This window comes from Homo sapiens, chromosome 18 (assembly GCF_000001405.40).
Source record: "Homo sapiens chromosome 18, GRCh38.p14 Primary Assembly".
Lineage (NCBI taxonomy): Eukaryota > Metazoa > Chordata > Mammalia > Primates > Hominidae > Homo > Homo sapiens.
In genome coordinates, this window is record NC_000018.10 from 23,028,894 (window position 1) to 23,985,158 (window position 956,265).

Here is a 956,265-nt window from a genome sequence, read left to right on the forward strand (position 1 = left end):
AGGCAGGAGAATAGCTTGAATCTGGGAGGTGGAGGCTGCAGTGAGCCAAGATCACGTCACTGCACTCCAGCCTGGGCAACACAGTGAAACTCTCTCAAAACTAAAAAACATTTGGGTTAGATAACATTTAAATGCAAAATGGCTGTTTATGACACTGCACTCAAGCTTTTCTTTAAAAAGATAATGTATATTAAAGGGCTTTATACATTTGTAAAGCATTTGTATAATACACGTTAGATAATATTTTCATAAGAATGTATGTCATTCACTGGTTACATAGTTACATAGAATTTCAGGTTGCCAGCAAGCTTTTTTTTTTTTTTTTTTTTTTTTTTTTTTGAGATGGAGTCTCTCACTCTGTCACCCAGGCTGGAGTGACAGTGACAGTCTCAGCTCAATACAACCTCCACCTCCTGGGTTCAAGCAGTTCTCCTGCTTCAGCCTCCTGAGTAGCTGGGATTACAGGCGTGCGCCACCACGCCCGGCTAATTTTTGTATTTTTAGTAGAGATGGGGTTTCACCATGTTGGCCAGGCTGGTCTCAAACTCTTGACCTCAGGTGATCTGCCTATCTCAGCCTCCCAAAGTAGTAAGATTCCAGGCAGGAGACACCACACTTGGCCACTAGCAAGCTTTTTAAAGTTAGAGACTATTGATTTAAACTTAGGAAACATGTAGAACCTATATGTCGCACTTAACATTTGACTGACAGCTTGCCTACCTTTAGTAAAGAGATATTCTGATTAAGCCGTTTGAAACCTAAGGTTGTCAAATGGGACAGTCTGAATGAGTTAATCATGGATACCCAAATATGTGTAGAAGACATGATAATGTTACCTTGAGAGAAAAGCCAGATGAAACAGAAGAATATTCCCTAAAACATTTCATGCGGTGAAAAGTTTTCTCAAAGTCCAACTGGCAAGGCTGCTGCCAATAGGCTCAATATATTAGTAACTCAGTTTAAACTGCATCTAGGCCGGGCATGGTGGCACAGGAGCTACTTGGGAGACTGAGGTGGGAGGATCCCTTGAGTCCCGGGAGGTTGAGGCAGCAGTGAGCCAAGATCGCGCCAGTGCACTCCAGGCTGGATGACAGAGTGAGACCCTGTCTCAATAAATAACAAAATAGGCCGGGCGCGGTGGCTCACGCCTGTAATCCCAGCACTTTGGGAGGCCAAGGCGGGCGGATCACGAGGTCAGGAAATCGAGACCATCCTGGCTCGATTTAGGAGAGACGGTGAAACCCCGTCTCTACTAAATGTGCAAAAAATTGGCCGGGCGCGGTAGCGGGCGCCTGTAATCCCAGAGACTCGGGAGGCTGAGACAGGAGAATGGCGTGAACCCAGGAGGCGGAGCTTGCAGTGAGCTGAGATAGCGCCACTGCAGTCCAGCCTGGGCGACAGAGCGAGACTCCATCTCAAAAAAATAATAATATAATAATAATAATAAACTGCAACTAGCATGTATTTTTAAATGTATGTAGGGCATTAGACGCTCTGAAAGAAATAACTTTGAAAGAGGGCAAAGATTTCTCCCAAGATTGTCTTTCTTTAAATTTTTTGTGTTTTTTTTTTTTTATAGAGATGAGTTTTCACTATGTTGCCCAGGCTGGTCTTGAACTCCTGAGCTCAAGTGATTCTCCTGCCCCGGCCTCCCAAAGTGCTACGATTACAGATATGAGCCACTGAGCCTAGCTCCAAGATGGTCTTTCATTTGTAATTCAGTTACATAAAAAGACTAATGTTACATAAACCAAATAACACTAGTTCATTTATTTAACAAACATTTATTCAGCACTTTACCAGGCATGATACTAAGTACAGTGTCAGAATTAGACAAAATTTGACAAATATTCTCTAAAAGAGCAAGCTTTTAAAGAAACACCTAAGAATCTTACTTTGTCATCTTTGTCATCTCATAACATCCATGAGTTTAATTTTGAAAAATGCCACTGCAGAAATAAGCATTTGAACTGTATCTCAAATTTTACTATCCAACTGTGTATTTTCAGCATATCTAGCAGTTTAAGTGACACCTCAGTCTTTCTCTTTGCCGAGTTGAACTGTTAGAATAGTCCTTAGAAAGCCGAAGTGTTGACTGGACACAGTGGCTTACGGCTGTAATCCCAGCACTTTGGGAAGCTGAGGCTGGAGGTTCACTTGAGCCCAGGAGTTCAAGACTAGCCTGGGCAACATGGCAAGACCTCGTCTCATAAAAAAATAATAATAGGCCGGGCGCAGTGGCTCACACCTATGATCCCAGCACTTTGGGAGGCCAAGGCGGGCGAATCACCTGAGGTCGGGAGTTCGAGACCAGCCAGACCAACATGGAGAAACCTCATCTCTACTAAAAATACAAAATTAGCCAGGTGTGGTGGCACATGCCTGTCATCCCAGCTACTCGGGAGGCTGAGGCAGGAGAATCACTTGAATCTGGGAGGCGGAGGTTGCAGTGAGCTGAGATCATGCCATTGCACTCCAGCCTGGGTGGGCAACAAGAGCAAAACTCCATCTCAAAATAGTAATAATAATAACTAGGTGTGGTGGTGTGTGCCTGTAGTCCCAGCTACTCAGGAAGCTAAGGCGGGAGGATCACTTGAGCCTGGGAAGTCGAGGCTGCAGTGAGCCGAGGTTGTGTCACTGCACTCCAGTCTGGGTGACAGAGCAAGATCCTGTCTCACAGAAGAGGAAAAGAAAAGAGAAGAGAGACAAAAGAAAACTTAAGTGTCCTTACACTTGAATTCTTTGGCATGCACTTAAGCAAAGAATGAAACAGTTTTCTGCTATCACACCAGCAGAGGCCAGAAGAGAGCTATTTTTATTTTATTTTATTTTATTTTATTTTATTTTATTTTATTTATTTACTTTTTTTTTGAGACAGAGTCTCACTTTTATCGCCCAGGCTGGAATGCACTGGCGCGATCTTGGCTCACTGCAACCTCCTCCTCCCAGGTTCAAGCGATTCTCCTGCCTCAGCCTCCTGAGTAGCTGGGATTACAGGCATACGCCAACATGCCTGGCTAATTTTTTTTGTATTTTTAGTAGAGACGGGGTTTCACCATGTTGGCGAGGCTGGTCTTCAACTCCTGTCCTCAGATGATCCACTGTCTCGGCCTCCCAAAGTGCTGGGATTACAGGCGTGAGCCACTGTGCCCGGCCGAGCGCTATTTTTGGAGAAATAATTAGTTGGAAACTAGGGGCTGAGCAATCAAAAGAGAATTTCTAGGATATACAGGATATGAATTGGATACCTTTGGCACAGTAATGATAGCTCATCAGGCCAAAAAGAGCTTTCAACATAGCTATTGTTGAAATATACAAAGGGCAGAGGCAAGAATTCATGGTCTTGAGAGGAAAAAAAGTCAACATTGTGTACCTATATATTGGGCATTTAGGAATACAAAGAAATGTATGAGATCATATTACCCAGGGGGAGAACAGGCAGCCATAAAAAGATGCCTAAGAGGTCAAAGAGGCTTAGGCTGTGCCGAAGAAATCTTAAGGCCAATTAGAACCCAAACTATGCCTTAGGATGAGTTAACCTAGAGAAGCAAAGAGGAGACAATGCAATCTAAGTTGGGAAACCAACTAATTGGAATGTGGAAATGCTAAAATACTGAGTCAGAAGGGGCTTTAGAGATCATCTGATTCAAGCCTCTCACTTTGTAATGAAGAAACAGGAGCCCAAAGAGTCAGTGATTGCCAAGGTCCCAAAGGGCTAGAACCAGAATGTATGGCATCTGGGACCTCAGTTTGATGTTCTTTCCCCTTTGTAGGTATATGTATTAGAACTAGGGAGTAGAGCTAGTATGTGGTTTAAGTAAGCAAGGCAGTAAACTTGGGTCTTGACTGCAAAATTAAGACTTTAGACTTGAGTCTGTAGTACTGTGGTTTTTCAGACCATTAGTAGCAGATCCCTTTCTTCAAATTAAATCTTATACAGAACTTCAGTAAACAATGATACTTTAATAACATGAATTTATTTCAAGCATTCAATTTTATCACCTTTACTTATAAGTCCACCTAGTCAAATGTTTTCTGCACCTCAGGCCAATTATGTCTGAGGGTAAGTTCCAGGCATCAGTAATTTTGGGGGAGACAGACTGTCACCCAGGCTAGAGAGCAGTGGCACGATCACAGCTCACTGCAGCCTCAGCCTCCTGAGTAGCTGGGACTACCGGCGTGCCACCATGCCTGTTTTGTATTGTTTGACTTTGTAGAGTTGAGGTCTCGCCATGTTGCTCAGGCTGGTCTCAAACTCCTGGGCTCAAGCGATCTGCCTGCCTTTGAGCCACCACACCCGGCCCATCAATATTTCTTTTAAAGCTCCCTGTGTGATTCTGGTGTGCAGCCAAGTTTGAGAACACTGCCCTAAGTCATTGTTACAGGCTAGTACAGTGGCATTCAAACTTTGGTGTACAATAGAATCACCTGGAAGGCTTGTTAAACCACAGATTGCCAAGCTCCACCCCAAAGTTTCTGATTTTGTCTGAGCATTTATATTTTTAACAAGTTCACAAATCAGTATAAGGCAAATTAAGAAATATTGCTATGACAACAAGGAAAAGTAGTAAAATGTTAAACTTCAAGACAGTAGAAAACATTTTGAGCTGTGTAGTAATGCATTAATTTAGATGGCATCATCAGGCCCGCAATATATATAAAATGGATTTGGTGACGGCGTGGTCAGGCATAGAGTCAGGTGTGCAAGAAAAGCATTTAGTAACCTATTATAATATTCCAAATATGAGGAGCACCTGGGGCTAAGACATGGCAGTGCAATGGAAAATAAAAAATTTAGTAACCACTTAATGATTGTTACATGCCAGAACTAGCAGCTGAGAGTAGAAAGATGAATATGACAATTCTCCTCAGTGAGCCTATAACCAACTCAGTTGTCACAACGAACATTGCAAAATTAGAATCATTAAACTAGGTCTCCTACTAGAAATGGGGAGGGACCCTTGTTCTACATGTCATTTATAATTGTAACACTTTTTAAAAGAGAAATTATCAGTAATTCTACAGTGAACTTTCTTTTTACATATTTAAGAATCCAGGGACAATTATGTAGTAGATATTTGCCCAACACATTCTGCACTCAAATTTGAGGCTGCCCACTATCCCCTTGGAGATTTGTCCAGGAAATTTGCTTTTTTTTTTCTATTTATCCTCTAACCATTTATTCAGAAAGATAATTATCCATTATTCATGCTTACTGAGTCTGGGCCCTTTCATTGTTTATTAACATTTCCACCAAAGTTTGGCAGGACAAATAAAGAACGAAACTCAGATTAACCTTAGACCATCAACCTATCAATTTTGATAAGATATTTGGGAGAAAATGTAGAAAGTGGACTCAAAATTTGAAAGACATGTATGTCCAGTGAACCAGGCAATATCTTGAGTGGATTTGATAGGAAGTTAGCATTAAGCTCAAGAAAATCACAGATAACAAGCTGTGCAAAAATGGCCTGAGCATGCATTTCATTGACAGTTTCAAAAAATCAAAGAATAAAAAGTTAATGCTTGAAATAATCTATTCCAACCTCTCATTATAAGTAAATTGGTTGGGGGTACAAGTTTACTTGTCTTTCTTTTTTATAGATGAACAGGTAAATTTGAAACAGAGTTACAAATGACAGCTGCAGTGTTATGCCAACTTTAGAAGTAAAGGTATTTCTGTATTTTGACTGCTCAGCATCAGGATTATCTTTACTCACACAGATAATGTTTTGCCAGTGGTAAAGATCTTTTTTTTTGAGATGGAGTTTCACTCTGTCACCCAGGCTGGAGTGCAGTGGCACGATCTCAGCTTACTGCCACCATGCCCAGCTAATTTTTTTTGTATTTCTAGTAGAGACGGGGTTTCACCGTGTTAGCCAGGATGGTCTCGATCTCCTGACCTCGTGATCCGCCCGTCTCAGCCTCCCAAAGTGTTGGGATTACAGGTGTGAGCCACCACGCCCAGCCAACAATTCGTTAAAAGACTATAAGAGGCCTGATTTTTTTCATATACTTCATATGAACCAACATATCAAAACAGATTAAACGCAGATGCAGACCTGAGAATCCAACTGTCTTCTATTAAGCCAAACTTTAAAGAGATTCAGACATCTTTTCTCACTAATGTTTTTTATTCTGGGATATATATATTTATTTTTGATAAAATTTGTATATTTTATGTTAAAAGCTAGTGGGTTTATTTTTAGATGAATAAATATTCTAAAATTTATCACTTTTAATATCTTTTATTTTTTAAATTTTTTAGAGACAGAGTCTCGCTCTGTTGCCCAGACTGGGATGAAGTAGCACAGCTGTAGCTTACAGCAGCCTCAAACTCCTAGGCTTAAGTGATCCTCCCACCTCAGCCTCCTGAGTAGCTAGGACTACAGGTGCATGCCACCATACCCAACTATTTTTTTTTTCAATTTTTTTTCAAATTTTTTTTTTTTTTAGAGATCGGGGGGTGCAGGGGGGCGGTCTCACTATGTTGCCCAGACTGGTCTCGAACTCCTGGCCTCAGGCAATCCTCCTGCCTCAGCCTCTCAAAGCACTGGGATTATAGGCATGAGCCATTGTGCTCGGCCTTAATTTCTAATATGGAAAATGCCAATTTATATAATTCACATTAACCAAAGCTCTTTAGGATCCTCAATAATCTTTAAATTTCAAGAGGTCACAGCACCAAAAACTTTGAGAGAACTGAAACCGTACTCACAGTGTTACAGGAAAGAGATCCCTACCCAGACCCCAAGAAAGGGTTCGTAGACCTGCAAGAAAGAATTTGGGGTGAGTCCACTGAGTAAATTAAAAGCAAGTTTATTAAGAAAGTAAAGGAGGCCAGATACAGTGGCTCACACCTGTAATCCCAGCACTTTGGGAGGCCAAGGCGGATGGATTACCTGAGGTCAGGAGTTTGAGACCAGCCTGGCCAACATGGTGAAACCCCGTCTCTACTAAAAATACAAAAATTAGATGGGCGTGGTGGCATGCGCCTGTAGTCCCAGCTACTCAGGAGGCTGAGGCACGAGAATCTCTTTAGCCCTGGAGGCCAAGTTTGCAGTGAACCGAGATCGCACCACTGCACTCCAGCCTGGGCGACAGAGCAAGATTCCATCTCAAAAAACAAAAACAAAAAGTAGGCTGGGTGCAGTGGCTCTTGCCTGTAATCCCAGTACTTTGGGAGGCTGAGGCAGGTGGATCACGAGGTCAGGAGTTTGAGACCAGCCTGAGCAACATGGTGAAACCCTGACTCTACTAAAAATACAAAAATTAGCCAGGCGTAGCAGCACGTGCCTGTAGTCCCACCTACTCTGGCGGCTGAGGCAGGAGAATTGCTTGAACCCCGGAGGTGGAGGTTACAGTGAGCCAAGATCATGCCACTGCGCTCCAGCCTGGGCTACAGAGCAAGACGCTGTCTCAAAAAAAAGAAAAAAGTAAAGGATGCCTTGCGCAGTGACTCACACCTGTAATCCCAGCACTTTGGGAGGCCAAGGCAGGCGGATCACCTGAGATCAGGAATTCGAGACCAGCCTGGCCAACGTGGGGAAATCTCGTCTCTGCTAAAAATACAAAAAAAAAAAAAAAAAAAAAAAATTAGCCAGGACTGGTGGCACATGCCTGTAGTCCCAGCCACTCAGGAGGCTGAGGCAGGAGAATTACTTGAACCCGGGAGGTGGAGGTTGCAGTGAGCTGAGATCACACTACTGCACTCCAGCCGGGCGACAGAGTAAGACTCTGTCTCAAAAAAAAAAAAAAAAAAAGGAAAGGAAAGGAATAAAGGAATGGCTACTCCATAGGCAGAACAGCAGCATGGGCTGCTGGACTGACTATACTTATAGTAACTTCTTGTTTATATGCTAAACAAGGGTTGAGTTATTTATGAGTTTTCCAGGAAAGGGGTGGGCAATCCTTGGAACTGAGGGTTCCTCTTCATTTTAGACCCCATAGGATAACTTCCTGACGTTGCCATGGCATTTGTAAACTGTCATGGTTCTGATGGGAGTGTCTTTTAGTATGCTAATGCATTATAATTAGTGTATCATGAGCAGTGAGGACAACCAGAGGTCACTTTCATCACCGTCTTGGTTTTGTGGGATGTGGCTGCCTTCTTTACTGCATATGCTGTTTTATCAACAAGGTCTTTGTGACCTGTATCTTGTTCTGACCTCATATCTCATCCTGTGGCTAAGGACGCCTAACCTCCAGGGAATGCAGCCCAGTAGGTCTCAGCCTTATTCTACCCAGCCCCTATTCAAGAAGCAATTGCTCTGGTTCAAACACCTCTGACAACAAGGTTAACAAGAATTACATGCCAGATTCTGGACAGAAAAATAGGTATAACTAAATGTTAATCAAGCCACACTTTGGTCCACTTCCTGGTAGCTGCTTGCTAACTCAAAATCTCCTAGCACTAGATACTGACCATTTGCATCCCCATTGTTCCTGTAGATAGGATCTCTAATGATAGATTCATAAGGCTTTTAAGAATTGCTTAAGGCCAGGCACAGTAGCTAATGCCTGTAATCCTAGCACTTTGGGAGGCCAAGGTGGTTGGATTGCTTGAGGTCAGAAGTTCAAGACCAGCCTGGCCAACATGGTGAAACTTGGTCTTTACTAAAAATACAAAAATTAATTCCAGCTACTCGGGAAGTTGAGATAGGAGAATCTCTTGAACCTGGGAGGTGGAGGTTTCAGTAAGCTGAGATTGCACCACTGCACTCCTGCACTCCAGCCTGGGCAACAAAGCAAGACTCTGTCTAAAAAAAAAAAAAAAGTTTCAGATGTTTTCCAGATCCTGAATTCAATTGGAATGGCTGATGCCAACCAGTTTGAAGACCCCCTCAGAGGAACTGAATCAGCATAAGAATACAGTTTCTTCATGTCCCTGTCCCATGACCTCACCCAGCCCTCTTCAACCAATCAACAATCCCCACACCTCAGCCCCCTACTCATCCAAACCCCTTAAGATCCCCAGCCCCAAATTCCTTGGGGTTTGAGGCTTCCTCCCATCTCCTCACTTGGCTGCCTGATGATTAACCTCTTTCTCTGCTGCAGCTTGGTGTCTCAGTGTATTGACTTGTCATGCACTGGGGAAGGAACCTGGTACGGTAACAGAACCGCAGGTGTGGTGTTGTGAGAATGCACATTTGACCTGTGCTTTATTCCTGGCTCTACTACTTATCAGCTGTGGCAGACTGCCACAGTCACTACTTGAGACCATCACTACAGCAGTTACTACTGTTACTACTTGAGACCCTCATTACAGCAGTTACTGTTTCTGCCTGAGACCCTCATTACAGCAGTTACTACTGTTACTGCCTGAGACCTTCACTACGAGACTGAACGAAGGGACCCATGTAGAAATGATAACAAAAAACAAAAGTAACTATTTTAAGGAAAGGCTAGCATGGGGAAGAAGAAGAGAGAAGAAGAGAAGAAGAAAAGGGCTCCCTTGGCCGGGCGTGGTGGCTCACGCCTGTAATCCCAGCACTTTGGGAGGCCAAGGCGGGCGGATCATGAGGTCAGGAGATCGAGACCATCCTGGCTAACACGGTGAAACCCCGTCTCTACTAAAAACACAAAAAATTACCCGGGCATGGTGGTGGGCCCCTGTAGTCCCAGCTACTTGGGAGTCTGAGGCAGGAGAATGGTGTGAACCCAGGAGGCGGAGCTTGCAGTGAGCCAAGATGGCACCACCGCACTCCAGCCTGGGAGACAGCGAGACTCCATCTCAAAAAAAAGAAAAAGAAAAAAGAAAGGGCTCCCTGCTTCTAGTGAGCAAAGGCAGCCCCTGAGCTTCTACAGCACTTGGTATTTATTGGGTAACAAGAGCAAGGAGGAAGAGGTAACGATTGGTCAGCTGCTTAATTGATCACAGGTTCATATTGTTACTGACAGGCTTTAATTATGCCTAATAATAAGAAACATTTGTGCCTGGATCGTGACTGCCCTAAGAAGTCCTTCTGGGTGGCATAAGCAGTTTGTCAGTTTGCCAACATTCTGCATTATGAGAAACAGTTTGCTGCTTACTCATATAGCCTCCAGTGGTATACCGAGTTGATCATGACCCTCACTCTTTCCACCTCCAACAATCAGCCATGTGACCATGGGCAAGTGGCTGGGCCTCAGTTTTTTTCTTATATGTGTAAGGTAACAGAAATAATACTTCGTTCATAGGCTTGTTGTAAGCATGAGACAAAGCAAAGGAATATGTCTAGTGTCTGTACGTAGTGAAAATGGAAAAGAAAAAGATGAGAAAGAGAATGAAGAAGAGGAGGAGGAAGAAGGAGGAGGAAAAGGAGAAGATTTAGTCTCTTCCCTATAAAAAGATTTGTGTTTCCAGAATATAAGAATTCGGTGGCTGGGTGCGGTGGCTCATACTGGTAATCCCAGCACTTTGGGAGGCCAAGGCGGGCAGATCATGAGGTCAGGAGATGGAGACCGTCCTGGCTAACACAGTGAAACCCCGTCTCTACTAAAAAACACAAAAAATTAGCCAGGCGTGGTGGTGGGCACCTGTAGTCCCAGCTACTCAGGAGGCTGAGGCAGAAGAATGGCGTGAACCCAGGAGGCGGAGCTTGCAGTGAGCCGAGATTGCACCATTGCACTCCAGCCTGGGTGACAGAGCGAGACTCCATCTCAAAAAAAATAAAAATAAATAAAAATAAATAAAGAATTCAGTATTAGCAGATCTAAAGGCATAATCTTTCCAATGCTATAAGGATCATCTATCAGACATTTTCAAGTTTTCTTAGAAAGGAAATCTCAGCCAGCCACGGTGGCTCACACCTGTAATCCCAGCACTCTGGGAGTCCAAGGTGGGTGGATCACTTGAGCCCAGGAGTTCAAGACCAGCATGGCCAACATGGCGAAACCCCATCTCCACCAAAAAATACCAAAAAATTCGCTGTATGCGGTGGTGGGTGCCTGTAGTCCCAGCTACTCAGGAGGCTGGGGTGGGAAAATCACCAGAGCCTGGGCAGTCGAGGCTACAGTGAGCAGTGATCATGCCACTGCACTCCAGCCTGGGTGACGGAGTACAACCTTGTCTCACAGAAAAAAAAAAAAAAAAACAAGAAAGAGACAGAGAGAGAGAGAGAGAGAGAAAGGGAGGGAGGGAGGGAGAGGGAAGGAAGGAAGGAAGAAAGGGAGGGAGGAAGGAAGGAAGGAAGAAAGGGAGGGAGGAAGGAAGGAAGAAAGGGAGGGAGGAAGGAAGGAAGGAAGGGAGGGAGGAAGGAAGGAAGGAAGGGAGGGAGGGAGGGAAGAAGGAAGGAAGGAAGGAAGGAAAGAAATCTCATATGAGACTTCAGGCACTAGAGAGAAATTAAGGGCTGTGAGTCTCAGGGCCACATTAGCAAGAGATTAATTCATCAACCTACAAAGTACTTAATGTCTATTCAATAGAATGATGGGTGAGGAAAGACTGTAAAGAAACAGATGTGGAAGCTGGGAGCTGTGGCGTGTGCCTGTAATCCCAGCTACTCGAGAGGCTGAGGCAGGAGGATTGCTTGAACCCAGGAGTTCAAGTCCAGCCTGGACAATGTAGTAAGACCCTATCTTTTAAATAATCGTATTAAGGAAAAGATATATATGTGAGTGAGTGTATCTGAACGCATGTATAGTAAGAACAATGATCTGAAGTCACATGAAGTTCTGAGAAAAACCTGTGGCATTACAGAATAGAACTGAAAGTTTGGCCTGGAGTTTTCCTGGCCTTATGCTTTTTAAGGAAAATGTTGTGTTTATAGTTAATGTTTTGTTCTTGTTTTGAGACAGGGTTTCACTCTGTCGCCCAGGCTGGAGTGCAGTGGTGCCATCTCAGCTCACTGCAACCTCTGCCCCCTGAGTTCAAGTGATTCTCCCATCTCAGCCTCCCGAGTAGCTGGGACTACAGGCGTCTGCCACTACACTCAGCTAATTTTTGTATTTTTTTGGTAGAGAAGGGGTTTCACCATGTTGGCCAGGCTGGTCTCAAGCTCCTGGCCTCAAGTGATCCACCTACCTTGGCCTCCCAAAGTGCTGGGATTATAGGCATGAGCCACCACACCTGGCCCTGGTTAATTTTTTTTTTAACTGAAAATTTTAATGAGATAATTTTAATTCACATGCAATTGTAAGAAATAATACAAAGAGATTGTATGAAACATTTACCCATTTCCTCCAGTGGTAACATCTTCCAAAACTATAGCTCAAAATCACAACCAGGATATCAACTTTGATACAATCTTACTCAGAAATCCCCTTTTATTTTTACACATTTGTGTGTATGTATTTAATTCTACACAGTTGTATCATGTGTTAGGTATTCACCACAGTCACCTAGCAACCAATAATCTGTTGTCCATTGCTAAAATGTTGCCGTTTTGGAAGAGTTACATAGATTGAATTATACAATATATAACCTTTTGGGGTTGGCTTTTTCCAGTCAGCATAATTCCTAGAGATTCATCTGAACTGTTGCATGTATTAATAATTTATTTTTTTTTTTTGAGATGGAGTCTTGCTCTGTCGCCCAGGCTGGAGTGCAGTGATGAGATCTTGGCTCATTGCAACCTCTGCCTCCTGGGTTGAAGCGATTCTCCTGCCTCATTGCAAATGTGCTTGACCCCTTTAATGAATATTCATACCTCCCCCTATGACCTGTTAAATATACATGTTTATCCAACTCATTTGACATAAAATTCCTGTCCCTGCCTTCCTCCCTTGAAGTGCCGGCTTCTGGTCTCAACCACAGGCTCCACTTCCCTGCACGTAGCAACTCTTCTCAAGAAATAAAGACCTTTCCAAATTTATAGGTCTCATGGTTTTAAGTTAACAATAGGAAGTAAAGTGTTTCCTTTAATTCCATGAAATTACAGTAAATTTTCAAATCTGAGGAGGCGATTGTGGGAACCCCTGATTTTTAGCCTAGTTAGACAGATGTGTGGGTATTCTGGACATCCAATACTTGCAACTGGCATCCAAGTGGTCCTGGGGAGCAGTGCTGTGGGACTGAGCCTTTATTCTTTGGGATCTGCTCTAACTCCAAGTAGTTAATGTCAGAACTGAATGAAATTTGTAGGACACCCGGTTGGTGTCCACAAAGACCTGGAAAATTGCTTTGTGTGGAAAACCCACATATTTGGTGCCAAAAGTGTTGTGAGTAGAGAAACGTTTTTCCTTTACCCCTCCTTCTGGGGCTGGTGTTCACCCCCAGCTGATTGATGCTCATTTCATTGAGCAATGGTGTCAAGCAGGAGTAGGGGTTGCCTCAGGTGAAGACATGGACTAAGGTGGTTTGTTTCAGTCCAGAGCATCTTTCTCTGTTCCACAGTGCTGGTCTTGGGGACCACTTAGGCACAAACTGAGAGGATTACTCAGAGTTGATTACTGACTCAAGCTCTAGTAACTGTGCCCAGAATGTACTCAGCTTTGGCATCTTCCAGAGAGGTCACTTGACCAGGAGATGTGGGCAAGAGTTAAGGAGCAGAATTGCAAATGCCTATAAACAGAGATCTTGGCTAGTAGGAATTACAAAGGGCAGACAGTGTGGAGGTGACTGCTTTGTAAGTATTATTGAGCTTTAGTTAGCATCCATAATAACATGTCATCCCTCTACCCCAAGTCTATCAAGGTTCTTAATATCAGCAAAGGCCAGCACTCCACAACCTAGGAAGCCTTTCTAAGCCTGACAAAAGATTTAAAAATTACATTTGGAAGTGCTCTTTACCACAAGCTTTGATTCCACTGTCTGCACACCTGTTGATCTCATACAAAAACATTCATCACACTGACCTTGTCCTGTTGAATACATCTCTACCATTTGCTCAGAGGAGCCAAAAATGTGTTTTCTTCTTCAAAAAACAGAAAAATTTTCCCATGTTTCATTTTATTATCAGCTTTTTGGGGTAGAAGATAAGCTGACAATGAAAATATGATGATTGGCTGTTATTTTTAAATGAATTTTTAATAGCAAATAATTTGCTCCATCTGGAAAAGGCTGATCACATTTTCAGCAACTAGGCACAAATCAGGATGGATTATTTCCAGCATTTTTTTAAAAAGCTTATTTAGATCCAATCACACTAGCTGCTCAGTGTCAGTGGCATTTCCTGATCCTGAAGAGGGCTAAGCCCTCAGCCCCGTCCTTCATGCCTTAAGGCCATGGTCTCTCAAAATATCAAAGTCCTTTTGCTCACCAGACACCTGCTGTAGTTTCTGTCATCCAGTTTCTGGGGCTACTGTGGCTCACGTTGTGGCACTAGTTCACACTGTACTTCACTCCAGCCATTGGCAGAAACATCAGGCAGTGTCATGGATCAGTCGCTGAAGTTGGCTTCTCTGGGTGCTGTTCCCATAGCACACAGCCTCTTATTTGAGAAACAGGAGCAGAAAGAGACATCAAGTATTTAGGCAAAGCAAGGTTTGGGATAGTTCTGGGACGACATTTTGATCCAGCTCTCATCTGCCCTATGGGAGCTCCAGAATTAAAGGGCTTCATGAAAGGGAAGGAGAGAAAAACTATTTGCACGCCCATGTTCATAGCAGCATTATTCACAATAGCCAAAAGGAAGAAATAACCCAAATGTCCGTTGACAGATGAATGGGTAAACAAAATGCGGGTGCCTCCACACAATAGAATATTATTCAGCCTTAAAAAGGAAGAAAATTCAGGCTGGGCGCGGTGGCTCACGCCTGTAATCCCAGCACTTTGGGAGGCTGAGGCGGGTGGATCACGAGGTCAGGAGATCGAGAACCATCCTGGCTAACAAGGTGAAACTCCGTCTCTACAAAAAAAAAAAAAAAAAAAATTAACCGGGGATGGTGGTGGGCGCCTGTAGTCCCAGCTACTCAAGAGGCTGAGGCAGGAGAATGGCGTGAACCTGGGAGGCGGAGCTTTCAGTGAGCCGAGATCCCTCCCACCACTGCACTCCAGCCTGGGTGACAGAGCAAGACTCCGTCTCAAAAAAAAAGAAAAGGAAGAAAAATCTAACACATGCTACAACATGGATAAACCTTGAGGAGGACACCATGCTAAGTGAAATAAACCAGACACAAAAGGACAAATGTTGTATGATTCCACTTATATGAGATACCTAGAACAGGCAAATTCATAGAGACAGAAAGTAGAACAGAGTAATTACCAGGGGCTAAGGAAAGGGGGTGATATGGTTTGGCTGTGTCCCCACCCAAATTTCATCTTGAATTGTAGCTCCCATAATCCCCACGTGTCATGGAAGGGACCCAGTAGGAGGTAAGTGAATCATGGGGGTGGTTTTTTCCCGTGCTGTTCTCGCTATAGTGAGTGAGTCTCACGAGATCTGACGGTTTCATAAACGGCAGTTCCCCTGCACACACTCTTACCTGCCACCATGTAAGACATGCCCTTGCTCCTTCTTTGCCTTCCACCATGATTGTGAGGCTTCCCCAGTCATGTAGAACTGTGAGTCCATTAAACCTCTTTGTAAATTACCCAGTCCCAGGAATTTCTTCATAGCAGTATGAAAATGGACTAATATGGGGGGAAGACGGACTTACTGTTTAATGAGTACAGAGCTTCAGTCTGAGATGATCAAAAAGTTGTGGAGGCGGATGGTGGTGATGGTTGCACAAAAATATGAAGGTACTTAATGCCGCTGAAACTGTACACCTAAGAATGGTTAAAATAGGCCGAGTGCAGTGGCTCACGCCTGTAATCCCAGCACTTCGGGAGGCCAAGACAGGTGGGTCGCCTGAGCTTAGAAATTCAAGACAGCCTGGACAACATGGTGAAACCCTATCTCTACCAAAAACACAAAAAAATTAGCCAGGTGTGGTGGCATGCACCTGTGGTCCCAGCTACTCAGGAGGCTGAGTTTGGGGGATCACTTGAGCCTGGGAGGCAGAGGTTGCAGTGAGCCGAGATTGTGCCACTGCACTCCAACCTGGTGAAAGAGTGAGACCCTGTCTCAACAACAGCAAAAACAAGTTAAAATGGTAAATTTTATGTTAAGTATATTTTGCCACAATTTTTTTAAGGGGAGGGAAAATGTGCTTGTGCTTTTCACTGGCCCCAGGTCCTTTTCTAAAGGAAGTCTTCTGGGTGTCACCTTCTGGGTCTCACTTCTGGGTGGCTGAGTGAGGCAATGCTTAGGAACCAAACTACCCACTGGTGTGCTGGTAAATGCTTAACAACTGGCTCTCCAACAAGAACAAAAAACAACTGCATGGAAATATTGGTACACAAGTTTATTATACATTTTATCAATAAAAAGGATGTGAGGCACACAATTTACAGATGGTAAAATATACAACACTCTTTTAAAATTCCACATAGCCAATTGATATTCAGGGAATGATTTAATTGACTTTTGCTAAACTCTTGTACCTGCAGCAACAATGGTTGTGATTGATGAACAAATAAAGTTCTGACATGAATGCTGGTTGATATTTTTGTTTAATAAGTAAGACAAAAGTGGCCGGGCGTGGTGGCTCACGCCTGTAATCCCAGCACTTTGGGAGGCCGAGGAGGGCAGATCATGAGGTCAGGAGATCGAGACCATCCTGGCTAACATGGTGAAACCCCGTCTGTACTAAAAATACAAAAAGTTAGACGGGCATGGTGGTGGGTGCCTGTAGTCCCAGCTACTCAGGAGGCTGAGGCAGGAGAATGGCATGAACCCAGGAGGTGGAGCTTGCAGTGAGCCGAGATCACGCCACTGCACTCCAGACTGGGAGACAGAGTGAGACTCCGCCTCAAAAATAAAAAAAGAAAAAAAAGTAAGACAAAAGTGAAACAAGGACATATGTGAGAAGGTCACTCATTCTACAATGCCATAAGCAATATTTTTGATGAGTTAGATTATAGTTTTTAAATATAGTTGTTGAATACTGGAAGAATACTTCCGCAATTTCTCTTTATTTCTACTCCCCTGTTCTCAATCTCTTGTGTTATTCACAATGTAACAGCTACTGACTCAACACACTTTCAAGTATTATCTGCATTATTAATATTCTCTCTGCCATGTTGTTACATTTGGACAATCAATAAAACAATATTTTAAGCCCTGATTTATAGTGTTTGCTGATTTCTATGGTGTAAATACTCCCACCATGGCTGGTTTCAGCCTGTTAGTGTGAATTCACCTCAAGGTGAAGTCAGGAAGAGACATATGGTAAGGTGCTACCATGTCGCATTTCCATACAGAAGACCTGAGTAACCTTCCAAACATCAATACACAGATAGTAACATATGCTAACATCATTAGGGAATGACGAGGTTTTAGTACTTATTTTGTGTTTTTAATATCCTTTATTCAGTTGTAAGTTTATACAATTTAATTTTAAAAATTATCATGTTTCACATCTGGCTCACAGAATTCTCAAAAATTTAACAATTGACTCTCATAAGCCAGTACACCACGTTTGGCAAACCATGAAACCACTCATCTCTTTGTAAGAACTGTGGAAGGGCTCTCTACCTCCAAAGCTATCCCAGAAAGCACAGAAATTGGGGGGGTGGAGGGGTGTCCCTTACCAAAGGCATGGAATGAGAAGGAAAAAAAAATCCAAAAATAGAAGGAAAAGGAAATTGGGAGGGTCCCATCACACTGGGCTCATGACACTTCTCTAGACTTTTCTTCCTTCTCTATTATCTTCATGCTTCCATGGATCTTGTTCTCTGGTTCTTCTCAGTGTTGCCCCTGTGGCTCTCCTTGGCATTGTTGTCATTCATGTGCTTCTTTGTCCCGTTTCTTCTATTCCCATTGCAGTCTTGGCTCTCCTTCCACTTGTTCTGGTGATGCACAACTTTTCAGTCACCATTTTCCATGATTTTCTTCAATTCTCCCTCTCTTCTTTTTTAAAGTTTTTAAAATTTATTTTTGTAGAGGCAGAGTCTTTGCAGTATTGCCCAGGCTAGTCTCGAACTCCTGAGCTCAATCGATCCGCCCACATCGGCTTCCCCAAGTGCTGGGATTACAGGTGTGAGCCACTGCGCCCAGCCCCTCTTTTCCTTTTCTGGCATAGCAGGGGCTTCAGTTGAAAATGGGGCCACAGGAATCCCTCTATCAGAGGATTAAGGGGAAATCCACAGCAGCCTCAGCCTTCTGGGGCCTTTTCTTTCTAGTTTTCTGAGGCTCAATGTTGCCTTTTCATGAACTGAATGATCAGAAAAAAGGGGGAAACTCTACAAGATGTATCTTCAGTTGGATTTTGGGGTGGCTGCCCAATAAATGACTTTTCATTAATGAGGAAAACAGCATAGAAGTGGTGGAAAAAGTTAATAAACCCTATGATAAAATGAGGCAATAACAATGCAAATTTCTAGGGGGCTTATTAAGAAAATGTTTTTTTAAAAAAAACCTCAATAATTTGGTCATCAAATATTTAACAACTCAAGGACCCTTTAAAAGAGAAAAAATTATTACAGATTCCCTCCCCCGTCCCTTTTTTTTTTTTTTTTTTCTTTTTTGAGACAGAGTTTCCCTCTCGTTGCCCAGGCTGGAGTGCAATGGCACGATCTCAGCTCACCACAACCTCCGCCTCCCCGGTTAAAGCGATTCTCCTGCCTCAGCCTCACGAGTAGCTGGGATTTACAGGCATGCACCCCCACACCCGACTAAGTTTGTATTTTTACAAAATATTTTTACAAAAAAAGACGAGGTTTTCCATGTTGGTCAGGCTGGTCTCCAACTCCTGACCTCAGGTGATCTGCCCACCTCAACCTCCCAAAGTGCTGGGGTTACAGGTGTGAGCCACAGCGCCTAGCCTATAGACCCTTCTTAAAGAAGAAAATGTTTTCCTGTAGGCCCTCAATGTTGCCTTAAATTATTTTTATTATGTTATTTAAAGAGTACAAACATAGGGCCGGGCGTGGTGGCTCATGCCTGTAATTCCAGCACTTTGGGAGGGCGAGGCGGGCAGATCACCTGAGGTCAGGAGTTCAAGACCAGCCTGGCCAACATGGTGAAACCCTGTCTCTACTAAAAACACAAAAAATTAGCTGAGCATGGTGGCGCACGTCTGTAATCCCAGCTACTCGGGAGGCTGAGGCAGGAGAATTGCTTGAACCCAGGACATGGAAGTTGCAGTGAGCCGAGATCGTGCCATTGCACTCTAGCCTGGGCAACAAAAGCGAAACTCTGTCTCAAAAAAAAAAAAGAGTACAAACATAAACTAGGCATGAATCCCGTATGTTTATAACCTTCACATAATTATAAAATATAAATAAAACCACGAAAACCAGTAACATTTTAATGAAGAACATTAATTAAACGTGATGAATAATGTTCTTAAAAGCACATTACTGCTGTTGGGTTAAATAGTTGGTTTGTTGAAAAAAGTAACTGATTAATCAATAAACAAATAAATCTTGTCTTGTTCATTGGTGGAAGTAGATGGCAAATCATGACATCTCTGTTCTCCCCACTCCCCACCAACTCTTCACAACCACAAAAACATTAGGGAGTGAAGCAAGGAAGTATTCCTCTCTCTTATATTCTCCCATATTTGTCACTATTAAAAACCAAACTAAGGCTGGGTGTGGTGGCTCACTCCTATAAACCCAGCACTTTGGGAGGCCGAGGTGGGCAGATCACGAGATCAGGAGTTCGAGACCAGCCTGGCCAAAATGGTGAAACCCCGTCTCTACTAAAAATACAAAAATTAACTGGGCATGGTGGTGCGTGCCTGTAGTCCCAACTACTCAGGAGGCTGAGGCAGAAGAATCACTTGAACCCAAGAGGCAGAGGTTGCAGTGAGCCGAGATCGCACCACTGCACTCCAGCCCGGGCAACAGAGCAAGACTCTGTGTAAAACAACAACAACAACAACAACAACAAAAAGACAAAACAAAACTAGGCTGGGCGAGGTGGCTCACGCCTGTAATCCCAGCACTTTGGGAGGCCGAGGTGGGTGGATCACCTGAGGTCAGAAGTTCAAGACCAGCCTGGTCAACATGGTGAAACCCCATCTCTACTAAAAATACAAAAATTAGCCGGGCATGGTGGCGGGTGCCTATAATCCCAGCTACTTGGGAGTCTGAGGCAGGAGAATCGCTTGAACTCAGGAGGTGGAGGTTGCAATGAGCCAAGATCCTGCCATTACACTCCAGCCTGGGCAACAAGAGTGAAACTCTATCTAAAAAGTAAAATAAAAAACATAGTAAAGAAGAAAAACTTCTTAGAAGTTTTTACTAAAGAAGAAAGACTTTTTGCCGGCCAGGCAAGGTGGCTCATACTTGTAATCCCAGCACTTGGGGAGGATGAGATGGGAGGATCACTTAAGGCCAGGAGTTCAAGACCAGCCTAGGCAACAGAGTAAGACCCTGTCTCTACAAATAAAAAAAAAAAAAAAAAAGCGAAAAAAATTAGCCAGACACAGTGGGTCATGCCTGTAATCCCAGCACTTCGGGAGGCCAAGGCAGGCAGATAGCTTGAGCTCAGGAGTTCGAGACCAGCCTGGGCAACATGGTGAAATCCTGTCTCTACAAAAAATGCAAAAATTACCTGGGTATAGTGGTGCCTGCCTGTAGTCCCAGGTACTCAGGAGGCTAAGGTGGGGGGATTACTTGAGCCAAGGAAGTCAAGTCTTCAGTGAGCCGAGATTGTGCCACTGCACTGCAATCTAGATGACAGAATGAGACCCCGTCTTTAAAAAAAAAAAAAAAAATTAACCAGGTGTGATGGCTCACATCTGTAGTCCCAGCTACTCAGCTACTCGGGAGGCTGAGGCAGGAGGATCACTTGAGCCCTGGAGTTCAAGGCTGCAGTGCACTATGACTGCACTACTGCACTCTAGCCTGGGTGACAAAGTGAGATCCTGTCTCAAAAGAAAAAAGAAGGAGGAGGAGGAGGAGGAAAGGAGAAGAAACCAAAGAAAGCATATTCATCATATAGTTCATAAATGTATTTGGTATTTAATTCTACAGTCTTAAAAGTTGCCCGGGGGAAAAAAATTTAGCTTTCCTTTCCTTTCACTGATTTTATCTCATGAGCCACCATTTCTGCCCAGCAACAGGAAATGACATCTTACCAATTAAAGGTAACCCAATGTCTCCTGCAGTAAACAGTCAACTAGTGACTCTCTCTCTCCCTCACTATTCTGGAAAATGCCTGAGCTGCAGGGACCTGTGTCTCGCAAGAGGGGGATCTTAATCCACACTCACTGGTTTTCTCCCTATTGACTTTTTCTGCTATGGGCTGGCCCCAGGGGTCTTGACAGCCCAGCCTCCCAGATGTGAGGTCAGCAATCCCACTGGCCTGTGCACTCCATGTCTCTGCCCATCTGGCCAATCCTGGAGGCAGACAGGAAGGCTCCCTGTGTTCCCAGGCTTCACACAAGTAGAGGGAGGCATGGCGGGTGGAGTGGGAGAGAGACAGAGTCTCTCGGCCTCTCTATGCTTCCACCTGCCCTGCTGTCATTTCTGCCCATTTGACCACACCCCACTCTAGGCAGCCGCCATCCTCTCACAGAGTTGCAGGTGGGAAGTGGGACAGAATCCTCTTGGCCTCACATCATCAGCCTAGTCTGGGAGTTTTACTAAACCCATTCCCCAGTCCCCTTGGGTTCAGCCCAGGAAGCATCTCCTCCAGCAGTTCAACCTTGCTTTTTTCTCCTCACCCCCACTCCATCCTCTATCTGGGGGATTTTTCTCCAGATAGGGGCAGAAATTGCTCTTACATTATCATTCATTCTTTATTTATTTTTTTGGAGACCGGGTCTCGCTGTGTTGCTTAGGTTGGTCTCAAACTCCTGGACTCAAGTGATCCTCTCACCTCAGCCTCCTGGGTAGCTGGGACTACAGACACATACCACCATGCCCAGTCGGCCTCATTCATTGTTTTGAATCACATGTTTGTGGAATAAAGCAGTGATATGTTGGCAAATGCTTAAAAATGAACTCTTTGGGAAAAAAAGCCCTGTTTCATCGTGTTTGCCATTTTCACGGCATAAACCTTCCACCATGGTTGATTTCCAGCTACCTCTGTGATGTCACTGGACACTGGCTCTCTTGAACTGGTGCAAACCAGCTCTGGCACACCTTGGATGTTAAAGCCACTGATGATTGAGAGCCAGCATCAAATTTTGTACAGTTCAAATTCATTCTTCTCTCCCTCAAAAACCCAGCTTTTGGCTAGGTGCAGTGGCTCACGCCTGTAATCCCATTACTTTGGGAGGCCGAGGCGGGTGGATCACTTGAGGTCAGGAGTTCGAGACCAGCCTGGCCAACATGGCGAAACCCTGTCTCTACTAAAAATACAAAAATTAGCCAGGCATGGTGGCGCACAACTGTAGTACCAGCTACTCGGGAGGTTGAAGCAGGAGAATCTCTTGAACCCGGGAGGCAGAGGTTGCAGTGAACCGAGATGGCGTCATTGCACTCCAGCCTGGGTAACAAGAGCCAAACTCCATCTCGAAAGAAAACAAACAAACCAAAAACCCAGCTCTTACATTGGAAAGTCTTGGCTTTCAAGACTTTTTGCCAGCTGGGCACAGTGGCTCACGCCTGTAATCCCAGCACTTTGAGAGGCTGAGGCTTGTGGATCACCTGAGGTCAGGAGTTCAAGACCAGCCTGGTCAACATGGTGAAACCCCATCTCTACCAAAAATACAAAAAATTAGCTGGGCATGGTGGTGGGCACCTGTAATCCCAGCCACTCAGGAGGCTGAGGCAGGAGAATGGCTTGAACCCGAGAGATGGAGGTTGCAGTGAGCCAAGATCATGCCACTGCACTCTAGCCTGGCGACAGAGCAAGACTCCATCTCAAAAAAAAAAAGACTTTTTGCCTTGCTGTGCATCGAAAGACCCTATTTTAGAACTCAGAGCCAAGAATGTTTTTTTGAGATGGACTCTCACTCTGTCGCCCAGGCTGGGGTTCAGTGGCGCGATCTCAGCTCACTGCAAGCTCTGCCTCCTGGGTTGACGCCATTCTCCCGCCTCAGCTTCCCAAGTAGCTGGGACTACAGGCGCCTGCCACCATGCCTGGCTAATTTTGTTTTTGTATTTTTAGTACAGACGGGGTTTCACCGTGTTAGCCAGGATGGTCTCGATCTCCTGAACTTGTGATCTACCCGCCTGCCTCGGCCTCCCAAAGTGCTGGGATTACAGGCATGAGCCACCGTGCTCAGCCACAGAGCCAAGAATTTGTCTCTTTGTTAGCTGTCTCCTAAGAGCAGCACACTTAGAATTCTATCCCTATGTCTCCAGTGGTGGGAGAAGGTTAATGGGTACAAGAAAGCCTGGAGAAAAGAAACCTCAATTAATATCTCAAAATATTCTCCACCACTTGCTTGTAACTTTTTTGAATGGTTTGAAATAGCAACTGTACTGTCAATGGAGGCTCCACTAAGAAACCGTTATCCAACTGATACAAACTTATTATAAAATTAAAGGAAGGGTCAACTACTAGGGCCAGTGATGGAGACAGAGTGACAGAGAGAGAGAGAGAGAGAGAGAGAGAAAGAGGGAGAGAGAGGAGGCAGCAGCAGGAGGAGACTTCCTAAAGAGAGTTACCAAAAGTATGAGAATATTTTGTTCACATTTAACAAATCGATGGTTTCAGTATATGCACTCACTAAATATAACTGTATGCCTACCCTCATTTGAAGATGTAATAAGACTAAATTCAGGGTCAGGAAGAAGAGGAGGCCCTCCTGGCCCCTCAGTCGGGCTCTGCAGCTATGCCAGGGGGATGTGAGAGGGAGGAGAGGGTGTCCAGTCAGTGTTCACTCCTTGTCCCAAGCCCCTCCCCTCCTTCCTGCCCCCTCTGAGATTATGAGAGCAGAGTTTTGTACCCACCCACCACCCCCAACTCCTAATCCAGTGGGAGACCCGGGCAATGCAAGAGTTGGGTGCAGACGCTCTGGTCCTTTGAGACCTGGACCTGAGATGCATAAGACCACAAACTGAAAAATGAAAAGGACGACAATCTTCACTATCGGGACTATCTTTTGATCACTTGGAAACTGTCTTCTTTCCCCTTCTCCCTTACTTTCACAAGTACCTCAAAGTATCTTTCACTTTAAACAGTGAAGAATAATTCAGAGTGAGAAATTACAAAGACATCAGATTCCAATTAAACTAACTGATTGCTTTTGGAGTCCAGGAAAGTGCAGCATCAAGGTCAAGGACTTCTCTTTTTGCTAGTTGTGTGACTTTGCAAAAGTTACTTGGCATCTCTTAGTTGCAATTCCCTAATCTGTAAGTGGAAATAATATATTGTAATGTTGATGTAAGAATCAAGTGGAACTTTATGTTAAAGAGAGATTTGCAAACTAGAGTTCTATACAGATGTTTGTTACTGTAACTCCACATGGATCTCCTCAGAGGTAGAGACCACATTTTGTTTAGTAACCACAGCATCTAGCACAGAGCCTAACCCAGGTCTGTCTTCCATGAAGGTTAGTGGGTTGAATTTTTAAAAAGCCACCTGTGTCGGGCAGAGTGCTGTCAAGAAAAGAGAAGCGGCCAGGCGTGGTGGCTCACCCCTGTAATCCCAGCACTTTGGGAGGCCAAGGCAGGTGGATCATCTGAGGTCAGGAGTTTGAGACCAGCGTCGCCAACATGGCGAAACCCTGTCTCTACTAAAAATACAAAAATTAGCCGGGCTTGGTGGCGGGTGCCTGTAATCCCAGCTACTCAGGAGGCTGAGGCAGGAGAATCATTTGAACCTGGGAGGCGGAGGTTGCAGTGAGCCAAGATCACGCCACGTTGCATGAGCCTGGGCAACAAGAGTCAAACTGTCTCAAAAAAAAAAAAAAAAAAAAAGAGAAGCCATGCTATTTTGTGTAATTTTAACAGAGATCACATACAATAGCAATCAGGTAAACAGGTTTCGGAGTACTGAAAAGGTGAGGAGAGAACATGCCGTAAGGCAGAAAGGAGAGTAACTGCAGGAGGCGGCTACCACCCCTGGGGCTGGGGGAACAGAGGCCTCTGGATTATTAGGACCTGGAGTTGGAGGAGGCGCCGGGCTGGGGCTGGTGTCTCTGAGGTTGGCCAGTGTAGGAGAAACTGGAAACTGGAACTTCTGGCTACTGGAATCCGTTTCTGGTTGCTGCCAAGGTGAATTAGTGTTGCTGTGGTAACAATGACAGCAACAGCAAGAAACATGGGAAAAGGCAAATCCTTCCCCGCTTCAACTGGTCAGTCTCCCCCTAGGGCTTTCTATAGGCAGAGCAGCCAGGGCTCCTGCTGGTGACAGAGAAACAGAGGGTGCAGACCCCGTCTCAGCATCAAGGTGGAGTATAGAGCGGGGGATTCTGCTGAGAGCCAACAGCTTAAAAACTGCCACATTGCTATCTAATAAATGCAGAGGAGACTTTTGCCTATGGGTGAAGATGCCAAGGGCTGCACTTTGAGGAACTCCCTTTTTACACTACCATAGGGAGGAAATGGGAGTGTGACAATGTGGGTCACAGGGTTCTTGGCGTTCGGAGCCCTGCCGGGCAACCCTACCTCCATCCCAAAGACAGCCTTGCCCTTCCGCGTCGTTGTCGCTGGCAGGGGCGCTCCTGTTGCTGCCGCCAGCAGGGACTCCCATGTACACAATCAGAGAATAATGTTCTCACTCCCCAGAGAATAATGTTCTCACTTGCCAGTGAAGGTGCAAGAAGGAGAGCAGACTGGTTTTAGCTCTAGCGACACAACTCAGATGTTGGAGACAAGATACAGAGAGGGTCCCCTTGGACTAGGAAAAATGAGAGTGGCCACAGATGCCCCCAGAGTCTTATAGCTGCAGGAGGCAGGAGCTCTGGCACATTTGAGACAGAGTCTTCCTCTGTCAGCCAGACTGGAGTGCAGTGACCCGATTTGGCTCACTGAAACCTCTGCCTCCCAGGCTCAAGGGATCCTCCCGCCTCAGCCTCCTGTGTAGCTGGGACTACAGGCAAATGCCATCACGCCCAGCTAATTTTTATGGGTTTTTTTTATTTGTTTTGTTTTGTTTGAGATGAAGACTCACTCTGTTACCCAGGCTGGAGTACAGTGGTGCGATCTCAGCTTGCTGCAACCTCCGCCGCCCAGGTTCAAGCAATTCTTCTGCCTCAGCCTCCTGAGTAGCTGAGCCTATGGGTGCCCACCACCACACCCACTTTTTGTATTTTCAGTAGAGATGGGGTTTCACCACGTTGGCCAGGCTGGTCTCGAACTCCTGACCTCAGGTGGTCTGCCTGCCTGGGCCTCCCAGAGTGCTGGGATTACAGGAGTAAGCCACCGGGCCCAGCCTAATTTGTAGAGACGGGGTTTCACCATGTTGCCCAGGCTGGTCTCAAATTCTTAAGCTCAAGGGATCCACCCGCCTCAGCTTCCCAAAGTGCTGGAATTACAGGCGTGAGACACTGGCCCTGGGCTGCTCTGGCACATTCCGACTGATGATTTGACCTGGCTCCCTGGGACAAGCACCCAGCTGGCCTCCGTGGATCTCATGACAAGGAAGAATAGAGCACCTTTGGAGATTTCCTACATCCCTCCACCCCTTTCCCAGACACATTGATTATACTGAGGCTAAGGGAAGACTTCCCTTAGCTGATTGACTTTCTGGCTCAAACTTGAAAAGGTTTGTATTTTCCCTTTTTTTTGTTTTTGAGACAGAGTCTCGCGCTGTCGCCAGGCTGGAGTGCAGTGGCGCGATCTCGGCTCACTGCAACCTCCACCTTCCAGGTTCAAGTGATTCTCCTGCCTCAGCCTCCCAAGTAGCTGGGACTACAGGTGCCCGCCACCACGCCCAGCTAATTTTTGTATTTTTAGTAGAGACAGGGTTTCACCATGTTAGCTAGGATCTCCATCTCTTGATCTCATGATCCGCCCACCTCGGCCTCCCAAAGTGCTGGGATTACAGGCGTGAGCCACCGCTCCTGGCCTGTGTTTTCCTTTGTAAGTCAGAATCTAAATGAAACTGTTATGTCTTGCATGACTCTTAGGATGATACTGAAGAGTAATGACCCATCCCTCTACCATGTTGCCACAGACCGCTAGATGACAGATTGCCATGCAGCTCAGGAGAGGAGGATAGATTCCCTCTACTCCGTGAAGACTAACCATTTGCAGACACCCAGCTCTTATTCCATTAGGCAGGCAAGGATAGATGGAGTTGAAGTTATAGTAACTTCTTTTCTTCACTGGCATTCTCTTCCGAAGACATTGCATCTCTCTGCTCATTTCAGGACCGGCAGCACCAGTAAGCATCTTCCACAGACAGAATCCACCCTGGGGCCCTACAGTAAAAAAGGGCAGCTTCCTACTCCCCCTCCACTTTCTACCTCTTTTCAACAGGCTCATTCCCCCTCAATCTACCTGGGAGTATGATGTGCTTTTCTGCTGGCCCTTGGCTACCCTAGCAACCTGACCCCCACCCTGGCCCCACCTTGCAGTCTACCTGAGGTTACGATACGTCTCTTCCCGGGTAGAACTTTGTGCTCCAGACCTTTCCCTCTCTCCCTATTCTTGCTGAAATGTAAGATATCTCAGTTTATCAGGGCTCTGTTCTCCGTCTCCCAAGAGTTTGGTTAGTTATCTCAATAGGCAGGGATGGGAGGGGGTGTTGCAATTCAATGCATAACAAAAATTGGGAGTGGAGTGTTCCTTGGGACCACAGGCATAACTTTGTGTTAAGTGTTAGCACTAGAGCAAATTCCACCGAATTCTCTGGACTCACAAGACAAGTCCAGCACCATGACTGTGCAGTCCAGGCGGTGAGTGTTCATTAGTAGGCATTGTGCTTTTGCATTGGCAGCTGGCTGATGTAGCTCATGGGGAAACTGGCATCTATGGTGAATATCAATCACAATTGACGTTAACAAGAAATCAACATAAAATGGCTAGGACCAGCCATCTGCAGAAGCTAAGCACTTTGAACATGGTTGTAAATATGGTCCAGCAGCTTTGCCAAATAAAATCAGGAAGCAAGAGGGCCTCTCAAGCTGATCAAGAGCCCAGAGAGCCGCGAGATTGTGGGCCAGTTGCATCCTTAGGACCGGAATACTTTTTTTGAAGTGACCTATTTTATCACATTGTGACTGACTGCCTGATAGAAGGATGGTGCTGTGTATGGATTCTAGAACCTAGGGGAGGAAGCCACCAAGAGTAAATATTTGTTGGTGTTTATTCTGTGCTGCATCTACTATGTTTGATAGGTCACAACATAAATAAAAGTCAACATTTACAAGACACTTACTATATGTGCCTGGCCAGACGTAAGTAAGTTTTACGTCCACTCACTCATTTAAACCTCACAAGCACATTATAAGATACATTTATCCATCAGCCTCTTGTGAGTTTGGTTACTGGGAATCAGCCCCCCAAAGCCTGATTTGCTCTGGAATATCTGATGATACTGAGTATCTGACCTTGCAAAGCTAAGGGTTTAGAATGTGGTGATGCGGCCAACATAGCTACCCTGAGGGTGCCAAGCTGAAACAGATGGCTGGACTCTCTTAAACCATAGTGATTACAAGAGATCATCTGTTCTAGCCCTTGAGTGACCCCGGCAGCTTATCAAAGTCATGTATTTATTGCAAGATGTGAGACTCCAAATACATGAAACCCAGATCTGAACAGAGACATGATATGTAGTTCAAATGGGCCAGTCTCTGTGCAAACTCCAACAGCTTCCATGATACAAGCTTTACTTTCAAGGACCTGTAAATGGAAACAAGTCGGCCTTCCACTAAAGACAGGTGACATGTCTCAGACAGCTTGTAGGGAGACAAAGCAGGTATGGGGTGGGGAATGCATTGGCAAGGATTCTAGCTGCCCAAGAAAGGACAGGAAACTTCCCTCCCAAAAAAGACATCTTGATGGAAGATTTGAAACTTGAGTCATTGACATAATGATAGCTTTCCCATAAAGTGTAAATATCTGAAAGGAGAGAATCATAATCATTCTGACACTGTGCAGCTTTCAGCCCAATCTCAGTCTGAGACAATAACTCCAAGACAACTGAATGCCCTGTGTCTTGTGAAACATCCCTCCTCTGCCCTCACATAATCCAAAACGGCAGGGGCAGGAAAGGACTGGCATGTTGTTATTGCACCGAGATGAAAGTGCAGGCTAAGTGACTCTGATTTAGTAACAGACCCTTTATTATATAGCTCACAAAAGTAAAGCCAGACCTAACAACTTTCTTTGACAGCAAAATATTTCTACCCTCTGCTAGACACCAATACTGACCTAGGAGGTATATGTTTATAGTAACAAAAGTGTAAATTTTGGGTACTGAAGAGCAGATAAAACTTGCAAAACAGTTCATACTTAGGATCTGAAGGACAGTGAGACAGCCTTTCTATTCATTCATCCAAATGTGTACATATGGATGAAGGAATGGAAACCCCAGGATGCTGCATGAACACAGACTTCAATGAGGCATGGATAAGAAGGGAAAGGAATGTTTAAATATATTTTTGAATACATATATTCATTATATATATATATATATATATATATATATATATATATTTTTTTTTTTTTTTTGAGATGGACTTTTGCTCTTGTTGCCAGGCTGGAGTGTAATGGCATGATCTCAGCTCACCACAACCTATGCCTCCCAGGTTCAAGTGATTCTCCTGCCTTAGCCTCCCAAGTAGCTGGGATTACAGGCATGCGTCACCACGCCCGGCTAATTTTGTATTTTTTGTAGAGACGGGGTTTCTCCATGTTGGTCAAGCTAGTCTCGAGCTCCCAACCTCAGGTGATCCACCCGCCTTGGCCTCCCAAAGTACTGGGATTACAGGCGTAAGCTACCACGCCTGGCCAAAATATATTTCAACTAATCATTTTCTTTCTTGTCCATGTCTCATTGAAGTTTAGGTGGATGTAGTATCCTGGGGTCCCCACCCATTCATCCATTCACCACTAGCATGGTCATAGAGGACAAATCCCCTTTTTCCCTACCCCTCCACAATTAAATGAGGGAGATAAGATTGCACACAATAAGCACAGTATTTGTGGTGTTTTAGCTGAAGGATGTGTGGAGTGGTACAAAAAGGCAACTATTTCCAAGACTGTCTCCACACAGGAACAGCACAGTTCCAAGAACAATTCCAACTGTCTCTTTCAATCTAACCAAGCATGACGATCCCTCGGCACCCCAGTGTGATTGGAACATCTAATCCTTCGAGATCTCTACTATTGTGTGGACAGAGAACATCGATTAGCCTGACCAAAAGCTGCATCCGTAGTCGTTCTTATAATTTTTGTGATTTTCCTATTTCAATTATTTTAAGAAGCAGTTTTAGAAGAGCTGCAATGACAAATAGAATAGAAATTTGGATGCACCAGTGAAAATAGTTTGTAACCAGAAAACATGAGTTTTTAAAAATATTTTACATTCTTTAGATTTTTTTAACTGAGTATTAAAGAAATACAGCTCATTGCAGAAAATACAGCAAAGTATAATAGAAAAAAATGAATCACTAATAACCCTCCTCCCACTTTGGGTATGAACGACTTTTTCACCTAAGAGGTGGAACTAAATGAATCTTCCACAATCATAAAATATTGTAAAGTGTTCTGGTGTCTGCCCTTCATTCCAAGAGTTTCTCTTCCATAGTTACAAAGCCAACAACATTTACACTTCCTAGGTCAACCTTCATCTTGGGGAGAGTTAGTAGCCTGAATAAAGTGAATGTTCAAGATCCTGTAGGAGGCTTCTGCCCAGAAACATTCTTCCAATCTGCTCCCCAGAACCAGAACTCAAGAACAACACGTGTTATTTCACAGTTATATTTGGCTAAATGTAAATTTCCAACGCCTTAAACTCATTCACGCTAAAATGTAAATAATGACTGGTGTTTTCTGAGAGAACCTGCTACTACAAGAAGAAGGGGGGACACCCCAGAACTCTAAGCATCTGAGTTTGGGAAGCAACTCACCATGGAGGAATGGTTCAGGAATGAGCCACTCTGATGCCACGCAACCCTTCTTGTTAGTGACTCTTTGAAAGCCTAAATGGGGCTTACTCTAACTTGAAACATGACGATTCTGTGAGCAAAAGCCACCTAGGGGCTGCTTGCTGTCGCCTGGGAAAGCTGGCCTGGGACACAAAAGTCAAATCACAGACATCATTTCCTTTCTACCTTCTTCTCCTTTGAAAATAGCCTCTTTTTTCCCATTTCCCAACTGTTAAAATTAATTAAAAATAGCAGTGAGACTATCAGGCCAAGTTGTCCATGTTCACACGAGAATTTCTCATCTTTCCGTAAGCATCTAGTCTTCTCACAGTTTGTTTTCATATTTGACTTAGACATGACTTTGGGGTCATTGAACCCCGAATTGATTAAATCCCTTGAATTGTCTTTGAGAAGGAGTTTTCTGTGTGTTTATTAAATAAAATTATCTGGTGTCTTTCAGATTCCTCTGCAATGAACTAATTCCCTTGTTTCTTTGGAATTCTTTGATGTCCCAAGAGCTTCTGGAACACTTTACATGAGACTTTCTTAGGTTCTTCCTTAGAAACAGGAAGTTCACAAAAAGCCCCAAACATTTATTTTAGTTCCCAAAATTGGGATGGGAGATATCTGATGCATTCTAAAAATAGCAAAAGCCCCTCAAACATTGAATTTGATCTTTACCAAAAGAGTAATAGATTTAAATTGAGTCTGAAATTTGTCCAAAACTCACGTAGTTGGATTTGGAGGCATTTTCAAACTCAACAATATTCTTGGCTCTGCTAATATTTTACCTGGGAAATTGCTTTATTTCTTCCCCTCACGGGATAAATGATTATAATAACAAACATGCCAGGTGAGGTGGCTCACGCCTGTAATCCCAGCACTTTGGGAGGCCGAGGCTGGCAGATCACCTGAGGTCAGAAGTTCAAGACCAGCCTGACCAACATGGTAAAACCTCATCTCTACTAAAAGTACCAAAATTAGCCAAGCGTGATGGTGGGAGCCTGTAATCCCAGCTACTCGGGAGGCTGAGGCAGGAGCAGCGCTTGAACCCAGGAGGTGGAAGCTGCAGTGAGCCGAGATTGCGCGATTGCACTCCAGCCTGGGCGACAGAGCGAGACTCCGTCTCTAATAAATAAATAAATATAAAAATGTAATAATAAACATCTCTGGCAATAAAAACTCACCATCCTTTGAACCATCCTATTCTCTCATTTATAAAAGGAATTAGCATATTACAGTCTATGGACCATATCCACCTTGTTGTTTGTTTTTTGTTTTGTTTTATTTTATTTATTTTTTATTTATAATAATTATTATTTTTTTGAGACAGAGTTTCGCTCTCTCACCCAGGCTGGAGTGCAGTGGCGCGATCTCCACTCACTGCCAGCTCCACCTCTCAGGTTCACACCATTCTCCTGCCTCAGCCTCCCAAGTAGCTGGGACTACAGGCGCCCGCCACCACGCCCGGCTAATTTTTTTTGTATTTTTAGTAGAGACGGGGTTTCAGCCAGGATGGTCTCGATCTCCTGACCTCGTGATCCACCCGCCTCAGCCTCCCAAAGTGCTGGCATTACAGGCGTGAGCCACCACACCCAGCCTTATTTTTAATTTTTAGAGACGGAGTCTCACTCTTGTCGCCCAGGCCAGAGTGCAGTGGCGTTATCTCAGCTCACTGCAACTTCCACCTCCCAGGTTCAAGCAATTCACCTGCCTCAGCCTGCCAAGTAGCTGGCATTACAGGCACACACCACCATGACTGGCTAATTTTTTGTATTTTTAGTAGAGACGGAGTTTCACCATGCTAGCTAGGCTGGTCTCGAACTCTTGACCTCGTGATCCACCTGCCTTAGCCTCCCAAAGTGCTAGGATTATAGTCGTGAACCACCGTGCCTGGACTCTTGTTTTTTTAAAATAATTTATTGAAGTAAAATTCACATAACATAAAATTAACTTTTTTAAAGAACAATTCAGCATTTAGTACATTCACAATCTTGTGCAATCACATCTATCTAGTTCTAAAACATTTCCATCACTACAAAGCAAAATCCAGTACTCACTAAGCAGTTTCTCATCATTCCCTTTTTCCCTTAGTCCCTGACAATAACAAATCTATTTTTTATCTCTATAATCTATTATGGATATTTCGTGTAAATAAAATCATATAACATGTGGCCTTTTGCGTGTGGCTTCTTTCACTTAGCACAATGGTTTGAAAGTTTACCCACATTGTAGTATATGTCAATACTTCATTACCTCTTATGGATAAATAATTGTATTAGTTTGTTTTCACACTGCTGATAAAGACATACCCGAAACTGGGAACAAAAAAAAGGTTTAATTACAGTTCCTTGTGGCTGGGGAGGCCTCAGAAGCATGGCAGGAGGTAAAGGCTCTTCTTACATGGTGGTGGCAAGAGAAAATGAGGAAGAAGCAAAGGCAGAAACCCCTGATAAACCCATTAGATCTTGTGAGTCTTCTTCACCATCATGAGATAGCAGGGGAAAGACCAGCCCCCATGATTCAGTTACCTCCCCCTTGGTCCCTCCCACAACATGTGGAATTCTGGGAGATAAAATTAAAGTTGAGGTTTCCATGGGGACACAGCCAAACCATATCAATAATATTATACTGTATGTGTATACAGGTTAAGCATCTCTAATCCCAAAATCCCAAATCTGAAATGCTCCAAAATCCTGAACATTTTGAGCACCATCATGACAACAAAAGTGGAAAATTCCTCACCTGACCCCTGTGATGGGCTGCAGTCAAAATACAGTAAAACTTTTGTGTCACACACAATATTTTTAAAAATACTGTATAGGGCTGGGCACGGTGGCTCACACCTGTAATCCCAGCAATTTAGGAGGCCAAGGTAGACAGATCACCTGAGGTCAGGAGTTTGAGACCAGTCTGGCCAACATGGTGAAGCCCCGTCTCTATTAAAAATACAAAAGTTAGCCGGGTGTGATGGCACATGCCTGTAATCCCAGCTACTCAGGAGACTGAGGCAGGAGAATCACTTGAACCCAGGAGGTGGAGGTTGCAGTGAGCCAAGATCGCACCACTGCACTCCAACCTGGGTGAAAAGAGCGAAACTCCACCTCAAAAAAAAATTGTATAAAATTACTTTTTGGCTATAAGGTATATATGAAACATAAATGAATTTTGTGTTTAGACTTGGGTCCTATGCCCAAGATATCTCATACTCTATATGTATATCTAAAATCTGAAAAAAAAATTGGAAATCTGAAACATGTCTGGTCTCAAGCATTTTGGATAAGGGACACTGAAGCTGCACAACAATTTGCTGATCCATTCATCCACTGACGGGCATCTGCCCTAATTCCACTTTTTAGCTATTGTAAATAGCGCTACTACTACCTGCATGTACATGGACTTGCTTGAGTCTCCATTTTCAATTCTTTGTGATATATTCACAGGAGTAGAATTGATAGGTCATACTGTAACCAAGGACTCCCATTTTTCTACAGGTGGTTTAATTATTCTTTTTTCCTTCTCTCTCTCTCTTCTTTTCTCCTTTCCCCAGCTCCCTATGTCCTACTGAGCCCTTCAAAAATGCAAACATAACCTTTCACCTCTCCCCTCACCAGACATTCCACACAGGGCAAATTATTCTGTGTTCTCCAAGACAGATCTCCCCTCCAGAGCTGACAGTCGACTTTCAGACCAAAGTGAAACTGACCCAATAGTCCCATAAACAGTTTTTTTGGATAAACATAGAAATTGACCCTTCTGGTCTTAAAGCTTGAAACTTAGGTTTGTTTTATCTGAGTTCCTTCCTCAGAAAAGGACTGGCAGAACTCTCAAAATGTATCAAAGAGCTGAAACTCACCAGATCATCTTATCTAGACAATGGGGCTCCAGTCCCCTCATTAATCATAATTGCTTCCTTACCCCTCCAGAATTCCTGTTTTCTCGCACATTGTTACATTTCTTCCCTGCTGTATAAACCCCTAATTTTAGTGGGTCAGGGAGATGGATTTGAGACTGAGCTACCATCGGCCACAGCACCCGATTAAAGCCTTCTCTCTTAGCAATACTTGTTGTCTCAGTCATTGGCTTCCCGTGTAGGAGGCCAGCAGGACCGAGACCAAATCGTTGGTGTTTTGGAAACAAAAGTATACCATGGCTAGGTGCGGTGGCTTATGTCTGTAATCCCAGTACTTTGGGAGGCCAAGGCAGGCAGATCACGAGGTCATGAGTTGGAGACCATCCTGGCCAATATGGTGAAACCCTGTCTCTACTAAAAATATAAAAATTAGCCGGGTGTGGTGGTGGACACCTGTAATTCCAGCTACTCAGGAGGCCGAGACAGGAGAATCACTTGAACTTGGGAGGTAGAGGTTGCAGTGAGCTGAGATTGTGCCACTGTACTCCAGCCTGGGCAACAGAGTGAGACTTTGTCTCAGAAAGAAAGAAAACAAAAGCATACCTGCCATGAAACTTTCACTGTCAGGGGGTTGCCTTGGAACTTTAATCCACCAAGAGGGCATATGGAAAGCATGCCCACTTGGCCACTTTCACAACTTACTTCTACCCAGGAAGGCACCAGCTCAACTGCCCCCATAAATAAGATGCCAAGTTAGGGGAACCCCTGCCCTTGCTCGTGTCTTCCCTTGCCTTATCAAAAATACCTGCTTTCTGCTCTAAAAGCAAAGTGGCACATTTAACGGCAGGACACTCTGTGCCCCTTCTCCAAGCTAGCTTCGGAATAAATTCACTTTTTTTGTGTCAGATCTCACTCGTGTTAACGAGACTGCACATTCAGAGAGCCACTAACTAGCATTTCGTTTACAATTTGGTAATTCTATGTTTAAATTTTGAGGACATGCCGAACTGTTTTCTACAGAGGTTGCACCATTTTATATCCCCTCCAGCAACATAATGAGGGTTCCAATTTCTCCACATGCTTGCCAACACCTATTTTCCTGTTTTTAAAAAAATTGTTGGGCTGGGCGCAGTGGCTCATGCCTGTAATCCCAGCACTTTGGAATCCAGCTGAGGCGGGCGGATCACGAGGTCAGGAGATGGAGACCATCCTGGCTAATATGGTGAAACCCCGTCTCTACTAAAAATACAAAAAATTAGCCGGACATGGTGGCGGGTGCCTGTAGTCCCAGCTACTCGGCAGGCTGAGGCGGGAGAATAGCGTGAACCCGGGAGGCGGAGCTTGCAGTAAGCCGAGATTCAGCCACTGCACTCCAGCCTGGGTGACAGAGTGAGACTCCATCTCAAAAAAAAAAAAAAAAAAAAAAAAAAAAGGCCAGGCGCGGTGGCTCATGCCTGTAATCCCAGCACTTTGGGAGGCTGAGGCGGGTGGATCACGAGGTCAAGAGTTCGATACCAGCCTGACCAACATGGTGAAACCCCATCTCTACTAAAAATATATATATATAAATTAGCCTGTCATGGTGGCGTGCACCTGTAATCCCAGCTACTTAAGAGGCTGAGGTAAGAGAATCGCTTGAACCCGGGAGGTGGAGGTTGCAGTAAGCTGAGATCGTGACACTGCACTTCAGCTTGGGCAACAGAGTGAGACTCCATCTCAAAAAACAAACAAAAAAATTGTTGTAGCCATCCTAGTGTCATTGCCTATTTTTATGAAGTTTTATTGGAACATAGCCATGCTGATTTGTTTGCATGTCTATGGCTGCTTTTGCTACAATGGCCAAGAGGGTATTGCCCTTAAGCCAAAAATATTTACCATCTAGCCTTTTAAGACAAAGTTTGCTGACTTCTGTTTTAAATTTGCTTTTCTTTTTAATTTGTCATTTTATGTCACAGCTCCCCAACATAAGACCAAATAATATTGCTGCAAACTAGGGTGAGTCAGCTTATTTTTAGTCTTAAATTTCCTTATCTATAAAAAAGATAGGGTCATTGATTTTCAAGTTGTCTTTTGGCTGTTTTTTTGGTTTTGTTTTTTTGTTTGTTTGTTTGTTTGAGACGGAGTCTCACTCTTGCTCGGGCTAGAGTACAGTGGTGTGATCTTGGCTCACTGCAACCTCTGCCTCCCAGGTTCAAGTGATTGTCCTGCCTCAGCCTCCCAAGTAGCTGGGATTACAGGAGCATGCCACCACGCCCAGCTAATTTTTGTATGTTTAGTAGAGACAGGGTTTTGCCATGTTAGCCAGGCTGGTCTCAAACTTCTGACCTCAGATGATCTGCCCACCTCAGCCTCTCAAAGCGCTGGGATTACAGGTATGAGCCACCATGCCCGGCCTTCTTCTGGCTGTAATAGTCTACAATGGTATTTCCAAAAATGAGTATTTTGCAGTTTATACTTTTTTATGCAGTCTATAACTTGCCCAGCTTTCTTCTGGCTTAAATTAATGGTTTCTTTCACAACTCTTTTTGATTTATTCATCATATAATCAGGGAACGGTAGCCCATTCCTAGCTCGTGTTGTTCTTTCTCTGTACTGAGCTGCAGTGATTTAGTGGGATTTTCCTAAGAAGGTATGAACAAACTATCAAGTGGAAATTCCTGGCTCTTGTAGAGAGGAAAAAGGAATCCTGTTAAAGCCGAATGGCGTCATTGATGATTTCTTAAACAGACAGCTGCGTCCAACTTAAGACCAAGTCCTCCTCCTCGTTCCTCAACCTGGAAAGGCAGGGCCAGGAAGAAAACAGACAGGAAAGGAGCGAGAGAGATCAGATTATCTAATAGTACCTCACAAAAGGAATTCCTGAAACAGAAAGCTTTTACTAATAACTTGTTCACTCCATTAGAAGGTTGTGAGGACAAACAAGATAATTATAAAAGACTTTCATCTGATATCTCTGCCAAATGTTGGGTATGGATGGATCCCCAGGGATCAGTGTAGCCCAGCGTCTCATTTTCAAAATGAAGACACAGAAGTTGTGCCTTGCCCATATTCACAGAGAGAATTGGTTGCAGAACACAGATGGGGCCCAGGTGTCCCAACTCTAATCCAGGGGAAAGAAGTCCCAGGGCAGCATCTGCTCTGGAGAGCCAAGGCAAGGGTTCTGACCAGCTTGACTAGGAACTCCTCAGGGTGAAATGCATAAGCCAGCAAGGAAGCATGGGGGAATGTTCTGCTGTTTTGCCCATCTGATACCAGAGTAAATATTGATTGCTATGGTCAGGAAAGACCGGCCTGGTCCTTATGTAACTGTTGTTAAAAGAAAAACTTCAGGACCAGGCATGGTAGCTCACGCCTATAATGCCAGCACTTTGGGAGGCCGAGGCAGGCAGATCACCTGAGGTTTGAGACCAGCTTGGTCAATATGGTGAAAACTCATCTCGACTAAAAATACAAAAATTAGCCAGGCATGGTGGTGGGCACCTGTAATCCCAGCTACTCTGGAAGCTGAGGCAGGAGAATCGCTTGAACCGTGGGAGGCAGAGGCTGCAGTGAGACGAGATTGTGCTACTGCACTCCAGCCTGGGTGACAGAGCAAGACTCCGTCTTTAAAAAAGAAAAAGAAAAACTTCAGACAAATGCAATATAACAGAGTTTATTTGAGCAATGAACAATTGGTGAATTGGGTAATCTCCCAGATCAGAATAGGTTCAGAGAGACTCTGATGTTGCTGCGTGGTTGGACAGGATTTAAGAACAAGAAAAGGAAAGTGATGTACAGGAAACGGAGGTGAGGTGTAGAAAGAGCCAGATTGGTTACAGCTTGGAGTTTGCCTTATTTGAACGGTTGGCTGCCTGTGATTGGCTGAAACTCGGTGGTTGGTATAAGAGTACATTACAGTCTGTTTACTCATCCAATTAGGTTACAGTTCACTATGCATGAAGAAACTTTTAGGCTAGACTTACAAGGAAACAGCTTCAAACTAAATTTAACACTGTTAAAAAAAAACCTGCCCATTTCTTCTTTTCTGTTTTCTTTTTCTTTTTTCTTTTTCTTTTTTTTTTTTTTGAGACTGGATCTCACTCTGTCACCTAGGCTGGAGTATAGCGGTGCGATCTTGGCTCACTGCAAACTCTGCCTTCCTGGCTCAAGGTATCCTCCCACCTCAGCCTCCTGAGTAGCTGGAACTACAGTTGCATACTACCGTTCCTGGCTAATTTTGTATTTTTTGTAGAGACAGGGTTTTGCCATGTTGCCCAGGCTGGTCTCAAACTCCTGAGCTCAAGCGATCTGCCTCCCTCACCTCTGAACGTGCTGGGACTACAGGCATGCACCACCACACCTGGCTAAAAATTTTTCTGGTTTTTTTTTTTTTTTTTTTTGGTCAAGATGGAGTCTCACCACGTTGCCCAGGCTGGTCTGGCACTCCTGGACTCAAGCAATCCACCTACCTCAGCCTCCCAAAGTGCTGGGATTGTGGGCATGAGCCACTGCACCCAGCCCTCCACACACTTTTAAACAGGCTATTTCCTCTGCTGGAAACCTCAGGTCCTATTCTTTGGCCAACTTCTATAAATCTCTCCAGTCCCAAGTCAGGTACCACTTCCCCAGGAAGCCTTCCCTTGAAACCGCCTTTGCAAAAATTGTAACAGTGAGAAAATCATGACAGTGAAAGAGATCGGATCTAACCAACCCCATCTTGCCTTTAACCTCCAAATTGCCCTAAATCATTCCTGAGCTCACGCCAAACTAACTGTGGGAGACATTTAGTTTATAGCTTAAATGATAACAGCCCTTTCCCCATACCGAACCACCTTCGTAAAGCTAATGAAAGGCCGCCAGGTTAGTAGGAGGAGAGGACCCTGAATCCTGCTAAGGTGTAGACATAAACGACTGCCAGCCACTATTCTGCAGGTCACAAGATTTGCAACTTCCCCAATTACTCCTGCAGGTAACATCACTATTTTAAAACTTAAAATTGGCCTTTTGAAATGTCTTTTCAGGACCAGTGGCTCCACCCAGACCCACCAAGGGGTCCTGTGGCCCCACCTAGAATAAGATTCCCTGGCCTGTCAAACTATCCTTGAAAAACCTTGGCCTCCAAATCTTCAGGGAGATTGATTTGAATAATAACTTCATCTCCCACGTGGTGTGGCCGGCCTCATGTCAATTAAACTCTGTCTTTATTGCAACGCCATGGTCTCCGTGAATTGGTTTTGTCTGCAGTGGGCAGGAAGAACCCATGGGGTGGTTGCGCCCTGACCCATGCCCTGCCTTCCTTTAACCATAGCGTTTATCATATCTAACATGCTTTTCCATGTGCTTGTCTTCCTTCACAACATAAATCAAAAAGTGACAGGCAAATCTCAATTGATTTTGAAGTTTATTTTGCCAAGGTTGAGGATACGCCCAGGAAAAAGAAATACAAGTCACAGGAGAATCTGTGTCCCATGCTTTTTCCAGAGGGTTTTGAGGACTTCAGTATCTAAAGGGGAAAGAGGAAGCAGGAGGGAAAGGAGGGGGTGGGGGGGAAGAGGGTAAAAAAGGAGAAGGGGGGGAAAAAGAGGTTGGGCAATGAGGCAAGTGGTCACATTCTTGTGAGGCTCTGCCTAGCTCTCAGTGAATCTACACTTTACATGTGAAGAGAGTTGGGGGTAAATGGCAATTATGCATTCCTCTCTTGCTCAGTAGCTCTACATTTTACATAAGGTAAAGGAAACGTGAAATTATAGCGAGTGGCCCGGCACGGTGGCTCACGCCTGTAATCCCAGCACCTTGGGAGGCCAAGGCGGGCAGATCACCTGAGGTCAGGAGTTCGAGACCAGCCTGTCCTACATGTTGAAACCCTGTCTCTACTAAAAATACAAAAGTTAGCCGGGTGTGGTGGCAGGCACCTGTAGTCCCAGCTACTCGACAGGCTAAGACAGGAGAATTGCTTGAACCCGGGAGGCAGAGGTTGCAGTGAGCTAGGATTGTGCCACTGTACTCCAGCCTGGGTGATGGAGCAAGACTCTGTCTCAGAAAAAAAAAAAAAAAAAAAAGCCAAGCTGTGCTCTGACCACCTTAAGCACGTGTCTTCAGAACTTCCTGAGGCTGCGTCATGGGCCCGCGTCTTCAACCTTGGATCCTCAACCCTGCAAAATAAACTTTCTAAATTAACTGAGACCTGTCTCAGATGTTCGGGGTTCACACGATGATAGCTTACTTTAGTTCTCACTCTATCTGACCTCTCCAGGGTAGTCGGCTCTCTGGGTCTCACCCTGCTTCCGGTAACTTGCCAGTCCACAGGGACACTTCATTCTCTGGTTTTTCTTTCCTCTTCTTAGACTGTCTTTTCTCTAACCCTTTCATTGACTCCTCCTCTACCTGCTCCTTAAATGACTGTATTTGCCAAGGTACAGTATTTTCTCCACTGTAAGCTCATCAGTTCCTATTTCTTGAACTATCATAAGCCAGTGGGTCGACTTCTCTCCCAGCCCCCAGCCCTGTGTTTTCTGTGGCCCACTGACTGGATGTTTTTGTATTGCTGTCACCTAGCACCTCAAACTTAACCTATCAAAGCCTCATTTTGTTATGCCCCTGGCCAAAGTTGTCCTCCTGAGTAGGGAGGAACTTGGCCTCTGTCCCCACTAAGGAGACAGAGTAGGGACAGGACTCAGCCCCCACCTCTAACACACTTTTTTCTATACCCTCCTATTACCAGATCTTATATCACCTCCTATCATTGGTGCCATCCCCACTGACTGCAAAACCTTGAAGGAACGAAGATAAACAGCATCCCACAGTCAATCTTACTCACGGGAGTTAACCCTATCGACCGCATGTGCACAAGACCAGACGAATGACCAACCTTTACCCCTTGCCTCATCATAATACTAAAATCCCCACCCGGGAAGGGACTTTGCTGCCATTTTGTGATCCTGCGGTGCGGGTACTAACCTGCTTGCTCACTGCACCTGTGCGCCCTGCGCTCCACTCTGCACATGTCACGACACTCACATAGCTCATGTAGATGCCTGTCAACCTTCCTAGAAACACCAGACATACCCTGGGGAGCCAGCCAGAGAACTCTCCCTCCAGTGCTGTATCCCTTGTGTTCAAATATAAACCTGGAATAAAGTCTTGTCTGGGGAACTTGCTTGGCCTTGTGTCAACTTCTGTTGCATGGGGGCCCAAGAACCTGCGGTCGGTGACACTCCTCCTGTGTTCTTGCCTCCGTTAAATGGTTCCCACAGCTCAGTCTCCCAAGGAGAATCATGCGTATGACCCTTGATGCCTCCCCTCCCTGAGTTTTCACATCCCACCAGTCACGAAATCCTGGTGATGCCACCTCAACCATTGCACTTCAGTTGTCCCTTCCACCACCTACCATAGAGGAGACCCTGGAGTCCACAGATGAATTAGGAAGACAGCCTCCTGACTGCTTTTCCTCCACAAATCTATCCCCACACCACAGCATTCTCAAAACATATGTACTGCCAAAGTGAGCTTCCTTTTTTTTTTTTTTTTTTTTGAGACAGAGTCTTGCTCTTTTGCCCAGGCTGGAGTGCAGTGGCACAATGTTGGCTCACTGCAACCTCTACCTCCCAGGTTCAAGCAGTTCTCCTGCCTCAGCCCCCAACAGCTGGGATTACAGGTGCCCCCCACCGCACCCGGCTAATTTTTGTATTTTTAGTAGAGACAGGGTTTCATCATGTTGGTCAGGCTGGTCTGGAACTCCTGACCTCAGGTGATCCACCGGCCTCGCCCACCCAAAATGCTGGGATTACAGGCATAAGCCACCTCTCCTGGCCCAGAGTGAGCTTCTTACATATCAATTCCACCTCCATCCAGTCTCTCTGGCTCCCTGCCTCTGGGCACATTGCAGGCTCTGAAGCTGCACACAAGACCCCTCCCAGTCAGCCCACATCCTCCCCAGGCACCGTTTGCTACACACACACGTGGTTTCTCACCACTTCCTGGATGTCTTGTAGTCTTTCATGACTCTGGGCCTTTACATATGTGGTTGTCTTTATTTTGCCCTTCCTCTCACCCCTTGAACTCTTCTCTAGGTGGGAAATCACATTGTCTAGTGGGATTTCGCCAGTCCTCTGGCAGACAGAGTCATTACCTCCCCTACCACCATTCCTGGCTTTCTGCATGCACCTGCAAAAATGAGCCTTAACCATTTTTAGACATTTCTCCCCAGTTATGTGTGAATTCCCCAAGAGCAGGGGCCATGCTTTATTTACCTGTGTATTCTTAATAATTGATACAGTGACTAGCAAAAGAAGTGCCTTGAACGTGAATGTCCAAGTCACCTGGGTTTTTTGGCCTAAAGCAGGCATCACTGCTGTAGAGGTTAAAGGAGCAAAAGAGACGGGACAGGAGCACAGAGGGAGGGGCAATGGTGTGTCTTCTTGGCTAGGAAGGAAAAGCAAACATATTGAATACCTACTTTATATACCAGCTGAGGATCAGCTATCTGTCCACTACTTTACATATGAAACATAACCTCATATGAAACCCATCCTGGCCTGACACTGATCATATTCGCGGAAGGGAGAGGGGGTGGTTGGATGGTGGTAGCAGCTGGAAGAGAGGAGACGACAGCGGCTGGGATGAAGGCAGCGTGTGGTGAAATTACCAGCACCCTGGTCGTGCTCTGCTGAAGCAACCGTCACCAAGCCAAAGCCCCGTCTCAGTCTGGGCAGGACACACGAATATGCCCTTCCTGGCCAAAATCTCCTGGAAAGTATGTCATAAGGGAAGCAGCATGGGCTTCAGAGCCATGGAGACTGGGGTTCAAATCCCCCCTCAGCCATTGCTAGCTATGTGACCTCAAGCAAGTTACTTAGCCTTTCTGATCTTCAGACTCCTCTCTTGAAAAGGAAAGAAAAATACTTATTTCACAGGATTCATTCCCGGAGAAGATATTTTTTCAGTCCTCATTTGTGCCACCTTCATCTAGTCAATGGGAATATAGTAGCTTCAAATATAATAGGTACTTTGGGGAGGCCAAGGCAGGCGGATCTCTTGAGGCCAGGAGTTTGAGACCAACTTGGGCAACATGGCAAGACTCTGTCTCTATGGAAATTTTTAAAAATTAAAAATTAGACAGGCATAATGGCACATGCCTGTAGTCCTAGCTACTCAGGAGGCCAAGGCAGGAGGATCATTTGAGTTCAGGAGTTCAATCCTGCAGTGAGCTATGATCAGACCACTGCACTCCATCCTGGGAAACAGGGCGAGATCCTGACTCAAAATATACTATACACAGACACAACACACGCACACACACACACACACATACACACACGTAAAGTAGGTACCTAATAAATATTAGTTTCCTTCCTTTCTGCTATTTATACTCTGGGCAAAACACAGAATCCTTAGAGAAGTCCTCTACACTTTTTTTTTCCTCCAATGTACATTATTTTATCCTCCAAGTAAGATTATCTAATAATAATACTAAGACCTAGCCAGATGCAGTGGTTCACGCCTGTAATTCCAGCACTTTCGGGGGCTGAGGTGGGAGGATGGCTTGAGCTCAGGTGTTTGAGACCAGCCTGGGCAACATGCTGAAACCTTGCCTCTACAAAAATAGAAAACTGAGCCGGGTGAGGTGGTGCACACCTGTAGACCCAGCTACTGAGGGAGACGGGTTGGGGGCTGAGGTGGGAGGATCACTTGAACCCAGGAAGCGGAGGTTGCAGTGAGCTGAGATCGTACCACTGCACTCCAGCCTGGGCAACAGAGCAAAATTCTGTCTCAGAAAAAAAAAAAAACCCTAAGACCTAACATTTCCCAGGTACTTACCATGTGCTAGGAACTATTCAGTACGTATATATTTGTATATTTAATAATTTAATGCTCACAACTCAGTGAGGCTGGGTTTCCCAAATAAGGAAATGAAGGTGCAGAGAAGTGAAGAAATATGTCAAGGTCACACAGCCAGTAGATGAGGGAGCTAGGATTTGAACCTGGGCACCCTGGCTTGAGTCCACACTCTGAACCAATAGAAACCAGTACATCAGAGATCACATAGTTCAGCCCCTGTGGATGATACATTTGCTGAGCTACCTCTCTTTCCCAACCTTTCTTTTTGTTTTCTTATCTCCTCTCATCTCTTCTTTTCTTCTCAGTTGAGGAAACTGAAAGCCACGTTGGACAATGTTAGGTGACATGCTCAGAATGACATAGCTACTTCTGGCATTTATTCTGACTCCTATCCCAGGCCTTTTCCATGGCAGCATGGACCAATATGAAGGCAAATGGCTAAAATTAATTTTTTTAAGTAAATATTTTATATTATCTTATCCTCCTAGTTGTAATAATCATTTGAAGGTATCAGATCTGATAACAAAATATTTACATTAGATACCATAGTGTTTCTTTTTGTTTAATTAATACCAATTTGAAATGTGTTCTTTGTTTTTGCTAGTGTTGTTTGAATTTCTGCCCCCATAAATATTTGTGCCGTTGTCTTAGTTTCAATTAGCATTTGGTGTTTTCCTTGGACTGGTTTTTGTGATGGGATGGGGGTGGAGTATTCACAGCCTGATATGCCTTCTGTGAAACTCTGCATCCCGAAACCACATAGCGCAGTGCAGGAGACGACATCGATGTACAGTCAAAACAAGACTGGGAGTGCCCTGTGAGCCAGGCAGTGCTGCGTCTCAGCTGCAGAGTGACCCTGAAGCTCAGGACACCCGGAGGCAGTCATCACACGGAGGAACACTGAAAAAACAAGCCCTCCCCTGAACCTTCCAGAACTTTGCTCTGAACTGACACAAGGTGACCACCATCCAGAACCTAATTCCAGGGAAGAACACTTTTATGAGAGTCAACAGGTGTCATTGAGAAATCTGGATATAAGTTCATAGAGGGTGGTGGAGGAGAGAAATAAGACATTGTAAACCAAAGGCCCTTGCAGATAGAAGGATTTCCAAGTGCTCCTATATGTCAATGAACTCCTTTGAGTTTTTATTTCCCCATCTGTAAAATGGGACTACTAATACTCATCCTGATGATCACCAGGGACCAAATGAGGAAGTTATGTAAATGAGATCAGTTTAAAAACTATAAAGTGCTCTGGGAATACGACTGCTATTCTGTAATACATGTATGTATGTACTGTATGTATGAAGTGGAGTTTCAGCAGCATGACATGGACAACAGTGATTTCCACTAAAACACATGAGAAAGAATATACAATTCATGATAAATTTCAAGTGACTGTTGCATTTATTTTTATTATTTTTGGTTTTTAAAGACAGGGTCTCTCTGTTGCCCAGGCTGGAGTGTGGTGGCTATTCACAGGTGGGTCATGGTTGTAGCACACTACAGCATCAAACTTCTAGGCTCAAGTGATGCCCCACCTCAGCCTCCATAGCTGGGACTACAGGCAAACTCTATCACACCGAGCTAGTTATTGCATTTTTTTTTTTTTTTTGAGACAGAGTCTCACTCTGTTGCCAGGCTGGAGTGCAGTGGCGCAATCTCAGCTCACTGCAACCTCTGCCTCCTGGGTTCAAGCGATTCTCGTGCCTCAGCCTCCCAAGTAGCTGGGATTACAGGCGTGCGCCACCACATCCAGCTAGTTTTTGTATTTTTAGTACAGATGGGGTTTCACCATGTTGCCCAGGCTGGTCTCAATCTCCTGATCTCGTGATCTGCCCGCCTTTGCCTCCCAAAGTGCTGGGATTATAGGCATGAGCTACCGCTCCTGGCCGCTACTGCATTTTTAAACCTGGGTCAAGCAAGACAGCTTTGCAAACATAACAAAATAACAACAATACAGTCCCGTAGTGTTAGATAGGGATTTTGCACGGGCACTGAGCCTTCCAGACAAACTCAAGGCTGGTGAGGCAGGTGATACCTACAGCCTGGAGGAGCCAACTCCTCTACGCATGCTACACACACAGGGGTGCCGTTTCTGGGCTGCAGCTCCAGGCTGGGGAGAGTTCCTCGCATGGATAAATGTTAGAGACAGTGTCTTACAAAAATGAAAAACGAAGTCAAGTTTTCTTCGCAGCTTCTATACATGTACCCAATGAAAATCAGAAAACCACAATTCTAATTCTTAGGCCGGGCGCGCTGGCTCATGCCTGTAATCTCAGCACTTTGGGAGGCCAAGGCAGGTGGATCACCTGAGGTCAGGAGTTCGAGACCAGCCTGACCAACATGGAGAAACCCCTGTCTCTACTAAAAATACAAAATGGGCCAGGCGCAGTGGCTCACGCCTGTAATCCCAGCACTTTGGGAGGCCAAGACAGGTGGATCACGAGGTCAGGAGATTGAGACCATCCTGGCTAACATGGTGAAACCCCATCTCTACAAAAACTACAAAAATTAGATGGGCGTGGTGGTGGGTGCCTGTAGTCCCAGCTACTCGGGAGGCTGAGGCAGGAGAATGGCGTGAACCCAGGAGGCAGAGCTTGCAGTGAGCCAAGATCACACCACTGCACTCCAGGCTGGGTGACAGGGTGAGACTCCGTCTCAAAAAAAAAAAAAAGAAAAACACAGTTCTAATTCTTATTGATACTCTTTTGTCTCAGAATGATAGAACGGAGAAAAAGTAGAGGTTTTTTTTTTTGAGACACAGTCTCACTCTGCAGCCCAGCCTGAAGTGCAGTGGCAGGATCACTGCAGACTCAACCTCCTGAGCTCAAGCAATGCTCCTACCTCAGTCCCCCAAGTAACTGGGACTATAGACACACACCACCACACCTGGCTACTTTTTTTCATTTTTTGTAGAGACAGGGTTTCACTTTGCTGCCCAGACTGTGTCTCAAGCTCCCGGTTTCAAGCAATCGTCCCACCTCAGTCTCCCAAATTGCTGAGATTACAGGTGTGAGCCACGGTGCCTGGCCAAAAGTAGGATTTTATAGTGATATTCCACAATCCTTCATCAAGTCTCATCCAAATCAATCTGTTTCTTCAAGATTTCACAAAATCATCAAATGCTGGGGCTGCAAAGGATTTTAAGTGTTATGTTCTAGTCGTTCACCAGAGATTCAGTTTCATCCCTACAGCGTCAAGGCTAAAAACTCTTGTGTTGGGATTTGACCACCTGAAATCATATCCTGGCTCTACCATTTCCTGGATGTAGGACTCTGAGAAATTTAAACTATCTCCAAGTCCCAGTTTCCTCATCTATAAAATGGAAACAATAATAATATCTACCTCAGGCTTGCTGTAATGAAGAAATGAAATAACGTACCCTAACGTCATGTCCAGCACCCAGCAACTGGCCAGTTAGTGTTCACTATTACTGTCAATTTTAGAAACGTTAGATACAAAGCACAAAATACTCTGCAGCACCATTAAGCCAAGGCGTCCCATTGGAGACTCTGGCAGTCTGTGCCTGCCAATAGCTAACTCCATTTTTTTTTTTTTTTTTTTTGAGACGGAGTCTCGCTCTGTCACCCAGGCTGGAGTGCAGAGGCGCGATCTCGGCTCACTGCAAGCCCCGCCTCCTGGGTTCACACCATTCTCCTGCCTCAGCCTCCCGAGTAGCTGGGACCACAGGCCCCCGCCACCACGTCTGGCTAATTTTTTGTATTTTTCGTAGAGACGAGGTTTCACCATGTTAGCCAGGATGGTCTCGATCTCCTGACCTCATGATCTGCCCACCTCAGCCTCCCAAAGTGCTGGGATTACAGGCTTGAGCCACCGTGCCCGGCCGCCACTAGCTAACTCTTGATCTGTAAAGCTAATTAACTGAGTATTTATCAGAGTGGGGAAAGAAAAAGGAATTTGAAGGGAGTGACAATAAAATTAATTTAAATATCGTAAATCCAATTCAGTAAATCCTTTCACTCAAGAGAAGTGAAGGCAGTGTTTCCAGGACACAGACAGGTATGCTTTGTGCACATGTGCTTCCCACTCCAGAAAGCAAGCCTGGCGTCCATGATCTTATGGTGTGTGGAGGGGATATCAACAAACTGGCTGCTCAGGAGCAGGGACCATTCCCAGCCTGGCATGTGTGTAAGTGAGAAAAGCAGGGGGCACCAGAGTCACAGGTTAAAAAAGTGGTTCAGCTTCCTGGAGCACTACTCTTCTGAAACAGAACGTAAATATTTGCATGCATTTTTTCAGACAAAATACACTACTTCAAAGAACTTTCTGGCATGCCATATTCCATCTCTAGCTGGGCCTCCAGTTCCGCAGGGACTGTATACTCTGTTCTGCCAAGGAGGGCTCTGGGGGAAGAGCTGGTGGTGCCCTGGAGTAGGAGAAAGATCACTGGACCAGGAGGCAGCGCGGGGAATGGCTGAGGTCTAGGTTCCATCCCCTCTGCTCCTCTAACCCCTTCTACTGTCACTAAAGGCACTATCTCAGCTCCTGCACTTAGCATGGCTTCCCTAAGTTACCCCAGCAGCCACCCAAGAAGGTGGCTAAGAAAGAAGCACTTCCTTCTTTCACGTAGAGTGATCTTTTGAAACCAAATTGACTCAGGCTAGAAACCTTCCATGAGTCCCTCTGGCTTCTGGAGTAAAGTCCCTGGCACAAGGCCCCTCACAGCCCAACTCCCAATGAAGGCTTTGCTATTCCACCACTCCCCATGCACCCCACATCCCTCAGCTCCCTCCCTGTTCTCCTCGCTTTTCCTGGTGCAGCTCCATCTGCCTTGTTCCCCAGTCCACTCCACCCAGGGAACCTTGGCTCACCCCTTGAGACCTCATTCATAGCCCTCCCGAGTAGGATGTGTTCCATCTCAACAAAGCAAGGTCCCCACGTTAACTGGCAGCCCTGGTTATCAGTGCGTGCTGACTGCAATTGTGTTTATTCCCTTTTCTTTTTCTTTTCCTTTTTTTTTTTTTGAGATGGAGTTTTACTCTTGTTGCCCAGGCTGGAGTGCAATGGCGTGATCTCGGCTCACCGCAATCTCCGCCTCCCGGGTTCAAGCGATTCTCCTGCCTCAGCCTCCCAAATAGTTGGGATTGCAGGCATGCACCACCATGCACGGCTAGTTTTGTATTTTTAGTAGAGATGGGGTTTCTCCATGTTGGTCAGGCTGGTCTCGAACTCCTGACCTCAGGTGATCCACCTGCCTTGGCCTCCCAAAGTGTTGGGATTACAGGCGTGAGCCACCACGCCTGGCCGTTATTCCCTTTTCTAGTTGGCAGAGAAAACCTCAAGAAGCTCTTTTGAAACTAAATCTCAGCAGATTTTTATTTCCAAACAGAATTAAAACAGGAAGTGAGAGTCAAAGTGTGCTCCACTGTGACAAAAGTCACATTAGGAAATCAAAGTGTCCTCATCTCTTAGGAAGCTCAGGTCTCCTTAGGGGCACAGTGAAATTCCCAGGCTTCCATCTGAGAGTCTATGGAAACTCACTTCAAGAGGTTCTCACTGGTGTTTGATTTTACTCCGAGGCAGGGCAAAATGTTTCATGGTTTTGAACGTGAAGAAAGTTCCTGCAGAGGCAAAGTCAGACAGGGTCAACTGCAGGGGCTGCAGAGAGCCAGGCTGGGGGCCAGCTAGAGTTAGAAGAGACTTCAGTGTTTCCTTCAATTAAAAAAAAAAAAAAAAGCCCTTTTGTAGAGGAAGTCCTGTGTCTCCAAGCAAGTTCTAACTTCACTAAAAAAAGCTTAGCTAAGCTCCGCCAACTGATTCGGTCTTTTTCCACAGAGAGGGAGAAGAGGGATGGCTGTTTTCTCTCAACTCCAGAGGAGAGTGAGTGAGGAATGAATTGTTTGTCTTCCACATAGCAAACCAAACTGGAGTCATTTTTACCCGAATGTATCAGTGGAAACCAAACTGGCGTCACTACAAAATTCCCAAGTCTCTTGCTGCTTCTGGGTTTATTCCTTGTTGTCAATGTTGTTTATTTTGTTCTTCCCACAAGTTGCAATGAATAATGTTGAATAAATGAATGAATAATGAATAATAAGAATGAATAATAAGTGAATGAATGAACACAAAACAGAAACTAACAAACTATCCAGGAAGCACAGAGATGTGTCATAGCCAGCAGAGAAAGGCTAAAAGACCTCAAGTTGTTTTCTGCCATTCTTACAAAGATGCTAATTATTATTATTATTATTTTTGAGATGGAGTCTTGACCCGTCACTCAGGCTAGAGTGCAGTGGGGCGATCTCGGCTCACTGCAAGCTCTGCCTCCCGGGTTCACGCCATTCTCCTACCTCGGCCTCCTGAGTAGCTGGGACTACAGGCACCCGCCACCACTCCTGGCTAATTTTTTGTATTTTTAGTAGAGACGGGGTTTCACCGTGTTAGCCAGGATGGTCTCGATCTCCTGACCTCGTGATCCACCTACCTCGGCCTCCCAGAGTGCTAGGATTACAGGCGTGAGCCACCACAACCGGCCGATGCTAATATTTTATCCGAACTCTACTTACAGCTCAAATTTTCGTTTTGTCATTCATCATTTATCTATTCATCTGGTACTTACTGAGTTGTTATATGTGAGGCATTGCATTAAAAGTCACCCAGGCTGGGTGCAGTGGCTCACGCCTGTAATCCCAGTATTTTGTGAGGCCAAGGCAGGAGGATCACGAGATCAGGAGATCGAGACCATCCTGGCTAACACAGTGAAACTCCATCTCTACTGAAAATACAAAAAATTAGCTGGGCGTGGTGGCGGGTGCCTGTAGTCCCAGCTACTCGGGAGGCTGAAGCAGGAGAATGGCGTGAACCCGGGAAGTGGAGCTTGCAGTGAGCCGAGATGGTGCCACTGCACTCCAGCCTGGGTGACAGAGTAATACTCCATCTCAAAAATAAAAAGAAAAAAGTAATCAGATATATAAAAAAACTTGGAATAAACAAAAAAAAATTACTGGTGTCTCCAGTGGAAAACAATGTGTTGCTTAGAGCACACTGTTCTAGATTATTTAATTTCAGCTATTTATTGTCTTTGAGCTATTTTATAACTTTTTTTTTGAGACAGGATCTCGCTCTATCACTCAGGCTACAGCGCTGTGGTGCAAACACAGCTCACAGCAGCCTCCACCTTCCAGGCTCTGGTAGATCGTCTCGCCTCTGCCTCCTGAGTAGCTGGGACTACAGGCGTGTGCCACAATGCCTGGCTAATTTTTACATTTTTCATAGAGATGGGGTCTTGCTGTGTTGCCCAGGCTTGTCTCAAACTCCTGGGCTCAAGCAGTCCCCCACCTTGAGCCCACCAAAGTACTGGGATTACAGGCATAAGCCACCTTGTCCAGCCTATTTTAACTTTTAAGTTGTCAAATACTGATAGCAATGCAAAATAATTCTTGTCTCTAGACGTAAATTCTGTTTGGTGGTGGTTGAATTGACTCCCTCTGCTCATACCCATTAATCTCCCCCACCTCAACCTGCCTTTGGAAAGAGCGAAGTTCACATCTATTTATAAATTTATTTCAACATTTATTTTATTTTATTTTGTTTTTGAGATGGAGTCTCACTCTGTCACCCAGACTGGAGTATAGTGGTGCAATCTCGGCTCACTGCAACCTCTACCTCCTGGGTTCAAGCAATTCTCCTGCCTCAGCCTCCCAAATAGCTGGGATTACAGGCACCCACTACCGTGCCTGGCTAATTTTTATATTTTTAGTAGAGATGGGGTTCCACCATGTTGGCCAGGCTGGTCTCAAACTCCTGACCTCAAGTGATCTGCCCACCTCGGCCTCCCAGTGTTCTGGGATTACAGGCATGAGCCCCACACCCGGCCTCAACATTTCTTTATTCCACATCAGTATGTGGTTCTTTGCTTTCTCCTTTAAATGATCATAACATCTGCCTGGTTCCTGTCTCATAATGAGGTAAATAAAATCTTTAACATGTGTTCATTGTATATCTATGTGAGAGTCATGATTTTACCTTTTCAGAAAACTTCCTTTAACAAAGGTAGCAATCTTTTCAAGTACTGTTCATGTTTCTGAGTCTTAAGAAATGATTGCCGGGTGCGGTGGCTCATGCCTGTAATCCCGGCACTTTGAGAGGTGGAGGCGGGCAGATCACAAGGTCAGGAGTTCGAGACCAGCCTGGCCAACATGGTGAAACTCCCGTCTCTAATAAAAATACAAAAATTAGCTGGGTGTGGTGGCACGTGCCTGTAACCCCAGCTACTGGGGAGGCTGAGGCAGGAGAATCGCTTGAACCTAGGAGGTGGAGGTTGCAGTGAGCCGAGATTGTGCCGCTGCATTCCAGCCTAGGGGACAGAGTGAGACTCCGTCTCAAAAAAAAAAAAAGGGAAATGATTATCTCCTGCCCAAGGTTATGAAGATATTTTAATGCACGTGCTTCTAGGCCTTTTAAAGTTTTGCTTTTAGCCAGGTGAAGTGGCTCATGCCTGTAAGCCCAGCACTCTAAGGGGCTGAGGCAGGAGGATTACTTGAGTCCAGGAGTTCAAGACAAGCCTAAACTTGGCAAAACCCCATCTCTACAAAAAAATACAAAAATTATCTGAGTGTGGTGGTGTGCATCTGTCATCCCAGCTATTATACTTGGGAGGCTCAGGTGGGAGGATCATCTGAGCCTGGGGAGACTGAAGCTGCAGTGAGTTGTGTTTGCACCACTGCACCGTAGCCTGGCCAACAGAAGAGACCCCGTCTCAAAAAATATATAAATAATAAAGTTTTGCTTTTATTATTCAAGTAATGTGGAATAGATGTTTGTTTATGGTATGAAACAGGGATGAAATTTAATTTTTTTCCCCGTAGAGGGCCAGTTTTCCCAGGCACCATTTATTAACCCCTTTCCCCACTTCATTGGTAATTCTGCCTCTGTCATGTGTCAAGATTCCTTTATGCATAAGTCTGTTTCAATGGGCCCCATTCTGTTCCAGAGGTCTACTTTTCCATTTCTATACCAATATCATATTGCTATAATTCCTGTAGCTTTATAAGAAATTCTAATATCTGGGTAAGCCTCCTGCCATGTACTTTATAATTAAAATTACCATGACTGGCTGGGCATGGTGACTCACACCTGTAATCCTAGCACTTTGGGAGGCCAAGGTGGGAGGATCACTTGAGGCCAGGAGTTCCAGACCAGCCTCGGACAACATGGTGAGACCCCTGTCTCTACAGAAAAAAAAAAAAATTAGCTGGGTGTGGTGGTGCATGCCTGTAGTCCTAGCCACTCAGGAGGCTGAGACAGAAGGATTGCTTGAACCAAGGAGTTTGAGGCTGCAGTGAGTTATGATTACACCAGTGCACCCCAGCCAGGGGAACAGAGCGAGACCCTGTTTCTAAATTAATTAATTAATTATGTAAAATAAAATTACCATGGCTATCATTGGCCCTTTACTTATCTGCATAACTTTTAGAATTAGCGTATGAAGATTGTCATAATACTCATTAGAATTTTCACGTAAATGTTATTGGATTCGCAGATGACTTTGGGAAGGATTGACTTCTTTAGGATTTCTTGGCTTTTTATCCACAAACATGATAAATATTTCCATTTGTTTAGATTTCTGAAAATATATTTTTTCATAGAGCTTTATAATTTTCTCCAGACAACTCTTGCACATCATTTGTTAGTTTAATTCCTAGGTACTTTGTGGTTTGGCTGTTATAAATGGAATGTTTCAGATGTTTATTGCTGGTATATCGTAATGCAGTTGATTCTTCATATACTGACATTATGTCTACCAACCTATATGTGTTCTTAAAGTTCGAACTTTAACATGTGATTCCTCTGCCAATTCTTAGTTCTTCCTGGACACCAGGGACTCCTTTCTGTGTGTATTTTTTGTTTGTTGGTTTGGTTTGGTTTGTTTTGTTTTTGGGGTTTTTTTTTTTTTTTTTTTTTTTTGAGACGGGAGTTTCACTCTTGTTGCCCAGGCTGGACTGCAGTGCTATGGGCTCACTGCAACCTCTGCCTCCCAGGTTCAAGCGATTCTCCTGCCTCAGCCTCCCGAGCAGCTGGGACTACAGGCATGCACCACTACGCCCGGCTAATTTTGTATTTTTAGTAGAAGTGTGGTTTCACCATGCTGGCCAGGCTAGTCTCGAACTCCTGACCTCGGGTGATCTACCTGCATCAGTCTCTCAAAGTGTTGGGATTACAAGCGTGAACCACTGCTCCCGGCCTTCTTTCTGTTTTTAAATCTACCTGTGGAAGATTTTCTAACTCAGTCCTTTGCAGAGTGTCAGGCACACTGCAGACATTCAATAAATATCTGTTAAATAAGTAATAGCCAAATAAAGGGATTTTCATTTGAAGAATTGTGCATTCACTCCTCTATGATCTGCAAATTCCATATTCAGCTATGTTAGCATAAGATTATGATACATGCATTTTTGCCTCCCTATTTAATATAGGTAAAATTTAGTTAAATGAAGAGAATAGCCCTTAAAGAAGGGAGGGAGAAGAGGAATATCAAAAATTGATAGCTGGGAGGAGGTGAGAAGGCATTGTTGCTAGGCAACAAATTTTATTTCTAGCAGTTGCTGACCCCAGTTCTAGAAGGTCTCCTTTCCCTCTCTCCTCTTCTTCATTCCCCTCCTCTTCTCATCTGATAGAGTCAAGAAAAAGATCACCCAGGATAGTGGGAGGTGGGAGTGGAGGGGAATTTGTTTACTGAACAAATCTCATATCTGGGGCAAAACGATGATTCGGTTTTCTTTTTTTCTGTTTTTTGAGACGGAATATTGCTCTGTTGTCCAGGCTAGAGTGTAGTGGTGCGTCCTTGGCTCACTGCAACCTCTGCCTCCTGGGTTCCTGCCATTCTCCCACCTCAGCCTCCCAAGTAGCTAGGACTACAGGCATGTGCCACCACGCCCAGCTAATTTTTTTGTATTTTTAGTAGAGACGGGGTTTCACCATGCTGCCGAGGCTGGTGGTGTACTCCTGGGCTCAAGCCATCCGCCTGACTTGGCCTCCAAAGTGTTGGGATTACAGGGGTGAGCCACTACACCCGGCCGTGTCTCTTTAAGGTTGTCTTCAGTTTGAAATCATCCTTATGCCAAAGGGGCACATTTTGGGGTGGCATATTCTGCTACCCTATATAATAATGACTAAAAAAGATGCTCAGTATCTTGATGATGTTTCTTGATGAGACTTAGCTTCTTTTTTTTTTTTGAGACGGAGTCTCGCTCTGTCGCCCAGGCTGGAGTGCAGTGGCGCGATCTCGGCTCACTGCAAGCTCCGCCTCCCGGGTTCACACCCTTCTCCTGCCTCAGCCTCCCGAGTAGCTGGGACTACAGGTGCCCGCCACCACGCCCAGATAATTTTTTTTTTTTTTAAGTTTTAGTAGAGACAGGGTTTCACCGTGTTAGCCAGGATGGTCTCGATCTCCTGGCCTCGTGATCCACCCGCCTCGGCCTCCCAAAGTGCTGGGATTACAGGCATGAGCCACCGGGCCCCGGCCGAGACTTAGCTTCTTTCATCTTTGTCCTTCCTCACCCAAGTCTCACCCTCAGCGCTCATCTGACAATCTCTCGCCTCATATATCCATCTGAGCCTCTCTCTGTGTCTGTGTCCTTTGTGTTTAAGTTTTCTGTGAAGACCTCATTGTGACAGGAATGTGCATGATAGGAGAGCAAGTGCTTCACCGAGGCTCCCTTCCTGTGCCCCAGCCTTCTCTGCAGAGGCACCTACCCCCACCCAAACCTCAATAATCCCTTCTGAATGTGACTTGCAGTCTCTGGAAGTTGAGGGAACAAATCAAATAAATGCCCTCCTACTCTCCTTAGCATGATTCCCAAGTGGAGACGTTCAAGTGACCCTTCAGATTTCTCCACGGAAAGGATGCATGGTTGCTAGGAAACCAACAATAGGTCTTAACCACACCTAGCATGAAAATACTCCCAACCTAAAGCTCTGTAATTACATTCGGGATTTTTAGCTGCTGCTCCATTATCATCTTTTAAAAATTCAATCTGACAAATATTTATGGAACTTGTACGTGCAAGGAACTTGCAAAGCACAGAACTGATCATGTCACTCTTCAGCTTAAAAGCCTTCTATGTCCTCCCTCCTGCATGTTGACAAAAAGAGTTAAATTCTGTAAAATATTTGAAGAGATTTATTCTGAGCCAAATATAAGTGACCATGGCCCATGACACAGTCCTCAGGAGGTCCTGAGAACATGTGCCCAAGGTGGTCAGGACGCAGCTTGGTTTCATGCATTTTAGGGAGACATGAGACATCAATCAAATACATTTAAGAAATATATTGGTTTGGTTCAGAAAGGTGGGACAACTCAAAGCGGGGGCTTCCAGGCTGCAGGTAAATTTAAACATTTTCTGGTTGACAATTGGTTGAGTTTATCTGAAGACCTGGGATTAATGGAAAGGAATGTTCAGGTTAAGATACAGGATTGTGGGGACCAAGTTTTATTGTGCGGAGGAATCTATCAGCAGACTTTAGAGAGAGAACAGGTTGTAAATTGTTTCTTATTGGACCTAAAAGGGTGCCTGGCTCTTAGTTGACTATCTCCTGAATCTAGAAAGAAAGGAAGGAAAACAAAGGGGGAAGGGGATTCTCTATAGAAGGTGGATTTTTCCCACAAGAGACTTTGCAGGGCAATTTCAAGGCATGGCAAGGAAATATATTTTGGGGTTAAATATTTTCTTTCTTGTCTCATAATGTTATGCCAGAGTCAGATCGAAAAGCAAGTCACAATATACAGGGTCAAATAAAACCATGAGATGAGAATCCATGCTTTGTAGGGCATAACTCCCCAGACCCCTTAGGTAGGCATTTGGGAAGATAAAAAGTCAGAGCTGAGCCGGGCGTGGTGGCTCACACCTTTAATCCCAGCACTTTGGGAGGCCGAGGCAGGTGGATCACCTGAGGTCGGGAGTTCGAGACCAGCCTGGACAACATGGTGAAACCCCATCTCTATTAAAAATACAAAAATTAGCTGGGTATAGTGGCGCACACCTGTAATCTGAGCTACTCCAGAGGCTGAGACAGGAGAATCGCTTAAACCTGGGAGGCGGAGGTTGCAGTGAGCTGAGATCGCACCACTGCACTCCAGCCTGGGCAACAGAGCAAGACTCTGTCTCCTGGAAAAAAAAAAAAAAAAAGCTTAGTCCTCATGTCCTACCCTCCCAAAAATGGAAAATGAAGTCAAAACTGCCTAATCTGGCCTGCAAAGCCAGCCTCCTTTCCTGCCTGCTGTAGCCTCACCTGGCGGCTGCTCACTGCCTCCACTGTATGCTCTTGGGTCTTTCTGAAATCCCATCCTGCTCTTGCCTACACAATGCCTTGTCATCTTTCCAAGCCCAGCTTAAAAGGGATGATTTATTCCAGGCTGAATGAATTGCTCATTCCTGTTCATTAATAATTTGAGGTGTGCATGATTTATGCAACAAAAATGTTTTATCTATGCAGTACTAAACACATCTTGTTTTCCTTCTAGCTTGCTCTTTTTTTTTTCAGAGATGGGGTCTCGCTATGTTGCCCAGGCTGGAGTGCAGGGACTATTCACAGGTGCAGTCAGAGCCCACTATAACCTTGAACTCTTGGCTTCAAGCAAGGCTCCCCGCCTCAGCTTCCCGAGTAGCTGGGAGAAATCACCAGTGAGCTCGGTTGCCTTCGTTCTTTATAGGAAACAGCTGCTAACTATTCTCTGTCTGCTTCTATCATATGGGTTCCCTATTGGTAACAAAACTAACACAGCTGATAATTCTTTTATTTCACAAATTATGGTCCTGACTTAATAAATACAGAGTTAAGAATTTTAAAATTTAAGAGGCAGCTAGTAATTATCCCAGAGGGGTTTTTAAAAAATTATATGCGCTCTGCTACCCAATCATGATTAGCACGGCAATGGGAGATGTCCCCGTATATCCAGGCTTTGTTCAGGTTTCATTAAATTTGGATGCTTCCAGAATGCTTCTACTCAAGAGAACAAGCATTATTTGAAGCTTCATGGTATCAAAAAGTTCATTCCTAAAGAAATAAATGGCTTTCTGTGATAACATAAACAACTTGCCAGCTATCAGCCATGAAATCTGGATTATCAAGATAGCTAACTTCTGGTTTTGTTTAGACACATGCTTACAATTCTCTCCAAACCTTGGTGCACACACAGGCCCTGTTTCTTGCAGCCTCTGCCTTTCATCGCCGCCATTGTGACAAATGGATTTGACGGGACCATGGATCTTTGAAATTGTTTCCCTTCACCACTCTCCTATATGTTTCCCTATATGATCATACTGGGAAAGCATTTCCCAGTATGATCTTAAATCATGGATAGTTTTAGTATCAGAGTCCTCCCAGAAAGCAGACACTGCCAGGCCCAGCAGCGATCCTGGCAATTTGGGAGACCAAGACAGGAGGATGGCTTGAGGACAGGAGTTTGAGACCAGCCTGAGTAACAGAACCAGACTCCATCTCTACAAATTTTTTTTTTCAATACTTAACTGAATATGGTGGTACCAGCTACTAGAGTCCTAGCTACTTGGGAGGCTGGCTGAGGCAGGAGGATTGCTTGATACCAGGAGTGTGAGTTTACAGTAAGCTATGATTGCACCACTGCACTCCAGCCTGGGTAACAGATCAAGACCCTGTCTCAAATTAAAAAAAAAAAAAAAAAGGCCAGGTGCAATGGCTCACATCTGTAATCCCAGCACTTCAGGAGGCTGAGGCAGGCAGATCACATGAGGCCAGGAGTTTGAGACCAGCCTGGCTAACATGGTGAAACCCTGTCTCTACTAAAAATACAAAAATTAGCCAGGCGTGATGGCACATGCCTGTAATCCCAACTACTCGGGAGTCTGAGGCATTAGAATCGCTTGAACCCGGGAGGTGGAGGTTGCAGTGAGCCCAGATCATGCCACTACACTCCAGCCTGGGCGTCAGAGTGAGACTCTGTCTCAAAGAAAAAAAAAAAAGAAAGAAAAGAAAAGCAGAAACCAATTTGGATATTTTAAGAGGAACTCAAAGGGGATTTATTATATAAGAGCTGAATGAGTGGAGAAGCCAAACAGAGAATAGCAACAGCAGGAAGTACTAAGGCTGGAAGACACAGAGTGAACGGAGCCCAGGATTCGGCATCACTGGGCAGATGCCGGAGCTGTTCACAGAGACACCACTCTTCCGGTAGCTTCCATGCTATATCAAGCCAGAGAGGACAAGGAACTTGAGAAGTGTAGTTCCCTGAGAGAGCTGATGGGAGCCCCGGAAGGCACGGAATGGGTGTGGTGGCAAACAGAGCACCAAGGGAGCAGGCTCCATGACTTTCAGCCCTGGAGGTGCGGCTCTGTGGCCCCGGGTGTTCTCCCAGGCCTCCTCTTAATCCATCTCATCCCAGTAAACCTCGCTGATGGGGACTGTGAAAGATGCCCCGCTCTTCTCCATGAGGGCTGGCCAGCTTTGGGGGAAATACGAATCTAAGTTTTCTGTTGTTTTTCTAATTAAGTTTTAAAAATAATTTTCAAGGAAGAAATTAACACCTCTACATTAGAACCAGGTGCCATATTTAAATTTCAAGTGGTTTTTAGTTTATCTCAAATGAATAAGTCTTTCTTTTCAACATTTAATATTCAAATACCTGTTCATAAAAATGCGTCTTCACCCTATTTTTGCCATATTTATTCCCTAGGGGATTTTCTTGGTTTGAGTCTTATGTTTAGCAGACACTTCAAGTCGACAAATTGAAATTGGCCGGCCATGGTGGCTCACGCCTATAATCCCAATACTTTGGAAGGCTGAGGCGGGCATATCACCTGAGGTCAGAAGTTTGATACCAGCCTGGCCAACATGGTGAAAACCGGTCTCTACTAAAAATACAAAATTAGCTATGCGTGGTGCATGCTGGTAATCCCAGCTACTTGGGAGGCTGAGACAGGAGAATTGATTGAACCTGGGAGGCAGAGGTTGCAGTGAGCCGAGATCACGGCACTGCACTCCAGCATGGAACACGAGAGCAAAACTCCATCTCAAAAAAAAAAAAAAGAGTTGGTGGGGGGCCGGGCACAGTAGCTCACGCCTGTAATCCCAGCACTCTGGGAGGCCAAGCCAGGTGGATCACGAGATCAAGAGATCAAGACCATCCTGGCCAACATGGTGAAACCCCATCTCTACTAAAAATACAAAAATTAACTGGGCGTGGTGGCGGGCGCCTGTAGTCCCAGCTACTTGGGAGGCTGAGGGAGCACAATCACTTGAACCTGGGAGACGGAGCGTGCAGTGAGCCGAGATTGCGCCGCTGCACTCCAGCCTGGCGACAGAGCGAGACTCTGTCTGAAAGAAAGAAAGAAAGAAAGGAAGAAAGAAGGAAGGAAAGAAGGAAGGAAGGAAGGAAGGAAGGAAGGAAGGAAGGAAAGAAAGAAAGAAAGAAAGAGAAAGAAAGAAAGAAAGAGAAAGAAAGAAAGGAAGAAAGAAGGAAGGAAAGAAGGAAGGAAGGAAGGAAGGAAGGAAGGAAGGAAGGAAAGAAAGAAAGAAAGAAAGAAAGAAAGAAAGAAAGAAAGAGAAAGAAAGAAAGAAAGAGAAAGAAAGAAAGGAAGAAAGAAGGAAGGAAAGAAGGAAGGAAGGAAGGAAAGAAAGAAAGAAAGAAAGAAAGAAAGAAAGAAAGAAAGAGAAAGAAAGAAAGGAAAGAAAGAAAGAGAAAGAAAGAAAGAAAGAAAGAAAGAAAGAAAGAAAGAAAGAAAGAAAGAAAGAAGAATCTCCTTTAAATTAGAAGGAAACTCTTAGTGTACTGCAGGATTCCTTTGCTAGGCTGAGCCCCAGTTGTCTGAAAGTCATTTGCCCAAAACATTTAACACTAACTCCTGAAAAATTCTGTACATGCTAAGAAGATCTGAACCACTTAGTGCAATAGGAATCTGCTAAAAAGCACCTAGGATAAGGGAAAACAACATAGAAAATCTGTATTTCTTCTTCTTCTTTTTTTTCCAAGACGGAGTCTTGCTCTGTCACCCAAGCTGGAGTGCAGTGGCATGATCTCAGCTCACTGCAACCTCCCCCTCCCGGGTTCAAGAAATTCTCCTGTCTCAGCTTCCCAAGTAGCTGGGATTATAGGCACGCACCACAACGACCGGCTAATTTTTGTATTTTTAGTAGAGACGGGTTTTCACCATGTTGGCCGGACTGGTCTTGAACTCCTGACCTCGTGATCCACCCACCTCAGCCTCCCAGTGTGTTGGGATTCCAGGCGTGAGCCACCGCGCCCGGCCGAAAAATTGTATTTCTATTCACAATGAGACAGGACTATTAAAACCACATGTTTATTTTTGGAAACTCTAATCTTCAGTAACTCTCATTTACAGTTCAACCACAATATGAAAACCCTTTATTATTTTATATCCAACTTTTATTATAAAAATAATAAATGCCCATATAAATATTTGGAAAATAAAAAGTATAATAATTCATGTTTTTAAAGCCATAACTTCAACATCTGATGATAACCTCTGTTAATACTGCAATGCCTATCTTGTGTGTGTGTATAAAACAACCTTGTAATCATATCACACATAGTTTTATATTCTGATTTTTATCATTTATCACTTTATCTTATGGATTTCTCCACACTAAAATGTTGCCCATTAAAAACTTATTATTATTATTACTATTATTATTATTTTGAGACAGAGTCTCTGTTGCCCAGGCTGGAGAGCCCTGGTGCCATCTCAGCTCACTGCAACCTCCGCCTCCCAGGTTAAAGAGTCTCCTGCCTCAGCCTCTTGAGTAGCTGGGATTACAAGCACGCACCACCACACCCAGCTAACTTTTGTATTTTTAGTAGAGACGGAGTTTCACCATGTTGGCCAGGCTGGACTCAAACTCCTGACCTCAAGCAATCCACCTGCCTCAGCCTGTCAAAGTGCTGGGATTACAGGCGTGAGCCACTGCACCCAACCTAAAAAATTCATTTTAATTGGCTCATGATACTTCATTGTTTGACAGTACTATAATTTATTAAATGATTTCCCTATTGTCAGACATTTAGGAACCACACTACAATTTATGCCTTGACAATCCAACATGAAAAGACTGTTTTTTTTTTTTTTGTCTTGAAAAAGGAAGTAACATCATCCCGAAAGAAGCTGGTATTTCCTCTTCTCAACCTCTGGTTCTCTCTCTTCACTGTCTCTGGTTTCATATTAACTTCATTTGAAGGCTTCTTCTTTTGCTATATTAAAGAATAGGAGTGAGAAAAGCAGCTACCACCTAGAGAAACTCTGACCAAAGGAGTGGCAATGGACGATTAATAAAATGATTATTTTAAAGATAAGCTTTGTTCTTGTTCTTTATAAATTGCAAGTCATGGCTGAATAATCATTTTTAAGAATATGTGTATATTTTTAGCCAGTTTTGGTGGCACGTGCCTGTAGTCCCAGCTACTCAGGAGGCCAAGGCAGGGGTATTGCTTGAGCCCAGGAGGTCAAGGCTGCAGTGAGCCATAATGGCGCCACTGCACTCCAGCCTGGGTGGCAGAGCAAGATCCTGTCTCAAAAAAAAAAAAAAATATATATATATGTGTGTGTGTGTGTGTGTGTGTGTGTGTGTGTGTGTACACATATATATTCCTTTTTAAAATATATATATATATATATATATTCTTATTTTTAAGATGCTTTAGATGAGTCAGTGTTCTCCAGATAGATGGATCCAATAGGATATATAGAGACATGAGAGGGGATTTATGAGGGGAATTGGCTCATGTGATTATGGAAGCTGAGAAGTCCCATGACAGGCCATCTGGAAGCTGGAGACCCGGGGATGATGGTAGTGTGGCTTTGCCCAAGTTCGAAGCCTCAGAACTGGGGAAGCCAATGGTATAACTCTCAGTCCGTGGCCAAAGCCCTGCGAACTCGGGGCTGGTGGAGGAGGATGCTGGTGTAAGTCCCGGAGTCCAAAGGCCAGGGAGCCTGGAGTCCTGCTGTCCAAGGGCAAGAGGAGAAGGCCGTCCCAGCTCCAGGAGAGAGCATGAGACTCTGCCTTCCCTCTGTCTTTCTATTCTCTGTGGTCCACCAGTCGATTGAACGTTGCCTGCCCACACTGAGAGCAGATCTTCCCTGCTCAGTTCACCAAATCACAATCCAGTCTCCTCTGGAAACACCTCACCAACACATCCAAAATGATGGTTTACCACCTCTCTAGATATTTCTCAATTCATTCAAGTTGACACCTAAAATTAACCATCACACTTAGAAATCCCTGTTATGTTGGCTGGGCACGGTGGCTCACACTTGTGATCCCAGCACTTTGGGAGGCCGAGGTGGGTGGGTCGCCTGAGGTTAGGAGTTTGAGACCAGCCTGGCCAACATGGTGAAACCTCATCTCTACTAAAAATACAAAAATTAGCTGGGCATAGTGGCGGGTGCCTGTAATCCCAGTTACTCAGGAGGCTGAGGCAGGAGAATCACTTGAACCTGGGAAGTGGAGGTTGCAGTGAGCTGAGATTGCGTCACTGCACTCCAGCCTGGGTGACAGAGTGAGACTCCATCTCAAAAAAGAAAGAAAGAAAGAAAAGGAAATCCCTGTTATGTGAGTGATGAGTTATGAATTCCACAGAAGGCTGTGATTAGGTATCTGTTTTGATTTATTTGGGATACCCATTGGTTTTCTTTTTCTTTTTCTTTTGAGACAGAGTTTTTCTCTTGTTACCCAGGCTGGAGTGCAATGGCGCAATCTCGGCTCACTGCAACCTCTGCCTCCTGGGTTCAAGCGATTCTCCTGCCACAGCCTCCCGAGTAGCTGGGATTACAGGCGCCTACCATCACATCTGGCTAATTTTTTGTATTTTTAGTAGAGACAGGGTTTCACCATGTTGGCCAGACTGATCTCGAACTCCTGACCTCAGGTGATCTGACCCCGTCGGCCTCTCAAAGTGCTGGGATTACAGGCATGAGTCACCGCACCCGGCCTACCCATTGGTTTTCTTGTGACCTTTTGTATTTTTGTAGTAGGCATCAATGATTTGGAGTGGGATTGGTCCTCTCGTGTGTGTGTGTGTGTGTGTGTGTGTGTGTGTTTATTTTGAGACAGAGTCTCACTCTGTCACCTAGGCTGGAGTGCAGTGGCACGATCATAGCTCACTGCATTCTCAAACTCCTGGGCTCAAGCAATCCTCCCTCCTTACTCCCAAATAGCTGGGACGACAGGCGTGTACCACCATGCCCAGCTAATTTATTTTTTTTTTCAGACGGAGTCTCACTCTGTTGCCCAGGCTGGAGTGCCGTGGCGTGATCTCGGCTCACTGCAAGCTCCACCTCCCGGGTTCACGCCATTCTCCTGCCTCAGCCTCCCGAGTAGCTGGGACTACAGGTGCCTGCCACCATGCCTGGCTAATTTTTTTGTATTTTTAGTAGAGACAGGGTTTCACCATGTTAGCCCGAATGGCCTCGATCTCCTGACCTTGTGATCAACCTGCCTCAGCCTCCCAGAGTGTTGGGATTACAGGCGTGAGCCACGGTGCCCAGCACCCCCCCTTTTTTTTTGAGACAGAGTTTTGCTCTCATGTTCCAGGCTAGAGTGCAGTGCCGTGATCCCGACCTCAGGTGATCTGCCCGCCTCGGCCTCCCAGAGTGTTGGGATTACAGGCGTGAGACACTGTGCCCAGCCTACCACTGCACCTTCTAATCTGGGGTTCATGTTACAAGTACAAAGGAAGATAAAGCAGTGAAAATTATGTCCCTTTTTAGGAGTGGAATTTGGATAGAAGACTCTTCTGCTGAGATGTTTGTAAACAACAGGTCACCTGCTAATTGAATAGAAGGATCTAAGCATTCCTTTGGGGTGCTACCTATGAGCATTGAACATCTCCTTCTTTCCACAGGAGCCATGTGCAGCTTGAGTATCCAGGGGTCATCCAGTCTGTTTCTTCTTCACTCAAGTCTACACTCTTTTTAAACACCCATCTAGAGGTAGAGCCAGAGGGGAGTTACATTTGGGAGGAAAAAAGAGAGAAGGGCTATGATTCATGGAGAGAACTGGCTCAAAAACTGCAATCCAGGTCAAGGTCACGGCTCCCAGCGTAAACTGAAGAGCCAGGGACCCTCGGCATCAATGGCTTGGCTCTTGGCACCGCTTCGGGTCAGGCTTAGTGTTGATACGGTTCATCAATTTGTTTTCAGAGAGCTGCCCCAAAGTCAGCAGGGTCAGTCAGTTCTAACCAGCAGGCAATCGAATAGCCAGCAAAGGCACCCCAGGGAGGGGGAGGAAGGAAGAAAGTAGGACGCCCGACTTGATCATGCTAATCCTTTAAGAACCCATCCGGCAGAGCCCAGTGTTTCAATCTTCTGCGCATATTAGCACTCAGCCATCAACCGACCCAACACATTTTCTCCTCATTTGCAAAATAGTTCTACAGACAAAATTGAAAAGCCATCTCTTTGGTTTCCTTAAGTACTGGGATGGGAACTGTAACTCCCATCAGTTCATCAGCAGAAGGACATATCTTTTTTTCCAATCTGCAAGACAGGCAAGGAAACGGGAGGATTGGTGAAATCATGGACTCAGAGCTCCCAGCCTGGGAGACAGCTTTCCAGGGAACCCGAGGAGGGGTGGAAACAGACGTGCTATTCGGGTGGTGTTAAACTATATTTCGCTCCACCCGAGAGAGATGTGAATGCCAATTGCCTCATATAGATCACCAAACTAGCACAGATGAAACACAGAATAGTAACAAAACTTGCATGATCCAAACAGCTGCTGAAAGTCTCCTTCTGCCAAAAACACAGAGCATCTGGTAAATCCTGAACTTGTCCTAGCATTTTTGTCAGAAGGTAAAGGAAAAAAGGAAGGTGGCTCCAACCCTGGAGTCAAGTCTGGCAACCCAGGAGGCAGGTGTGGGTGATATGGAAGGGAGGGGTCTAGACTGTTAAGCAAGTAAAGAAAGTAAGGAAGGGTTAAGTGCTTCACCTTAACCTTTGTTGATTTAAAAAAGATATCAGAAAGTTCGGCTGGGCGCAGTGGCTCCTGCCTGTAATCCCAGCACTTTGGGAGGCTGAGGCGGGAGGAGGGCTTGAGGCCAGCAGTTCAAGACCAGCCTGGGCAACATGGCGAAACCCCGTCTCTACGAAAAATACCAAAATTAGTCAGGTGTAGTGGTGCACACCTATAGTCCCAGCTATTTTGGAGGCTGAGATGGGAGGATTGCTTGAGTCTGAGAGGCAGAGGTTGTGAGTGAGCAGCACTGGAAGGTGGAGATTGCGCCACTGCACTCCAGAGGGGGCGAGAGAGCAACATTCTGTCTAAAAAAACAAACAAACCAAAAAGATATCAGAAAGTTTATCCAAAAGGTACATGCATTTGATGATACAATGTCTATCATTTGCTTCAAAATTAGTGGCAGCAGAAAAGGAGCTGAGGATAGCTAGGTGGGAGTATAGAGAAAACAGGATTGTCAGCCGGTCTGGTGGTGCACACCTGTGGTCCCAGCTACTTGGGAGGCTGAGGCAAGAGCATCCCTTGAGCCCAGGAGTTCGAGGCTGCAGTGCGCTGTGATTGTGCCAGTCAGAAGCCACTGCACTCTAACTCAGGCAACATAGTGAGATCTGTCTCTAATAAAAAAATAAGAAAGAAAGAAGGGAAAAGACAAACAGGATTGTCTATGAGTTGATCATTGTTGAAACCAGTTGATAGATTCACAGGAGTCCATTATATTACTGTCTTTATTTGTGTGTATGTTTGACATTTCCCATAATGGCAAGTAAAATGCGGCAGGGTGCAGTGGCTCACGCCTGTAATTCCAGCACTTTGGGAAGCTGAGGTGGGAAGATCGCTTTAGCTCGGGAGTTTGAAACCAGCCTGGGCAACATGGTGAAACCCCATCTCCATAAAAAATAAAAAATAAAAAAACATAAAAATTAGCCAGGCTTGTTGGCACTCACCTGTAGTCCCAGCTACTCAGGAAGCTGAGGCAGGAAGATTGCTTGAGGCCAGGAGGCTGAGGTTGCAGTGAGCATTGCTTGCACCACTGTACTCCAGCCTGGGTGACAGAGCAGGACCCAGTCTCAAAAAACAAAAACAAAAACTAAGTAAAATGAAACAAAACAAAATATTTTTTAGTGTAATACTCATTCTAAGGCAAAACAAAAATGCTAAAAGGAAGAATGACTTAAAGACATGACAAGCTTTCAAAAAAGAAACTGTCTATTGATAAGAGCACAAGCAATCCCCTTTAGGGAGAAAGTGTGTGTGTATTTTGGGGAGCAGGGCGGGGAGGCAGCATTAAGAGCAGGTGACTCGGCTGGGTGTGGTTCACCTTCCCTAGGGCCCATATGGACATTTATGGGGACATTTTTGCTTGTCGTACTCATGGGTGGCGATGTTGGTTCTCAGTGAGTGGAGGGAACCAGGGATGTTAAAAGTCCTTTAATCCAAGGACATAGAACTGCCCCCCCTTTGGCCCCGATGCCAGCAATGCCCCAGCTGAACAGTACAGATGTAAGAAAACCAAAGTGCCAAGGTAGCCGCGGGGGGAGCCCATCTGTTCACCTGATCTTAAAAGCAGATGCTCCATGCACAGGGAGGATGCACAGTAAAGGATGAATAATAGGCCAGGCGCGGTGGCTCACACCTGTAATCCCAGCACTTTGGGAGGCCGAGGCAGGCAGGTCGCTTGAGGTCAGGAGTTCGAGACGAGCCTGGCCAACATGGAGAAACCCTGTCTCTACTAAAATACAAAAATGAGCTGGGCGTGGTGGCAGGTGCCTGTAATCCCAGCTACTCAGGAGGCTGAGGCAGGAGAATCACTTGAACCCAGAAGGCAGAGGTTGCAGTGAGCTGGGATTGCATCACCACACTTCAGCCTGGGTGACAGAGCAAGACTCCCTCTCAAAAACAAAAGATGAATAAGTGGATCGAGAGGCTGGGCACTGGGGTCCCTCATGCCTATAATCCCAGTGCTTTGGGAGGTCAAGGCAAGAGGATCATTTGAGCCCAGAAGGTCGAGGCTGCAGTGAACTATGAGCACGCCACTGCATTCTAGCCTGGCCAACTGAGTGAGACCCTGTCTCAAAAAAAAAAAAAAAAAAGAAAAAAGAAAAAAGAAAAAAAAAGAAAAAGAAAAAAAGGAAAAAGAAAAAAAAGTAGGTCAAGAAAGCCAAAAATGGGCTGAGTAGAGGCTTGTCAAGATTCAAGAGTCAAGGCATTGGCCGGGTGCGGTGGCCTACGCCTGTAATCCCAGCACTTTGGGAGGCCGAGGCAGGCAAATCACCTGAGGTCAGGAGTTCAAGACCAGCCTGGCCAACATGGTGAAACCCTGTTTCTACTAAAATATAAAAATTAGCTGGGCATGATGGTGGGCGCCTGTAATCCCAGCTACTCAGGAGGCTAAGACAGGCAAAGCACTTGAACCTGGGAGACGGTGGTCACAGTGAGCCGAGATCGCATCCCTGCACTCCAGCCTGGGTGACTGAGCGAGACTCCGTCTAAAAATAAAATAAAATAAAATAAAAGCCGGGCACGGTAGCTCACGCCTGTAATCCCAACACTTTGGGAGGCCGAGACGGGTGGATCACGAGGTCAGGAGATCGAGAACATCCTGGCTAACACGGTGAAACCCCATCTTTACTAAAAATACAAAAAGCAGCTGGGCATGGTGGTGCACACCTGTAGTCCCAGCTACTTGGGAGGCTGAGGCAGGAGAATTGCTTGAACCCGGGAGGCAGAGGTTCCAGTGAGCTGAGATTGTGCCACTGTACTCCAGCCTGGGCAACAAGAGCAAAACTCCGTCTCAAACAAACAAACAAAAAAAAAATAGAGAGAATTGGAGGCCAGTCACAGTGGCTCACACCTGTAATCCCGGCAATTTGGGAGGCCGAGGCAGGTGGATCACCTGAGTTCAGGAGTTCAATACCAGCCTGGCCAACATGGTGGAACCCCATCTCCTCAAAAATACAAAAATTAGCTGGGCATGATGACGGGTGCCTGTAATCTCAGCTACTCGGGAGTCTGAGGTGGGAGAATCGCTTGAACCTGGGAGGTGGAGGTTGCAGTGAGCTGACGTCGTACCATTGCACTCCAGCCTGGGTGACAGAGCAAGACTCCGTCTCAAAAAAAAGTAAATAAATAAAAATTAAAAGAGAATTGGAGAACAAAATGGTAAGAGGGTATATAGTCAGAAAGCACCACCGGGAACTTATGCCCATACTCCCCAACTAGGCTATACTGGGACCACTTAACCCTGAAGATTCAACCCCCACCTCAGACTCTGGGAACAATCCTGTCTCTATTCAGGAAAACGTAACAAACCGCAGGCCAGAGGGTCCATCCTGGGTGAGCAAGCCTGACCCCTGGAAATGTGGCCTCTCTTCCTGTTGGTCAGGCTCTACCCTCAAGGAGCTTATAGTCTGGCTTGGAGAAGCAAGACACATGGAACAGCAGTTCCAACAACGTAAAAAGGTATCATGAGGTTAAGTCCTAAATGAGTTTTACAGATGATACATAGTGTAAATAAAAAAAAAAAGGGAGAACAGTTGTGGCCGAGGGTCAGTTTTGTGAAACACAGAGTGTGGCCATCACTTTATAACAGCAGCAGGTCTTGAATAAGCATGGAAAAAAGAGAATGTGCATTAGTGGAAGGTGCAGAACTGAGGGAAGTCAAATGAGCAAAGGCCACATTCTTTTTTTTTTTTTTTTTGAGATGGAGCCTCGCACTGTCACCCAGGCTGGAGTGCAATGGCACGATCTCGGCTCACTGCAGCCTCCGCCTCCTGGTTCAACCAATTCTCTGCCTCAGCCTTCTGAGTAGCTGGGATTACAGGCGCTTGCCACCACGCCCGGCTAATTTTTGTATTTTGAGACCAGGTTTCACCATCTTGGCCAGGCTGGTCTTGAACTCCTAACCTCATGATCCACCTGCCTTGGCCTCCCAAAGTACTGAGATTACAGGCATGAGCCACCATGCCCAGCCGTTTTTGTTTGTTTGTTTGTTTGTTTTTGAAACAGGGTCTCACTCTGTTGCCTAGGCTGGAGTGCAATGGTGTGAACATGGCTCACTACAATCTCAACCTTCTGGACTTAAGCAATCCTCCCACCTTAGCATCCTGGGTAGCTAGGACTACAGGCACGTGCCACCCTACCCAGCTATTAATAATTTTTTAAATTTATTTTTTGTAGAGAAAGGATCTTCCTATATTGCCCCCGGCTTAAGAGATCCTCCTGCCTCAGCTTCCCAAATTGCCATCCTCTTGCCTTGGCCTCTCAAAGTGCTGGGATTACAGGCATGAGCCACCATGCCTGGCTGTTTGACCGTGTCTTGATTTAGTGCTTCAACTCTAACCAAGTGCCTTAGCTGACAGGTGCCTGGACTCTGCCTTCCTGTCTTTGCTTAGCACTCTGGTATTTCTGGGCCCTCAACTTCTGTAGTTTACCCACTTCTGACTCACTGCTGTTCAAGCACTGGGTTTCCGTGTACTCTGGCCTCAGTTCCCCGCCCAGCTCTTTTGACCAAAGGCTACCAATGTCTTGGCCTAATACAAGGAACGGTCACCAGCCACCCTTGGGCAAACAACCCAGACTTGTTCCTAAGAAGGGGAATGAGAGCGGCTATTTTATGTGGAGAAGGAACCAAATTCATAGGCTTGGGTGCTTTCAAGTAACCAAATCCAAGGGAAAAGTTTGTCTAAAATTTTCTCTTTTTCTCCCTGTACTTTGATAAATTCCTTTTTATTTATTCATTTTTTTCTTTTCTAAAAATTGTTACCAAACATAATAGAGATTCACTTAAATACATCATGAATGATAGACTGGAATATTTTTGAATCATATTCACCAAAACATTAGAAGTGAATCAGTAGTAGTGTGGTCTCTGAAGTCAACTTTAAAAGAATTGATCCATCAGCTCCGCCAAGAGTCAATAAATCTGCAGGAGTCATGATAAGACCCATGATCAAGATAAACCTGCCGTGTAATTCATGTAAACATTGGGGTCAAAATATTCATGGCGCCTAAAGTAAATCAGTATGTTCATTCCAAATGTGATTTTTAAAAACTACATATGATAGATATTTTTCTCTTTTTATTTTTTTATTTTTATTATTTTTTTTTTGAGACGGAGTCTCCCTCTGTCACCCAGGCTGGAGTGCAGTAGTGCAATCTCGGCTCACTGCAAGCTCCCCATCCCGGGTTCACACCATTCTCCTGCCTCAGCCTCCCGAGTAGCTGGGACTACAGGCGCCCGCCACCACGCCTGGCTAATTTTTTGTATTTTAGTAGAGACGGGGTTTCACTGTGGTCTTGATTTCCTGACCTCGTGATCTGCCCACCTCAGCCTCCCAAAGTGCTGGGATTACAGGCGTGAGCCACCGTGCCCAGCCTTTTTTTTTTTTTTTTTTTTTTTTGGAGACAGTCTTGCTCTGTTGCCCATACCGGAGTGCAGTGGTGAGATCTTGGTTGGCTCACTGCAACCTCCACCTCCCAGGTTCAAGCAATTCTCCTGCCTCAGCCTCCCAATTCTCCTGCCTCAGCCTCCCAAATAGCTGGGATTACAGGCACATGCCACCACACCCAGCTAATTTTTGTATTTTTAGTAGAGACGGGGTTTCACCATGTTGGCCAGGCTGGTCTTGAACTCCTGACCTCAAGTGATCTGCCCACCTTGGCCTCCCAAAGTGCTGGGATTATAGGTGTGAGCCACTGTGCCCGGCTATCATAGATCTTTTATACCTTAATTAAGTTATTGCAATTCACAGTCCAGTAATACACGAAAAATGTTTTTATTCTACAAATTAGAAACTGTATTTCCTAGGGCAATGCCAAAGTAGATACAAATCGGGATGATGATTGGCTACCTAATAAAAATGCATGAAGGCCAGGCGCGGTGGCTCATACCTATAACCCCAGCACTTTGGGAGGCCAAGGCAAGAGGATCACCTGAGGTAAGGAGTTCGAGACCAGCCTGACCAACATGGAGAAACGCCGTCTCTACTAAAAATACAAAATTAGCCAGGCACAATGGTACATGCCTGTGATCCCAGAGACTCAGAAGTCTGAGACAAAAGAATCGCTTGAACACAGGAGGTGAAGGTTGCAGAGAGCCGAGATTGTGCCATTGCAATCCAGCCTGGGCAACGAGAGTGAAACTCTGTCTCAATATAATAATAATAATAATAATTAAAATGCAGCCATGGTGCAGTGGCTCATGCCTGTAATCCCAGCACTTTGAGAGGCCGAGGCGGGTGGATCACGAGGTCAGGAGATCAAGACCATCCTGGCTAACATGGTGAAACCCCATCTCTACTAAAAATACAAAAAATTAACCAGGCGTGGTGGTGGGCGCCTGCAATCCCAGCTACTCGGGAGGCTGAGGCAGGAGAATGGCATGAACCCGGGAGGCGGAGCTTGCAGTGAGCCGAGATCGCGCCTCTGCACTCCAGCCTGGGTGACAGAGCGAGACTCCGTCTCAAAAAAAAAAAAAAGAAAATTAAAATGCATGAAAATACAGTGCAGGCAGAGGCAGGTGAGGTGAGGGCGAGTAGAATATGATGTTTGGATTCTTAGGTTTGTCCTTATCTGAAATCTTGTTGACACAGGCATGAATGTTTGAATTTCTGAAGGGTGTGTGTCTGTCTATCTGAGGCTTTTTATTGCTATGCCTGCTGGCACGCATTTCTCTTAATGAAGAGCTTTTGATAAGCTGTAAGAACCTCACAACATACAGACACTTCCTAACAACAGCGTGCTTTCCTCTGGAAAAGGAACCAGAGACACAAAGCAGTTGATGCTGTTCATGTTCTGGGGTTCACTCGCAAGCACTTGAAGGGAAACGACTGGACAGTTCCTGTGAAGACAGGGTTTTCTTGAGAGTTTCTAGGAAGATCACAGGTTTTTTTGTTTTGTTTTGTTTTGTTTTGAGACGGAGTTTCGCTCTTGTCTCCCAGGCTGAAGTGCAATGGCGCAATCTTGGCTCACTGCAACTTCTGCCTCCCTGGTTCAAGCGATTCTCCTGCCTTAGCCTCCTGAGTAGCTGGGATTACAGGCGCCCGCTTTGGTTTACGCCTGTAATCCCAGCACTTTGGGAGGCTGAGGTGGGTGGATCACGTGAGGTCAAGAGTTTGAGACCAGCCTGGCCAACATGGTGAAACCCCATCTCTACTAAAAATACAAAAAGACCACAGTTTTGACACATCGTTTTAGCATACTAATTCTTGAGTTTCTAGAAAGGCTGTTCTCAGCTCTTTATTCTTTTTTAAAAAAATTTGTTGTTGTTGTTGTTGAGACACATTCTCACTCTGTCACCCAGGCTGGAATGCAGTGGCGCAATCTCAGCTCGCTGTGGCCTCGACCTCCCAGGCTCAGGTGATCCTCCCACCTCAGCCTGCCGAATAGGTGGGATTACAGGCGTGCCACTGCACCTAGCTAATTTAAAAAAAAAATTTTTTTTTTTTGTAGAGATGGAGTTTCACCATGTTGCCCAGGCTGGTCTCGAACTCCTGGGCTCAAGCTATCTGCCCACCTTGGCCTTCTAAAGTCCCGGGATTACAGGGATGAGACACCCTGCCTGGCCAGCTCCTTATTCTGAGGTTTCAGTCTTTTGCTGCTCCACATTTTAATAGAGTCTAAATTGCTAAAACTGACATAAATTGATAAAGGGATTTCTTCTGAACGCTAAGCTAGAAAGAATGTTGTTTTTCCCCCTGCAATTCTGGTAGGGAGATAATGAATCTAGCGCGGTTTCTCCCACCATGGTTCTTTAAGTAGTCAGTCCAAAGTTTGTTGATTGATTGTTATGCTAAAGGCAGATCAAAGACAAGTATGAAAAATGAAGTATGAAGCTCAGGCTTATTCAAACCCCAAGCACATAGAGTTTCATAACTCTATGTGCTTGGGGTCACTCATTTAAAGCAAATGTGCTTCTTTCTAAAATCTTATTTTGATTTTTTCAAAATTTTCACCTATGTTTAGGGAATATGTTGTCAAATCATGTTTTCACGTTATATACACTTTGTTGATTTATATTTTTTTAAGAGCCTAGGAGGAGGCTTCCAGAAAGCACCTGTTCATTCTGGTTTTGGTGAACCAGTTGACTATTGTTTGGTCACTAAGCTAAAAGCAGATCAAAGATGAGTATTAAAAATGAATTAGGAGGTCCAGGCTTATTCAAACCCCAAGCACATGGAATTTCACTCATCGAAAACCTCCTTTGGTCCAGAGATGTAGGACTACTTTTCTTACTGTAGGTGGCCTTCACGTTGGCCACCAGCTACCTGGGGCAGGGGGCAGGGTAGGAAGTGGCTGCGGACGTTTGGCCATGGGAAAGTGGAGTTCTGACTCTGGAGGCCCCAGAAAAACCAGGGAGGCCTATCTAGACAGGGGGAGAGGAGAAGCCACTGTGCCCTCTAGCCCAGAATTGTTTCTTCAGACATTTTGAAGTCTCTTCTCTTCCTGTTCTTTTGTCCCATACTCACCAAAATGCCTCATAGGTTCTATAGCTGAGGGAAGATTTCTTTCCTTTTTTTTGAGACGGAGTTTCGCTCTTGTTGCCTAGGCTGGGGGGCAATAGCGTGATCTCGGCTCCCCGCAACCTCCACCTCCCGGGTTCAAGTGATTCTCCTGCCTCAGCCTCATGAGTAGCTGGGATTACAGGCATGCACCACCACGTCCAGCTAATTTTGTATTTTTAGCAGAGACAGTGTTTCTCCATGTTGGTCAGGCTGGTCTGGAACCCCGATCTCAGGTGATCTGCCCGCCTCGGCCTCCCAAAGTGCTGGGATTACAGGCATGAGCCACAGTGCCTGGCCAGATTTCTTTTCTTTACCCATTGCAAGGTTCATACATGAGACCCCCTATATACAAAAGACAGATTAGCAAGAGAAAAGGAACCAGGCATGGTGACTCATGCCTGTGATCCCAGCACTTTGGGAGGCCAAAGAAGGAGGATCAGGAGGGAGGGTCACTTGAGGCCAGGAGTTTGAGACTAGCCTGGACAATATAATAAGACCACTATCTCTACAAAAAAATTTAAAAAATCATCTGGGCATGGTGGCACACACTTATAATCCCAGCTATTTGAGGGACTGCGGTGGGAGGACTGCTTGAGCCTAGGAGGTCAAGACTGCAGTGAGCTATGATTGCACCACTGCACTCCAGCCTGAGTGACAGAGTGACACCCTGTCCCAAAAAAGAAAAAAAATATATTTATTTGCTTACCCAGGCGTGGTGGCGCACACCTGTCATCCTAGCTACTTGGGAGGCTGCAGCAGGAGAATTGCTTGAGCCCAGGAGGCGGAGGTTGCAGTGAGCCAAGATCGCACCACTGCACTCCAGCCTGGGCGACAGAGTGAGACTTCGTCCCAAAAAGATTTGGCAGGCTAGGGCGGGCGGATCACTTGAGGTCAGGAGTTCGAGACCAGCCTGGCTAACATGGTGAAACCCCGTCTACCAAAAATACAAAAATTAGCTGGGCGCGGTGACACGTACCTGTAGTCCCAGCTACTCGGGAGGTAGAGGCACAAGAATTGCTTGAACCCGGGAGGCAGAGATTGCAGTGGGCCAAGATCACGCCACTGCACTCCAGCCTGGGTGACACAGCAAGATTCTGTGTCAAAAAAAAAAAAAAAAAGAAAAGAAAAAGAAAGAAAAAAGAAAAAGAGGGAGAGAAAAGGCATACAAATTTAATTCATTGTAAGTTTTACATGACACGGGAGCCTTCAGCATTTAAGACCCAAAGAAATGGTTAAACTTGTGCATTGTTACTTTTAGTTTAACGAAAAGTGGACAGTTGTAAAGAAATAGGACTGGAAGGGAAAAGGATGTGATCCAATGGGAATAAACTGAAGGGAACCCAGCAGGACCTGTTTGTTTAGATTCTTCTGTGTGCCTGTCTTCAGGGCTGTTTTCTCAAATACCAAGGTGCCATAGTTTAGGGTAGCATGTTCTGAACCCCATCAATTTCCCCTTAAAGTGGTTGTTTTTTGAACTTTACATAACAGTAACTTCTTGAGAAGATGGTCATGTATTTACGTATATATTTGGGACACTCTTTTCTCAGAGCCTTTGAAACACCTGCAACTACCAGAGGAGTTTTTTTTTTTTTGAAACGGAGTCTCCCTCTGTCGCCTAGGCTGGAGTGCAGTGGCGTGACCTCGGCTCACTGCAACCCAGAGGTGTCAGTTCTTACAGGTTCCTTACACAGCATGAGTTTGAAGCTTAGGGTATTGATTGGCCCTGCCTGAAGCGTTAGTGAGAAACCGTGGGCTTTGAACCTCGGCAGGGCTGTGAACCAAGAGCAGATGCTGCAGTTCTTCTCCTCAAGGCCTCCAAAAAAGCGTCATGAGAAATAAAGGAACTGTGCAGCCAGGGGCAAAATGCCTCCCGCAACTCCAGGGGCGCCATTCACAGGAAGCCAGCGTGGACGCCCCTGTGCAGGCCTCTGGGAGCAAGAAAGCTTTTTTCCAAGATATGGGGATGGACAATTTTCCTGAGGCGCAGACCTTAGGGAGCTTCCCGGGAGAAAGGCTGTTTCCTGTCTTGGGCGTGGAAGCGGATCCGCCCCCTGAGTCTGAGAGGACATGGCGGTCGGTAAACAGGACTTAATTCTGTTCCTCATCCACCCAGAACCCTCCCTGAGGGCCTCCCCTGCACTTTGGAAACAGCCCAAGCTTTGAAATCAGGAAGTTTGAAGACTGGTTCTGCTACTTCCAGGCTGTGTGGCCTTGGGTAAGTTCCTTGCCCTCTCTGCTTCAGGTTGCGCATTTGTGGAACCAGTTAACTGTATATAACCGGCTGAGTTCCCGCACTGAATAAGGAGAAGTCGGTCTTTCTTGGTAGATGCCGTGCCTGCGTTTGTGCGGTTGAAGGAAAGGAGGAAAATGAGAAGGGCCAAGATTGACCTGACTTGATTTACGGGAAAGAAGAGACAGTTGCTGGAGGAAGAAGGACCCATCCACTGGAAAAGGATGAGAAAAAGGAGAGAGAGAGAAGTCAGAGGCTGGGTTGGGAGTGAATTTGGGAGATTGTGGAGGAAAAGAGGAGAGAGATTTGTGGGGTAGCTGTAGGACATGCAACTGTATTTAGAAAGGGAGAGAGTTGGGAGACTTTGTGGGATTATTAAATTTCCCTTTAGCATTTGTAGAGGGCATTCCATTAAATACGCCAATGGTTTTATCAAACAGGTTGTTTAAAATCATTTTCCTCTGTCATCTTATCCAAGAATAAAATAAGAACAGAAATATCCAGAAGCCTGTTAGCAGTCCCCACCTTAGCTCCATTCTCACTCCCAGCTGTCAACTCTATGAGGTCAAGGTCTCTAACACAACTGGGTCCCTGGCGGCTCACAGCCGTGGCTGCTGGCACGGGAAAGATGCCGATCATATGTGTCATTGAATTTATTGCTTTCTGTGGTTTCAAGCCTGAAAAAGTTAAGAGAGAGTTACAGCCTCCTTTGACGTTATTGTCATCGGTCATGGGCCCCATGAGGTGGGATGTGGAGGTAGCCACTCTCTGGGAATCTCTGAGATGAGCACACATAAACTTTCTAGAAGCATCTGCACAGAGCCCATTTATGCCATTCAAAGCTTCCTGAATCCAAAGGAAACCTTGTAAAAAGTCAGCTAAAACACTTGAGCATTTAGAAGCATTTCCTGATCTTTTGGTTCTAGCAAATAGCACAGTGGAAAAAACAAATACCTTGAAGTTGAAGGAAATGTCTTTATTTATACCCACAGATCCCCCGTGGGTATAACCATGGTGAACTGACAAGGTTTAATATTTGGTGCAAGCATCTGAACACATATTGTTAATCTTCCTTTTTTCTGTCTTGTAATATTCAGTTGCTTAGTGGTCCCTAAAGTGCAGGGGGGTAGTTTTATATAGGAATTATATTTGGAAATAGAGTCAGAGGAATTCCTGAAGATTGAGTCATTGCTTTTTTTTTTTTTTTTTTTTTTGAGACAGAGTCTTGCTCTGTTGCCAGGCTGGAGTGAAGTGGCGTGATCTCAGCTTACTGCAACCTCCGCCTCCGAGGTTCAAGCAATTCCCCTGCCTCATCCTCCCAAGTAGCTGGGACTACAGGCACGTGCCACCATGCCCAGCTAATTTTTTGTATTTTAGTAGAGATGGGGTTTCACCTTGCTGGCCAAGAGGTCTCGATCTCCTGACCTCAAGATCCACCCATCTCAGCCTCTCAAAGTGCTGGGATTACAGGCGTGAGCCACAGTACCCGGCCCCATTGCTTTATTTTTTAGTGTTAGAGACTATTCCCATCAGGTTTCTTCGCATGATTTTTCTGTATCCTCATAAAACTGAGAGCTAAATCAAGAAGATAAGTAAACTTTGTTTCCCTCTTACCATCCAGCTTCTCACACCCATCTGGTTCTATCCTGCAGAATGCTGTCATTCACTTCTCCACCACCCCCACGTGCAGTGTATAGAACTGATGATATCATCCCTTTATTTCTGATGGGAGAAAATAAAGCACATCTGTCGGATCACTTAGGAAACAGAAATGCCCCTGATGGGGCTGGTGTGGCATTTAGATTAAGGCAGGCCTCCACGCCCAGACCTTTCCACGTGATATAGACAAAAGGACGGCAAACCAGACCTATGTGCTTCAGTTCTAGGGAACGCAAAGCACCTATTCCCACAGTCTTAAAGATTAACTGCAGGATGAATTGCAAGTACAGACATTCACCAAAATTCCTCCCACCCTCCCTCTACTCTCAGGAGAGAACGGGCTGTTGTAAATGTGCACCCCTGGGGCCTTGAGATGTTTTCAAAGGAAACAGCCGAACTGGCATTCCCATCTATATTTAAGGGCCAACTTCCACACCACTAAAGAGAAATAATGGTATTTTTTTCCTTGAATAGAAAAAGTAATATAAGTGAGTGTGGAATGTTTAAAAACACATAAAAGAGACAAGAAAAATAAAATCACTCAGAATTCTAAAATTTTGGTATAAATCATTCTAGGCTGCTTATCTGCAAGTTAATGTTTATGGAATATGTATATGTGTGTGTATATATCTATATGATGAAAAAATGACATTGTACATTTGCTTGAGAATCTGATTTTTTAAAATTAGCTATATAACGTAAATATACTTCCATTTCATTAAATGTTATTTCGTATCAGCATTTGAAATGGCTATATAGTTGTTGGCTATGTAGTGTTGCTTTATAGTGATCTATTTAAGCAGTCCCAATGGCTAGACATTAATTCCAATTTTCTGCTATTAAAAACAATACTTCAAGGAGCATCTTTGTGTACAAATCTTGGCAGACCTGTGAAATAAATTCTTTGGCATGAATCTGAAAATGTCGAAATGCCAGGTCACAGAGCATGCCAATTTTAAAGGTTTCTGACATGCAACTTTTTTTTTTTTTTTTTTTGAGACGGAGTTTCATTCTTGTTGCCCAGGCTGGAGTACAATGGCGATCTCGGCTCACTGCAACCTCTGTCTCCTGGGTTCAGGTGATTCTCCTGCCTCAGCCTCCTGAGTAGCTGGGATTACAAGCATGCCCCACCACGCCTGGCTAATTTTATATTTTTAGTAGAGATGGGGTTGCTCCATGTTGGTCAGGCTGGTCTCGAACTCCCTACCTCAGGCGATCCAACTGCCTCGGCCTGCAAAGTGCTGGGATTACAGGTGTCAGCCACCGTTTCCAGCCAAAGTGTTTCACTTTTATGCAATAGAAACCATCAATCTTCTCCTTTATGTTTTCTGACTTTGCCTGTCCATGCTTAGGAAAGCTGTCTCTCTAAATCCTGCTGACTGTCATCAGTAACTTATAATCATTGACTGCCTGTAACAGCTCTTCTGTTGTTGGACAAGATGTCAATAGTAACTGAAGGCAAGGATCAGCTCTTAGGCTTACTTCTCCCATAAGTGTCTCGTATTTGGTGGATTGCAGTCCATTCATTAAAAACTTGTTTTAGGGCCAGGCGTGATGGCTCATGCCTATAATCCCAGCACTGTGGGAGGCCGAGGTGGGTGGATAGCGTGAGGTCAGGAGTTCGAGACCAGCCTGGCCAACACGGTGAAACCCCATCTCTACTAAAAATATGAAAATTAGCCAGCTGTGGTAGCAGGCACCTATAATCCCAGCTACTTAGGAGGCTGAGGCACGAGACTAGCTTGAACCCAGGAGGCAGAGGTTGCAGTGAACCGAGACCACACCATCGCACTCCAGCCTAAGGAACAAGAGCAAAACTCTTTCTCAAAACAAACAAACCAAACAAAAACCATGTTTTAGGCAGCATGCAGTGTCTCAGGCCTGTAATCCCAGCATTTTGGGAGGCCAAAGCGGGTGGATTGCTTGAGGTCAGGAGTTCGAGACCAGCCTGGGCATCGCGGTTAAACCCCATCTCTCCTGAAATACAAAAATTAGTCAGGCATGGTGGTAGGCACTTGTAATCCCAGCTACTCAGGAGGCTGAGATAGGAGAATTGCTTGAACCCGGGAGGTGGAGACTGCAATGAGCCAAGATCGTGCCACTGCACTCCAGCCTGGGCGACAGAGCAAGACTCCATCTCAAAAAAAAAAAAAAGTTTTAATTGAGCACCTACTATATTCCAGGATTAACTATTGATGAGCTGGATCCTGGTTCACAATCACTTCTTTGTGAATTCCACCACCATATATTAAATAATTAATACATGTGAACAGTAATGGGACCAGGGCAGGAAGGGGGTCAGTAATTAATTTAAAAAATCCCTGCCCTTTGAAAAATCTATAGTTCAATATACTCTCTCTCTCTGTCTTTTTTTTTTAGCGAAGATGTTTTTGCTGTGTTGCCTGGGCTGGTCTCAAACTCTTGGCCTCAAGTCATCCTCCCACCTCAGCCTCCTGAGTACGAGGGATTACAAGCATGAGCCACCACACCCAGCTTCTTTAAAAAGAAAAAAAAATTTTTTATTGACATATAAGCATTGTATATATTTAAGGTCTACAACTTGACACTTGAGGGATTAAAGAGAGGTAAGATTTTAAAAGGTGAATAATTAAGGGAGAAGGGGTGAGTAGCTGGTAACAGGGGGTGAGGAGGGGCTGTGGAAAGGAGCATCTGAAGTGAACCTTACAGGTAGAGCTGAGGGAGAGAGCATTCTTGGCTTCCTGTCCCTGTAGGATTATAAAAGATGTTACCAGCCAAATACCCTTGAAGCTTGAAATCAACCCACAATGTCCAAAGGAGGAGTTCAGTGAGGAGCTAAAGAAGAGGAATTAGCGCTTCTTTAACCTGTCTTTTGCATTTATATTGTCCTTGTGATATTTTTTGGTGTATAGATGATTTTCTTTCTTATGGAGTTAAATCTTCTTTTGTTTGTTTGAGATGGAGTCTTACTCTGTTGCCCAGGCTGGAGTGCAGTGGTGCAATCTCAGCTCACTGCAACCTCCAAACTCTCGGGTTCAAGCGATTCTCCTGCCTCAGCTCCTGAGTAGCTGGGACTACAGGTGCACACCACCATGCCCGGCAAATTTTTGTAGTTGTAGTAGAGATGAGGTTTCACCATGTTGGCCAGGCTGGTCTCGAACTCCTGACCTCAGGCTATCCACCAGCCTCGGCCTCCCAAAGTGCTGGGATTACAGGCATGAGCCACTGCGCCTGGTCACTTATGGAATTAAATCTTTTTGGATGGTGTGGTATATTGTATTTTCCAAGGGTGGCTGCACGAATATATATTCCACTCTAGATTCTTTTCTTAGAATGTGACCTTAGCAGGCCTCATTAAGAGGTAGAGTTTGTGTTCCCTCCCCTTGAACTTGGGTGGAACTTTGTAACTGCCTCAACCAATAGAATGTGGCAGAAGTGACATCCGAGGCTCAGTCCTAGAAAGCAACGTGGTTCTGGGGGACTCTCTTGCTTTCTCTTGGGATGCTTCTTCTCTGAACCCAGCCACCATATTGTGAGGAAGTCCAGGCCACACGGAGAAGCTAGATGTGGATGTTCTGACCAAGAGCCCCAGCTAGATTCCCAGACAATCACCAGACAGGTAAGCAAGGAGGGCTTGGGGCTTGTGATGTAACTGACATCTTGAAACGATCATTGTGGCTTCTGGAGACTTGATTGTGGGGAAGGGAACTGCAGACCAGGAGTGGAAGCAGGGAGACCAGAGAGGACTCTGTAGAGTGTCCAGGAGAGAGATGATGTGGTTTGGATTAAGGTTAAACCCGTGGCATAGGTGAAAAGTGCTCCTATATGGGAAATGTTTTGAAGATGGAGGGCACAGGACTTGCTGATGGACTGAATGGAGGGTGAGGGAAAGAGAGAACTTACTGACAATGTCTAGATTTCTGGCCTGGGCAATTGGGTATCAGATAAGTGATGAAATCACTTACTGAGATGAGGATGCCTGAGAGATGAGCAGCTTAAGATCAGCTTCACCTGAGCAAGTTCTGTGAGAAGCTTCTTAAATCTCCGTCTCTACTAAAAATACAAAACTTGGGCCGGGCACGGTGGCTTACGCCTATAATCCCAGCACTTTGGGAGGCCAAGGCGGGTGGATCACGAGGTCAGGAGATCGAGACCATCCTAGCTAACACGGTGAAACCCTGTCTCTACTGAAAGTACAGAAAATTAGCCGGGCGCGGTCATGGGCACCTGTAGTCCCAGCTACTCGGGAGGCTGAGGCAGGAGAATGGTGTGAACCCAAGAGGCGGAGCTTGCAGTGAGCCAAGATCGTGCCACTGCACTCCAGCCTGGGTGACAGAGCGAGACTCTGTCTCAAAAAAAAAAAAAAATACAAAACTTAGCTGGACATGGTGGCGCATGCCTGTAGTCCCAGCCAGTTGGGAGGGTAAGGCAGGAGAATTGCTTGAACTGGGGAGGCAGTGGTTGCAGTGAGCCGAGATCGCGCCACTGCACTCCAGCTTGGTGACAGAGTGAGACTCCGTCTCAAAAAAAAAAAAAAAACAACCCCAAACTTAGCTTAAACCAGCTATTTCATTTGCCCACCAGTTTGGTGGGCTGGGAATCCAGGGCAGGGCACAGAAGAAATGGTTAGTCTCTACTCCACAGTTTCTGGGACTTTAGCTTGGAAGACTCAAGGATTGGAGGCAACATGAGAGCTGGGACTGGAATCATCTGGAAGCATCTTTACCCACAGATATGGCTGGTTATTCACTGGAACCTCAGCACAGGCTGTCAACTGGGATACTTACAGTGCCCTCCCCATGAGGGTTGGGCTTCCTTCCAGTATGGCAGCCTTTGGGAGTTGGACGACTTACATGGCAGCTTTCCTAACCTAGCCTTGGAAGTCACATAGCATCATCTCTACCCCCTTCTGTTGGTGACAAGAGAGTCACAAGTCTGCCTAGATTGAAGACCCCTTCTCTCTGTGGAAGGAGTGTGGAGGTCATATTGGAGAAGAGCTTATAGAATGGGAGATACTGTTGGGACCAACTCTGGAAGACAGAATCTGTCACAGCTCATAGAGCCTTGTCATTGGATGAGATACTTAGGAAGCGAGTGTAGACAGGAGAAGTCCTGGACTGGCCTGGGGACACTCAACATTTGGAGACTGAGAGGAGGAGGGTCAGTGGGCAGAGGGAAACCTGGAGCAAAAGACACTTCTTGCAGTGACTGCTACTTCCTGCTGAAGTTCCTTAGGGAATGGGGTCAGGATAGGTTCCTCTCTCCTTTCCCCATTGTGTGTATATGTGTCTGTGTGGTAAAATATACATAGCATGACATTTACCATCTTAGCAATTTTTTATTTTATTTTGTGAGACAGAGTCTCACTCTGTCGCCCAGGCTGGAGTGCAGTGGTGCAATCTCAGCTCACTGCAACCTCCGCCTCCTGGGTTCAAACGATTCTCCTGCCTCAGCCTCCTGAGTAGCTGGGACTAGCTAATTAGCCACCACACCTAGCTAATTTTTATATTTTTAGTAGAGACAGGGTTTCACCATGTTCGCCAGGCTGGTCTCAAATTCCTGACCTCAGGTGATCTGCACACCTCAGCCTCCCAAAGTGCTGGGATTATAGGAGTGAGTCCCTGAGCCCGCCACCATCTTAGCAATTTTTAAGGTACAGTTAGTTGAGTGGCATTAAGTACATTCACATTGTTGTGCAACCATCACTACCACCCATCTCCATAGCTCTTTTCATCTTGTAAAACTGAAATTGTACGTTAAACACTAACTCCCCTTCCCTCCTCCCCCCAGCCCCTGGCTACCACCACTCTGTCTCTATGATTCTGATGACTCTAAGTACCTCATACAAGTGGAATCACAGTGTATTTGTCTTTCCATGACTGGCTTACTTCACTTAGCATAATGTCCTCAAGACAGGACAGGTCTTGCCTCAGCTGCAAGCTGGTGCCAGAACCAGCCATCCCTGGTTCTGGGACGTCCATGGGCATGGCCTGGGGGCTCACTTGAGCAAAATTCCATGGCCCCACGAAGACAACCAGAGTCCCCCGTACCTCTCCATCCCGCACAGGCTCAGTCTTCCAAAACACTGCGGTGTGGGAGGGGGTTGCCTCAGTCCAGTCAAAACCCATTTTTTTAGAAAACCATTTATGCCGCTTCTTTAAGAGCTAAAGAATCCTCCAATTTACTCAACTCTAAAAAAAACCTTAACACCCAAACAGTAGCATCTGGACATAAATTTAACTAGATTTCAGAGTTTTCTCTAAGAATAGTTGGTGAATGTTGCTTTACGTCTTGGAGAATTTCCTAAACTAAGAGAGTCCAAAGATAAGGATTATTTCACTTCCAGGAAACAAAACTGCCATTTAGGTCCCTAAATGGCAGATCCCAGGTAACAGTACAAAACAAGTCTCTCTTTACAAAGCCCCTGCTATTGTAGTTAAAATAAACAGTCCATGTGTTAGAGTTGGAAATTCTATTGTTATATAGATATCTTGCTGAAATGGGTTCTGACCCCTACAAAGAGTTCTCAAGAATGAAACACGTGATGTTCCTTTAATGTTGTTTTTGCTCATGCAAATGACATCCTATTACACCCACGGATGCTTAACTACTAAGTTAAAACAACTACATGGCAATTTTGATCACTCCAGAGTCCCCTCACTGTTTTGTGGTTTTATGTAATTCGCATATTGTGTACAAAAAGACTTGACCTGGAGCCGGCAGCAAGAAATGTGTAATTAGAAACACTTCCCGAGGAAATTAGGTGACAAGTGAAGGCTTGAGGATTTCCGAGGGAGCCTGGAGCTGCAGATATTCATTATGGGTACTTAAGAGGCACAGCTGCCTCTGCTGAAAACCATGTCAAATGCCGTCCGCTGGATGCCAGCGTGGAGGCCAGCCCAGAGCCAGAGATGGTGGCTATGGCAACACGCTACTCCATTTTTAAACTTTTCATTACCTAAAAGGAAATTGCTTAGGCTGTTTTTCTTTTTTTCCTTTTTCTCCCTACCAATTTCAGAGTTTGTACCAGCAGTGAATAGCCTCCAGGTCTAACATTTCCTGGGTAATGAGTGACTAGCTGGGTGAAGTGCTTTTGGCCTTACCTCCAGCCTTGGCAACTCCAGCCAGTTATTAATTGCTGCACCGGGAAACACTTTCCAATCAAGCTATTATTTAATCAAAATAAAAGAAAACGAACTATTATTGCTGTCAACAGCAATGAGCAACTCTCCGCAGGAGTCTAAATGGGAACTGTGGAGGTTTTCACTGGAAGAAGTGTTCCTCTGGGGGTCAGATAAGCAGGGCAACGTGAAGTTGCGTGGAGTACCCTTGGGAACTGGTTCTTGTGGGAGGAGAGAATGTTGAACCAGCAGGAAGACGCAGAGAGATTACACACACCCTGTCCTAGATCTCAGTCATTCATGGTCAGTTAACCTGTAACCTTGCTGTTAAGCCAGTGCCCCAAATGCTTCTGTGGGAGTGTCTGCAGGGGAAAAGACAGTCCATAGAAGCATTTGGGCTGCTTCTATAAGCAATAAATAGTAAAACCTGTAACCACCATAATAACCACACTTCCTGAGTACCCCCAATGTGCCAGGCAGGCACTGTGCCCCCAGGTTTATACTCAGATCTCAAGAGTTCCCCACATTGCCACTGTGGGGAGAGTATAGTCACGATCCCTCTTTCACAGGGACACTGAGTCCGAGAGAGATGAACTTGGCCAAGACCCACCACACCCTGGTGTGAATAGCAGAGCCGGGGCTTGACTTCTAGTCTCTGCATCGAGCAGTTGCTTTTTTTTTTTCTTTAAGTGACAATATAAACATAACATAAAAGTGACCATCTTAACCATTTTTAAGTGGATAGTTCTGTGGCAGTAAGTACATTGACATTGTATGCAACTATCACCACCAACCATCTCTAGAACTTTTTCATATCCCCAGCTGAAACTCTGTACCCATTAAACACTAACTCCTCATTCCCTCCTTCCCCAAGCCCCTGGCAACCACTATTCTGTCTCTAACAGCGTGATGATTCCATGGACCTCACATGAGTGAATCATACACTATTTGTCCTTTGGTGACTGGCTTGTTTCACTGAGCGTAACGTCCTCAGGGTTCATCCACGTTGTAGTATGAGTCAGAATTGCCTTCCTACTTAAGGCTGAATTACATTCCATCGTTTGTATACACCACATTTTGTTTATCCATTCATCTATGGATGGACATTTGGGTTGTGCCCATGTTTTGGCTGTTGTGAATCATGCTGCTATGTTTACTTCTTCTTTTTTTTTTTTTTTTTTGAGATGGAGTTTTGCCCTTGTTATCCAGGCTGGAGTGCAGTGGCATGATCTTGGCTCATTGCAAGCTCTGCCTTCTGGGCTCCAGCGATTCTCCTGACTCAGCCTCCCGAGTAGCTGGGATTACAGATGCCCACCATCACACCCAGCTAATTGTTTGTATTTTTAGTAAAGGCGGGATTTCATCATGTTGGCCAGGCTGATCTTGAACTCCTGACTTCAGGTAATCCACCTGCCTCGGCCTCCCAAAGTGCTGGGATTACGGGTGTGAGCCACCGTGCCCGGCCGCTACGTTTAACTCTTAACCTCTAAGATTCATTGCCCCTGGGAGTAGTTGCTCTTCAAGGATAACACATGGCTCAGGGACTGCCTGTCACACCCCAACCTGAGAATCAGCAGAGACTACCACGGGGCCCATCAGGCCACTAGGCAGGTGCCACTCCCCTGGCAGGGAGAGAGGTGCCGGTGGCCACCGACCTCATAGGGTTCCACAGCTCCACACTGGCATGTTGCGGGAGGAATTTCAGTGTTCAATCCCAGGCTGTTTCTCTGAGTCTTAGGTTCTGGGATAAACAAGCTCCTTCAAGTCCAAACTGCTCAGATTAGACTTTACTGATAGATTCCACACCTGGAATCCTGCTCCGGGACTGCAGTCTCATCCTCCAGCTCCTGCAGGCTTCTTCTAAGCTGGTGGGTCTCAGCAGGGATGGGGGTGAGTGGTACTCCACACCCAGGGGACACCACCCACAGGAAGCTTTGTGGACATGTGAAGGGCATATGTGGTTGTCATAATGGTTGGGGGACACTGTTAATATTTATGTGAGGCCAGGGACTCAGGTGACCTGCAGTGTGTGAGGCAGTCACCCACAACAAAGAATTGTCCTGCATCCTGAACCAATTTCAAACAACCCATTAACATTTGTCTCCTAAGCTGTGTGACCTAAGTGCCACCTGCCTCCCCGGTTCCTCTCCCTCCCCTCTCATGCTTAAAGATAAGCCATTTTTGGGCCGGGCACGGTGGCTCACGCCGGTAATCTCAACACTTTGGGTGGCCGAGGCAGGCGGATCACAAGGTCAGGAGTTTGAGACCAGCCTGATCAATATTGTGAAACCCCATCTCTACTAAAAATACAAAAATTAGCCAGGCATGATGGCAGGTGCCTGTAATTCTAGCTATTCAGGAGGCTGAGGCAGGAGAATCGCTTTAACCCAGGAGGTGGAGGTTGCAGTGAGCCGAGATCATGCCATTGCACTCCAGCCTGGGCAACAGAGTGAGATCCCGTCTCAAAAAAAAAAATGCCTACTGTTTTCTCTGCCTAAAATGCCTACTTTTCCCTTTTGTCCAGTATGTGAGGGTTTGTCTTTCTTTCTTTCTTTCCTTCCTTCCTTCCTTTCTTTCTTTCCTTTTTTTTTTTTTTTTCAGACAGAGTCTCATTCTGTCACCCAGGCTAGTGCAGTGGCGTGATTTCGGCTCACTCTAACCTCTGCCTCCCAGGTGCAAGCGATTCCCGTCTCAGCCTCCTGACTAGCTGGGATTACAGGCACGCACCACCATGCCCAGCTAATTTTTGTATTTTTAGTAGAGACGGGGTTTCACCATGTTGGCCTGGCTGGTCTTGAACTTCTGACCTCAGGTGATCCACCCACCTCGGCCTCCCAAAATGCTGGGATTACAGGCATGAGTCACTGTGCCCCGTGGGATTTGTTCTTTAAGGCTCAGATTAAATGTACCTATGTACGAGACTTCCCCAGAACTTCCCAGTAGCATGTGTCAGTCCCTAAATGGGACCTCGTAGCTCTTGGTATGTTCATGCATTTCAGAAATACTTTCTTCTTTCTGAGTACCTACTATGTGCCAGGCACTAGGGTAGGCTAAGAATTTAAAGATGAATAAGACAGAGTCCTTGTCCTCAAGGAATTCCCAGGAAAGTCAGAGACAGACAGCGATCACCATGCAAGGCAACAAATGCCAAAGAGAGGAGGACTGCAGTGTGGGAGCCGTGGAGCCACGAAGAAGCCCTGGGACTCTTGGAAGACTCCACTGGGAAGAGGTGGTTTAAACTGGGTTTTGAAGAATCGAGAAGGAGAATCAGCCAAAGAAATGTGCCAAGATGCCAAGCTGAGATAATTCCATAGGGCTACAGTGTAAGAGACAGATCCAGGAAGGTGGGTCCAGGAAGGTGGCAGGGCCACATCCTGACAAGCCACTGCTGTTAATGATGAAGAGCAGGGAGCCTGTGCAGCCTTGGATTTCATGGGATAATGCCTCCTAAGGCCCTGCTTGGGACATTAGGCACTCACCCAGCCTCCTGCCCATGCCAATGGAGCAGGGGTTCCCTCCAAGTCCTGTCCCGGAATGGTTCTGTTCCCAGGGAGGATAGGAACTCGAATTTGTGGAGCAGCTACTTGATGTGCCAAACATTTGTGTTCTCTTCAGCAAGAGGATACTTGCTGGTGTGCCTGGGAGACTGTCCCAGGATAAATGGGGAGTGTCTTTCTAGAATGTTAATTGCACTCAAAGATTGGGGAGGGAAAATCAATTAGTGTAAATGGTAAATAACTTAAAACATTATTTTTACATCACATCAATAGTGGATATATTATGGAGCAGAATGCTAAAGTAACACACATTTTTCTTAATTTCATTTATCATTTGGAAAGGTAACACGAGCTCATGATACAAAATTCAAAACATGTAAGAGTTTAGAATAGGCCGGGTGTGGTGGCTCATGCCTGTAATCCCAGCACTTTGGGAGGCCGAGGCGGGCGGATCATGAGGTCAGGAGTTCAAGACCAGCCTGGGCAACATAGTGAAATCCCATCTCTACTAAAAATACAAAAATTAGCTGGGCGTGGTGGCACGTGCCTGTAGTCCCAGCTACTTGGGAGGCTGAAGCAGGAGAATTGCTTGAACCCGGGAGGCGGAGGTTGCAGTGAGCCAAGACCGGGCCATTGCGCTCCAGCCTGGGGACAGAGTGAGACTCCACTTCAGAAAAAAAAAAAAAAAAAAAAAAGTTTAGAATGAAAATTTACATTTCGGCTGGCTGGGCACAGAGGCTCACCCTTGTAATCCCAGCATTTTGGGAGGCCAAGGCAGGAGGATCACTTGAGGTCAGGAGTTCAAGACCAGCCTGGCCAACATGGCGAAACCCCGTCTCTACTAAAAATACAAAAATTAGCTGTGTGTGGTGGCACACGCCTGTAATCCTAGCTATTCTGGAGGCTGAGGCAGGAGAATCGCTTGAACCCGGGAGGCAGAGGTTGCAGGGAGTCGAGATTGAGCCACTGCACTCCAGCCTGGGAGAAAGAGCGAGACTCCGTCACACACACACACACACACACACACACACACACACACACACACACACAATTTACATTTCTGTTCTCCAGCCACCCAGCTTCACTCCCCAGAGGCAACCACTATTTCTACTTTCTTGGGTACCCTCCAAGAGATACTCTATATATAGTCTAAGTAAATACCTATGTATGTGGGGTTTTTTTAAATGCAAATGATAACATGAAATACGCACTACTCCACAGATTGCTGTTTTCAGATGACACTACATCTTGGAGATCTTTCCATAACACATTCATAGATTATTCCAGCCAGGCACAGTGGCAGGTGCCTGCAATCCCAGCTACTTGGAAGGCCGAGATGGGAGGATCAGTTGAGCTTAGGAAATTGAGGCTGCAGTGAACTCAGGAGTTCAAGTCCAACACGGGCAACATAGTGAGACTGCACAATATTTCATTGTATGAATCTGTCAGAATTTGTTAACCAGCCCTATGATGACCATTTCCAATGTCTTCCTATTACTAATGACACTACAACAAATATGATCCCGAATGTTCTTCATTTTTATGTGCTAGTATATGTGCAGGGTAAATTCCTAGAAGTGGGTCACAAGATATACCATATCGTCCGTTTGCCATCTGAAGAGATCTTCCATACTATACCATCTCAGCTGGTCTTTCCTTGCCTCTTGTTTGTTTTCTTTTGAGATGAAGTCTCGCTCTGTCGCCCAGGCTGGAGTGCAATGGCATGCTCTCGGCTCAATGCAACCTCTACCTGCCAGGTTCAAGGGATTCTCCTACCTCAGCCTCCCGAGTAGCTGGGATTACAGGTGCCCGCCGTCACACCCGGCTAATTTTTTTGTATTTTTAGTAGAGATGGGGGGTTTCACCATGTAGGTCAGAATGGTCTCGAACTCCTGACCTCAGGTAATCCGCCCGCCTTGACCTCCCAAAGTGCTGGGATTACAGGTGTGAGCTACTGTGCCCAGCCTTCCTTGCCTCTTAAGTCTATACACAGTAAACAATAGTTTTTTTCCCAATCTTTCTGACCTTTGCCAATCTGATGGGTGAAAGCTGTATCTCATTAGAGTTTATTTGCTCTTCCTGTATTACGAAAGAGGTGGAGTCTCTCTTTTATATTCAAGGGGTCTTTGTATTTCACATTCCGGGAACTGACCCTTCATATCATTCACCCATTTTTCTATTGTATTATTGGCTTTTTCTTATCAATATTTAGGATTTCTTTAAATATTAAGGGAAGACATTTTTGTGATATGAATTGCAAATTCTTCCCACCCATAATATTTGTCTTTTGATTTTGTTTTTCTGCCCCATATAATTATTTGTAATTTTTTCTTTTTGTAGCTGAATTTACTTTTGTTTTTCTGGCTTCTGAGTTCTATGTTATACTTAGAAAGGCTGCTTCTTTATCTGAAGTGATTAAAAAATATTCTAATTAATTCATTCCATCGAAAGTTTACTAAGCCCTGACTCTATGCCAAGCACTGTCTGGGTGCTGGGATTGCCAGGCTGAACAAAACAAACCATGAGTACATGTTTTGAGGGTTTTTTGTTTGTTTGTTTGTTTGTTTGTTTTTTGAGACGGAGTCTCACTCTGTCACCAGGCTGGAGTGCAGAGGCACAATTTCGGCTCACTGCAACCTCTGCCTCCCGGGTTCAAGCAATTCTCCTGCCTCAGCCTCCCGAGTAGCTGGGACTACAGGCACACGCCGCCACGCCTGGCTATTTTTTTTTTTTTTTTTTGTATTTTAGTAGAGATGAGGTTTCACCATGTTGCCCAAACTGGTCTCGAACTCCTGAGCTCAGGCAATCTGCCCGCCTTGGTCTCCCAAAGTGCTAGGATTACAGGCATGAACCACCGCACCCGGCCGACCCCTGTTGTTTTATCTGCCCCCACAGCTCCCTTCTGAGAATTCCCCACCACACACCATCCATCTGCTTCCCAGCGGGAATACCTGTTAGCTGAGACCCCGCCCACTTACGGGTCCAGGGCCTGCTCAACACAGACTTTACCAATCACAGCCTTTCTTTGTAAATCTGAAAAAGAAACCAAGAGGGTCCAATGTCTGTCAATTACAAAGGTGGGAATCCATCAGGGGCCACACTTCCTGCCCCATGGGCCAGAGAAGCAGAGGAACCTAACCTGCAGAGGGAGCCTGATTTAGGCATAGGGAGAAAGTCGGGGGACAAGAAAAAGAGAGTTCCCAGGTGTCCACGTCCGTGTTTGTCAGGTGTGCCGGGGCTCAGGCTGTGTACTCCCATCTCTGTGTTCCTTGAGACCCTCCTACATCCTTGAGTTCTCCTGAAGCTTTCACTTCGGTTTCTGTCACCTGCAATCAGAGTCCTAGAAAGTAGCTGAGATGCCCCTCATCCTGGAATGATATGTCTCTGATGCCTTCTCTCTCTCTCTTTTAAATTTTTTGAGACTGAGTCTCACTCTGACACCCAGGCTGGAGTGCAGTGATGTGATCTCGGCTCGCTGCAACCTCCACCTCCCAGGTTCAAGTGATTTTCCTGCCTCAGCCTCTCGAGTAGCTGGGACTACAGGCACATGCCACCACCACTCCCGGTTGATTTTTGTATTTTTAGTAGAGACGGAGTTTCACCATGTTGCCCAGGCTGGTCTCAAACTCCTGACCTCAAGTGATCTGCCTGCCTCGGCCTCCCAAAGTGCTGGGATTACAGGTGTGAGCCACCATGTTCAGCCTCCAAAGTCTTCTCTTAGGTGTATCACAAAAGTGGGCCAGGATGCTGGTTCAGCAGCTGAATGGTGTCCCAGAGGGCAAAGGGAGTGTGATTATGGACAAGGTCTGGGGCTCCAGGGGCTGGCATTCTCAGCCACTCACTGTTGGAAGTTATGTGTCACCAAACTGGAAGACTGTGTCAGTACAAACTCAAAGCCTGCTTCTCTTTCAATCTGATAAATACAAGTGAAATTGTGATTTTTACAAAATGAGGACTTCTTACCCTCTTCACTGGGCGCCCACGTGTAAGGGTGTAGAACAGGAATTCGGGCCCAAATTTAGCCAGCGTTTTACCCTCAAATCTGTTCTTTCCTCCCTAGGGTGCTTTTGGTTTTTTCAGGAATTACAGCTGCCCCCTAGACTGGAGATCTGGAAATCAGTTTTTCCTCATAATGTCTCTGGTACTTGACCCTTCTTTTCCATTTTCTCTGCCAAGTCCAAGTTTTATTGTCTCGGGCCTGAATTGTTGTAATAGAGTCCTAAGTTAATGCCTCTGCACGGCCTGAAATGCCGTTTCACATGTAAACTAGAATCTAAATTCAAATATTGCCCTCTCCGTGGGGCTTCTTTGTCCCCAGGAGTCACCGTCCATAGTCACTAACATCTCAGATGTTAACTATCCAGGGATCAGCCATGTGACCTGAGGCTTAACTCCACGGAGTTCAGTTTCTTTATCTGTCAGATGGAATAAACAGCAGGGTTGTGGTGAGAGTTCAATGAAACTGTGTAGACAGAAATGACCACTTGCTGGGCATGATGGCTCATGCCTGTAATCCCAGCATTTTGGGAGGCCCAGGTGGGAGGATAGCTTGAAGCCAGGAGTTCAAGGTCAGCCTGGGTCACCAGCTTGGGTCAAGATTAGCAAGACCCTTGTCTCTACAAAAAAGTTTAAAACTAGCCAGGCACGGGGCACAGTGGCTCACACCTGTAATCCCAGCACTTTGGAGGCAGAGGCAGGCAGATCACTTGAGGTCAGGAGTTCAAGGCCAGCCTGGCTAACGTGGTAAAACCTCATCTCTACTAAAAATACAAAAATTAGCTGGGCGTGGTGGCGGGCACCTGTGATCCCAGCTACTCAGGAGGCTGAGGCAGGAGAATCGCTTGAACCCAGGAGGCAGAGGTTGCTGGGAGCCGAGATTGCACCACTGCACTCCAGCCTGCGTGACAGAGTGAGACCCTGTCTCAAAAAAAAAAAAAAAAAAGTTAGCTGGGCATGGTGGCGGGTGCCTGTAATCCCACCTACTCAGGAGACTGAGGCAAGAGAATTGCTTGAACTTGGGAGGCAGAGGTTGTAGTGAGCCAATATTGCACAACGCCACTGCACTCCAGCCTGGGTGACAGAGCGAGACTCCATCTCAAAAAAATAAAAAAATAAAACTAGCCAGGCATGGTGATGAACACCTGTAGTCTCAGTTATTTGGGAGGCTAAGGCAGAAGGATCACTTGAGCCCAGGAGTTGGAGGCTGCACTGAGCCATGATCACACCACTGTACTCCAACCTGGGCAACAGAACAAGATCCTGTCTCTAAAAGAAAAAAAAGAAATGATCATTTCAGGGCTTGCACATAAATGGTAACCCACCGTTGTCCCCTTTGTTCACTTTGTCTTATTTTCTCAGCAGGCTGTTAACTCTTTGAAACCCGGAACCTTGCCTTGCCCTTAGTGCCTAGCAGAGAGCATGGCACAGAGTAGGCACTCAATGAATGTCAGATGAATAAATACATAAATGGAGGAATGAATCAGAAAAACCTTTTCCACTCCTTTAGACTTTCTCCTCAATCCTTTATGCACATTTGCCAAACTAATGCCTCTTCATTTTGACTTTCGACAAACATGTTAACTTCTTGTTTAAAAATCATCTATGCTTCTCTAGTACCTATAGGTTCAACTTTTAAATTTTAGATTCAAGGCCCTGGTAATCTGGCCCGAGATACAGTTTTTCGACTAATCTCCTGTTATTCATCACTACAATCCTTTTAATCTAATTGTCCTGGCAGGTCCATTCATTATTGTCAGCTACCTCCAAAAAGCCCTTTCCCTTTTTTTTTTTTTTTTTTTTTTGAGATGTAGTCTCACTTTATCACCCAGGCTAGAGTGCAATGGCGCATTCCTGGCTCACTGCAACCTCTGCCTCCCGGGTTCAAGCAATTTTCCTGCCTCATCCTCCTGAGTAGCTGGGATTACAGGCATGCACCACCACACCCAGCTAATTTTTGTATTTTTAGTAGAGACAGGGTTTCACCATGTTGGCCAAGCTGGTCTCGAACTCCTGACCTCGTGATCTGCCCGCCTTGGCCTCCCAAAGTGCTGGGATTACAGACATGAGCCACCATGCCCCACCCTTTTTTTTTTTTTTAAAGACAGGATCTCACTCTGTCACCCAGACTGTAATGCAGTGGTAAAATCATGGCTCACTGCAGCCTCAAACTCCTGGGCTTCATTGATTCTCCTGCATCAGCCTCCAGTGTAGCTGGGACTATAGGTAAGTGCCACAATTACACCCAGCTAATTTTTTCAATTTTTCTTTTTTAGAGACAGGGGTCTCACTCTGTTGCCCAGGCTGGTCTCGAACTCCTGGCCTCAAGTGATCCTCCCACCTCATCCTCCCAAAGTGCTAGGATTACAGGTGTAAGCCACTGTGCCCAGCCCCTTTTCCTTTCTCATCCCTATCTTCGCACCAGCATTCATCCTCAGGCCCCCTGCCAAGGGCATTTTCCTTCTCCTCTCTTCCCAGCCACGTCCTACCGTCCGTGGCAGAGAAAGCTAGTTATCTCCCAATATTCCTAAAGAAATGGAAAAAAAGTCCCCAATAATTCTACCACGTAACATCTGGACATATTTTCTTCCAAGATTTATTTCTATACATTTAAAATAAAATTTCAAAAAGTGTTAACTGGGAAGCAGTTCCTATCATGACCATGCACGTATTTCTATTTAGATAAACAAAAAGAAGCAAATAAAAATCACCATAACCCTACTAGCCAGTGTTTTTTTTGTTTGTTTGTTTTGTTTTTGAGAGGGAGTCTCACTCTGTCGCCCAGGCTGGAGTGCGGTGGCGCGATCTCAGCTCACTGCCAGCTCCATCTCCCGGGTTCACGCCATTCTCCCACCTCAGCCTCCCGAGTAGCTGGGACTACAGGCGCCCGCCACCACACCCGGCTAATTTTTTGCATTTTAGTAGAGACCGGGTTTCATGGTGTTAGCCAGGATGGTCTTGATCTCCTGACCTTGTGATCTGCCCGCCTCGGCTTCCCAAAGTGTTGGGATTACACACTCATGAGCCACCGCGCTCGGCCTAGCCAGTGTTTTAACCTTTTGGTTATATATAGCCTTTCAACACATAGGAGTATTTAGAACAATTTCATTCTTCTTCTTTTTTATTTTTTTTACAAAGTTGAGATACTGTGATCAACCTAGTTTCTATTCTATTTGGTTAGCATTGTTTCAAAAACATTTTTCACATCATTAAGAAAGCTTGGTAAAAATGATTTTTTTTTTTTTTTGAGATGGAGTCTCACTTCTTTGCCCAGGCTGGAGTGCAATGGTGCAATCTTGGCTCACTGCAACCTCCGCCTCCCGGGTTCAAGCAATTCTCCTGCTTCAGCCTCCCCAGTAGCTGGGATTACAGGCATGCGCCACCATGCCCAGCTATTTTTGTACTTTTAGTGGAGACGGGGTTTCACCCTGTTGGCCAGGCTGGTCTCAAACAAGTGATCCACCTGCCTCGGCCTCCCAAAGTGCTGGGATTACAAGCATGAGCCACTGCGCCCGGCCAAAAATGATTATATTTAATGGAAACACAATATCCCATTGTTTGAGTAAACCATAATTATCTTTTCACTGTTCCACATTTAGGGTCTCTTTTTTCAAGTTTTCTTTATTTTAAACAATGCTGCAATGAATGCTTGTGCATAAATCTTTGATCTTGTTTCTCAATAGCTCCTTAGAATTTTTAATCACATTTCTTGAGTACTCACCATGTTCTAAGCATTTTTTTTTTTTTTTGGAGACAGGGTCTTGCTCTGTTGGCCAGGCTGGAGTACAGTGGTGCGACCATAGCTCACTGCCATCTTGAACCCCTGGCCCCAAGCAATCCTCCCACCTCAGCCTCCCAAAGTTCCGAGATTACAAATATGAGGCACTGTGCCCGGCCTCCAAGCATTTTTTTTTTAATGTTACTGCAATAAATTTTTATAACACTGCTATCAGGGAGGTATTATCATTCCCATTGCACAGATGACAAAACTGAAGCACAAATAAGTAGAGGAACATGCTGAAAGTGCTCAAAGCCATGAGAGTGGGGCCAAAATGTAACCTGGTTCAGTCTGCCTCCAAAGCTGATGCTGTCAATCATGAACTTTTCGAGGCTCCTGACACATATTGCCAAATGACTTCCTGGAATGGTTGTTCCGATTTACGCTACACCAACAGTATAAGAACGCCCATCACTCTCACTTCTCCTAGTGATTGCCAGGCATTTGCTCTCACCTTCTATGAGTTGTCTCTTCCTGTAGTTTGCTCATCTACGTGGGCAGCGAAGGTCACCATGGCCCACTAACTAGTCCAGCTGAACTGCCCAGTGGCAGGCAAAGTGGTGATGTTTCCCCCAGAACCTGGCCACATCCATCCCACTCTGATGTGAGAATATCTAAACAAATGCAATCACTATAAAACAGTGCTGTTATACTGGGAGACAGAGAGCCCTGTAGGCGGGACTGCCTCCTGCCCTGCCTGTCTGTGCAGAGTCTAGAGGAGCCAGCATCCGGAGGTTCATGCACACAGGCCATCTGTAAGTTGCGTGTTTATGAGCTGTAATTACACTAGGGGTGGTTTCTTCATTGTCCCTGAGCTGGTTATTCATGCATCTCAGCGTAATTTCAAAGAATATAAAACCAGGTTAATTTCAAAGAAAATAAAATCACGAGTTTGCTATGATTTAAGAATAAAGGTAATATAACAAAGAAGATTTATTCATTTCCTTTGAAATGCCAATATCATATAAATTCTGCAGTTGGATCAGAAGTGGTATTCTGGGCATGAACGATCCCTTTTTGGAAGATTGAGGACAGCTCATGGAAGCATCTGAAATGTATTTTCCTAACACAGTTTTGATGCCAGGTTTCTTCCACGGTAGTTAATGCCTTTAGCAGCGTGACATAAGAAATATATATTTGGTCTCTGCCCCCGGTTCCTGGCACAGAGCTCCTAAAACACTCGTAATTTCCTGGCTGATATGGGTGCTAGGAACATCCTTTGTTCTAATATTTGGTCTTTAATCCCGGTTCCTGACACAGAGCTCCTAAACTCCCTGTAATTTCCTGGGTTATAGGAGTGTCTTTTGTTCTAACAAGACAACTCCTGATGGGCTCCTGAGTAGCTTCAGGATGGGGATGGTCACCAGAAAGACCAAGCCATGACTAGAAGCTTGGAACTTTCTCCCCTGGCTCCCATCCCCCGGGAAGGAGATTGAGTTAATAATCAATCATGGCTATGTGAAGAAGCCTCCATAAAATTCCCTAAAAGACAGCATTCAGGCAGGGCGCGGTGGCTCACACCTGTAATCCCAGCACTTTGGGAGGCTGAGGAGGGCAGATCACTTGAGGTCAGGAGTTCCAGACCAGCCCGGGCAACATGGTGAAACTCCATCTCTACTAAAAATACAAAAATTAGCCAGGGGTGATGGTGCGTGCCTGTAGTCCCAGCACTTTGGGAGGCTGAGGTGGGCGGATCACTTGAGGCCAGGAGTTTGAGGCCAGCCTGGGCAACATGGTGAAACCCCATCTCTAACAAAAATATAAAAATTAGCCAGGCATGGTGGTGCGTGCCTGTAGTCCCAGCTACTCGGGAGGCTGAGGAAGGAGAATCACTTGAACCTGGGAGACGGAGGTTGCAGGGAGACAGAGGTGCAGAGAACCGAGATCACGCCATTGCACCCCAGCCTGGGTGACAGAGTGAGACTCCGTCTCAAAAACAAAACAAAATAAAACAAAAACAAAAAAAACCCCAGCATTCGGAGGACAGAGGGCTTCCCTGTGGGTAAACACGTGCACATGCTGGGATGGTGGCACCCCCAGCTCCTCGAGGACAGGCACTCTTGAGCTTGGGACCCTTCCAGAGCTTGCCCTCTGTGCCTCTTCGCCTGGCTGTTCTCTGTGTCCTTTGTCATCTCCTTTCTAATAAACCTGTCAACAGAAGTGTTTCCTTGAGTTCTGTGAGCCATTGCAGCAAATGATCGAATCTTGGGAGAGGCTCGTGGGCCCCGATTTGCAGCCAAGTTGGACAGAAGTGTGTGTAACTTGGGCACCCACTACCTGCAACTGGCATCTGAATTGGGGGGCAGTCTTGTGGGACAAGGCCCTTCGCTTGTGAGATTTGACCCTCACTCCAGGGAGATGGTGTCAGAATTGAGCTGACTTGTAGGACACTCAGCTGGTGTCTGAGAGTCCGAGCATTGGCTGGTGTAGGAAAATCCCCACACATATTTGGTGTCAGAAGCATTCTGTGTGAGTAGAAAAAAACAGTTTTTCACATTTAACAGGATATCTTGGCCAGGGACAGTGGCTCACACCTGTAACCCCTGCACTTTGGAAGACCAAGGTAGGAGGATGGCTTGAGGCCAGGAATTCGAGACCAGCCTGGGCAACAGAGCGAGATCCCTGTCCCTACAAAAAATACAAAAATTAGCCAGGCATGGTGGTGCACACCTGTATTCCCAGCTACTTGGGGGGCCGAGGTGGGAGGATCGCTTGAGCTCAGGAGTTCAAGGCTGCAGTGAGCCATGATCCTGCCATTGCACTCCAGCCTGGGTGACAGAGTGACACCCCGTCTCAAAACTAAGAATTAAAATTAAAAATGTCACAGGACGTCTACCACTCACTTGCTGAGCAGCTTGGTCCTCTGGGGTTCAGTGTCAATAGCAGGCCTCTGAATCATGGTAATATCCACCACTCACGAGTACCCACTGTGTACTCAACACTTGCTAGGAGTTTTATGCAGGCCTTGTTTCTAATCTGCATCATAACCATGTGAGGTAGATAGGATTTGCTCTAGTCTGAAGATGTAGAAGCTGAAACCTAGAGGTCCCAGAGCTAGTGATAAGTTGGATCGACAAACCCAAGCCGCACCCTTGTGCCGCACAGGACGTTCTTTTGGAGAGCTTATTGAATGGACCATTCCATTCCCAATGCCTCCCCTTCTCCTCCATGATTGGCTGAGCTGCATGGAAGGGAGACTTTTGATGACTCAGAGGAAACTTGAAGAATAAATGCATTTGCACTATTGTTTTTGGATATATACTCTAAAAAGACAGTGGAGATGAGGAAGGGTTATCTGGAACATTGACACTTCTTCCCAGATTGACGAGGTACTTACATCCATTCTTGGCTTGAACTATTGTCCTTGATAATGAGTGACACATGTTTATATGACCATCCCTACAGTCCCAAGGACATGCCCCATCGCCTATTTCTCTCGGCTTCTCACACAAGTTATAAAAGCTGGAAGGAACTGCAGTAAAATATCACTCTTCCTCTTTCTTCCACATAGTGTCAGAGGTCCAGAGACAAAAAGAATCCTGTCTGGGCCTATGATACGACAGTATCAGGGGCTGCTGGTGCCAATCATTGAGAGAAGGGCAGGTTCTCGGGCAGGAAGAGGAGACTTGAAGGACAGAACTTTGGCAGGAAGTAGCAGGGACACCATGTCCCCTTGGCATTTTCTCCTGTGTAGGGAGAAGAGGGTGTCCTAGATGGCTGGCCCTGGGGACAAAAGTTGAAAAAGCCTCTATTCTAGGGGGTAGGCTGGGGACCAGTTGAACTCTGTGCATACAGCTCTTTTTTTTTTTTTTTTTTTTTGAGACGGAGTCTTACTCTGTCGCCCAGGCTGGAGTGCAGTGGCGTGATCTCAGCCCACTGCAACCTCCACCTCCCAGGTTTAAGCGATTCTCCTGCCTCAGCCTCCTGAGCAGCTGGGATTACAGGCACGCGTCACCACGCCCAGCTAATTTTTGTATTTTTAGTAGAGACGGGGGTTTCACCATGTTGGTCAGGCTGGTCTCGAACTCCCAAACTCATGATCCGCCCACCTCCGCCTCCCAGAATGCTGGGATTACAGGCACGAGCCACCGCGCCTAGCCAGGATTTAACTTTCATTGGATTAAGGAAAGCAGCAGGTTTCTCAGGGAGACTATGCCTGTTAGATCGACAGTCCAGTGCCAGCCTGTACTTTCATGGAAAATACCGTAAAATAATCTGATTTAAGCAGGAGCTAACAGCTGAAGCTTCTCATGTTCCTGCCTGGAAAGGCATGCTAATATTTCACTGGTCTCAGGATCAGTGAAAACTATAAAAACCTAGAACCTAAAATATTCTGGCCTTTTTAATGTTCACCTTCTGTATTTTGCATTTTTCTAATAATAGCTACCCACTGAACTACAGGTACTCTGCTAGTTACATAATTTATATTGTTGGTAACCCTCACAACCCTGCAAGGTAAAATATTGCAAAACCTACCTTCATCCATAGATAAGGTAGGTGAGGCCACCAAGGAACAAAGCTTGTAATATCCACAAACTGGAGACCTTACAAGGTCGCATGTTTCTAGGAGCCTAAGCTAATTTTCAGACTTCTCAGTCTGCTGAATTATTTTTTTGAAGGGCCAGTGATTACATGTAGGTTGTTTTTTCCTTTCTTTTTAAAAACTAACCTCCAATATGTCTCCATCAAAACAGTACATGCATTTTGAATTCATGTGTGCTACAAAGTTTCAGAATGGGCACTTGAAAGGGGCAATATAAAAGGGAAGGGGGAGAAGGGGGAACGTGGCTGACCAAGTAGAATCACGTTTCAAGTTCTAGTCCTCCAGGCCTGCTATGCATGAGGAATTTGTATGCCAAACTTCCTCTTCTGCAAGGATCCTCCTCCTGGCCTCCTGAATCTCCTAGATCAGCTCAAATCCTGGCTCTTGCCTAAGGCCTTCCCCCACACTGCAAATAAAAAACTTCTTTTCCGGTCGGCCTGTAATCCCAGCACTTTGGGAGGCCGAGGCAGGCGGATCACGAGGTCAGGAGATCGGGACCATCCTGGCTAACACGGTGAAACCCCATCTCTACTAAAAATACAAAAAATTAGCTGGGCGTGATGGCGGGCGCCTGTAGTCCCAGCTACTCGGGAGGCTGAGGCAGGAGAATGGCGTGAACCTGGGAGGTGGAGCTTGCAGTGAGCCGAGATTGTGCCACTGCACTCCATCCTGGGCGACAGAGCGAGACTCCGTCTCAAAAAAAAAAACAAAAAACTTCTTTTCCATATTCTGATAATGCTTATAGTCCAGTTGCGCATTTGAAACTTAATCAGGGTTGGCTTTGCATTTTCATTTAAATGTGTTTTCCATGGTTGTAACTATCAAGGTCACAAGGGCTAAGGGCCACATTTCTTTTTATCCCTTTGTCACAGATGGTACTGTGGATGTAGAAGTTGCTTGGTAAAACTTGATCAATGACTAAGTAGTTGAAAAATAAATGAATTTGGAATAATTCAGGGACTAAGTAGATTAGGATGGTATAAATAACAACGGACATTTTAAAAAGTACTTTAAAGTTTGTAAAATGTTCCTCAGGTAGTCTCATTTGTACCTAACAATAACCCACAGAGAAAACTAACTCAGAGAGGGTAAGTAGCTTGCTCTTGAAACCCAGATCCTCTTACTCCAAAGCTTGTATTATTCCGTAATAGTTGACCTCAAGTATGGATGTAAGAGTAAATCTGGACACTATTCTCTACCATTAAACATCTTCACCAGCAGAGGGCGCAAGAAGATGCATGGGTCTTCGAGTCAGGTTTGTATACTGGCCCACCCCAGCTAAGAGGTAGATGAGTCGGGGCAAATTATTTAATTCTTCTGAGCCTCGTCTGTAAAATATCGATGATAATGCTCTCACCAACACCACAGGGTGGTTATAAAGATTAGAAATACTCTGTGGCTGGCATACAGTAGGTGAACAATAAACCATATCTCAAGATCCCCAAAAGGGGGTCACAGAGGCAGTTTGGAGATTAGACATTGATTCTTGTTTGATGCTTTAATAAATATTTGAAATTCGTTTCATACTTCACACTTACAGTAGACAAAAGGTTATAGAAAATGAAGGTTATAAAAAATGCATACTGATGGAAACTTTTTGGTATTTTTTAATCGATGTATCATGGTTGTAAATATTTTGGGGGGATGATAGAAACATTTCAATACCCAGCAAAATTGTAAGAAAGCAGACTGAACAACCTTTAAGGATGAAAACCTTAAAAACACGAAATGCCATTTGCCCCAGCATCTATTTAACCTAAGAAAATAATATTGGGTGGTAGCAAGATTTAGAAAAACAAAGGAAGTCATCATTGCTTTATAAGAGCAAAAGTGGAAACCACAAATTTATTAAATGCACAGGTTTAAAAGTGTACAGTCTCTCCATCAAATTGAACACTATGTAGTCATTAAAATAAAAATTCTTCCATGCAGAAAAATATTCTACATGGAAAGATAATCACAACACAGCAGGCAAAAATCACAAGAGACAAAACAGCCTGGCTGGGCGTAGTGGCTCATGCCTGTAATCCCAGCACTTTGGGGGGCCGAGACGGGCGGATCACGAGGTCAGGAGATTGAGACCATCCTGGCTAACACGGTGAAACCCCGTCTCTACTAAAAATACAAAAAAATTGGCGGGGCGTGGTGGCGGGCGCCTGTAGTCCCAGCTACTCGGGGGGGGCTGAGGCAGGAGACTGGCATGAACCCGGGAGGCGGAGCTTGCAGCCTGGGTCAGACAGCAGGACTCCGTCTCAAAAAAACAAAACAAAACAAAACAAAACAAAACAGCCGATTTCACTTTTGTTTAAAAACACACCCAAGGCCAGGTATGACAGCTCATACGTGTAATCCCAGTGCTTTGGGAGGCCACCATGGGAGGACTGCTTGAGGCTGGAAGTTCCAGACCGGCCCGGGCAACATAGTGAGACTTCATCTCTACAAAAAAATTTTTTCTTTTTCTTTTCTTTTTTTTTTTTTTTTTTGAGATGGTGTCTTGCTCTGTCACCCAGGCTGGAGTGCAGTGGCACGATCTCGGCTCACTGCAACCTCCGCCTCCTGGGTTCAAGCCGTTCTCCTGCCCTCCTGCCTCAGCCTCCCCAGTAGCTGGGATTACAGGCACGTACCACCATGCCCAGCTAATTTTTGTATTTTTAGTAGAGACAGGGTTTCACCATGTTGGCCAGGCTGGTCTCGAACTCCTGACCTCGTGATCTGCCTGCCTCGGCCTCCTAAAGTGCTGGGATTACAGGCTTTAGCCACCGTGCCAGGCCAAATTTTTTTAAAAAAATTAGCCAGGTGTGGTGGGTGCCGGTAGTCCCAGCTATTCGCGAGGCTGAGGCAGAGAGAATCGCTTGAGCTCAGGAGTCTGCAGTGAGCTATGATCACACCAGTGCACTCCAGCCTGGGTGACAGGCTAAAAGAATATATATACATATCTCTCTATAAAATATATGAAAATACAAAACAGAAATCAAAATTTAAGTTTTACGTTATTTCCACAGAAGATATTGTTAGTGATACCCCCTTTTTTTTTGCTCCTCTTTGCTTATCTTATGTTCTGAAATTAACATTTATCATTTTTGAATGATGGAAAATATATTTTACAGGAGCACCGTTGGAGTCTTTCACTTAACACTGCCTCCCAACCAGGCCAGTGGTCATGTAAATTAAGTCAATTGTCATAAAAGGGCTTGGAAGTTTCAAGGTAGTTAGCCAAAATAATTAAAATCCTGGTGAAATTTCACAGAGCTGGCCATTGAGCTTTGACTCCACTGACATGAGGCTGCTGTAAACAGACACCAGGCTCCATGTTTTCAAAAGGCCTAAAAACAGCACAAAATAAAATATAACAACGATTGTTCATGTAAAGGGCCACGTGCCATCTCTGTCCTGAGCAAATGTAACCTGAAACCCTCTCTGTCTGGCACTCCGGGTTGGCGGCACCTCTCTGGACGGTGTATTTGCTCTCCATTACTCAATTTACTTTCCTGAACTTGAAATGGAGTGGAATTTCAATGTAGAGTTACCCATTAGCTCCAGGGCTAAATTTAAACCTTTAATTAAATTAATCCGTTGATCTGAAACACATTGCTTCTCCCTCAAAAGTGCAGCAGGTTTCTTAGGTGTCACAGAGCTTAATTCAGTGTGGCAATTGTTCCTTACTGCATTTGTTAAGTTGCCCATACCGCCTGGGGAAACCCGCACACGTTTTCAGATCCCTCCAGGTGAACTCCTCCACCCTGTCCCCGCCCCCGCCCCCACCCCCAACCAAAACAAGCATTCGTTGTGGGTGGGGACTGCGACTCCTCCCAGATTCAGAGCTACTGCTCTGGGAGGGCCGTCAGGAACCCGTATTTATAGAAGACATGGTAGGTGCCAAACGTGCTTATGAGATAAACGACAGGGTAACTGTCCACATTGGTCCCAGTTTATGAGGGAGAAGAGATCATAATCTACAAAAATTTGCAAGGTGACCAGGGGAAAAGAGTGTAAGGTCATTTTAGCCCACCTGGGTCTTCACAGAAAATGGAGCACATTTCAGAGCCAAAGTAAAAAATTTGCGTTGTCCTTTGCTAAGAGAGAGATGAAAAGTGACAATACCATGGATTGGGGATGCGTGAGTTCGTTGGCCACATGTAAGATGTTCGTGCTTCTGGGCTCTTATGCATCCCAAGGCGTGCATTTATCCCGGGGGCTGCATCCTTGGCCTGGGAATGAATAGACCCAACTGCAATGGTTGTTAGCGATAGCTTTACGGTGGGACAGTCTCCATAGGGGCTGTGGACTTACCCGTGTTATTATGAAAAGGATCTATTTACTTCTCGGGGACCAACGGCCTTGCGGGGTCCAAGTAACTCGCTCGCAGTCCAAAACTCTGCAACGCTCCACATAACCGTCCTGTAGACCCACAACTCTCCCAGGAGCACAGCCCCAGGACCTAACCCACCGGGTTCTGCTCGCTCACCCAATTCCCAGTGCGAGCGCGCGGGGGAAACGTGCTCGCCTCCCGCACCTGGCTTCCGCGGCCCCGGGAGTCGCCAACTCTCCCAGCAGGCAGCTCCGACAACCCGGACAGCCGGGCCGATCCCCCGCCCCACCACCCGCTCGGCTCTCGCGTCCTCCTCTTCCTCCTCCCGTGGCCCCTTGCCTCCCGCCGTCTGCCTCTGCGGCCGCCGCCTGCGGCTTTGTTTTCCTCCCAGGTCGCATTCCCCACACGTGATTCCGTGTTATTGCAAAGAGGGCTTTGGAGCGCGAGCGCGGGGCGCGCGCACCTATAAATACGGACACCCGGCCCCGGAGCCCGCGAGCCAGCGGCCAGGCGACCGGCGGGCGGCCAGCCAGCGAGCCGAACTAGCCGAGCTAGGTAGCGAGGCGTGCGCGTGGGCCGGGGCGGCGGCGCCCCCATCCCCAGCACCGAGGGGCGAGCATGGCCCGCCCGCGGGGGGGCTGGACCGCCGCGCACGCCGCCCGATCCCCGCGCCCTACCCAGCCCGGGTCGCCGCCGCTCGCGCCCGCCGCTTAGCGCTCGGGCGCCGCTCGCTTCTCCGGGCATCGCGGAAATCCCGCCGCAGACGGACACAATGGCGGCGGCGGCGGCGGCCGCCACCACGGCCGCCTGCAGCAGCGGCAGCGCCGGCACCGACGCCGCGGGCGCCAGCGGATTGCAGCAGCCGCCGCCGCAGCCCCAGCCTCAGCCCGCGGCCGCCGCGCCGGCCCAGCCGCCGCCCGAACCCCCCCGGAAGCCGCGCATGGACCCGCGGCGCCGCCAGGCTGCCCTCTCCTTCCTCACCAACATCTCGCTGGACGGCCGGCTGCCGCCGCAGGACGCGGAGTGGGGCGGTGGCGAGGAGGGCGGCGCGGCCAAGCCGGGCGCCGGCGGCGCCTGCGGCGCGAGGACTCGGTTCAGCTTGCTCGCCGCTGCCGAGCGGGGCGGCTGCATCGCGCTCGCCGCGCCGGGCACGCCGGCTGCGGGGTTAGCCGCTGGGTCCGGCCCCTGCCTCCCACAGCCCTCGTCGCTGCCGCCCTTGATTCCTGGCGGCCATGCGACCGTGTCCGGCCCCGGGGTGGCGCGGGGGTTCGCGAGTCCCCTGGGCGCCGGCCGGGCGTCGGGGGAGCAGTGGCAGCCGCCCCGGCCGGCGCCTCTCGCCGCCTGTGCCCAACTGCAGCTGCTCGACGGGTCCGGGGCCGCCGGGCAGGAGGAGTTGGAGGAGGACGATGCCTTTATCAGCGTGCAGGTGCCGGCGGCCGCCTTTTTGGGCTCCGGGACCCCCGGGAGTGGGAGCGGCAGTCGGGGACGCCTCAACTCGTTCACTCAGGGAATCCTGCCCATCGCCTTCTCCAGGCCGACTTCGCAGAACTACTGCTCCCTGGAGCAGCCAGGCCAGGGCGGCAGCACCAGCGCCTTCGAGCAGCTGCAGAGGTCCCGGTGAGTATCCGGGATGCGACGCGCACCCAACCCTGCGTCCCGCCCGGCGCTCCCAGCCTCCCCGCGGTCTCTGGGCTACGGGACACGGGTTGCTCCCATTTTCCCGCGCCCTGCCGGATCCTGTGCTCCGGGCCCGAATCCCAAACCACGAGGGCACCCAAAAGAGGGGGCGTCCCCAGGGAGTGCGGGGTTACACGTGTTTGCACGAGCCCAGCATTCGCAGAGGAGCACCGCGCTTGTGCAGTGGGTCGGGAATTGGGAGTTGCAGGAGCCCAGTAGAAAGCGGCGTCCGAGCCTCCCCACACGAGATCACAAACTTCCTGAAACCCGGTCCAGACCCGGAGGCGCACTCTTCCCCGCGTGGGGCGAGACTCGGCCGGGCGCAGAGTGGAGCAGTGCAGGCCGGCAGCTGAGCGGCGCGTGTGAGCCTGAACTTGTAGCAGACACGCGTGACCCTCCGGAGAAGTTCTTGCCTGCGCTCCAAGTCTTCTTGCGGCCCGGGGAAACTTGGCTTTTTCCATTTGCTTTCCTGAGCAATGGAAAGTCCTTCTTACATTGCCTCCAACTAGGCCTAGGGGGGTGGGGAACAAAGAGGAAATAGGGCTTGAGGGATTTTTTTCCTATTCCAAGATGAATTTGCTTGAGTTCGTTAAACGCTTGTTTTACTTGTTTGTTAGCTGAAGTTATCTGGCGGCATTAGGCGTCTTAGCAAAAACATGAAACGCTGGACGTTTGCTTATTGTTCAGGAAATAGAGTTTGTCACCATGTATTATTCTAAGGGGCAGTCGGAGGTTGGGACTGTGTGAACTGAAGCTTGCAAAAGAAGTAGGCGAGTAGGCGGGAACAGGTGGGGAAATGCAGATCCGTTCCTAGGGAGTGCCCTCCCTTGTTGGTTAATAAGGCCTCTTGTGAAGTTAGCAATAGCATAGACCCTACCTTGACAAAGTTGTTTTAACTTCTTGGGGCCTCAGTTATCCCTTCTGGGAAAGAATGACTTTCTCTGCTAGAATTTCTCTCTCCTATCATGCTTACCTGAAAGCTTGATCTGGCCCAAGTAAGAAGGTGCCTATGGGAAAACTTAACTTCCTCCCGCAATGGACAAATGGGGGAAGAACAGGCCCGCCTCATCCACAAGTTTGCCCCTAGTGTACTTCTTCCGAAGTGGGTGAAATCATGAGGGTGCTAGTTATGTAGCCTCGCTGTTTGAGTGCGCATGGCCCGCAAGCCAGGGGTGTGGAACCGGGGAAGCAGCCTCATAAGTGCATGGATGAATTAGCGACACTGGGCACAGGTGACAGCCCTACTCCAGTATTTCTTGTCAGAGCATGCATCTCCCCCGCAGCAGGTGAGGGCAGGGAGGTGGTATCCCTTGTTTCTGGGTGAGTCCTGCAAACTCAGCGTTTCTGGGCAGCTCAGTATTACCGCTTGACATCACACACTGGCTCATGGTGACTCCAGACTTGCAGCCTAAGCCCAGCAGTCAAGAGGGTTATGACAGGAATTGTAATAAACATACGTGTTATTCTAAGCCAGTGTGCAAAGCTGGCTTGTGTCTCCTGATGGACAGATGTGTCCTCCATGCTAAAGGCAGCTGGAGATCAGATTACCTCGCACGCTTTCTCCAAGAAACTCATTTCAGGGGATATGGAAGATCTTGTGTGTTCGCATTTCTGAACCAAAGAATATCCAGAACGCCACCTCCAATCCTATAAATATGAATCTTTTAGGCGTTTTATTGATCCTTTTCACCTCGGCACACACATTAAGATGAATTAATCACTGGAAGATGCTTCTTTACCTGACAGTCACTTTCATCCTATTTCTGAATAATCCGTATCTGGCAACCTGATAGGCTTTTATAAAATTACAGCTGTGAACAGAAACAGCTTAAATTTTGGGTACAAAGGGGAAAAATAGGTTACACTGATTTAAGAAAGGCGGAAAGGCTAGCTTAGCTGTGGAGAGGCTGCAGACTTGAAATATCCCAGGATGCTTTGTTGCCAACACCACGCCGCTTGTCTTATCACTAGAGTACTTGCACCTGCCTAGTTGAAGTGTGCTGAGAGCACAGACTCACTTGAATAAGGCCCGAGGCCAGCTTTTCTGGTTTCCATTTGTGGAAACCTTTCCTGGTGTGCCTCCCTGCTAGCCTGTGTGTTTCCATGTACATGTTACCTCACGGATGGTCTCCTGGGATGTTTTCATATCAAATTGTATTTTCCTTGGATTCATTTCTTGCCATTAGTGGAATTCCATAGCACCTTGCTGCTCCAGAATGTGGGCTTTGCACCTTCAGCTTCACTGGGAGCAGTTAGAAATGCAGACTCTTCCCTACTCCAGACTACGTGAGTCCAGATCTGCAGTTTAACGAGATCCTCAGGTGATTTGTATACAAATTAAATTTCGACAAGTGTTGCCACAGTGTATCTGAAATCTGCCCTTTAAAAAAAATGAATTTGAGGTTTTATATATTGGGTTTGTTTTGGGTATATAAAAATTAGAATGTCGGGCCGGGTGTGGTGGTGGCTCACGGCTATAATCCCAGCACTTTGGGAGGCCGAGGCAGGTGGATCACCTGAGGTCAGGAGTTCAAGACCAGCCTGGCCAACATGGTGAAACCCCATCTCTACTAAAAATACAAAAAATTAGCTGGGTGTATTGTTGTGCCCCTGTAATCCCAGCTACTCGGGAGGCTGAGGCAGGAGAATTGCTTGAACCCAGGAGGCGGAGGTTGCAGTGAGCCAAGATTGTGCTATTGCACTCCAGCCTGGGCAACAAGAGTGAAACTCCATCTCAAAAAAAAAAAAAAAAAAAAATTAGAATGTCTCCCAATCTGCAATCTTGAAACCCTTTCTTCTTGGTTACTTTCATTGGAACACTTGTAAAACCAATCACAAATAATTGCTTGGACTTCCAAACTTCACAACACACAGGGAGGAAAATTCTGTGCACAAGCCTTGGCACAAGGTGCACAGTAAATGCCTGTGGAGGCAATGATTACACCACCTCTGTTCACTGGACTGGATTCTTGACATCTATTGTATTTAGCCCTCACAGCCACCCTGAGTATAGATTCTTTCACAGGTGAGGAGAACATAGGCTCAGAGAGGTTGAGTAATTTCTCCCAGCTACTGAGAGGCACATATGATAATCTAACTTAGTTGGGCCAGGATAGGAACCTGGATCATTGATGTCCAAGCTCTGCCACTCTACCATGTCACTATGCCTTGCACACAATAGGCCCATAGATAATTTTTGAGCTGTTGGCTGTAAATGTTTGTGTATTATACAACTGTCCCGTCGTACTGGTATAATTCAACACCCCATTTGTTATCCTCCCAAATTTAGCCTCTTCGTTTGCATCCCCTAGCTTTGCTATTTCACCATCTCTATTCTGTTGGGGTGTCCAGGGAACCCAGGATGGTGGGCCTGGGTTCCTCCCCGCCTCACAGACGGGACTCCAGCACTGGGAAGCCAACAGGCTGGGTTTGCTGTCAGGTGCAGTGTCAGAGGTGGGAAACCAAGAAGATGCCTCTTAGCTTCATGCCTATCGTGTTTCTCTGCTCTGGCGGTGAATGGTGCATCTGGAAGGTGTTAATAGGTGAAAGGGAGTGTGAATTTATAAGGCCTACATTAAGGCTTCCATTCACTTCAAAAACTTCCTTGCAACCAGCAGTTGGCCCCAGCCCTGTGTTACTCTACTTCCCGGAGATTCTGGCTAGCGGACAGCTCCCCAGGAGGACATGAAGTTGAGCCCAGGTGAACCACTGTGCTGATGGGAGGGGTGCATGGTGACCAGTGTACTATTTTTCTTTCTTTCGTTTTCTTTCTTTTTTTTTTTTTTTTGAGATGGAGTCTTGCTCTGTCACCTAGGCTGGAGTGCAGTGGCGCCATCGCGGCTCACGGCAACCTCTGCCTCCTGGGTTCAAGCAATTCTGATGTCTCAGCCTCCCGAGTAACTGGGACTACAGGCGTGCGCCACCACGCCTGGCTGATTTTGGTATTTTTTAGTAGAGATGAGGGTTCGCCATGTTGGCCAGGCTGGTCTCGAACTCCTGACCTCAGGTGATCCACCTACCTCGGCCTCCCAAAGTGCTGGGATTGTAGGTGTGAGCCACCGCGCCCCACCCAGGGTACTATTAAAAAATAGCATGAGGGTTTTGCCTCTGAGAACACTTGGGTTAGCATCATGCCTTGTGGGTTTGTGGTACGGAAGAGCCTTAAGTCCTGTGTTCAGATGCTGGTGCCACTGTGACAGCCGTTTGACCCCGGTGGGTTAATCAGCCTTCTGGGTCTGTTTCCTCCTGAGAACCTTGGCTTGTGTCTCAGGCCCTTTCTAGTGTAAAATGCACTTACATTTATAATCGAGGTCTGAATGTGGGCTTGTGCTAAATGCTTCAGATTTGGGCTTCTCAAATGTAAATGCATTTAGAGTCACTTAATCTCTTAAAAGCAGATTCTGTATTTCTAACCAGTTCCCTGGAATGCAGAGTGGCCACCCTTTGAGGAGGGAGGCTTTACCCACTATGATGATTTGTTCCTGTTGTCAGGCCAAGGAACCCAGGGCTCAGGAGATGTTAAGTGGCCTGCCCAAGGCCAGTTGGCAATTAATAGCAGAGCTCAGGCTCACTATTGCTCAGCTGACTTAGAGCTTCTGCCTGCCCCTCCCGCTGCATTGCCCCTCTTTGGAGGAAATCCAGGCTTGTGCTGTAATTGTAATCTATGTCTTGACTGAAAAGAAAAATGTGAGCCCACCACAGATCAAGAATCAGGGTAAGAAAGGGGAGATGGATGCTGTTTCCTAGCTTTTTCACCACCCGCTTTGTGACATCAGGCAAGTCGCCAGTCTGTGTGTGTGTGCCCCAGCTGTGAGCCACCTGACCCCTCAGGATTTCAGAAGTCTGTAAAGAACTTTGATCTCAGCAGTAAGCAAACACAAGTTATTGCTGAGCCATTTTTCCAGCAACCATGGGTTTTGGAGGTCGGAGTTGTAGCCCCAGGCCAGGCGGGGGCCTGTGGATGGTGGGCGCAGTCTGAGGCTTCCCTGCTGCCCTTGTTGCAGTCACAAAGCCTGCAATGTGGGCGAGCTCAGGAGAAATACATAGGAAGCCTGCTCACTGCTGGCAAGTGCCTGGGGAGGCCAGTGAGCTCAAGGGTGAGCTTTTGCTCTCTGAATGGGTGGGGAAGCCATCACATGGCTCTGCGCCACGTGCTCAGTAGCTTTCCCAGGAAGCGCCGATGCCTGGACTTTTTTTCTCTCTTCAGAAAGATAGCGGTGAGGTGGCAGAGAGCCAAGGGCAGGTTTTCTGGAGGGTAGAATAGGAGGCAGTGCAGTTGAGCCTGTGCTGTGACCTGATGTGGCATAAGAGAGGTCAAAGCAGGACTTTGAGACTCCTGGGTTCTGGGTCTTAGTTTCCTTATGGAACTCAGCGGTTGGGACAGATGAGCCTGCCACCCCTTCTGGGTCCACCATTCCACGTGTCTCGGTCCTGTGGCCTGCTGCAGGGTCTGGGGGCATGTTTAGCCTGGGGACGTGTGGATAATCCAACCTCAGAATCAGGTACAAAGTAGCATTAAGTTTGTTCCATGTGGCTCTGATGGGCAGAACATGTAACTAATGAAGGAATAAATGGATGAATGAATAGGGCTGCCCCAGAGTAAGGGAGAACTTTAAAAACTACCTTCAGCTGTGTTCCTTCAGGCACGGGCAATATCGCAGCTGGACTGACAATGTTAGGAGGCCATCCAAGCAGGAAGCCACTGCCTGGGGAGGCAGTCAGTCCCCCAGATGAAACTACCCTCACACCAAGGACATGATCTGTAGTAACCTCTATTGCTAAAGGGCCTTCAGGTTTACAAAGTACTGTTGTACATGTTGATATCAGACCCCAGACACCACAGAGGGGCAGGAGTCCAAGGTCACAGAGTGACCAGGGGGTGACTTAGGTTGCAGTGTTATCTGTCAGTTATGTAGAAAAGGAAATCTTGGTATTGAGACTTAATGCCTTGTATCACTTATTCATTCAACAAACATTGAACACAATGAGTATCAATCATGAGTCACCGCTGTCCTACTCATGGGAGATGGAGGCATAAAACATGGTCCCTGTCTGTGCTGGGTGACATAAGTAAACGGGCAAGTTGGTAGAGTGGTGAGTGAGTGGTTAGAGGTGAGCTTGTTGTTTGAACTCCCCCCACCTGGGGAGGGGTGCAGGGACGTTTCACACCCTTCCCTGTGGCAGCTGGCACAGGGCCTTGGACACGGTATTTTTATTTAACAAATATGTGGCAGGCATTATTCTAAGCACTTTGATGGGACTGAGTTCATACCTAGAAACACCCTGAGACAGTACTACCTTCACCTCCATTTGGAAGCACAGAGAAGTTAAGTAACTTGTCTGGGGTCCTGTGCTCTGACCCACCTCCCTCTGCTGTGCTACAATTTACAGGTCAGGCTCATGCATGCTTGTTAAATAGGCTTCAGCTGAACTGAGCAGAAGTTGACCTAAATGGCCTCAAGGGTTCCCGATCACTTGTGATTTCCTTGTTTCAGTTTCCACTTTTCTGTCATCTAGGGAAGACCTCTGTGCATTTGGGCCCAGAGGACAGGCCAGGTTTTAAATAGGGATTCCTGTGACTCTGGCAATTAACTCCCGCCCTCTGCCTGCCTGTGCTTCCTCTCTTCTTGGCCACAGCTGAATCCCTGACACCTTTATTGCCTCTCTGACTCACCTGGTACATTACACATCTTGTGTTATATAGAGCATGGTACAATTAGCAACAGGAACCTGGCCTCCTAAAGTTTAAAGCTCTGCTGGGTCCTCGTCTGTGAAATGGGAATGATACTACCACCTCCGCCCTGGGCGGGTTTCCCGCTGTATCTTCTCAGCATCACCCTTTCCCCAACTGCCCCTCTGGCTGTTTATAAATAATACTTTCTTGGAAAAACCACACCCACTCGTGCAAGTCTTGCCTTTGGCTGCCTTTGTGCTACAAGGACAGAATCGAGTAGTTGCGACAGAGACCACATGGCCTATTCCCTGGCTTGTCACAGAGTGGTTGTGCTTCCCCCACCCTAGCCCAGTGCTCTGTGCCCAGGAAGTGTGCAGGTCCCCTTGGCCCCTTCCTGCCTGCCTGCACCCTCCTTGCCTTGTTTCACAGCCTGGATAATGTGGTGGCCCGAGGGGCTCCTGGCTTCTGTTTGGACCCCTGTCAATCCCTCCCCCCCTGGGCTGTCAGAGGGACCCTTCTGAAACCCACATCTGATCCTGCCAGTCTTAAATTCCTGGTATTTCAGGCGAGGCAGCTGTTGGCTTGGGTCCTGGTTGCCACTGCAACCTCCCCCGCTCCCACACACCCTCTGAGGCCTGTTGCTGCCATACTGTGTTGTCTTTACAGAGGGCACCCACGCTGCTCCGTGCCCCAGGCTCTGGCACTCTCAGGCTTCTCCTGGGGCAAGGCCTCCCACAAGAGGCCCCTTCCTTCCAGCTCCGTCAGCCACAGAGCCAGCCGCTGCTCTCCCCATGCTCGTACACGCTCCTGGCTGGGCCTCTTCCTTCCCTGTGGATCTGTGCTTCAGCCCTGGTCTGACTGGAGGGCCCCTCCTCCGTGGTCTGGTCAGAGCTTGATGGATTGCCCTGGGGCCAGCTTTTGGTGGAACAGACCACATCTCTCCTCCATAGGGAACACAAATGAAACTCCAATTCCCTAACAGTAAGAGGAGGAAAATTTGATTCTGTTCCCCCACCCCACAACGTTCTAGGTCTTTGTTTTCATCCAGCAGTTGCTCCTGACTCTTAATTTGCTAAAACAATCTGTCATGGGGCTAAGGTGAGACAGATTGTGGAGGCTGCACCACCCAGCCCACCCTACCTGAGCCTGTCTCTCCCACCCTCAGGAGGGAGGTGACTTGTATGGAGTTCTGAGTACCTCTTGTGTGCCACATCCTTCACGTATGTTGTTTTATTTGCGTGGCAGTCTGTGAAACAGGTTGCCTACTTTAGAGCTGAGAAGACTGAGGCTGGATGGTTAAGGAAATTTGTCTAAGGCCACATAGCTGGAATCTAGAGCTAGAATTGAACTTTAGTTTTCCTGGCTTCTAAGCTGGGTTTCTTGCAGACCCTGTAGTGTCTTGGAGCTGACTCCTACCCACTTATTGGAGACGACTGAGGAATCTGAGGTGGTTGCTGAAATCGGTTGTGGTGGGAATATTTACACCACAGGAATCGGCCAATGCTGTAAGTCAAGGTTTTTCTTTTTCCCCTTCCAGAGAGTTGGTTATCAGCATGTGCACCTAAGGCTTTACCACACATCCTTTTTTTTTTTCTTTCTTTTTTTTTTTCTTTGAGACGGAGCCTCACTCTGTTGCCCAGGCTGGAGTACAGTGGCGCAATCTCGGCTCACTGCAACCTCCGCCTCCTGGGTTCAAGCAATTCTCCTGCCTCAGCCTCCCAAGTAGCTGGGATTACAGGTGCCTGCCACCATGCCCAGCTAATTTTTTGTATTTTTAGTAGAGACGGGGTTTCGCCATGTTGGGCAGGCTGGTCTCAAACTCCTGAACTCAGATGATCTGCCTGCTTTGGCCTTCCAAAGTGCTGGGATTACAGGCATGAGCCACCGTGCCTGGCCTAATTTTTGTATTTTTAGTAGAGATGAGGTTTCATCATGTTAGCCAGGCTGGGCTCGATCTCTTGACCTCGTGATCTGCCTGTCTTGACCTTGTGATCCACCCGTCTCGGCCTCCCAAAGTGCTGGGATTACAGGTGTGAGCCACTGTGCCTGGCTCACACATCCTTTTTGTCCTGTTCTCCTCTTTGGGGGCTGTGCAAAATGTCGCTATCAAAGGAAGCATGTTGAAAACCAGAAGTTTTTATAAGAATCTGCTGCTTAACATAATGATGTAAATTTTCCCCAGGGTCACCATTATCCATTTTTTCCACTTTAGAAAAATATCTGTCCCCCTCAAGTTTCAGCCTGTGTACCATTTAAACACCAAACTTTTCACAGATTCTGGGGCTCAGACCACTTAGTATTACATACGGGAATCATGAAATCATTAGCTATTACCCTGTTTTACCAACTGTGTAATGTTGTATTTTTATGTTTGTTTGATTTTGAAAAGCCTCTAAGAACGTATAATTAATTGGAGTTTGCTAGTTTGTCTTTTCCTCTTTGTTTTAGTAGTTTGGATGGCTACGCACTAGATCATATTTAATGAGGTTATCATTCATTGTGGTTTGGGGCTTATTACTGCACATTTGGTCACAGACAAGAGCTTGTAAAGCAGAACGTGCAAATACCAGGGGCTTATGACTTTAGAATATTGTAATGATATGTGTGTGCAAGAGGGACCCAATCTTGTCCCTGGTTTAAAGCACAGGGTATATGTAAATCTAAGTTAGGTTTTACGATAAACAGAAGAAAAACCATTCAACCAGATACTAGTAAAATATTCAAAAATGCCAAAAATGTTTATGTGCCTAGCACGTTGATTTTTATTTTAAAGCACTTTACTCATTGACCAAATTATTTATAAAGCAAAATGTCTACTTCGATAGTTTTAAGAAGGGCTGGGTGGCGGGGTAGAGGAACAAATGTAAGGAGCTGGAAGATATTCAAAGTCTAAAGTTTTTTGCTTAAGGACAAAAACTGGCATGTTAGGGGGACAAACGGTTGATGTGATGTTGAATGGTAGTTCTTTTTTTTTTCTTTTGGAGATGGAGTCTTGCTCTGTCGCCCAGGCTGGAGTGCAATGCCATGATCTTGGCTCACTGCAACCTCTGCCTCCCGGGTTCAAGCGATTGGCCAGGCTTGTCTCGAACTCCTGACTTCAAGTGATCAGCCTGCCTCAGCCTCCCAAAGTGCTAGGATTACAGGCGTGAGCTACCCTGCCCAGCCTGAATGGTAGTTCTTGATGAATTATTTTATTTATTGAGTTGAATAAAGTTTGTTTTTGGAGGGTGAGTAGTGAAGAAGGAAGATGAGATTACAAATGTCTCAATTGTAGGATTCCATTTATCCATCACAAAACGATTGATAGTATTATAAGTTCTGTTTATTTGTTTGATGCTTAACAGCTTAAGAAGTACTTTTTTAAAAATCAAGTAATTTCAGAAAGGCAATGTGGTAGCTGTTTTATGGATTTGAAAGTCACTATGTGGTAGAGCTAGAGTTTTAACATTTACATTTTCTAAGTTGAGAGTTTTCAAAACAAAAACTCTATCGTAGCTGTACCATTTTAAGAAAAACGTAAGAAAGAATCAACTAAGTACTGTAGAATTTTATTCTCCTTCCAGTCTCAAATCTTCTACTTGTGAGTTCGTTAACCAAAATGCTAGGGCCTCATCTGTTTAAGACCTATGGGCTGGAGTCAGTCAAGGTCAGTATGTTAAAGTACAAAGAAATATTGTGCTATAGTTTTGGCAAGCCAGCGCCTTCTCATCAAGCGAGCATGCTGATTTTCACGTGATAACCTCGGGCAGGCCAATAGAACCCTGATTTGGGTCCAGAGTCATGGAAAATTTTCCCAATAACAACAGCTCTCTCCAGATAATATTAATAGCTTGGTATCAGTTCCTCCCGCAGGGAGTAAGCTCCTTCTTCTTCCTGCACCCCTGCCGCTAGGCCTCTGTCTCAGCAAAATGGGTGAGCAGAAGAGTGGAAAGACCAGCTTTGGAGCTCCATAGCTCTGCCGCTTAACGGCACCTTTTGGACAACACGCTTAACCACTCTGAACCTCACGTTCTCACCTGTAGTATGGGGATAAGGACTCCAGTACTTTTGGGGTGTTGCAAATATTAAAATAAGAATGCAGAATGCAACACTAAACACCTAGCAAAGGTTTGGCCCTTAGTGATTGAGCAGGAAAATTGTAGCTGTTATTTCCATTCACAATTGCACTGCACCTTACACTGTCCAAGAAGCCGTTGAGAAATTTGACAAGGTCTGCTCTGATCGTGAGGAGCTGATCCTGAACAGCTACCTTGCTGCATTGTTTTAGTTTCATCAGTAGTAGTGAAATCAGAGCAGCAGAGAGAAACAGTACCCCTCTGTTTGGTGCTGCATTTTGCCCCTGCTTACGCTGGAATCGTGACAATTTCTATTGCCAAAATAAAGCAAGGTAGGGGGAATTCACATGTTCATCCTTGTACCTTTAGAGCAATGAGGCTGTGAGGTGAAGAGCAACAACCGGTTTTGCCCACACCCAGGCCCAGGAAGACGCTGCCCTACTTGGAGGGTCCCGCAGCCCACGTGGGGCACATGCTGGGGGAGGGCTACCTCCAGAGACAATTTGAGAAGACCCAACTTTTGTCACTCGTTATCAGAGCTATAGCCCTCATTCCATGGTCTGCGTGCTGCCTGCTTGGCCTCCTTTTTTTTTTTTTTTTTTTTTTTTTTTTGAGACGGAGTCTCGCTTTGTTGCCCAGGCTGGAGTGCAGCGGCGTGATCTCGGCTTACTGCAGGCTCCGCCTCCTGGATTCACGCCATTCTGCTGCCTCAGCCTCCCGAGTAGCTGGGACTACAGGCGCCCGCCACCATGCCCGGCTAATTTTTTGTATGTTTAGTAGAGACAGGTTTTCACCATGATAGCCAGGGTGGTCTCGATCTCCTGATCTCATGATCCACCCGCCTCAGCCTCCCAAAGTGCTGGGATTACAGGTGTGAGCCACCACGTCTGGCCCGCTTGGCCCCCATTTCTAAGCAGGATACCCTCTCCCGTGTGAGGGCTCCTCAGGGTCTGTGTGGCCATGATGTGGAGTTGAGTTGGGTGCTACGTGGGTGCCTTGGCCTCACCTTTCAGCCCCGTTTCCCCTCTGCACATGGCTTCTACCTCCTCTCCTTGACCCCATGGTTAAACAGAGTTGGGTCTTTGTCCAGGGATCCCATTTGGCATTGGGTCAGCAGGGACTTCTATGTCGATTCTGCACACACATCTGCATGCCAGGCAAGTGTGGCCTTGTTCAGAGATAAATGGGGCCCAGTGCCCATTCCAGAAGAGGACAGCCCAGCACAAGGCAGCTGGACTCTGGGGCAGCCGGACAGGTTAGGGGCCACCATTCCTGCAGTAGGAGCAGTGATTGTCCTGGAGATGCCCTTGAAACTGGGCCTTCAGGTCAGCTGTGACCTCACGGTGGGTGCACTGTGGCAAAGCACATTGGATGCTTGGTTTAAGACGGTGAGTTTAATCCAGAGGAAAACGGGAAGACTTTGAATAGGCACAGGTGTGAGCAGAGCTGGATTTTTCAAAAGTGGTGACAGGTTGAATGGAGGAAGGAAACTATAGCAGTGCTCTTTTTTTGAGATGGAGTCTTGCTCTCTCTGCCCAGGCTGGAGTGCAGTGGCGTGATCTCAGTTTACTGCAACCTCTGCCTCCCAGGTTCAAGCAATCCTCCTGCCTTAGCTTCCTGAGTAGCTGGGACTTCAGGTGTGTGCCACCATGCCCAGATAAATTTTTTTTGTATTTTTAGTAGAGATTGGGTTTTGCCATGTTGTCCAGGCTGGTCCCCAACTCCTGATCTCAGGTGATCCACCTGCCTCAGCCTCCCAAAGTGCTGGGATTGCAGAGGTGAGCCACTGCGCCTGGCCTCATGCTTTTTGTTTTTAACCCCTTTGGCATCCTAATTGTCTCTTCAGATAAATCAACCTGTACTCATCCAAAATTTTTACTTTTAGGAAGTTTGTCTACTTTTTTTTGAGATGGAGTCTCGCTGTTGCCCAGGCTGCAGTGCAGTACTACAATCTTGGCTCACTGCAGCCTCTGCCTCCAGGGCTTGAGCCACCTTCCCACCTCAGCCTCCTCAGTACTTGGGACCCACAGGTATGTGCCACCTTGCCAGTAAATTTTTGTATTTTTAGTGGAGACAGGGTTTCACCATGTTGCCTAGGCTGGTCTCGAACTACTGAGCTCAAGCAGTGTACCCACCTCAGTCTCCCAAGGTGCTGGGATTATAGGAGTGAGTCACTGTGCCCAGCCATGGAATTTTTGGAAAAAAAAGCTAAACTCTATCCTGGATACGTCTGTTTTTGTTTGATTCTTTGGCGTGTTAGCCCAGTAGTTTTCAGAATGTGCTCTCTGGACCAGCGGCGGCCAGGAACTTGTTAGAAACACGATCCCCAGGCCCAGCCTCAGACCCACTGGGTCAGAAGCTCTGGGGCGGGGCCCAGCAATCTATTTCAACAAGGCCCCAACTTGCGCCTGTCGCCCGTTCAGGCTTGGGAGCAGCCACTGTGGACAAAGCCTTGTGTACCTCCAGCTTTACTGGACCTTCTGGAAGATGTGAACAGTGTCTAGTGCTCCAGAAAAGATTTTATTTATTCTAGCACAAATGGACAGAAGTTATCGCTGATGTGGGGGCTCTGCTATCCAGGTAATGCAGGGTTGAGGTTGAGGCTTGGCATCACCACCGTTAGGCTCGCCACTCCTTTTCTGTCCCGACACGGCCATGCTCTGTCTCTGGTGAACTTCTAGGCTTGGCTCTGATGATTCCCTTTTGCATTGGCTTTCCCTGCCTCCTTGTGTCTGGGGTATATGTTCCCTCATCTGTGTCCTAAAGCATTTCCTCTCCACCTCTATTTTAAGGTCATAGTAGTTGGTGTTTGTTTTTTTTTTTTTTTTTTTGAGACGGAGTCTTGCTCTGTCACCCTGGCTGGAGTGCAGTGGCGCGATCTTGGCTCACTGCCAGCTCCACCTCCCGCGTTCATGCCATTCTCCTGCCTCAGCCTCCCGAGTAGCTGGGACTACAGGTGCCCGCCACCACGCCTGGCTAATTTTGTGTGTGTATGTGTATTTAGTAGAGATGGGGTTTCACTGTGTTAGCCAGGATGGTCTCAATCTCCTGACCTCGTGATCCGCCCACCTCGGCCTCCCAAAGTGCTGGGATTACAGCCGTGAGCCACCACGCCCAGCCAGGTCGTAGTAGTTTTTCAAGTATCCAAGCAGATTTGTGGACAGCCTCTGCCCTGTGCCAAGCACTGGGATATGGGGGAGCCCCGGAGGGGTGGGACCCCTGCCACCACAGACCTTAGTGGCTCGTGCTGGCAATGGGGAAAAGAGGCAACCAAACCAACTATAAGTAGACTAAACTCTGGAGGGTTCGGTGAAGGGTCGTGGGAGTCTGTGAACTTCTATTAGGTGTTGTGACTGGGAAAGGCTTTCTCGGGAAGATGAGAAAGCAGTTCACCACCGAGAGATGGGACGCAGGTTTCAGGCATGGGGAGCCGTGTGTTCTAGGGTCCTGAGATGCCGATGCACTTGATCTGTTGCAGGAAGAAGGCCAGGGTGGTTGGAGCATAGTGAACTCGGGGAGCCAAGGGGGCTGACCTGAGAATCGGGCGGATGCCTCATAACGCTAAGAGCTCTCATTGTCTTTATTAGAAGCCGCTGGGGAGCACAGTGCCCTGGCCTACGTTTTTTTTTTTTTTTTTTTGAGAGGCAGAGTCTCGCTCTGTTGCCCAGGCTGGAGTGCAGTGGCGCGATCTCGGCTCACTGCAAGCTCTGCCTCCTGGGTTCACGCCCTTCTCCTGCCTCAGCCTCCCGAGTAGCTGGGACTACAGGCACCCGCCACCACGCCCGGCTAATTTTTGTATTTTTTAGTAGAGACGGGGTTTCACTGTGTTAGGCAGGATGGTCTCGATCTCTTGACCTCATGATCCGCCTGCCTCGGCCTCCCAAAGTGCTGGGATTACATGCGTGAGCCACTGTGCCGGGCCTCCCTGGCCTACGTTTTAAGGTCCCGCTAACTGCCATGGATTGAAGGAGGACAGACATGGATGTGAGACCTCTGGCAGCCTCTTGCCTTTAGGCGAGAGCTTCCTGCTGAGACACACAGTAGCCTGGACAGAGGTAGAGATGGTGAAGGGTGGGTGGATGGCAGGTGCGTCTTGGAGGTAGAGCTGATAGAACTTGTAGGGAACTTGAATGTTCCCTGCCATTGGTGGAGCTTTTGTCTAATTGGAGAGAAGCTCTTGAGTAATCCACCGACAGATGGAAGACTGCAGGCCTGGGGTGAGTCACAGAGCGGGGACAGCCTTGATCCTGTTGGCCTGTGATAAGTGATGGTGGATTGGACTGCACTGTGGCAGGTTGAGGAAGGCTTGCTTCGGGAGGTGACTGCTGAACTAAGGTCTAAGAGTGGACAGGTATCAAGGACTTGACAAGGGCTAGAAGGATTGGGGCAGACAGGAAGAGCAGCTGGTGCAGACCAGGGCCAGAAGGGCTCATGCAGGCAGGAGGAGCAGCGGGTTTGAAGAAACGAGAGTGCTGATGCTGTGGGCCAGGCAGGACATGGGGGCCACTTGCACCACAGTGGTAGCGAAGCGGGTGGAGAGAAGTGAACGGACTCAACAGAGATGAAAGGCACAATGGAGATGGATTAGATACGGAGCAGGGGGAGTGGAAGGCATTGAGGAGACTCCGGGGTTTCAGGCCTATGGACTGATTGGGTAGCAGTGCCATCTCTGAGACAGGAGTATTAGCTTGATCCAGTGTTATGAGTTTAAAAATGCTACCAAGCTAGGCATGGTGGCCTGTGTCTATAATCTTAGCTATCTGGAGGCTGAGGTGGGAGAATTGCCTGAGCCCAGGAGTCCAGCCTGGGCAACATAGTGAAACCCTGTCTTTAAAAAAAATTAATGAATGAGCTAAAATGCTACTTGGCAGAAAAATTGTGTAACTAAAGATGACCCTATTTCTTCTCATTGCCTATTTCTCCCCCTAATCCTTGCCGTTACTGTCCTAATGGCTTGAGGTAATATATCTGTAGGGTCTTAAGTAACTTGTTGATTGAATATTTACGTATGGAGATTTTCCTTTTTCTCCCAAGGTGGAGAATGATATTTATGGTTAGATACCATCTCAAGTTTATAATCGTTTGGTCTAATTTTTTTTTTTTTTTTTTGAGACGGTCTCACTCTATTTCCCAGGCTAGAGTGCAGTGGCAAGATCTCGGCTCACTGCAACCTCTGCCTCCTGGGTTCAGGCGATTCTTATGCCTCAGCCTCCCGAGTAGCTGGGATTACAGGCACCTGCCATCATGCCCGGCTAATTTTTGTATTTTTGGTAGAGATGGGGTTTCACCATGTTGGCCAGGATGGTCTCAAACCCCTGACCTCAAGTGATCCGCCTGGCTCGGCCTCCCAAAGTGCTGGGATTATAGGCTCGAGCCACCATGCCAGGCCTTGGTCTAAAATTTTTTTATTTTTTATCTTTTTTGAGACAGAGTTTCGCTCTTGTTGCCCAGGCTGGAGTGCAATGGCGTGATCTTGGCTCACTACAACCTCCACCTCCCGGGTTCAAATGACTCTCCTGCCTCAGCCTCCCGAGTAGCTGGGATTACAGGCGCCCACCACCACGCCCTGCTGTTTTTTGTATTTTTAGTAGAGACAGGGTTTCACCATGTTGGCCAGGCTGGTTTTGAACTCCTGACCTTGTGATCCGCCTACCTTGGCCTCCTGAAGTGCTGGGATTACAGGCGTGAGCCACTACGCCTGGCTGGTCTAAAATTTTTAATGTTACTTTTTTTTTTCCCTCCCAGGCTGGAGTGTAGCGGCATAACCTTGGCTCACTGCAGCCTCGACCTCCTGGACTCAAGCAATCCTCCCACCTCAGCCACCCAAATAGCTGGGCCTACGGGCATGCACTACCACACCTGGCTAATTTTTATATTTTTTTTGTAGAGATGAGATTTCACCATCTTTCCCAGGCTGATCTCAAACTCCTGGGCTCAAGCCATCTGCCTGCCTCAGCCTCCCAATGTGCTAGGATTACAGGCATGTGCCACTATGACCAGCAATATTACCTTTTAAGATTAATTTTGAACACAACAATTTAAAAAAAATAGGCTGGGGCTGGGTGCAGTGGCTCATGCCTGTAATCCCGGCACTTTGGGAGGCTGAGGCAGACAGATCACTTGAGGTCAGAAGTGCTAGACCAGGCTGACCAACATGGTGAAACCCTGTCTCTACTAGAAATATAAATAGTAACCAGGCGTGGTGACACATACCTGTAATCCCAGCTACTCGGGAGGCTGAGGCAGGAGAATCGCTTGAACCCGGGAGGTGGAGGTTGCAGTGAGCAGAGATCGCACCACTGCACTCCAGCCTGGGCAACAGAGCAAGACTCCATCTCAAAAAACAAAAAATAGGCCAGGCACCATGGCTGATGCCTGTAGTCCCAACACTTTGAGAGGCTGAGGCGGGCAGATCACTTGAGACTAGGAGTTTGAGACCAGCCTGGCCAACATGGCAAAACCCCATCTCTACTAAAAATATAAAAATTAGCTGAGTGTGATAGCACACACCTGTAATCTCAGCCACCTAGGACGCGGAAGCACAAGAATTGCTTGTAACCAGGAGGCAGAGGTTCCAGTGACCCGAAGTCACACCACCCACTCCAGCCTGGGTGACAGAACAAGACTGTCTCAAAAAAAAATTGTAGAAATGTCCCAAATCAGATTTCATTTATTCAATTTCAGTTGAACACATATAGTCTTCTAATTAAAAAAAAAATCTAGAGCAAGATCATTAGCTTTTTCAAACAATTTCTAGTTCAACTTGCACATGTTTGTATCTGATTGCCAAGTGCTGAAGTCTGAGTGATCTCACATGTGAAGAAGATGCCTTCTGGAAACCTCATAATCATGTGCCGCGGTAACTAAACAAGCACCCGGTGTGCTGTCCATTTGTTCTTGCTCGGCAAGTCAAATTAAGGCTGAGGTGCAGTCTCCACATACAGCAGCAGTTATGTCTTTCTCCCATTTTATTGGTGGTTTTTCATAATAGCGTGCCTGTTTAACTTGATCATCTACCGAGCCATAGGGAAATTGCACATCCCACATCTGCCGATTCCTTAATCTTCTTGAGCCTTTGTTATCATCTGTAAAGAGGGGGAGACGATATTTAACAATCGGGTGCCTCGTAGTGTGACTGCGAAGAGCAAATCTGAGATCTCTGTAAGGCACTTACAGTACCTAGAACATAGTTCTCAGTAAATATCTAATGGGACTCTTGTATCCCATATACTCTGTTGGTGCCGTACAGATTTTGTAGGGGCTGATGTCACCATGTCAGCAAGGGATTTGAACTTTAGAGAATTGAGTTTTCTCACCAAGTCATGTAGAGCAGGGATCCCTTCTAACGGAAGCCCATCCTCTCCCACTCTGCTCTCTTGCCTTTTGACACGTGTGACATTTTATCTAAACAAATTTTGTGACCTTCCTGAACAAAACAGGTTGTTTTAGGATGGGCCAGTGTTTCTGGACACCTGTACTGTTCAACACTTGCACTGTCTAAGAACATACGCTGATATTCATGTCATTTACCCATCCAGCCCCTGTTGGTGGGAAGCTGCTATGTGTGTACAGAATGACTAAACCAGACTTTTTTATTTGACCCTGTTTGCTACAAACGTAATTGAATAATTGGGGCCTGGCAGATCGGAAGCAATAGGAACAATATATTTCAATCCAGTACTCTGTGAGCAGCAGCATTTCACAGAGCCAGAAATAATTTAGCCTGTAGAGCTTATTAAGAAGTGCAATGTTCGTTATGCGTAACTTCAGTTCTGTTAGAGCCAAGAAAATAAAAGTCAAGGCTGAAATATAAGGAAATGAATAAGATACATGGAGGCTGGTGAGATCTGGAATAAAAAAAATATTTACATAGGAGTTCAGCTTTGATTTTATATTGTCACAAATTGGTACCAGATGCCTGCATTTCAGACAGACTCCTGAGCTGATCCCAGAGTGTGAGTTGGGAAACAAATCACTTTGCCATTTGGAAGGCTGATTGATATTTTAGGAGTTTCTTTTTGTTTTCAAAGGGAAAATAATGCATATTATAGACCTAGCAAACAGAACTTTTGTAAATGGCAATTAACAGAAGATGCCCAAGTGAGGAAGTCTCCAGTTTCTTTTTATAACCCTGGCAAAAGTAATGGAGGTGACATTTTATTAGCATTGGCATCTCCCGCTTACAATGGGAGCTAGTTCAGCCTTGTTGAGCCGTGTCCAGAGCTGGTAGCTTCATTTCCATTTTCCTTCAACCTCAGGGAGAAACACAAGGGTATTTCTGTCTGGGGCGGCAGGACCTCATGTGGTCTCCACGTGGCAGGATCCTAGAATCACGGGGTGGCAGTACATATTTTCCCCTATGGCTTTAAGAAAATGGCTTTTCATTTTGAGTCTTAGGTTTGGTCTCAACAGTGCTTGCTTAGCCTCCAGGCCATTTTTCTTCCTGGTGTTTGAATGACTCATAAAATGAGTTTGGAGTGGTCTGAAGCCTCTGCCTCCTTCCTTGAATGCTTTCTAAGAGGGGCTGCCATGCAAGAATATATGCTGATTTTCCCATGTAAGTTGTCAGAGGATCGCCTGGGTGACCCAGAGAGCTGAGTCTGTTTTTTTGGCTCCCCCCTTTGGATGCTGACGGTCTTTGTTGGAAATTGATCTCTGAGGCTCAGCCTGGAAAAGCGGGATGTCAGTCCTGATGTGGGCCAGCAGCGGGGGCTGGAGGGTGGTGTGAATGGCATGAGGTCATCTGGAACAGAGGGGGGGCTCCATGGAGGGTCCTCCAGCCCCCAAGACCAGCCTTGGTATTTCCTACAGGGGCTGGGCCATAGGCTCTCACATGGATAAGAAGGAACCTCGGAGGCCCTGGGAGGTGAGCCTGCCGTGTGCTTCTGAGCTCCATAGACCTTGGATGGAGGGACGAGAGCCCTTGTCTCTGTTCTCTGGGTTGATGCTGGCCAAAGGCTGCTTGGCTGTGAAAGGGAGGGAGACCTGGAGGCCCAGCGGGCACCAAGATTGTGTGTTTCCTGTTTCGCTTCAGGACCCTGGACGTCAGTGCCTGTGCTTTGTCCTCCTATAGTAGCTGCCTCTACTCGGAGGGAGTGAATTTTCATTATACAACTTTTAGCTAATATAGTCAAATCTCATTACCCCCAGTAGTTTGTTTTATAAAGTTGCTGCAAGCACTGAATTAGGAAATACTGATCCATTGCTCCGGAGGCAAATACATGGGTAGCTATGTTCCTGTGAGCCTCTGGTCACACGTTTCCGTCATCTGATCAATGTATACCTTGTCCTAGGTGCATTTCCATTTAAAGACACCTAATTTAATATATATTATTGACTCTTCATTGACAGCGGCATTGTAACACATTCCTGAATAAGGCTTCTTGAACATGTTTTTTCTCTGTAAGGCACACTGCAGCCTGCTTCTGCTTAGGAATGCTAGACAGCACTTCAGCACTGTGCTTGGGACCCTTTTAAACAGTGAAATCACCAGCAAAAAGCACAAAAATGCAAAAAATATGGCACTAAAAATGCTAAGAAAAAGACAAGAATGAGCTGAGAGAAGGCATGTAGCCTTGGTCACCTCAACTAGGAATCTGTGTGTTGGGTGACTCAAATTTTTTGCCACTTTGTACACACTCATGTCAGCGAAATAACCATGAAAGTGCCATGAGTGTCCATTTTGGGGTTACAAATAAATTTTAGCAAGTAGGACTGGACTCGGTGGCTCACACCTGTAATCCCAGCACTCTGGGAGGCCAAGGCAGGAGGATCACTTGAGCGTGGGAGTTGGAGACCAGCCTGGGCAGTATGGCTTAACCCCATCTCTGTTTTATTTAGAAATACATATATATGTTAAAAATAATTTAGCAGGTCGGCAAGTCTGCAAATATAGAACCTGGGGATAATGAGGATCAGCTGTACTTTATCCAGGTAGTAAAGGCGGGGGGGCGGTGGCTTCTCTAGATTGAGGGGTCCTGGAAAGAATCTGCTTTCTCTTTTACAAAGGCCTGCCTCAGCCCATCTCACTTATTCCTCATACCCTTGAGGTGGGAAGGGCTGGCTTTCTGTCCTCTTCCCTGTTGATCAGGAAGCCAAGAATCAGAGAGCCAGTGTGACCCAGGCATATGGCAGAAGGAAAGTGGAATATTTCAGGCTCTGAAGGCCTCTTCCTTCTCACCAGGCTGTGCTGGCAAGATAGGAAGAGTGCCTTAAATGATGGAATTTAAATGCTGACATCATATTTTAATACCATTTAAAAAGAAATATTATTATCTCTTCTTAATAATTTCTATATGATTTAATTAGATGAAAATCAGCATAGTAGCCAGGCATAGTGACACGTGCTTATAGTCCCAGCTACTCTGAAAGCTGAGGTGGGAGGATCACTGTACTCCAACCTGGGCAACAGAGCGAGACCCTGTCTAAAAAAATAAAATAAAATAGACTGCAGCATAGGATGGTGATTTGGAGTGTAAATCCTGGAGCCAGACTGCCCAGGTTTGAATCCTGGCTTTGCTATTCTCCACGTTGGGCAATTTATAAATAAAGTAAAACATTTCCGATCCTTGGTTTCCTTAATTGTAAATAAAAATAGTAATAACAGCCAGGTTCAGTGGCTTATGCCTGTAATCCCGGCACTTTGGGAGGCTGAGGCAGGTGGATCACTTGAGCCCAGGAGTTTGAGACCAGCCTGGGCAACATGGGAAGACCCCATCTCTATTAAAAAAAAAAAAAAAAAAACAAACCCACAAAATTTAGCTGGGTGTAGTGGTGTGCTGCTGTAGTCCCAGCTACTCTGGAGGCTGAAGCAGGAGGATTGCTTGAGCCTGGCAGGTCAAGGCTACAGTGAGCTGTGTTTGCATCACTGCATTCCACCCTGGGCATCAGAGCAAGACCCTGTCTCAAAAAATGATAATAACACCAAACATCTGAGGTTAATATGAGACTTAATGAATTTATATTTAGTGCTTGAATCCATGCCCGGCACCCTGTAGCGTGTAGACCTTCTGTGTGTTTCAACCATGGTTTTCATTTAGTGTGATCAGTACTTGGGAAATGCATGTTGAGGCCATCAGTGATGACCCCAAATAAATTAGGAAAATATATAGTACGGTTGTCATTGCATCGTACACAGCCAGTAAGGGATTTTGTAATTTTCCAGTTCTTTTCATCTGTTTAGGTTACATAGTTTGGGCCTGGAAAGTGTTTTGGAGCTTTATTTATCCAGTTTAACTGTCAGCAGTGAGCAGATTAAACAGACCTTTGTCAGAGTCTGTGTCATTTTTGATGAGTAGACCGCTAAGCCAATGAACAGATATTTGTGGGCACCTATTGGGTTGAATAGTCCCTGCCTCGAACGTGTGAGGATTTAAGGAACAGAAAATGAGATGTAAAGAGATGCCGCAAAGCAGCGTAATTGGGTGAAGAGCAAATGATCATGCCACCCCTGTAGCACTATCTCAACAGCCACTAAAGTGTATTTAAAACTGCCCATTTCCCTTCCTTTCCTTCTGCTACCTAGCATCTGGTAGAGATGCTAGCAAACGTCATGTGCCCCACTGGGTTGGTGTTTGTTTGCTTGTTTTTGAGACAGGGTATCGTTCAGTTGCCCAGGCTTGAGTGCAGGGCGCGATCTCGGCTCACTGTAACCGCCACCTCTTGAGTTCAAGCGATTCTCCTGCCTCAGGCTCCTGAGTAGCTGGGATTACAGGGGCACACCACCACGCCCGGTTAATTTTGTATTTCTAGTAGAGAAAGGGTTTCGCCATGTTGGCCAGGCTGCTCTCGAACTCCTGGCCTCAAGTAATCCACCCGCCTTGGCCTCCCAAAGTTTTGGGATTACAGGCGTGAGCCACTGCACCCGGCCTGGTCAGGGTCTTAGAATCTTCTAGGCTGGGAGTGGGAGGTGGAGCGGTTGTTCTGTTACTTTCTTACAAAAAAATTGCAGCCCAGAGTTCCTATGAGTATTTGCCCTGTTGTCTTCATATTAAGCTTTGCTTCGCCTAAGCTGCTTGCACTGATAATGTAAGCTTGCTGAAGTGCTGTTGTTAGAAAACTCCTGTTTTCTTGAGAGAGAAAGGCACCTTTCCTATAAACAAGTGTTTTGTGACATGTTTTAAGTGGACCTTTTACCCTAGATGGTGTTTTCTACCATATAAACTTTTTGTCAGTGAACAAGTGATTCTTTCTTCTGTGTCTGTGTTGATTCTGCCCGAGGCGACGGGACGAGATACACTGCTAAATAGATTCCAGTCAGATGATCCCAACCGTGTGAGCTTATAAAAGACAGCTGTTAAAGTTTAAAATTAATAATTAACACACACGCACAGACAAAAGTTGTTGCTCCTAGCAAGATTAAAATTAGTCTGCTGTTGCAGAAGCTCTTTATATCTTCCTCAAAAGAATTTTATTGTTGTGTATTTTTTCCCATTTCATCTAAAGATAAAAATTTAGGTAGAGAAAATGATAAATTGATTTTCTTTCTTTTTTTTTTTTTAAACTTGTTGGCAAGTTACACCGTTAAGGTGGTAGGGCTCTTGTCTCTCCGAAGAATCATAAGTAACACTTGTCTATGGCTACTTTGAAATTACCTAAATAAGATAAAATTATCCAAATAAGATAAAATTATCCCAAGCAAGAACTTTTTTTTTTTTTTTTGAGATGGAGTTTCACTCTGTCACCCAGGTTGGAGTGCAGTGGCGCGATCTCCACTCACTGCAACCTCCGCCTCCCAGGTTCAAGCGATTCTCCTGCCTCAGCCTCCCGAGTAGCTGGGATTACAGGCGCCCGCCACCACACCCGGCTGATTTTTTGTATTTTTAGTAGAGATGGGGTTTCACTATGTTGGCCAGGCTGGTCTCAAACTCCTGATCTGCCCACCTCAGCCTCCCAAAGTGCTGGGATTACAGGCGTGAGCCACCGCGCCTAGCCGTGTTGGTTTTCAAATAGCTATTTTGGTAGGTGATGGATTAGTAGAGTCTTGAATTTAGCAATGGAAAACACATAGGCAGTTTGTCTTCTGCAAGGCTCTGCCCTGCAGGTGCAGTGCCGGGCACATGGTATACAGAGGGTAGACCCTGTGTGCAGCGCCTGCCTCACGGCCCGCCTATTAGTCCAGGGTCCCTTCCTGAAGGGACCTTGAGCATGTCTGTTGTTTGAGGTTATTACAGCAGAAAGCCTGGCCTGGTGGGAGGTGATCGTGGTCATTCTCCCCTAAACTGTTCCCTGATGTACTTTGCAGGAGTCCACATGTTCTGGTCTTTATTGTGAGACTCCCCTGTGTGGGAGGGGTTTTTAAATAAAAACTGGCCTACAGACTGTGATCAAAGTCTCACTCTGAAAATGTCAAAAACAGGCTGGGTATGGTGGCTCATGCCTGTAATCCCAGCACTTTGGGAGGCCAAGGCGGGCAGATCACTTGAGGTCAGGAGTTTGAGACCACCCTGGACGACATAGTGAAAGCCCGTCTCTACTAAAATACAAAAATTAGCCAGGCGTGGTTTCACATGCCTGTAGTCCCAGCTACTCGAGAGGCTAGGGTACAAGAATCGCTTGAACCTAGGAGGCAAAGGTTGCAGTGAGCCAAGATCACACCATTGCACTCCAGCCTGGGTGACACTGACACAGTGAGACTCAAAAAAAAGAGAGAAGAAAATGTGAAAACAACTGGGTATGGTGGCTTACACCTGTAATCCCAGTGCTTTGGGAGGCCCAGGAGGAAGGATCACTTGAGCCAGGAGTTTGAGGATGCAGTGAGCTATGATCATCAGCACTGCACTCCAGCCTGGGTGACAGAGGGGAGACTCTGTCTCTCAAAATAAATGAATAAAGTGAGAGAGGAAGAGAAAGAAAGAAAATATTAAAAAACAACTCTCTTTATCATGTCTTGCCTTTCTATCTTCTTCTAAAACACTTTACTGGTGTTTTGTGGGTGCTGTGTTCCAGAAAGAGTGTATCTAAATTACAGTTGTGTTAAAAGTGAGTGACAATTAAAAAGTAGTGAATCAAGTCATCTGTAATCACATCACTGATGAATTTTGGTGCACTGACTCCCAGGGTGGGCTCCCTCTTTCTTGCATCCATCCCTCCCATAGTTCTTGAACACATACTGTGTGACCAACACTGGACCAAGGCACACGAGATGAACATCAGCTGTGTTCCCATGGAGTTTGAGGCCTAACATACGTATGTATCTGCATTTATGTATACTTCTTTTAAAAATGATAATCGGGGCCGGGTGCAGTGGCTCATGCCCGTAATCCCAGCACTTTGGGAGGCCGAGGAGGGTGGATCACAAGGTCAGGAGATCGAGACCATCCTGGCTAACATGGTGAAACCCCGTCTCTACTAAAAATCCAAAAAAAAAAAAAAAAAAAAAGCCAGGTGTGGTGGTGGGCACCTGTAGTCCCAGCTACTCAGGAGGCTGCGGCAAGAGAATGGGGTGAACCCGGGAGGCGGAGCTTGCAGTGAGCCAGGATTGTGCCACTGCACTCCAGCCTGGGTGGACAGAGCAAGACTCCGTCTCAAAAAAAAAAAAGCGGGTGGATCACCTGAGGTCAAGAGTTTGAGACCAGCCTGACCAACATGGCGAAGCCCTGTCTCTACTAAATGCAAAAAATTAGCTGGGCATGGTGTCGTGCACCTGCAATCCCAGCTACTTGGGAGGCTGAGGCAGGGGAATCGCTTGAACTCGGGAGGCAGATGTTGCAGTGAGCCGAGACTGCACCATTGCACTCCAGCCTGGGCGACAAGCACAAAACCCTGTCTCAAAAAAAAAACAACAAAGAGAATCATGCTTTACAGGTGTTTATGAATTGTTTCTTTTTCACATAAGGCATAAAGGCCTACAATTTTAAAGTACCAAGAAAACTTCAAGAAATTGTTCGTAAGAAAGTTTTTCTAGTATAGAATAAAATGCTGTGTTCTCTTTAACCAAGACATTCATTATTAGCTTAGACAGCCAGTTGCTTGATGTCCTGATATCCTTTTATAAACCTAGGCAGCTGAAGGGAGGCATAAATCTGACAGTACCTGACCGTGTTTTTCATTCAGTTCATTCTTTCGGGAGATGTTTATCAAGCATACACCATGTGCAAGGGGGTGAGTATAGAGGGTTGAACCAAATATCCTTGGTTTTCACCTTAAGGGAACTTACAGTCCTTGTAGGTGACAAACAAAAATATGGGTAAAGTTGGGTTAAGTGCCGTGGAAGAAAAGAACGTGTATTTCAAAAGAACAACAGAGGAGGAGAGAACAAGCAGGTGAAGTCAAGGAAGGCTTCTTGGAGGTGGTGTCTTAGGCTGCCAGAGGAGAAGCCACCAGCACCTGAGAAGTGGGTAGGAAGGAGTTCCAGGTAGAGGTAACTGCGACGTGTTCCAAGGCCATGTGGTGTAAGAGTCCCTTTGGGGAGGAAGCCAGTGTGGCCGAGGAGTATAAGCAGCGGGAAGAGGGAAGCAAAGCTGTTCATGTCCTGTGGACTTCATCCAAGGGTTTGTATTTCGTAGTTCAATGAGAAGATAGTGGGTTTGAGGGACAGAGCAACAAGTTAGAGTTAGCTCACTCTGGCTGCTCAGGAGACCAGGCAGGAGAGACGATGGCAGCTTGGGCTGGTGGGCAGGTATGTGAAGGATTAAGGTGTATTTCAGAAATAGACAACAGTCCTTGGTGATGGACTGAAGGTGGCTGTGTTGTGGGGTGCAGGGTGGTGCTAAAAGGACTCCTGGGTTTGTGACTTGGCTTCTTGGAGATCACTGGTACCATGGAGATGGGGCAGTTTGAAGGGGGCTGGCTTAATATGGAGGAGGAGGAGGAAGAAGAAGAGGTTGAGTTTGGCAGTGAAGTTTGAGCTGCCTGTGAGGATGCCACGTGGAGATTTAAGGAAGGCACTTGGCTATGTGGGATCCTGGAGCTTCAGAGCAAGGCGGATTGGAAAAACAGGTTTAGGCATCATCAGTATGTAGATGATGTTCAAAGCCAAAGGTGAGGAGGAAATCACCCAGGGAGCGGGGACAGAGAGATGAGAAAAGTCCAACCTGGAGGGTCTTCCGTATCGAGAGGTTGAGTAGAAGAGCACCTAGCAACAAAACCAGGACAGGGTAGCCTGGATGTGGGAGGAGAAGCAGGCACAGGGTGCTGTCAGGGAAGCCTGGGGGGCTGAGAGAAAGGATGGAAGAGGGGCTGGGGAGAGGATTGGAGGAGAGAGAAGAAAGGATGAGTAGCATTTTGGGAGCATGGACAGAGAGTGGATACAGAAATATAGCAGGCTGGCAGGCACTGAGGAGTGGCCATCTTTAACTGGTGAGCATGGATTTATAGTGACATGAAACTACTTGACTCTGTGGTCATTTAACACCAGGAAGAGGTTTATGGTTATTTAGTGGAGGGAGTTCCTTGAGGCTGGAACCTTCCTTCCCCGCATGGAGGAGCGTGGCTCTCCCAAATAGCTTTTGCTGTGTAAATGTTTTTGTTCATTAGTATTTTAAAAGTAAGAGTTTAAAAAATATTAACATATATAATCTGTATAATAGCCTATAAGGTAGGCCCTGTTATCCCCATTCTACTGATGGGCAAACTGAGGCACAGACAGGTTATCGAGCTTATCAAAAATCCCAGCACTGAGAACTTATGTGGGTTCCAGGATCAGGTTCCTAACTACTGTGCCATGCTGTGCTTAGGACTCTGTGGCCACAGTGGTGATCTTTCATCACACCCCTTTGTAAAGAAGTATAATTGTTTCAGAAACTTAATGCAGTTCAAAATATCACTTTCCCCTGAAGTATCTAAAGGCTCTTTTATTATGTAGCATCCAGAGACAGCATCAGTGATTAATTTCACTTTGCAAGTTAGGATTCACCTAGCTCTCCGTAGCCTACAGAGTGTTGTCATCCGGAGCCAGTGTGTTAATCTTGGTTGGTCCCTCCTCGGGTCGACGTGGGCCAGTGCCCATCATCACAAGGCCCGCAGCCTGACCCTGATGGTGTCCTCCCAGGGCCCCGCCATCAGCCCCCAGTGTAGGGCCACGTATAGGCACACCAGCCAGTGTGTTCCTTGGTATTTTTTTTTTAAGTGTCTGGGCCCATGTTATCAGTTACACAGGTGGAAATGCAATTCTTTTCCTATGTTAAGTGTAACCAAAGACCACACTCCCACTGAAAGACAGGCATGATGTGATGTCAGGAAAAGGGATTTCTGTGTGCCAGATATTGCTCCATGCATCTGCAAATCAAATTGAGCAGAGAGTACAGACCACCACACTAAAGCTTTTTTTTTTTTTGCAGGATAATTTTTTTTAATTTTTAAAATTTTTGATGAAACATATCAAAGCTTATCTTTGATATGTTGTGATAAAACATATAAAAATTTATCTCTTAACTATTCTTTTTTTGTTTGCTTGAGACAAAGTCTCGCTTTGTCTCCCAGGCTGAAGTGCAGTGGCATGATCTTGGCTCACTGCAACCTCTGCCTCCTGGGTTCCAGTGATTCTCCTGCCTCAGCCTCCTGAGTAGCTGGGATTACAGGCTCATACCACCATGCCCAGCTAACTTTTTGTAGTTTTAGTAGAGACAGGGTTTTACCATGCTGGCCAGGCTGGTCTCGAACTCCTGAACTCAGGTGATCTGCCCACCTCAGCCTCCCAAAGTGCTGAGATTACAGGCATGAGCCACCATGTCCGGCCTTAACTATTCTTTTAACCATTTTTTTCTCTTCTTTTTTAGAGACAGGGTCTTACTGTGCCTCCTGGGCTAGAGTGCAGTGGTGCGTGATCATAGCTCATTGCAGCTTCAAACTCCTGGACTCCAGCAATCCTCCCAAGTAGCTAGGACTGCAAGTGCATGCCACCACACCCAGCTAATTTTTTAATTTTAATTTTTTATTTTTTTATAGAGACAGGGGTCTCACTATGTTGCTTAGGCTGGTCTCAAGCTCCTGGCCTCAAGCAGTTCTCCCATCTTGGCCTCTGAAAGCACTGAGATTACAAGGTGTAAGCCACTGTGACTGGCCCTTTTAACCATTTTAAGTGTACAGTTCATAGTGTTGAATACATTCACATTGTTCTGCATCCACTCTCCGGAACCCTTTTCATCTTGCAAAACTGAAACTCTGTGCGGGTTAAATAGCCCCCTGTTCCTCCTGCCCCCCCAGTCCCTGGCAACCACCATTCTGCTTTCTATTGCTATGAATTTGACTACTGGAGGTACCTCATCTAAGTGGAATCACAGAGTTTGTCCTTTTGTAACTGGCTTATTTCACTTAGCATAATGTCCTTCATATGGTAGCACACATCTGAATGTCCTTTCTAAGGCTGAATATTATCCCATTATCTGTATATGCAAAACTTTGCTTATTCGTTCATTCTTCGATGGACACTTGGTTGCTTCCACTTTTCAGCTCTTGTGAATGATGCCGCTATGAGCATAGATGCACAGTGTGCTAAAACTCGTCCTCTCCTCCCCCATCTATCAGAAAGCGATCTCTCATGTAGGGGTGAGTTACAAAGGGAAAGGGATGGCTGACTTGAATGCAGTGATTCCTTCATCAAACATGATGCCTGGACACTCCCATTTCAAGGGAAATGAGTGATCTTCTGTGCGCAGAAAAGCAGCAGTTCTAGCAGGGTGTGGGTGTGCAGGCAAGGACCAAGAAGTTACTAAATCGCAAGTAGTCATCTTATTAATCTTTTATTGTTTCATGGCCTTCTACCTATTATGTTCAATGATGTTGTCAACTGTTTCTTTAATACTAACCAGAATACCATAACAGTATACATATATATGTATTTATATCTCTATGTATAATATGAATGCAATTTTTTTTTTTTTTTGAGACAGAGTTTCACTCTCGTTGCCCAGGCTGGAGTGCAATGGGGCAATCTTGGCTTACTGCAACCTCCGCCTCTTGGGTTCAAGTGATTCTCCTGCCTCAGCCCTCCCAAGTAGCTGGGACTACAGGCACCCACCACCATGCCTGGCTATTTTTGTATTTTTAGTGTGAGACTGGGTTTCACTATGTTGGCCAGGCTGGTCTTGAGCTCCTGACCTTAGGTGATCTGCCCACCTTGGCCTCCCAAAGTGTTGGGATTACAGGCGTGAGCCACCGCTCCTGGCCAACATTTTTTTAAACTATGTATTTTTTTCTTTCTCTGGTAACAAAAAGGAATACTTGCATGAAACATTTAGGAAAAATAACAGAGAAATTCAAATTACGCATAAACCTATCACCCAGAGATGACCAGTTAATGTTTTAGTGTAGGACACGCACACACAGGTGGGTTAGGTTCTGTCAGTTATAATTTTTTGTGCCGTATATATACATATTTAGTGTTCTTAAAATTAGAGATCAAACAGCATGTACTATGTTATCAGTGTCGTTTCTTCACTAACTCATACATTGTGAGCATCCTCCCTTGTCGTCAGACCCCATTCAGCAGGTGGCCATGAGTGCAGAGTGCTCCATTCATAAGAGCAGACGGAATTCCCAGGGTGGCTCCTCATCAGAAGTTGGGGTGTCTTGCAGTTTCTGTGATGCGCGTGATTTCTCTGCTGAAGGTTGTAACAGAGGAGGAAGGGTGGCATTTCCCCCGTTTTATAGCAAAACAAGCAAGGAGTGGAAGCCAGCTCTGAACAACTTAACCAGGATGAGGGGAAGCTGGAAATAGCAACCGGATCACTCACTCACTGCCTTGTGCTTCATTCACTTGATAAAACTAATCTCAAGATCATCATCAGCGGAAATTATTTCCCCTAATCTCCTGGGAGTGTGCTTTAATATTTTTATGTTTGCTTAATGGTTATTTCAATTCTGCATCTTTTTTTATTAAATTTAAAAAAAAAATGAAAACTTTCCAGGCTGCTTTGGGAGACTTCCTGGATTTTTCCTCATGTGGCTGGAGGAACTCGGCCCCTCACGCTCTTCACCTCCCCCAGTGGAGAATGATCAGGCTCCCTAGGGTCCAGCTACAGGCCAGTTTTTTCAAAAGCTGTTTGGAAATTCAAGGTCTGTTTCACCACATGCCTCTTTTTGCAGTTTCATTAGCTCATTCAAAATATACTGTAAAAGGCTAACAAGATGTCATCCATATGGAAATCATATTAGTTAGATTCTGTTGCTTCTAATTTCTGTGGTGTTGATTAGGTGCTAATTATTTTGGGGGATTGGGGGGAGTACCTTGTGCTTTGGTTTGTTCAGACATTCAGCAGCATTTACTGTGCACCTAATATGAGTTACAGCCCTGGACCTAGGGAGCTCTAAATCAAGAGGGAGAGCCAGACAAGAAAATCCACCTGACAGTACCAGGCTGCAACAGAGTGAAGCCCGGGAGGCCATGGGAGCAAGGAGGGGTCTGTGAGCAGGGAGGGGTGGGTGGGAAGCGGTGGTTCCAAGCCAGGCTTGCTGCAGGTCGTTGGGGGCCTCGGCAGGTAGCTCTGCCTCATTGGAGGGAAGGGGCAGATGTTTGGGGGAGGGGCCCTAGATTGGCATGGAAGGAGACAGGGCATGCAGGCGCTCGCGCCCTTCGGTTCATGCACACGCTTAAATGCAGCAGTCAGGTTGCTGTAACTCCATGGAGCTGAGCTGACGGCTCTCAAGGTGATGCCAGCAGCTGTGTGGGCAGGACTGGTGGGAACTCCCGGGACTGACCCTACTCCTTTCATGCTGGAGGCCCCTCAGGGCGATCTGAGGGCAACTCCAACCCCAGGGCAGCTGATGGGGTGGACACTAGTTTGCCCTTTCAGAGTAGGGAAAAAGCAGGTGTGGAATTTGCACACCCATGTTCATGGCAACCTTAGTCACAATAGCCAAAAGGTGGGAGCAGTCTAAAGTATTCACTGAGGAATGAATGGATACACGAAAATGACGTATACACCCTTAACGGAGTATGATTTAGCCTTAAAAAGGAAAGAAATTCTGACACATGCAGCAACGCAGATGAACCTTGGAAACCTGCTGAGTGAAACAAGCCAGTAACAGGACAAACAGTGTGTGCCTCCACTTCTGTGAGTGGAATCTGCTCGAATAGTCAAATTCATAGAGACAGAAAGTAGAATAATGGCTGCTGGGGGTGAGGGCAGGGGAAAATGGGGAGTATTCTTCACTAGGTGCAGAGTTTCAGCCTGGGATGATGAAGTCGTCTGGAGGTGGATAATGGTGATGGCTGTCCAACAATGTAAATGCAGTCAATGCCACTAAGTTGTATACTCTTAAAATGGTAGATTTATGCTATGTATCTTTTACCATTTTAATAAAAAACAAAAACAGGGCATGGAGCAAAGCTGCGTCCCAGGCTAGGGTGGACGTGGAGCCTGGCAGAAGGGTCCTGCGGCCATTCCACTTCCTTCCCTCCGGAGCTACTCAGGCCTGTTAAGCTCCTCGCTCCATGTCCCTGCTGATGAGGCCCTGGGTGCTGGAGAAGAGCAATCAGACCTGTGTGAGTGCCCATTTGTACTAATAGGGAACCTTGCAGAATTCTTCTAAGTGTCAGAGGCATTTGAGCCAGAGCAGCTCCTTCTTAAATAGGAGCTGGGTAAAATGAGGCTGAGACCTACTGGGCTGCATTCCCAGATGGTTAAGGCATTCTAAATCACAGGACGAGGTAGGAGGTCAGCACAAGACACAGGTCAGAAAGACCTTGCTGATAAAACAGGTTACAGTAAAAAAGTCGGCTAAATCCCACCAAAACCAAAATGGCCACTAGAGTGACCTCTGGTCATCCTCACTGCTACACTCCCACCAGCGCCATGACAGTTTACAGATGCCGTGGCAACGTCAGGAAGTTACCCTATATGGTCTAAAAGGGGAGGCATGAATAATCCACCCCTTGTTTAGCATATCATCAAGAAATAACCATAAAAATGGGCAACCAGCAGCCCTCAGGGCTGCTCTGTGTAGGGAGTAGTCATTCTTTTGTTTCTTTACTTTCTTAATAAACTTGTTTTCACTTTCTGGAATCACCCCGAATTCTTTCTTGCACGAGATCCAAGAACCCTCTGTTGGGGTCTGGATCAGGACTCTTTTCCAGTAATGTAAGTATGCATGATATGTTATGTCCACTAGGTCCCAGCCACCTGAAGACCCGCTATTATGGTTAAACATATGACATGAAACACCAGACATTTCACAGAGAAGTGCCTGGTCTGTCAGCAAAGCAGTTATTTCTTATGTTAATGGTGCCAAGAGGGAAGCCCCTTCCCCCAGCTCAACCAAGGCATTAAACCCAAGTCATTCCTCCCCAGTGGGTAAAACTTTATTTCTTTGGCAAGATAACTTTCATTTGAAAATAAACTTTGAAGCTGTTTGAAGCTAAAAGAGCTTGCTTTCTAACACAGCAGCAGAAACGGTGAAAGAGCCTCACTTCCTTTGAAACAAGCTTCTGGAGACCTCATCAGAATTTGAAAGGCTGTGGGATAGGTGCCCTGTTGCTTGGGATGAGGGGTCTGAAGTGGTGTGTGTGAGCTGCTGAGGCTCTCCTGAGGTTCCTTTGAAAACCTCGTGTTTCCCGTAATTGGAGTCCGCCACTGTGTGGGGTCATGGGCAGCCGGAGGGCAGGTGGCTCATGCTTGCCTGGACTTGGTGGGAGCTGTAGCCGCGTGGGAGGGGGTAGGATTGCCCAGCAATGCCCTATCCCTCTCAGCTCCCCCTGCTCTGGAAGGGCAGAGATGCCAGACTGCTGTCCTTCTAAGAGCGGGACCTCAGAATGTCTAGCAGAGACGTTGTTATCCATATCTTCCATCCCCCGGCCATGTGGATGTACATATTGTGTTGGAACCTCAGTTTCTCCATCTGCAAAAGGAGTCAGCATAGTACTCATGTACAAGGGTGTTGTGAGAATGCCAAGATGTTTGTAAAGCCCTTAGCAGAGTGCATGGCGCAAATTGTTCCCAAAAGGAAATATAAACATGTAACAAGGGCCTGCCTGTTTTTGACGTGGCCTGTTGTCCTTCCTAAGAGCCTTCGTGCTGTGCGAAGGAATGTCTGACCACACACAGAACAGAGTCCCCTTCCATCCACACCTGCCCTCTGGCTTCTGGAGGGTTTGGTAGCAGGGTTGCTTCTGAGCTTGACGTGTTTCTGGGTTCCAAGACCACACACCCTAGCCATCTCCAGCAGCGTGTGCATGGGCGTTGGGTCCATTTATGCCCCTTATGCTTTTTATTGGTCTCATAGCAGAAGCCAGACTGCTGGGGTTTTATGAACCCAGGAAAATGGGCTCTTGATGACTATGAGGCATTACATCTCAGAGCCAATTTCATAGTCGCAGTTCAGCCTCAGAATGAGCTTTTCACCTCCTGATTCTTGACAGCTTCAGCTTCAAAGGGCGTTGTGAAAGTCTGCTTTGGAAAGAATAGGTTAAGACTGACTTCCCACAGTGTTGGCTGCAAAGAAGGTTGAGGGTTGTTTTTTTGTTGTTTTTGTTTTTGTTTTTGAGACAGAGGCTTGCTCTATCTCCCAGGCTGGAGTGCAGTAGTGCAATCTTGGCTCACTGCAACCTCCGCCTCCCAGGCTCCAGCGATTCTGGTGCCTCAGCCTCCCGAGTAGCTGGGACTACAGGCGTCCGCCACCACACTTGGCTAATTTTTTGTATTGTTAGTAGAGATAGCATTTCACTGTGTTGGCCAGGCTGGTCTCGAACTCCTGACCTCATGATCCGCCTGCCTCGGCCTTCCAAAGTGTTGGGATTGTAGGCGTGAGCCACTGCGCCCGGCCTGTTCTTTCCTTTAGAGATTAAGTTATTGGGGAGGGAGTGCTAATGGGTTTCATTAACGTGATCTGTAGATCCAGGCCACATCTCCTTCATGGCCCTATCCTGGGTGGGAGTCCTCCATTCTTGTTCCCGTAACACCAGTCAGTGCGCCTTTGTTTTATAATGAACTCTTAGTGTGTCTCCTCACCGGATTGTTCTTAAAGGCAAGGCTTTTGCTCTAGTCATCCTGGATTCCACGGTGCCTTGTAGTGGGTGCTTAGCAAATGAAGGGTGGATGACTGAATGCATCAATGAGTGAGTTTATAATGTGACGAGCTCTGTCCCAGAGTGATGGAGGATAAGGAGGGGCCATGTGCCTTGAGCCTTGCCATGGTCTGCACCATTCTCATCAGCCCTGCTTATCCTTAGCCATGCCTCATGTCTTGGTAAAGCTTTACAAAGTCTGTTTTGTAACACTTTTTTTCTTTTTGATAAAGTGGTGGTATTTCTCCTTGAGATCTTTAGGAATCTGCCTGTTTTTCAGAGCAGGACCTCTTCTCTTCTTTCATGTTGCTTTGACTGTTGTCTCTCTTTTTCCAAGACCCCTGCCACCCTCTGATAACCCTCGCATCTAACGGAGCCACAGAGTCCACAGCTGCTCATAGGTCACTCACCCACGACTTGCGTCCTTAGAGGAACTCTGCTTCCCCGTGACCCCATCAGCCTCACATCCCTGCCAAACCAGGCAGCTCAGAGCTTGCCTGCATTCCGAGCTCTGGCCTGTGAGTGTTGACCAAAGGGTTAACCTTTCTGAGCTACCATGAGCCACCTAGAACAGGGACCAAGCCTTATGTTTCTTTTTTCGGTTTTATTTGAGACAGAGTCTCACCCAGGCTGAGGTGTAATGGCATGATCACAGCTCACCACAGCCTCGACCTCACGGGCTCAAGTGATTCTCCCACATCAGCCTCCTGAGTTGCTGGGACTACAGGCATGTGCCACCACACCTGGCTAACTTTTTGTGTATTTTTTGTAGAGGTGGGATTTTGCCATGTTGCCCAGGCTGGAACATTTTCTTTTACTTCTTTGTATCTGTGACACCTAGGACTGAATACTCATATGTAGGTAATGATAGTGACAGTGATGACAATGACATCTTAACACGGTAGAGACAGAGTTGGATCTGAACCCTGCCCTCCCTGTTCCTGTCGTTACCTCTGCTAACCCATCCTCCATCCTTTGCATTCTCACAGTGGATTCTAATCTTTTCTTGGGATCATACACTCTGTTTTAGATAAGAGGGGAAATGGACACTTACACACACCTTGCATCTGATTTTAGAAGGTCCACAGATCCCCAAGAGGTCGAGAGATCCCAGTTGAAGGATCTTGCTCTAAAGAAGGACACCATTAAACACCCTTAGGAAAATCAGTGGTAGTCAATTGCATTTATTTTACCCAGTCACTTTCTGAAAACTTTGGTTGAAAACCATGTCTCCCCTACCCTCCCTAGTTGTTAAGAATATATTATTTTCCACAGTAACCAAAGCTTTGGTATAAAGGGTCCATTCAGACCTCTGACATAGACTTTTTTGAAGAGTCCAATAGCAGTGGAATCCACATTGCATCCAAGTGAATATTCACGTGGCTTTAAGCACAGCTCTCATGCTGCAAATTCACTTTGGAAAGCCTTCCTGAACAGCCTGGTAATTAGAACTGTGGTGGCTAATTAAGAATACGGTGAGGCAGATGCACTAATAATATATTTCCAAGCGAGCTGTTAAAAAATTAAACTTCCTCTGCTAAGGCCGATGGAAGCACCTCGGATTGGGGTATTGTCTTCCCGTTTGGATAACTGAAGTGCTTGTGAGTTCTCCTGAAAACTGGATCAGGCTTTTTAAAAGGGAGCAATTTGCAAGGATGTCTTACGCCAAAGGTTAGGGAGATGGGAGGTTATGGAAATGGAAGTCTCAGAGCTCCAAACGGCACCTTGATGTGTGCAGTAAGGAGGTTTCCTTTTTGGAGAGATGGAGAGAGAGGGTGGATGAAATGTGGCTGTCAGCAGGTGCTGAGTGACACGCGGCTCTGATGGGTGGCTGGGGATGGAGCACCAGGTAGCCTGTGCTGGAGCATCTGTCGATGTGCTGAGCGGGCCCTGCTCTGGGAGGGTTTGCCCAGGTCTCTGCCTTCAAGCCTAACCTGCTGCCTGCTGCGCACAGACACCTGCGGGACCTCTGTAACCCACATTTGAAAGGAAAGGGAATGGCTCTGAAATGACAGTGTCTGGTCCCCAGTTCTTGCCCTCCCAACCATCCAGCTCTTCCCTGGACATGTCTGAACCTCTCCAAAGCTTCAGTAAAAGGAAATTGAACCAGATCCATAGTTTTCAAATTGTATTATCTGGAGCTCTAAGGATCTTAGCAAGGGCTTAGCAGGTCTAAAAACAGTTCTAATCTGTTGTATATTTTGGGATTTGGTGCTTCATTATTACTGTATATTTTTTCCCAACATATGTTTTTCTACATATGTAAACTTTATATATCATATAAATATTTTAACAGCTTTACTAAGATATAATTTGCATACCAACCATTTAAAGTTACTATTTTGGCTGGGCGCAGTGGCTCATGCCTGTAATTCCAGCATTCTGGGAGGTCGAGGTGGGTGGATCGCTTGCGCTCAAGAGTTCAAGACTGTCCTGGGCAACATGTCAAAACCTGTCTTTACAGAAAATACAAAAATTAGCCGGGTGTGATATGGCATGTGCCTGTAGTCCCAGCTATTGGGAGGCCAAGGTGGGAGGATCGCCTGAACCCAGGAGTCAGAGGTTGCAGTGAGCTGAGATCGCACCACTGCACTCCAGCCTGGGTAATAGAGTGAGATTCTGTCTCGAAAAATAAAAATAAAAAATAAAGTTATTGTTCAGTGGTTTTTAGTACATTCACAAGCTTGTGCAGTTGTCACCACTATCTAATTTTAGAACATTTTCCTCACCCTCAAAAAGAAATCCCATGGTTATTAGCAGTCTCTTCCCATTCCTCCCCCTCTCGGATCCCAGCTTCTGGCAACCACGAATCTATTTTCTCTCTCTATAGACTTGCCTACTCTGGACATTTCATATAAGTAGAATCATACACGACGTGGTCTCTGGTAACTGGCTCCTTTGGCTTAACATAATGTTTTCAAGGTTCATGTTGTAGCATGTATCAGTACTTCGTTCCTTCTCATGGCAGAATAATACTGCATTTCATTCATTCATCACATTTGGGTTTTCACATTTTTGACTATTGTGAACAGTGCTGCTGTGAACATTGTATATGTCTTTGTGTGGATGTATCTTGGCATCTTTCTTTGATTATATTTAGGAGTGGGATTGTTGGTCATATGGGGTGACTCTGTGTTTAAAACTTTTTTTTTTGAGACAGAGTCTCGCTGTGTCGCCCAGGCTGGAGTGCAGTGGCACGATCTCAGTTCACTGCAAGCTCCACCTCCCGGGTTCACGCCATTCTCCTGCCTCAGCCTCCCGAGTAGCTGGGACTACAGGCACCCACCACCACACCCGGCTAATTTTTTTGCATTTTTAGTAGAGACAGGATTTCACCATGTTAGCCAGGATGGTGTCGATCTCCTGACCTCGTAATCCGCCCACCTTGGCCTCCCAAAGTGCTGGGATTACAGGTGTGAGCCCACCGCGCCCGGCCTGTGTTTAACATTTTGGAATATAATTTGTATGTATATACATGTTACACCATATATATATATATATATATATATATATATATATATATATGTTTTTTAAACTGCAGTAAAATAAACTCGATAGCTTTCTATAGCAAAGCCTGACATACTGGTGACTTATGCATTAATTAACTAATTATGCATTAGTTAACTCACGCTGCCGCCTAAGTTGATTTTTTGCAGTTACGCTTCACCTGCCACATCCGTTAAATTGAATTGGGCCTTGACATGTTTAAAAATGGTTACCACAGGCACCCACTTATCTCTTTCAATGGTGATTATATCCTTACTGTACAACCAAGACCAAAAGAAACAAATTAGATTCTGAGATTGACCTTAGACTAGAAATGTCACTAAGAGCTTCTGGTTTTAGATTTGTTTGTACCTCAAAACAGCTACACTGCTCTAACAGTGATTGAGATATAAGTCAATATTATACTCTCAAGTTTATAAAATGTATAATTGTTCTAATCTGATTTATATTTTGGGATTTGGTGTAAGGTTTAATTTGGGAGAAAAAAGCACTCTGCTGCTCAGAAGTTTGAACATCAGTGTTCTAGATTATTTCTAAGGTCCTGGCTTTCATTTTTGACCTCATTCCTGGGCTTCTGCTGGCTTGCCGAAGGTCTTGGAGTAAAAATGGTAAAATGACTACCTGGAGCTTTTTCTTTTCTTTCTTTCTTTTTTTGCATTGCGTCTTACTTTGTCACCCAGGCTGGAGTGCAGTGGTGCAAATACAGCTCACTGCAGCCTCTACCTCCTGGGATCAAGTGATCCTCCTGCATGCGCCACCACACCAAGCTAATTTTCATAGTTTTTGTAGAAATGGGGGTTTTGCCATGTTGCCCAGGCTGGTCTCAAACTCCTGAGCTCAAGCCATCTGCCCACCTTGGCTTCCCAAAGTCTCAGAATATAGGCATGAGCCACTGCTACTGGTCCCCTGGAGCTTTTAAGGTACACCCTTGTTCCTCCTGAGCCAACCCTGTGGAGTTGTTCCTGCTATACTTAAGGATTTATTGAGCACCTCCTATGTACCAGGTAATGTGCTAATCATTGAAGGGGTTTCAAAGAAAGAAAGACATAGTTATTTGTCCTCAAGATACCTGCTGTCAGGTTGGAGATGAATAAATGTAAAAAAAAAGAATAAAGTCAACCAATCTACAAGTATTTAGATATGAATATTTCCAAATGTAATAAAGATACCAAATGTTGTAGGAATTCAGAAAATGTCAGGGACAGCTTCATAGAGCAGGTGGAGGAAGGTAGGATTTGGGTGGATGACGAGAGGGTGAGGCAGATTCTGAATTTTCTTTTGAACTGAGATTTGGCCACATTTGGGCATTCCTTATGCCAGTGGTCCCCAACCTTTTTTGGCATCAGGGACCTGTTTCCTGGAAGACAATTTTTCCATGCACTGGGGGTGGGGGGATGGCTTCGGGATGAAACTGTTCCACCTGAGATCATTGGGCATTAAATTCTTAAAAGGAGTGTGCAACCTAGATCCCTCGAGTGCACAGTTCACAATAGGCTTGGCGCTCCTGTGAGAATCTGATGCCCCGCTGATCTCACAGTAGGCAGAGCCCAGGCAGTAATGCTTGCTTGCCCGCCACTTGCCTGCTACTGTGTGGCCCCCATTCCTAATAGGCCGTAAGACCCCAGTACTGTCCATGGCCTGGGGCTTGGGGACCCCTGCCTTATGCCATAAACCCTTTATTTGGAGGCCGTCAATTTAGCTGTACCCAATCCCCATTCAGCTTCCAGTGAAGAGAATAAACATGGGTAGCCAAGGAGAAGCAGGCATTTTTTTCAGCAGGCTTCCAGAAAGGAATCTGAGGTAATTCGGATAGACAAGGAAGAGGCATCAGTCTTTGTTTCCATAAACCACTATTGAGTGTGGGCCACAGTTAACCTGAAAAACTCCTAGAAAATAAGGATTCACAAAGCCCCATCAATCCGATTTTGCTATAGATAATTGCATGCAGTTTCTGAGCTGTCAAAATCCACTCCTGCTGAAGGCCCTTCAGAACAGAGGAAGGTCATGCTGGACACCAAGGGGGAGACTCCAGGGAGCGTTTTACTGGCGTCCTCCCTAGGAGGGCAGCCCTCTGAAGGGTCCGGTAAACACCAGCTTGGATGTGAGGACCCCCGCCTGAGCCCCTGCTGGTTCTAATGAAGTTAGCTCCGTTCTCTCCTGACTGTGGAGGAAGGGACAGGAGTGTGTCCCTCCAGCAAGGTTCGGTTCTCCCTCGCCTTCTTCAAATCCCACAGAGCTAGGCACAGAGGGTCCTTGTCTTGTGTTCGAAGGAAAAATAAATGCGTATCTGGCTTAGAAAGTCTTCAGCAGGTAAAGGCATTCTTCCAAAGCACCAGTGAGCCCTCACAGTGACTGGGGAGGAAGCGAGACGGCTCCAGCACAGGCCATTGTCAGGCTCGGGGCCCCGTCAGACCAAGTCTCAGGAACGAGTTCTGCTCAGCCTCTGTCTAAGGAGGTAACTCTGGCCCCCTGCACCACACACTTGCTCACCCATGTAAGCCCTGAAGTGTTCGTAGCCCTGTACCTCCTGTGTTCGGGTGTGAGACTGAAAGGTGCTATGTGTGAGCACATGTGTACACACACACACACACACACACACACACACACACACGTTCATTGTGCTGTGATACCAGCCCCAGCCCCGCCGGTCTATGTGTGGTCAGCTTGTCCACTTGGCTGTTGGGGTCTCTGTCCGGGTCCTCCTGGAGCCAAGCCTGGCCCTCTGATTGCGAGCCTGTCTGTCTCCTGGTTCCCGCTGGGCTCTTTTCCTGGGGCCGGACTTTGCTGGGAGGAATTCTTCCTATGCCTCACCGAGTCCCAGTTCTGTCCTGTCCTGTTGGGCTCTGGGAAGGTGCATGTAGGAAGCCCCTCAGGCCCCCTGCCATGGCCTGCCTGCTCCCTCTGTTAGAGGTACTCTCTTCTCCTCTCCCAATTAAAACCTTGGCTCTCCCTGGCTCCCCCATGTACTCCACACCTGGTTTGGCCTCCAGGTGTGGACACACTCCACAGTATCCTTAAACCATGGGACCAGGTGCTGCATTCCCAGCCACCCTCCTTGCCCGGCTCAGGGAAGCCCTTTGCAGAGAACGCCTGGATTTGATTCCTTGGAGCCTGACGCCCATTCAGAACATAGGTAAGTTGGCCGCAAACTCCTTGGACTTAGATGCATAGGGCGCATTTCTGTCTAGGGTGAAGCTGGCCCTTTTATTTCTAGTGGTTTTCCCTTTCCAATATTCCCTTCCCACCCATATCCTGTCCTGGCTGGGCCCCCACTTTTCTTCCCCACCCCCTCCATGAGTATCCAATGTGTTCTGTAGCAAGATCAAAGCGGTTTATCTCATCAGCCACACAAAACCTTTTCGGATCCTGATTTTTTTTTTTCAACCAGTACCCAGTACCTGCTTCTCCTGGTTCTACCCTTCTGCGTATTCCATTGTGTGCCCCTACAGCAGCAGGGCAGGGCCCCTCCCTCTGGGACGAGGCCAAGTATGAATTAGAATGCAGCACTGCCACTGAGCCAGCGACCCTGGGCTGGCCGCCTGATGTCCTGATACCCTAAGGCTGTCCAGGGACCCTGGGCTGGCCGCCTGATGTCCTGATACCCTAAGGCTGTCCAGGGACCCTGGGCATGTACCTTCATGGCGGCCAGGTGTGCTGTGTCTGCTGCTGTGTTCTGACCTTCCCTCTAGACCCTTTGTCAAAAGAGTTTGAACTTGTTCCCAGGGGGTATCACTGGATCTTCAAGTAGGGACTGACATGAGGGAAAGAGTGTTTTTCAAGATTAGCAGGACAGCAGTGGGCAGGGTAGACTGGGAGATCTTTGGGGATGAATTTCTGGCCAGCTATTAAATCCTAGCAGCAGTTCCTGTCAGCTCTAAATAGCCCCATATACCAAGATAACCTCACACCTTGATTTTTCAGGATTTGGCAAGTCTGATGAGAGCCCTTGAAACAAAAGTAAACTCAGGCAAGCCAAGAGCCTTTTGTATTCTCTGTAAACATTTAGAGAGTCGCTTTCTTGACCCGCCTATGAAAATGTAGAAACAGACCTTATTTGAACAAGCTGATTGGCAACTCTAGTGTATTGATTTTAATTTGGTTTTTGCCTGATTCATCAGCTGGAGACTTTAAAACATAGCCAGATTCAAAACCAGTTTCTTGGCCGGGCGTGGTGGCTCACACCAGTAATCCCAACACTTTGGGAGGCCGAGGCGGGCCAATTGCCTGAAGCCAGGAGTTCGAGACCAGCCTGGCCAACACGGTGAAACCCTGTCTCTACTAAAAATACAAAAATTAGTCGGGTATTGTGGCGGGTCCCTGTAATCCCAGCTACTCAGGGGGCTGAGGCAGGAGAATCGCTTGAACCCAGGAAGCAGAGGTTGCAGTGAGCCGAGATCGCGCCACTGCACTCCACCCTGGGAGACAGAGACTCCGTCTAAAAAAATAAAGAAAAAACGGTTTCTTCCCATTGTGTCTAATTTAAAAAAATCTAACCATCCCTCCTTTTCTTAAAGATAATCCTGTCTTCCTTCCTTTACAAGAAAAATCCCAGTGACTCCCCCACCCCAGGGATTTTGAATTCCTTTGGTCTGTATTCTGGATATGGATCTGGCTTTCAGCGTGTTAGTTGAGGCTCGGGGAGGAGGTTTTCCTTCCAAGCCAGCTGTGTGCCCAGTGCTCAGAGGTATGGATGGCATCAGGCTGACTGGTCAAGACCAAATGCTCCTCCAGTCACCCCAGCCTGGTGACCTGGCCCGGCCAGTATGCCACTGTAGTGTCAGACTCTGTGGCTCTCCTCTTGGAGTTCCTCCAGGGTCTAACAAGCAGCTGCTGCCAGGTGAGCAGTAAGGGCCATGCTTACTTTCATCGGCACTTTTGCTGCTGGACAAAGCTTTAGATCCGTGGACAACAAAACAAAGCATGTGTCTAATGGATGTGTCCTCAGGCTGAAGGGAAGGCCGTTTTGCTTTAAGGGTCTGTGTATCTTCTGTTAAGAGGTAGCAGCTGACTTTTTTTTCTTCATCTGTGAACACGTGTACTAGGGTGAAACAGTTTTGTTTTGTTTTTGTTTTTATTTTTGTTTTTTGTTTTTTGAGACGGAGTCTCGCTCTGTTGCCCAGGCTGGAGTGCAGTGGCGCAATCTTGGCTCACTGCAAGCTCCGCCTCCCGGGTTCAGGCCATTCTCCTGCCTCAGCCTTCTGAGTAGCTGGGACTACAGGCGCCCGCCACCACGCCCGGCTAATTTTTTTTTTAATTTTTAGTAGAGACTGGGTTTCGCCGTGTTAGCCAGGATGGTCTCGATCTCCTGACCTCGTGATCCACCCGCCTCAGCCTCCCAAAGTGCTAGGATTACAGGCATGAGCCACCGCGCCTGGCCAACAGTTTGTTTTTTTTAAGTGAGCGCAGTCTGATTGGACTTCTGCTGGAGGAGCATCTGGAATCTTGGCATTGAAGTTTGCCAACTCACGAACAATGTTATCATCACTTATCTGATGAATGTGAGGAGCAGGCTGATGGTGCTGTGGCAGTCAACAGCTTAAGATGCTGCTAGGGAAATGAAGGAAATAACAATAGGGTGATGGAGGGGCATTTTCCTTTAAGAGAGCCTAGTATTTGAAAACCAGCATTTCACAAATGACATACACATGATAGTACAATTCTTGGGCTTATGTGTTTACTTATTTATTTGTAGAGACAGGGTCTCACTCTGTCACCCAGGCTAGAGTGCAGTAATGCGATCATAACTCATTGCAACCTCGACTTCCTGTGTTCAAGCGTGCCTCAGCCTCCTGAGTAGCTGAGACTGCCGGTGCATGCCACTAAGCGCAGCTGATTTTAATTCTTGGGTTTATATATAGTTTTTCATTTTAGGGCTCCTTTAAGTAGTAGGCTTCCATAGTCAAACAGTTACAAACTACAGATTTGTACCCTACTTTTTAGGACACCTTTTCTGCATGAGCTGAACACCATTTCAAGAGCAAAAGATTATGTCTGTGGTGGGGGGATGGAGGGATGCAAGAAGCAGGGGATGGAGGCTTCCGCCCAGAAAGTCAGAGATTCTGTAACAAAAAAGGGATTTTCTAGTTGCCTCAAGGGCCAACCCTGCTTTCTAGGCTAATATGCCCCAAGCCTTTTCTTGCTGGGTCCTGATTGGGCTCCTTGAGGCTTGGTGACTAAGTCGGTAAAGGAGGCTAGAACATGTAGGTTCCCAGAGTCTATAAGGTTGAAGTGGGACTTCTTGCTGTCCAGCCCTGACTCCTTACCCATAACCTCCTTGTCCTGGGGCATTGGGAAGCTGAGGAGGATTTCTGGACTCTGTTGACCAGACTGGGAATGCATGTATTAAAGAAAGCGGCCCTAGGCCAGCCGCGGTGTAATCCCAGCTCACGCCTGTAATCCCAGCACTTTGGGAGGCCTCGGCGGGTGGATCACCTGAGGTCAGGTGTTCAGGACCAGACTGGCCAACATGGTGAAACCCCATCTCTACTAAAAGTACAAAAAAATTAGCCGGATGTGGTGGTATGCGCCTGTAGTCCCAGCTACTTGGGAGGCTGAGGCAGGAGAATTGCTTGAACCCGGGAGGTAGAGGTTGTGGTAAGCCAAGATCACACCATTGCACTCCAGCCTGGGCAACAAGAGCAAAGCTTCGTCTCAAAAAAAAAAAAAAAAAAAAAAAAAAAAAAAGATGCCCACTAATAATTGTGTATAGAAAAGCATTGAATGGAAGGTCAGAAGGTCAGGTGCTCTCTGGGAAAAGTCCAGGAATACCCACCTACCTGGTGAGGGGAATTTGTTCCTGTATTCAGCCAGCCATGATTGAGTACCTGCTGTTGGCCAAGCATGGTCCCTTCCTAGGAACACACAGGCTGTGACAGCATGGCCCCTCCCAAGCAGCTCACTTCTAGGGTGTTTCCATTTTGTTTGGGAGAGGGAGGTTGGTGAGTGAGAGAAAGACATAAGTACCAAAGCAAATAATGACAAGCTTTTGGGTGTCTTGTGACTGTGTTAATAAGTTGTTTCTATGCTTGGGGTTTATTTGGTCATAATAACTGTCTGGACAGATGTGAAGTAATCATGACCTCAGCTCCTTCCTCACCTGTGTACTTGAGGTATCCAAGACACTCTCACCTCTTCCACACCTGTGAAGAAGCAACTGTGCCATCCAGTGGCCCAGCGTGCAGCCAGGAAGGGGGGTACACCCATGGGGAACACTAGAGCCATTAAGGAAATTGCCTTTTTTGTGAGTAGAGAGGTGGTTGGCCCAGGTATTTACCCAAGTCGTTTTCTGCTCTCAGAGCTCATGTTTTGCTCTCAGAGAACACAGAACTGGTTCTTCACACCCATGTAATGTGCATATATTATACATATCATCCACCTGTTTATACTTGAAAGCCTTTTGGTCTTTTGCGGGCCTCAGTGCTCCAGGCTAACTAGCTCTCTTTCTTCTTGCTTGTTGAACCTTAAAAGTTCCTCATTCAAGGATAAAGGAGACCACCTATTATCTGGAGGTTGGTTATGATCATTTCCATCCCAAGTTTGCTGATGCAGGAAAGTAAGGTAAATAAGTGGAATGTTAGGAGAAGGTTCTCACCCGCCTTTGGCCTGCACAGAACACTGGAGCTATTCAATGGGACTCAACTGTACTTCTCACTAGAATCCCCCGGGAGTGTCTAAAACCCCGTTTATCCAGCCACACCCGGACCAGTAAATCAGAATCTCAAGGTGGGCTCAGGCTTTGGTGATTTTGTTGCTCCCTGGGGATTCTGATGTGCAGACAGCGTTGAGAGCATCAATCTACGCTACTTTCTCATTTCATACTGGAAGCAGACTGAGGCCAAGGGTCACCTTCCACGAAGTGGGCTGGTCCTAACTCTCGGGCCAGAGCTTTCCCCTGGGTGCCCACTGCCTCACGTTGTCCTTCGGACTGAGCTGCTGCCCCAGGTGACTGCATAGGGGATTGGCCTTGATCAGCTTGCCCCACCAGGCCCCACGATGACACTGCTGCACCCTCACTGGTTGGCAGGGACAGCAGTGAGGCGCTCACCTGTCTCTCAGCGCTTTCTTCAGGGCACTCTGCTTACCAGGCTCAGGAGAGAGGACACCTCCAACAGAGCTGAGGAAGGTACCTGGACCACACACAGCTCCATTTTGCCTCTCACTTTCCGGGGTCCTCAGAGTCGCTGCAAATCAGGATGACGACAGAGCATTAGTGAGGAGGGCCTTCGGGATGGTCAGGCCTCTGGGCCTGCGTCCCCTCATCAGTGTGGATGGTTGGCCTCTCTTCCTGGCCTGGAAATAGGTCCAATGACCCTTTTCTGCATAAAAGTCACTTTAGAAATACTGGCCCTCGGGCCTGCCTCTCCCAGTGCTTTGTCACTCCAGCCACAGGTTCTTCTGTGTACTTTCTTTCCCCTCTCTTCTTCCCCAAGTGACCTTTCCTTAAGCTTTCAGGGTAAGTGAACTTATTCTAACAGTACCCTTGTGACCAGCCCTGCGTCCCGGGAGTATACAGTGATTTGCACCCACGGAGGAACCGTTTTCCCTTCATGATGAGTGGATTAATTTGGTCCACGTAGGAATATCCAGATGTGCAGTCGTGTTGTCATGGATTATGACTTCCTTGCTTAGCATTCCAAGGATATTGTAAAACAGGCGTGGGTGCTTTCAGGAGGCTGCCTTACGCATGAGCATTAAGCATGAACTCCAAAGTGTGGCCAGTGTGGAAGGATCTAACTTGTAACTGTCAGACAAGTCTGGGAGCCCTGAGTGTACATTCAGTCTGAAGACTAGACATACACACTTCCATCTGATGATGTCAGTGCATATTACTCTTGCTTTGAACCCTGCCAGTCTCTTACCATATGTCTACTTGGTCAGCCTGCTATTTTGGTCCAAGGCTAAGTGTTCTTTGTCAGTCATTAAAATATGCAAAGACCTCTGCTTGTTAAGTCTATAATGATAAGGAGTTTGCATAGTAATGGACTTAATTTATGAGGGAAATTACAGAGTGAAAAGTGGCTGTTTAAGATTGGCCGCCCGCCCTGAGGCTTTTTGTTTATTACAGGCTTTCTGGGGTTAGAAGGTGAGGGAGAAGACACTACGACATACCTTGGGAGGATCCAGCAAGGTGTGGGGGTGGGGCAGAGATGAGCGCTGCTGAGTGACACTACCAGTTCACAGGGCAACCCTTGAGGCAGGGAACAGGTCCTCATCTTTGGCTGGAAGGGCAGGCATCCTTTGCTGTTTGCTGGTACCACAGGATGGTTTCTTTACAGTGACTGGTGGTAGTTCCAAGTTCTCTTCTTTGTCTCAGAATATACTGGTTGGTTCCATTCACAAAGAAGGGAAGTACATCTGCTGAAGTTAAAGGAACAGGTGGGCATTTGGGCGTGGATTTTTTCCCCTTTAAGGAGTCCTGATCAGAAGTGCCCATGCGTGCTAATGTGTGCCCTTGCATACTGGCACGTGTGTGTGTGTGTGTGTGTGTGTGTGTGTGTGTAGGTCCGTCTGAGTTCAGACTTCTATAATGAAGTACCAAAGACTGGATGGCTTATAAACAATAGAAATGTATTTTCTCGGCCGGGCATGGTAGCTCATGGCTATAATCCCAGCACTTTGGGAGGCCGAGGCAGGCGGATCACTTGAGACCAGTAGTTCGAGACCTGCCTGGCCAATGTGGCGAAACCCTGTCTCTACTAAAAATACAAAAATTAGCTGGGTGTGGTCGCGCGCACCTGTAATCCCAGCTACTCGAGAGGCTGAGGCACAAGAATTGATTGAGCCTGGGAGGCAGAGGTTGCAGTGAGCCAAGATTGTGCCACTGCACTCCATCCTGGGTGACAGAGCGAGACTCTGTCTCAGAAAAAAATAAATAAATAAAAAGTAAAGAAATGTATTTTCTCACAGGTCTGAAGGCTAGGTCACTATCTGGGTGCGAGCATGGTTGGGGTCAGATGAGGGCTCTTCCAGTTACAGATGACCAACTTGTAGTGTCCTCACATGGCAGAAAGGGAGCTAGAGAGCTCTCTGGGGTCCCCTTTACAAGGGCACTAATCCCATTCATGAGGGCTCCACTCTTATGACAGATCACTTCCCACAGACCCCACCACCTCATACTATCACAGTGGGGGTTATGATTTCAACACGTGAATTTTGAGGGGACACAGATGTTTAATCTGTAATAATGTGTGTGTGTGAATTCACACCTGTTCAGCTCCTGAGGGGAATTACCGAATATGCTGGGTTTTAGAAAAACCCTTATAACTGTAAAGAAAGGTATATTCTCATCTGGTTCTTTTCCAAATGAGCCTTTCTCGTTTCTGGTGCAGGAAGAGGTGGCTACGGCTTTGTGAGAGGGGAGTTATTGGGTCGTGTGCTTTTGTGGATGGGCCTGATTTTCTAGGGTGAAACACACTGGTGGATGTTGGAGGAGTCTGTGCTTCCTAGCAGGGCCTTCTGTGCTCACTGTGGGACTCAGCTGGAGTGTTCTCCACACCACAGCCCTGAAGGACGCAGGGGCTTCAGAGACTGTTAATGGGACTTCCTGGTGGCCGTCCCATGGATCCCCACGTGACTCTCAGCCCCTGAGGACAGGAGGCAAGCCTGGTTCAGCTGTGTGTTCCTGACAGGGCTCACGGTCACATTGTTGAGTGGGTGGGGGTGGATGCATGGAGAGGTGAACCTGCCTGTCTGGGCTCTGGGCTCTGCCAGAGCCTGGGCAGCATCTGTGCTGCCCGAAGAGCCCACCCAGGGCCTCCCCAGGGCTCCTTAGGGTACCTGAAGGAGGGCAGCCTTCAGCCCTTCTTCTGCATGATCACCTCACTTGCCTGGGTGCAGATTGAACAAAACATCAATTGCCTATTTACTGGTCACCTGAAAATGCTCTTCTACAAAGGAAGGCCAAAGTGTGACAGAACGTGTCGAGATTCTCAGGATCCGAAGCCTATACATTTATTTCTGCCTGTGGAAGTTATCCCTAATGACAATTTGGATGTGCATACTTAATTTAAGTAAATACTTAAATGAGTGTTTTACTTTGGATTTAAAAGCTCAGAGCATCATACAGAGATAAACAGTAAATCTTTTCATCACTGCCTTCTGGCTGTAGGGAGACCTGAGAGCAGTGCAAGGAGACATGGGGGCCACTAATTTTATAGGTGGCCAGCACATCAGTGAGTATGACTTGTGCTTCTCAGTGCACCCCACTGTGTACATGCACAGAGTTAGTTGTGCTTTGAAGTGGGTATAGGTGTGGAAGGAACATGTACGCATCTTGGGTGGGCTCAGGCACAAGGCATTTTGGGGTGACCCTGCCACTGGCAAGGCCTTGAGTGGGGGCCAGAGCCTAGAGTTGGGACACTCAGCCTGCTCCTGGTCAGCTGAGCTGGGGTGCAGGTCAGGGTGCAGCCTCAGTGAAGGAAACTGGAGTGTCAATCAAAAGCCCAGTAGCTCCCATTCATTAAGAACTGCCTTGGGCCTGGGACTTCACATGTGTCCCTTTCTCAGTTAATTGTTGTTTCCCATTTCATAGATGAACAAACTGAGGGTCAAGGATTAAGGAGCTTGCTTTCTTTTCTCTTCTTTTTTTTTTTTTTTCCCCAAGACGGAGTTTTGCTCTTGTTGCCCAGGCTGGAGTGCAGTGGCTTGATCTCGGCTCACTGCAACCTCTGCCTCCTGGGTTCAAGCGATTCTCCTGCCTCAGCCTCCCGAGTAGCTGGGATTACAAGCATGCACCACCACACCTGGCTAATTTTGTATTTTCAGTAGAGATGGGTCACCATGTTGGCCATGCTGGTCTCAAACTCCTGATCTCAGGTGATCCACCCACCTCGGCCTCCCAAAGTGCTGGGATTACAGGTGTGAGCCACCATGCCCAGCCGGATTAAGGAGCTTTCTCAGACCCCACAGCCTTTGGACCCCAGGATTGCAATTTCAGTGTCTGATTCTAGGCCCTAGGCATTCTCCTGTGTAGAATTACACCACCCTGGATGGGTAACATGGGGTTTCTGCTGCTGAGATCTGCAATGGGCAGATGTGAGTCTCCCCCAGTCCAGCCTGGGACTCAGCACCTGGAGAGAGGCTAGGCTCGCTGCCTGCTTTCCTAGGATTAACTGGGATTTCAGAGGGCTGTGTCTCAACCCATAGCACAGGCACTTCAGAGCTGCAGCTGCAAGTGCTGTCACAGGGGTCTAGGCAAGCTCTGTCCCCTGAGTTACGGGGCTGTGCGGGGAAGTCCTGTCTACTCATGAACTGGCTACCTGTAAAATCAGTTCCCCACCTCCTCAGCTCGCCTCTGCACTGCTCTCAGGTAAGACTGGTGCCTCCTCCATAGCTCTGGCTGACTCTTAGAAATCTGGCAATATTACTGAAATGGAAATTCACTGTTAGTTAATTGCAGAGTGAAACTACAGTTTCTGTAGAAAGTCCGGTATGTCATGAACACAGAGGGCGATGTGTGTGCTTGGTTCACACACATTGATGAGTGAGGAGCTGAGAGTGTTCTATGTTCTGCTGTTTTACAGTTGGAGAAGAGACAAGGAGGCTGTATGATGAGTATTTTTTTGAGACGGAGTCTCGCTCTGTCTCCAGGCTGGAGTCCAGTGGCACGATCTCAGCTCACTGCAACCTCTGCCTCCCGGGTTCACGCCATTCTCCTGCCTCAGCCTCCCAAGTAGCTGGGACTACAGGCGCCCGCCACCACACCCGGCTAATTTTTGTATTTTTAGTAAAGACAGGGTTTCACCATGTTGGCCAGGATGGTCTCAAATTCCAGACCTCAGGTGATCAGCCTGCCTCGGCCTCCCAAAGTGCTGGGATTACAGGCGTGAGCCACCGTGCCTGGCCACAAGTATTTTTTTTTTAAAGGATTTGAGCATCAAAAAATTATGAAAGGTGGAAAATTGATGAAGCTGTTGAATAGTTTGCTACAAAAATGACCTTTCTGATTGTCTTAGAAAAGCCAAACAAGCCAAAGGTATCAGAGTAGTTGGTCAGAAAAAGTACACACAAAATTAGAAACAAAAACAAAAAAACACCAAAAAGTCATTTCATTCTTTGTTCATTAGGGCAAATTAGAACATGGTTATGACTGCATGTTCCTAGGCTATGTTTTGCCAAATGTAGTAAAAAATAGACTTATCTTAATATTTTTAGTTCCGTTTTAAGGAACAACCCAAACTTTTTCAATCCATCCCTGCTCCGCCAAATCATTTACTATCAAATGATGGTCTTTGTTCAAGTAGATTTATGTAAACTTACCACCACCCTACCCTGCTCCCTGTACCTGATATTCTTAGTTAACTAGGACCTGTTCTTATTTCAGCCTAGCAAAAGAAACTGGTAGACTAGAGAGGTTTTAGCAGGCAGTTTGCAATTCCTTAGCAGCCCAGAAGAGTTAATGTTTTGCGTAATCATGCCATATATTTATTCTTTCTACCCGGTCTATGAGAAACTCTCCCAAAGGAATAATTTTTTTCTTGTTCCTAGTTGCTTTTGAAATCATGGCCATCCAGGGAGCATAACCTTTTTATTGCATCCTAATGATTTTGAAGTTGTTTTTAATAGGGTTTCAGATTTAATATTTATCAGTTACCGGGTTCAAATCAGTGATAGTGGAATACTTAACAGTATTAGCTAATGCCTTAGAAAAGCTGCACACAGCGCTCAAGTTATCCTGTATATTACAAGAGGCACCTTGTCTTTGTGTGTGTGTGTGTGTGTGTGTCCTTGGGGGAAGTGTCAGCATCAAAAGGATCAGTCACTTCCTTAATCATCACAAAGAGGCCCTCTAACCAGGGAGAATGTTCAGGATTCAGCCAGCAAGATGGGCCTGGCGTGCAGGGTGGGAACATGGCAGCCTCTTAGAGACAGCTTTTGTCTGATCTTTTCTTAACGGACTTCATGTTTTTGTTTTAGGGTAGTTTTAGATTTGCACAAATGTCTGATCAGTTCTGCAATGCAGTTTTAACTCCCAGATTTTTTCCTTCTTTCTGCAGACGGCGCCTCATCTCCCAGAGATCTTCCTTGGAGACCCTGGAAGATATTGAGGAGAACGCCCCTCTCCGGAGGTAATTTTCTGTTTCATTTATGTATATGTAAACAGTACACCATGACAGCCAGAGATTGATTTTGGTTTTTTAACTTCTTGATCTATAGAATTAAATTTAAAAATAACCATCTGAACTCCAGGGACTATGGGACATCTCCTAGTGTCTAACCCACCTCTGAAGACCACTAGAACTAAACAACGTTAAATCCAATTAGGTGTTGGAGTAGCCCAATTTGCATGGAGATTTGGGTGCTTTTCTTTCCGTGGCGCCTCTTCATTTTGTAAACTGCTGCTTAATGGAACAAGAGCCCAGCATTGTCCCGGCCTATCCCCCAGGTGCAGTCACACAGTAGGTACAGTCCTGGACTTCATTCTCAGCAGGAGGGGCAACAAGAACTCCTCAGGAGGTAACCACGATGTCGCTCCCTGGCTAGGTGCTGGGAAGCCCAATTAGGATAGTTGTGAGTGCTCTCTGGGGTCTGAAAGTGTTCTGTTTCTCCCTTGGGATTAGAAGAGTGCTTGCAAGGCGTCTTTTTGGGTGATGGCCATTGCTGAGCTGTGCTGTGCTGTGCCGGTGACTGACAGGTTCCTCTCCTCTAACCCAGCCAGGCCCTCATGGACGAGAGTGCACTCAGGTGTACTGCACCCCCTTCCATCCTCACTGCAGCCCTGAGCTGGGTGGGGCAGCATGTGGGAGTGAGCCAGGAAGATGGGGCACAGGGGCTTCCCGGGGACTGCAGGGCAGGCGGCAGCAGGGAGGGCATCGGGAGGAGGTGAGCTCCTGTGGACTTCCATCAGCTCCTCCTCGAACCCGCATCTGCACCGTGCGTGCCTTGGCCAGGCCAGGACTTGGGAGCGCCTGGCTCTTCCTTCTGAGCCTGGCAGGGTGCTGCTGTAGGAGATGGCCTCCCCCTGGATCTGGCTCCTTCCCCACCTGAAGCTTCACTCCCAGGGCAGAGCCCATGTCTGTAGGCTCCGCCTGCATGAAGAACAGAGGGCAGAGTGAGCACAGACAGCCTGGGGTCAGAGGGGAAGTGTCCGGCAACTGTGAACTTTGTCACTGACATCATCCCAAAGAGAAAGGGCTGAATAGTCCCATCTCCACTTTTGGAGTCTTTTTCAAAGCGTGGGTAACCTCCAGGTGCCTCCTAGGATGTGTGGTATGTGGCTGTGTGGCAAACGCGGCCTGGGAACAAGTGTTACTCTGTGAGGAGCAGTTCAGTGGGAGAAGGCCATTTCCCTGCAGGAGTCATACAGAAAGCTACGCTGAAAGTCAAATGAGGGAGCTGGCCTTGGTCCACATACTCAGCGAGCATGCAGGAGAGGTGTTCGCAGGCGCACTGAGTGGCTGGCTTTGGTGTTAGAGTGAGTGACATCGCGATCTGACTGAGGTGCTCCCTCACTCCTGCCACAGGAAAATCCATGAATAACGTTGAGAAGCCCCTGGAGTTTCGAGAGGCTACTAGAAGCCATGGTCCTTGGAACAACGTGGCCACTGTGAGCCGAAGGAAACCGGGTGACTCGGGGTACCGGCTACAGAGGGCTCTCCCCTCTTCAGGAATTCCCAGGCAGGGCTGTTGAGCCTCGGGATGCAGTGTCCTTGAGTCTCGAGGTGTCGAGGAGAGGCTGGAGGAGGACGTGGGTTCTGCGTTCCTGGTTGGTGCGCTGTCACCCCTCTTCACGGAATCCACCCAGACTGGTCCTCAGCCTTGTGGTAGCACAAATGAATGCAGTAAAAATGCTTGTTGGCCTCAACTGTGACTTGTACCAGCGTTCACAGAATACTGCACTGAACCTCAAATCTTGTTATTATAAAATTCTAAGAATGTCAGAAATCAGAAGAGTTTTAGAAATCAAGTGTTTATTCCACTAAAGGACCTTTTTTTGATTTAAAAAAGTTCTCAGCCGGGTGCAGTGGCTCACACCTATCATCCTAGCACTTGGGGAGGTGGAGGCAGGAAGATTGCTTAGTCTAGGAGTTCAAGACCAGCCTGGGCAATGTAGTGAGACCCCCATGTCTACAATCAATCAGTCAACACAAAAATACATAAATAAATAAGGTTCTCATATTGGCTGGGCACGGTGGCTCACACCTGTAACCCCAGCACTTTGAGAGGTTGAGGCAGAGGGGTTGCTTGAGGTTAGGAGTTTGAGATCATCCTGGGCAATGTAGTGAGACCCCATCTCTACAAAAAAAAAAAAAAAAAAAAATTAACCAGGCACATGGATGTGCACCTGTAGTTCCAGCTACTCAGGAGGCTGAGGCGACAGGATCGCTTGAACCCAGGAGTTCAAGACTTAAATGAGCTATGCTCAACACTGCACTCTAGCCTGGAGTTTCTTAAAAAAGAAAACTTAAAAAAAAGAGAACTTAAAAAGCATAACTGTTCTCATATTTACTTAGACATTCACTTATTCCTAGGAGTTATATTAGCATGATGTAGAAGAAGAGACATTAGTTTGAGAGCCTGGGAACCTGAGTTCTTAGCCTGACTCCAACTGGGTATGTAGCATTGTAAATTGACTTAGTGTCTCTGGGGCCTCAGTTTTCCCATCTATAAAATGGGAAGACCAATTGGCTGATCGCTGAAGCCTTCTCTGGTCTGTGAAATGGTAACACCAATAATGATGCTGAAGTATTTTGGGAACTGTGGGGGTGGAAGGCTATTAGCCCAACTTGCTTTTAAGCTTAGCAGAAGAACAAATGGCTCCAAGGAATCTATTAAACCTTTTGCATAATTAAGTATATCCTGTAATCAGTGCTAACAAGAAAGAGCTAATCTTTCATTAAATTAGTTTTTAATTTAATTCTATGCTAATTTAATTTTGCATCACTTAAAATGTATGTTTTTAAATGGATGTTTACACGCTGTTGCAGGCGGCTGTGAAATTAATTCATTCTTCGCTTAACCTGCCAACCTGAGCGCCCGGTATTCCAGTTCCTTGGCAATTGTTGCCAACGCCACAATTCTCTTAAAGCATTTCTTAGATTCCCTGGTGATTTGGTTGAATGCTTAAAAAAAAAAAAAAAAAAAAAAAAAAAAAAAAAAAGGCAACACAACAAACAGCTTGCTTAATGAAGGGCTAGATTAGTAAGGTGTATGTGCAGTTAGAATTGGGTGCTGATATGGAAATAAAACATCTTGTTAAGTTACCCTGTTAAAAGTCCTACTTTCCTCTAGCACATCGTGGTTTGTTAGTGGATTTCCTGTATCTACCTGTAACTCCAAGAACTGAGCATGCGTCATGAGAGGACTTGGACTGAGAAGTTTTGCACCTGCCTAGTGGTTACCTGGTGTCCAAAAATAAGGAGTTAAGCCGTCTCTACTAGTTGTCAAGAAAAACCTCTATTTGTTTGCAGCAAACGTGGCTGCCATCGGCACCTGCCCTGGTTTTCCAGACTGGGTGGATGGATGCTGGTGGCCGCAGCTGTTAAAGTGATCACAGCCTCAGCTCCTTCCTTTGCTGGTACAGACAGCCACCTGTGGCCCTTTTGTGGCTTTCCACTTCCAGAAGAAGGCTGAGGAATCTGGGGCCCCTCTTTCTGCAGAGAGCAACTCAGGCCATCCTTCGTCTGTGCTGGCGTCAGTCCCAGCTTCCTGCAGCTGGGAGGTGGGAGGAAGGAGCCAGAGTCTGCTGAGGTGGCAGGATCTGCGAGCCGCCTGAACCCGCACACTGTCTAGCTCTTGGCCTGCTGCCCTCAGATTGACTGGCCCAGGAAGCTCTGCTCCTGGGAAAGGAAGCCAGGGAAGTGGTATAAGGATGCTTCTGAACCCTTGGCCCTATCTAGAAACCACTTTATGCTTTCAGGGATTCTCCTCTTTCCAGTGACTCCATGTTTCAAGAACCTTCTTTGCGTGTGTGTGACAGGTGGGAACTTTGAGTGGCCTGCAGATTCGAGCAGTCATTCTGGAGGAAGAAATGAGGCTGTTTGGAGTTCTGGGTCTGCTCTCAGAGAGCAAAAGGCAGAGTGAGGCCCTATCTCCTTGAACCTTAGCCAATTAAATCTGGGTTTAGTGGCCCAGGCGCAGTGGCTCACACCTATAATCCCAGCACTTTGGGAGGCTGAGGTGGGAGGATTTTGGGGCTGCAGTGAGCTATGATGGCACCACTGCATTCCAGCCTGGGCGACAGAGCAAGGCCTTGTCTTTCTTTTTAAAAAATTAAAAAATCTGGGTTTGGAGGCCTAGAGTTGGGTGGGGGAGTGTCAATCCCAACCCCACTCTAACCCCTCCTGAAAGCCACAGGAAGCATCTACTAAATGTCCTCAAACAGGGTTCTGCAAGCCTTTAAAAGAATCTTTCTTTTTTTTTTTTTTCCAGACTGTGTCTCACTCTGTCACCCAGGCTGGAGCACAGTGGCACGATCTTGGCTCATTGCAACCTCGGCCTCCCGGGTTGAAGCGATTCTCCTGCCTCAGCCTCCTGAGTAGCTGGGATTACAGGCACCTGCCACCGCGCCAGGCTGATTTTTGTATTTTTAGTAGAGACGGGGTTTCACCATATTGGCCAGGCTGGTCTGGAACTCCTGACCTCAGTTGATCCACCCTCCTCGGCCTCCCAAAGTGCTGTGATTACAGGCGTGAGCCACCACGCCCCAGCCCAGAATCTTTCTTTAGAGTCAAGAATCAGGTCACAGGCACCCATGTCCCATGGCAGGAGCTGGCTCCTGTGGCCTAGGTCAGAAAGGTTTTTCGGTAGCAAAACCCAAAATCGAAAAGTCACAGCCCCTTTTATCTAGAATAAACTGAGACTCTTGTTTGTTGAGCATTTTGCTTTTCTGTCGTTGTGATTGTGGTTTTGTAACTTAAAATTTGCCAGGTGAAAACACTACACACAAATAAGGTCTCCTTGGCCTATGGTCTATTTTGCCAGTCCTATAGTACAGGCAAATGCTATATACTCCAGCAAAATAAAAATTTTAAAAAAACTTGAATCCAAGCCATTTTAGCTCAACAAATGTTTATTTAAAATTTATCTTAAAAACAAAACAAAACAAAAACAGCAACTAGTTGGGTCTCTGATTTCTCATTCAGTGTAAAGCTGTGACCTCCCAGGCATAGCAGGTCAAGTTGAAACTTAAGACAGCTGTCCAGGTAATTCAGGCCAAAATCTTGTTGCAGAAGAAAAATGATTCAGGCTTGTTTTTGAACTGAATTTTCCGATGTTTCCCTACCCCCTTTAAATGTACAGTTTTTGGTTCCCTTCCCCTTCGTTGATACAGCAGGATTCTTTTTAAGACAACAATAAAGAATAATGTCTTTGGAATCTGCATAGGTTTTTGTTTTTTTTAATGCAGGGGACAATATTCTTGATTAGTTGGCTTTTTAGAGACCCATGTAAAATAATAACAGTATTATCAAGAAGTTGTCTATTATTGGGCCTTTTTTAAGCTTCCTTGCTTCCAGCCGTGTTGTCTTCATTATCCTCGCGGACTCCTGCCTGCTTTGGGGTGACTCAAGCCATTTGTCTGGTCCTTCCTTCCTGTCTTTATGTGGAGACGTCTCAGCTGTCCAGCAGGCAACTGACTGTGTTTTTGAAATGACTTTATTTTTCAGATGTCGAACTCTCTCAGGTTCACCCAGACCAAAGAATTTTAAGAAGATTCATTTTATCAAGAACATGCGGCAACACGATACCAGGAATGGCAGGTACTACATTCACACAGAAGCGGCTGCCAGCACCAGTGGGTGGAGACAGGGACTGGAGGAGGGGACAGTTTTAGTGGCCAAAACTCAGCAAACGCAAGCCCACACTTTTAAGATGAGCAGGATCTCATGGAACCTTCCCCGACAATTTCCACCCCACTCATGCCAGAATCACCAAAAGCAATCTGTAGAGAATAATGAATGCTCTCTAAGGCGAAGTGAGATGTTTAGAACAGAAACAAACTGAGTTTTTGAGAACACATGAACGGATTTTTATAGAAACCTTTGAACAGAAAAACAGTTGAGTTTTGGGGAGTTTTATTTGTTTATCTGCTTTGTTGGTTTTGTTTTCGTTTTTCACTACCACTGTGTGCTCTGGTCAATAAATGCCCTCCCAGATATGCGCCTGAACTTAGTTTGGGTCCTGGCTTTAACTCTCTTTTTAGGAGAGTAGAATCATTACTTTGCTGGCAGATTCTTCCTCAGTGCTGATCCTGCTTCCTGGGCCAGCCAACATCTGGAGTATGTGTTTCTCCAGCTCTTCAGCTGCTCGTTTGGAAAGCACCATTAAATAAAACTGGTTGAAATTTATATGACCGTGATATTAAAACCTTCCAGACAACAGATAGATCAGAATCATTGTTGCCAGCATGCTCATGATTGGATGGCTAAGTCCATTCATCTCAGCTCCAATGGTGCATGGGGACAGAGTCCAAGACCTCTGGGGTCCCTGGTGCTGTGTAACCCTTGGGGGCAGTTGCTCCCCACTGACTTGAATGGGTGAGTTAGAGACGCCATCCAGAGCTGAGGTCCTGCTGCAGAAGACTCTCTTGTTTGATCTCCTAATTTATAGAAGACCATATGGGCCCCACTAATACTCTCTAATCCATACAAAATGAAAATTGCTAAAAAGTCTTTTAGTTAGACTCATTAAGGCCCAGCATGACTGTAAGTCGCGAGTAAAGTACCCTGTACAGCCTGTATAATAACCCACAACAATTACAGTTTTTACAGGCTCATTATCTTGAAGTTTATGCCTAGTTTTAAAGCCTTATAAGGACAGGGAACATGATTTTATAACAGTTGCAGTGGTTTCAGAATAGCAAAATTGAGCTTTCCAAATGATTTTTACATCGTCAGTATATGTTCATATTTTAAGTACAATGCTTTTAGTTTAAATTTACCAAGTTATTTGTTAAATCGAATACTCTGAATTTCTCTCTCTCACCCTTTTTTTCGCTGACACTTAAGAATTATTGTGCTTTATTTAACCATTGCTATTGTTTTCTTTTGAGGCTTTTACTTACAGAATACAGAGCTTACTCATGCCATTTTAGTGTAATTATCTACCATTGGTTTACATTTATGTTTTTGTTCATGATCTCTTTAACCGTAACATAAATGTAGAAAGCCTTTAATTTCTCAATGAAATCAATGACAAAGCCAAAGGAATGGGTCAAGGAGTAGTGTTCCCACCTCTGATGCTAGCTGGCACGGCACAAAGTCAGACAATTACCCCAGCATGGTTAGGTAGTGAGAGGATACAGTTAATAAAAGACTTGGATTAATGAGATTTCCAAAGAACATTACGGAGCCACCTTCCCCAGCACACTCTTGACCTAAGAGAACGTAAACAGCAAAGCCCGCAATTGCTGGCAGTTTTGCTGGGGAGTTTTCAGGGGGAGCCAAGAGGATTCTTAGCTTATCTGAATATCTGAGAATTGGAATTTAGGGCAGGAAAGAAAGCTCTAGGGCCTGTGTGGGAACCGCAGGCTGTAGGCTGAGGCCACGGCGGGTCGTATGCCCAGGTGAGAGCTGGTTTTCTTGTGCAAAGGGCAGATGAAAGGGCCGGCAGGAGGGGCTGGCCCTCCCACTTGAGGTTTATTAGCAAGGAGGGATTGTCCTTAGACAGATGAAAGTGAGAGCCTGGGAGGAAGCCAGGAAGAAAATACGATTTCTGAGGTGACAGAAGGAAATTGTAGTCGAGAGCTGATGAATGAGAGGACATGACCCAGCCTTTCGAGAGAGGAATGCAGAAGCTCTGCCCCACAGCATTTGGGCAGCAGGAGCAGAATCTCCTGCTGGAGGCAGCCGGGGCGTTGGGTGAGCCCAGTCCCTGAAATGACAGGTAGGAGGGGTTCTGGTCATGGTCTCAGAGGGAGGGACCCCTGTGCTGGCTTAGGGGTCTCCGATCCCCCCACCTCAGAAATGGGAGGTGAGTGTGTGGCACCTGCACGTTCCCCAAGGCCCCTGCAGGCTCCCTCCCTGCTTGCGCAGCCTCAGTCACATCTGTGCATTGGGCTGTGCCCAGCTCCTGAGTCTCCTTGGGACCCCTGATGAGCACAGCCCAGGCTCTCAGTCTGCGGGCCAGATCCACGGCTGATTTGCTCTTCTGACCCTGAAAACGCTGGCATGGAGGCTCCCGCGTCCCCAGACCTGCTGACCGTGTGATAGAGGCCCCAGTATTGAGGAGGATTTGGACTTCTCATCTCAGCAAGGACCAGAGTGCAGCTCAAGAAATGAACAGGGAGCCTCTGTTGTGATACTCACGTCTGACCTAACCAAGAGTTTCAAGCACATTTTGAGACAGAAAGGGGAAAACATGCTTTTAAAACTGAGAACCAGATATAATAAAAGACAATACTTGTGGCATTGAAAAAACAAAACAAAAAACTTAAATATACCTCGTGATCAATATCAGAGTAGCTGCTTAGAAATAAACCTTGGGGCCTGAGACAGCTCCATGTTCACCCGTGAGGAATCACTTCACCCTGTGACACTGGACCACAAATCCCAGCCGGCATGCAAAGTGGAAGTGAACGCCTTCCGCGGAAGTACGTGGTTGCGATGGAGGATGGAGTTTGCCTTCTGTAAAAACTCTCTTCATCTCTCTGGCGTCTGAATTCCGTGAGTCTGGCATTGGGACCTTCTAGAGGGCTTGGTGTGCAGATACAGTGCGGAGGAGCCAAGCTGAGGGTGCTTTGGGGTCATGCTACAAATCGTTGGGCCAGGTGGAGGCTAAGGAGGACAGTGCCCAACAGATCGCAGACCAGCCAGATGGAGCGGAGGGAATGTCAGTACCACTGCTAGAACCAGAGCGTGGCAGGAGCTCTTGGCTGGCCCTGCTGGGTGTTTCGTCTCCTAGCAGGTAGGGAAAGCCATGAGGGATGCTGCTCTCAGCAACAATTCTGCCTTAACAGAGAAGGCAGACCAGTCCTCAGGACCTGGAGGGAGGTCATGTTGTGGACTTCATAGCTGGAAAAGAACACTGGATTTTAGGAACACGGTCGCAGAAAGTTTAGACTAAGAAGTAGATTCTTCTGGGTTGGAGCATATTTCCAGAAGAGATGATAAAGTTACAAGGATGATAAGATGGTAATAGATGCCTTGATTGTTTGCTGGGTGCCAGGCTCTAAGTTTTTAACATGCATTGTTTTGGACCAGGCATGGTGGCTCATGCCTGTAATCCGATAACTTTGGGAGGCTGAGGCAAGTGGATCGCTTGAGCTCAGAAGTTCAAGACCAGCCTGGGCAGCGTGGTGAAACCCCGTCTCTACAAAAAAAATACAAAAATTAACCAGGCACGGTGGCATGCGACTGTGGTCCCAGCTATTAGGGAGGCTGAGGTGGGAGGATTGCTTGAGTCTGGGGGATGGAGGTTGCCGTGAGCCGAGATCACACCACTACACTCCAGCCTGGGTGACAGAGCAAACCCTGTCTCAAAAACAAAAACCCAAAATATAAACATGCTTTGTTTCATTAACTCAAAACTCAGTAGGTGTTTGTCAAATAAATGAGTAGAGATGCCTTTTAAATGAGTTTGTCTTCAGGACTAGATCTCGAGGAATGGAAAGAATTTAGAAATACAAATAATCCTTGAAACAGCCTGAGTAGGGCATTACTGTCTAGTGGCAGGCAGAGTAATGGCCCTCAGAGATATCCACATCCCATCCCCAGGACCTGTTACTGTGTTAGGTTACATGGCAAAGGGGAACTGAGGCGCAAATAAGCTGACCTTTAAATGGGAGTTTATCCTGGATTATTTAGGTGGCCCCAGTGTAGTTACAGAGCCCTTAAAAGCGGAAGAAGGAGGCAGGATCGTCAGTGTCAAGAGTGATGCAATAGGAGAAAGACTCCTCTGGCTTTGCTGGCTTTGAAGGTAGAGGATGGAGCCATAAACCAAGAAATGCAGGCAGCTGCTAAGAATCTGGAAAAGGCAAGAAAACCAATTCTCCCTACAGCCTCCCATGGGAACCAGCTCTGCTAACACCTCGGTTTTAGCTCCATGAGTCCCATTTCCAAGTTCTGACCTCCAGAATTGTAAGATAATACATTTGTGTTGTTTTAAGTCACTAACTTTGTGGCAGTTAGTTCTGCAACCGTAGGAAACTAAAACATTCATGATCCCGAGAGTGGGAAGTAGAATTCACATCCAGGCATCAGATTGCAAAGTTCATTGTCTCCATTGACGAGAATGTGGGAGATGAAAATCCATATGCAGTAAGATAGTGTGTCATGGTGGACTTAAAGAAAATTCCCTCTTGCATTCTGATTTTTTAAAAATCATTAGCTTAAGGCCAAGGATTAATTTTTAAAATGGCTTAAGCAAACTTACAAGAATGGGGTGAGGGAGACTAAAGTCTAGATGAACTCGATTGTTAAAAAGAAAATAAAGTTGGAACTGTCATACATTGCTGGTGGAATATAAAATGGTGCAGACACCGTGGGAAAGTTGGGTGGTTCTTCAAAAAGTTAAACATAAAATTACGATACAATTAATTGCTAGTTGTAATTAATTACCTAGCAATTAATTGCTAGTTGTATACCCAGAAGAATTGAAATAGGTATTCAGACAGATATTTATACACCAATGCAGTGTTATTCATAATAGCTAATAGGTGGAAACAACCCCAGTGTCTCAGCAGATGCATGGATAGACCATGTGCTGTATCCATACAATGGAGTAGTATTTGGCCATGAAAAGGAATCAGTACTGATACATGCTACAATGTGGATGAATCTTGAAAATAAGCTGAGTGAAATGAGCCAGTCACAAAAGGTCAAATGTCATATGACTCCATTTAATTGAAATATCCAGAATAGTCCATAGAGACAGAAGGTGGTAGGTAAGAGGTAACCAGGGGTTAGGGCAAGAGGGAATTATTGCTTAATGAGTACAGAGTTTCTATTAGGGGTGATGGAAAAGTTTTAGGAATACACAGTGATGATGGTTGCCCAACATTGTGCATGTACTTAATGACACTGAATAGCACACTGATTAGATGGCATTTTATGTTTTATATATGTGTATATATTTTTTCCCACAATAAAATAAAACACCAGTAATAGCCATAGGCTATTACTATTAAGACAATGGTCAGAAGCAGAAGGGAAAGGATGGCGAATTTCCTGGGATGATGGTACGGGTTCAGCAGATGTCAGCTGCTGGCCTGCTTTTAACTTCCTCACCAAGTAGAACTGGAAGTGCAGACTCTAAACAAAGCCACGTACCAGGCACACAGTAGGCACTCAGCAAGTGTTTGTTGAATAAACAGAGAGGCCTTTTAAGTGAATTGTAGTCATCAGGGCTAGATCCTGGAGAATAGAAAGAATTTGGAAATACAGATGATCTTTAAAGTGCCATGGAGAATGAATGAAGTTTTAAGTCTGATACCAAGCAAAGATTGCCTTACAGTGGAAAAAAGTGTGAGGGTAATGGGAGAGGGTAGATTTTTTTTTTTAGATGGAGTCTCACTCTGTCTCCCAGGCTGCAGTGCAGTGGTGTGATCTCGGCTCACTGCAAACTCCGCCTCCTAGGTTCACACCATTCTCCTGCCTCAGCCTCCCGAGTAGCTGGGACTACAGGCACCCGCCACCATGCCCAGCTAATTTTTTTATACTTTTTTAGTAGAGACGGGGTTTCACCATGTTAGCCAGGAAGGTCTCGATCTCCTGACCTTGTGATCCGCCCGCCTTGGCCTCCCAAAGTGCTGGGATTACAGGCGTGAGCCACCGTGCCCGGTCAGGAGAGGGTAGATTTTAATAATCATAGACTGGCAAGCCTAGAGCTGATGCTTAGCAGTTTGAGAACAGACGGTTTGTGTGGAGGTTGCTAGCAGTCAACGTGAGTTCACTAAGAAAATGTCATGTCCCATCAACTTCGACTCCTCATTGATGGAATAACTTAGTTAAGTGAGGAAGTGCCATGGACATTGCATATCTAGATTGCGGCAAAATGTCAGTTTATTCCTCACTATCGCATGTCCCTGTGGATAGAGCAGTGAGAAGGGCCGGGTGATTGTGAAGCTGGAGTTTCTGCAGGTGGCTGAAATTTGTCAGCTGACCATCATCAGCCTGAGGGCGAGTTTGAATAGAATAGCATGTGGTATTCCCGCCAGCGTTATCTCCTGCAGCCAGTTATCTCCTGCAGCATAGATGAGTGATTTGAGTGATTGGCGTAAAGGCCCAGAAGCCTCGTAGTCAGCCATGTGGAAAGCTAAAAGCAGGGAGAGCAGAAGCAGGAAGGAGCATTACAGATGAGAACCAAGATGCAGATACTTCATTCACTGGAAATGCTAGAGCCAGTCCACTGAGATTAAACTGAGCAAGGAGAAATGTAATTCAGGTGGACTGCTGATTATAGCGCAGGATACAGATTTTTTAGTACACATGAAAAATACCTTGGCATTTAGGACAGTGTGTTCCACCCCAGGCTCACAATGCAATGCCAATACAGAGGGAGCTAATTTAGTTTGTCCTGATGGAAGGCTAGTATCACAGAAGGCTGGTGTCGCCTTTGCACCCAACCAGGGCGGGTCCCATCTGTGGTGTTGCCATCAGCATGCATGTCGTGTCATAGAAAGCTAGATGTGTATTAGGATGGTCCCCCAGCAGTGGACTTTGTGGAAGGAGTTGTGATGAACCTTGAAAATAAGCTGAGTGAAATGAGCCAATCACGAAAGGTCAAATGTCATATGACTCCATTTATATGAAATAACCAGAATAGTCCATACAGACAGAAAGTAGATAAGAGGTTACCAGGGTTTAGGGCAAGAGGAATTATTGCTTAATGACTCTCCAGATACAAGGTGCCCAATAATAAGGCAGTTCCTTAACTACATGCACTGTAGGAACATGTGTCCTCGGTCCACCCCACACATGTTTGCTGGCACCTACTCTGTGACTATTGGGATGTATCCATGAATAAAACAGGTTACATCCCAATAGGGAGGGAAATGATACATGTGCACAGGTGAAAGATGAGATAATGTGCCATGGAGAGAGACTGAGGCAGCCAGGGTTGGGGAAGGACACTCTGGGGCAATGGGGAGACCTGACAGTGGAGGTGTGAGGGAGGTGAGGGAGGTGAGGGAGCCAGCCCTGGGGCTATCCCAGTGGGGAAGCGCATGCGCCCTGATGGAACAGCAGTCATGGAGACGCTGAGGCGGAAGGGCCGGGGTGTGTTTGAGGAACTTTAGGAAAGCCCGCATGGTGGAGGTGATTGAGAGGAAGGAAGGAAGGAAGGAAGGCGAGATGAGCTCTGATAAGTTGGTGGTGACTGCGGAGGTCCGTCTGGTTGTGAGCAAGGTGGGAACCACGCAGTGTGCTGAGCAGAGGTACGAGTGATCTGACTCGCCTTGGAACACAGTCACTCTGGGTGACCAAAAGTCAGGGGTGGGCATTGCGGGTCATTTTGGTAAACTTATCTTCCCTGTAGAAAATGAGAGGGTGGGTGGGTATTATCTTCTAAAAGAGTTCATTTGGATATGAAGTTCAAAAGCAACTCAAGATCTTTTTGAAAAGCTGGTCACAAATGTCCAAGCAAGCCTTTTGTCAAAGAAGAGAGGTGGCTGGCGGCCCAGTGCCACAGCATCTGGAACGGGCCTTTGAACCTCCTGCTGAGGAGGGCAGTTGGCAAGTGGAACCTGCTGCTTATTGTAAGAGGAGAGCCAGTCACCATGGGCTCTAACCTGCATCTTCACTGAGAACCCTACTTGTGTGCCACAGTGGAGGCTAAACAGAAGTGAAGATAAATCTCAGTTCCCAGCCATTAGATACACCCTTGAAGAAGACAGACATTTACACAGCCTCGCTCATTGCTGGCCAGGAAGGACTGACGCATCAGAAGGACAGCAGAGATTCTGAGTATAAAGACTGGAGACACTCGGCCAGGGCGTGGTGGCTCACGCCTGTAATCCCAGCACTTTGGGAGACTGAGGCAGGCAGATCATGAGGTCAGGAGATCGAGACCATCCTGGCTAACACAGTGAAACCCCATCTCTACTAAAAATACAAAAAAATTAGCCGGGCATGGTGGCGGGTGCCTGTAGTCCCAGTTACTCGGGAGGCTGAGGCAGGAGAATGGCGTGAACCCGGGAGGCGGAGCTTGCAGTGAGCCGAGATCGCACCTCTGCACTCCAGCCTGGGAGACAGAGCAAGACTCCATCAAAAAAAAAAAAAAAAGACTGGAGACACTCAGTGGCTTTTGTGACATTTATGTCTAGTGACCCTCACGGTCCTGTTAAGAAAGGACCTTTCGTCTTGGTGCTCCCAGTTCTTGAGACTCATGAACCTCTGTCTTGAAGAGCGACAGAGCCCTCGTTTCATGTGGGTGTCTCCTCCCTCTGTCACGTGCCTGCATGGGCTTTACTGGGTGTCCTTTTGAAGTCATCTGGGTGTTGAATGTTGGCATGGCATGCAGGAGATGGCTTCATGTGCCCTGGAAGTGCCGCCTCCTGGGTCTGCTTCAAGAATCATTTCATTGTGAACAGGTAGAGAAATGTCCTCAGCAGTAAGTCGACTGAGCTATCTCCTCCCTTGGGAGGAATTTTCAAAGAGATGTAAAAGGATTTGAGATGGAAGTGGATAAAGAACTGAGCCAGAGTGTTTTCTCTTTAAAGTATGAACCAATAGGATATGTTAAAAAAAAAAAAAAGAAAGAAACACGTTAAAAGACTTCAGCACCCTTTATCTGCATTTTAAAGGAAGATGGTAAAAGTACAGTGACTGAAGTCAAGCTGGAGCCTTTCCTTGTTGCACCAAAACATTTTGGAGGGAAAAAGGGGATGGGTCATAACTAAATTAAGACCTTGTTTGTGATCTCATCAGTTCCAAGCTGTCGGCCTAATTTAGTTTGAAAAACGACTTGGAGGAAGTGGCATGTTTCAAAAAATAAAACGGCTCGTTACCAGCCCCGGACTGGCCTTTTTGAAAGAAGAAAAATGTCATTGCTTTTTCTCCCTAAAATGAACCCGTCCAGTTTGATAGAAGTCAAGCATCTTCTGTGGGGCACCTTGCAACACGGACCCTTTCCTGAGCTGGCTTTTTTTCCTCTCGGAGATTTTGTTTTTGTGAAAAGGCTAGCACCTGCCATCCCCTCAGTGGCAGAAGGCGGCAGGAAGCATCTTTATCCTTGTCATCATCGGTGTTTATGATCAGTTCTTAACAAAACCCCAGTCTAGGAGGACAGGGAGTGGACAGCCTGAAGACGCCTCCAGGACTCCCCAGACCTCACTGGGGCTCCGGTTCCAGGCTCTTCCTTCACTGAGATGGTCCCCAGAGCTGCTCACAAGTCTCACCATCGCATTTCCTTGGCTTTATTCACCTGGCACTAAGTGGCGGAAGCGGGGAGAGAAGCTGGCATGCAGGGCAGTCACTCGGCACTGAGAATACTGGTGTCCAGTTCCCGGCGGTGTGCTGGGTCAGCACCACACGCACCTGGTTTTATTATTCATGCCTCTTTAAATAGCATGGAGGTGAGGCTGGCTGCTTCTGTAGTGTTGCATGAGGCTTTTGAGATAAATGATTTTCAATCAACAGAATCAATAGCAGCTGTGCTCAGTACCTCGCGCTTGTGTACGGGTTTGCGACTGAAAAGCTCACAGCCTGTGGGTGCTTGTTGCTGCTTTTCCACCAGTTTGATTTGAAGAAATAAAAGCAGTCACAGAGGAAAGGTAAAAGAGTTGGAAATTGTTTCAGATTGGACAGAACCTTCCCTTGGCGGTTGTATTCATCTGTTCTTATGCTGCTGATAAAGACCTACATGAGACTGAGCAATTCGTCTCTTCTCACGCTGCTGATTCGTCTGTTCTCACACTGCTGATTAAGACATACCTGAGACTGAGTAAAAAAAGAAAAAGAGGCTTAATGGATTCACGGTTCCATACGGCTGGGGAGGCCTCACAATCATGGCGGAAGGCAAAAAGCACATCTTACATGGCAGCAGGCAAGAGAGAATGAAAGCCAAGCAACAGGGGTTTCCCCATATAAAACCAACAGATCTCCTGAGACTTATTCACTACCATGAGAACAGTATTTGCGAAACTGTCCCCATGATTCAGTTATCTCCCATCGGGTCCCTCCCACAACATGTGGGAATTATGGGAGCTACAATTCAAGATGAGATTTGGGTGGGGACACAGCCAAACCCTATCGGCAGTTCTGTTTTAATCTTCTGCTTAGCCTGGGAGCCCAGAGGAGACATCAGTCCTTGGTCTGCACCATTGGTCTGCAACACATTGAGAAGAAAACAGTAATTATAGCTAGCAGATGACTCAGGGCTGGACCACACTTCAGGATGCAGCTACCAGGGCTGTTCTGGCTGAGCAGGAGGGGAGGGAATTCCAAAAGGACTTCATTCCTGACTTTTTTTTTTTTTTTTTTTTTTTTGAGACGGCATCTCCCTCTGTCACCCAAGCTGGAGTGCAGTGGTGTGATCTTGGCTCACTGCAACTGCAGCCTCCATCTCCTGGGTTCAAGTGATTCTCCTGCCTCAGCTTCCCGGATAGCTGGGATTATAGGTGTCTGCCACCACGCCCAGCTAATTTTTGTATTTTTAGTAGAGACAGAGTTTCACCATGTTGGCCAGGCTGGTCTTGAACTGCTCACCTCAGGTGATCTGCCCACCTCGGCCTCCCAAAGTGCTAGGATCACAGGCTTGAGCCACCATACCTGGCCGGACATTCTCACTTCTGTGACACCAAACTCTTCTTGTTTTCTCCTTACCTTAGCCCCCAAAATTCCTGTGTTGAGGTCCTAACTCCCTGTACCTCAGAATGTGAGTTTATTTGGAAACAGAGTTGTGGCAGATGTAATTCACTAAGATGAGGTTATACTGGAGTAGGACGGGCCCTAATCCAATACGACCGATATCCTTATAGAAAGAGGAAATTGAAGCCAGGTGTCGTGGCTCACATCTATAGTCCCAGCAATTCTGGATGGCCGAGGCAGGAGGATCACTTGAGCACAGGAGTTCAAGGCAGCAGTGAGCTAAGATCATGCCACTGCCCTCTAGTCTAGGTGATGGAGCAAAAGCCCCAGTCTCTTGAAGTAAGGGAAAACTGGGGCTCAGAGGCACACGGGGAGAATGCTGTGTGAAGATTGGAGTGATGCTGTCACAAGCCATGGAGCCACCAGTAGCCAGGAGACAGGCCTGGAGCAGACCCCTCCCCAGTGCCTTCAAATGGAGCATGGGCCTGCTGACACCTTGATTTTGGACTTCTGGCCCCCAGAACTGTAAGACAATACATTTCTGTGGTTTAAGCCACCCAGTTTGTGGTGCTCTGACTTCGTGAGCTTTTCTGCCCATCTGACAGCGCCTGCCTGCCTTCCTCCCTGCCCACCGTCCTCCCGCCCCGTCCCAGACCCTCCTCGCTCCTCATCCCACTCCACTCCTGTGAGTGCTCCTCCACACCATGGCTGCAATCCCCACCTTAAGCTGGGGACTCCCAAACCCCGACTTCCCCACAGGGCTCAGGAGGCCTTTCTCCAGCCAGCCTCACATTTGGACTCATGCTTCTCCCCCATGCCACCCTCAGCTACGCTGAATTATTCACAGTAATCGCTTGGTTGGGGAAAAGGTTAGTAAATGCCAAAGGAAATACCCACAGAAATCTCCTACACAGCTTAGATGTTGTGCTGGCATTTAAGGCCCATGAGTGATGGTCCATTCTGCAGCTTTTCATGCCATGCCTTTCCTTTGTGTGGGGGTCCACAGATCAGAGTCTGTCTGTGGCATCGACTTCCTTATGTCCTCATTGTTCCCACCCATTGCTGGGATGTCCACGTTGGACTTCTCAAAAGTGGCCCAAGAATCTAAGTGCAAAATCTGTTTGGATTTTTACAATTTTTTCCTAATCTTTTACAGTCTTGGTCATTCCTATTTCAACTGCAATTTTTTTCAATGACTTGCCTTGTGTGAATATTTTTTAAAGCATCCAGTATTAAACAAAAAATTTAAACAGCATTTCTGTTCATTTTCACATTCTTTAGTTTGTGCACCTTTTTTTTTTTTTTTGCGACGGGGTCTTGCTCTGTCACCCAGGAATACAGTGGCACAATCATAGCCCACTGCAGCCTTGAACTCCTGGGCTCAAGCAATCCTTCCACCTCAGCCTCTTGAGTAGCTGGGACTACAGGCGTGTGCTACCACACCCAGCTGATTTTTTTTCTTCTTAGTAGAGACAAGGTCTCATTATGTTGCCCAGGCTGGTCTCAAACTCTTGAGTTCATGTCATCTCCCACCTTGGCTTCCCAAAGTTCTGGGATTACAGATGTGAGCCACGGTGCCCAGCAGTGCACAGTCTTTAATAAACAAGTACAAATATAAATGATAATACAACTGACATAAACAGGATTAGGTCATATATAAGGGACCCTTAGTAAGTGCACAGCTCAGTGGGGGTTGGTGGCGAACAGCCTGCCAGCCCGAGTTTTGCGTGAGTCAGGGGTGTTGGTCAAAGCGTTGTACAGAGGGGAGTGGAAACGCTGGTGAGTCAGGCACGTGGAGGTCCGTGAACATTTATTATTCACTCAGTTCCTTGAATAGGCTGAATGCTCTTTGTCCCAACCTTGACTCATGCCAGTTTTCCCGCCAGCATATCTTCTCACTGTAGACTGGTTGCCACTTATCCCTGAGGTCTCAGTTATCACTTGCTCCAGGAAGCCCACCTTGCCTCCTTTAGGCTGGGTTATTCTTCCTGTGTGTTCAGTAGCGCCCCCTAGTTCCCATCAGAGAACTTACACCTCTGCATGGAGGTATCTCCCAACCACCCCTAAGCTTTGCAAGGAGGGAGCTCTTAGCTGGGCCATTCATCATCAGATCCCCAGCACCTAGTACAATGTCTGGCATGGATTAAGTGCTCAGAAAATATTTGTGTGAGGGAGGGAGGGAGGAGAGGAAGATTATGTAACTTGTTTATCAGAAATTTGCCACTCCCTAGGTTGTAGGATAAGGTGTGCCTCCTTAGCAGGTGGGGAGGCCTGCCTGCAGTATGTCCTGTGGTAGCAGTGATCTTAGTGGTCATGGAAGTGTGGTGGTGGAGGTGGCAGTCATAGTCATGAAGAGAAGACTAATGCCTCCACCAGTAACAGTACCACCATGTGGTATTTGTGGGCTACTTAGCACAGATTCTCAGATGCATCAGACCATTTAACTCATGCCCCCCAGTTCCCTGGCTCCAGATGCCCTGTGCAGCTCCACACTTTACAGGGTTAAGCCGTGCTTCCCTTCCTCCTGTTCCCACCTGTTACAATCCCATGCCTCCTCCTCCTAGGCCAGCCCCAGCACTTTCAGGCTCCTTGTTCTAGTGCCTTCTTGTCCACGGGACCCCTTCTCTTCCCAGCTCCGGCCCTGGATTAGCATCTCCTTCCAACTCCAGGCAGAAAGGAACAGATCGCTCTGTGAAGAATGTTCTTGGAGCCCCTACCAATTCTCCACTTTGCCCTTGTACTCAGATGAGGCACATCCAACAGTGAGGGGAGTTGTTCCTAAGGAGGAAAAGCGTCCCCCCAATAGCTCATGAGCATTTAAATAGAGTAAACAAGAACATTTTGTTGGTGGTGGTGGTGTTTTCGTTCAGCTCTCATTATGCCATTGCCAGCTCTTCAGAAGAGACGGAAAGGGGTCAAGTCCCCTTCTTCCAGCTTTTAATAAAGCATTGTGAGAGGAGGAAGGAACGGCTGTGGGAAAAGGGGTCAGAGTGGAGCTGGGAAGAGAATGAGTTTTCCAAATTTCATAATATTCATTTGTCTCCGGACATTGGCCTTCATGCCTTCACCGTCTCTGTGCACAGCACTCATAGTGTGGTGTGCAGAGGACCTGCTGAGCTGGGGTGCATGGCCCAGAGCCATGCCAGGGAGAGCTGTGTCCCTTTCCAGGGCTTCCCTACAAGGTGCCACAAAACTGGGTGATTAAGACAACAACAAGGAGTTCTCTCCCTGTTGTGGAGACTGGAAGCGCGGGGGCCATGTTCCCTCTGAGCCCCAGGGGAAGAATCAGCTCTCAACTCTTCCAGCTTCCAGTGGTGCTGGTGAGCCCTGGTGTCCTTGGCTTGTAGCTGCATCACTTCCATCTCTGTCTCCACTGTTAATGGCCTTCTTCCCTTCGTGCATGTGTAGGTATCTCCAAATTTCTTGCCCCTTGTAAGGACACCAGCCATTGGATTGAAGGCCCACTCTGACCCAGTAGGACCTCATCCTTACTTGATAACATCTGCAAAGACACTACAGCAGTCCCTCCTTATCCACAGTCAACCACATGGTCTGAAAATATTAGATGGAAAATTCCACAAACAATTCATAAGTGCTCAATTGCATGCCATTCTGAGTAGCATGGTGAAATCTCTCACCCTCCCACTCTGTTTGATCTGGGACATGAGTCAGCCCTTGGTCCAGCATATCTACATGGTCTCGCTACCTGCCCTATATGAAATGACTGCAAAGGAAAAAACATAGTACATACAGGCGTCAGTGCTATCCGTGGTTTCAGACATCCCCTGGGGGTTTTGGAACACATCCCTTGTGGATAAGGGGGGACACCTGTACTTACAAATAAGGCCACAACCACAGGTACTGGGGCTTAGGGTTCCAACATGTCATTTGGGGAGCACAGTTGAACCCACAACATCAGCTTTGTAGGCGTATTCTTTCTTGCTTCCTGGGCATGGAGGGAATGAACCACAGAATTTTTGCATGTGTGCCTAGTGCCTAATACAGACCCCTGGGCTGTGGACACCCCTGGGCTGTGTTTGGGCTTCACTGTATTCACCCCGCCGTTACTGCAGATGTGATTTTCTTTCCTCTGCCTCTTGGACTTGGTTGCTTGTTTTCATGTCCTTAAGAGAATATTTCTGTTGTAATGGAACATTTCACCTGTAAGAGATGAGACCTTCTCACAACCAACAGAGACTCCCCAGGTGGCTGGAAATAGAACAAGGCTCCGGTTTTTTGGCAAAAGAGGAAATACTTGAGGACCGTGGCTGGTGAGAGACATTGCCAGTGCTGGGCTGAGGGGGTAAAAACAGATTTGGTGAAAAGTGGCCCGTGGTGCTCTGTCACCTTGCGGGGGGGCGGTCCTTGTGCATCTCCTGGCTGTTCTGGACACTCAGCATCTTGTGAGCTAATTGTGGCTGTGGAAGCTTTGTGGTCTGAAGCTGCAAGATCCCTCATACCAGAAGCACTTTCCTAAGAGCATGACAATGAGGCTGTGTGAAAAAGAAAGCTGGACGGTGCTCCGTTAGCTTCCGAGCACTCATGAGGATCCCTGGAAGTTTCAGGAAGCATTGTGTACCCAAGATGCTTTGTCCATGTGGGCTATAGCCCCAGGGAATGTTTTCCTTTGCTATTTTTTTTCCTCTGGCCGATGTTCATGTGGAAATGTGACCTTTAATTCCTTAAAGATCCATCTCCCTGGAATTAATTCCTCTTCTGAAGTCATAATCTTTCACGTAATATTTTCTGGTCATCTCAACTCCAAGTAAAGTGTTGTATGTCACAGGTGGGGGAAATGATTTGGGCTTTTTGCATGCCATTTGAGTGTAAGAGAAGAGAACCGCCGTGGTTGGAGGCAAAGACATGAGGGTGGTCAATGTCTGACATTGGAAGTGGACTGTGCTTGTTGTTTATGTCATCTGATTGAATTATTTCTCAAATAATAGAGGTACCTTCCAGGAGGCAAACATCTGATTCTCTTCTTGTGTATCTCCATTACCATGGACATTTCCCTAATGTTTATAAAGAGAAAAGCTGCAAATTCACATGAACCCCACAGGTTCTAAACATAACGGTTGATCACATGGGACCTGTTATCAGAACCATACTGTTCAAGGTTTCCCAGTGTAAGAAGCCAAGAAGACGGGAGCCATCACTTGCTGCTACTTGCCTGCTGTGGTTCACGCCTGCAGTCCCTCCCAGATGCCAGAACTACTTCAGGAAACACGTATGATGTGTTCTTGGAAGCTCCATTGGCAAACCGTCTGCAGAGCCTCTGTGCGGGTCTCTGCTGTGAGTTCCTCCTCTGGCCCCTGCAGAAACTGAGGGTCTATGAAATGATTGGAGAAGGGAGGGGAAGGAGGTGTGATACTCCCTCCTCCCTCCAGCCGCTTGAGACTGGCCAACCAGGGAAGTAGCAACCCTACTGGAATTGTTGAAACAGTCCATATTCATAGTTGCTAAACTTGACCTATGCGGTAAAATAACATGTTTTTCTGGAACGAGCAGCATGTTGTCAGCCTCTCCTAGATATAGTGGTGCGGACCACCCAGAGTGAGCGCTCACTTAATAGAACAAGCAGCCCATTTACTGATAGGCACCTTGTGGTTGAAAGATGGGAAAGAAGACTTGGATTGCACTTGCATTTATATTCTCTCATTTTCTTGTTCTATTAAATACGTCCAAACAAACTTAGTGTGTGGGAAGGAAGGACACCTTAGCATGAGTAGTGAGGAAAATGCAGCATCGCTAAGCCAGTGGAGTTTGTTCAACACATTCCTGCCACTGTGTTGCAGAGGACATCGATGCCCAGTGACACATGAATGAGTTGCTCCTGGCCTTTGTCCTGGGTAAATGGCAGGGAGTGGCAGTGAGGGTGTGGAGAGCCTCTGCCCCTCCATCTGGGAAGGGGTCCAGGCTGAGCAGGGCTCCCCTGGCTCCAGCAGCTCCAAGGTCAGGGGTGTGTGATCTGTCACCCTCTTGCCCCTCCCTGCACTGGGCATGGTGACCCACAGGCCAGGCTGGAAAGCCGGCCTAGAACATCTGGATGAAGGCAGACTTATTAGTACCCAAAAAGTCCGTGGGTACCCAGTCACGCCCCCAAGGGGCAGGCTTTTCTAGTAAGGTTTAGGGAAGAGCATTCGTAGTGGTAAAGAGCTCAAGTTCCAATCTCCACCCTGCCCCACCTGCTGGTGCATCTCCTTTGGCACATCACCAACTCGACGTGCCTCATCAGTTAAAGCATTTAGAATTTGGCACGTAATCGATACTTAATAAGTATTGGCTGTTACGTCTCTGTAGGTAAATTTACAGGGGCACTGCAGCATGAGAAGCTCTGTTGCTGGGCTCCATGCAGGCAAGCCCAAGGAGCCTGGCTGGTGTTCAGCAGGGTGTGCTCATGATTCATGTAACCCCTGGCCCTTCAGGCCTTGACAGTCCACTCTGGACATGATGCTCTGTCCTTGACAGTGACCAGCGTCCGGGCCCGTGGTATCTGATGAGCAGCATCTCCCTTCAGTAGCATCTCTGTGTACATCTCATGCTACTCCGATGTAGACAGCCATGCATGGGGTCTTTCAGCTGTCCTGGCAGCACTGCCTTTCAGGTCTGAGCAGGCCTGGGTATTTAGCACAGAGGTCTGAAGAGGTTCTGAGTCCATGGACTAGGCTGGAAAACCTGAATCCTAACCCAGGCAGCTGGTCTGCAGTAAAGATGGTTCATATTTATTGAGTGTGTACTATTTGCCAGCTGCTCTTCTGAGGGTTCTCCAAGTATGGGCTCATGTACTCTTACAGCATTCCAATAAGATAGTTACTAATTTTATCCCATTTTTTAGAAGGGCAGAATGAGGCTCAGAAGTGTTAGTAAGCTGACCGAGGTCAAACAAAAGTGACAGCTGGTGTTCGAAGCTGAGTGTGTTACTTTGGTCCCATCCCATTAACCACTGGGGATATGAACTGCTATGGAATTGACACCAAAAGTGCCAAAAGCCGAAAGTGGCTTTTGATTGCATAGGATGCCTGCAGCCCTGCCCTCCCATGACGGATATTCAAGTGTTGCTGCTCTGAGGCCCACACTGCATTTCAGTGACATCTAATACCCATGCATAGATGGAGGGGCCACCACGCACTAAACCCCTGCCCGGACTCACCCTCTAGTAAAGGAGGGAGGCAAATGATCAGCAGTGTGGATCACATCCGTGCCCTCCTGGACGTCTGAATGGGGAATTGGAGACAGCACCAAAAAGGGAACAAAAAACTCCATGAAGAGGGGCAGGAAACACTCCGTGGAGGGGGTACTTCTGAGCTACGTTTGGAAGAATAAATAGGAGTTCATTGGGTGTTTCAAGGTGGGGCATATAGGCAGAAGAAATAGCATGCAAAGAACACAAGTATAAAACAGCAGGATAGGATTTTTTGTTAAGGTGGGGGTGCTGTAAGTACTTCAGCACGGGTAGAACGGTAAAATCAGGGAAATTCTGTGGGTGTTGAAACTGGAGAGACAGAAAGCAGGAGACACAGGGCCTGGTTTGCCGTGCCAGGGAACCGGACTACATCCCAGGACGATTTAATTTCATAGTGTTACAACAAAGTTGAAATCTCCAAACCCTGATGCATGTAGTAGTAGAACCATTTTCCCTGGTCTTATGGTTGTCGAAAGAAAGGATGACAAAAGTAAATAAGCTTCCCCATATGATGTGATATTGACTTTGTGCTACAAAGAATGTTGTTTTTAAATCTCTTCCACTCATTTCTCCAGTTTTTCATCAGCAGTTCCCTTTGGCAAAAGTTATTCTCAGATGCCAGGATAAGTGCTTTTGAGGGTTTTTGTTTTTGTTTTAATGTTTTTTTTTAAGTGGCTTTTGATTGCATAAGACCATCATGTAGAGCTGTTTCCAGTAGTATCTTTATAGCAGGAATGGAGGCTAAGACTGATTATGTAATTGTTCCCTTAATCTATTCTCAGAACCTAACATGTTGCCAGCAGATGAAAAACCTAATGATCATAATGGCCTCTGAGTGTCTTTCCTGCTCATAGTTTCTGGTGCTATTGCTCTCACATTGTTTACTGCAAAATAGAAATCAATGGTTTAAATGTGGCATGACTGCTCACCCAGCCCTGGCCACCCTGGACTCAGATCTGTCTGCTCCCTCTTGCATGTGCAGCCCACAGCAAGCAGGTCTTGCAGGAGAAGGGGTGCAGGTGTACTCATTAGTGACCCTTGCTGGTGTCTCACATGTTAATATTGGGATGAGGAGAGGCAGCCCACTTCTGCCACGCTGGGGTTGCATTTTGCAAGGAGAGCAGAATACCATCTGCCAGAGGAGGTGGTGGGAGCGTGCAAATACTGCTATGAATGCCATGAATGCTTAATTGCTATAGATTTTGTTTTTTAGTTTGATTCTTTGCATTTAGTGTGTTTGTTGTTTGTTCTTCTTTTTATTTTTTAGAATAGTCCTTATCAGTGGCAGAAGATCCTTCTGTAGTATATTTTCAGTGCTGCCGTATCGCGACAGTACCCAAGTCGGGTATGTATATGCATGCATGCTTTGTAGTTCTCTGGGTGAAAAGATCTCACACCAATGTACATAATGTGGCCATCCTTTCCATTTTCAAGAAGTTGCCTTGCTTTGATACTGCAAATTCAGTATTTGTACACTGGAATGATAAAAAGATGTTCCACTTTCTTTTCAGCCAGAAAGCTTCCTCGTTGTGTGTGTGCGTGTGTGTCCCATCCTATTGCCTGTTCTTTCTAAATCTACATTTTGTTACCTTATCCAATACTTGCTTTAGCAAGAACATTATGGGGCCCACCATATTCCACAGGGCCATGCCAACCTTTGGAAAAAAGGTAGGTCAAGGAAGAAATCAGAACAAACCCTGTGACCATTCCACCTCCTTGCATCTTGGGCTTGGGTTTGGAAACTGACCAGCAAGCTGGAGCTGCCACCACAGAGAAACATCAAAGCAAAAGGGTTCCAGGACCAGAGATTAGGTAACTAGCTACAGGCCAGAGGAATGCTTCCCTCTCTAGATCAACAAGCCCCTCCTTTCACTCTGAAAAAAAGTAAGTACCTGAGGGTCCGTCCTTGCAAAGCCTCCGCTCTTCATCGCCATCCCTGAACACCGTGTTCCTTCCTCCTTGTGCTCCTTTTGCCTTTTCATGCATCCGGTGTCTGTCATCAGGCTGCCACCGGTATCGAAGTCAGGACAGTTCACTGCGTAAGAAGTCAAGCATCATGGGATGTTGGCTGTGGCGTCTGGTCATTGTGCCAGCCACACCACAGACATGTGACCACTGTCCCAAGGAGGGCCGTATGGCCACTGGTGCTGATTCGCCATGTGTTCATCTTCCACCATCTCCGTGAGCTCTACCCCAGGCCTTCCTGCTCACCATGACCTCCCCTTTCCCCTGTAGATGTGCTAGACTTACGGCCTATTCGATTCACCAAGGTCCTTAGCTGCACTCTTCATTGTCAGCTCCATGGGACAGAAAACACATCTATATTCATGGAATCCTGACTCAGTCATTGATGAGATGTGTGCCTTAAGGAGCGATAATCATGGCACTGTTTGTTAGGCACACACTTTGAGCTCGTCTTTTTCATTATTTACATCCTTACAGCCAAACCTTGCAAAGTAGGTGTTCTAGAAAAAGTAGCAGCAAATCCTGCAGCTCGGAGGTTTAAGGACCATCTAGTGGCCAGTGGGCTGCCCAGAGAGATGTTTTCGGGCAGCTCTCTTTGACTGACCTACCTGCTGTGGCCCCGGGTCTGGCTACATTGGAAGAGCAGGCTCATTCCTTGACAAAATTAGCTCATACCAGCTCATAGACCTGGTGTGACCCCAGAGGCCAGTTAATTCATCTTATTACAAGTAGTAGCCGAAGGGCCCAGAATGTTTGAGTGTGACCAGCCTGGGCATACACCTCCAGGGTGTCTGTATTATCAGTAGCAGGCTCTTTGCCAGCAGGTCCTCTCTTGGCCAGAGCTTGGATGGTACTGTGACATCAGCCTCGTTTCTCTGGGTTTCCCTGGCTGACCTCTCTGATTGACACATTCTTTCCTTAGCTCCATCTCATTCATTCATTTATTGAGTGCTTGTCATGTGACCAGGTGCCCGGGACAAAGGCAGAGAAGGATGGATTGGGTTCGTGTGCCCCTGAACAGCTTAGCAGGGGAGACACATTAAAATTACACACACAATTAACTACAACTTTTTTTTTCTTTTTTTCTTTTTTTTTTTGAGACAGAGTCTTGCTCTGTCACTCAGGCTGGAGTGCAGTGGTGCGATCTCGGCTCACTGCAAGCTCCGCCTCCCGGGTTCACGCCATTCTCCTGTCTCTGCCTCCTGAGTAGCTGGGACTGCAGGCGCCTGCCACCATGCCAGGCTAAATTTTTTGTATTTTTAGTAGAGACGGGGTTTCACCATGTTAGCCAGGATGGTCTTGATCTCCTGACCTCGTGATCTGCCCGCCTCGGCCTCCCAAAGTGCTGGGATTACAGGCGTGAGCCACCACGCCCGGCCAACTACAACTTTTAATACATGCTGGAGATACCCAGTCAAGCAATCCTTGAATCTTCCTGGCTGAAGACTCATTCTGTTTCTTTAATTTGGCTTCTCCACACTTGTCTTTGAAGTGTCCATATTCGTTTTATTCCCCAAGGTCTGGGGTAGGGTAGCCCTCACTGTGGTACCCAAGTGCTCATCCCCATTTTGTAGATGACATCACTGATCCATCCTTAAGAGTTGAAATCTCAAACATCAACTTTGGGCCAGAATGGGGGTTTAATCCCCAGTCTGTTCAGCCGTAAGTTTTTCCATGACCCACACTGGCAGACAGGCAAGATAAGTTCTGTATCTGCAGAAACCTTGCTGCGAAATGGAGCTTTTCTGGTATCTGCCTCCCAGAGGTTAACTGTAGCTCCCAGGAGTGAGTGGATCCAAGGTTTCCAGCATGGCACGTGGCATGCAGAGAAGTGCTAGGGCCCACTCAGCAAGGACCCCATATTTCTGACAGTAAAAAAGAATCATTGTGAAGAACTTGGGAGATTTAGAATTTTTATTACTTATTAGCTTCTGTGAGCTTCCATTGGCTCCTCTGTAGAATGGGGAAGTTTCTACCTCACACCATTAACTTGAAGATAACGACATTTCTGCAAAGCCATTAGGAAGCTGTTTTAACTTAAATTACCCAGGAAGAGGGCACTCAGACCATCTCCACTGGACATCCTTGTGGATATGCGTGGCCCTCCACTCTTCAACATCTCAGGGAAATGCTAGGTGGCAGCCAGTTGGTGCTAGGAAACAGTGTCTGTTCATGCCTGGGTCTCCTTCTTGCTGCTTGGGAAGGCCTCCTGTGTTGCAGAAAGGGCCACTGCATAGGATATTCAGCAGATTTGGCTGCTGTGTTGGCCCTGGACAGAGAAGCAAAATGAGTGTGTGGGATCCCACCTTTTACATCCTAGGTGTGAACAGATTCAAATCCACTATTCCTCCAGATTTTATAGATGAGGAAACCAAGGTGCACAAGAGGGATTTTTTTGTTTTGTTTTTTGTTTTTGTTTGTTTTTGAGACAGGATTTTGCTTTGTTGCCCAGGCTGGAATGCAGTGGCACAAACATGGCTCGCTGCAGTCTCGAACTCCTACGCTCGAGCCATCCACCTGCCTCAGTCTCCCAAGTAGCTAGGACTACAGTCGCGCGCCACCACACCCAGCTAATTTTTAAAATTTTTAGTAGAGATGAGATCTCGCCATGTTGCCCAGACTGGTCTCAAACTCCTGGACTCAAGTGATCCTCCTGCCTCGGCCTCCTAAAGTGTTGGGATTACAGGTGTAAGCCACTGTACCCAGCTAGAAGAGGATTTTTTTCTATAACAAAAAAATCTTCAGGTCCTTTGTCAGACCTAACAGAAAAGAACATGTTCGTTTCTGCAGCACAGTCTACCTCTGTACTCACCCAAGAAACACTGAGCACAATTCCAAATATTGTGATGTAGCAGCAGGATTAAGAAGCAGAATGCTTTTTAAACTTTTCAATGAGCAGACATTGTATTTATAAACAACCCACTTAACCATAATTATGATTTTTAAATTTTTTTTTACTAATTGGGAAACAACTATGCTCAAATTAAAATGTACTAGTAAGTATATGCTAGTAAAAGTTTACTAGTAAATATACGAATAAATATATACACACACATATTTTAAACAACTTCAGTTCATGTACATATTAACTAATGCCTTTCCACAGTGGAAAATTCCTTTACTTTTACGCTGAAGTTCTTTTTGTGACTGGGACGTAAGTCATAGAATTTCAGGGGTGGAAAGGCCTTCCTGCTTCGCAGCTGAGGCACAGTGGGGCGAAGCTCACCCACAGCCCCACACCTGGCAGAGTCAGCAACACCGGAATTTGGGACCCGGGCTGCCCCAGCCTGCCGGGCCATGCTTTCTGGCCTCCATGTTTCCATTGTACTCATGCACATGGACCCAGCCACATGGGCCTGATTATTCCAAACAAGCACAACACCCCCGCCACCCCACCGATTAAGGGGCTAATGTGCAGCTCCAACTTCATCACAAGAAAGTTCTAAAAACAGGAATCTCGTAGTTCGTCTGCTGGGTACTTGAGCCTCCTTCCCATGGAAAGCATCTGTCGGGGTGGCCTGAACTTTCTGGGTTTGTTTTCTGGCCACTTGTGCTGCACTCAAGCTTCCCAGCCCTGCCTCCCACATCCTCACTTGCCCTGCCTCCCGCATCCTCACTTGCCCTGCCTCCCGCATCCTCACTTGCCCTGCCTCCCGCATCCTCACTTGCCCTGCCTCCCGCATCCTCACTTGCCCTGGCTCCCGCATCCTCACTTGCCCTGGTTCCCGCATCCTCACTTGCCCTGCCTCCCGCATCCTCACTTGCCCTGCCTCCCGCATCCTCACTTGCCCTGCCTCCCGCATCCTCACTTGCCCTGCCTCCCGCATCCTCACTTGCCCTGCCTCCCGCATCCTCACTTGCCCTGGCTCCCGCATCCTCACTTGCCCTGCCTCCCGCATCCTCACTTGCCCTGCCTCCCGCATCCTCACTTGCCCTGGCTCCCGCATCCTCACTTGCCCTGCCTCCCGCATCCTCACTTGCCCTGGCTCCCGCATCCTCACTTGCCCTGCCTCCCACCATGGCCTCCACATTTTGTTCTTGGCTTTAACTTGAACACTGATTGTGGATTCTGACATTAGTTGATCAAAGCAGACAGACCAACCTTAGGAGGGCTTTCTATAATACTACCTATTCATTCATTCTTTTATGCATTAGGTCACTTGTTCTGCTCCCAGCGAATTAAGGCCCTGATGGAGGCTGGGGAAGGGGTGGGGAGGAATGAGTTACCAATCCCAAGACAATGGAGGGTGGGCAGGGAGGCACTGGAGAACACTGGAGCTGCCCACAAATCCTGACCAACACCCACAATTATAGTAAATGTACAGTGTTAAGTAAAAGCAGGGTGTTTGCTATGTAAAATTTCTTTATCCCCACCCCCCCGCAAGTGCCTTGCCATACCAGCATGCCACCTATGTGGAGGTTTAGGGGCTACCATTGTACAGCAGAATTCACTCACCTGCAGCCTGGTGAGCACCTACTGTGTGCTGGGCACTGCCATCCTGCCTTGGGTACACTGGTGAAAGAGAAAATGTCTCTCTGTGTGTGGAGCCTACTCTCCGTGCCATCCCTCTGGTCCTCTGTCTGAGTAGGAGACGGGAATAAGCTAGTAAACCAATCATCAAACAAAATAGCAAAAACATTGAGTCCTAAGCAATGTCTGATTAGAGCAGAGGAAGGAGTTGGGTGAATTCAGATGGCAGGATCCGATGTAGTGCCCAGCGAAGGCGATTCTTCAGTTAGACTTGGAAGTGTGAGACCTTAGAGACATGAGAAAGGATATTGCATCCTCAGCGTTGACTTCTGAGGATGCCAGCGGATGATCCAGCTCCTCGTGAACTCTCAGGCAGGGCCTGCCCTGTTGAGAGATTTAGTGATGCCTTATTCAAGCTGGAGTCCCATTTCCCAGCCACACTCAGCATCCAGACCACTGTAGTGAGGGGCAGGGGAGAGGGCTGGGGACAGGAGTGAGCTCTGACATATGGGCCCATCACTTAGCCCTCCTGAGTCTCAGACCCCTCATCTATAAAATGGGGATGTTTAACCAGATACTACAAGGACCCTGTGAGTGCAAAAGGTTGTTCTCATTCTTGTCAGTGCTGCTGATGCAGAAGCAGTAAGTTGTGTTGAACAAGGAATTTATGAATGAAACACACTGTCCACACTCCCCATCTGTCAATAATCAGCAACTTCTCGAGCACCTACCTGAATATTAATATTCATTGAGTTTCTTAAAATTGAGATTTTTTAAAAATGGGCAGATCTGGTGGCTTCTTGCCACTGTATTGGGCACATTTTTTCTTGGTGTGGGCCGCGAGGCTAGGGGCTTCATCACCCTGGGCTTGGGAACACTGGAAAATGTTTGGGGTCGTTTTGCATGCCACCAGGTTTAGACCAAGCTGATAAGGGATCGGCCTCACAGTGATCTCTAGAGCTGCTGCTTGAAGCAGACTGCCCGAGTATCTAACAGCCACCGCAGTCTCCAGCATGCTCTTCCTTACCGTGATGTATGGGTGTGGATATTTGAGAGAAAAGCACATTTCTCTAGGATTAACGAAGGGTGCAGTCAAGCATGTGTGTGAATGTGATAAATAGAGGTAATAATAGAAACATCCTGAATAGTGCTTACAGTGTATGGCATCCCAGGCACTGGTCCACATGCTTTATATGCGCTCACTCGTTTCATCTGCCCAACAGCCTCATAAGGCAGGTGCCAGTATTACCATTTTACTTGAGGCTAGGGGCTGAGAAAGGCTTAGCAACTGCCCAAGTGGCAGTAGGTGGGGGTAGGTGGGGGCAGGCAGTGTGGCCGCAGATCTGCCCTGTTGTGTTTGCTGCTGTGGAGCCGGTTCAGCCCGGGAAGCTGGAATGCACACTTGAGAACCAAGTGTGTTTCCCTTCATGATCGCGCCTTTGGGGCTGGGTGTGCTGGCTCGGGACCAGTACAGGCAGGCAGCACTGGCTGACTGGTATGCATTTTGGTGAAGATGGAGCTCGGAGGTCACAGCTCTCATAGGTGTGCCACACACGGGCTGCCCTCTGGGGACACCAGCTGCTGAGCTGATGGGTTGTAGCTTTCAGAAGGCTTTGGAGCTTGCTGGTTCACCCTGCAGACTTGGATGCTCCCAAGGCAAATACCAGACATCTCTGGGTGGAGTCTTAAGTGAAAAATAATCTGTGTAATTTCCCCATCTGGATATTTGTCGTCTTTAGAATAGGAAGGTGTGTGGAGTGTGTGGAGCTGGTGAAATTCTCCTGGTGTCTGTATGGTGTTGATGCACTGGCTCTCTGCAGAGGTGTGGGTGTTCCTGGCTCATGACCCTGAAGTGCTGCCAGCTCGAGTCTCCCTGGCACCTTTTCCCCGATACACCCAAGTTGCCCCCTGAGCACCTTCAGGAAGCCATTTAGGGAGCAGTAAGGGTCTTTCTCATGTCCTGATACCATACATGAAGAACGCTTCTCTTTGAGAAAGGGTGCAGCATTGTTGCATTAGAGGATTCCTTATCACAGTACCAGGCATGTCTTCACTTCACAAAAGGATTTGTGGCAGGGCCACAGAGCTTTCTAAACTGCTCATAAAATATTGTTTGATTTACAGAGTTTGCTTGAATTCGATAGGAAATCGTCTGCTAGATATAATGAGATGCTTCTGATAACTGTCCGTCTTCATGTTCTTTTACTTTAGGAATTCAAAGTCTTGCCTGCAGCATGAACCCCTAGTGGCTCTGAGAGACACAGAGGCGTGGAATAGAGGGTAGTGTATGCTCAGTGTCCTGAGTTGCAGACATTGGAGTCCCCTCTGATGGTTGGGGTGTGGGGCTGTGGTTTTCAGGTACCTTACAGGATTTCCAGGACAGACAGAAACCAGCACAGACACCCAGGACCAACACAGTGAGGGTAACACAGCCAGGACCCACTTACAGCCATACCCTGGGGCTCTTCCCATGGAAGTGCTGTTGACGCTGCCATCTGGGGCCCCCACCTTAGGCTTGCCAGAAGTTCTGATCTCCCCAGGTGTTACTTCCACCTCCAGGTTTCCCATGAGTGCTTCCACTTAGCAGAACCTAGGCCCCCTGTGGGAGCCTGGAAAATGTAGTTTTTAACAGTTACCTGGGTATCATGAGCTAGTCTATGGTCTCTGCCACAGTGGTTCACCAAAAGATCTGCCTGTCCCCAAACTGAACCTGGGGAGACTGAAGAACCCCAGATCAGGGAGAACTCAAGCCCCTGATCCAAGCCTGGCCGAGGAGGGAGCCCTCAGGGAACCACGGGTCGCTAAGAAGCTTAGAAGGTGCCTTCCTTCCCCATAGGTGTGCTCCTGTTAAGGACAAGACAGTGTCTAGTGAGACTGCATAGATGTCCAAACGGATTTCCAAAGCCCAGGAGCTCTGGATTCAGTCAGGCCTAACTTAAAACCTCCTTTGTGGTCCCCCAGACTTAACAGAAACAGGGCCCTTGAGGCTCTGGCCTTGGCGTTCCTCTCCAGCCCTCTCTCAGCACAGCTCCTCTCTCAGCCCTAGCAAGCTACCCATAGTTCCTTAATGCATCAGGCTCTCCTCACCTTTGGGGATACTCAGCCCTCCCTCCAGGCAGCTTTCTCAGTGCCCCCCAGCACCTGTTCCCCCACCCCCAGCTCCACTAAGAGCCCCTTCCTGTCTCAGGGCTTATAATATACATTTTAACTTATTTTTCACTTGTGGGTGTGGATTGCATCTTAATCCTCAAGGTATCTGCAGCACTGTGCACAGAAAGTAGTGGTCACTCTGGTTTTATGTGTTGGGTGAGTAGAAGCAAGGTTTCTGAAACTTTCGAGAATTGCTATGTTTATGAATATAGTGCTCACGTTCTCTCTCTCTCTCTGTCTCTCTCTCTATATATATCTATATATAGATATATATAGATTAGATATATAGATATATATAATTAGATATATAGATATATACACAGATATAGATATAGATATAGATATATATTGCCCCAACAAAGGACAGCCGGACTGCTTCAGCAGAAGCAAGTGCATCTCTCAGGGTCCCTCAGCCTGGCACCTCATCCTTGAGGGCACCTCCATAAAAGGATGGAGTTGGATGGTTGGCCATAAGGAAGGCCCAGAAGGTGCTAACACGGATGAGCTGACATGGACCTCAGGGTCCTGCTTCTCTCCAAGTGACTCTGTCCCACCCACAGTGAAAGTCAAAGTTGCTAAGCCTGAAGTGACAAAAGAGGGCGTCGAGCTGCACCCAGATGCAAGTGCTAAGCCCCAGCGAGGCCCCTCCCACCCACTAGCCAGGTGACTCCCCCCGCATTAGCCTCGCAGCCTGTGCAGTTCTCTCCGATCACGAGTGCTCTGCACCTACAGAGCCGCTTACAAATACTTGCACCCTGAATGTTAAGCCCAAGGATGCCAAGGGCCTTTAGATAAGGTCACACTGGCTTCTGCAGTCTTTGCTCGAGCCCTGTTGGAATTCCCTGGCTTTTGGCTGACAGGTTTATCTAGTCCTCTACCAACTCAGGTTGTCTGAACATCTCCAAACCAGCAGCATGTGAGCAACATGTAAGTCACACAGCCCCATATTGAGCAGGACATATTCAGATTGCATCTAGCCTAGAGTAAGAAGAGGGCATTTTTGGTTGGGTGCGGTGGCTCACACCTGTAATCCCAGCACTTTGGGAGGCCGAGGCGGGCGAATCATGAGGTCAGGAGTTTGAGACCAGCCTGGCCGACATGATGAAACCCCGTCTCTACTAAAATACAAAAAATTAGCCGGACGTACTGGCAGGCGCCTGAAATCACAGCTACTCGGGAGGCTGAGGCAGGAGAATCTCTTGAGCCCGGGAGGTGGAGGTTGCAGTGAGCCGAGATCTCGCCATTGCATTCCAGCCTGGGCAACAGAATGAGACTCCGTCTCAGAAAAAAAAAAAAAAAAAAAAGTTGGCGGGGGGGCATTTTTCCCAAGCTCGGTTCTGTAGAGAGTGGGATGCTCTATCCTGTCCCTGGAGCCCCTCTCTGTGTCTAGGGTGGACTGAAGCCCCTGCCTGCATCCTCTCCGCCACCACCCACCCGCACTCATCCACACACAATCTACTCCTTATTGCCAGGCCCTTCTGAAGCCCAGCATGGCCATCTCTAATCAGGTGCATGTGTTAGGAAGCTGTCAGGACTTACTGGCATGCATTGAATAAAGACTGGGTATGGGTTGTGCCCACGCCTTTCAAATAACACAGCTGTTGATCCCAGAGTCCCACTAATCATTACCAGGGATAGATTGCACGGCCACTTCTGCTTGGGGTGGCCCTGAGCTAATTCATTAAAGGGTATGTGAAGTGGAAGATAGTTAAGGTAAAGGTAATGCCAGACCAAAAATGAGTTCCGTAGTAAGGAGCACTCTTCAGCTCAAATATAGTCTTTTAAAGCTGGAAGGAACTTGGAGACTGTCGGCTTCCACTTTTTTTTTTTTTTTTTTAAGCTGAAGAAGCCATTCTTCCAGTATCAGTTTACATAGAATTCCAATAAATAAAACAGCTAAACAGAGAGCTCTTCTGGAGAATCAGGAATGGGCACAAGTAGCCCATTCATCCCCACTCCTGCCATCCACCTCCTTTGGTGCCTCCATTAGGAAAACCACAGCCCTTACCCATCCTTGCTGTCGTGTACCCATGGGCACCGGCGGCCAGGGAGGCAGTGTGGTGCTTGGGAACGAGCTGGCAGGCAGAAGCCTCAGTCCTGGGAAATGAACTAGCCTTACTGACCCCAGCTTCACTCCTCCGTAAAAGGACTATAATGTCCACCTCAGGGAGATGAATGAAATAGTAAATGAAATATTATATGTGAAAGCTGTAGTAGATATTCATTAAGCATTAGTTTCACTTCCATTTTTGTCCAGTCACAGAGCTTTTTTTTTTTTTTTTTTTTTTTTGGAGACAGAGTCTCTCTCAGTTGCTCAGGCTGGAGTGCACTGGCGGGGTCTCGGCTCACTGCAAGCTCCGCCTCCTGGGTTCACGCCATTCTCCTGCCACAGCCTCCTGAGTAGCTGGGATTACAGGTGCCCGCCACTACACCCGGCTAATTTTTTTGTATTTTTAGTAGAGACGGGGTTTCACCATGCTAGCCAGGATGGTCTCGATCTCCTGACCTCGTGATCTGCCTGTCTCAGCCTCCCAAAGTACTGGGATTACAGGCGTGAGCCACCGCACCCGGCCTTCTTTTTCTTTCTTTTTGAGAAAGGTCTCACTGTATTGCCCAGGCTGGAGTGCAGTAGTGCAATCTCAGCTCACTGCAGCCTTGACCTCCCAGGCTCAAGCGATCCTCCTACCTCAGCTTCCTGCGTAGCTGGGATGACAGGCATGCACCACCACGCCCAGCTAATTTTTGTATTTTTTGTAGAGTCGGGTTTCACCATGCTGCCCAGGCTGGTCTCAAAATCCTGGGCTCAAGCCATCCTCCCACCTCGGCCTTCTAAAGTGCTGGGATTACAGGTGTGAGCCACCGTGCCCGGCCATCACAGAGCTATTATGTTGCTCTTTCTAGATCTACTTGAACTTAGCAGTTCCCAGTCAGGTTCACAGTGAGTTTGTCAGTGGTGCAATTCTACAAATAATGGATTCACCTTGAGATCTGCTTTTATTCAGTCTTTTTTTCCTCAATAGTACATGTTTCTTAAAGACTATTTGAAAAATGTATAAAAGTAAAAGGAAGATAACAATTATTGAGCCTCACCTCCTAAACAAAGCCACCATTTACATTTTGGTCTATTTCCTTCCAGTCTTTTTTTTTTTTCTTAATGCATACACTTTATGGAACGTGAGGAGACCATTGTTTTGCTTTGATCTTTCTTGCTAAATCCTACCTTTCAAAACAAGCCCATTACAGAGAAGAGGAACAGATGTTGCCCAGCTTTTTCACTGTAACTGTAACATCAAACCTTCCCATAGCTGTAAACACTCTTCTCAGATGAAGCTTGTAAATTATGCCATTTTCTGGGAAGAGTCCCAGCCTTAAACCAGCTCCTTTTTCCTCAACTAACACTTGCCAAGGCCAGCCTGAATCTTTCTGCCTTTTATCCACATTAGTCACGGCCTTCTCTTTTCTAGTGTGGATTTGTGGTTTGGCTTGGTGACCCTCAGCTCACAAAATGAGTTGCAAGCAACTTTCTCAACTTTCCTAAATAGGCAGACCCCACTTAGTAAACAGCTTGTCCAACACTTCTATCCAAGACCACTTCTCTTCCCCTCGCTTTCCAGCCCCCATTGTGGGCTACTGTGCCACCGCCATAGGGCCAGGAGTGGGAAACCTGGGCCCTGCAAAGGAATTTATGGATTTACATGTAGAGAGAGGGAAGGAATTGTGAAAAACAGGAATAGCTTAGGGGAAAGGGTCCTGGAGTCCTAAGAAGGAAAGGGAAGTTCAGAGAAGAAGGTGAAATAATACAAACTTGACCTTTAAAGTGTTACTCAGCTGGGCACAGTGGCTCATGCCTGTAATCCCAGTACTTTGGGAGACCGAGGTGGGCGGATCACAAGGTCAGGAGTTCAAGACCAGCCTGGCCAACATAGTGACACCCCATCTCTACTAAAATTACAAAAATTAGCCGGGCATGGTGGCATGTGCCCGTAGTCCCAGCTACTCGGGAGGCTGAGGCAGGAGAATTGCTTGAACCTGAGAAGTGGAGGTTGCAGTGAGCCAAGATCGTGCCATTGCACTCCAGCTTGGGCAACAGAGTGAGACTTCATCTCAAAAAAAAAAAAAAAAAGTTCCTGAGGGTCAAGCCTGGACCAGGAAACCAAGAGGAGAGACTCAACTTCCTCCTATTTTTTTACCCTCATACACCCTCTGACCTTTTGCTTCTATGACCCGAGCTCTTGTTTTTGCTTTTGGGCTGATTCAGTTACATTATAGGCTCAGAGAGCCTTGGGTAGGCTAATCTCCACTTACTGCATCAATGAAAAATGCATTCTGAGTTCCAACTTGCCAGCCCAGGAGCTTCTAGAGCACGACCCACTGGTGAGTGAGAGACTGCAGGTGTTGTATGGAGAACTAGTCCTAGAATTGTCCCTATGCATAAGGGAACCGACACCAGCCACCAAGTGCTCTTTACTTCCTGAGATCTGGATGTGGGTTGGTATTTCTGTACACATGGATCCGACCAGAAGAAAGTAGGAGAGAACCTAGTAAACTTGAGATTGGAGGTTATGTGAAATCACCAAACTAGATGATTCCAGCAAAAAGAGTTTCTGTGATGTGTGTGTAGGTTCACACCCCTTAAGATAACCATACTTGACTGTATGATAGTCGCAGGAGTCACTTACTTACTACAGATGCATCAGAGACCATGTGATGAAGAAGATGGCTTCCCAGTGGAGTTGCAAGGTGCCTCTGGGGGGTGTGTTTTTAAATTGTCAACAGCTTCCACATGGTGTTTATATCCTTAACTTTTGGCATTGGGGGCATTCAGATGAGGTCATCCGCTTGGGTCCATTTCCTGAGTGTTGATCATTTTGCGACACAGAGAACAGCGTCTTCTATTCTTAGAGCCTTCAAGCCTAAATGCTCCCTGCCTGGCTCCAGGCCCATGCCCCCTTCCTCCCCACCCACTTTCCCCAGAAAATTTTTGTTGTGGAAAATTACACATTCACAAATTGTGTTTCTTTCCTCACACCAAGCATATTCCCACACAGAGACAGATTCTGGAATGATCTCATGGATGACTCATGCCATTATCTGGCTGTTTATAGGAGCTGCCTTTAGACAAAGATTTGGTCATAAGCTACGTTAAGACCCCTTCATTGTCTGCCAGTTGCCCTTGCAGGGGATGGCTTATGGCTTATCGATGGAGTCCTGAGTGGGAGTGGGAAGGGACTTCTAGACTAAAAGCTGCTTTTGACTTCACTTTTGTCCATCAACTGTGGACCCTGTTCCATTGTCTCTGAACTCTGGAGGCACCTTCTGCTTGATGTCAGCAAGCAGGCCTGGTCCAAGATGGCAGCTGCACTGTATCGGAAGGGCAACAAACGGGACTCTTAAGCTAAGGGGAAGACTTGTGTCGTCGACTTCCGGCCCATGTGTAATCTCTTAATTAAAATTTAGCTCACAAGTGGTATTTCCTTTCGTAATCCAGCTTTCAGGCTTTGCTTTAGGTGCAGGAAATCTCTCACTCCTTATTCTCTTTGAAGGGTCTGGAAATCCTGTTAATATTTAATTGGCTTTTAAATTATTGACACATCAAAGTGTTCAACCTATTGTTGTCCTTTGAAGAGCTAGCGCCTAGTGGAGCTCCTGGCAGGTGTTCCAAGTTCTTGGGCTTAGAGCACCATTAGAGAAAGGATGGTGGAGAGAAGTCAGGACCACTCCATTTTGGAAGCAGAAAGCCTTGGAACCTAGTTAATTGGATCACACTTTTTCCATCTAGTTTCCAGGTGTTAGATATTTAAGTCTTGTCTTTTTTTAAGAGAGTAATATTAATTAGTTCATTGATCATGCTCCCTGAGGAAAGGGCCATAGCTTGAACTTCTTGTTATCTAATAGGGAATCTTGTTTTCCTGTCAGAATCTGTTTCATGCATTATGGCTCAGTGAGCAGCTGGCTGGGCCTCTGCCAGGGAGCCACAGAAGAGGAAACTAAAAATCATTTTGCCTTTTACAAAAGATGAAGTCCAGAGTCGGCCGTTTTATGATTAATAATGACCTAGGTATTCCCCTTTGGCCCCAAGATAGCTAGATTAGCCACCTGCTTTGATCAGGTGACTCCACAGCTGTGCATGTGTGCTTTGTGCTGAAGAAGCCAAAACTAAGACAGGGGTCCAGGGGTTTCTAACAGTGAAATTACAGGCATTCAAGGAGAGCTACATTAAATTAATTTTGGTGCCATCCTATGAAGGATGAGTTTACACTCCCAAAATGAACCAGCCTGTTTTTCTGCTCATTGCTTAACGGTATAACTGCTGCTTGGCTGTCTCCCCAAATGTGCTTTTACCTCCTGTTTTAATCCCCACCCCCATCTTCTGAGTCCCTCCCTTTTACCCCCTCCAGTCACTCCCACTCCCCCACCCCCGTGGGCCAGTTTTAAATGTCAGCCTTTGTTTAAAAAAAAAAAAAAAAAAAGTATATATCTTTGTGCTGGATTTTCAGTGTGCTTGTTGCCTACAGCCTCTGCAGAAGTTCACAAACTTGCACAGAATGTGAAAGCAGCTCCTCTAGGTACATGTGGCTAAGCTGCAGCGCTACCCAGGACTGTAGAGAGAAGGAATGACAACCTTGCATCGTCCACAGTTCCTTGCCAGTAGTTCAGTTAGGGTGTCTGTAGAAATGAGATCACTTCCTATAACCTGACTAACCGTGTTCACCTCTGAGTAAAAGCTGCAACATTTTAACCTAATATACACAACTTTAGACAATATTCATGTGTAGTATTTGAACTTGCCTCTATGCCATTTTTAAAAGGAAGTGGAATATAAGTAAATTAGTAGGGCCAGGCACGGTGGCTCACGGCTGCAACCCCAGCACTTTAGGAGGCTGAGGAGGGCGGATCAACTGAGTTCAGGGGTTCAAGACCACCTGGCCAACGTGGTGAAACCCCATCTCTACTAAAAATACAAAAATTACCCGGGTGTGGTGGCAGGCGCCTGTAATCCCAGCTACTCGGGAGGCTGAGGCAGGAGAATCGCTTGAACCTGGGAGGCAGAGGTTGCAGTGAGCCGAGATCGCACCACTGCACTCCAGCCTAGGCAACAAGAGTAAAACTCCATCTCAAAAATTATTAAAAAATAAATTAGTATTTGAACACTAGATGTGTCTGGGAAAAATCTGGCTCTTTCAAAGAAAGTGAAAACTTCAACTTCAGTTTGCTTTTAATTACTTTCAGCTGCAGTTCGACATTCTCTAGCTCTATTTCCTGGTGCTGGAGAGTTAGTGCTGGCATTTCAGCCAAACAGATATTTCTATTTTTAATATACCATTTTAATGAGAATTCAGAACAATGATCTTAGAAAATACCAAGATTTCATCACACTCCACTGGGACTTCTGCTTCATTCTTTCTCACTGGAGTTTTTAAAAGATTCTTTTGGAGCGAATCTCCACCATTCAGAGTTCCTTTCTGCATGCAACTCCAACGTTCTAGGCTTCCAAAAGAGAGGGACAGCAAAGACCATGGGTCTTGCCTGCTTTTCACTCACACATAAAGACTGAGCAGTTGCCTGAGCTGTTAAGCTATGTGGCACAATGTGAAACTGCTGTTTATGGGGGTCAAGTACGACCAAAGAACAGCAATTTCATGTTTCATGTTAATATCAGAAAGATTCCAGCAACATTGATCAGAGCCCTTACCTAAGAAGAATGAACCCGGAAAAGTTTGTCAGCCTCTTTGTGAAAGATGTATTTTTTAGATCCCAAGAGTCTTAACATATACAAATTAAAAAGCTATGAGAAGGGCCAGGCGCGGTGGCTCACACCTGTAATCCCAGCACTTTGGGAGGCCAGGCGGGCGGATCACAAGGTCAGGAGATCGAGACCATCCTGGCTAATATGGTGAAACCCTGTCTCTACTAAAAATACAAAAAATTAGCCGGGCATGGCGGCAGGCGCCTGTAGTCCCAGCTACTCGGGAGGCTGAGGCAGGAGAATGGCATGAACCCAGGAGGCGGAGCTTGCAGTGAGCTGAGATCGCACCACTGCACTCCAGCCTGGGTGACAGAGCAAGACTCCATCTCAAAACAAAAACAAAAAAAACCTATAAGAAACTGACATTGTTAGAAATGAGATCTGTTTTGTTTTCTGTGGACGGCTGACTATGCCCACGCCTGTACGTGTATGCTCTTAATTCCAGGCCAGCAAAATGGTAGCCCTGAAGTTAGTGATAACCTCTCCCTGAATCTGAGGGAGGAAAAGCGTGGAAAAGTTGCCCTCTGCCATCACGAAGCTGTCAGTGTTCTAGAGCTGAGATGATATTTATTACTGTATCAGCGAAGTTTTGAAGTGTGACTAGCTTTGGCGTACAAGAAATACCTCATTTCTTCTTTTTAAATCTACTTAATATGAACTGTAAACCCCCCTTCTACAAGGCTGAGGGGAAATTGAGACTCACTTTTCACTGGGCATTCCTCCCTCCCCATCTCCAGTATTGTGCAAAGAAGGGCCTGGAACCTACTGTAATGCCTAGGATTTGGGGAACACATGCTGGTTGTTGTTCCTTTGGTTGCCCTAGCACTGCCAAAACTGTCACACCCGCCCCGTGACCCCTCCAGGCAAAAAGATCTGCTGCTCTGTGCCAGATGTGAATTACGAATCTTTATCATGGCTGGGAGCCCTGTTCTTGGGGTGCTGATGGTGCAAGGCATGGGTCCCATTTGATCATGGACCCCATGGTCATTTCCCTTCCGACTTAGGAGAATCTTGCACTGCTGCTCCCTCTGCAGTGGCCTGTAATTTAAACATCCCCAGAGGCAATAGGCAGAAAATAGGCCACTCTTGGGAAGAAAACTGGGAGACCAAATCCATGTCACTGAGTATCTATGACTATATTATCTTGCCATAGGAACTTATAAAATAAGGGTAGCAAAAGTCCTGCCAAGGAAGCACTGGGTCTTAGTAGTCACTAGCCACATGTGGCAATTTACATTTAAATTAATTAAAATTAAATAAAAATTCAGTTTCTCAGTCAACTGTTCACATTTCAAGCACTTAGTTGCCACACGTAACCATCGTATGGAACACGGTAGATAAGGACCATCTCCGTCATCACAGGAAGTTCTGTTGCGTGGCACTGGTCTGTAACAAGCCTCACGTGTCTCCAGTAGCAGTTGAGGGTGGCCCCACTATTCTTGCTTATTTTCTTACTCGGCTTAGCCTTAGCAATTTAGAAAGTAGAATGACGTAAGTAGAAAGCCAGGGGGAAGTGGTGACTGCAGTGAGTCACGTTATTTCTCGAGGGACCAGTTCTGTGGGTAGGGTTGGTGGAGCCTTGCCCGTCTTTCTTGTGGTCCCAAGTGTCGCTGAGACGCTTGGACAATCCACTGGAATCCCTGTTTCTAAGAATCCCTGTTTCTTTAAATGGGTTTGGGTTTTATCTCATGGAATAGAATCTTGGACTTTATACGAGCACATGACTATATTTTTTTTTTGTTAGGGCTTCATTTCCTTTGGAGGAAATGCCAAGAAGGGGAGTGTGGAAGAGGCGCGACTGGTTTGGTTCTGTTAACTGTGATGTGTGATGTGCACATTTGGCGGCAGGCAGACAGCTGGCCAGGACAAGGCTGCCCCGGGGAAGCAGTGAGCCTGTGAGCAAATTGAAGACAGATGAAAAGGGGCACAGTGGAAAATCACCCAAGTTTCATGCCATCTGCATGTACCAGTACCGGCGAGACAGCAAAGAGCCACACTAGCTCAGCTCAGTAAATAGTTCGTTACATATCAGACGTTGTATAGACAGGATATGAAAATGGACTGAGACTGCCCCTGCCTGCAGCCAGCTCTCCATCTGAGAACCCTCTCAGTATGGGCTTATTGGAATTCTCCTTATTTCCCTTGGCCTACTCACTCCAAAAAGATATTCCCTACTTCTCTCTTAATTTCAGCCCTAAGTAACATTCTCCATCTGGCAAAATGGAAACAAGGAGAAAATTATTTGGGAGTTGGGAATTTGAAGACCATGCTTGCTGGCTTTGGCTTTGGAAAAGTAGGAAGCCCATGGAACTGAGCTGCTGGTCCTTGAATGAAAAGGAAGACACTGCTGTTTTTGTCCTGCTCTGCATGTGGTCAGTCCCCTCCCTCCCTGCCCACCGCAGGTATTTTTGCTTCATTGCCTTGTTCACGTTTTTGCTTTGTAGGCACTTCCCTATGCCAGTGCCCCTGTGCATTCATCATCTCCATCCTTAATTGCTTTAAGAAGCCTTTTGAGAATCGCCCTGGGGTGCCTGCATAGCAGCTGCAGCAGTAGGGCAGACGGTCTTGTGGGTGTGAACAGAGTTGGTTGTTGGCTTTCTTCTGCATGACTTTGGTGTCGATTCTGAACGGGACTCCAGAGATGTTTTGAGGGTGGCACTACCATGGCCTCCCAGGAAGCCTGCTGTGGAAATGCAGCACTTACTGGGCACAGAAGGTCTTGGGCATTTCTGTTAATTAGACTCCACATTATGGGTAGGATAAGGGAGCCGGCTCATTCATGTAATGCCCAGAGACTAGGATGATGGCTCAACAGAATCAGAGCATCCCTGTTTTTTTTTCTATATTGGAGGATAGCTTTTTTCCCTTCTCTTCTCACCACTCGCTTGGCTCCCTCCTCTCTTCTTACCTGATGACTTTGTCTTTGGCTGGGAGCAATTTGCCCCTGCCTTATATTCGTTCTTGCATAGGTTGTAGGAGATGACCCCTGAATATGGTCCCTCCATCCAGGCCACACAGCAAGTATGCTGTGGGTCTGAGGTGCCTTTGACTAACAGGCACTGGATGTCAGAACATGAAGACCTGGTCATTCCCAAACATGGCTGCAGTTTAGAATCGCCTGGGGAGTGTTTAAAACTCCTGGTGTCCAGGTCACAGCCCATGCCAACTGCCTGGGGGTGGGAGCCAGATAACAGTTTGTCAGAGATCCCCGTACAATTCTGATATGTGGCAAATTTTAAAAATTACCGTAGGGGAAGGGTGTGGTCCTTTGAGGTGTGAGCAGTTACACCTGAGCATAGGTCCATCTTGCATCTCCACGGCAATGTGATGTACTAGAAATGACATTGGATGAACTCTCCAACCTACCGTCCTGGTGACCTTGGCAATCTCCCAAGGGCCTCAGTTTCCTCCTCTGTAAATTGGATCAAAATAGTAGTACCTTTCTCATAGGGTCATCTTAAAGAACCAAAGAAATGATGTGTGAGTCTTTGGAAATAGTAAAGTGCTAAATAAATGCTTGTTTGGCCAGGCATGGTAGCTCACACCTGTAATCCCAGCACTTTAGGAGGCCAAGACGGGAGGATGGCTTGCGCCCAAGAGTTTGAGGCTACAGTGAGCCATGATCACACCACTGTACTCCATCCTGAGCAACAGAGCAAGGCTTCATCCCTGAATGAATGAATGAATGATTACTTGTTATTACTAGAGATTATTCCTCTATTAAAAGATATTCATTTTCTAGGTGGTCTGTCAAGGTAGAAGTGACTACTGTGGCATTAATTCTTTCATCACCAACAATAAACCCAGTAGGTGTTTAGGATAAGAATTCATTTCTCCTAAGAAAGGGGAGCAGCAAGGAGAGGTGGTCTCATGCAGCATTAGAAAGAACCCAGGCTGGCTGCTGTGGCTCACGCCTGTAATCCCAGCACTTTGGGAGGCTGAGATGGGTGGATCACCTGAGGTCAGGAGTTTGAGACCAGCCTGGCCAACATAGTGAAACCCCGTCTGTACTAAAAATACAAAAAATTAGCCGGCCGTGGTGGTGCGCGCCTGTAATCCCAGCTACTCAGGAGGCTGAGGCAGAAGAATCGCTTGAACCTGGGAGGCAGAAGTTGCAGTCAGCCGAGATCGTGCCATTGCATTGCAGCCTGGGCAACAAGAGTGAAACTCCGTCTCAGAACAAAACAAAAAAACAAAGAAAGAAAGAACCCAGCAGCTAGATCCCAGCAAACTGTGGTCCCACGATGCCCAGGGAATGCTCTCTGGCCTCATGTTCATTGGCCGTCTCTAGGAATATAAGGGGCCTCATGGAAGAGGGAGGGATGTCTGTAAACCATCAGCTTCATCTTCAGGCTTTCTGTTCAGTTGGATTTCATTTATGTCAAAGTGGTTGCAACAAGGCATCACTGGCAAGCGCCCGAAGAGGGACAACGGGCTGTCCCATCACCAGGGCTCACCTGGTCATTTTCATCGGTGTGACTGTGTTGTCTCATGGAGTAAGCATCCTCATGGCTCTTTGAGGTGCACACAAAAGCATTTTTTTTTCCTCTGACTTGTCCTCCCAGGGACTTGAAGTTGGACGGAGGAAGACAATCAACTGGTGCAGTGAGTTTGAAAGAGATCATTGGTCTGGAAGGTGTGGAGCTGGGTGCTGATGGGAAGGTAAGGCTGCCAGGCTGCCAGTCACCAAGTTGTGCTGAAGGCACAAGGGTCAGGAAGCAGAGGAGGGGGGCAGCCCACAAGCCTCTCTTGAGGTGGAGGACTCGAGGTCTGGGGCAGATTCCCAGGCATGTGATGCCAGCCTGCCCGGCTCCCCTAGTGTGCAGCCGGTGATTGAGTAGCAGCATGGCAGGAGTTCCCACAGCATGTGTATTTCTCTGTCAGTGCTGTTTACAACTGAATGTACAGTTTTGAGTACCTCACACACAGACATGTTCCAGGATGGAATGACGAATGGATTGAACATCTATTAACTAGTGGTGTCAGCAAGCAATATTCAGGCTACTAGAAAGTGTCATAGCTTCCCATGGTCCTGGGAAGCTAAGAGACCCTCAGTCTTACACTGTGACCACAGAGCCCCAGGGCGGTCACATTCCTCTTCCATCCACATGCAACGAGTCGTGGGGTTGAAGTCTCAGGAGTGAAAGGTTGAAAGATGACCCTGCCCTTTGTGCAGGGTCCAGACGGTCCTCATCAACCCTTTCAAAATCTGTGTATGGCAATGACGCAAGTGTTTCTTGGGGAATCTGTCCCGGGGTAGTTTGTTTGCCGATGAGGCTGCTGGGAGCTCAAGGTGTAGATAGAGCGCATGTGAGATGCTCGCCTGGGCAGGTGAAAATCAATGCACTTGCTCTGTTCACCCCTAACGAGGAAGTGTTCCCATAGGAGCCAGGAAGGATGGGATGGAGTGGAGGGTCATATGTGGCGTCTGCCAGAGGAGCAGGGTAGGAGGCCATGGCCCTCACCAGGGACTCTTGGGGCCTGAAGTGTTCTGGGCTTCTGCACTTGGATTATAAAAAGCAATGCAGCGTGTGCCTTGTGGATTACACAACACCACAGCAGGTCCTGAGATAGTACCTTATAGTCAAATACATTCACATTTCTTCCATGTAATAGGAATAGTCAGACCCAGTGGGATAAATTAAAACTCTGTAGCCTTATGTCAGTTCAGGTTGGGTGTTGGCACCAATGAGTACCAAAACAAATTTCATTTTTCAGATCTCATTGAATTTCAGAATTGCAAATAGGAGAAAGTGGACCTGAATGTGGGGTGACAACTGTAGCTTGATCAGAATGCAGAGCTAGCAATGCCTGGGAATAATCACTGGCCTGTTTTTGTCTTCACCTTTTAGACTGTTTCCTATACCCAATTTCTGTTACCCACAAATGCCTTTGGAGCCCGGAGAAATACCATAGACTCCACCTCCTCTTTCTCCCAGTTCCGTAACCTGAGCCACCGCAGCCTCTCCATAGGCCGGGCAAGCGGCACCCAGGGGAGCCTCGACACAGGTAACCTTGGCCTGGCTGGGTCTGGTAGCTCGTGGTGGGAGGGAGGTGCCTCCATTTACATGGGGATTGAGTCTCCCTGTGATGCAGACTGGAAGACAGGGGCTCGCAGGTGACATGACTTTTAGGAAAGCCTGATCTCAAGCCATGCAGGCCCGCAATGAAGCCGCAGGTGATTTCTCTCTAATCAGATGACCCAGTCGTTGACAGCCTGAGCTTCCACGTGGAGAGACGCCAAGGCCGTGCACACCATGTAGAGATGGCTGTGTCTCCCAGCTTCCCTGACCACTCAGCTCCCCCCAACAATGACCTGGTTCTGTCCTATATTTTCATGGTGCTCAATTCGGACTTTAAAAAAAAAAATCTGGGCTCTGAAGTGCAGGTTCAGGTGTGAGAGTTTCCTTTGTGCCTATCTTGGTGGGTGAGCTGAGTTGGCGGCTGAAGGAAGACTTGCATGCTTCCAGCTTTGCTGATCAAACCTTTGTAAGAACTGGCACGTGGAGAAAACACTTTAGGAAGCAGTGCCGTGTCTACTCTCAGGGAAATTCCAGGTGGATGTGAAGTTCCCTAGGTCTGCCCAAGTGCTGAGTTCTGAATCCCTGTCCTAGTGTTCCGGCCACCTCTGATCGTTCGCAGCTGTGCCTTGGTGGCCGCTCTGATTTGTATTCATACGGACACAATAGCATGCCTGGAAGTATTCGCACCAAATCGTGCTGCACAGGCGTCTCCAAATTTGATCTGCAAGTTTGAAAAAGGAACCTCTTCGGGGCCACACTCTGAGAGTGTCTTCTGCATCTTGCACGCTGTGTGAAGTTTTTTGCTCTCCTGGCCCAGGGAGATTAAGACATAATTTTCTAAAATGGAAAAAAATGTCAGGATGTTAACAATTTGGTGAACCCTTTTAAGAGGAGAATCCACTTCACTGGCACACGGAGATGTCTAATAAAAGTCAGTGAGTGCCGTGACGTTGAGCTAAGTGCCCTAAAGCCAGCCTTTCTTCATTCCAGCTATACTTGGCATTCTCCTGGCTGTCTCTGCTGGGGAGGGTCCGGAGCCGCTAATTATCATTTTGCATTTTGCATGTGATCTTCAGGTAGTGACCTGGGAGACTTTATGGACTATGACCCAAATCTCTTGGATGACCCCCAGTGGCCTTGTGGCAAACACAAACGCGTTCTGATCTTCCCTTCCTACATGGTGAGTAGCGTGGAATGGAGGCTCCGTTTGCTGCACCGTCAGTTGCCCCACCTGGGTTGGTGGCCGGCTGGGGGCTTGTTCAAAGACTGCTCTGCCTGGGGGACCTTCATGAGGAGCTCCCCGGTGTGGGTGCCCACGGAAGGACCAGTATTGCCTCCTGTCCAGAATCCTGCTGGCCACCTGGCCTGCAAACACCACTTTCAAGGCTGGGCTGCCAGTGTCCACAAAGTCACCAGCTCAGGTTGGGGGACCCTCTCCTCTGAAGGGGGATGTCCGAGCTTATACCTCCACAAACCCCCGTGGAGAGGACCAGGCCCATCCCTGGTAGCGCTGAGTTCAAGTCCAGCTCCGTTTGGAGTTCCTTGGTGGCTGCAGGCCTTCGTGTGCATGCTGAGCAAACATTTGGCCCCAGGCTGGGGATGACAGAATTCTCTCCTGGGAAAGTGAAAGTAGGACACTGTGGGTGTTACATGCAAAACCTTTCTCTGCTGTTTTTATTTCATGGACTCTTCCTGTTTTTCCCTGTGTGTAATTTTGGTTTCTGCTCTCGGCTGACCACTGTTTCCCACCACCAAGGGCTGCCATCTCCTCTGCAGACACCAGAGGGGCCTGGCGGGGCCCTGGGCGCTTTCTCTGGGCCGACTTGCCCTGACTCTTGCGGCAAGCAGAGCCCCGCCTGCTGTGGGAGGAGGGGGAGCTGCACTTTCAGAACAGTCGATTGGCCAGGCCTGCCATGCACAGCATCAGGTGGGAGACATCCACCCAGAATGCCCCCACCACCTCCCTGCGTTTTGCATGTCCTGGCCCATGAGCCGGGCCTGGCGGGGCCGGCACAGCCGAGCGCTTCCTCCTCTGGTTCCCTCCCTCCTGTGCTCCCAGCCTGAGCTGTTCTCTGGAGCCCCAGCCTTAGGAGTGAACCAGGGGGTCTTTTTTCTCCCCTCGGCTTTTGTGTCTGCAGTAGCCAGAGTGGAAACCAATCCCCCGTACTCAAAGGAAACCCAGATCTTCATTCAGAACTGAGGGTTCTCCGCTGTTTGTCAGAGAAACACCAGGCAGAACTTGGGGCCTTGCCAGTTACTTTCAGCACTTATCCTCTTGTTCTTTGGCACATAGTTCAGTGGTCATTTTCGTATGCCACACGGCGTCAGAATGCATTTAGTCATTGGAGAATTTATTCAAGTCAAAGGCATTTAGTTTGAAATTGCCGCTTCTCCTCACTCTCCCTCACTCATGCCCCAACTTCTAACACAGAAAGCAAAATCAGAGTCATGTATAATTACTTTTCTTCCACTCTATGATCTGTTTATTTAAAAAACCAGGGCATATTCATCTTTGGCAGAGGCAAGCACGTAATAAGTGTTCAATAAATGACCAGAATGATTGCCCTGATGTCAAGGAGGGAGCAACTGGTGTAAGAATAAGGATGCTTTATGTGGTTCACTGCCTTACTTATTAAAATTCACTTTATTTATTAAGCAACATGGCCAGGAAACTGGCTCAGGGAGTCCAAGTGAGGCTTTCCTAGTTGATAGACAGGAAATGGGGGATCCAGGCTAGAGCTCCTGGCTCGAGGCTGTTTTCACGTTGCCCAGCTGTCTCTGAATTCCACATTCCTCAGCAGTCAGCCCCACAACTGCCGACCTCGGGGTTGGACATGAAGATCATTCTTTGGGCCAACAGTGTAGCAGATTTCTAGGTAACCAAGAGAATAGGAAGGTACACTATTTCGATGTTGGCGGGAGCTGTCCTAACAGACACGTGCCTGGTGATAATGCCGACCTCTCCTTTTATAGGCCTAGTGTTGGGCTGGTGCTAGATCTGATCTTTTTTATCTGATCTTTTTTTTCTTTAAATGATTTCATTGTGAGCCTTGAGGTTCCAGGCCGCAGTATGTGTGTATGTGCGTGTGCACGTATACACATACAACTTTTCCTCCTTAGACTGTGCTAGAAGACTTGCCAAGTCAGCATGTATGTCCTGCCCTCCTCATTTGATGTTCCCAAGTGGATCATTTTTAATTTCACTGCATTGGCTCTGCAGTCAGTGCTTCTGGGAATAGTCCATGCTATAGAGAATGGAATTGCGCATGGACTGCATTTTCCTGGTCGGCTCCTGGAGACCTATGTTTCCTATTCTGGCCACAGATGTTGGCACTTTGATAAAATGTGGGAAATCCACGTTTCAGAATTCTCGTCTAAGTTCTTGACAGTGTGTTGTGTATTACAAAGGGCCTCAACCCCCCAGCTCCCTGGAGACTTCTTTCCTAGAAGCCGACATGGGTTACAGGCCGTTTCTCATGCATTTGCATTGAACTTGTAGGAAACAGAGTGGGGCAGTTGGGGGTGGGGGCGCTGGGGTGTTTGCTTTATTTTTGTGTGTTGGGGAACAGGTATAGAATTCGCCTGTTGAACCAAGTATTGATTGAGGCCTTATTATGAGCCAAGCTTCCTTACCCAGTAGAGAACTAACCAGCCACAACCCCTCTTCTCCTCCACCTTGGAGTGAGTGGGGATGTCAGAGAGTAAACAGTAAACAAGGAGACAGAGCACCATAATCGTGAGGAAGGAACCATCTTAGAAAAGCAGCAGGAGACCAGGCATGGTGGCTCACGCCTGTAATCCCAGAACTTTGGGAGGCCAAGGCAGGTGGATCACCTGAGGTCAGGAGTTTGGGACCAGCCTGGCCAACGTGGTAAAACCCCATCTCTACTAAAAATAAAAAAATTAGCCAGGTGTGGTGTTGCGCGCCTGTAGTCCCAGCTACTGGAGAGGCTGAGGTGGGAGAATTGCTTGAACCCAGGAGGCAGAGGCTGCAGTGAGCTGAGATTGTGCCACTGCACTCCAGCCTGGACAATAAAGCAAGACCCTGTCTCAACAAAACAAAACAAAAACAGCGGCAGGAAATGATGGAAGGGTTGGACGTGGGCCCCAGGGGGTAGGCCTCAAGGAAGACTTCCCCGAGGAATGGCACTGAAGCAAGCACTGAGGGCTGAGAGTGGTTGGCCCCACCAGGTTTTGGTAGGGAGAGCCCAGTGGAAAGACCCCAAAGTAGGAAGGGGGTTGGTTTTGCATAAAATAGATTTTTCTAACTGTAGAAGTCGTTGCCCTTCCCCCTACACACACACAGGCAGGAGGCAGAGCCCACAAATGATGATGCCGACAAACCCTCCCTCCCCACTGACTCGGCCCCAGGCACAGGGAGCTGCCGCTGAAACAGGCCCTGGCTCCAAAGACCCTGGCTCCTTTGAGCCAGGTTGTGGAATGCCCTCTTTGAGGGCCTGGGGCACATTTGGCCACTAGGCTAGTGTGAGGATCTCTGCCCAGACAGAGGGCAGATTCCCTCCTGGGTGGGAATGCTCAGTGATTGGGGAAGGAGCAGGCTTGTTGGTCACAGGCCAATTATGCAGAGCTGCTCACCTCCCTTAGTATTAGCTTCCAAAGCCCCAGAGTCCTGCTGCCTGTCCCGTCTTCCTCGGGCCCCCAGGGCAGTCCAATGTGGCCAGCCCAGCAGAGGCGCCCACCTGAAATCCTGGGACTGTCCTCCCCTGTTTTGGGATGTCCTGTTCCTGTGGAAATCAGACTCTGAGATGCCTCTGCTGAATGAAGCAGCTCTCAAAGTGATGAGCTAATCCTTTCACCCATCAAATCCTGCTGCAGCCGCTAAAAGGAGTAATTTACAGACAATCAGATGCACTTGTTTGTTTGAAGTGTGCATTTCCATGAATTCTGTAACCACTGCTCTGATCCAGATATAGAGCATTTCTGTCCCTGCAGAAAGTTCTCCTCCCCATCCCATTCTTCCCATCCCCTTCCTGCAAAAGCAATTACTATTCTCACTTCTGTCACCATAGATTAGTTTTACCTATTCTGAAACTTCATGTGAATAGGATCATGGCATATACTTTTTGGGGTCCATCTTCCTTCATACAACTTAACATGTGAGATTTCCCCATGTCATGTGTGTCAGTAGATTTTTTTTTTTAATTGCTGAGTGGGCCACGTGCAGTGGATCACGCCTATAAATCCCAGCACTTTGGGAGGCCGAGGTGGGTAAGGTGGGGGGATCACTTGAGGTCAAGAGTTTAAGACCAGCCTGGCTAACGTGATGAAACTCTGTCTCTACTAAAAATACAAAAATTAGCTGGGCATAGTGGCAGGCACCTGTAATCCCAGCTACCCTGCAGGCTGAGGCAGGAGAATCGCTTAAACCCGGGAGGTGGAGGTTGCAGTGAGCCGAGATCACACTATTCACTTCAGCCTGGGCGACAAGCGAAACTACGTCTCAAAAAAATAAAAATAAAAATGCTCAGTGATATAAGATGTAGTACAGTTTGTTTATCCCTCCTCCTGTTGATAGATATTTGTTCATGCGGCTGCCATGAATGTTCTTGTGCATGGCTTTCTGTGGAAATACTTTTTAATTTCTCTTGGGGTAAATACCTAGGAGTGGGACTTCTGAGTCCTGGTGTAGGTGATATTAACCAGCCATGATGTAGCTGAATGTTTATCTTTGTGCGTGTGTGTCCTAAGTGTAATATAAAAAGGCCCCTCGTCGCCACAGTCAGGACATGTCTTAGAGTGGGAAGCTTCCAGAGGTGAAGCCTGTCATTTAGTGTGCAAGTGGCACCCTTTTCAAATTAGCCTTGCACCCATATCTGTATTTTTAAACTTTGATCCATGCAAGTCACTCCCACTGTTACCTACTGTAGAAGGTCAAGGGTGAGATTTTGAACTTAAAAAAAAATTCCGGGCCAGGTGCAGTGGCTCACGCCTGTAATCCCTGCACTTTGGAAGGCCGAGGCGGGTGGATCACCTGAGGTCAGGAGTTCAAGAGCAGCCTGACCAACGTGGTGAAACACCATCTTTACTAAAAATACAACAAAATGAGCCAGGTGTAGTGGCAGGCGCCTGTAATCCTGGCTACTCAGGAGGCTGAGGCAGGAGAATCGCTTGAACCCAGGAGGCAGAAGTTGCAGTGAGCTGAGATCACACTATTGCACTCCAGCCTGGGTGACGAGAATGAAACTCTGTCTCAAAAAAAAAATTCCTGGGGCAGGTGTGCAAAACAAATTGCAGCTGGCCCGGTGGTTTGGTCTTCAAGTTTCTAGAAGGTGACCACAGAACAGAGAATGTTGAGCCACCTGGCTACGTGCAGACTCTTGCTGGGTGATGGTGTGTCTCAGGGGAGGGCGGATGCTTCCAGCTCTCTGCACCTCTTGGCATATAATTAAAGCTTCATGAGAGAGTGGTTATGTATCATTAGAACGTGGCAGCCCAGGTCGGTAGTGGGTTTTTGTGTTTTTTTCCCCCTCTTTATGGGTGTGGAAGGCAATTAAGAGGAGAAAGTAAGTGGGAGAGCTGAGATAATGCCAACAAAATTCAGTTACCTGAATGGATTTCTGGATTCTTTTCTTCTGTAAGAAATCCCTCTTGCACTGTGTTCACATCAAAAAGAAAACCGACTAACATTGTTTATGATATGCATAAGCATGTAAACCTCAAGAGAAACCTCTTGGATTAATCTCCATGATAAAATGCCTATTTTTTATTTACCGAATATTAAAATCTAAGTACTTGTAGAGAAAGCCCTCCCTCTACCCCTACATCTCCCCAGTGTTGGGGGAATGTATCATAGAACTTAATTTTTCAGTACAGCATGAGATGCTGAGCAGTGGGAAGTAATTGACTCAATGAAAGAAAGACTAATTCAGCCTTCCATGAGGTAGGTGATTAGATTCTGCCTGTCCCCCAATATACATACAGTATAAATATATATTTATAAATATAGATAAGTTATAATTTAATAACATACTCATATATTTATTATAATTTATATAGAATATAGAACTATATATATATCTATTTCCATTAAAAGTTACCTGGATGATTTAGGCACTTGTTACCTGTCTGCAGGGTGGATTTGTTGGGAAGCTAATGCAAGACCCTTTCCATGGCCTCAGGTTTCAAGGTGCCTGAGGCTTATTCAGTTCTGAGGAGGGGGCCTCTTTAAGAAAATGTCACATCACATTAGAAGCACAGTAGCTCCGCACTTCCCTATTATTGTGGCACTTCCCTGAGGCTTGAAGGGCGCCCTCAGGCGCACAGGCCTGGGCAGTAGCTGAGGAGCATCCTGCCAGCTTTAGGTTAAGTGTTCACATCAAGGCCTGAAATGCCTGATTGTGCTGTGTGGGGGAGGGAGGGTTGTTTTGGGTGTGGGTTTGGTGTTTTTTTTTTTTTTTTTTTTTGGTCTTTTTGTTGTTGTTAACAGCACTATTAGAATTCCAACACCATACAATTCACCTCTTTAAAGCCTCTTTTACAATTCATTTTTTTCTCATAAAACTAACACAGGCCTCGGTGGCTCATGCCTGTAATCCCAGCACTTTGGGAGGCCAAGGCGGGTGGATCACCTGAGGTCAGGAGTTTGAGACCATTCTGGCCAACATGGCAAAACCGTCTCTACTAAAAAATACAAAAATTAGCCAGGTGTGGTGGCAGGTGCCTGTAATCCCAGTTACTCAGGAGGCTGAGGCAGGAGAATCGCTTGAACCCGGGAGGCAGAGGTTGCAGTGAGCCGAGATCACGCCACTGTACCCCGGCCTGGGCGATAAGACCAAGACTCCGTTTCAAAAAAAAAAAAAAAAAACTAATACAAAACAAGAGTTTGACATTTCACCCAAGATTTTGCAGCATCTGCTCTCTATGTATTTGTCTCAGATTTTTGACAGTCGCTTCGTGATTTTGACATTTCACCCAGGATATTGCAACATCTGCTCTCTTTCTATGTATTTGTCTCGGATTTTTGACAATCACTTCGTGATTTTGAACATGACGTTCCACGCAGTTTGGCTCATTCTCTACTGCCACTGTTTCAGCAGCTTGCGTTTAGAAGTGCATCCAAATACTCTCTGGGTGTGGGTGATCTCAGGGCCAGTCACCTGGTGTCATCTCAAGTGGATGGAGACACTACTCCAGGAGTCCTGTAGCACCAGATAAATAGTTGACAAATATTTGACACTGAACATGCTCTGTGCCACCCAGTGAATCCCCATGGCCATGTAAACCTGAAGCAGAGAGAGCTTTTCTTCCTGTGTTCCTCTCCGTGTGCAAACCCTTTCATTTCAGTGGGAGGGAGAGTTGATCCAGGATTCGGTATTTTGAATTCGATGGGTAGAAATAGCAACAAATGCAGCCCCAGGCTGCGTAGGCTACCCGTTTATTTCCATAGTTTCCTTGTGATTTACTGTCCTCTAAGGGAAAGGATTAAATGCCTAGAACAGCTGAAATGCCCATCTGTTGGTGGTTAGATAGATTTAGTCGAGGGCCACCGTTGCTTAATTACCTTAACAAGCACGGAACAGCTGCTTTCCAGTGCCCAGCTGAGCCCGAATGCCGGTATACAAGTATGGCCAAAGCAAAAGAGCCTAATTTCGCAGTGGCTGTTGGCGCTGGAAGGAGCTGTGTGGCTCATTGCCTTGTATCCTTCCTTCCTTTCACAGGCGTGGTGTGGAACCAAGGCTTGCAGCGGCTGCATACCTGCCCCAGGTCTTACAGCTAGCTCCTGGGGTGCAGGCAGCACTAGGGCTGGCAGTAGGTCAGAGAACAGTGGCCGAGTGTACGGCAAGCTCACATCTGCTTAGAACTGCTCATAAGAATTCCTGGGGAAACTTGAAGACAGGAAAGTAGGAAATGAAGGAGGCCGGAGCTTTATCCGCCCTAGAGCGGAAGTACCTTTTCTGTTGTTTCTGTTGGAATCAGACCAACAACCTGTCTGCTCTGAGACCCTCACTGTTCTCCAGGATTGTTTTTGAGGTGTGTGTACCTCCCATCCCCTCCCGTTATACCCCAGCCCACCTGAGGGGCATTCACTTCACAGCATTGTTACCGTGGGCCAGGATGGGGCCCAAGTTCAGTTCCATGGAGGCCCCTTCCCTCTTCTCATGACAAGTCAAGACTTTGTTTTTGTACAAAGCAAAGGATGGGCCGGGCGTAGTGCCTCATGCCTGTAACCCCAACGCTTTGGGAGGCTGAGGTGGGCGGATCACTTGAGGTCAGGAGTTGGAGACCAGCCTAGCCAACATGGCGAAACCCCATCTCTACCAAAAAATACAAAAAAAATAGCCAGGCGTGGTGGCGTGCACCTGTAGTCCCAGCTACTTGGGAGACTGAGGCACGAGAATCGCTTGAACCCGGGAGGCGGAAGTTGCAGTGAGTGCCACTGTACTCCATCCTGGGCAACAGAGTCACCCATCCTGTCTCAAAAAAAAAAAAAAAAAGCGAAATAGGTATCAGTGTTTCTGCAGTCGATATGGGAGACTTTTCATCTGGATAACTAAGTTGTGGTCTTCTCTTTTCCTGTTATCTCAGAAGGAATTTGTCTACTCCCACTCTAGCCCTTCCAGACTGTCTCCAGCAGGGCAGGCCAGGCAGGGCCTCCTTGTGAACTGCATCTCTGGACATCTGTGTTGTGGACAGTGCCTTCCATCTGACCTTCTCCTTTCCCTGTACGCAGCTGTGCACACAGCTTCCCTGCAGCCAGGCATTCAAGTGCTCGACAGTGCATTCAAGTGACCTCTCGCTCCATGAGCGGAATGAGCACCCTTGCAAAAAACACAACTGCCTGCTGCAGGGTTAGAACCCCCCATCCATCACACAGCCTGGGCCTGCTGCGGGCCACAAGGAGCCCTTCATCTGGTGAATCCCATGGCCTGGAGTTAGGTGGCATTGAAAACAGTGGTCCCGGCCGGGCACGGTGGCTCACGCCTGTAATCCCAGCACTTTGAGAGGCCAAGGTGGGCAGATCACGAGGTCAGGAGATCGAGACCATCCTGGCCAACGGTGTAACCCTGTCTCTACTAAAAATGCAAAAATTAGCCGGGTGTGGTGGTGCACACCTGTTGTCCCAGCTACTCAGGAGGCTGAGGCAAAAGAATCGCTTGAACCTGGGAGGCAGAGGCTGCAGTGAGCAGAGATCACACCACTGCACACTCCAGCCTAGGTGACAGAGTGAGACTCCATCTCAAAAAAAAAAAAGAAAACAGTGGTCACTCAGACTGTCCCAGGCCAAGAAGGAGTCGCTGCTTGTTTAATTAGCACTTTGATTTACAGTAGCATGCACTGGCAAAACCCAGGCATTGCAAGTTTTTGTTTTTTGGTTTTTTTTTTGAGACGGAGTCTTGCTCTGTCGCCCAGGCTGAAGTGCAGTGGCAAGATCTTGGCTCACTGCAAGCTCCGCCTCCCGGGTTCACGCCATTCTCCTGCGTCAGCCTCCCAAGTAGCTGGGACTACAGGCACCCGCCACCACACCCGGCTAATTTTTTGTGTTTTTAGTAGAGATGGGGTTTCACCGTGTTAGCCAGGATGGTCTCGATCTCCTGACCTTGTGATCCGCCCACCTTGGCCTCCCAAAGTGCTGGGATTATATGCTTGAGCCACCGCACCCGGCCAGTTTTTTCGTTTTTGTTTTTGAGACAGTCTCACTCTGTCACCCAGGCTAGAGAGCAGTGGCACCATCTTGGCTCACTTCAATCTTCATCTCCCAGGTTCAAGCGATTCTTCCTGCCTTAGCCTCCCAAGTAGCTGAGGCTATAGGCATGCACCACCACGCCCAGCTAATTTTTGTATTTTTAGTAGAGACGGGGTTTTACCATGTTGGCCAAGCTGGTCTCGAACTCCTGACCTCAAGTGATCTGCCTGCCTCAGCCTCCTAAAGTGCTGGGGTTACAGGTAAGAGCCACCATGCCCAGCTTGCAAGTTTTTATAATTCATACAATTCAAACCTGAATAAAGCATTGGCCTGACTTTTCATTTCTTCAGTCCCACACCAGAAAGAATGAGTGGCTGAGGGGCTGTGGTAATCCCACTGCCGTGGCTCAATCTCCTAGTACAGCCTCCCCAGCTCACCCCCAGCACTAAAGAGAGGATGCCATCTCTTGGCATGGTTGGGAGGCCCGGCCTCTAAGGGCCACCATCAGGCTCCCTCAAGACAGGATGTGCCGGAGAATCATGACCTCCTGTACACCAGAGAGTGTTTCTCAGAAGGACCTGCAGCTGAGAGGACATCGAGGACTGTCATCCCCTCTGGAACCTGCCTGGAAAGGGTGGCCCTGGGCTCAGAGTGATCCGTCCAGTTTCCATACTCTGAACAGTGTGGGGCTGGTGCAGAGCAGTGGCCTCAAGATGCAGCTTATGTGCTGGGCCCCTTCCAAGCCAGGATCTGGCAGCCAGTGCCACTTTGGGGGTTGCCTGGTCCGCTGTGGCAGTTGTGTATCCCATGCAGCTGAGCGGGAGCAGGACACGGAACAGCCCCACAGATCAGGTGCCTGCCGCTGTCGACATCAAGTGGATGCTGGAGAAGCCAGAGGAGCAAACGGAGGCACAGAGCTCCTAACCAGTGTGCACTGGGCCGCCGGGCACCATGTGTCAGAGCTGGAGTTTGAATCCAGGACTCTGGCTCTTGAGCCTGTGTTCTTCCCCACTGAGCCGCAGCTCAGAGAAGCAGGGACAAAAGCAAGACTGAAGAGAGCACAGCAGACAGGAGGCCAGGACAGAAGGCCGGGATGCAGAAGAGTCTGTCACCTAGAAGATGACTGGAGAGCCTCGTCCTCCTGGTGCTGCCACATATTCCCCACTTACGCGGGGCCAAGCACTGGGCTCCCTGGGCCAAGGGTCTCGCAGCATCTGCTCATGGGCCCTCCCTGCCCACTCCCTGCCAGGGCCTAGCTTGGATTTTTCCCCGCCTCTCTGTCAGGAAACGGAGTCCCCAGCTGCAGACCCCAAGAGCTAGGACAAGGCTGCTTGTAAAAAAGACAGAGCCTCTCCCGCAAGACCCGGGCCAGAGTGGGCCTGGCGCGCTCTGCCACCCTTGCCCCCTCCAGAGCCGCAGGCTGAGCTGAGCTGTTGGCTCTCAGGGGTCCTCTAAATAAAAATGGGTCAGGGAGTGTGGCGCAGGGGCAGGGGCAGGACTCAGACTCAACGGATCGGATATCGTCAGTGCCTTTATGGGGATCAGAAGCTCTTTCTCTGTCCCCGCCTTCACCGAGCCAGGTTCAGTTTCAGTAGTGGTAAATGCAATCAGCAGAATACAGCGTGTGCAGCAGGCATGGTTCAGTTCTGAAGTGCAGCATCCACTCTAGCAAGTTTAAGAAGAAAGAGGAGCCGGTGCAGGGGCGCAGGTCTGCAGCCCCGACCACTCAGGAGGCAGAGGCAGGAGGATCACTTGGCCCAGGATTTAGCGTCCCACCTGGCAATGTAGCAAGACCCTATGTCTTTTTTTTTTTTTTTTTTTTTTTTTTAAAAAAAGGCTGGACGTGGTGGCTCATGCCTGTAATCCCAGCACTTTGGGAGGCCGAGGCGGGTGGATCACTTGAGGCCAGGAGTTTGAGACCAGCCTGACCAACATGGTGAAACCCCATCTCTACTAAAAATACAGCTGGGTGGGTGTGGTGGCGCATGCCTGTAATCCCAGCTACTTGGGAGGCTGAGGCAGGAGAATCGCTTGAACCCAGGAGGCAGGGTGTGCAGTGATCTGAGATCACACCATTGCACTCCAGCCTGGGCAACAAGAGCGAAACTCCATCTCAACAAAAAAGAAGAAGAAAGGTATCTAATAAACACCTTACTTACTAGAATCATTGAGGAGGCTGACAGAATAACCTAAGTTGGCATTTCAGGAATGATCCACAAGCCACACTGTAGAACTGTGCCACCCAGGAGGCTGCAGCTGCCTGGGACCAGGACTCTGGCTTTGGACTTGGGAAACTGGCGCTGGCACTGGCTGCTGGCTCCAGATCCGTGCTGCTCTGCTGTGCTCTACACCTGCCAAATGAGGACCCAGAAGCTTAGTGACAGGACTTGAGGATTCCTGCCCTGAGCCTCTTGGCAGCAGAAACAGCAGAACCACAGCCCTTGCTCCAGCCCTGCCTTCACATATCAGAGCATCCAATAGGAGGAGCCAGAATTGTTTTTGGAATCCTAGCTGCAAAGGAGTCAGGGAAGTGTAACTGTTAGCTTTCCAGCCTCCGTAGCACAACAGGGCATCCCAGGAGGAGGTTGGATGTTCAGATAATAGAGTAGAATGGAGGCGAGTCCTGGGGAGAAGCAGCCTCAGCCCCGGGGGTTTAGGAGGAGGAGCCTGCAGAAGTGGCCAAACCAGGAGTGGGCAATAGCCAGACAAGGAGAATCTGATTTGGAAGCCCTGGGTCTTTGGCACATAGAAATCAGCTGGAAAACTTGTCATGGTGCAGGTGCGAGGCCCCACCCTCAGAGACTGTGACTCAGTGGGGCTGGAGCAGAGTCCAGACTTGCTGCGTCTCCTGCTTTGTGCTCCTGATGAAATTTTTCAGCGTCTTTTACGTACGTTTTGTTCTCTTTGATCTTCAAGATAAACCTGGGAAGCAGCCCCATCAGGTTTTCTCATCTCATCTCGTTTTGGAGGATGAGGGTGAGGCTCAGGGAGGTTGAGTGACTTTCTCCCTGTTGCCTGATTTGCTGAAGGTGGACCTGACCCCCCGCCCCCGACAGCCCTTTCCACTGCTAGCGATCTTCTCGGACATCCTGGTGAGAGCCCTTGTCTAGGGAGCTACTCTGTGCTGCTTATTCAGTACCATGAAGGAGAGAAAAGCAGGAAGGCAGTGCATGGGGCACGAGCTGGAAGCAGCCACTCTGGGAGACCAGGATCCCAGCGCTGGCCCCTGCCTGCGGCTCACTCAGGTCTGGGGTGAGCCTTTTCACTTTTCTGAGCCTCTGTTGCAAACAGAGGTGGGACACATTTGTATATTTGCACATTTAAGCAGTGAGAGCTCTCTTTCAAGGGAAGTGTTATATCTACAAATAAGATGGAGCAAAGCAGAGCTGCTGTGGTTGCTGCGAGGAGAGATCCAGTCCCCTCCCACAGGCACTTCAACAGAACCCAGCCTGAAAATCCACATGATCGTTAAGCAGCAGGATATCCTTGCTGGTGCTCACAGGGCGTCAGGCCCCCAACAAAGGCAGATGACTTTACTTGAGCCTGCTCACATCATTGCAAACCTCATGACTTTCCTCTGTAGAGGAAGAGTAGAAGCGGCCTGTCTCTGGGAGTTCAGGGTGCCTGGATTGGGGGGTGAGGGGTTGAGAAGCTGGAGGAAGGTGCTGATGACTTGGGAAACAGGAGGGTTGGCTGATGGGCCCTCCCAGCTTGAGGCGAGCATGTTAGATGTGGCCCCCATTCTACTGCCTATTTCCAAAATGAAATCTTACGTCCCCTTCAACCCAGAGATTTAACCCAGAGGAGACATTTGTTGGAGATGAAATAGAGCCTTTCTTAAAAGTAGAAGGGAAATAAACCTGTCTTGGAGGGCTGCCACAGGGGTCCACTCTGCTGGACCTTGGCAGTGAGAGCAGTGTCCAAATACTGTGGCCCTGCACAGCTGGGCTGCCCCTTTCCTGGTCCTTGCAGGGCATGTGGTTAGCCGGGACCAGAATGGCCACATCTGGACCAGGTCAGGAGACCTTCCTGATTGGGCCAGAAAGACTATGTATCAGAGGAGGAAGAAGTGGCATTGCATCCACCAAGTCCTCTTCCAGCCAAGTGTTCGAAAACTCTGAACAGGTCTGGTGGAATTGTTGGAGTTAATATTGCTGTGCTTTGCCTTTATTCACCAGAGAAGCAAAGAGAGGACCATCAAGATCACTTGAACGGGGATGTGCTGGCTGCTTGCCTCCTCCTTGCTACTAACTGACACCAAAGACATTGTACATGTCTGTGCTAAAATCCTGTGTCCTATAAATGGAGGTGTCCAGAGAAAGCCACCAACTTCCATTAGAGCTGTTAAGGAAACCTTTGATGGGCTTTGCGGGCATGAGTCATCCAGGGAATCGACCTTCACATCAAAATCTGTCATTTCTTCTTTCCTGAGCTTTGACTGATTAAGATTATGGCATGTAGGCCGGGCACGGTTGCTCATGCCTGTAATGCCAGCACTTTGGGAGGCAGAGGCAGGTGGATCACCTGAAGTCAGGAGTTCAAGAGGAGCCCAGCCAACATGGCGAACCCCCATTTACTAAAAATACAAAAATTAGCTGGGCAAGGTGGCACATGCCTGTAGTTCCAGCTACTCGGAAGGCTGAGGCAGGAGAATTGCTTAAACCCAAGAGGCGGAGGTTGCAGTGAGCCGAGATTGCGCCACTGTACTCCAGCTTGGGCAACAGAGCATGACTCCGTCTCAAAAAAAATAAAAAAAGATTATGGCGTGTAGTCAGCCAAAAAAGACCCAGCCTTGGCAAGTATACTCTCGAGGAGGGATGAGATGAACTGGAGGAAACCCAGAAAAAAATTGTTTAATTCAGAGTTCACAGTGCAGGGTACAGAGGAGCAAGGAAGACCAGGGTATTCAGAAAGGACTCCAAGGATCCTTTAAGGATTTCTCCAATTTAGAAAGAGGGAAGGAGGGAGGAGGAAACTCAAGTTTCCAAAGACTTACTGGTTACCATTATATACATATGGTGGCATGTTGTTCAACCTTAAAGGAAATTCTGACACATGCTACAATGAGATTGACCCTTGAAGACTCCATAGTAGGCCAGGCGCGGTGGCTCACGCCTGTAATCCCAGAACTTTGGGAGGCCGAGGCAGGCAGATCACCTGATGTCAGGAGTTCGAGACCAACCTGGCCAACATGGTGAAACTCAGTCTCTCTTAAAAATACAAAAATTAGCTGGGTGTGATGGTGGGCGCCTGTATTTCCAGCTACTCAGGAAGCTGAGACAGGAGAATCGCTTGAACCCGGGAGGCGGAGGTTGCAGCGAACCAAGATTGCACCGCTGCACTCCAGCCTGGGCAACAAAGTGAGACTCCGTCTCAAAAAAAAAAAAAAAGACTCCATGCTAAATAAAATAAGCCTATGACAAAAGGACAAATAGACGATTCCACTTACATAAGGCAAATTTATAGAGACATAAAGTGGAGTAGTGGTTGCCAGGAGCTGGAGGGAGTGGATGGGGAGTTGGCATTTAATGGGCAGAGTGTTTCAATTGGGAAGATGAAAAGATTCTGTGGACAGATGGTGGTGAGGGCTGCACAACTATGCGAATGTTCTTAATGCCACTGAATGGTACGCCTAGAAATGGTTAAGATGGTAAATTGTATGTGATGTGTATTTTACCACCATTTAAAAAACTAAAAGAACATTAGCTAACATGTATTGAGCACTTGCTGTAGGCCAGGCACTGTACAGGGCACTTCTCATACAGTTCTCAGAAAGCTGCGTGAAGTAGGCACTGTTACTGTTTTTTGTTTACAGACATGGGACTTGAGATTTGGGGTGATTTGAAGTCTCCCAAAGCCGTCAGACTAGTGAATGGTCAAGTGGAGATTGAACCCAGGTCTGTGCACATCCAAGCCCCACGCGCTTAAGCCCCATACCGTGTGAACAGGCTGACACCTGGGAACTGACACAGGCACCCCTCCCTCTCAGGCACTGACTTCTGATGGTCTACAGGCCGGCTTTCCTAAGTGTCACCTCATCCTAATAGTGGTGACTTGTTTTCCGTTCGCCTCCAGAAGGCCACAGTCCCCTTCAGGCTCCTGGATTCCGCCGAGCCCTTGTTGTAGCTCCAATGCAAGTTTTCCCGTTGCTCATGGCTTTGGGAGTTGTAAGTTGGTCGTAGTTGGTGCATAATTATTACATACGACCCTTGTTTTAAGGAGTGATCCGTGTTCCCCTGTCTGTTACAGACAACAGTGATTGACTACGTGAAGCCCTCGGATCTCAAGAAGGACATGAACGAGACCTTCAAGGAGAAGTTTCCTCACATTAAGCTGACACTCAGCAAAATTAGGAGGTACGGGAGGCTGGACTTGCCTGTGACCTTTCCCTGCAAACCCCTCTTTCCACACACCGTAAGCTTGTCATCTGTCCAGTGGTCCTTCCTGTGGTTCCAGTGATTGAGTCATTGTCACATTCAGCAGAAAGGACAGCCGGGCATGGTGGCTCACACCTGTAATCCCAGCACTTTGGGAGGCCGAAGTGGGCGGATCACCTGAGGTCAGGGGCTTGAGACCAGCCTGGCCCACATGGTGAAATCCCGTCTCTACTAAAAATTTAAAAATTAGCCAGGCATGGTGGTGCACGCCTGTAAGCACAGCTACTTGGGAGGCTGAGGCAGGAGAATTGCTTGAACCCAGGAGGTGGAGGTTGCAGTGAGCCAAGATCGTGCCACTGCACTCCAGCCTGGAAAACAGAGTGAGACTCCATCTCAAAAGAAAAACAAAAAAAGTAAACATGTTTTATACGACCTGACCAACAGAGAAGAGGCCAAAGCCCAGCTATGTAAATCTGCTCCCCATGCATAACGCAGCCTTCACACTCCCAGGGACTTAATCCCAGTCCAGATCACCCTCTGGGAAAGAGAAAGAGAAAAAGCATTCAAGATGGGGGAGTTTTTCTGTCCACTGAAACTCTAAGTTTTCACAAGACTGTTCCCTCTTGCCTGTCTTTCTCCAGTCTGAAACGAGAGATGCGGAAGCTTGCGCAGGAGGACTGTGGCCTTGAGGAGCCCACGGTGGCCATGGCCTTCGTCTACTTTGAAAAGCTCGCCCTCAAGGGGAAACTCAACAAACAGAACCGGAAGCTGTGTGCTGGGGCATGTGTGCTGTTAGCAGCCAAAATTGGAAGTGACCTCAAAAAACACGAAGTCAAGCATTTAATTGACGTAAGTAGCCTTTTTCCTGGTGGCTGGAGGAGCACATGCTCCGGTCCGGGGTTCCTCTCTCAGAAGGATTCGGTCAGTGACCCTGCCTGGAAGGATTCTGATCCTTAGTCAGCAATTGAGGTGAAGGCTATGAAGTCTTTCCCATAGTGGGAATAGTCAGGCTATCTTAAAACATAGGGATGATCTACTTTGACAAGACCAAAGCTCCTCAGCATTGGGTCTGGCCCTCAAAGTCCATTCTCAGACACCATGTGAGATGCAATCATTCCCACAGCCATAGAAGCCACTGTACCTGCAAGGGATTCCCCCAGGCAGTGTGACCCACAGAGCATCTAATGTCAAACAGGTTGCTTCAGTAAGACCTTGGCTTCCTACTTCCTTAGCTGGCTCCTCTTTGGGGAAAGGCGTGAGTTTGACAAGGTGGTATCTCTTTTCTTTAAAAGGAGAGCCCTAGCAAAGCAAGGAAACATCGATCTCCTTGGATGGCTACATGAATGCCTGTTTTAGAATTCAATATATTAATAGAAAATTTTGAGGTACAGTAAAGCCAACTGATTAGAAGACAGATCCATTGAGAAGATAGTTTGTTACAGTTCCCAAGAGGAGTAGTATCTTGGCTGGTGCTGCCATAACAAAATACCATAGGCTGGATGGCTGAAATGACAAATGTATTTCTCATAGTTTTGGAGGCTGGGAAGTCCAGGGTCAAGGGACCAGTTGCTTCAGTTCTGGTGAGGTTCCTCTCCTTGCTCATGGGCATCTTCTTGCCCATCCTTAATTGCAGAGAAAGACAAAAAGCAAGCACTCTGGTTTCTTCTTCTAAGGCTCTGAATCCCTTCACTCCATGCCCAGGACCTCATCTAGACCTAATCACTCCCAAAGGCCCCATCTCCTAATACCATCACATGAAGGATTAGGGCATCCACATACGAATTTGGGGGGACACAAACATTCAGCCCATAACAAGGGGCATGCCATGCTGTGGGGGCTGTGTATGGAAGCCCTGGAATTGGTCGGGAGGCAGAGGGAGCCTTGATTGTGGTTTTCACAGAAAGGAATAGGTAAGGCAGGGTTTGTGGGTTTAGGATTGGCTAGTTTGAATAGTTTTGATGGGCTGTGGGGCCTAGGGTCTGTCCCTAATTGTCTGGTGCCTGGCTCTGGGGTGATAAGGGCAGGTGGATAGTGGCCTGGAGTGTGAGGCCCATGGAGGAGGTGGTGGGAATGTGGCATCTGGATTGGTTGGTTTGCATTTGAAGAGCAAAAGGGGTCACTGTGGAGGATTTGGCTAACCCTGGGAAGGGCAGTCCCTCTAGAGTCAGCAAGGCCCCAGATATCAAAGCATCAGAATACAGAAAATAAAAGACATGGTTAAGTCAGTGCCCCCATATGTCTCACTTGTCTAGCTGTCTTCAGTGGCAAAGGCAAAAAAGCAGAAAGGGCACTAAGGTAGGTACTCCCCAATTGAAAAGAGTATTTTTTAGGTCGGCGCTTTACAGATTTTAAGAAATGGTACAAAATCATCTAGCTTATACAGTAAATACATGAACCCAGAAGTGACCATTGGACACCAACTCTGAGCTGAGAATCAGTAGGCTTATACAGACATCTGCTGAACTAATGATTTTTTTTTTTTTTTTTTTTGAGACAGGGTCTCACTCTGTCACCCAGACTGGAGTGCAGTGGCACAATCATAGCTCACTGCAGCCTCCACCTCCCAGACTCAAGCAATCCTCCCATCTCCGCCTCCCAAGTAGCTGGAACTACAGGCATGTACCACTGCGCCTGGCTAATTTTTTTTATTTTTTATAGAGACCAGGTCTTGCTGTATTGCCCAGGCTAGTCTCGAACTCCTGGCCTCAAGCTATCCTTTCACCTCAACCTCCCAAAGTACTGGGATTTTAGGCGTGAGTCACCATACCCGGCCAAGAATTAATGAATCTTTTGATGTAACAGATATTTATAAAATTATAAATAATATGCACATTTAATCATAGTTGAGCAATATACCACACAGCAAAAGCTGACTTTACCTTATTCAAGGTGCCTCTATCACCTGAACTACAAAATGCCCTTGGCCTTCCTTACATGGGGTGAGGCCTTCCTCACTATTGATGCAGAATATAACAGTAATGGTTTGACCAGCCACTTACGGTAGCAAGAAACCTAACTCAAGGTCTCATCCCAGTTATGATCTGAAAGCAGTCAACATCTGCTCTGTGGGTAGGATTTATTTTATTAAGACAAAAGCTGGGTTGACGCCAAGGCAGAATGTGCCTGAGCAAACATGAGGCCCTCCCTGTCCATCCCCACCTTGGTGGTTCTCCTTCCTTTCCAGCTCCAGCAGCCCCTCTAGTTGGGTGGGCACGCAAGATGCCACCAGGCTCAGCCCTGTTTAGATACACAGCAACTGTGTAGCACTGTGAAAGTGGAGACTTCCCGAGGACTTAGATCCTTGTAAGATGAAAGGACTGAACTACATAGAATCAGTGCACTCCCTTCTGAACTTACCACGTGGTTTTTATTGTCGTGCGTGGTTTGCTTTATTATTTTTATTTATTTTTTGAGACAGCATCTTGCTTTGTTGCCCAGGCTGGAGTTCGGTGGCACAATCTTGACTCACTGCAACCTCCACCTCCCGGGTTCAAGTGAGTCTCCTGCTTCAACCTCCCGAGGAGCTGGGATTACAGGCGCCCACCGCCACGCCCGGCTCATTTTTGTTATTTTTAGTAGAGACGACAGGGTTTCACCATGTTGCCCAGGCTGGTCTCAAACTCCCGACCTCAAGTGATCCACCCACCTCGGCCTCCCAAGGTGCTGGGATGACAGGCGTGAGCCACCACCGGTTTGCTTTATTTTCAGTCTTCCCTTTAAACCTGAATCACTTAGTTGCCACAGGTAGAGTTTGAGTCCCAGTTAGGGTGGACTCTTAGTGCTGCAATTGGCTACACATGTGACCCTGGCTAAGCTCTCTGACTTCTTGGAGCCCGTTTTCTCATCTGTAAAATAGAGATACGGAGCATGAACCATGTCATATTCCTGAGAGGATTAAATGATGTCATAAGATGTATGTGTGGTTCCGGGCAGCCCCTCGGGAAAGGAGCAGCTCCTTCACAACCAGGACCGAAGGCAGGAAGCACAGCCTGTGCCTCCCTTTCTTCCTCCACAGAGCTTTGCCCAAAGTGGATTTCTCCTGAGCACTCACTGGCTGGTGGATAGAGAAGCTGCAATTGCAGAAAGACTAGGATTTTAATTTCAAAATGAACATGCTTTTGATTTTCTTTTTGTTGCAGAAACTGGAAGAGAAGTTCCGGCTGAACAGGCGAGAACTGATTGCCTTTGAATTCCCGGTGTTAGTGGCCTTGGAATTCGCCCTCCACTTGCCCGAGCACGAAGTCATGCCCCACTACAGACGGCTGGTCCAGAGTTCCTAGCACTGGCCCCGAGGACAGCCAAGGGCCATTTCTTCTCAGCTTGGTGGAGCAGCACTTACTTACTACTGGAAATGAAAAAAAGTAGAACTCAGAATACCAGACTTTTCTTCCTCTCGACATAGTTTGGGGAGAAGCAGTACTAGAAACTTTCCAAGGAGTCTTGGGTGTGTAGCCAAGAGGAGCCATGAGCTATGGACTCCTCAAGCACGGGAAGAGGAGGTGTGTGCTGAGAACAGAGAGGCCCTGCCCTCTGTCCACTAGCGAGAATCCCTAGCTGCCCCAGCCCAGTCTTTCTCCCCGGCATTCACAAACTTTGCAAGCGTGGTCCAGGGCCTTCTCCAGATCTGTTCCAACTTGGAGTGTGAAGGGCTTGAGCATACGGGGGAAGAGAGTCTGCAGAAGTTGGGGGAAAACTTTTAAAAGATACCCTCATTGTGTCAAAGAGTGTGCCAATCTATTTTTGTATCAGCATTGGAAGTGCACTTTCCCCTGGGGCGTGTGGGTGTGTGAATGTGCAAGTGTCTGAGAGATACTGCATCAGCCCTAGACCCCCAGAGCCAGTCCCGCCCTTTACAGAGCAGCCCTTAGCCTGGGGCCATGGGTCAGGCTGACCTTCAACAATTATTTCTAGATGATTTCTGGATAAGAATTGCTCTCTCGGTACCAGACAGTTTGACATCCTCCACCCTTAGAAAATGACTGACATTGTTTTGTTACTGCTCCTACCCACCAAGGGGATAAAGAAGGCGAGTTCTGAGTGTTGGATGAGTCAGTCGCGTGGAAGGACGTGGAGCGTGGCGCTCTGTAACTTCCTGCCGTCTGCCACCCCGCCACGTGTATTTAACCCTCGCACTTTCTCCACTGTGGAGATGGCTGGGGCGGCGCCCCACAGTGTGTATTCCTGTCCTCTATGTTAGAGTGCATCAGAAGCACATTTACTGTGCTATCTATATCGCTATATAAAAGTGTTTTATAAAAACCCAGAATAGGAGCACGACGCATGATTGGTGTTTGAGGCGTTTGCCAGCTGGGACAAACTGCGTTTGGAGCTGTGGTTAAGCTGACTAAGGAGGCGGTGGCTCTTTCTTAACATTCCCACGTGCCCAGGGCTGTTCATGCAAGATTTTAATGGTGACTTGTCCTGGCTTACTGGGACAGTCTGTATGAGGCATGTCACCACACTGTCGCCTCATAGCTGCAAGAGAGAGGCACCAGCTGAAGTTCCCCTGACTGAAGAGAGCCTGTGGCCATGTAAAAAGAGAATTAAACTCTTGTTGCTTTTTGTATACCTGTATGCGTTTGTGTAGACGTGTGTCTCACCAGTCACCTTTGCCCTGCATTGCTGATCCCCTTGCGCACACTGATTCTAGTGAGGTCACAGATTCGGAGCTTCACACACCAGCCCAGAGAAAGGGCGATGGAACCGAACCGAGGGTCTGCAGCTTTCGTTAGCAGAGCTGTCAGATTCTTGACAGTCTTGGAGGATGGAGAAATTCAAGCAGCAGCTGGTGAGGGCCAAAACAGAATACTTGGCTTCTTCAGAATCTTAGATTGCACTGAGTTTAGTCCTAAATATTTTGCTAACAAATTTCCTTGGCCAGAATCAGTTGTAAGACAGTGATTTGGGTGGTGGGGGGAGGGAGGAGGGAGAGGATATGATTAATGTGGTCTCTTTGGCTGATCGAAAGCTAGATCAACTGGTACTTAGGGCACTTGCTGTTTATAAAGCAAAATTGAGAAAATATTCAAGGTGCCTCCATCGCCTGAACTACAAAATGCCCTTGGCCTTCCTCACATGGGGTCTGTCACCTTGCATCTCTGATAAGCCATCCACCTTCCTGGTCAGTGCCTACAGGGGGAGAGCCTTTCTGAGAAGCAGGTCCTGTGGTATCTGAGAATGGTCTAGAGAGCTCCCCACTGCCCATCTGCCCCCGAATTTCCTGCCAAGCTCTGGGGAGTGGGGTGGGGGGAGGGACGTCCGATGGATGACAGGCCGCCAGCCCAGACGTGGGGAGAGAAGCCTGAGTCCTTTCCTGTGTGATAAAATCAGGCTAATTTACTTGGATTTGGGGTGATTTGTTTGGTTTTTAGCATTTATGAGGTGAGCCCATGAAGTTAGTGGTCCATTACTTTTTAAAGATGCATTTTCATTTTAAACTGTCTCCTGGCCTGTGGATTTGTGGAATGGACAGTTTTGTGGGTTTTAATTTATTTGTGAGGAGTCGGGGCTGAGAAGGCATTTTATCAGGAGGTCTCCTTTTGCACGTCCATGACATGAGCTTTTCGGAGGCAAAGGAAGTGGAGGAGGGTGAGAGATGCAGGTCACTGCCAGAGGCACCTCTGTGACACGGAACATTCCAGACACGTCGCAGCCTTGGGCTTCGGCGAGGAGGAAGTCTGAGCCTGTGAAGCGAGAAGGCCAGGCAGTAGACTGGCTCTGAGGTTTTGCCCTTTGACCTCCTCCACAGAGGGCAGCTTCAGCCCCTTGTAAGCCCTGCCCCCTCTCAGGACTGCCCTGAGGCCTCTCCAGTCCTCCCCACACTCAGAGATCTGTGGGGAAGCTCCGCCCAGCCACACTCCTTGGGATAATACTAGCCGGTTCTGCCTGATTCCTTTTCCCCCGGAGCCAGCCTAGGGGGCCCGGGACTCCTCTAGTGAGCCTTGACTGTTAGGTAAGAGACAGGAAGCAGACAAGCCAAGAGGTTGCTGCAGCTGCCCCCAGGAGGAAACGGGCAGCAGGGAGTGTGGCCCAGCCCCCACTGTACCCCTCCAGGGGCCCGAGCCCTTGCCAGCCCAATGACACCTTGAAGTCACCACTTTTCCTTTCTTGCCCGCTAATAAAACCTATTTAAACAGGAAATTCATACCAAATGCAAATGGGTTTTGTTTTCCTTGGCATTTTGTTGTTCCGATCACAGATTTCCCTGCCAGGGTGTCTGTGGTTATCAGCTGCAGGCTCAGCTTGGGGCGGCCGCTTCACACAAGCCACTCTGTACCACGTGCCCTACCTTAGTGACGGGAGTAAGGAGCTTCCTTCCCCTCCATGTCATTCCTTCCTGTTCCCTTCATTCCCCAACAGCAAATAAAACTGTTGAATGCTCTGGCTGCTGAGTTCTTTATCTCTCACTCAGACGTTTCCGGCTTAGTGCTGAACAGCTGGCCCCTTGCCCTCCCCAGCCCTGGCTGCCTCCCGTGACTCCTGAGAGCCTGAAGCCTTTCTGCCCTGCTGCAAGCTTAAGTGGGTGGGGTGGGGGGAGGCTGGAGAATGAAGTGCATTTGAGCCAGGTGGTTTTGTTACCTGTTCAGCAACAAAAGACATCTTTCAAATCAAGGGGGATTTTTGGGGTTGGGGATGGGGGCGCGCCCTGACGTCACCTCCCCGGGGCTGTTGGCACAGTTGGGTAAGCACAGTGCTGAGGGCCAGCAAGAGCAGGGAGTAAACTGAGTGTAAATCTGGAATCACATCACCAACACCAATGTCAATAAAAAGCAGCTTCCAGTCATGCAGCTGCAAAGCAAAGCTGAGATTCAAAGCTGGAAAAGAAGAAAAATGGCAGGTGAAGGGGAAAGGTCCTCTTGCCACCTGCACACAGCCCAGCGGAAGGGACCCAGGCCAGGATGGGAAGGGGTGCTATCTAAGAGCCCCCACCCCATAAAGGGCCCTTTAGACTTCGAAATAGGTAGTCCAGAAAGGCTGCAAACCTAAGACTGGCAAAACCACAAAGAAATGCCTCGCGAGTACTGTGCTTCCTCACACACAGACTTCTTGACTTCAGATGACACATCATCTATACAACATCAATACACCTAGTACGGCTAGGTGTGGTGGCTTACACCTGTAGTCCCAGCTACTCAGGAAGCTAAGACAGAAGGATCACTTGATCCCAGGAGTTCAAGGCTGCAGTGAGCTAGGATCATTCCACCTTATTCCAGTCTGGGCAACAGAGCAAGACCATGTCTCTATTTTGTTTTTTAAGGGCTGGGTGGGGCAGGCACAGTGGCTCACACCTGTAATCCCAGCACTCTGGGAGGCCGAGGTGGGTGGATTGCTTGACACCAGCCTGGGCAACATGGCAAAACCCTGTCTCTACTGAAAATACAAAAAATTAACTGGGCATGGTGGTACACGCCTGTAGTCCCAGCTAGTTGGGAGGCTGAGGTGGGAGAATCACCAGAGTCCAGGAGGTCAAGGCTGCAGTGATCACACCACTGCACTCCAGCCTGGGTGAAGGGAGCAAGACCCTGTCTCAGAAAAAAAAGAAAAAAGTACATCTAACCTACTAAACATCACAGCTTAACCTTTCCTACCTCAAATACACTCAGAACACTTTTGTACAGTATTTGATAAATTACATGAGATAGTCAACACCTTCTTACAAAATAGGCTTTATGTGAGATGATTCAGCCTAGCATCTCCAAGGGGTATCATACAGCACATGGCTAGCCTGGTAAGGATCAAAATTCAAAGTACATTTATACGGAATGCTTTTGCACCATCATAAAGTTGACAGTTGTGCAAGTCAAACCATCATAAGCTGGGGCTTCCATATGCCATCTCTCACCACCATCTTGCCACTAAGAGCACGGCCCAAGGATCAGCAGCATTCACATCACCTACAGGCTTATTAAAGATGCAGAATCTACATCTTACCATTCCTCCTTGGTGATTTGTATGCCTGTTAAAGTCTGAGAGGCACCATTCCTCCGTATTAGCATAGGACATAAAACTGTCTAGGAAAGAGAAAGGTATAGAGAAAAATCTAAATTTTTTTCTTTAATACCAAAAAGAATAGTGCCAGCTTCAGAGGTTGTTTTGACATGTGTTTACCTAGCTGCTTCATCTAACAATTTTTTGGGTGCACAAGGCCAAAAAGATGTAAACTGGACTAAGCAACAGCTAACATATTGGTCCCAAGTACAGAGCTAACTTACAGTGCATCACAGCAGCTGCTGGTTAAGGACATTGCTCAGATGAGGCCTGGATCCCAGGTTCCCAGGGCTCACAGATACAGCGTTAGGATGGTGGCAAGTCAGGGTTCCCAACAGCACTGGAGCACAATTCTCTACTGTAGCTGGGGACTGTAGAGCTGTGACCTTGGGGACATCACAAATGGGCAGACCTCCAGTTTGCTTGGACTGACACTGATTGACGTCCACCTAGCGCTTATGAAATGTGTCTTCCACTGGGTTCTGTGGGCTTCCTGATGTCGGGCAGAGCCTGCTGGGGGCAGGTGCAAGGCACCCTTACCAGGTGCCGTGAGGCTGTTCTCCAGATGAGCCTCAATGTGGAAGCTTGAAAGGGAAGCTCCAGGGGAGAGACAGATTCCCCAGGTGGGCCCAGGGTTGGCCAAGGCCAAGGCAGCAGGGTTGGAAATCAGTGCTCAGGAATTAGCCGAGTACACAGATCACAAAGTGGGTCAAGATGAAGCAATTGTCTGGTCCCAAAAGTGAAGACCAAGAAACCAGAACTGACAAGTTAGATGCTTGGAAAGAAGATGGGTGGGAATGAAATCAGGGACTCCTTACCAGGGCACCAGAACAGGCTAGTGAGAAACCAGAGACGTGAACTGTGATAGGCAGATGAAGCCTTGGACACGGTCTTCAACAAGGGGCTGGTGCTTAGGAGGACTCGATATTCACCAAGCAGATATCATGCGCCAGCCCTGTGCTGGGCACTTAATGCACCTGTCCTCATTTAACCCTTAAACAATGAGGTACCTGGGGCTCTGAAACATCACATAAGGTGGCCAATGACACACGATTATGAAGTGACAAAGGCAAGATTCAAACCCAGCTATAATTCCAAAGCCCAAGCACCTGTCCTGCCTCATGCTTAGAATGAAACAGAGCCACTAACATGGTGGAGGGCCAAAGCGAGGCTGAGCCAGATGCTGGAGAGATGGCCTTGAGTTAGAGGAGGTCTTCTGATGCCCTCAGTTAGACAGGGCCTTCTCCCTGCCCTTCCCAGCCACTGCTGGCCCTTTTCCCTGCAGAGGAGAAGGGATCTGGAGCTACGAAATCCATAGCATCGTCTTCTTGGGTCTGAGTGGCCTCCACATTTGATGTGGGGCCCACGTCTGAGCCCCCTGGTAGAACATGAAATGTTTGGAAAACTTGCTTCCATAACAAGTAAGCTAAGGGGCTTTTGAAAGTAAGTAAAAGATCACAATCAGGTTTAACGCAGCCAGTGTTCACGTCCACCAACATTTCACCAGCTAGTGTCTCGTGGTGCATGTGTAGATTTTCCACCATGTGTTATAATTAAGACAAATTCTCCTTGCCCTACGCTCTGCGTGTTCCTTGGCTGCTGTCCCTTTAATCAGTGTGTGACTAGGAAATGCAAATTTGTTTTGCTCTAAGGCTAAGCCAAGCATACCTTGGCCAGGCGGTCAGTTGGCAAGGATGGCCACATCACACAGAGAATGGTTCAGGGATTACGAGCTGTCTGAGACTATTCATGTCTCAGCCCCCAAATGTCACAGAAAGACTTTGATTCACTGCCACTTGCAGAGCACAGGCCCTAGTCAGATGTGTCAGGTGCGCTGAAAGGCACCTCCATAGTCCTTAACTGCTGCTGTAGACCAAAGGGTTCAGCAGAGCAGGACTGGATTCCATCACCATGAACTCGAGCACCTATCACAGGGCCTGGTACACAGAATTCACCAAATAAACACTGGTTGAGTTAAATGAGCCATCGCAAAACAAATTACCCCACTGGGTGGATTGTTCCCTGCAACTCTGAATCAGCTTTCTGCTCAGCATCTGTGTTAGAGAGTTCTTGCATTGCTATAAAGAAATGCTTGAGACTGGGTAATTTACAAAGAAAAGAGGCTTAATTGCCTGCTGGTTCTGCAGGTGCCAGTGTCTGCTCAGCTTCTGGAGAGGCCTCAGGGAGCTTTTATTCATGCCAGAAGGCAAAGCGGGAACAGGCACGCTACACAGCAAAACAGGAGCAAGAGGGGTGGGAAGGTGCCACACTTTATTCCTTTTTTTTTTTTTTTTTTTTTTTTTTTGAGACGGAGTCTCGCCCTATCACCCAGGCTGGAGTGCAGTGGTGCGATCTCGGCTCACTGCAACCTCTGCCTCCCAGGTTCAAGCGATTCTCCTGCCCCAGCCTCCTGAGTAGCTGGGATCACAGGCGCGCGCCACTACGCCCGGCTAATTTTTGTATTTTTAGTAGAGACAGGGTTTCACTATGTTGGTCAGGCTGGTCTCGAACTCTTGACCTCGTGATCCGTCTGCCTCGGCCTCCCAAAGTGCTGGGATTATAGGCATGAGCCACCGTGCCCAGCCGTCATTTTTTTATTTTGAGACAGGTTCTCACTCTATTGCCCAGGTGGAGAGCAGGGGTGCAATCATGGCTTGCTGCAGGCTCAATCGACTCTCCCACCTCAGTCTCCCAAATAGGCTGGGATTACAGGTGCATCACGCCACGCCCAGCTGATTTTTGTATTTTTTGTAGAGATGAGGTTTCACCATGTTGCTCAGGCTGGTTTCAAACTTGTGGGCTCAAGCGATCCTCCCATCTCAGCCACCCAAATTACCGGGATTACAAGCATGAGCCACCGTGCCCGGCCTACACTTTTAAATAACCAGATCTCGTGAGGATTCACTCACTATCGTGAGGACAGCACCAAGCTATTCATGAGGGATCCACCCCCATGACCCAAACATCTCCCACCAGGCCCCACCTACAACATTAGGAATTACTTTTCAACATGAAATTTGGGTGGGGATAAATATCCAGCCACATCCGCATCTCACTCAGGGCTGACTCTGCAGATCCCAGCACCCAGGTTTCCTTGCCCTCCAGCTTCTGGTTAGGCTCTGGAAGGAGAGACACTGACCAGAAATGAGAGAGCAGGAGGAGAACGGGAACTGGGGTGTGTGTTCCACGGCCCAGCCTCCACCCCAGCCAAGGGGCCCTGCTAGTCCCGGGATCTCACCACCCCTTCTTGGACAGTTCCTTCACTAAACTCACTCAATTTCTCCCAATGCACGAGCCATCAAGTTCATGCTGTGGCTTTGGCCAATACACCCAGTTGGCAGAGTAGGAAACGGTGTCTCATCAAGTACGGGCAATCTGGGGTTGTCTATAACCCCAAAGCATTCTGGAAACAAGCAGTAGGAATCGTCCCCCCAAAGCACCAAGAATGGATAGGAACAGTCAAAAATATCACATGGCTCTCAAAAAAAAAAAAAAAAACCAGAAAGGAAAAAAGTTTGGCTACAATGACCCTGGCCTTGAAGCAGCCCAATGGGCACTTCCCACCAGCCCAGACCCCTCCCAACAGCTGCCGTGGCCCCACTGAGACTTTGGAGTTCTTGGGAGTTCTCTTATGAGGGTCATCTGAACAGAAGCTGATCATAAAAGATGACCAAAAAGAAATCTCTCTCCCCACTGGAGAGGGTGGATGGCACACTCTGCCGGAACCACTTGCTATAAATTATTTTTTAAAAATCGTGGCTTCCAGAAAAAGGAAGCAGATCGCCTCTGAGGCTTATCTAGAAGGCCCTGATGAAGCATACATACTGTTCTATGAGTGTCTAAGCCAGATACCATGTTCCCTAAGGCAGCTGCCTTCTCCATGAAATCAATTTTCATTTTTATTTATAAAATAAAAACAAGACACAAATGAGAATTGCTTACTTTCCCCCCTTCTTTCCAGTATGTGTTGGAGAGAGTGACAGATACTCTCAGGGGAAGCCTCAGGGGAAGCCTGGGGCCAGAACGGTTTTTGGAAAAATATGCAGCCGGAAGGGGCCATTTCTCAGAAGCAGCCCTTAGGGAGCCCAGGGGCAGCTGACACTAGGAGGAGCAGGCACTGGAAGGCAGGAAAAGGTTCCAGAGCTAGGCAGACCGTGCGGCCTTATGCAAGCCACTGGCCAGCCCATGCCTGCTGGGGGTCATAGTACCTCCCATCAGAGGGACTCTGGAAGATGGCACAGTAAACCCCTGGCCCAGGGCCTGGCATACAGTAGGCACTCAATAGATGAAAACAATTACTATTTTTACCTCCATTGAACTTAATTCTTAGCAAAAAAAAAAAAAAAAACAAATCCTGCTTTATAGAGAAAGAGATTGGAGCACAGATAGGTGCCTAGGGCCAAATTTGGACCATAAAATACATTCAGATTCCATTCCGTTCTTGTCCCCCACTGCTCAGGCAGAGTGTCGGTGACAACTCAGGGAATGCAGGAGCTGGGACCGGTGATGTCCTTGAAGAGGCACAGTGGTCTCTTCAACCAGGTGGCTTCACAGCCATTAGCCAACAAATGGACTTCAGGTGTTTTTCTGCTTTCTTGAAACCAAATTCCCCCAGGTGCTTACTTGAGCAGCTCAATGGGGTGATTATGAGGCCCCTGTGGCCTTGAGGCTTCCTCTCCAGTGATGACAAGGTCGCCTGGCCAACTCACCTGGACAGCTGCCCTCAAACGTGGCCCTTGGAGCCCCCTCAGCGGCACCCGCCCTGCAGAGCAGCTTGTTGGATTCTCTCACTCTCCTCCCCCAGAGAGGCTCCCTCGCCGAAGCTCAGGGAGTGACTCCTGGTTCGCTGATGAGGGGCTGGTGGGCTGCCTTGCCTGCTGGTCTGTGTCCCCACCTAGCCTAGGCCCCCCACTCCAGGGCAGAGCATCCGACCAACAGACCACAGAGGTAGAGCTGTGCCCACACTCTGCCCTAAACCGCATCTGCATGGGGCCTGACCCAGAAGAAGGTGCTTGCCCTGCCGCCCCACAGTGAGAGCTCTAAACCAGAGCCTGGCTGAAAATGGGGCTGCCCCTTGCTGCTGACTTGAGGAACCGGGGGCAGTTTTGTGAGACGCGATGTGGCCTCACCTCATTCCTGGTAAGATTCAGCCACATTCTTCACTGACACCACCCTCGGTCTCTTCCGCTGTCCAGCGTGCACATGGCCTCAGGACACCACTGGGGGTTGCAGGTGAATTTCAGGGTGTCTATGACACACTGCCAAGCCCACGCTCCTCTCAAGTTCAGCTCAGACTCTATAGGCTCTTCTGAACGGGCGCTTCCTGCCCCTTCCACCTGTCCCGTGCCAGCCCTGGTGGCTCTCTAGGTTGTTCTGCACTCCCTCCACCCCGGCCCACTTCCTGCCCCCAATCTTCTCAATAGGGACTTGCTTTCCTCCCCCCAGGACACTCCTCTAGCTCTTGTTCTGTGCCACACAGTTGCTCTTCCTGCTGCCTCTGTCATGGCTCTCCGGCTGCCCACTCCCTGCACTGTCGGCCCTCAGCCAGCTTCTCCCTAAAGTGCCTCCTTCCCTTCGCCCTGACTCTGTCCCGTTCCTCTGCACCTCTGCTTCACATCTGGGGTCCCCTGCCCCATCCTCTTTCCTTCCTTAGCGCTCCCTTAGGTCCTCAGCCACTCCCTGCCTGGCTGGCTGCACTAGGGTGTCCTGTTGCCCATCTTGTCACACAGCCCCTTTTCCCCACAAGGCCTCCTCAGGCCCCTGGCACACAGGCCCGCACCATGTGCACTGAACAGAGTCCCCCTCTCAGCACACACAACATCCCATGGTTTCAATTCAACTGCAAGTCTTCTGGCCACCCGGTTTGGGAAGTCCCTACAATTCCACAGCTGTCCAGTTGGGTCATTTAGGTCCTGGGGGCCTCATTTTTGGGAGACACATTCTTTAGGGTTCCCAGAGCCCACATGCTGCAGCCATTTGGCCTCACCAAGCCATCCCAGAAAAGAGAGCAGGCCTTTTATCTTTTCCATAGTGAATAAAATAATTTGCAGGAAGTCTCTACCACACCTTTAAATCAAAGTATAAGTCCTGAACTAAAGTCAAGACACAGAGAGGAAGAATATGAGGAGAAATGGGTATTTATTATACAAACATTCCCAAATTGAAACAGTTCTGATCTGGATTCCTGTTTGCAGAAGATCTGGGCTTTGAGAGATTACTCTTGCTGCCAATAGAAGTTTCCAGAGACCAGTACTATTCAGATCAGGAGCAAATATTTGGTTGGAAAACTAAAGAAGTATTTGCTGAACATTTGTCAAAGTGCGGTCTTAGTAGGGCTAGCTGAAGCAGAATCACCTGGGGTGCCCTTTGGAAATGCAAATCCCTGGGAATTCTGGAATCTCTGAGGGTGGGGTCTAGGAATCCATATTTGCAACAAGTTCCCCAGGTGATGTTTCTCCAGTCAAGGTTCGAGAGTCACAGCCATCCAAGTGTTGAGGGGTTGTAGCAAGCAGAACATGGAAGGCAGGCAAAGATGCTGCTCCTAGCAGGGCTTCTGGAATCTGCATAAACTTGTTAAATGCAGACGCTGGGGCAGCAGGACTAGGATGGGACTAGACGTTCTAGGGACCCCGTGTTGCAGGTCCACAAATCACAGCATATTTTTAGTAGGAAGCGGCTGGAGGGTATATTTCCTTTGCATTGTCTGCCTGCTGTGCGTGTGTGTGTGCGTGTGTGTGTGTGTGTGTGTGTATACATACTACAACAATAAAGCACTTTTGCATGGCTTACTTCCCATAATGAAATATGAAGCTATTGTTTAAGTACTGACTCTAAATCTTAGCTAAACTATTGCTGCCCTCTTAGGCAGTCAGCTGGAAGTTGGCTCACAAGAGCAGTTCAGAGAAAATCTGTGGTGTCAGAGATAGTCAGATCTCCTCACCGTTCCGTGGCCCAATGAGCTTGGGCTAATTATGAAAACTTTCCAAGCTTCAGACTTTAGCTGTAAAATGAAGCTGACTCTGGGTCCTTTCTCAAAGCAGATGATGAGGGTTCCACAGATGGTGATATGGTTTGGCTGTGTCCCCACCCAAAGCTCATCTTGAATTGTAGCTCCCATAATCCCCATGTGACATGGGAGGGACCCAGTGGGAGATAATTGAATCATGGGAGTGGTTTACCCCATCCTGTTTTGGTGATAGAGTTCTCACAAGATCTGATGGTTTTATAAGGGGCTTCCCCACCTTTCCCTCTGCACTTCTCCTTCCTGCCACCATGTGAAGAACGTGTTTGCTTCCCCTTCTGCCATGATTGTAAGTTTCCTGAGGCCTCTCCAGCTATGCTGAACTGTGAGTCAATTAAACCTGTTTCCTTTATAAATTACCCACTCTTGGGCATGTCTTTATTAGCAGTGTGAGAATGGACTAATACAGTAAATTGGTACTGGTAGAGTGGGGTACTGCTATTAAGATACCGAAAAATGTGGAAGCAATTTTGGAACTGGGTAACAGGCAGAGACTGGAACAGTTTGGAGGGCTCAGAAGAAGACAGGAAGATGTGGGAATGTTAGGAGCTTCCTAGAGACGTGTTGAATGGTTTTGACCAAAATGCTGATAGTGATATGGACAATAAAGTCCAGGTTGAGGTGGTCTCAGATGGAGATGAGGAACTTGTTGGGAACTGGAATAAAGGTCACTCTTGCTATGCAAAGAGAATGGTGGCATTTTGCCCCTTCCCTAGAGATCTGTGGAACTTTGAACTTGAGAGAGATGATTTAGGGTATCTGGGAGAAGAAATTTCTAAGTGGCAAAGCATTCAAGAGGAAGCAGAGCAAAAAGTTTGGAAAATTTGCAGCCTGACGATGTGATAGAAAAGAAAACCCCATTTTCTGGAGATAAATTCAAGCTAGCTGTATAAATTTGCATAAATAACAAGGAGGCAAATGTTAATCACCAAGACAATGAGGAAAAAGTCTCCTGGGCATGTCACAAATCTTCGTGGCAGTCCCTCCCATCACAGGCCCAGAGGCCTAGGAGGAAAAAATGGTTTCCTAGGGCTGGGCCCAGGGCTCCCTGCTGTGGGGAGGCTAGGGACTTGGTGCCTTGTGTCCCAGATGCTCTAGCCATGGCTAAAAGGGGCCAAGGTACAGCTCAGGTCATGGCTTCAGAGGGTGAAAGCCCCAAGCCTTGGTAGCTTACACATGGCATTGGGTCTGCAGGTGCACAGAAGTCAAGAATTGAGGTTTGGGAACCTCCATCTAGATTTCAGAGGATATGTAGGAATGCCTGCATGTCTAGGCAAAAGTTTGCTTCAGGGGCAGAGCCCTCATGAAGAACTCTTCTAGGGCAGTGTGGATGGGAAATGTGGGGTTGGAGCCCCCACACAGAGTCCCCACTGGGGCACCGCCTAGTGGAACCATGAGAAGAGGGCCACCATCTTCCAGACCCCAGAATGGTAGATCTGCCAACAGCCTGTACTGTGCACCTGGAAAAACTGCAGACAATGCCAACCTGTGAAAGCAGCCAGGAGGGGAACTATACCCTGCAAAGCCACAGGGGCGGAGCTGCTCAAGACTGTGGGAACCCACCTCCTGCATCAGCATGCCTTGGATGAGAGACATGGAGTCAAAAGAGATTATGTGAGTAATAATAAAACTCTGGTCTCCTACACAGCCGGCTCTGTGTAAATTACTCTTTCTTTACTGCAATTCCCCAGTCTTGACAAATTGGTTCTGTCTAGGCAGTGGGCAAGATGAACGCACTGGACAGTTACAATAGGCAGAAGGGATTTGCCTTATCTCAGATGAAACTTTGGACTGTGGACTTTTGAGTTAATGCTGAAATGCCTTAAGACTTTGGAAAACTGTTGGGAAGGCATGATTGGTTTTGAAATGTGAGGACATGAGATTTGGGAGGGGCCGGGGTGGAATAATATGGTTTGTCTGTGTCCCCACCCAAATCTCATCTTGAATTGTAGCTCCTATAATCCCCACATATCACAGGAGAGACCCAGTGGCAGATAACTAAATCATGGGGGTAGGTTTTTCCCATGCTGTTCTCATGATAGTGAATAAGTCTCACAAGATCTGATGGTTTTATAAGGGGAAGTTCCCCTACAAACACTCTGTCTCATCTGCCGCCATGTGAGACATGCCTTGTTCCTCCTTTGCCTTCCACCATGATTGTAAGGCCTCCCCAGCCATGTGGAACTGTGAATTCATTAAACCTCTTTTTCTTTACAAATTACCTAGTCTTGGGTATTTTTTCATAGTAGTATGAAAATGGACTAATACAGATGGTAAATGCAAGTATACACTTGGTTCCTGACACAGTGCAGTCAGCAGGCACTAGTTGTTGGCATTAGCCCACGGTGGAAAGCCTGTGAGGGATCCTCGTCTGGGTCTGGCATTGAGGGCTGTGATACAATAAGAATTATAGCTTTGGTCTTTATCCCTGAGCATGACATAGAGCTTCTAAAACTCTTGGAATTTCCTGAGTTATAGACAGGCCTGTTGGTGTTCACAACAAGCCCCTTTCAACCACATCTGAGTTTATGTTAATGAGGTGACTCTTGGTGGGTCTCTAGATAGCTTCAGGATGGGGGCTTGGAAAGATCAAGGCATGATTAGAGTGTTGGAACTTCCAGCCCCATCTCCGACCTCTGGGGAGAGGAGAGTGGGTGAAGACTGAGTTGATCACCAAATGGCCATGGTTTGATCAATCATGCCTACATAATGACGTTTCCATTAAAAACCCAAAAGGATTGGGTTCAGAGAGCTTCCTGATAGCTAAACATGTGGAGTTTCCTGGAAGGTTTTGCACTCAGAGTGGGAATGGAAACTCTGAGGCCCCTTCTCCCATACTTTGCCCTATGTATTTCTTCCATCTGGCTGTTCATCTGGATCCTTTGCCGTATCCCCTATAATCAATGGGCAAACATAATTAAAGTGTTTCCCTAAGTTCTGTGAGCTGCTCTAGCAAATTAATTGAACACAATGAGGGGATTGTGGGAACACTGATTTATAGCAAGTTGATTGGAAGTAGTTGGTATCTGAAGTAAGGGGCAGTCTTGTGGGACTGAGCCTGCACGTGTGGGATCTGATGCTATTTCCAGGTAGATAGTGTCAGAACTGAACTGTCTGGAGGTGCCAAGCAAGTCAGGAAGGCTGCCACTGCTGTGGAGGCAACAGGTCCCTGTAGAGAGACCCCTTGCATGGAAGCCACCTATTCCTTGTCGGTCTCTTCCACCTGTAGTCCCAGCTATTCAGGAGGCTGAGGCAGGAGGATCACTTGAGCTCAGGAGTTCAAGGCTGCAGTGAGCTATGATCATGCCACTGCACTCCAGCCTGGGCAACAGAGCCAGACCCCATCTCTTAAAAATAAGTAAATATACTTATTTTTAATGGAATAAAATGGAATAAAAATAAAAATGGAAGGTGTCTGGAGTCAGATTGGTGAGTTTGGGGATGAGTAGGAGATCAGAAAATAGGGTCAGCAAGCAGAGGCTTTTTTGAGGTTTAGTTGTGAACAAGAGGAAGGAGCTAGGAAAGAAATCAGAAGCTAAGAACCAAAACCTTTTATCCTCGCACTCAGCCAGGACACAGAGAAGCGAAACCACACCTGACTGCCTACACGAACCTGACTTTGCTATACCACTGTCTTCGTTAGCATTTCTTTCCTCTTTTGGTACTGTCTCCCAACACACGGTTTGATTATTTACTATAGAAACTTCCCAATTCCTCAATGCACAGTGTCCACAGACAGTTTGCTCTTGAAGCGTTGGACCCTCTGCAGTTTCCACCAATCCTAGACTCTCGAATCCTGATGGTTACCCAGTCCTACATCCCCACATGGAAAGACCCACCTCAGACCAAACTTCCAATCTGGGATAGATTCTGCCTTTGTCTTCCTAGCTCTGAAACACTGCCCAAGCTTTGTTCTCCATGACACCGGTGAGCCGCAATCAGCCTGGTTTTATCTTGTCAATGGGTGTGCTAATGACGGGAGGAGAGCCAGCTTAGACCAACTGGATGAAGAAAGAAGCCACGTTTTTGTTTTGTTGTTGATTTTAAATGGGAAAGACTTGAGGGTGTTTCAAACCAGTAGAGAGGGAAAAGGTGAAATAGCCAACAGAGAGAGATCCCTGGGTTTCTGAGAAGGCAGGAGGAGTTGGAATCAGAATGAGCAGAATCAGAGGGATAAATGTTAAGTTGAAGAGGAAGTACTCCTCGACTGCAAAAAGAAGGAAGGAGAAGCGTAAATGTGGGCAGGTGTGTATGGATGACACTGGGACGGTGAATGAGCTCACCTGACAGCTTTCAGTCTCTTTTGAAGCAAGAGGGGAGGCCCGTCTACATGGAGGTGAGAGAAGGGCAAAAAGAGAAAGGGAGTTTGAAGAGTAAAAAGTGTTTGGATAATTGTTGTGGAGACACGGAAAGTGAACCAGCATGGGAAACTGTAACTTCCCTAGTTACAGAGAACTGAGACTGGTGCTTATGAAGGTCTAGAGAATGCAATCGCCCTGTTCTGTGACTTCCTGAATGAATGAATGAATGAATGAATGAGGACTTCTGGGGTGACTGCATATTCCACACTCACTTAGATATGGAAGCGCTAATGGATTTTAAAGTCATTCGCCTCACGGTCACATTCCATTTACTCAGTCACCGCAAGTCTCCTGCCACCTAAAGCCAGTCACTGTGGAAAGCTCTGCTTGCTGATGGTCATAAGGATAACAGTAAGGTTTACTGTCTGTTTACTGTGTGCCGGTATGCTAAGCACAACACATACATACATTACTATAATTTTTTTCCATTTAATTGTTTCAACAAACGTTTGAGAGGATTAAATTACCTTTCCATTTTTATTTTATTTTTTTTGCGACGAGGTCTCACTCTGTTACCCAGGCCAGAGTGCAGTGGCACAATCACGGCTCACTGCAGCCTCAACCTCCTCAGCTCAAGTGATCTTCCTGCCTCAGCCTCCCGAGTAGCTGGGACTACACAGGTGCACGCCACCACGCCTGGCTAGTTTTTAAATTTTTTTGTAGAGACAGGGTCTCACTCTGTTATCTATTCTGGTCACAAACTCCTCGTCTCAAGCAACCCTCCTGCTTCAGCCTCCTGAAGTGCTGGAATTATTGACATAAGCCACGGCTCCCAGCCCTACATTTCCATTGTAAAAATGGGAGAGCTGAGGCTCAATGGGCCATTCACCTCCAGCCCAGAACCACGTGCCCAGGCTGCTGAGCCCTCAGCGGTGGCAGCTGTGGACTCCCTGATCGAGGGATTGGGAAAGACCATGGATTATAAAGAGGTAGATAATTCTTGAGAAGAAAGAATCAGCTTTGCCACAGAATGAAAGTAAATTCCATGCCTTAGGACAAGGTGAGATGTACTGCCTGGTGCCCCACAGTGGGGAAAGGTGGTCAAATATTGCCTGAGTTTCCCGCCAGCCTAAAAGTCTCCATCCCCAGCCATCACATACGTGCTGGACAGGAGCCTGATCAGTGGGTCCATCCTCTCCCTGCCCCTTCCCCTATTCCCCACTGGAACTCCCATAGTCTCTGAGCCCCCTGGAGGCAGCCTCCCCACTGCCACTGCTGCCCTAGTCCACCAGGCCCCAGGTGCTGTGTCCAGTGCACGCAAGGGCCAGGGCAGCCCTGTGTTCTCCATGTGAGGGGGAAAGCCCCATCTCCCTCTCAGTCTCACATCTGATTCCAGTGCTCAGCCTCCCCCACACACTCCCTGGAAAACATCTTTAACTTAGGCCTGGAGCAGTCCCATCGCCTCAGGCCTTAGAAACACAAGTCCCTGCGGCAGGCGTGTGAATGCGGGAGTGTGTGCTTGCGAGTGTGTGCTTGTGTGTGTTTGTGAGTGTATATGTGTGCTTGTGTGTGCGCTTGTGTCTGAGTGCATGTGTGTGAGCGTGCTTGTGTATGTGTGTGCTTGTGTGTCTGCTTGTATTTTGTGTGTGAGTGTGTTTGTGTAGGTGTGCTTGTGTGTGTGTGTGCTTGTGTGCGTGCTTGTGTGTTTTTGTGTGTGCATGTGTGTGTGCTTGTGTGAGTGCTTGTGCGTGTGTGTGTGTGCAGGGTGCAGGGAGGGGCAGCAGAGGGTGGGAACTTCGCAATGTTCTGCCTTCTCCTCACTGTCTCCCTGAACTCATGCACTCACACGGCCAGGCTGCCAACAGACCTTGGGCGCCTCCAGATTTTTCTGGCCCCAGAGGACTGCTCTGATTCCAGCTTACCTCAAGCCAGAGCCTCAGCTATTGAAGCAATAATTCTAGGTGCAGCCTTGGACCTGAAACTGGGCGGGCACCTAGAGGCTACTCAAGGACCATGAACCGTGCCCTCCGGGGGTTGGTGAGACAAACCCGAGGTGATCATTCACCCCACCAGCTTCCCCATCACCTGACCGGAGGCTGAAGGGGCTTCGCGAGAACAAGCTGAACTACAGAGGCAGAGCAGGTAAATGGAGCGGGACAGGTCCTCACAGCCTCTTCAGGAGCTGGGTCAGAAAGAGTGCTGTGCTGTGCTGTGCTGTGCTGTGCTGTGCTGTGCTGTGCTGTGCTGTGCTGTGCTGTGCTTTGTTTGGGGACTTGACGTGGAAGGACACCTGTACCCCAAAGCCAAGGTCATGTAGCCCAACTCTTATAGGGGGTCAAAGGAAGTGGGATGGGGTGTTCTAGAAGGTGTAGCTCTCCCATCCCTGGTGGGCTGCTTTTCAGATGTCTAAAAACAATGCTAGGTAAGAATAAAGGGCTGAGAGACCCAAGAACAGATGTCGTGTGACTCCACTGATGTGAGGTTTCTGGAATAGGCAAATTCATACACACAGGTGGTAGAATGGTGGTGACCAGGGACAGCGAAGGAAGGAACGGGGAGTTAGTGTTCAGTGGGCTGGGGTTTCTGTTACGGATGATGAAAAGATTCCAGAAATGGATGGTGGTGATGGCTGCACAACACTGTGAACATATTTCATACCACTGAACTGTGCACTTAAAAATGGGGAAAAGGGCACCTTTTTTTTTTCTGAGATGGAGTCTCACTCTGTCGCCCAGCCTGGAGTGCAGTGGCGCAATCTCGGCTCACTGCAAGCTCCGCCTCCCGGGTTCACGCCATTCTCCTGCCTCAGCCTCCCGAGTAGCTGGGACTACAGGCACCCACCAAAACGTCCGGCTAATTTTTTTGTACTTTTAGTACAGATGGGGTTTCACCGTGTTAGCCAGGATGGTCTCGATCTTCTGACCTCGTGATCCACCCGCCTTGGCCTCCCAAAGTGCTGGGATTACAGGCTTGAGCCACCGCGCCCAGCCAGAAAAGGGCACATTTTATGTTATGTGTATTTTACCAGAATTTTGTTTTTTTTTTTTTTAGAAAAAGGAAGAAAGGACTGAGGGACCTAGAGAGGCTGTGTGGGAGAACAATAGGCCCAAGGCAGAGTGGGGCCCCAGCCTGGGGAGGAGGACATTCAAGCAGAGACTGCTGCCACCAGTGTTGTGGTGCTGGTATTTCATAGTTCTTCAGGCCTGCTATTCATAGCTCAGTCCCACCCATATGCACTTGAAGTTATTTGGAATCTAGGACTTAATTATTTTCCAGCTGGCACATACCGCCAAGTCAACCCCGGCGCTAGCCAGTCCCTGCCCGCCTATCCTCCCTGCCTCTCCTTGCTGCCTGGTTACTGAGGGAGGGACCCGCAGAGCCAGCTGCAATCCCATTCCCCTGCCTCCCCTTGCCAGGAGTGGTAGCCAAAGAGACAGGGCTGTCCCTCACTCATGCTACAGGAGCCACACGACATGCACTCTGCAGGACTCATGGAGCTCAGGGCAAGGAGATCTTCAAAAAGTCCTGCTCTGCTCCTCTTACCTTTTCTTCTCCTCTCTACCTGTCATCTAGTGCCATGATAATGCTGCAAATCGAACCACCTCAAATCTTACTGGTTTAAACTAATAGCCATTTCTTTTTTCTCATGAGTCTAGATTTTGCTGGGCAGCTCAGCTGGTCTCACCCAGGCTCACTTGTGTGTCTGCAGTCAGCTGAAGGCTGGCTGGTCTAGGATGGTAATACAGTTTGGCTGTGTCCCCACCCAAATCTCATCTTGAATTGTACTGGCATAATTCCCACATGTTGGGGGAGGGACCCAGTGGGAGATAATTGAATCATGGGGGCGGTTTCACCCATACTGTTCTTGTGGTAGTGAATAAGTCTCATGAGATCTGATGGTATTATCAGAGGTTTCTGCTTTTACATCTTCCTCATTCTGTCTTTGCCTGCTGCCATCTATGTAAGATGGGACTTGCTCCTCTTTGCCTTCTACCATGATTGTGAGGCTTCTCCAGCCATGTGGAACTGTAAGTCCAATTAAACCTCTTTTGTAAATTTCCCAGTCTTGGGTATGTCTTTATCAGCAGCATGAAAACAGACTAATACAGATGGCCTTGGCTGGGAGGACTTAGCTCTGCTCCACATGGTCTCTCAAGCTTCAGCAGGCTAGTCTGGGCTTGTTCTCATGGTGGAAGCTGCCAAAGAAAAACTGCACCAGACAGAGTTAAACAGGCAAGGGAAACTTTATTCAAGACTACTGCAATAGGAGAGAGAGATTAAACTCAACTCTGGATACCACAGAGGTAACTAGGGATTTCTAGCCAACAGGCAGGGTGAAGGAGTCAATTTATCAAGAGGAACTTGTTAGGCATCAAGACTGGGGGTGATTTTTGCTAAACTGGCCTGGCAGAATTCTTGCTAAACTAGGTTGAGCAGGCCAAGGACAAGGCCTTGGGGCTCCGAGGAGGAGGGCTCAGAGGAGTCTGTCTAAAGTTGGATCAAAGATGGAGTCCTCATCAAAGCAGAAGTCCAATAGAACATGTGGAATATACAACACTTCTTAAGGTCTAGACTCCAAAACGGGCAGTACCACTTCTACTGTGTTTATTGGCCAAAGCAAGTCAGGAGGCTAGCCCAAGTCCAAGCAGTGGGGGAATGGCTTCATCACATTGCAAATGGCATGGGCACAGGGAAGGGAGGAAAAATGGGTCTATCTTTCCAATCAATTGATTTCCTACTCTCTTCTTGGGAAGACCCTCTTCCACTGATCAAAACCACTGGGCAGAATGTAGAGCCCCACATACTCCCGCAACCTGACTTATCTGGTGCCCTGGCTGAGTACAGAAGGCTGAACCCTCCCAGAAGGCGCCTGGAAGGGAATTGGAACCCACACAACCTAGGGACTACATGTGCTGATGAGGTTCTCAAGACCAAAAGAAGGCAGAGAATACAATGGGAGCTTAATGAACACAATGCATATAAGTCAGAGACTTGGTCTTTGGTAAAAGCAAAAGTCTGGCTTTCAGAAGTCAGTGTAGTGTCACACCAGGAGCAGAATAGCAATTTACTAGGAAGTGTAGTCATCAAACTATTCATGGCCATCATTTCCTGGGGGTTATAATCCTATATTTCCTGGGAGCTATAATTACTGTAACCCATCGTTTCTTAGGGGCTATAACTACTATAAATTAGTAATCAAACTAATAATGGCTGTCATTTCCGACAGGTGCTGAGGCTGGTGCTAAATGCTACGCGTGAAATCATGTCTAGCATGATCTAAGTAGCCATGGTATTATAACTCCCATTTTTATCATTAAGAAAATTAGGGCTGGGTGTGGAGACTCAAGCCTATAATCCAGCACTTTGGGAGGCCGAGGTGAAAGGATCGCTTGAGCTCAGGAGTTCGAGGCCAGCCTGGGCAACATGGTGAGATCTCAACTCTACTAAAATTAAAACGAAAAAAATATTAGCCGGGTGTGGTGGGGCTCACCTGTGGTAACAGCTACTCAGAGGCTGGGTTGGGAGGATTGCTTGAGCCTGGGAGTTTGAGGCTGCCGTGAGCTGTGACTGTGCCACTGCACTCCAGCTTGGGTGACAGAGCAAGACCCCATCTCAAAAAAAAAAAAAAAAATTAAAAAAGAAGAAAAGGAGAAAGGGTTGGAGGTGGGTCGTCTGGCTGATCTGGCAGTGCCTTTGTCTTCACAGAGATTCAGGCTCCTTCAGCTTCTGCTCCACTATCCTTAGACCACAGCTTCCAACTTCAAACTTGCCTCAAGGCCCAAGATGGATGCTAGAACTCTAGCTATCACATCTTCAAATCCAGGTGAGAAGCAGGAAGAAGATAGAGAAAAGGGCCTCTTCTACCTATCTGAGACTCTTCTACGCAACTGTCCCCAACATCTCCCCCATCAACTTCTGCTTATATCTCATCAGTCAGAACTTGTTCATATAAACAGCATGGGCTGCAAGGGATGCTGGGAAAGGCAATCTGTTAGCTGGATACATAGCCTCTTAAATAAAATCAGACTTCTGCTACTGAGTGCTATGAGTCCCCTAAAAATATATGCTGGAGTCCTAACTCCCAGTACCTCCGAATGTGACCTTATTTGGAGATAAGGTCTTTATGGAGGTAATCAAGTTAAAATGAGGTCCTTAAGGTGGAAACCTAGTTCTATGAAGGGGAAAATAGGACACAGATACAGGCACACAGAGAAGGAAGACAACATGAAGACACAGGGAGGAAACAGACATCTACAAGGCAAGGAGACAAGCCTGGAAAGACCCCTCCCTCACAGACCTCAGAAGGAATTAGCCCTGCTGAGGCCTTGAATTTAGACTGTCAGCCTCCAGAACTGTAGTAATAATAAATTTCTGTTGTTATATAGAGAGACATATATATGTGTAAAATATATTTAATATCTCACACACACACATATATACATATATACACACACATACACACACATGTATTTTTTCCCCTTAAATAGAGACAGGATCTTACTATGTCTGTTGCCCAGGCTAGTCTTGAACTCCTGGGCTCAAGCGATCCTCCCACCTTGGCCTCCTAAAGTGCTGGGATTACAGGTGTGAGTCACTGCGCCCAGTCAATTTCTGTTGTTGAAGCTACCAAGTTTATAGTTCTTTGTTACGGCAGCCCTAGGAAATGAATCCATTCAGGAAGAGGAAGAAGTGCATGCTGATAAGCAATGGGCATTTGTGCACAGGGCCCAGAGCCATGCACCAGACCCTGCACTGCAGGCAGCGGGGCTGAGCTTGTGCTTGCAGACGGGCCTCGGCTGGGGTGGGCGTGTGTGCGCGCAGCCGACTGCACAGGTGGGGACCAAGCCCAGCACAAGCAGACTGCTTTCTGAGACCTCTGTCCATTGGGTCTGCTCCTGCCCTGGGGCGAGGTTATTAACGGTCTCCACTGTGAGACCAAGGCTGTGGCTGGGTACTGAGGCTGAGGCCGGCAGCTGTCAGGGCCACTCTCCACTCTGTCCCCTGGTTCCCTTCCTCATGTCCTGTGTGCACCTGAATCTGTCCTGTCAGAGTGGCTTCCTCTACCAGCCATATCTGTAATCTTCTGCCAGGAGAGAACGCTTCCCTAGAGTGGATATTTCAGAAGTAGTTGCTACACACGTGAACACGATACAACAATTTTGACTTGGCTGTATCTTCAAGATCTTTGGGGAGAAGAGGACAGCTGCCAAGAGCTGAAAGCTTAAAGTGGGGCCACCTCACAGTGCTGACCACTTTACTCTCCCCTGTCCAACTTCACCACAAAATGGAACCCGGACCCTTTATTCCCCAAAGCACAGGCCACAGGCAACAGGAGACTGTTGTGCATAACAGACTGTACTAAAGGCCTGAGGATAACATAGGGCAGTAGCTGAAAAATAAAACTTAAACCTGGCCACCAGGTTTCTGGAAGAGTGTTGACCATGCCCCCCCGTCTCCTCTTCTGGAGCTCCCTCACCTATCTCCAGCTTCCAGGGTCCCTGAGTCCCACCCCCAATTTTTCCATGCCCTGCGTGGAGGACTCCCACCCACGCCTCTCCCCACCCCCAGGTAGGGAAGGCAGCTTTTAATAGAGGTACATGAACCACTTAAAAACCTCAGCCTAACACAAAAGCCCACACATTGCACAATCCCGTGCATATGAAATCTCCAGAACAGGCCAATCCATAGAGACAGAAAGTGGATTTGTGGCTGCCTAGGTCAGTGGAGGGGAGGAGGGTGGGATGACAATGGGTATGGGGGTTCTTTTTGAGGTGAAGAAAATGTTCTACAATTAGATAGTGATAACGGTTGCAGAATTCTGTGAATACACTAAAAACTACTGAATTTAAAGTGTACTGAATTGTACACTTCAAATGGGTACATCTTAGGGCATGTGAATTATATTTCTATGAAGCTGTTATTTATTTATTTTACTTTTTTTTGAGACAAGATCTTGTTCTGTCACCCAGGATGGAGTGCAGTGGCACAAACAGAGCTCACTGCAGCCTTGACCTCCTGGACTTGACTGATCCTCCCACCTCAGCCTCCCAAATAGCTGGGACCACAGGCGTGCACAACCACGCCCAACTAATTTTTTTATTTTTATTTTTAGTAGAAACGGAGTTTCACCAGGTTACCCAGACGCCTTGAACTCCTGAGCTCAAGCAATCTGCCTGCCGTGGCCTCCCCAAATGCTGAGATTACAGGAGTGAGCCACCATGCCTGGCCAAAGCTGTTATTTTTTAAAAATCTCTGTGTGTCTAAGAAGACACAGGGCCTCCCTGAGAACAGGGAGCGTGTGTTTGCTTTAAGTCTACAATCACAAAGAAAGTCACCAGAGTTGTTTCTGCCAGAACCAGAGAGATTTTGCCTCGAGGACAACTCAGTGCAATGGGCCTGCAGCCTCCAGCAACAGGAGTGGCTGCTTTGGCCAGGTGGCAGAACAGCCCTCCTAGACAAAGCAGAGACGTCTGTAACAAAGACCAGCACCCAGTGGGCATCCAATCTGTATCTGATGAAAGAAGGAATGAGGAAATAAATGAACGGCTGATTGTAATCACTTTCCAGGATAGTGAGAATGCCTGGGACAGAACCCTGGTTCCATCTCCCACTTAGAGGAGCCCTTTTCATTAACAGCTCCACTTAACTTCTATTTGCCATGCAAATCAACTGGCCCAGGTGAGTGGTGCCTGCACTGACTCCTGAAATCCCAAGGGCCTCCGCGGCTCCCCGAGGCTCAATCAGGGCACGAAGACACATGTGCAGACACTTTGCCTTTGCTAATCCTGCGGGCCTTTCACAGAGAGCAGGAAATCAATGACTCAAATATTCCTTTTGCCTCAGGCAACTGCTTAAATGAGACTTTACCCTCTGCTGCCAAGGAAGTTGGGTGGCAGGGGAGTTCCTTCAGACTCCCCCCCAGTTGATCCTGGATAGAACTGGCCTAGGTTTATATGCCATTGTTTGTTTTACTAACGGTAAACCACTGCGAGTCCGGCCACTGAAAATCAGCTGACAGCAGGAGCAAAGATTCGCTCGGCTCACTGGGGAGCACGGAATGTCTGCCATCTCTGAGATGTTTCCAGAATAGAGGGAGCCTTGTGCAAGCCGCAGAATGGCTTGGCCTCCCCAGTGGTTTGCTGTTGGGTCCGAGGATCCGGAGCTGCCCTGCAGGCAGCCAACGCCTGGGCCAAGCACCAGTACCCTGGGGCCCCCAAGTGAGGGCTGTCTGTGGGGAGCTTGTCTCCTCTGGTTTGTCCACAACCCAGTGACCCCAGGGTAGGGGTGGGAGTGGGGGGCAATGCCCAGGAACAACTTGGCACATGGGGAGGTGAGAGGGAGGGCTGGTTTTGGAAGCCGCTTTAGAATCTTGGCTTAGAAATGCAGAATGCATGACCCTGGGGAAGTGTCCTGCCCTGTCAGGGGCTCGCAGGCCTCATCTGTGTGCTGGCCCCTTAAGGGTCATGAGTAGGTGACATACAGATAGGGGGCACCTGCACTGTGCATGGTGGGTGCTGTAAATCAAAAATAACATCCTAAGCCCTCCAACTGACTGAGGGGACCCCCGAGAAACCTGAGAAACTGAATTCCCAGCCATGGCTGGAAAAGAGGTCTGACACACCTTGTTATACCCCCTACCTTTTGGAATTCAGGTGTAACTGACCAGCATTCACATTAAAACAGAGATTGTAATGTTACCAGACAGGGGTCCTCATCCAGACTCCAAGAGGGTGTTCTTGGACATCACGCAAAAAATAATTCGGGGCAAGTGCATAAAGTGAAAGCAAGTTTAAGAAAGTAAAGGAAGGCCGGGCGTAGTGGCTCACACCTGTAACCCCAGTACTTTGGGAGGCCAACGTGGGAGGATTGCTTGAGCTCAGGAGTTGGAGACCAGCCTGAGTGAGACCCTATCCCTACAAAAAAAATACAAAAATTAGCCAGGCATGGTGGTGCATGTCCCAGCTACTCAGGAGGCTGAGGTGGGAGGATCGCTTGAGCTGGGGAGGTTGAAGCTGCAGTGAGCCGAGACTGCACCACTGCTCCAGCCTGGACAACACAGAGAGACCCAGTCTCAAAAAAAAAAAAAAAAAAAAAAGAAAGAAAGAAAAGAAAAGAAAGAAAAGAAAGTAGGCTAGGCACAGTGGCTCACGCCTCTAATCCCAGCACTTTGGGAGGCTGAGGTGGGCGGATCACCTGAGGTCAGGAGTTCGAGTCCAGTCCGACCAACCTGGAGAAACCCCGTCTCTACTAAAAATACAAAATTAGCCAGGTGTGGTGGCGCATGCCTGTAATCCCAGCTACTCAGGAGGCTGAGGCAGGAGAATCACTTGAGCCTGGGAGGCGGAGGTTGCATTGAGTCAAGATTGTGCCACTGCACTCCAGCCTGGGAGACAGAGCAAGACTCCATCTCAAAAAAAAAAAAAAAGGAAAGGAATAAAAGAATGGCTACTCCATAGACAGAGCAGTGGTATGGGCTGCTCAACTGAGTATACTTATAGTTACTTCTTGATTATATGCTAAACAAAAGGTGGATTATTCATGAGTCTTTCAGGAAAGAGATGGGCAATTCCCCCAGCACTGAAGGTTCCTCCCCTTTTAGACCATATAGGGTAACTTCCTGACGTTGCCATTGCATTTGTAAACTGTCACAGTGCTGGTGAGAGTGTGTTTTAGCATGCTAATGTATTATAATTAGAGTATAACGAGCAGTGAGGACAACCAAAGGTCACTTTCATTGCCACCTTGGTTTTGGTGGGTTTTGGTCAGCTTCTTTACAGCATCCTGTCTAATCAATAAAGTCCTTGTGACCTGTATCTTGTGCTGCCCTCCTGACTCATCCTGTGACTAAGAATGCCTGGCCTCCTGGGAATGTACCCAGTAGGTGAAAGAGAATAGACTTTCACCATCTATTCTCTCTGAAGCCTGCTACCTATGAGGCTTCATCTACATAACAAGAATCTGGACCCCCACAATTCCCCTTATCTTAATGCAAGCATTTCTTTCTACTGACTTCAAGTCTTGGGACAAAGCTTAACTCTTTCAACGGGTTGCCAATCAGAAAATCTTTGAATCTACCTATGACCTGTAAGTCCCTGCTCCGAGTTGTCCTACCTTTCTGGTCAAACCAATGAATACCTCCCATGTACTGGTTTTTATCTTTGCCTGTAACATCTGTCTCCCTATAATGTATATAAAACCAAACTGTAACCCAACTGCCTTGGGATCGCTTTCTCAGGACCCCTTGAGGCTGCTCCCAAGGCCTAGTCACTCATATTGACTCAGAATAAACCTCTTTAAAACATTTTACAGAGTTTGGTTTTTCCATTAACCACACTGGCAAATGTTATTTCCCGTCCCTACACTCAATCATACCCCTGGCTGGTGCCACCTACCTTCCCTCTCATTCCTGGAACATGATTGGTCTTCTCCACCTCTGACTTGGTCCTGTCTACTCAGCCTTTCCAAACCCCAGCCTCCTGTTGGGGAGGCAGAATGCTGTGAGAGTTAAGAGGCAGGGGATGCGTGGGCAGGTGGCCCCTCTAGCCAGCCAAGGACCTTCAGGAAGGTGCTGACCTCCTGTGTCTGTCTCCTCAACAAAATGATACTGATACTGTCAGACCTCTGAGCCTAAGCTAAGCCATCATATCCCCTGTGACCTGCACACATCCAGACTTCACCCTTAGTGGCAAGTCCTGCTTTTCTGGGGGAGGGGCAGGAGCCCTGACCTCTTATCTCTGTGCCCCGATCCCTTATTTCCGCACCCCGACCTCTTATCTGTGCCCCAACCCCTTATTTCCATGCCCCGACCCCTGTCCTGCTTTTCTGGAGGGTAAGAACCCCTGAACCCCTTCCCTCCATGTCTCTACCCTTCTCTTTAAACTTGCCTCCTTCACTATAGGCAACCTTCCACCTTCCATTCCTCCTTCTTCTCCCTTAGCCTGTGTTCTTAAGAACTTAAAACCTCTTCAACTCTCGCCTGACCTAAAATCTAAGCGTCTTATTTTCTTCTGAAATGCCGCTTGACCCCGAGACAAACTGGACAGTAGTTCCAAATAGCCAGAAAACGGCACTTTCAATTTTTCCATCCTACAAGTTCTAAATAATTCTTGTCGTAAAATGGGCAAATGGTCTGAGGTGCATGACGTCCAGGCTTTCTTTTACACATCAGGCCGTCCCTAGTCTCTGTTCCCAATGCAACTTGTCCCAAATCTTCCTTCTTTCCCTTCCGCCTGTCCCCTCAGTCCCAACCCCAAACGTCGCTGAGTCTTTCTAATCTTCCTTTTCTACAGACCTATCTGACCTCTCCCCTCCTCCCCAGGCTAAGTCCCAATTCTTCCTCAGCCTCCGCTTCTCCACCCTATAATCCTTTTATCACCTCCCCTCCTCACACCGGGTCCGGCTTACGGTTTCATTCCATGACTAGCCCTCCCCCACCCGCCCAGCAATTTCCTCTTAAAAAGGTGGCTGGAGCTAAAGGCATAGTCAAGGTTAATGCTCCTTTTTCTTTATCCCAAATCAGACGGCGTTTAGGCTCTTTTTCATCAAATATAAAAATCCAGCCCCGTTCATGGCTCGTTTGGCAGCAACCCTGAGACGCTTTACAGCCCTAGACCCTAAAAGGTCAAAAGGCCGTCTTATTCTCAATATACATTTTATTACCCAATCTGCTCTCAACATTAAATAAAACTCCAAAAATTAAATTCTGGCCCTCAAACCCTACAACAGGACTTAATTAACCTCGCCTTCAAGTGTACAATAATAGAGGCAGCCAAACAGAAACATATTTCTGAGTTGCAATTCCTTGCCTCCACTGTGAGACAAACCCCAGCCACATCTCCAGCACACAAGAACTTCCAAACACCTAAACCGCAGTGGCCAGGCATTCCTCCAGAACCGCCTCCCCCAGGAGCTTGCTACAAGTGCCAGAAATCTGGCCACCAGGCCAAGGAATGCCCGCAGCCCAGGATTCCTCCTAAGCTGTGTCCCATCTGTGCAGGACCCCACTGGAAATCGGATGGAAATCGGACTCTTCAACTCACCTGGCAGCCACTCCCAGAGTCCCTGGGACTCTGGCCCAAGGCTCTCTGACTGACTCCTTCCCAGATCTTCTCAGCTTAGCGGCTGAAGACTGATGCTGCCCGATCGCCTCGGAAGCCCCGTAGACCATCACGGATGCCGAGCTTCAGGTAACTCTCACAGTGGAGGGTAAGTCCGTCCCCTTCTTAATCAATATGGAGGCTACCCACTCCACGTTACCTTCTTTTCAAGGGCCTGTTTCCCTTGCCTCCATAACTGTTGTAGGTATTGACGGCCAGGCTTCTAAACCTCTTAAAACTCCCCAACTCTGGTGCCAACTTAGACAATACTCTTTTAAGCACTCCTTTTAGTTATCCCCACCTGCCCAGTTCCCTTATTAGGCCGAGACACTTTAACTAAATTATCTGCTTCCCTGACTATTCCTGGATTACAGCTGCATCTCATTGCCGCCCTTCTTCCCAATCCAAAGCCTCCTTTGCGTCCTCCTCTTGTATCCCCCCACCTTAACCCACAAGTATAAGATACCTCTACTCCCTCCTTGGCGACTGATCATGCACCCCTTACCATCTCCTTAAAACCTAATCACCCTTACCCCGCTCAATACCAATATCCCATCCCACAGCATGCTTTGAAAGGATTAAAGCCTGTTATCACTCGCCTGCTACAGCATGGCCTTTTAAAGCCTATAAACTCTCCTTACAATTCCCCCATTTTACCTGTCCTAAAACCAGACAAGCCTTACTAGTTCAGGATCTATGACTTATCAACCAAATTGTTTTGCCTATCCACCCCGTGGTGCCAAACCCATATACTCTCCTATCCTCAATACCTCCCTCCACAATCCATTATTCTGTTCTGGATCTCAAACATGCTTTCTTTACTATTCCTTTGCACCCTTCATCCCAGCCTCTCTTCGCTTTCACTTGGACTGACCCTGACACCCATCAGGCTCAGCAAATTACCTGGGCTGTACTGCTGCAAAGCTTCACAGACAGCCCCCATTACTTCAGTCAAGCCCAAATTTCTTCCTTATCTGTTAGCTATCTCAGCATAATTTTCATAAAAACACACTTGCTCTCCCTGCTGATCATGTCCGACTAATCTCCCAAACCCCAATCCCTTCCAAAACAACAACTCCTTTCCTTCCTGGGCATGGTTGGATACTTTCGCCTTTGGATACCTGGTTTTGCCATCCTAACAAAACCATTACATAAACTCACAAAAGGAAACCTAGCTGACCCCATAGATCCTAAATCTTTTCCCCACTCCTCTTTCCATTCCTTGAAGACAGCTTTAGAGACTGCCCCCACCCTAGCTCTCCCTGACTCATCGCAACCCTTTTCATTACACACAGCCGAAGTGCAGAGCTGTGCAGTCAGAATTCTTACACAAGGACCGGGGTCGCGTCCTGTAGCCTTTTTGTCCAAACAACTTGACCTTACTGTTTTAGGCTGGCCATCATGTCTCCATGCAGCGGCTGCTGCCCCGCTAATACTCTTAGAGGCCCTTAAAATCACAAACTATGCTCAACTCACCCTCTACAGCTCTCATAATTTCCAAAGTATATTTTCTTCCTCACACCTGAAGCATATACTTTCTGCTCCCCTGCTCCTTCAGCTGTACTCACTCTTTGTTGAGTCTCCCACAATTACTATTGTTCCTGGCCTGGACTTCAATCTGGCCTCCCACATTATTCCTGATACCACACCTGACCCTCATGACTGCATCTCTTTGATCCACCTGACGTTCACCCCATTTCCCCACATTTCCTTCTTTCCTGTTCCTCACCCTGATCACACCTGGTTTATCGATGGCAGTTCCACCAGGCCTAATCGCCACACACCAGCAAAGGCAGGCTATGCTATAGTACAAGCCACTAGCCCGCCTCTTAGAACCTCTCATTTCCTTTCCATCGTGGAAATCTATCCTCAAGGAAATAACTTCTCAGTGTTCCATCTGCTATTCTACTACTCAAGGATTATTCAGGCCCCGTCCCTTCCCTACACATCAAGCCCAGGGATTTGCCCCTGCCCAGGACTGGCAAATTTGCCATTCTACTACTCCTCAAGGATTATTCAGGCCCCCTCCCTTCCCTACGCATCAAGCTCAGGGATTTGCCCCCCCGCCCCAGGACTGGCAAATTAGCTTTACTCAACATGCCCCGAGTCAGGAAACTAAAATACCTCTTGGTCTAGGTAGACACTTCCACTGGATAGGTAGAGGCCTTTCCCACAGGGTCTAAGAAGGCCACCACGGTCATTTCTTCCCTCTGTCAGACATAATTCCTCGGTATGGCCTTCCCACCTTTATACAGTCCGATAGCAGACCGGCCTTTATTAGTCAAATCAGCCAAGCAGGTTTTCAGGCTCTTGGTATTCAGTGAAACCTTTATATCCCTTATGGTCCTGAGTCTTCAGGGAAGGTAGAACGGACTAATGGTCTTTTAAAAACACACCTCACCAAGCTCAGCCACCAACTTAAAAAGGACAAGACAATAGTTTTACCACTTTCCCTTCTCAGAATTCAGGCCTGTCCTCGGAATGCTACAAGGTACAGCCCATTTAAGCTCCTGTACGGACGCTCCTTTTTATTAGGCCCCAGTCTCATCCCAGACACCAGACCAACTTAGACTGTGCCCCAAAAAACTTGTCATCCCTACTATTTTCTGTCTAGTCATACTCCTATTCACTGTTCTCAACTACTCATACATGTCCTGCTCTTGTTTACACTGCCAGTTTACACTGTTTCTCCAAGCCATCACAGCTGATATCTCCTGGTGCTATCCCCAAACCTCCACTGTTAACTCTTAAAGTAAATAAATAATCTTTGCTGGCAGGACTATGCTGAATCTCCTTAGGCACTCTCTAATTAAATGTCCTAGGTCCTCCCAATTCTAAAACCTTTAATACCTCTTTTTCTCCTTCTCTTATTCCGTTTAGTTTTTCAATTCATACAAAACCATATCCAGGCCATCACCAATAATTCTAAATGACAAATGTTTCTTCTAACAATCCCACAATATCACCCCTTACCACAAAATCTTCCTTCAGCTTAATCTCTCCCACTCTAGGTTCCCACGCCATCCCTAATCCTGCTCAAAGCAGCCCTGAGAAACATTGCCCATTATCTCTCCATACCACCCCCAAAATTTTCACCATCTCAACACTTTACCACTATTTCATTTTATTTTTCTTATTAATATAAGAAGACAGGAATGCCAGGCCTCTGAGCCCAAGCTAAGCCATCATATCCCGTGACCTGCACACATCCAGATGGCCGGTTCCTGCCTTAACTGATGACATTCCACCACAAAAGAAGTGAAAATGGCCTGTTCCTGCCTTAACTGATGACATTATCTTGTGAAATTCCTTCTCCTGGCTCATCCTGGCTCAAAAGCTCCCCTACTGAGCACCTTGTGACCCCCACTCCTGCCTGCCAGAGAACAACCCCCCTTTTTCCTTTACCTACCCAAATCCTATAAAACGGCCCCACCCCTATCTCCCTTTGCTGACTCTCTTTTCGGACTCAGCCCGCCTGCACCCAGGTGAAATAAACAGCTTTATTGCTCACACAAAGCCTGTTTGGTGGTCTCTTCACATGGACGCGCATGAAAGATACACGTCCTCCATCAGAGGCCCCTGGAGAGTATGAAGTGAGATGCCGCGTGGGTGAAGCACAGCAGGCCCCAACCAGCCCGGTGATGGGCCACACAGCTGGAGAGTGCACCTTCCCTCCTGGCACTTCCTCAGCACCTCCCACACGTTTCATGCCCCTGAAATTAACCATGGGGTCTGTTTCAAATCTGCCTATCTTCTCTCCTGTGCCAGACTTAGAGCATCCCAGAGCCAGCCAGCAAGGGCCTGCCCAGGGCCAATGGGGGCCTGATTGCCCTGGCCTCCCAGAACCAGCTGCGGGGAAGGGGGTGGTGTCTGCCTGTGGGGCTCCTGGACTTTGCCCGTGTGTCCCCTAAAGCATATCTCACTCAGTTATCCTTCACCTGAAATCTACAGCCCAGAGAGGTCCTCAGACTTCAGGGAGAACAAATACCCCCAGACTATATGCTAAGTGGGTGTGTGTGATTCTGCATATTTTGGAAGAGAAATTCCTCATCTTCCATCAGCTCCTCAGGAGAATCCATCTTTGTCTCCCTTTTCTGCCTTATTACCTTAAAAGCATTTAACTCACTCTGAAATTCTTTTTTTTTTTTTTGAGATGGAGTCTCACTGTGTCGCCCACGCTGGAGTGCAATGGCGCATCCTTGACCCACTGCAACCTCCACTTCTTGGGTTCAAGCGATTCTCCTGCCTCAGCCTCTCAAGTAGCTGGGATTACAGGTGCCTGCCACCACACCCTGCTAATTTTTTTTTTTTTTTGTATTTTTTAGTAGAAACAGAGTTTCAACACATTGGCCAGGCTGGTCTCGAACTCCTGACCTCAGGTGATCCACCCGCCTCGGCCTCTGAAAGATCTGGGATTACAGGCATGAGCCACCACACCCGTCATTTTGAAATTCTATTCCCGTGTTTGTTCCTGTCTCTGCCACTAGAAAGTAAGTTCCAGGAGGGCTCATCTCATTCGTGGTTATATCCTCAGATCCTAAAACAGAGCCTGGCACTCAGTAGGTCTCAATATCTTTTGAATGAATGAATGACGTGCTTTGAGCCAATGGCTAAGGGCTGTGGGTCTTGCCCTGCAATGGGGTCTGAACAAGTCATGGACCGTCTGGGATCTTCCTCCGAAGACAGCGTCTGGGCTGAGGTCAGCTGCAGTGAAGAACAGTGCTCCTAGAATAAGAGTCTAGACAGGGGAGGGGCTCAGAGAGCCCAGACTGGATCTGCCTGAGAAGAACAGAGTTCAAGGGTCTCAGAGGACAGCCCACTTATGCTAGCATCTTGCAGAAAGGGCAGGACGGTGGGCCTCAGCTCTATTTTCTATTGTTGCATAACACGCTGTCCCAAAACTTAGTGGCTTAAAATGATTTTACCATATCTCATGCTTTTGTGGCAGGAATTCATTCAGGGACTGCTGGGCAGGGTGATTCTTCTGCCCCATGTGGCACTGACTGAGGTCACCTGATGGCACTCGGCTGGCAGATGGGCTGGTCTGGAGGACCTGGATAGCCTCCTTCGTGAGTTGAGTGGTTTGGCAAGCCAGCTGCAAGGCTGGGCTCAGTGGGGCCTGTCTCCTGGAGCACCCATGCCTGGCCTCTCCTGCACAACAGCTCAGGGCTCCTGAGGCTGTCAGAAGACCAAGGCAGACACTGCAAGGCTGCTTTGACCTGGCCTTGGGAGTCACATAGCACCATTTCCATCACACCTTATTGGCTACAGGTAAGTCGCAGAGCCAGCCCAGACCCAAGAGAAAGGAACAGAACTGTATAGCAGAATGAATACCACTGGGATGGAGGTGGGGCATCTTTGGAGACAAGCCACCACTGCTTCTCTCCGGGCTGGGCTCAGGGACACAGCCTGAAGCCAGGGACATTGGGTGGGGCCAGGAGAAGCCCAAAAGTCTCACCCCTTTGACTGGCTTCCCCCAGAACAAGGATCAAAGGACCATTAAGTAACTTCAAATGAGTCCCAGCCACTTGAACTTCCAGCCAATTCCATATCCTATTTCAATACTTTGTCCAAGGCAACTTCTCAATAGAGATGTCATGTTCCAAGTATGACTAACTGCTTATGGTATTACCTGCTTGTGCTTTCACCCCAATCTGTGACTGTACTCCCTTTTTTGGGCATGCAGACCCAGTGAAAAGAATGGTGTCCTCTCCTGACATTGTCTCTCAGGGTCTGGAAGCTTTTCCTTCAATCTTCGAGCTCCTCACCTATCTGAACATGCCATTGCCTGCAACCAAGCTTGAGAACCAACAAACAGTGGCTGCGGGTTCTGGAAACACGCAGAGTGATAGTTCAGGTGAGAGCAGTGCCATTTCCCCAGTGCTCCTGGTTGCTCCAACCCCATTCACGAAGAGTCTCAGACAGAACCTGAGGGAGGAGGCTGGGGAAAGAAACTGGGACACTCTGGGAAGGCAGCTGCAGTGCAGGCCACAGACCCTGCCCGGTGGCAAAGGGAAGGAGCATGGCCTTCAGGAAGAGTCACAAATCACCTCAGAGATGTGAGGAATCCACACCTCAGCACTTCTTGGAGAACTGACAACCCCTGTGAAACACGGGGACCTCATTTCTCCTTCTCAACAGAACTCTCTAGCATGAAGGTTGAAAGCATGGGCTTTGAATAACCTAGATTCGAGTCCCAGCTGGGTGGGCCTGGAAAAGTTACTGAGTCTTTCTGATCTCCTTGGTAAAATGAAGAGAATGTCCCCTGCACTACCATTGGGAAGAATCAATGACAGGGAGCCTGGAGAGTACCCAGCACAATGCTTGGCATGAAATAGGCACCAGTAACTATAATCTTAAATATTATTATTGGGTCAGTAACCCCAGCAACCACCACCAACACCCCCTTCTTTTGCCACTTCCCTGGGCCCAGTGTAGATGAACTGCTCTAAATCAGCAATAAGGCCAGGCGTGGTGGCTCACGCCTATAATCCCAGCACTTTGGGAGGCCGAGGTGGGCGGATCACTTGAAGTCAGGAGTTCGGGACCAGCCTGACCAATGTTGTGAAACCCCATCTCTACTAAAAAGAAAATACAAAAGTAGCCAGGCTTGGTGGTGCATGCCTGTAATCCCAGCTACTTGGGAGGCAGAGGCAGGAGAATCGCTTGAACCTGGGAGGTAGAGGTTGCAGTGAGCCGAGATCGCGCCATTGCACTCCAGCCTGGGTGACAAGAGCGAAACTCCATCTCAAAAATAAATGAATGAATGAATGAATATAAATCAGCCATGACCAACAGACATATCATGGGAGCCACATCTATAAACTAAAATTTTCTAGCAGCCACGTTACAAAAGGTAAAGGGAAACAGGAGAAAGTAATGTTGATAGTACATTTTATTTAGCCCAATATATAAAAAATATTATTTCAACATGTAATCAATAGAAAAATGATGTGATATTTTACATTCTTTTTAAAAAATATTAAGTCTTTGAAACCAGTGTGTTCTTACACTTACAGCCCATCTGAATTTGGCCCAACCACACTCCAGTGCTCCAAAGCCATAGATGGCCAGGGGCATCCACACTGGACAGCACAGGGCTAGAGGCACTGGGTGGGCCCTTCTCTATTTCAAGCTCAGTGGTCTGGATGTGGGCAGAAAGAGGAGTCTGGATCTGGGTTAAAGCTACAAGAACTCCCTCCCCAGGGTTAACACCAATATTTTCTGTAACACTCCCCTGCCGGTATTGAAGAGAACAGAAAGAAGGGCAAAGGAAAGAAAATAAACAATTTATTTTTCTTTTATTGTTATTTTTAGAGACAGAGTTTGGCTCTGTTGCCCAGGCTGGAGTGCAGTGGCACAGTCATGGCTCATTGCAACCTTGACCCCTGAGCTCAAGCAATCCTTCTGCCTCAGCCTCCTGAGTAGCTGGGACTTACAGGCGTGAGCCACCATGCCTGGCTAATTTTTATTTTTTATTTTTGTAGCGATGGAGGTTCACTGTGTTGCCCAGACTGGTCTCAAACTCCTGGGTTCAATCAATCCTCCCACCTCAGCCTCCTAAAGTGCTGGGATTACAGGCTTGAGCCACCGTGACTGGCCCTTATTTTTCTTTATATCCACAGCATATTAGTAATAATACACCATTGTACACAACCTTGCCTCTCCTAATAGAAAGCACGTTCTTTCTTTATAGAAATAAAAGAAAAAAACCCAAATCCCAAGGCTCTGACTGAGGTCCAGCAAGGATTAAGGTCATCAGGTACCAAACAGGATCCAAGGGTAAATAAAGGGAGAGTGTGGGCTTACCTGGAGACTCCCTAAGCAGAAAATGAGAGCTTGGGGCTACAGTGAGGGGGCCACTCCACTGTTCAGGTCTGTGGGCTCATCCTTCATTCAGCGCTGAGCACGTGAATTTGGGCATAGAAGATGGTGGTTAAAGCTTGAATAAAAAGGCCCAAGAACCAATAGAAACTGACGGAAACTGATAGCATACTGACAAAACACCTTATCCTCTGCCTCTTGCTGGTGTCAATGTAAGAAAAGATCTGAGATTTTAAGAACAACAGGCAGGGGGCAACATAGTGAGACCCCATCTCTACAAAGAATAAAAAATTAGCTGGGTGGAGTGGTACGTGCCTGTAGTCCCAGGCACTTGGGAGGCTGGGGTGGGAGGACTGCTTGAGCCTGGGAGGTTGAAGCTGCAGTGAGCTGTGACTGCACCACTGCACTCGAGCCTGGGTAACACAGTGAACCCCTATCTCAAGCAAACGAAACAAAACAACAAACAAACCAAAAAACAAAGAGGACTCTGAAAGGTGTTTCAAACAACCAAACGAAAACAAATACAGGCTTGCTAGAGAACTATTTGAAAAAGGATCTAAAACTTCTCAGCCAAAGCTTTTGGGGCCAGTTCTGCTGGAAAGAGGACTGGGTTTAAACTGCATGGCTCTTTGCAGTCATCAGAACCTCCATTTGCTTAAATGGCACTTGGAAAGACAGGTATAAAATGACACTTGGACAGATGCCACTTTCTGCAAGTGGAAAAGAACTGGTCTCCATTGTATAGAGTTTTACAGGAGCAAGAGAATAAGGACAATTCTAAACCCAGATTTTCTATTTGACCCTCAGTCTCTAGAAAGTTTGACATCCTAGATGAAGAACAAAAGTAAGTTGAACACGGACACAGAGAGAGGAACAACATACACCGGGCCTGTCGGGGGGTGGGGAGGGAGGGAGAATATTAGGAAAAATAGCCAATGCATGCTGGGCTTAATATCTAGGTGACTGGTGGATAGGTGCAGCAAACCACCACGGCACACATTTACCTACGTAACAAACCCGCACATGTACCCCAGAATTAAAAATAAAAAAAATTTAAATTAAAAAAGTAGAGACTCTTCAAAGTGAGAAGGTATGTCAGGCAGCTACTATTATTTTTCCTCCAAATTAATAAGTGTAAGGTACCTGTTTAATCAGCTGGAGGTTAGAAAAAAAATAATATAAATATTTTTCATGGAAACAAACAAGACAAAACAACAACAACAAAAGTAAGTTGAAAGCCATATGTGTTAAGGTCACTCTTAGCATTTTTACCTTACATGACAAGCAGAGACCAGGAAAAGACAAGGACATGAATTTAAGGTACTCAAGTTCCAAATACACGAATCCATTGCTAGTTGTTTCTTTTTCTCTCTTTTCTCAACAAGTTGGGGAACACATGCAGAGGCAACAACAGCCACCGACTGAGTTGACTATATTCTCCATGGGGCTGAGTATGGACAAGGCGTATTTCCCGGACGCCATGGGCAGGGGGTCTCCATCAATGACGTGGATATTCAACACTACAGGGCCTGGCTCCCTGCTTGCGGAGGACTCATGGGTCACCCTGAATGGCCCAAACTCTCTGATACCTGGCAGAGTGGTAAGGTATTTGAAACATCTATTAGGAACAGAAATATTTATAGTTAGTCATTATTTTCTTAAACCTTCTTGGTGGGTTCAGAAACAAGTGACCATTTTGTGTAAATTCATTTATTTTGGAGCAATGAGAACACATGGACATAGGGAGGGGAACATCACACACCAGGGCCTGTCAGGGGATGGAGGGCTAGGGGAGGGATAACATTAGGGGAAATACCTAATGTAGGTGACAGGTTGATGGGTGCAGCAAACCACCATGGCACGTGCATACCTATGTAACAAACCTGCACATTCTGCACGTGTACCCCAGAACTTAAAGTATAATAATAAAAAAAAGAAAAAAGAAGTTCATTTATTTTGACTCCTACAAAGGCAAGGAATAGGGTTTTTGTTGTTGTTGTTGTTTTTGAGACTGTCTCGCTCTGTTGCCCAGGCTGGAGTGCAGTGGCGTAATTTTGGCTCACTGCAACCTCCGCCTCCCAGGTTCAAGCAATTCTCCTACCTCAGCCTCCTAAGTAGCTGGGACTACAGGCACACAACACCACATCAGGCTAATTTTTTTGTAGTTTTAGTAGAGACAGGGTTTCACCATGTTGGCCAGGTTTGTCTTGAACTCCCGACCTCAGGTGATCTGCTTACTTCGGCCTCCCAAAGTGCTGGGATTATAGGCGTGAGCCACTGCGCCTGACCAGGAATAGGGTTTTAATACAATTTTTCATCTGGCCTGAAAAATATACTTCAGTGTTCAATGATTTGAAATCTCTGAGATATCAGGGAATGAAAGGGATTAAAAGCTTTAAGAAATATAAATATAAATGTGTATGTGTGTGTGTATACATATACTATTTTTTTTTTTTTTGCCCAGGGAAGACATCTGTCAGTGCTCATAAACCCTGTTTCCTCTGGGGATAAGTTAGTACCAGCTTAACCTGAGGGTGGGCAAAAAAAGGACATGCAGAATTCAACGCAACACACATCCTGACAAGTTTATAAGGACCACGAGAAGTTTAGAGGCAGGAAATAAATAGTAACACCAACCATAAAAAGGCTGTCACTCACTCTAGAGTTTAAAATGCTCGTACGCAGGTGGCGGTGGGCCTTAGGCAAGCCAGCATGACAGCAAAGAAAGGACGGACCCAGAGGAGACTCCAAGGATGTAAAAACATGAATGAAACAAAACATACAACCAAGCCTCACCACAAAAATGACAACCGTGTGAGGTAATGCATTTGTGAGCTAGATTTAACCATTCCCAAAGCATTGTGTTGTGCGTGATAAATGCGCACTGTTACGTCTGTCAATTTAAAAATAAAAATGAGAAAGGCCGGGTGCAGTGGCTCATGCCTGTAATCTCAATACTTTGAGGCCAAGGTGGGAGGATTGCTTGAGCCCAGGAGTTTGAGACCAGCCTGGCCAACACAGTGAGATCCCCATCTCTAAAATAATAAAAATAGAAAAAATGAGACGGGTCTGGTGGTGCACATCAGCTACTGTGGATGCTGAGGCAGGAGGATGGCTTGATCCTAGGAGGTCAAGGCTGTAGCGAGCTGTGATCGCACCACTGTGCTTCAGCCTAGGCGATAGAGTGAGGCCTTGTCTCTAAAAAATAATAATAAATAAAAATTTAAAATTTTAAAAATGAAAAAAAAAAAAGACAACCAAACCCCTTAGGCCCACTACCTTGCACTGAAAGCAGTGTTTGGGAGAGAGCATGTGGCATCCAGAGGTGTGAAGCTCAGTCGAGGCGAGCAGAGCCAGCCCATGAAATCCTGTACTTCCTGTTTCTGCAGAACCAGCTACAGCACGGTTGAGAGAGGTTCTCCAAATGGGAAGATGTAACAGACCGCTCCTCTGCAGTGACCTGCAGACCCCCAGAAAGGGTGCTCCTTGAAGCACCAGGGCCTCGGCCTCATCAGCCACCACCACATTCACTTGGGTGAGGGTGATGGCACTGCCCACCTGGCCTCACTGTCCTTGCATTCCTCTTTCTGACACATCCAACAGGGAGCTATGAGACCAGGGGCTCGTACACAGGTGTACAAGCTGTTCTCCCGCAGCAGCCTGTGAGTCTTTCTCTTGACCGTCTTGTTCAGGAGCTCTTCCGCTCTGAGAAAACCAGCAAGGCCTCTCCAAGCGCACCGAGCAGGAGGCTGCAAACAACAGCAGAAGGTCAGCTCTCCACTCCCCCGGGACCCCTGAGCTGCCTGGCGCCCACATACGCAGGGCAAGGGGTGCTTCCCCTCATCCTGCAACTGAGACTCATCACCAGCCCGAACTGCCATGCTTCCAGGTCAAGCCCAGGAATCGCTCCTATCCCTCAGGGCAGACCTCAGGTACACATGGGAGGTGAGAAGGCAGGGAGGCGGGCTCGATACCTTCCCTTGGGGAAGAAGGTGAAGCGTCCCACACATCCTGACCAGGTGAGGATGATGCACTGGGTTAGTGCTCTCTGGCAGAAACACAGACTTCTGGCAGGAGAGATCCCATAGAGGCCTCTGGTGCTGTTGGCAAATTGGGCTGATGGATAGGAAATCACACAGGTATCCACACTCTTAAAATTAAGGTGACAATCTCAGTTTTCATTTCATTTAAACTACAGAACATTTAAAGGTGAAAATACAAGTGGGGAATCATAATTTTCCCACCAGCACAGAAAGAAACATGGCCAGTGATCTGAAATGAAAAAGCAGTGGGAGAACTGGAGACAGAGAGGGAAGAAGAGCTGAATATTTTAACATGCCTCTAATGTAATACAGCCAAAGTCCTCTCCACTTTCTATTTTGAACCTCGCCGTAGACAGTCTGGTGACTATCTGAATCCCGTTAGTCTTCTGGGGCCTGTGCTGGGCCATCACCAAGGGACTATGGTGGTAGGTCTCTGATGGGGAGGGCCCCTTTTTCAGAGGTGCCAGCAGCCCGTTTGGTCAGACCCTTTCCTTCCCTTCCTCTCTCATCTGCCTACCCAACACCCCAGCCCTTCATACGCTCACCTGCAACACACGCCCAGGCCACGGCGCCTTCGCACCTTGAACGTTTGGGGTGCTGAGTGTATGACACACACATAGGCTGTTCACGCTACATACCCTGTGAAAAATGTTCCTTTGGTGGGTGACCCTGACATACAGGTAACTCACACCATTTTCCACTTTAGCATAGGAATGAACTGACTATGAGTGAGAATATAAAAACCATATGTTTTAGAATCAGGCCAATTCAAGCTCTGGCGCAGGCATTTGTTAGTCAGGTGATCTTGCGTACGTTTTCAGCCTTAGTCTCTCCATCTGTACCACAGGAGATGATCGCATCTAACAGTCTCTGTGAGGCTTAGAAATAATACATCAGCAGCAACCCACCCCTGTGTTTAGCCTATGATGGACAATCACTAAGACAGGATTACTATTATTTTCCAGCCGACTGCCCTCTGAGAGTAGCAATCCCCTCCTCAGTGGTCCTCCCGGTGGGCCACCCAACTTCTGCCTGAAGATGTCTAGTGAGGGGCACGTCCTGTTGAGCAAGGCAAGCCTGTCCCATGGATGAGTGGCTTTGGTCACCGGATTCACATGCGTCTCCATGGGCATCTCACTTGTGGAAGCCACTGGGGTTGGCGGGGACTGACTGAGACATGTTCCTTCCCCACGCTGACCCAGGCAGCTCTTCATCACACTAACTCTACAGCAGTAATTTCTTACAACCCCGCCCACGAGGCCAAAGCTGCTCTCCGGAGCAAGAGAGAACAAATGTACTCCTTCCTCAGCTTAGAGACTGGGAGAATCCCCCAAACACCGTGATCTCCCCTCTCTGGTGATTAAAGGCCTCTGGGGGAAGGCAGCAGGAGACACTGGTCAGTCAGGTTGAGGGGCTTAGAGGATGTCCCCCACTTGGTTCACAATGGGGATGGAGGAGAGGGAGCCGAGGGAGACTGATGCCTAGTACCTTACTCCAAGTTGGGATGTACTTTCCTCTTTCCTACAGAAATAAAACTATAACAGTGAAACTAAGTTGATCGTTCCTATTTAACTCACAAGAATGTAGCTGTTACGAATGTCCATGTTATGAACCAAATGACTATCTGTGGACCTCCCTAGATCTGTAATCATCATTGTCAGCACTGTCTCCGTGAGAAATTGTGACCCAAGTTCCCAACGACCCTATTTGGGAACGAGGCCGCTTTGTGAAGCTGGGAGCCTGCTTGTCCCTTGTCCAGCTCAGGACCCCAGATGCTGAGGGGTTCTATCACCTCTCCTCTTTGGAAAAGACATGACTGTGAAAGGGAGGCGTTCTTTTTGCACGCAGGCTCACCTCCAAAGACCTGGCTTTTCCTTTTAAGTGACTGCCGTTCCCCTTGTAGCCCTTCAAGAGCATGTATGCCACCCTGCCAAGTTCCCAGGCAATGCAGAGTCACCACGACCGGATGCAAGGGCTGCACGGAGCTTTGGGTTTGGGAGGGTTTTATTTCTGCAAATGTAACCAGGGGCTCGGACATTTTATACACTTTCCACTAATCCTCCTTAATCACCAGGGAGAAAACCAGGGTAGCAGCTGGCCCCTTGCCACTTTTACTCCCATAACCTTAGAAAAATGCTGGAGTATAATAACCTTGCATTATGTCCCTTGGCCTGAACTACTTTATGAAACACCAAAGCAGCTTAGTAAATACTAAAAATGAAAACAAACCTTGGTTCGGTTTACTGTTAGGAGAGCCAGGGAGGTGAGCTTTGATGTTGTTTTCTAAACAGCAGGAAAGGCTGACATGGGTCCAGGAATCTTAATAGCATTACAACTATTTAAGTCAGAGCTTGACTGAACTGTTTGCAAATCTTGTAATCCCCATCATTCCTGAAATGAACAAACTTCATGTAACCAAGGCATAAACATCAGATTGCAGGGCACACATGGCCAGAAATATCCATCACTAGCTTCTCTTCCAGAGGTTTATTTTCAGCACTTCTCCAGCCCTTCTCTTTCTCCTATGAGGGACCGAAGCCTCCATCTAAATTTTACATTTATTATTGTGGCTATTCAATTAATTCCTGTTGAGCTAGTAGACAGAGGATGGAGGCTGCATCCTTTACCTGGCTGCAGGCCCTGCGCCTAATGCAGCACTCAATAAATACCGATTCAATGAATAGTTAAACTGTTAATATTTTATCCCCTTTCTGCCACCTATGTAGATGGGAGAAGTCCCAAACTATTTGGTCTAAAAATAATTTGGTCCTAAACTATTTTTTCCTTTTTCTCTCTTCCTCACCGCAATGTGTCTGTCCCATGCTCCATTCCTTGGGGCTCTGCCGAGTGAGTTCATAATCTATTAAATTATGATAAAATTTGAGAGGTAATCAGCAACGTTATTGAGAAGGCCCTTCTTACGTAGAATTTTAAAGAGGAGGTTTCAGATTTTTAATTCAAATGGAGAACTCATAAATTTCAGACACTGTGATCCTGAAGGCATTTTGGAGTGTGATGGGGGGACGTTTTCTTTGCCCCTAAATTCATTCTTTCTATACATAGGTTTGGGCAGCCTCCGTGAAGTTCCTTAAAATTAAAGGGATAAGAAATCTTTACTCAAAGATTATATACGATCATTTTCTAAAGACCCTCAGTGTTGGTGAGGTTTGTGCTAGGCTCAAGTTCAAGTGATCCTCATGGCTGATAAACAGCGATCAATGGCAAGTTCAGTGAATGATGTGCGAAGGGAAAAATGTGATCATGGAATCCTTAGAACAAAGAAGTTGCATTTTGGTTATTCTTTTCTTTCCTTGTGCTTAAACTATTCCAAAGAGAAGGGTGACTCTCCCCATCTATAAAACGGGAGAGGAGAGGAGTCACCATAATTAATTCCACTTGACAAGGATACCGCTCTCAGGTCAGTATCTTTCTCTTTTGTATGCTTCAAATCTCCTTTGCTGAATTTTGAAATAGAGGGAATTAATATTACTATAAAACTGTTAATTAAAAATGAACAATTAAATAGAAATCTGGATATTTAAATTACTGGGCTTGAAATAGATTGTTTTCATAATAATTGGCTGGATGACAGCAGTTGTTTTTAATTAAAGACTTTAAAAATATTGAGTACTTCGGTTTATAATTGTTCTTGGATACAATATTTTGAAGGCTGGCCACTCAGTGTTGATTCAGCAAGTATTCAACACTAGGCCTAGAGATGCAAAGGTGAATGAAACACACCCTTTCTCCTAGAGCTGCTCACAGCCTGGTGGGAGAGATGGCGCCAGCCACCTGTCACTCGCCAGCCACCTGTGCAGCAAGTGCCTACGGAGCCAGACACAGACACAGAGGGGATGGGAGGAGCAGCTGAGGACCTGACACTTGAGCTGATCCAAAGCTCTCATTCGATGAGCAAGTTCCTTAAGATCTTGCTGAAATTTCAAATGGAATTTTCTCCACTAGCCCCCATGAACTTTAGACCAGTGATTCTCAACTGGGGTGGGACTTTTGGCAATGTCGGGGATGTTTTTCATTGTTACAATTGAGGGGGTGCTACCGGCATCTAGCGAGTGGGGTTCAGGTTTGCTGCTAGACATCCTACAAGGCACAGAACAACCCCTCAAAACAAGGAATTATCAGTCCCAAATATTAATAGTGCTTTGGGTGAGAAGCCCTACTTCAGATGGCCTACTTTGTGTAGCTAAGCTGTTGTCCATCCAAGGAGGAGGATAATGACATATATATTTGAACACTTATCCCCTACATGGTGATCTCCCTGGAGTCAGGGAATGTGCCTTGCTTCCTTCTGTAGTCTCAGAGCCCAGCCCAGCCCTTTGGTGGAATGCACGAATATACAAATATATGGATGCAAGGCTACTGGCTGGAGCAGGGTCCTCCAGTCTCAGCCAGCCAGGGTGGTGGAGGCCATGGTGGATTGGAGACCACACGCCAACGTGAAGAGGCAGCCTCTATTCATTCCAGCAACTGCTGCTGTGTGCAAATGCAGGCCCAACATTAACAGCTGCTCCACATTTTCAAAAGAATCTGGAAATCTGGATTTGTATGAGGAAATCACCCGATTTCAAAATGGTGATGACTAACTTAAAACTTGAAAAGCAAATGAGAAGAAATAGTAACTATACCAGCACACACAATAGGTCCAAACAAAATAGGCCTGCAGCCTCTGCCCTTTGTGACTTCTGATCAGTTTAAAGTCCCATGCCACAGGGATCAGCCACCGCCCCTGCCTGGGCTCTGAGAGCTGGTCACCCAGCCACGCTTGAACACGCCTAGTATATGGACAAGGCAGAACAGCTCTGTGCAAGACACAGAGCTGAAGCACAGTCCACTCTTCTGGTGGTTCACTTTGTGGTTGGAAAATTCCTTCAGGCTGAAAACACACCATCTTTAACCTCAGGAGTCCTCAAAAATCAGGAAATTCCAAAGTCAAGGTTCCTTTTGCAATAATCACACATTCTGTTTCCTTAATTTGCGAACACACAGCCTTTCTTTCCATTTTTCTCAGGGCATACCATAAAGTTCACAGGATGTGAAACAGCCCAGAGACAGCCTCTTACAGACGCCTGCTTCCTTACTATTCCGACTCAGCATTTCCTCACACTGGAGAGCTGTCTTACTCTTAGCTCTCACGTTCAGTTCAATACCTGGGTTTCTTTGGCTCATTTTGAAATTCTGTACAAAATGTGGTCAATGCAGGCTTACTTGTAAGAGAGAAAGATATTGTCAAGAATTTAGGGGCTGGGCGCAGTGGCTCACGCCTGTAATCCCAGCACTTTGGGAGGCTGAGGTGGGCGGATCACTTGAGGCCAGGAGTTCGAGACCAGCCTGGCCAACATGGCAAAACCTGGTCTCTCCTAAAAATACAAAAATTAGTCGGGCATGGTGGCGTGTGCCTGTAATCCCAGCCATTTGGGAAGCTGAGGCATGAGAATTGCTTGAACCCAGGGAGATGGAGGTTCCAGTGAGCTGAGATCGCGCCACTGCACTTCAGCCTGGGCGACAGAGCAAAACTCTATCTCCAGGAAAAAAAAAAAAAAAAGAATTTAGGCTAGTCTGGGAGTGGTGGCTCCCTCCTGCAATCTCAGCACTTTGGGAGGCTGAGGCTGGAGGACTGCTTGAGGCCAGGAGTTTGAGATCAGCCTGGGCAACATAGAGAGGCCCTGTGTTTAAATTAAAAAAAAAAAAAAATCATCCTGGCTAACACGGTGAAACCTCGTCTCTATTAAAAAAATAAAATACAAAAAATTAGCCAGGCACGGTGGCGGGCACCTGTGGTCCCAGCTACTTGGCAGGCTGAGGCAGGAGAATGGTGTGAACCCAGGAGGCGGAGCTTGCAGTGAGCCGAGATTGCGCCACTGCACTCCAGCCTGGGTGACAGAGTGAGACTCCGTATCAAAAAAAAAAAAAAAAAATTAAAGAATTTAGATAAACACTATGAAAGTTAAGGATACAGAAATTTGGGGAAAAGTCTCAAGAATTTATATATATATATATTTATATAACATATCATTATATATAATTATATATAATTCATATAATAAAATGTAATATAATAAAATATATATAATTCTTGTTATATAATAACATGTAAAACAAGAATTATATATAAATGACATTATATATCTATCAATTATATATAACATATATATAAAATACATATATTCTCTTTATATATAGAAAGAGAGAGAGGGAGAGAGAGACGCATGTACACATATACATATCTCAGGATATAAAGGTTTCTTCTCTGGGCAGCTGGATTTTGGGATGTCAACCTGCCTACCATTTGTGTCACCCCTCCCCAGAAGGACAGGTGCAGAGGAAGAGGGGGGAGGAAGATTAGCTCCCTGCTTCAGAGCCCCAGTTCTGGTTACAAATCACTAAGTCTCCACTGGCTGCCCTGTCTTCCCAGGTGAGAGGGGTCCAGTCCTCTTCCATCCCCCAACTCTCAGCCCAGCTAAGCCTCTTCCTCTGCATAAGGCCCAGTTCACACCAGCTCCAGGGGCATCTTCCAAACACTCCTGGCCTCTCTCCCTTCTTCAGTCTTCTTATTCACTGGGCATTAACACAGTTACTATCTGATCCATCCAATGAATTAGCTTTCTGATTTGCCCTTCCTTTGATAACCCCTTAAATGTTGGATATCTTATATTTCTTAATGGTTTCCACATACTGTGCATACAGCAGTCACTCAATAAAGATGTTTAACTGATTGATATTATGGAATTATAGCTATGGTATAAAAAACCTATGACAATGAGATTTTCCTCCCTAAAAATGTCTACTGGACATTCTTAGTCTGCAGGTCAGTTCCTGAACAGGAATTAGGACTGTCTTGTCCTGGGTGACGCTCTGTTTGTTTCCTCTGCTGTCAAATTATCTACATACTCTTTAGGGAGGATCACAGTGGTGGGACAAGGAACATTTAAGCCATTTTCCCTTATAACTCCCTCATGAGCTTCCGCCTGTACATTATCTACACTGCTGTAAATCCTTGGTGTTTTTCAATTCAGTTCTAGCAGGTTACAGGGCTTTGTACACACAGACCTGGGTTTGAAACCTGGTCCAACTGCCTAGTAGCTATAAAATCTTGGGAAAATAAGCATCTCTGGACCTCAGCTTCTTCATCTTTAAAATATGGATGACTTGGAAGAGTGTTATAAAAGTAAATGAGATAATATTAATGTAAGAAATGTCTGAGGCACAGTAGTTGCCCAATAAATGGTTATTATTATTAAAAAGAAGAGGAAGACATAGCAGGAGGAGGAAGAGGAAGGTGTAGGAACATTTCCTAATTTTTCCTTCCATTTGTCTTCTTGGGGCAGGAAATGCCCCCACTGGCGCTCCTGAGAAAGGTTGGAAATCCCATTTTCTGAGTGCAGTGAGCAAAACCATTCATTTCTGTCCATCTAGGATGATTTAGATATGGACCTGCCCTCAGGCAGGGCAATGAGCATCTATAGACACTGCAGAGGCAGTGATTTTTGACTTTTATCCAAGAATGGTTCCTGGCACATATGAGGCACTTGGTAAATGTCTGTTTATTGAAGGAACCCCTTCCAGCCCAAAGCCACACAAGATGCACGGTTACCTTTTAGACTCCCCATCATGGTATTCCACAGGGCCACTGGTGCTGCCCCTCACATTTATCCCATATGAATCTCCTACCGATGTTCAAAAATAACACTGTTGTTTCTGGGCTATGTCAGCATCCAAGGCCACCTGGGAGATGGGAGGCTGTCCTGGGCACACCTGGGTACCAGTGCTGACTCCCACCAGCCAGCATGGTGGTCCTTGACTTAAGCAAGTGACAACTCAGCAGGTCCAACTTGCAAACAAATGCAAAAAAAAAAAGAAGAAGGAAGGGGAAAGATCAGCTATTAGGACTACTCTGATTGCAGGCATGGAAAAAAATACTTACTTTCTTCTTCTTATTTTTTTTTTGAGATGGAGTTTTGCTCTTGTTTCCCAGGCTGGAGTGCAATGGCGCGATCTCGGCTCACTGCAACCTCCACCTCCCGGGTTCAAGCGATTCTCCTGCCTCAGCCTCCCTAGTAGCTGGGATTACAGGCATGCGCCATCACACCTGGCTAATTTTGTATTTTTAGTAGAGACAGGGTTTCTCCATGTTGGTCAGGCTGGTCTCGAACTCCCGACCTCAGGTGATCCACCCGCCTCGGCCTCCCAAAGTGCTAGGATTACAGGCGTGAGCCACTGCGCCCAGCTAAAATACTTATTTTCTAGAGTCAGGCATTATTTGAGCAAAGCTAAGCAATACTATGCTTTTTCTTTCCTGATAATACTGGTAAAGAAATGTAAAAACCCATTCCAAAATTTGCCTGCACTTCAATTTTATAGTGCTATTCCATGGGGGGGAAAAATCTGCCAAGTAATATATAGGAACTAGAATAGAAATAAGCATGATCTTAAAGTGGTCCTAGGCTTCTTTTCCTTTTTAAAACAAAGGACAGAAGACCAGTGAGCAGCAACAACAAATGTGAATTTTTCTACATAATGTGCAGCATCCAGGATTGAGGCCAGGCTGCCCCTGGTCACAGGGAAGGAAACAAAACTTTGTCACCAGCCCAAGAAATAGACTATTTATGTGTGATGTGTGTGAGGGCTGCTCAGTGTGGTTTCATTTCAGAAACACTGTTGTGGCTAGGCCCCCAGATCTAACACCTCCTACAGTGAACAGAGTCCACCTCCGTTGGGTTACACATGCCTGGCCAAATGCAGCACTGTTCTCACCCTTCAACCGAACCGTAGTGACGTCTGGCAAGAGGAGTTTGAGGGAGTGAAGGATGAGCGACTTTCGCTTTTTACTTGATATATTTCTGTATTGTTTTAAATGTCTTATAAATAGCATGCATTACTCTATTGCTTAAAAATACATACATATATATTCCCCAAATTAAAGCATGCCTATTCATCAGCAATGAGCTGTTTTAACCGTTTAAACTCTCCATTACTTCCTCCCTCACCTTCGCCTTCCCTGCAGACCACAACCCAAATCCTTGGTAACAATCACCTATTGGTTTGAATAGTAGTAATCAGAATAGATAACATTCTTAACTCTCCAATGGGCAGGACTTGTGTAGAGAGTTCAGGGGTGAAACCCACCCGATCGCTTCATTCTTGTCCTCATGTGGTCATAGCCAACTGGCCCTTGAACGAGAGGCACATGGTCCTAATAAGTTCAGAAGGCCTGTTTCCTGTCTCAGATGAGAGCTCCGAGGCCTGAGCGGAGGGCGAGCCCGGGGCGCTGGTCACAGCTGGGTCCTCTCCGACAGTAGTACTTTCTCTGTGCATCCCTGTGTTACTCATGGCCCAAACCTCCCTTGTGAGTCACGGGCTCTGAGGGCTATGGGGCAGGGCAGTGTGGCCTTTTCCAGGAGGTGTGTCCTGAAGCTACCATCACAACGGCCACACCTACCTCCTGGGACTCTGAGTCCCCACTGTGTCTCCCCACAGCCATGCCCCTGCCTCAGCCATCCTTCTGAAGAACCCACCTGTCCCCATCTGCCCTGCTCAGCCATCCTTCTGAAGAGCCTGCCTGTCCCGGTCTGCCCTGCTGAACACCACCCCACACCCAACTGTCTCCTGCATACCCCCAGGGTCCTGCGCACTGCTTCTGGGAGGGAGGCAGACCCTAATGGGCAGAAAGGAATGAATCTGGTCACAACAGTCAGAACTGTCAGGGAGGAAATTAGCAAGGCGACAGGAAAAAGCTAGCAGGGCTTGCACAGGATGTGGCCAGGGAAGCCTCTCTGAGGTCACCTCGATTTGAAGGCCTGGGGGATGAGCAGTAGTGGCCAACTGAAAGCAGGGAGGAAGGCATCCGGGCCGAAGTGACAGGCCCAGAAGCCCTGAGGAGACACATGTGTGCCATGGCCAAGGCACAGAAAGGCTCTCCCCTCCCCAGATCCGCAGGCTGATTTGGCGAACGATCTATTCCTGTATCTCCACTCTGTGGTCCAACAGGCACCTCAGCCTTCATACATTCAAACCAATGCCCAGTACGCCTCCACCACCACCTTGCCAAACCCTGCTCTTCACACAACATTCTCCATCTCAGTAAAGGCAACCTCATTCTTTCATTGCTCGGAACCCAAACCTAGAAGTCATCCTAGACTCCCCTCTCTCAAATCCTAGTGCCTCAGATATCCTACCATGTCTCCCCACCTCCACTGCTATCAGCCAGTTCTCAGCCATCATCATCTTGCACCTAGATCATGGCAAGAGCCCCTGGTCTTCTTGCTTCCTCCCCACCCCTTGGCACCGTTGTCCCCCAGCATCCCCATGGCTCACTCCCTCACTTCCTTCTGGTCTCTGCTCAGACAGCTTAGTGAGGCATGCTGTCTTTATGCAAATGGGTAGTGCATTCTAAACAGGATCATTTGGAGCTTATCTGAAAGTTAATGGAAAAATCAAAGAAATGGAAAGACACCCAAACACAGCACGTGTTTTCTCTCTCTCTCTCTCTCTCTCTCTCTCTGTGTGTGTGTGTGTGTGTGTGTGTATACAGTTGCCCCTCAGTACCTAAAGGGGATCTGTTCCAGGACGTCCATGGGTTGTCAAGTCTCTTATATAAAATGGTGTCGTGTTTGCCTACAACCCATGCACATCCTCCTGTATATTTTAAATCATCTCTAGATTACTTGTAATATCAAATACAATGTAAATGCTATGTAAATAGTTGTTATACTGTACTGTTTAGGAAATAATAACAAGAAAAAAAGTCTGTACATGTTCAGTACAGATGCAACCATTGCAGGCCTAAACTGCATTGTTGACCCACAGTTGGTTTAATCTGAGGATCTGGAACCTGTTCATGCAAAGGGCTGATTGTGTGTGTGTGTGTGTGTGTGTGTGTGTGTGTGTATAGTGGTTTACTAAACATTACATATTATTATACATATTATATTATACATATTATGCATATACATACATATATATACACATAGTGGTTGACCAGCAGTGGCTGCCCTGGGGTGGAGGAGTGAGGGTGATGTTCTGTTTCTTGCTCTGGATGCTGGTTATGGTATACAGAATGGTTGGTTTGTACAAATCCATCAAGTAGTATATTTATGATATATGCACTCTTCCCAATTTGTATTTACAGGTCAATACAAGTTTTTTTTTTTTTAAAGAAAGCTTCGCTAATATGAGATTTGCATTTGGATGGAGATACACAGCCAACGCACACTCCCTTTCTGCAACATTTGAGAGCAAAATTTAGTATCCTGATGAAACTCAGTAACTAATTGGCACTTTATCTCTCTATGCAAAAGACTTACCATCCCGTGGTTGCACTGGTCAGGATCGCATCAAACAGCAATATTGATAAGCCAGCTGTGATTATCTGTAGAAATAATTTCAACACAAGGTCATCATACCAGCAGGGCTCTGGAAACCTCCAATGTCATTTTTTTCACAAGCTTAGCTCACTTGAGTTCGGATGCCTGCCATCAGGCACTTCGTTCCACTTCCCGTGTCCTTTTCCCCACACGCTTCCTAGTCAGCCCCCTGTACTTAGCGGTGCCTCTGAGCCAAGCATTTGGTGTAGAAAAGGCTAAGTCTTAGTCTGTTTTGGAGGTGAGAATGTTCAAAGAAGCATTTAACTTCCAAATTCTTCAAAAGGGAGGCGCACAGCCAAGGCCGCCCTCATCTCTCTCCAGGGAAGGGGTATATTAAGAAAACTCATTTCCATTTTGTCTCAGCAGTGCAGAACTCGTCTCCAAGGTCAGATGTGCTCATTAACCTGTTCTCGGATCCTCCAGATAAAAACTTATCTGTCACCCAGCCTTTGTCCAATGCACCATCTCTCCGTCCTCACCTAATGCTCCCATCTTTCTGATCCATGACACATTCTAAGAAACCAGGTGCATCCTGGGGAAAGGAGTGATTAAATCATTAATTAATTATTTGCAAATATCTAGAAGCCAGAGGAGAGGGAAGAGGTTACCTCCACATCTCTCAAGGCTGGAAATTCCAGAAAGGTGTCTCAGGAATGGCAGCCACAGGACTCAGACCCCAGAAGTGCCTCGAACCCCCCAGCACCAAGAGAGTGTGTGAACCAGTGGCCCCGCTCTGTCCACACTTGGAATGTCTGCTTAAGGAAAGATGTTTCTGGCTTCCAGTCTTCCACATCCTGCAGGTCAAAACAGCTTCCATGGGGAAGGTAAGCTTAAGAAACTGCTTTCTTGCAGTGAGAGGTGGGATGTAGGCCAGGTTGGGAGAGGTTCAGCTACCATCTCCCTCAAGGGGATTTCATGTGCTGTCTTGGAGGCCTCTTTGGGTCTCCAAGCTGGGAGCAAGGCAGCAGACAGACAAGCAGAAGGAAGGAGTATGTTTATGAACCTCATCGTCACGCATTACCATCTCAGAAAGAAGTCTGGAACTACAAATACAGAATTCTCATGATAGGATATAAACATGGTGAGATTTTGGAACTTTTCTTTGTAGTTAAGTCATTTGGTATCACTTTCTGCCTCGCTTTATTGATTTGTAGCAAAAACCTTGATTACAAAAAAAGACCTGGGTATTGTCCTCAGGGGCAATAAAGAAGTAGAAGCCCAGCCAGACAGACAATTACAAGAATACAAAGGATAGGGAAAGAGATTTCTCTAAGTGGAGACTAGTGGTGGCTTTTTCTCAAAGATCATATTGAATGACAACTTTTGAGCTGATGCGCATGATGAATGTCCCTCTTTTCTCTTCCCTTTTTTTTTTTTTTTGAGACAGGGTCTCGCTTTGTCGCCCAGGCTGGAGTGCAGTGGCGTGATCTCAGCTCACTGTAGCCTCGACCTCCCAGGACTCAAGCACTCCTCCCGAGTAGCTGGGCCTATAGGCATACACTGCCACACCCAGCTAATTTTTAATATTTGTTTGTAGAGACAACGTCTCACTTTGTTGCCCAGGCTGGTCTTGAACTCCTGGGCTCAAGCAATCCCACCCGCCTTGGCCTCCCAAAGTGCTGGAATTATAGGCGTGAGCCACCGTGCCTGGCCCTTCTTTTTTTTTTTTTTATTAACATTTAATTTAGGACTTCTGCATCTATGGTCATAAATGAAGTGGACTAAAATGTTATTACCTCTCAATGCAATTGTCTGGTCTTGGAAACAATGTTGTACTAACCACATAAGTGAGTTCATCAGCTTCTCTGCTTATTATCCTGCAACAGTTATAGATGATCTTGACTCTGAAAGTTACCCGTGACTTGAAGGCCCCTGGATCTAGATCTCCTAGCTGGGGGTGATCTTTAATAGCTATTAGCCTAATCAAGTCTTCTCTTTCTCATTGTTGCATATTTTCCATTTTCACTTTTCCTCAAAATGTATTTCATCTAGGTCTCCCAATTCATTAATATTTAGCTGTTTGAAGAAATATTTTACATTGTTTGTGCCTGTTTGATTACCTTCCTTTTTTGTAATGTTTCTCTTCATTCCCCCCACCCCCTTCATTAGTCTTGACTGAAGTTAACTATGTTGTTAGTCATTCTTTCCTTTTGCAACTTCTTAGACATGGCCTGGGACGGTGCCAATGGAGATGTATTTCTTGGACTTGCTGAGAAAGGCTCCATCCCACTGATGGATGTTGGCTGTGCTGGCAGCTCCGCATAATGGAACACTTCGCTTGATTTATAAAGGACCCAACTTGTCATTTCTATGTCCTCACCATTGTCTTTATTGTCCTTGCCTGTTTTTACCCGCTGTTCAAGGCCTTCTTTGATTGGCTTCTCTCCTTGTTCTCTGACTGCCTAACTCAGGTGACTTTCAGTCCAGCTGGTAAAAAGGGACAACTGCCCTGTCCCCCACCATACCCACAGCCTGGGATTTGTGCCTCTGCTCCTCCGTGAGCCTCTTTAGCTTAGGAGGAATCCTGTCTGCCGTGAGATAGATAGCTGGTCTGCTCATTCCTCTGAAATGCACCTTTTGCCAAAAAAAACACATCTTAAAAATTTTAAACCAGCCCTTACTTGAAAAGAAGGTTGGTTTAGCAGCCACTCCGGTGCCTTCGCCGTCTGCCACTTCCTGGAAATGTTTGTATAGTCTCCTGCCTTCTCCTGAGTCACCTTTCCAAAATTCAAAATTCTCAAGTTTTATCACCTAAGGAACAAGTGTGCTGCTGCCTGAGACCCTTTATCTTATTTCTGTAGAGAATGTAGACTGAAGTTGTTTGCACCGTGGGACAACTGTGGGGTTGGACGGGCCCATTTTTAATCTATTCGGTACAGGCAAGACTCCTCTGAAAGGATGATGTGTTCTCTCCCCAGCACGTGGTTTCTACGTGCGTGATGCCCCACTACTGTCCTATTAATCAGTGATCTGTTTACAAGCCTATCTCCCCTCTCTGCATTGTGAACTCTTAAGGTCAAAGACTTGGAAGCCATCCCAGGACCAAGGTCAGTGCCGCAGAGCCTGGCTCAGTCACATTCGACAAAGGGTGGAAAGAACCTGAGCCAACCGGGCGCGGTGGCTCATGCCTGTAATCCCAGCACTTTGGGAGGCCAAGACGGGCGGATCACGAGGTCAGGAGATCAAGACCATCCTGGCTAACATGGTGAAACCCCGTCTCTACTAAAAATACAAAAAATTAGCCAGGCGTGATGGCGGGCGCCTGCAGTCCCAGCTACTAGGGAGGCTGAGGCAGGAGAATCGCTGGAACCCGGGAGAGGGAGCATGCAGTGAGCCGAGATCACGCCACTGCACTCCAGCCTATGTGACAGAGCGAGACTACATCTCAAAAAAAAAAAAAAAAAAAAAAAAAAAAAAAGAACCTGAGCCTCTGATCCTCCCTGGAGGGCACATGAACATGCAACAGGCTTGGTACTGGCTTCCTTTTTGCTCACTTGGAAAGTCAGCACAGGGGAAGAGGCTCCTCATGTGCTTGAAAGCTTAAAATTTGCTCTGAGACATGTAGGAACATGTAGTGTCAGCACACAAAACAAAATCTTTTATCATTAAGCCCAAAACAAGCATTTAAAAGCAAAGGGGTAAAATAGGGAAAAGAAAAAAAAAAAGGAGCCCCCTGTGACTCTGGAGCACTTGGAGGCTTACAAAGGAATGCACTGGTGTGAGTGTGTGACAAGAAGCAAAACTTTAATTCCTGACTTCCAGCTCCTGGGTGACAAGGTCATCCAGGATGATCAGTAATTCTACTAAAAACACACAGGTGTGAAATCTACCCAGTTTTCACTTCCTGCCTAGCCCTTGAAGAGCATCATTGCCACCTCCCCATCATTTGCTGAGCACTAGTTGTGGGAATGCATTGCTTTTCCCATTTGTACCAGGGGCTTCCTGAGTGATCCACCTGGTGGTGGGACCTAGAGCACAGGGCCCCCAGGTATTAGCACTGAGGATGGAACCACTGAAGCTGCCTCTTCGCTCCCCTCCTCTCTCACTGCACCCCAACCACCCAAGGCCACACAGTCCACTGAGTGGAACCTTGCTTTGGTCCTGACTCTCAAGCCACACCAGTCTCCCTCTTTGTGCTCCACACTTGACTCTGATCTCCAACCCAGGGAAGGGAGCTTTCTAGGCTGCCTGGCTCTGGCCAGACCTTGGCCTTATGACTAGAACCTTGACTGACGCCCCACAGAACTAGGACTAATAATCCAGAAGGACTCTCCACTGAGTACTGACCATTGCCTGGATTTCCAGCCCTGTGTCCGATCTTCCAGGTTTAGAACTTAACTATGATGCTCCAGCGGACACTACACACAGCACCCACCAGCTGCACCTTCAGAGCTCCAGAGCCAGCCTCCACAAGAATAGCCTCTTAGGCTTGGACACACCTTGGAGTGACAGTCTCCCAAATTCTAGCCATCCTTGCCTTCCTCTTCAGAAATGCGTGCAAAAGGCCTCATGCTCCAAGGCTTTAGGTGTCATGTCACTTGCTCCACAGTTAATCAGTGGATTGGTCTCCTGTTGCATCAAGCAATCCTTTCCTCTAAGTAACAGAAATCGATCCCAGTGCATCTCACTGTGTGGTCATGGGATAAAACCAAGCTCCCAGTATTCCAGGGCTGAGAGTCATGCTCCAGATGTTAACAAGCCTACTGCAATGTGCTTACCCTGGGGGGGGCTACTAAGTGCTCTGACACCACCTTCAATGAGATAATATTCACCAAAGAACAAGAGTCTTTCTCATACATTACATTTTGTACTCCAAAAATGTTAGTAAAAGCATAAACATTTTTGAAAAACCCTCTTGAAATGACTAAAATCTGCCCATGAGAAAACTTTCAATTTACTCTTGCAACTAGCCATTCAAGAAGACCTAAGAAATAGTCATCACCTGTACTATCAATTGGTGTACTTGCTTATAAAAAGCACTTTAAAAAACAGATTTTTCCCAAAGAAGAAAGAGTCTTGTCATCTGAGGAATGTCTCCTTCTCACACACAGACCCGAATAACAAACCCCAGGACCTGCCACAGGCAGAGGGGTGCCAACAACAGCAGAACTCAATACGAGGTGTCAGCCGCAGGGCTTTGAACTTCCTAGCTTTGTCAACGGCTGGCACAACCTCTGTGTTATTTAAACAGATTTTGGTATTTAAAGCAGATCAGGTTTGTTTTTCAAACATTCATTTCAATCCTGAGACAAATTTTCCATTTAAGGGGAAAATGGTGGTGGTGGTGGGGGGTGTTGTAAGTAGGAACCTGCCAGATTATCAGGTATTTGGGAGACAATCAGAGACTTAGGTTTATTGTTCTATTGGTTTTTAAATGCATATGACTCTTAAGAAAAAAGTGATGCATACAAGACTCTCCCTTGCCTGCTTCTTCAGCCCAGTTACAGCCATGTACCTCCCTTTTAAAGGGGTTGCAATTTTTCAAACACAGTTTCCTACCATCATCTTGCTTTTGCTCAGCAAGTTCTCTCTGCCTGGAAACATTTCATAGGTCTGCCGATATAGCCGACATAATTCCTACTCACCATTCAAAAATCCATCTTGAGAAAACTTTTACTGAACTTGGCCCCCGTCCGCACACCCAACTGGATCAAGCACTTCCTCTCAAGGCTCCCACAACCCCTTGCCATCGCACATGCCAAACCCTATTTGCAATATGTGGTCTTCTCCCAATCAGGGCATGTGCTATTCATCTTTGAACGTTCAGGGGCTAGCAATAGAGACTTGCATGTGATAAGGGCCTGATAACAGTTTCTGCACCAGATAATCAGAGCTGGTAATATAACCTTTAAGGTCACAATGCTGTTTTGTTTTGTTGTTTAATCCTTTTTCATATATTTGGGAAAACTGGAACCAAGGACTTGAGAACCACTGGGACATTCTCTCTACCCCTTATCCTTGACCAGTTCCCTCCACAGAGTTAGAAAGAGCCTCACAGAGCGGATCTAAGCCTAGATCTCTCTGGATTCTAGTCCCAAAATGCCAGGGACGATTCTAATTGGCTCCTGGACCAACTGACTGGGGCCTGGGAGGCAGAGTCATATAAGAATAAGGAAGCTCACTCAGGAACTTCATGGTTGGAAGAAGGAAGGAACATTTTATTGGAGGAAGGTATGGGAAGTGCTGGCAGGCAGAACAACAGGTACTTTCTTCTATCTGCCATGCAAAGTGTGGTCACAGACAAGCAGCATCAGCAACACCTGGGAGCTTGCGCGAAATGCAGAATCTCAGGTTCCACCCCTGACCTACTAAACAGCATCTGCACTGGCACAAATGCCCAGGTGATATGCATACACGTTAACATGTGAGAGTTCTCTTCTATACCCTCCAACTCCAGCCACAAGGCTCCAGAATGACTTCCTCCAGCTGGTGTACAAACACGCTGCACTGCTACCTCTCCAGGGACGGGCGGACTCCAGCTCTCCCACAGGCCACAGAGTTGGAGGTGTATTTCAGACAGTCTTGGAGTCTGTCTGTGTTGCAGACTCACATATGAATGTTACCAACCTGGTCTTCCTTCCAGGTTAAAGAGTAAATCTAATATAAAATTTATCATCTGAGAGCAGGCTCTTTTTCTCCTAGAACCCATAGAACTATTCCAAGTCCACTAGATAGAAATCACAGCCTATACTCATAACTCTATTCGGCATTAAAAAATTTCAATTAACCGTTATTACCCATCCTATGATTTATTACCACAATCAGGGTAATTATTAACAAGGGACAACTCATGTTAAACTCCAGGCATGGCTATTAACAGTATTTAATATTGCCTCATCAAAATATATGAACCATTAATCTTGCCAGATATCAGAACAACATTTATTATAAGCACAATGGGATTGAGAACACAGATGAGGAACAAAAGGAGATTAGGTTCATGTGAAGGAAGGATAAATTTTAAACCTAGAGAAATCTTAGGTGACTTTTAACAAACTCCTACATCTTATAGAAGCATCAACAAGAGAATTAAACTAGAAAACTGTGACACGAGTATCTAGTTCATGAAAGATAAGGGAAGAAAGTAACCAAAATGTGATGAGGGCATAAAATGTCCCAGACACCAGGCTCTGCTGTGTCACAGAGAAAATCTCACGTGATCCCTACAACATCCCTGCACAGGAGGCTGCTTGGCCCCATTTCTACAGATGAAGAAACTGAAGCTCACAGAGGAGAACTATCTTGCTCAAAGCATACAGTTTAAACAAAGGAAGAGTTGGAACTAAAACCCAGGTCTCCTGAGTCCTGTGGCACTCTCCTTTCTAACTCCAAGCTAACACTCAACAGTGGCTTTGCTTAATCCTGGCTCAGTAGTTCTCAGCCCTGATGGCACATCCAAAATCCTGGGAGAAGTTACACACACACACACACACACACACACACCCCACTAATATCCTGTTCCATATCAACCAAATAAAAATTTCTTGGACTGAAGCCCAGGATTTAGCATTTTTAAAAAGATCCCCTTGTAATTCTCATAGGAAGATAGGATTGAATCTCTGATTATTGCTATGTTCCTAGTTTGAGTAAAAGTATCCACAAAATTGCCAAACATCACAGAACCACTTCATGGCATCAATGAAATAGGCCAGAACCTGGTGAAACAAGGCATCATGATCACTATCTCGATCATCTTATCATCACTGCAGGTATCATGTACTGCACCATTTTACATTTCCACCAGCAGTGTGTGAGGGTTCCAATTTTTTTGTGCAAATATGGAATATTTAATACTTATTGATATATACCATGCACACAGAAATACATGCAAAGAGCACTCACGTAAACCTTAATAAATGATTACAGAGTGAATACATGTATGTAACCAAGGAACAGCATCAGTGTCACTTGTGTCCCCATACAACTACTTTTCTCCCTCCCCTCCAAAGATCTGAAGATCTACCATTGTAGATTAGATATACTTTGTCTTTTTATATGTTTCATTTCTTTTTTTTTTTTCAGACGGAGTCTCGCTCTGTCCCCCAGGCTGCAGTGCAGTGGCCAATGTCTGCTCACTGCAACCTCCGCCTCCACGGTTCAAGCGATTCTTGTGCCTCAGCCTCCTGAGTAGCTGGGATTACCAGCATGCACCACCACACCCAGGTAATTTTTGTATTTTTAGTAGAGACGGTTTCACCATGTTGGCCAGGCTGATCTCGAACTCCTGACCTCAAATGATCCACCCTCCTTGGCCTCCCAAAGTGCTGGGATTACAGGTGCGAGCCACTGTGCCCAACCATATGTGTTTCATTATAGAAAATTTTAAATGTCTACAAAGAAGGTTCCAATTTCTTCACATCCTGGTTATCTTTCTTTTTAATTCTAGCCATACTAGTGGGTGTGAAGGGATACCTCACTGTGGTTTTGGTTTGTATTTCCCTGATGACTAATGACACTAAGCATCTTTTTCCTGGGCTTAGTGGCCAGTTGTTCGTCTTCTTTGGAGAACTGTCTAGATCCCTTGTCCACTTTAAAAATCGGGGTTTTTAAAAATGATGGAGGTATAACAGTTCTTTATATGTTGTAGATATGAGTCCCATATCAGATATATGATTTGTTTGTGGGTTGTCTTTTCACTTTCTTCGTGGTGTCCTTTGCAGCTCAACAGTTTTTAATTTTGATGAAGTTCACTTTATCTAATTTTTCTTTTGTTGCTTATGCTTTTGGTATGTGCCATGGTCATATTTTACATAGCAAGGAATTCTAAGTCACTATTTCAACCAACATCTTAATTAACACTATACACGTATCATATAGATATATCATGGTTTCCTTTTCATAGAGCCATTCATTTATTCTATCTTCAAACATTATATTTTACTTTACAACATGATTTATCCAAATTATGTACTACTGCCCTTGATTTATAATGAGCTTCCAATGTGATGTTAGGAAAAAGTCAATATCATGCTATGTGATATAAACCCATCTATGTGATATGATATGTGATTCAGTAGACATTTGAGGATTAGATCTAATAAGCATGTATTAATATATTTAATAAAGGAGTCTAGAAACCTTATTTAGTAATTCTTCAAATACTTCATAGTAATTTTTTTTTTGAGGTGGAGTCTCACTCTGTCACCCAGGCTGGAGTACTGTAGCACGATCTTGGCTCACTGCAACCTCCGCCTCCTAGGTTCAAGTGATTCTCCTGCCTCAGCCTCCTAAGTAGCTGGGATCACAGGTGCATGCCACCATGCCTGGCTAATTTTTATATTTTTAGTAGAGACAGGGTTTCATCATGTTGGCCAGGCTGGTCTCGACCTCCTGACCTCAAGTGATCCACCCACCTCGGCCTCCCAGAGTGCTGGGATTACAGATGTGAGGCACCGCACCCAACCTTCATAGTAATTTTGAAGAGGTTGGTAACCAGTTACTTTAGAGTCAGAAGGGAATGCAGTGTTGAGATGACCTAATCTCTCCCCTTACTTTATTTCAGTGCTTTATTTATTTATTTATTTATTTATTTATTTATTTATTTATTTAGAGATGGAGTCTCGCTCTGTTGCCCAGGCTGGAGTGCAATAGCACGATCTTGGCTCACTGCAACCTCTGCCTCCTAGGTTCAAATGATTCTCCTGCCTCAGCCTCCCGAGTAGCTGGGATTACAGGTGGCTGCCACCATGCCCAGCTAATGTTTGTATTTTTTGTTGTTGTTGAGATGGAGTTTCGCTCTCGTTGCCCAGGCTGGAGTCCAATGGTGCGATCTTGGCTCACTGCAACCTCTGCCTCCTGGGTTCAAGCAATTCTCCTGCCTCCTGAGTAGCTGGGATTACAGGCGTGCGCCACCATGCCCAGCTAATATTTTGTATTTTTAGTAGAGATGGGGTTTCACCATGTTGGCCAGGCTGGTCTCAAACTCCTGACCTCAGGTGATCCACCTGCCTCGGCCTTCCAAAGTGCTGGGATTACAGGCATGAGCCACCGCGCCCTGCCTATTTCAGCACTGTAAAGATGTCATTTCTGCAGCCAAGGGCCAGATGCATAAAATAAAATAAAGATGTCATTTCATTGTCTATGAGTACTCATTGTTTCAGGTAAAAAGTCAGCCACTGGCTTTGTGGTTGCTTCTTCGATTTAAGGTAATGTCCTTTTTCTCTAGTTGATTTTAAGATTTTTAAATTTATTGTTGGTTTTCAAAGATAAATTTGATAGTTTGAGTAGGATATACCTAAGTATGGTTTTATCTGTATTTTATATGTGGGGTTTGGGAGCTTCTTGAATCCATGGGTTGATGGCAGTGAATAGTTTTACAAAATTCTCAGCCAGCAAAAGCATCCCTTCAAATATTGCTTCTGCCCAATCTCTCTCTCCTGTTCTTCTAGAACTACAATTCCACAAATATTAGATCTTATGAACATTTCCCTCATGTCTCTTATGCTCAGTTCTGCTCTTTCCATCCTTTTTTCCTCTTTGTGTTTCACTTTGAGTATTTTCTACTGACCTTGAGTTCACCAATCCTGCTACATCGTGCCCAGTGGGCTCTTAGACCCATCAGATAAATTATTAATTTCAGATGTATTTTTCAGTTCTGTAATAGCTATTTGATTTTTTAAAAAAACAGATTCTAATCTTGCACTGGATTGTCTCATTATTTTATCCATCTTTTCCTTTATTTTCTTTAACATATTATCCAGTCATTTTTAAGTTATTGCTAACATCATCTGTAGTTCTGTTCCTATTATCTTTCCCCACTTGATTATCAGTTATGCTTTCCTGCCTATTTACATGCCTATGTCTTTGATGACATGCTGGACATAGGTATAGAAGAACTGTAGAAGCTCCAGAGGATAGCTTCTACCAGGAAGCATTCCCCTTTCCCTCTAACAGGGTGATGAGCTCAACCCAACCAGGGATTTACTGACTCAGGAATAGCCTGCAGCTCTAGTAACTTAGTCCACCTCTATTTTATCTAGTCCCTTAGTTGTAAGCCCTCCCAGACTTGTGTTTAAGAGCTTGGTGGATCTCTGCCTCCTCATCCACAAAAGGTCTGCCTTTCAGAGGTTTTGACCTTAGCTTTTTAGCCTCTCATCCATGCAGGTTCAACACGTGGCAACTGTCTTTAGGGGAAGACTTGTGCTTTTGCTGCAGTCTCCTAAATACCCCTAGGCTATGAGAGTTTTCACACCTGCAGCCTCCTGCACCACCCCAGAACTCAGCAAATGCCTCATGGGAAAAACTAGACTTCCTCTGGGGCTATTCTAGCTTCCAGTCCATCAAACCAGGTCAATATGACTGCCTAAACTCTGCTAGTTTCTCTTTCCCTAATATTTCCTCTTTTTGGACCAAGCCAGATCTTTAGCCTACACCCAGAATCAACAACTATCCTCCTCCTTCCTTGCCCTTACCATGAGGAAAACAGCTTGGTTACTCAGTATAGCTAGGAAGGGTTCTTCCCTCTCTGGAAATTTGCTTAACAGCTCTCCAGTTTTCTTAAAAATATGATTTTTGCGATTTATTTATTTTTCCCCTAGTTGTTTCGGTTGAGATACTGGCCTGTCACAAGGTACAACAGTCTACTCTGAAGTAGGTTTCCCTTTTTTTATACGTGCAAAAACAGACCCAGAGAGATGGTCTAAGCTACTGGTTTTCAAACCAGGCTCAGCCAACCACTATTTCCCTAGAGCCACTGGATACCATCATGACACAAAGTGGGGAGTCTTTTTTTTTTTGAGACAGGGTCTTGCTCTGTCGCCCAGGCTGGAGTATAGTGTGCAATCACGGCTCACTGCAGCCTTAACCTCCCAGGCTCAACTGATTCTCCGTCTCAGCCTCCTGAGTAGCTGGGACTACAGGCATGTGCCACCACACCCAGCTAATTTTTGTATATTTTGTAGAGATGGGGTTTCACCATGTTGGCCAGGCTGGCCTTGAACTCCTGGGCTCAAACAACCCATCAGCCATGGCCTCCCAAAGTGCTGCGATTACAGGTGTGAGCCACCACACCTGGCTGGCCTTTTCATTTGTTCTGAACAACTTCCCATTCAGCAACAATTTTATTAACTCATTATGACAATTTTAATTAGCTTAAAAAAATCATAGTCTAGGTTTTTGTATACCCCAGCCTGGGGCAACAGAACTTTATCAAGGGCACACAGCCTTTTTCCCTTCGGATACAGGGTTTCAGATAAAATGTAATTGATGGTAATGACTATGGCAGGCTGGAGGCGAGAGGAATATTCAGCTCCCTCTCCTCACGATTCCTTCTCTGCCCACGGAGGAGGGAACTCTTCTGCCTTCACTTGTATCATTTCAACATCTTCCAAGTTCATTCCAAGGGGAATAATTGTTTATCTGATTGTACATTTATTTTACACTAGTCAGTGAGACTCTAATTTTTTAAAAGCAGGAACCCAGACTCCACACAGTCTCTTCTCTTGAATCTATGCAATAACATTCTCTTGACTCTCCATCTCCACGTGTTGTGGTTTAGGGAGGAGGATGGAAAGGAAGCCGTGCCTTGCATGGGGAGCAGAAAGTCTCTGCTTCCAGCCAGGGTTGAGTGTTTTTGATTTAACTCAACTTTGTTTCCCACTTACTATTCCTTGTCCATATGTTCTCTTGGTTTATATCCCGAGAAAGGAGGTGGAGTGGGCAGTAGAATTCAAGTACCAAAACTCTGAACTCTTTAACAAAGGCATAACTTCAGAAACATGTGGGCCTTTTGGACTTGCAATCTTCCTGGCACAGTTATGCTAAAGGTGTTAGCTCTTCCCTGGGTTGGATGTCCAACTTTTCTCTGGTGCTTACATTTCTGAGAAGGCCATATTCATAGCATGTCTGCTGAAATGGAGTTTCACAGAAACTTTGGAGGACTTCTTCCTCCATCTTTCTCTTTGGGCATTCCACTTCAGCTTGTTCTAAAATACTTGATTGTGTTGTTTCTTTATTTGCTATTATAATTTTCTTTAAATAGATGGGCTATAAATTTACCAAGTATTTCTTCTTTTACAAGTAGTAATAAAAGGCGAAGTAATGTCAACATACTTAGAACACCCAATTGTAGAAGGCAAATGGAGAGTTTGAGACTTCCCTAATTTTCCTTCAAACTCAAATCAGTGACAACCTGGTATGGAGCCTCTTAATTCCCCATTCTAGTACTTTTCACTTCTTGGTTTCATTTAACTTAGTAAATGTACTCTTCTACTGTCCAACATACTTTTAGAATGATAGATTTGTGCCAGTTATTTTTTAAACTTTTGTCCTGCTAGCTAGAAAGTTCTACTAGTCTCCCAAGTTAAGCAGAACTCTGTGCTTGTGGAAAGGAAGGGCATGTGGTTAAGATGTTTTTATTTTCTAAGTTGTTTTGATTTACTCAAAGCACAGATCTAATCTCTGCAGACTATTTTTAGAAATTACATGAATTTAAGCTCAAAGGAGCGTTCAATAAAAGCACCATAATTATGCTTACTCCAAGGCTGTGAGGATTTGTTCATCAACTTTTGGTATAACAATAACTTCAATTCACACTACTGTTACATTTAGCAGTAATGGAGGTGAAAGAATAGATCTGCCAAAAGAGAAATATCCAGACCCCAGACCCCGACACTTCCTTATAACATTCAAAGGTAGGAGATGTGGTTGCCCATTAGGTAAAACCCTGTTGCCTGCTTTTCACCTGCCTCCTTCCTTTATTTAGCTCAACACTTCCTGAAGAGCATTGGCTGGAAGAAGTGAGCCCTCTACGTGACATCAAGGACTGGACCCTGGCTCCAAGTCTGGTCACACTCAGTTTTACATGACCAGAGAGTGAGAACTTCTTAGGAACATACAAAACTTGCACAATACATTTACATAAACCATGAAGACCTTCCAGCTCTTGCCACGCAACCTATTTGCCATGGACTGAATTGTCCATAATTCACAAGTTGAAGCCCAACCCCCAGTGTGATAGTATTTGGAGATGGGGCCTTTGGGAGATGATTTAGTTTAGATGAGGTCATGAATGTGGAGCCCTCACCATGAGATTCGTGCCCTTATTAAAAGAGACCAGAGGCCGGGTGTGTTGGCTCACGACTGTAATCCCAGTACTTTGGGAGGCCGAGGCGGGTGGATCACCTGAGGTCAGGAGTTCAAGACCAGCCTGGCCAACATAGTGAATCACCATCTTTATTAAACTACAAAAATTAGCCAGGCATGGTTGGGCAGCCTGTAGTTGTAGTCCCAGCTACTTGGGAGGCTGAGGCAGGAGAATCACTTGAACCCAGGAGGCGGAGGTTGCAGTGAACCGAGATCACACCACCGCACTCCACCCTGGGCGAGGAAGTGAGACTCTGTCTCAAAAGAAAAAAAAAAAAAGAAGAAACCAGAAAATAAATAAATAAATAAAAAGAGACCAGAGTTTGCTCTCCTCCCAGCTGCCCCAGGTGCACAAAGAAGAGTTCATTTGAGTGCACAGGGAGAAGGCAGCCATCTGAAACCCCAGGAGGGAGCTCTCACACGACACCCACCCTGCTGGCACCTTGCTCTTGGCTTACTCTTGGACATTGCAGCCTCTAGAACTGTGAGAAAGTAAATTTCTATTGTGTAAGCCACCCAGTCTGTGATATTTTGTCATGGGAATCGAGCTAAGACACCTTCCCTTGCTCTTTTGGAGAGTTTAAAAAATGAAAGTTTGTTTAAAAAGGCTGAATGTTTCAAAAGACGCTTTCATTGAATTAGAAGTGAAAAAGGAAAAGGGCTTTGGGTTTTTGCTGGGATGAAGTTGAGGCCAAATTACGTTCACTGAGCACCACAAAGGGCATTAGAGAGGCAACATGAAAGGCGAGATCTGCCCTCGCAACACCCCACGCTGGGTTAGCTAAAGCAAAGAATGTCAATATTATCATAGGGTAAGTGCTAAGACATGGGCAGACTCTGAATGTTATGGGAACAAACCCCACTTAGGGCTGAGTCCTGTGCTAAGCCTAAAGGGCACTCAGGAATTACCAGGGGAGGAAGAGTGGGAAGGGCAGTCTACGGAGGGGGAACAGCATGAACGAGCCCAGCACAGTCTACGCCACTGAGTGTAAACTGTAATGCCAAGTGTGCTGTGGTTAAAGGCCACTGCTAAAGCCAAAGGAAAACCGAAGAGAGTGAAAAAATCATAGTTTAAAATCCCTTTTTCCTAGCAACATATTTTAAAAGTCCCATGGAGAATCCTATTCATTTAAAGAAGAGGGGCAGCTGGTCCCAGGAAGATTAGGCATGCAGTTTTATCAGCAGACCAGGGGCAATCCTCTGTATGGATGCCAAGAGAGCGTCTCCGAGCCCCGTGTGTGTCTGTGAGACAGCAGTGAGCCAGCAGGGAGAGTCCTGGGTGCTCCCTGGCTGGGTCACAAACTGGCTGAATAACCTCAGGCAGACCCATCCCCATCTCTGGATTTCAGGTTTCTCTATAAAATAAAGGAACCATCTAGAAAGTATTTCTCAGGGACTAAATTCTGTTCTTTCCCTTATTATCTGTCTTTGAAGGAGTAGGGGATTTTATTCATTTCCGGACTTGTCCTAATGAGAATTTTCAAGAAGCTTAAAAAGGTAGATCAATTCAGACACAAAATATCAATCAGAAGTAGGTAAGAAACATGAAGGAGAGGGGAAACCAAGGAGAGAAAGGCAGAGGGAGGACAGGACAAAAACCACACCAGGGTGGCTGCTGTGCACAGGAGGGGCTTGAGTGTGGCCGCATGATTCCTGGCAGCCAAAGCAAAGAAGGTGCGTGATCAGTTGCACACTGAGTGTCCCTAAAATTCTGGCAAACCAATGCTTGGGAGAAGCCATTCAATGTTAATCTATCTTCTAAGTTTAACATGAGAATGTTGTTACAGACATTCAAGCATATGTTCCAAAGAAAGCAGAGAGCCTTTAATTTAATAAATCTGTCAGCTGCCACATCAAGGTCCAATGTAAAGACCCAGAGTAAAGAAATGTGTTATCTTGTCCCCTCCAATGTATAAAGTACCCCTCTTCATGAAAGCTAAATATATAGAAATATGAATTGTGGCCTTTCCCTGGTCCCACAAAAGGAACGTCAGCTGCTGGCAAGGGCCCCCCCACCCCGTGTGGGTACAGCCAGGAGCCCATCAAGTGTCCTTCTCTATCAAGAAGAAAACAATGCCCATCAGTGGCTACTTTTCATAAAGATCTCTTAAAGCCTGCGGACAAGGCACACACACATTTTCTGAAGGCAAGGAGTATGCATTTCAGAATCCCCTTGCAGCACCCCTTAGTAACTCGGTTTATTCATCTCTACAGCAAAATGTGATTTGCTGATTGTGCAGCCATCTCCAAAATGCTGGGGGACCAGCAATATGCCTGGTGGCCCTGCCATGTTTCTGGTGGTCACTGACTGAGCATGTGCTCAGGACAAAGCATCTAGTCCCTGCTCTGTGTGATAGCAGGATCAAATTCACACATAACAATAATAACCTTAAATGTAAATGGGTTAAATGCCCCAATTAAAAGACACAGACTGGCAAATTGGATAAAGAGTCAAGACCCATCAGTGTGCTGTATTCAGGAGACCCATCTCACGTGCAAAGACGCACATAGGCTCAAAATAAAGGGATGCAGGAAGATCTACCAAGCAAATGGAAAGAAAAAAAAGCACAGGTTGCAATCCTAGTCTCTGACAAAACAGACTTTAAACCAACAAAGTTCAAAAGAGACAAAGAAGTCCATTACATAATGGTAAAGGGATCAATTCAACAAGAAGAGCTAACTATCCTAAATATATATGCACCCAATACAGGAGCACCCATATTCATAAAGCAAGTCCTTAGAGACCTACAAAGAGACTTAGACTCCCACACAATAATAATGGGAGATTTTAACACCCCACTGTCAATATTAAACAGATCAACAAGACAGAAGGTTAACAAGGATATCCAGGACTTGAACTCAGCTCTGCCACAAGCAGACCTAATAGACATCTACAGAACTCTCCACCCCAAATCAACAGAATACACATTCTTCTCAGCACCACATTGCACGTATTCTAAAATTGATCACATAATTGGAAGTAAAGCACTCCTCAGCAAATGTAAAAGAACAGAAATCACAACAAACTGTCTCTCAGACCACAGTGCAATCAAATTAGAACTCAGGATTAAGAAACTCACTCAAAACCGCACAACTGGAAACTGAACAACTTGCTCCTGAATGACTACTGGGTAAATAATGAAATGAAGGCAGAAATAAAGATGTGCTTTGAAACCAATAAGAACAAAGACACAATGTACCAGAATCTCTGGGACACATTTAAAGCAGTATGTAGAGGGAAATTTATAGCACTAAATGCCCACAAGAGAAAGCAGGAAAGATCTAAAATCAACACCCTAACATCATAATTAAAAGAACTGGAAAAGCAAGAACAAACAAATTCAAAAACTAGCAGAAGGCAAGAAATAACTAAGATCAGAGCAGAACTGAAGGAGATAGAGACACAAAAAACCCTTCAAAAAAATCAATGAATCCAGGAGCTGGTTTTTTGAAAAGATCAACAAAACTGATAGACCACTAGCAAGATTAATAAAGAAGAAAAGAGAGAAGAATCAAATAGATGCAATAAAAAATGATAAAGGGGATATCACCACTGATCCCACAGAAATACAAACTACCACCAGAGAATACTATAAACACCTCTACGCAAATAAACTAGAAAATCTAGAAGAAATGGATAAATTCCTGGACACATACACCCTCCCAAGACTAAACCAGGAAGAAGTTGAATCTCTGAATAGACCAATAACAGGCTCTGAAATTGAGGCAATAATTAATAGCCTACCAACCAAAAAGAGTCCAGGACCAGACGGATTCACAGCCAAATTCTACCAGAGGTACAAAGAGGAGCTGGTACCATTCCTTCTGAAACTATTCCAATCAATAGAAAAAAAAATAGGGAATCCTCTAAAACTCATTTTATGAGGGCAGCATCATCCTGATACCAAAGCTTGGCAGAGACACAACAAAAAAAGAGAATTTTAGACCAATATCCCTGATGAACATCAATGCAAAAATCCTCAATAAAATACTGGCAAACCGAATCCAGCAGCACATCAAAAAGCTTATCCGCCATGATCAAGTCGGCTTCATCCCTGGGATGCAAGGCTGATTCAACATACGCAAATCAATAAAGTAATCCATCACATGAACAGAACTAACAACAAAAACCACATGATTATCTCAATAGATGCAGAAAAGGCCTTTGACAAAATTCAACAACGCTTCATGCTAAAAACTCTCAATAAATTAGGTATTGATGGGACGTATCTCAAAATAGTAAGAGCTATTTATGACAAACCTACAGCCAATATCATACTGAATGGGCAAAAACTGGAAGCATTCCCTTTGAAAACTGGCACAAGACAGGGATGCCCTCTCTCACCACTCCTGTTCAACATAGTGTTGGAAGTTCTGGCCAGGGCAATCAGGCAGGAGAAAGAAATAAAGGGTATTCAATTAGGAAAAGAGGAAGTCAAATTGTCTCTATTTGCAGATGACATGGTTGTATATTTAGAAAACCCCATTGTCTCAGCTCAAAATCTCCTTAAGCTGATAAGCAACTTCCGGAAAGTCTCAGGATACAAAATCAATGTGCAAAAATCATAAGCATTCCTATACACCAATAATAGATAAACAGAGAGCCAAATCATGAGTGAAGTCCCATTCACAATTGCTACAAAGAGAATAAAATACCTAGGAATCCAACTCACAAGGGATGTAAAGGACCTCCTCAAGGAGAACTACATACCACTGCTCAACAAAATAAAAGAGGACACAAACAAATGGAAGAATATTCCATGCTCATGGATAGGAAGAATCAATATCGTGAAAATGGCCATACTGCCCAAGGTAATTTATAGATTCAATGCCATCCCCATCAAGCTACCAATGACTTTCTTCACAGAATTGGAAAAAAACTACTTTAAAGTTCATATGGAATCAAAAAAGAGCCCGCATTGCCAAGACAATCCTAAGCCAAAAGAACAAAGCTGGAGGCATCACGCTACCTGACTTCAAACTATACTACAAGGCTACAGTAATCAAAACAGCACAGTACTGGTACCAAAACAGAGATATAGACCAATAGAACAGGACAGAGGCCTCATAAATAACACCACACATCTACAACCATCTGATCTTTGACAAACCTGTCAAAAACAAGAAACAGGGAAAAGATTCCCTATTTAATAAATGGTGCTGGGAAAACTGGCTAGCCATATGTAGAAAGCTGAAACTGGATCCCTTCCTTACACCTTATACAAAAATTAATTCAAGATGGACTAAAGACTTAAATGTTAGACCTAAAACCATAAAAACCCTAGAAGAAAACCTAGGCAATACCATTCAGGACATAGGCATGGGCAAGGACTTCATGACTAAAACACCACAAGCAATGGCAGCAAAAGCCAAAATTGACAAATGGGATCTAATTAAACTAAAGAGCTTCTGTATGGCAAAAGAAAATACCATCAGAGTGAACAGGCAACCTACAGAATGGGAGAAAATTTTTGCAATCTATCCTTCTGACAAAGGGCTAATATCCAGAGTCTACAAAGAACTCAAACAAATTTACAAGAAAAAAACAAACCACCCCATCAATAAGTGGGCAAAGGATGTAACAGACACTTCTCAAAAGAAGACATCTATGCAGCCAACAGACACATGAAAAAATGCTCATCATCACTGGTCATCAGAGAAATGCAAATCAAAACTACAATGAGATACCATCTCATGCCAGTTAGAATGGCAATCATTAAAAAGTCGGGAAACAACAGATGCTGGAGAGGATGTGGAGAAATAGGAACGCTTTTACACTGTTGGTGGGAGTGTAAATTAGTTCAACCATTGTGGAAGACAGTGTGGCGATTCCTCAAGGATCTAGAATTAGAATTACCATTTGACCCAGCAATCCTATTACTGGGTATATACCCAAAGGATTATAAATCATGGTACTATAAAGACACATGCACATGTATGTTTATTGCAGCACTATTCACAATAGCAAAGACTTGGAACTAACCCCAATGTCCATCAATGACAGACTGGATTAAGAAACTGTGGCACATATATACCATGGAATACTATGCAGCCATAAAAAGGATGAGTTAATGTCCTTTGCACGACATGGATGAAGCTGGAAACCATCAATCTGAGCTATCACAAGGATAGAAAACCAAACACAACATGTTTTCTCTCAGGTGGGAACTGAACAATGAGATCACTTGGACACAGGGTGGGGAACACCACACAACGGGGCCTGTCGGGGATGGGAGGCTGGGGGAAGGATAGCATTAGGAGAAATACCTAATGTAAATGATGAGTTGATGGGTGCAGCAAACCAACATGGCAGGTGTATACCTATGCATCAGATTTGCATGTTGCGCACATGTACCCTAGAACCTAAAGTATAAAAAAAAAGAACAAAAAAAGAAACCCAACAGGTGAAGAACAATCCCATTTCTGTAAAAACAGAAAACCTCAGGAATGTGTGTATAAAAAAAATTTCCCAAAGAATATACTCTAAAATGTCTATTATGGTAGAGTCCCATAAGCTTTTTTTTCATTTACTTTCTACATGTTCTATAATTAGCCTTTTGAACTTTTTAAATGAAGATAGTGGACTAAATGGTTTCTAAGGTTTTTTTTCTAGAGATGTCATGGGTCAAAATTAAAGTCACAAGTTAAGGGGAAAGTTATTTGCTTCAATAATGGTGAATACCCCCTACATTAAATACCTACAGGAAAATTCAAACTCTGACCAGGAAACCACGCCATTTGCATTTCCACACCCCAGCCCATGCCTGCTCATGTCTGGGGACGCCTGGCATTCAGCTCTCCGGATGGTTGGGCTGCAGGTGTCCCTAAGGTGCACCCTGACAGCCGGCTCGCTCTGCGGAGCTGCAGAGTGAGTTCCTGGCTCCCGTGACAACCTACTTCCCTTACGTTCATCTGTTCTCCATTAGTCTCCACCAGCCTCTCAGTTTCCTGGAGGTGTTTTCTACATTGTACAGTTACATGTAAAGAAAAATGCAACAGCAGCAAAGCACGGGGGGTCCAGACACAAGCACCCCTTCCCTGGGAGACTGCTTACCACCATCACAGTCAGACGCTCAAGCAGCACCCACACGAGAGGAGAGCCACCAACGTGAAGCCTTTCAGAAAAGGCCCACGGGCAGCCTGGGCAACTAGCGAGACCCCATCTCTACAAAAAAATTGAAAAATTAGCCAGGCGTGGTGGCTCATACCTGTACTTCCAGCTACTCGGGAGGCCCCAGCCCAGCAGGAGCGTTCAGCGAGAGGCAGAGCCCCGGAACAGCGGTGTTCACTCAGTTAAACCTCATGGTCTGAGAGAGTGGCAGGTGTGCCGTTTTCCATAATTAGTCACAGCCCCTGAAGGAAAAGCGCGCCCGTGTGGGGCAGGACCAAAGGAAGAAACGCTTCTGCAATGCTACCGGGAAGTCTGAGCTCACCTTCTTTACCTTGGCACCGAGCTGAAGATCTGTTAGAAACCCTCTCCAACCAGGACTTTCAGGAGAAACGGTGGCCACCGCCCAGAATAACAAGGCCCCAGCAGCAAGGTGTCCTTTTCCCAGCAAGTGAAACCTGCCCCCCGCCACCACCTGTAGTACAGGAGACACCACAAAGCAAGAGGCCCCAGGGCTCTGCTCGGGAAGCTGCCGGGCCTGTTTTTCCTCCCAGTGGCCAACAAACAGGAGGGCAGGTTCAGCACGTTGGGCTCTGCTTTCTGAGCGCCGCACCATTACAGCATCCACATCCGATTTTTAAAACTGAAGTATAACATAAATACCGTGTAGTGTAGGAGGCACAGGAATCTCAAGTACATGGCTTGCTGAGCATTTATACCCATTAGCACCCACACAGCTGCCACCTGGACAGAGACACCGGCCCTTCCCAGCATTGCACCAGGCTCCGCAGACTCCTCCCAATCCATTCACTCATCCCGAATCCCCTCTGTGGCCATGTGCCCTTTCCTACTGCAGTGAGGATTCCATTGTATGGACAGATGAAATTTATGGACTATTTCATCTAGTTAGGTGCTATTATGAATAAAGCTGCCATGGATTTTCTTGAACATGTCTTTTTTTTTTTTTTTTTTTTGAGATAGAGTCTTGCTCTGTTGCCCAGGGTAGAGTGTGGTGGAGTGATCATAACTCACGGCAGTCTTGAACTCCTGGGCTCAAGCAATCCTCCCACTTCAGCCTCTCAAAGAGCTAGGAGCACAGGCACACACCTTTACACCTGGCTAATTTAAAAAGAATTTTTTTTTTTTGTAGAAATGAGGTTTCACTATGTTGCCTAGGCTAGTCTCAAACTCCTGGCCTCAAGCGATCCTCTCACCCTGGTCTTCCAAAGCCCTGGGATTACAGGCGTGAGCCACCACACTTGGCCTTGAACATGTATTTTTTTTAAAAAAATAACAGGCTTACTGAGATATAATGCACACACCATAAAATTCACCCTGTGGAAGAGTACAATTCAATAGCTTTTAGTATACTCACAGTTATGCAGCTACCACCACCATCTAATTCCACAACACTGAACATAACTTGTGAACATATGTCTTTGTTTCTCTTGGGTAAATACTGAGGAGGGGGAATACGTAGATGTTGTATTATGTAGATGTTGTTTAGCTTTGGTACTTCTAAAGCATAAATATCATTCTACAATCCTCACCAACATTTGGTATTGTCAATTTTTTTCACTGTAACCATTCTTTTGGGTGTGTGATTCCACATCAGAGTTAATACCACATTTTCTCAATTCCCCATTCTCTTACTACCAACCAAATATAAACTGAAAGCTGAAATTTCACCTAACAACAGAGGACTCATCTAACAATCTTCAGGACTGACTTTTTTTTCCCTTTTCTTTAAACACCAGTGTAGCACTTCCAAAATGTTAGATAAAATGATGTATCAGGTCCGCTGAGATACTTCAAAAATTGATTAAAAAAAAAAAAGCTAACAGTAACTGCTTAACATACATTATTTTAAATAATTCTTGCAACATTTCTGTGAAGTGTATGCAATTATTCTTATTTGACATATAAGCAAACTGACACATAAATAAGTTATTTGATTTTTCCAAGGTCATATTGCCAGAGAATGAGATTCTTACCCAGGTCTTTCTGTCTCCGAAATGCTGGGCTGCTTGTCACTACTCTCTATAGTCTCATCTCCACAGCCGGTTATAAGATAGGACACTCTATACACCTGCTGAATACATTTGCTGACATAACATCTTTGCACAAAGCAATATGAAAAAAAAATTTCAGGGAAAAGAAAACCTTCATAAAAAGCATAAGTATTGAAACCAGGTTATATATTATGTAATTCTTAGAGTAAACATTCTTAAAAAAGCCCAACTATAACCTGAGGAAAATAATAATAAACATGGCTGACTTCATAGAAGATACAGCCTTCAAATAATTAGGACTGATCAGATCTGGGTGGTTCACACAGCAATAGCTCAATAACCCAATCAAAGATGCATCTACTGTCTGCCTATGGGCTCAAAACTGGGCTGGTTAACTGTTGGGGATAAAATAAGGCACTCTCTCAGTGCTTAAAAGTGAACTCCTATTCTGATTTATGGAGTGTTCTAGCTATCTATGAAGCACAGAATATATATAGCATACTCTAAAGAAAGACGAAATTTAATAACTGCCAAAGTGTTGTACTCCCTTAACCTAACATTTCAAGAGTGCATGAAGGAAGCAAAGTGCTCTGAATGGCACAGCCAAATGGCAGCAAATGTTTGGCAATTTGGAATAATAAGATCAACACTGCTCCCAGTGAAATTCCCAAGGCGGGAATGCAAGGCCTGAAGCTACCAGAACACCCCTACTCCCACCTGAAGGAAAAAATACGTTTTCACAGATAACAAACCCTCCCTTTCAGGGCAGAAGGCAAGGCACAGGTAGCAACTGCTGACTGCATCACTGAAACTGAAGACTTCAAATTCCAAGAAGATAAATCTAACATTGAAAAAGTAAATTATTTTGTTCTTTTCTGGAGGTGGAGGGGTAGTCATCGTACAAAGGACTAACCTGAGACTTGAAAATAATGGCTCCTAATTCCATTTGGACTACAAATTTTGGAAGTACTGTAAAAATCACCAACTCTTTTGCAATTCAAATTATGCCTCTGGGTGCTCTGCTAGGTGCTGGGGATGTAACCCTGAGTAGGATGTGCCCTGCCTTCCTTGGGCTCACAGGCTGATAGAGCAGGTGGATTGCTGGGAAGTATAGTTACCTGATTATTATTATTTTTCTGTTTTCCTTTACTTTTCTTCTCCTGAAGGGGAGAAAAGGGAAAGTGGTGGGCATTTGATATATCAAATATTGACTAATCACCTACTATATTCAAGGCCAACCATAACCATGCCAGAAAATTGTGCGGAAAACACATAAAGCCCTAAGTAGGGAATAATGGCCTGAGGGTGAGGCAGGAAAGAAATAAGACAGAATTCTTCTTGGACACAGATGCAACCCTGGGCCTGCTCCTTGTGCAGCAATCCCCACCCCACACCACCCCAGAGCTCACACAAGAAGACTGACATGGAAATGTGGCCAGGGAGACCCTGTTCCCCACACAATCCTCCCCTTCAACCCTTCTCCTGTCAAACTGCACAGAAACAACCAAAATTACAAATTCAGTCTCATGGCTAGTTGTATTTATGTGATACAAAGCAATTAGCTGTTGACTTAAAAACTTTTCTTGTTGCATACTTGACTAACTGGCTATTTTGGAGTCCTATAAACAAGCACAATTTGCTCGTACTTCACTGTCTGGCCTTAAAATCAGACACAGTCTACTTATACATAAACAAAACAACACCAAACATCTTTATCTAAAGAACGACCAGGTTAGCGCAAAGTGCCACCATAGAGTGAAGAAGGGGAAAAGGGGCCGGCCGGGCACGGTGGCTCATGACTGTAATTCCAGCATTTTGTGGGGCCCAGGCAGGCGGATCACTTGAGGTCGGACGGGTTCGAGACCAGCCTGGCCAACATGGTAAAACCCCATCTCTACTAAAAAAAATACAAAAATTAACTGGGCTTGGTGGCACGGGCCTGTAGTCCCAGCTACTCAGCAGGCAGAGGCAGGAGAATTGCTTGAACTGGGAGGCAGAGATTGCAGTGAGCTGAGATCGCGCCACTGCACTCCAGCCTGAGCGACAGAGCGAGACTCTGTCTCAAAAAAAAAAAGAAAGCAAGCAAGCAAGAAGGAGAAAAAGCAAATTTGGACTACTTTTTGTAAGAGAGGAGAGCAATTTTAAGCAGGAAAAAAATGGGTGAATAACTACACTTTATACAAATTCCACTTTTGGGGATAGAACAGGAAAACAAGTCTGAGGAGGCATCCGGGTACCAGGCCACCAAGATGTCTCTAAGGCACAATGTAACAGACAGTTATTTTCACAAAATTGTACCAAGTAAATATCTGCTAAAATTCTTCCAAATTTACATGTCATGCCTTTCTATCATTGATGCATCCAAACTTAGCTTTCCCATAAAAAAGTCTACTCCTTCAAATTTCCCAAGAGCTGCTTCATCTAGGTCTGCTTTGACTATGGCAGTCACTCTGCTGACACAGGCCATAGGTCCTGGCCATTGTCCGCCCTCTGGTTGGGGCACCAGCAGAACTTACTGTGCTCTTTGCTAACTACCCTATGTTCAGCCACACCTTAGGGAACTTAGTTTTAGGGATACACACAGAGGGTCTTTAAAAAGAAAACCGAACCCCTATAGAATAAATGGCACAAAGAAAGGAAGGAATGGGTATATCACAGGAAAATGGGGCAATGAAGTTACTTTACGAGATATATGCAGAATTCCACCTTTCTCTGTTTCTGACAGGAGTGCAAAGGTGTGCAGAATAAAATCAGTTTTTGAGTGAGTACTCACCCCACACTCATTTATTGGACACCATACTACAATAAACCAAGCACACATCAATTCATCCCCTAGAGGAGGCCGTGCAAATATTCCCAATTAACTGGCCTTTATGTTGCAAAAACGACTTTCATTTTTTAAAAAATTATCTGGGACACTAACGGCACCCATAAAAACCTTAGAGTCAGGAAGTTTACAGAAAGTAAGGACATCTCCCCAGTAAATGAACAAATGATAAATGAGCGAATTCATTCAAGTCAGAAGTTGTGAAACAGAATTGTTATCCTATTTTTGCAACACAGAAGATTGTGATGATCAAAGGCATTAAAAATAGCTCGGAAAAAATGAAGACAACATAACTGGAAATTAAAAAAAAAAACAAGAACCTTACTCAAAACAGCAAAATGTCCACTCATAGCACTCATTTCTCTATGAATTATTTTGACAATAGGAAATGGAATTTAAAAATTTTTCCTGAATCCAAAACTGTATTTCCCCTCCCACGTTCCCTGCAGGAAAACCTTGTTCATAAACAAACAACTCCCAGATAACTAACTTCTTGGCTGGCTGTTTCCATGCGAATGGCAGCTCCCAAACTTGCCACTTCATGTTCCTGTCGCCTCATCAGTGATGTCATGGAAAGACATCAGACATGCTGTTATTATTGCCGAGCGAGAGTCTGCAAAGGAAATTATGCTGCTGCCTCTAGGTTTTAATTTTCCATGAAAAATTATTCTTATTGCCATAGCCGCTGAGACAGTGAAAAAGAAAAATGATTTAATTAGGGAACAGCCATAATTAGATTTTTTAAGCATGGTCTTTCAATATAAAAGTTACATTACAGTACAGCTTCATGTGGTTTAACAATGTATTTTCATCAGACCCTTCCAGAACATATGAAGGTGTTGAATAACAACTGAAGGAAGAAAAGGAATGCTAAACTGCTATAAGAAAGTTATATCTGAAATGAGCTTCGAAACGTGATGGGAAGGAGGAGTGAGGTGTCCTCAGCAGCTAAGATGGGAAGAACCTCAAATAGTGAACTGGGGAGAGGAGCCCCCTCTTCTGTGATTACCGTTCACCATCCAGGTGGTGGAGAAAGACAGTAACAGGCTCCCCACCCAAGAGATAGTGGGAATCAGGATGATAATGCAAGGATGACTAGAAAGAAAGAAATAACAGCAGTAATAGAATACAAAGTAGAAAAATGAAGAGAACCAACTCTGTTCAGCATAGACTTGACCTAGTGAGAGCAAAGTGTGATGGGCTTTGTAAACATACTTCTATGATTTCCCCTGTAGTGTGTGTGTGTGTGTGTGTGTGTGTGTACCAGAAATTGAACCTATAAGAACTATGATTACAGACTATGAGAGATTTGTTTACTTGTCACCTCCTCAGAAGTTCAAGGTATGAGTCAATGTTAAGCCTTGAAACTTCCCTACAAATGTATCTCAAAAAATTAGTGAAGGGTAAAAAATTACATTATTTAGGCCGGGCGCGGTGGCTCACGCCTGTAATCCCAGCACTTTGGGAGGCCGAGGCAGGCGGATCACAAGGTCAGGAGATTGAGACCATCCTGGCTAACATGGTGAAACCCCCTCTCTACTAAAAATACAAAAAAAATTAGCTGGGCATGGTGGCGGGCACCTGTAGTCCCAGCTACCTGGGAGGCTGAGGCAGGAAAATGGTGTGAACCCAGGAGGCGGAACTTGCAGTGAGCTGAGATCATGCCACTGCACTCCAGTCTGGGCGACAGAGCAAGACTCCGTCTCAAAAAAAAAAAAAAATTACATTATTTAGAAGTCATGAAATCTGTGTGATTATTCCACGTTAAAAAAAAATTCATCTTTTTCTCTTAATTCCACCAGAAACATCGAGAGTTTTACCAATGGTCTTGGAGATATTCTAAAATTCTGAACATGGAATCTTAATAACATCTGTTGATAACACTTTCATGAGTTCATCGTATATTTCAAACAGGTTTAATTTTGTCTAGTAAAGTGACATAACCAAGACTCCTTCTTAGTTCAATATTGTGGCAATAGATCAAGACACATGTCAATGTCAACATGTCACTGAAGAAAGAAAGACATTAGGCCTTGCTATTACTTTCACCCAAGCTCCTGAAACCTGGAAAAATAGCAGGAGAGATAGGAAGTTGAAACTCAGAAAAATTCCTAGGCAGCTAAGAGATCTTCATAAGGATACATCAAAAAGAGGCTGAAATTAACCAGCTGACTCTTTTCAACTCTTAAGGGAAACTCCTATATGGGAGACATGGTCAGGGATGGCGGTCATGTTACCCACAAGGAGGCGTTGTTATGGAGACAGCTTTGAAGGATCCCTGGCAATTCCAGTGTATAATTAAGGCTAGTGAGTGATCACAGAACAGCCAGCAGGGTGGTCTCCATGGAAACCACCAAACATATATTTTCACATGCAGAGCAAATGTTCTGAATCAATGACTCTTTATATAGGTTTAAAAACATTGTGAATGATGCATCAATTGCTTCTTCTGTGAGACAATAACTGATTAAATATGCAGTGAGAGACCTTGTCCTCATGCATGCTGAATTCTGAGTAGTGTCTAGAATAGACAGTCCACAACTAAATTCACTACCTAGAACTAGTGAATACAAACAGTAAATTCAGACCCAGGAAATCACTGGTTAATTTCATGAGAGAATTAAAACAGCAGATTGATGGAGTCAAGGAAGACCTGCCAACTGCTGGCTCTCATTAATCTAGGGCTCTCTACATATTATTTAATCCTCTCAATAACATAGACATTATTATTGCATTGTTTACAGATGAGAAAAAATGATTCATACACCTAGAAAGTGGCAGACAAGACTCAAAAGCTGGGTTCAAATTAAGTCTTGGTCTAGGTCTGTATGACTCTACATAATGCTCTGTGTCTGCAGAGCACTTTTCCACCCCCCAGCCATTTTCACATATATTATCTCATATATTCTGCTTTGAAACACTTAGGATCACAGGTTCTAGCATTTTCTAATTTTGCAATATGTCCCCCCGGGTCCTTGACTCTGTGCCCAACTTCTGTACCCACAATGCGCTCCAGGTTCTAGGACTTACATGGGACCATATCTAAGAAGGCTTTGCCCATCTTTCACTCTGACAGTATGAACACCATTCCATCCTAAGGAGCAATAGGAAGGAAAATCTCATGCCATAAGTGTAACAAGGTCTCACTCTGTGGCTCAGGCTGGAGTACAGTAGTGCAATCATAGCTCATTGCAGCCTCAAACTCCTGGCTCAAGCAATCCCAATCCTCCTGCCTCAGCCTCCCAAGTAGCTGGGACTACAGGTACAAGCCACCACACCTGGCTAATTAAAAAAAAACTTTTTGTAGAAATAGGGTCTTGCTATGTTGCCCAGGCTGGTCTTGAACTCCTGGCCTTAAGCAATCCTCCTGCCTTGGCCTCCCAAAGTGCTGGGATTACAGGCATGAGCCACCACACCTAGCCTATAAGTATAAATTCTGACTGTCCAAACAAAGCAAAAAGAGAGATAAACAATCCAATTAACTGCTTGTAGCATTTACAACACAATCATCCACAAGAGAAGGTGGAATTTGGAGACAGGGGTGAAAGGTCAGATTGCTGCATATTTCCTACTTTAATCAGTCTTATTACATAATTTTAAAATCTGGCAAATGCTTTATTAAGTAGGCACTGATAATTAATAATATAGTTCCTAGCAGATCATTATATAATGCTACAATTCAATGTAAATGTGATTAGCATTTAGTCTTGAATACCAGATACAATAGTCAGCACTGTCAGAGCTTGTTATCATCACAACGTTTGTGCACTATCTTTGGATATCTTTCTAGTTCAGACTCCTTGCTTTACAGATGAAACAATGGAGGATTACAGGGTGTCTTAGTCCATCTGGGCTGCTATAACAAAATTCTATAGGCTGGGTAGCTTACAAGCAATAAAGATTTGTCTCTCATAGTTCTGGAGGCTGGTAAGGCCAAGGTCACAGCCCCTGCAGATTCCGTGTCTGGTGAAGGCTGCTGTCTCAGAGATGGCACTTTCTCACGGCATCCTCAAGGTGGAAGAAGCAAGGCAGCTCTCTGGGACCTCTTTTACAAGGACACTAATGCCCTTCATGAGGGCTCTGCCTTTATGAGCTACTCATCTCCCAAAGTCCCCGCCTCTTACTACCATCACCTTGGGGCTTAGGATTTCAAGGTATTGATGTTAGGGGAACATAGACATTCAGACTAGAGCAAAGGGGTTCCGCGAATAGTGACCAAAGTCAAACAGTGAGTACTTCTTCCTTTCCTTTTTCCCCCTGAAATCCCAGTCTCTCTACCACGCACCTCATGGAAAAGACTAGAGCCTCCGTGCATGCCTCTCTCCTATCACTGCCCAGGACATCTCTAGTATCACCCAAACTGTAAGAATCTAGTGCTTGGGCAACATAACAAGATCTCATCTCTACAAAAAAATAAAATTAGCCTGGCATGGTGGTGCGTGCCTATAGTCTCAGCCACTGGGGAGGCCGAGGCAGGCAGATTGCTTGAGGCCAGGAGTTTGAGGATACAGTTGCATGATGGCATCACAGCACCCTGGCCTGGGTGATAGAGAGATCCTGTCTCTAAAAAAAAAACAAAATCAAGTATATCTTAAAACCCCTGGAGTTGCCAGCTGTTTCAGGCCAGCAGTACATTATGACATAGTTTTAGGGAAGGGATAGGGGAGGCAAGTGAGGTGCCTAGGCTGCGGCATTTGAGGAGGTGCTTGTTCACACTCAGGCACCAACCCAGCACTGCACAGCCCAAGAGTGAGGGCCACCTTCATCTTGGTCCTGTGTATATGAAAGATGAAATTCTAACAATGGAAAATATAAATGAAACCAAATCAAGAGACTTATTCTGAGCAAGCTATGAAAAGTTATTTTCCCAGGGCCATAGAAAAAAACAGACAAAGGCTGGGTTTTCTGCCTGTCATTGTCTTCGGGACATGAGATGGTGGTAGCAATTACGGCATCAGCTTTAAAGGAAGAAAGTGATCTTACAGAGGCAGCTTTGAAAGGAGGAGCACAGACTGGCTCCTCAGGCCCCACAAGCATTGCCGCTGCTGTCCCGGGAAGCTTCTCCGCCCCTTGCTCTTGCGCCACATAAACTCACTCTGACCTCCGCTGCTTCTTCCCAGTGATGCTGAGAACTCAAGTCAGTCTGAAGTTAACAAGAGTAAGACAAGGCACTACTCAATCCAGGAAGAATTCTCATGTGAGGATTGAAATCTGCTGGAGAAACTGACTAGGAGAAAACTATAAACTCACACACACCACATCTTCCTTTCACGTCTACACACGTCCCTGCATTTCTCTTCAATTTGTTTACTTTGTTCTGCCTGAGTGCTTTACATCATATGTGAGAGGGGATCCTGAGATTTTATGAAGATGCAGTTAGATTTTACATGCCCAAATTTACCAAAATGAGAGATTATTTTTTAAAGAGTTGCTAAATATTCCAATACTTTTGGCTTCTTAAATTTTTTCTCAAATGCCCAGAGAGAAAAACAACAATAATAGTGATAACAACCTAAAATGACTTCAAAGGCACTTTTTCTCCACGCTAAGTATTCTCAGATCTGAGGAAGATACTGAAAAAGGTGAGGACCAGAGACAGACATGGATGCCTTCTCTCAGAACTTGGAACTGATGAAGTTGATGTGACATCTTCGAAAACAGCCCCCAAATGGGTCCTTTTGGAGCAGTGAAGAAGGCCCCTCGGCCCCCTTAACGACCTCCCTCCCTGTGTATTTTTTAGTCTTCACATAAGCCCGATTCTCCTCTGGCACCACTGAAACATCCTTCTGAGTCACTTTCTGAACATGCTGGCACCCAGTGTAGGCACAATGACATCATGGGAATGCTGTATTGCTAAGTACGATTTTGTCGTATTTCAAATGTCAGCACGTTTTGATGTGTAGGTGGTTCAAAGAATGGATACATATTCTACCACGGAGGATCACAAGCTTATTTTCAAATAGGAAAAAGAGAGAGAGAGGGGAGATTGCTTGATGTACCCGAGGCTGGAAGAGATAGATCTTAATGGCTCATTGAATCCAATTTTCATTTAAGAAGAATTAGCATTAAACCACAGCAGCCAATTAAAAATCCTCCCTCTTCTGAATTAACTATTGAAGAGAAAAATTATAAACTTCCCTCAGAATTTAAGAAGAAAAGAAAAATACAATAAATAAAAAAGAGACTTGAAACTAGTTGTCAAATAGGTAAACTCATATACACAGGAAAAAAAAAAATGTCCTAAATCCTAAAGGACAGGATTTAAGCACTATGCTTTGAGCACTATTACTTTACAGCTTTCAGGGATGATTTGCATGCCATAAAATTCACTTATTATAAAGTGTAATGATTGTTAATGGACAAATTTAATAAATTAACTTAAATGATGATGCAACCATCACCACAATCCAGTTTGAAAGTTTCCATTAGCCAAAAAACTTCCTTTGAGTCTATTCACAGTCAATTTCTTTCTCTAAGAAACCACTGGTATACTTTCTGTCTCTATAAAATTGCCTTTTTATGGGCATTTCACACAAACTGAATAATACTATATGTATTCTTTTGTGACTGGATTCTTTAGCTTAGCATAATATTTTTGAGGTTCATCCATGCTGTAGCAATGTATTAATAGCCCATTCCTTCTGATTATTGAATAGTATTCCAAATTGTATATATATATACTATATCTTATTTATATATTCACTAGTTGATGGACATTTAGAATTATTTCCAGTTTGGGTTTCTTATGAATAATGCTAATATGAACACTCATGTATGGGTTTTTTTGTGGCCATATACTTTCATTTCTCTTGGGTAGATTCTTAAGAATAGAATTGCTAGGTTGTAGTCACTTTATGTTTAATCTTCTAAAACTACCAAACTGTTTTTGAAAGTGACTGTATATATGCCTACCAGCAATTTATGAATGTTCTGGTTTCTCCACATCCTTGCCAACATTTGGCACTGTCTGTACCTTTTTAAAAAATTATAGTAGTGGGTGCGTGGTGATATCTCATCATGGTTTCAATTTGCATTTCTCTAATGACTAGTGATGCCAAACACCTTCCTATGTACTTATTAACCATTTAGATATCTTCTTTTATGAAATATCTGTTCATGTGTTTAGATCAGTTTTATTTTTTATAAGTATCAACATTATCTTTTTTTTTTTTGAAATGGAGTCTTGATCTGTCACCCAGGCTGGAGTGCAGTGGCACAATCTTGGCTCAATGCAACCTCCACCTCCTGGGTTCAAGTGATTTTCCTGCCTTGGCCTCCCAAGTAGCTGGAACTACAGGCGTGCGCCACCACACCCAGATAATTTTTGTATGTTCAGTAGAGACAGGGTTTCACTATGTTGACCAGGCTGGTGTCGAACTCCTGATCTCAGGTGATCCACCTGCCTCGGCTTCCCAGAGTGCTGGGTTACAGGCATAAGCCACTATGTCTGGCCTCAACATTATCATTTTATTTATTTATATTTTTTATTTTTATTTTTATTTTTTTTGAGACAGAGTTTCACTCTTGTCGCCCAGGCTAGAGTGCAATGGCGTGATCTTGGCTCCTGGGTTCAAGCGATTCTCCTGACTCATCCTCCTGAGTAGCTGGAATTACAGGCATGCGCCACCACATCTGGCTAATTTTGTATTTTTAGTAGAGACAGGGTTTCTCCATGTTGGTCAGGCTGGTCTCAAACTCCCGACCTCAGGTGATCCGCTCACCTCCGCCTCTCAAAGTGCTAGGATTACAGGTCTGAGCCACCAAGCCTGGCCTATTTATTTATTTTTAACTTGTATTTTTTGTTAACTTTTAGGTTCAGGGGTACATCCCCAGGTTTGTTATATAGGTAAATTGCATGTCACAGGGGTTTGATGTACAGATTATTTCATTACCCAGGTAATAAGAATAGTACCCAACGAGTAGTTTTCCAATCCTCTCTGTCCTCCCATCCCTCACCCTCAAGTAGGCCCCGGTGTCAGCCGTTACTTTCTTTGCATCCTTGTGTTCTCAATGTTTAATTCCCACTTATAAGTGAGAACATGCGATATTTGGTGTTCTATTCCTATGTTGTTTCGCTTGGGATAATGGCCTCCAGCTCCATCCATGTTGCTGCAAAGGACATGATCTCATTCTTTTTTTTTTTTTTTGAGATGGAGTTTCGCTCTTGTTGCCCAGACTGGAGTGCAATGGCGCTATCTCAGCTCACTGAAACCTCCACCTCCCAGGTTCAAGTGATTCTCCTGCCTCAGCCTCCAGAGTAGCTGGGATTACAGGTGCGTGCCACGACGCCCAGCTAATTTTTGTATTTTCACCATGTTGGTCAGGCTGGTCTCAAACTCCTGACCTCAGGTGATCCACCTGCCTCTGCCTCCCAAGGTGTTGGGATTACAGGTGTGAGCCACCATGCTCGGCCAATCTCATTCTTTTTTATGGCTGCATAGTATCCCATGGTGCATATGTGCTACATTTTCTTTATCCAGTCTACCATTGATGGGCATTTAGGTTGATTCCATGTCTTTGCTATTGTGACTAGTGTTGTGATGAACACACATGTGCATGTGTCTTTATGGTAGTACAATTTACATTCCTTTGGCTATATGCCCAATAATGGGATTGCTGGTTTGAATGGTAATTCTGTTTTAAGTTCTTTCAGCAATCAACAAACTGCTTTCCTTTAGACCATTTTTAAATTGGGTTGTAGGTCATCTCATTGAGGTGTAAGAATTCTTTATATATTCTGGATATAGTTCCTTTATCAGACATTATGATTTGCAGATATTTTCTCCTAGGCTGTGGCTTACCTTTTAATTTTCTTTTTCTTTTTTTTTCTTCTTTTTTTTTTTTTTGTTTTGAGACAGAGTCTCGCTCTGTCGCCCAGGCTGGAGTGCAGTGGCGCGATCTCGGCTCACTGCAAGCTCTGCCTCCTGGGTTCATGCCATTTTCCTGCCTCAGGCTCCCGAATAGCTGGGACTACAGGTGCCCGCCACCACGCCTGGCTAATTTTTGTATTTTTAATAGAGACCAGGTTTCACCATGTTAGCCAGGATGGTCTTCATCTCCTCACCTCATGATCCGCCCGCCTTGGCCTCTCAAAGTGCTGGGATTATAGGCGTGAGCCACAGCACCTAGCCTACCTTTTCATTTTCTTAATGGTGTTTTTTGAATTGTAAAAGGTTTTAAGTAAACTACATTTTATCAATTATTTTATGACTTATGCTTTTGGTGTCATATCTAAGAATCTGCCAAACCCAAGGCCATTAAGGCTTTTTGTTATGTTTTCTTCTAATAGTTTTCCAGTTTTAGCATTACATTCAGGTCTGTGATCCATTCTGAGTTAATGATGGCGAGCAAGGATCTAAGATTGTTTATTTGTAGGTTGGTTTGTATATGGATATCTGATTGCTCCAACACCGTTTGTTGAAAAAACAATCCTGGCCAGGCGCAGTGGCTCACGCCTGTAATCTCAGCACTTTGGGAGGCCGAGGTGGGCGGATCGCTAGGTCAGGAGTTCAAGACCAGTCTGACCAACATGGTTAAACCCTGTCTCTACTAAAAATACAAAAATTAGCCGGGCATGGTGGTGGGCACCTGTAATCCCAGCTGCTCAGGAGGCTGAGGCAGAAGAATGGCTTGAACTCGGGAGGTGGAGGTTGCAGTGAGCCAAGATCGCACCACTGTACTCCAGCCTGGGCGACAGAGGGAGACTCCATCTCAAAAAAAAAAAAAAAAAAAAAAAAAAAAAATTCTTTCCTCATTGTGATTGGCACCTCTGTTGAAAATTAATTGACCATAAATGCCTATCCCTACACCAATACCATAATGTCTTGATTATTCTAGCTTAGTACTAAATTTTCAAATCACATAATTTAAGTCCCCCAACTTTATCTTTGTCAACATTGTTTTGGCTATTGCATTTCCAAATAAATTTTAGACAAATTTGTGAATTTCTACCAAAAAAAAAAGCCTGCTGGGATTTTGACAGGGATTACATTGAATCAATTTAGCAAAAATTTCCATCTTAACAATATTGTATTTCTTGATTTTTTAAGATTTTATTTAATTCCTCTCAAAAAGGTTTTATAGTTTTCAATGTATAAATGTGATACTTCTTTGTTAAGTTCCAAAGTATTTTTTCCTTTTTGATGCTATTGTGAATGGAATTGTTTTCTTAATTTTATTTTAATAAACATGACTTTTCATTACTAATATATAAAACTTTGAGCTGGGTGCACTGGCTCATACCCATAATCCCAGCACCTTGGGAGGCTGAGATGGGAGGATTGCTTGAGGCCAGGAGTTTGAAACTAGCTTGGGCAACATAAGACCCCATCTCTACAAAAAAAAAAATATTTTTAAAGTAAAACTAGTTTTATTTATTTATTTAAGAGACAAAGTCTTGCTCTGTCACTCAGGCTGGAGTGCAGTGGTGACAATAGCTCACTGCATCCTCAAACTCCTGAGCTCTGGCGATCCTCCTGCCTCAGCCTCTTGAGTAGCTGGGACCATAGGCACATGCCACCATGCCAGACTACTTTTCTTATTTTTTGTAGAGACAGGATCTCACTATGTTGCCCAGGCTGGTCTCAAGTGATCTTCCCACTTCAGTCTCCGAAAGTGCGAGGATTATAGGCATGAGCCACCACACCCTGCCTTCAACTATTTTTATAGTTTCCTTGGGATTTTCTATATATATGATGGTCTCATTTGTGAATAAAGACAATTTTATTTCTTCCTTTCCAATCTGGATGCTTTTTTTTTTTTCCTATTGCACTGCCTATTGCATTCCTAAAAACTCCATTCCAATGTTCAATAGAAATGGTGAAAGTGGACATTCTTATGTTGCTCCTGATCTTAGGGGGAAAGTATTCAGTCTTCCCCTGTTAAAGATAATGTTAGTTACAGGATTTTCACAGATTTTATCAGGTTCTCTTATATTACTAGTTTTTTGAGAGTTTTTATAATGAATAGATGCTAGATTTTGTCATGATTTTTCTGAACCTATTGAAATGATCATGTATTTTTGTTCTTTAGTCTGTGAAAACAAGGTATTACATTAGTTAATTTTTGTATGTTAAACCAACTATGCATTCCTGAGATAAATCTCACTTGATTATGGTGTATAATTCTTTTTATATGTTGCCAAATTTGGTTTGCTAAGATTTTGCTAATATATTTGTCCCTGTGTTCATGAGGAATATTGGTAATTTTCTTATTATTTGTTTTATCTGGCTTTACAGCTGGGTAACCCACCTCATAGAATAACTTGGGAGTTATTCCCTCTTCCTTTAGTTTCTAAAAGAATTTGTTTTAAAACACTTCTTCTTTAAATATTTGATAGAATTCATCAATAAAGCCAACTGGGGCTGAGCTTTTCTTTTCCTAAAAACCTAAGAAAGATTTTAAATTACTTATTTTTATTTACTTGTTATGGATGTATTCAGATTTTTCATTTCTTCTTGAGTCAGTTTTCCTTATTTGTTCCTTTCTGGGAATTTGCCCATTTCATCCAAATTGACTAATTTTCTGTCATAAAGTTATTCAAAATCTGAAGTTATCTACAATATACAATCCTTTTAGCTTCTATAGGATCAGTAGTAACATCTTTTTCATTTCCAAATTTGATAATTTGCATCTCTCTCTCTCTCTCTCTTCTCTCCTATCTCTCTCTCTCTCTGAGACAGGGTCTCACTCTGTCACCCAGGCTGGAGTGCAGTGGCGTGATCACGGCTCACTGCATCCTTGACCTCCCAAGTGATCCTCCCATTTCAGCTTCCCAAGTAGCTAGGATTACAGGTATGTGACACCATGTTCAGCTAATCATTTAAAATTTTTTTCTTGTAGAGATGGTGTATCACTACGTTACCCAGGCTGGTCCTGAATTCTTGGGCTGAAGTGATCTTCCTGCCTTGGCCTCCCAAAGTGCTTGGATTATAGGCATGAGCCACCATGCCTGGCCTCTTTTCTCTTATTTTCTTGGTCAGTCTAGCCAGAGGTTTGTCAATGTTGCTGATGTTTTCAAAGAATCAACATTAATATTCTACATTATTTTTCTGTTTCCTATTTCATTAATTTCCACATTAAACTTTATTATATCCTTCCTTCTGCTTACTCTGAATTTAGTTTGCCCTTTCTTCTTTTCTAGTTTCTTAAGATGGAAGCATAAGTTATTGATTTGAGACCTTCATTCATTTCTGATATGGGTGTTTACAGATATAAATTTCCCTTCAAGCACTACTTTAGCTGCATCTATAAATTTTGATATGTTGTATTTCTGTTTTCATTTGATTGAAAAATTTTAATATCCATTGTAATTTCTTCCTTGACCTACAAACTATTTAGAAGTATATTTAATTTCCAACTAAATGGGGTTTTTCTAGATTTTTTTCTATTGTGAATTTCAAATTTAATTCTGCTATGGTCAGAGAACATACTTCATATGATTTCAGTCTTTTAAAACTTGGGAGTTGTTTTGTCAACCAGCATACTATGTATTGTGGAGAATATTCCATGTGCGCTTGAGAAGAATGTGTATTCTGAAATCAATTGGTGGGGTGTCACATAAATGTCAGTTATGTCAATTGGTTGATAGTGTTGTTCAAGTCTTCTATGTACTTCTATATTCACGCTTTTCTACTGAGTTGTTCTGTCAACTGCTGAGAGTGCAGTATTGAAATCTCCAATTAGTATTGTTAAATAATCTATTTATCTTTTCTATTACTTGTTGTTTCACATACCTTGGGTGCTGTTTTAGGTGTATATATATTTAGAACTGTTATATCTTCCTAATGCATTAACACTTTTATCATTATTAAATGTCCCTATTTTTTCTCTAGTAATATTTCCTGTTATAAAGTCTATTTTGTCTGATTTTAATATAGCCACTATACCCAGCTTTCTTATGGTAACTGTCTGTGTGGTTCTTCCATCCTTTTACTTCCAGCCTACTTGTGTCTTTTACTTTAAGGTATAACTGTTATAGACAGCATATAGCTCATATAGCTGGGTTTTGTTTTTAAAAAATCCAATATGACAGTCTCTATTTTTTGTCAGGTATTTAGTCTATTCATATTTAATGTAATTACGGATATGGCTGCTAGCAACAAATCTCTTAGTTTTTATTCATCTAGGAATGTTTTTATTTCTCTTTCATATTTGAAGAATAGTTTTGCATATATCAAATCCTTGGTTGACAGGTTTTTCTTTCAGCATGTTGAATGTGTCACCCCACTTGCCTTCTGGCCTCCACTGTTTGTGATGAGAAGTTAGCCACTAATTGCACTGTTGTTCCCCCATATATGTTGAATAATTTCCCTCTTGCCACTTTTAAGATTTTCTCCTTGTCTTTCAACAGTTTGATTATAATGTGTCTAGATCTCTTTTTGTTTATCTTACTTGGGACTCACTGAACTTACTGAATCTGTAAATTAATATTTTTCAACAAATTGATTTCTTCAAATATTGTTCTAACCCTCTCTTCTCTTCTGGGATTCTTATTACACATATGTTTGTTGCTATATTTGATGTCTCACAGGTCTCTGAGGCTCTGTTCACATTTCTTCAATTTAAAAAAAACCTGTTTTTTGGCCAGGCACGGGGGCTCACGCCTGTAACCCCAGCACTTTGGGAGGCCAAGGCAGGTGGATCACGAGGTCAGATATCGAGAACATCCTGGCTAACATGGTGAAACCCCGTCTCTGCTAAAAATACAAAATATCAGCCAGGCGTGGTGGCACGCACCTGTAGTCCCAGCTACTCGGGAGGCTAAGGCAGGAGAATCACTTGAACCCAGGCAGTGGAGGTTGCAATGAGCTGAGATGACACCACTGCACTCCAGCCTGGGCGACAGAGCGAGACTACGTCTCAAAAAACAAAACAAAACAAAACAAAAGCCTATTTTTTTAGATTGAATTATTTCATTTGCTTTACCTTCTTATAAGTGGTACTTATAAAAGAACTTATAAGTTCACTTATTCTTTCTTCTGCCACGTCAAATCTGTTGAGTCCCTCTAGAGCACTTTCAGTTCAGTTATTGTACTTTTTACCTCTAGAATTTCCATTTGGTTCTTTCTTTTCCTTTCTGTAAATAATTTATATCTCTTTACTGAGATTCTGTATTCACCGAGTCTTTGCTTCAATTCTTTAAACATGGTTTCCTTTTGATTTCTGAATAAATTTAAATAGCTGCTCTGTAGACTCTTTAGGCTAAATCCTACTTCTGAGGACAGACACCCAGAGATAGTTCCTACTGACCACTTTTTTACTACACACAGATCACATTTTGCTTCTCTGAATGTCTCTCATGTTTTTGTTGAATACTGAACCTTTTACATAACATACGGTAGCAACTCTGAAATCTGACTTTCCCCACAAGATTTGTTGTTATTGTTGTTTTGCTTATTTAGTGATTTTCCTGAACTAAATTGTGAATGTGAAATCTGTCTCCCATATAAGCTACAGCTGCTGATGTCTTTACTCAAATTTTTTTCTTGTTTTTATTTTTAAATCTGGTGTCTAAGGGTCATCCTCATGTCTGCATAGCTTAGTGTTCTGGCAAAGACTAGTCAGAAATTTTGCTCCAACACCTTGGGCCAGAAAGGCTTCTCCCTGCTCCTGACTCTGTGTGCGGGCTGGGAGAGCACATTCAAACCCCAGGCTGTTTTCACATCTGCCCTGGCTTTTACTTTCTGCTAGCTCTTTCACAGCTCCTCTGTGTGTGTATGCAGGCTCTGCTGGCCAGGAATACGTGAGCCTGTTCCATCACTACTGCTCATATACACAGACTAAGTTCAATCTGGGACATATTAAAAAAAATCAAGCCCCTGATTGCTGTCTCATCTCTCAGAACTACCTATTAAGTCCCCCACTAGACCACTGGTCCACTGCTTGTTCCAAAGAGGACTATCAACTCAAGCTAGTAAAGCTACTGGCCTTTCGTGTTCATGCACCACCGAGTTGGCCTATTTAACAGACAATCCTCCAAACAGAGTGAACCCCTCTTGGAAGTGGTGGTAAGCCTGCTGGTTTTCACAGCCTCGCCTGCTCTGGTTGAACTATCACACTGGGGAGGAGGGAATGGGAGTGATGATAGGCAAGAACACCACAGATTCGTTCTGTTCCTACCCAAAGGTTAATAGTTTTCATGAACAAATGCGTCTCAATTTATTGCATATATTTGGTCAATTTTTAGGGAGCTGAAATGGATGTTTTTGACAGTTTTCTTCCAGCTTTCTAGCTGTTTTTTGGGAAGAGGTTTCATCAACCTCCTCACTCTGTCATGCCAGAAATCAATATCTCAGCTACTTTTTACATTCTGCTAGAATTGGAATTATTAATGCTATTAAAAAATAGGCCATGTGGACCGAGCACAGTGGCTCACACCTGTAATCCTAGCACTTTGGGAGGCTGAGGTGGGTGGATCATTTGAGGTCAGGAGTTTGAGAACAGCCTGGCCAACATGGTCAAACTCCATCTTTACTAAAAATACAAAAATTAGCTGGGTGTGGTGGCGCACACCTGTAATCCCAGCTACTTGGGAGGCTGAGTCAGGAGGGTCGCTTGAGCCTGGGAGGCAGAGGTTGCAATGAGTTGAGATCATGCCACTGCACTCCAGTCTGGGCAACAGAGTAAGACCCTGTCTCAAAACAAAACAAAACAAAAACAAAAACAAAAACAAAAAAATGCATGGGGGTGAAAATATCATTAAAAATCTTATTTTCAAAGCAAAATGTTTGAGGTTTTTTTTCTGGAGAAACTTCAACCCATAAAACACAAAGATGACTAAAAGCCCAAGTTAAATAATGATTTCATTAAATTAAATTTAATTAATTAAGGAGGCTTACTCCTTGAAAGCAGCATCTAGAGCTCTACAACTTGCCTCCCTCACAGGCACTAAGGAAATGAAACGTGCCAACAGAAGTTGGCCCCACCATGTTTCAGTTAAGATTGGCCATCCCACAGCCACTTCCCCGCTCCTTCTGTTTCTTTGTGGTTCCCCCACCACTTTATCTTATGCTTCCCCCATAGTCATTCGGATACACAGAGGTTGTTCTTAGAATAATCCCTTTTCTAAGGTTTCATAGAAATGCCCCAACCTGGCCATTTGTCTATCTTCCTTTCTCTATCACCTTGGATCGACTGAGTCCCCTTGTGTAAGTCACTTGAGCTCTGGACACCTGCACAGCCTCCAGGAAGGAAATAAGGAGCCTATCCATGATTGTCTTCCAGGACTGTAAGAAAGATGAAATATGCCATGTTGATAAAATGAGCAGGCCTCAGAAATCGTTACCTGAATGAAGGAAGGATCAGGCTCAGGGACAGCGCCTAGAAGTGGTCTCATGAAGCTCAAACAACTTCACATTACCCAGGTTCTGAGATCTTTGGATACACAGGCTCTTGAGAGAGAATTTCCCACCCCTCTTGTCTCTTACCTTAGCAAAGAAAATCCAGGCTGCACACTGCCCTGGGGCCAGAAGGTTTTTTAGCTTCACTGTACTGAACATGAGAAAGAATCCCAAAAATCCACTGGAAGGAGAAAAGATTCTCTTGTTAGTGAGGCTTGTCTTCCCTTAGCCAATGGCTGACTAGTGTCTGCTACATTTTACCAATCAATTTCAAATTATTATGCAACCTCTACCTCATCTGTGTTTTCTAGATCTGTGATCTCTGGATGAAAATAAAAAAAATTTTAAAGTCATTAAGCTCTGCTTTTCTAAGGAGCTATGGTGGGAGAATTTTGATTAGAGGAATGGTGCAAAGAAATTTCAGAGGCCTCTGGCTAAATCATGAAAGAAAAAAAAGGTGGAGGACAACACCTCTTGTTCCTTCCCATAGAACTTCTGGAGTTTTGGTGCTTGGCAAGGCAGAGCTTAAATTTTTTTCAAGCAAGATAAACTGGCAGGAAAAGACTTCCAAAGGGAAACTCACCATGTGAGAAGAGAGAGTCTGGACTGGCCTCCAGGCTCAAAAGAATCTGAAGGGGAAGGCTGGCTTCAGTGACACATATGGCTGAGGCCAGAAGTCCCCCAAACCAGGCTGTCCTGCCATAGGAGGTATGCTTTGGAAATGGTGCCTACACATGTGTGTGAATGGAAAGATCCCCACTCGAGAACCTGAGGAAGGGGCAGCATCTTGGGGCTATTCAGGAGTGTGGACCAACAAGGGCGAGGGCACAGCAGTGGATGGAGATGTAGTTGCCTGTGCTGCAACTATTTCCAAAAGTGCCCTGTGTGGCCAAGGCCAAAGCAAAGGGAGCTCCAAATGCTTCCTGACATTTGAAGGCAGGACAACTGGGGAAGAGGTGAGACAGACAGTGTGTGTGTGTGTGTGTGTGTGTGTGTGTGTGTGTGTGTGTGTGTATGTGAGAGAGAGAGAGAAAGGCTGACTTCATGCAAATATGTGCAAGTGGTGGTTTGAGTGTGACTGTTATTTGAACTTGAAAATTGCAAAGTAAGAGATATGACTGCAGTTGTAACTCCAAGCTAGAGAGGCAAGCCCTGTGAGTTGTACTTCATTTGCATCTCCAGACCCTTGACTGCCACACTTCCATCTGACCTTATACAGGCACTGGTGCGCAGCTCCAATACTGATCATAAACTCTGAGCAGGAAAAGCCCAATCTTGGGCTGCTCTTCGTATTTTCAACGGAGCCTAATATGGTGCCTCAGTTACGGTACACATTAACTAAATGCTTGTCAGGTTGAATTGGAAGCAGACTGAATTAATTGAACACACCTAAGGCCAAATGTCACAGAAATGTGTACCTTCACTTCATTAGATTAGACTAGTTCACAGCCACATTCTTGGGGCAGGACTAAAGACAGGCATTAGGTTTCCCCATGTGTATTTCAGCCTGTTTGGCCCTAATGACCTGCAAAGTTTGTTCCAATTTGCATCAGCAGTCATGGGAGGCTGAACAGCTATGGATTAAGATGTCAAGTTACTCACACCCAAAAGGCAAAGAGGGCCCGTGGGTAAGCAGCAGGCCTACCCAATCACACCCAGCGCCTGGATTTCTATTCCTCACTGTGCTTACTGACCCTCGTAACCTTAACCAAATCCCCCTTCCCACCTTTTTGTCTCAGGTTCAGTTGCCTTAAAGTAGAAATAATCATAGCAGTCCTCATCCTATCTTAATGGAAACCAGAGGCTTTTAGAACAGTAAGATTACCTATCCCCAAAGTCTCACTTTATTAACAATGAAACTGGGGCACAGGTACAATTAGAATCCAGGTCTCCATGGCTCTTCAGATCTCTGGACCAGCAAGGGCGCTGGCACAGCAGTGGACAGATGTAGTTGCCTGCGCTGGAACTATTTTCAAAAGTGCCACTGTGTGGCCAGAGCCATAGCAAAGGGAGCTCCAAACTCTTCCTGGCATTTGGAGGCAGGACAACTGAGGAAGACGTGAAGCTTCATGGAAATGTGTTCTTGACCAGCTAGACAAAGAGTGAGATATGGCCAGGTGCGGTGGCTCAAGCCTGTAATCTCAGCATTTTGGGAGGCCGAGGCGGGCGGATCACGAGGTCAGGAGATCAAGACCATCCTGGCTAACACGGTGAAACCCCGTCTCTACTAAAAATACAAAAAAAAAAAAAAAAAAAAAGAAAATTAGCCTGATGTGGTGGCGGGCACCTGTAGTCCCAGCTACTCGGGAGGCTGAGGCAGGAGAATGGGTGAACCCGGCAGGCAGAGCTTGCAGTGAGCCGAGATCGCACCACTGCACTCTAACCTGGGCGACAGAGCGAGATTCCGTCTCAAAAAAAAAAAAAAAAAGATGTGCCAGGCACTGGTGGTCATGAGGGTGGGGCTGAAAAGGGAGGCAGCAGTGCTCCAGGCTCCTCTTGGTGGCTCCCACCTCTGCACCCAAGGAAGTAACAACTTCACAGGTGCCTGCCCAACCTCCCAGACTTCCTTTCCCTCGAGTCTTTCCCTCTCCTCTATGCCTCTAGCCACAGGGGTGGCATGATTCCATGTTGACCTGTCCTCTCAGTGCAGACTCTGGGCCAGGATAAGCTCGTGCAGGTTTGTGACTGACAGGCTTCTGGAAGCATCTGGGGCCCTTTTGCATCGCTTAACTTCTATGTCTGTGACTCATTTTTACATTACTCATGGATCTCTTATCTTTCTCCTTGCACTTTCAGCCCATCTACCCCTTGCTAGGGAGGCAGATCTGAAAAGCAGAGGGAGGCTCCCAGAAATAAAGGAATCTGGGAATAGGAGACTCCCTGTTAATGGGGTCTTTGGGCTATGGCTACCGTGCCCCTCCTGAGCCCCCCCAGAACCTCCTGAAGGTGACAATGCTCAGTCTGAGATATGGTGGAGCCTCTGAAATGAAACAGGGAAAACCAATGCATTCCTCAAAGAGGCTGAGCTCTGTACAGAAGCATGGGTAAAATGTAACAGAGTCACATCAATTCAAACAGAGATTTCCAGATCTTTAGAATAAAACAAAACCCTGATTTATCATGTTGCATTATGAGAAAGTTGCAGATTAAAAGGGGCAAAAATAGAGCCCAATTGTCACCCCACAAAGCCAACATCAATGGGCTGTGAACTGTGCTGCTCTGTTCCAAATAACCAAACAATGGTTGACCTCCCCTCTACACCCTGCTTGCCCATGCTGCCAAATAACCAGACTCAAAGGGAAACAAGTCCGCAGCCGCCCGCCCAGCACGAAGACTCATGCCATGTGATCCCAGCTAACGGGCAAGGCCTAACCAATTGACAGGAACTACGAAAGTGAATTGTGTCAGTGTTTTCCTGAAACTTTTCTGAGGGTGAGAAATAAATCATTCCAAGGCTCAAATGCAGAAACAAACTCTGTAATTCTTTTTTTTTTTTTTTTGGCCCAAACACACCAGAGGAGCAGGACATACCCACTAGCCACATAGCAGCTTTTTAACATTGTAAAGAATCACTGCTTCACAAGGCACTGTTTGATATCTGTGAGAACAGGTGGCCTGATTTTTACATAGCAATTCTTCACGATCTATTGACATTGTATTTATAGTCAACCTGAGTAGATCATCATAATGACCACCATTTATTGGGCCAGGCACAAAGCTTAAGACCCAAAGATCATACAATTAGCAACAGCAATTCTGGGGTTCAACCTGGGTCAGTCTTTCTATCATATCGGGATACCACACATGCTTTGGACCTATCTACATAAGTCTTTCCACTTCTTGGCATGATGAGGTCAAGCAGAGTGGTGATCGTGGCAGGACATGGGGAGAGGGTGAGGATACACTTCTGTGTGTTCAGATGTAGCCCTCCAACTGGCCTATATCCCTGAGTCCTTCCCAAGACCAAGCACTAATGATCACCTGGTTGTCTAGACATCTCCTAGCCATCAGTTTCCAAAATCTATTTCCCAGAGTCCTCAGGTTTGGTGGAGGTTATTTTGGAGGTTGCCTTAAGGAGCAAGAAGGAGGCCAAGGGGAAAGCTGAGCGGGTGGGATTCTGAACCCAAATCTTCCCTTGAACTGGATCCATTTCATCAGTTTTATATATTGGAGTTCTATGTGAGATTTGCTTGTGGAGGAGGAAAAAAGTGGGAGAATCCTAGCTCTAGAGCAAGCGCGAAAATCACTGTCTTGGCGGAGGGACTTCCATGGGCCAGGGGTCCTGGCAGGGCCCAAGCTGGCCCTGAGCATCTAAGGGTGCTAAGTGACAGCCTGCTGGTGACATAATGACTGCTTCCTTGCCTGCATCCACCACCACTCTCTCCTGCCACTCACTCAGGTCACTAGCAGTGACCCTGAACTTCACAGAGAGGAAGACACAGCGGACAGCACAGAAAGCATACAAATGAGTGAGCTTACGATTACCTGGCACAGCAGCTACCATGGAATCTGTAGAAGTACAGGAATGGGAAGTCCAGGACGCTGAAGAGATCACCTGAGGGGAACAGCAATGGTGAAACAGTGACCCATGAGGCCTCACATGACCCTCTGCCCCATTGCCCCAGGAAATGCAAGGAAGGCGTCTTTAGCAGTCCTGTGCTTTCAGTCCCCTGGCATTGAATTCACTCCAGCATTCCCAGGGATTCTGTTACTGACATTGTCTTATCATGGTAATAACAGTATGATAATAATAATGCCCATTTAGTGAGAGCATGCCTTGTGCAGGGCCCAATACTAAAATCTTTATGTATTTATCTCTTTCAATCTTAGTAACAACTCTGTGAGGTTCTATTGTGCCCATTTAAACTAAGGCTCAGAGAAGTTAAGAAACATGGCTAAGATTGCACAACTCTTAAACAATGGAGCCAGAATGTTAACTCCAGTCAATCCAAACCTTAGGCTGTCTCCTCTCTACCAGGCAGCCAACCCTGCACAAGGGAGCATGCAGGATAAAAGAATCTTTTTCAAGACTCTTTTCTTCTTTTCTGCCTTATATCTAAAAAAAGGTCATGAATGTACTGCCCTGACATTTTTTTTTTCATTTTTATGTTTAATGACTGCAAGAACAGCACGGGGGCCAGACCAACTGTGCAAATTCATTTTAGTTTGAGGTCCAAAGGGTACATTTGTTTCTTGTGAAGTAAGTTCATTCTTTTAGTTCCACTTGGTGCAAGAGGAAATAATCACACATATTGGCTGCTTCCCTCTCTGGAATTTGAACTTGGTCACAAACAAGAAGTCAGGAGATTAAAAAAGCAGAAAGCCTTCCAAAAATGTCCGGAGAAAAGGAATTAAGCATTTCCACAGCAGATAGCTTGTCTTCCAAATCTGGAATTTCTGAACCCCTTGGAGAGCCTGGTCTTCCAGACCCCTGGGCCTTGGCCTGTCTCTCAGTTCTGGGGGCCTGGGGGAGAGGGCTGATTTTCCTAAGTATTGCTAGTATATTAAGTGTACAGTGGAACACACAGGCAGCATTTCCTTCACCACTACGCTATTAATCAAGGGTTTCAGATCAAAAGACATGATGGGCTCCTATGCTTTCTTGGAGACCCAAACGATCTCAAATGATTCAACTATCTATTGGTAAGGAAAGTTCTGAGTTCAATTTCTTTGGAGGGCTTTTTAAAATTATGACTGTTATTTTCTTTGTGTTGTTTCTGCGAGTGAGTGTGTGTTTAACTACAAGGAAGGGATTTCTTGGGATCTGGTTTTCATGAAGCCCAACAAGATTTCTTGTTCTCTTTCAGCCACGATTCCTCTGAATAGCTCTACTGTCAAACCGTGTTGGTAGAGGGAATTTGTAAATGACAACATCAGTTGTCATTTAGTGTGCGAAGAGCGTGGATATATTCTGAAGTCCCTTTCCCCATAGAAGTGATAGGCAAGGGTGCCCTGGGGACCCCAGACCTAGAGAGTGGCCAGAGCCCTCCATTCAGGCAAAGTGGAGGGAGAGTCTGTCCACGTCCATGGAGAATTCGTTCCGTCTCTTTGGCAGCTGTGTGCTCTTGGCCCTTTCCCAGTTTCCTTCTCAGTGTGAGAGGAACTGCAGCGCAGCCAATGTGATAATGAGGAACGGCGGAGAGGGAGACGAATGAAACTTAGGACCTTGAGTCCTCTCAGGCTTCACCCCTCTCAGCACCCAGTCTTTCATCAGAAATGCTCCAGCAGGGTGAACGGGACTCATGGCGCGTGGCAGCTTTTACAGCCCAGCCCAGGCTTTGGAGGGGGTCTAAAGAGCAGAAGTGTGGTCAGAGGAAGACTAGGAGGGAGGAAAAGAAAGAAAGAAAAAAAAACACAGTCCTCGGGAAATCATAACCCCCACCCAAATCCTGAAAACTGACCCCATAATGAGAGAGAGAAAATAAGAATAGCTAGCCCTTACCTTTGAGCCATTTCTAAAACCATCACACATTGGTTTCTCACACACCACTTAGCTGACTTCACACCTGTCCCTCCTCCTCCTAGAATTAGCGAGTCCTTGAGAGTGGGGATGCTATTTTCCTCACCCCTGCACCCACTGTGTGTCAGCACCATAACCAATATACCCAGCACACAGCAAGCACTACCAAACCAAGAGTATTGGAAAGACCTGATCATCTCTTGCCTTCCCTAGAGCTAATGTTCTAGTTTCCAGCTGGCTCTGTGGTCCTCAATTTCAAGCTGACCTCAAATATTCCCCTTCGATGCCTTCCACCTGGCTTCTCTTTTGCTAAAGTAGTACTCCTAAGCAGAGAGGGTGCACGGCAACCCAGGAACAGCAAATGTTAGTGACTGTGCTATAAATACCCCCGGAAGAGGTTGCAGCGTGTGGCTGGCTGGCCCCAGCCACATGCAAACTCGATCCAGGAGTCTGCTGCAAAACAACACTCCTGCACCATCTAGTGCTGAACTACACGGCTTAAGCACAAATCAAGTGGCTAAAGAGTTTGTAAACAAGGCTGGGCGCGGTGGCTGACGCCTGTAATCCCAGCACTTTGGGAGGCTGAGGTGGGTGAATCACGAGGTCAGGAGTTCAAGACCAGCCTGGCTAAGATGGTGAAACCCCATCTCTACTAAAAATACAAAAATTAGCTGGGCGTGGTGGCGGGTGCCTGTAATCCCAGCTACTCAGGAGGCTGAGGCAGAGAATTGCTTGAATCTGGGAGGCAGAGGTTGCAGTAAGCCGAGATTGTCCCACTGCACTCCAGCCTGGGCGACAGAGTGAGACTCCATCTCAAAAAAAAAAAAAAAAAGAGTTGTAAACATGTTTTGCTACAGCAACACGCGGCTTATGCAATGGAGTCCGAGTTAGGCCCTCACTGTTGTGTTCTGCAGTTACAATTCTGCTGACTCTGAGTGAGCGAGTGAATCCCATCTTTCTAAAGATTACAAAGCATGAAATTGCCATGGTGAAAAGTGTGACACAATATTACCACATTCGAGACTAACTGATATTTGAACGTGAAGAAAATTTCCTCTCATGTTCTCGCCCTCAAAACTGGCAGGAAAACAGGAGGTCGGTTCCAAGCAGTAATTAGTGCTGCTTGCTCTGTCTCACACATGAGCCACAGACACACCAGGTAACAAGGTTGTTTCTGGGTCAGATTCCTGAGTCTCCCTGCTCCTCTTGTTCCGTGAAATTCTCTAGAGCTCTCTTGAACACCACAGCTAAGGGGCCCCATACAAATAGGAAGTATAAACTCTTTAACAGGGGAAATTTCCTCTACTATACTTAAAAGAGTGCAAGGGGGAAAGGTGATCCTCTTCTCAAGGAAGGTTCTGAGATTCTCGGAGCAAACTCTGTGGTGGGGCCCATGCTGAGGGCATGAAGAACTGTCTGCCTGAGTCCCACCACCGCTGCCAGCGCACTCCAAAGGTGCACCTGCAAGAGAGCTCCTCCTTCCAATCACTCAGGAGTGAGTGAGGAGGGAAGCTCAGTCAAAAGCACTATCCAGAAGCCCTCACACACCCTCTAGAAGAGTTAAAATAGGACTGACAATGTTAAATGCTGGTAAGGATGTGGAGCAACTGGAACTCTCACATACTGCTGGGTGGGAGTGGAAAATGGTACAAACACTTTGGAAAACATCCTTTCTTAGAAAGTGAAACATACATCTACTCTAAGACCCAGTAATCCTATTCTGAAATGTTCATCCAAGAGACGTGAAAACATAAGTCACAAAAAGGCTGGTATGAGAATGTTCAGAGCAGCCTCAAGCTGGGAACAGCCCAGGTGAGCATCAACAGGTAAATGGATAAACAAACGTGGTATATGCATACAATGGAACCCTACCAGCAACAAAAAGGAACAAACTCATGATATACGCAACAACATGAATGAATCTCTAAACATTGTGCTTCATGAGCCAGACACAAAAAGTACTGATGATTCCATTTATAACAGCTTGAGAATAGACAGAACTTATCTATGGTAACAGATATCAGATCCATAGAGGTCTCATGGTGTGGAGAGGGAGTGACTAGGAAGCTTTCTGCAGTGACAGAAATGTTTTATATCTTGATGGGGTATAAGTTACGCAGGTGTGTAGATTTGCCAAAATTGATCGAGCTATACATTTAACATGTATATTTCATATATGTAAATTACATATCAATTTAAAAATGTTTTTAAAGTACTACCAAATAACTAAGATACAGGTAATAAAAGAAGGGGCTGGGTGCAGCAGCTCACGCCTGTAATCCTAGCACTTTGGGAGGCCAAGGCGGGTGGATCACTTGAGGTCAAGAGTTCAAGACCAGCCTGACCAACATGGTGGAACCCCGTCTCTACTAAAAATACAAAAATTAGCTGGGCGTGGTGGCGGGCACTTGTAATCCTAGCTACTTGGGAGGCTGACACAGGAGAATCACTTGAACCCAGGAGGCAGAGGTTGCAGTGAGCAGAGATTGTGCCACTGTACTACAGCCTGGGCAAGAGAGTTCGAGACTTTGTCTCAAAAAAAAAAAAAAAAAAAAAAGAAAAAGAAAAATAGAAAAAAAGAAGGGGTAAGAAGAAACCAAAAAGAATTGAGCCCTGCTGTAAAATGTCAGAAAGTATGAACAGATTCTTCCAAGACTATCCCTATGGAGACTGACTGTGACTGTGTCTTAACTGGAGCAGCAGGGAACCAGGAAGACAGCTCATCCAACACACACTCAGGCCCCACTGCAGACGTTCTAGATAGCAAGTGTAATAAGCAAGTGAAAAAGAATAAAGTTCTGTTCTACCTTGAAGTGGGCTAGACTTGGTCCAATCAGAAAGCTAATGAATGAATCGGCAGGAATTGGAGCCACCCTGTAAGAGTAGTCCTGCTCCCTTACAGCAAGGGAGCCCACAGCCACTTCAGCAGTGCCACGGCCCAGCAAAACCCTTCTTATAAGCCCGACTTTCTGTACCTGGCCTCTGCAATGACCCCACCTCAGCTAGCAGGAAACTTCAACAAATCGAAGTTGCAGAGAAGAGTCCTTCAAGAGCAGTGTCCCAGGACTCTCTCTGATGAATCCAACAGGCTCCACAATGCCCTGGGTTGCCCACTGCAGACCCATCCCCCATCCTGCAGGAGACGGAAGGGAAGGTGAACATTTGTGTCCACTCTTTTTCAAAAATTATGAAAATATAACTTGAAGGAAAATTAATCCATGCAAGTATCCCTTCCGGCATAATTAAGCTCCAAACAGGTTTTCAAATGAGAAAGATGTCCTTTTATTCCCCCAATACATTTTCTTATTGAGATATAATTTGCATACTATAAAATTCACCCTTTTAAAGTGTACACTTCAGTGGTTTTTAGTATATTCATAGAGTTGTGCAACCATCACCACTATCTAATTCCAGAATATTTTCATTACCTCAAAAAGAAACTGAAGCCTATTTCAAATTACTCCTCTGCCCAGGACATTCTACAATCATATACTTCTGACCACTTTGTATTCCCAGGGAGTAATTAAGTGTCCAAGGTATTTTTGTATTGACCTAAAAGTTTAGCAATAACTCAAGGTAAAATGTCAGACTGTTGGCCAAAATGTCTAAACTATTACCAGCAGTCACCATGTTCAGAAACTGGTGGCTAAACACATCCCCCAAACCAAAAGCAGCTCCAGACCAAAATTTAGGAACGTTGTACAAAAGCATTCACTGGAGTGGGATACTTCATAGTAAAGTGTAGGGGGACTGGGCGTGGTGGCTCATGCCTGTAATCCCAGCACTTTGGGAGGCTGAGGCAGGCAGATCACTTGAGGTCAGGCATTCGAGACCAGCCTGGCCAGTATCGTGAAACCCTGTCACTACTAAAAATACAAAAATTAGCCAGGCATGGTGGCAGGTGCCTGTAATCTCAGCTACTTGGGAGGCTGAGGCAGGAGAATCACTTGAACCTGGGAGGCGGAGGTTGCAGTGAGCCAAGATTGCACCACTGCACTCCAGCCTGGGCAACAGAGCGAGACTCTGTCTCAAACAAACAAACAAACAAAAAACAAAAAACAAACAAAGAAAGGCAATAAAGTGTAGGATCACTGAAAGAGCAGCAGCATTTAAAAAGAAAAAGTTAGAAAGAGGGTCAGGAGACCTAACCCCAGTCTCCCTCTGCTAGTCGCCTACTCTGCATCATCTTGGTCACATCACTTAACTCCTCAGGGTTTCAATTTCCTCATTTGTATTAGGATGATGCATAAGTAATTAATACAATTTGGTGGCACCTGGGATAATCACCAAGATTCCTTCCAGCTCTGACCATCATAAGTTTAACAAATGAACAAGCACAACCTCTTAGCTGAAGGGCAGCATGATTTCTTTAGGTAAAAATTATTCACCCAGCCGGGCACAGTGGCTCACGCCTATAATCCCTGCACTTTGGGAGGATGAGGTGGGCAGAACACTTGAGGTCAGGAAGGAGTTCCTGACCAGACTGGCCAATGTGGTGAAACTCCGTCTCTACTAAAAATACAAAAATTAGCTGGGCATGGTGGCAGGTGCCTATAATCCCAGCTACTCAGGAGGCTGAGGCAGGAGAATTGCTTGAACCCGGGAGGCAGAGGTTGCAGTGAGCCGAGATACACCACTGCACTCCAGCCTGGCCAGCCTGGGCAACAGAGCAAGACTCTGTCTCAAAAAAAAAAAAAAAAAAGAATTATTCACCCAAGTCCACTAGAAATAATTCAGGATGTAAACCACGGAGAATCTGTGAACATAACTTTCCAAAGGCCTTTGACAAAAGCACATTTTTTTTTTTTTTTTTTTTTTTTTTTTTTGAGATGGAGTCTCGCTCTTGCCCAGGCTGGAGTGCAGTGAGGCGATCTCAGCTCACTGCAAGCTCCGCCTCCCGGGTTCACGCCATTCTCCTGCGTCAGCCTCCCGAGTAGCTGGGACTACAGGCGCCCGCCACCACGCCCGGCTAATTTTTTGTATTTTTAGTAGAGACGGGGTTTCACCGTGTTAGCCAGGATGGTCTCGATCTCCTGACCTCGTGATCCACCCGCCTCAGCCTCCCAAAGTGCTGGGATTACAGGCGTGAGTCACCACGCCCGGCTGACAAAAGCACATTTCAAAGGGGCAGGACACTTAGTAGGCTCTTAAATGTCTGCTGGGTGGCAGCTACCTGGCTGCATAAAGGAATGATAGGAGACGCAACTAAAAGGCAGACAACCAGCAGTATGGGTAAGCAGAAGCCATTTAGGGTTACCAGTATGGCTTCACAGGACTTATTATTCCACAAAGGATAGACTTTCAGCAAATGACAGCAGAGAGGGGACTCAACAGCCAACCTTGGAGTTTTGAGAAGTCATCGTTCATAGGAGCAGGCAGACAATAGGAACTGTGCTTTCATATGGCAAGCGGAGTGTAATAAGAAAATGCATTCAAGTTATCCTTACGAGACATGGATTCAGATATGTCATATACAATCCAGAAGCATTATTCCTGAGTCACTAGCAACAACTCCCTGAGGATCCTCACTCAGATGGCAGGTAAAATACCAACTGAAAGAAGCAGCTGAAAACGCCAACAGAAAGCTGTTACTGCTTTAAGCACAGGGTAAGAGCTAGAAGGGACCTTAGAAAGCAGCCAATTCACCTTTCTCATTTTCTAGATGCGAAAACTGAGACCTAGAGGGCTTAGGTAATGCTTTATGCATAGCAAGTGGTGAGTAAACATTCATTTTGTGGTTTGTTTGTTTTTAAAAAAAAACAAAAACAAAAATCTATCTTAAGGCCACTCAGTGGGGGAGCCAAGGAAAGTTCCAATCCTTCTGAGTCTATTCTTTGCACCACACTCCACGAAGCCACAAGGAGCACAACCAATATAACTTGTATTTTCAGCCATGCCACACACAGACATTATTGTTTTATCTTTTGGCATCAATTTCAAAGCCTTTCAAAGCAAAAAACTGTGATGGAATAGGGTCTTGTGGGCAATTCCTTAATCTGAAAAGCAACAACAGAGTAATTGAGGCAGTAAGATACATTTTAAAAATTGACTCCTGGCCGGGCGCAGTGGCTCACGCCTGTAATCCCAGCACTTTGGGAGGCCAAGGTGGGTGGATCATGAGGTCAGGAGATCGAGACCATCCTGGCTAACATGGTGAAACCCCATCTCTACTAAAAGTACAAAAAATTAGCCAGGCATGGTCTCATACGCCATAGTCCCAGCCACTCGGGAGGCTGAGGCAGGAGAATGGCTTGAACCTGGGAGGCAGAGGTTGCAGTGAGCTGAGATCATGCCACTGCACTCCAGCCTGGGCAACAGAGTGAGACTCTGTCTCAAAAAAAAAAAAAAAAAAAAAAAAAAAAAAAGGACTCCTTTCTTCTGGAATTATGAGAATTGGATGGTGACATATGATACAAACTTTAAAAATGATGCCAGATAGAAAGAGGGTAACTTAACAATATATTTGCAAAATTCAAACAAGAATTAGAGAACCAACTCCTTCACTTAATTATTTCTTATATTTACCTGCTAGTATTTTATTTGAGGTTACCCTTTGGGATGATTCTGATGATGGGATTTGGGGTACCATAGCAGGCCTTGGGAAACATTATGGGATGGCAAGAGGCCCCTCATATTCTGCCATAAGAGCAATAACTTCTGCTCCTGAAGTTATCACCAAAAAGGGATTCAGGGAGTTTTTTGAACTTTTGAACTTTTTCACCAATTTTTTTAACACTAGAAATGAAGAGCAATTCAGGACGCTTGGAAAAGGAATTTCAGAAGCGGGCAAAATAAGCCCTAGTTTACTTGGCAGGAAATAGACCTGTCTGTATATCTGAGATCATACTGGATGAAAACACAGACAACAAGAAGGGGTAAGAATAAATTCCTGGATGATAAATTGGTTTATTAAGAGCAGTTTCAAATAGGTGGGACCTTCCTGCCCTCTCAGTCATCCTGGGGGGCAATGACATGCTCTTATGAAATGTCTCTGAGAGACAGGCTCACTGGGTCCAATAAGCAATGTCAAACAGACAAACAAAACAACACTCCGGGGGCATTTACCTGTGGGATGAGATGCAAATGCCAGGAGCACCACACTGGAAAAGAGACAGCAAAGTAGTCAAGAAGTTTCCCCGGCACCAAAAACCCCAGCTGTTCCCACACATTTTACTTGGAAATAGTTAAATATGCCTAAAAGCAAATTATCTGCACTGACTCACTCTGCCTAAATCCAGCTCCTCAGAGAGAGTAAGAATGTCTTGAAATGTCTCATGTTTTGGCAAGAAGATTGCCTCTTGGGACAGGCTTGGGACAGAGTATGAATCCATGTCTCAACCTGAGGGTCTACTGTGTCTCTTTTCTCAATCCTGGCTGACCCTAGTTATGATCATACTCACCTAATCTACCAAGAGTATTTATAAGCTAAACAAAGCAAACACCAAATTAAAATAGCTTGCAATGTAAAAGCTAGCTGTTGTGTGTGAGCTACGTATATTTTTGCCACAAAATCAACTGTGTAGAAGATAGTTACATTTCCAAGAGGCTAGCCCACAATTGATCCAGCCCATCTACCATGTGGCTGAAAACTAACTTTACTGATTTTCAATAGATGCCACAGAGGGGAAAGGATGAAAAGAGAATGAAAAGGAGTGTTCCTCTGATGTGAGCCCTGTTCATCCTTGGCAATCTCCCATCGTCCTCTCTGAAAACCCCTCCCGTCCCGCAGTGCCCCTCTACAGTGCCTTCATGCTGCCAAACCCCACTTGAGGGGCCCAATCCCCCACCCTCTGCAACCTCTTCTATCAAAACTCATGCCATCTGGGCAGCCAATCAAATTAGAGAATTAGGAATAAAACATGTTATCTAAGTATGGCAGGGAATTTTTTAAAGTGCTGGATGGCCTACTCTGGTTCTAAACCCTGGCTGCATATCAGAATAGCCCAGTGTCCTGGCTTAAATTGGAATCTCTGAGGTGCAGGCAATCAGTTGTTTTATTTTGTTATGGCCCCTCAGTGGCTCTAAAGTACACCAGGATTGGGAACCACCACAAGGAATCCCTAGTTGGTGGTGACACCCTAGGCAGTGTGGAGGAAGACGGCTGTGAGCAAAAAAACCACTGGGAGCCTGCCTGCTCCAGGAGCTGTCTCCCGGAGCCATTTCTGTGTTTCTCATGTTCTTCCTTTGCTCTTCCTCTAAAGCTAAGGTTCTCTGATGGCCCCAGGGCAGCAGCAGTGTGGACAGAGGCTAGACAGGAGGTTTGCGAGAAAGCCAATGGGAAGAGCCACACATCCAGTCATTGAGAAGTTGTAGGTTTATAAGACAGGGCTGCATGTAGCTATAAACAAGACTGAAGACTTCACAATGATCAGCCCTTTGCATAGGCTAAGTCTTTGCTTCCATCTCACCTTTCTTTGGAAAACATATACCCTGTATATACTCCATTATTTTACCTCCCTGAATCCCTTTTTGGTTATAACTTCAGGAGGAGAAGTGATCACTCTCATGGCAGGATATGAGGGGTCTCTTGCCATCCCAAAACATCTCCCAGAGCCTGTCATGTATCCCAAATCCCATCATCAGAATCGCCCCAAAGGGTAACCTCAAATAAAATATTAGGGGATGAATATAAGAAATAATTAAGTGAAGAGTTGGTCCTTTAATCCTTGTTTGAATTTTGCAAATACAGTATTAAGCCACTCCTAACTCCTACCAAAGCAGGCCATTCAGCGCACTTGAAAAAAAATTCCCTCCGATACTTAGATAGCAAGTTTTATTCCTAACCAACGCAATCAGCCACCTGGATGGCATGAGTTTTGATAGAAGAGGTTGCAGAGGGTGGGGGACTGGGGCCCCCACAGTGGGCTTTAGCAGCATGAAGGTACTGCAGAGGGGTGCTGGGGGACGGGAGGGGTTTCCAGAGAGGGCGATGGGAGGGTGCCAAAGATGAATGGGGCTCACACCAAAGGAACACTCTCTCTTCATTCTCTTTTCACCTTTTCCCCTCTGTGGCATCCTACACTGTGACCTCCTTGGGGGCAAGAACCATATTTTATTCATCCTTGGATCCCTAGCAGTGCCAAACATCATGTGGCAGGTACTCAATACGTTTTCTGAACTGCAATTAATCACCTCTAGGTGTACTGTGGTGGGACTATGTTTGAAGAAAAACGTAACTTGAAGCCCTGGATACTTTTTTTTTTTTTTGAGAAAGATCTCCCCCTGTTGCCCAGGCTGGAGTGCAGTGATTCAGTCATAACTCACTGTAACCTTGAGCTCTGGGGCTCAAGTGATCCTCCTGCCTCAGCCTCCCAATACAGAAACCCCTTATAGTTATAAGATTATAAATTACATGTAAATTATAATGAAGAAATTCTACTAATATAAAAAGGGTGTATCATGCTGTTCTAGTAAGCAGGCTTATTCTCTGCTTGGCTTGGGACAAGGATACAAACAGAAGTCCACATACCATATTTAAAAGTTATAAATCAAGCCTCAGACTTCATCCTACCTTAACAAATACACCTTCAGAATAACCTGAAAGTCTAGTTTAAAATGTAGAATTCTTGGGCTCCCTGGTGCTGCATGTCAGAATGTAGCAGCCCAGGGCAGCCTCTGACTCCCGGTTGCCAATGCTCCCCTTTTCTTTCCACCCCAGGCTTCATCCTGCAGCCCAAGGGCCTCACACATGTGTGTGGACACCTGAGTCTGCAAGGTCCTCTCCACCTACACTCCTGCCCATTGACAGCCTCTCTTTGGACACCCCTTGGGCCTGGGAATGAGTTGGGAAGATGGACCCAAGGAGCCCTGGAATCGAGCTCAGGGACATGGGTGGGGGATTCAAGGACACAATCTAGAAGTGAGGGTGTGGCCTCTGGGATGAGAGAAACGTCCTTTAGCCTCACAGATGCCACGTCCCGGAGAAGGGATGTGGCCCTCTGAAGTTTAGGGCCTGAGAGAGGCCCCTCTTGCCTGGTCTAAGGGCAAGACTGCTATTTGGTCTCCTCAACTCTGTCATCTCACAAATTCTGTAACTTATCTTCCTGGCAGGCACATTGGCTCAGAACTCTTCAATCAAAATATTATTGGAAAATAAAAATCCATTAGGATATGAATTGTTCTTTAAAAATGTAAATTATATTTTACCTGAATATATAGTTTAAGTATTGCTGGTCAATGTCACTAAGGAATGAGAGAGGAAAAAAAGATAAATGAAGTAGCAGAACTATTTTAAATACATAAAATAATCATTGTCTTCTACTAATAAATTCTATTTTAGTTACTACTTTTATAAATTATCCATAAATAGAGGGAAAAGTATTTAATATTCAAAACCAGTTACTAGTTCATTTTAAATCACACACATTTTCACCTGTGGGCAACTGTTTCCCACATGTACATTTGTCACTTTCAAAGGAGTGTCAACTATCTCAGGCCACTGGACTGGCTTTTGGGGCTACCATATTTAACAAATAAAAATACAGGGCAATCAAACACATTTGAATTTCTGATAAAGAGTAATGTTTTAGTGTAAGTACTGTATGTTCCAAATATTACAAAAATTATTCGAGGCTTATCTGAAATTCAAATGCAACCAGGCATCCTGTATTTTATCTGGCAACTCTACTGGCTTCTTGCTACAAAAACACTTTATTAAAAGAACAAAAGGTGCTCCAGGGAGTGGAAGCCCCACATTCTCAGAGTGGATGACCTTCTCTCAGGAGTCATTCCCTTCAGACCTTTTCTCTTTAGGCCTTCAGCAGGCCCCAAAACCTGGAGGCCAGCTGGCCAGTCTAGGGGCACTGGCCTCAGCGCTCCAGGCCTGAAGTCTTGTCTTTTCTCATTTACATTCACCAAAGCTGCTCCATTGACTGGCTGCAACAAAGGCCTCATTTTGCCCAAGAATGAGCTAGTAAGTGGAGACTTCTGGGTCTAAAGTAAGTCAAATTAGGACGGGGCTGGGGAAACAAGAAAAAGTACTGTCCCTCTGTGCTTGATGCAGCCGATTGGCACCCAAAGCAGCTGGCCACATACATTTCATTCACATGTCATCTGAGAGGTGACATGTGAATCCCCTGAAGGAAGGAGATTGAGACTTCCATGCCTCTTCACACATGGCTAAAGGCAGACATGTTCCAGGTGTTGGTGGACACAGCCTGGAGTGGCCCAAACAGCAAGAAGAGGGCCGGCTTCAAGGACTAAGTCCCCTGCCCTCAACACAACCCAGGCCTGTAGAGTCTCTGGCTGAATGGAAGAATCTCATGATACCACAAGTCTCAGCCCTTTCCTTTAACCCAACCACAGCTCACCAAACATTAAGAGTTTATCCTGGCCGGGTGTGGTGGCTCACGCCTGTAATCCCAGCACTTTGGGAGGCCGAGGCGGGCGGATCACCTGAGGTCGGTAGTTCCAGACCAGCCTGACTAACATGGAGAAACCCCTCTCTACTAAAAATACAAAATTAGCCAAGCATGGTGGCGCATGCCTGTAATCCCAGCTACTCGGGAGGCTGAGGCAGGCGAATCGCTTGAACCCGGGGGGTGGAGGGTGCGGTGAGCTGAGACCGCGCCATTGCACTCCAGATCACGCCATTGCACTCCAACAAGAGCTAAACTCCATCTCAAGGAAAAAAAAAAAAAGAGTTTACCTTAATGCACTGGGTTTCTGGGACTTCTGTAGAATTTTATAAGCCCCTGAAAATGAAATAAAACATATCACTGGTCATGGTATTCTGCTCAAGGAGCTGCTGGCCTGTCCGGGGACACACAAAATCCACATGGATAAAGGCTCCCAAAAGCACGACTGCTGGTCCTTTTCCCTACGAGTGTCACACCCAGCTGACAGGAGAAGACCATCAACATTTGGAAGGCTTCAAGGATACAAATTCAATAATCCTCTATGATAACGCAGTCAGTCCTTCCATTGGTCCCCAGAGTGCTGGGCATGGAAAGCATCATGATTATGAAGGACACAATTAACAGGAAGGTTTTACTTCCTTGACATGACGCACATGAAAAGAGAAACACCCCTGGATTTCTGAACATTTCTGAGCTGTGTTAATAGTCAGGGCACCGTTTTTCCCCCAGGACTACAGACAAGCAACACTGAATATGTGATTTGTAATAAAATCAGATGGTCCCTTTATTTGAACAACTTAAACTTTTTTGGTAAATTACTGAAAGAAAATGTTTTTGACATGAACTTCTGGATATCTTCCCACCATTTCTAGAGAAGACCAATCAGCATTCCAAAAGTTGACTTGAGCAAGTGAAACCCCAAGCCACAGTGAGTTAGTTCATATTTGTCACGAAAAAGAGGAAAGTATATTGGAAATGGAAACATTTGAGGAAAAACTTCAAAATAGAAAACCAATCCAGAAAATGCCCATTTAATTTTAACCTTCACACCTTGGATTTAATTTTCCAAGGTCACCAAAAAGTGGGTATACAATAAACCTCAATTATTCAAGTAAGCTTCCCTCCCTCCTTCCCACCCTCCCTCTCTCCTTCCCTCTCTCCCTCTCTCTCTCTCTCTTTCTTTTTTTTTGACAGGGTTTCCCTCTTTTGCCCAGGCTGGAGTGCGGTGGTGTGATCATGACTCCTGCAGCCTCGACCTCCCTGGACTCAGGTGATCCTCCCACCTCAGCCTCCTGAGCAGCTGGGACAACAGGCATGTGCCACCATGCCTGGCTAATTTTTGTATTTTTTGTAGAGATGGGGTTTCTCAAGGTTGCCCAGGCTGGTCTTCCATTCCTGGGCCCAAGGGATCCACTTGCCTTGGCCTCCCAAAGTGCTGGGATTCCAGGTATGAGCCACCGTGCCCAGCCTTACATAATAATTCTTTTAAAACTTACCTACACAGAGTAAGTGAATTATAGCCCAAAAATATCCATCTGGATTAAACTGAAACACAAAATTAAAAAAAGAAAAAATGGCTATAAGTGCAAGGCAAATGGAATCCAGTGTGGCCATCAGAAAACCTGTCATCAATGCTCAGTGCCAAGCAAGGGTCCCAAAACAGGACTCCTGGGGCCGTACATCAGTTCCTTGGTTCCCTCTCATTCCTCAACCAGTTGCCTACATCTTCCTAACAGGACTCTGCCTCCAACACCCCATGCCCCACACTGCCATCACAAAGTTCAAATCCAAACTCATGACACCCCAAGACCTCTGTGACAAGCCCCCATCAACCCCTCTGGTTGTATGTACCCCCTACTGTCCCTGAATAAGGATAACTTGCATTTTCCCAAGCATGACTGCTTCCCCCTACAGCTCAACCGAGGGGACCCTCTACTTCTTCCCTTATTATTCTCCACAGGACTTAGTATCATAGGACACATCCTATTTATTTCTTCCTTGTTTTTTTTGTTTTTTTTTTTTTTTTTTGAGACGGAGTCTCGCTCTGTCGCCCAGGCTGGAGTGCAGTGGCGGGATCTCGGCTCACTGCAAGCTCCGCCTCCCGGGTTCACGCCATTCTCCTGCCTCAGCCTCCCAAGTAGCTGGGACTACAGGCGCCCGCCACTACGCCCGGCTAATTTTTTGTATTTTTAGTAGAGACGGGGTTTCACCGTTTTTAGCCAGGATGGTCTCGATCTCCTGACCTCGTGATCCGCCCGCCTCGGCCTCCCAAAGTGCTGGGATTACAGGCGTGAGCCACCGCGCCCAGCCCCTTATTTGTTTATGTGTCTCTATCTCTCCCTGCCCTCCCCTCTCCTAGATTGCACATTCCAGGAGGGTGGGCATTAGAACAGGGGTAAACACATAGCAGGTGCTCAATGACACTGGATCACAGGATACTCATGACACTCCAGGACTGCCCTCGCCTGCTTTCTTCTCCTGGCTAACTCCTCCTCATTCTTCCAGATTTAGGTCCTGTAAGGAGAGTCTGGCTCTAGCATCAGAGAGATCTGGGATAAATTCTAAAATCCCCACTTATTTGTTAGCTGGTGACCTTTTGGGCCTCCTTATTCTATGCTATGAAATGGAGATAATAATGCTCCCACCCTCACAGAAATGTTGTGAGATTTTAAATAACATAAGGCACAGAAAGCATTGGCACAGAGGCTGGCACACAGCAGACTCCCTGTAATTATGGCTACTCCTACTTCCTGAGGCCCCACGTCTTCTTAGGTGCTTCAGAGCCCCCTGTATCTCGAGGACAGAGCCCTGGCCCCCCTGTGTGATAACAATCTGTTTACTTGACTGTTTCCCTCCCCTTTGCTCCAAATAGGCTTGACTTCTGCCTGAGCAAAGATTAATTTTCCTCTTTGTGTCCCCAGAGCCTGGCTCAGTGCCTGACACGTGGTGGGGACCTAATAATGCTGGGGGAGAAAAGGAGGGAGAAAAAAAGAAAGAAAGGAAACCCAGAAATGAGATGACTACTGGGGGGCGGGGGTGGGTCCTCAGCACCTCATAAAGAAAACTCAACTTTAGCACAGGATAATAAAATAAAAATCATTTTGCAGGCCAGGCACAGTGGCTCACGCCTGTAATACCAGCACCTTGGGAGGCCGAGGCGGGCAAATCACTTGAGGTCAGGAGTTTGAGACCAGCCTGGCCAAGATGGAGAAACCTCATCTGTACTAAAAATACAAAAAATTAGCTGGGCATGGTGGTGGGCGCTTGTAATCCCAGCTACTCGGGAGGCTGAGGCAGGAGAATTGCTTGAACCCGGGAGGTGGAGGTTGCAGTGAGCTGAGATCGTGCCACTCCACTCCAGCCTGGGCAACAGGGTGAGACTCTGTCTCAAAACAAAACAAAAACAAAAACAAAAAATCACTTTGCAGGAGATGAGGCCCTTGGGAGGAGAGAAAATCAACTTTGCCTCCATGGCTGAGGCTGGGGCAATTTGGGCGTTGGCTTGCAGGTTCACCAGGCATGTACAGAGGACAGATGGCAGCCACCACAGTGCCCAGGGACCACAGCTCTGCAGGCCACGATGCCTGCAGCCCTGCGGAGAAGGCAAAGGCCTGGGGAAATGGTGTTGCCCAGGCCCAGAGCTACCCAGCCTGCAAGATTTGGAATGCTTCTGCATAGGCCAAGTTATCCTGCTTCTAAAAGGAAGGACTAGGAAATTCTGGTCATACACCCAGGCTTCAGAGAATAAAAGACACTTTGAAGGCAAATGAGTTCACTTGGACTTACCTGGGAGTCATTGAAGGGAAGGCATCCTGCTGCGGCCAGGAGGAGGAGGGCACTGTGGAGAGGGAGATAAAACACTGCAGCTTCACCTTTCAACATCAAAGGTTTCCCTAAGAGCGTGGAGGTGAAAATGCATCCTCTGGAGTTGGATGAGGCAAAGATCCTGCGAGACCAACTTGGTTCCTCTGTCCTTCCTCTGTGAACCTGACTACCTGTGTAGTTTTCAATTATGTGCTCTACTCATAAGCAGACATTTCCTTCTCTGGACCTCAGCTAGCCGTTTCCCAGAGTCAGGCATTTACAGGACATCTGCAAAACCACAGCTGGCTCACTTGAGGAAAATAGTGTGCCTGTGAAACATCTAATAAAACAAGTGTTTTTTCAACTGCAGATCCCCAAAAATATACAAGTGAAAAACTGGGGAATCAGACCACAAATATGCCTGTTTCAAAAATGAAAACACTACGGAAATTGCATTAAAATCCTTTGTGCAACCCCACAACCGAATGATCAAACTTAACACCACCAATAATGAGGCAGATCCACATTGTGTGCCTCTTGATATAAAGCTCGGAAGGACACAACATCACTTGGGTGGTATTCCTGCCAAACATGCAGAGCGTGGATTGAACCACGAGGAAACACTGAGACAAACCCAAATTTAGGACAGTTCACAAAACAACAGGCCTCCCCTATTCAAAAATGTGAAGGCAATGAAAGACAATAAAAAACTGAGGAACTGTTCTAGATTAAAGGGTACAAAAGAGATATGACATCTTTTTTTTTTTTTTTTTGAGATGGAGTTTCACTCTTGTTGCCCAGGCTGGAGTGCAATGGCACGATCTCGGCTCACCATAACCTCCGCCTCCCGGGTTCAAGCGATTCTCCTGCCTCAGCCTCCCGAGTAACTGTGATTACAGGCATGCACCACCTCACCAGGCTAATTTTGCATTTTTAGTAGAGGTGGGGTTTCTCCATGTTAGTCAGGCCGGTCTCGAACTCCCGACCTCAGGTGATCCGCCTGCCTCGGCCTCCCAAAGTGCTGGGGTTACAGGCCTGAGCCAATACACCTGGCTTAGACATGACATCTTTAGGGGAAAAAAATGTTATAAAAGATAGTATTGTGCCAGGTATGGTGGCTCATACCTGTAATCCCAGCACTTCAGGAGGCCAAGGCGGGCAGACCACTTGAGTTCAGGAGTTTGAGCCCAGCCTGGCCAATATGGTAAAACCCCTTTTCTACTAAAAGCACAAAAATTAGCCAGGCGTGGTGGCACATGCCTATAGTCCCAGCTACTCAGGAGGCTGAGGCAGGAGAATCACTTGAACCCGGGAGGCAGAGGTTTCAGTGAGCCAAGATGGCACCACTGCACTCCAGCCTGGGCAACAAAACGAGACTCCATCTCAAAAAAAAAATAAAAATAAAAATAAATAAATAAATAATAATAATAATAATATTGTGGCCAGATAATAAGTGGCAACATTTGAACATGGACTCAATATTAAATAACAGTATCATATCAGATGTTATTTTCTAAATTCAATGACTGCACTTTGGTTATCTAAGGGATGGTTGTTTTTAGGAGACACAGTATTTAGTATTTAGAAGTGGAGTCATGACCTCTACAACTTATTCTCAAATGATTCAGAAAAAATAAGAGCAAGAATAATATCTACATTATCATATATTTATGTGATATTTATGTATGTTTATGCATGTGTATACATATATACATTGAGATAGCAAGAAAGCAAATGCAAAAAATGTTACCAATGGGTGAATCTTGGTGAAGAATACATGAGAGCTCACTGTAATATTCTTGCAACTTTTCTGTAGGTTTAAACTTTTCCCCCCGTAAAATGTTTTATTAGAAAAATCTCTTATACATACTAAAATATTTACAGATGAAATGCTAGGGTGCCTGGAATAAATACTGAGCAAGGCAGTGGGTGGGGCCAGAAGCTGAAAATGGCTGAAGCTGGGAACTGGGTACACAGGACTTCATTCATTACATTATTCTGTTTACTTTGATATGTCTTTAGAAATTTTCACCGTAAAGCAATTTTTAAAAATTCTTGCTCAAAAAAGTAACACTGCCAAACACAGATATTTTCAGGAAGCTATCCTCACTCATTAGAAAGTCAATTTGGAGCTGGTTCAGTAATCCCTGGTTTACGGCCTATTCCTTCTGAGTTTCATATGCCAAAAGCTCTTGCCTCTAGCTTTCCCCACTCTCTCCTCCTAAAAGAAGGCGCCAGAAAGCATAAAACCCAAATTATCACTTAGTCTCTCTCCTCTTTCCATTTTATAGAGGCAACATATATATAGTGCCCCTTAACTACTGACTATTCCATCAGGCAGCAAACAGCAAAGGATCAAAGGCGTGAACAAAAGCACCGAATACAATGTTTTCACTTTCAGGGAACTTTGCCATATGCCATCTCCCACCAACACAGATTCTGTATTCTACATAGAGACTACATGTTTTTATATGTACACATAAACATATATATCTAACACACAACAACTTGGCATGTGTAATCTTAGTACACTGAAAACAGTGGTGCTGATCAATTCTGACAGTCCTCACTGCTGTAACCATGTGTAGATGTCACTGTACCCAATGGACCAGCACTGACCGGCTGGGCCAGAGGCAGGAGGACTGGCAGAGGGGCCCTCGGAGCTGAGGCCCCAGAGCCTTGGGAAGGTCAGGACAACATGGAGCAGCCTGAGGCTCAGGACACTTCTCTACCTCAGCCTGCCCTACTCCTATAGCCTTGCTGACTTTCAAGGCACCCCAACACACAAATGACCTAGAGAAGAATCCAAGGCAAACAGTGGGGTGAGTGGAGAAGAGACTGTCAGGGGAGCTTCTTGGGGCTGCCCAGGAACAGGCAGGTTTTGTGGTGGGAGGAGAGGAGAATCCTGATATCCTGATGGGTTTGGTGTCTACCTACAGTGAAAGGCTTTATAGAATAGAGGATGCTTCCCCATCCATGGAGAATGAGCATCAGAGATCACCCCAAACAGACAACCTCTTGGAACTGTGGAAGATGGGGGATACCCAAGGGTGAGACACCTGCCTGCCTTCCCACCCCACCTGGCCTCAAGCAGTACCTGATTACATCAGGTATCATGAGCTTTACCGCCTCTCTTTGACACCTGCTAGTCTCCTTTTAAACAGGAGGATAGTCTTGAAGTTTGGTTTTGTCTTGTTCTTTCAAGGTGCAACCTGTAATAAAGGAATAAAAGGAGGGTGGGGGATTGGATGAAAGCCCAGAAATATCTGCAGTAGAAATCCTAAATCCATCTATCAAAGCACCTCTGTTGGTTTTCTGTCTCCAGGACTGAGCTGCTTGGCCTGCAGAGGAAGCGGGAAGCAGTCAGATGCAAGGCACCCAGGTTAGAATTCAAATGCTGCAGGCACCGGGGTCTGCATGACAGGACGGCCCAGTTTACGCTGTAGCTGAGGAAACTGAGGCAAAGAGGACGAGGAAAGCTGCCCACAATCACCCTGCTATGGCCCAGGACTGCAGTTCAGATCCCAGGACTTCCAGGCTGGTGCTTTTTCCACCACGGAAAATATTAAAGACTAAATAAACTACAAACATTACTTTTAAATTTTTAAGTCATTTCCATGTTTTTCATTTTCATTCTCCATCAGTATTACACAACTGTTAGTAAAGTTTTGGGCATCAATGACTGAAATCTAGCACAGGTTGGTTCTGGTGTTTTCTCTTTTGGAATAAAATATTTCAGAAAGAAAAGAAAAACACAAGAAATTTTAGACTAAGACACAAATTAGGGATATATGAATGTTTATAATAAATTCTTCTGCCACCTCTTAGAGTATGAATCTTGAACAGTTTATCATTCAAGTTAAAAATAGGTTAAATCTTATATTATGGCTTTTTGGGGGGAGGGCAGTAAACTTACCTACAGATCTTTGCAGGAGATGTTTTCTGCATAAAAGTAAAGAAACATACAATTAGACTTTTAAAACTTTTTAAATTCCTCTTAAAAGGAAACATTTTGATCAAGAGGCAAATAAATTATGAGTAGATTTATCAAGAGCTTAACAGCTTGCTGCACTTTAGTATTTATTGAGGCTTTTTCTGCTTGGGCCAAATGAAGGATGACTCAGAATTCCAGAGTTGAGTCACTTCAGCAAAGTACTTTCACCATTAGAATGATGTTTACTCGTGAAAGATAAAATGACGCTGGGGCTGTGTCTTCAAAAATCTTACATGCTAAGAAGAGGAGAGAGAAAGAAATAGATGTAACCTGTATTTTAAAAAGCAATTAAGCTCTTGTTCTATCTATCCATTTATCTATCTATCTAGTATCACTCTGTTGCCCTGGCTGGAGTGCAATGACATGGTCACTGCAGCCTCAAACTCCTGGGCTCAAGCAATCCTCCCACCTCAGCCTCCTGAGTAGCTAGGACTACAGGCATGAGCCACCATGTATGGCTACTCTTTCTTTCTTTCTTTTTTTTTTTTTCATTTTTGTAGCAGCAGGATCTCACTATGTTGCTCAGTGGTATTGAATTCCTGGCCTCAAGCGATTCTCCTGCCTCAGCCTCCTAAAGCACTGGGATTACAGGCGTGAGCCACTGCACCCAACCTCAACTTCTATTTTAGTTCTGTCTCTTTAAATATTCCATTCACTAATCCAGCTGACTCAGAGCAGTCCTATAAACTATCTGGTGTGATATGAAAATTAAAAAACAGAAAAAAGGAGAAGGGACATTTTACTCCATCCCGAGAGACAAGGGAAAAAAAGGCAGACTGGAGGAATATAAACTTGGCATTTAAATTACCTGTAATGAAGACATTCTGATTTGGACTCACCCTTATAATTCCTTTTGATGAGTCAGTTTAATGAAATCAGACTTTTGTACTGAGAACTCATTTGTACATGTTAGCAGAGAGTAACATGTTAGCAGAGGGTGACACAGATTTTTCTTCTATATTTGATAGAGGAAATGAACAGGTACAATTAAACTTTTGATTAATTCTAAACATTTCAGAAGGATTATTCTGCTAGCTGGGAACAAACTACAATTTTTGATGCTAGTTCAGGCAGTGTGAAGTATGAACATATTGTTTAGACGTGAAGCGCTGACAAGAGAAACATGTGGCTTACTACAAAGGCTACCTTAAGTTTTCATGTGTGCCTAAATAATAAAGTTTCCCCTGTTTTAATGAACAGATTCTATTTTTGCAACTTTAGACTCTAATCTTGATCTTTGTCCAACCCTGCCTCTGCAGAGCACAGGACGCGAGGCCAACCGTGCTGTACTGCCATCTGCTGGGAAGTTAGCCCTCAAGAGCTGAAAGGAGGAGGGCAAAGGTGATCTGGCTCACACCTGCGTAACTGCCCCCGGTATGATAAATGTGTTACTCAAAAATTCTTTTTTTTTTTTTTTTGAGCCAGAGTCTTGCTCTGTTGCCCAGGATGGAGTGCGGTGGCGTGATCTTGGCTCACTGCAACCTCTGCCTCCTGGGTTCAAGCGATTCTCCTGTCTCAGCCTCCCAAGTAGCTGGGATTACAGGTGTGTGCCACCATGCCCAGCTAATTTTTGTATTTTTAGTAGAGATGGGGTTTCACCATGTTGGCCAGGCTGGTCTTGAACTCATGGCCTCAAGTGATCTGCCTGCCTTTGCCCCCCAAAGTGTTGGGATTACTGGCTTGAACCACCATGCCCAGCAGTTACTCAAAATAGAGCTAAATGTAACCAAAACCTCAACAGCCTAGTGTAAGAGCAGAAATTGAGAGGAGGGACTAAAGGGATGCTCTTCCACTTCTGTGAATAGCATGTTCACCCAGTAACTTCCAGGGCTAATGTTTCAGGCCAAAAGAAAAGGCCCCTTCCATGGAGGGGAGTAAAAGAGCACACAGATCCTGGGATACAGAGAGTAAAAACAGGCAATATGTTCATTACTTAGCTCCATCTCCCAGGGCTCTGGATATGACTGAGTTCATGGCAGTCATTTTCCTTTTCAGGATACTCAGTCCAAAATAACCTAGCAACAAGTCCTACTGAGGTCTCAGGGTTCTAAATGGGTTATTATAACTCCTCAAAAGTCATGCTGCCAAAGGGCTAGGGGTGGTGGCTCATGCCTGTAATCCCAGCACTTGGGGAGGCCGAGGAGGGCAGATCACTTGAGGTCAGGTGTTCAAGACCAGCCTGGACAACATGGCGAAACCCCGTCTCTACTAAAAATATCAAAAATTAGCCAGGTGTGGTGGCGCACACCTGTAATCTCAGCTACTCGGGAGGCTGAGGCAGGAGAATCGCTTAGAACCGGGAGGCGGAGATTGCAGTGAACTGAGATCACGCCACCGCACTCCAGCCTGGGCGACAGGGTGAGGCGGTCTCAAAAACAAAACAAAAAAAAGAAGTCATGCTGCCAAAATTAACAATAAATAGCTGACATTCCTCTGGGTTAGCTAACTGAACTGTGAGGGCTACTCACACTGCCAGGTGCTGTTCTAAGGGCTCTGCATGTACTGAATCCTTTAATCATGGGGTAATTAACAGTCATTGGTTCTATGTTAGAGAGGAGAGCACTTGAGGCACTGAGGAATGAGGGAAGCTGCCCATCACCTGCCTGCCAGTCCTGCGGTGTCACCCCTGCTGGCACCCTTAGCCACCACTTGATGCTCCCTCTGCCTGCCTGACAAGGAGAGCCCTTTCTCCTTATCAAACTGGAAAGTCCCTTCCCATCCTGCCTGACTCAGCTCAAATCTATCCACCAGGGAAGCTTTCCTTGCTCCTCCCATGCCGAATTACTGGAGCTCACCCGCTGGCCCACCCATACCCTGTGCCAGCCCGAGTGTACAGGCCAGCCCCTCCATCCAACTCTGCGTTAAGGCTAAGAAATGCGTCTCCTACGTCTCTGCAGCTTTAGGCCTAGCAACATGTTTGACATTTCATAGGTACTTGATAAATCCTGAACAAATGAATAAACAAACAGGAGTATTCTAATATTAAACTATAATAAATAATTCTGCAAGGTAGTTAGATTAATTCCTCGAGCCACGTATTGCCTTACAGTCAAACTGTGTGTGTGTGTGTGTATGTGTGCATGAGTGTGTGTGTGTGTGCATGAATACACAAAGGCCTTGTTGTGGATGGTGAAAATGAACTCTACAGCTCCAGATAGTTTATTTTCATAATCTGAGAATGAAGTCACAAGGAGGTCAACTTTTACTCTCCAAAAATGATTCTAGTAAAATCTACACATAGTAGACAAAATAGCCCTCATGGTAACATTTAACAGTCTGTGAGGTGGCGTGCAAGTGTGTTCCTTATGATAAGGGATGACTTCATCAAGGCTCCTAGCTGTATCATCAGAAATGTAAGTCTCATCAAGAACATATTACAGCAGCATCATAGAGCAGATTTTAACGCTAAATTGCTAAAAACCACCTACAATTCTACAAATAGGGAACAGCCAACTCATGCTTCAACCAATGTGGAATGATAGCCTTAATAGGGATTCCTGACAAACTGTTAAATGGAAAAACAGGATGTTTCTTACCGTTCGTGTAAATACATCTATATATGTGCATGGGAAAAAAGTCTGAAAGAATAGAGTGGTTTCCTCAGGGAAGTAGAAACAGTTGATTTTTGGGTTTTTAGAGTCAGGGTCTCACTGTTGCTCAGGCTGAGGTGCAGTGGCACAATCATGGCTCACTGCAGCCTCGAACTCCTGGCCTCAAGTGATCCTCCTGCCTTGGCCTCCCAAAGCTTTTTGATTACAGGCATGAGCAACTGTGCCCGGCCTCCATCTGTATTTTCTACAACATCTTAAATCTTCTTAGATTTATAAAGGAAAGAAAGGTTTGTTTTAATAACAACAACAACAACAACAACAACAAATTACCCACTCACTTTTTTTCTAGTTTGCCCTGACAAGAAATGATGTTTTGTGTTAGTGATGAAATGGAGTCGAAGATGCAAACACTTATGGTGTTCATTCAGTTATTTCCAAGGACAGGGCCTCTCAGCCAGACATCTGCCCTCATCTCTAGAATGGAAGAGGTCCCCTGCTAGAGGGAAACATCCCTGAAGGACTTTCTAACCCTCAGTCCTACCGTCACCCTCATCTACAGGCTCTGGCCTGCTCATCAGGAAGCAAAACCCTGTGGAGATGCCTTGATCTTATCCAGGTAAATCTTCATTTCTAAATTCATAAGAAAGTAAATCTTCCTTTCTAAATTCATAAGAAAGTATCCCAGCCAGGTGCAGTGGCTCATGCCTGTAATCCCAGCACTTTGGGAGGCTGAGGTGGGCGGATCATGAGGTCAGGAGTTCAAGACCAGTCTGGCTAACATGGTGAAACCCCCATCTCTACTAAAAATACAAAAAATTAGCTGGGCATGGTGGCGGGCACCTGTAATCCCAGCTACTCGGGAGGCTGAGGCAGGAGAATCGCTTGAACCCGGGCAGCGTAGGTTACAGTGAGCCAAGATCACACCACTGCACTCCAGCCCAGGTGACAGTGTGAGACTCAGTCTCAAAAAAAAAAAAAAAAAAAGAAAGAAAGGATCCCTTTGGAGAATATGAGTTTTTTTTTTTAATTTGGACAGGTCAGGTTCCCAGAGCTAAGCCACTCTCAGGGAAGTTCTGCTCCTGAATCTCAGTGACCATTTAGTGACTCTTTAGCTCAGTCCCAGTTCTGGAGGCTGAGCCCAGAGCTCTGAGGAGAACCACCACGTGGTTCCTGCCATTGGAAGACTCAGGGAAGCAGGCCTGAGACACGGGGAAAATCATGCTGTATCTCACTGATCCTAAGACACCAATGATTGTAAAACTTCCACTTATTTTATGTATTAGGGAGAAAGAAAAAAAAATTACACCATGACACATCATTGATTGTAAGAGCCTTCCTACTGTAGATATTCAATTAAAATGTGAAAGAAAAGAAGCACATGTTAGAACTGACGGACTATGGAAACTGCACGATGGTGTTGTAAGTAAAATGTCAGAGAAAGGTGTCCATCCAGGGAACCCTCCAACTGCACAGAGATCAGCCCAAGTGCCGAGAGGCCTCCACCTCCCAGCTTTGGCCGTGGGACTGCCAAATAGAAAATGACAACTGTCTAAGCCCAGGGCTGCTCACTCCAGGCCCTGCCTAAGGGCTCAGGGGATCGAGCTCTTTTTCCTCAGTCCCAGCAAGGCAGCCTGGAGAAGATGAGGACTGAACTAGGGCGGCAGCAGCTGTGAGGGTAGAGGAGGCACAGACTTGGTAATAGGCTGGATGTGGTGGGGAGGGGATACTGGGGAGTCCAAGGGGCCTCCAGGGTTTCTGACTTCGGTGATGATGACCAGGATTGGGGCTACCAAGTGAGAAGCAGGTCTGGAGAAACAGATCAGTTCCATTTCAGATGTCCGGGGAGAACCATAGGACAGCAAGCCCCAGGGCTCTGCAGGGGAGCTGAGCTCAGCAGGAGGTATGGGCTGGAGATGGAGATTTGGGGGTCCTCTGTGAGCAGCAGGTGGCTGGCACAATGGGTGTGGATGAGATTTTCCAGAAAGTATGTGGCATGAGGACAGAGGCTCCTAAGAAACAGCCCAGGGAAACCCTGAAGAGGCAGACAAAGGAAAAGGAAGAGAAAGATGGATGAAGGAAAAGCCCAAGACACAGGAAGGGAACCAAGCAGGGAGGGGGCATGAAGGCCACGGGGGCCTGGAGAGGCCAGAGGAGAAAGCGGGGGGAATGGTGGAAACAGACACGATGAGTCGCACAGACGAAGCCACCAGTGCCTTCAGCCAGGACAGTTTCAGGGGAACGGCGGGGGCAGAAGCAGGAGCAGCAGAAGGTGACAGGGACAAGAGGGCATGGACAACACCAAGCCCAGCCCTGAGGCCTGTGGCATGGGAGGGGAGAGAAGGGATGAGGCAGAGTGGGAGGTGCACGGGCAAGGCAGCTTGAGATTTTCCCGTGCGAGGGATGGTTTTGTAAACACACCCTTCCAGGGCTGGGTGAAGTGAGTCTCTTCTGTCTCTCATTGTCACATGGGAAGGAGAGCCCATCCTCTCCTTGGTGCAATGACAACACCAAGGCATGTTTATGGGCCCAGGGAAATAAGCCAGTGACGAGGGAGAGGCTGACAGTGTAGAAGAGAGGAGAGATAATTGACAGGGCCACCTCCAAGGAGCGGCAGGATGATGGGGGGAGATCGGGTATGGTCATGGCCTCCTTTCCTGCACACCTGTAAAAAGCATGTGGCCTGAGGTGACCAGCTGGCCTCTCTATAGTTTAAAAGTTCCAAAAATTGGGGGGGGGGGGTGTGATGTTTTACACCTGTAATCCCAATGCTTTAGAAGGCTGAGGCAGGAGGATCCTTTAAGCCTAGGAGCTCGAGAATAGCCTGGACAACATAGCAAGACCCTATCTCTATAAATAAAAATTAAAAAGTAGCCAGGTGCAGTGGCTTGTGCCTGTAGTCTCAGCTGCTCAGGAGGCTGGGCCAGAAAGATCACCTGAGCCCAGTAATTTGAGGCTGCAGGGAACTATTACTGTGCCATTGTACTCCAGCCTGGGCGACAGAGCAAGACCCTGTCTCTAAAAATAAAAATAAATTAAAATGTTCCAAAAATTGGTATGAAATCAAATAGCAAATGCCAGAAGAAAAAAAAAACTCCAAAAAGAAAGACCAATTTAAAACCACCTCTGATAACATTACTAATTGTTCCTGATGTGCAGAGCACCTACTGCATGCAGGAAATGGCTGGAAGCAGTTACTTAACAGTGATAGTTGCTGTGTTCTTCGAAAAAGTCTTGAACAAGCTGGTGTCATTATTACCACCTTGCACAGATGGAGGCCTGGAAGGTGAAGGAGCTTGTTCTAGCTGGTATGAGGTATAGCTGATATTGGAGAGAAAAGCAAATTTCCCTGGGGTGGGCTAGTGCCGCGGCACCCTGTGTAAAACTCTGCTACGCCTTGTCCTGTGGTGCTGGATTGGCCGGGGGTAGGAATGCTTCCCCAGCAGGCCCACAGCAAACTCCTCTTTGTCTCCTGAGGGTCTGGGTCAGCCTGGCCTGGATCTGAGTTCAGTTCATATCAACAATATTCCCACATATGTCTGGTGAATTGCAGCAAAGTCAAAACTGTGTCCCATGGTATCATTGATCACTATCAGGTAATCTTGCCTGGAGATTGGTGGCAGGAAGAGGCAGACACTAATTTGGGCCATAAAAAGAAGAGTACTTCTTTGAAATCTAAAACAAGGAAGTAACACTAGCATTTTGCATGATCGTTTACCTCTTTCTGAAAACACTTCTGGTACCCACAGATGATAACTTCAGCTACATTATGCAAAGTGAGAAACACAGGAATGGCCTGAAAGAAAACAGAATAAAAAACATGAAAATATTTTCTTCGATCTCATAATCATATGGTTCTTGATTTTTTGCTTAAAAATAAAGAGCTGTGGAAACTTTTGGCATCCACATATATAATCACTCCAGCAAAGACTTCTACATGGATTAGCGCTCTTTGCTGCAGTATTTCTCTGTAGGTGGATGTAGAGGTTCCCCTCCTACGGGCATTCTCATCAACAAACATTTAAGTCTCCTGTGTGTCAGGCACTGCATCCGGTACAGAGAACACATCCCATGACAAGGTAAACATGCCCCCTCAGGCGAGAGCTCAGATGGGGCAAAAGTGCACCCCGCCCGGCACACGCAGAGCAAGCTTTCTTAGAGGAAGTGAAGTCCAAGAGGACTTGGACTACAAAGTGAAGTGAAGGAATGAGAACTGAACGATGAACTGGCATGGGCCAAACAAAAAGCAGGGAGGTGGCAAAGTGGCCCAGGCAGAGGGGCACACCAAGATCCAGAGGAGAGAGCGGATCCATCTTCTCCGGGGAATGGGAAGAAGTGGGGCATGGGTGGAACATAATGAGGAAGGGGGACGTGAGGGACAGGAAGGTAGAGAGGTATTCACAGGCCACACTGGGAAACAGGATGGTTCTGAGGGACCCAGGAACCAGTGAAGAGTTTTAAAGCTGACCATAACACGATCTGCATGTTTAGAGGAACTTGGGCTGCAGGGTGGAAGACAGGAGGCAGAGAGGGCTGCAAAAGTCTAGGGGCGCCATAGGATGAAAAATGGCCCCCTAAGGCCGGGCGTGGTGGCTCACACCTGTAATCCCAGCACTTTGGGAGGCCGAGAAGAGTGAATCACGAGGTCAGGAGATCGAGCCCATCCTGGCTAACATGGTGAAATCCCGTCTCTACTAAAAATACAAAAAAAATTAGCCGAGCATGGTGGCAGTTGCCTGTAGTCCCAGCTACTTGGGAGGCTGAGGCAGGAGAATGGCATGAACCCAGGAGGCAGAACTTGCAGTGAGCTGAGATCGCACTCCAGCCTGGGTGACAGAGCGAGACTCTGTCTCAAAAAAAAAAAAAAAAAAAAAAAGAAAGAAAAATGGTCCCCTAAAAGACATCCACATTCCAATCCCTGGAACCTGTAAATGTTGTCTGCTATGGCAACAAAGGATCTTTGCAAATGTGAGTAAATTGAAGATCTTGAGACAGGAGATTATCCTGGATTATTGGGTGGGCCCTAAATGCAGTCACACATATCCTTATAAGAGGAGGCAGGTTGACATGCACAGAGAAGGGGCAATGTGACCACAGAGGCAGAGACTGGAGTGATGCAGCCACAAGCTGGGCAATGCCGTGGCCACCAGAAGCTGAAAGAGGCCAGGAACAGATTATCCCCTAGAGGCTCAGGACCGGGCCCAGCCCTGCCCACACCTTGATTTCAAACTTCTGGCCTCCAGAACTATGAAGGATACATTTCTGTTGTTTTAAGTCACCCAAGTATGTGGTAATTTATTACAGTAGCCACAGGAAATGAACACAAGGAAGGACAGGATGGTGACCTGAACTTGGTACTGGCAGCGAAGATGGAGGAAAGGGGCCACATCAAAGAAATATTTAGGAGACTGAACTGAAGTAAATATTTGAATAACTGGATAAACTCTCACCAAAAAAAAAAAAAAAAAAAGGAGAAAATATAAAAAATGTAACAGTGCATTATTAGGATATACTGGTACCTACTGCACATTTCCCATTGCTGGGACATTTGTTAAGAGTGGCATACTCTCCTAATGGATAGGTAGCCTTGACAAGGTGAGGGGGGAGAATGAGGAGGAGAGGAATTCTGTTGCCTTGTTTTTCATTTTTGTTTTTTGAGACAGAGTCTCGCTCTGCCGCCTGGGCTGGAGCGCAGTGGTGCCATCTCGGCTCACTGCAACCTCCACCTCCTGGGTTCAAGCAATTCTCCTGCCTTAGCCTCCCAAGTAGCTGGGACTATAGGCACCTGCAACCACGCCCGGTTAATTTTTGTATTTTTTTAGTAGAATCGGGGTTTCACCATGTTGGCCAGGCTGGTCTCGAACTCCTGGCCTCAAGTGATCCACCTGCCTTGGCCTCCAAAGTGCTGGGATTACAGGTGTGAGCCACTGCCCCTGGCCTGTTGTCTTTATTGTTGATAATGATAATGATGCTTCCTGGAAGGCAGAAAATGAAAATAAGAGCATAGGTTTTGTCATCACTCTGGGCTCCAGCTCCACCACCTGCTAGTGGGGCAAGGTCTGCATCCAAACTTTTGTTTCCTCCCCTGTAAAGCAGGGATAACAATACCCCATAGCCTGGAGCTGCCAAGAGGAACGACCCAAATACTATAGGTTAAGGACCTTGATGAGTGGCTCAGCAGCACTGCACAAAGGGTGTCAATAACATTAACTGGTAGCCCCGCCCTCAGCAGCCTCTGCAGAGGACCAACCTGGGTAAACTGCTCCAGTTTAGAGGACCTGCTTCAAAATTATGCCGCTTGCCTACTTTCAGATGAATTTATTCTTTATCTTTACGGAGGACATATTTTTACCTTGTTTTTAAAACTTCTATAGCTTTATATAGCTGTGCCATTTTAGTAATCTGTTCTAACTCGCACTGTTTCATTTCTGAGTTCTTGCCTTACATTTTTCTTACCTTTTTAAAAAAACATTTTCTATTTTTATCTTTCATTAAAAGTTCAACTCAAATTGTTTTTTTCTTTTAAAATAGAACTATTTTAGCTTCTATTTTTTCATTTATCTTTGTGTTTCTTTTTATTCCTCTTAAATTTTTAGATTTTAACTTATTTTTCATGTTTGTTAAGATTATTAAAGAGATTACATATTTTAAAGTTGGCTTTCTCCATTAGGCCCATGTTTGGCAAACTTGGGCCCTGGCCTTCCAATTCTTGGCTTGAAAGGACAGCAAAAAAAATCTTGGACAGGTTAATCACATGACACATGGAAGCTAATATTAAAGTGGGGGCTGGATCTTACTGAATTAAGACCTTATGTAAATGTTTTTTGCCTCCTTGGCTATAAAATCAGTAATGAGGTCAGATAATTCTAGACCCAACTTTAGACTTCGACAAGGCTTAATTTTCTCAATTTTAGGACCTGCAGGCTGTTTTCTCAATCTTCCTAGGCCCTTACTCTGATCAGATTCTGGAAAAGGATCTATTTATACATGTAGAATTAATTTTAAAGTACACTAACAATAGCCACCAACAATGTGTTAAACATAGTGCTAAGTATTTTATGTGTATTCTCTTATTTAAACCTCCTCCCAGCACCTCTCTTACCAGATGCTATTACCCTGATTTTATAAACAATGAAAATGGGGCTGAGAAAGACTGGCCACTTGCTCGAGTATTCACAGCTGGTTCAGTGGCAAAGCCATGACCCCAATCCAGGCCTGTCTAACAGCAAAGCCCACACCTTCTAGCCTTGGAGTTGTGACGCACAAATTATGTCAAGCCACAGTGAAAACTTCCGGGACCTCCAATTGTCCAAAGTTCAATATGACTGGTGTGTTCCAAATCCTGGCCATTTGCTTCTCCAGTAATAAACCTGCTGATATGGTTTGGCTCTGTGTCCCCACCCAAATCTTATGTCGAATTGTAATTCCCAATTTTGGGAGAAAGAACAGGTGGGAGATGATTAAATCATGGGGGTGGATGTCCCCCTTGCTGTTCTTATGATAGTGGTTCTCATAAGATCTGGTTGTTTAAAAGTGTGCGGCCCTTCTCCCTTCATTCTCTCCTGCTCCGCCATGGTAAGAGGTGCTTGCTTCCCCTTCACCTTCCACCATGATTGTAAGTTTCTTGAGGCCTTCCAGCCATGCTTCCTGTACAGCCTGCAGAACTGTGAGTCAATTAAACATCTTTTCTTCATAAATTACCCAGTCAAGTAGTTCTTTTTTTTTTTTTTTTTTTTGAGTTGGAGTCTTGCTCTGTCACCCAGGCCAGAGTGCAGTGGCGCCATCTTGGCTCACTGCAACCTCCACCTCCCGGGTTCAAGTGATTCTCCTGCCTCAACCTCCTGAGTAGCTGGGACTACAGGCCCTGCCATGAAGCCCAGCTGATTTTTGTATTTTTAGTAGAGACGAGGTTTCACCATGTTGGCCAGGTTGGTCTCGAACTCCTGACCTCAAGTGATCTGCCAGCCTTAGCCTCCCAAAGTGCTGGGATTACAGGCACAGGCCACCGTGCCTGGCCTGTCAGGTAGTTCTTTATAGCAGTGTGAGAATGGACTAATACAGCTGGTAAGAACTAAAATGGATGAACTCAGAGTAAACCTATGCCTTTTTTAAAAAGGCTTTCTTCTACTCCTGCTTAATAAATTTTAAATCTGATTTTCTCAAGCCATTTTTTCTACTGAGAAGCTAACAGGCTTTAAAGACCCTTACTCTACAATTGACCAGTTGCACTCTATCAGCCTGTGTAGGGCTCTATTAAAAACAATATTAAGACAGTTTGCACCTTTTTTTTTTGAGACGGAGTCTCACTCTATTGCCCAGGCTGGAGTGCAGTGGCACGATCTTGGCAACCTCTGCCTCCCAGGTTCAAGCAACTCTCCTGCCCCACTCTGCCGAGTAGGTGGGATTACAGGCATACACCACCACGCCCAGCTAATTTTTGTATTTTTAGTAGAGATGAGGTTTTGCCATGTTGATCAGGCTGGTCTCCAACTCCTGACCTCAGGTAATTCACCCACCTCGGCCTCTCAAAGTGCTGTGATTTACAGGTGTAAGCCACCATACCCGGCCAGTTTGCAACTTTAATTACCAATCTTTCCCTGGCCTCTAACTCTGTACAATTCCTAATGTGAACTATAACCCATTAGTTCAGGAAACCCCTAGTGACTGATGCTTTCAGAAAATCTGCCCTTTATTATCTTTAAGGAGTCAAGTTCAGCAGGACTTATTTTTGTTAAATCAAACAAAAATGCTAAGAAATGATAAAAGCAATAATAGTAGCTAAGATATCTTGAGTGCTTACTACGTGTCAGACACTGTACCACTTTTATATATTTAAACTTCATAATAACCCTATGAGATAGATATTATTAAAATCCCCATTATACGGTCAAGAAAACTGAGGAATATGTTCTGGTTCTCTTTTTTACCTGACTCTTCATGATTTGAAACCACTTTTGGATGATCTAGATATCTGCTAAAGAGAAACAGAAAACTAGGTGATGCTCTTCACCACTGTCAAGACTGTAGGAATGGCCTCAACATCAAAAGGTCCTACTCTCTTTCATCAGGGAAAATGGCACAACATCAGGAACCATAAAGCCCAAAGCAGCATTTTTGAAATAATTCTGTAAAAAGGTAATTGACCAAATTAAACATACTGCAGGAAAATGCATTAAATTACTTAGGGACACAATTTGCAACTACTTTATTCCTAGAATCCATTAGCTGAAAATTCAACATTTCATCCATGCACCGTTGAAATTTTTCTCTGGCTATAAAGAGAAATTGGTAACTCTCACTCAGAAATATTTCATTATTCTCATACTTCCTAGAGTGGAATTTTGAAGGCTTGGTTATTTGTTCAGGTGTTGGAACTAACTTAGAATGGTTTCCCATGGAAAGTCTTGACCCTGCTCACAGGCACGGCTTCGGTCACTCTACAGAGGTGTGAACGACTCCCCTATTCAAGCGCAAGTTCTGAGTCAACTTCTCAATTTTTGTAAAAGAATGTCAATCCTACCTTTCTATTTGGGTGATTTTTAAATATGCAGATGTGTCCTTAACCTATAATACAGAATAACTGACCTCCAGGTCCTTGTCAAAGAAAGTAACTCTGAACTGTTGGCTGACTAATTTTTACCAAAATCGTGCATGCAAGAAATAATGTTCCTAGGCCGGGTGCAGTGGCTCATGCCTGTAATCCCAGCACTTTGAGAGGCTGAACCTGGTGGATCGCCTAAGGTCAGGAGTTCAAGACCAGCTTGGCCAACATGGTGAAACCCCGTCTCTACTAAAAATGCAAAAATTAGCCAGGCATGGTGGCAGGCACCTGTAATCCCAGCTACTCAAGAGGCTGATGCAGGAGAACCACTTGAAGGGAGGCAGAGCCTGCAGTGAGCCAAGATGGCACCACTGCACTCCAGCCTGGGTGACAGAGCAAGACTCTGAAAGAAAAAAAAAAAAAGAAAGAAAAGAAAGAAAAGAAAAGAAAAGAAAAGATCCTAGAGGATTGTCTAAGGCCCTGAACGGAGCCAAATAACCAGAGACGCATGGATTTTACCCCAGAGACCTGCTCCTACTGAACAGTGCTGTGTCATCATTCTGTCTCCATGTGCACTAAGAATTCTAGACACTGGTGAGTATTTTGAGTGTTATAAGGACATTATTAAAGACCTGCCTCACTGAGTCACCCAGCCTACCCTTTATGAGGCCTCAGGAAAACTTCAATTAGTTGTAATTGTGTTTTAAGTTGACTTTTTTTGCTAGAATGCAGTGGCGTGATCATAACTCACTGCAGACTCAAACTCCTGGGCTCAAGTGATCCTCCCACCTCAGCCTCCTGAGTAGCTAGGACTAGAGGCACATGCCACCAGGTCAGGCTACTTATTTTATTTTTTGTAGAGATGAGATCTGGCTATGTTGCTTAGGCTGGTCTCGAACTCCTGGGCTCAAGCAATTCTCCTGTCTCAGCCTCCTAAAGTCTGGGATTACAGGCATGGGCCACCATGTCTAGACTTTCATAACTTTTTTATTTGGCTGCAGAAAGCTCAGAGCTGAATTCAGACCCAATTGTAATTATGTTGTGAGATACTACAATATAAATTTCTATGTGCTAAATCTCTCTGTGACATCATCTGTTACCTTTTACTTAGATTTCTTTCTTTCTTCTTCTTTTTTTTTTTTTGAGACAGAGTTTCACCCTGTTTCCCAGGCTGGAGTGCAGTGATGCGATCTTGGCTCACTGCAACCTCTGCTTCCTGGGTTCAAGCGATTCTCCTGCCTCACCCTCCTGAGTAGCTGGAACTACAGGCACACGCCACCATACCCGGCTAATTTTTGTATTTTTAGTAGAGACGGGGTTTTGCCACGTTGGCCAGGCTGGTCTCGAACTCCCAACCTCAGGTGATCCACCTGCCTTGGCCTCCCAAAGTGCTAGGATTACAGGCATGAGCCACCATGCTGGCCCTTTTACTTAGATTTCTTATACAATTCTCTTCATAAGAGTGTTTATCTTTTTTTAACTGTAATTATTTTTGTAAGCTACCACACATCCTCTCTGGAAGAAGGTGAGGTATCTGAATATGCATATGTGCACATTTAAGTGAATATTCATAAACTGACTTGTATGAAATAGACTGTAGTGTTTATTTACACTCATCTTACTATTCTGCCATTAGATGGCAAACTCCTTGAGGGCAGAGGACCAGACTGCCTTCTTTCCCAGCCTCCAGTACAAGCTGGGAGGTCCTCTTTGTCCTTCATTTGAGGATCACATAAAGTAGCTGCCTGGTGTGTAAGGGCCTCAACATATTAAAAATACATACCTTGCCGGAGCTCCTCCAATTTGGCAAAATACTAATCCTAAGAGAGATGCCAGGGAATCAGAGAAGGCCTAAGGGGGCCTCAGTCTTCCAGCCTGGCATTAACGCATGGGTGGGAATGGTGGGCGGACTTGCCTGCTCTCAGGGAATGGCTGTTTTCTTCACACTTTACCCAAGTCCACTAACTGAATTCAGTTAAACTAAATATGCATATCCCACAGGAACACAGAGGAGTTCTGAGTGAGACAAGTAAGAACACATTATCACCCCCTCCTTTTCACACAATCCTCAAAAAAACTCCTACTGGAACCTAGGTGATTTTTATTTTTATTTATTTTTTTGAGGCGGAGTCTCGCTCTGTCTTCCAGGCTGCAGTGCAGTGGCATGATCTCGGCTCACTGCAACCTCCGCCTCCCGGGTTCAAGCGATTCTTCTGCCTCAGCCTCCTGAGTAGCTGGGATTACTGGTGCATGCTACCATGCCAGGATAATTTTTTGTATTTTTAATAGAGACGGGGTTTCACCATGTTGGCCAGGATGGTCTCGATCTCCTGACTTCATGATCCATCCACCTCAGGCTCCTAAAGTGCTGGGATTATAGGCGTGAGCCACCGAGCCTGGCCTAGATTATTTTTTTTTTTATTGTGGTAAAATATACATCACAAAAAGTTGCCACCTTAACCATTTTTAAGAGCATAGTCCGTTCACACTTCATTATGTACATTCACACCATTGTACAACCATCACCACCCTCCACTGCCAGAACTCTTTTCATCTTGCAAAACTGAAACTCTGTGCCCATTAAACACTATCTCTTCATTCTCCCCTACTCCCACCCCTGATAGCCACCATACTACTTTCTGCCTCTATAAATTTCATTACTCTAAGTACCAGATATAAGTGGAGTCACACAGTATTTATCTTTTTTGTGACTGACTTATTTAGCATAATGTTCTCAAGGTTCATCCATGTTGCAGCCAGGATTTTCTTCCTTTTTAAGGCTGAATAATATTCCATTGTTTGTATTTTTATTTTTATTTTTTTGAGATAGACTCTTGCTCTGTTGCCCAGGCTGGAGTGCAATGGTGCAATCTTGGCTCACTGCAACCTCTGCCTCCTGGGTTCAAGCAATTCTCCTGCCTCAGCCTCCCAAGTAGCTGGGATTACAGGCACTCACCATCATGCCCAGATAATTTTTTGTATTTTTAGTAGAGGCAGGGTTTCACCACATTGGTCAAGCTGGTCTCGAACTCCTGACCTCAGGTGATCCACCTGCCTTGGCCTCCCAAAGTGCTGGGATTGTGGGTGTGAGACACTGTGCCCAGCCCCATTGTTTGTATTTATCACATTTTATCTATTCATCCATCAATGGGCACTGAGATTGCTTCTACCTTTTGTCTATTGTGAATAATAGCCAAATGAATATGGATGCACAAGTATCTCTTCCTCTCCCTTCTTTCAGTTCTTTTGGGTATACATCCAAAAGTGGAACTGCTGAATCATATAATAATCCTACTTTTGATGTTTTGAAGAAGCACCATACTGTTTTCCATAGCAGCTGCACCACTGTGCATTCCCACCCGTGGTGCTCAAGGGTTCCAACTTCTCCACATCTTTACCAACACTTGTTATTCTCTGGTTTTTTGGTAACAGCCATTCTCATAGGTGTGAAGTGGTATCTCCTATAGTTCTGATTTGCATTTTTCTAATGATTAATGATGTTGAGCCTCTTTTCATGGATTTATCAGTCTTTAAATATCATCTGTGGAGAAATACCTATTCAAGTCCTTTGCCCATTTTTCAATCAGGTTGTTTGCTTTTGTTCTATTAAGTTTTATGAGTTCTCTATATAGCCTATAAGTGAATCCCGCAATTGAAGAGTGAATAGGAAATATTTCCTCCCTTTCTGGGGGTTGCCTTTTTACTTTGTTGATAGTATCCTTTAAAGCACCAAAATTTTTCATTTTGATGAAGTCCAATTACTCTATTTTTCTTCTGCTGCCTGTGCCTTTGGTGTCATATCCAAGAAATCCTTGCCAAATCCAACATCATGAAGCTTTTCCCCCAGGAGTTCAATGTTAATAATAAGCCATTTTATGGCCGTGCGCAGTGGCTCATGCCTGTAATCCCAGCACTTTGGGAGGCTGAGGCGGGTGGATCATCTGAGGTCGGGAGTTTGAGACCAGCCTGACCAACATGGAGAAATTTCATCTCTAGTATTTTTTATACTAAAAATACAAAAGTAGCCAGGCGTGGTGGTGCATGCCTGTAACCCCAGCTAGTCGGGAGGCTGAGGCAGGAGAATCACTTGAACCTGGGAGGCAGAGGTTGTGGTGAGCCGAGATCACGCCATTGCACTCCAGCCTGGGCAACAAAAGCGAAACTCCATCTCAAAAAAAAAAAAAAAAAAAAAGCCATTTTATAAAAGTTACAGGACAATTTTTAGAGGGAGCAAGATGATAAGAAAAATCCAGGGAGGAGTTTACTGTATTGCCACTGAGCCCACATTTTAAAAACTTATCCTTGTAGTTGGACTCTGATCACCTGTGATGAAAACACAGTGTGACAGAGGGAGCTGCCTCTCATCAGCAGTAACAGGGACATTAGGGGCGGATGCTCCATTCTACACCAACATTTACACTCTTCCTTTGTGGATCCAACTTCCTTTATGATATTGGAGCCACACAAAGACAGAGAGGACCCACGGGTACCATTTTGCTTAACTGAGTAACTCACTCCACATGGGTTTAATGATCCATATGTGTTTCCTCATCAACATCCCCCTACCGCACACACAATCCCATCTCCATCCCCAGTATGTTGAGTGAATATTGTGCTCATGGAAGAGAGAAACAAGGACAAGCCATTAGGAAGGACCAAGATCAAAGAGCTCAGCAAGGAAAACAATTCCTGTCCTGTCAAGGTGCCTTGACCTAGACTTCTAGGGTCCCTCCAGCTGCAGACCCTGGCCTCCCCCAAGCAAGAAAACAGCATGGCTTGAGCCAAATTGCCAATGCCAGGATGGCCTCTCTCCACCAAGCTCAGTAATGTATGAATTTGTACATCTTTTCTGAACACTGGCCAGCACAGGCTGAGGCAGTCCTGTCCAGCTGAGAAGGCTTTTGACCAGGAAATTATAAGAAGAGTCATGAGCCATCAAAGTCATACTGTCCCTCCAAGACTGACACTCACCCATCAGAGCCATGATCACTGTGACCTTACTCAGTGTAGGAAAGCTGGGCAAGCAGGCCCGAATCAGCCCAAGTCCAACTCACACTTCATCAAGATTGGTGACAGAAAGTGCCTGGCACATGCTTAACATCAAATATTCATGGTGGCTGTTCCCATGGTGAGCTGTGTGTCTTTCACTCCCTGCCCCATCCCTTTCAGTTCCTCAAGGTCAGAAACCAGGTCTTATTTGTCTTTATGCCCCCAACACATAGTAGGTCCCAAATAACTATGTAGTGAATGGACAGCTACAAGAAAAATCTCCTTTCCCTTAACTCTGTAGATCATTTGGTTGTGAGTCTGAGGTAGAAAAATCAACCAAGAGCTTTTCCCATAGCATCTGTGCAGAGTTAACTCAGCTTCCTCCCAGAAGCTACAGATCAGGAGAACAGAACTTCAAGGTCTTGTCAGATAAAGGAGGGCTTTATGGAGCAGAGCTACCCCGAAAGTGTTTTGCATAACAATACATCTACGGATTTTAATGGAGCGCTTTTCCCCCATTCCTTATGGATTCATTAAACTGACAGCTTGGCACCAGCATATTGATGCCTGTTTTCTATCCAACACAAACTGTACAAGTGCCTCATGTTTATCCACCCTATGAATTTCTAAGCAACGATGTAAAAACAAAGAACTCAGAAACAAAGAAAAGATGCTGGGTTGAGTTATTTTACTATAAAACAATAATAAGCATCTGCTTTCCGCCCTCCTCCCACTCTAATTGGGTGTATTTGGTTTTTGGTTGTTTCCCTTTGTTCAAAGATTTTGAATTGCAACAGCTTCTTTTTGCTTATTTAAGAAGAATGTGCTCTCAGCAGGGTGCATGGCCCGTGTCTGTAGTCCCAGCTACTCGGGAGGCTGAGGCAGGAGGATGACGTGAGCCCAAGAGTTTGAGGCCAGCATGGGCAACACAGTGAGACCCCCATCTCTAAAAAAAGGCTGTGCTCTAGAGGAATGCCACTCAAAGTGCTGGTCCTCGAGAAGATAAGGAGTTGGCAAGAGAATGTAAAATCAATGCATCGCTTCCTCCTTCAAAATGTCTTGCAAAAAAAAAAAGCCAGCTCAATTAAACAGTGTGATTAGTGCCAAAGTCGATCTCTTCATGGACAGGTAACAAAGAATTCAAAGACCAGGACAGCTGCAGATCACAGCTCAAGAAGCGTTGTTGAAGGCTGCAGAACTCCCCAACTGCCTGAAAACACACTAGACTGACATTTACCATGGTCTTCTGAGAGGGTTTGGCAACTTAGTATCAGTACCTCTTTGTGTGTGTGTGGGGCGGCGGGGGGAGGGTAAAGCACTCCAACATTGAGGATCCATTACAGCCTGCTCTCCATATCTGGGACCCAGGCAGAGATCCTACATGAATAGGCCTCCAAGTGTCTCCAACCACAGTGAATGGTTCAGGGAAGTCTTGAACCAGGGCTGGCCAATCAACATAATTCCAACCTTGTGGTCAGTTTTCAGATCAAGGATGGGCAGTGGCCCTGACTGATCCAATCAGAGTGAAGCCTGGGACTCATGCAGGAACTACCAGGAAAATGGTCTCTTTCCACTAAAGTTGTGAGAATGTGAGGCTGCAGTTGACACCCATTGTTGGGGGCAGCTGTACAACACTCATTGTTGCTATAGGGGTGGGCTGGATGTGAAAAGAAACAAAGATGGGGAGCAGAATTGAAAGACAGAGAAACTGGATTCTGAGTGTAATACTGGAGCCTCTGGACAAAGCCATTCGTGACATAGGTTTCTACCCCAAGACTTTTCAGTTATATGAACTGGTAAATCTTCCTTTTGCTTAGACCAGTTTTTGAGCTTTCTAACACTTGCAACTGAAAGAGTCTAATGTTATACAATGACTACTACACCCTGGGCTCACTCTAAAATCCATACGCATTGGCCCTAAAGAAACAATTCTGAAAAGGCAAAAGGTGGGGAGTTAGAAGAGCTGCCATGCCAGGTGCAGTAGCTCATGCCTGTAATCCCAGTGTTCTGGGAGGCTGAGGCGGCAGGATTGCTTGCGCCCAGGAGGTCAAGATCAGTCTGGGCAACAGAGCAAGACCCCATCTCTAAAAGAAAATAAATAAATAGCTGGGTGTATTGGCAAGTACCTGTATTCCCTGCTACTTGGGAGGCTGAGGTGGGAGGATGACTTGAGCCTATTGAGCCCAGAAGGTCGAGGCTCCAGTGGGCTGTGATTGTGCCACTGCACTCTAGCCTGAGCCACAAGACCACAAGAGCAAAACTCTGTCTCAAAACAAAAACAAAAAAACGAGAGCTGCCACTATCTGGGACTAGAGGCAAGTTTAGCAAGACTTTCCACACCTACATCTCTTCCTCTGTCAAGTGGTTAGCAGCTGCCTCACCTATCATCTGTCAAAAGATTGCAAGAATCACATAAAAGGACACGAAGGAAATCACTCTGGAAGCCTATGAAAAAAAGCACTGTATGAACAAAAAGTATTATCATTATGAACATAACACCTTGTTATTCAAACTTCAAAATTCTGGCAAATGTAACTATCCAGAGCCTAGAAAAAAATTTAAAAGAATTTGAGCAACACATTGCTTTTACCAAAATCCAATAGTCTATGGCGTAGGAGAGGAAACACTCTTTGCAGGCCAAAGGGTATAAACTGAGGCGGTAAGAGCCTGAGAACAAAGAAGGCACAGCAGACAGCCAGGGCAAGCCTCGTGGTCTGAGCTGAGCAGCAACATGCACCGTGGGTCAGTTCTCAGGCCCACCCAGGAAAGTTCTTCCCCATTGCATATATCACCCCATCTACTCAAGCTTATGAATCATGAAAGAAAAATGATTATTTAATTTCAAAATTACAGTCCTCACTGCTATTTTGCAACTTTGGAGTTGCTGTCCTAACAACAACATTGTTATCCAATTAGGCAGATTTTATTTGTTTGTTTTTACTGTTTTTATAGCTGAGATCTAAGGGGCTAACATAACAACAAGAATTTTACATTAAAAGACTAAAATGTTTTGCACATTCTGCACTTTCCCCAAAGTCAGAATACAACTATTTTCTAATAGATAAAAACAGTTAGTAGTCATGGTACAAGACTGGAGGAGGTATTAACATCATTCCTGATTTTTAAGCCACCTTCTGTTAATGATGGTTTTAATGGATTCTCTTTTGATGGCAAAATAAATAAATTTTTGGAGTTCCAAATAATGTATCTGGAAGTAACTTAGCTCTTCACAGTTCCTGCATTTGAGGAGCTCAGTCCTGCAGAGAAGTGGTGGGAGGACAAAACAGTCAGCTTGTTTTACTAGCTTCCCCGTGTACAGGACATCAACCCTGTGCCAGGCATTTGCATCCATGACCAAGCTCACCAGGCCACGTTACCAATGGGCAGGGTTTGGTTCCTCAGAAGCAAGGAGTAGTTTGGGCCCTGCCTCCCTGCTCCTGTGGACAGCCTGCATTCAGGCAGAGTTGGGGCATTCCCACTCTGCCCATCTCCACGGGGAAGCAGTCCCAGCAGGGCCCGTCTCTGGCCAGCTCCACGAATACCATTACTCTTTCTTCTGCTTCTCCCTGTGCATCCCCACCTTGTAACACAAGTTGGCCTTCCCTGTTATCTGATTATCTTCAACTCAACAAAAGGGAGTAATAGGTCCCATTATTATCATTATTAAAGTGATTCTTTGCCCTTATTGAGCTGAGGCATGATAAGTTAAAAGGCAAAGGGGAAAGGGAGAGAGGAGTTGTTTCCCCTGAACCTCTAATACTTACCAGTCTGGACAATGCTCTGGACCCAGCATAGATTATACCCACAAACAGCACTGAAGCAGGAAGCCACACAAGAACATGAGATCTGAAAAGAGGGGAAAAAAGCAATAACACTTTTGCCACTTTTTGTTAAGAAAGACCTAGCTGGAAAGGCTGACCCTCCAGATGCATCAACTACAACAACAGAGGCTGTCTAAAAATCCCTGGCAGACTTGTTAAGTGAGATGTAGTCTTTATCGATTGAGTAGTGGAGGCAGATAAAGCCATCCTACCTACAATCCCATCATTACTGATCATCTAGCCTAAGAGATCCCAGAAATGGAAATGGCAAACGCCTTGCTGCAGCTTGGAAGAGAGAACAGATCTGGTTTTTTCCAAGGGCAGTGAACATTATTCTTTGGATTTTAAGTAACCAAAAGTTTTGAATCCACTACAGATTATTAAAAATTGAAAAGGTTATTTACCCAGGCTACACCAAACAGCTCCGTGGAATCACAACAAAAAGAACCAGTTTCAAGGGATGAAATTGAAAAAAAGAATCCCAGAACTTCAGTTGGGTGGCCATAGGCTGGCTTTTTCAACCATTAACCTGGCATTGCTGGAATTCTGGTTCAGGGACCCTTTAAGGACTTCCGAAGGGTACATTTATTTTTCAATTGTAGCCACACCACGAACTGCTTTTCTCTTACAATTTAGAATCAAAATCCTAGTTCTCACACACAGTGCATATCACTGAGGTTGCAACCTGCTTCTCTCATCAGTTAGAAATGCATTTTATTGGCCGGGCATGGTGGCTCAGGCCTGTAATCCCAGCACTTTGGGAGGCTAAGACAGGTGGATCAGTTGAGGTCAGGAGTTCTAGACCAGCTTGGCCAACATGGTGAAACCCCGTCTCTACTAAAAATACAAAAGTTAGCCAGGCATGGTGGTGGCGAGCACCTATAATCCCAGCTACTCAGGAGGCCAAGGGAGGAGAATCACCTGAGCTCAGGAGGCAGAGGTTGCAGTGAGCCAAGATCACGCCACTGCAATCCAACCTGGGCGACAGAGCAAGACCTTGTCTCAAAAAAATAAAAAAAGAAGCATATTCAATCTACTAATTCAAGTTCCCAGAGTTATCCTAATAATGAATAAAAATAAATGAAACCATTCCAGCAGGATATAACATAATAATCCCAACTAACTCAATGAACTGATCTCCTGGAATGATGCCTGCTCAAGAAATGTTCTTTGTTAATTTTATTAGCATGGGCAAGCACTCCATCCAAGATCAGGTCTGATCTGTACAACTTCCTGGAGAACCTAGCATTTAAATGTTTCCAGTCTAGCAAGGGCCTTCAATCCTTACTTGCTGCATAAACTCATTGTGCAAATACTTACAGCAACTTACAAGGTGCTGAGAATTATCATTAATAGCAGCATCACAGGTAACATTTATTGAACACTTGCCACAAACCAAGCACTTTGCTGGTTTTTTCTTTTATATGTTTTAAATGTGTTATATGCTGCATTTTTTGTTTTAAATGTTTTATATACTGCATCTTTCTTAAAGTTGCACAATAATCTTATGAGGAAGGTATTTATTATTATTACCCTCATTGTACAGATGAGGAAACTGAGACAAAGAGTTTAGATAATTTGCCTGCGGTGAGAAGAGCTGGTAAATGGCAAAGCCAGAATTTGAATTGAGGTCTGTCTGGCTCCAAAGCCCTAGCTGTTAAACGCCCATTCATATTTTGCCTTCACGGACCTCATAATCTAATGGGAGACACTGACATACAAATAGATAAGCTGCAAACACTCAGATAATTGACCAAGCAGCCAATTATCTGAGGGATATTCTGTTACACTAGTCGTGCTGTAATAGATGTCAGCACCCCCAACCAAAAGATGAACAGAGAAAGGAAGATCCCATCCTCCATTGCAATGGATCAGGGGTGACATCAGTCAATTGCTATTCTTCTAGGAAGTGGCTTTTCCCACTTGACATTAAGCTCACATGAATCAAGGGAGGCAGGATACAGGCCCATGGCCTGTTGTGCACCAGAAGGAAGCACAGAGCACATACTGCAGGCAGGGCATTGAGGAGGAAGGAGGAGGTGCACTGGGTGAAACGGCAGCTGGCCTCACTGCGGGAGGCCCAGGACTTTGGAATGTAAGGTCAGCGAGGCCCCAGACATGTGTACTCCATGCCCTCTTAAAACAAAGAAAACTGCTGAGTTATATATTCCAAGAGGCATCAGGGTGTTTGAATGGCCATGGATGTGAGGAAAAGAAAACATGCCTAGGGAACACCTTGTATTTTAACCCTCCTACCCAAAAATACAAAGAAATAACTTTAACTAGAAAAGAGATACACAGGACTAGTAGGACCAAACAGACTTGTGGGAAGTGTTAGAGGACAGCGGAGTGAGCCTCTGGCTCCAGACGTGGGACCACCTCCCAGGCACAGGACCCCGGTGCTTGTGTTCTCCGAAGTCATCTCCCTCAGGGGCAACAGGGCCAAAGCAACACACACTCATGGCACTTCAGACACACAGGAGAGGCAGTGGACTGCAGAGCCACCATGCTGTCAGTGTGACGGCTGTCTTTCTCCACCACACACCAACCTAAGACCATAGCCGCTGCTAAGAATACATTTGAATCACTGGAAAAATGGCTGACAAAACAGGTGTGGGCAAGGCAAGTGTGAAGGGATAGGGCAAAAAGGAAAAAGAATTAAAAATCAAAGACTCTTGATTTATATTGTTTCAAAGTACCAAAGGCCTCATTCTACTTTAACCATGTATTTCAATGGAAAATCATAGAGTATATGCTAAGGGTAGTATATGCAAGAAACGGACACCAGTCAACAATCCACACACAAACGAAAAGCCTTACCACAAAATCAGCAAATTAATGCACATTTATATGTCTTTAATTAAAATAAATAGATTGTTTCAGCAAAAGATGATTCCCTAGGCCAGGTGCAGTAACTCACACCTATAATCCCAGCACTTTGGGAGGCCAAAATGGAAGGATAATTTGAGTCTGGGAGTTTCAGACCAGCCTGGGCAACACAGCAAGCCTGTCTCTACAAAAAATTTAAAAATTCAGCTGAGTGTGGTGGGTTGAGACTGTAATCTCAGCTACTTGGGAGGCTAAGGTGGGAGAATCGTTTGAGCCCAGGAGGTCAAGGCTGCAGTGAACCATGATCATGCCATTGCACTCCAGCCTGGGCAGCAGGGGTAAGACCTTGTCTTTTTAAAAAAATATAAAAATAGGCCAGGTGTGGTGACTCACGCCTGTAATCCCAGCACTTTGGGAGGCCGAGATGGGCAGATCACAAGGTCAGGAGTTCAAGACCAGCCTGGCCAATATGGGGAAACCCTGTCTCTTACTAAAAATACAAAAATTAGCTGGGTAAAGTGGTGGGTGCCTATAGTCCCAGCTACTCAGGAGGCTGAGGCAGGAGAATCACTTGGATCTGGGAGGTGGAGGTTGCAGTGAGCCAAGGTCGTGCCACTGCACTCTAGCCTGGGTGACAGAGTGAGACTCCATCTCAAAAAAATAAAAATAAAAATAAGATTCCCTGATTTATGTGACTTTCAATTAACCCACTAATTATCTGACTGACAGAGTCAGAAAAGGGAGCTCCTGTATATATTATTAATGTCTCCTCCACCCCTCAAATACACTGTGTCACATGGGTGGGAACCGTATGTGTTTTGTTCATATAAAATAAATGAAAACACTACATTGATAACTGTTATAAAGGAGACTAAAGGACCATGCTATACAATAAGGGAAACTGACCTAATCAGTGAGAATAGGGAAAGCTTCCCCATATACGTGACGTTTGAGAGGGAAATTCAAAGTTAAACTGGCTACAGGAGACAGGGTAGAACAGTGCAAGGGACACGACATTCCAGACATAAACACGGCATGTGCAAAGGCCCTGTGGCAAGAAGAAATTGGAGGAAGGCAAGTGTAGCTTGAGAAGATGGAGGAATAAACCCAGGGTAGGGAGCGAATAATATGGTCTAACTTGTATTTTGACAAGGTTGCTCTGGCTGTAGTACGGAGAACACGTTGGAACAGGGTTAGGGGTGGTGCATTAAGACAGGAAAAAGTTGAAAACGCTTGACTGGAGAAAATCATGAATTCAGTCTTGAAAATTATGAACTTGAGATGCTTTTGGGACACCCAAGCAGAGATATCAAGTAGGCAACTGGATCAAGGATCCTTTCCTGTCCTCTAGTGAGCAAGAATGCACTGTTAAGCATGTCTTACATTTGGTTTTACTGTATTTCCTTATCCTTCAGTTCTGAGAATAAAATATACAAGGCGGGCAGATCACGAGGTCAGGTGATCGAGAACATCCTGGCTAACATGGTGAAACCCCATCTCTCCTAAAAATACAAAAATTAGCTGGGCACGGTGGCTCATGTCTGTAGTCCCAGCTGCTCGGGAGGCTCAGGCAGGAGAATCTCTTGAATCTGGAAGGCAGAGATTGCAGTGAGCCGAGACTGTGCCACTGCACTCCAGCCTGGCGATAGAGCAAGACTCTGTCTCAGAAAAAAAAAGTAAATACACATAACATTTTCTTCAACATAATGTCTCCCTTTAGTTTATTATTACAGCAATAAGAGCCTTCTGTGGCTTGGAAAGACTTTGTCACAAACCTATTCTTCATTGCTATGGTCTGAATCTGCGTCCCCTCAAAAGTCATATGTTGAAGTCCTAACCTCCAAAGTGATGGTACTAGGAGTTGGTGTCTTGTGGGAAGTGATTATGCCATAAGGGCAGAGCCTTCATGAATGGGATTAGTGTCCTTATAAAACAGCCCCAGGCAAGGCGCGGTGGCTCACACCTGTAATCCCAGCACTTTGGGAGGCCGAGGCAGGCGGATCATGAGGTCAGGAGATCGAGACCATCCTGGCCAACATGGTGAAACCCCGTCTCTACTAAAAATACAAAAATTAGCTGGGCATGGTGGCCCATGGCTATAGTCCCAGCTACTCGGGAGGCTGAGGCAGGAGAATCACTTGAACCCGGGAGGCTTGCGGCGGGCCGAGTAGAGGTTTCAGTGAGCCGAGATCACGCCATTGCACTCCAGCCTGGTGACAGAGCAAGACTCCATCTCAAAAAAAAAGGCCAGGCACGGTGGCTCACACTGGTAATCCCAGCACTCCCAGCACTTTGGGAGGCCGAGGCAGGCAGATTACAAGGTAAAGAGATCGAGACCATCCTAGCCAACATGGTGAAACCCCATCTCTACTAAAAATACAAAAATTAGCTGGGCCTGGTGGCCCGTGCCTGTAGTCCCAGCTACTCAGGAGGCTGAGGCAGGAGAATTGATTGAACCCAGGAGGCAGAGGTTGCAGTGAGCTGAGATGGCACCACTGCTCTCCTCTCCAGCCTGGGGGCAACAGAGCGAGACTCCGTCTCAAAAAAAAAAAAAAAAAAAAAAAAAAAAAAACAGGCCCAAGGGAGCTTGTTCACTTCTTGTACCAAGTGAGGATGCAGATGGAAGGCACCTCCTATGAACCAGAAAAGTGGGCCCTCACCAGTCATCAAATCTGCCAGTGCCCTCATCTTGGACTTCACAGCCTCTAGAAGCTGTGATAAATAAATTTCTGTTGTTTATTTATTTATTTATTTGAGATGGAGTCTCGCTCTGTCACCCTGGCTGGAGTGCAATGGCACAATCTCAGCTCACTGCAACCTCCGCCTCCCAGGTTCAAGTGATTCTCTTGCCTCAACCTCCCGAGTAGCTGGGGTTACAGGTGCCCACTACCACGCCTGGCTAATTTTTGTATTTCTTAGTAGAGATGGGCGTTTCACCATGTTGGTCAGGCTGACCTCAAACTCCCGACTTCAAGTGATCCACCTGCCTTGGCCTCCCAAAGTGCTGGGATTACAGGCATGAGCCACCACACCTGGCCAATTTCTGTTGTTTATAAGCCAGCTGGTCTATGCTATTTTGTTACAGAAGCCCAAATGAACTAAAACACTCGTTAACTCATTCATATTCATTAAGCACCCATTATATTCCAATATTCTAGTCAATGAAGACACAGCTCTTAATATGACAGACCAAGTCCAATGGGAGAGGTAGGCAATAAGTAGACTGTAGTAGTCATGGGAGGAGAGAGAGGGGTGTCGGGGAAGGAGAGAGAAAGCCTGTTGCAATGGCCAACAGCTCCATGTACATAATTTGAACTGTTGACACTTATTCCTGCTGCTCAGGAATAAGGATTTGGATCTCTGGCTTTACAGGTTCCACAACTGTTACTGTGCTGTCACAATCCAGTGGGGTCAGACCTTTCAATAGTTAGTCACCTGGTATGTGTAAAATCCATGACAACTGAGATTTCCATACTTTTCCAGGTAGCATAGAGACAAGGTAAAGACATGAGCTACAAGTGTAGTGCTTCTTTGTGCTTTTGTCATCTCCTGAAATATTTTTTGAAGTCATTTCTTCAGGAAGAAATGAAGCTACAACTTTAAAATCCTAGTTAGTTCTGCTGTACCTAAGGATTATTTTGTAGGGAGATATAGCAACAAGTGATACAACTCATACCTGATTCTGGGCACTAGAGAGTATAATCTTATAACATTTACATGGTTATCCAAATCTTTTGAAATTATAATTAGTTTTCTTGCTCCCAAGGAACTGCCAGCAATTTGCAGATTAACTTTAGCCAATAGCTCTACGAGACAGAGAAACTTCACACATTTCCCTGGGCTGGGCTATGTTCTCAGTTCTAGTATAAGCCATGTCATGGGCGGCAGGGGGTGGGAAGGATGTACAAGTCCAGGGCAAAGGGTTTCATACAGTGGAAAGAATGTGACCTTCGTGGTGTTAAAGCAGATAAGAAGGAGGCCATTAGCCTGATCCTGTCTCTGCACTAGGAGCTCTTAAGTAAGCAGACCACACCTAAACTTGGATGCATTTCTTATAAGTGACTAAAAAAGAAAAACCAAAACTGAGCATCAATCAATCAATCACAGTCAACCAAACAACTGGTTAAAAATCAGGGACCTCCCACTGAACTACACCCAAAGAAAGCCAGTGCCTAGCTATAGCCAGTTATGTAATAACTTTATTTCCACATTCAGCTACTTCAGCTATAAAAGCTCACAGCCAGGCTGCTACAGTAGAGTTCTCTAAGCCTCCTCTGGTTCTGAGTGCTGCCTGAGTCATGAATTGTTGTTTGATCAAATAATCTCTGTTAAATTTATTTTGTCTAAAGTTTTTCTTTTCTTTATTTATTTAGAGATAGGGTCTCACTCTGTTGCTCAGGCTGGAGTGCAGTGTGCCATCACGGCTCACTGCAGCCCCAACCTCCCAGGCTCAAGTAATTCTCCCACCTTAGGCCTCCTAAGTAGCTGGGACTACAGGTGCACACCACCATGCCATGCTAATTACCTTATTTTATTTTTGTAGAGACGGTGTCTCCCTGTGTTTCTCAGGCTGGTCTTGAACTCCTAGCCTCAAACAACTCTCCCACCTCAGCCTCCCAAAGTGCTGAGATTACAGGCATGAGCCACTGTGGCCAGCCTAAAGTTTTTCTTTTAATGTGGTCAGGCAAAACCGGATCCATATCCATAGTTTGCAATGAGAACTCACTTTTTTCATTTATCAAATGGGGATAATAATGCTCAGAAGGATTCCGAGAAGATAAGAGAATGAATATACAGTATTTGGGAGCAGTGCATGGCACATTAAAAACAATAACAACCTCAATAAATGCTGCCCTTCTGGCTTTTCTATACATCACTACAAGGACAGAAACCATCAAGGAAGACTGATAGATCTGCCTACATAAAATGCAACAGCTAAAAACACCATAAAGAAAATCAACAGAAAATTAACAAACCAGGAAAAAACACTGGCAACATATGAAACAGGCTGGATTTTAGTATCCTTAATGTACGATAAATCAAAAAGAAAAAAAATCAGCTCTCCAAAAAAAAAGTCAGTGGACAAAAGCAGGTAATTCTGTCTGTCTGTCTCTTTCTCTTTATCTCACACACACACACACACAAGAAATATAAATGGCCAACAAACATATGAAAAATTATCCAACTTTCCTAATAATAAAGGAACTTTAAATTAAATAATTTTGAATTAAAGATACATCATGCTTTGCCCAAGAAACTAGCAATTTTTAAAAGTTATATCCAATAGAGGGGATAATGAAACCAACACCTTCACACTGCTGTGAGATATAGACTGGTATCTTTCCGTAGGATATGTATGTACTACTTGGCTGCATTTATCAAAAGCCTCAATATGCGTACTTTTTGAGCCAGAAAATTCACTTCCATGACTTTATCCTTGGATATGAGTAAAGTTACCTACAATAAAGTTTTCATTTACAGGTGGAAATAAAACAGCATTCTGACCTCTTTGCTGGTCAGCAAATATGCCAAGCACCTCAGGGCTGGCTGCTGTTTCCTCTGCCAGGAACCCTCTCCCCACAAATCACCTGCATGGCCTGTTCTCCCACAGAATCAGATCTCTGCCTAAAAGTTATTTTATCTGTGAGTCCTTCTTACCCACTCTCTATAAAATAACCCCCTATCCACTGGCCTGAGACACACACACACACACACACACACACACACACCCCTAACCTCTTACCTGGCTATATTCTCCACATGTACCACAATTGGACACACTATGCACTTACATTTTCATGTGTTTATTGTCTGTCTACCTCAACTAGAATGCCAGTTCCACAAGGGCAACAATCTTTGTTTTGCTCCCTGCACATCTCCAGCACCAAGAACAATGCCTGGCATATAGCAGACACTCAAATATTTGCAGAATGATTCTCCAGGCATTACTTTGGTATCTTATAACATTTTTTTTTGTCTTCTCTCTCTAGATTGTTACAAGGGGAAAACAACAGCAACAAAATCCAACCATGACCACAACTGACATTTCTTCTTTTTCTCCAGCCCTTTAGAGACTTTGCTCTGAACAGAATTGCTGGTGTTGACAGCTACTCGGTTTTCAAGAGCAGGGATAAGAACAAAAAATGCCTACATCCCACACCTGTCTCTCTGAAATGGCCCTAATGGGGAATCTAACAATTTCAAATTCAATAAACATTTATTAACCATCATGTTGTAACCTAGAACTGTGACAACAACAAACTAACTGCATTAAAAAACACACATATTTTCCTTCAACAGACATGAACTTAAACTTAGAATCTTGGAATAGAGGTAGTTATTGTGCTTTCTATATCTTATCTCTCTTTTTTTTTTTTTTTTTTTTATTAAAAAGTAGTACCTGCCTGGCGCAGTGGCTCACAGCTTTAATCCCAACACTTTGGAAGGCCAAGGCTGGTGGATCACCTGAGGTCAGGAGTTCCAGACCAGCCTGGCCAACATAGTGAAACCCTGTCTCTACTAAAAATACAAAAATTAGCCGGGCATGGTGGTGGGCACTTGTAATTCCTGTTACTTGGGAGGCTGAGGCAGGAGAATTGCTTGAACCCAGGAGGCGGAGGTTGCAGTTAGCTGAGATTGTGCCACTGCACTCCAGCCTGGGCAACAAGAGTGAAACTCCATCTCAAAAAGGAAAAAAAAAGAAAAAAAGTAGTATCTATCTATACCATAAATTTTTGAAAATACAGATAATCAAGAAAAAGATTATAATTACAATGTCACTATCCACAGAAAACCACTGTTAATACCTTACTATATCTCCTTCCAATCATTGTCTATATGCGCACATATGAACACTCAACAAAAACGGGATGCTATTGTACATATTATTTACAACCTGCTTCACTTCACATCTTTCCATGTCAAAAAAGTCATCCCCAATTTATCAATAATTGAATACCAGCCCTACTGCTGGACATTTAAGTTAATCCTACATTTTTACTATTCTAATACTGTATGGTTACCCTTAAATATACAGCTGGCCCTCTGTATCTGTGGGCTCCACATCCATCAATTCAATCAATTACAGATCAAAAATATTAGGAAAAAGGCTGGGCAAGGTGGTTTACGCCCTGTAATCCCACCACTTTGGGAGGCCAAGGCAGAGGATCACCTGAGGTCAGGAGTTCAAGATCAGCCTGGCCAATGTATAGTAAAACACCGTCTCAACTAAAAAATGCAAAAATTAGCTGGGCATGGTGGCACATGCTTGTAGTCCCGGCTACTTGGGAAGCTGAGGCAGGAGAATGGATTGAACCCAGGAGGTGGAGGCTGCAGTGAGCCGAGATCGCACCATTGCACTCCAGCCTGGGCGACAGAGCAAGACTCCGTCTCTTAAAAAAAAAAAAAAAAAAAGAGGATGGTTGTATCTGTATTGAACATAGACAGACCTTTCTCTTGCCATTATTCTCTAAACAATACAGCGTAACTACTACTGACGTAGCATTTACGTTGTAATCTAGAGATGATTTAACGTATATGGGATGACATGTGTAGGTTATGTGCAAATACTGTGCTGTTTTATATCAGGAACTTAAGCACCTGGAAATCTGGTTATGAGAGGGAACCTAGAAGCAGTCCCCCACATATACCAAGGGTCAACTGTATTCTTGTCTCATATCATGGTGTTTTTGCGATATGTAGGATAAATTCCCTGAAGTGGAAATGCTATTAAAAGATATGTGCATTAGGCCGGGCGCGGTGGCTCAGGCCTATAATCCCAGCACTTTGGGAGGCCGAGGTGGGCGGATCACGAGGTCAGATCGAGACCATCCTGGCTAACACAGTGAAACCCTATCTCTACTAAAAATACAAAAAATTATCCGGGTGCGGTGGTGGGCGCCTGTAGTCCCAGCTACTCTGGGAGGCTGAGGCAGGAGAATGGCATGAACCCGGGAGGCAGAGCTTGCAGTGAGCCGAGATCACGCTACTGCACTCCAGCCTGGGCAAAAGAGCGAGACTCTGTCTCAAAAAAAAAAAAAAGGTGCATTAAAGTTCGTAACTGGGGGCTGGGGGCTGGGCGTAGTGGCTCACGCCTGTAATCCCAGCACTTTGGGAGGCTGAGACGGGCAGATCACCTGAGGTCAGGAGTTCAAGACGAGCCTAGACAACATGGTGAAACCCCTAAAAATACAAAAAGTAGCCGGGCATCATGGCGGGCGCCTGTAGTGCCAGCTACTCGGGAGACTGAGGCACGATAATTGCTTGAACCTGAGAGGCAGAGGCTACAGTGGGCCAAGATCGCACCACTGCACTCCAGCCTGGGCGACACAAGTGAGACTCCATCTCAAAAACAAAAAGAAAAAAGTTCATAACTGGGTACCAAATCACCTTCCAGAGAGGTTGTAATGACCTGCCCTCCTTTACAGATCTAATGCTGTCTGATTCTAGGATAGCCAGAGGCCTGAACATTAGGAACAAACTAGGCACATGCAACTAATGCAACAATTCCCCACCTCTAATTCTTCAGCTGGTGCCATCTGGGCCTCCTGTGCTGGTTTATTCTTTCATTGTCCTGCTGGCCCACAAAGGAGGCAAGATGGAATTAAATCCTGAGATGGTCCTGGTGGGATCTCAGGTCTCTGTGGTGTGCGGGCCTCTAGGGAGATACTGAGCTACAGAAGAAAGAAGGAAGGAAGGAAGGAAGGAGGGAAGGAGGGAAGGAGGGAAGGAAGGAAGGAGAGAAAGAGAAGGAAGGAAAGAAAGAGAGGGGAGGGGAGGGAAGGGAAGGGGAAGGGAAGGGAAGGGCAGGGAGAGAGAAGGGAAGGGAGAGAGAAGGGAGGGGAAAGGGAAGAGGAGGGAAGGGAAAGGGAAGAGAAGGGAAGGGAAAGGGAAGAGAAGGGAGAGAAGGGAAGGGAGAGAAGAGAAGGGAGAGAGAAGGGAAGGCAGAGAGAAGGGAATGGAGAGAGAAAGAAGAAAGAAAGACAGACAGAAAAAGAAGGATAAAGAAAGAAAGAAAAAAGAAAGAAAGAGATAGAAAGAAAGAAAGAAAGAAAGAAAGAAAGAAAGAAAGAAAGAAAGAAAGAAAGAAAGAAAGAAAGAAAGGTGTGTGCTGTAGGGTCTCCCAGCAACTCCTAGCCACAAAGACTGCAGACCTTACCATGTTGAAGGACTATTTGCCAAGGGGTCTAATTTGAAAACTGTGGTAATAGATGATCTTTCTTAACTATTTATAAGCACAAATACTGCATCTTGTTTGAATCATGGGCCTGTTTTTTGTTTCCATACACACTCTGTCATCCCTAAGAACCCTGATGAACAAAGCATTTTATAAGAAGCTAACAAAAGTCTGTTGGCACGGTTTACAAAACTGTCGTTATTGAGATGAAGGCTAATTAAATTAAATTATTTGTTTTTCAAATAGAGCATGCATTATTGAGAGAACATCTACTCCCTGAAAACAATTTGCAGTTTAGCTCTTCATGGGTGCTGAAAAGGCTCCTGAAGCTGAATTTTTGAAAATTCTATGTTACACTGACACCTAGTGGACCAAAAAATAGTTTCCAAACATGAAAATAAAACAGCAAGAGGCCAGGCATGGTGGCTTACGCCTGTAATCCTAACATTTTGGGAGGCCGAGGCGGGAGGATCACTTGAGGTCAGGAGTTCGAGGTCAGCCTGGCCAACATGGTGAAATCCTGTCTCTACTAAAAATACGAAATTAGCCAGGCATGGTGGCATGCACCTGTAATCCCAGCTACTTGGGAGGCTGAGGCAGGAGGATCCCTTGAACCCAGGAGGTGGAGGTTGCAGAGCCAAGATCATGCCACTGCACTCTAGCCTGGACAACAGAGCAAGACTCTGTCTCAAAAAACAAACAAACAAAAAGAAACCAAGGTTCATGTTGACTACTGGAATTGCCTAAAATACTAATACCTTACAAATGTAAAGTCAGTATTTTCTTTAAAGTTGGAAAGGATTTCTGCATATTACATCACTAATTATAGAAGACCCCTAGATTTCTTTTTCTTTTTCTTTTTTTTTGGTCCACTACTGGTGACTATGCTTGTCAGTCTTACTGCCCCCTTTCTCCCTTCTTCTCACTTTCCTTAGACTTTTCTCTTTCATTCTTCACTCTTCCTCCTGACTCAGAGAGGATCACATTCCCTTGACGAAGTCCAGCCCTAATATTTCTTGAACCCAAGAGTCCTGTGATGACAGTTTCTCACAGAGCATAATTTAGAGATGGAGTCAAAGAACTATGGCCCATAGACCAAACCCCACCTGCTGCCTGTTTCTGAAAATAGCATTTTATCGGCACACTGTCACACCCAACCGTTTATGTATTGTCTGTTGCTATTTCTATGCTCTAACAGCAGAGCTGAGTAGCTGCAACAGAGATAGAAGAGCCCACAAGGCTAACATATTTACTCCTGGCACATCTGTTGGCCCAATTTAGAATAAGGCAGTCTGAGTCCCAACCTCTGGACCTTACTAGCTGAGATGCTCAAGGCTTCACACACTAGACAGTGCCCTGGGCTATACACAAAGGACCATGTGACCACTGGGTTTCCGTAAAGTTCTTTTTTTTTGTTTTGTTTAAAGAGATGGGGTCTCACTATGTTGCCCAGGTTGGTCTCAAACTTCTGGGCTCAAGCAATCTTCCTGCCTCAGACTCCCAGAGTGTTGGGATTACAGGCGTGAGCCACCGTGCCCAGCCTCAAGCTCCATTTCTCAAGGCACTTTCATCACTGGTTCTTCCCAGCTCTCTGATCATGCAGAATCATCACTTCTTCCCACTTCATGTTTCATTTTTTTTCTGATCCAAGATTCTCAACATGTAATCTAGTTTATGCTGAAATGGAAATCTTGTCATCTTCAGTAAGGTTCTGACAATCCCTAAAGCCCAATAAGAGCTTCAAAGAAACCAGTCTACAGCTCCCAACACCACAGTGTTTGAAAGGCCACTGCTCTCCTTCCCCACCAGGTGGTCAGGTTTTGACCCTGCCGCAGTGTTAGGGGCTGTTACCCTGTACCCTCCACTGTAAGGGCAGTTGCCTCCTCCAGCACCACCTTATCTACCTCACCCCTTCCTGGGAGGACCAAGGCTAGATGTGTCGCTGAGTGAGCCTCAGGAGATGGACTGCAGGAAAAGCACAGAACAGAGGCAATGTTAGTATTAAGAAATAGAGTTGGCCAGGCATGGTGGCTCACACCTGTAATCCCAGTACTTTGGGAGGCTGAGGTGGGTAGATCACCTGAGGTCAGGAGTTCGAGACCAGCCTGGCCAACACGGTGAAACCCTGTCTCTACTAAAAATAAAAAAATAAAAATAAAAATAAAAAATTAGCCAGGCATGGTGATGCACGCCTGTAGCCCCAGCTACTTGGGAGACTGAGGCGGGAGAAGTGCTTGAACCTGGGAGGCGGAGCTTGCAGTGAGCCAAGACCATCCCACTGCACTTCAGCCTGGGCGACAGAGGGAGGCTCCGCCTCAAAAAAAAAAATTAAAAAAAAAAAAAAAGAGGGCTGGGCGCGGTGGCTCACGCCTGTAATCCCAGCACTTTGGGAGGCCGAGGCAGGTGGATCATGAGGTCAGGAGTTCCAGACCAGCCTGGCCAAGATGGCGAAACCCCGTCTCTACTGAAAATACAAAAATTAGCCGGGCATGGTGGCAGGAGCCTGTAACCCCAGCTACCCAAGAGGCTGAGGCAGGAGAATCGCTTGAACAGGGCAGCAGAGGTTGCAGTGAGCTGAGATCAAGCCACTGCACTCCAGCCTGAGCAACAGAGTGAGACTCTGTCTCAAAAAGAAAGAAAAGAAAAAAAAGAAAAAGAAAAAGGAAAGGAGGAAGGAAGGAAGGAAGGAAGGAAGGAAGGAAGGAAGGCAGGCAGGCAGGCAGGCAGGCAGGAAGGGGAAAGAGAGAAAGAGAGAGAGAGTTGGGGCAGGGCACGGTGGCTCATGCCTGTAATCCCAGCACTTTGGGAGGCCTAGGCGGGTGGATCACCTGAGGTCAGGAGTTCAAGACCAGCCTGACCAACATGGCGAAATCTCGTCTCTTCTAAAAGTAGAAAAATAAGCCAGGTGTGGTGGTGCCCACCTGTAATCCCAGCTTCCCGGGGGGCTGAGGCAAGAGAGTCGCTTGAACCCCGCAGGCAGAGGTTGCAATGAGCCAAGATCACGCCACTGCACTCCAGCTTGGGTGACAGAGCGAAACTCCATCTCAAAAAAAAAAAAAATTTAAGTACAGCCAGACACAATGGCACACACCTGTAGTCCCAGCTACTTCAGAAACAGATGGGAGGATCACCTGAGCCCAGGAGTTTGACGCCATCATGGACAATATAGCAAGATCCTGTCTCTAAAATAAATAAATAAAATGTATGGCCAGGCATGGTGGCTCATGCCTGTAATCCCAGCACTTTGAGAGGCCATCAGGAGGACTGCTTGAGGCCAGGAGTTTGAGACCTACCTGGGCAACATAGTGAGATGCTGTCTCTACAAAAGTTTTAAAAATTAGCCAGCATGATGGCTCACACCTATAGTTTCAGCTACTCAGGAGGCTGAGGCAGGAGGATCTCTTAAACCTAGGAGTTGCAGGCTACAGTAAGCCATGACTGCACCACTGTACTCAAGCCTGGGCAACAGAGCAAGACTCTGTCTCTAAATAAATATATAAATAAATTTTTTTAAATAAATACAATCTGGACCCTAAATGATTGGTTAACTGTTCATTTCTTTATAAACAGTGCTAAGTTAATTTGGAGGTTTTATCAAAGATACTTGTTACGGTTCTCCAGCACAGACTCTTGATGAAAAATTAAGGGATGTGGGCTTCTGTTTCATCTCATAAATTTCTGGTCACAAAGGTATTGTAGCATAAAATTTTTAACTTAGAATTTCTCATCTTTGAAAGCTTGAGAGTTCAAACTTTGCTCTCTTACTTATAACAGACGAAAAGTGGCAAGTAGGTTAAAAATTACTTTCAAAGTGTTTTTATTTAAACCTGTAGCCTGGCAATACAGGAATTATAGGACTGCATCTGAAGTCTCCAATGAAATTACACCTGAGCCTGCCTTCTGCAATGGTTCCAGAATCCAAAAAAGAATGCCATGGTCTCACGGTGCTAACAGATGTCCAGTCAGATAAAACGGGTCACAACGTTCTTTTAGAACCACTTTTTGCAAATACAGGAAGCCTTTAGCAAAGGATTTCAGCATCTGCTGGAAAAATTGCTTCAATGTTCTGCAATGGCTTGGCAACAGCAGTAACTGCCATGTATTGACAAGCTTATGGCTGTACAACAGCGCTATCTGTCCCAAGACAGACTGTTCCAAGAGCATCATCCAAGACTAGGTGGCAACAACCAGTCACCAGGCAAACACCTAGACAAGAGAATGACCCCATAAGGTTGCTATGTAGAGCCAATACTGGCAGGCACAGGAGATATGGCCTCTTTGCAATATAAGAAATGTGTTGGCCGGGCATGGTGGCTCATGCCTGTAATCCCAGCACTTTGGGAGGCCGAGGCAGGTGGATCACCTGAGGTCAGGAGTTCGAGACCAGCCTGACCAACACGGTGAAACCATATCTCCACTAAAAATACAAAAAAAATTAACTGGGCATGGTGGTAGGTGCCTGTAATCTCAGCTACTCAGGAAGCTAAGGCAGGAGAATTGCTTGAACCCGGGAGGCAGAAGTTGAAGTGAGCCGAGATCGTGCCATTGCCCTCCAGCTTGTGTGATAAGAGCAAAACAGGTTCTGAGGCTCATTTGACATTTGAGAGGGAATGGGGGCCTCTTTGAGCTCCAGGTTAGAAGGGCAATCTAAATGAGTTCTCCATGGCCTATGCTGCCCAGTCTTAACTTAGGACCCACTCTCCAGCCCCACCATTACAATCCCCACCCCATAGTAACCTCTGGGACTCCAAACTGTCTTCCTGATATTTCCATTTTTAGAAGAGCCAAACCTCTGTCATCTCTGCATTCATAGTTACTCAGTAAAGCTGGGCTTCACTTCCCTAATGACATAATCAGAAAACAAAGCCCAGGAGGAAAGAGCAGCCACAGCAAATACAAACCCAGCCCAGCACACACGAAAGAACGTGGGTGCTGGATCCTTCTGCTAAACATCTGGTAACGCTCCTTTGCCAAGGGCCATGGGAACTGGAAATCCTGAGCTGTACCAGCTCAGGTACAAGATCTACCAAAAACCCAGATATGGGGATCTTGGACAAAAAGTTTAATGGAGCTGTGGGTGGCTGTGAATGCACCTGCAGGAGACAGTGGTGAAAAGACTTCTGTGGAGTTTAGCTAGGAGCTGAAAAGAAGATGTGATCACAGATATTCCGAGATACGTAGAACCTAGCAGCACACTGTCAAGTCCAAGGGACAAATGTCTAGTGGGTCTCAAACTTCTACAGTCAAAGGACAACTTCTTGCAGGGAAGCAATCTTGAGAATCTTTGGCCAGTTCTACTAGTCATTAGCTGCCCTTCAAAACATCAATTAGAAGGCTGGGCACAGTGGCTCATGCCTGTAACCCCAGCACTTTGGGAGGCTGAGAGGGGAGGACTGCTTGAGGTCAGGAGTTAGAGACCAGCCTGGGCAATATTGCAAACCCCCATCTCTACAGAAAATTAAACAATTAGCTGGGCATGGTAGTGCACACGTGTAGTCCCAGTCACTTGGGAAACTGAGGTGGGAGGATAGCTTGAGCCCAGAAGTTCAAGGCTGCAGTGAGCTAAGATTGAGCCACTGCACTCCAGCCTGGACGACAGAGCAAGACCTTGCCTCAAAAAAAAAAAAAAATTAATAAAAGTATGGAGAATTCTATCAACAGATAAATGCATAAGCAAAATGTGATGAGTACATGTAGACATTGTTCAGCCTCCACAAGGAATGAAATTCTGATTCATGCTACAACATGCATGAAACTTGAAAACATTAATGCTAAGTAAAATAAGTCAGACACCAAAGAACAAATATTGTACAACTCAATTTATACAAGGTACCCAGAATAGGCAAATTCATAGACAAAGAAAGCAGAACAGGGGTTACTAGGAGCAAGTGGGAGGGGAGAATGGGAAGATATCATTTAATGGGTACAGAGTTTATGTTTGGAATGATGAAAAAGTTCTGGGCAAAAATAGTTATGATGATTGTACAATATTGTGACTATAATCAATGCCAATGAATTGTATACTTAAAAAATGGTTAAAATGGTAAATCTTATGTAATACATATTTTATTAATAACACAATAAACAAAAAAATTTTTCATGGGAAAAATGGCATTGCTTTTAAGAAAATATGAGTAAGGTAATTTTTTAAAGACTACTATTAATAAGTAAATAATTTACATCAGATATTATGTGATAATTAGAATCAGCAAGGAAGACTCATGTTGATCTGCACCAGTGGTCCCCAGGCTATAATGTGACAGCCAATTCCCTCATTCTGGCCCAAGCTCCTGCTTCTCCAAAGGAATACGTTTACCCATTTGGAGCCAGGGTCCTTCAGTATTTCAATATTGTAACTATCTCAGGCCTTGTGAATTCTGTATCCCTATTTGTTTAAATGAAGCCCAATTCTTACTGAACTATCCACCATAACAATGGAGTATTTAGTAAGACTTGTGCTTAGTATAACATATAAAATCCCAAAAATATCTTTATTTCATCCAATTAAGGATACTATATCATGAAAATGCAAAATTGTGACTTAATAACTTCTCCTTTGGATTAGCTAAGCATACAGTGTGGAATATTCCTTCTGAATATGGATTATGATATAACATGGTCAGGTACATTAATGTACACCTATGTTCCCAGGATCTCTCCTTCATAAAACTTCTTAATACTAGTTTTTTGCTCTCCAGTTTTAAATTTTCAGGAGAAGCCAAAATTATTATTATTATTATTATTATTATTATTATTATTTTTTGAGACAGGGTCTCACTCTGTCACCCAGGCTGGAGTGCAGTGGCGTGATCTCGGCTCACTGCAACCTCTGCCTCCCTGGCTCAAGCAATTCTCCTGCCTCAGCCTCCCAAGTAGCCATGCTGGGCTCATTTTTGTATTTTTAGTAGAGATGGGGCTTCACCATGTTGGCCAGGCTGGTCACCTCAAGTGATCTTCCTGCCTCGGCCTCCCTAAGTGCTGGGATTACAGGCATGAGCCACCACACCCGGTAGAGGAGCCAAAAGTATTAATATTATGCTGAATATATTCTCAAATCTTCTCCAGAGTGCCAAAGGAGTGACTTAACAATTAAGCAGTTGGCCGGGTACGGTGGCTCAAGCCTGTAATCCCAGCACTTTGGGAGGCCGAAGCGGGTGGATCACGGAATCAGGAGATTGAGACCATCCTGGCTAACGTGGTTAAACCCCGTCTCTACTAAAAAATACAAAAAATTAGCTGGGCATGGTGGCACGCGCCTGTAGTCCCAGCTACTCGGGAGGCTGAGGCAGGAGAATGGCATGAACCCGGGAGACGGAGCTTGCAGTGAGCTGAGATCGCGCCACTGCACTCCAGCCTGGGTGACAGAGCGAGACTCTGTCTCAAAAACCAAAAAAAAGAAAAAAAAAATTAAGCAGTTAATCTGATTAACGGAGAAACTGGGCAGAGTCATCACAAGGTGAATGACTTAGCCTGCTCATTCAGCTGGGATGTTTACTTTATTCATATTAACCTTAGCTTAGTTTTCTTTTCACTTTGTGCATCATTTCAGGATAGGAAGGATGTTCTCAAAGAGTTAGGAGGATATCTAGGTGAGGCAGGAGTAGATAACCAGTTCAGATTATAGTTTTGGCTAGATAATGTCATGGTCTTTAAAATTTCTTTTTTTTCTTTTTTTTCTTTTTTGAGACGGAGTTTCGCTCTTACAACCCAGGCTGGAGTGCAGTGGCGCAATCTTGGCTCACTGCAACCTCCGCCTCCTGGGTTCAAGCGATTCTCCTGCCTCAGCCTTTCAAGTAGCTGGGATTACAGGTATGTGCCACCACGCCCAGCTAATTGTGTATTTTTAGTAGAGACAGGGTTTCACCATATTGGTCAGGCTGGTCTCGAACTCCTGACCTCAAGTGATCCACCTGTCTCGGCCTCCCAAAGTGCTGGGATAACAGGCATGAGCACTGTGCCTGGCCTAAATTTCTTTTAAACATATTTAAAAGGCTGTTTTAATAGAATCATAACAACTAATGTAATGTGTGATCTGGATTGGACCTCGTACTAGAATTTTGGAGTAGAGGGCTACAAAGCATACCATCGAGATAACTGGCAAAATACGGTCTTTAAATGAGATAACAGTATTGTATCAATGTTAATATCTCCAGATTTTGATAATTTTACTGCAGTCCTCTAAGAAAATGTCCTTGCTCTTAGGAAATACACCCTAAAGAATTCAGAAGTAAAGAAAAGAGACATTTCCTGTCAAATCTACAACTTACTTTCAAAAAGTTCAGGGAAAAAAAGTTTATATATTTATATACGTATGTATGCATATACATATATACATATATACATGTACAGTACATCAAGACAAAATGATAGGGAAAGCATGGTAAAATAAGGGAATCGCCGGGCACAGTGGTTCATGCCTGTAATCCCAGCACTTTGGGAGGCCAAGGTGGATGGATCACCTGAGGTCGGGAGTTCAAGACCAGCCTGACCAACACGGAGAAACCCCGTCTCTACTAAAAATACAAAATTAGCCAGGCGTGGTGGCGCATGCCTGTAATCCCAGCTACTCAAGAGGCTGAGGCAGGAGAATTGCTTGAACCCAGGAGGCAGAAGTTGCAGTGACCTGAGATTGCGCCATTGCACTCCAGCCTGGGCAACAAGAGCGAAACTCCATCTCAAAATAATAATAATAATAATGAAATCTGAGTAATGGGTAGGGGAGTTCATTGTATTATTCTAACTTTTCTATAGGTAGGAATTTTTTTTGAGGCAGGGTCTCTGCTGTGTCTCAGGCTAGAGTGCTGTGGTGCAATCACAGCAAACTGCAGCCTTGACCTCCCAGGCTGAGGTGATCCTCCCACCTCAGTCTCCCAAGTAGCAGGAAACACAGGCATGCACCACACCTGGCTAATATTTTTCTTATTATTTTTGTAGAGGTGGGGTCTCCCTATGTTGTCCAGGCTGGTCTCAAACTCTTGGGTTCAAGTGATCTTCCTGCCTTGGTTTCCCAAAGTGCTGGGATTACAGGCATGAGCCACCATGCCCAGCCAGAAATAATTTAAAATAAGAAATTTACTAAAAAAAAATTTTAAGCTAATATAATTTCATTCATCATATCCTATGATCTAAAACAAAGCAAAATTAATTTGACATTATAAAATATATATCTCAATTAACTTTTTTCCCCACACTACATCAATGTATCAGTTAATACTATATTAGTGGCATTATTACCCAGGAAAATACTATTTGAATTTTATCTGAAAATAAAATCACTAAACCTCACGGTTAGAAGGGAACTAAGAGATCAAACAAATCAAACAAACCTCTGTTTTGGCTGGGCATGGTGGCTCACGCCTGTAATCCTAGCATTTTGGGAGGTCAAGGCAGGTGGATCACTTGAGGTCAGGAGTTCGAGACCAGCCTGGCCAACATGGTGAAACCCCGTCTCTACTAAAAATACAAAAATTAGCCGGGCATGGTGGTGTACGCCTGTAATCCCAGCTACTTAGGAGGCTGAGGCATGAGAATTGCTTGAACCTGGGAAGCAGAGGTTGCAGCGAGCCAAGATCATGCCACTGCACCCTAGCCTGGGAGACAGTGAGACTCTGTCTCAAAAATAAATAAATAAGTAAATAAATAAACCTCTGTGCTTCCAGTGTAACACCATATGAAATTATATAATATCAAAAGCAAGCAGAGTGTGAATCATGCATGAGTCCAGCATAGAGAGGTTATACCTTGAACTGCTGTTGATCTCTACCCAGCCCAGTTTCCAGGACACATGAAGCAAAAGTCCACCAATGAGCGTCTGCCACCTGGAAAGGACAAGGGGCAATGTGAATTTCATAGAGTGCTACAGTCTCCAACACCATCCAGCCCCAGCAGATCTGCTGACTGACACAAAGAGACAAGTTCAACTCTATTTACTACTCTTTTCTCCTACTCTCTCCCAATTATCCCATTTCTCAGACCTTTCCTTCTCAATCTCTACTATTTCCTTGAGTCCAGCTGTCCAGCAAGTACTGACATTGACATTCTTCTCCTCTTTTTTTTTTTTTTTTTTTTGAGACGGAGTTTCGCTCCGTCGCCCAGGCTGGAGTGCAATGTTGCAATCTCGGCTCACTGCAACCTCCGCATCCCAGGTTCAAGCGATTCTCCTGCCTCTGCCTCCTGAGTAGCTGGGATTACAGGTGCGTGCCACCATGCCTGGCTAATTTTTTTGTATTTTTAGTAGAGACAGGGTTTTACCCTGTTAGCCAGGGTGGTCTCAATCTCCTGACCTCATGATCCTCCTGCCTTGGCCTCCCAAAGTGCTGGCATTATAGGCTTGAGCCACCATGCCTGGCCTCTTCTCCTCTTATTCTAGACTTTTCCTGAACAGCCTCACTCATAGCCACTGCTTCTCCCACTGCCTCTACATTGATGATTCCCAAATCCCCGTTCTCACTTGGATACTGCCACAATATCTCCCACAATATCTCCCACAAGCTCTCAATGATTATTATTATTGTTTTTATTCATAGATTTGGGGGTATATATGCTGGTTTGTTACATGGATATAGTGAGTAATGGTGAGGTTTGGGCTTCCAGTGTCCATCAACTGAATAGTATACCTTGTGCCCAATAGATACCGTTTCAACCCTCAGCCCCCTCCCATCCTCCCTACCAAGCTCCCAGTGATAACATGCCTAAATCATTACCCCGAACCTCTCCCTCAAATCATCCTCCCTATCCCCAATCAGCCAAACCAGAAACTTAGGTGGCATTCCACCTCACCTCTTTGGCCTTCACCTCCCTCGTCTAAGCACAATATCCTATTGATTTTATTTATCCCCATAACAGCATTCAAATCTGAAGTCTTCCCCACCAACCCTCCTGCCTCTGTCTCAATTCAGGCTCTCATCATCTCATGCCTGGCTCACAGCATTAGTCCCTTAACTGGTCCCCCTCTCTCCAAGGTTGCCCCCCATCCATTCTTTACTTTGCAGTCAAAGCGTTTGTCCTAAAATGCAAATTTAATTGAGCTACTCGCTTGTTTTAAAAACAGATGATTCTTCCTGCTGCCACAGGCAGCAACCCTCAGCCTCTTTTCTGTCAACAACACATTCGGGGTCATGAAGCTCACCTGAGACACACAGCCCCCAGCATGCACAGTGCAGGGGCAGCACAGGTCACAAACACCCCTCCCCCCCCCAATGCAGAAAGCACATCAGAATGCCAAATGAGTGAGAGGGACAGCTGCTTGCTCTAATTGCTTTTTCATTTTACTTGAGTCATTCATAAATGTCAAAACCCTGTTTTTCATGATAAATGACTTGAGACACCACACCTCAGAAGTGACTATGACCACAACCCACCCATGTGTTGCGACACTACAGTTGAGAACTCTGGCCTAAAGGACAAGTCACTTGGGTGTGACACATAAAGTCCTTCGGGACTTGCACCCGCCCCTCTCCACGGTCAGCTCCTGTCTGTCTGCTATGTGCAGCCACATTCCAGCCACAGCAGATGGCCCACAGCCTTGGGAACATGCCAGGCCATGTCATACTTCTAGGAGTCTGGTTGTGCCATCCTCTTGCCCCATAATGTTCTTCCCATCTCTTTGTCTGTAGTGAACACCTGCTCAGCCTATAACACCCAGTTTGCACATATCCTGTGTGAAGTTTCACTGACCCAGCCAAGCAGAACACACCAAATGTGGGTCCTGCCTTCAAACAGTTTGGTCCAGTACAGTGATTCTCAACCAGGCAATCTTCCCCTCCAGGGGGCATTTGGCAGTGTCTAGAGAAATGTTTGGTTGTTACAACCGGGGGAGAGGAGCGGAAGGTATGCCACTGGAATCTAGCCAGTAGAAGCCAGGGATGCTGCTGAACATCCTACAATGTGCAGGGCAGTCCCCGCTGCAAAGAATTATCCAACTCAATATGTCAGTGGCTGGAATGTCATTCCAAGGTTGAGAAACCCCGGTCTAGTGAAAGTAAGGTAATTAATCAATAATTACAAGAAACTGTGTGAAGCCCTAAAAGGAAGTGTACCAGGTACTATAAGCCACTCTACTGAGGGCAACTAACCTAGTCTAGTGAGTGGGTAAGACTTCCTAGAGAAAATAAATTTGAGCAAAAACCCAAAGTGTGTTCAAAGCAGAAGACCCAGAAGGGACAAAGGCCCAGAAGTGAGAACAACAATGGCTTGATTCAAAGCTTCTTGGAGAAGTTCATTTGGTCTGGACCCCAGCACCGGAGCACTGGAGAGGGGGCAGCAAGGGCTGACCCTAGAGAGAAGGGGCTGATCCTGAAGGACCACGTCAATCATAAGGAGCTGGGACTTCAAACTGGGGACTCACTGAAGGGTTCCAGGCATGGGAGTGACACGTCGCATTTACATTTGGGGAAGCTCCCTCTCTTTACAAGGGAGGGAATGTTACTGAGAGAAGCAAGACTAGGGGTAAAGAAGTAAGTTAGGAGTTTTTATAGTAATTGGAGAGATGACAATGGCCCAGAAAGGGGCAAGATGGATGAAGAAAGTGGACAGATGCTGAAGATGTCTAGGAGGCCCTGGTGGCTAACTGGATGTTGAAGATGAAGGAGACAAAGGAAACAAGAATCACTCCCAGGTTCTGAGTTGTGCAGTTAAATGGAGGGTAACCATTCACTGCAGGTGAATTTAAGCAACAGATGGAATTTAAAAAGCAAGCTCCATGAGGGCAGGGATCTGTTTCCTTCACTGATGTACCCCAGGCATCTGCAGAATACGTTACTCTGCCCTACCAGACACCAAGCATTGTTCTAGGCACTTGGAATACTCCAGTGACAAAATGGGTAAGTCAAAATTCCTGCCTTTGTAGATCTTACATTCTATGGGGGAGGTGCATTCAGTCTGTCTCATCCAACCAAGGACAGGGAAAAGAATGGCAATCCAAGCGTAGAGATTACCCTTTCCTATGCACATTCGCTAAGTCCCTCTACCTTTAGAGATGTGGAAAGACAACCAGAACCAAAAAAACGCTTGCTACTCTGTAAGAGAGAAACCAGTATCCCAGCTTTATTGACTAAAATACCCGTAATCACAGAAGACACTTTAAAACTTTTGCTATGAGGCTGGGCACAGTGGCTCACACCTGTAATCCTGGGAGGATCGCTTGAGGCCAGGAGTTCAAAGCTGCAGAGAGCTATGGAGTACATGCCACTGTACTCCAGCCTGGGTGACAGAGAGGGAGCCTGCCTCTACAAAAACAAACAAACACGTTTGCTATGAAATATTAGGGAGGAGCTTGACAAAGTATTTTAAAGTTCACCTGAAATAACAAAGTGGTGATAATATAATAAACATTTTTTTAAAAGAAGAATGAGGGATGGCTTGCTCTACTACATATTTAAATGGTTTAATAATTAAAACAATTCAGCACTAGTCCCTTAACATCAAAATTGACAAATACTTACCCAAAAAGAGACCCTAGAAAAATGACTTTATTATTTTTTATCTTTTATTTTTGGGACAGTCTCGCACTGTTGCCCAGATTGGAGTGCAGTGGCATGATCTCAGTTCATTGCAACCTCCACTTCCTGGGTTCAAGCAATTTGCGTGTTTCAGCCTCCCAAGTAGTAGGGACTACAGGTGCTCACCATCACACCTGGCTAATTTTTGTATTTTTAGTAGAGACAGGGTTTCATGATGTTGGCCAAGCTGGTCTCAAACTCCTGGCCTCAAGAGATCCTCCCACCTTGGCCTCCCAAAGTGCTGAGATTACAGGTGTGAGCCACTGTGCCCAGCCAAAAAAATGACTTTATACAGATGCTCTTCAACTTAGAATGGGGTTATATCCCAACAAATTGATCATACATTGAAAATGTCATAACTGAAAGAGCATTGAATACACATAACCTACTGAACACCAGAGCTTGGCCTCGCCTACCACAAACATGTTCAGAACATTTATATTAGTGTGGCTGGCTGAGAGCTGCAGCTCACCACTTGCTGCTACTGCCCAGCATCAGGAGAGAGTATTGTAGGGCATATCTGCCTGGGAAAGAGCAAAACTCAAAAGCTGAAGTATGGTTTCTACTGAAAGCATATTGCTTTCACACCATTGTACAGTCAAACAATTGTAAGTCCAACCGTCGTTAAGTTGGGACAGTCTGTATATGATATTAACAATCATATACAGATTATTATACCTTTGGACATAAGGCCAAAGGAAGGATTATACAATAAATGAGGCTAGTATAAATTAGTTAACTACTGGGGAAGGGACAATTTCCTTACATTGCACCATACACTAAATTAAACTGACAACAATTAAAGCTTGAATAAAGCTTTAAGGAAATACAGGTGAATATCTAAATGATGATTATGCCTTTGGGCATAAGGCAAAAGGAAGGATTATAGAATAAATGAGGCCAGTATAAATTAGTTAACTACTGGGGAAGGGACAATTTCCTCACATTGCACCATACACTAAATTAAACTGACAAGGATTAAAACTTGAATAAAGCTTTAATGAAATATAGGTGAATATCTAAATGGTTTTATGATGGAGAAGAAAAAAACATAAAAGCAATGGAAGCAATCATGAAAGAAACAATCAATATATTTGACCACATAAAAAATATTTAAATAATCAAAATAATTATAAACAAATTAAAAGGCAAAGAACAAATTGCAAAAATTATTTCCAAAAACATGATGGACAACAGGTTGAGCTCCTTAAAATATAAAGAATTTATTAAATTCCTATACACCAATAACAGACAAAAAGAGAGCCAAATCATGAGTGAATTCCCATTCACAATTGCTTCAAAGAGAATAAAATACCTAGGAATCCAACTTACAAGGGATGTGAAGGACCTCTCCAAGGAGAACTACAAACCACTGCTCAACAAAATAGAAGAGAACACAAACAAATGGAAGAATATTCCACGCTCATGGATAGGAAGAATCAATGTCGTGAAAATGGCCATACAGCCCAAGGTAATTTATAGATTCAATGCCATCCCCATCAAGCTACCAATGACTTTCTTCACAGAATTGGAAAAAACTACTTTAAAGTTCATATGGAACCAAAAAAGATCCCACATTGCCAAGACAATCCTAAGCAAAAAGAACAAAGCTGGAGGCATCATGCTACCTGACTTCAAACTATACTACAAGGCTACAGTAACCAAAACAGCATGGTACTTGTACAAAAACAGATATATAGACCAATGGAACAGAACAGAGCCCCCAGAAATAATACCACACATCTACAACCATTTGATCTTTGACAAACCTGACAAAAACAAGAAATGGGGAAAGGATTCCCTATTTAATAAATGGTGCTGGGAAAACTGGCTAGCCATATGTAGAAAACTGAAACTGGATCCCTTCCTTACAACTTATACAAAAATTAATTCAAGATGGATTAAAGACTTAAATGTTAGACCTAAAACCACAGAAACCCTAGAAGAAAACCTAGGCAATACCATTCAGGACATAGGCATGGGCAAGGACTTCATGACTAAAACACCACAAGCAATGGCAGCAAAAGCCAAAATTGACAAATGGGATCTGATTAAACTAAAGAGCTTCTGCACAGCAAAAGAACCTACCATCAGAGTGAACAGGCAACCCACAGAATGGGAGAAAATTTTTACAATCTACCCATCTGACAAACGGCTAATATCCAGAATCTACAAAGAACTCCAACAAATTTACAAGAAAATATCAAACAACCCCATCAAAAAGTGGGCAAAGGATATGAACAGACACTTCTCAAAAGAAGACATTTATGCAGCCAACAGACACATGAAAAAATGCTCATCATCACTGGCCATCAGAGAAATGCAAATCAAAACCACAATGAGATACCATCTCACACCAGTTAGAATGGCGATCATTAAAAAGTCAGGAAACAACAGGTGCTGGAGAGGATGTGGAGAAATAGGAACACTTTTACACTGTTGGTGGGACTGTAAACTAGTTCAACCATTGTGGAAGACAGTGTGGCGACTCCTCAAGGATCCAGAACTAGAAATACCATTTGACCCAGCAATCCCATTACTGGGTATATACCCAAAGGATTATAAATCACGCTGCTATAAAGACACATGCACACATATGTTTATTGCGGCACTATTCACAATAGCAAAGACTTGGAACCAACCCAAATGTCCACCAATGATAGACTGGATTAAGAAAATGTGGCACATATACACCATGGAATACTATGCAGCCATAAAAAAGGATGAGTTCATGTCCTTTGTAGGGACATGGATGAAGCTGGAAACCATCATTCTGAGCAAACTATCGCAAGGACAGAAAACCAAACACCACACGTTCTCACTCATAGGTGGGAATTGAACAATGAGAACACTTGGGCACAGGGTGGGAAACATCACACACAGGGGCCTGCCATGGGTTGGGGGGAGAGGGGAGGGATAGCATTAGGAGATACACCTAATGTAAATGACGAGTTAATGGGCACAGCGCACCAACATGGCACATGTATACATATGTAACAAACCTGCACATTGTGCACATGTACCCCAGAACTTAAAGTATAATAATAAAAAAATTAAAAGAATTTATTAAATTAATAAGAAAAACACTAAAACCTCAATGAAAATAAATGGGTAAAAGGCACAACTAGACAATTCACTAAAAAAGAGATACAAGTGGATCATATGCATAAGAAAATTGTCCACCTTGATGAATAATCTAAAAAATTATACGACAAAACAACATACCTTTTGCTCATGAAATCAGCAAAGAGAATCACAGTTTGAGTACAATATTATAGAAACATTCACGTAGAGGCTGAGTGGCAATGTCAATTGGTAAAACATTTTTGGAAAAGAATATGTTAATATTCAAGGAGAATACTAAAGAAGTTCATGCACTTTAACCCAAATTTATTAATTTTTATGTTTTTTAGACAGGATCTCACTTTGTCACCCAAGCTGGAGTACAGTGGCATGATTACAGCCCACTGCAGCCTCTAACTCTTAGGGTCCAACAATCCTCCTGTCTCAACCTCCTGAGTAGCTGAGACTACAGGTTCATGTCACCATGCCTAGCTAATTTTTTTTTTTTTTTTAAAGATTCAAGGGGTGCTTGTGCAGATTTGCTACACAGGTACATTGCGTGATGCTGGTTTGGGCCTCTATTGATCCTGTCACCCAAACAGTGAGCACAGTACCTAATAGGTAGTTTTTCAATCCTTACTTACCTCTCTCCCTAACTCTCCCCTTGGGGAATCCCCAGTGTCTACTATTCCATCTTTATGTCCATGTGTACCCAATGTTTAGCTGCCATTTATAAGTAAAAACATGCAGTATTTGGTTTTCTCTTTCTGTGTTAATTCACTTAGGATAATGACCTTCAGCTACATCCATGCTGCTGCTAAGGACATAATTGTGCTCTTTTTTACGGCTGCATAGTATTCCATGGTATATATATACACCAGATTTTCTTTATCCAATCCACTGTTGATGGGCACCTAGGTTGATTCCATGTCTTTGTTATTATGCATAGTGCTGTGATAAAATACACGTGAGTGTAGGTATATTTTTGGTAGAAGAATTTATTTTCCTCGAGTATATACCCAGTAATGGGATTGCTGGGTCAAATGGTAATTCTATTTTTCATTCTTTTAGAAGTCTCCAAACTGCTTTCCATAGGGGCTAAGCTAATTCACAATCCTACCAACAGTGTATAAACGTTTCCTTTTTTCCAAAACTTCGCCAACATGTTATTTTTTGCCTTTTTTTTAGACGGATTTTCACTCTTGTTACCCAGGCTGGAGTACAACGGTGCAATCTCAGCTCACTCCAACCTCCAGCTCACTCCAACCTCCGCCTCCCAGGTTCAAGCCATTCTCCTGCCTCAGCATCCCAAGTAGCTGGGATTACAGGAATGTGCCATTATGCCTGGCTAATTTTTTTGTATTTTTAGTAGACATGGGGTTTCGCCATGCTGGTCAGGCTGATCTTGAACTCCTGACCTCAGGTAATCCTCCCACCTTGGCCTCCCAAAGTGGTGGGATTACAGGCATGAGCCACCACACCGGCCATTTTTTGACTTTTTAATAACAGCCATTCTGACTGGTATGAGGTGGTATCTCATTGTGGTTTTGATTTGCATTTCTCTGATGATTAGTGATGTTAAGCACTTTTTCATATGTTGGCCACTTGCATGTCTTGTTTTGAGAAGTGTCTATTCGTGTACTTTGCCCACTTTTAAAGGAATTATTTAGTTTTTTTCTTGTTGATTTATTTAGGTTCCTTATAGATTGTGGATATTAGTCCTCTGTTGGATGCATAGTTTGCAAATATTTTCTCCCATTCTGTAGGCTGTCTGTTTACTCTGTTAATAGTTTCTTTTGCTGTTCAGAAAGTCTTTAGTTTAATAAGGTCCCAATTGTCAATTTTTGTATTTGTTGCATTTGCTTTTGAGGACTTACCATAAATTCTTTGTCTAAGCCAGTGTCCAGAAAAGTATTTCCTAGGTTTTCTTCTTGGATTTTTAGAGTTTGAGATCTTACATTTAAGTCTTTAATCCATCCTGAGTTAATTTTTGTATATGGTGAGACAAAGGGGTCCAGTTTCATTTTTCTGCATATGGTTAGCCAGTTTTCTTTTTTATTTTTTTTTTGTAGACAGTGTCTTGCTATGTTGCCCAGACTGGTCCTGAACTCCTGGCCTCCTACAATCCTCTTGCCTCAGCCTCCCAAAGCGCTGGTATTATAGTAATGAGACACCACGCCTAGCCTAAACCAAATTTCTTATGTAGGAATCAATCCCAAAGAAATAGTTGGAGATCTGGCAGACTTTAACACAAAAATGTCTAGTAACATTGTTTTCATACCCCCAAAATAGAACATAAATGTCTGTTAATAAGGCGGCTAAATATCTTACAATATGTCTATTTGACAAAAAAAATCTATGCAGTTATTAAAACTATTTCAAAGAATGATGGTGGTTGGACATTTCCTAAAAATGTATATAAAGAGCAAAGAAGATACTCACCCTTGGAATAATGTAGGGTAGGTAAATTTCAAGACAGACAGCACATACTGAAAAACAAACACCAAATTACTGGACATTTCAAATGATAGAAAACTGACAAACCATATAATCAAAGACATTTCTATTAAAAAACATAACCACATAACCTAAGTAAATTCAAGTTTTAAAAAGGCCATTATTCCCACCAAAATCACAAACTGGGCAAACAAATGACCTCCCAAGTCATACTAAAGAAATTGAGCCAGCTGGGCACGGTGGCTCATGCCTGTAATCCCAGCACTTTGGGAGGGTGAGGCAGGCAGATCACAAGGTGAGGAGTTCGAGACCAGCCTGGCCAATATGGTGAAACCCCGTCTCTATTAAAAATACAAACATTAGCTGGGCGTGGTGGTGCGCACATGTAGTCCCAGTTACTCAGGAGGCTGAGGCAGAAGAATCGCTTGAACCTAGGAGGCAGAGGTTGCAGTGAGCAGAAATCACGCCACTGCACTCCAGCCTGGGCAACAAAGTGAGAGTATATCTCAAAAAAAAAAAAAAAAAAAAAAAAAGTAAAGAAAAAGAAAAGAAAAAAGAGATTGAGCCACTTTTTCCCAGGGCTACCAGAAGCCTGGCTGCCTTTTAGTTGGTGAAATGGAGCTGGCATCATGAGCAAACATGGAAGCACAGCAGCTGGGTCTGATGTTATAGATGCTGGAACACTCAGCACCTTCCCAGATGTCAGAAATGTCACATTGTAACTGTAGCAGCCCCAGAGTCATTCAGACAAGTCCCTGGACACAGTCTGTTTTCTCAGGGTATCCACTTCATCTATGGTCCAGTTTACCTAAAAATCCAATCCTTTCTTTGTTTCTCTTCAAGTAAAATCACCTCCTAGTCTTTCTTTCCTTTGTTGTCCTTCAATTTTTAGGGTTTTGTATGTCTTTTGTATTAAATGATTTTTTTTCAAACTAATTCTGCATTTTAGGATTTTGTATGTTGTTTGCATTAAATGATTTTTTCAAACCAATTCTGCATAGGAGTCATAGTTTTTGCTGTGTTTTAGCATGTTACGGACTTTTTTTAAACCAACTCAGTTAAGGTCAATTTCTATTTCTCTTATGTATATTTATGTATATTAATTGAATTTACAGCACTTTATGAGTGAAGGAATTGTGTTTTATCCTTCTGGGTATCTTTTCCATTTTTTTCCTATTATTGACCAAGTAGAATTTACTTTTTTAAGTCTAAAACCATTAAACGGCTTTAGGCAAGGACTCTGCTGATCCTTCACATGCTCTAAAAAAATGGAGTGGACTGGTGCTGGGCAAGTTTATATATCTACTTTTTTCCCAGGGATTAGTCCACACAGAATTCCCCTTGTCTGAGCTCCTAAATGCCACAATTATGGCTAACTGCTTATGCGTTGTTCTACACTTCCTCTTCTTCCTTGAAATCTATTTACTACATAATTCAATATGCTCTTCCCTACTTTTCTGATATTTTTATTCTTATATGGAGAAAAGGAAAGGATTAACTGAGCATCTGAGTCACAGCCTGAAATGCCCTTAACAAGCTTCATTATGACAATAAATATTTAGTTTACTGTGTGCTTAGCTTTGGCCTACATACTGGAGGAAATCAAAGATCCTGAAGCTCTTGCCTCACCTTGCTAAAGAACAGAGAAAAAAGAAACGCAATTCCTCACATCACTGAGAAGTGTTGCTCAGACAAAATGCTATTCTATTGAACAGCAAAGCCCTAGCAATGAGGTTCTTGAGGAAAGAGAAGGAGCCCCATGCGCGGTGGCTCACGCCTGTAATCCCAACACTTTGGGAAGCCGAGGCGGGAGGATCACAAGGTCAGGAGTTCGAGACCAGCCTGACCAACATAGTGAAACCCCGTCTCTACTAAAAATACAAAAATTAGCCGGGCGTGGTGGTATGCGCCTGTAACCCCAGCTACTCAGGAGGCTGCGGCAGGATAATCACTTGAACCCGGGAGGTGGAGGTTGCAGTGAGCCGAGATTGAGCCACTGCACTCCAGCCTAGGAGACAGAGTGAGACTCCTTCTCAAAAAAAAAAAAAAAAAGAAAGAGAAGGAGCAATTTGGGAGCCATTGACGCCTGTAATTCCAGCACTTTGGGAGGCCAAGGCGGGAGCCCAGGAGTTGAAGACCAGCCTGGGCGACATGGTGAGACCCTATCTTGACAAAAAATACAAAAATTAGCCGGACATGGTTGTGCAAGCTGTGCTCCCAGCTACTTGGGAGGCTGAGGTGGGAGGATCACTTAAGCATGGGAGGCAGAGGTTGCAGTGGGCCAAGATCATACCACTGCACTCCAGCCTTGGCAACAGAGCAAGACTCTGTCTCAAAAAAAAAAAAAAAAAAAAAAATTGGAGCCATTGAAAGGCATGCAAGCAAATTTCTTATGCTTATTATCCACTTGTAACTCTTTTCTTTTTTTTTTTTGAGATGGAGTCTTGCTCTGTCACCCAGGCTGGAATGTAATGATGCAATCTTGGCTCACTGCAACCTTTGCCTCCCAGTTCAAGTGGTGTTCCTGCCTCAGCCTCCCAAGTAGCCATGACTACAGGCACGCACCACCATGCCCAGCTAATTTTTGGCTACTCTCGAACTCCTGACCTCAGATGATCCACCTGTCTTGGTCTCTCAAAGTGCTGGGATTACAGGCATGAGCCACTGTGCCTGGCCTTGTATCTCTTTTTTCAGTGAATTGTCTACTTCTGCTGTTTACCCATTTATTTTCACTGAGGTTTTAGTATTTATTAATTTAATAAATTCTTTGTATTTTACAGATGCCAACCACTTGTCCAGAACAGAAATGAACTTTGCCTCTGAGCTGAAGGCTCAATTGCTATGAGGGGAAGAAGGACAGCTGGCTGCCTAGGGCCTGATTACAGCTGGAACCTCCCAAAGGATGGAGGAACACGTCATCAGCCAGGGCCAGCCCAGGCCACCAAGCCAGAGCTCAAGGGTGTGGTGCTTTCTCCTCCCTCCCTACCTAGGGCAGCTTCCTTTGACAGCACACTTGCTGCTTCAAACTTCTAACAAATATCGACCATTCTTTCAAACAATAGAAGGGGGTCAGAATGAGCTATATAAGATCTTTTTCAAAAGAATTTTCTTTCTACGAATAAATAGGAGAACTGCTGAAGGAGAAAATTACACTAAAAAAAATGGAAATAAACTGAAATGGAGGCTTCAAAAAACTAGAAGAGAGCATCCTCTACTTTAGACAAAAAAAAAACTTCACTAATTCAAAAGAAAATTAATGTGGCAGAGAAATTACATGCTCTCTGCCACATTAGAGTACAATATGCTCATAATAGAATATGCTCATAGTAGGATATGCTCATAGTAGAATGAATATGCTCATGGGGTGTCCACTGCAGATTTCTTCCCAGTTGGCCTCTACTTAGTCCAAGCCGACCCACCCAGCCTTGGTTACCAGAAGGGAGCATCACCATCCTGCTTGAGAAGATGAAACAATGGCCATAAAAGGTTCAAGCTTATAAGAGATATAAAGTTCCTCACCAGAGTCCCATAATGTACAACCTACCTGGCTCTCCCATCTCCTCTCCTCCACTCTCGAGCTCACCTCCTCCTCCCTCTGTAGACAATCTCCTTGGTCTCCCCTTCTTTCCTGCCTTCTGCTGTTCTTGACCTACTCTTTCCACTAGCTCTGACACTTCCCAACATCCCCAAGCCAAAGCATTCCAAACCATTGTATTTACATTCTCGGGACCCTTGGTCAGCTACGATTTCGATTATTCAGATTATATATTCCTGGGACCAAACAATTTGGTTTAATTTCATCTAATACATAGATGCATTATGCACATGGAAGGTATTTTGTCCTTTTATTAAATTTGTTGGCTGGGCACAGTGGCTTATACCTATAATCCCAGCATTTGGGAGGCCAAGGCAAGGTGGGCAGATCGCTTGAGCCCAGGAGTTAAAAACTAGCCTGAGTAACATGGCAAAACTTCGTCTCTATTAAAAAAAATACAAAAATTAGCCAGGCATGGTGGCGCACGCCTGTAGTCCCAGCTACTGAGGAGGCTGAGGTGTGTGGATCGCTTGAGCCTAGGAGGCAGAGGTTACAGTAAGCCATGATTGCACCACTGCACTCCAGCCTGGGTGACAGAAGACCCTGTCTCAAAAAACAAACAAACAAAAATTTATAAAAGGCCATGGGGCTCCAAAAAATTTTGAAAAAGTGCCACAAATGAAAATGTACATCCAGGCCAGGAGTGGTGGCTCATGACTGTAATCCCAGCACTTTGGGAGGCTGAGGTGGGCGGATCACCTGAGGTCAGGAGTTCAAGACCAGCCTGGCCAACATGACGAAACTCCATCTCTACTAAAAATATAAATATTAGCCCAGCATGGTGGTGCACACCTGTAGTCCCAGCTACTCGGGAGGCTGAGGCACTAGAATCGCTTGAACCTGGGAGGCGGAGGTTGTGGTGAGCCGAGATCACACCACTGCACTCCAGCCTGGGTGACAGAGTGAGCCTGTGTCTCAGAAAAAAAAAAATTAGAAAAGAAAAGAAAGAAAGAAAATGTACATCCAAAGAGGGGCATAAATTTCTATGAACTAAATGCTATTTGTCTGCTTTTTTTTTTGCTTAGATAAAATGTTTTTTATCTAACCAATGCCATGGCTCATGGGCTTTCATGACAGATGTGTTAATCTACCCCTTCTAGTGATTATGTGGAAATAAAAGAAAGGTTATTCTGTTTTAAAGTAAAATTTTATCATTATATCCATCAGGTTCGCTAGACAAATTAGAAGAGTTAAATTGAAAAAGCCAGAGATTTCACAAATTCACAAATTTCTGAATAGGTGCTACAAAAAACAAACAAACAAACAAACAAGCAAACCAAAAAAACTGCTTTTAGTTTAGCTACTTGTCCCATGAGAAGAAAACAAATCTGTTAAAAGTTACTAATTACTGTCACAGTATAAACAAAAGATTGTCCTTTTCTTCCAGAGTAACGACCGTTTATCTTATAGTTTGCCACAATGGCAAGCACTAGGCCACCTACCTTACAAACATCATTTCTTTTGTTGTTGTTCAGACGAAGTCTGGCTCTATTGCCCAGGCTGCAGGCGCAGTGGCGTGATCTCCACTCACTGCAACCTCCGCCTCCCTGGCTCAGGAGATTCTCATGCCTCAGCCTCCTGAGTAGCTGGGATTACAGGTGCCCACCACCATGCCTGGCTAATTTTTGTGTTTTTAGTAGAGATGGGGTTTCACCATATTTACCAGGCTGGTCTCAAACTCCTGATTTCAAGCGATCCGCTCACCTCAGCCTCCCAAAGTGCTCGGATTACAGGCCTGAGCCACTGTGCCTGGCCAACACCATTTCCATTAACTCTCACAACAACACTTTCTCTTTTTTTTTTTTTTTTTTTTGAAACTGAGTCTTGCTCTGTTGCCCAGGCTGGAATGCGATCTCGGCTCACTACAACCTCCGCCTCTCAGGTTCAAGTGATTCTCCTACCTCAGCCACCTGAGTAGCTGGAATTACAGGCGCCTGCCACCACGCCTGGCTAATTTTTGTATTTTCAGTAGAGACGGGGTTTCGCCATGCTGGCCAGGCTGGTTTCGAACTCCTGGCCTCAAACAATCCACCCGCCTCGGCCTCCCAAAGTGCTGGGATTACAGGCGTGAGCCACCACGCCCGGGCCACAACAACAATTTCAAGAGGACTCTTTGTCCCATCTTAAAGTTAAGAAACTTAGGTTTAGAAAGAGTAAGGTTCCAAACGCCAAGTAAGTGGAGCCAGGAAGTAAAACCCATCACTGCCTCCCAGGAAGGCTGCATTTATGGACCTTCAAAGGCTTATCGCCATAACTAAAAATCAACTGGAGGCCAGGCGCAGTGGCTCACACCTGTAATCTCAGCATTTTGGAAGGCTGAGGCATGCGGATCACCTGAGGTCAGGAGTTCGAGACCAGCCTGGACAACATGGTGAAACCCCGTCTCTACTAAAAATACAAAAATTAGCCCAGCGTGGTGGCGCACACCTGTAGCCCCAGCTACTCACGAGGCTGAGGCAGGAGAATCGCTTGAACCCAGGAGGCAGAGGTTGCAGTGAGCCGAGATCACGTCACTGCACTCCAGCCTGGGTGACAGAGCGAGACTCTATCTCAAAAAAATAAAAATAAAAATCAACTGGAGAAGGAAAGGGGGTTGGGGAGCATCCTCTGAATATATAAAGGCAGCCATTCATTGTAGGAGAGGAGGTAGAAGGAAATGCTGTTTGTCGATGGTTCTTTTCCAGAGAGGAAGAGAGGAGAAAGGAAGAGCGGGGAGCAGGTGGGGAGCCCGCAGTAAGACCCCACAGTGGGGCCAGGTGGTCTTGCACCCTGTATTCCCACTTTGGCTGGGGCCAGCCCAGAGTCCAGGCCAGCAGGTAATGCCCCAGCCATGCCCACTCGGTCCTATTGGATCCAACCTTTCCCTGCGTGGTACCAAACCTAAAGCCAGCTTCCCTCTCCTTGCAAAACAAAACCCCAAAGCTGGCACCACTGCTTCTCTGCCTCCTCACCAAAAGGTTTTCATGATGTCATGACATTAGTTTAAACCTAAAACTAAATGTATGTTTTATTTTAAAAAATAATAATTCCATGAAAAACTCCTGAAGTGCTTACAATGGAGACGTACAAAAAAATTGATTCGGGAATCAGCAGTGTGAGGGGGAGACGGCTTAATCTCTTCTATTTAAAGGCTTCTGGAACTTCACGGGGGCTCTGGGACAGGGGCGTGTTTAGAAAAAAGGCAGGATGTGTCAGATTTCTTCTGACTCTTCCTCCCCGGGGGAGCAGGAGCCAATTGCTTGCTTTCTCTTAAAACTAGTCCACACAGCCCCAAACCAAGTTCCCGGGAAATGGCCAGCCCAAAAATCCTGTTTCCCTGGAGATGTACCGTGCTTTACAGTGCAGGAAACGGGGACAGTACAGGCTGGCAAATCCTATTTCTGAAAGAGCATCCCACACACGGAGGAGGTTCGCTCTCCATCTCCATCGCCACCAGGAAGAATGAGGTAAAAAGCAGGAGGAGGCTCCGTTTGTCACGGGAAGATTCTCCGACTCAAACCTCCCACGTGCAATCGCTGCCTCCCGCGCCCGCCCCCTCACCTTGTTCGTGAGGTAAGAAGCCAGGTAGCAGGTACAAAAGGTGAGGCCGACCAGAGACCTCCTCACGCACATCTGTCAACTCGTCCCCTTCTCGGGGATCCACGGTGCCTGCCCAAATCCCCTGGCCGCCGCCCGACCCCCGCAGCAGCAGCAGCGGCAGCGGCAGCAGCCGCCCAGAGACGGCCACGTGGCTCCGAGCTCCGCCAATCAGCGCGGGGACCGCCCCCGGCGTCTGCCTTCTTAAAGGGGCCGCGCCCTCGAAGGACGGTCATTCTTCTTTTATTTTTTATTTTTTATTTTTTTATCTTCTTTTAAAGAGTAGAAAGTGGCAGAAGAGGAAAAAAGCATACCGCAGTTCACAATACCCCATCAGTGTTTAAAGAAAAATGTTCATCGCTATCTCTAAACTATGAGACCAAAATATTACCCGTGCTTCACTGAATTTTCCCAATTTTCTCCACTGAGTCTGTAGCGCTTTGGCAAATGACACAAAAAAGGTAACAGCAACAAATGTTCACTTAAAAGAGGGAAGGTGAAGGAAGAAGGAACTGGAATTGAGTATAGGTTTTTTGAGTTTTGTTTGTATTTAAAGTCATTCCATTCTCTTGACATTTCTATAAAATAAGAACCCTTTCCCAAGCACAGCCCCTATTCCTATTCCTATTCCTAGTCTATAGGGTGGAAAACTGGACTCATGAGGCTTCCGGCAAATGTTAGTAAACATGCAAGAAAACCTATTGATGGACTTGGACAATAGCAAAAAGTGCCAGTGTTCTCTGCCTGTAGAAACACACAGATTTTCAGAAACACCCACACACGGGGAAACCATCACTCTTAAGCCACAGCAAAAGTCCTCCTGGCTCTCGGTGCTGGAGCAGTGGATGGAAAACGACACACCAACCCTTATGTAATTTTTCTGTTTTTCAGAAGCATGCCTTGTTTCTCTCTGCTCCCTCCAGCATTGAGGGAGGGCTGACCTCGGCTTGTCCCCTTGAAGCCACTCCCCAGCCACCACTGTCTCATCGCAGTCCTTTGCCTCTGCTCACTTTTCCACAGGTCTCTTCCTGGGCCTGCTGGTTGGTCTGCAGAGGGGACCAACATAGAGATGGAGGTAGGCTGGTCACCCCTTCCCTCCCTTTTCTCCCACAGTCTCCTTCAAACCACTTGTACAGATGGGTATAGCTTTCTCTACCAAGACTGGATGATATGGTTTGGCTGTGTCCCCAAATCTCATCTTGAATGGTAGCTTTCATAATTCCCACATGTTATGGGAAGGACCTGGTGGCAGATAATTGAATCATGGGGGCAGTTTCCCCCATATTCGTCTCGTGGTAGTGAATAAGTCTCCCCAGAGCTGATGGTCTTATAAGGGGAAACCCCTTTCGCTTGGCTCTCATTTTTTCTCTCTTGCCTGCCACCATGTAAGACGTGCCTTTTGCCTTCCACCATGATTATGAAGCCTCCCCAGCCCCGTGGAACTGTGAGTCCATTAAACCTCTTTTTCTTTATAAATTACCAAGTCTCGGGTAAGTCTTTATCAGCAGCGTGAAAACAGACTAGTACACTGGGTTATTAAAAAGCAAAAATACAGAACAGGAAGAGAGGAGATGAAGCTTCAAATGCACTAAATTTTCCTCTCCATAGAAATAAAATCATGTAAGAAGTTAACACTTCACAAGGAGGCCCCTTCACAAGCCTACACTCGCTTCTCACCTATCACTCTTGCCCCAGAGTTTGTGTCTCCCTCTCCAAAACACCAATCTTTAACGACAATTTAAAAAGATCATTGTGGCCAGGCGCGGTGGCTCATGCCTGTAATCCCAGCACTTTGGGAGGCCGAGGCAAGCAGATCACGAGGTCAGGAGATCGAGACCAACGTGGCTAACATGGTGAAACCCCGTGTCTACTAAAAAAATACCAAAAAAATTAGCCGGCCGTGGTGGCGAGCGCCTGTAGTCCCAGGTACTCGGGATGCTGAGGCAGGCGAATGGCGTGAACTTGAGAGGCGGAGCTTGCAGTGAGCCAAGATCGTGCCACTGCACTCCAGCCTGGGAGACAAAGTGAGACTCCGTCTCAAAAAAAAAAAAAAAAAAAAAAAAATCATTGTAACAAGACTAATAGAGATTTATAAAAGAAAAATTAGCAAACCAATACCACACTCTTAACCACTCACATAACCAATACCAACAGGTTGGTGTATCCTTCTACACCTTCCTCCGTATTCACATATCAACATATACCCATTTGTAATTTGTTGCCTCACGAAAATGGATCTAGCTATTCACATTGCTAAACAACTTACTTTTACAACTACAGGTCAACACATAGAGATTTAATTTTTTAAAAAAGCTGCAGGCATTCCATAGTATGGATATACCGTAATGTATTCAACCATTCTGCTGTTGACATAATTATGTTGTTTCTAGTCTTTTGCTACAACAAACAAGGCTATAATAAACATCTTTGTACATATGTCTTTACCTCCTGCTGGTTTAATTTCTGTAGAATAGATTCCCAACAGGAGGATTGCAGAATCACAGCGTGTGTGTATTTTCTTAAATCATTACTTTCCACTTCCCTTTACTTTCTGCCTGTGGGAATCCTACTTACATCTAGCTCTTCTCAAGCACTTCAGGCATAACTTATTCTCCTCTCTTTTCCAGTACTACTTTTTAATACGTATTACAATAATTAGCATCTTACGTTTTTTCCATATTGTGGTTCATGAAGAAAATGATAGTATTTGTTCAGAGCCCCAGGCCAAATTGCTGACACTGCTTAGAGTCTGAAATGCTTCCAGGCCTCCCTGAAGTTGAGGAGGAACTCCTGTAACTCTTGCCCAGCCACACCAGTTAAGAAGCTGTATTAGGCTGAGTGTGGTGGCTCACACCTATAATCCCGGCACTTTGGGAGGCTGGGGCGGGTGGATCACCTGAGGTCAGGAGTTCAAGACCAGTCTGGCCAACATGGTGAAACCCCATCTCTACTAAAAATACAAAAAATTAGCTGGGCATGGTGGAGTGTGCCTGTAATCCCAACACTTTGGGAGGCCAAGGTGGGCAGATCACCTGAGGTCAGGAGTTCAAGACCAGCCTGGCCAACATGGCGAAACCCCATCTCTATTAAAAATACAAAAGATTAGCTGGGCATGGTGGGGTACGCCTGCAATCCCAGCTACTTGGGAGGCTGAGGCAGGAGAATCACTTGAACCTGGGAGCCGGAGGTTGCAGTGAGCCAAGATCACACCACTGCACTCCAGGCTGGGTGACAGAGCAATACCCTTTCCCCCAAAAAAATTAAAACAATAAAAAGAAGCTGTATTAGAGTCAGGGTGATGCATACCCTCTCTCCTCAGCCACATGGCAGCTCTTGGAGCACATAGGCGTCCCTATGCTTAGCTCAGTGCCTTACACAAACTAGGTACACTGATAAAGGCATGTTGAAGGAATCTATCAACTGAATGAATGCATCAATGAAGTGATGTAGGAATGGGATTTTAAAATGTCAAATAGCATGGAACACATATAATACCAAAAAGGCCTGGAATCCATAACACAAAAGACACCTACAGTCACCAGCTTGCCACATGGACATCAAACAACCTCACAGGAGACTGCCTTTAAAGGGATATTGCTATTAAGAGGATAACGACTATAGCAAATGAGTAACTTAAATTGCATTGGCAGAAACACTTTTGTTGGTAAACTTCTTTGCTAGTTGTTATTGCTTTGTTTCACTATTGTCCAGGCTTTGTACAGTGTTGCCTAAAAAGTAATGAGTATGCCAATTCAGTTCCTAATTAAAGGTATTCATACTATATTGAGTTTAATCACACTTCTGTTATATATTATTATCAAAGAAATCTAATCATTCTTTTCTTTTTTTTTCCTTTGAGGTGAGGTCTTGCTCTGTCACCCAGGCTGCAGTGCAGTGGCATAATCTTGGTTCACTGCAATCTCTGCCTCCCGGGCTCAAGCAATCCTCCCATCTCAGTCTCCTGAGTAGCCAGACTACAGGCACATGCTACCATGCCCAGCTAATTTTTGTATTTTTTGTAGAGATGAACTTTTGCCATGTCGCCCAGGCTGGTATTGAACTCCTGGACTCAAGCCGTCCACCTGCCTTGGCCTCCCAAAGTGCTGGGATTACAGGCGTGAGCCACCGTGCCCAGCCAAAATCTAATAGTTCTAATATAAGATTGTATTATTTAGCTATTTAATTTTATTTTAAAGTGTCAAAAAATAGGCAGAATGTGAAATTGGTTTCTGATCAAATGCAGAAATGCTAGTGGAGTGGTATGTATAAACGTATGTGATGGAATTATTAACATTGTTTCCAGACATGTGGGGTCGGGGGCGGATTCCAATGGCTTCAAAACAGAGAAGAAATTGGAAAGAAGCTGAGAGACTACATTAGTTAGGATATTTTCTAGTGTAAGTCAGAGAACTTCTAACACATATTGGCTCAAATGATAAGAATACATTGATTCATGTAACTGAAAAGTCCAGATAGATCAGGCTTCAAGTATAGTTTGGTCCAGGTATTCAACAATACCTGGGGTATCACCAAGAACTAGGGTGACCATGGATCCTGATTTGCCTAAAACACTTCTGATTTATGCTTTTGTCCTAGCATAATTATTAACAGCACCCCTTTCATTCCTACAAGTGTCTTGGTTTGGATGATAAATGGTCACCAACCAAGAACTTAGTTTCTTCCTACCCTTGGCTCTGCTTTCCAGGGCGCCTGGGTTCTCATGTGATTACTGCTGCCAGAGGAACCAGGGCTACCTGTGGCTCATTCAGCTTCAGAATGAGAATTTCTCTTCCCCCATTCAACAAACAACAAGCCTGTGGTTCCTTAAAATTAGACCATCTCAGGACAAATGCCTACCCGGAAACAATCACTGTATATAAGATAATTTAGACTTCTTTAGTTACATGATTAAAATTTACAAAATTATTTAGAGATTGTATAGCCAGCAAATAAAGAACTAATTATTTGTTTTCCCTAAGTAAACTGCTTATCAAACTATATTATCCAAGCAAACACCAGATATATCATCTCTACATCAAAGGTAAATAAACCTCTGGAAAAGATAAATACAGCTTAAATCAGATAAATAGCATAAAGCATAAATCAGATAAAGAGTTATTTTTCCTTGAAGTTACTTTAGGAAACTTATTTCAGAGCTAAAGTGTCCTTACAAAGAAATTTTTTGCCCAGTAGAATTTTCTTGAAATCAATGGTTCGTATTTACCTGAGATTTCTCTGAGCTCTTTCAGTAGAAGAGCAAATTCAATTCAGGCCTTATTATTTCCCAATCATTGCTTAACTTGTTTTCTTTTACAAATTTTGCTTATCAAGCGGGAACAACCAGAACAGTGAGTCATGAAAATTGATACTGACATTAGCAGTAAAAGTGCTGAAAGATATTGCCAGAGGTATTGATTTTTCCAAAGCTGTATTATTCTGTTCCAGAAACAAAGACTGAATTAAAACAAAATCAGCAGATTTTACATTGACGAACCATAGCTGTTAATGTGAGATTGAGGTAAACTTGCTATGCACATGAAAATATGTACTTGTATTATTAATTGAGATGTTTGAGACCAAAGGGGCATTATCATTAATTACTTTATTTATTTATTTATTTATTTATTTATTGAGATGGAGTCTTACTCTATCGTCAGGCTGGAGTGCAATGGCACGATCTTGGCTCACTGCAACCTCTGCCTCCCGGGTTCAAGCGATTCTCCTGCCTCAGCCTCCCGAGTAGCTGGGACTACAGGCGCACACCACCACACCCAGCTAATTTTTTTTGTATTTTTTAATAGGGACGGGGTTTCACCATGTTGGCCAGGATGGTCTTGATCTCTCTTTTTTTTTTTTTTTTTGAGACGGAGTCTCGCTCTGTCGCCCAGGCTGGAGTGCAGTGGCGCAATCTCGGCTCACTGCGAGCTCTGCCTCCCGGGTTCACAGCATTCTCCTGCTTCAGCCTGCCGAGTAGCTGGGACTACAGGCGCCCGCCATCATGCCCGGCTAATTTTTTTGTAATTTTTTTTTTTAGTAGAGACGAGGTTTCACCGTGTTAGCCAGGATGGTCTCGATCTCCTAACCTGGAGATCCGCCCGCCTCGGCCTCCCAAAGTGCTGGAATTACAGGCGTGAGCCACCGCGCCCCGCCCATTATTTTTTTTGATAATATATTCATAAATGCTCAATAAATGTTTATTGAATGAAAAAAGAGGGAAGCTTGGATAAAACAATGGCTTGTGGGATTTTTCCCCCACAAATCTTTTTTTAATAATAAATTTTTATGATAGCACACATGCAGAATTCTCAAAAGATGACAGAAGCAGTAGCACACATTTTGAAACTCCTTAAATCACCCTTAAAAAACAGAGAGAATATAAATATCTCCTATGAATATAGATGCAAAAATCTTCAACCAAACACTAGCAGAAGGAATTCAGCAACATGAAAAAGAATATACAGCTTGACCAAATGGGACTTATCCCAGGAATGCAACGTTGGTTTAACCTACAAAACCAGTTCATATAATACACAATATCTAATAAAGGATAATTTATTATATTGATATAATAAAGGATACCTAGACATAGATAAGACATTTGACAAGATTCAACACCCCTTCGCAATAAAAACATTCAGAAGCTATGGCCGGGCGTGGTGGCTCACGCGTGTAATCCCAGCACTTTGGGAGGCCGAGGCAGGTGGATCACGAGGTCAGGAGATGGAGACCATCCTGGCTAACACAGTGAAACCCCGTCTCTACTAAAAATACAAAAAAAAAAAAAATTAGCAGGGCGTGGTGGCGGGCGCCTGTAGTTACAGCTACTCGGGAGGCTGAGGCAGGAGAATGGTGTGAACCCAGGAGGCGGAGCTTGCAGTGAGCCGAGATCGCGCCACTGCACTCCAGCCTGGGCGACAGAGCTAGACTCCACCTCGAACAAACGAACAAACAAACAAAACATTCAGAAGCTAGAAATAGGAGGGAACTTCCTCAATATCATAAAAGGTTTCTATAAAAACCCACACCCTAACATCATAGCTAATGATGAAAGAGTGCTTTCCTCACTAAGATCAGAAGCCAGACTAGAATAACCAACTTGTCACTTCTATTCAACACTGTGTTGGAGGCTCTAGCCAGGACAACAAGGCAAGGAAAAATAAATAAATAAAAGGCATCCAGATTTCAAAAGAAGAAATAAAACTATCTCTAATACAGAAGACAAAATTTCACATATAGAAAACCATAAAGAATACACTAAAAAACTGTTAGAACTAGTAGATGAATCCAGCAAGTTGCAGAATGCAAGATCAATATACAAAAATCAATTATATTTCTATACACTTGCAATGCACGATCTGAAAATAAAACTAAGGAATAAGTTTTATTTAAAATACCATAAAAAGCATAATACTTATGAAAAATTGGCAAAATAAATGAAAAATTTATTATCTGAAAACTACAAAATATTTTTGAAGGGCATTAAAGAAGACCAATTGAATTAATTAATAAATAAATAAAATTAAGCAGAAAAATATCCCATGCTTATGGATTGGAAAACTGGATATTATTAAGATGGCAATAATCCCCAAGTTGATTCTACAGATTCAATACAGTCCCAATCAGAATTCTACCTGGTTTATTTTTCTCTGCAGAAATTAACTAACTGATCCTAAAATTCATATGGAAATTAAAGAGACCCTTTATAGCTAAAAATCTTAAAAGAGAAGAACAAAGTTAAAGGATTCATAGTTCTTAATTTCAGAGATTATTACAAAGCTACACTCAAGACAGTATGGTACTGGCATAAGGATACACATACAGACCAATGGAATAGAACTGAAACCCCTCACGTTTATGGCCAGTTGATTTTTGACAAGACAATCCGATGAACAAAGAACAGCACTTTTTAACAAATGATGCTAGAAGCCAGGCACAGTGCTTCACACCTGTAATCCCAGGACTTTGGGAGGCCAAGGCAGGAGGATCACTTGAGCCTAGGAGTTTGAGACCAGCCTTGGCAACATGGTGAAATCCCGTTTCTACAAAATATAAAAATTAAAAAAGTAGCCAGGTGTGGTGGCGCACACCTCCCAGTTACTCAGGAGGCTGAAGCAAGAGAATTGCTTGAGCCTAGGAGGTCAAGGCTGTTGTGAGCCATGATTGTACCACTGCACTCCAACCTGGGTGACACAGCAAGACTCTGTCTCAAAATAAATAAATAAAAATAATTTTCCTTTTGTTTATCCCTTATAGTCGATCATTATATATCAATTTTAAAAGATACTATGCAGTAAAGGGAGCAAAACAAAATCTTTGTTGTTAAAAATGGCAATGGGTTAGATAGGCTTAAGAACTGCTGAGTCCCAGCTGACCCTAACTGAACCATATCTGTAACATTTCATCTAATAATCTTATGAAACTACTCAGCAGTCACTAAATATACTATGGGCTTTCCTGCCCCTATGCCTAGTCTTAGGCTGTTCTTCCACCCAAACTAGCGTTACAGCTTCTCCCCAGCGTTCATGACCTACTTTGGTGCCACGCAGCCTTTCCAGATCTCACTACCCCACAATGAATCCTGAAATGTTTGTGTCTATAGCTGTCATTTGGAAATAAATCATGCACTCTTTGAGATAGAGGTGTTGTATTGTTATTTAATGTTATTGTGTGACTATTGTTATCTCTCCAAGTGCAATCTCACAGTTCTTTGTTTTTCCCAAAGGACTGGGGGCATCCTAGGTAGTTAATAGATAGTTGTTCATTGCCTGAAACAGCTATTTGCAGAATAGACTTATTTCAATATTAAAAACTAAAGAGCCTTATTTCTGTTCTCTTTAGAGACCAAAGAATCTGCTGATTCATGTGTTTAGACAGGGCAGATTCTCAAATAGTTTTGTTCCTGCTGAGAACCAGTGAGTTTGGCTGGGTGCGGTGGGTTACGCCTGTCATCCAAGTACTTTGGGAGGTCGAGGCAGGCAGATCACGAGGTCAGGAGATCGAGACCATCCTGGCTAACACGGTGAAACCCCATCTCTACTAAAAAAAAAAATACAAAAAAATTAGCTGGGTGTGGTGGCGGGTGCCTGTAGTCCCAGCTACTCGGGAGGCTGAGGCAGGAGAATGGCGTGAACCTGGGAGGTGGAGCTTGCAGTGAGCCGAGATTGCGCCACAGCACTCCTGCCTGGGCGACAGAGCGAGACTCCGTCTCAAAAAAAAAAAAAAAAAAAAAAAAGACAGAGAACCAGCAGTGAGTTCATCAGCAGAGAAGACAGGGAGTAGGAGCTGGAGCCAAAGCCTCTAAACATTGCTTACTCTGCCTGACAGCAAAATGGCCGTTTCCCCATTCAAGGACTCACTATTAAATCACATAGGACTAAATGCTGTTATTGGTAAACCACATTTTTCCTATTAGCAACATTTGTAAATGTAGAATTTGCAAATATTGTGCATGTCCTTCTATCTTCCTTTTTAAGGAGTACATAGTTGGTGGCATCAGGTATGTATCTTAACTGTCAACAAGCAACCATTAAAATTGTTAAACCACAAAACCCATGGGAACTCATAAACCATTAAACCCATAACAAGGGATTAATCAACTTCCCTTGTCCTTACAGCCTGCCATCCCTACTTTCTTGCCTCATTTAAAACCTTAGGGTCTTCTGGAACTATTCATTTCCCTCCAGGGCAGGGCAGCATTCTTCACTCTCCCCAGCACAGCTCCCAAAATGTTATTCCTGGCCCCTCAGGTTGTCAGGTCTCTCCAGTCTCTAACCATTCCATTATCATGACCTCTAAATTTCCTTAGCATCATCTACCAATCTCTTGGGTACAATCTGCACATTGTCTAAGACTGTGGCACCGGTACATTCTCTTCCAATCTACCTCAAGTCCTGCCATCTTGCTGGGTGGTTTTAGGGTCCACGCATATCACCCATCCAATACACTGACATTTTTATCCTGATCCGTTAAGCTTCCCAACCTCAACCTCACCACCTCTTCATTATGGCTTCCTCTGACCTCAGAATTGCCTGCATCTTCTCTACCTCTAAAATCCTTCAGTAGCCCACTATCTTTGTTACTTTTTTTAAAAATTGAGGTGAAATTCACATAACATAAAATTAACATTTTAAAGTGTAAAATTCAGCATTTAGCAGATTCACAATGGTGTGCTGCCACCACCTATATCACCCCTAAAGAAAACCCCATTAAGCTTACCCTTGAAGCAGTCACTCCCCATTATCCCCTCCCCACTCATTCCCTAGAAACCCCCGATCTGCTTTCCATCATTATAAATTCACCTATTCTGGATTTTTCATATAAATGAATTCATAGAATATGTGACCTTTATGTCTGACTTCTTTCACTCAGCATCTTGTTTTTTTCAATGCTCATACACATTGTAGCATATATCAGTACTTCAGTCCTGTATTAGCTTGCTAGGACTACCTTAACACAATACCATAGACTGGGTGATTATACAACAAACATTTATTTTCTCATAGTACTAGAGGCTGGAAGTTAAAGATCAAGGTACTGGCAGGGTTGGTTTCCTCTGAGGCCTCTCTTCTTGGCCCACACATGGCTGCCCTCTGGTTGCCTCTTCCCATGGTCATCTCTGTGTGCATGAGTGTGGTGCTAGGGTTTCTTCCTCTTTTTATAAGGCCACTAGTCATACTAGGTTAGGGCCCCATCCTGATGGCCTTATTTTAACATAATCACCTGTTCAAAGACCTTATCTCCAAGTATGGTTACATTCTGAGGTACTGGGAGTTAGGACTTCAAATACGAATTTTGTGGGGATACAAAATCAACCCATAACTTTTCCTTTTTATGACTGAATAATATTCTATTATTTGTATATATCATATTTTGTCCATTTATCCACTAATGGACATTTGGTTTGCTTCTACCTTTTGGCTACCATGAATAATGGTTTTGTAAACATTCACATACAAGTATTTGGTTATCTGTTTTCAGTTCTTTGGGGTATATACCTACGAATAGGATTTCTGGGTTATATGATAATTCTATGTTTAACTTTTTGAGGAACTGCCAAACTGTTTTCTATAGCAGAGCACCATTTCACATTCCAAGCCATGTATGAGGGTTCCCATTTCTCCACATCCACACCAACTTAATTCTTTAGCTCCAGAAAGTGTCCTTTCTCCCACTGAATTTCTTTACTCCAATGCATCAAAATCTCCTGTCCCTAACTCCCTGCATTCTTCCTAACAACCAGCTCCTTTTAAAGTTATGTCCAGCCAGGTACAGTGGCTCATGCCTGTAATCCCAGAATTTTGGGAGGCCGAGGTGGGTGGATCACCTGAGGTCAGGAGTTCCAGACAAGCCTGGCCAACATGGTGAAACCCCACCTCTACTAAAAATACAAAAATTAGCAGGGCGTGGTGGCACGCACCTGTAATCCCAGCTACTCAGGAGGCTGAGGCAAGAGAATCACTTGAACCTGGGAGGCGGAGGTTGCAGTGAGCCAAGATCACACCATCGCACTCCAGCATGGGCAACAGAGTAAGACTCCGTCTCAAAAATAAAAAAACAAAAAACAAAAAATTATCTCCACAGCCATTATAAACCACATAATTCATTGTGTGTCACATCAGGCTCTCCAACTTTCAGCTTTCTGATATAGGAATAACAATATCCCCCAGAATTGTTTTAAGAATCGGCCAGGAGTGGTGGCTCATGCCTGTAATCCCAGCACTTCGGGAGGCCAAGGTAAGAGGATCACTTCAGCCCAGGAGTTCAAGACCAGCCTGAGCAACATAGCGAGACCCCCTCTCTACTAAAAATTTAAAAATCAGCCAGGCTTGGTGGCACGTCTCTTTAGTTCCAGCTATTCAGGAGGCTAAGGTGGGAGGATCACCTGAGCCCATGAGTTCCAGGTTGCAGTGAGCTGTCACTCAGCCTGGGTGACAGAGGGAGACACTATCATGAAAACAAAGCAAAACAAAAAATAGAACCTAATGAGCTCATGTATTTGAAATGTTTAAACACGTAGTAAGCATTCAATAAACGGTAGTTATGATGGCTACTGAATTTTTGTTTTCAGCCCCTATTTTTTCTCATAAACTCTAGACTGCCTATTGGCCACTTTCAAACAGCATCCATACAGTTTGTTCATTTGCAAATATTTATTGAGTGCCTACTATATGCCAGCCACCATGCTAGGCACTGGTTTACAATAGTGAACACAATTCCTGCTCTCCTGGGAGGAAAAAAAAAACAGATAGGCAAATAAATGTGTATTTACAGTTTTACAGTTTTTGATCGCTGCTGTGTTCCATAAACAACCTAATTGTGACATGTATAACATAAAATTAATTCTATCATCTTCCCTTCAAACCAGATCTCCAGGCACCGCCTTCCACCCAGTCAACCAATCAAAAAACGGAAGTTATCTCAGACTTCCTGACCTCCATTGAGATGCCTGCCTCCCATCCTGCCCTGCCCCCATCTGGCACTGCCAACATCGGCACCAAAACCCAAGAATCAAATCTTGGAAATAAGAGAAATTGGATCAGAGTTGGAATAAAGAAAGAAAAAGTTTCTGAGACTTGAAATTAGACTGAAGGTATTAACACATTTAAAGACTGTGTCAGCCGGGCGCAGTGGCTCACGTCTGTAATTCCAGAACTTTGAGAGGCCGAGGCAGGCGGATCACCTGAGGTCAGGAATTAGAGACTAGCCTGGCCAACATGGCAAAACCCCGTCTCTTAATAAAAAATACAAAAAAATAAAAATAAAAATTAGCCGGGTGTGGTGGCAGGCGCCTGTAATCCCAGCTACTCGGGAGGCTGAGGCCAGAGAATCGCTTGAACCTGGGAGTCAGAGGTTGCAGTGAGCCGAGATTGCGCCACTGCACTCCAACCTGGGCTACAGAGTGACACTGTGTCCAAAAATAAAAAAATAAAAAATAATAATAATAATAATTAGCTGGGTGTGGTGGCACGCGCCTGTAGTCCCAGCTACTCGGGAGGCTGAGGCAGGAGAATTGCTGCTTGAATCCGGGAGGGGGATGTTGCAGTGAGCCGAGATCATGCCACTGCACTCCAGCCTGGGCGACAGAGTGAGACTCCGTCTCAAAAAACAAAAACAAAAACAAAAAAAACTCTTGGACCTGAACCTTTCCTGCATTCTCCAACCCATTCTCTCACTTTGTCCCTGTTGAACCCTACATCTGACCATGCCGAACCACCTGGCCTTTTCCGAGGTACCCTGAAGACTGCTCCCCTTGTACAGAAGGCCCTGCTCCACCTTACAGCCCATCTCACCAATGCCTGGTCATCTTGTGAGGCTGAGATCAAGTGTCATCTACTCTAAGGAATCCTTCCTGACATCTGGGTAGATCTGACCTCTTCCGGCCGGGCGCGATGGCTCACGCCTGTGATCCCAGCACCTTGGGAGGCCAATGCGGGCGGATCACGAGGTCAGGAGTTCGAAACCAGCCTGGCCAACATGGTGAAACACCGTCTCTACTAAAAATACAAAAATTAGCCGGGTGCAGTGGCACGCGCCTATAGTCCCACCTACTCGGAAGGCTGAGGCAGAAGAATCGCTTGAACCCACGAGGTGGAGGTTGCAGTGAGCCTTGATCATGCCACTGCACTCCAGCCTGGCGACAGAGCGAGACTCTATTTCAAAAGAAAAGAAAAGAAAAGAAAAGAAAAGAAAAGAAAAGAAAAGAAAAAAGTTAAAAAAAAAAAGATCTGACCTCTCTCCTTTACATTCAAAACAAAACAAAAAGAATATTCAGATTCTTAGTTTTATTTTCGACTTCCTGTCCTTTTCTGATATATCCCCCAAATAGTCTCTCACTGGCACATTTTTGTCATACACTGCATCTCAGCCTTAGCCTTTCTTTCTGGTCTGGTCTTTTCCTTTTAATCTTTTTTCTCTTTTTTTTTTTTGAGACGGAGTCTCACTCTGTTGCCCAGGTTGGAGTGCAGTGGCATGATCTTGGCTAATTGCAACCTCGGCCTCCCGAGGTCAAGTGATTCTCCTGCCTCAGCCTCCTGAGTAGCTGGGATTACAAGTGCGTGTCACCACACCCGGCTGCTTTTTGTATTTTTAGTAGAGATGGGGTTTCACCGTGTTGGCCAGGCTGGTCTCAAACTCCTGACCTCAGGTGATCCACCCACCTTGGCCTCCCAAAGTGCTGGGATTACAGGCATGACCCACCACGCCCAGCCCTCTCCTATTTTTTCCTAGCCAGAATTGAGAAGTCCATTTCTATTAATAGTTACACCCATTTTTCTTAAACTATTTATCGTCCAATTATAATCCTTTGAACACTAGGAAGGAACACAATTTCCACACACATTCACATATATAGGCAACATTTGCCAAGCACACATCTGCACCCTATCATATGGCTATAGTTTGCCTTATTGCAGTAGGGGTATTTGGAGGATTCAGAACATGTTTTCACCTGGAATGGAAAGGAGGCAAAGATTGTGTGCTAATGGAAATCATTAAGATCAGTAACCCAGGGCTCTCAAGTATGGACAGTTAGAGATACTGACTCGGAACTGAGATTTAGGGAAAACAGTTATTCAGTACCTATTTCTAGAATGTTTGAATATACAACATATAGACAGTGTATAGTTTATAGTCAAAATATAATGTACAGCCAGTCCAGTTCCCAAACCGATTGTCTGGGTTCACCCCTTATTAGCTTTGCCACTTGTTATCTGTGTGACCTCAACTAAATTACTTTACCTCTCTGTGCCTCAGTTTCAATATCAGTAAAATAGAGATAATGACAGAATTTAGCTCTCACGGTAATTTTGAGGACTAAAAAGTTAATGAAAGATTTGAACAGTGCATTGATATACTAAGTGAAATGCAATGTTTAGTTATCTTTTATCTGGTCATTTTATTAGAATCTCTACAAAATACAGAAACAAAAGTTTTATTATGCAGTCTTATTTTTGTTCACTGTTACGTAACACATTTTACACATTTTCCGCATTCCACGCCCCGCCCTTCAACAACAACCACCACAAACTCCGACCGTCCTTTCCAGGCCCTTTCCCTCTATAAACCTGCCGTTTTCTGTCTCCCAAGTCATCCCAGTTTAGAACTGCTCCAGGAAATAATGAATGAACAGAGAGAGCCTAGTTTGTTTATTTATTTACAATCCACTAGTCTAATCTAGTTTAGATCCAGCGGCAATTTTTGGGGTGCCAAGGAGGAAAGAAGGAGATGGCAGTGCGGGGACAGGGCAGAGCCTGGGCCAAAGGAAGCCACACCCAGTTCTTGCCCTGCCCTGCCCGACACAGGCAACGTGACCCCAAGCGACAGCCAGCTGATGCTTGCTTCTCCGAGCCCGGCGGTCAGCAGCCGGAAGTAGCCCGCCCGGGGGCGGGGAAAGGTGCCTTAAGGAGGAGCTAGGGGCGTGCGGCCAATTGCAAGCGACTGTCCTAGCGAAGAGGGCGGAAGAGGAGAGATCCAGTTCCGGACGCGGCCGCCGCCGTCGCCGCCATCTGTCACCTCCACTCCGGCATCAGCAGCCAGTCGCCCGTGTCCCGCCTGTCTCCTCGGCGGAGCCTGCTGCCCGTCCTGCCACCTCTCTGCTCTGTTCTTGTCTCTGCCTTCATTCCCGAATGGATCTGGTAGGAGTGGCATCGCCTGAGCCCGGGACGGCAGCGGCCTGGGGACCCAGCAAGGTAAGTGGCAGACGAGACTGGAGTACTAGCCTTGGTCACACGGGCTGGATCTCTCGGAAAGCTCGGAGAGGGCGGCTTCGTGGGCGATTCGGGAAGTTCTGGGGCGGGACCCCGCGGACCTCGGCAAGGGGGCACTGGCCGCGGGGGTGCCGGGATGGGGATGGAGGGAGCGGAAAGAGGGGCGGAGGGCGGCTGGATCTCCCAAAGGCCACCTTGAGTGGTTAGGGCTCTCTATTTCTTCAGCGTACTTTCTGTATCACCGTAGCATGTATTTGAGCAGGACTGGCTTACACACCCTGATGATACTGGAGGGGAAACAAGCACGATCTTGTTTTTCACTGGCCAAGTGAGTCAGCCGAATACACAGCTAGCCAGACAGAAAGTTGGTTTAGGAAGCTGTTTACTTAATTTGATAAGTGTGGTTATCCCAGTTTGGAAATGTCTTGTTTTTGAAGCAGTAAAAGATAAAACCCAGGCGCACCCTCCTCCCTCGACGCTGAAATTCAAGTGCGCACCACGGACTGTAAAGTGCTTATGAATTTCATTATCTGCCTAAGCTTTGACGTTTAAACTTTTTCATAGAGTGGCAAACTAAAGACCTTTATTTCACATTTGCTTTCTGGTTTCCAGGCAGGTCCTTTTCATGATACTTTGATTATATGGATGAAAACACTTTTCTGCCACTTTATGGAGGGTCTGCTTGAGAGCAGAGTGCTTCCATTGGGATTTTTTGTTCCACAAATTAAGGTCGTAAAGGAGTCTAGCTTTTTTAGCTTCATAGTTGTTCTTTACATGCTAACACAGAATATTTGTTCCCATTTAAAAGGTCTTATTAGATCTTCAGGCTAGGCCTTAACAGGAAAAGGGGTCAATAATTAGCTATTAAGTAACCAAAAGTTAATTTTGTAAAAGTTCTCGTACAGCTGTTGGAAGAATCTGAGATACTGCGTTGGCAAATGTGGTTAAGTCTGCATGTTATTTTGTGTATTTTTCCTTGAGACCTTGTTTACAAGGTCAAGATTAGCAGACATAAAAGGATGAAATCAGTAGACAGACTAGTATTATGAATATATACCCTGTATGTTAAAGTCCTTCAGTTAAGCATTGGCAGAGGCTGGTAAAAATGTCAAATGAGACAGACTCTATTCAGAATACATCCTAATCTCAGAACAAATTTCACTTACAAACTAATTCAGTAATAAACTATTTAACAGTCATATTTTTATTTAAGTGTACATCATCAGAACTATAAAATTCCATTTTCATTGTGCAACAAAAATGCTTCTGGGATTTATAGACGCTCTATTGGGAGGACAGTGTTTTGAAAGGCAAAACAATTAGAAACAGGCTGAAAGTACTATCATTAATCCTTTTTTTCTCTAACCTTTTGGAAAACCAAAGTGATTACAGAAGCCTACATGGAGGAGGTGAAGATTTGAGGAGGGTTTTGAAAAATGGAAGGATTCTCAAAACTTTTTAGTCAGGACTTCTTTCCTTCCTTCCTTCCTTCCTTTCCTTCCTTTCCTTTCCTTTCTTTCCTTCCTTTCTTTTCTTTCCTTTCTTTCCTTTTCATTTATTTATTTATTTGAGACGGAGTCTCGCCCTATCGCCCAGGCTGGAGTACAGTGGTTTGCTCCCAGCTCACTGCGACCTCTGCCTTCCGGGTTCAGGCAATTCTTGTGACTCAGCCTCCTGAGTAGCTGGGATTACAGGCGCCTGCCACCACGCCCAGCTGATTTTCGTATTTTTTTTTGTAGAGATGGGATTTCACCGTATTGGCCAGGCTGGTCTCAAACTCCGACCTCAAGTGTCCACCCGCCTCGGCCTCCCACACTGCTGGGATTACAGGCGTGAGCCACCATGCCCAACGTCTTTCTTTTTTTTTTTTTCTTTTTCTTTTTTTTTTTTGAGACGGAGTCTCGCTTTGTTGCCCAGGCTGTAGTGCAGTGGCGCGATCTCGGCTCACTGCAAGCTCCGCCTCCTGGGTTCAAGCGATTCTCCTGCCTCAGCCTCCCGAGTAGTGGGACCACAGGTGCCCACCACCACACCCGGCTAATTTTTTGTATTTTTAGTAGAGGCGGGGTTTCACCGTGTTAGCCAAGATGGTCTCGATCTCCTGACCTCGTGATCCGCCCACCTTGGCCTCTTTCTTTTTTAATTGAGACAGGGTCTCACTCTGTCACCCAGGCTGGAGTGCAGTGGCATGATCACATCTCACACTGTGCCTTGACCTTGCAGGCTCCCACCTCGGCCTCCTGATTAGCTGGACTACAGGCCAGTGCCACCACACCTAGCTAATTTTTGGGTTTTTTTTGAGACGGAGCCTCGCTCTGTCACCAGGCTGGAGAGCAGTGGCATGATCTCAGCTCACTGCAACCTCCGCCTCCTGGGTTCAAGCAATTCTTCTTCCTCAGCCTCCCAAGTAGCTGGGACTACAGGTGCATGCCACCATGCCCAGCTAATTTTTATATTTTTAGTAGAGATGGGGTTTCACCATGTTGGCCAGGATGGTCTCGATCTCTTGACATTGTGATCCTCCCACCTTGGCCTCCCAAAGTGCTGGGATTACAGGTGTGAGCCACCGCGCCCAGCCAATTTTTGTATTTTTGTGTAGAGATCGGATTTCACCATGTTGCCTAGGCTGGTCTTGAACTCCTGGGCTCAAGCAGTACCCCACCCCCTTCCGCCCTGGCCTCTCAAAATGTTAGGATTACAGGCGTGAGCCACCACGCCCAGCCCGGACTTCTTTATACTCTCAAAAATTGAGGACCCCAAATGTCTTTTGTTTACATTGATTATATCAATTGATATTTATCAATCTGAAGTTAAAACTGAGAAATAGAAAAATTTTAAGTCATTTAAAAGTCATGCTAGTCTGATGGTAGTGGGTTATCAGAACTTATTAACATTAGTGTCACTAAAGTTGATATACAACCTCCCCGCTGCTAAATTTGGCTGGCTTTAAAAAAAAAAGTCATATGTTAACATAAATAACATTTTTATATCTAAAGAAAACTTAAAAAAATAGATTAGAACATGTGAGAAAAGTGGAAAAAGAAAACAAACAAAAAAATAGAGTTGAGATCTTACTGTGTTGCTCAGCTGGTCTGGAACGTGTGGCCTCAAGCAGTCTTCCCACCATGGCCTCCCAAAGTGCTAGAATTACAGGTGTGAACCACCACACCTGGCCAAAAGAAAACTATATTTGAAAACAAAAATTAGTGAACAGTATTTTATATTTTTGCAAATCTCTAACATCTGACTTATTAGAAGATATCTGGATTCTTCTATCTTCTTTTTTTCATTCAACCTGTTGTAAGGTTGAAGTATTTGAAGAAAATCCATCCTCACAGCTAAGTAGATTGTAGCAGATATAAGTGAAGGTGGGTAATAAGAGCGTAGTAGAAATACTGAGAACAAACTGGGTTAAATATCTAAAAATGCATTTATATCTTAAATCTACTCTTTAGAAAATTTTAGAAAACACGAGAATACCAAGCACACATTCCATTGGCCATCAGTGATGATGTCATCACATCTGATGTAGACTCTGGAAAACTCCACACTCTTGGGAGAATGAGAGTTAAAAAGACAAATAATGTAATATTACTATTATGAAAATTTTGACTTCATAGACCCTCTGAATGGGTGTTGGGGATCCTTCTCCTAGAGTACCAGGGTGCAAGTTACAAAATGCTGAACTACTATTATGGACAAAGAATTTTAGGGGATATTCCAAGAAGAGAGGATTGGCAAACTGTAAGCAAAAGTGAGGAAGTGTGTAGCTCTGTTGATAGAGAGTTGTAAAAAAAATAAATAAATAGCGGTACTCCTCAAAACTGTCAAAGTTATCAAAAACAAGGAAAGTCTGAGAAACTCAACAGCCTAAGAGGAGCTTAAGGAGACGTGGCAACTAAATGTAACGTGGTATTTTGAATGGGATCCTGGAACAGAAAAAGGATGTTAGAGAAAAACTAAGGAAATCAGAGTAGAGTATGGACTTTAGTTAATAATAATTATGTATCAATATTGGTTCGTGAATTGTGACAAACGTATAATACTAATGCAAGGTATTAATAGGATAAACTACCGAGTGTAGTATTTGGGAACTGTACTGTCTTGGCAGTTTTTTTCTAGTTTTTTAAAAGTAAGACTATTCTAAAACCAAAAAAATTTTAAAAAATGGATTAGTGTTGTTATGTAGTCCCAGATTATTTTTTTCAGAGCCACTTGTCTTGAGTTGAAAAATTACTTACTTAAATATTCTGCTTAGATTATGTCTTCTAGCTGTATGGTTAGAAAGGGGACCTTCCTGTAGGTTATGTTTCTCTTGACTCGCTTCCAGTAGAGGACTGAATTTTTGTTGCTGTGTGCCTCTTTCATGTTTGCTGGTTTTCTTTTTTTTTTTTGGAGACAGAGTCTCACTCTATCGCCCAGGCTGGAGTGCAGTGGTGCAATCTTGGCTCACTGCAACCTCCACCCCTGGGCTCAAGCAATTCTTGTGCTTCAGTCTCCAGAGTGGCTGAGACTACAAGTGTGCATCACCACGCCTGGCTAGTTGTTTTTTTTTTTTTTGTATTTTAGTGGAAATGGGGTTTCACTGTGTTGCCCAGGCTGGTGTCGAACTCCTGAGCTCAAGCAATCCGCCTGCCTCAGCCTCCCAAAGTGCTAGTATTACAGGCGAGAGCCACTGCCCCCGGCTGCTGTTTTTAATTTTACTTGATTCTTTACCCATAATTGTCTGCAGGAAACCTTTAAAAAAAATGATACAAGCAGCGAAGGTCATATCTTTAGGAAGTGGAAGGAAAGGGAGATGATTCCCCACTAATGTGCAGCCAGGCAGGTGGGGGAGAATGCGGTAGTAGTGAAGAACCCCAAGGAACAGAGTTCAGTGGTGGCAGTTTTGCAAAGGAGAGGAAAACAGGGTGGGTCTTAGGGTTATTTAGCAACAGGAAAGAAAGAACCAGGAGGCTGGTTAAAAGCTTGATGGATGTCCTTTGAAGTAGAATCGCTGACTGGAAAGGATTGTATGGGGTGTCCCATCAGATTGTGACACTATAGGGAGTTTGTGTTGATGAATGGAATAGTAGGAAATGACTTTGGATAGCTAGGACAGAGCAAGATTATGGAGGGCGTTTCCCCCATCTTGTTAGATTTTTTACAAAAAGCGGTTTACTGAAGAGTCACAGATGACAGAGGATTCCCTTATATACAACCTATGGTACCTGTTCATAGGAGGAGCCTGCAGTAAATTTTCTGAGCACTTGGGATAGCAAACCACTGTGCCTATAGGGAAAACGCAGCGGGTCTTCCCCCGACCCCAGAAGCTGTCCGTCTCACAGCCTGGAAAAAGTGTATGGAGGGCTTTTAATTGTTGGCTTGAAGAGTTTGGGTTTGATTTCAAAGTATGGGAGTGGCAGCCTTTCTGAAATCTTTACTTATTTACCTCACCCAAGGAAGTTGCCTCAGTGTGAAGTGGACCAGTTGAGCTGTTACAGGGTAGTATAGTCTCTAGAGTCTAGGGTCAGTAGGAGTGGACAGCAAGGGTGCTTTGGTGCTGTTTGAGGTCTCTACTTGTTTCACTTTCTGATTCAGTGTATCTGTGAGTAGATCAATCTCTGCCTCAAAATAACAAAATTCCTGCCTGTCATTTTTGCCTCTTCTGACAAATTGTCAGCTAATACTTTAATACCTTAGCAGAATTAATTGACAGATGGCAAAGGAGTTGAAACCTCAGAAGCGGGCAGGCAAAAGGGCAACTTTCCAAGATGGGGAAAAGGACATTAGATTAGCAGGGATGTAGAAAGGCGTCAGACCTCTGCAGCCAATCACTCCAGTGTTTTCTTTTGGCACATACTGCTCAGGAAATACTGGAATGCCTCTTTATATCCAAAGCTCTATGCTGGGCTCTGAGGGTTGATGAGAAGTCTCTACCCTTCAAGGGGTTCATGCTCCATTGTGGCTAATGCATGAACCCTAATACAGTGATGAGTTCTGCATTAACAGTGTTTGCATACTGCTATGGGAACACAAAGGAAAGGGTCCAACTTTGGTAACATTGAGACAGCCTTATAGAGGAGATGGCATTTAATTGGTGTAAATAAAGAAGGAAGAAAAACCAATGGTAGAGAAAGGAATGTGTGAAGGCATGCAGCGGGGAAAGTATGCCATCTTTTTTGTTTGGTTTTGAGACAGTCTCGCTCTGTCACCCGGGCTGGAGTGAAGTGGCGCAATCTTGGCTCACTGCAACCTCCGCCTCCTGGGTTCAAGCGATTCTTCTGCCTCAGCCTTCTGAGTAGCTGGAACTATGGGCACCTGCCACCATGCCTGTAGTGTAAATTAGTATAAAAAATACTAATTTTTATATTTTTAGTAGAGATGGGGTTTCTCCATGTTGACCAGACTGGTCTCGAACTCCTGACCTCAGGTGATTCGCCTGCCTCGGCCTCTCAAAGTGCTGGGATTACAGGCGTGAGCCACTGCACACGGCCTGAGTATGCCATCTTTGGCATATAATTAGTGTTACTAGAGTGTAGGATAGATGAGGGTTGAGATTGGAAAGATAAATCAGGGCAAGTTGTAAAGGGCATCCTTTGCTGAGGAACTTGGATTTTATTTATTTAGAGCCAGGGTCTCACTCTGTCACCCAGGCTGGAGTGCAGTGGCACAATCATAGGGCTCAAATGATCCACCTCCTACTTCAGCCTCCTGAGTAGCTGGGACTGCAGGCATTTGCCACTGTGCCCAGCTAGTTTTTTAATTTTTTTGTAGAGATGATATCTTGCTGTGTTGCCTAGGGTGGGGAATTTGGATTTTATATTGCAGTCAGTAGGGCAGTTTGCTTCACACATTTCGGGGTGAGATGATAGGGAAGCTGTATAGCAAAATGCTAAGAGTGCAGCCTGGCATTGCCTTGGTTCAGAGCTTGGTACTTCCATCTATGATGTTTTCTTGGGTTAAAAGAAAAGCCTTTGTGTACCTCAGTTTTAAAATCCATAAAATGGGGATGGATTGCAACTACTCAATTGTTGTGTGATTTAAGTAATCTATGTAAGTTATGTATATTTAACCAAGTGACTTAAATATAGTGAATATTCAGATATTGTCTGTTATGTAACTGTTAGTCATTGCCAAATGTGAGTGAGAATTCTGAGTTAGACAGTCACCTGCCTTTTGGAACCTGGACTTTGAAACTGATCAGATGAAACATTTCTAGGCTAAACAGCATTGTATCTTCTACCTAGAGGATACAGAAGGAAGTCAGGAGAGTCATGAGGCCAAAAAATTAGCTATGTTCTCCAGATGATAGAAAGCTTCAAGAGTCTAGACCTTAAAATCCTTACCAGGAGAGTTCTCCACTCAATTACAGATAAGCTCTGAGTGAATGAAAGACACACCAGACTTTCAGGAAGCCTCTTCTTCTCTCCCAAGTCTGGCCTTACAGAAGGCTGGAAGAGTTCTGTGATAGTGTATTGTAGGTATGTGCTAGGTACCAGGTGTATTTCCTCAATCTCAGGGTGAGACTAGATAAAACTTGATTCTCATTCACTCAGGCATAAATATAGTTATCATTTGTCGCCTTTAGGTGCTCCACCCAAACAGCCTGAGCTAAGTAAATTCCTGAATGTCAGTACTGTGGAACCTGAACAAAGGTCACTTGCCCAGTTGTCTCTGAGTGTCATGCAGCAGGCCTTTAGACCAACTAGAGGGCCTATACTGGCTGAACTTGATCAAATAATTTTGTGGCTAAAACAGATAACATTTTATGCTATATTCTAAATTAGACACTCAGTAGTAGTTAAGGAATGAGTTTTGGACTTTATCCTAAAAGCAATGGGAAACAATAAAAAAGATTTTGAGTAAGGAGATGGAACCCATCACATCTGCATTTTAGAACAATTACTGTGTTACAGTGTGAAGAATGGAAACTACCAAGATTGAGAGCAGAAAGATTCGTTAGGATGCTCTGAAAGTAACCCAGCGAATGGGATACCTTGGAGTAGAATTATGGAAGAGGGATGGAAAGAGTTGGGCAAGTTCAGGAGATGCTTAGGCATCTTACTAAATAGTAAAGGTCTTAATCAATAGGCTATAAAATATAATCATTTGCTGCTGCTAAGTAAAGCATCTTGCTCCCTCAGAAATTATGAATTTGAAATAAACCTACAGTTTGATTTCAAGAAGGCTGAGGCAGGAGTATGTCACTGAGGAAGGTCAACTGGGTCTGACAGAATATTACTGTGTGTATTGGTATTGTTTTAAGAGCCTGTTTCTCAGCTTCTAAAGTTCAGAAATAAAATTTTGGGGCTAGGCTTGGTGGCTCACACCTGTAATCCCAGCACTTTGGGAGGCTGAGGTGGGTAGATCACCTGAGGTTAGGAGTTCGAGACCAGCCTAGACAACTTGGCAAAACCCTATCTCTACTAAAAATACAAAAATTAGCTGGGCATGGTGGCTTATGCCTATAATCCCAGCTACTCAGAAGGCTGAGGCAGGAGAATCGCTTGAACCCGGGGAGGTGGAGATTGCAGTGAGCCGAGATCACGCCACTGTACTCCAGCCTGGGTGACAGAGGAAACTGTCTCCAAAAAAAAAAAAAGAAATAAAATTTAAAAAAAAATGTGTTGTTTGTTCTTGCTATTTTTTTTTTTTTTTGGCAGGGGGTCTCATTCTGTCACCCAGGCTGGAGTGCAGTGGCGCGATCTCGACTCACTGCAACCCTAACCTCCCAGGTTCAAGCGATTCTCCTGCCTCAGCCTCCTGAGTAGCTGGGACTACAGGCATGCACCACCACAGCCCGCTAATTGTTTGTATTTCTGGTAGAGATGGGGTTTCACCATGTTGGCCAGGCTGGTCTCAAACTCCTGACCTCAGGTTATCCACCCGCCTTGGCCTGCCAAAGTGCTAGGATTACAGGCGCGCGCCACCGCGCCTGGCCTGTTCTTGTTTTTGTTTTAGCATATCCTAAGATGTTTTGAGAGGGGCTGACATAATTTGTACACTTAGATGACTCAATGCTTAAATTAGAATGAGATATAACTTTTCATTAAGCTTCAAATGGTGCTAGTTGGCATAGTCTATTCCTATAAGAAAATCTACTTGGGAAATCAGATTATAAGCAGAAGGTAGCTTGGTGAGCAAGGATTGGAATAAGAGGAATTACATGAACTCATTGGCTAGTGGGGCGATGCCAGTGGGCCTGATGCTTCCCCTCAGCTTTAAGGATATACCTACTTAGCAGGCTAGAAAGTGCTTTTGGCTGTTTTAGTTTACATATATCCTTGACTAAATTTGACCTGGGAGATAATTTTACTTTTGAGATGATTTCTGCAAATAGCTAGTTATTCATTTCTGGTTTTTAACTACATAGTTTAATTCTCAAAATATAACATTATTTGTAAAATGAGAGGTACTTTATTTCATTATGATGAATTGAGCTGTTCTTTTTTCTTTTTTCATAGTGTCCATGGGCTATTCCTCAAAATACAATATCTTGTTCTTTGGCTGATGTAATGAGTGAACAGCTGGCCAAAGAATTGCAGTTAGAAGAAGAAGCTGCCGTTTTTCCTGAAGTTGCGTAAGTAAAATTCACAAATACTTTATCTAGCAACTTATAGCAGAGTTTTAGGATTTGATGAGTAATTGTCATGACAAGTGGTTTGGAAAAAGCAGTGCAGAAGAAAGCACCATATTGAGAGTCCAGTGATACTTGAATTTTGGTCCTGATTTTGCATTGGTTTTCATTATTATCTTGGACAAACCACTGTTTCTGTGGGTTTTAGTTATATCGCGTTAATGCTGCAGTTGAACTAGATGAGGTACAGTTTTGATCAAGTGTTTGTAGTTTATCTTTTCATGAATATGTATCTATTCTTTCATTATGGATGAATGAAACATCCAGACTTTCTTTTTTTTTTTTTTTTGGAGATGGAATTTCGCTCTTGTTTCCCAGGCTAGAGTGCAATGGCACAATCTCGGCTCGGCACAACCTCCGTCTCCCGGGTTCAAGTGATTCTCCTGCCTCAGCCTCTCGAGTAGCTGGGATTACAGGCATGTGCTGCCACGTCCGGCTAATTTTGTATTTTTAGTAGAGATGGGGTTTCTCCATGTTGGTCAGGTTGGTCTCGAACTCCTGACCTCAGATGATCCGCCAGCCTCAGCCTCCCAAAGTGCTGGGATTACAGGCATGAGCCACTGCACCTGGCCTCATACTTTCATTCAGAACAAATGAATTCTAGGCCTCAGTTTAGCTTTCTCTCCCAGTTCTCTTAATCCTAGTTGGTACTCCCACAGGTGCATGCCATTGGTCTTAAGGCTAGCTGTGCAGGAGAAGGTAAATGGTTTGATAGAGTTCTTTCCCATTGTTCAATTTTAACATGGAAAAGGCACCTCCTACTCTCATAATTGGCAACCTCTGTTTACTTAAGCACATTACATTAGTTTATATTGCCTTATTTTGAATAGTGTTGCTGAAGGACCATTTATTACTGGAGAAAACATTGATACTTCCAGTGACCTTATGCTGGCTCAGATGCTACAGATGGAATATGACAGAGAATATGATGCACAGCTTAGGCGTGAAGAAAAAAAATTCAATGGAGATAGCAAAGGTATTATAACCTTATTGTGACAACTTCATTGAGTGGTAGAAAACACTCATAATGTGCTCCTAAGTAAATCTTCAACTATTTTTGCTTCTTAAGTTTCCATTTCCTTTGAAAATTATCGAAAAGTGCATCCTTATGAAGACAGCGATAGCTCTGAAGATGAGGTTGACTGGCAGGATACTCGTGATGATCCCTACAGACCAGGTACCAAAGTTTTTACTTTCTGGGGGCAGCAGAATAGAGGTATAGGAAGACTAATCTTTTCAATGAACTCTTTTAGTTTTATATTTTTCTTTGAATCTCATTTGGTAATTTACTCTTAGATTCAAATGTCTTTTCAGACAACGTTGAATGCAGCAATGTAGTCTTTGCTATTTTTATATACCTGGCTTATTTCAATTGCCTTTAGCAAAACCGGTTCCCACTCCTAAAAAGGGCTTTATTGGAAAAGGAAAAGATATCACCACCAAACATGATGAAGTAGTATGTGGGAGAAAGAACACAGCAAGAATGGAAAATGTAAGTTACAGAAAGTATCTATCTCTGAATTTAGAGTTTTGTTTGAATACCTTTCAAAAACAGGATTCTAAATATAATACCTTAGATTTCTAAAAATGTCTTTCTTTCTAAAGATGTTTTTAGATAACAATATGGCAATATCATGGAAACTGAGACATTAATGAAAATATAAAGTACCTCAGAATAAAATTCCATAACAGTGTTGAAAAACTATTTTGACTCACATTGATTCTAAAATTAATAAATAGTTATTATGAAATTAACATTTATTCTTCATCATATCTCTATAAAATAGCATCCCTACCCAAAAAACAGATAACGGTGGCGATTGGGGAATACAAATGGGAGGGAGAAATACTTTTCACCATATACTCTTTTGTGCATTTTGAATTTATTATCTTGTGCCTGAACTACCTGTGTAAAATCAGAAGTAAAGTGTAACTTTAAAAAATAGCATTCTAGGCCGGGCATGGAGGCTCATGCCTGTAATCCCAGTATTTTGGGATGCCGAGGTGGGCAGATCACCTGAGGTCAGGAGTTCAAGACCAGCCTGACCAACATGGAAAAACCCCATCTCTACTAAAAATACAAAATTAGCCAGGCATGGTGGCGCATGCCTGTAATCCCAGTTACTCGGGAGGCTGAGGCAGGAGAATTGCTTGAACCTGGGAGGCAGAGGTTGTAGTGAGCCGAGATCGTGCCACTTCACTCCAGCCTGGGCAACAAGAGTGAAACTCTGCCTCAAAAAAACAAACAAAAAAAAAGCATTCTAAATCCTTCATAAATATTGTGGTTAATATAATATATTAAACATTTAGATTTTAAAGCACAAATGCTTGTTAAGTAAACATATTCAATTATATCATTTCTAGAAATATTCCAGATCTAATTCTAGAAGAGTTCTGTCCAATAGAACTTTCTGTGGTAATGGAAATGTTCTGTATGTGTGCTGTTCAATATGGTAGCCACATTTGCTGTTGAGCACTTGAAATTTGGGTGGTATAATAGAGGAACTGAATTTTTAATTTAATTTTAATTAACTTAAATATCCAAGTGTGGCTAGTGGCTACCTAACTGAATTGCACAGTTCTAGAACATAATTGTCATGGTGTGAACATAGTCTGCTATAACAACCCACTCTCCACAAATAATTACAAAATTGTATTTCTTTGGTAAGATTTGGTGTAGCCTTCACAGTTCAATATTGTGTCCTTTGGCTAAAAGCAAGGTACAATGCACATGCCGAAAGACCTTAGTTTTGGATGTGATGAAATGTTTTCTATGCCTGGAATAAATGCCTTCCTTTGGGTTGTAATTTCTTAAATAGTATTGCTCCTCTTTCTGTGAGTTATTTAATTTTTTTCTCTGTAGTAGCTATGATTTCTGGTTTTCTAGTGTGATCATCTATTGAGTAAGAAAGACTAATCTCATTTGGTTGTTTTTGTTTTTGTTTTTAACTGTCCCTATTTTAAAATATTTAGATGCTAATTCTTCCTTTTGGCAGTTTGCACCTGAGTTTCAGGTAGGAGATGGAATTGGAATGGATTTAAAACTATCAAACCATGTTTTCAATGCTTTAAAACAACATGCCTACTCAGAAGAACGTCGAAGTGCCCGCCTACATGAGAAAAAGGAGCATTCTACAGCAGTAAGGATTTATAGATTTTTTTTTTTCTTTTTTACTAGAAAGATTCATATTAGAAAACTTTGGGTAAAGAAAAAAAAACTTCATGTTTGATATTTTTTCATGAGATTGGCTTTTTAAATCAAAGATGTAAATAAATCCAGCCACTGTGGTGCCCGCCTGTAATCCCACTACTTTGGGATAGCAGATGGAGACAGGAGGATTACTTGAGCCTAGGAGTGCAAGAACAGCCCAGGCAACATAATGATCCCCAGCTCACAAAAAAAATTAGCTGGGCATCATGGCACACACCTGTGGTCCCAGCTACCCGGGGGGCTGAGGTGGGAGGATTGGTTGAGCCCAAGAAGTTGAGGCTGCAGTGAACCATGATTGTGCCACTGTACTGCAGCCTGGGTGACAGATTGAGACCCTGCCTTAAAAAAAAAAAAAAAAAAAAAAATGTAAATAAGCCAGGTGAGGTGGCTCCCAGCACCTTGGGAAGCCAAGGTAGAAGGATCGCTTGAGCCCAGGAGTTCAAGACCAGCCTGGGCAACATAGGGAGACCCTGGGAGACCCTGTCTCAGCAAAAGTTTTAAAAAATTAGCCGGGCATGTTGGTGTGCACCTTTAGTCCCAGCTGCTCAGGAGGCTGAGGTGGGAGGATCACTTGAACCCAGGAATTTGAAGCTGTAGTGAGCCATAATCATGTCACTGCATTCCATCCTGGACAACAGAGTGAGACCCTGTCTCTCTCTCTGTCTCTAAAAAAAAAAAAGATATTAGGCCAGGCGTGGTGGCTCACACCTATAATCCCAGCACTTTGGGAGGCCAAGGCGGGCGGATCATGAGGTCAGGAGTTCGAGACCAGCCTGGCCAACATAGTGAAACCCCATCTCTAGTAAAAATACAAAAATTAGCCAGGTGTGGTGGCGGGCGCCTGTAATCCCAGCTACTCGGGAGGCTGAGGCAGGAGAATCACTTGAACCTGGGAGGTGGAGGTTGCAGTGATCAGAGATGGTGCCATTGTACTCTAGCCTGGGTGACAAGAGCAAGACTCCGTCTCAAAAAAAAAAAGTTATTAGAAGTGGCTCAGAAAATATTTTGTGATTAGCAGTCATTTTCACTTACAGTGCTTTATCTCTTGCAGGAAAAAGCAGTTGATCCTAAGACACGTTTACTTATGTATAAAATGGTCAACTCTGGAATGTTGGAGACAATCACTGGCTGTATTAGTACAGGAAAGGAGTCTGTTGTCTTTCATGCATATGGAGGGAGGTAAATGAGCAAAATATGATACCATGATATGAAAACTTAGTCTCTTCTCCCCAAGATTAATGAATTTACACAGAATCAAAGATAATGCTGCATGGCAAGCAGAGTAATTTTTAAAGTGTTATTGTAGAAAGTCTAGGCAGTATAGGAATGTATAAAAAACACAGTCATCCTAATACCACCACCCAGAGATAATCATTAATAATTTTGGGTAGACTTCTCCAGTTTTTTTCAATGCGTATATTATTATTATTATTATTATTATTTTTTGAGATGGAGTTTCACTCTTGTTCCCCAGGCTGGAGTGCAGTGGCGTGATCTTGGCTCACTGCAATCTCTGCCTCCCGGGTTCAAGCAAGGTCTCCTATCCCAGCCTCCAGAGTAGCTGGGATTACAGGCACATGCCACCACGCCTGGCTAATTTTTGTATTTTTAGTAGAGACAGGGTTTCGCCATGTTGGCTAGGCTGTCCTCAAACTCCTGACCTTAGGTGATCCACTCGCCTTGGCCTCCCAAAGTGCTGGGATTACAGGCGTGAGCCACTGCTTCCGGGCTTCCTCATCTTTATCAGTGTTTAGTATTATCAAATCTAATGCTTTTTGTCAGTGTGAGAGATGAAAAGTAACATCTTGGTATTTTGGTGTGCATTTATTTAATTATGATTAAGTTGTACATTTTTTCCAAGTGCTTTATTGGCCATTTGTATTTCTTTTTCTTGTCTTCTCTCTTGTTTATCCTTTGTCCATTTTCTGTTATACTCAATATACTCCTTTTTTTTTTTTTTTTTTTTTTTTGGGAGATGGAGTTTTGCTCTTGTTGCCCAGGGTGGAGTACAATGGCGCAATCTCAGCTCACTGCAACCTCCATCTCCTGAGTTCAAGCGATTCTCCTGTCTCAGCCTCCCAAGTAGCTGGGATTACAGGCACGCACCACCACGCCTGGCTAATTTGTGTGTTTTTAGTAGAGATGGGCTTTCACCATGTTAGCCAGGCTGGTCTCAAACTCCTGACATCAGGTGATCCACCCATCTTGGCCTCCCAAAGTGCCAAGATTACAGGCGTGAGCCACTGCGCCTGGCCTGGTATACTTAATATACTCTAATATAATAAATGTTCAGTCTTTCTGGTGGAATTGGTATCATAATCTGTACTTTGACATTTCTAAGTTAGCAAAACTAGAGAACATTCAGTTTTCTACAGCTAAAAGTTAATGCTTTTAAAAGTTTGTTAGTTTTCTGTGGTACATAATAAATTGCCACAGACTTAGCAGCCAAAACAGCATCCATTTATTATCTCATAGTTTCTGTTGACAGAATCCAGGCATGGCTTAACTAGGTTCTCTGTTCAGGGTTTCACAAGCCTGCAGTCTAGGTGTTGGCCAGGCTGTGTTCCTTTCTGGAGCTTGGCGTCCTCTTCCCTTGGCCACCTTTCAGTTGCAGCTATACGACTGAGGTCCCACTTTCTTGTTGGCTGTCAGCAGTGGGCTGCTCTCAACTCCTTGAGGCCCCTGCAGTTCCTTGCCATGGGGCCGTCTCACAGGCCTCTTCACACACTAGCTCTCACACTTTCAAAGCCAGCAGGAGAATCTCTCCAGTCTGCTAAGACTGAGACTTAGTGTTATGTTATCATGGGAATGACTAGACCATCACCTTTGCCACATAACCTAACCAGGGAGTGGCTATCCCACACATGCTCAAGGGAAGGAGGTATTATACAGGGGTGTGCACACCAAGGGGGCTGGGAGTTTTGCTTTCCACAAAGCTCTGGTTCCTTTCTTTCTTCCTCTCTCTCTCTCTCTCTCTCTCTCTCTCTCTCCCCCTCTCTCCCCCTCTCTCCCTCCCTCCCTCCCTCCCTCCCCTCCCTCCCCTCTCTCCTCTCTCCCCTCTCTCCTCTCTCTCTCTCTCTCTCCCTCTCCTCTCTCCTCTCTCTCTCTCTCTTTTTCTTTCTTTCTTTCTTTTTCTTTCCTTCTTTCTTTTTTTTTTTGAGATGGAGTCTTGCTCTGTCACCCAGGCTGGAGTGCAATGGCGCAATCTTGGCTCACTGCATCCTCTACCTCCCAAGTTCAAGTGATTCTCCTGCCTCAGCCTCCCCGGTAGCGGGGATTACAGGTACACACTACCATGCCCGGCTAATTTTTGTATTTTTAGTAGAGACGGGGTTTCACCATTTTGGCCAGGCTGGTCTCAAATTCCTGACCTTGTGATCCAACTGCCTCAGCCTCCCAAAGTGCTGGGATTACAGGCGTGGGCCACTGTGCCTGGGTCAAAGCTCTGGTTTCTGTCACTCTCAGGTTGGTCAGGCAATCAACAATTATTCAAACAGTAATTTGTGCTAGATTACTCAGGGAATAAAATATAAGACATATTTTTTACTCTCAAAGAGCTTAAGCTTTAGCTAAAAGGAGAACATTACAGTAAGAACCATTATGGTCAATGAAAGATAATTACATAATAGAGTACCCAGTTATGCAAACGAGACCTTATATGGGATAGGAATAGCGAATAGAACAAGATCATTGCCAGGCACATTCAGGGAAGATATCATAATGAAGTTGGATCTCAATCTGGATTTTAAAAATAGGTTAAAAAAAGAAATCCGTTGGAGGACCGATGGGGGCGGATCACGAGGTCAGGAGATCGAGACGATCCTGGTTAACACGGTGAAACTCCGTCTCTACTAAAAAATACAAAAAAGTTAGCCGGGCATGGTGGCGGGCATCTGTACTCCCAGCTACTTGGGAGGCTGAGGCAGGAGAATGGCGTGAACCTGGGAGCGGAGCTTGCAGTGAGCTGAGATCGCGCCACTGCACTCCAGCCTGGGTGACAGAGCAAGATTCCGTCTCAAAAAAAAAAAAAATCCAATGTTGAGTATAAAAAGCTAGTTGCAGAATATATATACAGTATATCATCTATTTAAATTTTTTAAGTCATACAGAAAATTACAGAGATGTTTATAGATGCTTGTGGATACTTATATATTATCTTTTAAAAGAGACTAGAAATACAGCATTTATGATAGTTATTGCCTCTGGTGAGTTAAGATGGGGAATGGTAATCAGAGGGCACTTCAGCGTCATCTGTAATGTTTAATTCTTTAAGAAAAAGGCTAAGGGTGGGAGAGTTGAAGTTTAGGCACTGAGAAGATTAGGAAGGTATGTGCTTAGAGGTAGTAGGTAGTAAAGTGGTGTAAGCAAACTGGAAATTGGTAAGGAGGACCTTAAAAGCTAGGCAGAGGGATGTGTCATTTGCTGAGAAACAGGATCTTTTTGTAGTAGGACAATGACAAGGCAAATCTTATAAATTGGACTCTATCCTAGAGACCTTCCAAGTAAGGGATCTCTTGTATGGCATTTTTGCTAGGGCCTCACCTACTATGTGGTTAAACTAGTCCAATGAAAGGAGCTTATCTCAAAATCTAGCCTATTCTGTCATAATGTCTTTTAAGTTATTAGAGATTTCTTCCCTGAAAATTGTGTCATCTGTTAACCAAATAGTTGAGCAGCTGTCAAGTACCAGGTACTCTTCCAGGTACTAGGGATACAGCAATGAATGGTACAAGGAAGGTCTCTGGTCTAATGGAATATGCTTCCCCCATCCTCAACCCCTCTCCATGACAATAATAAACAAAAAATATCAGATATATGCTATGCAGATAGTTAAAATAGGATGATGTCATAGTGACAGGCTGACTAGCTTTATTAGTAGGACAGGGAACGCTTCTCCAATGAAGTGACATGTGAGTGACACATCTAAGATACATCAAAGATCAGGTGGATGGGCATTCTGGACTAGAGAACAGCTAGTGCTAATGCCTTAGGACAGGTACAAAGTTAGTATCTTTGAGGGAAGCGTAAGAAACCCAGTCTCCCTGGAGCATAGGATGTGAATGGGAGAGAGGGGGCTGGAGGAGTAAGCAGGGGCTGGACCAGGTAGGATTTTGTAGGCCAGGGTAAGGAGTCTGCTCTTTGACTGCCCTGGAACCAAAGCTATGAGTTGATTCTTATTTTCAAAAGATTGCTGTGTGGAAAATGAATTATAGGAGGAGAAGAGAAGAAGCAGTAAGATCAGTTAAAACGTTGTAGTAGTTGAAGTGAGAAATGGTGAAGGGTTGGACTAGGGAGGGCGGTAGTGGAAGTGAAGAGTAGGAGAGCGTTGGTGTGTGTTTTGAAGGTAGAGAGAACAGCACACGCTGTTGGATTGGAAGTGGGTGTAGGAGGATAGATTCTGGGCTAGAGCAGCTGATGGTGGTACCGTTTGACGAGGTGAGAGCCTGGGGAAGGGTAGGGTGAGGACTCAGCATGAGTTTTGTTTTGGGCATATTAAATTTGAGATGCCTGTTAGACTTCTAAGTGATGTCATGTAGTTGTTGGATAAATGGGCCTGAAGTTCTAGGGAAAGTCAGGACTGGGATAGAAATGTGGGAGTTATCGGCCAGGCGCGGTGGCTCACGCCTGTAATCCCAGCACTTTTGGAGGCCAAGATGGGTGGATCACCTGAGGTCAGGAGTTCGAGACCAGCCTGGCCAACATGGTGAAACCCCGTCTCTACTAAAAATACAAAAATTAGCCGGGCGTGGTGGCATGCACGTGTAATCCCAGCTACTCAAGAGGCTGAGGCAGGAGAATAGCTTGAACCCGGGAGGTGGAGGTTGCAGTGAGCCAGGATTGCACCACTGTACTCCAGCCTGGGTGACAAAGTGAGACTCTGTCTCAAAAAAAAAAAGAAATGTGGGAGTTGTCTATATAGAGATGATATTTAGAGCCATGGGGCTAAGTGAAATTGCCCAGGAAGAGAAGGAAGGTTTCTTAGAACCAGGTGAAGGACTTTAACCTTTTGAGACTAAATGGAAGAGGAGTCAGCTGGGAGAATATGGTACAGAAGGAGGTTTGATTCAGATTCTGTCCTTTGGAAATATAGTTCCTTTCTTTCCCAGATTAACATCCTATCAGATATTTAAAGGTAAATATTAATATTGTTTCTCATTCCATCCACTTTTTCATTCCCACTGCCACCATCATGACTGAAGCTCACTATTGGGGGACTATTGCAGTAGCATCCTGAGTCGACCCCACACCTCTAGCCTGTCCCTGTGCCCTTCCATTCTGACAGTATCGTTCACTCGATCTTCATGAAGCACGCATTTGAGAGTGCCATACACAGAAACCCTCGCGATTCCCCACCACCTCTAGGAATTTGTCCAGGCTCTTCACAGATGTGCCTCTGTCCTGTCCTTTAGCTCCAATTTTTTTTCATTATCTCTCTCCAGCCAAGTCTTAACTATAGTGTTTGTTGTTCCTCAGACATGTCCTGTGGTTTCCTGCCTCTGCTTTTGTTCATGCTGTTCAAATCCTACCCATTGTCCTGTTTCTGTTTCAGATGGCACTTGTGCCATGAAGTCTTGCCTGACCTTTCCAATGAAGAGGGACCTTTCCTATTCATGTACTTCTTTTATTCTCCGTTGCCACTTCTTGCAGACTTGTGGGGCAGGAACCATTTGATTCACCTTTATGTCTGCTAGGAGTGAAAGAGTTATTTTTTAAAAAGCTGTTTTATTTGTTGCTTTTTATTGAATTTTGCTCCTGAACCATATTGGGAAGACTGTAGCCTATTTTCAAGTGCATATGTCTTCATTGTATTTCAAGCTTGATTCCGTAGTCATTAAGTGAAGAACATTATGTGATAGATGGTTGAAAATCGGTTGACAATTTATTTGAAAGTATATTTTATTTAAAAAATCAAACCAAAACCTAAGGCTTTATTAAGATCCAAAACCTAAAGGCTTAAAAAAACAAGACTTGACACTGAGAGAAGGTAGATCTAATTTAGTGTTACAGAATCTTTATTTTGAAATTGTTGTACTTGTGAGCTGGCAACTTGTACTGACTTGATTTTTTTTCTTCCACTTAGCATGGAGGATGAAAAGGAAGATAGTAAAGTTATACCTACAGAATGTGCCATCAAGGTATTTAAAACAACCCTTAATGAATTTAAGAATCGTGACAAATATATTAAAGATGATTTCAGGTTTAAAGATCGCTTCAGTAAACTAAATCCACGTAAGATCATCCGCATGTGGGCAGAAAAAGAAATGCACAATCTCGCAAGGTAAAGAAAATATTGTGCTAGACGTAATCTTGGGTAAATACCTTTTTGCATTAGGATAAAAAAATCCATGCTTTCTTTTACATTCATTTATAGAAATAATGAAAGGCCAGGTGTATAACCTCGATTCATACTTTTAGGATGAAAAAGCCATTTTCTTTTTTCTTTCCTCAATGAAGCTTGAGGGAAATCTGGGCATTTTCTGCCTTAGACACTTTATCATATATCTAAATGCCATTTTTAAATTGCTTTTATCACGAAGTAAAACTTCCAGCATCCAATTAGGCTTAGCATAAAAAAATGGTTTCTTTTTTGTTTCAGAAAATGTTTGTTGCATTTAATTTGTTAATTTTGTGGGAGTAAGTTCTTACCAATCAAATTACATTTTGTTTTAATTTTTATACTTGTATCTGAATTTTCTAAGCAATTTATTTTCTATCAAAGAATTTGTTTTGTCAACCAAGAAATTCAGTAATAATCCTTCTCATTAAAAACCTTTCTATTATCTTAATTTATTAAAAGCTTAATTTTAGTTTGTTATTTTCTAAAGATATTTGCTTTCAAAAGTAATTATTCATATATATCAGTTACAAAATTCTTCTACTGAGAGTTCCCCACCAAAATAAGCCAGGCATGGTGTGCACGTGTACTCCCAGCTACTTGGGAGGCTGAGATGGGAGGACTGCTTGAACCTAGGAGTTCAAAACCAGCCTGGAAACGTTAGACTCCCAAGACCTTGTCTCAAAAAGAAAAAAAAATGTTTTTTCAATAAATTAATTAATTCCAGGTAGAATCATTTTCTAGAAGGTCTTGCTGTCCTCCAGTCTCTTTTCTGTACTCCTGAAATTCCTGCCTTTCTTAAAATTCTTCAACAGTTTTCCATAGTGGAGCTTGCCTGTCTTTGTAGCCTCAGCCCACATTGCCCTTCCTCCTACTCACAGATCCAGCTATGTTGATTGATATACATTCCCCAAATGGACTGTGCTCTTGAACACCTCCCTGCATTCCCTTGCACTGTCTTTATCTGGCTAATTCCTGTTCCCTACCTCTTCTTCTAATAAGCCATCCTTGGTGCTGTGTGCTCCTGTAGCTCCTACCCATACCTCTGCCAGTGCGTAATTGTAATTGTCTCTTGTCTGTCATTTCCATCAGTCCCTGAGCTCTCTATGGGCAGAGGCTGTGTTTTACTGTCTTTGTATTCCCACATCACCAGGGTAGAACATAGTGCCAGCTCATTGCAGGCCCTGATTAGATATTTATTGAATAAATGACATATTTTCTCTCCTTCTGATCTGTATATTCTGAATCATTTCTTTATGTATAGAATGCAGAGAGCTGGAATTCCTTGTCCAACAGTTGTACTACTGAAGAAACACATTTTAGTTATGTCTTTTATTGGCCATGATCAAGTTCCAGCCCCTAAATTAAAAGAAGTAAAGCTCAATAGTGAAGAAATGAAAGAAGCCTACTATCAAACTCTTCATGTAAGTTGTGCTTTTAAAAGAATTCACACACTACCTTTAAAAAATATTTCCTCTAAACTTTAAAAAAATTTCCTTAAAGAAGCCAGGCATGTTGGCTCACACTTGTAATCTAGAACTTTGGGAGGCTCAGGCAGTAGGATCACTTGAGCCCAGGAGTTTGAGACCAGCCTGGGCAACATGGTGAAACCCTGTCTCTACTAAAAATACAAAAAAATTAGCTGGGCGTGTGCCTGTAATCCCAGCTACTCGGGATGCTGAGGCAGGGGAATTGCTTGAACCAGGGAGGTAGAGGTTGCAGTGAACCAAGATTGCACCACTGCACTCCAGCCTGGGTGACAGAGTAAGACTCTGTCTCAAAAAAAAAAAAAAAAAATTAAAAATTAGCTGGGCACACACCTGTAGTCCCAGCTACTCGGGAGTCTAAGGTGGGAGGATCACTTGCACCCAGGAATTTAAGGCAGCAGTGAGCTATGATTGTGCCACTGCACCCCAGCCTGGGCAAGAAATAGAGCAAGACCCTATGTCTTAAAAAACAAACAAAAAAACCCAAGTTCCTTAGATAGTGCTATTTCAAGGTGCTATAACAAAGACAAGTTGAAGTTTGTGAAAGAATGTTAACACTGAAGAGTTGTTTTTCTATCAATATGTGTGTGTCTTAAATAGTTTTAGAAAACTTACAGACTTAACCAGGGAAGTCGTCATTGTTAGGATTAGTGACACAGTGCATGAAGCTATTTTTCACCAAACTTCATTAAATAAAATTTGCTGTTAGTACATTTAGCAAAGTGCCTCATTAGTTTGTGAGCTTTCATGAATGTTATAGTTTTTTGGGGCTTTTTTTTTTTTTTTTTTTTTTCAAATAAGAGACAGGGTCTCACTATGTTGCCCAGGCTGGTCTCGAACTCCTGGGCTCAAGTGATCCTCTTGCCTCAGCATCCCAAAGTGCTGGGATTACTGGTGTGAGCCACCACACCCAGCCATTGAATGTTACAGCTTTAACAGTGAAGGAAAGGAAGCAGGTCTGGTCTCATCATAAGAGAGTGATGATGAAAATTGAAAACAGTAGGGAGTGCAGGTGTTAAGTTGGAAGGCATGTTGGGAATCTCAAGGAAACTACATGCTTTGAAATAGCAACTGAATTCAATCTGAGGGCCTTCCAGGTTGAGACAATGCTCCTAATACTGCCATTATCCCTCTGTGTTTTAATTGAACACTGGAGAAACTTAATGTGCTACTTTATGCAATCTCCACATGAAGCTGTCATGTAATGCAGCCATTGATCTAGATATGGAAATTTTAATCCAAATTAATTTTTAAAGATATAGCTAGAAAGGTGATCCACCTTTCTCTGCCTCCAAAGGTAAACATTGAAAGGAAAATCAAGTATGTTTTTCTGGCCTCTTTGGGAGGTGGGGTGGCTGGGGAAGAGATTAAATAGTGATGAAACTTTTCTATTTAATTCTATTAAGGCTGGAAAACAAATGCATTAATGTTGATTTCTACTGTAAGACTTTGAGGGGGGCTGGGCGCAGTGCTCACGCCTGTAATCCCAGCACTCTGGGAGGCCGAGGTGGGCAGGTCACGAGGTCAGGAGATTGAGACCATCCTAACTAACATGGTGAAACCCCATCTCTACTAAAAAAAATTACAAAAAATTAGCCAGGAGTGGTGGTGGGTGCCTGTAGTCCGAGCTACTTGGGAGGCTGAGGCAGGAGAATGGTGTGAACCAGGGAGGCGGAGCTTGCAGTGAGCTGAGATCACACCACTGCACTCCAGCCTGGGCGACAGAGTGAGACTCTGTCTCCAAAAAAATAAAAAATAAAAAACTTTCAGGGGTGTCATCATCAATAATACCACTTAATTATTCATTTCCTAATGTGTGCCTTCCCTCTTCACAGTTGATGCGGCAGTTATATCATGAATGTACGCTTGTCCATGCTGACCTCAGTGAGTATAACATGCTGTGGCATGCTGGAAAGGTGAGGAGCACATTTTGTTAACATTCAGATTTAATTACTGTAAGTAAAATTTAAAATGTAAATACATCAGTTCATGTTCTGTATTGAAATAGGTCTGGTTGATCGATGTCAGTCAGTCAGTAGAACCTACCCACCCTCACGGCCTGGAGTTCTTGTTCCGGGACTGCAGGAATGTCTCGCAGGTAGACGTGTAAACCAATATGCCTTTTTTTGTTGGATGTAACAGCTGCAGGTATTTTTCTCACTCCTAAGATAAGTAAGAGGACCATATTCTTAGAAATTGAAGGAAGGGATACGGGCTGCTTTCAGGACAAGGATATAAAGATCAATTTGTCATATTTCATTTTGCAAGAATTTGATTCCATGTCTTACAGTTGGGTAAAATGTTCAAGGGGTGCCAGGTATGGTGGCTCACGCCTGTAATCCCAGCACTTTGGGAGGGTGAGGTGGGTGGATCATTTGATGTCAGAGGTTCAAGACCAGCCTGGCCAACATGGTGAAACCCCATCTCTACTAAAAATGCAAAATTAGCCGGGCATGGTGGCAGGCGCCTGTAATCCCAGCTACTTGGGAGGCTGAGGCAGGAGACTCACTTGAACCTGGGAGGCAGAGGCTGCAGTGAGCCAAGAACGTGCTACTGCACTCCACCCAGCCTGGGCAACAGAGTGAGGCTCCGTCTCAAAAAAAAAAAAAAAAAAATATGCCAGGTGCAGTGGTTCATGCCTGTAATCCCAGCACTTTGGGAGGCCAAGGTGGGTGGATCACCTGAGGTCAGGAGTTCAAGACCAGCCCGGCCAACATGGTGAAACGCTGTCTGTACGAAAAATACAAAAAAATTAGTTGGGTGCGGTAGCGTGTGCCTGTAATCCCAGCTAGTTGGGAGGCTGAGGAAGGAGAATCACTTGAGCCTGGGAATCGGAGGTTGCAGTGAGCCAAGGTTGCGCCATTGCACTCCAGCCTGGGTGACAGAGCAAGACTCCTTCTCCAAAAAAAAAAAAAAAAATGTTAAAGGGAATAAGTGAGTGTTTTGGCTCCTTGTATATAAGCAGTCGAGTAGACATTTAATGTGTGCATAGTGCTTAAACAGAAGCTGGTGTGCCTGTATGCTTGCTGCCATTATTACCATTAAAAGAGGGACAGTCTCTATTGTGGGACAGTGTCTGATCACTGTCACTGTGAAGCATGGTAAGAAGATTAGGTGGCTGGGCATGGTGATTCACGCTTACAATCTCACACTTTGGGAAGCCAGGGAGGGAGGATTGCTTGAGCCCAGGAGTTTGAGACCAGCCTGGGCAACATAGTGAGACTCCTATCTCTACAAAAAAATTTAAAAAGTAGCTGGGTGTGGTGGAACATGTCTGTAGTCCTAGCTGCTTTAACTGGGAGGCTGTTTTACTAGGGAGGCTGAGGCAGGAGGATTGTTTGAGTCCAGAAGTTCAAGATTATAGCGAGCTGTGATTGTGCCACTGCACTCCAGCCTGGATGACAGTGCTAGGCCCTGTCTCTTAAAAAAACAAAACATATATATATATATATATATATATATATATATATATATATATATATATATATGGTAAAATTTAGTAAGCACAGGGTTGGGTCACACTTGTTTGGCATTTCTAAGGGAAATGAATTGTTGGCAGTAGATTCAGATAGCAATGATCTTTCTAAAGGATAGAGTAACTTCATATTGGAAATAACCTCTGAGCCTGCTTGAAATTTTTAATTTCTGGGGTTTAGTGAAAGTATTTCCTTTACATATTCAAAGCAATGCCAAGTGGTTTTATTTATAGCACTCATTTTTATAGCTATAGAAGGTGCAGTGGTATGAGCTAAATCCAGAAGGCAGGATGGATGTGTGAGAGGATGAAAAGCAACTAGAACCTGAGTATAGTCCAGCTTGGAAGCAGGAAAATCGATGGTTGAGAAATGAGGCAAGGAATGTAGTGGCTCAAGAGATCCTCCCTCCTTGGCCTCCCAAAGTGTTGGGATAACAAGGATAACAGGAGTGAGCCGCCATGCCTGGCTGAGCCAGTAATTTTTACTCTCTTAAAAACTAGGTTATTCCTAATGATTCTGCCTTTGAGTTGAAATTACTGTGTGTGTGTGTGTGTGCGTGTGCACACGTGCATGCATCCAAGTCTTTTTATAAATGTGCTGCTCCCTGTTTTTAGTTTATAAGAGAACATTGCTAATACTTCTTACTGACTTTCTTGTATTTCCTTACTAGTTTTTCCAGAAAGGAGGAGTCAAGGAAGCCCTTAGTGAACGAGAACTCTTCAATGCTGTTTCAGGCTTAAACATCACAGCAGATAATGAAGCTGATTTTTTAGCTGAGGTATGTGATAAACAGCTGTTTTTCACCTTGCTGGTCATGCAGAACTGCATAGAGGAGATAACTGAAACCCAGAGCTAGTTTTATCCTCCCTTTCCCCCAAAACAAAATTAATTTGAGATTTTTCTTTTCTTAAGATGTTTTTGGTTTTTTCTTTTTTTCTTTTTTTTTTTGAGATGGAGTCTTGGTTTGTCACTCAGGCTGGAATGCAGTGGCGTGATCTTGGCTCACTGCAACCTCTGCCTCTTGGGTTCAAGCGATTCTCCTGCCTCAGCCTCCTGAGTAGCTGGGATTACAGGTGTGTGCCACCATGCTTGGCTAATTTTTGTATTTTTGGTAGAGACAGGGTTTCGCCATGTTGGCCAGGCCGGTCTTGAACTCCTGGCCTCAAGGGATCCACCCACCTTGGCCTCCCAAAGTGCTGAGATTACAGGCATGAGCCACTGTGCCCGGCCTGTTTTTTTCTATACTTAAAATTCAGAATACACACACAGCAAAACATTTCTTCACGGAGGGCACCATTTGGTTAAGATGGGCAAACTGTACATTTCCAGTAGACTCCTATTTCCCCTATTTAATGAATGAGGAAGTTGAACACTCTGAGTGATACAAAAAATAGTAACATGTGGTCCCTGCCCTTTACTAAACATAGAAAGTTAGAAGTGCCTATCTTTGGAAATACCCGGTTATTATAATATCAGATCTAGAGAACCATGAAAAAGCTTCCTCCAGAGAAAGTCTCTTAAAATTGAACAAAATCTAAAAGGTGAAATAGCAGTTAATTATTCCCAACATTATACCAAAGCAGAGAGTGATTACTGAGTCTGTTCCAGAAATCCCCAGGATGACTTGAGTTTGGGTAAGCTGGGCCTAGCCTAAGGCTAGAGAGAAATAACAGAAAGATGGTAAATTCATTCTTCCAGCACAATACAGTTGCTCAGTAAGTAAGTGATACTGTTGTTTGATGAATGGTAGAGTTTTCTTTTTCCTGTTTCTGGAATGTTTTATAGAATACATTTCAAAACATAGATGATTCCAATTGCTAGCTGGATAAAGATAGTAAATATTGACCCTTGCAATCAAGTTAAAAAAAATACATGTATGTATGACTATTTGTGTATACTTGGATGCACGCACACACACACACACACACACACACACACACACACATAGTAATTTCAACTCAAAGGCAGAATCATTAGGAATAACCTAGTTTTTAAGCGAGTAAAAATTACTGGCTCAGCCAGGCATGGCAGCTCACTCCTGTTATATCTGTTATCCCAACACTTTGGGAGGCCAAGGAGGGAGGATCTCTTGAGCCCAGGAGTTTGAGACCAGCCTGAGCAACATAAACTCCATTAAAAAATAAAAAATAAAAAAACTGGCTGGACACGGTGGCTCACGCCTGTAATCCTAGCACTCTGAGAGGCCAAGGCGGGTGGAACACCTGAGGTCAGGAGTTCGAGACCAGCCTGGGCAACATAGTGAAACCCGTCTTTACTAAAAATACAAAAATTAGCTGGCGTGGTGGCACATGTGTCCCAGCTACTAGGGAGGCTGAGGCAGGAGAATTGCTTGAACCCAGGAGGCAGAGGTTGCAGTGAGCCGAGATTGCACCACTGCACTCCAGCCTGGACGACAGAGTGAGACTCCATCTCAAAAAAAGAAAAAAATTACTAGCACAATCTAAAATATGGTTTCTGTGAAAAGTAGGATTTTGACAAATGGATTCAATGTATTATTTTTGTAGATAGAAGCTTTGGAGAAAATGAATGAAGATCACGTTCAGAAGAATGGAAGGAAAGCTGCTTCATTTTTGAAAGATGATGGAGACCCACCACTACTATATGATGAATAGCACTAATACCCACTGCTTCAGTGTTAACACAGCAGTGATTGTCAGCTGCCAATAGCAAATGAAGTTATGGGTGACTTGAAATACCAAAACCTGAGGAGTGGGCAATGGTGCTTCTGTGCTTTTCCCCCTTGTAACCCATGTGCCAGATGTGTGGAATTTTTAGCTCAGCATTGAGAGAATAAAATGTCACTACCTCTCATCTTATGAACAGGATAATATAATTCTTTAACAGCTATAGGTTATCTGGCTGAAGTAGACCTAATTTTATGTGACTTGTGGTGTAAAATGTCTTGATGATAATTTTTAAAACTTGGGTAACACTTCCAAATATGGGAGGAAAGGACAGATGTGTTTACAAGGGAGGATTTTACAACATACTTGCTTTATTCACCTCCCTGTTTTGTGTTGCGTCTTTCCTTGAATATTTTATTGGCCCAGAGTTAGCCTTTCTCAATTATGTTTCCAGACTGTGGCCGTGATTCTAAAGGAAAATGTGTGCTCTTTAGTGGGTAGAACAAATGGAAATTTGGTTTCAGAATGGCTGACAGAAATCGACATAAGTCATGTAATTTTTGTTGATATATCATGAAAATGAACAGAATTCTTTTTCCATACTTATATCTAAGAAAAGGCATCATAGGTTTCTGAAAGAGATAACTATATAACAGCTTTTTAACTATCCAGTCAACTTTCAGCTTTTCTACATTTAGGTAAAATGGTTAGGATATAACTCATGGTGTGGCTAATCTACATTTATCAATAAAATGTAAATTATCTGAAAGGACAGAATATAAGATTTAACCATGTTTGACGTATTTTAATTTAGTTAATGAAGCAAAATTCAGTTTATATTTCACTAGAACTGTGTACTTGATTGATTTTCAGAGAAATATCACAAATTAGAAATATTAAATCTAAGGATGAAAGGTATATATAAAACAATTTGGGGGCCAGGCACGATGGCTCAAACCTGTAATCCCAGCACTTTGGGAGACCAAGGCGGGTGGATCACTTGAGGTCAGGAGTTCAAGACCAGCCTGGGCAACATGGCGAAACCCTGTCTCTACTAAAAATACAAAAATTAGCCGGGTGTGGTGGCACTTCTCTGTAATCTCAGCTTCTCAGGAGGCTGAGACAGGAGAATCGCTTGAACCCGGGAGGCAGAGGTTGCAGTGAGCTGAGATCATGCCACTGCACTCCGGCCTAGGTGACAGAGGGAAACTCCATCTCCAGGAAAAAAAAAAAAAAACCCAATTTGGATACCAAATTAATCAACTAATTTGAGCTATCTGGCCTTACTCTTAGTAGTTTTTAGTACGTGCTGGACACCACTTTTAAAAAGCAATCACTGTGCTAGAAAAGTATATTGGCTTTGTTAGGATTAAAGTTCATTAACTTCAATGTAATCATGCCTCCTATTACTGAAGTCAGATTGGAACCACTAAAGATCCAAACTTTCTGTCTGGTAATAGAAAGTAAAAATCTAGACATCATTTACATTTGAGAAAGCTGTTTTTAACATTATTTTAAAATGCCAAATATGTTCTTTCTAGAAAAATATTTATTTTTGTTTTTGTTGGATAGCTTTTAATTACATTTCAGAGAGGTGTAATTTTGGGTAGATGCTCATTACATTTTTGAAAGGTTTATGATTCCAAAATAAAGATTTATATGACTGGTGATACTGGCTTTACAGAAATTTCAGAGAACTAATTTTTAAAATCTTTAGCATTTAAAACTTTTTTTGTTTTGTTTTCTGACATATTCTGACAAAGAGCAGCAAACCACTGCTGTGTGGCATTCTTGGAGTGTGCTGTGAATGTGCTTTTTAAGAAATTAAAAAGAGATCATTTTAAAATTGGTTCTTTGTGTGGTATCTTCCTGTTCCTTATATTAACTTATGTCCTGGTACCAAGTTGCTGTTTCTGTATAAAGTTAAGCAATGCTATTTTAAGTAGATTATTCCCCCTCAACTTCTCATTGTTAGATTTCAATCGCAAATGGCCTACTTCACATTACAAATAGGTTCCCCCCCTCACACCTTGTAGATTAGAGAGTAGATTTTTTTCCCATAGTAGAAAAAGAAAGTGAAAAATACTGGTTTGCTAAGTAAATAAAAAATCAAATACTGGCTGGGCGTGGTGGCTCACACCTGTAATCCCAATACGTTGGGATGCTGAGGCAGGATGATCACTTGAGCCTAGGAGTTTGAGATCTGCCTGAGCAGCATAGCAGACCTCATCTCTACAAAACATTAGGTGAGTGTGGTGGCATGCATCTCTGGTCCCAGCTACTTGGGAGGCTGAGGCAGGAGGATTCTTAGAGCTCAGGAGATCAAGCCTGCAGTGAGCTATGGTCACACGACTACACTCCAGCCTGGGTGATAGATAAAGACTTGGTCTCAAATAAATTAATAAAATGAAAATATATAAAATACGGAAATAGGGATATTTTGTCTCACATTAAGTTATCAAAATAAGGATGACTAGATAACTTTTATTTCAACAAGATAATTACCAGTTTTCTTTTCATAAAAATTAGTTTTTCTTGCTTACAAAAGTAAGTCATTTATTTGAATTTAAATATTGTAGGAATTCAGAAATGTTCAAGTAAAAGTCCCTCGGCCAGGCGCAGTGGCTCAGGCCTGTAATCCCAGCACTTTGGGAAGCCGAGGTGGGCAGGTCACCTGAGGTCAGGAGTTTGAGACCAGTCTGGCCAACATGGTGAATTCCTGTCTCTACTAAAAATACAAAAATTAGCCGGGTGTGGTGGCACATGCCTGTAATCCCAGCTACTTGGGAGGCTAAGGCAGGAGAATCACTTGAACCCAGGAGGCAGAGGAGCTGAGATGGTGCCACTGCACTCCAGCCTGGGCAACAGAGCAAGACTCTGTCTCAGAAAAAAAAGTAAAAGTCCTTCATATTCCAAAGACCATTGTTTATAGTGTGGCATACATCCCTGCAATTTTTTTCCCCTCAGCATATGGTATTTCCTTTTTTAAAAAACCTTTGAACAAAAAGCAGGATGAAGCGAGGCAGCTGATGGGGAAATGTTGAGCACGGGAGACTCTAAGGAAGATGAAGACAATAGGCCCTAAGATGTGTTAGGAGTACATTTCTTACTGCTCATTTGGGCTCCGGGCATCAGAAGAGATTGTTTTCTGCACCTTTTGAAATTCCAAGCTCTATAGGAGCAGAGAAAAGCTCATCTGATTATATTTTCAAACCTTGATCCTTAGGTTTTTGAAGACAATATTTTTCTATTGGATTTTTGTCAGGATTACATAAAAATAAGTTATCAAAGTGTGTTTTATACTTGGAGACATCAGTTTACTAATTTGAAAGCCTCTTGTTTTTATTCTTTTCCGATTTGTTTCCAGTGTAAAAATAATACAAGGTTGCATTTGGAACAGCATTACTTTTACCATCCTAAGCTTTCCAACTTTCTCCCAGACTTGGCTAGCTTTTTGAGGAGTTAAGATCAAATTCGGTAGATAAGAAAGTGGCAGATGGAGGGGTGGGGAAGGTGGGGTATTCATTACAGAATACATGAGTGAGCTACTACAGATAGCTCTATAAACTTGAGGGAAAAAAATCTGCCACAGGTCTCGGCAGCTTGGGTGGTGGGAGGAGCGGCAGCAGCTGGTGAGCCCAGCTTCCAGAAGGCTCTGGTTTCGCCATTGCCCGTAGGCACCCGGCAGGCCCCCTCCCCACCACCAACATGCCCAGGAGGAAGGTCAGCTCAGTCAAGAGGGCTGTGAAGGAAAAGCCCAGGAGGAGATGGGCACAGTTGTCCCCTAACCCTGCTCCTGCAAAAGTAGAAACGAAGCCAAAAAAGAAGGCAGCAGGAAAGGACAAACCTTCAGACCTAAAAGTGCACACAAAAGGGAAAGGGGGAGCAAAGGGAAAACAGGCTGAAGCTTGAGTCCCTGCCCACCTCCATTCCTATCTTGTCTAGCATGTTTAATTGGCAATAAGTTTTTTTGACTCTAAGTCTCTTGGCCATAGGGGTCCCACTAGGGGACATGAAGGACCCAGGGCCTGTAGCATGCCACCCCAGCATCAATATGGGCCAGAATGAAAGCTTGGCCATCAACACTGCCTCTGGGATGCGTTGACAAAAAAAGAGAAAATATAAACTAAAAAAAAAAAAAAAAAAAAAAAATTAGAAGCCCCCAACAGAATGGATCTCTCTCTTGGCCAAAGGGAATCCAAACAACAACCGAAACAGCCTGAAAACCTAGTTCAGGTCATGACAGGAAGCTGGGAGTCAGTCACGCCTCGCCATACCTTCCCCCACTTTGGAATTCAGGCACAGCTGACCAAGCAAAAGGGCTTCACACCTTTGGAAAGGAAAACCTTTTGGCCGATTCCAAAGGGAATGCGTTAAGGCTGCTCTACTTTCTGTTACCTGGTTTTACCACTTTTAGGCCCATTAATGGTGATCTTATTGTTAGTATTTGGCCCATTGGGCCGAGCATGATGGCTCACACCTGTAATCCCAGCACTTTGGGAGGCTGAGGCGGGCAGATCATGAGGTCAAGAGATTGGGACCATCCTGGCCAATATGGTGAAACCCTGTCTCTACTAAAAATACAAAAATTGGCTGGGCATGGTGGCACGCGCCTGTAGTCCCAGGTACTCAGGAGGCTGAGGCAGGAGAATTGCTTGAACCTGGGAGGCGGAGGTTGCAGTGAGCCGAGATCACACCACTGCACTCCAGCCTGGTGACAGAGTGAGACTCTGTCTCAAAAAATAAATAAAATAATAATAATAAAAATATTTGGCCCATGCGTATTCAACTTCCTTATAAAGTTTATATCTTCTAGGTTACAGCAACTCCATGTAAAGATGATGGTGATGCAAGGATTTCAGCCAATTCCTGTCTCAGCATGGGACTCTCCTGCTAATGCAGCCTGGGATCCTTAGACCAGCAGCCAGAGATTTCCAATCCTTTGGTAGGCAGGGCCAGCGCCCTTAAATCAGCAAGAAGACGACACAGATGACTGACCTCCTCCCTCATCAACCCTTAAGAATAAGGGATGGAAATCTCTGAAGGGGGAATGAGATAGGAAGATCACTGGGTGCTCGCAAGAGGATGGAAGAATCCACACAAGAGCTTAAACAAGAGCTAGGCAAAGAAACTGTGGGATAACAGAAAACCCAAAATCAGGAGGAGAAGGCTGGGTTTGGTGGCTCATGACTGTAATCCCAGCACTGTGGGAGGCTGAGGAGGGCAGATCACCTGAGGTCAGGAGTTCGAGACCAGCCTGTGCAATATGGTGAAACCCCTTCTCTACCAAAAATACAAAAAAAAAAAAAAAAAAATAGCTGGGCATGGTGGCATACGCCTATAGTCCAGCTACTCGGGAGGATCACCTGAGCCCAGGAGACAAAGGTTGCAGTGAGCCGAGATCACGCCACTGCACTCCAGCCTTGGCAACAGAGACAGGGTGACATGTCCATGACTCTTCAGTGCAAACCCAAATCAGGGAGAAAGGGGGTGGTACCTGGGGGTGTGGGACAGTGGGGGGTCCCTGAAATCCCCCCTCTTCCAAAATACCTAATGATTATTTCACCCCCTAATTAAAGAAACACCCATAAAATTAGAAACCCAAACTCCCTCTGTGTGACTCATTCTCACAAACATGCCTGCACTTCTCTCTTCAGTGCATACTATCACTTTGCAATAAAAGCTTTTTGCCTTTCCCTTCATTCTGACTTGTCCCTGAATTCTTTCTCGAAAAGGTGTCAAGAACCTGGAAACCAACTGGGGCGGGGGTCTTACCAGCATCTGCAGACCCTCCTGAAACTTCTGGAAACCATAGGGGGAAAAAAGCAGAAATCACCCACAGTACAAGACAATCACCATATACATTACTCCTGACACTTGTTATATACATATGTACATGCAAATGCAAATGTAGAAAGAAACATGCATTCAGGCCCGGCACGGTGGCTCACGCCTGTAATACCAGCACTTTGGGAGGCCGAGGCGTGTGGATCACCTGAGGTCAAAAGTTCAAGCCCAGCCTGGCCAACATGGCAAAACCCCATCTCTACTAAAAATACAAAAATTAGCTGGGCATGGTGGCAGGCACCTGTAATCCCAGCTACTTGGGAGGCTGAGGCAGGAGAATCACTTGAACCCGGGGGGTGGAGGTTGCAGTGAGCCGAGATCGCACCACTGCACTCCAGTCTGGACCACAGAGGGAAATTCCGTCTCAAAAAAAAAAAAAAGAAAGAAAAAGAAAGAAAGAAAGAAAGAAAGAAAGAAAGAAAGAAAGAAAGAAAGAAAGAAAGAAAGAAAAGAGAGAAAGAAAGATGCATTCAAACATAAAACACTTCTGAAATGAAAAAGCAGGTTCCAAAACAGTGATACGTAGTCAAGATTTGCCAGCAAATACATACTTTAGAAATAGCTCTTTGTAAATATTATTCATCCTCATTTTAAAACAAAAAGGACTTTAGAAAGTTTAAAGAACAAAGTAAAAGCCACCTGAAAACATGCCAAGTAGTGAGAGCCACTATACAAATTTGGCTACATATGCCTTCAGACATCTGTCATAGAGTCTAACAAAGACTATAAAACAAAAATTAAAGCAAACAAAACTCAGCAAAACAGAAAAGCGGAACTTAAAATAAAAATAAGAATAAAAATAAACAGAAAAGCCTATGTGTTGTTTTAGGTTTTAGAAACTGTCAGACGCACATTTTAAGCTGCTGTAAAAGGAAAACAAGCATGTCAAGTGCTTATCTTAAACACCAGGAGTTATATTGAGCTTTTTTGGTGGCTCCGGAAACACTGGCTCATAGTAAACTAAGAAAGGAGAAGAAAAACAAACTAATGAACTAAGCGCTGATTCAGTAACCCCAGCAGTGGGCAGGGCAGCCAGGTATCCATCAAGGGTAGAGCTGGCTCGAGGCTGCACTTAAGGTTTCCCCCTATTTTAGTTGACCTGTTCCTAGGTCAGAGTCCCCTCCAGGGCCCCAGGACTGCCTCTAGCAGGCTCTGTACCCCAGATTTTACTGTCCCAGTCCTGAATCTGCCTTAAAAAAAGTTTTAACAGCTTTTCAGCTTCTTAGCTTTCCTTTTCTGCTCAGTGTCTCAACCTCTCAGTCACCGCTTTCAAAGCAGCAAGTTCATTGTGGAACAAAGCGGCAGCAAATGTCAGCTTCCGGCGGGCTGAAGTGGCTCATGCCTGTAATCCCAGCACTGTGAGAGGCCGAAGCGGGTGGATCACGAGGTCAGGAGTTCAAGACCAGCCTGGCCAACATGGTGAAACGCCGTCTCTACTAAAGATACAAAAAATTAGCCAGGTGTGGTGGCAGGCGCCTGTAATCCCAGCTACTTGGGAGGCTGAGGCAGGAGAATCACTTGAATCCAGGAGGCGGTGGTTGCAGTGAGTCAAGATGGCACCATTGTACTCCAGTCTGGGCGACAGGGCAAGACTCCATCTCAAAAAAAAAAAAGTGAGCCTCCCTTCTCCAGGCTTCCCTCTCTACAGAATCACGGCTTCTCAGGTTCTAGCTGCCTTGTTCTCCAATGTCTTCACAAAAGGTAAAAGAACTGCCTTCACAATTAATGAAAACGAAGATCTTAATTAATTTGCTAATTGTTTTCTCATATTCTAATGTTTTCGGGTTCCACCTGTGCCAAAACTTGAGGATTCATGAGAAAATCTTTTATTTTGATTTTAATATTTTATTTTGATTTAGTTTATTTATTTATTATTTTTTGAGACGGAGTCTCACTCTGTCGCCCAGACTGGAGTGCAGTGGCGCAATCTTGGCTCACTGCAAGCTCCGCCTCCCGGGTTCAAGAGATTCTCCTGCCTCAGCCTCCCGAGTAGCTGGGATTACAGGCGCACGCCCCCACACCCGGCTAATTTTTGTATCTTTAGTAGAGACGGGGTTTTACCATGTTGGCCAGGATGGTCTCGATCTCTTGACCACAGGCGATCTGCCCGTTTCGGCCTCTCAAAGTGCTGGGATTACAGGCATGAGCCACCGTGCCTGGCCTTGACTTAGTTTATTAACAGTTCATATTCAGGTTTGAATTTCACAACTAACTAGTGGTCTCATGTGTTTGTCTGTGAACAGGTGTCAGTTTGGCTGAAAATAATCACGTGAGGGGTTTGCTCCCAAGCAAGGATGCCAGAATAGGGCCTAGGAATCTGAATTCTAAGAAATAGCACTGTTTTTTTCTTTCTTTTTTTTTTTTTTTGAGATGGAGTCTTGCTCTGTCACCCAGGCTGGAGTGCAATGGCTTGATCTCGGCTCACTGCAATTTCTGCCTCCTGAGTTCAAGTGATTCTCCTGCCCCAGCTTCCTGAGTAGCTGGGATTACAGGTGTGGGCCACTACACCAGGCTAATTTTTATATTTTTAGTAGAGATGGGGTTTCATATGTTGAACAGGCTGGTCTCAAACTCCTGACCTCAAGTGATCCACCCATCTTGGCTTCCCAAAGTGCTGGGTGTGAGCCACCGCACCCGGCCAGAAATAACATTTCTGATGCTCACTAAAGTCTGAGGGAGAAAAAAAAGGCATGACTAACCCTGAAATGCAATGAAAAAGAAAAAAAAAAAAGGCTGGGCGCAATGGCTCATGCCTGTAATCCCAGCACTCTGGAAGGCCGAGGCAGATGGATCACAAGGTCAGGAGATCAAGACCATCCTGGCTAACACGGTGAAACCCTGTCTCTACTAAAAATACAAAAAATTAGCTGGGCTTGGTGGCAGGCGCCTGTAGTCCCAGCTACTCTAGAGGCTGAGGCAGCAGAATGGCGTGAACCCGGGAGGTGGAGCTTGCAGTAAGCCAAGATTGCACCACTGCACTCCAGCCTGGGCGACAGAATGAGACTCCGTCTCAAAAAAAAAAAAAAAAAAAAAAAAAGCCCATTGCTTGCTTGTTGTTAACCCAATATTCATTTCTACCTTCTTCCCTACTAAAACCTCCAGTTTCTACAGGGCATGATATATTCACCTACAAACTTCATTTCCCAAACTCCCTTGCAGCTAGGGTGGCTACTAGACGCAATTTTGGCCAATAAGATGAAACAGAAGTCACTGGGTGAGAGCCTCTTAGAAAGTTCTTTTGCCCTTCACTCTTCCCCTTCTTCCTGCCTGGGGACTGTGGGCCCCGTCTGAGAAGCAAGCATCCATTTTGCAATTATGATGTGATGAGCATGAGTGGAAGTCACACTATAGGGATAGATGGGTAAGGGGAGCGAAAGGAGTGTGAATCCCTGAGGCATCATAGAACCTCAGTAACAGGCCTAGATGGATTGCCTGCAGACTTTTTATTCCTAGAGAAAAAATAAAGTCCTGTTTGGTTGTTACTGTGAGTTGGTATTTCTTGCAGTTACTTTCAGTGAATGTAATTCTAGCTGATACAATAGCTGGACAATCAAGACATGGAATAAGATGGAACCATAAAAGACCCAGAATAGCCAATGCTAGCCTAAGCAAAAAAAAAAAAACAAAACAAAACTGGGGGAATCACATTATCTGACTTCAAATTATACCACAGAGCTATAGTAACCAAAACAGCATGGTACTGGCATAAATACAGACACACAGACCAATGGAACAGAATAAGAACCCAGAAACAAATCCACACACCTCCTTTGACCTTTGTCAAAAATGAGTTCACACCAGTGAACTCATTACTAGTGAACTCATTTTTGACAAATGTGCCAAAAACATACACTGTGGAAAGGACAATCTCTTCAATAAATGGTGCTGGGAAAACTGGATATCCCTATGCAGAAGAATGAAACTATACCCCTATCTCTCACCAAATACAAAAATCAAATCAAAATGGACTAAAGACTTAAATCCAAGACCTCAAACTGTGAAACTACCACAAGAAAACATTGGGGAAAATCTCCAGGACATTAGTCTGGGTAAAAATTTCTTGAGTAATTCTCCAAAGGTAACCAAAGCAAAAATGGACAAATGGGATCACATCAAGTTAAAAAGCTTCTGCACAGCAAAGGAGACAATCAACAAAGTGAAGAGACAACCCACAGAATGCGAGAAAATACTACCCATCTGACAAGGGATTAATAACCAGAATATATAAGAAGCTCAAACAACTTCAATAGAAAAAAATCTAGTAATCTGATTTAAAAAATGGGCAAAACATTTGAACAGATATTTCTCAAAAGAAGACATACAAATAGCAAACTGGCATATGAAAACATGCTAAACATCACTGATTATTAGAGAGATGTAAATCAAAATGACAATGAGATATCATCTCACCCCAGTTAAAATGGCTTATATCCAAAAGACAGGCAATAACAAATGCTGGCAAGGAGATGGAGAAAAGGGAACTCTTTATTTTATTTATTTATTTATTTATTTATTTATTTATTTATTTATTTGAGACAGAGTTTTGCTTTTGTTGCCCAGGCTGGAGTACAATGGCATGATCTTAGCTCACTGCAACCTCCACCTCCTGGGTTCAAGTGATTCTCCTGCCTCAGCCTCCTGAGTAGCTGGGATTACAGGCATGTGCCACCATGCCCGGCTAATATTGTATTTTTAGTAGAGACGGGGTTTCTCCATGTTGGTCAGGCTAGCCTTGAACTCCCAACCTCAGGTGAGCTGCCTGCCTCAGCCTCCCAAAGTGCTGGGATTACAGGCATGAGCCACCACTCCCAGCTGAAAAGGGAACGCTTGTATGCTGTTGGTATGAATGTAAATTAGTACAACCATTATGGAGAACAGTTTGAAGATTCCTCAAAAAAACTAAAAAAAGAGGGCTATACCTGTAATCCCAGCACTTTGGGAGACTGACGTGGGAAGATTGCTTGAGCCCAGGAGTTCGAGACCAGCCTGGGCAACATAGTGAGACCCCCATCTCTCTCTCTTTTTTTTTTTTTTTTTTTAAGTAAATACAGGTGTGGTGGCTCCCACCTGTAATCCCAGCACGTTGGGAAGCCAAGGCAGGCAGATCACTTGAGGTCAGGGGTTTGAGACCAACCTGGCCAACATGGTGAAACCCTGTCTCTACTAAAAATACAAAACAAAAAAATTAACTGCGTATGGTGGCACGTGCCTATAATCCCAGCTACTTGGGAGGCAGAGGCAGGAGAATCACTTGAACCCAGGAGGTGGAGATTGCAGTGAGCCAAGATTGCACCACTGCACTCCAGCCTGGGTGACAGAGTGAGAATCTGTCTAAAAAAAAAAAAAAAAAAGATAGAAAGAAAGAAAAATAGCTATAAGAGTATAATTGGATTGTTTGCAACACAAAGGATAAGTGCTTCAGGGGATGGATACCTCATTGTCCATGATGTGGTTATTATGCATTGCATGCCTGTATCAAAACATCTCTTATACCCTACAAATATATACACCTGTGTACCCACAAAAAGTAAAAATTAAAGAAAACATGAAATAAGAAATGAGAGGGCTCTGTGTAGAATGTCTGCAAAATGATGTGGAGTATACTATACAAACTATATAATTAACAAAAACCTGGAAGAGGCTGGACACAGTGGCTCATGCCTGTAATCCTAGCACTTTGGGAGGCCAAGGCAGGCAGATCACTTGAGGTCAGGAGTTTGAGACCAGCCTGGCCAACATGGTGAAACCCCATCTCTACTAAAAAATACAAAAATTAGCCAGGCGTGGTGGTGCATGCCTGTAATCCCAACTACTCCGGAGGGTGAGGCACAAGAATCACTTGAACCCAGGAGGTAGAAGTTGCAGTGAGCCAAGATCATGCCACTGCTCTCCAGCCTGGGTGACAGAGCAAGACTCCATCTCAGAAAAAAACAAAACAAAACAAAACAAAAACCTGGAAGAGCTTAAAGATACAATAAAAGCATAGTCCCTTTTATCAACAACCACAAAAAATGAAAGGCAATTAAAAACTCCAGGAAAAACAAGCCAAAAACGTATCTTAGTTTGTTTTCTGTTGCTAACAGAATACCATATCCTGGGTAATTTATAAAGAAAAGAAATTTATTCCTTACAGTTCTGAAATCTGGGAAGTCCAAGAGCATGGTACTGGCATCTTGTGAGGGCCTTCTTGCTGCATCTTAACATGGTAGAGGGTATCATGTGGTGGGACAGCAAGAGTGTGTGTGTCAGTGTGTCAGTTCAGGTCTTTCCTCCTTTTCTTTTTTCTTTTTATTTCTTTCTTTTTTTCTTTTCTTTTTCTTTTTTTTTTTTGAGACAGAGTATCGCTCTGTTGCCCAGGCTGGAATACAGTGGCACAATCTTGGCTCACTGCAACCTCCGCCTCCTGGGTTCAAGTGATTCTCCTGCCTCAGCCTCCCGAGTAGCTGGGACTACAGGCGTGTACCACCATGTCCAGCTAATTTATTTGTATTTTTAGTAGAGACGGGTTTTCACCATGTTGGCCAGGCTGGTCTCAAACTCCTGACCTCTGCTGATCTGCCCACCTTGGCCTCCCCAAATACTGGATTACAGGCATTAGCCACCACACTCGGCCTCCTCCTTTTCTTATAAAGCCACCTGGGGTCCCTATCCTGATGACCTCATCTAATCCTAATTACTTCCCAAAGGCCTCCTCCACACCAGGCCTCCTCCTTTTCTTATAAAGCCACCTGGGGGCCCTATCCTGATGACCTCATCTAATCCTAATTACTTCCCAAAGGCCTCACCTCCAAATACCAACAATATATGAATTTGGGGATTAAGTTTCCAACACTAGAAATTTGGAGGGCATGTTCAAACCATACTAAAAGCCAGCTTTTAGTATAAGCAAACCAAAATGTAGTATGATATTTGAGCAAATGGTACAGGATTTTGACCATTCTCTTTCAAATGTTCGAGTTCAGCAATGAAAGATTACATTTCTTTTTCCAAAGACTCAATCATTATATAGTTGTATATATTGTTAAAAATAGTAGTATTTTTGCCTGGGTGCAGTGGCTCATGCCTGTAGTCCCAGCACTTTGGGAGGCTGAGGTGGGCAGATCACCTGAGGTCAGGAGTTCGAGACCAGCATGGCCAACATGGCAAAACCCCGTCTCTACTAAAAATACAAAAATTAGCCGGGCGTGTTGGCAGATGCCTGTAATCCCAGCTACTCAGGAGGCTGAAGCAGGAGAATTGCTTGAACCCAGGAGGCGGAGGTTGCAGTGAGCTGAGATTGTGCCATTGCACTCCAACCTGGGCGACAAGAGTGAAAACTCCATCTCAAAAACAAACAAACAAACAAATAAAAATAATAGTATTTTAAACACTATATCCAAGATCAAGGTACCAGCTAAAAAGAAAAAAAGGAAAAAAAATTTTTTTATTGCTTTTTTTTAAAAAGGTGTGGTCTTGTTATGTTGCCCAGGCTAGTCTTGAGCTCCTGGGCTCAAGTAATTCTCCTGCCTCAGCCTTTCAAGTAGTTGAGACTATAGGTGCATGCCACTGTGCCTGGCTTTAGTTTTCAAATTTTAGAATTAATCGTTACACAAGTCACTGAATTTATACTTATGGAATGTAAATGTCCTAAACCATAACAATGTGTATTAGTTAGTGTTCTCCAGAGAAAGAGAATATATATATTCCAAATATACATATATATATTCCAAATATACATATATATATATATTCCAAAGAAATAGAATATATATATATGTCCACCATGTATACACACATGCTGGACACCCCAGAAAAGCCTGCATTTCAGTGTAGGTCTAAAGGCAGGGAAACAAACTGATGTCTGAATTCAAAGGCTGTCAGGCAGCCAGAATTCTCTTTTTTGCGGGGGAAGGTCAGCCTTTTTGTTCCATTCAGGCCTTTGTTCTATTCAGCTGATTGGATGAGGCCCACTCACATTAGGAAGGGTCATCTGCTTTACTCAGTTCACTGATAAATGATAAATCATCCAAAAACATCCTCACAAACACACCCAGAATAGTGTTTGACCAAACACCTGGGCACACCCTGTGGCCCAGTCAAGTTGACACATGAAATTAGTCATCACACAATGTAATGGCAGGTAGGGAGGAGGGAGGAGAGAAGGGGAGGGCAGTATAAGGATCCACATCTCCCCATTTTATACAGTGGGGAGACACTAGAACTTCCTAGCCCTGATGGATTAAAAAATGTAATTCAATGGATATTATAAAAAGTTATGCAAGTAAATACTAGAAGAATGAAAAATATAACAAAAATTGAGAGGTATGGAGGAAAAGAAAGTGAGAGGCAGATCAATGCACTAAATTCCTCATCTTCTTCTTCTTATTATTATTATTTTTGAGACAGTCTTACTTTGTCACCCAGGCAGGAGTGCAGTGGCACAATGTTGACTCACTGCAATCTCTGTCTCCTGGGTTCAAGCAATTCTCCTGCATCAGCCTCCTGGGTAGCTGGGATTACAGGCGTGCACTACCACACCCAGCTAATTTTTGTATTTTTAGTAGATATGGGGTTTCACCATGTTGGCCAGGCTGGGCTTGAACTCCGGACCTCAGGTGATCCGCCCGCCTCAGCCTCCCAAATTGCTGGGCATACAGGCATGAGCCACTGCGCCTGGCCATTTCTTATAGCAGGTGTGTTAGTCCGTTCTTGTGCTGCTATAAAGATATCCCCGAGGCTAGGTGATTTATAAATAAAAGAGGTTTAATTGGCTAGCAGTTCTGCAGGCTGTACAGGAAGCGTGGTGCCAGTGAAGAGGAGCTGACGTCTCACTTGGCAAGAGTTGGAACGAAAGAGAGAGTGGGGAGGAGGTGCCACAAGCAGATCTCAGGAGCGCTCACTCACTATCGGGAGGACAGCACCCAGGGAATGGCTCTAAACCATTCATGAGAAATTTGCCTCCATGATCCAGTCACCTCCAACCAGGCCCCACCTCCAATATTGGGGATTACAATTCAACATGAGATTTGGAGGGGATAACATCCAAACTATATCCTCAGGAAATAACAGATACTTCTGAAGCTGATAAAACAAGATAAGTATATGAGAGTTATGCTGTGACCATCAGGGCCAAAACCAGAAATTGGTAACAATGGTTTCTTCTGGGTCGTGCCACTGAGTATTGTTGGGGAAGAAGGAGAGATTTTTTTTTTCACTTGCTATTTTTCCATACTATTGAAATTCTTTAACATGCATGCATTTCTTTCATAATTACAATATAGTGTGATTTTATTTTGTAATTTTTGACTCCTTGGAGTTTGATAACTAGCTGGTCTGGGGAGCCATTGAGCTAGACAGTCTCTGGAAATGTTTCGGAGTTTAAAACTCCTGTGACCCCAGCAGAGTCACAGGCAGGGGCGAAGTGCCTACTGGTAGTTCTGTGGGTTTTGATGTAAAAACAAGTCTTTAGATTTTTTTTTTTTTGCTTAAATGTTTGCTTAAATGATCTTCTAAGACAGCTAAATGCAATTAAAAGAACAATGTTTTGAGATTGCTTAATGAGTTTTTTAAAATACAAGTCTTGACTGGGTGCAGTGGCTCATGCCTGTAATCCCAGCACTTTGGGAGGCTGAGGCGGGTGGATCACCTGAGATTGGGAGTTTGAGACCAGCCTGACCAACATGGTGAAACCCCATCTCTACTAAAAATAGAAAATTAGCCAGGCGTGGTGGTGCCTGCCTGTAATCCCAGCTACTCGGGAGGCTGTGGCAGGAGAATCGCTTGAACCAGGGAGGCGGAGGTTGCGGTGAGCCGAGATGGCGCCATTGCTCTCCAGCCTGGGCGACAAGAGCGAAACTCTGTTTCAAAAAAAATAAAAACAAAAACAAAAACAAACCAAGTTTTTATTTCCAATAAAAGTGAATTTAACTTATTTAATTTTATTTACAAATTATTCCCAGGTCTAGCTTTGACTTTAAAAAGTGAATTTTAAATGTTAAACATATGAATTATTCTAATTTGTATTATAAACTTAAATTTTCCTCTGAAAATCAAATCAAAAGCAGGGAAAAGCATGCCAGTAATGAAAAGAAACCAAAACAGGTACAGCTTTGCATCCTTTCTTCAATTTAATGTTTAAAGATGTAACCGCCCAAAGGGTTCACCTTGCCTGCTGCCTAGACAGAACCGATTTGTCAAGACAGTGGAATTGCAATGAAGAAAGAGTAATTTCACTCAGAGCTGGCTGTGAGGGAGACGGGAGTTTTATTATTACTTAAATCAGTTTCCTCAAGCATTTGGGGATCAGAGTTTTTAAAGATAGTTTGGTGCTGGGTGTGGTGGCTCACGCTTGTAATCCCGGCACTTTGGGAGGCTGAGGCAGGCGGATCACCTGAGGTCAGGAGTTCAAGACCAGCCTGGCCAACATGGCGAAACCCCATCTGTACTAAAAATACAAAAAATTAGCTGGGCGTGGTGGCACTTGCCTGTAAACCCAGGTACTCGGGAGATTGAGGCTGGAGACTCACTTGAACCCAGGAGGCGGAGGTTGCAGTGAGCTGAGATTGTGCCACTGCACTCCAGCCTGGGCAACAGAGTGAGACTCCATCACAAACAAACAAACATAATTTGGCAGGTAGGGTCTCAGGAAGCAGAGTGCTGATTGGTCAAGGTTGGAGATGGAATCCTAGGGGGGTCGAACTGAGGTTTTCTTGCTGTTTTCTACTCCTAGATGGGATGGCAGAACTGATTGGCCCAGATTACCGGTCTGGATGGTGTCAGCTGATCCATCCAGTATAGGATCTACAAAATATCTCAAACACTGATCTTAGGTTTTACAATAGTGATGCTATCCCCAAAAGCAATTTGGGGCGGTTCAGACTCTTGGAGCCAGAGGCTGCATGACCCCTAAACCGTAATTTCTAATCTTGTAGCTAACTTGTTAGTCCTGCAAAGGCAGACTGGTCCCCAGGCAAGAAGGGAGTCTTTTCGGGAAAGCGCTATTATTAATTTTGTTTCAGAGTCAAACTATGAACTGAATTCCTTCCCAAATGCCCAGCAATGAACAAGGACAGCTTAAAGGTTAGAAGCAAGATGGAGTCGGTTAGGTCTGATCTCTTTCACTGTTATAATTTCTTCAGTTATAATTTTTGCAAAGGCAGTTGAAACTGTGTCTTTGAAAAGACACAGCAGAAACATCTGTTACATAAACAACAGAAATGAGGAAGAAAGTATCTGACTCAGTAGCAAAGGAAATCCACAGAAAGAATGTTCTGAGAACGGAAGCAATGATCAGACCAGGTAGGGATATGATAGAAAGAAAATTCTCATCTAATTCAAATTCTGGCCAGTCCTTTTGGTGATTTCCATACTAATACTAGGCACTTTAAAATGTGAGTTCTGGTAACACATGGAACCTCAAAGTAGAAATGTCTGTTGTTCATTTTTAAAAGACTATTTGCAGAGTTTTGATGTTTATCAATGAAAAGAGTTTTTTTTTAAAATTTATGAAGAATAGGGAATCCTATATGGGCATGGGGCAAATAATCAAACTGTTTTAATGCAGAAAAAAATGTGCAACAGAAAGAGATAGCTCATGGAGGGATAAAGACTTTATTCTGGACCCTCTAGATTCTGTGGGGCCTGCAGTAGCTTCAAGATGCCCCAGCATGTCCTGCGCCCACACCCCTGTCAAGATCACTGTGGTCAGGGCGTCTTGCCCATGGCCAGTGTATTAGTCTGCTTGGGTTGCCACAACAAAATACCACAGACTGAGGTTGAAAACATTTATTTTCTCACAGTTTTGGAGGCTAGAAGTCCTAGATCAAGGTGCCAGCAGCGTTGCTTCCTCTGAGGCAGCTCTTCTTGGCCTGTAGGTGGCGCCTTCTTGCTGTGTCTTCACATGGGCGGCCCCTCAGTCTGTGTGTCTAGGTCCTAATCTTCTCTTATAAACACACCAGTCATACTGGATTAGGGTCCATCATTTTACCTTAACGGCCTATTTAAAGGCCTTATCTCCAAATACAGATGCATTTTGAAATACTAAGGGTTAGTACCTCAACATCTGAATTCTGGGGGGACACACTTCAACCCATAACATGCAGGCAGACCTCAATGCTGCTTGCAGACCCAAGGCGAACTGCACAACAATCAAGCCTGGCTCTTAGGACAAAAACATCTGCCAGAGTCAACCAAACTGAATTCTCTGGGAAGGACGAGATGCCTGGTGTCATAAAAAGACCATAGTCTTTTTTAAGTGTGATGCATGCGCACACAGGCACGCATACACACACGCGCACACACGCGCACACACTGCACTGCTGCCCTGTCCTTGGCAGACATTCCTGTGGGGTCATGTTCGAAATATGCACTTCTGTGGAGTAGCTTGGGTTTTCTTGGAAGTCTCTTTTTCTAAACTTGTACCTAAGCTGATGGCCTGTGCCTGCTTGGGCATGAGGGGTCGGAGTGGGGATGGGTCAAGACTGACTCCTGTTCACTGTGAAGTAGAGGAAGGCAGTGATAGCCAGACAGGGACGTGTGTTTAGGGAAGTCCTCTGTGTTTTCAGTTCTGTTTTTGTTTTGTTTTTATGATGGGAGAGATGAGCAAATATAAAGGCTGCTTCTAGGAGCAGGAGTGAGGAGAGGTTGCCTATATGAGAGAAACGGGATGGTCAATACTGTAGGTTTTTTTGAGAAGGTGAAATATGGAATTCATTTTTTAAATTTTTTAAATTTTTTTTTTTTTGAGACAGAGTCTCGCTCTGTCACCCAGGCTGGAGTGCAGTGATGTGATCTCTGCTCATTGCAACTTCTGCCTCCTGTTTATATAAACAGGCCAAACCCTGTATGTATGTATGTATTTATTTATTTTTGAGATGGAGTTTCGCTCTTGTTCCACTTGTTGCCCAGGCTGGAGTGCAATGGCACGATCTTGGCTCACTGCAACCTGCAACTCCCGGGTTCAAGCGATTCTCCTGCCTCAGCCTCCCAAGTAGCTGGGATTACCAGCACTCACCACCACAGCCGGCTAATTTTTTTGTATTTTTAGTAGAGACGGGGTTTCACCATGTTGGCCAGGCTGGTCTCGAACTCTTGACCTCAGGTGATCCACCTGCCTCAGCTTCCCAAAGTGCTAGGATTACAGGCATGAGCCACTGCACCCAGCCGAAAGATGGAATTCAAAGAAGTGCTGGTAAGTCACTGTGGTATTTGTGAAAAAATAAAAATAAAGAGGGTTTGGGCTAGGCGCGGTGGCTCATGCCTGTAATCTCAGCACTTTGGGAGGCCAAGGGGGGTGGATCACCTGAGGTTGGGAGTTCGAGACCAGCCTGACCAACATGGAGAAACCCTGTCTCTACTGAAAATACAAAATTAGCCGGGTGTGGTGGCGCATGCCTGTAATCCCAGCTACTCGGGAGGCTGAGGCAGGAGAATCACTTGAACCGAGAGGTAGAGGTTGCAGTGAGCCAAGATTGTGCCACTGCACTCCAGCCTGGGCAACAAGAGGAACAAGAGCAAAACTCCATCAAATAAATAAATAAATAAATAAATAAAAACAGGGTTTGGCCTTGGGCAGGATGGACCGTTTTCTAGAAGGACAGCCGTGGTGCGCTGCACAACTGGTATGAAGCCCAGTTTCCATCTGAAGTCCTCGATGTTCATGGAAATAGGGGCGAGACAGTCTGAGGAGTGTGAAGAAGGCCTGAAAATATCCTTGCAGAGAACAGGAGAGACAATGACTGGGACAGCCAGGCAGGGCTGAGGGCCCATTTGAATTTCCCGCAGTGCCCTCTGTCCTGTTGTGTGACCCCTCCAGCAGTAGGTACTGGGAAAGCAGGTGGCTGAGTTCATCCAGGACTGAGGCTCTGCCAGACAAGAACAGTGCAGCAAGGATGTTGAAGGTAATGGCAAAAAATAACTGGAATGCAGAGAAATGAAATCAAAGCTGATGAGGAGGGAAGGGAAGAGAGGAGAGGGCAGATAGACTTGGGTAGAGAGGACAGAACAATGACAGGGCAAACTGGTGATGTTGAGGAAGAGTCACAGGGAGCAGCTAAACAAGCCAGCTGCAGGGATGGCACTGTGTGGCTGGAGAGCAGGGTTCTGGAGTTATCGGTTTTTCCATGTGTGACATGGGCCTGGGTGGGTGAGGCTGAGTGTAGAAGTCTTACATTTCCAGTCTTGTCACTCCTCTGATGAGTTTCAGACCAATATATCCATCTGCCTAGATGTCATTTCTCCTTGGATTCACATGCTCCAAACCAAACTCCTGGGCTCAGACATCAAAGCCACTCAAAAATAGCTCTCTGAGAAATAGAACTACCATATGATCCAGTAATCCAACTTTTGGGTATAGACCCAAAAGAATTAAAAACAGAATATTGAACAGATATTTGCATAGCTTTATTCACAACAGCCAAAGGTGGGAACAACCCACATGCCCATCAACAGACGAATGGATAAACAAAATGTGCTATATACATAAAATGGAATCTTTTTCGGCCTTAATGAAGGAAGGAAATCCTGACACATGCTACATGGATGAACCTTGAGGATATTTTGCTAAGCAAAAGAAGCCAGACACTAATGGACAAATACTATAAAATCCACTTATATGAGATACTTAGAGTAGTCAAATTTAGGGACAGAATCAGATTTGCAAGATAAAAAGTTTCTGGAAACGTATTTCACAATAATGTGAATATGCCTGATACTACTGAACACCTCAAAAAGGGTTAACACGGGGCCGGGCGCGGTGGCTCATGCCTGTAATCTCATCACTGTGGGAGGCCAAGGTGGGCAGATCACCTGAGGTTAGGAGTTGGAGACCAGCCTGGCCAACATGGTGAAACCCGGTCTCTGCTAAAAATACACACAAAAAAATTAGCTGGGCATGGTGGCAGGTGCCTGTAATCCCAGCTACTTGGGAGGCTGATGCGGGAGAATCGCTTGAACCCGGGAGGTGGAGGTTGCAGTGAACCGAGACAGGGCCATTGCACTCCAGCCTGGGCAACAAGAACGAAATTCCGTCTCAAAATAAAATAAAATAAACAATAAAAATAAAGGGTTAACATGGGGGCTGAGCACGGTCAGCGAGAGAATCACTTGAGGCCAGGAGTCTGAGACCAGCCTGGGCAACAGAGAACGCTGTCTCTACAAAGCATAATAATAAAAAAATGAGCCAGGTGTGGTGGCATGCACCCGTGGTCCCAGCTACTTGTGAGGCTGAGATGGGAGGTTGAGACTGCAGTGAGCCGTGTTCGCATCACTGCTCTCCAGCCTGGGCACAGAGACACTCTGTCTCTGAAACAAACAAAAAAAGAGGGGCTAACATGGTAAATTTCATGTTTCTTATCAAGTAAAAAGGCTTGCTGACCCACAATCTATATTAGGTTTCCCTGTTACTAGCAAGGAGTGAAGGATGTGCTATCCCAAAATATGTCCAAAAATTGGTATATTATTTTGAGCTAAAAACACCGGAGAAATTGTAGTTTCAGAAAGGGCTAGATGACCTGTCGTTTCCTACAGGGAATAAGCAGTAAAGATTCCTCTGGGAGTGGCACCCTCTCTGTACCCGGGTCAGAAAATAGCCCTTATCACCAGAGACTGGGAGTTGGGGCTGCAATGGACCTGAATAAATGAACTTCCCAAGTAACACTTACCTTCCACTAATTTTACACCCTCCCCAATATTTCTCCTAGTGACTCTCTTAGAAATGTATCGCCCCAGCCAGATGCCTTTTGTGCTTTCTTCTCAAATGCATCATTCTTTGTCTAAAAAGTATAAAAGCATCTTGCTGTGGCCACTTCTTCAGACCTCACTCTCTTTTGAAGGTCCCCATGAAAAACTAATAAAGTGTGTATGCTTTTCTTTTGTTTATCTGCCTCTTGTCAATTCGGTTTCTGGCTCCAGCGGAAGAGCCCGCAGAAGCGCTGAGGGGACTGGAGACGGTCTCTGGCGCCCCTACACCTGCTCAGTGAGCCTTCAGCCCCTTCTCCCTGACGAAGCTCCCAGAGGCTGGAACTCTGGCGCGGGAGGCACTTGGGAAATCCTCCCGAAAGCAAGGAGGAGCCTTTCCTAGACCGGGAGCGGTCCCACGCGGGGGTACAGGTTGGGGCAGGGGCGACCGAGCCGGGCACAGGAACTCGCAGCAGGGTAGGGTTGGCGGCTACGCCGCCCTCGGTCCGCGGGGAACCACGCGGGCTTCCGGGTCACGCCGCCGCGTTCCGACCGCCCTCGGGGAGAGGGGAGGAGCCTCCAGCGCCGGGCGGGGCGTGGTTAAGGCCGGTGGGCCCCACCGCAGCCAGACGCTGCCCGTTTAAGCGCAGAGGGCCGCGGGTCACGTGGTGGGCGGGGTGGGGGCGTGGCACCAGGAAGCGGCGTCCGCGCCGGGCCCAGAGCCGCAGCCGCAGCCGCCGCTACAGTCCGGGCCGGGCTCCACCGCGCATCCTGCTCCACTCTGGCGACCGCCCCCGGGGCCCCCGCCGCGGGCGCGGCGCCCGCCATGGGCGAGGAGGACTACTATCTGGAGCTGTGCGAGCGGCCGGTGCAGTTCGAGAAGGCGAACCCTGTCAACTGCGTCTTCTTCGATGAGGCCAACAAGCAGGTCCGGCGCGCCCGCGCTTCCTCCCCCGCGCGGCCCTGCCGGGGTCGTGGGCGCGCCAAGGCCGGTCCCGCGCGACCAGGCCCGAGCGTCCCCTCCTGTCCTGTCCCGTCCCGTCCCAGCGCGGGAGGCGGCGCGCGCTCCTTCCTTGTTGGGTGGGCTCAGCCGCGGCCAGGTGTCCTCGCAGGTGACCTCGGGGCTGGACCCCCGAGCCAGCTGCGCGGATGCAGTGGCCCCGTGGCCAGTGTCTCAATTGTTGGCGCGCCCGTCTTATCTAGGCTTCTTTTGTTGTGTTTGTCATTAGTTACACTCGTAGTCAAGGGTTTAGACGTCGAGATTTTCATTTTCCTTGAAATTTTGTAAAGGGGGAAAAGACTGTACTTCAGGCGTATCAGCGGCGCCGATGCGCGAACCGGTGTTAGAACTTGGAGCCTCGGGAACCCGACCCGGTGTCACGGTGGCATCCTTTTCGCTCTCTGCTCTTGGTTTTTAAAATTCACCTGAGCAGCCAAACATCTGTACCTTGATATGTGCCGTGTTACTTTAGTTGAACCCAGGGTGGTGTATAACAGAAATAATCGCTTGCGGGTTGGCTTCTGAGTTTAGATCCTTTCAGAGTTCAGGCTGTTAACCTTGCTGCTTTTCCCTCTCAGGTTTTTGCTGTTCGATCTGGTGGAGCTACTGGCGTGGTAGTTAAAGGCCCAGATGATAGGAATCCCATCTCATTTAGGTAATGGTATAGACACTTTCAGATCATTTTGTCATGTAAACAGAATGATGTTTTTCTAATTCAAATGGTTTTTTATAATTTTGTCATTTGGTCTGCCCTAAGAGGCCTGAAGTCTGTGTGCGCACATGGAATTCCTGTCTGTAGGGAGGGTCTTCGTGGCACTTACTAGCACCTCTTGTCAGAGTGGAATATCTGGAGCAGTTGATTTGGGAGCCAAATACTTCAAAAGTGGGGCAGCCACTTCCTAGCACTGGAAATTAACAAGTCAGCGTGATGATGTGCCCATTTCTGGTTTGTTCACAGAGGAGGGCGTTCATTTCTTTAGCCCAGGTCTTTCCAGAGTGGCAGGTGGAGGAGATTCATTGTTTCTCATGTAATAATACAAGAAAATCATGGCTTCCACTATACTTAAGGTGACTGCATAGTCCCAGTTCGCACTGTTGAACAGGTTTAATGATCAACAGCAGGGCCTTTCACTTTCAGAAGTGTCTCGATTTGGATGATAAGCTATCTGGCCACTGTAACACTGGTGCTTACAGAAGGTGAAAGTATAATGTAGGCCCTCAATTCAGTAGTGACTTAAAAAATTTTACTGTTGGTCTGTGTTAATGAGAAACTGTCCTTTTTTGAGAGGGAGCCTCCCTCTGTTCCCCAGGGTGGAGTGCAGTGGTGCGATCTTGGCTGACTGCAACCTCCGCCTCCCAGGTTCAAGTGATTCTCCTGCTTCAGCTTCCCAAGTAGCTGGGATTAGAGGCGCCCACCACCACGCCCGGCTAATTTTTTTTGTATTTTTAGTAGAGATGGGGTTTCACCGTGTTGGCCAGGCTGGTTTCGAACTCCTGACCTCAAAACGATCCGCCCGCCTCAGACTCCCACAGTGCTAGGATTACAGGCATGAGCCGCTGCACCCGGCCTGAGCAAGGTTTTAAAGTATGGATGGGGTTCGAGCATGGTGTTTTGGGGAACTCTGGGTCTGTGTAACTGAAGGTTACATAGGGTGTCTCCACAGGGAAGGGGAAATGGTGGTGGTGTGGCCACTGGCAGGGGCCAGCTTGAACCTTACATATTCTCCTATGAAATTAGAGCTTTATCTTCTTATTGAAACTTATCAGGTGGGGTGTGGGATGATCATGTCAGTGTTTGGCAAGATCATGCTGTTCACAGCACGGAGGCTGGCTTAGTTGGGAGCCTGTCAGAGTTAGGGATGCTATGGAGAGTAGCAATCAGCGAGCCATGTGTGGTGAAGAGCAGCGCTCTGGTGGTGTAGAGTGGCATTGCATAGGCAATCAAGGGATACTTAGGAAGATGGGTCTCTCGTAAGACCCGGGGGTCGGTTGGGTGTGGAAAACGAGTGAGCCCGTGATAATCTAGATTGGGGGCTCTAAGAAGTTTGTGGGTGGGGGGAAGGTACTGAATTTAACTTAAAAAGAGTTTTTAGACTGGGCGCGGTGGCTCATGCCTGTAATCCCAGCACTTTGGGAGGCCGAGGCGGGTGGATCACTTGAGATCAGGAGTTCGAGACCAGCCTGGCCAGCATGGTGAAACCCTGTCTCTACTAAAAATACAAAAATTAGCCAGGTGTGGTGGCACGTGCCTGTAATCCCAGCTACTCGGAACGCTGAGGCAGGAGAATCACGTGAACCCGAGAGGCAGAGGTTGCAGTGAGCCGAGATCATGCCACTGCACTGTAGCCTGGGCAACAGAGCAAGACTCCGTCTCAAAAAAAAAAAAAAAAAGATTTTTAAAAGCAGCTTTATTGAGGCATAGTTGACACATAATAAACTGTACACACTTAATATTATGCAATATGTGAGTTTTGACATGTATACACCCATGAAACCATCACCACAATCAAGGCAATGAACATGTTCAGACCCCGAAAAGTTTCCTTGGGCCCTTCTGTAATCCATCCCTTGAGTTTTTTTTTTTTAAATGAATTTTTAATTTAAAAAATGTATGTATTGGAATAGAGACGGGGTCTCACTGTGTTGCTGAGGCTGGTCTCGAATTCCTGTGATCCTCCTGCTTCATCCTCTCACAGTGCTGGGATTACAGGTGTAGGCCGCTGTGCCCAGCTGAGTTCACTTTTTAACATCTGTCTGAGGCGGTCATGAGACACTGTAGTGGAGCCATCTGGGTTGCATAATGAATGTGCTGTGAGATGCACAAGTAGATAGTTCTTTCCAGAAGCTTTGCTGTGAGAGAGAAACAGCAGTTACGGAGAAGGCTCCTGAGCGGGTCTATAGTTATTTATGTTGGAACAATTCTCAGGTGATATGTGTGTGTGATCTGAATTCTTCAATCACTTGTTACCCATAATACTGTAAGTTTCCCAGCAAGTTCTTTCCAGTTGGATTTGGTAGTTTGAAAAGAGGTCCTACTGATGGCTTCCGAAACATAATTTTAATTTTAGACTAGAATTTGCTGCCTCCTGAATATAGATTGTGTCTTTTGCCTTTTCAATAAATGGTAGTAGCTAGAATTCGGTTATTTAACTACTAACACAATCTTTCTTCTTAAAGAATGGATGACAAAGGAGAAGTGAAGTGCATTAAGTTTTCCTTAGAAAATAAGATATTGGCTGTTCAGAGGACCTCAAAGACTGTGGTAAGACTTATCTTTAAAATACAGCATTAAAGGGCATTAGAAATACATTTGGAAGAGAAGGAATCGCAAATTTTCAGTGTTAAAGGAAACTTTTATTATCTTACTGTTGTGAAAGGTATAGTTATGTTGCATTGTATTAGAGCCTTCAAAAACGAAAAAGACATTTGAGTGGGTTAAAAAAATGACCTTAGTTTGATTTTTAAATTAAATTAAAAATTTTTTTTTGAGCCAGTCTTCCTTTGTTGCCCAGGCTGGAGTGCAGTGATGTGATCTCGGCTCACTGCAGCCTCGATCTCTCAGGCTCAAGTGATTCTCTCGCCTCAGTCTCCCTTAAAAATTGTTAAAAAATAATTTGGAACTTCATGTGTCTTTTGTATTGCTTGATAGCAGCATAGAATATGTGAGGTATTTTTGGCTACTTTGTGAATTAGCCTTTTCATCTCTCATTTCTGAGTGCTAGATCTGATAGGAGCAGATATTCCAAGTTGAAGCAGCCTACAGGCACTTTAGCCCGTGTAAATGTTCACCATTGCCGTTTGTAGAGTAGAGGGAAGGCTGTTAGAAACAGGCAGAATCCTCTGTTAGTTTCTTCCATCAGTTTTAAGTGTTAAAGTCTTGGGGAAGCCTCTTAGTGCAGCAACACATTTCTCTGACATCAGCTGCTTGAGGAATGAATTTTTGAAAGGAGTTACTAAACTGTAACTGAATATTTGTATTAACTTAAAAAAAATTGAATCGTAAGCCTGCTGCTGTTGAGACAGATGATCCGAATTGGTCTTTTTATCTTTCCTGTGTTTTGGTTGTCTTCAGTTATTTTCTGGTCACTTTTTAAGTTAATATTTATTTTTCTTGTCTTGTAGTATGCCAACGTAGGTTGGCAGTATGCTGCCTAATCCAAATTTGTGTGTGTCTGTGTGTTTTTCCTTTCAGGATTTTTGTAATTTTATCCCTGATAATTCCCAGCTGGAATACACACAGGAGTGCAAGGTATGACCCCAGGCCCTTTCTCAGCTGCTGGTGTCAGTGGTGTTGAGCTGGGTTATGTAGTGGAGAGCGGGGCATTGGGGTCGCAGGGAGCACAGACTTGAAGTCAGACTGTCCCTCATGTTGATTCCCAAACTGGAGTCAGGCGGGGTGTTTGCTTTGTGACACTGAACAGTTTTCTAAGTTTGAAAGCTTGTTCCTTTGGAGGGGGAGGGTTCAATGGATGATGCGTGGTGAACACCCAGTAGTGCTAGCCCTTGGGGCTGTCGTCTGTCTTGCCCTTTTTCTCCTCACTGGGCTGACAGCACATCTGGGTCTGGGCCCTGGGATGCCTCACAGCCACCTGGAGTGGAGGTTTCTGGTGAGGAGTTTCTTTTTCTGTTTCCTGAAGTTTCCTTTCCTCAATTTGTTGTCTTTGTCTTGTCCTTACTCTTTCTTTCTTCTCCTAGGTGTTGATTCTAATCCACATTAATGAGATTTGCTGGGTGTAGTAAACTAGGCTAGAGGGAGCTGAGCTAAAATTGGCAGTGTGGCACCTTGGGCGCTGACAGAAGCTGCTAGTGGTTGGGGTAGGGCTTTCTGCATTTTTGTGACTGTTTTGCTCAATGGAGTTCAGGGCGGACTCTTTGGTGAGGAGAGGTGCATCCCCACCACTGTCCTGCCTGCCCTGCAGTGGCCCCGTGTGAAGAGACCCTCAGCCCGGCCCTTCTCAAACCTGTCTGCCCTCAAGCGAGTCGGGTGTGTGTCTCAGGGTCCTCAACCCATTTTAGTCAACACTCACTAAAGACCCTTAGGCCTTTGTACATTTTTAATAACCATTTTTATAACGTGGGTGACTAAGAATGTTGGCAGTATGGTGATTCCTGCAGGTAGAAGCTGCTGTCTGTGAGCTCTGGTCAGTTACTTTTCTACAAAACACAGACTTCTCCTGTTCTGTTTAGTAGAAGGAATTAGGATTCAGGTTCTTGAATGAAGAGTTATGGGCAAAAATCAGGGAACATTGTATTTAAAAGAAAATTTGTTTTGTTAATTAGTAAACATTCCGGGGAACGTTCATTAAAGAATGACAAACTGCAGAGTTTGTGAAGCTTTTGAAGAGAGTTATATGTGTTTTTTCTTATTAATTAAAAATATTTTTAAAAAATTTTTCTTAGACTAAGAATGCCAACATTCTAGGATTCTGCTGGACTAGTTCAACTGAAATTGTCTTCATAACAGATCAAGGAATCGAATTTTACCAGGTATTATGTTTATCATTTATGTTTGTTGGTTAAAGTTCAGTGATAGCATTCTGGCAGCCTTTTGAATTCAGTACTGAATATATATATATATATTTTAAACATTTTCTAGAGATGGAGTCTTGCTCTGTTGCCCAGGCTGCAGTGCAGTGGCACCATCATGGCTCACTGTAATCTCAAACTCCTGGGCTCAAGCAATCCTCCTGCCTCAGTCTCCTGAGTAGGTGGGACTACAGGCATGTACCACCATGCCTGGCTAATTTTTCTTTTTATTATTTTATTTTATTTTATTTTATTTTTGAGACGGAGTTTCGCTCTTGTTGCCCAGGCTGGTGGAGTGCAATGGCGCGATCTCGGCTCACCGCAACCTCCGCCTCCCAGGTTCAAGCGATTCTCCTGTCTCAGCCTCGTGAGTAGATGGGATTACAGGCATGCATCACCATGCCCGGGTAATTTTGTATTTTTAGTAGAGACGGGATTTCTCCATGTTGAGACTGGTCTCGAACTCCCGACCTCAGGTGATCCACCCGCCTCGGCCTCCCAAAGTGCTGGGATTACAGGCGTGAGCCACTGCGCCCGGCCCTGGCTAATTTTTAAACTTTTTTGTAGAGACGAAGTCTTGCTATGTTGCCCAGGCTGGTGTCAAACTCCTAACCTCAACTCCTGCCTTGGCCACTCAGCTTTAGTCTCTTGCTGGGGATTTTATTCTTTTTTTTTTTTTTTATAATTGCAAGTAATAAATTAAAAAAAAAAAAAAGAAAAGAAAAAGGGCTTGGTGGCCCATGCCTGTAATTCCAGCTCTTTGGAAGGCCAAGGTGGGTGGATGGCTTGAGTCCAGGAGTCTGAGACCAGCCAGGCCAACATGATGAAATCCCATCTCTATAAAAAATACAAAATGTTAGTCAGGCATGGTGGTGTGCGCCTGTAGTCCCAGCTACTTGGGAGGCTGAAGTGGGAGGATTGCTTGAGCCTGGGAGGCAGGAGGTTGCAGTGAGCCAAGATCACAGCACTGCACTCCAGCCTGGATGACAGTGAGACCCCATCTCAAAAAAAAAAACAAAAACACAACAACATTAAAAAGTGGGCAAAGGCCAGGTACAGTGGCTCACACCTGTAATCCCAGCACTTTGGGAGACCGAGGTGGGCAGATCACCTGAGGTCAGGAGTTCGAGACCAGCATGGCCAACATGACGAAACCCTGTCTCTATTAAAAATACAAAAATTAGCCAGGTTGGTGGCAGGCACCTGTAATCCCAGCTACTAGGGAGGCTGAGGCCAGGGAATTGCTTGAACCTGGAAGGCGGAGCTTGTAGTGAGCTGAGATGGTGCCACTGCACTCCAGCCTGGGCAACAGAGCGAGACTCCGTCTCAAAAAAAAAAAAGTGGGCAAAGGACATGAGCAGACACTTTTTAAAAGAAGACACACATGCGACCAACAAACATAAAAGAGCTCAACATCACTGATCATTAGAGAAATGCAAATCAAAACCACAATGAGAAACTATCTCACACTAGTCAGCATAGCCATTATAAAAAAGTCAAAGAATAACAGATACTGGCAAGGTTGTGGAGAAAAGGGAACCCTTATGCACTATTGCTGGGAGTGTAAATTAGTTCAACCTTTGTGGAAAACAGTATGGCGATTCCTCAGAGAGCTAAAAGCAGAACTACTGTTTGACCTAGCAGCCCCATTACTGGGTGTAATATGCAGAGGAATATAAATTATTCTACCATAAAGGCACATGCACGTGAATGTTCATTGCAGCACTGTTCACAATGGCAAAGACATGGAATCATCCTAAATGCCCATCAGTGACAGATTGGATAAAGAAAATGTGGTACATATATACCATGGAATACTATGCAGCCATAAAAATGAACAAGATCATGTCTTTTGTGGGAACATGGATGGAGCTGGAGGCCATCATCCTTAGCAAACTAACACAGGAACAGAAAACCAAATACCACATGATCTCACTTCTAAGTGGGAGCTAAATGTAAGTTATGAATGCAAAGAAGGAAACAACAGACACGGGGGGCTACTTGAGCAGGGGAGGGTGGGAGGAGGGAGAGGAGCAGAAAAGATAACTATTGGGTACTGGACTTAATACCTGGGTGATGAAATAATCTGTACCACAAACCCCGTGACATGAGTTTACGTATGTAACAAACCTTCACATCTATCCCTGAACCTAAAAGTTAAAACAAAAAACATTCAAACATTGCAAGATATGTAATATGGAAAGCAAATGTTCCCTATAATCCCGATAAATAATTATTATGAACAGTTTGGTGCATATTCCTCTATTTTTAAAAATAAATACAAACTTCTTTTTAACAAAAAGGGGAATGTTGTATATAAACTTTTGCAGCTAGCTTTTTTTTTTTTTGTCCAAAGTGTATCTTGGACATCTTTCTATATTTTATTCTGACTGGGTAGTATTCCACTGTATGGATGGACTGCAGTTTAAAAATTTTCTTGTTATTGGACATTGGCTGGTTTTCCATTTTTTTGTGATTACAAATAACCCTTCAGTAACATGCTTGTACACACTTCTTTATATTAGAGGGAGAGTTGCAGTATAGGTACGAACATCTGAAAAGCTGAACCAGTATCGCCAAATTTCTTCTAGACATGTGTATTTTCACTAGCAATATAGGAACTTCTGCTTTTCATACCTTTAGGAGGACTGGATATTATCAGTCTATAGACATTTGCCAACCTGAGAGGTAGAAAGACTTTTTTTTTTTTTTTTTTTTCTGAGACAGAGTCTCACTCCGTCGCCCAGGCTGGAGTGCAATGGTGCGATCTCGGCTCACGGCAACCTCCACCTCCTGGGTTCAAGCAATTCTCCTGCCTCAGCCTCCCAAGTAGCTGGGTCTACAGGCGCCCAGCACCACGCCTGGCTAATTTTTGTATTTTTAGAAGAGGTGGGGTTTCACCATGTTGGCCAGGCTGGTCTTGAACCCCTGGCCTCAAATAATCCACCTATCTCGGCCCCCTAAAGTGCTGGGATTACAGGCGTGAGCCACCATGCCTGGCCGAAAGACATTTTAATTTGCATTTTACATTACTAGGGAAGTAAGCATCTTTTCATTTGTATATTGTCCATTTGTATTTTGTTAACTTCCTCTTAAAATTTTTTTATTTTGTAATAATTATTTTGAGACAGGATCTCTGTCACCCAGGCTGGAGTACAGTGGCACAATCACGGCTCACTGCAGCCTCGACCTCCTAGCCTCACGTAGTCCTCCCACCTCAGCTTCCTGAGTAGCTGGAACTACAGGTGTGTGCCAGCACGCCCAACTTAATTTTTTTTTCCTTTTTTTTTTTTTGTAGAGATGAGGTCTTGCTGTGTTGCCTAGACTGGTCTTGAACTCCTAGGTTCAAGCCATTCTTCTGCCTTGGCCTCCCAGAGTGCTGGGATTTATGGGCATGAGCCACTGTGTGTGGTCAAAAATATTTTTTTTACTGTGGTAAAAAAACATACAACATTTATTATCTTAACTGTTTTTAAGTGTTCAGTTCAGTAGTGTTAAGTATATTCATTCACATTGTTATGAAATAGCTCCAGAACTTTTTTCATCTTGTGAAACCAAAACTATCCAGTAAACAACTCCCCTTATCCCTTCCCTGCAGCCCCAGCAATCTCTATTTTACTTTCTGTTTCTATGAATTTGACTCCTTTTTTTTTAAGATGGAGTCTTGCTCTGTTGCCCAGGCTGGAGTGCAGTGGCGTGATCTCAGCTCACTGCAACCTCTGTCTCCTGGGTTCAGGCGATTCTCCTGTCTCAGCTTCCTGAATAGCTGGGATTACAGGTGTGCGCCACCACGCCTGGCTAATTTTTGTATTTTTGGTAGAGATGGGATTTCACCATGTTGGCCAAGCTGGTCTTGAACTCCTGACTTCAGGTGATCCACTCACCTCAGCCTCCCAAAGTGCTGGGATTACAGGCGTGAGCCACTGTGTCCGGCCGAATTTGATTACCTTTTATACTTCATATAAGTGAAATTATACAGTATTTGTCCCTTTGTGACTGGCTTATTTCATCTACCATAATTTCCTACAGGTTCCCCCATGCCATAGCATGTGATAGGGTTTCCTTTTTAAGACTGATAATACCGCACTGAGCGTATACACCACATTTTGCTTATCCATTCATCTGTTGAGGGACATTTGGGTTGCTTCTGCCTCTTGGCCATTGTGAATAGTGCTGCTGTCAATACAGGTATGCAGATACCGCTTCAAGATCCCGTTTTCAGTTCTTTTAGATTTATACCCAGAGTGAGATTGCTGGAGCAGATGGTAGTTCTGTTTCTGAATATTTTAGGGAACCGCTATACTGTTTTCCATAGCAGTTACACCATTTTGCAATCCCTCCAAGTGTACAAGGGTCCCAGTTTCTCCATATCCTCACCAACACTTGCTGTTTTGTTTTGTTTTGTTTTTGATACTAGCCATCTTAATTGTGGTTTTGATTTGCGCTCTTTGTTGATTAGTGATGTTGAGCACTTTTGTGTGTGTGTTTTGGCCACTTTGTGTATCATCTTTGGAGAAATGACTAATTCGGGTCATTGTGCCTATTTTTAAAATCAAATTACTATTATTTGTTGAATTGTAGTTCTTTATATATTCTGATATTAACACCTTCTTAGAGATACAATTTGCAAGTATTTTCTCCGAATCCGGAGGTTGCCTTTCCACTCTGTGGATTGTGTCCTTTGATGTACCTGCCTGTTTCTTTTCATCTGTTCCAGCTTCCTGACCTATTAAGCATGCTTCTGAGATCTCTAAGGGGAACTAATTTAGAGGGTGTTAAGAGTTCTTTCAGGTTTTAATTTTGTTGACCTAATGAAAGTCATATAATTTAGAATGTATGGTTAGAGAAAATACACCTGTGTGTTAATGCCATGGTGCTTTGCTGTAAGGCCATCATCGAAATCTTAGTAATGACTGGCTGGGCACGGTGGCTCATGCCTGTAATCCTAGCACTTTGGGAGGCCGAGGTGGGCGATCATCTGAGGTCAGGAGTTCGAGACCAGCCTGGCCGCCATGGCGAAACCCCGTCTCTATTAAACTCCATCTTTACTAAGTGCCGTCTCTACTGTCTCAAAATAAAAATACAAAAATTAGCTGGGTGTGGTGGTGGGCGCCTATAATCCCAGTTACTTGGGAGGCTGAGGCAGAAGAATCCCTTGAACGTGGGAGGTGGAGGTTGCGGTGAGCCGAGATTGTGCCACTGCACTCCAGCCTGGGCAACAAGAGTGAAACTCCGTCTCAAAAAAAAAAAAAATTTGTAATGACCAATAGGAGAACTTTAAACAAACTTTAGACAAATTCCATACACACAGAAATAGAATTTTGTACATGTGATTGCATGGGAAGGATGGCTTGCTTTCTGGGGGAGTTCCCTATGGTAATCATTTAAAAGTCTGTCTTTCTGTTCTCTGCAGTGGGAAAGTATACCTTAAGGTTACCTAGATGGCTTCAGATCTTCAAGAAAAAAGTTAAAAAGAAAGAAGACTCTAGCACATCCTAATTATTATAGTTCTTAAGAAGCTTACGGCTCCTGCCCCTGACTTGCGCAGCAGTTCTTCAGTGCAGTGTACCATGAGCATTAATGTCTTGGGGGCTCTGTACAGTGTTCTGTAATATCGGAATATTTAGGGTACATTGAAAATGTGCCTGGATTATAAAGTACTGCATTTGTATGGAGTCTTATGAACACATCTGCTAGAAGAAGGGAGCTCCTCCCAGGCCCAGTGTAGACTGGAGTCGAGGTGGAGGCCAAGCAGAAGGCAGATCTGCCATGGTCTGGGAGGTGGCCGAGTTAACACATGGGGTCCTGGAGGTGTCAGTTTCTTTTGGCCGTTTCCTGGATGAGGAGAAATTTGTTGTAAATTGCTCTTAGGTGTATCCATGTGCTCCACATGCCCAGGCATGTGGAGGCACAGATAAGGATTTTGGAGGGAAACAGCCTACCCAGGCTATAATTGCTTTGTTAAGGGGCAGGTTCCCTAATCCACTCTTGGAGCCTTGTTTCTCATCTGGCTAATAGGGCCAGTGATGCCTGCCTCTCAGTCGTGGCAAAGAGTAAATGAGTTAGGAGGCTCTGTAAAGCACCAAGCATAGGGCTGGTTAAGTAGTAGCTGTAATAAGTACAAGTGAGAATGTTCATTTCACTTAGTGGGTTTCTTCTGCTTTTTATTCTCAGAGCGCACTGTAAGGATCTTCTGACAGTTTGCTGTTATTGATTTATTTATTAATTGAGACTGAATCTCGCTCTGTCACTCACGCTGGAGTGTGATGGTGCAATCTTGACTCACTGCAACCTCTGCCTCCTGGGTTCATTCAAGCAATTCTTGTGCCTCAGCCTTCTGAGTAGCTGGAATTACAGGCATGTGCCACCACGCCTGGCTAATTTTTGTATTTTTAGTAGAGATGGGGTTTTACCATTTTGTCCAGGCTGGTCTCGAACTCCTGACCTCAGGTGATCCGCCCACCTTAGCCTCCCAAAGTGCTGGGATTAGTTTGCCGTTTTTTAAATGAAGATCCTGTTTCTTAAACTCTGCTTCAGGTATTACCAGAGAAACGGAGTCTGAAACTCTTGAAGAGCCACAATCTCAATGTGAATTGGTACATGTACTGCCCCGAGAGCGCCGTGATCTTGCTGTCTACCACGGTCCTGGAGAATGTCCTGCAGCCTTTTCACTTTAGGGTAAGAGGAAGCCTCCCCTGAAAAAAACACCTTTCCCCAGTTGTCCCCTGTTCCTGTAGCATCCTAATGTGTCAGGCACGTTAGGGACAGGTTCCTCTAGCCGTAACGTCACCGCTCTGACCACTAGAGGGCACTCTGTATACCCGTCAGCTCCTGGAGCCATTCATTCTATGCTGGGCAGACAGGCTGTGAGAGGACATGGGGGACGGTGGAAAGGATCCAAAGACGAAGTCTGTGTTTATCCTTGTTGGTTTTACACAGGGAATGATGAAACATTGAAGGGGTTTAATAAGCTTTTCCTAAAACATTTTCCCCCTAAACAGGCTGGCACTATGTCGAAGCTGCCCAAATTTGAGATTGAATTACCAGCTGCGCCTAAGTCAACTAAACCCAGCCTTTCCGAAAGAGACATCGCAATGGCTACCATGTATGTCCGTGTCAGAGAGAATTCCATCCTGTGATTGCTTTCAGTAATATAAATAATAGAAGGAGTGTGTTACAAGCACCACGTGATGCCCTGACCCCTAGAACACATAAGGAGGACTCCCCTTGTTCTGGGTATTCAGTGTATAGGTCCTGTGAACATAGAAAACCTGCAGTGTTTTTGGCATTCCTTTTTGATTTTTATCAGCTTTGTGATGCTAAGGAATTCCTTTACCTTTCTAGCCTGATAAAACAAGAACATTGAACCAATTTATTTCTTAGTATCTTTGTTTTAGAATTTCTTCTTCTTTTTTTTTTTTTTTCGAGACAGAGTCTTGTTCTGTCCCCTAGGCTGGAGTGCAGTGGTGCAGTGTCGGCTCACTGCAGCCTCCACCTCCCAGGCTCAAACGATTCTTCTGCTTCAGCCTCCCAAGTAGCTGGGATTACAAGTGTGCGTCACCTCGCCCGGCTAGTCTTTGTATTTTTGGTAGAGACAGGGCTTCACCATGTTGGCCAGGCTGGTCTCGAACTCCTGACCTCAAGTGATCCACCTGCCTTGGCTTCCCAAAGTGCTGGGATTACAGGCATGAGCCACTGTGCCTGGCCAAGTTTATTTTTTTTAAAAGCTCAGTTAAATAATAATTGTTCTAAATAAGAAAATAGATTAAGATTTTATGTAACAGACATGGAACTAAATTACGTATATATAGAGGTATATTTTCTTTTACTTTTTTTTTTTGTTTGTTTTTGTGATGGAGTCTTGCTCTGTTGCCAGGCTGGAGTACAGTGGCACGATCTTGGCTCACTGCAACCTCCGCCTCCCAGGTTCAAGCGATTCTCCTGCCTCAGCCTCCCGAGTAGCTGGGACTACAGGTGCGTGCCACCATGCCCAACTAATTTTTGTATTTTTAGTAGAGACAGGGTTTCACCATGTTGGCCAGGGTGGTCTCGGTCTCTTGACCTCTTGATCTGCCCTCCTCAGCCTCCCAAAGTGTTGGGATTACAGGCGTGAGCCACCACGCCTGGCAGTACGGAGGTATATTTTCATTTGAAAAAGTGGATATCTCAGTTTTTAAATTTGTAATGAAAATTTTAAACACACAATAGAGACTAATAAAAAAGAACCCCTGTATGCCTGTATCTGATTCGACAATAGTCAAAATTTTGCTTCTAAGTTACTTCTGATTCTTCTGTGGCCTAAAACAGTGGCCCAAACTTTCAAACTTTATGGTAGTTAGTATAATGTTCTTTCATTTCTTCTTCCTTTTTTTTTAAACGTACTCTTCTGTGGCATTCCTGTTTATTTTTAAATTTTTTTTGGAGAGTGTCGCTCTGTTGCCCAGGCTGGAGTGCAGTGTTACAATCTCAGCTCACCACAACCTCCGCCTTCTAGGTTCAAGTGATTTTCCTGCCACAGTCTCCCAAGTAGCTGGGACTACAGGCGCATGCCACCACATCTGGATAATTTTTGTATTTTCTGAAGAGATGGAGTTTCACCATGTTGCCCAGGCTGGTCTTGAACTCCTGGGCTCGGGTGATCCTCCCGCCTCATCCTCCCAAAGTGCTGGGTTTATAGGCATGAGCCGCCGTGCCCAGCCAGCATTCCTGTTTAGACAATAGATAAAGTGAGAGCAGTCCTGGCTGAAGTGGAGGTGGGGACCTGTTCCCTCCCACCTTGGTCTCCTCCTTGTCCCTGGGCAGGCCCAGCACAGAGTTTACCACTGGACTAGAATATGCATTCAGGAACTGTTCACAGCAACATTTATTAGATGGCACTTAAATAGAAAAGGCTGAGCATGGTGGCACACACCTGTAATACCAGTGACTGGGGAGGCCAAGGCAGGGGGATCGCCTTGAGGCCAGGAGTTCAAGACCAGCCCGGGCAACATAGTGAGACCCTGTTTCTACAAAAAAATTTAAAAATTAGCCAGGCACGGTGGCACGTGCATGTAGTCCTAGCTACTGGGGAGGCTGAGGTGAGGGAAGATCGCCAAAGCCTAGGAGGTGGAGGTTGCAGTGAGCTGTGGTTGCACCACTGCATTCCAGCCTGGGTGACAGAGGGAGACCCTGTCTCTGAAAAATGAAAAAAAAAAATAGTGATTATATTTTCCTGTTATTAAGGAATATACATTCATTATACAAAACTTGGAAAACAGAGAAGAAAATGAACTTAGCATATCACTCAAGTATAACTATTACATGTGTTTCTTTCCAATCATTTTAGACTCTATGCTTAGGTTTGGGGTTTTCTTTTAAAATATTATGATCAAGCTGTGTTTAGTGTGTGTTCTCTTTTCCACTTAACTTTATAATAGGCTTTGAGTAACTGCATGTTTCTTTGTAAACACTTGTTGGCAGCAAAATACTCCATTAAGTGAATATCTTATAATTTACTTAACCGTGATGCCATTTAGAACAAAGGAATTTTGAATGGCCAGATGTGATTTATGTCTGTTTGTTCCCTAATTAGATACGGGCAGCTGTATGTTCTCTTCTTGAGGCATCATTCTCGGACCTCCAACAGCACAGGAGCGGAGGTGGTCCTCTATCATCTACCACGGTAGATTTCATGCTTTGTTTTCCCTCTCTCTCTGATTTTAAAATGTGAACTGCAGCTTGTTGATCTGTTTTTTGCTTTCTATCCTACAGAGAAGGTGCCTGTAAAAAGATGCACATATTGAAGTTAAATAGGACGGGAAAGTTTGCCCTGAACGTGGTGGACAACCTGGTAGTCGTGCATCATCAGGATACAGAGGTACAAGCTGTCTGCGTTTCTACCAAAGTTAAGGTTGCTTAAAAGCCTTGTGAAAATTGGTGGCTGGGCACGGTGGATCACGCCTGTAATCCCAGCACTTTGGGAGGCCAAGGCGGACAGATTGCTTGAGCCCAGGAGTTCGAGACCAGCCTGAGCAGCATGGCAAAACCCCACCTATATAAAAAATACAAAAATTAGCCGGGCGTGGTAGTGCACGCCTATAGTCCCAGCTACTTGTGGGGCTAAGGCTGGAGGATGGCTTGAGCCCAGGAGGTCGGGGCTTCAGTGAGTGGAGATCGCGCCACTGCACTCCAGCCTGGGTGATGGAGCAAGATCCTGTCTCCGAAAAAAAAAAAAAATTGGCAAAATGTCTGAATAAGACTAGAAAGTGCATTTTTATGCTAAGAGTTTTGGTCTTCCAGATGGAAATGGGTTTGGTAGTCTCAAGTAGTTTAGAAAAAAGTGATTGTGTCAGTTGATTAAAGATAATTCAAAACTATTTCAGAAACTAACGCTTGAGATTTGACCTTGGAAGAAGGTGGGAATCCGCTCCATTCCACGAGTACTTGAACTCTCTGTTGCAATTGTGAGCATGGATGACAGTGCTGGGGGATAATGGTTTTGAGGCCGTGTGGACCAGGACAACTAGAATGGGTCCTGTGGGCTGGGCCTCTGATATAAAGAAGCTGCTTACCTCCTCTACCCTCCCAGAGGGTGGTGACGCTAACTCTGTGACACGTGAGGATGTTTCCAGTTGAAATGACAGAGATCTGCTTAGGTCACTTTGAGTGAGCTCATCAAAGGAAGCATGTCATAAATGCAGGAAATACTTGTGAGAGGAGATAAAAATATTAAAAGAGAGTTGTGATGTTAATGACAAATTCCTTCTCAAGTAAGAGCTAGCCTGTAGGGAGGAAATGCAAACACAGGCTTTTAAACTGATTTAAACAGCAAGATGGGATGGAATGAAAGCAACTGGGCAAACCATGATTGATTTTGGCCTCAGTCTTGTCTTTTTCCCCCCCAGACATCGGTAATATTCGATATCAAGTTACGGGGAGAGTTTGACGGCTCCGTTACCTTCCACCACCCCGTGCTTCCCGCTCGATCGATCCAGCCCTATCAGATCCCCATCACAGGTAACACGGGTTCTGTAGAGGAGTCTGTGCTGCCCTTTCACCATGTGGCTGTGTTCTCACCATGATCTTTGGGAGTCACGTTAAAAGTGGAGTGAGGAATAAACAGAGATTCCCAGATCTGTCTGATTTTGCCAGGGGCCATTTGTTCCAGTTTTGTTGTTGTTTTGAGACAGTCTCACTGAGTCACCCAGGCTGGTAGGTAGTGTCGTGATCTTGGCTCACTACAGTCTCCACCTCCTGGGTTCAAGTGATTATCCTGCCTCAGCCTCCCAAGTAGTGGGGATTACAGGTGTGTGCCACCGTGCCCAGCTAATTTTTATATTTTTTTAAATTTATTTTTTTGACAGAGCCTCACTTTGTTGCCCAGGCTGGAGTGCAGTGGCATGATCTCGGCTCACTGCAACCTCCACCTGTCTGTCACAAGGTTCAAGCTTGTGAGGTATTCAAGCAATTGAACCAAGTATTCAATCGCTTAAATACTTGTGAGAGGAGATAAGGTTCAAGTGATTCTCCTGCCTCAGCCTCCCAAGTAGCTGGGATTACAGGCGTGCACCACCACGCCCAGCTAATTTTTTTGTATTTTTAGTAGAGATGGGGTTTCACCATGTTGGCCAGGCTGGTCTTGAACTTCTGGCCTCAAGTGATCTGCCCACCTTGGCCTCTCAAAGTGGTGGGATTACAGGCATGAGCCACCACGCCTGGCCCAAATTTTTATATTTTTGGTAGAGATGGGGTTTCACCATGTTGGCCAGACTGGTCTTGAACTCCTGACCTCAGGTGATCCGCCTGCCTCGCTCTCCCAAAGTGCTAGGATTACAAGTGTGAGCCACCATGCCCAGCCTGTTCTAGTTTTTTAAAAAATGCAACTACTACTGATCCTATAAGCTAAAATTATGTTGTGAAAAAAGCATTTTCTAAGATAGATGAATCTCCCTTGGGAGGAAATAGAATAATTTATCTTCCCTGAGCTTTAGAATGGATAGTTTTGATTAGCCGTTGATGGTGAAATATGTTTTAATATTGAATACACCCGTAACGTTTTCTGTTTGCCTTAGCTCTGTAACGCTGAAATTAACTTTGGCTGTAGGTTTGTTACTGTAACCTGGGATCACTTTTCTCTTTCTCACATTCCGTGTGACAGTGATGATGAATATTGCATTCTTTGGGACTGACAGTCACAGTAAGTGCTTCGGCTGTGGCTCTTAGGCTTACCCAAATCAGTCCTCCTTCTGTCTGGAGAGGTGGGGTTGGGAAGTCAGAAGAGTGGAGGTCAGGAATTCAGGAAAAGGGAAAGAAGTCATTTATTTGCTTCGTTTTGCCTTTTTCCAGTGTAATTGATTTTAAGATAGAACTGAAAGAATATTCAACACACACTCTCTCTCTTTTTTTTTTTTCCTTAAACAGAACTTTATTTTCTCACAGTTCTGGAGGCTAGAAGTTCAAGATCAAGATGTCTGCAGGTTTGCTTTCTTCTGAGGCCTCCCTCCTGGCAGGCCTCTTTGCAGATGGCCACCTTCTCACTGTGTTCTCACAGGGTCTTTCTTCTGTGCCTGTCCCTCGCAGCAGTCTCTCCCGGCTCTCTTTTGAAGGAGATTGGAGTGCAGAATTGGCTAGTCTGAGGTTTCAGTGTGCAAGACGTAGTCAGATGGCTCACATTTGGAACCCTAGTAGTAATGTTTTATTCTTTGTCCGATGGCATTGGGCGGGTTGACCCAGCCTGCAGTCAGGATTTCCTTGTACCGTTCACCCGGGAGTTCAGAATCGCACTCTGGCTGAAAGTTCAGCAAGAGCACCATTGTCAGCCTGACTGCCCTGTCTTGCTGGACCAGCCAAAAGCTTAGTTACTTTCTGGCACAGTTGGAGGAAGGAGCTGGTTCTTAACAGACGTTCAATTAGGTCTTTTGGCTTTCTGTGTTCTTTCAAGCTTCTTCCTTTTCCTTTGTAAATAATGTTAGTATTGAAAGAATAGATTTTGCCAAGTGATTGTCTTGTGTCTGCTGCCCACTTGGCATGAAGGTAACTGCTGGTGAATTGGGGGAAAAAAACTAAACATTTAGAACAAGCCTGTCCAACCCACGGTCTGTGGGCCACATGTGGCCCAGGACAGCTTTGAATGCAGCCCAACACAAATTCTTAAACTTTCTTAAAACATTATGAGATTTTTTTAATGATATTTTTTAAGCTCATCAGCTATTGTTAGTGTTAGTGTATTTTATGTGTGGCCCAAGACCATTCTTCTTCTTCCTCTTAAGGCCCAGGGAAGCCAAAACATTGGACACCCCTGGCTTAGAACCTTCAGCTCTGTTCCGGTGGTACAGGACCAGTTAGGAGGCATCAGGTTCTAACCATCTGGTCATAAGGGAACAGATGCGAGGCCTGGTCACAGTAACAGCCCGTGCAGAGATCAATAGGAGGAAATCAGGAATCCACTGAGGGTCTGGGGATCTAGGTAGTGTGGGCTGCAAAGCATTTTCAGAGGTTAGTGACTCTCCTTTTGTTTCCTGCTGGGCTGTGAGCCCTGGCGGCTTGATGCATCCGTGTGTCTTGCCCACTGTGCTGCCACTGGGTGGGCGTGCTCAGGAATTGAATGGGCCTGTTGAGAAAGATATAACCAGCACTTTTGGGAAGAGTCAGCCACCCTTTTTCTTTTTGTTTTGGGCCTGTTAGAACAGTGGGTCTCAATCTGACTACATATTAGGATCATCTGGGGGGCCTTAAAAATGAAAGCTCTCACCTGACAGTGTGTAGGTCAGCCACCCAAAGGTGAGGGCTGTGCACTCGGCGCAGACCTTGACACTTAGGTCCAAAGCGCGAGTGCTCTTCGCCAAAGCTTGTCTGCCTGGGCTCTTTCCTACCTTTGGGTGGTCTGTTCACAATGACCCTTTCTCTGACCAGCTGATTGAAACCTGCCTTCTGATTGTACCTGGGTAATTGGAACAGAACCAGGAGTCATGGTTAGCTTGTAGGGCTGCCTGCATGGCTCATGAGCAGTATAACTGGTTGTTAACGGTCCCTGTCATGTGAGGTTTTGGGGGTCTGCTTCCCAGACGAGCTCACTGTGCTTGGACCTACTCTATGCAATGGATAATCGAACTAATTATTTAGATAATTAAGTGGCTGGGCACAGTGGCTCATGCCTGTAATCGCAGCATGTTGGGAGGCTGAGGTGGGCAGATCACTTAAGCCCAGGAGTTGGAGACCAGCCTAGGTAACATAGACCTTGTCTTCACAAAAAAAAAAAAAAAAAAAAAAAAAAGAAAAAAAGTTAGGGCATGGTCACATGCCTGTAGTCCTAGCTACTCTGAAGGCTGAGGCAGGAGGACCACTTGAGCCAAGGAGTTCGTGGTTATAGTGGGCTATGATCAACTACTGCACTCAAGCCTGGACAGCAGAGCAACACCCTCTCTTAAAGAAAAAAAAAGATAATTAAGCTACAAGCCACATTTATTTGAAACATTCTCCGTGGATGATCTGGGTATTTGATTTTGAATCCTTCAAGTAAATTTCTCAGTTCCTTAACGTGCATATGTAAACGATCATGAGTCATCTTTGGTTATTAAAAATAACCCAAACCACAGTGATTGAAGCCTTGACATGCTTTCTTTTTCTTGGTGAGATTTTCCTGGATTGTTAGCTCCTTCCCCCTTCCTCCCCGTACGTGCTTTCAGTGAGACGGAACAGTTCATTTCTTCCTTGACTACAATTGAATAAACATTTCGTAATGACATTAAAAAGTATTGACTTTTGTGTCATAAGTACCAGCATTTGCAGCATTTTCTGACTGCATCGTTGCACTTATGTTTTCTCAATTTGTAGGTCCTGCTGCCGTGACCAGCCAGTCTCCTGTTCCATGTAAACTCTGTATCCTTTACTAAGGTGTGGCACCGTGCACAACAGGGCAAGTGGTCACCCTCAGAGAGTGGTCCTGAAGTCCTCCTCCGGGCAGCTGTGAATAACACTCCGAGAGCCACCCCGCAGGCAGCTTCCCTGACTGTCCAGGGGCCTCGCGTTTAGCGTGGACTCAGTACATGGTGGGCAGGGGCGAGTGCTAGCGGAAACTGGGTTTGCTTTTTGTTTTCATCTTTTCCTGGTTTAGAATTTCCTATAACATGTGGATTCTTCATCTTGGATTGTCTTTCAACCTGACATCATTATCAGCGCAAGCCAAGGTAGGTCAGCGGGGACAGTTGTCGTGTTACAACATGGTGCTTGTTGACTTTGGATCCCAGTTGTAGCCAGGGACGTTTTCAAGGTGAATCTCTTAGAAATGACCCCTCCTTTCAAGCGTGGGAATGGGATTTTTTTTTTTCACTTTATACGTTTTTTACTATATGTGCATTTTATCAAGAACATATACTACTTTTAATAATTAAAGCAACAACTAAGAATGCCATTCTCCTGCTTAAGCCCATTCTGGAAAAGCCAGACTCCACCCCAGGGTGGATGGAAAGCCGGACTCCACCCCAGGGTGTCTCCCTCATTTCTCCCATCGACCTTCCCACCGGTGTCCGTGCCCTTTTCTGTTCTGCATGAGCCCGGGAGGTGTGCTCCTCTTTCTGGCCTTGCTGAGGAAGCCTCCTCAGTCTGTTAATTGTCTCTTCCTGGGTAATCTCTTTATTAGAGAAATCTTTTTTTTTTTTTTTTTTTTTTTTGAGACGGAGTTTTGCTCGTTGCCCAGGCTGGAGTGCAATGGCGTGATCTTGGCTCACTGCAACCTCCGCCTCCCGGGTTCAAGCGATTCTCCTGCCTCAGCCTCCTGAATAGCTGGGATTACAGGCATGTGCCACCACGCCCAGCTAATTTTGTATTTTTAGTAGAGACGAGGTTTTTCCATGTTGGTCAGGCTGGTCTCAAACTCCCAACCTCAGGTGATCCGCCTGCCTCGGCCTCCCAAAGTGCTGGGATTACAGGCATGAGCCACTGTGCCCGGCCTAAAGAAATCTTATTTTTTTAAGGCAGGGTCTTGCTCCGTCACCCAGCCTGGAGTGCAGTAGTGCTATCTCAGCTTACTGCAGCCTTGAGCTCCTGGGCTCAGGCGATCCTCCTGCTTCAGCCTCCCAAGTAGCTGGGCCTACAGGCGCACATCACCACGCCCAGTTAATTTATTATAATAATAATAATAATTATTTTGAGACGGAATCTCGCTTTGTCACCAGGCTGGAGTGCAGTGGTGCCATCTCGGCTCACTGCAACCTCCAACTCCTGGGTTTAAGCGATTCTCCTGCCTCAGCCTCCCCAGTAGCTGGGATTACAGGCATGCGCCACCACACCCAGCTAATTTTTGTATTTTTAGTAGATACGGGGTTTCACCATGTTGGCCAGGATGGTCTCGATCTCCTGACCTCGTGATCTGCCCACCTCAGCCTCCCAAAGTGCTGGGATTACAGGTGTGAGCCACCACAGCCGGCCTATAATTTTTTTTTTGTAGAGACAGGGTCTTGCCATGTTGCCCCTGTGTCTCTAATACCTCGCCAGGCTGGTTATTAGAGAATCTCCTATGTTACTCTTTAATCCTCTGTGTATTTTCCTGCCTTTCCTCTGGAATTCCTAAGAACTCTTGAGGAGAGAATTAGCCCTGATGCTGTAGGCATCCACTGTATGTAATGCATTGTTGTGCCTTGTCTGTAACCCATAGCCTCATGTGACATCCACTGTATGTATGTAATGAAGTCATTTCTCTCCTGTGCATCTCGCTGGTGTTTTCCTGTACAGCTGCTCTGTACCTGCCTTGGGCCAACTGAAAAGGGGGTCACCCAGATGATTTTTTATGTGGCACTTCATTCTCCTGTGGCATCCCAATTGGGAAAGGCCACACCAGATGCTGGCAGTGTGGGTGATCAGTACATTTATGGGTCGATGAATGGATGAGTTATGATGTTCCATTGAGAGCCTCTGGAGTTACCTTTTAAACTAATGAGCTGTTGTAGGAGAAACCAAAGCACAGGACTGAAGTTGATGCCACGTGTTGACATCTTTTTCTATTTTAAACGTTAAAAGAGGGGCTAGGTCTAGGGAAGTCCCCGTTTGGAATGAAGGACTAGGAGCTACACCTTTGATGTGCCCCTGAATGCAGAGGTTACTTGGAAAAGAGTCAGCCAGGTGTGCGGTGGTTGGGCTGTCATCCTCCTGTGGTAGACACGCTCCTGAATTGCTCCTGAATGGCTCAGCTCTGCTTTGGTTAGGAAGGAAAAGCTACACTGACTGTACTTTGCGGCTTTTTATCACCACCTGCCACCCGCCCCGCAGATGTTTAGGGGAACCACTTTTGGGCTTTTGTTACGGTTTGCATCATACTGTTTTATTTGCTGCCTCTTAAAATCCAGGTTACCTCTGGAACCTCCAAGTGAAACTTGAGCCCATAGTAAATCTCTTACCAGACAAAGGAAGACTCATGGACTTTCTCCTCCAGAGAAAGGAATGCAAGATGGTCATCCTGTCTGTCTGTTCACAGAGTAAGTTGAATCCTTCCCCCTTGCTCTGATTCCAGTGTGAGGCCTGTGCTGCCCAACACTTTTTATCGGGATGTGGGCTACATTGTTGTGTCTTGTCTGTGACCCACAGCCTCATTCTTTATGTGAGGGGTGGCTATGTGACCCCCTAGGAAAGGCTGCTAAATGGAAAGATGATTTGTAGAGATACTGGTAGAAAAGAACAATAAATGGGATGGTTCTGAATGAAAGTGGGCACACAGGAGGGGAGTGGGCCACCACCCCTGGCCTTCACACACACCTCTTTCAAAATCCAAGCCACTCACTGCATATGTGTCTTCTTTAAGAATCCCCTACTGAGGCCAGGCATGGTGGCTCATGCTTATAATCCCAGCACTCTGGGAGGCTGAAGCAGGAGGATTGCCTGAGCCTAGGAGTTCGAGACCAGCCTGGACGACAACATGGCAAAACCCTGTCTCTACAAAAAAAAAAAAAAAAAAAAAAAAAATTAGCTGAGTTTGGTGGTATACACCTGTGGCCCCAGCTACTCCAGAGGCTGCCGAGGGAGGATTCCTTGAGCCCGGGAGGACGAGGCTGCAGCGAGCCGTTTGTGTCAGTGTACCTCCAGCCTGGGCGACAGAGCAAGACCCTGTATCCAAAAAAAAATAATAATAATAATCCCCTACCAATATGTGCTGTTGGTGTTTGTTTTTGTTTTGGTATAGATGGGGTCTTGCCTTGTTGCCCAGGCTGGTCTCAAACTCCCAGCGTTAAGTGATCCTTCTGCCTCGGCCTACCCAAAGTGCTGGGATTATAGGCATGTGCCACTGAGCCTGGCCTGCTATAGCTTTTTTTTTTTTTTTTTTTTTTAACCGTAACCAGAAAGGGGTTGCGAATGACATCTAGCTGTCAGGTCTTTAAAGTAGAGTGTCCTTTAAAGGTACTTTTGCATTGGTAACCTTTTGAGATTAGTTTTTATCATAGCAACGTGTGGAAATTCTGAAGCTGACATGAAGTTGGTTTGATCCGTGTGTGAACATTGTGCCTTTCCAGTGTTAAGTGAGTCAGACAGAGCATCGCTGCCCGTGATAGCCACTGTTTTTGATAAACTCAACCATGAGTATAAAAAGTACCTGGATGCCGAGCAGAGTTATGCGATGGTGAGTTACATGGAGTATGACAAAGGGTCCTCCTCCCCCACCCCCTCCCGGGTATTTTCTAAGTAATTATGATGCAAAATTGTTTCCTATATATTAGAATAAGGTCGCTGAGATTTGCCGCCTGCCATAGGGCAAGGTGGCAGTAGTGGGGGATAGTGGAGGAGTAGTAAATTCAGGGTCCCTGCATCCCACGAGCTGGCGGCTGCATCTCACTTCATACCTTCACTGTTTTTGTTTTTCCCATCTGTGTTTGATCTTGCCTGTAGATCCTTGGTCTACTGTTATAGATGAGAAAAATCAGTCTCTGCTTTGCAATATTTTGTATATTTTTCTGTTATGCCAGAGTGAGGACTTAGAAAATTAAATTAGAAATATTTATATTTGCCACACCTTTCTTCCCTTTTGGGAAAGAATCCTGTTGAGATAGTGACGATTCAGTGTTAGCACTTAGCAGGCGTGTTTGTAGTCAAGGTAATAACCATGGCTTATCGCCACCAATTCCCGCTGTATTACTTGTACATCATATCTTCTGAAGCCAGAAGAAAAGTTTAGGACAAGGAGAATGAATTATTTCAATTCCAGGATCTGATTAGTCCTAGGCTGAAAATGGTTTTAAACCAACAAAAGCCCCAGAACTCCACTCCCCTTTAGCTGTTCATGGAAGGGTAAGAGGTCTGAGACAGGCACTGAAGAGGGCCAGTTGCTGGGACAGTGTCCATTCCTACGCTGCCAGACGTGAGGGATGGCTGAGTCCTTTTGGACTCTATTGCTGTGGGTGTTCTGGGCTGTGGGAATCAGTAGGTCTGATCCCAAATGGCAGTTTCTGTGCCGTCCCACACGGTCTGCTGGGCTCCATAAACCGTCATGACTCAGCAGTGTGGGCCACTGACCAGCCACATGAGCAGCATCTGGAGTTTCTTGGAAATGCAAGTTCTCAGGCTACACCCCACAGCTATTGCATAATCTGCACGGATCTGAACTGCTTTTTTTTTTTTGAGACGGAGTTTTGTTCTTATTGCCCAGGCTGGAGTGCAATGGTGAGATCTTGGCTCACCGCAACCTCTGCCTCCTGGGTTCAAGGGATTCTCCTGCCTCAGCCTCCTGAGTAGCTGGGATTACAGGCATGCGCACAGGAAAAAGTTGTATCTAAGTAGAGAAAGTGTTTTCCGCTCATATCCTGGGTCCACATCGAAGAATTCAGTCCTTGTGGATGAACTGTAAACAGCACCCTTCCTCTAAGATGCCGAAGATCATAGTTTGTGGTTTTTTTCTTTCAGGCGGTGGAAGCAGGGCAGAGCCGAAGCAGCCCGCTCCTCAAGAGGCCGGTGCGGACCCAGGCGGTGCTGGACCAGTCAGATGTGTACACCCATGTCCTGTCAGCCTTTGTGGAAAAGAAGGTGGGCTGCAGCTTTCCGCCTCTTCTGGACTGAGAATGCTCAAAACAAGGAAGTTGCTGAAAACGAGGAGACTTCATGTGATTAGAGTCACTTGAAGTGATTAGAATCACTGGAGTTTCCTTGGGTGAGGCCCTAGAGCTGGTAGTTTGGCTTCTAATGCTGAGGCCTAAAGCATAATTGTTGACGGGTGGTTCTGGAGCGATGTGTGCAAAACCAGTGAAAGATGAACACTGGGCCATTTTAAGATGGAAACAAGGTGGGGGTTGGATAGAGAGTTATATGCAGCCTCTTTTGCACCTCGTTGGTATTTGTAAGACCACATTTTTTTCTCCCTAGGAGATGCCTCATAAATTTGTGATAGCCGTGCTGATGGAATACATTCGTTCTCTTAACCAGTTTCAGATTGCAGTACAGGTACCTTCAAATCATCTGGGCCCAAGTTAAAACAGAAGGAATTTAAAAAAAAAACACAGTCACTGTCTTAGAAGATGACTCATATGCTAAGACAGGTCTGCCTCCCTGACTCAGAATGCTGAGTGACTCCTGACATTATTAGTTGGAATGGGAAGTGTAAGGTCAAGTTGGGGTCTTTACCTGCATGACGAAACCACTTCTTGTAATGACAGACTTTTACTGTGTTGGTTAGAATAGCCAGTCCTTGGGGAGCCTCTAGTCTGTTGTAGCTGAATGATTTGGAAGTGTTCTTTCACTTTTTACTTTTGTCCTCAGCATTACCTACATGAACTTGTTATCAAAACCCTTGTCCAGCACAACCTCTTTTATATGCTGCATCAGTTCCTGCAGTACCACGTCCTCAGCGACTCCAAACCTTTGGTATGCATTGCCAGATTTTTACTTCCATTGTGGTTAAAAATGGAAAATTTTAACCGTTATCTTTCCAACTGAAGTGGGTCTAAAAATGTCTTTCAGGCTTGTCTGCTGTTATCCCTAGAGAGTTTCTATCCTCCTGCTCATCAGCTATCTCTGGACATGCTGAAGGTAACTCTGATGTGTGAGGTTTTAGACTATGGAAACTAACTCTGTTCCTGTTGTTTGCACTGACCTGGACTTCTCTCCCTTACTGCTAGCGACTTTCAACAGCAAATGATGAAATAGTAGAAGTTCTCCTTTCCAAACACCAAGTGTTAGCTGCCTTAAGGTTTATCCGGGGCATTGGTGGCCATGACAACATTTCTGCACGAAAATTTTTAGATGCTGCAAAGCAGACTGAAGACAACATGCTTTTCTATACAATATTCCGCTTTTTTGAACAGCGAAACCAGCGTTTGCGAGGGAGCCCCAATTTCACACCAGGTGAGAATGCAATGAAAAGACTTGGGGTAACCATAGCCTCAAAGAGTAGCAGAGGGCACTGGCAGCTGGTGGGCGAGGACCCTGGGTTAGCATTTTTGTAAACAACACAATTTGATAACAGCCCACCTAGCCCTTGGCCCATTATTTGTAGTAGAGTGAATTCAGTATACTGACAGAATCTGAATTATGCTCTGGAACTCACCGAGGAGGTGTGTTTTGAGTCAAGACACATTTAGGACCCAGATCAGGCACAGCCCATCTCTTATAGCAGATCTTGGAATATCTCTTAAAGCCAGGAATAAGACGGCAAATGGTGGCTAAGGGTTTTAAAGGGTCTGGGGCTTATTAAGGTTTCAGTTTTATGAAGTATACATTGGTTGATCATTCTCATTTTTTTTTTGAGACAGAGTCTCGCTCCGTTGCCCAGGCTGGAGTGCAGTGGTGTGATCTCGGTTCACTGCAACCTCCGCTGGGTTCAAGCGATTCTTCTGCCTCAGCCTCCTGAGTAGTTGGGACTACAGGTGCGTGCCACCACACCCGGCTGATTTTTGTATTTTTAGTAGAGATGGGGTTTTACTATATTGTCCAGGCTGGTCTCAAACTCCTGACCTCATGATCCGCCTGCCTCAGCCTCCCAAAGTGCTGGGATTACAGGTTTGAGCCACCGCACCTGGCCCTGGTTGATCATTCTCATCTCCAAATAGTTATACAACCTAAGACATCATCTTTAGGATAGGGAAGGATCAGGGCTGTCTAATGAAACTTCTAGGTCTATTTCTAGCTCAATGTAAGACGGCATTTAGTTACCATAAGGACAGGTTAGATAGAATCTCTTCCATTTAGCTTTTGTATTTGTCTCTCAAAGCAGATAGGGTAACCCCAAAACTTAGGAAAACAATGTATTTTATTAAAGAAAAATAAGTTAAAACCCAGTAGACACACCTACGAGATGCTTTCTTTGTCCCTCATTTCATGCCACATCTAACTGGCAATTAAATCTCTTCCTTTCTAGGGGAACACTGTGAAGAACATGTTGCTTTTTTCAAACAGATTTTTGGAGACCAAGCTCTAATGAGGCCTACAACATTCTGAAATCACTTGCTGTTTTTTTATATAAAAATGTGTACAAAGTTAATTTATTGCATTAATAAAGCTCTTTAAACTATAAAATGTTATAAAGTGTATCTACAACCTCAACTGTCACTAAAAATATGGTATAGAACTTGTGGGATGGCTTACTCCTAAAAGGAGAGACAGACAGTGCATTGATTGGCCTTTACAGAGTGTCAGTGAGCGGATCACATTCACAGCCATCTAGTGTCACCTCCTGCTTGCCAAAGAATGAGGTTTCTTTCCTGAAGAGGCTGGGAGAAGTTTAGTGTCCTGTGGTTGCCTCCAGATCTAGTAATACTGCTTCCCAAGTCAACTGTGCATTCCTGAGTTCACAGGCGCTACGTTCAAAGCTGCTGCCAAACAACCGATGGTTGGCACCATCCGGTGTTCAACTTGGCCTTGCCGATGCAGCACCCGTCCAGTGGTAAACCGACCGACCCTTAGACACAGTTCAGTCAGGATGCCCTGCGAGAGGGCTAGAAATTTAGAAGCCGTTCGCGCTCTGTTCCTTTGTATCGCTCTTCAGTGGCACAACTTTTGGCTTTATTTACTGATGGCCCTATGAGAGAGAGAGACTTTTTCTTATTTCTGCAGGAGAAAGGGAGCTAGTTGGCTGGGCATAGTGGCTCACGCCTGTAATCCCACTTTGGAAGACTGAGGCAGGAGAATTGCTTGAGACCAGCCTGGACAACAGAGTGAGACCACATCTCTCTCCCTCTCTTTTGGAGATGGGCTCTTTGCTTTCTTCCTCAGGCTGCAGTGCAGTGGTATGAACACGACTCACTGCATCCTAAGCCCACCCTTCTGGGCTCAAGCAAGCTTCCTGCCTCAGCCTAACAAGTAGGTGGGACTGCAGACGCACACCACTTCACCTGGCTAATTTTATTTTTGTAGAGATGGAGGCCTCACTATGTTGCCTAGGCTGGTCTCAAACGATTCTCCTGTCTCAGCCTTCCAAAGTGCTCATCTCTTTTTTTTTTTTTTTTTCTTAAAAGGAACTAGTATATTAGATTGTAATAGAACTACTTTCTATCCCCCGGAGATGATAAAAAGCCCCTCATTTTCTTAATCTTCTACTTCAGTGCTTCAATTTAGTGACAAAGCTATAAATGAAGCAAATCAGTATTGTTCTTTCAACCGTGGGTCATTTTTGTGCAAGGTGAAGTGGCCATAGAAGTAAAAGGATCAAGGACAGTCTCGAGATGAAGAAAGGCAGCAAGCACTTTGCTAAGAAACGGGAAATCCATGAGGGACATAAAAAGCTGTTCTGCAGCACTGCTGGTGTGAGAGCTGGCTGCCAGATGGACTCCTTCATCTCAGTGGCAGGGAGGAGCTGCCCTGCCTGCTGACACTCAGATCCATTCAAGGACTGGCTCCAGGCCTTTGTGAAGCAGACAGATCAGGCCTCCAGAAAAAACATCGACAACTTCCTAATAAAGTAGTCTGCACCATCATGAATCCCCTGGATGGGTTTTTTCTTTTAGAAGAAATTTTTTTACTCAGTATCATTTATCATTATCAAATGACCATTAGTATGAGTTCAAATACTTGAAAAGAATGCCTCAGGATAGAATTCCCTTTCAGTAATGTCCTTCTATTGTGCCACCCTTTTAAGATGAGAACTCTTACCTATGTAACTGAGTAAGACAGGGAGAAATATTAATCCGTGAGTGGCTCCCAGTAAGACCATGGCCAAATACATCCTGAAGTAGAATATCTGGAAAATTTGAGATTTGGCAAAAGCCAACACCACAATCCCTCCAAATTTTGTAAGTGTGATTCCACTGAACACCTAAAAGAAGAGATACTGTGTTAGAAACCACTTTTACCAACCTGTAATTGAACAAAAACACTTCCTTACAAGGATTTCTCCCAGGTTCAAGTGATTCTCCTGCCCCAGCCTCCTGAGTAGCTGGGATTAAACAGGTGCACGCCACCATGCCTGGCTAATTTTTGTGTTTTTAGTAGAGATGGGGTTTCACCATGTTGGCCATGGTCTCGAACCCCTGGCCGCAAGTGGTCCGCCAGCCTTGGCCTCCCAAAGTGCTGGGGTTATAGGCATGAGCCACCGTGGCCAGCCCTTATGGGGATTTCTTAATATTCAAGGTTCAAAGCAATGGGAACTGAACCCAGGTAGCATCATCTACTACCTAACACTATTTGCTGCCTTATGATCCTGGGGGAGAGGTATGACCAAGTTAAAAGCTGTGTATTCTGCACAGACACTGCATCGTGTCTCCCAATTGATTATCTTTCTTTATATTCTCAGGTGAAAACTTAAATATTTAAAAGTGTTACGAAACAAAGTTTTAGTTTTTACTCTTTACCAGGTATTTTCTACAGTGGTAAAGAGATAGGCTAAGCCAGGGTGTAGAGTTGAACCAAGACGACTCTCCAGGCACCAACCGCACATCACACGCTGGGTTCTGGCCCGGGCTCCCCTGCATTTTAAATGGGAAAGACTGCCAGCTGTCTCATGTTTAACTTGTCTGTTATTTTCCTGCTTCAGCACACTGCCACCTAAAAAGGAGCCGTACCAACAGGTACAGTTCCACAGAACGTCCGTTCTGTCCACGATGTGGCAGCTAATTCATGAATTGCCTGAAAGCTTGCAATCCTTAGAAGCTGCTTTGTAAGTACAGGATCCAGACTCTTCAGTCACTGAGGAGGATTACTTTGTGGTGCGACTCTGCCGGCGTGGCCCTGCTCAGGGTACTCACGGAGCTGCCCATGTGGGCAAGTGCCTCTTCCGCGCGCTCCACGCGGCTGCCTTTCATGCTCACCGTGAACGCTCTGGTTATGTGGCTGCAGAACTCCACGGAGATGCCACAGCTCTGAAATAAAGCACTTCCTTTAGGATGGCTCTCTTCCTGTTGAAGACCCTAGGCAGCCACCCCGTTCTGAGGATGGGTGCTAATTACCCAGGGCACCCTGGGTGCTAGAGGAGGCCAAGCATCCCATTGGACTTACAAGGCCTCCATCACACCAATCTTACTGTACCAGGAACTTTTTGGGGCCCTCTCTACACACAGCCAAAAGCCTGGTTTTCTGTGGCACGTTTGTGTTGACCAGGAGAAATTGCTGGAACCCGTTAAGGTCACCCCACCCGCACCGAGCTGGCGCATTGTCACAACTTCTTTTCTTGGACCTCAGTGCTCCCCTATCTGAAGCAGGGCTCATATCTGAGAGTACGGATACACTGTTCTATTTTCCATGAATACCTTCTCAAGTGCTCTCATCTTTAATGATTAAAAGTACCTGATAACCACATAGGAGGCAAAAGGCACTGGTCGGAGAGCTCCTGGGGCGGGGTGCAATTTTCTAAGTAAAAAGTGAACATCCTGCTGTCATCAGGCTACAGGCTTGTGCAATCTCTAAAGAATAACAAATTACAGGCAGACTAGCCCAGAACTAGGCCAGGAAATCACATTTCCATGGTCAGAGGCACCATCAGGTATACTAGTATAGCCGCAAGGAATGGGACAAGAGAAAAAATTGAACAGAAATTGCCTGTAATGTGCCTATGCTCCCAGATGTCCAACTCAATGCTCGCTCCCTCTATGCCCTGTCCCACCACCATCCAGCACTCCTCCAGCACTCATCCTGCCTCTCCATGTGTGCCAAGAGCAAGCGCCAGACTTGGTATCTTACTCCATCTTTAGGGTTTACATGGAATCTAAGACAGCCAATTCCCCCAAGTGAAACAGGAGCTAGGGACAAACTGAGACTGTATGAGGACTCACCATCACCAGGTTGACCAAGGATACAGCGTTCAGACTGATGCCCCAGAGCCACATAACTCCAAACATGTTGACCAAGACCATGGCGATGGTGGCACACATGATGACTGCAGACCAGAGCTCACAGCCCAGGAGGACCATGGTCACCAGAAATATCGCGCCCAGGGACACACCGAGGTTGAAGATAGTGTCGTCAATGATGGTCAGGTACTGTTCGTAGAAGACATAAAACACACTGGAGGGGAGAGGGGAGGCCTCATTAAAGCTCGCTCTCACTCCCGAACACTGCGTGTTCATCCTGTCACCACTGCCAAGTGGTCAGACTCCTTTGGGAAACATCCCTTGCAGAAAACCTTGCTGGCTGTCTACAAGACTCACCGAAAGCAACTCACTTGACCTCTCATGGCCACTGACCACCCAGAGAAGGGCCCAGCAGTGATGCAAAATGTATATTTTTGATAAAGTTTCTGTTTATAAGCCCAATCTATGCTATTTTATAGACATTTACAGAGAGCATTCCACAGCATTCTGAAAAAACACAAAAAAACAAAGAATCCTGATCTATCCTGAGACACTACCTCAGGCTCAGCGGGGTCCGTGCAAGGCCTGAGGAAAACATGCTTTCATTTATTTTCTGCCAGAGCTAACCGGCTCTTAACTTCTTCCAAACAAATCCAGGCCTTCCTGCTTTAAGCGAGATCATGGGGAGGCAGGAAAAATAAATCACTTGTTTCTCCTACCTTTCTACAGTTTCTAAATTCAGTAGTTCATACATAATACTTTTCTTCCTGGGAAAAAAAACCCCTAACAATATAAAAAGTCTACATACAGGCAGCATCCCAAATAACCAGCAGTTAGGGATTCTGGTTCATTGTTGGCCAAGAATGTGGGCCGGGCCCTGCTCTGAGCCGCCTGCTCTCCAAGCGCCCCCTGCCTTAAGCCATTTTCCAGTGTGTGTCTCTTGCAGCTGTGCAGTGGCGCAGAGATCAAGTTTTGCGTCTCTAGCCCTCAGGCCTTCACAGAGACTTTAGATTCTGAACTCCTTTGCCCAGCACCCATTTCCTTTGATATACTGCCCTGTGCTCAGAATGGAGCAGGGGCCAGAACCCAACCTGAAAATCAGCATCTTGCCAAGGGAACCCTCCCCACTCCCACCCAGTGTAGGCCCTTTGCTGGGTAAACCCCATTGAAAAAGGGCAGGCTTTACCTGTAAGGAAATACTCGGTAGGCACTGCCGTTAATGCCCATGGTTTCGGTGACATTACTGGCTATAAGTCGGGCTTTCTTCAGAGCGTCAATAAAGTCAGCAGAGGTCTGCAGCACGGTGTGGTAGGTCATGAAGTACGTGGCTCCGACCCTGGTGCCATGGCCAAGGAGGATGTTAACTGCAGAACTATAGGCAGCATGTCCCCTGAGGAAAGAATCCTGGGTGTCAAGAGAGTCCAGGTCTTGCAAAATATCAGCAGAATCTGAGCACTTGAGGCTAAGCAAAATCACCTGACCCTGGACTCAGAGGTCAGACCCAGCTGTACATTTCAGGGATGAAGAAGGCCCCCAGATAAGGGAACACCAAAGGTTTAGCTTGTTCTCTCCCAGACTGGCTTCTTTTTTTTTTTATTTTGAGACAGAGTCTTGCTCTGTAGCCCAGGCTGGAGTGCAGTGGCGTGATCTCGGCTCACTGCAACCTCCACCTCCCGGGTTCAAGCAATTCTCCCTGCCTCAGCCTCCCGAATAGCTGGGATTACAGGCACCTGCCACCACGCTCAACTAACTTTTGTATTTTTTTAGTAGAGACAGGGTTTTGCCATGTTGGCCTGGCTAGTCTTGAACTCCTGAGGTGATCTCAGGTGATCCGCCCACCTCGGCCTCCAAAAGTACTGGGATTACAGGTGTGAGCCACTTCGCCTGGCCAGATGGGCTTTTCTCGATTGCTCTGGGTTCTTTGGTACATAGCTGCTGTTTCTCCACCTGGTTTCATGTATAATCAAAGGTACAGGGTTTACTCAGTCCTGTTGTGTAATAGGAAGCAGGAAAGGGCAAGGGCCCTGGGAACAACCTCAGCCCTGCCACTTACTGGTCATGTAACCCCGAGCAAAATGACCACCTCTGAGCCCCAGTCTCCTCTTCTGTAAATGGGTATACCACCACCTACTCATAGGCTGCGTGATGAGAAATGGAATAATGTCAGGGAGTGCCTGGCATGACGCTGGCACCCTGGAGGCTCCCCAGGAACGGTGGCTACTGCCTTCAGAAAAACTGAATCTACTTCAACTTATTTTACGTAGGCCAAAGCATCCAGTCAGTGAGTAAATCAAGCTGCAAGATTCATTTCTACTTAACTTTTAGGAGGAGTCATCCCATGATACCTCGAATAGGTCTCAAAGCACATGCATGATATAAATGATTCACTGATATGACTCTGGTCAGATGTATGTTCTTATGAAAAACCTAAGTTCAGGGTTTACCTAACATACATGGGGATACTCATCTTCCACCTCCCAAAGCTTCCAAATCAAGGCCAGAGACTTCCGGTCATCATCACTATTTTTGGGCCATATATCTGGCTTCCGTGGGTAACTGGCTGCCTGGCTGGATGGGGGAGTGAGATAGCCCATAACCCTATACATGGATGGGCTGGCAAGGAGCATGACGAGGCTAAAAGAATCGCAACCTTAATGTGGGATAATGTTACTAAAGCTAAGATCACGCCCCAGCTGCCATCAGTACAAGTGAACAGGCCAAGTTCCTTCAGGCCTGGATTACCAGCAGGCCGTCCTCTCCCTCAGCCCCGCTTGGAATGTGCACAGGAATCTGCGTTCATTCTCATGCCCAGGGGGCCAGGACACAGAGAGAGCATGAGATGTGAATGCCCACGCTAAGACAGAATCAGTTGAACACTATGAGGCATTTTCTTAAAAAGGTGTTTTCGGTTTTCCTGCTTCCACCAAAGGACCAGGACAGGGTGGGGCGGAGAAGAGACGTTCCCATGCAACTGTCTTAGCCCAGTCCTCTCCTAGTTTTCTACTGCAAATTAAAGTTGCAGTGGATGCTTATCTGCAATGGCAGCAGCACTTACCCTTTGCCACACTTGGGGTTAGGGTTATCCGAAAGGAACATGGGCAGGAATCTCATGAAGTCTCCCCCCTGAGGCCTCTGTTTGCCTTCCGGAGTCAGAGGCCTGCAGCGAACGCAGGCAGGGTCAACCACTGGCGGAGACATGCAGGGAGGACTGTTAGAAGAATAGGTCTCCAGATTTTTTGTAAAACATTTTAAAATACTGACAGTGAGGGGCATTACTTTCTTCTCTATCGATTACTTTCCTTACTAGTGAGGGATAATCTTTCCCCTTATCTAAAAGCTTCAGCCACATGTCACTTTCACAGTTTAATGAATCTGAAATACCATTTTCATCTTAGGCATACTATGCATCATTTTCTGCCCTGAAGTAGATCTCCTCCTTCAAGTATGGCCTTGACTGGTCAGAGCCCGGGGCTTCTATGTTTTTATTAAGAAAATTCCAGGGCAACCTCGACGCTCCTACAAAACCACAGGGTAAAGTGATAAAGAAAAGCCCTCCTCTGAGAAGCTAAGGCCAGATACCAATCCTGAGAGGCAATCGCTGGAGTTAGAACAGGATGAGAAACCTTATGTGGAAACCACACTCCGAACATGTGGACCTTGTTCAGCTTGCAGCCCCGAGGGTGGCTGTCTGAGCCAGGAACAACATGACAATTTCAGAATGAATGACTGAGGAAAGGAATGATGACACAGGGAGACCCAGCTTTGATATACAAATAGGTATAAACTGAGGCACGATGCAAATGATTTTTAAATGATAATTTGAAAATTTTTCAGCAAAACAGGAAAGATTTGGTAAAGGAGAAGGTACCTGAAGCATTGCAGAACTGGTCAGTGATATTGTCCACTCGACAGCAAGACGACTGTGGCTTCACCCAGTCGAAATAATCGTCGATCCAGGACGAGGGGGCGAAGCCTATTCGGGTACTAGAGAGGACAGACAGGGTTACTGACCTGCTCCACAGGGAGGAAGTCTTTAGTTTCAGTACTTTTTCTTAAAACCTAACTTCCTTTTCTACGTTTTATACTGCTAACAGTCAAAAGAAAAACTACATGAGCACTTAATGAAAAAAGCCTTCAAAGTATTAGGTGGTAAATTAGTCCTTTCAAAGGTTTTTTAAGGTAAAGCCAGATTTAACATACATTTTGCATAAAAACAACTTTTCCAAGAAAGTCTATTTTCAGTGAGACATTTCAGGCCTGAGCTGACTGCCTGGCTGAGAGCCTCCTCCGCTGCTTCTGAAGTACAAGACAAGGTGGTACTGACTAGTTGTCCAGCTGCGCCGCGTTAAATATCTGCTGCACCAGGGAATCATTGTTGCAGCCCATGCCGCCGCACACCATGTTCTGCCCCTTGGAAGAAGTGTAGTCGTGCCCTTCCTCCAGGACAAAGTACACAGGCGGACCCGCATGCAGGTACTGACTGATGGATTTGAAATAATCCACCATGTAGGAGTCCTGAAAGAAAGATAAAAGAATAGGAGAGAGTGTGAACACTCTGATAGTAACTAAGCAAGGCGAGGATCATGGAGAATAAGAGGGTGCCAGGAGGTTCCTGGCTGAGATGCCTCCAGCTGGACTCATGATTCCTAACACCACCAGTCTTCCCCCCAGGGCCCCAGGGTGCTCCTCCTGCTAGCCCCACAATCAGGAGAGCATCTCATAAAGTAACCTCATAAGACTAGTTATTCGTGTTCTGCAGCTGTGCCCAGAGGGGCTCAGTCAGAATGCCAGACAGCCCACACCAGCAGTGCACTGCGACAGTTCTCCTAACCCTGGAAACCCTGTCACCATTTGCAGTTAGAAGCAGGCACTTGCTTGAAACACCTACGTGCATGTTTTGAAAAATGTATTCATCATCAGCTAAAGAAGTTAAAAAAAAAAAAAAAAGGAAGTCATCTTACATCTGGCATCGAAAGAGACTGATCCAATCCAATATCTACTTTGTTCAGGACTGCGATGCTGAATGACAGAACACCCACAAATATTGCTATCTGGAACAACAAATGAATCATAAGACAGAGACTGCTTAGTAAATAAGCTTACGACCAGAAATAAAATCTTAAGCACACACAAAAAGCAGGATTTTTTAAAATGGAAAAGCTTAAATGACAGGCTAATAGGGAGTACAGGGCAGTGGGTGAGACCACAGCACCAGGAGTCCAAATTCCTGGGTGCAAATCCTGACTCTGCCACTTACGGGCTGAGTGACTTGGGGCAAACCACTTCACCTCTCTTGGCTTCTATTTCCTCATTATTAAGAGGAAAAATAAAAGTTTCTTTGCAACTTTCTGTGAATCTGAAACTATTTCAAAATAAAAAACTTAAAACTCTTGTTTATATGGACTGATAAAAGCTCACAGGAAAAACATTTTATCTACTGTTCCACATTTGCTTTTGCTTTTTTTTTAGATACATTTTAACAGCTTTAAGAATCTCCTTCCCAGGCTGTCTGGCTTCTTAGAAGGCATGTGATAATCTGTTTCAGTGAGAGGAAAGAGAAAAACCACAGATAAGCGCATACCACAATTGGTCTCATCCAGTCCTTTAGCAGAAGTGGAGAATAGGAGTTTTTGAAGAAGCGAAACAAACAGCTCTCTGAGGCCTGGACGCTTGTTCCATCTTCAGCACCTCTGACACAGCAAAAGATGTCTAGCCGATTTTTCTGAGGGGACAGAGGGAAACAAAGGTTATACCCGCTAGCTGCTTCCTCTAGATTCTAGACTCAAATTAAATAGACTATAATCCTGGCACCAACTTACCTCTTGACGTTTAATGTCTAACCCCAAGAGACTCACGAAACAGGTAATCTGCAGAAGAAAGTCAATGAAGACTGCCAATCCCGCAAAGAGAGAGAAGGTGTGCACGGCTGGCATCACGGACAATGCTCCTGTCGGGGAGAGAAGGGCTCTGCGTCACTTCTGTTTACAGCCGGGGGCTCTCTGCAGGTCTTATGTTCATGTGCATGTACAGATACAAGGAGCCAGCACAGGCCAAACGCATGAGAAGGCATGCTGCGGCTGGACATTACACCAGAAGTGGGACAGGAGGTGATAAGCCAGTGCTTTTCAAAGCACACTCAGCACCAGACCATTTGGGAAGCCCCATCCTAGTTATGACAGGAATTCAACCCCAATTCTACTATACTCAGGTTCACAGCAAATTCACACACATTAAAATTTGAGAACCACTAATACAGGCCATTTCTTATAGTACTTTCTGTGCTTCACTGTAAGAAATGGACAGTATTTTCCATTTATTACATCAACACTACTAGCCTCCCAGTTTAGTTAAGAGGTAATCTACAATCGAGTGAGGATCAAAGGCATGAGGGTAAGACTTGGAAACTGCAAACTGGCAGCCCATGAATCAGATGGTTCCTGTTTAGCCCACACTGTATCAACCCATCTTAAGATTAAAAAACTTTTTTTTATAAGTTGCCAATATTTAACAATGGCATTTTACACAAAAATCTAGATTCACAGCTTTGCTTGGAAGAAAAACAACAACAACAACACAGACCTTGTAGCACTGGGTTGGCCACACACATAACTGTCTTTTTAGATAGGACACGTGCAGTTGGGGTGCCACAATCCCTACTCACTCCTACTGTCCCAAGGTCACTCCAACCTTGAGGCACAGTCTCTGCTGCTATTATCATCACACTTGCACTGGTTTTCTTATAATAGTAGTGAAAAAAAGAAAGTTTTTTCTTTTTTTTTTTTTTTTCTGCACCTGTGTTTGTCAAAAGGAACTACAGGGCTACAGGTTTCAAAAGCACATGGCTTTGTGGAGATGAAGAATAACAAGCTAGCAGTGTATCTGTGGTGAAAGACTACCACCTACAATGACCTTACAATGGCCCTGATTAAGCTGACCTCCCAGCCATGTAGGCATTGCAGTTTGTGGCCCGTGGATGGTCTTCTTTGGACTGAGTGATTCCAGTCCAGCCTCCCCTATAGTGGACAGAGTCACTTTGCTCTTACTACACTTCAGACATGGGGCAGACAGCCCCACTAGTGGGTCTATTTGATGATTCTCTATGTGAAAGAAACACAGAAGTGCTGACTTTGTTCCAGCTTATTCTGGCTCCTTGTAATGTGGTGAGTCAAGAGCTTCTGGTCATTAACAAGGCTGCTTCCCCAATGAGTTGTGTGCACAGAAGAGAAAGACTGCCTTTGAAAACAACGGCAAACATCTTGTAAGCGAGTGCCTGTGGATTTGGGAGCTGCTGCTTAGAGTGTCATGTGGAGAAGGATTCAGTGGCTACTCAAGGATGCCATTTTCAACTATCAACATTCCCAGTGGCTACTAAAAGGGGAAAGTGGCAAGACGAACTCTAGGTCTCTTTCACCCTGAACCCCAACATCAATGCTGTCCTGACAGTTAAATGAGAAGGAAGCCACTTGCAAAATCACACCTAAGTTACTGCTGCCAATTTTTCTGTGGTCCAGTGATACTTTCCCAGTGCAGAACAAAGCTTAAAAAAAGGAGACAACACGGGCTGGGCACGGGGGCTCACGCCTGTAATCTCAGCACTTTGGGAGGCCGAGGCAGGTACATCACCTGAGGTCAGGAGTTCGAGACCAGCCTGGCCAACATGGTGAAACCCCATCTCTATTAAAAATGCAAAAAATTAACTGGGCATGGTGGTACGTGCCTTTAATCCCAGCTATTTGGGAGGCTGAGGCAGGAAAATCGCTTGAACCCGGGAGGCGGAGGCTGCAGTGAGCCGAGATTGCACCACTGCACTCCAGCCTGGGTGGCAGAGTGAGACTCCGTCTCAGAGAAAAAAAAAAAAAAGAAAAAAAAAAAAAGGAAGCAACACAAAGGGACATGTTCAGGTAGCCAGCTCCTTCTTTCTCCAGGCTCAGCAGACTACAGGACTGGTAGGATTGAAAGCATAATTACCTAAGAAAAATGCTACAGTCTCAGAAAAGGATGACAGGAACATACTGGGAGCCACTTCTCCTAGGACCCTGCCCAGCTGCTGATCCAGGGTTTCCCCTTGAAGACGTTCATCTCTCTTAAAAAAAAAAAAAAAAAATTATGCGACATTAAAATTTCTCAATAACAACGCCATTTCTTGCTGCCTTGTGTTAACTCAAGGGTAAAAATAAATGATTAGTAGACGATTAGCAGTGTCTTCTAAGCATATAAACTTCGGTGGGGGACTCCAATGTTCTCAGAGTATTTCTGCACTACAGAGCTAGGTACCAAGTGAGAAACTAAAGGGAAAGCTGAGCCAGCCACATTATCAGGAAAACACTCGGAACACAGGCGGCAGGGGACTGGACCAGTGAACATCACTCTCACGTGCACTGAGTCTCCGCCCACGTCGGGTCTACAGGACGACTGAGACCACCTTCTACAGCAGCGGGACACGTGTTGACCTTTTGCCTTTTTAGTGGCACCTTTGGGCAAAATGAATCTAACATTCTATACTATGCTGAACATCATTTTAACAGCAGTCGTACCCAAAATCTTTTCCAAAAGTGTGTTAGCCCTTCTTGTACACATGATACTATTTAAAATGAAAAGATACTATTAAAAGACACTATTTAAAGATACAATTTAAAACACAATTCTTACTTTATATCTACTATTTCAACAACCAAAAAGAGGGGTGAAATTCTTGGTCCTAAGATGTCCACAGCAAGTCAAGACGACCGATGAGCCACACAGGGAAAGGAAACAAAACACCCTCACAGGTCACACTCACGAATGCGGAGCCCAGGAGCCATTCACAGTCCCTGAAACTTGAACAGATGCTGAGCCCTGTGAGAATATGGAAGTATACCTGGTAGGCCTGCACCAGAATGAAGATGTTGTCCACTCCAACAGCCAGCACCAGGAACGGGATGACTTCAATCACAATGAGGGTCAAGGGCAACCCAATGTAGCTGAAGACACCCAAGGAGCAAGCCACCGAGCTCAGCACGATCAAGATGCCCGCGATGCCTAGTGAGACCTTCGAATCCACCTGAGAGAGGCGACAGACACAATCACCAATTAGTTACAGGGTTGTCTGTCCCACTTGTTACTAAAAGGTCCTCCTTTTTACTTTACAGGGCTGTATTAAACCTAGAGTTGAATGTACAATTCTGTGTTTCAGAGAGGACTTGTAAACATTTCTAGGTCTGCTCGGGCAACACATGTTATGAGTTTGCATTCTTAGGTGATGGACTGGACAAATAAGAAAAAACTGGATTATGTGAAATAAACTTTAAGATAAACCAAAAAGTTGGAATGAAGAAAATAGATGTAGGCAACAGAAACGTTACATACAATTAAAACATGGGGGAATTTATGGCAGTTTTAAACATAATGGAATAAGAATAAAGAGGCAAAAATATGACGTTACACTGTGCACTGCTGTTAACCTCTAGAACATACACCACCCCCCCCCGGCTTACCAGAAGCCTGCGACAGCTTTTCATGTGCCCCAAGGCTAGGGAAATATATAGAAACATGATGGCATAGCTAATTACAACGGTGAAGACATCACTGTCACTTTCACGATTTAGTTCATCTTCAATACTTCGTTCAGCAGTGAAGGAAATGGTCAGATTGGGATTCTTGTAGTTTTTCACAAAATTAATAAACCTAAAAGGTAAGCAAAATGTTATATTTTTAGTTAAACTAACTGACAGCTAAGTAAGAAACTTCTCCCTAACTTTCACGATACAAAGGCCACGTTTTCTTTTTTTTGGTTTTGAGACTGATTCTCGCTCTGTCGCCCAGGCTGAAGTGCAATGGCGCAATCTCAGCTCACTCCAAGCTCCACCTCCCGGGTTTGAGTGCTTCTCCTGCCCCAGCCTCCTGAGTAGCTGGGACTCCAGGCGTGCGCCACCAGGCCCGGCTAATTTTGGTATTTTTAGTAGAGACAGGGTTTCACCATGTTGGCCAGGCTAGTCTCAAACTCCTGACCTCAAGTGATCCACCTGCCTCAGCCTCCCCAAAGCGCTGGGATTACAGGCGTGAGCCACTGTGCCCGGCTCAAAGGCCATGTTTTCTTAACCTTTATCCTGCATTAGGATCCTTTGTTTGCTTTTGTTCCTGTTTTGAAATAGAGTCTCTCTCTGTTGCCTCGGCTGGAGTACAGTGGCACTATTACAGCTCACTGCAGCCTCGAACTCCTCAGCTTAAGGGATCCTCCTGCCTTAGCCTCTTGAGTAGCTGGTACTACAGAGACGTATCCCCATGCCTGGCTAATTTTAAAAATTTTTTGTAGAGATGGGGTCTTTGCCATGTTGTGCAAGCTGGTCTCAAACTCCTGGCCTCAAGGCATTCCTCCTGCCTCCACATCCCTAAGTGCTGGGATGACAGGCACCATGCCCAGCCACTGCATTAGGGTCTTCCACACTGGAGACTATCAGATTACAGCTAAGGTTCCATACATGCTGAATTAAAGTAAGTTTAGGGCTGGGCTCAATGGCTTATGCCTGTAATTCCAGCACTTTGGGAGGCTGAGGCTGGCAGATCACCTGAGGTCAAGAGTTCGAGACTAGCCTGGCCAACATGGTGAAAGCCCGTCTCTACTAAAAATACAAAAATTAGCCAGGCGTGGTGGAAGGTGCCTGTAATCCCAGCTACTTGGGAGGCTGAGGCACGAGAATCACTTGAACCTGGAAGGCAGAGGCTGCAGCGAGCTGAGATCATGCCACTGCACTCCAGCCTGGATGACACAGCAAGACTCTGTCTCAAAAAAAAAAAAAAAAAAAAAAAAAAAAAGAAATGCATTCAGTCTACTAAATCAAAACCACAATGAGATACCACTTCACACCCATGAAGATAGCTAGAATCACAAAGTCAGATAATAAAAAGTGCTGACGAGGATGCGAACGAATTGGAAGTTTCATGGACTGCTGGTGGTGACGTAAAGCGCTATAGCCACTTTGGAAAACAGTCTGGCAGTTCTTCAAACTATTCAAGGTGGACTTACCCTATGACTCAGCAATTCTACTACTAGGTATGTACCCAAAAGAAATGAAAACTCACATCCACAAGAACTTGTACTCAAGTGTTCATAGCAGCATTATTCATAATAGCCAAAATGGAAACAGCCCAAGTGTTTGTCAGTTGATAAATGCACACAATGTGGTATATCCATACAATGGAATGAAAAGGAATGGAGTACTGATACATGCCACAACATGAATGAACCTTGAGAATATTATGTTCAATGATAGCCAGACAAAAAAGTCCACATATTATTCTATGCACATAAAAGTCCAGAATAGGAAAATCTCCAGAGACAGTATTTTAGTGGTTGCCTAGGGCTGTGGATAGGAGGATGAAAAGATGGAGGGTGTTAGTTAAAGGGTACAGAGTTTTATTGTGGAGTAATGAAAATGTTCCTAAAATTGACTGTGGTGATGGCTGCACATACACGTGAATATAGTAAAGCTACTGAATTGTACGCTTTTTTTTCTTTTTAAATTCTCTTTTTTCTTTTTTTTAGAGACATGCAAACATTGCCTAGGCTGGTCTTGAACTCCCGGCCTCAAGTGAGCCTCTCGTCTGGGCCTCCCAAAGTGCTGGGACTACAAGTGTGAACCACCATTCCCAGCCTGAACTGTATACTTTAAGTGGGTGAACTGCATGATACATATACCATATCTCAGTAAAACAATTTTTTAAAAGTACTGGAGGGCATAAAGTGCAACCTGGCCTCCTAAGTCCTCTCTTCCCATTCTCTAGAGGTCACAAACACAGTTAATTTCTGAGGTCATTTGCTTGATATTTTTTTCTAAGCATGGACAGCAGCATAAACAATATATATTTATACAAATATACATCATGGACCATTTACTTCACTGTCTTTTATGACAGCACAATATTCTATTGTATTCATTCCTTATTAAATACATTCAGCATGCTCCCAAGTTTTGCTGTTAGAAAACAATGCAGGTGGCTGGGTGCAGTGGCTCACACCTGTAATCCCGGCACTTTGGGAGGCCGAGGAGGGTGAATCACCTGAGGTTAGTAGGTCAAGACCAGCCTGGGCACCATGGCAAAACCCTGTTTCTACAAACAAATACAAAAATTAGCTGGGTGTGATGGCATGCACGTGTAGTCTCAGCTACTCAGGAGGCTGAGGTGGGAGGATCACTTGAGCCTAGGAGGTTGAGGCTGCAGTGAGCTGAGATTCAGTCACTGCACCCCAGCCTGGGCAAAAGTGAACCCAGTCTCAAAAAATAAATGAAATAAGTAAAAACAATGCAAGGAACCTTTTTTTGCACACTTTTGCATTCCTGTGGAGGGAGAGCTGTTTAAAGCACCTGCTCAAAGGTAAATGTGTTTACAGTTTCTTCTTAGCATCATTAGTACCAAGTGAACAAAACTACGTAACTCAGATCTGCCATTGGTTAATTTAGAAAATGAAGTTTAAGTGCTTGCCGCAAGTGTCTAGCTTCCCACAATGCAAGGACAGTCTGCTCACACCCATGAGTGACTCACTCTTTTTCCCAGGCCTGGGCCCTCTGGAGCTTCTCTGTATCATTATAGTAATTATTGACAGGGAAGGTAATCACAAGGGCAGTGGCGTTATTGTAGTTTTGATCTAGAAAGGAAAAATGTGACATCAAAAAGCAGATTACAAGCATGCAGAAAATTAGACACATACCAGGGGAAAAATCACAACACAGATTTCTCACTGGAGCTATGGACTGTATCTCTGGGCTCTAAGAATTAAACAAGAGTTTGCTGAAATAGTCTTTATGTACTTCAGTTAATGAATAAAAAGGATTTTTTATCTGAGGTAGGCATGGTTATCATTCAGGAAGAGTAACTCTTTTTTTTTTTTTTTTTAAAGGATACAGTACATGCATGTTAACAATTTCAAACAGAACAGAAAAGTGTTTATCGAAAATTCTCTCCTTCTCCAACATCTGTTTCATTGTCTTAGTTCTCCTCCCCATACTGTGACCATCTGCGAATCTTTCCAGAGCCACTCCACACACACACAAGCAAACACACAGATTCTTCCCCTTTCCCTCTTAACCACACAAACAGTAAAATACTATTCTGCACATTACATTTTAAAATTTTGTATCTTGGAGACTGCTCCATAAAGAGTTTCCTTATTCTTTTCCTACAGTATTTTCTGGTATACTTTAGCCAATCCCCCCCAACTGATGAGTAGTTTTGCAATTTTTTCTATTACAAAGTTACTATAAATAGCCTATAAATATTTTAATGTGTAAAACACATACTTGTAGAAATAAATCTTTTTTCTTTTTTTGGGGTGGGGGCCTGACAGGGGGACAGTGTCTTGTTCTGTTGCCCAGGCTGAAGTACAGTGGTGCAATCGCGGCTTTTTGTGGCCTTGACCACCCGAACTCAATTAATCCTCCTGCCTCAGCCTCCCAGTAGCTGGGACTAAAGGTGTGCACCACCATTGCTGGCTAATTTTTGTATTTATGTAGAGATGGGATTTTGTCATGTTGCCCAGGCTGGACTTGAACTACTGGGCTCAAGCAATCCTCCTGCTTTGCCCTCCCAAAGTGCTGGGATTATAGGCATGAGCCACTGCACCTGGCTAGAATCAATTCTTAAAGCATAATCAATGAATCAAAAACTATGTATATTTCCAATTTTGATAAATTCTCCCAAACTGCCTTCCAAAGAAGCTTAACTATTTTTCATTCCTTTTTTTCTTCTTTTTTAGAGACAGGATCTCACTCTGTTGCCCTGGCTGGAGTGCAGTGGCACAATCATGGTTTACTGAAGCCTTGACTTCTCAGGCTCAAGCAATCCTCCTGCCTTGGCCTCCCTTTTCATTACTTTAGTCAAGAAAATATTTACTGAGGCTGGGCGTGGTGGCTCATGCCTATGATCCCAGCACTTTGGGAGGCCAAGGTGGGTGGATCACCTTAGGTCAGGAGTTCAAGACCAGTCTGGGCAACAAGGCAAAACCGTGTCTCTACTAAAAATACAAGAAATTAGCTGGGCCTGGTGATACATGCCTGTAATCCCAGCTACTCAGGAGGTGGAGGCAGAAGAATTGCTCGAACCTGGGAGGCAGGGGTTGCAGTGAGCCGAGATCACACCACCGCACTCCAGCCTGGACAACAGAGCAAGACTCTGTCTCTGAAAAATAAAATAAAAACCTTTTTTTTTTGTATTTCTTCTTTTGTTATCTTTCACATGACCTCACCCACTTTTCTTTCAGGTTGTTGATCTTTTTTTCACAACTTTTTTTTTTTTTTTTAAGACGGAGTCTTGCTCTTGTCGCCCAGGCTGGAGTGCAATGGAATGATCTTGGCTCACTGCAAACTCCACCTCCAGGATTCAAGTGATTCTCCTGCCTCAGTCTCCCGAGTAGCTGGGACTACAGGCACACACCACCACGTGTGGCTAATTTTTTTTGTATTTTCAGTAGAGACAGGGTTTCACATTTTGGCCAGGCTGAGATGAGATCTTTATTTATTAAGAAAATGCTGACTGCCATGCATACTAATATTTTTGTCCAGTTTTTTTTTTTTTCTGGCAAGGTCTCGCTCTGTCACCCAGGCTGGAATGTGGTGCAATCTCGCTTACTGCAGCCTCAACCTCCTGGGCTCAAGTGATCCTCCCACCTCAGCCTCCCGAGTAGCTGGGACTACAAGCATGCACCACCATGCCCAGCTAATTTTTGTATTTTTTGCAGAGACGGGGTTTCTCCATGTTGCTCAGGCTGGTCTCAAACTCCTAGCTCAAGTGATGTGCTCGCCTCTGCCTCCCAAATTGCTGGGATTACAGGCATGAATAACTCTCGGCCCAGTTTTGTTTTTTTAACTGTATGTTTGTTCTCCACAAATGAACATGTACTCAACTTCATCAGTCTTTCCTTTTCGGGCTTCTGAGTTTTGTGTCTTGCTTAGAAATATCTTTTCCACTTAAAAATTATTTTTAAAAATGCCTCCTGAATTTTCTTCCAGTTCTTACATTTCTTTTTTTTTTTTTTTTTTTTGAGATGGAGTCTCACTCTGTCGCCCAGGCTGGAGTGCAGTGACTTGATCTTGGCTCACTGCAAGCTCTGCCTCCCGGGTTCACACCACTCTCCTGCCTCAGCCTCCCGAGTAGCTGGGACCACAGGCACCTGCCACCACACCCAGCTAATTTTTTAAAGAATATTTTTAGCAGAGATAGGGTTTCACTGTGTTAGCCAGGATGGTCTCGATCTCCTGACCTTGTGATCCACCCGCCTCGGCCTCCGAAAGTGCTGGGATTACAGGCGTGAGCCACCACGCCTGGCCCAGTTCTTACATTTCAATCTTTTATCCATCTGGAATTTATTTTGGTGAAATGAACAAGTCAGAGATCAAAGTCAATTGTTTCCCCTATGGCTAGTCAGTTGCTGACACCATCCCTTCTCCAACAATTAGAAATGGCATTTTCCTCTCTGATGCACAGTAAATTTTAAATACAGATTGCAACTTCTCCCCTGCCACCAAGTGAGGAGAAGAAAACCTATCTGGATTCTTAACTGGTTGGGCAAAACCTGTTGAGCCTGTAATTTGGCTTAAGATGCCAAAGGTGTCACATGAATAATCACCTCATTTTGTCAAGTACAATTGGTTCTAAAGTGCTACAGGAACCAGGAAAGAGCAAACCAGCTGCTCTTCACACTGTAAGAGTGTCCAAATACTCAACTGACTGGCTTAGAAGAAAAAAAATCCATCAACTTTGTTTCTTTTTCCACATACCTCACATACTATCTTTTCTCTATCACAGAGGCTCTTACCTGAGGTCCATGAGCTCCCTAGAGGGTCTATAAATGAACTTCGGAGGCCCATGACCTTCAAGCTGAACAACAATGCAGAGGTTTGCAATTGCATTATTCTGGGGAAAGGTACTTAGCCTTCGACAGCTTCTCAAAGGCATGTGTGACCTAAAAATGGCTAACCCAATCCACTTCTTTTAAATCTGGAATGAAACCCAAACCCAAAGCCAAAGGAGATACTATTCTGGGATTCAAGAGGTAAGAAATTAACAAAACTGCCCAATTTATGAAATCTTCATAATTACCACTTGATGCTAATGACAAAACCGAGATGACTTTATCTAAAAGGAAAAGTCAAAGCTTCTCTTACTTACCATCATAGCCTCCCAACACAAGCCACGGGAACACTGGTCCACCAAACGTACCCAGACAAGGGTCATGGAGCAAACTTGTATCATTCAGAGAGGCAGGAGCCCTGCCAAAAAGTTTAGAAAACACCTCCCAGTTAGAAGGGCCTCAAGACATCAGGGACCTAAACATTTACACAGTGAACATTTGATGAGGCTGGCTGTATTCTAAGGACAACATGGGCCCTGAGGTTTCTCAGTTGAGTAATACAGCTCAGCACTCACCTTTGGGAGCTCAGAATCACTGGGCAAGAGGCAGGCAAATACAGCCCAGTGCCATCAATGGCACATGGTGCATGGCGCTATGCAGGCACAGAGGAGGGAGCAAACACTAAAAGGCAAAATTATAGCCAAGAGGAAGAGACTGTACAGACCCAGAGCTCCGAGGATGAGGGGGATTTCACCAAAGAGGGAGGACAAAAGGGTGTCTCACACAATTACAACTGTGGGAGGAAAAAGGGAGGGAGAGAGAACAGTGAGAGGGAATGAGAGCAAGATGGTGGTTTGGCAAGTCCTGTATGCCGGGTATGGTGGCACGCCTAATCTCAAGTACTCAGGAAGCTGAGGCAGAAGGATGGCTATAACCCAGGAGTTTGAGTCCAGCCTGGACAACATAGCAAGATCCCATCTCTAAAAAAAAAATAATAATAATTCAAAGAAAAGATGTCCTGTCCTAGAGCATGGGGTGCCCACCAAGGGGGCTCCTGAAGGAGGGGGCCAGTCTGGGAAGAGTAATGGACAGACAAATGCAAAATAAAAGGACTCAGTGCCAGTTAAGTAGTTTGGATTTTTATTCTGGAGGCACTGGGGAACAATTAGAGATTTCCGGGAAAGAAATGTCATGAGCTGTTTTACAAAGATAGCTTGCGTGGCAAAGTGGAAGGTCTGGAAACGGCAAAGAAACAGGAAGCAGGTGGAACAGTAAGTGGAGATGTTAGCGCAATGGCGCAGGCAAGAGGCAACTGGCAGTGCAGTGCAGACAGACAGTTGGCCAGTGGAGAGTGAACCAGCATTTTCGGACAGACCATCAGCTACAACTTGGCCAGGTGCTGAGAAGCTTCTGCATATGACCCACCCGTCAGAGTGGATGGGTGACGGCATGAGGGAGGTCAGGTGACCTGCAGCGAGCAGCTGAGTCCCTTCATCCACAGCAGAAATCTGAGAGAGCATCCAGAGGCTCAGACCCGTAAGAACCCCATGAGGAAGGCGAGGGCGAGGCAGAATTCAGGGATAAAGCCTCAAGCCTGAGTAACTGGTAGCTGTCACTGCCTTTAAACAAAATGGGGAGAAGAAGCAGGTAAGGGCATGGTTCTGGGCAGGCCACCTGCCATTACTGCAGGACCCTCAGGTGAAAAAGTCCAGGAAAAGCTGGAGGGAGAGGAAAGGGGACAGCGCTAGGGCGAGACTGGGGTTATGAGGACGCGCACAAGCATAACTACAAACCAATTCAGGTCCCTGCCACCAGGAGCCTGCCACTCCCTGTACCGCTTCCACACTGGTGGGAACCACGTCCGCTTTGAGGAAACACAAGGCTCACGCACCTCTGTCCCCCATCATTTTTGTTGACTTTTATCTTGTGCCACAGAGAGTAAACTATAAAATTTATGTAACATTAAATGGTTGTCCAATTATAAAAATTATGTAACATTAAATGTTTTTTGTTTCTTCAAATTACCCATGGCTCGTCTGCACCGTCTACCCTGTGGAGAATGCCGGTTTAGGGTATGGAGCATAAGCTATTGTGTTTTCATGAGTATAACTCATGTTTTTAGGGGTGATATTCTTGAAACAGAGTAAATATAGCCCAACTGCATAAAAAGTCTTACTCCAGTAACAAACAAACAGAACTCAAGGTCAAAGTTCTTTAGAACCAGAAGTGAGAGTCCTTAGCTCTTGAGAAGTAGTCGGCTGAGCAGTGTCCTTAAAGGCAAAAAGGAATAATTTCTCTGTTCCCATGCTGAAGAAATAGCCACTGTGGTTGCTCAACTGGCTGAACAAATGTCCCTAGGCCAGGTCCCTAGCATTCAGGGAGAGTAGGCCCATCCGGCATCATGCTACTCTTCCCCTACTGGGAGAAGCCTTAAGATTCCCCTACAGGTCACCAAAGCACCGCTTCCTGGGGTGACTATTCCCAATTATAAACGCACCCTGCCCAGCTAGACATGCCTCCTAAGGGAAGCAGCTGCAGGGCCCTCCAATCTAAAGCTGCGGAGCTGCAGACCTATACTGCCTCAACTCCTCAGAGGGAGGCTGCCTCCCAAATAGCTGGGGCACTACAGGGGACTGGGCTATATATCTGAGACAGAACAAAAGGCACCAAAGGCTCTTCTATCTTTAAATCTTGTGGGGGGTGTGATACATGACACTGTGTTAGCGACCCAGGCACGAGGTAAAGGGTGAGAGGCAGCTGCACTCCTCAATCACACACCACGAGAGCTTCCTGCCAGGGCTCTGCACTTGCTGCTGGTTCTGCCGGGAACTCTCATCCCTGTGATGTGCCCAGCTGTCCTTTCCTCTCCCTTTGTGCACATCTCCACGCTTAAGCAATGCACCCCCCACTCTGTCCAGCCTTATTTTTCTCCTCATAGCACTAATCTCTAGCTGGCACGATAGCACATGTTATGTGTTCATCAACCGTCTCCCTCCATTAAGATGTAAGCTTCCAGCTGGGCATGGAAGCTCACGCCTGTAATCCCAGCACTTTGGGAGGCCGAGGTGGGCGGATCGCCTGAGGTCAGGAGATTGAGACCAGCCTGGCCAACATGGCGAAACCCCATCTCTACTGAAAATACAAAAATTAGCTGGGCGTGGTGGCACACACCTGTAGTCCTAGCTACTCAGGAGGCTGAGGTATGAGAATCGCTTGAACTTGGGAGCCGGAGGTTACAGTGAGCCAAGATTGCGCCACTGCACTCCAGCCTGGGCGACAGAGCGAGACCCTGTCTCAAAAAAAAAAAAAAAAGATGATGTAAACTTCACAGGGCAAGGTCTTGTTGTTTGCTCACCTCTGGGTTATGCTCATAAAACAAGCTTTTGCCCATGTACCCTAAGTCAGACCCAAGAATGGTGTCTACCAATGATTGTCTCTTGCCACTTACCGTACGCAGTACAGAAAGTGCGTGTGGTAATCGGCATACACAAAGAAGTCGTCCCCTTTCTTGTGGTCCAGCACGGAATGGCTGTTCTGGAAGTAATTTAACACACTCAAAATGGTGCAGTTCGTGTTATACGGTGAAAGAGGGGCCAAGCAGATGTCTTGAAGTGTCACAGTCTCATTGTCATAAGAGGCAGTAATGTTTTCGATGGCTATTTGTAAGTCAAGAACCTGAAAGAAGATTTTAAAAATAAGCAAACCCAGAAACACGTCACATTTCTCTCAGATCTTGATTAATCAGCATTGCCCTGAGGGTCAGAAGACAAAGAGTATTTGGGGAAAATACTTCCTAAGATGAGGGAGAGAATTAAGATGCAATACAGTAAGAAAACTGGTCAGGCCACAGGCCCACTCTAACAGCAAACTAGTTAGAGGCGTCCACAGAGGCGGCGAGGGGTAGGGGGAACACCATGACCAGAACAGCTATCAACATAGGACACACAACCATCTCCCCTCCACCGTTCTCCAGTGGTGGCCAGCAGGCCAGAGGGGAGAGTGGAGGGGGACTCCTGGTCTCCCTGACCCTCCTCTCAATAGTAACACATAACCTCCTGCCTTGCTCTGCACTACAGCCATTTATATATGTCCCCTTATTTCCTAACAGAGAAGATGATCTTGGAGGTAAATGACTATGCTGTTCACCTTCAGCAACAAGCTGGAAAAAGCAACAGACAGTCACTGGGTAGAGAAAAGATTCAAGTCTTGGGACCATTTTAATGCTTTTCAAGATTGCAGACTTTCTTGTAGACATGAGCAATGTTTAAAGGAAAAACCATGTGATTATACATTCATTAAAAAAGAAGCCGGTACAGTTTATGCACAGGTACAGTTCTCCAAGGCAAGTGTGACAGGGACAATGGGAAGGTTTACATGCCTTTCTAGGAGCAATGGGATGGATCTTGCCCCAAATGCGCCTCTCACCAAAAACAGGCTGGGTGCCCATGTTCAGGCAGTGAGTGATAAGTTCATTCCTACAGGTTGGATCAGGGATGGTAATCTGGCAGCTCCTTCCTCAGCCCCCAGGACAGCAGTAAGGGCTTCATGCCTCTGGGTCCTTGCATATTACTTTCAGTTACCAACAGAAAACATTTCACAAATTCCTAAGGTGACTTCCTAATAAATATATCCTGCCTCAATAGAGAAACGCCACTGAAGTCTTCTTTCTCTGCTCATCTCAATTTCAAGAAAAAGGCAAGGTCTACTATCTGAAGTAAATACAAAAGTGAGCAACAATAAATATTCCATTAAGTTCAACATCATTCACTTTCTTGAAACCTAACTTAAAGGCAGCTTTGCCATTATACGCTAAGATTTTCAAGATATACCATGACATTCAGCCCCAAATCCCCATCTAGCAGTAGTCAACATGTAAAAGCCAGCAAACCACAAGGTCATCTAGAGTGACTTATTTCTTCAAACAGCAGGTTACCTGGTGCAGTATCTGTATGTCAAGCGGAGGTCCAAAGGGTACATCAGCTCCCGAAGGGTATGGCTGGTAAATGTGTTTGTCAGTGAGAGGGGCCCGGATGATGAGCTGCTCCGTCCGGAAGAAAGGCCCAAAGTGCTGGTCAAAGTACTCTTTTTCCAGGCGAGCCTGGCTGCTGGGGGCTGACCAGAGGTCAACTGGATTGGTTGTGACCCGGACAAACACCAGGCCTGACGAACACGCAGTAATGAAGACCAGCGAGAAGAAAATGACACAGCCAGGGTTTCGGACGCAGAAAGACCCCCAGCGTGTGAACAGCCGCCTCAAGCAGCCCTCAAATGCTGCGCTGACAGGGTCACAGCAGGACGCCTCTCCTGGAAGAACGGGAGAGGAAGGGAAGGTGGAGGTTAAGAGCCAAGCCGTTCCTGAAAGTCGGAACAGGGAAAGCATTAGTTGCTATCTCATGGCAGGAATCAAGCCCACCTGGGGACACATATGAGACCCCTGCCCTCAGCTACCTATCTGCTCAGCAAAGCCACCTTTGTTGGCTGCCCTCAATGAGCGCTATTCCCACCCCACAGAGGAGATGCCGACACAGGAGCCTCTGAAGGGTGAGGTTCAACCCTGCCCTGCTATTCCCACTCTTGTCCTGCTGCTTTCGCGCCTCCCCAGCTATGATTAATTACTTGGTTCTGCTGTGCCACCCTGACTAGATGGTAGGGCCACAAAGGCAAGGACCATGTCTGCCTTGGTCGCAGCCGTGTCCTCGGCACTGGCACACCACCTCACCCACTGCTGCAACCCCACTGAGGAAACGAATGCTCTCATGACAGACAGCATCATCTGAACCCTTTTATTCATGGACAAATATGCCTACCTTTGTCACTTGCATTAACAGAAAAAGCTATATTGCTATCGATGGGAGTGTACTCGGAGACAAAATACCGTTTTCTGAAAAACAGAAGTGAAGAAATAGCATTAGTGGACTTCATCACAGTGAGGTTGTTTTTGGGACATTCCTGTAATCCCATGAAATGCTTTCTTCCTCCTCCTGGCCTCCTCCTCCCTAATTACTGCCTTCTTTCCCCTAAGTCCCCTTGCTCTGGGTCCCTCTGCTCACCAGTCTCAGGAGAAAATTTAAGAAGATGTTAAGAGAACAATTAATAAAGGATAATTTCACCTTGTGGCCCTCATTTTATTTAAAACTTTTAGGTCCTTTAAAAACACACTACTGGGCTAGGCGCGGTGGCTCACGCCTGTAAACCCAGCACTTTGGGAGGCCAAGGTGGGCGGGATCACGAGGTCAAGAGATCGAGACCAACCTGGCCAACATGGTGAAACCCTGTCTCTACTAAAAATACAAAAAGGTTAGCTGGGTGTGGTGGCACGTGCCTTGGGAGGCTGAGGCAGGAGAACTGCTTGAACCAGGGAGGCGGTGGTTGCAGTGAGCTGAGATCGCGCCACTGCATTCCAGCCTGGTGACAGAGCAAGACTCCATCTCAAAAAAACAAACAAACAAACAAAAACATGCTACTCTTTCCAGCAGCAATGAGCATACCTAGTGCCCAGATCTTCGTTTCTACATACCATTCTCCAATAAAAGGAACCAGAGCTCCTTGCAGGGCAGGGACAGGGAATATGTAAGATAAAGCTGGGGATGGGAGGTGTATGTAAGAACACAGAAGCCAGCCAGAAGGCACTCCCAATGGCCCAAAGTGGAAAACTTTGAGTAACAAGATAAATGACAGTGTTGGATACAACCCACAGAATTAAAAGTCCATGATGTAAATAACTGAGTAAATAAATGAGGGAGAAGGGATAGCTTTCTGTACAGAAGTCCAGTTAGTAAATGCAGAGGAAGAGAGGGAAAGAGAAAAAAATCACTATCAGGCAAACACCTTAGTTATAACTGTTGCAGACAAGACCCAACAATGAATGCTAAAATCAGTGGTTGAGTTTCAGGAGGAACAAAATATTAGTATAGTCTCAAAGCATCTTCCCCCAAGATATTTATCAATTACGAAGGGAAAAGCAGTAACTTCACAGTGGAGATAGCCAGCAGACATCACCTTGAGCAAGTGATCAAGGTTAACATCACCAGGAAAGAGACGCATCAACATCAGGGATCCCTGACATGATGCACCGAGAAAGACATAACATGACTTCTGTGATGTACTTGTCAAAACACCTTATTTCAATCTCATCATGAGAAAATACCAGATAAAGCCAAATGGAAGGACATGCTACAAAATACCTGACCAGTATCATCAAGAGTGTTAAGGCCAGAAAAGGAAAGACTGAGGAACTTTCTGTCACAGATTAGAGGGGACTCATAAAACACAAAAATGTAATATGGGACCTTGAAACAGGGAAGGGCATTAGAGAAAAAGCTGGTGAAATCTGATTAAGATCTCTGGTTTAGCTAATAATAATGTAATAATAATGGCATGGTCGTGGTTTTGATCATTGTACTATGAGTTTTTTTTTTAATTATTATTATACTTTAAGTTTTAGGGTGCATGTGCACAACGTGCAGGTTTGTTACGTATGTGTACGTGTGCCATGTTGATGTGTTGTACCCATTAACTCGTCATTTAGCATTAGGTATATCTCCTAATGCTATCCCTCCCCCAGGCCCCCACCCCACAACAGTCCCCGGTGTGTGACGTTCCCCTTCCTGTGTCCATGTGTTCTCATTGTTCAATTCCCACCTATGAGTGAGAACATGCGGTGTTTGGTTTTTTGTCCTTGCGATATTTTGCTGAGAATGATGGTTTCCAGTTTCATCCAAGTCCCTACAAAGGACATGAACTCATCATTTTTTATGGCTGCAGAGTATTCCATGGTGTGTATGTGCCACATTTTCTTAATCCAGTCTATCGTTGTTGGACATTTAGGTTGGTTCCAAGTCTTTGCTATTGTGAATAGTGCCGCTATAAACATACGTGTGCATGTGTCTTTATAGCAGCATGATTTATAATCCTTTGGGTATATACCCAGTAATGGGATGGCTGGGTCAAATGGTATTTCTAGTTCTAGATGTACTATGAGTTATGTAAGTTGTATCATCGGGGAAACTGGGTTAAGGATACACATAAATTCTACCATTTTGCAACTTTTTGGTTAAGTCTACAATTATTTCAAAATAAAAAGTAAAAAAAGTACTGTCCTAAATTAAGATGCAAATATCTAAAAGGACTATAGTACTCCATTTAATTAGATTTGAATCTGATTTCGCTCATTTGACTCTGACTTTTTTTTTTTTTTTTTTTTTTTTGGTGAGACACAGTCTCGCACTGTCGCCAGGGCTGTTTGCAATGGACTCCTGACCTCATGATTCTCCTGCCTTGGCCTCCTAAAGTGCTGGGATTACAGGTGTGAGCCACTGAGCCTGGCCTTGACTCTGACTTTCTAAAGAATGAGTGGCCGGCTGGGCACGGTGGCTTACTCCTGTAATCCCAGCACTCTGGGAGGCCAAGGCGGGCAGATCACCTGAGGTCAGGAGTTGGAGATCAGCCTGGCCAACACGGTGAAACCCCGTCTCTACTAAAAATACAAAAATTAGTCAGGCATGCAGGCATGGTGGCGGATGCCTGTAATCCCAGCTACTCAGGAGGCTGATGCAGGGGAATTGCTTAAACCTGGGAGGTGGAGGTTGCAGTGAGCTGAGATCACACCACTGCACTTCAGCCTGGGCGACAAGAGTGAGACTCAGTCTCCAAAAAAAAAAAGAATCAGTGGCTAATGCACAGTGCTTTAAATCACACATCATTTTGAATAAATCAGTAAAATTCATTTCAGATGTTGCAGTGTTAAACAGAACTTTGATGGTTTACTATAGAATAGCTGTAGGACACAATAATCCATGCAATGGTATTCATGGAGGTATTTGTTTCTTGTCCTAAGTAACCAAGCTCTGACAAATGAAAGCTCAAAGTGCCAGTGGGCAATTTTGCTCTTTTTGCCCTGGATGACAAACAAAACTGCTTACCTGTAGCACCACACTGCAAAAAATGCTCCAAAAAACACAAGCAAAAACGCCATGTAGGTGATCCACATGATGACATACATGGCGTCCAAGCCAAGGATCGTCCAGGGAGCAGGAGGAGGTGGGGGCTGGGGCTTGGGGCCACAGACAATAGAGCAGTCTTGGCAGCTACATGGTGCTGTGACCTCATCCACAGACTCGTCACAGCCTTTGGTGGCATTGTTCATGGGCTCCATCCCATGGACTGGAAAATCTACAGAAAGGAATTGTGTTGAGTACAAATCTCAATTAAAAACATCCAAAATTTTGTATTATACTTAAACTCAAAGAAAAGCCCACTGAAATACATAAAACAACTGAAAGAAGAAAAAGAATTGGAGGTTTTAGTTTAATTAAATTATGTTTTGCTGCTTCGTCCTATGGAATTTTAAGTTACCTCAATAAACTTGCGCGTAGGGGTTTGTCACTGATAGAGGAATCCTCCAAGTACACCACATACCAAGGCAACCCTTCAATCATGTCCCATCTCCATTCTCAGGAGCTAATACTATAGCAGAGCTCTAGAAAAGCTGCCTCCCACCCCCTTTTTAACTGCTTATTCTTTCAATTATGACAGCAATGCCTGAAGGCAATTCATTTCCTCCTCCATTCCCACTCCCAGCACCCCCTAAATTAGCCACAGCAGGATAAATGTACCAGTTACCTCTCTTACTGGGAGAAACTATGAACTAGTTACCTGAATGTGTTTATCTTCCTATTGTAGATTATGCTTCCTCAACTAAGATTCATTCATTCATTCATGGAGAGACAGGGCTTTGCCCTCACCAAGGTTGGAGTACAATGGGATGATCGTAACTCACTGCAGCCTTGAACTCCTGGACCCACGCAATCCTCCTGCCTCAGCCTCCCAAGTAGCTGGGACTACAGATGCATGCCACCACACCTGGCTAATGTTTAATTCTTTCATAGAGATGGGGCCTCACTACATTGCCCAGGCTGGTCTGGAACTCCTGGTCTTAAGCAATTCTCTTGCCTCAGTCTCCCCAAGCACTGGTGAGCCACTGTGCCCAGCCAGTTCCTTGGCTTTAAAACAATATCATAAACACACCAAACTTGGAATCTTTATACCTACCTGAAAACACAGGAGTGATGGTAAAAGGTGCCTGTCCATTGTCCTTATTGAACATGTATTCAATCCAGTTGGTGGCATTACAGGCGTCAGCGTCCTTCCCACACAGGAGTCCCAGGGCCTTGTCATTACTTGAGGGGGCCTCCACATCCCGGCAGGCATTGTACATTGCTAGAAGAGGAAACCCAAAGGAAAAAGGAGACAAGATGCTTGCTGTAATTCACGAGGCAAGATCTTACAAAAGGCCTCTTGAAGGGAAACACGAACTCCATATGCACCATGCTGGAATGCTGGACAGCAAACACTAACTAAGGGCACGAACAGAGATTCCCTTTAAATTGGCTTATCACCCTGCAAATAATATGGAGGCCCGATTCCAAGTAACTTAAAAGTAAAAAACAGACAGGAAAGGGAAAGGCACACGTTATCTCATAGCTCTCACAACAGCTTGGAGAAGTCAAATCCCCACTATATAGAAGAGTATACCAAGGCCCAGGAAGACGCAGCTAAGAGCCTCAGTACTTCTTCAGTTAACAAAGCTGGTTCCAGAAAACCTCTGCCGCAGGAAGCTACACAGCCAGAGAATTATGGAACTTACTTGGAAAACTGGTTTTAGAGCAGAGGTCACGTGTCAATAAACCTAATACTGTTGGCCGGGCACGGTGGCTCACACCTGTAATTCCAGCACTCTGGGAGGCCGAGGTGGGCGGACCACCAGGTCAGGAGATGGAGACCAACCTGGCTAACACAGTGAAACCCCATCTCTACTGAAAATACAAAAAATTAGCCGGGCGTGGTGGCGGACGCCTGTAGTCCCAGCTACTCGGGAGGCTGAGGCGGGAGAATGGCATGAACCCGGGAGGCAGAGCTTGAAGTGAGCCAAGATTGCGCCACTGCACTCCAGCGTGGGTGACAGAGCAAGACTCCATCACAAAAAAACAAAAAAAAAAAACAAAAAAAACCCCTAATACTGTTATCTTTTTGGATTTTATTTTCTTACACATACACACAACACATTATATAAGGATAGTATCAGTGTATTACACCTAAGAAAATAGCTGGAATGGGTCCTGTACTGTCGATTCTCATTTACCAGTCTCTGCTTGCTAGAAACTTCCCAGGATCTTCTTTCCCTAATCTTCAAGGAGATGCTTACACATTCATTTTGTTTTACCCTTGTTCTGGAAAGACAGGTTAACTAGGGTGACAGTCATCTCCCTCAGAATTCTCAACAGATTATTCCATTGCCTTCCAGGCTCTATCATGGCTGGTAAGAAAATCTCCAATTATCATTGTCTTAAGGTGATTTGTGTCTTGTCTCTATTTGCTTTTAAGATATTTGTCTTTGGGCCAGGGGTGGTTATGCACACCTTTAATCCCAGTAATTTGGGAGGCCCTGGTGGGTGGACTGCCAGAGCTCAGGAGGTCCAGACCAGCCTGGGCAATATGGCAAAACCCCGTCTCTACAAAAAATAAAAAAATAAAAAAAAATTAGCCAGGTGTGGTGGCGCTATATAATTTACAATATAATTACATGTAATTTACAATTTACCCCCTTAAACTATATAATTTAATGGAGTTTAGCATATTCATAGATATATGCAACTATCACCATAGTCAATTTTATAACATTTTCATCACCTCAAAAGAAATCCTGTATTCTAGCTATGCACAACTACCTCCCTACTTCCCTAAGCCCTAAGCAACCACTGAACTGTCTCTATTTATCTGACTATTTCAGACAGTTCACATAAATCCAATCATATAATATGTGGTCTTTCATGACCGGCTTCTTTCATTTAGCATAATGTTCTCAAGGTTCATGCATATTGTGGCATGTATCAATACTTCATTTCTTTTTACGGCCGAACAACATTTCATTGCAAGGACATATGTTTTGTTTATCCATATATCAGGTGATAAATATCTGAGTTGTTTCCACAGTTTGGCTATTATCAGTAATGCTGCTAGAAGCATTTGTGTATAAGTTTTTGTGTTGACCTATACTTTCGTCTTGTGAGTGGAACTGATGGGTCATATGGTAGTTCTATGTTTGTTTCAGGAACTGCCAAACTGTTTTCCAAAGTGGGGTCTCACTCTGTCACACAGATTGGAGTGCAGTGGTGTGATCTCAGCTCACTGGCAACCTCTGCCCCTCAGGCTCAAGTGATCCTCCCACTTCAGCCTCTCAAGTAGCTGGGACTACAGATGTGCACCACCATACCCAGCTAAGTTTTTGTAGAGATGGAGTTTCACCATGCTGCCCAGGCTGGTCTCAAACTCCTGAGCTAAGGTGATCCACCTGCCTTGGCCGTCCGAAGTGCTGGATTATAGGCATGAGCCACTGTGCCCAGCTGTTTTTGGTTTTTGGATTTCTTTTTAATAAAGGTTCCTATTTTCCACAGCCTTGTCAACACTTCTTGTTATGTGACTTTGATTCTAGCCATCCTGGTGGGTGTGAAGTGGTATCTCATTGTGGTTTTGATTTGTATTTCCCTGATGACTCATAGTATTGAGCATCTCTCATGTGCTTGTTGGTCATTTGTATATCTTCCTTAGAGAAATGTCTACTCTATTCAGATCTTTTGCCATTTTAAATTGGGTTATTTATTTATCATTGAGTAGTAAGAGTTTTTTTTTTTTTTTTTTGGAGATGGAGTCTCTGTCCCTCAGGCTGGAGTCCAATGGTGTGATCTCAGCTCACTGCAACCTCCACTTCCCAGGCTGAAGCAATTCTCCTGCCTCAGCCTCCTGAGTAGCTGGGATTACAGGCGCACATCACCACACCTGGCTAATTTTTCTATTTTAGTAGAGACAGGGTTTCACCATGTTGGCCAGGCTGGTCTCGAACTCCTGACCTCAGGTGATCCACCCGCCTTGGCCCCCCAAAGTGCTGGGATTACAGGCATGAGCCACAGCGCCCGGCCAAGAGTTCTTTATGTATTCTAGATACAAGTCCCTTATCAAATATACAATTTGCAAATATATTCTTGTCCTTTTTTTTGAGACAGAGTCTCACTCTGTCACCCAGGCTGGAGTGCGAGGTACTTAGTGCAGCCTCCTTAGGCTCAAGCAATCTTCCTGCCTCAGATAACCATGTGGCTGGGACCACAGGTACATGCCACCATGCCTGGCTAATTATTTTTTGTAGACACAGGGTCTCACTTTGTCACCCAGGCTGGTCTTGAACTCCCGGGCTCAAGCAATCCTCCTGCCTCAGCCACCCGAACTGCTGGGATAACAGGTGTGAGTCACTGTGCCCGGCCTTCTTGTCTTTTCTTGATGGCGTCCTCTGAAATACAAACTTTTTTATTTTAATGAAGTCCAATTAATCTTTTCTTCTGTTATTGCTCTTGTTTTTGGTGTCATATTTAAGAATCAAGTGCCAAATATGAGGCCATGCAAATTAATCCCTATGTTTTATTGTTTTATAGTTTTTAGCTCTTACATTTAGGTCTTCGATCCACTTTGAGTTAATTTCTTTAACATATGGTGTGAAGTAGGGCCCAATTTCATTATTATTTATTTATTTTTGCATGTGTGTATCCAGTTATTGCAGCACCATTTGATGAAGAGTATTCTTTTCTCATTGAATGGCCCTGGCACCCTTGTCAAAAATCAGTTGACCATAGATATATTATTTATTCTCAGTTATATTCCATTGATCTATATGTCTATCTTTATTCCAGTACCACTGTCTTGATTTCCATTGCTTAGTTTTGAAACTGAGAAGTGTGAGTCTTCCTATTTTGTTCTTTTTTCAGGGTTGTTTTACTATTCTAAGTCCCTCAAACTTCTATGTGAATTTCAGAATCAGCTTGTCAATTTCCACAAAGAAGTCAGTTGGGATTATAACAGAGATTGCCCTGAATCTATAAAACAATTTGGAGAATACTGATATCTAAACAATATTAAGTCTTTTGATTGATAAACATGGAATGTCTTTCCATTTATTTAGATCCTCGTTAATTTCGCTGAATAATGTTCTTTAGTGTGTTTTTTCTGTTTTTCTTTTTTTGAGATGGAGTCTCGCTCTGTCAGCCAGGCTGGAGTGCAGTGGCACAATTTCAGCTCCTGCAACCACCGCGTCCCAGGTTCAAGTGATTCTCATGCCTCAGCCTCCCAAGTAGCTGGCATTACAAGCGAGCGCCACCACGCCCAGCTAATTTTTATATTTTTAGTAGAGATGGGGTTTCACCATGTTGGCCAGGATGATCTCAATCTCTTGACCTTGTGATCTGCCTGCCTCGGCCTTCCAAAGTGCTTGGATTACAGGTGTGAGCCACTGCACCCGGCTGTTCTTTAAAGTGTTTTGCCTTCTGTTATAGTTACTCCTAAGTATTTCCCATACTAAAGTAAATGGAATTGTTTTATTTTCACTTTGAGATTGTCCATTGCAAGTGTACAGAAATACAACTGATTTTTGTATGCTGAATTTTCTCTAAGTTCTCAGGGTTCATCCCTTATCCACTCTGGAAAATCCTCATTATCCCTTTGATTATTATTGTCTCTCCCCAACTCTCTGGAGCTTCTCATGTTATATGTCATTTCTTTAATGATTTATAGGTCTTTGTATCTGTATGCTGTTTTCTGAGTAATTCCCTCGTATCTTCCAGCTCACCATTTGGTTTTCAGGTTTTATTTTATGTTTCAAGCATACAAAACACATGGAGAATAATACAATTCTCATTTCCTCATTACCCAGTTAACTATCAGTCATACCATTTCACAACATTTGCCTCAACATTAAAAAAATAATGGACTCGGCCAGGTGCAGTGACTCACACCTGTAATCCCAGCACTGTGGGAAGATCTCCTGAGGCCAGGAGTTTGAGGCCAGCCTGGGCAAAAAAGCAAGACCCTATCTCTACAAAAAAAAATTTGTTTTTAATTAGCTAGGTGTGGTAGCATATGCCTGTGGTTCCAACTACCCAGGGGGACTACTTGAACCTAGGAGGTTGAGGCTGCAGTGAGCCATGATTGCATCACTGTATTCCAGCCTGGGTGACAGCATGAGACCTTGACTCTGTTTTGTAGTACTGCACTATTCAGAACAACTGGCTATGGCATAATTTAAAAACTAAATAAAAATAATAATGCACTATAGGCCAGGTGTGGTGGCTCACACCTACAGTCCCAACACTTTGGCAGGCCGAGGCAGGAGGATCACTTAAGGCCAGGAGTTCAAGACCAGCCTCACCAACACAGTGAGGCCCGTCTCTTCCAAAAAATAAAATACTTACACACACACACACACTCTATAGATTCAGTTGAAGCTCCCCAATTACCCCTCCCTGACAGTAGCCCCTTCCCTAAGGTAAACACAATCCTGAATTTGATGTTTATCCTTCCCATGCATGTTTGTGTACTTGTTTTAAGTATGTAGTACTTTTGTTTCAAAATGTCATATAAACATGTAACCACCATTATAGTATCATATAGAGTATTTTCACCACCTAAAAATCTTCTGTGCTCTACTTATGCCTTCCTCTCTCCTAACCCATGGCAATCACTGACTTTTTACTGTCTCCACGGTTTTGCCTTTTGTAGAACGTCATATAGTGGAATCATAGTGAGTAGTCTTTTCAGATTGGCTTTGCTTAGTAATAGGATTTAAGGTTCATCCATGTACTTTCATGGCTTGATAGCACTGAATTTTCATGGCTTTTTAGCACCAAATAATATTCCACTGTGTGGATGTAGCAGTTTATTTACCCATTCACCTACTGAGAGAAATCTTGGTGGCTTACAAGTTTTGGCACTTATGGACAAAGCTGCTACAAATATCCACGTGCAGGTTTTGGGGTAGACACATTTTTAACTCATTTGGGTAAATACCAAGGAGTATGATTAGTTTTGTAAGAAACCGCTAAATTATCTTCCAAGGTGGCTGTACCGTTTTGTACTCCCACCATCAATGAATGAGAGCTCATTGCCAGCATTTGGTGTTGAAAGCGTCTTGAATTTTTGCCATTCTAATAGATGTGTAGTGGTATCTCGTTGTTTTAATTTGTAATTCTCTAATGACATAATGTTGAGCATCTCTTCTCATGTACTTATTTACCACTGTATGCCTTCTTTGGTGAGGTATCTGTTCAGGTTGTTTTGTCCATTTTTCAATTGGGCTGTTTGCTTTCTTATTGAGTTTTAGGAGTTATTTGTATATTTTGAATAACAGTCCTTACTAACATGTCTTTTGCAAATACTTTCTCCCAGTCTGTGTCTTGTCTTCTCGTTCTTGAGGTCTTCAATTTTTCACAATCACAATAGTGTTACAGTGGGTGTTCTTATATGGGTCTCCAGGTTTATATGCATTTAGAGTTTCTCTAAGGCAGGCATCTATAAGTGAAATTTCTGGGAGGAGGGTTAGCTTCAACTTACTACGTACTGCAAAGTTGTTTTTCAAGTAGTTTTGAAACGATTGTACCAAATTATGGTTGTAAGTGGTGGAGTACATTAGTATTCCTATTGCTTCACATTTTCACCCACAGTTGAAATTGACCAACTTTTTAATTTGTGCCAAGCTGATGAGGTGTGAAATGGTAGTTTACTGTTCAAATTTGCATTTCGCTGTCTGCTCTAGATAACAGTTGTTTATATTCATAAATATTTTTCTTATGGTTTCTGCTTTTCCTCTCCTGTCTAGAAATCTTTCCATATTTACTTCTAAAACTTTCCAATTGGGATTTTTAATCTACACAATTGATTTTTTTATTTTCTGTAAAAATTAAAATTAGATAAATATAATCTATTTTCTCATCTCATTTATCAACTAGCCCACCTTTTCTCTCAATGATTTGTAATGACACACGTGTTACACATCCACTTTCCATACATGCAGGCTTCTGTTTCTGGACAAAATGACCTCTCTCCATTCAGTCAGGTTGCCTTGTATGTCACATCTTTTGGATTCCTAAGTGCCTTATTTTTTGTTGCTTTTGTGAATGAGACCTTTTTTCTATGGAATTTTTTTGTTACCTTTTTACTTTGTCATTATAATTAAATGTTGTATGTTGGTCAATGCTGGGGGATCATTTCTGCTATCTGTTAGACCTGCTGACTTTCCTTTATGGTGATCTGATTCTTGCAAGTCATGACCTCTTCTCTGCCAACTATTAACAGTTCTATCTTCTCAGTCTTGCAGTAATTTATGACATTACACAACTCATGTCTGTTAGAGTCAAAGATCCAATGGTTACTGAAGTGTATGGATGCAAACTTGCACATACTAAAATTTTCCATGTGGGAAGTTAAAGTTAGGGGGAGTTAAAGCAAGCGCTTTAAGGAGATTTTTATATTCGTTGCAGTTCAAGTCCTAGGATACAAGCAAAGCAACAACTCTTATTTCCTGGCCAATGGAACTGAAAATTGTGATTTTCCAGAGTTGACAGGACAACTAAAAGGAACAATTTGCTCTGCTGTCCTGATGCCAGCTGTAAAAGAGGAATAATTAAAAGTTTACTTACCATTGGCAAAACTCTGTCCGACGTAGTATTGTAACTCTTTCACATTTGTTTTCGTCTGGTTTGTAACAGGATCAACATAATCTTCAGTAGCTGTAACATTCAAAAACTGACTCTGTCGAGGGCTACATGTCAGCTCACAAAACAGGTTCAGTAGGTTATAAAAACAGGATGGACATCTAAAGGAAAAGTAAATTATATTCTGCATGATCTCACACATAATAGGGCCAGCAAGAACGATTTTAAATAGACAAAGAATATTTTAAACTTACTGTAAAGTGACAAATTACCAAGAGAACATATTAAAAACCAGCAATTCTAAACTTAAAACTTCATGTTAAAATAAAGGCACACCTTTAAAAAATGCCCTAATTACTTTCTGCATTTATTGTGTCCAATTATAATTTCAAAAAGAGAGAGATGCTTCTCTGAATTCTGCACTTTATAATTTAGAGACATACATTCTCTGACCTAGAGTAAAGGGACTTTGGAGCATCAGGAAGACAATTATTATTATTTTTTGAGAAAGGGTCTCACTTTGTCGCCCAGGCTGAGTGCAGTGGTGTGATCACAGCTCACTGTAACCTTGAGCTCCTAGGCTCAAGCAATCCTCCCACCTCAGCCTCCCAAGTAGCTAGGACTACAGGTGCACACCACCACACCTGGCTAATTTTTAAAATGTTTTTGTAGAGATGTGGGTCTGTGTTGCCCAGGATGGTCTCAAACTCCTAAACTCAAGCAACCCTCCTGCCTTGGCCTTCCAAAGTGCTGGGATTATCGACATGAGCGCTGCACCAGCTGACAGTTTTGATTAAGAAGAAAATAAAATAATGAGAATTATGAGAATCTTCATCTTATAACCTATTGAAAGGTTTTCTTTCAAGCCCCGGAAAATCACTAGGCCCTCCTGAAACACAAGGAGAAATCCCCATGGTTTGTAAAGATAGAGAACAGCAATGTTGTTCTCTGGCTGCATGCACTTCAGGAGCACACAACTGCACAAGAACCATAAGCTGCCTGCTATCCTTCAGGTTCAAAGTTTAAGCTCCTAATGTTGACTTGTTACATGATAAAAGAGCTCTCTTTTCCCTTTGGTCCACTGTTACTTGCAAAAGCTGTTTCATTAGACTTGCATTCTTGCAATCAAGATTACTTTAGACTCCGATTCAGTCCCAGTGACCATGTAAGACAAAGAATGAAAAAAGTGTGTCCTGGCCTTCAAGAGTCTCTGTTCTAGTGAAGGAGACAGAGAAGCACAGACTCTCTTTCTTTCAGGAGCCCCACTGCTTTACTGCAACAAAGCCAGAAACCACAATTGTATTATTCTAATAGGAATCACTCTTGGGGTACACAGTTTTCAAACCTTTTCCATGTTACTACATTTAATGCCCACAATCACTAATTTTGACAGCTGTATATTTTTCCAAATATCAGGTTGTTTCTCCTGTTTGCTATTATAAATCAAGCTTTGGTACCTCTGATAATATGGAGAAAGGTTGGCTATCTTTTTATGTTTATGTCCGTATGTCCATAATGCCTCACCTACGGTGGATCCTAAATAAATGTGTTTTGACTGAGTGTACAAGGCTCCAATTTGGTTCCATCAATGTTCACAAGCCTTTCATAGGATATGCTGGCCCAATTACAGCCTCAACTTTTGTTGTTCTGAAAAAACAATTTAGTGGTGGTTTTCCATTCTCTATTGTTAACTTTTGGTAAGAAGCAGAATTTCTTCACTGGAAGCCAACTTGTGCCCTATCACCACCTGCAGTGATATTTGTGCAGAGAAGCATTTTCCCTTTTTAATATTTGCTTCCCAAACATCTTTATCAGTGTGCTGAAGTCTGAAAAATTTAGAAAGATACCACAATCTGCTGTTCTAAAGACCACTACCAGCTTGCTCTTTTGCATATTTGAGAATTGCTGGCTAGGCCTAGAGAAGAACATCTATTACCAAGCCCTTTTTCACTGCTCAGGGTCATAGCCAACAGAACAGATAAAAAACTAAGTTTGACAAAACCAGCCAGCTACAGCAGAACAAAATTTTTAACAGCTCCCCGAGGCCGGCTCTACTGAGGACCTGACTCTATCACAACCCTTCACCAGAGGGAGGGACAAGAATGATGTGCAAAGCAAAGCATGGGGGGAGAGGAAGGACTGCATGATGAGAGTCTCAGGCCAGGCACCTGAGCAGGACCCCTAGGAACCTCTCTTCCCCACAGTGCACAGCTCAAGTTTGAAAGGAGCCTGGCCGCAGTGCAGACACCCTGCAGGGTGAGAACATCGCAGAGGAAACCAAGCATCAACTCTGAATGCAACTGGGAAGTGAACCAAGTCTGGTAATTATTGTTTTTCTCTTTATTTCTGACAAATTGTAAGAGTGCTTTCTTAAAACAAAACAAAAACTGACTTTAAAAAAAAAAAAAAACTGGCTGGGAACTGTGGTTCACACCTATAATCCAGCACTCTGGGAGGCTAAGGTGGGAGGATCATTTGAGACCAGGCCTGGCCAACATAGTGAGACCCTCATCTCTAGAAAAAAATAAAAATTAGGCTAGGTGCAGTGGCTCATGCCTGTAATCCCAGCCTGTAATAACCAGGCTGAGGCGGGTAGATGACTTGAGGTCAGGAGTTTGAGACCAGCCTGGCCAACATGGTGAAACCCCACCTCTACTAAAAATATAAAACTTAGCTAGGTGTGGTGGCATGTGCCTGCAGTCCCAGCTACTGGGGAGGCTGAGGCAGGAGAATCGCTTGAACCCGGGAGGAGGTTGCAGTAAGCTGAGATCATGCCACTGTACTCCAGCCTCGGTGACAGAGCAAGAGTCTGTCTCAAAAAAAAAAAAAAATAAAGAAAAACATAAATAAAATTAGCTAGACATGGTAGTGCATGCCTGTAGTCCTAGCTACTCAGGAGGCTAAGGTAGAACAATCACTGGAGCCTAGGAAGTTTAAGCTGCAGTGAGCTGTGATCACACCACAAACCACTGCACTCTAGCCTGGGCAGCAGAGTGAGACTCTGTCTCTATTATACACACACGCATGCATACACATTATACATACATGTATTTTTAATACATAAATATATATTCACCTACTTTACATGTATACATATATGTATAAATATATAATATACATATAATATAGACATATAATAAATAAAAATATGTAAACAAAGAATAAATGGAAAGCTGAGCATTACCAGTTCACAAGTATCTACAGCCCAGTTGTTCTGTTTCCCCAGCAGAACCTACCTGGACAGAAACTGTAGAGGCAGCTGCAGGTTGTCTTTTAGTGTCTGAAGCTGCCGAACATCACAACAGAGACTGACATTGCCAAAGAAGAATCCTGGACAGAGTTCCTTTCAGGTGAAAGAGCACAGACACGGGAGTAGGCAACAGTTAGAGTAAGGTCAACATTCCTCAGTGAACTAAGACACATTCATTCATGTAATCCTTTTGAAGTACAAAAGGGTAAGACACATCCTGTATTTGCAAAGTTATTATAGAATTATTTTAAAAGGCTACACATTTACTATTTATTCACAAGTAGAGATGTTTCTAATTTTCTTTTTATTTGGAAGCTTTCTCTCCTCTCCTGACAATCATTTTATGTCTTCTTAGGGTTTTTTGTTTGTTTGATTCAATTCAACCAGAGTGCTACTTACTATTTCTATTAGTAATTCCAGGGAAAGTTGAAACCTTTAATAATTATGATGAAAGCAGCAAGTGAGGACAGGTACTGTGGCTCATGCCTGTACTCCCAGTACTTAGGAAGGCTGAGGAGGGTGGATTGCTTGAGCCTAGGAGTTTGAGACCAGGCTAGGCAACATGGTGAAGCCCCATCTCCCCAAATTTTTAAAAAATTAGCCAGGGGTTGTGGCATGTGCCTGTAGTCCCAGCTACTTGGGACGCTGAGTTGAGAGATTGCTTGAGCTCAGGAGGTCGAGGACACAGTGAGCCGTGATTGTGCCACTGCACTCTAGCCTTCAGCCAGGATAAAAGAGCAAGGCTCCTTCTGTCTCAAAAACAGAAAAGAAACGAACAAGTGAGCCTAGGAACTCTGTTATCATGTCGACTTGACTTTTGATTACTTTAAGCCTCTAAAACCAGGCTTTTCACATGATTTTTCCAGTTCTAATATCCCTGTGTATCACAGGATGGTAAAAAAAGAACAGGAATCAGAATCCTGGTAGCAGCCAAAATTCACAGGCTCTCAGTGGAACACAGAGAAAACACTGAAATGACCAGGGGACAAGGACGTCAAAGCCACTTAGCAACAGAGTCCATTTGAGTCCTGAAATCTAGGAATCAAAACCAGCTAACTTCTAATATATTTTGCAGATGCTGCAAGGGCAACATACGAAGTACCAAGGTCAGTCTCTAAATAGCAACCTGCTATTGGGAAACTTTATGAGAGGTATAAAGTCAGCCCCTGAAAAATTAAGCCTTTGGAGTTACGGTGTTCTTTCTCTGCACTGTATGCCACAGGTTAGAGTTTGAGAGTCCGGGATAAGACTTAAGCCTGTTAGTCTCATCTCCACCTCCACCCTGCAATAACATTTAAGGAATAATTACAGAGGATCTTGTGATCAGCATTTTGTGTTCCCAGTGCCTAAGATAATGAACTTACCTGCACTAAGTCATATCCATCCTTTGGCAATGGTTTTGGTGGGCCAGAATATTCGCAATTGTACCTCTTGTCCCCATATGCAATTCCACACTCTCCATACCAAACACAGGACTGTGAAAACACCTACAGAAAGTCAACACAAACTTCAGTGTTACCAGGGTCTCAATGGTAAATTTCAACAAGAAGTGCCCACTCAAGTACAATCACAGAAACTTCCAATGCTACCTGCAAAATTAAGTAACAGCAACAGGCACTTAACATTTTGAAAAATATTAATTAAAGCAGACCAAATGCCTATTTGTCAAGTCAGTGAAGTAGGTAATGGAAATTGCTTATTTACATAATTTCTATTTCCTGCTTATTTGTTGATAAGAGGAAGCTATAGTTCCATGTAAGAAATACTCAATCACAGTAGAGAGAAAAGCAAGATAGTGACTTAGCAATTACTAAAGCACTATTTTTGCACATCTGCACCAGGAACTATATAAGCTCTAAGTAATGAAAGAATATTTCCATATGTATTTAGGTTAATTAATATCAATACATCATGAGTAACATGAAGAACAAAACAACAAAACCACAAACATCAACACCCCAATGTAAAGAGCGAGAATGAACTTCCTGTCCTTGAGGCTGAAGTAGAAAGCAAAGAATGTGCTAACTTTAAGGAAAAACACCGAGGCAATCTCAAAAGAAAATTTTAAAACCTCTTATGTAAAGATTTCTCAAAAACCACTCACATTTCCCATGTGAGAGTCACAAGGTTGTCAGAAAATTCAGCGGAGGGGAGGGGTCAGTGTGAATCATCAGGTCAGTGCCTTGCTCTGAAGGCTGCTGCCCAAAACGCACCTGATCCTCTGCCTCACAATGGACTCAGAAAGCCACAGAGGGCCCAGCTTGCCAGGGCCCCGGGCCTGCAATCGTCTGTTCTACAGGGAAACAGAAGATATCAAGAAGCAGCCATGGCTCCCAAGAACCCTGATGGGAAAGCCATAAAAAAAAAACAAATCTGAACAGAAGTCACAACATGAAATTCTCTCCAGTGACAGTGGCACATGACCTGCACACAGGCAAGAAGCTAAGTCAGTCTGTGTTGGTCCTTCAGTATCAAAATACAAATCCCACAACAGTCCCTGAAGCCCAAAAACATGAGAAAAAGTCAGCAGGAGATTGGGATTTGTATGTGTGGGGAAATCCAAGGCATCAATATCACTTTTCTCTGAATTCATTTTTCAGATGTTCTAAAATAAAAATTAGGACTTAACTCCTCTTGACTCTTTGAAAGTCATGTTTAGGCCACAAAGGAGGGAAATTATACAAATAAGGAAGTGACAACAAGCCTTCAACAAAGCCACATATGAACCCTGTGCCAAGATTCCACCACTATTTTTATATAAAGAGAATCCCAATTGTTATTCCCATAAACCCGGTGATTCTAAGGAAAAAAGAAACGTATTGCAACTCTGGGTTTCCAACTAATGGAAAAAAGTCCTAATGAGTAAAAGTCATTATCCATCTAACTAAAGTTTGAAAAGGCAAAAGCTGACTACAGAGGCAGAGGAAACTGCTGAAGTTCACATGAAATTTTAAATACAAAGAACTCTTCCCTAGACCTCGCAGAACTCTCCAGGGATTGGCCTGTCTCTGCCTCAGGGGCACTCTGGCTGGTTACCCACAGGAGCAGGAGTGACAAGAGACAGATGTGCAGTCAACACACTGCAGCTCTGGCCTGACAAACAGGACGGGTGTCTGGAGTCTAAAATCCCCTTACTCAGCACTTGGTACTATAGATGTGAATAAAGATGGCCCACTGCTGTTTAGGTTCCTTTTCACAAAGATCATTCGTTACTTATTTCAAAGCAAGTGCTATTTCCACCCACTTGGTGGAAGAGGGGTGGGTGAGAAGGCGGCACGGAGTGGGATCGAGTCCTGGGTTCTGATCCCAAGAGCTCCTGAGGCTCAGTGTGCTTGTTGAGCTGGATTGCACCTGGGATCACACCTGGAGCAGGTTACGTAACCACGTAGGAGTTTTCCTACCTGGGAAATGAAGCTCATAAGCTCTGCCTACCTCACAGGTTCCTGTGAAGATCAAATAAGGGCCTATCTGTACATATATAGTAAGTACTCAGTAAACTACAGAGCACCACGCAATCAAATATAAGGAATTATTATTAATGTCTTCTACCTGCTTGAGACCTCGGCAAAGAGGTTCCAAAGACTTAAAAAATTAACACCTGAGCCCAGGAAATTTGGGCTTGAATCAACATTCAGGTTTGCTTCTCAAAAGGTCATCTTCTAGAGACACAGCAGAGAAGACCAAAAAAAAAAAAAAAAAAAAAAAAAAAGTCATCCTGGCTGGAAGTGGTGGCTCACGCCTATAATCCCAGCACTTTGGGAAGCCAAGGCAGGTGGGTCGCTTGAGCCCAGGAGTTTGAGACCAGCCTGGGCAACACAGTGAAACCCTGTCTCTTAAAAACAACAACAACAACAGGCCGGGCACGGTGGCTCACACCTGTAATCCCAGCACTTTGGGAGGCTGAGGCAGGTGAATCACCTGAGGTCAGGAGTTCGAGACCAGCCTGACCGACATGGAGAAACCCTGTCTCTACTGAAAATACAAAATTAGCCAGGTGTGGGGGGTGCATGCCTGTAATCCCAGCTACTTAGGAGGCTGAGGCAAGAGAATTGCTTGAACCCGAGAGGCGGAGGTTGTGGTGAGCCAAGATTGTGCCATTACACTCCAGCCTGGGCAACAAGAGCTAAACTGTCTCAAAAAACAAACAAAAAAACAAAACAAACAAAAACAACAACAGCCAAAAATTAGCCGAGCCTAGTGGCACATGCCCATAGTCCCAGCTACTCCGGAGGCTGAGCTGGGAAGATCAGCTTGAACCCAGGAGGTTGAGGCTGCAGTGAGCTGAGATAGCACCTCTGCACTCCAGCCTGGACAACAAAGTGAAAACTGGTCTCAAAAAAAAAGTCATCCTGCCGAAAGAAGCAACCTAAGCCAGCAGGACCCAAAGACTTACAAAGCACTGGCGGTGTCCTAGGCTTAGGCACTATTTTAAATGCTCTTCACATTGTGTCCGGAATTGGTGGGTTCTTGGTCTCACTGACTTCAAGAATGAAGCCGCGGACCCTGGCGGTGAGCGTTACAGCTCTTAAGGTGGCGCGTCTGGAATCTGTCCCTTCTGATGTTCAGATGTTTTCGGAGTTTCTTCCTTCTGGTGGGTTCGTGATCTCGCTGGCTCAGGAGTGAAGCTGCAGACCTTCGCGGTGAGTGTTACAGCTCTTAAGGCAGCGCGTCTGGAGTTGTTCGTTCCTCCCAGTGGGCTCGTGGTCTCGCTGGGCTCAGGAGTGAAGCTGCAGATCTTCGCGGTGAGTGTTACAGCTCATAAAAGCAGTGTGGACCCAAAGAGTGAGCAGTAGCAAGATTTATTGCAAAGAGCGAAAGAACAACGCTTCCACAGCATGGAAGAGGACCCGGGCGGGTTGCTAATGCTGGCTTGGGCAGCCTGCTTTTATTCTTTTATCTGGCCCCACCCACATCCTGCTGATTGGTAGAGCCGAGTGGCCTGTTTTGTCAGGGTGCTGATTGGTGCGTTTATAATCCCTGAGCTAGATACAAAGGTTCTCCACGTCCCCATCAGATTAGTTAGATACAGAGTTTCCACACACAGGTTCTCCAAGGCCCCACCAGAGCAGCTAGATACAGAGTGTCGACTGGTGCACTCACAAACCTTGAGCTAAACACAGGGTGCTGATTGGTGTGTTTACAAACCTTGAGCTAGATACAGAGTGCCGATTGGTGTATTTACAATCCTTGAGCTAGACATAAAGGTTCTCCACGTCCTCACCAGAGCAGCTAGAGTGTCGATTGGTGCACTCACAAACCTTGAGCTAAACACAGGGTGCTGATTGGTGTATTTACAATCCTTGAGCTAGACATAAAGGTTCTCCACGTCCTCACCAGAGCAGCTAGATACAGAGTGTTGATTGGTGCACTCACAAACCTTGAGCTAAACACAGGGTGCTGATTGGTGTATTTACAATCCCTGAGCTAGATATAAAGACTCTCCACGTCCCCACCAGACTCAGAAGCCCAGCTGGCTTCACCTAGTGGATCCCGCACCGGGGCTGCAGGTGGAGCTGCCTGCCAGTCCTGCGCCGTGCGCCTGCATTCCTCAGCCCTTGGGTGGTCGATGGGACTGGGCGCCGTGGAGCAGGGGGTGGCGCTCGTCGGGGAGGCTCAGGCTGCACAGGAGGCCACGGAGGGGGTGGGAGGCTCTGGCATGGCGGGCTGCAGGTCCCGAGCCCTGCCCCGTGGGAAGGCAGCCAAGGCCCAGCGAGAAATCGAGCGCAGCGCCGGTGGGCCGGCACTGCTGGGGGGACCCAGTACACCCTCTGCAGCCACTGGCCCGGGTGCTAAGTCCCCCATTGCCCGGGGCCAGCAGGGCTGGCTGGCTGCTCCGAGTGTGGGGCCCACCAAGCCCACGCCCACCCGGAACTCCAGCTGGCCCGCAAGTGCCGCACACAGCCCCGGTTCCTGCTCGTGTCTCTCCCTCCACACCTCCCTGCAAGCTGAGGGAGTGGGCTCCGGCCTTGGCCAGCCCAGAAAGGGGCTCCCACAGTGCAGTGGGGGACTGAAGGGCTCCTCAAATGCCACCAAAGTGGGAGCCCAGGCAGGGGAGGTGCCGAGAGCAAGCAAGGGCTCTGAGGACTGCCAGCACGCTGTCACCTCTCAATATGTTAACCCAATTAATCCTACAACAGTTTGATGAGGGAGGCGTTATTATACCCCTTTTACAGATGCAGAAACGAAGGCACTGAGGCTAAACAACTTGTCCAAGGTCACAGTGGCAAAGCCAGGATTCAAAACAGAGCAGGTGACTCCAGAAACAGACTCTCAATAAAAGAGAATCAGCTGCATCATGAAAGTCCTCCCTGTAGCATCACACCCTCCCCAAACCCCACCGTGTGCAAGAGCACGAGCACCTGTGCACTCAACAGCTGCACAATGGGAGCTGCTCAGCCTTCACTCCCTTCTCACCAACAGCTGAAAGTGGAGAGCCAGCCTCCTGGCCCCCAGGCCTGCCTCTGCAGCTGCTCCACCTCAGGGGCCTCCACACCTCCATCTCTTTCTCTTCTGTGTTTTTAACCTCATCTCTCTCTCAGTCCCTTCACCTGCACCTCCCTAGAAACACTGCTCTAATTATATCCACAAACCCCTCTCTCAGCTTCAGTGATCTCCAGCTTCTCTCCAGCAGCACTTTCCACTAGCTGCCCAACAGCCTCAGTGCTTAAGACGAAACCAATCTTTCCTCTATTTGTATTTCCTCCTCTATTGCCAATTCCTCTTCAACAGAGTTTCAAATGAAAATCTCAGGCACCTTTCGAACCCACCTCCCATAGCGAACCTATCGCTCACTCCCAGGGAGGCTCCCTCGTGCAGCCTCCTGCCCTCACTCGGACCCGGCAGTGTCTCTGGTGCAGATGCCTGCCGCTTGCCTCTTCCGGAACAATGCTCAAAGTTTTCTGGTGCTCAGAAACCTCCAACCCACCCTTCCCACTGCCTGTGCGACAAGCTTCAGACACCTCACTCTGGCTCTGCCCACTCTCCTTTCTACAGTATTCCAAACCTATCACTCTAACTGCCTACCCTTCCTTCCTTCTCTCCCACATGAAGTAGGACCTGCCTGCCTCTGCCTTGGTCATGCCCTAGGATCAAGCAAAATTTATGAGAATTGCAAAGTTGTGATGTTGGGAGAAGTTGCCAGAGTATTTTCTCACTTTTGTCTCAACTCCCTTGTAAGACGGTAAAATCCTAGAGGGCAGAGCCTAGGTGTGTAATCCTTCCTTTGAAATTCCCTATTGTATTACATCTGGTGTTCATGGATGCAGAACTTGTCAAAACTCACAATGAGCTGAGGGAGTACAACTGGATTATCTAAGTTCAGAAATGAGAAGTGCTGATTGTTTTGGCTTCTACCCAGAATTTAGTAGTTACACAGCTAAAGAGTTTCTATTTTTAAAGGTTAGATCATATGGATATTTCACAACATGCTCTAGAGTTTAATTACTAAGAAAATGACTGGATAGGGAAGCTTCTTTCAACGATAGGAACAGTTCAGGAAAGGTTAAAAAAAAGCCCCTTCTAGGCCAGGTGCAGTGGCTCATGCCTGTAATCCCAGCACTTTGGGAGGCCGAGGTGGGCAGATCACGAGGTCAGGAGATCGAGACCATCCTGCCTAACACAGTGAAACCCCGTCTCTACTAAAAATACAAAAAATTAGCCGGGCATGGTGGCAGGTGCCTGTAGTCCCAGCTACAGGCTGAGACAGGAGAATGGCGTGAACCCGGGAGGCGGAGGTTGCAGTAAGCTGAGATCGCACCGCTGCACTCCAGCCTGGGTAACAGAGAGAGACTCCATCTAAAAAAAAAAAAAATGCCCCTTGTGCTATATCTCAGCAACTATAGCAACTGCTAAATTGGACCCCATTCAGGAGCTCCATAAGCACACATTATTATCAGAAAAGCTCTGAACTCAGTGAGAATTCTATTCCACTGCCTTTAGGAAATCCTAAAGCATTAACTAACATATTCAAATACTTACTGAACATCTATTGTTCTCGAGGCATGGCAGTAAAATAAATAAATGAAACAAAAATACCAAACATCGACTGCATGCCTCATTTTCTCAGATACTCTATGCAGTAGCACAGCAGAATTTTACAGGTAAGTGAACTCAGGCTCAAAGATACTCTGAGGTCACATGGCTCATAAATAACATGATTTTGAACACCAAGTTAAGCATTCTCCACCCATCCCCCTTGTCCTCCTGCCTCCCCTACCCCCAGCTTCTGTACCATTTAAACTCTAGTCCAGTTTGTGCAGTGATGTATCCTCAGAATTGGAGAATGCACTGGAGATGAACTGTCCCATCCATGATGATCCTATACAAGTGTTCCTTCAATATAAACTTGTTCACTTGTAGAAATAATGCCTCCCATTCCTATCTTTTAAAGTATCTCTCTAGGCAGTTGTCAAGCAATGACTCCCTTACTCAGTATCACTGACAGTCCTCAACCCCAGGGTAGGACTTGGCCATCCACCAGAGCTGGGAGTGCAGGGCTTGGCACCAACACTTGTGCCCCTGTCCTGGATGGGTAAAGCTAATGGCAAAACATGGAGAGATACCCAGCTCAAGCTCCAGTGAGGCGATGGAGGAGAGGGGCTTGCTGGTTAACTTCCCTACCTCATTGCTTCTCCAGAGAGCAGAGGCTGGCCTGGCCAGTCAGGACAACACAGGCTGGAGTGGAGGGAGTGGCATGAAGAATCCTGTCCAGAGATTAAGCTGCCTGCTGCTTCTTTGGAGTCAGGGAGGCAGACCAAACAAATATGGCAGGGCATTTAGGGTGGAGGCTGCCGGGCTGGTCTGACTTCTATTGACGGAAATCTCTGGAAGTGTTTTATAGCCAACCTGGCATGAACGTATCTACATAACAAAGGATAATTTGTGTGTGCACCAGGCCTGCCTGCATGTGGGTGTTTAAGTCATATATTTTGAGTGCTAGGTGTGCTCAGCTAGTCCAACTCTTCGTTTTACAGATAACCCCTTTAGCTTCTGGTTTTTTATGTGACTCACCCAAGGTCATATTACTAGTTAGTCTTAGACATTTAGGAGCCACAAAACTAAAACAAAACTATGAAAGTGGGTGCCAGTATACACTGTCTGCAGTTTTTTCCCTATGGAATGTTCACAGTGTGGTGACTGAATCAGGGGTCAGGCCAGCAGGCTAAACCCATTCCTGATCTATTACGGACTACTGGAAGAGCCACACTGGGGACGGAACCAGGCCTTGAATGAGACTGCTCTACTAACCAAGTGGAATATCTGCTGAACACCCATTCAATTAAGCTTGCTAAACACCAATAATCTAGCCTTGAATTTCAAAAAACTAGGGCACAGAAGTCAGAAGATGGCAGTTGAAGCACCCAATGTGCCATCTACTAGCTATGTGACCTTGGGACAAATTTGACCCTTGATGTCTGCATCTATAAAATAGGAAAAACAGCATTACACCTACCTTAAAGGGGCTCTGTGAGGATAAAACAAGATCGGATGTGATAGCAATGGAGTACTATGCAAAATTTGGGTAGCTTTTGTCTCTAGTCTTATGTAATCTAGTATATAGCACCCTGCAAATTTTTTTAAGAGCTTTACTCATGTAATTTACATACCATAAAATTCACCCTTTTCAAGTGAACAGTTCAATAGTTTAGGGCAACAATTAGGCAACTCTCCCGACTATTTTCTCTAGTTTTCCTCTTGTCCACCTGATACATTAATTCATCCTCCATAGCTCAGCTCAAAAATGGACTCTCCATAACATTTTATCTTTATTCTTATCTGAGCACTTCTTACTGTATTACCATTTTTTTATGTATCCAGCCTTCCCCCCATCAACTATGAAGAAGACAGTGATAGTAATTATGAACATTTACACAGCACTTTACAGTGTATAGACGGACTTTTTTTCTTTTTTTTACTACTTACTTATTGTTTTGGACTAGTCAAGTGCAGTAGTGAGCAGGAGGAAAGAGTAGATCAAGGAGTTCGATCTGTAACTGACTTTGATCAATTGATAACACACTACCTTAGGACCAGCCTAGACTGATTTTTTTAAATGGGTTAATTCTTTTGATCTTATCCTTTGTTGTGTCTAGGGAAGCCAATTCATGTTTATGAAATTATTTTGAGCTCCTCTTGTGACCTAAGCAAGGGACAGTAATAAGATAAAATTTTAAAGCTTCTCTCAAATCCTCCAACAGAACACCTGCACCAGAGAGAGTTGGTTTTTTAAAAGTTTTGCTGCCAAAGCAAATGTTCCAAAAATTTGAAAGTGAGAGGCACAGTCCAGATGAAGAAAAACCTGGCTGGCCGCAGCTGATCACTGCCATCACCTAGAAACCAACTGCAAATCCAATTTTGATTGCCACTAGTTTCTAAGTCTCTCCCCAAAATCCATTTCAAGGCCCAAATATCTTATGATCAAAGAATCCCAGTGGGCCAGGCATGGTGGCTCACACCTGTAATCCCAGCACTTTGGGAGGCGGAGGTGGATGGTATCACTTGAGCTCAGGAGTTCGAGACCAGCCTGGGCAAGCTGGCAAAACCCCTTCTCTACTAAAAATACAAAAAATTAGCAGGGCATGATGGTGCACACCTATAGTCCCAGCTACTCGGGAGGCTTGATGTGGGAGAATCACCTGAGCCCGGGAGGTCGAGGCTGTAGTGAGCCAAGATCGTGCCACTGCGCTCCAGCCTGGGCAACCAAAGTAAGACCTGGTCTTGAAAAAAAAAAAAAAAGATTCCAGGGCCAGCACGGTGGCTCATGCTTGTAATCCCAGCACTTTGGGAGGCCAAGGTGGGAGGATCTCCAGCCCAGGAATTCAAGACCACCTTGGGCAACACAGCAAGACCTTGTGTCTACAAAAAATTTAAAAATTAGTTGGGCATGGTGGCATGCACCTGCAGTCCCAGCTACGTGGGAGGCTGAGGTGGAAGGATAGCTTGAGCCCAGGGTCAACACTTCAGTGAGCCACAATCAAACCACTACACTTCAGCCTGGGGGACAGTGCAAGACCCTGTTTCAAAAAAAAAAAAAAAAAAAAGAGTCCCAAGTCAAGTGTCCTGGCCACATTTGTAGATGATATTGGAGAGCAACAGTTATTGCTCTTAAGGAGCCTGCAATTCGGTAGTTCAATTAGGAAATATTTGTCTTTCACAAGCATAGTTGGCACAGTTAATCCAATTTTACAGAGGAGGAAACTGAGGCTCCAGAGGATAACTGGCTTACCCAAGATCACTCTTGGGAACAGAGAAGAGTCAAGACCCACACCAAGGTCTTTTAATGAGGCAGCAAATGCTGTTGCAGCAGTTTAAATAAAGATTCAGAACTTCAGAGGGAAGGCATTCTAGTTAGGGGAACAGGACAAGAATGTCGTAGATAATGTAGCATGTGAAATGGGGCCCTGGAAGATGGGCAGGATTTTGCTAGCAAGCAGTTCAATTTGACTGGAGAGCTGATGCCCTTCACAGAGCTGGAGGTCAAAGGGCAGAAAGGGGCACCCGAGATCAGAGATGACTGATCCAGGCTTCCGCTGTAGGTAATCTGCCATGCTTAGAATACTGCATCCCTTTTAGGAGTGGAGGGTTACCCAGGAAAGAGAGAGCACACTGTCTTCATGACCAGAGTGATTCTTTGTTCTGGGTAATATAACAAACACTGGAGGAATACAAAGGCCTATTCAGCGAGTCCTTTTCCCTCTGCCCACTGGCTCAAATTTAAAAAAATCTCATTTTCCCCTTGATTACTTATGTTAGTAAAATTTCTGATCACAGCATCAGTCAAGGAGTGGGAAAGATGGGGAAAGATTTCCCACAGTCATTCCAATTTCAGATGGTTGTTCTTAATCACTCACAGGTCAAAAGATTAACCATTCCCAGTCTTCTGAGGAAAAGCCATTTTAATGCTTAATTTCTACCCAGGCTTCTCTATGTTCCAAGTCCCTCAAGATAAAGCTTACCAAAATTACAGCCGGGAAAAATAAAGGCTATGTCTCAAAACTGCATATAGTTTTTAGATGACTACAGGGTTTTAAAAACAAGGCAGTCTAGTAATGTTATTACATCATCTGTACATATTGAACATTAAGAAAAAGCAAAAATCCCCCCAACATGTATTTCAGATCTTACACAGGACAACTAGTCCATAATTCCATGATAGAACTCTACTAGCGCTCAGACTGAAGCTAATGAGCTGCTATCATCGGTACGAATTCTAAAAGCAGACACACTCTCTCTCCCAATCTGTTTGGCTTCATGGCTCCACCCCAATCTGTTCAGGTGCACTGAAAGCTTTCAGACATGAGGAATTTTTAAAATAATAATAGGATTATTTCCAGTTAAGGTTTACAGACCTTGAAAAGGCCTCCAGGCATTTTTGCAAGAGACTTACAACAAACCTCTGACCTATCCCAAATGTCATAAAAGAAGCACTCATTGGCCATCAGCCTTGGGTACTTGAGATTTAAAAAATACTTAAGAGATGGCTACTTAATAATGTGAAGCCTGGCTGGGCGAGGTGGCTCACACCTGTAATCCCCAAAAGAGGAGGGCGGATCGCTAGAGGTCAGGATTTCGAGACCAGCCTGACCAACACGGTGAAACCCCATCTCCACGGAAAATACAAAAATTAGCTGGGCGTGGTGGTGGGCACCTGTAATCCTAGCTACCTGGGAGGCTGAGGCACCAGAATTGCTTGAATCCAGGAGGCAGAGGTTGCAGTGAGCCGAGATTGCGCCACTACACTCCAGACTGGGCAACAGAGACTCTGTCTCCAAAAAAAAGGGAAGCCTATTTAAGGTCCTGATCTAAAACTCTAGGAGGGGCCAGGAGTGGTGCTCACAATAATCCCAGTGCTTTGGGAGGCCAAGGTGGAAGGACTGCTTGAGGCCAGGAGTTCCAGGCTGCAGTGAGCTATGATGGCGACACTGCCCCCACGCCTGGGCAACAGAGCAAGAACCTGTCTCTAAAATAAATAAATTTTAAAAATAAATTTTAAAAAACTCTAGGGAAACAGAATAGCCACATTTTCTCTACGGCACATAATTGCTATTATTTATTTCTCTCTCTTTTTTGTTTTGACACAGGGTCTTGCTCTGTTGCCCAGGCTGGAGTACACCGGCGTGATCACAGCTCACAGCAGCCTCAACCTCAACAATGAAAAGAAAAACAAAATGTTTTTAAGACGGTGTTTCACCATGTTGCCCCGGCTGGTCTTGAACTGCTGAGCTCAAGAGATCCTCCCGCGGAGCCCTTCTCCTGGCTCTTAGTCCATTATTGGATCAACATCACCTATCCCCTTCTGAGAACTAAATAGAAGTCGAAGGAGAGTTTTTTCTAGTCCACGGAACCCCCTCTCCCCTGATTCACCACTTCCTATTGACGCCACACCTATGTGAGGGGCGTTAATGTGCACAAGGACACAATTCCCCGGAGGCACTCTCATCCTGATTTGGTTTAACGAGTCACAGCGTGACACTGCCCCACTCCAGTTTTAAAAGAGGAAACTACAGACACACAAATACTGAGGTGCTCTTTCCCAAAGCTATTAAACCAAGCAAAAGCCCCCAGAAGGAGTCAGCAGGACACCGAGTTCCAGGCCCCATCCTGTCGCTGGCTAATAGTGACAAGGGGAAATTCAATACCGCCCTGTGAGTCTCAGTGTCCTGAGGTGTAAAAAGGAGTTGATGAAAAGTAACCTGCCCTCTTTAGAAGACCAAGCTGACTTATGTCAAGTACTCAAGGCAGTTTCACCGGGTGCTTGAGGAAGTTTGTGTCTCTTTACCTCTGCTTCCACCTCCATCCTCAGGTGATGAGAAGAGGAAATAAAGTGGTTAGAGCTCCTAAATTTTGGAGTTCGTGCGCATGTAGCAGAATTTTTTAAAAAGCAAGTAGTGTCCCTATCCCACTCTACCCACTTTCCTCCCTTCTTCTGGTGCCACATCCTACACAGAGAAATTAGGTGACCACAGATGGAACAAGCTCAGAACAGGTCACCCAAGCCCCCACTGCCACCCTCTTCCAGACCACAGGAAAGAGAGCGTGGCCGGAGACAGAAACAGGACAAGTGAGGAACCTCCGAGCTCTCCATCGCCAGACCAACTTCCCCAGGACCCGGGCCTGAGCCGTCGCTGGGCCCGTCGCCTTCCCCGGCTCTCGGCCCCGCCACGTCCCCACAGGGCGTCCCGGTGGCCGGCGACCGCTCACCTGCGCTGGACACAGTAGCAGCAGGAGGAGGCCAAGGGCCAGGCCGCGAGCGGTCATGCTGTGGCCGCGCAAGGCTGCTGACGCCGGCGGCGTTCGGCTGGTTGGGCTCCCCGGAGGCGGCTCTACTTCCCCGGGCTGTTTCAGCACCCCGCGCAGGAGGAGCGGAGGAGCAGGAGCAGGCGCTGACCGCGGCAGCAGGCTGCGCGCGCCGGTCAGGAAGGAAGAAGGCGTCGTCGGCTCCGCCCTTTCTGGGAGGTGCCGCTGCCGGGACTCCCTGGCCCGGGCTGGGGCGCCGCCGCGACCCCGCTTCAAGGTCCCCGTGTTGCCCTTCTCCTCAGCCCCTGCAATCCCCGGGGGCCAGGCGCGGGACTTATGGAGTCTGGCTCGGCCCGGGAGAGTATCTGTGGAGTTGTGCCAACGGTTTCTGGCCGTGATGCTTTCCCTTTTCGTCTCTGGGTTGGAGGGGGCGGGCGAGGTTTCAGCGAAGGGTAGTGCTGTTCTGGGGGACTTCCGGGTAAGGTCCCGCCCGGCCGCGGAGTCTCTGTTTATTTCGGCTCCGACAATTACGCTGAGCGACTTCTCCTCCCAACCCAGTCACCTGAAAGGAATCTGGACCCCGGCACTTTCTAGCAGAGCCCGGGGCGGTGACGCGCGGTGGCCTGACCGTGTGACGATCCGCGAGTGCGGCGGGGCGGGGCGGGGCGGAGCGCGGGGTGGGCGGTGGCGGTGCGGCCAGGCCCGGGAAAAAAAGTGCGGGAGCCTCGCCACCTGCTGGCCCAGCTGCGCAGCGCAGCCCGTGGGCGCGAGGAAACCCCGAGGTGGGGACCAGGGTCTGTTTTAAGTTCTACGTGAAGGCAGATAAAGAAGACGCGTTGTCATTTTTGAGCCATGCGTTTGATATATGTATTTATCTTTAACTCTAGTTGTATGTGTTTCTGGTAACGTTTTCCCTCAAATTTCAAGTATTCAGACCACTCAAAAGCATCTGTCATTTCCATTTTGAAGTTAAGAAAATGGAGGTGAAGATCTCTTTCCCAACAGTGAAAGCAAATTTACGATGAAAAGACTAAACCTTCATCTGGAGCAATGACCGAACCCCTCCCCAAGGAGTCCCATGATGCAGATGACCTTCCCATCCCTATCCTATAAAGTGCTGTTTCACTTTCTGTCTTGCCTTCTCACCTCCTCAGCCCTGAGATGTCCACCTGGCTGGCCTGGCAGTGAAACTATGGGGATTTCTTCAGGACCTTCAGCCTAGGTCCTCCACGACGACCTCGTGGTCCTCAGTCAGCTCTGTGCTCTCGCTTCCCACTCCCCAGGCTCCAGCTCCTGGTGCCCCCACTGAGGATCAAGTCCTGTGTATGCCTTCATGCAGGGATCCTCAAACGGCCATCCCCAGACCAGCAGCAGGAGCATCTCCTTGGAACTTGTTAGAAATGTAAATTCTCAGCCAGGGCAATGTAGCAAGACTCCCTCTATACAAAAAAAAAATTTTTTTTAAGTTAGCTGGGCATAGTGGCACACACCTGTAGTCTCAGCTACTAAGGAGGCTGAGGCAGGAGGATTGCTTGAGCCCAGGAGGCTACAGTTGTCTATGATCATGCTGCTGCACTCCAGCCTGGGTGATAGAGCAAGACCCTGTCTCAAAGACAGAGAGAGGTAGAAGAAAATGTTACAGTAAGATTTCCAAGTTTATAAATTACTTTGAAGGTTCTAAGTTTCCATAACCCTCCTTGGGGAAGAAGAATTCTGGTTCCTGTGACTTACTTCAGGGGTGCAAGACCGCTGGAGACAGGAGGGCAGGAGAAAGTCATGGGTAGACTTTGTTTCTGAGGCTGCTACTGAGACCTAATCTCCTTTAGTTCAAAGTACTTAGCATGCCAAAGCCTCCTACTTTGGGGTATCGTTTTCTGAGCTCCAGTAGTTGAGATCCGGAGACTTTTTTGTTGAAAGAATATTCAATACCATCTTCATAAGGACTATTCAGTGTTGACCTCAGAGCAATAAGTAGAAAATGGGGGGAAATGAAATTATTAGATGTGCATCTTTATAAATGTGCAGAAATACCTTCCAGAAAACTTCTATGTAGTGGAAAGCATACATATGTGAATATAATATACAAACGTTTTAAACAAGTGGGGATGTACAGTACACAGTTCTCATCTGGCTTCTTTGCTTTTAGCAGTATGCTTTCCTACCTCACTCCTTTTAATAGCTGTAAAGGATTTTATTATGCGTATGTAACACTTCTGAAGCCATACTCAGAGCAGTGTCTAAATCAATGAAATATAAATCACCAGCCAACAAGTATTTCAAAATAACTCAATTCCTCTACTTGCATTCCTGGTACATATGAAGGGTTTGTGTGGTCCTGGCAATACATTATAAATTTATCTTTCCTTTTCCTTTTTTCTTTTTTGAGACAGAGTCTTGCTCTGTCTCCCAGGCTGGAGTGCAGTGACATGATCTCAGCTCACTGCAACCTCCACATCCCCGGCTCCAAAGATTCTCATGCCTCAGCTTCCCGAGTAGCTGGGATTACAGGTGTGCGCTACCACGCCCAGCTAATTTTTTTTTGGATTTCATTAGAGATGGGGTTTCACCATGTTGGCCTGGCTGGTCTTTAACTCTTGGCCTCCAGCAATCCACCAGCCTCAGACTCCTGAAGCGCTGGGATTACAGGCGTGAGCCACTGCTCCCAGCCCGCTTTTCTTTTCGGTATGCTTTGTCACATTCCTGAGCTTGCCTGGAGACCACAAAGCCTGGCATCTTTCTGTGCCCTCTGCTTTCCCAATCATGCTGCATCACCAAAGTCTAAACACTTTTGAACATTTCCCTTGTAGAGGGAGAGGAGAAAGTTGACCCAAGACTAAATTATCTGTAGCTGGCAGATGGTAGGGGAAGGCTAGAAATACTTACGTTAATAATTTTTGATCCACTATGTAACTTATTTAATCAGTCTCTTCTTGGGCATTTAGCTTGTCACTTGTTACTGGAAATGATGCAATGAACATCCTTGTATCTTTTAAAAATGTTTTTTTCTGGGACAGAGTCTCACTCTGTTGCCAAGTCTGGCGTGCAGTGGCATGATCATGGCTCGCTGCAGCCTCTACCTCCTGGGCTCAAGCGATCCTCCCACCTGTGCACCACCACTCCTGGCTAATTTTTGTATTTTTTGTAGAGACGGGGTTTCACCATGTTGCCCAGATTGGTCTTGAACTGCTGGGCTCAAGCAATCTGCCTGCCTCAGCCTCCTAAAGTGCTGGGATTACAGGCGTGAGCCACCACTCCTGGCCCATTCTTGGATGTAAATCTTTGCAATCATGCGCAAATAGAACTGTTGGAAATACTTTTATATTGTTGGATCAAAGGAAATGGGTATTTAAGTTTTGATTGTTGTCAAATTGCCCTCCAAAGAAATTGCAGCCAGCAATGTATGGAAGTACCTAAATGCAATCTGTGATTTTATTTATTTTGTTTCTTATTTTAAAAAATATTGGGGCTGGGCACGGTGGCTCACGCCTATTATTTCAGCAGTTTGGGAAGCCGGGGCAGGTGGATCACCTGAGGTCAGGAGTTCGAGACCAGCCTGGCCAACATGCTGAAACTCCGTCTCAATTAAAAATACAAAAATTGGCCAGGCGCGGTGGTTCATGCCTGCAATTCCAGCACTCTGGGAGCCGAGGCAAGTGGATCACCTGAGGTCAGGAGTTCAAGACCAGCCTGGCCAACATGGTGAAACTCCATCTCTACTAAAAATACAAAAAATTAGCCAGGCATGGTGGTGGATGCCTGTAATTCCAGCTACTCAGGAGGCTGAGGCAGGAGAATCTCTTGAACCTGGGAGGCGGAGGTTGCAGGGAGCTGAGATTGCGCCATTGCACTGCAGTCTGGGCAACAAGAAATTAGGCTGGGCGTGATGGCTCACACCTGTAATCTCAGCACTTTGGGAGGCTGAGGTGGGTGGATCATGAGGTCAGGAGATCGAGACCATCCTAGCCAACATAGTGAAACCCCGTCTCTACTAAAAATACAAAAATTAGCCGGGGGTGGTGGTGCATGCCTGTAATCCCAGCTAGTCGGGAGGCTGAGGTGAGATAATCACTTGAACCAGGGAGTTGGAGGTTGCAGTGAGCCGAGGTCGCCCCACCGCACTGCAGCCTGGCTACAGAGCGAGACTCCGTCTCAAAAAAAAAAAAAAAAATTAGCTGGGCGTGGTGGCACACACCTGTAATCCTAGCTACTCAAGAGGCTGAGGCAGGAGAATTGTTTGAACCCAGGAGGTGGAGGTTTCAGTGGCCGAGATCACGCCATTGCACTCCAGCCTGGGCGACAGAGCAAGACTCCGTCTCAAAAAAAAAAATAAATAAAATAAAATTAGGATGCTTTGATTTGTATTTCTTTAATTATAAGTGAGATTAAAAATCTTTTCACACATTTATAAGTAATTTTATTTATTTTTCTGTGCTTTTTTCTTTTTTCTTTTGAGACAGAGTCTCACTGTGTCACCCAGGTTGTAGTCTAGTGGCATGATCACAGCTCACTGCAGCCTTGACCTCCCTGGCTAAAGTGATCCTCCTGCCTCAGCCTCCAAAGTGCTGGATAATAGGTATGAACCACCATGCCAAGCCAATAAAATTTTATTACCAAAAAAACCTTTGATTTCTTCTAAAATTTTTTTAAAAAGCTTTTTAAAAAATTTTTTTCTGCTGCTGATCTGCAACCTTCAAAGTAGGTAGTCCTTCAAATAGGCAGAGAAAAAAAGAATGCCTACTTACCTAACAAATTGCAAGCTTGCCTAGTTCCTAACCTGAAGCCTAAAGTTCAATAACAGAAAATGAAGATAGAACTAGGGTTTTGGGGTAATAGAATGTAATCAATGTCATTTAGTGACGTCTGAGGCCATTGCACAAAATACCAAAGACTGGTGTGACTTAAACAATAGGAATTTATCTGTTACAGTTCTAGAGGTTAGAGAGTTCAAGATCAGCATGGGGAGCTTATTTGGTTCCTGGTGAGGGCTCTCTTCCTGGCTTGTAGACAGCACCTTCTCCCTGTGTCCCCAGATGGTGTTTCCTTAAGTGTGTGCTTTCAGGGAGAAAGATTTCTCTCTCTCTTCCTCTTCTTCAACAATCCTATTGAATTAAGGCCCCTCCCTTATGACTTTATTTAACCTTAATTACCTCCTAAAAGCCTTATCTTCAAATACAGTCACCTTGGGGGGTTAGGGCTTCAACACAAGACATTTGGGGGAGCACAATTCAGTCCCTAGCACCTTTCCTTTTACTCAGGGCTGCATTATGACTTGTGTGGGCCCCAGGCACCTTTGCCTTTAAGGACCCCTTTTTCCTTCAAAAAAAAAAATTTAAAATGAGAGTTTCCAATTGCATTATAAAGACACATATAACGCTGGCTGAATTCATTATTATATGCTCATTATTACAGTATTCTTATTTTTGTTCTGATTTCAAAAGAAATTAAAATTAAAACATTTTCATGGGACAGTAAAATTATCACTGTGTCTACTGTGCCTAATAAGTTGATCTGGTTTTCGCAGCCAGCATCGTAGAACTATTCCCTATAGTAGTCATGGACATTGTAAATTTTTTGATCGCCTTCCCCAAAAAACCTCCAGGACCAGCAGTGGAGCTGGCTCTAAAAGAAGCGCCTATAGAGAGTGGGAGGCTGTCCAGCTGAACACAGGGAACAGCTCACACCTCCCTTCCTCCAGCAGGCTACGAATTGCCAACACATTTTGGTGAAATATAGGAGAGCTTTAGTTAATGCTTCTGCCAACCCCCTAAGGAGGTTCAGGTTGAGCATTTTTGAGAACTCTTTTTGTTAATAGACTTTTCCTTTTAATTAAGATATAATATTCATATATGAGGTATACAGAACTTAGCTGTACAGCTTGATGAGTTTTCTACTTTTTTTTTTTGAGACTGAGTCTCACTGTGTCACCCAGGCTAGAGTGCAGTGGTGTGATCTTGGCTCACTGTAAACTCTGCCTCCTGGGTTCAAGTGATTCTTGTGCTTCAGCATCCCAAGTAGCTGGGATCATAGGCACACTCCACCATGCCTGGCTAATTTGTGTATTTTTAGTAAAGACGGGGTTTCGCCATGTTGCCCAGGGTGGTCTCAAACTCCTGGACTCAAGTGATCCACCTGCCTTGGCCTCCCAAAGATCTGGGATTACAGGCATGAGCCACTGCGCCCAGCCAAGTTTCTTTTATGTGTTAAACACTTTTATTAGTTGTCTATTACTGAATAACAAATTACTCCAAAACTTAGTATATTAAATGAACAAACATTTATTTTATCCCAGTTTCTGCCAGTCAGGGATTTGGGTGGTTCTAGGTGGTTCTGGCTCAGGGTCTCTCCTGAGGTTATGGCCAAGAAGTTGGCCCAGGCTACCATCATCTGAAGGCTTGACTGGGGCTGGAGGATCTGCTGTTGAAGATGCTGTGGGAAGCTGGGCTCGGTGGCTCACACCTGTAATCCCAGCACTTTGGGAGGCCAAGGTGGGCGGATCACTTGAGGTCAGGAGTTCGAGACCAGCCTGGCCAACATGGTGAAACCCTGTCTCCACTAAAAATACAAAAATTAGCCGGGCATGGTTGCACATGTCTGTAATCTCAACTACTCGGGAGGCTGAGGCAGGTGAATTGCTTGAACCCAGGAGGCCGAGGTTCCAGTGAGCTGAGATCATGCCACTGCACTCCTGCCTGGGTGACTGAGCAAGACTCTGTCTCAAAAAAAAAAAAAAAAAAGATGCTGTGGGAAGGAGGCCTCAGTTCCTCCTCTCCATAGGCTGCTGAGTGTCCTCAGGACTTGGCAGCTGGCTTCCTCCAGAAGGAGTGATCCAAAAGGGATTGAGAGCAAGGCAGAGCCATAATGTCTGTTATGAGTTAGCCTCAAATGTTATATGCCATCACTTCTGCCATGTAATACTGGGCACACAGACCAGTCCTGATGCAGTGTAGGAAGGGGACCAGACAAGGACAAGAGGAGGGGAGCACTGGGGCCATCTTGGAGGCTGGCAACCACAACATCCATGTAGCCAACACCCAGAGGAAGGATATGGAAACTTTAGCACTTCAGAAGCCTCCTTTATGCCCCTTTCCCAGTCGATATCATCACCCCTCCTTTAACCGGGAGGCAACCACTCTTCTGATTTCTCTCACTGTAAGTTGGTTTTGCCTGTCCTTGAACTTCATGTAAAGGGAATCATACTCCTCTGCGTCTGGTTTCTTTCACTGAACATTATGTGTGTGGCTCATCCACATTACTTGTGGTGGTAGCATCTTTTAAAAGAATTGCTGTGTAGTATTCCATGGCTCAAACATATCATGGCAGACATCTGGGTTGTTTCTTCTTCCAGTTTGGGCTGTTACAAATAAAGGTGCTGTGAGCACTGTTGTACAGGTCATGTGTTCAGTATACACACTCAATTACTTTGGGTTCTGTGATAGACTTTTTAAACTCTTTACTTACGCAAGCCAAATTTTATAGACATCTTCATTTAAAATAGCTTACAGCTACAACTCATGACTTTAGTACCAATGGTTATGACCTACTCGGAAATGGGCATTGTTGCTCAGAATTCTGGTAAAATGTTACTCATCCTAGTAAGGAAGGATGTTTGAGTTGGTGATTAATCCAGTCATGGGTTGTGGTGTAACTTCCACTCAGTTAGGATGCTACCAGAGTTGGAATGACTTGTGGTTTAGCAGTCAGGGTTTCAAACTGGCATTGCCTTCCCTGCAGGATTTGCTCACAGGACATAGTTTCCTTTGCCAGGGGTGGTTTTTGATCAAATGTTTCCTAAAATGGAGAGTCCAACTCCTGTAAACTGAAGACTTTCTAAGACTATTCTTAAAACTTGAAATGTAGGAATAACAACAGCATTTCACTCATTAAAGCTCGGAGGATTCAATCCTAGTGAGGGAGGGAAGAAGAACCAAAGATAGCGGAAGGAATTTTTTCTGTTGACAGAGATAAGGCTGACATGTCACCTAAGAACTGAAGATCTTTAATTAACTTCCTTTATGTTATTTTTATTTTACTTTATTTTATTTTTACTTTTTGAGATGGAGTCACACTCTGTCGCCCAGGCTGGAGTTCAGTGGTGCGATCTTGGCTCACTGCAACCTCCGCCTCCTGGGTTCAAGTGATTTTCCTGCCTCAGCCTCCTGAGTAGCTGGGATTATGGGCGCCCACCACCACACCTGGCTAATTTATTAAGTTTTAGTAGGGACAGGGTTTCGGCATGTTGGCCAGGCTGGTCTCGACCTCCTGGCCTCAAGTGATCTGCCCGCCTTGGCCTCCCAAAGTGCTGGGATTATAGATGTGAGCCACTGTGCCTAGCTGAATTCCTTTGTTGAAACATAACCTCATTCATATTAATAAATTAATTTTTTTTTTGAGAGAGAGGGAATTGCTCTATTACCCAGGCTGGAGTGCAGTAGTGAGATCACAGCTCGACCTCCCAAGGCTCAAGTGATCCTCCTACCTTAGCCTCCTGAGTAGCTGGGACTTCTGGCACACACCACCATGCCAGGCTAATTTTTTGTATTTTTTGTACAGACGGAGTCTCACTTTGTTGCCCAGGCTAGTCTCAAACTCTTGGGCTCAAGTGCTTTTCCCACCCCAGCCTCCCAAAGTGCTGGGATTAGAAGCATGAGCCACCATGCCTAGCCTCACTCATATTTTAAAATTACCTGAAAGTATTGCTAAAAATAAGGATTAGGTCACCAGGAAAAGAATCGAAGACTTTCCAGACCCAGTGATACATAGGTTATTTAACTGAGGGCTAAGTATAGTCAGAGGGCCCAGAGAAAACACCTCTGTGTGACTAGTTTACCCTCCATGTGTTCATTACATTAAGCAGAAGAATAATTATTTTCACATTTCTCGACTAGAATGTCTAATGCTAGTTTTGCCTGTCATTTTTTGTTTTTGTTTTTCTCCATGCTTTGAAGTACAAATACTAGGGTCTGAGCTGCTATGGCTCAATGGCATGAAATATCATAACATGGTGTGGCTTTGTTCACAGCCAGGCATGTTCTAAGCACTTTAGCATCTTTTCACAGTGAGATGAAGTTCACCAATTTGGCTGGGCAAGGTGGCTCATGCCTGTAATCCTAGCACTTTGAGAGGCCAAGGCAGGCAGATCGCTTGAGTCCAAGATTTGGAGGCCAGCCTGGGCAACATGGCGAAACTCCAGCTTTACCAAAATACGAAAGTTAGCCAGGCATGGTGGTGCGTGCCTGTAGTCCCAGCTACTTGGTAGGCTGAGGAAGGAGGATCGTTCGAACCCAGGATGCAGAGGTTGCAGTGAGTTGAGATCGTGCCATTACACTCCATCTTGGGTGACAGACCAGGACCCTGTCTCAAAAAAAAAAAAAATCACCAATTAAAACCAATCAACCAGCATAGGTATAGATCCGCAACCATAAATTATCTCATTTGACCAGGCCTGTTTGCATTGCACCACGCCTATTTGCATCTCTATAGGGTGGTACCAAGTCTGTTTTTTTCATGTTGCCTTAGTCTTAGTACAGAGCAGAGGCAATGCACACTGATAGTTGGCCGGTGATTCCTAGAAAGCATCAGGAGTATCTTCACAAATACAATTCTATCCAGTGAGGAGTAGAATCATTTCAAGGGAATAATTTTATTTAATTTAACGTTAGCTCCAGGTCCACTCACCAATCCTTATCCATAATCTCCATTACAAGGCCAGAATTCTTTTTTTTTTCTTTTTTTTTTTAGATGGAGTCTCACTCTGTAGCCCAGGCTGGAGTGCAGTGGCACGATCTCGGCCCACTGCAACCTCTGCCTCCCGGGTTCAAGCGATTCTCCTGCCTCAGCCTCCCGAGTAGCTGGGATTACAGGTACCTGCCCCTGTGCCCGGCTAATTTTTGTAGTTTTAGTAGAGATGGGGTTTCAACATCTTGACCAGGCTGGTCTTGGAACTCCTGACCTCGTGATCCACCCTCCTCGGCCTCCCAAACTGCTGGGATTACAGGCAAGAGCCACCACGCCCAGCCACAAGGCCAGAATTCTTTGATGACTGAACAAGCTCATCAAAGACAGAGTGGTGGAGCAAAAGCAGCCTCGAGTTTCCCAGCCTTTGTGTCATATGGCCACACTTCTTCACGTGGTTCGCTGCCTGCTCTCCTCTCCTGGAGACCTTCTCCTTCCTCATTATGTTTCACTTCCTGCTCTTGTTCATTGTTTCATTCTCTTTGCTGAGTTCCCTTCTTTCAAAGTTTATTCTCAGTTTGCCATCTGTTTAAAAAAAAATGTATTAAATTTAGAGGCAGGGCCTTGCTATGTTGCCCAGGCTGGTCTTCAATTCCTGGGCTCAAGTAATCCTCCCGCCTCAGCCTCCCTTCAGACAGTAGCCACTATGCCCAGCCATTTTGCCATCTCTTTTATTCTCAGCAGATTCTCCGTGGGGACCTCATTCATCCCATGACTTTGACCATCACCTCTATGCAGATGATGCCTACACTAGTAACAACAGCCTTGTCCTAAACATTAATTTGTTATTTCCAACTGCCTTCTAGAATCTATTTCACAGATCCTTCCAAGTGAACATGTCCAAACTCTATCTCCTCACCCCAAATCTGCTATTCTTCCCTATTGCCTAACAAAGTTATTGGCTCATCCACCTTGTAAACTTTGTGGGCCAAGAAGAATTAACAAAGCCAGCCCAAGACTGCCTATCCTTAGGAAGTCCTGCTTACAAGGTTGGCCCTCAGCTGACAAACAGTTCCCTACACTGATATCAAACTTGCCCTAAATGATAAGAAGTATTCACTTTGCCTTAACTGTTTGTGCAAACAATGTGGTTTATACTGAATGCCTGTTTTCCTTCTGGAGGTCTTGATTTTTGGTAAATGCTAGGCAGAAGGGATCTATGTGACCAGCTCCCGGTTGAAACCCTGAGCACTAAGTCTTCAATGAGTTTCCTTGGTAGACAACACTTGCTGCCACAACTCGGTTGCTGGAGGAATTAAGCTCATTCTGTGGGAGAGGTTTCTCAGAAGCTTGCACCTGCTGTCTTCTATCTTTGCTCTATTTTCCTTTTGTCTTTGCTGATTTTGCTATGTGTCTTTTTGCTGTAATCTTAACCATGTATTTGAGTATACATGTATATGTAACCATGTATATGAGTATATTTATGAGTAAACTAGATATATGAGTCCTATGTCTTCCTAGCAAGTCACTACACCTGGGGATGATCTTGGGAATGCCTAACACACTTTAGCACAATTCTTAGCTCTCCTTTCTTTTCTTCATCCTCTATATTTAATTGTCACCAATTATCATTAACTCTACCTGCAAGTATTTTCAAAAACATGTCCCATATTCTCCACCTTCACTGCTCTGATGCTACAATTGTGACTCCATCTGGGCACCACTGCCTCCTCCACCTTCCCCCAGAAAGCAAAAGTAAAATTCCCAAGATTGGAGGACAGCACCAAGACACCACTACAAGGTAGACTGTCTTTCAAAGCCAGTTACCTCAACTGTAAGATGGGGATGGTAATAGTGTTTATTTCATAGGGTTGTTGTCAGGTGTAAATGAAAAAAATGCGTAACACTTTATAAGATTATCTATCTAAAGTGCTTAGCACGTAACAATCCTTTAACAAATTTTAGTTGCTGCTTTTATTTTTATTGATTTACTTATTTTGAGACAGGGTCTCACTCTATCACCCAGGCTGGAGTGTACCATTGCAGCCTCAACCTCCTGGACTCAAGCCATCCTCCCACCTCAGTCTCCCAAGTAGCTGGGACTGCAGGTGTGAACCACCACCATGTCCGGCTAATTTTTTTATTTTTAGAGAGATGGGCGTCTCACTATGTTGCCTAGGCTGGTCTTGATCTCCTGAACTCAAGTGATCCACCTCGCCTTGGCCTCCGAAAGTGCTGGGTTTACAGGCGTGAGCCACCGGGACTCCTCACCTGGCCACTACCTCTGAAACATCCAGTTCTAGCACCAAAAGCACTTTGTTAGGAAATTAGGAACTCAGCTTCTCACCCCTATAATCTGTAGCCCCCCACCAAAATACAGGCATCTCTGCCTGGTTCTAAGTAGCCTGGTATTTGGGGGCACTCTTTTCCTCTGAGTAGGTGTCTCAGTGTGGGATTTATGAAGAGACGTAGCTTTCTTGTGGCGGCAGAGGGTGGATGGAGCAGATGGAAGCCAGGATGTTCCTGTAAATCTCCATATTCCTGATGTTACTGCTGCAAATTATTGTCTCCTACACCAACAGTTCTGCAAAACCACCAGCTACTTCACAAGAGAAAGTTATTGCAAAGGACTAAAGGGCCAGGAGCATCATAAATAATACAAATCAGAAAATTTTCTATTTTCAGCATCTTAAATAACTGTCCCAAGAATTCTTTTCTGAATGAAAACTTTTTGGAATCATTTCATTCTCTACAGCAGAGATAATGAAATCATAGGTCCATTACTAAAATAAAGTTTAAATATCTATTTAGGGTCCCAAATATCAATATATTTACAGAGTTGAATTATTCACCCTAAAATTCCATGCTACTAAAAATCACATAGCAATAACTCTTGATTAAAAACAAAAAGAAAAAAGCAGCAAAGGCAAATGGGGTAGTATATTAACTTTATTTTGAATTATTATATAACATGGAATATGTCATCAAAGAATGAATTAATGAAAAACGTTTGTAGTTCAGTTAAGCAGATGATTTGCATAGGAATTGCTAGTTTTAAGTCTTAGGATGCGGAGCTAACTGAATTGTCAATTAGATTAACATAGAATAATCATTTACATGTGTGCAAACTAAAATGCAATTTTGAAAATAACACACCTTTCCGTACAGTCTTTGGTAGGTGATGATTCATTTTCCCTGCTATGGGTAATCTCATCTAGATCAAATGTGATCCTTCTAAGCTAGACACCTCTTCCCTACAGTAAGAAGGCCTCCATATTGTTCAAGCTACTGGCTTCAATTTTATGGCTCTAATATTGTTCAAGAACATTACCCACTTAAAACTATTGATGTAATAGGCCAATTACATGTTTTAGTGAAAAACAGTAAGTTTGTGATTCATCCCATTTTGGCTTTTGGAACTTTGTTATCAGTACCCATAACGTTTTGCTTTGTATCAGTGATTAGCAACTATTTTTGCCATAAGGGCTAACTAAGGGGAAAATACAAAGCATTTAATGCCATATTATTTTCCTCTTCAAAATGAATATAGCTTTTTGAAATTCGCACAGGAGAAAATGTATATTTGTACAAATTTGCTGAATAAAAGAATGTCAATGAGGAAATGGCATTGATTTTAGCCACCAAAATGTTTATATCTGGATGTTTTAGCAACAGAGAGCTTTCTAATATTTTATCCTAGAATCAGGTTGCAGGCTTTTTGTATAGCTGGTCAGGCTGTAGGCACCTGTGGGGCCTGTGAGTTGCTCATTTGCTTGAGACATTTATCAAAATATGCTGATTTTTGTTGCATTAATTGTTATAAATTTTAAGAGAATATCTTCTAATTTTGAAGATTATATTCTATTATTTACTGAATTAAAGATAATCCTTTTAGTAACTCTGAAAGTTGGTTAAACAAAAATTCTTTTGGGATTACAACATTTTCCTCTAAAAGTGTCTTTACATAGACACTGACTGAAAACCAGAGCAGAACATGAAGAAATAAGCTAAAGATGTGTTTAAATAGCAGAAATACCATTGCGTTTATTTTGGTAGATTACAGAAAGAAGGTTTTATTTTTGTATGTGCAGTTAGGCACTGACTGAGGCATTTAGACACCATTAATTATAAAGTGCATTGAATATAAGTTTTGATCCCTTTCAAAGGAATAATTCAATAAACCTCATATTTCATTCTTGGAATCAGTCAACTCAAAAACATGCATAGATGAAGACTTACTAAGTGCTAATAACAGTCTTTTATTATTTATATTCCTGCAATAGTAATAGCAACATACTGTACTTGCATATATCACATTTTATCCAAGGACCTCAAAGTCATTCTATCAAGCAGCACGGTGTTGGAAACTCAAGATTCCACAGCATGTTAGGTATACTTACTTATAGAATAGGAAATAGATTCCCAACAATAGAGCCAAAATAAAAGACCAAAGAGACAAGCCTATATATTTCTCGTGGTTTATAAGTTTCTGAATTTCCAAATTTGCCACTGGTATTTTAACCTACCTACAATGTTGACTCTACGTAAAATTGATTTTTACATGTCAGGAATAAGATGAGGATCAACGAACAAATGCACAGTCTGTCTTTTCTATAGTTCAATAGTCCATCTTTGAATAGCACATAATGGAATGTCAGAAGTGGTTTTTTAATAATGTATGTTTACACTTCATTGATTTATAACAATCATGGCTATGGTTCTTGGGTAGAGGAGAATGTTTTATACTGGAATGACATACATATGTAGGTAAAATATGATAGATCTATATATTTTAGCACATCTACATTTAACACAAAAGCAAAAGTGCCTCAATCCATTGAAGGTCAGCTTTTCAGTCTTTTAAAGGAACAAAGCATTCTGTCTCCTTGCTTAGTACTGAGAACCCTGTCCACCTTAGAGTTTAACTGACAGGTCCAAGTTAGCATTGTTGAAAATGAGTTTCTGTGGAATCTGTGAACATGCCAGGCCCCCCGGGAGATGAGTTACAGGACACCATGAGAAGTCCATGGTGAAGGGGCAAGAGGGTCCCTGAGCTGTTTGGTTCTTGACTTCGTGCACAGAGCGTAGCTCTTCTTTGTCAGGGACCCACAGGATGGGCATTCTGGGCATCTTTTTTTTTCATAAAAGAATTTCCAACACTGCTTGAAATGCAATTTCTTTTTGGACAATGTGGTTAAGCTTTCTATCTTTCTGTCAAATATGGAGCTAAGTTAGCTCTTTCTGGGACCTTCTTTACTTCTCAGGAGACGCAATATACGTTCATTTTTGGTTAGTTCTGCCGGAAGTTCATTGGCCTGAAAGAAGAGAAGATGGGCATTAGTGAATCCCCATAGCTGGTGTGGTTTTAGGGACTCCAAAGAGGGGCATTTGACCCACTCTTTCTCCTTCACTAATGAAAAAAATCCACACTGGACTCACTCTTTTATATAAAGGTATTACAAATCTTCTTTAAATGTATAAATATTACTTGTTATATCCTTATCTCATTCTTAGAGACATTTTCCAGCCAGATCCCTTACTAGACTGTAATCTCTTAGGGGGAAGGGTCCAGATCTAATTAATCATTGTATCCTTATCTCCAGCACAATGCCCAGCATGTCTAAAATGTGCTCAATAAGTACCGGTCAAATTAAATGTTATACCTTATATGTATTTTATTATTATTATTTTTTGAGACAGGGTCTTGCTCTGTCACCCAGGCTGGAGTGCAGTGTTGCAATCATGGCTCACTGCAGCGTTGACCTCCCCAGCTCAAATGATCCTCCCACCTCAGCCTCCCGAGTAGCTGGGACCACAGATGTGCACCACTATGCTCGGCTAATTTCCAGAGATGGGGTTTGCCATGTTGCCCCAGCTGGTCTTGAACTCCTCGGTTTAAGTGATCCTTCTGCCTCAGCTTCCAAAGTGTTGGGATTACAGGCATCAGCCACCGTGCCCAGCCTACCTTATATTTATTAATGTATGACATGAGGTAGTCTGCCCACTAAGGACTTGGGACTGAGTCAGGACTCAGCACAGGTGTCTTTTTTTTTGTTTTTTGAGATGGAGTCTCACTTTGTCACCCAGGCTGGAGTGCAGTGGTGTGACCTCGGCTCACTGCAATCTCTGCCTCCTGGGTTCAAGCAATTCTCCTGCCTCAGCCTCCCGAGTGGCTGGGACTACAGGCATGTGCCACCATGCTCGGCTGAATTTTGTATTTTTAGTAGAGATGGGGTTTCGCCATTTAGCCAGGCTGGTCTTGAACTCCTGACCTCAAGTGATCCGCCCGCCTCCGCCTCCCAAGGTGCTGGGATTACAGGTGTGAGCCACCGCGCCCGGGCCAGATATCTTTTGATGAGAAGGCAGAGATAGGAAACCTCCAGAGCATAAGAGACACCCGGGAAAGAAGAGCATTGGTGGCTAACACCTTCCACCTTACTCAGTATCACTCGAAGGCCTTTCTTTTCACATTGCTGCTGAGATACATCCATTAGGCATCTAGTGAACCAGTCCCTACCATTGACAACAGGTGTGATGTGGAAGTGGCTCTCAAACCTGTTGGTTTCAGGACCCTTTATACTCTCAAAAATTACTGAAGAGTCTAACAAATTTTGTTTTTAACTTATTAAAAATGAAAGCTGAGGGCTATGCGCAGTGGCTCACACCTGTAATGCTAGCACTTTGAGAGGCTGAGGTGAGAGGACCACTTGAGCTCAGGAGTTGGAGACCAGCCTGGGCAACATAGTGAAACCTCATCTCTATTATTTAGAAAGAAAATATTTTCAAAAAGAAAAAAAAAAGAAATTAAAACTGAGAAAATTTTAAAAATATATTTATTAATTCACTAAAAATAATAAATCCAAGTTAATATAGTTATGAAAAATTAAATTTTCAAAAACAAGTAAAAATTCTCAGAAGAGTAGCACTGCTCAACAGCTTTACATATTTCTTTCATGTGTAGCTTAACAGAATACAATTGGATTCTCATATCTCCATCTGTATCCTGTCTATTGTGATATGCTGTTTTGGTAGAAGGATATAAAGAAAATTAAGCTTCACACAGATATGTAGCTGGAAAAGGAAGGAGTATTTTAACAGTCTTTTTGGATTGCTGTGGATATTATTCTCTGATGCCACATCAATACTCAACAAATGGTAGTTTCTTAAAGGTTAAATGCAATGTGGGATTTGAAACCATACCAATGAACTTTAAAACCCACAGGTTTATCTATTTATAGTTGGATCTTTTACCTATGCATGGTTTGTAACATGCACTGCTCATTTGGAAAATATCAGTTCACTGAGTTTGTAGAATGTTGGCACATTTCATTGTGCAATATCAAAAACTCACATTCTGGCTGGGCGTGGTGGCTCACGCCTGTAATCCCAGCACTTTGGGAGGCCAAGGCAAGTGGATCACCTGAGGTCACAAGTTTAAGACCAGCCTGGCCAATATGGCAAAAACCTGTCTCCACTAAAAATACAAAAATTAGCTGGGCGTGGTGGCACATGCCTGTAATCCCAGCTACTCAGGAGGCTGAGGCAGGAGAATCCCTTGAACCTGGGAGGCGGAGGTTGCAGTGAGCTGAGATCACGCCACTGCACTCCAGCCTGAGTGATAGTGAGAGAGACTCCATCTCACAAACAAACAAACAAAAAAACTGATCCATCAGAAAAGCCTTTAAGTTTTGGGAAGCTGTTAAGGTCATAGTGGTAGATACCTTGTTCTTTCAAGTAAAAATAGTGATCTATGAAAAAAGTGGCAGGTTCACTTTGCAATTCAAACAACTGCACAGGGACTGTGGAGGCTAATGCAACTCCATCTTGGATGCTAATCTGCCATGTTTACTTCTTTTTTTTTTTTTTAAGACGGAGTCTCACTCTGTTGCCCAGGCTGGAGTGCAGTGGTGCCATCTCGGCTCACTGCAACCTCTACCTCCCGAGTTCAAGTGATTCTCCTGCCTCAGCCTCCCCAGTAGCTGGGATTATAGGTGCACACCACCATGCCCAGCTAATTTTTGTATTTTAGTAGAGATGAGGTTTCATCGTGTTGGCCAGGCTGGTCTCGAACTCCTGACCTCAAGTGATGCGCCTGCCTCGGCCTCCCAAACTGCTGGGATTACAGGTGTGAGCCACCGCACTCAGGCTGCCATGTGATTAACCCTAGTTTTGGGAATGCCTCTAAGATTCCTATTTTATCTACTTTTTTGTGTTTCCTACTGAAAATCCTGACCATAGGTCAAAACGACCTTGCCCATAAGTCCTGCCCTTAGGCAGTCACGTAGTGTTCTTGCCTTTCCCTGAGAGGTTGACTTCACTTGTCCTGTATATTCCTTCCCTTAGGCCCTGGGTCTGGGGGGTGGTGTCCTGAGACTATGACTCCTGTCCCTGTTACTTTCTGAGAAACTGGATATGTCAGCCTGTTTTTATTTTTTTCTTCTTTTCTGCTGAGATCATCTGGATGTCAGCTTCTTTCTTGGCTTCTCAGCTTCTTCAGACTTTTGGGGGCAGTTTTGCCTGCTCACCGCCCAACAGGTGCTTTTTTTTTTCCTTTTGAGATGGAGTCTCAATCTGTTGCCATGCTGGACTGCAGTGGCGCAATCTCAGCTCACTGCAACCTCCGCCTCCCCGGTTCAAGCGATTCTCCTGCCTCAGCCTCCCGAGTAGCTGGGACTACAGGAACGTGCCACCACACCTGGCTAATTTTTGTATTTGTAGTAGAGATGGGGTTTCACCATGTTGGCCAGGATGGTCTCGATTTCTTGACCTCATGATCCACCTGCCTCAGCCTCCCAAAGTGCTGGAATTACAGGCGTGAGCCACCGTTCCTGGCCAGGTGCTTTTTCTTGAGATAATCATCATACTTCAGTACACAGCAGAAGTGCTGTAGGCATGTTTTCCATTTCATCACACAGAATTTTATTTTATTTTATTTATTTATTTTGAAACAGAGTCTTATTCTGTCGCCCAGGCTGGAGTGCAATGGCACAATCTCTGCTCACTACAGCCTCTGTCTCCCGGGTTCAAGTGATTCTCCTGCTTCAGCCTCCTGAGTAGTTGGGATTACAGGCGCCCACCACTGTGCCTGGCTAATTTTTATATTTTTAGTAGAGATGGGGTTTCGCCATGTTGGACAGGCTGCTTTTGAACTCCTGACCTCAGGTGATCCACTCGCCTTAACCTCCCAAAGTGCTGGGATTACAGGTGTTAGCCACCATGCCCGGCCCAGAATTCTGTTTTATTTATTTATTTTTTTAGACAGATGGTCTCACTGTGTCACCCAGGCTGGCATGCAGTGGTGCAATCATAGCTCATGACAGCCTCAAACTCTCTGGGCTCAAGCTGGGACTACAGGTGTGTGCCACTATCCCTGGCTTATTTTTTTTCTGGAGAGATAGGGTCTTGCTATGTTGCCCAGGCTGGTCTTAAACTCCTGGCCTCAAGCAGTCTTCCCACCTAGGCCTCCTGAAGTGCTGAGATTATAGGTGTTGGCCACTTTGCCCCGCCATCACACAGAATTTTATTATTATTATTATTGTCATTATTTTTTGAGACAGAGTCTCGCTCCGTCACCCAGGCTGGAGTGCAGTGGTGAGGTCTCGGCTCACTGCAACCTCCGCCTCCCGGGTTCAAGCAATTCTCCTGCCTCAACCCCCTGAGTAGCTGGGATTACAGGCATGCGCGACCATGCCTGGCTAATTTTTGTATTTTTAGTAGAGACGGGGTTTCACCATGTTGGCCAGGCTAGTCTCGAACTCCTGACCTCACATGATCCACCTGCCTCGGCCTCCCAAAGTGCTGAGATTACAGGCATGAGCCACCGCACCCAGCCAATTACACAAAATTTTAAAAAGATGTATAGGAAGAGCCAAAATTTAATAAAATTGACATATTTTTACTGCTTCATCAGAGACATTCTTAAGTACAACTGGTATTTTTGTAGAGTAATTTACAAAATTTGTAAAATAATTTACAAAGGCTTGTAAAATATTTTGCCAGTACAGTTTAGTGTTCCTGCTTTGAGGTGTACTAAGGCCCCAACAGTTTCACCCACCATTGCTTTTGCTTTTGTACCATTAGAGCAAATGTCAGCACAGTGAAAAAGGCAGATAAGATCTTGTTTGCTTTTATAGGGGACAGGTTTTCTCTCTGTTGCTAAGGCTGGAGTGCAGTGGCACAATCATGTAGCTCACTGCAGCCTTGAACTCCTGGGTTCAAGTGATCTTTCCACCTCAGCCACCCTAGTAGTTAGGACTACAGGCACACACCACCATGCCCAGCTATGTTTTTTGTTTTTTAATTTCTTAAAGAGATGAGGTCTTGCTGTATGGCCCATGCTGGTCTTGAACTTTTGGCTTCAAGCGATCCTGCTGCCTCAACCTTCCATACTGCTGGGATTACAGGCATGAACTACCTCAACTGGCTAACATCTTTTTATTATCAAGAATATGGTTTTGAATTCTTTTTTAAAATTGTAAATAGATTTTTATTTCTTTTGTAGAGAGGGGGTCTTGCTATATTGCCCAGGTTGGTCTTGAACTTCCAGGCTCAAGTGATCCTCCCACCTCTGCCTCCCAAAGTGCTGGGATTACAGGCATGAGCCACTACACCCAACCTTGTTTTGACTTCTTAGACCCCCTGTATGGGTCATGAAGATCTTCAGGGGTCCAAGGATCCCACTTTGAGAAATGTTTGTATAGAGGAATCAGAAGGACTTTCTTGTGGCCAGGCATGGTGGCTCATGCCTATAGTTCAGCTACTCAGGAGGCTGAGGCAGGAGTATCACTTAAGCACAGGAGTTCAAGGTTACAGTTAGCTATGATGGCAACACTGCACTCCAGCCTGGGTGACAGAGACTCTGTCTCTAAAAAGAAAGAAGGATGTTCTGGGAATTTCAGGGGAGGCCATTAAAGGGTAAAGCGGCAGGCAGTATCGGGGATGGAGGCTTGGTTGTAGATGTTACCTGTCTCACCATATTTTCTTCTCCAGCAGCCAAGCCTGGAACCCCAGTTGCTTTATCTGGAAACTTGATCCTAGGTGAAACTTCTGCAGTCCCCATCTTCTAGCTGGATCCTGCCCCCTGACCTCTATCTGCTGGCTGGAACCTCACTTGTTAGGAATTGTAAGTTTGTCACAAGTGGTCTGCTGTGCAGCATGTCCTGTGGCTGCACCCCTTCTCACCACATGGGACCCTGGATGCCGATGCTGGATTCAATCACAGAGGAAATTATTATGCTATGCTACTACAGACCAGAGGCTCCTCTATGGGGTCAAGTTCTGTTAGCTTAGTTCCTGCAGGAACAGATATTGTACAGGCCTAACACCTGGGCCTGCAGAGAAATGCTCCTGGTAAACAGACCTAAGCTTCATCCAGTCTCAGAGCAAACACTCAGGAATAACTGAGCTGTCTACATCAGTGGCTGGTCCATGGTAAGCAGACTGGCAGGTAGTTAGAGGAACCTCTACAGTCAAGGAGAAGGGAGCTTAAGAAGCTCTACCTCTGTCTACCAGCCTGCCAGCGTGTTGCCTTGTGTGACCATCTCCATGAATGTCCATATCCTCTGCTATTAAAAAAAGCTTTATACTTTCAAATCATGTTGTCAAGTTTTGGTCATTCACATCACCATTCTGTCTTCCATGCTGTTCTAAAATCCTGGTTTAATTGCTCTTCCCTCCCCGTTAGTCCCCACTAGATTCTCAGGTTGCTGAGATTGTACAGATTGATGTGATGGCGAGTGCCCCAGGCTAGCCCCTAAAGGCTATCTCGTTCATTATGGAGCAGGAGCATAGGCCCATATTCATGATACTACAGTATTAAACCACTAAATCTCCCCACTGCTCCTGGGAGAAGATGTGCTCAGTCAAGGGTGTTGGGAACATAAGACCCCTGCACCCAGGGGTATGGCTACAGTCTGAGGAATGGCTATAGTGTGAGGAATGGCTGTTGGGGCCACTGGTTGGCCTTCTCCTCAGGCATCTGTCTCGAAGCCCCAGAGCAGAAGTCTTGGAACTCCTGGAGCAGAAGAGTGTTCTGTACTAGCTGAGAAGTCACTTTCTCCTGGAAGCCTCCAAACCATTCTTTACTCCCCTGCTTACAGCTGTCACTCCATATTGCAATTGCTTTAATTGTCTTTATTCCCCACTAAACTCTGAGCTTCATGAAAGCAGCAACTGTGAATCTTATTCACTATGGCATTCCCAGCACATAGCACAGTGCATGGTATCTAGTGTTTGTTGAATGAAAGAATGAAAGCCAAGAATGCTCCTTCTGCAGGAATCCCAACACCCTTGCCTATGGAGCTGCTATTAGCAAGACTGGCTTCTATGGAGTGGCTGGTAGGAAGCTGGGGACTTCCCTGGCGGCTCCTCCCAGGTGTCTGAGGGCTTCTGCAGTATGAAGGTCCAACAGGAGTGCCCACACATGTTTTCAAGTCATTTTTAAGGGAGGGTCCAAAGTCTAGCATTCTGCCCACTGGAAAATACTTATAACCATTATTGCTGGTGATTATTCCATTATTCTAGGAGATGCACAAGGAATTGCATTTTTCAGTTTCTATATACAGGTACTAATATTTCCTCCCTGTGAAACCGCCTTTGCAAAATTATAACTGAGGAAATTAAGACAGTGAAAGAAATCAGACCTAACCAACTCCATCTTGCTTCTAACCTTTAAGCTGTGCTTGTTCATTGCTGGGCATAGGTCAGACTAACTTTGGGAAGGAATTCAGCTCATGGTTTGACTCTGAAACAAAATTGATAACAGCCCTTTCCCGAAAAGACCCCCTTCTTGCCTGGGGACCAGTCTGCCTTTGTAGGACTAACAAATTAGCTACAAGATTAGAAATTACAATTTAGGGCCGGGCGCGGTGGCTCACGCCTGTAATCCCAGCACTTTGGGAAACCCTGTTTCTCAAAGTGAAAGTTGGTGAAACCCTGTTTCTACTAAAAGTACAAAAAATTAGCCTGGCATGCCCCTGTAATCCCAGCTACTCGGAAGGCTGAGGCAGGAGAATCGTTTGAACCTGGGAGGCGGAGGTTGCAGTGAGCTGAGATCGCACCATTGCACTCCAGCTTGGGCAACAAGAGAGAAATTCTGTTTCAAAAAAAAAAAAATTCAATTTAGGGGTCATGCAGCTTCTGGCTCGAAGAGTTTGAACTGCCCCGATTTGCTCCGGGGGTAACATCACTATTGTAAGACCTAAGATTAGTGCTTGAAATATTTTGCAGACCTTGCACTTGATGGATCAGCGACACCACCCAGACCAGTAATCTGGCCCAATCAGTTCTGCCATCGCACCTAGAAACAGAAAACATTAAGAAAACCTAACTTTGACCCCCTATGATTCCATCTCCAATCTGACCAATCAGCACTCCCTACTTCCCAAGCCCCTATCCGCCAAATTATCTTTAAAAACTCTGATCCCCAAATGCTCGGAGATACTGATTTGAGTAATAATAAAACTCCTATCTCCCGCACAGCTGGCTCTGCGTGAATTACTCTTTCTCCACTGCAAGTCCCCTGTCCTGATACATCGGTTCTGTCTAGGCAGCAGGCAAGGTGAACCCATTGGGCGGTTACACTTGCTTGGATTCAGGAGGGTCCAAAGTCCAGCATTTTGCCCACTTGAAATTACTCATAACCATTATTGTTGGTAGTTATTCCATTATTCTAGGAGACACACAAGGAATTGCATTTTTCAGTTCCTATGTAAAGGTATTAATGTTTCCTCCTTGCCTTAATTCAGGACTGGATAGCTCACCAACAAAGACTGGTCTCTTTAGGAAGTCTGTGCACAAGGTCTAAAGATAAGATCTAAAGAAAGGCAATTGTGATTTCAACTGGCTTATCACACAGCCAGGCCAGCTAATGGAAAACAAATCCAAGTATCTAAGGAGAGATAAGCAGAAATGTTATAGACAAGCAATTCAATGGGAATGGGGAAGTAATACTTCTACATGCTGAGTCAAATGAAAAAAGTGACCCCTGGCATGTTGTTTAACTGGCACTTCTTAAGGTTTCTTTTCAAAATGTCATGAAATGTTATATGTTTTTGTTTTTATTATTAAAAAAAAATTTAACACAGTAAGATATGCTTAGAAAAATTCAGAGTATGTTAAGTATAAAGTAAAAGTTGCTTTTCATATCCTCCTCTATTCGTAAACACCAATACCACTTTCTCCTCCAAAAGTTTGTAGTTTATGGCTGGGCGCAGTGGCTCACGCCTGTAATCCCAGCACTTTGGGAGGCCGAGGGGGGCGGATCACAAGGTCAAGAGATGGAGACCATCCTGGTCAACGTGGCAAAACCCTGTCTCTACTAAAAATACAAAAAAATTAGCTGGGCATGATGGTGCACACCTGTAGTTCCAGCTATTGGGCAGGCTGAGGCAGGAGAATTGCTTGAACCTGGGAGGTGGAGGTTGCAGTGAGCTGAGATCGTGCCACTGCACTCCAGCCTGTCAACAGAGTGAGACTCTGTCTCAAAAACAACAATAGCAACAGAAAAGTTTGTAGTTTAGGCCAGGTGTGGTGGCTTATGCCTATAATACCAGCACTTTGGTAGGCCAAGGTGGGAGGATTGCTTGAGACCAGGAGTTCAAGACCAGCCTGGGCAACACAGCAAGAACACATCTCTATAAAAAGAAAAAAATTTACATTTAAATAAATAATAAATAAGTAAATAAAGGTTGTAGTTTAGTGCATTTTCTCTCTACTCCGTCGTTCAGGGTGGATTGCAGTGGCGTGACCATGGCTCACTGCACCCTTGACCTCCTTGGCTGGGTTCAGGTAATCCTCCCACCTCAGCCTCCTCAGTAGTTGGGACTACAGGTGCACACCACCACACCTGGCTAATTTTTGTATTTTTTGTGGAGACAGGCTTCGCCATGTTGCCCAGGCTGGTCTTGAACTCCTGGGCTCAAGCAATCTACCTGCCTCAGCCTCCCAAAGTGCTGGGTTTACAGGAGTGGGCCTTTGCGCCTGGCGCATGCATTCTCTCAAGACCTTTCCTAGGCTACTCTCCTCTGCTGCAATCTATACATGTGCCAGCTTAAGCAGATGTTGAAGAGGAGGAAGTAAAATGACAATCATTTAAAAAAATTCTTATTGTGTACCCACCCACCGCGAAGTTTGGCCTAATTGTAAATGAAGAATTTAGGACTAGAAAAAAGTGGGTTTGTTTTGTAACAGTGGCATGTACTCCTGTTAACAATACAAAAGCAACCAAATATAGCACAAGCAATTTTCAAGATATGAACATCGAACTTATGGGAATGGTGATAAACTACCAGAATTTTGGCATTTTTAGGGTACATCTTAGATGACAGAACAATACTCCCATAGTAACTGCTCTCCCTTTCTTCCTCGCCTCCACCAGGAGAGTGCACCACTGTTCATTGATAACCACTGGCCGGGCGTGGTGCCTCATGTGTGTAATCCCAGCACTTTGGGAGGCCGAGGTGGGTGGATCACTTGAGGTCAGGAGTTCAAGACCAGCCTGGCTAACATGGTGAAACCCCGTCTCTACTAAAACACAAAAAAATTAGCCGGGCATGGTGGTCTGCGCCGGTAATCCCAGCTACTCAGGAGGCTGAGGCAGAAGAATTGCTTGAAGCTGGGAGGTGGAGGTTGCAGTGAGCCAAGATCACGCCACTGCACTCCAGTCTGGGTGACAGAGCGAGACTCCCTCTCAAAGAAAAAAAGAAAACCATTGATAGCGCCCTCACCCATCACACAACGCACGTCCATGGGGAACCTGGTGCTAAACCATTTGTAAATGACCGGCTTCTGGGTCAGGGTTTCGTACATAGCAGAGCACCTCCCTCGCTGCAAAAATCTATTGAAAGTCAGCCCTTGACACAAGGGTTTGTTAAAAAAGAAAAAAAAAAACCATTGATATGAGTCAGGGTTTTTATTAACAGTAGAATTTCCTGGGTCCAACTGTACTGCTCACTAATCACCTACTAACAGCAACCTTGAATGCCCTTACTATGCAAAGAATGAAGATGGTGACTGGAGCCAGGGAGATGTTTATCCTTCCTGGCCTAGGAGGACACATCAATGGGCCCAAACGAGTTAAAAGATTGCTTAGTGGGTACCTTGTTTCTCAGGGATGGGTCTGCCCCTGCTTCTAGGAGCAGCGCAACTGTTTTAATGTTTCCACTGAGCACTGCTGCATGGAGCGCTGATGTCCCATTCTAAGAGAAAATGACAGTGTGTGTCAGGAGTGAGCTCACAGCCATTGGCATTCAGCATGGCTTTCATCATAAACCATCTGGGTGATAAGACTGTAACCTCATACCCGTAACCTTCCTTATCTTGCCTTGTACTTTTCAAAGTCACATCAGCCCCTAGTATAGTGTCCTTGGATACATAACCAATGGTCAGTACAAATATTGCTAATGTTCTCTTACAAGTGAAATAAGGAATAGGGCTGAGGGGACACATGACTTCATGGTCACTCAGTCTGTTTTACATACTTTGGAACTTGCTGCAGAAGAAACAACAACGCCGTGCCCAACATTTTTGTTCTTCAAGGACAACACGTAAGGACAACACGTACAGTCTGTAGTTTTGCTGAGCCACTTCCAGCGAGGTTAGAGGAAGAGCTGTTTAGCCAACGGGCTGACCTGTCAGACCAGCTACAGACACTCTGAGCACTCAGGTGGGCAGGACTGTGATTGTGGAGCTACAGGGCTTAAGAGGAAGGGTATGTGGGGTGAGGCAATGCCCCGGAGCTTTGAGTTGGAGCATTTTTGAGCACAGAAGGGCCTCATAGGTCAGTTGTTAATGTTTTATGACATTTACTGCAAATATTTATCAAAATAAGGAACCAGCTAAATGCAGCATGTAGCTGGACCACGGAGAGGAGGGGAGGAGACTATAACAAAACTAAGAACAGTGGGCAGTCATAAGACATGGTTCTAGAGGGTACATATGTCCATAAATAGTACCTAATGCAAACTTAGTTTCCTAATTAGTTGCTCATAATAAAAACCACTCTGATTTTGTAAAAGAGTAAAATATCATACCCAGAGAAAAATTCCCACAAAGTAGCATTTTTCTATGGTTGCTTTTAAGTATGTATGATAATTCACTACTCTTGTAACAATTTACTTGTCTAAATCTTAGCCAATCTATCAACTTCACCTACATGCAACACGGGTCAGAATTTTTTTTTTTTTTTTTTTTTTTTTGGAGACAGTGTCTCGCTCTGTCTCCCAGGCTGGAGTGCAATGGCGCAATCTCAGTTCACTGCAACCTCTGCCTCCAGGGCTCAAACGATTCTCGTGCCTCAGCCTCCTGAGTAGCTGGGACTACAGGTGTGTAACAGCCACTCTGCTAATTTTTGTATTTTTTGTAGAGACAGGGTTTCGCCATGTTGCCTGGGCTGGTCGCCAACTCCTGAGCTCAGGTGTTTTGCCCACCTCAGCCTCCCAAAGGGCTGGGATTACAGGTGTGAGCCACCATGCCTGACCAGGAGTTTTTAAAAAGCCAAAAAAGAGCTATTTGAAACAAGATTAGATTTTGCAAAGTTCAAGCTTTCTAAAGCTTGTTCCTTTTATTCATAGAATTCACTTTCATAGATGGTTTATTTTTACTTTACAATTTTTTTTTTTTTTTTGATACGGAGTCTTGCTTTGTCACCCAGGCTTGAGTGCAGTGGTGTGATCTCGGCTCACTGCAAGCTCTGCCTCCCGGGTTCACGCCATTCTCCTGCCTCAGTCTTCCAAGTAGCTGGCACTACAGGCGCCCGCCACACACCCGGCTAATTTTTTGTATTTTTAGTAGAGACAGGGTTTCACCGTGTTAGCCAGGATGGTCTTGATTTCCTGACCTCGTGATCCTCCTGCCTTGGCCTTCCAAAGTGCTGGGATTACAGGCATGAGCCCCCACGCCCAGCTAATTTTTGTATTTTTGTAGAGACAGGGTTTCATCATGTTGGCCAGGCTGGTCTTGAACTCCTGACCTCAGGTGATCCACCCGCCTTTGCCTCCCAAAGTGCTGGGATTACAAGCGTGAGCCAGTGTGCCCGGCCTTTACAAACAATTTTAACAAGTGCAGCTTTTTGGCCTCTTTTTTTTCTTTTTTCTGGAGATGGAGTTTTGCTCTTGTCACCTGGGCTGGAGTGCAGTGGCGTGATCTCGGCTCATTGCAACCTCTGCCTCCCAGGTTCTCCTGCCTCAAACTCCTGAGTAGCTGGGATTACAGGTGTACACCACCACTCTTGGCTTATTTTTGTATTTTTAGTAGAGACGGGGTTTCACCACATTGGCCAAGCTGGTCTTGAACTCCTAATCTCAGGTGATTCGCCCACCTTGGCCTCCCAAAGAGCTAGGATTACAGGTGTGAGCCACCACACCAGACCAGGAGTTTTTAAAAAGCCAAAAAAGAGCTGTTTGAAACAAGACTATATTTTGCAAAGTCCAAGCTTTCTAAAGCTTATTCCTTTTGTTCATAGAATTCATTTTCATAGATGGTTTATTCTTACTTTACAAACAATTTTAACAAGTGCAGCTTTCTGGCTTCTAAAGCTCATGGCAGGCCAGACACAGTGGCTCACACCTGTAATCCCAGCGCTTTAGGAGGCTGAGGCAGGAGGATGAGAGAATCACTTGAGCCCAGGAGTTCAAAGGTCAAGACCAGCCTGGGCAACATAGCGAGACCCTGTCTCCAAAAAAAAAAAAAAAAAGCTCATGGCAGATGAAAGTAGCTCATGAGCTCATTAGGGCAGGGGAGAGAGGCCAACACATTGACAACAGCAGTTCTGTATTAACTGTCAGCAAGAATGGAATCTAAAAATATAAAGAGCAGACACAAAATATCCAAAAAGTGTCTGGGGTCATTCAAGGGCAAGTAGGTTTTATATACATTGATAGACTCTGAGAGGACAGTCCTAAAGCTAAGCCGCTGTGTCCATTTAGAACAGATTTGGTGTCCTGTATGTAATAAAACAGGAGCATTATATCTCAGGGGTCAGCAAACCACAGCCTGCAAATCAAATCCTGCAAGCTAAGAACGGCTTCTACTTTTAAAAATTTTTGCAGAGGCAGGGTTTCACTCCGTTGCCCTGGCAGAAGTGCAAAGATACAATCACAGCTCACAGTAACCTTGAACTCCTGGGCTCAAGCAATCCTCCTGCCTCAGCTGGGACTACAGCCACACACCATGGCATCCATCTAATTTTTAAACTTTTGTAGAGATAGGGTCTTACTATATTCTCCAGGCTGGTCTCTAACTCCTGGCCTCAAGCAGTCTTCCTGCCTCAGCCTCCCAAAGTGCTGGATTATAGGGATAAATCACTGCACTCAGACTGTTTTTACATTTTTAAATGATTTTAAAAAGATTAAAAGACGAAAAATATTTTGTAATATGTGAAAATATGAAATTCCACAAATAACAATGTTCATAAATAAAGTTTTATAGGAATTAAGATTTTTTTTTTGAGACAGGAGCTTCTCTGTCACCTAGGCTGCAGTGCAGTGGCTCGATCACAGCTTCATTTCCCAGGCTCAAGCCATCCTCCCACCTCAGCCTCCCAAGTAGCTGGGACTACAGGTGCATGCCATCATGACCAGTTAATTTTAAAAACATTTTTTGTGGAGATGGAGTCTAGCTATGTTGCCCAGGCTGGTTTGGAACTCTTGGATTCAAGCGATCCACCTGCCTCAGCCTCCCAAAGTGCTGGGATTACAGGTGTGAGCCACCGCACTGGGCCTTTTTGTTGTATTTTCTATGGTTACTTTTGGATTACCACAGCAGAGTTGGGGCAGTTGGGAGAGACTTGTATGGCCCACACAGCCTAAAATATTTGCTATCTGGTAACAGTAATATTCACTAACATTTCAGTAAATATTACTAGACATAAATATTTACTCTATAGTATATATAGTATATATTTATATTATATAGTATATACTATATAGTATGTATATATTATATAGTATATAATATATACATACTATATGTATGTATATATACTATGTATGTATGCATACTCTACACATACCGTATGTATGTATGCATACTCTACACATACCGTATGTATGTATGCATACTCTACACATACCGTATGTATGTATGCATACTCTACACATACCGTATGTATGTATGCATACTCTACACATACCGTATGTATGTATGTATACTCTACACATACTGTATGTATGTATACTCTATACATACTGTATGTATATAATACATCCATACTATATGTACTATATATTATATAGTATGTATTTACAGTATATAATTTACTATATATAGTAAATATATGCCATATACTAATATGCCTCCTGGTCAAGGCAGGAGGATTGCTTAAGGCTGGGAGTTTGAGACCAGCTTGGACAATATAGTGAGACCCTATCTCTACAACAAATTTAAAAATTAGATGGGTGCAGTGGTGTGTGGCTGTAGTCCCAGCCGAGGCAGGAGGATTACTTGAGCGCAAGAATTCAAGATTACTGTGAGCTATGATTGCATCACTGTACTCAAGCTTGGGCAACAGAGTGAAACCCTGTCTCTGAAAAAATGTAAATTTATACTATATATATATAGTATATATATATATACACTATATATACAGTATATATATATATATACTATATATACTATATATATAGTGTATAGTAAATACATTCTGTAGTATATATTTCCTATAGTAATATTTATATATTAATAAATATATCTTTACTGTAGTAAATATATTAGTAATTAGTAATATTTATTACTATTTACTATTTAGTAATATTTACTAAAATGTTAGTAAGCATTACTATTAATATAATAAATAATATAATATAATAAAATTAATATAATCAATAATATAATTATATTAGTAAACAGAAATACTAATATTTATTAAGACTTTACAGAAAAAGTTTGCTGACTCCTGATATATAATATAGGTTAGAAATATTTTAATCAAAAATGATCAAAATTTAGGCCAGATAGGGTGGCTCATGCCAGTAATCCCAGCACTTTGGGAGGCTGAGGCAAGTGGATCACTTGAGGTCAGGAGTTCAAGACCAGCCTGGCCAATATGGTGAAACCCCGTCTCTACTAAAAATACAAAAAGCTGGGTGTGGTGGCAGCGTGCCTGTAATCCCACCTACTTGGGAGGCTGAGACAGGAGAATCACTTGAACCTGGGAGGCAGAGGTTGCAGTGAGCCGAGATCGTGCCATTGCACTCCAGTCTGGGCTACAAAGGGAGACTCCATCTCAAAAAAGCAAAACAAAACAAAACAAAAAGATCAAAACTTAAAAAAAGAGTTTTGGCTCTGTTTTTTAGGTGACCCAGGTATCCATACTGACATATTTTCTGAGGCTTCCAGGTGTTTGAGGCTTATTTTATTTCACTTAAGGGAACAAAACAGAGTGGTTCTTTGCTTAAGAAAATGAAGAGAACAGACATAAGTGTCTGTTCTTCTTCCTTGATTTCACAAATCCTCCAAATGGTGTCAAAATGGCATACTTTCCAATTAGCTATTTCATTACTACTGTCGATTTTTTTTTTTCTGCAAAACTAGGTAATGACAGACTGTGGTTCACTCTTTCTACCACCTCCCCACTTCTACCAGAGCCCCTGGGATCTCCAGCATCAAGAAGCTGCAGGTGTGTTCTTTCAAGAATCCAACTAACCAGGCTAACTGCACCCAAATTCGACACAGTCCCCAAGTGAGGACTTACTTTCTAACCTCTCTCTTACAGATTAGTAAAATTTATCTTTAGGTCTTACCTTCAAAATACCAAGAGTGGGTGAGAATTTAAGCAACTCTTTTATGACATCATTATACCCTTTGTTGGCTGCTTTCAATAATGCTGTTGTGCCATCCTTAACAGAAAGAGGAAAATAAAAGTTGATTATTAACATATATCTGTGTTGCTTGAAAGCAGTCAGTTGGGAACTGGAAAGTACCGTTGTCAGAAACTAATGACGTGTAAATTAAGCACAGATCAGCAATGTCTCTTAATCTAGGAGCATTTTAGAGAATATTAAGCAGTAAATTCTGCATGAAAGAGTATCAGATAAACAGTGACTTAGATTATGTTAGAACTCTGCCATTTGGGAATTCATACTTCTACAGTTCCTGAGAACACTGGGCAGGGGACAAGGGGAATTTCAAGAGCATATTTTTAGGCCATGGTTGGACCAAAGAGGCATTCTCGGCTGTTCATAACTTAGCAGAAATGGTTAACTGTCTTTAATAATTTAGATCATTGTTGAGCTGTATTTACTGTTTCTAAAAAAATTTATACAGCCTTGCCCTAGTCTGCTCTAGGCATCCGCCCGTGTGTGGGTAGTGGGGCTTAGGGGCAGAGGTGATAGATTAAAATCTGCTAAAAGGCCAGGTGCAGTGGCTCACGCCTGTAATTCTAGCACTTTGGAAGGCCAAGGCAGGAGGGTCACTTGAAACCCCGTCTCTACCAAAAATACAATAGCCGGGTGTGGTAGCCCGTGCCTGTAGTCCCAGCTACTCGGGAGGCTGAGGCACGAGAATCACTTGAACCCAGAGGCGGAAGTTACAGTGAGCTGAGACCGTGCCACTGCACTCCAGCCTGGGTGACAGAGTGAGACTCTGTCTCAGAAAAAAATAAAATAAAATCTGCTAAAAAGAATGAAAAGCCAAATTCAAAAATTAATATTTAGCTTCTGTCGTTATTTTTTGGCTCAAGAACACAGTTTCCAAATTCCTTTTTCTCCCATTTTCACATATCAGTCGCTGTGTTTGGAGGATTTAGTCCATAATTCTCCCGTAGCCAAGAAACCACTTCGGCCTGCCATTAGGGTTTATCTGTAATCAGAAAGAAGGAAGAATGAATTGGGGGGCGGGGGGTGGGGGTCTTTTCTGGCTTCAGAGATTGTGGGAAGAAGAAGAGTGAGAGAGAGGGCAGTGAAATGGTGGCGAACGCGTCTGGTGATTTCCCTTTTTTGGAGCTTAGACTTGGAGAGGGGAAGGTGGGTTACGTAAGCAAGGGTTATACAAAGGCCACAGTAAAACACAAAAAGCAAACAGCATAGGTGGTCAGGTTCTCTTCAAGCCTTCCTTATGGGGAAAAGGGCCTGCTGTGCAGCACACAAAGGCAGTATTAGGTGGCACCAGCAGAGGCCAGTGGATGACGGCGGGCCAACAGGGGACGGGGTGCAAGGGGTCTGCAGCTCCAGGGAGGAGGGGCAAGAGGCAGGGCCTGCAGGAGGCGCAGCACCAGCCAGGGGATCCCCCTAGGACACGCCCCAGGACAGCCGGGAGGCCCCCAGGACAGGCGGGAGGCCCCCAGGACAGGCGGGAGGCCCCGTCTCTACCGCCCTCAGGCCTAAGGCTAAGATTCCACCCTCTCTAGTGCGTCCCAAGGTCATCTCGGGTGGAGGAGGAGAGAGACCGAGCAGCACCGAATCAGACCTTGACTTTGTTTTCCTGCTCAAGGAAGGAGGTTGGGAGGAAACCCATGTGGGCTGCAGACTCAGTCAAGACCCGTTTTCTCCACACAGGCGCGCCGGGAGGCTTCGCTCTTTGGCCGCGCGACTCGGGCACTCACGTTCCGCGCAGCGTCGCGGTCGGCTCCGCGCAGCAGCATCACCCGCACCACCTCGCTGTGGCCCATCTGGGACGCGATCCACAGGGGCGCTGTCCCGTCCTGCGGGAAGAGGAGGCGGCGGCCGCCGTGACTGGGGCGCCCGGCCCCACCCGCTCACAGAACGTCTTTAACACCAGGGGTCTGAAAGCGAAAACTCCGGGAAGGCACTCCCTGACCGCAGATCACACTCTGCAGCTGATCCACACCGCCCAGGAGGCAGTGAGAAAAGAGGGGGTGTGTGTAGCCCACGGACGCAGACGGCACGTGGCTGAGCCTGGGCTACTTGAATAATTGCCAGTATTCAAATTTTGGCTTATAAAATCATCCATTTTGTGGCTGGATCTTTTACCAAAAAGGGTGGTACAGACTTCATGGAAAGATGCGTGGGAACCTTGCTTTGAAGGCTTGGGGGAGCAGCTGACCTGTATACATACACCACAGCAGAACCAAATTCCACAAACCCAGAGAGAAGCCGGCCTATTCCCCCAAGACTGTCCATTTCTTTGCTTTCCCAGTGGGTCACACCTTAATGTTCACAAAATACACCCTTCATTCCCATAGAACGCAGGCAGTTTTCTTTGAGGTGGGGTCTGCGGGTCAGAGAACTCAAGTCATTTCTCCTACTCTTCTAGTCTGGTGTCCAGAACCCTCCAAAGCCACCTCATTTCTTAGGGGGCTTAATTTTAGGTGGAATCTGTTGTTGTGTCTTCTAGGAAGTGATGCACATAAACTAGTTACGGCAGGACAGCATTTTGGGGAATATTTCCTCTGCGTATATTTGGGAGTATTTCCCCAATATTGCTATCTCTGTGCACACTGGGCCATGAGGTGGAGATATATTGCTTCAGAGGAGAAAAAAGTAAAACATGCAAGGGATGGGGAAGGATTTGACAGTAGGGTGGTTCCCAGCAGATGGGATGGAAACTGGGAAAGCCTTCCAATGTGTGAAGGAGCTAGAGAGGGAGGGGGAAGGCGGAGGTCACGTGAGAGTGTCCACGTTTTCTTCCCCCTCTGCGTTGAATCTCGCGTGTGTTGTGGGGGAGAGGTAACCTAGGTTGTGGAAGAAACATCAGGTCAGTTATGGGGAATTCCAGATGGGAAAGGATTTTCTCTTCTTGTGAGAAACCAGGAAAGTTACAAGCCCTTTAGAGTTCTGCTCTCTGCTGGTGCCCGGGAGATAGGAGAGAAATGGCCGTGGGAGTTTCAGAGTCAGTGGTCCCCCAGTCCCCATGGCCCACATCCACCTAGCACCTAGGCATCCAGGAGTCCCGTCTGCCTATGGGAAATCAGAAGTGACAGAGAAACAGTCGGCTGGAGTGAGCCTGGTGTCGGGAAGGCAAGGCCACAGTGCCCTGACTTCCTGAGTAGATACAATGGCCAGGCCAGCAGAGAATGGCGAGACCAGCTGCAACCCTGGGGTGTAAGAGTGCAGGACGCTTGTGGACCAGCACAAGGGCCACGCATGAGGCTCTCCACCCCCATCTCAATGCCAGGATGATAGTCTGACTCTTAGGTCCCTTCGGAGAGAAAGGCAGGAGGGAGCAGGATCCAGAATGGGCTAAAGGTAACCTCTGAGGTAATTATGGTAATATGCCCCAAGAGACTGTTTTAGCCAGATAAGACTGAATTACCCATCGGGGGAAGGGGGGCTGAAGAGCAAAATGATTCAGTTATAGAATATAAAGTTACATTTTCTGCTGCAGTGTGTAATTTCAACCTTAGCCTACTAGCAGAAGCAGGCACAAGATTGTTGCCCACTGCTGTCCCAGGAAAGGGAGAGAGGATGAAGACATCTGAGCTGGGTCGGGGAAGCTGGTGACTTGGGAGCCCAGGAGGATCTGGGGGTGCTGAAGAGCAGTCACAGGATGTTGGGACCTGTCTTGGGAGAGACAGTGGAAGAGGTGCTGAAACAAAGGATAGAGGGAAGTGGAAGACACTTTAACTTACTTCATAATTTTTCCAGGGTCCTCTTGGTGGAAATATTCTTGAATCTAAATATTATCATGAGCAATTTGTACTTTAATTTGTACTTTAGTTTAAAAGCACTTCCATATTCTTTATTTGATTTTCCCAATTCAGGATTTAATTAATCAATAATTCAAGCAACCAATAATGATAATTATTATTTGAGACAGGACTCTGTTACCTAGACTGGAGTACAGTGGCATGATCAAGGCTCACTGTAGCCTCAACATCCTGGGCTCAAATGACCCTCCTATCTCAGCCTTCCTAGTAGCTGAGACTACAGGTGTGCACCACCATGCCCAGCTAATTTTTTTTTCTTTTTTTCTTTTTGTAGAGATGGGGCCTTGCTTTGTTGCCTAAGTTGTTCTTGAACTCTTGGCCTCCAGCAATCCTCCCACCTCAGCCTCCCAAAGTGCTGAGATTACAGGTGTGAGCCCAGCCTTCTAAGTCTCAAGCAGAGTGCTAAAAATAAGTCCTGGAGAAGAGACATGGAGGTTTCCATACGACTGCAGTGCCATCATAAAGTATGGACAAAAATGCACAAAATCAAACAGGTGGGAGGGCTGCTGCATGGGGAATGAGGGCTCAGTGTCCTGGATAGAGTGCTATCTGATCCAGGTCTTGAAGAAGGACCAGGATTTTGCTAGGTGTGAGAAAGGGGAAGGGTCGTTTGAAGGAGAAGGAAAAGCAGCTACAGTCACAGTGGCTTGGACAGGCATGGCTCCTTCATGCAGGGTGGGAAATCTAGCTGCTGTAGCCAGAGGGGTGCGGGTGGGACCCTGGAAGGCAGGAGGGGAGTGTGGGTCCAAGCTGGTGCCAATACTAATGCGCTTCTCCCTCCGTGCCTGCTCTGGGTCTGTTTTGTTCTTTGTCACTCTCTCCACCAGAGGGCGGGCAGGGAGAGGCAGCCAGCTGTCTATTCAATGTGCTTTTCAATGGCTTGGTCATTATTAGTAAACTTGTATTAACAATTGAAACTAATATGTGGGAAAGTGCTAAAAGGTGCTATATTGTGAAAAATTATCTATCTATCTACCTACCTACCTACCTATCATGGAGTCTTGCTCTGTTGCCCAGGCTGGAGTGCAGTGGTGCCATCTCAGATCACTGCAACCTCCACCACCCAGATTCCAGAGATCCTCCTGCCTCAGCCTCCCGAGAGGCTGAGACTACAGGCATGCACCACCACACCCGGCTAATTTTTGTATTTTAAGTAGAGACGGGGTTTCACCATGTTGGCCAGGCTGGTCTCAAACTCCTGACCTCAAGTGATCCACCCGCCTTGGTCTCCCACAGTGCTGGGATTACAAGCATGAGCCACTGTGCCTGGCCAAAAAATTATTATTATCAATTTAGAACATCAATGATAACACTCATCAAATATATCATCTTAATTGGAATAGTCATGGGAGGTGGAAAAAGCAATCAGTTCTTCCTGGCTGTAAGACCTTAGGCAAATCATCTCAGCCTGAGTGAGTGTCCTCTTAGGAAAAATTATTAGCTTCGCAGAGATAAGTGAGAAAACATATACAAAGGTGGTGAGCATGAGCACTGGCTCACAGATGCTTAGGAAATGTTAATTGCATCTGAGTAGTATTTATCATGAGAAACAATACGCCCCTTAATTTGTACTTTTGTTCACAAAATACTTCCATATGCTTTTTAATTTGATTCTTCCATCGACCCTGTGAGATAACTGACTGTGAGCAGGTAGGAATGAGTGGGAAAATGAGATTTGGGGGCCGCCTGTGTATTTCATTACTAGTCATTACATCTCCAAATCTGATTTTGGAGCCCAGGGAGTTGCATGTGAGTTAGAGCATTATTGTCAAATCAGATTACCTATCAGTTGATTATTTAGTTTATGAATTAGGAGAGGTTTTCCTCTTTTGTACACCTTAATTTCTGTTTTCTCTTATTTTTTCCTTCTGGTATAATGGTTAGAGCCTTCATTTTCATCATGAAAATGATGGGGTGCAGTGGCTCACACCTGTAATCCCAGCACTTTGGGGGGCCAAGGCGGGAGGATGGCTTGAGCCCAGGAGTTCAAGATCAGCCTCAGCAACACAGTGAGGCCCCCATCTCTATAAAAAAAAGAACAATGATTTCATATGTTTTTTTTTTTTGAGACGGAGTCTTGCTCTGTCGCCCAGGCTGGAGTGCAGTGGCACAATCTTGGCTCACTGCAAGCTCCGCCTCCCGGGTTCACGCCATTCTCCTGCCTCAGCCTCCCGAGTAGCTGGGACTACAGGTGCCCACCACCACGCCCGGCTAATTTTTTTTTATTTTTAGTAGAGATGGGGTTTCACCGTGTTAGGCAGGTTGGTCTCGATCTCCTGATCTTGTAATCTGCCCGCCTCGGCCTCCCAAAGTGCTGGGATTACAGGTGTTAGCCACCGCGTCTGGCGATTTTATATATTTTTTTAAATTAAACATATAAAAATAATTTTGAAAATGATGAAAAGTAAGTCAATTTAGCTCCTTTTTGTAGAGTTTTGGAATGTACCAAAATGTGAAAAAACATTTAAAAATATTCAAATAGGCTTTTGAATACTTCCATATACTTTGATATTTTTAATACTTTGATATTAAATCAAAGAAATCATTGTGAAGTTATAACCTCTACAGCACTTTTTTTAAAAAGGTAATGGCCAGGCATGGTGGTTCACACCTGTAATCCCAGCACTTTGGGAGGCCGAGGTGGGGCAAATCACTTGAGGCCTGGAGTTTGAGACTAGCCTGGCCAATATGGCAAAACTCTGTCTCAACTAAAAATACAAAAGTTAGCCGGGTGTGGTGGTGCATGCCTGTAGTCCCAGCAACTCAGGATTCTGAGGCAGGAGAATCACTTGAGCCCGGGAGGCAGATGTTGCAGTGAGCCAAGATCATGCCTCTGCACTCCAGCCTGGGCGACAGAGTGAGACTCCATCTCAAAAAAAAAAAAAAAAAAAAAAAAAAAAAAAAAAGGTAATAGAACATTTAGCCTGAAGAAGAATGAGATTCATGGGGTTATGATAGCTGTCTTTTACTATGTGTGTGTATATCAAGTAGAAAAGGATTTAGACCAATTTTTCAGACCAAGTGATAGAAAGAAGACAGATGGGTGAAAGCTGCATGGAGACTTGGGGTCAATGTATAAAAGTTTAATGAGTGTTGGCTAAGACCAAAGAAACTGATCAGAGAGGAGTGAGTTCTCCATGCCTAGAGGTGTTCAACAGTAGCTGATTATCATAGAAAGGATTCGAGTACCGATGGATGGCTAAATAGAGTGAGTTTTATAGTTTCCTCCAACTCTGTTATTCCCTCATTTCATTCGAGATCACTTTTACAGCCAGATCACAGCATGAGATGGAGTATATGACACAACCTGTATTAGAGACTAACCTTGTATGGTCTTATGTAGGCTCCTGAGAGTATTTGGAAAAAAGAACTAAAACCATCCTCTTCTGTGGGAATGAGTATCTGAAGCGGCACTAGCTCTTTGCTTCTACGATTTCCAGCCGTCACACTTGGGTTACTTCTACCTACAGGGTTAGGCCAGTCAGAAAGTCTTGGGGACCAATTCTATTTGAAGTTGGGAGTCCAAGAGCTGTGAGGAATCCTGCCCGTGGCAGAGGGAGTTCAATATTGAGATAATTTTCTTACCCACCCTACCCTGCCCTGGAGCCTATTTCTTATGATTGTCCCTTGCACCGTGTGCCTGGCCCAGCAAATGGGTCTGTAAGAGATTTTACCAGATGCTGCATTGCCCATGGTCTGACTCTATCCTCCCCAGTCAAGGGTGATGGGACTGAGGATAGGCAGGCCAGCCAGTCACTGTGGCCTGGTGCACAAAGATGAGCTGTGACAATGACATGGCTATTCCCAGAGGTTGGCAGTCTGATCCATAAACCTGGGGACCACATACAAGATAAGTAAGCAGACAAAACTGGTAAAAAAAGAAAGGAGTGGGGAGAAACAGAGATATGAAGAGACTTTGAGATGACAGAGAACACACGACTCACTAGAGAAAGTGCAGCCTTGATTTCTGATGGGTTTTCTGTTCCAATGAGGCCTGGTTGGAATAGGAATGATAATAACAGCAATACCTAACATTGCACTGGGTGTGTATCAGCTACTGCATTAAGAGTTTTGCAGGGATTATTTTATTTAATTATCACAGTAGTCCTAAAATACTGAGACTCAGGGACAGTAGGCAACCTGCTAAGGTCACACAGTTAATAAGCAAAATGGGGCCTCTGTTTCATTTTAAGATATCTATATCCCCATAATTTCCAAGCTGCTCTCCACCCAAAAAATCTGGGTCTGCTCCCTAGCTGCCTCTTACAGTCTTCCTGGGGCTTATGCTTATGAGTCTGGGCCCTATATCTGGAGCCTTCTTCTAACTCTCAGGCACTGATCACTAAATGCTGCAGGCTTCCAGACCTGCTCTGCACCAGCCATGGGGATCTTCTGGCAGTCGATACACTTTTTCTGAGTGTGTACCATGTGCAAACGAAACAAGACAGAGTCCCTGCCCTTGCCAAGCAGCAAGGACTTCCTATGGCTGTCTGTTCCCATTTCCAAACCCCCAGGATTCTACGCTAATCTTTTGGCTCCTTCTCCCACTGCCATTGATGGATTCACCCCTCTAAGCTTCCGACCTGGGAGAACGTTTAATTTCTGGGTCCAGCTACTCTGTGTACAAGTCAAGGCTTCTGTTAGGAGATGGCACTTTATTAGATGACTTTTCCTCCAGCCTTCAAAGAAATACTGTTTAGCACATGAAAAAGACTAGATAGAGATGAGTTAACTGACTAACCTCAGCTCTGGGTTAACAGGATCAGACCTTTGCATTCTATTAAAGTATTGTTTTAATAAGGTGGGTGAGTGGAGTTGGGAAAATATATGTCGAGGCATTTGGTTAATAGAAAAATAGAAATAGCCACTCAGCTAGTGATTAAAAAGGTCTGACTCATAGCAACTCAACTTGGTGAGGACACGTGGAAAGAAATGAAAATGAATTGTTAGAGTGAAATCTATATTTCAATGATCTCTGTGACTCTTGACCTTTTGGCTTAGGACAATATGGAAGGAAAATATTTTTTGAAGTTTCAAATCAAGAACATAGTCTTCCTACTGTCTGGCTATGACTAGATTTGGGATTATGATTCCTCATCCCAAAGTACTAAAAAGGTCTTCATTTAGTTCTCAGTGATAGAGTTACAAAGAAAAGTCATCCCACTACCGTTCAGATTCCCTGAAGCTCATATCAAATGTCAGCTGAGTAATTTCAATGTAACTTTGTCAACATCCTGTTACAGGATACCGTAATAAAATGGTAGGGCTTCATAGAATGTCAGTGCAACAATTACAAATCAGATTTAGCCAAAAGTATTAGGAAATTAAACCAGGCAGGTATTCCTGTCCTCATTTTGTAAATTCAAGGATTTTCCAATAATGACTCAATGTGTCAGCTGAGATTTCAGAATAAAACATTGGTTTCCAAATGCTCTACCTATAGAATATAGGTAGGCCATGTGCAGGCCATGTGCAGGCATGGCACTGTTTTCTTGGAACATAATAAATATGCAGAGTTTACACTTTCAGAGAAGACGGAACTTGAGCTAGTCTGACCTGGATAGATAACAACCTCTAATTATAAGCTCACAGTAGGTAATAAAAATTATTATGATTTGAGGGCACAATGGGGTGAGTGTACTCTGTAAAAAGGAAAAATTCCATTGCCTTTTTTCCCCAAAGCAATTCTTATTTTATAAGACACCCTTTTCCTGAATAACAATTCTTTTAGGGCTGAACTCAAAATAATTCAAAACAATTTCATTAGATGCAGTCTTTAGAAGTTGTAGCACTTGCTCCTTGACCAGAGGGTGGATCCCTGCACTCAAAGACTAGGTCATCCACTTTGACCAGGTTATCCTAACTCTTGAGGAAGAAAAAACAGCTATGGCGTGTTGTGGCTACTGCTGCAATGTTGGTTTACTCTTTAACTTCTTGGCTTCAACATCACGGCATGACTCATTTTAGGTTTAAGTGGGCATGGCTCATGCAACATTTGAAATATAATCTCTTATATCGACTTGGTTTTTTACAAGCAGTACTTTAGGCATATAAAGAATAAAATTCAAAGTGCCAGAAATTATTTTGGAAGGATGTACTAATAGAGAGACTTGATAATCTTGATAACCTCACATTCTAAATTCACAGTGGTATCTTCAATAATGGCCCCCAAATCAAACTTAGGCAATCTAAAAATAACCAATTCCTTTTACTAATTTTAGTAAAATGAATCATCTGATTCAGAATCAATCAACAATAACAAAATAAGAAGGACCAATACGAAAATATTAAACTCCAGTCCTCGAAAGTCAACTCTAGCAGGACGAAAGTAAAAGTTTTTTTGAAACTGCTTCCTTTCCCAGGAGTATTCCTGGGGCCACCTAAGAATAACTTTACAATTCTAAAAATATAACCTTACATTGATACATTACATTGATTACAATGTCTGGCACATGGTAAGTACTCAAGAAATATTGATTGAATGTTGAATAAAACAATTATTTAAAATGTGGGCATTTGAAGAGATCATCAGGCTCATGCTGCTCAGCCTCCTAATTTTCAATGATGAAAGTCAGGCCCAGAGAGGTTGATTCACTTGTTCAAAACCACACAGCTCAAATTATTGGCAGAGATGGATTGAGAACTTGGGATTCCTGACCTCAAAACCACTTTGCTTTCCTGACTTCAAACCACTCTGCCCAAAGGCTCTTTATTTTTCTCAGGCTCCTTATGTGCTTGGGCTTCTAAAGACCAGAGAAACCTGTGTCCAAGAGCTCAGACCAACCTTAAAGTTCTCATAGCTATTCATTATGTGAACACAGAGAGGCATTCCTGTATCAGGTCATAGTACAGTGGAGATGTGCCTGGGTATGAAATCAGCTTGACTTTTTCCTAGGAAACTACCTTTATAGTAATGTTTCCTTAATTCGAAATGTTTTGTTAAAAATAAATTAATCTGGTGCCAGGCATGGTGGCTCACACTTGTAACCCCAGCACTTTGGGAGCCCAAGGTGTGTGGATCACTTGAGGCCAGGAGTTCGAGACCAGCCTGGGCAACATGGCTCTCTACCAAAATGTATCTCTACTAAAAATACAAAAATTAGCTGGGCATGGTGGCATGCACCTGTAATCCTAGCTATTTGGGAGGCTGAGGCACAAGAACCCAGGAGGCGAAGGTTACAATGGGTCGAGATCATGCCACCACACTCCAGCCTGGATGACAGAGCAAGACGCTGTCTCAAAAAAAAAAAAAAAAAAAGTTAATCTGGACAAAAATAGTACCTACACAAGAGAAGCTAATTATAATACTGTACATTTGGAAGGTTCTTCACTGTTTATAAAGTGCTGCCTGTATAATCTTGCATTTCTGTTCTTTTTTCTTCTTTTTAAAAATCATTACTCTTTTTTTGAGACAGAGTCTTGTTCTATTGCCAAGACTGGAGTGCAGAGGCGCGATCTCGGCTCATTGCAACTTCTGCTTCCCAGGTTCAAGTGATTCTCCTGCCTCAGCCTCCCAAGTAGCTGGGATTACAGGCATGCGCCACCGCGCCTGGCTAATTTTTGTATTTTTAGTAGAGACGGGGTTTCATCATGTTGGCCAGGCTGGCCTCAAACTCCTGGCCTCAAGTGATCCTCCTGCCTCGGCCTCCCAGGGTGCTGGGATTATAGGCATGAGCCACCACTCCCAGACTACATTTCTGTTCTTTTACTTTCAGTTAATTGAATTGCTAGCTGTTAGCTTGCTGTTGGTAAATGAAGTCTCAACAGCATAACAATTGTGAGAGATGAAGGTGCAGAACCTCCTAATGATTCCAACGGCATGGGCTCCTCTTTGGCTTGGTGGAAGAAGTGGTGGGCAGGTAGTAAGGCAGCATTATCAGCAGGGGCCAGGCTACTTGGCCCACATCTGTTTACCTATGTCCCAGGCCAGCCTGCACTCATTAGATCAGTGCAGCCATAATTTGTTTGCACAGGAGGTGGCAGAGTGTGTACTTGTGTACTTGACCTCAGACATCAAATACTTAAGTTTTGAAAGTACTGAACTGTGATGTCAGCTTGGTTTCATAGGCTTTCAGGCCAGCTCAGAGCATAGAACAGGAGATACCCTAATCAAAGATTAACTTTTCATCACAGAAGCAGAAGGGTTTAAAGGATGCCTTGAGCTTACTGGTTATCTCAGGTATGTGCTGCCAGCGGACACCCAGCCCTCCCTGCCCCATGCGCCATGTGCTCGGGCAAATGTCAACAGTGGACATTACCTGCCTTGGCTGGTTGACTTTTGCTCCTGAAGCCAGCAGTAATCGAATAACATCCAAGTAACCACCTTGGGCAGCTAGGAAGAGGGCAGTGGCTCCATCCTGAGAGAGAACAAATTAAAAGCATTAAAAACATTATCTTTCACACTTATTTTAAAAGAAATTAGGGCGGGTGCAGTGGCTCATGCCTGTAATCACAGCACTTTGGGAGGCCTAGGTAGGTGAATCCAGGAGATAGAGACCAGCCTGGCCAATATGGTGAAATCCCGTCTCTGCTAAAAACACAAAAATTAGGCTGGGCACGGCGGCTCACGCCTGTAATCCTAGCACTTTGGGAGGCCGAGGCAGGTGGATCACCTGACATCCGGAGTTCGAGACCAGCCTGGCCAACAGGGCGATACCCCATCTCTACTAAAAATACAAAATAATTAGCCAGGCGTGGTGGCGGGCACCTATAATCCCAGCTACTCCGGAGGCTGAGGCAGGAGAATCGCTTGCACCTGGAGGCAGAGGTTGCAGTGAGCTGAGATCGCGCCACTTCATTCCAGCCTGGGCAAAAGAGCAAAACTCCTCCTCAAAAAACAAAAAATCAAAAAACAAAAAACAAATAAAAATACAAAAATTAGCCAGGTGTGGTGCTGCATACCTGTAATCCCAGGTACTCGGGAGGCTGAGGCAGAAGAATCTCTTGAACCCAGGAGGTGGAGGTTACAGTGAGCCAAGATTGCATCACTGCATTCCAGCCTGGGCAACAGAGTGAGACTCTGTCTCAAAATAAATAAAATAAAATAAATTAGATTTAAAATATACACATTTAATATAATTTTCCATCTCCATCTCTTTGTAGGTTTCCACCTTTTTGTCAATGAAGAGCCAAATGTTAGATATACAAATCCCCCAAACCTCATTTTTAAAAAATTTATTTTTAATATATTTTTAAATTTCTAAAAATTCTTTTTTTTTTTAATTAGCTGGGCGAGGTGGCATGTGCTTATAGTCCCAGCTACTTGGGGGCACTGAGGCAGGAGGATCACTTGAGCCTGGGAAGTTGAGGTTACAGTGAGCCATGTTTGGGCCATTGCACTCCAGGCTTAGGGAACAAAGTGAGACCCTGTCTCAAAAAAAAAAAAAAAGAAAAAAAAGAAAAAAAAATTGAGAGTAAAAGGTGTCCTTTTAATTAGATCTTTCCTACCCTTTTCTCTTTCTTGTCCCCTTATCCTTGTTCCCCCAACATGAGGGTTCTGCAAGAATTAAGATACAATATGCAGCTGGGTACGATGGCATACACCTGTGGTCCCAACTACTCAAGAGGCTGAGGCAGGGGGATTGCTTGAGCCCAGGAGTTCAAGACCAGCCCTGGAAACATAGCAAGACCTTGTCTCTCTCTCTCTTCTTTTTTTTTTTTTTTGAGACAGGGTCTCCCTCTGTCACTCAGACCTTGAGTGTAGTGGTACGACCACAGCTCAATGCAGCGTCAACTTCCTCAGCTCAAGCGATCCTCCCACCTCAGCCTCCTGAGTTGTTGGGACTACAGGCGTGCATCACCACATCCAGTTAATTTTTTAAAAAAATTTATAGTAGAGACAGGGTCTTGCTATGTTGCCCAGGCTGGTCTCGAACTCTTGGGCTCAAGCGATCCTCCTGCCTCTGCCTCCCAAAGCACTAGGATTACAGGCATGAGCCACCATATCCAGATGACCCTGTCTCTAAAACAAAACAAGACAAAACAAGACAAAACACAAAAGAACCCTGAAAGATGTTTTCAATACAACTGCCCTAGAAACCATCTCCACAAAGTGGCTCTCTGCCAGCCCAGCAGACACCAACAACACCTATAAACACAAAAAAGCACTCCTGCATAAAGCCCAGAGCAAGTGCCCCTTTTCCAGTGCTCTTTAGTTTTCGTCTTAACTGAGTATCTATGCCTTCTGGGCATTTCTGTTTTCTTGGACACATGTCACTCGGTGCTTTCGGCAGACGTGTGGATCAGCTGAGAGCATGATCCCCGGATGCTCCCTTCAGCCTGACAACATTCGCAGCGCAGGGTGAGCTTCATTGTTTTCAGACCACGGTGGAAAACCAGAGCACACCCTAGAGGAAAACACCTAGCAAACCCAGCTAATTACCACACCTCCCATTGGGAACACTAACCTCAAGCAAAAATATAAGACATGTTTCCCTGCAAGTCCAGCCACGTGTGTCACGTGGAGGGTCCTGGATTTTCAGTGGGCGTCAGCAGAGCTGCCAAACTGCCCTCCAGGCAATCATTAAGAAATTAATCAGCCTGTACAGATTTTCAAGCAGATGTTTTATATGGGGATAACATTTTCGGAAAGTCTACCATGTCCTTAGCTGCTGAAAACTCTCAGCAATTTTCTTTTTCTTTTTCTTTTTTTAATTTTTTTTTAACTCTCAGGAATTTTCCAAGATGAACTACCCATGCATTGAATTTTTCACTGTGCATTCCAAGTTTTGGTTCTGCCCCGCCCATCCATATTTCAATCGTTTTTAAGAAAATATTTAGATTGTTTGGGTAAAGGTAAAGGTCTTAATATAAAATGGAAGTTATAATGCATGAAATTTCTTGAGTCACCTTAAAACAGAGAGGAAATTACTATGGGAAGGGGCTTTTCTTTTCACCAAACACTTTGGCTTTTCCTATTCAGTGTGTGTGTGTGTGTGTGTATATATATATATATTACACACTCTCAGATATACTCTACCTATATATAGCCAAAGACATATCTAACCTTTAGACCTGTGCTTCTTAGATTAGGCTACATGTGAGAACTACCTGTTGCCCAAGCTGTGCCTTCAGAGACTCCAGTTTTGTTGGTCTGGAGTGGGCCTCAAAATAGTATTTTTTTAAACTTTCCCAGATAATTCTAATGGGCAGCCAGAGTTGAGAATCGCCTCTTTAGATCATTATCAAGTAATTCAATCATTCTACTGGTAATGTTGCAGGCTCAAAGTGTGTTACAGATTTTGAAGTGCAGAGGGTGAGGCTAGCTGCTATGAATTTCAAAGAGGCCTGTGATTTGTCAGGGTTAACCATGTAAACTCTGGAAAGGGTGTTCAAATGGAAAAGTTCACACCTACAGAGCTCATTACATGTCTATGAAAGTATAGTGCCCCAGGCATAAGGGTTAAATGCCTACCTGTAGGACAGCCTAAAATACGGTTCCTAGATAATTGGAAGTAGGAATTTTTCCACTCTTCACCATGAGACTGTCAAGTCTATTCATCTCCCTATATTCTATTTTCGCTTACAAAACTGGAGTAATGTTTGCCATAAATCCTATGGCATTATAGCGACAATCAATTGAAAGGCCCTTGGGTGATGATGTACTAATTGACAGTTAGCTGCAAACAGACCCGCACTAGCAGTGGATGCCTTTCACAGGTCAATGGCATGTGTATATTTCACAGAGGTCTTCATCCATCCAACCTCACTTTTCTACCAAATACCTTAGATTTCTCCTCTTTGTGCCCTTCCTCACAAATACTACAACAGTATATTTTTATATCCAATGAGCGCATTTAGAAAAATTTTGTATATTTTGGTTTTCAGCAAGTCCATATGCTGGGCTTTGTAGTTTGTCATGGTACGAATAAGTATCACATGATTTTTGAAGGCCTTAATTGCATAGGTACACGAAATGTTTCATCTGCACAACAGATTTAAAAGGGAGAACAAAGATGGGTAAATAAGATAAATGGTTTCATTTTTTGTCGGTGGGGGACAGAGTCTCACTATGTCACCCAGGCTGGAGTGCAATGGTGTGATCTCAGCTCACCGCAACCTTCACCTCCTGGGTTCAAGCGATTCTCCTGCCTCAGCCTCCTGAGTAGCTGGGATTACAGGCACCCGCTACCATCCCCGGCTAAGTTTTGTATTTTTAGTAGAGCCGGGGTTTCACCATGTTGGCCAGGCTGGTCTCGAACTCCTGACCTTGTGATCCACCCACCTCGGCCTCCCAAAGTGCTGGGATTAGAGGCGTGAACCACCGCGCCCGGCCAGATATGTGGTTTCTATATAAAAAAAGCCCATCTGGTCCGCTATATATTTTTCTCTTGACTCAGACCCAAGTCCTACTGTCCATTAAAGTATTTTTGAAGTTGGCATTTCTGGCATCTGAATTTAGACTGCAATTTTGTATGTGATGAGAAATGTCCTAATGTCCCCCTGAAATGCACTCACATAAAGTTGGTCATGGATGTTTGCTCCGTGCTTCAGCAAGGTCTCCACCACCTGCATGTGCCCGTACTGACTGGCAGCCAACAGGGCGGTGCCCCCGTCCTATGGACATGCAAAGTATAAACACATTAGAGGTGGCGCAGGCACATAATTCACCAGCAGATGTTCCTCACATACATAGAATTTAGGAAGAGAGTTTTCCCAAAGATAATAACAAACTCACTTTCCCTGTTTTTTTTTTTTTTTTTTTTTTTTTTTTTGAGATGGAGTCTTGCTCTGTCACCCAGGCTGGAGTGCAGTGGTGCGATCTTGGCTCACTGCAATCTCCGCCTCCTGGGTTCAAGCGATTCTCTTGCCTCAGCCTCCCAAGTATCTGGGACTACAGGCGTGCACCACCATGCCCAGTTAATTTTTGTATTTTTAGAAGAGATGGGGTTTCACTATGTTGGTCATGCTGGTCTTGAACTCCTGACCTCAAGTGATCTGCCCACCGCGACATCTCAAAGTGCTGGGATTACAGGTGTGAGCTACCATGTCCAGCCTACTTTCCCTCTTTTATCCCTTTTACTTTTTCTTTATAATTATGGCAGAGTTCATCCTAAGGACGTGATTATGTTGTATATGTGGGCGGCTTGCTAGAGATGTATTACAGTTTTTTGACCAAGTTATTTATTGTGAATTAATTTAGAAAATTCCTATGCCAAATGCAGCATCATCTATTTGCTTCTCAATATGAGAAACACAGAAGAGAAAGTCTTGTCAGTTCTTGGAATCATCAGAAAAGCCTCCCAGGGCTTCTAGCCAGAGACTTCCTGGGGAAACGCCGTCTTCTCCCTGTGATGTAACCCAGTGGTAAGCCACTGAGATTAAGGTGTTTGTATGGGGTAACCCTCTGGGGCCATTGCCCTCATGGGACAAGATCTGCTGCCATTAAAAGAGCGGATAGCTATGGCACATTCTGTGTGTCTCTCACTATCCTACTTAGTATTTTCCTTTTAACATGTGCCAATTTGTCCAGGGCTCTTTAAAAGTGTGGCCCTAAAAACTAAGCAGAAGCCTGAGCAACAAAAATTAGCCAGGGTGTGGTGGTGTGCGCCTGTAGTCCCAGCAACTTGGGAGGCTGGGGTCGGAAGATCAATTGAGCCCAGGAAGTGGAGGCTGCAGTGAGCCAAGATCACACCACTGCACCCCAGCATGGGTGACAGAGCGAGACACTGTGTCAAAACAAACAAATAAAAAAAGTAAAAAAAAAAAAAAAAACCCAACTAAGCAGGGCACTGTAAAGCACACATGCTCTGATGTGGAATGGGATATTCCTGTGTTCCATCTACTCTACTTTTATCTCTGCAGCCTAAATTAGAGCTTTTCTACCAACCACATCACACTGCTGACTCATTGAGTTTGTGGTCAACTAAAATCCTTAATTGTTTTCCTCAGGTGCTACAGCTAAGGCATTCTTTTTTCCCATCTAGCGTTGTTGAGTTGTTTGGCTCTCTGAACTGGACATCTGAGCTAATTGTAAGTAATTCAAAAACACATAACCTGGTTCTAAAACATGAATCATAAATATAAGATACTGTAGTTTCTAAATTTGGGCATAAGGTGTTTATTCAAAATGCCTACTCATAGATCCCCACCCTCAGCCCTGCCTTCAGTAGGTCTGGGGTGAGATCCAGAAATATGCCTTTTGACCAGTCATGTGGGTTGATTGTGTAGGCAGGTGGCAGGTGGGCCTCATGTGGAGAAACACTGCTATAAGAGGTCTCGAATTCGTAGGCAGGTAACATCCTATGGGGCTGCGTGTGGCTGGGTAGTGCTTCCCCAGAGGCAGGCTCTGTGGTGGGGGAGGGTGCTTGAGATGGGCTTTGAAGTGTGGGGAATGGAGAGGAGGGAGGCTGAAGGCTGAAGCTGGTGGTAGACGGCAGTGGTGAGGAGGCATCACAGAATTGCGTAACAGCAGGAATAAGCACCATTTCTAAGCTTTATCCTGTCAATTTTCCTAGCTAATAAAGTAATAAATTTTCCTGCCTAATAAAGTAACAGAAAAGATAAAATATGAAGATTCTTATGGAGGAACTGCTGTTATTTTTGTATGTATGTATGTATGTATGTCAGGGTCCTGCTCTGTCGCCCAGGCTGGCTGCAGTTGTGCAATCATGGCTCACTGCAGCCTTGAACTTTGGGCTCAAGCGATCTTCCTGCCCTAGCCTCTTGAGTAGCTGGGACTACAGGTGTATGTTACTGTGCCAGCTTTTAAAATATTTTTTACTTTTTTATAGATGGGGTCTTGCTATGTGGCCCAAGCCGGTCTAGAACTCCTGGGCTCAAGCAATCCTCCCACCCTAGCCTCCTGAGTAGCTGGCATCACAATACCTGACTAATTTTTTAAAAAATGTTTTATAGAGATAGGGTCTTGCTACATTGCCCAGGCTGGTCTCCAACTCCTGGTCTCAAGCAATCCTTTCACCTTGGCCTCCCAAAGTGCTGGAATTACAGGTGTGAGCCATCCCACCTGGCCTCTTTGATTTAATTAAAAAAATTTTTTTTAGACAGGGTTTCACTCTCACCCAGGCTGGAGTGCAGTGGCGCAATCATGACTCACTGCAGCCTTGACCTCCCAGGCTCAAGCGATCCTCTCATCTCAGCCTTCCAAGTAGCTGAGACTACAGGCACATGCAACCATGCCTGGCTAATTTTTGTATTTTTGATAAAGACGGGGTTTCGCCATATTGCCCAGGCTGGTCTTGAACTCCTGGGCTCAAGCGATCTGCCTGCCTCAGCCTCCCAAAGTGCTAGGTGTGGGCCACCATGCCCAGCCTCTTTTATTTTATAAAACACAGTTTTGGGGCATATAGATTTAGTAGCAGTGAGAACAATTGTTGAAGCAAAGTTTTGATGACAGAATCATTTAAAACTGAAAGCCTCTCAGCCCTCTCTTCTTCCCATGGAAAGCTCTTGGATACCTGCAGCTGACCTAATGGAAACCTGTGGAATTGCTCATCCTGAGTTCCATGTTCCATGGATTTCTGAGATAGTACAAACTGGCTCATGTACAAAGGCTTTAAGCCAGTATTCACTCGTTAACCAAGAAGACTGAAGCAGCCATATGGTCACTCACGATCATTTTGACCTTCGTTCAAAGAGTTGAGATTTAGGTTCATAGGACTTTACTTTCTATTTTTAGTTATCACTTTTATAATAGAAAATAAACTAATAATGTAAAAAAATATATAGTATTACTGTATGTTATACTCAGTAAGTTTGAAGGCATATACGTAGTACAATAGCAGGTTTCAGAAAAGACAAAACCTTATATGAAATTCACATCTACTTAATGGTTAGAATTTTATTATTTGATTTATTTTTTTGAGACAGAGTCTTCCTTTGTGACCCAGGCTGGAGTGCAGTGGCATGATCACGGCTCATTGCCGCCTTGACCTCTCGGGCTCAAGTGATCTGCCCGCCTCAGCCTCCCAAATAGCTGGGACTACAGGCATGTGCCACCATGCCCAGCGAATCCTTTTTTTTTTAATAGAGATGAGGTCTCGCTTTGTTGCCCAGGCTGGTCTTGAACTCCTGAGCTCAAACTATCCTCCTGCCTCAGCTTCCCAAAGTGCTAGGATTACAGGTGTGAGCCACCTTGGCCAGCTCCAGTAGTTACCATTTTAACAGAAAAAAAATCCCACTGGAAACTCCCTTGATATCTAAATAGTCCACAAAAAGGATTAACTAAGAAAACCTAAAAGTTTCCAACTTGCGCACATTTTCAGGAATTTAAAAATTATAATTAGGCTAGAAATGAGCTGACAATTACAAAAATCTTACGGCAGTTCAAATTCTGCTACTACAAAATATTATCATGTAAAATCATACTGTCAACATGAAATTAATCTTTCTACATTCTCAGCTTTCTTATCTATATGTCAAAAATGAAAATCAATTACTTCTTTTTTTTTTTTTTTTTTTTTGAGACAGAGTCTCACTCTGTCGCCCAGGCTGGAGTGCAGTAGCGTGATCTTGGCTCACTGCAACCTCTGCCTCCCGGGTTCAAGTGATTCTCCTACCTCAGCCTCCTGAGTAGCTGGGATTACAGGCATGTGCCATCACGCCTGGCTAATTTTTTTTTGTATTTTTAGTAGAGACAGGGTTTCACCATGTTGATCAGGCCGGTCTCGAACTCCTAACCTCGTGATCCCCCTGCCTCGGCCTCCCAAAGTGTTGGGATTACAGGCATGAACCACCGCGCCTAGCCAATTACTTCTTTAAAGGAAGAACCACTATATAGTTTCCCAACTATGTAAACTGTAGCTATGTATTATGTATTTCAGTGAGGATAGCTCATGAAAGTAAGCTGTCTGCCAAACCACCCTCTTTAGAAATGTCTCAGATCTAGTAGGATCAGATTAATACTTCCAACAATTCCTATCATAGTATCAGAATTAATCTTCAGTGGGAAAAAGAACATGGAAACAGGGAAAGTTAGAAAGCCACTGCTACTGTATCCCTCCTGGTTACAAAATTTAGTGTTCTACAGTAGAAAGGTATCAGTTCAGGAAAGGATAGAAGTAATTCCCCATAAAATTTTCCAATTGTGAGCCCAGAGTAAAAATGTAACGTTTTGAATAGAACCCTTAGAGCTACCCCTGAACCACTACAAGTAACCTTGAGGAAATCCACTTACTTAGGTTTGAGAATCTTGTAAAAAGGGAAACATAAATTCGTACCATAGATGAGGAGAAAAGCAATACCCATGGCTGCTGAAATTCTTCAACATAATACAAAATCAAGAAGGTTATCTCACTTTGGTCCTAAATTCAGTGGATGCTCCAAATCCAAAGAGAAATCTCACGACATCATTATGGCCTTGCTGGGCGGCAAAGAATAGGGCAGTTGTACCTGACTGGGAGAGAGGGAGAGGCTAGTTTTAAAAGACATTTGGTTATCTTACATTTGATTTGAACATCTGCAAAGAAAACAAAACAATATCCTTGCATAGAAAACTTCTAGCCTAGGAAGGGGCTAAATTTGAACAGATTCTTATTTTTTGGTCAGAGAAGTGACAAAAGGAAAGGAAAACTTTATTCTTAGTGAAATGGGATGAATGGTGGCTCCTCAAAAGATCTGTCCCCATCCTAAAACTTGTGAATATTACCTTCTATGGCAAAAGACGTGATTAAGTTAAGGATTTTGAGAAGAGCTTATCCTGGGTTATCTGGGTGGGCCCTAAATCTAATGACAAGTGTCCTTCTAAGAGTGAGGCAGAGGCACTACTCACAACAGCTAAAATGTGGAAGCACTGAAGTGTCCATCTATGGATGAGGAGACAAGCAAAATGTGATGTATCCATACAATGGACTATTATTTAGCTAAAAAGAAAGGAAATTCTGACATATGCTACAACATGGATGAGCCTTGATAACATTATGCTAAGTGAAATAAGCTAGTCATAAAAGGCCAACAACTATGTATGATTTTACTGTGATTTTTTTTTTTTTTTTTTTTGAGACAGAGTCTTGCTCTGTCACCGAGGCTGGATGGAGTGCAGTGGTGCCATCTCGGCTCACTGCAACCTCTGCCTCCCAGGTTCAAGTGATTCTCATGCCTCAGCCTCCCAAGTAGCTGGGATTACAGGCGTGCACCCCCACATCTGGCTATTTTTTGTATTTTTAGTAGAAACAGGGTTTCACTATGTTGACCAGGCTGGTCTCAAAGTCCTGGCCTCAAGTGAGCTGCCCACCTTGGCCTCCCAAAGTGCTGGGATTACAGGCATGAGCCACTGCACCCAGCCTGCTGTGATATCTAAAGTAGTCAGAGTTATAGAACCAGAAAGTATGATGCTGGTTGCCAGGGGCTGGGGGAAGGGGAGTATGGGAAGTTATTATTTAATGGATACAGAGTTGTGTAGTTTTACAAAATGAAAAGAGTTATAGATGGGTGATGATGTTGGTTGTACCACATTATGAATGCATTTAATAAGACTGAACTGTACACTTAAAAATGGCTAAGAGGGTAAAGTCTACATTATGTGTATTTTACCACAATAAAAAACAATAAATTTTTTTTTGAAGTGAGGCAGAGGGATATTTGACCCAGAGAGAGGCCAATGTGACCACATAGGCAGAGACTGGAGAGCTGTGGCATTGAGGAGAGAGTGCTGACAGCCACCAGGGGCTGGAAGAGGCAAGGAAGGGAATTCCCCCAGGAGCCTCCAGTGGCAGTGCGGCACAGCCCACACCTTGATTTTGGACTTCTGGCCTCCAGATCTGAGAGAATAAATTCCTGATGTTCGAAGCCACCTAGTTTGTGTTAATTTGTCACAGCAGCCCTTGGAAACTCAAGATATTTGGTATAGTGTTTGGTAAACACTAGCATTCCTTAATACAGGGAAGAATTCAAATTACAAATTTTAGCGCCCCAGAGTGGAAGACTACTTGTACAAGAAGGAAAATAAGTAATTCACCCACAAACTTCTCCAATTGCAAGCCCAGAGTCAAAATGAGCTCAAAACATTTCTCAAAATGGGACATAATAACAAGAAACATCCTGATTCTAAAATTTAAACTGATCATGACATTCTGAGACACAGTTTTTAGCATCCTCCCTTCCTATCTACTTTTACAAGTCTACTCAAAGATTGGTACCCAAATCACTGTGTAATATGAGCAAAATAATGAACCATTCTTGTGGGCAACATACATTTTTCCTATAGAGTACTCTTCACTTCTGAGCTTGGAGCTTGGGACAAAGCTAATACCACACCTTACCAGACACAGTGAAAAGAAATCCCTTTTTCCATAGTTTACCCAAAGCTGTTAAGATGGTAGGTCTCACTCATGTGTGAAAAGCTGAGGACAGCCTGGCCTATAAGCTAGTGATCATGCTTAAAACTTGTTCTTAAGGGCCTGGGTGTCTCTGTGAATATGTACGTGTGTGCATGCATGTGTGGGATGGGAGTGGGGACAATAAGACCCACTGAGACAGGCAGGATCCACCCACTTGTTTGCCTGTTTTTAAATGTGGTCTAGAAAAAAAAAAGCCCCTTACTCAAGCTGTAGCTTGCCTAACTTCTCACTGATGGCAGTGGTGGCCTGTCTGGAGCAGCAGCTGCGAAGATGCAGGCTGCCACACGGGAGGTGCAGCTGGGGCTGCATGCTCCTCAGGTCCAGTGGGAGCTGGAAGCAGGTGGGAGCCCCATCCCCTATTGAGTTGGCTGTGCGGGAGCAGCCATGCCCAGCTGCAGCTCCGGTTCTGGGCATCCCTGTGCTCTCTGGGCCTGGGAAGCCCCCATTACCCCCACAGGCTTGGAAGTGCCTGCTCCTGCTCCCTGGCCTCTCCCCACTCCCGGCACCTGCTCCAGTGCGGAGCAAAGCTGTAGCCGAGCCTGGGTGCTGTCTGTCATGACCTGGCTAGGGGAGAGCATGCTTGAGGTGTGTATGCTTGAGGTGGTGTTGACATGCCAGCCTTGCCCCCCAACCTTGGCCCCCTCCGGACTTTGGGTGCTGACAAGCACAGGAGGGAGGCTGAGGGGCTGAGGGCAGCTAGGTGTGGGCCTGTAGGCGCCCCTTGGCAGGAACAGCCTGGGTGCCGTGGATGGCATGTTGATGGTGAGAGGCAGACACGTTCCCACCCATGGCTTCCCATGGACCAATCAGCACACACTCCCTCCTTTCTGAGCCCATAAAAACCTCTGACTCAGCCAGATTCAAAAAGATGTCCCGACTACCAGCTGCTGGAAGGATCTACCCATTGTGGGTCTCCTGTCCACTGAGAGCAGGACACAGAGGTCAGGACTACCAGCTACAGGAAGGAACTACACACTGTGGGTCTCCTCTCTGCTGAGAGCTGGACCCAGATATCGGGACTACCAGCTGCGGGAGGAGCTATCCATTTTGGGTCTCCTCAGATCATCAGGATGACTTGCCTGCGGAAAGGCGCTACCCACTATGGGTCTCCTCTCCACTGAGAGCTGAACACTTGTTAGGATGACCTGCCTGCAGAAAAGAGCCACCCACTTTGGGTCTCCTGGGAGGTGTTCTGTCACTCAATGAAGCTCCTCTCCACTTTGTTCACCCTCCAGTTGTTTGCATACCTCATTCTTCTTGGATGCGGGACAAGAATTTAGGACCTGGCGAATGACCCTGTTTATAACACAAACAGGGCTGAAACACGCCTTCTGCTTGCCACATTGCAGGCAATGAGGAGAGAGGAGCTACAGCCCTTTGGGGAGCCCAGACCTAGGGGCTCCCTGAGCCAGGGCTATGATATCCTCTTTGGGGCTCTGCGGTTCCTGGCATCTCCAAGCTCCCAGGCACCACTACATTCCCTGGTGCCTGCAGCGGAAGCCACTTGCGGTACATCTGGTCCAGCCACAGCCTCACACAGAGCTGGCACCTGTGCCAGTGGCTGGAGCTGCCTGCCTCGCCACAGCTGGCATGCCTGGTTGTGTGCAGTGGCTGGACCCCATGCTTGCTCACACACCTGGCTTGCCCTTGGCAGGCATGGGACCTGGGCTGGTAGGGTGAACCAAGTGCAACCTGCTGGGCCAAGTGGGCAGAATGAGCCCAACGGGCCTGAGCAACACTTGGGCAGAAGGCGCTGCTAGCCATGGAGGTTTCCAGCTGGCAAAGTGACACCCTAAGGATCCTGTGACAGCCAATCAGCAACAAAAGACCCAAGAAACTATCCAGAAGTTCTCACTTTAGGTGGGTAGGGACTTCCTGGGGCCCTGCATGCACAGTTAGACTTAAACTTCAACTTACAGTCACCTCTTCCTTATCTTAATGCTAAAAATCACACCTGAAGGTGGAGATTTAAAATGCTAATCTTACATGCAATGATTAAAAAGCATATTGAGCTACTGTGCAAGTGCTGTACATGCCCTGACTAAACCCTTCCCTGTAAAAAGACCCTATAAAACAAACTCACATACTTCTCTTGGGGAGCAGGCAACCCTTTTCCTTTCCATAAGGGAACCTGGTTCTCTTATGCACAAGCTAAACAAACTTCCTCTTTGCTATCTGACAATCTCTTTTGACTTCTATCCTGGGAGATTATAAGAATCTAGGGTGCTGATAACACCACCACTGAGGGAGAACATGTAACACCTTCCTAGTCAGATATAACCCACATCAGGCTGTGCCCTCAGCCAGACTCTGTCCCAGGAAGGCACAGGCATTGTGACCATTCACAGGGCCTTTCTGCCTGCAATGCAGGTGTGATTTTCTCCTTGGTTCCCACAGAAATAAGTGGGAAGCATCCTCCCACTGCTTTATTACAGTTGATGATGCTGGGTTCCGGAAACCTTAGGGAATTAATAGTTCTGGAGGAAGAAACTTGGCTAGAATAGGAAAACTCTCACCTTCTCAATAGATATTAAATTTTAGAGACTACCAAAGGTCTTTTCTAGAAGTTGTTTCTTTAGTAAGATAAATAATTTGCTTTTCAATAGGCTTTCTTGGTACATTAATTACATAAATCATTATTAGAGCAGTTTGAGCTGATTTTAGAACATACATACTACTATTAATCATTCTGTACCTCAATGCAGCAATCCATAAATAGGAGCTATACCTTAGTCTGGAATGTGAATAAAAGTTTTAAATATGTGTGCCTTACTTCAGGGCTTCATGCCAACTGTATGTGCAGCTCCTATGCCTGAGAGGTGTCATCAGCCAATTGTGGGTTCTTTACAGCAATAGTGTTTCAGGAACATTAGTTTCCAGTTTGTCTCTCTAGCAAGCTCTGTGTATCTAGAGAGCTGACCTAAGCAAGGAGTGGCAGGTAGTTTTTCAGGAGACAAATATTCTGATATTGCAAAGTGGATTAACTAACAATGGATCAAGGCAGAAGTCTGCCATAGGAGTAAGTTTCAAAGCACTGCAAGGCACTCTTAGCTTCCAAAACTGGTACAGGAGGCTGAGGTCTGCCTTTGGCTTGGCAGCCCTCTTGCCCCAGACTGACACAGTCTCAGGAAATTCAGGGACTGCCAGGAACTTACATAGCACCATCATTTGAGCCACGCAGGTTACCTTTAAGCTGAGTACACTTTGGTAAATCTTCAAAGGCTTTTGTTCTCAGTGCTACGAGAGTTTTCATCTCCAAGATTAGTTGAGCAATTGGAACCAAATGGATAAATATAAAACCATAGAAACCATAGACTGGCTAGAAATCAAATACTTCTCTCCTCTTCTAGCTGCTTTTCTCAGTTGTTTCAGAGAGATTTTTGTGCATGTGCAATTTGTCCTTCAGGATAAAGTTTTTAAAGTAAACCAGATCTGGACCATATTGTTTTTATTAGAGAAAAACTGTCTTTAAAGTTGTAATAAACAAAGACCATAAAGCAGAGAGGAAAAATAAAAAGATTAAAGTAATTTTAAACTGTAATTCTAAGTGGGTCCAGATATTTTCATCCCACAGGAAAATTAAGTGCTGAAGTGAAAATGACCTCAAACAACGATCTAGTGTTATGGAAATTGCACCAAAGAATCTGTTTGTGAGAAGACTGCATTTGCTGTAGTCTCTTTATACTGCTCCTCTCAAGAGACCAGGCCTGTTGATCCAGGGCTACAGAGACCCAGTCCCAGATTCTGCATGTCACTCTTTCATGGTCCACAGCCAAGGCCTCCAACACCCAGACGGGTGGTGGGAAGGACATCTGGATGTGTCTTGGAACTCTATTTTTGAGTCAGGGTCTCTCTGCATTGCCTAGGCTGGTAGTACAATCATGGCTCACTGCAGCCTGTAACTTCTGGGCTTAAACGAGCCTCTAGCCTGAGCCTCTCAAGTAACTGGTACTATAGGTGTAGACCACCATGTCTGGCTAAATTTTTAAATTTTTTTGTAGAGATGGGGTCTTGCTATGTTGCCCAGGCCTATGTTACACCTGGAACTCTTGACACAGTCCTGAGACCTGATGTGTCTTAATTTGCTCCACTCAGAGGTGACGGTCCAGGCTGGAAGAATGAGATATACGATATACTGGCTTGATGAAAGTTTGGTTGGTGAATTGTCTTTCTAAAATGTTGCAAGGCATGACCTGGGATAAAATAAGGCTGGACCAAGGAAAACCAAGTGGTTCAGTCTGGACTTGCCCAGGAAGCCCATCTCAGGTCTGAGTCAGTGTGAACTGAGAGGTCAGATACACTCTAGGGGTGACCTGAGCGTGTGTCTCCATAAAGATTAGTTTACCAGGTCCTGGGTCAGCTTGGAAATATATGGATGGAGCTTTCTCAGAATTGAGCCCCAAAGTATGTTAAAATGTCCCAGCCTAGGCAATCCCGGCACTTTGGGAGGCTGATGTGGGCAGATCACGAGGTCAGGAGATCGAGACCATCTTGGCCACCATGGTGAAACCCCATGTCTACTAAAAATACAGAAAATTAGCTGGGCGTGGTGGCACACACCTGCAGTCCCAGCTACTCGGGAGGCTGAGGCATGAGAATCACTTGAACCTGGGAGGTGGAGGTTGCATGAGCCGAGGTTGCGCCATTGCACTCCAGCCTGGGCCACAGGGCGAGACTCCATCTTAAAAAAAAGTCCCAGACTCCCTTCTGCTTCTCTAGATTAGACCAAGAATGGATCCTCAAGCAAGACCAAACTCCCAAGATTGTCCTTGAATGAAGTGTGGGAACAGGCTCACATTTTTGTCCAGTGTTGACCCATACGGCTTTTTCCAGGAGAGCTTATTTAATTCATGGCCAGTTAGAGAGCAGTCCTTTGAAAACATGGTTTGGGGAGGATGATTGAGACATCCTAGCAAGTGAGCCTCATTACAAATAGGCTGGTGACTCAACTCTTCTAAAAATATAATGATCTATATGAAAATGCTATAAATCCTACAGTATCTCATCCCAAGGGAGTAATAAAGAACTGATTTAAGCTTGATAAAAAAAAAAGTGTGAGTGTTTATAGGCAGGTGGTAAGAGGTTTGGTTACCTCAGATATGCCCGACAGGCTACGCTCAAATGCATTATAACTGCTAGTACGTTGCTGGACCTCATTGTAGGCACAATAAACTCTGCAATGGGCTTTAATGTGGGAGAAAAGCAATGATGGCTCTTGTCCCCCATACCAGTTCACTATCATGAAAACTTCAGATCTCTGAGCCTGGTCATTTTTCTTCAAGTGCAAAGCCTGACCTACCTCTCTCTGGAGATTGATGTCTGCTCCTTGCAGAACCAGTTCCCTCACACAGTCTATGTGGCCAGCGTAGGCAGCAACCATCAGGAGTGTGGTGCCATGCTGGATGGAGGAGAGACAGATGAAGAGTTAGGCCACTGCTATGTCAGAGAGAAGGGTCCTAGAGAAGATGCTGCAGAGATGTCAGCTCCACTCAGAACACATCCAAGGGCAAAATTCCCTGCAGTGATAAAAGTGGTCATGAATAATCTCATCATGCAGCCTAGATGGGAAAAAGCAAAGTGACAAATTGCTGAGGTTGGAATTTTCGATGTAAAAATTCACTTACTTCCATTACCTTCAGAAGCACAGTCCAAATGAACCATAGTTACTGCATTTTAAGGCAGCGATGATATATTGCTCTCATTTTATGATTCCTATTAAATGATTCCTGAGCCAAAACATTGCTATTAATGCAAAAGAAAAATTAAATGGTACCATCTGATTTTCCATATTTAAAAGTCTTCATCTTCAAAATGATTCAGGTAAAGATGTATGGCACCAGGTGAAATGAGAGACTACAGAGTTGAGAGTCAGGAGCTGTGGGGGCTAAACCCAGGTAGCTGTCACTGACCAACAGTGTAACCTGGGCAAGTTGCTTACAATTACTTGGACTCATTTATTTCATTTTTAAAATGAGCGGTTGGATGGGATGATCACCAAAGTCTGTCCCAGCTTTAAGATTCAAGGACCTGAGGTGTACCATGTGATATGGACCCTTCTAATTGAAGTGGGCATTTGCAGTTTGACTTACAGTTGTTTTCAAGCACTTGAAATTGTAATCTTAGCTACCACCTCTGCATATTCAGCAACCTGCTGCTCAGAAGTGGATGATGAGAGAGACAGGTGACTCTGCACACAGGGGAGGCTCATTAGGTATAGGGTAATTAAGTGAATTTTGGAGGCTTCGTGTTATTTTCATCTACGGGATTTTGTAGGAAGGCAGTATTGCTGAGTAGTCACTGACAGTATGATCTTGGGCACATCATGTAACCCTTAAGTCTCATTCTCTTCATCTGAAATATGGGGGAATAATAAAAGTATCCACCTGATTAAATTACTGAATGAGATAAGTCAGGCAATATGGTTAACATAGTAATGGTAGATATTCGTTCAGTAAGTGTTAGATATTAAAATAACATTACGATAATTCAATGTTAGGCTGTCATCTGGCTTTTGTTGACTTCTGTCAATGGCCATGCTAGTTTTGTGAAAGTCTTGTTGGCTTTATGTAAAAAGTATCGGTAAAGTAACGAAGTAACGAAGTAACAAAAAGCTAATGGCTTCTTAGTGGTGCTCTATGGTATTTTTTTTTTTTGAGTCGAAGTCTCGCCTCCCAGGCTGGAGTGGGATGGCACGATCTCAGCTCACTGCAACCCCCGCCTCCCAGGTTCAAGTGATTCTCTTGCCTCAGCCTCCTGAGTAGCTGGGATTACAGGCGCCTGCCACCACGCCCAGCTAATTTTTGTATTTTTAGTAGAGGCGGGTTTCTCCGTGTTGGCCACGGTGACAACTGGTGTTTCTGCCCTACAGTTTTCCCACTGTGATGTAGGAACCAGCCCCGTAAAACCCAAATAAGACCAAGATGGCCAGTTCACAGATGCCCAAGACTTGACAGCAGCCCGAGTTCTGGCAAGGAACAGATGGTACATTCAGATTGGGATAATTGGAAGAAAGTGTAATAAAGAGACTATTAAGCTGAGGCCTGGGTGTAGGGCATCTACAAAGAACAGCACAGTACTGGGATCTAGGAACAGTGGGGGTCCATGACCAGCTGAGGCCTGAAGGTGCCAGGGGGGAAGGGAGCGGCTCCCAGGATGCAGAGAACAGTGGGGCGCTGCTGCCAGACAGAAACAGGGAGGGCGGTGGGCTCCCTGATGTCCCTCTCCTCCTACCCTCTGACTCCTGCAGATGCTCCTATGGGCCAAACACAACTGGAGGCCAGAGGAAAGCGAGTCTGCTGGAGCAGTACATACAATTCAGACTGTGGGACTAAGAGCGAGAAGGGTGTGGAGTGGGTCTGGAGGTGTAACCAAAGATATCCCGTAAACCAAAGATATCCTACTGTGATGCCCCCACGGGGCCAACTGGGGCAAACTGCTATTTCACTTTTGGGCTTGTGGTAGATTTCAAATTTGTACAATAAAAGCTGGAAATGGCACACCCTGTTTTCAGGAAAACAAAGCTCCTTTGAAACATTTTTATTCAAATCCTAAAATCAAAACATCATTGCTCGCTCCCTTTCCTCATTGGAGGTCCTCTTGGTCCCAGAGATGAGAAGTCTTGCTGAGGACAGAAAAACGATTGCCTCTAGCTGGGGATGGAAAAGCTCTCTAAGTGGTATCTGCCAGTGGGCAGTAGTATCTATTTTTGTTTCCCTTTTTAAATTGCCAATTAGTGTATTTATGTTTTCAAGAGGTAATGAAAGGATAAAATCCTGGGGGAGGCTTCAATTTTTGTTTTCTCATCCTTGTAGAAGAAACATAACGCCCACATCCATGGCAGCCCACTTGTGCTCTAAATTATCTCCATCTTTTCATGGAAGTGGTTGGCTTGAATTCTTTCACTAAACAGGCTTTTCTTCTTGTAATCTGCCAATTCTGATTCCCAGTGAAGTGCCTCTTTCCCTATTGTGGTTGCCTTCTGTTTTATGCATTTCATTGTTTCCTTTTCTTTCTGACTTCCCCCAGCATGTTTTTAAGTTCACCACAGTACCTTGGATGTTTTAAAAAGGATAAAGCAAGCAAACACATGAAAAAGTAAATAAGCATTGTAAAGGGGAATGTATTCCTGAGGTGCTCCTGTGCCCACAGAGGGCAATGGTGCATGCTGGGCATGCATCTACCGAACCACCGTACGCTGTCTCTGCAGTCCACGTCCACCCGGCCGCTGTTCAACAGCAGCTTCAGCAGCGCCAGGTTTCCTCTCCTGGCTGCCCAGAATGCAGCATTGGCAAGTGGAGTTTCCTTCTGCAAGAACAAAATGAAACAGGATCTTAAAATTGATGTCAGTTAACATGACTGCTGCTATGCACATAGATAATAACATTCAGAAAGAAGAACATCCAGATGTGTTGCATCATTTGAAAGATTGATCCTCCAGCAATAGACAACTGTAATAACAGAATGAACTCTGTTGGATTCCAGACACCTGAGCCACCACATGGCTATGAAGAGCAGTGTTGTTGATAATCCAGCACTATTAATAACCTATTTCCCACTAATGTTCTCACTTTCCTGCCTCTGTTGTGTTTTTGTTCACCCAGTTTCCTTTTTGCTTGAAATGAATTTTCCTCCATCCTTCAAGGCCAAGGCTCTGCTCGAATGCTATTTCCTCCCAGAAACACTCCAAATCTTTCCTCACCTCTAAGTGGGGCAAAATTTCTCCCAATTCTGACCTCTCAAAAGAGTTTACCTGCCCGTTTCCTAAGCCCTCAATGCTTTCTATCTGATTCCAACTACCTGTGTGAATGTTTCACTTTTCCTCCACCTAATTTTCTTTTTTTGTTTGTTTGTTTTGTTTTTGAGATGGAGTCTCACTCTGTCGCCAGGCTGGAGTGCAGTGGTGTGATCTTGGCTCACTGCAACCTCCCCTTCCTGGGTTCAAGTGATTCTCCTGCCTCAGCCTTCTGAGTAGCTGGGACTACAGGCGTGCGCCACCATGCCCAGCTAATTTTTGTATTTTTAGTAGAGACAGAGTTTCACCACGTTGGCCAGGATGGTCTTGTACTCTTGACCTCGTGATCCTCCCGCCTTGGCCTCCCAAAGTGCTGGGATTACAGGTGTGAGCCACCGTGCCCGGCCCCTCCATCTAATTTTCTTTGCTTCAGCTGGAACTTGCCAGAGGTTTGACTTGAGAACAAGGAACTTAGGGCAAATAATGCCATTACATGTCTTCATATGGATCCTTCATTCCACTGTTGGATCGTTTTGTTTGTTTGAGACAGGGACTCACTCTGCTGCCCAGGCTGGAGTGCAGTAGCATAGTTATGACTCACTGCAGCCTCGACCTCTCAGGCTCAAGCCATCCTCCCACCTCAGCATCCTGAGTAGCTGAGACCCCAGGCGCATGCCACCATGCCCGGCTAATTATTTTATTTTTTGTAGAGAGGTTCTCGCTGTGTGGCCTAGGCTGGTCTCGAACTCCTGGGCTCAAGCAATCTACCCACCTCAGCCTCCCAAAGTGCTGGGATTACAGGCGTGAGCCACTGCACTGGGCCTACTGGGTTATTTTAAAGCTACAAAGTTAATTTTGGAGCCATACCTATGGAAAGCATGGAAGTGGAAAACAGGTCTTCTAAATGGGTGGCAGAGCTGACTGTAGTACAATCTTCTTCTCTAAAATAATTGATATGAGTTTGTAGAGAACAGTCGACGAGAGGGAAGAACTGGCTTTGGGACCAGACAGCTCACCCCAGCCCTGCACAAGTAAGTTGGCCCTTGGGAATCTCAGTTTCCTCTTGCTTAGATGGAGATCACAGTACCTGCCTTGAAGTTGACGGTATTAAATGATGCTGATTTTTGCCTAATATTGTACCCAACACACCATAAATGCTGATTAAGTGCCAGTTTCCTTTCCTCTATTTACTTTTCTTTACGAAGTCAGAATCAATAGGCAAAATTAAATCCAGAGTATTGGTACTAATAAAGAATTTTGATGGTCTTAGGAAATTTTATAAAAGTATTCACATTGTTTAATGAAAGCATTTTTTGTGAGTGGGTTTAAAACATCTACGCGACTCAAAAGGCCTTTTGCGTAATATGCCTTTTAAATATATTGATATCGTATTAAATACAGTGCTTTTTCTAAGCTCAAAAGAAAATACCAACAATTTCAGCTACTCAACAAGCCCTCTAAAATGAAAGGACAGTGGCAGCAGTATTTGTGGGTGTGAGGATTTCATTTCAGAAGTCCTTCAGCACATACACAGGCGTACGCCCTTGTACATACCTGAATGAGAGAATGGCAGGGTGGAGAGTGATAAGCTAACAGCAAACATACTTTGAATAGTTTCCTGGCTCATTTAGAAGGGAAAAAAATCACCTCCAATTTCAGATGAACAATTTGCCTTTCCTGACCGTGTAAATTTTGCTATCCTGGAGTTTTCAAGGCAAACTGCAACCATGGTTTTCACACCAGTGTTGCAGCTTAGGCACCAGGCTGGGTCTAATTTGTTCCAGCTGTCAGTAACTAGGCAAAGAAATGGCAAGGGAGGTTTGACCTGTATAATGAATCATGAAACAAAGCCTTTTAACAAAGAGATTGCACAAGGCCAAAATGAAGTCTGGTAGGGTGAATCAGGCAGACAATGTAATATGCACCAGGGAACAGCTCTGCTAGCTTTTCCTGAAAGGTAAACACACAAGAATGATAGACTGTAATTCATTTTCAGGGACTCTGTCATTTCACTTTAACCCCAAATACCTTCAAAAGACCATCTGCAAACAGCAAGTGTCTATTGTCATAACAAGATCTCTAGTCGGGGCCTCTCCTCCCTTTAGGATGGTCTTGGGGATTCCTCTCCAGCTGGGCTGGCCATCCTGGTTTTCTATAAGGTTCTAGAAACCAAGCTTTGTGAAAAGCTATAAATATTTCATTTTCCTTCAAGGGCTTAATTTACTAAGAGGCAGCAACAGTGGGTATGGGAAGATTAGACAGACCAGAGACATTTTAAGGAGCTAAACTCCACAGCCTTGGTCTGTGATTGTATGTGCAGGAGAGGAGGGAATAGGAAAGTGGATTGACTCCTGATTTCTGGTTCCAGTGCCTGGCTGATCTTGGTGCCAATTCTTGAAGATTGGAAACACCGTACGAAGGACAGGCTTTGGAAAAAAATGATGAGTTCAGGGTTGGACATGGTGGGTTTCAAGTGCCTATGGGGCATCTAGGTGGCAATGTCTAGCAAAGAAATGGGCAGGTGCTCCTGTCACCCTATGGCCGGCACATTTACTGGAGGTCAGGAATCTTGAGCTAATGCTCACTCAGTGCAAAGTGCTTACTCTGGACCACGTGGCGTATCTTCTGCATACACTAGCTTATTTCATCCTCATCCTTGCTCAGTGAAGTGGGCACTGGGACGACCCCATTTTACAGATGAGGAAAGTGAGAAATGGCAAGTCAGGCTTCAGCAACAGGCAGTCTCTTGCTTGAGGCTGCCCTTTAACTCCCCATCACACTGTTCTGCCTCCTGTGGAATTCTTCTGTGGATAGCAAGGAGTAAGGCAGCAGTGACCCCCGGTGACCTCCTTCCTATCCTCCATCCCAAGCTCCTCTCCAGCTAAGATGGAAAGTCCCCAACGTTCCTTCTGTTTGGGGTCTATACACATCACATTCCCTGGATAACTTCCAAATCTCCTCTCAGTATGATATGCACACAATCATAAATGGTGTGGCGAGAGATGGGGCCAGTCCTCTAGCCTTTAAAGGAGACAGTGCACGTGAAAATACATCACAGAAACTGTAAAGCACTTTACCAAGCATGCTATTACTATTTCACCTCTTTCTTGATTTTTCTGATCTCTACAATAAAACCAAGGAGCTTCTCTCAGGCTTGCTGGTTCCAACCTTATAAGTAACAGCAAGGACAACTAAGTTGAGATCTTGCTCTGTATCAGGCAGTGTGCTAAACAATTTACTGCTTTAACTCATTTAATTCCAGGAGCAGCCCCATGAGGTAGTACAGTCATGTAATATATAATGATAGGCTGCATAAATGATAGTGGCCCTGTAAGATTATGATACCATTTTTTTACTGTACTTTTCTACATTTACATATGTTTAGATATGCAAATGCTCACCACTGTGTAACAATTGCCTACAGTATTCCATTCAGGAGCATGCTATAGAGTTTTGTCACCCAGGAGCAATAGGCTACACCATAGAGCCTAGATGTGCAGTCGGCTACACTCTCTATGTCTGTAGTAAGTGCACTCTATGATGTTTGCGCAATGAAAGAATAACCTAATGTGCATTTCTCAGAATGTGTCCTTGTTGTTAAGTAATGTATGACTGAGATAATTATTCCCATTTTTTCTTTTTATTTAAGATGGATAATCTCACTCTGTCACCCAGGCTGGAGTGCAGTGCCATGATCTCGGCTCACTGTAACCTCCGTCTCCTGGGTTCAAGCGATTCTTCTGCCTCAGCCTCCTGAGTAGCTGGGATTACAGGCACCTGCCACTACGCCCGGCTAATTTTTGTATTATTAGTAGAGATGGGTTTTCACCATATTGGCCAGGCTGATCTCGAACTCCTGACCTCGTGATCCGCCCATCTTGGCCTCCCAAAGTGCTAGGATTACAGGCGTGAGCCACCGCACCTGGCCTAGTCCCATTTTTTCTTTTATTTTTTACTTTTTAAAGGAAGGCCCCTCCTCTCCCCTCTCCTTCCCTTCCCTCTTCTCCCCTCCCCTCCCCTCTTTTATATGGAGTCTCGATCCGTTGCCCAGGCTGGAGTGCAGTGGCGCAATCTGGGCTCACTGCAACCATGCCTGACACTGACCATGCCTGGCTAATTTTTGTATTTTTGGTAGAGCTAGCGTTTTGCCACATTGGCCAGACTGATCTCATACTCCTGGCCTCAAGTAATCCACTTGCCTCAGCCTCCCAAAGTGCTGAGATTACAGGCATGAGCCACCATGCCTGGCCTATTATTCTTATTTTTAAGATGAGGAAATTGAGCATAGGAATGAGTTAGTCAAGGTCACGCAGTAAGGATCTTGGCTCATCCAAATAACAGAGCCGGGATTTAAGTCCAAGTTTGGGCTGGGTGCGGTGTCTCACGCCTGTAATCTCAGCACTTTGGGAGGCCCAGGCGGGCAGATCATGAGGTCGAGAGATCAAAACCATCCCAGCCAACATGGTGAAACTCCATCTCTACTAAAAATACAAAAATTAGCTGGGCACGGTGGCACGCACCTGTAGTCCCAGCTACTTGAGAGGCTGAGGCAGGAGAATTGCTTGAATCCGGGAGGCGGAGGTTGCAGTGAGCCAAGATCATGCCACTGCACTCCAGCCTGGTGACAGAGCGAGACTCTGTTTCCCCAGCCTCCACAAAAAATAAATAAATAAATAAATAAATAAATAAATAAATAAATAAATAAATCCAAGTCTGGACTGGACACGGTGGCTCACGCCTGTAATCCCAAGCACTTTAGGAGGCTGAGGTAGGCAGATCACTTGAGCTCAGGAGTTCGAGACCAGTCTGGCCAACAACGTGAAACCCTGTTTCTACTAAAAATACAAAAATTAGCTGGGTGTGACGGTCCACACGTGTAATCCCAGCTACTCGGGAGGCTGCGGCAAGGAATTGCTTGAACCTGGGAGGTGGAGGTTGCAGTGAACCAAGATGGCGCCACTGCACTCCAACCTGGGTGACAGAGCAAGACTCTGTCTCAAAAAAAAAAAAAAAAAAAAAAAAGTCTGATAGTCTGTTTGGGTCCAGAGTCTGAGATCTTACATTTTACACCTTGTAGAAAATTGAGTGCAAGCTTCCACATTTGTCATATTTTCTTCTCTCCCTACTTGCCCCCTTCCATTTACTGTCAGAATTTTGGCTAATACACTGCTCATCTGTACACTTCCAGAAATTGTACAGGAAGGAAGGGGAGAGGAAACACAGAGGAAAATTTATTTGTACAGAACTGGAATTCTAATTAAAAGCTAAGAGGGGGTAGAAATTTAAACTATTAGTTTAAAAAAGTTTAGAGTAATGTGGACTTCAATCGTACACTTATTAATTCAATCAAGAGAATATTAGCTCTACTCAATAATGAATTTCTATGATATTAGAGGTGACATAAAATAAAGATGTAGTGATGGATTGCAAAGCTATATGCAGAAAGATGTTTTTGAGACATCCATTGTCCCACTTTGTGCTAAGTATTTACAATTTTCAGAATGCTTAACAAACATCAAGCCTGTAAATCAAAAATAAAATTTTAAGCCCCCCCACTGACTGAGTGAACCCCCCTCTTGGCCCAGGGGATCCCAAAGAAAACCTGAAAAGTTCAGGCCATGACAGGAAGGGAGGTCTGATATATCTCATTACACTTCACTCCCTTTGGAACTTAGGCGCAACGATTAACCAGCATTAATATTAAAATATAGTTCATAAGATTCACAAAACAGACTCTTTGTAGAATAAGATACCCACTCCAACCTGGCTGGGGTATAGTATCATATGACAGCAGACCCTGAAGGAAATATGAAATTCTTTTTTTTAATTTTTTTTATTTTTTGAGACGGAGTCTCACTCTGTCACCCAGGCTGGAGTGCAGTGGCGTGATCTCGACTCACTGCAAGCTCTGCCTCCCGGGTTCAAGCGATTCTCCTGCCTTAGCCTCCTGAGTAGCTGGAATTACAGGCACTTGCCACAACGCCTGGCTAATTTTCGTACTTTTTAGTAGAGATGGGGTTTCACTGTATTAGCCATATTGGCCAGAATGGTCTTGAACTCCTGACCTCAGGTGATCTACCCGCCTCAGCCTCCCAAAGTGCTGGGATTACAGGCGTGAGCCACCGTGCCTGGCCTCCTTTTACTTTAAAAAATAATTCTCTGAGTTTCGTTTTACTTTAAAAGATAATTCTGGCCGGGCGCGGTGGCTCACGCCTGTAATCCCAGCACTTTGGGAGGCCGAGGCGGGCGGATCACAAGGTCAGGAGATCGAGACCATCCCGGCTAAAACGGTGAAACCCCGTCTCTACTAAAAATACAAAAAATTAGCCGGGCGTAGTGGTGGGCGCCTGTAGTCCCAGCTACTCGGGAGGCTGAGGCAGGAGAATGGCGTGAACCCGGGAGGCGGAGCTTGCAGTGAGCCGAGATCCCGCCACTGCACTCCAGCCTGGGCGACAGAGCGAGACTCCGTCTCAAAAAAAAAAAAAAAAAAGATAATTCTAACAAACATGTGTCTGTGTTCTCAAGCAGAAGAGATTAGGAGTTGCCAGTTGTTAAAGGAAGTTTGCTGGAGGCAAAGTGGTACCAGTGAGAAGTCACTGATAACAGCTTGACGGAAAAACCATCAAAAGTAGACGCAAAGGAGTCATGTAGCTCAGATGCAAGCAGCCCTACATACATTGATTCTGAATCATCAAGAAGAGCCTAAATTGTGACTTATAATGCTCTATTTATTCTTCCACAGACTCGCCTAACAAACCAGGGCCTTTTTACACGTAGGCTTTGGAGACCCAGAGCCTAGGGCCTATGAGTCTTTCAGGAGCCTATGAAAATGAAAAAGTTAATCTGTGTTTCCCAAATCAAAGTTAATAAATATTCAATTAAATAGCTACAAAACATAACATCCTGTCAACTTTATTAACTGCTAAATTTGGTATTCATAAAATACTGATGCCACATGAAAATCATTTGTAGGTCTGATTTGCTCGCTGCATGAGTTACTGACCAACTATGACAACTGCAGAAAAATGGACAAAAGGTAAATTAAATGAGTAACTTACAGCTAAATCATTTAAAAAGCAGTGTCACAAAATCCTTTCAAAAATTTTACAATAAAAGGTCTCTTTTATTATTGTGGCCGTGGGTGCATTTTAATATGTTTGATAGGATGGGAGGTGGATAGAAGAATGTTGCTAATGCAAATCTCAGACTGGCCTGGGACTCTGCTCTGGACAGACCTTCCCTCTGTGCCTTCTGGAAGTCCATTTCACAGTAAATCAACTCCTCTTCATCCTTTGCCTAGCGCAGAGCACTCCCTCTCTCCCTGCCTCAACCTCCCCAGTGCCTGCTCCCGGTGGAAGCAAGGCCTTCTCCCACATCAGCACTGCAGTGAATAGGCCCACCTGGCTTCCAGGCCACTGCCCCTCCATCAGGGGTGCAAATCTCTGCTCCTTCAAGACTCAGGTCGTCCCACCTTCCCAACCTCTACCTCACCTCACCTGGCAGTTGTCACCTCCTTATCGTTCACCACCTGATCGTTCTTCCTTATTCATGGAAAACGTTGGCACCTGGCTTGCCAGCCTCCTTTCTACCTACCCCAAATCCTGACTTCATCCTGGGCTTCACTTTACAAAACATCCACACTCAACCTCACCTCCTTTCCCTTTAGCCCAACGGGAGAGGTTTCCTTCTGCCATTCTAGCTAATTCCACAGCGAATGGAGCCCAGCTCAGGCTCACCGCCCTCAACTCCCTGAGAAATTCAGTCACTCAGCAAAATCATCCCCAAGCCTTCTCCTCATTCCCTATTATGATTTAAAAATACTTAAAAAAATTGAGATATAATCTACATACATAAAATTCATCCTTTCAAAGCATACAATCCAGTGGGTTTTGGTGCAATCATAAGGTTGCACAACCATCACCACTATCTATTCCAGATTATCTACCCATCAACAATCACTCGCCATCCCCTCCTCTTCCCCAGCCCCTGGCAACCACTAATCGACTTTCTGTCTCTATGGATTTGCCGATTTTGGACATTGCATATAAATGGAATCATACAATATATGGCATTCTGTGTCTGGTTTCCTTCACTGAATATGTTTTTAAGTTTCATCTATGTTGTAGCATGCATTAGTGCTTCATTCCTTTTTATGGCTGAATGATAGTCCATTGTACAGATTACCATGTTATGGACTAAATGCTTGTGTTCCTCCCCAAATTCATATGCTGAAGCCCTAACCACCAATGTCTTGCGAGCCCAATCCCCTGCCCGAGTTGGTCCAGAAAGCAGGACCCACCACTCAGTGAGTTCAGAAGGCAAAGCACTGAACCAAAGAGGATTATTCTCAAACTTTAAGTTCTAATAATATTTGCCTTGCTAGGTATTGGACTTGCTTGTGACCTGTCATTCCTTTCTTCCAATTTCTCCCTTTTGGGGTGGAAACATGTATATCCTATGCCTGTCCCACTGTCGTATTTTAGAACCACAAAACTTGTTTGAGGACTAGGCATGGTGGCTCACACCTGTAATCCCAACACTTTGGGAGGCCAAAGCAGGAGGATTGCTTGAGTCCAGGAGTCTGAGATCAGCCTGGGCAACACAGGGAGACCCCTATCTCTACAAAAAATAAAAAATATTAGCCAGGCATGGTGGTGCAAGCCTGTAGTCCCAGCTACTCGGGAGACTGAGGCAGGAGGATCGCTTGAGCCCAGGAGGTCAAGGCTGTAGTGAATCGTGATTGTGCCAGCCTGGGCAGGCGACAGAGTGAGACCCTGTCTCAAAACAAAAGCAAAAACAAAAACAAAAAACTTGTGTGATTTCACAGGCTCACAGCTAGAGAAGAATTTCACTTGGGATGAATCATACCTTGAGTCTTACCCAATATCTGATTTAGATAGTTAGATGAGACTGTGGATTTTAGAGTTGATGCTGGAACTAGCTAAAACTTTGGGGACTGTTGGGATGGAATGAATATATGTTGCACGCAAGACAGACATGCCAGGAGGACAGGGGCTGAGGACTGAATGTTTGCATCCCCCCAAAAATTCATGTGTTCAAGTCCTAATGCCCAGTGTAATGATTTTAGGAGGAGCAGTCTTCGGGAGTCAATTAAGTTTAAAAGAGGTTGTGTAGGTATAGCCCCCATGATGGAATTAATGTCCTTAAAAGAATTAGAGACACCAGGGCTTTCTCTCTTGGTCATGTGAGGAAACGGGGCATGCACAGGTGGCCATCTGTAAGTCAGGAAAAGTGCCCTCACCAGCCACCTTGATCTCAAGACTTCCTAGCTCCAGAACTGTGAGAAATAAATGTCTGTTGTTTAAGCCTCCCTATCTATGGTATTTATAATATAAAACACTTTTTTTTTGTTTGTTTTGAGACAGAGTCTCACTCTGTCACCCAGGCTGGAATGCAGTGGTATGATCTTGGCTCACTGCAACCTCTGTCTCTAGGGTTCAAGTGATTTTCCTGCCTCAGCCTCCCCAGTAGCTGGGATTACAGGCACCTGCCATGACGTCCAGCTAATTTTTGTATTTTTAGTAGAGACGGGGTTTCACCACGTTGGCCAGGCTGGTCTTAAACTCCCGACTTCAGGTGATCCGCCACAGCTTCCCAAAGTGCTGGGATTACAGGGATGAGCCACTGTGCCTGGCCCACATTTTGTTTTTATCATCAGTTTATGGACATTTGGATTGTTTCCACTTTCTGACTATTATGAATACTATTGCTATGGATCTTTATGTTCAAGTTTTTGTGTGAACACGTTTCCATTTCTCTTGGGTATATTCCTAGTAGTGAAATTGCTGGGTCATGTGGTAACTCTATATTTAACTTTTTGAGGCTGGGTGCGGTGGCTTATGCCTGTAATCCCAGCACTTTGGAAGTCTGAAGCAGGTGAATCACGAGGTCAAGAGATCGAGACCATCCTGGCCAACATGGTGAAACCCGGTCTCTACTAAAAATACAAAAATTAGCTGGGCATGGTGGCGCATGCCTGTAGTCTCAGTGACTCAGGAGGCTGAGGCAGGAGAATTGCTTGAACCCGGGAGGCAGAGGTTGCGGTGAGCTGAGATCGTGCCACTGTACTCCAGCCTGATGACAGAGTGAGACTCCATCTCAAAAAAGACAAAAAAAAAAACAAAAAACAAACAAACAAAAAAAACTTTTTGAAGAAAGACAAGCATGGTTTTAAAAATGACTGCATCGGCCAGGCGCGGTGGCCCACGCCTATAATCCCAGCACTCTGGGAGCCCGAGGCAGGCAGATTACCTGAGGTCAGGAGTTCAAGACCAGCCTGGCCAACATGGTGAAACCCCGTCTCTACTAAAAATGCAAAAATTAGCCGGGCGTGGTGGCACATGCCTGTAATCCCAGCTACTCGGGGGGCTGAGGCAGGAGAATTGCTTGAGCCCGGGAGGCAGAAGTTGCAGTGAGCTGAGATCATGCCATTGCACTCCAGCCTGGCTGACAGAGTGAGACTCTGTCTCAAAAAAATAAATAAAATAAATAAATAAAAATGACTGCATCACTTCATACTCCTACCAGCAATGCATGCAGATTCAATTTCTCCACATCCTTGCCAACATTCGTCATTGTCTTGCTGATTAAAGCCATCCTAGCGGGTATGAAGTGGTATCTCATTACAGTTTTGTATTTGCATTTCCAAGACCATGGCTAATAATGTTAAGCATCTTTTCAGGTGCTTACGGGCCATTTGTAAACTTCTTGGGAGAAATGTCTATTCATATGTCCACTTTAAAATTAGGCTTTATTTGTCTTTTTATTGTTGAAGTGCCTATCATCATTTAAAGATGCTCAAGTCTCTACCATTTTAAAGCAAACAAACACTTGGTCAATTCCAGATCCTTGCTGCAGCCACTGCCTTTTAAAAAGAATCTCTGGGTTGGGTGCCGTGGCTCATGCCTCTAATCCCAGCACTTTGGGAGGCTGAGGCGGGCGATCACGTGAGGTCAGGAGTTCGAGACCAGGCTGGCCAACATGGCGAAACCCCGTCTCTACTAAAATTACAAAAAATTAGCTGGGCTTGGTGTCAGGCACCTGTAATCCCAGCTACTCAGGAGGCTGAGCCAGGAGAATCGCTTGAACCCGAGAGGCAGAGGTTGCAGTGAGCCAAGATTGCGCCACTGCACTCTAGCCTGGGTGACAAGAGCAAGACTTTGTCCAAACAAACAAACAAACTAACAAAAATCTGTTTCTTGCAGAATTTCTTGAAAGAGTTCTCCACACTTGTGGATTCTACCCACTCTCTTTCAAGCTATTGCAATCTGGCTCCTGATCCTAACACCACTGAAAGTGCTCTTGGCAAGGTCACCAGTGCCTATTCCGTCACTAAATCCAATGGACTTTTCAATTCTTTGTTTATTTGATTTCCCTGTGGCATTAATAAACATCAAGGTCCTCTTCATCTTTGTTGAAAGATTAGAGATGCTTGGTGTAAGTGACAGCACATGCTTCTGAGTTTTCTCATTCGTCTCTGGCTGCTCTTTCTCAAATCTTCTTCAAGATTTTGTCCTCAGTCCTCTTATTTTCCACCTTTATATGGTTCCACTGGGCAATCATGTTCATTCCCATGGGTGCCTACTTAACACTGCTGACTCCTAAATCTCATCTCTAGCTGCTGCCCAGACTTGCCTCCTGGGATCGAGGAGAGTATATCTGTCTAATCAACATCTCTGCTTGGATTCCCATCTATCCTCAAAATTTATCCCAAACCAAACGTTTTATCTTTATCTCTCTTGCCTTCCCTACTGAATTATGCCGATTTAAAACTTTTAAAGTCGGCCGGGCGTAGTGGCTCACGCCTTTAACCCCAGCACTTTGGGAGGCCAAGGAGGGTGGATCACCTGAGGTCAGGAGTTCGAGACCAGCCTCGCCAACATGGCAGAACCCCGTCTCTACTAAAAATACGAAAAAATTAGCTGGGCATGGTGGCGCACGCCTGTAATCCCAGCTACTCTGGAGGGTAAGGAAGGAGAAATAGCTTGAACCCGGGAGGCGGAAGTTGCAGTGAGCTGAGATCACACCATTGCACTCCAGCCTGGGCAACAAGAGCAAAACTCCGTCTCAGGAAAAAAAACTTTAAAGTCATTCACATTCGTCTGCTTCGTTCCATTCTCACCACCTATGCACTGGTCCAGTACCATTTCTTAAAAAGATGACAACATCTTCCAGCTCCAACCCTCTTCTCCAAACCTAGCCAGAGATCTTTGCAACATGCACATCTCGCCATGTCACTCCTCTGCTTACATGAGCTATTGTCGGCAACGGGATTACAGTGGCTTAGGAGTCAGACACACTTGGGTTTCAGTCTTAACACCATAACTTATTGGCTGCAAAACCGTGGGTGAGTTAATTTCTCTATATCTTAGTTTTCTCATTTGAAAAAAAAAAAAAAAAGAGCCACGAAGAGCACCTCCCACAGGTCTCCCCCAGGGTTGAGACCATACACACCATGTCCTTGGTTCAGAGTCAGGCACATTTGAACTGTTTAATACATTTTAACTGCTATTTTTATTAAACCCTTTCAATCGAGGCAAATCAACCTCTTTCATCCTAAAATGTGGGGATTAGATGGAATGACTTTAATCAACTCTTTTGAGACAAGACACCTTTGGACCCTGAAGCCTCCCTGGGTGCTGGCCACCCCTCCGGGGAGGAGGCATCCGTGGGTGCAGCTGGTACTCCTGCATGAGGACCCAGAGGGTCAGGGTCGGGGACTCCTTCTGCTGCAGGACAGCGCTGACCCCAGGCTTCTTACCCGCCCCCGACCTGTTACCCGGCGACAGTCCCCGCCGCCCCGTCGCCGGGCACAGACTCAGCCGATCCACAGCCATGAGTGCGAAGCCTCTCAGGCAGGGCAGGCAGGCAAACCGCAAACCCACAGGGCGCACCCAGCCCCGCCGCTTCCTCCCGGGCCTCGCCCGCAGCTGGAGGAGAGAGGAAGGAGGAGGCGGCGGGCAGCGGGCAGCGCCCACCCCATCCCACCCCATCCCACCCCACCCGACCCCGCGGGCCCGGCCGCCCGAGCCCGGCCCCAGCCCTGACCCCGGAGTCCCGGTCGCTCACCTTGAAGGACATCCTGCACATGTCCGCGGCCGCCCGAGCGGGAGCCGGCGCGCTTTGGGCCCGGGGCGCCTTGTCCTCCCCGGCCCTTCACTCTCCCGGGGCTCTCGGCGTTCCGCAGAGGGGCGGCCTCCGACGCCGCGCGCTCCCGCCGCCCGGCCCGGCAGCAGCCGCCGCACACAGGGCCGGGCCGAAGGGGCGGCGCGGGGGCGCGCGCGCGCGCACACTACACATGGGGTGTCGCGTGGACGCGCTCCAGGACCTGCCACACACGCGCGTGCACAAACACCCCAAACTCCGCACGCACTGTGCACTTTCCACACACGTCCACACTTCCACACTCACTCGTCCACACACACACTCCAAACTCCACACACATTGTGCATACGCTCCACATTCCACACACACAGAGGTTCCACACACATACTTTCCACACTCACGCCCACTCACCCGCATGTACTCACACACAAACTCCATACATATCCTCCCAAATAGACTGGTCTGCCCCAGAGGACTCCCAACCTTCATTACAGCACAAATATTATAATGATGTAAAAATGAAGCTTGAGGAAAAAATTCATCCAATAGCTATTTTCGTTATAATTTCTTTCTCGGTTTCCTGGGAAACTTTTTTCTCCTGGGGAAAATATCTAGGAAACAAACCTTTTGATTGCACAAACAATAAGTGGTCTTTTCCTCTTTGAAGGGCAAAGGCCAATTTTGGAATAGACTCATACCCCTCCTCCTCCTCCGCGTTATTAATCCAGCAGTTCCCTCCTCCTCTGGGTCTGATGCTGCAGCCCTGGAGTATTGCAGTATGTGTGTCCACTCCTGCTGCCTGCCCAGGATTGGTTTGGGCGAAGTAAAACTGGGAGTTTTAAGTATAAACGGCAACAACAGCTCTTTGAGAGCATTTTAGAAAAGTGAAAGTAAAAAAGTAGCCCAGGCATAGTGGCTCACGCCTATAATCCCAACTCTTTGGGAGGCCAAAGGCGGGCAGATCACTTGAGTCCAGGAGTTCGAGATCAGACTGGCCAACATGGCAAAACTCTATCTCTACTAAAAATACAAAAATTAGCCAGGCGTGGTGGTGCGCACCTGTAGTCCCAGCTACTCGGGAGGCTGAGGTGGGAGGATCGCTTGAACCTGGGAGGTTGAGGCTGCAGTGAGCCAAGATTCGGTCACTGCACTCCAGCCTGGGCAACAGAGCAAGACTCTGCCTCAAAAATAAAAATAAAAACAAAACAAAAAAATAGTATAAAAATGGAGGTCTTACCCCCTCAAACTATAAGAATCCACTCATTCATTCTCCCCCTCCTTCCCTCTTCTCAATTAAATTTGTAACGAATATTTAATTTAAAAGGTAGAAAACAATTACAAATAAAAGTTAATGATAAAAATTAAAATGTTTAACCTTCATGGATAAATTGTATTACTTTGTGCTTAAAACAACTTTAAATTAAAAACATTCTGAACTTTTATAGAAAATTCCAATTTTAAAAATAAGGACTCTAAACATTTTCCTTGCCTTGAGTGCCTATAAATGACACAGTTTTTAAGTTGCCACACAACGTTATTATATAAAAATCAAGCATCAGAGGTTTTGCTTTAATAGTTTTTTGTTTGTTTGTTTGTTTTTTCTTCTCAGATGGAGTTTCGCTCTTTTGCCCAGGCTGAAGTGAAGTGGCATGATCCTGGCTCACTGCAACCTCCACCCCCCGGGTTCAAGCAATTCTCCTGCCTCAGCCTCTCGAGTAGCTGGTATTATAGGCTCCTGTCACCGTGCCCAGCTAATTTTTGTATTTTTAGTAGAGACAGGGTTTCGCCATGTTGGCCAGGCTGGTCTCGAACTACTGACCTCAGGTGATCCACCTGGTTCGGCCTCCCAAGGTGCTAGGATTACAAACGTGAGCCACCGCGCCTGGTCTGCTTTAATAGTTTTGATAAATAAAAGGGAGAAAGGAAAGAACTAATATTTTGAGTGTTTTCTAGGTACAAGGTGCTTTCCTTATAAACATTTTATGGGGTGAGTATTAACCCATTCCACGGATGAAAAAACTAAGATTCTGAGAGATTGGAGTAATTTGCTAATAAGTGATAGGGCTAGGTGTTTGTCTAGCTCCAAAGCCTGTTTCCTTTCCGTTACACTTGAGCTCAAAGCTGCTTTTCTCTGGCCAGGGTGCTGATGGGATTCTTGTCAGTCTCTGGAAAGAACGTGCCTAACACCGTCTGACACACGCGGTTAAACTCATCTTCATATAAACAGCTCTGAAATGGAACAAAGCTCTCATGGTCACAACAGGCAATTCTTTCTAAAATGGTCCACTCCAAACTTTAATAGTGACCCACTGGACCTAATACAAGATTTAATCTGCACGGCCCAGTTTTCTTATCCAAACATCTTCTCACTACCCAAACAGAGCCTCTCCATCCTTGTCATCCTGTCAAACAAAAGGGATAAAGGAAAAAACTAATATTTTGAGTGTTTTCTAGGTACAAGGTGCTTTCCTTATAAACATTTTATGAGGTAGGTATTATACCTATTCCATAGATGAAAAAAGTAAAATTCTGAGAAAATGGAATAATTTGCTAATAAGTGATAGAGCTAGGCGTTTGTCTAGCTCCAAAATCTTATCACTGCTCTCTTCCCACTACGGCTCTCTTTCATCTCCTCTCTTTTGTCTGCCAAATCCCAACCTACCCAGGGTGTTACCCCCAGCTCAAGTTCCTCTTCCTACACCCTGGTTCTCAGTCATCTTCCTCCCAACTTTGCTGAGCTCTTGCCATGGTTCTGCTCTACACCACATCCCTCAACCCTGATTCCACAGGGTCTGGTATTGCTCTCAGTTCTACTTCTGTTGCTTTTGATTTCTTCAGCAGAGTTGAAATTCTTCAAGGCCAGGCCCTGTGTCTTATGTATCTTTTATTTTCCCCAGGGGCTAATTTACGGCTGGAGGCATGGTAGATGGTCAAAACTTATTCATCATTGAATTAGTAAAAGAGTCAGGGGGTTGTGTTATCCAAATCTACCAAGTCAGAAGGCCCACTCTTATCCACAGACATGCATTACTCAGATGCACAGACATCTGTGTTGATCTCAAATGAGTCCATAGTCATTGTCACCTTCTGTTCACACCAGCACAGACCTTGATGTGTTTGGCCTCTATTTTGCACTGTCCCAGTTGATGGTCCAACAGGATTTGCCCTCGACAGAATTGAGAAGTAGGTCAATCTGGTCTACTGAGCTTTCTTTTTTTTTTCTTTTTTCTTTCTTTCTTTTTTTCAAGACGGAGTCTTGGTCTGTTACCCAGGCTGGAGTGCAGTGGCATGATCTTGGCTCACTGCAACCTCCACCTCCCGGGTTCAAGCGATTCACCTGCCTCAGCCTCCTGAGTAGCAGGGATTACAGGCACAGGCCACCAAACCCGGCTAATTTTTGTATTCTTAGTAGAGACGGGGTTTCACCATGTTGGCCAGGCTGGTCTCAAACTCTTGACCTCGTGATCTGCCAGCCTCTGCCTCCCAAAGTGCTGGGATTACAGGCATGAGCCACTGCGCCCAGCCTACTGAGCTTTCTAACACCCTTTTTGTAATCAGGCTCCTTCATCCAACTAAGAGTTCATGCTGGACATCTTTTCTGTCTTTATTCTCTGTCTACTTCCCCATCCCACATCTTTTAAAATTTTTGTATCTATTTATTTTTTATAAGGATAGGGTCTCTGTCACCCAGGCTGGAGTGCAGTGGCAGGATCACAGCTCACTGCAGCCTGGAATTCCTGGGCTCAAGCAATCCTAATGCCTCTGCCTTCTGAGTAGCTAGGACTACAGGCACATGCCACTATACCGTCTAATTTTTAAAAACATTTTTTTACAGATAGGATCTCGCTATGTTGTTCAAGCTGGTCTTGAACTCCTGGCCTCAAGCCATCCTCCCACCTCAGCCTCCCAAAGTGCTGGGATTACAGGCATGAGCCACCATGCCCAGCCCTTGTTTAATTTTTAATTTTTATTTAATTTTATTTTTTAGAGATGGGGCATCACTATATTGCCCAAGCTGGTCATTAAGTCATAGGCTCAAGTGATCCTCCCTGTCAGCTTCCCAAAGTGCTGGGATTACAGGTGCATGCCACTATGCCCAGCTTCCACCTCACATCTCCCAGCTAGTTAGCTCCGTCTCTCCTAACCTATTGGAATTTACCCTAGATGAGGCTTCTTGCAGTGGGGACTGTAGCAGACACAGCTTGGAGTAATCTACCCAACACCCATTGCTCCCTTCCTTTCCCTATCAGAATGTCAGTTTTGCTCAGTTTTGTCCATCATACTCCCCCTGGAGATTTGCTTAAGGGGAACATAGCCCTTTGTTCCATCCAAAGTCCTCTTGTTTAGGCTGGTGATAGTGCTTGAATTAGGTGTGGGCAGGTGACAAATTCTGATCTTTGAGATGTCAGAGGAGGTGTGTTGGGGGCTTTTGAGAAAGATTTCCTTGGTTGTAAGACATACCCAGGAGAAGATGGTCCTTATTCCTTGGGACACTGTACTGTACAAGTACAATGCCTGGAATGACTGCAGACACCTTGTGACCATAAGGAAAACTACCCCCTGAAGGTGGCAGAGCAGACCATGGTGTCACTAAGGCCCTGTGTTGACCAATGGGGAATTCTTATTTCTTTCTTTTTTCTTTGAGATGAAGTTTCGATCTTGTTGCCTAGGCTGGAGTGAAATGGCATTATTTCAGCTCACTGCAACCTCTGCCTCCTTGGGTTCAAGAGATTCTCCTGCCTCAGTCTCCTGAGTTGCTGGGATTTCAGGCTCATGCCACCACGCCTGGCTAATTTTTGTACTTTTAGTAGAGACAGGGTTTCACCATGTTGTCCATGCTGGTCTCAAACTCCTGACTTCTTGATCTGCCCGCCTCAGCCTCCCAAAGTGCTGGGATTACAGGTGTGAGCCACCGTGCCCAGCTCACAATCTTTCTTAAGCATACAGTAACATAATGGGAATATGTATATTCTGCTCTTTACAAAGCATGATAATGTGAGCATTTCCTCCTAGCATTAACAGTTCTCTGAAAATCTGTAATTTATTTATTTATTTATTTTGAGATGAAGTTTCGCTCTTGTTGCCCAGGCTGGAGTGCAAGGGCATGATCTTGGCTCACTGCAACCTCCCCGTCCCAGGTTCAAGTGATTCTCTTGTCTCAGCCTCCCGAGTAGCTGAGATTACAGGCACATGCGACCACACCCGGCTAATTTTTGTATTTTTAGTAGAGACGGGGATTCATCATATTGGTCAGGCTGGTCTCGAGCTCTTGACCTCAGATGATCCACCCCCCCCGCCGGCCTCCCAAAGTGCTGGGATTACAGGCATGAATGAACCACCATGCCCAGCAAAATCCATCTCTTATGGCTGCAGTTATATTGCATATACTATAATTTATTCAACCTTTCTTCTTTTATAAAACCTTTATGTAGATTTTCATTTTTATTATTAAAAATAACTCTACTCAGCCAGCCTTCACTAAAGGCATTTCTGCTTATTGTAATGACACACACCCAGCGAGGCACATTGAAAACCAGAGGAAACTAGACGATGTGTAAAGTTCTGCCGCCCAATTTTTTAGCATCATTGAAAACCCTAAGATGGAAAGCATCTTTTGGAACCCTGAAATTCTACCATCCAAGAAAAAATATTCTTTTATTACTCTTCTACGGTGGCTCACCCCTGTAATCTAAGCACTTTGGGAGGCCCAGGAGGGCAGGTTGCCTGAGCTCAGGAGTTTGAGACCAGCCTGGGCAGCACAGTGAAACCCCGTCTCTACTAAAAATACACAAAATTAGCTGGGTGTGGTGATGCGCACCTGTAGTCCCAGCTACTCAGGTGGCTGAGGCAGAAGAATTTCTTGAACCCAGGAGGTGGAGGTTGCAGTGAGCCGAGATCGCACCACTGTACTCTAGCCTGGGTGACAGAGCGAGACTGCATCTCAGAAAAAACAAAAACAAACAAAAAAACCTCTACACTTCCAGCCTGGGCAACATGATGAAACCCTACCTCTACTAAAAAAAAAAAAAATACAAAAAATTAGCCAGGCTATAGTTCCAGCTACTCGGGAAATGAGGCTTCCTGCAGCGGGGATCTCATTTGCTTAACATTTTTCTATTGTTCTTTGGTTCACTGCTAACAGTCTTGTAAATCCTTGCTTGCTTGCTGAAGCAGTCTCTTCTTTTGGGTGGGGCATCCGAATGTTGCCACCTGGCAGGGTGCCCTGGCCCATGGAAGGCTGGTCCCGGCTTGGCTTTAAGTGAAGGTTCCACTGCACTTCCTTCTTTTCCCTGGGGAGGAGGAGTCCCACACTGACATGGAGGAACTCTACAAAATGGCCCAATGATCCTCCAAGTAGCCAATAACCATCTAGGTCTTTTTTTACTGTTTGCTTTTTGGTATATTCTTTTCATTTATTTTTATTTTTATTTTTTAAGAGATAGGGTCTCGCTCTGTCGTGCAGACTGTAGTGTGCAGTGGCATAATCATAGCTCACTGAAGCCTTGAATTCCTGGGCACAAAGGATCCTCCCGCCTCAGTCTCCTGAATAGCCGGAAGTTTAGGTGCAAACCACCATGCCTGGCTAATTTTTGCCTGCCTTCCTTCCTTCCTTCCTTCCTTCCTTCCTTCCTTCCTTCCTTCTTTCCTTCTTTCCTCCCTCCCTCCCTCTCTCTCTCCTTCCGTCGTTCCTCGTCTCCTTTCCTCCTCTCCTTTCTTTCCTTTCCTTTCTTTTCCTTCCTTCTTTTCTTTTCTTTTTTCTTTTTTAGATAGGGTCTCACTATGTTGCCCAGGAGGATCTAGACTCTTGGCTTCAAGCCATCCTCCCACCTCAGCCTCTCAAGGTGTTGGGATTGCAGGCATGAGCCACTGCACCTGGCCTCAGATGCGCTAGTAATTTTGCTTTTATTATCCATCACAGTGATTTAACAAAGTGTTAGATTTCCTTCACTCTAGTGATGGAATGGACGATGCTCCATTAGGGTCAGTTGCCCTTAGCATTGCTCCATCAGATGCTTTGCAGTTTAAAACATGCAGTGATGAGCCCTGAATACATGGCAGGATTTCTGGGAGCCTCATCTGTGACCCAGTGGACAAGGCACAGGTGTAAAAATGCCAGCCTTAAGGAGCCTTCAGTCCCTGGCCAGACATCTAGCTGTTGCCTGAGTGTTTGATTTTCATTTGGATATTTAGCATTATTGTGTAACTCTCAGCTTCCAACCTTTGTTTAAGGAGAGTCTGGGCTAATGGTTGGAAAGTACCCTATCACTAATCTGGCCCTTGGGAATAGAAGCATCTATTATGAATGGGCCCAGAGGAGGCGTCTCCTAAGTGAAGCTGCCTTCGACATTCTGCTGAGGGTTCCAAGTATTCACACAAGAGCAGTATCTTTGAATGTACTGGGGACTCTGAATTCTGTCTAGTTGATGTACCAGTCCTTAGATTTTACTGCCAAGTTGCTAAAACCATATGGGGTAAAATGTAGGAGATACGTACACACAGACTTAGTTCTCAATTATTTGCCAATTGGCACTTGTTTCATTTAATCTTTAATTGAGCCAAAACCAAGAAGCCAAAAAAGCTGAGTTCAATCATTAGGGAAAATGGACAAAAAGACTCCTGTGCTATGGAAATTGTCTCACCGCTTTACATGGGAGCAAGAGTGGAATGCAAACTTAATTTTGTTTATGGCAAAAACGGATCTCCTGCCCCCATGGCTGAAATGCAGAAAGTAACATTTTTATTAACATTTGACTTTTGGGGCCCTGTTTGGCAATTCTATAGTAATATCACAAACTATATATAATATACCAGATTACAGTGTACATCTCAAGTGTGGCTGGAGCCTCATTCTTTCAGTGAGGCTTCCTTAGTGGGCTTCTCACAGCTTAGAGGTAATATGGCAGCTTAGATTTGCAGGGACCTCAGTGGGCTGAACATCAGATGGTGAGCCACATGGGAGCAGAAGCTGTGTGTGCCTCCTTTTGGCAGCCCCGATGCCAAGTCCAGAGCCTAGCACATTGTTGGTGTTCACTGAGCATTTCCGAATAAGTGAATGAATAAATGAATCCTCACAGATTATCTGAGGAGCCACAAACCTCTCAAATATGAAACCAAAGTTTCTGAGGCACTTTCCTCTAACGAGATTGGGAGCCTGTGTTTGTGCGGTTCTTCTCATATTCAGAAATCTAAGGCATGTGGCCACCAGCTTCCAAGTGAGGTCCCAGGGCAAGTGACAATAAAGGACATCATCCTATTTTCACGGGAGGAGTATTGCCTGGTAGAACAACTATCACAGCTTCACTGAAGGCAGCACCTTCTCCCCTCCATCCCGCAAAGACCTGCCACTATGGGTCCCCAGCATGGGGCTTGGAGGGGCCTGAAAGTAATTGCTAAGGGGTCATGACTCCATCTTTGTGTATGTCTATGTATGTTTTCAATTAAATGATCGTGTGTGTGTGTGTGTGTGTGTGTGTGTGTGTGTGTGTGTGTGGTCGGGGGGGCCTCAGGAATTTTGAAGTTGTACAAGGGAATCTTGGACTTTTACAGGATGTCTGCTCCCCCTTCCCCCACTGTCCCAGTGATGCGGGTCAAACTAAGCTCAGGCCACAGCCCTTCAGTGGGCACGATTGGCTTTGATGCCTTCTATGAAGGTGTAGAATTCTTGGTTTCCCCAGCAAGTAGAATGGGGCTGGAGAAGGAACAAGAAGTGGGAAACAGTAGGGTAGAAATCCAAGTGATTTCACTGGAAAGAGAAATGTCAGAAGCTCCCAGAACAGCCACGATCAAACATGCCTTCTGGACGAAATGGTTCTTATAACATCCACCTTCAGTATGGTGCCAGAATTGTGACACAGTTGTAATGTGCTGATCTCAGGGTGGGATGCATGCCCTGAGTCTTTCCTAGGCAAGTCCTGTGCCTGCTGGGGCTCAGCAGGTGGCCTAAGGGCCAGAGTACTCTGCTCAATCATGAGGCTAGTCAGGCTCACTGAGTGGGCAGGGATCTGGGAAGCTTCGAGCAGGAAATGAAGAAATCTAAAGTCTGGTTCAGTGTCCCAGGGGGATCTGGGGAAGACAGTATGGGGAGGGTGATCAAGGCAGACCAGCTGGTGAGAGGAGATTAGGGCAGTGACAGCTTCCATGGAACTCCTGAAAGGCCCTCCAACACCCTGGGGCCCTGGCAAGGTCAAAAAGTGGGGAGCAGTGAGCTATGTCCAGTACAGGAGGCCAGCAGGTGGATCTCTAAGGACTGATGTAAAGAATGCTTCCAGGTTCTGAGAAATTGGCATCCCAGGCAGGCTCCTGGACAGAAATTCAGACACAATGGGTCAAGACCTGTGTCTAGAACTGCACATAAAGGCAATCACTAGCTTTAATTGGAGGCGTACTATGTATTAGCATTGCATTTGGCCCTTTCTAATTATTACTTCCTTCAGTATTCACAGATCTTTTTAAAAAAATTTTTTGGCTTTAAATTTATTCAATGCAAAATAATCCTCTCCAATTTTACTGAGGTGGCTGACCACGTCCACGACCAAATCTGCCCCTAAACTCAAATTCGGTTGCTGACCCAGCCCCAGCCTTGGCTTTCTTGTCGGCAACCAGGGGGCACAGCACTCTGTCTGTAGGTAACTCTATTGACTTCCCCTCTTGTGAGTCTTGCAGGTTCCTCAGCCTCCAGGCCTTTAGGCCGAGACCTGCCAGTCTCTGGACGGCTGCGGCATAGGATGGCAGGCACAGTCTCCAGGGGAAGATGAAGGTAATCACAGAGATACTGGATACTGTCATTGGTAAGTTACCAATAGAAATGTCTCCAGGCAAACTGTTCCTTCACGTAGCCTTTGGACTTGAGAGACTGCATGGCCTTCATGACATGAAGGTTGGACACATTCTTGTCTGCGAGCTCTGGGTGCCTAGGCATGTGGACATCCTTCTTGGTCACCATGACTCCCTCCTTAAAAAGGAGTTCATAAATGGCAATCTGGTTCTTCTTAGGCATCAACATCTCGGTGGCTGTAGGGTCTGGAGTTGAGGCTGGAAAGAGTATTTACAAATCTTATGCCATGGGTAAAATTTTTCACATGAAAAAACTGAGACTTGGCCGGGCGTGGTAGCTCACGCCTGTAATCCCAGCACTTTGCGAGGCAGAGGTGGGCGGATCACGAGGTGAAGAGATAGAGACCATCCTGGCCAACATGGTGAAACTCCATCTCTACTAAAAAAAAATACAAAAAATTAGCTGGGTGTGGTGGCACGCACATGTAGTCCCAGCTCTGGAGGCTGAGGCAGGAGAATTGCTTGAACCCAGGAGGCAGAGGTTGCAGTGAGCTGAGATCACACCACTGTGCTCCAGCCTGCCAGACAGAGTGAGACTCGATCTCAAAAAAAAAAAAAAAAAGAAAAGAAACTGCGGCTTAAAAATTTTTTTGTCAAATAAAGATGTAATATATTTAATGTGTTTTATGTGATGATTTGATATGCATATACAGTGTGTAGTGATTACTATAGTCAAATTAATCCAAGCGTCCATCACCATCCATGCTGTACATGAGAACCCCAGAACTTGTTCCTGTGGTAGCCGAAACTTTGCAGCCTTTGACCAACATCTCTCCATTTCCTGCACCTCCTGGTCCCTGGCAACCACCATTCTACTCTGGTGGTAGGTCCAGCCCTGCAGCAGACACTTTCACATACATTATGTCATTTAACCTTCACAATATCTTTATCATCATTTTTTATTTCAGGTGAGGGATTGGAAGCATAGAGAGACTGAGTGGCTTGCTTCAACTCACACGGGAAGGAAGCAATAACCCAATAAATGGGACTGGGGCACATGTCAGAGAAACCCAGCAGCAAGACTACCCTGAGGCTGATGTGCCATGGGAGAGGAAGAGACCTAAGCATTAAGGATGTAATACTTGCTATATACATTTAGTCCTCCTTAGCCTAAAACCTGAGTTAGTGACGATCTTGTAAGATGGAGAGAAATTTTGAAGATACACAACTTCAAGGAGTATGGCTTACTTACTAAGTGCAGGGAGTGGCTTTCACCTGAAATAACCCAAAGATGCATTTGTTCTTCATAATGCATGAGTCATGGATTTAGCCCATACATTGAATTCATATTATTAAAACAACCACCTTACACCCATGTCTCTGTGCAGAGGCAGCTAAATCAGTAGGTGCTATTGTGGAGTAAGTGAAACGAATTTTAACTTTAGCATATGTGTCATTTCTTTTGAGTTGTCTAAACTTGGGTACAATTACTCATACTGAGCCAAGAGAATGAAGCAGGTTATTTCATGCCCTTTTAAAAAAGGTTGTAAAACTCTGATTTTTTTTTTTTTTTTTTTTTTTTTGAGACAGGGTCTTGTTCTATCACCCAGGCTGGGGTGCACTAATGAGATCATGGCTCACTGCAGCCTTGACTTCCCAGGCTCCGATCCTCTTGCTTCAGCCCCGCTAGTAGCTGGGAATATAGGCGCAAACCATCAACCCTGGCTAATTTTTGTATTTTTTGTAGAGATGGGGTCTAGTCATGTTGCTCAGGCTTGTTTCAAACTCCTGGGCTCAAGCGATCCTGTCGTCTTAGGCTCCCTAAGTGCTGGAATTATAGGTGTGAGCCACTGCACCTGGCCCAATTCTGATATTTTGTATTTCTTATATGTACTGTTGAATGAATAGGAAAGATTTAACATAGTATTAGAGCATCATGAGGTTAGAAACTATCAAGTAATAATAACCAACAAATGATTTAAAAAAAATTTTTTTTTCTTAGAGACAGGGTCTCGCTCTGTTGCCCAGGCTGGAGTGCAGTGGCACAATCTCGGCTCACCACAACTTCTGCCTCCTGGGTTCAAGCGATTCTCCCGCCTCAGCCTCCCAAGTAGCTGGGATCACAGGCGCCTGCCACCATGCCTGGCCAATTTTTGTATTTTTAGTAGAGACAGGGTTTCACTATGTTGGCCAAGTTTTTCTCAAACTCCTGACCTCAAGTGATCCTCCTGCCTCGGCCTCTGAATGCAGTCAAAGAAAATTGACAAATATTTTGTAATACACAGTACAACTGGGTTATGAGAAAGATGATCACATAGTTGGATGTCATGGCTATATGAAATTGCTAAAAAAGTTTATAAACACTTTCAGTTTTTGTGCTTTTCTCATTGCAACAACAAACAGTTCATCCACTGGCACTGATTGAGAGGTCACAGTTTATTTTAAATAAGCAGGACCACTCTGAAACCATCTCAACAGCTGAAAAACTAGCTTTTGTGGCGTTTTTTTTTCCTTTTTAAATTATTTTTGCTTATCCATATTAGTGAACTTTTCAATACCTGATGAAAGGATTAAAGAAACTTCTTCATTCAAGGTAAACCACGCTTTTTCCAATTTAGACATAAGGGAGAAATTATTCCTTCTAAGATCAATGTATAGAAGGTGCATAAAGAATGAAAAGAGAAAATATAAAATATAACCCATAGCCAAGGGGAAAAAATGAGGTCAATGCTATGCTTAAAAGGAAGATTCATCCTGGTGCTGCTTAAAGAAAAAAAATTGTAAAAATAAAAAAAATAAGATTCATAAATGGTCAAAACCCACTTTCAGAGAAAAACTATGAACTATGACTCTCACAAGATAGCTACAAAGTATTTGGCTTGTAGAATTCTCATAGATACAGACTGAAGACATCTATTTTTGTAGAATTGTTCTTTCTGGCACTATTCTTGATGCTTTGGCAAAAAGCATATTCACACAAACTTTTTTTAAACTTGGGATGAAGTTAATGGAACATTTTGGCAAATGCAAAAAACAGGGCATGAGACTCAAGAGATCAAATTTTACTTTTCCCTAGATACTTACTAAGGAGCAAAAGCCAAAAAATAAGAAAAAAAAAGAATTAGAGACAAACTTAATTTTGTCTTCTTAAACACACTAACTACGTAGAAAAAAAAAAGTCAAATTCTAAAAGCTCAATTTCCCAGAAATGTCCAGAAGTAATCGGAAAGAATATTTTGTATTTCACTTATGATGCATTAAAGCATTTAAAAATGCAACCTACACATAGGTGATATTAATCAGCTCATGCTGGTGATTAGGAAGAAGAGGCAAGACTTTTTTCTTTTTTGAGACAGAGTCTCACTCTGTTGCCCAGGCTGGAGTGCAGTGGAGTGATCATAGCTCACTGTAGCCTTGACCTCTTGGGCTCAAGCAATCAAGATTTCGAGTGTTTTGGTTGTCTATTGTGGCATAATAGACCACCTTCAAAACCAGTGGCTTAACACAATAACTATTCATTTGCTCATGATTCAGCAATCTAGGCAGCTGGGCAGTTCTGCTGGTCTTGCCTGGAAGTCTGTCATGCAGGTACCATCATCTGAGGGCTTGAATGGACTGTAACATCCAAGACGGCTTTACTTTGCCACGTCTTGTGTGGTCTCACATACTCCAGGACCTCTTTCTACATACTTTTTTTCTCTAGCAGTAGTTGGACTTCCTTACAGCATGGAATCTGAGTTCCAAAAGGGAGATTTTTTTCTTTTCTTTCTTTTTTTTTTTTTTTTACACAGAGTTTCGCTCCTGTTGCCCAGGCTGGAGTGCAGTGGTGCAATCCCTGCTCACTGCAACCTCTGCCTCCTGGGTTTAAGCGATTCTCCTGCCTCAGCCTCCCAAGTAGCTGTGATTACAGGCACCCGCCACCATGCCTGACTAACAAAAGGGAGATTTCTAAGAGGACTAGAGCTTTTCAAACCTCTGCTTACATCATGCTAGCTAATATCCAATTTGCCAAAGCAAGTTACATGACCAAGGCCAGCCTCGGTGTGAGAAGGAACAACACAAGGGTATGAACTCTAAGGGGCATTGTTCATTGGGGGCAAACAATGTTAACAGTCTGTCACACTAATAGGAAAATGTTGAAGGTTATATAAATGCAAGTTCTGCTTTTCTGAATAAGGCAGAATCAGGTTACCTAGAAAACCAGCGATGTTTCAGAGTTGTGTAAAACAGCACCAGTCTTTGGGAATGTTCTTAGTGGTTTGTGGGGCTATATAAACTCACAGATTAGACCAACCAAGCCAACTGATCAACCTATCCATATTTATTAAGCACCGATTGAGTAATTATCACTATGCAAAGTAGTGTGGAAGATGCATTTTTCTTGCATGCAGGGTACCTACAATGGAGTTGGAGAATATAAATAGTAAAAATAATGTTGGAAATACTGTAAGACAGAATATAACAAAGTGCTAAATCATATCATACAGAATGTAAAGTAGTAAAGAATTTCAGACTTCTAGTCATGACCTATTCTGATGAGGCCTTCAACACATGGTCTAAGAGATGTAATAAGGCATTAATAGTCCAAATCTGAGCATATACACTTGACTACAGCAACCATCTGGCTCTTCTGGGCCTCCTCTCAGGGGTAGAAGACAATGGCCTCATGAACACAGATATCAAGGGAAATCAGCTGCTTAAAGAAAGGTGATTAGACTTTCTCAAACCTGATCCTTGTTGTTGGAGAAGACAGGGCTCTTGTAACTCAAGTTTTCAGTATCTGCCTGGTCTTCCTTGTCTTTGTAACCAACAATGTGGCCATGGGCAACAATCAACTGCACTGGGAGAGGATGACAGCTAAAGAGTTGTGCAGAATGGGAGGAGAAGTAATGGCATTTGGAACAGCAAATCCTCCCAGATATGAGGTGCTGAAGACCGGGGAAGAAAGAACACCGCCTCTTTTCTAGGCTCCGCCGCTTCTTTCATACCATAAATATTTAAGTACCTACTCCTGTGCCAGACATTCTGCTAGATCATAGGGCTACAAAATAAATGAAACATGGTGCCTGCCCCGAAGGAGCTCATGGTCTAGTAAGTAGGCAGATAAAAGCACTACCAGGGAGGCCTGAATAGTATGTTATGCGAGCTCAATGGCAGGAATGGCCAACTCTGAGAAAGAGGGGAGAATCTGGGGCAGGGCCACGGAGAGCCTACTGTATTAGTCAGGGTTCTCTAGAGAAACAGAAGTGTGCGTATGTGTGTGTGTGCATGTATATGTGTGTGCGTGTATATATATGTATATATATATACACACACGTACACTTATATATATATATACACTCTTCCGTATAAAAATGATAAATCTATCTATCTAAATCTATATATATGGATTTATTATAGGAACTGGCTCATGCAATGGAGATCAGAAAGTCCCTCAATATGCCACCTGCAAGCTGGAGAACCAGGGAAGCTAGTGTGTGATTCAGTCCAAGTCCAAATTTCTGAGAACCAGGGGAGCCAACTGTGTAACTCTCTTCAGGACCAAAAGCCTGAGAATGGGGTGAGGGTGAGGAGCCACTGGTGTAAATCCTGGAGTCTGAAGGTTGCAGAACCAGGAGCTCTGATGTCTGAAGGTAGAAGACAATGGATGACCCAGCTCAAGAAGAGACAGCACGGTCACATTTCTTTTGCATTTCTGTTCTACCTGAGCCCTCAATGGATTGGATGGTGCCTGCTCACATGGGTGAGGGCAGATCTTCTTTACTCAGTCTACTGTTTTAAATGCTAACCTCTTCCAGAAACATCCTCACAGGCATGCCCAGAAATAAGGCTTTACCAGCTGTCTGGGCATCCCTTAGCCCAGTCAAGCTGACACATAAAATTCACCATCATATCTGCCAAATGAGGCAATGCCTGAAGTGAATTTGGGAGAATGGTTTGGGGTGATACAAGTGGCTAAGATGGAGAAGGGCAACCCTAGCAGAGGCATGGCCGTGTGCAAAGTCACGATGACACATTGTGGGTTGGGGAATAGTTTGATAAAACTGGAAAATAGGATACAATGCAGGCAGGTGAAGGATATAGGGCAGAAGAAGGCTAAGGTCAACATATGAACCCTTCTACTAAAACGACTTTATTCTAAGTGGAAGAATAAAGTCTTCCACTTTACTTAACACACACTTCTACTGTGTGTGTTAAGCACAGTAGAGATATGATCAAATTTACATTATAGAAAAGCACTGTTCCATAGAACTTTCAGCAATGATAAAATGTTCTATAATCTTTTCTATTGAACATGATAACCGATAATCACATGAGGCTGCTAAGCACTTGAGATGTGGCCAGTGTGACAGAGGAACGGAATTTTTAATTTTTAAATTTAAATTTAGATATCCAGATGTGGCTCTTGGCTGCCATATTGGACAGGTTGACTCTAGAAAAATCCCTCTGGCAGCCATATGGAAAATGGATTGGATGAGGACAAGACCAGAAGAAGATAGAAGACTTGGTAACAATTCAGGTGAGAATTAATATCAAATTAAAGTAGTTGGGAAGACTAACTTGAGAACTACTTAGGAAATGCAATGGACAGAATTTGATATCTCATTTGACACGAGGAGGCAGCCCTGATCATGAGAAGAAGAGTGGTATTCAGGGGTAGGGACAAAGAAGTACGCTGAGGAGGATGAGGAGACCAAATCTAGAGGCTGCGAAAGCCGAGCAGTCGAGCTTGGATTGACATGGTAGGCTGGAGGAAGAGGTGGCAACACATACCTCTTCAGCTGGCATATCATGCTGCTCTTTCTTTAATGTGCAGGACCGATTGTAAGGAAGAGAAAATGGAGGCAGAGAAAGCAGTAGGGAAGCTATAGAGATAATTCTGGCATGGTCGATTGTGGTCTGGACTAAGGTAGTGGTAGCAGAGGGTAGATACCTGGATGAATTCAGGCTAATGGTGAACAATGCCATTTGAGCATAAAGGATTATGGAAAGAGAATAGTCAATGAGAAATCCATGTTTCTAATCTGACAGATGAAAGGAAAAGGAGAAGTGAATTAATGATTGTTAAGAACCTGCGAATTAGGCACTGTGCTGGATACTTTCACAGAAGTGTCATCTTTGGGATACTAGACAAATTGGTGATGTCATTGATGGAAATGGATTGGCCCAGAAGGGATCATAGTTAGGAAGTTCCACTGAATATATTTTCTGTATTTTATTTATTTTTTTCATTGAAACATACTCAGAGAGATGTTTTCTGTATTTTAAATTAAATTAAAATTTTTTTTAGAGACAGGGTTTTATTATGTTGCCCAGGTTGGTCTCAAACTCCTGGGCTCAAGCTCAAGCGATCCTTTCAGCTTGCTCCCTGCTTCCCAGAGTGCTAGGATTATAGGTATGAGCCAGCGTGTCCAGCCCTGGTCTCTCTCTCTCTCTCTCTCTCTCTCCCTTATTTATTTATTTTTTTTTTAGACAGAGTTTTGTTCTTGCCACCCAGGCTGGAGTGCAATGGTGTGATCTCTGCTTACTGCAACTTCTCTCTCCCGGGTTCAAGCTAGTCTCCTGCCTCAGCTTCCCGAGTAGCTGGTATTACAGGTGCATGGCACCATGCCCAGCTAATTTTTATATTTTTAGTAGAGACGGGGTTTCACCATGTTGGCCAGGCTGGTCTCAAACTCCTGACCTCAGGTGGTCCGCCTGCCTCAGCCTCCCAGAGTGCTGGGATTACAGGTGTGAGCCACCGCAGCTGTCCAGCCCTGATGACTTTTCATTGGCTCAAAACTTAGTCATATGACCCTACTTAGATGCAGGTGGTACTGGGAAATGTAGTCTCAGAGCAGGCAGCCACCTCTCAGGAACTCTGTATTGCACCAGTCCTTGGTAGGTATACCATTGACTCTGTCCCATTCCCATTTACTCCACCTCTTCAGGGCCACACCTGTAGCATATTCATATTTTCCAGTTGTTTTACATGCTGGGAGCAACCATGCCCTGGCTATTTAAAGAGCCACCCTCAAAATCTTCTGAAATTTACTTCTAGAAAAAACATATTGAATGAGATAAAGAAATAAATAACAAGCCCCACAGACATAATTAGGTCGTCAATAAATCGAGAGTAAAAAAGTAGAGACATAGGGAAGTTGGATCTACATTGCCTTCTTAAGAAGTGCGTGTTGAAGGAGGCACCTCCATTTGTTCTTTGAACTGCTCAGCATGATATGGGCTGTTACAGAGCATGAAATGGTGAGAGATTTCAGTTGTATGGTCTACAAAATTGTCTATTAGCCCGATATTCTAGGGCTCAAGTGCAATTAATTCAATCTGAATTCTGACAGATATTTATCAACCTGCTACTTTGTATAAGACACTTCTATGGAAATCTTAAAGGAGAAAAAGGAAAAGAAAAAATCCCTGGGCCAGCCCCTGTCCTCAAAAAGTCTACAGCTTTTATTGTTAAATAGACCTTTGTTGAGACTATTTGTCAAATTCTTACAAAATGCATGTCTCTGAAGTGATGTATTTTGGACATAGAAACAACATGCAGTGCAGGCCAGGGTGTGGTGGCTGATACCTGTAATCCCAGCACTTTGGGAGGCCAAGGATGGAGGATTGCTTAAAGCCAGGAGTTCAAGATGAGCCCTGGCAACATTGCAAGACCCTGTCTCTAAAAAAAAAAAACAATTAAAATATTAGCTGGGCGTGGTGGTGCATACCTTTAGTCCCAGCTACTTGGGAGGATCGCTTGAGCCCAGGAGTTTGAGGCGGCAGTGAGCCATGATCACACTCCTGCACTGTAGCCTGGGCAACGAGCAAGACTCTGTCTGAAAAAAAGAAAGAAAAGAGAGAAAGAAAGAAAGAAGGAAAGAAAGAAAGAAAGAAAGAAAGAAAGAAAGAAAGAAAGATGGAAAGAAAGAAAGGTAGTGCAGTGTGGTTGAGCACTAGGTGTTGACATATTTTTACCCTGCTGGCAGTGCTACCTCTTGTGGACTTGAATTCCTAAACTTAGGGCAACTAAAGAGGGGAAAATGTGAAAATGAAGCAAAAAGATATTTTAAAGACTGATTTCTAATTTTCACTCAAAAATCTCTGCCAGATTTTGAGTCAGAGTTCATGTCAAGAGAGTGAAGGCTCTATTCCTTAAATCTCCACTATGGCTGAAGCAAGATGATTTAATTACTCACTACTTTATTTTTGCTCATTTGCAAAATGAGACTAATGGCTTTCAAACACTTACCTTGCAGGGTAGCTCTGGGCTGACAGGAAAAAAAAAGGCATTGTAAAGACAAGGTACTATTACATAGGTGTAGGCTTTCTTTTATCCTAGAACTACTGCTTGTAGTAACAGACACCTGGGGTGGGGAAAAAATTCTCCTTAAAAACAAATGTATAAAATTACTTCCTCTGCCCAGCTGTGTATTTCACAGAAAGGCCAAATGGGACTGTGTGAAACAAGAGCTGGAGAGAAAATTCATGCAGTTGGAATGTGAATTTTAAAAAAATTTTTATTTAACAGATATAAAATAAAAATAGAAATCATGTCTTGCTACGTTGGCCAGGTTGGTCTTGATCTCCTGGCCTCAAGCAATCCTCCCATTTTGGGCTCCCACAATGCTAGGATTACAGGCATGAGCCACCTCACCCAGCCTGAAATGTGAATTCTTCATAGGGGGTTTGGCAGAGCTATCTACCAGGGAGTGCCCTAACAGGAGGTACCATTGTCAAGGTTCTGACGAAAGCTAGAATCTGCTTGCAGTGAGCAGAAACACTTGATATAATCAGGCTGAGAATTCTACTCTGGTTTGGTTAACACTGGGGTTTCTGAGCTCAGAAGATAAACCAGACAGAGGCCATGGGCCAAGTGAGTATCCTTACTTTACAAGAAGTCCTTAGATCAGGGGACCTGGAACAGGGAGGTCCACACTTTAGAGAGGTGGAGATGTCCTATAATCCCAGGCAGGCACATAGCTGGGTTCTGGATACCATCTCATGGTAATGAGGGCTGAGCAACTGAACAAGTCCTTAACCTTGACTGTCTTGTCTGGAAACAAAAGTGGGTGATCTTAGATTTGTGTTTCCTGATACCCAAGGGTCTAGGGGTAATTCTCAGTTTTCAAAATGATTAATAGAAACCTTGCCTTTATTTAGAGTCTGACAACATAGGCTAAAGCAAGCACACTATCTTCACTCTGAACTGGAATGATTTCAGCTCTGTGTGGTCATGGTAATTGTTTGATGTTAACCAAAAGCCTACATTTGCACAGTTAGGTAGATATTTAATAACATAGAAAAATGCTTGTTGAGAAATACACTTGGTGAAACTTTCTTTTTTATTTTTGGAGATGGACTCACGCTCTGTCACCTAGGCTGGAGTACAGTGGCGCAATCTAGGCTCACTGCATCCTCCGCCTCCTGGGTTCAAGCAATTCTCCTGCCTCAGCCTCCCGAGTAGCTGGGACAACAGGTGCATGCCACCACACCCAGCTAATTTTTTGTATTTTTAGTAGAGATGGGGTTTCACCGTGTTGCCCAGGCTGGTCTCGAACTCCTGAGCTCAGGCAACCCACCCTCCTTGGTCTCCCAAAGTGCTTGGATTACAGACATGAACCACTGTAGAAGAGTAACAAAAGATTTTTTTTTTTCTTGGATGGTAGAATTGCAGGATTCCAAAAGATGCTTTCCATCTTGGGTTTGCAATGATGGTAACAAATTGGGTGGCAGAACTTTACTCGTTGCCTAGTTTCCTCTGGTTTTCGACGTGCCTCACCAGGTGTGTGTCATTATAAGTAGAAATGCCTTTAGTCTTTTGGTTTTGTTTGTATTCTTTTGGTTGCTGTTAGTGATCCACACACTGCTATTGGCTTAGATGATGTTATTGTTTTCTCTGTTAAATGATGATGACAGGTCAATTTCTGCAAACTGATTGATTATTAAGTGAAACCAAGCCAGTAACAAGTCACAGTTTAACCATGCAATTTAAAAGAGAATAGAAATAATAAGCAGGACCCAGGGCTTCTGATCCCAGTTCATATTCCTAGGAGAACTGGAGAGGAGAGAAGGGAAGAGCTGCCATATTGGGGAGCGAGTGAAAAAGGAGGAGAAAACCTATGTTTTGATTAAGAGGAAGAATAGCCATGAGTATGTTAGGTCAATCACTCTATTAAAGGGACATTACTGCATTTGTTATGCCGTTGTAAGACACTGAGTTTATTACCCATGCATGTCTAGGTTCTTGGCTCTAAGGACATTCTTTTTAACAACAGCATGCATGGCAAGTTCCACTTCCATCTTAAGATTTGAAGGATGTAGCTCTGCATGAATCACTTCTGAAGTATTGGGAGGTCAGCCAAACCCCAATTCACTCTTGTTAGTTTGAGTTTGTTTGCACCCAACAATGCACGTATGTCCCACCCACCCTTCCAGGGCGAAGTAAACCTCTTGTGCTTGGGACACATCTGTAGCCTTCACACCACAGATGGGCCTCACCCAGGTGTTTTCCTTTTGTCCTCTCAGAGTCCTCCTAGAAGCATAACTGGAAATCAGATGTCTTGGGTCCAGCTGATTATTCCTGTTTTTCTTAAAATATGGGCAAGTCATTTAATTCCTTTAAGCATTCTCTTTCTATATTAAAACATGACAGCCCCAGCCAGGTGCAGTGGCTCATGCCTGTAATCCCAGCATTTTAGGAGGCCAAGGCAGGTAGATCGCTTGAGTCCAAGAGTTTGAGACTGGCCTGGGTAGCATGGCAAAACCATATCTCTACCAAAAATACAAAAAAGTAGCTGGGTGTGGTGGTGCACACCTGCAGTACCAGCTACTTGGGAGGCTGAGGCCAGAGGAGCACTTGAGTAGGGGAGGTGGACGTTGCAGGGAGCTGAGATTGCACCACCGCACTCCAGCCTGGAGAGTGGAGTGAGACCCTATCTCAAAAACAACAACAATAAAAACAAAAACATGACAGCCCCATTTTGCCTTAAAAATGTGTGTCCTTATATTTGCTGCTTTAATGTCTCAAACCACTTGCTCATAACATTCCTTCATTTAAACTTCAGAACAGCCTTCCTCCTCCCACCCACCAAAGTGTCCTCATTCTCATTACTCATCTTTATATCTCTGGCATCCAGGACTGTGGAGCGTAGTTGTTTCCTGGATGTTTGGTTTAGACATTTAATCTTCAGAGAGATGACTTTACTAGCAAATATTAACTTTAGATATGAAGCTTTTATTTGATCATCTTTATAGCTGTTCTCGGTGGGCAAATACACTTAATGTACCTTGACATCGCAAAGTTATTTTTAAACTGCAATGACAACATGAAGTCAATGATATCACTTACCCTCTGACTAGGGAATGCAATAAAACACATTAAAGAGAAATATTGTCATTGTACAGTGCAATAAATTTGTATATCATGCTGTTAAGTGTTGCCGTTTATAGCAAAATATGAAGCCCTGTAAGGACAAAGCCTTGATTTGAATCCAGGGATGGTTGTAGCTGCTGCCGAGGTTTCTGATAGCATCAGAACATCTCAGCAAAAGGACTTGGCAGTGTGGAAGAGTTACTGGCCAGGGCAGAAAACAACTTTTTAAATTTAGACTTTGCTTTCACTTTTACATGTTAATAAAATAGTTTTGGAATCTTAGCCATTTGTTGAATGCTTTCCTTCAAATAATCTTGTCTGAGAGGACTTTAAAAAGTACATAAAATCTTTCTCACTTTTTTTTTTTTTTTGAGTCGGAGTCTGGCTTTGTTGGCCAGGCTGGAGTGCAGTGGTGGGATCTCTGCTCACCGCAAGCTCCGCCTCCCGGGTTCTGGCCATTCTCCTGCATCAGCCTCCCAAGTAGCTGGGACTACAGGCGCCTGCCACCACGCCTGGCTAATTTTTTGTATTTTTAGTAGAGACGGGGTTTCACCATGTTAGCCAGGATGGTCTAGATCTCCTGACCTCGTGATCCGCCCGCCTAGGCCTCCCAAAGCGCTGGGGTTACAGGCATGAGCCACAGCGCCCAGCCCTTTCTCGCTTTTTATCAATCTTCTTTCATCAATTTAGGTAGGACCATATCACTTAGGGCAGGACTATTAGAGTCAGTGCTGGGTACTCATTCAGTTGATTTAATAGAATATTTTGAAAGTTTTTATTAGGACAAAAGCAATATAGTTTCATTCTTGGAGAAATTAAAAAATATAAGCAAGCAAAAAGAAGAAAATAAACAAACAAACAAAAAATCCCCTCTCTCCATCCTATCTAGCCACTTGAATATCCTATTGTAAAGCTTTCAAAAATTCTGGCCAGGCGCAGTGGCTCATGCCTATAATCCCAGCATTTTGGGAGGTCAAGATGGATGGATTGCTGGACCTCAGGAGTTTGAGACTGGCCTGGGCAACATGGCAAAATCCCATCTCTACAAAAAAAAAAAAAAAAAAAAATAATAATAATAATAATAAAGAAAATTATCCAGGCATGGTGGCACATGCCTGTAGTCCCAGCTACTTGGGAGGCTGAGGTGAGAGGATCACTTGAGCACCACAGGTTGACACTGCTGTGAGCCATGATTATGCCACTGCACTCCAGCCTGGGAAACAGAGTGATACCTTGTCTCAAAAAAAAAAAATTATTTGTCTGCTTTCACACACACGCATACACACACACACACACATTCATATACAGTTCTTTTTTTTTTTTTTGAGACGGAGTTTCGCTCTTGTCACCCAGGCTGAAGTGCAGTGGTGCGATCTCAGCTCACTGCAACCTCTGCCTCCCGGGTTCAAGCGATTCTCCTGCCTCAGCCTCCCCAGTAGCTGAGATTACAGTCATGTGCCACCATGCTCGACTAATTTTTGTAGTTTTAGCAGAGACAGGGTTTCACCATGTTCGCCAGGCTGGTCTCGAACTCCTGACCTCTGGTGATTCACCCGCCTCACCTCCCAAAGTGTTGGGATTACAGGCGTAAGCCCCCACACCTGGCCACATTTCTTATGTTTAGTAGATATTTCAGTTCTGCAAAAATCCATAATAACAGCTTTAAGATATAATTTATATACCATAAATTCATAAAGTGCACCATTCAGTGGTTTTAGTATATTCACACAATTGGTGATGTGATAGTGGTGATGCATAGCGTGATGGTTATCATCACCACTATCTAATTCCAGAACATTTTTATCACTCCAAAAAGAAACCCCATAGCCAATAGCAGTCACTCCCCATACAATATGTGGTCTTTTTTGTCTGACTTCTTTCACCTACCATAACGTTTTCAAGGTTCTTCCATGTTGTAAGCATGGATCAGAACTTCATTTCTTTTTATGTGTGACAGATATTCCATTGTATGGATATACTACATTTTGTCTATCCATTCATCAGTTGGGGAACATTAGGTTGTATTCATTTTTTTATTATATGACTAACGCTGCTATAAACATTTATGTACAAGTTTTTGTGTGGATATATATTTTCAGTTCTCTTGAGTATGTTCTTAGGATTGGAATTGCCAGATCACATGGTCATGTTATGTTTAAGTTTTTGAGGAATTGCCAAAGTGTCTGCACCATTTTACATTCCCATCAGTAATCTGTGAGGGTTCCAACTTCTCCACATCCTCACAAATACTTGTTATTATCTATCTTTTTGATTATAACTATCCCAGTGTGTGTGAAGTAGTATCTCATTGTGGTTTTGGTTTGCATTTTCCTGATGGCTAATGATGTTGAGCGTCTTCCATGGTCATGCTTATCGACCATTTTTATATTTGCCCACTACTTTTTAAAAAATGGTTGAGTTGTAAGAGTTTATTCTGGATATGAATTTCTAATTAGATATATGGTTTGCAAATATTTTCTTCTATCTTGCGGATTGTCTTCTACTTTCTTTTTTTTTTTTTTTTTGAGATGGATTCTCAGTTTCCCAGGCTAGAGTGCAGTGGCACAATCTCAGCTCACTGCAACTTCTGCCTCCTGGGTTCAAGTGATTCTCCTGCCTCGGCCTCCCTAGTAGCTGGGATTTCAGGTGTGCACCACCATGCCCAGCTAATTTTTGTATTTTTAGTAGAAAATTTCATCATGTTGGCCAGGCTGGTCTTGAACTCCTAACCTCAGGCGATCAACCCATCTTGGCCTCCCAAAGTGCTGGGATTACAGGCATGAGCCACTGTGCCTGGCCATCTTTCGCTTTCTTGAGGGTGCCTTGGAAGCACAAAAGTTTTAAAATTTGGTAAGTTTCAATTTATCTTTGTGTGTGTGTGTGTGTGTGTTTTGAGACAGATTTTTGCTCTGTTGCCCAGGTTGGAGTGTAGTGCCATGATCTTGGCTCACTGCAACCTCCGCTTCCCGGGTTCAAGTGATTCTCCTGCCTTGGCCTCTGGAGTAGCTGGGATTACAGGCACATGCCACCATGCCTGGCTAAGTTTTGTATTTTTAGTAGATACAGGGTTTCACCATTTTCCCCAGGCTAGTCTTGAACTCCTGACCTCAGGTGATCCACCCACCTCGGCCTCCCAAAGTACTAGGATTACAGGCATGAGCCACCGTGCCCGGCCCAATTTATATTTTTCTTTTGTTGCTTGCGCTTTTGATATCATAGCTAAGACAGCATTGCTAATCCAAAGTCATGAAGATTTTCTCCTGTGTTTTTCCCTTAGAATTTTATAGTTTTAGCTTTATAGTTTAGCTCTCTAAATGTAAAATTTAGAGATCTTAAATCCATTTTGAGTTAATTTTTGCATATAGTATGAGGTGGGGATCCTACTAGATTATTTTGGGATGTCCAGTTTTCCCAGCAGCGTTTATTAAAAATATTATTCTTTTCCCATTGAATAGTCTTGGCACCCTGTTGAAAATCCAGTGACCATAAATGTAACGGTTTATTTCTGAGCTCTCAATTCTATTCCATTGATCTATGTTTATCGTTATGTCGGTACTACACTGTCTTGATTACTGTAGTTTTGTATTAAGTTTTAAAACTAGGAAGCGTGAGTCCACTGACTTCATTCTTTCTCAGAATCGTTTTGGATTTTCTAGGTCTCTTGCATTTCCACATGAATTTTAGGATCAGCTTGTCAATTTCTGAAAAAAAAAAAAGTCGGGATTTTGATCCCTATCAAAATCCATTGTGTTGAATTGTAGGTTGCTTTAGGAAATATTGCCATCTTCACAATATTGTCTCCTAATCCATGAACATGGGAGGCTTTTCCACTCATTTAGGTCTTTTAACATTTCTTTCAAAGAGGTTTTGCAATTTTTATTGTACAAATATTGCATTCCTCTAATTTCTTCGAGGGCCTATGTGGGTTCTGTTTTAGTAGGGTGTTCTGCATATAAGACCAAGCATCAGTCCGGGGTCGTGGGGGGAGGGGGTCTTCTCTGTTCTGAGGCCATCATGGCAGGTGGCGTACCTCACTCAATCTCTGTTAGCTTATTTGTAAAATTGAGCAGATTAGGCATCTAAAGGATTTCCTCTAAGGTTCCTTTCCAGGTTGGCAAATTACAACTTGCATTATTGGCTGTCTTTTAAATATGTACGTTCCACCACTCCCAGTTCCCTGGCTCAGCCTGTGGCTGCAGTGCCACAGGGATCCTAGGTGCACAGTGTTGAGGAGTTGACGACTCAACACTTGGCTGGGAAATCGAAATGTCTTTGATGTGAGTTCTGTAGGTAGTGGCAGTTTCCTCTGCTCTCAACCAAATTCGTTTACAAGCCTCCTTTACTCTTAGGTCACAGGTGGCTTTTCTGGCTTTGACCTGAGCGGTGAGTATCCAGAGAGGAGAACGATCTAATTAATTTCTGTCCTGGCGCCTGGAGGGTTCGAAGATCCCAGGCTCCCGTTCCCGCCGCCTGGGTGGGAGCCCGGGAACGCCTCTCCCATTCCCCGCCCGCGAAGTTTGCAGCGCGCCTCGCGCGGGAGAGACGCCGTCTGCTGGCGCGCGGCTGAGCGCTGTCAGTTCCTGATCCGGCTGGTGCCCGCTCCAGCCGCGGCAGGTTCCAGAGCTGAGAGGCCACCCCCACGCCGCGGGCTTCCAGCGCGTGGAGCAAGGGGAGCGGCCCCGGCGCCGCCCATATCCCCGGCTGCGCTAGTCCTGGCGCTGCAGGTCCGGGAGGCGCAGGCGGAGAGCGGCGGTGCCCCCGAGCCCCTCTGCGGACGGCTCAGGCGGGAGGACCCCGCGCGGCTGGATGGCGGCGGCCGCGCGGCCTCGGGGTCGGGCACTGGGGCCAGTACTGCCGCCGACGCCGCTGCTCCTGCTGGTACTGCGGGTGCTGCCAGCCTGCGGGGCGACCGCTCGGGATCCCGGGGCCGCGGCCGGGCTCAGCCTTCACCCGACTTACTTCAACCTGGCCGAGGCGGCGAGGATTTGGGCCACCGCCACCTGCGGGGAGAGGGGACCCGGCGAGGGGAGGCCCCAGCCCGAGCTCTACTGCAAGTTGGTCGGGGGCCCCACCGCCCCAGGCAGCGGCCACACCATCCAGGTGAGGGCCTCGGAGAGAGCCGGGGTGGGCGCGCCTTTTCCTTCCCGCGCCGGCCAGACACCCGGAGAAGGGATCGGGCCCTTTCCTCACGCGCGCTAGTGGCTCCGGGCGACTGGGAAGGGCAGCCCCCATCCCCGCGCGCGAGGGCCCACGACCCAGGAGCGATCTCGTGGAAGCACCGCACCGGCACCACCGGCCCGAGGCGAGGAGGGGGAGCACGCGAGGTGACATGAGGCTGTGGTCAGGTTCGGGCTGGTGGAGGGGAAAGTGTGAGGCTGCGCTCTAAGAGATGCAGGCGCCTCGGCCCTTCCCGCCTCCGTCACCCACGGAGCGTCCCGCCAGGCTTGAGTCCTCGAGGGTTCAGGGGCGCCTCCTGCCCCACCTCCCGGGCCTTATTCGGAGAAGTCGGTGGCAATTACCTTCTGTGGTGTATTTTAAGAGAGAATTTTTAGGTTATAACAGCGGTATCACTCTAATGTTACTGAAAAGATTCACTTCACTGCACTGCCTGAAGTGCCACCATCCAGTCATTGGGGGCGAATGAGACCTTAGGCGGACAGAGATAGAAAGGCTCTCAGAGATCCGAGCCTCACCGCGAACACCCGGGGCAAACGACATTGCGGTGCATGTTAAGCAGCATCTTGCAGTGCCTGGCCCTTACTCACAGGTCTCAGCCAGGCAAGAGTGCAGTGGTGCGATCACGGCTCACGGCAGCCTCGAACTCCTGGGCTCAAGGGATCCTCCCGCCTCAGCCTTGGGCGTAGCTGGGACTACAGGCGTGCCCCCCCGTGCCTGGCAATTTTTTTTTTTTTTTTTTGAGACAGAGTCTCGCACTGTCGCCGGGGCTGAAATGCAATGGTGCGATCTCGGCTCACTGCAACCTCAGGCCTGGCAATTATTTATTTATTTATTTATTTATTTATTTATTTATTTATTTATTTATTTTTCTGTAGAGACAGAGTCTGGCTATTTTGCCCAAGCTGGTCTCAAACTCTTAGCCTCAAGCTGTCCTTCTGTCTTGACCTCCCAAAGGGGCAGGAGAATTTGAATCCAGTCCTGACTTCAAATCCTGGACACTAAGCCCAAATTGCCTCCTTCTTCTGCAAAGTATTGTTGAGGAACAGGAAGTGGGAAGAGGGAGCGATTTTGGAGCTTGGGTTCTAAAAGAGCAAGGTTATCATTGGGTGTCTAGATTAGTGTTTTAGAAACTCTTTTGACCATGCACTTCCATAAATGACAAGTTGTTGAACATCTAGTGCCATATGTGCTTATTTACTTATAAACTACATGCATGTATTATATTGATATGTGTTGTGCATATTTTAAAACATGCAAAAACAGAAATCTAAAAGACAAAATAACAATGATGAAAATATTTTTACCATATTTATATATTATCTATATTATAAAACATGCAAGAAAAGAAACTAAAAATATAAAATAACAATGATGAAAATACTTTTAACAGTCCTCAAATAATTTTGCTTTCTCTATTTTATGATTGTGTGTTTATAAACACACAAATATGCAAATATAATTGTGTGTATAATTATTTTTGAGAAATTTAGTTTAGCTCTTATAACAATTCAGTTTTTAATTTAATTTTATTTTTGAGACAGGGTCTCACTCTATTACCCAGGCTGGAGTGCAGTGGTGCTATCTTGGCTCACTGCAACCTCCACCTCCCAGGCCCAGGTAATCCTCCCACTTCAGCCTGCCAAGTAGCTGGGACTATAGGCACATGCCACCATGCGTGGCTAATTTTTGTATCTTTTGTAGAGACAAGGTTTTGCCATGTTGGCCAGACTGGTCTTGAACCCCTGGGCTCAAGCGATCTGCCCACCTTGGCCTCCCAAAGTGCTGGGATTACAGGCATGAGCCACTGCACCCGGCCTGATTTTATGTTATACTTGATTTTAGTGGTTGTTATAGCTGAAAAGATACCTAAAAAAATATGTAGATTCAAATGGAAGAACTGCATTGACCAGTCACATAATTTACAGAGTTCAGTGCAAAGTGGAAATGTAGAACCCCTTGTTAAAAAATTATTTTAAATATCAAGATGGTGACAGCACAGCATTGAAGTAAGCGAGGGGCCCTTCGAAGTGAGAGGCCCCAAGTGACTGTACACGTCTTTTGCTGTCTAAGCTACTAAATCATGGTACTATAGCTCTAGCTCTGCCCCATCCTTCGGTTAGCCTAAAAATTTTTAGAAGTAGAAACTTGGCCGGTAATTGTTCACTTCCAAGTTGTATTCAGCATTCCTAGTAGAAAGGTATTACGTTTTAATGTTTTGTATTGTTTTGTTTTTGAGACGAAGTCTCTCTCGTCTCTCCCAGGTTGGAGTGCAGTGGCACGGTCTCAGCTCACTGCAACCTCCGCCTCCTGGGTTCAAGCTATTCTTCTGCCTCAGCCTCCCGAGTAGCTGGGATTACAGGCGCCTGCCACCACGCCCAGCTAATTTTTGTATTTTTAGTAGAGACGGGGTTTCACCATGTCGGCCAGGCTGGTCTCGAACTACTGACTTCAGATGATCCACCCACCTTGGCCTCCCAAAGTGCTAGGATTACAGGCATGAGCCACCGCAGCCGGCCCGTTTTGATGTTTTAAACAATAGATTCAAGACTCACTGCAAATCTTTTGTTGGAAAATATTAATGTTAGAAAATTTTGTTTCCATGAGAAAAGACTTATTTCTGTCATTCTGATGCTTGTTTTCTATATGCCTTATATATTTTTTGGCTACTCTCAATTCTTCTATTATTGTCTTCTGGTTTAACTGATTTTTACCATTTTGATTCTCTCCTCATTTCCTTTTCTATATATATTTAGTTTTTTTTTAGTACTTATTCTGAAGATTACGATTAGTATCCTAAATATATAACAATCCAGTTTGAATTGATACTAGCTTAACTTCAACAGCATCCCAAATTCTGCTTCTGTATAACTCTGTCCTTTACATTATTGTTGCAAATTACATCTTTATACATGATTGTTCATTATTATGAATTTATAATTATTGTTATTATATATGCATTTGTCTTCTAAATAATATACAAAAAAAGCAGTTAAAAACCAAAAATATGGAGAGGCATGGTGGCTCACGCCTGTAATCCCAGCACTTTGGGAGGCCGAGGTGGGCGGATCGCCTGAGGTTGGACGTTCAAGACCAGCTTGGCCAGCATGGTGAAACCCCGTTTCTACTAAAAATACAGAAATTAGCCGGGCGTGGTGGCAGGTGCCTGTAATCCCAGCTACTCGGGAGGCTGAGGCAGCAGAATTGCTTGAACCCAGGAGCTGAGATCGCGCCATTGCACTCCAGCCTGGGCAACAGAGGAAGACTCCATCTCAAAAACAAAACAACCCAAAAATACAATAATACTGGTTTTTATGTTTACATATGTAGTTACCTATACTGTTGTTCTTTCTTAGTATGGCTTTGAATTACTGTCTAGTGTCTTTTTATTTCATCTTGAATGACTCCTTTTAGCATTCCTTGTAGAGTAGATCTGCTAGCAGGATTCCCTCAGCTCTTGAGAGTGAGACTCTGTATCAAAAAAAAAAAAAAAAGAGAAACGTACAGTGCATTATATACTGAACACATTTGCCATGCTAAATAATCCACTGGCATACAGACTTCTATAGCCTTCTATATTATAGAAATAGTAACTTGTTTTAGTACTGTTTTAATAACTAGATATTATTTGTTTAAAGATACTTCTTATCAGCTCAAATAATATTTTGGGGGGAGATTTTAATTTTTAAGGTTAATTTAGTGGCAATAATACATTTTTCCAAATCATACATTTATTCCTGGTTGTAATTTAGGCATTTATGAAACCTTTGTTAACTCTCTGCATTCTGGAACCATTTGCCTAGTTAGGAAAAGATTTACTAAGTGGCACCTGAGTGGTCTAAGTCAATGGAGCTGCCTATGGTTGTGCTACATACATGGATTCCTGGCCAAGCGGGTGAGTAGGGTCACCTGGGCAGGGCTGCATCTGCTCAGAGGCAGGGAGTCTTTTTCTGCTTTGCAATAAAGAACTGTTTGAATGAGGTCATAGGACACTGATTAGATCCCTCATGTCAACAGGGTGGAAACTGCCCTGAGGAAAGCCAGCTCCTTGAGTCCCATGTGCCCTGCCAGTTTCTCAGTGTCAAAAACATATTGTATTCCCTCAGTGGTTTTCCCATCCTAGAAGCTCAGAAAATACATGTGGAGTTAATAAATGAATATTAACTGGAGAATAATACGGGTTTAAAGTGATTATGCACATCTTAATTGTGAGAGGTGGGAAATAGAAGTGAGTTCTCCATTACTTTCAAGTTGCACCATATACTGTGCATACTGTGTATAGGAGTGATACCAAATATAGGGGGCAGAATGGTGAGAAGGAGGAATGGCCTAGTAATGAGGGGCTTTGCTCCCCTGCTTAATGCAGGGTATTGATTTAACACACACAGACAACACTTACTGATGCTTGGCACAGGTCTAAAGCATATTACACATTGAGTTCTTGATTGTCACAACAATTTATGAATGTATGAAGGAGGTACAATTAGCATGCTTCTTTTACAAATGAGGAAACTGAAGCGCACAGAAGTTAAGTGATGTGTCCAAGATCACACACTTAGTATGTGGTAAATCCAGATTTAAACCCAGGTACTCTGGCTGCAGAATTCACGCTCTTACCCGCTATACTACTGTCACAGACATGCTAACTACTCCTTCCTCTGAGTTCCAGCTAAACTTTGCGTTGCCTTGCTAATGCCACTTATCACCTTGGAGCCATCCATTATCATGTCTGTCTCCTTATTAGGATCATGAGCTTCCTGAGGGTGGGGCCCTGTCTTCCTGTTCATGTCTGGACAGAGTATTGAGATGCCCCATAGAGTAGAATTCCTGTGCAAAGTATGCTGCACTGTTTCCTTGTGGAAGCTTGTCTTAGACACCCCATCAATGCTTTTTGAAGAAATATTCAAAAGGCAACACCACCATAGAATTTACTTATCAGAGCAACACCCTGATGGAATTGCTGTTTGATTTTAAAAGTACCTGAATTTCAACAATCTGTCTTCTGGAAGACAGGTGTGGCCCTGCTGTGTCTGATGCAGTGGCTGAACCCAATGCCCAGGACTGGACTCCCAGAAGCTGGAAGAGGCAAGGAAGGATCCTTCCTCTACATATTTCAGAGGGAGGGCAGTCTTGCTGACACCTTGATTTTGGTCTTGTAGCCTCCAGCATGGTGAGAGAGAAATTTCAGTTGTTCTAAGCCACCCATTTTGTGCTACTTTGTATGGCAGCCTTAGAAACTTAATGCAGTAACTTTAGCTTCAACTCAGTTAACCAGCAGTTGTATTGACCATTCAGTGTATGCGTGTTATCCCTGTTTGGGAGAGCAGCAGAGAGGGGACCCTGCATGAGGCTCTGTGTGTAGTTCTAGGGTCCTGGTTTGTGAGACTTTGCAACCTGATAACTCAAAATGTGGCCCCTAAAAAGAATGAGAAGAGCTCTAGGCTGAACAAATATTTAGAGATCACGCACATTATGAGTCATCCTTAAGGCCAGGAATGGTGGCTCATACTTATAATCCTAGCACTTTGGGAGGCTGAGGCGGGTGAATCACTTGAGGTCAGGAGTTTAAAACCAGCCTGGCCAAATAAAAAATAAATTAGCTGGGCATGGTGGCGTGTGCCTGTAATCCCATCTACTTGGGAGGCTGAAGCAGGAGAATTGCTTGAACCCAGAGGTGGAGGCTGCAGTGAGCCGAGATCACACCACTGCACTCCAGCCTGGGTGACACAGCAAGACTCCATCTCAAAAAAAAAAAAAAAAAAAAAAAAAAAAAAAAAAAAAAAAGAAATATGTGCACTTCTTTATGGCAGTAAGCTGTGTTGTGTGTGTCTTACCCCTGATCCTTGCTTAATGCATGTGGGGTGGCCCGAGTTTGGGGGTGGTGCATACCTGTGAGCCTTGGATCCACCTTTTGAACAGAGCCCAGTGGTTGGATAATTCCTCCACTACTAGTGAGGGCTCAGAGGGCTGCTTTAGGGGAGGGCAGGGATGGAATTGTGAAATGAAAGCTCCTATTCCCTATGTCGTGGGATTGGCTCTGCAGAGACTAAATATTGCCAAACATTTGTGTGCATGAAAGACATTGGTGGCAAAGATTCTATGCAAGATAGTTTGCACAGTAATTTGATGAGAATGCAAACATTTCAGACTTTTAAATTTTCTTACATGTTTCCAGGCTGCTTTCCTATTTTATTATGAGGACTTAGCATTTACTGTATCTTTAATGTATCATTGAATTCTAAATGTTTTTGATGAACTAGAAAAAGTAGCAGCATGTTCTGGGAGACTTCATTAGGAAAATCACTAAATAAGCTTGTTATAAACTTATTGAGTTCTCTTTCTTTTATTTTATTTCATTATCTTCTAGGTAAACTTATTAGACTTTTCTTTGAATAAAAATATAGCTGTTAAAGTAAAATTTTCTGATAGAAATGCTAAGAGCAGGTGAAATCCCCCTGTTTTTTTTGAGACGGAGTTTTGCTCTGTGGCCCAGGTTGGTGTGCAGTGGTGCGATCTCGGCTCACTGCAACCTCTGCCTCCCAAGTTCAAGCAATTCTCCTGCCTCAGCCTCTCAAGTAGCTGAGATTACAGGCATGTGTGAACACGCCCGGCTAATTTTTGTATTTTTAGTAGAGATGGGTTTCACCATGTTGCCTAGGCTGGTCTTGAACTCCTGACCTCAAGCAATCCACTTGCCTTGGCTTCCCAAAGTTCTGGGATTGCAGGCGTGAGCCACTGCACCCTGATAGATGAACTCTTTATTCTCTTTCTCTGAGCAGGTGCTGGCTTAGAAGAGATTCTTTCAACCTTTCCTATACTTGATGCTACCTGCAGCATCCTCATTTTCTTTGATCACTTGCCTTGGTTCTGGGGTGTGGTCTTTCTCTGGCTACTCCACATGTGACTGTCACTGCAGCTTAAGAAAATTGTAGCTGAAGCAAGCCACAGTAGAACTGCCTGACTAAATATGAGGAAGAGGAGGCCAAGGACCTTTAGAATCATTACAAAGATGTTTGTAAGCAGCGGTTCTCCATCTTCATGGGAGATTAAATAGGAAGGAGGGTGTAATGTTGCAGCACAAAGTACTGGGATTTGCTACAGAGAAGAACTTCCTGTGCTAAGCATGCTGCACCACTGAAATGATTTCTGAAGAGGAGGGTGAGGACTTCATCTTTAGGTCAAAATCCTCTGTGTGATCTTTTAGCCCCCAACATTTGCAATTACAAGGCTTTACTTGGGAGGCCTCATGGGGGAAAGCTGCCCTCCCCATGCCTGACTTGGTGCACAGTGAATGCATTGCAATTTTCTGGAGGGAGTTTTGGTCAACGACGCAGGCTGTACTGGCTCAGGAGCCTCTCATATACATATCTGCATTCCTGACCCAGGAGCCTCTATTCTGGGGGCTCCCTTATCAGGAGCCTTGGCTGAGGCTCTTCCCAGGTGCCTCCACTGAGACTTCCTTACTGGTACACCATACAGGTTGGGAATCCCTCATCCAAAAATCCAAAATCCCAAATGCTCCCAAATCCACAACTTTTTGAGTGCCAGCATGACGTTCAAAGAAGTGCTCATTGGAGCTTCCTGGATTTTGGATTTTTGGATTAGAAATGCTTAACTGGTAAGTATAATATAAATATTCCAATACCCGCCCCCCGCCCCAAAAAAAAATCCCGAATCTGAAACATTTTTGGCCTCAAGTATTTCGGATAAAGGATACTCAACCTGTGTCAGTTTGCTCGGACTGCCATAACAAAGTACCACAGCGAGGGTGGCTTAAATAGCACAGCTGGATTTTCTCACAGCTCTGGAGGCTTAGAAGTCTAAGGCATGGGTATGGCTGGTTTCTGCTGAGGCCTCTCTCCTTAGCTTGTAGACGGCCACCTTCTGCCTGTGTCTTCACATGGTCTCTTCTCTGTGCGTATGTGTCCCCAACTCCTCTTCTTATAGGGATTCCAGGCGTATTGGATTAGGGCCTGCCATAATGACTTCATTTTACCTTAATTATCTCTTTAAAGGCCCTATCTCAAAATACAGTCCTATTCTGAGGTCATGGGGGTTAGGACTTCAAACTATGAATTTGTGGGAGGGGGTGGGTGGGGTGGTGGGGGGAAATGGAACACTGGGGAACCAGCCTGTTTCTCTTCTTCTTCTTTTTTTTTTTTTTTTTTTTTTGAGACGGAGTCTTGCTCTGTCACCCAGGCTGGAGTGCAGTGGCGCGATCTCGGCTCACTGCGAGCTCCGCCTCCCGGGTTCACGCCATTCTCCTGCCTCAGCCTCCCGAGTAGCTGGGACTACAGGCGCCTGCCATCACGCCCAGCTAATTTTTCTATTTTTAGTAGAGACGGGGTTTCACCGTGTTAGACAGGATGGTCTCAATCTCCTGATTTTGTGATCCGCCTGCCTTGGCCTCCCAAAGTGCTGGGATTACAGGCGTGAGCCACCGCGCCCCACCTCTCTTCTTTTTTATCTCTTGCCTGCACTGTCACAGTAAGTTAATAAAGTCTGGGTTGGTGCTTCATTTGGACTCATTGTCTTAATTGACCGCTTTAACAGCTGGAAGCTCAACAGAGGCTGGAAGACTGACTTTTGAGGTGATTCTTAAAGTAGATTCCAATCAACTAATAAGAATGGTGCTGCCTGGAGACAAGCGTGCCCACGCACTTGTGGGTAATGTCCATTCACTTCTATATTTAGCAAATATTTATTGGCATCTACTATGTGCCAGGTATAGGGGATGGTGATATAAGGGGCTGGAAGTACAGTTACAAGGCAGAAAAGACCCCTGTCCTCACTGAGCTAACCTCCCATGGGGAGACTGTAGCCGTTGAGTAAATATAATAATTGTAGGTTGTTATTTTGCCTTAGAGAGAATAAACAGGATTCTGTGATAAAAATTAAAGAGGAGATGATGGCCAGGGTGCGGTGGCTCACGCCTGTAATCCTAACAGTTTGGGAGGCTGAGGCGGGCAGATAGAGAGAGAGAGAGAGAGAGAGAGAGAGAGAAAGAAAAGAAAAGAAGGAAAGGAGATGATGTTGGTGCAGAAACCTGAGTAACCTGAGGGTTGAGAGGAAGGCAGCCTCACAACGAGGTTGGGAGAGGGCGACCCTGGAGGCCTGAGGCCCCTGAGGCGGGAACATGCTTGGTGTGTTCCAGGAACTCAGAAAGCCACATGACTGTTGTTGTTACACGTTTTGAATGTTGTCCCTGAGTGAGACCTCTGTGGTCTTTCTAGAATTTATACATATTTCACTTTATTTTTGTATGTATTGATACCCTTTCTGGTCCTCAAAAATATTTAAGTGAGTGATAAAACTAAAAAGCTGAGATGAGGGAATTGGGAATGTGGGAAAAGAAAGCAGGAAAAAGTGTAATTGTTTCATAAAGGGGTTAAAATAATAACTGAAATAGAACTGAGAGGGAAAAACCTGGTTTGAGGAATGCGTCAGGTTGGGGTCAGACTATCTCCTTGAGGAAGGTGTCTGGTTCTCATAGATCAGTAGTTGATGGTTGATTGTGTAAACTACCAGGAAAGACCTCTTTCATAAATCTAGGCTAAGAGGAAGTACTTTGGGTTTGGGGTATTAATTGGGCAGGCCTAGATGTGGCCTGGCCCACATTGTAAACTTGCGTTTGCCTTGGAGCAGATGACTTACATATCATTAAAGCTGCCAAACACCCCACTGACAGTAATGTCAGAGGCGTTCGAACTAGAGAGACTCCATCTTGAGTGACAGCTAGGAAAATAAGGCTGGGACGTGCTGGGCTGCATTCCCAGAAAGCTAGGTATTCCTAGCCTGGAGATGCTTACAGTTAGGGGAATAGATTGATAATGTTTACTAAGCAGACCCAGACTTGGGAGTGTCCTAATATCCTGATATCTTGAGAACAAAGGCATTCCTAATTTTGCTTTAAAGATAATAATATTGATTCTCGCAAAATATAGTAATTACGAAAATTAATCCTTTATCACAAACCCTTGCAGCAGAGCACATCTCCCCATGATCTTTTTTTATCCTATATAAAATATTTTATTTATCCTTATCTAAAGATCCATGATCTTTTTTTGTCCTTACCTTACCTAGGTAAGACATGTTCCTCCTCTTACTTTCGGGAATGCCCTACTCTGTTTATGGAGTAGCTGTTCCTTCACCACATTACTTTCTTAATAAACTTGCTTTTGCTTCGCACTGAATTCTTTCTTGCACGAGATCCAAGAACCCTCTTGGAGCCTGGATTGGGCCCCCTTTCCTGTAACAGTAACATGCCAACACTACACATAGGGAACAGGAAAATAGCGAGAGAAGTAGAAGGAAGAGGATTGCATGGAAACCGTTGAAAAATTGGGCTTTAAGACTTCCAGAAAGAACTTCTTGAGTTCTTTCAAGAGGGAACCAGTTGGTACCAGGAGCCTAAAGTAGATGTACAGTGTCATAATTAAGAGTATGGGCTTTGGAATTAATAGAGCTGGCTTTAAATGTATTCCTTCCTAAAGACATGACCTTGAGTGAGTTATTTAACTTTTATGAGACTTGGTTTCATCATCTGTAAAATGGGGACACCATACAGTTATTATGAGGATTACATGAGGTAAATCATAATGCATCTGGAACACAGTTAGTGTTTAATAAATGGTAACTTTTTTCTTTTCTTTTCTTTTTTTTTGAGGCACAATCTCACTCTGTCGCCTGGGCTCGAGTGTGGTGGCATGATCTCAGCTCACTGCAGCCTCTACCTCCTGGGCTCAGGTGATCCTCCTACCTCAGCCTCCTGAGTAGCTGGAACTACAGGGGCGTGCCACCATGCCCAGCTAATTTTTGCAGTTTTTGTAGAGTTGGTGTTTCGCCATGTTGCCCAGGCTGGTCTCAAACTCCTGGGCTCAATCTATCCTCTCATCTCCGCCTCCAAAAGTGCTGGGATTACAGGCATGAGCCACCACGCCCTGTCATAAGTGGTAACTCTAATTAAATATTGTTGAGAAATCTATTTTGGTAAGAAAGTCAAAATAATAAGACACTGATAAAAGGGGTCAGATGTGATGAGGTGCGGAGATTAGGAGAATGAGGCATTGTTGCCTGGGAAACCTCTTTTTGAATGGAAATAAATCATAATGAAGAAATATATTGTGACCAAAAGAATAACTCTCACTTCCTTTTTCCTCTCTGATTTGGCCATGATAAGCAAGGAAGGTGAGTACCTGAGAAGTCTCTGAAACTGGTGAGACTCTGCCCAGAGATGGAAGAGCTGAGTTGGGCATGAGTGGAGCTTTCTGGCCAGAGCGGGCAAGTGGTCAGAAGTTAGGAGCTGAGAATAGGTTCTGGGGAGGCCCTGCTCATGGAACACATGGATTTCCATTAGGGTAGAAGAAGCGAGTCTAGATTTCATTAGACTGTGCTTTCTAATAGCTGAATTTAGTGACACAGGTATCAGTCTGCAATTACTGCCTTCCTTCCTGTGGTTGGTTAAAAACTTCTGAGTAACTAAATATAGTTTCTGCCATTTTAATTTATGAATCAAATCAACTAATACTGAGTGCCTACCCTGTGCCAGATACCAATCTAGGTTTATAGTAGTGAGCAAAATTGATGAAGCCCTGCCCTCAGAGCAGTTATAATCCAATAAAGAGGATAATTTAAAAAGGAAATGATTTGCAATTTCCGCTGAGGATGAAGAGAAGCGGGTAGGGGAATAGACACGGAGATAGAGGGCAGCACTGCTTTAGATGGAGTTGCTAAGGAAGACTGCCGAAAAGAGACTTCAGTCTGGGAGAAGCGTGTTCCTGGGAGAGCGAACAGCATGTGCAAAGACCCTGAGGCAGGAGCAGCCTTGGAGTGATTGAGAAACAGCCAGAGAGTCAGTGTGGGTCAAATGGAGTGAGTGGGGGAAAAGTGCGAGGTTGTTTCAAGCACATTTGTTTTAATCCTGATCGGAATGATCTAGAAGAAATGAGATGCAGTGGGGAGAGAGAGAGGAGAGAGAGAGACAGAGAGAGTGAGTGTCAGGGGACAGGAGCTTCTCCATACCAACGGTAGGCAGGTATATGGGTACAGATGTTGTGAGGTTTGTAGATTATGAAGATGAGCAAGTTAAGCAAATTCACGAGGTGAGGGGAAGGGGGTGGGAGTTTGAGGAGCAAGGAGAATGTGTGAAATAACTTCCAGGAGAGTGAAAGAGTAAATATAGTGAAATATTACATCAATATAGAAAAACACAGTTCTCAGTTGTCTATGGAGGGAGAAGACTAACGGCAAGCATCTTCCTTTCTAAAGGAAGCTTCTTTCTTCTTTTTCTAATTTTAGAGACAGCGTCTTGCTTTGTTGCCCAGGCTGGAGTGTAGTGATGTGATCATGGCTCACTGCAGCCTCAAACTCCTGGGCTCAAGGGAGCCTCAGCCTCCCAAGTAGCTGGGACTACAGGTGTGCACCACCATGCCCGGCTAATTTTTTTTGTGTGTGTGTGGAGAAGGGGGTGTCACTTTGTTGCCCAGGCCGGTCTTGAACTCTTAGGCTCAAGTAATCCTCCCACCTTGGTCTCCCAAAGTGTTGAGATTATAAGTGTGAGCCACCACGCCTAGCTTAAAAATATCCTCCTTACCTGGTTGTGTCTGACTCACAGGCTGGTGGTGCCCAGCAGGGGAGATACATGTTTTCTGGCCAAGCCCAAATCTCTGGTGCCCAAATCTCTGAGGCACCCGCAGATTCAGATGCTACACCTCATACGGCTAGACAGCTATTCCCCCTCTTCCTTGTCTCTTGTCTTCCCTTCTCCAGCATCCCCTCTTGGGCTAATTCTCAGGTTCTATCTTGGCTCTACCACTTAGACCAATTGCTCCACCTCTTTGTGTCTGTTTCCCTCTCTATAAAAGGGTCTGATGCTTGTGTCTACCTTGTAGATTTGTCATGGAAATTGAGTTAATGCATATAAAGTGCAAGGGGCCACGTCTGGCACATGGATGTTTCCTTTTGTCATTACTACCATCAATGTAGCTACTTCTATGACTGCTGCAGCACTGTCTATGGCTAGTGGTGCACCCATATGTGCCAGTCGTCACTGCCTCTGAGGTTCCCAGACTGCAGTGGGCAGAAGAATCCTTTGGAGTGCTTTTATAAAATTCTGATGCCTAGCTCCCACTAGAGATGCTGATTCTAAGTCCAGAAGCGTCTGCATTTCCAGCAAGCACTCCAGTGGTTCCAATGGTGGTATGATCACACCACCTGGTGTCTACTTCATGGATGACATCTCATTTAATCTTCAAACCACTGCGTAAGATAGGCAGTATTAACCCATTATAATAAAGAGAAAATGGAGCTCAAGGGAGTCTACATAATTCAACTAACGTTCCATAGCTGTGACTGGTAGCCATCAGGATTTGAATTTCCATCTATTCTACTCCAAAATGTAGAGTAGTTAAATGAGTTAAATGGAATGAGTTGAAATGAATTCAAAGGACTCCCCCACCTAGAATTTGGAGTTTTGCAGACAATTGCTTAACTGCTTCTTTTTAAAAAGGGGTGTGTCCAACATGGCACATGTATACATATGTAACAAACCTGCATGTTGTGCACATGTACCCTAGAACTTAAAGTATAATAATAATTAAAAAAAAAGGTGTGTGTGTGTGTGTTTAAATACCTGGAACCAACTTTGAGTCCCTTGTTTTAGCTCTCTCCCAAATCCCTATCTCTAGGAACCAGGCACATTAGAGATGTCATCTTCCACCCCCTGGTGCCATGAAACCTTGTGTGTGGGAGTCGCAGAGCTGGGTGTTCACCACTCACCCCAGTATATTTAGGATACGTTCAGGAAATTCACAGAACACTTGCCCAAATCTTCAGTAACCACACCTAAATGCCTTTGTGACTCTCAAAAGGGAGAATGCTCTGAACAAGGTCTTTGCAAAGGAGCAATTCCAAGTTAGGAAGGGAGCCCAGGATGTCCTATACATCAGGCCTCCAGCTGGCTTGGGTTTGGGCACTTGAGACACCATGGCCTCCGGAACCTTAGTGAGTGATGGCTATAGGAGCAGAGGTTCGTGGAAACATGAATGTGGTAATTTGTAGTGGGGCTGTTGATGGATGAACGTTGGTTAAATGCTTATCTTGCCGGGCTTTTTGTGCCTGCCACAAGGGCGTGCATCTGAACCTCTGCCAGACAGATTTCTCTCCCCAGCTGGGTCTCTTCCCATACATCTGATAGTGGGCAGGTGTATATAGAGTCATATAATTGTCATTCCAGGGCTGTTTCACACCGTCCAAATCTAAGACAGCACCTTTTGATGTAGCTCACAAGAGCAGCTTGGCCAGGAGGAAAGTGTTCCAGGCCATAAGTAACATTATCAGGCACACACGCAGTTCCTGGCCCCAGCACGACCTAGCTGTGTGGTTTGAGATGAAGCACTTCACCTCTCTGAGCTGTTTCTTCATCTTTAAGTTTTGAATACTTTGATATAAAGTTCACAGTGTTCTGGAGATTAAGCAAAGTAAAGCACAGTGTTCCTTTGCTGGGCTCCCACACCCCAGTGCTAGCTTGCCCCAGCATCTTTTGGTAATGTGCAGTGGTTGAGTTACTTCTCTTGTCTCCCACTAACTTTCTTTAGGGACAGATCCAGCTCTTAGTGTTTGTTTGTTTGTTTTTACCACAGTATCTAACATAGTGCTCTACCCATGGTAGGTAATTTGGATAAGTTGAATAAATGAATGAATGTTCAAACAAAAACCCCCAGAAACTACGTTAGGGAGCACTGCTATAATCATCCTCTAGCTTCTTGGAGGAATATAGTATTTACATTGTGAATTCTAAAGGCTTTTTAGTTAAGAAAGATCATAAAAAATGTTAGGAACTAGGAGAGACTACTTTTTTCCATCCTTCTGAAAAAGGGTAGGTCATTCTGTGGGCTTCTGGTTTATTCTCTGGAGACTGCCAAATTTGGAGCTCAACTCTGCTTAGTTGTTTATGGGAACAGTCCTATCTCCTTTCTTCATAGCCCCTTCCATTACATTTTCTGTTTCCCATCTGAATAGGCTAATAATATAATAGCCTTGGTGCAATTCCAAGTGTGAGTCCCTTGTTCTGTTTATCTTTCAGTGTTCTCATCTCTCTGTCTAGAATGGCATTTGGTACAGAGTAGATGATCATCATAGGTTTGTTGCATGGATGGATGAATAATTGAACATGGGAGTTCTCTGTTCCTTTTCTTCTCTGACTTCTATCAGTTTTTGCCCTGCTTTATTTATTTATGGGTGTTTTTAAAATATCGGACATCAGGCACGGAGTTAGATTATGGATTAGTCATAACACTCAGTTTATGAGATATTTATATACACAAATATATATTGCATACATCTGCCCACTACCAGATGTATGGGAAGAGACCCAGCTCGGGAATGTATTATCATGACATACACACACACACACACACACACACACACACAGACATATATGCATATATATATACACATACACACATATGCACACACACATACACATATATTTGAGACAGGGTCTCACTCCATCACCCAGGCTGTAGTGCAGTGATGCAATCATGGCTCACTGCAGCCTCGACTTCCCAGGCTCAGGTAATCCTTCCACCTCAGCTTCCCAAGTAGCTGGGATGCATGCCACCATGCCCAGCTAATTTTTGTATTTTTTGTAGAGACGGGGTTTCACCATGTTGCCCAGGCTGGTCTTGAACTCCTGAGCTCAAGCAATCCTCCCACCTTGGCCTCCCAAAGTGCTAGGATTACAGGTGTGAGCTACTGTGCCTGGCCTATATATGTATTTTAAATAGTAATAAGCATTCATGAACTTGCTACCAAAACCAAACATAGAGCTTGGATAATAATTTATGTCTAAATGTATGGTCTGCCCACCCCCATTCCCTCTGTCTCTTACATTCTGGGGAAATAATCATCCCAAATCTTTTATTAATACTTTGCTTTTTTAGTATAGTTTTTATTACATCTGTACGTATTTCGAAAAAGTAGGTGCTTTTTATTTTGCTTGCTCATAACTTTATAAAAAGTATATCATGCTTTTTTCACTTAATATTATATTGCTGAGATTCATCAATATTGTTTCATCCATATTGTTTCATTGTATATATTCATTTACTCATTATTGCTTATATAGTTATTAATTGTGTGAATATACCACTGTTAGTTCATCCACCCTCCTGTGGCTGGGCAATTAGGTTATTCCCAGGATTTTGCTCTTATGAACAGTGCTGCTGTGAATAGTGTTGAATATAATACCATCAAATTTGTGCAAGAGTTTCTTTTTGGTTTATGAGTTTGAGAGTAGAATGCCGTATCATAGGAAATGTGAATTTCAACTTTAGGTGGTAATACTAAAACAGTTTCCAAAGTTTTTGTACCAATTTATACTCCTACTATGTCTTTTCTAACTCTGGTTATCATCAAACTTTAAACTTGGGTCTACTGAATACGTATAAAATAATATTGCATTGTGGTCTGCCTTGATCACTAATGATGGTGATGGTGAACATTTCTTGAAATGCTTATTATGTTTATTGTGTTTATATGTGTTTCCTCTTCTGTGAAATGCCTACTTTTGCCCGTTTTCCCATTGAACTATTTATATTTTTCTTATTGATTTGTAGGATTGTTAGGAATTTGGTATGTATTTCTGTTGAGAGTTCTTCGTTGATTTTAAGTTCTTTGATCAGTTATTGATTCTTGTGTAATAAACTACCCCCAAAACTTAGGGGCTTAAAACAACAACAGTTTTGGCCAGGTGCGGTGGCTCACACCTGTAATCCCAGCACTTTGGGAGGCCAAGGTGGGCGGATCACCTGAGGTCAGGAGTTCGAGACCAGCCTGACCAACATGGAGAAACCCCGTCTCTACTAAAAATACAAAATTAGCTGGACGTGGTGGCACATGCCTGTAATCCCAGCTACTCAGGAGGCTGAGGCAGGAGAATCACTTAAACCCTGGAGGCAGAGGTTGCAGTGAGCCAAGATCGCACCATTGCACTCCAGCCTGGGCAACAAGAGTGAAACTCCGTCTCAAAAAAAACAAAAACAAAAACAGTTTTTTCTCTCACAATTCTGTGGGTTGACTGGGTTCAGCTGGTTGATTCTTCTGCTCCATGGGTTGTCAGTTGGGGTAACTCACTTAGTTGCATTCAGCTGGTGGCTAGGATGGACTGGATGGCCTAAGAAGGCCTCGCTAACATACAAGGTAGCTTGGTGCTCTCCCATTTGTCCTCTCCAGTTGGCTATTTTGGACTTTCTCACAGAATGGTGATTCTGGGTGGTTGGACTTCTTGCCTGCTGGCTTCCAAGAGGAAGGAAGCAGAATCTTCTAGCCCTTTTAAGGCCTAAGCTTGAATGTCCCAGAATGACACATCTGCTATAACAAAGCAAACAATCAAGTCAGTCTGGATTCAAGAGCAGAGACTAGCCTCCAGGGCAAACAGCATCCACCTTTTGATGGGTGAAATGGCAGGCACAGAGAGAGAGAGAAGGAATTGATGGCAGTCATCATTGGAGACTATTTATCACTTTTGCATTGTAAATATCTTCTAGTTTTAACTTTTCACTTTTTAAAGGTGTCTTTGATGAAGCAAACTTCTTTATACATATTTTATTTATTTATTTATTTATTTTTCGTAGAGACAAGGTTTCACTATGTTGCTCAGGCTGTCACCAACTCCCTGGGCTCAAGGAAACAAAATTCTTTTTTTTTTTTTTTGAGACAGAGTCTTGCTCTGTCGCCCAGGATGGAGCGCAGTGGTGCAATTTCAGCTCACTGCAACCTTCACCTCCCAGGCTCAAGCAATTCCCGTGTCTCAGTTACAGGCATGTGCCACCATGCCCAGCTAAAGGAAGCAAAATTCTTAATTTTAACATAGTCAGATTTATCCATCTCTTCTTTTGTAGTCAACGCTTTTTGTATCTTTGGTTAAGAAACCTTTCCTTGCTCTCAGTTCTAAAAGGTAGACACCTTTTTTTCTACTATGAGAGTTTGAAGTTTTATTTTTCACATATAAGTCCTTACTTCATCTGAAGTTGAATTGCATTTGCGACTTGAGTAGAACTCTGATTTTATTATTTCCCCCTGGATCTAGAATATTCCTTCCTTTCCCAGCGGTCTGACATACCACCTATGTTATATACTAAAGCTTCTTAAATGCATGGGCTGCCTGTTCTGTCCGATAGGTCTGTTTGTCTCATTTTGCCTTTCCTTAATTACAATAGCTTCATAATAAGCCCCGATTCCTTGAAGGGCAAGTTTCCTCCTCCCGGTCTTCTTCTTCAGCAATATCTTGGTCCTTTAAAGTTTCATATAAATTTTAGAATTATCTTACTGTACTTTAAGAAAGTCCTTATTCAGGTTTTCACTGGCATAATATTGTCTCTATAGCTTAATTTGGGGAGAATTGGTAAGTTTTTGATATTATCTTCTAGCTAACTCTCCATTTATGTAGATTTTCAAAATTCTGTTAATACTGTTTAAAATTTTTATTTGTCAAATTTCTTTTGAGATACTTGATGTTCTCTGAGACTATTATAAATGGCATTTTCTCTTTAATTAAATTTTCTAGTTGTTTGCTGCTACTCTACAGAGATGCAATGACTTTTTTATTTTAATGTCACATCCAGCTACCTTGCTAAAAATCTCCCAGTATTTCTAAAATTCTCTTTAGCAGATACATTTGGGTCTTTATTTTCTTTTTTTATTTTTTATTTTTATTTTTTTCAGAGTCAAGTTCTCACCCTGTTGCCCAGGCTGGAGTGCAATTGTGTGATCATAGCTCACTATACTACAGCCTCAAGCTCCTGGGCTCAAGCAATCCATCCCAGTCTCCCAAGTAGCTGGGACTGCAAACACATACCACCACACCTGGCTAATTAAAAAAAAAAAAAAATGTTTTTCTTGCTATGTTGCCCAGGCTGGTTTCAAACTCCTGGCCTCAAGTGATCCTCCTGCCTCAGCCTCCCAAAGTGCTGGGATTACAGGTGTAAGCCACTGTGCCTGGCTTCATTTGGAGGTTTTTTCTTTTTTCTTTTTTTTTGAGACAGGGTCTTGCTCTGTTGCCCAGACTGGAGTCCAGTGGTATGATCTTGGCTCACTGCAACCTCAGCCTCCTGGACTCAAGCGATCCTCCCAACTCAGCCTCCCAAGTAGCTGGGACTACAGGCAGGCACCACCACACCCAGCTATTATTTTTGTATTTTTAGTAGAGACGGGGTTTCTCCATGTTGCCGAGGCTGCTCTCGAACTCCTGGGCTCAAGCAATCTGCCCATCTTGGCCTCCCAAAGTGTAGGGATTACAGGCGTGAGCCACTGTGCCCAGCCTCATGTGGAGTTTTAATGTAAATAATTTTATCTTTAAATAAATAATAACAGTTTTATTTCGTTTATTCCAAATGTTATACATCTGTTTTTTTCTCCTGCCTTTAAAAAAATCCTTCTTGTTCTTGTCTCTTGCCCATTTTTTACTTTCAATTCTTGTGGAAAACACCAGGTTGAGTCAGAAATAGCAGAGACTTATAAATATATAAGACCTTTTATTTTGTGTATGACCATGAAGCAGTAAAGTTGGTATAAGCGTCTGTTGGAAGATATGGCTACAGAAAAAATAAAGTGGCCTGTCCCAGTGATACTCATGGGAAGGAAAGAGCCTCCTCAATGATCTTCCATCTGAGAAGTCCCATGGATTCTTTTCTCTTCTGCTCCACAAGTTTGATTGTCTTTTCTTTCTTTCTTTCTTTTTTTCTGGTGAATTAGCCAGCCAGACTCAGTTTAGATGATCCCAATTTTGTTGGCAACATCCAAAGCATTGTAATCAGGAGCCAGTTGAACATATGCCTTCTTCTCTCCATCAGGCCTAATCAGGGTGTTGACTTTGGCCACATCAATGTCATAGAGCTTCTTCACAGCCTGTTTGATTTGGTGTTTGTTGGCTTTAACATCCACAACGAACACAAGTGTGTTGCTGTCTTCTATCTTCTTCATGGCGGACTCAGTGGTCAGCAGAAACTTGATGATAGCATAGTGGTCAAGCTTGTTCTCCTGGGGGCGCTCTGCCGAGGATATTTGGGCTGCCTCTGGAGTCGCCGTGTCGTGGGCCGCCGGAAGGTGGGTGACGTGCAGATCTTTTTTTGTGTGGCTGTGGACACCTTTAAACACTGCCTTCTTGGCCTTCAAAACCTTCGTTTTGGCTTCAGCTTTAGGAGGGACAGGAGCTTCCTTCTTCGCCTTCGGCGCCATCTTGTGAAAAGACCGCAAGTTTGATTTTCAAAAGTATTGTCAGGTATTGCCCTTTTAAAAAGCCCCACGAGGTTATCTTCTCTCAAAACCTTGTTGCTTGGTGCCAAGGCTTTACTTGCAGGATTAGTCATAACCTTGGCCTCCCTGAGAAAGTTCTTCAACCGCAAGTCTACTTATCTAGGTAGCATGTCCACGTCGACTTAATTCTCCATGAAGAGCTCAAGAAAAATGATTAAGAAGGCTGCAAAGAGTTTTAACACTTAAGAAAGTCATTCTTCTGATTTTTTTTTTCACTTCTAGATCCACAGTCTGATTTCCTTTAGGGCACTACTAAATTCTTTTTGATTCTTCATATAGGTTGATTTGCAGTAAATATGACATTGAGATGTAAGGTAAAAATTACTGAAAGTTCAGGAGTAAAACAAATGAAAGAAAGGACAAGGAATACTTTAATAAAACGATTTGAATAAAAAATTTTCACCCTGACCGTTTAAGAGTAACTTAAAGAAGCCAAACTTTCTAATTATTAATTTTTAAATACATTATTAAATTTTTAGAATAAATTTTTCTTTCTTTTTAAAGTCAATGTTTACACTGATCTTTTTATTTTTCAAACAGAAAGTGTATGTTACACTTTTGCTTGTTAATGTTTAACTTAAGCTTGTGGACTCTTTGTTAGAAATTATTTTATATGGCAAAAAATTTATCACCTAAACTTGGCTAATACAAAGTTAATCCAGAAAAACCATCATCTAGGGCATTACTGGTTTGACAAGTTGTTTTTGTAGATTCTTTGCTGTCTGTCAAGGTTTTTTCCAATAGTCCTTAGAAATAAACAGAAAGTTTGACTCATTTTTATTACCTGGGCAAAGCTCGCTCCTTGGAATTCACCTTTAACTTATGTATCTATTATATCAGTCAGACTTCCAAATGTCAGTGTTGACACCTGTGATGCTGTCTTGCCTATACACTTATTTTTTAAATATGTGCTTTCAAATTATTTATTGCTCAGACTTGAAATATATATTTGATATATATAGTTTTTAGTGCCTACTAATTGTGAGATCAAGGGCTAACGTGAGTGCTAAAGCTCCTGAGCCTGTGTTCTTACCTAGTCTGCTGAATGACATGGACAGGAGCTGCAGAGGGACTGCTATATCAGCAGAAAGGCTAAGATGATTCTAAATGAAAGAGACCTTCAGGCTACTGTGAAGGCTACCATTTAAAACAAATTACAGGAAATAACGTATGTTAGTGATTATGCATGGATGTATAATAAACCAGAGTTGTAGCTGTTAGAGAGTTACAGGGTAGTGTTAACTTGTTATCCCTGGACTCTGGACTTAGGTCCTGATTCTACCATTGACCAGTGGTGTGGTTCTTGGGAAAATTACTTAACATTCCACTCTCTTTCCTCATCTGTAAAATAGAGGTGATAATAATAATCTTAGTATGAAAATATAAACTGGGTGGTGCCCAGTGCATAATAGGTGCTCTACAAATCTTCATCTTAATTATTATTATTACTTTGAAATTGAGAATCACTCTAACAACCTAGAAAGCACCTTCTGCATTCCTCACATCAATAATGTGGAGATGGAGATAAATGTAAATCATAAGCATTCCCATTTTGGGGAGAGATTTTGCTTCTAGCCAGATGTAAATCTTCTAAACTTTGAGGAATAATAATTAAATTCCCTCATCAAATAACTAAATGTTCTGGTAAAATGTTCTCTAGGGAGAAATAAAGATCATAGAAGGGAAAATACTGATAGTAAGTGTTTAGATGTCCTAGCTTAAAAGTTATTCATAGCTGGGTGCGGTGGCTAATGCCTGTAATCCCAGCACTTTGGGAGGCCGAGGCAGGCGGATCACCTGAGGTCAGGAGTTCAAGACCAGACTGACCAACATGGAGAAACCCCGTCTCTAATAAAAGTACAAAATTAGCCGGGCGTGGTGGTGCATGCCTGTAATCCCAGCTACTCGGGAGGCTGAGGCAGGAGAATCGCTTGAACCTGGGGGCGGAGGTTGCGGTGAGCTGAGATCATGCCATTGCACTCCAGCCTGGGCAACAAGAGTAAAACTCCGTCTCAAAAAAAAAAAAAAAAAAGTTATTCATTAAGCACCATATTATGACAATGCATTTTATAGAAAGAATCAACATTTTTGAGAAATGGCTGATGGAATTATTCCTTGGTTGAGTTTCTAGGGGGTGCAAGGCAGTGTGTTGGGTTGAAGTGATAGAGGGAAGAGCAGGAAACATATGGCCTCCGACCTCAGGAAGTGGCGGGGCCACATACACCCAAGGCACTGCTTCTGAGTTATAGAACCATTTTTGTATAATGTCGAAAGATAAAGATCTACACAGATACCTCACCATGCATGAAAGAACCATGAGTTGCATACTAGATGAAAACATGTGGTCACACCTTTGGTTACATACCAGGATCAAATTTCTCTCTGAACACTTAAGAATTAACTTCTAAGATGCTGGCTAGGGGCAGAGCTACCTCTTTGTCACAGCACATTCCTTGGGAGGCTGTGGGTATAAGTTTGCCTCTTTGTCCCCCTCCTATGTGATGGTTATACCCTAAGAGCATTTAGTTTGGGAGCAGATAGTTCAGTATGTGAAGTCCATCCCTGGGAAGCATGATCCTCTGACCCACTTAAAATACATTCGACATAGAAGAAAGGCCTATGTTCAGGTTTTAGATAGTAAATGGCTGCAAAACTATGCAAAAACCAAACCAAAACAAAAACCAGAATCAAAAGAATCTGCCTAGTAAGAAAGAGTAATTCAATAAGAAGTTAGAGATTATAATACCAAACAGATTATCACCACAGGTAAAAATGGATCCCCATTTACTTACTGAATTAATACTGACTTCTCAGTGCTGGTATTCACAGCCAGCCACATCTCTCCATGTACCTGGCAAGCCTTGTCTCTCAATGCTTGCCCTCAAAGGTGAAACAAGACCAGCCGGCCCCTGTGCCCTTGCTCGTGCTGGTTCCTCTACCTGGAATGCTTTCCCTGTTTGTGCTCACTGCCACTTACCAAAGTCCTATCCGTCCTCCCAGGCACTGGACATGCCTTCTCTTTCACCATGGAATATCTACCGCCATTGGCCACAGCCATCTACTCCATGGAGGCACTTGCTGTACACCCCTTCCCTGATGGTTGTTTGGATCCTTGATGCACCACTGGGACTGTGGGGAGGGATCTTTTTTGTACCCCAGTGCCGCACACAGAATTGCACAGAGGATGACTTAATGAGTGAAGTGGATTTGTTGAAGTGAAAACCTCTTTTCATCCCAAATACAACAGGCTCTTCTTGAAGTGTTGTATGAAACAAAAACATAGCTGTAAAGATGGAAGATAAATAGACCCCATATCCTAAAAACACCATAATCAGAGGCATAAATCGGTGATAAGGTTTAAGATAAATGAAAAAGAGAAAGCCTTACTACTGTTTCAGAATACATTCCAGTGAATTTTAACAGCTGACTTCTCTAAGCTGTATAAGATAGTCTTTGTTTGGTTCCCTGTATTTGCTATATGGATAAGAAAAAATTACTTGAAAGTAAAAAAATAAAAAACAAAAAACAAAAAAAACCCACTTTTTTTTTTTCAGGGCCAGTTCTGTGACTATTGCAATTCTGAAGACCCCAGGAAAGCACATCCTGTCACCAATGCCATCGATGGATCTGAACGTTGGTGGCAAAGCCCTCCCCTGTCCTCAGGCACACAGTACAACAGAGTCAACCTCACCTTGGATCTGGGGCAGGTGAGCTACACTTTTAACTGGAATGGGAACATGAGCTTAGATCACTGTTTCTATGGGGATTTCTGATATAATAATTATTGTAAAAAAAAAACAAACTTCAGTTTTAATCCCCTCATCATTGTTAAACCTGTTACATTAACATTTGCTTCCCTTAAACCCAGAATAGGCCAGGCACAGTGGCTCATGCCTGTAATCCCAGCACTTTGGGACGCCGAGGTGGGTGGATCACTTGAAGTCAGGAGTTTGAGACCAGCCTGATCAACATGGTGAAACCCCATCTCTACTACAAATACAAAAATTAGCCGGGTGTGGTGGCGGATGCGTGTAATCCCAGCTACTTGGGAGGCTGAGGCAGGAGAATTGCTTGAACCTGGGAGGTGGAGGTTGCAGTGAGCCAAGATCGCGCCACTGCACTCCAGCCTGGGCAACAGAGAGAGACTCCATCTCAAAACGAAAACAAAAACAAAGCCCGGAACAGTGCCTGGCAGCATGCAGATAGATGCCCATCCCTGTCTATTAAATGAGATTAAAAAATAATTGTAAATAGTTTCATTGGCAAAGATATTTTTATTATTATTTTTAATTGTGGTAAAAGAGACACAACATAAAATTTGTCATCCTAACCATTTTTAAGTATATGGTTCAGTGGCATTATGTACATTGGCATCATTGTGCAACCATCGCCGTCATCCATCTCTAGAACCCTTTTCATCTTGCAAAACTGAAACTCTGTTCCCATTAAACAGCAACTCCCCATTCCCCTTTCTCCTGCCGCTCGCAGCCAACATTCTACTTCTCTTACTGTGAATTGACAACTCTAGGAAGCTCATATAAGTGGAATCATATAGTATTTGTCTTTTTGTGACTGGCTTCTTTAACTTGGCATGATTTTTTAAGGTCTTGAAAACATCAGGGAAAGTGAAAGAAGCTGGAAATAAAAGACTATCTTATATGATTCCATTTATATGGAATGTCCTGATAGGCAAATCTATAGAGAGAAAAGTAGCTTAGTGGTTGTCTAGGGCTAGGGGTTTTGGAGGAAATTGGGGCGTGACTAATAATAGGTATGTTTTTGGAGAGAGGGTGATGAAAATGTTCTAAAATTGATGATGATGATGGTTGGACAACTCTGTGAATATGCCGAAGACCATTGGCATGTACACTTTAGATGGGTGAACAGTATGGTATGTGAATTGTATCTCAATAAAACTGTTAAAAAAAAAAGGATTCATGGAAAGAGAGTGTTTCAAGAAAAAAAAAAAGGAGGGAGAAAATAACTGTGTCAAATGCCATTGATAAGCCAAATAGCAAAACACTGATAACTGAGCAGCAAATGACCATTGGATTTGCCAGTGTGGAGATCACTGGTGACTTTGATAAGAGAGCATTGAAAAGTTAACTGTAGGGAAATTAAGAGAGAATGTGAGAGGAATTGAAGTACCTAATACAGAAATCAATTTTAAGAGTTCTGCTCAATGGGGCAAAAAGAAATGGAGGAGAATCATTGAAAAGCCAGGTAAAGAGATTTCTTTGTTTATGATAGAGATAGCAACATGCTTGTGTGCTTGTGTGCAGATGGTAACGTAAACAGCAGGAAGAAGACTGTAGCTATTATTAGAACATTTTCATAACTGAGTTTGTTATGTTGATACTAATACTAAAACTAATGCTAATACTAATATTAATGTTTATACTATTCTTTTTGCTGGGAACAGTTAAGCATAGAGTACAGTTCATATAAAAAATACTACTTGAAAGAAAGAAAAAGGTAAATGCATCCCATAGCATAGAAATGGAATGATACTGAGATTTCTTAGAATGAATGTGTTCTTTTCATTTCGATTGGGCAGTTTTGTGACAGAAGGGCTTTCAACCTCTTTAGTCCATGTGTTGTGCTAAATTAGACCTCTCCTGAGAATATTTTCACCATTAATTTGTGTCTGCAGGAATTCACAGAGAGCCTTCATGGTTCAAAAGACTCTAATAAGCCTCCTTTCAACTATAAGTTAGTCTTATCCCTCTGATACCTAACCACTAGCATTCATTCAGTAGCTTCTGACAATACTAACCAAGAATTACCTACCATATCGATTTTTTTTTTTTTAGACAGGGTCTCACTCTATTGCTCAGGCTGAAGTGCAGTGGTGCAATCTCGGCTTACTGCAACCTCTGCCTCCCACGCTCAAGTGATTCTGGTGCGTCAGCCTCCCAAGTAGCTGGGACTACAGGCATGTGCCACCATGCCTGGCTAACTTTTTGTATTTTAAGTAGAGACAGGGTTTCACCATGTTGCCCAGGCTGGTCTTGAATTACTGAGCTCAGGCAATCCGCCCACCTAGGCCTCCCAAAGTACTAAGATTACAGGCGTAAGCCACCGTGACTGGCCTATATCGCTTATTTAACTGAGGGTTTTTATAGGTAACAGGGAATTTTAATCCTTCAAAATGACCCATACTGAACTTACCCATGTCTGCTGGCTTGTTCTTTTTTCTTTAGAACTTTTTTTTTAAACCTACTTTAAAAGCCTCCTTTTGATGTACTGAAAAATTCCCTAATTAAGACAATTAAGAAAACATCAACATAGGAACAGTTCAGTACTTTGCTGGTTGCTGACAAACGTGAGTCATGGCATGCATATGCATAAGGCCTGTGTCCACCCACCCGCTCTGCTCTGCGAGGCTGCTGAGAATGTGGGTTCTGGAGTCAGCCTGGCCAGTTTGTCCTGATTGCTCTGCTCACTTGCTGTGTGGCCTTAACAAATATATTTTTCTGCTCCCTGCCTCAGTTTCCTCATTTATAAAATGAGATAATTGTGCATCCCTCATAAGATTATTATGAGTTCTAAATGAGTTAATTGCTTCATTTAAAACTTCTTTAGAGCAGTCGTATTTTTTATTTAATAAAATAAAGTGAACTTTAATAAACTCTCATTAAAAAGAACAGACTGATCACATTTGTGCCTCTAGAAAACACTACCTATAATACTGTAGAAAATATTCTAAGAAAGTCTAGGAGCAGGAAAAGCATGATCAGTTATGTCAGACTGAAGACATTTCTTTCCTCTTCTGTGTTGGAGCATGACATGTTTTAACAAGCATGTTGTGTCTTGTAAGATTCCTATTTTTTGCCCCATTGGTAAGATCTGTGTTTTCTTCCTTTTGCTGGAATTAACCATGAGAATGTCACTGAGAGGTTAGATTTCATAATTAATAGTAACATTAAGACCTTAGAGGGAGAGAAGTGGGAATTTTGAGGCATGGTTGAGAAATAAAATGCAGATCATAAATTTGTTACTACAAAATCACTTCACCTGCTAAGAACTGAAATTTGATTTTGATGTGCTGTTGTCAATTTGACAGCTTATGCTGTTGTGAGGGTCTTGTTTTCTTTTAGACTAGTTGGTGTTTTTCATTGTTATTTTTTTGGCCAATAAGTTTGACAAATAAAAACATTACCTTCTGGACTTGATCTTTTTTTTTTTTTTTTTTTTTTTTTTTTGAGACAGAGTCTCACTCTGTCACCCAAGCTGGAGTGCAGTGGCGTGATATCAGCTCACTGCAACCTCCGTCTCCCAGGTTCAAGTGATTGCCTTACCTCAGCCTCCCAAATAGCTGGGATTACAGGTGCCCACCACCATGCCTGGCTAAATTTTTTTTTTTTTTTTTTTTTTTTTTTTTTAGTAGAGACAGGGTTTCACCATGTTGGCCAGGCTGGTCTCGAACTCCTGACCTTGTGATCCACCCATCTCGGCCTCCCAAAGTGCTGGGATTACAGGCATGAGTCACCGTGCCTGGTCCACAGACTTGATCTTAAAGGACAGTTTCCCCTTAAAACGTGGTAAATGTAGGACAGTTCTGTGATTCACTAGAGGCATCATACTTTCCGGGGTTGTTCAAGTTCATTTAATTATACATTATGCAGTAGTTTCAGGCTATAGAATGAGAACACGATGTCTTTCAGGAAGCTTTTGTATCATCTGGCCAGATATAATGAGTTCATTTTTACATTTAAAGCATGTAGATGTCCAGTTTTTAAAAGGAGAATCTTTGGAATCTAGGAAGCTTTGTTCTGCCTGGATTCCTGGTAGGGCATGGGCTTTGGAGATCTCTCCCGTGAGATCGGAAGGTGTAGTGGTGGGATCTACATATACACTCTGGACTTCCTCCAGAATCCAAACTCCAGAGTTCTATTCTATGGGCTCCCTATGTTCACCTTCCAGCTCCCTCCCCAGGGTGAGGTATAGAGAAAAACATGAGGAGGTGGGTGCGGAGGGAGTTCCTATGGTCCATGACTTCAGCCCCCGCAGAGCAAGCCTGACTCATTGTGTTCCAGGGAACAACAACAAAATTATCTGAAGAATTTTGAGGCTTGTATGCAATGTGTAATGTTTCCAAGAGTATTATTTTGTTATTTAAACCTGTTAGTAGTAAAAATAAACAAAGACAATCCCTCACCCCCAACATCAAGCCCTGAAAAGGACTGAGTGTTGGCTTCAGAGGATGGAGGTGTGAGGAGAGAAGGTGACGTTGCCCCTGCTCTGCAGGGCTGCGGGGGAGTGAGGCCTGGAGACAGCAGATGTGGCTGCAGGAGCAGAGCTGCTGAGATGGTCCTTTGGGCCTCGTAGAGGCAAAGGCTGTGATGTCCACAGCTCCCTGGTCCCCCTCTGAGTGGCAGCTGGGATGGATAGTTCCCACACCTGTTCCCTTGTCCCATCTCAAGGGCCTGCATCTGACTTTGCTTCCTGCCTGAAGGCTCTTTCTAGATTTACAGAGGCTTCTAAAAGCTGTGTCTAGAGCAGCCTGCAAGCCCAGCACTTAATGCCCCAAGGGGCAATCCTCATCCCAAGAGGGATGATAGTTGGTGGGAAAATACCGCATTTCCCTGCCTCTCAATGGGCCAGTTCTAAAGTGCCTTCTACATAATTCCTCAGAGTGTCCCTGGTAGGATGGAGCCGTGGTTGGGTTGCTCTGGTGGCAGCCTACTCATTAACACATTGATTTTTGGCTTTTCTCCCTCCCTTATGTTCCTCTCTTCCCAGTTTGTGCTTCTTGAGGTCAACTCTTAAATAAACTACCTCTACTCAAGTCTTTGCCTCAGGGCTTTAGAGAGGGCCCAAACTAAGACAGAAGAAAGAGAGTCCAGATGGACATAGTGGTTCATACCTGCAGCCCCAACCACTCAGGAGGCAGAGGCACGAGGATCACTTGAGCACAGGAGTTAAATCCAGCCTGGGCAACTCAGTGAGACCCCATCTCTAAATAAATAAATAAACAAATAAGGAAAGGAAGCCTAGATTGAGACCCTGAAACCCCCTGCAGGTGTTAACACAGGCAAATACTATGAAAATGTTATTTAAAATGCAAAAAATAGAAAATTCAGAAATTGTTTCTAAAGCTCCAAGGTTAAATGTAATAGGGGAAACTGCATTATAAATTTTAAGGAAAAATATTAATAGGTCACAGGAGAAATGCCCCATTACTCTACCTTTCTAATTTTTCATGAATTCATCACAGACAGTGAACTCCCCAGGAGCCAGATGCAAATACAGGATCCAATCATCTGAGAGTGAATTCAGTATGTAGTTGCATTCTAGAATCTTTTTTTTTTTTTTTTTCCTGATTCCCTTCAACTTTTATGAGACTTTGGTGGGTGAATCCAAAACATTCTTTGTAGCTGACTCAGATGTGGAGGGAAGCCTGGGCTAGTTTCTGATACTTTTGGGGCTTGAGGACTTTGGAGATTAACTTGGCTCTACAGATGGTTGGCTGATGAGGTCACTAAGGAGGGTGACTCAGCTGGTTCCCCGGGTGGACACAGCCCAATCCAGAAGGTGGATGGCTCTTGGTTTTGACCCAGTCTTTCTGGATTCCTGAGGAATTGTGTAGACTATAAGCTTCAGGAGGCCAGGGACTATGTCTTGTTTTGTTCACTGTGTTCTGTTCACTACATGATGTTTTGCTTCCAACATCTTGCACAGTGTTTAGCATACAATAGTTGTTTAATAAATATTTGCTGAGTTAATGTAGAATGAACCAAGGATGACTCAGCATCAGCCTGAACTTTCCCAGGGTATAGTAGTAATGGAAACATATTGCTGTGAGACCAAATCTCTGGGTGAGGGTGGAAGAGTTTTAGCTCTGTAATTAATTACGGTTCGTTCCATTTATGACACTTGAGTCTCTCTGCAACATTTTAAGAGTATTTTATAGCTATAACAAAATTAGAAAATACAGAAGATTATATTTAGAACAATTTTGCTATTAATAAATGGTGTTTTTTTGTTTTTGTTTTTGTTTTTTTTGAGATGGAGTCTCACTCTGTCACCAGGCTGGAGTGCAGTGGCGCAATCTCGGCTGACTGCAACCTCTGCCTCCCAGGTTCAAGTGATTCTCCTGCCTCAGCCTCCCGAGTAGCTGGGACTACAGGCACGGACCACCACACCCAGCTAATTTTTTTGTATTTTTAGTGTGATGGGGTTTCACCATGTTGATCAGGATGATCTTGATTTCTTGACCTCGTGATCCACCCACCTCAGCCTCCCAAAGTGCTGGGTTTACAGGCATGAGCCAATAAATGTGTTATTAATGAACATCATCATGAGGCACAGCCCTTGAAGTCAAACAATTCATTAGTGGGTAGAAAAACAGGTGCCAATAAAATCCTCTGGGCTACTAGGGATAGAATATTATCCTTTATGGTCCTTTAGTAACTTCAAAGTGTTAATTTGGGGTGCTTTGAAGTAATTTATACATTAGGAAGAATCTGGAAATCAGGTGTTTTCTTTTAATACATGAAAAACTCATTCTGGGTGCAGTGTCTCATGTCTATAATCTCAGCACTTTGGGAGGCCAAGGTGGGAGGATTGCTTGAGGCCAGGAGTTCAAGATCAGCCTGGGCAACACTGTGAAAGCCCCTCTCTATAAAAAAATAAAATAATTAGCCAGGCATGGTGGCACACACTTGTAGTCCTAGCAACTCAGGAGGCTAAGGTGGGAGGACTGCTTGAGCCCAGGAGTTGGAGGCTGTAGTGAGCTATGATAGCACCAGTGAACTCCAGCCTGGGTGACAGAGTAAGACCCTGCCTCTATTAAAAAAAAAAGTCTCTCTCTCTTTCTCTGTATATATGTATATATACACACATTCAATTGGTTCTGTTTCTCTGGAGAACGCTGATTAATACTGTGGCTAAATACAATGAAGGTATATTTCTCATCATGTCCAAACACAGCTGATCCTGGTTAAGCAGTTCCCCTCCAAACAGTGGTTCAAAGACGTAAACTCCTTCCATAATTGGGTCTGCCATTTTCAACACATGGGTTCCCAATGTTGCCCCGTGGGTCATCTTTATTCTAACCAGCCCGAATGAGGAAAGAGCATGGAAGATTCTGTGTGGGAGGTTTGTGTGGGCAAGACTAGAAGTGGCACATCAGCTCAGTAGCTTCATATTGGCCATGGTGGGAGCATTTACACTATGGAAATCAGCAAATGTTACAAATCAGGGCTGCTCCTTTCCAAGAGCCAGTTTACCCAATATCTCTCTCGGTCTCTTCCATATCCCTCCACTTCCCTCTCCCTCCCCACTTACCATTTAGTAAACTCATTATGTCTTGTGCCGTATTATCTCTGGAGTCTGGCTCCTCCTCCCCCTTGATACTGCACTATTGTAGTGGAACCCATGGCAGCTCTCCCCATGATTAGTCCACCAGTCTTCTAACTGATTTCCCAGCATCTACTCTCAGCTTACCCTGTTTTAGAATCAGCCTGAAAGGAACAGAATCCATAGTGGTGAGCTGAGAAAGATTAGAAACAATCAGGTTGGCAGTCTTCCAAGGGTCTACCTATCAATCAATCTTCTCATTACTACCAGCGCAAAACAAAGATCTCAGTGTGTTGTTCTCCCTGATTAGTATCCTTTAGTGGTTTTCTATTACTTTTGGAATAAGGTCCAAGTTTCTTAACATGTCACATACGCTCCTTCAGTCTAGCCCTTAGACTTTTTGCCAGCCTCATCTTAAAAGGCACTTTCTCCTGCAAGACCTATGCTATGTCAGTAGAGACCTAACTGTAATTCCCTGGATATTCCATGATGTTCCCTGGTTCTGGGCCTTATTTTGGTGCTATTCACAGTTCTTGGAATTCCTTCCCACCTTGCCTGGTCTGGCTATCTTCTTTCTGAGATAACTCAAATATTGCCTGCTGGAAACCCTTCCTGGCTGCCTGCTTCCCTCTGAGCTGTTTCTGTTTACTCAGAGGCACTTGCTAAGCTGTGCCGTAAAGGCTGATCCACCGTGTGCTCCTTAAGCTCAGCAGCTGTGTGAACATATTCTTTTTGTATCCATGGGGCTTAAAAGTCCCAGAATATACTGTGTCCTCCACTAAGATGGAATTAAATGGAAATGTGAATTCCAATACTGTTGTTTTCTTATTATTCCACTGAATTATATGTCTTGCTATCATCATGGACAGCTCTGCTCTATTTTAAGCTAACATTTACATTTGTTGGTTTTCATAAAACTAGCACCACAAATATAACAGACATAACAGAAAATGAATTAAATATGTTTCCTTCCAAAACACTCAGTAGGCTGTAGGCAGTCAACATAAATCCAAGAAATAGGAAGAAAGATAAAAACTGTACTAGGGAACAGCAACACTAGGAAACAAAACACTTTCTTCTGGAATGTTCTCTCAGTCTATACAGATAGAAGTTAAGATGATAAAATGATAAACGGAGGTCACTGTGACCTCCTTGGTGAGTCTTACGATGCAACTTTGGGTCAACACACAATTATGACCAGCATTTGGCCACTTCCCAGGATTAAGGCCATTGTAAAGTCGTCAGAGGGATCTTTCTCATCATGAAGGGTGAAAACCAGAGTTTGGCATCACATGGGAAAGGGCAGTCTGTGGGCTGGGGAGAGGAACCAGAGCTTTACATTTACATATCATCTATGATATGGAATTTTATTATTATTACCTAGAGAAGTTGTCATTGATCCTCTCACTCTCCCTGTTAATGAGCTTAGGCTGCCTTATGTCTTCTGGGGAGTGAAGTATCTATAAACACATTCACACGAAAGTTCTGGGAACTCAGTACTGATGTTACTTCCCAGAATATTTGCATTAAAAAAATTTCTATCTTTGACATGAAACTACTACTCTGAATTTATCCAAAGGAATTCATGAGATAAATGCTCTAATGTCTGATGCAAGATACTCACCAAAGCATTATAAAAATAGCATCCAGTGGGAAACAATCTCATGTCCAATAAAAGGGGACTGACTCAGTTAGTGGATTAATAGGCACCACATGATGCCATAGAATGGTCTTTATCGACACAACATGTGTCTGTGCTATATGGTGAAGAAACAGACCAAAACTATATGTAAACTAGCTAGACTGTATGGAATGATCACATTTAGTAGGAAAAAAAAAATGTGCCTATATAAGCAAAGAACAAAGTCTGGAAAGAGATACTTGAACATGCTAAGAGTGCTTCTCGGTGGATGGGGAGATCAGTGATTTTTACTTTCTTCTGTAAATCTCACAGTGTATGTCAGCTTGCTGGCTCTGGGTTTTTACCTAGGTAAACATCTCACTCCACAGCTTCCTGGCTGTGTGTAATTGGATGGTCTAACGAATGTCTCGGGGTCAGTATCTTCATCTGAAATCCAGGGATAAATCTAGTACCAACCTAGGAGGGTTCTTGTGAGAAATTAATCAGATAATACAGAAAAAGCTCTCAGAATAGTGCCTTACATGCTGTAAGAACTAAATCCATGTTACCTATACTATCTGTATTTTTTTTAAAATTTTTATTTCTATAGGTTTTTGGGGAACAGGTGGTGTTTGGTTACATTAGTAAGTTCTTTAGGGGTGATCTGTCAGATTTTGGTGCACCCGTCACCCAAGCAGTATACACTGCACCCAATTTGTAGACTTTTATCCTTCATCCCCCTCCCACCCTTTAACCCAAGTCCCCAAAGTCCATTGAGTAATTCTTATGCCTTTGCATCCTCATAGCTTAGCTCTCACATATGAACGAGAACATACGATATTTGGTTTTCCATTCCTAAGTTACTTCACTTAGAATAATAGTCTCCAATCCCATCCAGGTTGCTACGAATGCTATTAATTCATTCCTTTTTATGGCTGAGTAATAGTCAATGGTATGTACGTATACATCTTTATTTTCTACAATGAGCATGTATTACTTTTAGAATTAGAAAATCAATAAAGCCATTTTCTCTTTGGAGAAAATAAAAGGGTTCTATAGAAAGAGGATAAAAGGAACAATGATTTCTGGTAGAATCTGAGTTATCAATGAAAAAGCTTCCTTGGAGTTTTCCTGATGTCCTCTGTCTCCCCAGTATGAACTATTTCCTGATGCCCTCCATGCCCTATCTCACCCCCTGCCACCCCGTCCCCCTGATATGAGCTTCTGACTGTTTTGTCTCAGAATGAGGCTGGTTTGCTAGAGATCTTTCAATGCCAACAGAATCAGAAAAATACTCAGTAAATGGAAATTGATTTTTTAAAAAAGAGCATATTTCATTCCTTAGCTAATCTTGAAAACTATTTTATATGCTTCTTCCCTTGTGGAACTTTTGCAATTTCAAGCACACTTGGGCTTTAAATCATGGCCATTTTCCTATTACTATTAATGGCAAGCATATATAAGGAAAAACTGAATTTCATGAATTCTTCATGACAGTTCACGGAAGCTTGAGTTAAATGTGGCGTCTCAGGGGAGTCACTGTGCCTGGCACCTCTTCTCTGCCTGCTGTCCTCAGGGCACCTGCCCAGCCCCCACAGAGCCCTTGCTCCTTCTCATATCTGTGACCCTGCAGCCTTCCTGCACCACCAAATGGTCTTCCTTCACTCTTTCCTTCCTGATGCTTCTTTTTTCTCTATTCCTGTTTCTGTGATTCCCCTCTCTCTCTTTTTCACTTTTTACTCCCATCGCATTTCCTTACTTTAGGAAAAAACAAGAACCAAACCAAACCACCTTTTCTAAGTATAACAGTATAACTCACCATTCTTTTTTTTTTTTTGAGACAGAGTCTTGCTTTGTCACCCAGGCTAGAGTGCAGTGGCACGATCTCGGTTCACTGCAGCCTCCGCCTCCCAGGTTCCAGTGATTCTCCTGCCAAAGCCTCCTGAGTAGCTAGGATTATAGGTATGGGCCACCACGCCCAGCTAATCTTTTGTATTTTTAGTAGAGACGGGGTTCCACCGTGTTGGTCAGGCTGGTCTTGAACTCCTGACCTCAGGCAATCCACCTGCCTCGGCTTCCCAAAGTGTTGGGATTACAGGCATGAGCCACCGCGCCCGGCCTAACCCACCATTCTTTTCTGGTGGTCACTGCCAGCCTTGAGGAGGGTGCCATGCTGTGTCCTTGGCAGAGTGGTGGCCTGCTGAGTCACTGGGGGTGTGTGTGCAGAGAGGGGAGTGGAGGTGGGTGGGGAGTGAGCTAAGGAGGTCTGGGGCTCCCCATAAGGGGGGCTCCAGCAAGACCAAGCTCTTTGCCTGTCTAGTACAGTTGTACTGGGTCCCCAGGCGGCCTCAGGGCACAGACAATGTGACCATCCTGCCTCCCCAGGACTTGCGCAGCTCACTCTAGACCAGAGGGGCCAGGTTTTGTCTCCTCCACCTGGCAGCTTCTGCTGCTCTTCCTCACAAGGTTCCCTTTGGTCTTGTAGCCTCCAGATAAGGGTGCTTTATGTGCCTGTGTCTCTCTCATTTGAGAGCAAACTTCTGAGCTGTTGCACTTCTCTCTTTAATTCTTAAACCACAAATGCAAACATTCTATGGCTTAGGAATTCCAGATTCAGCGCACCATGCATGACATACTCTGTTCCATAGGTTTTAAGCACTTTGAGTGATAAAATTGTATGTTTACCTTTATCACTCCTCAGCATCACAGAGTAACCAGCATAACCAGCATGGAACATTCAGTTCTTTCCCCTCCCTTCACAGTCATCCTTGCTGGGCAGACTCTCACCATCCCTTGAGCCACCTCCTACACCAAGTATCCTGGGAGCTCCCAAAGAGATGGGGAGGGTGAGTGGGGCAAGGAAGCCCAGAGCCGGGAAATGCAGCACCCCTCCCCTCTTTGGAATCAGTTTAAATTGCCATCCAGGTGGGCCCAGGCAGCTGAAATCCAGGTGGTGTCTCCAGCACAGGGTCCCAGGTGGGCAGAGCAGCTGGCACAGCTCTCATGAGGGCAAGAGCGCCCAGCCAGAGCCTGGCCCAGGTGAGATAAAGCACATGAGAGCAGAGTCCAGCCTCCTTGCTGTGGAGTGAGGCGAGGGCAGGAAGACTGTGTGGACGGCTGTTTTGTAAATCCCTGTGTTCATGGGGAAGGCATTGCACCCGCACTGCCAGGATTGGGTGTCTTTTGGCTCAGGCGCTGGGCAGGGCTGGGCCTGAAGGTGCCTGGTATTTAGAGCAGGTGGGCCTGACACCTGGCTTGGGCTGCCCCTACTTGCTTCTGAGGGCAGGTGGCTATAGTGTTCACACAAGCCCCTGTTTATTTATTTTTATTTATTTTTTATTTTTTTGAGACAGGATTTTGCTCTGTTGCCCAGCTGGAGTGCAGTGACATGATCTCGGCTCACTACAACCTCTGCCTCTCAGGTTCAAGCGATTCCCGTGTCTCAGCCTCTCCAGTAGCGGGGATTACAGGTGTCCGCCACTGCGCCTGGCTAATTTTTGTATTTTTAGTACAGACGGGGTTTCACCATGTTGGCAAGGCTGGTCTTGAGCTCCCGGCCTCAAGTGATCTGCCTGCCTCGGCCTCTGAAAGTGCTAGGATTGTAGGAGTGAGCTACCGTGCCCGGCCCATTGCCCACTTTTTAATAAGGCTATTTATTTGTTGTTGTTGAATTTAGTTCCTTGTAGATTCTGGATATTAGTCCCGTCAGATGCAGAGTTTGCAGATATTTTCTCCCATTCTGCAGGTTATTCACTCTGTTGATTATTTATTTTGCTGTGCAGAAACTTTTTAGTTTAATTAGGTCCCATTTATATATTATTGTTTTTGTTGCTTGTGCTTATGAGGTCTTAGTCATGAATTCTTTGCCTAGGCCAAAGTCCAGAAAAGTTGGAAATAAAACCTAAAGACATACAAAATATAAGCCTCATTTAAAAATCAGATTTAACAGATATCAGCTTACTCTTTTAAATTGTTTTAAGGCTTTCTAAATGCTGACTCTCAATTTCTGTCCTTGTTTGATTGATTGATTGATTGATTGATTGATTGATTTTTGAGATGGAGTCTCACTCTGTCTCCCAGGCTGGAGGGCGGTGGCATGATCTCGGCTCACTGCAACCTCTGCTTCCTGGGTTCAAGCCATTTTCCTGCCTCAGCCTCCCCAGTAGCTGGGACTACAGGCACATGCCACCACACCTGGCTAATTTTTGTATTTTTACTACAGATGGGGTTTTGCCATGTTGGCCAGGCTGGTCTCCAACTTCTGACCTCAGGTGATCTGCCTGCCTCGGCCTCCCAAGGTGCTGGATTATGGGCATGAGCCACCTCCCCTGGCCCCTTGTTTTATTGTGAATGAGTAACAAACAGTTCCTGGACCAGCACTGGTCCATGGACCACACTTTGAGTAGTGCTGCTCTAGGCCATGTATTGTAACTTTTCTTTTCTTTCTGTTTTATTTTGAGATAGGACCTTGCTCTGTCGCCCAGGCTGGAATGTAGTGGCGTGATCATAGCTCACTGGAGCTTCGAACTCCAGAGCTCAAGTGATCCTCCTGCTTCAACCACCCCAGTAGCTAGGAGCACAGGCACGTGCCACCACACCCCACTATTGATTTTATTTTATTTTTGTAGAGATAGGGTCTCACTATGTTGTTCAGGCTGGTCTTGGACTCCTGGCTTCAAGTGATCCTCCTGCCTCGGCCTCCCAAAGTGCTGGCACTACAGCTGTGAGCCACTGGTGCCTGGCCTACTGAACCTTTTCTTCAGAGCTTCAGAGCTATTCAGATACATCCTGAAAAGGCCTCCTCTTCTCTGCTACCTCAAGTCTCTCCTCTGGCTCAGATTTGGTGATGTAGTTCAAGATACATTTGTTCATTATTTGAAACTTTAAACAGCCCAAGCCCTCTTGTGACCCAGATAGTCTCCCTCCTATCTGTCCACTTACGCCTGTTCTGTGCCCAGTGACCCAGGCTGGTGACCTTCCTGGACAGCAGCAACAGGCTGGGGGGAGGTATCCCAGGTGCTCAGGGGGTAGGAGGGCAAGGACAATGGGGCATTTGGTCCCCCAGCTGCCTCTGTTGGCCCATAGGCTGCAGTATCCCAGCTGTTTCATCCTAAGGAGGATCTTGGCTCCTGGCAGGCAACTCACTGTAAGGCTCCAGCTCTGTCTGGGATCCAGCATCTGTTCCCTCTCCTTCCCCTTCAGCCCAGGGTAGGAGAGGTCCTCAGATCTTCTTAGCTCTGAGATGCTTCCCCATTACCAGAAGGCTTCCCTCCTGCTGCCACTGCCTTTGTCAATGCTGTAGGTGCTTTATTAAGCTCTCCTCAATCACTTCCTTCTAGTAGGAAGGAAGTGTCTATCCCTGGGACTATGAGTGACACGCAGCCTTCTGACTTGCTTTTCTACTGGCTGAAATTTGCCAAAGCTCTCCAGTTGTCATCTTTTAAAGAATGAAGGGAAACGGCTGGTGCAGTGGCTCACTCCTGTAATCCCAGCACTTTGGGAGGCCGAGGCAGGCGGGTCACCTGAAGTCAGGAGTTCGAGACCAGCCTGGCCAACATGGTGAAACTCTGTCTCTACTAAAAATACAAAAATTAGCTAGGTGTGGTGGTGCGCACCTATAGTCTCAGCTACTCAGAAGGCTGAGACGGGGTAATCGCTTGAACCCGGGAGGCAGAGGTTGCAGTGAGCGGAGATCGTACCGCTGTACTCCAGCCTGGGCAACAGAGCAAGACTCCGTCTCAAAAAAAAAAAAAAAAAAAAGAATGAAGGAAAGTATTGAGGGGTGACCATACTGAAGTTTTTAAAAAGTGCATATGATGTATTGTGTGTGTATGTGTGTGTGTGTGTGTGTGTGTGTGTGTGTTTGTGTGTGTAGAGAGAGAGAGAGACAGAGAGATCTCAACTGAATTATGACTGGAGTACAGAATAATATTCTGTCCCTTTCTGTATCCCCACCACCTAGGAGAATGTCTGGTATGTAGAAATAATCCAGCAAATGTATACTTCGTGTATGAATGAATGAAGATACAGAGACTTCCTTACTTATGTCTGCCCTATTCTCATATGTCCCTCATATACATACCAAAGCCATACATATGCAACAGATAGTAAAAATATTTGTCTTTTATAACTTGGAACACACTGAAGACATAATGAAAAGGTTGGATCTTTGGTCATTTAGAGTATTAATTGTATTAATTTAAATATTTCAAAAATAGATGGTAGGGAGAAAGTATGTTGCTCTTTTGTGGTAGATAATCTTGTAAGTCTTCGAAAACTCTTCAACATCTGCTTCAAAAGGTAATCATTTAGAATTTAAAAATGATTATATATATATATGGCAGATATAACATAAATTTACTGTTAACATAATTCACATGCTAGAAATTGACCTAAGCACTTTACCATTATTAACTCATTTAATCCTCACTGCAAGCTTATGAGGTGGGTCCCCACGTTCTAGAAGGGGAAATGGGAAGCCCAGAGATGTTTCATAGCCTCACAGGGTTGTATGGGATAGACCCGGGATTTGCTCCCCCAAGTCTGGCACCAGAGCCAGCCTTAGGCGCTGTGTGATGGCAATGTACGTGACGCTCCCGTCCTGTCTGTGCTGGGCTTAGCTGGAATGCTCATGGCCCGTGTGGGTGTTTGGTCATAATTGCTGTCCCTCTCGCAGGATGCTGTCATGATGTTGTTCATCACTGCCCACTGTGTTCCCCTGCAAAGATCCATTTGGACAATCCCTTTAGTCCCGGAATAGTTGTGCTTCTTTAGGACATTAAAAAACGAAATAAAACAAAAATGTATGGACCCTGGGATTAAGTTTCCCTCTTTTTGCTGGCTACTAGAAGCATAGGGGCAAATGTATGGCTCCACCATGCAGGTGGACACAGCTTCATGGCCTGCATTATTTTGTGTGCAAACCTCATTACAGGTTCCAACATTTCATCCCTATCTGTAATTTTGCTTTTACTCCTTTTTTTTGTTTTTGATTTTTGGTGATTTCACATTGCCATTTTCTTTCCATCCTTATACACTGCCCTCAATCTCCTCCCCAGTCTTTTTTTCTTTTTCTTTCTTTTTTTTTTTTTTTTTTGAGACGGAGTCTCGCTCTGTTATCCAGGCTGGAGTGCAATGTGCAATCTTGGCTCACTGCAACCTCTGCCTCCCGGGCTCAAGCGATTCTCCTGATTCAGCCTCCTGAGTAGCCGGGATTACAGGCACCCACCATCACGCCCAGCTAATTTTTGTATTTTTGTAGAGATGGAGTTTCACCATGTTGGCCAGGCTGGTCTTGAACTCCTAACCTCAGGTGATCCGCCTGCCTCGGCCTCCCAAAGTGCTGGGATTACAGGCATGAACCACCGTGCCCAGGCTTCACTCTTTTTTTCTTAAACAAAATGGGATGTAGATGAATACAAGCAATATATTGATGAAACAGTGAAATATAATTGCTGTTTTCATTTCAGTGATACATTTTTTCTTACTTAGAATACGCTGTCCGGGCATATTTTACCTTTATGATTATTCTAAGCCTGAAAAATTTGTATATTCATACAGAAGTATTTCTTGTTTTACATTGTTAAATATTTCTGAGTCATGTTGAGAAGTATAGTGCAATTCTGCGGAAGACTCTGAAACTTTATGAGCTTACCAAGGCTTATTTCTTGGGTTTTTTCTAAGTGGATTGTTACAGAGAAGCTCAACAGCAAGCAGAATGACTGAACATCAAAGGCTGTCTGAAGACGGTGCCAGGTTATAATTTTCCTTTTACAACCCCTAATGGACAAAGAACCTGCTTTTACTCAGCTGTTGCCTTTTAAAATTGATTTGGTTGTTTTCCCCTTGAGCAAATATATCCTTTAATTATAAGACCTCATGAGCTATTGTACTACTTCATTCCCAGAGAATTTTTTCTTTTGCTCTTAAATGTTTCCAGTGACAGTGGGATAATAATATGTGTGTTGCTAGCTAAGAGTGGGATTCTAAATATACAGGGATTCATCCTAAGCATCTAGAACATGACATATAATGTCTTGAGGCATTCTTTTAAAACACCCCTCCCACCCACATTGTACTTCTTCCTAGTCATTTTTTCTCTTCTTGTTAAGATTTATTGCTTCTTTGGAGGACAGCTGGGGACTAAAGTGTGCTCTACAGTGAAATTCTTTGCTCAATGTATTATCTTGTGGCAGATAGACCTGCACAAATATACTGTACTTTGTACTATCTACCTGAAGACACTTACTTTGCCCCACAAACTGGTGTGCAGTCATGGCATGAAGAAGACATACACTTCACAGGCAGGAAAACAGGGCCAGCTTTCCAGGGAGATGGTCTGGCAGCTGTTGGCATGGTGTAATTTCAGGAGGTAAGAGTAGGTTTCCCATGAGCCTGGAATTCCTTTAGCTGAGGATAAAGCTTTTAAAAGGCTCATGTCTTTAAAGATGGCAACAACAGCCACTGGGGACTACTAGAGGAGGGAGGGAGGGGAAAGGGTTGGGAAACTACTGGGTACCATGCTCACTACCTGGATGATGGGATCTGTTGTACCCTAGACCTCAGCATCACGCAATATACCCATGTAACAAACCTACACATGCACTTCCTGGATCTAAAGTAAAAGTTGAAATTATAAAAAATAAAATAAAAGGCTAATGGCTTTAGGAGAGGTAAGACATTGACTTCAGAGTCACATGAGATCAGCTTTCCTTAGGAGAAAGGGCAGCCCTGGCAATGTGATTCTGATGGAACAAGGGTGTGTATTATGGGCTGAACCAGTGCTTCCCAAACCTTAGTGTGCATCTGGATCATTTATTAAAATGATGATTCTGATTCACAAGGTGTGGCTGTGCCGGTAGATCCTGCATTTCTAAGATGCCCCTTGATGAGGTCAAGGTTGCTGGTCTGTGGGCCACATTCTGAGCAGCCAGGGGCTAGAAGGGCTCAGAGGGAAGAGAGGAGCTGAGGCAAAGGCTGGGGCTAGTAGTAGGATGGGCAGCAGGGAAGAGGCGAGAGCTTTGGTGCAGAAAGATGAGATCCAGGAGGAGGAGGAGGCAAAGCCTCCCAAGTGACTTTGAGGGTGGGAATGAACATGGTATGTTAGGGACACACAGACTCAAAGATTGGGGTAAAACTTCTCACACCCAGCTAACTCTTTCCATTCCTTCTGTTTGATCAGTAAACAGAAATTGGCTTTCTTGGGTATGTTCACATGGGTGCTGCAAAATCAGTCTGTGCAGCAATCCCTCGCGGAACCACCCAGGGAGGAAAGGCTCCTTGAAGAAGGGACCTGCAGGGTGCGCAGGTTTTCAGCATCAAACTCCCTCGCATTGGCTCTATCTCAACCTGTAGCTGTTTGAGATACCAGGGAAGCTAATTGCTTAAGAGCACAGGCTTCGGAATCCTACAGATGTAGGTTTACATCCTTGCTTTGTTACCTACTCACTGGGTAACTGTAAACATGCCATGTGTCTTCTCCAAACTGCAGCCTCTGTATCTATAAATTAGAGATAATAATAGTACTGACATACTAGGGGTGTTGTAAAGGCCACAAAACATGTAAGCATTAGTACCTGGCACAAACTAAATCCTCAACAAGTGCTAGTTCTCCTCTTTCTTGTCCTTCTTACTATTAATTTAATAATTCTGCTTGACTAATCCTTCTGGCAGGTGCCACTGTTTTTGACTTTTACTTGCTACTGCAATCACCTGCCCACTTATCCTCTCTTGACCTGCATTTCCTCAAGCTGAAGAATCCCAGCAGATAGAGCTCCAGGTTTGGGACTAATCAGCAGCCCAGGGAGCCAAGCAGAGGAGGCCTAGGTTTCTAGTTCAGTGGGCAGCTTTGGCTTCTGGGGTTTCACATGCTTCTTGGAGAGTCAAATGCATGCACAAAGATTAGGGTATCCCTGATAAGTGTAACTACCATGGAGGGAGGCATTATCTTTGCTTGGAATATTTTAGGAAGTGTATTAGTCCGTTTTCATGCTGCTGATAAAGACATACCTGAGACCGGGTAATTTATAAAGAAAAAGAGGTTTAATGGACTCACAGTTCCACATGGCTAGGGAGACCTCACAATCATGGCAGAAGGCGAAAAGCATGTCTTACATGGCAGCAGAGAAGAGAGAATGAGAACCAAGCAAAAGGGGTTTTCCCTTATAAAACCATCAGGTCTTGTGAGACTTACTACCATGAGAACAGTACGGGAGAAACTCCCTCCATGATTCAATTATCTTCCACCAGGTCCCTGCCATACAAAGTGGAATTATGGGGGCTATAATTCAAGATGAGATCTGGGTGGTGACATAGCCAAACCATTTCAGGAAGGTTTCGCAAAGAAGGAGCTTTTCCATTTGTCTTTAGAAGATAAATCGGAGTTTATTGGGCCCTTTTCATAGGGTGACCAGTTATCCCAGTTTGCCTGAGATTGAGGGGTTTTGGAGATGCAGGATTTTTAGTGCTAAAACCAGGACAGTCCCAGGCAGACTGGAATGGTTGGTCATCTCTACTAGTCTGTCATGACCAGGGCTACCTGATCATGAGTCAAGGTCATGAGTACTGATCATCAGTACTTCCTGCTGATCTACCGAATTTGAGCTCTCTGAATTTCTACTGAATTAGAATTTCCAGAATTATAGCCTGGGAATCTGCATTTTAACATGCTTTCTGGTTGCTTCTAATGTACACTGAAGTTTCAGAGTGCTGCAGTGACATTTTCCCTGCATCAGGGATTCACTCTGTGTTCTCTCAGCCACGGTGATCCTCCATGGCCAGCGTGGGACACGTGAGTGGAGAAAAAGTGACGCAACATCTCTGCCGTCTCAACTTCTACCACCACTGATTTCCAACTTAGCCAGGACAGTGGGGCCAAACTGGTATGCAGTGGGGTCGCCTAAACATCATTGTCTGTACTCCTGGCTCACCAGGATTTCCAGGTCTCCTTTCAGGCTCAGGGTATTCTGAATGTCCTGTGTCTTTAACAGAAAACGGGACCATGGGGCCTGCTTTGGTTCCCCATGCACCACAGTTCCTTCCCTCTGCCTCAGGGATCTTCCGGACAATACAGCCTCCATCAGTTTGTGTCCTTGGGTGAGAAGAGCATGGAGCAGAGCCCACCTTCAGTACACATGGGGCATGGGTGAGATGCAAACATTATTTGAAGCCACTGAGGTTTTGGCATGCATGGTCACTGCAACCACAGCTAACTTACCATGATAGACACAAACTCCACTCTAACGGAGTGTGCCTCTAACTATCCTCAGTTCCTCAGTTGTAGGACAAAAGGCAGATGGACAGAACTTTCCAAATAGATTCCCTGGAATGGAGCAGAAAAAAAGCAAAGATTTCCTTTTAGAACTCCATGAACAGAAACTGAGATTCTGACCGAACTACAATAAAAAGATAGCCCCACGTGGCCATCCTTAGGCCTTTGTGCCTGTGCACCAGGAGTTTCAAGGAGCAACCAGTCCTGGGTTTGGTTTATGGAAAGGTCTTTCCAGCCTGAGTAGAATGCCAAGAAAAGAAGAAGCCAGAAATTTACAGGGTCATGGAGATACAAGGCAGAGCTGTGGGATCTGGACGGCCAGCAGGAGCAGGACCTGGCCGTCCAGATGGATATTTTAAAGCTCAGAAAGTTTTCCCAAATTTGGGATGGACTTAGTCCCTGGGCAATTGAATTGCAATTCAAGTGGAAGCTGTCTTCTTTCTTTACCAGTGAGGCGGTTAATATACCTATTTCTCTTAGCTAACAAGAGTGAGTTAAAGAATAATCTCAAGTACTGACTGCCAAAACCACAAGAAGGAAAGGGTTCCTCGTAGACTGCATGTGACTCCCCCTTGGGTACATGTGCCCACTGGCAATTGCATTTATGAGGCTCTCCCCGTTGTGCCATCTTCTCTCTACCCTGAACCAAAGGTGGCTCCTGAGGCTGGCCTGGAACCAGGACAAGGGGCTATCAACATTTCAAAAGATTCCCTGGGATTTTTGCCAAGTCATTTGACCAGAACATGCAGCAATATATATTTTGTGATTACTAGAGACTGCTGTTCCATTTAGTTTTGAGTCATTCTGTCTCCACAGGAAGAAGTTGTTAGAGAGTTGTAGAGCTATGCGTGTAGGCTTCTAGGAGTGAGCTGCTCATACGTCTTCGTTCCTAGCGTGTTGTGAGCTGTGCCTGTCTCTTGTTTTATTTCTGTTTTCCTCCTTTGTCTAAGATCCCCATTCCTGATCCCTTCTCCTTCATAAGCATCTGCTCTGACCTCTTTGCTACTTATCCTTAAACACGCTCCCTTGAGGTGCGCTCACTGCTGTGGGCTGAGCACCTACTGTGTGCTGTGCTCTGTGTCAAGAGTCCCGCAGGAATGGGCTCTTACTCCTCACGCCAACCTTGCGTGTTACATGTGCACCAATGTCTCTTTCAATGCAGAGCGTCCCCCTAGGCATGCTCCTGGCCTTTCTCTGCTTACTTTTTTCCAGATGGTGAGTGTGGAGTCTAGAGCTGGGCATGCACAGCTCTGCCTCATCCCTTGGGAGCAGCCCAGTGCTCTTCTCTGTTTCACCCTGAGCAGAGAAGAGCCACATGGGCTGCCCGGCCACAGGGTGTATCAGCAACTACAACCTGCATCCTCTAAGACCCGCTTCCCCAGAAATATGGTCTTTTGCCCTCATCTGCCCTGCTCCTCTTTCTTATTTGTTAATTGGTTCAGAACCAGATAGGAATGAGGGATGGTTTTTATTGGGCCCTTTCAAAAACTTCAACATTAAGTATTATTATTATTTCTTTATACAGACAAGTGTAGTAAGGCACAAGGAGATTGAGTGAATCTCAAAGCTTAATTTCTTAAGAGATGGCACAGTTTGGAAGCTAGCACCAGACATTCTGGCTCCAGATTCTGCACTCTAAACCATTACAATACACTGCTCATAAAATATGAAGTGCTTTTTTAATGTATGTATTTTTAGACTTTGTATAAATGTGCTATCACATCTAGTTTGACGTCTTCAATTTTCCTGTGCTTTATATTATGTGGGTTCACCCATATTGCTGGATATGCATCTATTTCTTTGCTTTTGATGACTATAGGGTGGTATTTGTATGGTCAATTAGTGAGACTATCTTTCACATTGATCATATTGTCCCATTTCAACATTAGATTATTTTATATAATATTGCCTTGGGGGAAATCATATACAGGTATAAATGAGGTGTGTACCGAAAGTTACATCAGATATTTCAAACTTAAATTGCATTTTTTCCAATAAAACTGTTACAAATTAGAATTCTCCCTTAAGCTATGCCCAAAAAACTCAACTAGTCCCATGTAGTTATAAAAGCTTTAATATTTCACATTTGCAAGATAGAGTGGTAGAAGCCAATACTGATTTTGGGGGAAAATCCTAAATCCTCTCTGTGTAGTATTTGGGTTACAGGGAGCACAGAAGGCTCCCAGGATTGGGAAAAGCTTAAGGAAGGAAGACAAAGGGATGAGAGATTAAGGGAAGGGGGTGGAGCTGGGTCCAAGGAAGGTGTGCAGGGGAAGACCTGTCATTGTGTGGACGCTGGGGATGAGGGACCTTGGGGTTTCCCTTACTCCAGCCCAGAGGCCCCTCTCCAGAATGCTCAGCCACTACCACCTACCCTCTTAAGACCCAGACTGCATTCCCCTAGAAGTAGCTGGATTGTTTTTAGTGGGATTGTCCTTGCTGGCATGGAAAATGCTTCCCCCACCCCCACCACTAGTCCCCTCCTCCAGTGGGCAGAGTAGGATATGTTGCCCCCAGGCTCGCTGGGTGTGCCCAGAGCCAAGACTGCTGGCTCCAGTTTCTCTGTTTAATCCACACCTTCTGAGGCAGATCTGTCTGGCTTACCTGTCCACCTCCCTGGCTCCTGTTGTACTCCATGTCCCTTCTGGGGTAGGCTGCCATCCCTGCCCTAGTTCCCAGCAGTGACATCCCAGAGCTGGATTTCAGGAAACTGAGGCTCAGGGACATTCCAATCAAGTCACCTGGCTCCCAGCCTATGCTGATGGGGCGGAAACCCAGTTCTGTTGTGCATCAGGCATGGAATCCACCCGCACTTCACTCCCCTTCCCAGCCACCTTCCCTCACCCCATTCCGTGGTGACCTTTCATAGCCCCCCTGCCCTGCGATGTCACTCTGACCCACACATTTGTTCTGCTATGAAAGATGCCTGCTGGGGTCCTTGGAAGAGCCAGAACATTTATGTGGGGGCATTTGGAACTCAAGGGAAGTTCTGACATCCTGATCCAAGAGTTCACCTGGGATGTGCCTTCTCATCACAGTGAAAGTGACTTTGAGCTGTCCTGTTTTACGCCAAGTAAGTGGAATCCTTAGGGTTCTGGCTGACTCTCAGCATCGCCCTCATCCAGGCAGGTTACCGGCCCTGCCCTGGCCCACAGCAGCATTGGCTCAGAGGATTCCTGCTGCAGGTGAGAAGCGAGCCAGAAGACTGAGTGCGTGTTTTGTATTCACAAGGCCACGTGCATTCTAGACTTGACTATTTAATCACTCTTGTGAGGAGTGTTTTAAAGGAGAAGTGCAGTGCTGCACAAAGCAGAGAATGCAGACAACTACCCAGAGGGACCGCTCAGCGGAGGCCTGAGCTTAAGTAGGAGTTATCAGGCTCCAGGGGGCTGGGGTCAGGCTTCAGTTTGGGTCACGCTGAGCTGGGGTGGAAGTGCCGTGCCTCCAGGAAATCCGGCTCTGAAGTCTCTGTGAGAAGTCTGGGCTGGAAATTTAAATCAATCGTCGGTGGTATAAGATGGAAGTAGAGTGTGGAGGGAGGCAAGCCTGGACTGGGACCTGAACTCTGAGAGAACTGCAAGAGCAGAGGGGAGTGAGTCCCCGCACAGCAGTTGAAGTGTGGATGTGTGGGGAGAAGAGAGGTGGGGTAGGGCTGGAAGAGGATCTGGATGGAAGGAGAGGCGTTTTCTTTGGGATGGGAGAGACACTTGCAAGCTGATGATGGGTGGGTCCAACAGAAGGCAGGGAAGTGCAATCTAGCAAGCAGAGGGAGGGATTGGCTTTTGACAGGAGGAGGTTCCTCCCTCCCTCCTTCTGGAGAGAAGAAGGAGCGGATGTGCAGATGCAAATGTATTCGTAGACTTGGGAAAGTAAAGGAAGCGGTTCCTTTTTTGTGGTTTTGATTTTGCTAGTGAAAGAAAAACAGTACTCAATGAGGGTGGAGGGAGCATAGGTGGGAAGTGGTGGGAGTTTGAGGAGCATGGAGAATCAGGCCCAGAAAATGAGCAGAAGTGAAGAAGGCTGCATAGTCAGGACCACAGCAGCAGAAGGCACAGAGCCCACCTGTGAGGACACAGCTGTGTTCGAACACTACCTGCCGTGGCTAGTCCTGACCACACGTCAGCCCTGAGCCTGGACAGGGGACTCAGGACACCCCTGCTGGGATCAGCCATTGTCCCTGGAAGTGAGATGGTGCTGCCATCACAGCCACTTCCAGAAAGAATTCTTCAGTGTCTCTGCCTTTTTGCATCACTTGCTCTAGATGCAGACTCTTGGAAGGAATCATGCAATTCACTGAGCCCAGCGGGTGCATCCCTGCTGCCTTACCTGCCAGGGGAGCTGAAAAAGCTGGTATTTTCAGCTTCTAAAGTTGGAGTTGCATTCTGTTCCCAGCAAGATTCATACGGTGGAAAGGGGATTCAGATCCTTGGAAGTCAAGGAAACAAAAGACAGATACCTGCACCATGGCTTCCTCTCTGGCCTTACTCTGGACAGCTGCCCAGTGTCCCTTGTGCTACACCCAAGCACCCAGAGAGTGGCCTCCTAATCCTGGAACTGTGACCTTCTTAGAGTGCAGGTTGGTGCCTCTGCAGATGCACAGCCTCTTACCTTATTTGGGCTTGTCATTGTGACAACCAATAAAATATCCCCTTCAATTTTCCAGACACCCCAGACCACGGTACGACAACTACCAAATTAAGGGATATAGTGTTCAGAAAGCAAAGGCAGCTTTTGGGCAAAGGGCAAGTTTTAAGAAGAATATTTAATCTGTAGCCCAGCTGATTTGAAATGACACTCCGACATAAAGCTCACTCCCAAAATAAATATTCTGACTAATAAAATTAAACATACTGAGCCAATTTAAGTGAGCTTCGTTATGCCCTTTAGAAATGTAGTCAAAAACGTTTCTGAAGTGTCCTGACATGAGTAAGGGCATTGGAAAAACAGCAAAGGATAATTTCAGCCTTAAGTAAAACTCTGAGTTAGCCAAGGATGCTGAATCTTAAGAAAGATGTAACAGAAGGAGAAGGGAATAGATATGACAATTAAAAGTTGGAAAGAACCATTATGAGTGCAGACCAGAAATGTTAACACTCTTTAGATAGAAGCATATTGGCCAAGAGGAGGAAACTGGAGTGTTATGGAGGGTATGAACTTACTTATGAAAAACAACAATAACATCATTTAGAATCTAATTTAGGACAAATTATCATCACTGAGAAATATTTTGTTGAAGCCTATTCTGGTGTAAGCCACTTATAAAAATCCATATATTTTTAGGAGTTGTTTGGTCTAAAAAATATAAATAGATTGAAGGAGGATTTAGGTAACTTGGTTGCTGGTTATTAAAGTTGAGTTAGTTAAATCTCTTTGTTTTGGAAGAACATGACTATAGAATTTTCTTTGTTCTGTAAAGTTCGTCAGACACATTCTTAGGCTACTCATCAGTTCAGCAAAAAAGTGTGAATGAGAAAAAGTGAGTTTTACAGGGAGAACCAGGTCCGAGACAAAACAAATCCATGACAGTTGAAAGTCATTACAGAGAGTAGGATAAACGACAAGACTCAGTTATGAAATTGAGCTCAGAGCTGTTGGGTTCCGGCAGACCTCAGTTTATTTATAGTCACCACCAAATCTATTTGTAAGTTGTTAGTTGTGGATAAAATGCTCTTGAGTAACAGTTTGGTCTCAAGTTCTGCAAGTCTATTTAGGGAGTAATGATTAAAGACCACTAGGACTGAAAATTATGCCATATGTCATCAATCCTTCTCTTTCCTCCCCTAGAGTTCAAAGTTTATACGTATAAAATCTATGTGTCATGCCTAACAACTTCCCCTTTGTCTTACCATTTTTTTTTTTCCTGAAATCTTTCATTAAGATTGTCATTTTCCAAGTTGTTGTGGTGACCCAAATCTTTAGACTGAGTTTTGGTGTAGGGATTTTATTTCTCAGGCTCCTGTGGTTCTTTTATATTAGAAAGTGAGACACTCTCTCTTCTCCTTTCCAGTTTCCACCCTAATCTTTGCCTCCTGCTGACTTGAATCTCGATTTTTTTAAAAGAACCTAGGGAGACAGGGTGTGGGCATTTAAATTCTGGGCAGGCTGCCATGTGGGATGGAGAGTAGACATCTGTGCTACTCCACAGGGGAAAGAGGGCTGATGAGAGAAAGTTTTTGACAAACATGGAGGAAACCTGTAATGGCCAGAACTTGTCAGCAATGCAGTGAGTTCCCCTCAGAATGAGATGCTAGTGTGGGAGGGGACTTAGGGACCTCTTGAGGCCCTTCCTCTAAGTTTCTGGAGTGATCCACCTTCCCTCCTCTGGGTGAGCAGGTACTTCTGGGAACCAGTAAGAGGAGCTGAGAGTCAGTACTCCTTAGACCTAAACCAAGCACACTTTTTTTTTTTTTTTGAGACAGAGTCTCACTCTGTCGCCCAGGCTGGAGTGCAGTGGTGCGACCTTGGTTCACTGCAAGCTCCACCTCCCAGGTTCACGCCATTCTCCTGCCTCAGCCTCCCGAGTAGCTGGGGCTACAGGTGCCTGCCACCACGCCTGGCTAATTTTTTTTTGTATTTTTTTTAGTAGAGACGGGGTTTCACTGTGTTAGCCAGGAGAGTCTCGATCTCCTGACCTTGTGATCCACCCGCCTTGGCCTCCCAGAGCCAAGCATACTCTTTCTGATAGTGCCAGGGCCTGAGTTTTTCAGCACAGGGTGATGATAAACCCAAAAGAAAGAAGTGTTCTTGCTGAACTATTGGCAGATGGACTCTTTGGGCCAGGATTAAAAGGATCCCTTTTCAGACTGGTTGGGTTGTATTTTCATCCCTGGCCTTGGTTGTTCTGTGAGGATTGTACTTCATTTTGTAAAAAAATGTCAAACCAGGTTAATAAACTGCAGTTGAATTTTAATCGCCATCGTTTCTTCTCAATTAAAAAAACTCTATAAAATTGGCTCAGTTGATCAGTTTTTCAAATGGACACCAACCACAAAGTAAATGTAATTGCTTGGTTCTATATTTAGTGACTTATTTTTCATAATTTGTATTTGTATTTTGTACCTGGGTAGTAGGGGCATTTATAATTTAGTTAATAAAAATAAATGTTTCAAAGTGTCTCCCCCAGGTTACTTATTAATTACAAATGTAAAAAAGGTAACTTACGATGGGGAAATATGATGGACATCTTTTGAAGCAAGTGATGAAACTTAGCATTATCAATAATAGGACAGCTTGGCTTCACGTGCTTCTTGGTGACATCATGAGAAGGAAGTGCCACCCACTTAGTGATCTGGCCAAGAATGCCCCACCTGACAGCACTTTGGGAGGCTGAGGCGGGCGGATCACTTGAGGTCAGGAGTTCGAGACCAGCCTGACCAACGTGGAGAAAACCCATCTCTACTAAAAATACAAAAATTAGCTGGGCATGGTGGTGCACACCTGTAATCCCAGCTACTAGGGAGGCTGAGGCACAAGGATCACTTGAAACCAGGAGGTGGAAGTTGCAGTGAGCCGAGATCGTGCCATGGCACTCCAGCCTGGGCGACAGAGTGAAACTCTGACTCAAAACAAACAAACAAGAATGCTCCATCTGAGTCAAATTATGATAAAATAAGCAGACAAATTCAGACTGTGGGACGTTCTGTGATTCTGTGACCAATTCTATGATGGAACATTAAGACTTAGAACAGACTGTGGGACATTTTGGACTGTTCAAAATGTCAGTGTCAGGAAGGACAAAACATGTTGGGGGACTGCTGTGGATTAAAGGGGACAAAAGAGACCTGACGACTCACTGCCGTATGTAATCCTTGATTAAATCCCGAGATGGGAAAATAATACAATGGGGATTATTGAGAGGATCAGGGAAATTTGAATATGGACAATGTATTAAATACAATTTTGAATATATGGTAAAATTTCTTAGACATGAAAATGTTGAATTTATATAGAAGAAATATCCATAAAATTTCTTAGACATGAAAATGTTGAATTTATATAGAAGAAATATCCATGTTCTTGGAAGATAACATGCTGAAGTATTTAGGAGGAAAGTATTATGATGTCTGTAACTTCCTTTCAAAGAATCAAAAATGTGTGTGTGTGTGTGTGTGTGTGTGTGTAGAGAACAAAAAATATGGTATATTGTTAATAGTTGGTGAATCTAGGTGAAAAGCATGTGAGTATTCATTGTATTGTTCTTTGAGCTGTCCTGTAGGTTTACAAATTATGCAAAATAAAAAGTTGGGAGAAGTAAATTATGAAATGCTACCTTGTGGAATAGTATGTTTATTAAATTATAAAGCTATTGACAGACTGATCTCACTTTTATTATAAACTTAGAGTTTTCTGGCACAGGGAGTACTATTTAGTTGAGTAGGAAGCTTATTTTGTATGTGACTTTAAGTGTACTTGCACAGTATTTTGCACTTTCACAATCCCGTCTGTTAGTTTAATTTCAATTCAACAACATGTATTAAGCCTCTTTTCTGAGGATATAGGAGTGATTAAGACCAAAGATGGTGCAGCCTAGTGGGAATGACAGATGAAAACAGGTACCGCAGTGCATGACAGGTGCTCTTTTAGAAGGAGAATATCAAATTTGTATGAAGTAGATATTATTCTTCATTTTCTTAAATATCTTTTTTGATCATTTTATGAGCAAATAAATGAAATCTCAGAGTAGGTAAGTCATGTACTTGGAGTCACATAGCCAGTGGGTGACAGGGCAGAGATATCCCCCCCAGGGGAGTTGATTCTACTACAACTTAGCTTAGACACCAGGGTAGGACCACTTCGGGGTTCAGCTCTGTCTCTGTGTTTGCCAAATGGTACCTGCCCCTTGAACTCAGTAGCAGCTACACAGCTTTACTATCCATCCATCCATCCATCCACTCATTTATTCATTCATAGCATGTATTGAACACCTATTACATGCAGTCAGTCCAGGAAGGCCCTGAAATGAATAGAGGACAGGCTGTACCAATCTATAATTTCAGAGGCTTCAGAGCATGCAGCACTGGGGTGAGAAACAAGGATCAGAGGACACCCTCTTGTCTTCCCTACTCACCCTGAAGTCTTTTGAAGTTGAAGTGCCTCACACTCCCCCTTTTATGATCATTATCTGCTTTATTAAAACATTATTTAAAAGACTACTTTGTTTCTCTACCTAAACAATCACCAACACACTTCAAGCTATCTTTAGCTTATTACAAAAGCACGTGGAGAGATTACAACTCAGTCCCTCTCCATCATTTCTCCCCTTATCTCTGACCCCCAAATACGATCTCTTTGAAAATGCACAACTTTGCCTTTCTACCTACAGTGGCTCCATAGCTTGGTGCTTTCTAGTCTCACAGAGGGTCCTCGTTTATATCAGCAAATCTCTAGCAGCACTCATGTGTGCTTTGAAGTATTTTCAGTGGCCAAAGAGTAAACATAAGTACTGAGAGTAAAAAAGGAATGTAGCAGAAGGAGTGATTCAACAAGCATATAATTTAAAATTACCAACCAAAACAGAATAAATCCCTACCTGTTGGCTTAACATGCCTGAACCTGGCTGTGAACATAATTATGAGACCACTCACTCTGCCTCACTATGACATTTTGAATCTGCAAGTGTCAGAGGAGATTTGCTGCAGAGCTGGAGACCTTGGCAAGATTCCAGGGCATGTTACACAGCAGGGGTGGTGATAAATAACACATATAGTCGCTTGGTGCAAATGGGATCCAAACCAAAGAGATACACCCTACCAATATTCAGAGCACATAAACATACATTGGGGAACCTCAGAAATAATTCCTGAGACAAAAATGGGAGGGAAACATTGAAAAGTGGCATGTTCTAGCTAATTAGTGCTGGAAGATGAGTTGGTGCCATCAGTGGACTTATTAAGTTAGGCCTGGGTGGCAGGATACTGTAACAGGCAGAGGGGCACATCAATTGCTGCTAGAGTTGGGATTTTTAAGTGTCATAATGCTTCAAAAGAATCTGGCCGGGCACGGTGGCTCATACCTGTAATCCCAGCACTTTGGGAGGCTGAGGCAAGTGGATCACGAGGTCAGGAGATCGAGACCATCCTGGCTAACACGGTGAAACCCCGTCTCTACTAAAAATACAAAAAAATTAGCCGGGCGTGGTGGCAGGTGCCTGTGGTCCCAGCTACTCAGGAGGCTGAGGCAGGAGAATGGCGTGAACCTGGGAGGCGGAGCTTGCAGTGAGCCAAGATCGCACCACTGCACTCCAGCCTGGGCGACAGAGCAAGACTCTGTCTCAAAAAAAAAAAAAAAAAAAAAAAAAATCAAACGTTACCTAGAAACAAGATGAAACTTGTGGATTAAAGGGGACAAAAGAGACCTGACGACTCACTGCCATATGTAATCCTTGATTAAATTCCGAAATGGGAAAATAATACAATGGGGATTATTGAGAGGATCAGGGAAATTTGAATATGGACAATGTATTAAATACAATTTTGAATATATGGTAAAATTTCTTACACATGAAAATGTTGAATTTATGTAGAAGAAATATCCATGTTCTTGGAAGATAACATGCTGAAGTATTTAGGAGGAAAGTATTATGATGTCTGTAACTTCCTTTCAAAGAATCAAAAATGTGTGTGTGTGTGTGTGTGTGTGTAGAGAACAAAAAAATATGGTATATTGTTAACAGTTGGTGAATCTAGGTGAAAAGCATATGAGTATTCATTGTATTGTTCTTTGAGCTGTCCTGTAGGAGAGGACAGAGAGGCTCCCTTCTGAGCCACTGAAGCTACTTCTTTCATATAGCTTTGTAGTAGCAGAAAGTACAACTTTAGAAAACCAATGCCCTGAATTAACACTTGAGATATATCATAACATAGCTCCCCACCCCTGGGCTCTCTAGAATAGAATTTTAGCATATTGGGAAATAATGTTTGGCACTTCTCTGACAACTTCTTCCCCCCAAGATGAAACACGTCAAATATTCAGTACCTATTAGGTCCTGTGACATAGCAAACACTCAGTGGGTGGAATACACTTAGGCTGAGTGTTTTTATACCTGCAAGGTGTGGGTTTGTTACTTAACCTCTCTAGGCCAAACTTTCCTCATCTTTAAAGTGGGGTTAATAAAACTCCGCTTCTTATTATGAGGTCTAAATGAGAGAATGTTTGTGAAGTGCTTAACATGGTATGTGGAAAGACAGTATTCATTATTCATTAAATCATGACCTATTAGATAAATAGTTTTTTAGAGGGTTATGTGTGCTATGATTGTGGGAGTTTGGTGGAAGGGATTAAGAATGCTTTGAATGATTACTGTATTCAAAAAAGTTTCATTTGTAGTCTATCAAACTCACATAATTAACAGTGGCCTTATTTTGATGTGGTCTGAGAGAGATGTGCAAAGAGTTTTTAGCGAAATATATTAGCTCTGATTTTCCAAACATGAATTCTTGGATTTCCTATGAATTCCTTCACTACATAATAATGGGATGTGTCTTTGGAAATTGTTACACCTACGTTTAGAGTATTGCTTTATGATTTTCAGAGTACATTATAATTCCTAATTAGTTTTTATGAGGTTGGATCACTTTTTCCACGTGTTGGTAGACAACTCGGGAGTGTTAATCTGAGCCCAAATAAGCACTTTTTTCAAGATCAAAGAGCAAGTGTTTGATAGGGACAGAACTGGCTGAGCTTAGGGTTTCCAGTAATCAGTGTGACAATTCTTCCTTCCTCAGAGATAAGCAAAGGGGCTTCTTTGAGCAAAGGGTAAATCTCTGTGCCTGAGAGGAGTGGTTCTCAAAGTATGGATGAGAACCTGTGAGGGTCCCCAAGACCTTTTGGGAGGTCTACAAGGCCAGGGGTCCTCCTTCCTCCATTACAGATCTATGTGAGGCCAGATCTTCAAATACTTCAGCCAAACAACATATCACATCAGAGTGAATGAAGAAGCAGGTGTGGGAATCCAGCTTTCTCCTATTAAGCCCCAAACTCAGCGAGCTTAACAAAAATGTAAAGCAATGCCACTGCTCTCACCAAAAATTTCATGTTTTAGAAAATATAGTAATTTTTAATAAAATATATTTATGCTAACATGTAAAATGTTTGTTATATTAAATGAATTAATAGTATATCTAAAAGTTTTTTAACTTTAATTTTTAATATGGTGCACATCAATAGATAGAACTCATACAAACAAAAGTTTTTTTAGGTCTTCAATAATTTTTAAAAATATAAAGGGGGTCCTGAGACCAAAAAGTTTGAGTCTCATTGTCCTAGATTTTTTGGCTTCTGCTTTGGGGTTTGGAATGTTTACATTAGCTGGCAGTTCTCAGACTTAAAAAAAAAAAACAACTTACCATACTACTGTTTGTGAAAAATATTAAGATGAAACTCATTTTTTTTTTCTGGGAAAGAAAAGGAACCCACAGGGTCTGAGCACTCCCTACTCCCCAACTAGAGGAGCCTGTGGTTCAAAGGGCATTCTTGGGCTAGAGGCGAGTGCTCCTCAGACAGTCACCGGGAAATCTGTTGCCTGGGGGTCAGGGAGCCTGGAAGGGGGTGGGGATAATCCTCACTCATTAACACATTAACATAGATTTGCTTAACACCGTGTTCAATGTCGTACCAGGCTCTTTGGGAAATAGGACCTCAGGGTTCAAAATTCAAGCCAGATAAGTTTTGGGGGAAGGAATGGGAATAAACTGCAAAGGCTCCTGGGATTCACACATGAGGCACCATGGAGTTGAAGAGTGGGAGGTGAAGAAAGAAGGACCGAAGCCCCACTTCATCTCTTCCATACTTTTGCATCATCCTGGCCATGGGCAAAAGAGTGATGAGGGCGAATGAGAAAGCCAATAAGAGGGAGAACAATCAGGAAAAGATGAGGCCGGAGGAGATCCACAGGGAAGGAGTGCTACCACTCCATCAAATGGCTGCTTGGGTTTCAGTTCTGGCAGCTGTGATCTCTCCAAAACCTGGAACCAGGGTTAGGACACTGCTGGGAAACACTCTGGGCTGTTCTCCTGGTTCTTGGCCCTGGGAGGGTTTAGCACGTAATGACTACTGCTTGCCATCAGACTTTTCTGAATGCATAGACTTTAAGATACACTGTAGACTGGTTGCAATGGAATGGCATATTGGTTAAGGTGTGACAAAGATGATGATCAATGTGTATATTTGGTGGAGAAAGAAAGATAATGATTTTTGTTTTGAATTTGATCAGCTTGAGAGGCTGCAGCTGGGTAGAGATGTCCAATAGACAGGAATCAGGATCGGGATCTTGAGCAAGGGATTGTGGTGGGACGTGTTGCCTTGGGAATCAGCATCACATAGAGATGGTAGAAGCTGTGAATCGATGAGATGACATTAATAACTGTATCTCTTTTGTTTTATCAGCTCTTCCATGTGGCCTATATTTTAATCAAATTTGCAAATTCTCCTCGCCCTGATCTTTGGGTCTTGGAAAGATCTGTAGACTTTGGAAGCACCTACTCACCATGGCAATATTTTGCTCGTAAGTAATCTTGCCTACCATGTTATGCATGGCTTTAATTACTTGGAACAGATAAAGACTATGGATTTAATTAGAAAATTAATCTTGGCTGGGTGTGGTGGCTCACCCCTATAATCCCAGCATTTTGGAAGGCCAAGGCGGGTGGATTACCTGAGGTCAGGAGTTTGAGACCAGCCTGGCCAACATGGTGAAACCCTGTCTCTACTAAAAATACAAAAATTAGCCAGGCACATGCCTGTTATCCCAGCTACTCGGGAGGCTGAGGTCGGATTATCACTTGAACCCAGGAAGCAGATGTTGCAGTGAGCCAAGATTGTACCACTGCACTCCAGCCTGGGCAACAGGATGAGACTCTGTCTCAAAAAAAAAAAAAAAAGAAAAGAAAATTAATCTCTCAGTATGACTAGTTAGGGACTGGTCACTTTTAACCTCTAAATTACTCTCAGAACATTGACTGGGCGCGGTGGCTTATGCCTGTAATCCCAGCACTTTGGGAAGCCAAGGCAGGCGGGTCACTTGAGGTCAGGAGTTTGAGACCAGCCTGGCTAACATGGTGAAACCCTGTCTCTACTAAAAATACAAAAATAAGCAAAGTGTGGTGGTGTGCACCTGTGGTCCCAGCTACTCGGGAGGCTGAGGTGGGAGAATCACTTGAATCCAGGAGGCGGAGGTTGCAATGAGCCAAGACTGTGCCACAGCACTCCAGCCTGGGTGACAGAGTGAGACTCCATCTTGGAAAAAAAAAAAAAAAGAATATCCCCATTTTTCAAGCATGTGTTCAATAATTTCAAGGATACTACATGCAGAAATGAAGTAGAAACTCCTTTTATGATAACAGTTCTTGGCACTATTTGGGAGTACCTGTAAGATGGTAGAAGCTGTGAATTGATGAGATGACTTTAATAACTGTCATCTCCAATCTTTTCCCCTTTATGCAGAATTAGAAACTAAGTTCCATCTTTATAGTTCCTGTGCTGTGCTTTACTTACCTCAACTCTGTTATCTTCACTAATGAAGAATGTCAGGGTTTCTGAACCCTATGATGAACAGAGGTGGACAAGAATTTTGCTTATAAAGGCATTGGGTTTTCCACTAGGTTTCCTTAGAAGATAAACTTGCCTAAGTATGAGCGTGGAGTTAGCACTGCATCTCCAAGCATTGCCACTGAAAGTCAACTGGCCTGAAATGGCTTGGTATTTTCTTTCATGAATTAAAAACTCCATTATCAGCCTTTCTCTAAAAGTTTTAAATGCCTTTCTGTTTTTTCTTTCTTTGTGTATTTTCTTAAGGAAACATAAGGCTTCTTAAGAGATTTGCAACAAAATGATAATATTTTGTTTTATAATATTAAAATATTTTCCTTCTAGATTCTAAAGTAGACTGTTTAAAAGAATTTGGGCGGGAGGCAAATATGGCTGTCACCCGGGATGATGATGTACTTTGTGTTACTGAATATTCCCGTATTGTACCTTTGGAAAATGGTGAGGTAAGTAGATTTGGAAGACTGGGAGAGATAAGACTCAGAAATGACCATGAGGATATCCAATTTTTCATAATTGCGAAACTTGCACTTTCAAGGACATCTAACATAGATCAAGATGGAAACAGGGCTTGGGACTGAACAGTAAAGGAATCACATTGAGGGCTCCCAGAATGAGCCAGGTTGGAAATTCTGTTGGGGGATTTCAGTTATCCCCAGAAAGTCAGGATTCTTGATCCAAAGCCCGCAGGTCTTGAACTGTCCTTTCTGGTGATGTATTTATAAAGTGGGTTGCTGGTAACTGAAATGATGACCCCTTACCTCTTCACCTATGATCCCATGATACCCCGTAAGAGTGAGGAGAGGAAGGACAGGTGGCAGCAGGTAGATTTTCTCTATACTGTCTCTTCCCTCATCTGATGACCAGATGTAGGGGATCCAGAGGAGGACTCTGAGGTCCTACAGAACGGCTGCACCTCTAGATAGAAAGAGCCTGCTTCCCTGAATGACTGCATGGAGCCGATCCTACGTGATCCCTGATCCCTTTTGGTAGAATGGGTGTAATCTGTTGGAGAGAAAAAATTGCTGTCCCTGTGGGGTTGCATTTGGCCCTTGTAAAGTCAGGTTGGCTATTGTTAAGGGAGATGGGCAAACAAAGGTGAAACAATCAGAGAAGATTTCCATGGAAATTGTGAGGCCATAATGAATATGAACTGAGTTTCAAATAAACTTCCTTCAAAGGTGTCAGCCTCCCTCTCTTTAAGTAGAGAGATCTTACTTGAGCATGTGTATGCGGTATCTTCTGACAGCTCATGAGTGGTTCATATTTCCAATGGTTGACACTTGGGCTTCATCACTTTGGGCTTTAAAACAAAATGGAGGGTTTACACAGTTTTTTTTTTTTTTTTTTTTTTTTTTTTTTTTTTTGCCCCATTACTGTCAAACTTTATATCTAGAGATTTCCTTTTTTCAACCTCATGTAGATTTTTGGGTTACTTTAGCTTTGTTTCTTTGATGCAGCTTAAGAAAGTTGTGTCCTTATATTTACAGGTTTTAACATTATGTTTTCAACATTTCATAGTGTTACAGTCCCACAACTACCCTGATAGAACAAAGGCTTTGAAAACGTAATGATAACATCTCCCGAGAGCCCAGATTTCAAAGACGTATTGCCAGACCTTGGAACCAGGAAGTGTGAGGGAAGATGGGACTAGCAATGATGTTTTTAGACATAAACAAGACCCAAGACCCCCTACGAATATCAAATGGCTCAAAGAAACCAAGTGCCTTGGGGCATGTGAGTTATTTTTACTTACTTGCTGCTAAATTTTGATAAAAGGAACTTTTTCCCCCTTTATGTGTGTGTGGTCATTTTAGGTTGTGGTGTCCTTGATAAACGGTCGTCCAGGTGCAAAAAATTTTACTTTCTCTCACACCCTGAGGGAGTTTACCAAGGCAACAAACATCCGCTTGCGTTTTCTTAGAACCAATACGCTTCTTGGACACCTCATCTCCAAAGCCCAGCGAGATCCAACTGTCACTCGGCGGGTGAGTAGTCAGAGCATTTGTTTTGTTACTTTATTTATTCATTTTTTTGGCTTACCAAATTAATTGCCTTGAACTCTTTTAAGTAACCTTTATAGCCTGTAATGATGTAGGTGTGGGAGTTGTTCTTATCTGAAATACTAGATATAATTAGGAGTTTATATCTAATGACTTATAAAAATGGCTGTTTGAAGAAAAATCATTATATTCAAAGAAGATGAAAGGCAAATGATTATAGTCAGCCTGGTACTAGTCTGGATGGGATAATTAATACTACAGCCAACAATTCCCAAATCTCAGTGGCTTAACAAAATAAAGCTTTGTTTCTTGCTCCTATTACAGTTTAACATGGGTCAGCAGGTAGGATCGGCTCCACACAGTAATTCAGGGAAGCAGGTTCTTTCTATCCAGAGGTGCAGCCATTTTGTAGGACCTCAGAGTCCTCCTCTGGATCCCCTACCTCTTGGTCCTCAGATGAGGGAAGAGAGAGTATAGAGAAAAATCTACCTGCTTCTCATCAGAGGTTACTTCTATGGGCAAGAACTGGTCATATCATAGCCTCACTTAGATGCAAGGAGGCTGGGTGATGTCATCTAGCTGAAATGGAGGCACATAGGTATTGGTGAGCACTAGTACCCTCTCCTGTGTTGGAGGTACACCATGAACATCTCTCACTCTCAGGTGTCAGGGCAGTACACTTGTCTCCTGGGCACAGAGGGAGCCCACAGAATAAACACATTGAGCTCACTCTTCTTCCACCCTCTGATCTACTGGTGCCTTCCATTGGCCAAAGCAAACAAGAAGCCAGAGAGAAAGACAGTCCATTGGTTGCAACCATAAAGTTCAGCTCCTGGGCACAGGACAGGGTGGAGAACGTGGAGAGCAGATCTGGAGGGTGAATGGAAGATGCCCAGTGCACCTTATAGAGTTTGGCTTTTTATATAGGTAACATCAGAGAGCTGGGAAAGGAAGGGAGGGAAAAGTATAAGTATTGCCACAGTTTTGAGCATTTTCCAGAAAGGCAGGCACCTTGGGTGTAGGTGGCCTATCTTTTGTATTTTTTTGCTCTCCTCAGCTCCCTCTGAGCTTCTGTGTAGTTGGGGACTGTGTTGAATCTGAGGATGGATATTTACAAGGGAGGGCTGGACTTTCTCATAAACTATAGCCGGGCTGTGTTTCTGTTCCTCCATGTGCCCTGGAGCACTGCCACAAATGTACCCTACCAATTTTTTTTTTCTTAAATTGTCTTTTTGGGGGTTGCAAGATTTGCAGTCATATATATCTATGTATATTACTTTTCACTTAGATGAATACAGGCCTCTCCATTAAATAATTGTTTTATGGAGTATACCACACACATAATACATAATCTTAACCCCCCAAGTTTAGGTTGCTTCTTTCATGGAGGAATATAATACCAGCTACCTTATGACACAGATCACGTGTGCTGCTGGGTGAAGGCTGACTGGGGGCTTCTCTTGCTGCTGCTGCCCTTAATACGTGTGGAGGGGAACTTTTACAGTGGCCAGCAGGAAAGCCCCTGAGTGTTAACTTGTCACAGAAAGCCCTGGTAATACTGACTTTATCTGTATTAACAAGGGGGGCTGTTAATGCCTTCAGACTAAGATGTTTCCAGGAAGCATTGATACTTTAACAGGTTTTAATTAGGGAACCAGAACAGAACCCCAACATTAAATCAATAGAGCTCTTTAAGGCAGCCACACTCAACAACAACAACAACAATAAAGGGACAAAAACCCTCTTGTCCTTGCGAATTCAAAGACTTCTTGCTGACAGATATTCTTCTCACTGGCAGCATGGCCTCAATGAGAAAGATTGTTCTACAGTCCTCACATTCCTCCCAAATCCTGGGCAGTCTCCTGCCAAGTCTGAGAAGGAAGGTTGCTGGCAGAGGGAGCTGGCAGGAGGAGCTGCCTATTGTCAGCACTGCAGAGGCCTCCAACATATTGGAGAGGGGCCTTGTCAATGAGAGGGTATACACATATTTGTGGCCTGGTTTAGGGGCCAATCCTCAGCTGGATCTGAGCTGGCTCTGTCTGGCCTTTCTGGAGCTTGAAACTTTGACTCTAGCCTTTTTGACCCTGTGCTAGGAAGTCTTCAGCAAATACTGGTGGCCCCTCCAGTCTCAGGGATGTATTGGATCCATCTCTGTAAATATTATCTCCCTTCCCAGAACCTGGGATAGTATTTTGCGCAAAGCAAGTGCAACATTTTTTGGTATAAAAATTTAGTTTTGATAAATAAATATTTTCAATGTATAAAATTCATTTGTAAAGAACATAATGTAAAAATTATTTTAATTTACATAAAAAATAAACTTGGAAGTAATTGATCCCTTTCCTATAGGCTATAAAGTATGATTCCTTTCTAAGGCAATTTCCCTTCATGAACTTCAAGCATTTGATTTTTTTAAATGCACAAATTCAGCAGTATGTTATTACATTTTATTGAGGAATGTGTTTATTTTATAAGACATGTTACATCCCAATGTAGGGCTCAAGAATACGGAATTTTAAAAGGGAAGCAGAGGCAGCAGATGTGGGTTAAAGACTAGTAAGAGAAAGTTTTTGTCACTGTTCAGTGAAACTTGCATGTTCTGTGTTCTGTTGTGCAGTATTATTACAGCATAAAGGACATCAGCATTGGTGGGCAGTGTGTTTGCAATGGCCATGCTGAAGTGTGCAATATAAACAATCCTGAAAAACTGTAAGTACACTGTACAGATTTTTTTCAGCCTTACTATGATTAAGTCTAATTATTTCAGTGGATGTTTGCATCCCGTTAAATGTTTCTAGGTTCCTGTCCTCAATAGGAATGATTCAGGATCAATGAATAGGTGGGGGGTGTGTGCCTCCTCTCCACCAACTCTCCATTTTCTTTCACATAACCCCTATAGGCCCTGGCAGACACGGCTAATCAATCACAGCACTCTGGAAAATCTGTGTCCCAGCCACCAGATCACCCCCAAGACATACCTCAGGCAGCCAATTGATTAGAGCTGGCAAGAGAAATAAAACTTGTCATTCCTGGTTTAATGGGATCAGGGTATACATTTCAAATCCTTGTTTTTTAAATTGTGGTGAAATACACATCAAATTTACTATTTTAACCATTTTAAAGTGACAGTTCAGTAGTGGTAACTATGTTCACGTTGTTGTGCAACCAATCTCCAGAACTCTTCGTTTTGCAAAATTGAAATTCTATACCCGTTAAACAACTCCTTGTTTCCTCCTACCACTGGCCCCTGGCAACCATCATGACTATCCTAGGTACCTCATATAAGTGGAATCATACAGTATTTGTCCTTTTGCAACAAATACTGGGTTATTAAATTTGTCATCACTTATTTCACTTAGCATAACGTCCTCAAGGTTCATCCATATTGAGCATGTGTCAGAATTTTCTTTTTGTTCAAAGCTGAACAGTATTTCCTTGTATATATGTATATATTACATTCTGTTTATCCATTCATTCGTGGATACACACTTGGGGTGCTTCCACCTTTTGGCTATTGTGAATAAGGCTGCTGTGAACATGAATGTACCCTTTTTGTTTTTAGTTTGAGTATATTTTGCATACAATAATATGCATGAGTCTTAAATGTTGAGGTTCAGCCATACATTTGTGTTACCACTGCAAGAGGGATACTTTAAAGGGCTGGAAATTACCGGATGCCAGATATAGTAATCATTTTATCTCAATGTTTAACTTAAAGTCTACAATATTTCATGAGCAGCATTTACCAGAGATGTATTTCACTTTTAGTCAGATTCAGGCTTGTGCTTCTTTAGGTCTAGCTTTGTGTTCAGGCAGAATTGCTAGTTCTCAAGGTCTGTGATGTGCGTTGTGGGGCCCTTCTCCTTGACCAGCCATAACCCTTAATGTTGTTGTTCCCCCTTCAAGGATTCGGCAGTGCTGTTGAGAGAGCTTACGCACAAAATGATTAAACTTTAGTGGAAAATGACTTGTTTATTAATGGTTAATCTATTTCCACCCTGTAATCTCCTATCTCCCTAAGACACTAGAAATCAGGTCACATAAGTTCTGAGTTGGAGAGAGGAGAGAAGAGGTCCAGCTAATGTCCCTGAGCCTGGAACAAAATACTGCCATGTGGGAAAGGAGTACACGCCATCACAGAGGGCATGAGCTTCCTGCTTAGAAAGGCTACTGAACCCTGGAGACCCTGGAGAACTGGAGGAGTTCTACACTGGGTGGTTAATTCTCCCAATACACATGTGTGGAGGTCTCCCCAAGCCTTGGTGAAAGGCTCAGTTTGGCAGCAATCCACTTCAACATGACTGCCTGCCTTTCCTTGTCTGCTGGTTTGCTTCTGCCCAACAGGCTGAACTTGAACAAATGCTGATGAAATCCACATCCATGATGAGGTAGAAATCTTATAACAATTTAAAGGGATTCAGAAACTTAATGGGTAGAGCCAAGCCTGGACAATCAGAAAAATTACTTGCTAATGAGGCAGAACCCAAGAAGAGGGGTTTAACCAAGCATGTGTACCATGTTGACCTTGCTGCATGGATAAGCGGAAGGACCTCAAATTTAATTCTGAGCTTCCTAGCAGCCAACTCAAAAAGGGAAATCTGCTTGGTTTCATATTTCACTATGATCATAAGCTAAAAAGTAATAAGTTACTTAGAAAAAACATGATTGTTGACACTAGTGCCAAATAACAATTTTCCCTAGGGGTGGGGCAGAGTGGTCATCACGAAGGGAATTCTCTAATCAATGACATCTTTAAATAACATATTTACAGCAGGTGTATTATTAACCATCAGTCTGGGCTGCAACAGAGGAAAAGCAGTGATTTGGCAGTGCCAATGGGACTCAGATGGGTACCCAGCTCCTTTTTTTGCTATGCTCAATTTTAATCCCCCTATGTGTGGAGTTGGACTACATATTCTTGAAGCAGTCTTCCCTAAATAATCTTGTAGTCTAGCTAATGTCAAATGTTTAATTGGCAATGAGCTGAAATTGCCTCTCCAACAAGGGCCCATTTGGATGCCACTTGTTCTGTGCTGCCAGGTAGATCTATGTCCATGTGCTTTAACAGGCAGTTGAGTGTGGAGAGGGATGACACCCTCTCTTGGGAATAAAACTGAATATATGCCACGCCACCTTCCCTTAGAGTAGAGTTGATGGAATCCCTACAGGCACAGCCAAGAGCCTTCTTAGACAAGGCATTTTGCTGTTGTTCTTTTAATAGTCTCGGGTCTTTATTTGACTCAAACCGAACACTGCACGTCTCTCATATTTAAAAAAAAAAAAAAGCTGTTTGCTCAATGCCGCACAAACGACGGCATGCGGGGACACCCCCGCCGCTTCCCCCGCCCCCACCCCCCCGCCAAAAAAAACCCAAAAAAACCCCACAACCCAAACCCAAAGCCTCTTTCATATTCACGATATTCAGGAAGCACCAGCTACGGAGTCAAGCATCTTGGTTTAGATTTAGTCTCTGCCTACAATCACGGCCTTTGTCAAGTGAGTTTATCTCTGAGCACCAGTATCGTCATCTGCAAAGTGGGGCAAGTTCCATCTACCGCAGTGAGACAGGAAAGGGGCTCCAAAACTGAGAGCTGCCATCACAGTAGATGTTGTAAGGGCCGGACGAAGAACTCCAGAATCCTGGTGCTACCAGCACACTTCACCTGAGCCACGGCATCCCAGGCTCGGGAGTGCCAAGACTCAGGGAGCCCTGGATGGGGCGCCTGCACCCAGTCCTTCCCCAACCACGTGGCAACCATGTGCTCCCAGTGGTGGTTGCCTCCTCAGTCCCCTCCAAGCCTCCCCGCTCCCCGTTCCCTGCCCCCGCCCCCCACTCCCTTCCCCCGCCCCGCCCCGCCCCGCCCCAGTAACTGGCTGAAGCACCAGGGTGAATTCTGGGTCCAGGAGCCCCAGACTCTGAGGCCTGGGGACTGGAGAACAACGCCAGGCTGGGCGTCTGTGCCCTCCTCCAACAGGGAGGCGCGTGCTTCCCCGCAAACCCAGCCTCCTGGACCAACCCAGCCCGGAATTAGAAGCCTAGGACGCCCACCTGACGCACGCTCCTAGGAAAACAACCACTACCCAGCTCCAAGCAACCCGAACTTTCGGCAGGCTGGTTCCACCTTACCTCAGGCCCTGGGCCTCGCCTGGCTCACGCTCCTGAGGCTTCAGGCCGTCTTCCCACCCCTTCATGCCCCCGGCTGCCTCGTGGCTCCCATCCTTCCAGATCCAGCAGCTCTTCCCACTTCCCTCAGGCCTCCAGCCTGCTTGGCGCTCTCCAGCAGCCCGGGATGCAGCCGGATTCCCACCTCTAACCCTTCCCCTCCCCTTCCTCCTCTCCAGCCCCTCCTCCTCCCCAGTCCCCTCCCCAGCCCCCACCCTCACTGCCACTAGACCCTTCTTGGCCTCGCTCCAGCTCCCCCCAGCAGTTGCCAAAAAGATAGTTCTGAGGCCTCAGGGGGCTCATCCATCGAATCTTCTGTGGAGTGGTGGCGCGATCTTAGGTGAGAGAGAGAAGGCAGACAAAGAGGAACGACTCCTGCTCCACAGACAGCTGCGCAAGACGGAATCACACCAGGGCTGGACAATGGTTTTGAATCCTCTTTCAAGTACGGAAGGAGGGAGCTCAAAGCTTGGAGTTCCAACCCAAAGCCAAGGCTGAAACAATTTCATTTTAACTTGGAATGTTAAGGCAGATGTACACCCTTTTGAAATGAGACTTTTAACCCTTTGCTTCTCTGAGTGGTCTCAGCTTTTGGCCCCATGATGGAGCTGGCGCAGCCTCTGGAAGCAGAGCCCTCTGGGATCTTATTAGCAGCTGGTCCTTGAATTGGGTAAAGCATGACCACAGGTTGAGAGTAAGAAACTTGAGCAGATCTTAGTCGTAGGACTCCAGATCTTTATGCAGGTGTGATACTTAACACATCTCAGTAAAGTCAGCACTTGAGTGCTCCTGTGTTCCTTTATTGTAACAATGGGGTAGAGAAGACAGAGCTGGGGCCTCAGAGCCAAGTGAGGTTGGAAGTCTGGCTCTCCATTTATCACTGCCTGACCCTTGGCAGGTATCTTAATACCTCTGATTCTCAGTCTCACCATCTGTAAAATGGAGATAATAAATAAGCAGGATATGGGAGGCTTAAATAATACTTGCGAAGTGTTGTGTTCTCCTAATTCCTCAATGAATGGTGCCGTGGATGACCGTGATGACTCGTGTGTCAGGTTCGCACTATAGGATCAACTGATCCTCATCAAAACTTTTCAATAACTGAGATGCACTTCGCCCACATGCCCAGGTTTCGGTGTGAATGCCAGCACCACACCTGTGGGGAGACGTGTGATCGCTGCTGCACAGGGTACAATCAGAGGCGCTGGCGGCCCGCCGCTTGGGAGCAGAGCCACGAGTGTGAAGGTGGGTGTGGGGATGGGGTGGGGGCCACACGTGGCCTTCTCCCCCCTCTCCCTGGGGGCTGAGGCTATTTTCCCCATGCTAGAGAAGAGGCTGTGGTCATGTCAGTGTTAGGGGCTCAAGTCTGTCTATTGTAATAAGAACCTCAGACTGCAGGGAAAAGTGCCCTCCTCTGAATTCAGATGTACATTTGAGAAGAAAAAGAACAATAATGATGATGACCATGCATGATGGGGCTCCGTGCTTTAATACGTTGACCTCTTTTTTTAGCAATCATAAATATGATGCAACCACTATAAAATTTTAACATCTTATCCATTTCATAGGACGTGATACTGGATAGGAATCAACTATTTTGAGGACCAAGGTCCAGAGAAGACGGCAAGGTTGAGTCTAAACAGGGAGCTGGGAGTACTGGAGTATGGAGTGCTGGGAAGTGTAACATGGTAGGATTGAGGAGGATGGAGAGGACCAGAGAAGGAATAAAAAAAGTTGGGAAACTGCTTTTAAGAGTGTAACATAAAGTAAGAAAAGCGTTTTTTTTTTGTTTTTGTTTTTTAGGCCTGATGTGGTGGCTCCCAGCACTTTGGGAGGCAAAGGTGGGAGGATTGCTTGAGGCCAGGAGTTGGAAACCAGCCTAGGCAACATAGTGAGACTCTGTCTACAAAAAATTGAAAAATTAGCCAGAGGTGGTGGTGCAGGCCTGTAGTCCCAGCTACTTGGGAGGTGGAGGTGGGAGAATGGCTTGAGCCCAAGAGTTGGTGCAGTGAGCTCTGATCCTGCCACTGCACTCCAGCCTGGGTGAAAGGATAAGATCCTGTCAAAAAAAAAAAAAAAAAAGAAGAAAGACAACTGCTATTTTTAACAAACAAACCCTAAGACATCCAACTATAGATTTTCTTCTAAATAAATCTCCTTGTGAAGCTACATATTTATTCCAGTTGCAGAAAACATTTCATTCACTGCAACCTCTGCCTCCCAGGTTCAAGCGGTTCTCCTGCCTCAGCCTCTCCAGTAGCTGGGATTACAGACACCTGCCACCATACCTGGCTAATTTTGCTTGTTTGTTTGTATTTTTAGTAGGGATGGGGTTTCGCCATGTTGGCCAGGCTGGTCTTGAACTCCTAGCCTCTTGGGATCCACCCACCTTGGCCTCCCAAAGAGCTGGGATTATAGGACTTTATACTTTTTGACCAAATATTTTTTGTAACTATTAGGAGATAAGACTGATGATCTCTTATGGCCAGTAAACTTATGTAAAAGGTGTTCCCAGTGGTCTTCCAAGGGAGTTTTGAGAGATGCTAAAGTTCTGGGAAGGTCTTGTGGCCATCTCAGGGAAATGCTCTGGCGCACCTCTGAGTCCCAGGTGTTGCTTGGATGGCCATCTCACTTTATAGTCACAGCTAATCGGTTCCTTCTCAATGACTTCTCCATTGCTCACCCCAGATGAGGGGACCAGAGAGAGAGAAAGGTATAATAAAAGTAACCAGGGGTTGTTTCTTTTGCTGCTTTCAAACACTGATTTAGGATATTTTTAATTGAATTAACCATTATTACATGAATTCCAGCATTTGCAACCTGATTAGTTTTCCAGACTAATGGAACCCTTTGTAAATAACATGCTTCACTCCAACACATACAAAAAAAATTTAAATCTCCTTTAATAAGTTTTTATCCTTTTAAAATGTATTAAATTGTTAAAAGTTACAAAAATAGTGCATGAAAATCAGACCTATCAGGATCCATTTATTAGGTGCTTTCTAAATTCCCTTTGAAATATACAATTCAAAATAAACAGACTTCTTAACTGATGTAGTAAATATAAATGTCTTGATTTTTTAAAATCATGGCACCACAGAGAAAATGAAGATAAGAAAGCATTGAGCCTGTTTTACAAGTTATAGGGTAATTTGTGTAATATCTAATTAAGTCTTCCTTCACATAGTCACCTGGGAAATTGATTAAAACATACAAATTACTAACAAGACTTGGAAATTTTGATGTAATTAGAATATAATGAATATATAGTCTGCCTAAGAAAGAATAAGAATTTTACTCATGTTAAATATTTTTCATTGTGGCAAAGATGAAAATCCCAAATGAGTTTTAAATTATACTTTGTAATTTTAGAAGTGTTATATACTACTTGTAGATAACTTGGAAATTAAAAAAATAAATAAAGTAAAATCACCAAGAATTTAACTACCCCAACAGTGTCTTAGTCTGTTCAGCTGCTGTAACGTCTGGGTAGCTTATAAACAATAGCCTCAAAGTTCTGGAGGCTGGTAAGTCCAAGAGTAAGGCACCAGCAGATTCGGTGTCTGGTGAGGGCCTGCTTTCTGGTTCATAGATGCCACTTTCTTGCTGTGTCCTTACGTGGTGGAACGGGCAAGGAAGCTTTCTGGGCCTCTTTTATAAGGGCACTTATCACCTCCCAGAGGGCCCATCTCCTAATAACTGGTGATTAGGTTTCACCTATGAATTTGGGGTGGGGGGGGCACAAGCGTTCGGACCATAGCAGAGAGCTACTATTAATATTTTGTTAGATACGTAGTATTTTATACATACTTTAAATACTCAAGATTATATAATCTACATAATTTTATATCCTAATTTTTTCACTTGATATTTTTAGCTATTTCCCCATGTTTTCCCAATCATTAAAAATGCTTTGACATCATTTTTGATGGTACAGAGTTTTGTTCCAAGTGTTTGTTGAGTACCCACTGTGTGCTGAGAACTATGCTCTATTGCAAACAAAACACATACAGCCCTTGGTGTCATAGAACTTAAAGTCAAACAAATATATTGTTGCTTGCTGAGCCATTCCCCTACAATTAAACATTAAGATTATTCCCATACGATTACCATATAGTGTTGAAATGAAAGGTTTAGAGTGTTGGCTAAGAGCATAGGTTCTGCAGTCAAACAAAGACAGGTTGGAATTTCGCCTCTTCTAGTTATAAGCTATGTAACGATGGGCATATTCCTCAACCTAAGCCCCAGTTTTCCAATCTGGACTATAGGGATGATGGTACCTACCTTAGAGAGTTACTGCACAGATTAAATGAGATAATTCATGTAAAGCACTTTTCACAGTGTGTTAAGAGCTCAATTGCTATTGTTAGTAGTAGTAATAGTGGTAGTAATAATATTCTCTTCGTGCATGAAGTTTAATTGGCATTTGGATGTATTTTTTTTGACAGTGAAATTTTATTTTATTGAATTTTGTATGTATAAAACATGCCAGTAAAATAAAGAAATAATGAAACAAAGATTATATACAAAAGTTTTTGAATTAATACTATTTAAATACATTAGTTGTTAAGGGAAAAATTAGAGCTACATACTGGTCTTTCACAGTAATAAATAATAATGTTAGTGTTTAATTGCAATTAAATAAAAACTCCAACTAAAATAAATATATTGCTGGGTGGGTGGCTCATGCCTGTAATCCAAGTACTTTGGGTGGCCAAGGCAGGAGGATCGCTTGAGCCCAGTAGTTGGAGATCAGCCTGGACAACACAGTGAAACCTTGTCTCTACAAATAATTAAAAATTGGCTGGTCATGATGGCACGTGTCTGTGGTCCCAGCTGCTTGGGAGGCTGAGGTGGGAGGATTACTTGAGCCCACATAGTTGAGACTGTGGTGAGCCGTGACCACACCACTACACTCCATCTGGGTGACAGTGAGATCCTGTTGCAAAAGTAAATAAATAAAATAAATATATTATTCAAGTTGTTGACCTAAAGGAAGATGCTGCGGCACAAAATACAGTTTTAAGGAGGTTACTTAATGGCTGGGCGAGGTGGCTCATGCTTGTAATCCCAGCACTTTGGGAGGCCGAGGCGGGCAGGTCACTTGAGGTCAGGAGTTCAAGACCAGCCTGGTCAACATGGTGAAACCCCATCTCTACTAAAAATACTAAGGTTAGCTGGGTGTGGTGGCTGGTGCCTGTAGTCCCAGCTACTTGGGAGGCTGAGGTGGGAGAATCGCTTGAACCCAGGAGGCAGAGGTCGCAGTGAGTCGAGATCGTGCCACTGCACTCCAGCCTGGGTGACAGAGCGAGACTGTCACCAAAAAAAAAAAAATTTACTTGAACCAAAATGAGGATAGCTGCCCCGACACACTTCCAAGTTGCCTTGGGCAGTGCTCCTGCATTTCAGTGTACCTTCCTTTGAAGATATGATTATATATCTTTCTTTGGGAGTGGGGGCGGTGGCAGGGAGAATGGAGTCTCACTCTGTCACCCAGGCTGGAGTGCAGTGGCACTATCTTGGCTCACTACAAACTCTGCCTCATGGTTCCAAGGATTCTCCTGCCTCAGCCTCCCAAGTAGTATATATATATATTTTTTTTTTTTTTGAGATGGAGTCTCGCTCTGTCACCCAGGCTGGAGTGCAGTGGCGAGATCTTGGCTCACTGCAACCTCCGCCTTCTGGGTTCAAGCGATTCTTCTGCCTCAGCCTCCCGAATAGCTGGGACTACAGGCACATGCCACCACGCCTGGCTAATTTTTGTATTTTTAGTAGAGACAGGGTTTCACCATATTGGCCAGGCTGGTCTCGAACTCCTGAACTCATTGTGATCCATCCGCCTAGGCCTCCCAAAGTGCTGGAATTACAGGTGTGAGCCACTATGCCTAGCCCCAAGTAGTATTTTTTTAAAAAAAGAGAAACTTCGCTCATGGAATATCAAATGAAAGGAGCTCTAAACTGTATCTTAGTATATCCTGGTCTTTGTGTAAAGATCCCTAAAAATTTTCCCCTAAGAGTGTCCTGGGTGTTCCAGAATATACTTTTTTATAGCTCAATTAGCAGTAATACTATTTACGCTATTTACTAAGCGTCTGATAGTAATAATGAGAATATTGACTTATTATGCTTTTTTTTCAGCATGCAACTGCCACGGCCATGCCAGCAACTGTTACTATGATCCAGATGTTGAGCGGCAGCAGGCAAGCTTGAATACCCAGGGCATCTATGCTGGTGGAGGGGTCTGCATTAACTGTCAGGTGAGGCACTATTTAAATCAAAGTGGATGTGTTGTCATGGGGAATGAGTATTCAGTAAGCTCTGCTCCTGAAGAGATGTCAAGAAAGTGGCAGGCAATCGTAAGAGTTTTCTGAGACCATTTCTCCACTGTTGCTCACACAAGGCCTTGTTAGCTGGATGTAATTTAGGGATTGTAAGGAAAATGGACTGAGGTATGTTTACCCACACCCCTTTGATCAGTTTCTCGATTTAAATTTTGCCTAAATGGAGAGGAGGATTCCAGGTTATCATCTCTGGCTGCTATCCAACTTGTGATAGAAAAACTCTAAGATAGGAGGACAAGTAGTTATTAATGTTAGTGCTGACCCTACATCCTGTTTTCAGACAGATTCTGAGTCTAGACTCAGTGAGGAAATGCATCATGATCAATTAATGATGTCTTTCATAGACATCAAATATGAAACACTAATTTTTCATTCCTTCTGTAGGACAACTGGTTTCACTGGAATTTAGTTAAGGGAGTGTATGGCGGAAGAGGGCATCTCTTCATTGAGATATTCATTAACAGTCCTGTCAAATGTTTATGAATTTGGTCTACATTGTCATTCTTTCTTGTGTTCTTTTAGGTGTTTTGTTAATGTTACCACTGAAGAGGCGTTCTTCACATGAGATGCCCATTAATATGAAACCAGGGCTACATACCCATAGAGAGAGCCACCATTCTTCATTTGTCTCCCCCCTCCATACTTTTATATTATCTGTTATTGCAGATAATTAAAATATAAGTAAAATATAAAATATAAAATAGGTTTGTTACAAATCACAAGGTTTTATGTATAAGTGAGAAATCCCAGGATAAGGCTAAGCACTATAAGACCTTCAAGTGATTTGTGTGCATATTAAGTTGCAGAAACACTGGACTAGAATGTGTAGGTAGAATCTTTTCTCTGGATGAAAGGTCAAGCCCCTTCAATGTGTCTTTAGAATACTTTGTTATTCTTCATCATTCTCTCAGTGATATTATGTTTTGTACTTTGCTGTTCCAGGAAACCATCAATGTAGTCTTTTTTTTCATAGTGGGTCTGCAAAAACATTTTTTTTTTTTTTGCTTATGAAATTACTGAACTGTTATTTGGGTGTACTGCATTTGTTTTCCAACTTAAATTTAAAATGCCTTTTACTCAGTTAGATATTTAGGTAGCGTAATTAACTTTAAAATGTTTATTGTGGTAAAATAGACATAACATAAAATTTACCATTTTAACCATTTTTAAGTGTACATTTTAGCAGCATAATTAACTTTTATATTATATTGATAATCAATGGACAAGGAAAGAGTTCTGCTTCTTTTATGGTTTAGTGGCTGCTGCAGGACTGAACCCTCCCATGGAGGATTGGTCTCAATTGATTGTCTTTTCTCTTAAGAATGGGTCATATTTTAGGTGTTCATATGATAAACTATGGGCAAAATACAAAAGACAAATAAACAAATGACAAAACCACAAAAACCATGATCTGAAAGCACTGAAGAGTAAAAATAAGCAGGAAGATACTGGAGGGGAGCTGCAACTTGGCAAAACAGATCAGCATAGGGTGAGTTACATATTTTTATGACTTTTACCCAGAGGGGAGGCCAAAGTTGGTCCCATGTGGTCTGGCTAAAATTTCTCTAGAAATATGGAACCTTTGTCTTAAAGCTGTGTTCTCTGAGGAACCAGAGAGCAGAGCTTAGGACAACTCCAACTTGTGGAAAGTTGGTGGGGAGTCCAGGAAAAGAGAAGTCAAGAGCAGGGAAATCCCTAATTCTGTATATAAATTCTTCTCAAGTTTCTGACTGACCCCTCAGTCCGTTTTCCATACAATCCAAGCACAGGATGGATTTCATCTGAGACTGAAATAACTTACTTGACATTTTAGTTACCACTTAAGAGTCAGAATGTGCAGCTTGAGTAAAGTTAATTGTCTCATAAAGAAAAAAAACCATTTTTTAGAGGAATGCTAATGGATTTGGAATCCTTACAACACAATATTCACAATGTCTAGGCTACAACCCTAGATTTTGTAACATATGAAGATTCAAAAAAAGTGACCCATTCTTAAGAGAAAAGACAATCAATAGGGACCAATTCTGACATGCCCCAGATGTTGAAATTAGCAGTTAAGGATTTTAGAGCTGCTATTATAATTATGCTCAAGAGAATAGATTAAAATATAGTCACAATGAATGAAAAGATAATAAATATCAGTAGGGAAATAAAAACTGTAAAAGGATCAAAATGAAAATTCTATAACTAAAAAATGCAATATGTTAAATAAAAAATCCATTGGAGGGGCCGAATAGCAGAAAGGAGGTAATAGAAGAAAGAGTCAGTGAATTTGAAGATAGATTAGTAGAATTTATCTAGTCTGAAGAAGAGAAAGAAAAATATATATATTTCAAATGAACAGAGATTTGGGAACTGGTGAGACAATAGCTAAAGATGTAAGGAACATGTAATTGGACTCCCAGAAGCAGAGAAGAGACAATGAATCAGAAAAAAAAGTGAAGAAATAATAGTAGGAAATACCTCAAATTTTGCAATAGGCTAAGATTCAAAAAGCTTAATGAACCCTAACCTGGAGAAATACAAAGAAAATAATTCCTAGGCCTAGTGGAGTCAAACTGCTGAAATCCAAAGACAAAGTGAAAATCTTGAAAGTAGACAGAGAAAACATTACAACATAGTATGACTGTGGACTTTTTATTAGAAACTGGAGGTCACAGAAGGAATAGTATCTTTAAAGTGCTAAAAGAAAAAAGAACCATCATCCCAGAATTCCGTATTCAGTAAAAATATCCTTCAAGAATAAAAGCAAAAAGAAAATTGTTTGGTAGATAAAATAAAACTAAGAGAATTTATTGTCTAAGAGACCTACACTACAAGATATGCTAAAGGAAGTTCTTTAGGTTAAAGAGAGGTAATACGAGATGGAAACTCAGATCTTTAGGAAGAAATGAAGAGTATGGTATGTGTCTGGGCAAATATAAAGTACTATTTAAAAACAAATTCTTGGCTGGGCGTGGTGGCTCATGCCTGTAATCCCAGAACTTTGGGAGGCCGAGGTGGGCAGATCACCTGAGGTCAGGAGTTTGAGACCAGCCTGGCCACCATGGTGAAACCCTGCTTCTATTAAAACATACAAAAATTAGCCAGGCATGGTGGTGTGCACCTGTAATCCCAGATACTCGGGAGGCTGAGGCATGAGAATCACTTGAACCCAGGAGGCAGAGGTTGCAGTGAGCCAAGATCATGCCTCTACACTCCAGCTTGGGTGACAGAAAAAGACTGTCTCAAAGAAAAAAAAAATTCTTGGAAGTCCTAGCCAGAGCAATCAGTCAAGAGAAAGATATAGAAGACATTCAAATAGCAAAAGAAAAAGTCAAACTATCTCTCTTTGTTAATGATATGATTCTATACTTAGAAAACCTAAGGACTCTTCCAGAAGGCTTCTGGAACTGATAAACAACTTCAGTAAAGTTTCAGGATACAAAGATCAGTAGCATTTCTATGCACCAATAATGTTCAAGCTGAGAGCCAAATCAAGAACACAATCCCATTTACAGTAACTGCAAAAAACAAACAATAAAAAAAGCCCAAATCTAGGAATACATCTAACCAAGGAGGTGAAAGATCTCTACAAGGACAACTACAAAATACTGACTGAAAGAAATAATAGATGACAAAAACAAATGAAAAGACATTCCATGCTCATGGATTGGAAGAATTAGTAACATTACAGTGGCCATACTGCCCAAAGCAATCTACAGATTCAACGCTATTTCTATCTATGTCATTTTTGACAAAACTATAAAAAACTATTCTAAAATTCAGAAGAAACCAAAAAAAGAGCCCAAATAGCCAAAGCAGCCCTAGGCAAAAAGAACAAAGCCAGAGGCATAACATTACCTGACTTCAAACTATACAGAATACAGAACTCAAAAATAAAGCCACACACCTACAGCCATCTGATCTTCAACAAAGTTAACAAAAATAAGCAATGAGGAAAGGACTTTTTTTCTTTTTTCTTTCTTTTCTTTTTTTTTTTTTTTTTTAGACAGAGTCTTGCTCTGTCACCCAGGCTGGAGTGCAGTGGCACGATCTGGGCTTATTGCACTGCCTCCCGGGTTCCAGTAATTCTCCTGCCTCAGCCTCCCAAGTAGCTGGGACTACAGGTGTGTGCCATCATGCCTGGCTAATTTTTCATTATTAGTAGAAACAGAGTTTCACCATGTTGGCCAGGCTGGTCTCAAACTCCTGACCTCAGGTGACCCACCCGCTTCAGCCTCCCGAAGTGCTGGGATTACAGGTGTCAGCCACCGTGCCTGGCAAGGAAAGGTCTTTCTATTCAATAAATGGTGCTAAGATAGTTGTCTCTCCATGTGCAGAAAAATGAAACTGGACCCCTACCTTTCACCATATATTATACAATAATTAACTCAAGACGGACTAAAGATTTAAATGTAAGACCTCAAACTATAAGAATCCTAGAAGAAAACCTAGGAAACACCATTCTGGACATTGGCCTTCGGAAATAATTTATGGCTAAGTTCTCAAAAGCAATTTCAACAAAACAAAAAATTGACAAATGGGACCTAATTAAACTAAAGAGCTTCTATACTACAAAAAAAAAAAAAACTATCAGCAGAGTAAACAGACAGCCTACAGAGTGGGAGAAAATATTTGCAAACTGTGCACCTAACAAAGGTCTAATATTCGGAATATATGAGGAACTTAAATAGTTCAGCAAGCAAAAAACAAATAACTCCATTAAAAAATGGGCAAAAGACATGAACAGACACTTTGCAGAAGAAGACATACAAGTGGCCAACAAACGTATGAAAAAATGCTCCATATCACTAATCATCATAGAAATGCATGTCAAAACCACAATGAGATATCATCTCACACCAGCTAGAATGGCTATTATTAAAAAGTCAAAAAACAACAAATGCTGCTCAGGTTGCAGAGAAAAGAGAACACTTACTTATACATTGCTGGTGGGGATGTAAATTATTTTAGCCACTATGGAAAGCAGTTTGGAGATTTCTCAAAGAAAACAAAACTACCATTCAACCCAGTAATCCTATTAATTGGCATATATCCAAAAGAAATAAATTATTTCATCAAAAGGTCACATGCACTCATATGTTCATTGGAGCATTATTTACAATAACAAAGACATGGAATCAACCTTGGTGCCTATCAGTGGTGGATTGGATAAAGAAAATGTGGTATATATACATGATGGAATATTACACAGACATAAAAAAGAATGAAATCATACCCTTTGCAGCAGCATGGATGCAGCTGGAGGTCATTATCCTAAGCAAATTAATGCAAAACCGGAAAACCAAACGCCACACGTTCTCACTTTCAAGTGGGAGTTAAACATTGGGTACTCATGGACATAAAGGTGGAAACAATAGACACTGGGGACTACTAGAGGGGAGAGCGAAGAAGGGCGACAAGGGTCGAAAAACTAACTATTGGGTACTATGCTCAGTACCTGGGTGGCAGGATCAATCATACACCAAAGCTGAGCGCCATGCAATATATCCAGCTAACAAATCTGTACATGTACCCCCTGAATCTAAAATTAGAGTTGAATTTTTTTTTTGGAAAAAGAATTTTAGGAAACTACCTACCTTCCCAACCCCTCTTTATTTCCAAATCTCTGCCCTTTTATGGTAATACAATGATCTGTAATTATTTTCCTTTACTCAATCCCATTTGTAAATGTTTTAGAGGAGAGAATAAATAATGGAAAAGGAAAATAAAAGAATATTTTGTAAATAATACTTCAATATAGCTGGAAAAAATTAGAGTATGTAGGGCCGCTTACAACAAAATTTATGACATTGTCTCATGGTATTTATAAAATGCATGTAAATATAATACATATGCAACAATAGCATAAAAAATAATACAATATTAACTCTAATTTGACTGTGAGACGTGAAGGATATATATTGTAGTCCCTAAAACAACTGCTGACAAAATAATGCAAAGAGGTACAGCTAAAAGGCCAATAGATACTTCTAAAGGTAATTTTAAAAACATTCAAATAATCCAAAAAATAGATAAATGAAGGAACAGGGGATGAAGTGCATGCATGTGCGCAAGCACACACACACACAAAACCACATACACACACACCAGACACAAAAGGAAGGGGCAAGCAGAAAATAGATACAAATAGTGGTAGACCCAAATCCAGCTCTATAAAAAATACTCTAAATGTTAATGGACTAAACACTCCAATTCAAAGGCAGAAGCAATAAGAATGAATAAAAAAGCAAGACTCAACTATATTGTTCACAAGTACTTACCTTTAAATATAAGGACAAGTTGAAAGTAAATGAATGGGAAAAAATATACTATGTAAACAATAAACATTAGAAGGATAGAGTAAAAATATCAGGCAAAGTAAACTTTAAGACAAAGAGCATTAACACAAATAAAGACATTTCGTAATGCTAAGAGTAAATTCATCAGGGAGACAGTAATCATAAGTGTGTTTGCATCTAACAATAGAGCTTTAAAATACATGAAGCAAAATTTGACAGAATTAGAGGGAAAAATAGACAATTCTATGATCATAGTTGGAGATTTAAATACCATCCTATTGGCAATTTATAAAACTAGACAAAAACATCAACAATAACCATGAAAAATTGACAATTTAGATTTTATCAAAATTAAAAACTTCTGCTCAAAACAAAACATGCTATTAAGAAAATGAATAGGCAAGTTACAGACAGAAAATATTCACAAAACATAAACCTGACAAATGGTTGGTATCTGGGATATACAAAGAACTTCCACAGCTCAGTTATAAAAAAAAAAACCTCAAAAAAATTCAAAAGATTTGAATAGCTACTTGACAAAAGTAGATATATAAATGGCCAATAAATGTACATCAAAGAGCTTAACAAGGCCGGGTGCTGTGGCTCACGCCTGTAATCCCAGCACTTTGGGAGGCTGAGGCGGGCGGATCACGAGGTCAGGAGATTGAGACCATCCTGGCTAATACGGTGAAACCCTGACTCTACTAAAAATACCAAAAATTAGCCGGGCATGGTGGCGGGCGCCTGTAGTCCCAGCTACTCGGGAGGCTGAGGCAGGAGAATGGCGTGAACCCGGGAGGCAGAGGTTGCAGTGAGTCGAGATCGCGCCACTGCACTCCAGCCTGGGCGACAGAGCGAGACTCTGTCTCAAAAACAAAACAAAACAAAACAAAAAAAAGAGCTTAACATTATTAGTCATCAGAGAAATGCAAATTAAGATTACAATGACATACTACTACATACTCCCCAGGATTGCTATTTTTTCCTCAGCTTTAAAGGATGACTATTATTAAAAAGGCTGACAACATCAAATTTTGGTGAGAATGTGGAATAACCACACCTATTCATCATTGTTGATAACAATGCAGAATGGTACAACTACTTTGGGAAAACGGCCATTTAAAAAAAATAAAGCTAAACATACACCTATCCCATGACTCACAATTTCCACTCATAGGCATTTATTCATAAGAAATGGAAATGTTTGTTTTCAAAAAGTTTATAGTAGCTTTATGCAAATACCCCCAACTAGAAATAGCCCAGGTGACCAACAATAGTAGAATGGATGAAGAAACTCAGGCATAACTATAGAATGGGACTCTGTGGAGCAACAGAGAGGAAGAAACTACTGATGGATGCAGCGACATGCAAGAATCTTAAAAACATTATGCTCAGTGAATGACGACTGAAAAAACACACACCCAAAAGTATCAGGGCCATTTAAATGAAATTCTGAAACAGGTAAAAGTAGTCCATAGTGGAGAAAGTCAGAAATGTGGTTGACTTTGAAGAGTTGATGATGGAGATTGACTGTGAAGGGGAAAGAGGAACTTTGGGGTAATGATATTGCTCTATATCTAGATAAGGAATTGGATTTCACAGATGTATGCATTTGTCTTGACTCAGTGGATGTACAATTAATAGTTTTGCACTTATAAGTTTTTTGCACTTGTAAATTTTATAACAGAAGAAAAAAACTGTAAACAAATACTGAATTCCAGCTAGTTAAATGCATGGTGAAGTATTTAGGGGAAAGTGACTGATAGCTGCAATTTATTTTGAAATGCGTAAGAGATAAGATGAATTAGTGGATGGATAGAGGAATGGATGGATGGATAATTATGTGATAAAGCAAATATGGTAAAATATTAATGGTAAATTGTAGGTGGGGGAGTGTAAAGGTGTTCACTGTAAAGTTGGGAATTTTTCAAGATAAAATGTTGAAAGAAAAGAGTAATGAAAGAAGAAAGCCAGGAGCACAACATTTTTGGATTGACTCCTTCTTGATTTCTTTTCCCTTAAATATTGATGCTCTTAACTAAGATTGAAGATTATCCCCATTGTTTGAGATGATGCATGAAGATACTTTATCTCCATGAACTAAAACAAAGTCTTTCACCTCTTCCACAGAGATGTGACTTCTGATCGAAGTCTTTTTTTTTTTTTTTGAGACGGAGTCTTGCTCTGTCACCCTGGCTGGAGTGCAGTGGTGTGATTTCGGCTCACTGCAACCTCTGCCTCCTGGGTTCAAGCAATTCTCCTGCCTCAGCCTGCTGAGTAGCTGGAATTACAGGTGTGTGCCACCATGCCCGGCTAATTTTTATATTTTTAGCAGAGACGGGGTTTCACCATATTGGTCAGGCTGGTCTTGAACTCCTGACCTTGTGACCCACCCACTTTGGCCTCCCAGACTGCTGGGATTACAGGCGTGAGCCACTGCACCTGGGCTGATCTAAGTCTTAAACTCACTCCCTAGTTGTGTCGTTGTTATGTTGGTTTCACTATTTCCAGTCTAGTTAACCTGATGTCCTCTGTCTATGGTAAGAAACAGTGGCAAACAACAGATTTGAGGGTTAATTGACATCGGATGGGAAGGTGGGCCACAGCTGTTTCTGATTTACCCACCATGTTTATGCATGTAAATTTCAAGTCACAGAAGTGGCCAATGTGGTTTTAGACCTCAACATTAAAGTGAATTCAGATTTTAGCCTATGGGAAAATGAGCGGTAATAAAGAAAAGTCTGTAGTTAATAAAATTATCTAAAACAGGAGAGGATACAGAATGGGTCTTTGTTCTCCCTCTGTGTTTCTGTGCAGACTTTTGTGTGGGTCAAATTGTGTTTTTGTTCTTGTTAACTTCTTATTGCCTTTCTTTTCATTAGTGAAAGAACATTGTCCTCCTAATTATTCCCAAGTTAGAGCAAAAGAGGCAGAAATGAGCTAGATCCATAGTTTTGGAAACTGATGATGCATGTTGGGTAATTTAATTATGTGGCAATTACAAGGATTAACCATGAACTGGAAAGAGCTGCCTAGTATTGTACTTTAAAATGAGCTCCGTGTATGAGACTCATGCCTCCATTTTCCATTCATGAAACAGAGGTATTCAGAAAAGGGTTTTATGACTAAAGCACAGATAAAATTAGAACGAAGAGAGACAAGGATCTGTATATGTTATTCCTTCCAAAATTGGAGAAGGTGTAAATGCACACATGACCCTTGGGTTAAACTGTGCGATTCATTATCCATTCGTCAGTTCTTCTGAATGAGGCTACGAGAACAGTCCTCTTCAGTGTTTTCTCACTCACATGTCAGGTGCTTCATTAAAGCAAATTCTTCGATCAAGGATAAAGCCTGGGCTTGTCCAGTTGATGGAATGTTTCCTTTCCTCTCCCAATAAGAAAAAAATTCCAGAGCCAAGATTAAGCCAATCCTATGGTAAATTTTGGTCAAGGTCAAGATTAATGCTTTTTTAAATTATTATTTCAGTGACTTCAAAATTACAATTGTATATGACAGAATTATTCCTCTGGGTGAGTAGCACAAAATAAGGAGAATCGTCTTCCCCAGAACCCTTCCTTTAAGTTTCTTTTGTTTCTTTCTAGCACAACACAGCTGGAGTAAACTGTGAACAGTGTGCTAAGGGCTATTACCGCCCTTATGGGGTTCCAGTGGATGCCCCTGATGGCTGCATCCGTAAGTTTCATTTCAAGTTGGTGTATCTTAGCCTGTGTGTACTGCCTCAGCGAAGTCATCAGGCTAACTTTGGATCAGTTAATAACTTCCTTCATGCCCTCTCTCTTCAGAGTATTAGTTGTGCTCGCTATGTGACCTCAGTCACTTACACAGTCTCTTTGAATTTTGGATTTATTGCATGTAAATGGAAATGATAATGTATTTCATAAGATTAAATAAAATGCAATCAAAAGCATGTAGGAAAATACTTACCATTGGGCCTGTCACATATTAGGCCTGTGATAAATGTTAGTTTCTCCATTTTCTGTTGTTTTGACATGTTTCTATGATCTCTAATAATTTCAATTTTTGGGCTGGAGGCAGTGGCTCAGGCCTGTAATCCCAGGACTTTGGGAGGCTGAGGCAGGTGGATCACTTGAGGCCAAGAGGTCAAGACAAGCCTGGTCAACATGGTGAAAAACCCTGTCTCTACTAAATAGAAAAAAATTAGCCAGGTGTGGTGGTGCTCACCCGTAATCCTAGTTACTCTGGAGGTGGAGGCATGAGAATTGCTTGAACCCAGGAGGCGGAGGTTGCAGTGAGCCAAGATCACGCCACTGCACTCCAGCCTGGATGACAGAGTGAGACTCTGTCTCAGAAGCAACAACAACAACTTGAATTAGAACAAGACAACACAGTAATGAGTTCATAAGGATTTAATAATAGTCACATTGTTTAAAATAGCTAATATTTGTTGAGTACTTGCCATATATGAGGCATTACCTAAATACTTTCACAAAGGTCTTGTTTAATTATTACAACAAATAGGACATTGTATTATTGTCCTCATTTTTAGATACGGAGAAACCAAACAGTCTGAGTAGTTATATATAATTTAGGCTAGGTGACAAAACCGCTAACTGCTAGATCCAGGATATAGTTCTTTTCTGTCTGACATGACTGTGCCATAACTCTTCTATTATACAGAAGAATGCCTCTAGTTTTTCCTTGTAGAATTATGAATCTTGGGTCAGATTTACAGACTTTTCCCTACATGTGCAACCTATACCCTATTCAATGCTTGGTTCTTTTAAGTTGTCTGGTTGTCACAGTTGGAAAGCAATTCCAGTCCTGAAGTCAATCCTGTGCCCACTCCATGATTAATCATACCATTAACATTTGTGGGTATTAAAGTCCAGGGAATATGTAGATGGATTTACTTCTCTCTAGGGCATTCTTAGTTGTTAAAAAAAATGTGTTTTCACTTTTCTTCCTTCTTCCACATCATGCTGCAAAGTATGTCTATCACCTGTCTTGTGCCTACAAAGAATAGGCATTGGGAAAGGAAAACAGGACATTGCCAATGTAATTGTACCTCATTAGGAGCCTCACTGTTTCATCACCTTTCTAGTTTTTTCATCATTGAAGTGGTCCACAGAGGTATTAGAGGCTTGGCGTAAAGGATCAGTAGGACACATGAATCCTAACTAAATTAAGCAAAGGACACCAGGATGCCAGGTCACCCAGGTCTTTACAGGAGATGTATTCAGATGAGCTGTGACAGTATTTTCCCTGTCCAGGGTGCACCTGCCAGGTCAAGGGAGGCCCCCAAGTGGGAGGTCGACAATCTTCTTATACTTGCACTATGCCTTACTCCAGTGCAAGCCTGATAATCGTGCCCGATAATCGTTTTTGGTTGCAAAAGCTGCCTTCAGTAAGCCATTTCACTCAGATTAACATTTTTTTTATGGGTCTTGGTCTGCTGTCCACAGACTCTATCTCCATGTCTAGGCACTCCACACTTGCATCTGTATCATAACTGTGTATTGATGACCACTTTGTGGGCATTCACAGTTGGTTCATAGCTAGAAAGGGCTGTGCCCAACAGAACTAAGGCAAATACCCCCACCCCCACCCCCAACCCCTCTGACTGTAGCATGCAGGCTTTGCCTCTGACTCAGTGAGCTGGGCAATGCTCAGTGGGATAAATGACATCCATGAGAACTTCTGTGTGGACGCTCATTACAGCTGATCTCTGACAGCTCACGAGCTTCGGGCAGTGAGAACCATCAATCAGGTGTGAGGTGGGAAATAGGCTGTGCCCTTTCAAGAATACCTATAGACCAAGGATCAAGTATGGAACGTTGCCTGGGAAGTGTTGGAACATATTTGCTTTGTTAAGTGCAGTGAAGGACGGATCCTTTGAAAACTGGGATTTCTCTTAGCCTGCAGCTGTGACCCTGAGCATGCGGATGGCTGTGAACAGGGTTCAGGCCGCTGTCACTGCAAGCCAAATTTCCACGGAGACAACTGTGAGAAGTGTGCAATTGGATACTACAATTTCCCATTTTGCTTGAGTAAGTACCCACTGCAGAACAAGAGGCCACCCTTTTTGGTCCATAGCTGGCTTTTGTGCACTAACCTCTGAGGCATGGTGGACAGGTAGGGAAGGAGAGACAGAAATGGGGCCAGGTGGGTTGTATTTATGTAAAAGTGTTTCTGAAAGTTTGGAATATAAATTTTATATTGGTACATTTTACAGTCTTATTTATCTCCAAAGTGTTATGTTGTGCCACAGAAATTGCCATCTCAGTAGGTCAAAAAGTCAAACATTGGCAATTTTAACTTAATAATCCATGTGTGTGATTTTTCCTCCTAAATGTAGGAGAAATATCATGGGCTTCCAGATATTTATCTGCATGCATATAGTGTGTGTTGTGTTTCAGGAGCCCAGGGAAACGTTTCCTCTCTCCTGCTGTACAAGAGGCCAAGTTATAAGCACCCAGACTCCACCCCACGGCAGTGATCTAAGTGAACATCTCAGCATCACCAAGAGAAAAAAATACATATCTGTCAGAAACACTGTAGAGCATGAAACAGGAGAATCTGTGAAACCAGCTATGCGAACTGTGATGAGTGTTGGCTCTGTTTGTTGTGCAGCAGTGAGAAAACTGCACTTTGGGGTTAGGACAAAGAAACACTGTCACAAGGAGAGCCTGTCTCTCTGTATCACTCTATCAGATGTTTCCTGGCCCCACCCTCCTGACTCCTGCAGAGCCATCATAGGAAAAGCATATTGAGTTGTGGGGACATGGGGGCAGGACTCACATGAATGGGTAACTATATGTTCTCATTCACACCTCCCACCCCAGGTAATTGCTTAAATTGCACCCACTTTCTCTGTGGAGACTGTCCTACTTTGGTTGATGAGACACCACATCAGAATTTTATATCTGTGAGTCTTGGTAGAAGGCTGAACAGAAATTGTATTTGCCTTTTTTTTTTTTTTTTGAGACAGAATTTCGCTCTTGTTGCCCAGGCTGGAGTGCAATGGTGCGATCTTGGCTCACTGCAACCTCTGCCTGCCAGGTTCAAGCGATTCTCCTGCCTCAGCCTCCTGAGTAGTTGGGATTACAGGCATGTGCCACCACGCCTGGCTAATTTTGTATTTTTAGTAGAGATGGGGTTTCTCTATGTTGGTCAGGCTGGTCTTGAGCTCCTGACCTCAGATTATCTGCCTGCCTCAGCTTCACAAAGTGCTGGGATTACAGGCATGAGCCACTGCGCTCGGCCTGCCTTTTTAGTGAAAAGAAGAGGAAGAAACCTGAAGTAGTTTTATGGCATAAACAAAATGTCAGGAGAAAAAAATGAAAGAAAATATTTCTTTAAAGCTTTGATTTTATGTTAAAAAAAAAAACAATAAAAAAGCTAAGGAAGCCAAACTCATCCCTGCTCAGGCTGAGACTTAGCTATTGTGAGCACGAAACATTCATTTCTGTTCATCGTTATACAAATGGGAATGTCTGGCCAGTCTGGTTTCAGTTACTAAACACATTTGAGATATAGCAATATCGCCTTTCTTTAAATTAGTCTCTATATGCTACTTTTCACTAAGTGACAGAGGGTGTCTTCCTAGTTAGTACAACTTAATGTTTTACTTTACTATCTCCTTAATCATCCTCTGTATTTTTTAATAAACTATTTTTACAGGAATTCCCATTTTTCCTGTTTCTACACCAAGTTCAGAAGATCCAGTAGCTGGAGATATAAAAGGCAAGTAACCTCCCTTTTGGTTTAACTCCAGTGAAAATGTTATGCCCTTATTCTTTTCCTACTTCCTGTGTGCACTGCCACATCCAAGGCCAAGTCTCCCTTCCTAGAGCATGGTAGGTGCCTTGCAGGTGTCTCCTAGTTGACCTACTCCCCACCCATCAGTCCCCACTCCAGCCTGTCTTTTACAAGGGCACTACCTGACGTAGGAAACTGTGCAGAGCTTGTATTAGATATCACCAGCTTGCTCAAAGACCTTCAATGGCAGCCAGTGGTCTGTTGTCTTTTTTGAGTTCCCCGAAAACAGACCCTGAAAAAGGAATGGAGAGCAAGTCATTTATTTGGGAGGTGATCCCAGGAAGGGAGAGAGTCAGGGAGTGAAGGGAACCATGATAAAGGTGCAATGGCAGGTAATGGCAGTTATCTGCCATTAGTGGAGGCATTAATGCTTCTGGGGCATTCACCCTCTGGCACTTACAGCTTGGCCTTCAGGAAGGCTGAGGAGCTTCTGCAGTCCCAAAACAAGCCCCTGGCAGAGAGTAGCAGTGGTGTGCAGTAAGCTGTCTCTGAGGGTGAAGGGGTGAGTACTAGAGGATGTGGGTGTTACATTTACCAAATCATTTGTTCCATAAATATTTTAAAATTCCCTGTTATGTGCAAAGTACCATTCTGGCTGCTGGGGACTTAGCAGAGAACAGAACAGAAAAAATTCCCAGCTTTCTTGGAGCTTATATTCCTGTGGAGAAACCCAGATAATAACATACATAATATAGAAACCCAAGCAAGGAAAATAGCTAATTCATTAGACTGTGAGAGGCAGAGTTGTATTCTGAACATGGGTGCCACTTTTAAGGGGGAGCCATTCACATCATAGGCATAAACTAACTCATGTGAGAAGATTCCAGGCCTCTGCGCTGGGTTCCAGAGCCATGGGGAGTTTCTTACATAAACCCATCACGGCATCCACAGGGAGGCACAGGTTCTCAGAAGGGCACGCCTGCACCAAAGGAAGGGCACAGCACACGCACACAGCCCACGACTGGGCACCATCGGACTCATGCTCACATCTCCTGAGTTTGCCTCTCCTACCCCAGGGCGCCAGCAGAGGCCTGGTGGTCACTGGGGAGGAGGTAGTGCCAGTCATGTGTGAGCACGAGTGCCCCTCCTCCTGCAGCGCCACGGTGTGGGCCAGCAGAGAAGATGGTTTCTGAAGAGCTCTCCTTGGCAGTGAAGTTCAGGCTCTACAGCAACATAGTAACTCAGGTATGGACTGGAGGCAGCCTTGGTGATAAGCGCTGCTGAAAAAACAAGACAGAGAGGAGGTTAGGGAATGTGAGGTTTACAGATTTAAATTAGAGCAGTCAGAGAAGGCCTCACTGAAGCAGGTATAGGAAAGAGCAAGTGCAAAGTCCCTGGGGCAGGGGCAGCCCTGGGCCAAGGGTGTTCAGTGAACAAAAAGAGACCAGGTGTGTGAAAGTGGAGTGAGGGAAGGTGAGACTGGTAGGAAGGGAAGGCATCAGGGGCTGGATGGAGGCCCTCGTCAGCCACTAGAGAGGCCTTCTCTTTTACTCAAAATGAGACAGGAGCCATGGAGAGTTTTGCACAGAGAAATGATGTTATATAGAAGGCTCTTTGGGTCTACTGTATTGAAAGAAAATCTCAGGAGAAGAGAAGAGAAGAGAAGAAGCAAGGGGGCCTGATGGGAAGTTTTTCCATAATCCATGAGGAAGAGATGATGGTGGTTCAGACCCAGGTGGTGTCAGCGGAGGTGACAGCAGTGGACAGACTGTGGATATCATCGGAAGGTAGAACCAACAGGATTTGCTGAGGGATTGCTAGACCGGAAGTAGAATATTAGAGAAAGAGAGGGCTCTGGGGTGACTCCAAGGCTTTTCGGCTGAGCAGTTAGAAGGAAGAAGTTGCTCTTTGTTGAGAGGGAAAGATTAAAACAAGAGAAAGCAGAATACATGGGCCAGAGGCGGGGTGGGTGGGGGCAGTGGTGGGAGCTCGTGGATGTTCTCTTCTGGCTGTTTTTGAAAGTTTTCTCTGTGGAATAACAAACAAGGTCAGAGCAAGAAGCAAGAGAGGAGGGCTCGGGGTTGAGTAGGGAGAAGGTATGAGAGTCATCCAGGAATGTGGGTGGGAGGATGGGCTTGGGAAAGTCATGGGATTGCTGGGTGGCACCAAAGGCCCCCTGGAGGTCAGTTATAACAGGACCTCAGTTACCTTCCTGACGTCATTCCCTGCTTCTGCCCTACCCACACTCCTCCTCAGTCTAACCATGGTGCTGTGCATTATTGCACTGTGTGTGGGACTGTCTCATGTCAGATACTGGGCCACTTGAGGACAGCAGCTCTACAGGATGGGGCAGTCACGTTGGCTTAGAGACCTGCCCGCTAAGACTCAGAGAGGGCCAGGCACATTCTGATAGCTCAGTTTGGAGGCTCTGCATAGATGCCAGTAACGGAGAATTTAAGGAATGGTGACTACTGAGGAGAATTGCAGTCTTGAATACTTAGCATATTCTTCATTCATTAAACTTTTATTAAGTGCCTGTGCTGTGCTAGTCACTGCCAGGCAGCTGCCTGATACATGGTTCCTCCTGCCTGGGAGCTCCCAGTCTGAGACAGAAAGGTCAACAGTTCTAATGGCAGGAGTTAAGTGCCATGAGAGCATATGGGAGGGGCAGCCTTACAGCCAGGGTGAAGGAAAGAAGGAAGGAAGAAGGAAGGGAGGGAGGGAGGGGAGAAAGGAGAGAGACAGAAGTGCTGGAAGGGCTTCCCCAGAGCAGCAGGAGGAGGTATCTGAGCTGAGTCTTGGAGTGTGAAGAGGAGTCAGCCAGGCAGAGGGGCAGGGAAGAGAAGCCGTGGGGCTAGGAGAGAGGGGATGGCAGACAGGTCATTAAGGCTGAAGCATGGGATAGAGAGAGGAAGTTCAAGGAGAGGACCTAGAGGAATAAGAAAAGACCTGAGCGGGCAGCCAGCTCAGATGTGTAGGTTTGCAAGGCACAGCTGTGCCTCATCTAAGGGGCATCACAATCATGGAAGACATTGCAGATTTGCATATTGATGATGATGATTTTATAGCAGGTGACAGGAAAGCATCTTGAGGAAGGGGCACCTTTTTCTAATTTGCACAAAGATGCCCCATGGGTTGCTGATAGCTTGGAAAATGTTGAAGGATCTATTCTGTCACATGTGAAGGACTTCGTATTCTGTCCTGCAGGCATTGGGTCACTGTCAAGGGATTTAAAACTGGGAAGTGATATGAAAAGGTTGATATTTTTGAAATATCACTCTTGACACCAGCATGGAGAATGAATTAGAAGGAGCAAGATAGGAAGCAGAGAGCCTCCTTAGGAAGTTCTCAAAATAATCCAGGTAAACAAAGATGAGGTCTGGAACTCTGGCAGTAGAGACGGACTCAAGGGATTTTCTTGAGATATAATCACTGTGACTTCGTAATGAGGTGTGGGATGTTCTTTCTTTTTCTATTTTAATCAGAATTCTTTGAGCCTCAATGCCAAGGTAAAGTCCAAGTTTTTCACTGAATCTCAATACTTCGTTTAACGCCAAGACTGTAATTCACGGTAAAAACGTTCCCTTTCCCTGTGACATTCGTTCTCAGCCTACAGGGCTGTGGCATTAGGACCTTGTATGGCAGCTGTGATGGACGGACAGGGTGGTGCTCATGCCATCCTGGGTTCCAAGGCTTCCCTTGTCATGAATGTGTCCTTGCCACTTCTGAAAAGGAGGAAAAACTTTCTTCTACCCTCTTAGGTACCATGGCTGGGCCTAGAATTAAATGAACCTAAGACAGATTAACAGTAAAAAAGCATACAAATGTATGTAATATTTTTACATGTACATGAGAGTCTCTAGAAGGAAAATCAAGACCCAAAAAAGCCATTAGGCCCCAAAGCCTATGTATTGTACATGTTTACACAAAGAACAATGAAGTATGAAGTGTGACAAGACAAAAGAGCTTGGGCTAGTGGCACTACATTGTGGGACCCTGGCTAGGAAGCACTGGGAGAAACTAAGTGTTATTTTAGTGGGTTTGTTGGTGCAGATCCAATCCAGTCGACTCCCAGTCTCCGGTGATAAGAATGCTGTCTTCCTGGTACAAGGAGGGCAGGCACCTTTCTCCTGGGAAATTTTATGACCTGCTTTTAGGTAGAAAGGGTGAGATCAGAGAACCCTTCCTACATCTGCTGCTTCTAAAGTGCCTTTGCTGGAAACAGTCAGTATGCTAAAATGGCATATTCTAAATCCCTTCACTTCCAATGCTGTTTTTGTCAAATTAGGCAACTGTTTGGTTGAAGTATGAACAAGTTAAAAATCATGTAAAGACTATAAAGTTGTTCTGATTTACTGTGATTTTTTTCTTAATTATTGTATTAGAAAAAAATAATTCCACAACTTAGTTACTAACGTTTTATTTGAAAAATTAAGGGTTTAGGGCAAAGGGATTTGGCTACTTTTCATATTAACTACTATTTTAACCCATGTAGAAAATCTTTCCAAAATGCATGAGACTTTCCTTCCTTGGTAGGTAGGGTGGACCCAGCTGAATCTTTGAGTCTTTTACGATCTTCCTTAGGGGACCTGTTGCAAATTTAGATATTAATGTAATTTATAGAATTATGGATGCTTTCAGGGCGAGGCATGGTGGCTCACGCTGTAATCCTGCACTTTGGGAGGCTGAGGCAGGCGGATCACCTGAGGTCGGGAGTTTGAGACCAGCCTGGCCAACATGGTGAAACCTTGTCTCTACTAAAAATACAAAAATTAGTCAGATGTGGCACACGCCTGTAATCCGAGCTACTCGGGAGGCTGAGGCATGATAATCGCTTGAACCCAGGAGGCAGAGGTTATGGTGAGCAGAGATTGAGCCACTGCACTCCAGCCTGGGCGATAGAATGAAACTCTGTCTAAAATAAATAAATAAATAAATAAAAAGAAAAAAGAAATAGATGCTTTAAATATGAGATTGATTTGAATATATATGCTAATCCAGGACACACTCTGAAAGTTGCTTTTAAAATCATTCTCAACTTGTATTTTTAGTATAATAGAAAGACCATGGGCTTTGAAATCTGGCAGTTCTGGGTTCAAATTCTGACTCTGCTTCCCTGGCTGTGTGAACTTGGGGAAGTTAATTAACCTTTCTGAGCATCTTTTTTTTTTTTTTTTCATCTATAAAATACTTACCTGTCTTACAGGGCTCTTGTTTGACTTCATTATTATTTTTGAGCAATATTTATTTCCCAAGGAATAATGTGTGCTGGCCCTGGGGGCCTGTGGTGAGCTCTCATGAAGTGTCCAGTCTGCTGGGTGATTTACTTATCTATTTCTGTGTCTTAAGTCACCCCAAAACTTAGTAGCTTAAAAGAACAAGGGTTATTTCTCTCAATTGTGTGGGTTGGCTGGGCGGGTCTTCTGCTGGACTTGCTGGAGGGTTTCTGGGGCTGGATTTAGTTGGGACATTTGGGAGTATCCCTCTTTGTGGCCTTTTGTCCTCAAGGAGGCCAGACTGGTCCCTCCCATGGTGGTCTCAGGATTCCTGGAGGGCAAGAATGGAAACGGCAAGGCCTGTAGTGACCTGGACTCAGAAGTTGCATGACAACAACACTTACACCTCATTCTAGTGGTCAAAGCAAGTCACAGACCAATATGTGATCCCAAAAATGAAAGTGTTGTGAAAGAAAAACACAGCTAAGATAGAGAATAAAAGGAGGAAAGTGGGGGGGCCATTTATACAGACTGGTCAGGGGGACCTTCTGAGGAGCTGATGTTTGAACTGACACCTGGTGGATGAGAAAGAGCTGGCTGTGCTGAGAGCTAAGGGAAGGGTATACCAGGCAGAGGGATTGGCCTGAGCAGAGGTCCTGAGGTGGGAAAGCCCTGGATAGAGGTACTAGAAGCAGCCTGGCTGTGGGGAAGGCCAGTGCCGGGAGGATTAAGTGAGATGATCCAAGGGAAGCCCCCAATGCCTGATATGTAGTAGGGCTGAATTGATGTTAGTTTCTTTCCTTCTAAAAACTGGAAGGAAGAAATACATTTAATTCACGATTGTCATGAGATGGGAATCTATTAAATTGAAGTTATACTTTACAAAGCTCGGCTTTAGAGGGAAAATAAAATGTTTCCACAGGAATAGATGTTAAAAGAATGGTTTGCAAATGAATGCCCATCCTTACGTGTTTTTTTTAATGATATCTCTGACCTTTTGTGAATTTTTAAAAATTTCCCTTCAACGCAGTGTAGTCTTCTGCGTTAAGAATGTTTAACAGCCATAGATAATTAATAATCTATATTCCCATGATAGAAACCTAGGGGAAGGGAGAAATTAAGAAAGTGATGGAAGATGGAGACCCCTTCTGAAAGTTTCCTGTCTTCTGCAGGGTGTGACTGTAATCTGGAAGGTGTTCTCCCTGAAATATGTGATGCCCACGGACGGTGCCTGTGCCGCCCTGGGGTTGAGGGCCCTCGATGTGATACCTGCCGCTCTGGTTTCTACTCATTCCCTATTTGCCAAGGTAAGTGGGCAGAACATAGCATATTCATAATCAATCCCTCAAGATAAATTTCCTCCTGAGGAAATGCAGATCTTTCTGGCAGAGCTGTCTGGCTTGCAGTTTAATAAATGGGCCCCTGGCTTATATATGGATGTTACATGTGATGGTCCTACCTGGACCTTGTCACTTCCCTTCTTTCCAACCTTACCCTGCCTCCTCCCTGGTAGTTAAGCACATGGACTCTGAAATAATCTGTTTGGGTTCAAATCCTGGCTCTGGAGAGGAGGTGGTATCTGAACAGCATTTAGGAACCTGCCACCACTTCTCAGATCCTGTTGGGGCGGGTCTCCAGATGCCAGTTGGGTTTGCAAATTGGAAGTGTGTGAATAAGATTAGAAAGATGGGAAGGTGGATGACAGAAGGAGGCAGGGTGTTCTAGAGAGAGGGGACAGCACATGCAAACCATAGAGACATGAGACCACAAACCCCCTCCTCCCCACTTGTTTGTATCCTAGTATCCCATCCCGGCAAGGGTCGCTGAAGGGGGGATGGAAGGTGGGAGGAGGAAGTGTCTGGTCCGGTCCCTAGAGCATGGCAGGTATGCACTCAATGCTGGGTGAGTGAACACATGAATGAATGAATTTGCCCAAATTATTCTCCCCTGCCTCCTTTCTACTGTCTGACATTATTCTTCTTTCTGCAGACAATGGTGTAGGGGAAGGGAGGAGAAAGAGGAGAAGATTATCAGTCCAGGATCAAGGCAGGAAATAAAACACCACTTCAGACACTATAAAAAGAAAGAGATTTATTATAGGTAATTAGGTGCTAGCCCAGAGGAGTTGTTAAGAGCCAGAGCAGCAGGCTCTAGGCTGGGCTTCCAAGGAGGCCTCCAATGGAATGGCTGGGTTTTAAGCCCAGACTGCTATGTCCCAGTGCAAGGATGGGAAGCCCATGGTTGGTGACTTCATCTCTTGGCATCCAGGAAGCCAGAGTCAGAGCACAGCTGCATAAATGCTCAGCCAGCTACAGGATGCAGCCTCCTCCTTATTTCCCATCGGTCTAATCTTATTCACACACTTCCAATTTGCAAACCCAATTGGCATCCAGAGCCCTGCCCCAACAGAGTCTGAGAAGTGCTGTCTTTAGCTTTCCAGCCTCTGAACACTGGAGGATATTAGAATAGGTATTAGGTCATCTCACCTGCAAGGTCAGCCACACTAAGGAACTGTAAGCATGAAAAACTCCCTCCCCTAAGCTGGAGGACAAGGTAGTGAAGAGCAGGGGTGGCACTAGCTATCAACTTGGGCAAGTTACTTAACCCCTCTGTTCCTCAGTTTCCAAAAAATAGTGCCTGTCTCATAATTCATTGTTGTGAGGGTTACATATGTACTGACAGGTAAAGCTCTTAGAACTGAGGAAGTAATTGTTCATAAGTTAGCTATTCACTTGCACCTTTCTTCTCCTGACCTATACTTCCCTCTGCATCATTTTAAGAGCTTGTAGTCCCATTTCCAGCCATCTCCCTGTTTGTTTAAATGCCTGAATCCCATACCCCAAACCTTTCCTTTACCTGCTGGCTCCTGGTGTGCAAAACATTCTTGTGGCTGAAAATATATCAAAGGGTTTCTTTTTTTCCTCCTCTCTACCAGCCACAACTTCAGATTCATTCTGGTAGAATGAATTACAAATATTCTAACTTATTCATATGGACAAAGCTTGTGTTTATGGATACAAAGATAATGAATAAATAATACAACACTTTAAGAATGCTCTTTTCCACATTTCTCCACTACTAGAGCTAATTTATTTTAAGGTAGGTAGAAAATGCATGAATGTATTCATGACAAAGCAGAGGGGAGGAAGGACTTCCATAACAACAGAGGAGGGAGGTTGGTAGATACTCTTTTCAGTAAAACAGAAATTAACCAGTGAAAATATTTTAAAAAATTGTTTGAAGTCTCTGTTAATGGTCATAAGAGCATATAGCAAATGAAGAAACAATTACTTAAGAAAATTTGAATCTAGGTAAGAAATGAGAGTCTCTGTGACATTTCAGCCATGACCCCCTTCATTATCCATCCCCAAATCTGTTTTATAGAAGATCTACCCATATGTGTTGCCAAGAAGATGGGCACTCTCTTTATCCTGTGCCCCAGTTTGGGGCTATGGTTTGTTTCATTTTGGGAGGGGAAGGCCACTGATATTTCTCAACCTTCTGCAGTCCTGTATAGCAGAAGCCCTATTCCAGGTGGGCTCAGCAAAGAGGACCAGCTCTCTCTTACCCACCACCCCTCCACTTGTAGGGTAGTAGCTCTAACTTAGGCACTTCAGGCTGAGAATTCTGGGATCCCAATCAACCCTACCCAAGCTGGCTCATAGAGTAGGGATCTATGGTGGGAGAGGAAAACTGAGAAGACCATGGCGCCACCTCCACCTGTGTCCACTTGTAGAGCATAGCAGAATTTCAAAGAAAGAGGGAAGTGTGACCCATACATAGGGGAAGAAGAAGACAATAGAAACCACTTTTGAATGAGCCAGATGGTAGTCTTAGCAGACTTTAAAGCAGCTATTATAAATCTGTATAGAAGACTAAAGGAAATCATGGTTAATGAATTAAAGGAAGGTATGATGACAACATCTAATTGAATAGAGAATATCAATAAAGAGATAGAAATTGTTTTACAAAATAACCAAATGGAACTTTTGGAGTTGAAAAGTATAATAACTGAAATGAAAAATTCACTAAAGTGGCTCAACAGTAAATTGAGCTAGCAGAAGAAAGAATCAGCAAACTTAATGACAGATTGATAGAGATTGTGCAGTCTGAAAACAGAAAGAAAAAAAGAATGAAAATAAATAAACAGGCCGGGGGCAGTGGCTCATGCCTGTTATCTCAGCACTTTGGGAGGCCAAGAGGGGTGGATCACTTGAAGTAAGGAGTTTGAGATCAGCCTGGCCAACATGGTGAAACCCCGTCTCTACTAAAAATACAAAAATTAGCCAGGCATGGTGGCAGGCGCCTGTAATCCCAGCTACTTGGGAGGCTGAGGCAAGAGAATTGCTTGAACCTGGGAGGCAGAAGTTGCAGTGAGCCAAGATCGCACCATTGCCCTCCAGCCTGGGTGACAAGAGTGAAACTCTGTCTCAAATAAATAAATAAATAAACAGAACCTGAAAGAAATATGGGATACCATTAAGCACAACATATGGGTAATGAGAGCATCAGAAAGAGAGGAGAAAAAGGAATAGAAAAAAATAGCCAAAGAAATAATGGTGGAAAACTTACTAAATTTAATGAAAAGCCATCTATACAGCTAAGAAGCTTAATGAACTCCAAATAGCATAAATACAGAGGGATCCACACAGCCAGACATATTATAGTTAAAATCATAATTAAAATTTTGAAAGACAAAGACAAAGAGAAAATCTTGAAAGCAGGAAAAAAAAGACTCATTATGAACACAGGAACACCAGTTAGAATAACAACTGACTTCTCATTAGTAACAATAGAGGCAAGAAGGCAGTGAGAGCGTATATTCTAAGTGCTGAAAGTGGAAAAACTGTCAACCAAGAATCTCCTATCCATCAAAATTACTATTCATGATCAAGGCTAAGTAAAGACTTTCTCAGATGAACAAAAACTAACAGAATTCACCCAACCTGACTTATAAGAAATAATAGACATAATAAAGGATGTTCTTAAAGCTGAAACAGGTACCATCAAATAATAATTTGAATAACATGTAAAAATTACAAAAGAGAGTATAATTGAATATTTTTATACATTCTTCTCTTGACTGATTTTAACAGAAAGTATACGAACTGTATATACAAATACATACATACATACATAAATATGGGGCCTATATCATATAAAAATGTAATATGTTTGACAGTAGCACAAAGGAGATAGGTGAGAACAAAGCTGTATTGGAGTAAGAAAATGACACCAAATCTATAGGAAGAAATAAAGAGAACTAGAAAGGATAAATAGAGTTTATAAAGACACTCTATAAATATATGCTTGATCTCCTTTCTTCTATTATCTTCCTTAGAAAACATAGATTATATAAATTAATAATTATAAAAATGTATTGCTGGATTTTAATATAGAGAGACATAATATGTATAATAACAATAGTACAAAAATGGTGGAGAGGGAATAGAACTAAATAAGAGTAAAATTTCTCTATTTTACTGGAACTAAATCAATATGATACTAATGTAGATTTCTTTTTGTAAGCCCTAGAGCAACCACTAACATAGTAACTCAAAAATGATTAAAAAGTCATGAAACAGAGTAAAAATTACACTAGAAAATATCTAATACAGAAGAAAACAATAAAGGGGGAATAGAGGAACAAAAAATACATGAGATATACAGAAAATAAAATGCAAAAGGGCCAAGGTAAATCCAACACTATCAATAATAACATTAAACATGAGTGGATTCAACCTCATACTATAAACAAAAATTAGTACAAAATGTATGAAGAAACTAAACGTAAGAGCTAAAACTATAAATCTCTTAGAATAAAATATAGGCATAAATCTTCATAACCATAAATTAGGCAACTGTTTCTTAGATATGACAACAAAAGCACAAGTAGCAAAAGAAAAAATAGATAAATTGGATTTCATCAAAGTTAAAAACTCTTGCACTCGAAAGGGCACTATCAAAAAAGTGAAAAGATAAATCATAGAATGGAAAAAGATATTGCAAATCATATATCTGATAAGGCACTAGTATCATATACACACATATATATAATATATAAAATCTGGATATATTATTATAAAATAATCCATATATATGGATATATTATTTTTACAACTCAATACTTAAAAATTAAAAATAATTAAAAAGGCAACCTGAAAATGAGTAAAGGATTTGAATAGACATTATCTTCCAAGAAGATATACAAATGGCCAACTGGTATATGAACAGATGCTCAACATTACCAGTCATTTGGTAAATGCAAATCTAAACCACAATGAAATACCATTTTATATCCACTAGAAAGGCAGGCAATAACAAGCGTTGGCAAGGATGTAGAGAAATTTGAACCCTCATACATTGATGGTGGGAATGTGAAATAGTACAGTGACTTTGGAAATAGTTTTGCTATTCCTGAAAAAGTTAAACATAAAGTTACCATGCTACCCAACAGATCTATTCTTCAGTGTATATCCAAAAGAAATGAAAACACATCCACGCAGTAACTTGTGTATGAATGTCCATAACAGCATTATTCAAAATAGCCAAAATGGGGAAACAACCCATATGCTCATCAACTGATGAATAGATAAAATGTGGGATAGCCATACAATAGAATATTATTTAGCAATAAAAAGGAACGAAGTACTTATGCATGCTACCACATGAATAAACCTTGAAAACATTACGCTAAATGAAAGAAGTCAGTCACAAAAGTCACATATTGTGTGATTCATTTATATGAAATGTCCAGGATAGGAAAATTTATAGAGATTGAAAGCAGATTTGTGGTTGGGAGTGAAGGTAGTGGACAATGTGGATTGACTTGTTAATGAATATGGGATTTCTTTTAGGGGGAACGAAAATGTTCTAAAATTAGATTGTTCCAAAAGTTGCACAACTCTGTGAATATATTAAACAACATTAAGTTGCACACTTTACACTTCAAATGAGTGAATTGTATGGTATATGAATTTTATCTCAATAAACTTGTTTGAAAAAATAAGGCAGAGGTGGGAGGTGGAATCCCAACACACTAAAGAAGGGTTATTCCTCCCCAGACACTTGTCAGCCTTATCTCTGTAAATTTGACGCTCATCTCTCTTATGTTTTTATAGTGATGATCACATAATGTGCATTTGAATTTTAGAGTTAAAAGGAATTGAAATCACAAGTACTTATTTTACAGCAACCATTCTGAGACCCAGGAGAATACGTAGGGAGTAGATAGTTGCAGGGTGGTGAGTAGCACCCACATTTCTTTACTCTCAGCCTGGTATACAGCAGGAATTCTATTGTATTCTTTAAACCCCTTCATCACCTAGTGATCTAGGACATCAAGAAGCATGAGGGCTATTCTTCTAAGGCTGAGCTTTTCATACTGCAGTTCATTGTCCATTAGTGGATAGAGAAATCAATTTAGAGGGTATGGGCCAGCATTACAATGAAATAGGATAGACTAGAAATTATTAGAATGCATCATAAGTGTAGAGAAAATAAATCTCTTGCAAAGTTCTTGTTCATAGTTATTTATGTTTTGCTAGATATCTCTATCATCTATTAGTGTGTGTGTGTTTATTGGGTTATAATGTAAAATGTATTTTTTACTGTGAACATGGCCAAAAAGTTTGGAAACTGCTGTGCTAAAAGATCCTGAAGGATTTTATCTGTGCTTCTGAGTATGGGAAGTAGTTTGCCACTTTTCTTTTCTGAGTAGTTTGTCACTTTTCTTTTATTCTGCTCTTTGCTCTTGCGGCTTCGGACTTTCAAATAGTTATAACCTGAAGTCATAGAACATTTGGGTGAATTTACTCTCATTCAGCTAGAAACTGTTGCTCAGTAAATTGCAGCAATAATCTGATGAATCCATTTTCCCCATGAAGATATTCCTGTGCCAGTATACACTGCATAATTCCTTCCCAACCCTGTTTGAAGGGCAAGAAAGCACTCTGTCTTATTTTTTACCATTATCTATAAAGAGCAAGGACCAAAGAGATAAACATGAAGAACTAGTTTGAGATGCATATCCTATTTTATCTTTTTTTTTTTTTTTAAGACAGAGTCTCGCTCTGTCACCCAGGCTGGAGTGCAGTGGCGCGATCTCGGTTCACTGCAAGCTCCGCCTCCTGGGTTCACGCCATTCTCCTGTCTCAGCCTCTCCAGTAGCTGGTACTACAGGCGCCCGCCACTGCGCCCGGCTAATTTTTTGTGTTTTTAGTAGAGACGGGGTTTCACCGTGGTCTCAATCTCCTGACCTCGTGATCCGCCCGCCTCAGCCTCCCAAAGTGCTGGCATTACAGGTGTGAACCATCGCGCCTGGCTTCCTGTTTTATCTTTAATCCATGATATTGTCTTTACTATTCTTCCTTAAACCCTGCAAAGAGAAAGGACAGTATAAATTTCAAAGTCCTATAATCTTTACATAACTCAGAGTGTGGAGACTTCAGTCTGACCTTACCAGCAAGCTACCTAGAAATGTAAGCAGCAGATACAGTTACTTTTTAAAGATGCTTGGCTTTGATTAATAGGTTGAGCTTGGGATCTTTTGTGGGGGGAAAAATGATAGATAATTGGGATTTCACAAATGTGTATGATAGGCCAGACATAGTGGCTCATGCCTGTCATCCCAGCACTTTGGGAGGCCAAGGTGGGTGGATCACTTGAGGTCAGGAGTTCAAGACAAGCCTGGCCAACATGGTGAAACCCTGTCTCTACTAAAAAAATACAAAAATTAGCCAGGCATCGTGGTGCATGCCTGTATTTCCAGCTTCTTGGGAGGCTGAGGTGGGAAAATCGCTTGAATCTGAGAGGCAGAGTTTGCAGTGAGCTGAGATCGCACCACTGGACTCCAGCCTGAACATCACAGACTGAGAATTTGTCTAAAAAAAAAAAAAAAAAAAAAACCACAAAACCCCCCAAAAAACCAAACAAATGTGTATGACAATCTGCCTTTCATTAGAGTCACACTTTCAAATGAAAATCATCTGACATTCTTCATGTGAGTGGTAAAGAAAACTTCTTGAATTTAGAAGTAAATACAAGGAAAATATTTAAAAACCACCCATATCACTCTTTTTGAAAATGTTAACATTGAAGTATTGTCCCTGAACAATGATATATACAAAATTCCAAGGCCAAGTCACCATGTGCAGATTTTCAAAATAAATGTCCAGAGGCCTATTTTATGACACTTTCGACTCTCACACTCAAAGGATTATGAAAATGTTAGGAGAGTGGAGGAGAGATAATCTGGGAGGGGGTGGATATCTATGGAGGAAACTGTTGCCGTGAACTCCTTACCCTTCTTCCTCGCCTCAAAACACATGAGGGACCTCTGATGTGTCTTAGTCCATTTGGTATTGCTATAACAGAATACCTGAGATTGGGTAGTTTATAAAGAAAAGACGTTTATTTAGTTCACAATTCTGCGGGCTGGGAACTTCAAGAGCATAGCGCCACATCTGGCTGGCTTCTGGTGAGGGCCACATACTGGGGCAAAACATGGTGAAGTGGAGCAGTAAGTGAGCATGTGCAGAGATCACACGATGAGACAGGATGCAAGAGAGAGAGTCCAGGAAGCCAGATTCACTTTTATAACAACCCACTCTCACGGTAACTAATCCGAGGGCATTAATCTACTCATGAGGAATCCACCCCCATGACCCAAACACCTCCACTAGGCCTCATCTCCCAACACTGCTGCACTGGCAATGAAACTTTAACATGAATTTTGGCAAGACAAACCACATCCAAACCATAGCATATGGGAAGCCTCGGGAGGGGCAGAGGTGCTTGTGGCCAGATTTTGGCTTGGAAACCCAAAGGCTAAGAGCTGGATGCTTTTTTGCTTGAGGCAGAGCAGGGAGAGTATTGCCGCATTGGGAATGGCCTGTACTTAGTGTACTGGGGCAAGGGATGTGTAGGTGTTTCCCACAGCCAAATATGGGGGAATCCAGGTGAGTGTCTTGGTTCCTGCCCGATAGGTCTGCTCAGAGACATCAGGAGATCCCACCCAAAGCAGCTGAAGTATTTGTCCAGATGCCTGTTTTATAATAGAGTGTATTAATAGGAAATTTGGGGTTCAGTAAGGACAGCAGACCGGGAGACAACTGCTATTGAGAAGATACAGTTCCCAGAGGAGGGGCAGGTCATGCTGTAGGGGCCACATGGAGAAGCATCAGGGTCGGTTTGGAGGCAGAGGGAAGGGAAGGAACTGTAGACAGAGCACTTCCACATTAAGGAATGGGCAGGGATAAGCAGGTTTAGGATTGGCTAGTTTGAATATTTCAGTGGGTGCTGGGACATAGGGGCTACCCCTAGTTGTCTGGTACCTGGCCCTGGGGTGATTAGGGCAGGGAATACCAGAGTGTGAGAGCTGGTAGAGGAGGTGGTGGGGCCATGCTCTGGACTGGTCGGTGTGCATTCCAAAAGCAGCTCTCTGGAGGGTTGTTTACTATCTCTGGGAATTGGCTTACCCTGGGAGGGGCAGTCCCTCCAGGGTCAGCAAGGCCCCAAGATGTCAAAGCATCAGAAACAGAAAATAAAAGAAATGGTGAATCCAAAGCCCAGGGGCTGAAGCAGTTGTGGGCTGAGGAGAGAGTCACAAGCAACAGAAATGGAGAGGCTTGCATCCCTGGGGGACAAGGGAATGGCAGGAGAGAGGTGCTCAGCAGACGACCACCAAGAGGCCCTAGACAGCATCCTTGGAAGAAGAGCCAGTTTGAGATTAGCATAGGGCTGGTCCAAGAACAATTGTGTGGGGAAAAACTCTTTCCTCTAACTGTGTTTTTCCTCTACTCTCATACCACAACAACCATCAACACAGAAGAAAACGTCTGTGACCAAATGTGTGGGGGTCTCTTCCCATCACCAAGCAGCAGCCACCAGCCAAGTGTCCTCCAATTCAATTCTGACACTGCTTACCTAAAGACAGTGCCAGATCCCACAGGTTGAGGGCTCAGTCCCCAAGACTGCTCCCTCCTTCCCTCACCATCAGTTGCAAGCCTGGGCCTCTGGAACTTCTGACGAAGCGGCTTCAGGTTGGGGTTCCCGCAAACCTCCTTTGGATTCAGTTAATTTGCTGGAGTGGCTCACAGAACTCAGGAGAACACCAAATTACATTTACTGGTTTATTATAAAAGATGTTGCAAAGATACAGATGAAGATACACATAAGACGAGATATGGGGGAAGAGACTGGGAGCTTCCATGCCCTCCCTGGGCCCCACCCTCCAGGAACCTCCCCACATGTTCAGCTATCTGGAAGCTCTCTGAACCTTGTCCTCCTGGGTTTTTAAGGAAGCTTCCTGACATCAGCATTCCTTCCTCCAGGGTATAGACTTGACCCTCTCTGGGGAGAGTCTTAAGACCCACAATCACAAAGGTGGGGGAAGATTAGAGTCCTGCCTTGGGGCAGGTTAAAAGAGGGCAGGAAAAGGTCAGAGGCCTGTCCCAAGGCCTAACACACCCAACCTTATAACAAAAGACTGTAACAAGGACTATGGGAGTTACTAGCCAGAAACTGTGGGCGAAAACCGCTATATATCATGATACCACAACAGTTCTTTCCTCTTCCCTCTTCTTCCTCCCCCACCAAGTTGAAGCCAGCTGTGGGGAAAGAATGCCCACTCCCACCCCCAGCCCACTCCTACCACTCACCTCTCCACCTTTCCTGCCTACTGTGGGATTTTGGCCTGAATCAGGTCTGAGCTGGAGGACAGGAGATTCGACTTTAAACTGGATTTCTACTTACTTTCTGTTCTCTTACCTAAGAGTGTGCTGACAAACCCTGCAACTCCTAGAGTTTTCATCTAGGTGCAGGGAGACAGTCACCCACACTACGTGAAATTGAAAAGGGCCGTGGGAGTTAGTTGACAGCAGGAGTTGTGCTTGTTGAATACACTAATTGTCTAACAGTCAGTTGCATCTCCATGTGGCTTCATTTACCATGGCTTCCTTAAAGGGACTCCATGATTTTGATTTGTTTCTAGGGAATTCTATTATTTTTAATATTCTGCTTATATAAACGTAGATTTCTTAAAAAACCACAAACTCTCGACATTATTTTCACAAAAAACCATATCTTTAAATGTATGTTATAATTCTTTGACCTTCAGCAGAGTATTATTCCATCCAGTTAGAATTTGGTTATGTGGCCATGTATCTGGAGCAAAGGTAAAAACCAAGCAGTTAGGTCCCCACCCCCACAACCTCTGTCAAGTGGAAAAGCGCAGCTCCAAAGATGCACACAGAAGGAATCCCATAGGCCCACTCTCAGCCTAGTCTCCTCCTCCCTTTTTTAAAAATAATTGTTTTAAATTTAGTTATTTGTTTTGCAAGCCAATTGCATGGCAAATTAGAAACATAAAATTAGAAGACAGGGAAAAGATTACTGAGGCGAAACATTCATAGCAAGGGAGAAAACAGACAGGCAGATATGAAACTTAAGATGTATAGCAGCCTGGGGCCACTGAATGAAGGGCAAACAAGCTAACCCAATTCTGAAGATACTGAGGGTATCACTATTAGATTAAGTAAATGGGCATTTATAGTGATAGCTGTAGATCATGAAAAAGAGTTAAATTATGTCTAATATACCTGCTTCATTGGGAAGGAAAGTATAAAATACATTTGAGTAAGAGTATGAGATTAAATAGTGAAAATGTTAATAGTTAAAATGAGTACTAGATGAAATAGTTAACTAATAGTTAATAGTTTGGTGGTTAGAGAGTCAGTTATGACTCCTTACAATTTCACGTGACAGAAAACTAGACCTAAACTGTTTAAGGCAAAAATAACTTCTTGGCAGTAATAGAAAAGTCCGGGCATATTTGGTTTCAGGAATAGCTTGATCTAGGGGCTTAAAATATATATATTTTTTTTAATCTATAAACTCTGCTATCTTGTATATTGGCTTCGTTCTTAGGCCTCAGATGATAGTAAAATGGCAGCCAGCAGCTCTTAGACACACATTATTATGGACTGAATTGTGTCCCTAAAAATTCATATGTTGAAGCCCTAACCCCCAGTGTGACTGTATTTGGAGTAAGGAAGTAATTAAGGTTTAATGAGGTCATAAGGGTGGAGCCCTGATCTGATAGGACTCATGTCTTTATAAGAAGAGACACAAGATAGCTCGTTCACTCTCTCTCTCTCCCTCTACCATGTGAGGACCCAGTGAAAAGGTGGCCATCTACAAGCCAGAAAGCAGGCCCTCAGCAGAAACTGAACCAGCCAGCACCTGGATCTTGGACTTCCCAGCCTCCAGAACTGGAGAAATAAATTTCTATTGTTTAAGCCCACCAGTCTATGGTATTTTGTTATGGCAGCTCAAGGTGACTAATACGTATCCTTCTAGGTTCAAGACTAGGAAAAGAGTATACTTTCCACCAGGACACATCTGGTTCTGATTGGACCACATGCCAGTTCTGGAATTAGTCCTGTGGCCGTGGAATTCAGTGCTCTGACTGGCCAAACCTGAGTCTTCCCCCATATCCACAGAACTAGAAGTGGGGTCAACACCATCTGAACAGCATGAATGGAGCAAGGGAAGAGAGGTACCCCCATGGTAAAATCAAGGTGCCATAGCCAAGACAGGGTGGCAAAACTATGTGTCAGTAAAATCCTCAGCTCTTTGAGAAAACATAGTTCCCCAAAGTGACCAATCCTAAGAAAGATTGGGAAACCCTGTGAGGTCTAACTGTAGCATTCTTTTCCTTAAGAAACTGACATCTGACATAAAAAGCTCTTTAATCAGCTGCAGTACATGAATATAATGTCTTATCTCTTATTTTAAATGGTTGGAGCCAGGACTCCCTTTTAAAAATAAGTGTTTATCTTCCCATTGATTTTTTTTTAATTTTTAAAATTTTTAGATGGGATCTCATTATATTGCCCAGGCTGATCTTTAACTCCTGAGCTCAAGCGATTCCCCCACCTCTGCTCCCAAAGTGCTGGGATTATAGGCATGAGCCACCATGCCTGGCCTCATTGATATTTTTGGTAGAGTTGATTTGGACCTCTGCTTCTAAAGGTCTACCAAACTCTTCTGACCTCACCGGAAGCATGAGAGGGAAAAGACTATCAAGCCTCTCAGAGAGGGACTGGAGGACACCAGCAGGCATGCTTCTGGCCCCGGTGGGTGAAGGTCTGGGGTCAGCCTCTGCTGGATTCTCTGTGGTCTAAAGTCGTGGCTCAAGTGAAGGACTAATACATACACATCCAGCCTTGGAGAAGCCTGCCCATGCTTAAGAGCTGTTTTCTGAGCTGTGCAAGAAATTCACTGCCTCGTGTGCTGTTGAGGTGTACCTTGCAGTTTGTTGTTTTGGGTTTGAACCATTCTGGTAAGAGTTTGGGAGGATGCAACATTTTGTCTGTGATGGCCTTCCTTGTCTTGTAACTACCTTTTTTTCTGATAGCTATTGTGATTTTTTTTTTTAGAGGGAATTGATTACTTGACCCACTGAAATTTACAACCAATCACCATGGCCCACAATGGTGTATCAGCTGACCCAGTATATTCTAGCCAAAAAGTGTTCTTACTGCTTTGCTCTTTCTTGCTTTAAAAACTTTCAAAATCTGGCCAGGTGTGATGGCTCATGCCTGTGATCCCAGCACTTTGGGAGGCCAAGTTTGGTGCACCACCTGAGGTCAGGAGTTCTAGACCAGCCTGGCCAATGTGGTAAAACCCCGTCTCTACTAAACAATACAAAAATTAGCTGGGCGTGGTGGCACATGCCTGTAATCCCAGCTACTCGGGAGGCTGAGGCACAAGAATTGCATGATCCCGGGAGGCAGAGGTTGCAGTGAGCCAAGATCGCACCACTGCACTTCAGCCTGGGCAACAGAGCGAGACTCCGTCTCAAAAAAAAAAAAAAATTCAAAATCTTCTTTAAAGAGAATTTTAAAACCCTTCTAAGCTGCTTTTGCCAACTGTAGTCCTGGATTTATGTTTTGCATTAAATTAATTTACTCCAGACTTTCCTAAGTACAATGCAGTATTTTTTTCATTTTGACTTTGACTCACTGAAGTGCCCTATGGTTTTCTTTCTTGGGGAATTAATCAAATTATATATATGAGATCAGATTTGAGAACTGTCTATATGTATATAAAATATATATTTATGTTTGTGGGTTTTTTGACTCTATCTTCAACCACAGAATACAACTGTTAATTTGGTTATTTAGGGGGTTTACTCTTCCCTCTTTCTCCTCCCCATCCCTCATTCCTGCCTTCGTCTCCTCCTTTTTTCCGCTATTCTTCATTTTTTTCTTCCTCTTCCTCTTCCTCTTTTCCTCCTTTCTATTCCCCTTTCCCCTCCTTTTCTGGAGCAGCTTGCTAGGCAGCAGCTAGTTAGTACTGGGAACAGAGGGTAGGAAGGCAGGAATGCGGAAACGGGTGGTCCTTTCATGACATGAACTGAAGGCACCCGGAAGTGCAGCTTCCCCCAACCCCACCGACATGACCTGACCCAGGGCCCAGAACCATCCCCATTAGAGTCTGATGTAGTCTTTGGGTTGTGGTATCCGGTCTTTCTTTAGAAAAGTCCTATAAATATGTTGTCAGTGAGAGATTAACCTCCTCCTCCCTGTTAACATACTCTCCTGAGTCAGACACCGGCCGGGGAGGAGAAGTGCCCTGCTGACGAGGAATGGTGCCAGGGAAGGTTTTGGCCGTGATGCTCCTGGGAGAAGCTCCCAGCCTTTCCAGGGCAAAACCAGAGACCACTGGGCTGGCAGTGGGAAGCAGCCTGAAGCCAAGTTTTGTGCAGTTTTGCCTTGAACTGGCCCTTCCTTGTAATTCATTTTTGTTTAAGAGAACATTGAGGTGATTGGTCAGAAAAGGCTAAGGATTTTCTGTAGATTTAATTCATCCAAAGCCCAGTGCCAGAGAAGTGATAAGTACTGTGGAACTGATGGCTGGCTTTTGGCTTTGACTGAAGATCAAGGTGCCAATCGGCCTTTCTACAAGATCATGGGCAATAAGAGCATCCCTCAAGCACTAAGGAGCTCTGTTTGGCCATCATCTACAAGAATCTATATAGTGTTGCTTCGCTCATGAGCTTATTACTGCAGGTGAAGAGGAAGGCATTATTCATGGCAATGTCTGTCTGATAGCAATGTTGCAAGATACAATGAAGTAACACGTATCAAGAATTATGCAGGGCTGGACCCGAAGAAGGATTTCAATAGTTACTCATGCTCTCATATAACAACCAGCTATTTGGCAGGTACTGTGGAACAGGACTACATTTAATCCTGGAAGGTATTCAAGAGCATGACAGACAAGCCCCTGTCCTCTAGGACCTTTGTGATCATTATTTCAAAGACTTTTTTTGGTGATCCTTATTTTGTATTCTTCTTGAGAGTAAGTTTCCTAAAGCAGAAACAATGAGGAGTAGACAAGAAATAAAATACTCCGGAAACTCCAAGGGACCTAGAGCAAAAGAAAGAGCAGAATTGAAATATTTTTAAAGCCTTATAGTATTTCCAAGAGTGAGAAAAGGGCTGCCAATGCTAGAGTTGGTGTTTGGGATTTGGCAGTTTTTACTAATAGTTGGATTGAAATGAGAAGCGTGTTGCCAGATTAATTCACAATTTTAAAACACTGCAAATGCTTTTAAGTTCAAGTCTTTGTTTTTACCTCCAAAGAGTAACTGGGTCTTCTCGCTCCCCAGACAACCCCTGTGGTCCTAAGGCCAGTGTCTGTGTCACCCACATTATGCTGTGGAGCTGCCACCACTGCGCTCCAGGCAGCTACCCTAATGCCCGCATGGATGTTTTCCTCTGCATTGACTTTCCTTTAGGGCAGAAATAGCAGAACAAGCCTGTAGTAGCCAGGGTTCTCTAGAGAAACAGAACCAATCGGAGGTGTGTGTGTACGTATGGAGAGAGAGAGAGAGAGATTTATTTTAAGGAATTGGCTCATGCGATTGCGAGGGCTGACAGGTCTGAAATCCGTAGGTTGGACTGGCAGACTGAAGGCCAAGAAAAGAGTTGATTCTGCAGCTCAAGTCCAAAGACAGTCTGGAGGCAGAATTCCTCCCTCTTCTTCAGGGGACATTAGCCTTTTTGTCTTAAGACTTTTAGCTGATTGGATGAGGCCCACCCACATGATGGAGAATAATCTGCTTTATTCAAAGTCTACTGATTTAAATGTTAATCTCATCTAAAAAACACCTTCACAGTGACATTTAGGCTGGCATTTGACCAAACATCTGGGCATCGTAGCCTAGTCAAGTTAACATGTAAAATTACCCAACACTAGTTCTTGCCTCGCCAACTTGGCACTCATATACATTTCTTGAAACAGTACTTAATCGTCAATAAAGAGTATAACAAGACACAATTCTGACTAACATGATACAACTATCCTGTATACAATCGAAAATACACTAACCCTTTCCCCAGAAGAAGAAATAAAGTCCTCGGGTGATGTTCGAGCTTCCCCTTGATATCCTGTAACTTCAATACTGTGGTATTAAGTCAATACATCTTAGGTTGAATGATAAGGAGATGAGAGAGGGAAGAAAACAAAAGATGACTTTTATTTTTAGTTGACACATAATAATTGTACATATTTATGGGGTACAGAGTGATATTGCCATACATGGATACAGTGTGTAATGATCAAGTCAGTAATTAGCTTATCTATCACCTCGAACATTCATTTCTTTGTTTTGTGAACATTCAAAATCCTCTCTTCTAGTTTTTTGAAAGTATACACTAAATTATTGTTAACCACATTCACCCTGCAGTATTAGGGAACACTAGAATGTATTCTTATTTAGCTGTAGTTTCATATCCATTAAGCAATCTCTCCCTGTCCCCGCTCCTACACTTCTGAGCCTCTGTTAAACACTGTGCTGTTCTCTACTTCTATGAACTCAAATTCTTTAAGCTTCTATATATGAGTGAGAACATGCAGAATTTATCTTTCTGTTCCTGACATATTTCATTTAACATAATGTCCTTCAGGCTCATCCGTGTTGCCATAAGTGACAGGATTTCATTCATTTTTATGGTTGAATAGTATTCCCCTGTGTATATATACCTCGTTTTCTTTATCCATTCATCTGTTGATGGGCATTTAGGTTGACTTCATATCTTGATTATTGTGAATAATGCTGCAGTGAACATGGGGGTACAGGTCTATTCACAATAACAAAGACATGGAATCAATCTAGATGCCCATCGACAGTGAACTGGATAAAGGAAATATGGTACTTATACACCATGGAATAGTATGCAGCCATAAAAAAGAATGAACTCATGTCCTTTGCAGTGACATGGATGCAGCTGAAGGCCATTATCCTAAGTAAATTAACACAGGAGTAGAAAAACCAAATACCGTATGTTCTCACTTATAAGTAGGAGCTTAACATTGAGTACACATGGACATAAAGATGAGAACAAAAGACACTGGAGGACACTGGGGACTTCTAGAGGGAGGAGGATGAGAGGTGGGTGAAGGCTGAAAAACTACCTATCAGGTACTATGCTCAGTACCTGGGCGATTTTTTGGTTTCATACACCAAACCTCAGCAACACTCAGTTTACCCATATAACTAACAAACCTACACATGTACCCTCTGAACCTAAATTAAAAGTTGAAAAAAAATGTTACCTGCATTTTAGAGCCTAAAAACCTCCATGGGGGCACAGGTGTCCCTTTCATATACAAATTCCCTTTTCTTTGGATAGATACTCAGTAGTGAGATGGCTAGATTGTATGGTAGTTCTACTTTTAGTTTTTAAAGAAACCTCCATACTGTTTTCCATAATCGCCGTACCAATTTACATTCCCACTAATAATGTATAATAGTTTCCTTTTCTTCACATCCTTTCCAGCATTTGCTATTTTTGGTCTTTTTGATGATAGCCATTCTAACGGAGATGATATCTCATTGTGGGTTTGATTTTCATTTCCCTGATGATTAGTGATGTTGAACATTTTTTCGTATACTTGTTGGCCTTTTGTATGTCTTCTTTTTAGAAATGTCTATTTATATCCTTTGCCCACTTTTAAATCACATTATTTGATTTTTTGCTGTTCAGTTGGAAAACAAAGATTTTTGTTTTACATACATATAACATACGCATATACAGAAAAAACATATTCATAACAAAATAGGAAGAAATACTCACTACAATTACAAATACTAATTTCTGTAACAGGTCACATGGTCATAGCTGGTATAAGTTGAGCATCCCAAATACAAAAATCCAAAATGCTCCCGCATCCAGAACTTTTTGAGTGCTGACACGATGCTCAAAACAAATACTCATTGGAAAATTTTGGATTTTGAATATTCAAATTTGAGATGCCCAATCAGGTATAATGCAAATATTCCAAAATCTGAAAAAATAAAAAATCTAAAACATGTTTGGTCCCAGCATTTCGGATAAGGGATACTCAAACTGTATTTGTAACTACCTTCTTCTGCCACCCATTCCATATTCCCTTTGCCCTCAGCAAGCACCTCATGGTTCTTTACCTGGTGAAGTGACACAAATCTTCATTCTTGAAGGGTCTAGGACATCAGTAGTCTTGCCTGAATTGGGTTGTAGTTTTCCATTGACTTTAATCACAAGACATGGTAATACTAAGAGACACCTTAAGTCATCTCCTGTATTCTAGACATATTCTTCCTTACCTCCATTTTTGAAGAACAGTTCATTTTCCCCTTGGTAATTAGTGGAACACAATTGCTTCTATCTTCATCTGTTGATTCAGAGGAATGAGGAAACCATGTAGCAGTCTTAACTTCCAGTTCAATAGAATGATCGTCACGTCTCCTGGTAGAAGCATTTCTTCCTCTGGAACTAAGACCTCTCGACCACCAGAGCAGAAGGCAGCTGGGATTGGAAGCTAGTTGATTACTAGGGTTTATAGTGAGTGATGCCACTCCCATTTCTACCTCTTGATTCCTGAACTCGTGAATCTTGGCTATCAGAGAAACCATATGTTGTACAATGATTCAGAGCAGATACTGCTTTCTGGAGAAACTTGCCTCAGCCCCGCAAGGTACTGCCACCTAGTAGTTTTCACCTACAGTGAAAACTCACTGTAACTGAGTTTTCAAAAGGCCATTCCACTGTTGTATTAAGCCACCTGTTCAGGATGGTGGGGAAAGTGGTGAGATTAGTGAATTCCATGACCATGGGCTCACTGCTGCATTCCATTTGTTGTGAAGCGAGTTCTTTGATCAGAAGCAATACTATGTGGATACTATGACAGTAAATAAAGCATTCTGTAAGTCTACAAATGTAGTTTTGACAGAAGCATTGCATGCAGAGAAGGAATTTCTGTATCCAAGTAAGTGTCCATTCCAATAAGAACAAAACACTTCCCCTTCCATGATAGGACAGTTCAAAGTAATTAACCTGCCACCAGGTAGCCAGCTGATTACCCTGGAGAATGGTGCCATATTGAGGACTTGGTATTGGTCTCTGCTGCTCGCAGACTGGGAACTCAGCTGTGGTGAGTGGAAGTACATTTTGCTGAGCCCAGGGATAAACTCCATCCCTGCCCCCATGGCTACTTTGTTATGAGCCCACTGGACAATGATAGAAGTGGATGGGACAGAGGCTGCCGGGTATCCACAGAACAGATCCTCCTGTCTACTTGGGAAGCATTCACCTAGGACATGTTTCTTAGCCATTTAGAGAGGGTTTTCACTCAGACCCTTCCCCAGATCTTCCTGTCACCAATTTTCCAATCATGTTCCTTCAAAGTCCCTGGCCATCCAGTCAAAGAATTGGCCACAGCCCATTAATCAATATGTAATTTCACATCTGGCCATTTCTCCTTCCAAGCAAAGTGAACAACCAGCACACTGCTCAAAGTTCTCCCTACTGGGAGGATTTCCCTTCACCACTGTCCTTCAGGATGTCCCAGAAAGGCACAAATGTGCTGCAGCTGTCCACTTTCAGGTGATGCCTCCATATCTTGCAATACCTGGTCTAAAACAGGCCTAAGTTTTCTCTTTCTTTGTTAACTGATCACAAGGAACTCACCATAATGCTGTAGATGTGGAATGTAGCAGGAGTGTGGAGTGTGGCGTTCTTTGCATAGCTTACTTGTGTAGAGGCTGCTTGGATCCAATCTTATGTATACCACTTCCATTTGATGACGGAATGCTGCTGTGCTTGCCCAACTTATGGCTTCGTGGGTCAGATAACACCCAGTTCATAATGGTCAGCTCACATCACATAGTGACTTCATGGCCCATGGTTAAGCCTTCTGTCTCTACTAAGACCCAGTAGAAAGTGAAAAGCTGTTTCTCAAAAAAAAGTTATCTGCAGAGGATGGCTTATATGTAGACGGTGGCAGGACTTTGCTCCAAAATCCTAAGGGTCTGCACTGTCGTTCACTTATGTGGGCCTGCTGAAGGCTCCAAAAAGCATCCCTATCTGCCACTGACACTTAAAAGCACCATTAGATCTGCTCAGTCATATGCTTTAAGTGGCAGAACAGCTTACACAGCAGCCTGGACCTGCTGCAGAGCCTTCCCTTGTTCTGGGACTCACACTACTGGACCCTTAGAAATTTAACTGAGGTAGAAGACTCTGGATGTTTTATTGCATTTAATTTTTACCTCCTGACACCCAAATGTCTTACCAATAAGTCTAGAGTAGTTGCTACTTCTTGTTCACTAGCTCCAATTAGCATAATGTCCTCAATGTAATAGACCGATGTGATGCCTTATGGAAGGGAAAGGTGATCAAGATCCCTGTGACCTAAATTATGACACAGGACCAGAGTTGATAGACCCCTGATGTAGGACAGTGATATAGTTTGGATGTTTGCCCCCTCCAAACCTCGTGTTGAAATCTGATCCCCAATGTTGTAGGTGGGGCCTGGTGGGAGGTGTTTGGATCATGGAGATGGATCCTTCATGAATGGCTTAGTATTGTCCTCCTGATAGTGGGTGAGATCTCTCTCTGAGTTCACTTGAGATCTGGTTGTTTAAAAGTGTGTGATACCTCCCCCTACCTTGCTTCTGTTCTTGCTATGTGATGTACTGGCTCCCCTTTACCTTCTGCCATGGGTTGTAAGTTCCCTGAGACCCTCACCAGAAGCAGATGCTGGCACCATGCTTCCTGTACAGCTTGCAAAACTATGCCAATTAAATTTCTTTTCTTCATAAATTACCTAGCCCCAGGTATTTCTTTATAGCAACATAAAAATAGCCTAATACAGACAGTGAAAGTATATTGCTGGCCTGGCCAGTTGAAAACAAACTGCTTGTTGGTTTTTACTAAAGGTGTGAAGGAAAAAAGCATTTGCCAGACTAACAGCTGCATTCCAGGTGTCAGGTGATATGTTAATTTGCTCAAGCAATGAAGCCACATCTAGTATAGCAGCTGCAATTGGAGTTGCTACCTGGTTAAGTTTATAATAATCTACTGTCATTATCCAGGATACATCTATGTTCTGTACAGGCCAAATAGATGAATCGAATGGGCAAGCAGTAGGAATCACCACCCCTGCATCTTTCAAGTCTTTGATGGTAGCCCTCATCTCTGCAATTCCTGCAGAAATGTTGTATTGCTTTTGGTTGTACTATTTTCCTAGGTAGAGGCAGTTCTAATGGCTTCCACTTGGCCTTTTCCATCATAATAACTTCCACTCCATAGGTCAGGGAACCAATGTGAAGATTTTGTCAGTTGCTGAGGATGTATATTCCAGTTATGAATTCCAGAACTGGGGAAATAACTACAGGCTGAGTTCAGGAACCCACTGCCCTCATTATAAGATGGACCTGAGTTAAAGCTTCATTGATCACCTGACCCCCATAAACCCATACTCTGACTAGAGGGCCACAGTGACATTTTGGGTCTTCTAGAATTGGTGTCAATTTAGAGCTGATGTCCACTAATAGAAAGAATAGAAAGATCTGATTATTTCCTTTTTGCCAGTGTGTAGTCACCTTGGTAAAAGGCCATAGGTCCCTTTGGAAAAGGCTGGGAGAAAGATTTACCTTATAAATGTTTGGCGGTGGAGTGGAGTTCTTCCACAATAGTACCTACTCTCCCCTTCATTCAAAGAGTTCTGGGTCTGTAAACCAGCTCAGGTCTGGTAATTGATTGAGGGGATATGACTCTATTTTTATGTTTCAAGTTAGACTTGTTCATTTGACCTACAACTCTTCCACTTCTACAAAGCAAGTCAGAATTTGCTAGACTTCCCAGCTGTTTCACTTCCAGGAACACCATGATCAACTAGTCAGCATAGGTCTCTGAGTCAGACTATTTTGACTGCTGTTTCAACTCCATTGTCCATTATGGTAACCACACCCGCCTTGCTTTTGGTGGTTTATTGCCACCACTTGGCTGCCACCAACCTGGGGCCCAATTACCCCCATTGCACTTAGGTTTTCCAACTTGATGGCAGCAGTTTCCACATCCTTGACATCTATTCTCACAGATATTCCTCAAATTGCTGTCTGTCTGTTTAAATTGGAAAAATCATTTAGTTCTTTTGAAGTGTAGCGCACCTTCTCATGGGTCATACTTTGTACTTCACCTTTCAGGGCTTGCTGGGATTTGAGTCCAGTTATCAGTTGATAAGGAAAGTGGGATGGGGGTGGGTCCTGAAGAGAATCAGTGGGGTCTTCCATGACAGCTGCCTCAGGGGAGGCCATTACAGTTTTCTCGGGCAAAGCAGGGTTAACCTGCTCAAACATGGGTTGGGGGGTGCAGTTGCTTCTTCTGACAAAGAAGACTCGTTGGAATTTAGGGGTTCAGTGTCCCCATCTTCGTCATGATCTTCCCATATGTCCCCAAAGCAATTTTCAAAGTCCTATTCCTTCCCAATCTATGCCCCCACTTTAACAGCAGATACTCTGCAAGGTTTGGAATTTAACTTGCATTGCAATTCAGACCTCGCAGGATGAAGATTCTTGGTTTGGTTTTCTGCAGTCTCAGCTCTGAGGCTGTAGGAGATAAGGATTTCTTTCTAGGAAGGCATAGAAACTTTCAGGTCATTTATGCTGCATCTGAGTGGGAATTCAAATCCCTCAACTCCTTTTCTTTCCCACTTTGTCCAGCCCAATTAGGAGCAACCAGCCAAGTTCATTATGCCCATTAGTTTGACGGAAATGTTCTACGTTATCAAATACGTGGTCACCCAGAACCTTGCCTATCATAATTATTTGATTAGGAGTATCTAATAGTGATATTTTTGTGTATCTCTATTACCACATCACACCGATGACTATCAGTGCTTTATTCACTATTGGAACTAGAGTCATTAGTGCTTCTAAATCTAGTCATTTAGAGAACCAATTCCAGAAACCCCCAAACCAATTCAGAGAATTTATTCTTAAAATTCTGTTCCTGGCTGGGCATTGTCTTATGCCTATAATTCCAGCACTTTGGGAGGCTAATGTGGGACAGTCACTTGAGGCCAGGAGTTTGAGACCAGCCTGGGCAACATAGTGAGACCCTACCTGTATTTATGAATTTAAAAAATTCTGGTCCTCTAAGAATACTTCTCTTGGTACCAAAATCTGTATTAGTCAGGGTTCTCTAGATAGATAGATAGGTACGTAGATAGAGCTTATCTAGTTACCTATGTACATATAATATATATTGTGTGAGTGTGTGTGTGTGTGTGTGTATGTGTGTGTGTCTGTGTGTGTATGTGTGTGTAGGGATGGGGAGAGTTTTATTTTAAGGACTTGATTCACACAGTTGTAGGGGCTGGCAAGTCCAAAATCTGCAAGGTAGGCTAACAGGTTGGAGATGCAGTCAAGAGGTGATTTTGCATCTTGAGTCCAAAGGCAATCTGTAGGCAGAATTCCTTCTTCCTTGGTGGACATCTGTCTTTTTCTCTTAAGGCCTTCACCTGATTGGATGAGGACCACTCACATGATGGAAGATAATCTGCTTTACTCAAAGTCTACTGATTTAAATGTTACTCTCATCTAAAAAATACCTTCACAGCACCATCTAGACTAGTGTTTGACCATTTGGCAACATAGTTAGCCAAGTTGACACAAAATTAACCACTGTAGAACCCAAGAACATTTCCTCAGAATTCTACCACTAGGTAGAGACTTAACCTCTGCAGACAGGCCAGCTGGGACTATGGGCCATGAGAGAAGACAGGTGGAAATGGCAGTAGGAGATCTGAGTGTTTGTCCTTCTGTCTGCCAATAGCTAGGGGAGCATTAGACACGCTTTATATGGAGTGGGTAGTGTCTTGTGGGGGTGCTTTATGCTATGTCAGTCATTCTCTAGTCTTTGTTCTGGATTTTTAGATCTTAGAGATCAGGGAATACAGTCAACACCCAACACCCAGTATCCATGGGGGATTGGTTCCAGGACCATCCATGGGCACCAAAAGGCAAGGATACTCAAGTCTCTGATATAAAATGGCACAGTATTTGCAAATAAACTACACACATCCTCCTATATAAATTAAATTTCTAGATTACTTATAATACATAATATAATGTAAATGCTACATAAATAGTTATATTACATTATTATTTTATTTGTATTATTTTTGTTATTTTTTAGTTGTGTATTTTTCTGAATATTTTTGATCTGTGTTTGAATGCATGGATCCAGAACCCACAGATATGGAAGGCTAACTATATGTGTTTTTGTATTTACCTCCACCGTAACACCTAGCAAGGGTGCTGCTGGAACACAGTAGGCCTTCAATCAATGTCTGCTGGATGGATGACTGTAAAATAGGAAAGTGAAATGATAGTAAATTCTCTGGGTCTGCAAGTACTTGTGTCTCTCTGAACAAGTCACATAGCCTGTTGAAACTCCCAGGTAATTTGTAAGTGAGTAAACTAGCCGAGTTCCCCTCCATCAGTGAGAGTTTCTTTTACGTTTCTGATGACAACACAGGTAAATTCTGTCGTTCACCATCATTTACTAAAAAGCACTTTCAGAGAAATTCACCATACATGGGCTGGGCTGTCACAGAGAATGAAAATAACATGGTCTCGTCCCTGTGGGGGCCCCATGCGCCAAGGCTTAGATTCCAAGGCTACCTGTAAATAAATTACCAGAACTGGGGCTTTACCTTATGAATCTTTTCTTTCCTAAGGCTCCAACTAGCATGGAATTTTTGAAACCTTGCAAACAAGGTTGTATCTTTTACTGTGTACACTACACTGGATAAAAATTTGGAAGTCAGATATACTAATTCATTGATTTTCATTAATTCAGTGTGGGAAAGTGTAAAGAGCACCTCCCCAAGCACTGGGGGACTTGGGTAATTAGAATAATAATGTTAATAAGTGTGAACACTTCCTGAGCATTTCGGCTGTGCGAAGCATCGTGCTCAATGCCTTATTGCTGATGATTCTCTGATAACTTCATAAAGTAGGTGCTATTATCAGCTCCAGTTTACAGAAGAGGAAACTGAGGCTTAAAGAAGCTAAGCAACTAGCCGTGATTGCAGGGCTGTTAAGTGGCACAGCTGGTACTGGAATCCAGATGTGTCTGACTCCAAAGACTGAAGCCCTTTATTAGAGACTAATCCATTGACTTTAAAAATGCCATTTAACTTCTGAACTTCACCATGTAATAATGGGATTCAATGAGATGCTCTCTCTAGTTTCTTTCAGTTCTTAAGATGTAGAACTCTTCAGCCGGAGAAGTCAGTCAGGTCAATTCCACTGCTCATCCCTCTCCAGAAGAAGGGTTTTTGCAATGCAAATGGGGACGACCTTGTGCAACTCCAGCCCATAGAAGTCTAGTCTCATAGAGACTAGTAGGGACCTGATCCAGTGGGAAGGGGGCCAAGAGGAGAATGAATGGCCAGCATCTGTTCTCTCCATCCACACGTGTTTATTCATCACTTAGCCAAAGATCATGGTAACAGCTTGGGGGAGGGAGGAAACTAGGATGCCTTTCCCATCCTTTTCAATGTTGCCTGCACCATTTTTTCCATGACTACTTAACTACACTAGACATTGAGAAAAGAGGTATAAAGAGAGGAGGAAAGAGAAGATCAGGGACAGTTGTAGGCTGATCTGGCCTGGAATGGCTTGCACTTGATATGGAATATCAAGTGGGATATGGAATTAAAGTGGCCCTCCAGTGAGTCACATCCCCCATCAGTTGTTCCCTGCATCCTCCTCCTACAAATACTGGTTTCTGTAGGTGAGCAGAATCCCCAAAACCATCACCCAGCACCTGCAAATCTTGCTGAATATGAAATTCATGACAGCAATAAAAACTAGCAGTTATTGAGTGCTCGCTATGATAGGCATTGTCCCAAGCTCTTTTAAGTATTATCTTATGCAATCCTCACAACAAGTTATCAAATAAAAATTAGTGTCACTCCCACTTAAGGAAGGAGAAACTGAGGCTTAGAGCAGTTGAGTGGCTTGTTTCAGGTTCCCGATCTCATAAGAAGTGGAGCTGGAATTTGTGTTTGGGTCTTTCTGGCTCCACCCTCATGCTCTGCTCCGGGACGTGGTTCTTCCCCCTCCCATACCTGCAACCCCCGCCTAAGTCTGATTGAATTCTTTCATCCAGCCTGCTGGTGTTCAGCCCTTGGATCCTACCAGATGCCCTGCAGCTCAGTGACTGGACAGTGTGAATGTCGGCCAGGAGTTACAGGACAGCGGTGTGACAGGTGTCTCTCAGGAGCTTATGATTTCCCCCACTGCCAAGGTAGGAAAGTCAGCAGATTGCTAGAGGGCTGGTTCCTCTCTGAAGTGTGTGCAGCCAGCCTCCCAGAGAAGCCTGCAAATCCCCCACAGACTCACCACTGGCCACCCCCACATCCTGCTTTCACAGATCTAGTCTGCTTGGTTCCTCACCTGTTCAAGTCTGGTTTGAAAACACGTATATCATATATGTACCCTCAAAGGAATCCAGAAATGATTTTTTTAACTAAAAATAATGTAAATTTCCATGTGCTATACATGTGGGTTTCTTGGTTCACATGTCAGTTTTCTGTGGATAGCATTGTGGCATAGGTGACTCCTTTGAGTTAAAGGGGCCATTTGTTGTCTTCTGTCCCGAGGCATCATGCCTTCTTTCGCTCCCAGCTTGTGGTGCTAATGCTGGCAGCACTGTAATGTTTCTAACAGATCCACTTGCCAGCAGGCTTAGCAGGACCTTTGCTGTGTTTCGGGCCTCTCTCCCTGCCCTCCTCTGGCCTTCTGGGGGACCGTGTCATCGTACTTCAGCCCAAGTGTTGGGGAAGGCGGGTGGGATGCACTGGAGTCTATGCAGTTTGGAGAGAGTGCACTGAGGGGGAGATGAAAACCAAGCCTGCAGCTGTGGGACGTGGTTGGTATTCATCCCTCTGTTGATATGAGAGATTAAGGCTTGCCCATGTACCATGGCAGAGGGGACAGAAATGAGATGTCCACAAATTTCCCTGGGCTCCCTGGTGTGTGCAGCCAGAGAGCAGACCAGTAGCTCTTGTCAATTTCGGAGAACTCTTGCTACTGTGAAGAGGTGTTTGTGGAAGGCTGACCCAGACTATCCATCAGGAGAATGTGGTTTCTCAGACCCCTTCCTGCGCTTTGAAGACAGGACTGACTTCATTTCCCAGAATCTTCCTAACCAGAATCCTCTGGAGACCAGGTTTCCTTGAGGGTGGAAGTTGCAGCAGGCAGTCAGAGGTGGGTGCTTGCCTTTCAAAAGGCCTGAAGGTCCCTAGGATGCGAGGGCATCCTGCATGGGTCTGCTCACCTCCATGGGCCTCAGGAGCAGAAGGAAGTGCTGTGGCTGCCTGGCAGAGAAGCTGAGCAGCCACAGTCATCCCAGGGCTAGATGGCAATGTTTGTGTCCTGGAGAGGAACCCGAGGTTGGGCATGGAAAACAAACAGCTGGAAATTTGTGTTGGGTATTACGGAAAAATGCAGGGAACAGGAGAACATCAGAAAAGAAAGAGAGGGCAGGGTGGCTCATGCTTGTAATCCCAGCACTTTGGGAGGCTGAGGCGGGAGGATTGCTTGAGGCCAGGAGTTGGAGACCAGCCTGGGCAACATAATGAGATCCTGTCTCTAGAATTTTTATTTATTTTTGATTTTATTTTATTTTTTTTTGAGACAGAGTCTCGCTCTGTCCCCCAGGCTGGAGTGCAGCGGCATGATCTCAGCTCACTGCGAGCTCTGCCTCACGGGTTCAAGCGATTCTCCTGCCTCAGCCTCTCGAGTAGCTGGGATTACAGGCATGTGCCACCATGCCTAGCTAATTTTTTGTATTTTTAGTAGAGATGGGGTTTCACCATGTCAGCCAGGATGATCTTGATCTCCTGACCTCGTGATTTGCCCGCCTTGGCCTCCCAAAGTGCTGGGATTACAGGCGTGAGCCACCACTCCCAGCCTCTAGAAAATATTTTTTAAAATAACCGGGCATGGTGGTGCATGCCTGTCATTCCAGCTCCTCAGAAGGATGAGGTGAGAGGATCACTTGAGCCCAGGCATTGGAGGTTGCAGTGAGCTATGATCGTGCCACTGCACTCCAACCTGGAAGACAGAGCAAGACCCTGTCTCAAAAAAGAGAGTGAGAGAGAGAATGAAAATCATCAAGGGGAAGCTGAGGCAGACAGAAGCAAACAAAGCCAATAGGGTTAAGGAACAATTTATAAGCAAACAAGATCCTATTATGGATTTATTTAAATGATTTGAAAAACCAGACTCAGAACAGACTTACCCAGTTCAAACACTGTGTAATTGTAATACTGAAACATTGCAAGATCCCAATTTATTGAAGAGAGATTATATTTGGTTTGTAGTGTTATACTAAGTCAGGAAAACAAACCAATTGATTTTATAAATAACTTTAGTACGGGTGGGAACAAGGAGGTGTGATAATTAAAGATGTACTTAGAAATTCTAGAACGTCTTTTAAATGGGCAATTAAAAGTCTCTTGGTACAATATTGCCCTCTTCTGGACAATACTAATGATGCTCAAAATTTTAGAATCTTTCCCTAATCTCCTCCTTCATCATCAATTAGAAGTGAACTGTCATGAGTAGACAGGATAGGGATTTGTTCAGTGGCAAAAGAGGTAATTTGGGGATTAAGGACCATAAATGTCATTCAAGATGCCTGACTATGAATTGCATGCAGACTTTGCCACACATCTATCGAAAATATAAATGTAGATACACTATTTTTGAAAACAAAACGTTTAAAACTTGAAACATCAAAACAAAGAGAAAAACAAACTACCAGATAATTTAAAAATTTCTGAATCATATTCAGGTTCCAGCAGTGCTTGTGACCCAGCTGGTACCATCAACTCCAATTTGGTAAGTAGACTATAAAAGGGTTGCAATTCTAACTATCTCTATTATTCTCATGCATATTAAGGACTAACAGTGTGGGCACTTCCAGAAATTAAAATAAGACCCAAGGCTAAATTGCTTAAAGAGGTCATTGTTGTTTTTCAAAGAGCATATGTGATTTTGTGATTTTTTTTTTCAAAAACAAAAGAATAAGATTTAGTTAAACTTGTTACTCTGGAGTCCTAGAGTTTAACTCTTACTGCAGGTTTGTAGGTTACTCAGAGGGTGTTGCCTCTGTGGAGCCCTGCATGTAAGTCTGACAAACATAATTAATAACATTGAGAAAATCAATGGCCAAGGACACATTAAATAAAGTTGGCTGTGTACAAAATAATTACAATTTATTTTATATTATTCCAAGCACAATACCATGGTATTCTGAACATTTTTTTTCTTTTTCTTTTCTTTTCTTTCTTTTTTTTTTTTTTTTTTTTGCTCTTGTCGCCCAGGCCGGAGTGCAGTGCCGCGATCTCAGCTCACTGCAACCTCCGCCTCCTGGGTCAAGCGATTCTTGTGCCTCAGCCTCCGAGTAACTGGGATTACAGGCACGCCCCACCACACCTGGCTAATTTTTGTATTTTTAGTAGAGATGGGGTTTCACCATGTTGGCTAGGCTGGTCTCGAACTCCTGACCTCAGGTGATCCACCTGCCTCAGCCTCCCAAAGTGCTGGGGTTACAGGCGTGAGCTACCACACCCGGCCTATTCTGAACAATTTTCTGAGATAATTTAGAAATTGTCTGTCTTCTTGGCCTCAGAGCCTAGAGATGCCGACTTCCAGGCACAGAATGGATGGAGTGAAAGAGGTTCTGCCATCCTTCCCATAAGCCTTGATGACATTGATGCAAGGCTGTGAATCTTGCATATTACAAAAGCACTCTCAGATAAACAATTCTTTACTGATTTTCAACATGTTAAATATTCAGACATTTTTTCTATTTAAATTGGTAGTCTATGCTGTAACAGTATCAACAGACACTGACAATGTTATAAATAAGAGTGATTTTTAAATTTTCTTTCTCCTTATTTTCCAGTTTCTTTTTAACCACAAATGCGGATTACATGCATAACAAATAAATGAATAAAAATAAACAAAAGCAATTAGCAGACTGTTGAAATCAACCCAGTATTTTTTCCCCCTGGATACACTTAATTACTTTTCATGACCAAAATATGTTTCTGTGACAAGTCTTTGCTCACGCACAGGTTTGAAAACATGTCTTAATTCCAAGATGTCAAATGTTTGTTTGATTTTCATTCAAAGGGGTATTGCCAATGCAAGCTTCATGTTGAAGGTCCTACTTGTAGCCGCTGCAAACTGTTATATTGGAATCTGGACAAAGAAAACCCCAGTGGATGTTCAGGTAGGTTTCTTATATGTCATAATTTACTATATTATAATGTTCTCTTAATTTTCTCTGCCTCAGTGACTAAATCCACAAAAGAGCTATTTGTTGAATCACTTCAATTTGACAAGATTCTATGTAATGTTCTGATGTTTTCCCCCCACTTTTGACAGAATTTCTGTCACTTTCAAAATCTTAGCAAGGGATTTCTATCCTGTTTCTGTATGTATTTTGTTGTTTGAGAAGGCAGCTACTTGATAAATGGTTTTTATGTCCTTGTTTTTATAATTTACTTTTTCTGGTTTAATTTTAATTTTATGCTTATATCAGAGCCAGTATAAGGACTTAAAAACACCGAGTTAAGGATACTGAATAACCTTGAATAGAGTGTATTTTCATGCATGCATATCAGTAATGACCTCGGCATTGGAATCATTCAAAAATCCCATGATGTTGCAGCTTTTGTCATGAAGTAGCCATGAACTAGCTGTTACTTTTTGTAAATGGATAGTGTGGATTGGTCTGTTCTGCCAACTTCAGAAAGCAGTCTAATTTTAGGCCTCAGCGATGCAAACTCTCATTCTGTTGAACTGCGCTGGCAAGGCCAACTGCACACGTTGTGTTGCAGCTGTGTAATGTTCCCAGAGCCAGGAACTGTCTTTTGTGTCTCCCTTAGTTCAAGGATGCTCTCTTATCTCCACAGAATGCAAGTGCCATAAGGCGGGAACAGTGAGTGGAACTGGAGAGTGTAGGCAGGTAAAGTGGGCTGAGTTTTCATGTGACAACAGCAGAATGCTACAGCAACTGCTTGTGGGGTTTCTGGGGGCGTGTGTTAGTACTTCTGTCATTCTACAGTGCATGGTAATCCTTTCCAGATCCTGGCTACACTGCTTCCTATTATACAGTGAGGCAGTTTTCAATCTTGAAGATTAGTGAATTCTGTAATTATATCAAATGTTGTCATCTGGCTCACTGTTCTGCAGGGAGATGGTGACTGTCACTGCAAGTCCCATGTGGGTGGCGATTCCTGCGACACCTGTGAAGATGGATATTTTGCTTTGGAAAAGAGCAATTACTTTGGGTGTCAAGGTAAATAAGTCCATTGGGCCCTGAGCAAAGCACAGTGTTGATGGACAAAGATGGTCTAAATAACATTTCTTCTGAGTTTGTCATCTTCACGCAGACTTTCTGATGGAATGGCCCTGAAACATTCTGTCCAGGGAATTTGGCCAAACATTGATTACATTGAAACTAGTAAATTGCAAGTGGGGCTGTTTCTACTTCTCTTCTACCAGCACACTGTGGGTTTAATGATAAGAAACATAACTGGGATGGGAGGGCATCTGTTAGTTTTATAAATAACATCAATATTTAGTAATTTTAAAGATATATTTTATATTATCAAAAATGCTAGCATCAGATTTTTAGAGACAGTGTTGTGTTAAATAATGAAATTGCAGGACAGGTGCCCCGCAAGGCTACTCTTGAATCTCTCGCTCGGCCCCTGGTTATCACATGTTCTTTAGAACAGCACTGTTTCTGAAGCGCGTTTACTCCTGGGCTGCTGTTGTCTTTGCATTGGACAACAGCATTTGAGCTGGCTTATAGTAGCCGCCTCCAACTTAGAAGCAGACCTTTGGAAAGACACCATTTTAATTTTGTTTTTGTTTTTGTTTTGGTTTTGGTTTTGGTTTTTGTGGTTGAATCTGATTTCCAAGCGCGGACACACCATTTTGGTTTGGGAGTTTCCAAGATTTCAAACACTTGCCAGACAGATGTGGCAGAGGAAAGAAGGCAGGCACTGTGTCACTGGGATGGTCAGTTTTCCTTTCTTGTACAGCAGGGGAGGCGCTCAGTGTGGAGATGGTTTAAGGTATAACTGCTGCTGTTTCCTGGCTTTCAGGGTGTCAGTGTGACATTGGTGGGGCATTGTCCTCCATGTGCAGTGGGCCCTCGGGAGTGTGCCAGTGCCGAGAGCATGTCGTGGGAAAGGTGTGCCAGCGGTGAGTCTTCGGGAGGCTTCTTCCCATGTTCAGGGTGTGAAAGATGGTCTTAGACATTCCTGCCTGTGCTACAGCTCTGGAGAAGAGAGAAGCAGCCCTAAAGATCGAGGTCAGGGGAAGCTGTCCTATGTCAATTGAAATCTGGACATTTGTGTGTGAGTTGTTTAAAACAGGAGATTACTTTGCCCATAAAGCCTGTTCTACTGTGTAGACCATGAAGTACTTTCGCTTGAAAATTCCCACAGGTACAAAAACCAGGTGGGCAAGACGAGAGCTGGAAGCATGAAGTGGGTTCTCAGGGCTCAACTTCCATGTGCAAGTTGGAGCAGGAGGAGCCCACAGATAGGCCCGCTCCAGGGAGAGAGGGAATAAGAGGGGGTGGTGCCACACACCCAGTTGCCTGGGCCAATAAGAAAGGGAATAAGAGGGGGCAGTGCGACATACCCAGGTGCTTGGGTCAATAAGAGAAGGCATAAGAGGGAGTGCCACCACACACCCAGGTGCCTGGGCTAATAAGGTTCAGTTCCTGTTTCCCTCTTGGGACCCAGGAGTGAGGAAGTAGAGAGGCCAAAGTTGTTCCCCAGGGTTGCGGTGGGGGTAGAGGGTAAGAAAACTTTGGAAGTGGGGAAGAAGTACTTTGTCTCATGCAGAAGCAGGTGACAATGAACTATAGGAGCGAGGGAATGAGGTGGAGATTGAGACTGGGGAACTATAGGAACTATGGTATTGTTCCATCTCTTAAGCCATTATATTTTACCATTTATAAACGTTTTGAAACCTTGATGTTTCATCCATGATTTTTCCTCTGTGAAGGGAAAAAAAGTAACTTCTGAATCTCAGGTCCCTTCACTACTTGCATTAGTAACAGATTTATAAAGAAATTTTTTATGTCGTGGAGGTAAATTGTATTTAGCAAGGTGATTCTCTCCTTTCCCTCAATGTTTCCAACATTTGAATTCTAAAAGTCAGAGCAGGCTGGGAGTGATGTCCCAGTTGGGACAATTGCTTGAGGCCAGGAGTTTAAGACCAGCCTGAGCAACATAGTGAGACCCGATCCCTATAAAAAAAAATACAACAATTAGGCAGGCACTGTGGCACATGCCTGTAGTCCTAGCTGCTCAGGAGGCTGAGGCAGGAGGATAGCTTGAGCCCAGGAGTTTGAGGTTGCGGTGAGCTATGATTGCATCACTGCACTACAGCCTGAGTGACAGAGCAAGACCTTGTCTTTAATAAAAACAAAAAAAGTCAGAGTAACCCAGCCGCACTTTCCCTCAGTTGGGGGCTTGGAGTAAAAGATCTGTGAAGAGGGCATGTCTGTAGGTTTGTTTTCCTGAAGACCATTGAGCCTCCCCATGGGCCAGGGGAGCTTTGTAAATGCCTGCATAAAACGTTTTCCTGGCTCGCGCCTGTAATCCCAGTACTTTGGGGGGCCGAGGTGGGCGGATCACCTGAGGTCAGGAGTTCAAGACCAGCCTGGCCAACATGGTGATACACTGTCTCTACTAAAAATACAAAAAATTAGCCAGGCATGGTGGCGCACACCTGTAATCCCAGCTACTCTGGAGGCTGAGGCAGGAGAATTGCTTGAACCTGGGAGGCAGAGGTTGCAGTGAGCCAAGATAGTGCCCCTGCACTCCAGCCTGGGTGACAGAGTGAGACTCCGTCTTAAAAAAATAAAAAAATGTTTTCCACCTGTGTTTCATCTTGCTCCACCCTGGTGTTGATAAAATGAGCTTCTCCGCTACTTAACCAGCAAACATTTTTTCTTCTTCCAACTATGTAGGTGATTGACTGATTTTCAGCATAAAATAATGCAATCAAATAGGAATTAAGTTACCCAGCCTGAGGCAAGAATATTAACTTTTTACATGATACATGCACACATACATATATCTTCAAGTTTAGAGCGTGTCCTTGGATTTAGTGGTAAATTATAACTGAAATAAAGGCTAGCAAACCAACAGTGTGGATGCCGGAGCACCTTGTCTCCAACATGACAATCTTGCATCCTTTTGTACTAAATTCCCCCACATGTTTGCTCTGGTTTTATCAGAGAATTTTTAGGTTTTCTGACAAGTGTAGAAAGAATTCACGTTTGCTTTATTTTCTGAATAATTCTTGTGGTGATAAATGTAATATATGTCCAGTGAACAAATTTTAATAAATTCATCAAAGTAAAAAGGCAAAGAAAAATCTTCATTTCTCTACCCAGAGATAACCCCTTTTTAATATTTTTGGTGTATTTTTTCTAGACCTTGTCTATGAATTAAAAATTAGCATTCTATTTTTTCATATAATTCACATTCATTACTTCACATCATATTGTAAATATTTCCTATTATCATTAGCCTTCACATTTTAAATGGTTATGTATTTTTTTTTATAATTTATCTCATAATTGTACACTTATGTTGTTTCCAGGTCTTCACTGTTTTAAACATTCTTTTATGTTAATTCTTTGACTATCTACAAAATCTTTCTTTAGAACAGATTCCTGGAAGTAGAATTACTGGGTCAATATGTGTGAACATTTTTAAGGATCTTTGTAAATTGCTTCCAGAAAAGTTGTAAGCATTCCTAATTCTATTTGCAGTATAGGAGCATGGCCTTTTATTTCCTTAAACAAATTCATCTTTATGGCATTAATCCCACTAACTGCTATTAGCTTGTGACTGGATTGGCGAAGTGTCTTTTTTTTTTTTTGAGAACTTTAAGTAGATTGTTAAATGCCACACAATGTTGGAATATTTTGGATACTTCTCTGTGCCTACCACAGCTGAGCTCTTGAAAAGAATTCATTAATAGGCATATAGTTTAAGAGAAAACAAGGCATAGAAGAGTCATTCTAATGATTAAAAAATAACATATCAAGAAAATATATCTAACTTGTAAATTTAGCATATGAAATATTTTATGTCATGTTCATCATTATACCTATGGTCCTTAGCAAGAGTGCCTGGCACATAGACATTAATATTTATGTAATGAGTGAATGAATATATAAATGAATGAGTGATTAAATAAATAAACAGTAAATAACCTAATCTGACTTTGCTAAATTGTTGGCAACTATTTAGAACATACTAAAGGATGCTACCACTATGGCTTGTGCTAAACGATTTTCTCATCTTAATGCTTGGAATTAGTAGGCGTTGAGTGTGTTTTATGTGAATGTTTATGTGAATTAAAGCAATAATTTGGAGAAAGAGCAGAAGATCTTTCTCATTTGTCCTTTATTTAATGTACTCTGTCAATGTGGTGGAGTTCTTTCATAGTAACTATTGTGATTAAAAGATGTTCAGATGATCTATGGACCTAACCTCCTGTATGTGTTTACTTTTTAATTATGAAAGGCCTGAAAACAACTACTATTTCCCAGATTTGCATCATATGAAGTATGAGATTGAAGACGGCAGCACACCTAATGGGAGAGACCTTCGATTTGGATTTGATCCGCTGGCATTTCCTGAGTTTAGCTGGAGAGGATATGCCCAAATGACCTCAGTACAGGTACGCAACCCGAAGAGAGCAGCTTCATGGCTGAGTAGCTCAGATACTTCCCCACACCAGTCTCAGGGAGCCCCCTGAAAGGTGACCTGTCCCCAGAACTGATTCCACGATTCTTTTTCTCTATATTATGGGTTGGCATTGGAGTTTAGGTTAAACCTGGGGTTTGGGGTAGGGCTGTATATTAACTGATAAGCATATGTGTGGATTTCATAGTTCATTGTTACTTTAATTTGATTACCAAATCAGAAAATTAAGAGATTAAAGAAAAATAGTGTTTATCTCTGGAGACTTTTTATAGAAGGGGGAAGTTTCCTAAATGACGTTAGGCTGTACTAGAATGTGAGGGACAGTTTTCTTTAAAGCCATTTGTGGAAAACAAAAATGAGTTGGCTTAAGTAATTCCAGTAAAGCTAGTGTTCCTAATTTTTGGCTGATGCTTTTTTTAAACTTTGAATTGCTATGTACGTGGAAACTAAGATAAATAATGAATGTTTGTTAGTTAAGTGCTATTTCATTTTTCTTTTCCATATTTCTCTTTCCTTCATTCTTCTCTACTGCATCCATCTATCTTGGCTTTGTATTAGAATGAGTAGGGGAATTTATACATTCTTTGTTTACCTTTAGAACTTATACGTCTTGCTACTTATAACTAAAAAATTCTGTATAGCCATTGAGTAGCTTTGTCCTCAGAATTTGTCTTTGAGTTGGTTTCTTCAAGCTGTTTCTCAGTGGAGAAATTCAGAATATGAGAGGTAAATTAACGATCATGGTAACACAGTCTTTTTCATTAGCGCATCCAAGACTGCTGCTTGCTGTTGCTACCCCAGTCAGCCTGTAGAGAAGCTGGAACAGGGCCACAGTACTCTCAGACCCCTTCCCCTCATTGATTCTAATGCTGTTTTTTACCTGGCCAAAGTCCCCCATCCAAGCGGCCTTTCTGAAATGGTACCTAGGATCTTAAGACACTTCACTCTTTGCCCCCACTCCCCAAATACAGCTATTTAATTTCTTTAGTTCCCTGACATTACTTCACTATTCAGAAAACAAGCAGTAAATTCCATTGTGTCATAATAAGATGTGAATGACTGACAACCCAATCAAAGGGTATACCTTCTCACAGGTGCTTACAGTTTCACACAATAGCTGGTGGACACAAAGGAATTCATCTCTAATGACGCATTTTCTGATAAAGTTATTTTGGTCAGAGGACCTTGATGGTGTCCCCAGCATCACCACTTACTTTACTCTGCTCCTAATAGATTTTTGCATATTTGTTTTCCATCTGAAACTAACACTTAAAGATGAATTCAGACGAATTGTGAGGATCAGCAGGAGTTCCTCAGTGTGGGTCACCTGTAGCTCCTGCTTTCAGAGCAAGTGATTCTGCACAAAGTCAGTCTTTATTGTCACCAATATCTCGCTTAAAAAAATATCCCCTTCCTTTTAAACAAAGAAGTTGGGGGAAATGCTAAAAGAACCACTGATTTGGGAATTTCCAAGTTTCATGAAGTTTCCTTGGGCCACAGCCCAATCTGGACATGCAGTCAGTGGTTCAGAATTAAAATAGTCTACTCTTTCCTTCAAGGGTCCAGGCTCCACAATGTTTACAGAATATTGTGTGAGCCCAGGCCCTGGGGACCAACAGAACCCCTCCTCTAGGTTGAAAAGCCATCATTTCTTTGCATAAGGAATTGAGATAAAACATCATACAACTTAATAGGCATATTTTAGTTACACCCAGATGTTACCACTATTGTATTTGGAGTCTTTAACCTTTCCTTGGCCACCGTTGGTTTCTGTGACCATTTAGACTTTATGTATGTGAAGCGGACTCTGAAGCAGTCTCTCTTTGGTGGTGTGAAATAATACCCTCTCCTTTCCTTCTCTTCTGCCTTTTTATTTTTCCTAGCCAGTGGTGGTTGCTCCGTCACTGTGGCTTTCTTAAACTAGCCCATCTAATACTCCACTCTGTCTGCCTGATTACAAAAAGGTCAAAAGAGGATCTCAGTTGCTGAGGGAGTGCGTTTTCACTGTAATTTTGATTGTAAGTGATTTTAATTCATTGTTAGGTTTGCCTATTTCCATCTTTCACAAGTTACTCGGTGCTCGTTGACTGAGTGTGAGTGTGTATGTGTGTGTATGTGTGTACATTACAAGTCCAGTAGTGACACTTGAATAGAATAAAGTCACTGTTTGGCTAGCATGTCTTTTAACCATTTTTTTCTATGCTTTATGGCGTTTCGGTATTTTTCAGAATGATGTAAGAATAACATTGAATGTAGGGAAGTCAAGTGGCTCCTTGTTTCGTGTTATTCTGAGATACGTTAACCCTGGAACTGAAGCAGTATCTGGCCATATAACTATTTATCCATCCTGGGGTAAGGCACGTAGGTAAAATGTCAAGCCTCTTTTCAATTAAGAAATAAATAGTGAAACACTTTCTCTGATTTTCACAAAGTTGATCACCCTTAGAAAATGTCAAGCCTGGCTCATGGTCTGGTTAGACGGTTCTCTAGGAGCCCTGTCGTTTGTTACCTTGCATTCTCTAAACAATCACTTAAGTTTTGCTACTGAATTTGTCCTTAACTGTCATTTTAAAAATCGATATAACAACCTATGTACCTTGGCTGAACCCCATGGGTTATGATGTCTTCACTGAGCAGAGCTCATTTATAACTCATTCACAGTGACGAGGGTGTCACTTTTTTGGTGTTATTTGAGAGATTTTGGCCCGCTGCCCTAAATTCTTCCATTGTTTCAAACCAACCAAATAGTCAGAGGAGAAATGGGTGAGGATGGGAATTTTTCCTATGAATGCTGTAAAGCATGAAGCCCAAATGAGTTCCAGGAGGGAGCTGCAAACCTGACTCAGGGATGAGGAATTCCTGAGGGCAGAGGGACAAGAGAAGAGAGCACAGCCTCGCCACAGGCAGAGAGAAGGCCCGCAGGTCTGTTCTTCAAGGTATTAGGGCTTCTACCTGTCCTGGAAACAGATTCCAAGAAGCATTTGGAATTTTACAAGGACACAAAATGGCACCAATGGAAATCTAATTTAGGATCAAAATGTACGCCATCTTTGTTAAGCATCCACGGTTCATTCAGAATGGGGGAAGAAATGATGTCATTTCCGAGTTGTGTCAACCCAACTTGCGTGGCTGGAGGTTGATTAACCCATTGAATGAACTAGCAGGCTTACTTCATCATTCACAGAGTAATTTAGCACCCATTGCCTCACATCATAAGAACTTGGCAAACTGAGGAGAGTTGAAGAGAAAACAGAGCTGAGAGGTTTAGTAAATTGCCAGCCACAGCTGGATGTTTGTAGACAAAGTCTTCAGATTCCAAACTCTTAACAGGCCCCTCTGCCTCCTGCGTGACAATAACAGCAGCAGTTTGTTCTCTGTTAACTCAAATAGTTGGAATACATTTTGCTTCGTTTCCTTGTCCTCCGGGACACCTTTCCCCTAAGTCTGAGTTGGGAGCCCTAGTTATGTTATGTCCCATGGTAACTGGTGCCTCCTCCCAAATACCACTGTCCAAACTGTACCACATTTTCCTGTCTTCTAGTCCTTATTCCTCTCTGGTCCTCACCAGCAGGGAGCAAAGGCCATGCTTACTGTGTTTACTGCCTTGTCACCAGAACTTAGTTCCAAGCCTGGCACATAGTAGGCCCCCATCAATGTATGTAGAACAAGAGTGAACCCAAAGATTTGGAGAAGATAATTCTTTGAAAGAAAAAGTCTCAATTGAACTTAGATGCAATAGTTTATTTCTTTCTGAACCTCTTGTAGAAGGTCCTCTCTTTGTTTAATGCAGAAGAAAACATATTTTTTCCTGAAAACAAACAAACGGAAGTGTAAAACTTTTTCTTATGCATGTTCATTAATAAAAATTAAAACTTAAAAATCACATATGCTGTAGTCCCAGCTACTTGGGAGGCTGAAGTGGGAGGATTGCTGGAGCTCAGGAGTTTGAGGCTGTCATGAGCTATGATGGCATCTGTGAATAACCACTGCACTCCAGCCTGGGCAACATAGTGGGACCCTGGCTTTAAAAAAAACTCACATATAAACAAGAAAGGAAAAAATAATTTAGTAGCTAATGTAATATATTGAATACTTACTATATGCAAGGCACTTTCCTAAACTGTTTACAAGTATTAATATACTTATTTAATAAGTTAAACAATTATTCATAATCCCAGTGTAGATAGCCATTGCTGATGTCTTATCAGTATCTTTCTAGCCTATTTTATACATATGTATTTGCATAGTACAATTTTTAAAGATAAGATCAGTAAATCTGATCAGTACATATCATCTTAAACTTTTTGAGATGTAAACTGAATGTTCAAAACTGAATATCTAAAATCATAACACTGACTGATAGAAAAATGCCTTAAGCAGTTCTTTGTATTTCTGATAGGTGCTGCTCAAAGCAAAGAGATCATCTTCCTGCCGAGTAAGGAGCCAGCCTTTGTCACTGTCCCTGGAAATGGTTTTGCAGACCCATTTTCAATCACACCAGGAATATGGGTTGCTTGTATTAAGGCAGAAGGAGTCCTTCTGGTAAGACTTAGTTCTGAATGGAGAGCTCCTGCGGGATTCTTCCTACCTCAGAAGTGGTTCCATCCAAGACTACAATCCACAGCGACCATAAAATATCACAATCATTGGTGGTTTTAGACACAGGAACAATTCAGCCCCAACCTAAGGAAACTGTGGTGACATTCACCCTCAAATGACATAGGAATCAACTTGAAGTATCTTTTGTATCCTTTCAGCTAGCTTCTCTTGGACAAAAAAAATAAAAGATAAAAAAGGTCTCCTAAAGACTCTTAATTATCAGAACAAATGCGAAGCCTTCATGAGTATGTGGCTTCACCCTTCCAAAGCTTGTATGGGATTTTCCAGCATGAGTCAGAAGTATAGACTTTAGCACTCATTGCCTCACATCATAAGAACTAGCAACTTCACCTGGTTATTGTCTACACTGTCTGGAGATTGTGTAGAACCAAGGAAGAATAACCTAGAAGACAAGCAGATATGGATTTCAGTAAAGTTCTTGGGGGTGGAAAGAGAAGCAAGAGGCTACAGGAGCCACTGCTTCTCCATGACACTCTTTCTGCTTTCTTCTGTGTTAAACCTAAAGCAGGTTTATTCCCACCAAACAGATTGCCTACAACAGAGAACTCTTTGTTCAGGAAAGGCTTTGTCTGCAAACACCTAATAGAATAGCCAGAGAAGCCATGGGGAGTTGGAAGGATGAAACCTGTTCTCTGAGACAGCCCTCTTTGCTATGTGCTTTAAGGCCTGCTTTGCTTCATGGCAAGGTCTTTTCAAAATAGAGTCCTTGGGAAAAGCTTGATTTCATGCTCTCAAGTGGAAAACATAAAGCTTTTCCTTCAGGCACAACCCTGTTTATTGGCCATGTTAGCAAATCTTAGGAAAGTCGCTTAATTCCAATCCTGTCTCTTCCAGTCCTGCCAGTTGCTTCTTCCATACAACAGGGACAATACTTATCTTAATAGGTCCTTCCAAATTGGGATCTTACAAGGATAACATGAGGGATTGTTCTTTCCATTCAAGACAACAAAGGAACATCAGAAGGTCTCTGCTCTTCTTGCATCTTCTTAGTAGGAAGCTTTATTGCTTAAAAAAAAAAAAGTTCAAGAATGTTTCACAGATGGTAGAAATGAGGCAGAGGAAAATTCCATTGATACTAGTAACGGGTACAAAGTTGGACTCACGGAAAGTAGAAGTTCATTATAAAAGTTACTGTTTAGGCATGGAAGATGCCTAATGACATTATCATTAGGCATCATAAGGGTGCCTATGATCAACCTTTACTATTCTATTATCTGTGAGACTATAAAGTCATGAGGAGAGAGGAGACATGGTCCCAAACTCAGCAAACTTACTAGTAGAACAGTAACCCTTTTAAAATTTAAACCTACTGAGTCCCCTCAGCCACAATCTCTTACTTTTCCCCTCCTATACATTTCTGTCTGAGGAGAGAAAAAGCTTTGTGGTCTGTGTATGAGCTCTTTGCCCTCCCCTCTTCCCTCTGCAGATATGTGCTGCTGTCAGGACGGCTAGGGGCTGTCAATCATTCACCTCCCAGAAGCCTGCAGCTCTGCTCTTTCCTGAAGAGCTGCTTAGCTGAATTTACGTTGTGGGCTTTGTTTGGCACACTCAGTGGAACATGTTCTTCCTCTCGTTTCTTGGGACAGGCAGTAGGCCAGTTCCATTCTGTGAATCACCAAGATCACAAGGCATTGCTTTTTATACCGTGCCAGTTGAGCGTTACTCGGGTGTGGGAGTAGAAAGTGATCCACATTCAGTGTTCTGTACTGCTGAAGGCAACCAGCATTTCCACAGAACATTTCATCAGTTGACAATTTATTATCTTTGTTAATTTGTGAATTTATAAACAACCAAGGAGAGACAGTAAAATCTCTCTTGAAACTTGAAGAATAAAACTGTTCACACTGACAAGTTTCTCTCTGATACATAAAGAATCTTTGATGAGTGGTTCTTTGTGTTTCGGTGAGTCGGGATGAAGAACAAAGCAGTTGATATGGAGAGTTTAACTAGCGACTTCACCTGGTTATTATTGATTTAACTAGTATGTTTGATTATTTTCTATCCAAAGTAGGGCTACCATCAAAATGAATGATTCTCCTTTTGGTCTTTATTTTCTAGGATTACCTGGTGCTGCTCCCCAGGGACTACTATGAAGCCTCTGTACTGCAGCTGCCAGTCACAGAACCATGTGCCTACGCAGGACCTCCCCAAGAAAAGTCAGTGTGGGGCAGAAGGTGCAGCCGCATCATTGGGGTCCTCTAAATTAGGAGCCTTTAATGCAAGCTTTCATGAGGTGTCTCAGGATCACAACGACAGCATGATGCTCTGGATAATTAGTTGTTATCTTCCTCTATGTCTTACTTGTGTTCTTCAAGTAAGATTCACAAAGCACTTTGCACACCATAGCTGGCTTAGGAGTGGCTACCACCCTCCAGCATGTGGGAATGTTGATGCATGCCCAAGTCAATGCCCTCAAGGTCAGTCATACATCTGGTGGGAGGAAGAGCTTAAAATAGAAGCCAGGTTTGTGGACCTTTGTTTCTTCTCTTCCCCATGCAGATGAAAATTTATTGCTTAATTCTTGTAGCAGACACTTAATAAGAGTTTATTGAAGGATGATGAATGAATGAGTGAACTGAATGACTGAGAGTCTTTGGGGATGTACTTTGATATTCCGTTTGATGTTCTCAGTTGTAACTATTGATTCCATTGTTGTTGCTGTTGTTGAAGTTGCTTACTCTACCAGCATTTGCCAGTGACCAGATTCCCCTGTACCCTGGCTTGTGAGGCCAGACACTTCCTGCTTGATGGGGAGCCAAGACCCGTGGCAGTGAGGCAGCCCACACCTGCACACCCTGTCATGGTGGACCTCAGCGGGAGAGAGGTGGGCCAGCCTTTTATTTATTATCAAAGTTATTACTACCTCCCCATCTGTATCTGCTAAAAATACTTGGCCACAGTTGCTTCTCAAATTCAGGGGAACCTGGAAGAATTTCTCAGAGGTGTTTATCAACATTTGCTGAACTATCTGATTTAGGGTGGGGCTGGATGGTACGCTACATGGAGCCATGTTCAGGTTGTTCTTTGAGCACTTTCTAGACATGGCAGGGGATGTGGGCATCTATAGAATCCTTTCTTTTTGGTTATCTGGACTTAGAAGGGGGCATCCTGTTCTACATGATTCAGGGCAAGATTTCTCTTAAAAGACAGATGAGACTCAATCTAGTAAGCGTCCAGAAATGACACAGCTTACCCTAAAAGGATACCACACTCACTGACTGTTCAACCCCTTAGGCTAAGCAATTTGTAGCAGCTGAATTCCTTGAGCTCAGAATCCGGAACTTCTACATCCCCTGGCACCTACCTCATGGCTTGGAGGACAGGTTACTACAGGTCTTGGTATTACTTTTCTTCCAGGAGTTCTTCGAACTTCAGAACCAAATTTAAGATCATACTGATTTCAGATTCGAGTTAGAGCTATAGGATATCAACCATAACAATAAGAATACACAACACTTCAAAATGAAGACACTGAAAGACTTCCTCCACTATATTTTTATTCTTTGCTCTCTGTAACATTCTCTGTTTTGTCCTTTTGAGGAAAATATTCATTTGGGGGATTAAATTTGTGGGATGAAAATATATGTGGAGTTAATTGTAACTGAACTTTTAGATGTGTACATTTTTGTAAACTACATTTCTAACATTTTGAAGGTAGCAGTTAAAGGTTTTTAAGTATATTTCTTAAGTAAAGTCTTCATTTTATTTGAATTTTCATGCTACGAAATAATATTTACTTGTAACAAGTAAAACAATATAGATATGCATAAAAAACCTAAATGATCTTCCCTCTACTTCATTCTAATACTAAGTTTGCTGTATCCCTCCCTACACATGCTATGTGTGTATACACACATACACACATACATGTATATAGGTGTACATACATACATATATACATAAAATGCACATACACGTACATATACAGGTATATGTATGTGTGTGTGTATTTGTGTGTGTGTGTTCCCTAGACAACAAGAGGTACCGTTGAGAAGGGGCAACCACCAGGAAGTGATGCTGATGACTCATCTAGGAGGTTCTAACCTCTGATTTAACCCAGAGCTATAGCACAGAGCTAGTCAGCAGGACCTCAAGGCTCTTTTACAATACGGAAATATTTTATTTCACTATCTCTGGTCTAGAAATTATCCAGCTTATTGATTCAGTTTAATTTATACTTTTAAAACTTTTCAATTGGCTCTTTATCATATTTATTTTTTCTTGTCTTTTCTGCCAGTTTTTGTTTCAAAACTTCATGTACTTTTAAGTGGAAGTTACTTCTTCATTTAGCTTTTTTAGTATCCTAAAGGCCTTGGAGCCAGGTGTATTTCAGAATTCAAAATTTTTAAGATTTGAAAAAAGATAACATCTCCAGTGAGGTCTGGGATAATACCCTATAATCAAACAGGTTAATATTTCTCCAGTGAAAAGCATGAATAGGCACACCTAGGGAGACACTAACTGACTATATACATAGACTTATATCAGTTTAGTTCAGACTTTGCCAGCAAATGATTATTGGTTAGGTTAGGTTTGCCACCAAAACAGTTACAAAACCTATTTCCTTTTCAGAGTTTGGGGATTTCAGATCATGGGCCAGTATATTTAAAGTCTTTCTCAGACTATTCCATAAAATTCACCTCATCTGAAGTGAACTCATCTCTGATTATTTTGTTACCTGTCTTTCTTAATATTCAATTTATGTGTTTTGAATTTTGTTTACAGGCATATTGGCTTATTTTGAATGAGAGGTTTTTATCCTCTCCTTCTTTCGCATCTGTTTCAGCCTGCTAATTTTGCATTGTCTTAGCTGTCCACTGGATCCTTAGCCCAGGAGCAGGCATTACAGTGTGCCTTCTCTATTGTTATGACACTGAAGATAGGAGATTCAGACATTGACCCCATGAATGGCATAGCTCAGTTCTTGGTCATGAGGCCACATATTTGATTTTTGGTTCCCAAATTCCATAGCTTCTTTTAAAAATTTATTTAGTTTTATATATTTAGGGGTACAAGTACAAGTTTCTTATATGCATATATAACATAGTGGTGAAGTCTGGGCTTCTAGTGTACCCATCACCCAAATAGTGAACATTGTACCTAATAGGTACTTTTTCAACACCCCCTCCCATCCCTCCACTTTTCATAGTCTCCAGTGTCTGTTATTACACTCTGTATGTCCATATGTACCCATTGCTTAGCTACCATTTATAAGTGAGAACATGCAGTATTTGACCTTCACACAGCTTCTTATAAATCCATAACCCAGGAGGCAGATTGGAAGCAATTTTTAGCTTCTTTTTAAATTTGAACATCCTTGTCTTCAAAAAATGTGCCTCGATCTGGCCGCTGTCTCCTATGGCACATGTTTTATTCTCTTAACTCTGCATGAGCTAAACTGCTGACCAAAATAATCTGCTTCCAGACCTAGAGGACAACAGGCTTGTGACTTCAGTCCTGGTGCCATTTTGGGTTTTTCTTTAACTTATGTTTTATCACCTATTACTTTTGATTCTAAATATATCTTTTTGTTGTTCTTTTAAAACGTTTTATCCAGAGTTGGTCTCTCTTGGAGCAGGAGTATAGTGAATGTGAATTCTCTGTGCCATCTGAACCAGAAGTCACCCATCTTTAAAAAATGCTAACCTGTTTTTATTAAAATCCTCCTCTCTCTCCCTCAGCTCAGCCACTACACCATACTCCTCCCCTTCACAACAAAACTCCTCCAAAATATTGTCTACACTCTGTGTTTCTAATTCTTTATGCCCTACTCACACCTCAACCCACTTCAGTCTGGCTTTCACCTCCCACTCCATTAAATTTATTTTGCCAGGTTTCCGATGAGATCTTTGTCACTAAATCCAGTGGATATGTTTCAGTCCTCATCGGTTTAACTTCTCGGCAGCTTTCGATGCCTGATGGACACTCCCTGAATTCTCAAACTCTCTCTTGTTTTTCATAATTTAAGAGCTGTCTTAATAATTTAAAAATTAACGACAACCTGATTCTCTTTCTGCCTCTCTCACCGCTTCCTCAAAATATCATTTGCAGGCTCATCCTCCTCTGTCTAGCCATTAAGTGTTAGAATTTGTCAATGCTCAGTCCTAGGCCTTATTACTCTATGTTCTGTCTCGAGGAGTCTGATCCATGGCAATTGTATCAGACCCACCTCCACACAGATACCTCCCATATTGTTATGCCCAGTCATACCTCTGCTTTTATATGCAGACCAGCAAGTCTACCTTCCTTCCTGACATTACCTCTTTGATGTTTCAAAGCAACCTCAAACTCCATTTCGGTATTCCCTACCTAAATTAATGCTGCTACCATCCATCTAATTGCATAAGCCAAAATTCTTAGGGTCATCCATGACTTCTCCAATTCTTTCCCGCACCCAAACTAATCTATCTGTGAGTGTACATCCCGAACTTTTCTTGGCATTCTCCTTCCATCTCCCTTGTCCAAAATACAATCATTTTTGTGAGAATCTCTGTAGAAGCCTCCTAACTAGCTGACCCACGTCTGCTCTGCCCATTGCACCTCTTGATCTTTTCTCCAGACTATAGCCAGCACTCACATTCTGATGGGAATATTTGATCAACACTTACTGCTCTTAGGATAGAGACAAAGATTTTAACATGGCTTATAAAACTGCCCTTTCTACTTCCCAATTTTATTATACTCCCTCTTGCTCTCTGTTTCTCTGCTCCTCTGACCTACCTTCAGTCTCTTGGGCTTGCATTTTATGGGACCCTACAGCATTCTATGTTGTATGTAGCCTCCTACTGCAAGCCGTTCCCTCTACCCAAACACTCTTCTCTCCCCTATGGCCTGGTTGTCTTCTCCTTGTCCTCCACACTCAACTAAGTTGCTGTTCTTCAAGGAAGCCTTCCGCTCTCCCTCATCTCCTCGACTAGCTCAGGCCCCTGTCTTACACCTCTGCAGAACATTATTCACATGTAGTTTTATGCTGTGTTTGTCTAGTTATCTAATTACTTGATTCAAGTCTGTCTGAGGGTATGTCTGTCTTGCTTCCCATTGTATACCTATCACCTCGCTGGTGGACTGGCATAGCATAGGTATTCAGTAATATTTGCTGACCAAATCATTTGAATCCTCATTTTGACATCAGACATATTAGTTATCCCTTTTAGTTTGTATAGGCAACAGATTTGATAAACCCACTTTCCATGTATTTATCCTAAAACACTAATAACTAGTGGAGGTCAGTTCTGTGCCATAGAACCAGAAATATTCCTCCAGTTTGACACTGATTCCATTAAAGTTCACCTTTTTAAAGATAAATAACACACATAAATAATCATAACAGCAAGCAGTAAAGTTTCTGTGTGCCATCTTTTATGTCTTTTATCTGAGTTTCTCAAACCTGACTTTGCCCATCAAATGTACCTTAAACTCTTCAAACAAGTCTTCCAACAGGTAATCCATATAATTTAGAGTGGAAAGAGTAGTAGAAATTTATAATAGAGTGCTAGATAGAACTTGCTGCCAGTAATAACTTCTGGGCGAAAACCTGGTACATCACTGACCTGTGAGTGTTTTGTGGTGGGGTAATGACAGTCAGGCCCTTGTTTGGAGATGCCCAGGGGAGAAATGCTGGCAGTAACCTCGCCACACGGAGCAGTGGCAGAGCCATATTTCCCTCTAGAACATGGAGTCAACATTGGTATGGCTGATCCACATTCTTTCCCAGAGGGAAATCTTTCTGTCATTTAAGTGACAGAAAAAAAAATCACTGTGGAAAATAGCAGTTACGTGGTTCAGAGCCTTTCAGAAGGAATACCAAATGTGAATTTCCTAAGGCAGGGAGAGGGAGGACCATTTTAATTAAGTGTGGTAAATCTTGCCTGGGCCTGAGCTTGCAGGCGGAGGTGGGTTACACTGCTGAGGAATAAAGTTCTAATATTGGCCCAGGCATTAAGTATGTGTACACACTTTGACCCAGCAATTCCACTTCTAGGAATCTTACAGAAATACTAGCATTAGGATATATGCATGATGATTGTATACCATTATAGGTTGTAGGGAAAATTAAAGACAACCTGTGTCCCTCAATAACGGATTTGTTAAATAGTTTTATATTCATACCACACAATGGTAGGCAGCTGTTCAAAAAATGAAGTATATTTGCATGTAAGTGTATTTGCATGTATATATTTTTGCAATAAAGACATGTAAAATACCATTGAGTAAAAAAAGCAAGTCATAGTAAAAAGCAATAATCAAATTATAATAATTAATATTTACATAGTGTTTTTTATATGTCAGATATACTTCTGAGAGCTCTGTATGTATTCACTTAATCCTCAGAACAATCTTAAGAGGGGGGTACTATTGTTATCTGTATTTTACTAAGGAGGACACCGAGGCATACAGATGTTAAGTAACTTGTGCAAGATCACACAGCTGGAGGCTGTCTGATTCCAGACCCCAAGCTCCTAACCAGTAGGTGATATCAGGGGAGGACACACTTTTTCTGTAAAGGGACAGATAGTAAATATTTTTGGTTTTGCAGGCCCTGTGGTCTCTGTCATCATAGCACAAAGACATCCCGAATTGTCTACTATGATCACAGTTTTTCTTAATGAAACAAAACGTGTGTGCATATTTGGGCATAGAAAATGGTTTGGTATGAAAATCATTAACAGTCCTTATTAACACTCCTTATCCCAGGAGCGAGATGTGTGTGTGTTTTACATTATTTCCCTTGATACAATTTAAAACTTATTAAAAAAAAAACAATTAAAGAGCCCAAAGGCACATTTCCATTCCCCTTATTCCTCATCAGTACTTAATTTTTACTTCAAGTTTTAGAATGTCTTTTACCTTGAGAAACAAGCAGCAAAAACACTCCTGGGTAGAAATAGTAGAAGTTTCTCTAAGTAGGGCTGCCAGATTTAGAAAACGAAAATACGGGATGCCCCATTAAATTGTCCAAATAAACAATAAATAATTGTTTGTTATTTATTTCCATTTAAAATTTAACAGGGCACCATGTGTTTTATCTGGCATCTCAACCTGTAGGACCATATTCCTTACTGGGATGACATATAAAAATACTTCCAGGGTGTCTTCTGGGCTCTATTTTCACCATTGCTGATGCAAGTGTGGCCTGTACATGTCACAGCTGGATCACAGTCTGTCTGCTTGGCCTCTGTGACAGGTGGAATTGCATCTGCGGCTGCGCATCCCACAGGTTGGCCACTACGTGGTTGTGGTCGAGTATTCCACGGAGGCAGCTCAGCTGTTTGTGGTTGATGTGAATGTGAAGAGCTCCGGGTCTGTTCTGGCAGGCCAGGTGAACATTTACAGCTGCAACTACAGGTACTCAGCCCCACCAAGGGAATTCCTCTGTAAAGGAACAATTAGGAAATCTGCCTTAGGAACTTTGGCTGTTACTTGCATTGGGAGGTTATTTTCTTTTTGAGGCAGCTCTTGAAAACAAGCAGGTGACTAGTTGTGTGGCCCAACGTCATCACCAGTGTGGGTATTGGGAGTCCTCTCTATGGGCAGTGTAAAAATGTGGCATTTTCTTAAAAAGCTGTATGCTGTACTTAGCAATTTGGTTCAGATTCACATGGCACAGCACAACCTTTTTATTTGATTCTCTATCACTCAGGTGCGATGCAATGAACTCACTGCTCTCACCTCAAAGGCTGTGTCAAGTACCTGGGTGCATAGCACAAGGAAAAAGACTCATTCTCAGTAATGTTAGGGGGTGCACACCTACCTTTGCAACACACCTTCAGAACTGGGGATAATTAATGTTTGATGATTGTCAAGTGGAAAAAAAAATTAACAAAGGACTTCAAAATTTGCCCTGATGAAGTTCTTCTCTTCCAAGAGCACTAACTGACAAGGGCTTATTAAAAATGGTTTTGTTTGCATAATATTTCAAGATGTGTGCAAATGTTCAGAGCATGCTGTAATTAAAGAATCAGCACAAGGGGTGTTTCCACATGAAATTAATTGTATACTAAATGGGACTGGAAGTCAGAGTTCCTTGAAACAGCAGATGGAGCACTGCAGTAAACCCATCCAGTTCTTGGCCATGGCCTTGAACATTGTATTACTACTACTTTCATGTTGCTTTTTGTCAAACCCAAGATGACCTGAAGCAATGGACATCTTCCCTGTTGTGAAAATGAAAACAAATAAACAAATAAACAAAAACTTATCCAAAGAGTTACTTTTAGTAGCTTAGAATGGAAACTTTTATGAGAATCGATGAAATGGCTATTGAATCAACATCATGCCCTCAGTAACGCTAAACAAGCAGCTGCGAAGTCTTTGTCTTTGAATGATGATAGAACCAAAGAAGGTAATTGTATTTGGAGTTTTAACAGAAGCACAAAATGAGCCTAAAAGAGTTCTCCAGGGATGTTCTGTCATTATCTGAAGATATGAGCGGTATCTGTCTATAGATGAAATCAGCAACCACTGGAATGTCCACTCCCAGATGGGTGGGTTGCCACCTCACCTGAGGCCTGGAGACTGTTAGCCGCAGGGCCTGGACCAGGGCTTCTCCATACCCATTTGTCCACGCCCACCCACCAGTTCGGCTCTCCAGCTCCTTCCACCTCCAGATCCCATGGCTTGACTACTGTTGCTCAGGATACAAAGTGGAGATGGCTAAGGGGGCAGGAGGAACTATTCATAACAACCCTGGTGACTCTGAATCATCTCAGAAGAGCTCTGAGAATATCTATGCCAAGGAGAGGAGTGGTTTCAAAACCAAAGAAAGAAAGGACACCCTTTCTGGGCACCATGGGTGTTGTTTCATGACCTAAGTCTGAATGGAGTTATTGAGAGTGAACTGCATGTCAGTCTGCAGATCATTTTGGCTCTGAACATGACAACACCAAAGTCCTGCTTTAGGAGTTTCTATCCTTAGAAACACAGGACAGCATGGTTTCAGTCTAGGAAACACTTTCATTGTGTTTAATCCCTCCAAGGAGTGTCCCGTTCTATTTTTTCACGTGGCTAAAATACTTCCTCTTTCTCTTCCTTGCCTGTCATGTGGATGAGTGAAAATCAACAGGCTACAAGTATGGGAGTCCAAAAAATATGGCGCAACTGGAAAATATTTGACCCATGAAAACCTATGTTAAATGACAGGCCCTTTCAGTGTTGCAGCATCTTCTGCTGAGGTTTCAACTTTTCCCAGCATTTCTCAAGTGAGTTCTAACGATGTTAAAAAAAAAATCCCAGCAGAATAGCAGTGGTGCTAATAGAAAACCACTTTTCAAAGTAGTGCTGTGATAAATCTAATCTGCTCTCCATAAGAGAGATGATCATTAGTGATTAGATCAATCTGGTTATTACTGTTAGGCTATTTCTTAGGAGGAATTTAATATAGGATAAGGATAAAACTAAGTAAATTACTTAGTATATTTAACCCTAGGATTATGCCTAAATCCAAAAGAATGTGTTTTAATGGATACACACACACACACACACACACACACACACACACACTCACATAGGGGAGTGAGAAAGAAAACAACAGTTTATTAAGTTTCTAATATACAATACACACTGGGCTTGGCTTTTTATATAACTTATCTCATTTTAATCCTCACCAAAAAGTCATTGCCTAAATTATTTCAAATATTTCTCAGAAATAGTCCTTTTGTTTTAATATAACAGTAGTTTCAAATTATATTTACAGACAGAAAATTTGCAACAGAGTATGAAGTCAGAAACATTACTCAAAAAGTACCTCCTCTAAGGGTTTTAACGTTAGAGTTATTTGGTTCAAAACTGTGAGCTTTTAAATGCCCCTGAACTCTGTATCTCACTTGATGTGATGGAGGGAAGAGATACCACAGGTAGAAATGAAGAAGGAAGAAGGAGGAGAACCAGACTGAGTTTCAGAGGCAAACTCAGGGTCTTTCCATGCTGGAGGAAGGCCAGCATGCTCACTGTCTTGGCGTGGGATGGTGGCTGTGAGGCTAGCGGGTGACTTTAATTGTGAATAGCCCCGAGAATGTTGGCTGTGTCTTAGAGATCTGCAGTTACTGACCCTGGGGCCCTTTCTCTCGAGGACTAAACCTAGTACTTCATCAAGCCAGGCAGAAAAACTGAATGGGGCCTTTAGCCCTGAGAGGTACAACACTGGCCACGGCAGGAAGGTTATTTTCCCCATAGAGACTGCGAGCTGCATCCTTCTTCAACTCATCATGCAGGAAAATTCACTATAATTCATTCAGTTATAAACAGGTGAAACCAAAGAGCCATCAGCCAACCCAGAAGGATGTGCAGAATGAGGGAGATGCCGGGAGTCAGGCTAAGAAAACTCTGTTTTCTCTTGCAGTGTTCTCTGCCGGAGTGCTGTGATTGATCACATGAGCCGCATCGCCATGTATGAGCTATTGGCAGATGCAGACATTCAGCTCAAGGGACACATGGCCCGATTCCTTCTGGTATGCTTCTGTTTTGCCCATTGAATTTTAGAAGCATTTTGCTGATATCTATATTTTTTGAAGCTTATTAAAATTTTGGCTGGGGTTGTATTACTCCTATAATCTGTGAAGAATTGCCAGTTTAATGTTTATTCTTCCCATCTAGAACCTGACTTGCCTCTTCATTTGTTTGAGCATTTTTTGATATGGCCTAATAAAATTTAGTCATATTTAAGCACCTCTCACAAAATCCCGTTTCATTAGTTTTTATTCATTTCTACTATTATAAAGAAAATGTCTTCTGTTATTATATTTCCTAGTTTACCATTATTGCCAGAGTTTAGAAATCCCATTGCTTATTGTTTATTTTCTTTTCCATCTTACTATTTTATTATCTCTATTAGCTTCTTGGTAAATTTTATCAAAATTTTAAAGCTTATAATTACCTAGTTTAAAAAAAACTAAAAAACTATTTCAAAAAGAATATCATTCAGTTAATCAGATATATATATATATATATATATATGTTATTAAGAGTTAAAATATCAAGTGTGGCAGACTAAATAATCTTCATGCCCACCCTTGTAATGTCATGACTTGAACATTGAGTATTCTGATAAACAGAGCCAGTGGGATCTCACTAGAAAGGAGGTGGCCAGATTTACAATGAATATCACAGGGAATTTAAGATTCTCTAAGTGTGAAGCAACTTCCTGTTACTGCTGATACTACGCATGCATCACACCCTGGGAAATGCCAGGCCAGCCTGTACTAATGTGTTTTAAATATTTGTGCCTGATAGTATTAAAAACTTGGAGCCTGCTCTTAAGAAGTAGCTGGAATTCAGTTTTTAAAAAATTATAATTATAAAATTATGACTCCTTCTTAAAACATAACAATCTGAGGGAATCTAACCTCTTCATCTTTAGAAATTATAATGGAGCTGAATCTTCATCATTTAAGGGTAAGTTTTCCCTTTTTGAAGTAGTCAAATGCCATTCAGAGTCAAGGCTGGCTAGAACATAAGCTCTATGAAGGCAGGGGTGTTGTCCATCTTGGACTTGTAAGACCCCCTAGTCTCAGTGGTATTCACCAAAAATGTTTGTTGTTGTTACTGAATAGCTTTGCAATCAAGCTGGTAATACAGTTTTGATTTAAAATGAAGTATATTGATAAATTAATGACTAAGTTTTTTTGTGTGACTCAAAAACTAGCTCTGGAGACAGTTCCTTCAACAAAGGCCAAATTAGCCTGAGATGGGAGTCATTCTTTATTAAGAAGGGTTATTTCTAGCAGTGGCAGCCCTCACTTTGAAAAGCAGGCTCTCTGGCCCACACCACATCCCCTATCTTCCTCCCAACGGGCCTGAAAAGCCAGGATTGGCGCAAGACAAGACAGAAAAAAACAGGCACTGGAAGTCACTGAAAAGAGTAGTTTCTGAGCTTCCTTATGGCTTTGTTCTCAGTTCTATTTATGTGAGTATTTCAGCAGTAATTCAGTCAGTAATTCTATAAAACAATAAAAAGGATTTGTTGCACATAATGATGCCTGAGGACATGCCATCCTGCAATATTTACTACTTTAAAATAACGATTAGAATTATTATGGATAAATCCTTTACTTAATAGCTTTTTTAAAAGGGTGTTTTTGGCCATACCGTTTGTTTTGCTGGTAACTGCAATGTGCCTTTGTGCATTGTATTTGCTCACTAGCATCAAGTTTGTATCATACCTATTGAAGAATTCTCAGCTGAGTATGTGAGACCACAAGTCCACTGCATTGCCAGTTATGGGCGATTTGTCAATCAAAGGTAATGTGTTTCCTTCCTGTCTCCCCGTTCATGTTCTGAGTGATACTGGGATGAGTGTAAGGCTGAAACTTTATACTCAACGTCAGAAATGATCATAAGCCAAGGTGCTAAAGTCTGGTGGTGGATTTAAAACAGAAAGAAAAACCAGCTAAATAATTTACCCCAGCAGTTTTTCCAGAATTCCGTAATATCAGGAAGCTGACCCAGGAACAACCAGGGAAATGGTTAAGCCTACCCCTGGAGGGCAGGAACGCTGAGTTCTATTCTGAGCCCTCGAAAAGACTCGTTTTGTTCCAATCTTTTAATCTTTCTGTCTGAGACTCTTCATTTAGAAAACCATGAAAATAATGACCTATCTCATAACTATGTGATGAGAATCAGCTAACTAATGCTTATTGGGGTTTTGGTAGGGTTGTTTTGCTGTAGATTCAAAAACAGCTTATGGGCATGGTCATGAAATCTGGTGTGCATAGTTAGGACTGTAGGAACTACCAACACAATGTGATTCTGGTTGTGCGTAAAAGAGACGATGTATATTTTTTCTTTCTTATATAGTGTTCTGTCAATATTTATGTTTAGAGGTGAATAATGTTTTATTGTATTGATCTCATTTTAACAATTAATTTTAGTTTTGGAAAGGGAAGTTTCCATAAGTTTCTATCTAACTTACTTTACTTCAAAATTAAGATTCTCTCTGTTTCAACTAGTTCAATGGAACAGGTGGCTGGAATACACTTGGCATGAGTATCATTATATAAAGATCCCTAGAGTTCTGTGCTTCCCCCAGCACTGGATCCTTTTGATGCCCATGCAGTCCTATGCTCCAAGTCTGTCTCTTCACTGATGGTCAGTTCTGTAGCTTTGGGTTCTTTTAAAAATCAGATTTTTAAATATTCTATTTTTCAGTGCCACCTGTGTCTCCTTGGCCCATGAAACTCCTCCAACAGCATTAATTTTGGATGTTCTAAGTGGCAGGCCTTTCCCTCACCTGCCCCAGCAGTCGTCACCTTCTGTTGATGTTCTTCCTGGGGTCACCTTGAAGGCACCGCAGGTAGTGTGCTGTTTCTAAACCAGTGGTTCTCAAAGTATGACCTCTGAAGCAGCAGCATCCACATCACTTGGAAACTTGTCAGCAATGCAGATTCACAGACCCACTACAGACCTACTGAGTTGGAAGCTCTGGGGGTGGGCCCAGGAATCTGTGTTTTAACAAACCCTCCAGGTGATTCTGATGCCCCTGAAGTTTGAGAACCTCTACTGTCTTCTGTGAAGAGTCCCAGAAATGCAGGCATCTGGTTAATCCTGCCTAGGACCACCCCTGCCTGATGCCCTTTCCCTCCTGGGCTTTGTCCACTAGATATTTGGCAATTATTCATGGCCCATATTGTGATAGCTTATATTTTTGTGGACTGCTGCTGTTTAATATAGTTGTTTATTAGTTTTCTTCCCAAGTTGGATCATAAGACTTTTAGAATAGTTATTGTAGCCAAGAACCTTTCTTTCTTTTTTTTTTTTTTTTTTTGAGACAGATTCTTGCTCTATCACTCAAACTTGAGTGCAGTGGCATGATCATGGCTTACTGCAGCCTCCAACTCCTGGGCTCAGGCAATTCTCCCATCTCGGCCTCCCAAGTAGCTGGGACTAGAGGTGAGCACCACCTTGCCCAGCTAATTTTTTTTTTAAATTTCTGTAGAGGTGGGATCTTGCTATGTTGCCCAGGTTGGTCTCGAACCAGTAAACTTTTTTGTATCCCCCACTGCACCTTGCAGGTAGGAAATTATCCATAAACATTTATTAATCAATCATCTAGAGCACAAAGGTGAAATATAATAAAGTAATGCATTCCGTAAGCTAAAAAATCACAGGACTTTTAAAGTTCTGCATTATAAAAATATAATTTACATTATGATATTACAAGGTTTAGTATCCCTTATCCAAAATGCTTGTGATCAGAAATGTTTTGAATTTCAGATTTTGGAATATTTACATTATATTTATGGGTTGAGCATCCCTAATCTGAAAATCTGAAATCCAAAATGTTCCAGTGAGAATTTCCTTTGAACGTTATATCAGTGCTCAAAAAGTTTCAGATTTTGGAGCATTTTGGATTTTCAGTTTAGGGATGTCCAACCTGTATTATGTCCTTATAATCTCAAAGATGGTTTGCATGTGTTCACAGTGCATTGGATTTGGGAATCTACAGGATCTGAGCGACAGAATCAAATAAAATCCCATATGGGAAAGGCAGTCCAGAATAATAGGGGGAAATGAGTTGAAATCAAGATGACAAGAGTTCTAGTCCTGCTTTTGTCATGAAATTAGTGTGTCATTTTCCATGAACTATTTACCCCCCCGAGTCATGGGTCTCATCTGAAAAATGAGGATGAGCTTTAGTTGTTATTGTGTTGTTGCTGTTGAAGATTTTTGTGAGTTAAAAGATTCATTACTCAAAAAGTGAGGCTTTCTGGGGAGAGAGGGCTTGTACTCGAGCTTGAGCCAAAGGAGGGTGGGCTCCAGCTTTTAGCCCTCAAAAACACTCGTTTTCATGGTGGGAGTGGAGGGAGGGCCAGCCAGGGCCATCCAGGAGGACTCCCTCTCCCAGGGGCTGGAATTTATGTGATGAGAACTCCCCACTCATGACAAAGGAGGGAGCTGGGAGCCCCTGAGATGTCTTATCAGCTTGTTTGGGTGTGGGACAAAAGGGACAAGGGTATAATAGGGCTTGAAAGCTGTCAGTGGGCAAACATCAAAAATGGAGTCAGAGCTGGGCACAGTGGTTCACACTTGTGATCCCAGCACTTTGGGAGGCCAAGGCGGCAGTATTGCTTGAGACCGTGAGCTTAAGACCTGCCTGGAGAACATAGGAAGACCCTATCTCTACAAAAATTTAATAATTACCCAGGCATGATGGCACGTACTTGTAGTCGTAGCTACTTGGGAGGCTGAAGTGGGAGGATCGTTTAAGCCCAGGAGTTTGAGGCTGTAGTGAGCTATGGTTGCCCCACTGCCCTCCAGCCTGGGTGACAGAGTGAGACCTCGTCCCTTAAAAAAAAAATGGAGTCAGACTCTTTATTGCATGGTTATTATGCATAGCACAGTTATGAACATATAAGTATGGCCTTCTTGCAAACATTACACATTTCTTCTGGATATGTACCCAGAAGGCCAATTCTGGGTTATGTGTTCAACTTTGGTAAATATTGCCAAACAGGTTTCCAACCTGACTTACCAAATTATACCCCCTCCAACATGTATGATTGTACCACAGTTTGTTTATCCAATCTGCAACCAAGAGACATTTGGTTTGTTTTCAGTTTTTGTGATAACAACAACAACAAAAAAGCTACTGTAAATGTATGTGTGAAGGCTTCTGGGTGAAGATGGGTTGTCATTTCACTTTGGTAAATACTTAGGTTGTTTTGTTTTTTAACCTTTGAATACTCTATGATTCCAGTTATTCATAGCTCTTCAGCTTGAGGGTTTTTAATTTTTTTTCCTCCTCTTTTTTCCTCTTAGAATCAAGTGACCCTGAGAGGACGTGTACCACACCTGGGCCGATACGTCTTTGTCATCCATTTTTACCAAGCAGCGCACCCGACGTTTCCCGCGCAGGTGTCGGTGGATGGCGGGTGGCCACGGGCAGGTGAGCTGCAGTGAGCAGGCCCTGCTGCCTGCCTCAGGCTGAATCTACAGTCCGGTGCATGACAGAAAGTCTCTCTCTCTCTCTGCCAGGCTCCTTCCATGCCTCTTTTTGCCCCCATGTGCTTGGCTGCCGGGATCAAGTGATTGCCGAAGGCCAGATTGAGTTTGACATCTCAGAGCCTGAAGTGGCCGCAACTGTGAAGGTTCCAGAAGGAAAGTCCTTGGTTTTGGTGCGTTCCACTCGTTCCTCAACTTGCTCCTCACATGCCTGCCTGGCTGGCCATTCTGGGTGTCTGTTTAGCTCATGGAAATAATTCTTCCAAGGAATTGAAGTCATATTTGTAGAAAAATGTTTAAATTTTACAGCTGTCTTTTACCCCCCAATAAATAAATAAATAAAGCATGTGACAATTAAAGTCAAGGGAACTAGGACAGAAGAGAGTAGGCGTCGCCCCTCTCCACCAGCCCCTGCTTCCTCATCTGACCAGTCTCTGGAGCATTTTTCGCTCCTTTCTTCTTTTGGCCCCTGCAGCTGCTTTCTCTCTGTTTTCCCTGCTTTCTCTAGCGCTCCTTGGGTGATTTCTCTTTTCCACTTGTCACTGTGTGTTGGCGTTCCTTCCGATTTGACACCGAGCCCCTCATTGTGTCATTTCTCCTTGGATACATCTTCCGTGCCCATCGATTCTATTCTCTCCACTGTGGGAAGGACACCCACATCTGTGAGGTCATCTCTGATCTTTCCTGAACTCCAGTATGTGACCACCATCTCCTGCGTATCTGCCTGGCCAGAGATCTTGAAAGTCCCTTGCTTAGTCTGCACCCTGCATAGCCCCGATGTGCCTACCCTTTTCATCACCTTGAGTGATGACAACCAGTGCCTGGAGTCATGCTGACCCCCCTTCTCTAGCAGCTCTGCTCCCACATCTGTTACCACACCCCAGAGTCTTTCTCTGCCGTGCCTCCTGGAGGCAACCATTCTCTTCTAGCCCCGTTGTCCTCACTGACCATCCTTCCTCTCACTTGGGCAGGGCCAGCCTCCTGGCAGCACTCCCTTCCTGTTCCACCTCCTTCCAGTGCCTCCTCCGCACTCCTGGCCATTACCTACCTGGCTGGAGGGATTAGAGCATGCCCTGTGACCCAGCCACTTCTCTGGGCTTCCAACAACTGATGGGATACACTCCATGTATTTCCCTAGGATCCACGTGCCTCACTCAGGCCCTCACGACCCCCTAATTCATCTTTTATCTTTCTCTCTGCCATTGCCCTACTCCACGCCTCCCACACCTCACGCTCTGGCCATACAAATCCGTTCTCAAACCCCCAGATATGCCATGTCCTCTCATGCCACCAGGCTTTCTCACACTGTCCCTTTTTCTGACATTTTCTGTCTGTTTCTCTACCTGGATAAGTCCAGCCTACCCACTCACCCAGCTCAGAGTTAATTTGTCTTTCTGCAAAGCCCTCCAGGAAGCATTGCCCAGACTCTCTGTGTGGCCCTCCAGGTCTCTGAGTGAGCCTCCTCCTCTCTGAGGAAGTCGTCTTCCCAGGAGACAAGGGCTGCATCTGTTCATTTTGCATCCCTTGTGCCTGGAATACCACCTGGTGTGTGGTGCTCAGCAAACGTTTATTGAATTGAATATCATGAGAGTAATAAGCTCCCTGTAAGCTGTGAGCTGGTGAGCAGTTGACAAAGATGTTTGAAAATTTCTACAGTGTTTGCTATAGGCATATTCTGATTTATACTGGCACAGAGAACCAAACTACCATTATTCATAATAGGGTACCAAGTATGATGAAAGCTCTAAGGACAAGCTAACACCTTCTTTCTGCATTGTTCTTGCCACTTTTGTTTGTTTCCCTTTAAAAATACAAAACAGCCATCCCTGGAGATCCAGGGAGACATCAGGCATGGGTCACATGGAGCCCTGGCCATCCAGCAGGCCCCTGCTTACCCTTAAGGTCCCGTGACCCAGCCAGCATGCAAGGCTTTTGCTTCTCTGAGTAGAAGTTCCAAGGGCTCTGCCTGGGAACTCATCATTCCCTGCACAGTAATGTGGACTGAGCCTTTACTCCTGGCTTTGGCCTGTTCCTGTGATTGTTTTTCATAAATCCTGATTCATTTGGTCTTGGTCTTAACAATAAGGGTGTTGATCTCAGTGAAGAGAAAGTACAGGTTGAAAATCTCTTATCTGAAATGATTGGGACCAGCAGTGTTTTGGATTTCAGATTTTTTTCAGATTTTGGAATATTTGCATAATACTTACAGATTGAGCATCCCTAATTCAAAAATCCCAAATCCAAAATGCTCCAGTGAGCATTTCTTTTGAGCATGATCTTTGAGCATCATGTCAGTGCTCAAAAAGTTTCAGATTTTGAAGCATTTCAGATTTTGGATTTTTCGAGTAGGGGTGCTCAACCTGTATAATAAGTAGCCTTAGGTCTGTGTCATCATTGGAAATTCTAAGACATGCTGGTGGATTTCTTTCAGGTCCGTGTTCTAGTGGTGCCTGCAGAAAACTATGACTACCAAATACTTCACAAAAAATCCATGGACAAGTCACTCGAGTTTATCACCAATTGTGGAAAAAACAGCTTTTACCTTGAGTGAGTATCACTTTGTGGGAAGGCTCTGGAATGCAGAGGCACTCCCACATTCCTGACCAGCTCGAGGCCCAGGGAGGGGCTGGCCCATGGATCCGTCCTCTTCCCCGCACTGCCCAAGAGAGTGTCAGTGAGTCCCAGGGGAAGATGCTCTTTCTCCACACCAACCCTCGCATGACAGACTTTGCCATGTGCTGCCTGGGAAAGATGACTGTCCTCAGCTATGAACTCAACGGGGGTCCGTACCCCAAGCTGAGATTCAGGGGCTGATTAGGAGTTTCCTTCCCTCTCCACTGTTTCCTGTGTGCCAGCACAGATTCCTAAGACATACCACACAGGGTACCCTCCACTGGGAAGGACATCAGCCCTGAGTCCCACTCTCCTCCGCCATCTAACCAAGCAGGGAGTGTCCAGAGACATGGCTTCCCTGCCCTCTCTCCTTGTGTCCTTGAATGCTAAGAGCTAGGATGGCCCTGAGTATCAGCTCCTGCCATTCTCTTCTGTGGACCCACCCTTTCCCTGTCATAGATTCCTGAAGAGCCCAGGTACTCCAGAAGCTCTGGGAGGCAGACACCTCCTGTACAGTGAATATTAAGAGCAAAGGCTCTTAAGCAGCTGTGGAGGTGAATGCTGCTCAGCCACTCCATAACCTTGCAGCCTTGGGAATGTCACCTAACTTCTAGGAGCCTCAGTTGCCTTATCTGTGAATTAGGGCTTAGGCCTAATTGGTTGGGAGGTTGGAAGGTCATGTGGGATATTACTAAGGTTTCCAGCACACAACATTCAATGAATGATAGCGATTCTCCTCCTCATTATCATTTTATTAGTTGTATTATTATACACATAGGTCGACTTTTTTGGTAACCACTTTATTGAGCTATAATTCACATAACATATAGTTCATCTTTTAGGTCTATTTCTACTCTTTTATCCCAGCTGTGCAAGGTTCCCGCTGACCTGTTCTGTGATGTCTCCTCCTGTGGCAGGTGGTAGGGGGAGGGTGTGGCTGTCACCGGCTGAGTCTGAGGTGGGGTATTTCCCACTCTTCCCTGACTCCAGAACCATGAGCCCGTCCCACAGATGCTGCTGGGTGGAGCAGGTGGTAAAGGCAAGGTTGAGGCCACTCCCATACACACCTCCCCAGGCATCACCATGAGTTGTTTCTGTCTCCACAGCCCCCAGACAGCCTCCAGATTCTGTAAGAATTCCGCCAGGTCCCTGGTGGCCTTTTACCACAAGGGCGCCCTGCCTTGTGAGTGCCACCCCACTGGGGCCACCGGCCCTCACTGCAGCCCTGAGGGTGGGCAGTGCCCATGCCAGCCCAACGTCATCGGGCGGCAGTGCACCCGCTGTGCAACAGGCCACTACGGATTCCCACGCTGCAAGCGTAAGTGCACGTTTCCCATCACCCAAGTTCTGCTCTGGTCCCGTGTGGATGATGCTTACCAGGAGCAGGCTTCTTCAGTGGCACTGTGCTAGAGACTCACCTGGAGATCTGGAGAAATGCAGATTCTGATTCAGGAGACTGGGCTGGAGCCTGAGTCTCTACATTTCCAATAAGCACCCAGGTGATGCCCATGCTGCTGGTCCATGGACCGCACTCTAAGTAGCAATGTTCTAGAAGATAAGTATTTGTGACTCCCCTGCTGTGTGGCCTATGCACTTGGCAAAGCAGGTGAGTGTGACAAGTCTTAAACCTCAGAATCTTGGAGAGCTTGATCCCCTTCGTCACAGAAGCCCCTTCCATTTTTTTGGCCCAACCCAAACTCAGTTGAGATAGGACAGCCAGGGTCATGTGGCAGTGCTACTCACTGAATGAGAACCCATGGGACCTTTATCTCAGAACCATCTTGTGGTCCGAGGGGTAGGGTAAGCTCACTTCACGTGACTGCAGTGAGAAATGCAGTGTGCAGAGTCCCCATGCAGAGGCCAAGGAACAAGAACCCTGCTGCCAGGTTGTGCCCTGACCCTGGGCTCTGGACGCACAGGGTACTGGGGTGATGTGGATGTGGAGCCACTTCAGGGAGCCTGAGAGCAGCCTCCTACCAATTTCCAGAATCCTTCAATGGTCCAGAGGCCCCATATGAGTGGCACACAGTGGCAGCGAGGTGGGCTCCTTGGAGGGTCTTTCTTGGATCTGGCTGGCTCCTCAATCCCCATCCACACTGTCTGCCATGAGCATTTGGTGTGGTTGGTCTTGACTCCAAGAAATGGGCCTTTCAGATCCAAATATTTCTCTCTGACCCTTTGGAGGCTTCTGGAAAGCCTGGCAGTTGGTGGAGTGCTGCTGGAGCCCAGGCGGCCTTTGACCCTCACATGGTATTTCTTTATCCCCTGGCCAGCGTGCAGCTGTGGTCGGCGCCTTTGTGAAGAGATGACGGGGCAGTGCCGCTGCCCTCCCCGCACGGTCAGGCCCCAGTGTGAGGTGTGTGAGACACACTCATTCAGCTTCCACCCCATGGCCGGCTGCGAAGGCTGCAACTGTTCCAGGAGGGGCACCATCGAGGCTGCCATGCCGGAGTGTGACCGGGACAGCGGGCAGTGCAGGTGAGCTGGGGGAGTAGCCTGTCTGCTTCTGTCACAGGGAGGTCGCGTGCCATCTGCCCACACACTGGTCATCGTCACTTTCCACTTCCCACCTGTCCAGGGGTGCCCTGTGTTGACCTCGGCATGAGCTTCCCAGACAGGATGGGTTGCAGTGGGTGGAGTGATTGGTCCCTTAGGCTCAGAACTGGGCAGAGCCTGTGTGGACAGATTACCAGTCATCTTGGGCCGGCAGCAGCCTTGCCCATTGACTCCAGCATGCTGTCACTATGGGACTGTGTTCTGTGTGTGCCATGAGGCAGAAGTGGGAGAAGAATGATACATGCATAATGAAGGTATCTGTGTGCTTTGCTGGGATGCCTTGTGGTGAGCACCTGTCCATTTGTATTTAGGTATGAGCTTCATACCCTCCTTCTAGGGTTCGCTGGCAGTGTGGTTAAGGTCAATGTGTGACAGAGTCTGAAATCCCACCTAGCTGATTTGGGCTGGAAGGGGAGCTGAGGCCTCCACAGCAGGGCTTGGTGGGAGTGAGGAGGGAGTCAGGGTGAACAGGAGACAGGCTGGAGAGCCTGGCCTGAGAGTGGGGCTGCCCTCAGAGGATCGCTGAGCAGTCCAGTACTTAATTGCTAAGGGACAGGTGGAGACCTCGGCTCATGCAGATGCTGCATTGCTGAGAGGTTTGATTCAGAGGCTGCATTGGAATGTGGAGGCCGGTGTCACATGGTTCCAGGTGACAAGCCTGATCTCAGCAGGACTGGGTGGGGGCTGCAGGGGCCAGAGAAAGCGTATGGCTCCTAGAAGGAGAGACTGGTAAGAATTAGATCAGTGGTGATATGCTGGGGAAACTGAGTCAGAGGCCAGGCCAGGATGGCAGCGTGCAGGGGAAAGCAGAAGTTTCACCATGCACCCCACTCCCTTCAGCACGCACCCCAGGCACATGGATATTATGGAGTCCGTAATTTGGGTGTGAGAGCCAAGAGGGCCTATGGCTGCTGGGGACAGGCCTCAGTGACTCCCACTTGAGGGTGGCTGTGGTAGTCTCCCATGACTGCCATTAACGAATGCCACAAACAACGCTAAAATAACAGAAATTTATTCTTACACATTTCTGGAGCCTGGAAATTAAAAATCAAGATGTCGGCAGGGTTGGTTTCTTCCGGAGGGTCTGCAAGAGAACCTGTTCCATGCCTTTCTCTTCGCTTCTGGTGTGCAGGTATTCCTGGGGGAGTCCCTGGGCTGTTGGCTGCATCACTGCAACCTCTGCCTCCGCCATTACATGCTGTTCTCCCTGTGTGTCTCTGTCTTCCTGTGGCGTTTCCCTCTCTGTACGTGTCTCTGTCTCTTCTCATTTTCTTATAAGGACACCAGTCATACTGGCTTAAGGCCCACCGTACTCTGGTATAACCTCATCTTAACTTAATTACATCTCTAAAGACCCTGTTTCCAAATAAGGTCACATTCTCAGGTAGTGGGGGGTAGAACTTGGACAGATCTTTTGTGGGGATACAATTCAACTCTCTATAGCAGCAATGTTTGCTTTTCTAAGAAAGGCCCCTTAACCACACCTTTAATTGTTATCTGGTGCCTCCCAACTCCTTGATAATACTGGAACCTTGTAAGGAAGCTGGGAGAAAAACTCAAATCATGAAATATTCCAAGTCTTTAAAACCACAGGTGTGAGTCCTGCCTGAGTCAGCTCAGTCACTCAAGAACCAGAGGGGATACCTGTGTTTAATCACAGGAAGCAAAGGAACCAAGGGGGAGATGGAGAATCAGTTTTCAGGCAGGAAGAGAAGCAGTAGAGTTTTCAAAGGGAGTGGTTTGTCAACAATAAATCGCTGCAAATGGAACTTCACACACAATTTCTCAATGCTGCTGTCACAGAAAAAGAAAACCAAGAGTGCTTTTAAAAATGTTTTAATCTTGTTAAGGCACCAGAAGGTGATGGATGGATTTACTGCAGTATTTTATGTAAAAATCCCTAAGAATTTTATTTTTAACAAACTGTCACTGCCAATGATAATTTAATAGACTGGAATATTCCTAACTCAGGATGGAGGCATGTCTATAGTAAGTTTTGCCCAAACCTGACAGCATCAACAGAAATGGAATCTTGCTGACTTGTATTACACTTAAACCAAGATGTAAAACTGTTTACTTTGACCTTAGGAAAGGGACTATAATAATCTAATGGGATAACGCATCTTCCCATGATCAAAGTAGATTTGTCATAAAAGGGCCTTGTCAGAAAATGTAAGAAAATTTACATTACTGTAAATTGCACAAATTGCCCATGATAATTTCAGTGTAAATGCTGAAAAAGCTTTTGATTGCCTGAAGGGATTACTTCTTTATAAATATTAGAGGAAAAACTATTTTTTTCCTCCTTAGAAAATTTCCTTTATGAAGAATATGTTTAGAGGAGTCTAAAGCTCATGTAAAAGAAATAATCAGAGATACCTAGAGTTTATGAGAAAAAGGAAAACACATTCTTTCACAGTCTTGTCCTGCAGTTGTACAAATCATCACAAACTGCAAAGCTGAAAAATTGCAATTCTCAAATTGTATTTAACTACTTATAAGCATTCAACTTTATCATACTATAAGAAAATCAAACTGTTACAAATATTCATCTACTTTAAAATGAATTACAAAAATAATTTTAGCAATCTACAATACTCACTCTTTACTTAGTCAACCTGGTGTTGTAGTTTTAGAGGCAATAAGTTGGAACCATAAAACTGAGCCTTCGACTCACCTTTGGCAAGTCCTAGCTATGAGACTGGGCAAGTCATTTTGTCTGCCTGGCTTTCAGCTTCTTACTCTGTAAAATGAAGTTTAGTAAAATCATCTCTAACTTCCTATCTAAATTTAAAATTCTGATTCCATTTCTTTTTCAATCTCTGATTGTATCACGGACTATATTGTGTAATTATCGAAAGGTCTATTATTCTGGCCAATTCTATCAAGATCAAAAAGATGCTTATATTGATCAAAACTTCATTTTTTTTAGCACAACAAGACAGCACATATATCTATTTATAGCGATGAAAAAGTAAATTTGCATCTGCTCCTAGTAATGGAAGATATGTGCCATCAGATTCTCTGAACATACAAAAGGGCTAGAATATTTTTGGAAGACTTTATCCATCTGTGTCAGACGTGAGGAAGCTGGAGATCCCTGGTAGTAAAAGCTGCAGTACTGTTGACCGCGTCCAAGCTATTTTCAGATTGATCAAAGGAGATGGCAGTCCACCTGGACATCCAGTGAAGCCACGTGTACCTCATGCCTTTTCAGAAGGGTAGTAGCCACAGGAAAGATTTGGGGATTCCCTCTATCTCCACTCAGATTTACTAAGCCTTTGTGTTAAATGGAGAAATTAAAAACCAGAAAAGGTCATCGACTTGGTGTTCTCAGAACAGAAGGGCTTCCAGCTAGGCATCAATTCCTGAGCCCTAACAACTTGGAGAGGCAATTTCTTTGATGCACTTCATCAAATAATCTGTGAGGCTGGCCAGGCAGTGTGCAGGCGCTGGGATGTGCTGTTGACACAGTGGTGACGGCTGTAACAGCCACACAGAAGGAGCTCAGGGTTCTCACCTGCACGACCTCTGTCGTCCTTCGTCTCCTGTAATACTGGCATCTTCTTCTAACCTCTCTGATGATGCTTCTCTGGCCATTTCACTGGCTTCATTTTTCTCCTTCTGCCTCCAGACCAAGAAGATGTGTGGTGTGAGTTGCGTCCTGTCTCTGCCGCTCACTCTCTGGGTGACCTCAGGTATATTACTTCTGTCCTCTGGGCCTTAGGTCTTCATCTGTAAAATAAGGATCCTGGAGGCACCTTTAGAGGGTTAAATATCCTCTGTGAACACACTGAAAGCAGCGCCTGATACACTCTGAGCACCCAGTAAGTATTAGCTGTTGTGGTTATTTGCCAAGGTCATGGCTGTCTGCCTTCCTCCCTCTATGGTTTGTCCCTGAGACTCCACCCATTCTCCTGGCTTCAGCCACCCTCACTCCTGGATGATTCCCAGATCCACAGCTCCAGTCCTGATCCTTGAGGGCTATCCTATTCCACCTTTATTGCAAATCGACTCAACCTGGGTTCTCTTATTGACTTTACACAGGTAGCCTTGGACAAGTTCCCTAAGCTCTTTGAGCTCCTGTCTCCTCACATGTATTATGAAAAGTTAGATTGGATAATCGTTAACTCCTGAATTCTACAATACTGATCCTATCTCTGAAACCCATGTCACTGTCTTCCCTTTCAAGCCATTTCTCCCTTTGGGTTAAAAAAAAAAAATTCTACTTAATGATAACAGCCTCTTTCCAGTCCTTTAAGCCTGAAATCTGAGTATCATCTTAGAATCAACCCATTTTCCCTACAGCCAGTCAGGTGTCAACTTCTGGCAAGGGACATATTATCCCCCTTCCTTTCCATGGCTGTCTACAGCCTGGTTAAGTCCTTTTACCACTTCATGTTCAGATGATATTGATGCTTTCCTAGTTGGCCTTCCTTTTCCTGGTTTACTCATTCATTCTTTCTTTTTTGGCTCTTTAAGAAGAATATACTAAATTGACAATTATACTGGGATTCAAATATCTGTCTTTCCCTTAACTTTATTCACAAATACATGGTACTATTAGTCTGTGAACTTGAGACAATGTTGATAAATGCATACATGTTTATGATTTTATCTTCTTTTTGTTTTATGGCAGCCTGCCCTTAAATGTGATTTTATCTTCTTGGCATGTATTTCTGTTTGTTTTTGTTATTTTAATGAGGATGAAACATCTCAGTTCCTTGTGAGGTTTTTTAGCTTTCCCTTAAGTGTTATTTTGTATGTGTTTTGTTGCTCAAAGTGCATCTAATACCTACTCCAGTTTGGGTGCTGTGCTTCCTGTGGAAGGCACACATGTTTGTGATCTGGTGGGGGCACCTGTTCTAACCAAGAGTGACAGTGCAGCATGGTGAGCGCCATATTGTGTGTGGGCTGTTATGGGAACACCATTTCCATGACATCACATTCTTTGCTCAAGAACTTTCCTTAATTCCCCATTGTCTAATAGGATAAAGACCAACTTTCCGTGATTTGACTTCTATCTACCCTAACTTTTAGTACCTTTTTGTTTTTTCTGCTTTCTTCTCTGGCTTGGTTTTCTCACTTCCTCTAAACACTTTTTGTCTGTGTTCTGTTCTCCAGTTGTGAAAGGGCTCCCTCCTCCTCTCCTACTACCCCCAAATTATGCCTGTCCTTCAAGGATTTTTGTGTTAAAAGTACAGACTCAAAGAATGCAAGGAGCCTTCTACGAGTCCACAGAGATCGCCTCATCATCTCATTGGCCAAAGCAAGTTGACTGCTTAGCCAGCTTCTCCCTTAATTTCCACATTCTAGGTCCTGTGTCCGCAGTGAAACATGTCCACATCAAGACTGACTTATTCTACTTTGTCCCCTCCCTCCCATGTCCCCTAACAAAGGAATGTGTATGTAGAAGGCACTCAATAATTCTTGAGTGAAAAAATAAATAAATAAATAAGGTAGATTTTGGGCTCTAGGTTAAAACTGGACTTTGATATGAGCATAATATGAAGGGCCCTACAGTGTTTATTAATTTATTCATTTGAGATGGAGTTTCACTCTTGTTGCCCAGGCTGGAGTGCAGTGGCGTGATCTCGGCTCACCGCAACCTCTGCCTCCAGGGTTCAAGCGACTCTCCTGCCTCAGCCTGCCGAGTAGCTGGGATTACAGGCATGCACCACCACACCCGGCTAATTTTGTATTTTTAGTAGAGATGGGGTTTCTCCATGTTGGTCAGGCTGTTCTCGAACTCCCGACCTCAGGTGATCCACTGCCTCAGCCTCCCAAAGTGCTGGAATTACAGGCATGAGCCACTGCACCCGGCCCCTTAATGACCAAAGGATGCAGCTCACCCCAACACATCTGGGCCTGATTCTCTGAGACATGGCAAGCACCCACCCATGCCCAGATGTTGTTACAAAACGTTTGGCCAGGAGCCCCATTGCCATGGAGATAAATTCTCTTGACCTGCCTCCCCAGAATTGCCATTCTGCAGCTACTCCTTGGGTACCAGAAATTCTGGTAGGGCTGTTCCTTGGGTACCATAAATTCGCTGTAGAGAAACATACCAAGTCAGGCCGACATGAGGTCATTTTAAAGGATGTTCAGCCAGACTTTGAAGAGGAAATGTCCTCTTCCTTCCCTATTGTCATGGCACCACCAAAAACTTCCCTATTGTCCTGGCAACACCAAAAACTGTCTTTGCACAGGATGCATAACTCAATTATCTAAACATTGCAGTACTCAAGAATATAGATATTGTTTTGGTTCACCCTGGCCTAGCAGGCCCAGCGGGGCCACTCAGGGTCCCATTTGCAGGCCGCTGCTCTCCTCCCTCTGCTCTGTTGGCTTTTTTCCCATCTGCTTTAGTGCTCTCAGCTGCTACCCATGTGCTGTGTGAGGCTCAGAGCTTGGTCCTATATTACTGACTGGCCACATCTTCTCAGTCACTCTCTTTCCACTGGATCATCTCGCATACATTCTAAAATAAACACACAGGCCAGTCATGATTTTGCTTCCCTTCCTCCTTGTCTGGACAAGCAGCTTCCACAGCTGCCCTTGCTGCAGGTACTCTTGTTCCTTTCCTTTCCAGTGAAGTGAAAATACAAAACGTGGCCAGGTGCGGTGGCTCACGCCTGTAATCCCAGCACTTTGGGAGGCCAAGTTGGGTGGATAACGAGGTCAGGAGATCGAGACCATCCTGGCTAACATGGTGAAACCCCATCTGTACTAAAAATACAAAAAATTAGCTGGGCATGGTGGCGGGCACCTGTAGTCCCAGCTACTTGGGAGGCTGAGGCAGGAGAATGGCGTGAACCCGGGAGGCGGAGCTTGCAGTGAGCCGAGATTGCGCCACTGCACTCCAGCCTGGGTGACAGAGCGAGACTCTGTCTCAAAAAAATAAATAAATAAAAATAAATAAAAAAAGAAAAGAAAACATAAAATGCAGGCTCCAGGGCCGGATGTGGTGGCTTACGCCTGTAATCCCTGCACTTTGGGAGGCCAAGGAGGCGGATCACGAGGTCTGGAGATCGAGACCATCCTGGCTAACACGATGAAACCTCGACTCTCCTAAAAAAATACAAAAAATTAGCTGGGCATGGTGGTAGGCGCCTGTAGTCCCAGCTACTCGGGAGGCTGAGGCAGGAGAATGGCATGAACCCAGGAGGCAGAGCTTGCAGTGAGCCGAGATCGCGCCACTGCACTCCAGCCTGGTGACAGAGCGAGACTCCGTCTCAAAAATAAATAAATAAAAAATAAAAAAATTTAAAAAAATAAACCACACACACAAAAAAACCACAGGCTCCTGTCTGCGTGACCTCACTTTCCAGGTCCCTGCCCAGATCACTTGCTCAGGGGACACTCTGAGTTGTGCCCACCAATGGCGTTCAGTGTGTGAGTTGCTCACCTACCACCAGCATCTTATTAATTCACCCTTGGCCAGAAGCCCCGCATGTTTGCTAAAAGAAACGTTCAGACCTTGGGATGCCAGTCTGCCAGGTTGGCACTTCATGGCAACACTGTCCCTCTGTGCGTGGTGTTCTTTCCTTCACTGCCAGGAAAAGAGAAGCAAGGTTCACCCAGCCTACGTCGGGCCATCTCCAATGGCCCTCTTCTGTTCTGAGGCTTCTCTCTCTGATGGCTTTTATTTTGGGAGGGGTCATCTGCTCTCTCTTCTTTCCGGTCTCTAGACCACCAGAGTCCTTGTGCTCCACACTCGCTGTCTCTCCAGAAATAAGGAATCAGCTGAGAACAGGCTTTACATTTTTGCCAGACTGCCTGATTACATTTAGTCCGAGGGTCACAAGAAGAGAGCAGTTGTTATTAACCTGGGGCCAGGAGCCCTCTGATAAGAGAATGCAAAATTGTGTGTATATGAGAATGAGTCTTTCTGTGAGTTTAGTGGACACTTTTCTGAGAATATGGCCCATAGTTTACCCAGCTTTCCAAAAGCGTCTCCGATCCTCTCCCAGAGTTTACAATCCACTGCACTAGAGCCATCCACTTCAAGCAGAACATTTACACTCTATACCTACATTACTCTAAGTGTGGTTTTGAGGCTACTTCCTTATGGAATCATTTCTGCAGGTATCGAGTAGGGAGAGGTGAGAGGGATGGGGCTGAAAGATGCAACTTGCCAGGAGGTCTTGCAAGTAATGCTGAGTTGGTCCTTTTAGTTGTGCCGAGTGGACAGAAAGGCACCGTCTCCTCCCCTTAGCCCATGTCACAGCTAGAATAGTAATAGCAAATACTTACGTGTGTGCAAGCAACTCCTGTAAGGTTTTTACATGTAATATTTAATCCTCACGACAATCCTGTGAAGTAGATATTGTTACCTCCATTTTTACAGATGAAGAAACTTGGTTGTAAAGTGACCAATTTGCCCAAGGTCCAGTAAGTGGTAGAGTTGGGATTCAAAGCAGGTTACCTGGTTCCAAGTTTATGTTCTTAATCACATACAAAATCCTTTATAAGCAGATATTTGCCAAAGGGAAATAAGCAGATATTTGCCAAAGAGAAACTTAATGGGATATGAAGAGTCGTATTTAACTTTTTTAGGATGGTCACTGGGGTAAGATATTTTCACAGGTATTAGGAGATAGGTGATGGCCTACATTTGGTAGTAATTGAACAATAAAGTGTTATTGCCTATATGCCAATAAAAATGTATTTCTAATACTTCCCTTAGTCCCACAGAAGAGAATCAGTGTGTAGGTAGATCCCAGCTCTGAATGCAGTGCTTGGCTCCCCAGGGCTCGCGGCACTTTCTCTTCCCCTCTCCAACCTCGAGTTCTGGGTTCTCCAGGCACAGCCATAGCCCACTGCTTTTCTGCCTCTGCTCAGCTGTTTGTGTTTTCTTGTCTGCCCGGATCTTCAGTTAAAAGGACCTGCAGATGGTTGAGGGTGGATGACTCAGAGTGACCCTCCCACCCCCCACTGTGCTTTCCTCTGAGCTCTGGCCCTTGCAGGTAACAAGGGACATTAAGATCCACTCTGTCACCCAAGCAGGGAAATTGGGAGTCTTCCTTGTCTTCTCTTCTTTCCTCTACTCCTCATCCAGAATCTTACAGTTCCCAGAAACCTCACCCCAAAATAGTTTGGGAGCCCATCCCTCCTCCCCATCTGGATACCTTTGCCCTAGGTTAGCCCCCAGTCTCTCTCCTGACTTGACATCCTGCTGCTGCTGCTGCTGGAATTCACCCTCTGGGCTCCATCCTTCACACAAGTCCAACCACACCCTCTCCTCCTTAACAGCTGTTCATGTTGCCTTGTTTGTAACTTGCCAAGTGCCAGGCACTGGGATGAAATTTTGCATGCACTGCCTCATGGGTTCCCAGCAATCCCAGGAGGCAGCAGCTACCGTGTTCTGTCCCTCATAGGTATGAAAAGCAGGCTTTGGGAAGTTAAAGAACTTGCTAAGATGGTGTGTCTCATATGGTCAGAGCTGGATTAGAACTGCAGCCTTGCATGCACAGGTCTCAGCTACTGCGCTGTGCTGCCGTGTCCAGCCCCTCTGTCCTGATGATCTGACACCACCTACCTCCTCAGGCCATGGGGCAGCATTCCCTGCCTGGACATCTGCCCCAGCAGCACCATGCTTGTGTTGTTCCCTGTACACACTGAGTGATCTCCCGCTCTGTTCCTTCTGTCTGGAATGCGCATCCCAACTTCTACCCTATGACTCTGCCCTTTAAAGCTCAGGTCAGGAGTCATTTCCCCCAGGGAAACTTGTCACCTGCTACTCCTCTGAACCTCAGTTAGATTCTGTGTAGGTTGTCATCATTTCCACTTATGGGCCATCTGCGGGAGCCCTCCAGGCTCGGGGGCCATGTCCCTTCTTGCGCCCTCAACACCTAGTGCTAAGCCTGACCCATCTACGACGGTCATCCATGACCATCCACAATGGCCATTGGTCAATGACCTACATTCTGTAAGTGCCTTTTATCTGCCTCTCTCCATTCTGCCTTGGACTATAAGCAGGCATTGTATCTATTTAACTGGCTTTGCACACCAATTAGTCCACTATAGTGTAAGTGAGCACTTTAAAATTGTGTGTACAAAGATGATGATTTTTGCTTCCTTTACTTTGTGTACAGATGCAAGCCCAGAATCACAGGGCGGCAGTGTGACCGATGTGCTTCCGGGTTTTACCGCTTTCCTGAGTGTGTTCCCTGCAATTGCAACAGAGATGGGACTGAGCCAGGAGTGTGTGACCCAGGGACCGGGGCTTGCCTCTGCAAGGTAAGAGAGATCGTGCAATGCCAGACAACAGCTGCCGGTCAGCAGGAAAGTGCTTCATGTTGAGTCAACATAGAAAAGTATGTGGGAAATGGGACTGACCCGTAAGAGATGTTGATAGTGTATGTAGCATTTTATAGTCACGATCTCATTTTACAGAAATAGTTAGGAGGTGAGACCCCTTTTATCTTTTGGAGAGGTCTCAGACCGCCTTAGAATCTGATGACGGATATAGACCCTTTCCAGAAAAATCAGCACAAACTTTTATCTACAGTTTCATGAGGTTCATAGGTTCACCTAAAACCCATTCCTGGACCATGGACTCCAGGTGATCATCTCTGCTCCAAGGGGTTCCGCCAGGTTGTAGGAGACCTTCCAATTCCCAGGAGATGTTTTAAGGTGGTGGTGAGTGAGATGAATTGGTCTCCCCATCCTGTGAACCGTATGGTGCTATTTCTCTACTTGCAAGATGCCCCAGGGGCATCTTATGAAATTTAGAGAATTCTCTCCTCCATTTGTGTGTGGTATAAAAGTTTAAACAATTAACATGGGATGAAAGCTTAATAATTAACATCTCTTTTAATGTTTTGCTCACATCCTCATCCTAACATCTTGTGTTGGTATTTAATTTGTGCAAGTAGCTAATTGCAACTAGGGAAATTTTGGAACACGTGATCTCTTATTTCATGTTTTGCTTCAATAGGAAAATGTAGAAGGCACAGAGTGTAATGTGTGTCGAGAAGGCTCATTCCATTTGGACCCAGCCAATCTCAAGGGTTGTACCAGCTGTTTCTGTTTTGGAGTAAATAATCAATGTCACAGCTCACATAAGCGAAGGACTAAGGTATGCATTGACAGAAAGTGCTGGGGAACATTTTGTACATGGATTTGTTAAATGATAAGCATATCCCTCGCTGCTCCTTGGCCTGCAGTGTTTTAAAATTCTTGTTTCCTGAATTCGTCAGTTGTTTGCTCGAATGCCATGTGTTCAGAGGGGCTTTCCTTCACCACTTCCTATAAAATAGCACACCTTGGACACTCTTGCTGACCTTACCCTTGTCTTCCCCATAGGAGTCATCACTCCCTATTTAACATTTTGTTTTAAAATTTGTTTATTGCCCTTCTTCTTCCATCCCTAGAATGGTGAGTTCGCTGATACACCCCTAGTGCCTAGAACAGGATCTGGGACATAATAGATGCCCAATAAATCTCATTAAATAAATCGAGTTTGTCATTTTCCCCTTTAAAAGAAAACCTTGTTTCTATACTCACAACACTCTAACACCAAATGTGTGGGGTTTTTTCTATACTAAAAATTCTCTGATTCTCCCAGACACTCCGGGGTGTCCTGCAATTCAATTCACTTCTGACACTCTCTACCTGGAGGTGGCATCAGACTGCACAGGCTAAGGGCTCAGTTCTTCCAGACTGCTCCCACTTCAGATGCCAGTTGCAAGTCCCAGGCCTCCAGTACTTCTCCAGTGCTTTGCTACAAGTTGGGGGTTCCCACAGCCCACTCCTCATGTTTATAATCTGCTATAATGGCTCCCAGAATTCAGGACACACTTTCCTTCCTATTGCTGTTTATTATAAAGAATATGATAAAGGATACAGAGCAACAGCCAGGTGAATAGGTGCATAGGGTAAAGTCCAGAGGGTTCCAGGCATGGGAGTTAGGGCGCACCATCCTCCTGGCATGCAGACGTGTTTACCCACCCAGGAGCTCTCCCAAACTACCATTTAGGGTTTTTTGTTTGTTTGTTTGTTTTTTGGTGGCTCTTTCATGTAGGCATGATTGATTAAATCATTAGCTATTGATAATTAACTCAATCTCTAGTCCCTCTCCCTTCCTCAGAGGTTGGGGGTAGGGCTGAAAGTCCCAACCCTCTCATCCTACCTTGGTCTTCCTGGCTACAAGCCCCCATCCTGAAGCTACCCAGAGGACTCAGCCACCACTTATCTCATTAGCACACAAAGAGACACTATTACCACATCAGAGTCCAAGGGTCTTAGAAGCTCTGGCCTCAGGAACTGTGGACTAAGACCAATTACTATGGCAAAAGATGCTCCTATCACCCCTATCATTCAGGAAATTACAAGGGTTTTAGGAGCTCTGTGCCAGAAACTGGTAGTAATAGCCAAATCCGCATCTCTCATGATGTCTTGTTATGTCACAATATCACACCCCTCACTTCTCATTTTTACTTCTCTTCTTTCTGTTTTGCTTTCCTTCTCACCTATTTTATCATATCTTTTCTTTGGTCACTTTTCTTTTCTTTTTTTTTTTTTTTTTTTGAGACAGGGTCTCTGTTGCCTAGGCTGGAGTGTAGTGGTGTGATCACAGCTCATTGCAACCTTCGCTTCCAGGGCTCAAGCAATCTTCCTGCCTCAGCCTCCTGAGTAGCTGGGACTACAGGCATGCACCACCACACCTGGTTAATTTTTGTATTTTTTGTAGAGTCAGGGTTTTGCCATGCTGCCCAGGCTGGTCTCAAACTCCTGGGCTCAAGCAGTCCTCCCACCTTGGCCTCCCACAGTGCTGGGATTACAGGTGTGAGCCACCACACCCGGCCTTCTTTGGGCATTTTTAAAATTAACTTCATAAAACTAAAACTTTTCTTGTTTTCATTATTCCATGAACCAGTAACCTCATGCTTGCCTTCTTTGTGTGAGTCATGTCTTATATCCAACAAGTACTCAAAAAAAGATTTTTTTTTTTTTTTTTTAAGATGGAGTGTCGCTCTGTCACCCAGGCTGGAGTGCAGTGGCATGATCTTGGCTCACTGCAACCTCTGCCTCCCGGGTTCAAGCGATTCTTCTGCCTCAGGCTCCTGAGTAGCTGGAATTACAGGCATGCCCCACCACACCCGGCTAATTTTTATATGTAATAGAAACAAGGTTTCACCATGTTGGCCAGACAGGTCTTGAACTCCTGACCTCAGGTGATCCACCCACCTCGGCCTCCCAAAGTGCTGTGATTACAGATGTGACCCACCGCACCTGGCCCCAAAAATACTATTTTATATATTTTACTGCCTGCCTATTTCATATCTTTTACTGCCTGTCTCCTAAAAGGAGTGTAGCTAGTAATTGGAAAAAAAAAATACTTTGTAAATCTGCTCTGAAGTCTCTTATCCCCTGGGAACCAGAAAGCATTAATCCAATCCTATGCTTGCTCAGTTCTTTCTTTTTTTTTTACCTCAAAATTAACTGGCTTCCTTTGTGACCAGGAAAAGATTTAATTTTGATGCTCCATTTAGAGAAAAATAATAATAGCAGGCCACTGAATTCCACATCACATTTTTCTTTATAAGGAGCTTGCCATTAAATGCGCCATGGTCCTAGTTTTTATTCATACACTTATTTCTTTATTATTCAAACACTCATTGATCACCTACTAAATGTCAAGAACAATGATGTGTGCTGGGTTACAAAGATAAATCCCACACATGTAAGGCCACTGCCTTCCCAGAACTCCCAGTGGCAATGGGTCAGACGGGGCTCTGGCTCGGGAGGGCAGGTGCAGGAGTAGACGCATAAAGGAGGCCTCTGAGGCAAGGAGGCTGCCCGTGGAGCTTTCTGTAGTACATCATGCACCCATCACCCCAGGGATGCCACGACCAAGACGTTTCCATCCCTTGCTTCTCTCCCTCTTTCCAGTTTGTGGATATGCTGGGCTGGCACCTGGAGACAGCAGACAGAGTGGACATCCCTGTCTCTTTCAACCCAGGCAGCAACAGTATGGTGGCGGATCTCCAGGAGCTGCCCGCAACCATCCACAGCGCGTCCTGGGTCGCACCCACCTCCTACCTGGGGGACAAGGTAATGATGTCCTGCTGTTCTTCTGGGCCCTCAGTGGGCCTCTGCTATTGCTGCATGAGCATCATTTCCTGGAAATCTGGAAGGAAGCATCCAGCAGTTCAGGTTACTAACGTTCCAGAAATGAGCTGAACTAAAAGTGAGGAAGAGACCCTGCCTCCTGCTGTGAGGGGCTGAGCAGGCACACACTGCGCCCCACCATTGCCATGCATGAGCTACCAGCAAAGGAAATCACCCACAATGTTTTTCTCAGTTTTTACCTAATGTCAAAGAATTTTCCTCCAGGGAAATAACCATTTAAATACTATCTATTGCAAATGGGACATGCGTGCTTTTAAATGCCAATGCTGAGAATTCTTTATTTTAAGGCAGAAGAAAGCCTCTTTGTTAGGAAAACGAAAGCTAACAAGTGACTCACAAGCTTATTAAAAGAAACACAGGATCTGGTGGCAGTTCGACTTTCCTAAGTAGAATCACATAGTTACACACTCCTCAGGAACTTACAAACCACTTGCTCTTCCTTTGCTGCAAGAGTTATTATGCCAGAGGCTGGCCACCTCCATCCATTTTATGAGGACAGAAATGCAGGCCTCATGTGGAAACATGAGGTGACATATGTTTCTTAGCAAGGGTGGAACTTGCTAACGGGTGGATTTCACAGGGCCTGGCTCAGGGGATGCCAAATTCTCACATTAGGAAGACTAAAATAATAGGGCCTTGTTGGCCTGAGGTCTCTAACTTTGTCTTCTGGGTGAAGGACTGTGGGTTTTGACATCTGAGTGTGGGAAATGTTGCCTCTCTTCTATGATCCCACTTCTCTTTCACTTAATACTCCTCTTTACCGCTATATGACGGGCCCATGTGTTGATTATCTATTGCTATGTAACAAATTACTCCAACACTTCGCAGCTTAAAGCAGTAATGATTATCTTGGATGAGGAATTCAGGAGGGGATGGCCCAGAGTCTTCCTAGGTTACTGTCAAGATGTCAACCAGGGCTGTAGTCCCCTGGGACTGCAGCATCTGCTTCCAAGCTCACCCACATGGCTGTTAGCAGGCCTCTGCTTCTGGCTAGCTGTGGGCTGGAAGCCTCCATTTCTCATCACGTGAGACCCTCCATAGGCTACCTGAGGGTCCTCATGACATGACAGCTGGCTTCCCCCAAAGCAACTTATGGGGGGTGGGTAACAGGGTGGGGGAGAGAGAGAGAGAGAGAAAGAGAGAGAGAGAGAGAGAGCTAGCTCAAGACAGAAGCTGCAGTGTTTTTGTAACCTAATTTCAGAACTGCCATGCCCTCACTTCTCCTTTATTCTATTCATTAGCAGCAAGTCACTAAGCCCAGCCCACACTCAAAGGGAGGGGAATTTGGTGGCTCACGCCTGTAATCCCAGCACTTTGGGAGGCCGAGACAAGCGGATCATCTGAGGTCAGGAGTTTGAGACCAGTCTGGCTAACATGATGAAACACCTGTTTTTACTAAAAATACAAAAATTAGCTGGGCATGGCGGCAGGCGCCTGTAGTCCCAGCTACTCAGGAGGCTGAGCCAGGAGAATCATTTGAACCTGGGAGGCGGAGGTTGCAATGAACTGAGCTCGAGCCATTGGACTCCAGCCTGGGCGACAGAGCGAGACTCCATCTCAACAAAACAAAACAAAAAGGAGGAGGGGGAATTAAGCCCCACCTCTTGAAGGCAGGAGTGCAAAGAATTTGTGGCCATGTTTTTAAAACCACTTTAAGCCCATCAAAAAAGCAATACTTAAATCACAATAATAATTCAAGACATTGCCTTGGAATACTTCCAGGCTTGAAGATCAAAGCTCTGTAAGGCTTTGTCAGGTTACAGACTCTAGGGAAAAGCTTCTGTTGAATGGGATCCTAGAAGAGCGTGGCTTCTTTCCCCTGCCTGCTCTAAGTTGTTGGCATTTTCCTATAGGTTATTTTGTTCTGTCTAATCAGAGGTGACCTTGCCTGTGATTTTCATCCTTCTGTCACTTCTTCCTTCTTGATTGTGTTTTACTTAAAGGATGGGAGGTGTCAGGACCCAAGGTGTGAAGTAGCTGTCAGAAAACTGACCATTCACTCCATGTCCTCACCACCATCATGCTGCTTGTGGGACATTGAGAGGTCTGTGCACCTGCTGGAGTTGTCAGCCATGGCTACTGTACACAGCAGAACTCACAATAATTTGGGAAATGTTCACCATCTGCTTTCAGGAGAATTGTTTTTGGAGAAAATTTATTTTTAGAGGTTATTTTGTGACTGATAGATATTATCCAGTTCTCTCAGTTAAAAAAGAAACCAATGGCCTAGATTTCCTAGAATAGTTGTGGATTAAATAAACATTTTGGTTTAGTAATCATCTAGAAAAAAAAAGGAACACGACTATTATTTTTCTTACTTTCTTTCTTTTCTTTCTTTCATTTTTTTTTTTTTTTAAAAGAGACAGGGTCTTGCCCTGTTGCCCAAGCTGCACTGCAGTGGTACAATAATAGCTCACTGCAGCCTCAAACTCCTGGGCTCAAGCGATCTTTCCACCTCAGCTTCCTGAGTAACTGGGACTACAGGTGTGCACCACCACACCTGACTAATTTTTAAATATTTTTGTAGAGACAGGGTCTCGCTGTATTGCCCTGGCTGGTCCCTAATTCCTGACCTCAAGTGATCCTTCTGCCTCGGCTTCCCAAAGTGTGGGATTATAGGCATGAGCTACTACACCCAGCCATATTTTTCCTTTTAATAAAGGTATCTTCTTGCTTGTAAAACTCAATCATGTTCATGCTAAACATTTCAAATGACATTAAAAATAGCATAAAGTAGAAAAAATACCATCCTCAACCCCACCTCCTAGATACAACCCTTGTTACCAGGTCGAGTGTGTTTCTTTCCACACCTTGTGTGCCTAAGTGCTTTTCATGCGGGTTGATGTTGACATCATCTCTTTTAATGCTTGTGCTATTGATGCTATTAATTCCATTTTAGGTTTCTTCATATGGTGGTTACCTCACTTACCAAGCCAAGTCCTTTGGCTTGCCTGGCGACATGGTTCTTCTGGAAAAGAAGCCGGATGTACAGCTCACTGTAGGTATCAGAGCATGACCTAAGTGGCAGGAAGTGGCAGTTGCAGTTGGTGCTGATCTAAATTTAGGACATCTTGATATGTGGCCTACAAAAAGTTTAGATTAAATCATTTCCAATATTTTGCAGAAACTAAATGAAAGTTGAAAGCATGTAACATCTTTTCAGGATCCTGCCTCCTCTGACCAAATGTTGTCTGTCTTCTCTGCCTCCAAAGTACTTAACCGTATTTTGCTTTTGCCTCTCACAAGTTACTGCCTCATGTTAAACTTTTTTTGAACTTTTTTTATCTTTGTAGAGACAGGGTCTCACTGTGTTGCCCAGGTTGGAGTTGAACTCCTGGCCTCAAGCAATCCTCCTGCCTTGGCCTCCCCAAGCACTGGAGTTATAGGCACACACCACCATGGCCAGCTGAGGAGTTTTTAATTTTAATTTTTGTAGAGATAGGATCTCACTATGTTGCCCAGGCTGGCCTCAAACTCCTAGGCTCAAGCAATTCTCCCTGCTCAGCCTCCCAAAGCTCTGGGATTACAGGCGTGAGCCACATGTCCAGCCACATATTAAGCATTTTTTATGTTTCTATCTTTCAATTTTGTTTCATAAATGTCTTTGAATCCTTACCACGGGGCAAGATCATATTGTTGGACTCTGTAAAGGACAGGTGACCCCTTTTCTCAAAAGGAGGGGAGATTAGAGAAATATGCCAGGAACTCCAACCCACTGAATGGTAACTATTGGAGGAGAGCCAAACAGGGCCCTCTCAGTGCTGGGGTCTGGGTAGGGGGAATGGGAGTCATGTGGTCTGAGAGGCCCTTAGAAGACTTTGTGGTTCATTTTGAGCTAAGTCTTTAAGAATGGGCATAAGAAGAGAAGTGCCCTTCCAGGGGCAGGGACAAAGGCTAACAGGACTCGGGGGTGGTACAGGGCAGGAGGCTGTGCTCATGGATGACCAGTCCAATGGGGCTGTATCATCAGTGTGTGCAGAGTCATTGAAAACAAGTCTGGAAGGGTTTGATGCTATAACAGGATTTTTAGTCTGCCTCCCTGGTTCAAGCAATTCTCTTGCCTCAGCCTCCTGAGTAGCTGGGATAATAGGCATGGGCCACCATGCCCGGCTAATTTTTGTATTTTCTTTAGAGATGGGGTTTCACCATGTTGGCCAGGGTGGTCTCAAACTCCTGACCTCAAGTAGTCCACCCACCACTGAGGGGACGTTTGTTTTTTGAGAAAGGAAGTAACAACATCCACACACTATGTGCCTGGCACACAATCCAGTGCGGCAGTCTAGAAAATTCCTTGAGGGCAAGGGTAGTATCACATCCTACTTTGAATTCCCCACGACACAGGGCATAATACCCTAAACATAGGGTAGGGTGCCACTGCCTGAAGTCGGCTCTATTTCTGGTTTATTGGGTGTGATTAATGCGATGTAATGATAGCTTTGGGAAAGGTTTTCTCATGTCATGTACTGTATACAGGGACCAGCAAGTCACACACACCTCATCACAGCATATTCTTGGTAGATATTTGTGTTCAGGCACTGCTGTGTTGCTTTGTTTTTACTGGTATGCAAATCTACTAAACTGTTTTAAAAACTCCAAGGAACCTTTGCAGAATATCTTGAAGATAAAGCAGCAAAGATTTTAGAGTTATAGTCTAAGGAAAAATAGCTACACAGTAAAAACACAGTCACAGCAGTGCTGTATTTCAGTTTCATGTTTTTGCAGAGCATCTTGTAGTTCAGGCCAGGCGTATTTTTTTACTGCCAAAGAGTTTATTGTGCAAACCATTAGAATTCACTGAGAGGTAATGACCAAATTTTCTGTTTAATTTTACCTTCAAACATGGAAAATAATTTAGGCTCACAAAACATTTTCCCTGCTGCTTTGTTCTAATCCACTGTAATTAAGAGCCTCTAGGGCATGTTTCTTAGATTAAGGTTTTAAATGATATGTGATCCTAGGTAATGGCCTTCTTTCTGAAATACCAGCCCTAATGAAATACCAAACACCTTTAGGGTTTTGTGCTACAGCAGAAAAGCTGGGACATGTGTGTGTTTTTGCAGCAGGGTTGCTGATGGTAGGGTGCTGATGCAGTAGTGCTGGCCACCCCACCTTGCCCTGTTAAGATGCACATGTGAGCCACCATAATGGGGTGGGCTGGAGGCTGAGAGCGAGTGAGGCTGGGTCCCACAGGGGGAGGCAGCAGGGGAATTTTTCGCTCCACATGCCAGCTGCAGCTCCCTGCATGTGCCAACCCTCTGCCCTCCCCACCCTCCTCAGTAACCCACCCACCAAAGCACTTTCTTCCCACCGCAGGCTGGTTCGGTGGCCAGTAATGAAAACAGCACTTCCTGCATTGACTGCAAGGCATAGTTTAAAAAATTTTTTTTTCTGCCAGGTGCAGTGGCCCACACCTGTAATCCCAGCACTGCGGGAGGCCAAGACAGGTGGATCACTTGAGGTCAGGAGTTTGATACCAGCCTGGCCAACATGGTGAAACTACTAAAAATACAAAAATAAGAAGGGTGTGGTGGTGAGCACCTGTAATCCTAGCTACTAGGGAGGCTAAGGCAGGAGAATCGCTTGAACCCGGATGCCAGAGGTTGCAGTGAGCCAAGGTTGTGCCATTTCACTCCAGCCTGGGCAAGAGAGTGAGATTCCATCCCTGCCAAAAAAAAAAAAAAAAGAAAAAAAAAAGAAATTCCATCTTTTTAAGCTATTTTTGTCCAAGGCAATTTTCCTGATTTCCTATTTGTGAAAAGACACTGTGTTACTTATAATTATTCTGTTTCCATGTCACTAATATTTTTACCAGTCAGTTAATTCTGAACTATTTTTTTAAGTCAGGTATGTCATATGATGTAGACCATAGAAATGTTTTCTTAGATCAGTTATAAATCTTGAAAGATCCCAGTGAAGGTACTAACACATTCATGGTTTTCTTTAAACAGGGTCAGCACATGTCCATCATCTATGAGGAGACAAACACCCCACGGCCAGACCGGCTGCATCATGGACGAGTGCACGTGGTCGAGGTAAAGGAAGAGCAACCATAGGATGGTCCTTTCTGTTTTGTGACTTAATTATTTCAGACAATCATGATTTTTACTCATTTTAAGAATTGTAAAATATGGATTCTATTTATATAAATATGTTTATATATACAGGTTGAGCATCCTTAATCTGAAAATCCAAAATCCAAAATGCCCCAAAACGCAAACTATTTTGAGCACCAACATGACACTCAAAGGAAATGCTCACTGGAGCATTTCAGCTTTCAGATTTTCAGATTAGAAATTCTCAGTGGGTAAATACAATGCAAATGTTCCAAAATAGAAAAAAAATTCTGAAACTTGGATCACTTCTGGTCACAAACATTTCAGAGATACCCAACTTGTATAGATTCAAAACATGAATTATATAAAATGTGGAGTGTTTGATGCCCATGTGGCTTTCTTGGTACCATCTGTCCAGCCTTTTTACACTTTCTCTCCCATTTCACAATTAATTATCCATATCTTAAAAACCCCATGAGTCAGCCTGGGCAAGATGGCAAAACTCTGTCTGCACAAAAGCAAAATTCAATAGGCATGGTGGGGTGTGCCTGTAATCCCAGCTACTTGGGAAGCTGAGATGGGAGGATCGTTTGAGCCCAGGAGGTCGAAGCTGCAGTGAGCCATGGTCACGCTACTGCACTCCAGCCTGGGCAACAGAGTGAGACCCTGTCTCAAACAAACAAACAAACAAAAAACCTGTGAGCTTATAAATGCTATGACATAGCTCTCTGTCATCCTCAGGTCTCCCTCAGTGCCTGAGACCTGGTTAATGTTCAACATATGCTTAGGATGAATGAATAGAAAAGCTATGAAAATGTTTTACATCCAAAGAAATAAGAGTAATACTAGCAAAATAAAGGAAAGCTCATCAGATCATAAAACTTTTGTTATACTTATTTGGTTACAACTATTCCTTAAAAATAGTGTTCCATTTATATTATTAAATATGACCAGTACCTCTAGGTGAAACTTTTTGAGTACTTTGAACTTGCAGACATATTTTAATGTTTCTGAAAAGGTACATCTATACAATGGAATACTATCTGGCAATAAAAGAAACAAAATATTGATACTTGCTATAAGACACAAAAAAAGTATCATATTGTATGATTCTATTTATGTGAGACAGGTGATATCAGTAAAATGATAGAGAATCTCTAAAAATTCTGTCCTTCATAAAAGCAATGAGAGAACTGGCAAACAGGGAAAAAAAGTTCAGAATCAACGTTTTCAGAACTCTGGAAATTACTCAAAGCCTTGCAGCCATCTGGAAATGGCACACAATGTATAAAGATGCAATTTATATGATAGTAACATACCAGAGAAGAGGAGGGAATGATACTAATAGAAACAAAGTTTTTGTATACTGTTGAAATTAAGCTGGCATTTATATAAATCGTCCAGCATGGACACATGCATAGAGACAGAATGTAGATTAGTGGTTGCCTGGGTTTGAGGGTGGTAATGGGTAGTGACTACAAATTGACACAAGGGTTCTTCTTAAGGTAATAGAAATGTTCTAAAATTACATTATGATGATGTTTGCATGCTTCCGTAAATTTATTACAAATTGTATGCTTAAAATGAGGGAATATTATTGTATGTAAATTATTCCTTAAGCTGCTAAAATATAAATTAAAATTATATAAGCATCATATTTGTATGTTAGTAATAGCTACCATTTGTTAAGAATGGTGCTGAACACTTTATATATATTGTATCATTTAATTTACCTTAATTATAATGATAGCACAAGACATTAGGTATTACTGTGCCTATTTAAGAGATGTAAAAACTGAGTTCAACAAGGGCAACAAAATATAAAGGTTAAAAAGGCAGGCTTTTGGAGGCCAGGCGCAATGGCTCACGCCTGTAATTCCAGCACTTTGGGAGGCTGAGGTGGGTGGATCACGAGGTCAGGAGATTGAGACCATCCTGGCTAACACCATGAAACCCTGTCTCTACTAAAAATACAAAAAATTAGCCAGGCGTGGTGGCACACACCTGCAGTCAGGAGTTTGAGACCAGCCTGGCTAACATGGCAAAACCTCGTCTCTACCAAAAATACATTAAAAAAAAAATTAGGTCAGGTGCAGTGGCTCACACCTGTAATTGCAGCACTCTGGGAGGCTGAGGTGGGCAGATCATGAGGTCAGGAGTTCGAGACCAGCCTGGCCAACATGGCGAAACCCTGTCTCTACTAAAAATACAAAAATTAGCCAGGTGTAGTGGCACGTGCCTATAATCCCAGTTACTTGGGAGGCTGAGGCAGGAGAATCACTTGAACCCGGGAGGCAGAGGTTGTAGTGAGCTGAGATCACACCACTGCACTCCAGCCTGGGTGACAGAGCAAGACTTTGTCTCAAAAAAAAAACAAAAATTACCAAACAGAACATAGCAAGTGTTGACAAGAGTGTGGTGAAATTGGGACCCTTCAGCCCTCTTGGTGGGAATGTGAAATGGTGCATCCACTGTGGAAACACTGTGGAAATATCTCAGAAAATTAAAAGTAGGATTACCATATGCTCCAGCAGTCCCACTTCTGGATATCTATCTAAAATAACTGAAAACAGAATCTTCACAAGATATTTGCACATTCATGTTCATTGCAGCATTATTCACAATAGCCAAGAAGCAACCAAATGTCCATCAACAGATGAATAGACAAAGAAAATGTGGTATATATAGATATATGCAATGGAATATTATTCCCCCTTAAAAATGAAGGAAATTCTGTCATAGGCTATAATATAGATGAACCTTGAGAACCTTATGCTAAGTGAAACAAGCCAGTCACAAAAGGACGAATACTTCATGATTCCACTTATATGAATTATCTGAAATAGTCAATTCTTAGCAACAGAAATTAGAATAGTGGTGCCAGGGGCTGGGGAGGGAAAAAGGGAATTGTTCAATGGGTATGGAGTTTCCCTTTTGCAAGCTGGTAAGTTCTAGAGATCTGTTGTGCAATGTTGTGCTTATAGTTAACAAGACTGTACAGTTAAAAATGGTTAAGATGGTAAATTTCATGTTGTGTGTTTTTTACCACAATAACAATTAAAATAAAATAATATAAACGTTTGTGCAAGAAAAGATTGTATTTTCTGTCACCGATGTGTACGTTTAATGAATGACCTGAGCTGCATGACTCAGTCAGTTTCCATATGCCTTCCTTCCCTCTTTCTCACTCACCTTATGTTTGCACAAACAAAAGCACATTTAAAAGATAAGTTGGACACTGGGAATTTTATTTCATTTTATTGCCCCTTATTCCCTGCCTTCATTTTTTTTCCTTCCTTCATGGGAATAACCCAGGACACCTGACTTCTAAATGTAAATACTCCAGGAGGCAGGTATTTCCCCGTCTTATTTCATTTCTCCCTATGCATTTTAAGTGTCTTGTTTTTGATTCATTCGGGGTGTCTGCCTCTAAGGAACCCCTGGAAGTGAGCCTGCCTAAGGAAGACCCTGACTTTCTGTTTCCATGTGTAGGGAAACTTCAGACATGCCAGCAGCCGTGCCCCAGTGTCTAGGGAGGAGCTGATGACAGTGCTGTCTAGACTGGCAGATGTGCGCATCCAAGGCCTCTACTTCACAGAGACTCAAAGGCTCACCCTGAGCGAGGTGGGGCTAGAGGAAGCCTCTGACACAGGAAGTGGGCGCATAGCACTTGCTGTGGAAATCTGTGCCTGCCCCCCTGCCTACGCTGGTGACTCTTGTCAGGTAGGAAGTTTTCCCATCCGCAACATTTCCCTAGGGAGCTCCTGTGGCCGTTTTTGGCTGCTGTCCAGCACTGTGGGATGGTTTGGGGCCCTCTGTCTATTGTTTCTCTGTTCAAGTTTCTGCAGGGCTTATCTTATATCTTACTTAGACTCCCTTCAGGAATTAAGTGTGAAAAAGACATCATCAGTGTCTCAGAATTCATAGGAAAGCCACAGAGATTCAATAGATGCTGAGGGTTAGAGAAATCCAGGGTAGGAAAATAATGTACTATAGTTTCAAATAGCTAGAAGGAGGATATTGACTATTCCCAACACAAAGAAATGATCAATGTTTGAGATGATGGATATGTTATTACCTTATCTGATCACTAAACGTTGTATGTGTCACAACATCACTATGGACTCCATAAGTATTTATCATTATTATTTATCAGTTTTTAAAATAACATATTTTTTAAATGAAGGAGCTCACCAGCCAGCATCTTAGTATTTGAGCCCCTGCTTTCCCAATAACTGACCTTATACCTTTCTCTAATCCGGAGCCTCCCTCTACCCACTCTCAACTCCCCAGTAGAGTTGAATTCCAGAGAATATCCTGGATTTCTTAGAGGACATTATGTTCTAGCTTGCAGCAGGACTCTCGTTGTTTGAGGTCCAGTCAACCAGAGCTGTCTTCAGATGATTAAAATGTGCCATAAAATGAAACTGTTTAATTTCTCTGGCTATAAGTATGTCTTTTCTTAAAGATCAGGGCAAAAGCACAACGTTAGCATGATTAATAAAAGTAGCAAACACTCATTCTGTGTATTCCATACATCCATAAGTACGTAGGCTTAGCAAAACCTTTCACTTTCTTTCCTGGCCCCCTGGTAGCCGAAAACCCCAAGGTGATCTGCGCATACGAGTTCCCACTTTTTAAACCTGCAAAAACAAATCTGACCTGCTGTGGTCTTCTGGGGACTCCAAAGTTGTAATATTTAGCCCACAGGTTGCCTACATTCTTCCCCTTCCTCCATCTCTTTTCTAGCCTGATTAAAATTGATAGCCCGAGGGAAAGAGAGGGACTCTGGATTTCCACCCTCCTACCCAGGGCGTGTTCCCTGCCCGTGACTCAGCCTGTGATTTAGGGCGTCTGCAGGGTGAGGTGGGTGGAAGGTGATGCCCGCCCCACCTCACAGGAATTACAGAGCGGTGCGCTTACCTGCGGGACTGTTATGTGCGCTCTGGCACAGGCTGACTCATGTGTGAAGTTTAAAGGTGGGGCCCCTGCCGCAGACAGCCTTCCTCACCTGAGTCAGGCAGGCCCGGGCACTGAGCAGGAAGGGCAGGTATAAGAGGAAGAGGCAGAGGTTCCTGCGCAGCCAGCGGACGTCCAGGAACCGGGATGCCTCCAGCAGTGAGGCGGTCAGCCTGCAGCATGGGATGGCTGTGGATCTTTGGGGCAGCCCTGGGGCAGTGTCTGGGCTACAGTTCACAGCAGCAAAGGGTGCCATTTCTTCAGCCTCCCGGTCAAAGTCAACTGCAAGCGAGTTATGTGGAGTTTAGACCCAGCCAGGTAACGTCCTTTTAAGTTTTGGTTTGTGATAGGGAAGAGTTTCCAGCTTTGTGACATTTTAAGTTACAGTTACGGTGATTAATGAGTAAATGGGTGGACTGAGGAGGGGCTGATGGCCTCCCAGTCACCTTGACTGGCAGTGTTTATTACAGTGCCTGACAGATTGCTCTCCCGAGCTATTAACCGCAAACCCCATTAACATCAGCCCACCTGGAAATGCCGAGACAGTTAAGAGCTTGAATGCTTGCGGGATGTTAATATACGATGAAACTTTATGCCCTTTAGAGACCATCCCAAGCCTCAGAACAAAAGAGTCCAATGCCTATAGCTTTCCAAATGCTACTTGGAAGAAAATTTACCCACGGGGGGGAGAAAATGGGAAAGAGTGAAATCCAATGCTTGAGAAAAGTGATCAAAGTTTGCATAATACCTAAAAGACATGCTTCCATTTGCCAGGCATGAAACATTAAGAAATTCTGCTCTCTTTAAACTTCCTGGATGCTGCATGTATTCTTACAGAGAAATAGATCCTATGGCTACAGATACAGCCCTGGAAACTGGATTAGGGACATAATATTATCATTTGTATATAATATGTATTACAAAAGTTTACTGGAAAACTTAACATAAAACATCATCATGTTAACTAGTTATAAAACCCCTGTATTGAAATAGTGCATTAGAACACATTCGTTTTCATTTAAAAGTGAGTGTTCAATATAATCTGAGTACTTGAACTGATTTTTTTGTAGAATGTGGTTTTGCTTGCTTTATAAGAGGTGAAAAAATGATTCTATTTTAGTAACTGACAAATCCTCAGAGTCACATGATATGTAACTCTTGCAGAGTATATTTTCTGCTTGTAATCAAAAGCAAATTAAGATGGGTGATTTAGTTTTAATCAGGACAGACTATACTCCCCCAAAGCATGTTTAATTAAGGCTTTTTTCTCAGGCATGTTGTCATAAACTAACCAGATCTATCTGCTTATTTGAATAACTTGCTCTTTACCAAATGTGATTATTTTGTAAGCAGGTAATGTGATATACACTGATAATTATAAGTTACTTGCCACTTATTAGGACAGATTGTATAATAGATAGAATGACACCATCATTGGCTGCATTTCGTTCACATGTAAATCTCAATTGTGCTTTCAGCAAAATAACATTCCTTTCATACTTTGATTCTCCTTTAGGCAAGCCTGTTCATATAACAACATAATCTATTTATTTGCAATATACTCTTTGCCCTAAACATGGTTCCTAATAGCTTAAAGGAACATTATATTGGAAACTGTGGTCTTATTGTGCATGATCTATATTCATTGGTAATTTTGGAAGGGGTTCTAGCAACACCTGGGAGATTCCACTCCCGGAGCACATGAGGCTTCTGCCTCTCTCTCCTGTCAGGTGGCTTCTTTCTCACTTCCACTGGACCAGGTAGAGACCTTTATGGCCATGAGTGAATAAGAATGGACTGTCTACTTCAAGATTTCCTTTGAGTATAGTTTCCAAGTTTTACAGACATATGTGCTATTTAAAGAAGATTTGATAAAAGACTATCCTTTATCTTGAAATAGTTTTCCTGATGCTTTCAAGATAGGGTATATAGGAGATCAGAGAAATAAATTAGGGACAATATCTGATTTTGTTTATTTATTATTAGACAGGGTTTCACTCTTGTTGTCCAGGCTGGAGTGTGGTGGCGCAGTCGTGGCTCACTGCAACCTCCACCTCCCAGGTTCAAGCGATCCTCCCACCTCAACCTCCCGAGTAGCTGGGACTATAGGCATGTGCCACCATGCCCGGCTAATTGTTGTATTTTTTGGTAGAGATGAGGTTTCACCATGTTGCCCAGGCTGATCTCGAACTCCTGGGCTCAAGTGATCCACCCGCCTCGGCCTCCCAAAGTGCTGGAATTATAGGCTTGAGCCACCACAACCAGCCAATATGTGATTTGAATCTGTGCACTGATTTGCTCTGCCAAAATAAAGGACATGTCTATAATTTCCTTTAAAGACAGAAATCTAAATAATTTTAATGGCTGGTATAAGAAGAATTGTTTTTTTTCTGTTGGAGGGATTCTTAACTAGAATCCTTTTAAAAAGATATTAGTTCATGAAAAGAAAATTATAATTCTTTTCATCCAGATGAAAATGCATAACTTGTATTATACTGGAGAGAGATAATATACAGGAGATAGAAATAATCAAATCAAGATTGAACAAGGAAACAAGACCAACCCAAGGAGAGTCCCTCAGGCTGAGCCTCTGTGTGTTCGGGTGGACCAGATGTTCGTGAACAGTCCTGTATGGGAACCTCATGCACGCTCCCCTCCCCTGGCTTCTCTGTTGCCCATGGCCTAGTGAGTGGCAATAAAGTGACTCCACTGATTGTGGCATGATTGTCTAAATCTCAGTTAAGACTCCTATTCCCCACAACCCACTACTCCTACTATACTGCCCCCTCACCAGCCCAAACCCACACTTGGAGAGAAAACGGCTAGCCAAAGATAATTTGGACTTGAAGTGATTTGCTTAGATGTCCTCCCCTCTAAGGACGAGTCTCTTTATTTGTCCATTTCCACCTTCTCCACCTGCCCTCAAAACAGTTGTGAGAAGAGAGGAGCCCCTTCTCATCCCCCATCTCCACACGTGCCCTGTCTCTGATTTCCCCACCATGCATCTCACACTCCCACCAGGGCATGAAAACCAAACAGCTTGAGAGAAAAACAAGTGGACATGACAGGTGGTTGAAATTAAAAATATTCACACTCACTGAAGGAAAGAAGGTTTGAAAAATGTATGCCTCAGCCGGGCTCAGTGGTGCACATGCCTGTGGTTCCAGCTACGTTGGAGGCTGAGGCAGGAGGATTGCTTGAGCCTAGGAGCCCAAGACTCTAGTGGACTATAAGCACACCTGTGAATAGTCACTACACTCCAGCCTGGGCAGCAGAGTGAGACCCTGTCTAAAAAATAAAAATGATGTGAATGCTTCACAGTGAGAGGTGTCACATGCTTTGGATAGTAATTGTTTTCTTTCTTTGTATTGATTAAACACTTTGTTTGAAAAATAGGGTTGTAGCCCTGGATACTATCGGGATCATAAAGGCTTGTATACCGGACGGTGTGTTCCCTGCAATTGCAACGGACATTCAAATCAATGCCAGGATGGCTCAGGCATATGTGTTGTGAGTAAATTGACACTTTAATGCTATCAGCAGACAATCTGTTTCTCCTCCATTCCCCTGTACTATGCCCAAAGACATCAACATTACATCTCCCGCCAAACCCTAAATAGAGGTCGCTGTGTAAATATATGAGGCTCCATTATCAGGCTGAATTATTTTACATTTCATTTTCTCCTCCATTTTAACATGCACCATTAAAAGAGCGCTGCTGTCTGAGCAATTAAGTTACACTTTAGCTTCTAAATCTCTCCTTCGTGAAATGATAGTAATGGGTGGACCTTGGAAGTTAACTCTTGCCAGGACAAAACTAATCCAAGCCACTACTTTGGGTCCCAATTTTGTTGGGGCGGCAGGAAGTTACAGGAGTGGGGCTTGTTGCTGTCAGATGTCCAGTAACTCAAGAAAGCAGCCAGGGAGAAGGGGATTTGAGGAGGGCTCAAGGCTCATAAGAAATCAGTCCAACATTAGCTGGGCATGGTGGCAGGTGCCTGTAATCCCAGCTACTCAGGAGACTGAGGCAGGAGAATTGCTTGAACCCTGGAGGCAGAGGTTGCACTGAGCCGAGATCGTGCCACTGCACTGCAGCCTGGGCAACAAGAACAAAACTCGGTCTGCATTCCATCCACCCCCACACCATAAACAACAACAACAACAACAAACAGAAATCAGTCCAACACAAGCTTCACTACTGCCAAGACAGAGCGGGGCTTGGAGAAGACAGATGAGGGAGGTCGTGGGGAAGGGAAAGTGCTGCTCACCCCTCCCGTCCTCACAACATCCACCGCCTGCCTGTTCCCTATATTGACTATATTTTCTCATGGCCTCAAGGCTGTCTTGGATGACTACAGCATATCCACTGGAACATGATCTTATTTTGGAATATTTTATAAAATTCTTCTACCTAAAATTAGTTTCTTAGGAAATTTTTCTTATGCATCCTGAAGCAGAACCTTTTTTATTCTGCTTTTTTCTTTTGTTTCATTAGAGTTCTTCTTGGTAACCAGGGCCTCCCCAGTGAGGAAAATGGACAGTGAAAAAGAGGGAGCATACTCCAGGAATACAGGGCTTCAGTTGTGTTGTGCCCTTTTGGAAATGCACTCCTCTGGCACAAATTTTCTTTGTATTGTGTAATGCAACTAGAGTGTGTTTCAAGTATGAGTTCCTAGACCGTATTAAGCTCGTTCACCGTGGCCCAGGGAACTGCTTCCTCTGCAAGATGGGACAGGCTAGAAGAGGAAATTGTTGTGAAGAGCCAACTGATAGAATATTTTGTTGGATTGTAATCTTATAAATTCAAAAAGAGTAAAGGGTATTGGGAAATACTGTTTTCCAGCTCGTTAGTATTCCTATAGAATAGTTCATGTTTGATATTGTATGTTTTGTGTAACACGAGTAGATGCTTTAATTAAGAATAAATACGTTGGCCGGGCACGGTGGCTCATGCCTGTAATCCCAGCACTTTGGGAGGCTGAGGCAGGTGAATCACGAGGTCAGGAGTTCGAGACCATTCTGGCTAACACAGTGAAACCCTGTCTCTACTAAAAAAATACAAAAAATTATCTGGGCGTGGTGGTGGGCGCCTGCAATCCCAGCTACTTGGGAGGCTGAGGCAGGAGAATGGCGTGAACCCAGGAGGCGGAGCTTGCAATGATGGCGCCACTGCACTCCAGCCTGGGTGACAGAGCAAGACTCTGTCTAAAAAACAAAACAAAACAAAAACAAAAAAGAATAAATATGTTATCAGTGAACCATTGCCAGATGTCAAGCCCATCTTATGAAAGCTGCCAAAGAACAAAGGGAGGGTTTTTTTCTGTAGTCACCCACTGAAAGGAAAACTTGTGAGAGTCATAATTCATATTTTAATCAAACAAGATTTTCTTTCCCATTTTATTTTTTTTGTAGTTCTGTCTTCACTTGTCCCTAATGGCCATGTGGCCGCCAGAGACTCTTCATTCAGGAAATCCTCACTGAGCATTTGCTAGTGTGGCAGGTACTGAGCTAAGTGCTGGAGTTAAAAATCATCAGACCTAATCCCTACACTCACGAGGCTTGCTGTCTAGTAGGCAATGTGTATGTGTGTACACACACTCACACACACACGCACACACACACGGAGCCCATGTCTGCACTCAGCTAACGGCTCCGTGGCAAGTCCTGAGTGCTGATGCTGCCCTGAATTGTGTCCACTGCATGGAAGCTGAGAATGCATTCCTCGTTCTCAAAGAACAGTAAAGAGGAAATCCAGTATATTTGAATATCAAACGGGCCTTCTGGCTGATTTCACTGCAAATTGACCTCCACCTCTCAAGGTCCAAAGTAAATGTTTAACATCAGGACCTTCACCCAGGTGCAAATCTTCAAGATATTTCAAGAATAGACTCTGAAGTTTGAAAAGATAAGTAGCCCAACTTTTTGCCAGTACAGCAGTAGGTGTCCAGTGTCAAGGGCAGGAGTAGCGGGTAATGTGGGTGCCACCGTCCAGAGGGACCTGCGATGATGGCCTCCTCCTATGTGCTGAGACCCCCATCTCTCCCTCTTCTCATTGCCCCAATTTCTCCCCATATTTTCTCCTCTCCCCCCAATTCCCCTTCCTCTCTACTATCCCCGTCACCCCTTATTTTCCTCTCCGTTCCTATTTCCCTCCCCTTTTCTTTTTCTGTCTTCTTTCTTCATCTTCCTTCTTTTATTTTCTGCTACTTGAGCCCATCTTCCCCTCTGCAGTTGCAATGGAATTTCCAAATGATTTATCTGAAATTCACAGCTGACATGGTGCTCCTCTGAGGCTCACAGACGGAAGGAAGCCCACGACCCTTAGCACAGTACTGGGGGCTCTTTCTAGCTGCATCCCGCCCCCTTGCACTTCTGCCTTGGGCACGCCCTTTGCTTTTCATTCCCTCCACACACTGCCATGCTATTGTGAGACTGAGGTTCTGCACGCTGTGTCCCCTGTGCCTGGAATGCCCTTCCCTCACTTCTGCGCTCAGTGAATCCCTGTCCTTCTGCGGCCCTCGCAGGCAGCCCCTCCTCCTGCTCTCGTGGGATGCTGGCACACTTGTGTCCTATTTTCCACGTGATATTGAATACGTCTATTCACAGGACTACATGTACCCCGAGTCGAGGGACCAACCCTTCTTTACATCGCTAGAGCCTAGCATAGTTGGGCATATAGTAAATGCCTAATAGATATTTGGTGACAAATGGAGCTAGGAGAGCACGTGCCATGGGAGTGGACGTGGGCTTCTGCAGCATTCGTTCATTTATTTATTCACAGTAAAACACAAGGAACCTGAAGGGAGGTGCTCCAAGTTTGCAGGACTGAGGACAGTTTCCAGGGTGGCCACTCTCAACTGACAGTGAAGGGTTTCTCACATATTTTTACGGGACTTTGTCAAGCAACACGGGTTTTGACACTCTTCCTTGATCCTCTCCTCTCACCCCTGTGAAGGACCAGTACTCAGAGTGATTTTAGTAGGATACGGATGTCCTCACCTCAATTCTTGCATCTGTACATTCTTGCTTCTCCAATGTGTTCAGTCTCAGAGCTAAGTAGACACAGGACTGAAATATATCTATACAGTCATGTTCTACTTTTAAATTGTCATTTGGATTAAAAGAGAAAGAGAACTAAAATGGAAAAGTATTAGTTCCAAAGGACTGATGTCTTCTGAGAGAGTCAGGGCAGCTGAAGACTGGGTGAGGGTGAGGGAAGCCGCTGGTGTCCTCCTCAGTCACCCGTGAGAGGACTCCTCTGTGGAGCTAATCAACTGCAAGGAAGATTGTTCCCAGTGTCCAGACCTGAAGGAGTCTGGACCCATAGTGCAGTGAGATTTGGGGAAGGAAGGATTCCGGATAGGGGTGAGCTTTCTGATGATAAGCAAATGTGAACACGTGAGCAGCATCCTACTTTAAAGCCCCTCCACATGCTCTGAAATACTAATATCTTATGTTTATAGCACAATTTTATAGCTGGGAAAAAAAGAAAGGATATTTTAACATCTTAGTGTTTTGTGTAATTTTCAGTTACTCAAAGGTTAGTGAAGGATGGATTTGCTCAATCTGGACAAACTGACGGCATTTATGATGGAAGGGCAACCTTTTTCATTATGAACAAGCCATGTCTTCTTGGGATATAAACGTATATTGCTTTTCCCAATCTACCTTCAGATATTATTTAAAAACTCACACTCATGGCTGGGCGCGATGGCTCATGCCTATAATCCCAGCACTTTGGGAGGCCGAGGCGGGCGAATCATGAAGTCAGGAATTTGAGACCATCCTGACCAACATGGTGAAACCCTGTCTTTACTAAAAGTACAAAAATTAGCTGAGCATGGTGGTGGGTGCCTGTAATCCCAGCTACTCGGGAGGCTGAGGCAGGAGAATCACTTGAACCCAGGAGGCAGAGGTTGCAGTGAGCTGAGACTAGGCCATTGCACTCCAGCCCGGGCGACAGCACAAGAATCTGTCTGAAAACAAAACAAAACAAAAAGCAAAACACAAAACCCCTGACACTCATTAAAGTTTCCTACTCAAGCAACACCTCTGCATACAGAAGTAAAATACATAGGCAAATGTTTAAAATTATACTTATTCCAGCCCATAAAATTAACACAAAGTGTCTCCATATTAGCAAATGCCCACAGCAAGGGGAGTTTTCCTGGATGTTTCTGTGCATTTAGATCTTTTTTGCTAGGGTAACACCAAGAAAATAAACAAATTTGACCCAATCCACTAGGTTTTGTCTCAATAGACCACTTGGTTGCAAAATTATTTCATCTCAACACTTTACTGAAGAACAAATTTCATTAGACAGCAACTTTGATGTGAAAATAATTGGATTTACATAAATAAAAAGCTTAGATAACATTAATTTCTTGCTTCTTTGGGACACTGGAATTCAGTTGAGTATTTTCTTCAGATACTGTGCAATTTTTTATTGTTTTAACAAATTCTGTGTTAAGAACTCATTTCAATAATATCACTCTTCAGTATATCATTGTTAGGTGAACCGTGAAGTAAAATGAGGGTAATTTTCATCAAAGCAGTGCTAAGGGGAAGAAAGAAAAGAATTTACGTTTCCCAAGAGCTTAGTACACTTGCTTTTTTAAATCCTCCCAACAGGCTTAGAAAGTGGGCATTATCCTAACTACATTTTGAGAAAATTATAATTGTATGTAAATCATACACTAGTAAAATTGATATAAGTAAAATTGATACAATTGAAAGGATCTTGCCCCAGGGCTCCGTGGCCTTGAGATGCTGGAGTGGGATGGGGACTCAGCTGGCTTGTCCCCACTATGTCACGCTGCCAATGTTAAGCACCGCGTCACTGAGGGAAGGACACTTACCCCTCTTTTCTAACACCAGCAATGATTAGAGGGATAGGGAAAATACATGGTTAGAGGAGCTGATATCACTGCAAAGTCAGAGGACTTGAGTTGTAGTCATGTGACTAAGTAAGATTACAATAATCTCAGAAGTAGGGACTGTACTGGCTGCTGTGAATTGTGCTGTTCACCTGTCCCCAGAACTGTCAGCACAACACCGCGGGAGAGCACTGTGAACGCTGCCAGGAGGGCTACTATGGCAACGCCGTCCACGGATCCTGCAGGGCCTGCCCATGTCCTCACACTAACAGGTACCGTAGCAGCTTGACATAACCTACAGGGACCCAAAGTCGTTTGGTGGCTGCCTAGGACTAGGGGTGGGAGAGCAGGTGGGGAGAATGGGAAGTGATTACCAAAGGGTCTGGGATTTCTTTTTGAAGGGATGAAAACATTTTCAAATTGATTGTGGTGGTGTTTGTACAATTCTGTGAATATACTATAAGCCACTGAATTGTACAGTTTACATGATGAATTGCATGATATGTAAATTATATCTCAATAAAGCTGTGATATTAAAATGAACAAACACGACATACAAGAAAACAAATGAATAGGCCGGGTGTGGTGGCTCATGCCTGTAATCCTAGCACTTTAGAGGGCCGAGGAGGGCGGATCACTTGAGGTCAGGAGTTCGAGACCAGCCTGGCCAACATGGTGAAACCCCGTCTCTACTGAAAATGCAAAAATTACCTTGTAATCCAGCTATTCGGGAGGCTGAGGCAGGAGAATCGCTTGAACCCAGGAGGCAGAGGCTGTAGTGAGCCGAGATTGTACCACTGCACTCCAGCCTGGGCGAGAGAGCGAGACTCCATCTTAAAAAAAAAAAAAAAAGAAAACAAACAGAAACCGTCTTTCCAAGTTGTATACTTCCAGGCTTTTCCTTTCCCTCTTTTCTTTTACTGTTCATTCAGTGGCTAAGCAGCTACTTTTCGAGCACCCATGACAGGGCCAGGCCTCAGCCCTATCTATGTGATGAGGAAGCTGAAGGAAGAAGACAGAGGCAGTCCCTGTTCTCCTGGGGCTTGACCTAGAGTGTGGCAGGGAGGGAGAGAAAGGGTGGGAGTCATCACACTCAATAAATACACACACTAATCAGTAAGAGGTATAACTGGAGATAGAGATGACATTTTCTGCAATAGGCTGTGTCACTGACAGTGAGGGGGTGGCTGCTTTAGAGGGGTGGCCAAGGAGGCCTGAAGTTAGAGGAAGCCATGGCAGTATTTTGGCCACGAGGCTCCTAGACAAGGATGAAACAGAAGGAAAAGGCCTGTGACAATGTGTTCAAGGGCAGTGAGAAGGCAGGAGTGGCAGAAGTGCAGTGTGAAGAGGGCCAGAGGTGAGGTTGGTGGAGCAACCAGGACCCAGATCCTGCAGAACCCTGCAGGCTGTGGTCAAGCATCTGGATCTTATCCTCAGTGCGATGGAAATTTTGGGGCAGTTCTGAGCCACTGAGTGATCTGAGCTCTCATTCAGCCTCCAGAGTGACCAATAGACTACATAGGTAGGAATCCACCACTGTGTTTTCAAGGTAACCCCCTCTCTCCTTAAGTGTGGCACTTTGTCATATCCTTACTCATCACAAAGGGTTCACTGTGGGCCCAAGCAAAGAATGATGTAACAAACTAAGTGAAGCAAGAGTTGTTCTGAAAATCAAGAAGATACTGAGAACATCTCACTAGTACATAGACTCAGAAACAAGTGTGGATCACAAAGGCAGGCCTATATCAGCCCTTAACAGACACATGGGCCAAGTCCTAACATCACCAGAAGTCATGTGCCAAGTGTGGCTTCTCTGGAGAGACCTATTTGGAATGCTCACCCTGCTTTGCTGTCTATGTCTTTGATGCTCGTGAAGCCCGCCCCATCCTGCAGCTTTATTTGTCAAGGGATCAATCACATGAGCTTGCCCAGACTTGTTTGAAGAGAAGCTGGCAAAAGTAGAAAGCAGCGAGATTTCCACTGGGGTGCTTGGAAAAAGTTTTTCATTTTCATTTGCAAAGCGTAGTAGCATCAAGGTCAGCTTCCAGCTTCCATAAGTTGAAGTAACACGTAGGTCTTTGAATTTATCAGTAAAACTCTATTTGTATCTATTTCTCCTTCCTGCAATATTAATAGTGCTGACCAATGTCTAACTGTCTTTTGAGAGGCTTCCTAAACAGGCATTCTCTTACCAGCAAATGGAGTGATATTCCCTCAGATGTCATCAGTGTCATGTCCAGTGGCAGACAACAGGGCTTTTTCATGGTCTCTTTGGTGTGTGTGTGTGTGTGTGTGTGTGTGTGTGTGTGTGTGTGTGTGTGTGTGTTTAAAGCTGCTTCTAAAATATCATCACTTATTGCTTCTCAGCCTTTTGGCTAAAATCAAGTGTAAAATATCACCACTTTAGAGCTAAAAGAAAAGGGATCAAAATTCCACAACTTGGTTTGAAAAAAAAGTGAGAATCAGCAATGATTGTGCCCACAGAAATGCCGAGGCAGGCGAGTGGTCTCTGTGCATCTTTAGGGGGCTCCAGGGCCTGGCCTCCCCACCAACTTTTCTTCCCAGAAGGCAATGTGCCTGATAGAAAAGAACTAGAATCAACAAGGAGAACGTTTTTTTTTAAAGAATCAGAACTCTCTGTTCTTTTTTCTGCCTAGACTTGTTTTACTCCTTCCTTGTTATTCCTGGAAAAATGCTGTTGTAATCATCTCTTCCAAAGTGAGTTACTCTGCTCTGTCTTAAGGGGAAAAAATGCTCTTCCCCAAGGAACAAATAAAATAAATGCCTTCAGTCCTTGTTCACCAAAATTGCCCTGTGTCGGCTGAGATCATTCATCATTATCTCTCCAAGTCTTGATGGGCAAAATTTTCTTCACACAAAGTAACCAGACCCTGGGTTTCAGTGCTCACTTAATACAAGCCAGTCCTTTGTGGTAAAAAATAAGCATAAATCCTATCGATCTGTGTTTTTGATGGGGCCTTTTTCTGTCTTCTTTCAAGCTTTGCCACTGGCTGTGTGGTGAATGGGGGAGACGTGCGGTGCTCCTGCAAAGCTGGGTACACAGGAACACAGTGTGAAAGGTAAGGTGGGCGCCCCTCCCGCCTCAGCCTGCAGAGGGGGCGGGGAGGGCTGTGGGTGGGGCTGCCAGGTGCTGGCACAGAGCTAGGGGTGGGGCTGGGAGTTTGACTGAGGCCTGGAAAAAGGTCTCTTGGGAAAAATACAAGACTGCTCACCTAATAAATCATTAATATCATTCTCTTTCCTGCTTTGTACGTTTCAGAAAACTGAGAATGAGGCACAACGCATACACTCACCCACAAGTAGCTCTACCTACATCCCCCCAACACGCACCCCTGTGTACCTCAACCCCCGACACCTCCCTACCTACCCCTCCTCCACAATGATCTCTGCATACCCCCTATTTCGACATGTCCCTTCCACATATCTCCACATACACCTGCCCTCAACGTATCCCTACTTACCTGTACACATGTACAACTGTCTACACTCTTCCGTACACACACATATCCACAGCCCTAGCCTAGATAGCCCCCCCACCCCCCCACCCCCACCCCCACCCCACACACACCCCTCTATCCCCACACTATATTTTGAACACTTTCAGGACAATCTATGTCTTGTTTATTTCGGAATCCCTGGTTCCAAGAATGGTACTGTTCACATAATAGGTGTTCGGTAATGTTTGTGAAACAAAATAATAAATGTTGTGGAATGGAAACTGTAAAATTAATGACAAAGGGCTGCAGAACCAAGCTTTAGTTATTCATGGACAATTTTCATGATTAGCCACTATGCATAGGACACTGCCAAGTACTGAGAAAGATATAAAAGATACTTATAACCTAGCTGAGAAGAAAGCACACACATATTTGGGAAAGTAACAGTATGAAAAATGAATCATATGGTTTACATATTTTAAAATTTAAAATAACTTTCTCATAAAATCAATACATATTTATTATAAAATGATGAAAAACAAACGAGCAGAGAACCAGTGAGGGCCCCCCTACAACCTAGCCCTGTGCACTCAAACGCTTTCACATACAATCCTATTCATAATCATTTTGTCTACAGAAAGCCACTGTTAAAAAGCTGGCTGTTTGTTCCTACAAATCATTTCTAAATGTGTGAACCCTTAAAAAAAAAAGTAGATTCCTGTTTTACTTTCTGTTTTGACTTGTTTTCTTATCTAATACTATGTTAGTAATATCTCTCCATATCAGTAAGTATTCACTGATAACATCACATCAATGACCAAAAATTTCCACTGGGTTTCCATTATCTCCTACTCTTGGTCTTGGAGATCCTTTTACTGTTCTGCATTTAAAGCAACACTAAAATTAAATCCTTGCAGCTTAATATTTGTGTATGCATATCCTCAAGGTATAATTGTAAAAGTGGATTCTTTGGGTCAGAGGATAGGTTTTCCAGGCTTTTAATACTTTTTGCAAAATTGCCCTCCAGAAAAGTTTATATTCTTACAGCAGCAAAAGAGAATGAGTGACTACCTACCACAATGGATATTGGAAAGGATCAATATTTTAAATATTTGCTAATTAGGGCCAAGCATGGTGGCTCAAACTTGTAATCCCAGCACTTTGGGAGGCCAAGTTGGGAGGATTATTTCATGTGATCCAGAGGTTAGAGACCAACCTGGGCAGCATAGAGAGACCTCATCTCCATAATTTTTTTTTTTAATTAGCCAAGTGTGGTGGTGTGTGCCTGTGGTCCCAGCTACTTGGGATGCTGAGGTAGGAGAACCATATGAACCCAGGAGTTCGAGGCTGCAGTGAGCTATGATCGCACTACTGCATTCCAGCCTGGGCAACAGAAAAAAAAAAGCCAATTTGATAGAGAAAAATTGTGTATCATTTTAATTTACATTGTTTTGTTTAAACTTTAAAAGAGTTTGACTAATTTTTGTTTAACCGGAAAATGAATTCAACCAGATTTCAAGTAAGGCATAACCACCCTAGACTGGGGTTATCTGAAATGTTTATGGATAAGGTGGGACTTTGGTAGGTCCAAGGGGTTACTAGAACCCAGTGGAGCCAGAAGATGGAAGTGGGAGGCAGGTTAGGTTGGGGAAGCAAGGCAGAAAAGCCCAAGGGGCTGGAAGACACTTGCCATGTGTAGGAGGTGGGGACTGCCTTAGACTGGGGACACTGAGCAGCAGCTAAGGAGCCCAATTCTATGGCAAAAGATGGTAATGGAAGGTTCTTCTGTTTTCCATTTTCCATTTCAGCAAAAGGAGCATTTCTCACACTTGCCTTACACTTATTCAGTTATTCTTTCAATGAAAAATGTATGGAGGTCCTAGTATATATATGTCTGGCACAGTGCTAAGTACTGGAGGCACATTAACAAACAGCACAGACAGTGTCCTCAAGGGCTTTCCAGTCCAGTGGTGGACAGACATCAAAACATGCCATTAAAATAGCGAGAGATGGGAGAACTGGGCTAAGTTGAGCTGCAATTAGGAGGTATATCCAACCAGCGAGAAGGGAAGGATGTGGGGAGTGGGAAAGGATTCTAGGCTCTGAGGTTTAAAAGCCACAGGGGACCAACACCTGGGAGAGGCGTCCTAATTTCATCCTCTTTATGGCTCTTCACAAACAATGAAGCATTAAACAGCAACAGGCTCGGTGAGACATCCATTTGGCAGGCAAAATTTTTAATTAACAGTACTTCTCTCAGCTGATGTTTGTTATATCTGATGTCTCAAGAAAACAAGCTATTATTTCTTTAAAAAATTTTTTGAAGCTTTTTCATGGATAAATGCCATTTTATGTCAACATTTTTCATTTGTTAGACACAGCACCCAGACATCATTCCTGGCACTAGTGATTAACTACACAATGATAAACACAAGGACAGTCAAGGGTGAAAAGCAGGAATATAGATTATGCAGGAGACTAGCTGGATAGAAGCCAGAGTGGCCAGCTGTGGGGAGGGTTTCGCAAAGGCTTTCCAGCCCATGCATGCTCTTACCCCTCTTCTCCCTCAGACACACAGGGCCACACAAGACAAGCCTATTTTCTGCTCTTTATTTGTTGTACCAATGTCATTCGTGAAATCAGGAGGTTTTACTTCAGTCCTTTGGGTTTAGCCACTGCCATAAATTGAGAATAAGAGAACCAGTTATTTCTTATAACCAGTAAGTAATGCTTTGCAAGAGTAAGGAAGAAGTAGAATCGAACTTCCTGAATATTTCTGTGATTTAAATATAAGGTACTTTGTAATTATGCATCTATTACATGGGAAGTTTAGATGTAGGTAAGAAAGACATCAAAAATAAAGTATTCTAGAACACAGAGCTTCTGCATAACATGATCTGTTAGGTAGAATACCAAGCCAGTCACAAAGTAAAGCCCTATTATTAGTATATGACCACCCTGCTTAGTAGACTTAAATAGGCCACCTCAGCCTAGTTACCTTCTGGATTATTAGGGGATACATGGGCCTTCTGCTTTCTTGTAATAATTTCAAATGATGCCAATTAGAAGATGAATATTTTGTCATGTCTTATTACGATAGCTACCCTTCATTGTCTGTTATGTGCAGATATTACGCTAGATTCTTTATTACATTATCTCATATTCACTGAGCAAAATAGGTATTATTAGTCCACTCACTTATTCATTCAACAAATGAATGAATATGTGCCAGGTGACCGTAGGGATATATCAGTGAGCAAAACAGCCCAAAACTCCACATCTTCATGGAGCTTATATTTTCATGGGGGCTGTGGGGGGGACCGGTAAAGAAACTGAAGCACAGAGGGTTACAGCAACAGCCCAAGATCACACTAGTAAGTAGTAGAGATAGGAGTCCAGCCAGATCTTACTGATCCTTTACATTATATCAACAGTGTATCCATGGTAATACATTGGTGAAGTATATTGGAAGTACATGGTAACGTGTATTGGAATTGCCTAATTTTTTTTGATGCAGTGCTTAAATTTGGGGAAATGAGGTAAATACCATATTCCCTTGAGTCTATCAAGTCAATTGATGATAAGACACCACACATCAGTTTAATGACAATTTGGGGGTGACTGGATGGGGAGTGGAACTTTATTAATGGAAATATTGTAATTGACATCCCAACTCCAGGAGCATGAATATGTGCTTATTTGACTTTAAAAAAAAAAAAAAATCAAAGAATCAAGGAAATGTGATCTTTAAACTTGTAAACCAGTAATGAGTTCTCATTACTATACTATCTAGAATAAAAAAGGCTCAGGGCCAAAGGTAGCAGCTGTAACTGCTCTCAGTTGTTTAAGAGTCATTATATACAGCACGGCAGCAATTAGTGCAAATATGAATTATGCAGACTTGACATAGTGCAGGCCAGGTGCAGTGGTTCATGCCTGTAATCCCAGCACTTTAGATACTGAGGCAGGAGGATCACTTGAGCCCAGGAGTTCAAGACCAGCCTGGGCAACATAGCAAGACCTTATCTCTGCTAAATATTAAAAAATTAACCAGGCCTGGTGGCATGCACCTGTAGTTCCAGTTTTTTGGGAGGCTGAGGCAGAAGGATTGCTTGAGCCCAGAAGTTCAAGACCAGTCTGGGCAATATAGCAAGACCTCATCTCTACTAAAAATTAAAAAATTAGCCAGAAATGGTGGCATGCACCTGTGGTCTGAGTTTCTTGGGAGGCTGAGACAGAAGGATTGCTTGAGTGCAGAAGTTCGAGGTTGCAGTGAGCTGTGATTGTGCCATTGTACTCCAGCCTGGAGAACAGAGTAAGACTGTCAAGAAAGAAAAGAAAGAAAGAAAGAAAAGAGAGAAATAAAGAAAGAAAGAAAAAGGAAAGGAAAGGAAAAAAGAAAAGAAGAGAAGAGGAAGGGAAGGGAGGAGGGAGGGGGGAGGGAGGAAGGAAGGAAGGAAGGAAGGGAGGGAGGAAGGGAGGAAGGAAGGAAGAAAGGAAGGAAAGGAAGGAAGAAATAATGCAATAGGAAATATTAAGAAACTCCTCCCTCATTCAAAAAATTGGAAATTACATGGATCTTACTTCAGATTTATTTCTGTGAGACAATTCAAGGGGTAAATACCTCTGTATTGAGAAATATTCATTCTTGCAGATCTATGTCGGTCTTCCACCCATTGGGTTACAATATCCCAAACAGAGAGCTAGAGATTGAGAAAATTGGTTGAGATAAACGATGAGTTATTTGGGTGTTTCTCCTCCTCTCTATATTTTGTGTAGGTGTGCACCGGGATATTTCGGGAATCCCCAGAAATTCGGAGGTAGCTGCCAACCATGCAGTTGTAACAGCAATGGCCAGCTGGGCAGCTGTCATCCCCTGACTGGAGGTAAGGCCGACCCACACCCCTGCTAACTTGCATTTATAAAGCTGGTATAACTTAACAGCCTAAGAACCCAAGCACACATCTTCAGGATGCATAATACACAATTCCAGCCAGCAAGCTGTCCCCAGGATGCATAATACACAATTCCAGCCAGCAAGCTGTCCCCTTGTTTTGACAAACCTGGGAATGCTTAGATAGTATTTTCAGCTTTGGTGAATAACCTGTTTCAATGCACTTTTTTTTTTTAAAAAGTGAATTGTTTTTGAAACTTACCTAATTATAACCAAAATAACTTCAGATCCTACTTTGGTGATTTTGCTGAGATCTCCCTTTGATATTGTAGGGTTATTGTCTCATCAGCTTTCCCGTGTGTGTCTGAAGAAATTGAAATACTCTTTATCTTACAGCAGTACATGTTCTGGGATGTGGGTGGGTAATTGGGGTGGATTTTATACACCAAGAAAAAGATAATTAGCAGAAGTTAGTATGGTTTATTAGGAGCAACTTGGAACAAAAAGGAAGACTATCCTCTTCCTTCTTTGACAGAATATTAATAGGATTAATCAGGAAAATGCTATTGATGTAGTGTGACACCAAACACTTAGATAAAATCTTTCATCTTATATTTATGGACAAGTTGAAGAACTAAACCCTGGATATGTGGATTCCAGCTGGTCAAGTGACTATCCCCAAAGGAATGCAGAGTAAATGGATTAATGCCAGTCTAGAATGGGGTATTTATTGTCATGCCTCAGGACTTCATCCTTGGCTCCACATTTTTTATTTGGATGGAAATATAGAAAGCATGCCTACCCATTTATCAGATGACACAAAGTTGGGAAGAACAGTAAAGGGACCAAGGGAAAACTTCCCCTTCACCTACAGAAGGTTTACAGAAAATCAGTGGACAAAAGGCAGATTAATAGGAGAAAAGGCGTACACAATTTTATTTTAATGTGTGTAACACAGGAGAATCACAGGACAATGATTACCCAATAACCCAGTGGGGCACAGATGCTTATGTACCCTTCTTCTTAGGGGAAAGAGAGATGCGGAAATGTGGATGATTTTAAGGGGAATGGTAAATGATTTTTAGGCTGACTCAGTGGACTCAGAGAACATATAGTGAGGCCTGGGACAAAATCTTTTGGGCCCACAGAACAGACAATGGTTTGTGACAAGAGTCTGTCCAGGTGTGTTGACAGACTTCAGTCTTTCTCCCTGAAATATGAGTTAAATTAATGAAAACTCATGGAGGAAACCAGAAGTAGTTTGTTTTCATTTTTGGCAAGTCTGAATGTTGGGAAGATAAGTGGGTATCAGAGTAAAGTTTTTTCCGGCATCTGCTGGTCTCCAAGGGCCTTCAATTTAAAATAATCAGCCCACCAGGGTGCCATATTTTGGGGTGAAATTCCCTGGTCTTCTCCAATAGTAAGTGCCTCCCATGACATTAAGAATTCAGAAGGGCCTCAACAGTCTAGAATGATGGGCCAATTCAACCAGACAAAATGATGTTAAGGATAAGGGTGTGGTCCTGTAGTTGAGTGGAAAAAATAAATAAACCTTTAGCTATGTGATAAGTGGTAACTGGCTTAGTAGCAGGAGGTGTAAAAAAGCTTAAGGTTGTCATCAGCAGTCAGTGCAGGGTAGGTTAGAGTGTGGTGTGGCCCCTAAGATAGCTCGTACTGTCTTCACTGAGTTCCATTGTCTAAAGCCGGGGTCCATGGCACACTGCTCATGTAAGTCCTCACGTGAGAGTTAGTTACATCTTTAGAAGACAATAGAAGAGCTATAGTTGTTCAGAAAGAGAGTAAGACTCTGAAGGGATGTGGAACTGTGTCACACGAGGAAGGATTGACCAGGGCAGTGAAAGGAAGAGCTGGAAAGGACATGTTTGTTAGGCTGGCGTGTGGGAAAGGGTTGGTATTGTTCTCTGAGACATAAGGGACAGAACTTAGAGCAAAGAGTAGAAGCAAGAGGAAGCTCTATTTTAAATGATTCTAAGGAAGAAGTGTCTAATGCTTAAAGATGAAACAGATTGCTTTAAAAGGAGGCAATTTCTCCTGTCACTGGAGGTATTCAAGAAGCTTCAACATCACGCACAGCTTACTCGCCAGACTAATGCCTCTGCAACCCTCATTTCCCCCACGCCAGTAACAAAAATCAGCAACATGAAATGAGGATAGTAACTATTTGTTCCCAAAATGGAAGAAAATGCTTATGTATGAGACTTGCTTATTCCTGTTAGAGTTTTGTTGTTGTTGTTTTTTATTCTTTTTTTTTTTCTTCAACTAATAAGGGACACATTCCTTGGTGGTCAAAATGCAAGCTTGTTAGGAAAATTCCACTAATAAATCAATCATCCAGAGAAGCCTAGTCCCCCATAAACTATTCAGGCTGCTGTTGAAAATTGTCAAGGAAACAAGACCATGCTTGCTGGCCAGAAGCCATTTACAGGCTAACTGAGGAAATAGAAGTATCACAATATATACATATAAGAGCAAATGGCCGGGCATGGTGGCTCATGCCTGTAATCCCAGCACTTTGGGAGGCTGAGGTGGGTGGATCACCTGAGGTCAGGAGTTTGAGACCAGCCTGGCCAACATGGGGAAACCCTGTCTCTACTAAAAATACAAAAATTAGCTGGGTGTGGTGGCAGATGCCTGTAATCTCAGCTACTTGGGAGGCTGAGGCAGGAGAATCGCTTGAACCCAGGAGGCAGAGGTTGCAGTGAGCTGAGATAGCACCACTGCACTCCAGCTTGGGTGACAAGAGCGAAACTCTGTCTCAAAAAAAAAAAAAAAAAAAGCAAGTAAGGCTTTTTTTAAAAAGGAACCCATGATTATATATAATAAATTAAAATGTATATAAATATTTATAAAGGGAACATTGTCTTTGAGTGGCAGGATCAAGGATGATGCTTTTATTTCATTTTTCTGACTTCCCCATATTTTCCATAATTAATTTATATTATTTTTTACAATTAAAAGTAAATGTGGTTTAAAATGTCTGTATATACACACAAAGTGTGGAATATTATTGGCTGGTGAGAATAACAGATGTGAAAGCCTCTTGTAGCTTGTCCAGGAAAATGTTAAGCATAGAGTTTTGCTGTTGTGAAGGTAGATAGTTTGTTCAGGGGGAAGTGAGAGGACATGTCAATGTCAGAATGCATGGCATGGGGAAAACAGTACATGTGGAAGGGGTCAAGAATGCCCAGGGTTGACCAGCAGGCTTTACTGTAGCTGAGAACCTCAAAACTCAGCTTATCCAGCCCGGCCAATATGGTGAAACCCCGTCTCTACTAAAAATACAAAAATTAGCCAGGCATGGTGGTGCGCGCCTGTAGTCCCAGCTACTTGGGAGGCTGAGGCAGGAGAATCGGTTGAATCTGGGAGGCAGAGATTGCAGTGAGCTGACATCGCACCACTGCAGTCCAACCTGGGTGAGAGAGTGAGACTCCCCCCTCCCCACCGGCCAAAAAAAACAAAAACAAAAACTCAGCTTATATGTGCTGTAGTTGGTGGTGTGGGCCCACTGACATTGTATGCCCATCACTATCACCACATCTGTCACACTGTTTTGTAACTTGTCTGCCCCCCGTGTTTCATGGGACTGTTAAGTCACAGAGCAGCAGGGATTTTGTCTTGATATCTTTGTATTTCCAGCAGCTAGCATGGGGCTCTGTTACACTGTAAATGCTCAAAGGTGCTCAGTGAATGTTTGCACAATGTTCTTGAATGATGCCAGAAGCAGCATGAACATACAAGAGGCTCTTCAATGAAGAAAGCCCTAATGCGAATGATCGAGACGTTTGATTTGATAAGAAAACATGGCCCTTTATAGAGTTGACCTTTGTAGTGAAGGAATTGAATATATAACAGGGAGGCCACAAAAGCAGTTCCTGCAGCGAGCCTGCTGGGAGATGAGAAGGCTTCCTGGGCACTGGCATGGGTGAGGGAGGGAAAAGGAAGAGCTAGCGATGCTGGGTAGTTGGGTGTCTATTAGGTTGGTGCAAAAGTAATTGTGGGTTTTGCCATTACTTAAAATGGTGAAAACCACAATTACTTTTGCACCAAACTAATAAAACTTTGCAAAACTAGCTTTTCTGAAAACCAAGTTAAAGAGCAGATGAAAAGTAAGTTTAATAACTATGTCTTCTTTGGTTATTTTCTGATTTTAGACTGCATAAACCAAGAACCCAAAGATAGCAGCCCTGCAGAAGAATGTGATGGTGAGAAAAGAAAGCCCCTCCTCCTCCTTTCCAAGTTGTGGGGTTTGGTTTAAGATATGTGAGCACCATGCTGGGTCATGCAGTTTCCAGTCTGGGAAAGTAAGGGTGGGAGGAGGTGGAAGGACTACTTAGGGTCAAATCAGCTTCTCTCTGTATGACCTTCAGCAGGGGACCCTGCTTCTCCAAGCCTCAGTTTCATCATTTGCTAAGTTAACATGATAACTAGACCTACCTTATAGGGATATTAGGGAAGTGCTTGTAAATGTCTTATCACAATGCCTGGTAAATTGCAAGCATCCCATAGATGAAGGCTATTATTATTTTCCTTATGTGTAAAGTAAGCAACCAGTTGCATGGAATCTCCATTTCTAAAATGCTCCCTGTGCACAGGGCTCTCCTTTTTTCAGAATCCACATCCATCCCTGAGAAGGCCAGGGCTGTGGTTGTCACCCGTGACGATCTGCGTGCATGCCAACTGGGCTGCATAGCACTTGTGGTCTTTTCGCAGTCCCACGGCTCCCCCCACAGCACATTTGCCTTTGATTGTGGCCCCTACAGATTGCGACAGCTGTGTGATGACCCTCCTGAACGACCTGGCCACCATGGGCGAGCAGCTCCGCCTGGTCAAGTCTCAGCTGCAGGGCCTGAGTGCCAGCGCAGGGCTTCTGGAGCAGATGAGGCACATGGAGACCCAGGCCAAGGACCTGAGGGTAAATCCCCTGCGGCCGAGAGTAGACACGTGGGGAGGAGATGCTGCGGGAGTGGATTCTCCATAAGCAGGAAGGGAAAGGTTGACTCCTGGAAAGGCTCAGGGGTTGTCCTCCTTCCTCTGATCCAAATGAAGATAAGACTTTTCCTGGTGGAAAATCATTTTTGTGAACACACAAAACTAGCACATCTGGGTGAACAATACTTACTGAACATTTCCAGGTGAGTTTTTCTCATCGAGCCTTTATTTCAGTATCTTGCATTCAGAAGACTCAAACACAGGTTTGTGTTAAGTTGGTATTAACTCTTCTTTAAATGTTGGATAGAATTTTTCCAGTGAAGCCATGTGAGCCTGGAATTTTCTTTGTTGGAAGTTGTGGTTTTTGAAAATAAGCCATGAATTTAATTTTCAAAGAATAGGTATGAGACTACAGTATTTGGGCTATGTGTTTCTTCTTGAGTGATACTTGGTCATTTGCACCTTTCAAATAATATGTCAATTTCATCTAAATTACCAAATATATTGACATAAAATTGTTCATAATGTTCCCTTATTATCCTTTGTACATCTGCAAAGTCTATAAAGATGCCTTCTTATTCATTTTCTGATAATGATAATTTATGACTTATCTCTTTCTCTTATTTTGGCTAGAGTATTACCAATGTTGTTGATCCTTTTATTTCATTGATTTTATCCATTGTTTATCTATTTTCAATTTCATTGATTTCTGTTCTTATCCTTTTTTTTTCCTTCCTTGTGCTTGCTTTGGGTGAAACTTGCTATTCATTTTCTGGTTTCCTAAGCTTATTTTACTGATTCAAAATCTTTCTTGATTCTAACGTAGGCATATAATCCTATCAGTTTTATCACTAAGCACTGCTTTAGCTGTATCCCACACACCTTGCAATGTTATGTTTTCATTCTCATTCAGTTCAATGGATTTTCTGATTTTCCTTGTGACGTATCTGTAACCCATGTGTTATTTAGAAATGTGTTGACCAGGCATGGTGGCTCATGCCTGTAATCCCAGCGCTTTGGGAGGCCGAGGCGGGTAGATCACTTGAGCCCAGGACTTGGAGACCAGCCTGGCCAACATGGTGAAACTCCAACTCTACTAAAAATACAAAAATTAGCCAGGCATGATGGCACATGCCTGTAGTCCCAGCTACTTGGGAGGCTGAGGCAGGAGAATCACTTGAACCCCAGAGGCAGAGGTTGCAGTGAGCTGAGATGGTGCCACTGCACTCCAGCCTGGGTGACACAGCGAGACTCCATCTCAAAAAACAAAAGCAAAAACAAAAAACAAAAACAAAAAAGAAATGTGTTGTTTAATATCCAAATTGGGGGATTTTCCAGATAACTTTGTGTTACTGGTTTCTAATTTAACTCTTTCATGGTCAGAGAACACGCTTTCCATGATTTCAGTCCTTTTAAATGTGTTGAGGTTTGTTTCATTGCTCAGAATGTGGTCCATTTGGGTGAATGCTGTATGTATACTTAGATGGAATATGGCTGAGAGGGTATCCTAAGAAGTAATAGAACCTATTTCCCTGAGGGGAAATAGGGGATGCTGTGCCCATGAATGGGGGCTAAAAAGCAGCCTGGAAGCTGCCCAATGCTCATCGTTGGGTGATGGCCACATGAGAGCCTAGCAAAGCTTACAGGGGCAGGACAAATCTACAGACCTGGATCTATGCTGGAATGTTACATACTCTCAACGCCACTATGGTATATAAATCCTAAACTGCCAAAGTAAGACCTGGTCCTAGACCGTGGGTTGGAGGTTCGAGTAGGGGTGGTGATAAGCATAAGAGCACTAGACAGGGCCCAGAGAGCACAAAGAAAGGGGAACTCCCACCCAGAAAGAGCCTGCAAACATTGTTAGCAGAGAAGTAATAAGAAAGACACCCAACAGAAGCAACAGTCAAGAGATGAGTTCACTTCGGATAAAATGAAAACAACAGGACAATCTGAAAATGACTTTGCAGAATGACACCCAATAGAAGGAACAAGAAATTAGGAAATTTGAGGGGGAAACCTCCAGAAATCAAACAAGAAGAGGTAGATAGGAAAAGACCCAATTGAAAATCATGGAAATGAAAAAATACACTCATTGAAGTAAAAGAATTCAGTAGATGAGATCAGCTCTAGTCTAGACACAGTGAACAAGGCTTTGGGGAAAGTTTAATAAGTACTTTTGGGTTGAGGGCTGATTCTAGTGACTATAGCTGAGTATATATAGCAAAAGATTATTCTAGAAAAATGACTCTTTCCTATCCTTTTGCATAACTTTAGTCCAAGGTTTATAGGCTTAATATGGAGAAGAGGAGGGAAAAGCATTTATGTCTTGAGGGGAAAAAAAAGGAAGCCACTGGCTTGCTTGGATTTCATCAACATGGCCCTGCAGCCTTCACCATTCTGCACACACGCTGTTTGCCACACCCTGTGCTAAGGGCTTTACTCAAGTCTCACAACCTCCTCATGAGGAACCTAGTGTTGTTCTCATTAAACAGGCATGGAGAAGCTGAGAAACTTGCCTAGAATCATGGTGGTTCTGGAAGAATTCAAATCAAGATCAAATTCTAAAGACCATGCTTTACCCACTCCACTTCTTATCCAGGTGTTCTGCTGACAATCTATATAATGACTTGCCTCCCTTTCCCCAAAGTAAAGTTAAAATAGAACTATCTTCTTGCTGTATCACACAAACATGCGAAAATTAAGAAAGATTACGTATAAGAAGGGAAGTAACATTTTTGAATGCTCATATGTACATGACATTTTACAATACATTAGCTCGCTTATCACCAAAACCAACCCTGCAGCTAAATACGATAATCCCCAATTTACTAATGGAAGAGCAAGGCTTAGTGAGGCTCATCTATCATGTGGCAGACTAAGGGTTTGGACCTAGGCTTTATTTAAAGCCTGTATTCTTTTACCCAACACTGGTTCTGACATACATATTGAGGTAATAATATCATTTTTTCCTATAAACTTTTTCAATATATTAATACTTTTTCCAAAAAATGGAAAATAATCACCATTCTAGATATTACGTGCAGTAGTGTCTAAGGGTCTAAGAGTAATGAGGCAATTTAGCCTAAAAAAAGGGCAAGGGACCCGGATTATGGTCCTGAAGCAATCACCGATGAGCTATACAACCGTGGACAAGTCACCCGACTTCTTTGGGCTTCCATTTTCTCAGTTGCAATATGAGGCTGTTCAGCTACAAGAGCTCTGAGTTCCCTGTGGTTCTGTTGGACGAGATTCTTTGAATAGATTCTTAATGATTCCTTCATTCAAGTAGCCATATGCACTGCTTTTAGTGTTGTCAGGTTAACTGCAGGTTTTTAAAAAACTGTATTTATTATAGAATCTGGAAATTAATCAGGTAAGTAGTATCACCCTCATTTCTATAAGGTTAGGTCATTAATTCAAGTGAAGTAGCTCTTATCTCTTCACATTTGTCACATTTGCTACTTTATTTTAGAGCCATATCACAATGTACATCAGAAAATAGATTCCTTATGTAACCTATTTCCAAGAACCACATTTGTGTGTGTGTGGAACTGAAAATGGTCTTGCCAAATGATTCTTCATTTATAACCCTGTTGACCAGGTTGATAGGACTTAGTCTTTATACTGTAAAGTGACATTCATTTGTGTTTTGTTTCCAGAATCAGTTGCTCAACTACCGTTCTGCCATTTCAAATCATGGATCAAAAATAGAAGGCCTGGAAAGAGAACTGACTGATTTGAATCAAGAATTTGAGACTTTGCAAGAAAAGGTAATGTGTTAGGTCCATTTAACTTTGGGGTTTTTTTGCTTTCAAAGTATTTTTATTTTTCCTTATTGACTTAATTTGCTGCTAATCAATTTATTTTTCATATAGGCTCAAGTAAATTCCAGAAAAGCACAAACATTAAACAACAATGTTAATCGGGCAACACAAAGCGCAAAAGAACTGGATGTGAAGATTAAAAATGTCATCCGGAATGTGCACAGTAAGAAGAGTTATTAAGCCCAATTACATTTTTTTTGGTTACATAACCTTCATTGTACACTAAAAGAATTCCCTTTAAGATTTCAACATTATGAAAAGAATCCCATAGTGATACTAAAAAACTAATATAAAATCTCCATAGAAGTTTCTACCTTTTTTTTTTTTTAAGTAGCCTACTGGAGCCCAGAATTCCCAGTCTAATAGACCACTTGATGTTTCCTAGTTCTTTTAAAGCAGATCTCTGGGACAGATGGAGAGGGAAACAACGTGCCTTCAGGTGACTTTTCCAGAGAGTGGGCTGAAGCCCAGCGCATGATGAGGGAACTGCGGAACAGGAACTTTGGAAAGCACCTCAGAGAAGCAGAAGCTGATAAAAGGGAGTCGCAGCTCTGTAAGAATGCTCCCAAATTCTTGCATCCAGTCCATTCTAATTGATTTGAAACACAACGTGCAGAGTGCAATGTAGAGTTCCCCGTTATAGGTGGAAGGCCTCATGGTTTCAGCGAATATTACTGTTAGAGCATCACGTGGTGAAAATTGGTAGCCCCCAGGAGTCCCAGGTTACCAACGGGCTGTAGAATATAACAGCTTACCATCATGCAAAGAAAAAAAAAAAGTTCTTCTAAAAGTTAGATATGGTTGCCTCTTTTTCCTTCTTAACTGCATTTTTCTGATGCTTATTCACCTCTTTCCAGTTTTCTCATTACATCATTATTAATGGTCACCTCACCACTACTGAATTTTTGAATCACAAATTGATATTAGCACTACTACAGATTGAGTTTCCCTTTCCAAAATGCTTGGGACCAGACGTGTTTCAGATTTTTGATTTTTTTGGATTTTGGAATATTTGCATAGACTTAATGAGACCTCTTGGAGATGGGACCCCAGTCTAAACATAAAATTTATTTACGTTTCATTTACATCTTATACACATATATCGAAGGTAATTTTATACAATATTTTTAATAATTCTGTGCATGAAATGAACTTTGTGTGTGTGTGCGTGTGTGTGTGTGTGTATGTGACAGAGTCTCACTCCATTACTCAGGCTGGAGTGCAGTAGTGTGATCTCAACTCACTGCAACCTTCACCTCCTGAGTTCAAGCGGTTCTCATGCCTCAGACTGAGCAATAGCTGGGATTACAGGTGCCTGCCACCATGCCTGGCTAATTTTTATATTTTTAGTAGAGACAGGGTTTTACCATTTTGGCCAGGCTGGTCTCAAACTCCTGACATCAAGCAATACGCCTGCCTTGGTCTCCCAGTGTGCTGAGATTACAGGCGTGAGCCACCGCACCCAGCCTCTGAAATGAACTTTTGACTGCATTTTGACTGCAACCTGTCACATGAGGTCAGATGTGGAATTTTCTATTTGTGGCATCATGTCATTGCTCAAAAATGTCAGATTTTGAAGCATTTCAGATTTTGGCTTTTTAGATTAGGGATGTTCAAATTTGTATTACAAAAACAAAAAAAGGATATACTAGAAATTAACAGAATACATCAAAAGGTTTTGACTAGAGAAAATGCCTCGTTAGTTCAAAACTGAGAAATATTAGTTTAGTGCATACTTTTTACAGATACTGGTATTTATTCTTTAATAAAATGATGTATCAGTGGTTAATATACAGATACTAGCAGTTTTCTTGCTTAAATTTTTATTGTTCAAATTTAATATGAGTCTTGGCTTTTAATTGTAAGTAGGCAGTATTCACAGTGGAAGGAGCATGCACTTTACCCCCTGCAGCCAGCTCAAGTTCAAGTCCTAAGCCCGACTGGCCATGTAACCTTGGGTCAGTCCTCTCATTTCTCAAGGCTTCCATCTCTTTATCTAAAACATGAGAATGATAATTTATTGTTTTCCTGTGGAAGTTAAATGAGGCAACATGTACAGTGCACATAGCAGGTCTGTGTCAATGTGAGTTTCCTTTCCCATCCCCTCCAAAGTTCAAGGAAAACCATGAAATGAGTAGAAACTCGATTCTCCCTTTGTAGTTTTTATAACCCAGCTTCAGTATGCTCATCTGTCAAATAGAAAACATGAGGTGATGTATTACAGTGCTGAACCGGATAAGGACCTGGCAGAAAACCCACCAGGGGGAGAACAATGGGCTTGCTAACAGTATCCGGGATTCTTTAAATGAATACGAAGCCAAACTCAGTGACCTTCGTGCTCGGCTGCAGGAGGCAGCTGCCCAAGCCAAGCAGGCAAATGGCTTGAACCAAGAAAACGAGAGAGCTTTGGGAGCCATTCAGGTGAGTTCACAGTTTGAAGTTGCACACTTTCGTTAATAAGGATGAGAGAAGCAGGGATCTTTATTATTAATAAAGTGGCATAGCCAGGCACCTGTCTGTACATCTCATTATACCACCTCAGACCCAGATCAGACAGGAACAAAGCGTTAAGTGCAAAACCATAGTTGTTTCTAGTCTTCAGCTACCAGAAAAGATTCTGAACTTAAACCACAGACAAAGCAGTGCAAACTGCTTCACCTGCATCCCCAGCTGAAAGAGTGTTGGAGGAATAATGTTGCCAAATAGATGAGAAATTAATATTGCTATAATTAATTCAAAGTATATATTATGTTTTTGGTAATTTACTTTTTGTGTCAAATATGTATACTTTTTAATGAACATAATTATCATAATCACCAGCAAAGGCATTTTAAGCCATAATCTGCTTTATAGGAAATAAAAGTACAGGCCACCTACAGAAGCTGCAATGACAGAATTTAGAGCTCTGGATTTTGCAGTTCATATATACATATATTTGGCGCCACCACGCCTGGCTAATTTTTGTATTTTTAGTAGAGACGGGGTTTCACCATGTTGGCTAGGCTGGTCTCGAACTCCTGACCTCAGGTGATCCACTCGCCTCAGCCTCCCAAAGTGATGGGATTACAGGCGTGAGCCACCATGCCCGGCCTTATAGTTCATATTTTAAATAGTGAACATTGTATGCTAAAACAATGAGGCCAGGTGCAATGGCTTATGCCTGTAATCCTAACACTTTGAGAGGCCAAGGCAAGAGGATTGCTTGGGCCCAGGAGTTTGAGACCAGCCTCGGCAATGTAGTGAGACCCTGTCTCTACAAAAATTTTTTTAAAAATTAGCTGGTCATAGTGGCATGAGCCTGTAGTCTCAGCTACTCGGGAGGCTGAGGTGGAAGGATCGCTTGAACACACTGGTGGGTTGGGAGCAAGGCTGCAGTGAGCCATTATCGAGCCACTGCACTTCAGCCTAGGCAACAGAATGAGACCTGTCTCAAAAAAAAAATTAAAAACAACAAAAATATGAGCGGTTTTATAGGGTTACAAAACAACAGTAAAATCAAAATTGAATAACACAGGGCAGACCCCAACACAGGAGGAAGTTGGCAAATGAAAATAAATGATGTCTTAGTGGATGACTCCATGCTTAGCTCCCAAAGCCTCTTTGGATAGTACCATGTCTGTGTGAAGTTGCTGATTATGCCAAGGTAAGGGAGCAGACCCAACTTTATAGGCCTCTGAACTCTGGCAGCCTTCCAGCCTGGCATTCTCAGGTTCCGTGTGACCTCTCGGTCAAGTGCCTGCTGTGTTCTCATTGGTACTGGCTGATGGTTAGTGATGGTTTATTTACATAAAATCTTTTGGTCTGTTTCACAAACCAGATTTTGATAATATACCCATCTCATTGGGCAAGTTGACCCCTACTGTAGAAACCTTCTTCAGCAGTGATAGCAATTGTTTCATTGGCATATCATTTAAGGAAACTATGGTGACGTACCTCCACTACAAAAAGAACTGATTTCCTATCACTTTGTAATTGCCTAGACAATGTTCAGGTTCAAGAAAGCATTCTGACTTTGAAATTACGTATATGCTATTGTCCCATAAATTTGTCTATGCCTTCTGATAATATATCATAGAGCTCAAGCAATTTTTTTTTATTTTCTCCAGAGACAAGTGAAAGAAATAAATTCCCTGCAGAGTGATTTCACCAAGTATCTAACCACTGCAGACTCATCTTTGTTGCAAACCAACATTGCGCTGCAGCTGATGGAGAAAAGCCAGAAGGTAGAGGAAATAGTTGTTCTCTAGAAAAATCTAAAAACATTTTAATTATATTGTGAGAAAACAATGAAATGGGCTGACCTACTTTTTTGTTTATTCAAAGTATAGTCTCTTAGATGGAAGAGAATATAATGAAATGTTAACAATAGTTCTCTCTTGCAAAAGAAGTATGAATGACATGTCTTCTTATGTTCATATGTATTACCTAATTTGTCCGCAATGAGCAAATCACTTTTGTGATAGCAACAAAAAAATTATAATGCTATTTTTAAAATATCAAGCATACAAGCATTTATTAACAGAAGATATTTAAGACTTGATCAAAACTGACACAATTTTTTAGCAGTTCAATGGGGATTTTAAAGTGTCTTTTATAATAACTATTTCTTTTTTTTATTATACTTTAAGTTTTAGGGTACATGTGCATAACGTGCAGGTTAGTTACATATGTATACATGTGCCATGTTGGTGTGCTGCACCCAGTAACTCTTTAATAACTATTTCTAAATCATAAAAAAGTTCTTTGGTTTACTACAACTTTATATTGATGATAACATTGTGCTTTTGTAAAGGTTACTAAAGGGTTTCTCACCATAATGAGAATGTTCAAGATAGTGGTAAACCTTGGGGAAATATTACCAGTGCTACTGTCTGAAGTGACCAAGGATTAACTGGTATGGTAAATAGGCTTAGAAAATATAACATCTCATTGTTGCCCCAGAAACACATCAGTTATGATAGAGTTTGAGAAATCAGCACCTACATTCTTTCCTTGAATTTATACTGTCTTTGTTTATTTGGAAAAAATAGGAATATGAAAAATTAGCTGCCAGTTTAAATGAAGCAAGACAAGAACTAAGTGACAAAGTAAGAGAACTTTCCAGATCTGCTGGCAAAACATCCCTTGTGGAGGAGGCAGAAAAGCACGCGCGGTCCTTACAAGAGCTGGCAAAGCAGCTGGAAGAGTGAGTGCATGGCCCAGGAGACCAGAAGGGCACGTGGGCTGAGCTCAGCAGCTTGTCCTGAGACAAGCAAGGCCCTCCCCTGGGTTGGCTGGGTCTCCAGAACTGGGTGGAGGGCGGAGGGTGGGGTCAAGGCCAATGCCCCAGGCCCAAGTCAGAAGCAGAGCAGCAATAAGGGCACTAATTCCTGGCCACGTCCTTTGGGCACAGCTACAGAGGCCATCACCTCAGGTATCCACTTACCAAATGAAATGCGAAGAGGCTGGGCTCAAGTTGATGGCACCACTGCAGTCAAACCTGGCAGACAGAGAGAGACTCTGCCATCTCTTTATTTTATTTTGTTTTTTTCCATTTCTTAAAAAAAAAAAAGAAAGAAAAAATAAAAAGAAGAAATGGAAAGGTTTGGGGGGATGTCAGCTGCTGGCAGAGGAAGGCTGTGGGGAGTGGCTAACCTGCCCTGTCTTCCAGGATCAAGAGAAACGCCAGCGGGGATGAGCTGGTGCGCTGTGCTGTGGATGCCGCCACCGCCTACGAGAACATCCTCAATGCCATCAAAGCGGCCGAGGACGCAGCCAACAGGGCTGCCAGTGCATCTGAATCTGCCCTCCAGGTGGGCACCTGTACCAGCAGCTTCTCCACATTCGCTGTGGAGATGGCTGATTTTTATATTTTCTTTCCGTGGGCTCCAAGGAATAGAAACAAAGCATTATTTTAAATCAGAACTTGTTGTATAGAATAGAACTTGCCCTAGATATGGGTAATTTCTGTATTTGACTATTTCATGTCTGTAGCACAGTTTTAAAACTATGTGTAAAACCAGATAGAAATTACACTGATTGTCAATTTTCAACCTGAACAAATATTATATCCTATATCTTACCAGGTATGCTTCTATGCTGTGATCATTAGCCAAAAAGAGATATTTTTGCAAACAACTTGATCAGCATTTTCATCAGGTCATTTGGTCTTACATCTCGGTGTGTCTGTGGAGTCCTGTGGGATCTTATATGCACCATATGATAATTCCTATATCTGAAAATAAAGAACAAAATATTAAATATCAGAGTTCAGGGGGACAGGCCTTCTTGAATGAGTGAAGACTTTTCTGTCCCAAAGCTTGAAAGCCTGAAAACAACTAAGTTCTCTCCTCTGTTATTGTAGAGGTTTTTGTACGAATGACAGTGAGCAGCTAAAACAAGTGTCACATAATTTGTCAGTATGCCACCAGAGATAGGCCCACCTCCCCAAGCCACATAATTCACATAGGTGTTAGGGCTACCTGGAGCCCTAACTCTTTTAGGGAACAATCTAGTTATAACTCCTTCCCCCTTTGAACTTCATCCTTAAAATTAAGGGCTTCAGACTAGGATAGAAATCTTATTCCATATTTCGTAACATATAGCATTTGTTTAAGGCTGTTAAATGCTTTGCTTTCAGACAGTGATAAAGGAAGATCTGCCAAGAAAAGCTAAAACCCTGAGTTCCAACAGTGATAAACTGTTAAATGAAGCCAAGATGACACAAAAGAAGCTAAAGCAAGGTATTAGGGGGAGTGGGCAATGGCAGGGATAGTCAGGAGCTTTAAATGACCTCTGGGACCAGGTGGGGCAGCCCTAGAAGCAAATGTTGTTTTTGAATCTCAGTGTCAATGCAGATGATACCCTTTATTTATTTTATTTTATTACTATTATTATTTTTAATAGAGATGGGGTCTCCGTTGCCCAGGCTGGAGTGCAGTGGCACAATCATAGCTCACTGTAGCTTTGAACTCCTGGGCTTAAGCTATCCTCCCACTTCAGCCTCCCAAGTAGCTGAGATTACAGGCGTGCACCACCATGCCCAGCTAATTTTTGTATTTTTTTTAGAGGCAAGGTCTTGCTATGTTTCCCAGGCTGGGCTCAAATTCCTGTCCTTACGGGATCCTCCTGTCTCAGCTTCCCAAAATGGTGGGATTACAAGCATGAGCCACCATGCCGGGCCCAGATAATACTTTTTAAATTCATGATTTATTTATCAATTTCATGTATCCACCCAATATTCTAAATATTCCCCACCTATCATGTACAAAATTAACTAGAGCCTTATAAATATAAATAAATCTTGAGAGTGATAGGCCTATTTGGGCCTGGCCTTGGTGGGGAGGCTATTTTAATTTAACCCACCTGTGATCATGGCATTGGCAACCCCACATGTCAAGATCATTGGTTTGGGATCATTAGAATAACTGCTTTAAAATTTCTTAAGTCCTAAAATCTTTGCAACTAAAAGTCCCCAAAATCACTGCTACTGTGAAGCATGAGAATTTTTTAAGCATAAATTTTATCTCTGGAAAATTTTCATGTATTTTACTTACTTATTTTTTTAAATAATTAAACTCTCTCAATCTCACCAAATTTCTGTGTTTGAAAAATGCTGTTTCTTGTGTTTCTCCAGGCTCTTGTTGTCATCCATGAGTCCAAGGCCCTCATTCAGCCTCTTAGTCCTTTCAGAGGGATTAAATGATGCCTCTGTAAATTAAATAATTTCTCTCCTTTCTGCTTCCTTCTTTTCCTTCCTTCTTTCTTTCTCTCTTTCCTTCACATGTTAAAAAATTAAAGACATGAAAAATAAAATACCAAAAAAGTACTAACATACAATCATTTGCCTTGCAAATTTCAATAATTTGGATTTCCTGGTATGACATCTATTTCTCTCTACAAAATTTGAGCTTCGAGGTAGGCTCAGTGTGCTAAACAGGGTTAGGATGCTAACTATGTTGCTATGTAAACCAGTCCTGGAATCGTAATTGAAGCCATGAATCATCAAGATGGTCTTAAAGCATTTGCTGGTCATTTTTGATGACCCAAGGATGGCAATATTATCAGCTAGGAATGTCTGCTAGCTCCCTTTCTTTCACAGAATTTTTAAAATGTGTCATTTTGGAAATTAACAGAAACAAACAGTGCCTACTTTGTGTCTGTATTTGCCTGGATGAGGCTCTTTCAACAACACTCTTTTCTTGTCCTCTGATGGAAGAGGATCCTTTCTACATTATTAATTCATTCATTCACTCATGTATTCATTTACTCAACAAACATATACTAATATTACGCCTCAACTAGTGCCAGACACTACATTATGTGGTAGGACATGGTAGTGGATAAGACAGATGCATCTTTTACTAAACAGAGTCTCTTACTCTGAGCAGTTAAGAAGTTTAGCCTTCCCCAAGTTATTCAGCCTCTTTCTTTCTTCCTGTGTATTTCCAAGGCATTACCACAAGGCTCTGATTTGCTGCTGACCTCTGTAACTGGAGGATCCCAGAGCTGTGGGTCTGGGCACATGCAGTGGGCATCTCTGAGGTGACCCCTAAGAAGCAAGTCTACTCAATGCTGTGCAGACACTGGCTACTTCAGGGGCCACAAATACCAATGGAGGATCAAAATGCACAAAGTAATTGCCTCCTGATGCTTTATTTTATTTTAGAAGTCAGTCCAGCTCTCAACAACCTACAGCAAACCCTGAATATTGTGACAGTTCAGAAAGAAGTGATAGACACCAATCTCACAACTCTCCGAGATGGTCTTCATGGGATACAGAGAGGTCAGCATCTTCCTAATCCATTGTACTCGGTTGGCTTCTTTTGTTGAACGTTTTAGATACTTATACCTCCCTATCTGTGTGTGCATTAGGTGATATTGATGCTATGATCAGTAGTGCAAAGAGCATGGTCAGAAAGGCCAACGACATCACAGATGAGGTTCTGGATGGGCTCAACCCCATCCAGACAGATGTGGAAAGAATTAAGGACACCTATGGGAGGACACAGAACGAAGACTTCAAAAAGGCTCTGACTGATGCAGATAACTCGGGTATCAGGCGATCTCTGGCCAGGACATCTTAGCCATTCTCTCCATTGTTATGTGTTTTGGTCCATTTCCATTCTTCCCTGGTAAAGTCTGATCTCAGAAACTAAAACATTAGAAAACAGCTCCACCTGATACAGGATATATTCAAAGCGTATAGATATCCTGCTAGTTGGAAGGACCAGACAGGATTTTTAATTTTTAGAAAATACATTGAAAATGCTATTGGTTTGCTTTTTTACAAAGTGGAGATATATGTTTCTAAATCATGAGGCATTGAATTATGATTGATATTAAGAATCAGAAAACAGGCTGTGTTTTCTGTGCGCTGTGGCTCATGCCTGTAATCCCAGCACTTTGGGAGGCCGAGGTGGGTGGATCACGAGGTCAGGAGATCGAGACCATCCTGGCTAACATGGTGAAATCCTGTCTCTACTAAAAATACAAAAAATTAGCCAGGCGTGGTGATGGGCGCCTGTAGTCCCAGCTACTCGGGAGGCTGAGGCAGGAGAATGGCGTGATCCTGGGAGGTGGAGGTTGCAGTGAGCTGAAATTGCACCACTGCACTCCAGCCTGGACGACAGAGCGAGACTCCATCTCAAACAAAAAAAAAAAAAAAAAAAGGAAAGAAAGAAAGAAAAAGAATCAGAAAACAAAGGTTTTTTTTTTTCTTTCTGTAGTGGTCAAAGTAAAGGATTTGGTACCTAGATTGCAGAATACAATTCACCATGTACAGTAGTTCCTCCTTATCCTCAGGGGATATGTTCCAAGACCCCTACTGGGTGTGTGAACCCACAGATAGTACCAAACCCTATATATACTATGTTTTTTCGATCTGATAACCCAGACAGCTACTAAGTGACTAATGGGTGGGTAGGGTAGACAGCAAGGATATGCTGGAAAAAAGGAAGATTCACATGGGTGGGACCATATGAGATTTCGTCATGCTATTCCAAACAGCACCCAATTCAAAACTTATGAATTGCTTATTTCTGGAATTTTTCTTTTTTAATATTTTTGGACCATGGTTGATAGCAAGTACTTGAAACCTTGGGAAGTGAAACCATGGGTAAGGGGGGAACTACCGTAACTAATTATGACCCATCCTGTTCAACATCTGGGGACCAAACATGCCACTTGACAAATACTGTCAGTAAGAACATTTGTAGTTAGCCTTTTCTTAATGCACAATCTTACATTTCTATTTTTTTTCTCACCAACAGTGAATAAGTTAACCAACAAACTACCTGATCTTTGGCGCAAGATTGAAAGTATCAACCAACAGCTGTTGCCCTTGGGAAACATCTCTGACAACATGGACAGAATACGAGAACTAATTCAGCAGGCCAGAGATGCTGCCAGTAAGGTGAGTGTGTCCCCACGTGGTCAGTGGCCAAGGCTAGTTCTTTAATGAGTTATCACATTTATCAAGAAAGAAAAAAACACTTATTTACTCAAGAATTGGTTGTCTTTCTTTCCCCAATTCTTGTGTTGCTTGAATATAAAGATTGATTTTCTCCTGTCATCCTTTACAAGTGTACATGACCTTCATCCTTACATTATCTGGTATATCAGGATCCTGAAGCAATTTGCCCCCATTGAGTTTATTCAGGCAGAAAGAAGGATTTTCTTCCAGGCCCCAGTTTGTAAACTGTAATTGCACATTCAAGGGAGGGTTCTGTGGTCAGAATGTGCCAGTGTGATACTGCACAGGACCTACCCTCCTATTGTAACTTGAAAGTTGTAGAATCCATCTTTGCTGAGGATGGAGGATTTAAGATGACAGCAGTTTTCCATCATTGGAGTACTGATTCACCAGCCTTTCTTGTTTTAACCTGACATTATTTGCTTGAATTACTGACACTTGTCTCTTGAGATTTGTTTTGTCCTAAAATGGCATAAATACAATTTCTTATATTTTCCAATAACTCCTAGACAGCCCTACAGGAGAGTTTTGGAGGGAGAGGGTTGGAGAGCCTAGTCAGAATATCATTGCCCTGGAGGCATCGTGCCCAATAACCAGGCTCACTGTTACTTCTTTTGAGCCTCAGAATCTGCCCTTTCTTCTAAGAAAGCAAAGTATTCCCAACATAAAAACTTGAACAGGAAAACAAAGAGCATAAGGCAAAGTTTGGAAGAACGCACCCTCTTCACACTCATACATGCTTTATAAAAACCAAATGAATAAGAATGTATGCTAGCTTTTACCCTTCTGTGTTCATTCACTAATTTATCCAACAAAAATTTGAAGTGTATTATAGCACAGTGGTTAACAGCTGTTTAACCAAGCCAGACTGTCTTGGTTTCAATTCTTGCTCTGCCTTTGGTGAGCTGTGAGACCTGAGCCCTGTCTCTTTACCTCTCTGTGCCTCAGTTTCTTGGTCTATAGAGCATAGAAAGTACCAACCTCATGAGATTGTTAGGGTTAAATGAGCTAATGTGGAACAGTGCCTGGCAAATAGTAGGTACCGTGTTAGTGGAAAAACATAAAATAAAAAGCAGTAAGTAAGTGCTTTTGAATGCCTGGTTGGCATTGGCACTTCTTTGGGTGCTGAGGACACAGAAATTATTAAGTCATAGTTCTGAACTCAGGCTGCTCTCCAGCCACTGCAGGTTGTTTCTTAGACTGTGGTAACAAGCTGGATAGAGGTGTGTTATGTGTATCTTCAAAACCCCCAGTTCTACCTGGAGAGGGTCAGAATAGCACTAATAAGTAGCATTAACAGACATGGATAAGAATGTTCATTGCAACATAGTTTATAATCACACACAAAGATTTTTTTTAAAAAAAGCCACATTTACAATAGCAAACCTGAATGAGCTGGAGCTGTGTGTATCAACATGAATAAATCCAAACACGTAGTGCCCAGAAAAGAAAGCAAGTTGTAGATAAATGTGTACAGGTGGACACCATTTATATAAAAATATTTAAAACATGAAAAATAGGACTAATTACAGTTTACAGATAAATGCATATTTAGTTTTGAAAGATTATGAAAAAATGCATGGGAATTTGCATGGGAATCCAGATCCAGAGTAGTGGTGACCTCTGAGAAGGGAGAGGGGAACGGGTGCCAGTTCTGTCAGTCATGTTCCATTTCATGGTGATGCACATACAGGCATATTCTTCTCCCTCCCTTTCCTTAAATACAAGAAATATCTTAATTTAAAAAATTTAAAGGAAGAGTAGGAATTTGCCAGGTGACAAAAAGCAGGAGAGAATGCCAGGCAGAGACTCAGAGAAGGTTCTGAAGGGCAGGGGGTGAGTAGGAGAGAGAGGCGTGAAATGAGCCTGCAAATGTGGGACCCCATCGCTAAGTCCCCTGATTTAATGCCTTGCATATACAAGATCCTTGATAAATATTTAAATATTGATAGAGAAAATGCAGACTTGAGTTAAATCTCATTCTTTTGTATTCGATCGTTAGGAAATATTTATCTTCTTGGTCCACACACCAGGCCTAGTCAGAGAACTTTTGTCAGTGGTCTATTATATATAGTTATAAAGTTTAGAGTAAATGTTTGGAAGCTTTGAACAATTTGAATTGCCTCAACATGCAAGCATGTGATCGGTGGGCTTGTATTTTGTCTACTTTGTTTTTTTTATTTTTGTAGTGATTTAAATTTGAATATGTTTTACAAAAGTATTTGTCCCTGGCATATTAGAAGGAAAAAATGGTCCTTCACCACAGAGAGCTCAAGAAGCGCTATTTTAGAGAGCCTTGATGTACTCACTTATTTTTCAGGACTGAACACCTATAATAAATAAAACTGTAACATGTAATATATCCAACAGAAGCAGTTCCTTTAAAAGTGCATTTAAAATATTTTAATATATAAGTATAAATTTAATATATGCATATATATTTAATTATATATTATAATCATATATTTTATGCATATATAGTGTTATATAATTATATCTGCTTTTATATATTAAATAAAATTATATATTACATACAATGTACATATAATTATATATGCATTTTAATATAATATATAAAATTATATATTATATAACATATAATTTATGCATTTATTATATATTTAATATATTAAAATGTATATTTATATATAAATATATATAATACATAATTATATATAAATTGTATATTAATATATACTTATAAAAATATATTTTATATATTTAATATATAAATGCATATATTTAAAAATATATATCTATATAAAAACATATAGATATATATAGTTTTTTTTTTTTGAGACAAAGTCTCACTTTGCTCCCTAGGCTGGAGTCCAGTGGCATGATCATGGCATGCTGCAGCCTGGAACTCCTGAGCTCAAGTGATCCTCCCACCTCAGCCTCCCAAAGTGCTGAGATTACAGGTGTGAGCTACTGCACCTGGCTTAAAATATAGTTTTAATGTATTACATGTCTGATTGTATGCCAGGCACCATGCCAAGTGCCTCCATAGATGTTAGTTCATCTGCACAAAAACCTTCTAGGGTTGTAATTCATATTATTGTCATTATCATTATTATTATTGCTAGCACAGAGGACTAAATGCACTGCTCAAATATCCCTGACTAATAAGAAACACAAATGCCTTATGACACAGCTCCGGAAACAGCTTCATGAGTTTATAATCTGGGTCTTGGAGATTATGATCCAGGGCTTAGAGACATTCACATTCCCTTGCTCCTTATCATAACAACTCAGGAAAGGCTGATACATGGCTACGAGTCACAAACTAGCTCTCTGAGCACACCTACTTTCTTCACAGGACAGTGTTTGACACCATGTAACTTACTCCTCACAGGTTGCTGTCCCCATGAGGTTCAATGGTAAATCTGGAGTCGAAGTCCGACTGCCAAATGACCTGGAAGATTTGAAAGGATATACATCTCTGTCCTTGTTTCTCCAAAGGCCCAACTCAAGAGAAAATGGGGGTACTGAGAATATGTTTGTGATGTACCTTGGAAATAAAGATGTAAGTATTGCTTGGACATCTCTCTTGTTTTTGAAACAATGTTTTTCGAGAGGTGTGCTTTTGAGATGTGTGGCACGGCTGCATCACTGCCATTAGCACAGCAGGCAGAAATCCTACTGAGACATCGACAAATCCCTCCAGCTTCCTCCCTGCCCACCTCCCCACTGTGGCAGTGCCCTCGAGGGGCCTCCCATGCATTGTTGGTTGCTAGAGGATCAAGAGGCTTTACCCAATGGGCCCAGCACGTGGGCATGTGTGTGTACATGTAAAAAACATATGCACTTGGGGAGGATGATTGGCACCCCTCCATACTACCAAGTTGTATGATTGACACCACACCACCAGGGATCAATACCAAGGAGGAGTAGCTCCTCCTCACAGAATTGTGACCTTGTCCTCTTCCTCAGACTGCCCAGCCTCAGATCCTTCCTCAAGCCTGTGGGATGGAGAGATTATGGGTGAGGACTGGAGTGGAATGAATCCTCCCTCTCCTGCCTAAATGATAAGAAAAGCAGTTGCCCTGTCTCTTTATCAGTGTAAATTCATCACTACTACTACTATCAGTGTAAATTCACTACCCATACAGGCATTTTGAATGGCTGGCTTTAGCTTTTAATCCCTCCTTTTAAAATACATTTCTTTGACATAAGTGTCAGAGGAAAAGCTAATCACTCACTGGGTTAGGATTCAGTTGTTGGAAGAAAAATGCTTGAAATATGGTTCTCAAAAATTCTGCCCAATTAGGAAATTGTTAGTTGTCACTAGTGGATCTTGTATTTAAAGATTCTTAAAATCAACACTATTGCTAATTACTCTTCCATGCTTCAAGAGGTTGGCATTTTATTTGTAGCTTGTTATGTCATGATTTTTTGCTTTGTTTTGTGGTAAAATGCACATTACTTTATTCCTTCAGCAAATTTATACCATATACCTACTATGTGTCACATTCTGGCTTTGTGATAAACAAAAATTTATTCTCGAATGTACTTAATGCCAATGCACACTTAAAATGGTTAAAATGGTAAGTTTTATGGATATTATGCCGTGATTTTAAAACATTTTGTTTCTACCTTAAGGCGCTCACATTCTAGCAGGGAAGAAAGATGCATATATAACTAACCATGATAACATAGAGGTGTGACAACAGAGGCATGCACAAAGTGTTAAGAGGATGTTGTGTGGTACTGGGAGAAGCAAAATGGCTTATCTCCCTTACCAGACTAAAATCTGTTGGACGGCTGAGTCTATACCTGGGCCCTCTGTATGGTAGGTGCTTGGCACATATTTGTAGATTGAGTGAATGGAGGAATGAATAAATGAGTGCCCTATAACATGAGCAGAGACAGCTCTCACATTATTAATTCTGCATTCTATATTATTCTATAAAATATTGCACCTTGTTTATTCTGTCTCTCCAAGGCTTATTGCCTAAAACCCATTAGTTATTTGAAATGCATCCTCATCCTCTTGGGATGGGAATTTGAGAAACCACAATGTGAAGTGTTCTGAGGTGGCCCTTTGTCTCCAGGCCTCCCGGGACTACATCGGCATGGCAGTTGTGGATGGCCAGCTCACCTGTGTCTACAACCTGGGGGACCGTGAGGCTGAACTCCAAGTGGACCAGATCTTGACCAAGAGTGAGACTAAGGAGGCAGTTATGGATCGGGTGAAATTTCAGAGGTACAAGTCTGATTGACTGTACCTGTGCTCACCAAACTTCCATGTATACATGTTGCTGAACCCCATTTTTAGTGGCTTGGCTTTGAATTCTTCAAATTTTTTGTTTAACTTTATTATCTAAATTCATTTTAAACAGAATTTATCAGTTTGCAAGGCTTAATTACACCAAAGGAGCCACATCCAGTAAACCAGAAACACCCGGAGTCTATGACATGGATGGTAGAAATAGCAATACACTCCTTAATTTGGATCCTGAAAATGTTGTATTTTATGTTGGAGGTTACCCACCTGATTTTAAAGTAAGTGTAAATGTTATTTCACTGAATTAAATATTAAAATTTTAATTTGGTATGGTGATGACCTCATGTCTCTAATTGTTAATTACATATAAAATGGATTTAACCGCACATTCTTACAGCACATTCTAGAGATACTAGCTAACACTTATTGAGTGCTTCCTCTGTGCACTGTTCTAAGCTTTAGTATGTTAATTTAAATAAGCATCATGATCATTCCCATTTTACAGATGAGGAAACAGAGACAGCGAGGTGTAATAACTTGCCCACAGTCATACAGCTAGTAAATAGCAAAGCCAGGGCATCTTGTTCCAGGGTTCACATTCTTAATTAACCCTTATGCCATAGTGACTGTTAAAAGTGATTAATTGATACTATTTTGATTATTGTCCTTTGTTCAATTGGTGGAAGATGTTTTATTTCATTTTCAGCTTCCCAGTCGACTAAGTTTCCCTCCATACAAAGGTTGTATTGAATTAGATGACCTCAATGAAAATGTTCTGAGCTTGTACAACTTCAAAAAAACATTCAATCTCAACACAACTGAAGTGGAGCCTTGTAGAAGGTAAATAAAATGTAGAAACCAGAAACTCTGTAACTGGAGTTTTGGTAACTTGCAGTACTTTTACATATGATAAAGGATGGGCCAGTGAGATGCTATTGATGTTGCTAGTTGCTTTGGGCCAGTAGTTCTTCAAGTATGTGTGCATGCAACACTGGCAGTCCTGCCCTAAAATCTAATTATGGTAGTCTCTTCTTAATTTGTATGAAATGCTAGATAGTTTTCTCACTTGAAAAAAGTCTTTATGAAAATTTTTGTGCCTCCTACCACAAAATATTTAATATTAGATGGTACCTGATCTAGAGGCCTGATTTAGTGGCTCATGCCTGTAATCCCAGCACTTTGGGAGGTTGAGGTGGGCAGATCACCTGGGGCCAGGAGTTTGAGACCAGCCTGGCCAACATGGCGAAACCCCATCTCTATTAAAAATACAAAAATCAGCCGAGTGTGATGGTGTGTGCCTGTAGTCCCAGCCTCTTGGAAGGCTGAGGCACAGGAATCGCTTGAACTCGGGAGGTCAAGGTTGCAATGAGCCAAGATCATGCCACTGCACTCCAGCCTGGGCGACAGAGTGAGACTCCATCTCCAAAAAAAAAAAAAAAAAAAAAAAAAGAAAAGAAAAGAAAAAGAAAAAGAAAAGAAAAGAAAAGAAAAAGTGGTTCATAAAATGTGCCATGACTTTTTTGGTACTCTTCCACCTCAATCTTTTTGAAAATTGCTGCCTTGAACTCCTAACCTTCCCTACAATTACAAGGACATGGTATATTCTAATATGAGGTGGACCAAATATTTATTATTCAGAATAAAATTACATTGCAAGTTAATAATCTCTTACATTTCAAAATCTTCAGCTGGCAGACCACATCTTCCTAAGCAGACATTTCCAAAAGGGTATCTTACTCATCTTTGTCGAGCTAGGGTTTGATTGTCAGAGTATGAGAGCACATCCAGGAGAAAGAGCTGGCTGCCTTAACATTTTAAAGATGTCTCCTCTGCTTTAACAAAATTATGACAACTAGATTGCATTTTCTTGGCTCCATTTTTCAGATAGCAACATCTTGTATTAATAAGCACACTGGCATGGTGATCATTTGCTGCTGTGTTCTAATTTATGATGATTAATGTTGACAGGAGGAAGGAAGAGTCAGACAAAAATTATTTTGAAGGTACGGGCTATGCTCGAGTTCCAACTCAACCACATGCTCCCATCCCAACCTTTGGACAGACAATTCAGACCACCGTGGATAGAGGCTTGCTGTTCTTTGCAGAAAACGGGGTAATCTATAACAAGCATCCAGATACAACCAAATATATTCATTCTGTTTAGCAATTTGGAGATAACTGGGTTGTTATAAATGACCCACTAGATCTGGAAAACAATGTGTAAATGTTACCTGCATCCTTTTCCTCCACCCAGTTGTACTTTCTGTTGGCTGGGAAATGTACTTTTTTTTTTTTTTTAACATTTTTAGTTTCAGGGGTGCAGGTGCAGGTTTGTTATATAGGTAAATCGCATGTCACAGGGGTTTGGTGCACAGATTATTTTATCACCCAGGTAATAAATGTAGTACTCAATAGGTAATTTTTTCTGTCCTTAAAAATACTTCCACCCTCAAGTAGGCCCCAGGGTCTGTTGTTCCCTTCTTTGCGTCCATGTGTACTCAATGTTTAACTCTCACTTATAAGTGAGAACGTGTGGTATTTGGTTTTCTGTTCCTACGTTCGTTTGTTTAGGATTATGGCCTCCAGCTTCATCCATGTTGCTGCAAAGGACATGATCTCGTTCTTTTTTATGGCTGTGTAGTATTCCATGGTGTATATGTACCTCATTTTCTTTATCCAGTTTACCATTTATGGGCATTTAGGTTGACTCCATGTCTTTGCCGTTGTGAATAGTGATGCAAGGAACATTGGCGTGCATTTGTCTTTATGGTAGAACGATTTATATTCCTTTGGGTGTATACCCAATAATGGGATTGCTGGATCAAATGGTAGTTTTAAGTTATTTGAGAAATAGACAAACTGCTTTCCACAGTGATTGAACTAATTTACATTCCCGCCAGCAGTGTACAATCATTCCCTTTTTTCCACTTTCAACCTCACCAGCATCTATTATTTTTTGACTTTTTCATAATTCCCTTTTTGACCAGTATGAGATGGTATCTCATTGTTTTGATTTGCATTTCTCTAATCATTAGTGATATTGAGCATTTTTTCATATGCTTGCTGGCAGCATATATGTCTTCTGAAAAGTCTGTGTCCTTTGTCCATTTTTAATGGGGTTGTTTGGTTTTTGCTTGTTAATTATTTAAGTTCTGATAGATTCTGGATATTAGACCTTTTTCACATGCATAGTTTGTAAATATTTTCTTCCATTCTGTGGGTTGTCTGTTTACTCTGTTGATAGTTTACTCTGTTGATAGTTTCTTTCATTGTGCAGAAGCTCTTTAATTAGGTTCTATTTGTCAATTTTTGTTTTTGTTGCAATTGCTTTTGGGGTCTTTATCATGAAATCTTTGCAAAGGCCTATTTCTATAATGGTATTTCTAGGCATTTCTATGTCTAGAATAGGTTTTCTTCAAGGGTTTTTTTTTATAGTTTTAGGTTTTACATTTAAGTTTTTAATTAGTCTTGAGTTGATTTTTGCATATGGTGAAAGGAAGGGGTCCAGTTTCAGTCTTGTGCATATGACTAGCCAGTTATCCCAGCATCACTTATTGAATAGGGAGTCCTTTCCCCATTGCTTGTTTTTGTTGACTTTGTCGAAGATCAGATGGTTGTAGGCGTGTGGCTTTATCTCTGGGCTCTCTATTCTGTTCCATTGATGTCTATTTTAATGAGGGCAAATAATCAGGAATTTGAGAACATGCCCCCCAAAATGTGGGAGAAATCTCCCCTTTTCCTGTTCTATTCTCATTATCAGTTTTGTTATTTGAGAACCACTGCTTGCCTAAGAATCTACTTATTCTGACCCAAAACATGTGAAAACTTCCTGGGATCTCTAAGATCTAGACTGACTTCCTGCTGTTTCTGTCTTGATCTGATTCTTACCAGGCTGTGTGGGATTGTGTCTTTATCAGCATGTTTGCCTTCTCAAGACACTGAAGCTTCTCTGTTTTCAAGTAGCTGAGATTCCTAGGGACCCTCTAAAATCTATTAGGTTAGAAAAGTCCAAAGTGACACTCTACAAGTGATCGTCAGCGCCATCTGCTGGTTGATGGAGAGTTGGCGTGATGTTTGCTGCTTTATACCTATAGCCGGCCTGGAGTTGAACCCTCCGGTGAATAGGAGCTTCTGTAGTTGCTCTCACGGAGTATTTCTGAAGAAATGTGGATGAGCCCAAAGGCTTTCTGGTGGTCCGAGAACATGGGATTGATAAGGAGCTTGGGATTTTACCAGAGTCTTCTACCGCAGGGTGGTGACACTGACCCGGTCCAACTCTCCTCTCTGGGGTTGGTCTGGACCCTTCAGGAGATTCCAAGGCTGGACCAGTTCTGATGGTTTGGGAAGGTCCCAGCCAGCCTGAAGGATACATAGAGCAGAGAAGTCATCCAGCATCTTCAGGACACGGCAGTTGTTTTACAAAACAAGGTCTTCTTTGTATATAATTTGAAGTTCTTGGAGACTAAGAACCAGAAATACTACTCATATAATAAGAAAACTTAACATAATACCATTACATAAGAAATGACCTAGAGATCTGCTTTAAGTAGGATGGCTCATGACTCTCAGTAAATTGGTGTAACTCTGTTGTTTATGGTTTGATCAACCTAAGCTGACTCCCAAAGGCAAGGTTTAGGATCCAGATAAGGACTGATTTTCCTCTTAGAAAAGAACTCGGTCCCTGGACCTCAAAGAGAGGCATTCTTATCATTAAGGAACTGTGTAAAAGCAAAGCCTTCAAGCCCTAAGTCAGAAATTGCTCAGCTTATCTTAGGGAAGTAGCTGATTCAAGTATATGTTTCACACCGTAATGGAGATGCAATAATGACAAAGACAGATATGGCTCCCGCCCTCCGGGATTTTATAATCTAGAGGGGAAGAATATGCAAAGGAATGCTGTTAATAGGTTGTTTATTTCATCACAACTGTGAAGAGCTGTATCAAGGAAAAGTTTGGGGGTGAAATGAGGATGTACAACATAAAAGACACTTGAGCAAAGGAAATGCTTCCTCTGAGATCAGGAGGACAGCATTTGAACAGGACATGGGGACAGGCAAGACGGGGGATCCAGGCAGAGGGAGAGGCATGAAGAAGGCCTGGAGGTGGGAAGGGCAGGGAGCACTCAGTGGAACAGTGGCTGCGGGGCTGGAGAGCCAGAGGCAGTGCTGAGAGAGAGGCAGATGCCACGCAGCATCTGGTAGGGGTCAGGGCTTCATCCTGACAGCCGAGGAGAGTCACAGGCTCCCACTGGCATTTTCAAAGACTGCTCTGGCTGTAGGGGGGAATGGACTTTCGGGGGTACATGGGGAGACCGGCGGGTTGTTGCTGCAGGGACTGGCTAAAAATGTTGTGGCTGAGACTAGGTGGGATGACATAAAGAGAGAGCTAAGAATGGCAGAATTTACAAGATTATGTTGGATGGGAGAGAAGGAAGGATCAAGAATGATTCCTAGGTTATGATAAAGGGATGAGAAAGAAAAAAAATGACTCCTAGGTTTGTGGCTTGCTCAGCAATAAGGGAAAGGTAAGCATGGTGATGTATGTGTGTGCCCTGCACACGTGCATGCAGGGGGCAGGCTGGGAGTCAGGGAGCGCATGCACCTGGTATAATGGAAGAAGAGGCAGGCTTGGCAGCCTGTAGGAGGCATGTAGGTCATACGTTCTGTGTGAGATATTCTGAATTTGAGGTCTCTGTGAGTCATGCAAGCAAAGCAATAACAACAAGGGAATCACGTGTGCAGACTTGGCCCTGAAGACAGGTCTAGGCTGGGGAGAACAATTTGGGGCCCATCAGTACACCTGGATTGGAGCTACAGGAGAGCCTGTGATTGTCAAGGCAAAGGGAGTGGTGTGGGGAGGAAGGAGTCCTGTGTAGGATCCCCGAGGAACCCCCAACACTGACATGGAAGGTAGAAGGGGATAAACCAACAAATGAGACAGAGACATAAGAATCAGTCAGAAAACAGATGGTGGAAGGTATCTGAGGTCTGCATAAGACCTCGCCTCTCTCTAAAAGGCACTCATATTTTCAAATAATATTAATGATCTGTATCTTTTCGGTCTCCATCTTTATACACCAGTTATGGATCGCATGAAACAAAATCATGATCATAGCTAGCATTTATTGTGTCTGTCCTGTGGGCCAACCACTGTGCGTGACATTTAACGTGACTTACAGTATTGAACCATCATCCCATCCCGTGAGGTTGCTGTTGCAGCACCATTATCCCTTTTCACTGAGGCAGCAGCTGAAGCTGAGAGCAGGGGGGTCTGTGAGAGTAACGGGAGTTCCAGTGCTCTGCCTCTTCTTCAGCCAAGCCTTCTGGTCATCTGCATTGTTCCTCTGTCCTAGGATCGCTTCATATCTCTAAATATAGAAGATGGCAAGCTCATGGTGAGATACAAACTGAATTCAGAGCTACCAAAAGAGAGAGGAGTTGGAGACGCCATAAACAACGGCAGAGACCATTCGGTACACCTTTTGAGTCTGTTTACTTGAATCGTTAAATGTCCTTAGTCCTTTAAAATTAAGTCAGTGCCCCCAAATAAATAAATAAAACTTCCTATTACCAGATAAACTTATGGATGTTAACTGAGGGATATATCCTTTTAAAATTTGCACATTTCGGCATGAAATGTATAACATATACATGATATCTATAAAACACGGTTAACTTCAAATACAAACATTTCTATCAAAATGTTTTAGTATCATATTTTTATCCAAAAATGCTACTGCTCAGAGCCTTCCTACTATGTATATAAATGAATCTGGGGGAAGATAAATAAAAACATGATAGTTCTGAACCCCTGTGAATAGGATTCTCTTATTTTCGCTGGCTTGCTGATTCATCTCTCATTTATTTCAGATTCAGATCAAAATTGGAAAACTCCAAAAGCGTATGTGGATAAATGTGGACGTTCAAAACACTATAATTGATGGTGAAGTATTTGATTTCAGCACATATTATCTGGGAGGAATTCCAATTGCAATCAGGGAAAGGTAAGATGATTTTTTTAAAACGAGATTTAAAGCCTTTGTTAGTGGTTATGATTGTGACCAAAAAAAATCTGGTCTGCCATTTTTAATTCCACCAACAAACAAACACAAAAAGTTAACTTTTCCATATTAACAGTATAGTCAACAGAATAAAACAGATTTAAATCCCGAATAATGAGACTGGGCAGTGGAAAGAAGGAGGGTGGGGGAATGTGTGTCACCGCCATTGTCATTCTCGGGAGGGGAGGGACCACGAAGGGTATAGTTGGGTTAACAATGCTGGCAGCAAGTAGAACAGAGGCTGTGGCCCTGGGCCCTTGAAGGCTGCATAGGAGAGCGTGGGCCTCCCAAGGCCTGACAGACATCCCTGGGGAACTGAAAGCTGAGGTTGCCACCTTCAGGGAGCCTCTGGAAGAATGTGAAACAGTATGTCTCCTTCACTTCGGCATCAGCTGCTCCTTACATGCTATCGAGCGTGGAATTGTTACGTAACTGTTTCTTGGATGAGTGAACACATGAATTAATTAATGTGAAAGGCAGTAAAGCTTTATCTGAATGGGAAAAATCCCACCATTTTGGAATGCACGTAAAAATAACTTTTACATTTTGATCATTTGTATCCTCCCGGAAGGCTTTTAGATAGCTGACGATAGTGTGTGGACAGAACATATCCTGGAAGGATTAGTGCAGCCTCATGACTAAGTAAGAGTGCTCCCAGAAGGTTAGGTTATGATGACTTTTATATGAGATCTGAAGCTAGTTAACTCTTTTGCTAACTTATACATCAGTTGGAAGGAACTAGAATATGATTTATAAGGTGTCATGCCAAGGTATTCTTTCTTCTAGAGTCCTTATACATGTGGGCGTCTGTCCATTCTACGTAGTCAGGTACTAATCTTTGTTTTAAAGTTGTCAGGGTTGCCTCCAAAGGCAAAAATGCAAATGGGAAAGCTGGGCACTTCAACAGAACCTGGGGGTGACATCTTTACTCCCTGGGCTCTGGAAGGAGCCTTGCAGATCATGGTATGTAGCCCCTGAGTTTTACAAATGAAGAAATTCAGAGCCAGTGAGATTATATTAATATTTAATATTATCAATATCAAATAGCAATTCAGCCATGAATAGCCAGTTATGAATTGTCAGTAAGATTGATTTTATTTCCATGAAATGGAATAAAATAAAATCGTTTAAGGTAGTTTTTTCGAGTACTTTTGAGTATGTTTGAGAGTTGCCACTTATTCATTCATTACACAGGATTTATTGAGTGCCTAATGGGCATCAGGCAGAGTGACAGGTGCCAAGAAGGCAACAATGAGCAGGGTGGAGCCTGGAGAAGAACAGAAGAGAGACAGTCACTACAGGAGAACATGACGTGTGCCATAGGAGGAAGCTCAGGGTGCTGACAGAGCCCAGGAGGGAACCTAATCCAACTGGGGCCATCAGGAAAGTGACCTCCAGCTGGGACCTGAGAGATGCTAGCAGTCAGTGTATGTGAAGCACCAAAGCTGGATAGAGAAAGCATGAACTTGCAAAGAGCTAGAGTACAGCAGGAAGTGGGATAGGGATGCCCCATGGGGCTGATGTGGGCAGCAGGGGCCTGACCACAGAGTACCTTGAAAGTCACAGTAAGGAGCCATTGGAGGGACTTCAGCAGAGAAAGGCCATGACCAAATTTGGGTTTTCAGTAGCTCACTCTAGTGCAGGGCAGAGACTGGATTAGAGAAGAAAAGGGCAGAGGCAGGTAGAGTGGCTGGAGGCCGAGTATATTAACAGAGGTGAGTGATGAGGGTGACCTGGCCCAAGGAGTGGTTATGCAGGTGAGCAACAGGGATCAGATTCCAAATATATTTAGGATGGTGAATGGGCAGCACTGCACAATGGCTTGGGTTGGGGAATAAAGGGGAAAAGCAGTCAAGAATGATGCCTGGTTTTTGGCTAAGCCCTTGGCAGATGGAACACACCAACGGAGGAGTGGGGTGAGAAGTTAAGTCTGAGACAGGCTTAGTCCAGGAGCCTGAGACACAGCCAGGTGGAGAGGCCCACAAGCAGGCGCACAAAATGGCCTGGGCCTCCAGAAAGGAGGCCAGTCTGGAGAAGGGTAAATGAAGCTCAGGGCCAGGTAGTCATTGAGGTGGTAGAGGCCAGTGGGCTTACCCAGAGCCAGGAGGAATTCTCAAGTTGAGGCAATAAGGAACCCATTGGTGGTGGTTTGTGTTTGCATGATATTAACACAAGGCCCCTAGACAGTGATGTGGATGCCAGTCAGTCCAGGTTTTCTAGAAAAGAGCAGTAGGTAGAACCACAAAAGAGGTGGCTTTAGTTTTGGCTCAGCAAAACTTTAGGTTAATTCAGCACTCAACCTTTATTTGCCTTTTCATCTCCATCCATTAAAGAAATATATAGATATAGAGATGCATATACATAGAGAATTTGCTTTTTTAAAACAATTTTTTGTAGAGATGGGGTCTTGCTGTGTTGCCCAGGCTGGTCTCGAACTTCTAGCCTCAAGTGATCCTCCCACCCCCAGAATTCTGGGGTTACAGGCGTGAGCCACTGTGCCCAGTCCAGAATTTTCTTTCTTTTTTTGAGACAAGAGTCTTGCTCTGTCACCCAGGCTGGAGTTCAGTGGCGCCATCTTGGCTCATTGCAACCTCTGCCTCCTGGGCTCAAGTGATTCTCCTACCTTGGCCTCCTGAGTAGCTGGGATTACAGGCATGTGTCACCATGCCTGGCTAATTTTTTGTATTTTTAGCAGAGACGGGGTTCCCCATGTTGTCCAGGCTGGTCTTGAACTCCTGAGCTCAGGTAGTCCACCCACCTTGGCCTCCCAAAATGCTGTGATTACAGGCATGAGCCACCATGCCTGGCCTAGAATTTTCTTAGTAACTTATTTTGGGATCCTCCAAACAAGGGACTGCTTCCTTTTTCTGGGCAAGTTTTATACTTTGACCTTTTTTTTTCTTTTTTTTTTTTTTTTTTGAGACGAGGTGTTGCTCTTGTTGCCCAGGCTGGAATGCAATGGCATAATCTCGGCTTACTGCAACCTCCACCTCCCGGGTTCAAGCAATTCTCCTGCCTCAGCCTCCCGAGTAGCTGGGATTACAGTGCCTGCCACCATGCCCGGCTAATTTTGTGTTTTTAGTAGAGACGGGGTTTTGCCATGTTGGTCTGGCTGGTCTCGAACTCCTGACCTCAGGTGATCCACCTGCCTCTGCCTCCCAAAGTGTTAGGATTACAGGCATAAGCCACCATGCACAGCCTATATTTTGACTTTTTATTAAAATCACTGGAACATGGAAAATGCAGGAGATAGAGGCCAGTCAAAAGATTTCACTGGCCCTTCACTCCCTCTAAAGCAAAATTCTAAGGAATAGTCAGCTGTTCTGGGTGTTGCCTCATCCCTGTGGTGAAGTCTTTGGTGGCCCAGAGATTCCTGAAACTGCCATTGGGCATGAGTCACTGGGAGGTGGGGTGGGCACAGAGGAGTTCCATGGATAATCCACAGCCAAGCTCTGTAGGGGCAACCAGCCAACGCTTCCAGAGCAGGGAGGTGTTCTGGTCCCTGGCATAAATGGAGGGACCTTTTAGACAAAGTTCTCAAACCTAACCTGGAGCAAGGCAAGCAAGTGTAATCACTAAATCAGCTTTGCTCAAGGGATTTTGTGCACGTTTTGTTTCTTCCCCCTCTCACTGTAGTGTTTCTTCTGGGAATGGGGACCCAGATCTTGGAATGGCTTGTTTCCGATTATAATCAGAAATCATTCTGTTAATCCCATCTCCTACCCAGGAGAAGAGCAAATCATCCCTGGTAATGCCAGAGGGTGTGACACCAACAAGGGCATTTTTCTTGAGGACCTACACCATTGTTTACAGAGTGTGATTATACACACTAAAATGAAAATGATCCAAAAAGTAGATCTATTGAACATCGACTAAGTACCCAACACCAAGATTAGGGCTGCCTTTTGTTCTTTTTGCTCTCTGAAGTCGGCCTGCAACAGCCATGGAGCTGGCTAAGCTTTTGTGGACAGATTGGCCCAAAGTATACATAAATACCCCAACGCAGGAACCCACCAACACAACAACTCATGCCCCAGTGCAATCACATTCCTCTAGCAAGTATGTTCAGACCCTGTATCCTGGAGTAAATGTAGAACTGTAGGTCCTCAGGTAAGCCAAGGTAACAAGAATCCCCCCAGGAATAGTGGAAGTAAATCTCTTCCATTTTAACACTTCTGCTGTAGGTAACTCTTCTAGAAAAAGGCATGATCACTTCCAAGTGCTGCAGGAATACCAACTGTAAGTGTAAAAAGCAAGGGCTTCAAGCCTCACTAACCTGTGTGACACACTGACAGTACAGACCCCAGCTCTACCACTTACCAGCTGTGTGACCTTAGGCAAGGCCTTAACCTCTTAATGCCTCATTGCTACATCTATAGTATGGGCATAGTAGCTGCCTATCTCTTAGGGTGGTTGGAAGATTCAGAGTGTGTAAAGGAATTAGCAGAGGTCAGCACATGGTCAGTGCTCAATAAATGTTAGATAAGAAAACCTGCCCTTCCTGCACATGTATCCTAGAACTTAAAATAAAATAAAATAATATAAAAGAGAAAATACCTCCCTCAAAAGCTTATTGTAAGTTGGATTCATAGAGCTTCGTGCAAAATAGGTGGTCTGTATCTGTTAACTGCCTTTCTCTCCTACTATTTTCCTTTTCTGCAACCTTCTTTCTTTGACCAATAATCTATGGAGAGAGGGACATCTGGAATGTCGTTGTCCAAGAGATATGTTGAAACCCAAAGAAGAATTGACCTAAAACCATGTATAAATAGGCAAGCTCCAGGAATGGAAATGAACCCTCCTCCTCTTCTGAGGCAAAAGGCCATCTTTATAAAATAATTAGGCTTATACTGTAATGCCAGTGAGGATTTGTTTCTTTCTTTTCCTTTTAATGAAATTTAATTTTAGGTCTATTACAGGTAGCTCAACTGTTTCTAATGAATTGGATTAAAATGAATGCAGACACCTTTCCATTTAGAAAAGTAAGCTGCATTAGGGATTTAGAATGAAATCAGCTTTGGGTTTTCTTAGTACATCATTTGTTTAAGAAACACAAATATTTGCCTGGACTTCAGTTAGTTCATGTGTGTGAATGCTTTATGTGCATTCAGCTCCAGACAGATCCAGAAGTCAAATCGAAGGGGAAATGCCCTGGGGCCATGTAGAAAGAGCTGCTTTAGAAATTGCTCTCATTATATAAGAGCAGTAATATGGGAGTAGTTACTAACTTGACGATCTCACATTGAGTCCTTACTCTGTACAAAACACTGTTTGAGTGTGTTACACATATTAACTTTCTTAGACTATGACAGCCCTATGAAACAGATTCACATATTCCCATTGTCTAAATGAGGAAACAGGCACGGAGAAAAGTTGCCTGTTCAATCAGAAGGGACAGAACTTGAACCCAGGCAATTTGGCTGGTCCAGAGCAGCACAATTTTGCCTCTCAGAAACACCTGCTGAGCATTCACGTCCAGGTGCCATGCACTGCTGCAAGCTCTTGCTGTACGTTAACTTGTTTTTTTGGTTTTGTTTTTGTTTTTTGAGGCAGAGTCTCGCTTTGTTGCCAGGCTGGAGTACAGTGGCACGATCTCAGCTCACTGCAACCTCCGCCTCCCGGGTTCAGATGATTCTCCAACCTCAGCTCCCGGGTAGCTGGGACTACAGGTGCCTGCCACCACGTCCAGCTAATTTTTGTATTTTTAGTAGAGTTAAGTTTTCACAATGTTGACCAGCCTGATCTCGAACACCTGACCTCAAGTGATCCACCTGACTTGGCCTCCCAAAGTGCTGGGATTACAGGCATGAGCCACCCCACCCGGCCCGTTAATTTTTTAAATCCTGGCAATAACCCTTTGCCCACAGGTAGGAGGTGGTAGATACAGCAGCATATGAACCCAGACAATGTGTTCCATTGTTTCAGCTTGGCATTGGTTAAATCAAGCTACGTTTTTCATAATTGAATAGAACCAAAAAGTAACACTTTGTTTCTTCTGACTTTACAGTGGCTAACTTAACAGTGAACAGAAAAAAAAGAGCAAAAGGTTTTCTAGAGCACTCCTGGTTCCTACAAATGATTTATTACTTTATTAATATATATGTATATCATATATCATCTATTAACTTATTAATACATGTCCTATCCACCTGCAATGCCGTGACTCCAGCGGGGAGGGACGGGCAGTTCTAGATATTGTGCATGTTCTCTGTCTCTTTACCTTTTGCGGCCACTGGCCATTCTTCTGTTAACATTGTTGTCTGCATTTTTAAAGCTGGGAATGTAAACTTACACAGAAAGGAAGTCAGTTCTCCCAGCATCATAAAATAAGTAGCATTATGGGAATCCCATGGGAAAGGATAAACATAAAACACCTACTCATTTATGGGTGAAAAGTACTAAAGAGCACAGCGTTTCAGCTCTGATTTCACGTGAGCCTGACATGATCCATCTCTTCCTTTTATCTGTGTTCGTAATCAGATTTAACATTTCTACGCCTGCTTTCCGAGGCTGCATGAAAAATTTGAAGAAAACCAGTGGTGTCGTTAGATTGAATGATACTGTGGGAGTAACCAAAAAGTGCTCGGAAGACTGGAAGGTAAGTGAAAGTTCAGAACCTCGTGAAGGAGTGCTTCCCAGCCAACCCACCTTCCGTATCCATTAACGCAGCAACTTTTGACTTCTTTCTGATAGCACACAGTGTTACAGTGAACTGGCTCATATACACTCCCCATGTGCTTGCAAGATGCTGAACCTTTTCAGGTTTGCACATTAACTTTGTAGGAAAGTAGGAAGACCAACTATATACACAAAAACTTACAGATGATTGCTGACTTATTATGCAGAAAAGTAAGCTCTCTTTCTTTCTGAGGTTACATAAATCACATTAATCAGTTTGAGTAAAGTGAGATAGGGTAAGGTACTGTATTTCAGCCAAGAAATGATTACAATGCCAGTAATTTATTCCATGTTTGCATTTCAGCTTGTGCGATCTGCCTCATTCTCCAGAGGAGGACAATTGAGTTTCACTGATTTGGGCTTACCACCTACTGACCACCTCCAGGCCTCATTTGGATTTCAGACCTTTCAACCCAGTGGCATATTATTAGATCATCAGACATGGGTATGCAGTAGTGCATTAATATCAAACAAGATTTAAACCTGACTCAAAGTTTGATGTTAAAAACAACAGAGAGATTTAGAAAGTGGTGGAGTTGTACATTTTTTCTATCATCACACAGTAAATGCTATTGTATAGTTCAACCATAAACGTTATTCCCCACTCTGGGGTAGGTCCTCAAAGAAATCAAGTTTAGAAAGTAACATTATAATTTACAGAGTTGCATTTGTGTGTACTCGCGGACTCATTTTTATTCTTTTCAGGTATATTTTATAATAAGAGTTAAGGTGGATTATAACTACTGTAGTTAATAATGTAGCTTAAAGTTTCAGAGCTCAGAAAGAAAATCAGAGTGTGTCCCTATGATTTCTTTTTGATTGCATTAAAGGTAGCTCTCTCCAGATTGCCTTTTTGCAGCAGCAGCAGCAGCAGCTAGTTGGACAATATTTATACCTGGGGAATTGGAGAAAATAAGATCCTTTTCTCTTTCCTCATGTACAACAGAGCCACATAAATTCTCTTCCACAAGGAGATACCATCTGTAACTTAAGCAGATTTAGCTAGTGTGGTTATGTAGATACAGAAGTCACCTAATATTTAGAAATGAATATTTGTGGAATGAGTGGAATTTTTAAATAGAAGTAGAGTATGATTATTTCTGAATTTGTTTCTTTAGGATTGCAGAGCACAGCAGACTTCTAGTATCTGTCAAGAAAATGGCTGGTGGCTGACTCTGTGGCTCTGTAATATCAGGAAGGCCGCCCCTCTCTTGGTGGCTGACTCTGTGGCTCTGTAATACTAGGAAGGCCGCCCCTCTCTTGGTGGCTGACTCTGTGGCTCTGTAATATTAGGAAGGCTGCCCCTCTCTTGGTGGCTGACTCTGTAGCTCTGTAATATCAGGAAGGCCACCCCTCTCTTGGTGGCTTGCTCACCAGTCCTTGAGGTTTTATTTTTAAAATGAGCCCTAAAGAAGCACATGCTAACACTTAGACTATAGGGGTGGCTTTTCCATGAAAGCAGGATGTTTTGATCTAGCTCTTATGATACCTAACACTTGTTTCCTCTGCCACGTGTAGGAACACTTAGTACACAATTCACAAAATGATCGAGAGCAGATGGAAGAATTAGGTTAGCAAAAGATTAGATCCGCCCTGGACAATGGGGGAATCCTGGATATAGCATAGGGACATTGCCCTCAATTTCATAATGGGTTAGCTAAAGATACATATAAGTTAGCATTAGTTTATGCAATTCATAATGAATATTGCCAATTGAAAAAAAGTCAACACAAAGTAAAATCAACAATGGCTATAACCACACACTGTAAAACTTGTTTTAGACTGAAATCTTACCAAAGAATCACATCTTGTTGAAAACTGCAGAAATTATACTTGGTAGAAAAAACACAAACAAAATTGAAATGACAAGTGCTGAGATTGCACATTTTTTAAATTAATGATTGACAGGAAGAGTCAAATTATCTTGCCCAAATTTACATCTTCAGAGTTCAACATGGAGAATTGGACTTCCCAAAAATAATGACTAGGAAATAAAAAATTTATAATGACTGAAGAGAAGAAATCATTGTAATATTCTTATATTAAAAATTGAGGAATCGAGTCTTTGCTGTAAAATTTATTTAGCAATGAATTGATCCGATAGAAATAACTTCAGCCAAAGAAAAATAAAAATAGAAAAATTTAGACTGGGCATGACGGCTCACACCTGTAATCCCAGCACCTTGGGAGGCCAAGCCAGGAGTATCTCTTGAGCCCAGGGGTCTGAGACCAGCCTAGGGAACATAGTGAGATCCTGTCTCTACAAAAAATTACAAACTTAGCCGGCTGTGGTGGTGTGCGCCTGTGGTCCCAGCTTCTCAGGAGGCTGAGGTGGGAGGATCGCTTGAGCCTGGAACAGTGCCACTGTACTCTAGCCTATGCAAGACAGCAAGACTCTGTCTCAAATAATAATAATAATAAGATAAAATATAAAAATTTAGAAATGATTTAACTGTTTTGTATAGTCGATTGAGAAATTAAATTGGCTTAATGAATGTAGGTCCAAAAAATGATTTTGACAAATTCATTGGTGTTGACATAATTTGCATAAGATTTTTATATTTATAAACATGGAGTCAAATATGCAAAAAATAATCTTTAGAGCAAAAAGCAAACTCAAAGCATTTGGGTCAAAACATCCTGATTGTTTTATACATGGTTTGGATGATAAATTCAGTAAAGATACAGGCATAATCCTTATATGCAAATTAGTTGATGGGTATTTTCTATGGTGATTTCAGACAAGGAACCTGCAGGTCACTCTGGAAGATGGTTACATTGAATTGAGCACCAGCGATAGCGGCGGCCCAATTTTTAAATCTCCACAGACGTATATGGATGGTTTACTGCATTATGTATCTGTAATAAGCGACAACTCTGGGTGAGTGGAATAATACTTCTGTCAGAGCTGTGAGTGAGTTTTACTCTCTTTCGTTTAATGGAATTTTCTGGTGTCTTTTTGCAAAATATTTGTCCTTGATACCAAAAATACTTCACTAATAAGTCTTGTCCTTCTTCCTTTTTCCATATCAATTTCTTCATAAAAAAATAAACTGCCACACATGGTGGCTCATGTCTGTAATCCCAACAACTAAGAAGGCTGAGGCAAGAGGGTTGCTTGAGGCCAAGAGTTCGAGACCAGTCTTGGAAACACAGTGAAACCATGTCTCTACGAAAACTAAAATAAAATAAAATGTAAATAAATAAAATTTTAAAAATAAATCAGTTGGATGGATAAATTGTGGTGTATTCAAATGGAATGCTATATAGCAATGAGAAAGAAGGATCTAGAACTATATGTAATGACATGAATGACCCTCACAAACATAATGTGGAAAACATTGAGTCACACATAAAAGTTCATCTCATATGATTTCCTTTATACAAAGTTCAAAAACAGGCAAGAACTAATCCATTCCATCAGAATTCAGGATAGAGGGAGGGAGGCTATAGGGTTAAAGGGAATGCACAACAGGGTACCTGGGGTGCTACTCTGTTCCGTTTCTTTTTCTGGGTGCTGGTAATGTTGGTGTATTTCTGTTGCAAAAATTCGTTGAGCTGAACACTTATAGCCTGTGCACTTTCTGTACATGAGGCTCTCATAACACAGTCTTTCAAAACGCCATCTTTGGCAAGATACACCCATTTTAATAAAAATGTGATGTGCAAAAGAAAATACATGAAAAAAGTTGTAATGCTCTTTAAAAATAAAGTCTAGTTTCACTAGTTATTTTAGATAACAAATATTGAATCTGAGTCTTAGACAGTGAGTTGGCCACATGGCAAGGGCCCTTTTTTCCAGCAGTTCTCACCCATGATTTGCTTTTCTTCCCTTTCAGACTACGGCTTCTCATCGATGACCAGCTTCTGAGAAATAGCAAAAGGCTAAAACACATTTCAAGTTCCCGGCAGTCTCTGCGTCTGGGCGGGAGCAATTTTGAGGGTTGTATTAGCAATGTTTTTGTCCAGAGGTAGGTGATCCTCTCTTTGTGGGTAACTGATGAGAACGGCCTGCCCATGGGAAGGGTATCTCTTTGGTCCAGTTAACAAAGTCAGCTTTGTCAACATGTGCTGCACGAGACCCGCATACCACAGTCTTTCAAAATGCCATCTTTGGCAAGATACACCCATTAAAAAACCCATAAAAAACTCCTGGGCCCGGCCTCCTTTTGGAGGAGCAGCGTTAGCATGTAACCTTGGAAAAGACCTAATTAAAATTAACTTCAGATTATGGCCCGGAAAAGTATTCACTGGAATTTTATTGCATTATAATCAAGATTGTGCAATTAGATTTAATCAGCTCTCCACGGTTTTCAAGGCCAAGGAACTGCATGGACCAGTGCTGTGCTAGGAAACCAAATCACCACAATGTTGAACGTGATATTTAATAGAGAGAGAGTAGCTCTTGGGGCTTCCATGCAAGTGTTTACATATTTTTTTTGATACAAAATTATTGTTTTTAGATAAGAGGCAAAATCTTCTCCAGGGTAAGGAGAGGGCCTGGTTCTGGCTATGAATCTCAGGCTGGAATTCTCAGGCTACCATGACAGGGAGCCTCCCACCCATCAGGGCTCCATCCTCCTTGGCCAGGATGAGGCTTAGAGTTCTCATTTCCCTCCTGGTTGATGAAACATCTTCCTTGAACATCTAATTCAGGGATTGGAGCAGGAGGTGGGAGGGATGGGGAAGGCCCAGGGGTTGTTAGCAACAGCTTACTGCCATGATAAGGCTTGGACAAGAATCGTGAGATAAAGCAAATTTGTCCAAGACTTTCCTCCTCATAGTCAGATAAATCCTTCCATAAACTCACCTCTGAAGTTTCCTTATATTTACCATCATTCAGTATCATCCAGTGCCCATCTTCTCCCTCTGTGCATATTTTACGTTCGTATTTCCACATGACACCCATTTCAAAGAAAGAACTATAGTATCCCGGCCCTCCCACAATTCTGCCACAATCCCAAGTCAATAAAGGTTTCTTGGGCTCCTCGCCGGCTTCTAGAGGTGATATTAAAGTAGGAGATGAAAGTTTCCCTAGGAACCATGACCATAAGAATGTGTAATTTTTAAAAAAATCATGGATACATAACAGTTGTATTAATACACATTTATGGGTTACATGTGATATTTTGATACAGTTCTACAATGTGTAATGATCAAATCTGGGTAACTGGAATGTGCTTCATTTCAAGCATTCATCATTTCTTTGTGTTGGGAACATTCCAAATCTTCTCCTCTAGCTATTTTAAATTATACAATAAATCATCATTAACTTGAGTCACCCTATTGTGCTGCCAAACACTAGATCATATTCCTTCTATCTAACTGCATTTTTGTACCCATTAACCAACCCCTCTTCATCCCCAAAACATGTACTTTTTGAAATGAGCTCTCTCTACCAGAGGGTCTTCCTCGACATGTCCAAGTTTGGCAGCATCTTTCATTTCTGCTCTTTTTCCAGGTTATCACTGAGTCCTGAAGTCCTAGATTTGACCAGTAACTCTCTCAAGAGAGATGTGTCCCTGGGAGGCTGCAGTTTAAACAAACCACCTTTTCTAATGTTGCTTAAAGGTTCTACCAGGTTTAACAAGACCAAGACTTTTCGTATCAACCAGGTAAGTGTCCAAACCTAACCCTGGGTTTCCCTCTTCCCTGGAGGATTCCCCTGAGCCTGCCTTGTGGGAGATATTGGGGAAGGGGGTGAGAGCTCACCAGTCCATAAAGTGGGATTGATGCATTATCAACAGTTGAATCACACCAAAATGTCAAAATGGTTTTCTTTTTAGCTTGTATTTCGCATCTTGATGAAAAGTTGGCAAGTTTTGCACTCACAGAACAGAACCATGACTTAGGTTTCTTAATTTCTGTAGCTGATGTCTTGCTGTTTTAACATTTCTGCTGTGTCCCCAGCAGGTCCTATGTTTTTCTATAGAATATAAGGGCCATGCTCCTCTTCCTGCCCATAGACCTCCCCTCTGTTCTGATGCAACTCCTATGACAAGATACGTGGTGTACCCTTGACTACAGACTAGAAACACCTGGGGAGCTTTAACACCCCAATGCTTAGGCTGCATCTGACCCAATTAAGTTAGATGCTCGTGGAGTGGGTGTCTCAGTAGTTTGTGAAGCTCCCCAGGTGATTCTGAAGTACAGCACTCAGAGGGACTGAGAGGAAATGAAACTCCTTATTTGGAGGAGCAGAACATTGTGATGAGTTGAACACAGGATCAGGGTTTAAGGAGCTCCTTGCTCTGCTCAAGGTCAACAATGTAACTTTCCCAGGTCTGAGGTTACAATTAATATGGTTAATGGATAACAGTGGGCACCTCGGATCTGCCAGGCACTGCACTATGCACTCCAGATGGATTTTCTTACCAAATCCTTCAATAACCTTATGCTGCAGTGCAGAAAGGTAAGCAGTTCTGCCCAAGCTCCCACAGGTGGAAGGTGAGTTGGAGTTCCAACCTAGGAGCCCGTGGCCTCTTGAGAGCTATGTGCTCCTGTTCAACACACTTTCCACTTAATGTCAACCACGTGCTGCTTCTCTACCAATATTTCCCCACTGCACAATGATTTGGGAGAGCATGAACAGATAATACCTAATAAAATACATGTTTTATGCTATTAAGAAGAAATATACTTCATAAATCCAGAAGGGCTGTCATTTTCCCATTATGGGAACATCTTTAGAATTGCCCCATCAAAATTGAAGTCATATATTCACTTTTTCATTGTAAGGCTGAAAGTTATTGAGAGACTAAATTAGCCCAGTGATGGTGAACTGGAGAGAGCAAATGGATTCAAATCTATTTACAGGATAGAATACACATGACTCAGACAATAATTGAATTGGGAAGACAAGGGAGAGGCAGGAGTTAAAATAATTCTGAGGCACCCAGTCTGGGTTATTGGATGAATGGGGATGTCCCCTCCATGGAGATAGGAGAAGGACACGTATTTGGAGGAAAAGAGAATGGAGTTTGTGGTGTATTGAGTGACAGGAGTCTGCAGGACACCCAGGTGCAGAAATTTGGTGGGAGACTGTCAGGAGTCTCTGCGTGGGCTTCAGCAGATAGGGTGGGACTGGGGCTATTAATGTGGAAAACGTCAGCGAATACACTTTCATTTCCCCCTGTTTTGCGTAAGCCCCCAGTTTGGATGGAATAGGACATTAGTCTCTGCCCAGTAGCAGAGAGAATACAGCACAGCTTAGTGGTTAAGTACTGGACTCTGGAGTCAGACTTCCTGGGTTTGCATCCGGCTTTACCATTTATTAGGTATGTGATCTTGGGCAATTATTAAACCTCTCTCTGGGTCTATTTGCTCCAATGTAAATGAAGATAAATAATGGTAATACCTCATGATGTTGATGTGAGGATTAAATGAAGTAATAAACACAAAATACTTAGAAAAGTGCCTGGCACATAGTAAGTATGCATTAAATGCTAGTTATTATTACTATGCATGCTAATGAAAACCTAAATGAAAGGGCATAAGATGCTACAGGAGTGGTGTGGCAGGAATTTTCCTACCATGGGAATCAGGAGGGTTCTTCTGGAGGAGGTACCCCAGGAACTGGGTCTGGAGTGTGGGTCGAATTTAGCTGAGTGAATATTGTTGCTGCCCAAGCAGAAGCCCAAAGCTGGAGGCAGGATGTGGCTGGGACTCACGGGTGCAAGACATGCTGCATGCATCCTCACCAGACTGACTTCATGCTCTCTCTCTCCCTTCTCAACACACCCCTCTGAGAGCAGAATCAAATGCCAACCTTACAGGTCAGGAAATTGAGTGTCTAAGAGGTTAAAAAAAAAGTTGCCAAAGAGCATCCTGTCAGTAAATGGTAGAGTCAGGATTCAAACTTAAGACTCTTTTTTTTCCATATTAACTAAATTTTTATTTTTATTTTTTCTTTTTATATATATATATTTTTTATTATACTTTAAGTTCTAGGGTACATGTGCACAACGTGCAGGTTTGTTACATATGTATACATGTGTCATGTTGGTGTGCTGCACCCATTAACTCGTCATTTACATTAGGTATATCTCCTAATGCTATCCCTCCCCCCTCCCCCACCCCACTACAGGCCCTGGTGTGTGACGTTCCCCTTCCTGTGTCCAAGTGTTCAAACTTAAGACTCTTAAGCACAAAGAACGTGCTCTTCTCCCAGGCACTCAGAGCTCAGTGGGGATCTCCATCAGTTAAAGCGAAGGGTGGGGATTCACCTTACTAGGGGTTGGTTCAGAAATGGACATGTGACCCCTCCCTCCTGGACAATGAGCCCTGAGAGGAAGTTGAGGGCGTGGCTTCTGATAAAGAATTCCATGTTAGCACAAAGAGAAACCCAGGCAGAATCCATGCTTCTTGTGTTGGACAGTGTAGTGAGGATGTGATTCCCAGAAGCACAAGAAGAACACAAGATTCAAACTTAAGCACAAAGAATGTGCTCTTCAAGCCACATCATGTGGCCTCTACAGGCCCGAGAGCCTGGTGAACAGTGGGAATGGAGAAAGGAGACTAGAGAGAGGTAAACTGGAATCACACCCTGGGGCCAGATCAGGCAAGCCTCATATGACCTACATCAATTGGACATTTTTCTATAGTCAGTGTAACGTCATTGAAAGGAGTCCTGTAAACAGCTGAAAAGATTAAAGATTACTAAGCTGGTAGCAGCCTGTGGGATGGTTTGGTGTAGGAAAGTTCTAGAGCCAAGGAGTCAGATTGGCAAGCTACCGTAATCATCTAGGCAAAAGAGTCGGGGCTGGCTGGGCAAGGTGGGTCACACCTGTAATCCCAGCACTTTGGGAGGCCAAGGCAGGCAAATCACCTGAGGTCAGGAGTTCAAGACCAGCCTGGCCAACATGGTGAAACCCCGTCTCTACTTAAAATACAAAAATTAGCCCGGCTTGGTGGTAGGCACCTGTAATCCCAGCCACTGGGGAGGCTGAGGCAGGAGAATCACTTGAACCCGGGAGGTGGAGGTTGCAGTGAGCTGAGATCGCGCCACTGCACTGCAGCCCGGGCAACAGAGTGAGACTCCTTCTCAAAAGCAAAAAAAAAAAAAAAAAAAAAAAAAAAGAGGGCTGACTTTCAGGGCATAGGCACTAGAAATGAAAAGGAAGGAGTGGAAACAAAATATGTCACACAGAAGAAGAGTAGGACATGAGAACTGAATGCCTGAATGCATGATAGAGGCCAGGGAGGCGGGTGTCCATGAGGACCAAGATTTTGAGCCTGGATGCTTTAAAGGATGATGATGCCATTAAGAGAATTAAGGGACATTTGGTGGCAAAGGCTGTCTTTCAAAACTGTTCATCTTGATGCTTATGCTGCTGACACACGGAGAAGACTCCAGAGAGGGAGCAAGGCCCACTGGTATGAGTCCCAGGCAGGAGCCCAGGCTGGGTTTTAATCTCAGTAGGATCAAGGTTTGGCTGATATAAGTAACTCACTTAAGTTTCTGTTGGGTACAGTAGAACGTCTCCATTCAGCAACGTGCAAGCATCATTTTAAATAACTGATTTCAAGTTTGCGTTCTGAGCACTATATCCAGGAAATGGGTCAGGGAAGAAAACCCACTCCTGAAGGAATGTGAATCTTTTGGGAAGCCTTTAGCTGCTGAATCAGAAAACCCACTGCAAAATTAATGACTTAAACAATAATAATAATCTCACACAGTGAGCCATGCAGGGGTAGGTGAGGCTTGAGGCCTGGCCCATCAGGAGTTGGCTCTGCTTCCTCTTGGTCCTCTTGGCTCCATCCTGGGTGCTTCTGGGAATCACATCCGCACCACACCATCCAGCACAAGAAGCACCAGTTCTGCCTGGGTTTCTCTTCGTGCTAATATGGAATTATTTACCAGAAGCCCCGCCTTCAGCTTCCTCTCAGGGCTCATTGGCCAGCAGGGAGGGGTCACGTGTTTATTTCTGAACCAACCCCTAGTACGGTGAATCCCTACCCTTTGCTTTGACTGATGGAGATCCCCACTGAGCTCTGAGCGCCTGGGAAAAGCGCATGGGCATTTCAGAACTTGAGCTCTGCGGTGGAGAAAAGAGGGGCAGGGCTGGGGAATCTCAGTTACTTCCAACAATTTTCCTAGTCACATTTAACATTTATTATGGTTGTTTTTCTGCATTAAAACTCAGTCCCATTCAAAAGTTCAAACTTCTCTGCATGAGTCAACTCTGGTGGAAGTGGGGACAGGATGTGGTCCCCTCCCTTCTCTTTCTCTCCTGCTATCTTGGTCCTTTCACCTGCCCTGTTGCCCAAGTGAATGGTTGTTAGGGGAGGTGGCCACAGGTTTGCAGTTCCATGTTTCACTGGCAGGCTGTGGGTGTCTCGGTGCCGCTGGCCAAATGCTGGCCCCCTCAAGCGACACTGCAGTTCTTCCAATGCTCAGTGGTGGAAAGGGGCACCAGGCAGCCACTGGTCCCAGGTGCGGCAGCTTTCAGAGAAGAACCCAGACTTGTGTAAGATGAGAATAACAGGCATGCTCCCCAAAGGAGGGAGAGAAAGGGGGGGTATTTAGACTCTCCTAAACTTTGTTTTCCCCAAAAGAATGAGCCCCTCTGCCTCCTAGCCCTGTCTTACACCTTCCTGGTGGCAAAATGCTCACAAATCAAAGCCACACTAGGGCATTGAAGGGGATTACGAGGATCTGGCTTCGGGAAAGGTTAAAGAGCTAAATAAAGAATGAGCTCTCCATTCTGCCCACTCCATACCAGTCAGTGACCCGCAGGAAGGGCTCTCAGCGGAAACTTCCCATCTCCATGGTACCAGGCCTTCTATTGCCCTACTGAATTCCTCACTTAGGATCAAGGGTGAAAATTAAGCAATGTACTTAGCAAGATAAGCATTCTTCACTCTTTCCCCTGATAATTGTGTTGCTCTTTTCCCATGCAGCTGTTGCAGGACACACCAGTGGCCTCCCCAAGGAGCGTGAAGGTGTGGCAAGATGCTTGCTCACCACTTCCCAAGACCCAGGCCAATCATGGAGCCCTCCAGTTTGGGGACATTCCCACCAGCCACTTGCTATTCAAGCTTCCTCAGGAGCTGCTGAAACCCAGGTATTATTTAGCTTTCCTGCCCCAGCACCAGCTCAGAACCTGACTCTGCGATTCCACCTCAGGGAAGTCTGACTGCCATGACACCATGCAGCTCTCTCTAATGAAGGTGGCACTACCATTTTTGTGCAAAGAGGTGCTGGCCTGCACAGGACAGGGAGCGTGATTGCCTGCCATGTGCTTTCCCAACAGCTGGAGGCAAACGTGACGACAGTGTACTTCTCAGAGGCTGAAACAATCAGCTCAGGTCTGGTTTAGAATTGATGGTGTTCTAAAAATAAGGATGACATTTTTTTTCTAAAGCTGCTGTTTATTTCCATGATAAATCACCTTTCTTTTCTTGTATTCTGTAGTGAAAGTAAAATCATTCTTTTTTGGTAGACGCAGTGCCAGATAGATCATTTTTAGAGAATACATTTGGCCTTTTTGCGCTAACAAGTTGCACCTCTTTTGGGGAGGCGGGAATGAGCAGAAATATTAATTATGTCAGAAAAAAATTAGAAAAACAAGATTTGTCATTTTCAGGTGATTTGAAGGAGCCATAGATAAAAAGGTACTGACCTTTTCTTCACGGCTTTCCCACAGAGGCAGAATTGCCCGGGGGGCTAAAAGGAGCTGGCTCTAACATCTGGCTTTCAGTCCTGCTTCACCACTTACTGGCTGGGTGACTCCAGACCATGTGCCAGGGCAGCCCCTCTGAGACACAGACACTAAGATGGGATTAGATGGGCAAGAGGTTCATTGTGGGGAAGCCTGTGAGAGATGACCAGAAGGGGACAGAGATGGGGGCAGGCAGGGAGAGCCCGCAGATGGCTGTGGGCCTGCAGATACTGTGAGGGGAGGGCGCAGGGAGGACAGAGCCGGGTAGGAAGGGCCTCGGGTCGCAGTCCACAGACTGTAACACAGTCTCAGCCAGGTGCCTGCAGTGCCCCCAAGCAGAGATCATCTCTGAGAAGAGCTCAGTGTTGGCTATAAATGGCCCGGCTCTAATACCCCCGAGTGTCACTGAAGACCTAGGGCATGGCAGCCCCACTGTGCTCCCTGCAGCAGCTTCTCTTGGAGCACGACTTCATGGCTGCCACATGCCGTTTAACTTCTCTAAGCCTAAGCTGTCCCTCTATGCCTGTCTTGCGTGTTAGCAGATTGCTACCTCTCTCTGGACCTCAATTTTCCTGTTAGTTAAATGGGCTCGATGATGCTTTTCTTGCAGGGAGGAGAGGTCATAGCTTATAAGGAGGCTGGCCCTTGAAGCCCACTCAGCAAGCTGTGAGCATGCATCACAGGCAGAGAGAGGTAAAGGTCAGAGAGAGATTGACTGCCAAGCTCTGAAGGAGAAAGCCTGTGTGGACAGCTCCACGTCTCCAGCTGCCCCATGCAAAGTCTTGGGGTCCCTCATTTTCCAAAACTGTGCTAGTAGAAGCTAAGGCAGAAGGAGAGGAGATTGTCCCTCCAGTTGTCCCCTCCCCTGGCTACTCCTTGGTAGGGAGGCCCCACTCCCCACCCCTGCTCTCTTGGTCAAGCTGACCTTAATGACAATGACCTCCCTCTTTCTTTTCTTTTTTTTTTTTTTTGAGACGGAATATCACTCTGTCACCCAGGCTGGAGTACAGTGGTGCGACTTGGCTCACTGCAACTTCCACCTCCTGGGTTCACACTATTCTCCTGCCTCAGCCTCCTGAGTAGCTGGGACTATAGGCACCCGCCACCACGCCCGGCTAATTTTTTTGTATTTTTATTAGAGATGGGGTTTCACTATGTTGGTCAGGCTGGTCTCGAACTCCTGACCTCGTGATCCGCCCACCTCGGCCTCCCAAAGTGCTGGGATTACAGGCGTGAGCCACCGCGCCCGGCCAACCTCTCTCTTTCAAGAAACTGCCTGGAGGCCCCTTTCCCCAGCCTCCCGCCTCTGGCCTCCCCCTTGTGGCCTCTCCATCAGCTTGGCGCCCCCCCCCCGCCCGGCAGCTTCTCTCTCAACACATTCAGTGCAGTGAGTTACCAACTTCTAACGATTCAACCCCTGTGCCTTCCCGTCCAACATTAAACCGTACATCATTAATGAAAAAGTAACATTTTAAAAGGTAAAATTTTTTAAAAAGTCAAACAGTAAATATAATTTTCAACTTATATTTTAGCCCCAAATGTTGTAGCAATCAGTTATTTTCAGAAAGTTGTAAGAGTTGGAGGATTCTGTTGTTCTCATTCTGATTTACATTCTAGCAGTGTTCTGACACTCCTTTAAACTGGTGCCATTGCTTTACCCCTTTGGTGAATGTATAAAAATGCTCTTTAGCTCTCTGCCCTACCCTCCCATCCTCCAGCAATGAAGAGTCATAGCTACAGTATCATGTACTGGGATCTGAATCCACTGCTGCCTTTTTTTGGGTGTTAGTCAGTTAGTCTTTTATGAAAGAAAGTTGCTTTAGGAAACAGTTCTGGAAAGCAAATGTCAAATCTGATCACCAGGCCCACATATGGAAAGTACATTCTATTCTGCAGCACGTTCTAATATCCTCCTTAACTTGGCTACCCCTCATTCTCCAAACCTCCGCACTAACACACAGACACACCAAGAGAAATATTGAGCAGTGTTACCATCTGGTTGGCTTAATTTAACAAATATAGATTTCTCTTTCGTTTTGAAGAACATTGCCCTCAAGGAAACTTGCTAATCTGAAGAATAAATGTGCATCTTAGCCTCACAGAATTAAAAAGCAAAGAGAATTAACAGTATAATTTGTTTCTTCCACTTCTGGTTTCTGCCTCCAAATTTCCCATTTACCATTTAATTCAATTCAGTAACTATTTATCGAGTGCCTACTGCGTAATAGGCACTGGGGATGCCGCTGTGAGTGGGATGAACCCATGCCTCCTATCTGGTGTCTGCTTAAGACGTTAGCCACAGGAATGGCTGAGGACAGCCTGTTGACATCTGCATCTCCCACGACCCTTTCACGCACACCTTTATGCATCCCTCTCAGGGCACCCCTGCACCATAAACCACTCAAGGAAGGAAACATCCATCGTTGCATTCCTACTGTCCAGCACTGCACCTTATGCATCTTCCACACTCATTAAATACTTGTTTGATGGGTGGATGGATGGATGAGTGTGAGTTTTCATAAAAAGTAAAGCTTGCTTAGCTGGATGTGCATAGAACATGTAACCATCATGCAAATGAATACTAACTTGCACTCTGCTTTTTTTTTTTTTTTTTTAGACAGAGCCGCTGTGTCACCCAGGCTGGAGTGCAGTGGCACGATCTTGGCTCACTACAACCTCCACCTCCTGGGTTCAAGCGATTCTCCTGCCTCAGCCTCCCAAGTTAGTTGGGATTACAGGCACCACCACCACGCCCAGCTAATTTTTGTATTTTTAGTAGAGACAGGGTTTCCCCATGTTGGCCAGGCTGGTCTTGAACTCCTGACCTCAGGTGATCCACCCACCTCGGCCTCCCAAAGTGCTAGGATTTTCCCATAGTGCTGAGATTACAGGCGTGAGCCACCTTGCTTGGCACACTCTGCTTTTACTGTATGATATTTGCCTCATTCTTCTTCCTTCACAGGGAGGGTATTAGGGTCTAAGAAATGTAGAGATGGGTGGGAGAAGGTGGGTCTGTGCTTCCGTGTCTTTGGTTAAATCTGTCTAACAGAAAGGAAAGGCTTCTTTGATGCTTAAATCACATCCTTGTTATTCAAGTTGTCCCCTACTTCTCCTACGACTTCCCTCTCCACGAATACATACAAAACAGAATGCATATTCATTGAGTTTGAAAAGTACAGGCTTCTCAGTGAAATAAGCCAGTCACAAAAGGACAAGTCCCCTACAATTCCACTTACATGAGGTATCTCAAGTAGTCGTGTTCATCGAGAGAGAAAGTAGAGTGGTGGTTTGTTGTCAGGGGCTGTGGGAAGCGAGACTAGGGAGCTCTTGTTTCATGGGTACAAGTTTCAGTTTTGCAAGATGAAAAGAGTTCTCGAGATTGATTGTACAACAATCTGAATGTACTTAACAGTACTGAACTATACACTTAAAAAAGGTTAAGATGGCACATTTTAGGTTAGCGTATTTTACCCTAACTTTTTAAAACATGGACTTTTTATAAAAGATTCAGACATGTTTCTTCTTGCCATGTGCTGGGACTTACACCACTAGCTAAGTTTGCCACAAAAGTTCCATGTTATTCCCCAATGTAGTAAGGAAATTATACAACAAAACCATTAACAGCTGGAATAGAATAGCTTTTTAAAGTTTCCAGAGAAACGGGTCATTTAATCAGTACCTACGTTAGCTTATCCATTTGAAAAATGGGGGTTGGGTGTTTGCTCCCCACCCTCTGTCTCAGTGCTGAGATTCGAAGGAACGCTGAACACCTCTATTTCCCTTCATCGCCGATGTTCCCAACAGGTCACAGTTTGCTGTGGACATGCAGACAACATCCTCCAGAGGACTGGTGTTTCACACGGGCACTAAGAACTCCTTTATGGCTCTTTATCTTTCAAAAGGACGTCTGGTCTTTGCACTGGGGACAGATGGGAAAAAATTGAGGATCAAAAGCAAGGAGAAATGCAATGATGGGAAATGGCACACGGTAAGAGCTGGGGCTGTGTCAGTATCTCCAGTTGGTGTGGAATTCACTGTTGGAGTCGCTGAAAATAGGAGTCCCAGCATCCTTCCCAGACATGAGGGCGTGGAGTGGGAGAGCTTGTGTGCTTGCAGGCGCTGCGTTCCCAGCATCTCAGTACTGGAGGCCGCGGCACACACATTGCATGGCTGTCATCCTAGACAGTAAAGTCAAGATGGGCTTTACTGATGCTTCTTCCATCCCCTCCAGCCCTCCCCCAGGCTGCCTCATGCCCCTTGCCTACTCTAACTCCTTCATCCTGGACCATTTCTTCCCCTTATGGCCAATTTCCAGGCCTCCAGGCCCCTCTCTGGACCTGGAATGACCCTAGCATCTTGGCTCTTGCTTAAAGCCATTCCAGATTTCAAGAAATACCATTTAAGGCAATAAGGGACCTATTTATTTCTCTAATGAGGCAACTGGACTTCAGAAAATGTAAGTGACTTGACAAGTTGCATTCCCTTAGTCATTCAGCTGCCTTCCTGGAACACATAAGCAAACAATCCTCAATGTAATGTCAGAGATTGGTAAGTGCTTTGAGAAAACACTAGAGCAAGGTAAGAAAATGACAGAGCAGGGAGACTATTTTAAATAAGGCAGTAGAGAAAGCCCTGGTACAGCAGGTGGTAGTCACATGAAGTTATGGGGAGGGGGTTCCAGGAAGAGGGAAGAGCAAATAACAAGGACCTGGAGGTGGGAATTAGCTGAATGAACAAAACACAAAGCAATAAGAAATGGAATTAGAGAGGAAGACAGAGCCCAGATCATTTAAGCTTTGAAGGCCAAGCTCCGACTTTGGACTTTATTTGAAAGTGTCTGTAAAGCTTTTAAAGAGTCTTAAAACTCTTGGCCAGGCGCGGTGGCTCATGCCTGTAATCCCAGCACTTTGGGAGGCCAAGGCGGGCTGATCACAAGGTCAGGAGTTCGAGACCAGCCCGACCAACATGGTGAAACCCCATCTTTACTAAAAATACAAACATTAGCTGGGCATGGTGGCATGCACCTGTAATCCCAGCTACTCAGGAGGCTGAGGCAGGAGAATCGCTTGAACTCAGGAGGTGGAGGTTGCAGTGAGCCGAGATCACACCACTGCACTCCAGCCTGGGCGACAGAGCAAGACTCTGTCAAAAAAATAAAAATAAAAAAAATAAAACTCTTACATGTACAGATTCATATATTATTTAATTCTTTAGCTGAAGAGACTGCCAGGGGGCAAGAGTAGCAGCAGGGGGCCCACATGGCTGCTATTGCCTTTGCTTGCGGAGGCTGTGGGGAGGTCGGGAGAAGTGACCGCCAGGACGCATGCTGAAGGTAGAACCACGCGGCCTTGCTGATGGATCACATATAGAGGGTGAGAGGAAGAGAGGGTCCAGATCACATCCTGTGATTTGGGGCCAGCAATTGAGTCATTAGTGGGCATTTACTGAGATGAAGATGGAGAAGAGGCAGATGTGGCCAGGAGGAGAGCAGTTCAGAGCTGGGGGAGAATGAGGATTTCTGTCGTGAACATCTCAGGGTTGAGTGGCCTGTCAGACCTTCAAGCCCAGGTGTCAGCAGGCAGTAGAGGCCAAAGGTCACAGCTTGGCATATAAATGGAAGTGTCCGTAGTGAATAGTCTCACCACACCTATGAGATGGCAGAATCCACACCAGACCCCAGGGATCAGAAATTTTAGCAAAGAGTTTAAACACTCCTCTTGTTTGAAGAGAAGTGCCCTCGTTCTACCTGCTCCAAGAGGCCAGCCCAGGGTGCCACGACTCCAACACACCCCCGTCCCCAGCACTGTATAAACTGTCCCTGCCCCTTTGTTACATGGAGGGGGTTGCCTGTGGCTGTGCCTTGAACTGTTTCTCTTTTGTGTAAGTTTCCAGATGAATTCTATAATCTCTTTTGATTAGTTCACTTCTAAGCAACCTTTTTTTTTCAGTTCCCCTTTTGAGCTCAGTTTGTTCAGTATTTCACATAATCTCACAAAACGATGGTGATAGTGATAACCGGAGGAAAAAATCTCTCATCTTTTGAAGCTATTTGAAGGAGCATGAAAACATTTTTTTTTAATTTGGCCACTAATATTTAATAAAATACAACACCAATTGTCAAAGGTAAAAATACAACTCACGTATCTTTCTTACTCTGAAGGTGGTGTTTGGCCATGATGGGGAAAAGGGGCGCTTGGTTGTGGATGGACTGAGGGCCCGGGAGGGAAGTTTGCCTGGAAACTCCACCATCAGCATCAGAGCGCCAGTTTACCTGGGATCACCTCCATCAGGGAAACCAAAGGTAAATAGTTATGTTCAGAGCCATGGACAGAAACAATTCACCTTATATTATAGGCATAATTGTATGAGATATTCAAAATACTCACCATATGAGAATCTCAAAATACTTTAAATGATTTTTAAGGATCTAATTAATGTTCACAACCACATAGAGTAAGTGCCCATTTCTTAACCCAAAGCCTTCATTTCTAAGGTGCAGGTTGAGACGCAGGCCCTGAAAGGGTGAAGATAGAGCTTCTCTGCCACTTCCTAAACCTGAATCTATTGGCTTCTCCTCCAGGGAATGCAAAAACGTAGGTTTTAGGTTATAGACAGAGATTTTTTGGTTAACATAATGTGTTTCAAATTACAGTAATTTGTGCCATTTTCACCATCTTTGCCATAAGGTAAAACATTGGCTTAACTGTTTTCTCTCCATCAAACTATTTATTTTAAATGTGCTTCTATGGGATCTTTTTATCTCTCCCATAAATGGAAACCCAATATTCTTTACCATAAATAATAGATAACCCTGAGAAATAAACATTTGAAAACCAAACACTGTTAATATCAAACTAAGTAGTGTGACCTATGTGTTCTTTGCTTGGAGAAAAAGGTGCTTAACACGTAATCAAGAGGGTGTTTAAGACATACTAGCACAAAGCCAAAAGCTGTTCCTTGTCCTCGTCCAAACGCTAGAAAGAGAATTGAAAAAGGAATAACTTAATAATGGAATATGTGTTTTAATGTTATTTGATGTCTGAAATAACAAAATTATCTCAAAAACCCATCTTGGGAATGCCAGACGAAGGGAAAGTTGGGACTCCCTCTGTCCCCAGAGAGGAGGGGTGCTTTTCTAGGTTTGTCAAGTTCAAGGCTCTGATGGGGCGCTCTGATGGGGCCACAGCTCCAGGGCTGAGCTCTGTGAGTGCCCTCTCCCTTCCTCTCTCCTACCCCCTGCCACAGCGTTAATTGCACCAGGGTTACTTGAGGCAGCCTTGGGCACCTGTCTTTCTTGTCTCAGATTTGCCTTTCCCCCCACCCCACAAAGTTAAGTAAGATGAGCCTATCAACAGCTCAGGTCTAGGGACTGTCCTCCGCCTTAATGCAATTTTTGCCCTTTTCCTCCAGACCCAGTGGCACATTTTGGTGTGATGTTTGCTTGCAGTGGGAAAAAAAGAGCCCCGGGCTCAAATCTGGGCCTAGAAATGGGCATAATGAAAGCAGGTCTCTCCACCAGCTTGGATGCTAGCTGCTTAGGCTGCCCTAGCCTTGACCAGGGCTCAGCCTGGCCCTCTTGGGTTTTGCACTGGGGTTTGGGCCAGAGCTCCAGTGTTATACAATAAAGTATATTTATTATACCCCAGCAGGCAACAGAGTATTACTTTGCTTTGCTATATGCAGTAACTTATATATATTTCATAAAAATACATACCATATTATCCATTATTTATAATACACATTATATATATAATATACACCACACATTAATTGCTAAGGAGGATTCTCATTGTTAATGTTTACTTTTCTCAACCTCTGTTCCTATTTTCTTTTTTTTTTTTTTTTTGAGACGGAGTCTTGCTCTGTCGCCCAGGCTGGAGTGCAGTGGCACCATCTCAGCTCACTGCAAGCTCCGCCTCCTGGGTTCACACCATTCTCCTTCCTCAGCCTCCTAAGTAGCTGGGACTACAGGCGCCTGCCACCATGCCTGGCTAATTTTTTGTATTTTTTAGTAGAGACGGGGTTTCACCGTGTTAGCCAGAATGGTCTCGATCTCCTGACCTCGTGATCTGCCCTCCTCGGCCTCCCAAAGTGCTGGGATTACAGGCGTGAGCCACCGTGCCCGGCCCCTATTTTCAACTCAGAGAAATCACAGGATGGGGCAGGATTTGGGTATTCTTTGGCTTTGGATAAATTCTCTTCAAACCACCTTAATCACACCCAGCATCTAACATCTGGGCCAAATAGTAGCACCCCATTTACAATACTCTTTACAGACCAAGTTTCTTTTTGCAGCCTTCTTTCAACCTGAGGGTATAAACCATCTCATGGGCCCTCCCACATATCCTTTTCAGGAGCAGGCCACATCCGATCAGTGTCTGCCTCTGAACACCGGCACTGCAGTCAGCCCTTAGGGATCAATGCTGGGTTCTGGCCCATCCTGGGGAGTCCTAGCTTTAGGACACAGCTTTTTCATTGTGTAGCATGACAAATCTTAAGAAACTAAAAGTTTCATAGGGAATCCAATCAGTAGTTTACTGTTGATGCTGGCACCATGTGCATTTATCACATCAACATTTTCTCTTTCTTTCTTTTTTTTTTTTTGAGTTGGAGTCTTGCTCTGTCACCCAGGCTGGAGTGCAGTAGTACGATCTCGGCTCACTGCAACCTCCGCCTCCTGAGTTCAAACGATTCTCCTGCCTCAGTCTCCTGCATAGCTGGGACTACAGGCACCTGCCACCACACCTGGCTAATTTTTGTATTTTTAGTAGAGACGGGGTTTCACCATGTTGGCCAGGCTGGCCTCAAACTCCTGACCTCAGGTGATCCAGCAGCCTCAGCCTCCCAAAGTGCTGGGATTACAGGTGTGAGCCACTGTGCCTGGCCACCATTTTCTTTTAAAGTTACCATATCTTTATTACCATGTCTGACTTGTAGGATTCCAGAGTCCTAAAGGCATTCATTCTAGAAGGGAGTTCAAGAGTTTTATTCGGTGAATCTCAAACTTTCTTGAGAATTTTATGAAATTTACAGTCCTCCCCAGGAAAATGCACACGCAGAACACACCTGGTGTATAATATAGGAGAGCACAGAACCCCACAAGCCTGTTCCTGGGCCCCAGGAGAGGAGTCCCCTGTTCCAGCCGGCTCTAGGCAGGCATGGGGCTCCACGCAAGCCCACTGTCAATGCACACTGTGTCTTATTTTAACTCTGCAGCATTCGTGACTTGGTGGTGGTGCACTGAGCCCAACAATGTAGGCAGATTTTTTTGCATTTTATTATTTTGGGAACATTTTGGCCTCTTTATTTTTGTCAGCTGCCCTGCAGTAAGCTAACACACTGCCTCGTGGAACTCTAAGAAGTGGTTTGTATCTGCAAAGAGACGGTGAAATCTGTGAACTGTAAGGTGGAAATTTCCCTTGTTGCTGCTCCATCTGTGAGGACCAGGGTCAGGTCAACCTTCCCTGTTCTTATTCTAGCACAAGCTAGCAACCTGCACTAGCCCGCCCTCCTGCACACACCACTTTTTTTGGTGGCACCTGCAATCTTCGACCACCCACCCAACATCTGGTATACAGGTTTTTCTTGGCACTCTGGGCAGAGAGCCAAATAGAACAGCTATTAGAACCTGAGTTTGAAGAACCTGACTTGGAAGCGGGAAGAATGAATCCCTACCTACCTTCCCCCTTTTGCTGACAAGCTGCAGTGCCCTTCGCCTTGGCTACCCATGCCTTTCTTGGAGGTGTAGGTAATGAGCTTTTTCTTTTCTGCTTGGTTGCAGAGCCTCCCCACAAACAGCTTTGTGGGATGCCTGAAGAACTTTCAGCTGGATTCAAAACCCTTGTATACCCCTTCTTCAAGCTTCGGGGTGTCTTCCTGCTTGGGTGGTCCTTTGGAGAAAGGCATTTATTTCTCTGAAGAAGGAGGTCATGTCGTCTTGGGTAAGGAGCAGTTCTATAGAATTTAAGTCTTTGCATCTTAAGAACTGTATCCTGTTTTCTTTCATGGTGATGCTTTAACTTTTGCTTTGTTTCTCTTTTGAAAGCTCACTCTGTATTGTTGGGGCCAGAATTTAAGCTTGTTTTCAGCATCCGCCCAAGAAGTCTCACTGGGATCCTAATACACATCGGAAGTCAGCCCGGGAAGCACTTATGTGTTTACCTGGAGGCAGGAAAGGTGTGTAGCAGTCTGATGCCATGGGGAGGGTCTGTAGAAACCAGCTTCAATGTCTGGAGGCCACAGCGGGTCAGGTTTGTAGTAGAGAATGGGATCCAATCTTGTATTTAAGAGCCTTGACTTCAGTGCTAACTTACCATTTTCCTTTAGCAAGTAATTTTATCATCATGTTTTCTGTTCTTAATTTTTAAAACTGGGAAAACTCAAACAAGTCGGGCTGAATTGCAGGTCCAGCACTTGGTTATATGGTCCTAAGGATGTTACTCAAGCTCTTTCAGACTTATCTGTAAAATGTAGATAATAACTCTTATAACTTAAGGCTTTTGTCAAGATTATAGAAATCGCCATATACTCAATTCTTACAGATTCTTTCTTCATCTCTGCAGCCTCATTTTTCCATCACTCACAGGCCTGAGTCAACATCTTATTTTCCACCACCCAGTTATATCTCTTTCCTTCTCAAAGATGTCTCTTTAAAACCAGATTCTTCTAGGAAGACCCTTAGTTGAGGCCTCGAGTGAAAGATTGATATAATATGCCATTTTCTTTCATCTCCGTCCTTCCACAGTTTACTAAATGTGAGGGGAAAAGAATCCCAGAAGAAAATAAAATGCCCAAAATTCCTAGAATACTTTCTATTGTAGTCTTTAATTAAGTCTGAGTAGGTCTCTGGTAGCCCAGAAAAGCAAGTAACTATCCACTTGCAAGGTGGTTGAGACAATTCTGGTTTTTCAGAGGAGGAGCTGGAGAGAGTCTCTACTGAGAGTCTCTGGGAGGGAATTATTCTCAGGAAAACAAATCAAGACCCGATGACCTTCATAATAGCAGTGACATTGTTTAGCTCAAAAATTGCCTGTGAATAGGCTGTCCCATCTAGCTACATGCAAATTAAATGTAAATTATTTATAAACACACTTATTTTAGTCCTCTCATTTCATTCCCCTTGATTCAACTCTTGGAAGATCCTGGAGGAGACCCTGATTTAGAAAGCAGGAATGTGGGATTCTGCACAAAACAGACTGCGTGCCTGGCTCCCGATGCGTGCCCAGAGCAAACTCAATCATTTTGCTTGTTTAAAGTCTTGCCATGCATGGAACTATTACAGTTGGCTGGCCCTTGCAGCAGGCTGTAGGCCTCCACCAGTAGCTTTGCCTTCCACATCTCACATATCCTTCCATACAGAGCCACTGTCACGCATTAATTGCTAAGGAGGATTCCAATCAGTAACCTTTGAGTTGAGCTGATGGGGGCGGGGTTTGGATTAGAAGGGAACAACTCATTGCCATTGGCAACGACTTCAGGCCAGGGTCCACCCTGGTTTATAGTTGCCTGGAAGGGATGCAGCAGAGAGATCTCTGGAAGCATTGGACCCCATGTGGTCAAATGCTTCAAAAGCGGAGGAGGGCCAATATCTAATGTGCCCTTAAGCTGTCAGTTGGCCCGGTTTGGGGAGGGAAGATGGCAGGGGAAGGTCGGCTCCACCTGCCTTCCTGAAGGAAATAGGAAAATGCATGTGTGTTCCAGGTCACGGCCTCTATGGACAGTGGGGCAGGTGGGACCTCAACGTCGGTCACACCAAAGCAGTCTCTGTGTGATGGACAGTGGCACTCGGTGGCAGGTATGTTGTCCAGTAGCTGATTGTTCATGCACTAAAACAGGCCCCCTTTCCATTTTGACTTGAACATCCCAAAGGCAGCCTCAGCCCCTCCATCCACAGTGCCTGACCAGGGCCAGCCCCCGAGGCTAACGTGTCCATTCACAACCCCAGCCATGCTTCCGTCACTCATGGTTGCCACCTCCAGTTCTCCAGAACTTATCAAATATTTTATTGTTGCTGTTGTTGTTGTTTGTTTGTTTTTGGAGCCCAGCACACTAATAAGCTAGGCTAGTTTTCAAGATAGTATAACGTTGTGATTTAGATTTTGGCTCTGAAGTTAGAACAGAGGTCAAATCTTAGTTCCATCCCTTTCCCTGTGTGACCTTGGACAAGTTGCTTAATTGTTCTTTACCTTCGGTTTCCTCTTCTGTAAAATGGAAATAAAAATAGGGTATGGCTCTTAAGGTTGTGGAAATTAAATGGGACAATGTGTGAAAGGTTATTAGCCCAGTGTCTGATATGTAGTCAGTGTTCAGTAAGTATCTGTTTTTTGTTAAGGCTCATTGTTGTGTTATTTTTTTCAACAACCATTTAATATTAATGCTAACTATTTAGACAACCCGATGAGTAGAGAGCAAGCATTTCCTCTCAAAAAGAATCTGTTATTTTATTAATTATTTGTGGATATTAGAGATCTATGAACCCATATTGGCTAAAATACCTTTTGTAAAAAAGTGGCCTTTTCTTGGCTAATTTAAAAGATAACTACATTGCAATTAGCTGAGATCATTAACATGAGAGGAATTTTGTGTCGAGAGTCAAAAGAGCTGTCTTTGGCATCAGCTTTCAGAAGTCAGTGTCTTCATAGAAAGTAGCTGAGATCACATGAAATCAGCATGGCCTCTGGACACAGGAGACCAGAGCTTAAATCCCAACTCTTGGTAACCAAGCCATCTTGTCAGGCTCCTCAGTGAGACACATTCTCTTATCTGGGAAATGGGGAATGATAATTTCTTCTTCACAGATTCATTTTAAGGGTAAAATTCATTCATGTACGTGGAAGCACTACCTGGTGTTTAGAGGAAGTTAATTGAATTTATATCTAAGCTGACCAAATTTCTGCAAACAGCACTCCCACAGGTCTAGTATGAAGGAGTTAAAACAAAGTCAATGGTGTAGACATTAAGCAGGGCTCACCTCCGATGATAGACCTAACCAGCCTCCTTTCCCCAGTCACCATAAAACAACACATCCTGCACCTGGAACTGGACACAGACAGTAGCTACACAGCTGGACAGATCCCCTTCCCACCTGCCAGCACTCAAGAGCCACTACACCTTGGAGGTGCTCCAGGTAACTCTTGTCCTGACTTCTATAATGTGTTGCCCTGTGTCAGCTCTGAACATTCACTTCTTAATTAGTGGCAGGGCAGCTCTTGGCTGGACAGTGGAGATGGTGAGGCCCTTTGCACTGGCATGTGGGGAAAGGCAGTTGCTGGAAAGGAGCACTTGTCAGGTCAGCCCAGGCCCCATTACTGCTGTTGCCCCTTGCCCCAAGCCTGTAATTTTGTTTTTTTTTTTTGTTTTTTTTTTTGTTTTTTTTTGAGATGGAGTCTCACTCTGTTGCCCAGGCTGGAGAGCAGTGATGTGATCTCAGCTCACCACAACCTCTGCCTCCCAAGTTCAAGCTATTCTCCTGCCTCAGCCTCCCAAGTAGCTGGGACTACAGGCACATGCCACCACGCCTGGATAATTTTTGTGTTTTTAGTAGAGGCAGGGTTTTGCTATGTTGGCCAGGCTGGTCACAAACTCCTGACCTCAGGTGATCCACCCGCCTCAGCCTTTCAAAGTGCTGGGATTACAGGTGTGAGCCACTGCACCTGGCCCCAAGCCTATAATTTATAATCCTTTCTTAAGAGGTTGCATTAACCTAGAAGCCTGATACCAGTAAAGAGTCAGGAAAAGGGTCTGAAAAACTGGTCTCTGTCCTCTTCAGGTATTTAGTTTTACTAGTGAGTTATTAAGCTTTTGGGGACCGGACTGGGAGAATCAGGTAGGCTGAAATGGAGTCAAGTTCAAGACTGGAATGTTGTCTGGGAAGAGCCTTTTCATTCTTCATTGTTTTCTGTCCCTCCAAATACACTGTAATCCGGTTGTTAATTGTATAGGTCTTTCATTACCCATAAAAAGTACCAGTTTAGAGCTATTGATTTGGGCAGTGGATTCTCCTCTGAAGAACTTGAACAGTAGCCTTGTTGCTGATTTATCACAGCAGGTGGAGTGTCAGACGCCTGCCTGAAGTGGAGAGGGCTGAGTGGGCTGAGATGTGAAGTCACTTTAGCTTTCTCCACTAAGACTATCTTTTGCCTGGCATGGTGGCTCACACCTGTAATCCCAGAGCTTTGGGAGGCTGAGGCGGGAGGATCACTTGAGGCCAGGAGTTCAAGACCAGCCTGGGCAACATAGTGAGACCCCATCTCTACAAAAACATTAAAAATTAGCCCAGGGTGGTGGCCCACACCTCTAGTCCTGGCTACTTGGCAGACTGAGGTGTGAGGATTGTGTGAGCCCAGGAATCCCAGGTTTACAGAGAGCTGTGATCACACTACTGTACTTCAGCCTGGGTAACAGAGCAGGACCCTGTCTAAAAAAAAAAAAAAAAAAAAAATACTATCTTTTAAAATCCAGGGAACAGTCCCTGGACAGTATGAATTATTTACTGAATGCCTCTCCACTTTCTCTTTCAGCCAATTTGACGACACTGAGGATCCCTGTGTGGAAATCATTCTTTGGCTGTCTGAGGAATATTCATGTCAATCACATCCCTGTCCCTGTCACTGAAGCCTTGGAAGTCCAGGGGCCTGTCAGTCTGAATGGTTGTCCTGACCAGTAACCCAAGCCTATTTCACAGCAAGGAAATTCACCTTCAAAAGCACTGATTACCCAATGCACCTCCCTCCCCAGCTCGAGATCATTCTTCACTCAGGACACAAACCAGACAGGTTTAATAGCGAATCTAATTTTGAATTCTGACCATGGATACCCATCACTTTGGCATTCAGTGCTACATGTGTATTTTATATAAAAATCCCATTTCTTGAAGATAAAAAAATTGTTATTCAAATTGTTATGCACAGAATGTTTTTGGTAATATTAATTTCCACTAAAAAATTAAATGTCTTTTAAGAAACATTCTTTTCCACTTGTTAAAAAAATTAAATATATTTTAAAGCACTTTAAGAATATGAAACTTTCATATATGTTAAAGGATTATAATTTATGGAATTAAAAAATGCAGTGTAGTCCTTAAATTATGATGTTTTATTAGCATAAAAGAAGTGGCTTGATGGTCATTGTTAATTGGATTAATTCTTCAGCACCAGTTCAATGTGTTACCTACAACATAGTCTTCTACAGATAATCACTGAGCATATACTGATGAGGGTTTTGTGTGTGTTCACTATTGCAACTACAGTGAGGGATAAGAAATAAATTCCTGCCCTTAAGGAATATGCAGTCCAATTGGGGAGACATATAATATTCATAAAATAGTAACTTACAAACAAACTGAACTAATGAACCCATTAATTAATGAAGCCCATTGGTTTCCCAATCCTAGCCTTCCCCAGCCTGCTACCAACCAAGTCTAGATTATGATGATCAATTCCTTGAGGGCACAAACTACCTGGTAGGGAAGCTGAGATGGATGTAACGCACCATCACTGAAGCTTCATATGGCAAGCTAACCAAAGTCAGTGGGATGGAGGACTCACTTCTAGTTTTATCTACAAAATAATGAATGATGTACTGAACCAATATTATTACCCAGCACCACTTTCCCTAACAGAGAAGGCTACACAAGCATTTCCATATCCTCTACATAGTATTTGTTCATCAGAAGAAAAATAACAAATAATTCTAAAAAATTGGATATAGTAATCCTATGTGGTACCCTTATAGCTACACACCCTGCACCTTTGAAACTGAGTCACATCCCCTTCAACCCAATGTTCTCTTCTGACTTCCACACTGCAGTCTTGTGGACATGCTTTCTAACCACATCTATACAGAAATTGAATGTTCTCCTGGAGAGGTAGCGAGGTCCCCATCATAGGAGTATTCAACAGAGGCTGGGTGGTGGTCCTTAGGGATGCCATGTTGGGTTGGAGGTTAAACTACATGACTCTAAGCTATGTGCTTTCTTGAAATATTGATTTTAAAATGAAAAATTCACCAGGTGATGACCAGCCAGGAACTGAGTCTGCAAGAGGATCATCCATTTTAACACCTGCCTTTGGCAGGTCTACACTAAGCCGGTGGTTCTCTCTTCTGGGTCCCCAGTGTTAACCTCACTGAATCTAAGGAGTTATTCACTGGTGCCGATTATTTGTTAGCACTTCCTAGATTCATTAGAAAGGGGTAATGACCAGGTGTGGTGGCTCACACCTGTAATCCCAGCACTTTGGGAGGCCAAGGCAGGAGAATTGCTTGAGGCCAGGAGTTTGAGACCAGCCTGGGCAACATAGCAAGACCCTGTCTCTACAAAACAATAAAAAAAAATTAGCTGGGCTTGGTGGCACATGCCTGTAGTCCCAGATACTCTGGAGGTCGAGGTGGGAGGATCACTTGAGCCCAGGAGGTTGAGGCTGCAGTGAACTAGGATCACCCCACTGTACTCCAGCCTGTGTCTAAAAAAGCAAAAGAAAAACAAAAAGAAAGGGCTAGTTTATTCCTCACTGACTAATACCGATGGTTTTCCCCCATTTCGTAAAAGCTTGAAGAACAGCCACCTATCTGCCCTTGCTGAATACAGTTCCAGCCACCAGAAAGCAGCAGAGAGAGTCACAGATGAAATTACAGCTGAGGAAAAAGAACACCCTCAGTGTGGCTATTTGCAGATTGTAAATATGTGTTTCCTGAAAAGAATGTCTAGAGCTCCTTGACTGAACTTTCATGAGAATTGTTTGTGAACTATCAAATGCTATACAAATATTGTCACTGGTATGCTCTTCCTGGCTCATAGGCACACACAAATTGGGCCGACCTTGTGAGGAGAGTCTCGGGAGGGACAGCAGGATCTCTGGTAGACAACACTGACCAGTTCACGATGGGTCCACCATTGTTCCATCTTCGTTCAGTGGATTGGGGACTGGAAACAGTGCATCTCCCTGGGCAGCAGGCACTTCAGGGGCACCAAGTAACTGTAAAGCAATCGTGGGTCTGCACGGGCCTGCCTTCTTCAGCATCCCTCCAGGTGCTGGCTGACCTCACTCCTTAATACGTACAGTTATTGAGTTTTTGCCGTGCTCATAATATCCCTGTACCAGAGGACAGCAGCCCCGGACAGAACTCACTGACCTTCCCTTCTCCCAGGCAGGATGTGGTCCCACTTCCCCACAGAGAACTTGAACTCAGCTCCTTTCTCTACTCTCCCCAACCCCCAAAACTGCTGCACTGAAAACCCCTCACACCTCAGCGTCTGCCAGCCACTCTAACTCTTCTCTTCCGGTTCCCCAGTTCTCTTTTTACTAATTCCAACTTGGGCAGGTCAGTGGTAGCCCCCGAAAGGTCTTATTCTTCCTTTGGAATGAGGACTTACAGTCAGCATATGGGTAGAAAAAAATTTAAAATAACCTTTTTTTATTGAATATCAGTGGTATGTGTGTTCGTTATGGAAAAATTGGAATATGCAGAGAGGCATTAAAATCACCTAGAATCTCACCACTCCGAAATCTGTTTGTATATAGTTATATGTTCATTAGTCTTTTAATTCACATGTATTTTTTTACAAAAATCATGATGATACCATATATATTGTTTTTATATGGTTTTGCAAAGTCTATTGTGTTTCCTAGGTCTTTAACTGTAGAGCATTTTATTCTATCAGATGAATTTACCGTAATGTATTTAACCACCCTCCAATTATTCAGTAAATGGGGTTTTTTCTCTTTTCTTTTTTTTTCTTTTTGCAATTACAAGCAACACTAAAATGAAGATATCATGGGATATAAATTTATTTATTTTCTTAAGGTAAATTCTTAGAACTAACACTATCAGGTCAAAGGATATAAACATTTTAACGATTGTTATTAGCTATTACCAAATTGTTCCCCCAAAAGTTTATATCTGTATCTGTTTACACTCAGAATCATTTTAAGTTTGCCTTAATCCCTAATGCCACTGAATATGAACCCACCAAAGCTTGCCGATGGTCTTCAAGATGGGCAGCAGACATTTACATTCATGCAAGCCAGCTTGTAGAGGTCCACCCTGATCCAGGCTGATCTGAGCCAAAATCCCATCACCTGGAACAGGTGGTCAGCTGGTGGGTGTTTAGCTCTGAGGGGCGATCCTGCAAAACACCTTAGGAGAGGGGGCAGCCTGATGCTGAGCCCTGCAGAACTGGAGCTGGGCCACGGACGCAGCCAGGTTTTCAGAATGCATCACACTCGAGAACACCAAACCGGTGCCAAGCCTGGGCCGTGCTCCCAGAAAGGGTTGGAATAATGTGCTGAACTCTCTTCGCAGCACTGGGCCTCAGTGATCGGTCCAGCCAGCCGGCTTCACCCTCCTCCACCTTGGAAGTTTGCTTTCATTGTGAGTGAAACTTTCATAAGAATTCTCTCAGGCAGGATTACCAGGATTTCACTTGGGAAAAACTCGAGACCCCATCCCTCCCACCACCCTGCCCAACAGAGAAATCCGAAGCAGAAACTTCTTGTTGTATATAACTACATACAAACTTTTTTTTTTTAAACGTGGATGATATAATAGCAGTGGTAGAAAGGGATGGATTTCTTGTTTTCAGTTTCTTCTTTTGCCAAACAATATAGCTTAATTCTTCAGCATAGAAATTCCAGCACAATGTCTGCGTAGCTGGGAATAGAAAGCAGAGATGAAATCGGGGATATCCTTGTTAATCATCCTCAGGGCAAGGAACGTAATTCTCCCAAAGTAGAGGGACAGGGGCCTGAGATGGTGAATGCTATTGACTGGAAATGTCTTTTCTGCCTCGCTCATAAAGACTTGTATGACCCCAGTATATAAAGTGTAACTTTCCATTTCCAGAAGATTTCTTTCTCCATACATTTTGAATGTGTGGTTTATTTTACTCTACATTGAGCCCTTGATAAAATGAGAATTGGGAGTTTCAGAGGGCAGAGGGCCGGAACTTTCTGCAGCACTTGAGTCTTGCGAATGCACACAGGTCACACAGCAGCACACACTTACTGATTAAATCATCACTTGCTCAAAAGGCTTTTGCATATTAACCACTAACTTTAATCGTTTCACACTCAGGGAGCATGCATTTCTAAACAGTTAGCATGGAGCTGTGTGGCGGAGCTGCAGCTTGGCATGGTGTCCATTCGAAAGGCACATCTCGGAAGGTATTTACTATTCCTGTAGGAAATATGCTTCCTTACACATAAAGGTTATATTCTGGAAAACAGGTGGTTGAGCATAGCTAGTATTCAACGGCAGTGCTGTCAAGGGAGAAAAAATCCCAAACATCCATGTTTTCCCCAGAAGTGCAGTGTCCTTAGTGGGGGAGGAGGGGTTCTGCCAGAGGATGAAATGCATCCTAGGACATCAGGGGCACTTCCTGGGCCAAAGACCAGCTGCTACTGGGACAGCTTCTGCCTAGCCCAGCTCCCAGGGGGCTTTTCTCCTATTCCTTAGTTTCCTATAAACTATCTCTTCCCACTTTCCCACAATGAGAGGAAAGCCTCACCCCCCCCCCACCCCCCCCCCCACTTTGGAGAAGAGCTATTGCTCTTGGAAGTCTCTTGAATCTGAGCCACCCCTTATTCCCTTGGGCCTGTAATTTCAGCAGTGGTTTAAGCATGTAAGCTTTCTGTCAGGGCGTTTAAAATTTCCTAGAAGTTTGAGGGACAGAAATTACCTCCCTTGCTTCATAAGGCTTCTTTGAGAGTTAAATGAAATGGCAGATGTGAAAATGTTATGAGAATATCATTGTTAATATTATTACTATTGGCTGGGCATGCTAGCTCACACCTGTAATCCCAGTACTCTAGAAGGCTGAGGTGAGAGGATTCCTTGAGGCCAGGAGTTCAAGACCAGCCTGGGCCACACAGCAAGACTCCATCTCTACCAAAATAAAATAATTAGCTGGAAATGATGGCACCCACCTGTAGTCCCAGCTGCTCGGGAAGCTGAGGTGGAAGGATCTCTTGAGTCCATGAGTTCAAGACTGCAGTGAGCTATGATCACACCACTGCACTCCAGCCTGGGCAACAGTGCAAGAACCTCTATCAAATATATATATGATATATTACTATAAATGTGAATATATATCTTAATATATATTACTATAATCTATATTCAACTTTTGATATTTTCACTCTTTTTACAGTGTTTATAGTAGTAATATTGCTACTATAAGTACTACTATATATATTTGATATAAAATATATATGTATGTAACTACTATAAACAACACTGTAAAAACATGGAGTGGAAGTATCAAAAGTTGAATATTTCCTTGTGGCTTTAGTTATTCCTAGGCATGTTTGGAGATTTAAATATTTGGATATTCAAATATCAAAAAGCCAAAGACCTAATAAAGAAGTTTCCTATTCTACATGTGACATATGTTTATCACTTTTCCTGATTTGCCATTCTGAGGAAACAATGGAGAAAGTAAATGTTCCCCTGTTATATAGCATTGCTGTGTACATACGTAAGATGTATTTCAAATTAAGGAGAAACCTCTGGGACTGGGTGTGGTGGCTCATGCCTGTAATCCCAGCACTCTGGAAAGTCAGGGTAGGAGGATCTCCTGAGGTTAGGAGTTTCAGACCAGCCTGGGCAACATAGCAAGACCCTGTCTCTATAAGAGAAAACAAATTAGCCAGGTGTGGTGGTGCATGCCTGTAGTCCTAGCTACTCAGGAGGCTGAGGTGGGAGGATTGCTTGAACCCAGGAGTTTGAGGCTGCAGTGAGCTATGTTTGTACCACTGTACTCCAGCCTGGGTGACAGAGCAAGACCTTGGCTCTAAGAGGGGGGGATAAAAAAGGAGAAACCTCTGTAGAAGATGCTACCAGCACCCACTTCACCCTGACCACTTGAGAGCCTGCCACCCTGCCTTCTAAGTGCCAGCCCCAGCATTTCTTTGGCTGCTGAAGCCAGCATTGTTTACCTATGCAGCAGATCAGCTGTGCAGAGGATTAATGTCATAAGTGCAGTTCACCAGCAATGGCTCACAGGAGTCTGGGGCTAGCTCCCACACCCCCTGGAACCTGCATTTTCCCCCATATCCCGGAGTTTCTCCAGCAGGATTACATGCCAGTCACCCACAGCAGGATCTGGCTTGGGAACATTTCTTCCTCCACTGCCTTACCTTCCCTATCTCCTTCCCTCATCCCCTCCTCCTATTATTGGTCTTTCCTTCCCTTCCAACATAAATTCCCTGCACTCAAATTCCTGCTCAGAGTCTGCTCCAAGGGAACCCAAGCTTAGACACCCTCCAAAGAGTGGAAGGAAATCTTGTCCTAGGTTTTGACAATATTATATTTGTAATATGACTAGTTCTTGCTTTTCACAAAAACAAGGAATATTGCCTACTCTGCCCATTGTGTCAACCAATATCAAGAAATCCTTTGCTCCATGAGGATGCATTTTGACTGATTATTTAATACTCATGTTGTGATGTGAATTTTGACTGGATTACCCATGGAGAATATCTTCTGAATAAAAATATTCATTGGTACTAATGATATTTCATATTTGAATAGCACTTTACAGTTTGTAAATAAATTTAACATATATTTTCAATCAATGCATGAGAAGAAAAGGGAAGAGGAATTATCATCTAAATTCTAAGGTAGCATTATGCTACCTCTGTGTCAAAGTAAGTAAAGCAATCAAGTCTCCTAATGCCTGTATCTTCACTGCCTGGTAAAGCTTTGTGGCCAAGTGAAGGCTGCCATACCTCTTTCTAACCATGAAGGAGAAAGAGGACTGGGAGGCCTAATGTGCAGCCATTCACTTCTGGCAACTTCAGCTTCCATTTTTTGGATTAGTCTCCTCCTTTTCTTGATTTTCCAGCCCATACTCCTCTTTGGCTTTTTTTTAATCTTGGAGGAGGCAGACTAAAATTATCTCGTTTTACATTTTTTGATCCAAGGTAATAATATGTCCCCTTGAAGTTGGGTAACTGGCTAACCATTTAAAACATTAAAGATGGCTCCTTATCCTGCATCTTCTACCCAAATTAATTCCAGATGAATTGAAGATTCAAGTGAAATAAACCATCAAGTGCTGCAAGAAAACATTAGGAAAATTATTTATATGCTTTAGGTTGAGGAGTGGTTTTCTAAACATGGCACCAAATAAGGAAATTATAAGGAAAAAATTAGTAAATATGATCACATAAGAATATTAAATTTCTAGAAGGCAAGAAATGCAATGAAATTAAAATAGAGCACTGGAAAAATATTTCAACATATAACAGAGAAAGCGTAATCTTACAGATTAAGAGCTCTTGCAGATTAATTCTAAAAATATATAAACACCCCAATAATAAAATGGTAAAGGACAGGATAATTTAAAAAGAAGAAATACAAATTTCCCCTAAGCGTATGAGGCCTATCTTCAATCTAATTAGAAATCAAATAAATGTAAAATATGAAATATATTATTTTGTCTATAAAATTGACAAAGGTTGTTTAATCTATAAGTAAGCAATAGGATTGTATATTGGTATCACTTTGGGGCAGGAAAGTGGCAATTTGGGAATAGATATTGAAATTTTAAAATGTGCATTCTATCCTGCACATGGGCCCTGGAATTTAAATTAAAAGTTGAAGGAAAAAGCCAAAGGAAAAAAAAAATGTGCATTCTACTTCTAGGAATTTGTCCTAGTTAGTTAAGAAAGATATAGGCCAGGCATGGTGGCTCACGCCTGTAATCCCAGCACTTTGGGAAGCTGAGGCAGGAGGATCACCTGAAGGCAGGAGTTCAAGACCAGCCTGGCCAAAATGGCTAAACCCCATCTCTACTAAAAATACAAAAATTAGCCGAGCATGGTGGTGCACACCTGTAATCCCAGTTACTCTGGAGGCTGAAGTAGGGAGAATTGTTTGAACCCTGGAGGCAGAGGTTGCAGTGAGCCAACATCGTGCCAGTGCACTCCAGCCTGGGTGACAAAGTGAGACTCTGTCTTAAAAAAAACAGATATGAGTAACAATGCAACCATAAGGGTGTTCATATAGCATTGTTTGCTATATGTATTATATATTATTAATATGTGACATATACATATAATGTTGTTTTAAGTTGGAAATAAAATGTGCCCCAAGACCAGGTGCGGTGGCTCCCACCTGTAATCTCAGCTACTTGGGAGGCTGAGGCAGGAGGATCACTCGAGCCCAGGAGTTTGAGGCTGTAGTGAGCCACAGTTGTGCCACTTGTACTCTAGCCTAAGCAACAGGGCAAAACTCTCTCTCTTAAAAAAAAAGAGTTCCCTCAAGTCGGGTTAGGTGTAAGAAACGGGAAGCCTGGTGGCCTGTGTCCCTCTGAGAGAAGCACTGACCAGGATAAGTCTGATGCTTTAATAATAGTTCATTGTGTGCAGATGTCCCTAAAAACAGAGGCTACCCTCTCCATTCTTTACCTCAGCTTCCATTTTTTGACCCCAACTTGGATAAGTGAATCCTGCTTTATCCTCCAATTCTATCCCTGGTGGCTGAGGGCCATATGGTTTCACATGGTAGGGACAAGAGAAAATACATACTTAAAATCCTGCCTTTTCATCAAGATGTCACTAGGATCCCTGAGCAATAATGAAGCAATGAGGGGGATATCCAAGTCCACATCATAAATTTTCAGTGACCTGGAGATGGAGCCCTAAGCTCAACCTCTCTATGAGGGCTAATGACCCCACTCAACCAGATGCCCTGAAACTTGAGCCACGGTGGGTGTTGGGATTCCATGGCAGCACTGTGAGATAGAAGAGTGCTACCAGGACCCACAAAACTCCACTCTCCCTTCCCCTGTGTACCTTGTGCAAAAAGCTAATATTTCATTTGAAGAAATCCCACCCTGGAAAAAATAAGGAGTACCAGCCAAGAACTCATTCATGAGGGGAAGTTTACCAAGCATTTTGTTTTGCCTTGATCTCAGATGTTGCTCAACTGCCCCAGTTTCTCCAGTTCAGCAAGCACAGTGTTGCTCTTTCAAGAGGTAATTGGCAGGTAATTGGCTTTGCCAGCCATAACTCACAGACCTACCTCCCAGGAGATAATGAGATCTCAAAACACATGTGACGCATAAGGATGAGACCTTGCCCTGGTGATTCTGAGTCCCCAGGTATGGGTGGGGCCCAGAGATCTGCATTTTCTTTTCTTTTTTGTTTTTTCTTTGAGATGGAGTCGTGCTCTGTCTCTCAGGCTGGTGTGCAGTGGCGTGGAGATCTGCATTTTCAATAAAAACACCAGGTGATTTTCACAATCAGGCAAATGTGAGAAATATGGTAGTACAGCAACAAGGACTTGCATTAAATAGAACTTCACATTTCATGTAGGAGTCCCTAGAAAATGATCCTATTACTAGCATCCAGATCTAATAGAGAATCTGCACTTAAGTGAGGAGGCAACAAGGTAGCCTTTCTAGTAGAATACAAAGCAGCACGAACCTCCTGAGCTGCTACAGCCGGGGGACATATATTGGTGTTGCACAGGAAGCGTCAGGGAGGCCATGGTGCTGCCCAGTGGTGGAAGCCATTTTTTTCCTCTCCCATCTCAGTTAGAAATAACTCTTTACCTCCAAAGAGAATAGGGAGGTACCTGAGCCAAGACGTGTGTAATTCAGGAATGAAGAATGTGGAAAGGAGCATTACAGGCAGAGGGAAGAGCACAAGCAGAGGCACAGAGGAAAGAGGGCGTGGCTTAGGGGAACTAGAGAGAACCTCTGGTAGTGTGAGCAGGAAACGCAAGGGGGCAAGCGCTTGTAAGGAGATGATGCTGCGGGGCAGGGCTGTGCAGGAGCCAGGTCCTTGGGGGAACGTGCTGACCCCTGCTATCTACTGTGAAGCCCTGGACTTAGCAAGAAAGAGCCAGTTGGTATCTTTGATAAGGGCAATTTTAGTGGAGTGATGGTGAGAGAAGAGAGAGACCCTCTCATATTGTTTTATATTGTTTTATACTCATCACCTGTTTTAAGAAAACAACAAGGAAGTAAAACCAAAGAGGCAGCCTGGCGCCAGGCCCAAAACCAGGCCTGGGCCTGCCTGGCCTAAACCCAGTAGTTAAAAATCAACTCATAACTTAGAAACCGATGTTATTCATGGATTCCAGACACTATATAGAAGAACATTGTGAAACTTGCTGCCCTGTTCTGTTTCTCTCTGACCACTGGTATATGCAGCCCCTGTCACATACCCCTTGCTTGCTCAAATCAATCATGACCCTTTCATGTGAAATCCTTAGAGTTGTGAGCCCTTAAAAGGGACAGAAATTGTGCACTCGGAGAGCTTGGATTTTAAGGCAGTAGCTTGCCAATGCTCCCAGCTGAATAAAGCCCTTCCTTCTATAACTCGGTGTCTGAGAGGTTTTATCTGCGGCTTGTCCTACAATGGGGCCAGAAGTCAGATTACAATAGACTGAAGACAGTGAATGGGAAGTAAGAAGGTGTTAGCAGATCATGTCGATTACTCTTCCAAGAAGCTTAGTTGTAACGAAAAGGAGAACTTGGAGGACCTGTGATTGTGATGGATTGCTTTGTTTTGTTTTGATTTAAGAAAGCAGAATAGAATGTTTTGTATGCTGGGAAAGACATAGTTTATAGGGAGAGCTAAAAAGGAAGAGCAGAGGGAAAGCAGCCTAGTTACTGAAGAGGTGAGGGGGCAGGAAATGGACTTGGAGGACTCTTGGAGGGAGTGACCTTGAAGAAAGGTGAGGGAGCCCCTCTTCCCCTGAGCCTAGAGGAGAGGAGGTGACTGTAGGTGGAGAGAGATAGCATTGTGTACAGGTGGGGAATTTGGGGGCCTCTGTTTTCCTAGTGAATTAGGAGATAAGGTTGTCTGGGGGAGAAGGCTTGAGAAGAGTGGGCAAAATGTCAATGGGCAGTGCGAGGGCCAGTGGCCAGGTACACAGACAGTGGCTACTGAAGGAAACTGAGGACATATCATGGGTTATAGTTTTAGATAGGTTTTGAGTGGCACTGATTCACATAATTAACAGTTAGGTGGGCTGACGGATAGAAAATAAAGCTTATGGATTCTATTTCATTTTTTTCTTCTATTTCCATTTTCCAGGTGCCAAAAGCTGAGTTACTTACTGTCTTCATTTCACAGCTTGGTTGGCTCATCTCATCCAGGGGCTCTCACCTGCCCTTGCAGCAGAAGCATCTGAGAATCACTTAAAATACAGGTGTGTGTCTCCCTGCCCCACAGAGTTGATCTCAGGTGGGACCGGTATTCATGATCTTTAAAGCAGCCCAGGTGATTCTAATGAAGAGCCAGGATTGGGAAGCCCTCATCTTAGCTGTGTCCAGGGGAGAGTCCTTTCCAGTTCCCTGGTGAGAAACACCTGGAAGTGTATAAGAGATGACCAGGCCAGGCGCGGTGGCTCACTCCTGTAATCCCAGCACTTTGAGAGGCCGAGGCTGGGAGATCGCTTGAGGTCTTTGAAACTCTGTCTCAAAAAAGGCCGGACTTGGTGGTTCATGCCTGTAATCCTAACACTTTGGGTGGCCGAGGTGGGTGGATCACCTGAGGTCAGGAGTTTGAGACCAGCCTGGCCAACATGGTAAAACCCCATCTCTACTAAAAATACAAAAATTAGCAGGGCGTGGTGGTACAAGCCTGTAATCCCAGCTACTCAGGAGGCTGAGGAAGGAGAATTGCTTGAACCCAGGAGGTGGAGGCTGCAGTGAGCCGAAATTGCGCCACTGCACTCCAGCCTGCACGACAGGAGTGAGACTCCATCTCAAAAAAAAAAAAAGACCACTGAAACTTCTGGATTTTGTTTTATACACATATCTTTATGGTAAATGTACATAGCTTTCATTTTAAAGTGTCCTTTTCAACAAAATCTTTTGAATTTCTACAAAGTTCTGAGTTAAAGGACTGTTTATCATTTTAGGTAGATGGGAGGGCTGTCTGGACACATAGATCCCCTGGACTCAGAGGACCACACCGAGCATCACAGTGAGGAGCCTTGCTAAGCTAAGCAGCATGCATGCCCCTGTGGGGTGGTAGGTGCTTCAGCCTGACTGCCGTGTGTGCCGCTCATTACACTAGCAGAGCCCCTCCAGGAAGGAGGGAAGGAAACAGTATCAGAATTAAGCAGATTGTATACACACACACACACACACACACACACGCGGCATTCCCAACTGGCAACAAAGAGCAGGTGTTCCAGATAAGAGTAGCGGGAGAATGGAAGGAGTTGCCAGGTAGAATAGCAAATGAGACGTGTGACCAGGGAGAAAGAGTATTCTCAAATACTCTTGTGTCCCAAATGTGTCCTTCGCAGTTACATTTAAACCATGGAAGGCAGAGAAGCACTAAATTGTCTCCTTGCCTCAGAGGAGGGATGCCATCCAGGGCCTCTGAATAAATCAGCTGCTTTTGACCTTGCCAGTCATCTTCACACTGGTTGCCTAGTACAGGATGTGGTTGAAGCCACTGGGATAATAACACCTCCTAGGGCCTGTCTAATGCATGGCCATTTACACCACCCTGTTGTGGCTCCTCTCGCCTTTGACCCTCACCAAGGCTAACACTTACCATGGTTCAGGGAAGGGGAAGCTGGCCCCGAGCCCTCCTCTGATCCTACCATGACTTGCTGCCTGCTGCAGGCATTATTCACAAGTACTTGACCAGTTGCTAGAAACTGTCACACATTAAAAGCTTCTGCTTTCACTTACCAGGCAGGGAAAGCCGTGACCACAGAGCTTGTGGGTGCTGCCACCAGAGCATTCTCCTGAGAGCTGGTGCTGTCAATGTTGGGTGTTGGCGGAGACTGTTGGGAAGGAGGCTGGGCTAGCCAACTTGCCGAATTTCTCATCGCTGACCCTGCCACTCCACGTGCATAATCATGGGGCTCCTGCTAGTGTCATTAAGCCACACCCTACTGGTGCAGCACCACTAAGCCATGCCTACTGGGTCAGCACCATTAAGTCACACCCCATGGGTCCAGCACCGCTAAGCCACACCCCACTGGCTCTCTCCTTATTTCACCAGGGAGTCCTGCAGCAAGGAATGGTGCACGCTGGACCCCACCCTGTCTCATCCCACTGTGGCTGGTTTCTGCCACAGAAGGTGAGTCTTTGGTGAGGGACTGAGGAGCAGAGTTGTGTGGGTGCTGCAATAACTGAGGATCAAACCAAGTCAGGGTGGCCCATCTGCCATGATCTACCCCAAAGGGCGGGAAAGCCAGGAAGCCCCCAGGGCATCTTCTCCAGGATCAGCTGCAGCTGTTCTGTTTTGCTGTTGTTTTGGGTTTCCTTGTTGCCATTTGTCTTTGTTTTGTTTTGTTTTGTTTTTGAGTTCTCAGTAATCTGACAGGCACCAAAGTGGTCCCTTTGGATTCCATGCCCATCAGTATAAAATGGAGAGGGAGAGGAAGGAGCTAGGCTTTGGGATCAGCAGATGTGGGCTTAGGGCCTGGGCTCTGTTACACATGGATGCTATCATCTTGGGCAGGTTTTCTAACCTGATGAAAAACCAAATTGCCTGGCCCAACTCTAGCCCTAAGATAAAAAAAGCAAAAGACTCTTGACACTCACACAGGGCCCAGCTCCCATTTCCATGGTAGAAGTCTTCTAGGGATTTGAGTCAAAGCTCTGCCTGGTACAGAAGAGGGTGGATTTGCCTGCAACGTCTTTTGTGCTCACCGAGGGAAGCCTCCATAGGCCAGTAGGAGGCTTGGCCAGAGACAGGGATAGGCATGCTGATGTCATTTCTTCCAGAAACACATCTGACTGTGGGTACCATTCACCCGTCTTATAGCCCAAGCAGCTCAGGCTCCAAAAGCTTAAGCAATTTGCCACAGTTGCAATGCAGGTCCTCTGACTTCGTAGCACATGTTACCCACATGTGCTGGAATTGCATGGTGCAGGTGGGAGAAAGCTGAAAAAACCAAGTGTTTCAGTTGGCTGGAGGGTACATGCAAGGGAAGTACTGGGGACCAGGTTGGGAAAGATCATGGCCTCTTTTACAGAGCGTCTCTCTGCATCTGAACCTGACCTGTTTGGGACCTGGGACCTAGAGGAGCTGGGTTAGCAAATGGGTGGATATTTCAAGTCCTAATGATACTGTTGTGCTGTCAATTATTACACAAATCCAAGAGCTAACACCCCTTGGTCAGAAGACACTGCAGAATAATTGCAGAATAATTACAAGCTGGATAAAGCCCTCAGGTCAGAGGAAGGGAAATTTAAAATGGAGGAAACTAATTACTTTTCAGGGCAGTGATTCTCTGGCCTCAGACTTCAGCTAGATGCCCTCTGTACATTTCTTTCTCTTGGTATTTTTACTTACTCATAAAAGTGGACAGAAACCCAAAATAAAAGCAAATACTGGTGATGTGGCAAGACAATGTGAAGCATCCTGAGCTTTGTCCTCTTTCCTTCCATTCATTTCTTTTATGCAAATTGCTTCCTCCCTGTGCCTTGGGCATAATAAATATTCATGGAAGGAAGGAAAGAAAGGAATTGCACAAGTGGGAGATGAACTAAAATGTAAAGATTTCCAAGCCTTGCCCTCATTAGCATCATGTATTTTACTACTAAAGCTTAATAAGAAATGGAGCCACTAATTAATCCATGAAAGATTTTCAGAAAAAGCGCAACTCCTCATTTATTTGGTGAAAACTACAAAAACCATTTATTCTCCTGGGTCCAAAGTTTTCCCATGGTAAAATTGAGTCAGTTCAACCAATGGATCCCTGAGAATGACACGGTCACCTATGTGCAAAGTACCCCTGAGGGTTTTTAATTAAAAAGAAAAAAGAAATCTCTGGCTACAGATGAGAACTGCTTTCCACCTAGGAGAATCAGGTATTGAAGGAGCACGCCTACCCTTCTCCACGCTGTGCCATGAAACAACTCTCGGAACTTCCATGAGTGGCACTCATGCTCCAGCCACTCACAAATAGACCTTTGTGTCATTTATTCAGCACTTGGTAGGTCCAAGGCACTGTGCCAACCCCTTACCTATGCATCTCATTCAATCCCAACAATTACTTTGAGAATCGGGTATGATTATTGCATTTAGCAGGGAGAAAAGAGAGAGGAAGCCCCAAGTAACCGGGCCAGTCCTTATGGAACTATTACCCTATATTAATAATGCGTTCCTGATGCCTAGATGTCTGGGGCTTTGCTGACCCTGGAGGAACTGCCTTTCTCAGGGTCAGCTAATTTCTAGAGAAAGTAAATGACTTGCTTGGGAGCACCTTTCAAATGCAAGCCACCCAACCCAGAGCCCATACCCCGGGTGCCACCTCTTCTATTAGCTCTCACACTCAGGACCATGTGCTCCCACTCTAATCACCCTAGGGACAGATGGCAGACAGCAAGAGGCAGCCCCTATGTCCCAGACTCCTGTGAAATTATTCAAACTAGCAAATCATAAACCTGCTTACCCTGCCTGGCGCCATTCCTTCCTGCAGAAACCATGATAAAGACTCTTGCCTACGTTTCCCCCTCACTCCCTCTGCTGCCTGACTGGCCCTGGTACTTCCCCACTTGGCACCTGTGGCATGGTGTGGGCCCCTTTCTTGGAATATGTGAGTATCACAGAGTATCTTTTCAACGGCAATTGTCTTCTGATCTGTTGGCCTCCCCATACCAGAAAAAACAGACCCACATTCTAATACGCATGCCCAGTGTCGCCCCTGTGCTAATCTGAGCCAAAAAAGCAGAACCACAAATGGAAACATCACATCCTGTTTATCACTAGTATTGGTGTTCTCAAAGACAAATTAAGGCCTTTAGGGGTATATTCCAAGAGCATGAGAAAGAAGAGGGACTGCTAGTCTTACCCACTAATTCTATCCAAGATGCAGATAGCAGCCATTCATTTCCTGCTTGGTTTTTTATTTGTTTTTGAGACAGGGTCTGGCTGTCACCCAAGCTGGAGTGCAGTGGCACCATCATGGCTCATGTCAGACTTGACTTCCCAGGCTCACACGATCCTCCCACCTCAGCCTCCTGAGTAGCTGGAGCTACTGGTGTATGTCACCATCTCCAGCTAATTTTTTTTTTCATTGTAGAGATAGGGTCTTGCTATGTTGCCCAGGCTGGTCTCAAATTTATGGACTCAAGCCATCCTCCCACCTTGGCCTCCCAAAGTGCTCAGATTACAGGCATGAGCCACCACTCTTGGCCTCCTGCTTAGTTTTGATAACACAATGATGATGAAGAAGGAGAAATCAGTCTCTCTGGAGGATGATGATTTTTGCACATTCATCAAAAGGGGTTTAGAAACAGTTGGGAACAGCAGACGAACATGGTCATCCTTCCCCTCTGGTAGGCTGGCATTCTTACTTCCTCCAGAAAGCATTCGTCCACCATAGATGAAAGCTTTTTTTTTTTTTTTTTTTTTTTTTAGACGGAGCCTCACTCTGTTTCCCAGGCTGGAGTGCAGTGGCACAATCTCGGCTCACTGCAACCTCCGCCTCCCAGGTTCAAGTGATTCTCTGGCCTCAGCCTCCCAAGTAGCTGAGATTACAGGCACATACCACCATGCCTGGCTAATTTTTGTATTTTTAGTGGAGACAGGGTTTTACCATGTTGGCCAGGCTGGTCATGAACTCCTGGCCTCAAGTGATCTGCCTGCCTCGGCCTCCTAAAGTGCTGGAATTACAGGCGTGAGCCACTGCGCCTGGCCGAAAGCTTTTAAATTAGGGGTAAAGTTAGCTACCTAGAGACAGCTGGCCAAATTAGCATACTTACGGCAGATAATTAAGCCAAAGACTTTGGTTGAAAATAGGAATTAATCACCAAAATAACTTTATTTGGCCTGTTTCCCCCACACTGTTCTATCCTGACACACACAGGATTGTACATTTCCTGGAGCCATTCTTCCTACAACACCACATTTACGAAAAGCAGCTAACACATGAGTGAGCTTAAGGGCTTCAGCTGTGATCCTACTAATCCTGTCTTGCTTTTCAAGACTTCTGTACTCAGACACAAAAACACAACGTAACTCTTTAAAATCCAAGTACTAAAATAGCACCCAGAGCCTACATCTTCTTTCAAAGGCATGTTTTCAAAGGAGTTTTAGTCACCCAAGATATAGCTAGCTTCCAATGATCTGAATCACACAGTTAATAGGACTTAGCTATCCACGTTGATCCCAGGTAGCCACTGTCAGCACTAGCTTCCATTGTTTGTACCTAAGTAATTGATGGAGGATCGCTTAGGGACTACAGAATGGCAGGTTCTACAATAGGAACACCTAACCCAAATTTTGCAAATGTAGGGCTTCCAAAAAAGGATAGAGTATAGCAGATCCAAAAAATAGGTTAGCATTATTCTTTTTAATATCAAACTACTCCTTACCTGTAAATGAGGGTGGTGTTAATTCTGTAAATATTGGAGTGGCTTGGGGACCACCTGAGCTCCCTTCTATAGACACAGGCTTTGTTCTGTGTGAACCCCAGACTCATGCACATCCAAATGCCTACTTTGTATCTCCAGTTGGATACCAACCAGGTACCTGGAGCAGAGTATGCCCAAATCGAAACTGTTAATTCATCTAAAGTTGTTCATCTCCAGAATGCCCCAATTTCACTAAAGAGTCTCACTGTCTACCTCACTGCTCAAGACAAAACCCTCTGAGTCATCTTTGATTCCTCCAGGCAGTCCTTTCGGCTCTGCCTCCTACGTACATCTCAAATCAGTACTCGTGTTTGTGTCTTCACTGTCACTCCCCAAATCAGGTCATCAATTTTTCTCCTGGGCCACTGTGATAGCCGCCTCACTGGGCTCCCTACGTCAACTCTAGCCTCTCCTATAAATCATTCTTCCCATTGCAGCCAAAGGGATTTTTTTTTAACACATCAGATCATGTCTCTCAGGAAAATTCTTTATTGAGAAATAAATGTTTGAGACTCTTATTACAATGAATGTGTTCGTCATCTATTTCAATTAGGCCTGAAGGGAAAAAAACCAAGGACTTGATACTTTCTTGGGAAAAAAATAAAAAGAGGAATTCAAATCCCGTAGAAGGTACAGAGAGTGGGCTGAGTACAATTTTTTCTATGCCAATCAATTAGTATGTTGCTTTTGGATTGATGGTTTTTATTCTACAGGAGATAATATGACACTTTTAAAGTCTGGGTGGTTTTTTTTTTAAGTTCTTATAAATCAGCCAAGACATTTTTATAATTCAAAAGTACAGAAGAAGTCTCAATCTGACACAACAGGCCTTCACCCCAACAAGATTAGGATTTATATTCTAAGGGTCTCCAAGTCAAATGTCCTGTAAATATTCCCAGCCTTTCTCCTTAACAATTAGCTGTAAAAGGCTGTATAGCTCAGGGCCTGTCTCCCATGACAGTGAAGTCAACAGTCTGTCATATGCCCAAGGTTCTTTGCTAACAAGTGCTTATTAGAGGTCTGCAGTCTCTGACTTCAGCATCATTTATTTTATTTTATGAAGTTCCAGGATACATGTGCAAGATGTGCAGGTTTGTTACATAGGTAAACGTGTGCCATGGTGGTTTGCTGAAGCTATCAACCCATCACCTAGTTATTAAGCCCAGCATGCATTAGCTATTTATCCTGATGCTCTCCCTTTCCTTGATCCCCGCCTGCAACAGGCCCCCGTGTTTGTTGTTCCCCTCCCTGTGTCCATGTGTTCTCATTATTCAGCTCCCACTTACAAGTTAGAACATTTGATATTTGGTTTTTTTGTTCCTGCATTAGTTTGCTGAGAATAATGGCTTCCAACTCCATCCATGTCCTTGTAAAGGACATTATCTCATTCCTTTTTATGGCTGCATAGTAGTCCTTGGTGTACATGTACCACATTTGCTTTATCCAATCTATCATTGATGTGCATTTGGGTTGATTTCAGGTCTTTGCTATTGTGAATAGTGCTGCAATGAACATATGAATGCATGTATCCTTATAATAGAATGATTTATATTCCTTTGGGTATATACCCACTAACGGGATTGCTGGGTCAAATGGTATTTCTGGTTCTAGGTTTTTGAGGAATCGCCACACCGTTTTCCACAATGGTTGAACTAATCTACATTCCCTCAAACAGTGTAAAAGTGTTCCTATTTCTTGGGCAGTCTTGCCAGCATCTGCGGTTTCTTGACTTTTTAATAATCACCATTCAGACTGGTGTGAGATGGTATCTTATTGTGGTTTTGATTTGCATTTCTCTAATGATCAGCGATGATGAGCTTTTTTTCAAGTGTGTGTTGGCTGCATAAATGTCTTCTTTTGAGAAGAGTCTGTTCATATTTTTTGCCCACTTTTTAATGGGGTTGTTTGTTTTTTTCTTGCATATTTGTTTAAGTTCCTTATAGATTCTGGATATTAGAACTTTGTCAGATGGATAGATTACAAAATTTTTCTCCCATTCTGTAGGTTGTCTGTTCACTCTGATGATAGTTTCTTTTGCTATGCTGAAGCTCTTTAGTTTAAATAGCTCCCATTTGTCAATTTTTGTTTTTCTTACAGTTATTTTTGACATCTTCATCATGAAATCTTTGCCTGTGCCTATGTCCTGAATGGTATTGCCTAGATTTTCTTCTAGGATTTTTATAGTTTTGGGTTTTGCATTTAAGTCTTTACTCCATCTTGAGTTAATTTTTGTAGAAAGTGTAAGGAAGGGGTCCAGTTTCAATTTTCTGCATATGGCTAGCCAGTTCTCCCAGCATCATTTATTAAATAGGAGATACTTTCCCCATTGCTTGTTTTTGTCAGATTTGTCAAAGATCAGATGGTTGTAGACATGCAGTCTTATTTCTGGGTTCTCTATTCTGTTCCATTGGTCTATGTGTCTGTTTTTGTACTGGTACCATGCTGTTTTGGTTACTGGAGCCTTGTAGTATAGTTTGGAGTCAGGCAGTGTCATGCCTCCAGCTTTGTTCTTTTTGCTTAGGATTGTCTTGGCTATATGGGCTCTTTTTTGGTTCCATGTGAATTTTAAAGTAGTTTTTTTCTAATTCTGTGAAGAATGTCAATGGTAGTTTAATGGGGATAGCATTGAATCTATAAGTTACTTTGGGCAGTATGGCCATTTTCATGATATTGGTTCTTCCTATCCATGAGCATGGAATGTTTTTCATTTGTTTGTGTCCTCTCTGATTTCCTTAAGCAGTGGTTTGTAGTTCTTCTTGAAGAGGTCCTTCAGTTCCCTTGTTAGCTGTATTCCTAAGTATTTTATTCTCTTTGTAGCAATTGTGAATAAGAGTTCATTGATGATTTGGCTCTCTGCTTGTCTGTTGTTGGGGTATAGGAATGTTTGTGATTTTTGCACAGTGATTTTGCATCCTGAGACTTTGCTGAAGTTGTTTATCAGCTTAAGAAACTTTTGGGCTGAGACAATGGGGTTTTTGAGATATAGGATCTTGTTATCTGCAGAGACAGTTTTAACTTTCTTTCTTCCTATTTGAATACCCTTTATTTCTTTATCTTGCCTGACTGCCCTGGCCAGAACTTCAAATACTATGTTGAATAGGAGTCATGAGAGAGGACATCCTTGTCTTGTGGCAGTTTTCAAGGGGAATGTCTCCAGCTTTTGCCTATTCAGTATGATATTGACTGTGGGCTTGTCATAAATGGCTTATTATTTTGAGGTATGTTCCATCAATATGTAGTTTATTGAGAGTTTTTAACATGAAGGGATGTTGAATTTTATTCAAGGCCTTTTCTGCATCTATTGAGATAATCATATGGTTTTTGTCTTTAGTTCTGTTCATGTGATGAATTACACTTATTGATTTGCATATGTTGAACCAGCCTTGCATCCCGGGGTTGAAGCCGACTTGCTCATGGTGGGTAAGCTTTTTGATGTGCTGCAGAATTCAGTTTGGCAGTATTTTATTGAGGATTTTTGCTTCGATGTTCATCAGGGATATTGGCCTGAAGTTTTCTTTTTTTGTTGTACCTCTGCCAGGTTTTGGTATCAGGATGATGCTGGCCTCATAAAATGAGTCAGGGAGGAATCCCTCCTTTTCAATTATTTGGGATAGTTTCAGAAGAAATGCTACCAGCTCCTCTTTGTAACTCTTGTAGAATTCAGCTGTAAATCCATCTGGTCCTGAGTTTTTTTTGGTTGGTAGGCTATTTATCACTGCCTCAATTTCAAAAATTGTTATTGTTCTATTCAAGGATTCAACTTCTTCCTGGTTCAGTCTTGGGACGGTGTATGTGTACAGGAATTTATCCATTTCTTCTAGATTTTCTAGTTTATTTGCATAGAGGCTTTATAGTGTTTTCTGATGGTTTATATTTCTGTGGGGTCAGTGGTGATATCCCCTTTATCATTTTTTATTGTGTCTATTTGATTCTTCTCTCTTTTCTTCTTTATTAGTCTACCTAGTGGTCTATTTTATTATTTTTTTCAAAAAACTAGCTTCTTGATTTGTTGACTTTTTAAGGGTTTTTTCATGCTTCTGTCTCCTTCAATTCCACTCTGATCATGGTTACTTCTTGTCTTCTTCTACCTTTGGGGTTTGTTTGCTCTTGGCACTCTAGTTCTTTTAGTTGTGATGTTAGGATGTCGATTTGAGATCTTTCTAGCTTTTTGATGTGGACATTTAATTTCTCTCTTAACACTGCTTTAGCTGCATCCCAGAGATTCTGGTAATTGTCTCTTTGTTCTCATTGGTTTCAAAGAACTTCTTGATTCCTGCCTTAATTTCATTATTTACCCACGAGGCATTCAGGACCAGCTTGTTCAATTTCTATGCAGTTGTCTGGTTTTGAGTGAGTTTCTTAATCCTGAGTTCTAATTTGATTGTGCTGTGGCCTGAAAGAGTGTTTGTTATGATTTCAGTTCTTTTGCATTTGCTGAGGAATGTTTTATTCCCAATTACTGATTGATTTTAAAGTAAGTGCCATGTGGCACCAAGAAGAATATATATTCTGTTGTTTTGGGGTGGAGAGTTCTGTATACATGTATCAGGTCCACTTGATCCAGAGCTGAGTTCAAATCCTGAATATCTTTGTTAATTTTCTGTCTCAATGATCTGTATAATATTGACAGTGGGGAGTTAAAGTCTCCCACTATTATTGTGTAGGAGTCGAAGTCTCTTTGTAGGTCTCTAAGAACTTGTTTTATGAATCTGAGTGCTCCTGTATTGGGTACATGTACATTTAGGATAGTTAGCTCTCCTTGTTGAATTGAACCCTTTACCATTACGTAATGCCCTTCTTTGTCTTTTTTAATCTTTGTTGGTTTAAAGTTTGTTTTTTTCGGAAACTAGTATTGCAACCCCTGCTTTTTTCTGCTTTCCATTTGCTTGGTAAATTTTCCTCCGTCCTTTTATTTTGAGCCTACGTGTCTTTGCACGTGAACACGGGTCTCTTGAATACAGCACAACAGTGGGTCTTGACTCTTTATCTAGCTTGCCATTCTGTCTTTTAGTTGAGGCATTTAGCCTGCTTACATTTAAGGCTAATATTGTTATGTGTGAGTTTGATTCTGTCATCATGATGATAGCTGGTTATTTTGCAGACTTGTTGATGTAGTTGCTTCATAGTGTCATTGGTCTTCATACTTCAGCGTGTTTTCATAGTGGCTGGTAACAGAGTTTCCTTTCCATATTTAGTGCTTCCTTCAAGAGCTCTTGCAAGGCAGGCCTGGTGGTGATGAATTCCCTCAGCATTTTCAGCATAATTTTTAACAACTCAATTTTATTAGCCTCTCAAAACTATAGGCTTTGTAGGTTTCCAATTCTACATTAAAGAATGCGGGCATTACAATTTCCTATTTCAATATGTTTCTCTCCTACTTAAAAACTACTGTGTATAGCCAGGTGTCATGGCATGCACCTGTGGTCCCAGGTACTTGGAAGGCTGAGGCAGGAGGATTGCTTGAGCCAGGGTGGCTGAGGCTGCAGTGAGCCATGATGACATTACTGCACTCCATCCTGGGTGACAGGAAGTCAAGGCTTGAAGTCAAGGCCCTGCAGGGGGTGACCACCACCTTGACAGACTTCTCTCCCACACTCCACCCAGCCCCCAGCCTCCTGAGCTCCTTCCTCCTTCTCACCCACTCTAAATGCTTTTGTAAGATCATGTCACTTCTTCTTCCCTCTGCCTGAATATGCTGTCTTGGCTCTTTTCATGGCTGACCCTTCAGGTCTCAAATTAAATGTTGGCTTTGGACAATCCATATGAGCTAAGAATGTGTTCAGCTGCAAGTGACAGAAAACCAGTCTAGCCATAGCATTTAAAATATAGAGCTTTCTTTTTCTTACTGAGCCATTGTGAGAGATAGTTACTGGCTCTTGTTCAGCTGCTTAATGACATCATCAGGGACTCAGCCCTTCAGAGCTTTCCGCTGTTCCACTTTTATCTTCATGCTTGCTCTTTCATGATCTCAAAAAGGCTGTTGCCAGGCCAGATGGCTCATTCATTTTGTTTAAGGCAGAGAGAATGGGGGAAAAGGTAAGAGGCTTTCTCCTCACCAGGCAGGAACAGAAGTCTCACTTACCCCCACCCAGAGGTGACCCCTTGAATCTCACTGGGTTTCCTGTCTCCTTTTAAGCCAGTCACTCACCAAAGGAAATAGGATAATCACACTGATTTAGACCAGTTGTGATTTACCCCTAGAATTGGGGTAGGAGCCACCTTCTCATGATCCAGGAATCCCTGGATGCCACCTGAACACACTAGGTCCTCCTAGAATGGAAGGGGAGCTGGGTCCAGTGGCTCACGCCTGTAATCCCAGCACTTTGGGAGGCCAAGGCACATGAATCACTTGAGATAAGGAGTTCAAAAAAGGCTAGACAACATGGCAAAAGCATGTCTCTGCTAAAAATACAAAAAAAAAAAAAAAAAAAAAATGCTGGGTGTGGTGGCATGAGTCTGTGATCCCAGCTACTTAGAAGGCTGAGGTAGGAGGACTACTTGAGCCTGGGAGGCAGAGGTTGCAGTGAGCCGAAATCGCACCACTCCACTCCAGTCTGGGTGACAGAGCGAGACTCTGTCTCAAAAAAAAAAAAAAAAAAAAAAGGAAGGGGTCAGGAGTGGAGGGGACTGGACCATGTATGCCATACCCCTGTCTCTTTACCTTCTATCATATCACCCTACTCTATTCATGTCCTATATTGCAGCAGCCATAATCTGTAAGGACTTGTATATTTCTTTGTTTACTTGTCAATTGCTGATTTCCAGCACTGGAAAGGAAGCCCCTCAGTGAAGGCAGGGACCTTACTGGTCTTGTTCACAGATGTAGCCCCACTGCCTGGCAACCAATAAATGTTTCTTTGGATCTATAGATAAAAATTCCTACTGCTATTTTTTGACCACTCCTTATACATCTAGCTGCTTTGCATATGTTAGTGCATTTAATACTCCCAACTTTCCATGCAGTCCATATAAGTCTCCCCACCTAATAAATGGGAAAAAGCAAGACTTCAGAAAGATCTAACACCTGTAAAGGCTTCCCAGTGAGTGGCAGGCCTTGGGTTTGAACTCCAGTATCCAAGCTCCATGCCTAAGTGATGCCATGTCATAGATGTAGCAGGTACTTGTAGCCTGCCTATTTCACATCCTCTTGGCCCATCTCTGTTCTCAGCACAGCTGTAGGGAACAATTTCATGCCAGCTCTTCTTGCTCTGTGCTGACAGGGCCCAGGATGCTCTATGCCAAGTACAGCCTGGAGGTGCAGGCAAATTATCTCCAGGAAGAACCTTCAACCAGCAGAGGATGGGAGCTGGTAACATCTCCGGCTTCTGTACTTCAGGTAGACAATTCTGGGATTCTGTATACTCCTGAGAGCCCCATTAGAAAAGAGCACTCCCCTGACTGCTGACTGCCCATTGCCTCCATTGCAGGCAGATTAAAGGCCCCCAAAGATGTCCACATCCTAACCCCAGAACCTGTGACTATGTTATCTTTTATGGTAAAGGGGGCTTTGGAGATATGATTATAGACCTTGAGTTGGGGAGAGGAGCCTGGATTATCCAGGTGGGCCCAATCTAATTACATAGGTTCTTCAAAGCAGATAATTTTTCCCAGCTGTGGTCAGAAAGAGTGTGATGACAGAAAACGGCTCAGAGAGATGTGATGCTGTTGGCTTTGAAGATGGAGAAATGGGCTGCAAGTTAAGGAATGCAGGTAACCTCTAGAAACTAGAAAAGAGAAAGGATTCCCTCCTAGAGACTCCAAGTGGAACACAGCCTTGCTGAGATGTTTAGCTCAGTGAGACCCACGTTGGACTTCTGACCTACAGAACTGTAAGCTACTAATTTTTTTGTCGTGGTAAGCCACTACATTTGTGGTCATTTGTTACAGCAGCAATTGATAACTAATACACCCCATATTATTAAGTGCCTTAATTATATGCACTTATATTGGTTTTTCCTCCATCCCTGTCTCTCCCTACTTCCTAACTCCTTCTTCCCAGGATTATAATTACCTGTACCCAAGTCGTTCTCTCAGGTGCTGTTTCATAGGGCACAAATGCTAAGATCATGGATACATTTTGTACCAACCTTAGTAGTTCTCATATGCCCCATCCCCATACCCAGTTTGCAGTAATTCTGGAATCAATTCAAGGAGCAGCTAAGATTCTTAGCTTCTAAACTAATTTACAAGTTGCAACAAACCTATGCCGTTCTCAAAGGAATAATTAACACGCTCTTGGCTTCTAATTTAAAAACTGTGTGATCATTTTAAATGACATATTTTATTGATTATTATTTCTAAATCTTGTCACCTTGATTTATGCTGTTTGGAAGAAACTCAATGTCTTAAAGAGACATTATTAAAATGGAATGGAGCCCAACTATTTTAACTGAGCTAAGATCTTTTGAAAATATACTAGTCTATACTGCCTGATGATGAAATTGATACTGCTAAGGAAATAATAGTGATTGTTATCATCAAGTGTTCAGCAAGCCAGGTGCCGGTGGCTCATGCCTGCGATCCCAACACTTTGGGAGGCTGAGGCGGGTGGATCACTTGAGGCCAGGAGTTCGAGACCAGCCTAGCCAACATGGTGAAACCCATCTCTACTAAAAATATGAAAATTAGCCAGGCATGGTGGCGGCATCTGTAATTCCAGCTATTCAGGAGGCTGAAGCAGGAGAATCGCTTGAACCCAGGAGGCGGAGGTTGCAGTGAGCCAAGATCGCGCTGCTGCACTCCAGCCTGGGCAACAGAGCAAGACTCCATCTAAAAAAACACTGTTCAGCACAGGAAGCTTTGAGGATTTCACAAAGTATATGTCTATGCAATATACAATTGTTCAATTGTTCCTCCTCTTCCTATTTTCAACTCTTCGAGAGTATGTTACTCTGTCCTTAAAGGTATCCTAACCCAGATTCAGGGAGCTGTGTAGTAATCCACAAGGCAGCATGAATTCTGAGAGACTGTGGCAGATATGGTGGTGGCGGACACCATGCAAGACTTTTGTACTACAGAACCGAGCTCCTACCTTTTTCACGCTTCTTTTCCAATAATTACTTGTAATCCTGCTAAAGTCTGAACAGGTGCAGCTCATGTTCTTTAAAAGGATTAATAATGAAAGGCTGTTTGAAGCCACAGGCGACAGGAAACCTAGTTCTGTCTAGAAATGCTCTTGTGTACATATGTCTGCTTAAGAGAGGGGTGGCTAGAAATAGCAGGCCAGGCAGTAACTCACTGGGCTCCGCTCTAATGCTCTGTGACTGGGGAAGTTTGCAAAGGATTTCCCGAGCAGGCAGCGGGCAGCTCTCTGCAGCACTCCCTCTGACAGCTGCTCAGCATTAGGGACAGAAGGTGCTGCAGGGAACCCTGACACTGCCAGGGCTGCACTCCCTGCAGCTCCCCTGTGCTTCCACTCAGGAATCGATGCAGCACATCTTTGGAAAGTTTGTTTCCTCTAAAAACAAAAGGTTGTTCAGAGGAGATTTAGTCTGCATCGCATTAGATGGCAAGTCAGTAAGCATATGAATATCGCCATCCCTGTACCTCCACAGTCACAGCAGGTTATGGGCTGCTGGCCCCCATGCCTCCCAGTGTCAGGGTGACAGCATTCGGGAATTGAAGGATTAAAGCCAGCCACCCATTCAAGAGAAGGAGAGAAGCAGGGAAACACTAAGCACTTAAAATGCTCTGCTCCAAGATGCTGCGCAGGACAGCCAAGAGAGAGGGCTGTGAACTGAGGGTTGGGGTTTATGTAATTATGTGTCTCTAAGGGAAGGACAGAGGAAGAGAAGAGAAGGAGGGAGGAGGAATGAAAGGAAGGAGGTAGAAGTGAATAGAAGGAGGGAAAAAGAAAGGGAGGAAGGCTTTGTTCCAGAATCTGGAATTGGTTCTGAACAAAACGTTGAAATGTGTGAAGTTAGACTCCGAGGCCTCTCCATCTCTCTGTATTGTGTTAGGAAACCTTTCTCCCCCAGGGGCACAGATCCTCCCAGGGGCGATAACCATGGCAACCTCATTTGAGTGGGATGGGTCCCACTTCTCACCTTGCTCCTTGTCAGAGTCGGCCTGTCCAGCATGCCACTCTCTGTCCTGATGGCTGCCTGCTCACAGAGGGGCAGCGATGGACAAATGAAGACATCATGGCAACCAGCTAACATGTTCCATCTCTGAGAGAAAACAGCTTCTCTCTTCGGGCAAAGCTACAGAAAATGTGCCTTCCCGTAATAATGATTCCCCCTGGACTGCCCAGCCAAGGGCCTGCGTCAGCGCTGGCCAATGTCCGGCGTCTGTCTGGCTCTCCCCCTCCCCCTCCTCTCGGCGGTGACTCGCTCTCATTTCACACAGGCTCTGCTTAAAGGTCACCTCCTTAGAAACAGCCTCCTTGGCTACACCACCTAAAACCACACCCCATTCATCTGTATCCCTTTACCTTGCTTTCTTTCCCTTTCTTACACTGACACACTACCTAACTTTCTATCAAATCCTCCTGCGCTATAGAAGTCTGTTTGGATCTCCTCTAAGTATACAAAGAATGTAAACACCACATAACAAACCACATACTCTCTTCGTGCAAGGGAGCAAACGCCTTTTCCATCCTCTCTTGGAAGAAGGATCACACACAGATTATGCAGCCAGGGTGATTCTCCATGGTGGTGTCCTTCTCTTCATAAAGTAGAAATCCTCCTGGCAGCCTAAATCCCCAACCCATGGACAGCTTGAAATTACATACAAATGATTTCTTAAGCAACTTTTACCATAACACAGAACTCTAAAATACCCAAATTTCGGATTTCAAATGGATAATCATAGACCCAGAACACAGTATTAAAAATTACTTTTAAAATGAGCACATATAGATTTAAAACAGCAGGTTTTCTCCACGAGGAACTAAGACATTGACCAAGAATATAAAAGGAAGGAACATAGTCATTCTGGAGCTTGAACCATTCTCAGGGCAGTTGAGCCTACGTGGATCTGTCCAGCCTTGGGCCTGGGAGCAGAAAGAAAGGGGAAATTGGGAGGCAAAGCAAGTGGACCCTTCAGAAGCTTCCACCTCCCTCCTGCTTCTAGGGGAACCCCTCTCACTGACCCCAGCTGCCCAACACCAACAATGTCCCTTTCTCAGCAGTATTCATCAGAACCTGCTCCTCAGGAAGAAAAATTCATTCAAAAATTCAAAATGTTAGAAAATAACGAATCCAACTGATCAGTAAGTCTCCCAGGAGTTGTGTTATTTTAACAGGAGATGTGCAATTCATCCTTAGAAAAGAACCTCAAGGCCCGGTGCGGTAGCTCATGCCTGTAATCCCAGCACTGTGGGAGGCCACGGTGGGTGAATCACCTGAGGCCAGGAGTTCCAGACCAGGCTGGCTAATGTGGTGAAACCCCATCTCTACTAAAAATACAAAACTTAGCTGGGCATGGTGGTGCACGCCTGTAATCCTAGCTACTCAGGAGGCTGAGGCAGGAGAATCACTTGAACCTGGGAGGCAGAGGTTGCAGTGAGCCAAGATCAGACTACTGCACTCCAGCCTAGACAACAGAGCAAGATTCTGTCTCAAAAAATAAAAAAATAAAAAAAAATAATAAATAAATAAGAATATCACTTTATTTAGGAAGCTCTCCCTAACCCCCAAGACTACATTAATTGCTACTAGTTGGAGGTCCCATAACAAATACTCTGTACATGTCTCCATCTTGCATTTGCCACATTTTATGACAGCTTGTATGTCTGTAAGTTCCATGGGGGCTAGGGATATACCAAGCTCTTGACATGGAGCAGGTGCTTAATGAACATTGAAGGAAGAAAGGAAGGAACAAATGAATGAATAACTGCATCTGTTTCCCCTACTGGACCAGGGCACTTCAAGGACAGAAATGGTACCTTATTTACCTTTCCATCTGAAAGGCAGTATAGCATAGTCAAGGTAGGACTCTGCAGCCAAGATGCCTGGGTAAAAATCCAGATTTTGTCACTTAGTAGTGCTAACTGTGCCTCTGTTTCCTCCTCTGTAAACAGGAGATAATTAATAGTACCTACCTAATAGGATGTAATGATTATTAAAAGTATTAATATATTGAAAGTACTTAGACTGGTACCCACCACATAGTATCATGTGTTAGTTATTATTGTTGTTATTAGTTGAATTCTCAGTACCTACCTAGCAGAGATTCAGTAAATGGACACGTTGTGTATCAGTCACAGATGGGCAAAGTATAAAGGTACAAATCCTCCTTTCCCTGAAATTCTGCCTATTTCATGGACACTGCTGGCCCTGGGCACAGAGGATGAGAAAGATGAGGAGGAGGTTTGTCTACTAAAGACAAACTCCACCAACCACTAACTTCACTGTCCAGTACAGAATAGTACTTTATTATATCATGTTCTGAAGCAGTTCTCATTTTAGTGGAATTTTTACCACATTTCTTTAGATGACTACCTCAAGTTTCTGATTCTCTTTAACCAAGAAGACTTAGTTCTTGAGTAGACAAAGTAGACAGTTGAGCGCATTTCTGTTTGCAACTCTTTTATTTGTTGTCTTAGTCCATTTGGGTGGCTATAATGAAATGCCATAAATTGAGTGGCTTGTAAACAACAGAAATTTATTTCTTACAGTTCTGGAGGTGAAAAGCCAAGGTCAAGGCATATTCAGTGTCCGGTGAGGGCCCGCTTATTGGTTAGCTGCGTCCTCACATGGTGGAAGGGGCTAAGCAGCTCTCAGGGGCCTCTTTGACAAGGGCACAAATCCCATTCATGAGAGCTTCACTCTCTGGAATTAATCACCTCCCAGAGGCCTCACTTCCTAATGTCATTACCTTAGGGGTGAG

The 956,265-nt window shown here is 44.4% G+C and overlaps 7 protein-coding genes, 2 long non-coding RNA genes and 2 pseudogenes across 84 annotated transcripts, besides 82 other annotated features; 5 read left to right on the forward strand and 6 right to left on the reverse strand.

Annotated features, from left to right (window-relative positions):
- Positions 38,515 to 38,584: an enhancer, noted in NCBI's record as "active region_13143". NCBI's record gives its function as "activates an Ori minimal core promoter by ATAC-STARR-seq in GM12878 lymphoblastoid cells {active_cell/tissue: GM12878}" and the evidence as "EXISTENCE:reporter gene assay evidence [ECO:0000049][PMID:35858748]".
- Positions 55,367 to 55,867: an enhancer, noted in NCBI's record as "H3K4me1 hESC enhancer chr18:20664224-20664724 (GRCh37/hg19 assembly coordinates)". NCBI's record gives its function as "activates a minimal SCP1, AML or CMV promoter by ChIP-STARR-seq in naive and primed H9 embryonic stem cells {active_cell/tissue: H9 hESC(naive and primed)}" and the evidence as "EXISTENCE:reporter gene assay evidence [ECO:0000049][PMID:30033119]".
- Positions 70,772 to 71,066: an enhancer, noted in NCBI's record as "tiled region #2761; HepG2 Activating DNase matched - State 5:Enh". NCBI's record gives its function as "activates a minimal TATA promoter and a strong SV40 promoter by Sharpr-MPRA in HepG2 cells {active_cell/tissue: HepG2}" and the evidence as "EXISTENCE:reporter gene assay evidence [ECO:0000049][PMID:27701403]".
- Positions 76,382 to 76,883: an enhancer, noted in NCBI's record as "H3K4me1 hESC enhancer chr18:20685239-20685740 (GRCh37/hg19 assembly coordinates)". NCBI's record gives its function as "activates a minimal SCP1, AML or CMV promoter by ChIP-STARR-seq in primed H9 embryonic stem cells {active_cell/tissue: H9 hESC(primed)}" and the evidence as "EXISTENCE:reporter gene assay evidence [ECO:0000049][PMID:30033119]".
- Positions 76,884 to 77,383: an enhancer, noted in NCBI's record as "H3K4me1 hESC enhancer chr18:20685741-20686240 (GRCh37/hg19 assembly coordinates)". NCBI's record gives its function as "activates a minimal SCP1, AML or CMV promoter by ChIP-STARR-seq in primed H9 embryonic stem cells {active_cell/tissue: H9 hESC(primed)}" and the evidence as "EXISTENCE:reporter gene assay evidence [ECO:0000049][PMID:30033119]".
- Positions 77,039 to 77,652, forward strand: LOC124904266 (uncharacterized). The gene is made up of 2 exons (XR_007066311.1): positions 77,039 to 77,200; positions 77,312 to 77,652. It is a non-coding gene; the product is annotated as an uncharacterized LOC124904266 (long non-coding RNA).
- Positions 92,234 to 92,733: an enhancer, noted in NCBI's record as "H3K4me1 hESC enhancer chr18:20701091-20701590 (GRCh37/hg19 assembly coordinates)". NCBI's record gives its function as "activates a minimal SCP1, AML or CMV promoter by ChIP-STARR-seq in primed H9 embryonic stem cells {active_cell/tissue: H9 hESC(primed)}" and the evidence as "EXISTENCE:reporter gene assay evidence [ECO:0000049][PMID:30033119]".
- Positions 93,597 to 94,148: an enhancer, noted in NCBI's record as "NANOG hESC enhancer chr18:20702454-20703005 (GRCh37/hg19 assembly coordinates)". NCBI's record gives its function as "activates a minimal SCP1, AML or CMV promoter by ChIP-STARR-seq in naive H9 embryonic stem cells {active_cell/tissue: H9 hESC(naive)}" and the evidence as "EXISTENCE:reporter gene assay evidence [ECO:0000049][PMID:30033119]".
- Positions 102,832 to 103,126: a silencer, noted in NCBI's record as "tiled region #2996; K562 Repressive DNase unmatched - State 12:CtcfO". NCBI's record gives its function as "represses a minimal TATA promoter and a strong SV40 promoter by Sharpr-MPRA in K562 cells {active_cell/tissue: K562}" and the evidence as "EXISTENCE:reporter gene assay evidence [ECO:0000049][PMID:27701403]".
- Positions 105,391 to 105,480: a silencer, noted in NCBI's record as "silent region_9347". NCBI's record gives its function as "represses an Ori minimal core promoter by ATAC-STARR-seq in GM12878 lymphoblastoid cells {active_cell/tissue: GM12878}" and the evidence as "EXISTENCE:reporter gene assay evidence [ECO:0000049][PMID:35858748]".
- Positions 105,491 to 105,600: a silencer, noted in NCBI's record as "silent region_9348". NCBI's record gives its function as "represses an Ori minimal core promoter by ATAC-STARR-seq in GM12878 lymphoblastoid cells {active_cell/tissue: GM12878}" and the evidence as "EXISTENCE:reporter gene assay evidence [ECO:0000049][PMID:35858748]".
- CABLES1 (Cdk5 and Abl enzyme substrate 1) lies at positions 105,671 to 231,577 on the forward strand. 4 transcript variants are annotated; one of them, NM_001256438.1, is made up of 10 exons: positions 105,671 to 105,777; positions 159,945 to 160,016; positions 165,555 to 165,647; positions 185,084 to 185,161; positions 205,715 to 205,811; positions 207,002 to 207,158; positions 208,249 to 208,352; positions 224,067 to 224,173; positions 224,836 to 225,043; positions 228,334 to 231,577. In NM_001256438.1, exons 3-10 carry the CDS (start codon positions 165,619 to 165,621, stop codon positions 228,472 to 228,474), a joined length of 921 nt encoding a protein of 306 aa, NP_001243367.1. In that variant the 5' UTR covers positions 105,671 to 105,777; positions 159,945 to 160,016; positions 165,555 to 165,618; the 3' UTR covers positions 228,475 to 231,577. The 4 variants fall into 4 exon arrangements, 3 of the variants coding, with proteins under 3 accessions (NP_001243367.1, NP_001094089.1, NP_612384.1); NM_001100619.3 differs by lacking the exon at positions 105,671 to 105,777 and adding an exon at positions 106,592 to 107,714; NM_138375.3 differs by lacking the exon at positions 105,671 to 105,777 and adding an exon at positions 126,932 to 127,059.
- Positions 105,791 to 105,940: an enhancer, noted in NCBI's record as "active region_13144". NCBI's record gives its function as "activates an Ori minimal core promoter by ATAC-STARR-seq in GM12878 lymphoblastoid cells {active_cell/tissue: GM12878}" and the evidence as "EXISTENCE:reporter gene assay evidence [ECO:0000049][PMID:35858748]".
- Positions 106,361 to 106,440: a silencer, noted in NCBI's record as "silent region_9349". NCBI's record gives its function as "represses an Ori minimal core promoter by ATAC-STARR-seq in GM12878 lymphoblastoid cells {active_cell/tissue: GM12878}" and the evidence as "EXISTENCE:reporter gene assay evidence [ECO:0000049][PMID:35858748]".
- Positions 106,561 to 106,770: a silencer, noted in NCBI's record as "silent region_9350". NCBI's record gives its function as "represses an Ori minimal core promoter by ATAC-STARR-seq in GM12878 lymphoblastoid cells {active_cell/tissue: GM12878}" and the evidence as "EXISTENCE:reporter gene assay evidence [ECO:0000049][PMID:35858748]".
- Positions 106,901 to 107,110: a silencer, noted in NCBI's record as "silent region_9351". NCBI's record gives its function as "represses an Ori minimal core promoter by ATAC-STARR-seq in GM12878 lymphoblastoid cells {active_cell/tissue: GM12878}" and the evidence as "EXISTENCE:reporter gene assay evidence [ECO:0000049][PMID:35858748]".
- Positions 107,211 to 107,460: a silencer, noted in NCBI's record as "silent region_9352". NCBI's record gives its function as "represses an Ori minimal core promoter by ATAC-STARR-seq in GM12878 lymphoblastoid cells {active_cell/tissue: GM12878}" and the evidence as "EXISTENCE:reporter gene assay evidence [ECO:0000049][PMID:35858748]".
- Positions 107,851 to 107,920: a silencer, noted in NCBI's record as "silent region_9353". NCBI's record gives its function as "represses an Ori minimal core promoter by ATAC-STARR-seq in GM12878 lymphoblastoid cells {active_cell/tissue: GM12878}" and the evidence as "EXISTENCE:reporter gene assay evidence [ECO:0000049][PMID:35858748]".
- Positions 108,021 to 108,110: a silencer, noted in NCBI's record as "silent region_9354". NCBI's record gives its function as "represses an Ori minimal core promoter by ATAC-STARR-seq in GM12878 lymphoblastoid cells {active_cell/tissue: GM12878}" and the evidence as "EXISTENCE:reporter gene assay evidence [ECO:0000049][PMID:35858748]".
- Positions 114,202 to 114,251: an enhancer, noted in NCBI's record as "active region_13145". NCBI's record gives its function as "activates an Ori minimal core promoter by ATAC-STARR-seq in GM12878 lymphoblastoid cells {active_cell/tissue: GM12878}" and the evidence as "EXISTENCE:reporter gene assay evidence [ECO:0000049][PMID:35858748]".
- Positions 129,677 to 130,196: an enhancer, noted in NCBI's record as "H3K27ac-H3K4me1 hESC enhancer chr18:20738534-20739053 (GRCh37/hg19 assembly coordinates)". NCBI's record gives its function as "activates a minimal SCP1, AML or CMV promoter by ChIP-STARR-seq in primed H9 embryonic stem cells {active_cell/tissue: H9 hESC(primed)}" and the evidence as "EXISTENCE:reporter gene assay evidence [ECO:0000049][PMID:30033119]".
- Positions 140,368 to 141,301: an enhancer, noted in NCBI's record as "OCT4-NANOG-H3K27ac-H3K4me1 hESC enhancer chr18:20749225-20750158 (GRCh37/hg19 assembly coordinates)". NCBI's record gives its function as "activates a minimal SCP1, AML or CMV promoter by ChIP-STARR-seq in naive H9 embryonic stem cells {active_cell/tissue: H9 hESC(naive)}" and the evidence as "EXISTENCE:reporter gene assay evidence [ECO:0000049][PMID:30033119]".
- Positions 151,744 to 151,793: a silencer, noted in NCBI's record as "silent region_9355". NCBI's record gives its function as "represses an Ori minimal core promoter by ATAC-STARR-seq in GM12878 lymphoblastoid cells {active_cell/tissue: GM12878}" and the evidence as "EXISTENCE:reporter gene assay evidence [ECO:0000049][PMID:35858748]".
- Positions 153,980 to 154,479: an enhancer, noted in NCBI's record as "H3K4me1 hESC enhancer chr18:20762837-20763336 (GRCh37/hg19 assembly coordinates)". NCBI's record gives its function as "activates a minimal SCP1, AML or CMV promoter by ChIP-STARR-seq in naive H9 embryonic stem cells {active_cell/tissue: H9 hESC(naive)}" and the evidence as "EXISTENCE:reporter gene assay evidence [ECO:0000049][PMID:30033119]".
- Positions 160,012 to 160,518: an enhancer, noted in NCBI's record as "H3K27ac-H3K4me1 hESC enhancer chr18:20768869-20769375 (GRCh37/hg19 assembly coordinates)". NCBI's record gives its function as "activates a minimal SCP1, AML or CMV promoter by ChIP-STARR-seq in naive H9 embryonic stem cells {active_cell/tissue: H9 hESC(naive)}" and the evidence as "EXISTENCE:reporter gene assay evidence [ECO:0000049][PMID:30033119]".
- Positions 165,358 to 165,558: a silencer, noted in NCBI's record as "peak3070 fragment used in MPRA reporter construct". NCBI's record gives its function as "represses an SCP1 promoter by STARR-seq MPRAs in K562 erythroleukemia cells {active_cell/tissue: K562}" and the evidence as "EXISTENCE:reporter gene assay evidence [ECO:0000049][PMID:32103011]".
- Positions 167,210 to 167,806: an enhancer, noted in NCBI's record as "NANOG-H3K27ac-H3K4me1 hESC enhancer chr18:20776067-20776663 (GRCh37/hg19 assembly coordinates)". NCBI's record gives its function as "activates a minimal SCP1, AML or CMV promoter by ChIP-STARR-seq in primed H9 embryonic stem cells {active_cell/tissue: H9 hESC(primed)}" and the evidence as "EXISTENCE:reporter gene assay evidence [ECO:0000049][PMID:30033119]".
- Positions 197,760 to 197,859: an enhancer, noted in NCBI's record as "active region_13146". NCBI's record gives its function as "activates an Ori minimal core promoter by ATAC-STARR-seq in GM12878 lymphoblastoid cells {active_cell/tissue: GM12878}" and the evidence as "EXISTENCE:reporter gene assay evidence [ECO:0000049][PMID:35858748]".
- Positions 202,848 to 203,007: an enhancer, noted in NCBI's record as "active region_13147". NCBI's record gives its function as "activates an Ori minimal core promoter by ATAC-STARR-seq in GM12878 lymphoblastoid cells {active_cell/tissue: GM12878}" and the evidence as "EXISTENCE:reporter gene assay evidence [ECO:0000049][PMID:35858748]".
- Positions 203,128 to 203,177: an enhancer, noted in NCBI's record as "active region_13148". NCBI's record gives its function as "activates an Ori minimal core promoter by ATAC-STARR-seq in GM12878 lymphoblastoid cells {active_cell/tissue: GM12878}" and the evidence as "EXISTENCE:reporter gene assay evidence [ECO:0000049][PMID:35858748]".
- Positions 208,680 to 208,869: an enhancer, noted in NCBI's record as "active region_13149". NCBI's record gives its function as "activates an Ori minimal core promoter by ATAC-STARR-seq in GM12878 lymphoblastoid cells {active_cell/tissue: GM12878}" and the evidence as "EXISTENCE:reporter gene assay evidence [ECO:0000049][PMID:35858748]".
- Positions 208,880 to 208,999: an enhancer, noted in NCBI's record as "active region_13150". NCBI's record gives its function as "activates an Ori minimal core promoter by ATAC-STARR-seq in GM12878 lymphoblastoid cells {active_cell/tissue: GM12878}" and the evidence as "EXISTENCE:reporter gene assay evidence [ECO:0000049][PMID:35858748]".
- On the reverse strand, positions 209,629 to 409,068 carry SLC35D4 (solute carrier family 35 member D4). 23 transcript variants are annotated; one of them, XR_001753288.2, is made up of 16 exons: positions 408,888 to 409,068; positions 401,738 to 401,784; positions 392,474 to 392,551; positions 370,673 to 370,754; positions 356,097 to 356,174; positions 348,753 to 348,778; positions 344,819 to 344,870; positions 342,529 to 342,577; positions 341,323 to 341,368; positions 339,822 to 339,857; positions 336,741 to 336,775; positions 327,701 to 327,770; positions 323,303 to 323,396; positions 280,787 to 280,851; positions 268,705 to 269,174; positions 267,120 to 268,623 (listed from the first exon to the last, which is right to left on the reverse strand). XR_001753288.2 is itself a non-coding variant. In XM_047437891.1 (16 exons), the coding sequence occupies exons 1-16, from the start codon at positions 408,957 to 408,959 to the stop codon at positions 268,953 to 268,955; spliced, it is 1,146 nt and encodes a 381-aa protein (XP_047293847.1). In that variant the 5' UTR covers positions 408,960 to 409,068; the 3' UTR covers positions 267,120 to 268,952. The 23 variants fall into 23 exon arrangements, 14 of the variants coding, with proteins under 14 accessions (XP_047293850.1, XP_047293852.1, XP_047293847.1 ...); XM_047437891.1 differs by adding an exon at positions 270,014 to 270,107 and having other exon boundaries at positions 267,120 to 269,174; XM_047437893.1 differs by adding an exon at positions 305,167 to 305,208 and having other exon boundaries at positions 267,120 to 269,174.
- Positions 220,918 to 221,419: an enhancer, noted in NCBI's record as "H3K27ac hESC enhancer chr18:20829775-20830276 (GRCh37/hg19 assembly coordinates)". NCBI's record gives its function as "activates a minimal SCP1, AML or CMV promoter by ChIP-STARR-seq in naive H9 embryonic stem cells {active_cell/tissue: H9 hESC(naive)}" and the evidence as "EXISTENCE:reporter gene assay evidence [ECO:0000049][PMID:30033119]".
- Positions 230,406 to 231,069: an enhancer, noted in NCBI's record as "H3K27ac-H3K4me1 hESC enhancer chr18:20839263-20839926 (GRCh37/hg19 assembly coordinates)". NCBI's record gives its function as "activates a minimal SCP1, AML or CMV promoter by ChIP-STARR-seq in naive H9 embryonic stem cells {active_cell/tissue: H9 hESC(naive)}" and the evidence as "EXISTENCE:reporter gene assay evidence [ECO:0000049][PMID:30033119]".
- Positions 230,700 to 230,749: an enhancer, noted in NCBI's record as "active region_13151". NCBI's record gives its function as "activates an Ori minimal core promoter by ATAC-STARR-seq in GM12878 lymphoblastoid cells {active_cell/tissue: GM12878}" and the evidence as "EXISTENCE:reporter gene assay evidence [ECO:0000049][PMID:35858748]".
- Positions 238,390 to 238,479: an enhancer, noted in NCBI's record as "active region_13152". NCBI's record gives its function as "activates an Ori minimal core promoter by ATAC-STARR-seq in GM12878 lymphoblastoid cells {active_cell/tissue: GM12878}" and the evidence as "EXISTENCE:reporter gene assay evidence [ECO:0000049][PMID:35858748]".
- Positions 253,821 to 254,511: an enhancer, noted in NCBI's record as "H3K27ac-H3K4me1 hESC enhancer chr18:20862678-20863368 (GRCh37/hg19 assembly coordinates)". NCBI's record gives its function as "activates a minimal SCP1, AML or CMV promoter by ChIP-STARR-seq in naive H9 embryonic stem cells {active_cell/tissue: H9 hESC(naive)}" and the evidence as "EXISTENCE:reporter gene assay evidence [ECO:0000049][PMID:30033119]".
- Positions 255,202 to 255,893: an enhancer, noted in NCBI's record as "OCT4-NANOG-H3K27ac-H3K4me1 hESC enhancer chr18:20864059-20864750 (GRCh37/hg19 assembly coordinates)". NCBI's record gives its function as "activates a minimal SCP1, AML or CMV promoter by ChIP-STARR-seq in naive H9 embryonic stem cells {active_cell/tissue: H9 hESC(naive)}" and the evidence as "EXISTENCE:reporter gene assay evidence [ECO:0000049][PMID:30033119]".
- Positions 255,894 to 256,583: an enhancer, noted in NCBI's record as "NANOG-H3K27ac-H3K4me1 hESC enhancer chr18:20864751-20865440 (GRCh37/hg19 assembly coordinates)". NCBI's record gives its function as "activates a minimal SCP1, AML or CMV promoter by ChIP-STARR-seq in primed H9 embryonic stem cells {active_cell/tissue: H9 hESC(primed)}" and the evidence as "EXISTENCE:reporter gene assay evidence [ECO:0000049][PMID:30033119]".
- Positions 260,617 to 261,229: an enhancer, noted in NCBI's record as "OCT4-NANOG-H3K27ac-H3K4me1 hESC enhancer chr18:20869474-20870086 (GRCh37/hg19 assembly coordinates)". NCBI's record gives its function as "activates a minimal SCP1, AML or CMV promoter by ChIP-STARR-seq in naive H9 embryonic stem cells {active_cell/tissue: H9 hESC(naive)}" and the evidence as "EXISTENCE:reporter gene assay evidence [ECO:0000049][PMID:30033119]".
- Positions 261,230 to 261,842: an enhancer, noted in NCBI's record as "H3K27ac-H3K4me1 hESC enhancer chr18:20870087-20870699 (GRCh37/hg19 assembly coordinates)". NCBI's record gives its function as "activates a minimal SCP1, AML or CMV promoter by ChIP-STARR-seq in naive H9 embryonic stem cells {active_cell/tissue: H9 hESC(naive)}" and the evidence as "EXISTENCE:reporter gene assay evidence [ECO:0000049][PMID:30033119]".
- Positions 273,504 to 274,394: an enhancer, noted in NCBI's record as "H3K27ac-H3K4me1 hESC enhancer chr18:20882361-20883251 (GRCh37/hg19 assembly coordinates)". NCBI's record gives its function as "activates a minimal SCP1, AML or CMV promoter by ChIP-STARR-seq in naive H9 embryonic stem cells {active_cell/tissue: H9 hESC(naive)}" and the evidence as "EXISTENCE:reporter gene assay evidence [ECO:0000049][PMID:30033119]".
- Positions 278,592 to 279,093: an enhancer, noted in NCBI's record as "H3K4me1 hESC enhancer chr18:20887449-20887950 (GRCh37/hg19 assembly coordinates)". NCBI's record gives its function as "activates a minimal SCP1, AML or CMV promoter by ChIP-STARR-seq in primed H9 embryonic stem cells {active_cell/tissue: H9 hESC(primed)}" and the evidence as "EXISTENCE:reporter gene assay evidence [ECO:0000049][PMID:30033119]".
- Positions 279,094 to 279,593: an enhancer, noted in NCBI's record as "H3K4me1 hESC enhancer chr18:20887951-20888450 (GRCh37/hg19 assembly coordinates)". NCBI's record gives its function as "activates a minimal SCP1, AML or CMV promoter by ChIP-STARR-seq in primed H9 embryonic stem cells {active_cell/tissue: H9 hESC(primed)}" and the evidence as "EXISTENCE:reporter gene assay evidence [ECO:0000049][PMID:30033119]".
- Positions 301,379 to 302,047: an enhancer, noted in NCBI's record as "H3K27ac-H3K4me1 hESC enhancer chr18:20910236-20910904 (GRCh37/hg19 assembly coordinates)". NCBI's record gives its function as "activates a minimal SCP1, AML or CMV promoter by ChIP-STARR-seq in primed H9 embryonic stem cells {active_cell/tissue: H9 hESC(primed)}" and the evidence as "EXISTENCE:reporter gene assay evidence [ECO:0000049][PMID:30033119]".
- Positions 329,859 to 329,978: an enhancer, noted in NCBI's record as "active region_13153". NCBI's record gives its function as "activates an Ori minimal core promoter by ATAC-STARR-seq in GM12878 lymphoblastoid cells {active_cell/tissue: GM12878}" and the evidence as "EXISTENCE:reporter gene assay evidence [ECO:0000049][PMID:35858748]".
- Positions 347,554 to 348,053: an enhancer, noted in NCBI's record as "H3K27ac hESC enhancer chr18:20956411-20956910 (GRCh37/hg19 assembly coordinates)". NCBI's record gives its function as "activates a minimal SCP1, AML or CMV promoter by ChIP-STARR-seq in primed H9 embryonic stem cells {active_cell/tissue: H9 hESC(primed)}" and the evidence as "EXISTENCE:reporter gene assay evidence [ECO:0000049][PMID:30033119]".
- Positions 349,261 to 349,390: an enhancer, noted in NCBI's record as "active region_13154". NCBI's record gives its function as "activates an Ori minimal core promoter by ATAC-STARR-seq in GM12878 lymphoblastoid cells {active_cell/tissue: GM12878}" and the evidence as "EXISTENCE:reporter gene assay evidence [ECO:0000049][PMID:35858748]".
- Positions 354,732 to 354,907: a silencer, noted in NCBI's record as "fragment chr18:20963589-20963764 (GRCh37/hg19 assembly coordinates)". NCBI's record gives its function as "represses an EF-1alpha promoter that drives an FKBP-Casp9 reporter gene in an ReSE screen in K562 erythroleukemia cells {active_cell/tissue: K562}" and the evidence as "EXISTENCE:reporter gene assay evidence [ECO:0000049][PMID:32094911]".
- Positions 394,169 to 394,308: an enhancer, noted in NCBI's record as "active region_13155". NCBI's record gives its function as "activates an Ori minimal core promoter by ATAC-STARR-seq in GM12878 lymphoblastoid cells {active_cell/tissue: GM12878}" and the evidence as "EXISTENCE:reporter gene assay evidence [ECO:0000049][PMID:35858748]".
- Positions 409,097 to 409,196: a silencer, noted in NCBI's record as "silent region_9356". NCBI's record gives its function as "represses an Ori minimal core promoter by ATAC-STARR-seq in GM12878 lymphoblastoid cells {active_cell/tissue: GM12878}" and the evidence as "EXISTENCE:reporter gene assay evidence [ECO:0000049][PMID:35858748]".
- Positions 424,112 to 424,551: an enhancer, noted in NCBI's record as "active region_13156". NCBI's record gives its function as "activates an Ori minimal core promoter by ATAC-STARR-seq in GM12878 lymphoblastoid cells {active_cell/tissue: GM12878}" and the evidence as "EXISTENCE:reporter gene assay evidence [ECO:0000049][PMID:35858748]".
- Positions 424,112 to 424,693: a biological region, named in NCBI's record as "H3K27ac hESC enhancer GRCh37_chr18:21033050-21033550".
- Positions 424,193 to 424,693: an enhancer, noted in NCBI's record as "H3K27ac hESC enhancer chr18:21033050-21033550 (GRCh37/hg19 assembly coordinates)". NCBI's record gives its function as "activates a minimal SCP1, AML or CMV promoter by ChIP-STARR-seq in naive H9 embryonic stem cells {active_cell/tissue: H9 hESC(naive)}" and the evidence as "EXISTENCE:reporter gene assay evidence [ECO:0000049][PMID:30033119]".
- On the forward strand, positions 424,394 to 454,247 carry RIOK3 (RIO kinase 3). Of its 6 annotated transcripts, none has more exons than NR_145477.2 (13): positions 424,394 to 424,609; positions 434,071 to 434,186; positions 435,074 to 435,219; positions 435,313 to 435,420; positions 435,626 to 435,735; positions 437,240 to 437,383; positions 438,506 to 438,633; positions 444,536 to 444,733; positions 446,055 to 446,214; positions 448,113 to 448,193; positions 448,264 to 448,375; positions 450,424 to 450,531; positions 452,279 to 454,247. NR_145477.2 is itself a non-coding variant. In NM_003831.5 (13 exons), the coding sequence occupies exons 1-13, from the start codon at positions 424,547 to 424,549 to the stop codon at positions 452,384 to 452,386; spliced, it is 1,560 nt and encodes a 519-aa protein (NP_003822.2). In that variant the 5' UTR covers positions 424,394 to 424,546; the 3' UTR covers positions 452,387 to 454,247. The 6 variants fall into 6 exon arrangements, 5 of the variants coding, with proteins under 5 accessions (NP_003822.2, NP_001335122.1, XP_047293868.1 ...); NM_003831.5 differs by having other exon boundaries at positions 448,286 to 448,375; NM_001348193.2 differs by having other exon boundaries at positions 435,122 to 435,219; positions 448,286 to 448,375.
- Positions 459,350 to 459,519: an enhancer, noted in NCBI's record as "active region_13157". NCBI's record gives its function as "activates an Ori minimal core promoter by ATAC-STARR-seq in GM12878 lymphoblastoid cells {active_cell/tissue: GM12878}" and the evidence as "EXISTENCE:reporter gene assay evidence [ECO:0000049][PMID:35858748]".
- Positions 466,399 to 466,448: an enhancer, noted in NCBI's record as "active region_13158". NCBI's record gives its function as "activates an Ori minimal core promoter by ATAC-STARR-seq in GM12878 lymphoblastoid cells {active_cell/tissue: GM12878}" and the evidence as "EXISTENCE:reporter gene assay evidence [ECO:0000049][PMID:35858748]".
- Positions 469,867 to 469,936: an enhancer, noted in NCBI's record as "active region_13159". NCBI's record gives its function as "activates an Ori minimal core promoter by ATAC-STARR-seq in GM12878 lymphoblastoid cells {active_cell/tissue: GM12878}" and the evidence as "EXISTENCE:reporter gene assay evidence [ECO:0000049][PMID:35858748]".
- Positions 469,967 to 470,036: an enhancer, noted in NCBI's record as "active region_13160". NCBI's record gives its function as "activates an Ori minimal core promoter by ATAC-STARR-seq in GM12878 lymphoblastoid cells {active_cell/tissue: GM12878}" and the evidence as "EXISTENCE:reporter gene assay evidence [ECO:0000049][PMID:35858748]".
- Positions 470,307 to 470,536: an enhancer, noted in NCBI's record as "active region_13161". NCBI's record gives its function as "activates an Ori minimal core promoter by ATAC-STARR-seq in GM12878 lymphoblastoid cells {active_cell/tissue: GM12878}" and the evidence as "EXISTENCE:reporter gene assay evidence [ECO:0000049][PMID:35858748]".
- Positions 474,330 to 474,979: a silencer, noted in NCBI's record as "silent region_9357". NCBI's record gives its function as "represses an Ori minimal core promoter by ATAC-STARR-seq in GM12878 lymphoblastoid cells {active_cell/tissue: GM12878}" and the evidence as "EXISTENCE:reporter gene assay evidence [ECO:0000049][PMID:35858748]".
- RMC1 (regulator of MON1-CCZ1) lies at positions 474,577 to 502,929 on the forward strand. Of its 8 annotated transcripts, NM_013326.5 has the most exons (20): positions 474,618 to 474,827; positions 475,478 to 475,554; positions 478,077 to 478,161; positions 479,092 to 479,148; positions 480,300 to 480,386; positions 486,963 to 487,103; positions 487,427 to 487,530; positions 489,997 to 490,086; positions 490,176 to 490,281; positions 491,309 to 491,420; positions 495,237 to 495,281; positions 495,536 to 495,589; positions 497,744 to 497,872; positions 498,902 to 499,008; positions 500,286 to 500,405; positions 500,742 to 500,819; positions 501,135 to 501,239; positions 501,336 to 501,404; positions 501,494 to 501,719; positions 502,732 to 502,929. In NM_013326.5, the coding sequence occupies exons 1-20, from the start codon at positions 474,726 to 474,728 to the stop codon at positions 502,809 to 502,811; spliced, it is 1,974 nt and encodes a 657-aa protein (NP_037458.3). In that variant the 5' UTR covers positions 474,618 to 474,725; the 3' UTR covers positions 502,812 to 502,929. The 8 variants fall into 8 exon arrangements, with proteins under 8 accessions (NP_001305637.1, NP_001263271.1, NP_001305638.1 ...); NM_001318708.1 differs by lacking the exon at positions 478,077 to 478,161 and having other exon boundaries at positions 474,577 to 474,827; positions 501,618 to 501,719; positions 502,732 to 502,889; NM_001276342.1 differs by lacking the exons at positions 479,092 to 479,148; positions 480,300 to 480,386 and having other exon boundaries at positions 474,577 to 474,827; positions 501,618 to 501,719; positions 502,732 to 502,914.
- Positions 475,230 to 475,329: an enhancer, noted in NCBI's record as "active region_13162". NCBI's record gives its function as "activates an Ori minimal core promoter by ATAC-STARR-seq in GM12878 lymphoblastoid cells {active_cell/tissue: GM12878}" and the evidence as "EXISTENCE:reporter gene assay evidence [ECO:0000049][PMID:35858748]".
- Positions 476,575 to 477,078: an enhancer, noted in NCBI's record as "NANOG hESC enhancer chr18:21085432-21085935 (GRCh37/hg19 assembly coordinates)". NCBI's record gives its function as "activates a minimal SCP1, AML or CMV promoter by ChIP-STARR-seq in naive H9 embryonic stem cells {active_cell/tissue: H9 hESC(naive)}" and the evidence as "EXISTENCE:reporter gene assay evidence [ECO:0000049][PMID:30033119]".
- NPC1 (NPC intracellular cholesterol transporter 1) lies at positions 477,291 to 557,613 on the reverse strand. Of its 10 annotated transcripts, none has more exons than XM_005258279.3 (25): positions 557,394 to 557,613; positions 544,559 to 544,681; positions 543,181 to 543,287; positions 539,930 to 540,105; positions 532,467 to 532,634; positions 531,338 to 531,587; positions 528,224 to 528,297; positions 527,350 to 527,720; positions 525,865 to 526,091; positions 522,734 to 522,834; positions 519,113 to 519,215; positions 516,067 to 516,256; positions 515,451 to 515,633; positions 514,562 to 514,676; positions 512,413 to 512,540; positions 512,175 to 512,315; positions 511,555 to 511,644; positions 510,918 to 511,108; positions 510,462 to 510,577; positions 509,649 to 509,778; positions 507,780 to 507,983; positions 506,576 to 506,807; positions 505,553 to 505,666; positions 504,462 to 504,624; positions 477,291 to 477,749 (listed from the first exon to the last, which is right to left on the reverse strand). In XM_005258279.3, the coding sequence occupies exons 1-25, from the start codon at positions 557,448 to 557,450 to the stop codon at positions 477,643 to 477,645; spliced, it is 3,861 nt and encodes a 1,286-aa protein (XP_005258336.1). In that variant the 5' UTR covers positions 557,451 to 557,613; the 3' UTR covers positions 477,291 to 477,642. The 10 variants fall into 10 exon arrangements, with proteins under 10 accessions (XP_005258336.1, XP_005258334.1, XP_016881276.1 ...); XM_005258277.1 differs by having other exon boundaries at positions 527,350 to 527,771; XM_017025787.2 differs by lacking the exon at positions 477,291 to 477,749 and adding an exon at positions 492,698 to 494,013.
- Positions 489,986 to 491,185: an enhancer, noted in NCBI's record as "CDK7 strongly-dependent group 2 enhancer chr18:21098843-21100042 (GRCh37/hg19 assembly coordinates)". NCBI's record gives its function as "activates an origin of replication core promoter dependent on BRD2, BRD4, P300/CBP, MED14 and CDK7 cofactors, with strong dependence on CDK7, by STARR-seq in HCT116 cells {active_cell/tissue: HCT116}" and the evidence as "EXISTENCE:reporter gene assay evidence [ECO:0000049][PMID:35650434]".
- Positions 500,175 to 501,374: an enhancer, noted in NCBI's record as "MED14-independent group 3 enhancer chr18:21109032-21110231 (GRCh37/hg19 assembly coordinates)". NCBI's record gives its function as "activates an origin of replication core promoter dependent on BRD2, BRD4, P300/CBP and CDK7 cofactors, and independent of MED14, by STARR-seq in HCT116 cells {active_cell/tissue: HCT116}" and the evidence as "EXISTENCE:reporter gene assay evidence [ECO:0000049][PMID:35650434]".
- Positions 513,385 to 513,434: an enhancer, noted in NCBI's record as "active region_13163". NCBI's record gives its function as "activates an Ori minimal core promoter by ATAC-STARR-seq in GM12878 lymphoblastoid cells {active_cell/tissue: GM12878}" and the evidence as "EXISTENCE:reporter gene assay evidence [ECO:0000049][PMID:35858748]".
- Positions 545,192 to 545,486: an enhancer, noted in NCBI's record as "tiled region #2631; HepG2 Activating DNase matched - State 5:Enh". NCBI's record gives its function as "activates a minimal TATA promoter and a strong SV40 promoter by Sharpr-MPRA in HepG2 cells {active_cell/tissue: HepG2}" and the evidence as "EXISTENCE:reporter gene assay evidence [ECO:0000049][PMID:27701403]".
- Positions 547,259 to 548,458: an enhancer, noted in NCBI's record as "BRD4-independent group 4 enhancer chr18:21156116-21157315 (GRCh37/hg19 assembly coordinates)". NCBI's record gives its function as "activates an origin of replication core promoter dependent on BRD2, P300/CBP, MED14 and CDK7 cofactors, and independent of BRD4, by STARR-seq in HCT116 cells {active_cell/tissue: HCT116}" and the evidence as "EXISTENCE:reporter gene assay evidence [ECO:0000049][PMID:35650434]".
- Positions 556,137 to 556,684: an enhancer, noted in NCBI's record as "H3K27ac hESC enhancer chr18:21164994-21165541 (GRCh37/hg19 assembly coordinates)". NCBI's record gives its function as "activates a minimal SCP1, AML or CMV promoter by ChIP-STARR-seq in naive H9 embryonic stem cells {active_cell/tissue: H9 hESC(naive)}" and the evidence as "EXISTENCE:reporter gene assay evidence [ECO:0000049][PMID:30033119]".
- Positions 556,685 to 557,231: an enhancer, noted in NCBI's record as "H3K27ac hESC enhancer chr18:21165542-21166088 (GRCh37/hg19 assembly coordinates)". NCBI's record gives its function as "activates a minimal SCP1, AML or CMV promoter by ChIP-STARR-seq in primed H9 embryonic stem cells {active_cell/tissue: H9 hESC(primed)}" and the evidence as "EXISTENCE:reporter gene assay evidence [ECO:0000049][PMID:30033119]".
- Positions 557,255 to 557,354: a silencer, noted in NCBI's record as "silent region_9358". NCBI's record gives its function as "represses an Ori minimal core promoter by ATAC-STARR-seq in GM12878 lymphoblastoid cells {active_cell/tissue: GM12878}" and the evidence as "EXISTENCE:reporter gene assay evidence [ECO:0000049][PMID:35858748]".
- Positions 557,635 to 557,684: a silencer, noted in NCBI's record as "silent region_9359". NCBI's record gives its function as "represses an Ori minimal core promoter by ATAC-STARR-seq in GM12878 lymphoblastoid cells {active_cell/tissue: GM12878}" and the evidence as "EXISTENCE:reporter gene assay evidence [ECO:0000049][PMID:35858748]".
- Positions 558,035 to 558,284: a silencer, noted in NCBI's record as "silent region_9360". NCBI's record gives its function as "represses an Ori minimal core promoter by ATAC-STARR-seq in GM12878 lymphoblastoid cells {active_cell/tissue: GM12878}" and the evidence as "EXISTENCE:reporter gene assay evidence [ECO:0000049][PMID:35858748]".
- ANKRD29 (ankyrin repeat domain 29) lies at positions 570,033 to 634,018 on the reverse strand. 11 transcript variants are annotated; one of them, NM_173505.4, is made up of 10 exons: positions 633,817 to 634,018; positions 620,190 to 620,300; positions 617,296 to 617,394; positions 609,956 to 610,054; positions 605,158 to 605,256; positions 600,960 to 601,058; positions 590,638 to 590,736; positions 588,839 to 588,934; positions 583,199 to 583,297; positions 570,033 to 572,416 (listed from the first exon to the last, which is right to left on the reverse strand). In NM_173505.4, the coding sequence occupies exons 1-10, from the start codon at positions 633,835 to 633,837 to the stop codon at positions 572,333 to 572,335; spliced, it is 906 nt and encodes a 301-aa protein (NP_775776.2). In that variant the 5' UTR covers positions 633,838 to 634,018; the 3' UTR covers positions 570,033 to 572,332. The 11 variants fall into 11 exon arrangements, with proteins under 11 accessions (NP_775776.2, XP_011524132.1, NP_001295167.1 ...); XM_011525830.3 differs by lacking the exon at positions 609,956 to 610,054; NM_001308238.2 differs by lacking the exon at positions 583,199 to 583,297.
- Positions 639,872 to 640,166: a silencer, noted in NCBI's record as "tiled region #8852; K562 Repressive non-DNase unmatched - State 21:Repr". NCBI's record gives its function as "represses a minimal TATA promoter and a strong SV40 promoter by Sharpr-MPRA in K562 cells {active_cell/tissue: K562}" and the evidence as "EXISTENCE:reporter gene assay evidence [ECO:0000049][PMID:27701403]".
- Positions 643,311 to 643,892, reverse strand: RPS10P27 (ribosomal protein S10 pseudogene 27; annotated as a pseudogene).
- Positions 659,919 to 660,468: an enhancer, noted in NCBI's record as "OCT4-NANOG hESC enhancer chr18:21268776-21269325 (GRCh37/hg19 assembly coordinates)". NCBI's record gives its function as "activates a minimal SCP1, AML or CMV promoter by ChIP-STARR-seq in naive H9 embryonic stem cells {active_cell/tissue: H9 hESC(naive)}" and the evidence as "EXISTENCE:reporter gene assay evidence [ECO:0000049][PMID:30033119]".
- Positions 660,560 to 926,173, forward strand: LAMA3 (laminin subunit alpha 3). 17 transcript variants are annotated; one of them, XM_011525978.3, is made up of 75 exons: positions 660,560 to 661,084; positions 685,027 to 685,179; positions 719,050 to 719,167; positions 720,535 to 720,653; positions 722,025 to 722,195; positions 724,828 to 724,919; positions 729,503 to 729,618; positions 734,512 to 734,630; positions 744,604 to 744,694; positions 746,899 to 747,030; positions 748,664 to 748,726; positions 755,130 to 755,264; positions 781,473 to 781,610; positions 784,164 to 784,210; positions 785,510 to 785,609; positions 786,295 to 786,347; positions 786,575 to 786,680; positions 787,495 to 787,594; positions 790,948 to 791,104; positions 793,359 to 793,491; positions 795,530 to 795,672; positions 797,809 to 797,924; positions 798,421 to 798,574; positions 804,935 to 805,095; positions 808,088 to 808,196; positions 809,888 to 809,985; positions 810,892 to 811,036; positions 813,502 to 813,628; positions 813,718 to 813,857; positions 816,116 to 816,231; positions 817,404 to 817,615; positions 818,571 to 818,775; positions 828,951 to 829,095; positions 829,796 to 829,936; positions 832,753 to 832,914; positions 835,892 to 835,990; positions 838,941 to 839,024; positions 842,538 to 842,768; positions 847,401 to 847,514; positions 853,043 to 853,152; positions 855,880 to 855,960; positions 861,118 to 861,224; positions 865,405 to 865,455; positions 866,014 to 866,165; positions 869,845 to 869,955; positions 870,061 to 870,172; positions 870,395 to 870,562; positions 872,234 to 872,430; positions 874,116 to 874,232; positions 875,040 to 875,194; positions 875,660 to 875,801; positions 876,629 to 876,731; positions 878,657 to 878,773; positions 878,863 to 879,042; positions 880,260 to 880,402; positions 883,818 to 883,988; positions 885,517 to 885,668; positions 885,805 to 885,967; positions 886,396 to 886,529; positions 887,658 to 887,802; positions 892,042 to 892,161; positions 892,559 to 892,692; positions 899,230 to 899,347; positions 899,732 to 899,872; positions 902,169 to 902,308; positions 903,267 to 903,398; positions 904,889 to 905,042; positions 910,330 to 910,493; positions 914,895 to 915,078; positions 917,251 to 917,391; positions 920,872 to 921,031; positions 921,136 to 921,266; positions 922,791 to 922,884; positions 924,097 to 924,216; positions 925,610 to 926,173. In XM_011525978.3, the coding sequence occupies exons 1-75, from the start codon at positions 660,791 to 660,793 to the stop codon at positions 925,753 to 925,755; spliced, it is 10,029 nt and encodes a 3,342-aa protein (XP_011524280.1). In that variant the 5' UTR covers positions 660,560 to 660,790; the 3' UTR covers positions 925,756 to 926,173. The 17 variants fall into 17 exon arrangements, 16 of the variants coding, with proteins under 16 accessions (XP_011524280.1, XP_011524282.1, XP_011524281.1 ...); XM_011525980.3 differs by having other exon boundaries at positions 797,809 to 797,906; XM_011525979.3 differs by having other exon boundaries at positions 793,359 to 793,482.
- On the reverse strand, positions 680,905 to 681,405 carry RPL23AP77 (ribosomal protein L23a pseudogene 77; annotated as a pseudogene).
- Positions 691,075 to 691,575: an enhancer, noted in NCBI's record as "H3K27ac hESC enhancer chr18:21299932-21300432 (GRCh37/hg19 assembly coordinates)". NCBI's record gives its function as "activates a minimal SCP1, AML or CMV promoter by ChIP-STARR-seq in naive H9 embryonic stem cells {active_cell/tissue: H9 hESC(naive)}" and the evidence as "EXISTENCE:reporter gene assay evidence [ECO:0000049][PMID:30033119]".
- Positions 691,576 to 692,076: an enhancer, noted in NCBI's record as "H3K27ac hESC enhancer chr18:21300433-21300933 (GRCh37/hg19 assembly coordinates)". NCBI's record gives its function as "activates a minimal SCP1, AML or CMV promoter by ChIP-STARR-seq in naive H9 embryonic stem cells {active_cell/tissue: H9 hESC(naive)}" and the evidence as "EXISTENCE:reporter gene assay evidence [ECO:0000049][PMID:30033119]".
- Positions 697,064 to 698,034: an enhancer, noted in NCBI's record as "H3K27ac-H3K4me1 hESC enhancer chr18:21305921-21306891 (GRCh37/hg19 assembly coordinates)". NCBI's record gives its function as "activates a minimal SCP1, AML or CMV promoter by ChIP-STARR-seq in naive H9 embryonic stem cells {active_cell/tissue: H9 hESC(naive)}" and the evidence as "EXISTENCE:reporter gene assay evidence [ECO:0000049][PMID:30033119]".
- Positions 781,537 to 781,596: an enhancer, noted in NCBI's record as "active region_13164". NCBI's record gives its function as "activates an Ori minimal core promoter by ATAC-STARR-seq in GM12878 lymphoblastoid cells {active_cell/tissue: GM12878}" and the evidence as "EXISTENCE:reporter gene assay evidence [ECO:0000049][PMID:35858748]".
- Positions 818,259 to 819,104: an enhancer, noted in NCBI's record as "H3K27ac-H3K4me1 hESC enhancer chr18:21427116-21427961 (GRCh37/hg19 assembly coordinates)". NCBI's record gives its function as "activates a minimal SCP1, AML or CMV promoter by ChIP-STARR-seq in primed H9 embryonic stem cells {active_cell/tissue: H9 hESC(primed)}" and the evidence as "EXISTENCE:reporter gene assay evidence [ECO:0000049][PMID:30033119]".
- Positions 842,844 to 842,893: an enhancer, noted in NCBI's record as "active region_13165". NCBI's record gives its function as "activates an Ori minimal core promoter by ATAC-STARR-seq in GM12878 lymphoblastoid cells {active_cell/tissue: GM12878}" and the evidence as "EXISTENCE:reporter gene assay evidence [ECO:0000049][PMID:35858748]".
- Positions 843,497 to 844,696: an enhancer, noted in NCBI's record as "MED14-independent group 3 enhancer chr18:21452354-21453553 (GRCh37/hg19 assembly coordinates)". NCBI's record gives its function as "activates an origin of replication core promoter dependent on BRD2, BRD4, P300/CBP and CDK7 cofactors, and independent of MED14, by STARR-seq in HCT116 cells {active_cell/tissue: HCT116}" and the evidence as "EXISTENCE:reporter gene assay evidence [ECO:0000049][PMID:35650434]".
- Positions 922,536 to 923,396: an enhancer, noted in NCBI's record as "H3K27ac-H3K4me1 hESC enhancer chr18:21531393-21532253 (GRCh37/hg19 assembly coordinates)". NCBI's record gives its function as "activates a minimal SCP1, AML or CMV promoter by ChIP-STARR-seq in primed H9 embryonic stem cells {active_cell/tissue: H9 hESC(primed)}" and the evidence as "EXISTENCE:reporter gene assay evidence [ECO:0000049][PMID:30033119]".
- On the reverse strand, positions 928,861 to 953,649 carry LINC02958 (long intergenic non-protein coding RNA 2958). 4 transcript variants are annotated; one of them, NR_186640.1, is made up of 4 exons: positions 953,481 to 953,649; positions 935,115 to 935,297; positions 931,013 to 931,110; positions 928,861 to 929,738 (listed from the first exon to the last, which is right to left on the reverse strand). It is a non-coding gene; the product is annotated as a long intergenic non-protein coding RNA 2958 (long non-coding RNA). The 4 variants fall into 4 exon arrangements; NR_199649.1 differs by having other exon boundaries at positions 931,013 to 931,132; NR_199648.1 differs by lacking the exon at positions 931,013 to 931,110 and adding an exon at positions 938,755 to 939,958.
- Positions 943,798 to 943,998: a silencer, noted in NCBI's record as "peak3071 fragment used in MPRA reporter construct". NCBI's record gives its function as "represses an SCP1 promoter by STARR-seq MPRAs in K562 erythroleukemia cells {active_cell/tissue: K562}" and the evidence as "EXISTENCE:reporter gene assay evidence [ECO:0000049][PMID:32103011]".
- Positions 952,830 to 952,939: an enhancer, noted in NCBI's record as "active region_13166". NCBI's record gives its function as "activates an Ori minimal core promoter by ATAC-STARR-seq in GM12878 lymphoblastoid cells {active_cell/tissue: GM12878}" and the evidence as "EXISTENCE:reporter gene assay evidence [ECO:0000049][PMID:35858748]".
- Positions 953,650 to 956,265: the final 2,616 nt, after the last annotated feature.

Bases quoted from the DNA above. Each gene is read 5' to 3' on its own strand.
- SLC35D4 (XM_047437891.1), bottom strand. From the start codon at position 408,959: ATGTGCGTGAGGAGGTCTCTGGTCGGCCTCACCTTTTGTACCTGCTAC. The intron at 370,755-392,473 runs GTATAACCTCTC...CCCTCTTTTCAG, and splicing joins GAGATCAACAGCAGTTCAAG to ATCTCATGTTCTTGTGTGGC. The intron at 270,108-280,786 runs GTAAGTCTTTTG...CATTTTTCACAG, and splicing joins ACCAGTGCAACCACGGGATG to GGTATGTAGCGTGAACAGCC.
- RIOK3 (NM_003831.5), top strand. From the start codon at position 424,547: ATGGATCTGGTAGGAGTGGCATCGCCTGAGCCCGGGACGGCAGCGGCC. The intron at 446,215-448,112 runs GTAAGTTGTGCT...CCCTCTTCACAG, and splicing joins CCTACTATCAAACTCTTCAT to TTGATGCGGCAGTTATATCA. The intron at 450,532-452,278 runs GTATGTGATAAA...TTATTTTTGTAG, and splicing joins AAGCTGATTTTTTAGCTGAG to ATAGAAGCTTTGGAGAAAAT.
- LAMA3 (XM_011525978.3), top strand. From the start codon at position 660,791: ATGGCGGCGGCCGCGCGGCCTCGGGGTCGGGCACTGGGGCCAGTACTG. The intron at 720,654-722,024 runs GTAAGTAGATTT...TGGTCATTTTAG, and splicing joins TACCTTTGGAAAATGGTGAG to GTTGTGGTGTCCTTGATAAA. The intron at 922,885-924,096 runs GTATGTTGTCCA...TCCTTTCCCCAG, and splicing joins ACAGTGGCACTCGGTGGCAG to TCACCATAAAACAACACATC.
- NPC1 (XM_005258277.1), bottom strand. From the start codon at position 557,450: ATGACCGCTCGCGGCCTGGCCCTTGGCCTCCTCCTGCTGCTACTGTGT. The intron at 516,257-519,112 runs GTGAGTCACTCA...CTTACCTTTTAG, and splicing joins GCCCAGGCCTGGGAAAAAGA to GTTTATTAATTTTGTGAAAA. The intron at 509,779-510,461 runs GTACCTTCTCCT...TGTCTCCGCCAG, and splicing joins CCAGTTCTGCAATGCTTCAG to TGGTTGACCCTGCCTGCGTT.
- ANKRD29 (NM_173505.4), bottom strand. From the start codon at position 633,837: ATGTGCAGGATGTCCTTCAAG. The intron at 601,059-605,157 runs GTGAGTGCATTT...GTTCTCTCTCAG, and splicing joins ACATCCATGACCAACTTTAT to GATGGAGCCACTGCCCTCTT. The intron at 583,298-588,838 runs GTAAGACCTAAA...ATTTTCTCTTAG, and splicing joins CCACTCTTGGTATTTTGAAG to AATGGGACATCAGCGCTCCA.
- RMC1 (NM_013326.5), top strand. From the start codon at position 474,726: ATGGGCGAGGAGGACTACTATCTGGAGCTGTGCGAGCGGCCGGTGCAG. The intron at 491,421-495,236 runs GTAACACGGGTT...CTCAATTTGTAG, and splicing joins CTATCAGATCCCCATCACAG to GTCCTGCTGCCGTGACCAGC. The intron at 495,282-495,535 runs GTATCCTTTACT...TATAACATGTGG, and splicing joins TCCTGTTCCATGTAAACTCT to ATTCTTCATCTTGGATTGTC.
- CABLES1 (NM_001100619.3), top strand. From the start codon at position 106,870: ATGGCGGCGGCGGCGGCGGCCGCCACCACGGCCGCCTGCAGCAGCGGC. The intron at 107,715-159,944 runs GTGAGTATCCGG...TTCTTTCTGCAG, and splicing joins GAGCAGCTGCAGAGGTCCCG to ACGGCGCCTCATCTCCCAGA. The intron at 224,174-224,835 runs GTACGGGAGGCT...GTCTTTCTCCAG, and splicing joins ACACTCAGCAAAATTAGGAG to TCTGAAACGAGAGATGCGGA.